Source organism: Heterocephalus glaber, unplaced genomic scaffold (assembly GCF_053883595.1).
Source record: "Heterocephalus glaber isolate CG9 unplaced genomic scaffold, H.glaber_assembly_v1.0 deba00000594, whole genome shotgun sequence".
Lineage (NCBI taxonomy): Eukaryota > Metazoa > Chordata > Mammalia > Rodentia > Bathyergidae > Heterocephalus > Heterocephalus glaber.
The window spans coordinates 2,827,275-3,980,707 of NW_028258151.1; the positions used below are offsets into that span (position 1 = coordinate 2,827,275).

The following is a 1,153,433-nucleotide window of genomic DNA, read 5'->3' on the forward strand; positions in this document are numbered from 1 at the left end:
GATAGGTATGGGTCTAGTTTTAATCTTTGGCAGGTTGAAATCCAGTTTTTCCAACACCATTTATTAAATAGGCTATCTTTCCTCCAATGATGGTGTTGGCTCCTTTGTCAAAGATGAGGTGGCTGAGCATGTCTGGAGTTGTTTCTGCATCTTCTAATCTATTCCACTGATCCTCAGGTCTGTTCCTTTGTCAGTACCATGCTGATTTTATCACAATAGCTTTGTAGTATAGTTTCAAGTTGGGGATTGTGATACCCCCAGCCATGTCTCTGTTGCTTAGAATTGCTTTAGCTATTCTTGGTCTCTTATGGTTCCAAATGAATTTTTGGACTGTTTTCTCTAGTTCTGTGAAGTATATTGTTGGAATTTCAATTGGCATAGCATTGAATCTATATAGTAGTTTTGGAAGTATGGCCATTTTCACTATATTGGTTCTTCCTACCCAGGAGCAAGGGATGTCTTTCCATTTTCTTGTATCCTCTTCTATCTTTTTTTTCAGAGTGCTGTCGTTTTCAATGTACAGGTCTTTTGCTTCCTTTGTTAGACTGATTCCTAGATATTTCAGTTTTTTGGATGCTATTGTAAAAGGAATTGTTTCCCTAATTTCTCTCTCAGTGAGTCTGTTATTTGTGTACAAGAAGGCTATTGTTTTTTGAGTGTTGACCTTGTATCCAGCTACTCTACTGAATCTGTCAATTAAGTCTAGAAGTCTTTTGGTGGAGGTTTTTGGGTCTTCTATGTAAAGTATCATATCATCAGAAAATAATGACAGTTGAACTTCTTCTCTTCCTATCTTCATTCCTTTTATTTCTTTCTCCTTTCTAATTGCTGTGACTAATATTTCCAGAACTATATTGAACAGCAGTGCTGATAGTGGGCATCCTTGTCTTGTTCCTGATTTTAGCATGAAAGTTTTCAGTTTTTGACCATTTAGTATGATGTTGGCTGTTGGTTTTTCATAGGTAGCCTTAATCAGGTGAAGATAAAGACCTTCTATTCCAATTTTCTGTAGGGTTTTTGCCATGAATGGGTGCTGGATTTTGTTGAATGCTTTTTCTGCATCTATTGAGATGATCATATGGTTTTTGTCCTTGACTCTGTTAATATGGTGTATTACATTTATTGATTTACAAGTGTTGAACCATCCTTGCATTCCTGGAATAAATCCGACTTGGTCTGAGTGTATGATTTTCTTGATGACCCTCTGTTTGCCAGTATCTTGTTGAGGGTTTTTGCATCTACGTTCATTGGGGAGATTGGCCTGTAGTTCTCTTTTTGGGTTGGGTCTTTCCCTGGTTTTGGAATCAAAGTAACACTTGCTTCCAGGAATGAATTTGGAAGTATTGCTTCCCTTTCAATTTCCTTGATGAGTTTAAAGAGTAATGGCATTAGTTCTTCTTTAAATGTCTTGTAAAATTCAGCACTGAAGCCATCTGGATCTGGGCTTTTCTTTGTTGGTGAATATTTCATTACATTTTCAATTTCACTATTTGTAATTGGGATGTTTAGAATTTCTATATCTTCATTTAACTTTGGCAATTTGTATGTATCTAGGAATCTGCCCATTTCTTCTATGTTTTCCATTTTATTGGAGTAGAGGTTCTCTAAGTAGGTATTGATGATCCTCTGGATTTCTGTTTGATCTGTTGTGACTTCACCTTTTTCATTCTTAATTGCATGTATTTGTGCCTTTTCTTTCCTTTTTTGATAAGGTTGGCTAAAGGTTTATCAATTTTATTTATTCTTTCAAAAAACCAACTCTTTGATTCATTGATTTTTTGTATTGTTCTCTTAGTCTCTATTGCATTGATTTCTGCCCTAATCTTTATAATTTCCTCTCTTGTACGAGCTTTGGATTCGTTATGCTCTTCTTTTTCTAGGAGCTTGAGGTTCTGCATTAGGTTATTTATCTGAGTTTTCTCTGTTTTCCTAATATGGGTATTCACTGCTATGAATTTCCTGCATACAACTGCTTTCATTGTGTCCCATAGATTTCTGTATGTTGTACTGTCATTTTCATTTACTTGTAGAAACTGTTTAATTTCTTCTTTAATTACTTCTGTGACCCATTGGCTGGTGAAGAGGGTGTTATTCAGTTTCCATGTGTTTGTTGGGGTTTTGTGGTTTCTTATGTTATTGATCTCCAATTTTATTGCACTGTGGTCTGATAATATACAGGGGGTAACTTCAATTCTTTTACATTTACTTAGATATGTCCTATGAGCTAGCATGTGATCTATTTTGGAGGATGATCCATGTGCAGCTGAAAAGAATGTGTATTCTGGTTTTGTGGGGTGGAACACTCTATAAACATCTTTTAAATCCATTAGTTCAATAGCTTGGTTCAGTTCTAGAATTTAATTGTTAATTTTTGGCCTAGTTGATCTGTCTATTTGTGATAAGGGAGTATTGAGGTTCCCCACTACAATTGTATTAGTTCTTATTTGGTTTTGCATAATATTTGTTTTGTATAGTTGGGGGCATTCATATTTGGTGCATATATATTTAGGATTGTCATCTCTTCCTCTTGGCTTATTCCCTTCACAAGTATGTAGTGACCATCTTTGTCTCTCTTAATTAGTTTTGGTTTGAAATCTACTTTGTCTGCAAATCAGATTGGTACCGCTGCTTTCTTCCGGGTTCCTGTGGCATGGAGAACTGTTTTCCATCCTTTTACTTTCAGTCTATGAGTTTCTTTTTGAGTTAGGTGTCTTTCTTGCATACAGCATATTGTTGCATTTTCCTTTTTAATCCATTATGCCAGTCTATTTCTTTTGATTGGTGAATTGAGGCCATTAACAATGAGAGTTATAATTGATAGTTATTGATTTATCCTTGTCATGATGTTTTACTTTTGTTGGCTCTTTTATTTCTTATTTTTCCCCCTTTCCCTTTAGTGTCTTACCTTGCCTGGTGGCTTCCCTCTGTTGGGCCTCATGAAGTTGTGACCTTCATTGCTTTTTTCTAGGATATTGCTTAGAATTGCTTGTAGTGCTGGTTTGGTGTTCATGAAATTTCTCAGGTGTTCTTTCTTGTGGAAATATCTAATTTCCCCATCTATTTTGAAAGATAATTTTGCAGGATACAACAGTCTAGATTGGAAGTTATTTTCTTTTAGGGCTTGAAATACTTCACTACAGGCTCTGCTTGATTTGAGGGTTTGTGTTGAGAAGTCTGCTGTGATTCTGATGGGCTTTCCTTTGTAGGTGATTTGTTTCTTTTCTCTAACTGCTTGTAGGATTTTGTTTTTCTGTTGGGTTTCTGGGATCTTGACTATTATATGTCTAGATGTAGATTTTTTTTTTTTTTTATCATGGCTAGTTGGAGTTCTATATGCCTCACTTATCTGTATGCCCAATTCTCTACCTCTGTCTGGGAAGTTTTCCAATATTACTTCTGTGAACAGTTTTTTTATGTCAATTGTGCTTTCTCCTGTTTTCTCATGGACTCCTATCAGTCTTATGTTATTCTTCTTTGCATTGTCTAGCAGTTGTTGGATTGATTTCTTGCGATCCCTTACTATTTTTAAGAAATCTCTATTTTCATGGTCTCTAACCATGATCCCGTCTTCTATATCTGATATTCTATCTTCAGATTCCCTTAATCTGCTGTGGATACTTTCAGTGGAGTTTTTGATCTCCTGACTATCCGTTTGAATCTGGTTCATGGATTCCATTTCTTTCTTGTGTTGGGCGATCATGGTTTCCATTTCTTTCTTATGCTGGGTATTCATGGCTTCCAGCATGTTTCTGAGCTCATCTATTTTTTTTTATCTGTTTCTGTTCCAGATCCTCTAATCATGTCTTTCACTCTGCTCACCATCTCTGCTGATATCTGGGAGATTATTTCTGCTTTGAATTTTTCTAGAGCCTCATTCATCTGTTTTGTTTCTTCCTGTGCTATTAGTTCAGGGTATCCAGGTGATTGGTTATGGGACTTTTCCATCTCATTTCCCCCAGGATTTGCCCTTGGTGGGGTGGAAGTCTGAGTTTGTGCCTTGCCTAAATGTCTTCTCATTTTTGTTTTTGGTGCTGTCTTTGGTTTAACTCCTGGGTTGATAGTTTGAAATTGCTTATTGTAGGTATCTTTGTTGCTTGTAATTAGAACCCTTATGGAATGATTGCTTCTCAGAGGTGTCTTCCAGATATATAGCTGGTCTTTAAGTTTTGAGTCTCTAATGACTCTTAGGCTATCTCATTTTCCTTATACTGGAAAGGTTCATTGACTAGATCAATACCAACACCTTAGCCCAAGTGATACAATTAGCAACACCATTGCATCAAGTACATCTTTGAAAGTGACATTTTGTGGTGGTTATTAATCTATCACCTTTAGCTGTGTGAATTAAATGAAGATCAAGGACCAACCCAATATATAGTGAATAAACTCTTCAATATAACAATTTTACCCTCTGGGATGGGGAGTTATAAGGGGTTGGGGAGGGAGGGATAGATGGAAAGAAGGATAGGGGAAGGTTAGCAGTGTGGTCAGAGGACACAGGTGAGAAGGAAAAGGAGAAAAATAGGAAAATAAAGAAGAACTCTGAATGAGGACCAAAACAGGGACAAAAAGGGAAGATGAACAATGTGGGAGAGCAAGAGAGTGAGTGTAAGAGAGAGAGAAAGGAAAGAGAAAAGAAAGAAGAAAAGAAAAGAAAAAAAGGAGAGAAAAACAAATATTTGCAAAGAGTAGGGAAAAAAATTAAAGATAAGAGGAGAAAAAGAAAAGAAAAGAACCAAAATAGTAAAACTAATTTTGGGAATAAAAAATAATCATAAAGATGAAGGGCCTCTTTCAGGGTATGTCTCTGATATCACAATCGGCAACGTGGGTTGCAGTGTGCAGATATAGTCAATGAGTCTCAGCAAGCTAGTCACATACAATGAGATTCAGGCAGATTTCTGGCTGCAAGTCCCAAGTTGAGCTCCCTGTCCTCCTGCAGGGTTGAACTCTGCAGAGTTGTATTGCAGGTTCCAGCTGCCCTTCCCTTGAAGATAGTCCCAGTCCTGACGGGAGGTGAAGATGAATCCAACTTACTCAGTACAGTGGTCTGGTGGTCCGGTGTCCTCTGCATCTTTGTAGTGTGGAACCAGGTGGCTGTACAGAGGAACGGGGGTAGGGGGTGTCCAGTGGATTGCTGCTGGGGGGCGGGCTGATTTGGCGCATTCTGCTCAACTCGCAGCATTGCTACGGCATCTCCAGACCTGCCTGTCTGCAGCGGGCTGATTCGGCGCTCCCGTGCTACCCAGGGCGTTGCTACCAGTGCATAGACATTTTAATGGTCAAATTCTTCATCAGAATCATAAACTTAAGGGATTATCAGATTCAATATAATATCTTTAGATAGTAAAGTTATTAGTTCTACTTTGCTGTCCTACTTTCTAAATAACTGGAAAACACTGAAGTTCCTGAATAAATCTCCCTTCTGTTTTCCCTTTTCTTATTTCTTTTCTTTTCCACCACATTTTCCCCTTGTCTAACAGATTCTTTTCATCTCTTAAACATAAGTTCCTTTGGGCCACTGGGAATAGAGTGTTTATATTTATAATGAATCAAGAATTGAGCCTGAATGATCTTATTCTTAATCTTTTTTTTTCTCTTTTTTTTGGTACTGGGGATCAAACTCGGGACCTTGCGCTTTCAAGGCAGGTGGCAGAAACACTGAGCTAAATCCCCTGCCCTTCTTAATCTTGATTGGTACTTTAGCAAAATATAAAAATTGACATCAAATCAAATTGAAAAATCACATTATTTTCTCCATATACTCACAATATTTCTATGGTACTGTGTTTTCCCAGTGATTTTCTGCTATCTACTAGACAACAAATTTTCCTTAGAAACATAAGTAAAAAATCTGTATTGGAAAAGAAAGAGGCTTTATTCATTGTTTAGAACAACAACTGACACACAGCTGGGAAAACCCTAGAAAGTGGTCTTTAAAGCATCCTTTAATTGAACATCCTGGTCAGTGTCATCTGCAATCTCTGTCATCTTTTCTTCCTGTCCAGCATCAACTACACCTTGCCATTCCTCTGCACTTACCCACCATGCCTCCAGGTCTCTCTTTTAGCACTGTGTTTTCCCTAAAGGCTAGAGACACTTTGCCATCTCTGGAAGTGTCACACACTTCGACAGCAGAGAGGTGCACATTGGTACTCTTCTGCCCACATTTCTATCTATCTGCACCATTTATATTTCCCTCAGTTCAGTTGTCAATTATTTCTCAGTCTTCCTCTTCCTCCATTCTTTCTTCCATCTCTCTGCTTTTTTCCTCTCTCCTTCCTCATCCATCAACCTCTAAAAATAATAATGATGTTTTATTCCATTTGTTCCTGAGAGAAAAACAAGGATCACCAAGAAGTAGCAAACTGATTTCTGTTTTCTGATTTGTATTTTGGAAATTTTCTTTTCCAATTATGCCAAATTGTTTTTAGCAGCAAAATTTATAGTCTGTAGACATTTGGAATCTCAGGCTTATGTAAGCATAACTTGGAACTTAGGAGAAGAGGAGCCATTCCTAAGTGACCTTTATTTGCATATGTGCCTGTGAGCAAGAAGCAGAGTAGATTGTTTAACCTCCTTCACCCTCACCATTGAACATATTTCTGGGGCATCCTTTGCTTGGCCAGAGAGCACATGATTATAAGATTTTTGCAGGTGTATGACATACAGCTAGGCAGGTACCTGAGAATGACCACTAGCTTTCCTTGGCTACATCATTAGAGAAACAGGACCATTTCTTCAAATGATGAAATACTATTCAGTGATTTTTCTCTTTGAGTATCAAATGGTAAAATCTAAAACATCTACCATGCTAGAGTTAGAAAATGGGAAGTTAATTACACTAATTAAAATGGGGTCAGGAAATTCTCTGCACAGCTGTCATGAAGTGAAGCATTTGAAATTGTGGGCAAGGGCTTGCATCCTGCTTACAAACACATGGTTGTCATAATGTTGACGTCAACAGAAAGATGTGCAACCTCAGCTCTCCCATGTCCCAGAAAACATGCCTGCTAAACACTCAGTCTGAGGGCCTCTGCTTGATCTCTTGAAAAATTTGTGGGTAGTGTGGTTATTAATAGCTTACTGGCTACATCACAGTAGCACACATCTCATTGGATCACATTTAATACACACACACACATACACACACACACACACAGAAAATGATCTCTAGAATCTGATGTATTTGGACATTTTCATTAAAAATAAAAAATAAAAGGCTATACTCTACTAGTAATTCAAGTTTTTTCAAAAGCCAAATATATTTTTCATCAAATAAATGTACAATGGGCCATCCAGAAACTGCACTGATACCCTGGCACCTGTTCCAGAGCTCATCAGCATGGGTTCTGATGAAGAAGCTGCTCTTCTGATTCTCTGCCACACTTGGCAGGGAGGGAGGATTGGCTTGGCTTCCTCCTCCCTGCCCTTCTGCAGCAGGAGAGAGTGTTGGCTTATGCTGAGGCTGGTACTCCATCACAAGCACCACTCCATCGGGGTCTACCCCTCCTGGCAGCTCCATATTCAGGCTGGTCCTCCTCTCTAGCATGGCCTAGAAAAAGGCCTTCCTGTAAATGAGTACACAGGTGCATGAAAGGATAGTTTGGAGAGCCTCCATTCAAAGGGCAGTAGTGGAATTCTTCATACCTGCACCTCTCTGGGAGGAAAAGTGGGTCCATTTCTCACCTGGCTGGCAAGTGAACCAGAGTGAGATTGTGCAAATACACTGCCTCCACCAAAGTATCCTCTCCAAAAGGTCATCTGATTGGCCTATCTGCCTGGAGGATAGAAGTACAGAACTGAAAAGGAAATGGATAGTTTCCAAAAAGCTGAGCATGCCCTAAGATCCCAAGACAGAGGGAAGGCAAGTCCCTGCATGATGACCTGGTAGTGATGGTTGTTTGCTGCCGATCTGTGGGAACATCGTCCTCTTAGAGAGTGTGACAACCACATCTGCCTGCTAAGGTGATGAGTGGCTGGACTCTGAGAGGAGAAGAGACCTTGCTATGAATTAACTGCACTCTTTATTTTGCTTTTTGACCCTTGGGTCAGTGGAAAGTGTGCACAGCTAGTGAAGAATCGGCTCCTTGTTTCTTGTGCTTACTTTTCCTCTGTCCTCACAAAGGGGAAAATCAGCAAGAGCATAGCAATCACTGGGCACAGCCTTGACAATTCTTATTGGAGACATTAGGTGATAAGAGCTGGTGTAAAATACACCCCAAACCACTCACAGTCATCTGGTTACGTAACTAAGTGACAACATGTGTTTCATATATCTGGGTAGGATACAGCATTTTGTCTGTAAATTTATCTGACAAATTGGACATTTGTATCCCCGGGATTATTATTAATCTTTTCCTAGGCTAATGTTGAATTAAATTTTATTTTTAACAACAAACAACTTTAAAAACAAACTTCTTTTTTTTCTAAGAATTAGAATTAGTTTCTAGACATTGCTTCCAAGACAACTGGTAGTATTCGACAAGGACAAAAAGTGACAAATCTTGTATTCTTGAGTCAATGTTTGACAGGAATGCTAGTGAGTTCTGGACACAAAGGTAATTCTTCTTTGTTGTTGTACTGTTTTTTCACTTTTATCAAAAAGTTTTTTCTATGAGGAAAAATAAACAAAACACTAGGACCAGATGCAGCTGTTTTTTGGGAGTCCCTGGCTGATAATGCTTATATATAAACTATGCCTTCATTTTACCCTGAGAACAGAAATTGGTGGTGATTCATCCAAGGAACCAATTCCAGAGAATTCACAGTGAGACAAAAATCAAACTCTCCTAGCTCATCATTCCATCAATGACTGGAAACCACATCCTGGTGGACTGTGTGTCACCATCCTCCCACTACCTACACCACAGGAGGTAAATACTCTGTTGCCTCTCTGTCCCTTTAATAACACGACCATGTCACCATGAAATAATATGATCATGAGAAATATTTCATCCTCTGATACAATCATTAAGTGGAAGAATGACTATAAATTCACGATTTCAAAGCTATAGTTATAATTATTGGTAAATATCTAATTGATTAATGAATGTTAATTGATTATTACCCCAGGCTGTATTTTGCAGCCAGTTCACCCTGTATATATGACTCACTGAAACATTACATCACTTATATGTCCTAGAAATACAGAATTTAAAAATAAAACTTCTATAACACAGTAGGCTTTAGTTACAGGATGATAATGTTTTCTAAACAAATTATCATTTGTTTCTGAAGAGAAACACTGGGATCTGGGTCCTTCACATGCCCTTGTGTTGAACTAAGCCCAAACTTGCTTTCTGAGGATGCTCTTGATAGTTCCTCCTCAGCCCTCCCTGTCAGGGCCTTCCAGAGACCCCTGGTTTTATGCTAGAGTCTGCCCATGCAGATCTGCTCAAGTTCATCCCAAGCACTTGGCAGTGACCAAAAATTGTATAATTTTCAGCAGAATAACTGGAAACTTAGGCTCTGAGGCTAACCTCTGAGGATGAATCTTGGCTCTACCACTTAGTACCTATGTGGTTTTGGAGAAGTTGTAAGCCTCAGATTTTCTGATTGTAAAATGCAGAGTGACAGAATATGACTTCACAATTTTTATGATTAAGTGCTCATTTATACAGAAAATATTCATAATCTTCTAGAAAGACCTTAATTATTGCCAAAAGTTCTGTTTTGAGAAATCATGTTGATAGGTGAGTTCTTGAAGTAGATATTTTACTTTTTAAAGAAATTCAGCCAGATTACAGAAGAGCTTATTATTTATATCACGTTGGCTTGACACTGAAAAACTGTTTCTAGTGATCATACTTGAGTGTTAAGTATTTACTTATGTTAGGGTTATCCAGAGAAATAGGATCAATAGGATATCTATATCTATATCATCTATATCTATCTATCTCATATCAGAGAGAGTGAGAGAGAGAATTTATTTTAAGGAACTGACTCACATGATTGTGGAGTTGGCAAGGCCTAAGTTTGCAGGCAGTCAGCAGTGGGAGACCTAAGGAAGGGTTGATGTTGCATCCTCACTCTGAAAAAAGCTATGAGGAAGAATTCCCTCTTCTCAGAATACCTCCGTCCTCTTCGTCAACTGATGGGATGAGGCCAACCCACTTTATGGAGGCTTACCTGATTTACTCCAACTCTACTGATGTAAGGTTTAATCTCATCTAAAAATACCTTTACAGGATGTCTAGATTGCTGTTTGACTGAACATCTGGTGAAGATGCTGGTGGCACAAAAGTTAAACATTGCATCACCTGCAAAAAGTGACATACGAACTATCTCTGTAAAACTCAAGAAATTTAGAAGGATGCTGTTGATAGAGAATTTACCATATAATGTAGCATAACTGTTCATAAAAAAGATACTTCTTGGTTTTCTGTTCCTACAGAGAAAAAGTTGTCTTTTCTCTTGGAGACACTTGGAGCTACATAACCAATTGCAGTGTCTATATTTGCACTGGTTACTAGGACGCTCAGACCTATCACTTGGCACATGTCCAGGGAAGAATCTAGGGCTTTGGGGCATAGATTCTTGGCCTAAGATAACTTTTGTGTCACCTCGACTGTCCTTCTTTATATTTCATATATATGACGTATATCAAAATCTTTTCTAAGTATCCTCATAGTATACCTTTCTTTTTTCCCCCACATTAATGCTCCAGGTTACTGCACTTCTGTTTGCTGATCTGTGTGTCCTCAAAGATGCTAAGTGCCATGAAATAGGGACCATGATTTATTCCCTTTGAGTTATCAGCTCTTAATGCATATCTAGATTGCAACTGGTTCTAAATAAATACTTGTTGAATAAAGTCTGTATCCTTATAAATCACCTTATCTACTTCAGAGAAAAAGCATAACAATTTTTCTGTGAACTTTCTTTCCAATCTCTCTATAAAATACAACCATGCAGCTAGAGTGTGGGGAATTCAAACCCAGATTCTCCAACTCCAGAGACCACACTTTTTTTAGAACCTGGGACTAGTGGTAATTCTAACTCTATCTCTCCATCTAAAGTGCAAGCTCTTTGAGATGAGGAGTATGCCTGCCTTGTAGCTCTGTAGTACCACAGTGTCTAGTACTATTTTTTGTGCACATTAACTGCTCAGGTTCTTTAAGGAATAAAAAGAGGATACAGAAATTGATAATTCTAATGTAGTTTTCTAACATCCTTTTTTCCTATCAGGCACCTTCCAGTTCATTGGTACAGATCCCAAACTGCATAAATTCCACAGAGAAGAAGCCAGAACTGTCACAGCTGAACTGTGCTGAAGCATAAAGCTGTGGAAGTGTCACACTATGAGCTGGCTGGCACAGGCTCAACACTTGAGGGCCAAACAGAAATAGGATAAGAGTTTGAGGTCCTTTCCCCACAATAGTGACAGTTTTGTTTCTGCTCAAATACCCTAATCCTCCAAGCATTGCTAACCATAATATTTATTGAGCAATAACAATTGCTAGATGCAACTGAGAATGTTGAATTGGACACCATTTTTACCCAGGGAACTTGTAATTTTAACTCCACAGGCCTAGAAAAACATAAAGAAGAAAGCAATCTCTCTCTCTCTCTCTCTCTCTCTCTCTCTCTCTCTCTCTCTCATCCCCTTCATGCATTCAACAAACAGTGCAGTATTCCTCTCCTGAGTCAACACTCAGTGAAGATGAATGAACGCCTCTCAGACTGGAATAATGGCAGACAGTGATCAGGGCAGGAGTTGTGACGCCCATGTAGAACCCAAGCAAGTTAGCACAGCTTCGAAATTTGATTAATGTCCTAACTACCAGTTTATGATGTGACATCAGTGATGTAACTGAAGTTGGCCCTAGGAGAATTTTTAAAGCTAGAAATTATAAATCGCATTTCAAACAGCACCATGTTCTGCTCTCTGGTATGTGCACCCTTTATTACCCTGGGCTTCACCTCACTTCTGATTCCAGGTAATCTCTGCTAAAAATTTAACTGGCAATGGACCAATTAATTCATAACATCTTAAAGTTCTTTTTATGAGCCGGTCCTAAGGCCGAGTGGATACAGAGGTAGGACAGGCTGCACCTCCCTCAGAGTTACCGGGTTGACCACGGAGCCCTAGGTTCTGGCTTCCCAGGTGTCCTAGTGGCCTGCAGCCTGGAGTCCCACCCCTCACATGATGGAATTATTGGCTCAGGAGTCCAAGACCTGCTTCCATAATGCCTTCTGCTTCCATAATGCCTTCTGCTTCCTGATCAGGTGGGTGTTCGAGGCTCAGCTTTGGAGGAAGGTAATAAGAAATTGACAGTTTTCTATGTCTCTCCTATTGAATATTTTAAGAGAAATGCTGGTATATTTTGGTGTTCTCATAAACCAGATATTGCTAATTTGGGAAAATAAAGACTATGGATCATCTTGGAGCATTGTTCACGTTAAAGGAAAATGCTTCCTTTAAATCCTTGTCGAAGACTTAATTTTGACTTAAAATTGAATTCTATATAGATAATTGAACTCTAAGCTTAAACTCTATAGATAATTATGAATCTATGATTCCATCTTCTTTAAATGTGTAACTGGCAATGATGTCTGTGGAAATGATGAAGAGCCAGTGGTTTTAGATTTCGAAGTAGTATACAGAAAAAATGGAAGAAGAGAAAGGGGAATTTTCCATCTTTTGCAGGTAGTTTGGGATCCAGCCATCTGCTCAAAGGTAGAATAAATCAATGAAAAATGACCTGCTTGTAAATGCAACTGCAATTAAAAAATTAGCCACCCTTGAAAATGAGCCAACTTCCTTCACTGTCACATAGCTGCAATTACAGAAATACAGCAACAGAAAGGTAGGACAAGTTCTGGCACTTCGACGTGACTGATATGCCCAATGGTGTGGATCAAATACCATCATCGGAGATTGCTCAACCATGTGTGGAGCCAGAGCCCTTTGCAAGTTCAGAACTTCCCACTCTTTTTCCTCTCCTCCACCACTACTTACGCTTCAGTTTTCTCCTTTCCAGCTCCCCTGCAACCAGGACCTACTGTTTGTGACTCAGATAATTCAACTACTGAAATTAAAAAGCAGTAGTCAGATGCTAGTAAGATGAATTATAGTTGCCATTCAGAAAGCCAGATAAATAAATAAAATAAATAAATATTCCCAAAATGTTAGATATTCTAAAGAATCTGAACAAGCTTAAGTTTTGTGTTATTAAACAGTCGGGCACCTGGCAGTAGACCCATTCCTAAGAGAAAAAGACAAAGTTCGCATTGGGATCCAATGTCTTTCTCTTAAGCATAAATTTGCATTTGAAGGACATGATTACATAGACAAAGAAAATAGATGTTGGGAGTCTTTCCATTTTCTAGACCAGAAACTTCAAGGTTTGGACATCACATTTCACAGTCAGAAGCACAGGGATCTAAGGGAGAATGGATAAGCTCAAAAGCTATTGGTCAAGGTTACCATTGACAGACACTGTAATGACGCAAAGATATGCTGGCCAGTCTTTCACTGCCTTTCAAAGATCACAGCCTCTGCTAAATGAGGGTGAAGTAAGCCTGTGGACTGTGTTGTGAAAATACCTGTTTCTGGTTTGGGAAGATCCACCAGTTAACTGGCTGCTGAAGAATTAGGTATATGAATTTTTCCTAGGTACTTTAGTATTTTTGAAAGGTGAATATATATTTTGATGATTTTCTGAGGCAATTATAGCTTCCTAATTGAAGAAACCTTTTAAATCATTTAAAAACTAGCAGGGATCTGATTTACTTGGCTGCTAGCAACTTAGAGATTTTCAAGTTGGATAAGATTAAAATTTTTCATTAAGATAGTCATTGCTTTAATCATATATGATTGAGCATTCTAAAACGTCTTCCTGAGATAGCAGTCTTAGCTTTTTACTGTTAAGTGTTATAAGTTTTCCTCACACTGGTTTATAAATATGTATGGCTGACGTTTCTCTTTCCTTTGGTCCTTATAACATTTTTACTGTTACATTGTAAATAGATTGTACAATAAATATGCCTTTTGAATTTTTAAGAAATAAAAAATAGTTATTTTCATTCCTAAAAATGCTTTATGAGCCCTAGAAGGGTAATTTTAGAGATGGGAGAATGAAAGAGAAAGAGACCATAGATAAAACAGTGGTGCCCCGGTTCAGAACTTGATTCTTTCCATGATTCTGGTTGCAAACCAGGTTGGATGAGAACAGGATCAAATTCAGTGGTTAGGTTCAACGTTGACCTTATGGGGAAATTTGGTTTGCTTCTTGTCCAGTTTTGTTTTTGTAGAGAGAACTGAGTTCATGAACGGAGGTACCACTCTAATGATTCAGGTAATCACTTGAAAAACTGACACAAACACTAGAGTGGGCAAAAGGATGGGAATTGAAAGCCGACCTTCAGTTCTATCCTTTGTGGCTTTTCCTCCCTTGATAAAAAGCACTAGTGAGCTGGCCCCTCTTCATGAGGGGTAGTGGATTTGACACCAATGGAGATGTCCGCAGCCCCCTCAAGAGGTCCTTTAGCTTCCCACTTTAACAATGAGTTGCTTGTCTTCCTGGAAGGGTAAGGATGGTGAATGTTTCCAGCTAGACATTTTGAAGTGACTCTTGTTAGAGGACCAAGCTCACTGACGGAACTTGTCAATCTAGCTGGGTTTTTCCAGTGGCCAATGTATCAGTTTATTTGTGACCAACAATGTTTTACTGTTCTCCTCAAATTGACTAACTTCAAACAATCCTCTTCCTGGCCCTAAGCATCGACCTCTCTTTACTTAGAGCCTTTACTTCAGAAAACTTTTAAATTCTTCTTTTGCTTCTTTGAGATATCTGCTACTGTGACCTCGAAAAAATTTTTTTAAAGAGCTTGCTAATTGTGCAACCAGGAGCTCTTTCTCAAGGACCTTGGAGCCATCCCTGTGAAAGGTAATTCTCAAGGAAGACAGTGCCTCTATCTTCCAATTCTGCAGAAGACAGTAGTCTAATATTTGCAAGTGCCTGCTGCAACCTTATGCCCCTTCCTGCCATAAAGGTAGAAAGGAGTTTTTGTTTCTTGGCTAAGCAGCAAACACAGATGACCTATGACCCTGCTCCCCTCTGCAGCTCTTAAAACTCTCCAGTCCTTGTTCAGCTCAAATGGGCTTCTGCCTGCCCTCTTTCTCCTCCAGCAATATACTTGAATACAGTCTTCTTGGGTGTATAACTTTTTCCACTGTGATGTTTGCTTTGGCCCTTGTGTGTAAGACTAGACTCATGTTAATGACATTTTAATGACTGATTTACAATAGGGAGTTCCAGTTTTTATGTTTCAGAAACATAAATGTTTCTGACCAGCATCACGATACCAGCAAATTGTGTGGAAAAATATAAGGAGTAGTCCAGGTCAACAGATGACTGGCAAACTCAGACTTAATATGAGGTGTTCTCATTTGGCTTGTAATATTTTGCACCTTCATTTCTACTAAAGATCCATGGCTATTTATCTAAAATGAGAAAATTCTTTCTCTTAATAACAGCTGGATGATTATCTACAGTTTTTGAAAAATTCCTCTCGTTCCAGTGGACTTCATTTCTTCACCAGTGATGGAGTTGAACTTTACTTGATTCTATGTATGAGTTCACTTTGACATGAATGCAGCCATCTTGAGATGTAACCACCATAACTGCATCACAGTAACCCTAGTCCATTATTCTGGCATAGTTTCCCAGAAAGCTACAAGTAGACAAAATCATTGAAACTGTATGTGGAACTTGACATTTGTATCCAGGAGCTAGGAATATGCTGACTCTGATATTAGTTTAACATAAAACAGGAACATTCCAGCTCAGATGGAGTCACTTTCGTCTTGACCATTATCTAAGGTCTTTCTTCTGACACCAATCACTTGGACCCACTTGGTTTTGCTGCAACCCAGGACCACACTTCTGTCTGTCAGTCTCCCTATAGACTGCACTTGGTGCCATCCTGATCTATCTCTTTTCTTCAGTGTCACAGCACCTTGTGATCAGTTCCCATCCTCTGGGACCTGATTGTTCTGGAATACTCTTGGAAAACAGCCAACATCAAGAGGTCTCCTCCCCTTTTGCATCTTAGAAATTGCAAAGGTCCATCCTTTCCTATATTACTTATGAGACACCTCATGGATGAAACTCTTGTTTACAGACACTATGGCAAGGTCAGGTACAGACCCTCTAACTTCCTAGTCTTTGTCTCAGAAGTTACCAGCTGGACTATTTGTCCTCTCTGATAAAGCTGAACACAACATTTGGTAACTTTATCACACCTGAGTCAAGCTCCTTGCTTTCTCCCCAGGCCTCTGAACTTGGAACCATCCTTCAGTTTAAACAAGTACCAGGAGCTTAATCCCTCACTGGAAGGTAGGACCATCTCCCTGACATCCTTCTCAGAGACAGTGACACACAAAGGCTCCCTGATCGTATCCCCTCTCCCCACACTCCATCCTCTAGCTCTTCTAGTCTCCTTGCTCCTCTATGCAGAGAAAAGTACTTTTTGCCCAACCTCTGAGATGCTTATCTATCTTATAGCTGAAGTGTTCTCCTTTTGCAATAGTCCCCCTTCTACCATAATAGTCTTCACATAAAGACTCTCCTTCCCAAAGCATACATTTGTTATTTACTTCACATCAGAAGATGGTTGCCATTTTCATTGATTGCCAAGTTTTCTCCCATCTCTACATTCCACAGCTCTTGGTCCTGAAATCTCTCTCTGGTTAACTATCATAGTTAGTAATCTGTCTACAGAAGCATTTCAAGGACAAGATGATTTTTGTCACCATGGAAAACTCCATGTAGACTGACAAGCTAGAGACATACTAGCTTTGCATTTTCTGGTGAGGTTTGAGAAATTTGAAGAATTTAATAAACTGATGGATAACTCTGGAAAATCAAACCCTGACAAAAGTTCTAAGAAACCAAGGACAATTCAGATTCAACTAACTCATCTTTCTGAAGCAAAGGTTTATTAACTGTGACTTTTTAATTGTGGCTCCGTGTTGTTACAGGAAGGCTGAAGACAATTTGAAAATTGAGGCTGGCTTGAGGCTTGGCCCCCTGTTGCCTGTGTACTAGTAAAAACAAAACGAGTGACACATTACCTGCATTTAAAGTGAGTACAAACAAACATCACCCAATGGGCTATGGAGTCAAACCTTCTTAGGGTCATCTGGTATTTTCAATCGGCCACCCTGGTCCAACACAGTTGACTGCTGGACTCACCACCCCATGACAGTGTTTCCAGTTAGAGCTTTTAAAATTTGACTTCGGGACTCAGCAATATAAAAGGAACCAGTGGAAACACCGTTGTCATGGAAATGGCCCTAGAAAGTAGTCAGGAGACCTAGGGTCTAACATTAGGTCTGTTGTTTGTTTATGGTGCTCTTTAGTCAGTTGGGTCTTTTAGCTTCTTCTGAGCCTCTGTTTCTTTAGGATAATTAACTCCAAGCTCATTGTTAATCTTAAGGACTGAAAGAGAAAAGGTATGGTAATAAGCATTTATTAATATTTAAATAATATTATTTGTTCACATATATGTCATATCTCAAATAGATTATGAGCTACTTAAAACAGAGGTTGGATAGCAGCCTAGTTGCCTAACATAGGAGTAAATACATGATAGTCGCTCAATGAATACTTTTCAGTGTTTCACTTGATATAAATGACTGTAAGCAAAAATAAATTCCACAAATAATTCAACAAACCTTTATTGTGGGAACATTATTGTGCTGGGCCCCTTAAGAAATACAAAATGGATCAGACATGGATTCTGCCCTCCAGGCACTTACAGTCCACCAGGGGACATCAGGATGTGTATAAGTACCAAGACAGAAGATTGAAATGCCCTCAGAATGGTACAGAGCAGTGCCAAAGGAGTTCACAGGAGAAATCATTTTAGTTTGTGAAATTGGGGAAAATTTCATGAAGAGGAAATTTTGAGTTGTACTTTGAAGCATGAAATCTAGACATGGAGGGAGTGGAAGAACTTCTAGTCCAAGGGCAAAGAAAAGCTGACAGTTTGTGAGTTCAATGGGCTAAGTAAGGAACTTTGCAGACTGCCAGACAGTCCCCCATCAAAGGGGAGAGCTGCAACCTAGCTTCAGGAGAGTGAGTATGAGAGAGTGCGCCACGGAAACTTCGAAGCAGACTAAAAGAGGGCTTCCTTAAAATCATGATTCCTTGGTACTTACCCATATGCCCTTTTTCCTTATAGACTAAAACACAAAACCCAGAGGCCCATCATTGTCACAATTTGGCATCCTTTCCTACAGTAACCCTGGCACCTGCCCTGACATTTTTATGCATTCAATTTCTGGTTAGCTTTCTCATATTAACTTAATATTCAGTCACTAGAACTAAAGAAAATTCAAAGTGAGAAATGTACTTTTATGGCAGTGAATATTTAGAAGAGACATTAGAGATACTGGATTTATAGGGTTTTTAAAAACATACTGAATTTATGTTTTCAAACATATTCTTAGTGTGTTTTTTATACCAAGATTTTATAACCTGGAATGGCAAACTTCATACGTGGTCTGCATTTATAGCTATAGATGGGACTGAAAAGTATGGATTTAAATATTTATACCACACAAATGTACATATATGTGCATGTATATATAGATTTATCACATATTATTCCTATCATCAAAAATCCATATTATAAATTCAGTAAGCTATACAATTACATTGTAATTAGCATGAAGTTCATTTTACTGAAAAATCGCTCTTTACTTATGTTATACTCTTTGCATAATGGTATCATATTTATTTTTAAAATCTGATTAAAAATATACTTTGAACATTTGACACCGAGCACATGATAGGTCTCTACAGGAGTTCAGCCTGAGCTCTGCAGTGTTTAAGGCTCAGCTAAAGGCCCTGCAGTGTTGAAGCACCATTGTCCCCATTGGTAGCCTTCGATCCTGGGCCCCAAGGCCTCTGAGTGCCCAGCAGCCCACAGGAGGCCACAGCTCAGGCTTAGGGGCAGCTGGTCTCCACGGAGAGCTTGGGGACACTGAGGCCCCATCTGCCCTCCCCTGCCTTACCTGCCTTGATGGAAAACAGCACCTCCAGCCCTTGGAAGGGCCAGGAAATCGCTGACCCTCCCCAACCCCCGCATGTTTTGTCCATTGTGCACCTGAGGTAGGTAGGGAGCATGTGCCAGAGTGGCCTTTACACAGAGAGGACACTAGGGTGTGTGTGCAATGGCTTCATCTTCAGGCTTTCGCTTTCAGAGACAAACAGATGCTTTTTCTATCAAGTGCAGTCACTCTCTTTCTCTCTCCTTCAGCTAAAGAACAAACACATACAATTGATTTAAATCCTGAATAAGTTCATTTTTTTATGCCATGAAGCACTGTAGTATGAATAGTTTCTTCTTTTCTCTGGAACATGCAACAAACTCAATTCCTTAACACATTTTCCCTGTATTATTTTCTGTATGGTAGCTTACTGTTTTCTGCTAGTTGTCTTTTTGCCTCAAGATAGAAAAAAACCCATAATGTTTATGTAAGAGTACTGTGGCAGCAGATATCTGACAAGCCCCATTTACATGGTACATTGTTCCAGAGTGTTTAAGTAGAAAATACAGAAGCACTGTACAAACCTATTATTACATTTGAGAAATCATCAGCCTCAAAGGAGTAATAACAGTATGCTATTAAAACTGTGAATACATTTTCAGTATCTGTATTGAAAAAAAACTTTATAAATATGTAAATTTCTGTTCAACAAATCCAAAATAAAATGCACTAAAAAACTGATATGTAGACAAAAGTTTATTTACACCATACAACATTTTAAATATTTTATACACAGCTGCAGCAGAGAAAGCTACTCAGAGCTTTCTAGAGAAAACTGCAATAATAAAGATGTGAAATATATTATTCATATAAAAGTGGGATTATTACTTTATTGCATTTAAAGCAATGAAGAATGTAGCTCAACAAACATTCATTTAATGACAAAAACTTTGCTTTTATATTATAAAGTAAAAAGTGTAGTAATGGCCAAACAGACTGTTATAAACTTTAAAAACTGCATAAATATATACATTGTGCTTCATGGTGAAGTTTTTTGAAAACTAAACCATATGAAGCGGTTACAACATGAATCGTTGCTTGAGGTTTATCTATAAAGATTACCTTACAAATCCATTCCACGGGTACTTACAACACAGGAGGGTCAAACTGTACACCTGGTCATCTCTCCACTAGCCAGACGGGCGAGGCATTACCAGACGAAACACCTCTGACGTCTGGCGAGTGAAGGTCCTGACCCAGGCAGTCACACTGTCCAGATAGTAATGTCAGGTGTCCCCAGCCTCATGTGTCAATGCAGTAAAATGTCGTGTCTTTTCCTCGGTTCATTGCAATCTTCTTAAACTTCTGTTTGAAAGTCACCCTCTTGTACATCCAAAGGCAAATTCAGACACTTTTCCCACTCGGCTGGCCTCAGTTCCAAAGCGTCCTTTGCCTCTGTGTCTAACACATTGATTGTGGTGTAATGTTGGTATTCACTGGGGGTTTTGAAAGTGTCCCATGGATTTTTGTTTGGTGCTGGGTTTTCCTGGAGGAAAGAGAGGAGAAAGACAGTCACACATTCACTGATTAGTGCTGCTACTTGTTGAAGTTTCCAGGAGGAGAGCATGTTTGTAACCTTAATCCAGTTTATGTGATTCAGAGATGATGTGAAATTGTGGCCAGCTGCAAGAGCTTGTTTCAAATTTTCTTCCATTGACCAACTGAAGAGTATCTATGAGTAATGCTACAATTTTGTAGAGGCAAGGAAGGGATTTAGTACCTCAGAAGGCAAAGCAGATGCCATTTTGTTTTGGGTATCAAGTAAAATGTCAGTAGAAGTTAGCAAAATTCATTCTTCCCCTAAGCACCACAGTTTTGTGGGGACATAAGCAACACAAGGGGGGCTTTCAAAATGCCCAACAACCACACTCATCCCCTCATTATGTAAGACTCATGATTTGTCTGGGTGTGACTTCACTAAGAATTGGCATCTTGTAGATGCTCAAAATACATGAGTTGCTTTCACTTAATATTCTGTAAGATTTAGCAACGAGCATATTCGTGTCTGTCCTTGGTGTGGTACTGGGAACTGACCCAGGGCCTTCATACTCAGCCACATCCCCAGCCCTTTTTATTTATTTAATTTGAGTCAGGATCTCACTAAGTTACTAAGTTGCCTCGGATCGGGGAGAACTTGTGGTCTCCCCACCTCCATCTCCTGAGTGCCGGGATTACAGGAATGTGTTGTTACAGCACCTTTGTTTTCTCTGACTTCTGCATGGCATTTGAATGGGTTAAAATAAGCTGAGTATCACTAAAGAATAAGAAGTAGGTCATGTCTGAAAGCTCCATAGGAACGAAAGTTAAACTAAAACACTAACACAAAAGTGGGTAACCTGATGGATATTAAATTATGTATTGATTTTATATATTGTTATTTATATTTATTAATTTCTATATTGCTATATATTATATATTGTTGAAAGAAGAAATGCTAAGTAAAAGTTGATCAGGTTTTAATTCAATACAGAGATTTACTACAATTAATACTGTCACAAGAGAGTTCAACTTGCTTCACTAATTTTTTTTTACTTTTAATTTTATCCCAACAAAATAGATCAAGCCCGAAAGAGGTTTTCCTCTTGGAAAACACTACCTTTTAACTTCCATTAGGCTTTGATTTCTATTCAAGAATATTAAAATGGCTCAAAAATCTAATATTCCAATTGTATTCTCATGTTTCACTATAGAAAGTTATGTTGAATGTGTCTTCCCCCTTCCCAACTCTATCCTTCAACCGATTAATAATTATCAATTAAAACAAGACAGGTGCTTGAATTATTATCTGGATTCCACTTAATAAATTCAACATTATCTCAGGCTGCAGGTTAGAGACACAAAGTATAGAAGTAGTTACCATAACTAGAATGTGAATCACTAAAATCTTCAATGTATTAGTTGTTTTCAAGATTTTTTTATTCCTACTGATGAGATCAAAGAAAAAACAGCTAATGGTTATAATGAAAAGTTAGCTTTTAGACTATTCTCAGGGAATTAATACTTCTTTAGTCTAACATCTTGATATCTCATGAACTACATACAGTCTTGTCATTCCCCCTCCCCCATCCTTCCTTTCCCCCTCCTTCTCTGATTCCCTTCAGCAGGTATTTATTTATCAGCTTCCCTGTGCTGGGCACTGTATTAGGCACTAGGAGGGATAAAGTGATAATTCAGTTACACAACAGCAGCAGAGTTCACCAAGCAAGTCAAGATTTAAAGCCTGATACATGCAGACCCAAATTCTAGTTCCTCCACTTCATATGAATGTGACCTTAAGCAACTTACTAGAGTTCTCTGAACCTCAACTTGGATATCTGCAAATAGCACTGTGCTTTGCATTGTGAGCCAAAGGAGCTGGCAAAATGTGTGGGTTAACATCTGCTTTGTAGAACTGCAAAAATTATGAAAGAGTAAGAAGCTTTAGAATAACACCTGGAGAATCCTATAAATGTTCACTATCTAGTAATCACACTTATAATAGAAGGTCTTTATTGTTAAATGCAAATACAAAAGATATACTCATATCTCAGATCCAGGAAAATGGGTCCTAGAGGGAGTTCAGGGGAGGATAGAGAGATAGTTCTCTTTTATGGCAAGGGTACAATCCTTTCTCGGAAAGGGGACATTTGGCTTGGCTTAGAAGAATGAGAATGACCATGAGGACACACATGTGGCTGGAGGTCTAGTGGCTGAACAGGCACACTGGAAAGTTGAAAAACCCCCAGTGTGGAGTTGGGAAAGCAATGAGAACAGTGACTTGTTTAATTTAGCTGGTATGAAAAAGAATAGTAGAAAGAAAAAGAAAAAAAAACAGGGAGAAGGTGAATTGAAAGACTGGGTTTTGAATAGAATTTGGAATTTATTTTGTAAGCAACAGGGAATCATTGAAGGTTTGGGGGACAAGAGTGACCTGAATCCTCAGCCATCAGCTGAAAGGTTCACTTGTACCAGTTCTGCTGAGCCAAGTCCCAGAGCAGACTTGCCTGTTTAGACAAGAGCTGTTAGAGGGGTTTTTGGATCCAGTTTGTCAGAAAGTCCAATGACTTGAACCCTGAAAGGATTCAAAGTGTGGGAAGTGTTAGTTCATCTGCTTGAAGGACATGGGCTCCATTGAAAAATACGGGCTCCTACTGGAGCAGATGTGATTCCCCTATTTTTTACAATTATTTATTTATTTATTTATTTATTTGATACCGGGAATTGAACTTGGGATCTTGCGCTTGCAAGGCAGGAGCCAGAACCACTGAGTTAAATCCCTGGCCCCTAAATTTTGAAGATCAAACACTATAGACACATAAATTACACGGCCAATTCTAAGGTTTGTCTAAATAAGTAGATTCTAATTCCAAAGAGTGTTATTGTCAGCACATGACCACTGAATTTTGGAAAGCATCTATTAGTGAGAAAGGAACTAGCGCATCGGGAATCACTGCTATCACTGCTTGGGCGTGGAGAGCTACAGAGGCGTGAAAGGCTTCAGTAGATGCCTGAATCTAATGCTAGAAAATTCAGAGACAGTTAGTATCAGATTCTGAATAGATGTAGTTGGTTTCTGACTGTGGTTTTAGCTCAAATACAGAGCAGAGGAGATGTAAACACAAGTCTGTGTGTTAAAAGCCTAATAATTATAAATTCACTATAAGACAACATGCATGAAGCTTACAAAAATGCTTATTTGGTCTGAGAATGCACCAGCAGAAAAAGACTGTCAGGTGAGTGCTGAGCCCCCAACACATGGCAGGCAGCCTCAGCCTGGCCTTATAATTTATGGGTCCAGGAGCTGCTAACTGATTCTCCCTCGACCCACCATCCTTTTCTCTTGTATTCATTTTCTTTCTTCATCTTTTTCTGTTGTGTTCTGTCTCTTTCTTCTGCATCTGTTTCCTCCCTTGATTCTTTGCACTCCTTCTTCTAACCTACCAATATTTAGGGACACACCAAAAGAAAGTACGTCCACTTTAGAAAGCTAGAATGTGGAGAAGCTCCTTGGGGGCCAGGGATCTGGACAGTGGATGGTTTGCGAGACACCAAAGGTGAAAGAGTTTCTTCCTTGCATTTCCCTTAACAGTGCTTATTCTCTGCTACTGTGATTTAGATGTTTTCCTGCTTAGAAGGAGGAAAATGGACTAAATGGTAGTTTGGTTTTCTTTTGATTATCCAAATTCTATTATTTGTGATAATTACCATCATCAAGTGTTATGAATTAGTAGGCCCCTGAACCAAAAAGGAAGAATACTTTGAGATATTTTAAATGTCTTTCTCCACCCAATTATGCAATTTTTCATTAACAATGTGGCACTACAAATTATGTGATTGAATTAGCGATAATGAAATCCTATATTTATTATTAATTAAAACCAAAAAATGAATTCTGATTTTTTTTCCTGTTCTGAGATATTCAGGACAATAGTCAAGTAGCAATGACAACTCTACGCTCCCTACTCCTAACCTCCCAAATGGTAAATATTTATAGATCTCCTCTAGAAAAGGGAGGCTGCCACAGAGATGTGGTGTCATTAATTAGTAGCCTACTTTGGTTGTCAGGAAACTGAGATGGAGATATTTGTGCCATTAATGATTTAATACCCAGACTGTGTAACGAGGGGAAATTACAATCATATTATAGCAGTCAGCCAGCTGTATCTCTTGCAAAAGCCTTTTAGATTTGTAAACAAACCCTCTCCTTTTTTATTTTTAAACAAAAGCAGTTTCTCCAATTTATTTCAATGTTAACATTCAGTATTCTAAAATAAGTAGCTAATGTGTTTAGGCCTAATCTCAATGGTGTAATTCTCATTTGCCTGCTAGCTAAAAACTGATGGCTTAATGTTAGGAGGAAAAGATGAGAAAAAAACACTCATTATGCACGATGGGTCTGGTATATGCTCAGGCATTGTGTGGGAAAATAAATAATGCCTGAGTTCTGCTTTAAGGAGAAAAATAGATTGACAGACTCATGAGCTATTAGAGACCAATTAAGAGTTAAAGTGTGGAGTATTTTTATGACTTTCATTTAACAAACACAGATTGGGATATCAGAGCCATGCAGTAAATCCACAGAAGACATTTCCTGGTAACCTGCTATGACCAGCAACATGCTGGTGCTCAGAGGAATAAAAGGAAAATGTAAAGAAATGGAATTTTTTGCTCATCAGCTTTTCATAAGCTAACTTCACTAATGGAAGCTGGGGTTAAGACTCATAAAATTCAGACAGACAATCACTGGTCATTCGAGAGATGCAAATGAAAACAATGCTGAGATTTCACTTTACCCCAGAAAGAATGGCTGCCATCATGAAATCAACGAATAATAAATGCTGGTGGGGCTGTGGGGAAAGAGGAATACTGCTCCACTGCTGGTGGGAGTGTAGACTGGTGCAACCACTGTGGAACTTAGTATGGAGAAACCTCAAAGAGCTAGTACTAGAAGTCCCATTTGACCCAGCTATTCCCCTGCTGGGTATCTTTCCCAAAGAATTAAAAGAATCATACCACAGTGATATATGTACACCCATGTTCATAGCAGCACAATTTGTAATAGCTAAAACTTGGAAGCAGGCCAATTGCTCATCAACTGGAGACTGGATAAAGAAAATGTGTTTTTTTTTTTATAAAATGAGTACTACTCAACCATAAAGAATGAGAATTTAGACACATTTATAGCTAAATGGATGCACATTGAGGCGATACTCTTAAGTGAAATAAATAGGACACACATGTGTAAATACCAAATAGTTTCTCTAGTGTGAGAAATTGAAAATATAAATAAGGACTAAAAGATATAATAGATAATGTGAAATAGGAAGAAAAAGGGCAAAGGGGAAGGGAAGTATGAGTGGTAGGAGAAAGGAAAGAAGGGAATGGAATTAATATGAGAAAATGAAAAAATGGAAACAAGGTCTTTGTAAATAGGGAGGGATGGAGGGATTGAAGGGAGGGCAGGGGAAGGAGGAAAAAATAAGAACCAAGAGAGATTATGTAAAGGTGCAAATTTCCAATGATGAATGTCATATTTATACCTAAAATATACCAATAAAATTAATAATAAAAATAAATTCAGATGGATGAATCACTACAGTTGGATTCAACATCATGCACTTTAGCGTAACATATATACATCCCTTCCCTTCCCCTCCCTCCTTCCCTTCCTTGCTTTGTGGAAGACGACAACCGCCCTAAGGGCTGCAAAGTGTGGGCAAAGAGCACTGCATCCTGAGTGAAGCCCAGTTGGTGGGACAGGGCGGTGCCCCCCATCTCTTTTGGCTGAACCTCAGCTTCTTTGCCTGCTCCTTGCTTTTGAAATTCCTGTGAGGCTTGAAAGCGATGCATATAGTAGTGTAAATGAATGAGAGGAGAATGGTTACAATAGAATCAACAACAAAAATCCCTGATGCTGATGTGTGTACCAAAACTCTTACCACAGAACATGTGATTCTCTTGGAGATTAAAAACCTACCACTTTGATGTCAGGTGGACAAATTTATATTTACAAGATAATTACATTTTATGGCCTTAAAATGGCAGGAATTCAAATGAAAATGGAAATAAATTAGCCAACTATTCGGATATTTTAATGAACCAAACTTTAACTCTGTTAATAGACTAGCCAGATGAAGCCAACACATTTTAATATATAACTAATTTTAATTAAAACTTACAAATTAGAGAATTGGACCTATGAATAAATTCTCAGAGACTCTGTCACTCCCCAGGTGTCTCTTAGTAACCTTTCTGAAGTACATTTTGGGGGCTTATTGTTTCTTCTACCTATGCTGGTCTTGTGTCCTCAAGAGGATTAAGAGCTTCTGGCTTCCAGGGGTCTCTTGGGCAATACGCAATGATGGAGTAGGGTGAACTCACCATACTGCTTGTATTTGGTATGTCCCGAAATCTGTCCAAAGTCTGAAATTTCTGATTTAGCTCCTGAAACAGCTCCATATGCCTCTTCCTTGTATGCATGACCTTCTGCAAAAGAGGACAGGGTGGTTCTCAGGCTTAATTTGACATGTATATTTTTAAGAAGAGGTCTAATGGTTTCATTTGATAATAAAGAAAAATCAAATGTGGCAGGAACTGGAGCCCCAAAAGATAACACAAATGGGAACAACATGCACCAAATCCTTGTTTCTTACTCATCATTTCTTGAAAAGGAAGAATAGGCTTTGTTTTTTCTACCTACAAGATTACCAAAAAATTAGTTTTATTTCTTGTGGGTACATTAAAAATGTAGCAGTCATTCCTGGAGAAGATTTCCATCCCTCCAAAGTTTAATCTGTTTCACAAAAATTGTTATAATAATATTTTGAACATGTTTTAAAAATTTGGAATTGTAAAGAACCTGATTCCCGGATGCTCATCATGGGAAATATTACTTTTTTTATGTTTTATTTCTATAAACACTAAAATCCTACCTGGCTGTACTAAAGCGGGTATAGAATCCCAGCCCCTGCCATTAAGGCTGACTCAAGGCACTAAAGTATCTGAAATATAGGTTGGATCTAAAACCTTGCAGCTTCCATGTGAATAATGATTGAACTTGCAGAAGTAAAATCTGACCCAGAGGTTTCATATAGTTGTTTATGAGGTGGTACGGAATCTTAACAATTAAGGTTCACAGCATAAGGTGTGTGGTTATGGGCTTCTAAAATCACAGATACAAATATGTCATGCTCTTCATCCCTGGATACATTGTTTTCTGCCAACTTCATTATGACTCAACACATGGAATCATAAATAAAAACGATCTTGGGGTAAGTACCATGGGCTGAGTATTTAAGAGAGCATTAACGAAGAGCTATATAGTAAGTTTCTTGTATTTACAAGTGCTGTTTTACAGGAGAAAATGTCTTTGTCAATTTTGATTTTGTAAAGTTATGATTAGCATTTTGATAATTATCCAAGACTATACCTTCTTGTTTGCATAAGATTTTACAGCATTTTAAAACATATCCTTCATAACTCACCATTTGCTCATGTGGTTTGCATAGGTATATGAAAGCTAAGCTATGATTTGAACATTTGGTCCATTGCTTTAATTAACAAATGTTTTTGAAAGTAAGGATTTGTTTTCAAAAAGAAATATATCTTTGGAAGAAGATCATAATGTTTGATTTTCTTATAAAAAGATGTTTTTAGAGAATACTTTACTTTCTTGAAGGAAAACAGAGCAAAAGAAAAAGGCAAAGTGAATCTATAACATATTACAAAAGCCTGTTCTCTCCTATGCAATTTTTAATTTCCTATATTTAATGACTATGTCCACTATCAGGCTAATTTCTTCTATTTTCCCTAGCCTACATTAAGCAAGAGAATTCTGCCATTTTAAGTCTTGCAACGATCAATTTCTGTCTTTGCTCCCTTTGTTTCTTAAGAGTTGGCTGTTGAGTCAGGTGGTTGAGGAAATGAACATGGGAACATTACTAATGATGGGGCCATGAAACATGGCAAGCAATTATAGAATGATCAACTTCCCCTCAGTTTTGAGTAGAGTACATGAAGCAGATTTTCAGGACTTACAAAGAAACACTGGGGGAACCTAATTTGACTGCTGAGGGCTGGTGGAGATGTATGAGCAGGAGGGTTCAAGTAAGCGAGTCAATGGAGAGAACTGGTGACACTGTAGCCACTGTAGCTGGCAAATGTAACTCAGTACATTCTGTCTCCAGGGAGATTGGAACTTCCCTGCTGTACCAGGTCCTGAGATGCTTAGTAAAATATAGATTTTTTTTTTTTGGTCACAAGGCATACTTTAAAAAGGGCTATTGTTAGATACTGGCTCTGCCTCTAACAAACAAATTGTATTTTCATAGTAAGGAGATTACTACATAGAGTGAGATACTTCTTACTACATGGTTTCTCTTATGGTGCACTGGGAATGATCCCCCTGCTGACATTTCTCTAGGGATCTTTCACATGTCATTTAATATATATTTGTTAACACTCAATATTCTGCCACATATCAGGGTAACAATAATGAAAAATATGATTAAGTTACTGCCCTCTAGTAGCTTAAAGTCTAACAGGACACGGGAATTTGCTGCATAGTAATTCAAATAAAAAGAAATCTATAGCTGTGATAAAGAAAACCTGATTCTGCTATGGGAGTTATAAATTGTTATGATAAATGCAAATAAGGCAGTCCACAAATTTTTACATGCATGAATTTGAGTTGAAAATTCTTAACTTAGTTATTCCATGATCTTTTTTGTCTGTTCGCTCTTCCATTTTCTATAATTCAGAGGATGTCCAGTTCAATTTTTAGTTGTATGCCTGAATTCCCTCTCTTCAATAAGATTTTCTGAGATATCTGATATCAATGGCAAGTACCCATAGTTTGAGACAGGCATCTGGTTTTGTTTTCTGTGCAGCCTTCATTTGACCTTCATCTTGTGAGAGGATCTTGACTTTGTTTTTTTGGGGGGGGGTGATTTCATTTTCTATGTTCCTGGAAATGCCAGTCAAAGTTCCTACTGTCCCTGGCTAAGAGCTAAATTATTCCATATCCTTCCAACAAAGTTCTTTCGTTTGTTAGCAAAGTCTCTTCATAAATTTTTTTTTGCAGCCAAATAACCACTATTATATGAAGTACATTTAAGATACAAAGCAAGGGTCGACTATGTCCCACTGGAAAGGGAGATACGTGAACTGATTAGAAGTTTAATGATCATATTCTGATCAAATAAGCAGTACTGATTTTGAATTGGATGGATTTTACTTTGAGGAATTGGATCACTAAGACATATTAAAAATTATACAGAAAAATAAAAAGTTATAATTGTTACCAATGTTATATAACCAAGAAGCATTTTGAAGTATTTCACTCACATAGGTTCATGAAAGCTATTCCAAATTATAAAGCTCCAGGGTCCTAAAATGAATATGGAAGCAAATGAAAAATTTGGACGCTGAAATATGGAGCCTTTCCTACTTCAAAAAACAATCAAAAATCTATCCTCATGCCAGATAATCATTCTAATTTAAAACTGTCAAGTAGGCATTGCTGGAAATCACCATAGAAACGATCACCTGGGATTCTGGCAGAAGTAACACATTAGAGTGGTCACCTGGGTCCCGTCTCTGACAGGGGCTCAGTTTGGTGTTTCATATGCAATTCCCTTTGTTCATAGGCTCCAGTATGTGTTCCAGCCTTTACAATGAGCCAGTCTCCACTGATAAGAACAATGCTTTCATGCTGAACATTGCATAGTTTCCAACCCAGAAATATTCTGGGATGAAAACTTTGCTATGTTTAAGTAATAAATGAGGTTCCCCTCATTTATTTACTTCTATGAGTTTTTATTTGCCTTGGATGGTCTTATTCATTTAGATATTTTCATTCTTATAAATCTTATTTGTCCATGTCAGTGACTATTTTTGGAACTTAACTTTAACATTTATGCTTACATTTTTCTTTCTTTTGTGATTTAAATGTCCCGTTTCTCAAAGAAACTGACTTCTGTGGAAAACTCAGTTTAGAACTGGGTTTTCTAAAATCTTGTAATGATGATGATAAAATGGTAACACATGTGTGTTTTCTATTTACGTAAATGAAGATATATTCTTGTTGGCAATATCTATACAAGTCAGGTTTCTTTCATTACCATGCCCATTAAATATTGTAGGTATGTTTTGTAATAAAGGAAAGTATATGATAATGTTTCTCTCCATTCAGATTAACATCACACAGCAGTTTGTTTGAAGTTATGTATGAAATCCCACCCCAAGAAGACTACCAACCTAAAGGCATGGAAATATTCTCATCTTAGAAGCTGATTTCAGAGGACTCTTTTCCTTCTATTTACATTTTGTAATTCAAGAGAGGTAGACTTTTCAACCCTTTAATTGTTGACAGTAGAGAAAAAGTGGTAAGTTGTGAAGCACTTTCATATATTTCAAATATTAGAGAAAAATGAGGATATAAAAACCTGAACGAGTATATATTGTGCCCTAGGAGCTCTCTGAGGCCCTTTAAATACTCGAAACATGCCAAGTCCATTAGATCTGGACATTTTATATTGAGATCTCAGTCCTATCACTTTTGATTAGTGTAGTCCTAAACATTAAATCCAATCTTCCTTTGGTCTCAGATGTAGCAATCAGACTTAAAAACAGAGTTATTTTGAAGATTTAAACAAAAAAAAGGATCTAAAGCCTTTATCATAGGACTACACTGATAAGAAGCCCTTAAAATGACAGCTTTCTTATCTTTCTTAATCCTTACAATGGCCCTGGGAGGTGGGAGCGATCCTCTTGATCATCTTCGTTTTACTGATTTAGGAACTGCAGCTCAAAGAGGCTAAGTTTCACAACCTCCTACAAGGGGTGAGAGAGCTAAATTCTTTCAGAATCCCAACTCAACACTCTTTGCAGGATGCTTTCTCACATGTGTCCAATAGATTCTCCTTGTAATTATGCCCTGTTGAGAAGGAAAATGAGACCCAAGGGTCTCGGATATGTTGGTACCCTCTGTAATAAGCCTGTGAACTCTATGGATATTGACTACCCTGAAACAGTCTCATGATACTACAAGTACCTCTGCAGGGGCTGGTCACATTGTGTGAACATCTATCACATAGGCAATGACTCATTCATCGTTGTATTCCTGACACAGGATGGTGCCTGGTACCCAACAGGTGCTTAATTAATGTGTGCTGGGTAAATTAAATAAATGAGGTAACATAGGTATCTAGGTAAGTAAAGCACCTGGACATGGAAGGCTATTATATATTTATACATTATACAAAAGGTCTTCTCCTTTCAAGGAGGGTTCATTTTTTTTTTTTTCTTTTTGGTACCAGGGACTGAACTCAGGACCTTGCGCTTGCCAGGCAAACAGGGTGCCACTGAGCTAAATCCCCAGCTCAAGGAGGGTTCATTTTAATGGCCCCAGATAGGAGCCCTGTCTCCTCATGCAGTGTACCCTCATTTTCCATGTAAGTGGTTTTCAAAGGACCTATAGGTGGGCTTGGGACAAACTGTTTAGAAATTTTCACTTTTAAATTCAGATGTGAACCATGGAGTTGGGCTTAAGCCTGAATTACAGATAAAATGTATATTACTACAGATGGACTCTTGAGGCTAAGAAAAATTGTTAGCGAATTCTGGAGAATCTCTTCATCATGAACCTTAGAATATAGAACTTAAAACTTTCGTGCTAAAAGGACTTTAGAAACCAATTTGCCTAAATCACCTTTTCCATCCTCAGAATTTTATACACCTATGCTGCCATTGCCATACCACTGGGATAAACCTGTGATTACTTCTTCATTACTGCTTTCCATGAGTCCTCTCTCCAGAGCGGGCTTTTGAATACTGGTCTTAAGTGAATGTCAAAACTTCTCTTAACGAAGAAATGCACATTGAAGGAATTAATACTAATTCTCAAAACCATACTGTAAGAGGGGAGTGCCTTAGGTTCCTGTCCTTCCCTAGACTTTCAACGTGACCATAAGACCGAACCTGGGACTCCATGGATAATGCCTGAGACTGTAGTGTCTGTTTCAAATATGTTTCTATTTGAATACAAATATATGTAAGCCTTCAACCAAGCAACGAGTCTGAAGAAAAACAAACAAATGACTAGTATATTTTTATGCTGTCATTGTCAATCTACAGTAAACTTGGCTCTAAATATATAATTTTGCAACAGTTTTAATTTAGTGATATACAAAAATGGATATAGCTTATAACTCAGTTGCTCAAAATTTGCCCTCCAAAGTGCCTTCTAAAAGTCTTCTAGTGGCTTAACAGGGTGCACCTATTGCTAGGAGTCTAGGACAAAGAAGGAAGGGGCCTACTATGAGCACGACTGTTTTTTTTGAAATCTTATATTTTACATTTAGGAATTAGTAAAAAGTTTATCTTGTGTGTTGTGGTTTAGCTGCACTTGAAGTGATAATTAATATAACATAATTTATCTTACTTGATTAGGTTCCTCTAATTCTTCCAGTGGAAATTGAAATCCCATGGAGATGGACCACAATTAGTTTGCATCTTTGCTTTCTCTACCTGCTGCCCCCACCACTGTCCCCTAGCTGGGGAAGCATGAATTAAGTCGGCGTCAGGGGCTTGTCAGAAATTTCAGAAAAATCATCCTAAAATGTTTAAAATGGAACCAAATTCCAATGGAAGAATGTCATAAATCTCTGTATTTCTGGAAGAGAAAATTTAAAAAATTAAGTATTTATAGGAATCCCTTGAGCTCTGTTTCAACCCGACAGGTAATTTAAGTAGCCTGCCTAGACACCTTAATACCAATATATTAAAGTGAACTCATTTTAATTAGATGAGATATTCCCCGCTTCCCTGGTTTTGTTACTGGTGCTGAGAGAAACTTAATCTCAAAATACAGAGTCATCATTTTTCCTGTTCTTTCACTCTATGCTCAGTGAAGTACTAAATGCCTGGATTCTACCTCGACAGGGTCGCTTTACCACTTCTCCTACTTCTTTCCTTACTTTCTTCATCACTTCTTTCCTAGATTTGCCACTGCCAACTGGTATTTCAACTTCCTCTTTTACCCTATCACAAGCTATCCTCCCTATCATTGACACATTAATCTTTCTAAAGCTTAGATTATAACAGCTTTTTGTAGCAAGCTCCTCCTCCTGGGGTGCAAGGCATAGATTTTATATTAACATCTCTTGGTTTATTTCTCCTCCCATTGTGCCCTGCTTAAGTGAATTTTGATTTGAATCTTGTTTTTTGAGCACACCATACATTAGCCAACTCCCATGCCTTTTCCTCCTCCTGAAATTTCCACCTGCCATTTATAACCTCCTCCAGTTATATTTGTCAAATGTGGCTACCTTTGAAGTGCCACTTCCATATCTGTTCGTCCTCTACACTGTGTTCTGATTTGACTTAGACACAGTGGTTGACAATTCTTTGTTAAAGCAAACTGAATTGAAAAATAATTTAGTTTTTGAAGAAATCATTCACTCAACAAAAATTTGTGGAATATTCACCATAAATCAGGAGTTCTGCTCGAAGCTGGGAACATACTTCAGTATGGCATTTGGTAACAGAGCATAGAAATTTCACTACTGAATGTTTCTGTATAATTTCCAGAAAGCAAGAATTAGTATTTCACCATTTTAAGACTAGTTTAGCATTTGCCCTATTTATCTTAGGAGTGCTGAGTTATCCTGAAGATTGTTACATTAAAGGGCTTTTTCCCAGGTCTAACACTAATTAGCCACAGGAGTTTTATGAATATGTGAGTTGACAGAATATTATTATTGCATGGAACCTCTGGGGAGTGTGTCAGGTTTAAGGCCTGAAGGGAAGGCACTTTCAGGGGTCCACAAAGTAGTCTACCATTGGCAAAATGTCCAAGTTAGTCATCTTCTGGTAAAGCCAGCTGGGTGTAGAAGAATGTCAGGAATCTCGACAAAAATCCAGTTAATTCAGCCTCGGTTTAAGGGGATGGGGACCTAGACTCTTCTTCAAGGACCATCCACAAATTTAAATTGTTTCAGTGTTGCAATCTGGTAACAATTGTTCTGAACAGAATCCATGAGGTATCTGCCACATCCCTGTAATAGCACTTGAGACTAAAGGGGGCAGCACCAGTTGACAAGCAAACAGTAATGTCTGAAAGCATAGATCCAACACCTAGAGTTGTGTGCAGTAACTACAGCAGTTAAAGAACACATGTCTGGGTTCTTGCTTGGCAACATTTCTCCACTGTTAGCAAATATTTTGTTAATACTGTGATTTACTGTGTGGAATACTAGGCAAGAGGTAGCAGTTGCCATAGAAAACAGATAAAAAATGAAAACAGAACAGTTTTTCTAATGCCCCCAGTGACAAAGTGTGATCAGATTTCCTTTCAGGGCCTGTGATTACATAACTGATGGTTGCACCAAAGCTTCATTTTAGATCCGGGGTTCTAGTGTATTTTGTCACTGATTCCCAGTGGGTTGATTTGTACTTCTTTTCCTTCATAGTGACATAATAATTTATTGTTTTGTGAAATCTCACACACACACACACACACACACACACACACACACACACACACGCAATGTATGGTCCTCTATGTTTGGCTACCTAAAGCATTAACAGAAAAAAAAAAGAGCCCTAAAGTATCTGTCCCTTAAAAGGCACTGAAGTTTATAAAAGTGAAGATTACTGAATAACGTCATTGGAATTGATATTACTGAGACTTTTATGCTAAAAACGTAGACACAATGAAATATATATTCCATGCCAATTTACCACAGTGGAGCTGTGTCATAAGCTACTTAAACGGTGATGTCAGATTCTGTAATTATTACCTTGTATCTTTTAGTTTGAGTTATTCCTGAAATTTTTTTCCCTTGGGCTCTTCAGGATAAAGCCATTGTTCACCATTGTGGCCAATAAAAACAAGTAAGTCTCAGTTTTGATACACACTGTACATTGTAGAGCTACAACAGTCATCTACATAAATGAGATGATTGAATTAGGAAATTCCATGTTCCAGGAGGGCTCTGTAATTTTGGAAATATCAGTTGAGAGTACTGAGTTCAATGTATGCATCACAAGAGTGCAAATATGCTGGCAAAATTTATACTATATTATATCCTATTATGTCAGCAGGCTATGAATCATATTCAATTATCAAGAAGCATAAGTGCATTTTATGTGATGCTTAAACATCACTAATTTTGTGCTTAGCATAAGCTGCTTAAATGGTATGATTTTAGTAACTTCTAACATCAATATTACAGCACCAATATAAATTCAATGTAAACTGGAAAATGGAACTCTTCATCTTGTTTATATCTGTGAAAAGACATTTACTAAGCACAGGAGTGCATTGAACAAACATTGCCTACTGGAAAAGCAAATCTGAATGTACCGCAGAGAAACTAAATTGCCAGAATAAGAGCACAGAGCAAAGCCTCCCTAACAAGCCTAAGCATCCTCACAGGAGGTCTCCAGGTAGGCACTGATGAGAAGCCAGGAAAACTCTTAAGTATAAAAGTTAGGACACTGGCATTCCTTCTGACCCTCCTGACAGACGGCCTTGGCCAAGGTCAGCTGCACCACTATCTTAGCATTTATGAAACAGGCCCTTCCCCATCTGGGGGAACTCAGCATAACTTACAGGAATTAGAACTTTAACAGTTTTGTCTACAGCCATCTATACAGCATGGATTCAAATTTAAAATTTGACTTATTTAATGAAACTTAGTAGGAGACCCGTATAGCCACACAATTAATACATTAAGTAATTATTGATTTTGGATCAAATAGTTAAAAACATTATAAAATAATTCACGGACACTTACCTCAAAGTCAAGGTCTGAATATCGTGATTTTCTTCTCTGTTGGAGTTTTTTAAAAAGAAGGAGAAAATCAAGAAAGTTATATTTAGTCATTCAAACAAAATGAAAACCATTATTTTCATTAAAGATAATCCTGCTTATTTGTATTATATGTCTTTCTTTCACAAAAGACACATTTTCTGTTTTTTTATTTCAAAATATTCCAAATTTATTATTTCATTTTCTCCTCAAACTTCCTTTAAAATTGAAGAATGTAATAATATTGAATATTTTTAATCTTGACTTCTTAACCCTAGTTTTCAGTAAGGAGAGGTGTTTCCTGTGAAAATTCACACAAACATTTCACTCTTACTTTACAGACATAGAAGATTAAGAGTTTTATCAGAAATATAAACTAGCTAACTGGAGACCTCTCAGCAATCAATACCCAGATTTTATTTGCACCAATTCAACTTGACTTTTGTCTAAGCTCCAAGCTTTGTATACATCTTGCTCATACATTTCCCCTCCACAATATGAAAGTCCTTCTAACTGCTAGCCCTGAGAATTAAACTATTCATTCTAATTCTGTTACACATATAACAAATATTCCACACTCCAGCAAAATGCTTCACAGAGTTCTTCAGTGGGTTCCAATCTGTTGAACAGTTTCCAAATCCAGTTACAGATAAACATGCATTAATGAAATAAAGTAATTAGGCAGGAGGCCTGTTAGACTCAGGAAAAATGATTAAAATGAAATTAATGCCATCTCGTGTGATGATACAATTTTATAATATTAACACGAGGGAGGGATTCTTAGCATCTGCTTGAGGAAGCCTGTGGGGTCTCACAATGGATGAGGTATAGAGGGAGATGCCTGCCACGTGTGTCAAAAGCCCTCCAAACTTGGAGAGAATAAAGCAAATTCCTGACATAGTTTCATTGTTTAATTTTGATTTTTTTCTTAGAGTGGGGATGAAACACAGGAAAAATAAATAAATATTTAAAACTAGATCTCAGGCTCACTGACTTAATGGGACGTCACCCAAACAGGTGAGAGACTCCATTCTCCACTGCACCTGCTGAACATGAGAGACAGAAAAGCTTGCATGTACTTTACTGAAAACCATGACAATTTCTTCAGGTCAAGTTAAAATTGTCACTGTAAACCCAGAACTACTCTTCAAAGTGTGTTTCAATAAACCGAGAGAGCTATGTCAAAAAAAGGGCTTTTTAAAAAAAAACCCAAAAAACCCCACGAAAGTTCTGAAATAAAGTTATTTTAGTAAAGCTGCTTAAGATTAGAATCCAGCCTCTAAGTACAATCAAGGAGAGAATTGGAGAAATGGATTCATTCAGTGGAAGCTCAGCATGTTGATCTCCTTCGCTCCTTTTCTCCAGCAGCACCCTACACGCCCCCTGCTGACATAACCCCGCCCTCCTTTGCCATCTCCCTGCTACTATTGTTATCCAACTCTGTTGTTTAAAAGTCAGGCTCCGAAACACTGCACTGCTCTTCCCTGCACTGTGCCAGTTTAAATGTCAGCGTCTCCATGCTGCTCTTGGAGGCTTTGCCTTCTTGGCACCGTGACTCAGCGGGGAGCTTTGGTACACACACATTCAACAAAATTCTTTAATACAGCAAAATTCAGGTATGAAAACATTTAGCTTTAAGCAATTATTATTAAGAAATGAGTCATGAGATTTGCATTTCATTTGAAAATTAAATAGTGGAACTTATTTAAAAGGTTCAGTTAGCTAGAAGAACTGGGGGCCCTTCTGCTGCAGGCGTGGAGGAGTTCCCTGTTGCCAAAGTCCCTATGAGCCATATGTGGCCCTGATCATTTCAGAAGGCGAGGCTGTGTTGCCTAAGAATTGGAAACATGAAAGGTACATATTGCTAAAGGGTCCATATTACAAGAGCAAGAGCAAACGATGGGAACCTAGAAGAATACTATAGAGACCGTGCTCCTGAGCACAGAAATCACCTGTGTCAGTGTGGAATATGGAAAAGAAGTGGATACTGTCAAGACTTGTGTCTGGAGGTCCCCCAAAGCCTCATGCAGTCATCCGGCTTTTTCAGAGGTGGCTGAATCTAGAGTGTGTGGCTGATTCATGGTGCAGTGCTAGGCCCAAGGACACTAGGATTAAGGGCGTGAGTCTTACCCACCCATAGTAGCCTGGGTAAGACAAAAGGGGCAGAAGATCTTACAGTCCCTTGTTACTTCTACTACCATGCGGGTGCCATGAACTGTTTCTCCTTTGTGATGCCCCTCTGCTATGTGCTGCCCTGCCTTGGAGCCAGCCCAGCCGGTTATGGACTGAAACCTCTACAAACTGTGAGCTAATAAACCTTTCCCCTTTAACTTTGGGTGTCGGGTATTTTGTCTCACCAATGAAAGAAAAATAACACACAGATACAATCCTTGCAATCCTACAAATAGCGTTTTCTCTCTCTCCCTCTCTCTCTCTCTCTCTCTCTCTCTCTCTCTCTCACACACACACACACACATGCACACACATTTGTTTTTATTAAAATTAAATTTTAACATAAGGGTACAGCAGAACTGGCAGTCTTGAAGGCTTAGACTAAGGGATAAACACTGAAGTAAACAGATTTTAATGGCAAGAGCCTAAAGATAGAGAAGGCAGACAGAGATAGAAATAAAACAAATAGGTCTTAAAAACTGGAGAACAGAAAAATATGCCGGACATTTAGAGTCCAAAGGAGATGAACTCTGAGTAACTTTCTCCCTGTCTTCATAATACTGAGTGACTGTCTCAACCATTTAGAGACTGTAAAGTGCTTTCACATTTGAGAATGCAAGATGTTCTGGGGGACGTTCAGGGAAGATATTTATTATCCTCACTTTATGAATCAGTCAGAGGCCCAGAAAAGTTAAAATCACTTGCCCACTTCACATAGGAGGTAAGCAAAAGAGCTGGGACTCAAACACAGATCTTTTTACGATAAATCCAGTATCTTCTCCACTGTCTCTCACCATCTGCTTGGTGACACAGGATGATATTTTGCAGCCAAGATGCCTGTGATCCTTTGAGGATTGCTCCTCAAACTCACCAAGCATAACACTGAATGACCTAGGGAGCCCAACATGGGTAGTAGTGGGACTGAGATGCTTTCTAAGCATAAAGTAAGGTCAAGCAATTTACTTTTTACATGTCGGTTGTATTTTGAAGAAGATATTTTTTCCCAGAGAAGCTGTGTAAAATGGCTTAAAAATCATTATTGGAAATGGTTTATGCATAATGTTACTGTAACAAACAGTAGCAGACTTTGCCACCTCCAGATGTGACTCTCTCAAAGCAAAATCTAGCTGATTTAAAAGAAGTATCCAACACAGGGAAATGTGTACTATACAGGAAGAACTAGAATGCCCACTTCTGTTCACTTTGGTCTGTTTCATCTTTTGCTCAACATGGCGTGTATTTGAAAGTCTTTCAAGAACTGAAGATAGCTGAAAGTCATGCTGGGCTTATACATTTATTCAAACGTCCTCTGAGCTCCCTGGAATGCTACTGGAATGTTATGAAAGTGGTTAGAAAGGATGGTTCTATGCTTAAGAAATGGGAACCAACTAAAAAAAGTGATCAGATTCTAACAATTTTTCTGATTGGGTGGTAAGTAAAAAAATGCCACACATAAATTTAAGTCAGTGGGACATTAAAATATTTCATGATGGCATGAATTCTCCTGCCTGCATATCCCTTATTTCTCAAATAATTTGAAACAAGTAACTTCTTGTCATTATAGATGATATTTCTTCTTCCTGGTTTCTCATTTAAAACTCACCAGAACTTGTATTCTGTTCTTAACACTGCATTAAAATTTCTCTCTTTAAAGACCTCTAATGAGCACCATTTAGTTAAATATCAAGTTCCATGTCATCCTTGTCTTACTGGACTCAAAGCCTTTGGAAGTGAACCACTTCCTCTCTGAAACAGCCACCATCTCTCAGCCTCTTTCTCCCTCCCTTTCATTTACTGCAGCTCATTTTCAGGTTTCTTTTGATGTTTTGTTTTCTTTTTCATATCCCTGCTTTCTAAATTTTTTTTTCTTTTATTGGTACATTGTAGGTATACAACACAATTACATTTCTCATTAGGAATTGTACCTTTATATAATGTGTCTTGGTTCTTATTTTTTCCCCATTCCTAGCCCTCCCTTCACGCCCTCCACCCTTTCCTATTTACAAAGACTTTATTTCCATTTTTTCCATTTCTCATCATTTTTTCCTTTCCCTTCTTTCCTTTCCCCTGTGCCTCCCACTACCCCTACCCCTTTGGACCTTTTCTTCCTATTTTACATTATCGATTATTCATTCTAATCATTGGTACATTTTAGGTATACAATATAATGACATTCATCATTGGAAATTTGCACCTTTACATAGTCTCTCTTGGTTCTTGTTTTTCACCTTTGCCCAGCCCTCCCTTCAACCCCTCCAGCCCTCCCTATTTACAAAGATTTTGTTCCTATTTTTCCATTTTCTCATATTAATCCCATTTCCTTCTATCCTTTCCCTTAGCCCTCCCACTTCCTTCCCCTTTGCCCCTTTTCTTCCTATTTCACATGACCTGTTATACATTTAGTCCTTATTTACACTTTCAGTTTCTCACACCAGAGAAACTATTTGGTATTTACACATGTGTGTCCTATTTATTTCACTTAAGAGTATTGCCTCAATGTGCATCCACTTAGCTATAAATGTCTCTAATTTCTCATTTTTTATGGCTGAGTAGTACTCCATTTTATTAAAAAACCACATTTTTTTAATCTGGTCTCCAGTTGATGGGAATTTGGGCTGTTTCCAAGTTTTAGCTATCACAAACTGTGCTGCTATGAACATGGGTGCACATATATCACTGTGGTATGATTCTTTTAATTCTTTGGGGAAGATCCCCAGCAGTGGAATAGCGGGGTCAAATGGGACTTCCAGTCCTAGTTCTTTGAGGTATCTCCATACTGATTTCCACAGTGCTTGCACCAGTCTACACTCCCACCAGCAGTGGAGCAGGGCCTGCTTTCTAAATGTTGAGTTGCACTTCTTCTTTCGCATGCACTAACCTGGGGAACATAATTCATCCGAATGATTTTAATATCATCTTTTAAGATCCAAATGCTGTTGTCTTTCTGGTGTCTGTCCCACTATGGAGTATGTTGGCTCTCTAGTTAGCCAAGCAAAAGAATTAGGACTCACTTTACAGTTCCTCATCCTCCACATTACGGCTTCAGGACTTGTGCTCTCTGAAGTGAATCCCAATCTGCCCACTCATTTCCTTCTACACTTTAGCCACTCTAAAAGGTACTGGCATCTCTTGTCAGGAAGCCTTTACTAGTTCTTTGGCTTTCTGCTCCATCCCTTCTACAATTCCTGGTCCTTAACCTTCCTCCTCATTATCACCAAGGTAACTGAAGATTGGTGGGCTAGCTGGCCAGATGGATGGACGTGTGATCCTAACAGTCTTTTCCTAACAGCCCCCATGTACTTCCACTGTCCTATCGGCCCTGCCAAATCTTCTTGCTATTCTTTCTTCATTTCAAGAGGCTGTCTTGTAGCTACACAAGCTTTCTGATCATATAAGAGTATATATCAAGTTCTTGCCTAGTTCAGGAACTCTTCAATTGCAGTTTCTTTGGCCTGAAACATTCCCTTGCCCTCCAGTTTCTCACAAGTCATGTTCCCTTTCACCTGTATTTCACAGAGTATATAGCACCTCCAAATGTTTCCCAGGCCACTACATCGAATGGAGTCTTCCTTTCACATCCCATATCACCAAGCAAGCACACTGTTTTTAAATTACTCTTGTTTTGTTTAATGGCCAATTGCCTGTCTCTCCACAGAGTTTATTATCCATGGGTAGGATCCATGCATATCATAATCACTTTTATATTCCCAGCCTCTAGCCGAAGGTATGGCACAATAGTAGACCTTCACACAATCATTGATGGGCAATGGAAGGGGTGCTGCATGGCAGACAGAGACATTTCAAAAGAACGTGACCTTTTGCTTTTGTTTTGTTCTCCTTGCATTTCTCCAGAATACTCTGGGAGAATCTGGATAAGCAAAGGAACTAAATGCACAAAAGAAACCATTATAAATAGATTGAGTGAGCCAAGAGAATAAGACAATTTAGAGACAGGCAGGCTTATCACTGAGAGGGGGAGAAATTCTTTAGGATGATTTAAAAAGTGAAAACATGCAGCCCTGGATCAGGCTGCTCAGAGAAGTGAGTACAGGCATAGAGGCCACTTTCCACATTGAATTCTTATAAAATGATGAATAATTTCTCAGAGGGGCTATTTCAGTGTTGTGTCACTGTAAATTAGGCCGGACAAGATGCTAGGAGATTCATAGCAAGTAATAAATTCCACTGATGGATGAATGGCAATGACTGTCATTAAAAGTTTCTATTACAGGGTGAGCAATGAACTCTCTTACAAGGAGAAAGCTTTCAGAGCAAAGCCATTAAAAATAGCTGTGTCAATGGAGTCTGTGAATAATTAATTGCCTAAAATGAACTTTTATCCAAGCTAATTTTCTTGGTATGCATACATAAAAGCCAAAATTCCCTAACTTATGAGCAAAAACATATCCTTTCACCAAATCCAATGGGGGGGGGAATATATATTTGATGTTATACATGGTCAATTTTATAATGGTTTATTTTAGTGACAGTCTTCCATTTCCCAAGTGAGGCTGTCACATTTTGTCTAATATCCTAAATATCGATTTAATATGGCATTCAAGCTTCTCCACAGAAATTCAAGGCATAGCAGTAATGACAATAATACCTCAGCCTTACATCCAAAGCACTTTGTAGAATTTTCAAAAGGTTTTCATGTACATTATATAATTTGATCCTTACCACAGCCATAAGGGAGGCACCAGGGAAGTGACACTGTCTCTAAAATATTTACCATTCAAAACCATTATGTTGAAAGCTATCCAATTCATGCCCAAGAAAAAAGTGTGTAAAAATTTAACCTAGAATGGTATCTCAGTCCACTTGTTTATAAACTGAGCCAGGCTGCTCTGAGAATATTTTCAGATAACATAGGTAAGATTTAAGATTGTGCATAAATAGAAAAGCCAAAGTAGCAACACTTTGTGTTTTAGATAAAATAATTTTGTAATGTACTATTTATTATCAGTTCCTACAATGTTTTGGTTGTAAGAGAAATTAAGGCAAGATTTGCCAGGCAGACAATAGAAATCACTTAATGTATTTACATTGGAGTAAAAGTTCCACAAGAAGACAAGTGATGGAGGAGCTAAGAGGCAGCCCAGAGACATGAAGTAAGCAGGGGCTTGGCCTGAGAGGAAGCCAGAGTGCTTCCAAGCTGCAGAAAGGGAGATGGCAGCGCTGGGCTGGGGACTGCAGCCACAGGGTGCTGCCCAGAGCAGAAGGAGCAAGTCGAATTCTCCTGGGTCTCTGGCTTCTCCCCAGCCCCCAGTCTCCTGGCAGTGCTCCTACTGGCTGCGTCCAGGTGAAGTCAGTGATTAACCCAGAGTCATGAAGAGAGAAGGAGTGGAGAATGGATTGTGTGCTGAACAGGCCCAGGGCAGGCACGATGATAAGCTAATGCATACCAGTGTTTCAGTGATTCAAAACAACTACTGACTTCTCTCTTACACCTATGATTTTTGAGAAAAATAAACCAATAGGACTACAGCACAATCCAAGATTCAAACTAGATTTCAGATCCTCAAGTGTTTTCGAACCATGGCACCTCCCTTTGTCCCCTCTTACTCCATAGCAACAGCTTAGCTTTTTCCCTTTATACACACCATGCATTCAACACTTTCATTACTCAATGAAAGGTGAATGACTAATGTGCTGACGATAGTCGCATTCTTAACTTTAAGCAAAGCAGTTAAAGGACATCTAGGGCTGTAGCCTTTGTAAAAAACTCTACCCTATTATAAGGCAGTTATTCTGTCATCGTGGAAACCTAAAATCTAAAATTTTCAGAATTATTTAACAAGTGCATTCTGGGAATGAATATAGGAAAATATTGCCAGAAATGAGGAAACAAGATAAAAAGTGTGTTCATGGAGAAAATCTAGATAAGCTTTTATATCACAAACTTCCTGAATTAATTAAACATTTTATACCCAGTAACTGGGGCTAACTGAATAAAATATGTTGTATGCTGGAGGCTTTCCTACTGGCCTTACTTCCTGTCGGGGAGCCTCCCCTGTCCTTCACGTGCCTCCTGTCTCCTTAAATAAATACTTCAGCTCACACATCCACTCAAGTCTCTTTGGCTTCTTTTTTTTTTCTAACTCAATTCTTGCCTTTCCTCCCTTGCACTTTCCTCATAAATACTAAACTCTGTGCTATAACTTGTAATTTGCCCTCATTTATTTCTCCCCTTCATCTCTTTCCATGTCAGCCATGTATAAAAACCCAGTTCTCCTTGAATTAATGTGCACATCTTGATTTCACATCCTGGCTGTCCTGAGCAGCACCAGCTTCCCAGGATGGATGCACCTGCGGATTTCATCTCCCTTCTCAGTCGGGGCTGGGTGGGGGGCTGAAGGCTCCACGTAATTCTTATATTTACGTGCTTTTGTCCTCATATTCTCTTTCAAGGCTTAAGCCATCTCCTGACTACTGCTGCTCCCTGAAGTCCATGTACAGGCTCTCGTCATCCAGCTGCCTGTCCCCTATCATTGTCAGAATGTCATTTTCCTCACTAGCTGGACAGAGTCTAGGAGAGCTGACGGCTCTGCTTGCCAATATGTCACTCTGCTCAGAGAGGAAGCCATAGCACTGACTCTATCTTCTGGACCACAGTCCTATCTCTGGGATCTGCCAGCTGTATGTACTTCCAGTCCAAGGGCATTATCATTCATCATAAGATCAGGTGTCTATGGGGGTTCAAAAGAACTTTAAAGTCATCTTCATGCTGATGTCCAGGCTCACTACTGCCTCTTCTGGACAGGAGAAAATTGATCAGGACAGAACTATTCTGTTCCCGCACTTGCTATGCACTTGCTCTGTAACCTTGAACAAATGAGTGTATTCTGGAGATTATAACGACTTATCTATTGCACAGGGGTGGTATGGAAATAAATTAATTCACGTGTTAAGGTGATTTGAGGACCTGCTAATGAAAGATGCTATATAAATGCTAATTTTTATTATTCATTCTTACATCTATATATTATCTTTCAGTTGTCTCCTGAAATGGTCACCCTAAGCAATTACTATTAACTCTTAAAGAATGAGAATGAGGAGCTGAGCTTTCATTTGCAATCCTGAATTACATTCCTTTTTAAGATGTAAGTCTTGTGATCTCAGAGTAATTTAAATGCAGATCTTTTGGCTGAATCACTGTTATATATGATGCTCATACTTAATAATAAGGATTTAGAGATTTACAAAAATTACAAACAGAACGGAATGGTAGCTGGAAAATAAAGTTAATTGTTCAAGCACACATACCTTGAACAAATCACACTCAGCTAGGTTTTTAGGCATGTAAATGTTAAACACTTTTTCAATCACCAAAATATTTTAATGGAATTCCTTTCAAATCTCCCTAGCACCTTTACAAGGGCCATTCTACATGGAACACTCCCATTTGGTCAGTAAAGCACTGTTGGTATTGTGGTATTATATGCACATTCACTAGACATCTTCTTAAACATTTTGTGTTTTTAGATGAACACTTTTTAGTTTATGTTTATATGGTCTTTACTATAGCAGACAAGACAGTTTCTAGAATAAGAAAGTTACAATTAAGCAAACAGCTGTTCTACTAGTTCATGAGGTCAGAGTGCTTTTGTCCAAAAGTAAGGTCCAGCTGTTTTAGAGTTCAACTTGACCTCACTGCTACCATCCATGCCTTCTGTTCTGAGAGTGATTCTGACTTGGTTCAGAATTAGATTCAGAGTGATTGAATCCAACTTGATTCAGAGTGATTGATCTGACTTGGTTCAGAGTGATTCAGAAACCTTACTGTGTTTGAAGGTGATTCCAAACTTAGAACTTTTTCCTAGCTCCTGTGCATATCCCCATTTTGTTCTAGAATTTCCTTGACCTAAGGAAAACTTTAAAAATATACTATTCACCACATTTCTTTTTTCTCTCAGGATCTCTCTTCATTTTGGCCAAGTGGGAGGCATGCTTCGCAAAGTGGAGGAACATTTGTCTTTTGGACACAAGAACTACACACCATCGGCATAACTCTGAAGGGAAGGGCAGGCAACCAATAATGGTGTCTAAATAATGTCTTATGCAATAATTTACCATATTAAAAGAATTAGCAGTGTGTGTAAAAATGCATGTATTACATTGTGTACTAAATATATAAATCAGTAGCAGACTTATAGCAGAATTTCAAGATAAAGGATATAAAAGTTACATGCAAATCTGTAATAAGATATATGTCCATAGAAAATAAAATGTTATATTCCTTGAGTCTTACTTGAAAAATTCTAATACAGTATGAGTGACAGTGATAACTATTGACTGTTCTCTATATTATAGGCTGAAAAAAAGTCAAGAGGAGTTTACTACTGTTGCTATCTTATGAAGAACAAGTGTTATGTTATGTGGTTGGACCTTTTACCACATTTAGATTAAATCTTTCCTGAGAGTTGACAATTCACAGCCAGTAGTTTTCAGTGGTCATCATGCTGTTATAGTGAAGAGAAAAACCTTTACTTTGAACAAGGTTGAACTAATGTAATGATAATTAGGTTATAATTTGTGTGATGACAGAACTCAGAGAAATATTTCAGTTTGTTATTTTTCACAAGTGCCTTTAAGAAAAAGTCTAGATCTTGGTTTAAGTTACTAGATACTAGTTTACCCCCTAAAAAGGATATCTGGTACCCGAGAAACATCAGGGGGATCTCCTGTTATTTTTTAATTAGTGTCCCACTTGATTTCTATTATGAAAGACTTATGATTGATAGGTATCATTTTAAATATAGTGGGAAATCTTTATTTTTAACATCATCTTGAATAGGTGATTCTAATGCATTACTAGGAAAATCCTACACCCAGAACTGTAATCCCAATGTGCCACAAATTCTTACATGATATATAACTGCAAAAGCTAATGTGAGCCTTCTCCTCCAAAAGCAGTGATACAAGAATCAACTGACATTTCAAATATCAAGGAAAAATGTAACTTTCTATCACTTACCTCTAAAGAACTCATTGATATTGTCGATCCAGTTTCACTCCTTGATAGTCCTGCATTATCATCCAACTCAGCGGCCATGAAATTCTTCACAGCTGTGCGGGGCTCAAAGGGCAAATTCTGTATGTGTTCCTGGGGTGCAAGGTGTTGCTCTAAGTTCATATTGAACTGGTCCATTACAGGGGGATTCATATTGAATTCGGGGTTCACTTTGTAGTGCAATAGCCTTTCATGAGGCAAGGTTTCCATGCCAATATTCATTTTGCTTTCCTCTTTCAGGGATGGCTGGGTATTTACAGAACTCCTGGGCATTACAATATAGTCACTTTCCATCATTCTTTCTTGAGGATGGACTATGTCCATATCAGCCCCTCTCAAACTGTCATCCGTACACAAGTACACGGTTCTCCGCAATTCACTGTTCTCTTTTTTCAAACACTGACTGCTCAGCTCATTCATGCTCATGGGCATGTGTAGGCCTGTGGGCTGCTGGATGATGACTTTGGAAATGACATTTCCGGGCAAGGTCGAATAGCTCAGCCCTTCTGGGTTTGCTCCTTTTTCTTCTTCATCATCATTTAAAGAAATCCTGGAGAGCGTGCCTGTGATCGTGGCTGCCCGGCAAGGACCAATATCCTTGTGAAGAACTGTGAATTAGTACATAATAGTTCATGAAAGAAAGCGACTTTTTATTTCTATTATTATATGCAGTTGTCTCTTGTCTTCTAAACAACTGCCTTAACAAACTAAAAATATAACCCCTTAGATAATTATGCATGTACATGTTTGCCCACGGCCCACATTATAAAATCTCTCTTTATTGACTCTGCCATCCTCTTGTCAATCACAGCTTACTCACAGCTAAAGTGCATCTGAAAGTGGACCAATCAACTTCCCCAAATATCAGTGCTTTGTCCTCGAAAACTCTGCATAACTCTTCAGAGGAAAGGTAGATGGGCAGAGAAGTTTTTTTTCAATCAACCTATTCCAGAAGATGTTTATAAAATTATGCATATATTCAAAGGTACTTGACATTCACTTATTTACTTACTTATTGGCAGGCAGTACTGGGGATTGAACCCAGAGCCTTTGCTCTGAGCTACATCATCAGCCCTATTTTATTTTTTACTGTGAGACACATTTTCACTAATTCACTATGTTGCCCAGAATGGGCTCAAATTTGCTATCCTTCCACCTCAGCCTCCCAGAGTGCTGGGATTCTAGGCATGTGCCATCACATTCATCTTAAAGGGTTTCCCCATGAAGTGTTTCAGAAATTCTGTTCATTAAAATATTTCTTGAAAGAGGTGGTCAATGGAAGCTTCAACCCACTGGGAAGTAATCTCTTAAAAAATTGCACATGTTGAAGATTCATGTGCATTTATCCATTGGAGTTGGTATGGTCAAGGTAAATACAGGATTCAGAAGTATTCATCATAGTCAATTACATGTAGGGCAAAAAGTGATTTTTTTTGTGTGTGAAAGAATCCATAGTCTAAAATGCCCTCATGAAGGTGTTGAAATTGCTGAGTTTAAGCAGAAAAATAATTATACAAGTATTTGAAAATACCATTCTATATTAAAACTGAAAAAAACAGTTACTCAGGAAAAAAAAGATATAATTACTTGTAGCATGGAAAGGTAGAAAACGAAATACAATCCAAACAAATAAAAACCAGATTAATCAACAGAAGAGCTCAGAAATCTTTATTAAAATGTGTTTTAGCTTCTTTCCTTTTTTGCCACTGTATAAAAAGGAACTATGTTTTATGAAGAAAAGAGGCAGAATAACTTGAAGCATGCTTTGCTGTGAATAACTGTCAGGGTTTGAGCTATGAAAGAATAAGTTTCTGAAAAATATTCTTGGTAATTTTGGCATTGAAAACACCTGGAATTGTGTTGTGGGAGAGTAGGTACGGCAGGTCCTTGGACAGCTCACTATCGACAGAGCAGAGCAATCACCATTTACAATTTCATTACGAACAGAGAACTGGAGAATGTTTGATTTATGAAACATGCAATGCCTCAGATATACTGAATTTTACCTATTATCCAATTTTCACATACAATCATAATAATTACGCATTCAAATAGAAGTTGTAAAATAGGAGTTTATGAATGTCTTAACCTATTACAAAGAAAAGCCTTTAAAATTATTTCAAGACATGAACCGTTGACATAATATGTACTGTTTTAGAGATATTGTGGCTGGTTATAGTGTTGCTATCTCCTTACACACCAAAAGTCCTGTTAAATATACATCCATGTATCTTTATTATACATAATGGAATTGTAGACTTCTTTTTTATTATTATTATTTATTATTTATTATTATTATTTATTATTTATTATTATTTGTAAAAAATGCAGAGTGATGTTTTAAGAAGCTACTTCTAAATCTCTTAAAATAATAATAGATCAGTAATGAATTGTGATTTCTATGAATAATTACACATGAAAATATTACAGGGAAAGTGTAATAAATTAATTCATATAATGATAATCAAAATACATTCAAAACATCTCCAAATTCAAGGAACAATATTCTTAGTCCTTATCTGTAGTAAAAAATTTTTCAAAATTTATAGCAGTACATTTTAAAGGCATGTTATGGGAACCTATCATATTGCATTAAGTATGGAGAGATAATTTTATACTTTTATTAATATATTATAGACCATAAAGGAAGTCTTGGTACTGAGAAAAAAATTACAGGGGGGTATATTTAATTTTGGACAAATATAACACGACCTACAGTCAAAACATTTTTAAAAAATTGTATAGCAATGGTTCCTGAAAAATGTATGTATTAAATATTTGGGGAAAGATAATTCTCCTTATTAAGTAGTGTTTACTCTGTATGAGACATATGCCTGTCTCTTAGATTTCCTTACAATCTGCACAAATTTTGAATATTCAACATAAACAAATCTTCACCTCCTACTCATTAAAACATAATGTTGAAATATGGCTTTTGAGAGAAATTATAATGAAGTCATTAAAAAGCAAAATGCAAACAAAAAAGAATCCAAACAAAAAGCACCTGAATATTTAGCCCAACCTGTTATAAACTCCAGCCCTTGGGGAAGCAAATTTCTACAGAATTTGGAGAAAGGTTTCTCAGAATCCATGCATTAGAACTTAAAATTGAATATATTTCAACATGGATAGATACCTCATGAAAGACTGGAAAAAAAAAAAAAAGGGCTCAATGAGATGAGCTCAGCTATGGAAGGGACTGATCAAAAATGAAAGCAGAAAATAAAAACACTAGAGGAAATTGCTTTCTAATTACTCAGTGGTACTAGCCTCTACTATGAATGCTTAATCCCATAATCCAATGATGCCTGGAGAAAACAGGCAAATTAACAACAGAGAACAACATGAATACGAGGAGGATGAGTCCACAACTTGGGGAAGCTGGCCGAGTACAGCAGTTACCAGCCTTCAGATGCATCCGAATGACTGAGTAGCTTGGAGAAATACGGGTTACTCTGCTCACCAGTTTCTAACCCAGAAGGGCTGGAGTAGTGCTTCATAATTTGCCCTTCCAGTGAGTCCCAGATGGTGCCAACTCTGCTGGCCTGCAAACCATGGGTTTGATATATATAGAGTTAAAGACAAAGCTGTCTGCTCTTCTTTTGGCTCCCTGCCATGGAGAACTGGAAAGACTACACTGAAAGAAGCTGTAAGGAAACTCCAACAGGGTTCAAGACTAGGAATTCACCAGCTACCTAATTGTCTTGAATGAATTCAGGTTTCCAGACCCAGAGAAATCACATTTCATCTGGGAACACACATGAAGAAACCGGCACCATGGGTAGCGATTTTTGAGAAATCAGAGAAGGTAGACAGAGCAAGGGGAAACTATTTTAGTGATCCAAAGAGGAAAACAGGAGATTCAGGAAACCAAATACTAATGATAGTGTGTCTCGACAATACTTTGTTAGAGTTTTCAACAAGAAAAGCAGATTCCTAGTACCTTGAATAGGGTACTGTGGGGGACACCAAATTAGAATAGTTATTTTACTACTCTGTTGTGACCATACTCCATATGGAGTATTTTGATTGAACTCAGGAAGAGAATATGAGTTTCTCATATGCTTTTGATTGTTACAAGACATCGTGGTCTGAGATTCTTCTTCTTCTCTTTCCCCTCCTCCTTCTCCTCCTCCATCTCATCCTCTTCTTCCTTGTCCTTCTCCTCCTCCTATTTATTGATTGATTGATTTTTGAAACATGTTTCTAAGTTGCCCAGGCTGTTCTCAAATGTGTGCACTCAAGGTATCCTCCCACCTCATTCTCTGGAGTACCTGAGACTACAAGCATGCACCACCATGCCTGGCTACATAGATGTTACCAATTGAATCTGAAAACTGTAGACAATGGAAAACTACTGGCCAGAAGGGAGTGCCTTAATGAACACAGCAGTGCTCAATACTAGGTCTCATGCCATTTAACTCCTGTATCAACACTTTGAATGATGACTTACAAGATACTGTTTTCAAACTTTAATAGCCAAAGACTTCAAATGAATAGTAGAGTTACCTGAAACAAGTAAGGTTATAATAGATAGGGATAAATACAAACGCTAGAATTTTTTGCAAGAAAAGTGCTACAAAAGCAGAACTTTTAGATGATCTTACACTGGGGGAGCCATGGCAGCAGCTTCTATAAAAAGTCTCAAGGGGTTAGATGACAAATTAGCACTAGCATTTAAATAGAAATAAGATGTGGATGTAGACAGCACTAATATAGAGAGCCAACTGTGATAAATGTTGGATAACTATGTGCACATTTGGGCACTATAATTTAAGATTATTGACAAACTGCAGGCTACTTTAGGCACCATGCCTGGGAGGATGCTCTGAGGAATGAATGATGAGACATGGCTTGCTTACTCTGGAGAAAAAAAGACTTGAATTGGGTGAAATAAGATATGATTTCAGTATTTGGATATCTAAATGAAGTAGATATCCACCCTCACTCTAGAGGGCAGCACTGAGACTAACAAGTAAAAGTTAAAATGAAGCATATGTAGACTCAGTTGAAAGGATCATCTTCCAGCCAGGTCTACTCAAGGTACAAAACATGCAGTTTCCCTTAAAACTCTCAAGCCACCTACTCTGCTGAGAATTTTAGCCAAAATCTGGAGGAAAACATGAAATCAATGGTATCCTAGCACTCTAAGGTGGGGTGTGCTGCATGGCTTCACCTTGTCCCCTCCAAAAAGATGACGCCCACTACCACCATCACACAAACACACACAGTGGGAGTCCATCCTTCTGTCAATCCATATTCTATCTGTGATTTGACTGAGGCACAGAAAGGTGAGACTACCTAACCTCATCCTCGATGACCACGACTCGGTGGGGTGGAAGTCTTATGACTCCATGCCAATGTGCTTTATGCCGTAGGAGTGCTCGCAATGAACAATTCTTAATTTCTTTCTTTTTTTCATTCTCTTTCTTGTCATCTCTCCTCCCGTATACACTCGGCTATTCCAAAAGCTTCTACTTGAAGATTCTACTTACTCGCACAGGAAAGTATAATGTAGAAACCATAATGTTTTTTAAATATCAAAATCCATAGAAATGACTTACACCTCGAATGATTATTTTTTCAAGACGCAGATATTCTTACCTGATCGACAAGCGATGTCGACATCCTTTTCAAAGTCTGTCTGTAACAGGAAATAAAAAGACACAGACCGTCATTTGATGAAGACCTCGAGAAACTTTAGATAATCAAATTTAGCTGAAGTTTACAGATATCTGACTAAGCAATGCCAATTTATTGTTTCGTACAAAGGAAGTTTCCCAAGAAATAATCAGATTGTTTTCAAGAGTACTTCCTAGAAACTAATTGTTGAATAAGATCAGTGGGAACGCGGCATACAATGTGAACAAGGCAATACAATAACTGATGTCATCTTCAGCCTGCAAACTTACCACCGTGTATGAAAGGGTGAAAGTTTAAGGCAATTCAATTCTCTGGTCTTAATAATTCTGATCTTTCAATCCAAATGTGCACTGTTATGTGTTAAATAAATCTGTTGTTATTTGTATTGTGGAGTTATTTATATTTTATAACACACCTTTGAAAAACCATTACTTGTCAAATTGGGCTCTTCTCATGATTAATTTTCACTCAAATGTTGTTAGTTTTAAGCTAAATAAAAGGAAGATGGAATGTTAAATATATAAAAGGTCCTTTGCCCTGTAAACCAAAGCATAGGAAAACAGCTTGTAAAGCAGCATGTCAAGATAAAATCACTATTGCTTCTGGGTGATAGAATCATGATTGGTATATTTTGTTTCATTTTTTTTGAACTTGACTATTTTCTATGATAAGCCTTTAATTTTATAATTTGAAAATAAAGATAAGAAAAAACTCGAACCCCTAAAAAAGAAATGTAACAAAAGACTCTGGGTTTTAGGAATTAAAATTTAACATTAACAATGTTCCTCTGATGCCAGCCTCATATTTCCCCAATCTCTTTCTTAAAACAAATCAGTTTATTTTTAAAAAACAGTAAAATTAAATTATCATAGGCAAGTTCTTCCAATCATAGGCCTTTCCTGATAACTATTTTAGATCATGATTTTTGTAGTTATCTACTTGTTTTGGGTAATGAACTGATTATTCTTTCACAAGTCAGTATTTAACACATTATTTAGCTTATTTTTATGTTGCTTACCCAAAAATGTTAGTAATAAATTAAATATACTGTAAAGTAAAAGCTTTCCTTTTAAATCAATATCTATTTTTGATGACACAGTTAAAATTTGATTTCAATTCTAAAGCACACCAAAGCATTTATGGCTACATTACCCTGAATTTCAACAATAGTCAGGGTTCATGTACAATATGAGTGGGAAGGAAAGCTACTCCTTAAGCTTAGGACAGTGGTTCTCATCTTAAACCACACACTGGCTCCACCTCCACCCTGATTCTGATTTAATGGGTCTGGGGTGTAGCTCCTCTGTTGATTCTAACATGCTACAAGGCCGGGAACCACTGCTTTAAAACTGGACATCCAAGTCCCTAGTTTCTGGCTGTGTACAAATCACTCTCCTTAATTCTGGGCAAGAAGGAGAAACCCTGCAGTGGGTCCCAGAATCATGCTCACCTGACCCTCAAGGCTGCAACAATAGACCCTGGACTTCCAAGCCATAAAGACAAGGTCTTTATCTGGTGTCAAATACTAGGACCATTATCAATGAACCAAAGGCAAAGTAACTCAAAAGTGGGGTTTTTATACTATTTTACAAGCAAGAATTTCAAAAAAGTTCTCTTGAGGAAGCACGGCTTAATACACAATCAGAGGGAAACTAAAAGCTCACCATGATTTGAGCGTGCCCATTAGGAAAAGAACTTGAAGAATCAGCATTAATTGGGTCCTGGCAGTTTCTCAGTCGGCATCGAAATGCATCCTGAACCTGCAAGGGAAAACAGATGCCAATTGTCCTTTCCATTGATAATTAACAAATAGTGTCTATATTGGCAATCAACTATGAGGAAGTGGCTACATCTGCTTTTATGATCGAATAACCATTTTGTTTACTTCTCAATACAAACACCAGTGTTCCCTGACTTCACTTTCTCTGGTGGAAATTTACCACTTGCCCTCCCCTAGAGAAGGAGGTGCTGGGAACTCCTGAGTTATCTGGCTCAACTCTAAGAATTCATTGCAGAGGGCAGATTTATTGACACTGTTACAAACAATGTGTGTGTCTTTCAAGGCGGATTTACTATTTGGTATGGCATAATCTTCATAACAGCTTTAAACAGTGTGAAAAATGAGATTGCTCAGTGATTTGTTGACTAGAATTGATTTAGGATTACTCCTTTTATGTTTCACATAAGGGAGACTATTTCTTGTCTCCCCTCTAGTGTTAGGTGTCCAGATGTGAAAACATAATGGTCTGCTTTTGGTTGATTGCCCTGGGGTGGGTAGGAGGAGTCACTCAGCCCGGTCAAACTTCCTTAACATCCATTCAAAATCAAGTTCTGAATAAAGAACATATTCATCACAAGGAAGTTCTAAGAACATTACATTAATTTCTCTATTAAAAAAGCAAGTGAGTAAACATGAAGAGCTGAACAGTGAACCCATCTGATAGCTGTAACAGGAAATACAGTTGTGTTTTTGTGGTCATCGAGAACAGCCTCAGGCTCCACACATCCTTCCCACTTCTGAGGGTCAGGAGGATCCTCATCAGCTGCTCAGTCATCTTCACATGTAGCTGATATCCCATGGCAATGCCTAGGTTGTTTTACTAGTTCTGTGCTTTTCTACTTCATGTTTTTGATATTCTCATTTACTGTAATCTGTTTTACTGGAATAAAAAGAAGCATAGGTGATGCTGTATTTTCTTTACATGGAAGGCGTCATTATAGTGACTCTCAAGATAGACAGACAAGGATCTTCATTATAATATTCTGTCACTGTTGTGATGTGAAATGTAACACAGATTGGTCAGAAGAAAAAAAAAAACCTGAGCCAATTAAGTTGTTATCAGCTTTCTTATTGTCTTCTTGCCCATTTCATTGTCACCAGTAGCCTCTCTCCCAAATTGCAATTTGGATTTTTAAAGTGATATTGAGTTTAGTTCCCCCCACAAAACGGCCAACCAGTTCAATAATGAGATTTTTATCCACCTTCTTTTCTTCACCTCAGGTTTTAATTTTGGTGATGTAGCCATAACGAGGCAAGAGATTAGGGTGGGGCAAACTGGCTGAGCAAGAGGACATGGCATGACGATCACAGGGCCCCAGGACACAGGCACAAAACAATTCCCAAAGCCCTGCACCTGGAACCAATCAGAGAGTGCTGTCTTCATTTCCTCTCTCCAGAATGCCAGCAGATTTTTGATAGGATGGGCTACTGCTGACATCAGCCTGTGGAGTGGGATAAAAATGATGGCCACCATTTTCCTTGGGGCCACTGTATTCACCCTTTCCCAGTGGTTGCTCTCACCCTGCAGAATATACTTCTTTTCCTACTTTTAGGTGGCCTGCACTACTCTGCAGTGCATGTTTCTTTTCCTACTTTAATAGATGTAAGATCTCACCATCTTTTGCACTTGTCCTGACTAATTCTTTGTTCAGAACAAGAAGAGCCTGGAAAGAATCTCTAGCAGGAATACCCAGCCACCTCAGAACCCAGCAACAATAATGTGTGAAATAAGGCCCTGGGGGTGGAACTTAGTGTCCCCCTGACCACTCTTCCACACCATGATCCTGTTAGTGTGTCCCAATCTGAGATTTCCTTCAAAAGGAATTAGCTGTCTGACACAACCCTGCAAGGTAATTTCTTAGTTTTTTTTTTTAATAGACACATCAATCAAAAGTTCAGTTGCAATAAAATCTAATCTGATCATTTTTTGCTGAAGAAATGGAGAAGTAGGTAGGACTGAATCCCTCAGCTTCTTCCTGTGAAGCAGATATGGCCAGGAAAGTTAGATACTTCCAATGAGAATGCTGGAATTTCAGGTCCTCTTTTCTAGATTAAGAAGTCATCATCATAAGTGATACATTTACACATAATAATTTAAAAATGCTAATGAGTATTGTCTTTGGTAGATTATCACTTTTTTCTGCTATGCAGAAAGTGAATTGGGGAAACCTCTAAGAAAATCTGTTTGGTGGAAGAAAGTCTAAAGAACCAATGTCAGAAAAATAAGTCCAGGTTAATTCTGCTTGTGTCTCAAGGCAATTGTTCCAGAAGTACAATTTATAAAGGAGACAAATAATATACTAGAAATGGAGCCTTCTGGGAACTCATCACAGGAAGAATTCTTTCAAACCTATTTCTAAATATGGAGGTATATAAAATGTGAAACATCACGCTGATACCAAACATTAATTTGGCTGCTCCTTGCTCACTGCTTTCCATTTTCAGACCATCAGAGGATGGTTGTCACTGATATTTCTGGTTGACAATGAAATATGGAAATGCGGCTTCTCTAAGTTTCACTTCAAATCACTATTAGTGGTTTGAAAGATATAAAAGAAATATTTTTCAGAACACATATACACAATCAATATTTTCAACTACCAAACTCCCAGATATAACAATGGATTAGGGCATTTCTACACTGGAGAATGTCAGCTTTATGAATTAGTCAATGCTGTTCAGAAGAAACATAAAACAGAAAAGCATGAAAATCTCCAGTAATTTCAAGGTCATTTCAAGGGTCTTACAAATGTCACAATATAAGTTTTAGATTTTATGACACTTTTAACGCTGTTGATACTGCTGATTCAGAAAGATTAGACTTTATTTGATTCCAAATACTTCATGAACCTTTTTAAATCTTAAAAATGCATTAGGTCAATCTAAATGAACTGGTCTCAAATATTTGTCCAACACTGTCAGGGAAAAAGATTATATTAAATTTCACACTACATATTTTCTTATCACAGAAGAGGGTGTCTTGGACAAGACAGTACCTGGGAAAGGCATCCACAGTTATTTGAAAACATTTTGATAGTTAATTAAATTTTCTATCAGGTATACAAAGAGTATCATGTTTGGTGAATCAATGTGAATTGGGCTGATGGAGAGCTGGGATGTTTTAAAAAAGCAAATATAAAGAAACTCTACAGACAAACTGAAGCATATAAATAGATGATAGACAGACAGATAGAATCTAGGTTAAGTTCACCATGCTAGAATGAAAATCTTCCATGTCAACAGTCATATTTACAATTCCGGATAGTAATAATCTTTCATTTATTGTTTATGGAGAATGAGTAAATTCTTTTAAGTAAAAAAATTATTATTAGATATTACCATTATAAATGAGTTCCTGTGAAATTAACATTTTTAAAAACTTACTGAGACCATAAATACAATTTTCAGGTAACCTGTTGGGAACAAATAAAAATTTAAAATAAATTTCAGCAAAATTTCTTCTCCTTATAATATTCTGCAATGGTTCTTTTACTTAAATTCACGACCAGGCAGAGGGTTAAATAGCTAGGGCTGAAGAAAGGGCCAGAAATGTAGCTAACTTTGGAATTTTTAGGGGACATCAAGGAAATCCAATGGCATGTTGAGAAATGAAGGGAAGAATGGCAAGAGACATCTTCAAAAGTAAAGTGAGGGAAAATAGGAAGTTGTCAAGGTTTTCTCCTGAAAGTCTACTACCAACCTTGCTCCAGCCTGGGGTTCTTCTGTGGGAACCCCTGAGACAGCTCCAAGGCCTCCTCGGGTGGATTCCTGGGTGAGGCTGGAGTTCACAGGGGTCTGCAGGGTGTGTCTGGCTCCTGTCTCTCCCCTGCTGGGAGCAAGACTGGGTTTCTCTCTGCAGAAGCGACCTGAGAGTTTCTTCATTGGTCCTTGTTCTCAGAAGGCAGCTGGCAGCGGCAGCTTGGAACTCGGTGCCAGATTTAGAGGCTTCTGAAGAACAGCACCAAGCATTGCTTGGCAGCATTGCAATTTAGAGAAACAGCCCAGGAAGGAGCTGCACAGTTTGATACAGGCTCTTTATTTAAACTACCGAGCTGCCTAGGCCCAAATCTTCGCTTTTTAAAATGACAGTTTTCCTCGAGCTACTCTTGTTGACTTCTTATTCCAAAAGATCATTGGAAGCCAAGAAAATAAAGTTTTATTCTTGCAATTATTTGAAATTGTTCCCTTGGGGAGCAAGGAGTTTCTTGTGGGGTATGTTTTTCTGAGGCTCATATCTACTATTGTAGGGACTGTAAGACCCAGATGAGACTTAGCACAAGTAGCGCCATCTTGTTACAAACCCTCCATTGTGTCCCTGTGGGTTTCAGGTTCACTAAAGGACACAGAGTTCCTGGAATGTACTTGTTTATCTGTTAAGACACCATGGAATGTACCATTGTTTCTGTGTAAAGAACATCTGCAAACTCCCCTAACCGTCCCCTAACTGCAAAAATTCCACTTCTGTAGTTCTGCTTGCTAAGCTCCCCTGTAGCCCCTATAAAACCTTCCAACCCCCTATTAAAACAGGAACCAGAGCGCATTGTGCTGCTCTTTATAATGTCTACATTCCTATGTAAAGGCAGTCTTTGTCCCTCCCCACTCTATTTGATAAAGTACAGGTTTATTTTGGCACTTTTAGTCATTCTCCCACTCTAAGATGCACATTTTGTTTAGAACAAATAAACAAGAAAAAATCTATAAGGGTATTTCTTTTTGAGCTTTCAGTTCCAAATGACAAAGAAAAAGCTCTTGCGAAGCCACTCCATTCTTTCTTAAATCCTTGTGGATGAACAAGTACCTTCTGAAGAAGCTAAAAATGTTCAGGTCAGTGCCCGACCCCCCCAATTTGAGGGCTCTCACTCAAACCCATTTCACTTCCTCTATGATACAACTCAGAGAACTTTTTATCAAAGCCGCTAAACACTCTAACTAGGAAGTTATCAATATTGTCATCAACATTGTCTTTCTCTTGGTGCTATTTTTTTAAACAACCTTAGTGTTTAGGATCATATCACTTGCTTAATGTTCCCACGTGCCCCATGTGGTTCCAGAGAAAAATCAAACTCTCTACTATTTACTGCCACTGCCATAGGCTCTAAACCATGAAAACCATAAGCCTAGAACCTCTATCCAATTTCCTTTGCCTGAAGCCTTCACTTCTTCATGCTGTAACCAAATTTTTTTTCCCTCAGGGCCTCACTACATTCTGAAGTCTCTAACCACCTACTCCTTCATCCTCAAAGACCAACTGGAACCTTGGCCCCAGTCTTCCCTATGGGAGGATACAAAGCAGTCTTTGTACGCTAACGAGCCATATGCAATTTCCCCACAGGCAGTCAACTTTTTGGGTCCACACAACTCTCCCTCTGAATTGCATTTGATGCAGTATGGACTCTTTCCAAATTCTGTCTAGAATCACTACCTGGCTTCATTTTTTAAAAAGTGGTTTATTTTGGGAGGATACCAATTTTAGATTAGATATGGAAGTATGCATGTCTCATATATTCATTATTATGTGCTGAGAAATGATTTTTTATCTGTATCCTTTATAGATATAATAAAACGGAATGGAAAATTGGCAAAAAAATGAAAGTGGAAAAGGAAGGGACAGAGAGAGAAAGAGAAGGAGGAAGGCAGGGAGGGAAAATGGGAGAAAGTGCGAGAAACAGGGGAAGAGCCAGACAGGGGGCAATTCATGTTTATTTTAAGCATTTTGCTACAAAATTGCTTCACAGTTTTGGATGAAGACTTTAGGACCTCATCTGGTGCAGCCTAGACCTCCTGCCAGGGCTTGGGAAGGGAGAAGAGGAGCTTGGCCCGGTTACTGGAGTTACAGAACAGCCACAGGATCTTCACACACTGGCACAACAAAATTATCCATTTAAGTACTTTCCTTTTTTCCTTCCATTTAGTGAAAGGGTTTTATCGTAGCCTATTCTGTATCACAATCTTGTTATTTTCCCTCTCTGACATCAAGCTGTAAGATTGTCTTAGAGCCAGCACAGCCAGGGACAGAGAAATGAGAAGAATGTGCAGGCACCAAGAAAGGGTTTCCTAGCAACAGTAACTATTTCAAAGGCTTCATAACTCCTGTGTTGTTTTAATTTCCATAGCAATGTGGAGAATAGTACATAGTGTATGTTATTATCTGCCCAATGCAAACAAATTCTAATCAACAAATGATGGATAAATGGCAAGAAACATCTATCTTTGTTCCAACAGATTCTGTCTTATTAGCTGTTATACACATTAGCTTCTAAAATCTAGGTTTTGTTGCTGAAAGCAATGTGTTGTGATAAATCATATGGTTCAATTTTTAAAAATTGTTTTCCCCTTTTTTTATTTTCTTTCTTCCTGCCCCAGAGGCATTAACTAAAGCAGTTCAAAAGAAAAAGGTATTCAAGAAGAGAAGAATCTATAGGTTTTAAGAATAAAAAATTTAGGAAATGTAATCATTAAGAGGTCAAGTCTGGCAATCCGAACAAGTTAAGCAAACATTCAATTTGTTTTTTTAGAAAAAGTAAGAGGGTTATCATTGAGTTGGCAGTACTGCAGTGATCTTTTCTGACTTCTTTCTTGATTAGAAATTATTTTCACTGTAAAATTAGACCCACTGAAAACAAAAGCACATTTAAAATAAGTTAGGCTCCATGCAAACCACATTCTAAATGTCACAATTAGAAATTTATTTTCTTGTTCTTTAACTGCAAGGCTAGTTTCCAGCTTCCTCCACAGAAAGAATACATGAGCAAATACAGGTAAAGCCTTTTGAATTCATAGTAAAGCAATCATCAAAGGTTAAACAGGGCCAAATTATGTTAGGGTATCTCAAAAACAAAAACAAAAACATAGAAACAGAAATATGTGTGGTATATATCCAGTCCCTAAATAAAAAGACTTACTCTTACATTACTCACATATTTTTAAGAAAGAAAAATATATATGAGTGATCCGGGATTATTGTGAAGAAAATAAAGTGAGAAAGCCATAGACATAAAACAATAGTCCTGTGATCCCCTATGGATCATCCAGCTGATTAAGAACTATTATTAATTGTGACTCAATATTTTATGTGTAGCTCTCTATTCCATTTTCTTCGGGGTATTTTATTGTTCAGAGCAGACAGAATGGACATGGGAGGAGGTTTCTTTCCTCTTAGACTATAGTCGGGGTCATGGTAATGTGACACCCTTGGCCAGTGTCAAGCCATCACACTTAGATGTCAACGCAATGCTGTGGGCCGAGGAAGTCTTCTGTGACATGAGGTTTGTTTGCAGCAATAGATTTCCTCTTAAGTATTTTAAAAGAGAATACCTTGCTCTACAGCCAAAATCCATGTGTTTATACCAATATTTCAGAGTATTTTTAAGCTTCAGTGTAAAAAGTAAAGGAGATATGTGATTTTTAATTGCAGTGCTACAATTAAAGAGTGCTATGAAACTCTGGCTTTAATTTATTAGTTATAAAACTCTTTAATTTGAATTAATTATTGAAATGAAACAATAAAGGATATAATATCTGTATTTTATTCCCCATTAATATAGAAAAAATGTACTTACAGATAACTATTTTACTAGAAGCATCTAATCCTCCACTTCTACTTAATTATCCTTAAATCATGTTTTTGATGTTTTCTAGTCTAATTAGCAAGTATGGAAAAGTTCAGATGGAAATGAAAAATTTTTGTGCCAAATATTTTTCATGTGAGTAGCAAAAATTTGATAATAAGCCATCATATCTGGTACATACAAACCTGTAGATTTTTATTGTATCCTAAGACTACCTAGAAATCTTATTTCTGAAGAAAAAAGAGAATTCAGAAATTGTATTTCTGAAAAATGAGACGCTTATTTAAAGATGGGATACTTTTTTATTCCATAACAACAAAGGTATTAATATCTTCTGAAAATTGTATGTGGGTAGGTCATATACCTTACTGAAAGCTTGCAATGATTCCTCCTTAATAGTCAATCAAAATCACATTATGTGTCTATTCATTTTGAACAATTTTCTTACTTAAAGATATTAAAGACAATGTTAATACAGAAGGCTCGCAAGATAGTTATAGTTAGAAAAGAATATAACCGAAATTATTCAATTTCCTTTTAACTTGCTCCCATTTGTTATGTAAGGAATTTGATATGTGGAAGATTTTAATGCTAACACTTTAGTAGAAATCTGTGTGGAGGGAATAATGTTTGGTGACTACAAGCTAAGTCAGTTTTTTCAAATGATGATATGTCCCCTCCTTTTGAATGATGAAATCTCTCTTCACCTGTTTTCATTGTCTTTCATTATAGGCTGTTCTTAGAATACAGCCGAGGGCCACTGCTGATAACTGCATCTTACTGAAACAGTGCAGAAATATTGTTCTCTCCCTACTTGGTAAATCAGGTGAAGACTTTGGTTACCTTTGCATATCGCTGGAAAAACTATGTGGTGTGTACTCGTATGCACCTGTATCTTTTTCCAATGTGTACAACATAACAAAGTTCTCAAACAAGCTAGATAATGTAAAATGACAGAGTAGACCATTTTTTCAAAATCACTAGAGTGGCACTGTGTCAGTGTTTATTTTAGTCACCACTTATCATCAGAGTAAATGCTAAGATGACTCATAAACATTGCAAATACTATGTCAGTGCTTGCAAGCATTTAGAGTAATTTTCACACTGGTTGGAAAACAACATTTTACCCCTAAACAACTTAAGCCTTCAACTTCATCAGATGGGTGCGGTGCCGGTTAGGGTCCCTACTAGGAAGGGTGATGTCTTTCTTCCCCCACTTCTTTGTTTTTTGTGTTTTTTTGGTACCGGAGATCGAACTCGGGGCCTTGCACATGCGCAGCAGGCGGCGAAAACACTGAGCTAAATCCTCCGCTCTTCCCCGACTTTTGACAATGAACTTCAGTCACCTCTGGGAAATACTGTGATTAATGCTTTCTAATTCTTAGGGACAATTACTACCTATTGTGCCCCACTATGTACACAGTTTTATATTTCCTGAACATAAACATCTATATTGAAATCATTAATCATTAGTATCCTTAGTCACAATGTAGTAGGCAAAAGAAATATTCATTAATCTTCAACATTTTCTATCTAAAATAAGATTAGTTGAGATGAGAAATGAGGGCGTGCTGCAGTAGAAGCAAAAGTTAGGGAGTGTGTAAGAAACTTCATTTTGTTACATTTATGAGAAATGTCTTTAAAAAATGTCACTTTGCCTGTTCACCCACCAGTTTCTCTAACAGATCTATCTCACTCCACGTGGCCTCTTTGGAATCTAAGCATCCTGGTTTGTGGCACCTCTGGCTGTGTTTTCCTCTCATAAACCCATATATTTTAATCTGTCACTTATGGAGTGCCAAAGGTCTCCCTAAACTACTCCTTAAATGCTTCTCTTCTGCTTGGAATCCTAGGCAGTTGGCAATGGAGCAGACCAACTTTAATCTGAAGGTCAAGATATTAGAGGACCATTCTTGCTAGCAATAATAGACCCTTCCACTCTCCCTTGTGCTTCTCACAAGAATTATAGTTCTCACCTCTCTCCGAAGAATGCAGTGGACCATGACTATCACAAAGCCTTGCAATGAATCAAACACAGCAAAAAGAATCTGAAACAATATGGAACGTTTGTCCGTCATGGCTAGAACTGCAGACATCCACGTTAGAGCCAGAAGAGGCAAAACCACGCAGGAGCTCCAAAGAGAGGCCCTGTGGGGAGAAAAAGAAAGCCACATCAGGCAGCTGTGTGCCCCGCCCCAGGCCAGCGCCGCAACCCCAGTCAGCAAAGCATTCTTGTCAGTGGATCCCAGACCATTAACTTGGAAACCACAAGGCTGATAACTTGATAATTTGAGAATTTTATTACTTTACAGACTATCCCACAATAGTTATAAAGGCAGTTGCCAATGATAAATATTTAAGTATTAGCAAACGCAATTTTTTCATCATAGCATTTTCTCACATGCACCGTAACGATTTGTAAGGAGAAGATGTAAATGACTGGGACTAACATGGCGTTACTGGCGGTGGTGGCTGACAAAGCTGTTGTTGAAACTACTCCACACTTGGCACATTTGAGCGTCAAACCGCTATGAGGCTCACTCATCTGACTGCAAACAAACAGAACACCCACAGAAAGAACAAAATATTGAATCGTCACCAGAAAGTCTGCTGCTGCAAGTTAGCTTTTAAATACGACTTCATGCAGAAAGTACATTTATCACAGATGAATGAATGCTCTATCAGTTTAAAGATGCATTTATACTACATATACCCTTTTAACATTTAGCTTTTCAGAATCGGGGCCTTCACTGCATGCAAAGCATATTTCCACCATTTACACCATAAATGGCCCTTTGTCTGTAGCTCAGTATTGCCCAATACACTGAGTTAAACTTCAGCATGTGCTTGTGTAGACACAGATGTATTCAGACTTGTAGTAATCAAATTTGTGAGGACGCCTACAGTCTAGGATTCTCACTGTCTTTTCATGAAGCACACACATCGGTCATAACCTGAAAGGTAAGCATTGATCTCAGAAGGCCAACGGAGGAAAGTCTACCTCACATACAAATATAAGGGTTAAGATGTAGTTTTTATCTCAATACATTCATAATTGAAATGCTTCATAATCTCCATGTACTGTCCATATTTTAGGATGCTTTTAATATAGGGGCTGATAAAATGTGATGAGATATTAGTTATCATGAAACCTGTGATCATTTTCCACTTTAATAGAACACATTTAACATAATTTTTAAGTTCACAATATTCTCTCTGAACATTTGTCATAGAATCCAGCTTCATAATCTTTAAATGGTCTATTCTGGCCTAAGACATTCTGTAGGTAAATTCAGATTTGAATAATTTAGATTTCATCTACTACACCAGAGAAGAAAAAATACGCTATGTAGAAAAACTTGACATGCAGTTTGTTTGAGAAAAGGGTACTTTGAAAAATGATGTGTTTAATAGAATATAAACCACTTAGGAAAACAAAAAAAGAAATCATTCGAATCGCAATTCAAAACACTTTGAAATAATTTTCTGTGGTAGACATTTCTAGTTCTTTTCCATGTGAAGTTTATGCCTGAAATATGTTTGCCCTGTAGGTTTTCTAAATAATGTTGTAATGGAGTTTCATTCCTAGGAAAATAAAAGTGGCAAAACAGAGAAAAGGTTAAGATGCTCATAATTTGGAATGCCTCATTTCTTTTAATTAAGTATGCTCATTTGTGCTTCTATGAAATGACAAATCTGAAAGCTATTGTAGATTGACCAGCAGACCTCATGAGAAAAAAAAAATCAAACCTTTCAGAGTTGTATGGGTAGAGGAATATTATATTAAATCGCTTGCTCTAAATGATACAACCCAGAGCATATGTACCAGCCACACGTACCCCAACTTTTTGAATGTCTAACTGATGGTCTACCCAATGTAGTTTACAGCCAACCAATAGGCATACCAGTTTGAAACCGCTCCTGAAGGAGCACCTGACCTGGGATCTCTTGGTGGCTGCACATAGCTGTCCACCTGACCCCTTCCTCAAAGACTAATTTAAGAGGACCAAGCTACCTATTTCTTTTAAAGCTCCACAGACTGTTCTTGTGAACTAACAGAAGCAGGCACTGCTGCTTTAACGATTTTCATTTCTGTAAATTTGTTATGTTTGAGCAGTATAATCCTTATAAAGCATGACTTAGTCATTTAATCCTTTTTTTTTTCTGGTATGGGGGATTGAAGTCAGGACCTTGCGCTTTTGAGTCAGATGTGATGCCACTGAGCTAAATCCCCGGTGCTAGTCATTTACTTCTTTATCAAAGTAGATGGATTGTTTGATGTTTGTGTTTCTAGTATGGATGTGACTCTCAGTTTAAAAATACTTTGCTTTTAGGTTCTGAAACAAGACTGAAAAGTGAAAGAATACTAAAAAATAATTTGAAGTACTCAATACTAGCTTTAGCCCGGAAAAAATGTAGTTTAGTTTAAATATAGGCTTTTCTGATAATAATTTTAAATGAGTATTCAGCGTACTTATTTGTATTCATATGAAGCTAAAAGGCTTTGGAACTAACTATTACAAATATGGTTAATGCCAACTGGTTGGACAGCCTTGACATTCCATTTTGGATGTAAATTGAGTAGAAGATTGGTAAATTACTCTGGGCAGTGGAATATTTTTTCCTAGTTTATATGACCTTTCAAAATTAATTTAATAGGAAGGACACAGAGTCTAGATGCTAAATTGAGCTGCTACAATGAAAAATAAAATCTTAGTTCTTTGTTATAGAGGAAATTATTCATTTATTGAAAAGTCTTATCAGTTATTAAAAACAAAGTTAAATTAGCCATACAATCCAATGCAAACAATATCCACAGGGTACCATGGGAAGAACATGGTTCTTTCACTATTCCTACAAGTTTTTCTGTCTGTTCTGGTTATTATTATGGGTCTGAAATCTATAGGTTTTACTTCATTTCCTAATTTTCTTTAATCTTTTCTTTAGGAGAAAACCCCACAATTATTTGATTGTTTTATTGTTAATATTCTAAAAGTTTCACTGGAAAGAAAGTCCCCTCTTTTTGAAAAAGTCTCAAAAAAATTGTAAAGGACCCTGCTACACTGACTTCTGTGAATTTTAGATAGAGAAGACACAGCAATTTAAAATAGTACACACGAGAACTTCACTGCAGAAAAATAGAAAAAGTTAAATTTTCTGCTTAAGATATTCTAAAAAGATACATGTTATTTATTTTGTTTTCATTCTTTCCAATTATAATTTTTATATAAGCTGTATTGTTGCATAAATCTTCCTTTGGTAAATATATTTTATGTATTAGAAAAATTTAGTATGGTTGTGTGCTATATAACTTGTCAAGCTATTATTTGTTAAAGATTTATTCATTCATTCCTTCATAAATATTTATAAAGCCCCAGCTATACATTTGGTTGTTTCTAATAAATGATTACAAAAAGTATGAAAATGTACACATAAATAGAAAAAAAATGAGAGAAGTAATGTTTTGAAACTACCTTTGATTCTAAATCATAACATAGCTTCAAAAGTTATAGTTGATATATATTTGCATATTCAATCAACCTGAAATTGTCAATTTTTACAATTAAGGAAGTCAATAATTAAGTCAATCAGCTAGGATCCTGCTCATGTTTCTTTCATTTTGAGTGTTTGTTCTTGTGGTGGTTAGGGTGGAACATCCACTGGATTGGTGGTTAGGCTGGGGCATCCACTGGATTGATTTAGGGTTCAGCCTGAGGGATTGGTGGAGCATGTTTGGCATGTGTGTGGGTCATGGAAGCACAGCCTTGAGGGTGTCTGAGGATGGTCCTGGCCCCTTCCTCTCTGTCACTATTCTCTTTTCTGCTTCCCAGCCCCAGGAAGTGAACAGCTCTGCTCCACCTCGTCTTTCCACCACAATGTCCCTGCCTTGGTACCAGCCGTCTATGAACTGACCCCCTATTCTGAAACCCAGAAGAAATGAAACCTGTCTTCCCTTAAGTTGTGGGTGCTTCCTTTAAGCAATGATGGGAAAGCTGAAGCTGAATCCCACAGTTCTTAACTGTAGTCTTCATTACTGTCCTCGCTGCTTCTCTGTGAACTAAAATTAGACTCACTCAAACATCCATAGCTGCTTTTAAAATTTCCTTCAATCACACTTTGGAACAGAGAACAAATTTCAATCTATATTTACTTAGGCTAACATAGCATTTTATATTATGAATGATGTTTAATAATCGAGACATTAATTTAATTGCTCTTCTTGCTTTGGACAGTAATCAGAATTTGGCTTTTATAACATATACAAACGAAGCTCCTGTTCTTCTAGAAATGGCTTTTGTACCAGAAGGACACTGACTCAGTTTCACCAGAGAAACAGATGTGATTTGCAGGAATATTATTTAGAATTAGAAGTTTTAAAATTATAATTGTCTCATTAATATGCAGTGAAACGGATAATTTTAAATTCATAAGACAATGTCATTTCTTCTACACCTGTGTCATCTCTTACAAGGAGCTACACGAATCAAACTGAACATTACATAGTTTGATTAAATGAGAAGATAAATAGTGTGTGTGCATAAATCTTCAGTATTATATGTACACTTTTTGATTCTGCCATTTCTTTTCCTGACCTCATGTCATAGATGGTGAAGTCATGGATTCTTGATTCAGTCAGGGACTTGGAAACAATGTTAATCTTGGCTTCTTCATTTCATTCTTCACAAAATAGCCACTGTTTGTCGAGCAATTTCCTGTGATTTTCTACATGCCCTAATGAACGCTTTATATATTTCAGAGACTTCATGAGGCAAAAGTTATTTTCCCCATTAACAGATGAAGGGGCTGAGCTGCAAAGCATAAAGTAACATACCACAAGGTACACATGGTAGTAAACTGCAGAGTAAGCCTTTGCTTGACTTTAAAGCTTTATTTTGACCATGAAAACTCATCCTTTTTTGTTTAAATTATCCAAGTTTGTACCCTAATAGCTGAGCTGACTTTCTATAATCAGTACTCAGTCTGATTGGTTTGTTCTTGCATGACTCATCTGGACAGAAATAACTGAAGAAGCTATTACCCTGATCCCAACTACAAGAGGGAGAAGCATAAGATTCACTGTGTGACAGCTTCCGGTCCAAATGGAAGCCCGGGGTCCATACTAAGTTTAACTCTGCTTACTATGGCGGTCATGGAAATAATCTGTACTGGAAAAAACCTTTAAATGGGAAATGATCTTCCTTCAGGAAAGACCTTCCAGTGATGATTTTATTACACCATTGCTCTTCCAGTGTTTGATATGAATAATATCACATTTTTATATTGAAAGACATTAAAGTTAGTCTTTTACTAGGGAAAAGAAATGTTTGAGTTATCATACCTTATCAATCATTACACAGGTTATAAAGACACAAAGGACTTAAAATTCTTACCAGTAAGTGGTCAAATACTATGATTATTAAATAATACCATAAATGACTTTAAAAAGACAACAATTATAAGGGAATAATTATGTTTAAAAGGAGAATAGTTATTAGTTTCAAATGAGGTACAGTTTAACAAAAAGGCAGAAGCTATAAACTTTTATAAGAAAAGACAGGGAAAATCAAGGGCATCAATATTTCATTCATGTTTCTACAAACTTTCATGAGGTGATGATGTACATAACTTCAAAAAGCTATCAGTCTGCTTATGAAATATTTTAAGCCATTTCATATGGTGCTATTATAACAGTAAAATTAAGAGAAAGGATTTTTAACTTTGATAAGTGGTTAAAATGTTCAAGTAACAATTGTGAGTAACTCTGGCAAATTATAGTCAAAATATCATAAAAGATGAAAATACATGGCAAAGATAGTGTTGAGCAGTAATTATTTAAAGTGAAGATTTTTTTAAATATATAGAATTAACCAGATAAAATGCAGCATTTTCACTCCATCCAGTTGTGCTTGCCCCAGTTCAGTCCTGTCATACGCCAACACTGTGTTCAGTCTTCCCGCTATCCTTGATGAGCAAAAATAGAAGGGCTTTGAAAAGCCTTTCCTGAGGACCACTATTTTAAGTCTAGCCATAACATTTAATCTTCTTAACAGGAAATATGCACAAATATGTCCAGATTTTCTTATTGACATTACTTTTAAATTTTTGATCATATTACTTAAGAACAGTATATCCACAACTTTTGAATGATGAAATCTATCAGACACACTAATACTTCAGGAACAGAATTCAAAGCATAACTATATGCAGTCAGCGATGATCTAGAATTGGATCAATGGTAAATAACCTTCAAAATCCACCAATTGCAGCTTACCCAGCTCTGTGTTTGAGTTTTTTATCTAGGATCCCATCTCTGGAAACAAGTTTATTAAATACCAAAATGCCAATCACCATGTTGACCTGTCAAATAGAAACAAAGTCAACCTTTCAGTGATGTTGAACGAAATCAGTTCTCTATTTTATAAACATAAAGGCACCTGGAGATACATACTCACAAAAGTAGTGATACCAAGCACTTTTCAAACTTAAGTGCATAAAGGCATACGGAACAATTTAACACGGCTGTGTTACTTTAAATTTTAAAGTAGATGAAGTACTTTCCATTGTCATGGTTTGTAGTTAACATGGACTAATAAACCTTCAGTTTCCTAACTTCATTCTGGTAGCCTTCTCTCTGAATCGACTGAATAAAATCAGTTGGCTAAATGAGTTTTGCCCTGTGCCTAAGAGCCAAAGGATTTTGAATCCCGAGAGGAGGAGGCTAAGGTGAGCCCTGATCAGTCACAGGTGTCACTGCCGGCAGGGAGGACAGAGTGGCTGAACTCCCCAGGCTGTGGGGCTGTTCTTTCCTGTGGGTAGGAAGCATTTTGACACATTTCACTCTTCTGGGCAAAAGGGAAAGCCTATTCAGGAACCCACACCAGCACCAATTCCTAAAACAGATTTTAGTTAGCATTTTCTGAGACTCTTTTATTCTTAGTTAAAAGGCCTTTCACATAACACAGTTGAAATCAGTAAGATTTTCTTTCTCACATAAACTTGTAAAAAGCCACTGAGATAGACGTCCCTTTGCAGCAGCTGATAGGGATGGGCACTCACTGTTGCCTGACCTACAAACACCTACTGATAAAGGAAACCAGTCCAATGGAAAACCAAGACAATCAAGGGAAACATTCTCTTCTTTTTACTTCCCTTGCCCCTTAGCCATGATCCCTGGGAGATAGAATCTCAGTGCAATTCTTCTCCTTCTGCCAATGTAAATGGTGAATCTAAAGCTGAAATCTACTTAATCGCTGAAGTAAGGAAGACCCAAAGCACTATGTCGAGCAAGGCCTTCTTCAGAGTTTACTGATCAGGCACCATTTAATTTAGAGAGTACTTATTCACTGTTCTACTTCTAATTATTTGAACTAAAAGTGTATTCTATTAATCTACAGTGTAATTGTGAGGGAATTTAACACCACTCCAAAGACCTTGCTGTGGTGTTTCCATTATACACACATACTTTATTTCTTCATTTTAGGGTTATATGTATATTAACTTAGTGGCTTAGGGAAATAATTCAGCTGGTTAAATAAAAATTCAATGCAGTAGACAAAAATATGTCTAATAGTCTTATTTCTCCATGCTCTAACAATCATGCCTGGAGGCTTTATTTTTTCCTTGTGGATTATGGACAATTTCTGCTCTCTGTTACAGCTCAGAGAGGGAGAAGAAACTTTAATGAAAGAAAATCTCAAATATCCATGTTAATAAGAAAGATGCCACTAGCTCCCAGTTTTTTTAATGATGTTCAAGAAACCGAAGCGTCATTTTCTAACTAGAAATGTAACTGCACAGTGATAGGAATCTTTGTATTTAATTCAGACCACTTCTTTCCTCCTTTATTTTCTTCAAACACTGATTAGCCAAGAAATATTTGTGATCAATAAATTTCAAGGAGACAAAGAGAAAGGAAAAATGGTAGAAAATTTTGCATGTTACCCTAATTTGAAAACTTAAGAAATTAATTTTTTATTCCAAAAAAAAAGTTTAAAACACTTTATGCACAACATCTGGCATGGTTCTTAACAGAGGCTGATTTTGACTCCAAGGGAACATCAGAAATGTCTAGAGATGTTTGATTATCATAACTACAGAATGCTATGGGTCTGTGTAGTGAGAGGAGAGGATACTGCTAATCCCTGAAACAGACAGGACAGCCCACAACAAAGAAATGTCCAGTCCAAAGGTTTAGTGTCATTGAGGTTGAGAAACTCACTAAATACATATGTAGAGAGCTATAAATATACATGTAGACATAGATAAGGATATTGATATTCTATTAGTGGCAGCTTTGGAGAAATCTTCTTATTAATAACTACATATTAATAAACAATGAGATTACATACATTGAAAAGGAAGAATTTATTGAAACTTACTCAAACTTCTTCACAAATCTGAGATTACTATAAGAGAGATACCATACTCCCAAGATCAGTATTTTTCATTAATTAAAATATGAATATTTTTGAGCAATGACAGACTGAAAGCACTTGATATTCAAATAAAAATACCAGCTCATTAAACCTTAAAATTTGAACAATAAACACTTTAATCAAAACTGAAGTAGTTTTGGGTTTTTTTGTTTTGTTTTGTTTTGCCAAGAAATCAAGTAAGTTGACTTCAGTGTTTACCAGGACAACAGCGGCTGCAGGTCCGACAAAAGCGTACAGTAGTCCTCCTTCAAGAGACAGCCAGCAGCTGAAAACAATATTAAATAAGAGCTGACAAAAATTAGTGATAAGTACCCACCACTGTGTGACACAAGTAACTTAGATTTAGACATCTGGCCTTGTAATATAGGCATATTTTAAAGATTTATAATTAACACACACACAAACATACACAAGGTAGAAAAATCTAGAATTAGTAGAATTAGAGCTTTTGGTGAAGGAAAAGTGCTATGTACCCCTCACGGATGAAAATCCTTCATTCAGGGCCTTTCAGGCAGTTCAAACATTTAAGAAAAATTACTCTTGGAGTCATATTTCTGTATATTCTTTCATTACAAAGGTGGTTATTACTAAAATTTTGCAAAATGCTATTTTATCTACTTTATTAAATTTCTCAAACATACTTGAAAGCAAAAGCAGTGTGTTTTGAGGGTCTTGTGTGTGCTATTTACCTGCTTTTCTTGGAGGCCATTGAGATATTGGGAGAAACTAAGTTTAACAAACAACATTGCAGGAAGTGAATAATTTCCATTTGTATGCTTTTTCTCTGTTAACTTTACTGTTTCCCAGACTACTAAGAAAATTCATTGAAGATAAGCTTTTGAATAAAAATAAGTGCAGCTGTGCTTGTTTCAAGGACTAAGTGCACCAAGAGATGTGGGTTTGCACACATAAAGGCATAATAGCCCATTTGGATAAAGATATTCACTCTTTTGAAGCAGAGAGAAATGAAGAGGCCCAGGGCTAAGATGGCAGCGCTGCAAGATGGCACCTGGTGCAGGCGTAGTGACCATGAAGGAAGGGAGGAAGACTGTGGTTTTTTCCTGCTGAAGTAAAGCCATGTCCGCCACTTCCTGGAACTCGTTTTTGCACTTTTAGCCATTGTACAGTTTCTCAGTCCACAAAATCAGCAGGCTGTCTTCAAAAGTAACAACTTTACCCATTAACTGATCTCTATCTGTTCTAACAATAACTTGCTCCATATTGATTGTGGTTCCATGACTTAGGCATTCATCACAACTCACAGAACTATACACTTAACAGGGTGAATGTTACTTTATGTACATTATACATTGATTACAATTTTAATCTACTGGTAATATATATACACACAATACACATATCAATTTACATATTAACAAATACATATATATTTATTGAAAGTCTGAATATACTTATATAGCTTTTTGCCATCTCAGTAGACAGATTAAAAAATTTTTTTCCTACTTTGGGGTAGGCAATTGTATTTTTAGTTTTTATAAAATACCTGAAGAAAAAAGACCTTAGTTTGACAGAACACATTGAGCCATTATCTCAGAGACTGCTACTAAATTTCTACTATATTTTTGTGTAAGCTCTTCTTCAAATTCATGTTTAGCTTATCTCTTAAGCTACAGTAACAGATTTAGTATCTCTTTGAAGTTATTTTTCTGCTAAGGGTTATTATGGAAATTTATAGTCATAAAATCAATACATGACTCATGTACAGTATTTGGCTTTAATTATAAACTCCTTGAAAGTAAGAACTCAACACCTATAATCCTATTTCTTTTCATATTCTCAGTACGGTGCCTGTCTTTCAAATACTGGATCCATGTCAAAATAGTTAAGTTATTACAAAAAGTAGTAACTTAAAGGTAATAGTACAACAGTAAGCAGTATTTTGCAATAAATGCTTTCAAAACTTTTTAATAATATAGATTGCATAAGAAAATCAAGCACTTTGATAGCATAAACTCTTTAATCTCTTAGGCAGCTTCATTTGGGTGGGCAGGTCGTATCATGTTCCCTTTTGAATGAGCCCAGAGATAGCTTAATTAGCAATGATTTCTATCCCCAACCTGAAGACAATCAGAACATCACACTAAAATTTATGCCTTCGATGAGATGCATACTCTTTCCTCATTTCTCAATTGCCTCCTCAACATGATAGCAAATGCCACAATATATGAAAATGCATAATTTAAACTTAAAATACGAAATATAAACTTCACTGCAAATTCTGATTGAATTTCTCAGTAGGATAGTTTTAAGATCGGCTGTCATACCTTTCTCTCTTTTAATTTCTTCCATCGCTCAGGTATTTCCTAATACAGAATCTCCTGATGTTCCTGAGCTATATGCTTTACTATGCATTACCCTAAAATAGCATCAAAACTTGACCTGACATAGCAGGATGTGGTTAATAACCATACACATTATCATCAGTGATACTAGAAAATCAAGGCAGAGTCATCTGCTAAAAGGAAACTGTGTCAAGATTGTCCAGTTCTTTCAAAAGAAGTATTTGAGGTTGAACATGCAATACTGAAATATTTTAAAAAGCCAAATACATGGGTCTTACTAAGACAATGAAATGAGGATCCTGAACCTTGCCACATCATTTCTCCATTAACCTGTGTACCTTTAAGCCGACTTCCACTGTTGCTTACTGATGGGGTTTGTATCACTGTTAGTGACTTGATGACAAAATGCCAGCCACCAGAAATGTCAACTAAGACAAACGAAGCCTGTTGGATGATCTATTGAATTGTAAATATGGTTTATCACTGTGGATGGACTTACTAGTGGTCAGTGCCGTAACCTTTCGTCCTGGTGAAGCCCACTGATGTGGCCACCACTAACGCTGGTAAACCTGCAAGAAAAGCAAGGTCACACTTTGTATTCAGCAAGAACCCCAAGTACCCTGGGCCAAGAAGAGCCAAGACAAAGTCCAGATGCTTTAATCAGAGCTAGCTTTGGACAAATCACTTCACAAAATATGTGTCCATTACAAACTTTCTTTCAAGTGCAAAAGTGTGAGAGCTGCAGCTGGGTTTTAAACAAGGTGCACTTAAACAAGGTTACAGCCACTTTGACATGAGTTTAAAGGGAACTGATAACAGAGATTTTGTATGTCTTTTAAGTTATCCATTTTCTAATTTACACTGCTGTAAAGGAAATTTAAAGTGATAAAATCAGAAAGGCAAAAGCTGGATGTCTCGGTGTGATGGAGTATCACAGAAGGAGAACACAAAGTTGGCAACACATGGACCCATATCAAGTTGTGCTTATAATAGAAAAAAATGAATTTATTAGTTAACTCTTTCTTTCCAATTTATCCATAATCACAAGAATGTAGGAACAGGAAATTCACTTACCTGTGCATCTGTACCTCTGTTTTACCTTAAAACTTCTTTTACTTTATGTGAATCACAACTCATCCAAATTTAATGGAACATCCCTATGTTTTGGTGAACAGAGGTTAGTTTAACCTACGCTGTTTAAAAGTGTTTTTTTTTTTTCTTTAAGTTTTGGTCATGCTTTCTTTCAGAAAGATCATGTTTGCCTCTTCAGATTAAAAAAATCTATTCTTTAATCATCCTTTTTCATCCCCTCTACCAGTCTTCTTTCTTCTCATTTCTCATCTTTCCTGCTAGTCCTTCTTCTGTGAGCCTTCACTAGTGATGTTACATTCATTCAGGAGATTTAATGACAAGAACCACGGGACAATATCCCAGAGGATCTGCCATTTTTTTATCAATTACTGGAGACTACATATATAAAATATAAATTGAATATATAGTCTTCTCCTTACCCTGCTCTTCATCCTTCATCCTGCATGTCATTTGTGACATTTTCTATCGACTGAACCAAATTCATTAGAAAAAAACTTTCTCCTAGGTAAGAACCAAAGGATTAATGGTCTTCATTTGATACAATTTGGATTTTTTTTCTAATTTCATTACATTTCATTTGCTGTACTGCAACTCATATGCCACCATTTTGTCCAGCCATTTCACTCTGCTACCCAGAGTACTTTAATATAGCAGTAATTTTGGAGGACAGCTGTAAACCCTCTCTTTAATACCTTTAGTAATGAGTTTAAATAAAGTAGTTATTTGTCTTGGAAATAGCCACTCTTAACTCTTTGTTAAGAAAGATGTTCTTTTGCCTAAATTCTGTATTTCTTAGGTCTATAGTACTAATTCATGACAAACTGTTCTTTGATTTGATACTTGTTCTACTTTAGAAGACCTCTGTCATGAAATCTGGACAAATATTCTATGAAAATCTAAGTAGAACACTTTGACTTCTTACCTGCTTTCCCAGAGAGTCCTAATACATTAAATATGAATACACTGTTATTGAAATTTGAGGGATAATCTTTAAGTACTCTTGATCCTTTTTTTGTCACATAAATTATTTTTGTGTCATAACAAGTCCATTTATCTGTAATTCCCCAGGTTCCCTCTAATATCCTATTCATGTCTTCTGATACAGTAAGTATTTGTCTTGAATTTAGCCTAAAATTTCCCAGTTGTTTAACTGTGTGGGTCTTTTAAAACTCAAAGACAAGTCATAAAAATAGTTGGGCTTTCTTCCCCCTGAAAACTACATTTTTAAATTAAGTAGGCTACCATTAGAATTGGCCCTATGAACAGTATTGATCTTTGAAAAGTCTGAGTCATGAAGTAATTTGAGAGTAACTTTTCCTAATAAAGTCAGACTAAGAATTAATTACTTCTCAGTCTGGCAGCAATTCTGTTTTTTTTGAGGACCCTGCTACCTATACATGAAGTTTCTCTTGTATTCTAAGTACCTTTCTCTTTGTGGTATGAATGGCTTTATTCTTTTATTGTTTCGTGATTTCTTAGAATAGAATCCTCAAAGAATTTTGAGGGGGAGAGGTGAAGACATGCCTACTGAGCCATCATGCTTTGGTTTTGAATTTTTATGACACTTTCAGTTATCAGGAAGAATTAAGAGAGAATATGTTGTTTTTCTGTAGGCTTCTGGTCTCCTGTCCCACCATGCAGACACTGTTGATTGTCAGCTGACTACCTATGTGGGCATTCAATATTCAAACCATTTAAAAATTCCACGTGATGGTTGAACATTTAAAAACACCCACTCTCATGCATTTCCACTTCACACATCAAATTAAACAAAAGTAGTCTAGGGATGATCACTATCTACTGCTTGGTAACACAGATGCTCAAAGTCATCTTAATAGGAGCATGCGAGGGTCTATTAGTGTGCTTACCCCATCCAAGGCACAGAAAGCGTTTCCTTATGAGACGTGTCCTGATTTTTCCGGTCACAGCCATGTATGACTGCCACGCCTCAGTTAAAACCCAACAGAATGAAGCCAGGAAGAAAAAGTGCAAACATGCAGTGGTGGTTGTGCAGATGCTCTGTGGAGATAAACAAAGAAGACTCAAGCTGAGCCTGGATGGGACTTGTGTCCTTCAGGGGATAACAGCTTCTGACTTTTTACTTCAAACATCTCCCTCTCTGCAGCACCAGAGTCATTACTTCCAGAAATTAGACACCCTGCAGTCTTTATGCTGCATACAATGTCGACAATAGAAAAAAGCGTGTCCTAATTCCATGTGTGTGTCCAGTTTCTTTTATGAGAGCCGAGAGTAGAAGTTTAGACTCAAGAGAGATTAAAATTACTTCTTTATTGAGTTTTTTCCCATAAAATATAATTGTGGGAATAGTCTTTTCTTTGGTTTAATTTAAGGTATAGGCACCTTGAATAATTATTTGGACTACATTTTTTATCTTTTCTTTGTACTCAAGGATTCTCTTTTGTTTTTTTATCAGTGTTGATATTAAGATTATATTTGTGAGCACAACAGCCTTACAAAAGGAAAAATTACTTTGCTTTTATGTGTGTGATTTTCAAGATACAACAGCAAAGTGAAAATAAGTTTGGCTAACAGCCTAGAACTAAAATAACATATGTATTTTAAAGAACTTAATATTGTACTTCAGTGTTATTACATTGCAATATGTGTCCTAATTAAGTAATTTTGGAAAAGTCACTTGCAGTACAGAGCCATGATTTCATAGATTTTTTTTTCCATGCAACTGAATCATTCTAAATGCAATGATCTTTAGTTGTGACTTGTCTGCCAAAGATCAGCAGTTTCATTTTGGTAAAGGCTGCCACTCATTTCACTATTGGTATAATTTCTTTGTGTAAATCTTATCCAAATGCAAGTCATAACCATCAACAGAACTAAGACTTTTTGTCAATCTCAGTCTTGGCTGTTTTCAAAATTTCAAAACAGACAAAGATAGTACAAGTAAAAATAATATATAAATACCCCAAATTAAATATATGGAAATATCAACTCCTGGGCTGGGGATTTAGCTCAATGGTATCACACCTGCCTAGCAAGCACAAGATTCTGAGTTTGATTCCTGGGACCACAAAAAAAAAAAAAAAAAAAAGTATCGACTCCCATCTTTCTACTTCAACTCCAATCAGATACTAAAGCAGAATCTCAATAGAAATTTTTTGGACCAAATTATTCATATTGGTTACTTATTCCATTGAAATTCACAAGATATTAACTTAGCTTCCCAGTTCTTTTAATTCTATGCAAAGAACTTTACTGTATCATGTTTATCACATCCTGTTGTCATAGTGATGAGAGGAAATGTGTAGAAGTTGTGTACCACGGTACTAGGTATACAGCCAGTACTCAGCCAACTGTAACTCTTATCTTAATTATTATAAACAGTGCATGAATAGATGTTACCAGTCTTCAGCATGTGATTCCTTATTTCATATAGTACTTACATCTACTTAGCGCTTAAGTTTATGGTCAACATGATAACTTCCAGTATGACAGAGCCACGGTTTCTTTACCACGCTTCTTTTCCCTTTACCTTGTCTCAGGAATAATGTAGTAGCTCTAACCAATCCTGATTCCTTCTGCACTTGGGACTATGGGGCTTTTTGCCAAGTTAAGGTTTAACACCTGTAACAGCACCTCTCTGCTCATACCCGGTGTATAGTCCCATTTTGAATCTCAAAGATAATTTCTCCAGGGTCTATTTTTTTTTTTTTTGGTACCAGGAATTGAACTCAGGTCCTTGTGCTTGTGAGGCAGGCAGTGGAACCACTGAGCTAAATCCCAGCCCTCCAGGGTCTATTTGAAGAGCAGTTATTCTTCTTAATTTAGCTTTCATTTCCTTCCACCAATGTGTCTCCTCTCAATTGTGTGTTCTGGCAAAGTTATTCCTGTTCTATTTTTAAACAATCAGTAAGTATTTTATTGAAAAATGTAAAAATGTTAACAAGTTAGACCCTAAATGCTGGATGCACTGAAATTTCATAAGAAAAATGAATACAGAAGTTTTTAAAATTTGCTCTCTATAATTTTGGACTCGCTGACCCTTACTTTAATACTAATAAAAATTGAAGTAGATATAATTTGGGGCTACTGACATATATTTCAATAAGTCCTGTCTCTTTGGATAATAATAAGGTCACAGCCTGTGGGGAGAATGTATTGTAATTAAGGAAGTATGGCCTCTTTCTACAGCCAATAGCATTTACTATGGTGAGACAAAGTCATATGTCTTAAATTCTCCAAGTTGGGAATAAACCCTATCAAATTAAAGGAAGAGTATATGTGGACTAGAGTGGGTTTAAACTTGCAAAACTAATCTTTTATGAAGAATGTAACAAGAGCTATGATTCTAAGAAATAAAGGGAGCTGCAGTATCCCTCATCATCATATAGGGAAACAATATACAATTAAACCCTTAGCACAATGAAACACATTGATTTCTTCTGATGTGTTAGATATACTCATTTGTAATAATACAAAGAGTGTTTTTAAAATACAGTAATTTTCAAATGACCTCTATTACTTTCCACATTTGTTACATCAGCTTCACAAGAGTACCCATTCTAATCTTCTGGGTTTAGGATGATTGATTTCTCCACTCATGTAACAAAAATCCCACATCAGCAACTGAGCAAGCATTTGTATCGCTGCTCAGACTGAGGCCTTTTCCATTTACAGTCCACAAACCTTGATTCTCTTTTTCTAACAGGTCCATATTGTGATGCCTCCTTGGTTATCACCACCACTGGACCCACCAGTACGAATGTGGGCATTACAGCTTTTTCTCCAGGACTCTGTGTCTACTCTTGACTTCTCCTAAACTGGAGTGCCACAGCTCACCATTCTCAGCGTGAGACTCGTGAGCATTCCAAGCTTGCCATCTAATTCTTCAGTTTTGCTCCCGTGCCCAAGCCCAGTCTACGTAGTCTGATCAGGTCTCAACCGTGTCACAACTGATGAATGTTAGGGGGATATATGCAATGTGAAAATGGGTTCACGACATCTCATTGCTTCTACTTGTTATCCTCATGTACATCTTTGGCCCCACGTCCTTAGAGACTTTCTTAAATAAATGACAAAAAGAAGTGTAAAATGTGATGAGCTATAGGCCTGATACATACCATAAAGCCCCAAAGCAGAGAAGTACAGACTGCAGATGAACAGGACTCAGACACTAGGTGCTAGGAGCAGGAGGAAGATGCAGGAAATAGAAAAGAGTAATGACACGTGGGTGACACACAGTTCTAAAACACGCTTAATGGTATGGCAGAAGGAAGAAATGGAGAAATGCAGGGAAAGATAACAGCTAAAACAATACTACAGGAAGATTTCTCAGAACTTTACAAATTTCTTGGCTGTAGGATAGATTAAAGATGAAACACACACACACAAATACAACACACACCAGACACACACATGCACTCCTACTTGTACTATGATGAAATTTGTGAACATGGAGAATAAAGAGAAAACCCTCAAAAGCCTTCAAAATGAAAAACAACATTATTTAGAAAGAAATTGGAATCCCAGTGACATCAGATTCCTGTGAGCAATCAAGAAGCAATTGAAATATCCTCAACAGTGTAAAGGAAAATAACTCTGAACTTTGAATTCTACACCCAGACAAATGATTATTCAAGTGAGAGGAAGAAAGAAGAAAGAAAGAAAGAAAGAAAGAAAGAAAAGGTTGATTCTGAAATCAATATTTTTAGAATTAAAAAGAACTTAGAAGCATACTTCTTCAAGATTCTCTCTGCTAGAACTGCTAGACAATATAAACCATTAATAAGAAAAATAACTCCAGGAAAAGGGAATAAGATAAAAGAAGTGACAGAGTGAAGTAATAAAATATACTGCTTCTAAATAAATATTCATTGTGTATACACATAGCTATGTATCTGTACTTTTTTACACATAATCACATGGATATAAAATTCAAAATCATGTCAGTTACGGCTGAAAAGATGGGAGGCTAGTTAGAAGAGGGCACAGGAAATAAAAGTATGTTCTCAAGTATATTAGAGATACTGATTCTCTAGAGATGATAGAAAAATACGTTTGAATATAGATGTTGTCATTGTTAAGGTAGCTACACAAAAGTAGAAACAATATATTTGCAAAACAACAGAAAAAATTGAATTGAGAAATCTATGAGTGTAAAGGTGATAACAAATTAAAAGGACAAATTAGAAAAAATGATAAATAAGAAAAAATATGAAAACAAACATAATTCCAAACATCAAAATCACAGTAAGTAGAATTTCTTTAAATTCACTTGCTAAAAGTGTAAAATTTTTATGGTGGATAAAACCCCCTAATATCAGTAATGTATTTATGGGACAACCCTCAAATCCAATGGCATAGAACTATTGAGAATAAAGATATGAAAGTAGCTATTTCAAGCAAATGCTAATAAGTAAAAATCAGACATTACAATGTTAATACTGGCAAAACCACCAGCAGTGCTAAAAAGGGACAGCACTCTGAAGGTGCAGGTAGCCCATGGAGATTCAGAAGCGACACTTCTCTGTGAAACCAGTGGCAACTTTTCATAGTACATGAAGCAAAATTTCAGAAAGCCAAAAAATAAACTATCAAACTAAGATTAAAATGGGCATAGGAAACAGCTCTCAGGCATAGAAAATGGAGGAATAAATAATAGTATTTCAAAGAGCAAAGGTAATTTTTTTTACAGGACATGCATGAGATAAAAAACAAACTTCCATGGACTATAGAAGGTGGAGAAACTTGCTTTTATTAAAAAAATGAAAAACAGAATACTGAAATGAAGCACTTTAGAACAATATTTTCAAACTCTCAAGACTGTCAATATCTATATACCCTAATTTCAGTATACATAGAGAAATACAAAATTATTTGCAGTTATAGCAACATTTCTACAATCCTAGGCAAATTAAAGTAATTCCTCCGTAAAAAGCAATTTGAATTATTATGATAATTTCATCAATTCACACATTGATTTGTCTATAACAAATAAAGTAGAAGTCCATCTTGCTAGTCACATGGAACAAAACATATGTGAGAAATGTACAATATATTTGAGACACACTAGTAGATTCTCATATGTGGATGATGTAATAAGAACAAATCCCAACATCATCATAGTGAGTTCTAAAGCAGCTCTTTACAGAGCATGCTAATAAGTGCATATTTACACTACTAAGATGGTGGTAGTTCTTACAGATTACACATAAACTGTTTGAGGATGAAATTAAGGTAATAGATTTTGAAAAGTGATTTGAATAAAGGTTATATGTGCATTTGCACATAGTACATACTCCATAAATGGAGTTGTTTATAATAAAATCATAGTAGGAGCTTAGTCAAGTATATGAATTGGGTTTTTATTTGGTAAAACAAGAATATTTGAAAATATCTGGCAGCCCCTTAAAGGACAATGAGAAAACCAACTTACTGAACACGTACCCTGCCTTAAACACCAATTTTGCAGAAATGCTGCAATGGAAATATTCTACAAAGGAAGAAATGAAGCTCAGAAAAGTTAAGTAACTAACCTAAAGTTACACAGGTAACAAAGTAAGAAGCCATGCACTCATTCTACTATGACAGGTTACCTGTGCTCAACGGAATTCTGGCTTTGTTAATGTTAATTTTTATATAGTCATACCATACCTTTTTAAGTTGCTTCAAATTAGTTTTGAAACAATTTTGAATATAAATGATAAATAATGTTGTGACAAACAAAAGTTATATTAAGTGAGAAGTCCTTACTGCCTAAATTACCAACTAAAAGAGAGAAATGCACCATTTCTAGGTTGTACAGTTGTACAGTTGCCATCAATCTCGGCAGATGCACTCTGAGGTACCTGGACAGAACACCTGGATAAAACGAATCATTAAATCCAGTGTGTATCGGGAACTCAAGGTCATAAAATTAAATGAAAACTGCTGGGATGGTGGCACAGGTCTAATCCCAGCACTCTGGGAGGCTTGGGCAGGAAGATCTAAGTTTGAGTCCAGCCTGCACAACTTGCTCACTTAGTGAGATCCTGGCTCCAAATAAAAATGAAAAATGGTTGGGGATCTTGCTCAGTGGTAGAGTGCTTGGTTCAGTCAGCAAAACAGAAAAGAAAACAGTTAAATGAAAATGTTGATGACATCAAGGGCACAATCAGAAGCTTTTTGTTCATGTCACTTTATCCAACTTCCCTTATTTGATAGCTGTGATGACATGCTACACCTTCAAGCAATGCTATTTGTACAGAGTTGACAAATATCTTGCAAAGACACAGAAACATAACCTGTGCACTCTTCCTTTTGGAGGAGTGGACAATATTAATATCAGATAGAAAGAATACTAATCTCTTCATGAGAACTCTTGGTTTATCATTAAGCACAAACTGCAATGGTTGCTTAAGAGTTGCAGCACAAAGCTGTGGTGAAGTAGCACTATCGTTTCTTCAAACCACTTTAAAAATTTTTTTGAATTAAAATCGTTCTTACAAGACTGGCTCTCAATAAAAGAAATTGCAAATATAAAGTCATACATGACATCAAACAACTCAGTGAAGGAAACATAACAGTAGTTAATAGAAATGAGTATCTCAGACAATAGTAACTCATATTTACTAGAATTTTATGAATTCATATTAAAATAAAGGAGCATTATTAAAAAGAAAGCAAATGCTAGATAGATGTCAACCGTGATAAAAATCTGTTCCCAGATGTCAAAAAGATGTATCTCACAGAAAACATGCTCATAATTTGAAGACCTTGGAAAATCTGTCATACATAACAAGAAAAGTCTGCTTTTTTAAAACATGTCCTTTGGGAATCCAAACATTAGTGCACCATACACAGCAGATGCTTCACTATGTACTGATATCTCTAGGGTTAGGAAAATAACAGCTTTAGTAAAAATGAAATAAAAAGTAAAGCCATTTGCTAAACAAGGCCAAGAGTTCAACTAAAGCTTTATTAATAATTTGGGAATTCTAAAATGTGTTATGAGCTCCAAGGTACTGCTAAGAATCAATTTTCACTGTATTCTGTATTGGTAGAGGAAATAATGCAATGGTGGGTTTGCACCCTCAGGCCGTTCAGAAGTCCCTTCTCCACTCAGCAGTACTGTCCACTCAAACCAGGCATAACAGTGATGCAAGGATAAAGTTGCTTTCAACTCCTGACAAATGGTGCAGACAGGACCCGCAGGCCTGTTCCTGGGATTTCTAGACTTAGAAAATGTGTCTTTGTTGATTTGGGAAGCAGAAGAAGATAATACTTTTCCATCAAGAAAACATTATTTATTTATTTTGTCTGTCATGTTTGATCCATTGTCCTTTTGGTGTCATGAGAATATTTCAAAGAAATATTGGGATATATAGTGCAATGGAAATAATGCTTGATGTTGAGGCAGCATCATATGAAAAGATCATAGGTTCCAGTAGCAAGATGGTATTTCTCAACCTTGGCTGTACACTGGTATCACCTGGGCAGCTCTAAAAATGTGGATCTGTTAGTGTTATTCTCCAATTCCCAGGTTCTGATGTGATCTCTGTGGGGTGGAGCCCAGGCATTAGAATTGCAAAAGCTCCCTGGGTGACTCTAATGTGCATCCAGGGTTGAGAATCAGCAACTTCTGTGGTCATGGGCCGCCATCTGGCAACTGAGCTACCGAATGGTCCATCTTGCACAAGTCCCCAACTTCTCATAGCCCCCACCTTAACATTTCACAGCCTGGATTTGGGGCCTGTAAGATGAGACTGAACATATTTATTATGTAGGGTTATTGTAAAAGTTACAACAAATAATAAACTTTCTAGCTCTTGGTGGATTCTCAAAAGTATTAACATAGTGAATATTCATGCATTTTTTCAACCCATTACAGTGATTATCTAGACTTGGCCAATTATTAAAGTTCTAGGAAGGGTAACAGATGTGGAACGTCCTGCTATGACTTCATATTTTTACTTCGAATCTCACTAGAACTGATAGCCTTATAGGACGTGCTATGGAAAATGCAACCAAATGATTAATATTAGGAACAACTTTGGAACAGGGAAAAGTGGGGAAGAAAAGCCATGGCATAGTAATCCTGGCCTCGGTGGGGAGCAGGAAAGAAGACTCTCATTCCCATCCCATGTTCTTGCTTCCTACAGATACCTGCAAGAAAGCACCTGATATTGTCAAATAACCACTCAGTTATGATAAATGCCATCCTTGGGCTTGCTATGGACCTTTGAGTGTGAGGATTTATACAGAGGCCAAAGGAATTGTACTCCAAAGAAACAATTACAACCTTGAGATTGTACAGATCCACTTGGGCCTAATTTACAAATCCCTGTTTTCTCGTCTCCGAGCCATCCAACCTCAGATGTTTCAAGCCCGACACATTCCCAAATGAACTTTTTACCCTTCTCCTTAAGCTGACTCTTTTTTTCCTCTGAATACTACAATGAAAGAACAGTATCCTTCCCAACTAGAAGGCATCCTCCTATATCCAGTCAGGCACCAATTCCTATTGGATTATATCTAATCTTGCTATATTGATTCTACTGCCTTCATTTCCTTGATCCAGAATGAGGCCGTCACATAGTGTTGCCAAGACTCAGTGAAACAGTAAGATTGGTGCAATGAGATCACCTATCTTGTTTTTAATTAATACATGTTTGCAGTACACAATGATTACATTCACCTTGGGGAGTTGGTACAATGTACATAGTACAACTTAATTCTTTTTACTTTCCCTTCCCTTTCCTCCCCTCTCTCTTCTTCCATCCCTAGGTTCCCTTGCATTAGCAAAAGATCTATCTCCCTGTTTCCTCTCATCTGTCTTTTACATTGCTCTTTATATTGTGCAGTTTCTGTAATATGAGACCACCTAAACAATGGCTCCATCTTCATTGAAAGAAGTGGCAGAAGGTCCAGAGTAGTGTATGCCTTTGTAAGACGTTCCTGTTCCCTCCATGTGCCAATTAATCTTAAGTGCCCACTTGACTGGATTAAGAGACTCCACTGGACCACAGAGGTGCTCTGCCAAATCCATTGATCTTTAAAGTTGATGTGCCATTAGGAGGTGGGGACCAGTTGAAGGAGCTGGGTCACTGGGAGTATGTCTTCTTAGGGTGTATCTCTTGAAAGAACTCTTCCCTTGCATGCTGCTTCCACTTCTGAGGCATCATGGGCTCAGCAGCTTTGTTCTACCACATCCTTCTGTCATGGTGTTTTTATCTTTGAGCTGGTCAACCATGTACTGGAGTCTCTGAAACCATGAGTCAAAGATACCTCTCCTGCTTTCAGTTGTGGGTGTCAGATGTTTTGTCCCAGCAACAGGAAAGCTGACTAATACATTCCCCTCAACAAGTTAGTGAAAGAAAGATCTTAAAATATGTCTGGCACACTAAGTGCTTAATAAGTATGAGCTGTTGTTATCCATAGTTTTAAAATTATTAGATGGGGATGTGGCAATGAAAAATACTAAAGCGTGTTCAAATATAAAGAGTCTAATGAACTGAGAAGCTGATAAATCAGGAAAGAATGGATCATGTCAAGTTGTGTGGAGTGTGATGGAAACAAAACTTGAAGCACATGAGTAGGGTTGACCTTTGATAAAAGGACAGTGCCTCCTTGGTTTTAAATAGGAAAAAAGGAAGAAAGCTTAGGTAGAGATGTAGATATATTAGCATACTTTGTAGTGAGAAGATGACCAAAGAATTTTTTTTTGAACTAGGAATTGTATCAGACATTAAAGCTGAAGATGTAGGAGAGAAATCAGAGGTTGAGTACATGAGAACAGACTGGAAATTCTATTGATTGGTGAGAATTGGTAGGCCAAATAACCTGGAAGAGCCAGGAGGCATTGAAACCTCTGTTGAAGTGACTGATCATGCATTTTTATCCATTCACTACCATTAGAAAAATGAAAGACCTACAGTATACACTCACTTCTAACTCTGAGATGATGGATTCTGGTCCCCTGTAGAGGTAGAGAAATACTTGTTCTGCTACTTTTCTTTTTGGTCTTTTCTCTTTGATCTTCTTTTAATAGGCCATCCCTGTGCCTAGCCCCATCTTCTTCCCCCTTTGACTTGTGACATTCTCCTTGCTACAGTACACAAGAAGAGAAAAACCAGCTCAATCAGAGCAATTCAGGCTATTGCCAGAAATAAATAAACATTTCGGTCCACTGGATGAGAAATGTTGAAATTGCATTGCAGCAAATCCTTTGTTTTGACACAAGACTGAAGCTATATCTCAAACTGCTTGCTATCTTTTTAATAAACAGTTACCTTAGAAAGTTTGGAAACCTACCAGGCTAGGTTCTCAGTTTCCCAGCATGAGGGAGAAATGACTATGATCAGGATACTGTAGTCTAGGTTGGATCAAAATAAGAGATGGTAAGATGAACTATTTCTGGTAACATTACTTTTATAAGCAATGACTATAAACATCTTTTTCGAAGATACTCATTTATTGAGAAAGAATGGCTTGGTTTAGAAAGACTCTATCTGGTCTTTCTTTTTTTTTCTTTTTTTAGTACCAGGGATCAAACTTGGGACCTTGCACTTGCAAGGCAGGCACCAGAACCACTGAGCTAAATCTCTGGACCATCTATGTGGTCTTTCTATTCACCACGTCTTAATAGGTTTTTGTCCTTGAGGCATTTTGGGTCAAAATATTTACTGAGTAAGAAAATTCTGAATTGGGAAAGTCATGAATGTATTACAAAAGAGCAAAAAATTTTAAAATTACAGAACTATTAAATCATCTGCAAGCAGTTAAGACATATACATAGGCTTAGAATGGATTACTGGACTATGTAAGGTCAAGAAAGTAAGAACATTTCCAATTCTGAATTTATATTGCTGAGCTATTTTTATTTTTTGACAAAGCAAATTCTTAAAAATTACTTAATTTTGGGTAAGGGCACACAGGCCCCAGCAAAAGACCTGCTGGGACACCACCAGTAAGGGTACACAGGCCCCAACCAGAGGCCTGCTGGACAGCAGCACAGTGCTGGGATCCAGAAAGCCATCATTCTGGGCCCAGGAATTGGCACAGTGGTGAGCAGCAGAGAGAAAGCCTCTCTGAGGCTTGTTGAGAATTGAAGCCCACTGGGAGAGCAAGGAGTCACCTCAGTGAAGGCACAGCAGACTGCAGAGGTCACTGGGTTGGTGGGGTCAACACCTCCTACTGGAAGCAGACTTGTTGCTGGGCCAGGGTGGCTCCAACCTGGGTAGAACTGTGCAGAGTTCAAACCTGAAGGAAGTCAAGGAGTTCAGTTCCAGCCTCACAGCCAGAAACCAGCCTCAACTTCAGTGGACTAGTGCTAGCTCATTGAGATCAGTTGACACAGATCTGTGCACTACCCATGTTGTCCATTAGGGACAACAGAGACACATCTTAAAGGGGACATTTTTTTCTTCTTTACATTTCTCCCTGTTCATTTCTCATCTTTCTTGTTCCTGTTTTTGTCCTGTTTTTTCTGGATTGTTCTCATTTTTATAGGAGTGAGAATACAGTTGCTGGTTTTTTCAGTTGCTGTCAGTTTGTTCTGTTTGTGCTCCTTCCTTCTCTCTTTTTGTTCTGTCTTTACCAGATTCCCAAAGTTTGCATGATCCTGTGTCCTCTAGCCTTACATCTAACCTTTCCTTCTCCTTCTAGTTCTCTACCCTCCCCAACTCTTTCTAAATCTCCCCAGAGGGTAAATTCACTATACTGAAGGGCTTATTTGCTGCAAATATATTTCTGGTCAGTTCTAGATTTTGATATATAACCACAAGTCTGGTTCATGTGGTCAAAGTTAGTAGATTAATAGTTACCACAGTTTGACATTTTCTAGGCTGTGTTTGATGCTATTGTTGATGCTGGTTGTAATGCTTTGGCCACGATAACCTGATTATTCTAGGCAGTTGTCCTTCCTGGTATACCAAGACTGAGATTGCCTAAGAGCCATTACAGAATCAAAACCCAAAGGCCAACTAAACCTGGAAGACAATCCAAGTAGCCATTGCCTAAAGGTTCTAAATACTAACAATATCAATACTCTCAATAAGCAATTTTCAAGCAGCAACCCAGGAATTAAACTAAAGACATCAACAACAGCAACAACAAATAAAAATTAGAAGACACCTAAATAAGACTCAAAACCAGACTACCAGATCACCAAAGGCAACCATAAAGGGTAACGAGATGGAACAATTTGATACTCAACCACCTGAACTCCCTGAACTGGCATCAAAAGAGGATATGGAAAAAATAAAATCAGAAATAATTTCTCATACAACTACAGAGATGGTGTCCATAGTGAAAGACATGATTAATAATTCTAGAGAAAAACAGATAAAAAATAGAGGAGCTCAGGATCATGATGGAATTCCAGCATAGGAAAGAAATGGAGTCCATAAAACAGATTCAAACAGATATTCAGGAGAATAAAGACTCCACTGAAAGTTTACACAGTGTAATGAGCCAATGTGAGGGCAGAATACCAGATACAGAAGACAGGATTGTGATTTGTGACCAGGAAAAGAAAAATTTAGTTAAAAGAGCAAGGGACCATGAGAAATCAATCCAGCAACTGCTACATGATGCAAAGAAGAATAACATAAGACTGATCGGAGTCAATGAAGAAACAGAAGATAGTGCAAATGGCATAAAAAGAAAGCTTCACAAGCAGGGGAAAAGAATAGACAAGTGAGGTATATAGGACTCCAACTAGCCATGATCAAAAATATCTAAACCCAGGGATATAACAGTCAAGGTTCCAGAAACCCAACAGAAGAACAACATACTGCAAGCAGTTAGAGAAAAGAAACAATTCACATGAAAAGGAAAGCCCATCAGAATCACAGCAGACTTCTCAATACAAACCCTCAGGGCAAGAAGAGCCTGGAGTGAAGTATTTCTAAAAGAAAACAACCTCCAACCCAGATCGATGTACCCTGCAAAATTATCTTTCAAATTTGATAGAGAAATAAGATACTTTCATGATAAACAATACCTGAGAAACTTTATGAATACCAAACCAGCTCTCCAAAAAATTTTAAACAATATCTTAGGAAAAGAAAATGAGGGTCAAAACCCTACAAAGCCCAACAGAATGAATCCATCAGGCACAAAGAAATTAAATATAAAGGGTGGGAGGATCTGAAAAGAGGAAAAGATCATGACAAGAATGAGTTAACACATACCAGTTATAGCCATCAATGTTGATTGTCTATAGCCACCTTATATACCATGGACGATAACCAATGCTAATGTAATGGTCCCAATTCATGAATCAAAAGAAATAGACTGGCATAATGGGTCAAGAAGCAAAATCCAACAATATGCTGCATACAAGAAACACACTTATTTCAAAAAGAAACTCATAGACTGAAAGTTAAAGGGTGGAAACAATATTCTAAGTGACAGGAACCTGAAAAAGAGCAGGAGTAGCTATCCTATTTGCAGACAAAATGGATTTCAAGCCAAGACTAATTAAGAGAAACAAAGAAGCCCACTACATCCTTGTAAAGGGAACAATCCAAGAGGAAGAGAGAATAATCATAAATATACATGCACCAAATACAACTGCACCCAACTATATAAAACAAATATTAATGGACATGAAAAATCAAATAAGCACTAATACAATAATAGTGAGAGACCTCAATACCCTACTGTCACAAATAGATAGATCAAGTAGACAAAAAATAAACAACAAAATATTAGAACTCAAGCAAAATCTCAAACAAATGGACTTAACAGATATGTACAGATTGTTCCACCCCACAAAATCAGAATACACATTTTTTTTCAGCTGCACATTGGTTGTTCTCCAAAATAGACCACATACTTGCTCATAGAACATGTTTAACTAAATGCAAAGGAATTGAAGTTATCCCCTGTATATTATCAGATCATAGTGCAATGAAATTGGAGATCAATAGCAAAAGAAACCACAAGAACTTTGTAAACACATGGAAATTGAACAATGCACTCCTGAAAAACTAAGGGCCACACAGGAAATTAAAGATGAAATTAGTTTCTACAATTAAATGACAATGCCAATACAACATAGCAGAATTTATGGAACACTATGAAAGCAGTCTTATGAGGGAAATTCATAGCACTGAATACTCATATTAGGAAAACAGAGTGAACTCAAATAAAGAACCTGATGCTGAACCTCAAGCTTCTAGAAAAAGAAGAGGAGGACACACTCAAAGCTCATATAAGAGAGGAAATTATAAAGATCAAAGCAGAAATCAATGCAATGAAGACTAAGAGAACAATACAGAAAAATCAATGAAGCAAAAAGTTGGTTCTTTGAAAGAATAAACAAAATTGGCAAATCCTTAGCCACCCTTATCAAAAAAGGAAAGAAAAAGGCCTAAACCCATGCAGTTAGGGATGAAAAAGTTGAAATTACAACAGACCCAACAGAAATCTAGAGGATCATCAATACCTACTTTGAAAACCTATACACCAATAAGATAGAAAACACAGAAGAAACAGACAGATATACAGATATATATGAATTACAAAAGTTGAACAAAGAAGACCCAAAATTCTAAACAACCCAATATTAATCAACAAAATTGAAAAGGTAATTAAAAACTTACCAACAAAGAAAAGCCCAGGTCCTGATGGCTTCACTGCTGAATTCTTCAAGGCATTTAGAGAAGAACTACTGCCACTACTGTTTAAACTCTTCAATGAAATTGAAAGGGAAACAATACTCCCAAATTCATTCCTGGAAGCAAGTATCATTTTGATCCCAAAACCACTGAAGGACCCAACTGAAAATGAGAACTATAGGCCAATCTCCCTGATGACCATAGAAGCAGAAATCCTCAATAAGTTACTGGCAACAGGGATGCAGAAGATCATCAAGGAGATCATACATCCTGACCAAGTGGAATTCATCCCAGGGATGCAGGGATGGTGTAACATATGCAAATCAATAAATGTAATACACTATATTAATAGAGCCAAGGACAAAAACCATATGATCATCTCAATAGATGCAGAGAATCATTCAACAAAATCCAACACCCATTCATAATGAAAACCCTACAGAAAATTGGAATAGATGGTCTTTATCATCACCCGATAAAAGCCATCTATGACAAACCAAGAGCCAACATCATACTAAATGGTTAAAATCTGAAATCCTTTATGCTAAAATCAGGAACAAGACAAGGATGCTCACTATCATCACTCCTGTTCAATGTAGTTCTGGAAACATTAGCCATAGGGATCAGATAAGAGAAAGAAATAAAAGGAATAAAGACAGGAAACAAAGAAGTTAAATTATCATTTATGACATGATACCCTACATAGAACACTCCAAGAACTCCACCAAAAGTCTTCTAGGCTTAATAACCAAATTTAGTAGAGTTGCTGGATAAAAGGTCAACAAACAAAAATCAATAGCCTTCATGTACACGAACAACAGACTCACTGAGAGAGGCACTGGAGAAACAACTCCTTTCACAATAGCATACAAAAAAAATGAAATACCTAGGAATCAGTCTAACAAAAGAAACAAAAGACCTCTACTCTGAAAACTACAGTACTCTAAAAAAAGAGATCCAAGAGGATATCAGAAAATGGAAAGACATCCCTTGCTACTTGGTAGGAAGAACCAATATAATGAAAATGGCCATAGTTCTAAAAAACTGCTATATAGATTCAGTGCAATCCCAACAGCATATTTCACAGAATTTGAGAAAACAATCCAAAAATTCATATGGAACCAGAAGAGGCCTAGAAGAGCAAAAGTAATTCTAGGGAACGAAGACAAGGTAGGGAGTATCACAATCCCCATCTTGAAACTATACTACAAAGCTACTGTGATAAAACAACAACAACAAGAAACCAGCATGATACTAGCAAAGCAACAGACCTGAGGATCAGTGGAACAGATTTGAAGATGCAGAAACAACTCCAGGCACACTCAGCCACCTCATCTTTGACAGAGGAGCCGAACACCCTCACTGGAGGAAACATAGCCTCTTTAATAAATGGTGCTGGAAAACTTGGGTTTCAATTTGCCAAAGGTTAAAACTAGACCTATTATCTCTCACCATGCACTAAACTAAAATCAAAATGGATCAAAGATCTAAATATAAAAACAGAAACACTAAACCTGCTGGAAAAGAGGTCAGGTAGGAGTCTCGAAGACATTGTGAGGAAAAGATTTCATGAACAAAACACATGGGAACTAGCACAACGAATCAACAACTGGGATCTCATCTTATTGAAAAGCTTCTGCACAGCGAGAGAAACCACCAACAGAGTGAAGAGATTACCCAATGTGGGAAAATTTTTTACCAGCTGTTCCTTAGACAAAGGTCTACTATCTACAATATATAAAGAACTTAAAAAAAATTAGACCTCCCAAATTTAAAGACCCAATCCAAAAATGGGCCTCTGAAATGAACAGATATTTCTCAGACAAACAAGTAGAAACAGCAAATAAACACATGAAAAAATGTTTACCATCACTGGTCATTCGAGAGATGCAAATGAAAACAACACTGAGATTCCACCTCACCCCAGAAAGAATGGCTGCTATCAAGAAATCAACCAATAACAGCAGTTTGTAATAGCTAACTCTTGGAAACAGCCCAAATGTCCATCAACTGGTGACTGGATAAAGAAGATATGTTTTTTTTGTTGTTTTTTTTGGAAAATGGAGTACTACTCAGCCATAAGGAATGAGAAACTAGATACATCTGTAGCTAAGTGGGTGCACATTGAGGCCATATTCTTAAGCCAAATAAATAGGAAACACATGTGTAAATACCAAATAGTTTCTCTGGTGTGAGAAACTGAAAGTATAAATGAGGATCAAAATGTATAGTAGATAATGTGAAATAGGAAGAAGAGTGTCAAAGGAGAAGGGGAAGTGAGAAGGGTAAGGGAAAGGAAAGAAGGGAAAGAAAAAATATGAGAATAGGGAAAAACAGAAACAAAGTCTTTGAAAATAGGGAGGGGTGAAGGGGTTGAAGGGGGGCAGGGGAATGGGGAAAAAAGAAGAACCAATATATATCATGTACAGGTGCAAATTCCCCATGATGAATGTCATCTAAAATGTACCAATAAACTTAATGAATTAAAAAATACTTTATTTTTTGATCAATATAAAATATAGCAAAATTTTATTACTACAGTTGAGGTCTGGAGCCTAAAAGGGAGTAGCAAAAAGTTGAGTGAAAAGAGAAAAGGAGGGCCAGGGATTTAGCTCAGTGGTTCTGGTGCCTGCCTCACAAGCACAAGGTCCGAAGTTCAATCCCTGGTACCAAAAAAATAAATAAATAAATAAAAGTAATTAAATATCATTTTCCTTTATTTTCAGAAAAGGAAAAATTAGCAGTGTACTACACTATAACCTCTAAATTTCCTTATAATGCTGACAGTTGGACCACAGTGTTGTTGGCTTTATTAATAAGCTTCTTTAGCTCCAGTATGACATGTTTTGCATTGTATGGTTTCCCCTTATCATATTTTATGAAACTAGAACAGAAAAAAATAGCAACAAGAGAAGAGAAGCAAAATCCAAAAGACCATGAAGTCAAAAATAGATCTTACAAATATTTAAGTACAATCTGCTGTTCTTATATCATGACTTTAAATTATATAGTTGAAAATAATGTGGATGAGCTGAGAAACTCCCTCCATTTTTACCCATAAGCATTAAAGTAAAAAGAGAGAGGGAGATCTGGTCCTAGGTTGAAGGGCAGAAGGTGGAGATGGGTGGAGAAGGAGGAAAAATGTGTTCCTGGTCTAACTGCAGAGCTATAATTTCATTCTCCTCATTTTAAGTGGGTGAAAAGTGTTCTCTCCTCACCTCCCCCCTTGCCTCTTTCTTTTCTTTTCCATACGTCTCTGCCTTTGCGGAGAGGCATGGCAGTACTCCAAGTCTTGGAGCAGGAAAGAGAGAAGAAAGAGAATACAACTACATCCAGAAACCTGTCCTACTGCAACCATGACGCCTCAGTGCCAGAATTCCACATGAACGTGTGACTGGCTGCAGAAGCCCCTAACCTCAAATGAACCAGGTATGAGATATAACTGAATTCTTTCAAATCAAGCTAATATTGTGTGAATGTAGTCTAAGTACTTACCTTCCTATCTTACTCAATTCAGTCTGAATATACCATGTGCATGCTTCTAGGAGAAATCAGATTGTGATTCACATTCAGTTGTCAATTAGTGTCTCAATGCATGAAATATTCACTTGTAGTAAATGACATACTTTGAGAGAAAAACATATATTCTTCCGGGTTTCTAGGATACCATTTAATGCTTAACTACAGCAAATTATGACTATATCAAGCTCAGCCGGTCCCAGCACCCGGAAGGAAGCGCCTCACTTCCATCTCAGGGCCCTAGGGCAGAGAAGCTCAGCCAGTCCCAGCACCCAGAAGGAAGCTCCCCTGCTGCCATCCCAGGCTCCTAGGGCAGAGAAGGTGAGCTGCGCAGGCACCAGAAGCACCCCCTACCCCACCCCCCGGGAAAAGGAGAAGATACATAAACAAGCCTCAGAAACAGACTTCTGGATCACCTACAGCAACCCCAAAGGGAAACAAGATGGAACAATCTGATACTCAACCACCTGGACTCTCTGAACTGGCACAAAAGAGGATCTGGGAAAAATGAAATCAGAAATAATTACTCAGATAACAGCAAAGATTTTGCTTATGGTGCAAGACATGATTAAAAAATCTAGAGAGGACACAGATAAAAAAATAGAGGATCTGAGGAACATGATGGAATCCCAACATAGGAAACAAATGGAATTCATAAAACAGATACAAACAGATTTCCAAGAGATTAAAAACTCCATCGAAAGTCTGCACAGCAGAATGAACCAATGTGAGGATAGAATTTCAGATATAGAAGGTAAGATTGCAATTAGTGAGGAGGAAAAGAAAAATTGCTTTAAAATTGTAAGTGAACATGAGAAATCAATCCAGCAACTGCTAGTTGATGCGAAGAAGAATAACATAAGACTGATTGGAGTCAGTGAAGAAAGAGGAGAGAGTGCAGATGACATAAGAAAACTGTTCACAGAAGTGATGGCAGAAAACTTCCCAAGCAGGGGAAAAGAACTTGACATACAGATAAGTAAGGCATATAGGACTCCAGCTAGCCTTAATCAAAAAAAATCTACACATAGGCATATACTAGTTAGGATTCCAGAAATCCAACAGAAGAACAAAATTCTACAAGCAGTGAGAGGAAAGAAACAGATCACATACAAAGGAAAGCCCATCAGAATCACAGCAGACGTCTCCGTGCAAACCCTCATGGCAAGAAGTGCTTGAAGTGAGGCATTTCAAGCCCTAAAGGAAAACAGCCTCCAACCCAGATTGATGTACCCTGCAAAACTGTCTTTCAAAATTGATGGAGAAATAAGATACTTTCATGACAAAGAGCACCTCAGGAACTTCATGAATGCCAAACTGGCACTCCAAAAAATTTTAGACAATACCCTAGGAAAAGACAATGAGGATCACAACCCCAGGAAACCCAGCAGAATGAATCCATTGAGTGTGACAAATTAAACGCAAAGGGGGAGAATCCAACAAAAAGAAAAAGTCATGACAAGGCTTTTAAAACTTTTAACTTCATCTCCCTAATGAGTCTATAATTCAATCTTATTATTGTACTGATTAGTATTTTTCTGATTCTAGAGTTGCACACCTTTCCTTGTGCTATACTGGCTATTTATCATCTTCTTATGTCTACTTTTTAATTGGGTTGTCTATTAATGAGCTCTAAGAATTCTTTATATATTCTGGTCATAGGTTATATGTATTGTAAATACGGTCTGTTTAAGGACTACTTTTCATTTTAATGATGTCATTTAAAGTTCTAAATTTTGATGAAATCTCATTTATCAATTTTTTTCTTTTATACATCATGTTTTTCGTATCCTAGGTAGTTCTTGCCTACCCTGAATTCATAAATATTTTCCCTTATAATTTCTTCTTTAAGTTTTATACTTTTAGGCTTTCATATTTAGGTTCATAGATCCTTTCAAGTTATTTTCATGTACGGAAATAAAGGGTTGAGGTTAATTTTTTATATACAGATACCAGGTGTTCTAGTGTCATTTGCTGAAAACACTATCTCTTCCTCGGCTCTTGAATTAAGTTTATATTCTATAAAATGCTAATGTTAAATAATCTTTCAAAACTCAGTGGACCATATATGTGTGGTTCTGTTTCTTGATTCTCTGTTTTATTCAAATGATCTATATGTCTTTCCTTACACCAACACTGCCTTGATTACTGTAGCTTTAGAAGAAGTCTTAAAATTAGGTACTAAACCTCTTCAAACACTGTTTTTGTTTTTGTTTTTAACTTTTCTAGGTCCTTTGTACTCCTACATAACTTTTAAATTTCAATATCCAATTCTTCATTTATAGCAAGTATACACAGACCTGAATTTTTATATATACCTTGTGTTTTCTAATCCTGCTAAATTCAAGTACAAGTTATAGGGGCTCCTAGAGATTTCTTAGTATTTTCTCTATAGATGATCATTTCATCTACATATAAAGATTTTGCTTCTACCTTGCCAATCCTATCCTAGTTGTGTCATTTTATTGCCAGACTATTTTGGTGGGGACTAGGTTTCAAAGTTTAATGGACAGATAAAGAGTAAGCATATCTGCCCTTGTTCCCCACCTTAAGGAGAAAGCATTGTATCTTCTCCATTCATATAAGGCGTTCTCGCTGGAAGTATGGAGTACATGTCTTGAATCTGTTGAGAAGGTTCTGTTCTACTTCTAGTCTCCTGAAAGCTTTTACCATGAACAGCTGTAGAATTTAGTCCAATACTTTTTCTCCAACTAGTGACAGGATCATATGGCTTTTTCCTTTCCTCTGTTAAAATGATGACATTTGGGGGTGGATCTTCCAATGCTGAACCAACACTGCCATCCCTATAACAAAACCACTTTCTACATACTGCCAGATCTGACTTCTAATAGTTTGTTTTGTTAAACAAATTTCTATCTATGTTCATACTTTTCTTGTCTATTATCTTTATTCAGTTTTAGGATTAGCACAATGTTGAGTTCCTAAAATGAGGGGAGAAGTGTTCCTTCTTTTTCCTGCTTTAATTGTTTGATATAATTTATCAGTTAAAATGTTTATGAGCTTGCTGTTGTCATATAGGTAGGTTTTTCAAGCTAGGAATATACTTTCTTTAATAGGTGCTATTCAAATTTTATATTTCCTCCAGAGTTAGTTTCATTAATTTGTCTTCCAAGGTACTTCTTAGAAGTTGTCAAACTAATTTCAAAAAAGATTTTTGTAATATGCTTTCTATATCCTTTTAAATTCTGTAAAATCTGTGGTAATGTCTCCTAGATCTTAATATTGTAATTTAAAAATATATAACTGATATTGTGTAACAGGAAGAAAAGGTCTAAAAGAGCAGGGGAATTGGGAGGGGTAGGGGAAGGGAAAAAAGGGAAAGGAAAAAATATGAGAAGAGGAAAAAAAATGCAAACAAGGTCTTTGCAAATAGGTAAGGGTGGAGGGGGTGAAGGGAGGTCAAGGGAAGGGGAAAAAAAATAAGAACCAAGAAACTCATGTAAAGGTACAAGATCCCAATGATGAATGTAACTGTATTTTATACCGAAAATGTACCAATAAACTTAATGGGAAAAAAATATGACTATATCTCAGAAGAACACGGCATCTTTTCTTCCTCCCATAAATCCAAAATTCTTCCTCTTGTATCATCATATTATCTGATGCAAATTTGTATTTTTAGCCCTATTTCATAGATTGTAGATTCTAAGAGGAATCAATCGGTTTCCCTCCTTTATGTCCAGTGGAATAGTTGGCATATGAACTTACCTAGGAAATATTTGGTGTATGAAAAAAAAAATCACTCTTATTTATAATTTCAAAGATGATTCTGGTCTGAACATTCATGCTATTGCTTACAGACAATTGGGGGGAGTTCTCCAACCACTGTTGGTATGGAGGTGACTATCTTCCCCCATATTTGTTCTTTCCTTGTTGTTCTAACAGTATCTTAAAACCACAAGGACCCTATAATGAAACCTGAATTTCCCTTTCTTTCTTTCTTTCTTTCTTTCTTTCTTTCTTTCTTTCTTTCTTTCTTTCTTTCTTTCTTTCTTTCTTTCTGTTAATATCATATGATTAGATTCGTATCAGCGGAAGATAACAAGAATAGCATGTAAAATTTTGGGGAGTAGGTAAATCTATTTTCCTCTTATCAGCTGGAATAATTATATGATGGTTGGAGCTGGAGCAGCTGTCTTGAACCTCAAGGTGTAAACTGCAAATTTAGTATGGAAGAAAAAAGTTATAAGGGAATGTATCTTTAATATACATGGAGCTATCTATATTTATGATAGAAAGAAGCAAATATCTCTTTTATGCTATTCCTGTTTGGGATTTTTATATAACGCAGCATATATATATATATATATGCTGAGTAAATGCTATTGATGAACCAACTGAATAAATTACATTAATTAGCCAAGCTCTGAACTAATTAAAATAGTTACATCTCATTTAGTAAACTTTGAACCATATCTTCCTCAGTCCCAAAAAGTCCTTCACTAAGCAAGTAATAATATTTGTGTAGTGGGTTTTATATAGTACTTTAATACCTGTTATCTAATTTGATATCTGCTCAATAAGAAAAAAAATATGTACCAAAAATATATATTTACACAGAGTCCACCAAAAATACATAAACCCTTCAGTAAAAGAAAAATAATAAATGTCTGGAAGTTCATGGCCACCACTTTGAGCACCTCTTGTAATTGCAAAGGCCAAAGGCAACTTGCATTAATCTCATGATGTCTCAGTAAATTTAGTACTAAAATATTTATAAAAGTTTTTCTTTTCCTGATGTGTGTATACATTTTTTGGGCTGACGCTGCATATAGTTTTGATTTTACTGATGAATAAAACATTCTTGGTGAGACTGGGTAACTTCCCCAAAATCCTCCCGTTAGGAGCAGACCCAGGACTCAAACTGAATGCCTTTTGATTTACTCCTGACTCACTCATAGTACACATGTTTGAATTAGAAATAACGTAAGCATAATTATGAAAGCATGAATGTTGTTGGAGGCCAGAAAAAGTAATTTTTGCAAATGTAGCTACTACAATGTCTTAAGCACAAAATACAGAAAGTGGGGAGTAGCAGGCATGTGAACCAGGAGCTGCAGGAGCTACAGTAAGAGGCTACAGAGCTATTACAAGCAAGTGCAGTCTTCAGATAAGCAGAAACAAGTCTGATGGGTGCTCTGGGAAATCTTGCTTGGTCTCCACATTCTGCTATGTCTTCCTTCATTCCACTGGGCCCTCCTCCTCCAGGAGCACTGTTAGCACATTTCACACAGTGTTACCACAGTGTGTTACTTGGCTGCTCACACCCTCTACCCGTATCACATACACATCTGGGTGTGAGTAATGACAGACTCTCACTTGGCGATAGTGGTGCTGCTCACCACTACAAAGCAGAACTGAGCCCTGAGTCCAACCGATGCTCAGCATTCAAAGCACCTCAGTGCTGAATGAATGAATGAATCAATGGGTAAATTACTGACTCAAAAGATTTTTTCTGATATACCCGGATTACGTAACCTTCCTGAAGATGTGTTACTTCTGTATCATTTCTTTGCATTTTAACTGTGCCTAGCACATAGGTTCTCAATTTAAAATATCCATGAGTAGGAAGAAGTAAGTTATTCTATATAGCAGAGACTGGAGACTTCAGGAGAGAGACAAAACAAAGGATCATGTTAGTGGTCTTGATTTTAAAAAGGAAATTATGTGTTGTGTGGCAATGAATCCAGACATCATGGAGCTTGTGTAGATAACAGTATGATGGTCATAGAGAATTCCTTGGCATATTCTGAATCTGTATAGTTTAAAAGAAAATCCATAGTAGTTCACTAGCTCCTTCCCCCACTCCAATACAGTTTATCTTTAGACATAACTGTAATTAAATATTCAGGGGCTTAAAGAGGAAGAGAATGCTCTGAGGTCCAATAAATAGCACAATGTGGACTATTTATAAGAATGTAAGCCTAGGATTCCAGAGAAGTGTCCAGTGCTGTGGCTCTGGTCCCTCGGTTGGCAGCTGGTTTCTTTGTTCCTGTCACTTCCAACCTTTAATCATCATTGGCCCTGGAATGACTTTGAAGGAACTTGTTGTGTGTAGAGAGACCTGAACCTCCTTTTAGTTTTAAGTAAATCAAAGCATTTAAGTAAAATCAAGACCATCTCCTTCAGAGTGGAAGAGCAACGACTTCCTATAAATGAAAGACAGTTTCACAGTTCTAACAAAGAAGTAATCCATTCTACCCATCAGCAATCTCTATTTACTATTTCACAGTAAACTCTGTAAAAATAATAATCACTATGAGTAATATGGCTGTGTGGCACTATGATTATCTGAAGATTTTATGATTAATAACAAAGGATTAAATGATGTTCCTTTGTCTTAAGGTCAATTATATTTAGATGCGTATAATTCAGGAAAATTATATTTTCACTAAAAGCTCCTAGATTTTAAAAATTTTGTTTTGAGTGATTGCTACGTACTAGGTGCTGTGTCAAGGGTTTTACCTGCATTATTTCCAGTTTTTCAATGGTCCTCCCAAGAAGCACTCTTATTTGTTACTACTGCCATCCGTAGAAGAGGGAAATGAGGCTCAGATGGATTCAGTAATATGCTCGGGGCTCAGAAATATGAGCTAAGCTGGGTCTCAATCTCAAACCCTCTGAACTTCTCAGCCTATGCTCATATATTACTGTATACTTCTTCTTAAATATTTGAAAATTACAGCTTCACTCATGGTCCACAACAGACCTGGAGACCGGTCATGCTATGACTGTGACTAATAGCTATGACCCTCCATTTGCAACCCATTTTACAAAACAGACTCATTAATAATGCCTTCCAAAGAGTGAACACTGATATAAATAACTGCACTTAGTCTGAGGCAGATGCACCAAGAAAAATGAAGAAATGTTAGGTCTCCAAAAACATTATGAGTCAGAGGGGGAGTGAAGTCCATAATTTCATTACCAAGTTCTGTACTAAATGTTACATTTGATATGACAAAAGTTACACAGTGGAAGAAAGAATTGGACACAGAGTTTGATATTAAAAAACTGAAAAAATTCATAGTACCAAAGAAGCAGAAAGATAACAGGTACTTAGATTTAATATAGCTAAGATTCCAAATCAATATAACCAAAACATAAAGAGAGGAAGCTGCAGTGTCCAGGATATCAAATTATATTATTAAGAGTTAGTAATCCTATTGCAACTCTACTTTCACTGCTGGTAAGACAGAAGTATAAAAAGTCTTTTATCCAGAGTTAGGGAGAACATTTTGACTTAATTTATTTTTCCCATGTAGATGTTATATTTTTGTTTTGATTCAAAGGCTACAGAAAATAAACAGGGCTTTCATAACGATGTAATTATTGACTCAAAATAATTTTAGGAGGAATCCTACAATATCAACACCTGAAAGTTTTAGGAAGTTGAACTTGCTTTACTTTTCAGCTATGAACCAAGAATAGTAAAAATTTGGTTAAACTGGAAATTAGTAAATAATCATAGAGCTTCCTTTTCTTTGAATGCATGTTTTGGTTGAGATTTTTGCTTACAATGATATTATCAAAGGAAGAAAAACAGAAAGCAAAATTGAAAGCAAATGAAAGTCCTTGGGAGTCAACACTAGAGTGAGAGCCCTAAGCGGAGCTATTGAAGAGTGTGGCTTTGCATCCTGGAAAGCACTCCAAGTTCAAGGCAAATGCCTCTCAGAGAAGATTCATAACTCACAGGAAGTACATGCTACCAAGATAATGTTGTGCCTATATTTTATGACTAAACCACATCTCAGCCTCTGAAATAATCAGAGCCACTGTTCTTAGGCCTTGTATTGAAAAGAAGATTCTTTAGAGATAGCTCTGTTTCAAATACAGTTTTTAAATAATATATATTACTGGATAGGAGAGAAAACAAAATAAAATGAGCAAAAAAGGAAATAAAAGTTTGCAATGAGAGACAGATGTCAAAGGGATAGGATGATATGACAGATTTAGCAAGAAGGGAAAAATTTTGGCTGTGACTTTCTGCAAGACACAGGAAGTAAGAAAAAGAAGAAGAAGCGTTAACGAAGGAACTTGAAACTTCCCATCAGCTTGAGAAGGCTTAAAGGTCACAACTTCTGATTTTTGTTGTTTATTTCTTTTTTGTTTTGTTCTTTTGAGACAGGGTCTCACTCTTCAGCCCTGGTTGAGCTTGAAGCTCTTACCCTCCACAGCCTGACTTCTGGGATTATGGGCCTGTGCCACTGTGTCACCCTCCACATGACCTTGTTTTTAAAGAACATTTATTTCAGAAAATTTGCAACTCTCAACACTTATTTCTGTACTTTTGAGACATAAATCTTCTGCAAACCAGGAATGTTGCTTTCAGGACCTGGGGACCTTCAGTCGCTGTGGAGGAGGCCTGAAGTCTGAGAGCTGCAAACACAGACAAGGAACCAAATACCGACCAGCTCCCTTCCCAGAGCGCTTCACCCAGCCAGGAGGCGACTCCAGCCTTTTGTTTCAACAGAGCTGAAGTCCAGTCTCTTTCTCCTGTTGCCAGTTCATCTCCCCTGTTGGAATGCAGTCTTTTTTGCCATTGTTATCAGGCTCCAGTGCAATTCTTTGACAGAGGAAGAAACTGAGCACTCTGGCTGGTCTCCATGTGTGGTCACACATGACTCTCACCTTGACCCCCAAAGGGTGTGATTGTGGTGCAGATACTCAAGGCACCAAGCAACAGAAGCAAGCATACTGAGTGGTGGTGGGGTAGGAATTCAGGCCATGGGTTCTCGCTTGGTAAGGCCAAGTTCTTTCTGCTATTGCTTTATTAGAGCAAACACTAATGACAAAACTGTAATGTGGAAGAAATCCATTTAAGCGCACTACCTCATTTAAAACATGCATTATAAACAACACAGTTTCTATCTTCAGTTCAACTCTAGGTGCTGGTTGAGAATGAATTACTTTAGTGACTGCTCCCATTTCAAAGAGTTCCCAGTTATCCAGCAATGCTCTTCTTTGTGAATTCTTCTGGTGTGATTTGTGTACCATCCTGGAAATGTTTTGTTCTCCCCTCATTTACATCCTCTGAAAACAGCCCCCTACCCACAGCACCCCAGTCCCCAGCTTTGATAATCTGATTACAGGGTGGAGGACTTTGGAGCTATCACTGTGCCTCCTTCACCCCTTAATGATAGGAAATGAACATACTTTCAGTAACTTAATATCAAAAAGCCTCCTCAGAACATGTTTTCTTGATGTAGACCTTTCTTCAAGTGTTTCTAAGAGCTCTGTGGTGTGGACTTAATGGAAAGTAGGAAGTCATTGGCAGAACGGAATCTCCTTGGCATGTGTTGGGCTGATTCATATTGGCTCCAGTGAGTTCATCCATTAACAAGTGACCTCCACTGGAAACAGCCATGATCTTCTCTATCACCATAGCAACACAAGGTGACCCAGCAGGAGCACTTGCTCAACAGACCCTGCAGTTTCCAGATGCCTGCAGTGACACTGAGTGAGAGTCTAGGACAGATGGGTGTGGCCAAAGGTGGTGAGACAGCAATGTTAATTCTGAGTCAACTTTGATTTACCTCACTGACGTCCACTGTAAGGACTTTACACAGCATGGTAGAGTCTCATGTAGGAGAACCATGTCTATAAATGGATGTCTTAATCCTAGTGTGAACCTGAAGGAGGCACGAGATGCCTCAAAAGAAATAAGCTCGGAGCTGGCCTTGCACTTGTCTGCTGAGGACTCCATGCTTTGGTCTCTGTCTCCCTCCCAGGAATGGGATGTGGATACCATGACATGACTCAAGGGGATATATTTTAAAATAAAAACTTTGAGTGTAGGAAGAATCATTTTTATTACTAAAAGCGCGACCATCTGTTTCCAAAGAACTCAAGTGAGAACATGAATATTCGCTTTACATGGAGCAATTTTCAGCTAATGCGCTCTCATCGCCTCCTGGGCTGGGATTCGACTTGAGCAGAAAGACACTGTGTCTCCTAATTTTCAGACACGTGTGGGCTTCTAATTATTTCTAAGGAAGAGAAAAATTCATATTAACACTTGAAAAATGTTGCCATGTCCCAGAATACAGATTTGGAAGAGGAAGAAAAGTAGGATAAATAAGCAAAGATAAAATGAGTGAGTAGAAAGCAATGAGTTGGAAACACTGGTGAATCTCTATAACATGGCTAGGAAATAACCACCCATAGTAGTTATTCACCATGATTAACTTTCATGGGTCTATTTAATTCCTGGAAATTTGTAGTGGAATTCTGTCGATTGTACTTATTACACCTATTAACAATGATAACCTCATCTCACTTTGGATTGGCACCAATTTAGTTAATATGGATGTTATCACAAAAGGTTCCAGGTCTGATGGCAGCCACTGACATAGCAAATTTATTGTTTGGCTTAAATGCCAACAGAGGTGATAAGGGTAGCATAAACTACACAGGACAGCTGGAAGGCACGATGAACCATTCTACATGCAAAAATGTGACATTCCTAGTACATCAAACAGGGTAGATGTTTGCAGCCCCCTCAAATGTCAATATGATTTCCCGATTCATAACACATTCATAGAAACATGCTAGTGTGGCTCCCATGTGTAAACAAGCAGGTTATATCAATGTTTAGTGGAGAATAAACAATTGGAGACAAGGAAGGTAAACACTTAACTTTTTGCTGCATTGTGGTTGATTATAGTTTGCAGCTACTGACTTACTTCTCGGACTCCAGGAAGGGTGGTCCACCCACTCTCCAGAGTGAAGGTGGATGCTAAGGTGTTTGCATGTACCTGTCTCACTCCTGGATGCAGGGATTCTCAGTATCACCTGTGCTCATCCTCACTCTTCCTTCCTTCTTTTGGGCAGGTTTCAGGTGTTGTCCTTACATATTATGTGCTTTTATCAGTCTTTGGGAGGCTGTCTGCTGTCCCTTGGACCCCTAAACAGACCCACTCTGTGCTGGGATGGGGACTCATGTTCTTTACCTGCCTGCTCCTTTTGCAATCCCCAGGGGAGAAGATATGTATGGAAATTGTGGGAGCAGCAGGATATCCATTTACCTAAAAAAGATGGCCCAGTTCCTCAACCCAGCTCTACCAGCCACAGTCCTGACCCTAAGACTTGATTTGTTCTTCAACTGGATGGCAGTACAGTGACTATGTTAGAAATCCTGACTAAAAATACAATTCTATTGTTTGTTTGTCCCGTTACCTTTTTACATGTAGATGCGATCTGGATTTCAGAGATCCCTCTATCTACTGATATGGGTAATTGGAAATTGGCTGCAGCTTTAATAGCATCAGGCAGGAAAATTGATTACTCTCTCTCTCTCTCCCTGCTGTTGCCAGGGCTTGGCAGGGCCTACTGGGTCATCAGAGCAGCTTGCTGCAGTGAGAGAGTCAGAGGCAAAGGCACAGACGAGAGAGAAGAGAGGTAACATCCACAAAGAGATCCCAGATTTTTCAGCAACAATGTTATCAGTGATGAATGAGACAAGGTGATAGAGACTAGAAAAATACAGAATGTAAGTTTTATCACTGAAATCAGGATTTTTTAAAAAAACACAAAATCTTATTTCCAAGCAGAAAGGGGCCAAGATCAGAAATCTGATGTTTGTCAAATTCTTGTGCCTCTGGGAAAAAATAACCCAAACAAACAAACAAACAAACACCTATGCTAGGAATTGAATGCTTACATAATCCAGGCAGTACCTCTCCTCTGGTGTTGTCTAATCTGAGTATTCCCAGCCCTGTTGCTGGGAGGTCTTGTCTTCATTATGTAAGTACCATATGTGTAAGACTTATTTTAGGAGCTTGCGATGCCCTGCCCTAGTAGGATGACACGTGCTGAAGACCCAGTGTGGGAAGTGTTGGAGTAATTGTAGAGGACCCAGAGGCTGCAGCCCAGACTCTATATTAGAGAAGAGACAGCATTCAGTTGAATCACTATCACTTTCCTGCCCCTCTCCCTGGCATGTTGAAATATTCCTCTTCTATTTTTCTCCATCTGTCCTATTTACCTTGTAACTTTACATGCAAATTTAGGTGCAGCTAAATACATAATGCCTTTTGAAAAATGACTTCTGAAATGTGCCTGTGTTAGGAAAAGATTTAGGTTGTCAGAAAACATTTTATTTCTCTGAAGCTTTGTAATGGGGCCCATTTTCTTGGGTTTAGAGGTGAATCCAACCAATACTGCACAGAAAATATCACTATAATCTAGTGCTTGTTAGGAGGCTTTAAACAAGTTACATCAATCAGAGAAGAGTCAGGATAATAGGAACGTCTCTAGATGTTTCAAGGAGAGAGAATTTAATACAGGGAATTGGTTAAACAGGTGAGAGAAGAGCCGAGGGGACAAAGAGGGGACAGTAATGTCACCAAGAGGTGAACAACAGTAGGAAGCCGCCTCACCCCCCTCAGGGCATCCTCAAAGTGTGGGTTCTCTAAAACCCAGGCTAAGAGGAACCCGATCTGGCCCTGAAGCACTGGAAGTCTCCACTCTGTTCTTTCCCGGCCATTTCTCTCCTATGGAAGAAACTATGGTGAGAAGGACACAAATACCCAGACCCATGCGCCCAGCCTCTTCCACACTGTGCTCCTGGGAGATGCATTTTACCTTCCTCACCCAAACAGATGAAGCCTGAATGGACCCTTTCTCTCCTGGGTCTTCCCTCTCTTGACCAGCACAGGACCCAAGGCCTGAGGCAGCCAGGAGGAAGAAACTGTGTACAGGTGGGGGCTGGGAGGAGCTGGAGACAGCTCAGGTGCCAGGTCTATCTGCACCAGATATTCGATTCATGGAATACGCACAAGGCTCTTACAGTCTGGAGGTCAGATGAGAGAGAAAGAGACTGGGCCCCAAGATTGAGGCCAAATTTGAGCCTGGACTTTCAGCTTCAGTTTCCTTTCAGGGACTCAAAGCATCCACCCCAGCCAGGTTGAGAGTTCAGGGGAAGCTAGGGCCAGACAGTTCTGTGGCCTAGCATGAGGAAGAAGAAATACCTGAGCACCCCATTGGTACCAGCACTGCAGTTCCTGGACAGTGGAGTTCTAGAAGGAAGGATGCGCCCTGCGTACAGAGAAGAGTGTCCCCCTTCCCCCTCTTACCTGATGAGTACGAGAAAGTGGGTGTTTATCCCGTGTGTTTCCAAGCAAGCGACAGACTTTAAAAAATATCATTAGGAAGATGTATTTGTGAAAACAGAAAAATTGAAAAATATTTTCACAGTTGGTGCTTGATTTATAACTTTAAAACCATGGATGTAGACATGTGGGGTTCCTTTTGTGTCCCTGCCCTGGGACTTGCACATGCAGGGACAAGGTGGTCACAGCCCAGAACCTGGGGCCATAAAATGTATTTTTTGGGAATCTAATCCCAGATGCAGGTGAGGTGCTGGGAGCCGGACTGACAGGACAAGGCCTTGAGCCAGAATTACCGGCCTTACACCAGGGAGAGTTCAGCCTGGGCAAGTTCCGGCCCTCCCTCCCTCCCTTGCCCCCTTTCATCTCCCTACACAGAAGAACATCGCAGACTGACCAGGGCAGTCTCTTCACCCAGGCTTCCCACCCCAGGGCCACAAGTCAGTAAACTTCTGTTCACGAGAAGGGTCCCCCACCTCAGGATTCTGTCGTAACAGCACAATCTGGAAAAGGCAGTGACTTTCAATGGTTGCACGGACAGAGGATGTGGCATCTATGCACCGAAGAACACCACTTGTAAGCTTTAGAAGAAGATGAAAGCTGCCATTTGCAACAACATGGATGGACCTGGAAAAATTATATTAAGTGAAATAATCCAGGCATAGAAAGATAGTACACCAGGTGATCTCTCTTAGGCACAAAGCAGAATGTTGGTGACCGGAGGTTTGGGGAAATATTAGTCAAAGGATACAAAATCGCAGTTAGAAAAAAAAGGTTCAAGAAATCTACTGTAAAGAGTAGTGGTGCATGCCTATAATCCCACAACCCTGGGTGGCTGAGGCAGGAGGACTGCAAGGTTGGTCCAGCCTGGCAACTTAGCTAGACTCTGACTCAAAAAAAAAAAAAAAAGAAGTACAAAGGAACAGGGATACAGCTCAGTGCAATGGCCCTAGGTTCACTCCTCAGTACTAAAAATAAAATCTATTGTACAGCACGTTGACTACAGTTAATAGTTAATAATAACTCCTTGTGTTCTGAAAATTTCTGAGGATGAATTTTAAATACTCTCATTACACAAAATGTGATAGTGTATGAAGTAATTCAAGTTAATTAGCCCACATGTATACATATTTGAGGACATTATTTTACATCATAAATATACACACATCTCATTTTTGTCAATTAAACATGAAAAAGAAACTATCTCAGAAGGAAGAACACATGATATGCCTTTCTTTGTCTTATGTATCAATTGTTTTCTAAATAAAAGGAGAATCAGGCATTTACTTGCAACCCCTCACTATACTTAATATTCATTACTCATCTCACTATTTCCAGAAATATTTGTTCAGGGAAGAAAATTATCTCCCTGTAGGCTCATGGTTTAGGGGCCTATAAGAAAAACCAGAATTTTTAAGGGTAAAGCATACAAATGTATTTAGTGTAAGTTTTCTAGGACATGTTTGTGGTACATAATGGCTTTGTGGGGAGTTGATACATGTATGTCACACATCCTAATTCTTTTTTCATCCTCTTCTCATCCCCTGCCTCTTCCTTCCCTCTATCTCTTAGAAACCTACTTTGAGCCAAGATCCTTATTCTGCTTGTGGTTTATGTGATCAGCGATAACAAATTTTAATTTGTTCCAGATCAGTTACTATTTTCTTAAGGAGCTCACACGATTCTGCGTAGAATTACATGGTTAGAACAATTTTGACCAGGTTTATTTAGATATTTACTGTGAAATTTATTTACTTATTTGTTGGACACAGGCCGTCTGCCTTCGTCAGAGAACAGCACTGATGCAGACTGCATGGGTTTGTTTGAATATCGCGCCTTCTGATTAAAAGGAGGCCTCATCTTATGTGGACAGATACAATTAAAGACTGACACAGAGACTTGGGGTGGCTCTTTCTCTCCCCTCTCCCCTCTCATCCTCTCCAGCATCCATCCTTCAGGCTTCCTGTTTGGACAACTCTGTGATGAGCTCCTACTGCTGACACTTTAGACCATCTTGCAGCCGCTTGGCCTGCGATGGCTCCTTCCTGTGTCTGTTCCTCTCTTCTGCAATTAACCTTCTCTTCTTTGCTACAAAGCATAGATCTTGGTGCCGGCCTCCTCAGGATCCCACTATACATGTCGCTGGCCCGTTACTGTCTGATTTTTCTCCTGGAAAGGGTCTAGAATCACTCAGTTGCACCAATGCAGGGCGACTCAGGACTCAGTCCTTCCTTCCCACTCCCCTTTCATCCGACAATGACAATATCTAGCAGAGTGAAACCTCCAAGCCTGACAACTCCACCTGAAATTGTTTACTTGCTGCCTGAACTGGGATGGTTCTGGTCTTGAATCGTGTGCCTCAGGAACCAGTGAAAATGCACGTTTTCTCTCCAAAAAGCCACCATCCATGTTTTTTTTTTTTTTTTTTTTTAGTAGACTCTGTCCAGGCGTGCAATCTGGAGGAGAGGTGACTGCAAAAACTATGCCACCTGCTGACACACAGCACTGCCACATGCCTTGGGACAGACACTTAGCACAGGAGGTGCCTCAGGGCACAGTCAGGAGGACACCGCTAAGAATGAACAAAGGACAGCAGGAGAGGTGACTCCCAGGCCTGGCTGTTTGGACACCTTCATGGGTGCAGCAGAGGTATCACTGCAGGGCAGGGTGTTTATGGTGACTGAAAAGCACACACTCACTTGCCAAAGCTCCAAGTCCTCGGTCCTGCTCTGTCATTGCCACAGACATGCAGGTGAAACTCTCTGGGACACGCAAAGGCAGCAATAGGCTGGGCTCATCAGTGGGCTGGGGAGAAAGGTGTAGGATTGCAAAGCAAAGGCTGGGCCAGACTGCAAGGCTTGGATAAAACCTCTCCACTCTTGCTGAGCTGTGAAGGAAGGGGTAGAGACAGTGCAAAATAACTCTCTCCTCTCTCTGGTCAGAGTGCTAAAGAGGAGTTTGGGGATGTTCTGTGAAGCTGAGCCTTTATTAAAATGCACGTCTTCTTTTCCAGTGAAAGAAAGTTGGGTCAGGATCCTGCAGATGTGGAAGTGACATGCAGATGACTGTCTCAGGGGTCGGGAGGAGCTAGCCCTAACATTGAAGCTACCTCTTTATTCTGTGCTATGTTGCCAGCCACTTTGTGGTTGGTTTAAAATCCACACCATTAGTGCTGCTCTCTTGGAAAGAAGACTAGACTCTGTCTCAGATCATCTCGGACATGGCCTGTGGACTGTAAGCCTTGTGACTAGGATAGAAATGCTGCAGCAAACCTAAACATACAGTCTTTCATTAAAAACAAATAAATAAACAGTTACACTGGCAAAGCTGAAGCCAAACATTTGCCCAGAAAGCACATCAGTATTTAAGCTAAGCACTCCCAGACACATCTGATAGAATTGCTCTGGGACGGTTGAAACTGGAACCAGTCTTTCAAGATAGAGCAGTGTAAAAAGACGGGTCTGAAATTTCAGGTCAGTTGCTAGAGAATGTGAGGAATGAACTTGAAGGAAGAAAAGATGTTTCAATTGTAAAATAAAAGGCACCACCAGAAACCAAGCTTTATTGCTACTGCAAGTTTCATCCACCCAAAATAACAGAACAAAATGGGAATTCAAATCTCTATTTTTTGAAAGATAGATTTCTGAAAGTTCCTATCTATTTTAAAGTAACCTTCCCTGAACAATACAAAACAAGAATAACTGCTACTGAAACCCATATTGACTGGAATTTCTCAGTTATAGAAGATTCAAATTGAAATTCAGGTAATCATATGGACCACTTTAATCTACAAGGCCAATTTGGTCTGATATTATTAAAAGATACATTGAAGTAAATTCTTATTTGATACGTGTATACAATGAAAAAGTGCATAGTGTTAGGAGTCCCGGTCTGTTGGGTTAAAATATTAGCTCTATCTTCTGTTTTCTGTGACTCTGACTTCATGAGCCTTAGAAAGTGTGAAAAAAATGGGGACAATTACACTGGGTTGCTGTAAAATTTCAATAAACCAGCATTTGTAAAAGTTCTTGGCTTGATGCCTGCTTAGCTTTTCTTTTCTTACTGCAATAATTTCTTCCATAAAAAGTGGTGTTGAAACTCTCTTAGTCACATTTTTGTTGCTGGGACAAAATACCCAACACCCACAACTTGAAGGAAGGGAGGTTCATTTTGGCTCATGGTTGCATGGGCTTCAGTCAGCTGGCTCCATGCAGGAACATCATGGTAGAGGGCCCGGAGAAGGATGCTGCTGGAACCCCAGCAGCCAGGAAGCAGCAAGAGAAGGAGGAGCCAGGCTCTATCTCCTACCAGCATATTCAGTCAGCAAACTCATCCATCGACTAACCCTAACCTAACCCACAATCTAGTCACCTTCCAAACACATGAGACTTTGAGGATCTAAACTATAACAATGTTTCTTTTTTTAAAAGTAAAACTCACATGTGAAGAGTTTCCCCACTCCTCAGCCCAGAGTGTATCTCACTTGGGGAGGGACCATACTGCAGGTCCCTCACTTAACAGTCACTCTCTCTGTGTGAAGGCTAACATAACACCCTGCTCACAGCGGCTGCCTCCAAGATGGAAAAACAGCACCATCTACAAGAGGAGACGTAAACACGGCCACATGCATGGGCTCAGACAAGGTCAGCCTTCAAGATGTTTACGTTTTTCCTTCATAGCAATTTAATAACGCTTATACAATACAAAATAGTATATGATTCAAAGATGGTATGCTTAGAGCTCCGATTTTTGGAACGGCTGCTTGTATAAAATGGTTCAACACATTCTATAGAATACCATGTCTTATAGAGATTTGATACATGTTACAGAAGATGAGCAATGTATTCCTCTACTAATATGAAGTTTATCGAGTGCCTAACATACTTGGTCACTACCATTGACATTTAATAGCACTGGTATTATGTAGAAATTTAATTCTCAATAGTGTGTGATGATCTTTTCAAGAACTTGATTGAACTCCCTTTTTTTTGAGTTAGCATTTTCATTTTCTTTCTCACAAAGAAAACCAAATAGAGAGCTAAGTGGATTTTGTGGTAGATATTAACACGCTGATTTTAAGAATGTTGCTTTTCCAATTCTGAAGACATTGCAGCACAGTTCCTCCCTGCCTGGTCTAATGCTTATGGTGGCATCCAGAGCTGCTTTTTGGCAGGTGAGTACACTGCTCATTCCAGTTTTACCTGCCAGTCTGGTCCCAGGGCACCTGGGGTTCTGGCATAGGCAGCCTTTGGTTAAAGGGCAATGAGGAAGGGACAGTAAACAGCACCATCTCTGTACACTGGGCTCCTACACTGCTCTCAGGAAGAAGTACTTGCATGTAGGAAGCAAGAGACTCCAGAATTCATGTGGGAGGAGATTAGGGTGGGAGGGGAAAATATAAAAGCAAAGGGTAAGAGAACGGAAGAGAGGGGCAAATCAGATGTGAGAGAGAGTGATGAAGCCAATGGTTAGGAAAGACGGGAAAACACACGGTTTAGAAATAAGGGATATATTTCTGACAGGTGTGTGGATCCAGGAAAAAAAGCTAAAGAATGAGGAATATCAGGAAGTTAACCTTGCTGGACTCCCTAGACAAACTGTATCTTATTTAACTATTTCACATATTCAGCAAACTGTTTTTAGAAGTAGCAGTGGAACAAGTGGAACAAGGGAGCTGAGAGGCCTGAGTTTCAGAGTGAGTAACCAGATGTGGGAAGCTGCCACCCAGGGATAACAGAGGCACAGTCCTGCGCTCTCTTTAACCCCAGAAGCATCTAACTAGGGACAGGATCTTGCTTCACCTAGACATTGATAGAATTCGATGGCAGGAAAACTAGGCTGATGTCTGGTTAGGATGAGAGCAGAAGGGCCAGTTTGGGAAAAGGTTCAGCAAAGGCTGGAAGGGACAGGGTGTGGAACGATTATGAAAAATCTCCAGTGATGGGTGGCGGGCTGCAAGCAGATTTTGAGCAAGGGAAGACTGTCACAATGTGTTATTTTAAGATGATTGCTATGGGAAGTGGCTGCAAGATGGTTCAGGAGCAGAGGCAACTGTGAGGCTGCTGGAATGAGCAGGGTTCACTGTGGAGACAGAGGGAGGGAGCCCGGGCTCCCTTGGTGAGAAATGACGGAGAGGGGAGAGGCAAGCTGCCCAGTGCACAGCGCCTGCTTCTTTGACAGAATTTCTCTCCAGACTTCCCGATAGGGGAACTGCACTGCTACATCCATCCTTATGGCTTAGCTAAGCGTGTGTCCCTCTTGGCAAACAAACCCAAAGTAAGAACCTATAAATTCTAAAACTTTCTTTGAGCATCTTATTATTCCCTAAAGGTGTCATGTGTTTTATTGTCAACTTTAATCCTCTTTTTTTCATTTTCATTGAATAGCTGCATTCCTAATGCTTTTCCTCTGCAATTTCTTGCCAATTTTGTATGTTAAATCCAAACTTTATTTTATTTCCTAAGTGTTTATCTTATACTTCTCAATCCTCCCTGCTGGTTTTCTGCATTTACCATAAAGCCCATTGTCATGATCATTTTCTTCCCTCTACGCTTTTAATGAGGAGAATAAAATCAGAGAACAACAACAACAAAAACACCTGGCTACATACTAGTGAGTATATATTTTGAAAAGTATCGTTAGTCAAGTTAAGTGGAAAATTTCATATAAATCAACCTAAATTCAGGTTACTTTTGAGAGTGAGATACACAATGAGAAGAGGAATAAAGTCCTGCTTCCATTTACATTCTCATTCCTTTTAGAGAAATTCAGATGAAGGGCCAGATGCTGATGAGCAGTATCAGGGATGCTTGCCCAATTTGCTGCAATGCCCAGAGGGTCCTTGCCCAGCACTCGGCCCAGCTCACATCCTTGATTCTGACTGTTCCTGGCTGCTTCTGGCTGCCAGAGCAGGAACCACGACACCAGCAGTCATGGAGACCCAGTCAGCCGCCACAATTCTCTTCTCTGACCTTTACCAAGAACACAACTGGGATCAATTATTTTCACTGCCTCGTGGAACCTAGGGGAAGGGTGGGCTATAAATCAAGACAGTGTGCCAGGAGGAGAGATGCAAGGTGTGCAGGGGAATAAGGAGCACCCAGGAAGTCTTAGGGCTCTGCTTCAGGGCAGCACGGCCAGGCAAGGAGAAAGTTGATGGATACTCCATTCTACTCTGCCTCAATGGGAACTAGAGCTAAAGTACCCTTGGGCGGAGCAAAGAGGCACTGTTCCAGAGCCCCCTTTGTGGAATATGCTAGCAGCCTGTAAGTCATGGTTGTTTTGTCTCTTTTCAGGGAAGAGGCTGCCGAGTATAGTATCTCACTCAAGCTGCTGCATTTTAATGGGGGAAATCCCATACAAAGTTCAGCTTTCTGCTTGACACCATGTGGACTCACATGCTCTGTTGGTGCAGCAATGTCACAGTTGAAATGCTCAATGCCTTACTCACTTACGTGGGGTCTTCTTTTGGATGATCTGTGGATCTATTCCATTGTATTGCAAATGAAGTAGAGTACACATTAGCAAGTCCTGTGAGAACCTACTGTTTATAAACCAATCCATAGTCAGAGCTTCGGGTTACTGGCTTTCTACCAAATGCCACCCAATGTGCTACATTTATTTGAGAGAAGAAAACCGAGGTATGAAGAGTTCTGGGACTTTGCCTAAGTTCTCACAGCTACAGTGTGAAGATGGGTCCCCCCCAGCACTGTCTAACTTCTCTGGGAGGTCTTACCTAATAGGGGAACAATCCCAGTCTTTCCCAACCAGTACGGGGAGAATCTTCTCCCCAATCATGGCGGCTCCCGCTGGGTGGCTGGTTGCTCCCTCTCTAGCCCTGGAGAGAAAAGGTCAAGCAGAAAAGTGACTGCAGGCCCCACAGCTGAGCTGTACCCCGGGATACCCTTGGTACATCAGTCTCAAGTGACTTCCTTTACATCCTAATCTCTTATCCCAAAGCCTTTTCTAATTGTGTCAGCAGCCTGCTACAAAACAGAAGCAAAAAACAAATACCTTTTCATATGTCTCCCAGTCCCCCTGGCAATTTCCTAGTGAATAAATTTCCAATTATTTTCTCAGGCTCATCTTCCTTCACTCTGCTTCCGACATCCTGAGCTCGGAGCAGAAACGACACTATTCACAACTGCTCTATTTGTACCTTGGCCTCTTTTTGAACTTCTGGCCCCTCGTTCATCCACTGCCACACTGGCTGATCTCTGTCATTTTCTACCCATCCCCTTGAATGTCCTCCATCCACTCTCACCTTTTTCATTCTGCTCTCATAGAACTGTATCGGATCCTTATCACTTTCAAAGATCTTGCAATGCTTTGAATTAAAAGATGGCTTCTCTTTCATATATTAAACCACTTAAGGACAGGAATTATTCCATGCTTATTTTTATATTTCTTAAGTGGTACTTAACTATCGATGGATAAATATTGATGTAATAATTTGACTTGCTGTGTTCTAATATAGAGGCACACTTAGTTCTATGTAGTTTAGGATCACTCAATAAATATTGGCCTCTTTAAGCCCTGATAGACCTATTATTAATCATTTTATTTTCTACTGCTGCTCATCCATCCTTTAAATAAAAGAATAAAGTACTATAATTTTGATCTAAGCTCTATAAGTACATTTTAAAATTGAGATTTTAAAAAAATAAAATTCAGAAGAATCATATTACTTACATAAGTGCATTTTAATTTGCTTTTTACAAAAGTAGTTCAGACTCTTTGGTGCCTTTATTAAATCTATCCCTCTCTTTGAAAATGTATTTTTATAAACTTTTGGCTGTACACTGGTTGGGGACTTTTTATTGCTCTTTTATCTGGGTGTCTATTATCCTGTTGGCCTCGGGAAGCCTGTGTCACCCATTAATTCTGGGAAGAAGCCTCAGGCATCTTCTGCCTCTTCACAACAGTGTGTGTGTGTGTGTGTGGGGGTCCATGTTAGAGGCTTTAAATCAGACAATCAAACCCTGATACTCATCTCCCTGGCCAAAAGAGTCTCACTGGAGCCATTTCTTTTGAGAAAACTTGATGGGAGGTGGATGCAAGGCTCCTTGAAGGACTGGAAGGGACAAAGCTTCTAATCCAAAGCTCCCAAGACATGAGAGAGGCCCATAGTGAGTGCACTGTCAGGCAGACTTTCTGTCTGCAAGTCCTGCAGGCGAATCCATGGACTCTGGGCCATGTCCCGCCTGCTGCGTCCAAATAAACATGTCCAAATAAGGATGACAATAAATTCTTAAGGAGGCCAGCAGTCTGACCACCAGGGAATTTACTTTTCCTCGAGGAATGTGATGTATCACGCTAAGTTTAATGCATTTTATTTTATCCCTTGTCATAACTCTCCATGATGTAGTTTCGATTGACAGCCAACACAGAGCCAGGCTCTGCCTTTGTCTAAAAGAGTAGATTCTCCCCAAATGAGTCATCCTCCCTGGCCCTCACTTATCTAATCCTGGATCTTGGCAGGATGTATGGTGCTGTAGTTTGGAGCAGCTTGCCAGGAATGTAGGAGACTCCTATTAGGAAAATCTTGCAATGCAGGCTGAGGTGCAGCAGCTGCCAATGTCCTGAAAACTTGAAGCTTGCAATCGACCAGAGCCTCGTGGCCTGCTTTTGCAGAAAGGCAACTGCTCTACACCGAGGTGGCAGCTCTCTTGTGTACCATTTTCAAGTGTAACAAAATGTTCACAGGGTGCTAAATCCTTGAAATGTTCCCTCCCACCACCTTAGGCTTCCCTCTTCTAGTTTCTCACTTGTTCTATTGAAAGTTTCCTGGAAAGTGCTCATGTTCTATGAATCAGCATTGGCATCTTAAGATATAGTTTCAAAATCACTAATGAATACAGACAAGCAACTGCTGTACCCGCCTTGTGATCAGAGGATCCCAGTTTCCTGTTCCAGGACAGGTTTGATCGGCAACACAGTATCTATGTAGAAGACCTGAATCAGAAAACACTCTGGTGGAAATGTACGCTCTACAACACAGAGTTGTTCCACAGTCTATGGCTTAATTAAATGCTAGGGGGCTTGTGGAATTGCTTGGTTTTCCAGTTACCATTGTCCTTTTGACTAAGCTTCATACTAATTAATTGGCCTGCTGCTGTATTTCAGGAGGGAATTCTGAAAGTTTGGTTACCAGGACATTTTAGTTTGATACAAAGGAGGTCCCACTGAGGCTCTGTTTCCTGTCAGAGAGAAACACTTTCTCCTTTCATTATGGTTCTACATTTTTTGTGTGGTTTCAGAAGCATATGATTTTGTTTTGCCATTGAAGCCTGCCTAGGGTATTTGCTGTTTAAAGCAACTGGAGCGCTTTGTTTTGGAGAACTAAGTTAGATATTCATACTGTGTGTATGGAGATCAATTAAAGCCCATTCCCGGGTCCTAAGAAAAGAAAGCAAATCCTTGGGTGCCAGGCCCTTTTTACCAGGCACTCTTCCAAGGGCTTTACCTATATTGACTTATTTAACCCTTATGACATTAACTTAAAGGAGAATTAGTACTAGAAGGATTCCCATTGCATGGACAAGGTAACTGGGGCGCAGAAACATTAAGAAGCTTGCCCAAAGGCACACAGCAGAGAAGTGACAGAGTCAGGATTCACAGCTGGGCAATCTGAGGCCAGACCCCTCTATTTTAATGGTAATATCATACTGTCTTTCAGAAATACAGTCTAGAAACAAATACATGTAAAGCTGGGAACAGATTCAGCAACAAGGTTGGGGGTTACTTGGTTCTACCTGGTGAGATCAGAAAAACACTGAGTGACAACAGCCCCAGATGCTGTTGCTTTATTCCTTGTGATCCACAGGCCACCTGGCCTTAGACTTCCTTATAGTGAGGAATATTCTGCACAGAGCAGGCCCAGGAGCAAAAGGGAAAGCCTGGAGTGTCCCTTCTCAAAGGTCTCCGTGCCTCGCCCTACTTCCTTGCTCTGCTATCCACACTTCTTTGAGGAATCCTCTCCAGCTGGTCACTAGGGAGCCTGGCAGGACCAGGAGCACAGACTTTGCCACAGTGGGAGGGAGGCTGATGACCAAAACAGCTGAAAGCACTGGGAAGTTTTCTCTTAGATGTATTTTCTCTTCCTTGCAGGTGTTTTACTAGAGATAAGATAAAAAGAGGGTGTAGGGGCTGTCAAGTGTGAAAAGATGAAAAGTAGGAGTAGTTTCAGTGTGACACAAGGGGACAGGGCTGTCCTCAGTCCTCCCAGGAGCTCTTCCTTTTTCTCCAGGCAGAGGACAAACTCCTCCTGTTTCCTTAGCAGGAACCGGGTCCACAGACAGAAATCAGGCCTGGCAGACAAAAGGATGTGCACTTTAATAGAACTGCTTAGGGGAGCAGGCATTAACCTTGAAATTGGTGATGTTGGAATGAAGCGTTTCCCTAAAATTTCAAAAGTAGTCATTCTGGGGTATGCAAAAATATATAATTAATATCTGGTGGACACAGATCAGCTAATGTCAGTCTTTCAACAGAGGCCAGAAAAAAATTTTGTTTATGAAATACCTTTATATCAAGTGCCAATATGAGAAGAAGGACATAAATGCAAAGAAAATTTAGCGTTGGCAAAATTGTTGAGCAAATGTCATAGAGAGGACTTAGAAGGCTGTGGTGTCACCAGGTGACATATATATATGGTCTTAGTTGGCAGGAATGTCAATATGCAGGGTCTGCCCACTCATGTACCTACCTACCCATCCAGCCTTCGATTTATATGCTCTTTCAGTACTCTATGAGGTGAAGAGAAAGGAAGTGGGAAGTGAATACATTTTGGGGCAGGGAGTGAATACTTGGAATAAAATTCTTGTTATTGTTAGAGAAATACAAACATCAAAACACTTTTAATAAAAACTTTCATTTTCTTTTCAAGTATTCTATGAATGTCCTTATTTCTAGATTATATCTAACTGTAATAGTAATGGCAGGTTTGAGTGTAGTGAGTATGTATGTCTCTATGGGGACTCCTAGTTACTTCTTATGCCTTTTTCTTGTTATTTTTTAATCCTCAGAACAACCTTCCCAGACAGAAAAAATCATTTCTCCCCTTTTACAGAAGATGCAACTGAGGACAAGTCAGACAGAAGTGAATACTGGAACCCATGCTTTTCATAAGACACTCCTTTGTTTCTTATGGCATACAATGATTTTTTTTGGCAAATCTGGCTGCCATGCCTCCAGTCCAAGAGTGACAGGTGCATAAGGGTTAATTCAAAATCTGTTGAAATTTGCTTATGATAACTATCAGTGCTATTCATCAAACAACAGATTCAATGAGGCAAGGAGAGGGACAAAGTACCATAATCAATGGGAAGAAAATAATTTATGACAGAATAGGAGGATTCTAATATCTCAATTGTTGTACTGAATTAATTCATCACTAATAGGCTTACTGCTATGCACCATAGAAATTTATCAGGGCTCACTAAATTAAAACCTCTGATGATTAACCTTTTATATTGTTTTATGAAAGGAGGAAGTTACAACAAAGCGTTTCTTGCCTTCTCATAAACAGCTGATTAGAATGTAGGAATTCTTCATGGCGTAAGTAGATTAAAACTGCTTTACTAGGCCTGTCCTGTTATACAGAAAAGGCTAAAGACACTCAGTGTGTCTATATAGTGCAGATACATTGGAATTCTGTCAATGTAGTTATGTATCTTGCGTCTCAGAAATACTATTCCTTGAAGCAATTAAGAACATTTTTCCTCAAAAGCACATTCCTGAGGCATTAATAAAGAAAAAAGAGATCTTATGTGCAAAACAGGGTTAGCATGAACCAGGAGGAATGTCTCCAACATAGAACGCTCCTCTTGGTATGCAGCAATATCGATAATAGTTAACAACCACTAATTCCTTATTACATGCCAACTAATTCTCTAGCAATTCGCTCATATCCTTGAATACCTATCATATGACTATAAGGTAAAAACTATATTCATCTGCATTTTACAGATTCTGAAACTACAGAGAGAGTTGCTTAAGTGACTCTCCTATGACAGGTATCACAGCAAATAGTGAACGTCCTGGGCTTACATTCTTTGCTACCATTTAGTCTGAAAAATCATTAATAATGATGATGACGATAATAATAATAACAATAATAATAATAATATTTGCAGGAGCATCCGACCTATAAAAATCTTTAGTAGCAGATTGCAACTCTAAAATGTGGCTAATGATGATACCTGAAAGCTGACCTTGTGGTGGTTTATGAGATGACAGCTGTAAAACCCTGTGAAGTCCTTTGGAAATGCTTACTCAACAACTCTGTGGTGCATCTTTTAGCTGTGCCAACTTTATGAAGACTCTGTGCAATCTGGTATCCTGGGTTTACCAGTGTATCGCATTTGTGTTCATTCCGGAGATGCAGGAAACGCCTTATGGGAGGAATGATAGGTCACTGCTGGAGCACAGCATTCCAAAATTCAACAGTGAAGTACCTGGGTGAACTGGTTAAGCCTGTAGTAATGACTCCATGTGCCTAAGCACCCTTTACTATAAGTGAGTAGGCTCCTTAAGGCCAGAAGGTCCTCTAGCTATGAGCTGCAGAGGGGAAGCAGTGAGGTGAGCTAATCTCATGCCATCCAAAACCTGTCCATTCATTCTCAGAAAAACCTTAACATCTCTCACAGCGGCTGGGGAAAAGAGGGCTATGGAATGAGAACGGTTAAATTAGAAGCTTCACATAATATTATTCATGCTTATTTAAAAATAACAAAAGTTTTGACAGGATGCAAGCATTTTTCTCTTGTAGAGACCGTCCCCCCCAACCTGGGGCATTTTGTGTTTCAGATTGATGCAGATGGGGACTGACTCAAACTCAAGAGGTTGTTTACTTGCTTCATTTTCAAAACTCACTGGAATGTCCCCTGACTGAGCCCAAATTCAAAAGATCACTTATTTAAATTTCTTCTTTTCAATTTTGCCCATGGTTGGTGTCTACATTCTTAGCATCATTCATGAATGTGATAAGAATGATTCCAACTTTTCTCTTCCCGATGGTATCCAATCTCCCTTCCAAGGCAAACATGAAGATGTTTCACAGAAAAAGACTAAATACCAGATGCCTTGGAATTCGAGGACAATTTTCTTTGTACCTCAAAGTAGTTCATTCTTATTTCTGTTTATATGCTTGGTGAGGTTTTTTACCTTATGAGAAGCCTAATGTTTATGATAAATTTGAATGAGGTGTGAACATTGAATTTAATACTATGCAAAAATTATAATACATGCTTAGGTACCATGGGAAAGCAACAATGAAAGGAAATGAGAATGGCTAGGATTTGTTTGCTTTGGTGAAATGATACTGAGCTGTAGAGCATGTGTGTTTGAATATAAGTTTTTTTCTATTTTGATAGATTCTTCTTTCCTCTAGAAAGCTGGCCCTTGAAACTCAAGAGAAAACATTCCATTTAACTTCAAAATACTCAGTGGCCATCATAAATAAATATTTTCATTTAATCTCACATACTGAAAAAATATCTGCAGTTCTGCTGAAGTTTTTAGGATATCAAGTTTTTGTAATTATTTTACACATAATTTTGAATTTTACTTTAAGAAAGTGCAGGAATATATCATAATATATATATATTTTATAAGAAAACATTTTTTGTATATGTATTATGTCAAAATCTGCATCATACATTTTGATTATGTTATATTATTTATGCCTTGATGAAGGGGTGATTAATAACATAATCTATATATGCTTAATTGCATTCACTACTTCTTAAAAAAAGTAAGCTTAAAGAATGGCTCATATAGAGGCCAAAGTTGGGATACCAAAGCCAAGGAGAAATTAAAATTACTAATACAAGAACACTCAGCCATCAAAAATGAGCAATTAGAGACATTTATAGCTAAGTGGATGCACATTGAGACGATACTCTTAAGTGAAATAAATAGGACACAGATGTGTAAATACCGAATAGTTTCTCTGGTGTGAGAAACTGAAAGTGTAAATAAGGACTAAAATGTATGATAGGTAATGTGAAATAGGAAGAAAAGGGGCAAAGGGGAAGGAAGTGGGAGGGCTAGGGGAAAGGAAAGAAGGGAACGGGATTAATATGAGAAAATGGAAAAATAGGAACAAAATCTTTGTAAATAGGGAGGGCTGGAGGGGTTGGAGGGAGGGCCGGGCAAGGGCGAAAAATAAGAACCAAGAGAGACTATGTAAAGGTGCAAATTTCCAACAATGAATGTCATTATATTGTATACCTAAAATGTACCAATGATTAGAATGAATAATTGACAATGTAAAACAGGAAGAAAAGGTCCAAGGGGGTAGGGGTAGTGGGAGGGGCAGGGGAAAGGAAAGAAGGGAAAGGAAAAATGATGAGAAATGGAAAAAATGGAAATAAAGTCTTTGTAAATAGGGAAGGGTGGAGGGTATGAAGGGAGGGCTAGGAATGGGGAAAAAATAAGAACCAAGATGCATTATGTAAAGGTACAATTCCCAATGAGAAATGTAATTGTGTTGTATACCTACAATGTACCAATAAAAGAATTTAATACAAAAAAAAAGAACATTTCCTCCTTTCCTATTTTTCTTATTCTTTTTAAAAACATACATCTTAAACTTGCAAACATTTTTTTCTAAAGAATCTCCCTTGAAATAAATATGGAGGAAGAAACTATAAAGTAATGATAGCCTAAGCTCTGAAGCACTTTTGAGATTTTGCATAAGGAATTCAATCTGTACAATGAAAGAAGCCTCAGAGATTCTGGGAAGAATCAGCATTCATCAGACTGCAAGCCTCTTGGCCTCCAGCCCTGCATCAGAGACATGGAAACCATGCCAGAGGGATGGGATGTCCACTCAGTAAATCCATGACGTCCCAAAGTGCTCCTTCTTTCCTTTAGCTTTTTCTGGGAAGAAAATTCTCCTGAAACCTACGGGGACCAGGGACTATGCTAGTTAACATTAGAGCCCCTGATGCATGGTGCTAGTTTGGGGTAGGGGGCAGAGCATACACAGTTGTGCACCAGTAGATTCCTAAGACTTCAGCTGTATTTCCTTGCTGAGTATTCCGGTGATGGTTTAGGGCTGCTCCACCCAGACCTTCCTTCAGCAAAAGGCAGTTGGAAAGGAAGATGGAAGGAGGGCCTTGAGCACCACTAATGCCCAGCTGGATCTTTCAGAAGGCAGCCTCATCTTTTATTTCCAGCAAAATTTAGTTTTCTATTTTGACAAGAAACAGGAAGAAAGGAAGAGAGACAGAGACAGAGAGAGAGAGAGAGAGAGAGAGAGAGAGAGAGAGAGAGAGAGAGAGAGAGAGAGAGAGAGAGAGAGAGAGAGAGAGAGAACCTTTTCCTCTGTATCTTTACTGCCTGCCCCACTGCCACTGCTTTTGTAATGAATTCTAAAGTTCTTCCTTTCTTGGCATGAACTCTGCAAGTCAAGTAAACATGTTTAGCTGTTTGTGGCCTGTGGATTGAAGGGCAAAACTCACAAAATTGGTTTGGTTTTGAATCCAAAGAGTTTTCCCAGAGGAGAAAGGTTTGTGTACCAGAATAACAAACATTGATTTTTGTTTTTGCCTTCTTAGACATTTTACAGGGTAACTCAGAACTGTGAACACTTCAGTGTGTGGCTAATCTTTTCCTCTCCTAACCTTGTTTTGCTCAAAATGCCTATTTTGGCTCATGTTAGGTTTAAGTAGAGATTTGTTGCCCTGATCTTTATTCCATGCTCTGAAAGAATCCACACCCACCACACCTTGAGTCTATTTCCATACAGGCAGCCCCACCTCATTTCTATTATAGTTCAATGGATCATCTGTACTACAGGTGGCTGGTGACTGTGAAAATTCACCCTCTGGTGACACATAGTTTTCCATTCCCTAAGCTGGAGCCACAGAGATGACATCCCACAGACCAGCTGCCTGTTCGAGGACCATGCTGCACTTGAGGTCTCTGTGAACCTCCACAAAGAGTGGCTCTGTCTCCTTTTCCCTTAGCACAGTGATTTTATGGAGTCAAACAAAGAAATGTGAAGATTGCCACATTCTTTTTTAAGTGGTTAGCAAGTAAACGTTTCCCAAATGGACCCACAAAGAAAATGACCAAAACCAAGGGAAGAAAGTGCTTTTAATTTTAATTTTTGCAGTAAGGACCCCACTTCACTATTTTATTCTTGTGCACACCCAGAACTAAGTGCTGATGTGGGCTTTAAACTCCTGAATACTACAAAGAGACAACACAAAGGATTTCTAGGTCTACAGTACAACATTGTAGAAAATTTTTTTTACATTGTTGTATGTGGTCAATAAAATTGCAATTCTAGGTGGCCTCATTTTCTTGTAGAGAGGAGAACTGAATGTGATAAATAGAATTTACATGCCTGTCTACAAACAAACAATAAACTTTGATTAGCAGAATCTAAAAAGACCTAACACAGAAGGGGATTTTTATGGAAGAGAATTTAGTTTAAAAGTGCCAATAAAACAAATAGTTATCAAGAATATAAAAGAGGGGAGACCTCAGCATTATGGAATAACTCAATACTTATTTATTGCTAGGCTGGCTCATAATAGATGCTGCAGAGTAGGCAAGAATGCTGGTCTAATGTCAAATACCTTCTTTTCCTCTGGCCCTCCAAAGTCACCCATCCTTTCATGGCTGCTTTATTTGAAGCCCTTCACCTCTTCTCAGTCTGGAGTAATAGATCGGCACTGGTTTCCCAGCCCCAGTCCCTACTCTTTCTGATTTATCCCTCTAAGTGCAGTTCCCATTTGATATCTTTCTGGAAATCATGACACTTGAGGCCCCTCTCAATCCAGCTCCACCTTCTCCTTCTCCGACCCTCTATCCACTGTTGAAACTGCACCAAGAGACCAGTTCCTGTGTTCCCACTCCATCTTTCCTGCTTGGGCAAATTCCTATTCACGAGTCAACTCCTTTTCCAATTCCATCTCCATGGAGCTCTCTGCCCTGACTTTGTCTTTCATTCTTTATTCTTAGCTTTGTTGGGCAGAATTATTTTTATTTCTTTCCCTCTCCTCTCACTTTTATGTACAGTGCTGAAGATTCAATTGAGGGCCTTGAATGGTGCTGTATCATTGAGCTATCCCTGTCTTCCTTTGTGTCTCACGCTAAACAATAACCACACCGGCTCCTGATTATCTACTTACATGGCTGTTTCCTCCAGGAAGAGCATGAATCCCGTTTCTCTCTATATGCCTAGTATGTGATGTGGGCTATGAAAGAAAAAGAGGCTATAAAAATAATTCTAGAGAAGTAGCTCAATGGGAGAGTGCTTGGCTGGTATGTGTGAGGCCCTGGGTTCAGTTCCCAGCACTGCAAAAATAAACAAATGAACACATTTCAAACTCAGATGAAAATTCTTACAAGTATTTGAACCAAATTTTCTCTTTTTTTTTTGGTACTGGGGATCGAGCTGCTCAGGACCTTGTGCTTTTGAGGCATGCACGAGCACCACTGAGCTAAATCCCCAGCCCCAGAACCAAATTTTCCTACACCTATCTTTCTATTGGCCAGGAGGTGTGCGTGTGTGTGTGTGTGTGTGTGTGTGTGTGTGTGTGTGCGTGCTTGCTTTTATATTTTAGAATGTTTTCATTTTCTTTACTTATTTGATACTCTTAATTTTTTCTTAATGTGTTTAGAATACTTTGAGCTACTTTTAATCTTTTAGATGAATAGAGATGTGTATACAGCAAAATATGAAATAATGCATTGTGCACTCTAATTTTGTTAATAAGAAAAAAAGGACTCAGTTGTTTGCAGTATGGTGTATTTAACAGAGATGAATGCTCATATTTTAGAATGCAAAAACCAAACAAGGCTGAAACAAAAAAAACTGATTAATCAGAAAACTTAGAGGTATTATTTTATCCTATTTTTGGAAGAATGTGTGTTTGTTTGTATGTGTTTCTATGTGCTTTCAAGTGCAAGTGAGAGAGACAGAGAGAGGGAGAAGAAAGAAAGAGATGTTTCTTTTCTTTTACTTTTACTTTTTCTTTTCTTTTACTTTTACTTTTGCTTTTCTTTTTTCTTTCCTTTTTTTCTTTCTTTCTTTTTTTTTTTTGTGCTGGGGATGGAATCCAAGGCCTCACACATAAACAAACTCTCTTCCATGGAGTTATGTCCCAATCTTAGAATTTTTACATTTCCAATTTGCAACAAGTTAGATAACAGGCTTTGTTTTAGCTTTGAATAACAAATTCATTTTCAAAAAGAGTTGGTTCTTTGAAAGAACAAACAAAATACACAAACCTTTAGCCCATCTAACAAAAAACAGAATAAAAAAAGACCCAAATCAATGCAATTAGAAATGGTGAAATCACATTGGATACTGTCTAAATCAAAAAGATTATTAACAAGTACTCTGCAAACCTGAACACCAATAAATTAGAGAATCTGGAACATATTGAAAGATTCCTAGATACATATGAATTACCAAAACTGAACCAATAAGATTTAAAAACACTGAATAGAATAATATAATAACTGGTAATGAAATTGAAGCAATAGTAAGTAAACTACCCACTAAGAAAAGCACGGATCTGAATGGATTCACTGCTGAATTCTACAAAAACTTCAGGGAAGATCTAATACCAATACTCCTCAAACTCTTCAATAAATTTAAAAGGGAAGGAATACTCCTTAAGTCATTTCTGGGATCTAGCATTACCCTGATTCCAGAACAAGACAAGCAGCCAAACAAAAAAAGAGAACTAAAGATTAATCTCTTTAGTGACTAGAGATGCAAAAATCTCCACCAAGATACTGGCAAACAGAATGTAATGGATCATCAAAAAGATCAAACATAATGAGCAAGTAGGCTTCATCCCAGGAATTCAAGGATGGTTCAACATATGCAAATCAATAAATACAATAATCACATAAACAGAAGTAAGAACAAAAATATGATTATTTCAATAGATGCAAAAGAGCCTTTGACAAAATGTAACACCCATTCATAACAAAAACCCTGAAGTAAATAGGTATAGAAAGACCTTATTTCAATCTGATACAAGCCATTCATGACAAACCTACTGCCAACATCATATTAAATGGGGAAAAACTGAAAGCTTTCTCTCTATAATCAAAAACAAGACAAGATGGCTACTATCACTACTTATTTTCCACATAGTACTCGAAACATTAGCAAAAGCAATTAGGCAACAAAGAAAAGTAAAAAGAATAGGTATAGGAAAGGAAGAAGTCAAATTATCTTATCTGCAGATGACATGATCCTCTAGATAGAAGACCCAAAACCTTCACCAAAAGACTCAAAATTAACAACAAAATTCTGTAATATAACAGAATATAAAATCAACACACACAGAAAACAATAGTGTTCTTGTACACTAATAATGAACACACTGAGAAAGAAATTAGGAAAAAATAACATTCATCATAACAGTAAGAAAAATTACATACTTAGGAATTAATCTAAGGAACTGAAAGAACTCTACAGTGAAAACTACAGTACTCTGAAAAATGAAATTGCAAAGGATGTCAGAAAATGGAAAGATATCACCTGTTGCTGGATAGGAAAAAAAAATAGTCAAATTTGCCATACTTTTAAAATTGATATACAGATTTAACACAATCCCAATCAAAATGCCAAGAACATTCTTCACACAACTGGAGAAAGCAATCCTAAAATTCAAATGAAACAAGAGACCCAGAATAGCTAAAATAATCCTGAGTAACAAGAGAAAATTGGAAGGTATAATAATCCCAGTTTTGAAGTTCTATTTCAAAGCTACAGAGATTAAAAAAATATGCATGGTACTGGCACAAAAACTGACATGTAGATCAGTGGAACAGGACAGAGAATGCAGAAACAAACTCAAGTACATTCAACTATTTAATCTTTGGCAAGAGGCCAAAAACACACTGGAGGAAAGAGAGCCTCTTTAATAAAGGTGTTGGGAAAAGTGACTATCCACATGCAAAAGACTGAGTCTAGACCCATATATCTTACCAGATCCTAAACTAAAATAAAAATGGATCAAAGAGTTAAACGTTAAAATAGAAACACTTAACGTGCCGGAAGATAAAATAGGTAAAACTCTGGAAGTAATAGATGTAGCCAAGGACTTTCTGAACAGAACTTCAGTTGCCAAGGAAATAGTTCCGGAATCAACAAACAGGATCATATCAGATTAAAAGACTTCTGCACCACAAAAGCAAAAACAACAATAACAATAAAAAACAACCAACAGGGTGAAAAGACAACTTACAGAATGGAAAAACATTTTTCCCAGCTATTCGTCAGACAGAGGACTAATATCTAAAATATATAAAGAACTCAAAAAAATTATATGCCCCAAAATAAGACCCACTTGAAAAATGGGCAAGTGAAACGAACAGACACTTCACAGAAGTACAAATGGCCAATAAATACACACCAAAAAAATGGTCAACATCCCTAGCTAATAGAAAAATGCAAATGAAAACAACAGAGATTCTATCACACCCCAGACAGAATAGCTAACAGAATATAAAAAGAAATAAGAAATAAATATAAGAAATAAAAAGAATCAGAAGTGTTGGCGAAACTGTGGGGATAAAAGGAACTTTCTACATCGTTGGTGGAAATGTAACCTAGTACAACCACTCTGAAAATCACTATGGACATTCCTCAAAAAAAAAGAAATTACATTTGATGCAGCTATTTCCTTTCTAGGTATCTACCCCAAAGTGTCAAAGACATAATATTACAATGATACATGTATCCTCATTTTCATAGTGGCACAATCCATAGTTGCTAAATCTTGCAAGCAGCCTATATGTCCATCAGGAGATAAACGGATAAAGAAAATGTGTTAATACACAATGGAGTACTACTCTGCCATAAAGAAAGACAAACTGATTCATTTGTAGGAAAATGGATGGACCTTGAGACCATAATGTTAAGTGAAATAAATCAGACACACAAGCTTAAATATTACATAGTTTGTCTTTATATGAGAAACTCAAATTATAAATAAAAAGCAAAAGAAAAGATAGATAAAAAAGTACAGAGATCTTTCTCAAATGGGAAAGGGATCTAGAGATGGAGGGGAGAGAGAAGAGAGGTAAAGAGGATGAAAAAAGGAATTCAGCTGGGTTATGTATGTGTACCAACTCCCCACAAGGAATGCAAACATTATGTACAGCAAATATCTACTAAAAATAAAAACAAAATAAAATATTATATAATTAAAAGAGTTTTGATGCTCTCTTATCTACAAACACATCACTGAAAATAGTATTGCAGACAGAATAAAAATCGTCTTGTCCCTGATCTAGGCATAGCCAACTGTTTACATTCATGGAGGTGCTCATTCATTGAACATTTTCACAATGCAACATGAACTGGGGCCGCAACCACCCAGCCCATAAGTCAGAACCTTGGAGATGCTTTCTGTCCAGCTATGAGCTCCCCTGCAATCCTCATAACTCTCTCAACCTGAAATTACCATCCTGAACTCCAGGTTGCCTGTCCATTGCTTTCCTTGGTGTTGTGTTCCATTTCCTGTTTGCATATCCTCCCAGTTATTCCCTCCTTTGTTTAAAGGATGCTTTTTTCACTTTGAATAGAATAATCCTGGAGAGTTCTTCCATTAAAATGCAATTTATACCTTTCCCAATTTAGTGAAAATTAGGAATACTTTTATGGTAACTGATCATTTAAAGGACAATACTGTTAACGGACCTAAAACTAATGAAGAGAAATTCGGCATGTTACCTATCTACTGGATTGCCTGAAAAAAATGGCACTTCATGTAAATTTTTCCTTTTAAAATGTTGTGAGCTGCATAAACTATAAAAAGGGTATGAAAACAAACATTTAGGAGACAAACTTAAAAACAGCATATTGACTTGATCTGTATATTTTATCAAGTGAGCCTGGAGAGGACACTATTCTTAACCAAATAGTAGGGTAGGGAGTAGAATTTGAGATTACAGCTCCTTTTCTTCCTGTGATTTACATTATATTTTGTTTTAAGGTTCAAATCATTACTAAAAAGTTTCTAGTGCTTGATTCAAAGCATTTGGGGTTTTGCTGTAATTTCTTCCTCAGTAAAGTATATATAATCAGTTTTATTTTCCTTAGCAGAAGAATTTGATTATTCTTATTGTTTATCTTAGAATAATATGCAACCATTTTTTCTTTTCTCAAAATGGAAGTCTTATACATTGATAACTCTTATTGATAAAAATACTAACAATTCATTTAAATCAGGCCCACAAGTCTACTCCTGAAACAGCCCTCTAAAATTCACATGAGAGACGCTAGCCAAATAAGAGCTGATGTTTAGAAAGAGCACAGGAAGTGCTCCAAATCCCAAGGTTTTTCTTGGTGACAGACTTTCTTCTTGTTGCTGTGTTACTGACATTATGCTCATTTACAATTAATCCATTTAATTGATGACTGTACTTGACATTCCTTACCAAAAGCTCTAATCATAGGGAAGCCTGGTGATCTAAAATCCATCTTTGACAAGAATTCACTGCTGGAAGTCCAATATCAAAATGTCATCCATGGTGGAGAAAACACACACATTAAATGTAACAAGTCCATAAAACCCCCATTCTCCCATGGCCATACATGCAACTCTCATGAGCCAAGATGTAGAGGCAAAAAACACTGTGTTTACATCACTGAAATTGTTCTCAAATATTTAAATTTACAATATTCAGAATCTTTCTTTTTTTTTTTTTAATTGTTCCAATTGTGTATTTAATTTACTGTGGAGCATTCAGTGATAACATAATGTTAAAATAAATGTCAAAGTCTAATCCTGTTTCTTTTTTTTTTGTATTAAATTCTTTTATTGGTACATTGTAGGTATACAACACAATTACATTTCTCATTGGGAAATGTACCTTTACATAATGCATCTTGGTTCTTATTTTTTCCCCATTCCTAGCCCTCCCTTCACCCCCTCCACCCTTCCCTATTTACAAAGACTTTACTTCCATTTTTTCCATTTCTCATCATTTTTCCTTTTCCTTCTTATGAAATAGGAAATCCTATTTGAGAAACCTGAAGTGCTAAGAATATGATATGCAAACTAAATTAAACCTTTAGTAATATGAATTCTACTTCTTAGTCTTTACCTGGAAAATCATATGGTACTAGCAAATGCTTATTTCTGTGAATTTGTCAGTCATGATACTTCTTGATTTGAACTGTAAATAATTTAGCACTGGCATCAACCATTAGAAAGACCCAGGCTGAATGCTAACTAATGAAATGCAAAATTTATTTGACAGATTATACACTTGTGCAATTCAAATTCTGATTAAGAAGAACCACTTGAAATATAACTAATTTTAAATGCAGAACTTTAAATGTAAACTCCTTTATCAAAACACACAGATCAGCTTAGTTCAAACTACAGGAGAAACTTTTACTCCACTGAACACATTCTCAAAAGGTCAAGATTTTATTTTCCTCAAATGAAATCTCAAGGAACTGCATTCAATGAAATCTGAGTTTAGATTTCATTCCGAATAAACACCTCTATCAGCTGTGGTAGCTTGGAATACTGTTTCTGGAATTCCAAACCTAAACTCAATACTTGGTTCTGCCTTGTACTCGCTGCATGACTTAGAGCAAAGGATTTAACACTGCAGGTTTCATCTTCCTATTTCTAAACTGAGAGGAAATAAAAGAACAGTGTTGTGGAGAAAGTAAGTGCTCAGTAAGTACTGGATATAACAATTTTATGATGATTAATCCAAACAGTATGAGGGCAGGACTAGTAGACCACCCTGCACATGTGAAATATCTACATGAAAAGGAACCTCTGCCATCTCCTGCTCACCTCATTTTACGGAGGAAAACATCAAGGCCAAGAGAATTCAATGACATGCTGGGGAAGTAAAGTGCTGTCGTTATTGACCAGCTCTACCTCTAGCCCCTACAAACCCATTTTTTGTGTGTGAGGGTAACACAGACAAAGTACAGAAAAGGTCAAGGCAAAAAGAAGCTTCTCTCTAATGAACAGAGAGTAATCGTGCAAACAGAAGAGCAAAGCTAAATCATGTTATTGACTGCTCAGAAAATCAATATGAAGTTTCTATCCAAAGAACCTCTTCCGTGCTGAGAACAAGGGGCTTGAAATCCTGTGGTATAAAGGGCCCCAGCCCCCAGGCCAGAATGTGTCAATATTTGTGTGTGGACACAGAAATGCCGGGGAGCCTGGAAGCAAATCATCCCTGGAGCTGCCTGAAAATGTTAGCTCGGTCATCTTGTCAAAGCAGCGACGGCTTGCAGAGAAGTCTAATAGGAATACCAATAAATTTAACTGGATATAATGTCAGGACTGCTTAATGTAACACATCAGGCCTGACCTCTTACTCATCCAAAAGGAAGCCGGCTCTTAGAGAGGTCTTAGTTCAATAATAAAGCTCAGAAAAACGAGCTCTAGTTTCAAATAATGCCTCAGCTTTCAAATAATTCTATTATAAACTCAGATTTTACAATTATAATCACATATTATGAAAACACATTGATAAATCATATGACAAATCTCCAAATATGATCACTATACTATTTACATCCTTATTGTCAGGCTACTATTTTAAGAAGATTCATGGTGTTGAAAGAATAATACAAACACACATACTTCTAAAATACACTCTAATACTTTCCAGAGTTGGCCAATTTAAAATAAAGGAAAGAAAGATTAAAAGGGGCAAATCTTTAAATCTCTGTATTTTACAAGCTGAATAAAAGTAATTTTAATTGACTGTCTTTTGTTTCATAATTAAATATATTCTGCTTTCATAGGTAGTTTGATATGTGGCAGGCACACACAAATGCAGTAAAGAACAATTTGTTTATGGATTGGAATCTACCCTAAAAATCTAACATTACTGCACGCGTGCCATGATTTTCAGGCAACATCGGAGATGGCACAGTTGTCTACCTGACCGGTGGCAGTGGCACCAATGGATTTACTACCCAGTGACCGAGAGAAAGCATCTGGCCCTCATGCCAGGATGACCTGAAACCCAGACCTAGTTAAAAATTGCTTAATTGAAATCTAATTATTTACAAATTAAGTGGAACTTATATCAATTTTCAATTTGGCTTTAAATAACAAGTTTGCTTTAATATAGCTGTACTTTTTGAGCTTCAATTGACTTATACGTAAAATAAACATTTTATTTCAGGTGTCAAATTACATTGCTTATATTTCTATAAGTGTGTATGTGCACATACACACAGACTGTAATGTGGCTTTTAAAATTCCTCAATTAGGAAACTGTTATTGAGTATATCACTAAAATGTAACATTAAAACTGGTGAGCAGATGAAGACCCTAACAAGTTCAGACACCACTCATGTTCGGTTATCATAAATCTTTCACAGACTGAGATTAGCCTTTGTGCCAATGTGTCTGGAGACAGCAGTGTGCACTGGACCTCAAGTGAAATTTTCTATCTGTATCTAACTATAAAACCTCCAGACTTTATGCACTGGGATACCAGAGCTTTTTGAACCCCAAACCAAACACACAAACATAAAAACACAATCATATTTTGTTTTTTACCCATTTCTATCCACAAGGGACAGGTAACACCCTGCACAGCCCTCAGAAGATGACATATACACATAGCTAATATTATTTTTAAATTATTCGATAAATATTTCATGTCATTAGCTCCAAACCATACTTTTCTTTTTGATTCTGTTTTGAAATTATTAAGCAAGAAAGAAGAGTAAAGAAAAGAGAAAAAGGAGCATTATTATAAAACTTGTTGGCATAAAGTTGCCCTTTCAAAATCAAACACAACTTCACAAAGCCTTAAGAAAGCCGTTACGAGCTCTCTTTTATCTTGATGCCCTTTGTGAAAGAGTTCATGTAATTTAAAATATCTCTGTGATTTTTTTCCATTGTTAGGCATGTATGTCACAGGCATGGAAAGGATCAGGGACTGAAGAAACATAAAGACCCCTGTGGAGGAGCCTCTTCCCTTCTGTGGGTGCAAGTTGTTAGCAAAATGTGGTGTCCATCTGCCCCCAGGCCTCTACAGGTGTAGCTTACACTAACTGAAAATGTGCTTCAGGGCACCTGTGGAGATAGCATTTGGGGAAGACAGAAACATAGCAACAGAGCGATGAGGAGCAATTTCCAGTTTTAAAATAAACACATAATCTCACAATTTTAAGGTATTAGGATAGAGAAATTGTATCTTGGGTTTTTAAAAAGTTGTATCAGAAATGTCTTTATTTTGGAACATACAATTTGGTAACTTTTCATGTAGGTTAGATTAAATTTAGAGATGTTTTCATAATGAAGTTAAATTTTCAATCAGATTTAAAGATTTGATGTTTTAAGGAAAACATAAAATGAAGTGCTGTCTCCATCTGGACATGAAAGATGAGGACAGAGCCAATCAAATGTGAGGTGAGTTTCAGTCAGGCTAAGCAGAACTTTCTTGTGGATGGGAGCTGGGCCTTGGGGCTGAGACACAGTTGGGAGAAAGGGGAAGGATGTTCACTTTGCAAATAAATACTGTGGAAAGATATTTGCATTTTACTTAAAGGACAGCTGACTCATATGAGTCCTATCACCCGTCCACTTACACGGTCTGTTATGATGTGACCCGATCCTGGCTACCTATCAGTGTCCTTTCGGATGATTTTTACAACTCAGGTTCCTCTAGCCCATCCTCAGAGGCTCTCATTCAGTCAGTTTCACAGCTGAGTCCCAGGACTCCCAGTTTTAGAAAGTTCTGTAGCTGTTTCTGATGACCTGCAAGATCTGAGAACCACTGTATCAGCCAATGTTCTGGTTTATTTGTTCCTTGTGAAAGGCTGTTATCTGAACTACAGTTAAGAGACAGGAAGAGACAAAGAGAGGCATAGAGGGAATAAGGAGGATTATGATAGTTTGGATAGTGATCTTACTAGCCAAAAAAAACAAAAAAACAAAAAAACGGGACCATGTTTCCTAAGCAACCATTCAGACTTTTCAGAAACTTAATGCACCAATAAAGTAAAAAAAAAAAAAAAGAGAGAGATCTTGAGAATATTAAAGGACAGCTGGTGTAGAAATAAAAACACATTTTTCTTGGCAACTATGTAAAAGCATTATTTTTAATGTTGAACTCTTATCACAACTCACTACTGTCGTTTTGTCGTATATTCTGCAGGGTAGCTTGGTGGGTGTGTGGAGTGAGTACGAATGAGTGGCATTAATAGGTGCACTGTGAGAAGCTGTAGACTGAGGATGAAAGTGAGTCCAAGAAGGATACTGAGATAGTATGTGTTGCAAAGTGGCTTTGATAGCAAAATACTCCAATTAATGCACAAATCTCACAGGAAAGGGGTTGTGGAAAGATGTGCTTATCTGGTGAGAATGATGATCTTAGTAAAACAGAAAGTTTTTGGAAAGAATGAAATATATTGTTAAGAAGATAATAGTAATAAAACCAGAAAAAGGTGAGAAAGAACAGATTTTTAAGATTGACAGTTCAAGTTAAGAGCAATTCATTCCATCAATACTTTTTAGCACCAGAAAGTAAAACCTGGCTGTGCTGGAAATAGTTATAGAGTTTTTAGGTATAACAGATATCCTAGTTGTGCTTAACTTTTGTGTTTCAAGTGAAATAAATTTCCCTAGAGGAGTCCTCCTTACTTTGTAAATTGGCTTTTCCAAGAAATTTTAATTGGATGTAGTTTTCTCTTAGTGCCTATCTTGTATTCAGTTAAAAATACAGGGATGAGCAGTGAATAAGTATAGCATTGTTCATCCTATCTATGGTAAGTGCATCTGTTCATGCATCTCTTTACAGTATTTCACTCGGGATTTACACTGTCTGCTATGAAGAAGGGATACAGATGGAGTAAAAGGAAGAGTCTAAATTTATACAGATGCGCTAAGTGAGATTCACCTGAGCATCAAATAACTGGTTCAGTTGAGGTTTGTTCCAATTCTTCTGTTAATTATTTGCTTTGATCAACCCTCTATGTCTCAGTTTCTTCACTTGTAAAATGAGGGCTTGAGATGAAGATAATCATTAAGATTTCTCTCAACATGACATGAGTTCCTGTGAGACATCACTTCCACTTCCCTTTGCATTTAATCTGCCTGAAACCTCACCTCTCCATGAAGCCTCCTTAAATTGATCAAAATTAGAAAACAAACCCACCTACGTTTAAGATAGACTTGGGAATTCAAGGGCTGCAGTTTGCAAAATCTTAGATTTCTAAACATAGAGTTAACATATATGAGCTTTGCACATGAGGCAAATAGAGTATGTGTTTCTGCTAGATGTCTGGGGCCTCTGGAGAATGCTGTGCCACACTGTGGTCTTAGGAAATGTGACCGCTGCATAAAAGAAACAGTGATTCCTCAGTGAGTCACCAACTTCCTGCTGTGGAAATGCAAAAGTCATTTAGAACCATCACAAAAATCTCCCTTTCACTACCATGGATGTGGGGAGAAAAACTTGAGAGAACATTTTTGTATCATAACCAATTATGTATCTGAAATACAGTGTATAAATGAGAATGAGAATTAGTATTTACTATAAGTATCAATGCTAACAGAGTATCAAAGAGTATTAAACCTCCATTCCTTTGCCTTATAGACAGTGAAATAGGAAAGTCATAGTTAAATCGTGCCATGGCTTCCTTTACTACTTCTTGATAGCCCTTTGTGTGTGTGTGTGTGTGTGTGTGTGTGTGTGTGTGTGTTCACAATTACAGTTTATTCAAGGGAGAGGGTACAGGTTAAAATCACCCACATGAGGTAGACGGAGGACAAGAGGGGTCCAAACTCCTCAACCCCAACCCAGCATGGATGCATGACAACATGCATGGAGTATTACAACCAAGGAATCTTGCCTGAGTCTTTGGTGTACGGTGTGAAGCTACTTTTTAATAAAGGTAAATATCTACAATTAACTTAAAATTCACACTTTATTTCTCTATAGCATCAGAATCAGGATACTTTTCAAAACCTTTCCAGTTTGCCAAGTCCATTTTGGTGGAAATTTAACATCTACATGTAGAAAATGGCTGTGTGTAAGGTCTCAGATACACTATTGTATTTAAAATGCAATTTTTGGGATTTTCATATAGAGTTGATAAGAAAATTGAGAATTGTTAATAAATGATAGATGTTTTTTGAAAAATAGTGAAATTTAAAATAATGTATCTTGCCAACGTTTCTAATAACCCATGAAGAAATTATTTATGTTAATAAATGTTAATAAGATCCGAGAGAACAAGAATGAAGAACAAGTAAAAACACTCAAGTATATTTGCCTTCAAGTCTGCTTATCTTTTCTACTCAACAATTTTCAATCTAAGATGCCAAAAACTTAAATATGTCTAGCAAAAAATAAAATAAAATGAAGAGTTAAGGATCAGCAGGCAAATGAAATTTTCATTGTTGCCGTTGTTGAGATACCATCCCAGTGAACCACAGGGAAGCTTCCAGTGCTGCTTCCTGCAGTAGGGTGTAGGGTTAATGTGCTTGGACTCCACCCAAGGGAGGTGGACCTACAGATAAAAGGAGGATGGATTTTTATGACACATTTTTTCCTAAAAACATACTTATGTATTCTCAGGAGATACAGAATTCATTAAATGCAAGGCATGCTAATACTGATTGCAAGTGCTTACAACCTGTTAATAAACACAGGCTCTCTGATCAGACTTGAATCATTTCATAAAACAATATATAATTTTATATTTATTCTATTATTAAAGTAAATACCAGTTCATATGGAAATGTCAACTAACTTCTAATTTTGTCATATTTGGACATATGCCATAGAATTTTCCCTTTGCAAAAGCACAAGCTTAACTGAAAACTATAGTGTGTGTTTACATTTAAAAAAATTTATTAGAGTAAAAGACACGTTGCCATTAATCCTCATCAAAACATTCCCCCTGGCTTTGAATACACTTATCCCATCATTCTTGCTACTTTCTGAAACAGATCTAAATACGCTGTTTCCTGAAAGTCTTTAGTGTATGGTTGTGGCTGCCTCAGCATTTTGAATTTATTCAAAATGTTTACCTTTCGTCATCATTTTGACTATGGGGAAGACAGAAGTCTCATGGTGCCAGACCTGGTGAATAAGGTGATTGAAGATACACCATAGTATTTTACCAGCCTGCCTTTATATTGGATGGCATTTAGCAACTGGATTCATATTTTTTATTACACCTCTTAAAGACGCTCAATGAAAGAAGACTTCCAGAAATGCTTCAGAAACTGGCAAGAATGATGGGATAAGTATGTTTGACGGGAAGGGGGGTATTTTGAGAGTGATTAATGACAAGGTGACTTTTATTGTAATATATTTTAAATTTTAAACATTCAACATATTTTTCAGTCACCGCCGTACAAAAACATTTTGGCCTTCATTTTCAATTTGGATGATTGAAATAAAAGCTTACATAAGAAAAGCCAAGGATTTACTATGAATGTCCAACTTTTAGAGATTATTGTACAGACCGATTTAGGAATAATTCTACCCAGAGACATAGCTCAAATATATGAAAATGTTTGTTCATTTAGGGCTTTCTTAATTTACATAGCTCTTTAAAAAGTATCAAGAGGGACTCCTTGAGTCAAACATTAGACTGATTTTACTGAGGCTCTGTAATTTTCAAATAGATGACATTAAACATACAGAAATTAGCATATTTATATAAGAATTCCTATTGCATTCAGCAGCCCCTGAATGAATATGTTTGGAAGTCAAACCTATTTTTAGTTCCCTACAAGTGACAGTTCTTCATTTTAGATGAACTTTGATTCCAAAGAAATATATTAAAGGGGTTTTTTTTCATTCTCCTTATAAAGCCTACAAATCTATTGCAAGCTGAACTTCTAGCATTTCTGAAATTTCACCAGTTTTAACAGCTGGACACCTTTTTCTTACAAAAACGCATTTGCTTGCAGGCTTCTGAAAAGTTTTCTAGAACCACTCATTAAGAAAAGCCAATGCGCTAGATTAGCCTTGCTGCTCCCATTTTCCTTGTAAAGTATTTTGTGTGTGTGCGTGCTACAATGTTCTATTCAGTAGTGCGACTGCATGTAATTATTCAAATACAAAGGGCTATTGTAACAGAATGGGTAGATGATGGCAAAAATACCCCAAAGCAAATGAACTGCTATGACTTTAGACACAATTTTATTTTTCACTGTATTTACTGACAATCACCATTAGGAAGGATCTTTGTGCCAAGACTGAGGGTAGATTCGGTCCATGTGCAAGGAGATAATGTTCCTAAATCTATATTAGACTGCTGCAGATGTCTCATTAATAAGAGAATTACCATTTTTAAATATCACTGTATCATCAGTAAACTGTTGAAAAAAATACTCAACTGTAATTGTCCATTTCTTAATATTGAGACAGATGAAAATTAAAATATGTGAATGAAACAGAACACAGACTAGGATACTTATGGAAATTACAATAAAATACTGGTGGGGGATAAAATCTATGCCCCGATTAAGAATCCTAGAATCTTACAGTTATAATGAAATTAAAAATGGCTTCCACTTAACTCTTCCTGGTGGAGGAGTTAACTCTTCATGCTCTACCTCAGATAACAAACCTGGAGCTAGTACATACATTTGTATTTCCATTTAATTGGTATTGAGACAGACTGAAAGCCTACTTAGTTTCAGAGTTAGGATTTGGGAAAAGAACACTTTGCTTGCCATGACAAGTTGACTCTGAAATCATGTCTAAAAAGAAGTAGGAAGAGAAACAGGAAGGAATAATAGGAAGAGAAAGTAAATGTATTTATTTCTACTCCCAAAGAGGAATCCCACCCTATTTCTCTTACTTCTCAAAGAAAAGTAAACACACCTCTAACAACCAGCTCATTACTTATGTGTCCTTGAATTACTGACTTCTGCATTGGAGGGCCCCGGAGGCTGGTAAAATGTATGAAAGTATATAGCTTCATTACATAAAAACAGAAAATATTTCACCCAGGTTCTGTATTCAGCCAGCCTAGTCTACTATTCATTAAAAGAACACAACACTTTTTAAAATGTTTCTAAATCTGACTTTTAATATGTTCCTCCTTGTATATCCTCCCACGATAAAAAGGAGAACAACTGAGACAAAAAAAACCCCAGAACTGAGACATTCACAAGACATATTTACACATAATCTTGTATAATAAATAAGACCTTATACAACCATTCACATGGATTTTGATCATGTGAATTTGAGTTAAACATGACTACTTTTAAACTTCTAATTAACTCTTTTCCTGTCGCTAATTGTAGTTTTTTGGTCTGAAAAGGATGGCTCCTTATAACCTACAAGGGTCCCCCCCACCAGTTTAGTAAATTCCTTTGTGATTGTCTCATTACTTTCACTCTGAGGTGTCCATTGGTTTTATATTTGAGTTCATTAGTACTCCACATATATAATGCTTGCTAGACTGCAACTCTAAGATGTTACTGCGAACAGAGAAGAGGGATGAAAATTATAAGCAGGTTCTTGTCCCAAATTTAAAAGTTAAAACTAGATGTTCTTGAATACAAAATAGAAATGTAGTTGGAAGGCTGACAAAACTGGCTGCAGAGAAGCTGAACACTGATTTAAAAGCCACATGCACTTTCCCCTTGTGAGCCCATCTTTTGTTGAAGCTCATCTGCTTTGACCTGTGAACTTGCATAAATTTACACCATGCTGACTCATTTTGTAGCGAATTTGAAACGATATGATATTTTTGGCTTTACTGGGTTCCTGTCTCTTAATAGCTTGTGCTCTCTCAAGAAGGTCAAATAATTCAGTATTAATCTTCATAATGTTGTCATGGTATATTCTTATCCTTATTTGACATGGAGTGAAGCTGAGGTAGTAGATTATACGGGCTACAGAGACCCAAGAGAAGTACTGATGGGAAAACTTCAGCCTTCTATTTTACCCACAACTTTCCTTTTTTTTTTTTGCGCAAGGTTCAGTAGCAGTAGTTTTTAACAGGGATAGCTATTAAAATCTCCCATGGAGCATTTTCAATATATTCATACAGTCCCTGAAGGCACAGCAGGATTTGGAGAGAATGTGAGAAAGGTGGATTGAAAACTCTCCAGGTGATTCCAAATGTCCTGTCCTCTTTACTCTAGGTGGGAATCACAGTTGTCTGAGGATAGTTCCACAATCTATGCATTTGATTCTTAAATATATTTCCTTTTATAAGTCTTGTTAAAAATATTTGTCCCATTGAGGAATTCTTGCTCAAGGGGCCTAGACTATATATTATTTAGTCTTTAGAAAAATGATTGTGAGCCCTAATATTTTTTCAATTTTTATTAGTACATGTTTGCAGTACATACTGACTACTTTCATTGTGGTTATTTGGTACATGCACGTGATACATCTTGACTTTGTAATTTTTTTACCTTATTGACTTCATTAACTTTATCCAGTGGTTTTATAACTAGCACAATCTCCACTTTTTCACTTCTCTGTAGCTGAAGGTGCGCTATGTAGTTACACTGACAAATCTTTGTCAGTATTCCATGAAAAAGGACTCTAACATTAAACATTATCCATGTCCCTCCCAAGTTCTGAGAAAAAAATAATAATCATAGCAGATAAGATTTTAAAAGTATAGAGGGCTGGGGATTTAGCTCAGTGTCCCCGCACCTGCCTTGCAAGTGCAAGTCCTGAGTTCAATCCCCAGTACCAAAAAAAAAAAAAAAAGATTTTAAAAGTATAGAAACCACTCTCTGTCCATCAACATTATTTTCAAGTCTACAACTTGCTACTTTTCCTTTAATCCCCAATAATTCCTTTGCTTTTCTGGAATTCTCCCTACTAGTGATATACTTGTCTTTTTAAAATCCTTCCCTTAGAATATAATTCCACTTCTGAAAATGGAGTTGAGGCATTTTCTTTTTATATTGCTAGCTGCAGGGATTTTATTCAAATTCCCCTCTTTTGCAACAAATGAGCTCTGGAAGCTTAACAAGAATCCTCTTCATAGCTGGACACGAGAGTGGAGAGAGTGCATAATACACTTCAGCAGACTCCAGAATAGAGTAACAGCCATTTTCCTACAAATAAAGAGGTCTGCCAACAGGCATTAAGGGTGCTGAGATGAGCTATCCTGCATGATACTCAGAAGAATCTAGTTTTCCCTTGATGTGTATTGGTAAGCTGTATTGTCAGCAACAGAAATTACACGTGGGTATTTAGGAGAAAATGCACACTGAAAATATACTTCTCACAAAGTCCATACTGTCTCTCTGGGAGACACTAATGCAGACTAGTAAAGTAAATCTTGAATACGATCAGCAAACAAAATGGAAAATAATTAACTTTTTCCACATCTGTCTAATGCCTTTTTGCTGTTTGTTTTCAATTGAGTTCATCTCTACTTTCTAGCATTAGAAAGAGGTAAATGACATTTTGTTGGCTTTAGACAGTATTTTTTAAAAAATCACATCTACTAGCTAATAGAGCAAATGAGAAGACTGCAGGCGTTCGTGATAGAATACAAAGACATTTCAGATGACAAATCATTTCTAATTGAATAAGGAATGACATTTCTTGAGGTAAATCTGGGACATAATTATAACACTTACAGCACCTGGATTTAATGATCAAAGAAAATTTATCACTTTTTCTTGACAGTTTAGAAGGCAAAGGGGAAAATAATAATATAAAAATAGTTACACTACATACTCACGTTTCAGTATCACTGAAACAGCCCCACAGAGAAAAATAGAAAAGCTCTCTGAGAGTAAAAGGCAATTTATACATAACAGGGTTCTCTCTAGTATTTGAAAAAAATATATAGGTACACTCATGCTGTTATCTTGCCAGTAAATAAGACTAGGCTGTATTAACAACACATAGGTAAATGTAGTATTTTGTCTTTGGGATAACAGCATTCATTATGTTTGTACTATAGTTGGATGCTAGGCAGTTTAAAAGGGGCCCAATATAGAATACAGCCTATATTTTAAAAAAAATCTAGCCAGTGACAGTTAAACATCAATGTGTCTAGACAGAATATTCACTAGTGTTCATTAAAAAATGTTCCCTCTCATTGGAAATAAGTCAAACGATGCTTGCTTAGCAGAAGTGCTAGTCTGTGTACTCTTACAGTGTCACTCTTGATTCGAGAAGTATGCTGGTCCTGTGTAAGACGTGTACCACCAATCTCTGACTATGTGGAAGGTTTATTTCTTAACTCTCCAACAAATACATTTTATGCTAGTCACAAAGGGCATGCCTTCCCACATGCCTCAAGAGAAAAGTGGCTCATGAGCATTTGGCCTTAGAAACAAGCTCAAGAAATTTTAAGAAAATAAAAATCAATGCGTGGTTGTACATGTTTTAATATGTTAGAACTACAAAGCATTTTGGGAGAAAAATACTCTGCTTTTAGAAAAAAAGATGTTTTAGAAATAATCATGTGAAAAGTACAAAAAAAAATCAAAGGATTGAAAGACAAGACCAAGAAACAACTGCTTAGAGCAGAGTATTTCCCCTGGTTTCACTCTTTCCTGGAGAATTTCCCTTGTTCTTCAGTTTAATTGTGAACATTATGTCAGAGCCCTGAAACACTGGAATTCATGGTGTGCCTTCTTTCTTGGCATCTTTATCCAGTTGGTCACAACACATTAATTATTCTGTTTCAGGAAGCTGATTCATACTTATTGTCATTAGATGACATAAGATGTCATTAGATGACATAGATTTACATAAAGACCATAGTATTGGCATATGTATGGAAACATAGAAGACAGAAAATTCCAGATATATAAGAAAAGAAGGTGGAAATTCTAGTTATAGACCCACATATGAATTATCTGATTTTACAAAGGTACCAAAGCAATTCAATGGAAAAAGAAAAGTTTTCAACATGTGATACCAAGACAATTGTATACCCAGATGAAATAAAATGAACCCTAACCTCTATTATTTGTATCATAAATCTACACAAATTTTAAAAGTAGAAGAGAGGACCTATAGAAGACAACACACAAGAATATTTATGTGACCTGGAGGAATAGCAAATATCTTTCATAGAAAATTACAAAACACAAACTATAGAATAAAAATAAGATACACAAGACCTTATAAGATTTAAAACTTCTACTCAGCACAGGTGTCAGTCATATAACACAACAGAAAACCCAGAAAATATTCTATCTCTCATTCTCTGTCTCTCTCTTGCACACCCTCCCGCACACTTGTATTCAAACAATCTAAATGGAAAAGGGAGTAAAGATTGAACAGACACTTCATAGCAGAGAATATAAAATGACCAATAAGCTTATGAAAAGGTGCTAAATCTTAGTAGCTATTAAAGAAGTAGAAATTAAAATATTGGCAAGGACTTGGAATACTGGAACTGTTATAGACTGCTGATAATAAAGGTGGTAGAACCATTGTGGGAAAAGCATTGGGCCATTTGCTTCTTTGTTTACTTTAAATTACAAATATTCTAACCTATCTTTTAATCCACAGCAATTCTACTTTTAGGTATTTACCCAAGAGAAATGAAAATACTTTAGACTTTTATAAGAAATTGAGAACATTTTGATTTATAATAACAAAAGAACCCAAATTTTAAATATTTATCTTTTGGAGGAAAGATAAATAAATTGTGGTGTAGTCATACATTGGAACAATGCTCAGCCATATAAAATAGTGGCCGGGGATTTAGCTCAGTGGCACCATGCCTGCCTTGCAAAATGCAAGGTCCTGAGTTCGATCTCTGGTACCAAGAAAAAAAATAAAATAAAATAATTAACTACTAATACATACAATATGTTTGCAACTCAAAAACAATACGTTGAGCAAAAAAGCCAGAATAAAAAAGTTTTCATTGTAAGATTCCATTTATATTACATCTGGAAATGGACAAAACCAACACACGATGACAGAAATCAGAGCCATGGTTGCCTAGATAGGTTGGGGATTGGTGGAAGGAGACCTGAGAGCTTTGCAGGTGATAGTGATGGCTCACATCTTGATGAGGGTCTTGATATTACTGGTAGATGCTGGTTAGAATGTGACACATTATTCACTATGTACTCACTGCTTGTGAAATTTTGCCTCAATTAAAAAGCCACCAACTTTTAATTATAAGATGATTAGTTCTAGAGAGCTAATGGTAACTATAGATAGCAATAATCTGTTGTATACTGGAAATTTGCTAAAACAGTAAATCTTAAATGTTGCTAAAGCAAAAAAAAAAAATGGCAATGATGTCAGGTGGTGATATGTTAATTGTGGCAATCATTACACAAGATATACTTATATCCAAACACCATGTGATATACCTGAAATATATACAATTTTTACTCATCAATTATACCTCATTAAGAAAAGCTTATTGTGTCAGTCTTAGGTGCAGTCTTACTTGATCCTTATGCTATCATCTCAATTCTAAATTTAAAAGAGCAGAGCTAGATATTTCCTTCATTCATGTAAAAATATTTAATGAGTTTCTGTTATGTGTCAGACACAATACTAGGTAGTAGCATAAATCAGGTGGATTTTCCCTTTTCCTTCTGAACTTAAATAAGAATATGCACACAAAGTAAAGTAATGCCTAGGAAAGGGGAAGTCCTGAGCTCTTGGAAAGGGTAATGGGAAAAATGTTACTGTGTTCTGGTTTGGAGGACTGGGACTTCAGAGAACGCATTTCTGAGAGGGTTATGTTTCATCTGCAGGACACAGTAAGTTATCAGGGTGGCCAAGCATGGAGGGGGTGAAGGTGTGGAGATGGCCAGTGTGTGCGAGAGGCCTATGATGCACATAGCACAAAGCAGTCAGGAGCCTTTGAAAGTGGCTTTGTGAATAACCATGCCAGGACAGCATGCACACACCAGGAATGTGGTCACCTGGCTGAGGCTTGCTGGCCACCCCTACTGAATGTCTAGGGGACAGGAATGTGGTGAAAGAAAGGAAAAGCAATGAATATGAGGTGCCCGGTGGGGGGGAGAAGGAGGCAGGAGCCAGGTCCTTTGGAGCTTGAGGAGCATTTCAATAGGGGAACATGAGTTTCACTTACTCTAATTGAAGGGTTTTATGCAGACCAGTGTCATGACCTGATGTACAACTTTAAAAGCTCACTAGGCTGTGGAGAGTGGCCAAGGAGCTTGACGAATGACAAGTGACTAGAAAGCTTAGAGTCCCTGGCGTGGAGGACATGAAGGTCCATGGCACCCAGACTTAGGAGTCCCTTCACAGACCACCTGCCCCAGGCAAGCCTTCCACTGAGGAGGCTCTGACAGGTCAAGGGACCCCACGACCACCTGGCCAGCTCACTCCTCAAATACTGAATGTAGCCTGGAAACTGAGAGGTACAAATGTTCACTGTCTTTGTGAAGCCACAGAGCCTTAAGGTGCTTTGTTAGGTAGCAGCAGATAACAAATACAGATGATCATTTTCATTACAATAAAGGGTGATTTTACTTAGGTACACAGGATTCACTTTTCAGCTTTATTTTTGAGGTTTAGAGAATTTTCAATAGAAGTTTCTGTACAGAGAATTACCTGGTCTTATTTCAAATAAAAAGAAAACAAACAAAAATAAATATTTTTATGAAAAAGAAAATTGGAAAACTAGAACTAATTTGTATTTTGTAAAAGCAATAAACATCATTATTATCCATTAGGAAACGTCACTAAAATACAAACAGAATTTAGTTGGCAATAGGATTCATTCAAAGCCCTCTGTAGTCTTATTTGTGTATATATTGCTGATGTGTTGTCTATCAGAGTCACATTTATAGAGATACATAAAAACTGTGTATTACAGTTAGCATTAGAACACTTTACACAGAGCTTCATTGTGAATATTAGTAAATTAAAAGTCTGTTTGGGTTTGTACTATTAAAGCTAATCATTTCTCCTTTCCCTTACAATTGAAACCTTAAGCCTTGATTCAATCCAGCAGCTAGGAATAACTACAAATATTATAATTCATTATTTTTAATTTCATTCATCTTAAATTTTATAGTTAAGACCTAGACTCAACTCAATCATGTGCTTACTTCTTTCTTCAAGGGATGTGATTTAAAATACATTGACTAGCTATTACAAAGCAGTGAAAAACAGACTTTAATCTTCAGTTGTGCTTGTTATTTTATGATTATAGGCATTAGTGTTTGGTCTTCAGTCCTAAGGTTTGCTTCAGCAAGGTTTATGATCCAATATACATAATAATATACAGCATTTAGGTTATAGGAAGGCACACTATGAGTGAAATTAGTGGGGAAGTAGCTGGAATCTGCCCTCCATATTTTCTGTTTCAGAGGTTACTTCTATGCCCCAAATTTTCAGATGAGAAACCTCTAAGAAAGACCTCAACATTTACTGCTGTACTTTAGAAAGTTTTCTTCTACAAAGGCAGCCACCTTTGTTGTCTCATGTGTGGGGCATTTGTTAGGTACTTTCTCTGTCTCTTCAATTTATAAAACACTCCTTGGTTGTGTCTTCATTCATGTTTTATTTCATATTTTCATGTACTGGCAACCAACAACCACAAGTAAAGAAATTCTGTGTTTAGTCCTTGCTCCAAAGAAGAAATTCAAAGTGCTCTTTACCCCTTTTCATCTCTGCAGAAGCCTTTTCACACATTGCCAAAGGTCTCCTGTTCTACTTCTGCAGGCTACATGTTGAGAAGACATTTCATAACTGGAGGTCATTTTTACATAAAAGCATCAACCTAAAAACAGGCTGGTCCCAACTTACACTGTACTTCTTCAGTTTGTATGTATACGATACTTCTCAAAAACTCAAAACTGCCTAAGGTTGGTAAATGTTGTCCCAGGCCAAATCTAGCCACCTGTTCTTTTATGTCTGTGTCTGCTTTAGATCTACAACAGCAGAGTTGAGTCAATTCAACAGAGACTGTATTGCCTGGAAAGGTAGACTATTTATTATATTGCTCTTTATCCTAACAGCTTGTCAACCTCTCAAAGAGATTCTGGAGTAAATATGAAAGGAGTTTTCTCCCTTACTCTCCACACCATTACAATCTCCCATTGAGACAGATTTTGCCTTAGCCAAAAGATCTTTTAGTGGAACCATAAATTCTAACCTCCTCCCTACAAGTTGGCCCCTGGGAGGTGTAGTCTCAAGAATTTAACAATGGGCCACTGAAAACTCTATCATAATCTTATCTCAAGAGCCTTTCCTTTTTTTGTGAGAATACCTTTGTATTAAAATTCATTTTCTGTGGTTTATTTAGCTCTTAAATATTTTACAATGTATTAAGAATTCTCATAAACATTATCAACTGTACTACAACAAGGCTGCCTTGTTGACATTAGCCAAATTTCTAAACAGTTCACACTACGTATTTAGAAGCAAAAGGGGGAAAATTGTACATAGGGTAAAGCTTATAATTTCACTACTGGTTTGATACCAGGGGAGAAAAACATAATCATCAACCTTTCTGTAAGACTTCTAGAGAGCCAATTCAACTTCTCCAATTCTCTTCCAGGTATCCTGGATCAAAATAAAACCTGATTTAATCTAGATTGTTCATCAAAGTAGGGTCTTACAAGTATTCAGCAAGTCTTCAGTGTTTTCCTCAGCTGGTGTCTCTCATAGGCCAATTACAGCAGTAACAGCAAAAAAGTACCTGGGTCATAATTGTTCTTAGTAGAGGCCTCAGTGTAGATGTGGCTGTACCTGCGCTACAGTATCCCTCATTTATTAGACAGAGCATAACCTCATTCACTCATACAAACACTCATAAAACATGCATACAACAAATGCTAGCATTTTCTACTCTAGAAAAAGAAAAGGAGCATTCTTGAGGGTTGCAGTGGCAAGGTTGATGAGTAAGTTATAAAAGAATGTGATGGATGGTACAAACAGAGATATACTACACACTACGTGCTGTCAAAGCACAAAGGGGTGGTAAAGGAACTTCAGTAAGATGATGTGCATCAGCCACCTCCTAAAGTGTGGGGGACATTTTTCAGGCAAAGTTCAAAGCAAGTATAGACTCACAGAGGCACAAGCAGCCCTGTGGATGCAGGATGCTTTGTGGAGGCAGCAGAAAGGGGAGCTGCAATCCAGCTCTGACTGCTAAATCAGAAACCCTGCTAGAGGCCATGTCAGCCTGGAGAGAGGCTATTTATATAGCTCATCTATCCAGAAGTAGTGCCTTTCCTACTCCCCACAAAGTCAATTTACATCCCAGAGGCATCCCTGAATGTGAGGGGTATTGAGAATGTGGAGCTCATTTCATGGGTCTTACAGATCTGTTGTACATTTTAAAGCAGGGGTATGAAAACATAGGGTATTTGTTTTCTCTTTGAATTTAAGATCTTTCTCGCAGTGATAGAGAGGATGGGCTCATGCAAACAAAAGCTACAGGAGCAGGCCAAAGTGGCAGGAACTTTACGGTAAACCATTTTGGAAGTCCTAAAGGCCAGGTCTGGAGCCAGAAAGAGAGGGACAGACAGTGGGATTGGCCAAGGAGCCTCCACATTGCCCAAAGGACACTTTTGAACAACTCCTCAAGGATAAATGAACAGAAGGCAACCTGAGTAGGCCTGGTATTCTCCAAAGCAACTGCCTGCACACTGGGCTAAGACTTGCACTCTCCTTTTCCCCTGCTGGATGAATGCTCACTGGGAGTTCTGCCTAGCTTTGAAGTTGGAATTGAAAACACTCATCGAATGTCCAAATAGGCTTCCTTGACCCTCAAGGCGATTGGGCTCTGACACTGCATCCATATCAGGAACACCTTACTGTCAGATAACTCCACTGTCATCTCCTCTGCTAGCCTGGACCCCATCCTTCATATTGATCTTTTGTCCTATTTCTAATAACGTGGCCTCTGGCTCCTGCCACACAAAACTGAAAGCGTGTAACCAAGGGATTAGGAGGCTACAGTGGGGCTAGATCGTCTCTGCCGTCCCATTATCTCCCTCGTCACTGCCATACCAAAAGGACAAAATAATCCTTCAGTGCTGGGAGCCTGGGACACTTAGAAGCTAAAGTGTCCCACAATTTCCTTCCTCGGTTTGACAAAGTTATGGGGGAAACCAGAATCACCCCAGCAGAGTAAGATACCTCAAAATGCAGTCAAATGAATCACACATAAACCTATCACATTCACATCCTTGCACAAACATCACAGCTAGTCAACAAACTAGATTTTAATAAATCTAAATAAGAGGCATTATCTTCAGCCAATAGAATTGCACATATACTGGAGAAATAATAGATACAAACGTGGGACGTCATCGGCAGGATCTGCCTTGTAGGAGAGTTATAAATATGCACATTTCTTTTAAAAGTTATAAACATTATTTTACACAACTTCTCAAGTAGAAATATTCACAATTGTTTGGTTTGAGGAGCTTTTTAACTAAAATCCACGGACCAGGTCACTATTATAGCATGTCATCAATCTCTTCCAGCTTAAAACAGGCCCCAGGGAAACAGCCTGCGTCATCATATATCTGAGATTCTGTCTACAGTGAGAGACTCTATTTCTTCCTAAAATTAATTATAATTTTTTGGCTTCATGAGCCCAAATAATGGACTAAAATAAATTCACTTATTTATTCAATAAATATTTATTATATGCTCACTGTACCTGGCAATGCAAAAAAATGGAAACAAAGCTCTTATAAATAGGGAGGGATGGAGGGGTAGCAGGGACGGAAGAGGAATGGGGGAAAAAACAAGAACCGAGATATATCATGTACAGGTACAGATCCCCAGTGATGAATGTGATCATAATGTATTGCTAAAATATACCTATAAACTTAATGGAAAAAATAAATAAATAAAACCTGAGAAATTGAGGCCACATTCCTAAAAGTGCGTAGTAACTCAAACTGATTGAGGCCCTCCAAATTACATATTCGTGACCATGCTGAGGATATGTTCCCTGTCCATGAGAGAATCACTCAGCACAAACTATGTGGGTTTGGCAGAAGTCTGTTCTCTCACTGCCTGACCTTCTTTGTAAGATGAAAAGAAAATAATGAAGTGCAATACTAATCCTTATGTAATCATAAAATATATGCAATGAATAAATCATTACACAATACTGAATAAACACACAAAAAATATTATAAAGGAAATGCCTACCAATCTCAAATAATCTAGAAGCGTCCCTGTGTCTGTTGATGAGATTTTTTTGCTTGACCTTTAGATCTTTTAAGACTAAAGTTGATATTTAATTTTGTCCTCTCACATTCTACTATTTCTCAAAATATTAATTTCTTGTGCTTGTTAGATGTCTGTAATTCATTTTATAACACTTTAGCGTTTTAATATGATACTATATATTGTTACTAAGTAGTTTCATATTTAACTGAGAGTGATCCAGGAATGCACAGACCATGAGAACCCCCTGGTTATTTTCCTAAGGCCCATTCTTCAGAGACAGCAATCTCAGGTCCTTCTGATATAGATGTATCTATACACAATCAACACTTCACTCATTATCAAACTGAGTGAGAAAAAGTGGTCTTATTGATGAATCATCTGATTAACCCTTTTGATTGATGTATTAATGTGTTTCCTTTGGTGAAAATAAAAGTATGTGGTATACAGTGATTGGCCCATGCCATTGAACACTTTTCACTCTTGAAGGAATTGTACATAAGATTCCAGTGAGGCCTAAATCCTGGACCTGTAGAGACAGGATCCACAGATTGATCCTCCATTCTTCTATGCCTGGGCTTTGGATTAGAAGGATACCTGATTGACTGTCACTGACTCAAGGTCCAGAACCCTGCTTCCACCATGTTGCCTTGTGCACCTTGAGGGGATGTTATGTACTGAGTGTGTCAAAGTAGCTAAAAGGACAGAGACTGAGGAGTCCATTGAGCGTACAAAACAGGGTTTGTTTTTGGTTTTCTAATGACTATTTATGTAATAAATATCTGGATGTGTAATAAAATTTGCACTTAGATTTACATATATTATAACTTGATAATGAGTTACAGAGAGTAGCTAGCTCCGTGCTTTGAAGTTCGGTGTTTTCCATTATTATCTAGCCAAACAGCAACACAAATAAGTTTGCCAAATTCATCCTTCATCAGTTAAAATGAGTGCTCTGAGATCTTTAATATGATAAATCACCTCAAAGTCTTTTGAGAAGAAGCAGAAATATATTTTTGTGATTGAAAAAACTGTTTTCAGAATTTAACTACGTGTATCTGAAGTAATACTTGCTTTCTGTAAAATATGATTACCAAATATAATATATACCACTCAACAAAAAATTCAATATTCTAAGGTGTGGAGAAAACACTTCACAAATAAATTTCAGTGAAACATGAACATCCTGGTTAAACTTTTAAATACATAAAGAGAACAAAGGGCAAAGTTGCTTTATGAGAAAGCTCGAACTATAACGAAGTGAGTTGTAATGAATTTTACAACAGCATTTTAACAAGAAATAAAAAAATTGCATTGGATTCTTTACTTTTCAGGCAGCAACTGAATCTATAGTTTAAATATTTGAATACACAGATATTTTAAACTGGATTATTTTGGCTTGTCTCTATTTCAGTTCAAAAGGAAGCAGAGGGCTGGGGATTTAGCTCAGCAGTTCTGCTGCCGCCTGCCCCGCAAGCGCAAGGTCCTGAGTTCGATCCCCGGTACCAAAAAAAAAAAAAGGAAGCAGAGATCAGGTCACTTATATTTCAACAAGTCATTCAGAGAAAGGCTCCAGCAGCGCGACACTTCAAAACTGTTTGGGATGACACCATCAGATACCAATTTTTCTACAAACTAGCCATGACAATACTCAAGACAGTATTAAACAATGTTTAAGAATCTCTCTAAGGCACTCACATTTTCCAAGCAAGGAATACTAAAGCATCAATCAATACTTATCAGGGAAGTCAGAGATAAGAATCAGATCAATTACAAAATGCCCACAGCATTGAAGGAGTCCTATATACAACCTAAATAAAACACTGTGTCCACCAATCAATATTTTTATCTATTTAAAAATGGTTTCTCAGAATTTATAGTAGATTACACATTTACATAAGTGATAGACATTTTCATTTTGGAAAGTTTTTAAATCCCAATGAAAGCAAAACAGGTGCAGCTTTTCACAAACCAAAGTATCATATATAAAACCAAACCGGACCAGTTTAATTCAATTTAAAGCATGTAACACAATAACATATGTAATTATTCCCAGTGGAAAGCTTGGTATTCTTGAGAATGACTTAGAATAAAATTCTGCTTTTTCTATTTTTCCTCTTACTTCACTCTACTATGAAAGGTCTTAACTTGTGACATCTATGCAGAAGTGATAGAGCAAAATTAACATAGGATAAGAGAAAACCACAAAATCACCATCACCCACCCCCTACTCCTCCCCACACACATCGATAATTTACAGCAAAACTTACCACAGTAAATCTAGAAAAGATCCACAATCATCCTAAAACCACATGGACTCTATCCTGTAGTTAGATACTGGGGGAGAAACCAAACCACACCAATTGCTTTTTAAAAATAACCACATACCAATCATTCCTCACAATCAGAAATGGAAAGTAAAGCTGGGCTTGTCTTATCTTGCTTTTGATATTCATAGTATTTGAAGATACTATCAAAAAAATTTATGAAAAAATGAGGATATGGAAAATCATCAAAGGCCCAGATGGGTAGGCAGAATGTGACTGTCTGAGAAAATGTGGTTTCTGAATATTGCTTCCATTTGGAGCTAAGTGACATGGCAGTCACTAACTTCAGGTGGTCCCTGAGCACCTGAAATGCAGGTGGTCCAAATGGAAGTGCTGAAAGAATAAAATGTGTTCCAGATTCTGAAGACTTAAACACAACTGCAAAATATTGCATTAATAATTTTATACTAATTCTATGTTTAAGCCATACTACTGTAGTTATTTGAGTTAAATACAATATATTTAAATTAATGGCACCTACTTCTTTTGATTTTTAAAGGTAGCTACTTTAAAAATTAAATCACATATATGGTTTGCATTTCTGTTTTGCATTCATTGTATTTCTATTGGACAGCTGTACTTAGAACACAATTGTAATAGTTTGTAGTAAACTTTGCAGGAAATTCTATTCTATTATTTGGCTCAGAACTTGTAAGAACTTTGCTACACAGAAGAAAACAGTTTTAAAGGCATATTTCTTACCAAAGAACATGCAGTTTTCTATAGTCTAATGAGAAGTAAAACTTGAGAAAGTTTGGAGCGTAAAGAGTGACAGACAGGGAAGATTTCAGAGGAAGAATTTGAAGCATGGGATAAAGTGATAGTATTTTTATTTTTTTTTCTAAATCATAGATTCAGGATGATTCTGGAGAAAATTCCTGCTTCAGAAGGAAGCTCTCTTCCTCTCTGAGTAGCAGTATTAACTCAGTATTAACCCATGAAAACCAAAAGTAGAAGGCTAACATGAGCAATTATAATTCTTTAGTCTTATCTTCTTTGTCTCTGTGTCCTTCCCCGTCTCCTCCTCTTTATTTTCCCTTTTCTTCTCACGTTTGTCCTCAGTTCTTCATCTACTGACTTTTTGTACCTTCTCCAATAGACATCTCCCTCACCTTTCTTTGCTCCTCCTTTCTCTATTTTTCCTTTTATATCTATTTCTTTTTAAAATTTATATTAAATGCCCATGATGTGGACATATCTTAATAGAATGTAATTTCTTTCATCCTTTTCTTTAAGAAGACACAGAAAAAAATGAGAAAAAGATGTTCAAACACATGCAAGTACTCTTTACTTTTACCTTTCTTGGATTGATTTTGCTTTGTCCTTAAGCATTAGTGGCTTTGCTCTTTGGCCCTTCTGCAGCCTAGAGCAGCGTGGTCCAAAAAGAAGCCTTAATCAGAATCCCTGGGTGGTATCCTAGGCCCCACCGGATCCAAAGTCAGATTTTTTGAGGGGTGAGAATTACCAGTTTTAGGAAGGCAGGTTTGTGTCTTGTTGATATCTAATATATCAAAGAACCTACTGAAAGATGCATTTGGTTTTTTAACAAAAAGATTATGGGGAAAATCTCAAATTATTTGCTTTAGTTGCAACTTGAAAAGTTGAAAAAAGAACAGGCCTAAAACTATGACACATAACTTTTCAGAGTGGTGTTTGACAGACTCCCTTTGAAGCTGGAGAATGTTAATTGACATTATTATTATGGGTTTCTTGGAATGTATTTCAGAATAGCTTAGTAAAGACAGTTATTTCTGGACAAACAGCAATTCAACTCATATAAAGCAGTCAATACTACATACTGCAGTAAATAGTACATACTGCTATTATGTTCTATGTAGTGACATGCAGTTAACTCTAATGTTTGTTAACCAAAATACTTTTTAGTTAAGTAAAAATTATGAAAGATATAAAATCTAGGAAACCTAGTTCTACCTATTACTCTCTTTCTGATCACTGCCTATAAATATTTTGGGAGGATGAATTTTCAAAGCACTGCAATACTTGTAAGCCATTTATAGCTGCCTTTTAGGAATCAGTATTTTTAAATGGACCAAGACCCAGGCCTGTATCTGATTACAGTTGTATCCTGTTAAAACTGATATCATAAAAATCTGTGCTTTTGAAGTCTCAAGGCTTTGAATTCATAAGGCTTTGATATAATTTTACTATTATATAGATATAATGTTTATTATTATAAGGTCTCTAATGTGCAGGAAATTAAGCCAAGGAACAATTACTTCTTCAGTGCAATAGAAAATACTTCTATTCAGAAACCAATGAAATAATTTAAAAATTTATAAGAAGCTATCTAGAATAAATGTTCATATTATCGATAGCCAAATACATGTCAAAACATAAATATGCAAAGAGAATGAGAAAAAATTTCCAGTCGTACCTTATTGTGTGTCTGAGTCTGTCCAACCAGTATGAGGATGTTGGAGGAGATGATAGAAAGGCAGAAGTTAATCAGAATGATGGACCTCTCAGAGCGTATGTACCTGTCCAGAGAAAGAAAGAATGCCCAACTTCAAAATTCAACAGAAAGATGAAAAGTTATATAGAGTGCTATTGGTGGAATTCATCTGGGAAAAGCAGTAAAAGACAATCTTTAAAGAAATGCAAACATTAAAAAACTGTGTCTCATGAACATTTCTCTTAGAGACCTAATTTTGTAGTGCTCGGCATGTGCAAGAGTCTTTTACATCTATTGTTTTTCCTTAGACACTAGTGTGAAGAATGTGGCACTTCTGATATAGCCTAGGTTGCACATTTGTGATCATGACACACTCACTGTACCAGAAATATAAAATTCCTTGGAAATACATAAATGAGTAAAATTACTCTTATATATCTATATGTTTCTGTACACTATGCTTAGTATTACCATATATATCAACCAATAGAAACTGAGAATCAAAAGAACTTCCCATATATTCTGAAGTGTCCCTCTGCTAGAAAGATACCACTACTCGCATGAAACCATGAATATATTCAACCACTCTAGCATTTTCACAGTCAGGCTGTTACTTATAGATCTGAATAACTACCCCTTTGTCCAAGAAAGAAACGAAGAAGAAGAAGAAAAGAAAGAAAATAATTCTTTATATCTGAAAATGAATCCATTTCACAAATGGTAGTCTACTATTAGGGTAAAACATTACTTGGGGTATGTGATTGTTATGTGTACCAAGAATGTAAGCCACAGCAAAAATTGCTTCAAATCAAATGCTCTACCAGATGTTTACCCTGAAAAGGTAATAGCTATTTTGTTTTATAGTACCCTGTGGTAATTACTGACACTAACTAAAAGACAACCTTGTACTAGCTGTGTGTTTCAACCTGTTCACTTTGTATTATAACGGGGAATTGCATTCCACAGCAGGAGTGGGCTTTCTCGTTCAGTTCTGGACAGGGTGCCAAAGAGCTGGAACTACTCTTTGGGAGATAAAATCTATCAAAACTCTCTCTCCCATACCCTGTCTTTGGAAAATATTTAGGCAGAAACCCAAAATTTCATTACATATTTCAGAAATAAAAGTTAAAACAAAAAAAGTCACACCCAAGTACCAAAAGCAGGTTTTATGATATAACTTTCCTGTCTTCAGAGAGCAAAACTGTGTGGGACTAACATAGGTCAATTCTCAGCACAAAATGGCTTCAATTGTTGCTAAGCTTTGTCTGTGTAACACAAGTAGCTAAAAATACAACAAAGCACACACTAGTATGCTAAAGACATCATCATATATTAAGTTGTTTTTTTCTGGTGTGTGGGGGATGTAACAAAATGTTTAAGGGTTTGACAAAATTAACCCTTTATATGCTATTAATGACATTCATTCAGTACAGGCACACACATGACATTATTAAAATGTTTTCAATGATATTTTTGGTTTTAAAGATTAAAAAAAAAAATTAAGGCAATGAAAAATCCGGAACTGACCACTCCAGAGTCTAGATGTTTCCATTGTTTTCAATAGTGAGTCATGCTGTTGCCTTAAAAATTGCAGTGAAGCATCTCAATTTTTAGTACTTTCATACTACATTTCATGTTTTAAACTAAGTTTGTGGCTGCTTCATGTCAATCACCAATTAAAAGGACTCATTCAATTGCTCTTTGATGCAACAATGTAGCTTTAAAAACATACTTATACATGAAAAGAACATAACTCAGTATGTTAATTTTTCTTCATCGTTTTCTTTGGAGTTCTGGGGATTGAACTCAGGGCCTTGCACATCTAGGCAAGTGTTCTACCACTGAGCTACACTCTTAAACCTGTACTAAATTTTGGGGGAATATTTCTGAAAAACTACATGGAACACTCACAAATTTCAAAATATCAGATGAGGTATAACTAAATCATTAGAAAGTCCAAATGTCTAAACATTTTAATTAAGAATAAAAGGCAGAAGGATCCTTCTTACCATACAGTAATATTATAGGTTAAATTTGGTATCTATAAAATATTTACCATTCATTATGCTACAAGATCCACTTAGTAATTCATGAGTCTTTGTACTTCTTTCAAACAATAACTATTACTTCAGTTCATCTGTTAATGAACATTAAACACTTGGGAATCCAAATGTGTCATGTTTCTTCATATTCTATTTTATAATTCTGAAAGTTTTCATAGACACTTCAAACAATCTTTAAAAACTTGTAGTTAGTGATTTTGCTATATTTTCTGAATTAAAGAAAGTTTTATGGTGGACTAAGTAATCCAATATTTCTATGATTCAATTTAAATATACTTTTACTGACAATGCTTATACTTGTGTCAGCCATATGCATTGAAGTACAAAGAAAAAATGGAATTGGTGCACATACTGTTACCTGCTGAGAAACAGAATTTAGTTCTAGATATTTAGTAGGTATGAATTAGGATGCTACTGTGATTATCTAGTATTCTGTCCCTTACATGATGAATGAAGAGTCACTCAGGAAATTTGGAGAGAGACAGTTGTCGTCTTCCCAACATTTTTTCCACCTTACCCTTACAAGACAATGCCTGGTTGACACCGGGGACCCAGGATTCTGTTCTCTGAAATGCCACATTGAAACTAAGCCCTTATTTCATTTCCCAGAATTGGCCATACTTTATCAGACTCCCTCATTTTTTTGCATGTTTTCCTACTGGATAACTCCTTCATATGGATGCGGGACTTCTGTTATGAACTATGATAATGGACCAAAATGGGTGTGTATATTTTATTTTGGTATGAAGCACAAAAATTCTTGAAATTAATTCTTGTCCTCAAAAGACTAAGGCTCATGGAGAACAATAATTTTTTTTAAAAGATGTTAAATCAAATGGCCTTCACTCATTAAATTTAATTAATTTTTATTTTTCTATTGAGATTTTACATACCTTAAGTAAAAAATAAAGACTGGCAATTCTTTAAAGTAAGAACATCAACTTTTGTAGTTTTAATGTTGCAAATATTCAAGAAAAATAAATACTTATTTATCTGTATTTTTGACCATTTCTAATAATCAAAATGGATATAAAATAATGTAACAATTGACAGAGGTGGGCCAAATAGTTATATATTCACAGTCAATATATAGTAAACATAAAAAAATCTCTCAGGCTTACTTCTTACTAGTAGAATAAGAAATATTAGAGAAAATAATTAGAGAAATATTAACATTTCAGAAAATATCAAATAGATACAATTTCAAATATTGTAGAACAAAAATTTTCAAAGATTTCCCTTTGTTTATATATTTTATGACTTGTAACCAGTTTGTCAAAATCTGATTTATTATTCTCCACCAAGAGAGCTTTTCTAGAGCTTTGTGTCTTCCATCAGAGCATGATTATTTGAGAGAGCTTTATTCATTGTCTGGGACATTCTGGAAATGTGTGACAATCAAGAAAGTAAAATCATATTTCTATGAAAGGGAAATTAATTCCCTGTACCAGTTAAACTCTCAGGTTCAACTGCAACTGGTATAAATAGAAGCCACACCTCCACTGGAGTTGAGGTATAAGAACACCATGAGTAGAGGTAAGCAATAAAAGCGATCATCACTTGAACTGGGAAGAAGTACCTGTGTGTGTGTGTACGTGTGTGTGTGTGTATGCGTTTCACCACAAACAAATCCAGAAACAAAAATTAGGTAAATATGTATCATTGATTACATCTTAATCATAGCAATTAAAACTGTTGTAAAAATACTACTTTCAGCAAACTGAGAAGACAGGAGACATGCAATGGTTCTCAAATTCCCTGATTTAACTCTGAACAACTGAGCATTCCAAGCCTGTCCACTGATTACATACCTCCATAGTGCTGCATAGACAACTGCTAGGGTGATCAAGGCCAAGCAAGAAAGGCCACTGCCTACTATGAGGGTAACTGAAGGTGTGCCAGAGGATTCCATGATCTGTAAATCAAACAAAACAGACAAGAAAGTGAAAAAATGGTAAATGGACTAAAATACTTTAAGACTCAGCAAAACTCAGCTATCAAAGATAGTCTAAGTAGTTGTTATAGTTACCAGATAATTATCTATGGATCCACTCAGTTCACATATTCTCAACTTCTAAAATGACTAATTCCAGCTCACTCCTGTCTCACACTGTGAAGTAACAAAGTCCTTAGAGTTTTAAATGCTTGACTGTGGCACATTACCTACTTAGAGCTTTCTAAAATACAGACCTGAAACTGTAATTTGGTCAACTTTCACATGTTAAATTTTCTTTATTTGAAATCTGAAGCAGAAATCACTTTTTTTCAATTAACTACAGTTCAATCACTTCATAATATGATTCTTGGTGAAATTTACCCTGATATCTCTATTTATAAGTCACTATGTTACCCACATCTGGTATACAGATATAAAAAAATTTTCAAAGTTTCTGAGTTTTGAGAACTTTGTTCTAAGTTGAGTATTCTCACAGCAAATTTCAAATGGTTGGCCTCTAAAGATAAAGAAGAAAATAGAATGTCAAACTTAAGACTTTTTAAAGTATATTTGTGATTTTTATGAACAAAATGTGTGATGATATCAGTCTCCAATGATGGTATCAGTTTCTAAAACCATGACCTTGAAAAATAAGCCTTATATCTTTTAAAACATACATAAAGATTACATGCATTCCCTGATCTAGGAGGTTTCTTTCCTTAGACATGAATATGAAATTAACTAGTGAAATCTGTTTTTTTTCATAATTTTATATTGGAAGTTTGAAGAAATACATGTTAGTATTAAGTGTGTTCTAAAACTTTAAATATGCATCTCAAATAATATTAGGTATGTTTGTCATCAAAAGAAATACGAAGAGTTATACTTATTTAGGCCCAATTTAGGCAGAAAGTCATATTCATCTTAATGATCATTTTTCAATATTTCTATTTTTATCATTTTCTCAAAATACACTTCATGAGAATATTATTTTTTTAGACAGCTGTCTTATACAGCTGTCTTTTTCAGAAACTACTTTTGTAAAACCAATATACTTTTAAGGAACAATTTCAGACATCCATGCTTCCATATAAACTTCATTATTTGGAGATATATCTATATATATAGATATATCTCCAAGGACACCCTCAGAAAATCTGTAGTGAAAATACCCAATGCAGATATGCAATGTGTTTGGTCATAGTGTCTGGAGTCTCCATTCTACTACTAACAGTATGTTCACAGATTCCTCCAAAAGAGCTTTCCAGTTTTAAAATAAAGGTACATTTGGCAATTATTTTTTTTGAAAGTTTGCAGCATATTAGTAATACGATAGGAGTGCATCCTCCAAACTGTACTGCAGAAAATTCAAGTTAGAAGACATAAAATTGAGTAGAATTTAGTTACAGCACACCAGCTAGAATTCATTTTCCCCTGCTACTGTAGCTAAGGAGCAGACGAACCCAATTTTGCCACCCTGCAATCTTTCCCATTTCCCCATTTAAAATGCAGTTCCCTGGAGAAATACTCCACAATGTCCCTGCCTTTGCGTTACAGCCGTGTTTTCCCTTTGTTACTTACTATTTCTCTAGGTTGCTGAGCCAAAATGGCGAAGGTAGAGAGACGATCACATAAGCACTTCGTATGGGATGCATCGGTTAGCACAGTTTTACATCCCTGGGTGGACCACGTTCCCAAAGACTCGTTCCTGCAAAGGAGGTGGGGGTGAGATCGGGATAAATACTCCTGACAGCCAAATCCGTGCAGAAGAAAATGCAGTTTAATTGAGGGAATCGTCTACTGTAATTCCCGTACAGGAAAAAAAAAATCTACTTGTTGTTGAAGAGGGCGTAATTTAGATGCATCTCCGGTAACGCAAAGCGAGAAGGAAAAAAGCGAGCCGGCGGTGCAGTGTGCGGAGCGCTGTCCAGGGCCGGGGTGCTGAAGGCAGGGCCAGCTGTGTGCAGCCCACTGCCAGCAACCGCGGCGGCGCGAGCACCGCTAGAGCTTTGGCACCCGCTTCCTATGCTCATCGGATTGCTTCAAACACTGGGTGGAAAGGAGCTTTTCATATTTCCACACCAGCTCTGCTTCCCGGCCCGGCATTTGGACCGCGAATGCTGGCTTTACACATGCGGATTTCTCTAAAAAGCCTGCCTAAAAGGTTGCATAGCTTGGATTGGGTGGTAGGATCTTCTCCGCTGCTGGTTAGGGATTTTTCCTCCCTTCAGAATTAGCTGCTGTGAAAATTTCACCCTGGAAACGGGAAGCAGAAGCAGCGGCATCAGCTGGTTCCGACTCTCACTGCCTTCGCCTGGTATCCAGGGGAGGGGAGGGTTTCAGATAGCAGCTTCCCACTCCACACTTCACTCAGCCCAGTGCTCCTCAGAAGCCCTTGACATTTCTTCCCCTCCCGCCTCTTTGCCCCGGGCCAGAAGCATTAAGCTAAACCCAAGTCCGCTAAAACATTTAGAAGAATAAATCCACCCCAAAGTCCAAGAAGAGGGGGAAAGACAGCCTGATTTAATTTTCTCTTTGGTAGAGCCATTCAAAATGCTAAAGCATATGGTTTATTTCCCACCCCAGCAGAACAATAAAAATGGTATCTACCTACGTCTTCCCAGTGGGGGGTGGGTGGGTGAGAACCCTTCCTCCCCCAGCTGAACTACTCTACAGAAAGGGCGAAAAAGAAGAAAAAAGGCTACAGAGCTCCACCAATCAACTCTGTCATCATTACACGTGTTCCGTGTTGAATGCACCAGTTGTCACCTCCCCTCCCCCAGGCACGGAAACCTTCAGCCTGCAAACCTGTACGTGTGCGTGTGCTTACATTTTAAGCCAACTTACTATTTGTGTTAAAAATGACTCTAGAACTCAAAGAGAAAGCCACATGGCTTGGTGTTAATTTTGATAAAATACTTTAGGTTTTCTTCTACATCTTTGAATCCCTAAAGCTTGGGGTAAATGTGCATGGATTCTATATCCAAGAGATTAAAGGAGAGGTTTCTCTGTGACAGGTGGATTTCCAATTTGAGTTTCAGAATATAATCCACACTACCTCTTCTTGGTAATTATAAGCAATACCTTTTTTAATATTCATGCTTTGATGTCATTAAAATTCATGACTCAATACATTCTTAATTACAATTTCTTTTAAGAAGACATATACTATATTTGGGAAGAGTCAGATGAAAATTATACCCAACTTTTCCCAAATACTTCTCAGTATTAGTCATTTCCAAATTTTGTTGTCTATATTCTCTCCCATGACATCATGCAATAATGCCAAATTTAAGAAAAACACTATCAGTATACCTTCAACTGCAACAGTATTAAACTCCAATTCTGCCTAACTGTAGCAGCATATGAGTTTATTTCATTAGCTGCTTGTCTCTTACTTTTTATGACAGAGTTAAGGCCAAACGATAAACATTTATCTCAGCTGATCAAAATTTAAGGAAGGTGGATGATACTAAGAGAATCGGACAGCTTTTACACATATCTACATTATTCATCCCAGATGGCAGTTTTACTTTAATGCAATATTTTTACTTTTGAGATGAAGTCCAATACTTATCCTTTTCACATTATAGGGTTATGCCCAATATCTTAAAGAAACACTTTATTGTAAATATGAATTTATAGCCAGGCATGTGGCGCATGGCTGCAATCCTAGGATTCTGGGAGACTGAGGCAGGAGGATCAAAAGTTTGAGCCCATTCTATGCAACTTAGTGGCATTGGTGAGATATAGCTCAGTGTTAAGGTCCTAGATTCAATCCTCAGTATGAAAAAAAGGACTCTATATGAAACAAAATTGTATATTTACATCCATGTAATGAGAGTTGATTGCTCAAGATATTAGCATCAGTAAACTTTGTCTGTCAGATATAAAGACTATGTTCAATATAGTGTTTCTAGACTCTGAAAATCATTTAAATTTTAGATATAGCATGTTTAGGAAAGTGGGTCAATTTGGTTTAATCTGTACAGTAATTGCATTTTTGAGCTGGCCCAGTCCCGAGCAAAACTGGGAAGTCAGTAACTCTGGTCTCTATGTTTCAGCCTTTGCTCTTCCCTGCCCCCACCCCATCCTAGAACAGGAAATGCTTCCTTTTCCTGTGAACCTTCCTGAGGCTACCACATCTCTGTATAATTTAACATGTAACTCCTAGTTTAAAAGAAGGCCTATAGCACGAGATAATGCATCCCATAGAAGGTCAGAATCTGTAAAAGTTGAGTAAGAGAAAACATCTTGAAAAGTAAGAGGGATAACTAGCAAGCTCTACATTTGGTCATTCTTAACAGCTGAGTAATAAAAGGTGTGACACCATTCTGATTATAAAGTGTATATTGTTTCATAAAAGCTCTTGATATTTGAAAATTACATAAAGCTCTTATAAACTAGTTTTGCCATCAGTGGTATACACATGACTATTACTACAACTCCTACACTACATGTTACTTGTATCATCAAACTTTTTGTAGCTTATTCCCACTGTAGAAAATTCTTTGAAAGCATGGCATATGTGTCTGATTAATTTCAAGGAGATCTCATGAGGAAAACTGATATGCCATAGAGCTAATATGTAGCAAGGCAGCTTCCCTACTGTGCAGAAAGCAAGGTTTTATAGACATGGACTATGAAGGGCTCACATTATCCTTCCCAAGTAACAGTCTTTGCATGTTGTATCTGTGAATTATTCTTAGTTGTTAAGTCTGGGCTGTCATTCCTAAGACAAACAGATACAGTGAAATAAGTATAAAAATTAACAATATGATAATAATAGACTGATGATATCAAAAGCAGACACAGATTGTTGATGCAGACATATACATTATGCTGGAAATCATATATTTCCTTTTATAGTGTCTTTTCTGTACAGTGTGTATTTTTTCAAATAGATTTGAAACACAGTTTTGCCTGAAGAAATTCCATACAAGCAGCTAAACCTACATTCACCAAAGTTAGCTGGGAGCTGTCATCCACACATCTTCTCCCTCTTTCTATTATTAGGCTGGCTAAAAGAAGGAAAGAGTCTTCTGTACCAAGTATTTTAAAATGTGTATCACCAACACAGCCTTCTGTGAAAACATGGCTATAAAACCCATTGCTTTCCAGCTTAATATTTATTTGAGGACTTTTACCAATTTTCTAAGAGTCTACATGGTTTCTTTTTGGATTTGAGCATTTGGTCAAGTTTTTTTATCTCATATAGCTTTAAAAATAACATTCATCTATATTCTCTAGTGTTTAAAATTAAAAGAAAAATACAATTAAAGAGAACACTGTCTGCTTACTCTAATAAAAAGTTGTTTAATGAATAATTCATGACAAAATTTACACTGACATATTTCAAGAATGTTTCAATAAATCTTTTGAAACATCAATACTACTGCATAGTCCACTTTAACCATTCTTTGACGAGACCGTCCATTTTACTTCATACCAAATGAGTTTGTAAGTTGTTATAAATAATTTATACATTTTAGGAAGTTTATTAACTCTCACTAATATTAAAAGTACATTTATTCAAAACAAAATAGCTACAGCAGCAATTTTTAAAAGAATTTTATATGCAATATATATGTACACATTGCACATGTATCAAAGGAAGTTGCTTTCCAATCTTGATATTTTCTAAGAATTAAGTGAATCTATGTTATTTTAAAATCACATATTACATCACAATAATGATATATACTTGGTGTTTTGTATAAATTATTTTGGTAATAATTGGAAGATTTTACAAGTACAGGTAAAAAAATGTTCCACATTTTTAGTAGAAACAGTCTTTGAGATATTTACTTAGATTTTAGGACATTGCAAATGCTGAGAACAGTATCTTTAGCAACTGTTACTATGTCAAAACATGATGAATTATAAAATTAGAAAGTTTTGCCAGAAGTAACCTTGGTGATCTTTGAGAGTATTGGTTTTCAGCCCTAGCTTACATTAAACAACACTGGGAGAGCTTTAAAAATTAAACCCTGGGGTGGGTCTTGAGCATGATCACTTTTGAAAAAAAATGCTCTGGTGATGATTCAAGTGTGCAAGCAGAACAACTGGTCTACCCTGGACACTATTTTACAGACAAGGAAAGTAAGGTGCTGTGAATGTAAGAAGCTTGTTGTAGGTCAGAGTTAGAAGCAAACCTGGGGTTCTTATTTCCAGAATAGAGATTTTTAAGGGTAAGTTTTCACTGTAATGTGTTTTAAAACAGAACATAATGAACTTGTCCTATGAAGTTATAAGAAGATTACATAAAAAATATACATATATATATGAGAGGGAGGGGGGGAGGGAGGAGGGAGAAAGAGTGAGGGAGAGGGAGACAGAAGAGGAGGGAGGGAGAGAGAGGGAGGGAGAGGAGGGAGAGGGAGAGGGAGAGGGAGAGGGAGAGGGAGAGGGAGAGGGAGAGAGAATGCATACTTCATTTATCTCGAAATTTAGAAGCAGGTACTTTCCCAGTACCAGGAAGAATCCCGTCATCCCAGATCTTTGGTCTGGAATCAAAGCAGCCCCTTCGTAACAGAACATCAGATTTCTAATTTGTTGTCTAGGAAGTATCTTGTTTCAGGAATGCTCTACACTTAGATCTTACTCACACTTCTCTGTGCCTTCTAATGTTTTCCATCCAAATCCATGGTATTAGTTGATAAGTTCATCTTGCTTTCATTTATAAAATTAACACTTTCCATGTCTTGAGAACTGTATCCTGTTGATTTGGAATCACTGACATATTCTTTTCACTCATCATTTATCACTAAGTAGGGACTTTATGGTGAATGTTCAGCTAAACAGGCTTTATTTCCCCTTTCAAGAGGTGACTTTTAACCCAGTAGATTGTACTAGTTCTAATACATTTGCTGTGCATATAGCAGATGTATAACCTGAAGAGTATCAATGAATCTAATAGGTACATCTATTTGCTTTTAATCTTCAAACATCACTTGATGATAAACTGAGAGATTCAGCATCCTTTGGTAATTATGTTCTATCCAGCAGTGAAGCTCATCTTGACTAACCAGTCAAAACATATTTAGTGAGCATTTTTCAAATGTCAGTTGAGGTAGAACACAAATTTTAAAAATGTGATTTGTGTTTTAGAAAAAAGTGAAAATCTGGTTGAGATGAGTATACACAAACCCAAGAATATGTTTTTGCCTTATTAATTCTACAAATTATTCCAGAAGATGCTATCAATTAGATGCTGCTTTTCTAAGCCACCACCATCTTTCGCCTGAATCAGTCTCTGTACTGCGCATCCTTTATTTTCTATCTTGCTTCCTACTCTCAAGTCCAATTACAATAAACAAGCCAGAGAGATCCTATCGACAAACATGGCAAATCATATAACTGCTAAAATTTCTGTCAATTCTTCTTATAGTCTAACTCAGAGTAAAAGATGAAGCCCTTATAATGGGCCCTCATTTTCTCTCTCTATTCATCTATTCCACACTTGCTTTTGCCCACCACTTCTAGCCACCATGAGCACCCTGTTGGTCCAGCATGGCACTTTGTGCTGCTATTCCCTTGGCCTGACATGTGCTCTTCAAAGATATTCACCTTGCTTGTTCCCCCACATCAAGTGAAAAGTGCAGTAGAAGCAGTGTATGGCTCAGGAGTCTCGGCCTCAGTAGGTCTAATGGCTTCCACTCTGAAATGGTGCTGTTAGGTGAGGAAGCCCAGCCTGGCCTCAGTGAAGATGAGGAAGAGCTCTAACTGCAGGACATGTGAGTGAAGCTGTGAGTCTAGCCCCAGGATGAACTGCCAGATGTCTACTGGCATGATTTTTCCAACAACTCAGATTGTCATTAGAAGTTTTTTGGTTTTTGTTTTTGTACCCGGGATCGAACTCAGGACCTTGCACTTATGAGACAGGTGGAGGAAACAGTGTGCTAAATTCCCAGCTATAATACAATAGTTTAACATTAAGATATGCTCACTACTTTTTAGACCAAATGCTATTGTGCACTTAATAAACTACAGTGTGATATAAATTAACTTTTACATATACTGGGAATCCAAAAGCTTTTTGTGACTCGCCTTATTGCAATGATACCTTTACTTCAATGATATAGAAGCAAACCTTGATATCTCCAAGGTAGATTTGTATACATTTTTAAAATTCATTTTTTGCCTGTCTTTATTTACCAGAAAGTATTATAAGGGTAGGGATATTGTTATGTCCACTTCAGTGTTCCCTGAATCTAAAACGGTCTTTGACACACACAGTTTGTACTTCATAAAAATTTCTTTAGTGAATACCTGGTCTGCATTTTGATCTGATGTACTTTGGCTTTCCTACTTCATTGATTCATTGATTTACTCAACATATTTGCATTCACCACTCACTGTTACACAGGCACTGTGTTAGGTTATTCTTTGGATGCACTGATTTTTTTTTTTTTTTTGGTACCGGGGATTGAACTCAGGACCTTGAGCTTGTGAGGCAGGCGCCAGAACCACTGAGCTAAATCCCCAGCCCCATGGATGCACTGATTTTCATTGTGCCTTTTGGAGTTTGGGAGCTTCAATGCCAATTCTCTCTCAGGTGGAGTGTCACTGCTTTTTTTGTCATAAAACAGACATTAAAACCAAAAATATGTCACTCCCGAGGTCACTGAATATCATTTACAAGAATGGTAGCACTTATTTTATTGCTATTAACATCTTTTTTTTTTAATTAGAAATAATGAGAGTAGAAAGGAATATGGGAAGGAATAACATTAAGAAGCCACTCTACTAGGTTATAAATATGTATAAGTATCTTCATGATGATTTATTAATAATTAAAGGTTAAAATATGCTAGCTGCCATTATTAATTACTCAATAGGCAAATAATAATAATCACACTAATGAAAATAACTGCTAACATTTATTGAGTGTCTACTCAGTGTTAGGTGCTATTGTAGACACTTACACAGATTTTTGAGAAATCATTAAACTGAGTCTGGCATGGGAGGGCACACCTGTAAGCCCAGTGCACTGGGAGGCTGAGGTAGGAGGGTCGCTTGAGCCCACAAGTTCAAGACCTGTCTCAGTAACTGGGCAAGACTCCTCTTCCAGAAAATGTACATCCTGAAAGTAAGTATCAAGGTAGATATGTTGTTGTTTTCTCCATAGGAAAACTGAGACAAATGGGCTCCTTCCTCCATCTAGGGTCACAAGGGCCCAAGAGGTAAAGAGCCAGAGGTTGGAAGCGGCCTGGGTAACTCAGTCCATGTAATATGCCCATGACAGCCCTGTGCTGCTTGTCTTTTGTATTATTATTTTGTGTTGAAAAGAAGTAACAGAGCCAGGAGATTGTGATATGCTGTACCAGGAACTGAAGCCAGGTTTTATACCCCAGAGCAGATTCCCTCATCTTTCCTCTCAACATGGGCAGACACAGTAGGGGGCACAGCCAAAGTTAGGTACATACAGAGAGGACACTCTGAAAGAGCAAGGGGTAGTAAGAATTAAAATTTTACCCAAAATATATGGGAACATTTCATGAACAAGTGGTAAAAGTGAATAAAAGATGTAGCTGGAGAATTGTCCTTGTGGACATGGAGGAGGCCACTGAGAGCTTTTAAGAGAACAATTTTTGCTGAAGGGTCAGAGAGAAATTAGGTTGCTGGCAGTTAAAAAAGGAATCCCATGATATCAAAGTGTTCAGCAACAAAAGGAAAAAGGCTGTGTGTAAGTCAGGTATCACAGAAAATTAAATTTTTGCCAAGTATGCTTTTACTTAGAGGTGGGAGTTAATCTCCTCAGAAGTATAATACTGACCTAAACACTCACCGAAAGATCATGATAGGATGCAGCACGGATAAGACAGAAGTTCCACAATATGGTTTAGAATAATGATGAGGCTGTTAATACGAAAAATAAAGAGAGAGGAAAACTATCTTTCACTGAAATGGCAAGGGGGAACACCGTTACTGCTTTCTATATGATGAAAGCAAGTCGAAGAGCAAAGTTTCATTCATTTATATCACTCTAAGACTTTTTCCTCAGAAATTTATAAGAAAATTGTTTAGACCATTATCAAAAGAAGAATCTGATATGGAGAGAGAAAGGGGGGGGGAGGGAGGGAGAGATTGAGAGAGGGAGGATTGGGAGATATGGAAAAAAAACTTTGAATGGAATTGAAAATCTTAAGTACTATGTACTCCATTTAATTGAATTACATAGACGTCTAATAATACAACAAAATATATTTCAGTTCTTACATAAGTAGATCTAGAAAGATTTTCAACATTGTTCTTGGGTATAGCAGGTCCTAATTTTTTTCTATCATTTATTTTTAAGGCTTTAAAATGACCTGGGCATTGTGTGTTGGTTATTCTCAAAACCACAAAAAATTCATTCAATTTGGATATTTTTCTCCTCCAAAAAAATGTTTATCTGGGCTAGTAACCAATTTTTAGCCTGAAATAATTTGCAACAGCTGAGATGCACAACCCTGAAAAAGCAGAATTATTTAAATAAAATACAGCAACCTTAAACATATGTTACTTTCCACACTACTTTTTCAACAGTCTGGACACAAAACCAGTGCTGGGATATGAGGAGACCATTGTAAAACTTACAGTAAAGCATATCCAAGATTTCACTAATTTACTATCAACTCACTCATGTCCTGATTCTAATGGCTTTTGCGTCACAAATCTGTTGCAGAAGATAATCCCAAATGTGACACACAGAGAAATATGCATAGAAAAAAAGACTGGAAATATATTAGAAAAATAATCAACAGTTGTCTCAAAGTGTTGAGTTATGGGCACTATATTTTTTGTTCCTTTATAGTTTTCATGCTTTTCCATTTATTCCTGATAACTCTATGAACCAGAATTTTTTTTGAGATTGCAAAAAAGTTATAAATAATATCAAACTAATGTATCAGAATATTAATTAAAGATATATCTTAAAAGAAAATTATGTAAATCTTTCAAAACATACCTGTCCTTACATATTATTTAGGAAAATGAGAGTTTCAATTTTAAATAGATTCTCAAGGTCTTTTATTTTTCATTTTCACGTCACTGAAACATTGTTTCTCATATTACAGCAGCCTCATGGTACACCAAGTTAAATTAGCACTGGTTAATGGTTAAATTAACAATGATTTGATTCACAGAGTGATATTAAATTTATAATCTTCCATTAGTTGCTGAGGAGGTAAAATCTTACATAATCTTTTGCTAATGTTACAGAAATAATCTCTCCCAATTTATGGTGGTAAGGGAAAATTTACAATTTGACATTAAAACATTAACTTACAATAGATATCTTTAAGACATAACCATTATTTTGTAAAAGCCCCAGTGAAAAGGCAACTTACAAAACAGTATATAGCACTAGGCATGCAAGTGAACATTGACTATTTCTCCTGAAAATTTATGCGAAGTATCTCAGGGGGAAATTAATAGTCATGGGTTCCTCCATAATTTCTAATACCTCTAAGTCAAATCATTATGCTGTTAAGCATTACTTACCAAAAATGTTTCAAAAGATTTTAATAATATCGTAAAAGGTACATGTATGATATAAAAGGTATAGGCTATTCTTCTGTAGGCTAAACCGTAGGAACAAAAAATTTCATGAGCAAAATTACTCAGTAAGCTTTCTAGGCTGCTCTTTGTAGTTTGTACATCTCCCCCCATTCCTTTTGAGATTATAGTTGTGGCATGGATTGATGAGAAACTGATCTAGGCAATGCTTCTGTTAGGGGTCATGTGTCGGCTGCTCCTCAAGTTAAAAATTTCAGCACATATCCCAAATTGTAGTGTTACCTCAAACTGGAAAAACAGTTCTCAATACTTTAGTGTTAAAACAATAAATTAAATCAACAATTAAGGATTTCAGCATAATTCACTGAAAATTAAGACACATTAGTTCTAATGAGGGTACAGATATCTGATTTGATATCAGAACAAATTTCAAGAAATAGAAAATTTAAATATTGATTTAATCATACTTCAAAAATATGATTTGGGCCAGGGATTTAGCTCAATGGTGCCACTGTCTGCCTCACAAGCATAAGGTCCTGAGTTCGATCCCCAGTACCAAAAGAAAAATATGATTCATCATTGCCTACAAAGCAAATACAAAACTCAAAGTTCATTGGACATTTATTTAGTTTAAAATTACTATTTGGGTTAAATAATACTTTTAGAATTCTGAAAAAGGGAGTTATTTCGAGTGTTAGAGGAACATTTTTATGCTCACTCTGTGTATCATGTTCAACTTGGGAACCTGGATATTAGTAGAAAGGAAACGGAGTTGTTTGGAGCAGTTGAATGAAGTATTACTATCTGCAAGCTCACAAAAATAGTATGAAAAACTGGATTCAATTAAAATACAAGCTAAGAAACTAATCTGTCATCTCAATCCAAGTGTTTCATAATCATATATTTATTCAACTAATACATTATTTTAGTACCAGTTCTATATCTCTCATTTGCAACTATGGAAGTCGTCAAAAAGGAATCAATATCTCAGCATTGCAGTGTTCAAAGTGAAAAAGCTCACTCAATAAAAGCCAGGTTGCAAATACTTTGGATCTGCTCAATGATAGAAACAAAGTTCAAGCACTGGATCAAGATTTATAATGATGCCTTCAGTAAATATTACATAAAATTTTCATCTATTTTTTCCCCCTTCTCACTGAAATTACTATTTAGATTTGTTTGTGATTACCTCAGAAGATCTTGTGAGTTTGTGTTCCTCTTATGCCACAGATGGATTCTTTAGGAGAACAAGTATCTTTGTCCTGGATAGAGCTTTTTATTTTTAAAATCTCAGCTGTGACCATAGCAAACTTGGTTTCTACTTCCATCTGCACCACCAAGAGAACATCAGACCTAGCTGGGAGGGGTCTCCAGTCAGAAAATCAGATGCTTGGATATCCTACCTGACTTATAGTTTCATAAAACTCAAGATAACGGATATCCTTGCCAGTTATTTATTTAGAGGCTCTATGAGGCAGATGTTATTAATGACAATAACAACACATTTTTCTACAAGTTAAAACTTCTACCTACGTAAATGCAATATATTATCATAATAATCATGTATACCATTTTATTGATAAGAGGGCCATATCAAAGGGCTTAAGTCACATGAACAAATTAGCTCTCAAAATCCTCTGTCTTATGGTAGCACCATAACATTTCCAGGTTTGGGAGACCACTAGAGTCCACATCTGAAACACTCAAATTCAAAAGAAACAAAGTAATTAATGTCCTCCATGATGAAGAAAATGATGGTGTAAATTTATTTTAACTACGCATTTTTTAAAAAAATCACTATAAAGACTTCAGGAAGTGGAAGCAGAATCTTGGAGTAGTAAATCTCTTTGGGATCACAAAGATACACAGTGAACAGCTAAAACTTTTTTTTTCAAGTCATGAATGCCCAGAAAATAATAAAAGAGAACTTATATAGTATACAGAAAAGAATCCATGTCATATCCTGGCATCCAATGTAAAGTGTATGATCTTTCTACAATCTATCATTACCAATAAATTATCAATGTGACCCCTTCATTCAAGGTTTGGATATCATGAGTTTTTAAAATAATGACCTACGAAATGACATTTTATAAAAGCAGTACTTCTGGTTTGGGGAGACTTGAAGGTCTCTTTTGTTGGGAGTTACCCACTCCTGACCAAATAATTGGATGCTAAGTAAGTGATGGCAGAGTAGCTGCTTCTGTGAATACGACTTGACTAGAAACCATTGTTCTCAGATGGTGGAACAACCCCCACCACCCATCTGGGCAATGGTCATTGGCCACACAATAACATTTTGACTACCTGGCAATGTGACCAGAAAGTAGCAGTGGAAAAGCACTGAAATCCTTGCTCAATTCCTCTGTTATCGTACATGCAGATAAGATTACAAGAAGCCAGAATGACTTTAAATGAATGACGTAGCATAATTTCAATGCAAGCTGATTTATAAATTCTGATACAAAAATGGAAAAGAGCAGTATTCTTTTATGAAGCTATGGAAAGGTAAATTAAGGGTTTTAAACATCAACTTAGATACCTTACAATACTGACCTTTATAATTTAAAGAATACAGAATTTTGCTTTAGCCTCATAAATTTAAAATTTGTAGAAGGCATTTTATTATCTCTTTTGTGCTAGGCACAGTATTAAGGGTTGAGATTTCAAAGACTAAAAAATAAACCTAAGTTTTGCACACAAATGTAGCATGGACTCAAATACCATATATAGCTTGTCCACTTCCAATGCCTATTAAGCAAATCTCAAAGTCTATAATCCAATTAGAAATTGCAGGAGGGTAAATGGTGCTCTGATGACTAAGGGAGAGAAGTACCTAAGTGCATCTCTCAAAAAGCTTGGAGAAACACACACTGCTATGTAAATAAAAGTGCACTGTATGTTTCTACCATGCTGCTTCTTCTCTGGTACTACTGCTTCCTAATAGGTTAATAAGGCAAGCAATGAAAATTCTTGGTTGAAGGACAGCGCTGAACCCTCAATGGCGTAATTAACATTTTAATGAGCAGTCAAGGCCTTCATGTTTTGGCTCTTAACCATGTGTCTCCAGAGTGGGTCTCAATCTGTTGAGCTCAGAAAAAGAGGCGATTCCTTCTTAGAGAGATTTTTAACAACAGGAGGTAACACAGGGCAGTTTCAGTGTCTTCCTGCTCTCTTTGTTAACAAAGCTATGCTTGGATGTGTCATGTCAGAGTCCAACTGTAGTTTTTAGCTCTGGTTTCTTTCTTTAGCATGCACAAAAACTGCACCCGCAGCACTCACAATCCAGGAGTGGCTCATTTTCAGTAAGTGACCAAGTAATTGAAAGTTGTCCTTGTCTGCAAGGTGCAGTGGGCCAACTGCTACTTAGGGACACAACAGTTTGCAGAGGAAGCACTGGATAATGCTGATAATTTAATGATTTGAAATATAACTTTGTCTAAGACCTCAAAGGTGCTAAACTTCTTCACAGGAGACAAATTTGAAGGTCATTAAAAAGCTATTTGTTATGAAGTTTCAGAAAGCAAAGTACCTAAAAAATGTTCTAATGGATAGAAAGCCACTTTTATTCCCAGATAAAAAATGTCTTGAAAATATTAAAAACCAATCTCCTTATTTTCATTACTAAGCAAAAAAACTGTCATGAGAAAAATTCCTGTGGGAAAGTTTCAAGCAACTTAAAATTGAGGCTTATAATGAAAAAGCCTTCTCTGTCATAATTAATATAGCACCACTAATATAAAACCAGGGCTGCTTCTATCTTCATATCTCATTCAGATTGCTGCTACAATGTACACTGCCTGTGTAGTACAATATATTTTAAATTGCTATTAGGTAAACAGTGCAGAATCTCAGGCAATTTTGACATCATTCTTGGTGACAAGAAAGTATAGTTCAAGTTTGCTCTAAAGAAGATGTGAACATTAACAACACACAGGTACGGAAGTAGCTCAACCACTACTTTAAATTTTGCTTACTGATTCAGTCATAAAACCAGGGGCACCAGGCACAGTTACCTATCGGTAGATAACCTTTTACAAAGCTGGAAATGCTAGTGGTGAGCACTGTGTCCTTCAGGTCTGCTTTTCTCACATGTAGAGAGTTTTTAGAATGAATGCATGGGAATAATAATATTTAGTTGACCCATTTTGTGAGGAATAGTAGTTTCCTGCTATCTATCACTAGCGTATATAGTTCATGTGGAGAGTTCCAAACTTCCTAAGGATAGTCAGATAATACAAACAACATAATATACAGTATTAAACGTTGTTCTACCATATGAACAATCACATTTTTGTAGCTAACTTTCTTTGATACACAAAAAATTCCATGAAGTCAGAAATTTTCCTATGGAAAATCAGAGGACAGTGTAATGGCTATTTATTCTCAGAGTGGCACATAAAATTTATTTTGCTAATGGCAAATTTCCAACTCTACAATCGCAATACAAAGTAACAAATTATCTATGTTCAAACTTCTCTAAATTGGGCCACTAACTAGATTTTCAGTGTCACAGAGTTTAACTTTGGCCATCCTCTGGGACACCTGGGGCAGTAAGTTTGAATTGCTAAGCACTTCTGTATCCTTTGACACAGGAGAGAAGCGCTGACAGAAACCCATGGGGCCTCCACATGACAGCGATTCCATCCTATGAACTAAATGTAGCTTCAGAAAAATATATAAAAACTCAAAAGATGAGTAGAAAATCTACACTGAGTGTCCCCTCAAATTCTCACTGTCTCCAATTTCTAATGACCGTGACTTCCCTTTGAGAGTTATCTTTACATAAGTAGGCTCCTTTTGCAACAAGACTTGGAGAACAAAGAAAGCCTCCTATAGAAACAGGTTATCTAAGAAAAGTCAAGCACAAAAGAATAAGAACAGGAGGAAAAACTTGCTTTTTGAGGCCCCTGTCTAATATTTCAATGGTTCAGTATGATTTCTTTTAATTTGGGAATACAGACACCCTTAATTTATTTATTCATGTCCCTGCAAATTATATTTTCTTTCTTATCTTACCTGAGAAGATAGGAAAGACTTATTTACAGTTACTCAAATCTCTTCTTTTCTTCTTCCTCTTTCTAGAGAGACAAAGTATAGGCTAAAGAGATTCCTTTTTTTATAGCTATCCTAGGATGTAATCTGCAGCTTATATAAGATTCCAATGTGAACCAGACATTAAAGAGGGAAATAGTTTACTAACGGACTCAAAGCCTGGACTGTTATTTAAAATATGAGTAGTTCTTTGTACTGGGGTCAGTCCTGACATTAATGGGCTCTACATATTCAACTATATGTATTTATGGACACTTTGGATGAAAGGCCCCACACTAACATAACAATGACTGCTCTTTTTGCAATGTGAAGTGTGAAAGGTCTAGATCTTTTTTCAGATGTAGCTAAGATTTTTAAATGTTTACCCAAAGACATTAATGATACACGCAGAAAGAAGTATTCATTCCAGACCTTGGATATTACAAAGTCTTGCATCTCTATACAAGAATGAGTCGCCCATCCCATAACTCAGGAGACTTAAAGAGGAGGAAAAAAAAGTTCTAAGTCAGCCTGGACAATTTAGTGAGACTGTCTCAGAATAAAAAGATGAAAAGGGGTAGGGATACAGCTCAGTTTTCAGGCCCTGCGTTCCCACTCCACATTTCCTATATCAGGTCCATTTCACTTTTTAAAAGCCAAATGCCAGTCTAAAAGGGTAAAATGGGAACAGGCCATAGTCACATTAAGATTTTACTCTGCCCACTAACACCTTTCTCTCAGATACACCTTAGGAAGGACTCAAGGACAGAGAGCTCGTCCACCTGCCAGCCAAGGCATCTGCAAAGAGAAGCAAATCGCAACTTTTAATCAATCATCTAGCAGTACAAAGGGGAGAGCGCATGAACATCAAATCTTCCCTCTCCCTCCGCACCTTTCAGGCAAACCAAGTCCCTGCTGGCCAGAGGCAAGCTGTGCCTCAGCCCAGGGGACACTGGCAGCACCCCGCTTCCTCCCTCACAGCCGGCCACACAGCTCTGCATTCCTGCCCCGTCACACAGCTTCCTCACCAACCACACTACTGAACTACAGATAATTTATGGCTGCAACACTCAGGGATAAAGGACAGAAAAGCAGATGCTCAAGAGTTTTTCCAGTATTATTCTGCGTGCTGCCTCTCTCTACATGAATCTCTGCTCTCCCGCTCTCTTGCCCCCACAGGCAGTTCTAATTATAATCACAGTGCAGATGTCTCTGAGACTTGGGGTTACAAGACCAGTCAGTCTCCAACCTCACCCTCAGTACATGTGCGAAGAGATCCCCTCACTTCTGCTCACTGCTCCCAGAGCTCCAGCTGGGTGTCTGGGGGACCGGGCCGCTAAAGTTAGCCACACCGCTGTCCTTTCTCCGCAGTCAGCTTTATGGGGTCCTCTGGACCCGGCATCCATCCCACCCACTCGGGGTCCCCTCTTCTCAGGGCCATTCGGCTGGCTGGGTCCCAGGTGGCTGTCGGGAACTCTGGTGCCAGACAGTGCCTGTTGTTGAGGAGCAAGAGTCGTGCCTTCGCTCGTCTTCTTCATGTTTCTGGCCCACAGAGGCTTTAGGGGAAATGAACGCGGAACTGGGAAGTGAGTGGGCGCCTCTGTGGCCTCTTCATCTCCAAGCCTGGCAGCCCCTGGTTTCGCAGATCGACAGCCGGTTTCCTCATCCCTCTGAAGGTCACCGTTGAAAACGCACATGCGTGGAGGCCTCCGGACCGAGTGTGGAAGCTGCCCACTGCCCCCAAGGACCAAGACGCCAGCTCTCTCTAGCTAGTCTGTCCCAGCAGGCGCTTTCTTCTCAAGAGTACAGGGCTCTCTGAGCTCTGCCTTCTGTTTCTGCCCAACTGTGAGGTTTCACTTTAGTGTTCTTGGGATGGCTTTGCTTTGAGGACTTTGTATCCCCATGTTTTTTCTCCTCTGGTCTCTGTAGCGGTCTCCGTGGTCCAGCACTTTGCATTACTGATGTTACCTATAGCAGTGCCCAGTGTAGCTCGCCTTACTTACCATTTGTGCCTGCCCTTGTGCAGGTGGCCCCAGGACTACCTTCCTTCCCAGAGGCCATCCAGGCTCTGTGAGTGACTTCTCTTTCCTGAGGTGTCAAACCCTTCTAATTGCTAAGCTTCTCCATTGGAACCCTGTTCTCAAATCAGCCCCAGGTAAATTCTCTCACTAATTCTGGGCATTCAAATGCAAATGACCCAGGCAATAGTTTTGTGAGATGGAAAGTAGTTCTGTATAGATCCATTAGGGTCCCTTAATCAAGAAATCCTTTAGCCCAGGGCCTTCCATCTATCTATCCACTTAATAAAAAAGTGTCCACTGCTGCCTGACATTCACTAGGTCTTCGGGAAGATGAGAATATATTCTCTTACTGAGACCATTATAATTTTTTAAATAATTGTAGAATAATTTTTACAATAATTATGTCAGTATTTAGTAGTTACATAAAAATATGCTAGGTGAAATATACATTTATTTAGGTTATCATCGCCTACTTCAGTAGAAGATTTTGACAATAATCTTTGCATTCTGGAGAGTCAGAGTAGAGGAATTGGATGGGGAGATTTGAATTTACTTTAACATTCCAAGTCAGCTGGGAAAGGGGATTAAAGGAGGTTAGAAATTATTCAGTTTGAGAATTATCAGGGCCTAAAAAACATTTCATTGAGTGAAAATAGCCTCTTGCACTTCTCCCTTCTAACAAGAAACCAGAGAAATGTTACCTATGGGGCAAGATCTTTAAATCAGCTGTAAGAATACATCATGAGAGAACGGACAAGGCCACAACTAATCAGCTCTGGAATATTATTTTCTTTCCTTAAAATCTTTGACACATCTCTAATGAGAATTGTGAGAATAGGCTACATTGGCTATCTTGTAGGTCTTACAACTCAATTTATTCCAGGAAAAAATAAACTGTTGAGTTAAGATTCTCCTGATAAGAAAATACCTAACATCTGAAGGCAATGGGGATTTCATAAGATTAAAAGATTGATGTATGAATATATCACGTGGGCAATCACGGTTATTTTACCATTGTTTCTTTCAAGGCCACATTTCAGCAGAGTGATGAGTGTGTCAAAGAACAGTGACTTGCCACCTTGTAAGCTGTGCACAAGAACTCCACATACATTGCTGGATGAATTAACCGCTTGTCATGTCTCAAAAAATAACATTTCTTCCCCTAACCCACTATCATGTCGGAAGTCCCTCTTGAGTACAAACATGTGTATTTTATTCTGGTCTCCTTGACCACTAACTGCAAGCAATCTTTACATATTTGTTCATTAATTCTACCCAGAGGACTGTTTCGAGCAAGGCCAAAGGTATTAGTCATTCTTCATTACTCTGGGTCAGCACTGAGAAGGATAAGAATGAACCACCGTGACCGGGCCAGAGCATTCCTCAGAGATGTTTCCAGGCCTCTCCTGATGTGAAAATCAGGTGCAAAATCTCAGTCTTTCGCTCTGACAGTGTGGTCCTCTTTTGGACTCACCTGCTGCTCTCTTGCAGTGTATCAATAAACCACAAACTTTTCTGTATTTTTTGACTATTGATAAATTCTTTTTACCACCTGTGGTCCTGGCCTCTCACAGGCAGTGTCTTGCCTGGCACATAATACATGTATCTATACGTTTCTGTTTATTGTGCGACTCTTTTCATCTTTTTTAAAGTGAGAAGTTAAAAAAAAAAGGAAATAGAAAGAGATACAATTTACATACTTTTTTTCTTTTTTAATATTTTGTCTTGAAATAATTTTAGACATAAGCAAGTAGCTAAAATAGTCCAGAGAATTTCTGTACATCCTTCTTCACTCAGCTTTTGTTAACTGGACATAAGCATACGATAATTAATTAATTTCATTGAATTAACATTAGCACGTACTACTAACTAATCTCTAAACTCTATTCTAAATCCAATTGTGCTTTTAATGTCCTCTCTTGTGACCTAGAATCCAACCAAGGATCCTACACTGCATTTAGTTGTCTTGGCTCCATACTCTTTGATCTGAGACAGTTTTCAGTTTTTGTCTTCATTACTTTGACAATTTTGGGGAGTACTGACTACTTATTTTGCAGAATGTTCCTCAGTATAGGTTTGTACATGTTTTCTCAAAAACAGATTGGAATTTTTGAAAGAAGTATTACAGAAGGGTTTGATGTCTGCACATTTCTTGGTTCAATGTATCCCACACACATAGTATTTGCTGCTCTTAATCTTGGCGATGATAGCTCTGACCCCTTGGTTAAGGGGGGAACAGCAGGTGTTCCCACACTTCCTATTTGTGTAAGTATCATTTGAGGAGACGTGCTTTCTTTTGAGATTATAAGCTCTTTTAGAAACAGAGACTTCAGGAGACCTCGTGTTGGAATAGGAAGCCTTTATTCCTTTGGAGTAGCCAACAGGGTTAAAAGTCATCTTGCCCAGGGAGTGTTTAAGTTTTAAACCTAAGCAGATTTTGGAAGTCAAAACTGCACAGCTGCTGTTGCCAGCCTGGCTGCTGTTTCAGTCACTTTTTGGTTGATTTCTGCCAGAATTTCCTTCCATTAATACAGTATAGTTCTAGAGGGTCGTGCCTGCTGCCTTTAAAGGCAGACTCTTTTGCCTAGGAGAAAAATGAAGTGGATCTGAATCAGCAGGAACAGTGGCTGCTTTACCTCTGCATCTGGTCAAGCAGCCCTGACTGCAATATTCAGTTCTGCTAAGTACCTGTGTCAGGTGCCTCAAGCAGTCATTTTTAACTAAGCTGGCTTTCAGTGCAGTACCACTGCCAATCAGTAACTGGAGCACAAAGGGAAATAGAGAGTTTTCAAATCCACATTCATGTCTATGTGCCTTTGTTGATTTTGTTCTTACCCCTCCTCCACCCATGCATGGGATGTTCTTCCCCAGCCAAGGTTAAATGGCCCAGGTCAAATACCTTCCCTTCTGTGAGGCTTTCCTTACTATCTCATACCCAGGGCTGCCCTGGGCTGTTGGTGTTCTGACAACATTCTTCATAGTCATGGAGGGCCTTCTCCTCTGCCCAGTTTTCAGGTCCTTAACATCAGAGACTGTATCTATTCAGAACCACAACATATGCAGCTTTGAACATACTGAGTGGTAAATGAATGTTCACAGTGCTAATGAGCTACAAATTTCAAAAACATTAATACAGTTCACAAAGATTCTCTCCATTGATTGATTCATCAATCTATTTCTCTAATCCAGCTTTACCCTCCTGGTTATAGATAGATTTAAGGGGACACTTACGCATATACAATGAAAGATTAAAATAATATGAAACAAAATAGACATAAAAAGTAGGCATGAGAGAAAGGAGCCAGGAGAGCCTCAAGAAAAATACATGCTATGTTGCCCTGTACTTTTGCTGGAGGTAATCTCTAAATTAAGCCTTCTGATAAAAATGAGCAAAACACCTTCCCTACTGCTATGAAATGCATGGCACCATACTGGACAGCCACGGAGTACACTGCCGTAACTTCATTGCACAGCAATAGTCTCCTGGGTCACGCAAAATATCTAAAAATTGTTGGTTGAACTTTGCTGAAGCAATGTATTCACCTGTTCTCTGTATTAGTGATGCTGGAACAAAGTGACCTGGGAACCAGAGCAATAGGTGTGTTATCCGTGAGATCAACACAACGTGAGGATTAAGTATAAATTAATTCTCTGTTGCATTTTCCTATGGATAGGAAATACATACATATATTTATATCTGTGTGTATTTATATATGTGCATACACTTACATATATATATGTATATATAAAAGGAAAAATTATGCTCATTTGAAAGCTTCTCCGAAGTGGAATGGGGAAATTGAGATATGAACAAATAGCTGAATTTGTCTGTGGGCATAAACTTTAATTGTGTGTTAAAATTCACAATCATCACAAAATAAAGTGACCCTTTATGAACGAACACTTCATCTACAGCTTGCGCCTACTCACATGCCTCATTAGATCAGTAAGTTAACCCGCAACAGTATTTGATCACCTTTCTGGAATACTTCTGTCAAACTATACATCAGCTTTGTTATGCAAGATAGTATTACTTTTCTCTATTACCTTATTATAAATTTTAAACTAAAATAACGTCTGCTACCTCCCACTACTTCTCTATTTTGACAAAGAAGCATCTCAGGCCTGCAGATCAAGGAGAAAGTTCTAAAATAAGCAAGATAAGAAGCTGATTCTGACTTGCTCGTGAAGATTACATGCAAGGACCCCTTAATCAAACACAACCCGTTTTTTTTTTTTTTTTTTTTAGCACATTAAGTTTTCTTACCAAACCAGCGGTTTCATCTGCTATGGGATTTTAAATAGGAATAACTGGCAATTAAATATTTCAAATTCTCTGCCTACCAAATCAAGAAGGGAGCAGGACAATCAAGTAGTGAAACTTTATGAATGTTCACTGTTCTGGAGGAATACAAGAAAAGGACATAGTGCAGTTTCTACTGAGAATCCCCTTTTCTAAAAAAAAAAAAACCATTTATGGAAAACCCACAAAATCATCACCTTTAATCTGAAACTCATTTTGAAAATGCTGTAGTTAGCTCTTTTGTTATGTCATCTTTTGAAAAATTCTGTATCCACATAAAATGGAAACTCAAAATAGTGCAGTCCAAATTACTCTGAGAAGTTTGTGTTTGTCCCACTGTAGGGTGAGTGAACTTTTGCATCCACTTGCATTTTTTTTTCCTTTGATTAATTCTGCAAGTCGTTTTTATTTCTTCTTTCTTTTTGTATTAAATTCTTTTATTGGTACATTGTAGGTATACAACACAATTACATTTCTCACTGGGAATTGTACCTTTACATAATGGTTCTTGGTTCTTATTTTTTCCCCATTCCTAGCCCTCCCTTCACCCCCTCCACCCTTCCCTATTTACAAAGACTTTATTTCCATTTTTTCCATTTCTCATCATTTTTCCTTTCCCTTCTTTCCTTTCCCCTGCCCCTCCTACTACCCCTACCCCTTTGGACCTTTTCTTCCTATTTTACATTATCGATTATTCATTCTAATCATTGGTATGTTTTAGGTTTATTGTAGGTACATTTAGGTACTTTGTAGTTTCATGTGATTCATATTTCCACTGGTTCAGCAGAACTAACCAGAGGGCAACACTGTAAAAGTCCATCATAAAACACATTTCATGGTCTACTCAGCCACAAGAATGAGGTTTAATGCTCTTTCAAATGGTCTATTGTTCACAGTGAGGTTACAATACCTCTGAATTCCCGCAAATTCATTCTGTTAATGCTGAAAATTAATTGTGCTCTTATATAATCAGAATTTATAGGGGCCAGGAAACGTTAAACTTTTTACTATTTAGGAATAAAAGTAAGTCCACTAAGTAGAATAATGAACTATATTATTGTTTATCTTTCTTCTTGATTCATTTCTCTGAATTATACAATATTTAAAGTTTTTTTTCTAAAATAAAAAAATGTTGAAACCTAAGATCCATGTAACCTCGCTGTCAGTACACAAAATTGGCTCTAAAGTTTGAAACAGTGAGTGGCTACCTGATTTCATGGTTATGAGATGGGTTTGGACTCATTTAATCTTGTGGTCTACAGCTACTGTTTCAGGCCCAGTTCTAGGTGCTGGGGACACAACAAGGAGCGTTATGACCATACATTCATGAGGAGAGTGGGTGACAGTATAAACCAGTGATTGCCTACTGTAATATAGACATGGGGAAGAATAAGGGAATAGTCAGAAAGAGAGGGGCCAGGGTTTCTACTGGAGCAAGGTGTCCATTTGTAAGCTCAAGTTTTACATCTTTTATGATTCTGACTACCTCATTGAGTTGTGAAAGATTAAATAATATACAGGTAAAATGCTTAGGCAGAGCTAGTCATATAGATCAACTCAAAGAATACTTAGGAATTACAGGATTAGGTTTGGCAGAAACCTGCAAATTACATACTCTTTTACACACACTCCGAAGAAAGTCCACCATGCCCAGAGCCCAGGCTCCTGCTGTTTCATTGCTCTGCCCTACAAGACCTCCACTTCAAGCCCCAAGATGACATTCTCAGTCTCACACAGCCCATCTCCATTCCAGGCAGTGAGCAAAAAGCACATATGGGAAGGAAACTTTATCTCTTTCTTCAGGATACTTCCAGACTTATAGCATTGTTGTTTACATCTCATTGACTAGAGAGATTTGGATGAAAGGGAGGCTGGGCATGATGCATTAAAATTTTTTATTTCGTATTTCTTTTTTACCCATAGGTTATATTCTCCTTTTTATTATTTTTTGTTTTTATTAGTATATGTTTGCAGTACATAATGTTTACATTCTTCCCCCCTCATTCCCCCCCGCCCAGTACTGAGGGATCAAACTCAGGACCTTGTGCTTGCAAGGCAGGTGTGAGGCCACTGAGCTAAATCCCAGGCTCCCTTCCTCCATTTCCTGATCCTCTTTCCATTTGAGAAAGATCTATCTTTCTAATTCTTATTATTTAGCTTTTATTTTATTCTTTATTTTTACTCTGTGTTTCCTCATATAAGAAAAACCAGATCATAATTAAGCTTGTGTGTCTGATTTATTTCATTTAACATGGTCTCAAGGTGTATCTATTTTCCTACAAATGATTCATGTTTATCTTTATTATATTCTCAACTAGAAATGAAAGGAGGTCGGTATTACAGAAAAAATATGGCAGTATTTTGGTGGCAGTCTCAGCCTCTGGCCATGAGATCAGCAAAATTTTAGGTTAATTTTACCTAAGAAGGCTAAGCATGACATCTTTTCCTCGAGAGTAGCTTTGGAAGTTCTGTAACATCTTTATCCACAGTGGAGAAAAACTACAACAGTGAGGATCCCAGTTACCTGAGTTAAATGAAACATTCTTATCTTGACTGCACATTACCTACTGAAGTCAATATTTTGATGGTAGGAGTGGAAAGCAATATTCTGCTCCAGGTGTACAACTCAGTGTTGATGAGGTTTATTTCTGGTTAGGTTTTCTACATGTAAATGAATTCAGAAACTACTAAACATTTACTTGAGAGATGTTTTAATGAAAAAAATATATGAGCATATTTTATCACAGAAATGCTAAATTGAAATGAATCTGGCTTTATTATACTACATTTTGCTGAATATTACATTAGGAATATGTTAACAATACATCAAGGTTTTTGGAAATTGAAAATTCTATAAAGTATACACAAGCTACCATCTACTTTTTAGTCATCACTTAGCTTTGTCTTTTAGTACTGGAGCTATAAAAGAAACTGAGGGTTATTTAAAGCAGGTCCATAATTTTAATATTGGAAAGTGGAGTAATGAGAGATTAAAGGAGTTTCTCAATGAAAAATGACTAATGGTGGCAAATGGACAAATCTTTTGAGTTCTAGATGAGTTGCTTTGTTAAAATGTATGAGGCAAAAAAGAAATAAGTAAGCAGGTGGATAGAATGACTTTGACTCATATCACCATGTTTAAAATAAAAATTCAAAAGCAAAGAGAACATATGACATCCAGTTATCATGTTAGTACATACATGACTCAATTTTGTGTTAAATATTTGTTCAGCTCTTTAAGTATCTTATACTTTTCATAATTAAGAATATAATTATATGCATTTTTGTTATAAGAATAGATATGATTTAGGTATCAAGTGAAAAACAGTGTCCAATAGGAACACTGTTGCCTTAATAGAACAGGGAAAATTAATTTGAAGGCTCTGGGCTTTTATATTTTACACAGAATATTTAGGCGTGAAAGCCATGCAGTCTCAGAGAGGCTTTGAAAGTATAAGTTAATGTGTCCAAAATAAAGGTTAGTGTTTATTCTTAGTGCTCCACGCATCAGCTTGTCAGTTGGTAAACAACATTTATTAAAAAATGACTGTATTCGGTGCAGAGTTCTGGGAACATAAACAAGTAAATGGTAGCTCTGTTTCTCTCATCAGAACTATTAATTATCTTAAAGTTGACTGAGAACATTCTCATGTGATACATTTGCACCGAAATAAAACACCAAAATATGTGAACAGTATATTGCATGAGAAGTAATTTCCAGGTTTTGGAATGGCATATGACGCCTGGGTCGTGACTTGGGAGACGGGAAGGAGAAAGTGCTGTGGCTGGGGCCAGTTACCTAGTGGTGTTGGAGGGTCACACAGCCAGAGTGGATGGCTTGCAGGTGAAGACACAACACGGTGAGATTTTGAGAGCCAGTGACCCGATGCCTACCGACTTCAGTAATTTCTAACTTCTCTTTCTTTCTTTCTTTCTTTCTTTCTTTCTTTCTTTCTTTCTTTCTTTCTTTCTTTCTTTCTTTCTTTCTTTCTTTCTCTCTCTCTCTCTCTCTCTCTCTCTCTCTCTCTCTCTCTCTCTCCCTCTCTCTCTCTCTCTCTCCTTCCTTCCTTCCTTCTTTCCTTTCTTCCTTCCTTCCTTCTTTCTCTCTTCTGGGGATTGAGTCACTTTGTGCTATAGTTGTGCTATGTTCTCAGCAACCCTCCCTTTTTAAAATTTTGAGACAAGGTCTCACCAAGTTGCCCAGGCTGCCTTGTACTTATCACCCTCCTGCCTCAGCCTCCCAGAGTGCTGGAGTACTAAGAATCACAATGTCTGACTTCTGTAGATACAGGCAATGGAAAGGGAAAGAGCGGGAAACTTCCAAGAGAGAAGTAAAGGAAGGAGCAATGAGAGATAGGACTCTACTGTGTTTTGCCCCTAAAACCAAAATGTCCACTCAGTCATGACAATGTCTGTGATGCTGATAAATCATTTATAACAAAGTTTAATTGCTAAAAACCTTCTCAGTGATGATGATGATGATGATAATAATAATAATGATAACAAAATTTTGGAAATAAGGATCTGATACACCAGAGTGTCCTTGTACTTCTCAAGATTAAGGTGTGACTTAATGCTACTTTTTTTTTGTACTGGGGATTGAACTCAGGACCTTGCGCTTGCGAGGTAGGTGGCAGCATCACTGAGCTAAATCTCCAGCCCAACTTAATGCTATTTTTAAAACCTCTGTACATTATGCTGTGCTAACTTCATGAATAACTTTTTATTCAATATCTGTCCTTAATGAAGCTCCTCTCAGACATGAGTCTTCTATCCACTAGAGACTGTGATCACTATGGCCATGATACTATACATCATGGTGTGGATTTTCACATAGTATTTGCTGTTATGATTATGATCTAGCAGCTGGGGAGACCAATTTGCTACTTGGCTTTACTCCTGAAGGTCATGTAACTGTGAAGTCTTGTTGAAGCATCTGATTACATGCTGCATGGCTCTGCTAGAGAAAGAATTTCTTCTGGAAACTCCTCAGGCTTCTGTGGAATTTATCACTTTTTCAACTAGTATAGTTGAAGCCAGTAGGTACTTATTGCTGGTAGTTGCCGATACAGTATCTGATTTTTCAAATGCCCTCTGTTCTCATATCCAGCTTTTCTTAATTCAGTAGAAAAGATGTTGATAATAATTCAGTAGAAATGGTGTTCATAAGAATTCAGCTACCTACACCCTCAGCCTGCAAATATTACTTGAAGACTAACTTAGTTCTAAATATTACTGGAATTCTGAACTAGGACAGTTCAGGGTTATTTTAGGTAAATAGAATAATATGTTCAATTCTACCTATGAAAAGGTCTATTAATATGGCAGATCTAAATTGTGGAATAATTTTAAGACAAGTAGAACATATGTATCATTCATATGTATAATAAATGGAGTGGGATGTACAGATTGGAATGCTGTAGAATTTAAGATAAATGGCCTGATGCAACTTGTTAAGTATCTAGAGGCAAGAGAAATCACAGTCAGGATCTCCATCAGTATATAGGAATGTACAGAGATTTGAAGAGTCTTTCATAGATACTATAGCTATCTTCTCAGATATTAGTTCAAGCTCAGAATTATTTCTTAGTACTGAAAAACAAAGTGGAAATCTAAAACATCAATTCATGAGGTAATTTGCCTATCAACACTTCAATATTCATAACAAATACAGCTTCCTAGATTAAATGTTAACAAAAATAATGCACGGTCAGGATAAGCTGAAATGCAACTTCAGTGCTGTAGAGCACTCATGGAGAATAACAATCAGACCACCGGCAGGCACACCCTGTGTCCAACTGGCCAGGTAGAGGATATTTGAAGGACAAAGAGCTGTTATCCAGAGCTCGGCTTTTCTTCTCAATAAGATGCGTGAGTAGTGATGGTAATGACATATTTCTGGACACTTTACCTGAGCAGTTTTAAATAACAAGGATGTTTGATTAATTGAAAAGCCAGAATGGAGAATGTTGGGAATATCCTGAAGGGGGTTGAAGAAGTCCCTTCAGGGAAAAGTAGCACTTGGCTGGGACTTTTATTCTACAAGGAGCCTTATATATGGAAGAGAGACAAAATTCAGGATGGGCCTAAGATGTTGAAGTGGTTTTACTGGCAAAGATGAAGTTGAGAACTTAGAAATATAGGGAAAATAAGTGTCTACTTTTGATATTTTAAATCAGTAATGAATAAATGGAGAGAAGAGAATGGAAACCAAAATAGAACTGTAAGACAACTTTTAGGAGTTAGGAGACAAAATGCTAGAGAAAAATGAGGATAGAGGAGAAAGAGGATGTAACACGAATGAAGAAAGTGAGAGAAAGGAGAGAGATAGAGAGAAAGAGAGAGAGAGAGAATTCCAAGACTTACGTATTCCAAGAGTCAGGTAGGTTAGAGTGCCCAACACAAGCGTGAGGTGTGCAGGAAGAAGCAGCTGAGACAAGGTCCGGGAGTCCAGGGAACAGGAGACTGGACGGAAGCAGAGGAGAATCCCAGACCTTGCCAGGGAGGAGAGAGCCAGGACAAAGGCAGACAATTCTGTGCGAAAATTTTTCAGTCGAGCACCTCAAGAGCTGTGGTGTTGTTTGAAGAGAATGAGGAAACTCTTTAAAGATGAGGGAAACATGATCACATGTGGTTTTTCCCTTGTGTGTTTAGAGGGAAGGGACCTGAATGGAAACCTCTGAAGACCAAAAGAGAAAATACACAGAGCGTGATGGGGCAGGGTTGCAGGAGGACAGGTGGAATGGCTGCTGCTTTGTCTGTCAAAGCTGTGAAGTCACATGCTCTGTGAGGCTTTTGATCATCTTACGTCACTTATTTAGTATATGTATTATTTTTGCATTTCTCTATCACTAAACATAGAAAAATAATCTCTTAGCCCATGTGAAACTGCACAGATTAATAGGTTGCATCTTTGCCTTAGAAAAATTCCTCTGCCATTTCTTCTTTTCTCTCTCCCTGGCTTCATCCCAACTTAATATTGAGGATGTAGGAGTCAGTTCTTCTAGTCTTCCAAAGACCACTTGCTTCAGATTTCCAGGCTGTCTTAGTCTTTGGCAGAGTCAGTTTGTGTCACTTGTTAAGCCCTGTGGGATGCCCGGGCCACACAGCACAGGCACTGACAGAGGATGCCAGACACCTTCCAGTGCCTTGGGGGCCTCCTGCTTCTCTACAGATGCTCTGGTCCCCAGTGTGCACAGGAACATCACGTCTTGGGTGAGAAATTTCAGCTGAATAAAATTTACATGTAGAGAAGGCTCTGCTGCGGCTTAGACTGTGATGCAGTGCATTTTGTCTTAGGTGTCAGCAGGGCTCCTACTCTCAGGTCTGCTTCTGTCCAATCCACACACATCTCCTTTAGTAATTTCATCTGCCCATGTGGGCTTAATTTCATTTGTATACTGATGACAACAGATTGATGTTATAAAATTAGCCTTAATGTTCTTGCTGCCACATCTGTGCTACATGCTTGCCAAATGAATGTCAAGGATAGGGTATCTAGAGATTTTCTTCAAGTTACCACTACCAAAATAGCTGTTTTTATGAAATGCTGGCAATGCTCTAATCAAATGATTTCTCCTTCTCAGTTTCTTAAAACTTCATATTGTAAACCAACACCTAGCATATGAGAATACCAGGCCCAAGAGAGTTTTCTATTTTTTAAATTAAAATTCATTTCTGGTAAAGGAAAGGAGAAAGGAATGAAGAAAGGAAAGAGGCAAGGAGAAAAGGAAGGGAGTGAGGGAGAAAGAAAGGGAAGGAGGAAAGAAGGAAGTTACATAAACCAGAAAACCAATGACATCAAGTTCTGGCAATTTTAACCAAAAACCACCGTTTTATTTCTATTTCAGAAACCAAAGTGTTCCTCTCCTCCTCTCCCCTCCCCTTCTCTCCCTTCCTGTCTTCTCTCTTTTCTGCCATTCATTTCATTTCATTTCATTTCTTTCTTTTTTTCTCTACTGAGAATTGAACTCAGGATCTTTGCACTGAGCTACATCCCTAGCCTTTATTTTTTAAATTTTTATTTTGAGACAGCATTTTACTGAGTTGCCAAGGCTGGGTTTGATCCTCCTGCCTCAGCTTCCCAGAGTACTGGGATTATAGGCATGTACCATCATGCCCAGATCCAAGAGACTCTTCTCTGGTCAACACTGAAAGGCTCCAAAACTTGAATAACAAATAACTATCATATAAATAGAGCTCTGCAGGCCTTATTTACGTAAATACCACTTTGTAGGAGAAGAATTATTATTCCTTTCATTTTGCAGCTAAGGCTGTGAAGGACAGAGAAACCAAATGATCTCCAAAAATCATCTGTAAGGCAGTGAGCTGAGCAACTGGTCAAGGCCACCCCTCCTGGATTCAAACCTCAAGATTTTCCTATAAGTCCACATTCCTTCAAGCACTGTGTTACTGTTTCTGAAATGTTCATGTCCTCTATTACAGGAATGTAATAGAGCTACTCCCATGAGAATAAGAAGAATCTTTCCTCTTTCTGAAAGAGCATAGTCCAAACGTAACTTTTAGAAATTTCGAGAAGTAATCACGGTAAGGTCCACTGTCAGGAAGATTCTACTTTTTCCTGGTTACAGTGAGAAAAATTCATGTTTCTCGAACAATGAGCACATACCAGGAACTCAGTTAAAGTACTTTTAAATGAATTATATAATTTAATTCTCACAATAATATTATGAAGATTATTGTTATTCCCATTTGACCAACATGGACATTATGATAATTTCACCAGTCCAAGGTCGCCTGGCTGGCTTCACAAGCAGTAACTCCAGAGCCGTGTGGCTGATGGTACTTACTCCCTCTCTGAGGAAACACTTGGAGTGCAGTTGGTCTATCGAGAAAGCTTTTCCTGCAGAATAACAATGCGGCACCCAAGGAAGAGTTAGCAGAGATGTGCGTAGCAACCGAAAGAAAAACCAACCAAAATGAAGTTTTCAGAGTCAGTCTCTCCGCTCTAGGGAGCTGCTCTGAAGGGCACTATCTCTTGGCAATTTCGTGTCCACCATCACCCTGGCCTGCTCCGGCAGTGCCTGGAAGCAGACCTGCATTTGGTCACAGGTTCAACTGTCCAGTGCTTCTCATTATTTGCTCCAAAGAACCCAGACCTTGAGCTTAATTCATATTAGTCAGATTTTTTTTGAGCTTTGATGGATAGGGTGATTAGGATATAGAAAAAGTGATACTAAAGCAATAAATTAATTTTCCCTACATTAATATCCTTAGGTCATGTCATACTTAGGCATCATCAACTCCATTATTCATTTTACATTCAGTCAGAGAATTCCCAACACTTCTAAAATTAAAATCCAAACTCCTTCCAGGTGAGTGTAGGAACCTAAATTATTTGACATCTGTTAATTACTCCAGACTCCCCCCTTGGCCTCCAGCGGTTGCTTTCTTCCCGTTAAACATGCTGAATTTATTCCTGCCTTAGCATTTTGTAGCTGCTGCCCCTTTGTCACAGTGATTTGACCTCAGTTTTCAGATACTTACTTGGTTCAAATTCTCTTCAGTTCCTGTCCTCATCACCTTACCCAAAACACTACCCCCAATATTCCCTTCTCTTTGATTTTTCTTAATACCATTTACCCTAACTGATGACATGTCCCTGTGTGTGTGTGTTCCTAGTTTTTTTCTACACAAGAATATCCATTCAGGGGAATAAGAGGTCTTCATTGCTATCACCCCAAATATTACCTGGCTTATTGTATCTACTTATCTTGGGTGTCCAGCTTTTTCCAGGAACTAATATAGCTTCTGGGACATAAATGAATAACACTGACAAAGGGCTGCTCTCATGGAACTTATACTCTAATGAGGATGACTGATAGAGACAAATAAGCAATTATTTATTACTTCAGGTGGCAATGAATTCATAAAGTGAATACCTACAGTATTTGCCACTGTGAGGTTCAGAAACATAAGAAATGGAAAATATTCCTTCTACCTTGATGAACTTACAATCTTTCTTATAAATGCAGAGTACCAAATGGTATGAAAAGACAAAGTAAAAGTCAAAGAATAATAAAAGTGCTAGAAAACAAAAGGAGATAATTTTTGATTAAGGAAAGATGGGGTGGCTGGTTGGACCCAAAGAGAGAAAAAGCTCCATGCACACAAAATAAAATCTTTTCAAAGTACTTCATGAAAGCTTCTTGTCTATGGCCATGGCATCCTGAATGCACCTGATCTTGTCTGATCTTGGAAAGCTTCTTTATTTCAGCTTGTCCTATTTCCTCCTTGCCTTTATATCATTTAGTCTCTTATCTTTGATTGAAATTGTACCAACACCAATAAAACACTCAAATTTCATAGTCTTTATACTATGAAAGTTTAAATTTGCATGTGACTCTGAACTCTTTTTTTTCTGTATCTCAGGTGTGGAACCTAGATTAGATGTAGAAGGGATACAGACAGTCCACATTTAGAACAAGTGAGTGAAAATATGTCATGGCTTGTATCTAGGTGTCCTCCCAAATCCTCATGCACTCTTAGATAGGGTGTTTGGGAAGTGACTGGACCATGGGTGTGTGATACTCATTACTTTATTAGTCCACTGATGAGTTTATAGCTGGGTGTGATATTGAGAGGTGAAGCCTGGTGGGAAGAGGTGGGTCAATATGGGGGTGCCCTGGAAGTGATATCTCCCTCCTCTTCCCTTGATCCTTCTCTTCTTCCTGTCTGCCCGGCCATAGACTGCTTCTCTTCTGCATGCCACCCTGCCATGTTGCCCTGCCTTGAAGCCAGCTGCCTATGAAGTGAAACCTCTACCAATGGTGAGCCAAAATAAATGTTTCCCCCTTTAAGTTGTGGTTGGTAGGTATTGTGTCTCAGTGAAGAGAGAACTCAGACAAAACATAAAGTTGCAAAAAATCAACATACTTACACTGAGCATCTGATATGATTTACTCATGCCATTTCCATTAATTAACATGCTCATGTACATTTCCATATTGTGAAGTCCTAGAATGAGCCAATATTTTGTCATAATTTTCATTTAATAGGAAAGTAGGTAACTAAAAAAATCCAACAAGGTAAAAAACAGTCTATAGAATAATGATTATAAAGCATTTTGCTTTAAAAATTTAGACTAGACAGGTGCAATTGTACATAATTTTAATTTCAGCACTTGGGAGGTTGAAGTAGGAGGATTTCAAATTTCAGTCCCATCTGGGAAAATTAGTAAAACTCTGTCTCAAAAAATAAAAAGGTCTGGGGATATAGCTCAGTAATGGAGTGTCCTTGGGTTTGATTCCCAATACCATACACACAGCAAAAATTTGAGAACAATCCATAAATCTCATCACTCAATGTAACATGTTTATGTAACATTATAAGCACTTACCACTAGTATAATATGTTTGTAAAAATAAAAAGTTAAAACATTTTTGGTTTTCAGAAAATGGTTAACAACCTACCTAAACAATAACATTACTAAATATAAAAACAGAGTACTAAATTTACCAGTAAAAATTCAATTTAGAGTGAAAAATACTAGCTAAAATTTTATCTTGTTTTTTGTTTCATCTCAGGGGAGATCAAGTGTACATATCATTAATATTAACAGTATAATAATAACTATTAGTCACTCACATACAGATATGGTTGGCAGAGTGCTAAGTGCAATTTCTATTCTCACAACACTCAGCAGGCTAGTATTACCTTCGTGTTGCAGGTGAAATACTGGGGCTCTGAAAGGTAAAATACCTTGTCTGCAATAGTGCCTTTACTTCACATTTGTCTGACCTTAAATCCTGTACCCCTTCCACTATAGCTCACTTCCCCTCATTAGATAATAAATCACCATTTATGATAAACCGAGAAATCACTGTTCCTCTTTAAATAAAAACAAAACAAATTAACAACAGAGACCTTCTTCTCCCATTATGTATTATAAACAGAATCACAGTTTCCCAAAAGCCATATAGTTATGTCCCAATTTCAATTACCACAAAATGTAACTATGTTTGCAGATGAGATCTTGAAAGAGGTCATTAAGTTAAGATGAGTCCCTTTGGGTAAGAACCTAATCCAATGTGAACTGATGTCCCCCTGAGGAGAAAGTCAGACACCTGAGATACACCTGCAGAGGAAAAGCCACTTGGAGACATGGTGAGAGGGCTGCCACTTGCACACAAGGGAGGACTCAGGAGAAACCAAACTTGCTGACACCTGTCATGGGTTTCTGACTTTTCCAGGTGTGAGGAAATAAACGTCTGTTACTTGAGCTACCAAAATGGCCAAATTTGAGCTTTTGTTGTTCAGTTAGGTTAGCTCACACCAAGTAAAACAATGAAGTGGATCTGGTTGACACTGATAAGACTGACATGATGAATCTATTAGTATATGAAGCCCTCACTAGGACACTAGTTCATGTGAAAACGGTAAAGGAAACGATTTGCATTGTGCAAAAGTGCATGATTTTATGTCTCTGTGCCTTATATTCCAAATATAAGATAAACAGAAATTTCTATTCAGAAGTACTTTGAGATTCTCTAGACATTATACATTTTTTAACAGGTGAATATTCAGTTTTTCCTTTGAAATCAGTATTTATTTCCTAAACCCCAAACTTCAAAAGGTAAATAAGGTCTTGCTATGGCATATTTGTGCTTTTCAGAGGAATAAAGAAAACAGGAGGGAATATGAGTTCACATTTAGAAAGATGGTGTCATCCAGAGACTGGGCAGGGACGGTGGGTGAGGTCAGGACTCCGGGATGGGCCAGTGTGTGGGCAACGTCTATGTGAGCTGGTGTCTGTGACTGTAAAAGGAAGAAGTGAAGACTTCATCTCCTCAGAGGATGCAAGCAGGTGTGGAAACATGAGTGAGAGAACAATGGTGAACTGGGACCTTCAATTTCTTCAGACGCTGTGGAGGGTCTCAAATCTTGGACAGCAGTGTCTACAACTTGTACAGCTTTGAAATATTAATTAACAAAACTCAGAATACTGAAAGGGGCCCTAGTCTGATTCTTCCCATGAAGACCCAGTGAGAAGTAGGGGGTTGTTTCTTGATTTCTAGAACACTTGGGATCTCTCGCTCTCCTTTTCCCTTATTGCTTAAAAGAGTGGGGCCAATGTGTCTGTGTACTCCAACTTCTCTACAAAAGCATAAATTTCTAGCCATTGGCTATGAAATAAATTTAAAAATCTTAGCAGTAACATTTATCTGAGTATGTGATATGTGCCAGGCACTGTTCTCAGCACTTTGTATGTAGTAGCACATCAAAACCTCATAATCTTCTCTTGCTCTATTTTGCTATATTTTTTTGGTACCGGGGATCAAACTTGGGTCTTTGCACATGGGAGGCAGGCAGTGGAACCGCTGAGCTAAATCCCCAGCCCCTCTATTTTGCTATGTTAAGGTGGGAGCTATGAGTGGTGAAAGTCACACAGCCAGTGGGCCATCGTCTCAGACCCATGCAGTGTAGCCCAGAAGCCTCACTCATAAATATTAAATTCTGTGGCCTCTAATCATAGTAAAGCTATTTATTTATTTAGGGCATCAAAATCTCTTTAAGAAGGTTAAGTTTTCTAGAAGTTAAGTGATTTGTGTACCATCATGTTTGTGATATAAATGGTGGAACCAGGTCTAAAAGCCAATACAACTCCCAGGTCATTCTCATAAGCCCAAGACTTTATGGCAAAAGAGAAAGGAACTTGAATTAATTAACTTCTTTGCCCAAAGCTAGAAAACAACACCCTTATCAAGGCAGAATTGGAGAAGCATGGAGAAATTTTGCTGCTCTTCTGGAAATCCTGAAGACCCTATAGTCAGAGTGTACAGCTCCCAAGATAAAAGCCTCCCCGGCAACGATGTTACTCGGCCACCATCACTGCTACCTAACGTGTGCATCCTCTGTGGGGAGCATTACAGTCCACTTTCCTGCTTGGAGAGCCACACTTCTGAGTGTGTCTGGGTGAGTCATGGAAGTGTGACCTCGGGGACTGCGTCTGCTCCCAGGCCTCACCCTCTGCTGCACTTTTCCCTGTGCTCAGCTTCCTGGTTGCCATGAGGTGAGCACATTTCCTCCACCACACCCTTCTGCCAGGAAGTTCCTCCCCTAGAGCCAGCAGATCATGGATTGAAACTGCTAAAACCATGAGCCATACTTGTTATGTAATTAAAGGTATAAATAATAATTTCTATTATTGTGAATCAGATAAAAGTAATACATATGAACCATTCCTTATCTCACTATACTCAGAATGGAAAAATGTTCATTTTTTAATGCTAATTAAATAATCAATGAAATAACTGTATTAGTGCTTGACAAAAATGATATTTCAATTTATAATTTCCATTGTTTTCCTGGATTTAAAATAAAGTCTACAAGTTCTTAAACCATGCATCTACAAATAAATCCCTTTGCATTTGAAAAAGCTCAAATTATTTGCATTTTGAGTTGTTGAGACAGATTACAAGCAGAAGCAACAACATGATGTGAAAAAAAGAATTGAAAGGTTCTAGTCTTAGGTTTAGCACTGCTAGCTGTGCACTCTCACATAATATTCATAAACCTGAAGGCTACTATTTCACTTCCATCCTTGTTGAGAGATCAGACAGAATTAAATTTACGCAAACGTTTTGCAAACTCAACAGCACTGTATAAATATCAGGCAACACTATGGCATGGTTACATTGTACAAAAGACCTTTCTATTCCAAAATAAAATTAGATGGCATGAGTAAGTAAAATTCAATGTGCTGTATGACTAGAATTTTATTGAAGAGCAATCTAGGGTCAACTGCTGACTCATTTTTAGAAGAAATTGGCCTAAATTATAATAGATGTACCTATTTATAATTCTGAGAGATTCCCTAAGGGAAGTTGTATTGAACTAAATGGTAGTTTTTAGCAGACAGAATTCTTTTCCATAGAAATGAATGTGAATGTTAATATGGGTAGATTTTGATTATACTTGCATTAACAATTCCATAGCACTCTTAACAAAGCTATGACAAAAGATGTTCATATTTCTTAGGCTGTGTCAATAGTAAATCTTGCAATCTTTCATTACTGATGAAAAATTCTTAATATAAACAGCACCACTGAGGACAAATAGTAGTGGGAATTCTCAGCATGAGAAGTGCTGGTATAAATGTAAACATCAAAGTACAGTAAAGCTGTGCAGTAAAGTGTTGTACATCTGTAATCCCAGCTACGCAGGAGGCTGAGGCAGAAGGATTGCAAACTTGAGGCCAGCATGGACAATTTAGGAAGACCCTGTCTCAAAATAAAAAGATCTGTGGATTCAATTTTTTATCACATAGAGTAAAAGCAAAAGGTCAAAATATAATAAATAGCCTTTCAGTTTTACTAGAATGATTATTTCTTGAACTTGAACCATACTTCATTCTCTAATCATATTTAAAACAAGGTAATATTAATCACATGCAATATTAATCACATAACAACTATCTGAGAATAGAAATTCAAGAGTCTTTTTACCAAAGAAATATCTCCACATGATTTCTGCAAAGAAAGATTATCTTTAGTTCACCAACAGTCTAATCATGATTTGAACAAGTCACAATAGTTTCTTAATGACACTAAAATAAAGGGACTTGAAAGTTTCCAAGTCCTTCACGTTGGCTGATTTCAGAACTATCTGGGAAAGCAGAAGTTGGTGACCATCCCATGTTTGGTGGACAGTTAAGCTTAACTGTCAACTTGATTGGCCTGGGAGTCCCTCAGGGGATTATAAAGCACACTTCTGGGTATGTCTGGGCAGGCCATGGAGGAGTGACCTCGTGTACTCTGAATGGTCCCTGGCTCCTTCCTCTCTGGCACTGTTTTCCCACTCTGATTCCAGGCCAGTATGAACTGAGTATCATTGCTTGGCCACGCCCTTCTGCCATGATGACTCTGCCTTGGAGCTAGCCAACCAGGGACTGAATCCCCTGAAATCTTGAGCCATGACTTCTGCTTTAAGTTGTGGGTGTCTAATATCATGTCTCAGTGACAGAAAGCTAGTGCAACTGGCTTGGATGGCATCAATAGCTGCTCTCCCTTCTCGTATCTATTGTGTTTCCAATCTCTTATTAAGAGCCATTCTGGGCTGGGGATTTAGCTCAGTAGCTCCGCCACTTGCCTCTCAAGCACAAGGTCCTGAGTTTGATCCTCAGTACCAAAAAAAAAAAAAAAAGAGCCCATCCTGTCAGAAGTGGCAGAAATTTTTTAAAAAGATTGGCTCATAAATGTTCAGACATATAGAATATTTACCTAGAAAAATATCTTTCTCTAACTTGTGTTGAAATTGAAGAAACAGATTTTCATTCTGCTTTTAAGTTGGCTATGCTCCAGGAAACAAAGCTCACCAGGCAACAACTTCAAAGGGGATGAATAAGCCACAATATGAAGACTGATGCATGAAATTATTATTGATGGCACATACTGGCCTGGATTTGAATATTACATGAGTCATATAATTTCATTTTAAAGAAGAAAACAGCATTCAATAAAGATCTAATCTAATGTAGGCTATTGTCCAGTAGTCTTGTTGAGTACTAGCATTATACAGATGTTCTATTGTATTTTAAAAGATCACCATGCAGACTTATACAAATAAAAGCTGTTATTATTACCCTAAACCTCATATGTGCTAAAATTCTTATCTCTGGCCCTTAAAGCGTCAGATCTAATATTATGTGTAAACACTTAAATTTAAAAATTCTTATTTAATTACTTAGAAGATTTTTAAAAGCAGAAGTTATTACATTCTCTCTCAGTCTCTCTCCTTCACCATATTGCTGTCTCATAGCTTATTGTAAATATTGCAGAATCAATCTTTTTATACTTTTTTGAAAAGAAAATCTTGCTGTGCATATAGATAGGACTAAGGCCCAAACAACTGACACACTCTGAATGTATGTGTACAAATTTTTATGTTGAGCACTGGTTTTAATTTTTCATATTTTATAGATCTGATTCTGGCTTTTCATTCTTTTACAGACTGAAATTCAGTTTGGTTCTGATATAGACCTGAAAGGTAGATTTGAGAAAACAATAGTTTTGGTTCAAGGTTGCTACATTAATTTGGAGATTCTAGTTTATTGTGTTTTAAACATGTATTTATATCTGTAATTAAAAATTAATGACTGAGCATTTAATATTATGTGCCAGTTTTTCTTCTTTCTTGGCATTTATATTTTTGTTCTGCATTTGTCAGGGAGCAAGTCGGATTGGTGAAGAAGAGGAAAGGTAGTTTGAATTGAACTAAATTCTCCTCCTATCTTCAGATTGCAAATTTCTGAGAGGCAGCAAAGTCAACCATGCCTTCTAATGTTGCTTCCATTAGAGAGGTGAATAGAATGTGTGTTGCTCTATTACTCTTAAAATAAGAATTATGGTGCCCTTTTGTCTTTTTAATTTAAGACAAACTTGAAGGTTTTATTTAGTCAGTGAAAGAATGCAGGCCAACTGACATCGTTTCTGCTCCTTCATTTAGTTGCACATTTGACTGCCTAGTGGAACACCTAGCCTTTGTCAGGAAACTTTGAGGAAAGTTTGAGCAGACTTTCCTCAGTTTTCTAAGTGAGCATACATGCTCAACAATGCTGTCTGATTACCAGGCCCTGCCATCTCACCTTCCACTCTCATCATAACTCACAAGTAACCCACGTGTTTATAGATCTAGAGTCCTAATTCCCCTTTCCTGGGTTGGATCACTTTGGCCCTTTAACTCTATCTTGACTTCATGTGTTTATAACCAAAGCAGAGACTTAATGCACAGATATTTTATTGGAAAAATAAATTCAAGATACAACAGACTTTTGTATGAGGCTTTCTTAACATTTGGGAATTCACAATATGCTAATTGCTTCTCCCAGAACACAGAAGTCATTTTGTATTCTTTGCAACTTAAAAGTCAATAATAAGTAGGTCCTGCCTTTGAAAGATAAGGGGCATACACATATTTTATTTCCTTCAATTACTTGAATCAAAACCTAAATAGAACATCCTGAAGTAAGAGCAAGGTATGTTCCTTATAAAAGAAGTGGTAAGAATGAACGTGGTCCTTTAAGAGTTCAGACAGCATTTCAGTATTTGGAGGGTATACAATGTGAATAGTGGTAGATAAAAAGAAAGGAACAATTCTGGGTAAAAGCATGCTGGTACTTGTACCAAAGTGCCACGTTGTGTTCTGTAGGGAAATGTTCCTGCATCCAGTCTAATCTGGCACTCAGTGGCAGTAGTTTTCCTGACAGGGAAGATGCGGGAGGGATGGAGGCCTCACAGTTAACCTTTTAAACAAGACATCCATGAATCAGTGGCTGTGAATCTGCAAGGAGAGCTTTTGCACTCTATTTCTCTGTTTTAGCCAGGTTACCTGCATTGTATCAATATTAGAGTCAGACGAGGAGGTTACACACATGGTAAAACTCTCAGTTTCTGAATTTTCATTAAACTTATTACCCAAATGGCCCTACAGATGAAGGCATATTTATTTTCCTTAAGTAACTTTTTTTCTTTTGGTACTGGAGATGGAATTCAGGACCTTGTGCTTGCGAGGTAAGCAGTGGAACCACTGAGCTAAATCCCCAGCCGCTTAAGTAACTTTTTGTAAGGAAGCAATTTGAAGGTTATTCCCAGTTTAGAAAATATTTAAAAAATTAAGGAAACAAAGGATGTGAATATTTTAAGGTGTCTTATTCAATGTATGTATAACAGATGGATGGCTCCACATACTTATTTTTTAAAAATTCACTGCCATATAAAGAATACCTTTTCCCTTCCTTGCATTTGAAAATAATAATTCAAAACTTCAAAGCCAAACATTTAAAAAAAATTTGAAGTAATCTGTAAGTGAGTTTCAGGACATATTATTTTCTACTCCAACAAACGTACCCCCAGTAAACTATAAATTTAAGATATAAAAGGATATTTATCAAAGCATTTTTATTTACATTATTTTCTCTCCCCCTAGGAATTCTTTTCTAGGTTCATACAAAAGTAATTTTTTTTTTTTTTTTTTTTTTTTTTTTTTGTACCAGGGATCGAACTCTGGTCCTTGGACTTGCGAGGCAGACAAAAGTAATTTTTTAATCTTTTCCAAAGATCATGCGTCCCTCCACCATTTTGAAATCAATAAAATAAGACATCACTAAAGAGTCAAATTTTCTTAGTAAGGCAATAATAATGCAAGCCAGTTTCTAATTAAAAAAAATTAAAAACAGTGCTGCTTTTGCAAGGTATACATGTTTCAAGATGGTAAGTTTTATGTGACAGAAAATTACAAAACTCCTTGTAAAACACAGTAGTGATGTATTCTTTACATTTTTGTCTTAAATTCTTGCCACTTTTTTGGGTGGTGGTGGGGTGGTAGTAGACATGATGGTGATGGTTTGTTTTTTATTTGGGTTGAAGGGAAGGAAAACTACACTTCTTTTTCCTCAAATCACATGAGAGAAGGCAAACTGTCACACTCATCTGTCCAACTCTTACAGTGCACTTGTACTGGAGAGTAGAAGCCAGGAGGTGGGGGCCCATTTCCTTGTAATGGATGGACCTTCAAGAGTCAGTGATTGCAGGCATGACTTCCCAGAGCTATGGAAGATGGTGGAGCCATGAAATTGTTGAATCTACTTCTTTATTGGATGGACAAACATAACATATTTAGAATTATTTCACTTGAGCTTTTGTGAACTTATTTTTATTTCAACTGATCAAAAACTACTTGCTTTAGTTAATTTTTCATCGTTGTAGCTATTTTCATGATACAAGGAAGATTAAGGTCATGCCTTATTTATCATGTCAATGAAGCACCAAGTATTTATATTAGAGTATTTTTTTCATTAAAAATGAGTTTTTTCATACTTATGAAATTTATTTTTACTCACATCTGTTCAAGTCTATATTTCTTAATATAAACCTATATTTTTGATAAAGGAAAATTTAAATAAATCATTTAATATTGAAGATTAAAATATGGGACAACTTTTATCCTTCACATGTATTATTTATGTTCATTCTTAATTGCAGATTCAGAAAAAAATGAAATTAATAATTTGACCATGTCCTTTAAGAATTACTTGAAGGATTTTTAATGTTTTATAAGTACTTTGGTAAAGAGCTCTGTACCAGAATCTTGGGTCTATAGCATTCAGCAATCTAAAGTTACTGGAGCACTTCACAAATTGGAATTGCAATTTGAAAGAATGAAGGTCTACTAAAAACCTGAAGCACTGCAATAATTTTAAATTATTTTCTACTTTGTAAGTTCAGTGTCCTCACTACTTATAAAGAGAGGCACTTAACAACAAAAAGGAAAGTACCAAGATAATTTCAAATCACTAAGTAGGATAGGGCAATTTTAAGGCACTAAAGTAGCTGTAGGTTTTCTTGTTTCATTTGAAAGCTTTCAATCTGAAAGTAAATCAAGCAGCTTTTATAATATTGCAATTCAAACCACACTAAGTAATTTCAAATTTAACCAAATATATGGCAAAAGTGAAGGGAACATTGTTAGAGGAACATATATAAACACAAAATAATGTGTATCTTCTAAAATGTAATAGGAAGTTAAACTGCCCTATATTTAGTTAGCATAAAATAGTGGATGTGAGTGTGTGTATGTGTGTGTGGGGTAACATTCATAATAGTAATATAAGATTTTCAGAGAATAGTTCAGAAATTATTGGGAATTTTATAACAAAAGACTTTTAAGATCTATATGCTGAGGTTTAAGTTTTCATCCAGTAACATGCTGGAGTGAAGGGGCATAGTCTCCCAAGAATTCATTGTGCATACATCTCCAACTGGGTTTTGTTCTGTAATGTGAAGTTGGTAGCCTGAAACAGCTCTGGTAGGAGTATTTGCCCCACGGAAACTGAGCAGTGTGACAGATCAGCCCCCTTTCCCTTTGGAGAGTTGTTCGTTAATATTGACCAGGGCGCCACTGGCCATAATCAGCTTAGCTCCCTGTGAGGTTCCCTCGACTGTCTCGGAGTGTGACTCACTAAGGTTGCTTCTAGCAAAAAAGGGAATAATGGTGGTGAAGAGAGGAATAGGGAAAAATGATTCCCAAATAGAGAAGTGTTCCAGGTTAAGAAGGAAGAACAGAAACAATGGCCAAGAACCAAGAACATCACTAAAATAGAAAAAAAAAAGAAGTCAGTGGTTTGGAACACAAGGCACTCCAGTCTAGGTTCTTCAGAAGTAAAGCCTCGGTTGTTTTCCTCAGCTAGATTTCTGCCTCCCTGTACAGCTGAAGGCCATCTTCCAGTACTGACTTGTTCCTTCCTACTATTCTCCTTTTCTCTAAGTCAGTTTATGCTTCCTTACAATTGTGACTTACAACTCCATTTTACACGTCTCAAGACCCCTTTCTTCTTCATTTGCGTATGTATCTTTTCAATTTCAGTCTTTGATGCCAAATGCTTTCTATATTTTCAAGTCAAAATTACTGAGGGAAATCTGGTGAGCCAATTTCTGTGATGAACATCTGTCATGAAATTCCTTTTGTTGGAAATACTAAATTTGATACAAAGTACAGTATCCATTCCTTGAGTAGCTTCTCTAGGAATTACTGGAAGCACTATTCAGTAAGATTATCCCTAAACACAAGACATTAGCATTCTATTTGACTGTAAGAAATTTAGCTAACTAAATGACTATAGTAAAAATTGAAATAAGTAAAATAGAAGAGATAGAAAGATAATTCTATGGACATTCAACGAACAAAGTATATATTTCTAGCTACACGAAGGCAGTTTCTAGTCAAATACTTTTAAATGGCGTTTGGAGATGGATAATTATTGATAAAACAAAGTTTAAGACCATAGCATATTCTAGGCAGAAGTAAGAATCTGGAAGTTGTTGGAAGGCAATTTTCTATGAGCTCATGCATTTTGGCATGTCTTGGGAGGGAGCCCATGACTGCCATATTTTCTGGACTGACTTCCAAGGCAGAGACTGTGTCTCTCCTGAGGCAAAGAAAAGGAACCCTCTCAGTTTTAGATTCAGATGTGCTAAACTCAGCATTCCTCTTGGGCAACACAACCCACTTGAGTGCAGACACTGTCTGGCCTGCATCCTGTCAAGTTGAATGAAATGGAGCAGGAGCAGCTGGCTCAGAAAGTACTGCTCCTCCAGCTCCCATGCTTGCAGGAAGTTAGAACCTGATCATTGTGTCTGATCCAGTTTCTCTCAATATGGTTCCAGGATGCAAAGAACTGTAGGAGATGAACCTAACAGACAGTACACAAGTTGAAGGAAATCTCACACTCTGCAGAAGTCTTGACCTAGGTGAGCTGTACCAGACTGTGTTCCATATACAGGTGAGGACACAAGGCGCTTGGCAGAAATACTGGAGAAACAACCATGAGCCTGATCTGAGGAGCAGGGCGGAAATGGGATCTTTGTGGCTTAGCATGAGACAAACAGGAAATGAAAAAACGAGGGAGTTCAGGGCAATTCCAAAAGAGGCTTGATACAACCTACATTTTTAACTCAATACTTCTGCTTTTTGAAAGCAAACCTACAGAAATAATCTTGAGGTGAAGACAGAGATTTACACATGAAGATGGTTGACTCAGCTCAGTGGTGCCACCGCCTGCCTCGAAAGCAGAAGGTCCTGAGTTTGATCCCCAGTACAAAAAAACCCCCCAAAAAAAAAAAATCAAAAGATAGCTCCCTCAATATCATTTATTAGACTGAGGAACAGAAAAGGACTTCAAGAGTCAAGCTTTAGGAAGTGATAAGGAAACTACTCTATAGTCATGCGACCATAGTATTTCTTAAATATTAACGTACCTGGACAGTTAAATTATCTCATTCCTTTAATAAAAATATTTTAAATCCTGAGACCTTTGTTTATTTGGTAGTATCTATGAAATGAAGTAAAAACCTAACTTTATATAGAGGCATGACCTCAACTGTGTAAAAATTTCAAAACATTCAAAGAGAATTTAGCTACTAGGTAATGGAATTATGGATCTTTTCAGCTGTATATATCTTAGCATCTTAGATAGCTGTGTAATGCATATAACCGCCTTTGTAAGTTTTTTTAAAAAATTATTTCAACAAAAAGTGAGTCATGAGTGTAATCAGTGTGAGGAGAATGTAGTATCATTTCTTTTCAAGACTAGCAATAAGGACAAGTAAATGTGAAGGATCTGTATCATGCAGAAATGTCAGTACAAGTGAGAGTCTTTTCACTTAAAATAACCAGCGATTTTATTTGCTGGTAAATGATAGAAGAGCTTTATCTCCAGCTCTCTGAAAACTTCCGGCCTATCAGCTAAAGTACAGTCTACAAGACAGATTGGATGAAATTTTGCAAAAAGCCAATTTTTCCATCCTTCCTTTCTTTTCCTCTCTGCCCTGCACCCTTGTCCTCCTGCTGTTGGGCTTCCTGAGCCTCTTTCCACTGTTGCTCAGGAGCCCTGTCACTCATGCACTGTCTGTGATCTGCCCCTTCCTCACCCACCTGTCATTATTTATCATTCCGTTCCCCATTCCCTTTAGGTCCTGCTCTCTGCTGGGTAAGGACAAAGAATGGTAATGACTTACAATCAGATAAAAAAAAATCAGTGCCACAAGGTTAATTAGCTCTTGTAATGTCCCTTCCATTTACCCAAAGCTTTTTAATTGTCTAAAAATAAACGTGTCCATCTTCATTGCTACCATCTCAGTGCAAGATACCATTTTTTTCCCACTTAATACGATTGAAAACAATTTTCTTTCACCCGACTTTTCTAAAAAATGACCCACAAGTAAATAAAAATTTTATGAACAAATCAGAACATTTATTTTTCTGTTTAACATAACTCTTCAGTGGCTTCAATATTTCCTGGAAAATAATTCAAATAAATCTCCCAGCACTGAGGACCCCGTGGAATCCAGGTGTTACCTGCAACTCCTTCCTCTCCATTTCCTGCCCTCTGCCATCCATTGGAAACACTGACATTCTGTCTCTTTCCATCCCTGAGCCTTTGCTCTGATAATTCTCTCAGCCTGGACTTACTGGACCAGGTGTTTAGGTGGTAGACTCTTTGACCTGCACGCCAGAGGTCCAATGTTGGCTCCACCAAGAAGCTTCTGAGACTCCACAGAGCAACCTCTTTGCTTGTTCCTATTGCTACCAGGAGCCTCTCTTCTTGTTACTTGCACATTATCCATGTTCCTTCCCTTTCTGAGACCAGACATCTCCACTGCAATGGTCACTGCTGTACTAGTAGAGATGGTGCATGATTAGGGTTAGTTGTTTATAACCTAAAAGATTCAAACTATCAGTGGTTTCACATGCAGTGGGATGCTGAGACAGGAGGACTACAAGCATGAGGCCAGCCTGGACAACTTAGCAAGACCCTGTCTCAAAATAAAAAGGGCTGGAAGTGTAATTCAGTTATAGAGTATCCCCAGGACCAACAAAAGAGAACAGTGGTTGTACAAAAATAGATCTTTTTCTCATGTAAAAGAAATGTGGGAATAGGTAGTCAGAAGCGACATACAGGTCCATGATCTTGGCCACACCTGGCTACAAAGAGGGCTAAGAAATGTGGCATCTGTTTTGTGTAGCAATGTGCTTGAATCAAACACCAAGGCATGTTACTAAGGAAGGGAGACTGGTTATCTGGTAGAAACTTCTCCCAGGGGTTATAGTAATTCACAGATCCTGCCACTCATTGGCAGACTCAAGCACTCTCCTTTTGATTCTTTAGGCTTGTTCCTCAAGTGGACTTGTTTAAATCCAGGGAGCAAGGGAGAGTCACCTCAGGTTACTTCCTCAGTGCAGGGAGGAGCATTTTTCTTATACACACTAAAAACTGTCAACATGTCTCTTCAACCTCAGTGATCATAACTGACTCAGCACTTATCTTCAGATTAAGGGATTAGGTTGATTAGCCTGAGGCTAAATCACATGGCCCTTTATAGGAAAAGTTGAGTTACTTAACGCTAATGAAAAAGGATCGGGCAGGCCGTGTGTGGGTGGGCAAGCAGGGGCTGCACAAATTTACAAAATCCTAAAACAGTGCTCCCTTTGGCAGCAAATATACTGAAATCCTACAACACACACATGTTGAATAAAAGAATATTAACACCTAATTTTCTTTCCTTCTCTTCTGCTTTCCTTTCTCTTTCTCTTTCCCTCTCCTCCCCATTCCCTCTTTTCCTCCCTCCCTCTCCCTCTTTCTTTCCTGTCTTCATTCACCAAAACTAACATAAGTGCAAGAACTACACTGTCCCATATGGAAGCCAAAAGGGCCTTCCGGCTGTTGACCATTTGAGAGGCATCTAGCCTGATCTGAGAGTTCTGGGAGTGTGTAATCCACGCTCATATTCAAAGAATTAGCATGAAAAAAGATGTAAGTAGCTCTTAATGAAATCTCCATTAATCACATTATAATGATAATATATTGGGTGCAGTGAAATATATTATTAGAATTAAGTTTACTTTTTCTTTTCAATTTTTCATATTGCTTCTAGGTTACAAATTGCATATATAAATTGTTTATATTATACTTCAGTTGGACAGCAATGATTAAAAAGTTTTTGGGCTGCCTTTTAATACTTTATATGAGCTCTCCACTTTGAGTTCTTCTACCATTAAAGTAAAATTGAATTGCTGGCAATGTGCTCTAATTCTCTGACTAAATTGCCATCCCTTCTTGCTTTTCAAGACCTTGCTCCCAAGTCCTCTTTTTGGTAAATCCTTACCATAGTTCATTGACAACTGAAACGCATTTTTTGCCCCTTTCCAAAAGGATATTTTTATGTGTCTTATATTACTTTGCCTTATATCACGGAGAATTGTTCATATCTTTAAATACTCCTATGGACTCGCTTTCATTTCTGGGCAGATGTATGCTTCTGAATCTAGATCTGCCTTCATCCCTTGGCTATGCTAGAAGCTTAGCAAAGTGCCTGGCTGACAGGCCACGTCGGGTGGCTGTGAGAAACAGAGACAGACACATTCAGACAGAGTGAAGACAGAAATTAACTTGGGGAGGATGTGGGAGCCAGGGCTCAGAGGGCTTTTGGAAGTGATGAAATACTGGTCATATAGCATTGAGAAAAAAGAACATTTCTTAAGAATACCAAAAGTATGCTGCTGAAAATCCACACCATCCAGAGCGTAGATCTAGAAGCTTTTCAGCAATGCTTTATTTTCACCACATACTTGAAAGAATTCAAGAGAAAAACGTCTCTTCTCATACCTAGCCTTGTTATAAAAATTTGGAAAATTACTTCTGAGTGTCTCAAAGCAATTCAGTTTAAAATACTAGTAACATGACATTTCACATTCTGAGGTCCCCTGAGTGCAGAGGTAAAGAAAATCCTTCCAAAGCTCCTTTGCAGGGTCAATTTCCCCTTATTAATGGTGCTTAGAACTAGCAGTGCTTCCTCGGGCTCTGGTGGTCTTAAGCTGAGTTCTTGGTGGAATTACTAGGTTTCAAGACTGCACCAGAGAGTCTTCTAGCCAATTCTAAGCTTTTCTGCATTCATGGCCAAGTACCTCAAGGCGGTTGGACTGAACACAGACTCTGCATGTGAATCTAATTCAAGGTCACTCTGTAAACTACCACCCTTCAGGCCACAGTTGGCAGGAAGAAGTTCATGGGATCCTGTATTTGTAAGGCAGGAACCTTTCCAAGCACTTACACTGGAAACCAATAGCAATAGAACACTATCCTTCCTTAGCATTTCCTTAGAAGGTCTTGTTTACTTTTCAGGTCAAAAGTACTACCTTCAGCAGAGTCAACTGCACTTTATCCAAGACCTATTATATTATAATACCCATTATACTTGATTTATCTAATTGAGACTATGCATTGTAACTAAAATATTTTCAGATAGCTTACCACACTGAAATATAAAGTAAGAGGGCTGGGGTCTAGCTCAGTAACAGAGTGCTCGTCTAGCATATCTGAGGCCCTGCGTTTGATACTCAGTGCTGCCCCCAAATAAAATAGAATAAAATAAGACAGACAAACAGAAAATGAAAAACAATAGGATAGGCAAGTAAATGCTAGCATGAAATTGCATTAAGTATAGCATGCATACTGTGAAAACCTATATACTTGATAGATGTGAGCTAAATATATCAAAATAAGCTGATTTCCAGTAGCCAGTGGTGGTAAAATTGTATAATAAACAGGCATTTGCTTTCTAATCCATCCATCAATCTGATCCAGCTTGGCCTCAGCATAATTCTTTCATTTTAAAGGTGCATTTGTCCCTTAGGCAGGATGCCTTTAAAGGAACTGTCTTTTTCCTGCATAAACTTCCACCTACTTTATTTAGCATAGCAGATAGACATTTGTTATGTTATCAGGAAGAGGTGGTGAAAGTGAAAGTCAATCCCCTTACAACATATCAAGTTAGCTAGGTAAATATTATAAAATAATAACAAAAACAAGATAAACTAGGAGCTTATCTTAAAGATAAAAATAAGTTAATGCATGACATAGTTTCTGTTTAACAAATTTTATTATTTAACTCTGCACCCTTTCTTAATAGAACTGTAGAGAGAACTGAATGCCAATTTTTCTAATAAAAATTAAGGTAGGGTGAAATGTCAGCAATTTAGTATTATATAAATAATTCTATGACCTCACAGAAACTTCAAGGAATCAAATCTTGCAAAATTTGAAATTTCAATTTGCAACGGATTGCCATTAAAATTGAATTTCAAATTGGCCATTGGATATGAGTAATAAGCAGTGAGGGAAACTGACTAAAAATGTTTTGATCAGACTGAGGATAAATGCATTTGTGAATTGTGTGTGGGGTGTTTGAGAGGAGATTTGCTGTAAAAACATTAACTTATCAGAGTATATTTTTCTTTTAAAGCAATCTTTGCTTCTCCATGGACATCATGGCTTGGATACCGGGTGGGGAACCCTGGAGTGAGTAGTATGCTCCAACATTAACTAGTTTATTAGCTTTATTGGTTGCTTCTTCATAGGTTTTTTTTTTCCTAGTGAGAGAATTCTGCTTTTAATTACACATTTAATTATCAGTAATTACAACTGTATTAGCCTGAAACTGCTTTTTAACTGGTAACACTGAAACTGGTATTTACTAGTCCTCCTGGACTTGACATCCTATGATTTCCATTGATTAAATAACTTCCTTTGATGGGAACTGACTCAGAAGTCATTGGCTTCTAAACTATGTAGCAGGTCAGAAGTTTAAGCCTGGTAGTGAGATGCAGACAGTGTATAAGCTTCTTTAATTTTCTAAAGCATAATTTTTAATATGAGCCTCAATTACATGGCCAGGTTCCAGGGGCTTAGGTAATATCTCAGGATGAGCACATTGTGTCCTGTGTCTCACTCTCCACTGCATCGGCACTCCACATCCAGCTCCCTCATTAGCTGAACTCTAGGATCTGGTATTTTTTCTGGGCTTTCTTCAGGAATATGTCAGATGTCTCTTCTGTTCTCACATCCCCAAATACATCTGCAGAAATGTTATTACCATCCTACCCTGGAAGATATTCTTTATAATTGATTTGAGGGGAAGAATACTGAAAACTTTCAATTTCCAAGTTTAGGTGTTTTGTGAAGAAACCCAGGATCCTAAACTAAATAGGATTACATTGTACAAATCAGAAGCATGGAGGCATGAAACAGAAATTAGGATCAAATATAGGAAAAAATAATTCATTTTTTATAAATCCAAGTTTTTGTTCTAATGTTTCTGTATTCTAAAAATACAAAGCAAAGTATGTTACTTCTTGTTGTAAAACCTTCCAGGACTACCAAATACAGAGTAAAGTTCATACTCCTATGAGTCCTGAAAATCTTTTTGAGTTGATTCTAAGCTAAATTTTTAATTCATTCTCTCTCTTTACTAGAAGTTATGGACACAGCATTCATTTTCCATTACATAAACAAATACAAGAACATGCTTCTGCTGAAGCTGGTCTCTATTGCTGATGCCTGGGACCAGCAGTTCAGTGCCCAAGAACTGGAAAGAGATGAATAAGGCTTACTGCTTTCAGAGTTAAGGTCTAGATTAACATGGGACAAGACAGAGAAGATATGCACAAATCCTAAAGGGGCACAATGTCATCAGATCATGATTTGAACCCAATTTACTATATATGATGAGGGGTTAATATCCAGAATACATAAGCAACTCAAAAAACTCAATAGTAAAAATGAAAATACCAATTAAAAAAAGGAAATAAGCCTAAAAAAGCATTTCTCAAAAGAAGACATACAAATGGTTAACAGGTACAGACAAAAGTTAGGTATCAGGAGGCATGACGGAAGGGCAAATCAAAACCACAATGAAATATCATTGTACTTGAGTAGGAATGCCTGATATCAAAATGACTAAGAATATCAAGTGCTGGTGAGGATATGAAAAATAAGAAGCCCTTACATACTTTTAATGGGAACATGATTTGATATGCCATTACAGAAAACAATACAAAGTATGTATATGACTTGAATGCATTTGTATTGTCAGAATGTATTCCTGAAGAAAGAATTTCTTTTTTTTTTTTTTTTAAGAATTTCTTAAATATAAAGCAGGTTTTAAAATCAATGATAGAACATCAATATAGAAGGGAAAGGCAGGGAGCCAATATTGACTGAGAGTCCAGGCCACAGTACGGCTCAGGGGACAGTGCCCCATAGTCCTGTTAGAACAACTGGGTTGTTCATATAATCAAGATAGAAGAACAGGGTTCCTGGACACAATGATGTAATCCTGGTATTTAATATCCATGGGCAGTAATATTTTCATTTTTTCTCATCTACTTTCTCAGTGCCTAGAATAGTGAGTGGAATAGAGATGCACTCGTTATTTGTTGGAAAATTAAGTCATAACTCCTACAACTGTGATTCTGTGTGCTCCAGGCAATCTTTCAATTAAGATGCAACTTTACATACAGATTTGACAAGAAGGAGTGAATGTACTTAGCAGTGATATAAATTAATAAGTGTCATTCTGGTTTTTATATTGGTTTCCTATGTTCCTATTTATTCAAAGTACATCAAGCTTCCTAAAACCGATGACTGACAGAAGCGCTATTATTCAAATTTGTGACACTACAAAGCTCCAGGGAGTCTGACTGTGTGACAGTATCAAGTTCCTAGTCATCATAGGGTATCTTTTTGAGAGGCAGATGATCTTTCTGAGGTAACACAGTTTGTTCACACTGTCTGCCTTCTATCTGAAGAAATTCTGCTTTTATCATGTTTTGCCATCTAAGAAGTCCTCCCCAAATTTCCCATGGTTCCTTTCTTCTTAATTTAGGGCTTCTAGACTTCTGCTGGGCTCTGAAAATGGGTTTGGAAAGACCAAAAACATGTAGCTATTGGGTACAAAATCCTGCGCAGTAGACGCATTGTATGTGGGATGATGTTTTAAGGCTTTTATTAGATTTTCAAAAGGACCTGTGTCTCCAAAGGAAGGATGACTCTTAGTTGTTGGGGATGACATTAAGGATTTCAAACAAGATAGGGTTTGGTTTAGGAAGTCCCTCTAGTGGCTGTGTGAAAGAAGGCTGCGGATGTGGAGGGAAGAGGGCAGAGCTTTGGCAAAGGGTCTTGGCAGAATGAAGCCCTAGGAGGAGAGACAGGTTGAGTGTAGAGGAGAGGAGAACCCTCCCACTGGATGGTAGGGTGACTCATTCATCCTCCAAAGACCTGTGGCATCCTTAGTATGTGCCAGCTGCCAAAAATAGAAAGTCTTAGGCCTCACAGAGCTTTGAAACTATAGAGGAAACAACGGAAAATTATAAAATTAGTTACAGTTGTCTAAGTAGTATGCCTCCCCTTTAAATCCAAGTTTCCAGAGTTTGGGAACTGTACCTTATTAAAGCAGGTATCTCTAACTTCACCACAGAAGTGCTCAATTAATGCTTATCTAATGAAATAAGTATCATAGTTGTCCCTTGCTTTTCCTGTCTCCTAAGTGCTTATTATATTTCTTGATAGTCAAACAGCCTTCAAAAGGCATTTAGACTGGAGTTAAGCTTCTTAAGAACATTACTGACAAGTTCCTCTCAGAGAAGAATCTTACAGAGCCCTATAACTTACAAGTCACAAAGTAGTACTCCCATTTCCCTAGGTTCTTTACAGAATCACTGCAATGTAGAAGCGTCTTGATAGGACTACATTTGCTTATCTCTGCTTGTATGTGCTTTTACTCATCAAACTGTTCCCTATGTGAGATTTCTTCTTTTCCTTGAGAAGAAAAATGATGGCAATGCTTGTTTGATTTGCCCTATCTTTCCCTCGGTCCACCCCACTTACTTCATTCAGCAAAAGTACTCAGTACCTCCCCTACGTCAGGTCCAGGCGGCAAGAAGGTAAATGAGACCTGGGTCCTTCTCCCAGGCAGCCCTTAGCTTAGTTGGTGATAACAAATCTACATGCAGCCCAATAATTAGGACCAAGGACGTGTGAGAGCAGAGAAAGAGGAGAGTAAATCTTTTCTCCCTTGGGAAAAATGCTGTGTATGCAGAGCTGCATGAGACCAAACCTCATTTTCAAAGATAGCATAAGACAGGTATGCACAGGTGGCTATTAAAGGAGACAGGGAACACTGAAGAAGTAGTAGTCTTGTACCTGCAGCATGTCTCATTAGATAGTTAGCAATAGTCACCTCAAATTTAGGAGAAAGTCATGGTTGAAACTAGAAATGGTTAAAATGCAGCAATATTTGAAGGAGATTTTTTTTCTAAATATGATGCCCATTTTTTTATAAAGGCAATTGATTTTTCAAATGATTGGTTTACTTTTCTCACAGAATTAATGCAAGATAATTCTGTATGAAGTATTGGTTATTCAATTATGTTTAATTTGGTGCTACTAAAACTGGGATTTCTTCCCTAAAAGTGGTACATAACATTTACAATTCAACCGGCTACACAGTCTGTCCTCAGGCCATGTTGTTGACTGGCACCAACCTGCCATCCTGCCTCACCTGGCCTCCTTGGGGTCACGTCAGAGCAGATTGGTGAACCTATGATTATTCGCTGGCTGAACTGATTAGCATTGGTAAAGCCAAACTGAAAATGTTGCTTTTCTCTGCCTTTAGTTTTTTTCAGATGGTAGGCATGATTTCATTTGAGTCTTATGAGTAGTATTTAGCCTTTTTAAAATCATATCCATTTGTACTTTTCAGAGCATTAATCACTTACCCCATGGTAATATGGGGAGGGCAGGATACCTGGTCACAATAGAGGTAGAAGGAACTGTGATTAAACTAAGGAATCAGGTATTCCATATACCTTGGAATGCACGAGCTAAGTTTCACACTGCTGTTGCTGAGTCTGAAGCAATGGGAAGGAAAACACTGATTTCAGCTTGAGCTGCTGTCTGGGAACAGATGAGTGGAAGCTGTCTTGGGCTTATGTGATGGGTAATAGCTGGGGCATCTCTGCTCCCTTCTCTCTCCTTGAGATGATTAAGAGAATTGATAACATGTCGAAGTAAATGTCAGCCAAAATTGATAACCGGGAGGTATGAACAGGCTGAGGCAAGTGAATTGGCTCTGGACAAATAAGCAGGCTTAGGGAACAGAATCCCTGGATGGAAAACCTAACTGCCTCTGGTGCTGTGGGAGAGAATCAGGAAACTTGCTTCTGAACTTGATGTCACTGACTCCCACTGACTCCGGGTGGGCGGGGTGATGGGGTCAAGCTGACTGCCTGGCCCTATCAGCTAAGAGGATGATTTCTTTGAAGCAGAATCTCAACTGGATTAACAAACTTGAAAAACATAATTAGAGTTCCATGTATCATCATGAAAAAATAATTGCTTAAAATATGCCCAAGTCAACTTTGCATAATTTCCTACAATTTAAAAAAATCTACTTTTAAAAGGCAAAATTTTTTACTTCTATCCTTAAATTAAAATCATTTACCCCTCATTTTATGAAATGCTGCTCTGTTTTTAATGTTGATTCTCCTAGCAACATTAACAGTCATTGTGTCCTTGATTATATTATTAACTTCCTGGGTGGTCTAAGCTTTCAGACAGTGAGGTGCATTTGAATGTCTGCTGTTATGTATTTATAGCCATCAGTTGCCTACAGTTTGGAATATAGTTAGTGCCAAGCCCAAAATATCTTTACTGATACTTCTGGCTGCAGCCTCTTTTTATTTAAATGTGTGCCTAATGATAAAGAAAGGGGCAAGATTTACTGAAATCCCTATTGGAAATTTTGCTCTACACAGTTCTTTTTATATAATTTAAGTTATTTTTCAAATGTCTCGCTTTCAGATAAAATGCATACCAAAATGTTTAAAATGTTTAATGAAAGTATTAATTTTCTAAATTTAAAATAAAATTAATTCCTTAAACATAAAAGTTATCAGGTAGATTACTACTATAGCTTTGTAATTAGTCTCAACTCAATTTTCAATACCTTTCCTGCTAAATCCATCTATGCCACACAGTGACTTAAATTTTTTTTTTTTGTAGCAATATTTTTCAGGTTATGGTTCCCCAACTAGCAACACACCATTATCTTTTCTCTCCCCTTGAGTGTGGGGCTGGATTTAGTGCCTTTTTCCTGCCCAGCGGAATGTGACAAACAGAATGAGCTATTACTCCTAAGGTTAGGTTATAAAAGATCTGCGGCTTTTAACCTGGGGGATCTCTTGCTTTCTTGCTCTGAGAGAAGCCAGCTTCTCTGCACATTGTGTGTTCCCCTCTGGAGAGGCGATCTGTCTATATCCTGATGGAGGTGTTCATCAAACAACCAGAATAAGAAGGAAGGGCCTGAGGTCCCCAGTTCATCGGCAGAGCAACTGATTACTGCCAGTAACCTCACAAATGATAGTGGAACTTGCTCTTTCACTAGTAAAGTCTTGAAAGGGGACCAGAGCTCTGCAGATCCCTGGACTGCAATGAGCACCTGGATTCTGGACCCACTGCAATGGTGAGGTAATAAATGATTTCTGTTTTAAGCCAGTAGGTTTGGGGATGATTTGCTTCACAGCCACAGATAGTGAATATACCTGGAACTTGTTAGATGTATGAATTCTGAGCATCTATTCCTCACTTGCTGAATCAGACACTGTGGGCTTGGGGACCAGTAATAAGTGCTTTAGAATCTCTACCAGACAATTCTGATGCCTCTCAAGATTGAGAACTGTTACTTTATAGATGAACTTTAATATCATCAGCTAATCCTACAAGGTCCTTTCTATAGTACTTAAGAAAAAGACAAAACCAAAACCAAACAAACAGAAAATAACCCTTATTCCTAAATCTTTGTGTTATTCACCCCTAAGAATTTCCCATCCCAACCAATAATTCAGCAGCTGCAGCCACAGCTGAAGATGCTTTAGCAGCTACTGTCTTATTATTTGCCAAAACTATGCTAGGTAAATTATACACATTATTTCATTTATTAATAATTACTATTATGAAAGTAATGAGACAGAATACTTGTTGAGTGCAGTCTACATTTCAGTCCTTATTATAATCACTCTCTGTGTAAGATCCTATGAGAATTCCCTAACTAAATCCTATAAGATTGGCACGATCATTATCCTTATCTTATAACTGAGGATATAAGATGCAGGGAGATGAAGCAGCATTCCTGAAATGACATGATTAGTAAATAGGAGAGCCAAGAATTGATGGTCTCACTGTGGAACTGGCATACTGTGCTAGTGGGCCACGCCGCTTCCAGGACTCACAGTTTCCTAGGCTCCCTCTGGTCTCTTGAGTCTCAAAGCCTCTTCCATCCAAATGAATTCCAAGGAACTGCCTTTCTGAAACTCTGCTAGACTGTCTCTGGCAGAGATATGTACACAATCCTCCATTAGCTCAACAAATTTTCACTGAAAGATTATTATTTACCCAAGAAATTTCCAGAGAGTGCAAATTTAGCTTTAGAAGAAAGACCTTCCATTCTAATGGTGGGGAGGAACAGCCTGAAATGGTTTGGGCAACAGTTAGACTGTCTTGCCCAAAGTTTTTGTGTTGGGAATTTAATGCCCGAGGCTACAGTGTTCAACACCTTTAGGAGGTGTTTAGGTCATGCGCTCTCTAATTCATGGGTAGATTAATAGTGTTATTGCCAGAGTGGCTTTGTTACCTTGAGAACTGGTTTATTATAGAAGTGAGTTTGCCCTCTTTCACTCTCATGTGCTTTTCCTCTTTTACCTCCTACCCTGCTTTTGATGACCAGCAACACAGCCCTGGCCAGATTGCTCCTGGACCTTTCCATCAGACCTGTACTTCCCAGATTCCAGGCCACAAGAAATAAAAATTATCCAGTCTCAGGAATTCTGTTACAGCAGCACAAAATTAACTGAGACACAGTCTGAACAATTGCTTGAAAACACAAATTGTTATTCTAGATGACAATGAGAAAATAATATAAATAAAACCAAGAAAGACTAGAATCTAATGTTGGTGGAGAAGGGCATCTGATATTGAATGCAATGGTTAGGGAGGCCCCAGACTAAAAGGTAACATTAGACCAAACTTTTGAGGTAGGTGCAAAAGGCAATTTGTGGCTTACATAGGAAAATTCCATGGTTAGATGCTATAAGTGAATGCAAAGATTTTAAAGTGGAAGAGTGCATGCCATGTTAAAAGGGCATCAGGAGTGACCTGCATGGCACAGTGCAGTAAGTGAAAGGGCAGTCAGAGAGAGAGGTGGGGAGGGGAGATCGAAGGAGGGTATTTTCAGGCCAGTACAGTACTGTGGGTTTTCTCTGTACCTGAAGAGAAGTCAAGGGTGGTGGGAATGACACGGTTTAGTTCCCATCTCAGCTGTAACTCTGGTTTGTATCTTGAGAACAGAATGTAAGGCAGGGTGAAAGTAGGGAGACTGGTTATAGAGCTTCCAAGCCTATCTCCATGCATCACTGACCTCAGAGGCTTGGGCCAGGAGCCCAGTGAGAGCAGGGAATTAAAACCTGTATGCAGTCTGAAGGCAGAGCCGGCAGCATTTACTGAAGGATGTGATATGGAATATGAAAAACAAAAACAAAAGACAAGAAGTCAACATTTTTGGACTGATCAACTGGAAAGAAGAAAATGTGTTTTACTGAGATAGGGAATAATATACAAGGCATAGGTTTTGGGGAAATTTGCAAGAATCTGGGTTTGAATGCTAAATTTGTAAGGCATATTAGATATCTAAGTGGATATAACCACATGGAAATCAGCTATACAATGAAATTAAGAGGTGCCATTGATGTTAGGGAACTGAATCTATGAGTCATCAATTTAGAAACAGTATTTAAAACTATGAGGCTAGATGAGATCATTAAGGGCAGAAATATAAAGTCCTTGGGACTCTATGAACAAATGTGTATATTCAAGTACAGCCCTTTCTCACTTTTTAATTTTCCTTCTTAAATGTTTGCTAAATATTGTATGTATGGCAACCAACCAGTCCTGGGTTTTCTGCTCAGTCATTTCTGTCTCCAACTGGAAGAGCCACTGAGCTAGGATTTATTTATGTACATTTTTCTAGTCCGGGTATCCAATATGTAATAGACTTTTAATACATGTTTTTATAATAATCTAATAACTATAATTAGCTGAACAAATACTTGAGGTAAGAAAATAAGATATAAAAATCAACTATTGTCCATGCACCACAGGAGAGTCACAATTAAAATGCCTCTGAAATAGTATAAGGGAAAGCCATTCATTTTAGTTTGGAATCTCTAAATTCTACTTCCTCATGAGAGACTGCTTTGGAGCCTGAAAATTAAACACAAGTTAAGAAGTATAAGGAAAGAATTTCAGGGACAATGAGAAGAAGTGCACTGGGGAGCTGGGGCCTGGTTACTTATGAATTCTCCATTTCAGATTCTATGTGGGGATACAAAAGACACGTTGAAACTTTGGACAGAAGACAAAAGGCAGACTTTCTCAGTGTTCTGCATCCGATGAGACCTCAGAATAATTGCATAAGACAAGGCTTAGAGGAGGGGGTTTGAAATTTGGGAGAAATAAAAGAATATGAATAATGCCATAAGAAGACTACAGAATTAGGAATTCAATTCTGCCTTATTCAGATCTTCAAAAAGATTGAAAAATTGTTATAATCAAATGACATTATAGTCTATTACTGTATTTTTCATTTCGGAGTTGGGAAAAGACTAGCTCACTCCAGAAAATGCTCTCTACGTTCACTTTGAAGTATATGAGCAAAGTCTCAGTAAAAGCAAATGAAAAATGCATCTTCTAGCAGTTCTCAGAGAAAGCTGTCGCTCTACTGTGGCAATGCTGAAAGACTGATGAGCTGGGGACCCCGTACTGTCTGATGAGCAGTATTAATAAGCAAACTTTTCAATAATGTAACTTCAAAAGAAATTCTATTTTTCTTTTCCTGTTTTTATGCTGCCATACTTAATTTGAGTCAAGCACAATTCTTAGCTGGAATGTCTTTCAATTAGAGCAATGTCTACTTGGATTGATTCCGAGTCTGTTCAAACTTCATTTTGTATCGCTTGCTTTGACTGAACTTCAGTGGGGGACAAGAAAATTAATATTTAATGTAACATGTGTTTTTCAACCTAAGTTTAATCATCTTCAGTTATATGGAGTCATGGCTATAAGGGCTGACAGAAGGAAGATGCAATTACCCAAAGCGATTCAGTATACAATTCAATAAACATTAGTCAAGTTCATTTGGTTCTCAAGGAACTGCAGCAGGTGTTATGTGGGTGTGAGTAGGGAAACATACAAAAGACAAGCCTGACTTCAAATTATTTATAAAAGTGTCGGGAGGGAGAAATAATAGAAGAAAACGATCAATAAGAAAACCATCCTAAATGCTTCTAGGGTTTATATATCTTCCACTTGCAGAGTGAGATTAAGTCGGAGATCCAGCCTTAGAAAGCTCTAATTAATATTAATTAAAAAATAAATGATTGGGGAAGAGTATATCGGACAGAAGATTCTCCTTCAGGTATCAAAATACCAGTCCAAAGAAGCTCAAACAAGAATAATTTATTTTTAAAAATCACACCTAGAAATAACTCCTAAGCTAAGGATTCTATACAGAACTTGGACAATAGCACACCTCAGTGATTGAGGACTCACCATTTTATGTAGTCTTCGTTTTTTCCTTATGGCCACAAACTAGCTGCCACCATTCCACCCATTAATTCTTCTTAGGGAAATATTCAATATCATGAAGTGTAAAGAAAAGGTCAGAAGTCTTCTCCCCCCCCCCTTTTAATTGATCAGAGAAGGAATTTATCAGAAGCATGACTCTCCTCCCCTCTCTGGCACTCATACAGGTTCCCCAGAATACTTTACCAGAATTAGACTGCCAAGGCCAGAAATGCTGTGGGAAACACTGTATGTGACACTGGAGTTTTTGTTGTGAGACACGAACTCAACAAGAAAAAGAGAAGGAAGAAAGCTATGGGGTCGGAAGCCAACAGTGGATGCTCCCAGGAATACCATCAACAAATTTCTTTGTGATGTGCATGTCATGAACCTTCCCAACTACTGCAGATGCCCTCCTAAGTGCCCTGCCCACCCGCCTGTGCTCCCCAGGTGCTGGGAATAGGATGTTCACAAGCTTTGCCACCTACTCTTCAGTGTTTCACTCTTTCATTTTCAGTAGCCATTTACAGGACTTAGCTGGTTCTGTACGTAGTGTGTTATGAATCTCGCAATCCCCACACCAACCCATGAGCCAGACAGCAGGGTGTTAGCAGCATTGCCTGAGTGTGAGGAGCCTGAGCTTAGGGAGGTGAAGTAGCTCTCCCCTGTCACAGCCCGTGAAGGATGCAGGGCACAGAGCAGGTCAGCTGGGCCAGGGGTGGGCGCCTCTGCCACTGTGCCCCATTGCCTCCTCAGGGCAGAGCAGCCAGCATTGGCCCTGACCCCCAGCTCAGGGCTCCTGGGTGGCTGCTCCTGAAGTGGGAATGGAGGCTGCTGCAACACTGCTTAATCAACTTGTGCGTGAGCTTTGCTGCTTAACTTTCCTGGGCTTCTTCGTGTCTTCACAGTCCACAGAAATATAACCTCCGAGGAGGTCATTTCCTTATTAGATGTTCAGCGACAGAGCTGACAACCAAAACAGGCCTGGAGAAAGCAGAGAGGCCCTCTCTTATTTTCTTAGCAACTCAGGTCTTATTTTATTCTTATGGCTTTACAATCCATTGTTCACACAGTAATTCCTGCCACAGTATTTAAGAAGTTGAGGCAATTGGCCATTAAGCTGTCTTAGCCAGAATCCCCACAGGGCTTCCCACTGCCTTTTCAAATCCTCCCAACTTCTTAGAGTGGTCTGTGGACCCCACCAGACCCGACCTCAGCCTCCTTCTGGTTTCTTAACTCACTGCATCCCAGCCACGCCTCCCTCCTCTGTCACTAGGAGCTGCTTCCCCTTGGGGCCATGGACTTTTGTGCTCCTCCTCAGAGGCAGGTCCTCACTCCTCTCCCTCCCTCCTCAGGGCAGGCTCTGCTTCCTCTTTTGGTCTTCTGGCTCTTTTCCCTGTCCACGCTGTCCTCCAGGCCTTGCTGCTGATGAAATCGCTCTTTAATCACCCCATCCTGCTTTCTTTCCTTTACATTGTGTTTCCATTTTCTGAATGATCTTCTTCATCAGTTTGGTGAGACCTGTTCCTTTTGTAGCTGTAACTTAGCCTACACTTAAAATAGTGACACCTTATTGGAAATGAGCTTCCCACTTCTGTGAAGGACAATTACAATATTTTAGAGCTTAATTGAGAAGGGATTCTCAAATTTTTTTTTCAGTGCTGAAGACTGAGGCCCTGTATGCTAGGCAAATGCTCTACTACTGAGCTACATCCCCAGCCTAAAAATTCAGTATTTTTAAATTAAATGAATGAGCGTATACAAGACAAAATGCATGTCTTCTAATCATATTCTCTTTCTACTTTCATAAATAACTAGAAGAAACAGAAGAACATCTGCAGATACTGTCCTATTGCCATAACAATGAAAAATGACTGAATTTCCTTGGAGTTTTGCTAAAACAGTAGTTCTCAAACAGTTATAGGCACATGATTTACCTCATTTGAAGCTCCTAAGTGAAAAAAGAAAAAAGAAGTATTTCTTCTATTTTACTGAACCATCTTTCTCTTCTAAGAAGCAGTTAAAATATGTGCACTTTGTAGGCTCAGGTTAAACTATGAATATTTTCCAAATGATAGAGTTTATTCATAGTCAGCTTTTGCTGTAAAATAGTTCTGGTGTTAGAAAATGGCAGTAGACTCACTGACTAAGACTGAGGTGGGAGCTGGTTTCTTTGGATTCCCCATTCTGTGATGATTCAATGTATTCCTGTACCTAACAATTCTTTAAAACAGTACAGGCTACAAAACCTCAGTAGCATGGGAACTAGCACAAAGAATCAACAGCTGGGAACTCATCTTATTAAAAAGCTTCTGCACTGCAAGAGAAACCACCAACAGAGCTAAGAGACAACCTACAATGTGGGAAAAAATTTAGCAGCTGTATCTCAGACAAAGGTCTACTATCTAGAATATATAAAGAACTGAAAAAAACCAGACCCCCCAAATTCAAAGACCCAATTCAAAAATGGGCATCTGAAATGAACAGACATTTCTCAGACAAAGAAGTAGAAATTGCAAATAAACATATGAAAAAATGTTAACATCATTGGTCATTTGAGAGATGCAGATGAAAACAACACTGAGATTCCACCTCACCCTAGAAAGAATGGCTGCTATTAAAACATCAATGAATAACAAATGCTGGCTGGGGTGTGGGGAGAAAGGAACCCTTCTCCATTGTTGGTGGGAGTGCAGACTGGTGCAAACACTGTGGAAATCAGTATGGAGATACCTCAAAAAACTAGGACTAGAGGTCCAATTCGACCCAGCTATTTCCCTGCTGGGTATCTTCCCCAAAGAATTAAAAGAATCATACCACAGGAATATATGTGGACCCATGTTTATAGTGGGTTTGTAATAGCTGAAGCTTGGAAACAGCCCAAGTGCTCATCAACTGGAAACTGGATAAAGAAGATATGATTTTTTAAATAAAATGGAGTACTACTCAGCCATAAAGAATGAGAAACTAGAGACATTTATAGCTAAATGGATGCATATTGAGGCCATACTCTTAAGTGAAATAAATAAAACACACATGTGTAAATACCGAATAGTTTCTCTAGTGTGAGAAACTCAAAGAGTAAATAAGTATTAAAATGATTAAAATGAAAAAGTGATAATTTTATATAGGAAGAAAAGATCCAAAGCGGTAAGGGAAGTGGGAAGGGAAGGGGAAAGGAAAGAAGGGAAAGGAAAAATTATGAGAAAAGGAAAAAATTGAAACAAAGTCTTTGTAAATAGGGAAGGGTGGAGGGGGGTGAAGGGCACACAGGTAATGAGGGAAAAATAAAAACCAAGATACATCATGTACAGGTATAAGCACCCAAAGATAAATGTAAACATATTGTATACCTAAAATGTACCAACAAAAGAATTTAAGCCAAAAAAACCCACAAACCCACTACAGGTTTAAGTTTGTAATAATCTAGCATTTACAGCGTATCTTGATAAAAGACAAAAAGGTATTCATTGTGGTACATGAAGGTATAATCTTAAATACTGTATTTTCTTGGAATTTCTTTTCTTTGGTTTTCCTGGAAGCAAACATTATCTGCATTTTGGAAGATGATACCAGACAGGAAGTCTGTTTGTGGGCCTTGAACAAAATGTAGATGTTTATCTTGCTTCAGGGTTAATGGAGTCTTGGGAGAGGTGGCTGGGCAAGACAAGCATCCCTAAGGGATGAAGAGTTTAGTCTATTCCTCCCTGTCTTCCTATCAGATATACTGGACATCTCCTTCTATACGAGGCAGTTTGTCACATTAGGTTATTAGCTGTATGAGAATTAGCTCTCAAATTCCACTATATAAATCAGGTTTGGGACTTCAGAATATCTGGAAAGTTTATTAAGCATTTCACATCTACTTAACTAACCAGGGGCGGGCAAAATGCTTCTTCTATATTCTCTGCTCCATTTCTCACTTTTGTACTGTCAAAGCTGCTGCAATTTTAAAACTTTTAAGCTAATCATTCTTTACTTAGAAGATGCTGTTTTCTTAGCAAATAGCAAGGAGTGTGGTAAACTGGAATCCAATACCTGTTGGAGTGAGGGGATGACACGGGGGCAGACTGAGGCACACTCTGAAGTCAGCTCAGCAGACTAGGGCATCTACTGAGTGCGGGCACCGTGTTGCAGCCTTGGAAACCATGCGGAAGGGGAAGTCTCTGCCTGTGTCCGGCGTTCTAGGGGAATACTGCCAGCAACACAGAAGCTCATTACCATGTGCTATGTGTGGTAGATACAAAGAGCGCTTTGGGGAAACAGAAGCCAGGAACTGGAGTTGTGACCTGAATTTGCCAGACAAAGAGAAAGAGTACGGAGAAAGCTATTCCAGGCGAGTAGAGCGGCATGGAGAAAGGTGCGACTCAGAGTGATGTGCTGGGTAAACTACAGATGGGCAGCTGCTAGAATGACAAGGCATGGGGCTGGTCACAGACAGCCTCCTACACCGTGCTTGGAGACTGCACTTAACCTGATGAGGTGGTGGGGACCCTAAATATAAGGCACTCTTCGAGATAAATGAAGATAGATTTGAGAGCCCAGACTAGGGACCAAATCTTGTCTCACTGCAATTATTGATGATCAATGCAAGTGTCTGGTCATGACATGAAAATGAGGAGCCATCCTTAAACCCCGACACTGATCTATTGTAGAGAAAATATATAAGCAAAAAGCTGTGGGCAAAAGAAGTACAGATAAAAAATTTCCCCTGAAGTTGTGAGAGACCAGTTTTGATGGGTGACTTCAGGTTCATTATTGCATTAGCATAGCTCAGTTTGTTTTACTAAAATTATTTAAGGCCTACATTTGCTATTATGCTCTAACATTACAGGGGTTACTTTTATCAAATTCCAATCTCAAACATTTTTGGTGGGAGAGGGATTTCAGAGACATGAGTCTAAGGAGCTTTACCTGATGGATCCCATTTGAATTTCCCCACATTTTCATAGGTGCATGACATTAAACTTGACTAATTCTTCTCTATGACAAGGCTATGGTGCAGTAGCTCATTGAAAGCAAAACAAAAAACAAGAAACACCAAAACCTCCCACTAGAAGGCATGGACAACATTTTGGAATTCAGAATGTCAACTCCTTTTATTCTCCATTTACTTTCAGCTTATTTGTTTACTATACTTAAATTGTTTTCCACCTTTCCTAACAGATGTTTTCCATCTGTTTGTGTGTCTTTAAAACCCTCTATAGTTATGAAGTCTGAAAAAATCCATGATAAAACTCCCTGCACCTCAGGGATGTGTTTAGAAGGAGGAAGGTTGAGGGCTTTTCATCCTTAAGGATGGCATTGTAGTTCTTCTCCCTTCTCTGCCTTGCAATATTCCCTGCCTTACACTGTATTCTCTCTCTGTCTTTCATACACATTTTCTTACCTGTTAGCAGGGTTTGGAATCAAGCATCCATTTCTAATGCTGAGTTTCTTGGGGTTCCCATATTTGAAATATAGTAGTTTTAATATCTGTGAGAATACATCATGCAGAATTCACCTAGATAGTTGCACATAATTGGTTATGACACCAGGCTCAGCTCTTGAACAGGTTTTATAATCTTGTCCTTAACACCATGACTTAAATAGCTATTAGGAAATAAGTGAGATCATAAATTGAGCTCCCAAATGCAGTTCCAGGACCTTTAATTTAACCACAGAGATATAAGTGGCCCCCTTTTAAATGAAAAAGTCATTTATAGCTACCTGTAGTACTATTTACAATTGATTATTGGGTTGTAATTATTTTTATCAAAGGGTTATTGATACTGTGATATTTATGTTGTGATATTATCAAAATATAGTATTGAAAGATGTAGATAAACACAATTTCTCTAGCCTGTTACATGAGCTCTTTAGACATTCAACCTAATACTACTGAAAATAGTATATGAAATCAACATAAATGTGTCATCCAAAATTTCTGCAATGTGTATCAGTCCTGAAGGATCAACTTTGATCTTTAGAAAACAAAAACACATGCCTAGCTCTGCTTATGTATTCAGGCATGCAACACACTTATAGAATTAAAAACTGTCGCCAACACAACTGCCCATGACTCACTTGGGATGCATAAAATTAGCTATTTGTGTTCTCGCGATGAGGGGCAAGTCGCTAACAGCACCTGTAATTAACCACCTGCTCTCCTAATTACAGAATAGCAGATTAGATATTCTGGAAAGCAATTCACTTTCCACATTTCAGATTAAAGACACAGATTTACATAATAGGAGAACATTTATCCCACTAATGGTTTCTAATAAATTCACACTCGATTTGCATTAAGAAGAGTCACATTTGGGACCTGAATTTCAACCCTATCTTTTCAAGATTTCTCTCTGGATGCTGGAGAAGCTATAAGAAGCAGTGGTTCTGGCAGAGCAATCTACTTTGAGGGAATAATTATGGAATGATGCACAAACTTTTGAGACATGAAAATCAGATTTAGAGCTTGAAAAGTAAGATTATTCTTTTCTTAATCCATGTTTAAAGGACAAATATAAAATGCACTAGTGAGCTTTTTGAGGGTCTTTTTGAATAATATAACCAAATTGCCATAGCATTCATGGTATCCAAAATATAAGGACCAGGGGCCGGGGATTTAGCTCAGCAGCACTGTGCCCAGCCTTGCAAATGCAAGGTCCTGAGTCAGATCCTCAGTACCAGAAAAAAAAAATTTAAAAATAAGGCCAGGGCTATCATGCCTCTTCAGGATACAGAGAAGGAGTCCCTAAATATTATTGTTATGAAACAGATTCATTTCACGTATTCATTCAAACAATTTAATGAGGACCTACTTTGTCCCAGGCGCTGCAGCCGTGAGACAGACACAAATCTGTCTGCAAGGGAAGCCTGCAGAGTTGCAAGGGCAAGTGATGAGCAGGATGAAGGTGCATAGTATGAAGCACCAGAGAGTAAACGCCAAGGAGAATAAAGTGGAGGAGGGAGGCAGGGTAAGGTGACCAATGAATGCTAAGAGAGAGGCAACAGCTAACAGGCCGGAGAGTAGCCCCAGAGTTCCTAGACAGGAAGCGTGTGATGGGCTTGGCTGGGGTAATGTGAGGAAAAATGAAGAGGGAGAAGTGACAGGAACCAGGGAGCAGCAGGAATCCAGGAGAGCAGGGCCAGGGGAGCAGCTCAAGCACAACCTCAAAAGCCACAGTGAGGACACAGGTTTACTTGAGGTAAATGGTCCAGGAGGGACATTGCCTACTGATGGCACAGGGAAAGGAAGAAGCAGGTTATGAAATTTTAGAAGGTGAGAAATTTAGAAACTAAGGGTTTATTAATCATAGTCAAGCCTCAGGACTCCATTTTTAGGGGAGGAAATCAAAGTAAAGAGAGCTTAGGATTCCCCCTGTGTGGTGAGTAAGAAGCAGGCTTAGGAGAGAAGCTAAGTCCTTACAGGTTCCTGCACACCTCCGAAGCAGAGTGTTTTAGCATTAAGGAGACCAAAGATCATATTGATGAGTTTAGAATCGTGACCCTAAGATGAAGAAGCATTAACAAATGTTGGGGGGAAATGGAATTTTCTCACATTACTCCTTCTTGATTTTGGCAAGTATTCCCTTTATTGAATGTCACTAATGAGAGCATGTTCCACACAGAAGATTTCAAGTGGCAAAACTGATCTGTCCCTGCATTTTTTTTTTTAGAGGTGAAATTAAAATGGTCTCAAAAACTGATTTGGAGCCCTAGAGGGCCTTTGTGATGTGTGTTACCCAAGTGCCTCTGTCTTTTGTCCACAGTGGTAGGGTACATAAGCGTTCCTGCACAGGCAGGCACCCTGGGAAAGGGCTGAGGAGTCATTTAGCTGTGTTGGTTAGGGCTGGAAGCTAATTAAGTTAAGAGCACGAGTTCTTCCCTGTGTGGGTTTGTACCTTGGCCCCAACACAGCTGCAGAATCCACCCCAAACCCCGACAAGCTGTCTTGAAAATGCACTCCCCTCGGTCATAAGAAGGACAGAGGCACACAGGGAAATCAGTGCTGATGGAGAAAAGAGGGACACAGGATATAGCAGCATGATAATGACGTCTCTTAATCCTCACAAGCAGCACAGCACTTTGTCCTCAGCTCAGCTGAGCTGGTTACTGCCCTGGTGTCAGAGTCTCCTCACGTTCGGCCTGGGAAGGGGATCTCTGTAGAGCTCTTCCCTCAGCGGGTCTCTGTGTGCCAGTGTGTATCTGTTCTAACACAGATGTGGCAAATAAGTTAGCATATTTTGTTTGTTTCTGTGAACCTCTGGAAAGGCTGAGTCCAGCCACAACTCTCATGCTTTATTCTATTTATTCTCCTCCTACATATCAGGCATTAGGGGCTCTTAAATTTGGAATATAGATTTGATACAGTATTCATGATGATTATGTTGTTATCAAACTTAGAGTCCACATCTTTCAAGGTGCTATGCTTCTAAGATGCTAAAATGCTCAGAGGACACATTTTGAGAGGTCACTATCTCAAATGACATATTCAGGGAATCACCTAGGCTGCAATACAGGAAGAATCATGTTGGACAGGAACATGGACTCCTACTCTAATCTGTTGTGCTACAACATCTAGATTACCCCAAAATAGGGGGATTTCATTTCTCTTTAATTACTAATACAACAAATAATTGCTTTACATAAGTACATCTCAGGTTTTTTTCAAAATATAAGACATTTTATTCTGTTAACTTCATACTGAGAGTAAAAGTGAAAATACAAATTTGAAATCAGGATAAATTAACTGTGGTTAAGACAATGGGTGTTGGCCCCAGATGGATCTATATTCAAAACTTAATTTTAACTTCCTATTTGGGTAAGCTTGTGTATTTTACATAACTTTAAAAACCTATGTGCATTTCTAATACAAAAGTGAAAATAAGTAAACAGTTTTGGGGAGGATTAATTTAATACCATTTAAAATACCTAGAGAAGTGAGTGGCAGAGAACAGTAAAAATACTGGTAGCTGCTATTATCTCCTTTTCTAGCCATTTCTACATATAGTTCATGTATATAAATAATTCGGCTATGGTTCATATCTGGATGTCCCCACAAAGCCTCTGTGCTCATGGGCAGGGCTCTGGGGAAGTGACTGGATCATGAGGCAAGATACTCACACTATGTTGGGAGGTGACACCTGGGGAGGAGTTGGGTCCCGGGGGCGTGGCCTAGATGAGTCCATTTCCCTCCTCCTCCTCCATTGCTCTCTGTTTCCCACCTCCAGGCCCACCCCTTCCACACCACCCTGCCTTGGAGCCAGCCAACTATGGGCTGAAACCTTTACAGACCATGAGCCAGAATAGACCTGTCCTCCTTTAAGTTGTGGGTGTCAGGGATTGGGTCCCGGTGATGAAAACTAAGTAATCAAGACCAATTCCATTTCACTAATAATGTAAAGACAAAAAGAGTTCTTCACAAAAAATGCAGCCTTATCCAATAGACACCTGACCTAAGTTGAAAGATAATGAATATCCATCCAGGATAAAATCTCTGGAGTACAGGATGCCTGCCTTGTAGCATCAGCGGTTACCTGGGTGGAATAGGCCTCTGAGAGCTGCTCCTAAGGGCTGCCACTGCCTGTTTGCCTGAAGAGTAAGTCCCTGTGGGAGGCGAGTGGGTGAGCAGAGGTGAGCCAGACAAGCCCCGGGGAAGTTCTACCTGGGGAAAGTTCTAGAATCTCAGGTGGGACCAAGTATGTGGTACAAGGAGAGGGTAAGGTGAGGAGGCATGGAAAGAGAGCTGAGTACCTGCATAAACACCAGGCTGACTGTGTGGCCCGTGGTAGGACTTGGAGAGGCGCCTACTTGCCCAGCCACATGTAGACATGAGGGGCCATTGTTACATGCCGAGGAGCGTTCCTGGCTGGTCAGTTTGCAAGTAGAAATCTGTGGACTTGGAGTAAACTCAGAAACCAAGATCCGCTCACTCAGAATAGAACCATGCACTAGTTAATTTTAAAGTCAAATGATATTTTCCTCTAGAGTTTTCTGACGGGCATAAAGCAATTTTTCTCACATTAACATTTTTCCTCTTATAACCTTTGCTTTCCTTAGCCATTTAAATTATGATGTGAATTTCTTCATATAGCTCTCTCTTTTCATATTAATGACAGCTTTACAATGAAATATTCTTAGTCCTCATTATAATTTGTTAATGTAGCATTTTATAAACTTAATTTTATAAATCTCATTAACTTGGAATTCAGGGAAGAAAAAAATAGCACCTCCAATAAAGAAGCACTCACTGCATTTGATAATTCATTTTAATCACTGAAAAACCTGAAAGCCAGCTTCCTTTATGAAAGAACCAAATAACTTGCAACCATAGGGATTATTAAAGTTTGTTTTAAATATCACTCTTCTGGCACAGTTTGAATACTTGAACACTGGCTAACACTGAATAAGTTTACCAGTAGCTGGAGAGAACTAGAAGACGCTACCACATCAGAGCTATCAAGCAGTGGGGCTTGAACCCAAATATCCCTGGAAATTGGCAGTTAAATGTCCTCTGGGTACATTGAAGGTCATGATGCGCTTAACCACATACTGCCTATAGCATCGCTGGTGTCCTTGGCTACACTTCTCTTGATGTGGACATAAGACTGACAAGTAAAGTAGGTGGCAGAGACCACTAGCTATTCTTCAAAATCTTTTTCTTCTTCTTTCAGAGCATACAGTAAACCATATAATTCAGGCTTCTTTCTTGAAGTTACTATGATCATGTGATGCAGCTGGGCTCCCCAGGATATGCAGGGGAGTGATGGGGGGGTCACTCCAGGCCCCTCCCCTGTGCCTGCTCTTCTCTACCTACTGTTGTCTGGAGGGGTCTGATCGCAAGGCTAGCTCTGAAGATGCATTAAGGTATCAATGTGTCTACCCATGCATACTGGATTACCATTTGGAGGAAGAGCACCCTGACAACCTTTTTACTTGTGTGTCTGCTGACGAGTGGAAAAGAAAGATCCTGTGTTTGAGCTCTCCTATAGTAACAGGCTATTTCCCACAGCAATGGGTATACTGCAAGTAAGACAGCAAATATTACAGTTTCAGAAAGGGCTCTTTTAAGCCACCAAGAGTTGTTTGTGTATTTTTGTATAATTTACCACTGCACAAATTGATCCATCTAGACTATCCAACTAACCACAAGAAATATATTTTCCTAATTTTTTTAATCATTTGGTGAATTAAGAGAATATTTAACAAATGAGAAAAATCACTACAAATATGCCCTACTGGGAAAAAGGTAAAATCATTGCTTAAGAACCGAACAAGTCTGTTTTCTTGGGGAACACAATAAGATTCCACCCAAGACACAGAGTGAAGAAGTTATAAAGGACTGTATTAGTCATCTATTTTAATTTCACATTTGAGGCTTAGAAAGATCTCATAAAAGAAAACACTACTATACTGGTGGGATGGAGAGAAGAAAATATTTTGTACTGGAAAAGGTATTATTATTATTTTAAAAGGAAACGAACAACAAGGGATAGAAAACTTCTTTTCTCAATGAAATTACATCCATGCATAAAAACCAACACCTATGCATAAAAACACATACATTTATATGTGAATATTCATAGAGGTATGGATATTCATAGTAAAATATACCAACACCTATGCATAAAAACACATACGTTTATATGTGCATATTCATAGAGGTATGGATATTCCTAGGAAAATATATTTCTAAAACTGTTTCTTTTTATTAAGGAATATGGTAGAAGTTATTATTTAATTTCAGTCTGTGATTTCCTGCTTTCCTTAGTAAAAATTAGATCAAAGTTATGTCTTGGTACATTTCCTTGTATTTCATTTCAGTTACACAGGGAATCTTTTGTAGGGGAAACATTTTCTGTTTATTGCCACAGACTAACCTATTATGATGTTTCCAAATTCAACACTTGGCATTTTTTCCCCTCTCTCCTAATCTTCCCTATAGTCTCTTTTCCGGAATATTATGGAGTTTTTATCCTCAGCCAGCTTCTGATAACCATAAGTCAAGAAACACAAGCTGGAGAATTTTCCAAGTTAGAGTTGAAATTGGTCGTTTGCTATCATTTAGACATAAGGGGCCACAAATTCTACATAATTAATATGCTTTATCTGCTAGATTTTTTGAATTATGACAAGAATTTTTAAATGATAAGGGAAAAAATATAAAATATCCTGTTGTCTATACTTATAAAGTTTATATACATGAATTAATTCATGTGTAGCCTTTTCCTTTGATTAATGTGACAGTACATTTGTTCTGTTGAATTAGGAGAACACTTCATTTGTTTTTTTGTTTTTTCAGTACTGGGGATTGAACTTGGGACCTTGTGCTTGAGAGGCAGGTGGCAGAACCACTGAGCTAAATCCCTGGCACCAGGAGAAAACTTTTGAAAGAAAGCCAACTACATTTTTCTTGGTATTAAATTTGCTTATAGAGATCATTTTTATGGTTTCTACTGACATCAATGTCACTAAGTGAAAATATGCAAATACTTTCCTTAAAAAAGGCTTGATGTAATGCATCTAAATCCTTCCCAAATATAATGTAATTGTGATATTTTTCTAAATCATATTTGCATCTGTTTGGCTACCCAGAACAAAACAGAGATAGAAAGTCTATAATGGACAATAAAGGGCACTAGTTAACATAATCAGCTCCATTATTCATCTGGGGTTTACAAAGCTTCTTATCACTATTTTAACATCCATGTAGGTAGGCAGTTGTCTGGGTTTTCATGGAGTATGTCAGAGTCCCTCTTAAACAAAATTCTCAGTGTGTGGAAATTTGTAACCCTCACCGTGAAAATACATGAATCTTCCCAGAAAACAATACTATAGAAAATGACGGTTTATATGCCAAAGGTGACATTTACATTCAGAAAGAAAACTGCACATTGAAACCCACTTCTGACTTACTGTTCTCCCTGGGGACACTGCTCTTCACATTTCTTTTGAGACACAGCTGTCTAGCTAATATTTCCTCTTGTGCAGACTCATGTGTGACCTTGAAATGTGCCTTCACTTATTCGAGATGCATTTGTATGTATGCAGGTATGTATGCATGCCCCCTGATTACGGAGCTAACCTTACTGAGCTCCTGAAGCAGAAACCGGGTCTTCCTGTGCCCTTTCCAAATGGCTCAGATTTACTAGTGAACTAAACTGAAGAATCATTTGCTCCCTGTGACAAGTGAAGCATGATGGGGGTTACAGAGAGGTAAAAAAAATGTGGACCTCAATCTCCCACATCATCTCACAGTTTGCCCGGCACTGAAAAGCATGGAAATTTAGCTGTTACCACAGTAAGTGTGCAGTGGTTACTGTCACAATTGGTGTTCTAGAAGATGCAGGGAGTATTAATGATGAGGAAAAACTTCCAGGAGAAAATGAGACCTAATCCGAACCCTCAGGGAAGGGTGAGAGTTGAACTGGTAGAAGAGAGTAGGGTGTAAATGGGGATGGAGAATGGAGGAAGATGGAGTGGATGGCTTCCAGCAAGAGTGTTCATCTAATGTATGCTCATGAGTGACAATTTTCAAATAGTCCCATTTAAGTCCTTGTGCTTCGGCCATGAAGATACACATAGATCATCACACATAACACAAACTTTGCTATGGGTTGCAGATGGCTGGCTCATGTCCACTGGAGTTCATGTGCTAGAAACCTGGTCCTCAACTCGGTGGTGCAGAGCTGGTGGAACTGTTACCAGATGAGGTCTGGGGAGGTGGTTAGTGCATTGAGGGTGGTGCCCTCAGAAGGCGTTAATGTGGTCCTGTGAGAATGGGTTGTTATAAACATAGCAAGCCTGGCTCCTGAATACCACTGGCTCCCAGTCTTGCCATGTGCTCTCTTCAATACACATCCCCACCTTTGTGATGCTGTCCACTTTGTTCCCCTCAACAGAGCCTAAGCAGAGGGGGCTGCCCAGTCTTGGACTCTCTTCCTCCAAAACTGTGAGCTGCATAAATGTCACTGTTACAAGGGCCCAGCCTCAGGTATTTCATTATAGCAACACAAAAAAGATCAAGACACATGTATATTCAAACTTAGAACTCCTTTCTTCAATGATATTTGTTACAAGATATGAAAAATTTCAGTGTCATCTCTTTATTCCATTATTTTCAAAGATAATTTCTAGTATTAGCTTTCAGCAGCCTACTATTTGAACTTTATGATAATGCTATGATTTCTAATTAAATATCTTATTCTGAAAATATATTGGGTTAACCACTTTTTTTTTAATTTCAAGTGAATTTATATTGAGTTTTAATTTTGAAATAATTAATAGCTATCTACCAACACCTGAAATTCATGGCTTCTTTTTAAAGCATTATTCTGTTTCAGGGATATTTAATTTTCATACAAATATAATTAAAACTTGGAGAAAGTTAGCATAAAACTTTTGTCATGCATCATTCAATAGTGAACATTAAATAAAAACATACTCATATTTAAAAAGGTCTCCAGTAGGACTTTCTAGGTTAAAGAACTACTAACAGGTGTATCTCAAGCAAAAAGAAAATAAATACAATAGGAATGAAATGTAGAAATAAATAACAAGAAAAGAATGTGCTTAATAATGTGCAGGTAAAATGTATAAAACACATATTTAAAAATAACAATGCTTAAATTTGGGTAGCACTATACCAGGTATACATAAAAGTTTGGCAAACAATAATGAATATCCCAGGGGGGTATGATGCAGGATTTAAAGAGTTCCAAATCTGTTCTGTTTAGGAAAAGAGCTGAGATATTATTGATTCATATTAGACTTTGTTAAATGAAGCTCAAAATTTAAAACTAATGGCTTACTACTAAATAAAAAATCAGAGAAGTGATAAAAGACATTGCAGAATCCTAAATACAGCTGGAGTGTATCTCAGTGGTAAGATGCTTGTTTACTATCCATGAGGCCCTTTTTTTATCTCCAAAATCACAAAAAAAGAAAGAAAGAAGGAAAAAGAAAGAAAGGAAGAAAGACAGCAGGCAAGCAAGCTAGCAGGCTTGATAGGGTATATGGAATAGATAAAAGTAGGATTTGGATAAACATGACTTCGGAATTGGGCAAATTAAGGTATTCCAGACAATGCATTATAAGAATAAAGTGGAGATACCGTGGTTTGAATATTATACCCGCTCAAAATTCATTTGTTAAAATGTCATTGAGGTGGACTTTGGGAGAAGATTAGGTACCAGTGGTGCAACCTCATGATCAGGATTAGGGCCTTTATAAAAGCAGCCCAAGTGAATTCATTCACCCCTTTCCCCACCGAAGGTCAGAACCAGAAGTCACCATCTATGAATCAGGCTACAAGTCCTCAGCGGACATGGAAGGTGCTTTGCTCTTAGACTTCCCAGTCTCCAGAATTGTAAGAAATAAATTTTGCTACCTGAGGCCACCTAGTCTGAAATGACCAATACAAGAGATTTTGCACCATCTCACTATAAAACTTGGGTATAAATAACTAGACTCGAGTATTTATTGAATGAGGAAAGTGGTAAGACAGTGTAAGAAAGGTATTCTGGGAGAAGACTAATGGTGTATTTGGGCATCGGAGAGAATGCTTAGAGTCCATTTTTGTCTCTTTTGTGCAAACTGTCTGTGAACAGTGGAGATCCACCAATACCTATGGTCCAGTGAAATCACATTTCCCACATCTTCACTGAACTGGTATTTGATGTCAGTCTTGGAGGATCAAGGGATACTGTGAATGTAATTTGGGAAGCAGTAATCTAATAGTAGATATGCAGCAATTTTAAGAATAAACCTTTTTCTTACATTTTATTTTCAGTTTGTGATACTATTTGCAGCCCTCCAGTAATTTTCCTCAGACTTTCCAAAGAAACCTCCTCTGTGTCTTTTTTTCAAGTCTTTTTAAACTCTTTTCTCCTTATTCACTAACTCCTTCACTAATTTCCTTATCCATCATTCCCTAATTCTTATTTTTTTATTTGATGCTACTCTAGTTTCCTTATTCTATTTTTTTCTCTTTTCTGTTTTCATCTCATGTGCCTCATCTATAATTGTTAAAAAACTCCATTAGGTACCAGAGAAGCTTATTTAATTCTGCAAACGTGTTGAATTCTTGGCTTCCACTAGTAAGTAGACAGCATTACGATTTACATCTAGATGTCCCCTGAGAGCCTCATGTGCTTACAGGTGGGGCTTTTGGAAAGTGGCTGGAATGGGAGTTGGTTTATAGGGGACCTGTGTTAATGAGGAGGGCCTGGTGGAAGAGATGAGTCACTGGGGTGTGGCCTACAGGGTTTCCCTTCACTCTGCTTCCTGTCTGCCACACCCTGAGCAGCTGTCCCCTGCTGCGTCCCTCTGCCACGTTGTCCTGCCTTGGAGCCACCAGACTGTGGACTAAAACCTCTACAAACGCTGAGACAAAAACAAACCTCTCCTCTTTAAATTGTGGGTGTCAGATATTGTGTTTCAGTGATGAGGACAGTGACTAAGACAGACAGGAAAGGGTACAGGTTAAGAGTCTGCCTGGACTCAAAGTTGTGCTACTTCATATACTACTGCCATGGCTTTGGTCCTGCTATCTGCCTGCTACATTTCACATTAACTCATCTGTAAAATGAAGACAACAGCAAAGTCTAATTCAAAGAGTTGTGAAGATCAACACAGGGGGTTAAAATATGTTTCCTTAATCATAAGAAATTCATAGTCTGGAGGTGCTCCAGAAAGGTAAATCATTTATCCTAGGAAAATGCAGGATAAAGTGAGCATCACATAGAGAGAAGATTCAGAACTGGAAAAGAACTGGCTAATCAACTACAAGAAAACTTAGGTGACAGCCAATCAACTAAGTGCTAATTCTGCAATGTGGAAAAAGATGTATCAACTGGATCCAAAGAGTTTTATCCAGGCCAGGTACTGTAAAGCTTTAAGAAACATGGAAATTATATTTAGTGTGAAATTGGGATATGAAGACCCTTAAACTGATGTCATCATGTTCTCTGAAGATGGTCTGAAAATAAATCTAAACACTGCCAAATTTATACCCTGAAAAAAAGGTCTGAGGAGAAAGTAGTACCATTCCATTTACATTTTATTGTGTGGCTTGTTGAGTGTTGTGTGGCTTCAAGCCTGTTTCAATGATGCCTGAAGTTTTTTTCTTTCTTTTTCTTTGGAAATGGGGTGAGTTTGCATCTACCATGTGATTCATGAAACAGCAGATAGAATTCAGGAGAAATTCTATGATTTTAGTTACTATATACTAAAGTGGAGAGGGAATATTTTAAATAATCAGTATTAAATCATTGTCTTGTAATCACGGGCCACTGGATCCCTATAAGCTCTCTTCACTTAAGCTGAGGCTTTAAAATTTATTAAATGACTCTAAACTGTGGATTTTGTTATTTTGGCTTGGGGGAATTAAGTCTTTAGGTAAATTCATGTGGCAAAGGAGCAGAAATACATTTGACTTTCAACTAAAGGGAGATTTCCTAGATACTCTTTCTTAAGAGCAGACAGTTGATACTGAACATAAAAGCACCTGTACCAAATCCTAATAATAAGTATAGATAGTTTGCTGTCAGCTTTCGTAGATCCAGTGTAGCCTACTAATGATTCCTCATTGGAAAGAGAGCAACTGGATGTTTAAAAAAGGGAGAATCATTCAGTATGTGAACCTCTTAGCCTTTGATTTTTTTCCTCTTCTTTGCTGTCTCTTTGTGGGTTGGGAATGAGTGAGAACTTTAAAGGTATCTGAGTCCAAATGCCAGGCCAGAGGGGCACTTATTATCCTGGCTGTGGCTTGGCACTGTGGATCCTGCCTCATACACATTTCTAAGCCAGTGAAGCACTCAAGTAGCAAAGTTCTAACACAGCTGGGAAAAGCTGATTCCTCTTTAGCTATCACATTGTTCTCAGTATGGATGACTACTGAGAAAGAAACTATACCTAAGTAAGAGATTGATCTATTCAAAAATAAAAATAAATTAAAACCAAGAAAGGAAAGAAGGTGAAGTTTTTCAAGTTCCAATCTATTTGATTTTCTGATTTGTACACTGAATTGGCTGCACATTCAGTGGTTGATAGTATATCGCCTTATTTTTATAACAGAAAAGTAAGGCACTGAGGTTCAATGACATCTCCTAAGCCACTCAGTTACTGAGCAAGATCTGGATTAGGAAGTACATTTGTAGTTCCAAAGTTAGAAAAATAACCAGACCATGACATCCTCATTTGGCTGTTAGAGAAAAGGTCAGATTTACTGATGGAATATATTTTAAGACACTGGGAAAAATTTCCCAACATGGCAGACTCTACTCATGTTCAAGAATGGCAAACCAAGGATCCACAAATGTTTCCTGAATCTACAACAGCAGTCATTATCCATAGGATACAGAACCCCCCCCCAAATTATGGATGAAAATCCCCATTTAGGAGTAGATATAATTATTTAATTTCCCCAAAGAAAAGCATCCTGCAGTTATGAGTATTTTTTCTTAGTGTTTTTTTTTAAAGGAATAGAGGCCTCAAGACTTGAATATGATTACAAGAAGGTAATTATTATCTGTGGACTAGAAAGAACAGACAAATTTTTTATGGAAGATTTAGACACTGTCTGATATTAAGGCTTCACATCTCAAAAACAATTTTGTGTAGTTTATGGGTCAGACTGACCTGTACAGGCTCAATTTTAACAGGAGTCAGAGATCAAAAATAGACTCATAAAGAGACAGGATACAGCTCAGAAACTGTCATGATAGAGAGGAACATGTAACTCTGAATCCAAAAGAGATTTATATAGAATGCTATGAAAGTCTTCTTACATACAAAATTTCGAGTGGGAATTCCAACATAGACTTACCATCTTCAATGTCAAATACCCAAATGCAAAGCAAGAACTATAAAATTTCACTGGTTTTGAATTTGCATCAGTAAATCCATGTGCAAATACTAAATTAGACAAGAATACCAAGCAAGAAATGATCCCATGAGTATTGTGTCATCTTTTTTTTTTCTGGTACTGAATCGATATTTACTGATTCACTCAAATGCATTAAGTCTGGCTTGGGAATCTAAATAAGAGTAATAATCAATAAAATGTGTTTTGGATGCCTTATAAGGAACATTTGGATGTCTCTTCAGGGCTTCAATTTTAAGGCTGAGAATGAGAAGAGGAACAGGCAGAAGCAGAAGCAGCAGCAGCTCAGTTTCTACCCTTTCTTGGTGGCTTTTGTCTCTTTTGGGGGGTTTTTTGTTCGTTTTGTTTTTGCTTTGTTTTATTTTCTTGTTTTGATGCTAGGGATTGAACCTAGAACCTTGCACATGACAAGTAAATGCTCTATCCCTGAGCCACATTTCCAGGCACTCCCCCCTTTTTCAGTTTTTAAAGATAGGAAGTAGATTTGGGGCACATTGAGAGGGGCTTTGACTGATTTGTGTAATAAGTGTACCCAGGCCTTAGAAGTTGCTAGAACATTAAAAACTAACCTGCCATGATACCTGCTAAAGTCAAATCAACAGAGAGATACATTTAAATATCTTATCTCTTAATACTGAAATACAGTTACTGTTTAAATAATGATAAATGGAGTATTTTTATTAGATGACATTTATAAAATACTCTACTACACTACACATTAATCTCGCTGTTAAGACCTCAAAATTACATAGTCAACATTCAGCTGTGGTTGAATGTACAACCCCTTTAAGCATTTATTTTAGAAATATTCTCACTGTTCGTTGATATGATCACAATTCTAGTTTGTGGTGATTTTCAATGAGGAAACTAAATTCAGTTCAACCTTATAAATGTGCTCCAGTCCTACTGTTTTCTCAGTCACTTCCAGATTATAACTTAGTGTGCCTGGGGTAAATACACAGTCATAGTCAAACATGTTCATTGTCTGCCTTTCATTAAATACTCCTTTCAAACCTCCTTTTCTCCTACTCTCTTGTCTGCCTACTTATTGAAACCTCTCTCAAAACAGACCAAGAATTACTCAGATAAAGGGAGTTGGTTGTGTGAACAAACTGATGAAAAAATGAAGGCTTTGAGTTGAGTTTTGTCCAAGTCTCTATCCGCCTGGCCTATAGTACCTTGTGTTTCAATTTCAGCTGAGGAAAATGATAGTCTAGACTAAGGAGGAAAAATGTTTTAAGCTATTTTTTTTTCATGTGTAGAATTAAACCTCCACCTTTCAGCTTGGAGATCCCTCTAATATACTGTAGCACGTGTGACTTAGAGTTAGAAGGGCGGAATTCTCAAGGAAGAGAAGTGTGGTGGCCATTTCTGTGCCACCTTGGCTGGACTAGGAGATACCCAGGTAGCTGGTACCAGTTCTGGGCAGGTCAGTGAGAGTTCTTCGGGGAGCACTGGCATTTGAGTCAAAGGCTTGAGTCAGGTAAAAAAATCTACTCTCACCAAGTGGCTGGACCCCTTCAATTAGCAAAGGGCCCAAGTACATGAAGGCAGAGGCAAGGCAAATTGTCCATCTCCCTCTCCCTTTCTTTCTGTCCTCTGTAGTGGTTGCAGCCATCTTCTCCCACTCTTGAATGTCAGAAGTTCAGGTTCACTCTTTGGAATCTGGAACTTGCAGCTGTGGTCCCCTAGGCATTCAGGCCTGTGGCCTCACACTGAGAGAGATGCCACCAGCTCCACAACTTCAGAAGTGCTTCAGTACCTTTGAACTGGGCTGAGACCCTACAAGCTTTCTCGCTCTGTCTCTCTCTCTCTCTCTCTCTCTCTTTCTGTCTCTCTCTGTCTGTCTCTCTCTCTTTCTTCTTTGTTTTGTCTCTCTAAAGAACCCTAATAGAAGGAGGTAGGCAATTTCTTGATGCTAGGTGGCTCCCTGGGTTAATTATTTTAGGCCTTAGATGTATCTTGTTCATATTCAGAAACAGTAACTGGGGCAAAAATCACAAGTAGTCCAAATTAAGAGACCCGGCCCAGACTCCAGCCCAAATGGGCAGAACTCAAGTTTCTTTTTCCCTTTGCTATTTTCCCAATTTACTAAAATAGTAGACAATATATTCTTAAGAATAAGCACCAAGGGCCAGGTAGGAATGGCAAGACCATGGATTCAGATGCAAATAGACTGAAGGGGAAACCAGAGCAGAACAAACGGCCTTCTAAACAGGAAGTAAGCATTATTGTTTTAGAAGAAGCACTAGAGAACATCTAGAGTCACTAAAGAAATTAAATGAAAGACTGTTGGGTTAGTCAGTCTCTTCTTCCTCTTTAGATATTGCTTAGACTGCTGGGGCTGTTAGGACAGAACACAACATTGTGCATGGCTTATCCACAGCAGAGATTTACTTGCTATATAGTTCTGGAGGCTGAGAAGTCCAAGGGCAGATTTGGTACCTGGTTCATAGGTAGCATCTTCTCACTGTGTCCTCACATTGGACAAGCGGCAAGGGCTCTCTGAGGGTACTAATCTTCTTGTAAAAGTCCCACCTCTTCATAGTATCACCAGAGGACTTCAGCATATTAATTTTGGGGTGACTTGAACTTTCAGACCATAGCAAATATATGGAAAGCAATTTAGTTAGATCTTGAGATGTGCCCAAAGAAAGTACCTGATCTCTCTGGATAACTCCATGCGTGTATTTGGTTAGTAAGAAAAAATCAAAATGGAGACTAAGAGAAATCCGGACTCCATGAGTGATGAGGAAGAAAGAAATAAACCGGGACACTAGCTGGCAGTTTTCCAGTCTGTCTGCAAATATCTTTCTCAAGCATCCTGCCAGAGACTCTGATCTGTGATGAGGACCCTTCAGTGAGTCCTTCCACTTAATGAGAGGGTGTGGAGAGGCAGAAAGCTTGCACCATGGACAAGATTCTCCAGTGCCATCTCGCTAGATGCCCAAAACCACATCCTTTCCCATTAATATGGTCCCAAAACTAAATATCTCATAGTATTTAAATGAAACCAATGATACAAATAAATACCAAGAAACAGAATGGGAGACTCTGGAGGAAACAGAAATAATCAATTTGGAAAGGAGGAGAAACTACTTCTTTTCAGGAGATTTGATAGCATAGTGCATACATAAAAAAAGAATCGTGGGCTACGTAGAAAGAATACATAAAAAGTGAGAAAATATCCTTGAAAACTGAAATTATAGCCTTTACTTTTTTTTTTCAGTTGTGGCAATTAAACCCAGGGTCTTCATACTGAGTAACACACTCTGCCCTTTTTATTTTTTCTTTTGAGACAGGGTCTTGGCAAATTGCTAGGTTTCCAGGGTGAGTTCAAACTTCTGATCCTCCTGCTTCAGCTTCCCAGAGTCTGGGTTTACACACCTTAACATTTTAAGCAATCAAAAGAATGGCTCAATAATAGAATGATAATTGAACATTAAACTAGTGATCCGAAAGATAAATAGCACGCACTTATTTTTCACTCCTATAGAATTATTTAAACCTTGCGATATTCCTATAATGTAGTAATTATTATCATTATTTTCTAAATGAAGAAACATAGAGATTAAAATAACTAGCTCCAGGTCACACAGTGACCAAGTTGGCAGATACAGAATTCTAATTCTAGCAGCCTATAGTGCAGAAAAAACAAATACCTGGGAACTATAAAAGGAAAAAAATTAAGAGACAGGGAAAGATACAGAAAGACCATTGATTGATTCCATAGGGATATTAGAATGCATAACTTAATGAGAAAAATTTAAAAAGGAAACAAATAATAGAATTCATTTGGATGAAGAAAGAGCAGAAGTTTTAGCCATATGTGAATCACTTTTGAACATCAACAACAACATTTATTTGAAGATCCATTCTGTAAGAGATGTAAAGATAATGAGAAATATTAGACATCACAGAAAGTTGAAAATGCCACATTCAGAAGAACAAGATTCAGTCACATACAGTGCTCCATGGCGATTCCTCCAAAATTTATAGGGAAGATAATTTAACCCTGGAGTTTGTTTCCAGGTAAGCTTTCAATCAAGTGAAGATGTAAAAAGAAGAGACCTTTGGAATGGAGCCGGGTCCTGTAAGCTCTGAAGTCCACTACTGGCCCCTACTTCACCTGAGTAATTGGAAAGACCTGCAAGGCCCTAGACATTTGGCGTCTGACTGTCCCCATTTCTTAAGTTTCTGTCGATTATCACTATCCCGGCACAATGGCTTCCTTTATTCTCCTGGAAAAGATCAAATTTACTGCACTACCAGTGAAAGACTCTTTACAGTCCTGCCTTCTTCTTATCTCTCTTTTCCTTGCACCTGTTTTATCTTTGTATGTAGCAATTACAGATGTCTGGTATTACATAATGCCGTGAGCATGTTTACTGTCTGTCTCCCTCCTGATTTCCAGGAGAATCAGGCTGTGCGTCCATTTAGTTCATTCTGCAATCCCAGCACCAGTATGGCACAAGGCACATAACTCAGCATAGATTAGATCTGCTGAATGACTGTGGAACAACATGCAAGAATATTTCTAGAATAAATAACAAATAGGAAGCAAAAGTTTCCCAAACAGGGCCAGGTGTGGTGGGGCACACCTGTAATCCTAGCACTCAGGAAGCTGAGGCAGGAAGATTGCTGCAAGTTCAAGTCCAGCCTGGGCTACATGTGGCTAGCCTGAACTAGTGAGACTCTGTCTCAAAAACACTTAAAAAACAAAAGCCCCCAGGATTAATTCCTAGTACTACCTTAACATAAAGTTTCCAAAACAGGAAGGCAAAGATTGACTTAGGTGAAACAACTGTACTTTATTATTTAACCTCATATAATTATATGATTATGTATATAAATACATAAACTTTCATTTTCTACTGAAGGCACAGAGATACAAAATGGTAGTTAATTTGTAATTTCCCAGCTCACTGATGTTAGTTCATATTCCTTGAGTTTATTAGTGTCTACGTAGACCATAATAGTTTCTCAATCAGAAACCTAGAATAATGCAGGTCAATGAGATGACACTTTTGTCTAGAAGTCAGTTTGGCAGAACCAAACTGTCTTCAAACTTATTTATTTTATTATTTTTTGATTAAATGTTGACAAGAGGGTTTATTTGTGACCTCATGTAAAAACGCATGCATATAATAAGTCTTTTAAACCTTAAAACATTGCTTTTCTACTACATATATTTGGTCTTCAGTTGTTTGAGTATCTTTGTGCCACAGAATGAAAGGATAATGAATTTTTCTGGAGAACGTGGTTTTAAGACTACATTTCCCATTATGTATAGCTCATCTACAGACTTCCATACCACTCATGATACTGTACCATACTCAGTGAAGTAAGAAAAACAAACCTAGAGACTGCAGAGCAAATATAAACATATGTATACGGATAACTGGATAAATTTGGAAAAACAAATTCATACTGAAATTGATTTTTTTCCTTTTTAATAAAAATATACACTTTTATTTCTACAGAAAGTGAAGAAATCATTAAATTCAAGTAGCCACTTTCCACTGAATTATGGAAGCTGCATGGTAGGACTGCAATTTGATGGGAAGCAGTCATCTTTACAATGTATGTTTTAAAAGCTTAGCAAAGTTGCCAGAAAAACTCTAATTTCCATGTACATGTATCATTTCCTCTTGAACTCAAGGAATGTCGGCAAAAATCAGAGGTGAAGTGCATGACACTGGCTCAGCCCCTGCCTCAGGTTTCCCACCTCCAATGCGTATAAGGTGCCTGATGCCACAGGGTTGTGGTATTGTTTGATGTAGTCTCTCCTGTCAATCTTGATCTTATGTCATCTGTTTACCTTTCAAAAGGATAGACATTAAGGCATTATCTTGCACCAACTCAGTCAGGATTTGAATTCATATCTTCTAACTTAAAATCCTCTCAGAAACAGTGCCCCCTGGCCCCAATCTTTAAGATGGTGTACAGCATTTCTCCACTTGACTATGTAGCAGAATCACCTAGAGTACTGGTTAAAGCACAGATTTCTGGGCCCAATGCCAGAGTTCCTGATTGAATAGACATAAGAGGTGGGGTTCAGGAGCCTGCAGTTCTAATAAGTTCTAGGTGATGCTTCTCCAGCTGGTATAAACCAGGCCTTGAAAAGTACTGCAGTATGCAAATGCATATCTTCCAGCCTTTAATAAAATGTACAGAATCCCCTTTCCTAGCCCAAAATCCTATCTGCTTATAATTTTTTCCACCTCACTCAATGGCTATTCTAATCTTACATATCTCAAGGCAAAGTCTTTCAGGTTATTCCTGAATGCCCTATTTTTCATGTACCTTAGATCTCATCTTTCAAATTACACCCAAAATATGACCACTTTCCCCCATCCTTACCACTATCATTCTAAGGGAGACACTGCTGTTTCCTACCCAGTTCACTACTAGACTCCTATCTGCCTCTCTGCTGCCCTTAACCATTGCAGCCTGCTTCCAGCACAATGGGTGGGGGAGATTCAATTAAAATGTGACTTTATAACCTCCCCTGCCTAAAACCCTCAGGTGAGTCCTTGCTTCCCGAGGTCAGGTTACCAAGTCTTGGCACAGCCTGAAAGGTCCTATCTGATATTTCCTTCGGACTACCCCAAGCTCACTTCCCGCTTAGTCTCTGGCTGCCCACTGTACTCCAACCAGACCAGCCTTGGCATTTTCTGACTAAACGTCTTTTACTCAGCTGCTCCTTCTGCCTGGAATGCTCTTCCGGGTGACCTGGAAGTAAAACTTCTCATTTCCTTTGACCTTTGTTTACATCTTTCTCCATGAGGATTATGATGACCCTACCCCACCACAATACTTTGCTCTGTTTTTTATTTGTTTTAAAGTACTTATTACCATCCATAATACAATTGTCTTATTTATTGCACTTCTTGTCTACCCAGGTTAGGACTAAGTTCCAAGAAGAAAGACATCATTGTCTTTTTGGCTAACGTAAGTATTTAAGATGCCTATCATGTGCTTTGCAAATGAATGAATGATTTTTCCTATTCATCTAACATTTCATCATATGCAGATACTTTCCATGCTAATGATCACTTTAACAAGCAGCCAGCCACCAATGCTTTCTGGGAAATAACTTTTTAGCTAGATACATACAATGGTAATATCAACAATTTCTGACTTTTACGTAAATCAGAAATTTTCTAAGGCATTTATTTACTGACAGAGGGGTTATTTATATGGTGGCATGTGGTCTCAAAATGCTATTGGTACTAAATGTCAGCTCTGAGAGATCTCTAATGGAAAGCATCAGTATTTGTCTATTATAATAGCAGCTCTAATTCTTTTGAGTGGAATAAAATATGAATAAAATTATAGCTTTACTCATATATCATATTCTTGTAGGGCATATTTATCATGTACTCTTCAATTCAAGGGAAAATATTCAGAACATTATTACCAACAAGCAATTTTATTATAGATATATCAAATATCAATTTAGTTATTAATGATTCAACAGTAACTGTCAAAACTTTATACAATATTATATCCATATTTAAAATAACTATGTACTTACTAAGACATGGAGGGATTTTTATATGAAACAGTGGCCTCTTTGTGGATTTCTATTACCAATTGGATATTGAGACCATCTGAGGCTGTGATCTGTCTCCTTAACATCTAATCCACCCTCTGTCTGGTGACTCAGAGGCTGAGAATCTAAAACACGGCATGTCCGGGAGACCTCCACAGCTAACTACTTCACAACTTACATATGCACTCTCGTGAAGCCTGAACCTGGAACTGAGGTGAAGGTGAAGAAGAGAAGCAGGGTGCTCTCTAGGCATGTGCTCTCTTGCTGCAGTCCATACCTGGGCCTTCTCTCTGGGAGTCAGAGGCCTCTTCTGTTATAGGCAGTTTTCTTTATTATAACAGGAGTGTCAATTGCCAGGGTAGTTGGCTAAAGTCGTGCTGAGGGTCTGGGAGGCTTCTCTACTTTCAGTGCAGTTAATTTGATAAGCCATTTAATACAATATATTAAATTTGCTGGAGTTGATTGTTTCTTGATATTTTGACTCTTACCACTACAGAATTCTAGGACTCTTAATCATCAATGAACAAGCTATAAAAAGAAGTTTCTGGTCTCCAAGAAGGAATATGATAGTACCTAGACTTTACCTAGACTTTTGGAGCCCCTGACTATATGTACAGAGTGGTTATTGCCATACATTGTAGACTAGGGCTTCAAAATGTTTATGCTGTTAGCTGTGTAACTTTGGAAAATGCATATACAGTATTGGTAGACCAATCAAAGAAACAGGGAAGGAAAATTTTGTTGTTATGGTTAGATAATATTGTTATCTTCCCATTTCAAGATAGTTATTCTAGAAATGAATGATGCTACTTTACACTGTGGATATTAGCAATTCATGAAACAGGCAGTAGTGAAAAAAAAAGTGTGTTCCTTAGAGACTACTGCATAATAAGTTTCCAAACTTAATTTTAATCCAATTCGATGAAATAGATCATACTCAGGCACAAGAGGACAATAGTTAGAGGGCACTGGAAATTCACCTTGGATTTGGACCTTGAGGCCTTAAAGCTTAAGATAATGAAAATTTTAAAAATGAGCTATCCTTGATACAACATTCTTATTTCTGCACTTGTTGAGATAATTAAATTCTAAACTGTTTACTTCTGAAGTACTGCATTATCGATTGCCTCCAACAACGTGGCTTACTTTAACAAGCTCTGATACTACTTATCAAAGGGTGGTGATTTAAGGTACACTAGTGCATCCTTTTGTGTTGCTTTTGCTTAAAGGCAGAAAAAAATTAATGTATGGTTGGAAGCCTGAGAGTCACAAAAATGTGAATAATGTGAGTTCTAGTGGAATGAAATATTTTACATTTTATCAGTGAATAATACACTTTACTCCAACAACTACCACTGAGAAAATCAATATCATGGAATTTTATGTGAATCTAACACTGGTAGAACTTCTATTGACAGGGAACTATATTACTGACCCAGTAGGTGCAAAGGCAGAACATAAAAGACTATATAAAGCATTAACCCATTTTTGTATCCATACCTATATCATAACCAAATCCACATTAACATCCATATTAAATTCAAAAAGTTATAAAAATATGCACCAGCCATGTGTGGTAGTATATGTCAGTGATCTCAGCATCCTTGGAGGCTGAGGCAGGAAGACTGAAAGTCCAAACCCAGCCTAACTTAGTGTGTTAGTAAGATCCTGTCTCAAAATTAAAAATAAAAAAAGTGCTGGGGATGTAGTAGCTCAGTGTGAAGGCCTGGGGTTCAATCCCCAGTACTGAAAGAAAAAAAGAAAAGGTGCCAACATAGACATAGATGGTAGGACTGCAGATACAATTTGGTCTGACCTTTTTTTTTCCCTAATTCTCATCAGGGACTATATATTATATTTGCAATAACAAAAAAATAACTGAAGGAGAATTCCCAGGTCTTTGTCTTCTGAAGTCAGCATGCTGATCTGGAGGGAAGGGTTCAGGACACAGCAGGCTGCACAGAGGTGCTGGGCAAGGGCTGATGCAGGCTGCATCCTCACTGGCAGGCACTCATGAAGCATGCACAGCACCCAAACATGACCCCAGCAGGCCCACTGGTGGGATGTGCTTTCAGAAGGATTTGCCTCAGGCAATGAGACACCTGCCCAAGGACAATAGGTTTGTTAATGAAAGTTTTCACTTGAAAACCATATATTTTCATTTCACACTTGCAGTGCCAATCTTAAAGGAGATACAAGTGTTATTTAATAACATATCTTTCAGCAACTTTACCTTTTTAATACAACCCAGAGCAAGAAATTGCCTTTAGTTTTTATTGCCACGAATGAACATAGGAAGTCATAATCCTTTATTCTTCCTAATTCTTCTAAGCTTACATGGGCATCATAAATAAAATTTTTATTTTGCACAACTTTAAATTTTATCTTTGTTTGGAAAAATAACATTTATATTCAAATAGTCCCATACTCATGTTGTGGGAAATCCAAATGTGGTTTCACTAATTTCACTTTAGTTCTGTGTCATTGTATGAAAGCATGTTTAGAGGTGAAAGCAGGTATGTATGGGTGTTATCTGGAAACCTACATAATAGTTGGCTAGGACAGGATGCTCAGCCGTTTGGTTAACATGGTTGTTGCAGGGCTATAATACTTACGTCTCTCTGCCTGGCGGCTTGAGCCACCAGTGGTATATGCATGACTGTCCAATTGGGGGGCTTTGTATTAATTTTATTATTAAAAAGGCTGATAAAAGTGATCAGATTCATTTGTACCTCCAGTGGCACAAGCCACCTGATGGGACAGTCATGCCGGTACCGCCAGTGGCTCAAGCCCGCAGGAACGCGTTACCAGTGTACACGTTGCTGTGATGGTGTTTGTACATGTAATTAACACTCAACAATTGGGTGAATTTAAGTAGAGCAAAGTGCCTTCTGTAACAGCATCAGCCTCATCTGACTCTTAAAGATGTTCAGAGCAGAAGCTGAGGTTTCCTGGCAGAGGAGGAATTCTGCTGGCATTACCAGTGTGCTGGGCTGCCCTGTAGATTCAGACTCAAACTGCAATACCAACTGTTACCAAATCCCCCACCTGATGGGCTCCACCTCACACTTCAGGCTTACCAGCCCTGGTAACCATTCAAGCCAATTCTGTAAAACAAATCCATCTTTCTCTGTTTCTGTGTCTCTTTCTTTCACAATTTGTGTACTTTTCAAAGGTTTGACGTCAGAGAAAAGAAGAGAAAGAGAGGTGTTGTCCTGAACAAGTCCATGACTTTTCTAAGCTCCAGCTTCCCTGTCTGGTAACTACTCACCTAGGGGTTGTCAAAAGGGCAGCAATAGGGAAAGCTGGGTCAAGCTGGGTATTAAAAACTTTCCTGAAACTATCAAGATGTTATTGGGATATTTCATTTTTTCCCCCAGAATCTTGTTACTTGGGATTCTCACTGCCCTAGGTGCTAAAAATCGCTGCAGGGTTTATGCCCAATGAGCTGAGAATAGGAGAAATTGGGTAATGCAAAATCTCTTTCAGTACACACCTACCCAGAGCTCCTGGGCTGTCCAAAACCAGCCACTGTTCTGACTCAGGTGAGGCAATTAATGCCAGTGTAAATCAGGCCTAAAATAATGGCCATTAAATTATGTGATACTACGAAACCTTGTTAGAAGTCATAAACATAAAAATTATGTCCACCGCTGCTCATAAAAAGTCTTTCAATAAATTCCCAGAAGCAAAATAATTGATTAATAACCTCAATCTTGCAAGTTTAACCTTCTCACATTTTCACGTGAGGAAATGTAACAGATAATACAAATGTCTGAAATCAGGGGATAGGTCAATAGATTTAGTAATTTTGTATAAGTATTTACAATATATTCAAATGGGAAATTTATTCTGTCTACTTATAAAAAGCAGTTCAATTTATACATTATTCTGTAGTTACTAACTAGAAGTTTATTTTAGAGTTTTAAAATTTTTTCCATTAATTTTTTTATGCCACATGTGGATTAGCAAAATACAGACATAAAAATATGTCTGCCTAAGGATTGTGTTTTCTACATCAACCATAGGAAGTAGGGAGATCGTTCTCAAAAGGGAAGGGGGTGGGGCATGGAGGGAAGGGAAATGGGAAGAAAACAAGGAACTGGGATGTGTTATGTCCATGTGCCAACTCCACATAAGAAATATAAACACTGTGTACTGCACACATGTACTAGTGAGTTAAAATTAGGAAATAGTGGGAAAAAGAAGTGTATTTTCTTGTAATAATGCTATGGAAACAGAGAAACACGCTTGTGAAGCACATCTAAATTGTCCTCAGTGTCTCTGCTCTATAATATTAGGACAGTAGAGTTCTAGTCAAAGGCCGCCTTCCCCACTCTTACTGAACCCAGATGACTCACGTGATTCTAACTAAGTTTTGGTCAATACAATAGTAGTGAAAACAGTATCAACTATCAAATGATATTTTGTAAAAGAAACTGCTTACTTTCCACTTTATTCTCTTCTTTCTTTTTCATTTTCTTTTCTGGCTGGGAAAGGATGCTTTGGATAGAAACTAAGGAGAAGATGACAAAGTTGCCCTGCCAGCCTTTGGGGGTGAGCGTGCTCTAGGGACCTCATGGACCAGAGGTGCCAGCTGTGTCTGGCCCACCTGCCTACCACAGACTGTACGAAAGAAAAGAAAACGCCGTTCTTGTTTGAACTTCTACATTTTTAGATCTGTTTACCACAATGGGTTACCCTGTTCCCTAAACATCACAAGGCCCATTTTCCCCCAGGAGATTCCTGCCTCCAAATAATTACACTGTTTCTGCCATGAAAGGACACAAAATTAGTGCAACTATAAATGATTATTCTACACACATTGAAAATGATCCAATCCCAACTCATACCAAATAGGCCACCCAACTGAAAAACTGTTCTTTTATGCTTTCTATTAAAGTTACCATAGAAAGGTTTTGAAAGCTTTTGGCTCATGAATATTCAATTGGATTATTTCTTCTGCTTTAATAAGTCTAAGGTGAAACAGCATTTTACCAAAAACAGTTCACGGCATCCATTACAATTTCTTTGGTTTCATGTCCCAAAGCACTGAAATTAAGTACTAAACAACTAGACAAACAGGTTAGGATACTCAGGTGATGAACCTAAAGTAGGGCTAGGTCAGGTGTGGCTTGAGCCAGAGGCTTCACAATGTCACCAAGGATAGGGCTTTGTTCTGTTGCTTCCTGTGGTTTTAGTAGTGTTTTCCTGACTGGTTTCCCAAGGTCCCAAAGTGGCTGTAGACAGCAATCTGGGTCAGACAATGTCTTACCGATGGTCACTAGAAAGGGAGATTCATTGTTGTAGAAACTCATGAAGTGTAGTTTCATTGGCCAAATGTAAGCCATGTGCCCACTCCAAGCCAATTAGGTGGCCCGAGGTAAGCCAGTCCACATGTCCCATTGCTTTTGTTAAGGCTGAGCTCAAATCCACACAAACAAATGGCCTTCTATAGAGGAATAAGTAGTTTTGCTAATGACAGTTCTGCTATTTCTAGAGGGAATGGAATATAGGCAGTGCCACAAAACACTATCAAGGATATTTCAGTCCCTGAAAATTTAGAGAGTTCTTAAGTAATTTTAATGTGATTAAATTGCATAAGGTTCTAACATTTCTGCTTGAAGTACATTCTTTTCGTTGATCAAACAACAATCTTTTTACCACAATATTATTTCATTAAAACTAAATAATCAGAAAGAAAACAGAAATTTATTCAATATTCTGAATACTGATGAAAAATAATTTAATTCTAAAAAAATTCCCTAAATGTATTCTTTTTTTGCAAGGTTGAATGTTTCTACAAATGGGAAGTCTAATTGTGCATATTCTACTGAGAGGCTGAAAAACAAAATTTCAAAATGTACACCATATGTAAATTAAAGATAACAAATATCAACATTAAGAAAGTTAAGTTTTTCCTGCTTTCTTTACAAACCATTGTTTCTATCAATAGGCGGAATATTATCTATATAAAATGTTTATACTTCATCTCTTTTGATGGGTTTTGTATTGTTATATCAAGATGCTGGTGCTATGGTTTGAATGTGTTCCCCAAAGTTCACATGTTGGAAGCCTCAACTCCAAGTGAATAGTGCTGGGTGGGTGAGGCTTTAAAAAGTGATTAGGTCTCCAGAATTCTGCCATCACGAATGGGTTAAAGTTGTTATCATGATAGTGGGTTTGTCGCAATAGCAAATCTGTCTCACACACATTGCTTTCTGCCTTCTACCATGAGAGAACACAGGAAAAGACTTTCCCAGAGGTACTCCCTTGATCTTGGACTTTTCAGCCTCTAGAATTAAATAAACGTGTGTTCATTATAAAATGCTCAGTCTCTGGCATTCTGTTATAGCAGCACCAAAAGGACCAAGCCAGTAGCATTTAAAATATTGTTGATTTTTCAAAATAACTTCTTCTATCACTTTAATCAGCAAAGGAGAAAAGAAACAGGTTTCAGGAGAAATGCTGAGGACTTACATACTCATTATCAAAATAAATTCTACAATAATCAGTGAAACTTTACCTGTACACAAGAGAACGTTAAACTTCCTTATACTGTTTTGTTTTTCTATAGCAATTGCCTAACTCACTTACAATGATTTCTTTTCTTTTTCTCTTTTTCATTTTTCAACAAAGAGAGTGATTATGCAACTGCAAATTGCTTACACTGTTAGGGATATTATATTCAAAAGAGCCCTTTTTCAATCTTTAATTGAACATATATATGGACTATTTAATCCCATTATTTTAAGTATGGAAGCTATTAGTTACTACCACAGTCTAAAAAAATATCAATAATTCATCTGATTAAAAACCAAGAATGTAATCACAGTATCATTGTATAATTACCATTTTTAGTGTCATATCCAGTCTCTATAAACAGTAATGACATGACAGCTCAAAACCTCAGAAATCTCTTCTAACATTGTTTCCACATGAAATTTTCCTTAGGAACTAAACTTGCCAAATCACTGCTCCCTCTTGAACTTATTTGAGACTACTTCAGACTCACATCTTGATTTTAATAACAAGATTTTTAACAAGACAGGTTTCAAATTTCTTGTGTTTTAATTTTAATACCGACTTTCCCACTCACAGCTAGAAACAACAATCTGAATGATGTTAATTCTGATTTTATGACAATAAAAACACTGAAAGAAAAGAGAGAATGAGATTTGCTCCACTAAGCTCATCAAACAGTGCTTAACTCCTCATTCCTTTTCTACTCCAATTATGATACAAAGACAGAGTGTTGTGTAGTAACTGGCTTGCTGTCCCAAATAGAGAGTTGAATACAGAGCTATCCAGTGGCTGAGCCACCAGATGTCCTGGGATGAACCTCAACTTCTTACTTACTAGTTATGTAAAGGTAGACAAGTCACCTAACACCTATAAAGACCAATCTTCTCATATATACCTTCCACTTTAAATATACCTTGCAACCCATAAAATCATTAATTAACCCATAAAAATCATTAATTTAACAAATACAAACTGAAAGCCTAGTATTTGCAAATACTGTTCAAGACGATAGGAATAAGAGTTGGGAATAACACTCACCTCATATTTTAAGAGTTATATAAGATAATGAATGTGACGCCCACAGCATACTTTTGGCTAAACAGTATCACCTCTTTTTATGGCAGTGTTTAGTATTTTGTTCTCAGTAACTCATAAGAAGATTAGCAAGACAATACTTAGGTGTATATGGACAAAGAAAACTGGGAGCAGTGAGAGAAGGAGGATTGATGATATTGATTCTGTTCCTTTCCCTGCCTCCCAGCAGCTGAATTTGGAAGCAGGCTCAAATGGTAGGCAACAGTGAGAGAACTTGAACTTCCTTCTTCAAAGCACAAAAGACATGTTTCCTCCTTCTTTCCCATTTATTTCATTAAAGAGCTGTAATTTCAATCTTGGCTGAAATATATCCTCAAACTGGCTTTCTTTGTTTATACTAAGAAAAATATAATCCTGGTAGTTTTTATTGAAACATAAATCAGATAAAATTACCCTGTAATTGAACATCCTTCAGTGCATTCTTATTTTACTAAGAAATAATCCCAAGTCTTTCAGATGGACAGTTAGTAGATCATTGCTGCAGGTCCCTGCACCCAAAACAGTTCTAGTTATACCTGCTGTGTATATACAATTACTTATCGTCTCTTCCCCAATGCCTTCTCAAGGTTTCCTAGCTTGGAATATAATTTAAATAATCACCCTCTACATGAGTCAGTGTATTCCACATGCCCTGCTCATCCCCACCTTACCACTGGCTTTTCCAATTCCGGAAGGCACCATGTTCTTTCCTCCCTTTGCATCATTTCCCCCAAGTGATTCTTATCTGTCATACAGACCCCAGCTTGATTTTACTTCCTCAATAACACCTTCTAGGATTTCCCAAACTAAATTTTGACCTCCACCCACATCTTCTCTCTCTGATGCTTACCACATGTCCATGAAACAGAATGTTCAGTGAATGTCTTTCTTCATCCCCACACTATTAGCTGGAAGGACTCTGGTGTTTTGCCGATAGATATTTGGTTTACATCGTTCCTAAATCTGCTGTGTAGGCATTCTTATCCTCATTTCAGAGATGAAATTCAGGAAAAATAAGAAGCTTTCCAGTTACAAATGGAACCAATGATACTACACAATTTCATTTGACTAGGTGTCCCATATAAAATTTTGCCTGGACCGTGTTGATAGGATAGTGTGGGTAAACCTTAACCATTTCAATGTACTCATGCCCACAAGCGTTTGGAAAAGGTCTCTTGGCAGAGTTTGGCATTCATAGTCCCTCCTTAGAAGTTGATTTAACCCTTGTGACATAGAAATTTCCAATTCTTATTACCACTTTTTTCCATGATGTAGACAATTGAAATAGTTTGTTGCTTAGCAGCCACCTTTTAGCTTACTAGTATTTAAAAATATATAAAAATAACCAGTAGTGTAATTTTTGACTGTTAATAATCTATACACTTGGGGTTGATTTCTCACAATGAGAAAGCTGCAATTAAAGAAGAGCTAGAAAAAGCGAAACTTTTATTCCTATTGCTCTGCACAATGTTTGCAAATAGTAGGTTTTCAGTATGTAATTGTTAAATTAATTATTTTTATAGATTGCGAGGTATATTTACTGTGATATATTAAAATGACATGTGTTGAAAGTGATGTTTATATAAACATTCAGTGATTTAAAAACCCTCAGTGTTAGAAAAACTGTGTTTTAAAATTCCTTGTTCACACACTTAGACAAAAATATATTTAAGATTTTTTCTATTAAAGACTAATTAATAAGAAGATATACTTTCCTGCACTATATAATTTTATACAAAACTTGCAAAAGATTAGTCAGAGCCTACTGTTTCTCCAGTTAGAACATCACAGACTTATTTAGACATTCTTCAGGGAAGGTAATTATTTCATAAAGTCATGCGTAATAGTGGCATGAAATTCCTTGATGAAGTACTACAAGTTCTGAGAGCCTAGAGCATTTGGCCTGATTTATGTTCAAGTTGGCTAATGTCACCAGACCAAAATTTCTTCCATTTTGATTTTTTCTGATAGGAAAGTTTTCAGGCTGCCTATGAATAGGGTCCAGAGTTACACAGTCCCGGTTCTTTAGTGCAACACTCCAAGCATATTTAAATCCTGACGAGATTTGCCTTTAGATATTTTGATGTTCTGTTTGTCTTTCACAGGGCCAACAGCACACTGCTTTCTCACATTACCAAACTCTGCAAGAGCGAAGGAATACTTCAAGAGGAATGACTTCTGAGCAGTGCAGTTTTTCACAGAAGCCCCTGGAGGAAAGGACTTTTATACTTGTATGATAGAGAATGTGATAAAAGCTGCTAGGAAACTTGAACGCATTGCATTCTCCTGGCTAACACATTGTTCTGACCAGTGATGCTAATTGAAATGAGTTGGGTGAGGGGAAAAGCTTTTTCTTACATCCTTTATAGGTGATTTTCTTTCTTTGGGTAAGGAAATGGGAACCACAAACATATTTTCTCACATTTTCAGTGCTAGTAGGAATAATAAAAAAGAGGTCCAGTGAAAGTAGTAGGAGGTAGGAGTACAATTCTAACCAAGGTAAGTCAGGCTGCTCAGGTCACCTTTCAGTTAAATGCAATTTTACCTCTTTGCAAGTACAAAACAAGCCTGGGAGTGAGTGGGCATGGCAGAGAATGCCTTGGTCAATACTAGAAACAAATGCTAATTTCTTCTAAGTTCCTTGTTCTCTTAGTATTTGCCCCCCTCCCCATTCAGCAAGGTGACCATGTCTCCCTGGCCTCAGTCTTTGTTCAAATATGGGCTCTGCTGCTTACTAGCTGTAGGACATTAGCCATGCTGCTCACCCTGTCCTGACTTGGGCTTCCTTATCCCTAAGAGGGGGACCACAGGAGTAGGCTCATCATAAGGTTATTTTGAGAATTAAGTGAATTTTCTTTTTATAAAAGCCTAAATTCATTGAAGAACTGTAGAGTCAGGGTCTGCAGACAGGAAAAAAAAATAGGGAATTTGGTAGATTTTCTAGCTAATCCTGACTAGATGGAGCAAAAAACAAACTTTACTAGAGATTCCCCTGGGCAATAGGTCAAGAGCGGGGGTAGAGAGAGAGAGAAAGCAGATAAAGAAAAGCACCAAATGGCCTTGGCACTCGCACCAAGAGATCACAAGAAGCTGACAGGGGGGACACAGGGAGGAAGCCAGGTACACACATGATAAGCTGGCACCAGTCTCCAACAACAGGGGAAACAAAGGAAGGCTGACTAACTTAATGGCAGTGTGTACTCACACCTGTGCACTAGCATACACACCTATATACATGTGGATTCACTCGAGGATTGGTCCATCCTTCACTCTAGGGTCCTTACAGAGCACAACAGACATCCACACACTCCTTCCTAACTCTAAGCTAACCATGAATAAGGCACCCCCTTGCCCACTAGCTGCCCACTCCAAAGATAAGGCCTTAAAAGGTAGGTCAAGGACAAGTAAACAGACAGAAAGAAGGTCCATGTAGAACCCTGGAAGAAATGATGTTAGACAGAGGAGCCTGTCCGGAAGCCAATCCAGTTATGGGAGGGGAGTCACTCACCCTCCTAAAAGCAGCCAGGGACAAAGGGCCCAGGACTCTCCATCTTTCTGGAGCTCCTTACCCCGATTCTTTCTTGTCAGGGTAGTGATCTTCTCCTTCCTCTCTCTTCATGTTCCTCTTTATAAATAAAATGTCTCCCTTTCGATAAACTTTGTCCTTCTAACTTTTATTGGGGCTGAGTTACATTCATGGGGGGCTGCTCAGACACAGAGCAGGGTGCTCCTCCCTGAGACGTGACATCTTTGGTTCCCTGAGCAGGAGCCAGATGCAACAGAACAATACTAGGGAAGGCAAAAGCGGGATGGGAATGGAGGGAACAGGGCAGGTGAAAAAGACAAACAATAACTTCCACCAGGAAGGAAAGAAGAAGGGATGAAAAGAGAATTAAAATGTGTTATGTACATGTCCAGACATGCAGTCATTTCTCATGTACCAAGAAAATAAAAATTTAAATAAAAAGAGAATAAAGAAGTGAGCTTACACCAGAGAGCTAAGGAGAGTCCTCCTGGGTAAGAAGGAGGCTCCGGGCCAGGTGGGCTCTAGCAATGCTGCCTGAGGCACCAGAGGCAGCAGGAGGAGGGAGAGTGCTCCTGGGGTCCAGCGCTCTGGATGAAGCCTGAGAAGCTTCTCCATGCCGGGAAGAGACCGGCTGCTCGTGTGTGGGAGTCTAAGTGGAGTCAATGCCAGGGGAAGTCCCCAAATGTCCCATTAGCTTCTGGGGACATTCACAGATATGAGAAATGTGAAGTAACCTCATTGGGTTGGGAAATTACAAATTAACTACCATTGGTATGAACAGGAGGGAAGGTTAGCAGAAAGAGAATAGAATAATAGCTGAAATTTCCAAGGGAACTCAGGGGGACAGGAATAAAATCAGATTACAAAAAGTTGCTTAAATATAAATTATTCCTAAAACTTTCTAGAGATAAATGAATGATGAGACATTTCTTATGATCTAGAGTTTCAAGACCAGAAGTTATATCCACTGTATACCTGTCCCATATCAGTTCCTGTGATTATTAATGCTGACACATCATCTGTCTCACTTGTTTGAGGGTCATTTCTTAGCTCATATGATATAAACAACAATGGTCAAGGATGTTCATCCTCTACATGCTTTCAAACCATAAAAATACACTTGTTTGTGACCCTTGATGCTGTTCAATAACAAAAATACATCTTTTGGATCAAAATGAACAGAAAATGAAATACTAAAGCAGAATGTACATATTTGCTTAAATTTATTTGAGGCAGATTACAAACAATTATTTAAATATGAATCATTCCTAAAAATTTCTAGAAAAGAACTACCAGGAAATAGGAGGATAAAATAAGGAGATATTAAATTATTAGGCAACTAGAGATGTTTTCACTGAAACAAACATCGTTTTCAATGTTATTCTTTGGTTCCTTCTCACAAAGTAATTGGTTAGAAGTTTCCATTACTCCTGTATTACATAGAAAAAGATAGAATATTCTCTACACAATAATTTAATGATTATATATTTCTACAAAAGGATGCAAACATCCAATCAAATGAACCAAAGTCAAAATTAATATTTAACAACAAGCAGAATTCAAGCTCTGCCCTACTCTATTAACAAAATGTGAAGTTTCAAGGAATCTAGAATAGAAACAAAACCTTCAGCTTTTTGGTGTGTTATTATTCAGTACCTAGCACATTAATGCATAATTTAAATATTAATGGCAACAGCCCTGGAAGCCCTGGCAGACAGGAACTAATTGTTAATTGATTTGTCCACAAGTTCTCTTCGCTGTCACTATCAGATAATTTTTAAACACAAACGCTTCTGTCTTAATATGTGTTACTTTATAATTATATATATATTTTTTCACAAACTCACTTGGATATATAATTGACTAAGAGAACTTTTCGGAGTGCAGATGAGAGAGGAACCATCCAATTAGCCTTGTTCATTATTTTCACAAGTCATTATAGGGTGGAACAAAGAGTGGAAACCGCAGGAAAGACTGTTTAAACATTTTACACCATTTTAAGATAAGATAAAAAATGTAAAATTTGGAGTCAAAGCCATGGATTTATCATAATTAATAAATATCTGAAGGTTCACTGACAAATGAAACTTTCTGAACCAATATGTTAAGAAAATGTGATTGTTGAGACAGAAGGTTGGCACATTCTTGTTATGACATGCATAATTAAATCTATAAAAATAAATTCTTTAATGTAGTCATCTAAGCAGAACTACATAAAATAGTTTCTAATACCTACATTGCTTGGCAAAAATGGGTTTCTCTTTATAGAGTGTCATGGTCTAAATTTTATTTCCAGAGAATACTGTAACAATTGCATAGTTTTAAATCACTTTTTAAAAAATGATAAAAATCAGAATTTCAAAATATCAGAAATATTTGGACTTCCTCTTAGTTCAAAATATAGCTGGAATTCTACATGCACACTCTGCAGCAAGGGTTATGCATCTCCTTCAATAGGTCAGCAGAGCTTTTGATAGTTTTTTTTGAGTACAACATTTGAGCATTTAAAATGTCATTTTGAGAGAACATGGAGATGAGTTATTCCTAGCATATACTCTTTCTCCTGGAACTGTTGTCATGAGAACAAATATACACACCACATGACACAAGGTCTGTTTTTTAATCAAAGTGAAAGCAGTAGGAAAGGAGAAGTGAAAGGATAAAATGAGTTACATCTTTGATTCTCTGGATGTCTATTCTTATGGAGAAATTTGAATAAATATAAATATAACATGAGCTCTAGAATAAAATAAAAAGCTGCATAGTGATAATTTATTCATGAGTCCATACAAGAAGCATAGTAAAAAAAAAAAGCTTGTGATTTCCTTTGTAGGAGGTCAGTTGTATCTGGATTCTCCTTACAAGTCCAATCTGTTTCATAAATCAGATGTGGCACCAGGTACACTCTTTGCTACCAAGTCATCAGTATAAAATTACGGAAGCTCTATTTTCCATTTGGGCTCCACCAGTCCTACCTTCACAGCCTGCTGTCACTGATCCGTGACTTAATGTTCCCTTATACTCATGTGACCCTAATGCCTCCCCCAGTAAGTGCAGGGAATCTGGTTTCAATCACTGAGTTAGTGACCACTGATCCCCAAAGTCCTGGAATTAAACTGATGTTTCTTAAAAGCTGAAAGACATTACAGACCAAAAATGTACAAAAATATACATATTTGCAATATTTTGGCAGGCTTATTATAGAGTATTCACCATTTTGATTTAGCCTGATCTATGGAAATTTCAGGAAAAGTGTCTTTCTGCTCCTTGGGACCATTTTCCTAAATTCGCTATAGCAAATGTAAATGATTACAAGGTGTAGACTTCAAACTGACGGATTATGTGCATCTTGTATTTGGACGTTTTTATGATGGAGGTTCTTGACATGTTAGAAAACAATGCTCTGCTCATGCTGGAGTAGACTGTCCGGGTTCAGATTCCATCCTGCCCTCACCAGCTTAGCCACAATGGGCAGACTGTGTGACTGTCTGCTTCATTCTTCTTATATAAAAACATTTAGATGTTGCCCAGAACCTAGAACATGTCATGGAAATGTTTCTTGTACAGCACGGTAATAAGAAAATGGAAGTTAAAATGTATAAGAAGTATAAATGGTGCCTAAAAGCCCAAACAAACAGGAAGTAGTTTTCAGGGCAGGTCAGTTCTGTGTCAGCTCAATTCAGACCCGGGACTTGCCCCACCGCCCAATGCTCTACAGCACAAATGCATGCTACCAAGTCAAATCTTTGCATTTGGGGAAGTCCAGGTAGTCCAACTCTCAAAACAAACTTTTTAGTAAAAACAGACATAAAATTATATCTTAAAAATTTTAGACAAACTTTCATTTTTCTATGGAGCTTTAGTATAGAGCTTATAGAGCTTTAATGACCCATAATCAGTGTTTGCTTTATACACATTACCTGCTGCTCAATCACAATACTCCATTCATTGAAACAAGTTTTTACTCTGGAGGGATTTTAGATTACTTGGGAGAAGGAGCTATTAGAATTCATGGAAACTATTAAAAAGTGGCCAGAGTGTGCGCCTTTAATCCAGGAAAAGGGTAGGAAATGACTTTTTATTTAAATATTTTTAAAAAGCTTTATCTCTGGTTTCCAGGATGATAATAGGACATCAGTGGTGTTCAAGTACCTGCAGATGCTTCTTAGGCTTGATCTGGGTCCTTCCTTCCTTCCTTCCTTCCTTCCTTCCTTCCTTCCTTCCTCCCTACCTTCCTTCTTTCCTTCCTTTCTTCCTCCTTCTCTCCCTCTCTTCTTCATTCCCTCCTCCCTTCCTCACCCTTTCTTTCCTAAAATGAAAGAACTTTTTTTAGAGAAAAATGTAAAAAAAAAAGAATAGTCTATAAAAGCTCTTATTTTACATTCTTTATGCTGAATGCTGCAATCCACAGCTGTGAACACTGGCGTCTTTTTGGTTGTCATTCTGAGTATCAAAATCCCTGTTAAACTGGATGTACTTCACTGTACAACAGGAAAAACAGAAGCATAAAGTATATGGTATTTTTGAAGGTTATTTTTGCCTCAGGGTATAAATAACTTTTTGAGATTCACTTTCAAGACACAGTTTTCCTGGTGAACACTTTATGGATTGAAACAATTTTCTTTTTCGTTTCTATTTTTTAGTTATTCTGAATCCAGTTTAGTTATTCACCTCCAGGTGAATAATGAATAATATGCTTGTTTCAGAGAATGTAAAGGGGAAAAAACAAAACAAAAAAGTAAGGAAGAAATATTAATAGAGAAAGTTCTAAGTTAGTATACGACATGTATTTAAAGATACAAATGCAAACAGTTATTTATAGGAAGTTTTGCATTACAAGAGAGAGAAGCATACTCCCTGTTTCTTTGCAGATGGGCATCCTGAAACAATGAAGGTAACACTGAAGAGATGCTAGTAGGAACCCCCTCCCTGCCCCCAGAAACACTATCACTTAATCTGTTTAAGGTAAATGACTACAGTGTCTAAATCTAAAAACATAAACTATTTTCAACATTTAGTATAATAACAAAAATCTATTTTTAACATTCAGTGTCATCTCCCATCTTCCTTAAAACCTCACGAATATTTATGCAAAGGAACAAGGATTGAGAAAGTCATATTCTGCATGTAAATCCCCTGGAGCACCAGCACTGCACCTGGCATCTGTGACACGGTTGAGGAAGGTCAGCAGGATAGGCCTTGACCACTCAGCCACGGTTCGAGATTACATCAGGGGGGTGAAGACTACATTCTGCCTTGTGGGAAAGAGAGGAATCTACCTCGCCTCCACGTGTTCAGCATGCTCATGATTTAGGAAGAATTGATCAGTGAACCCTCAGTAGGAAGTACAACAGAGTGAGGTGCAAAGAAAGCCAGAACTGTGTAGAAGGCTTGGGAAAGGAGCAAAACCTTCTCAGACTGGCATAGAAATATTATTTTTAAAAAGATAAAGACTTTCTGTTAACAATAACATAGCAGGGGTCTTGGAAACACAAGTATATAAAGAAACCTGAGCCAAATGCAGGAAAATTTTAGTAGAGTCTGAACACAGACAGCAGACAAGTTTTGGCTGAATCAGGAGAGACCCTGTTACTTTCTTGGTCAACTTGCCTAGATGGTCTTATCAGTTCCTTGGGTTAATATGTTCCTGTTGACATTTTTGGACCAGATCATTCTCTGTCTGAGGGACTGTACTTTTCATAGCAGATTGTGTAACTGAGTCTTGGGCCGCTGGACCCCAGATGTTGGTGGTACACCTACTCTGTCAAATTCACGCAGCATATATATATATTTATTTAGTACCGGGGATCGAACTATGGTCCTCGCACTTGCAAGGCAGGAGGCAGAACCACTGAGCTAAATCCCTGGCCCTCATGCAGCATATTTCTAGAGGTGGATACTTAAGGGGTAAGGAACAGCTCTCAGAGGGTTAATTGGCACTGATGAAAATTTCATTAAAATGGAATCGAATGAGAAAAATAAAGACAACATCATAACTTTGATCATAGCTAAATATAATCTATAGTGTTATTCATCTCAATTTTTTAAAAAAAACTTTATGTGGAGCATTTAATTATCTAATCATGATAATGAAACGTGATTTTGGATTTTTATTAAAATAAAAAGCCAACAGTCATTTGTTTGGAACCCATGATCTTCCAAGTTAATATATACTGAACACCAATTTACACATTATAGTGGCTTCATTCACTCTCAGCAACTTCTTTTCTTTTCTTCCTAGAGCTCTAAATTAATACCTGATCCTAAATTTGTTTCAGTCATGAGTCTAATAATGTCATAAAATTCAAATAAGCCGTGTTCCTAGTTTACACAGGTGTGTGTGTGTATGTACATGTGTGTGTGTGTGTAATATCACAGAATGAAGCAGATGATCTAAAAATATCTAATAAAACTGAGCAGTTTAAATCAGAAATCATTGTGTAATTCAAGAAAATAACCTATTTTTACTTAAATTATCTAAATCCAGCTGTGTAAATGAAACCACAAAATATCTGGTTTTCATGCTAACATAATTATGATTTTACTTTTCATTTTCATTGGATTACCACAACTATCAAATTTAAAATAACTCATAAATGCTTAAAGATCTGTATCTGTTTCCTAGGATTTTTTTGAGAGAAGACTGTAATGTTTTCAGCTATGGTGAGTGTATTTGCATATATTAAAATAATTCTAGGAAACACTTCCAGAGTGCTTGAATCTCCAGATTTTTCCAACATCTGCAGCAACCTACTATATTTTATATATATATATATATGTATATATATATATTTTCATAATGCAATAGCTCTGGAAAATAGCTTAAGAAAACTATGTTGTTGGAGGTGCTTTTAGAATGTAGAATTACTCCTGTCACTGCACAGAAAAGTAGAATCTATGGAGACAATTAATCTCAAACATATAGAAAATATCAGGTGATCTACTGCATCTATATATAGGAAACCCTTCTCATTTAACAAAACCAGAAAAGTTATAAGTCTCAAAAATCACCAAAAGTGCAATGTACTTAAGTAAAAGAGTAATTAATTTACCCACGGTCTAGTAGTTACTGAAAAAACATTGTATTCCCGTGAAATATTTTGCTTAAATCTGTTCATCTGGTGATAATGTCATTCACTTGATATGTTTAAATCTAGAGATAAATTTATATTATTTTATTAAGCTGGTCCTTGTGTATTGCTGAATCCAACTCACAGATATTCTAATCTCATGTCGTGATACGTGTGATCAACATAATCTATCCTTACATAATTAACAAATAAAACAAAACAGAATCTAATATTTAACTATCATCGCTAGCTAGCTATAGCTTGTAAAGCCAGTTCACTTTCATAGTGTCTTCTTTTCCTTTAATGTTAGAGGACATCAGGGTCAGCTTCTAGTATTTATATAAGGCAGGAATTCAAATAGCTACCTCACAGAGAAAATGTGATTTCACTTTCTTTGAAAGACTCTATGCAAATTCCATTTGGATTCCTGGGAGACCTTGAGATTTTCTTCACATTCACTTGAAATGCACTGTGTAATGCGGTTAAAGCACAGAAGAAAACCTCTGGGTGCCAGAACTGTTACCTAAGACTAAAGGAGACCCTTACTGAAGTCAGAAAGGCGCTGCTGTCTTCTATGGTGAAACTGAGGCTTGATTATTTGGTTGGCCAAGGTATAGCCCTGACTTTACAAACTGACCAGCAGAGATGAAGAGGAGGCAAGTGTTTTTGATAAAGAAAAATGTTAAGCACAAACTGTGAGCAAAATTATAGTGACTCTGGCTAAGGAAAGCTTTTTAGTTAAAAAGTTAGAGGCTTTGATCTGTTTTAAAAGAGGGCAGTGGGAGAGCTAATATTCAGAGAAGTGTTTCATTTATACGTGAGTGAGTGGCATCGAATAGTTAATACAATTGTTAGTGCTTTTCATCCTCTTGGGGGAAAAGTGAATGTGCACAACAGAAGCATATAATAGATAATGCATTTAATGATAATAGGCAAGAAAAGGGAAGAAATCTTTCATGGAGAGAATACAATTGTTCTCCATTAAAGCAAGCACACGTGGCTTTGAGATTTGGGTTGATTTTATATCCTGATGTTAGGGATCACCATATAAAACTATAAATTAAATTTTAAGCTTTGGACTATAATAGTGTATAGTGAAAAATTAGGAAAGCGAAAATACTCATTTATGACCAAAAAGGACTTCTAGACTTTGTTATGTTAGAAATATTTCTGCTAAAGTATTTAAAAGGTCCAGGAAGGAATGGAAATTTATCCCAAGAAAGCTACAGAAAGATGTGCAATAAAACAGTTCCATGCAAGCCATAGAAAAATTTGAGCAATGAATACAAGTACTGATTTTTAATTGTCTTTAGAGTTATTCTAGGTCTTTGGTCTTATGTTAGACTATTTTTGTTATTTATATCTGGTACATACCTAAAATGTTAACAAACAGTCAAGGGCTGGTATGTAGCTCAGTGGTAGAGTGCCTGGCTATTATGTGCAATGCCTTGGGTTTGATCCCCGGCACTAAAGAAAAGATCAAAACTAGTATTATAAACTAAGAAAAAAAGAAATAAAATGAAATGTAATAGTATGAACAAGCAAGGTCAATGTGAGTGTGTGGGAGTTGTACTGTCCCATGATACTGAAGTAATAAATTTCAGTAGGTATCTCTGTTTGCCTAGTTGCAAAAACTCCTTCTCCATTATTGTGAGAGGTAAACAAGTATCCTTTATATTGCCAGAAGTCACGAGCTAGAAAGCAAAAAACAAAAGAAAACAAAAATCCCAAAGCATTACACTTTTAATAGTATTTACCACCCAGTCTTCTCTGCCTTCCCAGCCTAATTTCCCACTAAATGCATGCATTGCTGATGCTAATGCACACCCCACCTCAGTGGAGGAGCCACCGCCAAGCCTGTGTCCCAGCTTCACCTCCATCTGTGAGGATTCAGAGCACTCTTCCCAGCTCAAAGGCCCTCTGCTGAAAGCCTCCAAAGCCACATTTTCTCTTTATTACTGAAAACAACAAGAAACTATAGACACAGTACAGCATTGTTTCTTCTTCCACATTAGGACCACCTACAGATATATTAGGCACCACAGGTGAAAAAGAATTGACAAGTTATTATTAAGACATCTCAAAGACAGCATATTTATTAATTCTGACCTTGGGTCATTAGGAGAAAGGAATACCCACCAAGAGGGAGTTAAATTTTTCTGCTCTTAACAAAGCCCTAAAGCAGAAAGACTACATTGATGCCTTCTAATAATTTTGGTTCATAATTTTTTTTTTTCCTCTTCATTTAGCTTAGGTCAGAGTTACCTGTGATTAGTATTATTTTAAGACCTCTTCAAAGTGTGCTGACACTTGCATTTTGTTTTTTGTTATATTTTTCATACCAGGGATTGAACTCAGGACTTTGCACTTTTGAGGCAGGCACAGCACCACTGAGCTACATCCCAGGCCTCTGACACTTGCATTTTGAAAAGCTCTAAGCATGTATTCAATCTTAGATATAGTTGATGGGAAGGCATTCAAATACATCCTTTAGGTGGCATCATCTGAATAGACATATATTTTTATTTTATAATTTTATGTTAAACTTAACCATAATCTTATGTTCTATACATACAGTTAACCAGGAAGATTTGTGATACATGATAAAAAGTATATTCAAAGGAATAATGCAAACAAACTTTTGAAAACTGCAGTTATATATAGAAGTGATAGTTTTCAACATTGGTTGAATAATTCAATCTTTCATCTTTGGGGTGCAAATTTGATTTAGATATTGACATCTGAATGCGAAATATTGTTAGCATTTGTGGGTTAGTATAATGTATGTTCCAACTCAGAAAGAAGCTTGGCCTAATAAACATCACTACCAGAACCTTTATTAATAAAAACACAGTGATAGCTAACAATTGAATTGTTTTGGAAAGAAGAAATGACGTCTTTAATCATTTAAACAGTTAAAAGTCAGAGCATGATAGATTTATCAGTTTTGTTATCTAACTGAAAGGCAGCAGCTGACTCTCCTTCCAGAGAGCATGTTAGTGTGTACTGACTGAGGCGTTGCACACTGTCTATCATGACCGACCTGACAGTCTTCCTCAACTCTGCTTCCTCCTCCTCCCTCATGTCCAGCTGGACACTAAGATTGGTTGCAGACACCCTTCTAACCTAACCTGTCCATACCTTCTCATTCTACCTGCACTGTCCCCTCCCTCTGCTGTGGGACTGCCCTGGAATTCCACAGGAGTCTTGGCAGAGCTTTCCTACCCATAGTCTTGACCTGGTGCTCACTCCTTTTACTGCTCAAGGCTGCTAACACCACTTCTATTTTACGTTAATTTAATTACATTTCAGGAAAATTTCATCACTCTAATAGTAAAAATACAGGAGATATATTTGTAGTACTATTAAACTAATCTCCCCTGTGGTACTACCTGTGATCAGCACAAATAGTAGGCACCGCATTGTCTTTTCCAGAATATCAGGGCATTATTTCTTTTCTTGAATAGGTAAGTTGCTAATTAATCTTCCATAGCTGGTTAGCTCAGTTACTATTTCTTGCTAATGAAGAGAAGGGTCTTTGTTTAACCTTGTGGCCACATCTGTAACATTTCACATTTAGATTATAAATTCTGTACCTTGTTCACTATTTGTTTCCTCAGCACTTGAAGTGCCTAAAATATTGTAGGTTCCCAATGAATAGTTCTTGAAAAAAAAATAAGTGCAGTAAATGGTAACTGGTACATGAATGAGTGAGAGGATGGCTATTGTGGCCTAATCCACTCAAGCTGCTATTTACTTGGTTAATGTGGAAATACACATTACCTGCACAGGAAGGCAAAGTCACAGAACAATTCCAGCCTGGAATGATCTGTCTAGTCACAGTGCTCCACACTTTGGTACTCACAGGACATCATTACAGGCAAATCTCAGTGTACCCAGGTGCCTAATGGGGCCAGCAGCAGCTGAGAGCCCAGAATTACCGAGCAAGTTCATGCACTTACTTTAAGAAAAGGTATTGAATAACCCATAGGACTGTTGAGGGCCTAGAAACATACATAATATTAAGTACAACACTCAGTCTGGCTATTTGCTTTTGCATTCAGGTAACAGTATAGAAAATAAAAAAGCAGCAAGGGGTATTTGAATAATAATTCTCAAATGCAGTGTGTGTTAAACCACTTGAGAAAAATTAACCTGCTAAAGAAAGGCACACATTATTTACACATGCTCGGAGGTTTTTAATGAATAGATCTATGTTGGAGGCAGAAATCTGCATTTTTCCAAGTTCAGCCATATCAGTAGTTCTCATCCAGGGATGGTTTTGCCCCTTCTCCACTCTCAGGGACATTTGCAATGATCTGGAGCTATTTCGGTTGTCACAACTAAGGGGGTGGGGAGTGCTACTGGCATCTAGTGGATAGAAGGAAGGAATGTTGCAAGTACCCTAAAATGCCAAGGAGAGGACGTACTGCTCCTGGGTAGAGAGACAGAGCACCTGGGCAGCGAGGGGACCTCACCCTGGACCACACTCAGAATAGACGGGAGGAGATGGAGTAGAAGTGACCCGAGATAGATTCAAAGTAACAGGAATGATTGGAAAAATGGTTCCAAAAGGGATTAACTTTATTAGAATTTCCTTCATGAAGAGTACTTTATTCTCTGGGGGTGCTGGTTAATGAAGTACCCGTGAATTATTAACCTACCAAGTGAATTATTACTTAACCTATCAGAAGAATTTATGCTATTTCTGGGTATCTTGTAAAGGAGAGAGCAGCTCAGAAAAAAATGTTGTTTAAGTGTTCATTTACCCATTTATTAACTCAACAAAAATTCCATTTAATATACAATTACTGAGCACCTAGTTTACATGTGTAACATCTAAAATGATATAAAGTTACTCACTATATTTGCATTCTGCGTATGTCTCAATAAGTATTTCATGATAGTATTTTTGACAAATTTAATTACAGTTTGAACTGCTTTCTGTCCTGCTGACATCTTGCAACACTATTCCCTAAGAAATACTATTATCTACTTTCAATAATGCACACTAGACATCTTTAAATGACTTTACCGAGCATTTAGAGTATCAGAAAGAAATACGATGCTTTTCTTTAGAACTTCAATAAACTTCCACCATTTAACCCTTTGTCTCCTTGAAATTAAATTATCCTCCCTGGTATTTTAATGCAAACCTCCTTTTCTAAGTCTGTAATACCAATGCCTAAGAGTCATTTTTTTCACCAACTATGCTTGATTTACCATTTAGCAGAACAAATTAAGAGTTTATCAGTAATTATTATTAATTCCTTCTTTTATTGAAATACTTCACAGCACTACAGCCTAGCACATTATCATTCTGGGTGGTGTAGGTGTTGTTGAAAGGCAGTGTGAAAATAAGGGCCTAAATTATAAATTCCTCCCATGAACACTGAATCACTTTGTATTTTCTGTGGTAAAAAAGAACTTATTTTTTTCTTGACAGAAAAAGAAGATCAAGAACATTTTAACTCTCAGGAACACATAAGACTGCTATTATATATATATATATATATATATATATATATATATATATCTCAAAGTTGATGACCTATCAAATTTGAAAAAGTATCTCCTCCTTCATTTATATCTGTCCATAAAATTATCGCATTTTTCTATAGCATATACCTCAATATAGATGACGAGATAACTAAAAATTTATTATAAAACTAAACCATGTATTCAATTCCAACTCTGTAAATATTTACTAAATGCCTACTCTGCTTCAGGTACCATGTGGTGGCTGCTGGGGAATCTGAAAAGTTGCTGAAGAACAAGGGATCCAAAGAGACCCGTGAGGAAGGCAGGCCGTGAAAGATATCCCACGTTTCAACAATTTGTGGTCTGTATTCAGGTTCGACTAGAAGCTCTGTCAGTGAAAGAACCACATTGGGCTGAGACACAAACTATCTTTTAATTACAGTGATAATTAAAAGGACAGTTATTCAGCCATAACATAAGGTCATGGACAGCCTGGGATCTTCCTAAGCAAAGGCATTGTGTTTATTTTAGCTGGAACACAGGTTTGCTGTCTGTAGGTTATTTTTCATTTTTTTTTTATGTATGCCTTTTGCATAGAGAATTCCTGTTGTTGTAGTTCACTTGTACTGCTATTATAAAATGCTTTAGGCTAGAAACATAAAAAGGAAGGTTATTGCTCACATTTTGAGAGGGTAGGAAATTTAACATTGAGATATTAGCACATTCAGGGTCTAGTGAGTGCCTATTTCCTCATATACAGTGCCTTCTATGTATCTGCACATGGTAGAAGGGACAAACAAGCTGAATCACCTCCCAGATGCCCCACTGCCCAACATCACTGCCCTAGACATTGTTTCAACATATGGATTTGGAGGGACACAGACACTCAGAGCATAGCACCATCCGCTCAATATGGCACAGCTGTTGGATATTCTTTTTTCTTCATGTCTCTGGATTAAGTGAGATGAACAGTTATGCATTTAGAACAGTAATGTTAAATTCTCTGCTTTCTATGTCTCATCTATCTTGTCCTGGAACTTGAAGTTGATGAATGTGAAAGAAAATAAATGAGATTCCATTTGTAATTAACAGATAGGAATGGGGCTTTTTTCTGACTTCCAATTGTACTCTATGCCAAAGTTACAAACTAACATCATCCTATGTCACACATAGGATTCTACAATGGAAGCTGACTGGTTGCAGGTTTTGGTAAATAGTATTTTTTTTTTTTTTTTTTTTGGTGCTGAATTCCAAGACGATATGGTACATTGTTATATGTCTAATAACACAGCATAAGCTGTGTGCAAAGTGTGTCTTGCAGACTACTTTGTTTTGTTTTGTTTTGGATCTTGCTGAATTAATAAAATTTCATACTCTGTAGAATGGAATGTGTATTTCAAGTACGCAGGTATCCGCATGTAGCAATTCTTGGGCAACTACCACCATGTTGCTTGAAATAATTAAAAATGTTCTTGTATAGAAGACTTTCTTTAATGCTGTGTCTCTTGCTCCTCTCCAAAAAGTCCAATCAAACAACAATAGCAAAACAAAAGAAACAAATAAACAACAAACCCTGGTACCATGTTTCAGGTGCTTGCTTGTATTCTTAAACAGTTTCATAAAACCTAGTAAAGATAACCCCACTTTAAAAGATCGTAACCATACTTTACAAGTGAGAGGAAATAGTGAAATCCACTTTGAATTAGCCTACTGAGTACCACATTTTAGAATAGCACTGGCTGATAATGCTGGTGATAATGCAAAGCAGTGAAACTTCACAATTCTTGCCAAAGAAAAGGTATATGACAGTATCAAAGAGTGGTCATACAGCCACACCATTGCATACCAAAAGAGCTGGCTGTACAAAGCAGGGTGTGAACAGACAGCCATTTACGTGCTATGCATTGACAATATAGCGTCTTACTGTCACATTAAGACATCAATACATTTTCTAATAATAGATATCCAAATTATCTTCCTTTTGAAAATAATTTTTTACTTATTTTTAAAGACTTATTTTGTTTCTAGTGTTTGCAAAATATGTCACCTGCAATAAGATCTCAATTTGCAAAATATTATCACTTGATTTATACCCCTCAAGCACAATTACTTTCGTATGTTATAGAAAATAAATTGAAATGATTAAACAAAAGGTTTTAACTTTCAACCACAATCATTACCACTACATGGATTCTTCCCCTGTTGCTACTCAGTAGCTACCAAAGCTGGATCTATAACCTAATTATTTACTACCAAATATTAAAAAAATAATGTTCCTTATATGGATCTCTTACATACTAATGTTCATTCAAATCTACATTTGAATTAATTTTTTTTCCCATTAAGTTTATTGGTACATTTTAGGTATAAAATGGAGTTACATTCATCATTGGGATCTTGTACCTTTACATGAGTATCTTGGTTCTTTTTATTTTCCCCCTTCCCTTGCCCTCCCTTCACCCCCTCCACCCTTCCCTATTTGCAAAGACTTTGTTTCCAGTTTTTTCCTTTTCTCATATTTTTTCTTTTCCCTTTTTTCCTTTCCCCTACCCCTCCCAATTCCCCTGCTCTTTTAGACCTTTTCTTCCTGTTACACAATATCAATTACACATTTTTTAAATTACAGTATTAAGATCTAGGAGACATTACCACAGATTTTACAGAATTTAAAAGGATATAGAAAGCATATTACAAAAATCTTTTTTGAAATAAATTTGACAACTTCTAAGAAGTAACTTGGAAGACAAATTAATGAAACTAACTCTGGAGGAAATATAAAATTTGAATAGCACCTATTAAAGAAAGTATATTCCTAGCTTGAAAACCTACCTATATGACAACAGCAGGCTCATAAACATTTTAACTGATAAATTATATCAAAAAATTTAAGCAGAAAAAAGAAGGAACACTTCTCCCCTCATTTTAGGAACTCAACATTGTGCTAATACTAAAACTGGATAAGGATAATAGAAGAAAAAAATATGAATATAGATAGAAATTTGTTTAACAAAACAAACTATTAGAAGTCAGATCTGGCAGGATGTAGAAAGTGGTTTTGTTATAGTATTTGAACTAATTTATAGAAAAATAATAGTAAGGATTTTAGGAGATATTTACAAATACATAATTGGTCACTTGGTGTAATGGTTTGGAAACGGTTCGTGTGTGTGCTGAGTGTTCCGTGTGATGATGTTAGGAGGTAGGGGACCTCTAGTGCTGGTGCTTAGTGGGGGTCATTAGGTCCATGGTGCACACCCGTGGAAGACATGTATGTAGTTATTCTCAGGGGACCCCGGTCTATCTGTGGCTTCCTGTCTCACAACATGATCTCCCCTCTCCCAAGCACTCTTCTTACTGCCACATCATCTGCCCCGGCGTCCTTGCCAGATCTAACTCCATATTACCTAGATATTCAGATGTCAAAACTGTCAGCTAAATAAACCTCCCTCTCTTATAAGTTACCCAGCCTCTGTTATTTTGTTTCAGCAACAAAAAAATGAACTAATGTTAATAATGTCGAAGGAGAAACATTAGCTCCCTTTAATTACTGAATGTAACACCAACCTCATAAAACAGTTATTAAACACAGTACAAGTAGGTGACAGCTGATTAGAGAAGGAGGAGTTTTGGAGATACTCAGAGAAGAGTCACTGAAAAATACAGGTACTCTGAAATAGGGGAGGCACTCACAATCTGAAAGTTGGTCCATCTATATCCAACCAAATTGCTGGATCCCTGAAAAGGGAAAGGCTGAGACAGGAGGATTAGCACAAGTGTGAGGCCAGGCCTGGACTACATAGTGAGTTCAAGGCCAGTCTGAACTACTAGAGAGACTCTGTGCAGAAAGCAAAACACAGAAATAGGGGGAAGTGGCATCCCTGCACACTTTGCTGGAAAGATACAATCCTGGGAGAGGCGCTAACAGCTCCAGGGAAAGAGCCAGTGCTGCAGTGGTGACTCCTAGGTTGGCACCTGGCGCGCTCTCCCTCCTCCCTGGAAGAGGAAAGCCAGCACAGGAGTGAACTGTGGGTGGGCCCCAGGGAAGCACAGAAGCAATGATAAAAGGGAGCTATCACCTTCCCAAACACCAGGAACACAGCATCCCTGAAGTGTCCTACCTACGTCCCGCAGCCAGCAAGGGGAGCCCCACAGTCTGGGCAGAGGGAGGCTAAAACTGAATCCAGGGGCACTGAGCCCATCAGCAGGGCACTGTGGGTCACATTCCTGGCGATGTGCAGGAGGGGAGAGACTGAGTATTTGGTCCAGAGTGGGTGCTCTCCCTGCTGCTTCCCCAGAGAGCAGAAGACCTGAGAGAGTGGGAATCCTGCCAGCCAACCCTTGTCCTATGCAGGAGATGGGGCCATGAACAAGTCCACCAGCTGGAGGGGGGCTCTTGGGTTAGGGACAGTTCGGGATGTGAGTGTGAAGGAACCAGGGCATTGGCAGGGGCAGAATGCCTCTGGGGATACAGGAGGCAGAAAGCTGCTTCAGGGAGAACAAAGTTGAATGTGGGACTGGATAGGCAGCAGGGGGAGCAGGACAATGCCAGAAGGACATGGAGGGCTCAGTGTCAGGGAGAATATTTCACATCCTCTTCATCCCACATTAACTGAAGTGTTGGTTCTTGGGACAGAGACAAAGGGCAGGTGCATATATCAGGTGCTTGTATACGTAAGAAAGAGAACAAGACCAGACTAGTTCTTTAACTTACACGGCGCCACCCATCGTCGTGGGGAGATGATGTTTAATGGAATTGTGCTTAGAGGATTCAAACAAAACCACAAAGCTATCAACAGGGCATGCCAATCTCACAGCTGCCCTCAAGGCCTCATTATACCTCTCTCCCTCCCCACCACAAATGTTCTAAAACCACTCTACTCTAACCCTTCATTCTAACTATGAAATATTTCCAACAGTCTGGTCCTTATCTGTTTTTTTAACCTATTAATAGTTCTCCTATCTCCCTCTCTTCCTAATGACTTCCCCGTCTCTTCCCCTTCCTAGTCTCTTCCTTTCTCCCTCATCATCACAGACTAACTGTCAATGACTATGCAGTTGAGTCTGCAGGGGGCACTGAAAAGGGTGAAGGTGCAAAACCAAGTTTTAACACATATGACCAACATCTGATCTAATTTGCTGATACTGTTGTAACCAGCGAGGATTCTCACATTAGGATGCAGCCATAGAGTCCTAGCCAATTAATTTTAATAGATAAACAATGCTTTTTGACATAGCTAAGAACAAAACACTGGAAACAGAACCTAACTACAGAGTTACTCATATCCAAAACAAAGACAAATGCTTCACTCTATGGACCTCAACCATCACACACACACACACACACACACACACGCACACACACATGGAACAAGAAAAAACAAGGCAACAAAATGACCCATAGACTCCCAACTCTCCCAATGCAGGCACAACAAATGGAAAGCAAAACCAGGCAGCCAAGCAGCTTGAAGTGATTAAAGTAAATAAACCCAGCAAGTTCAAAGATCACACAACCCAGCAGATAGTTGAACTATCATAAAAATTGAGTTATGTGGTTATGGAAGAAACAATTAAAAAATGGGAAGTGCTGACCAAAATGGTTCAAAATATGAATGACAAACTTACCAAAGATATAGATTCTATGAAAAGGAGCCAATCAAATCCCTGAGCTAAAGAGTTCTATAGAACTCAAAAACTAGAAAGATCAATGTGAAGTCAGAATTTCAGAAATCGAGAACAAAATGCTAATACAAGATTATTTTTACTAAGAGAAGCCTTAAAAATGATAAAAGAGCAAGAAAAATTTATCCAACACCTACTAGATGATGGTAAGAACACTAACACTAACTAGGGTTAGATATAAGTTAAATAATAGCACAATGCAATAAAAATGTGTTTATAGAAATTACAGCAGAAAACTTTCTAAGTATGAGAAAGAACTCAGCATGCAGGTAAGCAAGGTTTACTGAACACTAAATAATTATAATAAGAGGTCCCCATGACACATCATATTCAAAATCCCAATGTCCAACAAAAAAAAAAAACTCTTAAAAGTTGTCAGAGAAAAGCAAAAAAAAAAAAAAAACATTTATAAAGGAAACCCATCAGGATACAGCAGATTTTCAGCATAACACAAAATTTAAAGGCCAGGAGAGCTTGGAGTGAAGTGTTTCAAGCTGGAAAAGAAAAACAGTTTCCAATCCAGACTGATATTTCATGCAAAATTATCTTTTAAAATTGATGGAGAAATAAGGTCTTTCCATCACAAAGAACATCTTAAGAGTTCATGAACACCAAGTCAGCACTCCATAAAATAGTCACGAATCCTAGAGAAAGACAACAAAGCCAACAAATCCAAAAAGTGAAATGGAATGAACACATCAAACAAGGCAAGCAAATAAAGAAAGAGACAAATAAAGGAGTCAACAACAACAACAAAAACAAAACGCTGCAATGGCAACGTAGGTCAAATCTTTCAGTAATAACTCTCAATGTAAATGGCCTCAATTACCCTCAAAAAAGACAGATTGTGAAACTGGATAAAAAGCAGAACCCCCAAATCTGTTGCATTCAAGAGATTCATTTAGAAACAAATTCACAGACTAAAAAATCAAAGGAGAGAAAAGAATATTCCATGCACCAGGACCCTAAAAGTAAGTCTGAGAATTTTATTCTTAAAGTAAATTTCAAGCTAAAACTTATCAGAAGAGGCAAAGGTGGTTACTATATATTAATAAAGAGAACAATTCAACAGGAAGAAGTGACAATTGTAAATATTCATGCATGGAATGTTGGTGCACATATCTTCATAAAACAAACACTACTGGGAATAAAAGATCAAATAAACATGAACATGATCATAACAGGTGGCTCCAATACCCCACTTTCACAAAGAGATAAACTAAACACAAATTAACTAAGAAATATCAGAGCTGAACCATATGTTTGTACTATTGAACTTAATACAAATCTAGAGTATCCTATCCTACTGTGCGTACACATTCTTTTTAGCAGTACACAGAATTTTCTCCAAAATAGACCACACACTACTACATAAAGCCCGCTTAAATAAATATAAAAGAACTGAAATCATCCTATGTTTACTGTCAGTTTATTCTACATTGAAATTAGAAATCAATCACAAAATGAATCATAGACATTCTACAAAGACCTGGATATTAAATAACGCATCCCTGAGAACTCAATCAGTAACAGAACAAATCAAATATGAGAAAGAACTCAATATACAGATAAATTAAACAATGCATTGTATCGAACAATAATGCCAGTGTAACATATCAGAATCTATGGGACACAACAAAAGGAGTCCAAGAAGGAAGCTCATAGCTACAATGCTCACATTAGAAAAAGAAAAGGAGTTTTGAAAAATAAAGTAATGATGCTCTTCATGATACTAGAAATACACAAACAGTTCAAACCCAAACATATCTTAAGGAGGGAAATCATAAAGATCAGAGCAAAAACTGAGATTGAAGAGTATAAAGGATCACTGAAAGGTATTTCTTTGAAAGAATAAACAAAATACACAAACCCTTAGCCAAATTTACCAAACAAAGGGGAAAAGACTCACATTAATGCAATTTGAAATGAAAAAGGAAAAATCATAATGAATACTGCTGAAATCCAGAAGATTATGTGTAAGTACAGCGGACCGTCAAGTTACAACTTGGGTTAATTAGGTTAATAGAAGATTCATCTGTCTCTTGTTATCTAGAGTGTGTATCCAGGTAAACATCCAGATCTTAGCTGCACTGCCTTCCAGCCAACTTGAGTTACAACCAGCCCTCGGGAATCGATCGAGTTCATAAGTCAAGGGTGTACTGTACTATGAAAAATTGTATTCTAAAGAAATGTGCAGATTCTTAGACACATATGAATTACCAAAAGTGAACTAATAAGACATAAAAACTCTGAACAATCCAATAACAGGCAATGAAATTGAGGCAGTAATAAAAAACTTAGCAACTGAGAAATGGCTAGGACATGACAGGTTCACTGTTGGTTTTACGAGACCTTTAGAGAGGTTATGACGTCAATATCCCTCAACCTCTTCAGAAAAGGAAACTATAGGCCAATCTCTCTAATGAATATAGACACAAAAATCCTGAACAAAAAATTGGCAAATAGAATGCAACAAAACATCAAAAGGATTGTACATCCTGACCAAGTGGGTTGCATCCCAGGTTTGCAAGGATGGTTCAACATGCACAAATGAATACATGCATACATGACATAAACAGAAACAAGCACAAAAGTCACATGATCATATCAATAGCTGCAGAAAAAGCTTTTGACAAATCCTACATCTATTCATAATAAAAACTGAAGAAAATAGGTATAAAGGATCTCAATCTGATGAAAGCCATTTAAAACAAATCAAAAGCCAACATCATAATAAATAGGGCAAAGCTGAAAGCTTTTGCTCTAAAATCAGGAACAAGACAGTGATATTCACTGTTATTACTCCTCCAATACAGTATACTCAAAACTCAAAACACTAGGTAGAGCATCAAGCAGGAAAAATTAATAAAAAGAATATGTGTAGCAGAGGAAGAAATCAAATTATCATTATTTGCAGATGACATGAACCTTTACATAAAAGTCCCCAAAATTCCACTAAAAGACTGGTAGAATTATTAACCAAATTCAGCAATGTAGTTAGATACAAAATCAACACATAAAAATCAATAGTATTCCTAGTATTTCTCTAAACAAATAATGAACTCACTAAAAAAGTAATTGAGAAAAAATATCATTCACAATATGATCAAGAAGAATGAAATATTTAGGAATTAATTTAACCAAGGAAGTAAAAGAACTCTACAATGAAGTCTATAGTACTCTGAAAAAGGAGACAGAAGAGGACTTCAGAAAATGGAAAGATGTCTCCTGATCCTGGATAGGGAGAACAAATATTGTCAAAATGGCCATACTTCCAAAACTGATATATAGATTTAATGCAGTCCCAGTAAAAATACCAATAACATTCCTCACAGAACCAAAAATAAATTCCCAAATTCGTATGGTATCCGAAGAGACCCACAATAGTAAAAGTAGTTCTGGTTAACCACAGCAAAATAGGAGGCATCATAATCCAAGATTTCAAATTCTATTACAAAGCTACAGTGATTAAAAAATGGCATGATACGGGTACAAAAACAGACTTACAGATCAGTGGAAAAGGATAGAAGATGCAGAAGCAATCCCCGACACTTCCAGCCACCTGACCTGGCCAAAAACATATGCTGGAGGAAGGATACTTTGTCTAATAAATGGTGCTGGGATAAAAGGATACATATACATAGAAGGTTGAATTTAAACCCAGATCTCTCACAAGGTATTAAACTAAAAATAAATAAATAAATGAATCAAAGATGTAAATATCAAACAGAAACTCTAAGCCTTCTGGAAGATAAAATAGGTAAAACTCTTGATGATATAGGTTTAGGCCAAGACTCTGTGAACAGAACCCTAATTGCACAAAAAAATAACATCAAGAATCAGTAAATGGAGGGCCAGGGATTTAGCTCAGTGGTTCTGCTCCTGCTTGCAAGCACAAGGCCCCAAGTTCGATCCCTCGTACCAAACAAACAAACAAACAAACAAAAAAGAATCAGCAAATGGAATTATAGGAAATTAAAAAGCTTCTGCATAGCAAAGGAAACCACCAACAGAGCTAAGAGCCAAACTACAGAATGGAAAAATGATTTCTGCAAAATACATTTTGGACAGAGGGCTAATATCTAGAATACTTACAAAGAACTCAAAAAAATTAGATCCCCCTCAAGAAAAGACTCAATCAAAAATAAGCAACTGAAATGAATAGACACTTTGCAGAAGAAGTACAAATGACCCATAAAAACATGAAAAAAAATGTTCAACATTGCTGATCATTTAAGAAACTTAAATTAAAACAACACTGAGGTTTCATCTTCCTCAAAAATTAATGGCAGTCTTTAAGAAATCAAATAATAGCAAATGCTTGTGAAGCTGTAGGAAAAAGGAACCTTTTTATACTGTTAGTAGGAATGTAAACAACTATGGATATCTATGTGGAAATTCTTAAAAAACTGAAAATAGAAATTCCATTTGACCCAGATATGCCCTACTACATATCTTCCAACAGAGTTAAAGACTTCATATCGCAGTGATCTATCCACACCCATGTTTATAGCAGCACAACTCATAATAATTAAACTGGTTATGGTCTACATGCCCATCAATGGATGAAAGGATAAAGAGAATGCATTTATATAGACAAAATGGACTTGTGGTATAAAGAAGGATGAATTTGAGAAATTTGTAGGAATACAGATGCACCTTCAAACCATAACAATAAATGAAATAAATCAGACACACAGGCTTAAATACCATATGGTTTCAATTATATGAGAAACCCAAAGTATGGCTAAATTAAAGAGCAAAATAAAAGGTAGCTAAAAGAAAAGAAGGAGATGGATAGTTGGCTAATGGTAAGGGGAGCAAGAAGTGGAAGGAAGGGGCAGGGGGTTGGGAAAGGGATATATAAGGAATAAATGTGTGTCACAGGCATGTACCAAATACTCATAATGAAAACAGTCACTGTGTATTGAAAACATGTATGCATAAATAAATAAATAAAGTCAATTTTGAGGCTTCATATGAGAGAAGCAGCAAATTAAATACTAAGGAAATTGTCCAGTCTGTTGTTTATAGGATATCTAGTGTGGGAAATTTTAGCCTGAGTCATTCGAATGACTAAAAACAGATTTCTAAAATTACCTAATATGAATTCTCAGCAATTTAAAGGATGCTGCATTTTCAAAATAGAACCACAGACATTAGCAAATTAAGAGAGGTTCACCAGGGACCTGTCCTTTGCAGCCATTTCTAGGTAGATCCTATTAATATTGTATCCATTAATATTTTACCAATATAACATTTATAATCTTGTCAGAAGAGTCTATTGGAATTATCCCATGGGCCCTAAGGACAGAATGAACTGGTGAGCAATACTGGATGAATTCCTGGTTTTGTTATTATTGATTTTTAAAACATTTTGTTCAAGTAAATACTTTGAAAACTGACTTCACTTTCCAAGGAATGAGAGAGTAAGAGGCAATGTGCACTGGATTCCTCTCACAAAGAGCAGGCACTGATGAGAGCTTTCACGGCCCTGGGAATCTGGTGGCTGGCATCTTTTCTCTTTACTTCGTCTAGGGTATCGCCGCCCCCTACTTCCCATTCTTGAAATCTTTTCCAAAGTTAGAGGCAGTTTCCCAGATACATGGAAGCCATTATTCACTTAAGAGAATGTGATTAGCTGTCCTTCTCTGTTAGATCTTCCAGTGACTCAGGCAGTCTGTGTATTCCCTGAACCTTCCTGGAGCACCTGATATGGTTTAGCTCCTGTGTCATCACTGTCAGAGCACTTGTTCCATTAAACAGGCAGATAGGAGTATATTTTTATAAGTAATATGAATCTAGATATTATTAGATATGTTTTTGGATTTAGAAATACCTAGGAATAAGAAAAAGGAGTTTTCAGTTATACATTTTAATTCCATGCTAGAAAATTAACATTAGAAAGTAGACTGTGCCCTTTTAGTATTTTGTTTTATTTTAATACATATGGCTTCTCAATTTAAAAAAATCCCTCATGTAAGAGTGCATTTTGACTATAACTCTTAGCTGTTTTAAATTCAGAAACTACATAGTTTTCATTTCATAATGTATATCTACTACTTCTCAGACATTGCACAGTTTGATTGAACACTACTTTCAGGCCAACGGGAAACTCATTTAGATAGCAATAAGAAGATGGAAGGACAGACACTGTGGGAAGTCCTCTGGAGTGGAAGGGAACTGCACAACTCAGCGCAACAGCTGGTTAGGGGGGCAGGAAAGCCAGCAAGGAACCCTGAAATGATGCCAGGCCCGAGCTGGTGCACTCACTAAATGAACATTAATCAAAAAATGGATGATGGCATCTTAGAATAAGTCAGTCAAAGGAATATAAACTAACTGAATCAAATGACATTCTCCTTTCTCCTTATTTTGATCTATCCATTCATGAAGCATCCACTTTTTAAACACACAGTGTAACTTATCTTTTATGTTTATGTTTTAATCACCCTCCCAAAATACTACCCTAATCTAAGCTTTCTAAGGCAAGATATTTTTTGCTCACTGGCATATGCTAAGATCGTGAATAGCAGAGCACATAATAAGTTCTCAAGAAATATTTGTCTAATAAGTTAATGAATGCACAGCTCATTATTTTGAAATCTCTTCAGTAAGCACAGAATTTACAAAAATGAAAATGACATACTTCCACTCTTCAAATAATCAAGTCTCTAAATGAAGAAGAAATTGCTGTACCATAAGTCAGAAAGCACAAGGATTATGAAAGATATGTACACAAAGCCGTTCAGAGTTGTGCATCCTGAGAGGTATTTTATGGGACATTGGTGTGCTCATCAAGAATCACAGGTGTGGAGATACTGATTCAGATCTCCTGTTTCCATCAGTGTAGTTTTAGAGGCATCTTTCTAATAGACTACTTCTAGAAATGTATGACAACAATCCCAGGCAGAGTTGCAGTCTGTATTCACAGCACCTATAGATCCTCTGCATTGAATGTAAGGGATCCTAGGTTAAAGCAAAAGAAAATGAAAGTAAGATTTGGGGAAATCTGTCATTATCCTTAGCCTCAAAGAATCCACACCAATAATTTTTAAGTTCAGTTAACATCACATAACCTAGCAAAATGGAAAATAAAGTACTGTGAGTGAGAATTAAGAGGAAATAAAAGAGAACAGAAATAGACCAACAAATATTCAAATATAAGAATTATCAGCCAGAAGTTATAAAACAACTGGGTTTACTAGGTTAAAGAAAAAAATAAATACACATAAGTATGTCTGCATAAAATAGGAAACTGAAAAGTAATGGAGCAGATTAAAAATGTATCAAATAAAAGCACTAGCAATGAAAAAAGGGCAATTTAAACTTTAAACTATATGACTAACTAAATAACAAGTCAGGCAAAACTGAAGAGAGAATTAGTGAACTGAACAACATGTTGAAATGGATAACTAAGCTTATATTTGTTACTTTTTCATTACTATAACAAAATATCTGAGGCGGGGTGACTTTATAAATAATAAGTTTATTTTGGCTCATATTTCTGGAGATGGAAGGACAAGGGCTTACATTTGGCTTCTAGCGAGCAGAGTCCTGAGGTGGTTCAGGGTATCCCAAGGCACACATGTGCAGGCACGTCACCTTAGGTTGTTCTCTCTTCTTTTATAAAGCTGCAAACATTCAACAGCAGCTCCACCTTGATGTTCTTATCTAATTCTAATCACCTCCAAAGGCTCATCTCTAAACACCATCAACAGATTACCTTTCCACCTTCTTAGGGGAACACACTCAAATCTTGTTCAAACCACAGTCACGTGATAAAAAACAGAAATATGGAAGATAGGTTATAAGACAAAGAAGATAGGAAAAACAGCATCCAGACTTCCAGATGAAGATAAGACAGATTATAGGGGAAGCTGTATTTGAAAAAGTAATGACTGAGAATTTTCTAGGCCTAATGGAGATATTGATTCTCTGTACCCTATCCTGACCGTGCTGGCAAATATTTTCACTCATTTATTCCAATGTGATACCTAATCAATATTTCCTATGTGCCAAGAGAGAAAAAATATGCTGAAAAGTACTCTTTGGGGCAGGAGTTTGCATTTTTTTTCTATGAAAGATCATAAAGTAAATATTTTTGGATTTGCAGGCATCATGGTTTCCATTGTGACTCAATTTTGCAGGTGTATGTAGTACAAAAGCAGCTTGGGACAACACATAAACAGGCATGACTATATCTGATAAAACTTTCTCTACAAAAGTAGGCAGTCTGGATTTGTGCCATAGGCTGTAGCTTGCCAACTCATACATTAGAGGACCAGGGGAAGAGGAATAATAAAACTACATGGCGTTATTTAACCCCCAATGTTACCCCTCGCAGTTAACACTGATGGAATCAGGCAGTGTTTTAGGAATGCTATAATTCAAGCTAATGGAAATAATGGGTTGTCAACAGTTACAACAATTATGTAAACTTTATCCATTAAAAAGTGGTCGTTTATACACTAACAAATTTAAGAATACCCTTTCAAAAAACTAGGCACTTAAGATTCACTATCATAGACTCTACTGTGAAATTTGAACATTCTAAATTTTTTTGAAATATTTATTGGATACAAAAGAAAGTTTTCTCAAATAAAAACTGAAACAAGGTCATTTAGAATTATAATAGCTTTATGAGAAAATCACAAAATTATGGGTATCACAAAATTTCAAAAAGTAATGTACAATGTAAGGCAGAAAAGCCAAAAGTAAATAAAGATTTGCTTACTTTCCTACCAATGAATTTTGAATTTTATAGCTTGCTTTAAAGACAATTAAGATTTTCATATTGCTTTTTATACTACTTTTTTAAAATTAAAACTTTGATAATTAAAAATTATCAATAGTAAATCTTAAAAACAATAACTATCCTAAAGTGGGGGCTTGCTCTTTTAACTATGACATATTTGACTTTTTTGGTATATTTTACTTTAACTTATGAGGACTAATGTTTTGAAAAAGTAAAAGTTAAATACTTTCATTATTTTGTCATTGTGAACATAATCAAGGGGCAAGAAGCACAGCATAACTTATGTTACTAGAGGACTGATCTCTCACCTGAGTAGACAAGTGGAGCCCCTATGTCATCCTCACATTTTAGGCACAAAACTCCAAAAACTTATCTTACTTACCTGTGCAGTTACATCCAAACTGGTTCTAATGGTACTCACTGAGGAAGGATTACATAAAGTGCCAGCCCAATAGTTATTTTTGAGCACTACAACTACAGAACAGCAAATGCAATCTTAGTAACTAACCAATTAAATTGAATATGTTGACATCTTGGAGATAGATAGATAGATAGATGATATATATCAGAAATTACACATAACAATGTTAATTTGGACAACTGAACATATATTCTGTCAAATAATTGTGTGCTTTCTTTTTAAAAGTACTGACAGTCTTGATGTCCTCAGTTACATTTTTACATATTTTAAGTAGGTCCAATCTGTACAATAAAACTAGTACAATTTCTTGAAGTTAAACAGTTTTCAAAGTCCTGACTCTGGTTGGCTGAATCACCAAGACATTCTAGAAAAAGTGGTCTCATAGAGCAATGACTGTAAACATGTTGAAAAATCTGAATGCAGACTTTCTTTCTTCCTTGGTGCTCACAGAAATACTTCAGTTAGAGGTCTGCGCACGCCCTACCAAGGCCACAAATCACATAGAACACACTGAATCAGCCCACTGCAGACAGGCAGGTCTGTGCATGCCCTACACAGGTCCCGAGTCATGCAGAACATGCCCAATCAGCCCACGCCCTGGCAACAAACCACTGGAACCCCCTCCCCCCGTTCCTCTGTACAGCCACCTGGTTCCACATTACAAAGACTCAGAGGACACCGGACCACCAGATGATGGTACTGAGTCCCGCTGCTCCCGGCGCAGAGGTAGGGGCTTCTGAGGTGCCGTCCCACTGCTCCTAGACCAGAGGAAGGGGCTTTCTGGCCAGCATCCCTCCCACTGCTCCCAACCCACAGAAAAGGACTTTTGGGCCACCATCCCTACCACTGCTCCTGGCCCCTGTCCCATCTCTCCCAGCTCAAAGGAGTTAATCCATGCAGGTGCCAACAGCCACCCCCTCTGCCGAGTCGAAATGAGAAAATACATAAATAAGTCTCAAAACCAGACTTCCAGATCACCTACAGCAACCCCAAAGGGAAATGAGATGGAACACTCTGATACTCAACCACCTGGACCCACTGAACTGGCAACAAAAGCGGGTCTGGAAAAAATGAAATCAGAAATAATTTCTCACATAACAGGAGAAATTGTGCCCCTAGTGCAAGACATGATTAATAAATCTAGAGAGGAGCTCAGGAATATGATGGAATCCCAACATAGGAAACAAATGGAATCCATAAAACAGATGCAAATAGATTTCCAGGACATGAAAAACTCCATTGAAAGTCTACACAGCAGAATGAGCCAATGTGAGGACAGAATTTCAGATATAGAAGATAAGATTGCAATTAGTGACCAGGAAAAGAAAAATTGCTTCAAAATTATAAGGGAACATGAGAAATCAATCCAGCAGCTGCTAGATGATGCAAAAAAGAATAACATAAGACTGATTGGGCTCAATGAAGAAACAGGAGAGAGTGCAGATGACATAAAAAAAACTCTTCACAGAAGTAATGGCAGAAAACTTCCCAAGCAGGGGGAAAGAGCTTGACATACAGATAAGTGAGGCATATAGGACTCCAAATAGCCTTGATCAAAACAAATCTACACATAGGCATATAATTGTTAAGATTCCAGAAACTCAACAGAAGAACAAAGTTCTACAACCAGTTAGAGAAAAGAAACAAATCCCATACAAAGGAAAGCTCATCAGAATCACAGCAGACTTCTCAACACAAACCTTCAAGGCGAGAAGAGCTTGGAGTGACATATTCCAAGCCCTAAAAGAAAACAGCCCCCACGCCAGATTGATGTACCCTGCAAAACTATCTTTCAAAATTGATGGAGAAATAAGATACTTTCATGACAGAGAACCTTAGCAACTTCGTGAATACCAAACCAGCACTCCAAAGAATTTTACACAAAATCCTAGGAACAAACAATGAGGATCACAACCCCAAGGAAGCCGAGCAGAATGAATCCATCAGGCACAACAAGAAATTAAATGCAAAGGGGGAGAATCCAACAAAAAGAAAAAGTCATGACAAGGATAAGGGAATATGTATTAGTTATAACCATCAATGTTAATGGTCTCAATTCACCAATCAAAAGAAATAGAGTGGCAGAATGGGTCAAGAAGCAAAATCCAACAATATGCTGCATACAAGAAACACACTTAATTCAAAAGGAAACTCATAGACTGAAAGTTAAAGGGTGGACAACAATACTCTATGTGACAGGAACCCGAAAAAAAGCAGAAGTAGCTATCCTCTTTGTAGATCAAGTAGATTTCAAACCAATACTGATTAAGAGAGACGAAGAAGGACACTACATCCTTGTAAAGGGAAGAATCCAAGAGGAAGAGATGACAATCATAAATATCTATGCACCAAACACTAGTGCGCCCAACTATATAAAACAAATACTAATGGACATGAAAAGTCATATATGCACTAATACAATTGTAGTGGGGGACCTCAACACCACACTATCATAAGTAGATAAATCAACTAGACAAAAAATAAGTAATGAAATACTAGAACTCAACTGAACTCTTGAACAAATGAACTTAACAGATGTTTACAGAGTCTTCCACCCCACAAAATCACAATACACATTCTTCTCAGCTGCACATGGGTCATTCTCCAAAATAGACCACATACTCACACATAGAACATGTTTAAGGAAGTGCAAAGGAACTGAAGTTATCCCCTGTATATTATCAGACCATAGTGTGATGAAATTGGAGATCCATAGCAAAAGAAACTTGAAAAATTTCAAAAACACATGGAAATTGAACAACACACTTCTGAATAACCAATAGTCACAGGAAATAAAAGAAGAAATCAGACAGTTCCTTCAATTAAATGACAATGACAATACAATGTATCGGAATTTATGGGACACAATGAAAACAGTCTTACGGGGAAATTCATAGCAGTGAATACGCATATTAGGAAAACAGAATGAGCCCAATTAAACAACCTGATGCTGAACCTCAAGCTTCTAGAAAAAGAAGAGCAGGACAGCCCCAGAGCTCATACAAGGGAGGAAATTATAAAGATCAGAGGAGAAATCAATGCAATGGAGACTAAGAGAATGATACAAAAAATCAATGAAGCCAAGAGTTGGTTCTTCAAAAGAATCAACAAAATTGACAAACCGTTAGCCAATCTTATCAGAAAAAGGAAAGAAAAGCCCCAAATCCATGCAATTAGGAATGGAAAGGGTGAAATTACAACAGACCCAGCAGAAATCCAGAGGATCATCAATACCTACTTCCAGAACCTATACGCCAATAAGATGGACAACACAGAAGAAATGGACAGATTCCTAGATACATATGAATTACCAAAGTTGAATGAAGAGGACCTAAAAATTCTGAACAACCCAATATCAACCAAGGAAATTGAAAATGTAATTAAAAACTTATCAACTAAGAAAAGCCTGGGCTCTGATGGCTTCACTGCTGAATTCTACAAGACATTTAGAGAGGAACTACTGCCACTACTGTTTAAACTCTTCAATGAAATTGAAAGGGAAGCAATACTCCCAAGTTCATTCCTGGAAGCAAGCAACACCTTGATCCCCAAAGCAGAGAAAGACTCAACTGAGAAGGAGAACTATAGGCCAATCTCAGTAATGAACATAGATGCAAAAATCCTTAATAAGATACTGGCAAACAGAATGCAGAAGATCATCAAGAAGATCATACACCCTGATCAAGTGGGATTCATCCCAGGGATGCAGGGATGGTTCAATACATGCAAATCAATCAATATAATACACTATATCAATAGAGCCAAGGACAAAAACCATATGATTATCTCCATAGATGTAGAAAAAGCATTTGACAAAATCCAACATGCATTTATGATAAAAACCCTACCAAAAATTGGAATAGATGGTCTCTACCTCAAACTGATAGAAGCCATCTATGAAAAACCAACAGCCAATATCATACTAAATGGTCAAAAACTGAAATCCTTCCCACTAAAATCAAGAACAAGACAAGGATGTCCACTATCACCACCTTTGTTCAATATAGTTTTGGAAACATTAGCCACAGCAATTAGACAAGAGAAAGTAATAAAATGAATAAAGATAGGAAATGAAGAAGTCAAATTGTCATTATTTGCAGGTGACATGATACTCTATATAGAAGACCCCAAGAACTCCACCAAAAGTCTTCTAGACTTAACCAAATTCAGTCAAGTAGCTGGTTTCAAGGTCAACACACAAAAATCAATAGCTTTCCTCTACACCAATGACAGACACACTGAGAGAGAAATAGGGCAAATAATTCCTTTCACAATAGCATCCAAAAAACTGAAATACCTAGGAATCAACCTAATGAAAGAAATCAAATACCTTTTCTCTGAAAACAATAGCACTCTGAAAAGAGAGATTGAAGAAAATATCAGAAAATGGAAAGATATCCCCTGCTCCTGGGTAGGAAGGATCAATATAGTGAAAATGGCCATACTTCCAAAACTTCTATATAGATTCAATGCAATTCCAATTGAGATCCCTGAAGCATACTTCACAGATCCTGAGAAAACAATCCAAAAATTCATTTGGAACAAGAAGAGACCCAGAATAGCAAAAGCAATTCTAGGTAACAGAGACATGGCAGGGGGTATCACAATCCCTCACCTGCAACTCTACTACAAAGCTACCATGATAAAAACATCATGCTACTGGCAAAGAAACAGACCTGAGGACCAGTGGAACAGATTAGAAGATGCAGAAACAATGCCAGACACACTCAGCCATCTCATCTTTGATAAAGGAGCCAAACTCCCTCACTGGAGGAAAGATAGCCTCTTTAATAAATGGTGCTGGAAAAACTGGGCTTCAACTTGCCAAAGATTAAAACTAGACCTGTATCTCTCACCATGCACTAAACTAAAATCCAAATGGATTAAAGATCTAAATAATAAAATAGAAACTCTGAACCATTTGGAACAGAGGTTAGGTAGAACTCTTGAAGACATCGGTGTAGGAAAAGATTTTATGAACAAAACCTCAGTTGCCCGTGAACTAGCACAAACAATCAACAAGTGGGATCTGTTCTTATTAAAAGGCTTCTGCACAGCAAGAGCAACCACCAGCAGTGTGAAGAGACAAGCCACAATGTGGGAAAAAATCTTCACCTGCTCTTCCTCACACAAAGGTCTACTATCTCGAATCTATAAAGAACTTAAAAAGATCAGACCTCCCAAATTTAAAGACCCAATCCAAAAATGGGCATCTGAAATGAACAGACATTTCTCAGACAAAGAAGTAGAAACAGCAAATAAATACATGAAAAAATGTTCAACATCACTGGTCATTCGAGAGATGCAAATGAAAACAATGCTGAGATGCCACTTCACTCCAGAAAGAACGGCTGCTATCATGAAATGAACCAATAACAAATGCTGGCTGGGCTGTGGGGAAAGAGGAACCCTGCTCCACTGCTGGTGGGAGTGTAGACTGGTGCAAGCACTGTGGAAATCAGTATGGAGATACCTCAAAGAACTAGGACTGGAAGTTCCATTTGACCCCGCTATTCCACTGCTGGGGATCTTCCCCAAAGAATTAAAAGAATCATACCACAGAGATATATGTGCACCCATGTTCATAGCAGCACAGTTTGTGATAGGTAAAACTTGGAAACAGCCCAAATGCCCATCAACTGGAGACTGGCTCAAGAAATTGTGGATTTTTTATCAAATGGAATACTACTCAGCCATAAAAAATGAGCAATTAGAGACATTTATAGCTAAGTGGATGCACATTGAAGCGATACTCTTAAGTGAAATAAATAGGACACACATGTATAAACACAGAATAGTTTCTCTGGTGTGAGAAATTGAAAGTGTAAATGGGGAGTAAAATGTATGATAGGTAATGTGACATAGGAAGAAAAGGGGCAAAGGGGAAGGAAGTGGGAGGGGTATGGGAAAGCCAGGAAGGGAATGGTATTAATATGAGAAAATGGAAAAATGGGAACAAAATCTTTGTAAATAGGAAGGAATGGAGGGGTTGAAGGGAGGGCTGGGCAAGGGTGAAAAATAAGAACCAAGAGAGATTATGTAAAGGTGCAAATTTCTAATGATGAATGTCATTATATTGTATACCTAAAATGTACCAATGATTAGAATGAATAATTGATAATGCAAAATAGGAAGAAAAGGTCCAAAGGGGTAGGGGTAGTGGGAGAGCCTGGGGAAAGGCAAGAAGGGAAAGGAAAAATGCTGAGAAATGGAAAAAATGGAAATAAAGTCTTTGTAAATAGGGAAGGGTGGAGGGGGTGAAGGGAGGGCTAGGAATGGGGCAAAAATAAAAACCAAGATGCATTATGTAAAGGTACAATTCCCAATGAGAAATGTAATTGTGTTGTATACCTACAATGTACCAATAAAAGAATTTAATACAAAAGAAATGCTTCAGTTAGGAACTGCAGCTCTGTGAAGGATTCTTCTATCCTTTTGCCCAAATAATAAGACTATCACATGACTGTTTTAAAAGGTTAGCTATTTTTGGTCTATTTTCTCTCTTAACTGCGTAAGCCCCTGACAAGATCTCCTCTTTATTATTGTTGCTCCTTTCTTATAATCTTAAGAAAATAAATTCCAGTTCATATTAGGCTTCTCCCATTCTAGCCCAGTTTGAATCTCCTGAAAGAACTCCATCATTAGGCTAGTCCCTGGAGGGAAAGGCTGAAGATCCAATAGCAATGCTCTTTTGTGTAATTGCATTGAATGTCTACAGTAACAGGCAAGCCACCCACACGGCACAGAGACCATGGTGACAGTGATGCAATGGCCAGGGCACTGGTTTTATCCTTGGTAGAGGCTATGATGTGAGGCAAATGAAATCAGGATTTGCAATAAGAATGATGAAAGGAAGGGAAGATGTTCTAAATATGAAGAAATAAGAGTAACTGAATCAAAGGAAAGGAATCACTTCAATTATTTTGCTTTGAGGAAAAAAATAAGCATCAATCTCAGTCAAGATGTGATTATTGCTATTCCCAACTCTAATAAATCAATGTGAAATACTGAAAAATGGGAAAGTTCAGACCCTAAAAGCTTTTGTTTTCAATTACAAGATAGGCAAATAAATTACAAATGGACTGATAAAATTGTTTAGCAACAGTTAATCAATGGTTAAGAAGTTACAATGAAAACTCATAGTCAAAACCCTGGGCGTGGTGACTCATGCCTGGAATCTTAGTGCTCTGGGATGTAAAGCAGGAGAATCTTAAATTCAAATCTAGTTTGGACAACTTCATAAATTAATAAGACTCTGTCTCAAAATTAACAACAAGAAGAACAACAACAAAAGGGCTGGGGATGAACCCAACAAGGGCTTGGGTTCAATACCCAGTTTTGTCGGCGGGTGGGGGGGGGGACCAAAAAATCCCTGAAACATTTTTTAAAAAGCAAATACGATCCTTTATAGACCTGACATTACCATATGAATGATCCTATAAGTTCCACAGAGAAAAATTATGGGATAATTTAAAGCAGGGACCATTGACTCTTTAGGGAATGTAGTCCTCAGACATAATGAAATATTCAAAATCCAAACTTGAGAACTACTCCAAGAACTTGTAAATTATCAACCTTTCAAACAAAAAATTTGTACACCATTTTACAGAAAATATTTAAAAAATAGATTTCGTGTCTAAAATAAGCCTACTTTTGAAGTGAAAAAAACTATCATTGACTTATTTTATGGGTCAGATGTGATGAAGCATTTTTGACATCCTGTTAATTAGTGAGTCAAAGCAAGAACATAATATGTCTAAAACTGTGCCTAAGAAGAGTAAAACAAAATGCCTTTGATTAGGATTCTCAGGGTAAAAGATTACTCTTAGAAGTATAATTATTTATTTGTAATGAGCCTTGGTACTTAACAAGGTTAAGTATCTTCCCTTCAAATTCCCATATTAGGCCAATTAATTGTTAGAAATATTTATTAATTGATAAAGAAAATAGGAAGAGGAATAATTCTTTAAAAAGATATCTGAAAAGCTTCATTTTTGCACAACATTCACTAATATTTGTTGGATATACTATATGCACACACAGGAGGCATCAAAAGTGAAACAAGGAATGACAAGTTTAAAGCATGTTTTATGATGCCTATTTTCTGACTAGAGTGACAGACAAAAAGCAAACAGGTAGAGAGGTGTGTCATGAAGAACGTACAAGAGAATCATCTAAAGAAAAGAAGACAGTTAACAGTATGGGCTAGGTGGTCAGAGATGCAGTCAAGAAGGGGTATATAAGGAGGAATACTGAAGCACAGATTACAGTATAAAATAAATTAGAAACTCCTAAAGTAGCTCTCATCACTGATGCTATGTTGTACAGAGGCAGCCAGGCATGGGATATAGGCAGTAAAGCATTACACTTCCAAGACATAGTTTGAATTTAAAACTGATCTTGTCAAATATGACATACAATATAACATTTAGGTAAAAATAGGGTTGATATCTATAGCGGCATAAATATGTCAATGCATAAATGGACATCAGAAAACAAAATGCACAAAAGTGCGACCTTGTAATGAATTTTTTTTTTTTTGTACCGGGGATCAAACTTGGGACCCTGCACTTGTGAGGCAGCCAGCAGAACCACTGAGCTAAATCCCCAGCCCACGACCTTGTAGATAAGGGTGGATGTGGAAAACCAAGGTAGTGACGAACAGTGGGGCCTTTCACACAGATAGCCTATTTCAGAGTTTCATAAGTAAAATATATTCATGTATTGTTTCTGTAATTAATTTATAGACAAAATTAAAAATCAATTTTTAACAAAAATTAAAATGAATGGAAAGTTGATAAATCAAAAGCAGAACACAACTTCTAATTTCAGCCTTATAACTGCAATCTTGAAAGCATCATTTAAGCATTTCTTTTCTGTATTAAAAGAAGCAGCAATATATCTTCACTGTTGATTATACTTGAAGGATCTATACTAAAATTTAAAAGTATTGTGCATATTAACATGAAACATTATCACAATAGAAGAACAGATGTGGAAAAAAATAAAATTGTCTTACTCTTTATTGTTTAAAAATTCAGGCAGAAAAACAACTTTAATGATGAAACAATCCGATAAAAAGTGCAATGGGACAGAAAATCTATCATGGGGAGCCTTTTGATCATTTTTCAGATACAACAAGGAAGCATGAACTACATTGATCTCTTGAGATTATCTGCTTTGAAACACAAGTAAACACATTCCTTCTCTGAGGGTAATTTTTTCTTCAAGGCCAATTTAGAAATTGAGTTTTGTAAAGCAATATATGTTCTTTGTGATGGATAAGTCATGCTATCAGCAGATGTTAAGGAAAGTAGAGTGTGATGGATTCTGAAGGTTAACAGCAACCTCAAAGACCAAGAGGTTGTAAATTAAATTTAACACCTTATTCTGTGTGTAAAAGAAGTTAAGAGAAGGCCCAAACAGAAAAATGTTCCCTCTTGCAGTGTTCCTTTAATAGTCCTAAAAGACTTTTAGAATTACTTTTCCTCTGCTTAAATCAACAGAGAAGCATACTTTACCCATCAAAAGATAACAAAGTTATACCAAAGATGGCTCTTATTCAAAGAGATAATCAAACAGCCATCACGAGTGTAAGGAAGAATATTTTTCTTTAGTAGAAAATATTTGATTAGAGTTTTATAGCATTGCATTCTTCCCTTGGTTGTACATAGAGTAAGCAACACCTCAGAACACGCCACCAGAGTTTGCCCAGTGAGTTGTTGGGAAACAGAGTAAGACTGAGAACACTTTACCACCTAAATTTCTCTATGAAATTTAAAAAATAATAAATAATGACATCGGTAAAAATAATCAGCTCGTATTACCAACAGGACAAGGGAATCTCCTTAAGTGATTAGGTTTCAAGGATCCCTAAAATATCAGAATTTACACCAAATAAGTATGTTCAATATTATTGATTGCTTACCAATTAAAGATAATTGTCATTTAAATTATATCAATACTGTAAGACTGAGAAAATTGTTAGGGGATTTTCACTTTTTCTAGAAATACTGAAAATATCCCTCTGCTTGACTCTTTGGTCAAAGGTAACATCATAAAATCCCAGATATAGATCATATGTGAGATGAAGAACATCAGGAAAACTCTTAGAATAAAAGGAACCCAACAAATGGTGTTCTGTCGAACAACATGCACATGGTAGTATTAGTGTTTGTGATCGACTGAGTTTTATCTTCCCTCCACACCAAAACAAACAAACAAACAAATGTTTGTAACATACTGAAAGTATTAGAGTTTAAAACTTAACCATGGATTTTTCCGCTTTTGAGACATAAAAATCTCATCGAATTACTAACGTGTTAACGATGGGTTTGATCAGATATATTGCAATTGCTTGCACCAACAGCTATTTAAAAAGCCCAGAATCCTTATCCTTAATTCCAGCAATTATTTTCTTGTGTGCATGCGTATGTAAAACATGAGTAAAAAATTAAATAACAAAGTTTTCATAACAATACAATTTGGAAAGAACATATACATATTGCATTATTCTGATAATAGATTGAAGGTCATGCAAGTAATGTGTTGGATAAATGATGACGGAGATTGCTGTTTTTTTCTGCAGTGCTAAGAGGAATTCCTAGCCAAAGACACTGAAACAGCCTTGTGCTTCTATAATTCTAAAAGAGCAAGCTTTTAAAAAATCCTCATGAAATTCACATCGTACTGTGCCTCACACAGGAGGTAATGCGATCCTATCTTGGGCAGTATCTTGATGGTCTCGTGACAGGCAAACACATTCATCATGGGATCCTGCAGACGCAAAGGGGGACGGCTGCTTTCTGCCTGCGGCTCATGTCGCGCTGAGCATCTTCCTGCTAACGCGCAGGTGAATGGAATAATGTAACAATCTTTGAATATTCAGTCCAAAGAAATGTAAGAAAGTATCCATTACTTACGTTTTTGAGTCATCCCACAACACACAATAGGGATTGAAAGTACCCTAAAAATAAGCAGAGAGAGAATAAATCAATCTTGAGTGTACACATGAAATATTAAAGGCTTTTGCAAAATGCAAAGATAATGGTGAGTTTCTAATCTCAGGGAAGACACTAAATATCCTTTGTTGATTTTTTTTTTTTTATAAGAAGCTTGCATTTCTTTTCTCACCATTTTGGTAACTCATTTTGTGAAACTGTACGAAAGTAATATATTTGTTCCATCTCTGATAACCCATGTTAAATTCTGTTGAAAACTGAAAGTGAAAGTCTCATGTACTGCAAGTCTATGTTTTTAAAGTTCATTTATCTGTACACTGAGATTTCAACTTCATATTTGTTTCTCTAAAATATTAATTGTCAGATTAATTTAGGGAGGCCAAGTTATTCATAGTGTCTATGTCACAGTGAGATACCCTGCACTGTGCCCGTGTGGTCACCACCTCTACTTTCCCTTCAGCCTCCAACTGGTTGTTCCTAGATGAAGGGCTGGTGGTATTAACTATCCACAGCCAGAGGGCTGGCTGACTTGTATCATCCTGGTCAACAGCTTGTGGCTGGATAGAATCACACTTAATGAAACTTTTAGAAAAAACTGCTAGACTTTCATTCAGTTTCATAATTATGTGTTGAGCATCCATCATGATTTTCAGGATGACATAATGAGTTTTCTTAACTACTTCCTGTTTTGAAGAGTTCTAATCATTGGAACACATTTTTTTCCTTTCTGCCTGTTTACATATTTTGGGCCTTATTTTGGCCTGTGAAACTAATCTAATTTTTTCTTTAAGCAAAATTTTTAGATATCTACTTCCAAAAAGTCTTCTCTCGTCTCTTAAATGTTTTCTGTAGGTTTCAAGATCCCTTATCCTCCCTGTCACTCACTTCCTGGAGCATACACTTTAAAGTCCATTTAGGGATCTTGAAAACAGCCCAAATGCCCATCAACTGATGAGTGGATGAAGAAGATGTAGTTTTTTAATACTCTGCCATAAAGAAGGATGAGCTTCAGACATTTATAGCCATATGGATGGACCTTGATACTATACTCCTAAGTGAAATAAACCAGATACACATGTTTAAATACCACATTGTTTCTCTGGTGTGAGAAACTGAAAGAGGAAATAAGGATTGAAATGTAAAATCGATGTTGGGAAATTAGAAGAAAGTGTTCAAATGGGAATGGGAACAAGGGAGGAGGGAGGCAGGAAGGAAGGAAGGGACAAGAAAAAAGTGAAAATAGAAGGAAAAAATGAAAACAAAGCTTTTGTACATAGAGAGGGGAGGGGGGTTGGGGGATGGACTAAAAAATAAATTAATAAAAAATAAAGTCTATGTAGGGAAATCGCCCCCTTGTGACCAGTCCATCCTAGCAAAGTAGTACTTTTGCCTCCAATTCCAAGGCCTCATTCCTAACAACCGAATTAAAATCATGTCAGGTATTTGATATTATTTTCCTGAGCTCCCCAGGTATTATTCCTACATAACAGTCCTCTAGGAGTTTTTAAAGTCTGATTTTGGCATCCTGCATATTCACTATTGCTTCCAAGCTTTGTCTCATTTTAGGATTAAGAAACAAACAAGATTATCTATGTGCTCACCCAACCAAATGATTGATAAAATTCATGAACAAGTCAACAGCATTTAAAGAATTCAGTCCCCAAACAAGCCACTGCCTCCCTACTACAGGTGGCTTGCTTCCTCGGTAGCAGCCCTGAGGCCTCAGTCCTGCCCACAAGCAATCACTGAACCATATCTTGCAAGGAGACCTCTTCAAAGGTTTAGGCAGGGACTTGGTGAGGCGTACCCTTGTAAGTGACATTTCCAGGTACATTATAGAAGTTTGTTAAATATAAAAAAAAGCTCACTCACCTAAAGTTTATGAAACCTACTCCAACTGTATTTATTATTCATTTGACTAAGTGTTCTCCAGCTCTCTCAGAGACTCCACCCAATGTATCCTTCTTGTTATCAAAGGCTCCTTCCTCTAAGCCCGACCACTAAGACACAAAGACACCCCCTTCCCCGAATGGCATCACAGTCCTATATAAGGCGATAAGGGACATATGGGTTTTTCATATACCAACAAAGAGAAATAGAAATGTCAGGAGTCTGTGAGTATTAGAGCAAATTTCATGGAGAAGTGGGTCCCTGGCCGGTACTTAGAAGACACAGATGTGGACGTTCATGGGACAACAGAAGAAATGGTGTTGCCAACTGGTTTCTTCTTCTGCCTTATAGGATCTTACTTAGTTTTCTCTGGATGTTTCATTACCTTGTGACTTTTGAATACATACTCAGCACAGCTAAGATGTTGTAAAACAGTTAGCTGTATTTATCTAGGGTTTTACTCAAAGGGCTCCAGAGTGCTGTATACACAACAATACCCTTGAGCTATCTATACAAGAAGGGGAACAGGAATCCAGATTTAGTGGATATAGAAACCAACAGTAGATGAGGAAACAGATAATGTATCCTCAAATCTAACCCACTGAGTTTATTAATCTATGATTTAAAGTTAAATCTCTATGTAAGTCCATATTCCATATAAGTATTATTTCCTTAGTACTTTATAATTATTCTTCATAAAATGTTACAACAAAAGAAAATGATTAGAAAATACAATATAGACTTAATTTTTGGATACTTTTTCTTGTTTACTCCCTGAAAGAACTTTCAGATGAAAGTATGAAGGTGGGAAAAACTTTTTCCTGCTTACTCATGTCTTTGTCAACATTTAATTTTATCTTGTACACTCTTAACTGCATCCTTCTCTCTCTTCCTGTCCTTAACACCAGACTTCTGAAAATCATGACACATTCCAAGTACACCATCAAATCTTGGGTTTCTTTATTTTGGGATCCACAAGCAGATGCTCCTCCATGAACATTTAGTATAGTCACTAATGCACAGGAATGCGGGCTGAGGTCATTAATCTAAATATTCAAACCTTAGAAAAATAGAAAAAAATAATTAGAGAAATCTTAGTTCCTGGAGAGCCCAGTTACTTAGGGCATAAGAATGTAAGATGAGAATCATCAAGCAAAAACCAATAATTAATGAATTCTAAAAACCTGGTTATTCCTCTAATAGACTATTTGGAAAATATTTGTTATGATTTTCAGACACTTTCTCAAAGGGACTGTGCAACATTCCTCGTATGAGGACTAAGCAGGAAATTATTACCAGGAGACAGAGCAGGAAAGCAGGCAGTGTGAGATGCAATGGTGGGAGCAAGAGGAAAAGGATCAGGCTGGGAGCTCCCTACAAGAGCAGAAACAAACTGAACAGAAGTTGTCAGGTAAATGAGACAGATGGCTGAAGAAGATGCATGTACTGAGCTGTCAATATACTCAACACTCACAACCATTAGAACTGCATGCATTTGAAAACTTTCGGAAAAGATATGTTCATCCTGACAAACAAGTTTTTGGCAAAACAAACAACCAAACAAACAATCTGCCCCTCCTGGCTCCACTCAAAATAACAGAGTTCAATTTAAGTTAAACAGATTTCATCAGCCACTTTTCAGCATTTTAAGCATGCACCACAACCTAAATACCCTAATTACCACAGATGTTCTCCACACTGCTTTCAGGGATATTTGACATTTTCTTTTACTTCTCTCCTAGTCAACAGGCTTGCTATCTTCATCATCTTCAAACATTTTCTCTGAACATACTCTCAAATCAACTGGCACATTTATAAAAAATGTAGAGTCTCTGGTACTAGAAATGCTGAGATTTGGGAGAATCTAGAAATAAACACTTTAATAATTCCTCCTTCTAAACTTCATAATTTTTATTGACATCTACCGAGCTCAGATAGTGAAAATGTTTAAACTCTATTTATCTAGCAATTTTTAAATTTATAAGAAAATATTTATTATAATCATTACTCTGTACAATAGATCATTAAAACTTCTTCCTCCTGTCTACCTGTAACTTTGTGAGGTTACAGATCTGCTAATTAGCCTGATTTAATCCTTCCTTGTTGTAAATATATATCAACACATCACTTTATACCACATAAAAATGTGCACTTATTATTTGTCAATTAAAAATCAATTTGAAAATAAAATGGTTATTTGTCAACACTTCTTATTCAAACTTGCTTAATATTCATATGCTAAATTGCTAATCTAGAAACTTCTCAACTTTCTTACATTTTCATAGCTCTCTTGAAACAAAAATAATCTCTTGCTTGTGGAGGCAAAACAAGCGGATAGGCGAAGTAGCTAAGGACACAAGAAGGGCAGTGACTTTATCTTAGCTATTTTAGTATTTCCAACATTCCTATCAGATGGCCAAGGTCATTCTCTCTGTCATGTCATCCAGTGAAGTGGACTTTAGCTTCTCCATTAAGGACGGGCGAGAGAAAAACTCTTCACTGAATTATCCTTCCTCTGTTTAATTTTCTAAACTTTAGACAACAATGTACATAAAAAGGTCTGGGAGAGAGCATGCTTAGCATGTGTAAGGACCTGGGTTCAATCCCCAGAGGATGCGTACAGATTGAAAGAAAGAGAGAGAGAGAGAGAGAGAGGGATTTTGCTGAGCTTCTCTTTCCTTAATTTCCCCACTAAAGTATAATTGTTGTTATTGTACACAACAGCACAGAGATTTTGCGGATTTCTCAAGAATCCCTTCAACTGACATGACTTCCAAAAGACTAATTTACATGCAGCTTATAATTTTAATGCTACTTGAGAAAGACACTTTAAAAACCTCAAAGGAGCTAAGAGGCTACTCACATAGCCCCAAAGTAATCCCTGAGGAGGCTAAGTTGATCTTGACCTATCTATCTATCTATCTATCTATCTATCTATCTATCTATCTAACCATCCATCCATCCATCCATCCATCCATCTGGAGAGAGAAATAGGGAGAGAGTGAGACAGGGAGTAGGAGAGACAAAAATTTTGATTAAGCCAGGTCTTACTTTGACTTGGTTTTAAACACCCAGAAGGAAAATATGAGCAAAAAATTAGATATATAGAGAGTAATAGCAATATTAAATGCAATGCTGGGCTAGGTATAAACACGGGCTCTAAACACTACACCTGGCCCTGACAGAAGTCTCCAACTGCACCGATAACTTATAGTAACAGTAAGTTTTCAGTGCCAGTTCCACTAGTCCTTCCAAAATGTGTCCTTTAGCTTCCTTTAATATATTCTCATCATGTTATTGGAGTGTACTATCAAGTAACTCTCAGGTGAAGATTTAGCTTTTTGTATGGGGGGGCCTATAAAATAAAAAAGGCAATATAAATATTCTAGATACTAATCATAATTCCTTTTGTGGTACAAGTTTTATCTACTTTAAACATTATATATTTTTTTGTTGTTGTTGTTACTGGGAATCAAACTCAGGGCCTCTCGCTTGCCAGGAAGGTGCTGCACCACTGAGCTACATCCCTGGCCCAAGACATTATATGTTTATATTATCTGAAGCCAATCATTACAAAAGATCTTCTAAGTAGAGCCCTATGGCAAAATTCTTATGGCCCAATAGTAAAACTAAATGATATCTTTATTTAGTATATTCACTCATCACTATTATATTTAAAATAAGAGGACATTAGACTTTTTATTGACAAAACAGGGAGGAGTCTGTATGCTTTTTAGCTCAACCTATTGTATTTGGATAAACAGCTCAAAACAAACAGAAGTTAATATTGAAGACTTATGCCAAACATTGCTGACTTCTACCATTTCTTTGGAGCCATTATTCATGGATATTTTAACTTTTTTCTGGCTATAAAATGAAGTTTAAGCATCAATAATTTGCTAACATTCTTGTACTCTCTTCTAGACTATAAAAGGAGGATGGTTTATCAAACAACAAAATTCATCTTCCTTTGTCTCCTTTATTCAGAGTGAGACTTAATCCCTAGTCAGGCAGGACCAAAGCCTCTCCTCAGCCCAAAGCAGTGATAAGAAAGCAAATCTTTGGCCCTTCTGCATCTCTCAAGGCATAAGAAAAAAAAAATCTGGGGTGTGGTGATGAAAGATAAAAGAAGTAAAGATATGTAAAAAAGCGAAAAGGAATGTCGTAATAATTTTAAAATTGAGAGTCGCTCTGAAAACACCAAGTCAGCCCATGCCCCGGCAGCAATCCATTGGATCCCCCCCCCCCCCCCCGCAGCTCCTTTGGCCTCTTCTCTGTACAGCCACCTGGTTCCACACTACAAAGACACAGAGGACTCCAGACCACCAGACCACTATACTGGAACTAATCAAGTTCTCAGCATTTAAAGAATTCCTGCCCAGAGGTAGGGGCTTCTGAGCCACCATCCCACTGCTCCTGGTCCAGAGGAAGGGGCTGCACAGCCACCATCCCTCCTGCCCCTCCCAGCCCAGGGGAAGGGGCTTATTGACTGCTGTCTGTCCCACCACTCCAGGCCCAGAGGTAGGGGCTTCTAAGCAGCCGTCCCACTGCTCCTGGTCCAGAAGAAGGGGCTTCTGGACCACCAACCATCCCGCTACTCCCAGCCCAGAAGAAGGGGCTTTTGGGCCACCATCCCTACTGCCACTTCCGTCCCCTGACCCACCTCTCCCAGATCATAGGAGGTGAGCTGCACAGGCGCCAACAGCACACCACTGCCCCCCAGTTGAAATGAGAAAACATGTAAATAAGTCTCAAAACCAGACTTCCAGATCACCTACAGCAACCCCAAAGGGAAATGAGATGGAACACTCTGATACTCAACCACCTGGACCCACTGAACTGGCAACAAAAGCGGGTCTGGAAAAAATGAAATCAGAAATAATTTCTCACATAACAGGAGAAATTGTGCTCCTGGTGCAAGACATGATTAAGAAATCTAGAGAGGAGCTTAGGAACATGATGGAATCCCACCATAGGAAACAAATGGAATCCATAAAACAGATGCAAATAGATTTCCAAGACGTGAAAAACTCCACTGAAAGTCTACACAGCAGAATGAGCCAATGTGAGGATAGAATTTCAGATATAGAAGATAAGATTGCAATTAGTGACCAGGAAAAGAAAAATTGCTTCAAAATTATAAGGGAACATGAGAAATCAATCCAGCAGCTGCTAGATGATGCCAAGAAGAATAACATAAGACTTATCAGAGTCAATGAAGAAACAGGAGAGAGTGCAGATGACATAAAAAAAAAAAAAACTCTTCACAGGAGTAATGGCAGAAAACTTCCCAAGCAGGGGAAAAGAGCTTGACATACAGATAAGTGAGGCATATAGGACTCCAAATAGCCTTGATCAAAAAAAATCTACACATAGGCATATAATTGTTAAGATTCCAGAAACTCAACAGAAGAACAAAGTTCTACAACCAGTTAGAGAAAAGAAACAAATCCCATACAAAGGAAAGCTCATCAGAATCACAGCAGACTTCTCAACACAAACCTTCAAGGCGAGAAGAGCTTGGAGTGACATATTCCAAGCCCTAAAAGAAAACAGCCCCCACGCCAGATTGATGTACCCTGCAAAACTACTTTCAAAATTGATGGAGAAATAAGATACTTTCATGACAAAGAGCACCTTAGGAACTTCGTGAATACCAAACCAGCACTCCAAAGGATTTTACACAAAATCCCAGGAACAGACATTGAGGATCACAGCCTCAGGAAGCAAAGCAAATGAACCTATCTGGCATGACAAGAAATTAAATGTAAATGGGGAGAACCCAACAAAAAGAAAAAGTCATGACAATGATAAGTCAATACATTTCAGTTATAACCATCAACATTAATGGTCTCAATTCACCAATCAAAAGAAATAGAGTGGCAGAATGGGTCAAGAAGCAAAATCCAACAATATGCTGCATACAAGAAACACACTTAATTCAAAAGGAAACTCATAGACTGAAAGTTAAAGGGAGGAAAACAATACTCCTTGCGACAGGAACCCAAAAAAAGCAGGAGTAGCTATCCTCTTTGTAGATCAAGTAGATTTCAAACCAACACTGACTAAGAGAGATGAAGAAGGACACTACATCCTTGTAAAGGGAAGAATCCAAGAGGAAGAGATGACAATCATAAATATCTATGCACCAAACACTAGTGCGCCCAACTATATAAAACAAATACTAATGGACATGAAAAGTCATATATGCACTAATACAATTGTAGTGGGGGACCTCAACACCACACTATCATAAGTAGATAAATCAACTAGACAAAAAATAAGTAATGAAATACTAGAACTCAACTGAACTCTTGAACAAATGAACTTAACAGATGTTTACAGAGTCTTCCACCCCACAAAATCACAATACACATTCTTCTCAGCTGCACATGGGTCATTCTCCAAAATAGACCACATACTCACACACAGAACATGTTTAAGGAAGTGCAAAGGAACTGAAGTTATCCCCTGTATATTATCAGACCATAGTGTGATGAAATTGGAGATCCATAGCAAAAGAAACTTGAAAAATTTCAAAAACACATGGAAATTGAACAACACACTTCTGAATAACCAATAGTCACAGGAAATAAAAGAAGAAATCAGACAGTTCCTTCAATTAAATGACAATGACAATACAATGTATCGGAATTTATGGGACACAATGAAAACAGTCTTACGGGGAAATTCATAGCAGTGAATACGCATATTAGGAAAACAGAATGAGCCCAATTAAACAACCTGATGCTGAACCTCAAGCTTCTAGAAAAAGAAGAGCAGGACAGCCCCAGAGCTCATACAAGGGAGGAAATTATAAAGATCAGAGGAGAAATCAATGCAATGGAGACTAAGAGAATGATACAAAAAATCAATGAAGCCAAGAGTTGGTTCTTCAAAAGAATCAACAAAATTGACAAACCGTTAGCCAATCTTATCAGAAAAAGGAAAGAAAAGCCCCAAATCCATGCAATTAGGAATGGAAAGGGTGAAATTACAACAGACCCAGCAGAAATCTAGAGGATCATCAATACCTACTTCCAGAACCTATACGCCAATAAGATGGACAACACAGAAGAAATGGACAGATTCCTAGATACATATGAATTACCAAAGTTGAATGAAGAGGACCTAAAAATTCTGAACAACCCAATATCAACCAAGGAAATTGAAAATGTAATTAAAAACTTATCAACTAAGAAAAGCCTGGGCTCTGATGGCTTCACTGCTGAATTCTACAAGACATTTAGAGAGGAACTACTGCCACTACTGTTTAAACTCTTCAATGAAATTGAAAGGGAAGCAATACTCCCAAGTTCATTCCTGGAAGCAAGCATCACCTTGATCCCCAAAGCAGAGAAAGACTCAACTGAGAAGGAGAACTATAGGCCAATCTCAGTAATGAACATAGATGCAAAAATCCTTAATAAGATACTGGCAAACAGAATGCAGAAGATCATCAAGAAGATCATACACCCTGATCAAGTGGGATTCATCCCAGGGATGCAGGGATGGTTCAATACATGCAAATCAATCAATATAATACACTATATCAATAGAGCCAAGGACAAAAACCGTATGATTATCTCCATAGATGTAGAAAAAGCATTTGACAAAATCCAACATGCATTTATGATAAAAACCCTACAGAAAATTGTAATAGATGATCTCTACCTCAAACTGAAAGAAGCCATCTATGAAAAACTAACAGCCAATATCATACTAAATGGTCAAAAACTGAAATCCTTCCCACTAAAATCAAGAACAAGACAAGGATGTCCACTATCACCACCTTTGTTCAATATAGTTTTGGAAACATTAGCCACTGCAATTAGACAAGAGAAAGAAATAAAAGGAATAAAGATAGGTAATGAAGAAGTCAAATTGTCATTATTTGCAGGTGACATGATACTCTATATAGAAGACCCCAAGAACTCCACCAAAAGTCTTCTAGACTTAACCAAATTCAGTCAAGTAGCTGGTTTCAAGGTCAACACACAAAAATCAATAGCTTTCCTCTACACCAATGACAGACACACTGAGAGAGAAATAGGGCAAATAATTCCTTTCACAATAGCATCCAAAAAACTGAAATACCTAGGAATCAACCTAATGAAAGAAATCAAAGACCTTTTCTCTGAAAACTATAGCACTCTGAAAAGAGAGATTGAAGAAAATATCAGAAAATGGAAAGATATCCCTTGCTCCTGGCTAGGAAGGATCAATATAGTAAAAATGGCCATACTTCCAAAACTGCTATATAGATTCAATGCAATTCCAATTGAGATCCCTGAAGCATACTTCACAGATTCTGAGAAAACAATCCAAAAATTCATTTGGAACAAGAAGAGACCCAGAATAGCAAAAGCAATTCTAGGTAACAGAGACATGGCAGGGGGTATCACAACCCCCAATTTGAAACTATATTACAAAGCTACTGTGATTAAAAACAGCATGGCACTGGCAAAGAAACAGACCTGAGCACCAGTGGAACGATTAGAAGATGCTGAAACATCTCCAGACACACTCAGCCGTCTCATCTTCGATAAAGGAGCCAAAGTCCCTCACTGGAGGAAAGATAGCCTCTTTAATAAATGGTGCTGGAAAATTTGGGTTTCAACTTGCCAAAGATTAAAACTAGATCTATATCTCTTGCCATCTAAACTAAAATCGAAATGGATTAAAGATCTAAATATTAAAATAGAAATGCCAAACTATTTGGAACAGAGGTTAGGTAGAACTCTTGAAGACATTGGTGTAGGAAAAGATTTTATGAACAAAACCTCAGCTGCCCATGAACTAGCACAAATAATTAAGTGGGATCTCTTTTTATTAAAAAGCTTTTGCACGGCAAGAGGAACCACCAGCACTGTGAAAAGACAACCCACAATATGGGAAAAAATCTTCACCTGCTCTTCCTCAGATAAAGGTCTACTATCTTGAATCTATAAAGAACTTAAAAAGATCAGACCTCCCAAATTTAAAGACCCAATCCGAAAATGGGCATCTGAAATGAACAGACATTTCTCAGGCAAGGAAGTAGATGCAGCAAATAAATACATGAAAAAATGTTCAACATCACTGGTCATTCGAGAGATGCAAATGAAAACAACGCTGAGATTCCACCTCACTCCAGAAAGAATGGCTGCTATCATGAAACCAACCAATAACAAATTCTGGCAGGGCTGTGGGGAAAGAGGTACCCTTCTCCACTGCTGGTGGCCGTGTAGACTGGTGCAAGCACTGTGGAAATCAGTATGGAGATACCTCAAAGAACTAGGACTGGAAGTCTCGTTTGACCCTGCTATTCCACTCTAGGGATCTTCCCCAAAGAATTAAAAGAATTATACCACAGTGATATATGTGTACCTATGTTCATAGCAGCACAGTTTGTGATAGCTAAAACTTGGAAACAGCCCAAATGCCCATCAACTGGAGACTGGATAAAGAAAATGTGTTTTTTTAATAAAATGGAGTACCTCTCAGCCATAAAAAATGAGAAATTGGAGGCATTTATAGCTAAATGAATGCACATTGAGGCAATACTCTTCAGTGAAGTAAATAGGACACACATGTATAAACACCAAATAGTTTCTCTGGTGTGAGAAACTGAAAGTGTAAATGGGGAGTAAAGTGTATGGTAGGTAATGTGACGTAGGAGGAAAAGGGGCAAAGGGGAAGGAAGTGGGAGGGGTAGGGGAAAGGAAAGAAGGGAATGGTATTAATATGAGAAAATGGAAAAATAGGAAGAAAATTTTTGTAAATAGGGAGGAATGGAGGGGTTGAAGGGAGGGCTGGGCAAGGGTGAAAGATAGGAACCAAGAGAGATTATGTAAAGGTGCAAATTTCCAATGAAGAATGTCATTATATTGTATACCTAAAATGTACCAATGATTAGAATGAATAATCGATAATGTAAAATAGGAAGAAACGTTCCAAAGGGGTAGGGGTAGTGGGAGGGGCAGGGGAATGGAAAGATGGGAAAGGAAAAATGCTGAGAAATGGAAAAAATGGAAATAAAGTCTTTGTAAATAGGGAAGGGTGTAGGGGGTAAAGGGAGGGCTAGGAATGGGGCAAAAATAAGAACCAAGATGCATCATGTAAAGGTACAATTCCCAATGAGAAATGTAACTGTTTTGTGTACCTAAAATGTACCAATAAAATAATTTTTAAAAAATAAAATAAAATAAAATTGAAAACTGCAGCTTCAGGACATCTGCCTTCTTTAATTTTTTTTCCTCTTCTCCCAAAACATAATAAACCCGGGCAATTCCCTTTCATCTACAAATCAGTTGACCATCAATTTCCTCTGTGAATAAACCATCATTTCCTCATCCACCAAATCAAGACAAATTTTACAGATTTCATTGCCAATACCACCAATATTCTCAGCTCCAAATTGTAGTGTGCCTCTCTTGAAAGCCTGTTCTCTTGCATGTATACTAAAATTTCTGCCTAATAAACCCTTCCCATGACTCTTGAACACAGAAACGCAAGCTAGAGGAAGAAGATATTGGTTGATATCTGTTTTTCCACAGTTAAAGAGAGGTTACTAAAACCTTATTAGCAAAGAGTGAACCCTTTCAAGGTTGTGTCTTTTACCACAAAAACAGTCTATAAGAGTTTAATACACCACCCAGGGGTATGATGCAGTTTTCAACTATATTATGAGATTCAACAACAGGATAGAGTTGGTTGAATCTTCTCCAACTCTATTTATCTTGGGGTAAATATTGCTCCATATTTCAGTATTATAAAGGATACTTAGAAAGAGTAAAATCTGGGCCTAGGTCTCTCTCTATCTCTACCTCTTTCTCTCTCTCCTCGTAACTGTCAAGTATCTGAGGTTTAAAGAGCCTCATTCAGAATCAAGTGCTACATTCTTGCTTATTAGGAGTAAGGAGACATAGAATATTTATGGATTTATGAGGAGTCCATAGAAAGCACTGCATTGAGAACTGATGAAACAAAGGAGATGGTTTTTAAGCAGAATGATAGAAAGGCCACTGAAGACAAAAATCAGAACTATTCATATCCATATTCCATCATTCTTCACCAAGTGGTGGCTGCTATTTAATTGGAACACGAGGCGAGACCATATATTTAATTCAGCTTCTGCTACACAGTTTCATAGCAGCCCACATTAACCAGAAGACACTGTTTTTATGGATGTGATAATATCTTGCTTCTCTAATTTCTGAAATATATCATTACCTTGAATTTTCAGTTTACAGATGAATACTGTTTGTGATAGGGGAAGCAGTACAGAACCATAATCAGAAATATTTCATCACGGTATCCTTCAAAAATCATTGCTTCCACACACAAGACAAGACTATTTTTCCATTTGTGACTAATAATTACATAATTTCTCATGGCTACATAGAGTCTAGTCACTCAGCAAGCAAATAGGCCTTTTAGCATCTAAAACGTGGCCAAATAATCCCTATACTTGAAGTAGCAAATACTAAATCACTAGATTCCATGCAGCACACAGCTTGGGTCTTTTCCTTTGTTATACAAGAGAATATAGTGAAGTGTCCTAGTAGAAATCACACGAGGTTGTAGAAGAGACAGGGCAGATGCGTGAGCCGCACTGCTGCAGTCTGTCAGCTGGCACAGGTGTTTTGTGAGAACAACACACCTGCAGGGTCAGAGTTGGACCTGACATCGAGCACTGCTCCCCGTGGTCCTTCTTTTGGTTGTCTAGGTGATGTTGCCTCAGGATATCCTCCTGTCCCCCTAAAAGCTAACCTCCTCTTTATTAGGACAATCCAGTCTGGTGATCCTTCAATTCAATTCCTAAAGTGTTATTACAATAAAAAGTAGGAGCAGGGGATTTAGCTCAATGGTTTCACCGCCTGCTGCACAAGTGCAAGGACTCTAGTTTGATCCCCAGTACCAAAAAAAAAAAAAGTAGGAAAAAAATGTATTCTCCATTGGCTAATTTTCATTGACTAACTTATGTATTATCAGTATTATAGTACGTCCAATTCCAAATGATACTACATATATATCACAATTATATATTATTATACAGAACAGTACACATTTATTATCTCACAGATTCCACTAGCCAGAAGTCTAGAGAGCTCAGATGAGTCTCTGCTTTGGAGTTCCATAAAGTTGAAATCAAAATATTGGCAGAACTGTGCACCTTTCTGGAGTATCTAAGGATGACACTGATGTAGCATTTTGTAGTTGCAGGACTAAGGTCTTCCAGCTTGCTATCTGCTTTTCAGACTATCTGCATCCCCTTGCTTGGGCCCTTTACCTTTGAAGACAGCAAAGGCAGCTGTGCATCTCACACTGCTTCACTCTGCTCTCAGCTCAGAAAGGCTCACCACTTTTAATGGCTCATAGAAATGAACTCAGCCTACTCACAAAGTCCAGAACGATTTCTCATTGCAGAGTCCAAACTACTAATCCCATGACACAGGTATGCCTTTTGACATGTAATTCACATGTAGAACACATGTAACACATGTATGTTTTGATATGAAATCACACAAAAGCCCCCTTTCCCAAGTAACAAAATATATGCACAGGTTCTAGGGGTTAGGGTTTAGGCATCTCTATGGGGCTATTCCTCTTCCTACCATATAGCAATCGACAAACTATAACCCACTGAACCAATCTGGCCTGCCACCTATTTTTGCAAAGAAAGTTTTATTGAGATGGATCCTCTCTATCTGCTTATAAATTGTCCATGGCTTCTTTCACATCATAAGAGCATAGTTAGTAGGCAGGAATCATAAGGCTCTGATATCTACAATATTTACTATCTCATGCTTTACTGAAAATAAATTTATCAACCTCTGCTTCCATAATAGCATAGTTATTCTAAAATCTTTTTGGAGACTATTGATTATGTATTATTAATAAATACAAACCACATTGGAAATGTGAGGAAGATGTTGACTCAAGTTAAGAAAGTTAGGATGTGAAACAATGTAGCTAGAGAACAGTTCCTATCTCCATTTCAGTTGATGGCAGTGCTGTCATTCTCCTTGTATAGTTAGCATTTCCAGACTCCTACAAAAATCACCAAGGAGCTTTATGTAAGCAAAACATCAGCAATCTCTTCCAAATGAGCAAAAGCTAAGGTGAAAAAGTAATTTGAAAAGTAAAATGATACAAATGCCTCTTTGTGAAAATTATGGATGCATACACTGGATGTTTCAAAGCATTGCCAAATCATTTTTAATTCTTTAGGTTATTAGCCTTTGATATTCATGGAAACAGCCACTGATGCGTGTTTGGCTTTCTTTGTGTTGTTTTTAATGCTTACCTAAAGGTGAGAACCATCCTATTCTTCCACTGTCCTTTCTACTACGATTTAAAAAAGTCTTGACTCGTGGTTAACTTAGTTCATATGCGTAACAAATTTCATTTGTTAGCCTGATCTTGTCAGTATGTAAGCAACAATGACAAAAAACAAAACAAAACTCAAAAGCCCAAATTCTCGTGATATTTTGCATATGACAAATTTTAGAAATAAAAATATATCTGACTTTTGTTCTTAACTCTGAAAGAAAGCAGTAATGGCCTACTTAGGCCATTAGAGCTGCTACCAAAGAGAGGAAACTTTTTTTTTTTTTTTTTTTTGGTACCGGGGATCGAACTCAGGACCTTGCACTTATGAGGCAGGCTCCAGAACCACTGCACTAAATCCCCGGTCCAAGAGGACACATTTTAAAGCATAAGGTTATACCATAGGCCAGTGTGGCCCACGCCATTTTCCCATTCAACATGGAGCTATATAAAGACTTTTTGTTTGGAAAAAGAATACATTTTCAAGTGTGCAATGTTGATAAAGCATGAGATGGCTAAAATGCATTTATCTTATATTCTTCTAGCTCATCTTTAAATGTGAGGATGTTATTATCCACTTGGAAAAGGCTCAGGGACCCAGGCCTGCTAGACCCACGGTATCTCACAGTGGGGATGTGTGGGCACATACCAGTTACTCCATTGGACTTATTTAGGTCTCAGTAATTATTTTCAGTGAAATTACAAACTTTCCTTATGTATTATAGAATCTACCGATTTGATAACTATAAATGTCACAGTGAAAATTAATGATGACATGCAATCAAACATGAAAGACAAAACTTTTTGCTTGAGAAAAATAAATGTTCTATCTCTTAAAAGCAAACTACTGCTTTAGTAACTAAGCACTAAGCATCAGAAACCCAGACCCATAGGTCATGATACTGAAGTCATAAGACTGAGAAACTGAGTAAGAACAGTGTCTAAGTCATTCATGACTTCAGAGCCGGTTAAAACTGCAATTGGTTTTGCTAAATACAATTTGAAATTGCAAGGTTTCATATTCTATTTCCTATTTCTACCAGTTCCCAAGGGCCTTATTATATTGAATATATTGTAAGTGCTATTTGTTAAAATGCTTTTTAAAAAAACACATTTCATTTGTAAAATGTTAGTAAGTTTTTCCCAAGACTCATTCTAACTTTTATTCTCATTTTTTTTCATATGACATTCAAGCCAGATGTAATTTGCAAGTTGTTATTCTTTCCTGAGCTCAGAAAAGTGCAGAAGATACTTCTAATATAAGAAAATAGGTGAAGTAGACATACTTGTTATTAGAGACAAGTTGTAGCTAAAATAGTTTAATTTCAAAGGCAATAACAATGGATATGGGGAAGTTTTATTCTGTTTTAATTGATTTCAACTTCCACATTTAACATATATCTTGTCTTCAAATTTTAACTAAGATTGGTACATTTCACTATAGGCCTTTTTTGTTAAGTCTTTGAAGAAGACTATACCAGTATATAGAAAATATCTTTATGTGACTGCTAATAAATATTAGGGTACCCAATCAGTCACAGGTTTCTTCCTTCAGTGAACGCTGCAGTATTTCACATACTCTAATTTGGGTGATACCATAAATATAAATGTAATAAGCACTAGAAATTCAAAATAATAAAGCCGGGAAGACTGTCTATATTGTATGAACAGTGTCACAGACACCTCAAGTAGCAGAATCCCAGAGAGGTCCGGAGATGTTCCGTGGGAGCGCCCTCTAGGGACAGTCACAGGCTGGCATTCTGCATGAGGCTGAGTGGGAGGAAAAGGGCTTTGCTGTTTTCTTCCTCTCTAGCACAAACTTTTCTTCTCCCTCTTCATCACATTTGTGTAATATATTTTTCTACATTTTCTTAAATCTGAGCCTGCCAAAGTGGAGAGAGCTTTCTTTGGGTAATCTGTTCAATTCACTTACTAAAAATATCAAGAGGCACAGAATGCATTCACAGCTATGTGTGGTCACTGCCCCCTCACTCTTGTCATTCAGATTCAGTATCTAGCTTAATAAAATCACGGACTGTGTCCTGTTTCCCATTGGCAGAAAATTATACTTCGTACATGCTTTATCTCTTCTGTAAATTGGATGATAAAATACATTCTCAAAAGAGAAAAGTTGACTCAAAGATTAAATATGTTCATTTCAAATAGTTTTATTCAATTGAAATAGTGCGACTGTATCATCAATATGATTTTTTAGGGTTACTCTTTTTCAACTTCTCAAATATTTTTCCTCTAATGAACATGAGCTTTAAATTCCAAATAATGTTTTGATCTTAATTTAGGAAAGTCTTAAGCAAATTTATCTATAGAAGTGAGTTTTTTTGCATAAGAAACAAGGTGCACATTCTGGCACCCTCTTACTTTTTTAGTAATCCTATTATTTTGCATCAGGGAGCTAAAACTCTTGTTACTTTACTCAATTCCTGTTTCTTGTGTGAAATCATAATATCAAACAAAAAGCTAAGTATTTTCATGGACAATTTTGAGCATACAAATGAATGAATGAATATTCAATGTTCAAATGTTAAATATATCTCCCAGTTTTCAGTAGAGTGATGAAATTAGATGCACTAAGGTATATCTAACTAGATATTGAAGAAATAAAACAAATTCTTGAGGTTAGCTTGTACCAGCAAAGGTATACTTCTTTTGGAAAAAGTAAGAAAGTACTTCATATTTTAAATATTAATTGTGATGTTTGAAAGTTATTACAAAACGATTCACAGATTTTATTAAATTGTCTAGGAATCCTGAGGCACCTTAGGAAAAAGTGGTTCACAGGGAAGACAATTATCATTTTCCATAAACCAAGGCTGATTTCTTTGGGAAATCAGAAATTATACAATAGCAGAAAATATAAAAGACATGTAGTCCAAAGCATGTGACTATAAATTCTGTGATGTCTTTCCCTAACCAGATGAACTTGGGAAAATGACATGATCAATTTTGGTTTCTATTTTTTAAATATAAAGGACAACTTTATAGAAACTTTGCCAGGAATAATTTACAGAAAGTATAAAAGCATTATAAGAAAGGACCTGACAACAATCACCTTCCTGAATCCTACCCATCTCTTATGTAAGTATTTAAATTGAATGTATATATAATAAGATAATTTAAATTTCTGTATAGGATTGAGTAAGATCCAAAGCATTGTGGTTGCAATGGGATAGATTTAAAGAACTGGTCTTGGCCACTCTGGGATGGAAGATGGAAATTTTTTAGTATATGTGCTGCCAAAGTGAGCATGGAAGATGGAAATTGAGATCACCGGGGAACCCACTTAGCTATACCCTGGACACAGCCCTGACCCTGGACTTAGTACTTGTGCATGCTGCCTCTTATGGCTGTGTCTAGATGTCCTCCCAAAGCCTCCTGTACTCATAGCTGGGGGTTCTGGATCATGGGTGTATGACACTAGGATTAAATGTATGTGATAACTAAATCAATCCACCAATTTGGGCTAGCGGTGTTCTGGATGTGGATAACGGGAAGGCCCTCCTTGAATGTGGGTGGCACTGCCCACTAGGCTTGTAGCCTAGATGGAAAAAAAGGGAAAGGAAGGCTTGCCAGTCTTTTGCCTACCTTATCATGCACTGTTTCTCCTCTGCAATGCCTGTCTGACATGCCACCCTGCCTTGGAGCCAGCTTGCTATGGACTGAAACTTTTACAAACTGTAAACTAAATTAACCTTTCCTCCTTTAACTTTGGATGTTGCGTATTTTGTCTCAGCAGTGAGAAAGTAACCAACACATTTCCCCATTCCTCCCTACTTCTCTGGAGCAAAGCAGTCCCCTGTGTGCTATGTTTATTACTTTACTGATGCATACCTCTCAAATCCACGTATTTATATGCCACATTTTCCTACCACATAATAAGATAGGCTGTGATCTGTATTCCTATTCCCAGAACCTAGCATGGAGCTTGGAAAGGAGGTATACATGGATAAATAAACAGTTTATCATCTTGGACACATGGAAGAGAGATCTGTCATGAAGGAAGGCAGAGAATAAGACTGCACTCGGTTTCTGGATAATATGTGTGCTCATAACAAATTAGTTCATTTGCAACTAGGAAAATCTAGAAAATATGTGCTAGTCTTATAGCTCAAAAGGATGACTGATAATCTTCCTAAAGGGAAATTTTATAAGCAACTTGACGCCAAGTGAACAGTACTTACATTCGCCAAATGAGCTAGCTCTATCTCCAGAAATGAATCCGTTGTCTTGGGTTCAGGCCTGATTGTGACCACGATGATTTTGGAATTAACAACAGTATAATTTCTGGAATAGAATAATCATGATTAAAAGGAGAAAAAAGTCATAAAAAACTATGATTCATACTGCTCAAAAGCTGTTGAGATGACACTGAATAAATATATCCTAAGTGAAAACATAGATACGACTTTATCCATGAAAAGGCATAGTCAGATTACTGTTATAAACAGATAATATCTGGAACTGGAAAACGTTGAGAGGAAAAAGGATTTTACCATTTTAGATGTGGGGGGAAAAAGAAATGGCACTGACAAGCTTCTGATGACTTAAATCTGATTCTCCTAAAAGAGTGACAAATTGTGAATTTGAACTTTCAGGAAGTCTTTGAATAAGAATAATAAGTATAATTCTTTTATCTCAAGGAGAACCCAACAGCTTTATTCTTCAGGAGAACAAATACTCTTCTTGCAAACTGCTGTTTTAGCACTTTTGGACTATCTCAAATTGCATTAAGATGAAAACTGGAATGTGGAATAATGTGCTTAAATACAAGTAAGTATTGTTGCTAATCTTCACTCATCATTCATTTCAGTCCTAGAGTACAGGACCCAGCTTTATTTCATTATACTCAATTGAAAAAAAATAAATTATCCTTTGAAATATCTTACCAAGTGCCTTTTATGTAGAGCATTTAAGTGATTTTATATGTAATCATCTTTAGAATCTATAAAAATGATCTATAAATATAAGTAAAAAACTGAACCAAATTTTCAACCAAAATATAGAAAATGCTGCAGATAAGCTAATATTTAGGTAGTTAAGAATTTGATTAAAGTTTTACACATTTGAAGAAATAAGTATATTTATCTCTCTTTATTGATTTGAAATAAGTTCTTTGCTCTTCCAGAGAACAGATACCATTTTGTGGAATTCATATCAGATTCCAAAGACAAAGTCATTTACATTTTACTCTTTTTGTTTTCTAAGGCATTATTTACAGATGAATAAGTTCACCAATTCTAAGTATCCACCTTAAAGTCAGAGCTTTGGTAATTCTATAGGAGCACCCAGGACCACTGCACCAAAACACACAAAGGGTCCCTCCGGAAACAGCTTCCTGAAGCTCACAGGCACCATCCCCCCTCTCCTATGGTCTCAAACAATCAGGACATGCAGGACTAACATTCTGCCTTTTCCAAGATGTTGTTTAAATAGAATCATACAGTGTAGTGTTTTTATGTTTTACTTAATTCACTTAACATCATATTTTTCATACAGTTTGGTTATTTTGTACACCCCAGTAACACTTCATGTTATGAATATAACACAATTTGTTTATCTATTCACCAATTAAATAAGCAAACAGTGGTTGATTACTTCTGGCTTTTAGCTTTTACGAGTATTCACCTGTGACCTGTATGAATAACTGGCATATACACTTTCTGTGGGACCACATACTTTCATGTCCTGGAAAAACACCTGGGAGTAGAATTTCTGGGTCCTGTGGTAAAAGCATCTTTTGAGTTACGAGTTACACTGAAGTCCTCTAGTTCTCATATGGTGGGACAAAGTTGATCCTCTCATTCTTTATGGTAATATTTTCTCTGATGGGATTGTATTTGGCATAAGATTTCACCAGAAAACAATGCTGAGTGGGGCACAGCAGGGAGTTACCATATTTAGTAGCAGAGGAGCCAGGCACATACTTGAAGTAGCTTATCATTTTTTAATCTATTTCTCATGTATTTAGTAAAGTCAAATAAGTTCGTACACACTCAGGCAGCTATCTGGCTTCACAGTCAATAGTGAAAACTAGTGAGGTATTGATGTATTTTGTTTTCCGTGTGTGGAGAGTGGTTGTGAACAGATAGCTGGTTAACTATCATTACATTGAGTCAATTGAAGGTAAGCTACAATGAGAAGGATAGAAAACACAGCTCTTAGTGTCAAATTATCTTTCCCTGTGAGGAAGAGGGATCAGGAGATCAGATGGGAATGAGGGGAATTAACAAAGCTGGAAGGGGGCCCTGGTGATTGATCACAACACCACAGCTGTCAGGTCTCCTGGAGAACACAAGGTGTCCACGGCTTGGAACTCAAAGGAATGTGTCTGTGATGCCACCAGGAAAATCACTCCTGTTTCTCCCAGAGAAAAATTGATCCTGAATGCATGGATTCAAGTTCCCTTTTCATGTTAGCCTGAATGTTTTAATTCTGGTCTGCATACTAGAAACTAAGATATTGATGCTTCACTCAAATTCCATCTGCCACTTTACTCTGGTTTTGCTAATAAGCCCTCCTTCCTGAGATAAAGAAAAGCCAGTAACTGCAAATTTTAATTAATGTTAGGTCATTTTTGTAATAAAAATATACGTTTTGCTTTTCAAGTTACAGAACTGAATAAATTTCTGGAGACATAGAAGTGTGTTTTCTATATAGGAGTTTGCAATTTTGTTGAGATAGTTATGAGCTTTTCTGTGTGTTGGGCACATGGAGATCTGGGCACTAGGTGACTGGAGAGTGGACAGAAGAGCAGATAAAGTAAGGATGCCCTGTAGAGTATGCTACTCTGTGTCAGCTCATAGTTTTTCAGGTGGCCCAACGAGGACCCTAGATGCCGGCATCTAGGTTATGCCCTTTGCAAAGTGTGTGTTACAACATACTGAGAACTTTTCTGGGAGAGTATGTGTGTCAGCTCATTGTGGTTCTCTCATTTACACAGGTGTCTCTTGTTCCATGACACTATATCATAAAATTAATTCCGTCTGGCTCCCATCAGTTCTCTACATGTCCTTCCACATGACAGCAGCCCTTAGGCAAGCCAGGGACACTTCCTACCACTTACACAACCTCATTTATGGTATTCTTGGTATATTTTAGTGCTCAAAATATGTATGGCTGCCTTATTGAACAAACACATTTTAAGCAAAATATCAAACCTTTGCTAAGTTTTTTTAAAATGAAATGTCAATATATGGTATTTAAACGCTCAATGGAGGAAAAATAAGCAAATTTAGCTTATGCTATGGCTCTGTTTTTTAAAATGTATACTGTTCAACTTTATCTTTAATTTATTCCATCAATTTAATACAATTTGCATAAGGGAATAGATGGCTCATAGTAAGCCACATCAGGCTTTATGAGGTACCAACATGTGCAGGCTGGGTGCACATTTGTATTCACTGCTAGGAAAGCAGATCTTACAGCCAAATGGATTTCATGACTAAAGTAACAAAGTTCTGCCCTGTCCTTGAGGTTCATTCTAGCTGATTTCTAAAACATTAGAAAATGTACAGCTATTCCTTCAAAGGAAACTCAACTTATTGTTCACAGTTTTTGCAGCAGATTAAGATGCTTAGGACACAAGAATTATATCTTAAGGAGAGGAGAAAAATTCAATGCAGCTGTATGGAAGAGACTCACTTTAGATCTAAGGACATGCATAGGCTAAAAGCGAAAGGAGGAAAAACATACTCTACATAGGTTGTAATCAAAAGAGAATAGGGTTAGTTACACTTGTATCGGACAAAATAGACCTTAAGTCAAAAACTACCATGAGACAAAGAACATTATGTAATAATAAAAGTGTGAATTCACTAAGAAGATAACAATTATAGATGTATGTGCTCCTAAGAGCAGAACACCCAAATATAGGAGGCAGACATTGACAGAACTGAAGGAAGAAATAGACAGTAACATGATAATTACAGGACATGTCAGTGGCCCATCTTAACAACAGATAGATTAAATAAACAGAAGATTGAAAGGGAAGCAGAGGACATGAGGAAACTTACTGATCACTGAGGCCTAACACACACACACAGAGCACTCCATACAACACAGCTTACACATTCTTCTCAAGTGCACATCTAACATTTCCCTGGAAAGGTCACCTTTTAGTCCACAAAAATAAGTGTCATAAATTGAAGAAGATTCAAACCACACCAAGTGTTTTTCCCAACTATACTAGACTGAATTAGAAACCAAAGAAAAATGGGAACATTTACAATTATATGAAAATTAATACATCTTGAACAACCAATGCATCAAGCAAGAAGTCACAAGAGATATTAGAAAATATTTTGAGACAAATCAAATGAAACACAGCACACAAAAACTTATAGGGTGCATCAAACACATTCCTAAGAGTAAAGTCTAGAGTGGTAAACATCTATCTTATAAAAGAAGAAATACCTTAAATGAAAAAAATCTAACCTTACACCTCAAAGAACTATAAGAGGAAGAATAAACTAAACCCAAAGTTATGAGAAGGAAGAAAATAATAAAGATTAGGGCAGGAAAAAAAAATAAGATAGACAATAGTAAAAATAGAAAAATGAACAAAATTATGTGTTGGTTTTTTCAACAGTAATCAACAAAATTGACAATGTCTTAGCTAGACTAAGAAAAAACTCAATTAAAAATCAGAAATGAAGGGGGAGACATTACAACAGATGCCACAGAAATAATAAAGATTGTAAGAGCCATGAATAATTAACTATGTGGTAATAAATATGATTCACTGCAAGACATAGGTGCATTCAAACATAAAACACACCAAGACTGAATCATGAAGTGATAAAATTTCTAATAAACCTATAACTTGTAAGAAGAAAATTGAATAAGTAATAATTAAAAGAAAACTTTCAGAAAAGAAAAAACCAGGACCAGCAGTCAACACTGAAGAGTTCTATAAAATAGTTAAAGAAGAATTAACAATGATCCTTAAACTCTTCCAAAAATGTAAGTGGAAAAAGCACTTATAAACACATATTTTGAGGTCAGTCTTACCCTGATCCCAAAAGCAGACAATGATACTACAGACTAAAGACCAAATGAATAGAAACTATCAATACAAACTATTTCTATTCATATTGCTGAATAGAAACACTAGAATATATTTAGAAACTACCATGAACATTAGGTTTAGCAACACATTAAAAAAGATTATACACCACAATCAAGTAGGATTTATTACTGGAAATGCAAGGATAATTCCATATATGACAATCCATCATTGCAATCACCACACTAACAAAATCAAGGACAAAACTACACAATCATCTCAATTAAAGAAGAAAAACCATTTGGAAAAAATAAACAATTTTCTTTACAAAAGCACCTAAGAAACTGGGAATAGAAGAAAATTACTTCGACATGATAGAGACTATGTATGTACTGCCCACGGCTAACATTATAATTCTTTGGGGGAAGAGGGGGGTCCTGGGGATCGAACTCAGGACCTTGTGCTTGCGAGGTAGGCAGAGGAACCACTGAGCTAAATCTCTGGCCCCCTAACATTATAATTTATGGTGAAAACCTGAAAACCTTCCCTCTAAGGTCAGGAACAGGGTAAGAAAGACCTCTCCTGTCAATTGTATTCAACAAAGTCCTAAAGTCTTAGAACAGCAGCAAGCCATGAAAAAGAAATACAAGGCATCCCAGTGTGAAAGGAGGAAATAAAGTCATTTCCATTCACAGATGTTATATTTTCTATGTAGAAAACTTTAGAGATAACACACACACACACACACACACACACACACATCTGAACTAATAAATTCATCAAAACTGCATGACACAAAGTCAACACATAAAAATCTGATGCATTTATTCTATATACTTTGAATAGTTCATATAAACAACAGAAACTAAGAAAACAATTCTATTGAAAGCATAAAAAGAATGAAGTGCCTATAAATAAATATAATCAAGGAGAAAAATGTCTTATGACAGAAAACTACACAATACTGATGAAATAAATTACCAAAGACACAAATAAATGAAAAACATCATGTGTCAATGAATAGAAAGATTAAATATTGTTAAATGTCTATATAACCCAAAGCAATCCACGAATCAAGGCAATCCCTTTGTAAACCCCAACTACCTTTTTGCAGAAGTAGAAAAAATATCCCTAAATTCACGTGGAATCTGAAAAAATGCCCAAACAGCCAAAATAATCCTGAGAAAGAAAAATAAACTTTTCCAGTTTGGAAAACATATTCTCTCTTCTTCATAAAGTTGCAGTGCTGTAATCAAGGGTGTGGTCCTGGCCATGGTGACAGACATTTAGACCAGTGGAACAGAGGAGTGACAGAAATAACCTGGATACTTGTGGCCATATTATCTTTGACAGGGGCCACAGCTACACAGTGAGGAAAGACAGCTTCTAATGAATGATGTTGGAAAGGTTGGATGTTCACATGCTTACACCATACAACAAACTTAACACAAAACTGTAAGTACCAAAACCATAAAACTCCTAGATGAAGACTTCATGACATTGGATATAACACCAAAAGTACAGAAAACAAATGCTAAAACAGAGAAATGTAATTACATTGAACTTTTTAAAAAAGCAAAAACAAAATATATTTTATGCAGTTAAGGAAATAATCATAAATGGTAAACTATGAAGTGGGAACAAGTATTTCTGAGCTGTGTATCTAACAAGGAGATATATCCAGAATACATAAAGAAGTCTTAGAACTCAAAATCTCCAAATAATCAGACTAAAACATGGTGCCTGTATAGAATTTTACCAAAGAAGACACTGAAAAGGCCAACACATGCATGAAAAAATAATCCATATCATTAATCATCAGGGGAATGCAAATCAAAACCACAATGTATTATCTCACACTCATTAAGATGGGTACTTGGTACTATTAAAAACTGAAAAGAAAATACTGCGTTGGCAAGGATGTGGAGAAATTGGAACTCATGTACAAAGTTGAGAAGTCAAAATGCTGCAATATCTTTGAAATACAGTGTGGCCTGTTTTTTGAAAAATATTGAAAAATAAAACTGTCATATATATAATAATCTCACTTCTGGTTACATATACAAAATAATTAAAAATAAGATCTTCAAGAGATATTGGCATACCCACATTTATCTAGCATTATTCCCAATTGCCAAGAGATGGAATAACATAGACTAGAATATTATTCAGTCATAAAAATGAAAATCTTATTATATGCTGCAACATGGATGAACCTGAAGGACCTTAGCTTATTGAAATGAGTTACACACAAACACAGGCACACACATACACACACACACACACACAAAGACAAATACTACATGACTGAATTTATATGAGGTGTATCTAATGTGGTCAGAATCTTAGAAACAGAAAATAGAATAATGATTGGCAGTGATGGGAGGGAGGAGGAAAAAGGAAGTTGTACTTTAATGGCATAGCACTTCAGTTTTGCAAGATGAAAAAGTTCTAGAGATCTGTTACACAACAAATGCACATAGTTAACTATGGTGCTGTACATTTAAAAATGTTTAGTTGAGGCTGTAAATGTGTTCTGTGTTTTTACCACAATAAAAAAGGCAATGCATTTTCATAGGGGAAGTAGAGCTGGAGATAGATGTAAGGGGCAGCTAAGGGAGATACTTAAAAAAATAATGGTTAAATAAAAGTTATTAAATTTCCATAGTCTTTTTTAATTTTTATATTTATTGTTCATATGGCTTCAAAACTGAGAGTTTCTATAACTGCTTTAACAAGTCTCTGCTCTCTGGCAGCTTACATGAAACAAGAAAATAGATGATTTCATATATTTTGGGAAATGGAAAACTTCATCAGATTCTTTAAGATAAATATATTCACTTTTAAAGTTAATATCAGTTGATGGTAGCTAAAAAGTAGAGTTTGGCTTGAAGTTTGGAACTAGTTAGAATTTCAAGTTTGGTTTTCTAACAGATGTAGAACTGAGAATCATAAAAATGCTAATTGATCTGAGATTGAAGTTCATTTTTAGGAGATGTGGCAAAATTAAGGCAGGTTTTGTAAATAATATGATTAATCTATAATATTTTATACTATTAAACATGTCTGTTTGCTAACAATATGGACAGTTTAAATTTCTAATATCTTTATGATAGGACATTTAAAAAAGACAAGGTATGTCATGAGGTTACACTATTTCACTACATTTGTAATAGTCAAATCTTGGAAATAGCCCAAATGCCCATCAACTAACAAGTGGATAAAGACGATGTGTTTTTTTTAACACAATGGAATACTACACTGCCATAAAGAAGGATGAGCTTCAGCTATTTATAGCTAAACAGATGGACCTTGAGACCATACTCTTAAGTGAAATAAATCAGACACACATGTTTCATTGTTTCTCTGGTGTGAGAAACCAAAAATGGAAATAAGGACTGAAATGTATAATGGATGTTGGGAAATGGGAAGAAGCAGTTCATATGGGAAGGGGAACAAGGGAGGAGGGAGGGAGAAAGGAAAGAAGGGACAAGAAAAAAAGTAAAAATAGAAGGAAAAATGGAAACAAAGCTTTAGTACATAGGGAGGGAAGGGGAAGGAGGGGGGAATGGGATAAAATAAAATAAAATGTATTTTTAAATAAAAAAATTTCACTACTTGCTATGAATGCAAAAGGAAGGCACAAGGTTTTGGTCCCATATGTTCTCAAGGAAACTATATGCTTGGTCGGATACTGTTTTCAGAGTGCACTGGTGTAAAAGTGATTATGTCTTTGTTCTCCATTATTATTAATTTTATTTTTGTACTGGGTATCAAACTCAGGACCTTGTGCTTGCGAGACAGATGTGGCGCCACTGAGTTGTCTATTATTTTGAACAGTATCTAGTTCATTTTCTCTTCTCATTTGTGTTTAATTTCTTTAATATTAGGTTCCTTAATGTCTAACATTTCAGTATCATTTATCTTTATTAATTATGTTAATGCACTTGATGGGAATTCACATGATTTTTTATTATTTAAATTTGATTCTTTTTTGAAAGATAATTTTCTATTATTGGATTTTCAGACCACTGTTCTTCAGGCATTGGCATTTTTTCCTGAGATTTGAATCTATAGAGGGATATTCTTTTTACTATCTCAAATGTTAATAGCCACATTAAAATGCATTGTGATCTTTTTAAAAAACAAGATTGCATTTTCCATGTGTCTTACTTAAAAAAATACACTGGTCATACACTCATAAGTATTGTGTTTTTCCCACAAAACTGGAACTTGAATTTATTAAATGAATCACAGAGTAGATTGTCAGGAACATAGCCCTTCAATTCTTGGCTTGAGTGTACACTTGGACATATTCTTCTTTTTTCTAAGAGATAATTTTCTGAAGGTAAATTCTCAGAAGAAGAATAGCTATATCAATGACAATCCATTTTTAAATTTCTGCAGATTCCCAAATTGGCTTCTAAAATGATACAAAAATGAATTGAAATTCTCAGAGCAGTTCCTGACCTTGCCCGTGAGTTCTTTGCCAGGAGTAGGGTCTGTGCTTTGGTATATTAAACCTTTATCAAAGGGCCCTCTGGCCTGGTTTCCAAGCCTTCATCTCTCAGGCACATGAGAGGATGGCAGGAGGGACAAACTCAGGCCATGGCACTGAAATCTCAGGTTGGGGCCACTAGGCCGAGCCCAAGGCTCCCCGATACTGCCCACGTGTGGCTACCTCCTTCTGGGCCTTATAAGATTTTCTGCAGGAGATACACTTACATCTCCATGCTGTCAAAGATAGTCATGTTAGTATCTCTTAAGTGAATCAACATTAGCATCACAGAGGAAGTGAGATAAAATGAAAGAGCCCTTTTTTGGCAGGCAGAGGACTTGAATTGGATCAGAAGTCAGGTACCCACCAGACACACAATCTTGAGCAAGTCACTTAAGCAGCAAGAAGTTCAGATGTCTCATTATAAAACAAGATTCCAAATGACATTACATTTTAAAGGGATTTGCAGCATCAATATCCTATGATTTTATATTTTTTAACTGTAACAAATTATTCTGAAGAAGAATAAAAGTTGGATGCTCAGAATAACACATATTTTGTTTAGACTTGAGCATATTTCTTCAGTGGGAGGAACAATTTGAATTGACTTTGCTTTAAAAGGGAAGACAGGGAACCAGTAAAATAAAATTATAGCTTGAAGAATAGTTGAATGTTCATTAGAGTAAGAGAAGAAGAGGAATACCTAAATAAAAAAGGGTGAGTACGTGAAACAATTTACACTTTAGTGTGACAGAAATTTTTTAAATTATATTTATTTGAAACATTATATTAAGTCCTCCCTTAAAGTCCCTACAAGAGATATTACGCAAAGTATCATTTTATTATTTTGAAAATGATTATGGCAAAATGTAAAATTTCTGAGAACCTAACAGCAGATCTAACATTATTCTGTGTATGGAGAAACTAGGCTCCAAATATTTCAACAGATAATTAGTAAAATGTTCACTAAGGAAGATATTTCATAAAAATTTATGAACAATTTCTATATAAAAAATTGGGAATTTTTTCATGCTACAAAAGACTTTTCTTCTCCTATTGGGTTCAATTCATATAACTGTAAGGTAAAAAAATAGGATATATGTATTTTATTTCTCTGTTTCTAAAGTATTTTAATATGAAAACACTAATGTTCTCTGTACTTTGGTTTTTCAAAAATGGTTCATATAGGGAGCCACCCCCAGCACCGAGGAGGAGCCTTCCAGGTCACTGTACCACCACCCGCAGCACTGAGGAGAAGAGCCACCCCCAGCACCAAGGAGGTAAGCCACACAGACACCAGCACCACACAACCCTCCCCCCCGCCCACTGAAATGAGAAGACACATAAAGAAGTCTCAAAACCAGACTTCCAGATCAGCTAAAGCAACCCCAAAGGAAAATGAGATGGAACAATCTGATACTCAACTACCTGGACTCCCTGAACTAGCAAAAAAAAGAGTATCTGGAAAAAATGAAATCAGAAATAATTTCTCAGATAACAGCAGAGATTGTGACCATAGTAAAAAACATGATTAATAAATCTAGAGTGGACACAGATGAAAAAATAGAGGAGCTGAGGAACATGATGCAATCCCAACACAGGAAACAAATGGAATCCATAAAACAGATGTAAACAGATTTCCAGGAGATTAAAAACTCTATCAAAACTTTATGCAGCAGAATGAGCTAATGTGAGGACAGAATTTTAGATATAGAAGATAAGATCACAAATAGTGACCAGGAAAAGAAAACTTTCTTTAAAATATTAAGGGACCATGAGAAATCAATCCAGCAGCTGCTAGACAATGCAAAGAAGAATAATGTAAGACTGATCGGAGTAAATGAAGAAACAGGAGAGAGTGCAGATGACATAAAAAAAAAAAAACTCTTCACAGAAGTAATGGCAGAAAACTTCCCAAGCAGGGGAAAAGAACTTGACATACAATAAGTGAGGCATATAGGACTCCAAATAGACTTGATCAAAAAAAATCTACACATAGGCATGTAATAGTTAAGATTCCAGAAACCCAACAGAAGAACAAAGTTCTACAAGCAGTTAGAGAAAAGAAACAAATCACATACAAAAGAAAGCCTATCAGAATCACAGCAAACTTCTCAACACAAACCCTCAAGGCAAGAAGAGCTTGGGAGATGTATTCCAAGCCCTAAAGGAAAACAGCCTCCATGCCAGATTGATGTACCCTGCAAAACTATCTTTCAAAATGGTTGGAGAAATAAGGTACTTTCACGACAAAGAGCACCTTAGGAACTTCATGAATACCAAACCAGCACTCCAAAAATTTATAGGCAATATCCTAGGCAAAGACAATGAGGATCACAACCCCAAGGAAGCCCAGCAGAATGAATCCATCAGGCACAACAAGAAATTAAATGCAAAGGGGGAGAATCCAACAAAAAGAAAAAGTCATGACAAGGATAAGGCAATATGTATCAGTTATAACCATCAATGTTAATGGTCTCAATTCACCAATCAAAAGAAATAGACTGGCAGAATGGGTCAAGAGGCAAGATCCAACAATATGCTGCATAAAAGGAACACACTTAATTAAAAAAAAAACCTCACAGAATGAAAGTTAAAGGGTGGAAAACAATATTCCAGGCAACAGGAACCAAAAAAAAAAAAAAAAAAAGCAGGAGTAGTTATCTCCTTTGGAGATCAAGTGGATTTCAAACCAACATTGATTAAGAGAGACAAGGAAAGACATACATCCTTGTAAAAGGAACAATACAAGAGGAAGAGATGACAATCATAAATATATATGCACCAAACACTAGTGCGCCCAACCATATAAAACAAATACTAACAGACATGAAAAATCAAATAAGCACTAATACAATAGTAGTGGGGGACCACAATACCCCACAGTCACAAATACATAGATCATAGATCAACTAGACAAAAAATAAGCAACAAAATACTAGAACTCAATCAAACTCTTGAACAAATGAACTTGACAGATGTTTAGAGAGTATTCCACCCCACAAAATCAGAATACACATTCTTTCCAGTTACACACAGGTAATTCTCTAAAATAGACCACATACTCACTCATAGAACATGTTTAAGTAAGTACAAAGGAATTGAAGTTATCCCCTGTATATTATCAGACCATAGTGCAATGAAATTGGAGATCAATACCAAAAGAAACTGCAAGAATTTTATAAATACATGGAAATTGAACAGAACACTCCTGAATAACCAATTGGTTACACAGGAAATTAAAGAAGAAATCAGACAGTTCCTATAATTAAATGAGAATGACAATACAACATATCGGAATCTATGGGACACAATGAAAGCAGTCTTACGAGGGAAATTCATAGCAGTGAATACTCATATTAGGAAAACAGAGCGAGTCCAATGAAACAACTTGATGCTGAACTTCAAGCTTCTAGAAACAGAAGAGCAGGACAAACCCAAAGCTCATACAAGGGAGGAAATTATAAAGATCAGAGGAGAAATCAATGCAATGGAGACTAAGAGAATGATACAAAAAATCAATGAAGGCAAGAGTTGGTTCTTTGAAAGAATAAACAAAATTGACAAACCCTTAGCTAACCTTATCAGAAAAAGGAAAGAAAAGGCCCAAATCCATGCAATTAGGAATGAAAAGGGTGAAATTACAACAGACCCAGCAGAAATCCAGAGGATCATCAATACCTACTTCAAGAACCTATATGCTAATAAGATGGAAAACACAGAAGAAATGGGCAGATTCCTAGATACATATGAATTACCAAAGTTGAACAAATGAGACCTAAAAATTCTAAACAACCCAATATCAATGAATGAAATTGAAAATGTAATTAAAAACTCACCAACTAAGAAAAGCCCAGATCCTGATGGCTTCACTGCTCAATTCTACAAGACATTTAGAGAGGAACTACTGCCACTACTGTTTAAACTCTTCAATGAAATTGAAAGGGAAGCAATACTCCAGAATTCATTCCTGGAAGCAAGCATCACCTTGATCCCGAAAGCAGAAAGAGACCCAACCGAAAAAGAGAACTATAAGCCAATCTCACTAATGACCATAGAAGCAGAAATCCTGAATAAAATAGAATGCAGAAGATCATCAAGAAGATCCTACACCCTGACTAAGCGGAATTCATCCCAGGGATGAATGGGTGGTTCAACACATGCAGATCAATAAATATAATACATTATATCAATAGAGCCAAGGACAGAAACCATATGATCATCTCAATAGATGCAGAAAAAGCATTTGACAAAATCCAACACGGATTTATGATAAAAACCCTACAGAAAATAGGAATAGATGATCTTTACCTCAATCTGATAAAAGCCATGTATGAAAAACCAACAGCCAATATCATACTAAATGGTCAAAAACTGAAATCCTTCTCACTAAAATCAGGAACAAGACAAGGATGTCCACTATCACCACTCCTGTTCAATATAGTTTTGGAAACATTAGCCACAGCAATTAGACAAGAGAAAGAAATAAAAGGAATAAAGATAGGAAATGAAGAGGTCAAATTGTCTTATTTGCAAATGACATGACACTCTATTTAGAAGACCCCAAGAACTCCACCAAAAGTCTTCTAGACTTAATAACCAAATTCAGTCAAGTAGCTGGTTACAAGGTCAACACCCAAAAATCAATAGCTTTCCTCTACACCAATGACAGACTCACTGAGAGAGAAATAGGGCAAATAATTCCTTTCACAATAGCATTCAAAAAACTGAAATACCTAGGAATCAACCTAATGAAAGAAATCAAAGACCTCTTCTCTGAAAACTATAGCACTCTGAAAAGAGAGATTGAAGAAAATATCAGAAAATGGAAAGATATCCCTTGCTCCTGGCTAGGAAGGATCAATATAGTAAAAATGGCCATACTTCCAAAACTGCTATATAGATTCAATGCAATCCCAATTGAAATTCCAGCAGCACACGTCACAAACCTTGAGAAAACAATCCAAAAATTCATTTGGAACAGGAAGAGACCCAGAATAGGAAAAGAAATTCTAAACAACAGAGACATGGCAGGGGGTATCATAACACTCAACTTGAAACTATATTACGAAGCTACTGTGATAAAAACAGCATGGTACTGGCAAAGAAACAGACTTGATGACCTGTGGAACAGATTAGAAGATGCAGAAACAACTGCAGACACACTCAGCCACCTCATCTTTGACCAAGGAGCCAAACACCCTCACTGGAGGAGAGATAGCCTCTTTAATAAATGGTGCTGGAAAAACTGGGTTTTAACTTGACAAAGATTAAAACTAGACCTATATCTCTCACTATGCACTAAACTAAAACCAAAATGGATTAAAGATCTAAATACTAAAACAGAAACGTTGAACTCTTGAAGACATCGGTGTAGGAGAAGATTTTATGAACAAAGCCTCAGTTACCCATGAACTAGCACAATCAACAAGTGGGATCTCTTCTTATTAAAAAGCTTCTGCACAGCACGAGAAACCATCAATCGTTTAAAGAGACAACCCACAATCTGGAAAAACTTTTTCACCTGCTATTCCTCTGACAAAAGTCTACTATCTACAATATATAAAGAACTTAAAAAAATCCAACCTCCAAAATTTAAAGACCCAATCCGAAAATGGGCATCTGAAATGAACAGACATTTCTCAGAGAAAGTAGAAATAGCAAATAAACATAGGAAAAATACTCAACATCACTGATCATTGGAGAGCTGCAATTTAAAACAATGCTGAGATTCCATGTCACCCCAGAAAGAATGGCTGCTATCATGAAATCAACCAACAACAAATGCTGGCAGGGCTGTGGGGAAAGAGGAACCCTGCTCCACTGCTGGTGGGAGTGTAGACTGGTGCAACCACTGTGGAAATCAGTATGGAGATACCTCAAAGAACTAGGACTGGAAGTCCCATTTGACCCCGCTATTCTACTGCTGGGGATCTTCCCCAAAGAATTAAAAGAATCACATCACAGTGATATATGTGCACCTATGTTCATAGCAGCACTGTTTGTAATAGCTAAAACTTGGAAACAGCCCAAACGCCCATCAACTGGAGACTAGATAAAGAAAATGTGGTTTTTAATATAATGGAGTACTACTCAGCCATAAAAAATTAGAAACTCGAGTCATTTATAGCTAAATGGATGCACATTGAGGCAATACTCTTCAGTGAAATAAATAGGACACACATGTGTAAATACTGAATAGTTTCTCTGGTGTGAGAAACTGAAAGTGTAAGTAAGGACTAAAAGTTATAATAGATAATGTGAAATAGGAAGAAAAGGGGCAAAGGGGAAGGGAAAGTGGGAGGGGAAAGACAGGAGTGGAATTAATATGAGAAAATGAAAAAATGGAAACAAAGTCTTTGTAAATAGGGAGGGATTGAGGGGTTGAAGGGAGGGCAGGAGAATGGGGAAAAAGTGAAAAACAAAAATTTCCAATTATGAATGCAAAAAAAAAATTCCAATGATGAATATCATTTTATTGTATACCTAAAATGTACCAATAAAATTAATTAAAAAGTGGTTCATATAGGATAGTCTATCAGATACAACAATCATTCCAAAAAAAGTCTTTGACATTTTATTGATCATTAAGGGATTTTCTATGACAGTGGAAGAGATTTAAAAGAATTAATATTGTGCAATGTTACTACACTGCAAATGTTTGTTGAGTGCCTCTGGACGAATCGCTCTTGTCTAGTAAAAGGCCTATTCTTATTTAGCAGATCTATAATTGGTACATTTACTTACTAGAGTTTCTGGAAGAGTTTTTTAAAAGTAGAAGATCAACCCTGAGAGTGTTTAGCAGTTACATTATTTAATGTATGAAATAACAGTAACAGATGTAGACACTAGTGTTTCACCTTTTGGAGTACTTAAACATTTCCTCCTAAGTTTTCAATTGTCATTAATTTTGGTCAAGGATTTAAATAGAATATAATTTTTCTATGGTCATTTAGGGATACATTTAGATATGAGTAAATATACATAGTCATAATTATTTTTTATTTTTACTTTGTATCTAATTAAACATACTTTGGGGTATAATGTGATGTTTTGATACTGTATACATTGTGTAATGTTGAAATCACGGTAATCAGCATATTTCCATAAACATCATTTCTTTGTGGTGAGAACATTAAATATCCCCTTCTTCAGTTATTTTGAAATAGGCAACACTATTTTTTCTATATTTTTTCATGTGTAGTCACCCTACTGTATAATAGAACACCAAAACTTAGTCCTCCTTACTAACTGTACTTGTACACTCATTGCATATTTCTAACTTATGCAGAAGTTACTGACAACTTCAGTCTAAACAATATTTAGAACCTCTCTGAAGCAACGATAGTTTTTTCTTCATATTTTGGTGGTGGTGCTAGGGATGAAACCCATAGACTTGCACCTGTTAGGTACGCACTCTATGATGAAGCGACCTTCCCCAACCCAACATATACTTTTTGAAGTTGGAAAGGAGCTTTAAGTTCAATTTCTACATTTTGCATATAAAATGTCAGTGACTTGCCTAAGGGCCTATCTGAATCCATTTGGGTCACAGGTCATGCTAGGACATTCACTCTTCCAGATTATTCTCTGCTGTATGCATTAAATCGCCCAAAATGGATCCAGCAATCTACTCACACACTGCATGTGACAATGGACTCTACCACAATAAAAAAAAAAAAGGTGGAACCACTAACCCAATGCTTGTATTTTCATTGGAAAAAGGCTGAAATCCCTAGACAAATTTCCGGTCTTCCTGAAGGAAACTTGGAACACTGTGGCTTCATCTGTGTAGCTGAGTGAGTTCTACCATGGGCAGAATAGCGACACTCACATGACTTGGGCATGGAGGAGGTAGACAAATCATGTAAAGCACTTTGTGTTGAATATTTTATCTGCATTTACTCTAGCCCTCAGGAGAAGCAGTGTACATGTTGCACATAAATGTGCTTTTACTTTACAGTTAAACTGAGGCAGCTGAACTGGATTGCTGCGTGACTGGACAAGTCTATCTTGTCATGTTGAATTCAAATCAAAACACAGGTCACCTGATTTGTGTTCACTCTGGAATTATTAAAAGATAATCTTTACACAAATGAACTCCCTATGGAAATAATGGTCTAACTTTGCTTTTCTGACACTTTTAACTTTAATACATCTCTCTCTTGCCTTTTGGAGGCAAAGTGGCAATTTCAGTACAAATACATTTTATTGTGAAGAACTACACATACCAATATGTTTTAATGAAACCAGTGGAAAAGCTGAGAGTTAACGTATTGTTTTGAAAATATTATGTTAGCAAAAAACAACCAAATTCAAATCTCTCCAAATTCATGAAGTCTAAATGCAATTCAGAAGAGGAGGGAGTCAAGGAAAGCTTGCTCTGGTTGTGTCCATGGGCAAAAGAGAACCTGCGATACATGGATGGTGACAAGGATGATTCACCATTTATATTCACAGTACATTTCATTGCAAAGAGATCTCCAAAGAATTGTGACTAGTCACTGCTAGTTCCTTAGGTGTCCTTTTTCTGCGGGAATGAACTCTAATTGTTTTTATTTAGTAGACTACTTGTTGTGCTCCTGTACACACCATTCTTATGCTTCATAGGCTGTCCTCCCTAACCACTGGAAGCCTTATTTATGAGGGTGTGATGGAAGGGCTCAAAACGACTGTGTCTGTGCTGAACTGCAACGTGATTTTTTATCAATCTCGCAGATTGAGGGGTGTGGAAGAAACAAGTCATCACATGGAATAAGATCAATATCCAAACAGATATGAAAGATGCTGGCTGTGAGAGACGGTAAAGTGCATAACACAAAACAAATAAATTAATGTTGGTCGCACTGCTGATTGTAATTGTTTTTTAAAAAATGTCTGACAGGAAGAGAATGAATGGATTTCTTCCAAAAATAATCCTCTAATTGAGCAGCATTTTTTCTCAATTTAGTGATAACTGAAAATTTATTTTGTAGCAAACTGAGATCTTGCGCAAATAAAAAACAAAACCATGTTTTCCAAGCCATCATGACAGTCCTTTAATTTCATGTAATGCTGATGAACAATCTGTCATTAAGTAGAAATAAAAAGGGAAGGCAGATTTTGCAGTGACCCATTCTATTTTACAGACTGGAGGATTTTTTTCTTCTTCTTTTTAAATCTTTAGGCAAGTCATGATTGGCTACAAAAGAATTGCAGGGCTATAATCAGACACCAAAATTGTTCTTTCCAGTTGTTTTGCAATGCATAATGTGGTAATAACCTGTTCATTAAATTGATATTTTCTATTTCATTTAAGAAAAAGCCTTCAATATTACCAAAGCTTGTTTGACTATTTCATAGAATGAACTATAATCTCATTTTAGAATAATGTGCAAAGATTACAGCAGCTTATTACTTGTAGCTTACCTCAAAGTGGGCAAAATGAGATCTAAATTTTTGTATAGGACCGCTCCCAGAACAAATACAGAGGATTCATCTAACTCTGCAAAGAATACAATTAAAAATATTAGCAAAACTGCAAGAAAAATACTGTCATACAAAACTTCATTCTGCAGACCACAAAGGATCCCTGTGCCTGCTGAGGCTGAGATGAAGCTGGGTATTTGAAAAGCTTTCATTCCTGCCCAGGCACGGGACAGTTTAACTGGCACAGCCCGGGAATTAATGCTAGCTGTAGATGATAAGGTTTTGGCGATTTTACATCAAGCATTAATCTTTCTATCAGAATGTACACCAATCTGCTTCAGTTACATTTAAAGAGTTTAAATTCCCAGTGATAGGAAGACCTGATTCTCTTATGCAACATTAAGTATTAAGGTCATAATCTCCAGAGTGAGAATTAAGACCACACTGTCACTTTTGAAAATAGCCATTCATACTTAAGATGTTCCTAAAACTGAATTTTAAAAATGTGTTTCTAAACACCAAAGTGATATCTTCATATTGAAGCAAATTTAAATAAAGTTAACTTTTCATGGAAAATACAATCTATTCAATATCTAAAATTAAACCATTAGTCCACACATATACGTGAGAATAAAAACATCAGTACTGAATCTTCACTATTCAAGCTCAGGTTACTGAACTTGAAATTGTAGTTTTACCTTCCTACTTTAACAGCTCTTTTCCTTCAGTAAATCCAGAATTGTGGAAACCAAATGTAAATAGTCTGTATTTAGAAAATCAGTTTAGAATCATGATTACAAACTCCTTCAAAATAGGTTAATGTTTGGAGATTGATGTCTACTGCTTTATTAAATGACCTTATTAGAAATGTTTTTGTTCTTTCAAATAGCAAAGCCCACACAGCTTCCTGTATTTACCTTTTGATGACACAGGAGTGAAAATGCTTTTCGGAATAACGACCCTGTCCTCTGAGTTTCTGGCCCAGTCCACCATTCCCTTCCGCCCTTTCATCGGGAAGTTGATGTCTGTGAGGACAGAGGCTGCAGGAAGCTTCTGAATGCTGGCCACTGGTAAAGAAGAAATCACAGCATCAACCAGACTGATCCAGTTAAAGTTGGCATTATATTAAAAATAAAATTTAAAGATAAAATTTCATTCACTGGAGTAACAAAATGAACATTCGTTGTGTCAGGCAGTAGTTTTCATTAAAGTTCACTTTTCAATCTAGCCCCCTTTTCTTTGCTTTCAGGAGGAAAAATACAGTGCTGGTCAGACTCTTCAGTGCTGGAGTGACTCTTCAGAGAGGCCAACAGCCACCCTCCCACAGGCTATTTACCACTGGCCTTCATTCCAACCTCTAGGAGCTCCTACCGTATTTCTTGCTAAATAGCTTGATTAATACTTGACTGATAGACTGAATGTTGCATTTAAATCTGAAAATTTTGTCCTTAAACAACTTTCTGTATCCAAATATTATGATCAGAACAAGTTTGCTATGGACTAGATGGGGTACCACGGAGATATAGACAAAAAAGCCATGTTACTCTGGGGGCAGAATTGTCAGAATTCAAATAGGATGGCACCAATCATACCATAACCACCAAGACAAAATGCAAGGATATTTATCAAACAGATCAATAATAAAAGAATCTTACAATTTTTCCTGAAATTAAAAGTAAAAAAAGTATATATGTTAATGAAAAATTGTGCCTTATTAGTAATAACTATTTTAATGTATATTGAAAGAAATCATAGATTATACATTTGAATATAATTTTGTTAAATGTAACAGTTACATATACATTTATGTGATATATACCTAGAGGCATAATAAATTATTAAGATTTAAGATAAATACTTAGCACTTACAGCATATATACACTATCAGTGAAGAACTGTGACTGTGAAAATTTACACGAGTGTAAGGTTGTTGTACATTAACATCTCCAGTGTCCCCAGAGGGATTTAAGTGGAAAGATGAGAGGAAAAACCATAAAAGCTATCACAAGAGGAAAGTTAAGTAAAAAACCATTAGGCTCTTCATAAGTGGATTTCATTCTTAAGGAACTTGTACCTTAAATCAAGAGAGGAGGAAAATTAAGAACTTAACAATATCGGTTGCATAACTGTATCATTGCACCGCTGGCTTAGTTTTAAATTAAACTGGTAATGAATTATTGCACCACACTAGTGAAATTATACTTTATTAAAGCTCTTCAGGGTATTATACACATCCATTGTCAGCACATGATGGAATTTCATTTGGCCTGTAAATTGACATATTAAGTTTAAAAAATGATTTTTCTAACTAAACACCGAAGGAAGAAGGTAGTGGGCAACACATAAATCATTTATGGATGTTAAATGCCATTTTGGATGACAGTGATAATTATTTTAGTTTCTTTAATTTTTGAAACAAGATATTTGTCCATTAATGACCCTCTCCCAGTGTCCTGAGAGCACGAATCCCTCACTGCATTTAGATGCACAGGACCTGTGTGGGCAGCACACTCTTCCTCCAGCCCCTTAAACTCCACTCAGTGTGCACAGTGAAGGAGATCTATTTTCAATTTCCTTGACTCTAACTTTCACTGTCTTGTGATTTACAGAAACTTTATTCCCCCTTTGCTCTAAAACCTGATGAGAAAGACACAACTAGTTAGTATTATAAATAAAAAAAAAAAGAGGCAAATGGTTGGTCTCAGAGGTCAAATAATTTCCCTATTTCCATATGGTGAATAGCAAACAGAAAACAAACACAAAGAAATTTAAAAGTGGAGGAGATCCAGTATGTAGCACTGTACTCTGAGTAAATGCTCATTTAATACCATATTAATAAATCTGTAAATTGATATATTGATATAGGCGTGCATCTTACTTCAAGAAGTATGTTCACTCTTCATTAAGTACAAGAGGTACATTAACTATAATTATGACTACATGGATTACACTCTTCCTTTGGAAATAATAGAGATTAAAGGAATATAAAAATTGCTTAACTGTTAAATTATGATTAATAGATTACACTGTAACTTTGGAAATAAATAGAGATTAAATGAATATAAAAATTGCTTAGGATCCCTATTTAATTTGTAAAACAAATATTTTTAACTGCACAGTTTTCAGAATGAGAACTGTACAAAACAAAAAAAAGTTCATTGATTAGACAAAGAATGTAGTTCTTTTATATATATGTTTATATATAAATTCTATGTGATTTGAGATTTTTATTTAAATGATAACTAAGATGCTAAAACATATCTTTTTCCTGAGAAATGTTATTTTACTTTTAAATCTATTTTAATGGGCTAATCAAAATTGTACATATTTATCATATGCAACATTTCATTTTGAGTATGTACAGATTATGAATAGGTAAATGAGCTAATTAGTATATGCTTTATCTCAGACACTTCTTTTTTGTAGTGCAATACCTAAACATTTACTCTCAGGAATGTAGCTCTTAAAGATTATATTTTCAATAAAAGCATTATAAATGGGAAATGACTTAAGCATTCAGGATTCAAACAATAATCTTAATGTATCAGTAAATACATTTTTGAAAAACATGAATAATTTAAAAGTATATATATTTACCTCAAACCTACCTAGGCAAATGGCTAAGATGACATTTTGGTTCTTTATGACCCAGGAAAGATTAGTGAGAAATCCTAAGTCTATACAGCAAAATACATTACAGGTGACTTCCACTTACTCCCCTTCTCCAGTCCCACTTCAGAGACTGGACCAATCCAATTTCTGATCCTTTCCTTTCCTCACTGAGTTTAACTGCTCAAAACCCTAGCTCGATTTAGGTTCAGTGACAGTCTTTAGAGAAACGGAGAGCCCACATGTTAAGTGAGGAGTACTGAGGAAGAATGATTACAAATTAACACCTTAAACTACACCCGGGTGAAAATATGTGCGTTGCTGATCAGGGACATGGGTGCAAAGCAGCAGCAGCACACACACAACAGCTGCTGAGTTAAATGCAGTCACTGTGCAGATGTAGATGCTGGGTCAACTCTCCTCAAAAATTGAAAAAGATGCCATTCCTTCAGAAGATGGCAGTGCTGAGAAGAAATCTCAAAGGTCACACTGTCCCTGAGCAGAGGCACATTTTTAGAAATGTCTTTTTTTGTTGTTGTTTTTGGTACCAGGGATTGAACTTGGGTCCTTGAGCTTGTGCAGCAGGCAGTGAAACCACTGAGCTAAATCCCTAGCCCTATGGCACATCTTGAATGTTCCAAGCATTATCCTGAATTCACCATATCATGCTTTCATTACAACACCAGATTTGATTTCTTATGCAATGAAAATAGGTGACTTATCTCTGATAAACACTGGAGCAAAACCAGGTAAACTTTCATTTTGAAATTTTAATACTTTCATTTGGAATTTGGATTTGCAGTACACAATTCCTTTGAAACCATCGTGTCTTTCCTTTCCTTTTCTTTTTAAAAATTTTTTTTAGTTTACTTTGAGATGGGGTCTCCACGTTGTGCAGATTGCCTCAAGCTTTCAATCTTCCTGCTTTAGCCTCCGGAGTAGCTGGGATTATAGTGCGTGTCACCATGTCTGCTTAACATTGTCTCTTTTATAAGCCATATTCACAAGAGGATTTAGGTGTTTTTTTTTATTAAGAAAGCACAAGAGAAATTTTTCAGATGGGTCTAAAAGTCCACAAGTTGTTTTACTTACTAACCAAAGATCTTGGCTTTGGGTCATCTCACTGAGGCAGGGCTTTGAAACTTCTTCATTAGAGAAATCACTGTCACCCTTCACCCTCACTGAGGTCTCACAAGATGGTGCTGTTTTATCCACCCCTGCACTGCGAGTGCTCCGCACACAAACTGCACTGAGTTAATGTGATATATCAGCAGATTTCTGGTCAGAAATGGAAGACACATGGAAGGAAAGAGCAAGCCCAATGGACAAAAGCCAGCCAATAGCAGGCTACCAGAGCTGTGCATGTGTGGACTCTGGAGCTGGGCCTGTATTCAGACTCTTAAGTTTTTAAAAAAATTATTATTATTTATATATTCATTGGTACATTTTAGGTATACAATACATTTACATTTATCATTGGGTGTTTGTACCTGTACATGATGTATCTTGGTTCTTATTTTTTCCCCCATTACCTATGCCCCCTTCACCCTCACCACCCTTCCCGATTTACATAGACTTCGTTTCCGTTTTTTTTCTTTCTCATAATTTTTCCTTTCTCTTCTTCCCTTTCCCCTGCCCCTCCCACCACCCCTACCCCTTTAGACCTTTTCCTATTTCAAATTATCAATTATTCATTTTGATCATTTTCATCCTTATTTACACTTTCAGTTTCTCACACTAGAGAAACTATTCGGTATTTACACATGTGTGTCCTATTTATTTCACTTAAGAGTATGGCCTCGATATGCATCCATTTAGCAATAAATGACTCAGTTTCTCATTCTTTATGGCTGAGTAGTACTCCATTTTATAAAAAACCCACATCTTCTTTATCCAGTTTCCAGTTGATGGGCACTTGGGCTGTTTCCAAGCTTTAGCTATTACAAACTGTGCCACTATAAACATGGGTGCATATATATCGTTGTGGTATGATTCTTTTAATTCTTTGGGGAAGATACCCAGCAGGGGAATGGCTGGGTCAAATGGGACTGCCAGTCCTAGTTCTTTGAGGTAGCTCCATACTGACTTCCACAGTGGTTTCACCAGTCTGCACTCCCACCAACAATGGAGAAGGGTTCCTTTCTCCCCACACCCCCGCCAGCATTTGTTATTGCCTGATTTAAGTTTTTATGGTGACCATAATCCTGTTTACACAGGATAATCCCAGTTCACTCTTGCTATTCTATGTCATCATTAATAGAATTCCCTATGGATGTCCTAAGTCTTAGTGTGCAAGACAAACTCCACATTTATTTTATAAGTTGTATGACTGAACAAAAGACCTCATTTACATGCCTCAATGTCTCCTTCTGTAATATGAGAATGATACTAGGAGCTACCTCACTGGGCTGTTGACTACCAAGGCTGGAAACAGAACACCTTGATGTGTGGCAACACAAGTGGTCCTAAGAATTGGCTATTGTTATTGGAACAGATTCTCCCATGGTTAAGTCAAAAGGAACTACACCTGTATTGAGTTCTATCATATGACAAAGAGACTTTTGTGGCAAACTATATTTTTTGGTTGTCATGTAGTGACCTTAGACATAAGATTTTGTATTCAAAATTTTGTTGAAAAAAACCTTTTTGTTGAATATATCATCAAACACACTGTGAAGATCTACATTAAAATTATTACAGTAAGAGAAACATTGCTATCAATTCCCCTCAAAATACTCCCCCCTTGCTTAAAACACACCTACCCCATCCTTCTTGCCATTTTCTGAAGCAGTTCTAGAAGTTCCTTTTGGTGATTGCCTTTAGTTGCACTGTCATAGCAGCTGTGTGCCTGAATTGATTCAAAACATTTACCTTTCATGATCATTTTGATTTTGGAGAACAGCTGGAAGTCACAGGGTGCCAGACCTGGGTCGATAAGGTGGATGAGGAGACATCATAATGTTTTTATTCACCTGGCTTTCCTTTGAGTCATAGAGACACTCACAAAAAGAGAAAGTCCAGAACTGCTTCAGAAAGTGGCAAAAACAATGGGATAAGTGTGTTTGAAGGGAGAGAGTATTCTGAGGGAGGTTAATGGCAATATGTCTTATACTGTAATAAATTTAAAAATTTAACCATTCATGGCAAAATTTAACCTTGAATTCATATAACTAAGGGAAAAACTGCACTTAAATTGAGTTCATTCTTTAGTACTTAAATATACCACTGTGGGAGTGGAGGAAGGGTTCCTTTTCACTCAGTCTTATTTCTTTTTCCTTATCTTGTCTTCCTTTTTAAAAACACTTTTTCCACATAGGTTCTGCCAGAGGGAAGGGTTTGCCTTCTCTGGTTATTTGAGTACTCGAGGTCAGCTAGGTTAAAAATATATTGCCTCAACAGAGTAAGAGATTCACTGCAGCATGAATGACAAATTCCCTATTTCCACTGCAGACCAGACCTGAGACCGCAAAGAGCATTGAAGAAGCCCTGCTTTTAAGCTTCGGAAGTGCTTAACGCAGCAACTCATATTCTGAAGCACTTGGTGTAAACATTCAGAGGGAACACAGAGGCAAGGGCGCCTCGATCTGAAGCAAACTAAGAATGCACAGGTTGTTTTAAGGCTACTTTAAAACCGGTATTTCCATTGCTTTTTATATTGATGTTTTTAATATATTTGAAGTTTGCATCATTTTTCATGTTGATTCAGAAAGAACAATTAACAAGCTAGGTCTTGACTCATCAATATCAGAAAATTGCCCCAGTTATCAAAATAGAATTGCTTGTGGGAAGCAGCACTCAAGAGTGCCAAATGGTCACCTGCATGATTTCAAAATCCTGTAAGAAAAATACAGGGTAAGGGAGGAAGATGGGCTGGTTTAGGGCATTAGAAAGTAGCTACATTATCGTTAGCTACAGTATCGTATTTATGCAAACACACAGGGTCTGATCACAACCTACATGTACTGTGACCCCTTGGAATTTAGCGTTTGGAAAAGCCACGATTTTCATATTCAAATAGCAACGCTGAGTACTGGTATAACAGTGAGGGCCCCTGTGAAAGACGAGTAGAACAGCTGACACGTACTGAGCACTTGCCGGGAGCCTGACTCTTCTTCATTTCTCACATCATTCAACAAGTATCAACAAGTATTCACGCAGCGCCTCTCCTGAGCTAGGCACTGTTCTTAGCACAGCACCTGACACGGAATTTGACATTCAGAGCACCCCCGTGAGTTGAGTGTCAATATCCTCACGCTCTTACCAGGACCCTCACTGTACACAGGAAGAATCAGACTCGGTTTAAGTGACTTCTCCAAGGGGATAAGTGACTCAAAGTCTAGTCTGTCTCTTCAGAAGGCTGTGAGTTTGCACCGTGTGGTGCAATGTGATTTTTACCTGACAAATTAACAGCAAATTGCCTGGGTGCCACTGTGATATTGTCTACTAAGTGTAACAGACACACATGATAATTCAGTTTGAGGAAAATACAACTCTCACATGCCCTTCAGGAGGTCCAACATAGACACCACTGAAGAAGTGTGATTATCCAAAAGGGAAATAGACACAGTGAACATTAATTTGCCCACAACCTTTATGTAGTAACAGCACCCTGAAAAAATCACGTTTTAGGATCTTTTAGGATGAAAGGAGCCATTCCGATATTTCTACAGATAGTTTTAATTTGTTTTCTCCTCTCTGCCTCCATTTCCTCCTCTGTTCCTTGCCAAAGAGCTGGGGTTGGAATGCTGAGGGTGGCGGGGCAACAGGAGGCTTGCTTGGGTCTGACGTGTGGTCAACCTTTCTTTGGATGAAAGGCAGTGGACAGGACATCAGCCAAGACCACTGTGCTCCAAGAGTCGCCAGCAGCATTTTCTCCACATCCCGTTATCGAGGTGAGAGCCCAAGTGCCAGGAGCACTGCACGGAGAGATCTGCCTGAGAAATGCTCTTCCTATTATGGCTCCACAACCTTTGTCTTCAGAGAAAAAGCAGGATTCTCTGATACTCAAAAGTAGACAAACTAAGCCAGGGATTTAGCTCAGTGGTTCTGCTGCCTGCCTTGCAAGCACAAGGTCCTGAGTTCGATCCCTGGTACCAAAAAATAAAAATAAAAATAAAATAAATAGTAGACAAACTAGGTAGGCTGTTTAAAAAAACATGTGGAATTTTAAAAATTCATTTTCTAACTTGTTAATGTGCTATGTCTTAAAACTTAATTAACTATTTGGCATATTTCTTTCTAGTATCAAGGTGAAAACTCTGTAAAGTATTTGTGAGTTGTCACCTTCATATTCTGTGTTTTACACTGGCCATTTCAAAGCCTGAATGTCTCCTGGCAGCAGAACACACAACTACCCAAGGTCCTCCTACCAGGTGCGGCTTTTCTCTCGAAGGACCCCTTTAGCTTCCCCCGGGGCTCTCTCACCCCCAGCGTGGAATAATGTTGGAGCCCAGCGTCCATGCAAAGTCCCACACATGACTTCTGTGTAGACTGAGCTTCTTGACCAGGGCACGAGGAACTACAGCCTGCGGCCGAAGCCGTCCCCGTGCTTATTTTTATATAGCACAACAATTAAAAGTGGTTTCCATACTTGAAACAGCTGGAAAACCATCAAAAGAAGAATATTAATTATTAGGAAATGAAAATTATATAACTAAGATTTCAGTGGCAACAAAAAGTGTTACTGGAACAGAGCCACACTGGCTAATTTATATATTGTCTCTTGCTGTTTTTCTGCTGCAGCAGCAGTTTTGTAGTGGCAGTGAGACTTCGAGTCCACAGACCCTCAGATATTTACTACCTGGGCCTTTACTAAAAACGTGTGCCCATCTTTTTGGCAGAGAAATTGTTTTTGAAGATGACCATTTCTCTTTAAAGAGAAACATGACCTAAAAGCTTTGCAGTGTCTCCACTTACTGTGCTATCTATTGCATATTCCTTCTGACTATCTTATTTTTTCCATGTTACACACAATATACTGGGAAAATTTAAGCTGATTACAGAAATTTCCTTTCAGTTATCAAACAAGGTACACTTTGTGTTCTTTTAGGAACAGGCATGAATAAATCATCTTTACACAGCAGTTCACAATTTCAATCCTAACGCAAAGACGAAATAAAACATGAGATGTGAAGTCATTTTGGGATGTGTATCTCAATAATAAAAAAAAAAAAATCAATGTAGAAAATACCTTAGGAAATAAATCCCCTTTTCTTAACCAGTGAAATTAAAAACAGAATTCCCATGGTGGAAGGAATGTTGGATGATAATTAACCAAATATAAAGGAGTAAGGACTTCGGTTTATGCATCAAGTCTCCTTTTTCACGTATGTGTGGTGTATGTGTGCATGTGTGTGATACCATTTTGATATTAAAGAGTCAGGACTCTCCAAGGGTCAGGCACCACTGCAGATGTGAAAGGAGAATTAAAGGCAGAAATACAAGGTCATCCCAGGACATTGAAGAGCAGCTGAGACAGAAAGTGCTGCATCTTGGGGAAGAACAGACAGCATGGAGGAGCTCATTGGGACAGTAATTCAACCATAAACCTCCGTCACACCTCAGACTGTTCCAAGAACCGTCTGACCACTGGGAATGTAGCAAGTGAATAACAGACACAAAGATGTTCTTCAAAAACCCACAGTCTGGTGGCAAATACACACCATTGCTCAGCTGGTAAAACAATTCAGCGAGTGCCAGGTTGCCGAAGGGACCTTTATGAGGAAATGGCTGATGGCCCGGAGGGGAGGAAGGAAGCCTTGGTGGCTGACTGTGTGCTGGGGTTGGGTAGACATGTAAAGCTCAAGAAGAGGGAACTTGCCAGGGAATTGGCTCAGAGGTTCTGCCGGCTTCCTTGCAAGCGCAAGGTCCTGAGTTCGATCCCTGGTACCAAACAAAACAAAACAAAACAAAAAAAAGAGGGAGCTGCCTGTGGGGACCCAGAAGTGTGACCCCAATAATGCCTCAAGAGTATCAGAATGGTGATGGGAAGAGGAAGGGCATCCTGAGCGGGGGATGAATTGGCACAGGCAAGGTTATGACATGTTAAAGAAATGGTAATGAATGTACAGGGCAGAGTTTAGGCAGAGTGAAAGGCTGGAATGACAGTGGATGCTGAGAGATAGGAATCTGGAGAACGATCCAATTTGGAACATGGAAATGTAAGTTGGATCTCTTTTCATTAGACATAATAGTGGACAGTGTGGACATGGATAAGTTTTCCTGGAGAGAGAATACAATGTCCTGATTGGTTTATTCAACAAATATCAGTCCAGCGCTATTACATGTCAAGCACAGTTGAGGTACTGGAAACACATCTGGGAACAAATAGTTAAACTCACTGCCCACATGAGACTGGCATAGAATCTGGAGAGCCAGAGAGACAAGGAACAACCAGGCACAAATAGGCTAAATGTTGGTGATGATAAATGACATGAGCAAGAAGGACGGGGTTAGGCTGGGAAACTCTTCTGAACAGAAAAAGCTTCTTTGATAAATGGGCAGATACATGGGAGAACTGAGATGAGGAGCTGTCAGATATTGAGGGGTGGCAGAAAAGAGCTGAGAAAGAGCACTCAGGAAACGTTCACTTTTAGAGAGAAAAGATAAACAAACAGAGAAAGATACCAAAAAATATTTTTTTCTTTTCTTTTTCCTTTCTCCTTCTTCCTCCCTCCTCACCATAGATAAATAGATAGATGGATGGATGGACAGACAGACAGACAGACAGATTCAGGAACAAAAGTCCTAATGAGAAAATGGTTTCATAAGGAGTAATTTTCCCTCAGAAGGGTCTGTCCTCTGCACCCCACCTAAAGAAATCCAAGCCCCCTCTCTGTTATATCATCTTACATAGGTTTCTGCAGTTTCACATGGGCTTGCTCATTTTCTGTCTCTCACGCTAGATTGTAAGCTCCAAAAAGAGTGGCGTGATCCCTACTTACTCTTGTGTGCTAGGATCTTAGCATGTAGTGGATTTCATACAATAACTGTTCCCCCTTTAAATAAATGAAGTTTGCACAGGGGTCAGTAGCATGCAGGGGAGTTAATATGACCAAACTGACATTAAGCAAACAAGTCTGCTTTTCAGTGTACTTTGATAAGTCGTTTAATTTCTCTTCAATTTGATCATTCCTAAAAATCAATAGCCTTTCATGAGGATTAAGCCAGACATAATTAGTTCATGTCTTACACACAGTAAGATGCAATATGTGATGATTTTCTTTTATTCTTTTATATTACCTTTCTCTAATGCAAGTAAAGTACAGTAGAAGACTCAAAGTCTCTAACGCAAGTAAAGTACAGTAGAAGACTCAAAGTTTACAGAGGAAGTCATTACATATAAAGAGATCACAATTCAGTGAGAAGTGTATTTCTTGGAAATAAACACACTCTAAGATCAAACTGAATGCTGTATTTCATTATGGCAGGTCATATGTAGTTAAAAAAAAAGTATGCCAACCGCTACTTCGCTATGCCTATATAGCCTAAATCATAAAACAATAAACTTACTTTTTTCTTAAATTGTTACTTATAAATATATTTCCATATTTTTAAAGTTTTATGATATTTTTGAAATATTCAGTATTTTCAGAACATATTTTAAGGACAATAAAGGTTGTCCTATTTAGTCAGAATATCATTCCATCTTAGCAATAATAAGAAAAGTATTTGAGAGTTAGGGAAAATCAAAAGACAAATAATTAGGCTATGAATCTGGGAAAAGCAAAAAGAAAGTATACAGAAAAAAATGAGAGATATTTACACTCAAAATAATGGATACATATTTTTCAAAAGGAAGAATATCCGTACTTCAGAGAGGAATACTGGAGTTCAAATACATTTTGAAGATTATTATAAAAACATTTACAGTGACAAAGAAAATGCTTCAGTATATACTGGCCTCATTTATATATAACCCTGACCAATTTTGGAACCCTATGTGTATTTTTTAATGGATCAGGTTTTGTTTAAATTCAGATTATACAAAATATTCTTAATATCCATTTGGAAATGTAACCTGTTATCCAATAGAACTCATTCTCTTATGACTGTTCAGCCTCCTCAATTATAACATTTTATTTATAATCTTCAGCCATGACTTAAACATAATATTGTGCCCTGTATAAAATGAAATACTTTTTATTTTTTTCTTGAATTGGCTTTATTGATTTGCAGCACTATGGATTGAACCCAGGGACTTCCCACTAAGCTACAGCCCCAGCCCCTTTGTTTTTAACATTAATTTTATTGGTACACTATTGCAACACATAATGATCACATTCATCGTAGGGAATTTGGACCTGTACGTAATATATCTTAATTCATTTTTTCCCATTCCCTCCTCATCAATCCTCCTCATCAATCTTCTTCCCCCCTCCACTTATAAAACTTTGTTTCCATTGTTTTCCTTCCATTCTTTTTTATGTTTTTATCCCTAGTCCCTGACTTCCCTTATCCCTCCCCCAACCCTTGTCTCCCTTCTCCTTCGAACATTTTCTTCCTACTTTTCAATATCTATCCTTAATTTTGGTTCTTATTTACCCTTTGAGCTTCTCACATAAGAGAAACAATGAGATATTTAAAATTCTGTTCTCAAGATGCCTCCATTTACCTAAAATGTACCAATAAATTTAATGAATAAAAAAAGAAAGTATCATTGTTCTTTAATGTGACTTTGAAAAATATACTTAATTCTCCCCTATGCTCAAAGGATAACTCATTTCTGGTTCAAATACTACTAAATATTTTACAAATTGTACATGCAAACACATATTGACACCTTTCATACATACAGTTTCTTTTTCACTGACCCAGACAGAAGACCAAATTAAAGGAAACACATTAAACTACCATTATTAGAAATTATTTACATTTAAAATCTCTATATGAAAATTTTAAGTAGATTACAAAAGCAAAAAAGGAGTTTTTGACTGCTGAAGAGACTTCAGTTAAGGACTGGAATATAGCAATTCTACAGAAATCTTTGCTGCATCTATAAAGATAATTGACAGAATTCTGCAGACCACAGTGGCTATATTATCAAACTAAATCACCTAAGAAAGCTGGGTGGTGACTAATGACAAGTAAATACATGGGAGAGAAGAGCAGCTTCTGAAGAGAGCAAGTACCATTGACATTTTTGTGGATTTAACTGTCATTACACAGGCAACAGTGTCACTCACTGCTTTTACAACAGTGCACACTTGGCTTCTAGAGAAGCCATATTATCTGTCCAGAAGCCCAGGATCGGGATCAGCTCTGAAATACACAGTAAGCATGATACCCAGATTTTAAAAAAAATGTAGGGTACAACGTGAATTTTGGTAATTTTCATATAAGTTCTGTGTACAGGTAGAAAATGGCCGAGGTGGTGGAGGAAGTCACACATGCAGTAAGAAGCAGGGCCCGAGCCTGGTCCTGGGATTGTCAGTTACCACAGAGAGCCCACTCTTGCAAGTGCTGAGCATGTACAAGCATTAATCCTGACCGTAACGTCCAGAGAGGATATTAGCTTTAGAAAGGAACAGGAATCTAGCGATGAGTGAATTTACAGGGCCAGTTAGTCATGGCACTGCCCAAGTCTTCAGCACACATGTCTGGTTCAAAGCTATGTGTTTAAAAAAAGAAATAAAACAGATCCCTGCTTGCATGCACAATGTGAAAGTACCAGGTTTTAATCTGAGTCAGATTTTTCAGTCAGATTAGAACATTCTTATTTGGGATTTAGTGAGAAATCTCGGTGTAACCCAATGAAATAAGATTTTGTAAAAGGGAGACCATGAAAACAGAAAAAAAAATGAAAACTTGTTAGGAGAGAGGCAGCGCCTCTTTTCAGTGGTTATAGTTACAAGAAGCAGACACTATTGCCATGGAGACAAGCAATTATTGCCATAGAAACAGTTGAAGCAGGATTATTTTTCCTATTCACACAAACTCACAGTGACATCCTTGTAATTCAGTAGAAGAGCAAAATCAGAAAGAATGTGTACAGTATGGCAATTTTACTAATTCCACATGTTTACCGTACTGCATAAACCAGTAGAGACCAGAAGCGATATTCTATAAAATCCAAATTTGGGTTTCAGTAGGCTTTAGATTGTATCTTTCTGTTTCTGCTTTTAAGGGTGCATCTATCAGATTCTGAAGGAATTTGTCGCAAACAAAAGAACCAAGTCACCCTGGGAAGAGCTGTAGCTCCAATACCTTTTATATACAAATTCTCCAGGGAAACAGAAAGCCATTTAGCTTCACAGATGGTTTGTTTGCTCAGTCCTGTCTCCTACAGCCTCTCCGAAAGTCTCTGCCAAATCTGCTAAACTGAGCTAAAGCACCAACTTGCCTGTATGCAAAGTTCCTCTTCACAGTTCCCTCAGGTGCAGATGCCTCCAATAATTTCTTTGCAGAAATTCAAGTCCCTTATGAATAATAAAGAAAACTCAAGCCCAAAGTTTTTATGGCTGTCTACATGTCAACATATTAGAACCTCAGTGATTTCCAGCCTGTATTCTTACTAGAAACCATAGCTTTCTATTGAAGACAGCTTTCACAATCCATGTCCAACACAGCAGGACACACTGCTAATACAGCTTCACCAATACCATTTCTGTCACACACTGCTTCCTGCAGGCCACTTACTCTTTCCCTGGCACATACAACTACGGTAGATGTCACCTTTTTCTCTGTTTTTCCTGTTGGTGTTCCAAAAGCTGTTGCACATCTTTGTGCTTCTTATATGTCATGAGTTTTGTGTGATTTCTTTAGGTTTCTTTAGAACATGAGCTTTCCCCAAGTAAATACGAAAATGAAGAAGTGATGGGCCTTCGAGGCAAAGATTTGTTAACTGTATTTACACATTCTCCTCTAGACAGTTACACAAGGGATGGAGAATGAATGAATGAATAACAACGAAGTTCACAATATCTTCATGGGCCAAGATGTATTATAAAATGTGGAATTAGCCATGAAAACAATGTTAAATGTTTAATAAAGTAGCTGTAAATGAAAATTACTATTACTACACAAGAAAACAAGTGGTCAGGAGTTATGTGTCTTTGCAAAAACACAAAACATGTGAGTAAGATTTCCCTAGAGTCCCATAAAAAAAATACACTGAATTTTGTTGTATAACCAAGTAGGTTAGTTTGTGGTTGGGTGAGTAAGATAATGAAACAAATCTTTAACTTTCATCTACTGAGACGTAAAGAGAGAAAAATGCATCTGCTCTGAACAGGGAGCACTGAGGTGGGACCAGGAATGCGGGTGCCACATCTCCTGTGCCTGCAGTAAGCTCCTTAGGAGGAAATAGTGTCCTGAATATCAGTGAAAGCATTCCTTTGGGAAGTGCTAGAGAATATAAGTGTTGCTCTATCCTAATTTTTCTTGGAACGCCTGAGGAATAAGGAGAAAAGTAAAAACGCTTTCCTATCTATTGTGTTCTAATGTCACTTCTGAAGAGTTCTTTGTAAGAAGGGAAAGGGAAAAAATATGAGAAAAGGAAATAATAGAAACAAAGTCTTTGTAAATAGGGAAGGGTGGAGGGGTTGAAGGGAGGGCAGGGGAATGGGAAAAAATAAGAACCAAGATACATCATGTAAAGGTGCAAGCTCCCAATGATGAATGTAAATGTATTGTATACCTACCTAAAATGTACCAATAAAATAATTTAAGGGAAAAAAAAGGTCACTACTGGATATTTATGCAGCGGTCAGGGTGCAGTCCCAACCTGCCTGGGCCTGGTGAGCACAGGTCTGGAGACCAGCACCGGGGCCTACTCCCCATCCTCAGATCTGCTCTCTGGTGCTGCTCCCCACTTTGCTTGCTTTACTTCCCAGCGCTGCTTCCCCAGGCACTCTGGCCATGGTCTCCCTGCTTAGAGCGTGCCATTCACAGACTGAAGCTGAGCCAACTAAACCTGTCCTCTTTTAAACTGTGGGGTTTTGGAACTGTGCTTTGGTGACAAGAAAGTTGGCTAATAAACAACACATATATTCTATTCTTTACTGTTTCTTTATTTTTATTTATTTAGATGTGGGTCTTTTTATGTTGCCCAGGCTTGAACTCCTGTCTCAACCTATCCTCCTGCTCCAGCTTCCCACCTGCATGGTGCACAACACCACTCCCAGATCTGATTCTCTTCTTTCATATCAATTAACTAAGTGAGGATAAAGGAGCAAAAACTAGTAAGTACAGATCTGGAGACTATAGGATACTATAAGTTGGCATAATATAGGAATAAAACAGGAAAACTTTAGGGCACTTAGGTTATTCAGAACAAGAAAGCATGAATATTAAATATGTTTTAGAGTGTTTTTCAGGGAAAAGAAGCATCATCTAATAATGGCTTCATGAATAATCTGTCCTTGAGTGTGGCTGTATAAAACAGATTCAATCAACTTACAAGTCTTATGCAACTGTTTTCACCCCAGTTAACTTCCAGAACAATACAAGCCTGCTGTCATTGGAAACATCATAACATGATGAACATTTTCTACATTAAGTCCATTATAGTAGAGATACAGATATTTTTCAAAAATCTTTCCAACTTAGATAATATTTTTGCAGAAATGAGCTGATTAGCTTATTGATGGACATGGTTGAGTTCTTTGACTCTTGAGGCACCATGTTTTACAAGTGGAAGAAGAAAAGAATGGTCTTCATTTGTTAATTGGCAGCTAAATCTGAGTTACAGCTTCACAAAATCATTTTAATGAATAACTTCATTCTGGCTGTTGATAAAGGATTCAGATGGTGGCTTCTAAGGATAACATTGTTTAATCTCCTTGGGAAGAGTAAGAATAAAATGAACTTAAGCTGCAAGTGTAAGGGCTTGTGTTGGATGTGGGGAAGAGAATATATGGAAAATAAACCAAAATGAGCTTGCTTTGGACTCTAGACCTTACTGGTATTAAAATGGTCGTGGGAGTAGCCTGTCTGACTTCTGTGACTGGGTGTTTAGAGAGCTTTGGGGACATTTCCTTAACCTCATCCTCTTTCACAGCCCATTTATAACCAGTAGTGGACTCTGTCCAATTAGCTATTACAATAACATCTCGCTATTTCCACTGTCACTTGGTCCAAGCCCCAGTGTCTTTTCACCCAGCTATGACAAAAAGCACCTCATTGCTTTCACTATATCCAGGGCTGCCTCTGTGGTTTACTACTCCCCACTGTGTGGCAGAATGGCCCCCGTAGAACACAAATCAGATTTCATCATTCTTCTGCTCAAATCCTCTGGCTTTCCTACCTCCTAGTCTGACCTTCAGCCAAATGCCTTCCAGTCTCACTTCCTGCCCTTTCTTTCAAAACATCCCCTCCCGCAGTTTCTCTCTCAGCCACTCCAGCACCAATGGCTTTGGCTTGTTCTTCTAAAACACGGAGTAGACGGGTGCGCCTTGGTCTTTGCCCGTGTTGCGCTTCTGTGTGAAGCCTCATGGCCCCACATGTCACTGTGCCCCTTGCCCTGGAGGTGGTCAGCTCTATGCTCAAACTTCACTTCACTGATCAGAGGCCTTTTCTGACCACCTCACCCAATCTGACAGTGACACTCCTGTCCTTCCCTGTCTTCTCTGCACAGCAATCATAACCATGGGGCATGTCAGAGCTGGTGTTTGTGTGACATGCCTCTCCCTACTATGAAGCAGAAGTTCCATAGGAGTAGGAGCTTTGTATAACTTGTGTATTGAGAAATCCTCAAAGCCTAAAAGAGAACATGGGACGTCATTACTGAATGAAGGGCTGGGAACTTTGCAGTGGATTAAACCCCTGAATTACGGTATCACTGATCTTTTTCTGATGCTAGGGGCCACCTTAATGGAGAACTCCCAGTCGGGTGGAAAGCAGCCCATCCACGCTCCTGGAGTAGTTTGTATTCCTGGTTCCCAGAAGCATCTGATAACGCTGTTGATCTGTGTCGGCCTCCATGGCCAATCTTTTGGAATAGGTGGATTATGGTGAACACCATCCAATCATTTCCATTAAACGAGAATTAATCAGACAACTCAGCACTGTACCTCATTCCATGGCCTAGCTTAAAACAGTACATTAACTAGTCATTTGCTTATGAGAACTAGTATGCTAGACCACAAAGAAGCTGATACTTTCAGCTTTTTCTTTCTGACCTAAAGAAAAACACCCCTTTGCTAAAGAAAAACACTCCAGGTGTCTAGCAAGAGAAGTAGAGAGGCAAAGGGCGGAGGAGGACCTCGCACTCCACACTCATGTCTAGCTAGCTGAGTGGATATTGAGGCTACAAATAAACAGAGGAGATGCTAACTTGTATATTTTGGGGTCTTGTTGTCAACTGATGATTGTCTTATTTTTAAAGAAACAAAGTTAAGCAAGTGATAGAGACGTGTGAGCCACAGAACTAAACAGTGATAATAAGGAAAATAACCCTAGAAAGAGAAGTCACCCCATTTTGATAATGCTATTGTCAGACTGAAAGTGGATTCAACAAAGAACAAGATGTTATTTCAAAGAAATGATTCACTTAACCAGCAAACTTAAGAAAACACAGATTTGCTGTTGATGAAGAAGCAATGCAGAGAAAAAATTGTGCTATGGCATCATTCAGGCTGAATGTGGATTCAACTTGAGAAAACAACAAATATAAATGTTCATTCTGACAAGCTCAATATTTCATACTTCTAAACCAAGAACAGATAGTAGTGACAGTTTGGTAAAGAAAAATAACTTTAATGTTCCCAAGGTATCAGCTTTATTAGTTTACTGGAAAAAAATGACACTATACTTTCTAGAATCTTAAAGCTTTTAGGGTTTTTACCAGACCAATATTTTAAATTCCTTACAACAAATAATTATTTGGAACTATAATAAGGCCAAAACTCTTTTCTTTTAAGTCGATATTGTCAAGTTTGAATAATTTGTAAGGAACGGTTGTGAGATAGCAACAGGTACTGTATCAAAATACTAAGGGTGCGATCCATTGAAACCATCTAAAACTTGTGAATTTAGATACTGCTTACTATGCCTGCATTTTTCCTGGGGAGTTTTCATGTTATACAATCAATAATCACATAATGATTTTTCTTAACTGTAAAACTTGAAAAACTTGATCCTGGCTGGAATATATATTCTGAACTCTTCTCTCCCTCTTATTAACTACATGACAGAGACTTTGTATTATTTTGTTCTGGAATTCCTTAAACCTATCATCTTTACTCATTTGTCCTGATACCCGCCCTGACTCATTGTTTTTAATGTAGGCATCACTTTACGTCTTTCCTCTGTTATTACTGTTTTGATTGCTGAGCAAACTCATATGGCTTTAACCATCACTTTGTGTAGTTGATCATCAAATGTGTATTTATAGATTTGACTTTTCTACTTAAACCCAAGGTCTCATTTTAGTGTTCACTTGGGACTCTATTGCCTAAATATCAATATTTAAGAGCTACTTTCAAATATCTGTCAAAGAAATATAACTTTAATTCTTCTCTTCTTTCTTCCACCCCAGTCAGTTATGGAAATCCTATCAATTAGAACCTCACATAGCATTCTCATCTTCATGCCCACATTTTGCTTTCTGATCGTGCTGCTACTACTTCAAGTGGGGAGCATTTATCATGGCATGTAAACTTGACTAGATTAACAAATGCCTAGGATCAGCTGGGTGTGGTGCATGCCTGTAATCCTAGCACTCAGGAGGCTGAGGCAGAAGGATTGCTACAAGTTTGAGGGCAGCCTGGGCTACACAGTGAGTTCAAGGTCAGCTTGCACTACATAGTGAGATCCTGCCTCAAAAATGGCTAGGGCATTAATGAAGCAGACTTCTGGGCAGATCGTGAAGGCCTGGCCTTGGAATCATGTCTGGTTTTTCCTTGGCTCCTTCCTCCCTGGAGCTGCTCCCCTAAACTGCTTCCTGTTCACCATGAGCTAAGCCACTTTGTTCCCCACACTTTTCCACTATAACATTTCTGTCTTGAAGCCAGTCATTCATGGGCTGAATCCTCTGAGACAGAAGCCAAATTAAACTTCTCCTTTAAGTAGTGAGTGTTAGTATTGTGCTCCTGCGATGAGAAAGCTGATGAATCACACATAATTTCATTATCTCCTGCAAGGATTTCAGTAAAAAGCCTTTACTTCCATGTAGACTAATTATGCTCAAAGTCTTTCCCAATATCTATGAATTCTGCCTTCTGCCATAACATATGTTCTATCAATGCACGTATCTTACTGTGTCAACCTTCAAGAATCTCTTAATATCTTCAGACTCCAGAAACACAGCTTTCAAATGTTACTTCACTTCCTTCACCTCAATACACATGTAATTTTATCAAAAGAGGCCACTTACTCCTAAACATAATCACAGGTTTGATATCTCTTTACCATCTTTGCCGTAAGAAGGTTCTAGAATATAACTATGTACTCCTCACAGTCCTTCATATTGAGTTGCCCACAGTCCAGCCATCTTTCAAAGACCACATGACATGCTTCCTACTCTAAGCAATTTGTCTTGATTTTTACATAATATATTTTTTCCTATAATGAATCTCTAACAGGTGGTTTGTAGGCACAAACCAAAGTGTAACTGGTATTTCTTTATTTATTGTTTTATATCGGTGACTAAACTGCAACCTGCTTGCAGGTTAAGCAATTATTCATTTATTGTAATGATCTGAATCACTTAGTAAAAGTTTTGCTTAAAAATAAAAGTTTTGCTTAGAGTGAAGGATAAATTATTTTTGTTTTTAACTGAACAGTCAGTAGGCTAACAACATTTAATACATCAGTGACCTCCTTTTATTCAGTTCAATGTGTCCAATTCTCATTCCAAGCCTAAAATTAAAGCAATTAATTTCTAAAGAGTAGGCTATTCTTGCTAACAAATAGAGCAAATGTAATGTGCTACATGAAGCTATTGTTGAAAATGTATGACTGACATAAAACATAATACACAGTACAAAATACTCCAATGCAACTTTAGGCAAATCCTTAGAATACACAGATCCATGCTGGTGCCCTGTCATTCTAATTATATCAGACCTCATGCATTCTTTCTGTCTTTGGAACTGCAGAAGACAGGGTGTCAAATAATGTGCTTTGTTCCTCACGGGTGCTTTGTTTTCTTTATGTTATTGCCTCCAAAGATCCAAATATTTCCAAGCCATGAAATTCATATTTATCATTTAATTGCATTTTAGCATGCAATAAATGAAAAAATGTCGAAGGAGTGGGCGGTTTCAAGAAAGACAGTGGTTAGCAACATGGTCCTTTTCCAAAGGGAAAGCAGTGAGAGAAATGCTGGCTTCCCAGGGGCTGAGGAGGAGGAGACTGTGGAGAGAAACTACAGAGAGAAAGTAACTCTTCAAATAAATTTGTTGAGGAAAAATAACATTCCTTTTGGTTAAAGAAAAATAACTTTTTTAATAACTCTTATTGAGTAATAGAAACCTATTTCCCTGACCTAATTGATAATAATTCTTAAAATTTTGACATTGAAAAATGTGTATTTTTTCCTAAAACAAAGCACTTATGTGGCTTATAACATTTAGAAGCATATTTAATATTTAGAAGGATATTTAAAATTGTAGAATTCAATTTTACAATAAAATAAAGCACACTGAAAATTGAAATCTCTCTGTGGCCTATCTAGTTTTCATGTGCATTCATTCCTTCTGTAGTTATACAAACTATTTAATGTTTAGACTCTAGTGTGTGTTCCTTAACTCATATGTATAATTTCCACATTTCTAGTTTTGAATGTCATAGTCATACATAAGCATTAAAAATAAACATTCTATTGAAGCTCAAATATTTTATAAGTGCATTGATTTAATATTGTGTAGAACTACTTTTCCTGAGCCTGTATTAAATATTTTGAAATCACAAAGCTTTTGAACAACTGACTAAAACTATGCATGTTTTCCCTACAAAATTGTACACATATGTATATATAGCAAAATGTCCATAGATATCTTAGCATATAAGAGAATTTCATTATCAAAAGCTGTTACAGATGGAGATGTTTTCCAGATAAAAGAAGCTTCAGAAGTTTTCATTTGAGCTATTTTTGAAAAAAATCTAAGATACACTACTTGTCTTCCCTCCATTGTAATCAGATGATAGGAACTTTTATCTTGATTAATTAAGACCATGGTTTTAAACATAAATTTTTGCCTTTGGTCTTAAGACTACAAAGGTGAAGTATGAGCAGTCATTTATCTCCACAATCTGGACTCCACTCAGCTGAATCACTTAGTACTTTCTTTTCCGTATCATTCTAGCATTTCATCTATTCTCTTTCCTACATATGTACCACTAAGAGCACCGTCTCAGTTTTTATCTCATTCTGTCTAAACAAGGAACCAGAAAACAGAAATGTTAAAATTGTTTTAAAAGTTTAAATAAAGTTGGTTTTCAGTGAGTTTCTGAGACTCTTATTAGATGATGTAGTCATTTTGCCATTATGTTCAACTCTCTCTGACACAATGGCTTTATGAAAAAATAATCTGCATTCTGTGCTGGTTAATCTTGATTGTTAACTTGACTGGATTAAGAGACTTCAGGAAAGGTGACTGGATTATAAGAGCACTAACTTACTTCATCAATGGTTTAGCCCACTGATGAATTCGTACCTGAATGAGCTATTGAGGTGGAGCTTAGTTGGAGAAATGAGTCATGGGAATGTGATCCTAGGGACAATATCTGATATTTATGCCTGGTCCCTTTCTCTCAGCTCTTTTCAACATGCTTTGCTTCCTGGCTGCTATGAGTGGAGCAGCTTTCATCTGCCATGAGGTCTCTGCCTTAGTGCTTGAGACCATTGACTGAGACCTCTAAAACCATGAGCCAAATAGACCTCTCATTTAATTTGAGGGTGTCAGGCATTTTGTCCCAACAACAGAAGAAATGACCAATACACATTCTTTCTAAATGACATGAGGATCTTCTGGGGCTCCTAATGAGTCTTAATCCAACATGCTTTAAAGAGGATGCCCACAAGAAATAAACAACTTTTCTTCATTTCCTAGACTGTATTCAACTCGAGTCTTTGTTCTTATGTGCATGCTTACATGGGTATGTGTTCAGCATCACTAGTTTAATGTTGGTTAATTAATATTTGGAATTCAAATGTAAGAAAAGTTCCTGCCAACTCACATTTCACAATTTGCCATTATAAAATATTCTGTTTGTCTTTACTGGAAAACATTGGAAATATCAGACAAAGCAGTAGATTCACATTTTACACATACCCGAATCAAATTGGCTAACATGAAGTGCATTAATTCTAAGTATTCATTATTCATATTTTTCAATTCAATAATAGTAATTATACTTTGGAAAATTCCTAAATATTATGGAAATAACCTTCAGTTCTAGTCACCAAAAATACTAAGTCAGCCTGTGGGCCAGAGAATTTAGGGCAAGGAATAATAAGTAAGATCAGTTTTAAATAGCCAGTATATTAATGCTTGGGACTATTTTTCACACAACATAAAGTTGTTACTACATAAGCATTCAAGACAGTAGACAATCACATTGCCTTTACACAAGATGTGAAGGCAATGTAAAATACGGCTTTATTTGAAGCACTAAATTGCTTTGAGTTATGGATAATGTATGGCTTAAAGTTTAGTAATATTAAAGGAAGCAGGCAAACCTAAGCAGCATAACCTTATTGCAAAATTTTGAAATATAATTTTAAGTCAAAAGAAAGGAAAGATGACTAAACACTTATTTATTATGGAGGATTAACTTACGGATATTAATAGAACTTTTATTGCAAATAATGCTAGTACCATAGATAATTTTTTTTTTTTGGTACCGGGGATTGAACTTGGGTCCTTGTGGTTGTGAGGCAGGCAGCGGAACCACTGAGCTAAATCCCTGGCCCAGTACTATAGATAATTTAATGTGCTATTACTCTGAAACACCTTACTGGCTGTCCAATTTTAAATTTATTAGATTCTTAGATGGCCTTCTGTTCTTTTATAAGATTTTCCAAACACATTCTGAACTAATGTTAGGTATTGGTCTGATAGTATTTTATATTAGTAATGCCTTTTAAAATTAAACATTAACTCTAAAAAAGAAGAAAACAATAGTTCTTTTTTTTTCATTCCTCAGCTTTAATTGTAGTGTTTATTTCCCTTCATAATTCCTTTCTCATCCACAGATGGTAGAGACGTCACAGGGCCCTTAGGAGGAGGTCTGCAGCTTGGAGAACCAGCATTGCTGAAATCGAACTTGGTTCTTCCTTCCCTGTGCCCTAAAATGCACAGCCAACATACTAACCCTTTCTGTCAGATTTTGTTTCTTTCATTTGCCCAGTCATTTATGCAACGGACATTTAGTTTAGATTTCCTCTGATTTCCGAATTCATTCTTCAACAAAGGTAATATCTTTGCTACCTTTCTATTCTCTTTGCCTTTGGATGGGTCCTAAACCAGCACAAGACTGTGAATGCTCAATGTGGAGGGCAGCTTGGGTCCTGAGGTTGGCTCAGTGGGTTTATTAAGGCACTGGCCTTACTGATAAGGCTTTGTGCTCAGTACAGAAGGGATGAGGAGAATGAAATATCTCCAGACATATGGGCTTTTCTATTTGATGTTTTCCCATTTATGTCTCATATAGACTTCTCTCAACTGAAGAACATGACCAGTAGTTAGCTGTATCCCGTTAGCACTTGTAGCCCAGGCTGGCCTTGAACTTCTGGCTATCCTCCTGTCTCAGCCTCCCCAGTGCTGGGACTACAGACATGCACCACTACTGCACCACCACACCTGGCCTCTAAGACCATTCTGATGAAAGATATCCTTTTATCAAATGAGTTCCTGTAGGATTTAAGGGCTTAGAAGAAATCGAGCATAAAATGAACCACTCAAATCCATAATCATAAATAATCATTTTCTGTACCAGTTAAACCATCCAAGGGGATTAATCAAGGTAGATGCCTTCCTGATTCAGAAACTAAAGCATAAACATCTGTGAATAAGAGTGTAGGGTAAAATACATTCATGTAAATGCACTATTATTTGGAGTTCAGTGGCCTTACATGAAGACTATTAAAGCAATGAAGAAAACCTCTCTGAATCACAGTTACATCATGAGAGGAAGTTTTAAATAAACAAGCAAATTTTAAACATATAAATTAATATATATATATAAAGTAAGATTATCTCTGCACTGCTGACAACTTATAACTACAAAGATAAACATTCCATTTGAGTAATATAATTGCTGTTGGCTCAATATAATTGTGATGTTTAAAAGTCTGCGCAAGGCCTGCTGCTCTGGGTAACTCCACCTGTTATGAGAGACATGTGAAAGGCAGCTAGAGGCAGGAATATGCTTTCACTTCATGTGTTCAGCATCGCAGAATCCACTAGAGGGATCTGAGGGATCCACTCTGTTCCAGAAAGTATTTAGGAACACAGAAGGGACAGCAGTTTTCCTCATGATCCCCAAAGACACCTGAAATATTCCATGCAGACCCAGCACCCGTGTGGGATACCTAGTGAGAAAGTAACTCCGTGTCCTTGTGAACAGCAAGTAGGGGAAAAGGAAGGCTAATTTGTCCCTAGATCACATATACATGCATATGAGGAGCCTTTGCAAATCACAAAGGAAAGGCACATCCTCTGTACATATATATGTACAGAACATACAAGGCAGCTACAGGCTTCCATACAAATGCATGCAGCTAGTGAAAAATGCATGTATGTTTATGCATGTATATGTGTGTGCATGTATGTAGATATGCGCATATGTACACACACAATGTAAATGGAGCTGGGCCCATCTAAAGATCACACACTTAGTATCCATAATATATTTATTCAGATATACTTAAAGATACAAATAAGATACTACACTTGAAAGTGTACCACACAGATATTTGCAACTTTTCATTTTTTAATTTCAGAAAGACTTTGGGAAAAATAATCCTACTTCTTACCTACATTTCCAGTCATTAAATATGAATTCTGAAAGTCCATCATCCCCATTCCAACAATGTGTATAAAATCTTCAATCACCTGCATTAACTCTATGGAGCCTGGATAAATCTAGAAAGATAAGCAAAAGTTAGATAGAATAAAAGGTCCATATAATGGAATACAGAAATAGGTGAAAAAAATTCTACATAATGAGATTGTAAACGAACTGTTTTATTTGAAGAAATGTCTGCGATGGGCAACAGCTATAGTTCTGAATTAATAGTTGAGAATAAAACCTGGTGTCAGACAGCAAGAACTTTGGAAGTGATAGGAAGCACTAATTAATCCCCCATAAACCTAGGGAAACTCAAAGTATCTAACAGATTGTCTACTCAAAAACAGCACAGCTTTACTTTGGATGGACACTTTCTCTTACTTAAACATAACATAGAACAAACATTGAAATTGGACAATTAACATTTTTAGCTTAGGGTCTCTATGGGAGGATACAGGAACAAAAAAGTAAACATTATTGTTATCATGAAGATATTTACAAGGCATTCCATCCATTGCATAATAAATATCTTGAGAAAAACATTTATTTCTAATAATATTGGTCAATGTAAAAATTAGAAATGATTGTAGCAGCTCTAGTCTAGATAATTTACATCCACAGTTAGTTGCAAGTTCTACACTTCCTAAAGACTTGGGAGAACATATCCTATTTCCTTTCTAAGCTTTCAATCATTAAATAGAAATTCTGAACGCTCATCCTCCCTTCTCTAAAAACGTGTGGGGAACTTCTGTTGGATCTACAGATTTCGGCTACTACTGTTTTTCCTTGTTCCTCTGTAGGCGTGCTCCAGTATGTGCAGTACAAAAAATACAAATTAAAAATTTTCCCTGTCAGGAACAGGCTACTCCTCCTTCACTCTCTCTTCCCTTAGAATGTGTATTTTAGAAAACAAACAATTGTCAAGGTCTTTCCCTGTTTCTTTGAAATGTATGTGAATTTTTTCATAGAGGAAATTAAACCCAAGGACTTCATATTGAGCTACATTCCCAGGACTTTCTAATTTTACTTTTTATCTTAAGACAGGTTTCCTTAAATTGCTAAATTGCCCAGGGTGGGCTTGAACTTGGGATCCTCAAGCCTCAGCCTCCCAGGGTGCTGGGATTAGATGCCCAGCAATGTAAATCTTTTTAAAAACTAGAAAGCTTCTTACCTGCTTAAAGACTCAGTAATGTCTGTCTTGGAAATGTAAACATCAAAAAAGACAAGGCAGTCTCTGAGTTTCTACAGAGGACAGGGGCAATCATCGGTGACTACTGGCCTGAGATTGCAAAACTGCCCTGTCTTGAAGATACAAGAAACTTCTTTCCCTTTGTGTAAAGCCAACCGACTGAAGAGACTCTGACCCCTCCTGCTACCAAAGGGATTTACGGTGATGAGCAGCTGACATATGGTGCTGTTAAACCTTTTACTCCAGGACTAGTTATTGTTTATCTGTTCTGTAAAGGGCCTCCACATAAATATTTTCGGTGTCTCAGATCATGCAGGTCTCTCCTGGGACAAGTCAACTCCGTCTTCCTGCCATCCAATCAACCCTAGGTAATATGTGCACAAACAGACAGAGCTGCTTCCAAAACATTTACAAAATAAACTTTAGACTGGACTTGCTTCACTAGCTGCTGCTCCTCACCCCTGCCCTGGAAATGGGAATTTCAGTATAAGGATGAAAGAAAGAGTAAAACCTGAGACTGAGAAGGCTTCTCTGGTCTAAAGTGGACTTGTTGACTCAGTTGTGTGTATAAAATAGTGCTATCTACAATGCAATCTCTTTCCCACTTTGGTATGCTAAATTTTTAGTAGGATGCTTTGTCTAAGCGTATTTTGGTCCTTTAGAACTGGGATGGGTGGGTAACTAAGGAGTTGTGGAATGGCTGTGTTTATGGTTCAAAACTAAATGTTGTTTGTAAAAACTTCTGACATGGATTGGTTTACTTTAATCAGCTAGTTTTCTAAAAAACTGTACATGCTGAATTCTATTTTTTGTTTTTCTTCTTTTAAGGCTATTCCTCTAAAATAAGTGAAAAGGATCACAAGGAATATTTTGGCTCAGTTTTAAACCACCCTTATTCAGAAGTCCTCCTTCTATGCCACAAAATTAGAGATCCATGTACCATATGGCTATAATTACAACACCACCTTTTAGTGCCAGCTACAAAATAGGTTTTTTAAAAATTTGTCTGTTTTACATTTAAAAAAAGCATTAAGGATCACTAGTACTGAAAGAATATTTGAAAAATACCATAAGGCTAGAGCTGATTTCAAATCACGAATTGCCATTATGGATTCATGATTTTTCAATTGATGAGTTCTGCCGCCATTCATTATTTGCTCATGTTGTGACCTCCCCATGAAAACCACCATGTGATGAACTGCAGCCTTGCTTTAAATAGGTATCATAGGTTTGCCTGTCCTAAATACACCCATAATTACTGGGCTCCGGTTTCTAGAAAGATGTGCTTTGCCTGTCCAGCTGCATTCTAGAGAAAGACACCGCTTCCTTACAGTCCCTGTACGAGGCTATCCTTTGGACGACGGCCAAGGACATGGGATAATTCAGACCAGCAGAAAAGCCAGATCAGGCTTTTAAATCACAGGCTGACTTCTTCCTTGCTATGGCCAGAAGCACAGTCTGCACCTGATAATGAGGTGTGCCACTCAAGGCTCCTTTTAGAGCTCTATCAGAATGGGGACAAAGGGCGTGCATTCCTCCTGAAGGTCTAGAATATGATTATTATAAAAGGAAAATGACTAGATGGTTCATCTGATCCCGAGTAAATATTTGTTCTTTTTTCCAGATTCCCTTTCTCTTAGGATTTTTAACAAGGGTCATGTAGAAACCTTAAAGAAGTATAGCCTTTAGCTGAATTAAACTTCCATAGCATTTTAAAAATGTGATTATTCTCCCTTTTTGACCTGAAATGACACTTTTTCTATAATTAAAAAAAAACGTATTAATCATGCCAAAGAATATAGCAGGAGGCTAATTCAAGATATGTAAAAATAATAACTAAACCAATCATATTTTTTGCTATACTGGTATTTTACAAGATCACTTGATTTCTCAAAAATTATCACTTTACAATCTCAAATTACTCAAGTTTTTTTATGATTTCAGAAGAGCAAGCTATTCATATTGCTGTGTATTTTTCACATTTTATTTATCCAACTTCATTTCAAATTCTGTAGGCTTACCTGCTGGGCATCTTCCCATTTTTCCTTGTTTTCTTCATCTAGGAGGTTGCTAACTATTTGAAAGAAGTTCTGTAAATTAAATTAGATAAAAAGTTTCAATATTACATGAGATAATATACTTTTCTAACAACATTCATTTTGGATGATTATGTGGACAAAATATTAACTCTGTGCAATATTATTTTATGATCCCAACATATTCTAAAATCTCCAAGGACCATTTACAGCATCGTAATTCTAGGATTTCTACAAAACTTTATATCCTCATCCCCAGAAGCAATTAGAATAGGCATAACACTTTCACTCACAATTATTTTTCCATTATATTCTCTACATTCTATTCTGCCATGTCACTGCGCAATTATTCCTTACAAACAACTTTTATTCCTTCTTTAATGAAAGTTGCCTGCGTTGTCTTACTACAAGTTATCCTATTAACTGAAAACCATGATTATTACTTATATTATTGTTCCAAAGAACAATAGTGAGACCATGGCCTGTGAGCATAGCCATGGTGAGATGGGATCCCTCAGTTAGAATCCTGGCTCCACCTTTTCTGGCTATTATATTTTTAGTTTTACAACTAAAATTAGTTTTAGATAATATTAAATAAAATTATCTAAGTTTTTGGCAAATAGCAGCTGATAAATGTTTTATAAGTCTTATTTATTTTTGAATTATTACTCTTCACTCCTGACTTTTCCCAGCAAGCTAAGATGGAGGAACGAGCAGATCTATAAAACTCCACGCTCCAAATCTGTGCATCTCCCTGGTCCCCAACTAACCAGTGGTTTTCTCTTCAACTAGAATTAACCACATGAATGTTTGACTTTTTCCCTCTCTGTGCAGACAAGCACATTTTTCTGTTCATAATGGACACACTGACAGTTAGCACTCACTTCAACTCACTGCCCTTTCCACACAGGAGGGCTTTTAACCAGAGAGACTTCTGTCATTTCACAACACCCTGTGCTGTCAAGATAAGAGCCAGGAGTGGAAAAGCGAGTGGGTGTTGAAGACAAGCATGACTTGGGGTTACAGGAGACCTACGAAGTGCCCAGGGAGGGCCTGATGTCCCCCTGTAGCCACACGGAGAGTGGCTGGTCCTGTCCTCAGAAGCCATCCTGTCTAACAGGGCCATAGGTAACTTAGCAGGAGCACTGCCCAATACCAACACATTAGCTTAGGATGAGACTCGCTCGGAGACAGGAATAATAATTTGTTAGCCTCCTCTGTCTTCTTCCCCATGTAGCTTTTCAAAGCAAGCATTTGCTCTCATTCCAAATAAATTCACCTGGGTGCTTTTAGATGAAAACCAAAGCTGCTTCATTTCCTCTACTCATGTGTTTTGAAGCTGTTAGTATCTATATTTAATTGCTCTATTTGTGCTATTTATTTTAATAGTTCCTGGCAATCACATGGCTGCAAAATGGTTGGAGTCATAACCGCTATAAAAGTTCCAAAAACTGCAAGTCTGTTTTAGACTCATTTTCAACTCTTTTAACCTTTTTGTACTGCCAGACATTTTTTCCACTTAAAATTTCTTGCTTGGAGAGTTAACATTTTAAGGGCTTAGTCCATTGAGCTGTAACTCTACCTATGGGCAGAAAAAATTAACCTTCCAAGTTTTGCAACTGCCCACGGCTGGTTAACTCAGTAGGGAACACGGTGTTAATGAGGTAAAAGTTGCAAGCTTCATCCCTGTGTGTGCCAGTTAGCTCACTGAGGTCTGCGTCTGCATCTTAACCCCCGCCGACTTTCATACAAAATGCACACTGCTGCTAATAAGAGACACCGAGAGTATGGAAGCAATGTGTGCAAATGTGTCTCCCTTTCTGAAGAAAACATTTCTCAGAGCCTGTTTTGCTGATAGCAGGTCAGTAACTTCTTGCTGTACGTGAAGGCCACAGTACACACACAGTTCACTGATGGAAATAATACATTCAGAGTTCAGTTTTTTAAAAAATCACTAAAGAGCAATCATGAAAATAGAAATTGGGCCTGGGATTTAGCTCAGTGGTTCTGCCACCTGTCTCACAAGTACAAGGTCCGGAGTTCGATTCCCAGTACCAAAAAAAAAAAAAAAAAAGAAATTATTAAAATAAACATTAAAGTAACTGACGTAGAGTATGAGAAACTATTTTCCAAGGCCAATGAATGGGATGTTAACTAAATTAGAGTGAGAAGGTCCTACAGGATAAAGTCTCATGTGATCTCGCTTTGGGCTGTGCTGCAGAATGACCAGCGCTGCAGCTCAGACTCCTGCAGGCCATGCAGGTGTACCGTGAGCTAAGCTCCAATGGGTAGGGTGGTAAGAGGGATGATTATGAGGAAGCCAGTCTTTCTTGTTCACCATGACATTCTCAGCCTGCATAATGCCTCTCCTACAGCAGAGATTTAATGAAGTTCTAGACTAAGGAGGGAAGTGGCAAGGTCAGGGACCCCAAGCTTTCTCAAATGATTCAGCAGCATTCGTCTGGGTTGATTCTGCCGTAACGTGTCTCACACACACTACAAAACATGCATATTAGTGTTAATTGGGGTATATATTTATTCAGTTTGATTTCTGCTCAAAGATCAGTTATTTCTTTACCTATTTTTTTAAAATTGGACTTTTTTTTTTTGGTACTGGGGATCGAACTCGGATCCTTGCGCTTGTGAGGTAGGCAGCGGAACCACTGAGCTAAATCCCCAGCCCTAGATCAGACTCTTAGAACAAGAGACCAAACAGTATTTTGAAGAGGAGATGCATTATATTCATTTCACTTGACTGAATATTTAAACAAAGTATAAAGCTACTTCCACAGCACCAGTACTACTTGCTAGTGTCCTTTAGGAATTCAGTGAGTGGTGATATATCACTCTTTTGATTTATGGATCGCGTCATTTATATCAGCCCCTGGAATGCATCAGATAGATTCTATTTTTCTTTGCTTAAATCTGTCCTCATTCCTATAACTTATATCATTTGAAAAACTGCATGTCCTTGGCAGAGTCTGAGTTACTTGCAGACTGAATTTAGCAGATCTGGATTACAATATTCTCCATGAATTATAAAATGTGTGGTCCTGGTAAATGGTGTCCACCCAATGCATTATTTCCCAAATCTGTAAGACAGGAATAATAGCAAGTTGGCAGAGCTACTGTGAAGCTTACAAGTGATTCTTAACACAATCCCTAATCCATAGTAAGTACTTCATCAATGGAAGCTTTATGGTTTTATTCCCTGTACATTATCTTTTTCATGACTGGATGCATGATTTGTATTTATAGCCCCATCATGGCAAATATGCTTCTATTATGTTGATGTGTTAAAGTGGCACTTTCTACTACCCCTTTTAACGTGTCTTCCTCTCTTAGCCAAACGTAGAGTACAGCACTTATTCATCACTACCTTCTAGGCCTATAATTTATTCCATAGAAATCTCTCCTTCCTAAGAATGTGTTACATTAGGAGAGATTTTCAGTGTAGTGATTGTCAGACAACTACTAAGTGAGACACACTGCTCCAAATCATTTTGGGACACAAAAATCAAAGAGGTGTGACTTTTTGCATTTTTCTTTGCAGGATATTTGAGAATCAGTGAAGTAAGTGTATGCTACAAAGAGAAGCATAAATGTTTCTATAACTTTCAAAGTGCAGGTCCTAGATTTGGATCTAGGACACACACAAAAAAATTAAAAACACATTTTAGGCACTTAGCTCTTGCTGAACGCCTCCTTGTGGAAATAAAATTGCAGATTAGGCTGCTGATTTGAGATATCTGAGCCACGGGATATTTGTTCTCCTCCATCTTACCCAGCAGCAAGTAGGGCTGAAGTTGTGAACTAATTATATTGGCCTGGACTAGAAATACAGGTGTCACTCTAAGAATGACTTTCAGGCTAAACAAGGAAGCAGGGACAAGCCATTGGGATACAGAGGCAGAGTGCAGGAGAGATAGTCGATTCAATTTACAGATCAGCTGATGGCTGCAAAGCCATGTGATCTAGCCTCTTCTGCCTCTGAAGTCCATTTTATGCTATCCTTCCCCATGCTCTCCACCACCAAGGCCCATCAAACTTCTTCATGCATCCAAATGCCTCTCAGTCCTGTTTAGCATGACTCTCCCTATGTAAATGGGATCTGCATGCATTCATTTTACCACACTCAGCTGTGTAGTCTTCCTTTGAAGTACATCACAATCTGTGCTCAGGATTTATTTCTGTGATGACTGGTTTAGGATACTTTTCTGTACCAGACTACAATCTACTTGGGATTATTTCTATTTTTTGTTTATTCTTATGCTTCCAGCTTAAGAGCCAGCAAAATGTAAAGACCCTAATATTTAAACTTGATTCACTGCAGACCTACAATGTATGAGGCATGGGACTACTTATTGAAGGGTTTAAAAACAACAATGGTCTCCACCTAATGTGCGGCCTCCTTTCCAACTCAACATCCTCCTCTGCTACTGATTTCTCTAATCACAGTGTCCTCAATTCCTCCAGGGAATGTAGTTTGATACTTAATTTTTCAGACAAGAAAACTGATTATGATGAGTAAAGATGGGATTCAACTCTTCATATTTTAAATAGACCTCTGAAGTCTCTAGGTCACCTTTGAGCACAGATATGCACTTTTGAGAAGTGATAGATCCTAATTAATGGAGAAGCAGCAGCTGTGGGTGTTCAGAGCTGGTCTTTAGATTTAGATGCAGTAACAACCAAAAAGGAGGGTCCTCTTCTTCCATAAGGAGACCCTCTTTTTTGCCACACAAGGAGGTTTCCCTATGCCTCACTGCCCCTGGCCTGGCCCTTGCAGAATGCATCTGTCTGGTATTATATGAGGTAGGATCCAAATATGGGGTGAATGTTTAAATTTAAAAAAAATATTACCGTAACAGACACATTACTATTACTCCCCTTTGAAATGCTCATTGCCTCATTGAACACACTCATCCCATTGCCCTTTCCACTTCCTGAAGCAATTTTGGAAATCCTCTTTCATGACTGCTTTTAGATGCAATGTTCTTTCTGCCTTGACATCCTGAACGGACTCAAAATGTTTACCTTTTATGGTCATTTTTGACATTGGGGAGGAGCCAGAAGTTGCATGATTTGGTGAACTGGGTAGAATAGGACACACTGTAATGTATTTATTTGACAGAAACTTCCATAAACATTTTATCATTGAGTGGTAAACATATGGTGAATGCCGAAATTTAAAAAAATATATTGCAGTAAAAGACACATTGCCTTTAATCCCCCTTATTAAAAATTCTCCTCACATCAAACACATAAATAATTATCTCAGAATTCTGTGCAATGTGTCTTTTACTGTAATAAGTTTTTCTTTAATTGAAACATTCACTGTATCTTTCAATCACTCCTACTAAGTGCCATTTTCTTCAGCAAAAGAATGGAGAAGGTGAGTTATACAAATATAACCCAGAGAGCACAGTGAAGGGATCTTTGGGAAGGAGGAAGACTGGAGACAGAACATCATCAGAAAAGCTTTCTCAAGGGGTCAAATTAGCAATGAGGCCTACAGGAGAGAAACAGAAAGGTGGGGAAAGTTGTGGAATATACTTAAAGAGCAGAAGTGTGTTTGGTTGCTTTAAAAGTATTTATTTAACAGCTTCTCTGCTGCCCTAAGTTCTGGGCATAGTAAGAGTGGGCAGCAGATAGCTGTGCCCTGGATTCATGGAACTCACACTCTAGTGGAGGAAAAGGGAAGTGAGTGAATATATATACAAAGAAGATTTCAGGGCTGAGAGTGTAGCTCATGGGTAGAGTACTTGCCCAGCCTGTGGGAGGCCCTGGGTTGGAGCCCCGGCATCAAACAAACAACCAGATAATAATTGTAATGCTTTGAATATGTTCTATCCAAAATTTAGATGTTGACAATAGGATGGTGTCTTCATCAGATGGTTGGGCAATGAGCGCTCCTCCCTTGTAAAAGGGAGCTAGGTCTCCATAACAGATGCCTCCTGCGGGGCAGGGCTAGCTTGACCTTGTGCTTCAGGCCCTGTGAGGGCGCTGCATTTCTGCTCTCCAGTAATGCCCTAAAAAGGTGCCCTTAGAAGCAAAGAGCAGCCTCACTAGACAGAAAGCTGAGCCTGAAGGCTCTAGATCTAGGACTCAGCCTCCAGAAGTAGCAGAGAATAAATTTCTTTTCCTTATAATTTTTCATTTGTAGTATTTTGTTATAATAACACAGACTCTCACGTTGGAGGGGTGTGAGGGTGCAGGAAGACCTGAGGAAGACAATTCTGGGGAAAAAAACAGAAATAGAAAGTACAAATTCCCTGGGCAAAGGTCAGTCTAGACAAGTGTGAGAAGCAGAAAGAATGAAAATGGAGCTGGAATGGGGGTTGGATGGGATAGAAGGGAGAGTGTTCAGAAGATAGACAGTGATCAGATGAAGCAAGCCCTTGGTCCCAGTGGTTAGATGACAAGCTGAGTAATAAATGAAAATCTAACTTTCACTGCTGAGGGGGGAAAACAGGGCAGGACAGGCTGAGTGGGAACAGGTAGGTCAGATGGTAGCTTTTGTGATGGTGTTTGGTGTGGGGAAAGAACACTCGGAAACAGTCTGCACCGGGGGAGAGGGCAGAACCAAGGTCTATCTTGGACCCCCAGTTCAATTCCTGCGGGCAGTGGTGCAGAGGCCCCCCGAGTCCCACACAGAAGAAGAAAGGCTACGCTTTGCCTGAGCAAGTTGTGTGTGAGGAGCTACAACAGCACGGAGGGGAGAGGACAGCAGACAGATTCCACTGCAGGGCTCAAGGTCAAAAGACAAAAATCCTTGTTAGAAACCAGAGCTTTTTGTGATAGAATCATAAGACAGCTGGGAATTGAGCTGAATAAAATGAACTCAGTTAATACACTGGAGACAGACTCAAAAGGGAAAGAAATAAGTGAGGGAAATGAGGAGGGAGGAAGAGACAGGTGACAGAATAAAGTAAATGTGGAAATTGTTGCTGCCCCGGCAAGGTTAATTTAGAGACAGACAGACCATTCTTTCAGCAAGGTAAAACTTCAAAGCCAGTTGGGAGTTGATGCACTTGGCTGATGTCCATGCCTGAAACCACGAACACACTCATGTTCCCTATTACAGCACAGAGTTCAGATTCCCCAGGACTACATCTTAGTCTCTGCTCAAGGATGTGCACAGAAATGAAATTGAGTATAAGTAACATTATTGTACAAATTACTTTGTTTTTCTAATGTATTTCTTTAAAAAAAACTAAACAATCCTTCAATGGTACAAAAATTTTTTAACAGATGAATAGATAGGCAAAATGACTTCCAATAAATCAGAACAAAGTGTCATAATACTATGAGTTAAAAGATTTTATACGGCATGACTACCCAATACACATCTGCAGGCCCCTGGCAATTTGAAGCTATCAAGAGTTCAGAAAGGCAGGAGGTTACCATTCACGATTCTCCAAGAGGCTTCAGGGCAAAAATATATACAGCATATAACTAAGAAACAAGAAAGTGAGCCACTGGAATACTAGGAGATGCCAGGCAGGGGCTCAACCCAAGACCTGGGGTGTCAAGGTCAGTAGGATGTGTGGTCAGAGGGCTCCTGCCCTCAGGCCCGGCTGTCCCAGCTTGATCAGTGAAGTCTGCAGACTCACACAGCTGCGAAAGCAGATTGCTGGAGTGAGTGTCTCTTAATATGCACTAGAGGAGGGGGAAATAACAGTTGATAATAACACCTTTCTTCTCCTTTTAGACACAACTTCACAGAAGCTCTGAGTCATTCTGAAAAGTGTGTAAGAACACTTCTCCAGGAACCTCGGGCTGTCTCTCACCCTCATCTCCTCGCTTTGCCATGGTGTAGGACAGTGACCTGTGGACAATCAAGTAGCTCAGAGTTTCTACAGTAAATTGAGGATCAGGAACTCTGTAAGAGGTAGCAGGGTTAGTCAGGCTTCAGGATGCACTGGAAGGGTAAGGGCTAAGTGAAAGAAGAAGCCATCCAGCTTCTCTGGGGCACCAACTTGGTCCTGTTCTCCAGTGCTCATGGAAAAACTAATGGTAATAAACTAGTTACACAAATATGGTTAGATTTCCTATAGGATTATAGTCAGTCAGCTTGGTAGAGCAGCCAGTGTTATAAAAGTACCATAACTCCGTGGAAACCATCACCAAATCCAGACAGGGGGTGATTCTAATACCAGGAATGGTGTAAAGACCAGCCTCTCAAGTTGGGGCACACCTGGCTGGTGCTCCTGAGGGCCCACATGAGAGACACTGGCGCACAGCACAGGGTGGCCCTGGATCCCTGAGGCAGCAGCCACAGGAGCCCTGACTTGGGAGAGGACACCTATCACATAGCATTTTGGTGAAGGGAAATTCTCACTGGTCTTCAGGATTCCCTGTTATGGGCTGAATTCTCCCATTCCCAATCTGCACGTTGAGCTTCTACCATGAAGTACTTTATTTGGAGACAGGACCATTAAATAGGAAATTAAGTTAAAAGAAGGTATTAGGGTGGACCACCATCCAATCTGACTGGTGATGTTTACAAGAGGAGATAATAACACAGAGAGACACAGGGAGGCCTGTGTGCTGTACGTAGGAAGATATCGTGGAGACAACCAGGGAAGGTTGCCAACTGCAAACAAAAGAGACAGGGAAAACCAAATCTGCTGGTAACTTGGTCTTCAACCTCTAGCCTCCCAAACTGAGAGATCGACTCTGTCACTTAAGCCACCTAGTCTGTGGTATTTTCTAGTTAGCCCTAGCACACTAATACATTCTCCAATCATTTTTTTCTATTAAGTGCACATTAGTTATGCAGAATAATGGATTTCCTGTTGGAAGATTCACGGATGCACCTAACATACTTTGATCATGTTCACTCTCCCACTACCCCATTTTGTCCTTTTCACTCAATAATAATTTTTAAAAGTAAAAAAAAATTGATAACAAATGAAATCATGATATAAAATCACCTGTGCATTTTCACAATGCAAATTTCATTATTTTCTTAACACTGAGGGGAATAATGGGAGGAGATTCTGAAAGGATAAAATTACCTATTACAAGTTTCATTGTGTTTTTTAACTCACCCTAACTTATTCACTTGTATTACGTGGCATTTGCTCAATGCCAGATTGCACTATAAGTATTTCCAAACCTTCCTTTTCTTGCCTTGTTTTGATGTACACACCTGGCTCTTTCCCTCAGAGCTGCTAGTTCCTCCCAGCAGCAACCATCTTGGAAATTTTGTTCATAGCAGGATTCAGTTATCTTGTGAAGCAAAATGTGGCCTCATACTTCAATCAAAGGAAGTTATTCAGTGTTCAATTTCTTATTTTCATATTCTAGTAAAGGCAGAATTTAAATACTGTTTAGAAAAAGATGCTGGCTATGCAAGACTGCCCACCACAGAGAGAGAAGAGGGAATCTTCACCAGCCATCGAGCCCTGGACATAGCAGCAGTTGAAGACTCAAGGGACTGTGAGATTAAATGCTTCTTCTCTGTTCCCACTCTGCCCTGACACATTTTCTGCTCTTCTTTTCCATTAAGAAATGAGGCAAAAGCAGTGCTTAGATTTCCTCAGGTGGACCATGGGAAACCCCCAACCTTCGTTGCTTGGCACAAGAGGTCCACATGCCCATCTGCATTGGCACCAGCCAGCTGCAGTCCAGAGACTTTGAGTTTATGCTCCACTGGGAGGTCATCTTGCTGGACAGTAAGACAGCTGCCTTTCTTATCACTGCTCTGAGCAAGGTGCTGAGCAAGTGTTCCCGAGCTAACTTAACCTCCACATCAACTCCACCAGACAGGTACCATTGTCTCAAATATGAAAGATAACACTGGTCTAGGGTCCCAGCACTATGTCCTGAAGTTCAAGATTTTGTCCACCGAGGAAGCATTCTTAATCACTGTACTCTCCTTCCTCTCCCATCTCCCCTATAAATGGTTGAGAAAACGGTTGACCATTAGGGTTGCATAAGGTTCTATGAACACAGGATCTCGTAGCATCAGGTCATCTCTTGAGTGCTGTAACTGTACTAAAATTTCAGCTGGAAGAGCCTTTACCAGACCTTATTAAGTTAAAATGAGATGGCTTCCAGAGTTGAAACTTCTCATGCCTTACATGATATATTATATTATCATGTTAATAGTTGCTTCCACGTATTCAGCTCACTCTTTCAGACACAAAAGGTGAAAGTGTCTGGCACTGCAACCACAGGAGAAATGACACTGCAGGGTCTCTGAGGGGGACCCCAGCATCGATGGTCAGCTGAGAATGATCAGGTGTCTTAAGAGAAAAGACGCCCAACTTCACTAAAATCACCACCTCTATGTTCACCTTAACTCAATCCCCTAACTATAATATTTATTTAGACTTTAGTCTGCATTTAAGGAAGGAGATGGAAAAATGACATTTGAGCTTCCTATTTCATCTCAACCATAGAGAAAGAATTTCCCAAACCTGAGGAATATGTCAAATAAATAAATGGTTTTCTGACTTTGAGTAATGACCGATATGAAGATCATGATCAATTTTTCTTAATGAAATAGAAAATTCTAGAATGTATGGCAAGTAAGGTTAATAGTAAGGTAAATATTATTTTGAAAAACTGTGGTTTTCAATTATATATTGGTGTAATTTGTGTCTTACAGTAGGATACAGTAAAAAAAATATCCAGAAATTACTCAGTGAGATGAATGAAAGAGTTATGGAGGAAGAGACAGATACCTGAGAAGAGCTTGGTCCTTGCATTCAAACGAATTTGAGGGGGGGCAGCAAACAGTTTCTTTTGGTCTCTCTGTGTTGGTGTTCTCTATTTCCTCTCTTCATTCCCCAAGTAGAAACTGTCTCAAGGGCTTACTTTTCATTTCATCAAGAAACCTTGCTTCCCTGTTTTCTGACTCACTGCCCCCAAGACATGCCCCTTTCTTTCTTTTCTTTTTTCTTTCTTTCTTTCTCTTTCTTTCTTTCTTTCTTCCTTCCTTCTGTTCTTTCTTTCTTTCTTTCTTCCTTCCTTCTTTCTTTCTTTCTTTCTTTCTTTCTTTCTTTCTTTCTTTCTTTCTTTCTTTCTTTCTTTCTTTCTTTCTCTTTCTTCTCTCTCTCTCTCTCTCTCTCTCTCTCTCTCTCTCTCTCTCTCTCATATCTCATCACCACCACAGTAAGGATCTCCACAGGCTTATCCCCTTCCCTCAGCTATTCTTTCTCTGCCTAATCCATGTGGCTCACTTCTACCGACCATCTTTTATAATTAGTAACTTTGTTTACAGAGACTGGAGTCTGGACCCTTCTCCTTGGCTTTCCCCCTCCTGTCTTCAGCATCTGCCCTTCCAGCGGATCTCCCTTTCTCACCATCTGGGGTCTGGGAATGTGCCATCCTCCTATGACTTCCAGGCTTTTGATTGTCCACTTGGACTATTGATTGTTTCAGTATCTATCTTGCTTCTTGAATTCTACCTCAAGGCCCATGGATTCTTTACCTTCTGCTGCACTTCAGAACTTTATAGTGTGAGAATTCCTAGAAGAGGGACACAATGTATTTACATCTCTCTTCCTCATTACTGTAATCTAGCTTCATTCACAAATGATATTTTCTTCAGTGATATTTTAAGTAGCTTTAGAATAAAGCCAATGTTCATGTCAAAAATTACAGTACTAGCAATACAGGCCTTATTGCATACCTACTATATGTGAGGTCGCTGACATATATTATTGAACATGGATCATCACATATTATTTATGAGCTTCAGAACAACCCTGCACAATAGAGCCAATCTTCATTATTCATAGATTCTATATCTTTGAATTCGCCAGTTGCTAAAATTTGTTTGACACCTTCAAATCAGAGCTCACAACTGACATGGCAAGGGCAGAGTGGTGGGGCACTAGAGTCGCTCAGTGTGCACACATCCAGCTCAGCGCTCATATGGTGACACTCCATCTTCTCGTTTCAGCGCTCAGCCTAGCCTCAAGTGCCCTTTTCAGGGTTACATACGCTTTGTTGGGTATGAGCTACTGGGACTGGTGTGGGTTGTCAATTAAATCTTAGTGTATTAATAACATGCATTAAATTAGGTATCTTTTAACAGGAGCACATGTAAGACAAGGTCATTTTGATCAATTAGTGAAAACACTGGGATTAGGTTCTCCTAGAAACCTAATCCTGCATTTCCCCTTGGAGCAGCAAATGATTATTCATTCAGTGTTTATTATAGTTTTACAGAATATAACTACCATGATACAGCTGTACTATTATCATTTTATTTCTTTTATAGAAATGAAGAGCAGAGAAAATTAAGCAATGCGTTTGAAGATATCAAGACAGCTACTGGACAGGCTGGAATTTCCACTCCCATGGGTTCACCCAACTTTGTTAAGTCCTATAGTTCCTGATGTAGGTGATGTCATCTCAACCCTCTGGACAGAATGAGACTTCATATGAACTTTTCAGTGGTTTTAAACAAAAATAAATGGATAAGTTTTTCTTTCTCCTTCTATCTCTGAATTATATGTTCAAGGCACTGATTTGTGAGACCATGTGAATTCCTCAATTGTAACTTTATTATCTATATTCATTCAATCTTTATTTCAACAAGTATTTGTCCATTATGCTTCACATGTCAAGACAAATCCTATGGATATAATCACGTCTTGATAAGCTTATAGTTCACTGTTCAGGGCAAATCTAGAAATAATAGTTAAAATGTTACGTGTGAATACTAGAGTAAGGTTGTGTACAAGGCTTTAAAAGGCCATTGGAGTAGGCAAAATTCTAGTTCTGCCTAAGATTGGTGAGACTTTTGAGAAAACATTACCTTTTATCCTGATCTTGAAAGAACATATGTCAATTTGGAAGAGGAAAGATATGCCACATAGAGAACTAATACGTATTCTAGAAAGTATGACAATGCCCAAAGACTTGGAAAAGAATATCCCTGAGGGAAAGAGACTTTCTGGCCTATGTGTTACAAAAAAATAAAAGTATGACAGCGCCTTATCATCCTAAGACAGACAAGCATAATTTTGTCTTCATTTCTAACATCTTACACATTAGAATGGGTCTTTAAAATAAAAGGCAGGTTAGCATCCATTATCTACAGCATATATTACAGAGGCTATCTTTCCTCCAGTGAGAGTGTTTGGCCCCTTTGTCAAAGATAAGTTAGCTGAATATTTTGGAATTGATTCTCCATCTTCTATTCTGTTCCACTGATCATCAAATCAATTTTTTGCCAATAACATGATGTTTTTTATTTATGTTCTCTTTCATCTACATATCAAATCAAGCTTTAATGAATCCAGGATTACTAGCCATTTTAATGAAATGCCCTGCCATATAACCACATTTAAAAGAATTACTTTATACAGTTTTAAAGTTTTATACAGTTTAAAGTTTTATATTACAGTTATAAAGGATTGTTTTTATACAGTTTTAACCTTTCATTTTTGGCTTATTATTTTCCACTGAGGGAGCACTGGATTTGAACAGCTTAATTGATTTGAGTATTAGTTTTGTCATTAATTCAACAAATATTTGCTGAACACCTTCTCTAGACAAAAATCTGCCAAGTCTTATCTGGGATGTGGACCAGAAAATTTCATTTTTTCCAAAGATTTTCCAAGGAATGCTAACAATAAAAGATACATGGAGATGCTAGGATGAAAGCGTGGTTGGAACTCAGAGACCAGAAGTCCCAGGAGATCACCTTGGGAGGGTGAGACCGCACAGCTTGCAAACACAGGCAGGGGAAGCAGAGACTCAGACCCAGGAACATGCGGTGTGTTTGAGATACAGGAAGGAGTTAAGTTGACCCAAGTGTAGGCGACCTACATACCATACAGTGTACCAGCAACCAAGATAAGGGCGCTGGCTCTTCAGTTAGGAATTCCTGAAGCTCCACTGAAGGTTTCTCACTGAGGAGGGACAGTCAACACTGTTCGAGGGCAATGTCCAGGGCTGCGATACACAGCACGGATAGGAAAGTAGGTTAACAAGTGAGGGAGGGTCAAAGTGAAGAGTCCACGGGAAATATGACAATATGAGACTAGGTGAAGAGCAATGAATACTACAAAGAAAAGCAAGAAATGCCAGAAAACTTAGGAGTCGACGTGAGTGAGTTCAGTTTACATCCTATGAAGCCTAAAGTGCCAGCCAATCAGAGGCGCACAGAGCCCTCAACAGATGGCAAACTGGAGTCTGCGTGTAGTGCAGGCTCTGCACAATGTGAGCCTGCCCCAGAGCTTATAACCAGGAAAAAAGACAATAAAGAAAGCAAAGGCTTTGTACAAAACAATGGCAAGTAGAATAAAAGGGGCACAAAGTTCTACATTTATAGATGGAACGGTGGATGTGGTGGTCTGACTTCTAGAATCACTAACTAGAGCTGATCTAGGAATTTGACGGGCTGAGGTGAAACAAGAACAAATTCCAGAGGGGAGGATTCTCAGGATGGGAGAAATGACGCCCTCCAGGCAGAGGCAGCTCTCCTTCACAAGGGAGTGAGGTGGACACCAGTGTGCTTGGGATGTGTGTATGTGGAGGCCTGAAACCAGAACAGTCTGGATACAAGGAACCTATTTCTGACTATGCCAAAAACCACAACAAAATGATCGCCAAATCACACTCAGTCAGACCCACTATGTCTATGACAAGCCACTGTTTGAATTTATTGTTTACTGAATCAAAGTACTTTAATGAGTAGCTCAATCATCAAAATATTTTTTCCATGTAACCTGGTAATCTCAGTTTCTTATAATTTAGTATGTAAAGTCTTTTTTTTTTTGGTACCGGGGATCGAACTTGGGTCCTTGCAGCTGTGCAGCAGGAGGCAAAACCACTGAGCTAAATCCCCGGCCCTAGTGTGTAAAGTCTTAAAGCCTTATACTCTTGAGAGTTGGGTGTTTTTCGATGTAGGATTCTGTCTGATATTTCATCTGTGAACAGTGTCTTGTTTTTTAATTTCAACTTATATTTGTATCAAGGTCTTAAACGTTATTTTTAAATGTCAGTGCTAACAGAAATATCTCAGAATTGCAAGTGAAAGCTATACATGGTTTATTTCATCTACTTTTTCAAATTATAAAACTGTTCCATTCTTTGTACGAAGTATACTATTCTTGAAATTATCAAATAATGTAAATCTTTCACCCCGCACTCCTCCAATGTATTTTAAACAAAATTTACAAAAAATTTATATTTAGAAGGCCCAAGGATTTAGCTCAGTGGTGGTGTGCCTGTCTTGCAAGTGCAAGGTTCTGAGTTCAATCCGTGGGACCAGAAGAAAAGAAAAAAATTTATATTAAGTAGCACACGTTTGGAGTACACACTGTTTACATTCCTTGTGAGGAACTGGTGCAAGTACATAATACAACTTCATTTCTTTTCCCCTTTCCTCCCAATATCTTTTTACAACTAGAACTTAAGCATTGGCCACTTATTTCTCTATGGTACATAGAAGGAATATATGTAAGTAATATATGTGACGCTTTCCAAATTAGGGCATCCACATTATTTATAAATAACTCCATGATTCCAAAAAACCTTATTTTCTTTCTCCTTAGTTAACTGAAACCAAAACCAAAACAAAATAAAACCAAACTAATACACTTCCACATTTTCCAAGTGAAATGCAAACCAAATTGCAAAATGAAGTGTAGGCAAAAAGAAAATTACCTGAACTGGGAGTTTTGCCAAACCTGTATTTTAACAAACTTCATACAGGGATACAGCAAAAAATAATATGCTAGAAATGGACAGATCAACTTAGCATCTTTGGTAGAAATATATTTTAGAATAAAGTACAAAAAGAGTTGCTCTGAAAAGCAAACTGGGGTTACATTAAATACACCTTGCCATTCAACAAGGTTGTTTTAAGGGTAAAGGAACACTAAGCCTCGATGAGGACTTAGACTATATTTATGGAAATAAATGCTGGTGCTCTGAAAGTCTTCCATGACAAGAAAAAAACATTTATTTTCCTATCTAGAATAATTTTGCCTTTATCTTATATTTCTAGGCAATGGTTCCACAAAATTAAATACGGTTCTCTCCCTTCTAATAGCAAATTCCCAAAACAACCCTAAACTATATCTTCTTTGCATGTGATAGTTAATGTGCTTTCATTATGCTTTATGGACTTTTAATAGTCTCCTCTGGCAAGATGGTGATATTAAATGTGGAAATAAAATATCTGATACCACCTTGAATTCTGTATAATGCCTTTTACTTAAGGGCTCGAAGCACTTCACACACACATCCTCTTTCAGTATCTCCTCCAGGTGTAATATGTGCATTTTAGGGTTGAGGACATGGAGGTGCAAAATGTAGAGGGAGGCAGGTCACTCCCAGAGTGCACACTAGCACGGCTTGCATGGCTCCTCACCAGCACGGGGTCTGGCTCCGGGGACAAAAACTTACCTGGACGCCATCGGATGCAGGGATGTAACTTGCCCTTTTAAACGTGTCTGTCACATTTCTGAGGATTTCCACAGACATCAGAAGATCGCCTGCATAGAAATTTTTCCTCTGAGTTAAATCCAGCAGCGTCTTGGTTACCTGGGACATTCCATCCCCCGCCAACATTCGCTGCCCCTTAGCAAGGTGCTCTTTAATCTGGAATAGTCAAAAGAACAGAACAAACATCAGAATCTTCATTACTATTTCTCTATGTGTCTTCGTCAAATAACTGTATTTAAAATATCCCAGTCAGGTTTAAAATAGATTGCCATAACTGGAAGGATTCTAAAACCATGAATTGAATGTATCCTACCTTCTGGTGGATAAACACCCAACACACAAAACGAATGTATAATTTGTCAGACCTTAGGACTTGCCATTTCTAGTTGGAACACACAATTCAGTGCATTGAGGAAAAGTGCATTTAAATTTAGATTTTTAATTGGGTGAAAATTAAAAAGTACTTTTGCATGAGGTGAACATAGGAGACTGTTTGAAGAAGTGGAGTCAGAGACAGGAGGTTCCTAATGAAATTAGCTTAAAAACATGAAATAATTAAGAACACATCAAAAAAATTGAGATAGAAAGGTTAAAGTGTAACAGCTGTGATCATCAATTGTTCATTAAGAAAAGCTAAAGAATCCTTTAAAGCACAGCAATTTATCTGCATTAATAAAAACGTAAGAATCTTCTAAAAGTCCCATTTTAAAAAGTGTTACCCTGGCACTTCATGTATTTTTAAAATTTATCTTAACTATTATATTTCAGTAAAATGAACATTTTAGAGACATACTTTTTTCCATTTGTTTTGCTAAAAAACATAACATATGTAGACAGTTCATTTTTTCCTAGTTTCTCCCTCCATTTCTACCTTCCTCAGTTTTAGATATGAAGCACAGGCAGGCAATGCCCATATGGCTTGCTTGGCTTTGGGGGTCTGGTCCTTACCTGTTTCTTTGGTCTCAATGTCAATTGCCTTGGAGTGACATTGACTTAGTCATCACAGAGGCACCTCACTCTCCCATGAGAAGGACACTGGCCTTCAGAGTGAAAGGCAGGTGGACGGACACCCACTGTGCTGAAGCCACATGCCGAAATGACACGGACCCCAGCCTGGCCTCTGGCTCTGCTTCTTAAGTAATAAATATTAGCAATTTTCCTCAGGTCATGTGTTCCACGACCTCATGTTTTTACACTGGTCACCGTCTTCCCTTCCAGCATCTGTAGGTTAAAGCTGCTCAGATTTAGTCCTTGTTCTTCTAAAGGTCTAACCAAAGTGAGTAAATGCCTTCATAGATCTCTCTTAGCTCATACGTCTCTCACTTCTAGCACAGTGAATAATCCTTCCATTATGCATCCTTCTTTCCCATTAGTCTTTCTGCCCCTTGAGGACCCATTTCCTCCCTTATTCACGGCCTTATCACGCACCACGGCAGAGTGCCATCAGAGGGAACTCACCTTCACCCTGAACTATACCTCTGTGGTGTAACACAGGGAATGAGCTTTAGAGCTCGGATGCCTATGTTAGTATTTCAGCTTTACAGACTGTAATTTATATAACTGACCCACTGTAGACTCAGTTAATGTTGTCCCCTCTAAGATTCAAAAATACACCTATGGGGTAAAATAATTTAAAAATTATGTTCTTACTTCAAATGAAGCTGCATAAGCTTCAGATAACTAACAGAAGTATGATATACAGGAAGACTTTTTGTCTCACCATTGACTGAAGACATCTAACACCTTTCTCTCTTTCACTGGACTCTGGTCACCCTGGTCCTTTTGCTTTTCCTCAATGACAAAAAGTACATGCCTGTCTGAGGGGCTTTACATTTGCTTTGCCTTTTGCCTGGAATGGTGTTCCCTTAGAGTCCCCTGCCTTTTGTCACTTGCTCTGACCCCCTATCCAAAGTGCCATCTTTGTTATGCTCGATCAACTACCTCACCCCACTTCTTTGTGCTTACTTTACCTGGTACATTGGGCCCACTTATTTCCCTGTTTATTCCAAGCATTGAGAGGACTTAAGTATACGGAATTAATGAATTACATGAATGAAAGCACCAGTCAACTCCCTTCTGTGCTCACGTTATTAGGTCACACGTTAAGTTAGGTGCACTTGAAAGCATCCTCTCTCACCCCTGGCCACAGCCTGTAACCAACACTGGTGTCCACAGTATGCAGTGAACTATCCACCCCATTTAAAGAGATAAGGCAGCTTCTGGCTGAAATGTGCATGGCTCAGTGGGTGGATTGGGAAGAGAACATTCTAAAGAGAAATGAAGTTAATAGGATCGAGCCTAAGAAATGTCATAAATCCAGCCCTCAGTTTTGCATTTGTTGCTGTGATTCTCAAAGCAGCAGAGAACTTACACTGTACCCCATCAGGAATAGACTGCAGAAATCGCTGCCATGGTAAATAACGTCCAACGGTATCAAGCGAGCCTGTATCTATTATTCCGGAAGTAGATCCCGGTGCCTGTGAGGGGCTGACCTAGGCAGATCTTCTCTAAGCTTCCCCCAAACTAAACGCATCGCAACGCTGACTTGAATTTTGAGGAAGAAAACATTTGGACATGTTTTCTGTTTGCAATAAAAACAGTTACAGAAGGCCCTGGATGGGTCGACTAATCGGAGAGATAGGATCGTCAGGGTTTCTCTTTCGGGGCATCAACAGATCCGCCTGAGTCAGTAATAACTTAAGGCCAATGTCATCTGACAGCTGCTTAGCAGACTTGGGGGGAATGAGTCGTTCTCAGTTCAGCTCTCCCCATCGGGCTAATTAGCATCCTGCTGGCACTGCTAGTGAAAGGCACCCAGGATGGAGACCTATAATATTTTTACACTAGTACAGAGTACTCATGGAATTTATTCAGGGTGTAAAGAATGTCTGGATAAGATTCATTTCTGTCAGGAATATAGTTAGTTGAAAGATAGTTTCCAGTGTCTTCATCTTCCTTCCAAAGTACAAGCATATTCTCCTTACCCCATGCCTACCTTTCTACTACCTTTTTCTAAAATGGTAAATTCAAGTGTATTTGTTGGAGTATTCCTTTTCTTTTCTGGATTATGAAGAAGTTGAGTTTGAATGGATTTGGTCATCTTCCCTTTTCTTGATTTCAACCAGTCCATTACTTGGTCTCTTCTTTTGTCTCCATAATTTCACTCTGTGGTTATTCATTTGATTATTTTTAATCCCATCCAATCCCTTTTCTATTTATTTCTCTTTAGAACGTGCCTGATACTATATGTACTATTTAAACACCAATTTATCTTACTGCTACTTCCTTTAATCTACTGTCCTCTCACTTGTTCTCTTCAAAATCAAAATCGTAATTATTAAATCTAGTTTGAAACATATACTTTTTAAAGTTACAAATCAAACTTTCCAATTAGCTACTTACGCATTCCTGCTAGAAATGTTCCTATTATACATTAAGTTTAAGGAGCAGCTAGAGTTATAAAACTTCAACTTCAATTGTGATTCTATGACTTACTACAGAGGAGCATTGGTCATATTCTTTACCTCTTTCCTAAGAGCATTGATTTGTCAGTAAGAAGGAGAAGCTCTCACAGAGTTGTTAAGATTAATACAAAGATAGGAGTTAGAAATGCACATTTGGTGACTGTTTCCTCTTTATTGCCTTTGTTCAGTATCCACTTCCCCTGAATACAAGTGATTTAGTATTTCTCATGTCATCCTTTTCCCTGTGGACGTGGACTGGATCTTGCACCAAGTATTCAGTACATGATTTCCGGACTGTTAAGCATTTCTTCAACTTGCTATTCACTTATTTACTCTATTCATTAATTTCAGGGGTAGTATTTTCCACTTATAAAAGTCCTAGTTAATCTTTTACGTATTCTTCCATTACTTAACTGTACTTTCTATTCTTCCTTTTATTTCTTAATTATTTTTGATAAATACATTTTTTACAATTTCTATAATCTTTTCCCTTTGCATTGCTAATTCTTCAAATTTATGCATGTGCTGCATCTCCTTCATGGTATTTTGTCTAGTGATATTTGTCATAAACGCATGCAATGTAACATACTCATCCTTTGGGAGCCATGAATCCTTGGTTTATGATATAGCTGTTAGAAGGGTTTGAGGTGCCCTTCTCTGGGAGTTGAGCACTGGGCAGTTCAAAGGTCCTGTTTCAATTTATGCTGATGTTCATGTTAATTCCATCAACTCATGGTTCAGATGAGAACTTTCAGTTTCTGAAAAGTGACTTCTTTCCTCTTTTCCCTTGAAATCCATATATAAATCATAACTTTCTGACACGTATTCTAGGCCTGAGAGTGCGTAGTGCTTCTCTGATCCATGAAACCAGAGCAGCAACACGAGCAAGCTCATTGCAGATGACTAATTACGGGCTTGCTGTGTGTGCAGGATGGGACCTGTCAGTGTCCCCAAGAGGCTTTGGATCTCACCCTGTAGCCCTAGGGCTGATTGGTGATCTGAAACTCTCACAGCTTTTCTTGTGAGCTCTGGCTTTGGTTTTTTTTTTCCCTTTAATTTGTGGTACCTAAGGATTTCTCTTTCTTTTGAGCTCAGCTATAATTCAGTATTTGAAAACACATTTGCTGTATTCATGCACAATCAGTGTGATCTATGAAGGTCAGCGTGGTCTGCCCCATTGTTCCACTGTTGCTACAGATATCCTAAGGCCAACCAGTCCAACCTGTGCGCCTCTTCCCAGAGAAACCCCATGGGCCTTGTTTTTACTCCCTGACTTATTCGCTCCTACAACTTTGAATGCTGTGCACAAGTCCTCTTGTTAAATTGCTATCTTTCCTTTCTTCTTCATGAATTCTGCTCAGATAACTGCAATCATGATATGATCTTTACTTCCAAACCTCATAGAAATAATCTAGTGTGTCTTCTATTATTTTAGTGCACTACTTGTATTCTTATCTTATCTATTCCACCAGTACCATAAACTCCTCAAGGACTCATAGTTAGACATTTATCTTTGGTTCCCCTACAATCTCTAACACATTATCTTCCTCATAAAGATGCATGTTCAAAGTGCTTGCTAAATTGAACTGAAACCAAAGAAAGTTTTCCTTTTGCTTTCTGCAATGATCATGACACTCAACAAGGTAAAAGCAGCAATTCATGACTATTCAAAACAAAAATATATAATGAGAGAACTTTTCTATGACACAATTGGCTTTTAGAGGACATACAATTAATATAAATAGGCAAATTATTCTGGAAATTGTTGTATAATTTCTACCTTTAGAAAATCATGACAACAAAAGGCTGCATCATTTACTCAGTACTTAGTATAAAGAGATAACGTATTTCACATTCAGCGTTTTACAAGGGTTTTGAAATAATCCAGACAGGTGTCATAATTCTCTGTATTTATAGATGAACGGGCAGAGACTGAATGAGTTTTGATGCATTCGCCAGAACTGGATAGCTTTGCAATAGTGGTTGAACCAAGATTTGAGCCAAGGCAGTCTGATTCCTGAAGCAGTCCATCTGCTTAATTCCTACATGCTTAATTCGGGTTTTATAGAATGCTTGTGTTAGAAATTATCAACATACTTAAATATTTAAAGTCATTCTCAATCATATTTGTTTTAAGGAGTCAATTTTTTTTCACATGAAGAAAGAATTAAAAACTTAAATACCGGAAGCAACTTATCAGATTGTTAAGGTACTGTCAACTATTTGAGTAATAGTTGCTGCTTTAGAATATAATGTGTAAAGATGCCAAAAGCCATTCATCAATATATATAAAGGAATTGAATGTAGTTTTATTCAAGCAGTGGGAGAAAGTCCCTAATGCTGCATCAAGAATTTGAATTCTCTTGGGTGAAATTTTTAAATTTTTTCTTCATTTAGTCACTGAAGAATATTGGGTAGGTTTTTATGGTTTTAATATTTGTTTTTAAAATTACAATATTAGTGATTATACCTACTGACCCTGCAATACTCTGAGCATTTTTGCTCCAAAGACAAGTCTTAAAAGTTTCTGTGTTGTTCACATTTAATACTGTTGACAAGATCAACAGTGGAGAGGAAAAAAGGAAATCAAAAAATGGTTTTTTTTTATAGTTCCAGATTAAGCCTCCTTGCTCTTTTTATAGAAAGAAGTGGTAAGGGTCATGGTTGAAAGAGTAGGTGTGTTTCTGAAATAACCTTATTCTTTTCATTTTATGCCTCCCACTGCCAGCCACAGCTGCTTCTATTGTGTGAATACTAAAAAAAGGTTTATCATAGTTGTTCTGAGCAAATGGCACACTTTAAACATCATATATTTATACATCATTTTCAGCAGCAACTCCTACAGTCCATCTGTAAGGTATATTAAAGGTTCTCACAGTTCTGAGTGGCTTCAATTAACAGATAATTATACACGAAACTTCTTTTCATAAAGCAATGATCTAAATACATATTTTTAATTTAGTTCATAATTCTGTCATCTTCTAAGACCAAAGTCATCACCTGATGATTGTACTAAATTATTTATATATCTATGTGGGGTATTTGGGAAAGACAGAGATTATCTCGTATGGAAAATATAATGTACTTTTAGTTTGAGCACATGAATATTTCTTAATTTTCCCTATATTGCATAAAAAGAGCTTGTGTTCATCTTAGAGTCTTCCTAGGGCTTGGAGTTAAATTAGAAAAGACAGTTCTTTTCTACAGGCACATGATTGGGTAGATTTAGCTCAGAATTGTCCTGTATAAGTCATTTGTGTGTCAGATACAACCTGGACTTAGAGTTTGAAGAGCATCTGACCAAAAAAGCATTGGATGCCCCACTCTCTTATTCCAGGAACCACTGAAGTGAGGAAAAAATCATGGCCTGAATTAACATTTTGCAAATTTTTGTTATGAAAATAAATTATGTCATGAAAAATCCTGAGTCAGAAAAACACTGTGTATATATCCATGTAAAACCTGGAGACTTCCGAACTAAGAATGAGAGTATATTTACCTACATAGTAGAAACTTGCAATAGCTTTAACTTAGTAGTTTTTGGCTAAACTTTGGCAAAAGTACAATCTAAACCAAAAGATATATGTAAGTAAGATTTTTTTTCCTTAACTCCAAGCAAACTTAGATGTTCTCACAAATATTTTGAGCCAGGAGATAGAAATTCCATGATTTGAAACAAGTGTAACAGTCATAGACTGGAGCTCAAACTTTCAGAAATCTCCTCAATGGGAAGCAGAGTGTGAATATCGAGTGTTTCTCGAGCCTTTCTTCATTCAATTTTCATTACTTGAGTTTCCTAGTTCCAGTGGTAATGGCAGTGGACCAATCAGAATAGGACAGGTTATTTTGTGGCAACAAAAAGCTCTGAACCTCTCAGCATCTGGACAAGAAGGAGTCATTTTTCGCATTACACATGGAACCCATGATTGGGGAAGGATTGCTCCTCATCACAGGCAACATCATCAGGCAGATTTATCCCAGAACTGTCTTGCATTCAGGGCTTGAAGTGATGGAGGACAAATCCCTGCACACTGGCAATGATACCCTCAGGGCAGAGGACAGAGACCACTGCCAGACATAATCAGCTGCCCAGAACCAGCCACATGCACACACCGACATATGTATGAATCCTGAGTACAATCACCCCATGTTCCCAGAGGAGGAATATCAAATACCACTGCATATGGCAAGCCCTGTTATGGTACACAGCAAAGGAGTAATGGTCATTTTGCTTCTGTGCCACTTTGACTCCGACACACCCAGCCACCAAAATTTCAGCCCTAGATAAAATCTACCATAGTGTGACTCAAACTTTAAGTTCACATAAATCAAAGAGGGAATGTTTCAAAATAATAACTCCAGTTGAGTAGGTCTGTGATGGGGACTGGAGTTCTGCTTTTCTAACAAGCTCTTAGTTGCTGCTGATACTTGTGGTCCTCAAAATGCCTTCATTGCCTTTCACTCACGTAGCTTAGCATTGCTGAAGAAAAATCACAACGGGCCAACTGTCCTGGAAGTTTGTTATGTCCGAGCTCAGCTGTATTCAACGCAACCTGATTATCCTGTTCCCTTTCTCCAATAGACTTATGCTCAACTTCCTGGAAATTACAGTTCCATAGATCTTCAGACAGCTATCTCTTCCTAAATCCTCACTTTTACCTCAGCACATTTAATGGTGAAGAGGGAGTCCATCAAATGAAAGAGCCACAACTTCACCTGCTAAGTTCTACTTGGGGTATTCATCTTTCTTATCTTTTCCCCTCCAATTAGAACGGAGCAAATAGCTCTACTCCTGCCAATTTCACTTTTTCTTTACTTTGTTTTACATCTCAGCTCCCTTCCCCCCCCTCAAATTTTGTCTAATTTTCTTGTTTCATTTCTAAAGTTTTACTATTTCTCATTCTATTGTATCATTTCTTTTAACATGCAAGACTATTGCAATATTTCCCACTTACAGCAAAAAAAAAAAAAGCAAGATAGAAATCTCTTGGGAACTTACATCTGTTTTAATCACCGTTTTATTCTTCTGCTCCTAGTCATCAAATTCTAGAAAAGGATGCATACACAAGCTTTCATCACCTCTGCTTCTACACTTCTTTATGTTGAGGACTTACAAAATTCTTTCCTGCCAGAAGTTGAAATCTGAGCTTCTGACTCCTATATCTAATCAACACTTAACAAAAACCTTTGTCAGTCTCTAATCCTACCTGTCTCAAATTATTCCTGATTGTCCTGCCTTTCTCCCTTTAGAAAAAGACATCACAGTCCTCCAAAAGTACCATTATTTCTCGCTGGATTATTGCAGTCAGCTTCACGGCATACAGTCAGGCCACCACAGGGCACAGCCACAAACTCTCTTCAAGGTGACTGAATCCCTTTGCTTACTCTTCTGCCAGAGGCTGCCCACTGCGCTTAGAACACAATTCTAATTCCTATCAAAGGCTTAAGGCACAGCATAACTTTTCCCCTCCCCAGCTCTCTGGATTCATCTTCTCTTCTTGCTTGCTACCTTCACTCTTTCAGAGACCGCAAGGTCTTTCTAAGTGTTGTTCTGCCCACATGGGATGTAACATAGTCTCTTTCTCCAGCTGCCTGGCCCCCTCCACTGTCCACAGGTCTAGGGTTATCAAGTTTCAGAACACACTTTTAGATGTCATTGCCTCACTGATACTTTCTTTAAATCTAAAATCTCACCAAACACTGTTTCCTATTTTAGTACCTTATTAACTTCCTCCAGCATATTATAGTTTATCATTATTTTATCTCTTATCCTATCTGTTTTATTGGTTATTAGTTGAGTATTACATCTAAGTTGTATTCCAGGTCTGTTCCCTGAGCTTCTTACAGACTTATTGTTCAGTGAATATGTGCAGAATGACCCAATAGGCAGAGAATAAGGTGGACGTTAAGGACTGAATAACACAGTATATTTTCCTTTATGGTATCTTTCCTTTAGTATTAACCTAGACATAATTCTCTGCACGATTATATTACAGTATATTAAAGCATCCCATGCCGAAGCTTCAATTCAGTGAATTTCAAACACCTAAAACTGACCATAATATTTCTTGTACAAGTCACAATAATTCCATACTCTGAAGTAAGCTTAAAACTCTTAGGCTTTTATGGATATAATTGGCAATATATCATGAGGTTTAAAAAAAAGGAAAACAGTACAACTACTAGAGTCACTTCATTTATGTGTATATATAAAATAATTCCTTAAAATTCTCCAGGAAACACAATCACAAGTGCCTCAAGATTTTTCTTTTTTTATAATATAATTGAAATTTCCTGGTTTGGGAGAATATCTCATTCATATGAAAAACCAATGCTTTTGCCTCCATATTAGAAAAACCATACAAATTACACAAACCACATTTTTAAGAGTTTCAAGGGGATATTGAAGCAGTGAGGATGAGATAAACTAAATATCTAGAAAGCAGAGTAAGCCAAACATTTCAGTCAAGTTTAATTTTTTTTCCCACTCCTTGGAAGGTTAAAGTTTCCCAAAACCGAGTGCAAGTGTTGTTCAGTCAGAAGACTTCTGGGGCTGAAGGAGAAACTACTGTTGGTCATTCAGGGATTTAGAGATAGATCCTGGGAATTTCCGAGGCTCCAAAATTTCTACTGAGCGTTTTACCTGTGTAGGAAGTAGAGGAGTTAGGATGAAGACTTCTAAAATGCAGAAGTATAATTTTCCCATCTCTACTACTTCTTTGGAAACAGATGCCCATGGGGAGAGGAGCCTAATTTTAAATATCAGCTGGTTGTCCCCATAAGATATTTGATAAATTTTTTGTGTGTGTGGCAGAAACCTGAATCACAGAGCTATATGTGAAGGATACAGTGGAATTTTCTCTAAAACATCCAAGATTTAAATACTTAAGCTTAGATCCCCAAACTTTAGCATGTAGTTCCAAATAAAAGTAAGAGGCTTCTGCCCATCTTAAGGGAAGTCCTGCTCTTGAAGTTGGCACCGTTTGGTTCTGTACCAACCATGTGAGTTCTCGGGAGAGGACTCCAATACACCTGTGGAGCTTGGCACCATGAAGGGCAGTCAAAGCTTTAGCTTGAGAGGGCTGTGGAAGTAAAGCTACATGCATATGGATGCCAAGTCAATGGGGCAATTAGTATTAATAACACCTCACAATTATTGAATGTATATTGTGGGCTGCTGATCTGACTTAACTGCTCTTCGGTGAACTTCCTATTGATGCATTCATAAGAACTCCTTTGTGATTATAAAGTCTAGTCCGAATTTAAAACCACTTAACTAGTCTCTCTGTGTTTTCTCTGGCACTTGCCACGTACTTTTTTTTTTTTTTTTTTGAGACAGAGTCTCTCTTGCTGCATAGTGAAGGCTGGCCTTGAACTCACTATATACCCCAGGCTGGCCTTGAATTTTCTGTGATCTTCCTGCCTCAGCCTCCCAAGAGCTGGGAATACAGGCATGAAGCACCACACCACAGTTCTAACTGTACTGAGTTACAAAATTTGTGCAACAGGTAACTGGTGTCTCTCAGACTAATTCATTCCCGGCTTAATTGGTGGATATTTGAAAATTAAAACGGTGTATTTGTTCTCCAGCTGAGACCTTGCACTAGTTTTGGTGTTCATCAGAGAAACAGTAAGATTTGCATGCTTTTTGGCTTCATACATATTTGTTGTAAAGAAAAACTATCGTGGTTATTCTTTGCTTTCTTTGAAATAAGCTCAGATAATAAAAGTATAATATCCTTTTTGGGCAATGTGCTGAATGATGTTTGTACAATGGGGTAGTGGATGAGATAATGCGCCACCTGTGTAACAATGGAGACAAATGTGCCTGAGAGATGGGGTGTGAGGAAGACTACAGTAAACTTTCTCCTGCTCTTCTTTTTGACTCAATCTCTTTGTCTGTCTCCTGTCTCTGTCTCTCTTCTAAAAATCCACCAATAAATGGAGAGGAGAAACAAAGCCCTTAAGCCAAGCTTCAAACTGGTGGACATCTCTTCCTGGAAGTCTTTTAGTGCCGTGATAAATTATCACTCCGGCATCTGCATTTGTTTGTTTCATGAAGGCTTGAAAAACAGTCTTTAGGGAACAACATTGTAAAAGAGAACATGTATACCCAACTCTCTTCTATTTTCTGTATGGTGGGGCCTCTGGGAACGTAGTACTTTTAGCACTGGTGTACTTGGTCACATCCCTTCTGCCTTAAGACCTATTTCCTTTCAAGGGCAAATATTCTGCTAGTTCCAAGCAGCCTGTTTCTCCAGTGGTGTGTATGTGTGTGTGTGGAAGAGGGGCCTGTTCTTCTCTAAGTGACCAGTGATAAATGGCTCTATTTTTTTGAGAGGTGGCGGGTCCACTTAGCCACAGCATACCATCATTTTCTTGAAGTAACTTTATAAGCAATAAGAAACTCTATTCTTATTTTGACTGTGTGCCTTTTTCTCAATAGGGTCCTAAATCATTTTTACTTTATTTGGTCTACAATTCAAAAATCTCAGAGTATCAGATAAAACATTAATATACAGAAAAATATGAAATTTCCAACATTGCTACTATGTTCAGCACTTTGTTCCTATATTCTTGATGATATTTAACTGTGTGTAGTTGTTGGTCATCTTTTTAAAAATATTTGGATCATGATGTCTTAACTTTGTTCTTCTAAGATTTGTAAACAAATTTTACAGGTATGATTCTATTGAAATTGTTCTGCAATGACCAAATAAGTTCATGTTGTGGTCTCATTAATCACTCCACATTTCTAGCTATTTTTGGGCTAGAGAAATTCTGCATAAGAAATAATACCTATTACTTTCATATGATTAAAACTCATGAATAATAGATCTGGTGTATCAACATGTAGAACTCACCAGCTGCCAGTACCCTACTACTGATTAGAAAAGTGGCAGTCATTCAGTGTACAAGAATTTATAGTACACGGGTCTTGTTTTCAAATAATTCAACCTACATATTCAGTATGCCAGACTATTGATTTTATACTGTAAATTGACTAGTAACTCCATTTCTATTTACCTCCACTGGCTTGTAACTGAGAGTTCATAGAACATAGTCAATGATTGTTGATGGAATTTCATTTCAAATTTCTCTATTGCTATATATTTACTAAATAGGCATACAATATATTGTGCCTATGTGTGCATGTACATGTTTGTAATCTACATATAAATGGCTAGAAAAATAGATCCATTTATTTTAAATGATTTGCTATAGTAGATTATAAATTATTAATTGCAATTTAATGAGGTTTATGAATACAGAAGAGTAAAATAAAATTCCTCAAGTATTTAGTATTGAAATGATAAACTCTACTAGAGGAGAAAAGGCAGACTCAAAAGTAAGACAGGATCTGTGAGTCTCCAATGTTCTGTGTTGCAAACCCTGCCTAACCTTGCTAGTCAGACATAGCCTGGGCAGCTCAGGGAAGGCAGGTACCGGAGCAGGACCATGCAGGGGAGCCAAGCTCCTGTCCATCTCCAGTGGACTTAGTGAGTGCAGAAGACGAGGCTGATGTGTGGGGTCTACACCTTCAAATGCACAGACTGATCCTGTATTTCTCTGCATGTAAAGGAAGAGATCGCCAATCTTAGGCTCGTACCAGATTTGTGAGTGTGAGCATGGACAAGTATGTGTTTATTTCCGTACATGTATGTAAACACACTTCATGTGTCAGAATCTGACAGTATCTATATCCTCTTCCTCTCCCTCCACATCTCCCTCTTCCCTTTTTTCTTCCCTGTCTACTCATCTAATTTACCTATATTTCTCCAAATGCAGTCAGGTTATAATATGTGAAGTCTAAAATTTTATTCTGAGAGGATTTTTTAAGCTCTAGTTTTCAGTACACAAAGATACTAATCATTCCTAGTTACACAGCCCTTTGTCATTTGCAAACAGTGAATGAAGATGCCTCTTCTGTTCTGTAAACAGCCAACTCATGACTGAATGAAATAATGGCTTTTCCTGAGGACCTAAGACCACAAATCCTGCGCCCACATGAGTCTAGGGTAGATGATTTCAAATCCAAAGCTCAGGAGGCTGCGTGGCCCCCAGAAAGGCTTTCTTACATTGGTGCCAGGGTGTAGCTTTCCCTGCTTACTTTGCTTATGTGGATTTCTCTCTGTAGACCCATTTTTTTCTATGAAAATCAAATAAAAAATACCCACCTTGGAGATTCTTGGAGTTAAAATTATGAAAGTTTCTCACAAGTGCTTGGTACTTTATATAAGTTGATTAGATATGAAGTGTGATCAGAAATATGCCACATGTTTAATTTAATAAAACTTATTACAGTAAAAGACATTGCCACAGTCCCTCTCAAATCCTCCCCCTGGCTTCCAACACATATCCCATCTTTTCTACCACTTTCAGAAGCAGGTCTGGAAGTGTTCTTTAGGGAGAGTCTCTAGTTGTGCTGTTGTGGCTGCCTGTATGCCTCAATCAATTTAAAGCAATACCTTCTGTGGTCATTTTGACTTAGAGGAAGAGCCAGAATTCACACGGTGTCAGATCTGGTCAATAAGGCGGATGAGGACACACCATAATGTTTTCATTTGACAGAAACTGCTGGAAACATTTTATCAAGGAGGGGTAATCAAAGCGGATGGAGACTGTTTACATTTAAAAATTATTACTCTAAAAGCCACATCACCATCAATCTGTTTTAAAATACTCCCCCTTGCTTCCAATATGCTTACCTTATCTTTCTTGGCAACATGTCTTTTAAGGTACTATTTCTTTTTATAATGTGAATATTCATCTTATCTTTCAATCACTCTTTGCATATGCCTTGTATTTTGTAAGATCATGAACCTGAGTTTTGTAACCAAGTCAACAAGGGCATATGCATGCTGGCTGTTGGTTTATCCACTGAATTATTTTTACAGGACTCACAATTTGACATTGCATTTCTTGTACTTCAGAGTGCATCTGTCTCCACTGTCAGAAGGCCTGCACTCAGAATGCAAACTCATTCAATATTTCTGTGCAAAACACAGCATTTGGAAAGTAAATGTGTTCTACAAAAACTGACGTTCATTCTTAACAAGTTTGTAAAGATTGATTCATTGCTTACTTAATTTACCTCCCTGACTAAATAAGAGTTGAATATAGATTAATTAGGTAAAAAAAAGTCTTCGAGGCCATAGTCCTAAGTGAAATAAATAGGACACACATGTGTAAATACCGAATTGTCTCTCTGGTGTGAGAAATTTAAAGTGTAAATGAGAACCAAAATGTATAATAGATAATGTGAAATAGGAAGAAGAGGTTCAAAGGGGAAGGGGAAGTTGTTGGGGGTGAAAGAAAGAAAAGAAAAAATATAAGAAAAGAAGGGAAAAACAGAAACAAAGCTTCTGTAAATGGGGGGCATGGAGAGGTGGAAGGGAGCAAAGGAGAATGGAGAAAAAAACAAGAACTAAGATGTATCTTGTACAGGTACAATTTCTCAATGATGAATACCTAAAATGTACCAATAAAATTAATTTTAAAAATTTTTAATTAGGGAAAAACAAAATCCATTAAAATTAAATTCATAAGAAGGGTTTGCTGGTATATAATTCCAAAATATAATGTTGTGAGTTATTAACAGATATTAATGAAGTTTTAAATTTCATATTCTTTTCAGATTTTGTGGGGGAGGGGACTTGGGATTGAACTCAGGACCTTGAGCTTGCAAGGCAGGCACGGTGCCACTGAGCTAAATTTCTGGCCCCTAAATTTCATATTCTTATGTTATACATTATAAAACTAAATTATACATCTTTTTGTTATGTGTATATATGTCTATTTATATCTATATAGCCAAATAAGTACCTTTAAAATATCTGAAAAATCAATTGCTAACACCTTTACATACCATCAGTAAATGAACTTATGATTATTTGTCATATATACTTTTCTATATGTGAATATATAATATGCATTTCATATAAATATAAATTCCATACATAAATATATATTCATATATAAATAAGTACTTTACATAAAAAAGCTATACGTGTTTAATCAATTACTGATATATGTGTGTGTGTGCGCGTATGTGTGTACAGAACTAAAGAAATTAGACTATGTAGTTTACTCATCAATTCAATTATAGGTTTGCATGTAAATATATAGGACTGGCTTTTCAATTTTATAAAATGTGTCTTTTTTCTGCTAAATAAGTACTAATATCCTTAACTGATAAGGGTTGTTACTGCTACTTTTCACTCACAAGCAAGAATACCCTTCAGGGTTTTTAAAAATATGTGTATTTTGGTGGACAGTAATAACATCAGAAGAAAGCACTTGTGCAACAGAAAAGGTTTTATATAAACATCACTCATGTTAGTGTTCAACTTTTTCGGCTCATGTTTATATTTTGTTTTATGCCTCACATTGTTTATAGCAGCTCCAATTGAGGCCCTTTTGATTGTCAATCTGACACAACAACCTTTTCTGATAATGACAATGTCTTGTAAAATACCATACAAAATATAAATTTGCTCAAAATATTCATAGATTATACTCTATGAATAATGCAGTTATGTGTAGGGGGAAAACGGGCAACTTTTGGAAAGTAATCTTCTATAACTAAGTTGTTCTGGTGCAATGACATTGTCTTTTTTCACATCTTAATCTCAAACTATACTCTGAAGTTTGATAACTAAATGACACCACTTTGTCATTTCTCTACTACTGAACAGTTAAAGAATTTAATTTTTAAATGTATGAGATTTTGTAATATGTCTTACATAACGTTTAGTACAGACTTGAACCAATTGTGATATGCCGTCCACCTTTTACAGATAAATCGGGATCCATAAAAACCAAAGATCAAGGAACTAAACAGTTTAGCTGTGGCTTAAAGAAATAAGCTTCCCATCACATCTCTTCTTCCTTAGGCATTTTTTTTAGCGACTTTACTGATTTGATGGTACCGCGGAAGGTTAAATTCTCACACAGTGATCATTAGCAAAAATTACACAGAGCGAGTACTAAAGCTGGCTTTGCACCTACTGAATGCTGCAAGTGTCTGTACTCGTTGGATATACATCTCGCGAAGCTTGGCTGTTCCCAGAAGGCCACTCCGTGAAGGCTGAGCGAGCAGCGTCGGCTGGTGGTGCCTGCGCGTCACAGAGAAGAGAGAAGCTGTGTGACACGATGCTACATGGTGTCGCATAGTGGGGAAGCGGGCTGAACACTGGGATTACACATTTATTTTTGTTTTAAAAAACTATGCACACGAAGCTGTCATTTTGATTATTTTTATAATGCGTACGAATCATCTTGTGAAATCTCTGCAGTAACATTTTCTGGGTCTTCGTTGGCTCCATTTATGAAGCACTGTATTAAAATTATTGCAGTAATTGCTTATCGGACAGAGATATTGGTGGGTACAGGAAAAAAGGATGATTTCATAAGCAAACACAGCTTGCTGTTCCTGGATGGCGATCAGCATTTGGGCTGGGGCGGCGTCTTACTGTACCTGTGGCATTCAGAGGACACTGATTGAAGGCCAGGTCGCCGGCTGGAGTCCTTTTCCACACCATGGACATCATGTAATCCTCCGGGCATATTTCATAAGGTGCTGCAATTTAAAACAGAGAGACTTGAATGTCAGCAGTGCTTATTTAAAAAAAAAAGTACTGGCGATCACAATCCTCAAATGCAGAAAGCTTTCATTTTCCTCAAAGTATAGTGCTCACTGAAATGTGAGAGATGTACTCATACATAAAAACTCACAGTTTTATTTCTCTATCTGCAAAATAATCACTTTCTTTGAAACTGCTTATTAAGCAGGTTTCTGGAAAAAGTCATTTGTATATGCACTGAATATTGGAGCACCTAACTTCATAAAACAAATACTGCTGGACAGAAAATATCAAATAAACACCAACACAATCATAGTGGGTGGCCTCAATAGCCACAATCAGAAAAAGACAGATCAACTAAACAAAAAGATCAAAAAAGAAATATCTGAATTGAACCACAACCCTGAACAAATGAACTTAATAAATATCTCCAGAGTGTTCTACCTGTCTTCAACAGAATGTACACTCGATGCAAGGAGCTTTCTCCAAAATAGACCACATACTAGTTCACAAAGCCTGCTTAAACAAATACAAAAAAATGAAACCTCACAATGTACACTGTCAGACCATTGTGCACTGAACCTAGAAATCAATCACAGAAGAAACAACAGAAAAGTTATAAACACCTAATAACATATTTCTGAACAATCAAACAAAAAAAAAGCCAGTACAAAACAGCAAAACCTATAGGACACAATGAAAGCAGTCCTAAGAGGGAGGCTTACTGCGGTCAATGACACCTTAGAGAAACAGAATGAGCTCAAATAATTTAATGATAAAACTTAAGATGCTGAAAAAACAACGATCCAAACTCAAACGTAGTTTAAGGAGGGAAGTCATAAAGGTCAGAGTGTGAATTAATAAAAATAAGGCTACAAAAACAATACAAAGAATCAATGGATCAAAGAGCTGATTTTTAGAAACAATAAAATAGATAAACCATTAGCCAATCTTACCAAAAGAGAGAAAAGACTCACATCAATGTAACTAGAAATAAAAAGATGAAGTCACAATGGACACTATCAAAATCCAGAAAACTAACTATTCTGAAAAATTGTACTCCAACAAATTGGAAAGTCTTGAAGAAATGGTAAGATTCCTAGACATATACAAATTACCAAAACTGAACCAAGAAATCAAAAAAACCCTGAGTAATTTAATAACACGAAATGAAATTGAGGTAATAATTTTTTAAAAACCTACCAACTAAGAAAAGTCCAATACCTGATGGACTCAGTGCTGAATTCTACAAGACCTTTAGGGAGGTTATAACATCAGTACTTCACAAAGAGAGCAAACAATCCTAAAATTCATTTGGAACCAGAAGAGGCCTAAAATAGCAAAAACAATTCTAGACAACAAAGACAAGGCAGGGGGCATCACAATCCCTGACTTGAAATTACACTACAGAGGTACCATGATAAAAACAATACAGTACTGGCAAATCAAACAAACAACAACAACAACAACAAAACAGACCCAAGGATCAATGGATCAATGGAACAGATTAGAAGATGCAGAAACAACTCCAAACACATTCAGCCACCCTATCTTTGACAAAGGGACGAAACACCTGCACTGGAAGAAAGATAGCCTTTTTAACAAATGGTGCTGGCTAAACTGGCTTTCGACAAGTGGAAGATTGAGACCATATCTCTTACCATGCACCAAACCAAATTTGAAATGGATCAAAGATCTACATATTAAAATAGAAACACTAAATCTGTTGGAAGATAGAATAGGTAAAGCTTCTGAAGACATAGATATAGGCAAAGATTTTATGAACAAAACCCCGATTGCACAGGAAATATTACAATCAAAAACTGTGATCTCATCTTAGTAAAAAGCTTTTGCACAGCAAAAGAAACCACTAACAAAGTGAAGAGACAGCTCAGAGTGGGGAAAAATATTTGCTAGCCATTACTTAGACTAAAGACTAATATCTAGACTATATAAAGAACTAAAAAAAATCAGATTCCCCCACATTTAAAGACTCAGTGGAAAAATGGGCATGTGAAATCAATACATACTTCTCAGATGAAGAAGTACAAGTGGCAAATAAATATGGGAAAAAATGTTCAACCTCACTGGTCATTCAAGAAATGCAAATTAAAACAACACTCAGATTTCACCTCACTTCAGAAAGAATGGCTATTATCAAGAAATCAAGAAATAACAAATGCTGGCAGGGATGAAGGGGAAAAGGAACCCTTTCCCATTGTTGGTGGGAGTGTAGAGTGAAGCAACCTTTGTGGAAATCAGTGTGGAGAGTCCTCAAAAATCTAAAACTAGAGGTTCCCCTTTTTGTTATCTTCCCAAAAGAATGAAAACCATCATACTGCAGAAATATATGCACAGCTATGTTTACAGCAGCACAATTTGTAATAGTTAAATCTTGCAAATAGCCCAAATGCCCATCAATGGATGAATGGATAAAGAAGATTTAAAAAATATATAATGGAGTACTACTCTGCCATAAAGAAGGATAAACACGAGCCATTTTTAGGTAAATGGATGCACCTTGAGATCATATTCTTAAGGGAAATAAATTGGACACAGATGTTTAAATATAGCATTGTTTCTCTGGTGTGAGAAATGGAAAAGGTAAATAATTAGGATCAACATGTATAATAGATATTGGGAAGTGAGAAAAAAATGTCCAAATGGGAAGAGGAACAAGGGAGGGGCGAGGGGGAAAGAAAGGGAAAAGAAAAGAAAAGAATAAAAGAAAATAAAAACAAAGCTTTTGTAAATAAGGGGGAATAGAAGGGTTGAAGGAAGGGAAGGGGATTGGGGAAAAAAGAAAAAGAAAAAGAAAAATCAAGATATATTTTGTACAGGTACAAATTCCCTATAATGAATATGATCATTAAGTATATCTAAAATGTACCAATAAATTTATTGTTTTAAGAAAATTGTTTTCACATTCAAAGAATATCAATAAAATTTTTTCCAATATTCTTAATATTTTAGGATGGTATACAATGAAGTAATTTCCAAAAATGTGAAAACCATATAAAAATTATTACTGAGATTTAAAAATAAATAAGGTCAAAGATGTTTTTATTTCAACCAAGAGCAACAATGTTAGTCGTACTAGGTTATATAAAAGTTGAGTGACTAAATCTCTTTGTGTTATTTTTCTAAGCATTCATTTAATTTTTTTTTTTTTTTTTTGGTACCGGGGATTGAACTCGGGACCTTGCGCTTGTGAGGCAGGCGTCGGAACCACTGAGGTAAATCCCCAGCCCTAGCATCCATTTAATTACAGAATAAGACAGTTAAAAGGAATTTTAAGAGCAATAGACATATAACAGGAATCTTATGATGAAAAGCCCCAGAACCATGAAGCAATGAGATGCATGTCCACACTGCATTGAAGCTGACATTTTACTCCCACCAGGATGAAGGGTGGCAACCTTCTCTGGACGCATCTACCAGTGTGCTCTTCCTTAGTTTTCCCAGTGAGGCACCTGAATCTTCACTACTTGTCTGGGTTCTTGTGTAGGTCTTCTTGTCCCTGTAGCACCTACAACTAACTGTGAGTCTGCCACACAGAAGCTGCTCAAAACTGAATGAATGAACAATTGAATACTTGAGAAATGAGTGCCTAACAATAAGTCGGGCTGGGGATGCAGCACCCTTGAGGCATTGATCACATAAATGCTAAGGAAGGGGAAGCAGTAGAAATGAGCAAAGGCTAGTAAACGCTGGAGCTGCAGTAAGAATGACTCAAACTTGCTTGTTAAATTGAAGTGACACTGGCAACCTGCCCTCTACCTCCAGCTATAAACTACAAAGTTGTGTGTCTTTCTTTGGTTCACGTGTCTTTCTTGGGTTTTAGACTGGCACGGCCAAGTGTTCAGTGGTATTTTGGACCTGACCTTTCCAGACAACTCAAAGCCACACTATCCATGCATTGGCTCTCACCACTCCCCCCACTACTGTGGATTTCCTGACTCTGCTATGATGTCCTGAACAGGTCCCATGGCTAAAATTAGCAGATGCCTCTAGCACAGGCAGCCACCACAGGTGTCTAATTGAAGGGGTCCCTTCATCTGAGTCTTAAGAAGATCACTTTGCCTTCCCTGGCAGAGCAGGTCAGCGAGACGAAGGAGGCTGTTGCAGAAGCACACTGTGGTGTCTGGAAGCAGTGCTGTGAGGATGAAGGAAACAGTGGACACAGGGTAATTATAGGAGGAAATCTACATGATGTGAGGAATGAAGGAGGCGAAGGGACAGAGGATAAGGTCTGCCTCTGAGCTGAAATACTGGGTAGAAAATAATGCTATATTCCTCTTTAAACCTATTTTTAGGCTTGGAAACAGGTAAGCTCCAAAATGAAGTTTAATCCCAGAACTTGCTGTTTAAACCCTCTAATGGTTGTCCATCCTTGGCAGGATAAAGACAGCTATGCTCCACAGGACAAAAGGGCCATCTGGCAAAGGCTATCCTTGGATGGTCCACATAGACCCACGATGAGTGGGATACACAGGGAATGCTATTCCCCAAACACTACACACTGACCGTGCTGGACTCCCTTTGCAAATGCTGTGCCTTCTACTGTAAAAGCCCTCTTCTCTTAGTTTGAAAGTAAAACTTCTATTTATCTTGAAAGACAGCTTACATGATGCATTCTCTAAGAAGCCTTTCTCAATGCCCCAGTCACTGAATATACAAAAATACAGCGCTTCTTAAAACAGATTGAAAATATATGGTTGTATGTATGAACCTCCACACTTCCCAAATGTTGCTTTCTAGGAGACTAACCATGCTTTATTTCTTTTTTATATTTTTTATTTTTTAATATTTATTTCTTTTTAGTCTGTTATAATGAACTCCCATGGTTTTAGCATTTAGTAGGTGTTCAAAATGTGTTTATAAATAAATCACTTTTACTGAGCAGACAACATCAGAGACCAGTAAGGTGTCTGATAGATGTGCTCGCAATGATGGAAACGACCCCTACTCTTATGGTCTAAAAGGGTGGACAGCAGGCAAATAAGGCTATTGCATTCCAGAAATGTGTTAGAGGGCCTGAGGACTGAATTTAAAATTTAATTTGATTTAATTAATGTGTGTTTAAATATAAATCGCCACCATTTTGGACAGTGCTATAGATAATTGTGTTTCTGTATATTTAACCAAAAGCTGTTACAGAACGTTTTTAAAAGAAAAATTAGAATAGGTGCTAAAGTTTACCAAATACATCACGAATCATTTATCACATAATTGAATTCTACACGAAATGACTGAGCTCTTCTTAATAACGATAGAGCAGCAGCTTGTAACTATTAATTTGGTTTCTCCTTCCTGTCCCATCTCTACCTCCCAGTTGCCTTCACTCTCTCCTTATCTTTTCATGTTCTTTCAAATCCCTTGTTTGAGCTGCCTTTTCAGTTTCAGTGCTTTTGGACTCAAATTTTCCTCAGTTCCTTCGTTAAAACTTGAATCGTATTTCATAAAACCTGTTCCTATAGTTTCTAGTCTTTCCTGAGTCAGTATCAATTTAAAACAATGAAAAGCCAGTTTCCATCATGAGTATCTTCAGTTTCCCATCGGGCTCGCACACAGCTCTTCACTTTAAGGACTCCTCTTGGGGGACTCTGCTCCCCACCACCCGGTAAGGTCTTAATGCTCATTGCATCGGCTGACCACTAGATGGCGCGGGTGGGCAGCGGGGGCGATATCCCTGGGCTGGCCCGGAAGCTGTGAGGTGGAGGCCTAGGTGAGCAACAGCAGAGCTCACTGGTCGGAAGCACGGGTCAGCGCTGACTTTTCTTAAAGGTGTACGACTGGGGTGGGGGGTGGGGGGGTGATTTACCTTCTTTCCATATAAGGATGATGTTTAAGGTTTAGCCTGGCCTGTTATGAGGCCCTGCAACTGGCCCCTCACTATCTCCGGCCCTCTCCTAGGGGCTGGCTGTTCTCTAGCAGCGCAGACAGGCTCTCACCTCCAGGCTGACACTCCAGGCCCTACTGGGACCTCTTCCCTCCCCTCAGACACTTGCCCAGAGCACAGCTCCACTGCCTCAGTGTTCCCCTCACCTTCTCAGTGACTCCGACCCGCTCTTCTTAACACTTCTATCCCTGCTTACTGCTCCCCAGAGCACTTGGCTGTCACCCTAGGTCTTCAGATGTTTTTCTAGTGTGTTCATTTATTTGCCTCCTCTGGTAGAAGAGCTGTTCTTCAGTGACATCCATTCTGAGGCTAACAGAGAGTGAAGATGATCCTGCATCATGCAGAAGATACTGTGTGTGTGTGTGCACACGCGCGTGTGTGTGGTGTGTGCACACACATGTATTGTGGGCATTGTAGAAAATGGCCTGGCAGTCATTCCACTTAGAGGAACAAAGAGAGGAAAGCTACTCTAGTTACACTGAAAATTAGCGAGAGGAGGCTGCCAGGGTATCAGGAGGACTGAAATAGGCCTTGGAGGTCCTGTCTGACTTAATAAACACTCTGGGCCCTGTTTAGGATGCCTCATGTGCCGACACAAATCCCAAATCTGCGTGAGGAACTTGCTGGATGAATAGAACTTCTCCTTGGGTCAACCATGATGCTCAACAGCATTCAGTTACCAGCTCTCTCAGTGGACCCGACTACAGTGGGTCCACCTCTAGTGGGAGCTGACCCACCTACAATCAGAAAAAGCAAAACAAACCAAAATCAATACTTTTTTAAACCCAGGAAAGTCAACAAACTTTGTTTTGTTCTGTTGTAAGTTCACAAAGACTTGGGTTCAACAGGGTTTTGTTTTTGGATTGATTGATTGATTAATTGGATTTATTTAATTATTTTTGGCAGTACCGGGATTGACCCAGGGTTATCACACTGAGTTACATTCCCAGTTTTGTTTCGTTTTTTTTTTTATGTTTTATTTTGAGACAGAGTCTCACTAAGGTGCTTGGGCTAGTTTTGAACTTGTACTCTTCCTGCCTCAGCCTCCCAGAGTGCTGGGATTACAACTGTGTACCGCCAGCCCTGTCTTCTGTATACTTCTTGGAGTCAGAAATCCAAAATACAAATGATAGTAAAGGAAGCTGGCAGGCAACTCTCAGATGAAATGCTGCAAACTGGCCCAAGATTTGCAACTTTTTAGCACTGATGCCAAATCCCACACCTGCTTTTATATATTTCATCAAAAGTGATCTGATATCCTTTGAAGATTCTATCTTAAACAGTATTTATGAAAACAGGCCAATTTATGCTCATATCAAAAACCAGCCTAGATATTAAAAACACTATTTGTTTCCATTTTAAGTCTAAGATGTCCCCAGTAGTGGGAATCTTCCTGCGTTCTTCTTAGTGCCACTTGTGTAGTTCGTTTGCTCAACAAGTATTTCCTGAGAAGCCATATGTCCCTCATGTTAAATGGTGCACGTAAGCAGTCAAGGGTCCCACTCCCAGGACGGCTGGGGACGGTCATGGCAGAAACTTCCGTCCAGCAGAATGTGGACCACAATCCACAGTGGTCCATGAGGACCATCTGCGAGAGCTGGTCAGCAAAGGACTCGTAGAGGGGACATCGAAACTGAGGAGAAATGATAAATAGGAGTTTCCTAGTGGAGGAGGGAAAGTGTCCCCCAAGAGCCACTCTGGAAACAACCAGGGGCTGAGGAAAGAGATGACATCCCACAAATGGGGAAGTTTCAGAAAGGATAGAAAGTAATGTTGGGGTGCACAGAGGTGAGTATCTGCAGGAGCTTGGGAGGGGTGACAAATGATAGGGTAACCTGGGAGGCGGAATTTATTTTAAGAACAAGGGAACGATGTTGTGTTTGGAGAACAGAGTGCAGGAAGTCAGAGTGAAGGCAGAGATCTAAACAATGGACAGGTGCATGCAGAAGCCCAGGAAGGGACAACAGGAAGTGGTGGGCAGCTTGGATCTCTGTCCAGGAAGCAGCAGGGCTCAGCCACATGGAAGACTGGCAGTAAGAGGCAAGGCAGACTGGGAACAGCACAGGGAACCTGGAAACGGCCAGTGTGCTGCTCCCAATCTACTACTTCTGAGACCAGACTGTTTGTGAAAATAGGTGCGGAAAGCAGTTTTTGCCTTTAGACTCTGAGCACATCTAGATACTGTTACACAACAACAACAAAACCCTCAAAGCTCAGGAGAGAAACAGAAGCTACAGAGATGTGTATGAATTTATTTTTATTTCATGCTACCTATGTGTATTCTGGAAATTAGAAAGTACCTAATTAGCTCAGGTCACTGTCCTCAAAATAAAACCATATTGTGCACCAATACAAAAAAGGCTTGCATTTTTATGCTGTAGCAAGATAGAATACCAACTCTGTTCACCAGGTGAAAGATCCCATTGTCTGCTATTACTAGCGCAAAGATATAAATCTCATTTGTGACACGCAACTGTACCTGATGTCACAAGTATGTAGTTAGTGTGCTCCCGTAAAACAAGGTAGCAATTACCTAGTGATTAGCTGTTAATGTCTATTCAAACTGATTTTCTGTCTCTTAAAAATAGCTGAATTTATACAGGGCTTAAATCAATTTGATGTGGAAAATTAGTTTTTGCCTCATATGCTAGAATTTCAGCATTAAAGAGAAATTGATTCTAAAGTGTAGATTGAGCTGGCATCTAGAAAAAATATGCACTACTCCTGACCCCATATTTGAAATTTTATTTGCTGGGAAATCATGAATTATTATGTTTTGTGAATCCCCTGTGCTGGGAGACACAGAGGTAAATGAGATAGAGCTATGATCTGTGCTCCCAGGGCTTATAGCTCTCATTTCTGAGGTGGAAACTGCCCGTGTGAAGAACTCATGCTCGTGCTAAGGGCTGGGGGGAAAGAGTGCTTCAAAAGTATATTTCATCCCAGTAATCCTTATGCGGAAAATGTTATTTTCTGCCTCAAGATGTAGTAAAATGCAATTATGTTACTGATATATATATATTTTTTCCTAAGGGCATTGCACATTTTAATTCATCAAATTTTCATAACAACTACATAGAATGAACACAGTTATTATCTCCATATTAAAAAGTAAAACGTCAAAGTAGAGAGATGCAGGTAGTGTAGCCTATGGTTCCTCAGCAAGGAGGTGGTGGGCTTACTGTCGATCAAGAGCTAAGCCTGTTTTCAGGGACGTTTACACATTTCTAAGCATAAGAGTCCTTTTGTTGTTATTCTGATGACACATAAATTACTTGTATATTCGCAAAAATTTATTTTTAAGTTTGGAAATCAGCAAACCATTAGTTTCAATTTTATTAGCAAGCTATACATTCCAGATAGTCTGAGTACTGGGTCTGCAAAGTATTTTATGTTTCTGCTTGCATTCAAGTTATTCAATTCTGTATTTCATCCTAGGAGACAAGGTCATTTTCATTTCTACCTGTTAAAAAAGTTAGTTAATTTTGAAAAATAATTGTGTTATAGCTTGTATATCTCCTCAAAGCCTCATGCACTCATAGGTGGTGCTTTTCAGAGGTGGCTGGATCTAGGGTGATTATGTATTAAGGGTGTGTGATGATTAACCTTGTCCATTGATTGGTTTAGCATAGTTCTGGGTGTGAATGATAGAAAGGCCCACTCTGGGTGTGGGAGCACCAACCAACCAAAAGGCTTGTAGCCTGGATGGGATAAGAGGGATAGGAAGGCTCCCTGCTGCTTCCGCCTCCTGCCTTCCCTGCCATGGACTGTTTCTCCTCTGTGATGCTCCTCTGCCATGCTCCCCTGCCTTAGAGCCAGCCAACTATGATTTAAACCTCTACGAACCTTGAGCTGAAAGAAACTTTTCATCCTTTAACTTGTGGGTGTTGAGTATTTTGTCCCAGCAATGAGAAAGTAACTAAGACAAATTTCAAGTAACTATTCACTAAATTTTAGTTAGACTGTTTTATATTAGAATGCACTCAATATTTTGTGGAAATTTTTTACTCCTTTTCATATTATTGTAGGAACAGGTGAGGATAACTACTTCTTAGCCTTCTATACTCATAGCACAGTAGCAATGATAACTTGGAGGGCTTGAGACTTGAGGACACAAGCCACAAGATTCTGTCATTTCAGCTGTACTGAGACCTCACGGATCATTTATTGGACACCTGGGACTAGTCCCAGCATGACCTGCTACTGTGCAAAGCTGTGAGGAGCTCTGGTCTAAAAGAATAGGTGTGGCTCAGATTGAGGAAACAGAGTAACTTTTAGAAACTTCCATATTTTTCCCACCTCCAACATACATCTCAATTGTTTATTTCTAGAGAAAGAAAGATCATACTACAAATTATAAGTGCAAAATAAAAATTGTATATATGATAAAAATGGCCAATAAATTAATCCATCCAAACAACTAACAGAATTCTGAAAGATTAAAGGAAATTATATAATTAGAGTCATTAACGTCATAGTCATTGAAAAATACCTATTTACATGCTTTTATACAAATATCTTCATTACTTCCCTTATAGTAATTATGATAACAAATAAAAACATTTAAAAGAGCATTTTCCTAATGACCTACTAGCTAGGGTTAACACAGAGTAGGAAATATGAGAGGCTGAAAACACATTGCTCATTTGCAATAAGTTGGGATTCTAGCTAATAGATAGAATCATATGTACTAATAATATATAATAAGGAAAGCATAAATCAAGAACAGAGGGGTTCCTCAGTGAAGGGACACTTTCAAGACTGTGGAAAGAAGAATCATCAGTGGATGGGCTCTTAAGATCCTGCCATGTCAACAGACAGAGACGGGGAGGGGCAGAGCCCCTGAGGAAGTCTGGGTGGGTTACAGTGCAAACAATAGCATCAGAAGGGAATGTGCAACCTTGGAGTCCGGAAACAGAGACTGGATCTGCTGGATTTTACATGTGGACATGTAAATATGCATGTATATTATACGAATACATATTTAGAAATGAGTACAAAGAAATGATATTGGAAAGCTAATAGAGCTGATAGACGGGATACTAAAATCTCAATAGTCCTGGTAATCGATTTGGCAAGTAATGGGAAGCCATGTAATTTTTTGGGAAAAGTGAGTCACACAACCAAGGGCATGAATAGAGGACAATAAACAGACAAAACTGTTCAAAAGAGATTAGATGATGTGATGTGATCATACAGGTAAGAGACAAAGAGTTCATGAACTGCCATTCAAGGATACTACCTAGCTATAGTATTTTATCATTTCATCCTTGAAATTCCTTGTGCCATGTGTTATTCCTACTATATAGGTGAGGATCCCGAGCTCAAACCTAAACTTTCTTGGACTCCCTACTCTAGGCTGTTCACACTGCAGTGCTCTCTTCAACTCGTCAGGTAGTAGTTGCAGGGGGAAGGGACAGTGGGACACTGAGCAAGGAAACTTGGTGGAAGTGTAATCCATCAGCAGGAAGGGGTGTGAGAACCTAGAAGCCCTCTAAATGAAAAGGGGAACTTGGTGGGCAGAAAAGTCTCACTCTTCAGCTTAGTGTCTGAGCTGACTGTGTTGGAAGGTTTGGGATACACTTGTGAGAGGTTATGCACAAAGATGTAGATTTGTGGGAGTTTCTCAAAGAGGCGATAAGGAGAGAGACACAGCACTTCTGAGCACAGTGCTGGGCAGAATCCTCACATCAGGCACACTTCTGGGTTAGAGTCCTGGTAAGCATGGAACCCCAAAAGTAGTTGCATGAATTAATTTCAATGATTTTAAAAATTATTTTAAATTTCCTAAATATTAAAACAATTAAGTGGTTACTAAAATTTATTTTTATTTTTTATTTTAAAACCAACTTGAGATGGAAGGAAGAGATAAAAGAAATAGCAGTAAGTGCTTCTTTGTCTTCTTTTCAACTTGAGAATAATGGACATATTGTCAAATACTTCTAAACTGGATAAGGTAGGGAAATGCAAGGTTACACGGAGTCGTTTTGTAAGTTCCTACTGTGCCAGAAGCTGTGAGAATTTTCTCAAAATCTCATTTGATGAGCAATCTGATAAGAGAAATTATGACAACAATTATCTCCATAGCAACAGGTTTGTGTAAAGGACATGCTGTGCTATGTGGGACACACACTGCTACTTTTAGACGTCAGTGTTTCCTCCTAAATTCTGCCCATAAAATTCAGGTGATTTGTTCCCAAATTGGATTAGGTGATAAAACCCATTTTAGTGGGGGAAGATTGGACATTATTTTACATATTTAGTAAGCAGCAGTGGTCTCTCTCATCTACAGAATACCTTCAAGTTCTTATTCATTTCTCTGCTTTTTGAAATACATCTGCGGTTACTTGGCAAGAACAAATAGAACATACAGGCTGAAAGAAGTCAATACGTAGTGCCACCTACTGTCAACACTGAACTCTGGTTTTAGATGAACAATTGGCATGAGCACTGATGTGATATAATTTGCTATGTCCAAAAGCATTCAGTGCAAATGCCTGCTTACCTTAGAAGGACGCAACTGATAGTAACATAATTCCTTGTAAGATTCAGATCATCTGATAGAGGGAAATAATAGCAATTCCAGTGGAATAAGAACTTTTAAAAGTTCTATTTGAGGTGAACTGAAGTGCTCAGAGATGAAAAAGGTAAATCAGGTACCAACTTGCATGTGAATACTTTGACAGAGAGCAGTAGTATCTCCTTAGGTAGGAAAAATACACATTTTAAATTCACATATTTGGGTTTCTCATAATGATTACCTTCAAATACAGTGGTAAACACAATGTAGATGGGTCTAATTTATCAAACTTATTACACTTGTCTCTACCAAAGACAACATAGTTCTACTGGAAAAGATTAATCCACCACTCCAATAATGGGGACTTGAGGAGCGCTAAGCCAATGTGAGTTAAGACTTCATCTTCCTCCCTGACACCACTCTCTCAAATATCTACTACCTGCATAAGTTTATAGGAGTGTCCATATTTTCATTATCAATAGATTACAGAAGCAATCTCTCATCATTTGTGAAAAGCATAAATAAAGTAAAACTTTGCAATCTTGTTGAAGCAATATCTCAACTTTCACTGAGGTGGAGACTGTATTCTGTTTTTTGTTAATGTTTTTGTATTATTATTATTGCTGTAATTTTGCTATAAGAGATCACTGTAACCCAACAATGGTCTGCAAATGGCAGCACTACCATGATTTGGTGGCTATGGGAAAGGCAACTGGCTTCTGAGGCCCATACTACACCCACTGAGTCAGAGTCACAGGGGTCCTGGCTTAGACATTTCTTTCAAGAAGCTCTCAGAATGATACTTAGGTGTACACTGCTTTTCATAAAGTGAGGAGGTTTGTACCAGTACATGATACAGCTTGCTTCTTCTTTTTTTCCCATTCTCCCTCTTTGACACCTCCTCCCCTCCCTATATACAAAAGCTTTGTTTCTGATTTTCCATCTAGTTTCTCCTTTTTTCCTTGACCCTTCTTTCCATTCCTCTTCCCCCCTTGTTCCTCTTTGCATTTGGACATTTTATTCCCATTTCTCAATGTCTATTATACATTTTAGTCCTTATTTTTACTTTCAGTTTCTCACATCAAGGAACCAATGTGGTATTTAAATATGTGTGTCCAATTTATTTCACTTAAGAATATGGTTATCATTATATATAATCTAAAATGTACCAAAAATGTTGTGCTTCAAAAAAAAATGAGGAGATATTTGATAAAGAGCACGATTAAGCAATGTTAGTGGTTCTTCCTTCCTAGTGAAGCTAAGTTAGTTATTGACACATGAACTGAAGACTTTTGGTACCCAGGGAAGAAGTATCCTGTGGATAAGCAACCTTCCCAAGATGAGGAATGATTACCTGCAGAATGACACCTCTCCTAAGGTGGAGGCTGAGGAGTGGGGGATGCATGCTTACTGTATCGACATGCTACCGTGAGCCAAATTCTGCAAATGCATTGCAGTGTTCCAGATATGCTCTGCATCACCAACACAACACAACTGCTGTCTTCCTTTGGTATGAACATTTACACATAAATATCCCAGGAATCGCTACATCTTTGGTATGAGGGTTCTCTGAGCGCACTCAACCTTCAGCCATTGGTTGATATTTTCAAAAAAAGCAACCATGATTCCAAGAAGAAATTCTTATTTATAAATGAGTACCATATCTAAGTATAATTTGTAGATTCCAACTAAGCAATTAGTGACTAATGAGAATGAACCTTCAAAATGAAGCTATAGGTTCAATCCCCAGAACTGCAAACCAAACCAAACCAACCCAACCCAAACCTAATCAAACCAAACCAAACCAAGCCAACCCAACCCAAACCAAACCTAATCAAACCGATCCAAACCAAACCTAATCAAACCAAACCAAACCAAACCAAGCCAACCCAACCAGAGAGCCCTTACTCTAGAAACAGAGCAAGGCGGTCCCCAGGAAGCCAAAAGGTCAACTTAGGCAAATCCAGCAATAGCATTTGGTCTCTGAGTAATATTAATCTAGAAAATATTGGGAAAAAGAAATTTAAAAGTGTGTTTTTATACTGTAGTTGTGTAACAAAGCCAGGAAAACTGCTACCATTCTACCATTTTAACCCTCAAAGCTTAAAAGTCTGCAATGAGACTGAGCTAAATGAAGTCATTACTTGGTGAGTTTGACTAATTTAAAAATTGGGACACTTAATTATCTCCCTTGTAGCTATTTTATTTCCAAGCAGTATTTTTCTTAAATAAATATTTCATCTGTACAATTCTCTTATACAGACAAAAAAATCACTGTGGTCAATGATGCTCCTTTAATATTTTTACGTTGCCCCTTTTTCCATAAAGAACAAACCTAATTTTGATGGGCAAATATTTTAATTTTATACTTTTAGTAGACATAGTAAGAGCTCTTATTAAATGCAGATGATTAATCGTTATTTTCATTAATTATACAAAGTGCATATATTTCTCCTTCCCGACAACACAGGGTCTCTTGGCAAACTTGATTCATTTGTTTTGTATTCAAATTAAGTGAGGCAGAAAGATAAATAATTGTTGTCTCCAGAAACCTGAAGAAAAATTAAGAATGAACAGTGCTAAAAATAATATTAAAAATGCATGTTGTTCTAAAAGAAACATTTGTTGAAGCTCTGTTATTGACAAAAAGAGACAAATACCTCAGTAAATATTAAGGAAAATTGAAAGTTGTTCCAATATAAAATGGCTATAATTAGGAATAGTGTATTCTTACTCACAAAAGTAATATATAGTGACCACAGAGAGGAAATGATGCAGGGTTAACTCAGTGTATAAATCAATTCCACTGTGGAAAACTGAGTTACTTATAAATGCTACTGTCTTGATAAAATAATGTGACTGCATATAAAAATATAAAGCACAAATATAAACAAACCCTATTTATTTTGATAAAAATTTACACTCTATAGAAGCGAAGCATTTTTAAAAAAATTAACTCATTAGAACCTTTGGTGGATAATGCAATTTATGTTACATTAGTATTACACTCAGATATATCCAAAAACTTGATATATATATAGATAGATAGATAGTTGTCACCCTTATATAAGCAACAGTTCATAAAATGTTTAGCACATTCAAGAATTCATTTTAATTATGAAACTATATACTTGTAGATAATTTGTGGTTCTTTTGAAACTATATTATTGACAAAAATAAAATGAAAATGTTAACAATATCAAAAAATGTATTGTGTTATATAAAAAGAGTTTTGAGATTTAAGCAGCAATTTTTTAGCCTGCCTTAAATCATGAAAACCAGCAAATAAACTTAGCAAATAAGGTATAGTAGCTTTCTTACAAACAGCTTTGTAAAATGTTTTCCAAACAGCAGGTGGCAATCTTTGTAAATCTGATTGCAGCAGTACTCTCTTACCTTAATGTATGCAGATGAAAGACAGTTCTTAGACCAGTGAAGAACCTCAGTATGCTAATGCTAAGACTGGCTTAGATAACTTCAAATACTAAAAGGGTCTTGTTTAATCATGCTTTGCTGTTCTAATGAAATTTCTCCCTGGGCAAAATGAGTGTTTTTGTTTAATGCTTCTTAATACTTAGGCAGCACAGGAGGAATTCCACAGTGCTAATCTGCACAGGTATCCTCATCAAAATCTTGCATGCTATTTACCTCTTATCAGTGTGAATTCATATGGCCTGAAGAATTAACAAGACTAATTTTAGATCTTAAATTCAAGGAAAAGCTGTACTTCTTGGTACTCTCAATTTCCTGTTTCTGCCAGTGTTCTTCGTGTGGGACTGTGAGAATTCATATTCAGTATTTCAGTTATAGAGAAATACAAAGTTTTGACTTCTCTGTATCTCTTACAATACATTGGTTTCTAAATTGATGTAGTCATGTTAGAGACAGAAATCCATAGCTTTCCAAACTGTAGAGCACCCCAAGGATCTGCAGCCAGTGGCTCCCTGCTCTCCCCTCCAGCTCCCTCTCCAGAGTGGGCAGGCACCTCCCCCAGCAGAGGGACAAGCAGCGACCACGATCTAACTGGACACTGGAGTTCTCTAAATTCAGCCCTCTCCTCTCTATCTCACTGTGAAATACTAAAATCCCATTCTATCATCTTTTTTAGTAGGTTTATAATAATTTTAATATCATCTTAAAACCATGACTTTTACTGATTTTGTTCCCAGTGCGTCAACATTTAATGAAATGCATAGATTAGTAGAAAAAAGTCTTCTAAATTAGGCTCAAAAGTATTACAATCTGCTCCATCATCTGCACAATTCTGACCTTGCATTCTTTTGTATATTTAGATGTAAAATTTTCCAATATAGCAACATCTCAACTCTTGCACTAGTAACAAAGGTATGCTTTCACTTTAAAATGTGTTCCTCATAGGAATTTCCTTTTACAGTGGAAATTGGGGCAAGGACAAGTAAATGAAGATGTCCAAGGTTAATTGTCAGGGTGACATTAATTAACAATAGAATTTAAAAGAGCCTGAATTTCAACATCATGCCTTTGTCTTCCTAGCTGTCTAGCACATCTTTATATTTCTCGGATAAATAGTCTACGGCAATTAGTATTGTGTTCTCAATAAACAAATGTTTCATAAAAATGGTAGAAAAAAATAACCTAACTACTTTAAACCACACTGCTCAGAAGGGCTGCCTTGTATTATTATACTTTATGAAGACATTTTGCAACAAATAACTTAAATCCTATAGAACTGTTCTACAACACATCAAGAGAGGACATCCCATTGCATTATAGAAACAAGTAAATAGCTAGTTATCAGTAACAATCCTTTCATTGAGGAATCCTTCCCTTAATAAACGATATTTAGAGTCCTGTTTGCTCAGGTCATGAAGCATTTACACTGGGATAATTTCAGCTCCCTCTTACCAGGACATCGCTGCTCGCTGCATCTTCGGACCTCTTCGCCTGTCCCTTCGCACTGCTGCCCTGTGACCGCCATGCCCTGACAGGTCCTTATTCTCCTTTCCCAGCCGCCGTCACAGGACTTGGAGCATCCACTCCAGTGCCCCCACTGGTTCCACTGCCCATTGGCTGAAAGAAAGGTGTCCTCATCAGAAGAGCCTATCTACTGCACATTGCTTCAGCTGTAATCCGAGGACATCACCATCTTTTTGTTGTTCGTGAGTCTATCACCTCAGACAGACATTATTCACATATTTGACTTACTGGTCAAATACAGGGCACGGTGATGAGTATATACTTACAGAACCGTGCCTGACTCTTCTCAGGCACATCACTGACTCTTACCTGTAAAAAGTACAAGTTCGGTGCTAAACGTCATTACTTTAAATATGCTTTATCTCATAGTCTTCTAAATTCTGGCACTTTTTTACTATGCAATATAGCAGAATAATTAGCTCTTATTTGTACAAAATACAGGTATGATCAAAATCTACAGTGAATGTTTAAATTTTTAAAATCACAGTAAAACACATTGCCACTAAGCTTCCTCAAAATACTCCCTCTCGCTCCAACACACTTATCCTACCATTCTTGCCAGTTCTGGAAGTCTTCTTTTGTGTCTTTCTGAGATGCGATAAAAAAAATGGTGAATGTGGCTTCTTAGTGCTGTCCAACCTGACACAGGATCCTAAAAGGATTACAGTGAGGCCTCATCCACCCTGTTTACCTGACCTACCCTGCTTCATCTTCTGGCTCTTTCTCAACGATGAAATGGCTATGAAAGGCCTATTTTTCATCCTGGCCAGGACAGCACAACTAAAGACATTCATGAAAGAGGACTTCCAGAACTGCTTCAGAAAGTGGCAAGAATGATGGGATAAGTAAGTGCTTTAGAAGGGAGGCAGAATATGTTGAGGAGGTTAATGGCAATGTGTCTTTTACCATAATAATTTTATGAAATTCAAATCTTCACCATATTTTGTATTGTATCTGGCATGCAACTTCTGATCACTGTGTGAGTCTGGTGCATCTGGCCCCCTCGAGGCTGCAGCAGCTGCCTACCTGTGCATTCAGAGTTGTAACACTCTCTGCTCTCCGCCCAGGGCCCACGGCACTCAGAGCCTCCATGGGCAGCTGCGGTGCACTGCCGGCTCCTCTGCTGGGTCCCGTTGGAGCATGTTACTGAGCATTGGCTCCAGGAGCTCCACTCCTGCCACTGTCCATCAACTAGCAAAGCAGAAAGACAGAAAGTGAGCCAGCATGATCAGATGTTTCAGTGGGGAGGCCACATTGATAGTGTGGAGCAAACCATCCCAGGAAAATATGGGCCAGTCAATGGATTCTCCATGCATGCACAGAGGGTACACTGGCCTGAGGTATTATTATTGTCCCTGAAATTACCACTGCCTTATTTCTCACTTCTATTTCTTTCTTTCTTTTTATCTCTAGTATCTTGCATGATTCCTTTATTTCTTCACACACATACATCTTTGAGCTAAGCAATAGGACACAGAAGAGTGAACAAAATAAACACTGAGCAATGGATCGTGAGTTCATTTTTCAGAGCGGGAACCCCTAAAAACAAACAAGTCATTACATGCTAAATGAACTGACTATACAATGTGCTGCAAAGGATGATTTCAGGACAGCATGAGCGAAGAGCTCAGTGGGACTGCAGAGTCTTCCTTGATAAACTGAGGTTTCCAGTGAGTACTGAAGAATTACAAGGAAATTCTTATGATCTATGTGCTCTGCAGAAGAGCACACAAGGGTCCTTGGCAGAGGACACATGGACACTTGCAGGAGCTGGACAAAGGCCATTGTGGACAGGGTCTGGAGAACTGGGTGAAGAGGGGTAGCAGTATAGAGAACATCATTGATTGATCTCTTGTGAGACAATATGATGCAAGCTAAGAAAGAGAGAGAGAACAAAGACACAGACACAGACTTGAGAGAAGAAGCTGGGTCTCAGGCTGATCTAAACTGCTCTGGGCAACAAAGACAAAAGGCACCAAGGACATCCAGTGTTTATTCATTACAAGCTTGGACAATTGCTAAAAGTAGTGATCACAGGCAGGACTGTAAAAGGAGGGCACTAGCATAACTTTGCTGAAGAGAACAAATAGTTAATTCAGAGGGGAAGAATTTAGTCCGAGTCAAGTTGACCTTGGCTGGAAGTTAACTCAGTCACAAACTGCTACTTCATGGACTAGGACCTAAGTCTCAGTAGCAGCCAGTAGCAAAGGAGCAATACTAGCCCAACTCTGCTATCTGACATGCCCACTTGAGTCACATAAAGCTTTGGTCAGACTCCTAATACAGCCAAATTATAGAATTATAGAGCGGCAAGAAGCTTGTGCCACTTCTAGCCTGTAATACTGGGCAGAGGTGTCTGCTACATAGCACAAGAGGTTAGTAAAAAGGCAGAGGGCACATTGTTCAGGGCTGTGTCTGCTGGGTTGAGAATTTTGGCCATTATTCTCAGGTCATTAGGAAGTCACTGGAGGATTTCAATAGGAGATGCTATGAGCAGATCTGGCTCAAGACAGAAAAAGAATTATGGGAGAATTGGGGAGGAGATGATGACATGATGAAGCAGTAATGAGGTGTCTTGGAAGAGATTAGAAAGACACTAGGGAGGCACAGCGAGAGGAAATTCTGAAGGAAAGACCTTGAGAACAGAAGCAGAGAGGGAGTCCATGTGGTTCTCAGAAATTCAGGGTCGGATGACTAGAATTTATCAATATAGACTCTTGAACTTGACTTGTCTCTCTGAGATTCAAATTGGCATTCATTTATCTATTCATTCATTGAAATGATTGTTATCAGACACTCACAGTTGTTAATGAGAGATATGGAAATAAAACTATGCCAATCTCATCTCCAAAATCTTAAAATTTAGTACAGTATACATGTAAATAAGTAAATAAAAGGTCAAAGGCAAATGTGTCTAACATGAAGTATTGGGTGCTTTGGTTTTCACAGGGCAAATTACATCTGTTTAGGGAGGATCTATATTAGAAGGGTGAGATTTGGATTATTTAGACAAAGGAGACATCTCCAACAAAGGACAAAGGCAAATGTCACAAAATAGAAATGAGCCAAGGATTCAACCGAAAGTATTTACCATGTTAAAATGCAAAAACTAACATATAAATGGACTCATTTATGGCTGTTTACTTTTTCCATATCATTCTATGGTTCTTAGCCAATTTGATCACAGATAAAAGAGAATTCAACATCAATCCAAAGTTCTAATATAAGCTATTATTGCTGTGAAAATTCATTCCAATAAATGAGAAAGCCTTGCAGAATAGGAGTAAGCACTTTAAAACTAATTTCAAACCTTACATGTAGCCATTAAAAAGAAGTTGTTTAATAGGTATCTAGCTGTACTTAATAAACACCTTGTGAGATTAAAAAAATCACAAAATGTCAATTTAATCATCCTGTTCATGTAATTCTAGCATCTCACTTTATTAAAAGTGTCTGACATAATCTTGCTGGCTATGCAGTATGTTTTCCAGACAAAAAATATAATTCTAGTGAATCAACATGATACTTTAGATTACCCATTTACCCTCTATTTGGGGTTTAAATGTGAGTCCATTTTTCATTTCAGAATTTTGCTTTTCAAAGATAATACTTACTGAGCTTTCATTAAGACCCTTTGGTATTCTAAGTAATTTGAAACGAGTCTATAAAAATACTATTCATGCCCTACACTTTGCAATCTGTTTGGCAAAAGAATGTACAGGTATGCACATTATTAAGAATATTTACAAAATAAAGCAAGCAGATGAATTCAGTGATGCCAACCGAATCAAAGTTACTACAAATATGTGATGCCCTCGAACATTCTGATTTGAGGTAGCCTTGGGGTATATTTTATTAAGAATGCAAGAGTTATACACTCACTGGCAAACAAAGGAGGGTAAGTCTGCAGTTAAGGTGTGGAGCCTGGAAACAGCAAGTCAAATGTGGACATTTTAGGGAAAATATTCTAGTAGAGCACTTCATTTTTATAAAGAATAAGAAAGATCTTTCTGAAAAAAGATTAGGACATACAAAAATATGTTTTTACAGTGTATGGTTTGCTCTTCTGGCTTTTCCAGAAAGATGACTTTGCCTCACCATTAGTAAAAACAAAGCAAAACCACACGACAACAACAAAACAACTTAAAGACTTTAAATTCATACATTCGTAATAACGGTTTTTCAGCCCTTTTGATGATATGCATACCCTATGCTTCATCTGAAATTCAAAACTGAATTACTATTAGAAATCTGAGAGATAATTTGAGGTCAAACACCATAAAATCAAAACATGTATATGAGATGTAATGGCTTTATTTACAAAGCCATTCACAGAAAAGAACAGTGATATTGATGATGTATCAAGTGAACATTTTTTGGTGATATTGATGATGTAACAAGTGAACATTTTTGGCTGTTTAACTTTACACCAAGAACTGGAAGGTCCTTTTATGAAACATTAACCAAACTGTGATAAAAGAACTGACTTGACAAAGTAACTCACTGGGTGTAACAGTAAGAGACAAATCCCCAAAAGAAAATATAATGTAAAAATTCAACACGTATTTCCTTAGTGCACTAAAAACAAGTTAGAATAAAAATAGAAAATTAAGAAGTCAGAAAGGAGAGGGAAATTCTACATACAGTATAGAATTTCCCTCAGTGTCAGTGTGAGGCATTTCTTTTTATAGATTTACATTAGAACTTTAAAAAATCATTAATAGGGGCCGGGGATTTAGCTCAGTGTGGTTCCGCCACCTGTCTCACAAGCAGAAGGACCTGAGTTCGATCCCCTGTACAACAAAAAACAAACAAAAACATTAATTATTGTATTCATTTTAAGGATCTCAGCCCCACATATTCCAGGAGATAAGTGTCGTTTTGCTGAATGGGAAAAATGGAGAACAGGAAGGTTTTGGGAGGTGAAAATGAAGTTCTGATTTAGAGATTTAAGCATTTTTCAGGTTGGATACAGGCATTATCATTTAGGGATACTGAGATATTTAAGAAAAAAAACCATTTACTGTCTTCTTTGTTGATATTTCTTTTTTTATAACCACTCATCTATGTTGTCCAGAAAGCAAAGGAATGACTTTTAATTTTTTATTTATTGTCTAATGGAAGAGCTGGTGTTGATGGGCCTCTTTTCTGTCAGCTCTGCATGCATGTTGGGCATGTCGCTTGGTTTCTGTAAGCTGCATTACAGACAGACAGGCCCCTGCTCACTCAGTGCCAGTCCTGTGTGGTCAGCCGACTCCCTGAATTTATAGGAGAGATCTCCACTGGCACTGCAAACCAGTGAATTTTTAAAAAAAGACTTCAGTGCTCTTGTTCTAAACCTATATTCCTATTGAAAGCTGATCCCCAGCATTGTATGATGGCAGGGAAAGAGCAGCTGCATGTGGTAAGAGTGTAAACACTGCAGAGCCCACCAGAGCCTCATAAAGCACTAAGGGAAAGTTACAGAAGACTGAGCTTGTGACTTGCACTGCTCTCCTCGACACTGGGACTGGGACTTTTACCAGCTGTGCACTTAGAGCCTGGGCTGCTGTGGGGAGGCAGATGATAACAGCTAAACAGATGCATAAACCAGGGTTTCAGCTGGAGCTGTTATATAGTCCATATGATAAAGGGGCAGGTTGCTGGGGAAAGGCTCCACCAGTGGAAAACATTATATTACAGCTGATTCTGAATCACTAGAAAGAGTTGTCATGTTAAAGACTGGGGAAACCTCTAGGCAAGAGCAGAGTCTTGAGGTTAAGAAAGCTTTGCACGTTCTGGAAAAGAGAGGAGGCTGGGCCTTGTGGAGGTCACAGAAATGGGAACTCGAGAGGAGAGGAGTTCACCTGGATGCAGAAGCCAGTGTTAAGGCCCTGTGGGTCACGTGATCCAGGAAGAGGGGTAGTAATGAGAGGATATCAATGGAGGAAAGTGGTATAATTTATATTTTAAAACTTAATTTTGTTTGGATTGTACAGGTACAAGAATAGCAGAAGAAACTTGGGTTTTAAACTGTTTTCTGGACAGTGCTGATGGCAGGTTGGATTAAAGAGCATCCATGGGTACAGACAGTAGCAGAAGAATTCGTAATATTTTCTTGATTTAGAGCTGACACATTGGTGGTAGAGTACAGAAAAATAAAGAATCAGGTTGACATTTTGCTTAATCATATAGGTAAAGATAGGATTCATTTTTTGAACTGGGTTACAATAGTGTTCTACTTTCATGATGTTGAATTTGGAATGTCATTTTAGACAACATCAGGGACTATTGCTTTAAATGAACTTTGTTTAGAAGTGCCTCCTTAGATTTAAAAATATTATTGTTTTTTTAAAAGTGCAACTATATATTGCTTAAAATAACACTTCATCGCTAAGGACTTGCATAGATTGAAAGTGTGAGACAGATAAGATATTCCATGCAAATGCAATCCAGTGGAAAGCAGGAATAGCTATATTTACACAAGGTAAAATGGGCTTCAAATCAAAAGCAGCAAACACTGACAAGAAAGATCATTATGTAATGATAAATGGATCTATGGTATTCAGAAAAAGGAAGTAGTGAGTCTAAATATAAATGGAACTAATGTCAGTGCACCCACTTTTATGAAGCAAATATTAATAGACCTAAAGGATAGAATCTAATAGAGTAAGAACTCTGAACTTTAACACTTCACTTTAAACAATGGGAAATTCTACAGAAAATTAACAAAGAAACAGCAGATTTCATGTGCACTCTAGACCAAATGGGCTTCACAGACATCCACAGAATGTTCATCCAGTGGCTGCAGAATGCACATTCTTCTCATCAGCACACAGAGCATTCTCAAGATAGAGCATGCTAGGCCACAAAACAATCCTCAACAAATTTAAAAGGAATGAAATTGTACTGAGTATCTTTTCAGATCCTAACACAGTGAAGAGAAAAATCAACAATGCCTTTGAAAACTATACAATTGTATGCAAACTCAGTACGTTTTAAACAAGCAGTAGATCAAAGGAAAATTAAAAAGAACATTTGAAAGTTTCTTGATACAAATAAAAATTAGATATAACATGCCCAAACCTATGTGATACATCAAAAGCAACACTAACTTGAAAGTTTGCAGTAATAAATTCCTGCATCAAAAAAGCAGAAAGATCTCAGGCAAATAACCAAGCTCTGCCTCTTAAAGAAGAAGAAAATCAAGAACAAAATAAACTCAAAATTAGTAGAAGAAAAAAAAAAACAATAAGTATTTGAATTTGAGACTTAAAAAATATAAATTATCAATGAAAAAAGGATCTGGTTCTTCACAAAGATAAAACAGACAAACCCTTAGCTCAACTAAGAAAAAGAGAGAGAGATTTTAAACAAGTAAAATTAGAGATGAAAGGGTAGATATTACAGTGGGCAATACAGAAATACAAAGGATCACTAGAGATTATTAAAGACAAATATACACTAACAAGTTAGAGAAAACAGAAAAACAGACTAATTGCTAGACACATACACCTTACCAAGGTAGAATTATCATCAAACAGAAAACCAGAACAGGTACAGAATAAGCAATTTTCTTTCAAACACATAAAATTATGATCCATCACTGTTTACAAAACAAAAAGCACAAACATAATTACGGAATAAACTAACAAGGGACAAACAGTCCACTGACTCCCCACTTGGTGAGAAGCAGTATTTTTAGTGTTTCTGAAGGTGTCTTGGCCCAGGTCATGGGGTAGAGTCCTCCCCTGTCGCAGTGAGCTGGGTGTAAGGCAGGACAGTCCGATGACCAGGGTGCAGGAGCTTTGGTCCCATCCATCCTCTGGGGGAAAAGGGAGCTCAGCAAGGCTGGAGCCATGAATAGATCTCTATTATTTCCTTTTCTATAGATAGAAAAGGAAACTGCTTACATAAATGAGCTCTTGATTAATGAAATTTCAATAGATTCATTAAGTTTTAGAACATTTGGCACAGCAAATTTCAGAAAAAAATGGGAGACAATGTAGATCCACTTTGCTCCCCTTTTCCCACCTGCTGTCCATCAATGAGATGCTCAAGGAAGAGAAAGGACTGTTTTTGTACCAGGTGGCAGAAGTGGGCTGGGGGAAGGAAAAGTCTTCTCTGCCCCAAGAAGTATCCAGGATCTCCACATGGCCTGGTCCACTTCTGAGCAGGCCCAGGAGGCCCTGTGAGGACTCTTCTCCCAACCCCAACCCCAGGTGCAGTGCAAATCAGCCAACATTACTGGTGGAATGCCAATCAAAGGAAACAGTTACACACCAAACAATTTCTTAAAGTCAAAAACATTTTTCATGGAGTTAAACACTTTTTGAGTGTGTTTTTTCCCAAGTGTAAAAACCACTGACTTTTTGTGCAAGCCAAAACACCACCCAGGAATTTATTCTGGCACTTGTGTTCTAGGAGTTACAGGTATGCATCATGGATTTCTTTCCCTCTCCTATTTTAAAGGCCTCATGTTTCTGTTCCTGAGTTCACACCGACACCTTCTGGCCTCCCTTTGGGGGAAGTGGGTGACCAGCCCGCCTCCCTGGTTAGATTAGGCAACACTGAGAAGAGCCCTCCTCCACCTGCCGGGCTTGCTTTCAGATTCTGAGGCAAGTAAGGTGCAAAAAAGCAAACTGACAGAACCACAACCTCCAAAGGCAGCCTGACAGTGCAGTCTGACCCGAGCCTGAGTCTTTAGGGGCCACTGTCTCAATTCCTCCCTGGGGAAAGATGAGTCACTGATGGAATTTGGATCAAGTAAGAGGAGGGCATCTGCCAAGAAATAGCATGCTGGACTCAAGTCAACCCAGGCCATCCAATGACTACCCACCTGTTCTCACCTTCCCAAGCCCTTCTCTCATGTAGGCACTCCAATTAAAACAAAACGCCAAACTACCCCATCATGGAAAGATAACCCTATATATACTTTCAGAGAGTTCTTAGACCAAGGTGGAGTCAGGAATTTCTCCAGTCCCCAAACACCACTCTGGAGCCTCCCCTTGCTGCAGCAGATGCTCAGTTATTCTCTCCCTGCTGCCCTGCTGCCCTGCTGCCAGGCGGGTCTGAGCCCCAGCCAGGCGTCTCCATGCCCTGCCCAGGGAAGTGTACACACGTGCACAGAGGCACGGTGGCCACTGCTTCTGTCTGCTCCTACTCCCAGTCTTTTGCTTCACATAAGAGCAATACTTTTCTGCTCCTCTGAAGTTCCTAGAAGGGATTTTCCCATGAAGAAACAATTCTTCCATGTTTGTAAACTGGAGTGTCATGCAAGGTGCTCTGAAGAATGAAAAATCCCGATGAGGGCAAACGAGAATGGCAAAAATGACACCCCTACAGCAGGACACCCCCTTCACGCACACCAGGCCTCAGCATTTGGTGTCTTCTGTGTCTTCTTTCCAGCTCTTCCTTGGGCTCCACAAATATCCACTTATTCCCCTAGTACCTGGGGTTTCCTCGTTTCATCTGCCTGTGGCCCCCACAATCCTGCCCTTTGCAACCTATCCCAGTAACGTCAAGAGGGAAATACAAGCTCGGTGCTCAACCCTGACTCAGAGCTCTGGGATTCTCTGAGAAGTTGTCCTATACAGGTTTATGCTGACAGATCTGTATCATCTTGAAGGATGTTCATTGTTAAGGCTCGGCCTAAGAAAACGGTGGGAGAACCAGATGCAATGGACAGACACCTTCAACAGCACTGTCACACTCCTCCATGGACGTGCTCAGTCACCTTGGGTTTTGCTCCCCAAATCCACACCAGAAGAAGAAAAATGAGGATTTTTTTTTCATTTATTTTTTAAGGCAATTTCCCTGAACAAGAATTTACAACTCGTCATGGCTCAGTAGGTGAGGTGGCTGAAAAGTGTAAGGGTCAGGTAGCTGGCTTCCTGCTCAGCCTGCAGCCTCGGGTGCAGCCTGTGCTTTCCCAGCCAGCTCTAACTGGCAGCATGGAAAAGAAAAACTCCAACAACAACAAGAAAAAAGTGACAAAAGACCGACATCTGAACAGGCCCCTGCCCCAGTAGGACTGAGACAATCTCTTTCCTCCCCTGAAATAATTGCAGTAATTAAAGAAGAAAGAGTGCAAAGCACTTAGTATGAATGGTCTCTCACTGCCAACCTCCTAACCATGACCCTCCCTTTCACATATTTCTCTCAGAGCAAAATAAATTCATTAATGGCTTTTTATACATGAACACACAAGAAAAGAATGTCGGAACCTGAACTACCATGGGAGCAGTGTACCTGGCCCTCTAGGAGTTTCACTGTCAGGAAGTGTAAGCCCCAAACAGGAAGCTGCTTCCTTCCCTTTTCAGTTCCATATCCTGCCTGGGTCCCACTGGCCAGGAAAACAGTGTATTCACAACCCACCTAACGTAGAAGAGAAGATGCCCGTCCCGTCCCAGTGGTAAAGTATAAGTCTGCCCCCATCACTACATAAATATAGCACACGGATGTGCTTGGTTAGAATAGAAACAGCATCCAACCCTCCTGCAGTTCTAGTGAGGGGCTGCTGCTGCCAGGCCTGGGGTCCCAATGCATTCCAGAGGAACTTTTGTTCTTACTCTGGGCTCTGGGCTTCAGGGTAATGGCTCCAGCGCCATTTGAACAGAAGCGTGGGGGGTGTGAGAGCATCTTCTTTCTTCTCAGGAGCACTGGGCTCTTTGACAGACCTGTCCTCACTGTGTTCAGTCACCTTGAGCAGTTTTTACTTGGGGAGCTAATGGGTACCCAGGGCCAGGAGGCGAGGCGGGCATAGGTGGCTCCTTCCCCACTTCTGCGGTCCTGAGAGTGCTTCTTCTCTCTGGCTGACTGCCCCAGGCTCTCAGGATCCTTCTCAGAGGTGGTAGAGCTGGCTCTACCTTAATTCTAGTCGGGACAGGAGCCAAGTGGGTACATTGGTAGGTGAGCCCAGGGTGGAGGCTGTAGCTTGGTGGAAAACTGAGTCTTTTAAGAACTGTGCTTTTTTAGTTTCTTCTTGGGGAGAAAAGTTAGCAGTTAATTTCTATTTAAATATGTATGCATTCTTGATTTATAAAACAGTAATGCAGAGATTTATGAGACATTCAGATGTGAAAGATGGCTTTGGTAGTTATTCATTTAAGCAGAATAGTGTGTATATGTACATAAAATGTAAGTAATCTTAACTCCATTGTGCAGTACCTTTCAGATGTTCTGCTTTCTATAAAGTCTTCAAAATTTTGTATATATTATATATATATATATATAATTTAATGCTACAAAAATAGATGTATAATATATATATTTTTTTCCAGGAATATCTGACAGCTTTGTATTTTGCTATGGAAGTTGAAAGGAAAAAGTATTTTACCTCAGAAATTAAAGATAAACAAAAAGAAAGAAGTACTTTAAAAACAAATTTCTCATAAAGAAAAGCCCAGGTTGAGATGATTTCACTGGTGGTTTCTACCAAGCATTTAGAGATGAGGTACAAATTCTTCTTGAAGTATTTCAAAGAGTTGAAGAGAAAGAAATTCTATTGAAAACATCTAAGACACCAATGCTACTCTGAAATCAAAACCAGGTAAGGATACACATCCACACAAAACTACAGGTCAACATTTATGATGAACATAGAAGCAAAACTTCTCAACAAAATACTCGCAAAGGAAATCTGACAGCACGCCCAAGAGAAGACTCAGCATGCTCGGTGGGATCCATCCCAGGGGTGCTAGAATGGCCCATCATGAGCCAATCAATGAGCTTGGCAAACCATACCCAAAACAAAGGGACAGAAACTATACTGATCATCTGACTAGATATAAGAAGGTGTTTGATAAAATCCAACACACTTCATGATAAATCTTCTGAACAACAGGTATAGAAGGAACATAGCTCAACATGAGGGCCATATATCATAAGGCAACTGTTAACCTTACACTGAACAGGGAAAGCGGAAGGCTTTCTAAGATTTGGAGTAACAATGAGGATGCACACTTTTACCACTTTTATTCAACATAGTTCTACAAGTCCAAGCCAGAACAGTGAGGCCAGAAAGAGAAATAAAGGGCATTTAAATTGGAAAAGAGAAAACACCAAAATCATCATTTTTTGCAGATGACATTATGTTATATGTTAAAACCTAAAAGTCTCTACCAAAAAACTATTAGAACAAATAAAGGAAATTAGCAAGGCTTTAACATAGAAAAATCAACTGCACTGCTATGGACTAATAGTGGGTTATCTGAAAAAGAAAGGAAGAAGCAATTTCTATGTACAATAGCTAAGAAAAGTAGGATTAAATTTAACCAAAGAAGTAAAAGATCTGTACACTGAAAACTATAAAACATTGATAAGAAAAGTTGAACAGCACATATAAAAAATTTAAAAAGACATCCTACATTCATGATTGGAAGAATAATGTTGTAAAAATGTCCATGCTACTCAATGAAGCCTACAAATTCAAGACAATGTCTATCAAATTATCAATTACATTCATACAAGAAATAGGAAAAAGAATCCTAACATTTGTGTGGAACCACCAAAAATCACATCCAAAGGAAACTTGAGCAAAAAGAAAAAGGAGGCATTATATCATCTTAGTTCAAAATATACTGCAAAGTGGTAGTAATCAAAAAATATGATATTGGCATAAAAATAAACACAAGGCCCAAATGGAACACAGAAAAGAGCGTAAAAGTAAACTCACACATACATAGATAACTGACTTCCAACAAAGGTTTTAAGAGTATGCATTGGAAGAAAGTGGTTGGAAAATTGGATATCTGCATGGATCAGGAGGAACCTAGGCCCTCATATCTTACTAGTTCCAAAAGAAACTAAAAATGGATTAAAGACATGAATCTAAAACTGGAGAAAATGAAACTATTGAAGAAAACATGGGGCAGTGAAAAGAATTTTTTTTGGATAAGAACCAAAAATCACAGGAAAAAAAAGAAAAAATAAACAAAGTAGATTATGTCTAACTAAAAACTTCTGGACAGAAAAGGAAATAACTATCAAAGTGTAGAGAATGAGGAAAATAATGACAAACTATACATCTGACAAAAGGTTAAAACTAGAATGCATAAGGAACTTAAAATATTTTAAGAGCAAAAAAATACAATTAAAAATGGGAACAGATGTAAATAGGTATTTCTCCAAATAAAACATAAAAACATGTAAACAGCAATAGGTATATCAAATACCCAACATCACTAAACATTAAAGAAATGCAAATCAAAACCATAAATAGAGATTACTCTATCCCAGGAGGAATGGCTATTCAAAAAGTTAGCAACTACAAGCGCTGGTGAGGATATGGAAAAAAGAAAACACTTGCACACTCCTGGTGGGAAGATGAGTTACCACAGTCATTGTGGAAAACAGTATGGAGTATCCTCAAAAAATTATAAAGGAAGGGAAAAAATGGAAACAAGGATTTTACAAATAAGGAGGAGATGAGGGGTTGAAGGGAAAGGCAGGGAATGGAAAAAAAAAAAGGAAGAATTAAGCTATATTATGTACAGGTACAGATTCCCTATGATGAATGTGATCATTATGTATGGCAAACATGGACTAATAAAAAATAAAAATTTTAAAAAACGTCAATTTTTAATCACTGCTGTAAGAAACAGTCCTCAATGTTTTGGAAATTAATTTAGTTATTTTCTTAATGTTACAAGTACTTACATAATGTGTTCATAAATAAAAATTTAGCATTAAAACAATCAAAAATAGAACCACTGACTGATCCAGTAATCCCATTTCTGGGTATGTATCCAAAGGAAATGAAAGCAGTAGGTTAAAGAGACACCTTTACTCCTGTGAATTCTATTCACAGAAGCCAAGGAAAGAAATAACTGAAGGGTCCATCAACTGATGAAAGGATTTTTAAAAAGGGGTACATAATAATAATGAAATATGTAAAAGGCATGGGATCCTTATATTACTTTATATTACATGAATAGAGCTGGTAATCATTAATCATTATGTTAAGCAAAATGCACAAGCAGAGAAAGACAAGTACTGCATTGTGGTCACATATAGAGAATGTGAAAAGTTGATCTCCTAGAAGTTGAGAGTGGAAAGATGGTTACCAGATGCTGGGGATAGTAGAGGAGAGGAAGGGGAGGGGAAAGATTTTCAATGGGATCTAGGTTATACCTGAAGTAAATTCTAATGTTCTAGGGCAGTTTGGTAGCTATAAATAACAATAATGTACCATATATTTCAACAAAACACTGTACCTTACAGATTTCTTTGAAATGTAATCGTTCTATCTCCCCCTCTCCAATTTGGTAAGCATTACACGAGAATACATAATTTCTTCTATAGTTTACAATTAGGTTAGAATTAACACTTTCTTAGACCTTTTTAATCTCATTTCCATCATCAGCACTTGCAGTAGGTTTTCTTTTCTTTTTTCTATTTCAATTTAAAAGGTCCGAATGTGCTCTGCTTTAAAAGTGATTTTACAAAGGTGACCAAGACTGGAGAAAAATAAGGCTATGCTTTGAAAACAGAATGCTGAGAATCAGACTGAATGTCTTTCCTTATACACCAGACATGAGACAGTTAATTTTTCATTTCAGCAATGTGATTATTTAGGTTTCCTGGATCCAGAAGTGTTGAAGCCACAAACACTAAATTTCTAGATTTCTAATACCTGTATTGCTTTATGGACTTCCTCCTGGCATGTACATGGGGTTACAATGGTGTTTACCTAAAAAAGCAATCTTCTGGGCTGGGGATTTAGCTCAGTGGTACTGTGCCTGCCTTGCAAGTGCAAGGTCCTGAGTTAGATTCCCAGTACCAAAAAAAAAAAAAAGCTATTGCCTGTGTACAGAGCCCGAATTAAATTCTATAATGTATTTTAATAAAATACTTTTTCACCTGAATTTCTAGTCTTGACCAATAACTGGTCAGAAAAATAACATAATAGCATCATAATAATAATCACAGGATAGGTTATGTAACAATAATAATAATAATAATAATAACACAATAATAATCAGAGGATAGGTCACATACCCATCCACGAAGTCATGTAAATTCTGTGTAATTAAGAATCATTTAGTGATTATTCTGGGTTGAATATTGCTGATTAAATCAGACATGGAGAGCTATACGGAGAAAGATCCCAGGCTCTGACTTTGGAGTGTTCTGATGTAGTGATTCCTTGTTGGACAGCTCCAATCTCCATTAAGTCTGGAAAGACCCTCGGGAATACAAGGCTGAGGTGTAAAAGAGCCTCTTGCTTTGGTCATATGCCACAGAGCAACAACCTATGCTTCCCATTTGCTATGTTAAAATAAATTAGAAAGGCAGGAAATGTTCAAAATGCAGTGATTATTTTTAAAACTTTGAAATGAATATGTAAGCAAGTGACCATGATAAGGCTAAAAACCTTGGTAACAATGTTAAAAAAAAATTAAAAGAGGAAAAATTAAATAGTAAAATAAAGCACAGCAAGGTTAATAATGCCACAATTAACTTAAAAAATATTAGGAGCTAAAAAATAAAGATTGCCAGAATAATGCCAAAGATCTAAAATGACATAAATAAAACTGTCACACAACAGTCTAGAAGTTTAAGAAGATAAAACCCAAATTAATTAAAGAACAGGTTAATAAGGCAGCATTTGTGTTTCAAATGATCACATCCTCATGTAGAGACAGTTGGGAGTTGGGGACCTGTGAACCAGGGTAAGGAGAACATGCAGCCTCTTCCCAGTCACTACATGACGGGTGGCTGTCAGGTCCTCCTCCCAGAAATGCTGAGGGTTGAATTTTTAGGTCACCCAAATTTTTAGGTTTTCCCTAATAACAAAGATACTTGGGTCCCAGTGTGTTCCTGAGGACTTTCCTTTAGGTGCTTCTTCTCCTCTCGGGATTGTAATAGAGCAAATGTTTCCAGAAACTGCACAAGGCCGGATCCCCCAGGGGTCAGGGTGCACAAACAAGTGGGTGTCAAACACAGCCTGCCCTAGGCGACACAGTCCAGCCCCATGCAACACAGCCTGCAGGAAGACGCTTCTCCCTGCTGCACGTCAGGGAGGAGGAGCTCTGAGTTTATTATGGAGGCTATAGAGCTAAAAAGTCATATGCCGAGTTTGTTTGACTTGTTTCTTCTAAAAATCCCTCAGTATCAAGTAGTATCTTCATACAAATCTCCATAAGTCCCCTTCATTTCACATCAGGGTTTATACTTCTCAAGGTATTTCCACCTAATTTTAATAGTACTGTTATGAGATGGAAGAGTAATAAATTTTTGCTACATTTTATAAATGAGAAAATTGAGTAATTGAGAAGATAAATACGTTGCCTAAATAAGTATTTCTAATTAAGAATTGGGACTGAAACTTTATCCATGTGCTCTGAATTCCAGGCCACTTTGCAACTAACTGTATTTCATTTTTACATTTCCAGTATATAAATGGAAATTACTTATTTCCAATAAATCTATCATTTTATTGCTGTTTCCAGTGATTTTGACTCCACTCCATAAACACACATTAGATTGATAAATGGCAGGCTACAATAGGCAGCAGTACTAAACTCGAATCACTGCTGCCTCTCATCCTCAGCTACTGACAAGGAAAGTATTATTTACAAAGTAAATTACTTTAAAATAAACCTGGAGGTTCTAGATTAAGATCTTAAGCTTTTATGTTCTCTGAATTGTTGTATTTTGGAAAAGTTTATACAACTTTTATTTGGTGGATATATATTATAATTTAATACATTATATCACTGTAGAGAGAGAGCCACTGTGAAGGGATATTCTTTGATGAGACGACATCACCATTGTTCAGCAGTCCAGGCAGCTGGATGTCACCATTGTCAGCAGCTTGCCTGGTGCTCATACAAATCTCCACTCATTACCTCTTGTTGGACTAAACATCTATGGAACACTAACGTTAGACACACTCACTTCAGAGAGGAAAACAAGGTAGCTGCAGAGTATCAGCTTCTCTTCTCTCTCTACTAATACGTGTGGCTATGACTTCTCTACCAGTTATAGCAGTCTTCTTTCCTTCTAGATAATCCACTAAAATACCCAGCAGCATCTAATCCAGAACGAAGTTTCTCCACTTGATCTTAGCCAAAAGGCCGAGAAGCGATGAGAATGAAGTTTCTCTTTCTTAACCTCTCCCCCAAATCACCTAACTCTGAGAGCCCAAATGCATAGGTGAGTCTTTTCTAATACTCTCGAGAATACCTCCAAGTGCCCTGTCTTGATTTTGCCTCACTGCCAAGAGTAACAAACTCAGCCTGTAATTCTGGTGGACTTTTGCTGGAAGACCCTGGCACCACACAATTGTTTAAGAATGTTTAAATAAACAAGTTTGGTCCCTTAAACATCTCAACTAGTTCTCTTAATATGAAAGTAGGTATCACTAATGTTCCCATTTTACCAGTGAAGAAATCAAAATCAGAGGAGTGATACAATGATATTACAAAATAAAAATCTAAATTTAAATGTGTCGTTTTGTGAAGGTCTAAGATATTTCCACTATGCCATACTAATATATTACTAAATGTATGTAGAAACTGTCCTTTAAAAATTGGGACAAGTAGTAGAAATTTCAACATTTTCATGCCAAGATAATCCATTCAGTATTAGTTTACTGCATACGTCCAGGCACAAAGTTGTGTTGGAAGATGAACAAAACTCTGAAGATAATTTCCTTACATTATAATGTGTCAATATGACCATGAACTCAATGTCTAGTTAGTGACTACAGTGAAAACTCAGAGAAAACAAAAAACATAAATTGGAATTTGAGACACAGACCACTAGATCCTTGAACACGACTACACATTCCCTTCCATAGTACCTCCACTCTTTATTAGTATAGACCCCCAAAGAAGGGAAGAGGATCACATTATACTTATGAGCAAGTGTAAGAAACGGTAAACTCTTATTGTTGCCCTGTGCTCTGGTCCATCTCTCTGATAGTAGCAGCCTCTGTCCTCAGACATGGAATATTTTATCCCTTAAGATGTTGTCTCAGGGAGCACAGCATGGCTAAAAGCAATGCAAACTGAAACCACTGACTCCTCAATTTACCACTTCTCAATGAGGCTAGAGTGCTTCTATCTATTTTAAAGAACTTCATTCAAATTTTCACATGCTTATGTCTAAATTTTCTCTTGAGATCAGTGAGTATATATTCTTCTGGGTAGTGTCTTCCATCCAGTTGATATTTGATGATGGCTTTATATTCAGTGAAGGTGGCTGAGTTATCACACAATTATTTTGAAGGGGCATTCTGGATGCTTGTGACAAATATGTGTTACATAGTTTCAAGTCTTAATACAAAAATTTTGGGTAGGGTATAAAAACAAAAATTACATATATTAGAGTTGCCTTTCAGATAAGTAAATTGGAATTCAATATCATAATAGTTTTATATCTTTTACTGTGCAACTAAATTCAAGAATGAATATAACAGGAATCAGAAGTACACAAAGATGAACCTGTGATGCTCATTTATGAAAGAATACAAGCTGGGCTAGATTGAAAAACAGTATGAACAGAATGACCTAAAATGAAGGATCTGCAAGAAGGAAAGCCACCTGATTTTAGCTGTGATGGTGTACTTCCAGTGTCAGTGCAACATTAGAAACACATTAGCTTGAAAAGATGCATGGTTTTGGGTGAGTAAGCCGCAACTATTTCAACCCAGAAAGAAAGAATACTGATTCTTTCTGAGGTGAGATGAAATCTCAGTGTTGTTTTAATTTGCGTCTCTCCAATGATCAGTGATGTTGAACATTTTTTTTCATATATTTATTTGCCCTTTGTACTTCTTCATCAGAGAAGTGTCTATTCATTTCAGATGTCCTTTTTGGGGGCTGGGTCTTTATATTTAAGGGGTCTGATTTTTTTAGTTCTTTATATATTCTACAGAATAGCCCTTTGTCTGAGGAACATCTGGCAAAATATTTTTCCCACTCCGTGGGCTGTCTCTTCACTCTGTTGGTGGTTTCTCTTGCTGTGAAAAAGCTTTTTAATAAGGTGATATCTCAGTTGTTGTTTCTTTGTATTATTTCTTGTGCTATTAGGGGTTTTTTTTTTTATAAAGAATTTGCCTACACTTATATCTTCAAGAGTTTCACCTATTCTATTTTCCAATAGATTTATAACAAATGCTGGCAGGGCTGTGGGGGAAAAGGAACCCTTCTCCACTGTTGGTGGGAGTGTAAGCCAGTGCAACCACTGTGGAAATCAGTGTGGAGATTCCTCAAAATACTAGGACTAGAGGTTTCATTTGACCCATCTATTCTCCTCTTGTTATCTTTCCGAAAGTATAAAAAGCATCATACTACAGCAATATATGTTTATAGACATTTATAGTAGAAATATTGGAAATAGCCCAAATGCCCATAAATGGATGACTGGATAAAGAATATATATATATATCTTAGACATAAAGAAAGATAAACTTGAGGCATTTCTAGTAAATAGATGCACCTTGAGACCATATTCTTAAGGGAATACATTGAGCACACATTTATATATCACATTGTTTCTCTGGTGTGAGAAACCAAAAGTATAAATAAGGACCAATACGTACAACAGATATTGGGAAATGGGAAGAAAATGTTGCAATGGGAAGGGGAACCAGGGAGGGGGGAGGGGGAAAAGAAGGAAGGGAAAAAGAATAGAAGAAAAAATGGAAACAGTTTTTATAAATAAAGAGGGGAAGAGGAGTATAAGGAAAGGGAAGATAAAGAATAAAAAGAAGAATCAAGACAAATCATGTACAGGTACAAACTCCCTATGATAAATGTTATCATTATTATATCTAAAATGTACCAACAAAATGAATTTTCGAAGAATATTCATAGCTGAATGATATCAATATAGCCACCTGATTTCCTGATATCTAAGTATTTTATCACTACAAAAGTTCATGGAAAGTGGATTCTAAGAAAGCTCATCACAAAGCTTTAATGATGAGTGCCATATATCCTAGTCATTACTGGGATCGATTGAGATAAGAGAATATACATCACAGTGTTAACAAATTCTATATTTAAATATTACTTTTTATTTACCTCTATTATCTATTTTATACTCCAAAAACAAATAAGAGTGAGCTATATTTGATTATCCAAAAATGACACAGTTTGGGACTAAAAAAATTAAAATTCAGAACTCTGCATTTTCCCCAAATCCCTGGAGAAAATGTGAGGTCTAAATGTGTGCATGTTTGTGAGCAAACACATGCATGCTTATGTGAGAGAGCAAAAGAGAACAGAACTGATCTTACAAACAGACTTTCTGGAAATTATTTACAAAGAAGTAATCATAATTTTGACTCCCTAGTTTCATAATTATGTGAATACTGACTTTTATGAATTATATGCTTAATTCATAGAATTAATAAAGTTCTATTTAGTAAGATTCTTTCATCTTTAACTGTATGCCAATAAATATCTAGGAGTCTTTCTCTGAAGTACTTGGAACAATTTATCTAGTTAGATTACTATTGTATATCTATATATTGGATAGTTTTCCACATTCTGCAGATGTTTTAGCTATGAAAGTTTCTAGAATTTGAAGCACTGGCTCATAGCATAATATATGAATTTGGGGAATTTATGGTGCAAATGGGACTGGCATTAGAAAATGTCTTTAGAGAACCTTACTGGATTCCAGTCATGCTGTGTACCTGAAGAATATGTGAAAACTGAGGAATGGAAAAATCTCTCAAGGAGACTATGAGTGACTTTTCATATTGGTTATTAAGCCTATTTTGGAAGCTGTTACCATTCAGCAGTTACTTCTGCCCTCTCCTGAGGGGGTCTGTTATCTATATGCGTGTGTTTTCCCACCCATGGAGAGCTTCTTGAGGCGAAAATCAGCCTTATTCAGTCGGCAGATATTTTATTTTATGTTGGAATAACCTAAGTAACAGCACTATGAAGTCTTCTCTCTCAATGGGTGAAAATGTCTAAGATAGATTAAAAAAATTAATGCACTTAGCATAAAAAAAAGTGAAGATAAAGAAAAACACTCAAGAACAGACAACCATCTTCTAATCCTGTAAATATCATGATCTAATCAACTTATACAGCTAGTAATATATTTGGAAAGTCTGATTCTTAGTAAACAATTTCCAATATGATACATTTTCCAATATGACTAAATGAAAGTTATATTCTTAATATAACCCATGCCCATTACAAACCACATATGCAGTACATAAATACAAAGTTCAACAAATTAAGAATATGCTCACCTGGACAAAGAGCAATGTTACAAGGCTTGTGATGCGTCTCAGGTCCTTCACAGGGCCGCCCTCCATACTGAGGAGGGGTACATGACCTGGTTCTCGTTCTTTGGCCTCGACCACATGTAAATGAACACAAACTCCATGGGGACCATTCCTCCCAAACTCCGTGTACTGTAACAAAGCAAAGAAGCTTCAACAACAAAAGCAAACAGGTAATTTAAAGATTTTTTTCTGCATTATTAAGAAAAATCTTCAAAGTATAAATATATTTTAAAAACTCAATTGTAGTAACATCTTTTCCCACAAAATTAAAAAATAAATGTAAGCATTCATTAAAATAATATAGAAAGTTATATGTGCCTGTTTTCTGCATTTAAACATTTACACATGTTATAGGGCTGGGGATTTAGCTCAGTGGTTCTGCTGCCTGCCTCGCAAGCACAAAGACCCGAGTTCGATCCCTGGTACCAAAAACAAAATAAAACAAAAAAAAACAAAACACGTTACAAAGTTTTAACTTTTCTTGTTTTTTAATGGAAATGTCCTTCTCTCCCTGTTGGTAAAACATTAATAGTTATTAAGTTGAAAAAAGAACAAGTAAGGTGGAATATTTTTAAAAACAGAGATTCCTCATAGCAGAAATGATCTTGTGGAGTTAAATTTGCTTTTAAGAATCTAGGGGGCAAATTTTGTGAACTTTTAGAATTAAAGACTTTTACTGTGTCACAAAATCTAAAAATTGATAGTATATATTTTAAACAGTTTGTAACCTCACATTTTAGAAAATAAATTATTTCTTTTCTTTAAAGTTTTGGGGTTTAAATTCACCATCTTTTGAATAAGAGAGACATTTCAAACACTGTGTTCACATAAGATAGTTTCCTTTCCCTATTTCAAAATGAGCAATAAAAATGAGGATCTTTTTCCAATGGCCATGGAACCAGAAGACTCTATTCCTGAGCTTCATGGAAGTAGAAACCCTCATGGTTAATATAACTTCTTTTTTAAAAACCTCAGCAAATTCTATAACTCAGATTATGACTAATGTAACTATGAATGTACCGATATTTTACATATTGCACCACAACAAATTCAAGCTTGGTCAAAAATAACGACTTAATTTGTGTTCCTTCATAAGAGGCACTGTGAATATATGTTGATAACTTGAAAAAATTAGATCCCTTCCCTGAATGTTCAAATCACTGTTCTCACATACATTCATGATAAGGGCTACTAAGTAATAGCACCTCATGCCCAAGAAAAAAATGTGCTCGTTAGTGGATAGACTCTTGTCTTGGAACTCAACTTCTGGTCCTAGTATATTTTGAGAAGCTCAAGAGTATGGATGTTTGATATAAAACTCACAGGGATGAGTAGAGGAGTGCACATTTAGAATAAAAAAAGACCAAAAAAGATGTTCATGTTCTCCACATTGGTAGGAGTGAGCCCTTCTCCACATAAAGTGTCAGAGGACTTGTGCCAGTGAAAACCAAAATGTCCAGAATTTCTTCAGCGTATGCTGATGAATCTGCTATTTTGAAAAACACCTATGTTTAAATCTAATTAGCCAATACATTACTGCACATGGTTAACATTTTCTTGATGAGACTATTAGCACCCGCTCTCTTAGCATTTTTCATAAATACAATACATTGTCACTAACTGCAGCTGGATTTAACCATTCTACAATGGACATATACTTCAAAATATCATGCAGTAAATGATAAATGTACAGAATTGCACATGTCTACTTTAATCATAAGTAAATAAATTTGGAAAGAAGCTCAAATATCTGCACCTTACTAGTGAGGTACCCCATTCACTGAGTTACCTCAACTGGTTATGAAAATATATTCAAATATTTTAAAAATAAGCCACATTTGATTAATCAGTGAAAAACTCAAAGGTTTTATGAAACTTGATAGGAAATATGTATATTAATATAGAGGTAAAGAACAAGAGAGTGAGAGAAACTCTTACATGAATATATTTTGTAAATTTTTTTCCAAAAATCCCACAAAGATTTGGAGAAATCAATGTTGATTAGAAAGTCAATGAAATTAGAATAAGTAATAAGTCTATTTTTATATATACATATATAAGTAAATATGTATATTTATATGCATGTAAATATATGCATTTATGTCCATATAAATATGTATATTTATGCATGTGTTTAAACATATGAGCATGTATGATTATTTATGAAAGGATAATTTAAAAGTAATTAACATGAATATATTTTGTTATATAAAATTCACATTTTTATCAATCTCTGCATTTCTTTCAAATTATCAAGATTTCTCCATTTAAAATGAACCTTACTTTATTTTCTATATCAATTGTTAGTATTATATGATATTTATATTACTGATTTTTTTCATTTCTCATCTATCAAATCATATTGCTGTCCATGCATTGCACAATCCCAGAAGAAAAGCTAGAATATTGCCAATTTTTTCTTCATCAATCTCAAAGCATGCTGATTAATTTTGATGGTTTAGTTAAATCATAAAATTGGAATCCCCACAAAATTAATATTAGTGCTTTTTAACAGTCCTTACTGTTACACAGTGAAGTTTCTTGACTCATTCACATCCTTTAAAAAAGGTTATTTTTTACATTTGACAAAGATAACAAAGTATTAACAATTCATAATTTCAGGTAAGAAATTGTAACACACACTTTAATGTTTATAAATGTTATTCATAAGATCTATGTTAAAGATCAGATGTTTGCATTTTAACAGAAATTTGTTATTTTTTTACTTTGCAGAAAAAATATAAAAATCTATAAATTAGTTACTTAATTTGAAAAATGATTTTTCCAAAAACTATCCTAACAAAATCATTCAAATTAAATCAAATTTAACCATTTTTATAGTTTCCTTTATTTGTAGCATCAGCTATATTTTTATATTTCTTCTGTATGGTGACCAGAGATAATATAAAAACATACATTAAAGAAAATATATTATCATCAGATTTTGAAATAAACATATACAAATATTCTTATGATTTAGATTGGGCTGTACATAAAACAACTCTTTTAAATGAAAGGATTTTTTTCTTAAGAAAAAAAAATGGATATGACAACTTTGATATTTACCAAAAAAAATTCCCAAACCATTCTTAGCCTATATAAACTTCCAAAGGATTAGAATTATATAAAATATATATATATTATATATATGGTAGTTTTTGCTCATCACAACTCAGAAAAGATGAAGTGTTACTGGCATCTAGTGGGCAGAGGCCAGGGCTGATACTAAACATTCAAAATGCACAGGACACATCTCTGTAACAAAGATTTATCAGGGTCAAAATGGCAGTAGTGGATTTCAGAGTTTGAAAACCTTGGAGTAGACTCTAACCTGTAATTTAACCAGAACAGTAAATATATAATTGAATGTAGCTCTCCACTTTTCTCTGTATACTTTGTGTTTATCACATACTTTTCTACTTTAATAAGAGCTATTGAAGATAGAATTGGGTCAAAGCAAAAATTTTGCAAAAGTTTGGATATCTTAGGATCCATGTTAGAAGAAAGACAGTATTATGTAAATTAATTTTTCAAAATCCTTCTTTTGAAATTTGAATGCGATGAGCAAAAGTGAACTAATTTATAACATCATTAATTAGCTTTTTTAGTACAAATAAATATAAGCTCTCATTGTATCAATCCACTTATTTTGTGAACAATGAATTTTATTTTCATTTTAACCTTTTCTCATGCTAGTTTCATTCGTTAAATGTCAAATATAGTTGAGTTGTCACACTTCGAGTGAGTTATTGATTTCTGAACTAACTTGCATTGGAATTTATTATATTAGTAATATATTAATATTGTTTAAAACACTACTTAAATTTTAAACTATTTTAAAATTCTCATCCCCTCTGTTTTCAGAATATAACAGATTGAAAAGAAAATATGTATTTACCAGCTTGCAAATAAATAAACAAAAGACTGAATGAAAATATTTCATAACAAACAATAGCCACATAAAAAAATACCAATTTCTTATATCAAGGTACTTATTCAACATTTTTAAGATAATGCATTTCCTTAATTGGTCTTCGTCTTTGGAAAATTAAATCAACGAAACTGTTGTTTTCTTTAAATTCAATGAACAAATATAACAACAATTAAAAGATACACTTGTCTTATCAGTATTATTCAAACAAACTTTCAAAGACAAATACTTTATGTGCGTGAAGGTAAAAAGGAAATAGTAATTGGAGGTACTTCCTCTGAAGGTCAAAGGGTAAGAGAAAAACGTAAAAATGTATAGATCAAGGAAAACTTTACAATCATAGAATATTATTGAGTTTTCAGGTCAAACACAGAGAGCAAGAGAGAGCTTGGCAGTCCCACAAGGGAGAAACGCTCTGGTCCTGCTAGGGATGCCCCTAGTGGCCAGTGTGGAGTTAGACAGGGTCTGGGGTGGAAGGGCAGAGATTTCCATATGTCAGTCTTCTGCATATGCCTAGCTAGGGACTGGGCAGTACTCTCTGAACGAAGTTGGGCAGAGCATTGGAGACCCCTTCAGACTCCTATTCAGAGATGTTTCTGCCAGGAGACTCTGCCTTTCTTACGCTGCAAGGATCTTGACTACTACATAGATATTGCTGGGATGAATGTGTATGTCCAGTGCACCTGAAGTGTTGACTGACACTTTGCTCATTTATAAGAGCAGAGAACTTGATCTCGGGACCATCATGGAAATACTGTGTGTCAGGGCCAGGTCTAAGGATTCTCCCAGATCACTTGCTCTATCCTACTCAAAGAAGATCCACAAGAATTTACCTTGTGGTCTCACAATTTCACTTCTAAAATCCTCAGCCTGTTCTTGCCTTCTTTTGACGCACATGCCCAGAATCTGTTTGCTCCAGGACGTTTCTTTTCAATCATCTTTTTTTCCAAGGTCCTCTCCTTTCTATGACCTCCTTATGTATATTTTCTTCCATATCTTTATTTTATTTTTCTCTTCTGGCTCTCTTTCATCTAGTCTAATTCCCACTGAACCTCATTTCTTGTTCTTTGTTTCAGAAGTACTGTTTTTTTTCTTGCTATTCTTTCTTTCTTCACAGCCTTCACCTTTCTGCCCTGTTTAACTTTTATTCTCCCTCCATGTCCTACTTTGTTACCTCTCCATTCTGTTATAAAGTGATCTCCCACTTCATTGCATCTTTTTTCCTCCTACACCTCTACCCATCATTTCCTTTACCTTTTATTTCTTCCAGGCTCTTTATTATTGTGATAAAGCCAGATAACTTAAAATTTACCACTGAACCCTTTTGTAGTGCACCATTCAATGGTGTTGGGTATATTCATGCGGCTATGGACTTTTTCTCCTTGTGAATCAGAAGCTCTGTACCCACTAAAGAACTCTGACAGTCTGTCTCTCAGTGGACGACACTTCCTATTCTCCTGCTCTCTACTCTTGCGTGTATCAAATGCAGAATCTCATCTCCGCAAATGGAGTACACTAGAGAATTTTCAAGAATGACTTCATGGGGACAGGGTTACTACAGCAAAAGTCCCTTTCTTCAGAGCCACTCCCTGTCTAGGGGCTTCTGGAAAGATGCATGAAAATCAGTGTCAATTGAAGCAGTCACTACTTTTTCAGTCACCCATTCACCAAATGAATGGATGAAAGTATCATTCTATGAATGCACAGCATCCTGTGCTCTGGACTTCCTGAAAGGCTAGATTCCTGCTAGTATTATGTTTACATCACAGTTGGTATTCTGAGAGGGAGAAACAACTGGAATAAGGTCATGTGCATCAACTGAAGGGCCAAGTTTTGATGTAACATTGAAAACCTGGCCCTAACTTGGCAAATTATTAGGCTCTCATGAACATGAAGAAAGTATCTTTCTGACTCCCTTTGTCTCTGTCTCTGGCTCTCTCTGTCTGTCTCTCTCTCTTCATAACGACATTGGTAGATGGCTCTGACGAGGGCAGTAACTTCAGGGATGTTACTGACATTAAACAACAGCTCGATGTCCAGAGCCATTATTTTGCCCGGATAGTGTCAGAGAGGTGATAGGGAAATTGCTGACTGCCTGAAAGACTGCCAATCACTGACTTAAACAATGGCTGTGTATCATACTTCTGCTCTGCTTAGAAATTGCATTTTTCCTTAAACATTGAACTGGATATTTTCACCATCTAAAATACAAGAATGATATCTGAACCTTATACTGATAGCGGGAGATACTGAAACTTGACCCTGATATTTGCAGTAAGAAAGCAGGCACTTGTCTGACTTCTTGACTGCTCTGAAATCAGAAATAATTACATACATAATAAAGTATCACAGTTGAATAAGAATTACACTTATCCGCTCTAATTAAAATGTCGATACCCAGTTTGCATGAAAATAACAAATTGTTCCGAATGCGTAGCATGACACAATTCAATAACATCCACAGTTGTAGTTGCTGCTAACACTACCTGGACAGAGGGCAGTGTTATTGCAAACCCTTGATTCTCTTAATGGGCCGCTGCAGTGTGTCCCGTAAGGTGATACACAAGTTCTGGTTCGCACCTGCGACCCTTGACCACAAGTAACTGAGCATGTGCTCCACTGGGACCACTCTTCCACACCAGATTCACCTGTGTGCGAGACAACAAACAAGCATGAAATACTGTCTTGGATATTCTTCCAGTCATCATCATATCAACCTGATGTCACGACATGCATGCACCATTTCAATGTAAAAAAATGACAGAACATCACAAGGAAACATTTTGCAGAAAAATAAATTCAAAGATGGATGCAGAGAATGCTGATACAATGGTCAGGCTTGTCACAACCTCATTAGCAAGCTCAGATTGTCAGTATTCCACTGTACTAGCAACAGGATGAAGTCAGCAGCTCTTGGGAGGAGTAATTGTTGAAGCATTTCTTTGCAAGCTAGTCTAAGACTTTGCACTTTGATGGGAAGGGAAGCAAAGCTTATTTCTAAGCTTAGTCTGAGGCTTTAGTGAGCAGGAATGCATTGATGTGTTCTTCCTGTGTCATTTATTGCACAGTGTGCTTCTAAAGCCAGATGAGGGGGAGCCCAGGAAGTGTAAGTGCATCTACTTCTTATTGTCAAGAACATTGATACTTATTTATAGTTTATTTCCATTGAAATGCCTACTTTTTCATCCTATGAAAGCTACTTATTTTGTGGCAGTTTATTAGTTGTTCTGCTTATGATTTCACCCATGATCTAAAGAAGTGATTTTCCCACAGAATGAAGAAAAATTCTTTTGTAATTTCTAGTGAACTGACATGCATCTAAATGTTAATTTAAAATAAGGCCTGAGAAGCCAATTAATGTGCATATTCATTAATTTTCATGGATTTGGCATCACACCGAGAAGTTAAGAATTTCATACCAATGCAGTAGGCTTCTACTTCTGTTCTGGGATTATGTCCAGCATCAGTTTTTGAAACTGATTTGAAAGCTTGCCATTGCTTTTCTCTAAATTCTAATGGAGTCACATACCTGCTAGCAGTAACTATTTAAATGAACCATTTATTTAGTTATTGAAAAGTTTTACAGATGAACATCACTCATTATATAACCAAGGAGCAATTTAACCATATTTTATAGATTCTGCCTAGAATCTGCCTTAGAAAGGAATTCAAAGGATGGAAAGGGTGATCTATTTGTCTTTGTTGTTATTGTTGTTGTTGTGAGGGGGAGTTAGCGAGTGATTTAGAAATAATTTTTTAAACTATTCAAGGCAGATAGTCCACAAACCAGTGCTCAAGAAAAGAGGAGATTGGATCAGAACGTAACTCAACATGGTGATTTCTTCAGTAAGAAATCTGTTCTAAGAAAAAGTTAACACAAAATTTGTGTTTGATGTAGCTGATTTTACATTTTGGTGTAGATTGGTTAAGTCCTTGAGGGCTCTGAACAGGTAGTCTTTAGATAAGCAGGGGTCTATGCTCTACACTTCGAGGAGCATGATGATGAAGCATTTGCTTTTATGCAGGTCTGCTTAGAAAGTAGTGCATCAATATATGGTCACAGACAGTGACAACTGTGATGGCATATGATGTTAAATGGCACTCCTTTTTAATATCATGGTCAATTTTTATCTCATAAGTACTGTACATATTTTTCATGATCATTTCAGTATTTTTTAATCTTTACCAATTTATACAATACCAATTTCATTAAAATGTTCTTGGATGACTATTTGAATAGCATTTAAAGCCATGCTTCCCCAATTTTTTATATTAAAGAATATTCTAGCAAAACTGAAAATCATCATTTGATAAGCCCAATAATATGACAATGGTTAAAAAAAAATCACATGTGCATATATGCCTATGTATATTTAGTAATGAAAAATTTAAGCTTAAAGTTAGGGAAAATATAATGTTTGTAAATGATATTCCAACTAATCTATAGTGAGATTAAATGATGTATAAATATCAAGGCCATATGTTATTAATTAAAAGCCAAAAATTATGAACAGTGTGATTTCTGTAAGTGAAATGTCAAAGATTATGAATAAAATTAGTTCTACTTTGCCACACAAGCAGTCTCTCTCTCTCTCTCTCCCACCTTACATTGTTATGACAAGGAAACATAATTTACTTAAACTGACAATGAATTAGGGTCAAGGTCTACTTTTAAACGTATTTTTGTACAAATATTTAAAAATTTGGGCTGCTGCTCACTTTTTGACACTGTACTGATGCAGAATGAGCTAAGCACTGGGCCTGGATTATGAGAGATTGATAACACAGAGCTTTGTGCTCCCTTAAACTCACGGTTCATTTTGTGCATCAAAGAAAAAATTCTATTCATCAATTAAGCAAGCAATCAATCATATATTGGCTTTCAAATTTTGGATCAAATACTGTTACTAAAATAATGGCCTACTTAGTGAAGTGGTCATGTTACAACTCACATGCTATCTTTCTAGTAGTGTTTTCACTAAATACTTCTTCCTGCTGTAACACCACTTCCTGTTTCATAAATGAGTGGAGGCTGTTCGGATTGGGCACATTGAGCCATAGGCAGAAATAGTTAATATCCTGCTCACAAAGCGGGTTTAAAAGCATGCAATGGGATTAACATAGTAAAATAAAAGGGAACGCACACTACGTTCAACATGGATATGTGTGCAGAAGCACAGCCTGATCTGGTTTCTGAGCTTGTAGCTAGGAAGGCTGATTAAAGCTCAAGCAGAAATCTTCAGTATCTAAGTAATTATTAAGGCTTTGCTTGGAACAAAACATGAAACAAAACTGGAACACTTCCATGTAGTTCATAATATTCGTGTTTGGTGGAAAGCTATAGAATATTAGCTCTGCGACCTTGAGTATGTCATTTTACTTCTTTGAACATCTTCAACTAAAATGGATAATGTATCTAACTTAAAATGTATTTGTGGGGAATGAGTGAAGAATGTATTATTATGTTTTAAACTAGGAACAAAATATTAATATAAGATTTTGCTAGTATGTTAAAATCATGAAATTAGAAACACACTTTTAATTTTATTTTTCTATTTTAGTCAACATGTTAAATATTATTAACATAGGCTGTTTTCTCCACTATATTAAAATGTTATTTTTTCTAAACATGTTTATAAATGACTATGACATTAAGAAGCATCAGTAAATGTAATTAAGATGTCTTGGACCATCTTACTGGTATTTAATTTAAATGTCAATCTTAAATATCTATATATACATCTTCCAATTTCATCTCCCGTGATCATAAATACAGATTATATTTTAGCTTATTACTATATCATCACTTATGTTTAAACTAGCTTTGTTCAGTTATTGGAGTTAACAAAAATAATCAAATAATTTTGATAAAGTAATGTTACTTTTTGAAAATATTACTTTAAAACAAAATCTGTTCCTTTTATCACTCTATAAAAAGGTTTGTTATTACAGAATTTACTGATCAAATTGATTGAAAAGGTCATTTTGAGTATAATTCTTAAATTATGAATTGAGACACCTTTTGATGTCTTTTTTCTATGATTAGCATAAACATATTATTGTCTTCTATTATTCTTTAATTTAACCACTATTATGTCATTCATTGTTCTCAAGTTACTCTCAGCAAATTTTTATACTTGTTTATATGTAATGCCAACATATTGGCTGGAAAGAAAAATAGAGAATTTCATAAATAAAATTTAATTTATACTATAGAATTGAATTGTGTTAAACGCATTTATTTACATTATTTTAAGATCCACAGGAAATACTCAAGATGAAAAATCCTCTTTTCAGCTTTATGATCATCTAGCAGAATATAGTACAGTTTTCTAGTCTCAGCTCAGTATTGTAGTAGCTTAATTTTAAAATAACCATTACTTGTGTTTTTATATGTGCCTATACTATCTTTAGTTTAAAATGAAATAATAAATATTTTCATTCATGAATTCATGCATCCAAGCAATGTATTTAGAACTTTAATTTTGAAGTGCATTGCCTTTTCTAAGTTATTGTAAACAATAAAAGATAATGGTTTATAGCTCCTTATGTATCAGGCTTTTAATTTTCTATCTATTTCTAAGTCATGTATTAGATACAAAAAATGCACTGGAAGAGAATGAATAAATAAAAAAACTAGAATTAGTTAATTCTTCCTTAAAAAGTTCAATGTTCCTTGAGATTTGAATTTGCCAAAAGAATTTTATCTAAAAAGTGTGAATTTTCTTTGTATATATAACAGGCATACTAAAAATGAATTTGAACGAAAAATGAATTTGAACAAAAACTCCTGCCTAAATTCTATATTTGATGCATGAATTGATTTTATTACATGTTTGGAAATTTAAAACAACTGTTCACCAGTCCACATCCTCACCAACCCCAACTATGGGGAACTCAGTAGCCCGACTCCCTGGCCACCTCTCTCCACAAAGAAGGGCACCTTCCCCAGTCTCACAGGGCAACCCTCGAGATGACAGCCAGGAGGCTGAGGAGCCAGCCAGGCCCTGTTTCCTGATTGAAAGTCAAACATCTCCTAATGTGTGCTCAGGGGTGAGTTGTGTCGCTCCCTGCAAAGGACAAAAATACATTTAGAATTCTGCAAATTTGCCTGAACCTTCTGGACATAAGGAAGCAAATAGGAAAAACATAAATCACCTTTCTTAAATGAGAAGGTGAACCAAAAGCAATCTAAAAAATGTGTACTTAATGAAAAAAACTAAAAATGTGACCTTATACATTTTGTTCTGAACATCTTGGTCTGAGAAACTGACCTGTTTGCAACTAATGTATTAAATAGACAGCTCTGCTATTAGAAAGACCATGATTATTTCACAATATTTACAGCATTTGCATTTTTAGTTGTAGATTTGGATCTAGTGTTCTGAATATATATTAAGCTAAGAACATATGAACTGAAAATATCTATTCTTTGGGAAATTCCATCAAAATCATTCTGAATATCATGTCAAGGAGGTTGTCATGTACTTAGAAATTTTCTATTAACTTTACAGCAGTCAGGATTGGAATATATTCAACTTTGTAGACACACACAAAACTCTTAGTTGTCAACTTCCCAAAATAAAGGCCACAGCTGAAAATGTTCATTACAGCTTTTAACATTTTTTCTTCTACAGAAACGTCACATGTAATGTACCCAGATGGAATTAGAGACCACTTCTGATGAGCCAAAATATGAATACATTCATTTGATCAAACTCTACAGCAAAATATATGCGCATAAATTGTATATTCACAATATAAACACACATATATTTATTAATTTAAACTTTATTCAAAATACTAGTTTTGGTTATATATATGTTTATTTGGAGGGAAGTTTTTAAAAATAACCTAATTAATTTAAATTAAAATTATTCAAATTTTTAATTCTAAATTTAGAATTAAAAATTTTATAAACCACAAAGTAATTTATGTTGATATTTAAATATCTTTGTATACTACAGATTACTAACAGAACTCTTAGCATTTTATTTAGCTTATAAAACAAAATTATTTTCAAATCAAATATTAATTTATAAATAGCTTCTACCTAATTTCTATACATTTTAACAACTAAAACTTAAAGACTGTAAAACAACTGGACATATAGTTAATAAATTAAATTTTATTAAATTAGATTTCATCATGTAAAGTCCTATTTAAAATTCTAAATTTTGAGTTATGTCAATTAATTCTGTAGAAATAACTTTTCTTTAAACATTTAATGATACATTTCAAGTGATTAATTAACAGAGAAAATAGTAACATATCAACCCTAAATGTCCTCTACCAAAAGTAAAATAACTCTTATACATTTTTTTTTTTTGCACTTTTCAATTCACAGCTACTTTATTTATGGACTTTAACTGGTGACAAAAAAAATGGCTCAAAAAATATCAGCTCCAAAAACTGACAAATGTGCAGCAAAAGATTATGAAAACATGCAGTGGTTTCATTAAATTAACAACAATAAATAGAAAAATGTAACTAACGTATTACCAGTTTGTGCCATAAATTTAGCAGCATCAGCTTGTTCCTGAGGGACCTTTTTTTCATGAACAGATCGAGGTCGCTGACTTTTAATTGTATGATCTCCCATCATTCCAAATTCTAAAGACAGAATAAAGGTATATGAAAGCTTGTGTGTAGACATTTCTCACAATTACATTACTGTCTCATGCAATATGTTCCTATACAAACCTAGAAGTTACTGATTAAATCCAGTTTTAGATGTTCTAGGCTGATTGACTGGACTATCTCTAAAGTCAAGCCAGAAACACGTGCAAGATTTCAAGAAGCAGTAACAGTCAAATGACACATCAGTTTTTAAGTCAACTTGAATAACAAAAATACTGTACTCTTTTCTGATAATGTTCTGAAGCAATACACCAGAAAAAATACAACCACAGTGTTAACTGTTGTTTTTCAAAGAGAATCCTGACTGGTTCACAGTTCTCCTGCTAACGGGACACCCCCGCAGGTTTCCCAGTACTTTTCCAGAGGAATGAGCAATTCTGTAACCCACTTTTCTAAGGTAAATATTCACTTAATGGACTGTTTTTCATTCAAACACGAGGTTACCTCTGGTGTCCTCAAAGGCTTAGGGAAGATGGCATCGTTGACAATTCTCTTTCTCCCCTGCTCTGATCAAATAATACCTCATCCTTTCTCCAGTCACATAGGAAATAATCTTTCTTTTTTATAGGACATTGAAAAAGGAGAATGACTCTAGATTTCTGTTGTTTAATCTTTTGATAGTAAAGCTCCCAGTAAAGGCAAAAACTCCATACCTAACTCAGGCAAATGAGAGTGAGAAAAAAATAAGTTGAACAGAAGAATCGTTTCTATGTAATATATTTTTAAAAATTTAAATGCTTAAAAATTCATATGCTCACAGTTCTGTGAGTGTTTGTCCGCACTGAGAAGTTGCTGAAAAGTAGTTTTTAATAAAACCAAAGCTTAATGTGTGGAACGGTTGTTTGTTCTGCCTCATAAGAGTATAGATAGGGAAGGGAAGTTCTAAGGGAAAGATATTGTGATGCTTTCTTTTCTTTCTCTTACATCACGACAACCTGTACTCCTAGAACTACATGACAAAGATAATTAGGCAAAAAAGCATACTTGTGGTGGTGCAGATATATTATCAGAACTAAATTATGTCAAAACTGGGGAATGAAAAAAATTGACCAGCTTACTGTCCAGCTTTTCTCATGAATTTTATATACATACTCTCATGCTGGAATATCACAACTTCCTGCAGTATGCTTTGTAAGCAGCAATTCTATCTGTGTAAGAAAAAAAGACTAGCATGCTTTCCATCTGTCCTGGTAAGTTCTCACACAAACTATGACACCTGACTGACTCCTCAGAAATGCTTTGTAGATAGATATCATACTCAAAAGTATGTCTCTGGAGAAATTTGAGACATCTAAATGTGTGTTTGTTTTTGGCAGGTTAGATAATATCAAAAGTTGAAAATGAAAAATTTCATAAAATGTCAGTTGGTTTGATCTTATACAACCCATCACTATTTTCCATTACTGCCAGCCTATTTCTATTCCTTTATGTTTCTAGCAGATGCTGCCTAAGCCATTTTCCATCACGTTAATAAGCAATATCCAATCGCGTATCATATAATGATTTGGAAACTGGCTATTTAGAACACTATATCTGAACTTTTTCACTATCCATCTTTAGAAGTATTATATGTAATTGAAATGTTTCTGGGTGTAAAATAGAAAAAATACAGTAGTAATTTTATTATCATATGCTTTACTTTCTCATTGAATTCATAATTTGTGTAAATTGTGTGTGTGTGTGTGTGTATCACTTTCTGCTTTTAAGTCAAGTGTGTATGTTTGCATAAATCGGTTGGGAGCTCTCACACTCACCCTAAGCTTGCTTTGGCTCTAATAAGGCAAAGCATGCCAAAACAGTACTCCAGGTCCACAGCTTCTAAATTGAGTAGTATTTTTAAAACCTGTTTTAGTAGAAGACAATTCTTAAATTCAGTGGCAGTGCAGTAAGAGTCTGTAATCCATCTTTCTCTTGAGGAACACTGTCTCATCTGTAAAGAGTCTGATCCTGAAATTTAGAGATCTGAGGATTATCAGTGGACAACTTTTTGTTTGTTTGTTTCTTATTTTTTTTGAGACAAGGTCTTACTATGTAGCTCGGGCTGACCTTGAACTCACTATGTAGGTGAGGCTGGCCTTGAATTTGCAGCAATCCTTCTGCCTCAGCCTCCCACTTGGGATTACAGGTGCGCGCCACCATGCCCAGTCTGAGATAACTTTGAAATGTTAGGTTAAATATTTAATGATTTCTGAAGTAAGAACACTAGTCAAATATTTATTTTTTAAATATGATTTAAGTAACTTATTTCATATTATTAGCTGGAATGTCATTTACATATCTCAAAATATTTATAATAAAAATTAATTTCAATATTCTCTACTCATGATGTATCAATAGTAATGTTCTATGAGCACAGTGCTGATACTTTATCATAGATCACAGTAGTTAGGAAATTCTTTAATAATTTGTAGACTTGAATACAGTCCTTGTATATAAACAAAAGTTTAAAATAGAATTTTTGGACAGTTTCAGTGTAATTTATCTCAAAAATTATGTTTTAAAAAAGTAATTAATAAGAGACCTAATATAACTGAATTTCCTGTAAGATACAATATAATCTAATGATTTATTTTTCATAGATGGGAAAAAAACTATGGTGGTATTTTTTGAATATTCTAGGCCTATTATCCCAGATATCAAAAAATTCAAATTTGTATTTGAAATATGCAAACTGCTTAGCCAACTGAGTTTCTTTTGCCAATGTTTATATTTCAAGTGTCTTGAAATAAAAATCTTTTTGTCTTAGGGTTTCTAACAAATACTATGTTACCATTCATATTTCACAATGTCTTATTTTCAAAATATTTATGTTATCATTCACAATAACTTTGTCTTCACTTCTAATAGAAAGAAAGGTTAAATGATCACAAAACACTTAGGAATAAGACCAATCTCTTGGTTTTTTTTACTATTGTTCTGTTATGTGGTGAATGTGGATCATAGTAGACCTTTAGCATGCTTTGTTTTCTGGATAATATAAGTTCATCATGAATATTTGATTATATTCAAACAATTCTACATTGGCAAAGATAATATACTACATTAGTTACATGAGAAAAACAACATAACCAAATAAAAAGATGATCTGCTTTGGTGAAAGCAATGAAAAGCAAGTTATGAAATCAAATTAAATAAAGCATAGCATATAATACTGTGCACATGCAAATGGTGCATGGCTTATGAAAATTGGTTACTTTCCCTGTCTTCATGTTGATGGTGTCAATGAAGTGGTAAGTAAATAAATATTATAAAACCCAAATGACTGACAATGGCTTCCATGTTTTGGCACATTTTCTCAGATAATCTTTAACTGGACTTCTTGCTCAAAAGCAGTAGTCTCTGAAAGTTAGATAAAATCAAAGTTACGCGAAACAAAAGCTTTGAAAGTCTTTTGCTTTAAGTGTAGTTTTCTGTCTTTTCTTCCCTTGTCCAAGATTATGTAAGTATAATATCATTAAGAAACCCATATACTTAAAACTTGATAAAGAATTATCAGTTATAAAATTTTTGTCTGAAAATCAAGTTTTATAATGTATGATGGAATTCATCTAAAAGCTAAAACACACACATTCTCTTTTGTTATTTTATCCCGTGTTTATTTTTAAAGATATGGACAAGCAGACCATCAGATTAGTATATAGTAGTCATTACTACAATCTGTCTTACAATGTACCTACTATGAGCTTCACGATTTCAGCCAACATTCCTTTGAATTTCCATAGAAACCAGACTAGCCTGGGCTACTGTTGCTTCAAGAACTCTCAGCTCTATGTCCTGTTTATACAGTGTGGCCATACCCGCGGGTATCATAAAAATGGTCACATGGCTATACTCTGACTCACAATTTTCTCCCCTCCAGCTCTTCCAGCCATGCCTGCAATAAAGCCCCCTCCAGTCCTGACTCCAAAGATAACAGCTATAGAAACTCTTTCCCCAGCACCCTAAAAGGAGCAGCCTCTGCCTTCTGTTTTGCTTTCAATCCATAGCAGACTTTTATTTTAACTATCACAATGCATTACTCCTCTTCCTAGACGATAAACTTCTAAGGGAAAGAAAGCATGGCTTATGAATTTTAAAATCATGTCTCACTTTGTGCATAAATGTAGTTCAATATTTATTTATTAAAGAAATAAATTTCATGTTAAGAATTACTTCTTCAAAATTTGTATTTCTATATGTCTAGAGAGATTCCTCACTTGGTGAACAGTTTAGTAGGGAAAATTAAAATTCTCAGACACTTGAAAAATAGTTATGCATGATTATGATGGTCAACATTCCTCCTGTCCAGAATTATTATTATCCATAAACAATTGAAGTTATTAATAGATATTATTTTACTTAGAAATTAAATCTCACTCTAAAACAAAACTTTATTTTACATAAACATATTATTTAATATGTTCTAGGTGCTAAAGTTACAAATAAAATAAGAAATGGTTTCTGCTATTCTGAAGCTCATATCCAAGGAAATTCACTAAAGATGGCCTAGTCTTTAAAAATTATTTATCTTTATTAAAATGTTAACCTACCTGTGAGATTTTTATATCAATTTCCTAAATTCTAGAATACCCTTAGCTACAATGACTTACTACTATGTCTCAAAAGGCAAAGCATAACTTCGGAGCTATGGAACTGGACAGCTGAAATGCTATCTCATTGCTTGAAATCTCACAGAAGAGACTTCTGGCAGAAAAAAACATTGTGCCATCTGGCTAGCTTAAGTGGTGCAGGCAAGAAAATCTTATTAAGAAGCAACCAGATAATCTCGGGAAGATGATTAATGCATCTAGGTTCACCTTTAGGCAGGTGAGTAAGTTACTGAATTTGTGTCTACATTTACATGTACAGAGTTGGCACAGGCAACCAAATAATGTGCTTGGAACATACATAGGCAGTAAACTGGATCCTCAGCATTTTGCTATTTTTATTTCAGGGTCTATTTTGGCTTTTTATATTTTTGGAAATGTGAGCAGACATGACAATTAGATTTTCTCACTCAGGAAGCAACTTGTTGAGTGCCTACATAGGCAAATGTTTCATAAAAAGTTAGAGCTGAGAGGGAAATGAGGACAGTCTCCACAAAGATATTTCAGAGACCAGCAGAGGCCATTTGAAACTGGAATTTTATAATTAAACATTTGTTGAAATCACGAAGAACATTTTTAAAGATAATTTTACTACTGATGGTAAATATACTGATTTATTTTTTCAAATAACAGTAAGAAACAGAAGATAGCACTCACAAATTCAAGAAAGTTATACATCAATATTTACATCAGCAAATATTAAGAAATATTTTTAAAAATTAATAAACACATTTTAATAAATACTAAGACTGAAAGTCCATCATTAAAATTTAAGAGATTAACTACTGTTCTACACATTATTTCTTGGTTCCAGTGTCAGAATCAGATATCTAACTAAAGGGAACGCAATGCTACTTCTTACAGAAGAATTTTGCATTTTAAAATACTCGTCCAGAAATGATTTTTATTAGTTAGCTCTCTATGACTGGTAAGTAGATGATTAATTTTAAGGCACCTCTAAAAGTGGGTAAAGCATGAAATAGTCAAAGGACACACTGCTAACGTGTTCATAAAAGTTTCAATGAATTTTTTGAATTATGTAACTTACATAATATTTTATAGAAGTGATTACCAAATATATTTAGTATATATGCTTTTAGAGCATGGTGCTATGCTTTAATTTATCTTTATTCCAAGTAGGAAGATTAAAATAGTTATACATAATCATGGATTTTTAATAGAATTTCTTGAACATGTATATTTGAAAATTTCATGCTGAAATGTCTTATCTACAACAATTCCAAGGAATTTGAGGTATAAACCTTACATCATCACTCATACTTATTCTGTCTGCCTTCTGGGAAATGTTGCTAAGTTGGAAATACTCTTCAATGTAAGGAATCATCAATGTGCATAATTGTGTAAGACTTACTTGTAAATATTACTTGCATATCCTTGGATTGCATTTAATTACTTCATCTTTTTTTGTGAGAGAAACAGCAGATTCTTATAAATTAGTAGTAATTATTTGCTTGAATGATAATTTTATTTATTAGTCCAGAGCAAAATAAATGTAGAAGCACATGAATGATAGATACAATGCTACTCCAGTAGTACACTTGTCTTGGGAGATCTTTCCTGGCATTCTTATATGGTGAGCACACCCGTTACAAAATAAGATGTTCTCTTGTCAGCACTAGCACATTTGTAGCAGATTAAAACTTGTACACTCTAAGATTTTAGTAACTTATTGCTAGGGTGGCCAGACAAGATTTCAGGGACTTTGAAATCTAAGAAAGTAAACTGAATTGTTCCTAGATAAAATTACAGTGGTACCTCGGTTCATGAACACTTTTCTTTGCAGACAATTTGGTTTGCAAATAGAAATGTCTGGCAAAATTTTGTTTTTGTTTGCAAACTGTGCACCAGGTGACGAACACGACTATAGCCATCTTTCCCACAGAAACACAAACATGGCTATTTTTTCCAGAATCCTGGAACAAATTAAGTTCGTGCACCCAGGCACCACTGTATATTTTATTTTCTAAACTAGAACTGATATTGTCTCCTTTCCTGCCAAACTCTCTGAAATACAGAGGGACATTCTGTGTGCCAAGCAGTCTTTACAGGGGCTTCCAAAGGGAGAGGAGAGTACTCTGGAAGTGGTGGAGACTTATTCAGGTTTCCCTGGAAGCAAAACAAAATACAAACAAACATATAAACCAGTGAGTCAACTGGTCATTGGAAGCCAAGTTTTTGGAAGGGAAAACGACTGGTTTCAATAGTTATTAAGTACATTAGAGGAGATGCAGATTTGAAGCAGCAGGATGTTCAGAACTGGATGAACCACAAGTTGATAATTACCCTCTGAATATAAAATAGGTGAAGAGATGCAAGAGAGGTGAGAATGTAAGACACAAGCTAAGCAATAATGGAGAATGGATAGGACTAGATTGGAGGGAAAAAAATTAGAGGCAGCACATGTCACTGAGAGGCTACTGAAGTTGTCCATCTATAAATGATCAGTGGGGTCCAGTTTTGATGGACAGTTCAGGGGTGGGTACTAAGCCTGGGAAGGCAGGTACAGGGTATCCCCATCAGAAAAAGGACCAGACCACAAATACAGTTAGTGGCTAGTTGGGTCTGTCTTCAAGGAAATCAATCAAAACTAGCAGCAACTAGAGAAGTCTATGGTGCCCTAAAAGTTTTGAGGGAAAGTATTTCTATAAGGAAATCTATGCTTCAAAAAAGTAACATTCTTTAGTGGGATTTTGTTGACAGATCTTACACTTATATAATGGTAATGTGCATCTTTGAGAATCTTTAATAAAAATGATTCTTCTATGCTTTTAAATTAAGGCCCATGCTTATGACACTCTCAAATTTGCCAAAGCTTTCTATCATTTACTATAACAATAAAATAGAATAATTGAACTGAAAGCAATATTATGGTTTATATACTTATTGAAAGAAATGATATAATAAAATATTTTATAGAATAATTGCTACAATACAGTACTACTATAAGAGTGTTATTAGTACCAAATAAAAATTACACCCCAATTGAAGGTTCAAAGATTAGATAATGGTTGGCTGCCTTCCTCCAAATTATATGAACTGTAGGTAATCTAAGAAATATCTTCTTTCATGATATTTGGTAAAAACACTGCTGTTTGGTAATTCTGACACACCATTGTTGCATTTGAATTATATCTAGTGAGTTCAAATCTCTGGGTTTATTTTGGCACCAGAAAATAAGAGAGAAGAGATTCTTTTGTCATACTTTTTACCCTACCCACTATGTTCATATGTAAATGTGCTTTTTAGACAGTCTAAAAATACTGAAGTAAGTAGTTCTAGTCATGTTTTATCATGTAACAATTGCTATGTTTTTACAATTTATTATGAACTATTTTAACTTAAATGAGTATCATTTATACATAGTTGCTGGAATAATCATCCAAAGTTTCTTAATGGAAATGATTCTGCTAAGATATACATACACTGTTTATAATTTCTAAAGCAAATTTAACACCAACTTAACTATTGCCTTCACCTTAGAAGTTATTTTCAGGGAAAATTTAAGATACATGGGAAATATTTTCTCTATGTTTCTAAGGTATAAACTATTCTTATAATTAATATATTGAAATAATTTGCACAAATTATCTTTATTGTTATTAAAATTCAGGTGGCATTCTATAAAGAGTTCTTAAAATGATTAGCCTTTTCAGAAAAGCCTTTCACATACTGAAAACATGAAGACCATTTTAACTGGCATGCAGGCTAAGGCTTCGTGTGGAGGAATGGAAAGTAAATAGGCAATCAGGAGATGCAGCTCCTATTTCAAAGCATCGACCCATACATTTCTTGCACCTGCTACTTCTTGCAAATGGAGATTCTTAGAACGTGACATCTGAGATCTTTTTAAGTTCTAAAATTATACTAGTTTCTCAGGTCCAAAGCTGGTCCATGAACATGTGGGCCATGTTCCCTCACCAGGAGGCACAGTAGACATAGCAAGCTTAATTATCAACTCTATGGAGACTTCCACACATGTGCCCATACTTGCATCTCAGCAGCCTAAAGCCTTCTCTGGTTTCTTCAGATCATTTTTTGATCAGTGTTTAAAACTGATCTTGCTACGTGTCCAAAACTCTAAATCAAGGTTGATTTTGCATAATATTTATTTTAAAATTACTTCTTTATTGTTGCAAGCATCCACGTTGGAAAGGGAAAAATTTAAAACAGGGAGCTTTTTCAAAACTATGTGAGAAAGATTAAATTTCATGTATTCTACATAATTCCATATGAGATTCTCAGCACTGAAGATAGAGAAGAGAGCAGAAAATATTTCTTGTGGCAGAACGTTTTAGTTATCCTCAGTCTGATATTTAAAGCTTATGAAACATGTGATTATTAAATATACTAGACAGCCCTTCCAAAATGTTAGTTATAAGCCATTATATACATACACAAGTGTGTGTATGTGTTGGTGTGTCACATTAATAACATTTGACTTATTTTTTTATCCATAGTTTGCTAAAGATAAAACTAATTTAAGTGTATATCTCATCCATAATACTCAATATTTCTAAGCAAAGAGAAGCACATACAACTGTGGACACAAGACCCATGTCATCATGGTCCAAACAATATAGTGGCTGTCAAAACTGACAGAATTTTAATTTTCTTCCTCTTCCTGACTTTTCTTATCGCTTTCATTGCCTAACAACTCTTCATTTTCTCCCTGAGTTTTGCCCTGGGTTCTGCCTCAACATTGTCTCCCTAAGAAGTCACCCCATAACCACAGATTAAGGTATGGCAAACAACTATCAGCCTCTCTTCCTCATGTGTTACACCTTCCATGCCACCTTGCTAAGCATCGAGTACATATCCTGCTGGCAAATCTGGAATTTATGAAAACAAGTTAATCATTTCCCTTGGCACATCTGCTTCTAGCTGAGAGCTTCAAATTTCTTCCTAACAAATGCAGTGCCCCAAATAAATATTTGGTGAATAAATAAGTAGCAAAGTAAAAATAAGTTGGGTAGAAATAGTTCAGCAAATTGTCTTAGGACTCATTTCCTTATATAAAGATAGGCCCTGGGGCTTGATCTGAAAAGCTGAAGGCTATAAAATAGAGAAGTTATTTTGCACAAAAACAAAGTAAAAATTTTAAGTTTACTGAGGCTCACTTGAGACAGCTGAGAAGGGAGAGGTTGAGATTAAGAAAGTTTGGGGAGAAATGAAGAGGGAAGAGTCCAGAAAAATGTAGGAGGATAAGACTTGAGGAAACTGGCAGACTCCATCTGCAAGGAATTTCAAAAGCACTATTAATAATAATGATATTTAAAGATGAGGGCTCATGCTATGCTGGGTGAAATATAATCCCTCTCCATTCCAGGGCTTTTTATTAAAAGGTTAATATCCACTACAGCTTCTTAAAGGGAGTGGATTAAAGAAAGGAAGATTGGCTTCAGATTGAGGTGGACTTGAGAGAACAAAAAGAATAGCTCAGAAGCAAAATGTAAAGAAAGGATTAGTAACATAGCTGAAATACCCTTAACAAGTGGTCAGGAGGGCAAAATTCAGCACTTGTTTTGAAGAATCTTGAAAAATATTAGGAGGGAACTGAATTTCTAGTTTTAAGTGATACTGTAACTGAAGCCAAGTGTTTCAGTAACATTTACAGTAAAGTGAAGTTTGCCTCTAGAAGGAAGGGACTTGGGGAACACCCGGATGATCTCAACACGGGTAGAGAGTAACACTTTTACGCTGGCCTTTGAACAGCTCAAATTGGTAATATCCAATAAACATGGTTCTTCAGCTGACTCTGTACGTTCTGAGTCATTTGAGAACCCTAACAAAGTCTAGCAAGGAGTCCACAGTTGTTTCATCATGCATAGAGGACTGGCTTTTGACAAGGCTGGTGGCTAAGTGACCAGGCACAGGCAAGGAGTGTAGGATGGCATCTCTTATGTGCCAAATCCTAGTTTCAGTTTACAGTTTTGTTCTCTCATGTGTTCCAAGTTTACAAGAGATATTACTTTGATTATCTCCTCGCACATCTTGTATATTATTGTGTCTTTAACCAGCAAGATTATGTCAAAGCATGTCCTTCTACTGGAAGACACTTGCTTAACATTTTTTTCTTTAATGAGTAACAGTTACTATTTTGTTTGATTTAATTTTTTATTTGAAAAATAAAGCTTAGTAAGTCTACAAAATATAGCTGTACCAAAGGTCAATTTAAATGCTGACTGTATTTCTTAAAGTATGGAATTTGGAACTTCTTAACTACTTAGCACTTAGCTATGGGATTTGTTTGCTTTAGAGATATACTGAAAAAATACAATATAAGGATATGAGAAAGTACTCAGAACAGTAAAATGGTGAGCAGAGGAGTGAGGAACGATTCAAAAGTATACTTCATTTCCAGGTTTACTTTGGAAATAATATTTAGATAGCCCAAATAGATAAGGAACTTTAGAGAATGGAATCCATTGGGAAATACAGGGAAAATTCAAATAATCAGACTTCAATATTCTAGGTACAAATCCCATACAGATAGATTCTTCCTAGAATTAAGAACTGAGAATGGTTAGTTTGAGAAAAGAAAATCTAAGGAAATATAGCAATTATCTTTGAATATTAGCAAATCATTCATGAAGGAACAAGGAAAAAAAATAAATCACCTATGTTGTTTATTAGGAAAGAGTTTGGGAAAAAATGTATCAAACCCTTAGGAAGTACTTCTTTATACTGACTTGAGATACATGAAAAGGAATGAATGCCCAGAGGAAGTACACGGCCTTTGATCCTTGGAAGGGTCTAAACACAGCCTGTTTGACTAATGAAATCACAGAGAGAATTCCTACATGTATTTATCCAAGTGCTTGAATTGACTGTGATTCTTACTTTTCTCCTAACTACATTTTCTATAAATTTTAAGCTCCTATCATATATCCACTCAAAGGATTTTCCAAATCAGTCATTGTCTTATCATGTCTATATACTTATTATGTCTATCACTCTGCGCTAAATTCTGCTGGCTATTCCTTGGACAACGTACAGCCCACCCTGCAACCACCACTGCCCCAGATTATAATTTCCTTTCCACATGGCAGGCAGACAGATTCTTTACAAGGTAAAGCAGGTAATATGAATCCCCTTCAAAGTCCTTTTATGACTTCCCAATGTTTCAAATAAAATATAAATTCCTCCTGGTGATTATAGAGAGCCCTGTGCCCCAGCCTACATCTCCAACATTATCTCACATTCTTCTACCTGTCACTACCTGTACTCCAGCCAGACTAGCCTTTTAGTCCCTTAAAAATACACTTTCCAGCAGGACCTGGTGTTGCATGCCTACAATCTTATCCCTCCGGCAGGCTGAGGCAAGTTCAAGTTCAGCCTAGGCAACTTAGCTGGACAAGTCTCAAATAAATAAATAAATAAATAAATAAATAAATAAATAAATAAATAAATAAATGAGGTTGGGGATGTAGCTCAGTGTGAAGGCCCTAGACTCAATCCCTAGTACCAAAACACACCTACACACACACAAGCATGTGCATACAACACACACACACACAACAAATTTTCCCATGCACCATTTAATGAGGATGCTTATAGTCATTCATGGCTGATTTCTTCTCATTTTCACCTAAATTTAATTTAATATGTATGTATGTATATATATATTTCTTTATTTAGGTTTTTTGAGACAGGGTCTCACTGCGTAGCCCAGGCTGGCCTCCAACTTGCAATGATTCTCATGCCTCAGCCTCTTGCATGCTGGGATGACAGAAGTGTGCCACCACACCCAATTCTCACCTGAGTTTCAAAAAGCTATCTCTGATTACCAAACACAAAGCAGCTATGTTGTCATCCACTAAGGTCCAATTATAATTCTTTGAGAATAGCTTATCCATACTTCTGATTTGATTTTGTTTTATTTATCTGTTTTATATTTTTATGGAAGCATTTTTATAGGTTTTTGTTTCTTAAGTATTTTATTTTTTCAGTTTTTATTTTTTTATTAGTACAACCCGCAAAACCATGTGCATCATAGGAGAGAGATCTTATCGCTCTTGTCCATCACTTTATCCTGTGTCTTACAGGTCACGGAAAAATAATGTGAAAAAGAAAGAAAAAAGCAGAATGAGAAGAGACTAGATTATTATTTAATAATATTTCATCTTAGCCACTGAATTGTCTGATTTTTCAGATCTAGTGTTTAATCAATTAAATTTATTAATTTCAGTAATTACATGCTTAGTTTTTACTTCCATTTTTCCAAATGTGCATTTCTTCTAATTTCTTTATTCTTTACTATTCTTTACTATTTGTTATTTCTACTTTTTAAAAAACCATTCTAGGCTGGGATTTAGCTCATTGGCACTGCACCTGGCTTCCAAGTGTAATGTCCTGAGTTCAATCCCCGATACTGAGAAAAAGAATCATTCTAAATGTATCACTTTTTAGAGTTTTTTCTAGTTCTTAATGGGTTTCTTGTGTTGCATCTGCTGATTTTCTTTATATCTTTATTTCTGCTCCTTTAGTTAGTTCTGTTATGTTTTATTTAATTTTATTTCTTGAAGTTCTATTTTGCACAATATTTTTTCCCTATGAAACTCATATCACGCCTTGCTGCAAAAATAATCTTCCCCACCAATCCATTTCTGGGCTTTCTGCTACTTCTTCATAAAAGCACAAATCCATTCCACACGTCTTCCTGGGATATACTAGAGAGCTGGATTTGTTTTCATTGTTGTTCTTTTAGGTTTTCTTTTTTCACTAAGGGCGCCAGCTTGTTCTCCCCCCACCATTCTCCCAGACAGAGGAAGGCAAGCTGCCTTCTGGTATTTTCCGAGACGCGGCCCTCCCCCGACAGAGGGGTCCTGCTCTGCAGCCTCAGGCTTTATGTGGCTGGGTCCACTTCAGTTTTGCAACCCTGCACAGGCCTAGGACTCTCTTGCGCTGGAGACAGTCCTGGGACTGCAAGTCGAGCCACTTAGCACTTGGAATTGTTTAAAACAGTCACAAGCCCCCATCCTGCCCTTGTTTATCATGTTTTCTTTTTTTGTGTGGTTGTTATATTTTACGGACACCAATCAATTTCCCTTTATTTTGAGCTTGGCTCACTTTTCCTTCCATTACGATTTATACAGCACTCATATGAACTTTTAACAGGTCTGGGTCCATCCATGGCAGCTGCTTCTGCTCTGTGGCTGCAATTCTTTGTAGTGAAGTAGCCACTGGAGTTAAGCGCTTGTTCCACATGAGTCAGTGCTATTCGTGTTGCTATTTTAGATATGGAGATCATGAGGTTGTATCATTGTCCCCCATCACACAGCTACTATGTGTTTCATCTGCGGCTCACAAAAGATCACTTCCAGTGGAGGTACAAGCCATGTTCTCTGGTCTGAGGGATCAATACATAACAGGACCACTAAGATACTTGCAACTTAATGTTCATTTTCTCTACTTTCACTTTGCATAGTTTACTTCTTTAAATTGCAATACATACTTTTATAGTGTTAATTATGGTAGATAGCAATCAAACATAATTAAGATAGAATTGGGCAAATGTATTCTCAGGTTTTTAAAATCTCAGCTGTAGTTCCCTTCCAAATGCTTTGTAAGTTTTATTTGCCACTTCATGGGAAGCAAAATATGCTAAATGAAGAGTCTCATGATGGGAACTGATATTAAGATGCCCTAAAAAGAGAAATCTTTATAGTGTCATTACACGAGGCTGGATGGAATGGAAATACTTAACAGTGAGGAATGTATCAGACTGCTCCTTCCTTAATGTCGTCACTCTTGGCAACCAGATGCCTTTTTAATTTTGCCTCTATCAAAATTTTCTTTCTTGAACATGAATAAAATGAAGTTACATTTTAAAGGAAGCATTTAAAAGTATGAGTAAAGAGCTACATGTAATTCATTCTGGAAGATGCAAAGAAAAAAAATAGAGAAATTTATGTATTTATTCCCTAAACTGCTGAAACCCAAAAGGCATCATTTTTTGGTGTCCTTTATACTCCAGAAAGGCTTTCTGATCGCAGTTTTAATAGAATAATAGAATTCTCACAACAGTACTCAATTCTTCTTAGCAAATGGCCAAGAAGAAATGAACTTCTTTACCAGGCAATCTGTAATCACTCAAAAAGGTCACAACAGAATTAGGCAAGAACTTATTTTTTCTGTGTTAACAGTGCTCTATGTTTTGTTCAAACCCCATGGTTTCACAGAACCAGAATTTTCCATTACCCCAAAACATGAGATTGACCTCAAAAACAGACCTGGAATAAAAATCCTTCCAGACACTAAGAAAAAAACCCCTGAAATACAAACAACCTCCTCATGATGTTTGACATTTAAGATTGACCTTTGTGTTGCAAAAAAATGCCATTTTCCAAAAAGCCAACATTCCAACTTTCCCAGAAACAAATTTGCAAATGAAAAGGCATCACCAGCTAAAAAAATAATTACTAGCCCTATTCTTTTTGCAAACATCACTGAAATTAGTAAAGTTAAATGCCCAGATTAAAATGCTCCATCAACTTTCCTAGGGCTTCTGCAATGCTTCGGACTTGGGTTGGGTAACTCCACTAAATGTACATTTTCTTTCAATTGCTAAACCTCCTTCCTTCACATTCCGCTGGAAAGACCATGGTGATCCTCTGACGGTCTCAATGAATTCAGTACCTTAAGCATTTAACCTAACTTTGTGGTTTACTGTCTCAACCTTATTCGTTGCCCTCAGAATGTTACACAAGACTGAAAACTGCTCTCTGTAGGCTGTGAGTAGAGGACTGTCTGGAGAGGGTAGTCAGGGCCATTTAAATCCTACCTTGACACCAGAAAGTGGTATCAATATATACAGGACAACTTAACACAAAATGATCATTTTAAATTGAACTCAGAACCCACAGAAATATGTGTCAAGATTTTCTTCTCTCTGCTTTTAAATGAGGTTTACTTTAGCTCTTATCATATCATTATGCTTTGGTAGAAGAGTGGAATTTGTTACCTCACTTATATTTATGTGAAATAAAAATTCTTATTCTTCCACCCAATGAAATAAAGAAGTGAAGTATAATGTGATAAATATCTATTTGCATTATAAATGAGAGAGTTGAGATTCAAAACTAGGAATGTCTCTGTTCAAAGCACTCTGCTCTTAAACACAGACTTTGAACTGAAATCAAGTACATAAACACTGGGTATTCTTCCCTAATAGAAAAGTAAATTTCATTCATTATAGGAAATACAAAATGCTAGAAAAATATGTGTCCACCAACTGCATTACCAAATATTTCATACTAATGTTACCTTCTAAGTTTTGAACTTTCTTTATCGGGGAAAGGCATATAATAAGACGTTATAGGGTTTTGTTGAGAACTTATATCAGAGATCACCTGAGAGTGCAGGAATTTCAGCGATTTAAAATTTACTGAATTTAAATCTCCAGTGTCCTCCAGGTTCACAAGGTCAGCTTTTGCCCTTGACATCTCAAGGCAGGTTACTGGCAGGTTTTCATCCAAATGCCTAAAAAAGAGGCCTGGGGAGGAGGCTTACAGAAACCCGGGGAGACTGAAACCTCCTGGTCAGAGGCCCATGGAAGCCCCGGCAGAGCCTCAGCAGAGAGCCCACGAGTCACAAATGTGAGAGGGAAAACAGTTCTGCAGCCCCACTAGGAGAAGTGGATTTGGGTAACTTCAAGAAGAAGGGACTTAGACTTGGAAGAAATGATACACTACTGGAAACAGGAAGAAACAATAAGGAATTACTTTTGATAAGTTTATGAATTCAGTTTGAATGGTATATATGTATTTTTGTGGTACTGAGGGCTGAACCTAGGGCCTTGTCCTGAGCTGTATCCTTACCTCTTTCTCACTTTTGTTTTGAGACAGGATCTTGGTATAATGCTAAATTGCTGGGGATCTTCCTCCCTGAAACTCCCAGAGTGCTAGGATCATGGGCCTGTGCTACTGAGCCCTCTGGGTTTAACTCTTTAACAGAAATGTTCAGCAGACCGTCAGAGGTGTGGCTTAATACTAGTTATATGTGAGGCCAAAGCAGGAAGGTCATACATTTGAGCTCAGCAGTGACTTAGTGGGCCCTGTCTCAAAGCAACAACAACAACAACAACATCAAAATGGACTGGGAATGTAGCTCAGTGTGAAGGCCCTAAATTCAGTCCGTAGTATTTCAGAAATAAATGAATGAATTAAAAAGAAGATATAGGGGTGTGTGTGTGTGTGTGTGTGTGTGTGTGTGTGTGCGAACTTACTGACATTTATTGGGGGGAATCTGGATGAGATTTACAAAGCAAATAAGGATTAAGGACCCCAGGCTATTTCTGGAAAGGCTCCCATTGGGTAGGAGGCGAAAACTAAAGAGGAATAGGGGTAGCCAAAGAAGACACTAGGAGAAGAAACTAGGAGAGCACGTTCCACCAGAGACACACTCCATGAACAAAAGGAAAGACTTGGAGATTCATAGGGTTACTAGATTTGGGTGATTACTAATCATCATTAGTGACTCTTAAATATAAAGTGAATTCCAAAAAGATAAAAGAGCAAGTTGATGAGAAACAAGAAACCCTTAGAATTGATCTGTGATAGGTAAACTTCATATACATTATTTTCCTTTTGAGAGTGACAGGAAAAAAAGTCCAATGAACTGATAAAATCCATGTAAACAGTGAAAAGACAAAAGATAATTTTAGTTAATTGATTTTAATATTTAGATGCACATTATTACATGTGTAATGATATTAAGATCTCATTGAAATCAGTAATTTTTCAGGAAAAATTGTAACTCAAGCAACAAAAATATTTCATTATCAAATAAATAACGAAGAAATTAAAATGTTGTTACAAATTATATGTATTCAGAGGCCAAATTGGCACATATCATGGAGGAGTAATTTTTAGTTTTTGTAATAAAGTTCTTTCCTGATGTATACAAAATACATAAATGTATACAGAGGTTACAAAATGTAAGACTATCTAATCTGTTTTATGAAACTAAGAGAATACAAATAGCAAAATCTGACAAAGATAACTAAAAGTAAAAACTAGAAAGCAAAATAACTTATGTGAAAATACTATGATAAAATTAATAGTGCATGTGGAGAAAGAAATTAACAACTAATTAGGGATCATTTAAAGAATTAAAAGATGTATTAATACTTGGAAAATTTGAAAAAAATAAAATTTCTATTATAAAGCTAGGAAAACCTTAACTATATCATCTCTTTTTAATTAAAATTATTTTATAAATAGCAATCATTAATATGATTAGAAAAAAATAAAAGTCTCCAGTTCTGTAAAATACAGGTAAGACTCTAGAGGCAATTTCTGAAGTAAAAGGTAAACATCAAGGATGCTTATTATAACATTATACGTGAAATTTAAATTTCAACAACAATTCAGGGGAAATATTTGTGGTTATGAATAAAAACTTAACAAAGAAATAATAGGTAATCATTAATAGCTAATAACATTCTACTAGAAAATTTAAACAAGATAAATTACAATAAATATATTTTTATTAGATCAGTAAAAGTTAAAAATATAGATAATACTTTTAAGGGAATACTGTTAAGGAAATCATAAGATGAGCACTCATAGAATACTACTGGAATCTAACTTTCAATCTTTGTCAACAATTTGACAATTTATACTGTGCACACTCTAATTAAAAGTACCAGACGGGGATTTAGCGTCGTGGTGCTGCTGCCTTTCTCACAAGGGCAAGGTCCTGAGTTTGATCTCCACTACCAAAAAAAAGAAAGAAAGAAAGAAAGAAAGAAATTGGGTCGGGGATTTAGCTCAGTGGTGCAGCTGCCTATCTCCCAATTGCAAAGTCCAGAGTTCGATCTCTGGTACCAAAAAAAAAAAAAAAAGGCCCAAGGTGTATAGAACTATTTATTACAGAATGTTCTATAACAACTAACAATTAGAACCAGAGTAATGAAATCAGTGCAGCATTTGAAAAGCTTTTTCCAAGAAATTTTAATAACAAAGGAAAATGTTCTTGCTACCTTATGAGTGCAGTTAAAAAGCACAAAATAAATCCATAGTAACAATTCCTTTGAGAATACAAATACTTCTTTGTGTCTTTATAACTCAGTGTCTTTAGGTCTTCCACAATGATTATGAGATGTGATAAAAAAAAATACAGTGCATGGTAATGTTTCTGTAAAATTTATTACAGTAAAAGACTCATTGCCTTTAATTCCCCGTCACTTTCAACACACTTGTCCATGATTCTTGCTGCTTCCTGAAGCAGGTCTTGAAGTCTTTCGTGAGTGTCTTTAGTTGTGCTGTTGTGACTATCTTGCTGTCCTGAATCAATTCAAAATGTTCACCTTTCATGAAGCCCATTTGACGGTGGGGTAGAACCAGAAGTCACACGGTGCTGGATTCAGTGAATAAGGAGGATGAAGATGCACTCTAACATTCTTATTTGACAGAAATTTCTATAACCATTTTGAATCAATTCAGAACCCCGAGGAGGCAGCCACAAATGGACATGAACGAGGGCTGGCAGACCTGCGTCAGAAAGTGCCACGAGGACAAGTGTGCTCAGAGAGCTGGGAGCCCTTCTGAGGGGGATTAATGGCAGTGTATCATTACTGTAATAAATGTTTAATTTAAACATTCACCATATTAGTGATCACACACCTCATGGACATCACTTCTAGAAATCAGGAAGGGAGCACCTTAATAGAATTTGGCATACTTTCTTCAGCATACACAGAGGGAAACTAAATTTATGCATTTAAGGAGAGAGTAGGCGGTGAGAAAATGAAGGCAGTGGTCAAATTTGTTCCTTCTAAAACTTTGTGAAAAGAAAGGAGAAAATTGGGACAATGGCTAGAGGGAAGACCAGGGTTGCATATTTGGGGAACTTTTTAACCTAATTTGCAAAACCCGTTTCCAGTCTGGAAACAATCAGAGGACTGCTGTGAAGCCAGGGAACCTGTGGATGCCGCCATTTCCCTCAGTCCTGGGGAAGGAGGGGGCTGGAGATGGAGGTCAGGGCACAGCCTGCAGCAGGTTGGCTCCCAAGTGGGATGGGCCGGTTGCCTGCTTGACCAGCCAAGGGGAAAGAGAATCCAGCAAGAGTTGTTGCTGCTGCTGTGATTAAAACAGATCACAACATACTTTGCTGTGCAGTGCATTCTTCTGCAGAAACCTTACAGTTCTTGGGGTCTGCAGTAAAGGACATATTTTTGCTCAACCTCCATAGGCAGGAAATAAAGTGACACCTCATTAAAGGAGCAGAATTAACTTGTTAATTATTTTTAACATCAGAGGCTCAGGAAAGGTTCTGTGGAGATCATGTCACCTAGAGAAAGGATAACAGAATCACTACAAAAGGCAAACCTGAACACTAATTTGTAGACCTTCAATGAATACCCTAAAGGATTATCTTTTATCTTTAGAAACAGCTCTAATGCACCTCAACATGCCTTTGTACCAACTATGTGGGATTATCAATACAGACATAAAACTCAGAAAATGACGCTATGCCTGGGCCAGAAAATATAAGATATAAGAGATAGTCCCAAGAATCTGTGTATTTCCTTCATTATAATTTCATCCTATAAAATTCAAAGTTTGAAGTGTACACATATTGGCCATGTCTATCTTTATACATGAAGTAAATTCAATTTCCATTTGAAAAAAAATCAACTTTATGAACAAGTTCTACTAGAAATTAAAAGAGAAGAAAAATTGACAATTGTCTTTACACCACTGAAGTGATGGAAATCACCATAGAAAATCATTAGGTTAATGTTAAGAGAACAATGTCAGGGGCAATAGTTTCAGTAGATGAACAGGAGATATGAAAGCCAAAAGTCAAATGACATGAGTGCATTCCTTGATGTCTATGAAAACAACTTCAATGTCTATCAATAATCAGTAACTACATAAATTAAGTTGCAGCCAAAACTACAATATTTTGCATTGATTAAAATATGAGGCAAGTTTATGTGTGTTGAATTCGTAGGAACACCAACATCAGGCAATGAAGTGTCAAGATAACTTGCACCAATTCCACGTACCAGAGCTTCGCTAAGACGTGCATATGTGCACGTGGGAAGAATCATGCCAACCATGGATTTGGGGTATCTCATTGTAGGGAATGGACTTTGGGTATCTCATTGTAGTGAATGGAGCCTGACAGGAGAAGTCACAAAGTATGTAGTCAGTGTACACTCGTACAGTTTGGGTTTTTACAAAGAACATGCATCAGTGTTTTAGTTTAGTAATAAAAATTTAAGTCAGCACTGAATTTTTTAAAAAGTCTATGAAAAGTAGATAAAACAATTAGTTCATCCCAAGACACAAAATGTCCTCATCTCCTAAATAAATGCAGTGATGGTTGTACACTTAAAAAGCAATTTTAAATCAGGCTGGACTTGCTTGCACATGGAAAACTGACTGCTAAAAGATGAGTGTTGGGGAATTGTGCCTCTAGAGAGGAACCTCCAGCAAGAGGCTGCAGGGAGAATGCACTTTTCATCTCCAGTATCTTCCTCTGGGTTTGAAAATAATGTGGCTATTTCATGAAGAATTCAATTCTGCAGGCAAAATACAGTAAAATGTTGGTTCCCCCAAATCCCACATCACTTCCATAGATTTCATCTCTTGCATTAATCAGTTTTTAAAACAGTTTATGCACTTATGGGACATATTCTTTTACAGCTGCTTTCAATTAGAACTTTTAACCTGGCTATTTCTATGCCTAAGTAGCTCTTTCCCTTAACGTTAGTGATTTGAAAATATGCTATGTGGTTGTGTCATGATGAGAGCAGTCAGGCACAGGGGCAAGCCCAGCTCAGGGCTGAAGATGTGTTTTCTTAGAGACCATGTATCCACTGACATTACTAAATTAGAAATCTGATGCCTTCACAGAAGAGCTGGATAACCTACTAATGCCTGCCCAGAATATCTTGGTATCTTTGTGCCCTTTTTATCTTCTTTCATGATCTAATTTTTAGAAAACCTTGCATTATACTCAGTATTAGCATTTTATCAAGTTCCAAGCAGCAATAATTCAATTGCAAGTCTAAGTAGGGGTTTCTGTTTTAAAAATCCTAATAAGATATTAGCTTATTGTCTCTTTTATGTGTAAGTTTGTTCTCTGGTAAGAAATATATCCTGATGCAAGTAAATATGTGTTGAATAGGCTATAGTATTTTTGAAATATTGTCATTAAATTTGTAATTTTATTCCATTTTTTAAAAACTAGGTAGTTAAGACATTCATGGTAGTTTTTCATCACAAGATAGAGCATTTCAGCTATTTTTTGAATTTAAGTAATAATAGATTTTAAGATACAATACTACAGAAGCTTAATATTTTTATACATTGAAACTGTTTAATTTTAGCCTGTCAAATCTCTTACATACTGTTGCCATTTATCAGAATGCTACTTACAAAATTGCTTCATGCCTCTTTAAATAGTTTATCTTCTTTCACAAAAAATTTCGTTTATATAGTTGGATCACTATGTTTGCATGCTACTGAGCTCAAACCAGAAGTAGAAATTATGCCTGGCTAGTTTTAAAAGTTTTATACTAGGTTAAGTTATATGTCATAAATTTTTAGAGGCATCTTAATTTAAATATTCTACACCCATACGTACATCCATACTTATCCAGGCGTGTGAAATGATATTTGTTTCTATCTTTTATATTGACAGACTCATCACAGAAATTAGAGAAGATGCAGTAGGGTATAATCTATAATAATCAATTGAAAAATATGTCAAAAGCATTAAATGTGACCTCTGAGAGACGTTTAATTGCATTATCTTACTCATTCATACTATTTAATCATACAGAGTTCAAGCTGACAGTGCCAAGATCATGGAGAGGAGACTTTTCAGTTCATTATCTAAATGGAAAAAGATTGATACATTTGCTTAAATACAATTTTCTTTCACTTTTACAGCAAGTAATATAGTTAATCCCTCCAAGGACTTATCCAAGCAAGATTCCTGCTTTTTCACAATTTCTTTCAAAATTATACAACCAACTATATTAATGACAATTTGGTGTTGAAATCTGAACCATTATCTTGTGTATCTGTTAAGTTATTCTTGAAATCTTTTAGTTCTACATATATTTAGGAGTAACTTGAATTTTTCTGGCATAACATTGGGGAGGACTCTAGACAATATTCTTTGATAAGTGATTCATAATAAAAAAGCAAACAATCTCCAGTCTACTGAGGAGATGACACACTGTTTCATGCTTAATGAAAGATAAATTGGAATCATTTGACATTGTCATATGTTAGCAATCACTTCCTAAGCAGAAAAAAACATTACTACAGATGGTTTGATTTATTATCCTACAAAGGTTGCAGGGAACAAACCCTCAATTGTTAGTACATTTTTTTGGTATGATAATAGACACAATCATTAGTGAAAAAGTAGTTGAATATTTATAACTATGCTTGCCATTTGAATCAGAGAGAGGAGAATGAATGATGCCTCATTAATTGTATACACATTTTGGAATAGAAATAAGAAAAAGTATGGAACAAAATTCTAGATAAACACAGATGATGGTATTAAGGACATAATGCTACTACTGATCACATGTTTGCAGTACATAATTCACACTTTCAGTAATGGCCATTTTATAATACTTCTTTACATAAATTCATATATTAGAAACTAGATTATTTCTGATGGAATTGAGAGAAGGTGAGCCAGTCCTAGGACCCAGAAGGAAGCTCCCCTGACGCCATCCCACATTCCTAGGGCAGAGAAGGTGAGCAGCGTGGGTGTCAGAAGCATCCTGCCCCCTCCACCCCCGGAAATGAGAAGACACATAAACAAGCCTCAAAAACAGACTTCCAGATCACCTACAGCAACCACAAAGGGAAATGAGAGGGAACAATCTGATACTCAACCACCTGGACTCTCTGAACTGGCAACAAAAGAGGATCTGGGAAAAATGAAATCAGAAATAATTACTCAGATAACAGCAAAGATTGTGCTCATGGTTCAAGACATGATTAATAAATCTAGAGAGGACACAGATTAAAAAATAGAGGATCTGAGGAACATGATGGAATCCCAACATAGGAAACAAATGGAATCCATAAAACAGATACAAACAGATTTCCAAGAGATTAAAAGCTCCATTGAAAGCGCAGCAGAATGAACCAATGCGAGGATAGAATTTCACATATAGAAGATAAGATTGCAATTAGTGATCAGGAAAAGAAAAATTGCTTTAAAATTGTAAGGGAACAAAGAAATCAATCCAGCAGCTGCTAGATGATGCAAAGAAGAATAACATAAGACTGATTGGAGTCAATGAAGAAAGAGGAGAGAGTGCAGATGACACGAAAAAACTCTTCACAGAAGTGATGGCAGAAAACTTCCCAAGAAGGGGAAAAGAACTTGACATACAGATAAGTGAGGCATATAGGACTCCAGCTAGCCTTGATCAAAAAAAATCTACAAATAGGCATATAATAGTTAGGATTCCAGAAATCCAACAGAAGAACAAAATTGTACAAGTAGTGAAAGAAAAGAAACAAATTACATACAAAGGAAAGCCCATCAGAATCACAGCAGACTTCTCACTGCAAACCCTCAAGGCAAGAAGAGCTTGGAGTGACATATTCCAAGCCCTAAAAGAAAACAGCCTCCAACCCACACTGATGTACCCTGCAAAACTATCTTTCAAAATGGATGGAGAAATAAGATACTTTCATGATAAAGAGCACCTCAGGAACTTCATGAATACCAAATCAGCACTCCAAAAAGTTTTAGACAATACCCTAGGAAAAGACAATGAGGATCACAACCCCAGGAAACCCAGCAGAATGAATCCATTGGGCGTGACAAACTAAACACATAGGGGGAGAATCCAACAAAAAGAAAAAGTCATGACCAGGCTTTTAAAACTTTTAACTTCATCTTCCTAATGAGTGTGTAATTCAATCTTGTTATTGTACTGATTAGTATTTTTCTGATTCTATAGTTACACACTTTTCCTTGTGCTATACTGGCTATTTATCATCTTCTCATGTCTACTTTTTAATTGGGTTGTCTATTAATGAGCTGTAAGAGTTCTTTATATATTCTGTTCATAGGTTATATGCATTGTAAATATGGTCTGTTTAAGGACTACTTTTCATTTTAATGATGTCATTTAAAGTTCTAAATTTTGATGGAATCTCATTTATTATTTTTTTTCTTTTATACATCATATTTTCTGTATCCTAGGTATTTCTTGCCTACCCTGAATTCATAAACATTTTCCCTTATAATTTCTTCTTAAAATTTTATAGTTTTAGGCTTTCATATTTAGGTTCATAGATCCCTTCAAGTTATTTTCATGTATGGAAATAAAGGGTTGAGCTTAATTTTTTATATACGGATACGAAGTGTTCTAGTGCCATTTGCTGAAAACACTGTCTCTTCCTTGGCTCTTGAATTGAGTTTATATTGTATAAAATGCTAATGTTAAATAATCTTTCAAAACTCAGTGGACCATATATGTGTGGTTCTACTTCTAGATTCTCTATTTTATTCAAATGATCTATATGTCTTTCCTTACACCAACACTGCCTTGATTACTGTAGCTTTAGAAGAAGTCTTAAAATTAGGTACTAAATGTCTTCTAACACTTTTTTTTTAAACTTTTCTAGGTCCTTCGTACTCCTACATAACTTTAAAATTTCAATATCGAATTCTTCATTTATAGCAAGTATACACAGACCTGAATTTTTATATATACCTTGTTTTTTCTAATCCTGCTAAATTCAAATACAAGTTCTAGGGGCTCCTAGAGATTTCTTAGTATTTTCCCTGGAGATGATCATTTCATCTACATATAAAGATTTTACTTCTATCTTTCCAATCCTATCCTAATTGTGTCATTTTATTGCCTGACTATTTTGGTGGGGACTAGGTTTCAAAGTTTAATGGACAGATAAAGAGTAAGCATTATCTGCCCTTGTTCCCCACCTTAAGGAGAAAGCATTGTATCTTCTCCATTCATATAAGGCGTTCTCTCTGGAAGTATGGAGTACATGTCTTTAATCTGTTGAGAAGGTTCTGTTCTACTTCTAGTCTCCTGATAGCTTTTACCATGAACAGCTGTAGAATTTAGTTCAATACTTTTTCTCCAACTACTGACAGGATCATATGGCTTTTTCCTTTCCTCTGTTAAAATGATGACTTTTGGGGGTGGATCTTCCAATGCTGAACCAACACCGCCAACCCTATAACAAAACCACTTTCTACATACTGCCAGATCTGACTTCTAATAGTTTGCATTGTTAAACAAATTTCTATCTATATTCATACTTTTTTCTTCTATTATCTTTATCCAGTTTTAGGATTAGCACATTGTTGAGTTCCTAAAATGAGGAGAGAAGTGTTCCTTCTTTTTTCTGCTTTAATTGTTTGATATAACTTATCAGTTAAAATGTATATGAGCCTGTTGTTGTCATACAGGTAGGTTTTCAAGCTAGGAATATACTTTCTTTAATAGGTGCTATTCAAATTTTATATTTCCTCCAGAGTTAGTTTCATTAATTTGTCTTCCAAGGTACTTCTTAGAAGTTGTCAAATTAATTTCAAAAAAGATTTTTGTACTATGCTTTCTATATCCTTTTAAATTCTGTAAAATCTATGGTAATGTCTTCTAGATCTTGAAATTGTAATTTAAAAAATGTATAATTGACATTGTGTAATAGGAAGAAAAGGTCTAAAGGAATAAGGGAAGTAGGAGGGGTAGGGGAAAGGAAAAAAGGGAAAAGAAAAAATATGAGAAAAGAAAAAAAATGGAAACAAAGTCTTTGCAAATAGGGAAGGGTGGAGGGGTTGAAGGGAGGGCAAGAGGAAGGGGAAAAAATAAGAACCAAGATACTCATGTAATGGTACAAGATCCCAATGATGAATGTAACTGTATTTTATACCTAAAATGTACCAATAAACTTAATGGGACAAAAAAAGAAACTAGATTATTTCTTATAGCTAAGAACTGTAAATTCAGTGTTCCCAATATATTTCCATTTCCTTAATAATATTATATAAGAATTTTCCATTATGATAGGTTGTTTAAAACTATTTTAAGGACTTTTATCCTGTATTTTAAAGTATGAACTTATTTCCCTATTGTTTAGCATTTAAATTGTTAATATAACATAGTGGTAGTACAGGTAACAACTAAAGGAACACTTTCTTTTTTTGTTTTTTCTATTCGCTTTTCATTCCCTGGTGAGCAGTGTCTACAATGGCTCCCAGTGACCTCCGTGTCCTGACATTCACATTCTATGTCATCTTCTGGATTCAGTGCCTGGGTTTAGTGATTGACTTGTGCCCAATGGCAGAAGTGATGGTATGTCACATTCAAAGGTGACACCAGAGGTGATGGTAACTCACACTGAAAATTGGGTTATTAAAAGACTCTGTGTTCTTCTGGCTCGAATGCTTTCATTTTTCTGCTACATTGTTCTGGAGAAAGCCAGTTAGCACAAGGTAAGGCCTTTTGGAGAGACCCATGTGATGAGGAAACAAGGCCTGAAAATAACTACATCAGTGAGCCTAGAAGTAGACCAACTACTCTCAGCTGGGTCTTCAGCCAACACCAGATTCCAGTAATCTGCAGCCTGATGTGAAACACCCACACCACCCAGCTAAGCTGAGAGCCATTTAGACCCACTGAAATTGCAAGGCAATAAATTCCTGCTATTCTAAACCACTAAATTTGAGGTCATCTCCATGCAGAAATAGGTAACTAGTGCAAACTTAGAGGCTAAAAGTAGGGAGCATGCATGTGAGGGAGGAAATTATAAAGGTCAGAGTAGAAATTAATGCAATGGAGTCTAAAAGAACAATACAAAGAATCAGTGAATTGAAGAGTTGGTTCTTTGAAAGATTAAATAAAGTTGACAAACCCCTAGCCAACCTTATCAAGAAAAGATAGCAGAGAGTCAAATTCATGTAATTAAGAAGGAAAAAGGTAAAAAAAAAAAAAAAAAAAGGTGAAACCACAATAGATCCTGCAGAAATCCAGAAGACCATCAATACCTACTTCCAGAACCTGTACTCGAATAACACAGAAAACACAGAAGGAATGGATAGATTCCTAGATACATATGAATTACCAAAGCTGAATCAAAAAGATATGAAAATTCTAAAAATCTAATATCAGTCAATGAAATTGAAGATGTAATTGAAAATATACCAAGAAAGAAAAGCCCAGGTCTTGATGGATTTATTCTGGATTCTACAATAAATTTAGAGATCTAATGCCACTTCCCCTCAAATTCTTTAATGAAACCGAAAGTGAAGGAATACTCCCAAACTCATTCCTGGAAGCAAGTACTAGCCAGATACCCAGATACTAGCCAGAGAATGATCCAACCAAAAAAGAGAGCTAGAGGTCAGTCTCCCTCATGAACATAGAGGCAAAATTCCTCAATAAGATACTGGCAAACAGAATAGAGCAAATCATCAAAAAGATTATACACCAACACCAAGTAGGTTTCATCCCAGGGATGCAGGGATAGTTCAACATACACAAAACAACAAATGTAACACACCATATCAGCAGAGCCAAGGACAAAAAGCACATGATCATCTTAATGGATGCAGAGAAAGCATTTGGGAAAATCCAATACCCATTCATGATTTAAAAAACAAAACATAGAAAATTGGAATAGATGGTCTTTATCTCAATCTGATAAAAACCATCTATGACAAAATTAGTCAGTTTGACTAGAATAAGGGATAGTCAGACAGATGGCAAAGCAATTCTGGATGGGTCTATGAAAGAGTTTCCCAAAGAACTTATCATTTAAGTAAGTAGACTGAAAATAAACTGCCCTCAGTAATGTGGGTGCATCGCCAAATCTGCAGAGTGCTAGGCTGGAACAAAAACTCAGAGGAAAGGGGAAACTGCTGTCTTCTGGAGCTGGAAAATCCATTTTCTCTGTCTTGTTGGTATCAGAGTTTCAGGTACATGAGCTTTTTAACTGCCCAGGAATTAAGCCAACAATCTCTCCAGTTCTCCGAGCATAAGAATCCCAACACAACTGTGTTTCTCTGCATTTCTCCTCCAATTCCTTACAGTAAATCTAAAGTGTCATTCCATGTTAAAATTATCTAAATCTCTTCTACTCTGCAATCTTTTCCTCGTTTCTAATCATACTTCTAACAGCTACATGCCACTTTAAAGATACACCAGCTTTAAAGATACAAACTCTTGCCTCCACAAACCATATGTCAGAGATCAGTTCCCCAGAACTGAATTCGGTTGGGGTGGCAACAGAAACAAACTGCCTACCCCAACAACAGGTGTTTCTATCTTTGATGATTAGATTGGATGAGGTACTTATTCTGAATATTACTTTTCTCTAAAATTCTTGGTGAAACATCAGGCCTTTACATCACATATCCATTTCATTCCCCTTATTGATTTTCTTTTCTCCTCATTTTCTAAGCAAGAAACAGGTTATGTCAGTGAAACTTACATCTATGAGATTTTACCTTTTCAAGTGTACTAGATTAGGGCAGAAAGGTTAAAGTTTGGAGAAGCTAAATTAATTAAAAAGAAAAGAACATGTTCTTGACTAAAGCAACATTCTTAGCATTTTCTGCTTGTTATGTAACTTTAAAAGTGCTATTTTTCACATTTTTCAGTTAATTTTTCTTTCAAAAGAAATAGCTGAGAGGAATCTTAGGCTGAGCAGAGAAGAGAAAATCTTGTACCCATTCCTGATAATATCTTACCATGGTCCCAAAGTCATTTGGATTCTTCATACAGTCTTCCTTCTACATGGGATACATCACATCATAAAGAATATTCAGAAGCTATTTTAAATTCTCCCGTTATTTTACATAGTTTTTCAAAAGTCTGTATGACCATTAGCTGTCAGGCAACCGGTTCTAAGATAAGTACAGCTTTCAAATAATAGTTGTGCATAAATTCCTGCATTTCTCCTGCTTACTGTTATATGCATGTTACTCTTAATGAAGCCACCAATTTCATTACGTTTATAGCTCCCCGGGAAAGGATATGATCACCTTGTTTCTAGCTCTTGCCCTCCCATCTAAATTTTAGGCTCCCCCAGGGTGCAGTTGTGTCCACGCAGCATTATCCTACTGTTACTTGCTTTACCTCTTGCCTTCTGCTCCCTATTTTTAATAACAAATAATCAGACATTTTGTTTAAAATTATTTGATTCTAAGTCTTATGTCTGTTAATGAAGAGCCATTTTGTTTGTTTCTTCAAGAATCCATTCTGGAGAAAAATTCAGTAAGTGAATTCCCAGATCCCTGAGCATTCAGCTTGCAGGACCTTTGCCATCTTGATGTTTTGTATTTTTAACAAGTTACTTGATGATTTTATTCAAGGAGAAACATCGATCTGAATAATGGGCATGCTGTTTAATATAGTAATACCCTACCGCTGTCTAGTGTTGAGACTTGCAGGACTTCACATTTATATGCTCATGTTTTGGGTTTGAAACATTTTCCAGAGGGGTTCAATTCATACCTCTTCAATCAGAACACATGGTCAGTACTCTTCTCTCCACAGATACAAGGCAGATCTGTGGAGTAGCACATAGCACGATCTGTTCACTTCATGCTCTTGGTCTTCTTGTCCCAGATACTAAATATACTTCCAACATGATGTGTACATATACAAAGAAGGAAATACCAAGTGCTAACACTACAGTTCAGTAGGAGGACTTGTTTCAGACTTGAACAGGAAACATGGTCTGCACAACACTGAACTTTAGGAAAAAAATCAATCTCAGGAGATTCAGACACTTGTGAAGCCAACGGAATATTGAATTACTATAGAGGGTTATGGCGAAGGAGAGTTACTTCTGGGAGAAGATGATTATACCAATGAATATGATGTGAATATAATATGCTTTAGAAAAAGATGCCTTCTAGAAGTTTTGTTTCCTGAGCTGAGGCAGGAGGATCACAATTCCAAGCCCAGTCTGGGCATTTTAGCTACTTAGCAAGCCTCTGTATGAAAATTTAAAAAGAAAATAAAATCTCAATTTTAAAAAGGCTGGGGATGTAACTGCATGTGTTTAAGCTCCAATACTGTAAGGAGAAAAACCTTTTTAATACCACTTTGATAATCTTTTTTACCAAATCTCTTTACCTATGAAATCTTGATTTTTGGCCAAAGCAGGTCTTCTCCCAATCTTAATGCTTTTTGATAACCTAAAGCATGACATTAGTTAGGGGTTACCAAACATTAATGATATCCTCCTGTAATTATGCACACTGCACACTGAAATAAAAACGTTAATTCACACAGTAAGTGGATTAATAGTTATTTGAAGTAACAAATTAAGCTTGTATCTTAACTCATACGACTTGAAATGAAACGTTTATGCCAGAATGACTGGGGTACACATATTCTGTAGTCTCATTTACATTTTTGAGATCAGAATGAGTTCGTGTTTTGATGGCTCTATCTAAATAATTACTTCATCTGCATTTCACAGGCCATTAATGCATTTTTTGTGTGTGTACTAACCAATCCATCTGTATATACAACATGTGTTCATAAGGTAATTACCTACTCTGTAATATGCCCCCTTGGGCAAGGGAGGCAGATAAAGGAATCACTTCCAGTCTTTCAAAGACTCATGCTATAATTTTCACTACTTGAGAGTCAGCTCTCTTATTATCTCAACTCCTCTGCCTAAAGAGGCCGGGGTAGCAACAAATTTATGCCATAAACTTTGTAACTCACATAGCACAAGACTCTTTCTCTGGAACACATTCCTGGAAATTCAACAATTATACCAGCAAAACCTGAATACAGCTCACACAATGTCCCACATTTTGTGCCTCAAGCTATCACTCAGAACATTACAATATGAGCCCATTTTGCTTTTTCTTAATGAGGAAGCACTGTGTTCTTACAAAGGGGAGTTTTATTACCATCTAATTCAGTAAACTCCACCTGCCAAGCAATGGCTCATGGAATAACTATGTTTACCTGAGAAGTAAGATGCAGGATTTAGAAAAAAGGTTTCAAGAGAATTGTTACTTCATAGTATTATTTATAAGATCATTTATATTTTGGGTAGGATTTTTTTCAGGGCTACCTTTTAGGTTTAAAGTGTAACTTTATATAGTTAAATCATCTAAAAAACAAATCACATGTGATCTACACATACATTATTTATGCGCATTTAAGAAACTGTGCTTTTCAAACTGACTTTAAGAGTCACCCATTTGAATACAGGGCTAACTCCTGGCCAGAGGTATGCAGGTTTAGGGTTAGAATCTGCTTTTAAAGTGGAACTGTATTTCTCAGGTCCTTGATATTTATAGGCCATATATTTACATAAAAATTAAATCATGGAATTTGATTTTTATCTTAGGTTTTAAAATAAATTAACATTTATAAACATATGTTAGAGATAAAACTTGCCTCACTTTATACTTTCACATTAAACTCTAGCGTGCTTCTTTCTTTTCCTCCCTTCCTTCCTTCCTTCCTTTTTCCTTCCTTCCTTTTTCCTTCCTTTTCCTTTTAAAATATTCATAGCACTGGAATAAGAAGCATCACACTGAAACATAAAAGGAGCTGGTTGTCTTGGAGACAGATTTCCTTTTTACTTTATCAAGAGATAAGTACCGTCATTTTAAATGCTGACCAAAAAACTGGCTTTCATGTATGTAATTCCTTTTATATTTATATTCATATATCTTAGGCGATGTCTCTTTTTAACAACTTATAAAGGTTTCACCATAAATGCCACTTCCAGTGAAATAAAATTTTATTAAAATCTCACTCTCTGGTTGCTTAAGTAATGGAAGCAGTTCTACGGGCCAGCGGCTCTATTTCACCCATATAATGAGAATAAACAACTATTTTTCTAAGCAATAAAAGTATACTTATTTCTCATGTATTTCCAAGCAATAATAGATCCTTTCTCTTCATGTAATAAGCTGCCAATCTGAAACCACAGGTTTTGTATTATTTTGTTTGCTACATGGAAATGAGAGTGATGTTAACTTTCCATTATTTGAAATTTCAAAAATCTCCAGTGAAAATTTTCCAATACTTCCAAGGGTCACAGAAGTCCAAATAATAATGTAAGTTGGGCATCAGAGGAAAAGGAACAAAATAGAATCTTCTAGTATAGGAAGAAGCCCAAGGAAACTAGGGAGGCTGACACTTTAGATTTGAGATGCCATAAAGCACAAAATTATGTGAAAATTATTCCCATTAAGTATTATCAAGATTGTCTCTTTTAACTGATGTTCTTTTAGGTTTTTTCTTTCTTTGTTTGTTTTAATAGACATTTGGCCAATCTGCCTGTACAAGTTTCCATGAGTGTTTTTTGCTGCAATGTACTGATTTAGCAACAAAAATTATTTTTGGAAACTTCCCTTCAGTAGCTACACATTCTTTCATCAGGTAGCTGATGTGGCACTTGATCAATACTGAGCCAAGACTTACTGGCACATACATATGTCAAGCACTCTGACAAGTATGAAAATACAGCACATGGATAAATCCTGTTCTCAGGAAACTTATGAGGTAGGATCAAAATATACGGTGAATGTTTAATTTTTAATAAATCATTATAGTAAAAGACACATTGTCAATAATGGCCCGCAACGTATTCCCCTTTGCTTTGAACGCACTTATCCCATCATTGCTGCCAATTTTGAAGGAGTTCTGGCAGTCCTCTTTCTTGTCTTTCGAGGGTGTGATCAAAAATATGGTAAATGCTGCTGCCAAGTGCCATCCAATGGAAAGGAAGGGTCATGAAACATTAAGGCATGTCCTCATCCTCTTATCCACTAAATCTGGCATCATACAACTTCTGGCTCTTCCCCAAAGTCAAAATGACCTTGAAAGGTGAATGGCATGGATTTATTGAAGACATCAAGGCAACCAAAACAGCCCAACTGAAGACATTCATGAAAGAGGACTTCCAGAACTGCTTCAGAAAGTACCAAGAGGGATGAGTGTGTTTGAAGCAAGGGGGAAGATTTTCAGGATTAACTGTGATAAATTTTAAAAAATTTAAACACATCATATTTTTTTATCACACCATATACAATCAAGTGATGGAGGCCAAGAGAAATAAACAAATGTGTACAAACTAAGACCTCTGCATACAGGAAATAAATTGGTTGTTGGGTTGTAAAGCACCAGCCGTGACCTGGCTAATTTGGACAGGGGCTCAGGGCAGAGCTGTCTGAGGAGCAGCCCTGAAACAGAGATTTGAAAGAGGAGAGGAGAGAGGCCCTGTCAGGGGCTCAGCCCCTGTGGTGAAATCAGAAGCTCATGTGACCTGGTGGCAGCTGGGGACAGCAGGATCAGAGACGGCTCCTCATTGCCTGGTTCAGTAGTGTGGGTATTGTTTCCAAAGAGAAGTTGGAGAAATTTAAGCAGGAAAAGAGTGTGTTCCACTTTATATTTTAGGGATGTCCCTTGTGGCTTAGTGGAAAAGTGTTTGACATGAGACAGAAGGGTTTTTAAGTCTCTATTGCTGCCTCATCAATTCACAGCCACTGTCACATAAGGCTATGTGCATTTAAGGTAATCAAAATTTAAATTTTAAAATACAGTTCTTCCATACCTACATGTGGCTCCTGGCCACCATACTGGACAGCACAGACATCTTCTTGGTACCCACCTTTCTTTCTTTCTTTCTTTCTTCCTTCCTTTCTTTCTTTCTTTCTTCCTTTCTTCCTTCCTTCCTTCCTTTCTCTCTCTTTCCCTCTCTCTCATGCACGCTCGCTCTCTCTCTTTCTCTCTCTCTCTCTGGGGCTGAATCAAGGTAGGGTCCTCACACTGAGCAACATCATTTTATTTTGACATAGGGTCTCACTAAGTTTCCCAAGCTAAGCTTGAACTTAAGATCCTCCTGCCTCAGCCTCCATGTGCTGGGATTACAGGGATGTAACACCACACTCAGTCTGGTCTCCACTGTAGCTTCTCCACTCCATAGCAGCATCTGCCCCTTGTAAGATCTCTATTTGCTTCCTCCAATCTAATTCCTCACTTTCTTGATTCTTTTCTAGGACCATTTCTCTTCCTCCTTCTCCTTCAGCAGCTCCTTCTGTTCCCCACAAGACACAGTCCCCTGCTGTACACCTTCATGGAACTACTGTAAGCGTGGCCTGAATTTAAGACATCTGTGTTTTGCTTTCCTCATAACCATTAAGTCCTTCTGGTTCCTCTAATTTCTTTTTTTTTTATTAATGCCACTGCCATTCTCTTGGTTACCAGCTTGAAGTTATTCTGTTTCTCACTCAGGTAGGCATTCACCAAGTTGTTTGACCATTCATAAACTATATCATAATATCTCATATACTTTTCACTTCCAGGATTGTCTAACTCTTTCTTAGGCTGTCATAAGTCTCTTGATAAAATTCATTCCAAATCAGCATTGGTAGATTACTATTCTTAACTAAAAATGGAGTCAAATTCCTCAAAGATAGACTTTTTTTCCATTATTGTATACAAATAGTGTTAAAATTTCAATTTTATTATTCTTTTTCATAATTTCTTTGATATTCTGGGAACCTCTTCTATTATTTTCCACCAAAATTTTGCTTCTCAAATCTTTTTTTCCACCAGCTAAATTTCTAACCTCCATTTGTAGCTGTCAAGCTCTATCTTAAAACTCATCATAAATCCTACCTGCATTAGCAAGTCATTCTTTAGACTCAAAATGTGGTATTTTCTTTCATTAAGTCTTAGCATACTTTAAAATCTCTCTTTTAATTATTTATATGTTGAATGTGCAATATTCCACCATAAGTTACAGGATTTATTAACAATGTCAGATGCAGGAATGTCTAAGGTCAAAAATAGTTTACACAAATGTTGGTCATCTGCAGTATCTAACATGTTTATTTCATTCAATTAAATAAAATACAGAGTCCCCAACCTAAAAACATTCAAGTTGCAAACTTTCATAGGTACAAATGGACCTTGCATTGTGAACTTTCATAGATGTGAACCAATCACGGAAGTAGCTCCTGTGTCTGCCAGACACTATCACAGTAGTGCTGCCACATGCTCACTGTACAGTGTGATAGTGCCCAGTAGTACAGTGCTCAGTCAGAGCCCAGCATGTCTGGAAGCAGGAGGAAAAGCAGTGGTAATGTGGTGGGGACTGCAAAGAAGTGCAAGCAATAACCATGGAAACAAAAGTGAAAATAATTCAGGGACTGGACCAAGGTGAAAAGATGGTAGTCATCGCTCATTCTTACAACATACATCATTCACTCATGGGCACAGCTCTAAAGAACAAGACCATGGGACCTGTGAAGTCTCCTGTGGCAATGAAGTCAACAATAATATCCAAAAACCACGGTACAGTGATGGAGGAGATGGAGAAACTCCTCAGTGTGTGGACACAGGATCAGCCTCAGAGTGGAGTTACACTCAGACTAATGCTTATCCAAGGAAAAGCTAAAAGCCTTGTTTGAAGACTTGAAGAAAGAATGGGATGAACAAGGTGCATCATTTACCTGAGACTCACTTTGTTACCTACGAAGGAATCTGACTTGCAAACCTTTCCCCGGAATGGAACTTGTTCCTAAGCTGGGGATTTACTGTACAGAAATACCCACACATTTATGAAATACTTAATTTCAACTATGAGGGTCCAGCCTGCCTTCACTTGCTAAGTATCAAAATACTTCTAATGTCTCTGCAAGGATTGTTCAAGGATGGTTATAACAATGTTCCTTTAAAAAAGTTTAGGAAGTTTAGGACGTCTCCAGGCACTCTGAGGTCACTCTGATGGGTTGTTCTGACCCATGGACAGAAGCAGAAAATGCTGTTTTGTCAGCGCAAAACTATTTGCTGAGGATGAATGGAACATCGTGTGAGAAATCCTCCAGTGATTGTATTTATGGAAGGAAACCTCTGCCAAGATTTCATGCTCAAACTCTTTAGCTTGACACAGAGACCTCAGATGGTAAGAGTGATTTATTCCTGGAGCCCGAGAACAGGTTGCTTGGTAGGTGACACAGAGTGAAGCATAGGCAGGCCAGCATCAGGATGAACTAAGTGATTTACTATTTCCTTAGGACTTTATTGAGAGAGGACATTTCAGAAAGAAAATACCTTCCCTACTTAAAACATAAAGAAAGTGAAATTGTTTTATTATGTGTATATACTTTCAGAGAACTCACTGAAATATTTTGAAATTCATAGTTAGTTGATATTTAAAGTTTTATATCAATATTTATTAATAGTAAAATTTTCCATATAATTAAATTCATATTTCACACTGTAGGGAATTAATGTTGGACCCCACATTAGATAGCAAAATCCTCTGATCTCCAGTGTTTTATTAAATGGTACCTATAACCTATGTACATCTTCCAAAATATCTGAAATATCTTTGAGTTATGATAACAAATACAAGCTAAATGTTATGTAAATATCTCTTACATGGTATTGTTTAAAGAACAATGATAACAAAACAGTCTAATAGGCTCAGTAAAGGTGCATTTTTTCAAATATTTTGCTTCCATCATTGGCTGAATCCATGGATGTAAAACTCACTGATGAAAGGGCTGACAATATATATATGTAAAATGTATATGTAGTTACAAAGGAATATGAAAATATTGCTCCATAAATGAGCCAAGATTAGCCATAAAGGTTAATCTTGCAGATATTACCAACAACCCTCATGTTCCTTGATCACTGTCTTTTACTTAGATGACAGGAATATTTATTTGATCTCATACTGGGCCACCAAATGGCATATGGTCTAAAATATTGATATAAAACCACTAGTTCCATTGGGTCCAGAGTAGCAGTTATAGTCACAACTTAATTAGCCATCGAGATATTCCAGAAACTAGGTAGATATAACTTTTGGATATGTTATAGCCCGAATCATAGAAAGCAAGTTGCTGAGCTCAAACGAAGTCTGCACTGCAGTATTTGGACAACTGAACAATATGAATATGTGTGGTCATTACTACAGGGCATGAGTAACACCATCACACATTTTTTGCTGAAATTTATATAGTAAGAAACTATACTTTTGTTCTTCTACCCTCCTCACATCTACCCTCTCTTCCCCTGACATTCACCCCTACTAACATTTGTCTATGAATATTTTCTAATCTAAAAACAACAAAAACTAACCACAAGAACATGACAAAAGTATGTCTCAAAATAATCATATCAATAAATGTAACTTTCATGTTTCTAGCCACATGGGCTGCTTTCTGGATTTGAATGTTAACTGTGAAAAAGAATCACTAAGAAAATGAGGAAATGATGTAAATTGCCAAACTATCTTTGAACTTGCAATGAATTTAGCACACTGGTGTCTCAGGAACCTCCTTTCCTTTTCTATTTGCCTTCAGTGCTGCTGACTCTACATATCTGCATAGGTCTTCCAGGATACAGCTCAAATGTAATCTTCTCAAAGTGCTCTTCACTGACAGTCCTACATAAGTATTCCCATTTCTGTTTCCTCATGTGCTTTAATTTTCTTCATAAAACTTATCATCTATCATTATATTCAATAACTGTTTGTCCTCAGCCTCTCTTATTAGAATGTAAGGGGAAAACAGAAACTTTGTTCTTTGTTGTATATCTAGAGTCCAAAAAGTACCTGAAAAATACTGATGATATCAAAATATTAATCATATTATCCAGAACATTTTTTGATCAAATGCATAGCAATTCATGATGTCTATGTCTTCCATAATCACACAGAAAACTTACATTCATGAATGAATTAAACAGTTTATTATGGAGAAAATTATTTCATAGTAAACCATATCTCTTATTAATAAGGAAACATTTGTGGAAGTTCATCAGTGAATCACTTTGTCAATGATCCTCCACAGATACTTGAGAACCGTGGTTACGGGTGCCTGGCAGTACTTTCTCACCCTCTGCAGACTCCGCTTTCTGCAGACTCTGCTGTTCCACCTGAGTTTAGGATAAGCTCCATCATAATCTGCTCTCCCTCCTCAACCTCACTTCCCCTCCCTCAAACTTCCTCCTAAGTCTCTCTGGAAGAGAGCAGAGTTTCTTCCTCTTTGAATAACTAAGTTTCTGTGTCAGCAATTGAAAGGCACTGTTTTGGCAGGAGATAAGCACAGCATTCAGGAAGGAATGCTGACACGAAAAGGAAGAAGTCATTTCCTTGTACTCAACAAGTGTGCGAATGAGATTTTAGGTTTTTAGGATCATTCACGCTGAGTAATTTGGAACACCTATCCATTATGCTGCCTGTACAAACACTGGTGGGAACAAAGTTTACCCTTAGTGGCTGTGGAAAGCAACCCCTTAACTTTTTGGATTTTACAAAAAATATTTGTTTTTATGAACCTCTTTTTTGCTCTATTTTAAATATCTTTAAGAAAGTAATTCCCATAAATATAGTAAAATACATTATATGAGCTAATGTTGGTAAATATCACTACTTTTACTGCTATTAATTGAAACAGACATGGAATATATGTATATATACATATATGTATGTGTATGTATTACACATACACACAACAGTGTTAAAAATGTTTTTATATCTCTATGTGAATATGCAAGTATTTTTAGACCACAGTGCTTACTATAGGAAAGATTATAAACCAGCCATACATGCAAAATTAGCAGAATACTTCAAATTCCATGGAGATTGTAAGGATGATGTTGTTTTATAATTATTCATTAAAAAAAGATTCAAAACAATGAATTGAGAAAAGCAGCCCCTAGAACAGTATGTACAGAGAGACCAAATTTTCAATTCATAAGATAATACTTCAATAGCAAGTGAGCTGGGAGGATGTACTCTAAAATATTATTAGTGGCCACCTCTGTTGTGATTCAGGTGATTTTAAGTGTAATTTTTTACCGTTTAGTTTTCATGATCTGGATTAATTTTGTTAAAATATTTACTTAGAAAACACTTCAAAAATTTCCCGCCACATACACAAAATATTTTGATTGTAGGAGGTTTTACTAAACTATAAAATACTGCTTGAAAATGAACTGTGGTTAGGCCTATGATATCCTTGGCGGAAGAGCAAAGGAATGCCATTTAATTTGATCATTTTTGCCAACTTGCACCTGTGGGAGGACAGACATGGAGAGTTACATTAATGCAGTCTGGCCACTACGTAGTAAGTACTGTGCTGTAGGCTTCTAGAAGACATTGGATAGTGAGCAGTCAGTAATAATGTCAGGTAAGGTGATGCCAGCCTGCAGTATCAGTGAGACAACGCAGAAAGCAGACAATGGTGGAGATGTGGGGGTTTCTGCTGGGTCTGCACTTTGCACTGCGAATGCTGGTACTATTGCAACAAGCAAATGAAAGCCCAGACTAAGGACAGACAGCACTTCTAGTTGATGTGGAGGCTGCATGTGTTATTGGAAATTATTACTGCTATTCATTGTCTGACTTACAGTCCATCAGACAACCGGTTCATTAAATAATCAGAAAACTTTCCCAAATTTATGAGGTGAAACTCATTTCTTCTAGAGTAACTACACCCAAACAATTACCCAGTCCTTTCTTTTTCTTGTTTTTGCTTTTTAAAAAATTTGGTTTGTGTCATTTTCATTTGATCTCTCAAAAACTATCTTTCCTTTTCATTCCTAACCATCATTCTAGCTTTTTATCGCCCCAGACCAGAATTGGGACTCTAGATTTGATCATTTCTGTCTTTCTAATCCTTCTGGCAGGCTTTCCTGTATACTTTGGTTGAGTCAGTTTGACTCCCGTGTTTTTCCACTCTCACGCCTGTCACGGGCGGCACATGTAAGTAATGAGGTACAGACTCTGAAGGCTGTCTCCCTACATCTTTGATTCACATCCCGCTCTCCATTCACCTTCCTCTCCTGGTTACCAGATAACCACAATTCTACTCCTGCTTCTACGAGTTCAATTTTTTAAGATTTCACACTAATGTTAGGTCATCTGGTGTTTGTCTTTCTGTGCCTGGTTTAGCTTGCTCAGAGTATAATAAATAATAATGGACTGCATATTTCAAAATTACTAAAGGAGTAGATTCTAACTTTCTACCACACAAAAAAATAGGAGGTAACAGTTCTGTCAATCAGTTTGATTTGATCATCCACAAAATAAACATATATGAAAACGCCATACTGTGGCCCATAAATGTATAATATATACAGTTAGTATTTGTCAACTAAAAGTAAAAACACCTTAAAACAACAAATTCTGAAGGCTAGTATTCCAAACTCATTGTGACCACACTGTCTTCTGATCTTTTCCCCAAATTATAGTTACCTCAAAACATTTTCCAATTCTCTCCCTCTATATCTCTCCAATACTGCTAGTGCTGGAATGTCATAAATCCTCCTCCTTCAAAAATTCAAATTTTCCACTTTTCAAAATCCCAAAAGAAATCCTTAACCACTGCAGGCCTAGGAATAATCACTACCTGCTCAAATGATTAGGCAATTATACATGGCACTTACACACAGCTTCCTTATTATTGGCCACCCATAATTGCCCTTAACTACATATTATTTATGATAAATTAACTTTTCATATGTTTGTGTCTTTTAGTTCCACCTATATTACAAATGCTCTGAGATTAGTCACTAGGTTCTTCAAATTTGAGTATGAATATTCTTCAGAGGTATAGATGCCTTTTAAAGAAGATCTTCAGGATGCTGGAATTCTGCACGTGCTGTGTCCTGAACTGTCTTCGTGAGAATCCAGGCTTTTCCCAAAAAGGCCCATTTCAAAACAGAAACAAAATAAAGTCAAACCTCTCACCCTTCGGAATGTATATGATCTCTATGCTCTGTACACAGCCTTCTCTTTTTCCCTCCTCCCTCTGTCTGTCACATCTGCATTGTGTTTCTGATAAAGCCCTTACTCCACCTCAGTCCCAGGCTTCTTCTGATGAAATTTCTACTCACTCTATCCAGCAAAATCTCAGGCCACATCTCAGGCCCCAGGGGATTTCACAGTTCAGGACTTTCCTGTAAACTCTCCTCTGCCTAGACTGCTAGGTGCTGCTTAAGTCTTAACCTGGCTGCTTTTGCCTTGCCCTGGAGGTTTAACCCTAAGTGCTCACTCTTGGTGAGAGCCTCATCCTAACTCTCAATCTCCATTCTCTTCTTCCTATTCTTTTCTGCCTGACACCCTCCGTGGTGTCTCCAAGGCATTTATCACAGTATGTATTTATCTGTGTGGTGTTGTAATTCTTCTCTCCCGCCATGCCCTGACCCCATAAGTGAAGAAAGTGCCTAGCACTATGCAAAGGAGATATTCACTAACTATTTAAATGAGAGTGTATCACAGCTTGCACTGATTCAAAAATTAAAGCATATTTTAGAAATAGGTGAATCTTGAAATCATGCAGTCCAAAGCTGTGGTCCCATTTTCAGGATGGAGAAGTAGCTTGAGTCTTACCTTTAGTGAGGAACAAGGCAGGGACTAAAGCCAAATCCTTCACATTTCAGGCAAAATTTCTGTTAATCCTGTCATTCTTGTTTACAATAGGGCATTAAACAAACATTCACCAACAGAACAGCAATGTAGGCAGTGTAATTGCAATATAGTTATAATGTAGGCAGTGTGCTCAAGTGTGTGAGTTCAAAACTAATTAATTTTAATTAAATTAACAAAAGTGACAGACTTTTAAAGCTATTTTGTGTCAGTGTTTGCATTCACATAATACATTGTTCTCCATAAGCACAGCATAGTTGGCAGGTTGGAAGAAAAGATTACGAAAGCTTATTTCTTTTTTAAACTTTAGTATTTTAAGAAGAAAAGACTTGGCCTTATAAAAACTCACTTCCTTGAAAGAAAGACAGAAAAGATAAAAAGTTATAACATGGTAAAGTAAGAACCAAGGATATTGAAACACTTGAGAAAATTAATTCCTCTGTTGTGTCTTTCTACAGGAGCAGTTTCATAGGGAACTTCAGAAGGACACGCTGGCTCCCTGAGTCTGTTCCTGCCCTCTGATAGATACCACAGCTAATGGTGCTATGTGGTTACCTTTTTGGTCTTTTGAAGAAATAAACATCAAAAGACACTTAATATAACATTATTTCAGAAAGGCTTCTTTTTTTTAATTAAATTCTTTTATTGGTACATTTTAGGTACATAACACAATTACATTTCTCATTGGGAATTGTACCTTTACATAATGCATCTTGGTTCTTATTTTTTCCCCATTCCTAGCCCTCCCTTCCCTATTTACAAAGACGTATTTCCATTTTTTCCATTTCTCATCATTTTTCCTTTTGCTTCTTTCCTTTCCCCTGCCCTTCCCACTACCCCTACCCCTTTGGACCTTTTCTTCCTATTTTGCATTATCGATTATTCATTCTAATCATTGGTACATTTTAGGTATACAATATAATGACATTCATCATTGGAAATTTGCACCTTTACATAATCTATCCTTGGTTCTTATTTTTTACCACTGCCCAGCCCTCCCTTCAACCCCTCCATTTCTCCCTATTTACAAAGATTTTGTTCCTATTTTTCCATTTTCTCATATTAATCCCATTCCCGTCTAACCTTTCCCCTAGACCTCCCACTTCCTTCCCCTTTGCCCCTTTTCTTCCTATTTCACATTACCTATTATACATTTTAGTACTTATTTACACTTTCAGTTTCTCACACCAGAGAAACTATTCGGTATTTATACATGTGTGTCCTATTTATTTCACTTAAGAGTATAACCTCAATGTGCATCCACTTAGCTATAACTGTCTCTAATTTCTCATTTTTTATGGCTGAGTAGTACTCCATTTTATAAAAAATCCACATTTTCTTTATCCAGTCTCCAGTTGATGGGCATTTGGGCTGTTTCCAAGTTTTACCTATCACAAACTGTGCTGCTATGAACATGGGCACACATGTATTACTGTAGTATGATTCTTTTAATTCTTTGGGGAAGATCTCCAGCAGTGGAATAGCGGGGTCAAATGGGACTTCCAGTCCTAGTTCTTTGAGGTATCTCCATACTGATTTCCACAGTGCTTGCACCAGCCTACACTCCCACCAGCAGTGGAGCAAGGTTCTTCTTTCCCCACAGCCCCGCCAGCATTTGTTATTGGTTGATTTCATGATAGCAGCCACTCTTTCTGGAGTGAGGTAGAATCTCAGCATTGTTTTCATTTGCATCTCTCGAATGGCCAGTGATGTTGAATATTTTTTCATGCATTTATTTGCTATTTCTACTTCTTTGTCTGAGAAATGTCTGCTCATTTCAGATGCCCATTTTTGGATTGGGTCTTTAAATTTGAGATGTCTGATCTTTTTAAATTCTTTATAGATTTGAGATAGTAGACCTTTGTCTGAGGAAGAGCAGGTGAAGAATTTTTTCCCACGTTGTGGGTTGTCTCTTCACACTGCTGGTGGTTTCTCTTGCTGTGCAGTAGCCTTTTAATAAGAAGAGATCCCACTTGTTGATTGTTTGTGCTAGTTCATGGGCAACTGGGGTTTTCTTCATAAAATCTTTTCCTACACCGATGTCTTCAAGAGTTCTACCTAACCTCTGTTCCAACTGGTTCAGAGTTTCTATTTTAATATTTAGATATTTAATCCATTTTGATTTTAGTTTAGTGCATGGCAAGAGATATAGGTCTAGTTTTAATTTTTGGCAAGTTGAAGCCCAATTTTTCCAGCACCATTTATTAAAGAGGCTATCTTTCCTCCAGTGAGGGTGTTTGGCTCCTTTATCAAAGATGAGATGGCTGAGTGTGTCTGGCATTGTTTCTGCATCTTCTAATCTGTTCCACTGGTGCTCAGGTCTGTTTCTTTGCCTGTACCATGCTGTTTTTATCACAGTAGCTTTGTAGTATAGTTGCAGGTTGGGGACTGTGATAGCCCCTGTCATGTCTCTGTTACCTAGAATTGCTTTTGCTATTCTGGGTCTCTTCTTGTTCCAAATGAATTTTTGGTTTGTTTTCTCAAGGTCCATGAAGTATGCTGCTGGGATCTCAATTGGAATTGCATTAAATCTATATAGCAGTTTTGGAAGTATGGCCATTTTCACTCTATTAATCCTTCCTACCCAGGAGCAGGGGATGTCTGTCCATTTTCTGATATCATCTTCAATCTCTCTTTTCAGAGTGTCATAGTTTTCAGAGAAGAGGTCTTTGATTTCTTTCGTTAGGTTGATTCCTAGGTATTTCAGTTTTTTGGATGCTATTGTGAAAGGAATTATTTGCCCTATTTCTCTCTCAGTGAGTCTGTCATTTGTGTAGAGGAAAGCTATTGATTTTTGTGTGTTGACCTTGTAAACAGCTGCTTGACTGAATTTGGTTATTAAGTCTAGAAGACTTTTGGTGGAGTTCTTGGGGTCTTCTATATAGAGTATCCTGTCATCTGCAAATAATGACAATTTGACTTCTTCATTTCCTATCTTTCTTCCTTTTATTTCTTTCTCTTGTCTAATTGCTATGGCTAATGTTTCCAGAACTATATTGAACAAGAGTGGTGATAGTGGACATTCTTGTCTTGTTCCTGATTTTAGTGTGAAGGATTTCAGTTTTTGACCATTTAGCATGATATTGGCTGTTGGCTTTTCATAGGTGGCTTCTATCAGTTTGAGGTAGAGACCATCTATTCCAATTTTTTGTAGGATTTTTATCATAAATGCATGTTGGATTTTGTCAAATGCTTTTTCTGCGTCTATGGAGATAATCATATGGTTTTTGTCCTTGGCTCTATTGATATAATGTATTACATTGACTGATTTACATATGTTGATCTATCCCTGAATCCCTGGGATGAATCCCACTTGATCAGGGTGTATGATCTTTTTGATGATCTTCTGCATTCTGTTTGCCAGTATCTTATTAAGGATTTTTGCATCTATGTTCATTACTGAGATTGGCCTATAGTTCTCCTTTTCAGTTGAGTCTTTCTCTGCTTTGGGGATCAAGGTGATGCTTGCTTCCAGGAATGAATTTGGGAGTATTGCTTCCCTCAGAAAGGCTTCTTATAGGGGTTGTATAAGTGTTCAAAATAAAGACAGGAGCCAGTGCAGTGGATCCCAGCTCCTGCAGAGCTCATGAGGAGGGCAAGACCAGCAGGGGCCACGCCATGAGACCCATTGCAAAATATGGGGATTTAGCTTAGTGGTTCCTCCGTGTGCCTTGCAAAATATGGAAAGTAAATAAAAATAACAAAACAAGTGAAAGCAGGGAAGAGGAGGTAATCTATGCAACCACAGAGATTACCCTGAAATTAAGCCCTGGAGTTAATTGGCATCAGTTACTATAAATTGAGGTTTTGCATGACATAAGGTAAAAAGGAGTCTATGCATCATCAGAGAAAGGACATTCCCATTTAGAGTAAACTTCAATTTAGACAGTTATGTAGGATATTACCACATAATACAACAAGAAGATGCAATGTGAAGGAAGTGTAGGGTTTTTAAAGACATTCGAGGTAATAATTTAAAAAATCTCATGAAAGCTAATTGTGGTGGTTTACATTTGTAATCTCAGCACTCGGGAGGCTGAGGCAGGAGCACTGTCAGAAGTTTGAGGACAGCCTGTGTAAAGTGAGCTCAGGGCCAGTCTGAGCTACATAGTAAGATCCTGTCTCAAACAACAACAAAGGATCACGTGAAAAATTTATCATTCCATTGGATGTTTCATATAATAAAATGGAAATCTGCAATTCTTCAGATAAAACTGTACCACATTTACATGGAAAACTCCAGAACTTCGGTATCCCGTGGCTTAAATATCATACATGAAAATATAATAACTATTATTTTTATGAAAACTACATACATTACTGATATTGAATCACTACTTCAAAAGACGTTTTTGAAATATCTTGGGACTCTACAATCTAAATGGATTTTTTCATGGTAATAGAGCAATTACTGATAATATCCATAATTATCTATAGAAATAAGATCCATATTATGTCCCAGGTTGGAAAAAAGCATTAGAATATTTATGAATTGAATGCAAAGGTAATATTTCTAAATCAAACTCAGATTACTTGTAAGAAAACATTAAAGGCTGCTAATGGATCTAGATTATCAACACCTAGGAGGACATGAGACTATACAAAAAGGATTCGCAGATTTTACACAAGCAATTAGGAACAGACTGTTATAATCACAGACCTGTGTGCACAAATCTGGATGTAATTTGCATAAAAAAACCCTATAATTAGTGCAATACTTACATATCAAATATTTTACTGAGTCGTATGGAATAGATGACTATGATAATCATCTTTACTACTTTAAAACATAAGCTCAAAGAAAACAATGTTTCATTCATTTATCAAAAAAGCTAAACAAAAGCTAGGTGTTAAAAGAGAGAACTGCCTTCCAAAACACTAGTCAAGATGTACAGCAAAGAACTCTAATCTCTGAGCCATTCCATGATTTCTGACCTCTGAGACTAAGTCCCTACTGGTTCCCATCTGACTCTCTTTGACTAATCAAATTTGCCTTCTAATACGGTGGTGTCATGACATCCACAATGAAACCTACAAAAAGAAAAAAATGTGCCTTCATCATCCTTGGATTGCCTCATGCAGTGAGGCACACCCAAGCTTCCATAGGAAATCAATCTTGAATTGAACACAATTCACCTAATCAGTTATACCTACCATGCATGTGCATTGTGCCCAGCACTGACAAAAACAAATACAGTGTTTGGCCATACAGGGATAAATGTTGCACATGTATGAAATCAATCACAGTACTACGTGCCAAGTCATCTTATGGGGGAACAGGTGTAACTTCCAAACTTACTAGGTATCTGAAACACAAGTTCATGTTCTCTAAAATCGAAGAATGAATTCTAGGAGCACTGGAGGTTATGAGTAGGAAAATTTATTGAAAGAAAGATAGTTCCTGTCTAAGAGAGACAGAAGGGGGACTGGAAAGTGGGTTGCCTGCTCACCCCACTTTTCAAAGGTGTTTTATACAGCAAAGCCATGTGGTGAGCCGGGCACAAAGTGGGACAAAACTATAAGACCCAATGGTGGACATGAGGTGGCCATGAGTTGGGACAACACCATGACCAACCAATAAGATTACAAGTACAGTCATCTGGGTAATATTGATTAAATGGGGATCAAATGGGAAAACAAGTGACATACAAGGAATTTCCCATTTAGAATATCACTGCTATCCCTAGGGGAAGTAGTGCTTCTTGTTTTTATAATGTTAACCAGTGAATGTGCCTCAGTTGTTCTCCATGTTGGCTCCTCACAGTGTTGGCTGCTGGAGGGCTGCCATCTTGAGAAGGGCCCTAACAGCCTACAAGATATCTAATTAACTTACCTATCTATGATACTCTGATCTATGGAAAGAGGGATGCTGGGAGAGGCTGGGGTGCAGTGTAAATTGTTGGGCAGCCAGAGAAGGCTTCTTTGAAGGAAGGTATAATGGGAAAGAGTCCCAGGAAAGTAAAGGTGGGTGCTTAACAAATGCTAGCAAGTGATATTAGAGGAACAACAAGAAGTTTAAAGTAACAGGATACCAGAGCTGGGAGGGACACCTAGGGTGAGGCTGCAGGGATGAAATCAGAGGAGCTTTCCAGAGCCCACTAAGTCTGTCCCAAGAACAAGGGAGAAACAGTAAAAGGTGCAAAGCAAAGGAGGGGCAGAATAAATAGGATGGCTTTTGAGAAAAAGATTACCAGGCGGCAGAGTGGAAACATGGGAAGGGGACAAGATGTGTGGATTTTTGATGACCAAAATGTGGATTTGACAGTAAATATGTAAAACTACCCAACAATTTTTCATAAAACTTGTCCTATTTTCTATAGGAAACCCCACTTCCTCCTGCTTAGCTCATGCTGGGATGAGGTTGCTCCAGATGCTATTCTTGCCTGGGACCCAGAAGCTAGTGTGATCCGGGCACTCACAAATCAAAGTGCACTTCCTCTTGTTCATCTCAGGGCTGAGGTTGAGGGTCAAGTCAGGACAAGGAAAGCCTGCCTTGGATATTTCACTGAGGCCCCAGAAAGATGTATGTTTATGCTTTTTCCACCGAGGATGCTGATCAGCAGTGCTGAAAACCTTCTTTATTCGCCGTCAGTGAGAAGAGATTCACTAAAGATGAAGGCAACACTAAGGGCAGAAAGCAGAGCAGGGAGACAGAAAGGCAGATTTCTGACCTTATCTGAGCACACGGTCCAGTCTTTCTAGTCCCTGAGATTTTCAGATGCTAAATCAAGAAATTCCCTCTGCTTAATCCATTTTTAGTGACTCAGGCACACGAAAGAATTCTGACAAAAACTGAAATGATCACAGAGCGAACACACTTTTGTGCCTTCATGGGGACAGTACGTGCATTACAGCATAAATTAACAGACTAGTCAGTCCCCCATATTTGGTATCTTGCAAATTTTCATAAATATAAATAGCACAAACAGACATCTAAAATATAAAGCATTTATGTATTTTGATGTGTGTCTAAAATAACAAATATCAAGATAATTACCAAGCAATGAGGTTTTTTTTTTTGGTTTTTTTGAGACAAGGTCCCACCACGTAGTTCAGGCTGGCCTTGAACTCACTATGGAGCCCAGGCTGGCCTCAAACTCATGGCGATCCTCCTGCTATAGCCTCTGGACGGCTGGAATCACAGGGGTGCGCCACCAAGCCAGGGTGAGAATTTCAATTGCCAATATTAAAGATATTCCAAACAATTTACTTTAAACAAAACCTTTAAATTTTTGAGAAGACAAAAATACAGATATCTAGAATTCTTCTGGACCATATACATGTAAACATGGCTTTAAGTTACTTGAAATTTTATGTCTCTCTTATAATAATTAAAAACACTTAATAAATCCTCTGAACTTAAGCCACTATAAAATCCCAATCAGACATAAAGATTAAAGCAAAAAGAACCATTATGATTAAAATAATCCTAAAATATTTCCTTTAATATATCAAAATAAAAATGGTGGGAAGTAAATAATTATATATAACAAGAATTATAGGTATGAAAAAGCTGACATGATTGTCTTTAAAAATGAAACTCTGAAATCCCATTAAATATAATAGACTGTACTCATGAATGTATCTCTTAATGAAGTTATTTGTATGTAGCCTGATCCTGGTTACATGCCTAGCTACAAAATAAAATTGATTGATCCCAATTTTTGCCAAAGAAACCAAGACTGGAATGACAGATCAGATCAAAGTTAGTAATCTATTATTTAACAAAATTTATCTTTTGCGATGATTATTCTAGTTAGCAGCTAAAATGGACTATTAATCTAAGGCTTTGATATAAATTAGTTTTAAACTGTTTTCCCTCTTTCCTATCCTCCTCCTCACTAGGCATAAATGTAAAGCACTTTAAGATAATGAATTACAAGAAGATAATGTCCTTGTATCTTCCATACTTTGGAAGGAATTTTCAGATATGTTTAATTAATTCAGATCTATTAAAACTAGGGATATACAAGAATAAAGATCCTTTAGGAATATCCATTTGGAAGACATCTACTTTCAGGGGAAGTATAATCAATGAACAAATGCTAGTGCAAAAGATGAGTTTTTATGGGAATAACGTAGGCTAATGTGAATATGAAAGTACTTTCCAGCTTTCTAAATTATGGGACTGTGCTAGGACTTGATAATTGATTTTCTTGACTACAATTAAAAAGAATAATACATCTTAAATCCTTTCTTTTGAAAACAAGTACAATTTTTCTAAATCGTGGCAATTTTCTATCTATAACTGTTCTCAAATGCTGCCATCTAAAGATTAAAATTAGGTACAACCTAATAATGCCTAGAAAGGAAAAAAATGTAGTACCTGAAGATTTATGTTAAAAATCCCTCATTATAATCCAATACTAACTTACATATATTTTATCAATGACCTTAGCAAAAAGTATTAATTGTCTTAAATATGCACCAAAACAATGTTAATAATAAAAATTTAAAATATGTTTTATTGGGGCCGGGGATTTAGCTCAGTGGTTTTGCTGCCTGCTGCACAAGTGCAAGGACCCGAGTTCAATCCCCGGTACCAAAAATAAAAAAACCCCAAAAAACAATATGTTTTATATTTTCCAAAATAAAAGGTTTAATATATTTACTTGATAATTAAACATTTAAGTTTTTTTTAAAGATATGCCTACATAAACCCCAGTTTTGTCAAGGCATTTGCTATATATAAAATTATATTTCTAATTTTGAGACAAGATCAGTAGAGGCCAAATATGTCAACTAATTTAAATCAAAAACAGTACATAATAGTCTGTACATATTTTGCACAACTCAAATGCCCAAAGCTAATCAAGAAACCTAGGACAGAAAGATAATGCAAAGTGTAATTCCACAATCTATTTAATGTTTTAATACAGTGCTTTTGCTAACCCATAAAAGCAATGCACAATAATTATGTGATATTTACTCATCATTGTGTATCAAGCCTAACAATATCCGGAAAACAAAAGTATTTTGGTCAACAAAAAGGTATTCTAGAAATGGAATATTGCTAATTCCCTGAAGAAAATATATTCATCTGATGACACCATCTATCAGTTTTTTGCTTTGATAACTTATTTACCAAAACCTTGTAGTAATAACTCCAAGTCCCAGGTACTTTCTACAAGTGTCGCCTTTCAGAAATCAGCAAAAATGATGCTTGGATTTCTGTTTCTCTCTCTGAAGGCTTTTGCTAAAATGAGTCTGTTCATTAAAGCCCAGGCACCTCTAGGTAAGCTGATAGCTCAGGTTTGGTACTCAGAAGGAAGGCTCGATATACCGCACCAAGACTTGGTTGGGTAGGCAGTCCTTCACAGAGTGCAGCTCACCTTTCTGCCTCACAGCTTCTTAGCTTTCCAGTTTGTCTTGTGCCGTAATTGCCAGATGGTAAGCTCCTTGAGGGCAGACATGGGTTTTTTAAGAATCTAAGAATCTAAGCCCAATGCCTGAAGTCCTCAGTACATACTTAATAACTGAATGAATTAACTTTTTATATTTAAAATTTTAAATCATGCAGTAAACTGTTTACTAAAATTATATATGAATAGAAGTAATCATCAAATATGTAACCTAATATTTTTATCTATAATAGCTTCCATTAAGCTTCATTCTAGTTTACGCTTTAACACTGAGTAGAAAACTCTAAAAGATTCATCTTCAAAATCCAGTGTACGGATTGACACTTGTGATTTTATTTAGCAAATATGGTAAACATTAATAGGCTTTTTCTCATATATCTCATACTACAGATTTGAGTTCTTCAAACTACTAAAACCACTGTCTAACAAAATCTTCTATGTAACAAAATACTCTGAGGGAAGCTTCCAGTTTTTACCACTAAATTCATTTACTTGAAATAAACTTTTTTGTTTTTATTTTTTAAGGAAACTCAAATAATATCAATAGAGTGGTATTTAAAACACCTAGAACATCTTGGAAACTGGAAGGCCTGGTCTCAAAACTCTCTTTTCTGGTAGAGTAAGATATTCATTTCTTTATCTTTAAAATGGCAGTAAGAATACCACTGTCCTCGGAGTGACATCCTGTGAGCAAATGAAACAAACTGAAAGCTCGGTGACTGCGAGTCATGCATGGGGTAGAAGAGTGCCTGATAACAGACCTGCAGCATAGTTCAGTGGTAGGGAATTTGGCCAGTATGTGTGGGGCCGTAGGTTGGATCCCCAGGTAGCCTAAAGAAGTGAAGAAAGAGGAAAGAAATAAAAGAAAAGCTACTTTGGCAGTCCTATCTGGGCACGTGTAATTGTTGTTAGGTGTGATCTTAAGGCCACCACATCAGCTAGAGGAATCCACTTGTTTCTCTATGCAGTGTATTGCTTTCATGACCTTTGTTTAACCCTATCAAATATATCAGCTGATTTAGGCATGTATGGAAAATCAAGTGAACTAAAAGCCAGTGTTCTTTGAAAGGGAGGGGTGCATCATGCACTGCCACATGGCTGCCTCAGGAAGTGCTGTCAGGGTGGCTGGGTGACAGGAAGGACCTGTTACCTTCAGGGACAGCATCTCCCCTCACATAGGGACCTTCAAGGGCAACATTAGGCAGCACAGAACCAAGCTTGCTTTGAGATTATTCTTTCTTTTCTTATAGAATTATGTTTGGATATTACCATACTTTGCATAGAACTCTTAAAATTTAGATTTCTGAAGAGCAAACACCAAATATCTTACTATTGAATCATGATTGAAAAGGTATGAACACATACTTTTCATAGACTGCTTAACTGAACAACCTAGTTGCAAATTCCATGAGAGTACCTAATTATTTTCATAGCTAATCATAAATGTTAGTGATTAATTAACAGGAACTATACTTGAATTTCATTCATGGAATTCTAATAAGACCTGGTCTGTAAACTTGAACTATAAAATATTATTAATACTGGCCTACTGAGTCTGCCTGAAATCATGTCATCTTTGTCAGAACCATGAAACTGAACACACTGATGCTTTTCAAGGTAATGTAGAGCAAGATCCAGTGGTGTACATCTCTCATACCAGGAATCGTAAGACTGAGGGCAGAGGATCAAAGTGAGGGGTATCATTGGACAAACAGCAAGACCCTTCTCAACAAACAAACAAACAAGAAAACAAAATTACAACAAAACAAAACAAAAACAATGAATTCAGAAGCTGAGTGTGATGCCTATAGTCCCAGCACTTGCGGAAACTGAGGTGGGGTGAAGCAAGTTCGAGCCCAACTTGGACAACTAAGCAAGACCCTGTCTCAAAAGAAACAATTTTTTTTTAAAGGCTGGGAATGTTGCTGGATGTGAAGGTCCAGGGTTCAGTCCTCTGGACTGCAAAACAAACAACCAAACACTACTTTGGTATAACAGTGAAATTTTTATTTATTAGTAACTGAGAGGCAAGGGTGTTATCCAGACCAAATGCTGTTTGAGACAGGAACTTTTAAACATGTTCTTGAGGGTTTATTGTTCACAGCTCATAATTTGTAATCTGCAATTCATAGTTATGAAGAATTTATAGGCATGAGAGTGAAGCCTAGAAACTTGAAAAGCTGTCTGGAAATGTAGCACTGCATCAAGGTGGCCTGACGGGTCATTTCCCAGGGAGTTATGCTCCAAGAACACAGCCACAGGAGTAACAGGTATGTGAAATCATACATGTTTTTGCTCACCAAAAGCACATTTATAAATGGTTGAATTTATTCTGGGGAATATTTCCCCATGAATATTACAAAATCCTAACACTATGAACAATGTCACATGAGAAATATACATGGCTAAAGTTCCTAAATATCAAATTTTCATAGTACCATATATACCATGACAGTATAACTAGCATCTCAAGATGCTACATTCAGTACTGAATCACTGTAATTATACCATTTGACAACTGATATACTTTTAGTGTTTTCATTCAATATTTAGAATTTTTTAATTGTGTTATGTAATTTAGAATGAAGAGAGAATACGTGCTAATTTTTATAAGGTAAAATGGCCATTCAAACCTACTGAATTAATTTTAGGGAAATATCAAGAGCAGCTTGAACATTTAATACAAATTCTCAATATAATGAAGTTATCATAATTTTTTCCTTTTACCCTTCTTTCCCCAAGAGTGAATATTTTATTAATATTGCTTCTTTAAAGGGGAAAATTGTATCTTTTAATAATAATTATAAAAATTATCTTTTAAAAACAATATTGTAATCATTTTTCACTGTTGGACCACAAAGTCAATAATTTAAGATAAATCTTATTGCTACTTCATGATTATTGAAAATAACTATTGAAGCCACTGGTTAATCACACAGTTTGCCTCAGAATAAACTGAACTTTTACTTGGGATCTCTCAATTTCCTTTATTTTAATCCTGGTTCCTAATGTACTGTCTCCTATTTTATCATTCCTATTTTATTTCTATTTTATAGAAGTCACATCTGCTTGCTAAATGCTGTCTCAGTTCTTTATTCTCTGGGGATTAATGGTATTACAGCCAGAGGATTTTCATTAGCTTTCAGAGAGGAAAAATACATGAAAGATGGCCATAATCCAAACTACAATCTACCCAAAAAGTAGCCAAACCTAAACCCAGAATATGTTCACCTGCTGTTTGGAAATGATTTTCATCTAGTTTCTCTGCTAAGCTTGGTTCAGGATTATACAAACATGTGCATTTGTCATATTACATAGTAATACCTTCTATTTTAAGGTTTATCACAATTTTAGCAATTGCAAGTTCTTAATTCATAAATAGCAATCTCACTTCTTCTGGTTTTCAATGATGCTGTATTCCAAAAGTCAGCCCTTCTTTCAGCAGCCAAGTACAGAGAGGGACTCACGTGGCCTGGGGTTTGTGGGACTTGGGGAAGGGGGTCTGAAGACACTTAGCAAGTGGATTTCAGTCTAAACCCCATGTCTTCAATATTTGTACCTTATTCCCTTTTTGGAATTCTTTCTTTAATGATACACAGTGATTCAGCCTGATCAAGAAACAATAAACTATATTAAATTCTAATTAAGAACCTGGAATTTGTCCAAATGGGCTTGCAACAATACAACACCTGCCGTCTTTCTCATTCATAGACGCTGAGCACTAATAATCTATTAGGCATCTTATTTGGGGTCACCCTGGGAGGCAAATATAGTCACATATACCATAATATGAGCTGGTACTGCAATTTTTGTGAGTATATATTTCAAGAAATATATATTTGATTCCAATAATAAGGTAAATTAAATCATAAGATCAATAAAGAGCTCATTTGCAAAGCCCAATCTTTTTGTTCTACACTACATGTCAAACACTAAATACTGCAAAGCCTATTTTGGAGATGGTAATAAAGATATCACTTAAGGGAATTAAAGAAAGATATTTCAAGGGAAAACTAACTACCAGAATTTCAAAGTCATAAATTGCCAATTCTTCTTTCTTTCTATCCTCACACATTTCTTTTAAGAAATCATTCTCTAAGTTGTTTCTTCTGTTCAAATAGTACTGTTGTCCTGATGTTTTATCGTCTCCATACTTTCACCACTTTTTCTCTCAGTAACAACTGTGCTGTTGCATTATAAAAGTAAGTAACAGGAGACAAACTCATGATATAATATTCCCAGGGAAGCAAACACAATCTGAGGCTGGCACAGACTTTATCTTCCAAGAGGCTCTTGTTTCCTATCACTGTCGGTGAATGATGGTATGCTTCCTAAGCCCTATTTAGGTGGATATCCAAGCCCATCACAAAGGTACTGACATATTTTGTTTGTGGGATAGGTATACCAAGAGGAAATCTGGAAAATTTAATCACAAAGATCATAAACCATTACAGGGTCCTTTATAATCAGTGAAAAATCATTTAATTCATTATAAAAAAAAACCTTAGCAAGTTTAACCATTGGAGATGATCTTATAAAGAAAGAGAACAAAGGAGGAATAGGCTAACTTTGAAAATACTATTCATTCCATAAAAAAGTTTTTCTTTTGCCCCTTGGTAGATTTTGAGAAAACAAATTTAATCTGACTTTAGGACAATGGAATTCCATAAGATGAGGATTATATGTACAATATATATCTGCTGATCTCAACATTTTTGCCGTACATAAAGCATTTTAAGTTATTTTTGTTAGATGAGACTAATATATGTGAAGAACACTCTTAACCCTTTATCATTTATTTAAAGGAGGTTTTTTTTTTAGAGGAAGAGAGCTTTCTGCTTGGTGCTCAAGGAGTCAAATAAACCTCAAGTAAAGAAAACTTGGGAAAAGGTTATTTGGCGACATATATGTTAAACTCCATAATGGCATTGACCTTAAGAAGAAAAATGCAGGTATTACACTATAAATGTGTGTTCAGAAACCTCATAGAGTTATATTTACTGGGTATGAACTTTTCTATTTGAACAGTTAGGAAAAAACATACTTTTCCCCTCCAAACTCGATCAATGGAATTTGAAAAGAAACTATAAAATTCATGCAATTGAGGAATATTTTGAAAGGGGATGAATCTGAGCCTTCATGCCTCACAAGTTTTCTTTTTTATGTTTTTCTCACACATTTTCTGTCAGTGAGTGATCTGTTTCTAAGATTTCAAAAGTTAATGCTAATTATACATTTTTCAAATAGAAATGAAAAAAAATCCTTCATCCTCATTGAAATTAACAACTGAAGATGGAAATCACGGATGACTTCTCTTTCTCCACAATTTCTTATTTAAATTTAATTTCTTACTAATCACTTCTTCTCTGATCTTCTGTTGACATTGACTCTTTAACAACCTTAACACTTTTCTCGTACTCACATTGTCGAAGACCAGGGAATGCTCACAAGTGCCAAGGCTGTAGGACTGAGTGAGAAGGAGGATGAAAACCATAGGGCAATATCAGCAGGACAGTACTGGCACTTAGCGAGTAGCCACATATGGACTCATCTTTTGACCAAAACTTCTGGGCCTCTATCTGTGTAGAATGGTTTACTAATACAGCAAACATTCAGACAGAAGGTACAATTTGGCAGGCACTGTTCTAAGCATATCACATATACTTACTGATCTACCCTTACGAAGCCCAAGTGAGGCACTGCTAATTTTCCTCACTTAAAGAGGAGCAAACTGGGCTCAGAAATGTTTCATTATTTGCTTGACATCAGAGATCCAGAGATGCTGAGCTGGGATTTGAATCAACAAAGACTGACTCAGACTATGCTCTTACGTATTACATTTCACTGTATAGAAAACTCAAGGGAATAATGAAGCCTTAATGTTTTCACTTATAAAAGATGAACTAAATGCAGGATTGAAAACACACATGTCTTTGGAGTTTACAAAGTATCAAGTAGGAGGAGCATGCTGTTTACAGGACAGTCAGGATGATAGGAGGTATGGACACCTGGAGGGAAAGTTCCTCTTTCAATGAAACTAGTTGTGAATAGTTCCAAACAACAAAGTTCATAACTTCAACTAATGGTCAGACAAGCCTACTGCATGTTCAGACTCCTCTTGATTTTTCAGGACAAGCTAAGGATGTGGAGTTCTACACGAAATTTCCACTAGTTTAAAATACTAAGCAAGTCAAGCAGAGCTGTGGTTGAATAGTGACCAGTAGTCCCCAGGGCATGATCATCACCAGACTTTCTCTAAGGGTTTTTCCCAGAGCTCATTCCCTAATATTCACTGATAATACCCATTTGGCAGTATATTTCATAGTTGTTCCCCAGGAGAAAATTAAGGAAATGATATCCCTGGTTTCTAACACGAGACATTCAGTGGAATTTGTGTAGTCAATGATAATAAAGATGAGGTTGACTTGTGTGGTATAAGAATTTGATTTACTATAAGAATTTTATTTACAGCTGTGCGTATGCATTTCTTACATAATACTAGAATTTAAAATAACAGTTTATAACTTCTCATATATAAGAAATATATAGAAAAAGTAAATGGAAATACAAATAAATGGAAAACTTAGATGTTCTGTTCATTTTATCTTTGTAATATCAATTGGCTTTTATGTTGGATTTTTTAATTGAATGAGCTAATTGAATTGGCTATACATACATAGTTTACTAAGTTGTACTGTCACCTTTCCATTTTTGCACCATAATTGAAATGACTGTCACTGTTATTGCTTATTTTCTCTACCAGCTTTAAAATTTAACCTCCCATAGATATAATTGTCATTCAAAATTTGAATGATGCATTTGGCATCTTGACACATTCCTTAAATGTCCTTTTTCAAAAAATTTCTCTAAATAATTTTAACTGTGGTTTTTAATCATAGTTATAATTATAAACAGTAAAGAAATGTCTATGAAATACAAACTATTTACACTTCAGAGGGATTATCAATTGGGGATATTTGTCATTTTCTATATTTAGCAAGTGAAAGATGCATGAAAATAGAAACTGCAGTGATAAATGCAAAATAATTGAAATGCAAACAACTTGTAATTAATTTCTCTCTGTTGTGCTTTAGCTTCTAGTTGATGGCTGAAAAAGATAAAATCTTTGAGGTTAAACTCATTAATTTCATTGGGATCTACTGGAAAGGATATATTTTGCTTTGAGAGGGCTTCAACAAAACCAAAGCACAGAATTTTAGAATTGGATGATGGAATGAAGTTAAAATACCTATATGCATGTATACACACACACACACAACACACAGAGGACTATCCGCAAATCCTGTCTCCAGAGGTATTTTCGGTATGTACAATTATTCTTGGTTGCAACTCTTCCAGGAGTTCCTATTTTTGTATTACAAGGCAGCATGTCATCACACATCTGGCGTATGTCTACACAGAAACACTGCACCAATGTGTATCATAATATTTATTCAAAACATCTCAGAGAAAGATAATAATAGTTATCAAGGTTATGACAATCTCCAAAACTAGATTTTCTAAAATAAAACCTATAAATAGTATCATTTTACACTCAGTTAAAAATAGGCATTTTGAGAGCAAAAGAAAATAAATATGTATGCTGTAAATGGATGCTATGAAACTACCATATAATTGCTCATGCCAATTTTATGTTTTTGGTTTAAGAATTATATTATCGTGTATAAAACAGAATGTGATCCCCGCTATGAACATCTTCACAAAGGTAACGAATGACACGCTGAGTGGGACTAGTGCCAAATTCTGACACAAAGAGTTTTTAGCTGGAGCCAGATCTCTCCCGCACGGATCTCTGAGTGAAAAGATGATAGAATCCCTTTATCCTCATGTAATAAATGTGTGGGAGAAAACAGAGGCAGAGCGAGAGTTGTATGTCTTGTGAAAAGTTTTTGATAAACACTTCTTTCTTCCAGCCATAGTGGAAAGCAGCAGGAAGACTGCTACTCTGATTCCTGGTAGGTCCATTATCATCTGGCAGGTAGTTACTTACTGATCTGACTCTGGCCTCCTTTAGCAAGAAGGAGCTGGAAAGAGACATCAGGGAGGATAGACAGACAGGGAAGGACTAGCCTGCTCCATGCCCAGCACTAGGTCCAAAAAGATGTGTGAGTCTCCAGGGCCAGGCAGACACTAAGGAGGATGGAAAACTTGACCCACTTTGCTGTGGTCTGCTCAGGACAGCTCCCACTCAATGAAGAGCCCCTGAAGGTACAGGATGAGAGAGTTCTACCAGCAGTGAGGGCTCAAGATGGCAAAAGGTCAGGTTCCCAATCATCCTGTACCTCCACAAGAGGAGGATCTTGCAGGCCCCTCCAAAGTGCACACACAGGTGTCCCGCAAGAGAGCTGGGATTTATTCTCTTTGTAAGAAAGATGGACATTGAGGAAGGAAAGGAGGCCTGGACAGGCAGATCCTTTCCTTGAGAATTCTGATCCCTCAGCCATGGTGGTTTCTGCTCAGGACAAAGGAGAAAGTAAAATTTTGATTCTGTTTAAAGTTTTACCTATTGGACTCTTAATAACCCACTTCAAAGAAAAATCATGTAATACAACCAAAATATTGTTAAGGGATAAGAATGCATCTGACCATGATTAAAATATTAAGAAATGCAAGAGCATTTTATATTTAAACCTGTCACTGAGTTGAAACTCATTAATAAACTGAGGTTGTACTATGATTCAAATTGTTGGATTTCTAATTTTTTATTCTATTTTTTGAGTACATATTTGGAGAAACTGGAACCATCAATAACAGTAACTTTGCAGACCCAGATTTAGCTTTCGGTAGTGATGGTAAGCAAGTCCCTCCTTCCTTGAACTACTTCAACAGTCCAAAACTATTTTGCATTTGGAGACAGAGTCTAACAAGTGTGAGAAAGACAAATGGCCCTGGTAACAGTAGCACTACTTGTTTTATTTAGAACATTTTACAAAGTAATAACCTAGTAACAAGCTACTATCTTCAGAAAACACTAGCACTTCAAACTTCAGGTGCTGAAAACCTACAAAGAAAAAAAAATCTACCAAGATTTCTGTGAATCGCAGGGGACCCAGAACATGCTCTCTTCATACAATTATCTCTTTACTTACAATAATTAGGATTAATAGCAGAAACACAACATAGACACCAAAGGCAGTGGGATAAACAAAAGTGAAGTCGCTGATTTTGGTGCTTGGTTGAGTGGTTTGATTGTCAGCTGTCACTCTGTTGTCCCCAGATGCCAGTCTCATCCTTTCCCTGTCCAGGAGGAACCTGCATCTCAAGCAGTGATGGAGAGCAGGGCAGAAAGGCCACATGCCTTACACTAAGGCTGTGTCCCAAAGAGGGGACATTTTCCCTTCATGTCCTTGCCCAAAACTTAGTTCCATGTTGGCTCTTTCTGTCCACCCTGGCCTCAGATGAAAACAAAATTTCTATTATTGTAGTTGGAGGCAGTATATAGGGAGGCAATTAGCAACATACAGTTGGTAACATATAACTTCTATGATAAAGCTAACTATAAAGTCAGCCACACCTAGGACACTTCATGAACATCAGTTGACATTCCTGGATTGTTTGTAGAAGAATTAAGTGAATGGTGTATATCTTCCATGAAATCTTTGTATTTATGTACATTTCTGTGGAATCTCCTCACTAGATTTCCTTTCCGGCTACCAAAGCTAATTTTAATTTCTATCTTCCTCTACTATCTCTTCTCCTGTCTTAGAATTTGTTGCTTTTTCACCCATGGCCTTTACACCATATAATCGAAATTATTTGACTGGAGTAGAAATTATTAGTGCAGGTATGAAGAGCTTCTTTGTGAATACAGTACACCAGGTTTAGTGCGTGGGTTTGTAATATTTATTGGACTGTCCAGAACATAGTTTTAGTTAATTCTTACATGTGGCTTTCATGTGTAGCTGTCTTACCTTCCACCACGCATAGTGAGAGTAGCTAATTGAAAATAATTTCTGTGCCTATAGGCAATAATCACCAGACATTGCAAAAACTCAGTGATTCATTAAAAACCCATTCACAGACAAGCCAGAGAGAAGAGGTTAGTTTTAATGTATATTATATATATACATGTATTCTTTACCGTATTTATCAATAAACAATTTTATGTACTTGGATACAGAGCTTTTTTAAATATATGTATGTGCAAACTGATTGTATTTAACTTAAAAAGTGAATTTAAATTTGTAAATTTTATTGAATATCATAATCATAATCATATTAATAAAGACTATTCATTTAATTAAAATGACCTTATGTTTTATTCTAACTGCAAAAGTATTTTAAATTACCTTAAACTTAATTGCAATCACTATGCAATAAGAAATGCTATTTTATAAAGACATGGTAACTTTAATAAAATTACCTTTTCAGTCTTAGAATGAATAATTCTATTAATATGTTTTTCTTAAATGAATAAAACATTAGAATGAGAATTTCTAGCATTATATTTTTTCTGACCATTTCTTGTATCTGTAGGTATAAAATTGTATTTATGACTACATAAAAGTCCCTGAAAGTCTAAATAGGAGGCAAATAGAATGGTACAATAAATGAAAAGAAGAAACTGGGCATGGTAGTGCATGCTTGCAATCCTAGCACTCTCAGAGTATGAGGCAAGAGGATCACACATTTAAGTCCATGCTGGACACTTACCAAGACCGTCTCAAAATTTTAAAAAGTTATGTGTAGAGGCTCTGGGTTTAATCCCTAGTATGTACTTAAAAAAATGAATACTATGCCTTTATTTGCCATTTCATTTATTTGTCTTCTGGGAAATTCTTGATAACAGGTTAAAAAAATGGGATTGAAATGGCATCAAGCATGTGGAAAATTAAAGAAATGAAAAATATAATTAGCTTCAGGGAAAACAAAAAGTAGTACTTCAAATAATCATAGCTGTGAATAACATTTACATCATTTAAATAACATACATACTTAGTACATAAGTACTCCAAAATTATGACCCAATTCTATTGCTTTTTTTTGGGGGGGTGCTGGGGATCAAACTCGGGTCCTTGTGCTTGCGCAGCAGGCTGCGAAACCTCTGAGCTAAATCCCTGGCCCAACCCAATTCTATTGCAAATGATTTGAATGGTGCATCTGTTTGCCAGAGATGAGGAGAACGAAAGGGATGGAAATCCAGGTCATCCATGGCGGAAAGTTAAATCATTTCGAAAATTGAAATCCAAGAAGAAGCAAGGCACATGTGGGCGTGAAGACAGGAAGGTAAGTGCTAAAGTAGTCATCCCACAGAAGGGGCAGCTTCATTGGAAAGGGCAGGGGTTAGGGACTGTTGTTCTATGAATTTCTTTCTTTCCTTTCTTTCTTTCCTTTCCTTCTTTTTCTGTACCAGGGATTGAACTTGGGACCTTGTGTTTTCAAGGCAGGCAGCAGAACCACTGAGCTAAATCCCCAGCCCTCCTTTTGTCCTTACAAAATGTATCAGCCAGAAAAGAAGGGAAGGAAGAAGTGGAAATTTCATGTATAAAATTGGTCAAACTTAGCTAAGATGTTTGGGGCAAACCCTGTTACATTTTGATACTTTTTATGGTCTAGAACAAGTTACCGCATCTCTCTAAGCCTTATCCCCAGCTCTACGAAACAGAAAAATTTCTTTTTTAATAGAATTGCTATAAAGATGAAAGGAAATTACATCTGGAAAGGATCAACAGTACCTGCTGTACAATAAACACACATTTTCTTGTTTCCTTTCATTTTCTCCCGAAATATCATTTGTGTATAGAATATTTGGAAGGGGCACTTCTTATTCCTCATTCACCCACTATATTACTCACATTTTAGTCCTTCGGACAAAATACCCAACATCTGAGACTTAAAGGAGAGGTTTATTTGGCCCACACCTTTGGAGGTTCCAGTCTCATTCAGCTGTCTCCAACGCAAAAACAGCATGGTGGAAGAGAGGGGAAAACAGAGAGGAGAAAAGGCGCTCAACACATGGCATCCAGCAAGCAGAGAGAAAAGTCAGGAGTTGAGAACAAGGGCACACCTAGTGACCCACCTCTTCCAACCAGGCCCCACCACTTAACAGTGCATTCAGCTATGAAGCCATCAATGATGAACCCATTGAGGACTACAGTACAGCCTCAATCCACTCACTGCCAAAAACCCCCATCTCTGAATGCACGAGATTTTAGGGGGACATTTATCTAAACTGTAATACCCGTGATGCTGTGAGACAGATAGCTAACACCCAGGTTACAGACTGTGTGTAAGATGTATCTTCATAGACAGGTTTCATGAAGAAATGGTTGAAAACCAGTACCATAACTTTTGGATAGATCAAAGATTTCCAAAGGTAATGGTGAGTTTCCATACCCATGGGGATGGTGTTGTTGCAATGGGGGTCCCTCCTCCTCCTCAATCCTAGTGTGGGTGGCTCCGTATGGCAAGATAAAGAGTTTGAAGTATGTTTCCCACTGTTGGGAGCCAGGGCAGGACAGAAAGCATGAGTGCCTAATGGGACCAGGATAAATGACAATAAGAATAATAAATGTAGGGCCAGGGATTTAGCTCAGTGGTTCCGTTGCTTGCCTTGTAAGCACAAGGACCCGAGTTCGATCTCTGGTACCAAAAAAAAAAAAAAAAGAATAATAAATGTATTACCCTAGCCCTTCAAACATGCCAGGCCCTGTTGTAAGCACTTACCACACAATATTCTACCAAAATCTCACAACTTCATAAAGTACACGAGGACCCTAAAACAGAGGTATGTGACCTGCTGTGACCAGAAAATGACATAATCTAAGTCTGAACTGAGAAAAAGTGGCTCTTAGTGGCTTTGTGTCTAAACTTTATGATGATTCAATAAAAAAAAAGATCCTACTATTTGCAGTGGTGTGGATGAAACATTATGCTGAGTGAAATAAGCTAAATATTATGCTAAGTGAAATAAGACAAAGAAAGAAAATACAATCTCCTTTATATGTGAAAATCTAAACAAAAAATCAAATAGATGGAAATAGAGAGTGAAAATGATGGTTACCAGGGTCAGGGGGCAGAAGAGGCAGAGGGGAAATGTGAATATGTAGGTTCAAAAATACAAAGCTGCTTACAGGATGAATAAGGTGAAGACAGCAAATGCACAGCATGAGGACCATAGTTAATAACAGTGCTTTGTGTATTGGTGATTCATCAAGAAGATAGATTTTATACAGTCTCATCACACACAAAAAAGATATATAAAATGATGGAATGGGATTGGGGTGGTATGACTAGTAATATCTCTCTTTCTCAGAGAAAGTATACAAAAACATCATATTGTTCATATTAAACATATAAAAGAAAGAAAAATAAATAGAAATTATTTGGGGTTAATGATTAATTAAGATAAGATTTCATATAATAGGAGTGGCCTGAAATTTGGAAACTAAGCAAGTTAAACTAGGCATGGTAGTACCTGGAGTATAACCCCAGTACCCTGAGGACCCAAGGCAGGAGGATCACACGTTCAAGCCCAACCTGGGCAATCCAGTGACTGAGGGAGACCTGGCTCAAAAATTAAACAAACAAACAAATAAATGGATGAGGATATACCTCAGTAAGAAGGTCCTTGGTCCAATTCTCAGTACTGGAGAAAAAAAGAAAAGATAAAGGGTAATGAAGACTCCATTTTTTGAACTACCTACCTGTGTGAAGCTTGATTTTCTTCATATATGTAACCATAGCAGTGAATCTCAACATACTAAATGAAGAAGTGGATACGGGAATCCAACTGTATTCCCCACAACTAGACAGTAAAGATATCTGCAAAACTGTAAAACGATGCTACTCTTCTCTTCTTTTGAAAATATTATTTTTTATTAAAAAGCACTGCTATATGTCCTACATTATTTTATTTTTAAATGAAATAATGCATACTGTAATTTTTCTGTTTTATTTCTATTTTTAAATATAATCCATGTAAACAAAAATTATTTGAAACTCGTTAATTTTTGAGCACTAAATTTGAATCACTACTCTATGGTAGTTATTTAATAAACTGCAATACCTTCTTTCTTAAATTTTTTCATAATAGGTAATCTCTCTTTTTTTAAATGTTATTTCTCTTTGCAAATTAAAAATATATCATTCTGCTACCTAAGGAAATTATGTTTCTAAATGGCCATGTTCCCTAAAATATTTAAGTGCATGAACATGGTAAAACTGTTACTGATCCAATATATTTTTTGTTTGTTTGCTTGTTTTTTGCCAATGTATTTTTAATATTTGGCAATACATTTATGCTTGCAAGTTGTATTATCATTTTGTTATTGTTAATTGCAAAGTTTGTTAGCATCTAACAGGCTTTTAAAACATAACTAGTAAATATCGGTGCAAACTGATCATTTCAAAGGATATGCTTTTAGCATTACTCATTTTTTTTGAAAAATCATTAATAATATAAAGATTTGTACATACAACTTACAGCTGCTATTATTTTTACTCTAAAGTGTTGAAATTAATTTTATAGATTACAAAGCTCATGTTCATGTGGGCTCTCATATGGACAGTGAATCTGGCACCACTTGAAAACTAAATTTAGGGAGTAACATTTGCTATTTGTAAGTGTTTAAAATTAGAATTCTCACTATGTTTTAAAAGCCTGATCCAAAATGATCACAGCTGCAGACATTCAAAGATATTTAAAATTTAAATCTACTATTAGGTGGGCACACAAGAGTATTACTCTGTTTTACCAGAGTAAAACAGAAAACTAAGCATCCAAAAAGAGACTTCAATAATGCAACACACAACAAGAGACTTGACCCTTTATCTCAAAATAAGCCTTAAAGCAGGATTCTTCATTATAAAAACTGTCCACCTGGGACAGTGCTCTTTAGGCAGAGACAAGTAAAGGCAACAAGCTACTTGCAGGAGCAGGGTACCGGAAGTGGGGTCCTGGGTCTGGTCAAGAGAGGACTGAGTGATAGCCTGCCTGAGTTACTCTGCCTAGGACAGAGGCAGAGCAAGCTGGGAGAGACCAACAGCCTCAGGGAGACAAAAGGGAATGAGGTGATGATTCAGAAAGTCAAGGCAGCAGCACTAGGGGAAGAAAGCTGGACCACAGCTTCAGAGTTGGAGAGAATGTTGTTGACAGTGAGATATGCAACAGTGAAGATCTGGCAGTTCAAACTCTAAATCGGCAAAACATTAGCACTGGCAAGACATCTTCCTCAATAGCCAGCATCTTTGCGAAGGTAAGGGCATTTCATGACAGGCTGGTCACCTGCTCCAGTCTCCCATCTCTGGAACTTACAAAGATGCAAACAAACTATGTGGAATGAATATAACTGCAGAAAACGAGCTGTCCTGGCCAGAGATCAGCAGAGAACGCCAAGAGGAGGAAACAAGTGCTGCACGCAGGCGTGGATGGAGTCTGCACATGGAGTCTACACAAGGAGTCTTGCGTCAACTTTAGAAGGCGTCTTGATAGGAGAAAGTAGCCGCCCTTATATAGATTATACAGAGCAAGCATAGCAGGAAATGCTTAGCAGGGTACAAAATTAATAATTTAGATAATTAACAAAAGACGTAAAAAGGACTGTGACAAAGAAACTTCCTTTTGCACAGAGAGTTAAGGATTTCAGGGTTTCCTTGATACCTAGCGATTGGAAGTAAATATGGTAACCATAGTATCTGTGTTATACAGTTCCCTTATTCGTCTTTAAAAGAACTGTCTAGTAATTTGCCAATAGTATATTCAGTCTGCGATTTCAGTCATTCTCACATCATTTTTGGTCAAGTGGTAGTTAGAGTGTGAAGTATTTGAAATATACAATTTCTCTAGTTGAAAAATACTGAGACTATCACCAAGCTGACCAAATAATGAGTGCTGGACCATTAACAGACCTATAAATCACAAAGAATATCTTCTATAATTATAGTTCATCAAAATATTAAGAGATATTTATGATTTTATTTGGTTTACTCATTGCTGACAGTTTTTTTTCTATACAGTGACATTTCAGATTTTATGTTTTTTCACTAAGAAAAACTGTTTTTTTCTTTATACTCAAGAAGATAAGAATTACTGTGGAGTGGAAAACACTATCAAAATACTTTATCATAAAAATGAATGAAGATATTCATTTTAAACATGTAGTTATTAACTATCAGGTTTTAAAATCTTTTGAAAATAATATAGTTTATGAGTTCTACTCTCAACTATAACTTAATTGCTTTTTTCCCAGATGCATTTTTCTTTATATTTACTCCAGAGAATTTCTATCAGTATATTATACAGATATATATCACACTTTATTCTGCTTTGGCCGATCATGATTGCATATAACATTAAATGTTTACCTGTGGGTAATGACAAATCACAGATGGTAATGAATCTGGGTGTCATAGGGAAAAGCTGTGGGCTCTACAATAGATAAAGTGCATTCTACACATTATTTCAGGTGTGAGATTAATGTCAACTTAGTCACATTGATCAAATCTGCAGTGCAGGCATCTTTGCCCCTCAGCAGTTCAGATAGCTCATCATTTAACATTCCAGTCACAAAGAATACACCATTTCCATTTCTGACATTTTGGCCCACTGGGTCTGAAGAACTTGCTGTTCCACAAGCAGAGCCAACATTTTCTACTAGACATATTTCTAACACAATGAATGCCAGAGTAAGACAGCTATAATTTATTTCCAGTTCAATTAAGTAACTAGTTTATGACACCCTATATTGTTACACCGTGTAGCAGTGAAAGTTAGGATATTTTAAAAGAAAAATGTTGATAACTTAAAAAACAGTGGAATATGCTTATGTAGATCCCCCCCCAGGACACTATTAAAAAATGGCATTAAAGATGTTGCCTTACATTCTAAGAAGTCAGTTTTTTAAATTTTACATTAAAATATTTGGTGAAGGCAAAATGCTTTTATTTACCTCTGAAAGAAAACAATTTTAGGTGAATTCTATGGGCCTTGTGATAATAGCTAAAGTGTATGCCTATAGTCCTTAAAAACACACAAGCTATTGAGCGCATACTAAAAGTTTTCTATTAAACATATAGAATAACTTAAGCATTTAAATAAAAGATCAATTACCATGTTTTACTTATCTTTCTATATTAACTTAATGTATTCAGTACATGTTAATTTAATTATTTACAGACTCTTTAGCCCCCTGACAAAAATGCTTTTATGTGCAGCTCTTGCTAATTAAGAATAAAAGACACAAAGAACAAATATGAATTTTTTATAATGTTCAATGCTGCAGCAAGATAACTTGACAAATCTGAGTATGAATGATTAGGACATTTTATAAGTGCATGGTATTTGATGTGTTATTTTTTAAAACAGAGGAAATGGCAGAGCAAGCACTGCATTAAAGAGTAAGAATAAAAAAAAACTGCAACAATAAATCAACTGAAGTGAATAATTAATGAAGAGATTTTAAACCCAGGCTTGAGTCTCATCCACATAAGAGGAGAAGACTGGGCTGGTTGGATAATGAATAGATTGATTATACATTGTATCAATAATACTAGAAAAGGATTAAATTCTGTGAAATCCATATTTAGTGGAACTTGTATTTACTAATTGAAACTTTCCACAAGTAATTTTACTTCCCTGATATAATGAGAGGAATAAAGCATCTACAGATATATTTAAGGACCATTCTATCACATGTTAAACTTTCGATCATTAATGAAAGACATTTTAAAAATGAAAGATATTTTTAAATGTCACAATTAAGGCAGCATAACTGTCTCAGAAATATAATGGTCATTAAAATTATATGTGGTATCTGGACAATCATTTCCCACTGTATGTGCACCTATGTCAAGGTTAACTAGGGACTTCTGGGTCAAGATGGGTAAAATATGTACATGGCAGTGGGATTCTCCTTGCTAACAGATACCTAATAGTCATCTAAAAGGAAAACATTATGGACAACACCTAGACAAGGAAATATGAAAACATAATACTATAACCTTCAAAATCTAGCATGAAAAACAGCTAAAGACAGAGTAAAAGGGAGAAAGACACACAGTTCATGTACTTACAGCTCAACTACAGCTTTCTGTTTCCTGGTTTTCTTTTGATCTGTTTTGTTTTTTTGTGGTACTAGGAAGCAAACTCCAGCCCTTACACATGGTAAGCAAGCACTCTACCAGAGAGGTACATCCCAGCCCTTTAAAAATTTTATTTTCAGAGAAAGTCTCACTTAGCTCCCCAGGCTGACCCTGAACTTCCAGTCTTCTTTGCCTGAGCCTCCTGTACAGCTGTGTGTGCCCCAATGCCTCACAAAAACTGCAGCATTGAAAGAAAAATGAACTGGTCTCAGGTGCAGTGGAAAGAAAGTAAACACATCACGCATATTTTATCTCAGTAGATAGAACTTCTCTATGACCAAAGGAAGAAAGAGCCACTGTCCTGAAGAAAACTCACTCATGGAACAAAATGGAATGTTATAAAATAACATATTGAGAATGTGAACTGTGTGAATATAAGCTCAAAGATAATAGGAAACAACTATAAGAAATTAAAATAGCTATTAAAGACTAAAAAGTACAAATTGAGGATCAAAATTCCACAATTACATAATTACATGATTTAGAAATAGTAGAAATGAAACTGATGACTAAAAAAATCCAATAAATGATACAGAGGAAAACACTGAGGTTTATAGAGTGAATGCTGATTTTTTAGAAATGAAAGCAATTAAAACACTTAAGGAAAAACAAGTAGATATGGAAATGAGACATAGAGAATCCAGTATGAAGACAATTAATATCCACAAAACAGAAACTCAGCCAATGCAAAAGATATGTCTGTAATATAATTCCCAAAATTAAAGAATTGAATTTAAACATTAAGAGAGCATCCTGTGTTTCAAGCAAATTTGATATAGAATAGTCAATATTTAGACATGGCTTATCAGTCTATTAAATATCCAGGACTCCCCTCCCCAGGTCATCTAATAAGAGGGAAATATTAGGTTAGCGGCTGTCTCTTCCAACATTCAATGCAAGAGATAAAACAGTAATGTATACACATGCTAGGTGTGTGTAAGTCAAGAATTCTGCAACCATTCTTGACATTATTTATTTGTAAAGCCAATAGATAGATATTTCAAATGAGAACAGATTAAGATAATGACATATCAAGGAGACCTGTTTGATAAAGTTAAATTTAAAAACTTGAGTATGACATACATACAGTTAAAACAGAAATAAATGCTGAGGAACCCAGAGTGTGTGGTAAAAGTTGAAGCAAAGTGAATTCAGTTGGATACAGAAGTAGCAGCATTGGACCTGAGGCTACAAAAATGAAACTGAAATGTAAATATGACTAATGTAAAAAGAATAATATGAATCATTTGCGTGAAGAGATGTGTGAAGGCATATGCTCATATCTTATACAGGGAGGAAACTGAGATAAAAATGAAGCATGCTGTTTAAAACATGACTACCTACCACAGAGGCTTGCTAATATAACTCTTCCCTTTTCTCCCCTCTCCTGTCCTCTTGCCTGATTGTCTGCCCTCTCCTTACCCAACTAGCTGCTTCCCACTGCCTCTCACTCACTGTCTTTAATTTTAATGGTTTCTTCTTCTTTCCTGAAATTCAAACAAAACTAAAATGGCGCATTTTACTTAAAACCACTTATCTAATATGATTCCTACAAAACAAAACATTTCCATTTATTTGTCCATCCATCCATCTATGCATCCAAATTTCTACCCATATTTTTACACAGGAAAAAGAGTAGAATTGCTGCACTGAAAGATACATATGATGGTGTTGAGCTAATGCTAACAATGGTAGCTTTGGAATGGGAGAATTTTAAATTTTATACTTAATTTTTAGCATAATTTGTATTCTTGAAATGATAAAATATATTTTCTTTAAAAATTGAAAGCAAATGTGCATAACCTAATATTTAATAACTAAATCCTAGTTGAAAATTATTTACAAATTTGATCTGGATAATTTGGGTGATCAACACTCACGTATATGCAGCTTATTTATTCATCCCTTGCTATTTCCTTTCCTATATAAGAAGTTACTTCAATTTTCAGGGATTTTTAAATGGAAGTTGGAATTTAAGTTAAATGTGTAACTCAGATGATAGATTCTGTATTCCAAGATGCTCCTGGAAAATCCCTAAAAAGAGATTTTGAAGTACTTCCACGCAGGACAGTTTAATTGATGGACACCGATGTCTTCTTTTAGCTGTTTTTCATGATTCGAGAACCATTTTTCACCTACAGACCAGATAAATTATTATTCCTTTTCAAGACATTCTTGATAAACAAACATTTCAGTCATCTTCTGAGTGAGCATTTAACCTGTTTTTTAAAAATTAATCAACCTTGCAGAGAAGTGGTTTGGGCTTTTCCTTTTCCCTTCTAAAAAATTTCAGGTAAGGCCTTTTTCTTAACTGGGAAGAGACATCAAAAATCAAGTTTGTCTTTGAACTGTCACTGTGCAAAAATCAATGGATCATTTGCGTGAAGAGACTCACAGAAAGATAATATCAACTTTAGAAAATTTCTTAGTACGTATGAAATGATTTTTAAAGTTTTAGTAGGATTGACCATTGAGCATTAATAATAACTTTTAAGATGAAACAAATGTCCACAAAAGAAGCAAAAACACTGCTTACATTATATTGGTCCTCAGAACACTCCTTTGCACTTTTGTACAAGAAATTATGAGTTAATAAACCTCATGGAACAAGCTAATATATTTTAGTAGACCTACATAGCACTTGGTGGAAAAAAATGTTGAGTCTGAAAAAGAAAAACTCTTTTAAGAATTGAATGGAATATTTAACACCAAGTTTCAATACAAGTCAATATACACAGTGTTATTTGTATGAATTTTTACTCCCAGGAGTCAAAGCATTTTCATGAAAAGCTATTTTTAAAGTAAAATATTTAAAACTTGAGTCCTAGCTTAACGTTTCTTAAGAATAAAGATCAGCATTTTGCTGTATTTTCAGGTGAAGTGTTGCTGCTGTTGTTAATAAGAGTAATAAAATGTACATGATTTATATATTAATTATCAAAGTACAAGATAAAGTGAATTGAGCCTTGTGCTGATTATCGCGTAGGTAAGATTTATGCTTTTACTCTTCCTTCTCTTATTGCTTTAAATGTTAGTTTTTAATACTTCTCCATTACCTATTTAAATGTTAAAATTTATAAACTGTATTTATTTTGTTTAATTACTGTCTATTTAATATTAGAACATGGTTAACAAATATTAGCTCCTCTTCATTTAAGTCCCTTAGATTATATGAAATTATTTTATGTAACTTCTTGTTTGGACTTAATTTCTCCTCAGTTATGATATAGGTTCTTAAATTTTTACTTTGTTAATATCACTGTTTTCTTTTTCTTTTCCTCTTTCTTCCTTTCTTTCTCCTCTCTCTTTCTCTCCTCCCTCATTTTTTCTTGCCAAACGTAATCCTTTATTCATTTCTTCTGAAACCTACCTTTTCAATATCATATATTCCTCTTGATTTCATTTGCCTTTATAATGGCCAATGAGGAGCAGGCCTTAAAGAGGAGGAATGGTTAGAGTCCACACTACCAATAGAAGGTTAGAATGCCCCCACCCAGACGGTGGCATCCAGATAAAACTCATTCATCAAAAACTCTCATTCCAGAAAAAAAGAAGCAGAGACAACCCTACTCACATTTGGCCATCCAATTTTTGACAAATGAACCAAAAATATATACTGGAGGAAAGATAGTCTTTTTTTTCCCCCATTAAGTTTATTGGTACATTTTAGGTATACAATACAGTTACATTCATCATTGGGATCTTGTATCTGTACATGATGTATCTTGGTTCTTATTTTTCCCCATTTCCCTTTCACCCCCTTCACCCTTCCCCATTACATAGACTTTGTTTCCATTTTTTCCTTTTCTCATATTTTTTCATTTCCCTTCCCTCTTTCCCCATCCCTCCCAATTCCCTCACTCCTTTAGACCTTTTCTTCCCATTTCACATCATCAATCACACATCTTGATCCCCATTTACACTTTAGTTTTTCACACCAGAGAAACCATTCAGTATTTACATGTGTGTCTCATTTATTTCACTGAAGAGTACGGCCTCAGTGTGCATCCATTCAGCCACAAATGTCTCCAACCTCTTGCTCTCCATGGCCAAGCACCACCCCATCTTACAAAAAGACACATCTTCTTTATCCATTCATTGGTTGACGGGCATTTGGGCCATTTCCAAGATTTACCTGTTACAAACTATGCTGCTATTGGCACAGTTTGTAACAGCCAAAAACATAGAAACAGTTCAACTGCCCATCAACTGGAGACTGGATAAAGATGTGGGGTTTTTTTACACAATGGAGCACTACCCTGCCATAAAGAAGGGTAAACTTGAGACACTTATAGCTAAAACAATGGTGCTGGGAAAACAGGTTTGCACATATAGATGAATGAAAGTAGACTCATCACTCTCACCCTGTACTAAAATCAAATCAAAATGAATCAAAGACCATATAAAAACAGGAATGCTAAAATTGCTGGAAGAAAACATACGGGGAACACCTGAAACCATGGGCACAGGCAAGAACTATTTCCTGAACAGAATTCTAATAGCACAAAAATAATACCAAGAAACAACAAATGCAACTACATCAAATTAAAAAGCTTGTGGGCCAGGGATTTAGCTCAGTGGCACCGCACTTGCCTAGCAAGCACAAGGTCTTGAGTTAGATCCCTGGTACTGAAAAAAAAAAAAAAAAAAAGCTTCTGCATAGCAAAGGAAACAATCAATACTGTGAAGTGAAAATATAAAGAATGAGAAAAAAGTTTTACTAGCTACTCTTCTAGTAGAGGATTAATGCCAAGACTATACAAAGAGCTCAAAAAATTAGCCCCCCTTCAAGATCAACAACCAAGTAAAAAATGAGCAAATGAACGGAATATATACTTCTCAAAAAAAGAAGTCTTAAAGGCCAAGAAGTACATAAGAAGTGTTAATCATCTTTAGCTTTTAGAGAAATGTAAATCAAAACAACTCAGATTCCATCTCAGTCCAGTTAGAATCATTAAGAACACAATAAACAACAAAGGTTGGTGAGGCTGTGGGGTAAAAGGAACCCTTCTATGTTGTTAGTGGGAATGTAAACTAGTACACCATATATGGAAATCAATTCAGAAATTCCTCAAAAAATAAAAAATAGTAATTCCATTTGATCCATTTATATCTCTCCTAGGCATATTCCCAATAGAATTAGAGATCACACTATAGTTATACATCCATACCCATGATTACAGCAGCATAGTTCACAAGTGCTAAGCTCTGAAATCAGCCTTGTGCTCATTAATAGACAAATGGATAAAGAAAAATTTTTAGATATACACAAATGGAATTTATTATGCCATAAACAGAATAATCATGTCGTTTGATGGAAAATATAAGGCTCTTGAAGCATAATATTGAGGGAAATAAATCAGAAAAAGAAAGTTAAATACACATCTTATATGAAAAAATCAAAAACATAACTGAATTGAAGAGTAAATAAAGGCAGATTTTTTGGAGAAAGGGAACTGATAAGGAGAAAAGGAGAGGAAATTGCAAGTGATTGAGACATGTTACATATGTACAATTCCCCAAGATTAATGTAAATATCCCATGTTGCAAACACATATCAATTTTAAAAAATAAAATCAAAATGGAGTAAATCTAACAAAATTAATTAATGAACAAAAACCTCTCTTATTTCTAGATATTTGAGAAAAGGGGAGAGCAAACCTGCCCAGGAGAATTGGTAAAAGGATCTTTAGGAATGATGCAGCCATTTTTTGATATTCTAAATAATCCAGCAATCATTACAGAAGCCACGCACTTTGATGTTACTGGTTTTGAGGTAAATTTTGGCTAAAATATGCAGCAACACTGAAGCAGAAGGGTGAAAGAAGAACAGGACTCTACCTTGCTGGACAGGAAAGGGATGGTGCTGAAAGTCCTAAGAGAATATAACCAGAAAGGCCTTCCAGAGACACACAGAAGGAAGATGTGTTTCTAATTTGGACCTCTCCTTTGATGATTAGTCAAGAGGAGGTCTCTTGTGTTTGTCTGTGCATGCGTGCATGTGTGTGTGTGTGCGACAGAAGAAGAAAGAATGTGTGTGTGTTGCACATCACGTAAGCCCTTTAGTTTTAGTTGGGTTTCTCTTTTTGGTGTTGACGTCTCAGAACTGAGAACCAATTTGGTTTCACCTTTAGTTTAGTTTTTGCTTTGCCTTAATTTTGATTAGATTATTGTATATGTTTGACAATTTAAAAATATTTTGCAATGGAAAGGGTAATGAATACATGCAGACACAGCAAATAATATTAAAGTAATGCTTTAAGTTATTTGAAACAGTGTATCCATTTTGCCTACCACATGTAGCAAGGTGACACAACTTCTATAAATCAAGTCAGAACATGAATAACAGATCTAGAATGCTCTTGGGATCCTTGACTTGTACTTAAATCAATGTTGTTTTTATTACCTCCTTTGGCTCTTCTACATCAATTTAATTTTTACTAACAAAAGTTTACCAAATAAAAGGGTTACTTGCCCTTACCTCCTACCTGAATTGGCAGCATTTGGAAAATAATGTGACAGTGAAATGAGAAAGGAGGAAATGAAATTCAGTGAAGTTCAAGAATCAAAAGTTGTTATTTACTTCCTCTACTCCTATATGAAGAATAAAAAGAAAATGAAGTAGCTTCCTGTATGTAAGCCCAGGAGCTCTACTCCTCCATCTTCAGAGTAACTAGTGAGGTAGAATAGGAAGATAGAGCAGTCTTCTAGTAGTCCTGGGGTATGATTCTAATCTCTTAGTTATTTCTCATTTTGGAACAGCTACTGGAAAACAAGCCTTAGTAACTCATGAAGCTCCACCAAGACCTTTCTGCAGTGAGCAACTACCCACTGGATTCTGAAGCCAAATTCTGTGATCCAGGCACCAGTGGGCAGCATTTTTGGAGCTCCTTTAGCCGCCATTTTCCAGGCTGGCAGTTCCCAGTACACATTTTCCCCTAAATACTGCTTTTTCCTCCCTCTGATTTTTTTTTTCCACAAAAAGTGAACTTAGGTATTAAAAACTGAAGACCCAGAATGCAGGCAACATTTATCAAAATAGCCTTATAAGTTTTCTTTGATGGGTTCGCTCACAGCTAGCCTGAGATAAGGTTTGGTCATTGCTACAACAAACAGATTTAAAACCTGGTTAAATCCTTGGATAGGTTTGAAGGGAGTGAGTGGGAGCTTGAACTCTTTGGTGATTCTGAATGATAAATCCATTCTGAGGCAAGCTGGCCTTCAGAAGCCCTACAACAGCGTCACCAAACCAGTCTTCCAAAGGAGAAAGCCCCTAATCCTGCTTGGGAAGGCCATCTCTGAGCCCCTATCTATTTCTTAGCCAAGGTCATAAACAATCCCTCAATGATCGTCTCAGTCTCTTTCCTATCTCCAATCCTCAGAAAGGGCAAATGGAATGTTTTTAATCCATAACTCCCTTTTAAAATTTTTCATTAAAGACATGCACTTTACAGAAATTTTTTAATTTATCTATATTTATTCATATTATATAAATTACACTTCAGTTTTACAGTATAATCTGTAAGAATATTTGAATAAAGTTTTACAAACAACAATTATATTTTTAGCTATAAATATGAAATGAATTTAATAGTATAAGAGCTCACTGTAATGCAAGAACATATCATCTACTGTTGACTTTTCAGTCTTGTTCTAAGCTTCATAGTTGGAATCATTAACACATCTCATGGTCTTAGTACATGGTGTTACTTATGAGTATCAAAAGGATCAGCCCTTTAAACTAATTGATTAATTTGTGGACCCCCCAAAAGGCAAATAACCAGCAAGTTAGTTACACAGAAAAGCTATTTATTTGTCTTGTTCTGTACATAGTTGCTGGTTATTGGTGTGGATGATTATATGAAATAATGCATTTATTCTGATAAAAGAGTTTGAGAGAGACAGACTCCATGAGGAAAGTAATGTTTATGAAGTAACATAGACAAAATAGACATATAGAAAAACAAATTGTAATTTAAAAACTATAATTAAAAAGAAAACTTCAGCTGAAGACACAATCAAATTTACCCAAGGATATTGGTCAGCATTCCCATTTCTGAAAATTATCAACATGAAAAATTTAAAGGAGGAGAGGTGTATTTGGCTTATAGTCTCAGTGGTCTCAGTCCATGGTTGGCTCCAAGGAAGGAACATTATGGCAGGTGTGGCAGGGCAAAGATGCTCAGTTTGTGGAAGCCAGGAAACAAAGCAGAGAAATCAGGGAACGGGGAAGCAGAGCAGGCCAAAGACAAAAGGGCAGAGACCAGAGACAGCGTCCAAGGCCACACTTAAGACCCACCCAGCCACACCAGAAGTGTGCTTCACTTGTCCCTGGGTGGTTCTCATGCCAATGAAGTTGAGAATCCAGCTTAACTCTCACATCAAGGTTACAATTCCTTTTCTAGCCTTTGGCCTGTCTTCCTCCAGGTTCCTCACTTCTAAACACCTAATCATCTTAAACATCAGTACCTACAATAAGTCTACATATTTGGCTTGTGTTTTCATTCTGATTCCTTAAATCCATAAATCCCAAAGTTTCCCATCTCAAAGAATCAACTGACTTCAAACACATACAGTTTAAATTTTAACCTAGTTGATAAAGCCAGTTTTTGCTCCCATTAATAAGCAACCAACTTTATGGAAAGAGAGACTAGGTAAATAATGAATATCTCATAAAGATCCCAGATTGTCTGTCTTGAGGATGCCCTAGGAACATATAAAAACTCCTATTTCTAGCCAATAGTGTACCTCGCCTCTCAAGGATATCTATCTATCTATCTATCTATCTATCTATCTATCTATCTATTTATTTATTTTAAAGGATATCCTTTTTGATTCTGCCTAATCAAGCTGTCCTTCCTCTCACTGATGTACCCTGAAATGCTTTTCTGTAATGATAAGTAAAAAACTAGACCAGAGCAAGTTGAGGTCCCCATCTCCTCTTGGGGGACTGCCTTGGACTTCATCTGATGACAGCTTGATGAGGAGAAATGCCACAAAGAGACAGCTGAAAAGTTTTTCAATTTCTTTAACTTTGAGAATCCTCAAAATGGAAATGAAGTTTTGAGGGCATGTAGATTTTAATACCTTAAATTCATAATCAAATAAACAATAATTTTAAAGTTACATATACCATATTTTCATGCAAACCTATGCTCCCCCTTCTCTCAACATATCCTCTTTGTTAGATATTTCACTCTTAAAATAAGGTATGTGAAGGTGAGGCAAGAAGTTACACCTTTTTTCCCTTTCTTGCAAACAAGGTAATATCCTTCCACAGCAGACGAAGCATCAGCATCCACAGCAGCATTTCGAAGGACACTGACTATATTTAAATACAGTTCAAACTTTCATTTAAAGATATTAAAATAAGCCTGTCTGTGCCTGCTCCTTTTAAAAAATAACTGATAAGGACAGAATTACAAGAAAGAAAACCTCACCTTGGGTGAAAGTAGAAAATGGCCACAACTGTGAACCACAACACAGGAAGATGGATGCCCAAAAAGTCACTTGCAGAAGCCCAGGGGAGAGTGAAGAGTGACTCATGCACAGCAAGGTAGCTTGAAGGCAGCACACACACTTCAGGGACAAAGCTGTGGCCCTCACCAAAAAGGCAAGATCAGACTGAGGGAGAGGTGAACTGGAGACCCTGAGCTTCTTCTCAAAGCATGGCAGGGAAAACGGTATCAAGTTAGAAAACAGATTCATAGCTTTTCTAATACGAATTGGGTTTTTCATGTAGCACACAGAGGAGAAAAAGTCACCCCTGTAGCTTTTGATGGACTAGAGAAAAGAAAACTACCTTTAGCCAAAATAAAATCAAAACAAACTTCCTTTTAAAAAAAGAACATGCAAACTTAAATGCAGATGAAGAATCTATCGCTGAAATATTTTGTACAAAGCAGACAAAAATTATAAAACAACTACTTGGAACTTAAGAAATGTCAGAAGTTATGACTTCTCTAATACAAGAAACCTAAAAACACAGGCAAGAGCTCCAAAGGATAAACACAAGGGATGGAATTTGAGCTGGAAGAGCTAGGGCAAAAATGGAAAAGAGAAAAGATGATAGAATCATATCTTATGTTTTTATGAGTTCAGGATACAATTTTGTTTCTTAACTCATTTAAGCTACATGTATTTGCATAAGGATAGTTAAATTTAGTATGACAATTGAAGAAACAACAGTGAAAAACGCAATAACCTTATAAAAAGAAGAAAACACGGAAGCAATACACATCATTTGCACAGACTTGTCTAACCATGAAAACCAGACACAGTCCAGGATCAATGACTTCAAATGTCCCAGTGATATAAACCTAACCTGAGTATACAATGACAATTTAGATCAGCCAGCTGCTCTGTGAGGCTGAGCGAGCCCTCCCACTGACAGGAGCATATGCGTATGTGGAAGTGTGCTGAAAAATGTCTCCTTGTTCTAGCAGATCTAACACCAAACATTATCTGGAAGTCGCACTGTGCAAGGAATGATCAAAATATATGATGAATGTTTAAATTTAAAAATGTATTACACTAAGGACACACTGTCATTAATCACCTTCAAGAAACACCCTCTCACTTTAAACGCACTTATCCCATTATTCTTGCCACTTTCTGAAGCAGTTCTGGAAGTCCTCTTTCATATCTTTACATGGCTTGATAAAATATTCAGTGAATCCTTCAGCCAAGTGACACCTAGCACAAAGGCAGGCTCATAAAACATTATGGTGTGTCCTCATCCAACTATTCACTGGATCTGGCATTGTGTATTGTGTGACTCCTGGCTCTTCTCCAAACTTAAAATGACTGGACAAGGTAAGCATTTTGTATCAATTCAGTACATAAAGGCAGTCACAACAGAACAACTAAAGATATTCACTAACCAGGATTCCAGAGCTACTTCAGAAAGTCCCAAGGACAATGGGATAAGTGTGTCGGAAATAACGGGAGTATCATGATGGGATTAATGGCAACTTGTCTTTTACTGCAATAAATTTAAAAAATTTAAACATTCAAACTATTTTCCAATCACATTTTGTATAATATTGGTGTTTAAAGTATTCTGAGGTTGGCAAAATATTTTGAACTAGCTCCTAAATTCCTAGAGTAGGATATGTCAAATATATTAAGAGCTGAGATTATGTAAATAAATGTTATAGGATTCTTAAATGATTTAGATTTTTTTCAAGTGATATATGTTCAGTTTGATTAAATAGCAACTTTAAGGCTGAGAAAAAATATTTTTACTATATTTTTCTGGAACTTACAGGCTTGAGGGGTGACCCTGGTATTTTATAAACAGTATTCACATGTCCTGCTGAACTGTAGCATGTTCTCAGTACTTTCTCACTTAAGTGACTCGTGTGATTGAAGTTAGTGGCCACCTGTGAATATGTTTCCCAGGCAGTCTGCACTGAAAAGATGGACTATCCACGAATACACTCAGCAAACCTAACTCAGAGGCTGAGAAGGTGGAGAGAGAGTGCTGAAGCAGTCTCCCGAAGGGCTTCAACTTGGCACCAATCTTGTAGATTTCTGCTCCTTCATATAGAGTGGTTATTCTTTTTAATTTGTTTCATTTTATAAATTCAAATACAGCTCAGTCACAATAGAGAACCATCAGACTACCTTCAGACACTGTATCTAGATTTTAAATGTATACAACTACACATGTTCTGAATCCTAGGAATAGGGCCATTATTGCTTTCAGTATGTCCTATTTTTCCCTGATTAAAACAATATTGGTGCACATTCAGGAGAACATGGAGTTAGAGTAATTATTCTCATGGGATTATTTATTAGTTTTGTGTTGATCCAGAAACACCTATATATTCAAATTGACCCCTATATATTCAAAATTAAAAGAATTAAATGAAGTAAAACATTGGCAATTTCCTAACACTGGTATAATGCCATGTGGCTTTGGGTATTATATAAATGGGAAAATTGGCCAGAGTTGCACAGAATCATGACATAGAGTTTATAATTTATATTAAGTTTACATGTTGTTTTTCATTTCATGGCACAATTCTGTCGACTTATAACCAGGGGATGCCTTCCAAATCATCATATTCATTTTATATTCATTTAGCAATTCTTAGTAAGCCTTCCTATTGGTCGGGAGAATATTGGGAAAAAAGCAGAAAAAGCACTCTGTGTGTGTAGAGCTGCTACAGATGAGGATAAAAAGATTTAAAGATGAAAAGATTTCCCTCTGTACTTTTTATAATAACAAACATATTGATATATTATTTTTCATTTATCTTTACTAGTTTCAGAAAAAGCATTTCCTTTCATTTGTTTTGATGTAATAACTATGAATGTTTTTCTAGTGATACTAGGGTTAAAATCATTTATAAGTTATGAGTTCTTTTCAGCTGTTACTGTTAAGAAAGTAGTTTTTCTGGTATAAATAAATTGTGAAACATTAATTTTTATTGTTTTAGTAAGCTCAATTATATTCAGCTAATCAATGTACTATCTCAGGAAAACACAAAGATAATGAAGATTATGACTTCAAATGTCTTCATTCTTTAAAATAAGAATGCTTATCTACCAAAAACAGTAAGGAAATTAGTCTTCTGCTAATTTCTGGATAATAGGAACAGTGTAATGACATTTTAGTTCAGTGATTGTATTTTCAAATTTTAGAGATGACTAAAACCATGAATTGAATGTCTTGACATACTATATTCCTTTGACATTAAAAGCTTTCATAGTAGCAAGGATATTATAAACAACTATAATATTTTAAAACTCTGTTCTCCTATACTCATTAAAATGTTTAGTTTATATACACTATATTAAAATATTCCTTTTCATGAAAAATATTGCATTGTACCTTATGAATACTTTTCGTTTATAAAATAATTTTCTTAAAATAATTCAGCATGAAAAGTTACATGCATGACACTGAATGGAGACACGTTAGTTAAATTTATCTTGGGGTTTCTGATTCATACCTATGATATTTCCTATAAAGGTAGAGATGGCTGTTTTGGTTGAAAAGCATAAACCATTGAGATAAAAGTTACTTTAAAAAGCCCTCCTGAGAAAACCTTGTTCTGGATATAAAGCAATCACATTTCCGAGCACTCAGCTGCCAGCAGGACAGAAGGGACACATGGTGGGGAGGTGCTAGGCACTTGGGAGAGATACGGATCTGACGTCCTGGGGCAGAAAACACTGCTTGTTTCCTTGAGAGCTACACACTAGTGGCGCAGCCAGAATGAGGCTCTGTGAATTTACTTTTCAGGGATATAAATGAACTGACTCTTAATGATTTTTCCTCTTCTATCCATTCACCTGCTTTGTTTTTAACAAATACTTCATAGAATCAAATACAGCCGAGGTTAAGAGTGAAGTTGTGGTCATGAGAAAGATAGCTAAAAATCTTAGGTAAAAGTCAGAACCTTAGCTGGGCTTATTGGTTCTGTACTCTGACCAATTTAATGATCTAATGAGGAAATTAGATTTAAAAAGATAATTTGAAGAACTGAAAGCATTAAAATATGAGCAGTTATTACAGCAGTAGCAAAAATTTATCTTACCATACCAGATGTAAATTACCACATATATGTGTGTGTGTGTGTGTCTGCATCCATCTATCTATCTATCCACCTATCTATCATCTATCTATATCTTCGCTGATTAATGATTTTTGAGAAAATATTTCTCTGTATCTCTAACATAGGACTTCATGTCTAAAAGCAAAGCAAGTGGAAAATTCAGAGATGTGTCAGTGATAAATTTGCTTGTCAGAAAAATTAAGAGTGCAGTTGAAGAAGTACAAAGACTTGACAAGTAATTATAAAGCAAAGTAGAAAATGGCAGGGTCTTTACTGAGTTTACAGATACAGATTTAACATAAATAGAAATATCAATAATGTATTTTATTCCTGTTAGAAAATTTATCTTAATAATAGAGCTAAATTTAAATGTCATAATTTTAAAATAACTTTTGCATGTCTTTTTAAAAACAAATATGTTTCTATTACTAACTTAAGAGTTTTTATATGAATTTTTTTCAATCCTACTAAATTCTGTATACTTTAGAGACAAAATCCAATTTAAAATATATGTTTTAAGAGATATGTGTGAATGTGTGTAAGTGTCAAATGAAAGTGTTTGATTTATATTCTTTGATACTGGAATTTTAACAAAAAAGGTGGCTTTGAAGTTTACACGAATTCATGGAATACGATCCTGTTAACAGTTTTGTCAGTAAAGCTATATGTCTATGTCAAGATAACTGCAGTTTGAGTGAAAAGTTACATACGATGGAAGACACACTAATCATACATGGATGGAAATATCATTTGAAGCAGAGATTGCAAATCAGGATTAAAATCAAGATAACACAATATTCCCTATTCTTTGGTGTACAATTTATTTTTCATTTCATCTGACTTTCTGAAAAATCAGACCCTTCAAATTACTTCCCTCTTACAACTATTTTGACCTCTAAGTCTCCCCAGTCTCCTGTTTCTCTTCCTACCTCACTCATGACTTCATCACTATTGGCTTTCCGAAGGTTCCACAGAATTAACTTTAATTTTCTCTGAAGAGCATTATTGCTAACTGTCCTAAAGCAAATAACATGGAAAGAGAACCAGAAGTTCCAAGTTCTACATATTACTTTCAGACAAGGAGTTTGTTGAAACTGAGAGATCTGGGTCATAGAAAAAGTTAGTTTACACAATATATTCCAGTTCTGAATACGGACCTTTATTACTTTGAATTTTTCTTCTTTTTCCCTCTCTATCTAGCATTTTATTATCCTTGCAATACTGAAGGGTAGGGCATTTCCAGTTCTGATGCCATCATATATCTGAAAATGTCAAAAATAATTCTTGCTAATAGAGATCCTTAACTGACTCTGATTATGGAAATACTCATGTTTCATAAGAAATCAAGACTTTTCTTAAAATAAACATCATCTATCTCTATTCCTTTTGGAAATAGAAATAGCACTTATTACCTCTGCCTTGATAGTACTATCTTAACTGTTTATTTCTTCCCTAAACAAAGTATAATTCTACCCACTAGTAGTTTGGGAAACTGCATATCTGACAATAGATGTAGCTATTTATTTGAAATACTCATTATTATGTTCCATCTCGAATGAGATCATTCTATGTCATCTCCTAATAATAGTAAATCCCATTCAGAACATTATTTTCTATTTTAATCACAGTGAAAAATAGAGCTTTCAGTAAATGGTAGTCATTTAAATATAAATATTGAAAAATTAATCTCAGCTAACCTGAATAATTTGACTTTTAAGTAAACTCTTAATTACATTTCAATCAAAAGCAGATCCTACAAAAGGACTATGTACTTAAAATCGCTAAATGCATTTGTCAATAATAATAGTCTTCCGGCGTTATATTCACCAAAAATAGGAACTTAGGTACGAATAATTGTATTAAAGCACATTAAATATCTACGTTGTTTTCTTCATAACTCATTAACTTCTTTTCCAAAAAGAAGTCATTAGTCGTGATGATTTTGGAATTTTGATGTTCTTCATTTTGATTCACCACAGGTCAAAATATCAAGCTTAGCACTGTAATATTCAGTTTTCCAAAGGTGACATACCTTTGAAAAATGATAAATTGTACTAAAATATTAAATATATTTCACTAAATAGGAGAATGCCAAAATTTCCTTTCCTTTTTCCATTAATGCTCCACAGAAGATCTAAGTGACCTATTACTCTACTTTTATTCCCTTGACTATGTATCAGAAAATTTTCTACTTATCACAAAAACTGTTAGGACTTTCAAGAAGTGACAATTCACATCATTTGCCCTTTTTTTTTTTTTTATTGAGGAATGAAATCTTGTCATTTGCAGCAACATGGATAGAACTACAGGGCATCTGGCTAGGCAAAATAAGCCAGACATAGACGAGTCTAAGATGCTCTCTCTCATATATGGAAACAGAAAGGATAAGAAAGGAAAGGAAAAGAAAGGGGAAAAAAGAAAAGATAGGACAGTTCTCTTGAAAGTAGAAGAGTGACTGATTTCCAGGGACTGGAAAGGGTTCTGAGTGGTTGGAGAGGGGAGAAAGGGTGGACACAATTTGTACTCACTGTGTGTGTGCATGGAAATATCACACCCAATACCACTAATGTGTGCGATTAATATGTGTGAATACAGCACTGTTAGGACATCATTTTGCACTGGCACTATGCCATGACCTAAAAACCGTTATGTGAAAGGGACGTTGATAACAACTTGTGTGCTCCCAGGACATTGACCAAAAAGATGACTTCAGCCTCAGTGTTGCATAACTGCTGATGGGATGTTTTCTAATCACAGAGTAATAAAAATAAAGCTCTTCCTTTGCATCTGAGCACTTTAACTCCAGCTGTAGAGTGGGCACATGTAGAAAACATGACAGCCTCTATCTTTCAGTTATGGAGTGGAGACCTGGATTCTCTACAACTCTTGTCAATCACATAGTAGCACAAATGAGCATCAAAACACTCATTTTATTTGATTCTTTTGGATGCAAGAGCCCATGTGCCTAGGTTTTAATTAGTGTTGAAAGTCTCCTGACTTACCATCAATAAAATTAGTCAGCCACACTGTTTAACTCTTGCTTTCTCGTTTACGTATGTGTGTGAATCCACATAGACTCACCGATTCCAAATTATTTTGTTTAAATCTTAACTGCAGCCCTCTTCTCCCATGACCTGACCAACCTTCAGCCTCAAGATCACCATGCTCTAGTGAATGCATGTTTTAAGACCATTGGACACTTATTTTTTGGTAAGAAAATACAAATATCTGAGGCAGTGCTGTTTCAAATCTAACAACAGCATCAAAACTACAGGTTTTTAAATTTAAAGCTATTTTGAAATGTCTAAATTGCATTTTCTCTGTGAATACATTTTGTTCTTTTTGAAAGAAGTACTAGAACATCTTCTAACACGAAACTACTTTTGGCTTATTGAGATTACAGTGTGCTCCTCCTATGCTACCCAGAGAGCACGGCACGGCACAATCACGACAATAACCGTACCCTGTATGCCACCAGAGCAGCCTGAATAACAAGCTGAATAACCAGAAGTGCCTGCATCACATATGTTTTGCTATAACATTAAAATTTTACTATAAAATTGCACATATTACTGCATTTACTTTGTGATATGCTTGTCAATCCTTAGAAATTTGTTAATATCACTGCTACTCAGTATGTACTGTACTATGTGTGCATTACGCATTTTCAGAGACTTGATTGAAGTCAAGTGGTAAAAACTGCTATTTAACCAAATGAACACATTAACAAAGGGAAGGTTGTAATGGTGAGAAGTGTTGTGAAGGCCCGAATGAGAGTATAAAGTTGGCAAAAGAATATGTGCAAAGATCCTGGTGTGCAATAGCATGAGGCTTTCTACCACTAAACACTCTTGACCAGAGGGAGGGGAGGGGAGGGGAGGAGAGACTGTGCAGAGCCTTTTGTGCTACACTGGAGAAGATGATGTGCTACGTTTGGAAAAATAAAAAGCCCTTTCTGACAACCTTGTAGACTACATCACCAAAACCCCCACTGTAAGACAAACATCCTTTTTAATTCAAAACTTCCTGAGAAGTTATCAAAGACCAGACCTTCTATTTATACTACATTACATCTCATCCTTTCTCATCTTCTCTGGAACAAAACCCCAACAGTTCTTCCCCTCTCTTATCCATCTCAATTTTGCTTTAATTTTTTCCTTCTAAAACATGCTATTATTTTTACCACCTGAAAAATGCTCCCTTTAATCCACATTTCTCTCTCCACTGTGGCCCCATTTTCTCACTAATTTAAAAAAGAGAAAGAATCCCTTCTTTTCTTCCCATTTTCTCCTGAATCCACTTCAATCAGCCTTTTACCTCCTCTAAATTTTAATTTTCTCTATGTTCAAATCATAGTTCTCAACTTACCTGATGCTATGACTTGGCCCACTTGATTACTTCATCAGCTTCCAGCTTCTGGGTCACTGCACTCGCGTTGTTCCTTCCAATTAATGAGGCTGCTCAATTTCAATCTGCTTTTGTGGTCATCCTACATCTGCCAAGCCTCATACCATAGTTTCTTAGGACTCAATCCCTTTAAGCCTTGATGGTTATTTATTTTACAGTACCAGGGATTGAACCCAGGGGCTTCACCCTGATCTACAGCCTTAGCCCTTTTTATTTCACTTTTTAAATTTTGAGACAGGCTGGGCTTAAACTTAGATCCTCCTGCCTCATCTTCCCAGCAGGCAGGAGAGTGGCACCACATGCAATGATATTTACTTTAATTGACTGCCATGTTCGATTTAGTAACATGACTCCCACCTCTATTACAAACATATTTTGGAAGTTCTTTAAGTATCATCTAAGGAAGAACACTGAACATAACTTGTGTTGCATCGTTCAAGTTCTTTTAGTCATAAACTTGATTATTCACCAAATATGAACAGTTCTAAGGAGGAGCTTCCCATGCACAACAAAAACAACATCCATGACAGAAACAATACATCTTTAAAGGCCTAAAAACATCAAGAAAAGAACAGGATACATAGTTCCCTTCACAATACCATAATGGTACTGTAAAATAAATCATGGTATAAATAAATCATATTAGTGTCTAGTCATCTACCTACCTAACTGCCTAGACAGTAGACAGATGACAGTTTGTCAGCTCCCAAAAAGTAAAAGGTGAGAACATGCTATACCACTTTTAAATACAGTAAATTCAACTTTTTGAATCACAAAAGCATTATTTTCTGCTGGGCATAGTGGTACATGCACACCTGTAAACCCAGCACTCAGGGAGGAGGAGCATTATACATCCTAGCCCAGCTGGGGCAAATTAACCAGACCCTGTCTCAAAATAAAAATAAAAAATAAAAGTAAAAAACAGGCTGGGAATGTAGCTCACTGTGAAGACCTTCAGTTCAGTATTTAAAAAAAATCATTTTATCATTTGAAATATAAAAATTCCAAAGTATGAAAATGTACGAAAACTATCCATACTTGTCTGACTCAGCTTTTCCCTGTGCCCAAATTTTAGAATTATATCTGTTTTGTTACTGTCCTAAATCTTTCAATTAACCTTATAGGTACCTTCAGCAAGCATCATTTGGTGGGGGCTGTGTAACATTCTACAGTGAGGATACACAGCACCTCCCTTGCTTTTAGGTATGGACCTCTTCTCTTACTTGAATTATGTGACAGTAGCAATCAACTTCATGCCCAAAGCTTTGTACTTTACGTTTATTTTAGCTTCAGACTCCCAGAACTGGAATGATATATTCCATGCTTGTGAGCTAATAGAGTTTTCTTGTAGGATGTCAAAGGAAAAGATGTTCCCAAAGATTAGTGGCAGCACAGGCATTGCAAATTATCACCAACTTTAATGACCTGAGTCATTTAGACTGTGGTCTAAAATAAAGTGATTCATAAAATGCCTAGATGAAAATTTCTATTTCTCAAGGACGCTATCAAGTTTCTGAAGCTATAGTCCAAAAATCTAAAGCTGAAACTTCATAGAAGAAAAAAAAAAGATCCACACACTCAGCTCTTCCTTTGGTATGAGACCAGGAGTTTCTAGTACACATGGGATGGACCTGGAGAGAAAGCTTTAGAATGTCAGTGAGAAAAACTACTAAGAAATAGGAATACTGAGATTCCAAGGGCACAATCACTCTACTTGAAGAAAAATTTTAAACTATTCTTATGACACAGCATCACAAATACATTAAACAATAGGTATTTCAAGTGGGACAAATATGAACAAAGGTAGAATTCCACAAAAAGTAATGATTCTCTGTTCTTTGTGAGGTTTCATGAGACTGCTTTTGGGTCTGCATTTGGATGAAATCTAGAATTGAATGCATCATATTAAAGTTATTGATATATTCATATGATATGAATGCAGCTACTATTATTTCACTATTATAGCTGATATCTTCTCCTCAATTATTATTATTCATCACTTCTGGTATGATAGGACTGGCTACACAAAAAACTACTTTTTACATTGTTTAATATTTTGAGGAACAAAATTAGTGCCTTGAAATTAGTCCCTACTCATTAATTTTTTAAATGCTATTCAATAGCTGTGTGTGCCGTGTGTGTGTGTATTTGCATGTCGGCATAATATACAAACACAGGAGAGGCCAAAGGGCAGCATGCTCAAGGGCATAGAATCTGGATTCAGATGTACAGGACTCAGTCACAGCAGTTTCCACCTCCCAGCTGTGTGATATGGGACAATGCATATAAGCTCTAGCACCTTAGGCTTTTCACCTACAGATAAAAGTAACAATAGTGCCTGTTCTCCTGGCTGTTTATAAAATATCAACTGGATTAATATTTGTCTTAAGAACAGAGTTGGTGCCATACTAAATTCACTAAATATTTTGAATTAATTTTATATACAGCTTTTTAAATTTATAATTGAATCAGGGAGTTAATTCATTTCATTTCTTAATCAAACCATGTAAGGAATTTATAAATAATTTTGCTTATACAGCAACAGCTCATATAAAATAATGTAGCTCCTACAGTCTAGACCTAAGACATCCACCAAATTCTCCTATGTTCAGAACTGGAGTTTTCCAAAGCCGACTGGATTGTGAGAGCACCAGTTTCATCATGGACCACCCACTGCTGAGGTCAGAGCTGATGTGCTACAGGAGGTTAGTCCAGTTGGAAGAGGCTGTCATGGGAAGCCAGCCTCCCCAGGCTGCCTCATGTGGCTCTTCAGCTCCCTGCTCTGGCTGCCAGAAAGTAAGGTGCTTTTCTCTGCCTCAGCACAAGCCAGCCTAAAACCATGTGCTAAAATAAATCTCCCCTCCTTCAACTTGTCTGTTTCTCAAGTATTTGGTCACAGTGATGGAAAACTGACTAATACAGTAGCTTTGTTATCAGCTGAGTTTATTAAAATTAGGAATCCTTTTCTAAGCCCATTAGTCTATATTTCCACGCTATGTTTTTTAAGATTTAAAAAATTAAAAGAGGGTCGAGGATTTAGCTCAGTGGTTCTGGTGCTTGCCTCACAAGCACAAGGTCCTGAGTTCGATCCCCAGTACCAATAAATAAATAAATAAATAAATAAATAAATAAATAAATAAAAGAGGGAGACCATACAGTCCATTTCACTTAAAAGTCAAATTTGCTCAGAGACACCAATAATAAACGGGTGTCATTGCAAAAAATATTATCAAGTGGCAAAATGAGGCCCCTCTCAGTGGATGAAAAAAAACTGACTAATATTAGTATATAAGTAATAAGCATATTAACCAAGGTAAGTTTGAAAGAATATTGTTGTTTAAGACAAAAAATATTTGAGAGTACTATATGCTAGGCTAAGTACTGTGAGGACAGAAAACAATAAATAAAATGTAGACATTTTGGCGCTTGCAGACTGGGAAGAGGATACAATTAAATACACAAATAAACACATACTATATTGTAGCAGGACAATATACATGCCAGAAAATGAGGTTAAAAAAAAAAGAACTAGGACTGTCAGTCATCCATGTGGTTACTATTATAGAGCATTCACTGTAACTTGCTCGTAAGGAGCTTGCAATATAACAATTTTAAAAACTGACCAAGATACTTGTCTTCATGAGGGCTCCAAATTTCCAGCTGGACTAAGGAGCTGGAAGGAGACTGGTGAAGATGCAACCAGTCCTACGGTCTTTCCTGTATTTCACAGCAGTGACTATGGGGACAGGCCTCTGAGTATCTTCTGTCCCTCTGTGTAGGACATAAGAGACGACTGGCATAGACACGCCATGGTGCTTTCACTCTCCATAACTGTGCTAGCTACAGAAAAGATGCTGGAAAAATCTGTGTCGAACATATGGGTAGATAGTAAATTAAAAAGCTAGATGGATAAATTGAAAAGATAGAGAGTAAAAGGAAGACAAGCAGGCAGGGAGGAGGAAAAAGGGAAATTAAGAAGAAAATTATTTAGGTAATGTATAACAGAGGGAAGGAAAGAGAGTTTGATAAGGAGAAAACAGAAACAGGACAATGGTGGAGAGATGTGGGTACTTCAAGGGAAACAATTGTGCTGATATAGATCACAGGAAGGTGGCACCGGATCAGGTAGACTGATGCCTTTCTGGGAAGGGCCTTGGAAACCAGGCCAATGCAGAAGGCAATGGAAACTACTTTGAAAGAAAATTATACAGCCAGTGTCAGAATTTAATAAGTTCACCTGGCAGAAGTGTAGGGTGGCTTCAGATGGGGAAAAGGTCTCATGTGGAACCAGCAGTAAGTTGGTTAGAAAACAGGTCAGGCTGAAGTCAACAAAGGCTAGTTGGTTACAGTAAAGGAAAAACATCATAGAGGAAAATTTCATAGCACAAAACAAAACAGAACAAGAAAGTGAAGGTTTCTTTATGTGTTCATACTTAAATATATGGGCAGGACAAGTAGAAAAAAGGCAGAAAGCCATGAGTTTCACCTTGAACTTTGGACTTGGAGGCCGACAGTGGTTGCTCCAGGCAGAAACACAGGAGCAGCTGGCTGTCCTTGGGAGAGGTCAGCACCAGGCCCCGAGCTGTGAGCCCTGTCCCCGGGGATACTAACTAAGCCCACACTCTGAGGGTGAAAGACTACAATGAGGAACAGAGTCTTGCATAGCAGGTGTCTGAGGATAGGAGCGAGCTGTCCAAAAAGGGAAGAAAGGCAGCGCAATGGAGGAGATGAGGAATGGACGGAGAGTGTGGAACAGCACAGAGGGGTTCAGGGAAGTGAGCATGGATGGGAGCGACGGAAGCCTATGAGAGACTGAAGAAGGAGACAGCTGGGAAGTGGTCCAGCAGCTAATGGCCACTGCAATTCAAAGGAGAAGTTGCCGCGGAGAGTATGGGAGCCTGATGATTCAGGGCATGAAGGTGCAGTGGACAGCACATCTAACTGGCCATCAGCAGTGGGCTGAAAATGGACACAGGTGTGTGGGATCACTTTCAGGTGTGGAGCTGAGAAAAATGAAAGGCCTATCCAGATACTCAGGAATGCATAGTATTCTTAGTGGAATAAGCAATACTCCTCACATTGAACTACACTGCCGCAACAGATGACAGCTGTGAAATTTCAAGAGAAAAAGCAGTTGCCACATGCATTGTTCCCTTCTATTTGAGTGGTTTACATAGTGAGATGTACTTATCAACGTTTTGTAAAAATACTGTAGATTTTTTTGAAACATATCTTTCCTCAGAGAGCTACTTTTCTTTAAGGACTTGGAAGAGAGAAAGTCTGAAAGACTAAATAAAGTATCAAGAGGCTTTTTGTCCTTGAATTTTCTGTATTTCAAACTTTGGCATTGGTAAAATACAATAACATCTCTTTGGGTCTATGTGCCTGAGGAAAAGAAGACTTAGATAGCTCATTTTCGAGTAATAGAGCTGCAAGTGATAAATAATTGAACTCATATTTTATGGGAGAAAAATGAGGTACAGAACAATTTTGAGGGCTCAAGATTACATAGTAGCAGGACAAAGCCTGTTCTCCTTTCTCATAAAGATTTCATGGTAGACAAACCACTGACTCTTAATCAAAATTTCTCACCTTAGTATTTCCCCCAAGCCAAGTTCCTTCACTTCTTTAATACTGCTTGCACCCGTCACATGCGTCAGAGTAAGGGATAGGAGAGGGAACCGAAGGAGTCTTGAGGATGAGCTTGGGGCCACACCTGAGCTAGGTGCTTGCAGTTCTGGCTTCTTTGGCCTCCCTAACAGAAGTGGAGGATGAGAATTCTGCTTCCAGTACAACTGCAGTGCTCCTTTCCTCTTGTACCTCTGCACAGAGAGTACACAGGTGGAGACGGCGGAGGACATAAACAACCAGGCAGGTGACCAGCATCCACTCCCCCCTGACAGCCAGTGGCCTGGGGGCCTCTCAGGGAACAGCAAAATGAGACAGAGCTGCTGCGTTACAACAACAGAGTGACAAGGGCCCCTGAGTTTTTGCAGCCTGAAAAAAAGTCAGTAGTCACATCCCCTGTGCCTTTCATCCTCCTATCAGACGTGTATTTCTTGATAGTTCAGATTCTACTCATCTAAAATGAGGTAAGTCACAACATTAACTATTTAAACCACAAGCACAAAAGTTACTTTACAGGAATGATCAAGTACACGGCAAAGAATTAGTAAAAAACAAATTATTGATTATTTTCCCCCTAAAAGTTCTACCACGCAAATTTTCTATGTGTAATGTATCACTGTTTTTAAGTGCTTCTCTGCTACTTACAAATACATTTGCCATGAAAAACAGCCAGAAATATAACCACAGCTATTTTACTTTATTTTATTTTATTTTATTTTATTTTACTTTTTTGGTATTGGGGATTGAACTCAGGACCTTGCGCTTGTGAGGCAGGAGGTGGAACCACTGAGCTAAATCCCTGGCCCCACAGCTATTTTATTGATAACTTAGTACAGGTGCTCAGCACTAGGCCAAATACGTTACAATTTTACTAAGCCTCACAATCACCATGGAGTTCTTAGAAAACCTATTTTCCAGACATCTTTTAGGTGCTATTTTTGACTAAATATATTCTATATATGAGTGTTTGTAGTGCTTGAACTTATAATTGCACTTCTAGTATTTTGGTGGCATAATAATTAAACAAGTTTTATATTGTCCAGAGGGTATCAGGTGGAAGAGTACTCAGACATGGAAAAATGGTAGCGAGAGAATAAAACTACTGTCTTAAAACAAAAATGGGAAGTACAGAGTCACCAATTTTACATATAAAAGGACAAACTGAAAAAATAAATACTTTTTCACTATTAACTCCCTCAGAATTTATTAAATAAGCCCTTGATTATTGGTGTTTATATCAGGTGAGATTCTTTTTCTTCTATTCATTTATTCTACAAATATTGATAAAATACCAACAATGGCCAAACATATGGTGCTGGTGTTCTTATCCTCTGAGAACATGGAAGTAAGCAAACAAATGTTCCTAACTTTAAGAGTTTAGTAGGGCAGAAGGGTGTCAAAGACCAGTATGAATAGATACAATAAGAGATACGGGCTACTGCAAAGCTTAAAGTTGAGGGTTGGCTTCCCAAGTCTGTTAAGGTTATGAAATTTCTCTATGTATTTCTCAAATAACATTAGAGAGAACTGCGTCTAGCAGAGTCCTAGCAAATTCATGGGTTGACAGTAGCACAGACACCATGGCATGAGATCCAACAGAACTGGGGTTTATTGGGGCAACAGGAGTCCCAGTGGGGTGGAAAGTCCAGGCCTCCAGGGCAGACAGGTAGGGGTGAGCATGAAACATCAATCTCTGCTTAAGATTGAGTCTACCTTTGTGTTTGCTCTTTCTTTTCATCGCTAGCTGTAACCTCTGTCGGATTCCGTATCGTTAGGGCAAGGGAAGAAGACTGAATGTTTCCTGTGATGGAAAAGGTAGCTGGGAGCCATATTCATTTACAGAAAGATTAATAATATATTTGTTTCAGAAATAAGAATTGTAAACCACACTAATTATAGCAAGGAGAAAAAAGCACTCCTCTTTAATCTGGTTGTCATTAATACTGAAGGAATTACTTTTGCACTCCTGTAGAGCTAATTACAAGTCAAATTCATATAATTAGGTATTAATATTCTTGGTTATATTTTCTAATAACTCCCTATTTAACAGTGTCATAACTCAGTAAAGATTCTTAATCATTTCATGAAAATAAATAATCATCACTTTTACTCCAATATTCATTGGTTACTTGTTCCAAACTAAATATTTCTAGGTTTATTTCAGATTTAATATATCTCAGTATATTAGTGAGTCCTCAAATTATTCAAAGTAAAATTTACTTATTTACTAATTTAAAATCAATGAAATAACATTATATTCCTTTCATATATGATAAGCTAATTGTTGCACTTTCAAACAGAAAGTTATCTACAGTCTATCTAGTTTATTTTATCTTTAATTTGATGCCATTCTTCTTCCAGGGAAAGAAAATTGTTTTGATTTCTTTGAGACTTTTGAAAGCTAAAAATAGGTGGAAGTATGTTGTTAGAGACCTTCTACATATTTGCTTAAACTACTGAGGTTTTTCGTTCAAGACACAATTTTATGAAAATCAACTTAAAAAGAAATATACTTAGGTTTCTACAAACAGAAAAAGAAGCTAAAGTACCCTAAATATCCTATTTTAAAGACTTCTTATCCTTGTTAGAGGAATTATAATGTCTAAAGGCAAATGTATTTAGTTATGATATTATTTTTAAAAGTACTTTGTCTAAAACTGTGACATATTGGGTTGAGTTTTTTTTAGAGAAAGTGCAAGAATGGGAAATTCTTCATTCTGAAGAGGATGATACTTTGCAAATGAAGAGCTTATTATTGCTCAATATATAAAATAATTTTAAAAGTCTGGTGAAAAAACATGTAAATCTGAGGATGATAAATATGTTCATTATGATTACATTTTAAGATAGGTCAAAATGTAGCATAACACGTATCGTCCAGATTATTAGAGTACTATAAGAAATATATAAAGCAATGCACATGTTAACATGTTGAAGACTGTGGGCTGTGCATTGTTAATATAAGTTGGTTTTGTACAATTGTACATAAAATATGTTTAAAGACAATAACTTCCTTTGGCTGAGTTTCATAATTCAATAAAAGTTTTTATGTAGCTCATATAAAAGAGCATACATGCACTCATGCATGTATGAACGCACAAGCACACACACACACACACACACACACACACACACACATTATTCCTGAGTATCAAATCAGTCCTTTATGGGTATCTTGAACGCTGAGTGCTCACTAATAAAAGTATTTCTAACAAAAACTAAATTCAGAAAATTATTCATTACAAGTTATATAATAAAGTTCTCCTAGAGAATCCAACTCAACTAAATTACAGGGTTCTGATACTGAGTATCCTTCATAAACAATAGATAATTTCAGTTTACTTTAACACATTCAACCTATTGGCTAATGATATCAGTGCTAGAATTAAGACTGAAAAATATATGAAGTCCTCTTTGGAGTTTACATGTTTAGTCTGTGAGTACTATTAAGTGAAAGAAAAGACTAAGAACTGCAGTTCACTTCTGACTTAACTTCTGTATTCGGCACTCAGAAGCAGCTGAGTGGAGTGTGCTGAATGACTGGCTAGCCAGAGTGAAGAAAATACTGTTGCTCATGGCAAATCACACTCTTCACAGTCTGATACCTATGGGTTTCAAGGTACTGTATGCCTCCATGTTTGATACAGGTAATATCTGGCCCATTATCTGGTTGGTTTTTTTTTGGTACCAGGTATCGAACTCAGGACCTTGAGCTTTCGAGGCAGGCCACAGAACCACTGAGCTAAATCCTTGGCCCCTAGTATCTGTTGTTTTGAATGCTATTCACTACCATGCCTATTAGCATATTTAGATGACACTAAACCAAATGTAGCTCAGTGTTAAAAAGTAGTGTGCTGAGTTTGAGAATATTTAGATTTCTCAGGCTCAATTTTTGAAGAATCCCTAGCAGCAATCTTTAAATATTGCTTGGAGGGAGAAAAATTCACATTTAAGTACCCAATAAAAGATTTTGTGATGACAGTAGTTGGCTTCATGTGTCATTCAGGATATGGACTTGGAGGGCCATTGCTATGGGTATTGGTTAAGTTAGCAAGGGCCAGTGGGTAGATAACTAAGAGCCCGTTACTATTAACTGCAAAATATTATTAAAACACAGAATTATTTCATTGCTACTGACAATATAATAATCTCACATAAAAAATTTAAAACTCTCTGATGTACACTTATTCACAAAATATACTGTCTTTCAAGCAAATTAACTCAGAAATTAGAATAAAGATAGATTAAGTTGTCTGTAAGGACATGTTATAATGCAAATATTGCTTTTATCCACCGCTGCCCACAGGATAAATCACAGTCTCTTAACTGTTTTTAAATTTCTTTACAATGAGTTCTCACCCTCACCTATGGGTCTCCTAGGAGGCTCTGCAACACTCAGGCGAATATATCTACATGTTTGATGTTCCTGGAGAACACAACACACATCCCAGACTCCTGTTTTCACCACATCTGTGTCTCTGCAGCTGTTCAGATCTGATCATCCATAAGAGCACAGCGCAAGTAATTCTAATTCTGCCATCACAATTGTTCTTTCTCTACTACAGTTAAAAATGATCTCTTCTCTTCCTCACTAACTTCTTAGAATCTTAACTGATTCAATCACCTATCCATATATTTAAACATGTATCAGCTGAGTATAGAATATCTATCTATCTGTACCATGTCATATTTCCCCCAGCACCTAAAATAGTGCCTTGTGCATTCTGAGGTACTGTATCTGTCAAAACTAATTTATTTGACATGACAGAACCATCAACATGAATAAAAATTAAAATCTCACCTGTAATCCATGTACTCTGGGAGGCTGAGGCAGGAGGATCAGGAACTCAAGCCTAGCCTTGGCTACTCAGTGACTTAAGGAGACCCTGTCTCAAAGCAAGAAAGAACTGAGGACTTCACTCAGAAGGAAGGCCCTGGGTTTAATCTCCAATACCAAAGCAAAACAAACCACACCATGAAAGATAGGCTCTATCCTTATTACCATATGATTTATTTCACAGTAAAACTTACATACTTTTGTTTGATTATAATCATGAAATGAAATAGCAGCTTTTGCAGAAAATATAAGTACCTAAGAATTAAAATGTCCTTATCTCAAAGTATACTATACAAATAAAATGGTATAGTGTAATTCAATTAGAAATAGATCTTTAAGTCAACCTTAACGTAGTAAATAGTAGTATGTTTGGGCATTATGACTAATTGAGCATAGGAAGTATAATGTGGCTGCATGCTTTTAATCAATTTTGGTAGATTATATTTAATAGCCCTTATAAAATTATAGGGTGAAAAACTAAAAAGAGGTTCCATATTGTTACTTGCATTGAATAAGACAAAAGGATCATCAACATATATAAAGTAGAAAATATTTTTGAAAAGCACATTTTACAATATCATCTGATTAATTTACTTTCTGACTACTCTCAAACTTGTTTAGAAAAACATACTGCTGAATTTTGCTGTCTACTTCGAAACAGAGACGGGACTTGGATCGAAAGAACTTTATGTAATGCGAGGCAGCAGTGAGAACAGGAGAGTTTACTTCCCGAGGGGCCCCTGTCAGAGGCAGCAACAGCAGAGCAGAGCGGGCAGGTCCCCATCTTACTTCAAATTCGGGGCTTGCACTCTGTCAGCACCCCGGAGGGGAAGAGGAAAGTGCTCCCACACAGTGGACTACTGGCAGCTGGGCAGCAGATGGAGGAAATGCTCTGAGAGGGTCACAGAGGACCCAGATTAGCCCTGGCCACTGAGGCCAAGCGGCCTCCCTGCTCTGTGATCAGAGGCATGGGCTAGGCCAGCGCTTTGCCTGGCCAAGGGAAGTGGACAGCTGCACAGAGACCAGGGCGCCCCGTGCAACCCACAACCTGTGTGTGATAGTAGTCAGCGGAGTGGAACCACAAGGTCCGGGGCTCTGCACCACCCTGGAAGCAGTCGGGCCGGTTCCACCCGGGAGCGCCTACACAGCCGAGAGCAGCGTGCCCAAGGCATCTCCAAAGTTGCTGGCTGAAGAAGGGCTGCAGCCCCCACATCTGGAGGCCCAAATCAGCCCCTGCTCAGCAGCAGCTGCAGTCTCCATGGGGTCACACAACACATTAAAGGGAAACTCATTGCATACAAGTTCCTGGTTTATGTTGGATTTTGTGACATAATAATGGTAGAGCTTGTTTAAATGGTTAAAGATACCACACTAACAGTTACCACAGTTTGTCAGTTGCTAGGTTATGTTTGATGTTATTGTTATTGCTAACTCTATTACTGTAGCCAGGATGTCATACGTGTTATAATCACTTGCTCTCCCTTGTATGACAACACTGTGATTGTCAGGGGTCACAACCATCACCATAGTCCGGTACCAAAGGACTGGGTGCTGAGGTCAATAGACAGCAACCTCGAATCCTTAACAAATTGGGAAGGTAGGGTCTTGGGATAGACACAAACATCAAGAACCACCTACACATAGGTGAGCAATAGACATTTCCTAGAGAAGCCTGGATACTAGTAATAAAGCTACTACTGTGAGAAATCTATAAGCAACAACTCAGAAAACACAATAAAATTAAAAATTAGAAAATCACAAGACACAGAAGCAAAATGCAACCCCAGACTGCCAGCCCACCAAGGATAATTCAAGGGAACAATGAGATAGAGGAAATTGGAAGTTATCTACCTAAAGTTTCTGAAATGAGGGCAGCAGAAGTGAAAAAAACAGATGAGGCTATAGAGAAAATAATTTTTCAGGTAGAATTAAGAAATGGCAATCAACATGAAAGACATACTCAATGAAGCTAGGGTAGACACAGATTAAAAAAAAGACAGGACCTTAGGAAAATGACGGAAACCACGAATACTCAGCATAGGAAAGAAATGGAATCCATGAAACATTCAGACAGATATCCAGGAGATTAAAAACTCCATAGAAAGTATTTGTAATCGTTTGAATCAAGGTGAGGATAAAATATCAGATCTAGAAAACAGAACTGTGTGGTTACTGACCATAAAAAGAAAAATTTCTTAAAAACAGCAAGAGACCATGAAAAAAATCAATCTAACAATTACAAGATGAAGCATAGAAAAACACTCTGCTATTCAATACCTTACACTTTAAAGATACTTTGGTCATAGTTCTTTTGCCTATTATTCTTAACCTATTTTATGCCAAATATCTGTTTTATATTTTTATTTTAAATAGTATATTTGGATTGTCAGTTCTTCCTTTCATTCACTTTCAATTTCCTAGTGCTCAAAATCTTCTACCCCAATCTACCTCTGAAAAGTAGTAATTAAGGCCTGGAAATATCAAAGAAGTTCCCAACAGTTCTGACTAGAAGCCAGTCTATGGATACTACTTAGAATGGGTTTCTATACATCGTGTGTCCACTCCATCTCAATGACTACTTTACCGCTTGTTAATAAGTGCCTTTGTAGTAGCCCCTGTCTGTGGAGTGTAGCTGAAGGTCATGGCACTGTCCACAGTGGCCAAGGCAATGATCCTCAATTTGGCTGCAGGTGGAGGTAGCAGTGATGGTGGCGAAATTTAGAAAGACATGTGTGATATTTTTAATTATAAATAACCTTTTCTGTTCCCCTGTAAGGATTCTGACATATAACTTTCCCCCAGGAAGCAACGTCTCCCAACATGGCCTGAATTACTGACCAGGAAAAAGGTGGCTGTTGATCATCCACCAACTCTGTAGCTTTCCATTTCCATTTGCATATAATTTAAAAAGTAGCAGCAAAAAAAAAAAAAATCAACCAAACAAACAGTAGCAGCATCCACAAGAACAGTAAAGAAATACAATGAGCACCATGCCAGGAAAAGTCAAGTATTAGGAGCCTTCAATAACCACGAGGAAGTTAAAAGCTCTAAAGCATAAGGTTTAATCAGGGACCTACTAAATGATATTCCTGAAGAAAAATAAAAATGAACTTTTCACTAAATAATGTATGATAAAATATGTATTTTCTGACATTAAATTTTCAGTTCTTTGGAAAGAACTGTCTTGATTTGCATATTATACTTCTGTTGCAATTCAATATCAAACATTGGAAGGAAGAGAGGAATAGACTAATATGTTAACATAGATTAAAATGCACATGTCAAAAAGCTCCATGAGAAATGATATTTTTCATTAATAATCAATAATTTTGCACCAATGTTAGCAATATCTTTTTTAAATGAAAGAAATACAAATTGAGCATTTGACCTCTATAACAGTGCATTCACCTCATGTATTTTTATGCTAACATTTTTACTGTAAGAGAAAAATTAAACTATATACAGAAATAGGTTTATAATCTCAGAAATCACAATGAAAACATTTAGTTCTAAATATATATATTTATAGTTCATGAAAAAATCACAATTAAAAGTAATCACCCACTATCCTGGTTACTTTTCTCATTGCTGAGACAAAATACCTGACACCCAGAGTTAAAGAGGAAAGGTTTATTTGGCTCAGTTTGTAGAGGTTTCAGTCCATAGCTGACTGGATCCAAGGCTAGGTGGCATAGCAGAGGGACATCACAGAGGAAAAACAGTTCATGGTGGGCAGAGGGCAGCAAGGTAGCACAGTAGCAAAGCAGTAAGCAACCACAGCAGCCTTCTTTCTGTCCCTTATATTCTGTTCAGGCTACACACCATTGGGGTGAGTAGCACTCACACCCAGGGAGGGTCTTCTCATTATCCACACTGAGAACAATGCCAAACCAATCAGTGGACTAATTTAGTGGTCATACACCCTTCATGTCAGCATTGCACACTTAATCCCAGAGTCAGACACTGTAGATCCAGCCACCTCTGAAAAGCCCCACCTATGACCACATGAAGCTTTGGAGGTACAAGCCATAACATCCATCATTATTTATTATTTAAATCGTATTAATAGTATTTTCCTGGGTAAAACATTTTCCATCCTCAATCAATTTACATTAAACATACTGCCAGGCAAACACATTTTGTATTAAAATTTTAAAAATAATTTTTTTGATTCATAATTCACAGAGACTATATCTATATATCTTAATTAATTTGTTATCTAAACACTAATCACATTCATTATTTAGGTTTTGGTAAGAGAAAAATTCTAAGTAAAACATGTTCTAAAATTCCCCTACTTCTGTTTCAAGGATGTACCTTCCAACAGCCAGGAACAGAACAGAGTGAAAAAGTCCTTTCAGTTTTTTCTTTCCAATGTGTTCTACATGAAATTTTATTTTCCTAGAGTGTTCCTAGAATTTATATTCTTTGTAATGCTTGAAGACAAATCATGATATATGAATAAGTTTTCTAAGCCGATAAAACATTTTTAAAACATCTGGCCAAAGGTCAGAATTTTCAATTAACTTTGTACTTTAATTTAATAGATCTCAAACTTCAGTGTGTATAAGACACATAGCTGGGGCTCATTAAAAATACAGAAGTATGGGGCTATGGCTGTGGCTCAATGGTACAAAAAGTACCCAGCATGCTTGAGAACCTAGGTTCAATCTCTGGTTCCAAATAAAACCAAATTTAAAACTCCAGGACTTGAGCCCCTTCCAAAAGGACTCTGTAATCACAAGGTAACACGAAGGCATCCCTACTTTTACCAAGTACACAATGTTAATTTTTTGCAGGTAGTCCTCTGCTCACAACCAGAAAAATGCTGCTGGGGCTTATTCTCTGATAACATCTGGCTATGCAAATGCCTTCATTTATTCACTAGATATTCACTATTTCTTTTCCCTCTCTTTTGGCCTCTCCTCCTCTTCTTTCTTGAAAATATCACTGGATATATACAAAGTGTACTTCATGAGTTACCTTGTATAGTATCTTCTGGATGGTAATACACTGAGAGACAGCAAGAAATGTATGATTGCTGTATGTGGTTTAATTTAGAATATGCATTTTATCTGTTCATATCACATAGTAGGTATATGTAAACAATCTTTTTCCTGCAAAAATGATTCAGTCAGTATAGTTCTGAAAAAGGACTAGACCTGGAAACAATTTTAAGTGTAGAAAATATATAGTTAGGGGTAGCAAAAGAAAAATCTTGAAAAGAGAAGGGTTTTTCGCTTGTTTTTCTTTTGGTTTTTGTTGTTGCTGTTTCCCTAATGGAGTACACAGGAACATGATTGTGAGTCTGAGCTCTGCTCCAGTGATAGTGCCCAGCTGTGTCTACTGTGAATCTAGCTGGCAAGGTAGTCAATAGTATTACAAAAACAAGCACAAGACTGTACTTTTGAAAACACAAGTGCCAGATCAGAAATGATCTATAGGAATCCAGGGAGCCTGATTTGATTTGATGTGATTTGGCATTGTTTTTCCAGGGGTAAAAGAAAAATCAGATCTATCTAACTTTGAAATATTCTTATTAAACTAATTTAACAAATATTTTAGCGCTTTCTTAAAGGCATAATTATTATTACGCCTTTAAAAAGGGTGAATTTTTGTGAATAGATATTAAATTTAGAAAAACTAAGTGGGAATTTGCTTGCTTAATAAATGTTTTCATAACACCGAGTTCACAAAATTCTTGCAACTCTCAGCTAATGATCAATTTAGCCAAATGAACTGTTACGTGTTGTTCCGCTGATAAAGCAGCATAATATCTTACAGGGAAAAAAAATCCAGTTCTTAAAACATACTCCTAGATTTTTGAGTTCTCACTTGACTGGAATACATACAAACATTTTAAAAATACTGAACATGAAAGAACTATGTCTGCGAGTTACTGAGGATTGGGCTGCAGCAGCCTGGGCAGAAGAAACACGCTATTTTTAATTGTATTTTGAAATTTGTGATTAAATGACAAGCAAAGAAAAATCACTAGTTGCTTTTACATTAAAGAATTAGTATCAATTTTATGTGAAATGGAAGGGATGTAGCCAAACTCGTAACATAATGAAAACAATAGCAGCAGTCACAGCAACAATAAGAAAACACAGTCATTACACTGTATATATCATTATCTGTAACTAAATGTGGGCTTTAGATACTTTGCATCAGGTTTACACATGTTGTAATTCATGTTAAAGAATACTTTTTAAATGTTCAAAAAGATGAAACTGTGTTACATCCTTGCTGCTGGGAATGTATCTTTACATAACATTTTTGGGAAATTAAATACTCTGTCAGAATTAAAGTCTTAAAAATATGCTCATTTTTAACAAAAGTTTAGAAATTTATTCTAAGTAACTAGTAAAACAACTTTTTAACAAAATGGATGCTTACTGTAACACTGTTTAAAACAGCAAATATATATGTGTATATATACACATATTCTTAAAATGCAACTATGCTATAATCCAAAATGGAAATACTATGACATAACTCTGATAAATAAGTATGAAAAGTGGCTGCTTTTCATAAAATTACTGATTACAAAACATATTTTCTTATATATTAAATGTTCAAATTTTTAAAAATATGCATGTAACATATTTATATTAACATTTATTTTGATACAAGTTAGGAAGAGAGCTAGCTACTTAAAGTATTCAAGATCTATTCCAGTTTTTTATAGTTACTGTCTCTGGCTAGTCAAATTATTAAGTATTTTTAAATTTAAGATGTTTGCTGATTTGAATATTTATAATAAACTCTAGTAATGCTTTACAGGAAATAAGTGAATAATAATGAGTATCATGTAATTTTTAGAATATCAAACCTCCAGACTATTATACAACCGTGAAAAATAATTTAAAAGCAACTGGACTTTTCTGTGTGGCAGCATGTGAATATACAGAAACAGTGGGAGACCAGAGGAGAATGAGGCCTGATTGGCTTTCTCCATGAGCACAAAGGAGCAAAGCTGCACTCAGGGGTGATTGCATATTAGGGATAAGTTGAGGTGAAGTTGTTTACCAGTGTATGACTGATGGATATTAGAAAGCAGATGAATCTTGTGTTACTTTGATTGCTTGTACCTGTGTTTGGGGGAATAAAGGCAAGATGAGCCAGATACAGAGGTCTCCTCTGCCTACCAAGAGGCTAGAGCCCCCTGGATGCCTGCCTGTTAAGCTGACTCCGTGTCTCTTTGTCATCCATCCTCATTCGTCCTGGGTCAAGGAGAACAAAGTAGTGAGTCTAGGTCCCAGAACAAGGCCTGCAGGGTGGGTCTTCTATAGGTGGCACCCTAGTGGGGGCCCTGCACCTGGGCTCAGCCACAGAATACAAAGCTACAAATACATTAGGGTTCCAGCTTAGTGTTGTAAGTTGTCTTGACTGGAAAACAGAAAACAAATGCAATCAACTTACTGAGTTCTGGAAAGGTAAGCAGTTTTTGTTTGTTCCTTTACATTTAAAATGTTAATATTGTTATATAAAATTCTTTGAAAAAATTCAACTTATCTGTGCACATTCAAAATTATAATCCAAAAGTATTATAAGGCTTGTTTGGAGGTTACACATTCAGTAGTTGTTTATTTCTGATTATCTAACAAATGGATGATGTCCCTATTGACTATGAAAGAATGCTTTTTGTGATGACATAAACCCTGGTGGACAGATTAAAATTTAATAATTGCAATTGTATAGATATTTTATTTATACTATGCTTTTGGCAAGGGTATTATGTCTTTATATACTTTTTAAAAATACCCAAGAATTAAAACAAAATAATCCAATTTAACTTTATGACAGAACTATGTGGTGCACTCAATAATCTCTAAATCTTGAGAGTGGCTTATATGTCCACCAGTGGACGAATGAGTAAAGAAAGTGTGGTATTTACACACCAGGGAGTAGAACTCTGGCATAATGAAAGATAAACTTGAGTGATTTGTAGAAAAACCAATGCACTTTTAGACCATAATATTAAGTGAAACAAATCAGACATTGTATCAATCAGTGCTTAATTCAGAAACAGATATAATGCAAGATATACAGATATAAGAAATTACAAAATTGGCTTACAATGACTGCCTGAAAAGTCAGGTATGAAAAAGTGCAAAAGGCTTCTGTGCACTGGAGATCCGAAGGATCCACTTGAAGGCCTGGAGTTCACTGTAGTGTCCCATGAGAGTCCTTATCAGGAGGCTGAAGGGTTTGCTCTGGAAGCCAGGTGATGATGTCCAAGGTGAAGGTGAAGACCAGAGCTCCTCTGAAGAAACAGAAGCGAGCCTTCTTCGTTTCTGTTTTATTCTATCCAGGCGGCAAGCCTATATTTTGGTATCACTCACACCCAGAGTGGGTCTTCTGTCTTCAGTAAATCCTAGAAATATGCTGCTCCAATTTGGTTTGTTCCTTACTCAGTTGGACACAATTAGTTAACTATCACAATCGATACATTTCCTGAAGTTTCCAGATACAAAGACAAGTTAATAATTATGCCTAAAATTATACAACTATCCTGTGTACAAAGGGAAATGCACTGATTCCCTCCCCAGAATAGAAGGCAACTTTTTTAGGTGAGGCTTACTCCTAACATTCACAACTTAAACATTATAACAGAGGCTTAACAATCCTTAAGAACCAATATTACATCTGTAAACATTATATTACATAGGAAGCATATTAGGAGAGAACTATTACCATTACAGTCCTGGTTTCTGTTGCTGATCATGGGGTTGTAGCTGGTATTAAGACTACCTTCTTCAACTAACCATTCTGTATTTCCTTGACCTTCAGCAAGCACCTCAGCAGGTTTTGGTTCTTCCCTGCTGAGTGACCCATACCTTCATTCCTGAAGGTTCTGGACCATTTGTCATCCTGTCTGGAATGCGTTGTTGTAGTTTCCCACTGACCTTAATAACAGCATGGTAATACTAGGAGGCACCCTGAGGGATCTCCTGCATTCTAAGCATATTTTTCCTTTCCTCTATTGTGGAGTAACAGTCCAATTTCTCCTTGATAATCTGGGTCAATCATTCCTGACAACACTGTAGCTCCCCTTTTAGCTTGTTTACTCAGAGGCATGAGGAGATCAAAATGACCAGGGGGATGTTTTAGCTTGTAGTTCAATAACATTATTGTTGTACTTTCTGGTAGAAGCATCCTGCCCTCTGGAACTAAGACTTCTAAGCCAGCAGAGCATAAGGTTGTGAGAACAAGAAGCAAAAATTTTGCTAGTGAATCACTAGGGGTAATGGTGAGTGGTACCATTCCCACTTCCACCCTTTGATTCCTAGACCTGTGAATCATGGCTGTGGGAGACGTGGTACCATATGGTGGATGCTGATTCAAAGCATATACAGCCTTTTGAAGAATTTGCTCCAGGCCTACAGGCTATTGCAACCTAGCTGGCACTGTAACTGTGTCTTCAAAAGACCATTCCACCTTTCTATCAATCCAGCCACTTCTGGATGGTAGTGACTTCCATTAGCATAAGCACACTGCCTCACTTCTTTAGCCTTAAAATGTGTTCCTTGGTCAGAGGCAATGCTGTATGGAATTCTGCGATGGTGGATAAGGCATTCTGTGAGTCCACAGATGGTAGTTTTGGCAGAAGCATTACATGCAGGGAAGGCAAATTCATATCCAGAAGAACTGTCTATGCCAGTGAAGACAAAGTGCTGTTCTTTCCATGATGGAACTGGTCCAATATAATCAATCTTCCTCACCAGGTTGCAGGCTGATCACCCTGGGGAATGGTGCCATACACAGGACTCAATTTTGATCTCTGCTGCTGGCATGTTGTGCATTCAGCAGTGGCTGTAGCCAGATCAGCCTTGGTAACTGGAAGTACATGTCGCTAAGCCCATGCATAACCTCTATCCCTGGACCATGGTGTCTCTGTTCATGGGCCCATTGGGCAATGACAGGGGTGACTGAAAAAAGGGGTTGATTTCTATCTACAGACCAGGTCATCCTATTCACTTGATTGTTAAAATTCTCTTCTGCTGAGGTCATGTTTTTGGTGAGCACTTACATAGGATACAAATATTTTTACATCCCTTGCCCGTATGGAGAGGTTTAGTCACATACCTCTTCCCCAGATATCTTTGTCATGTTAAGCCAAATCCAGTGCACTGGGATGATTCACAAAATGTACCCTTCACTAACACCTTGAGAAACAGACTTGTGAGGGGACCACTGGCATCCCTGAAGAGCCCTGTCACTGCTCTTTCCTGTATTCCAGACCTTAGAGTGGGGACTGTAGTTACTCAATTGGGACACTTACAAGCAGTGGGTTTGAGTGGATCCTAGGATAGCAGGGCTCAACTGGCAACACTTAATTGCCAAAGTCAAGGTGTATGTACTTACCTTAATGAGCAGCAGAAGCAGAACAATGATGAGAATGGTCTGACATGTGTAGACCTATGGTGCTGACTGATTAGCCAAGGTGTTCTCAAAAGTGAAACAGACAGGAAGCCTACAAAGGTTTTTTTAGATTTATATAATTGAAAAAATTTAAGGGGAAATGAATAGAAACCAACTTCTAATTGTAGCAACAAGGAGTCATAGTCCCTTATCCATTTCTCAGACTTGAGCCAGTTTATAGACCCAAAACCACTTGAATGAAGGGGAGGCTGGGTCCCCTTCAGTAAAAACCCTAGTTTACCACCAAAAATTTATATGGTCAATCTTTGTCCCATCCTTCTCCAAAGGAACCTAAGGCCTTTTTCCAGGGTAATTGTACAACAGAGGAAGGGAAATGATCAGACATTTCTAGAACTACTGGATGCTGTTCTGAACTAACACTCTTTCCAGGGAACCCAAAACATCATTGTGGCCTTCCAGTAAGAGACAAGGCCTATGGAGGTCAGGTGATCAATGGAGATTTATCAAAGGTCTGATACACAGTGGGTCCAGTAGGTCCTGAAATCCACGCTGTAGTCATTTCCCCTGTTCCAGGATACAGAACCCTCACATTGTCCCATAACCTGTAGTGTGAGGGCTGTTATGATTGGGAAGGCCAAATGGAAGCAATTAGAGTAGATTTTACCAAGTAAATCAGTAAACCAAAAAAAAAAGTCACATCCCTGGAGGGATTGCCGAGATTAGCACCATAATCAAGGACTTGAAGGATGCAGGGGTGTGGGGGTTCCCAACACATCTCCATTAAATTCTCCCATTTGACCTGTGCAGGAGGTGGATAGGTCTGGAAGAATGACAGTAGATTATTGTAAACTGAATCAAGTGGTGTCTCCAATTACAACTCCTATACTAGATGTGATTTCCTTGCTTGAGCAGATTAACATATCTCCTGGTACTTGGTATGTAGCTATTTATTTGGCAAATACCTTCTCCATACCTATCCATAAAGCCCATCAGAAACAATTTGCTTTTAGCTGGCAAGGCCAGCAATATACCTTCACGGTCCTACCTCAGGGTTATATTACCTTTCCAGCTCTCTGGCACAATTTAGTTCACAGGGATCTTGATCACATTTCTCTCCCACAGGGTATCCTACTGGTCCATTACATTGAAGATATTATGTTAACTGGACCAAGTGAGCAGGAGGTAGTAACCACTCTGGATTTGTTCATAAAGCATTTGCAAGCCAGAGGATGGGAAATAAATCCAACTAAATTTCCAGGTCCTTCTACCTCAGTGAAATTTCTCTAGGCGTCTGGTAGTGTGGGGCATGTAGAGATATCGTTTTTAAAGTTAAAGATAAGTTGTTGCATCTGGCTCTCCCTACAACAGAAAAAAGAGCCACAATGTCTAGTGGGCCTATTTGGATTTTGGAGGCAACACATTCTTCACTTAGGTGTTTTACCCCAGGCCATTTACCAAGTGACTCAAGTTGACACAATCAGTTAATTATTACAGGCACACAAGCTGAAATTTCACATGGTTTCTCTTAAATGACAAACCCAGAGTAAAAATAAAGAGCAAAATAAAAGATACATAGTAAGAATTAGGGAGACAGATCTTTCTCAAAGGGAAGGGAATCAAAAGATGGACAGAAGAGGGAAAGAAGAAAGGGACAGGGGATGATAAAGACAAACTGGAATGTGTTATGTGCATGTACCAACTCCACACAAATGTAAACATTATGCACTGCAAATATGTACAAAAAAGGAAGAGTACCAAGAGATGAACTGATGGGGAAGTGAGAGGAAAAAGGATGTAAGAGGGAATTAGGATGTGATGTGTACGGGTACCAACTTCCCACAAGGAATGATAACATTATGTACTACACACATGTACTAATAAACTAAATTAAAATAAAATTTTAAAAACACAATGCTGTGTCAAATCATAAACACAGCTTTGCAAACACCCTTATAATACTAAGCGATGCAGGACATATAATGCAGTGAGCTAAAATGTGGTAAATACTATCATCCTCATTTATTTGCAATCAACTATAATACACAACCACTGTGCTTCGCTCTTGCACTTACAGAAGTGTCTTGCTTAGTCACTTGAGACTCCTCATCACTGACACATGTTGTGGGTGGGAACCTGTTCACCTTTCCACAGTTCAATCCCACAGGTAATTTGCATTTCAGTGTCTGTTCTCAAGGCCTTTGCAGATAAGAAGAATTCTACAATGTACTTTGATAGATAAAAGGTTATTTCCTAGGTTAAGGTTCAACAGGGTGTGGTCTGCCTCATACTGGGCTCAATCACATTCACTAGCAGGATGGAGTTCAATAAAGTAAATGAAGCAAAATTACAATAAGTAGAGAAATATTAGATGAGTAATCGGTGTTTTAGGGAGACTGAGAACTTTAAAAATGTTCCCACTCTTTTGTAGCACCTTCAGAGTACAGACTTGTTTTAAAATATTGTATTTTTAGGACTGTGGTCTATCTGTTTTATTACAAGAAACCAGATGAAAGGAAGAGATGACACATTACAAAATATGAAAAAGAGCTATCATAAGTATTAACTGAATTTGAATGATTTGGCATAAAATAAATATTGTGGTTGTGTGATATTTTAAATTTTTGATTTAAATATTCAATTGTTTAGTAATTATAAGAAAAGTCAGTACCTTTACCCTGTTCATTGCAAAGTCACCATTTAAATTGTAGAAAATATACTTTTTAATTATATTTCTTTCTTTAATTTCTTTTATAGAGATAGTGATAAGGAAAAACACTACAGACTTTTCCTCACCAAAGAGCTTTGCAAGAGGACTATTATCAAAGGGATCCATACTTAAATTTCACTTACACTGTGCTAAGAACTGCACATGTAAAGGCTAGTTAGTATAAACCCTAACATAACAGAGCAAATAGTAAAATAAGAAAGAGATTTCTAAAATTCTTTCCAAGTGTGACATGGGCCATTATTGAAAAATTCTAACACAACTAAAACTAAAATGTGCTAAGTCAACACAAAGGCAGTTACTAAGTTTCAGGCACCAATCAAGAAAAGGAAGTGGCTGGGTGGAGTGACATTTGGGAGATAGTCTTCAAGATCAGCACAATCTTCTAGTGTGGAAAAGTGAGACCGCATTCTAGACAAAGGGCAACAACACCACCTATGGCCCAGGTGTGCCTGATATTTTGAAGGCCTTCTGATACAGCTACTAGAAAGCCTGTACCAAAGTCAGATGTGTCCAGACTGTGAAGAGCCATGCAATGGCGAGCATTGATGATGTTTCGTGGAGGAGGTAAAAGATCACATCTGACCTCTGGTCAGACCTTGAGCTCCTAACGGGAAATAAATCATAAAAGTAGTTGATACTGGAAAATCTACATCCTTAAAAATAAAATAAGCAGGGCCAGAGATTTAGCTCAGTGGTTCAGCTGCCTGCCTCAAAACACAATGTTCTGAGTTCGATCCCCAGTACCAAAAAAAAAAAAAACAAAAAACCCCCCAAAAAACAGCAGTACTTGAGGAATGAACAGGCATCCAGTGATATATTAGATGGTGGATTAAAAGGAAAGAAAATGAGAATAGAGTTGAAAAGATCATTGATGGAGACAAAGAAAAATTATTGATTTGAATGTCAGCCCCATTTCCCTAGTGCAGTAGAAGTTCACACCAGCGAGGATTGAAATTTATGGTGAATGTTTAAATTTTAAGAAATTATTATGTTAAAATATACATTGCCATTAATTCTCCTTGAAATACTCCTCTCTTTTCAAACAGACATCCTATTTTTACCACTTTCTGAAGCAGTTCTGGACATCTTTCATGAGAGTCTTTAGTATGATAAAAAACAATGCAGTGAATGCTGCTGCTGAGTGCCATCCAATAGAAAGGCAGGCTCATAAAATCACTAGTGTGTCCTCATCCACCTCGTTCATGGGTCTCGCCCCCTGCTACTTTTGGTTCATCCCCGAAGTCAAAATAACCAGGAAATGTAATCAAGGCAGCCAGAACAGCACAACTAAAGACACTGATGAAAGAGGACCTCCAGAAATGCTTCAGAAAATGGCAAGAAGGGTAGAATAAGTGTGTTTGAAGTGGGGGGAGTGTTTTGAGAGGGATTAATGACAATATGTCTACTCTGTAGTATAATACATTTAAAAAATTTTTAATATTAACCATATTATCTGATCATATCTCAGTGCGAGAAGAATGAATAGAAGCAACGCAAGGTCTTGTGAATCAACTAATATTTCTACACATTGTTCACATATGAGAAAGCAAGCAAAGAGCAACGTGGCAGTGAACACTGTAAAACATTGTTAGAGGAAATAGAGATACTGTAAAACACTGCTACCTATAATAAAAATTACAAACCAAGCAAAGGTTAAAAGGAAAGAGATCCTGCAAAAAAATAAAGATATCAAAGGTACAACAGACATCTGGCAATATGCAAGACTGGTGAAGAATTGTAAAATGGGTACAAATTGAAGTGTAGAATGTGATGCTTCTGCTTTATGAGAGAGAGGAAAGCTGGAAAAAGGACCCCAATACATTTGGAGAACACAAGAAACAATTTGGTAGCATTTGTAGCACTTTTCTCAATGAGCTTGTAAAATAAGAGATAGTAGGAGGGAGGTGAAAAAAGTGAGATTTGAATTGTTTGCTTTGGAGAATGCAAACAAGAAGCATCTGTGGACAGGAAAAATGATAACTGAGTAGTCCACAGGGGCTGTAAAACAGAGATTGAACTGTGAGGGAGCCCATGAGCAGTCACTGGATTCTCACATAGTTAACCAGTGCTCTGCATCTGGGAAGAGGTCAGAGACTCAGTGAAAGACTGCAAGAGCATTCGAACAAACTCCATGAAATTTCCTTCTTTTTTACATAAAGGGGTGACTAGGGTGCTCTTGATTCTTAGAGGTGAGCTGAAAAGTACTGTGGAAGTAAGAAATGGACAGGGCAGGAGAGGAAACTGCCATCCTCTCTGAGTGTGTGGTGCATCCAGGCGATAGAAATGGGGATTAGTTATTCGATAAAAATATGCTGTGGAGGGGCCAGGGATTTAGTTCAGTGGCACCGCCCCGCCTCGGAAGCAAAAGTCCTGAGTTCCATCCCCAGTACCCAGTACCAAAAAAAAAAAAAAAAAAAAAAAAAAAAATGCTGTTAAATATTACAAACAAAACAAAACAAAAAAAAGGCAGAATGACCAGGCAAGAGATTGAGAAACATGAGCCAATGCCAACTTTGGAAGCATAAGTTGAAGCAGATGGCAAGGATTCTAATTGCCATAGAAAGTTTGTAATCCATCCTGTGAGGAAAGGGTACTGTCAAAGATGTTTAATAAGGTGACTGAATTAATCAGAAAGTTTTCTAAACATAATTCTGGCTACCATATGAAACTTGGACTGGATCGCTAGAGACTATATTTATCTAATCACACACTTAAAATTCTAATTCCCATACGTTTCTATGAAATCATGGCCATGTGTAGATAAGTTCTAAAATATCTGACAATTTATTTTTTAAAAACACCATAAGTTCAGCTGATAACGTTGATTCATTAAGCAAAAGATTACTTCAATTAGATTTACATTTCAACTGGCCAGATGTTTCAATGGACACATACCATTTTGAATATTTTCTTATACTATTCTCAAGATTCAGGAATTAAATATGAATTTTCATTTCAACATTTGAGCAATTAGTTGCAGCCAAAACTGTTGCTTCCACATTACAAGGAAATAATCTGGAAGCTTGGAACAAAAAGACAACTTTAAGTTAAGAATCATCCTTTTCTTTTCACACCATAAGATACATTCACATATGATAGTGTTCAGTGTTTTCTTCCCATTTCGAATCTTATTCTTGTTTCCAAGTGCACAGAAATTTAAGTACCACCTTACTGAAAGGAATTAAACTGTATTAAAAATTCTCCTACTGTGGCATCTGCATGAGTGTGTGGGTTTACTCTACCGGAAAAAGGAAATAGCCTCGTATTTAAGGGATTCAAGTTCATTTCTAAGTTTTATAAATATTGAGCTTCATTTCTTTAGACATATCATTAAAAATTACATGACTTTGATTTCAAGTGAAGAAAAGATGGATTCTTTTTTCTTTCATTGCCTAGGGTGCTATGATGTCAAATTTTTGTATGCTTCATTGTTGTGTGCTTTCAATTTCTTCTAAGCCCCACAAATCCCTTAATCTAAAGCAGAACGAGTCTGCCTTAATCTGAAACAGCGGCCTCCCAGTGGCCCAGCTATGTCTGGACATATTTGTCAAGTCAGTGGCACAGGCTGGAGAACATGTTGATGAATTCCAGGAGCATTTCCTTCTTTTTCACACAAAAGAATAAGCACTGTGCTCTTGGTGTCCAGATGGGAGTGTTAAAAAGTAATGAGATTTAAAAAAATTCCACAAGGTGGCAGAGAGACTCTCCTTCCTCCAGTTGGGAGTCTGTGGGAAAGGGTTTAAGCCCAGCCGAAGGAGAGTGGTGCCCAGTGGCCACCAGGAAAACAGCCTGATCTGGGTAGGGAGGAGAAAGATTTCAGTCAAGAACAGGACATCTGAGGTCCCCTGTGTTCGAACTCCCAGACCAAGCACTAGGCAGAGGGGGAGGACTGCTTCCTGGATTAGATACAGGGGAAAGGGGCAGGTAAGGTATTATGGTAAATACCATCCACACCAATCATGGCAAATGGAGCTGGGGAAAATGAACGCAAACCTGGACATCATCTGAGCAGCACAGAGAATCCAACTTTTATTTATACAAACACGTTTGTAACACGTGGTGACCACTTTCACTGCGGGTGTTTAGTACATGTACAGGACACACTTAGTTCTTCTTTTATCCTCTTGTTTATTTCTCACAATAAAGCTTTTATATTAAAGAGGTCTGAAGTTGGCTGCTCTCTGTTCTTTCTCTTCTCCCTTCCTCCATTTAAATACTTATTTTCCTGCTCCCACAACAGTTGTTTGTAAAAATGCACAAAAATTTTATATACACACATCTCAAGTCCTCATTTGTGAGCTAGTTCATTCAGAGGCAGAAGAATGTTACTATCTAAACCTCTGAAATAGGTTCCCTTTAGCCATGCCCTCTTTCTGCTACTATTTGTGTTGCTGAAGTTCACAAAGACGAGTCTCCCTGATCTTCTCCGTTCACTCTCACTCTCCATGGCTGGTTACTCCTCATCCTCCTGCCTCAATGCCTCTTGTCCTTTCTCCATCCCACCGCCCTCCACTACAGACGACCTCATATGCTCCTTATGTTGACGATCTCCGGTTTAGAACTCAAATCTAAGTTCTCTTCTAACGCCAGAGAAAGCTGTCCAGCCTTGTGCCTAGCATCTCTATTCGAATGTCTAAAAGGAATCATAAGTTTAATATAACCAAATACAAATTTTTAATTTTCCCTCCTCATATTCTTCCAAAACTTTGCTTTTCCCACATCTTTCTGCTCAGCCAAAAAAGCAGTATTCCTCTATAATTCTCCTTACACGGAAACTAATCCATTTGTACATCCAGATATTGAAGTATGTACTGAATCTAGACACTCCTCAATCTTTTTCCACCTCCTTAGACCAAGACACCATGACATTGCTCCTACACTGCAGCGGTAGCTTTCCAGCAAGTCTGTCCTCGGAGCTCCACAGACAACTCTACACTCAAAAGCCAGCAAGATGCCTTGAAGACACAAATCAGATCCTGCCAGTCCGAAAGGCAGACTTCAGGGCTTCAATCATAAACCCAAGCTCCTGGTCGTTGCAAGACTTCTCATCTCCATGAAACACTTCTCCAGTCACTTCCCCCACACGCTTCCCACTTAGGCTTTTTGTACTCCTTGCCAATATTACTTGTTTTTCACAGTGTTTGTCGTCACCAGTCTTTCCATTTACAATTCTTCCCTACAGATCACCACAGGGATGTCCATTTTACTCCCTTCTCCAATTAAATTCTACATCCTGAGAGGGGATGTTTGCTAACCATCTTCCCTACAGAAGCCTTCTTTCCACAGCCTGTTGGACTACATTACCTACTTTAGCTTTCTCCACAGCATTTACTTCCCCTGCAACTGCACAGCCTTGAGTGTTATCAGTTTTCTCTCTAGGATATAGGCTACCTACAGGAAGGAAATGTGACTGCTTTATGCTATGATCTGAAGAAGTTTTGGAATATAGTACATACTTAACAATGTGTTAAGTGAATCAGTGACAACTCCTCCATCCCCCCCAAAAGAGCACCTCTTTCTTCTTTATGCTAGATGGTATCGCCTTTGATAGGTGATACCTGTTTGGTAGGTGGTATCACCTTTGATTTTTTTTCTTCAGGGAAAGAAATCTGGGAATAATCTTGGACCTCATTTTCCTCCTAATCCAAACCCATGGAGCCAAGTTTCCAGTGACTAGCCTCTTGACAAAGGTCTCCTGCCTTCCCAACACACTGTTGTGGTCTGCCAGCATCTACACTTGTGAATGTATAAGTTTCTGTGTTTTAATCATATGTTTTTGACTTTCGAAATTATTACTTTAATTGACTTCTCTAGGAAAATGTATACTCCTTGTCCCTACCTCTACCCACTGTACTAATCTTTAATCTGAAAAGTACTTTTCCTTTCTATTACTTACACCTGTACCCGTATCTCTCTTCCCTCAAATCTGCCTTCGCAGGCCATGACCTGTACGGTGAACCCTAACATTCAGCCTGGGATCTAAGGCCTTCCTATCTTGACCTGGACAGGGCCATCATGCTCTCTTTTTTCCTACTGTCCCTTCAGACGTGGAAGCTCATGCTGTAGACTTGAATTTTCCCGAGCACAGGAATTCAGGGAGTCTTGCTCCTCAGGGTCCTAGCTCAAGGTTCTCTTCTCTCTTTTTTTGTACCAGAGATCGAACTCAGGTCCTTGCACTTGCGGGGCAGGCAGTGGAACCACTGAGCTAAATCCCAGGCCCTCAGGGTTCTCTTCTTACTGTGAGTAAGCTGCTCCTTCTAGAAAGCCCTTCTGCTTTCTCTCTCCTTCTTTCCTCCCTTTTTCTCTCTTTCTCTCTTTCTGTCTCTCTCTCTCTCTCTCTCTCTCTCTCTCTCTCTCTCTCTCTCTCTCTCTCTCTCTCTCTCTCTCTCTCTCTCTCTCTTTCTTTCTCTCTTTCTTTTTCTTCAGTGGTGGGGATCCAGCCCAGAGCACACATGCTGTAGTGTGTCCATCCTTGGTAGTTTTTCAACCTAACTTTGAGGTCTCTTTACTCCAGAAACTTTCCCTTAGTGTCCAGACTCAATCCCTCTCTTCTCGGTGTCATCTGTACAGTATCTTCCATGTGCTTCTATTGCTACCCTCTGTTCAGTGTGCTGGCTCTTCAGCTTCATTGTCTGCCTCCTGCCCTAACACTGGAAGCTCTGACCACTGAGGGAGTGTTCATTCATCACCTAACCCTCACCTCCTACTGACTCAGAGAATAGGGGGTAGCTGAATACATGAATATTTACGAACAGAATTAAAATGCACTCCTAAATGCTTATGTCACAGAAAGGTTGGTTGTCTTTCAATAAGTCATCCATTTGAACGAATTTATTTAAAATTGTACTTATACCCATTAGCCCTTGACTTGAAAAACAAGTATGCTGCTGAGGAGTGGATACCAGGAAGATGTTCTCCAATATTAGAATGCCTCTGGTAGAGAACTGCTTCAAACTGGAAATTAGAACAATGGAAATGTCACAATAAGAAGGTACGAGTAGGAGGATGGGAAGCACAATCAGAACAGAAAAGGCACACTGGTGCATTCCCTGTGAACTGGCTGAAATCTGTCAAACTAAAAATCTTTACTAATGAAGCAAAGAAAATGTTACATAGTTTCTGCCTCCTTAAAATCTACAGACAAACAGAAATGAAAATATATGTGATTCAAAAAAAAAATCCAAAGAATAGCCTGAGGACTAGGATTTCATGCAGGGTCCACTGTGTTGCCTCTTGCATGGCCCAAGGAAGCAGACAGCCTTGGTGAGGTGCTTAACTCCCCAGTCGAGGAGCTGAACATCATCAGTTCAATGTCCGTAGTTCAACTCCCAAATAGAAGCCTCCAGGAAGTGCCGTCATTCCCTGAACTTCCATTCCCACCTCTGGGAGACAGGAAAATACTCTTGACCTCATTGCATCAAAGGGAAGGAGGATGGAGTGCCTGCCCCTTAGACAGCCAGAGGGCTGCCTATCTATATGTGCGGGAATCTCGCCCAGCTGTGTACTTCTGCAGGGGCTGCTCCTTCTGCCCACAGTGTTCTTGCTGCCACACTCTTCCTCTGCTGAGACCCAAAGGAAAAATATTTCCAGAATGCTTTCCCTTTCCACTCTAGGCAGGATTGCACATTTCTGCACACACTTGTGTCCTACAGTGTGTCTGTTCTCATGTTTGTCTTCTTTCACTAGACAGTGAGCTACAAGAGGAAGGGCCCTGTTACTCTCTCCTTTCTCTACCTGACACTTTCATAGCTGTTTTGACTCAGGCTAGACCCTCAATGCATGTGTGTAGAATGAATGCTTGCATCAGTGAACAACACAATGGATTGTCATAATGGCTCTCATTTATGAGTCATGGCTGAGTCTTGACTGTTAAACATGTATTTTGGAGACTTTTTTTTTTTGTTTTTTTTTTGGTACAGGGATTGAACTTGGGACCTTGCGCTTGCAAAGGAGGCAGTGGAACCACTGAGCTAAATCCCTGGCCCAAACATGTATTTTCAAAGGAGAAGCCTGGAATGTTTTCCTTTAAAAATATCTAGAAAATTACAGAAATGGATATTATTCATGTCTCTGGATACACTTTTCAACTGCCTTTACAATCCCACCAGAGACTCTTTTTGCTTGGTTTTGCAAAGGAGGACACATAGCTCTGATATTAGTATACAGAGATCTTGCTGTATCTCTTCTATTGACCCCACTCAGGCTACCTATAAATAAGATTCACCATGTCTCCCATACACATTCTACTTTATTTCTTTTACAAAAATAATTGTGCCTAAATTGTTAGGAATGATAAAGGTGTTCTGTGAACTGATTGAACCAGAAGTTATAAAAGCAAACATTTAATTTGAAAGTTTTCTGAATTTAAGTCCTAATAGCGTCGCTGTCACCAAGAAAACTGAGACCTATGCAGTGAACTTCAAAGATGGAACAAACTTATTTCCAGAAGATTGATATCCAAAAAATGATTAACTGAAGCTTTCAGCCAAAATAGAAAATTCTCAGAAATCATCTCGAAAGATTGATACCAGATGGACTATAAACAAACACACTGGTACAAAAATACGAATATCTCAAAGGAATGACAAAGATGATGAAGTTATTACTTGTGACCCTGGAATATTAACAAAGAAACAGTATTTTAGACTCATAATACATGAATATAAGACTTCAAAATAGAACTGCTAGAGGAAAATGACATCTTAGCAGATCCAGGCAGTAGGGTACATGGGAGATTATTCTGATAAATCGGTAAAACACAGAATGTGTTTGGACAAAGATGAAACTTCATCTAGATGCCAACATATATAAGCAACATATCCTGTCCATAATTCACTATAGTCCTTTGATATATGAGTGTCATTACAGTAAAGAATGATAAGATTCCAAAGGCTTATGAAACCTGAACAACTTGCAGAGAAAAATCTGAACTCAAATCTCCCTGGTTTCAAACAGGTTTTTTTCCCCCTCCTCCTTTCACAGAAGTCGTTCTTAAGCATAGGGTTATCATTTTTCTTGCCAGAAAACAAAACAACAAAAACAAAACAAAAAAACCCAGAAGAGATTCATGATGCTGGAAGCTAAATTCTAGGAGCTTAAAATGACTTTCTGTAAAGCAAAGAAGACAAGGGAGGTGTAAAGTTTGTAAGGCAGTCCAGTATAATGACAGGGTTCTCAAAAGGAAGGAAGAGAAAAGAAAAATGGATCAGTATAGGGAAATAATTACTAAGTGTTTGCATGCCAGTGAAAATCTAATGAAAGGCATAAATTTGCTCCTCAAAAAAATGAGCATTTAATTCAAAATGTTCATGGACACTTTCAAGTTCATTTACGGACATTTTGTGCTTGTTTCTTACTTGTCGTAACCTTTTTGCAAGGACATCTAGTAATTTTAGCATTTAGACTCAACACAAATACTCAGCCTTTGCAAATTAAAACTAGACAGAAGAAAAATTCTGATGTTTTCATGTGAGGGAAAGCACTGATTTGACCTCTAGCTAGCTAGATGCACTTAATATTTGCATTTTTATCACCTTGAATTTGATTATTTTGAGAAATTCATAATTGTTCATGTGTTTTTTTCCTAACAACTTTTAGCTTCTTAAATATCTAGTTAACATTTATTAAGAAGGAATATAGTTCATTTGTCTACATTTTCTTTTATTCCAAGATGTAGTTTTCCTTTGGGATAATTTCATTTACTTATACTTTACTGAAGACAACCTTATTTTTTCTTTCACTCGGCCTTACTTTCAACTGCCATGGACTGGTAAGAAAGTAGCAGATCTGTGGCTGTTAGTGGGTAGTTTCCAGGGACACATACATGAAAAATCAGCTATAGCTAGGATCACTAAACACAGACCACAGTCAGAGAATGTGGATTTCCTTCATTACGGTGGAAGCGGTACTTAGAAGTATCATTACTTGGTCCCAGCCACACATCTATACCTTCATCAAAATTATAGGTAATCTCAAACTTAACAAAAATAAATATGGTCAAAATAAGAATGCTGATTAATTTTAATGTATTTCCCCAGGAAATCAATAAAGAACATTTTAATTTCTGTATGTAGATTGAAAGAGGAAATAAGATTTTCTTCCACGTAGGACCTTATATCCAAACCTTTAAATTATCTGACCATATTTGTCAGTTGTACATAGGACAAGATTAAACTGGATTTCAGCGATATAACTCCAATACCTCTGTGATCCTTCCTGCATATCAGAGAGGATTAAGGCCCAATCCCTGATTCAGTCTCTTACAACTGTGTTTCTAATAGGCATATGGTTTGTCACTGTAGCTCTAACTTCTTTCTGAACTACAAAGAGAATAAAGATAGTAAAATAGACTACTAGACTATAGAGGTGGTATTTGCTATATCTTTGGTAAACTGCTTAATTTTTTAAGCCTCATTTATATGTACAGTGGGAATACTAATATTTTTAGGGGGTTGTTTGGAATAGATATACATATAACGCAGTACATGGTATGAGCTCGATATGCTGCAGACATTTCCACAGCTCAGATTTCTCCCTCACATTGCATCTTACTTTGCAGAAGAGAAAAATGAATTCATTTGCATTTCAAACAGATTCTATAGTTCTAATAATTCTTATGTTTTAATGGTCTGTATTTAGAGATTAGTATGAGCTATCCTAGTTTGTTAGTATATTTTTAGTATGAAATGTATATATATTTATAGTTTTTCTGTTTGTTTATATATGTACTGAAAATACTAACAGGTTAACACCACATGATTCTCCTCCCCTAAGAGATTATATCGCAATTTATATGCATTTATTCTGGTTCTAGTTTTGAATCACTCCCAAATTTTAAAGGATACATGCAATTTGCTCATATGCATAAACAATTTACCCATCTAGAAGTCCCAGTGTTGATTTGGTAATATTGTAGAAAGTATAAAGAAAATGTCTGAGCTGGATTACTGATTCCTATGTACAAACCTCAAACTCCATAGAAGATTTTTAACACTTATGAGTTCTAATGAGACAGCTTTATATGCATCTTGAGATAGCAGCAGTGGAAAAGCATATTCTGTTATAGACCTAAGAGAAGTAGATAACACACAAAATGTATATATGTACACACACACACATATGTATGTATATATGTGTATATATATATATATATCTAGATTTAAAATGATTGAATTCCTCAATTTATATTACAACTACTATAAAGTAATCTAAGTAAGGTGGTGATTGTAGCCAATCAAAAATTTTAAATATAAACTGTATCCTCACGGAAAATAATGGCAAGAAACAAATGCCTACAGAGAGACAAAAAACTAATTCATACTAGACTTGGTAATTAAAGGGATAATCTATGGATGGCAAGAATATATGTCACACACACACACACACACACAGAATACAAACCACTGGGGCTGAAGAGAACTCATACCTAGTAGGGACAATGCCCTGGCTTCAATCCTTAGTGCCTCAGGGTTGCGGAAGGGTACATGGCTAGATGGAGAATGTTCCGCAAAGCGTTTCTGCATTCAGAGGCCGGGCCCTTGGAATGTGGCTGGATCATGGAGGTGCTACACTCTTTGGTGCACTATTCTACTGATGAGATCAAAACTAAATGTGCTGTTAGGAGATGGCCTAGTAAAGAGGTGTGGGTTACAGGCAGCATGATGTGGAAGAGTTTATCCCTTTTCTAGGGTCCTCCTTTTTTCTCTCTGTGACCTGACTGCCATAGTCAACGACCTTCCTTCTGCCATGCCCCTCTGCCATGCTGTTTCTGCTTTGGAGCCAGCCAGCCATGGACTGAACCCCAGAGCCATAATAAATGGCTCCTCATTTAAGTTATGGTGTTGAGTGTTTTGTCCAAGACACCAAAAAAGTGTCTTAGGACACTAGTATTACTTGGTAAAATACTGAGTATACAGACAAAATATATGGCCTATCTTTCGGTATAATATAATAACAAGAAGCAAATTTTAAAGATCGAAACAGAAATTAAACCACAAGAGTGGAATGAAGGCAGGAGGGTAACCCCAAACCCCAAGACCACTGGAAGCCCAGGGGAAGTGTTTCCCACACACTTGTGCTGCCTCTCTCTGATGAATGCAATCATGGCCCATGTGGTGTTACTCTAGCTTTATAGAGGCCCTAATTGAATTAGAAAGCCAATTATTGTAGCCTTCTGATATTAAAAAAGGAAAAAAATTACCAGGAATAATTCTGAATCCTTGAAATAAAAAATGAAGAAAAAAATAAAAAGGACCAGCTTAGAAAAGTGCTTCCTGGAGGTGAGTAATTATACTTGGCCAGTGGTCCCTCTGCCATCTCTCTCCATCCTGTGAGTATTACACACTGCACATGAGCAAGCCTAGGCTTCTGCTCAGGTGTCTGAATGCAAACACTCTGGACACTTTGTGCTGTACTGAAGAATGTAAAAGAATATTCCTTTTAGCGCTTATGTATATATTAAAAATTTAAGATAGGAGCTGGGGATTTAGCTCAGTGGTTCCACTGCCTACCTCGCAAGCACAAGGTCCCAAGTTTGATCCCTGGTACAAAAAAAAAAAAAATTAAGACAGGAAATCAGAAGTTGGAAGTCTCTAGATCTACAAGGAGGGAGAGGCTGGGAGAAACGATGGCAGGCATAGTCCAGCATGAGAGCAAACGGGAGGCCCTATGATGGATTAGATGGTAGAACATTTTTTCAGTTTAGCTTCACTATTTCTTCCAATACTCATCGTTGTATAAAAAGTATCATAATCTAAATGACACAGAGGCATAAAACAGCAGAAAGCAAGGAATGCTCCCACTGTAATGCACCTGAGCTACTGAAAAGTGAGGGGTGAGGCACACAGGGTTGTACCCTGAGGGTATCCCTGCTGTTCCCCAACTAGAATATAGCTACAATTTAGACTATAAAGGTTAAAACAACTGTCTTTTCCAAAAGGAGTTTAAAATGGTAGACTTCCAGACAGAGGAAATTTTGATGGTGCAAAGTAAATGGAGATCCCAGAACAGCACAGGCACCAACAGGAAAGGGATTCAAGTCAGAGAAGAGGCTTCATAACCACTGGGCCACCTGCACTTCCTTAGAACACAGGAAGAACAGCGAGCCTTTACTGGGACTTCAAAATGACAGAAGCAAGGGAATTCATGTCTACTTTAGAGTCATGATAAGAACTCGGAAACATTCCCCTTTTCAGTTACCACTTTTTATCTTGTGTCTATCTGCTTCGTTGTATCTGACAAAAGGGTTTTTAGTATGACATATGTTAAATTGAAACCTAACGCACCATTAAACCTTAAGCATTAGAACTTCTTTGAAATTTTTATTTTATCCAGAAAGAATTTCAAGAAATAAATTTGTCTGTAATCTCACCATCAAAAAAAAAAAAAAAAAAGAACTCGGAAACAATTCCGGGTAGTGACACAGGACAGGAGCTATGTGACCACCATGTGGATCTCAGATGCACCAAAATGGATCTCCCCTACTCCAAGCTTCCCATCATGCCAGCACCTCACGGAGGACACAGATGTCTTCACAAGAATATGTTACACCCAGTCATCATTTTGAAGAGCTAGTCAGTCATTCCTACAAATCCCTTTATTTTTATAAATATTTGAGCAAAACAGTCTGCTAGGTTGCATGCTGTAAGAATACTGTATTACAGCTCTTCTAGTCAGGATTCCAGGCTGAAGAAGTGGTAAGAAGAGGAAAGCAATGCTCATCTTTTTACCAAATTATTTCTCAACAAAGATTACCTCTCTGGATAACCTAAAGTTACACCAACACTGCTTAGCTGACCATTTTTTCCACCTTGTATTGATCTCTTTTAGATTTGATTTCATTCCTAAAATTTATCTTTTCAGGTTTTCCAAATCATAACATGTTTCCTCTACAACATTATGATAATATCCTTGGCTTGGCTAAAAGGCTCTATATTGCCACAAGTTACTAACTTCTAATTTACTCAGTTTTAACAAAAAAGTCAAATATGTTATTTGAATAGTATCTTCAACTTGTTCATCAAAGTGTCTCAAACAGTAATTTATCTTCAAGTCAACTATCTTAGGTTATGAAGATATGGTGACCCTTTTACATATTCATAAAATGAGGTAGAATTTCTTCATTCAAAGTCCACTAGTCACATAACTCCACAGCTCTTGCATTCTGCATGTCTGTAAAACCAGCACTATGTGTATGATGCTGAGGTCTGGTACCAGTGAGAGCAGTAGGTGGGCCTCCTTGGACCATGGCTTCAGGGGCCTCTGGATGGGGTGAGATGGCTGAACTGGAGGTGGAGGTGCAGATTTCCATAGGCAGCCCAGAGTGAGCAGAGTACCCTTGGGCTTTCTTTGCAAAGCAAAGTCTTCCAAAGGCAATTAACTGGTTATCTGTTTATAGCCTTTACCCTATGATAGATGAGGTCTGATCAATTCCTGAGATGCCCTCAAGCCATTTTTAAAAAATTGTTCTGATATAAAATACTGTACTTGACTTTTCTTCAATGACACCAATTTTTTGTCAACTGTATTCTCCTTGGCCTCAACTTTAGAGCTTACTTTCTGGGTAAGTGCATGATTTTTTAGATCTTTTAGCTCCACTTTTTTGGGTCCTGATTCTTGTTGTAAATTTGGCTGAAAGAAGTCAGCAGTGCCCATGCCACAGTCTGAATTAGTCTATCACTTTTTCACATGGTACTAGAGAATAAATCCCAGGTTTGAATTTCTAATCCCCTTGCCTCATTCTCCCAGACTGGTGGCATTACAGGTGTGCACCACCATACCCAGCAATTCACCACCTAACAGCACATCTAGCTACGAACTCAACTGATCAAACCACTGATGAGCGTAATGTCCACGTGATCTAATCACCTTCCAAAAGCTCCACCTCTGAACACATGAGACTTTGGAGGAACATTTTAGATGTGAAGCACTTGGCTAAAAGGCTCCAAATTGTCAGAATTAACCAACTTCCAAATTACCTGATTTAAGTATAATTTCAAATATGTAATTTGAATAACACCTTCAACTTGCTCATCAAAGTGTCTCATTAGTAATATTTTAATTTATCTTCAAGAAAACCATTTTAGATTATGAAGATGTGATCATATTTTTATATAAATGGAAAATGAGACAGAATTTCTTCATTTAAAGTCACCTACTCATTGAAAATTGAAGTCAGGCAGGAAGCTCAGTTTTTCCAAATCAGAGACTACAGTGTCTATATAGCACCATCCACCAAATTTTTCCCAATAGGAAAGAAAATTTTCCTAGTCAATTTTCATTGAAATTACAAAACCAATCATATTTCAATTAATTTTCTTTGTGTTTCTATTTTCCAGTTATCTATCATACTTACATTTCATATTTTTATTTTATGAAAACACATACTTTAATTTTTCTTGAAAGCATGATTTTCTAATCTTCACCTACAAAATCATGGTTCACTCTGCATATATACGTGTATCTGGGTGCAAGTGTGGAAGGATGTGAATGAATACTCCATTTACAATCATCATAATGACAATTTTTACTTTTTCCTTGGAAGAAAACCCTACAGAAAAGTGATAGGAAGATGTCACTAAAGAAATTTAGGAGATAAAATGTAGGTTGTCACTTAAGCATATAAGTTTTTCATTAGTAACAGATAAGAAAATGATTATATAAGCTCATTAATACCAAATAATTGCCTTGCTACAGGGAGTGGTTATGAAGTTCTATGGGAGTGATTTTTTTCATCTCTTCCCAATGTAGCTATTACCAGTGATTAAAGTTTTTGGTCTTTTCCATTCATTGAAACTGCTTCAAATCACAATATGTGGCGAGGATCTAGAGAATTTTACAATCCAATAAATAAAATGAACACTATTAAATTGTGACTAAAAAGCAAATAAGAAAAGGAAACATACTACTTCAATATCAGCACTTCTTTCCACCTTACTGATATAAAACTATCTCCATTGTAGCACAAATGAAGTAAAACTTGAGCATCTACAAGAAAGTAAAATCAAAAAAGCCAAAAAACTTTTTTACCTGTTAATGAGCAGATCAAAAGCCCATTCCTTCTTCTAATGCACCTTGGTGAAGCCATGTTTAAACTCATGTGAAAATGTTAAATAGATTTTTGTTTATAAAATTTATAAACTTAACAGGTAGCATTCTGAGATCTAGATAATTGCAAGTTAAAAAATTCAAAAGAAGGTATACTCCTGGGAAATAATATGTAAATATAAAGGAAAACACATTATATTGAGAAACTTGAAAGGGAATTACGCCAAAGTTTAATTTCATTAAATCAGTATCTGACATCATTATGATGTATGACTGAGAGATATATAACTATATCAAAATGACACAGTGTATCAACTATTATTATTCTCTTATTTTGTTAGGAAATTTTGTTTTATTTTTTCCTAAAATAAAAAAGTATAAAATGTGAAAAACATGATCTATGAGTCTATGCACAATGAACGCCGGTATGCCCAAAGATCTCCAGTATGGTGTTAGGGTTTGCTATTTAGTAGGTGGGTGGCAATAATTTTACCATTCCGGTGCTCATTTTTGTCATCTGTAGAATGCAGTAAAAAAAAAAAAAGTTATGTTATTAAACTCATAGGGTTATTTGGAGATAAATGTGAAAAAAATTTTGATAAAGTACAGCTCATACAATTATATAACTACATTTATCCAAGTAACACTGTTTTAATGAAGGGCTTCAATCAAATGTTGATACAGATATCTACTCTCAAGTATCTCCAGCCTCCTGTGGAGAATATGAGTGACTGAGAAGTGCAGAAAGAGTGGGGAGAGGGCAGATAGAGCTGGGAGCACTTCTGCTACATGACCAAATCTATTCCCAGGTCAGTATATTTCAGGGTATCCTTTTGACATCCACCCTGTTCTCTAAATCATGATGTGTGCTTTGCAAACTGCCTCACCCTGCAGACAGAGTGGTATTTCTAAAGTTAGCCCTGACTCTCGGTAGCACCCAGTCTCCCACAGCTTCCCATTTTCTGGCACGTGAGTTGTCTCCTAAGTATCCCATTCATCTCCCTAGACTTTTCCCTGCCCAAGATTATTCCCCACACTGTCCACGCACTCCAAGGTGCCAAAACATGACTCAGTGCTGATCCTGCTGCCCTGCACTGCCCACCAATGCCCTTTTTGGTCATTTGAAGAAAATGTCACTCTTATTTCAACTTGAGCATATCGTCTCCTCTCCAGTCTCTCTGCCTCGAGGACAATTAGTCACTGCACTATAACCAGGATATAGAAGTAACCTAGAACTGGGAATACTTAATTAGACAGGACCAAGTAGCATGAGGAGCATGGATTGCAGAGACACGTTGTCCACAGCAGGATCTTGGCGAGCCCACCTTGCAACTCTAGCTGCAAATATACCTGACTTCCAAAAGTCTGTATTTTACCATCTGCAAAATGGGGATAATGAACAACTCAAAAGTTCAAATGAGAAATTATATCTAAATCATTTCTTTCAGTTCCCAGCATATAACCAATATTCAATAAATATTAATTTGCAGTAAATATAAACATTAACAGCTGGAACAATGGCAGTGGCTGTTGTTTATACGATGGTGTCCCTTTTAAAATTAAATACCTTGGGGCCAGGGATTTAGCTCAGTGGTTCTGCCGCCTGCCTCGCAAGTGGGAGGTCTCGAATTCCATGCCCAGTAACACCCCCCCCCCCGGCAAAAAAAATTAAATATCTTCACAGTAGAGATTATGTCCATTTCGTCTCTCTTTTGTGCCCAGAAACATGCTATGTCTAGAAAAATGAGTACACGTGGCCTTTATGTCATTGGCACATTTGCTTTCAGATGCATTCTTCATGTTTCCCTCTTTCTGCATGTGTCCTTTGGGAGGTGTCACTGTGTATAAACTGTTCCTGGCTCCGGAGCCTTCAGGCTTGCAGTGAAGTCTGCCAGTGGGTGGCGCTGTTGATGAAGCGCCGATAGCTGTGATCAGGCACCACCTGCCTTCTCTTCACCTGTAGACAGCTCAGGCCTGGGGCAGCTTGTTTGGCTCACTCTCCCGGATTGTTCTTGTACCTCTTTAATTCTAATCAGCATAAAATGCTCCTCTACTTATTTTCTCTACTTATTTATGTAACACAATTCTGCCCTTCTGGCTCAAAACAGTTATTTCAATGAATGTGACTTTTGCTACTGGGTGCCCCCCAAACGTAGGTATACTATTTTGCATATTCCACAGGGTTATTGTGTAAGGTCACAGAAAATTCTGTAGGTGAAAACAATCTGAAAGTATAAATTGGTACCCAAATACAACTAACTCTGAGCAATGATGTTTCACTGATGTATATTAAGGAAATTCTAAAATATAACTGATGTCTTCAACACCCACATGGAATTAACATGTTAGATACAAAAGGAGAGCACAAACCTTAGGAGATAACTGAGGTTGGCTAGCAGAAATGCTAGAAGAAATATTAGAAGACACAAATTGAAGGGGTGAAATTATGACTTTACTCCAGACAAGGAACTGTTAGACATCCACAGTTGTAATTTTGCAGAAGGGAAGTCACATTAAACTCCACAAGCATTCATGCAATTGCAGGTTATATTATTCCCTTATTTGAGAATAACACAAACAGAAACAAAGGCAAAACACAGAAAGTTGAGAGGAAAGATTTGCCTAAGTAATTCAAATTTAAGGTTTTAGTGGGGGAATTAAGCTACACTGTAAAACAGCTGTCTGAAACACAATGAAATCATTAATCAAGACAATTATTAAGACAGGTTAACTAACATTTTTCAAAAGCTGCCTAACTGTGAAATCTAAATAACATCGGTAGTAGTAGTGGTGTATTAATGTGAATTTCCTAGTTTTGGTAATGTATTCCAGTTATGTAAAATGTTATCACTGGGGAAAGCTAGGGGAAGAATACACAGGAACTCTATACTATTTTTATATCTCCCAGTGAATCTAAAACTATTCTAAAATAAAAGGTTTGAAAAAATCTGTGTTCAGTACATCAGAAAGAATTTTTTTAAAAGTTAAAGTGAAAAATTGCAGCCTTAAACAGATTGACCAATATGCAATTGAAGAGAGTTCTTACTCTGCTCCATAGCTTAGAAATCCATGTATTCTTTTTTTCAATCATGCTATAATCATGCTCAAGCATTATGCCCTGGGTGTGTTGTCACACTGTCACATGTTCCTCCTGACTGCATGTACCCCCCCACCCCCCCCATGGATGGAACCCAGGACATTCCACATGCTAGGCAAGCATTCTACCCCTGAGGTACAACTCAGCTTCTATTTTCTTCTCTTCTGATCTTTTACTATGTTGGCCATGACTTTCAAGTAACTGAAACCTCTGTGACTTAAGGTTCAGTCATCGCCTATGAACACCCAATGACTTGTCAGCAAATCGTCCATGACTCAATTTTCAAAATAACAAAAAGACTGTGTGTGAGTGAGAAATGAGGCACTGTTCATGCCTCCAAAATACTTCCTCTTGTTTTACATGCACAACCTGCTTGAGGTCAAGACAAAGAAGAAAAACATTGTGCAGACAGACAGCACAATTCTATTTTTAATTATGCAGCATTTTGGGAATGAACTTCCAGATTGCATGGGAATGGAGTCCACCCTGTGTCAGGATATTCCTACAGTTACTCAAGTTGATGGCTCAACCCTCACTGTAACAGTAAATACAGGGCTCGCAGGAATTTAGGACAACCATTTTTATTTTCTTCCTGATGAATAAGAAACCACCATCTTTTTCTATGATAAAATGGAATGTTTCAGCATAAAGGACATTTCCAAAGCCAAACACACTCTTAGGAAAACTGATCTTTAGCATTCTCTCCTGGGATGCGATCTGCTTGCAAACTGTTTCTCCCATTTATAGGCATGGATCGAAAAGAGGATGTCAAGCTAAGAATCTCAGTAGTCTCTCTCTCTCTGTCTAGCAGATATGAATGTTGTGTGACTCTGAGAAAGTTCATAATGTTTCTGTGCCTTATATTCAAATTAATACCTTATGTTTGATGTCTGTGACTGACTTAGACAAATGTGACACAGTGTTTGGCACATGAAAAGCTCCCTTTTTCCTAAAAGATAGGATGCCAGAGGCAGGCATCCTGTACAGAAAGACCTGCTTTCACCCCACTGACTATTAATGGCAACTTTAGTTCAACAACAGGTACACCAAATATTAAATCTCTCCAGTAGAATTCATGGTTTGTCACTGTATGTAGTTATCAATGGTGACAGAATCTCTGAGGGTACAAGAGTGCTGGAACATAGTTGCATCCTAAAGCTCTCCAGGATACCCTTGTTACTTATACCACACACACACACACATACACACACACACACACACACACACACACACGTAAATCATAGCTCTGTTCATGGTGATTCCCCACCCATCATAATCACAGCAGTCCCAGGGCTGCCAGCCACTCTGATCATTACCAGCACCTCCATTCTTCCTGGGCCATTGGTGACCAGAAACAGGGCTCCCATTTGCTACACCCATCCTTTGGAAACCAGACTGAAAAAATCACTTTGATACAGTTTTGATGAGGACCAGAAGTGCCCTCTGTGTTCCACCAGAGGGCAGTCCCACATCAGGATGGTGAGGTGGGGAGGGACGGTAGGAGTTTGGAGAGAAATACATAACTCTAGTGTACCCTGGAATGGGAAGGAGGGGGCAGATTGGTTTAATAAGAAAATAAAATGTAGTTGTTCTGTACAAACTCATCACAAGTGTTGTGCAAAGAAAAAAAGGCCAACAGTTGGATCCACCTAAATTAAAAACATTTCAATGACTATCCTAAGCTTTTGCCACATGACACTGTAAGAGTTGAAAACAAATATACCAGCTATAGAATGTGTTCAAGCTTGTGATCATCATCACTAAATACCTGTTTGGTGGTCAAAATATATCACTGCTTTGTAGTTAGATATTGCCTCAACTTTTTCATATGGAAAGTGGGCATGACAATGCACGGCTGGCAGAGTTGGAGGAGAATAAATGGGGAGGTACTGTGATAGCAGGATTCTCAAAATCCAGTGCTGGCTGTAGATCAGAGACCTAGGCAGCTATCCCCTCTGCCCCTCACTGCACCCTCGGCCAAGCTGCAGACCACATTGTTTGCACCCATTCCTTGCAGAAATCCACTCCAGAACCTCAGACACATCTCTCATGCCAGGATCTTGGCTCTGCTCCAAGATCATGTCACATGCTGGCAGTAAGTGATGTTAATGAAATAGCATCTACTTCAGGATGCCTGGTGTGGTGTCCGTGCCTGGCTAAAAGGCCAGTTCCGCAGAGCAGAGTGGGTCTCCTCGCCCCCGGCAGTCTTTCCATCACTGAAACAACGTAATGCTGCAGGGCATAAACAGGCTTTGGCTTCCTTTTCAACGAAGGACTAGCTTTTTAGATTAGGATGGCTTCACTCCCTTGCTTAGGAATAGCGAGTTCTTAGTTCATGGTTCAGACTTTTCCGAAGCCATGTTTGGTATTAGCTTTCAATTCCCTATATTTGAAGCAGATTCTGTGTTCGTGTCCACATGTGAATCCACTGGACCTTCATCTCATCTCAGTTGGAAGTCAGCTTTAAATGCCTCTGAGGGCTGGCTAGAAATACTTTCCACAGATGTGCGACAGCAGATGGGTTCCCTTCAGTGGATTCTGACTCCCAGAGAGCTCAGAGGATGGCCCCCTAGTCCCTCCGGTCCTATTAATGATTTTCCAGTATGAATGAAGAGTGTTCTTTTTTAGTTATTCACCATCAATTTCCATGCATCCAAGAACATTTTACTCTTGTGTCTCCGCTTTTTCTTCCTTGATCATTCTGGTTATCACTAACAGGTAATATGAATTTGTACTTTTACTCTCTGATATAAGTTTATCTTCCAAAGCCAAATTATACAGTATTTATAGCAAGAAGATGGCAAAATTTTTTTCTTTATTCCTTCTAGAACTTTGAGTTAGATGTATTTTTGTACTCAGCACATTGATGCTGAAGATACTTGTCACTTGCACCATAGTGCAAGTGAACAAAGGTCACTCCATTTAATACAAGGTTCACTGGGAATGCTAATAATGCTCTATCACTCAGCTTTCAGAGAAAAACATGCACATGTTACAATGTGTGTTTGAAAATCTTCCTTACAGCGAAGGCATAAAGATGCAACTTGTTAAAGTCAACATCCAGTATCAGTTGGATTGCAACAAGGTTCAAATGCAGACTTCACATATCATAGATTCAATCTTAGTAAGAAGAGAAAAACATGGGAGATGGTGTTCTGTCATGTTTTCTATAGTCAAGCAGTAAAATGGGTCATAGTACAAAATATTATGTATTTTTCCTAACCCAAAGGCCATGTAGAAATCTGACCTAATTAAAGTCCTGTAGAGAGCTTTTTAATTCTTCCATTAAGGTGGATTCTGAACAGTTATGAAAAGGTTTCAGGATTCCGGTTTCATATAAAAATCTTCAGGAAAAAGGGGATAGCGTCAAATAAAAAGGTGCCTCACAGCCTACAGACATTCACTGTTGTGAGTACCCACTATCATCTGCAATATCATTTTTCTTAGATTTGTTTACTTTCCATTATTCCTAATTGCTTCATTTAACTGAACCATGTGAGCTCTTTTCAGCCTCCCTCTGGGAGTGGTGTTGGCAGGAATGATTGGCAGCTCTCTCTCCCACACAGTGCCATCCTAAAAATGCAAATGTCAGTTGACAGGCTTCTCACACAAGGGTTTAAGAGTGGGAGTCTGCATTTAGCAGAAAGTAGTCTGGGTACACACACTTCTGAATAAATGTATATAAAATTATGCATTCAAATTATGGAACCAAAAACTGAAAGGAAGCTACAGGTCATTCTGCACCCATGCCCCGGACCTCAGGTTCGCACTGTTCTTCAGCCACCCTGGGCAGGTGTGGGTACGTTCTGCTTTCAGCGACCAGTGTGCAGGACCCCTCCTCAGTGGGCTATGCCATGGGGTTAAGAAATAGATCATTGACTTACATTTTCAAGCAATTTTTGTTTATTATTGGTTTTCACACTAAAAGCTCTTATTAGAGTTTTTGACCAGAAGAAAAGTGGTGCGTTATCTTCACATTTTTATACTTCCTTAAAAGTGAGGTGTCAGTAAGCAGGAAAATGGCCGGCAAACAAGGGGAGCAACACAAACTGAAGTCCTGCAAGGACAGAGGCTCTGTGTCCAGCTCACAGCTCCACAAACCAAAGTTCTCAGGGGTCACAGCCAATGAGAAGCTGCTCCATCGCATCACCTCAGGCAGAAGTGACATGCACGCTTCCACACTGACCTCTCCAATCCTTGTTTGTAATTTACTAATGACAACAAAGTGCAATGTAACAGTTAATTCGTACTATATGAATAAAATGGCTTAACACAATCAGATGCATATTTATCCTACAAAAGGAAAAGAGAAAGACAATTTCTTTGTGCAGCCAAGCTGTCTGCATTCAAAATGAACTGCGGAAGAGAAGAAAGGTGGCTTCTCATGGCGAAGTCACAGCTGGTGAATGGGAGGCAGAGAGGTTTGTGAACGGAGCATAGAAAAAGAGGGGTAAGACACAAAACAGATTCCTGTTCTCCTTACCTGCTGTTTTGGAATCTGAAAGATGAGAGAGGACTGAGACAGTTTCTACTCCATGCCCATCACTGAGAGCTTTATAAATATTAACTCATTTAATCTTGGACACCAAAGACAAGCAAGAGGAACATGCTAAGAAACGGATTAACTGTGTCCATCTGACCGTTTCTTCCCGGAAATGTGGTGCTGCTCATCTCTTGCTCCCTGTGGCCTTCTTGGGACCATGGGCACCTGAATGAATCCCACGAGACCACCGAGGCCCGCAGACAGTGCATTGCTGCTCCCTGGCCTGCATGGGGAGCTCTCGGATGTTCAGGGCCCGGCCTGGGTCTTCAGGCATCCTAACCAGAGCTCACCTCCTCACAGCCAGGGAGTGCAGACTGGAGCCCAAGTGGGCAGAGGCAAGGAAACCAGCACCTTTTTTTTTTCTAAGGTGTAGCTTGTGAGAAACGTGGAAGTAAGGATTTTATGGAGTTTATCTCTTTTAATCCTCACAAGAAAGGTTCTCATCCCTACTTCACAGGCGACCGCCTAGAGCCTTTCACAATTCCCTAGACCTCCCTCCATCCCTTCCAGGTTATTCTCTTAAACATCCCTTGACTGAAGAAAATTTTCTCTTCCAGCGTTCCCCCTCCCCAAGCCTTACAGGATGAAGCGTGATTACAGACGATTCTGCTTGGTGTCTGAAAAATATTTGTTGAAATCTGAACACTTTTTTTCTCCTAGAGATACTTGTTTCTGCAATAAAACTACTTTTTGATAAAATGCTACTGTTTTAAATTTAATTTACATGAAAATTAATGTTTCATGACATCATAATATGGAGATCAACTAGGATGAATTCTTAGACTCCCTATTATATTTCACATTTTCCAAAATTACTCTTACAAAGGAATTCACTGAAGCATTAAAATTCTTCTGAACAGAGTATCATTTTTTTTTCTGAAAAAGAAAATAGTAGTACATTTAAAAAGGTCATATGTCACTGCAGGCCCAATGCTCAAAAGCGTTCTCCTTTGATTAAAACTATCTGAAAATGTATGTAATTACACAGCTAAAATTGGCAGGAAAATTAAATGCATTTCATTTTGGAGTTGTTCTACTTAAATTCATATATACTTGGAGCAATTCTGAGGAGACCACCACTAAGAAAGTCTAGGGAAAAGTAGTGCAAATTCATATTCCCTAAAAAAGATAAAGAGGCCAAGTAGAAGATTCCACAATATTTACCTACAAAGCTACTAGAGGGCACAAGGATTACTGGAATTATGTAATATGATCTTTTCCTGCTCTTTACATTAATTTTGTTCCTTTCTTAGGTCCAAAGACTTAACAGCTATTAATATGAGGAATCACAGGCAAGCCTCCTTTATTCAAGAATACCAAAGTTGACACAAAGTAGTTTTCTAGAAAAATAAAATTTTACACAGGGTTTTATACTCTTTTAAGATTTTTTTTACAGAAATCTGAACCACATCTCTGTCTTCTTTAAAGATAGTAAATTACACATACTTTTTCATTGTATGTGTCATTTAGGTGTCAAGGCCCTTCGCTGTCTTTCTCACTTTACTCTTTTAGTTTACACGTGGATACCTCCTCCTCTGCCCCATGCTTCCCCCACCCTGCACCCTGCCTAAGCTTAATCCATCCCTCTTGCTCACAGTGAGGGCTTCAGGCTTTGCTGTCTCCTTAAGGAAGGACATTGTCCTCAGGTCCTACTTCTGGTATCCCCTTAGACATCACACCCATGGAAAGCCTGCCCTGGCCCTCCCTACCTGGACTACGTGTTATTGTTAAGTTAGAACACCATGAACTTCTGGTAACATAACTTATTCCAGATTATTTACAACTGTCCCTCTTGCTGCCTCTTTCACTGAATACCAGGCAAATGGAGAAAGGATTAAATTCTATCTCATTCATTTACAAATCCCTAGGGTTAGAAAATCTCCCACCCAGCATAGGAGATGTGCAATAAAAATAAATGCCCACTGGTGGAAAGAGCGCATGGACAGCCAGAAACCACTGTGTACTAACAATGGGCCCCCTCCAGGGTTTTGAACTGACGGGTACTTTAAGATCAGACCAGTTTCACTGAAGTCTTCAAAGCCATTTACAGTTAGGGTTGTACAGGAAAATCTCAATTCTCTGAGCACAACATAGGGTAGATAAGGACTCTTCATGTGTTCTGATGACAGCAGTGAGAGGACCTGAGCTTAAGACTGAGCTCTGACATACATAAGTTGAACAACAACGTTGCAAAAATTGCTTGGAATTAGTTTCACCTTCCTTCTCTGTTAAATTAGAAACTTAGTAATATTAAATCCACAGTGTTAGTGAGTAAAAACTAAGACAGTAATACTTACAAAACATATTTTTTGGTGATCTGTTTGTCTTTATAACATATAAAAAGCTATTTACACAGATCCCTGTTTTTGTGGAATCTTGGACTTGGATACTGCTAAGATGCGTTGGTTTTGTTCTGCATCAAAGATCTTGACATTTTCCATTAAAATGACTGAAAAAATATTAAATAGCTCAGAACTGATTCAGGCAATGGTAATTCATTATTGACAGGTGTTTTTATTTTTATGCACATGTTCCACACATCCCTTTTTTAAACTGAACACCCTCACTCCCAAATTTGTATGCTGAATTTCAGTCTTCCAAAATCCAACCAACTGCTGTATGAGACTCCTGAGTATCTCAAACAAAGAGCCTTATAAATACCTCAGAAGTTCAATCTTAAATCACCTGTCCCGATTCCAGGAAGACACCCTCCCACTTCTGAACTCCCCTGAGTGCTCTCCCATTCCATCACTTCCCCAGCTCCAGGTGTCAGCAGGCTCACTGGTCCCCAAATCCATACCTCTACCACTTCCCTCCCTCACACGCTCATTCGTGTGTTCTAGCTTCTGCACTGCTTCACTTGTCTTCCCCTTTATAATTGCATTGCTCACTTAACTAGGGTATTGTTCTTGCTTCCTAACTGATTTATCTGGTTTAGGTCTTTTCTTACTCCAGTTCCTCCTACAAAGTGTTGGTGGAACAATATTCCATTTTTAAAATACAATGCTCTACACAGTAGTGCTCTGCTTAAAAATAGATGCAAGTAATAAACAGAGCTGTTGATGTCTCCCCCTTCCCCAGAGGCTATGCTCATCACGCATTTAAAATTCCATGCTATCTGATCGCAACTGTGCCATGAAAACAATTTCTTTCCTTCAAATTCTACATATTTTTTAGTGCTACAAACTCTCCATCCCTTGCCAGCCAGGTGCAAGAGGGTCACAGAACTCCTTCCTCCTGCACCCTGTATCACCTGGAACCCCAACACATGCCAGTCTGTGTCGGCCTCTGCTTCTGTATTTTTATTCATGGCACATGGAGTTACATAATAATTTGCTCATTTACTTGTTTATAATTTGTGTCTATTTGTTAGAATGCAAACTCACTGAGCACAAAGACTCAGTTTCTCCCGCTGTTGTATCTTCAGTACCACGACCATGTGTTTGTGAGTCAGATACATCTTGGAAAGTATTTATTGAATCCAAGGGGGAATGAATGTGGCTATTGTCGTACTAGGCCTTAAAATATAGACAGTTGTAGATGTTTAAATCTCTTCAAACACATTTAATTCTATATGAGCATAACTGCACATCTTATGCATTTTCCCTATGGTACATATCCAGTTCTCTGACACATTATTCATGTTCAATGAATGGAAAATCAGGTTGAATTATGTGCCCATTTTTTGTATTTTATAATTGCTCACTTCTCAATTAGTTAAAGCAAAAAAACTCCCCAAAACTGTGTTTGTTAATTATGATATAACAACTTGATTAAGAAATGCCTAGCAGATTCTGACTGGGTCTATAGATGACTGAGCAGGGAGACTCACCCCAGATGTGGGTGGCATCAACCAATAGCTTTGTAGCTTAGACAGCATGTAAAAGGAAAGAGGAAGAAAATGTTTCCCTTTATTTTGGAGGAACACAGTCTTCACTGTTGCCTTTGGATGTTGGTCTGGAGTTCCTTTAGCCTTCCGGTGCACTCTTGGGCCTCACATGGTGACAGCAGTGAGCTTCCAGGCTTTTGACCTTGGATCCCTACTGGCTTCTCTGGCTCTCTGATGTGCAGGCCACTATTTTGGATTCTTGATCTCTGCTCTGGAAGATGGTCTTTGTGACTCTTCGACTTCTCATCCAATAAATGCCTTAGGGTCTAATAAATCCCTTGCATAACCATATGTATATTTTTTATATTGAATCTGTTCCTCTAAATGAACCCTAATGGAAAAACTTTTCTGCATTCAATTATTTTGTTTTTGTAGCCACCAAAATATGACATATGGAATTTGTAACATGCCACATTCAAAGTAAAAGTTTATGGTGCAAAAGCTTCAATTACATAACAAAATGAATCATTATGATCTGCTGATGTCTACATTTTTCCTCAATCAAAATGAAAGCACCTTTACTTAGCATTCCTGGAGTAACAAAAAACATTGCCCATGCTGTCTGTCCAGCCATGTTCCGGCCACAATGCCTACGGCACAATTCTAAACTGATAGCAATGCTAAGGGGCAGATTTTATGCCTAATAAGGAAGTCATATCTAAATCTGTATAATGCATGAGTGAATCTCCAAAGCCACAAGACAAAAAAAATCAAGGCTGTGAAGCCAGGTGTTTCTGACCTCTAGAGAAATTCAGTTCTCCTCTCAAAGCCACTTTCCCATGCTGATTCTTTGGCATCACAAAACATAGGTTCCCACATTAGCTCAGCTAAAACCTTAGTTTCCAGAATCTTAATTTCCTCTTATTTATAATGAGACAGTAATATTGGATTATGATATTTAATAACTCTTCTAGTTTTACTGAGATCTAAGCAATAATGTTAAATTATATCCTCAAAACTAGGGTAAACTCTTACTTTCAGAACACAATGAAAGTATGCCTGAGGGACTATAACAACAGAGTAAAAGTCTTGCTGGAAACTAACTGTTGGCCCATTTGAGTAGTAAATTCTCTGGATGAAGAGAAAATTAATTATTTCATCTAGATTGGAAATGGGTTAGAAGGTGCCATTCATATGAAAAACAGAAAAGTCTCCCAACTATTCTATCCAAAGTTTTAGATGCTTTTGCGTTTTTGGTGCACATTAGGTTGTGAGTAGTGAGAGGCAAAAAACCAAGTACTTCACAAAGTACGAGGAGAGGGTCTGCATTCTGCCAGCCTCATAACCGGAGATGGAGATGTGCACTGGCAAAATCACACCATGGGGGATTCTGGTGACCAGAATAGTGCCTTATGCCAAGGCACTGCTGCTCTCTTAATGTGCTCCTCCCAGCATGCCTGGTTCCCTGGCAAGATAATCAGGGCCCTGGGAGAAAAATGAGAATGGATTCTCAGAATCCAATTGCTGAGGTTTGTGCATAAAATATCAGAAAACACAGTATGCAGATTTCTTTTTCTCATTCTTTTAGGACAATAAGATAGTGGTTGGCAGTTGAAAGTGAAAACAGCCAGAGTAATTCAAAATACTGTATGGAAATGCATAGATAGATAGCCATGCTTTTAGTTTTAGCTTCAATTAATTTCAAAAGGAAATCATTATAAATATTGTACATTCTCTCCATAATAAATTCTCAACAACCTCCACTTTGAGTAAAAGGAGAAAAACTTTAGAAATATGTTCTTATCTGATGGATAGCTACATTTCTTTTAAAATTCTTTCAAAAACATTTTAAACTACTTTCTCAGAACTTAATTTGCTAAATACAATTGATCTTCAAAGAGGTAGAGACAAGAAATAAACACGGTTTTTAAAATGTCAACTAAGTGGAATCAGGTAGCATATTTGCAGTAATCATTAAGTGAAATTCTGTGCTAAAGCAATCAAGAAAATATAAATCAAGTAAATATAAAATTGCATTTAAGGTAGCCTTGTAAGAAGTCAGTAATCACTTTAAACAGAATATGTCATTTTTGCCTAATAAATTACAAATTGCCCATAAGGTCTAGAAATGTTGTGGCCCCAAACCATTTACTTTCTCACAATGATCTATTAAGCAAAAATCATCACCTGTGTAAGACAGCAGTCAATGTGGATATGCTTCTTTTAAAACATTAAAAAGCTATGTATGAAGCAACAGGTATAGGATTGCCAGAGGACAGTTTAGCCAAAACATTAACAGAACACATGAAAAATTTAAAAATTACTAATCTGAGCTTCCAGTAGAATAAGCTAAAAGTGAAAAGCACAAGAAATGTAAGAGAAACATAATTAAGAAAAACAATAAATAAGATTGAAACTAACAATAAAAACACAATTGAGATGGTCAACAAAAATAATGTCCTATGACATCTAAAGCCCAGGCTACAAAAGCAAAAATGGGCAAAAGGAACTGCAGAAAATTAAAAAGCTTTTGCAGAGCAAAAATACTCAACTAAGCAAAGAAAAACCCTACAGAATGAGAGAAGATATTTATAAACTACACATGATAGGGAATTAATACCTCTTATATAAAAGAAACTGCAACAACTCAGTAGCAAGAAAACAAAACAATTAAAACCTGAATGAAGGAAGTAAATAGACATTTTCTAAGAGAGGATATACAAAAGAACAAGTATAGAAAAAATGTCCAACATCACTGATCATCAGGGAAATATAAATTAAATGCATAATTACTGATCTTTTTTAGCTGTTTGGATGGCTGTTACCAAGAGGACAAAAGAGAACACGTGTTAATGAGAATACAGACAAAAGGGAGCCTTAGGCACTGCTGGTACGAATATAAATTACCAAAACCATTATGGAAAACAGTGTGACAGAATGGAGTGTCCTTTAAAAATTAAAACTAGAGCTACCTAGCTGGGTTGGTGGTGTGCAAAAATAATCCCAGCACTCTGGGAGCCTCAAGCAGGAAGATTGTAGGTCTGGGCCCAGCCTGGGCTACTAAGCAAGACCCTGTCTCAAAAATAAATAAATAAATAAATAAATAAAGGAAGGAAGGAAGGAAGGGGGAACCTGGGGACATAAGTCCATGTAAAGGCCCTGGGATCAATCCCCAGCACCAAAAAAAAAGAAAGAAGAATTTTTTTAAAAAGAGAGAGAGAAAGAGAATTACTTTATGTTCTGGCAATGCAATTACTGAATAAATCCAAAGGAAATAAAATCAGTACTCTTGTGTTCAATGATCATTATTCATAATACCTGAGATATAAAATCAATGTATGTGCCCCTCATGGATGTATGAATATAGAAAATGTGACACATATACATTGTGGAAAACTATTCAGCCATTAAAAAGGAAACACTGACATTTATGGCAAGATGAATGAACTTGTTAAATAAGAAGTTATGTTAAATAGCAAGCAGGAACAAAAAGACACATAACATGACTTCACCAATACGTGACTTTTAAAAAATCTTTCATCAAACTGTAGTATCGAATAGCAGTTACTAGGGGCTAAGGTGGGAGTGTTGGGGAATAGTGGTCAAAGAAAACAAAATTTTAGGTAGAAAAAAAGTTCAAAAGATCTAGTTCCAATACTGCAATTATAGTTAATAATCATATATTGTACTTAGAAAAATGTTACTAGAGTGTATGTTAAGTATTCTTACAACAAAAATCGTAAGAAGCTGATATAATGCATATGCTACTTAGCAAGATTTAATCATTCCACAATGGATCTACACTTCAAAACATCATGCATAGGGTAAATACACACAGTTTCATCTGTCAAATACAATATTCAAACTCATAATGAAATTAAAAAGACTTTAAAACATCTGGCAAGTTAGAGAAAAATACAACCATGCACAGTATAAAAAATAAAATGAATGCAACCACATATTAATTTATCATTTTAAAATACATGAGTAATTATTCAAATATACCAAGAAATCTGAAAACCTAAATGAAACCTAGAAGTACGGAAATACTTAGAAATAGACAGAAATAGATAAATTACCCAAACTGGTAAAGCAGAAAGCTATCCCGTCCAGAGATTTTACAAAATATTTTTTCATAATTTTATGAAATAAATGTTCCTCATTTTATACACACTATTTCATACTGTAGAATAAGAGACAAAAAAACCAAATTTGATGACATTAGTATAACTTTTAGGCATTCTAGGGAAAGACAATCACGAGTCTATCAAAAAGGAAAAAAAAAACAAAACAAGAAACTTGTAGGGTTCAATAATGTTAAACCACTAAGCGCTACGGAGCATAATCAATTAATATAACTCTCTGATCCAGCTGTTTCAATAATCATACACAGGGCCAGGGATTTAGCTCAGTGGTTCTGGTGCCTGCCTCGCAAGCGCAAGGTCCCGATCCCCGGTACAAAAATATAAAAAAATTTTAAAAAATCATACACAAGAAAAAGTTTTTCAACAAAGGTACAAATTTAGAAAATGCACCACTATAATTTCATCACAAAAAGGACAAACAATATAATCAATAGCAATAGATATTTACTGAAATTCAATGACTATTCATGACTAAAAATTATAAGAATCAGATGTAAAAAATAACTTCCTTAACCTATTAAAAATTTCCCTTTTTCTGAAAAACAAACAAAAACAAACAAACAGGAAAACAGAAACACTCAAAGCAAACATCACCCTTATGTGGTAAAATATTCCAAGCATTTCATAAAAGCCAATGCATATATATCTGCTCTTATCTCTGCTATTCAACATTAACACTATACAATAGGCTTAGACAAGGCAAAAATACAATAAAAATTTAAAAGATAGAAAAATTATAAGGCAGAGTCAAAATTAACACATTTTTCAGAAAACAGCCATTTGTAATCTTCATGTGAACATAAGGAACCTAAAACCCTCAGAACTCATAAGACAGTTAAAAGAGCAGCGGGATAAAAGGCCAGCACACTGAATTTAATAACATTCCGTACAGCAACAATACTCAAATAGGTATCTTGGTAGCAAAACATGTCCAGGATTAAAGCTTCATGAAATATAATGTAACAAATTTTATAAAAATGTGGAATATTTTGCAGATAAAAGTACACATTAATACCATTTTTACTACACTTTCCTACTGGAGTGATGGAAGCAATAAACTACCATAATTATAATTAGCTCAAGGATGCTAATTAAATTAATCAATGCAACCAATTCTAACCCAATTCCTAATGGAAATGGGAAGAGTGAAGAACCATTCTTATTATTATTGTTACTGCTGCTGTTGATGTCACAAAGCCAACTTCGCGAAGGCAATGTGTGAAATGTAATTTTAAATGACCATCACCTCCACCACCTTGCCTCCTCACTTTCATCTCACTGAGACACTGCAGGAGTATGTCTGTCTGGGTTTGTTTTTTAGCTGCTGACCTGGCTTCCCTTAGTAATCTCATCTTCATTTCTGATCTTGGTCCTGCAATGTTATGAGGACTCAGTCAACTTCAGCAGGATGGCATCTCCTGTTTCCTCTTGCCAAATCTGTCACTTCGGTAGAGTTTGATTTTCTAGTTCCATGTTGCTTTTATATGTGTCAGAGGAATCATAGGGAGTTCTTTATTCTTCTCATTCATATGCTGAGTAACAGTTGTGGTCAATTCTGACATATTCTATCTGGACTTACTCTAGATTTTCATTTAATAGAACTAGGAGATTTTTACAAGAACATTAAATACTGACATAATTATGTGAAAACAACTGCAGAAAAACAAAAGTCTAGTCCCTAGTCCTGTCTAAAATATTACTTATGAGAACAACTAGAAAAAAATCTCCTCAGCTAAAGAATATTAGCAACTACACGCCCGCCCCCCCATGAATCTGAAGTGAGACTATCCTTATTGGTCAGTCTTCAGACACATTTCCTTTGGTGCCTGAAACAAAACATAAATAACTGCTATTACTTCAGAAAACATCCAGATAAGATTTAAAATGTGTACCCCCTATCATACAGCAATTATACTGGAAGGATGAAATACTTATAAATATGAGTACATGTAAAATATTCATAGCAACTTGTTTATACTAGGGAAAAACCAATAAATAATAAATATGTCTACCAATATGATATTAAATGAATATAATTATTTTAAATGATTAAAATATACTTTTATTAGTATGTGCTTGCAGTACATAATGTTTACACTACTTGTTCAGAGTTGATACATCATCCCTTTCTTCACCTTCCTCCTCCTTCCCTCCATTTCTTGATCCTCTTTCCTTTTAAGAAAGATCTATCTCCCAATTTCCTATTATCTTTTACTTTGCTCTTTATTTATAATTGGAATTTCTCATACAAAAGAAACCATGTGACATTTAAACTCATGTCTGATTTATTTCACTTAAAATTATGATCTCAAGGTGCTTCCATTCCCCTACAAATAACTTGTTTTTTTTCTTTTTTCTGGCAGAGTAGTATTCCATTGCATGTAAACACCAAATTTTCTTTATCCATTCATCTGCTGATGAATAGAGAAGTTACTTTCAAGATTGAGCTATTATGAATTGTGCTGCTATAATCATGGCTATGCATGTATCATTATAATATGATGTATTTAGCTCTTTCAGGTAGATACCTAGAAAGGGAATAGCTGAGTCAAATGGAATTTCTAGTTTTAGATTTTTGATTTTCATAGTGGTTGTAATACTTCACATTCCCACCAGCAATGTAGAAGCTTTTCCCTGAAGCTTTGCCCCTTAATTTTTGAGGAGGGCCATGCTTTCTGGGATAAGATGGAATCTCAATTTTGTTTTTTTTTTTAAACTTTATTATCATTCACTAAACACACACATATACAAAAATTAAAATTATTTAAAGAAAAGCAATGCAAGGGAAAAAAACTATAATAATATTCAAATATAATAGAACTCAACCAAAGCAAAACTGAAAAGTACTTAAACATTTTTCCATATAATTAAAAAAAATCTCAAGCATTAACAAGACATCAAAGGATGTGATTTGTTTTACAAGGATTTTCAAAACTAATATTGAACAAATAGTGGTCTGGAAAAAATTCTAATTAGCTAGTAGACTCCACATAGGCCAAATTTTTAAAATTTAAATTTCAATACAGTCATGTGACACATGATGGAAATATAATCTGAGAAATATGTTATTAGGCAATTTCATCCATTTATATCGCAAAGTACTACATGGAGTGCCAACTTCTATGTGCAAACTGAAAAGGTATACGTCAATCATCTGTGATGGCCCCTTGATATTATCCAAATACGCAGTTAAACACAAGATACATGAGGCTACCATCGACATAGCAGCACAGTGTTTTACAGTAAACTCTTTTATATAAGTAGGTTTATGCTCTACAGGATGAAAAACACAACATGTTATGATGAGTACCTAAAACAGTAACACTATCGAGTACTGTGTACTGTACATAGTTGTATGTGCTTTTTCTGGAAACACACCCTTCTCTCCTTTGACCTCAGTGACTCTTCCTTCCCAACCCACTGATGAGCTCCAGCCTAGCCTCTATCTACATCTCTTCTTGTAGTTTTAAACACAATCTATATATGGATTCTTTCTATTTGCTTTTCTCTAATGGCCTGTGATGTTGAACATTTTTTTTATGTATTTATTGCCCATTTGCACATCTTCTTATGAAATATGTCTAATCATTATGAGGCAGAAATTCAGAAAAAGACAAGCCTCTGCTCCAAGAATCTGCCTGACTCCAGGCAGCTCTCCTCCTAACACCCCCTCTTCCTTGGGAATGTGACCCCGTGTCCTTCCCAGGTGACAGAAGAGATGGCCAGGTCAGTCCATCTCTGGACATCCCCTTTGAGGAGAGAGCACCCCATCCTGTGACTGATTCAATGCATGGCTAAAGGCTGTGAACTAGTTTTATTACATCCTGACACCCTGGGAACATAGGGCCCTGTTTCCCTTCAAGGCTAAGATAAGAAGGCGACTTGGGAATAATTAACTGCCTCTGTTTCTTGTTTCTGTAATTGGCCTGCTATGACGTGCCAAAGATTGTATAGAAAGGGCCCTCTTGCCATTCTGGTTTGTTCAGCCATCTTGGACACAGAGTCCTCTGAGCTGGTGTATACACCTTACATAAAATCCTCCTGACACCCATTTGGTCTCTGCTTCCTCTTGAAATTGTGCAACAATTTCACTTGCTCATTTTTTAATCAGGTGTTTTATTTTTGAAGACTTAGTTTTTTGAGTTCTTTATATATTCCAGATATTAGTTCTCTATCTGAAGAATAGCTGGGAATTTATTTCTCATTCTGTAAATTGTCTTTTCACTCTGATGGTTGTGTTTCTTTTGCTGTGCAGAAGCTTTTTAATCTGATAAGATCCTATTTCTTGATTCTTGGTACTATTCCCTGTGCAACTAGGGTGTTGTTCAGAAAGTCCTGTTATTCCAAAGTTTGACCTGTTGTATCTTCTATCAGGTTAAGTGCTTCTGTTGTAACATTTCATTCTTTGACTCATTTTGAATTTAGTTTAGTACTTGGTGAGAGATATGGGTCTAGACCCAGTCTTCTCTGTGTGGATAGCCAATTCTCACAGCACCATTTATGAAATAGGCTGCCTTTCCTCCAATGTGTATGTTTAGCCACTTTATCAGTATCAAATAGTTGAATATCCTTGGCATCATTTCTGCATGCTCCATTCTGTTCCACTGACCCTCCTGTCTGCTTTTGAGTCAGGACCATGCTGTTTTTATCACTGTTACTTTGTAAAATCAGCAAGCCCAGGACTGCGATGCCTCCCACATTGTTCTTTTAATCTAGGATGACTTTTGCTATTCTGGGTTACTTCTGGTTCAACATGAGGTTCAGAATTGTTTTCTCCAGTTCTGTGAAGAATGCTCTTGGTATTTTGATTGGAATTGTATTAAATCTGTATATCAGTTTTGGAAGTATGGCCATATTGATAATATTGGTTTTGCCTATCCAAGAACAGAGGGCATACCATTTTCTGATAATCTCTGCAATTCCTTTCTCAGAGTAAAGTAGTCTTCACTATAGAGGTTTTTCAGTTCTTTAGGTTAACTCCACAGTGGAATTTTAATTTTTAACTTTTGTTTTCCTTGGTGCTGTTGTGAATGGTACATTTTTCCCTAATTTCTTTCTCAGTGGGATATTAGCATAGAAGAACACTATTGATTTTTGTGTGTTGATTTTGTATCCTTGTATACTGATAAATTTGGATATGAACTGCAAGTCTTTTGATGGGTTTTCTGGGTCTAATATGTTGAAGACCACATCATCTGCAAATAGTGATAATTTGACTTTTTTCTATGCCATACATATGTGTTATTTCTTTTTCTTGCGTAATTGCAAGTTTTGAGTACTATGTTAAAAATGAGGTGTGATGGTGCACATCCTTGTGTGTGTTTTCCCTCTGATTTTAGAGGGAAAGCTTTTAGTTTTTCCCCATGTAATATGACATTGCCAATAGGTTTGTCATAAATGGCTTTTATCAGATTGAGATATAGTCCATCTATGCCTATTTTCTTGGTTTTTTTCATGAAAAAATGTGTGGAATGTCGTATTCCATCCTTTGATTTTTAGTCTGTGAGTTTAGTTTGGGGTTGTATATGTTTCTTGTACACAGCATACCACCGGACTTTGTTTCTTGATCCATTCTGCTAGTCTATGTCTTCTGGTTGGAGAATTGAAACCATTCACACAGCTATTGTTGGTGGGTACTGACTTGTTCTTGTCAGTGCCTCATTTTCCTGATGCTTATTTCCTGTTTCCTTTTACTTAACTGCTCACTTTCCTAAACCACATTTCTTAAAAGCGTATTTTCCTTAAATAAACATGTGTGTATGTGTATGCTTGTGTATCAAAAGTGTCACAATATTAATTAATCGAAAGAAATGACAATAAACAGGAATGTTGTAAATACAAGCATGGAATCAGGCTGAGGTTTAAATCCTGACTCTGAGCCCCTATGTCTTTCACTGGAGTTTCACAGAGATTACAACATGCCATTCATAGAAGGATAATTGTATTATTATAATTAAGCCATTTCACAGGATTCTTAAGACAATGTAGGGTTTCAGTGTGGGACAGGAGCTACTATAATTACTGTATTTCTTGTGTTATTATTTATAATAGTATAATAATTATTATTTAATTTTTTAGCAGTTGTGTTTGGGTTCCACTTGTCAACCTTATGCGAGGATAAGGATTATTTGACTTTAAGTATCACATAGTATTAATAATGCATACAAACATATTTATGATATTTCACTGCTTTTATTTTGAGGTAGAAAGGTGCAATCTTTCTTTTTTTGCCTTTGTTTACTTCTTCAAATAATTAATTTACCGGTTATTAACAGTTCTTTGATTCATCAATTTGCTGCTCACATCTATCACACAGTTTATTGGTATTCATACTTCAGTTTACAGCCATTTTGTCTTATTTTAGGCTTTATTTGTAAATCACTAGTTAAATTATCATCAGTTCACAATAAAGTGTAGCTCTCAGTACAAAATGTTCATCATACCAAATTTTAAAAAGTAAAACATGTGAGTTATTTTTGTCCTGCTTACACTTGTATAAACTCCAGGATTACTTTTTCAAGCTTTTGAAAGAAGATAGAAAAAACAATAGTCATGAGGAATAAGAAAAGAGAAAGTTAAAGAAAATGGGAGGAGATGAAATTAAAGATAGAAGGAAAGGGCAAGGAAGAGGAAATTGTTCAAAACTGTGACTTTAAATACACTGAATTTCAATGTATAAAATACCTTGGAAAAATGTGGAATCTGTACACTCAGTTTTATCATTCAGACACATGGTAAATCTCTCAGATTTTTAAACATTTTGAAAGCACTTATTACATGAACTTTTTAACTTTACGTTAGATGTTAAATGTTATTGTTTTAAATTAATATAAAGATTGTATGATTAAAATTTTTCATTCTTATTTAAAAATATGAGGCACTAAATTTATATATAACACCATCCAGGCAAACTAAAATGATATACATGTTACTTAATTAGACTCATAATAATATTTTCCATTTTCCATTTATTTTTAAGGCATGTAATTACCATTATTAGAAAATTTATAAAATACTTATTAGCATTTTCATGCTAAAATAACTTAGACTTAATCTGAGGAAAAGTAAGTGTGCATAAGAAGAGAAAAGAAAAGTGATGAGAACAGACACCCACTTAACACCAGCTGCAGAATATAAACATGCAGCTCCTGTGTATTTGGAATATGCCAGCATACATCAGTGCCCCAGCTGCAAAAAGACATGGATGTGCCATGCAGGTACTGATGGAGACTGCTGAAGGCAGCAGGGCACAATCCATGCTACACAGGCACATGTGATAAGAAACACCAGTGGGTTAAAATCCAAATTTAGGTCCAAAGTAGCACCATGGAGAATCTGGGCATATCACAGATCACCTCCAAAGTTATTACCTAAAAACCCAGGTGTCAGAGCAAGGACCCCAACCAGAAGGCTTCGGGGCATTCCTATAAATGTGTTTCAACAAAGCATTCTTCCTTGGGCGGACTTAGGGCCCCACCTGCTGCATACTTGCTTCCTCACCTTGCTGCCCCTCACTGGGAGCTCTCAGCTGCACAGGACCCAGGAGCTGAGTTGAGCTGGGACTGCAGGGATTGCAGGGATTGCACTGCTGGTTACAGCTCGAAGCAACTGTCCTGACTTTTAGGGCCACAAGAAGTATGAACACCCACCACAGGACGTCACAGGAAAGGATGTTAGCTAAGTCCAGTGAATTTTTCCAACAGGAAAACAACTCATGCTATTTAGTTAGGAGGCAAGATTTAAGATGATGCCAATATATACTAGAAATTATAAGTCTAGCAAAAAGAAAAATTATAGTATTGAATATTTTTCCTTTGTTCCCACTATGTGCTATATATTTAAATTGCAAGTTGGGAGCAGCTGACAAATTTATTCAGAGAACTGGACAAACTGTTATTATAATGTCCTATGGCAGGCTCAGTAATTGGACATTGAATCTAGCTAGAATTCATACCCGGTTACATTTTTCTCAGGGTAAATTTATCCTGGCAAATGGCATGATTTTCTTTAGCTCAAATATGAAAAGGGAGGTGGTCCGCCTGCATGGACAGCTGCTACTTCCCAGATTCTTCGCCAGGAGCCACTGTTTAATAGAGCTGTGTGGACATTATGTTGTTTTGCTCTGACAAAAATGAAGATGAGTTGGACCTGAGCTTTTACCCTCCCTTACTTTCATAGCTACTGTAATTTATTGGGACACAATATTTGGTAGTGTCATTTTATTTGGTTCTGTCTGGAGCAATCCTCTGATACTTTATGAATTACTTATCTCACTCTAATAAGGCTCAACATGGAAAATTAACCTTCTATACATTTCTAATTAGTTTTTAATGAATTTTAGCTTCTCTGTTAGGAAAAGATCTATTCAACTAACTAGTAGGAATTTAATCTCTATTACTGAAGCACATGAAAGGCACTCCTAAGGGAGAAATGTCCTTGGCATGTGTTTGTGTGTGTGTGTGTGTGTGTGTGTGCGCCTGTGTCTGTGTGTCTATGTGTCTGTGAATGTGCAACAGCTATTCTTGGATATAACTTAAATACCTAATTTTTCCATTATCTTCAATGGCATAGGAGCTAGCATTGTTTGAATTAAACAAATGATTTTTATTATAGAGTGCTTATCACAGTATTATATAAGATCTACAATGCTCATACATATTGAATAGCTTGATTCTACTTCTACTTTTGCTTTTAATCAACATATAATAGAAAATAATGGGCATAATTAGAAAATTATGTAACTATTACTTTATAAGTTAATGATACATTCACTAGAATCAAAGGTATAGTATGGTACTGAAAATGAATTCAAAATAAATAACTTCAAACAATTAGCAGCTTAACTTACAGAAGAAAGGTATTCTAGATTTTCTTAGGTAAAATTTTATGATAGATGATAATGTTAATGAAATAATTCATGCTATTGTTATCTACTTTTTTCAACTACCACCTTCATTTTCACCTCTTAAACTAGTTTATTTTTTGTTAAGAGAATTTTCTCTTTACATATTGAGAACATTTTTACTAACAGAAGAAATTGTCTGCATTTAAGTTCTATCTAGAAAATATTCATGATAAGAAATAAATTTTTGGAAATATCTTGGACATGAAAGAATCAACTAGATATAAAACCTCCATGAGCACCACTGTGCATAAATAGGCCTCAGAATGTAAGAGCAGTTCTAGAACAGGAAAAAATGGCTTAAATTTGCACACACAACATCTCTATCAAAAATAAAAGAAGTTAGTATTGAAATAAATAAAGTCAACTAAAGCAAAGTTATTGGAAAAATATATAGTTAAGGAGCACATATTTTTGGCAATATGTGAATTATTTTTCAAGAATTGAATAACATGTTTAAGGAAATGGTTCACAAGAGTATGTAAATGTTTTGAACTGATAAATAATAGTGAATTAATTTGAACATTTTAGAATGCATTGGCTATATTTTCTTTTCATTTACCTCAAACATATGGAAAATAGATGATTTTATTGGCTGCAAAGAGCTGTGCATGCACAATATATAGTGAAAAAGAAGCCAAACCCAATTATTTAAATAACCCATGTCTTCTGTAATTCATTGTCTAAAATTTTCTCAGCAGGTAAAGAAATGGTCAAGATGGATTGCTTATTCTATAATTCTTCATCATGGGTGAAATCTTCTGATGGGATGACCATTCTAAGCTCTTCAAGCCTCCCAGAGTTCATGGCCCACCACTTACTGTTCTGGACACCTGCTATACTTAAATGCCCTTGGGATTGTGTCTGTATACATGGGTATTGCAAACTGTTAGCTTAAGCAATCGTCTTTGAGATATAAAGACAGTGTAATTAAAAAAATGCATGAAGCAATTTAGTTACTGAGGGCAGCTTTTAGAACTGCGAAAAGATGGTCAAACAGACATATAAGCAATTTGTTTTACTACAAAACAAAACAAAGTAAATACCATAATATTATAAAAAGTGCTGAATGTGAGGCTGGGGTGTAGCTCAGTGGTAGGGCACTCACTTAGCAAATGTGAGAGTCTGAGTTCCATCCCCAGTACTGAAAAAAAATACCGAATGAACACACTGGAAGGAATATGTAATTACTTATTTCCAACTGGGAGCTATAAAAATTACCTGAAGGAGTTAATAATTCAGCTCAGCTATATATGTATAGGGTACTTTCCTGAAGAGGCAAAGAACTAAGATGAAGAAATCTGAAAGTATGTGGAATCCTGTGGCTAGAATGTGGGAAATGTGGAGAAATGTATTAGAACACAAGCATCGTTTGATGGTGTAAATGACAATCAGTGGGAAATGCATTACAACTGGATGCTTTTACAAAGAACAGTATGCAATGATGCTTTTTCTTCAAATTCTGTAACAGCTGTTTCATAACTGTTAAAGGAAGATGAGAGAGAGCACGAAGTAACAGTAAAAGTAGGACTAGAGAGAACATTAATGACTCAATAAATCAGGTATTGGAGATACTATTGTGGGGGTGGTGAAGACTCTGGCAATGATGGGGTAAGATGATCCGAACAGAGTTGGGGATGAAGATGGGAAAAGTGGGAATTTGGACAGCAGAACGGGTTTATTAAGCTTTTAATGTACATGGAGAATTTGCAGAGGGTTAATATCCATTACTTCTAATCTTACTAGCAACTGTAAGAAGACGACTGATCTCCAAGTAAGGAGAGAGAAGTCTCCTTCAGTCACAGACTAGCAGACCCCAGAACAGAAAGGGAGCGCTGCGAGGCCCTACCGCACAGATAGTTAGTGTTCAGACACCCACCCACCACGCCATTGCCCCTTCGTGATAGGAAAGGCACGCTCATATTCACAGCCCAACAGGAGGCTGTGGGGAGATTCCAAACAAACTTCTAAGAGAAACAAGCAACAAGTAAGTAAAAATATTATAAACAAGTACTGAAACCAGTCATTTTAGAGGTCAATGATAATGGTAGAAAACAATTACAATAAATGTTCACTGTGGAAGCCAAATTGCAAGAGACTGAAACAGTGGTGATCAGCGTCCAGCAGTTTTTCAGGGAGAAGCCAGAGAGGGGTGTTATTTTGTGGAAGGAAAGCAAGGTTAAGAGAGGTGTTTATAAAACACTTTTTTTCTTATATTTTGCTTATCATGATAGGGAAGACTCAACTGTCTTCAGGATTTGCAGAAAAACAGTTGTAAAAGAGTGACAAGGACATTTCAGGGCAGTATGAGGAAATGCAGAGTCAAATACCATAGAAAGAAAACTGTGTGTGACTGAAAGGAGTGATAGATAAGTCAGCCAAAGCAACAGATAGAAACTAAAGGCATTTTTATTTCCAAATCAACAGTCTGGTAGAGAACAAGTTAAACTAAAAATTCGTTGAATCAGTGGAGTGGAGAAAGGGTAACTTCTAAGACTCAGTGTGACTTCAGAGGTTCTGCTTAGCAAGAGATGTGTCCAAAAATGAAATCAATTGATTTTTCAAAGTGCCAAGAGAGAATCTCTGTAATACTGATGGTGTCATGAGGTAGTATGCAAACAGTATTGGGGAATTCAGGAGTGATGGTGCTTGCACATCTAAATAGGTGGAGATATGGACCTTAAGTTCAGGACAAGGTCCTGGTCCAAAAAGGCAATGATGGAAAAGGAAATGAGCCCTTCTGAAAGAGAGCAGAACAAGAAAAATGTATAACAGAAGCTATAGCCAGATTGGAAGGATGAAGTCATTCTTGCTAAATCATTTCTAACTCCTCAAAGAAATAGGAATCAGTAGCAGGGGAAAGAGTGAGCTGAGCATAAAGATGGGTAGCAGCCATTTGGGGAGATGGAGGATTGCTGGAGTCATGATAAACGCTATTGATAACATCACAGCCAACTGGCCAGAATGCTACATGATATTTCACAAATGGATGGCACATGCAATGGGATTAAATGTCCATTATCACACCAGGAGGAACACTATACCCAAACAATTTTAATCACTCCATGAATATGAAAATGTGTCTGTGCAGAAACAGTATGTCTCCAGTATTAGAATACCAAAGGTTTTGGAATGAAACTGCCTCTCTTCCTGGAGGCAACTTCCTCCAACATTAAAGGCCATATGATAAACAAAACAGCCTCAAGCACCCATCTGGTCTCTGTGTGCTCAGGAAGCTCTGTATCTCTTGGGTGATAGGCATAAGTATTTTTTTTTTTTTGTATTGAATATGGTCCACAGTAAGAAGAGAACCTGCATTACCAGAAAAAATCCATCACATTCTATCAAACAGATTTTGCAAGCAAGGAGCCTGAGCTTTTATTAGCAGCTCTGTGTTTGTGTTTCGGCAACCACTCTTCTTCCACAAACCCAGCTTTCACTGTGGCCTGTGCACTCCCAATTCTCCCTGGATTTGAAGTGCTCTGCCTATGGAAATGGAAGTACTGTATGCACTTGAAATATTATCTTATTAAATTGTTTTAGTTCTTGACTCTCACACTCATGAGGCAGATAGGAAGGAAGCAGTGTTATTCAATTATAAAGTAACTCTCTCCTTCACCAAATGCTTTAAATTAAACCCAGGCCATTTTTTCCTGGGTGGCATTTAAATGAGAGTTATATACAGCCATCTCCTGGGGCATTATGGTCTGTCCTCTCCCCTTAATTCAGCCCGAAGAGATTTCCCAGAGCTGAGTTAACCTGCAGGCGAAGGAAGCGGAGACCTGCCAACACACCCATTAATCGGGCTCTGGGCTTACAGAAACATATATCAGTGTTTTCTAAAAGCTCTTTCTAACAGGGCCTGGAAAAAAGTCAGAGAAATTTTCAGTTTACTTGAGAATTATGTTCCTTATAGATGATTATTTTTGAAACAGAAATATTTTAGGGTAAAGCTAGATAAATGGGCCATGTCTACATCGGAAAGTCGACACAAAACAAAACATCATTTATCAGAAAACATGAACTCTTAGGTGTGATGTTACAAAGAAAATGCCTAGAGGAGATTTTTAAGAAAATATTTCCTTTGTGTCTGAGACTCTCCACTTCCTGGCACCCAAAGCATTCAGTATGTGCTCTCCTCTATTATAAATACTTTGAATCCCTGCTTGCCTCAACCCTCCAGCTCACCACCTTGTATTTTCTTTCCTCCTTCCTTCAAATACTAATGTTCCAGTTTCCCAGTGGATCCCTGGCTCCCTTCACATTCTCATCATCTGATTTACTGATCACCTCCCACATCTACCTCATTCTCAGCAAGTGGCCTCACCTCCTCATTCTGGGAAGGAAATTTGGACAGAAACCCTAGTCTCCTGTGCATGCTTTCAGTATGCTGCCTCCACCTCAGTGAGTGGCTCTTCTAACATTTTTCCTTCTGCCGACTCAGAAAAACAGGCCATCAGTCCTGCTCAGTCAGCTCCAACCACCCAGACCTCAGCCCCACTTCACCTCCCCTGCATCTTTGTTTTCCTTTACTGCCCTCAGGAGGAGCATGTTTGCTGTCTTACTTGTCTGGCTTCTTCTGTTATATCTTAAAAATAATAGTAATAAATAAAAGTTGGAAAAATAATTCTTTACTCCCAACATGTTTCTGTTCCTATTCATTCATTTTTGTAGCTATTCCTGGACACTTAGCTCTACCATCATGGCAGAGAAACTACTGCCTTGAAAATGGCTTCTCCTTCCTTTCGTTTGTGACTAGATACACTTGGGTTTACACTACAAGCATGTGCAGTCACACACACATACACACACTCAACGGCACTTGGGCAGATGTGTGTTTCACATTCTTGGTCACTCTCTTTCCATCTGTGAGTGTTGTGTTCAAATTGTCTAGTTTTCCTCACATATGGTCAGTTCTTGCCAATTTGGCTGGCTGTTCTTGCTCATGATAGCTCTTCATGTCTCCCTCTTCCCTCCACACCCCTATTACTCAGTAACTTTACTCAAGGCTAGGCTAAGTCTTCATTCCTCCCTCTGCCTTCTCGGGAAGAGTATCAATGTGCCCACCTTCAGCTTCTCCAGGGTACCTTCCACACTGGGACTGATCTCTTCTGCTCCATACAGGGCTTCTTCATTACATGGAGGGAGTCTCATCTACACATAGTCTATGCGCTATATGAGCCCAGGAACCTATTTCCTATTTGATATGCTTCCTATTCTCCAGTTATCCCACAATGATATTGAGATAGGGATAGGATGTGGCTCAGGCTGGCTGGGAAGAGAGGCTGGCAGGATCTCGGATCTACACAGCGCCAACTCCCAGGTTCCCAGGAGATGTGGGCGCCACACGGGGAAAGACTCCAGGAGGAACCTGCTGTCGTGTGTCTTTCACAGTGTCCCACCTGAGACTCCCACACCGAGGCGTGCTTTTGTTTTTGTTTTCCTCTTTTCTCTCTTGCTCAGCCCTGCAGAGCCAGTTGCTCCCTCACCCTTCACTTTTCCCATAAACCTTGCCACCTCTGTTGGCTTGTCTCATTCAGTTCCTTGTTCCAGGGGAGAAGGACCTGGAATACGTTTAGTTGGAGAGCCATTTCCAAAAGTAGCTACCTGATAACAATACTGTGTGCAGCAATAAAAATTTACTGACCACCAGTCAGGTTCTGTTAGATGGTGAGAAAACAGAGAAGCTTTCAGACCCCTCAGCACAGGGAAAGCAATGAGAAGGCCAGGCTGTGAGTGTGGTGAGTCAGCAACACAGTACTTGGTGGCAGAGAGCAGGAGGGGCAGGTTTTCAGGCACACCTAAAGATCAGCTTTATCCAAACTTCCTGCCCCCACACCTCCTCAAATCCAAGATTCTCCTGTTCCAAGTGTTCAGGGCTAACAGAAGTCTAATGTTTCTAATCCGACATGGGAATAACGCTGTCCTACCAAACCCACAACAAATGTGAAGATCAAATATGTACTGCACTTGAAAGCACTTTGTAATTTTTCATCCTTAGTTTTAAGCTTTGACTTCAGAGAATAGTTAATCTTACTTGCTAATGAATGAGGGATCCAAATCACAATATACCACACAGCTCTTTCCCCAGGCATCTGGTTCTTTTAGAACTCAAACTCCCACTGGATTTATATTCTCTTCATATTTCCTGCCTGCCATTACCTCAAACAAACAATATAGCCCTTCTTGAGCCCAAAGTCTCTGTACTGAAAGTGATTTAATTTCTAAACTCCCACTTTAAAATGACCTTCTGCTTTCAAAAACTGCACCTCCAGATGAATGTCTAGTAAATATTTCTAGCTGTGTATCCTTCCAAAGCCTCAAACCAAGTTGGTCAGGGACACACAGCACCAGGAAACTTCATTTCTGTCAATGATGTATCATCTCACAACACACACCGGTTAGGGAAAGTGATTTTTCTTTACTTTCACATCTCCAGCTTCCAGTAACTGACATTAATTTTCACACTATGTTTTAGTCTGTCATGTTTTGTATTCTTATTGCTCTCTCATCTACTGAAGAACTCACCTAGACTATTGTAATTGCACAGTGAATGCTCATCTTGCCTTTAGTTTCTACTTTCTGTCAAACAATGCAATCTTCTTCTTGGCTCCCAAATATAACTATTTTCACATCAGCCTTATATTTAAAAGCCTTCTGTAAGCATCCCTTGCTTACAAGATGAGCTCCAGCTCACTTTGCCTTCCAATTTGATGTCCCACTACTCGGCTGCATAATTCGAGTCTTAGGTAATTTCCTCTTTTATTTCATTATTTTTTGTGGTATTGGAGATTGAGCCCCAGCCTTTCACAAGGAAATATATCCTCAGCCCTTTATAAATTTTTGTATTTTGAGACAGGGTCTTGCTAAGTCATTAAGTTGCCCAGGCTTAGCTCAAACTTGTGATCCTCCTGCTTCAGCCTCCCAGTCTCCCAGTGCCGAAATTACAGTCATGTGCCACCAAGCTCAGCTTTTTCCTTTTTTTCTCCTACTTTCCTGAAAGGTCCATCTCAAGTCCAATTTTGTCCAAAAGACTTCCTAATCATTCTCCTATGGTAGCATGTGCCCAAGTTTGACAGGTGCTTGGTGGCTGAAGTCTTGCTTTGCCTCTGATGCTTTTTGTGTATGAATTCTCCTCTTCCTGTAGGTCCAATACAGTGTGCTAGACCACATTTTTCCAAAGGTATCTCTTCCACTCTCTTCCACGAGTGCCTTGCTCTGCATGTTCTACCTCTAATGCCATCTTTGTCAAACCTAAACTCTCCTTCCTTTTCTACCAGCAGCTTCTTAATGATTTTCAAGGCTAACGCTATTGCTTTTTGACACAAAGTCTGTTTCTTTGAGCTTGATTTGCTTAGAATTTCTCCCATCGCTAAAATGCTTCACAGGTGTATATCAGATTTACCAACAAACCACTATTTCATCAATCAAACAATTAACCAAACATGCACTGCATATGCCTGCACTCTGTGGAGCAGGAATTGAGAGCGCTAGCTCTTGAATGTAATCCCAATAGCTCACTTTTATACCAAACAGTATTCATCAATGGGGTCCATTTTCTCTTTGCAAACATTTCTCTTTGTTCAATCTATGCATTTGTAAGACTTTTGTACATTTATATGAAGAATATCCTACTGCAACTGAAATCCATTACCTTTGGATTATATCAATTTCTGAAATATTTTAACATGCTAACTAAGCCTATACCTAAATTTTGAGTTGTAACACTTATAATTACTTAACACTTATAATTAATTGTTACCTTTGCATTATTTTGTATATATTGTTTATAACCACCTCAAATTTCCAAGCACACATTTTTTATAAATTAAATTACAGGTTCCCAGACATTAAAATTATAAATTCCTTTTATTTTCATTAATTTGTTTTCTTATGTGTTGCCTCAGCATATCAATAACAATAGATGGAGGACAGAGGTAAAAAGCATAAGCTTTTTGGAGGAGGGACCTTATTAAGGATATTTTTATTGAAAGAGATAACTCATCAATGAAACATGGAAGAAATCTAAGTAACCAATGAGTGTTTAGTGAGGTGCCAAGGTAAAGGCTTGTGGCAAGGAAGCTGAGCGTAATTACACATGAAACTGAGCTGTGGTCCTGCTGCCATGGTCTGGCATTTTGAATAAGGACATTTAAACAATAGCAGTCAGACTTGGCTCTCCTCAGAGAGACACCCGGTAAACTGGGCCCACAACAGGAGATGCAGAAGTAGAACAGTAGTATTCTGAGGGGGACACTGCAATTGTGGGACAAGAGAGAACCCTCAGAAGAGTGAAGAGCAGATGAATGAAAAAGGTAGGGTTTTCATGAGACTCTCAGAAATGCACAGAAGAAAGTGAGTGAAGAACTCACTTCCTCCACTGCGGTTTAGATAATGCTTGTTCTGGCATGAAAGGCTGATACCGAATGCCCACATCCTACACATCTCTACCAACTCATCCTCCCACGCTCAGCCACAAGTCCACCTACCACGGCCGATGCATGGGTTCTAAACACAGCAAACGGTCAAACAGAAGGTCAAGCTCCACGGGAGTCACTGCAGAACAGTGGAACTGTGTTCAATCCCAGAAAAATATGTTGACAAACAATGTTGTAAATAAGCAAAGGTAAAGTTAAGTTTATTTCTTGTTAATATTTTGTTTTAGTACAATTACATAGAATGAGTGCATTTGCTGACATGGAAAAACAAAGGCTGATCTATTCGAATGTATAGATTATGTATTCATTAGATCTAAATAACAGGAAGACAAAAACTCTGCTCTTGTAGCACTCAATAATACAAATGCCCCGTTTTGATTAATATTTGATCAATTTTCCAGAATCATATGGATTGAAACTCTATGCTCAACCCTGTGTATTCCAAAAATATGCAACAGCTTTTGTAGCAACTCACTGATCACAAGGAAACCCAATGGTTGATGAAAGACCTGAAATTCAATCCTAACTCAAATATAAAACACCCTAAGCATTGCTTCCTTTTAGAGCAATGTTTTTATTACTACAAGTTATGCAGATACTTATGGCATCATTGATGTTTATGATTTCAATGTTAATTGTTTAATATAGCTGCTCAAATTTTAATTTTAAAAAATTTTCTCTGGGATGGTCATGAAATGGATACTCATTTCATCTAATATTTTAGTTAACATAAAGAAGCTGTATAGGGGCTAACAACTACCTGACATTTAGAATACACTAAAAGTGGTAATTCCTCAATTTCTCTAAACAATTTAATATTTTCTTGTTTCAGATTGTACTTTTGGAGTTGTGGTATTAGGAGCATCAATATTACTACAGGTATCCTTTCTGATGCTTAAAAACACTGCCTAATTTACTAGATATAGAAGGTTTACTGTGATTATTTTTATTCATTCATTAGTAATCACAATCTTTAAATTAGAATGCCAGAGTCCTTTTCTTTGTCTTTTTTTTTTCTCAGTACTGGGGACTGAACCCAGAACCTCCACACTGAGATATATCTCTGATTCCTTTTTTGTTTTTAATTTTTAATTTTGTGGCAAAGTCTCACTAAGTCGGCCAGGCTGGGCTCAAATTTGCAATCTTCCTGCCTCAGCCTCCCAGAGTGCTGGGATTACAAGTGTGGGCCACCATGCCCAGCTCCTAAAGAGTCCTTTTTGTATCCCGCAACAGTGTATTCCACAACAGTGCAATGTTTATTGCTGCAAACATGTTAGAATAGATAATTATCGTGATTAAGCCCTGGTGACTTAAAATTTAATAACATTTATTTGATAACCAGTGTTATTAGACGAATTCATACTGACACAAAACTTAATTGCAATATAATTACTTCAAGTCACTTTTATTCAACTTTACAATGTAGGAACTAATTTACATGTCATATCACCAATGAAATACCAGTACTGCTAATGACATTTTTTGCCAAATGGTAACAGGAAGGCTGTGAGCATTTTGTTGCCAAGAAAACTCTCAACTAGAAAATTCTGACATTTCTAGATTTCATAATCTCCCATAAACTATTTAACAATTCTTCCATTTCACACTTGTATATCAATCTTTTTCCCTACTTTATGTGTAGAGCCAAATTTGCAAAAGCAATTGGCTAGAATGATTCCACTTAAAGTACTTATATGAATTATGCTAACGTCTATGGAAATGGGACGTTCAGATTCTGAATGGGATCCAGGAGGTTCCTTCTGAGCTTGGAAATTGCATTCTGTAGGTTCAAATGGACAAAAAGAATAATTAAAAGGTAGCTGACTACAGACTGCAGCAAAGAGTTATTAATTCATTTACCCATTAACACAAACTCTGCGACAAACAGGAATGCCACAGAAGTGTGTGCTGTTGAGTGATTTTGCTGGTTCCACTCCCCAGAATACATGTGCAGATGACGCATGGCTTTCTGAAAAGCATCACAGAGACCACACGCGCGCAAGGGTATTCCTGTGTCCACACAAGCCAGATCCAGTGTTCAGATGAGTTACAGAGTCTACAAGAGAAGGTTCCCAGTCCAGTTCTTTTTTTGCTTAAGGGGAAATATACTTTTATATCTAAATCATACTGTGTGTGTGTGTGTGTGTGTGCATGTGTGCATATACATATATACACAGAAAGAACTGCATACATCACATGCAATTCACCAACCGCAATTTTCTGTTTAATTTCCAAGGCGCAGTCCCCATCACCATCTTCACAGAGCCCATGGAAACCATGACAGGCCCACATTGCTTTGGAGTGGCAGCTGTGGAGGTTCTAAGACTATCCTGGGCCTGCACGTTGTGCCTGATGTGCTCTGCCCAAAGGCACAGTGACTATAACTGAGCATACTTGACAGTCCGCAGGGGAGAGGTAGTGGACAGTGGAACTAAGAGTGTAGAATGAAATATTAGAGGATGTGGAGATCAAATCATCTTCAAAGAGTATTATATAAAACACAAATGTTCCTTTAAGAGGATCAGAGAGTCAAGAAATTTCTCTAAGAAAAAGTGCATGCCTTTGAGAGTCTGGGAAAAACACTACCGAAGAAAATGTACACAAGAAGGAAAATGCCATAAATAATCAAATGTCCCACCAGAAACAGGAAGGGAGAAAGGAGAGCAATGTTACTGCCAAAGAGAGACAGCCAAGGGCCACCGAGAGACAGACCTGTCACTCACACAGGAGGGTAGGCGTGCTGTGGAGACACAGGAAGCAGGATCCTGATTCCAGTCCACCATCGTGTGTGCTTCCAAGGAACTCCAGTTTGATTAAAAATTATAACCACTTAAATAGTGAGATGATTCCAAACAAAGCTACAGACAAAGCTCCTGAAATATATAAGAAGAATGGTAACCTAACTAAAAAAGGAGAAGCTAACTAGTTAAGCATGTGAACTAAGAAAAAGTACAAATCACTGTGAACACGGGAAGATTTTCATCTCACTAAACATCAGAGAAAGGTTAATTAAAACAATGATATAATACCTTTGAAATTACATCAGCAACGATTTTCAAGTTTTGTAGATAAATTATTTAAATTGATTCTATCCACAATTGGCAAGGCTACAGCAGAAAAGCGTACTCAAAACCTATGGAGGTTAATTCAACAGTATTAATTTTTTTAAGAGAGAGAAAATTTAAATGTTTGTATCTGTGATCCAGAATTCTACCCACAGGAATGCATTTATAAGAAGATTTGCAGTTGTCCACTGCAGCAGTCTTGAAATAATATGGCTATTAATAGATGACCCAAAACAGGGTACATATAGTTACATATAAGCTATATGATTAATGCATACTTATTTAAATATAATTATATAGATATATTAAAACATATGCAATGATGCACAAAAATCCTGTGGAAGGATGGAAGAGTATACACGTTTTTTTAAATTCTTATAAAAACAAATGACACAAAATTTATTAACTATTCTTAAGTGAACAGTTTCACAGTGTTGCATGTATTGACATTGCTGTGACTCAAATCTCCATAATTTTTCCATCTTGCCATTTTATATCCATTAAAAGATTCGATCTCCCAGCCCCTGGCAACTATTATTCTAATTTTCCTTGCTGTGAATTTGACTACTTTAGGTAACTCATAAAAGTGGAATCTACAGTTTTCATTGCTCTGTGACCAGATTAATTCACTGAACCAACGCACTCCAGGCCCAGCAGTACAGTAGAATACGGATTATGGTGGCATAACTGAGTGCTACTCACTCGTCTGTATGCACCATGTCTTGTTTATCTATTCTTTGGTCAAATGGACATTTTGGTTATCTCATCACTTGATGGGATAGTGCTGCTGTGGAAGTGGATGTGCAAATACACTTTCTGGGTGTTCTTTTAGTCTTTTGGGTGTTTATCCGCAAGTGGAACTGCTGGGTCACACTGGTTTACCCACGGGTAGAACCACTCATCCATGGCTACAGAGAACAGTATGCACGTGGATCAAATTCTGTATTTCAACCAAAGGAAAATGTCCTATTTTTTGTATTTGAAACCAATGAATAAGAAAGAAGCCTTGAAGATAAAATGTTTAAAACATGTTTTCTTCTTTTTTTTTTTCCTCTGGGTTCAGCCCTGCTCATCTCCTCTTGCCTCCACATTGTCAAATCACACCCAAACACGAACCATTTACCCATGGTAACAATTTAAGTTTTCCACGCTTAAATGGTCCTACACAAATACACATTACTGTATCCACACTGAGAGTTTTAAATTTTAATACATTACAGATTACTTTCAAGAAAAATTAAGGTTATCACAATCCTCATTTCCATCAGCAGTTTATAAACAAACCCACTTTTCCGCTTGTAGCCTTCGGGTATAAAGTAAATGCTCATTTTAATTTATATTTTTCTGGCAAGTTCTGAGTCTCAGGTTCTTTTTAAAATTAACTATATTTTAATTAACATATAAAATTTTACACATGTTTTTGTTATCTTTTCAGGCATTTCTATGCCCCTCCCCCTTTGGGAATTCATTTTTCTTTCTTGTCTAATGTAACTCAATGACCTTACCAGAGCTAACTTTAAAGAAAGAAGAAAAGTAAATTCCCATTCACACATTTCATTTAATAGGGGAAGAAAGATAACCCTCAAGAGATGGAACACATGTCTGATGACACAGAACTACTGCAAAAGGAAATACTATGGGCAGAAAAAAATTAAGCACTTTAAGAAATTTGAAATGCACCACTCTAGTGAACATCTATACATATATACTAAAATAATAAGAATATTTAGATTTCACAACTAAGGAAAAGAGCAGACAGAACTTAAAGTGAGTACTGTCATTTCCCAAACCTTAGTTAATAGTCTGAAAGATGAGCAGGAGAAGGAAAACATGAATGGAAAGACAAGAGTTGGCAGATACATCCACGTAACCTAACACTCAAGTGACAGCAAGGACAAAAAAACAAGGAAGTGGAAGAGACCACCCCAAAAGTAAATGTTTCACAGCAGTGGGTTTTTGTTTGTTTTCTGAGCTAAAGAAATATATATTCTATAGACACAAAGGGCTCAGACTAGTTGTATCAGAAAATATACCTCTTCATATCTAGTAAACTGATCGAGCTCTAAAAATAAACATTAAAAGTGCTATACAACTCCACAAAGTGGAAGAGAAACAGTTGCTTTAAAAAGATAACAAGCAATATACATCTTTATTTTCTAAAATTTGGGAAAATAATGAAAGTCTTTAAAAATAAAATCCACCCTCTGCAATCATGTGAAATAAGTCTTTGAATTCCCATACAATAAGTTTAGTTTATCTTCTTTTTTCAAATACAAATATACTATTTTACTCTAAAGGAATATTTCTGTGATTTCTGCAAAGGGAAAACCCAAAGGTGGTTAAAAACCAAAAGAACAGAAAGATTAGATGTTACTTTTTGTTTCTTTGACTTTTTTTCTTCCCTGGAAAAAGATGTAATTTTATACAATTTTAATAAAATAAAAAAGCAAGTAATTAGATACAACATCAACAGCTACACTTATGAGGAATAACCAATAACTAATCCGTATTTTACTTGTGAATTACTTTAGGGTTCTGGGCAACTTTGTGTAGTAACATACAGTTTAATCCTAATACAGTCACTTATTTGGGTACTAGTTGTTCTCAATCAAAAGATACAGTTTTTTAATGTTTGTTCTGATATTTTATAACAATTCATCTACTATACTAACAATATTTGTTTTTCATACAACTACAGGCAGGGAAAAATGTTAAGTGTTTATACAAACCATAAAATTAGTATAGTGGGACTATTACATCTGATGTTTCTGGAAAGTTTAGTTTATTTTCTTATGTGAAGAAAGACAACAAATAATCAGAGGCTTACATTGGATATTTCTTTACAATAATGCATCTTATGACTTCATTTAATATTCTAGGGTAATTCCTCACTTGTTAAGTATGAAATATTGTGGTCAAATGTTGAGATCTCTATTATGTTAAATTAAACTTCCCAGAACATGGAGGTGACAGACATTTTTTATCTTCTGTTTATCAAAAGTGACTTGTGGGCTGGTACAGAGGCAACAAGCAGAAGAATAGGTGTCAATTTCTAATTTTCCAGTTGTAAATTGATCCTCTATCAACTATACCAGCTCCCTTTTCAAAGAATGGAAACTTTTTCTGACAATGGTGGGCTTAGGTAGTATTTTTATCTCTCTTTCCTCTCTGTCAGAGGCAAGTCCCAGAGGAAGTAGAAAATCTGTCAAATTTCCTTGAAAATGTGCATCACCTGCCATTGGACAGGCTTAAATCTTCATTCAGAGATTTATGCTGAGATAAAATATATAAAGAATGTTCTTAATTAGAACTTGAAGAATCCACAATGTGTGCTAAATTTGAAACTATTTTATCTCAGGAAGAAGCTACTCATTAGCAACAATTTGTGATAAGACTGGGAAAAAAGAACAAGTAATTTATCTTCTAGGATTTCTTCAAAAGTTTCTTGCAAAGCAACATTAGCAGTGAACAGCATCATAATTACACAAGCTCTTCAGAGAAAGTGTTGCTATGTTGTTCATTTTTAGACGAAATTCCTCATACAGCAGATATTTGCATATTCAGTCCTTTAAACTTTTGAGAAAGGAATCTGGATTCAAAATTACTATGATCTTTTTCATTTTCTCCTTAATTAAAAAAAAACATGTAGTCACTATTTATGAATAATGATATGAGATCTGGCACTTGGCTAAAGTATTTAAGAAAAATAATATGAAAATAAGAAGATGAGCATGTTTAGTTTAAGAATGTTTCATCAGCTGGGTGTGGTGGTGCATATCTGTTAACTAAGCACTTCCGAGGCTGAGGCAGGAAGATTGCAGTGAGTTCAAGGCCAGCCTGGGCTACATAGTGAATTCAATGCCAGCCTGAACTACACAGTGAGACACTGTTTCAAAAAAAGAAAAATAGTATTTCATCAACAGAAGCAAATTTTAGTTGCCAAGGAATTAACCACAAAAATTCAAAATGTCACCTCAATAAGCCAGTTGGATATTAGGTTCCAGTTCTATGGATCTAATAGAAAAGACCATGTACATATGACTAAAGAAGCCAAACTGCCTGGGTTAGAATACCAGCTCTGCTACCTCACAGCCAAAAGACCTTTGGGAGGGTATTTTTATCTCTTGTGTCTCAGTTTTAGAATCTATAGGATGTGGATAAAAAGAGAATTTACTATAATATTTCCTTGAAGAGTAGATGTGTTAATAAGTACAAATGCTAAAATCAAAGCCTCACACACATCGTAAGCCCTATAGAGCTGCTGGACATCATGATTTTCCTTGTGAAGGTGTGCGTGTGTGTGCACGTGTGTGTGTGTACACGTGTGTGCACATTTCTTGTATTTTTCTTGACAAACTAACAAATGCTTTTTTTCTCAAATTTTGAAGATACCGCAATCTTTCAAAATAATGATTGCATTAAAAAATTCTAAACTCATCCTTTAGACTTCTTCCTTTTCCTTTTTAGAAAAATATTTCATTTTTGTGAAATATAAAAATAAAACTTAGCTGCTCAACTCCTCCAGCAAAGCTGTGGCTCATCCTCTGCATTTCAGAGAAAAGAGGAGCTGGGTGGGAGCAACAGGCAAGGGACTGACGTGACTACCCACGTCTTTATGTTTTGTTTCCTACAAACTCAATTCGTCTTGGTTAAGGGAATAGAAAAAAATGAAAAAAAAAGGTTTTATCCCAATTTAAATTCTGTAAAATATCACTGATGTCTTCCTATAGATACACTGAAGGCAGTTTTGCAAAAAACATAGAAAAGGAGATGCTGTCTAACTAATACATAATGTCATGAAAAGATGACTTGGAAACTCTTACATGCACACTGACAATGTGGCTTACACAATGACAGGCTTCCTATGAAATTTATGATTCACCTTCAGGAGCCAAATGGGAAGCTTTTGAAACAGTGGTATCAACTCTAAAGCTACCATTCTGCCATATTTTCATCCAAGGTCACTAATACAAGTTGATTTTGAAGTATTTAAATTATCCATAAGCATTTTCCTATCTGTTCATTATTAATATTTGTTTCCCATTCATCAGTATGGGTTAGTATCACCATAGCCTTTTGAGAATCCCAACCAAACACACAAAGTTGTTAACAGAACAGACTTCCACTCCCTAGAAGAAACCCTGAGGTTTGTTTTGAAAGGAATTCTTTTTCTTAATTAGCAGAAATCATCATCAGCAGGGAAAGTTACATGGGTTCAATTAAACATATAATAACTGAAAAAACAGAAGTGTCAGAACATTTTCTATAGATCTATGACTTCTGAATGATGGGCACTAGTCACCTACAGTTGTACCTGCGGTTGATGAACCTTGGAAATTTAATTGAGCATTTCCATTAACAAGCTCCAACCTCTTGCTTCCAGTAGTCCAGAAAGTTAAACAAAAGCCTAGAACATTAATTAAAACCAAACAGGTAAGATAATGAAACCAAATGACTACAAATACACCACCGTAGAGTCTGAACTATTTACATACCTTGAATGTTTCCCTTTCTTCATTTGGCCTCCTGGACACTACACTTTTAGTTTTCAAACTTTCTGACCAGTCCACAGCAATCTCTTTAATCATATGCTCTTCGCATCCTCAAAATTTTATTTTGGGATGATCTCAAAGTCATAGTTCTCAAACCTCTACACATGGGAGCCCTCTTTGCCCTCATAAAAGCATACAAGCTCATAATCTTGAATAGCTATTGATAACTTTCATATTTTATCTGCACTTGGATCTCTCTTCTGAACTTCTAACTGGGATACTAAAAGCTGCTGTTCAAGTGTTAATCACAGATTTACTATGACCCAAATCAAACTAGGAATCTCCCAGCAAAATTGTGGGTGCTATGTTCTTCCTTATCTTACTAAACAGCAACTTCATTCTTTTTTTTTTTTTTGAATATAAAACTATTTATTGACCACTGCTCACCATTATTTACAATAAAGTAAACAATATACAGTAGGATAACATTTTGACTACTACAAAGTTATTTTTCTGGCTTCTGCTGAAACAGTAACCTGAATACTGAAGATTGAGCCTACATGTAAGGAACAAGTTGGGGTCAAGAAAAACATGCAGGTCAATAATTTAGATTTTAAGTTTGTTTACTCATTTATTCTAGCAGGTCCTAAATTGTGACCACCTCTAGCCACTCAGTAGGTTTCCATGAGCCAAGTCTTAGACATCCACAAATCCTAACTTTGTGTACAGATTTCAACTTGTTGTAAGGGAATGGGTCATGAGTAGCCTTTAATGTTCCCTTAACAAGTCTTCCTTAGCTAATTCAAACAAACCAGGTTGACTAGTTACCTTATTTGGGTGGGGAAGTTGTTGGTAGTGATACAATTTTTCAGGAATTTTGCAAGCAAATTGCTATATTTTTGTAACAAAACACACAGATAATGGACCCTGGTATGGCTGCTTTGAAAATACCTACTTTAAACTGACCAATTAACCACAGAATCATCTATTTAACTTGAAAAAGTTAGGGCTTCAGGAAAACTTTCAATTTAACTGTGATTTATTTCTTAGGTTGCTCAGAATGATACCATCTCAAACAAGAGCTTATCATCCAGTTTTTGTTTTGGTAAATGTTTAACAATAAAACAAAAACCATTTACATAAGTATTTTATTTATACACACACAAACAAAAAACTCAGAATGGTCCTTAAGCATGTGAACTAAAAATGAGTTCTGTTTTTGAGTTTGACTATGGATAATTTTCCCAATATTTAGAAAAGAAGAGGAAATATATCAGGCTATTAAATGCTGTTTTCTGATAAAGGAAGAAACTACAGAAAGGTTTTTATTTTTTCAAAGTAACCAGTGCTATTGATGCAAAACAAAACCCAACAACTTTCCCAAATACTTTCAAAACCAACATATTAAACTTGATTTTCATTAGAATGCTGTTTTATTCACACTAGTAAATCAAACACCAAGACCCATTTTATATAAATATAAATATATATATATAAATGATGTAAGTTACTGAGCTTCATCTTCTGGACAAGAATGCCAAGTTAGTCTCTCTTCATAAAAAGCAATTACAATCTGAGGACATTTCATATTTGCCTCTTTTGCCAACACTAAGTCAGCCTCATTCGAATCTTTCCATTTCGTGAGAAACATCAATTCTCCACTATGGTCTGTGGCACCAATTATTCGTTCAGGATCAAGACCTCTAGCAAATCCTCTAGGTCTGTCAGCAGCATCTCTTTTTTTCTTTGATTTGCTATCATCAGATTCACTGTCAGATAAAGATTTTCTTTTTGTACCGTCTTTTTCTTTACCAGCTTTTTGAGAATTAAGAAATGCTTCGATTAATTCTGGACAATCTAAATTTTCTTCAGGTTCCCATGTATTGTCAGCATCTGTAAATCCCTTCCACTTCAGAAAATACTCCACCTTCCCATTCACTACACGATGGTCCGGTACTTTTTCTACCACAAATTCTTCAGGCTCTGCTTCCTCAACTTTTTTACTTTTTGCATTTTGTTTCTTTCCCATTTTTTGCAATGTAGTTTTATTGGAGGCCATTTTTTATTGCAGACTTCCAGAGCTATTATTCACCACCTGGGATGCTCACGTCGCAGGTCCACAGCGTCTCGGCCTGCGCCAGCAACTTCATTCTTAAGAGTTTTTCAAGCTAAAAACCTCAAGCTCATTCTTGTCTTCTTGTTGGTAGCTCTTTAACTTTCTCATTGTATGTGTGTGTGTGTGTGTGTGTGTATGGTACTGAGGATCAAACTCAGGACCTTGCACTTGCCAGGCAGGTGGCTGAACCACTGAGCTAAATCCACAGCCCTCACATTGTATGTTTAATCATTCAGAATGTTTTGTTGGTTCTTCCCTCCGAATGTAGTCAGACTCAGTCATTTCTCGGCCTCTCCACTACCTTCTCCCTGTCTTCTCAGACTCCACCTTCATTTATTCCACTATCATTTTCTCTTCCCTGCTCCCACCTTTGCCAAAGTGATTTCAACAACATGTACAGTGAATGCTGGATAATGTCACACCACTGCACAAAACCCTCCCATCACAAAATCCCCACTCCACGCAGAAAAACAGCCGAGGTCTTGGCTCATGCACATGCTGGGCTCTTCTTACCTCCCGGCCCTCCACTCTCCTCCTCCTTCCTCCTCTAACTCAGTTCCCAGGAGCCAAGCAGCCTTCCTCTCTCCTCCAATGCCCAGAGTTACCCTGCTCCATGCATTTGCATTCACTGTTCCTTCTAATGGGCACCATTTACCCCAAGGATCCACCTGGCTCGTTTTTTTCTCTTTCTGATCTTTGCTCTCAATATAGCCTCTTGATATACCCTCTTGTGAAGCTTTTCCTAGCCTCTCTATTAAAACTTGTATTCCACTCTTCCAGCAACACCTGCTTTCCTGTTTCCTTGTATTTCTCATTGGTGAGAAGTGCTATGAAGAGAATTTTTGATGGATTCATTTATTATCTGCCCTCACTCACTAAATTACGAACTCCCATAAGGTAGCTCTTTCCTACTGTGGGAAAGCCCACAGGGTGGTGCCCAGCCTACAGGAACTGTTCCATGGATATTTACTGATGAAGGCTTTTCACATCCTAGGGCTGTGGTCTGGAGCAGTCACTTCAGAAAGCTGAACTGATTTCTGATCATGGAGAACCGCAGGGCACAAGCTCATCAAGGGAAAAGAGATGAGTCACATCTGCGCACTCCCACTCTGGGCTTGCAGTGTCTCCGTCCTCCATACCTCCCAGATCCTACAGTCCTTCTGCTTGTTGCCTCTCATTTAGGGTGTGATAACAATTCCATATTTGATTGGGGTCAAGAGGCAGGAACTAGTATTTTTCAAACCTCAAGTTCTCTGATTCCAGTCCAAAGAAGACAAAAGATTTATTATTAAGAAATAATTTTCTTACCTTTAAAATGGAGACTTAAACAAATAAGAGCAAAATATCATTGAAAATATATGTATATAACTATATATGTCTATGTATATCTATCTTACTGTTAAACATAGAAAAATGTAGCAATATCACCAGCAATAAATATAGTGCAAAACAACATAGGTGCCTTTTTCTTCCTATTAAATATCAAATTTAAAATACTCTGTGCTATGATAGATGCAGAGAGCTAGCTTCTGGTGGAAGAAGAATTATTCCAGATGACTATTATACTTGATTCATAACTCTTATGACAGTGATTTCACTTATAAACAATAATAATCTGTAGTACATATAAAGATGTAAGCATGCAAATATTGAACCATCTTAAAAAATGACCTGAAACAAAAAAGTTAGGCAAATTATGGATTATCCACAGACTAAAATATGCCATAACTACAGGTAATCTTTATAGTAATTATAAAGAAAATGCTTATAATGACTTATTAAAGAAAATATCCTTATTATAATATGTCAGATATCAAAATGCTAAGCATGACTAACTCAAGGTTTTTTTTTTAAATGGAGATAGAAAAATATATAATGATTGGCAGTGACTGTTTCTGGCCTCTGGGATAAGTTTATTGTATCAAAAATAGTAATTTTTAAACTGAGCCTGGAGACACAGGCCTGTAATCCCAGCACTCAGGAGGCTGAGGCAGGAAGTTCATTTTGGGTTCCAAGCCAGCCTGGGCTACACAGTGAGTTCAAGCCCAGCCTGAACTACATACATAGTGAGACCCTGTCTCAAAAAACCAACAACAACAAAAAGTAATTTTTAAAGGTTGATTTGCTTCTCTTAGATATATTTGAAGATGCCATATTAAGCAACTGAAATGATCTACTCAATATCCAGCCTCTTATTTTCCAAAAAAATAAGTCCACATTTGACTTTGGTGACCACTAAGCACACAGGTCTTCTATAAACATTTCCCTGTTACACACTGGAGCCAATTTACCTCCTCATGCATCCAGCAGTCTTTTCTTGTGGAGCCCTCATTTAATCTTGTTAGTATTTACACAGAACAATGAGACATACACATGCGATTTAGTTCATTTAGTGAAGTCACGCAGATTGTGGGAAAACAATCTTCCTATCAACTGATATTGCTATCACTTAAAGTTAGAAAAGTAGAGATCAATTAATACAATTTCATATATTTTTATTTTCCTAGAGATCTTCAATGTTATTTGTGTTGTAAAATTTTTAAAGAATGATTTTCCAATTTTCTGTTACTCTGATAAAAGAGGAAAACAATAATTCCAGTAGTCTTTTAAATTTAAATAGGTCCATTTCATCATAAAACTGTGATAAGCTATTTCAAATCACATAGTTCTTTACTCATAATTTAAAATGTAAAGCCAAAGAATGTAATAAAATATTTTGTAACAGAATTCAGTGACTGTTGCTATGAACACCAAAAGGTATTTTCTTCAAAATTTCTCATCAAAGGGTCAGGGATTTAGCTCAGTGGTTTCACCACCTGCTGCGCAAGCGTAAGGACCCAAGTTCGATCCCCAGTACCAAAGAAAAAAAAAACTCTCATCAAAACTGAAATATTCACTCATTTTAAAACAGAAAAAAAATAGGTTTTATGAAGTTTTCCCCTAATATGTGCTTAAGCAATCTTGATTTAGTTTCTCCATGAATGAGATTCCATTTAATTCCTTAAGCACCCACTAAATAATGACCACAAACCAGGAACAGATACAGGATAGCCCTTTTCCTCATTAGAAGGCTTTTCCTTCTAATTTTGATATAGCCTAAATACTGAGCATGTTAACAAGTTCCAAAATGTATAATCAATTTAATTGGACAAATCTGTAGTTGCTAATGTATTTTAACATGGGCACAACTATGTTGGCATATTATCATAATCTTCCTGGTACTTTCCAATTTTTTTCTCAAAAAATTAATAGATGTCTCTTCTATTTCCAATTTGTAACACAGCATTTTCATGTTCTTTTTTGTATCATATATATTTATATAGCATATAATTGTAATTTAGTTTAATTCTTCTTGGCCTCTTGGTTTCAACCAAATCAACACCTTACTCTCCATTTTGGAAAAATGAAATGTCTTAGATATTCTGAACATGGATCAGACTTTCACAAACTAGGTCAGCAAATTTTCAGGTGAGCTGTGACTTAGATTCAGTTATCTATATTTTCTATTTTACTTAGCCTTCATTTTAGAATTTAACTTGATCATTCATTTACTCAACTAATACTTTTGATAACAGGTTATGCTCTATGCTAGGCATGCAACAAACAGCAGAGAGTAAGATTCGTTTTCTTCTTGGAAAAAAAGACATGAAGCAAATACCTACAGGTATGGTGAGGGTTATGAAGATAGTCACGCGCTTACAACCATGGCGTCATCTGAGAAAAGTGGGTTTGGGGAGAGGTGAAGTAGATAATGCTCCAGGCATAGAGAAAACGGCAAAGATCATGGGGCATCAAAGACCAAGGTAATTTTTCACTGACTGAACTGAGAATCAAGAGCTTGAGTATAAAATATCAAATGACATAGAGTTTCTCAGATGATGGAAATATAAAATTGATTGTGTTTAAAAATTACTTGTAATGAAAAGCTAAATGTATGCAATTAGGAGTGTCATGGTCAGTGACACAATGGGTCATGGTCTTCGTAAATTTTCTTGAACCTTCATGTCCTGTCAGGGTTCTTTCCAGTGACACTGGCTGTGTGTGATCTTACTTCACTGTGGTCTTTACGTGCTAGACATCCCGGCAGGAGCTGGGTCAGGCTTCTTTCAGTGGGAGTCCTGTCCAGAGGCCTCTTATCCTGACCTCCAACTTTCCCTTCAACAGGTTTAGTCTCTTTACCTGCACGAAACCAGGTCTGCCCCTCTTCCCCTACCACATTCCTTTCAACACTACTGAGTTAGAACTTACCATTCTTCCACATGATTTGTTAAGGCAACAGTCCAGCATGTCCTTCATTATTCCTTACTGCCCCTCGGAGACACATTAACGAGACTGCCTTTCCAATGGACTTGTCCTTGTCACCTATTTGCTCTTCTAATCATTTTCATGACCATCCCCCAGTGTTCAGGACACTTCCTAATGTTCTTACAAAATCTGTTTTGCTTCTACATCAGTGCCACCCTGGCTAGAATCTAAATACCTATACAATGTACCTACTATATTCTAAACTGAAAGGTTTTTTTCAGTACTACTTAGATGCTCTGCTGCAATGATGTATTTTGAAATGTTAGGCTTTTGGGGATTTTTATAGCTTTTTTTTATGACATGCCTGAACTTGTTTTTGTTTCTTTTCCTTTATTTTATTTTATTTTATTTTATTTTATTTTATTTATTTTGAGATGCCCAGGCTGGCCTTGAACTCTCAAGCTCAAGTAATCCTCCCTCTACAGATACCCAGGAGGCTGGGACTAGAAGAACTCAACACCATGCCTGAAGCAGTACTTGTTTTGACATGTGGAAATTCAGCTTATGCATTAAATCAAAAATACATTATAGTGGGCTGGGGATTTAGCTCAGTGGTTTCACTGCCTGCTGTGCAAGTGCAAGGACCAGAGTTCGATCCCCGGTACCAAAAAAAAAAAAAAAAATTATAGTTTATGTCACTTCATTAATTTATCATGCATATTTCTTGTTCACAAATCAAATAAAAATAATTTAAATCAAACCTTTTTTGAGAAAACATTAAAACAATATATAATTGATCTGCAGTTAAAAATAATACGAAGACTAAGGTATCTATAGGAAAACAGTCTTTCAAGAGAAAAGAATTAGATGTAATTGGCTAAATATTAATGGATTAATCTGTCATTTTGTGAAGTCTTTTTCATCTTTAGGGTAGTTGTGAAAAAAATTTGTACACTGAATTTCTTTCTTTAAAGATTTATTAAATCTGGTCCAAAACATTTGATTTCCTTATTGTTGGGCTATAGTTCTGAAAAGATCATTAGTTTCTTTTTGTTTACTCCCTAAAGAAGCTTTCCTTTCCTTTCTAAATAACTATAAATTTTTCCTTCCTTTCCAAACATAACCCTGAATGCCTATATTTGATTTTAAAACTAGTAACAATATTAGAGAGCAGCACTCTTTGTAATCCAGAGATTACTCATGCATGAACAAAAACTACATATACTTTTAAAGTCTTATTTGAACTGTTAGTTTTAATACCTTTCACCACTAATTCTATTTCCAACTGAGTTGGTGAAATTTTGGAACTCACTTTGGTTTTACCATCTTTAGCTTCCTTCTGTCCTACCCAAACTGTAAGAAGTGTGAGCCTTTCAATGGCCAAAAAGAAGTAATATGGGGAGAAAGAAAGAAATATAACTCCCAGTTTTTAATAGTGAAGAGTCAGTTGTATGTGAATTTTCTCCATGTGGATCATTTCAGCACTTATATGCCCGCATTTCCTAATTCATTCTTCCAGCTCCACATTGCCTGAGTAATCATCTATATTGGACATTTACTGCCTGTGTGTCTTAATTCCACTAAAGGTGCTAATTTTTAAAACCAAGAGGCATCATGGTGTTTAGAAAAACAAATGTTATACATCCATAAAATGATACTATTCTTAATGAATTAATTTCATTCTTCTTATGACACTTCACTGAATTCTAATGATGCTTCTATAAGTTTAAAAAACTGAAATGACTTATGTGAACCAACATGACTCTTTATGGCTAAGAATCTACTCAAAGTTTTAACATTAATTTAGTGTACATTTAACCAGATATAAAAATTTATGTATTCATTTGATTTGGGTTGGGGGGGATTTCTATGTATATGCACCAAAAATAGACGAGTGAGATGCTGGTCCCATTTTCCAACATTTCAGTATTTAACTATGGAGACAGATGAAATAAAATACAGCCTTATTTCTAAATGGCATTCGCTATTTTTTCCCCCAAGTATCCTTTGCACCTAGACTGTAAACCTCTCTACGGCACAGGCAATTTCTTATTCATCTGTATATCCCCAGAGCTGAGCAGAGCACTTCACCAGTTTATAACTTGGCACAATAGATTTTTGGCATCCAGAATTGGTATCTATACTGTAAGCATAGAGAAAAACTGTGTATTTGTAAATGGAGAATCAATAAAGCAAGAAGAAAGCCATTATCTGACTCTGCTTCCCCGGCACGGCACTGATGGTAGCTGTTCTGAAAAGTGCCACCATAATAGCGACTGTAATTGCAACAACCCCACAACAACAATTGAAATCTTGGCCCTGGTTCTGTAAATAGTATGGAAAAGAGATTCTCAGGGATTCATAGATGGCCCCAGACTGGCTCAGTGCCTTTAACTGCATGCCGAGAGCACAAAAATCCAATACAAAATGCAGAATATGGATCAACAGAAGTAAGAAATCCCCGAGGATTTGAGGTGTGTTGCCCTTTTCGCCTCTCTGAGCTTGAGCCTGATCTCCACAATCCCCATCCTGCTCCCTTCATGAGGTGATGGGCTCTACACTCTGTCCCTCTGGAGAAGAGGTCACAGGGTGCATTATTTCCTGTCATCAAGGTACTCTTAGGAAATATTAAGTCCACGGTCACACTTTTTAATGGGAGCTCGGAATTTCCTCATCACTTACCCAGGATGCTTCTGAATTGACCTCTTAATTACAAGTTATCATAAGGAACTACACAGGCAAGCTATTGCAGGAGTTCACCTTCTAGGAGCATGCCCCAGAGCAGGGCAACTGGGAAGAGGGACAGAACTCGCGTGGGATGACTAATGTCACCTTTGTAACTAAGGGTTTTTTATTTTACCTGATAATTACAAAATATTTTCAATTTGCTTGTTTTTAAAATATTTTTATTGTTGTATCTGTATCTTCTAAATTCCTTTCCTATAACAGAGTGACTTATCTAGGCTTTTTAATAGTGGAAAAGGGGAAGATATATGCACGTTTCCTTGTGACCAAAAATAGTATATGCAGAATTCCTGTTTAAGTAAGAACTTCTGTATGTACACTCCCTGACAAGGGACCACATTGGACAGCATGTTTTGCCTATTTATGTGGAGGATGACAGCACAGTTTATTGAATAGATTCCAGGAACCTGGACCTGAGCTGTCTTGCTGAACTTCGGCTCTGTCTTTCTTTGCCAACTGTGTGCCTTTAGGCAATTATTTAGCCTCTGTGTTCCTCAATTTTTCATTTGTAAAAACAAGCTAGTCCCTATGCCATAAGGATGCTGTCAGGAAACATAAAATGGACATATCCAGATCTACATTGTATATACCTATATTTATATCTGTACCTGTATCTATATCTACCCACGAGTGCATAATAGATGTATGCATGTGTATACTTTAGAAGAATGCCTGCAACATGGTGCTATAAAAATGTTTATATGCATGCATGTGTGCTTTTTTTGTAAAATAAAATATTTTGTACAGCAAATGAGACTGGAAGCTTCAGTGTCTGTAGAAAAGATTCCTTCACCGTCTCATCATTTCAGAAAGCACTTTTTTGGCTCCATATTTTTAGGCTGGGAGATGAGAGTTTCATGGTATCCATAGAGTGCTAAGAACTCACTCTGCATATATTAATCTATACACAGGAAGATGCACTGCAACCCTGTAAAATCTCGTCTGGACCTGGCGTGGAAAAGATGGCTTTGTGGGCTACCAAACATCAGTAAATACATTATCAAGCTGCAAATGAAATCAAGTGCAATTTTAAATGTCCCCCTGGTGTGCTCTGTCAATATTTTATTTTTCAAAGAACATAGCCTATTTTTCAGGAATTGTATTAATGTGTTAAACCATCAAAATGTCAATTTGAAAGAAACTTACAAGTAAAATGCCAGTCTCATAGAAGAGCCAGAAAAATCAAATCAAGTAAAATTGAATAAAAATGCCCAGATAAAATAAAAGAGAAGAAATTTATATTAGGTTCTGACAAATAAGTGCTTGATTATGTCATTTTCAGAAACTATTAAAAGTTCAACAGTAATTTTTGGTGGAGAAATTCAGATGGACTCTGGAGAATTGTTTTATGCCATCTGACTGCGATGACAATTGTTTTATCACCCAGAAATGACTTGCTGTCAGCTAGTACACTTCAGTGAATTCACACAAATAATTCTCAACATTCATTTTCTGCTTTTTTTTGTGGGATTTGGATTTGCAAGGAATGCCTATAGGACACAAAGGCTCAATGTTCTATATTAATAAAAATCTTACGAGCTACTTAAAGTTAAATGAAGAGAATCCCAGTGAAATAAAATGTAGAGTTGTAGTGATTCCCTAAAATGATAAAATGGTCATTTAACAAGTGACATTTCAAGGAATAAATGGGTTAAATTATAATGTGCCAGTACAAGTCTTTGTATATATGTGCTTTTTAAATAAACTCTACAGAAATTAATTTGAAGATGGTGTTTTAAAAACCAAGCATTCAAGAAAGAACATCCTCTTAATCATAGTTTGGTGCAATTCTTCTAATAATCATGGTATAATCTTAATTCCATTCAATGGCATATATGTCCTAATTTAAAGGATTCTTGATTTCTGCTTTTAAATTCATTTGCCAGAAGTTTCAACTGTGCCATTATGGATAACAAGTAATAGGCCTTGAAAATACCTCAATATACTTCTGCATCTTTTTTCTGTTATTAGGTAGAGTTTTAGGACCACTCCTTTTATACTTTCAACATAGTAAATCAATATTTTGAAAAAAATGAACCTAAAGAACCACTAACTATGAATCCTTCTATTACAGAACTAATGGCAAAGCTTAAAGGAAATTAGGAATAATGAATCATGAACCCAAATACTTTTAAAGACCAGAACACAGATATATAACAAGTAGACTTAAAGCAATCTAAGAAAAGCCTTTCTAATTAAAGATATTAGTATACCAAAATCTGTGTGGTGTAAATGAAAGAAATCTTCAGGGGGCTTCAACAGACTTTGTATTTCACACCTTGACTGAGTCCAAAAAGGAAACTACAGCCCTGGAGTGCGAAGTGTTCAAAGGCATACAACAGTACATTTCAGTTAGAATTCAGGTTACCTGAAATCCACCCCAGAGTTCTGACTGTTTTATAATTTCTTCCTCTAAAAACAATGTTTAGCACTGTACTCCCACAGTATGCTAACATGCATAGATGATAGCATGACGAAAAGCCACAAGTCCAGAATCTTATAAAATAGGATGTCAAACTCAGACCCCAAAATTGCACAGCTCTAAGGTCTTAATTCTGTCCTAAGTATTCTCTATCTTCTATTTTGCACATGTGGAGATGCCCAGATCCTCCAAACAAAAGATTTTACATGCTCTGTCCACTCGGTCCATCTAAATGTAATTCAGCAGCCTTAATTCCTGGGAGTCCAGATTGAGCTTGAAGACAGATGGCAACAAACCATGCAGAACATTTCTGCAATGACACAGCTCATTTGTTTTTCTCTGCATAAAAATGACCTCTATCCTCCTGTTCATAGAGTAGTGGATAACTCACCAGATCAGGAATCAGGAGACCAATCAAGATTTGGTTTTCTAACTGTGTGCACATATTGGGTACAACACTTAACATTTTTCATTCTAATCGCCTCCTCTCTAAATAGAGTATGAAGACTAGATCATCCCTAAAGTTTATTTATATATTCCTCTTCTCCTTTTAGGCACGTGTAGATACCTTTGAATGAAAAGAGAATCCTTCAGATGAAAACAAAAGGTGACAGAAATAAAACTTTCAAGCATATAATGTTTGATAGATAATTTTCACCAGAAAACAAATAGCATCCCCCTTGCACCTTTACTCTAACCCCTCACACCGGTGTCAGGAATTTAAAATATATATATATATGGCCATCAATATTACTAGCTTCCTAGTTGCCACAGGCAGAGATGTCTTTAGCAGACTTTACCTTTCTTAAATGTTCTGCAAAAATTGGCACTGTGGTTCAGTCCCCAGCCTTTTTCCATTTCAATCCTGACATCCGTGACAGCACACTCTTTGAAGGATTTGGTATTTCTCTAATTAAATTTAATTTCAGACCCCTAGCTTCTTTTCCTAGACCTTCTCCTTAAACTTCTGTCACCCAGAAGTCCCCCATTTTCACCTTGATGCACCTTTGCTCCCAATCTCAAATCCTGACATTCTACTCTAGCATCTCTTCTGAGATCAAGTCAGTCTTCTAACTTCTCCCTAAATACTGTACAGGTAACTAAAAGCCATCTTTACTCTCAAAACAATTCTGTACTCCACTCTGCACTCTCTCTGTCACTCAGGGCAAAACCATGACATTATCCCCAGGTTCTCATTTGTTTGCTCGCTTCTTACACTAAATTTGTCATCAGTTCCTCCAATCTGTACTGACAGTGTGGACTGAATACATCTCGTCTGGGTAAGACCACTTTCTGGATTTTTTCAAGATGTTGGCAAACGAACTACTACAATATGCTCTTAATTCACTTCCGTTAAGCTAGTTTTCCTTCTACTTAATCTATTATCTGAGTAATTGGCAGAATTATCATTCTAAGACAAGAATCTGATGTCATTCTCACTGCCTTAAATTTTAGGGATCTAAATTGCATGTGAAACAAAACCCTATATTCTCAATATATCCTCTAAAGTCCTTCTAAATTGAACCCATGCTGTCAACTCCCAAGGATGCTCCAACAAACCAAAGGAGAACAACTTACTCTTCATTAAACATGTGATGTACATTCCTGCTACAAAATCCCCCTTGACTATCCCAACCTCTTCCTAATCTCTGAAGCTTCTTTATGTCCCCCTAGGTGATTGATACAGCTCTGTCTCCCAACAATACAGCCACTAGGTCTGCCAAGTACAAATGTATTATGGGAACAATATTGGCTTATTAAACACTAAGACAGTCTAGAAATTCTGGAATGCATGATGGTGGTGTGAGTACCTTTGTTAAAAATCTCAGTAACTACTCTTCTGTCAGATGCACAGCCCATACCTTGCTCTAATTTATATTCCGAGTGTTTAGTAAAGTGAGCATTTACTCAATGAAGTAAGTAAAACGCTCTTGAATTTTTTCCCTCAATGACAAAAGTTAAAGGAAAAGAGGAGAATGAGCTTGGCTTTCATAAAAACTCATCAAGAAAAGTGTGAGTTTTATAAACAATTCACTTTGTCCATGCTTACGTACCAGTGCAGACAGCCAGAAAAATAACACTAAAAAAATAAAGACACACAAAATCAATAACGAGTTTTCTTACTTCAGCATGTACAAGTTTAGATTAAACTTTCATGTTTTAATTTTTCCCTTACTTCAACACAAAGTTTTGTGAGGTTTTGGTTATTGGTCTGTTTTTCCATTTTAAAAGAAGTAGTTAGTATCCCAGGAAGTAGAAAAGTTTGTTTCCATCATCAGTAAGACTTCATTAAATTAAATACTTCCTAGGACAATAAACTATTGAGATGTATAAAACTGACCTGCACTTGACCTATGTTTTGACCAGTCCCAAAAGTCAGTAAAAGTCCACTGAACTTCTAATCTAATTTCATGTTCTCCAAATTCCAATTAAACTGTTCCTCATTATGAATCTGAAATCTGTGCAGCAATGACTAAAAGAAAGCATTGTGAAGACCCTGGACTACATAATGTGATAACATGACATGTATATGAGTCTGGAAGGGATCTGGTCAGACTACTGCATGTGCTGGACCACTACACTATACGCATTGTACAAATAAATATCACCTAGATAAAAATGATCTTTCCACGGAGGCTGTTTTCTCAGTGCTTTGTATGTATTTATTTCTGTTAGAGACCCTACCATGTCATTCTAAAATGTATTTTTATTTGCTGTAACATCTAGGTCAATGATTCTCAATCAGCACTATCGAGCTGGGTATTTCTGTGATGCAGAGAACTTCCTACACCTTACACAATGGTTAATAACATCCCTGAATCTCACTAGGTGGTACTAGATATCAGTGCACACCTCTAGGATAAAACACTAAGAAATTTCCCCAAATATTGCCAAATGTCCCTGCAGTGAGGCAAAATAATCTGCAGTTGAGAATCACCGATTTTGACAGTTAGAAATGTGGCTAATATCTCTTCACTCTTACCACACAGCACAGCATCTCACATGTAGATACTGAGTAAATACTTCCTGAAAAAAACCAGTAAGAGCTACTATTTATATTATATGTTGTATTCTACCCGACCAATCCTACAAATATGTGTCAGCCCCAAGGTATGTCCAATTTATAAGTACTGATAAGAGACAATCAGTTTTCTCCATGCCTAGAAAACCCTGCAAAATTAACAGTATTTGGCTTCCTTGTCAGTATGTAAGATGATTTTTTATGATTTCTTATGTTTGTATGGCAAATTCTCCTCAGGGATTATAGACTCATGCAAGTGGGAAATTAGATTGCCCTCTGTAAACTCAATTGTCAAATCCTCACTTGGCAGCTAAGACAGAAGTCACAAAAAGTCATCTTAGAGAAGGTCACACGTCTTAGAGATTGACCAACTTTGGCTGTAATTTCGCTGGATGTATTAACGTCTGAAGACAGAAAATACGATTGAAAAGAGTACTGAGTGACTTTGGAAAAAAAGATAGGGAAAGCCATCGAGACAAATGCAAGGTCTAGTACATCCAAAGACAGACTCTACATAGCATGTTATCTTTCTACAAGTCATATCTTTATATTATCTTTTCATAAGCAAACTTCACGGGAGATCAAATTATCAGTAGTTTGCTAGCTGAGCAGAAAATCAGAACAAAAGTGAGTTTTATGATAGAATATTTAATGCTGTCAAACATTTCTTTGAGTATAGCCATATCCACAAGAAAAAACTTACTGAAACAATGCCACCATATTTTAGAAGACCAGGATGGCACATGATCCTCTCAATTTTCTGATGCAATTCTTCCCTTGATTTTTTTCTTTGATTCTTGGTTTGTTTGCTTGTTTTCATGGTCTTTTTTCTAAATGAACACAACTGTTTGTAATAATTAAGTATAAGCAAAATGAGGTCATTCTCTGAAATATCCCTTATGAAAGAAGAATTCATTTCTATTTGAAAATTCACATAATATCTCATATTATATGATGATCTCTAATCATTTAATTTTGAAAAATGAAATGCTTTATGGAGAATGCACAGGAACTTAAAATATCTTGAAGTAGTGATGTTTTGAGATTCAAAAGTATGCTGATAGCTTTAGTTTAAAAAGAGGAAAACTTTTCAACAAAAATATCTAAGACAGTATAAATTTATCTTTTAAATAACTTTATCTTCTATGACAACCATACATATATATATGTATGCATGTATATATTTACTTATATATGTATTATATATGTATATATATAATTCAGGATCAAATTTAATATCCTTAATCTATGAAAATAAATGTGTGACTTGATATAAAACCATACATATATTTAAGAATAGATGTTTCAAAGTCAGTAGAAAATGAGAATGTTATAGAGGTACTGTATAACTAAAAAAAGAAAACCCATGATGATGTAGATATAGCTGTAGAAGATGCATATGAAAGAATAAAAATAACTTTTTAAAATGAGTGAAAGAAAAATATTACTTAATAAATTATTGTATACTGCTTAATTGAATTAAATACCATGAGTTAAAGAAATACTTAATCTGTATTTGTAAAAATTAACACCCCCTCCCCAATTTAAAGATACTCACATTGGAAAAGGAGAATTCACCTAATACTGTGCCAGGGTTGCCACCTACTTGGGCACCTAGAGCTTTTCTTTCCTTTTCATTGCTAAGGCAAATTTGTGAAGATCAGAGCAGTTTATTTCATTTATTTACTTATTTTTGGTTCTGGGGATTGAACCCTGGACCTTCGCACTTACCTGCATCCTCGGGCCCTTTTCATTTTTTATTTTGAGACAGGGTTTGGCTAAGTCACAGTTGCTGAGACTTTGGGCTATAACTCCCCTTCCTCTTCCCTCGGTCTCCCAGGTGCAGGAGCACAGGTGTGCAGCACTGCGCCCAACAAGAGCACTTTACTATGAACACACATGGTCAGCACACAGAAGTTGCTGTGATAATCACAGGCATGTTTCCCTACTTTGAAGAATGGGAAACTCGAACAAAACCTTGACATCATACTAAAATGGCCATGTAAGACAAAGAAAGGAAAGGATCGCTATCATCTTGAGAACCTGTGTTTTACTCCTGGCAGAATCTGTAGGTAATAGAAAAACAACTTCCCTTTCATCCTGCATGTGTCACTGTCGACACCAGCACCCTGCAGCAGGCAACTGTTTCCCTTGGGGTCCGTGGAACTGTCAAGGAAGCTATGGGAAAGAGAGGGTGCAGGCATATTTCTTTCCTGTTTTCCATTTTATATTGAAAAGCCTGCACGCCATTGTATACACGGAATGCTCTTGAGTTTGTAAATGGTAACAGATTCAATCGTATAACTCTGGTCCTTCATGTGGAAATGAGGAGCCATATCACCACTAACATAATCAGTTAATCTCACTTGTAACTTTGACAAGTCAGACTTCCCTGCTAGGTGCTAGCATTTTCAGTTAAAAATTTTACCAAGTGCCTACTTCTTTAATATTTTTATTATCAGATAAAATTAAAACCCCAAGGTTAGTCTTACATAAAAATAGACAATCATAAAAAGAGAATCTAAAAAGTGAGGCATGGTCTTGGGCTGTGGGCTATGGATTTACCCATGGCACATGGATTTAATGGTGCCTTAGAAGTTAGAAGTTAGTAGCTCTTCAGAGCTACTTCTCTCTACTGTGGTCGCATCCCAGTCTACGGTTTGAAAAATAAAATCACTTTTATAATTTTTAATCCATTTCTTCATTAGCTGGCTATATCTCTATTCTCTCTGCCCTAAAGCAGGTGTATAGACTTTAAAAAAACACAAATGTCAATTATACAAATCAATGTGATTGACTGGTATTTCCATGCATGCATACATTATGCATTGATTTCATCCATCCATCCATCCTTATAACCCACCTCCCAGAACCCTCCCTAGTCCCTAGTCATGCCTCATCCACTTTCAAGTTCACATTATATATTTGTTTATGAATGTGAGAGCTTGTGACGCTTGTTTTTCTGTGTCTAACTTATGTTGCATAACATGATGTCATCACATTCTACCCATTTTCATGCAAATGACAATTTTTTTCTTCCTTATGGCTAAATAATACTCCACTGAATATATGTACCACATTTTTAATCCATTCATCTGTTGATAAGTACTGAGGCAGATTCCTTTTTTAGCTATTGTGAATAGTGCTACAATAAACAAGAGTATGCAGGTATCTCTCTTCTGTGTTGACTTCATTTCCTCTACCTGTATCCTGAGGAATGGGATAACTGTGTGATTTATCTTTTTGATCAACCTCCATACTATTTTCCATAGTGGTTGAACTAATTGATGTTCCTACCAATGGTATATAAGGGCTCCTTGATCTCCACATCCTTGCCAGCCTTTGCTTTGTTGTTGTTTGGCTAATAGCCATTCTAATTGATGAAAAAGTATCTCATTGTAGTTTTAATTTACATTTCCCTGGGAGTTAATGATATTGGCTTTTTTCCCCATATATTTATTGGACACTTGTATTTCTTCTTTTAGAAGTATCTATACAGGTCATTTATCCATCTTTAAATTGAATTGCTTGGGGTTTTTTGTGATTTTTAAAAGTTCTGTGTAAATTTTGAATATTAACCCTGTCATATGAATAGCAGGCAATTATTTTCTCCCACTGTGTAAGATGTCTCTTCTCTCTGTTCATCATTTTCTGTGCCATGCAGAGGCTTTTTAGTTTAATTTAATACCAGTTTTCAGTTTTTCTTTAGTTGTCTGTGCTTTTGGAGTCTTATTATTAGTGGGATTCTAGGGTGCTGAAGACTTACAGATTTTTCTAGGTTCTTGCTGTCCTGAACAAAGAATTGGTCAGGACAAGTGAAAAAGCTAGCAAGAGATTACAGTGATTAAAGCTATTAAAGTTAAGGAAAAAAAAAATGCTCTGCAGAGTGAGTGCAGGTTAATGAGAGGTAGAAAAAGAAATAGGCGTGCCCTACAGCATGACAGCCCACCACTGTGGAAGAGAGCAAGCACAATGGCCAAGAGGTTAATGGCCACCTTTTGTGTCTTTTGTATCTCCCACTCCTCAGGCTGAGGTCAGATCTAGGCTGTCCTAACAAAAACCTGCTTGATTTCTGGTGAGAAGAATTGAAGACAGCACTTTCTGATTGGTCCCAGGTAGGTGCTTTTGGAACTACTTTTCTGTGAATGTTCTCCATTTCTAATTGACAGCTCATACCCACTTGCCCAAGCACTTTGCCACACCTTAATCTCCTGCCTCACTATCCCCAAAGTCATTTCCTTACTAATATCATAAGTGTTTCCTCTATATTTTTTTCTCGTAGCTTTAGAGTTTCAGGTCTTAAATTAAGGTCCATGACCATTTTGAGTTGATTTTGCTTCAGGGTCAAATAAAGGGATCAAGTTTCAATCTTTTGCAAATGGAGATTAAGTTTTCTCATCACCATTGTTAAAGAGGATGTCCTTTCTCCAGTGCACATTCTTGGCAACTTTTTTGAGAATCATTTGGCTGTAGATCTACGGATTTATTTTTGGGTTCTCTGTTTTGTTCCATTGGTCTATGGGTCTATTTTTATACCAACACTGTGCTGTTTTTGTTACTAGGAGACTGTACTGTCTTAAGATCAGATATTGTGATGCTGTGAGCTTTGTTCCTTTCTACTCAAGATTTGTTTGGATATTCAAGTTCTTTTGTGTTTTCATGTGAATTTTAGTATTATTTTTCTAGCTCTATAAAGAATATCATTGGTGGGCCAAGGATTTAGCTCAGTGGTTCTGCCACCTGTCCCGAAAGCGCAAGGGCCCAAGTTCGATCCCTGGTACCAAAAAAAAAAAAAAAGGAATATCATTGGTATTTTGATGAAGATTATATGGAAATTCTATATCACTGTGGTTATAAGGATATAGTGATAATATTAATCTTCCCAATCCATAAGTATGAGAGATCTTTCTACCAAATAGGAAAGTAGGAAGTTCAATTATCACCCCTCGTAGAGGACATGATCCTATACATAGAAAAACCCTAAACTTCACTGATAGACTATTAGAACTGATAAATCGATTCAGTAAAAACTGCAAGATAAAAATTCAACATACATCAATAGCTTTTCTGTACACAAATAATGAATTTGCTAAAAAAATGAAAGCAAATTCATTCACAGTTGTCACAAAAATTTAAAATGCCTAAGCATAAAGTTAATTAAGCAAGGAAGACTTCTACAATGACATATAAAGCAATACACAAAGTAACTGAAGAATACGCTTAAGACCTCCTATAGGCTTAAGCACATAAACTCACAATGAATCCCTCAAACTTACACTTTACTACAGCTATAGAGTTCTTATCAAATGTTAATATACACAATGAAGTTTAACGGAAGTTCAGTAAACTCAAGCAGAGCAATAACTTCATTACTGACATCACCGTCAGAACATCCCCACAGCTCTTCACGTCCCTCTTCTTCCCTGCAGGTCTCTGTTCCTCATCACCACTCATCGCTGGACCTCGGCAGGTACATGGGCAGCTAGAGAGCTTACAGTGTGAATTCCTATGTTTCTCATTTCCTTCTTTCACTTTTATCATGGCATTTTCCTTCACCCATTCTTCTCCTTCTCTCTTCTTTCCCAGGGTCTTGCTATGTTGCCCAGGCTGGTCTCCAACTCCTGGACTCAAGCATCCTCTTTCCATGCCTCGAAAGAAGGTGCAACTATGAGTCCATGTCATCATGCCTGCTGGCTTCATTACTCTTTGAATTGATGATAATTCATCAAGAAAAATATTGAAAGATCACAAAAAGGAGGTTTTTGTGATTCCTCCAGTCTCAAGGGACGAAAATATTGGTAAGAAAAGACATTGCATCTGTAAGAATTTTCAGCTAAATCTTTAATTAGTTTTTAATTTTTTTAGCATCTAAATCTTAAGAGTCCTTGGCCCAAATACAACTTGGGATGACATTTCTTTCTAATGAGTAAGTATTAAAAAACAGAATGGTTTTCTATTTTATAACATGACTCAAGTTAATTCTATCTGTCATTCTTACTGCATACTGTTTGTCTTTAGTGGAATTATTTATGGATCCTTTTTGTCCATGTTTACATTATCCAATATGGCAGGCATTAGCTACAATATTTTAATTAACTTTATGTTAATTAAAATAAAGTGTAAATTAAGTTAATGACACTGGTGACATGTCAAGTACTCCATAGCCACATGGGCCTAGAAGCTACTGCATTGGAATATATATATAATATATAATATATATAATATGTAATAATATATATAGCCATTGTTGCAGAGAATTCTGCAATGGAGCACTGAATAACAGTAAGAATAAGGACTCAAAAACTAACTAAAAGGGATTATACTTCCTGTTATAATGATACATATGTATTCCCAACAATTCATTCTTTCACTATTTTATATAATTTACAAGTATCAAATTTCTACAAACACTTGACTGCATGTTAATACATAATTAGAACATAGTACATATGTCATGCATTCTAGTGTAGAGGTTAAAAGAACTAGATGGGACATATTTTAGATCTCAGGACCATTCAGCCCTGTCAGCACTACTCAACTCGGCTGCTATAGCAGAAAGGCAACCTTAATTGATGTGTAATTGAACAGATATGGCTGTGTTTCCATAGGACATTATTTACCAAACAGGCAGTAGGCTGAGCTTGGCCTGCAGATCGTAATTTGCCAAATTCCTCTGTAGTTGATAGATAGGCATTCACATAGAAGGTGAAGAACTCTATATGGGTACACAGTGATAAAGGATACAATAGGCTCAAAGTCTATGGAAACGGTGCTGGGAGACAGATTTTGACTGAGTAAAATGAGATTTCCCAGAACAGATGAAATATGAAATGGGTCTTGAAAAATGAATATGGCCTCAGTAGATAAGTATGGAGAGAAGAGAATTTCAGAAAGGGGAAACAACTTGAGAAAAGACAAAAGGCTTAATGCCATAGGACTTGTTGAATGAGTAGTAAATAATTCTAAATGGAGTTGACAAAGACACCCAAATATGTATTAGCAGGAAGCAAGCATGCTTCATAAAGGTAGATGAAGGTATTCTTTCTTAGCACACTGAGTACCCCATGCTACAGCTATTATCATATTGGCATTTGCTGACATTTAGATTCTAATGAAACCAATCATCAGAAAGTTCAATTCAGTAGATTTGTGGTAGATCTTAGAAATTTCCATTTTCAACAAATACTGCTGTGATTCTGAAAAGTATTAACATTTGAGGACCAATGACACACATGGCTAGTTAAAACACCTCTAAATACATCCACTTAATAATTTAAGACAAGTTGAGCAGTTTTAATATATAAAGCAGATTGAACATTTAATACAGACTGAACACTCTGAATTATTTTTCAGCCATTTTCAAACTTTTTTTTTTCAAGTAAAAGGTTCCAAACATGTTGTAGTCACCTTCAATGGGGTTTCAAAGAGTTCCTCCAATATAAAGTACTTAAACTTACTGGATGAACATATGTTGACCATATCATTTCAATGATAAGAATTTATACTTCAGATATTCCCTTTTACTGGTCTCAAATTTCTGAAATAAAATATGTAACTCCTTTTAATCATTCTCATTCAATCCCTTTCCCCTTATTTTCAAATTGATCAAATCATTTCTCCAGTAGAATTTCTCCGTATTTCTTTCTTGAGACACATTAACGAAGTTTATATAACCAACCAGATAGACACTAATCCTTTAAAATTTTATGGATTTATTTAACTGTGGGTTAATTTTTAGCCATTGAATATTGCTAATTATATGCAAGACTGCTTGAATCAATAAAAATATTCTAGTTCTTTAAAAAATTTCTTAAAAAAAAATACTTCTAGCATTTTTTCAGTATAGAAGACTTCTTTGAGGAACTGCCTTCCAAGTAAAACCCTTTTACCCTTAATGCACCTGTCCTCACTAAAGTTCATTTTCATTTCATCTATTAAGTAACACTTTCTGTAAAGCAACTTTGATTTTCATCATTTTGGATAACTAAGACATTTGTAGACCAAAATCTGTTCTGACGCAGCATCCTAAAATATATCATTTTTGAAGATAATGGTTTTTCTTGACTGTAATTTGAACTGAAGATATCAGCATCAATAATTGAGGCTCTAAATTTGGAATTATAAAGTTCTGTGAATTAACTAAAGATATATTGCTGTGAGGGGCTTCATAAAAGCTGTGCATGCTGAATATTTAGAACTGTTGATACTGCAAAAATAAAAATTTTCCTTAAAATTGTCATGTATTAAAAAGGTGTTTGAGGCAAATTGAAGCAATTTATTTATAAATATGTTATAAATGTAATGGCACATTTTGAGAAGGAAGGACATTTCAAACAAAACAGCCCTGTATAGAGCTTGAAAACTGCTGAATATATCATGTAGAAAGATAAGCACCTCAGTGAGAAGAGAGTCAGCCTTATCACAAGGTTTCTTCATGAAAATAAAGACAGGAGAAAATTAATAAATCTTATAATAAAGGAAAATATTTAAATCTTAAGTTTACAGGCTCAGAGAAACTGAATCATTTCTAAAGTAAGAGCTTATCTGTAGGGAACAGGAGGGTAAATTATTTTGCTTAGATGCAGACTCTTCATAAATCACACAAATGCAACAGTAAGCTTTCTAGTAGTAAGAGCTAAGAGTGGTGATGAACTTAAAAAATGTAACAACTGGCTGTCCTGCAGCTGAGGAAGGCGGGAGATGAGCAGATGGGGAAGTGAGAAGCTCTCATTTGCAGTGTTTGTTGAAGTCTGTGGTGTAAACACTCCTACCACAGGTTGATTGTAAACTACCACACTGTGACCATTGGTCTTGCCAAGTCAGTGTTATTGAATTAAGAAATGCGTGGCAGGTTACAGGAGCAATGCTTTGGGGTGTATCTGGGTGGGTCACAGAAGTGTGGTTTGGGGTACAAGACACGATCCTTCCCCCACTGCTCTCTGGTGCTGTTCCCCAGCTCTGCTCCCAGGACACCATGCCATGAGCCAAGCAGCTTTGCTCTACCGCAACTTTCCATCATGCCCTTCCACCGAGACACTCCTGTCTTGGAGCTGCTGGCTGATTGTGCACTGACTTCCCCCAAACTGTGAGCTACACTGAGCTTTTCCTCTTGTTGCTGTGAGTGACTCCTATTGTATCCAGCAACAGGAAAGCTGACTAATACACAAGTGACATCGCCAGGCAGAGCTGGGAAGAAATGGTAGTTCTGTGACCTAGCATGAGTTGGCTCCTTGTCATCTCCACAAAAGACACTAAAGCATAGCTCTGATGTAAAATTTAGCATATATAATAAATACGGAAAATATTTTTTGTCTTATCAAACCAGTTAAACATTGGTCTATTACTTTAGATGTTTTTTAATATCTTCGGGTTCCATTCATGAGCGTGGGTCTGCTCAGAAGCTGCAATGAATCAAGTCAAGCAGGATACTTCAATCTACTCAGTTCAGCTGCACTAACACATATGGTCCACATGTGTGTGGAGCTATCACCAAACGAGCAAGTGAAAAATCCACCCCGCAACTTTAATTGAATTGGATGAATGGATTAACTCTGGGTGTTACCAAGGCATGTATATGGAAGGAGAAGGGTGTGGGCACTTGAAAAAGTACAAATTTTAAGGAAAACTTAGATGTGAATGCCCAGTTTACCAATCATGATTTATATGACCTTAAAAATTTCATTTAACACTGACCTCAATTTACATTTTACCTAGATAATACAAATTCCATTAAGACAATAAAAATAAAGCACTTGGAACATAGTTGTCTCTCATATAGACTGCAATTTCAAGGCTTTCAGAATTGCTCCCGCCCTCCACCTTTGGGCAGATACACCAGGCACATAGCATGGCTGATCCTGCCCTTGTCTACCCAGGAGTCATTCCTCTTCTTAACTGAGGGCACATCCTTATAAAAATGGCTTCTTTTTAAAATTACACCTTTTTAAATTCATCTGTTTTCAGTTATTTGTAGCCAGTAAGTGTCTAAAGGATACAAAGGAAAATACAATGATAGACTATAGGGTTATGATAAGAATTGAGATATGTAAAGCATGAGGTGAAATGCGTGACAAAGGACAATAGTTGTTCACACATTTACCAAAATGTCTCTTTCCTTCTTTTAAGAAGTTGGGAAAGGGCTGGGGATTTAGCTCAGTGGTCCCGCCTTCTGCCTTGCAAGAGCAAGGTCCCGAGTTCGATCCCAGGTGCCAAAAAAAGAATTTGGGAAAGACAGACAAACAGTATTCTTTGAAACAGCATGGAGGTTACTAGGGAAATGGGCAATATAATGAGAAAAATGTTGGCTCCAGAGTAGGTACACCACTTATTGGTCACACATCTATGGGAACGCCATTACCTCCTACAATGCTCAGTTCATTTATTAAAAGAATCTAATTATATCGAATGAAAAATATTACTGTGAAGAGCAAACAGAAAAATGAAGATGTCTCACATACACTTGGTGCTTGATAAACTCAGGAAACTTATTTCTTCACAAGCTGTGGTAATGGGAAGGGCACAGAAGCAAGGTGAATGAATATAAACAGCATTCGTCTGCTAAAGAATCTGGAGAGCAACCACACAGGGTTACAGAAACTACCGCACTCCCCAGTGACCCATCCACGTCCCTAATGCAATTTCAATACACAGAACAGTAATGGTTATGATATCAAAAGTCCTTCCCAATTATTTTCTTATCAGACTATAGGTTAGCTCTACTACGTAATCTTTGCCATGAAATAAACAGCTTCAAAATCTTTTATGTTTTCTCATATAAAATAGCTAATCATTTACTTGGGATAAAGACAAGGACAATGCCTTGATGCATTGTTAAACCATGCCATGCATTAAGTCACTTAATTCTACTCACTTCTGCAATGTGATATAGGTCCTATTAACCTTGTACACTCAGAATTTACTTTCTAAGGTCTACAAACCTGAAAATGTCAGAAAAGAGAAACTTCAATCTCAGATACAATTCCAAAGTGTATATATTTTTAAACATTTATTACACTATAATAGAAGATACTTTAAGACAGAGAGGAATTTTACATTACTGTGTCAAAAATGACTGCTAGTCCTGAAATATACAATATATCAAATTATGAAAGTTAACCTCTCATAATTCCAATAGTATATGAGCTCTTCAGTGTTTCTTCCTTTATACTCATTACATGTATATTTTAAATTGAAAACATATTCAGAATAATTTTTAACTTGCCAGTTGTACTGTGGTAGACAGAACATTCAATCAAGCTGTGTTGTTCTACTTGCTCAGTATTTTTAATTATTTTCCAGATTGGAGATTAGATAAAATAAACAGAAGAGCCTGGGAGTGGCTGGGGCACACCTGCATACCAGCCACCCTGCTATCACCGTATGGCCATAAAACTTTTGTAAATACTGACAATAGTGCCTACCTTGAGCAGAATAAAAATATCATTTGTGCAATAATCTTTTGAAAAAATTTGTTTTGAAAAATTAAAAATATCATCGTTTTAGATATATTCTCTCTTGTGTGATCTTATTTTTTGGAATTAAAATGTTGCCTAGGTTGTCAACAGATTGCCCTGATGAGTGCAAAATAGATTCTGAAAGTAATGCATGATTAGTGATTTTATTGCAATTCAAAAACCGTATCAGAAATTAGAGTAGAAAATACAAACTAAAACCCAATTATTCAAATATTGTAAAGAAAGATCCAAGGAATTAAGAGTTTACATTTTATGGGAAAGAATTTGGCTACAAAGTCCTTACATTGTAGGTTGCCAAAATTATACTTTTAAAGCATCAGTAATGAATTACTATCCTTCTAGTTAATGAAAATTATTTCATATTGTTTCTTCCATGTAAAATGTTATATGTATTTAAGTGTCTAATACATTTCAATGTATATATGATTGTTTTAATTAAGGGACTGCAATGCAAATTTGATAATGAATGCATTAATATGTATAAAATTTATTAAGAACTATATATAAATAATACACATGGATAAATTATTCTGGGATATTTCAACTTCATAGGGGAAAAATTAAAATTTGAAGATAGAAGATATTTATGAATAACCTATAGGAAAGGAGACATCTTTTGTTATTTGTGAAGTGTTTAAACTAAAGTGGAGATGCTAGAAAGGAAATTATAATGTAGGAGCAAGGAAGAGGCAAACTATTGAAAAGAAAGGTGGCCGGAGAAGAATCACTATGGCAAATAATAGTATAAGTAAAGTTGGTAAGGCAAAGAAAAATGTTAAGGCTGAATTAGGAAATTTTCATTTGACTCAGAAAGAAATGAAGAGTCTGAAAGAAGTGGCAGAGTCAGAAACACACGGAGACCTGATGGACAAAAGGACTCTGCAGGTCAGCCCAAGAATAATTTTATTATCATATAAAAGAGAAAGAATGTGGAATCTGCTACAGAATGTGGAGAGCCACAAACTAGAGGGTTTTAGAAGCTATGACATTGCCCAGTGATCCATCTGAGTCTCAGGCACAATTTCAACACATACAAAGAACTGCAATTGTTATTGATACTGAGGGACTTTTAGTTATTTTCTTATGAGACTATAGTTCAGCCCTACTACTTGCTCTTTGCTATTCCAAGAATTAGAAAGCATGGATTCCAGGAATCCAGAAGAAAGGAAAATTGGAACCTTCCAGATGCCAGGTAAAAAGACTGGTAACAGTGAGAACACATAGACCAATAGTAGGGGCTCTGATTATGTGAGTTGAAACAATATTTCTAAATGACTTGCTCACAGACGCTGAGAACTGTAGAAATGTGCCTAATACGCTCATCTCTCACTCTTTCTGTTTCCTTCAAGGTGTCATTCTGGTACCATAGTTCACACCATATGCTATTCCTAATTAGACCATAAACCTCAGCTTGATTTGAAAGAAAGGCTGAAAAGTAAGAAATATCTGCTGATGCAGAGTATAACCTTCAGCTATTTCAGTACGGGGAATCTTTAATAATCTAACAAAATAAAAATAAATAAAGTTTTGCTGCCAGTACTTGAATGTCAAAGAGGCATTTAAACACATAGTAAATTAACCAAAATCTATAAGGTTTCAAAATAATTTTATTTCACAAAATATTTCCTTTATTAGTAAAACCATCAGCATTCCATGAGATTTATTGTAAAAGCAATGAAAATCTGAACCTTGAAAATTAAAACTGGAAAGTTATTCCTAGGGAAGAAAGGAATGTTCTTAACTGTTAAAAGCTGTGAGTATTCCAAATTACAGCATTAGAAGTTTGGAATATTTCTTACTTGGGTCAAGAGGAAAAATCAAAATCCATTCAGCTGGCCTACATATCCATCCATAATTCACTAAATTTTTCTCTCCAGTTCCTCCTTATCTTTCTCTAATGTGTCCCATTTTCTAGTCCTTCCTGTGTTTCTACCTCTGTCTCTATATCTGCCCCCTTTTCACAAGATTCCATTTTATATCTTCTCAATTCACTTTCACATTATATCTCCTCTTGAATTCTGCACAGTGTAGGGCAGTATTGGGAGACTATAGATTTCTATTGCCTTTGACAAGTTGGGAATAAAACATGCTAGAGGCATGAATTCACATTTGCATTCTAACATTAGAAGCAAACCGATTAAAATGCAATGCAATGAATTTAAAATGAATTTGAAATAGCAGCTATTGAAACGCCTGTGGTGTAGATCGAGACCAAAATTGCTAATATAGTTATGCCCTTTGCCTCCTCATTCAGTTACCACAATGCTGCCTCTTTATTTATGAAAGGACTTTTATCTCTGCCGAACTCAGATAAGTTGCAAAATGATATTCCACACACAAATTAAGCCTTCCTTCCCCTTATGCTTCATAAAAATTTTAGTGCACTTTGGAAGTCAACAAATTTATTAAAAATTTTTGCCCTAAGTCATTATTTTGGGAACTTTCTTACTTTTGAAGAATATTTATCCTGGAGTTATCTTTTGTTTCCACAGTGTAATAATTCAAGCTAATAACAGAATCTTTAAGATAGAGTCATATTAAAATTATCCCTTCCCAACACAATATGCTCCCCTAAAAGGAACTCCTCCCAGCTCTAACTCATTGTATAAGATATTTCCACAGACACAACGATTAGCTCTCAAAATGCTTGTTAGGCTTATCCTAAAAAGGAGCAAGGAGCATGTTCCCTTGTGTTATATGATGAGTAACTGTGGATATATGTTGGGTAATGTTTGAATCCCTGAGAACATACAAACCACTCAGAATGTCTATGGAAAATGTAAAGAAAAGTGGACCAAGTCATTATTCTGGAGGAGATGGGCCAAGGGAAGACCCAGCAGCCAAGGTAGGCTAATGTGACATTATCCTCCTTGGGATGGCTGAGACCCCAAATACAAACCAGATGCTAGTAGGGGGACATCCAGGCAGAAAATCAAGACTGGGGCTGTTTTGTAGAATATTTAAAAGTATACCTAGCTCCCGTTTCATTTTGATTTAAGACATGGTCTATTCTTTAGCATTTCCATACTAATCAATACTGGTTGACTTTGTAAATCCTATTTGCTTTCTTCTGAACTAAGCATAAACAATCATACAGAGGAGAAATTATTTAATTGCAAACCACATTGTAAGAGAGGGATTGTAAGTTACAGTTTGCTGTTGTTCTGGAAAGGAATCAAGTAAAATAAAATATTATAATGAGCTTAAAATAGAGAAGAGAAAAACATAAGCAGGTCATACCCTTGATAAGAGAAAAGAAACAAGGTCTTTTGTTCCGAATCTGAGATCTGGAGAGTTAAAGATAGCAGCAGTTGCCCTCATTCCATGAGGATGCAGGGTCTTGGCAGGGAAAGATCTGGTCAGAGTAGAAACAGATATATAAGACCCATAATCGAGACCTTATTTTGGAGCAGATTTTGAGGGGTGAAATGGAATAAAGGGAACTACAATAGTTAACTTCCTAGCACCAAAGTCTGTTCCTTATTTCAAGAAATAGGGAAAAAAGCAGGAAGAAATGACAAGGGGTCCTAAAAGACTCAAGGTCTCAGGGAGATGTAAAACTGAATGCATGTCTCCAGAAGTTCAATTTCATGAAGACCATTCAGCTAGCCTGAAGTAAGAAATAACAGGAAACACTGGGGTACCAGCTATTCCCAAGGATGAGGCTCTGAAAGAGGGTAAAGAATAGGGTACCCTCAAATCATAGTTATTTCTCCAAAGAAATCCCCTTGATGGTCAGAGGAGATGTGCACCTGCAAGGGCAGAATAATGACCTGGTACTCTTTCTGCTCCATCCTCCCAAAGGCTTTGGAGTGGGAGGAAGCAGCTCTGCCTTAAGCTGGATACATCATAAAGACAGTGGTGTAGGAAAGAAATACAGGATCTTCTTTAAACGTTCAGCAACTCACAGCCAGAGCTGGAGAGACCAGGTCGACCCAAAGAATGACACCGGTCATTCAGGGACACCAAAGTCAATGTACACAGTTAGGACTAAGGCCAGGAAGGGGAGCCAGAGAACCAGGAGAGTAAAGCTTCCAGCAGAACATATGGAAGCACAGTGAGCCAGAGGAAAAGGAAACAGAAACTTGGACCACTGGCACTGGAGAAGTACTAAAGATTATCCAAAGGGAGTCAGCAGAAAGAAAGGGAATGAGAGGCCCTGACTCTCCAATGAGCTCAGGTTATAAGTGATAGACAAAACATTTAAAAAATAAGTCTTTGATTATAGCAAGCTTCCACTGCCATGGCCTGCAGGCCCTGACTGGAGATGAACTGATGGAGGGCAGGAGCTGTGGAGCTAACTTCTTAGTTCGAGCACCTGTCTACCGTTCACTAAGCTCTAGGGCCTTGGCTAGGTTACTCCTCTCTTCCAATGGCCTTTCCACTGTTGACGTTTTCAAAAATGTAGATATTAAAACCATCTCTTTTACATTTCTTGTGAGAATTAAGAGTAGTAAATAACAGTAGTTTTTCAAACATTAGGCATAGAACCCAGCACTCATAAGCACTCAATATGACTGACACATGTCAGCTCTCATCAGTTTATTGTTATTATTATTATTATCATTATTATTATTATTAAAGTAAGACTTAGCCAAATGCAGTGGTCCACACCTGTAATCCCAGGAACTCGGGAAGAAACAGTAAGATGAGGACAACTGTGAGGCCAGCCTGGGCAATTTAGCAAGGCCTCATCTTAAAAAAGATAATACTTAAAGATTAAGGGAAGAAGAGAAATGAGGAGCAATGTGGACAAGGACTAAAATGAAGGGCTGTACCTACAGCATGGTATGCTCAGGTTCTTAAAAGCCTAAACGCGTAATGATCTTTGCTGACAGAGAAATCCATCTACTTGAAGTAGTTTTTCAAGAGAAATGGCCTACTATATTCAGGTCATCTCTATAAATAGAACCTTGCTTTTGCATATGTAGTTTGACACCAATAACATATCCCAGTTTAATATCTAATATAAAAGGGGTTGTGTCCTTGACAACAATGATATTTTTTTCTTTAAAAAATCACACACTTTAGAGAAAATAGTGGCTTTCTTCTCTCAGCAAAGCCATGTCCACATTGGCCAACAGCTCCACCTCTCTAGCTGATGTACAGGCACATTTAAACACTTAAAGTTTCCGAAGCTTGAGAAAACTAATAAAAAGCCCTGATTCCACCAGCAAATTCATTAAGGGAGAAACATGTACTTATGATTCAAAGTAATCTCATTGTTATGTAAAAGTATTTTCTTCAATCAGATGCATTTTTGTAAGGATTGAAAGCAACATGTCATATAATTATTATAATTTTTGCAAAGTTAAATTAATTTAAAATAGTGTGATGGAGTTTAATACACATTTTACCTCTTGTAAAACACATTAGAATACGATTAGTATGCAGTACTCCATCTCAACTGGAAAAGAAAGAAATCAGTGTGACCAATGGAAATGTTATTTGCTATTAACTAGCTGAAGCAGCTGCAGGTCTAAAGTATCTGCATCACATTTTGGATTTAATTATTGCAATAACATCTCATTTGCTTCAAGGTATTACAATTATCTCCTGTTTTAAATTGAAAGGTATTTTAGAATGAATGTAGTTAATGAAGCAAAAGGTTCAAAATGTCCAGAGCATTGAGCTTTAAAGTAGAACAACTTACATTTTAAACAAATCCTTACTAAAAGAGCACGAGCAAAATGTGCTTCATCAAAACCCCAGTGTATGTGGCAGTGAATGAGCTATAATGATTTTTTTTATTTCAGTGCTATTAATATTTTTTTAAATAACATTAGGTACAGATTGATACAGACATTGACATTAATCATGCTCTTAAAAAAGGCTCACTTTCAAGATTTCGTAAGATACCATTTGTTAGTATAAAGTACTCAATTTTCTGTAAGATATATTCATTTTTAAAAATAAAATTAAATGAAGCTAATTACAAAGCTGATACATACCAAGAAAGGCATTATCCTGTTCTCAACTGGCAATCCTTGAAATAATCCAATTTTTAAAAGTATTTAGCAAAGGTGCTCTTTAGTGCTAGACCTCTGGTTAGGTGTGTCTCCAATTTGGTTTTCTAAAATTCTAACAATGCGAGATGCTCCATACTTATGCTAACCATGCACATTTCACACATTCACAAACTGAGCCCTTCAGGGCCTCACAGGAGAATGCCATTTCCTTAGGTTGGGATAATCAGACAAGGAACAGAAATGCTCTTACAGAAGGCTGAAGCTGACATAACCTTGGGCACAACAGACACAAGAGGATGCGATTCATGATGATTTTAGGGGTTTGTACAATTTTTGTTTCTTATAAAACTAGAAGTACAAAAATAAATTTGATCTGGCTGGCCTGAGTTACATCTCTTTATCACAACTTAATTGTCTCAAAATATCTTAATTTTTTCAAGTGGAGGGAGGGAGACACAACGCCAAAATGGTCCAGGAAAGGTGTAATTCTGACCTGATTCAAGTACAGACAGTTTTCTTACATCAAAAAAATCTCACAGACCTGAGGTACAGAAGTTTCCATGATAGCTCAGAATAAATCAAAATTCTCCAGACATTCATTGTATTCTCAGCCCTTGTTCTTTCTCCAAGGCTGCCTGGTGCTTGTCTCCTCTCTCCCGGACTTGACTTTCTTTCATCTCTTCTCAGTCACCTTCTGGCACAAGATCTTTGGCCTGAGGTGCTCTGGTCCCCAGGAAAGGCTGAAAGCTACAACTGACTTGGTCCCCCTGTGTGTCCTTCCTGGTGCTGGTCCATGCCTCTGGCTGATCCCTTTGCTGCTTGAGTAGAAGACTTCTCCAACCAGGGGAGTGGTGCAAGCCTAGGAAAACTGCACCCTCTCACCCTTACCCTACTGCGGTTCTGCCTGAAAATAAGTCACCCACATTCATTCTTGTATTTATCATAATTTACCATGGTTCTAACTGATGAAAGAAAAAGAACAAAGGTTATTTCTTAGTAATTTATAACCATAATTACTCCATTAATCTCAAATATAGATGAAAGTATATTTTAATCTTAGCTTATTTGATTCAGTAATGTTAATTTAAGCACTTTAAATGGAAACTAATAACATGTAAAAATAAAGTCATTTTTTAACTATGATTTTTATATTAATATATTCTCTCTTCTAAATATACGTACACACTCACTATAGTAAGAAATATTTACCTTCAACAGTTACTTCAGGCATTTAGAGAAATGTAGATATATTGTTAGAAACACACCTACAAAGCACAAAAATACAAGAATTTGTGACTTAAACTCAATTTCATCATTGTTTAAAACACCATATTCAAAGAGACTAAAAAAATTGATGAGTTTTAATGTTCTTTGGCTGCTGTGATCATTCTCAACAAATCATTTTTTCAAAATAATCTAAGGCTGCTTAATGTGAAAAGTACAATATTCTACTATTTACTATATTATATTAAGACACTATAAAAATTATGAAATATTCTTGTAATCATGCTAATATGCAATGAGTGCTTATTGTGTCCAACACATGTTCTCAGACCATAACGTGTACAATCTATACTACTCCAAAACAGGCAATATTGTTGTCACTTTTGCAAAAATCTGCACATTAATGCACAGTTATTAAGCGAAGTACCCAAGATCACAAAGAGAGTAAGTTGGTAAGTCAGAATATGAACACATGGGCATAGGCAAACTGCACACACATCATACATTTGCCTCCATCATTCATAAGAAGCTTTTCTTTCTTACTCGCTATTTACAGTAAAATTTTACATTCACAAAAACAAATTTCTTCTGCTTTAATTAAAATGCTGTATCTTATATTTCTGCAGTCTCTGCATTCCTGGAGTATAATTTTAGCAGTGCTTTTACTGCTTCAAGCCCCAGACCCTATAATGTTCCTTCCCTTTGGTTGTTCGTGTCTAGGAGGGATAACAGCTTCTCATTTCTGGTGGTAAAAATTATTTTCAACTGTACTAAAATCTAGCCATAGTCCTCTGTATACTTCAAAACTAGGCCTCAGGGGCCAGGGATTTAGCTCAGTGTTTCCACCGCCTGCCTCACAAGCACAAGGTCCCAAGTTCTATGCCTGGTACAAAAAAAAAAACAAAAACACTAGGCATCAGGGCTGCGGATGTAGTTCAGTGGTACAACAGTTCCCTAGCATCCAAAAGGCTATGGGTTCCACCCCCAGGACTACTAAGAAAAAAATCAAAAACAAAAACAGTCATATATGTCAACATTTGGACTTTCACCTTGTACTGCTGAATTTTAGCAAAACTCCTTCTAAGTCAGTATAATAATCACTTTTCTGTTGCTGGGACAAATACCCAACACTTGAAACTTAAATGAAGAGAAGTTTATTTTGTCTCATAATTTCAGAGGGTTCAGTCCATGGCATACTGGCTCCACAGCAGAAAGGGCATAGTTGAAGGGCATGGCAGAAAAAAGCTGCTCATATCATGGCAAACAGGAAGCAGAGAACAAAGGGAGGAGGAGCCAGGTACAAGAACACACCTTTCCAGATTACACCTAGAGTAACCCACCTCTTTCCAGTAGGTCCCACATCTGAGTAGCACATTCAGCTATGAAACCATATCAATGCATTAATGAACTGATGAGTATAGTGTTCTGATGATCCAAACAACTTCCAAAACCACACCTCGGAACACACAAGACTTTTGGGGTACATTGTAGACCTAAACCACAACTGTCCAGTTTTAGAGAGAATCTCTCTCCATGGACATCTGACCATCTTGATATCTGATCAGTTCCCTCACCCCCCCACCACAATTCTACTGGCGTCTGATCCTAAGGACCTGCCTTCTAGCACAATCTTGTCAAATTGCTTCAGCCACATCGTGGCACTCTCATGGCATTTTCTCTTAGAAATCTTTCATCCATTAACTCCAACCTGCTTCATGAAAAAAATATCCCCACTTGTCCATTCTGTATTCAGTACTGAGCCCCATACTATAATAGAAGTCTCTTTGCCTCTATTGAAGTAGTTCTTGAATAAAATCTGTCAGCTTCTTTAACTGCAGTTTAGTCTGTTATTTCTTGAACTAGTCCCTGAGTGTTCCCCGTCTTATCCTTGCCCAAGTCATTCACAGTACCTTCTTCAAACTTTCTTCAGTTTTTCAAAGCCTCCACATGTCCATCCTCTCTCTGGAAGGCCATTGACTGATAAAAAGACCTAGAATTTAAAATCATGACTCTGACTCTATCATGAGCTTTCAAACAGACACACATTTATATGAAAACAGAAAAGAAGAAGGGATGCTAAAATTAATTTTCTCTCTTTCAAGAACCCTGAAATGTTGACTTGCTTTAGAATGAACCTCCTTAGGTTCCAGAGCATAATTATGTATTCAAATGTATTAAGCATTCACTCTGTGTATGAGAAGATAAAAGAACACACACACACACACACACACGCACACACACAAAGCATTGGCTAAATTATAATCCCTGTGCCCTTTGAGCTTAAATTCTAGTGGAGGAAATTGCTAAGTAAACATTGTACAAGGTGCTATGGGGAGCTACCTCAGGTGATGCAGCTAGGCCAGTCTTCAGTTTCAGGAACACGGACCTAGAGGAAATGACTAGTGAGATAGTATCTAAGAGTGAAAAGAAACTGAAACAGTATGTATAAAAGAAAGAACATTAAAAAATTAAACACTGAATTATCTGTGATGTTTTAGAACTGATAGTTCAAAAAACTAGCAAAAAAAACCCTAGCATTCTTTCGTTTGGTAGTTATCTGGTAACATCCTCCTCCTCCAATTCCTCCTCTTCTTCCTTCTCCTCCTCCTTTTTTCCTTTCCCTCCTGTATCTCATCCTCCCCCTCCCTCCTCCTCCTCTTCCTTCTCCATTTTCTTGTTCTGTGTGTGTGTGTGTGTGTGTGTGTGTGTGTGTGTGTGTGTGTGTGTGAAATAAAGTCATGTCACAGTGCCCAGGCTGATCTTGAACACATGAGCTAAAGTTATGCTCCACTTCGGTCTCATGAGTAGCTAGCTCTACAGATGTGCACCACCATGACAGACTTGGTAACTCTTCTTAAATGCACTTTGTCATCTTGAAAATATTTTTCCAGTATATCTTTCAATATTTAAACATAAAAATGTACACTAATATAACTGTCTTATAAATATGTTTAAAACTATTTAAGTTTGTGATATAGCTAACCAGAGAGGAATGTTAGTTTTCAAGTGATACTTGTAAATTGTATTTGAGACAAAAATATAACCAAACTTATCGGATTTTATATTTTAATGGAATTTAAAGATTCTCTTTTAAAAGGAGTCCTCTGCCATAAAGCTAAATTTTCCTATGGCAGGACTCTGGAGCACTGATTTACTAAATCAAAGCATAATTATACATACTTGTGGACTCCAAATCAACTGAACAATTTGGAAATTTTGTTTGCTTTCTTTTTGGAGGAGACTTGTATACCCTATTTCTCTTTTTCAACTGCTCTTGAAATAAAATAATTTGGTTTTCATGAATTCAATCAGAATGTAAAATGTCAGATTATTGCAATATGAGACCATGAACTGTGACCTCAATAGAATTATAATATAAAAGTTATTGATAGAAATATTTTCTAAACATAGCGAACAGCTTTAAAGTAGGTAAATTCAAATTTGGTGCTATTAAAAATAGCTGCTTCCTAGAGCATGCTGTTCTTTTTTCAACTTTTAATGACCTCTGGAAAGTTTACTTGAGCATTACAATCAGGTTGGCATTATTCTCCCTGTGCCTCAGATCTAAAAACAGAGCAAAACTTTTAAAACAACAAAGATATAATGTGTGGAGATAGCAAGCCTCTATGCTTCAATACCATGCTTACTTGGTATTCCAAAGAGGCCTCTTTCTTATATTTTATAAGAAACTTGAACAATCTTTGAATAAATGTAGAGAGTAGTTTGCAGTGACTGACATTTCAAATGTTAAAGTGGTAAAATATAAATAATCAAATAGGCTATCAACATATATTAAGGACTTATATATATAGTCAGCATTCTACTTCTAATTTTCACTTGATCTTAGCCAAAAGGCCGAGAAGTGATTCTACATGCGAAAGTTTTCTTTCACTGTAGTACAGCAGTGATTACACACCAACTTCAGAGAATGAGGTTTCCTTTATCTAACAGGGATTTTATAAAAATTGCAAATATTTGAAAAAAGAAAGGTTCCCCATTATTTATTTTAGGAAATTAATTGCCAGTAATAACTACTTTTGTAGTAGAATAATAATCTTTAAAAATTCAGGTCAAGCTATGACTTTTATAAACATGAAATGAGGCATCAATCAGGCTGCTTCCAAGATCTAGCTATTATGAACTGTGCCACATCAAATATGGGTGCACATATATTGCTGTGCTATGATGTTTTTAATTCTTTCAGAAACATATCCAGAAGGGGAATAGCTGGGTCAAAGGAGACCTCTAAACCACACCAAGAAATATCCACACTGATTTCCACAGTGGTTGCACCAGTCCACATACCCACCAACAGCGGGGTTCCTTTTGAAACAGAAGAGGAACTAGGGAGGGGTGGTGGGGGTAAGAAGGCAAAGGAAAAAATGAGAAAAGAAAGAAAAAACAGAAACACAGCTTTTGTAAATAGGGAGGGCTGGAGGGGGTGGAGGGAGGGAAGAGGAATGGGGAAAAAAGAAGAACCAACATGCATCACGTACAGGTACAAATTCCCAATGATGAATGTGATCATAATGTACACCTAAAATGCAACAATGAACTTAATGAGAAAAAAAACTAATTGAATGTAGGAATTGTTTTACATTCTCAGTAAAAGAAACCATGAAAACTGCATAAACACATGGAAATTAAATTACACCCTCTTGAACAACCAATGGGTCACAGATGAAATTAAAGAAGAAATTAGACAAAGAAATGATAACGCTGATACGATATACCAAAACCTATGGGGTGCAATGAAAGCAGTCCTAGGAGAGAAGTTTATAGCAGTAGATTCTCCCATCAGGAAACAGAACGAGGTCAAATAAACAACCTAATGTTGAACATCAAACATCTAGAAGGAGAAAAAGTCAAATCCAAAACTCGTACAAGGGCGGAAATTATAAAGATCAAAGCAGAAATTAATACAACTGAGACTAAGAAAACAATACAAAGAATCAATGAATATAAAGAGTTGGCTCTTTGAAAGATTAAATAAAATTGACAAACCCTTACCCAACCTTTTCACAAAAAGGAAAGAAAAGACTGGAATCCATGCAACTAGGAATACAAAGGGTGAAATCACAACAGATTTTTCAAAAATCCGGAAGATTGTCAATATCTACTTTGAAAATCTGTACTCTCTCGTTTTTATGTACATTCTCATTAATGAGGCTGAAATACTGGGGGCCTCTAGCTTTTGCAATGAGCACTTCCTGGTCTACTCTGCAGGGCAGAAGGATTATCCCCCACTGGCTGCCCCAGACCCTGAAGTCAACAGTGAGTCCGAAAATATTTGTTACCTGGAGTAAATGCAGTCAAAATCTATATTTAAATTTAAACTTTACAGATTCACAATTTATCATTCTTGCCTTTGTAAACTTTTCTGTTTCCCCCTAGTTTTAAAAAAAAATTAAAACTTTATGTTGATAAACACATTTTCTGTCTTTAAGGAGTAGATGATGCACAAAAACGAAGGATGTGTCACATGGCTGGTGTCTCGTGGACGTCGCATTTAACCTGGAAAGATTTCTGATTTTCTTTACTTTCCTTTATTTTTTTGAGGCAGACAACAATGAGGAACCAATTTAAATGGTTTTTCAAAGCACAGGAGAAAAATAAACTGCCTTGGTCCTACTGTTGTGTAAGCCATCAAACAAAGCCACAAACCAAGATACCATTAAAAAATTCTTTTGATATTAAATAATAAAGTTTTCAAGAAAGTATTGTTAATTTGACATGAAGAGGTAATGCAGTACAAACATCTTGTAAATATATCCCTGTTTAAATTATATTTAAATATATTTAAGTCCTCTGATCAAATTATATTAATATATATTTAATTATATTTATATATTAATAAAGTAAGAGTACTTATGTTTCATCTCATGTGCCAGGTCTGATCAATTGTGACTACAGAACCCCACTGGGGCCAGGGAGGAAAATGTTGAAGATTGATGTCTATGCTGGCAAATATGGAGGAACCTAGGCAGTAGTCCTATTTACTTGTCAGCCTGGGCCAAGCATTAATCTGAACTTGTGGTTTAGTCACTGGCTATGAAATACCCACTTAACAAAACTGGTCTCTTGCTTCTAATACTGTACCCTTTCCAACACTGTAAGATTAGGTCACAATCTATCTTATTGCTGACAAAAATAAGCAGTAGCTTCCTAATGACAAGTTTCATTGGCTATTCAAGTCATTTTGAAACACTCTTCATAATTTGGAGTTTATTTATCTCACTTCAGCAGAGTGTCAAAAGAGATCTATTAGGATATTTAGGTCTTTCGTGTGCGCTGCAGAACTCTGGGACTAAATCTTAAAAATATAACAAAGTATTTACCTTAGTTACAAAGAAGGAAAACACTCAAACTTTCCTTAATTGAACGATAAGCAATAATTTATAAAAGCATTTCTATTTGTTTTTCTTATACTGAAATTGTTTAGATGATGGATAGGAAAAAACACATTAAACATTAGAATAAAAGTGAATTTAATTTCAAATTTATTTTAATGATAGGAGTTGGAGTTGAAAACTGATACAAGGCCTGTCATGTTTTTCAAATCTCTTTATTGAGATGTGGAAACCCTAAACTGATTCCAACTCCCTGGGCACATTTTTTTTGTTAGCCCCCGCCACCCATCCCCACTTTCCCTTCCTCTCCCAGTTTTCCTTCCCTTTCTTTTTCTTGTTCTGATGCACTTAGGGCTTTTGCACCTCAGATCTTTTTTTTTTTTTGAGACAGGGTCTCCCTAAATTGCTAAATTGCCTAGGTTGAGCTTATACTTGTGATTCTACTGCCTCAGCCTCCCAAAGTGCTGTAATTATAGGATCCTGTCTTCTTATATGGACTTCGGTAAGTAAACATTAATTAATTAATTAAATAATGAAGATCTACTTGAGGAATAACCACAATGTTTTTAAGGAGTACAAATATTAACTAGTGTATTTATGAAGTATTTACCTGAAATTTCCTGTGAGTGTCACTATTTTGGACTTGGCACTTCTGCCTTTGTCATTTAAGTCCATGTTCAGGACTCTCCTCTCTCTTTCCTCCTGACCCCACACCCTCATGTGTTTTTGCATTACTGTATAAATGCCTAACTCCCCAATGAGGTGGAGAACATACCTTATTCATTTATTACTTCCTTGTCTACTTGAGCCTGTACTTCGCTTTTCTCACGTTTTCTGGATTCCCTAATGGTTAGTAGACATCCTTGTTGGTCAATGATAGAGGCACAACTTGAGTCATATTTAAGAATGGAAATGTCTTTGCCAGCAGGAGGTTCCCACACAAGCCAGTCCTGAAGACTGCCCCCTGCTGGAACCACTACCCCACTGCCCGTGGAGCCAAAGACTCCATGGCCTCCTACTTTCCAGGCCACCATCACTGGGATGATACTTAGAGTAGTGCAGGGCAGGAAGCCCCTGGCCCACTTTTATGGTTGAATATTCCCTGGCAAGGTGTCCTGCTCTTTGTGACAATAGCCATCATCTTCTCCTCTCCCTTATTTTTTCATCCTAATTCATGGTTCCTGGAGTTTGCATTCTCTGTGCTAATGCTCTGATTTGCATCTCAAAATGAGAAATTCCCTTGCAATGCAAATGATTCTATAGGATATCAAAGGAGAAACCTAGGAGATGTTAAAGGAAGAGGTCAGAATAAAAACCAATGTGATCAATCTAGCACCAGCAGCTACTGCGGACAATATTTTCAGTGTCATAAATATATATATCAAGATATTAAACCTCTGTTGGCTAAACTATGAAAAGTCCATCCCTTTGCCAGTATTCAAACTAAATCACTACATCTCAAGAACTGTATGTTTAGTTTTATAAAGTTTCATTGAAATATTGATCTCTGAAAAATTCTAGGAACAAAGTAATTGGATTTACTTATTAGAATTACCTCATCTGTATGGCTGTTTTTTCTATCAATAGCAGTAATTTACACAAATAGATGTGCCAGTCTAGTCAGATTGATTGTCCTGAAGTAACTTCAAAATGTAAAGCACTTACTCAAAGAATAAATTTCCCTAATCACTGGTACAAAGGATGAGATTATGTCCATTCATATCGTATGACAAGATGTTTTAGGATTTGAGTTCCAAAATATGGAAAGCATAAGGTAAAGTGTTCAATACAAATAAATACTTTTGAAAATATTTTAATATTCCTTTTATTGATACTTCTCTGGGGAAAATCACAGAAGTTAGAGCCTTCTGTGTTGACGGAAAAAGAGCAAGCTCTAGATGGAAATCATAATCATTTCTGAAGCTCTGCACAAATAACACACTTGCTTAGATTAAGCGATTAGATTTGAATGAACAGGGCTGGGCAGCCTCGCTGATCCCCTCCCCATGACTGTTTGCTTTGGCTCTCTGGCTGGACTCTAGTTAGAAGTAAAAAAGAAGACCTCTCACTGTTGACTTAGTGGACCTCCCTCAAACCAACAGTGTGGATTAATCACCACTCCTACTACCTTCCCTATAACCGTTTCTCAACCATATATTTATCTGATTATAATATTCTCGCTAAACGACAAAATTCTTTTTTTAAATACTTCTGTGCCCATCACTAACTCTCAGAAAGAAAGGTAAGCTAAAGCTTTTGTGTCTATTCCATAATATTCAATGTCACTTGAAATAAAATAAATGAAAAGATCGAAGTACATAATCTCAAATGCATATGATGAACTAATTATTATTTCTAATCATTAAGAAAAATACAGGCATGCTTATTATTCAAAATGTTTTCAATGAGAAATTTATATTTTTGTTATCTTAAAGCATTTTTAAGTTGATTGAGATTTTTTCCTTTGCCTTTTTACAAAATAATACCAAGTTCAGGAGTTTCCTAACCCTAAAACTTTCATTACTTCACCTTTGTTATGTATTTATTTATGTACTTCTTTATTTTGGTGGTACTGGGAACTGAACCTAGGGCCTGGGACATCCCAGGCAAGTGGTGCTCCATCGACTGAGCTATCTCTCCGGCCCTGATTTCTTTTTAAATGGGGCTGCATGAAATCTCAGAATTTTCTCTTTTACTTTTTAAAAAGATATATAAGCAACAAATGTCAGTTTTCAAAAATTTGGAAACTACAAAATTTTAAAATGTAAACCACATAGAGTGCATTAACTTTATTATATGTGACTTTTATATTTTTAATGCAAGAAAGCAAAGATAAAAATCTACATTCAACTTTCAATTTCCAACATAGCCATTTGATTCCAAAAAAAATAGAAAACTACTGTTCTATATGAACATAGTTTTGAAAGATGAGTTTTGCTAAGAGAGAAAATGAAAAATTCCCAAAATTCCCTTTAAATATTATTATTTAATTTTGGCAAACTCAAATCATAAAAGCTTAGTGTAAAGCAGTGATGATAGTATTTAAGATAAATCCTAACAAAGCAGAAAGATGGAAAGCCTTCAGAGGACAGGAAGAGCAAAATACAATAAAAGCATGATGAGTAAGGTAGAGAGGTCTACTGGGTTGTTCAAATAGTGGTGTATGGTGGGGCCAGCACCTTGATCTCATCAGAACAGTCAGCTTGGGAAGTGGACACCAGGAGAGTCATAACAACAGGCCAGGGGTGTCCTGCTGAGGACTAAACAGCTGTGGGTAATGGGATACCACAGCTATGCAGCCCTAGTCCTAAAGAGCACCAAAAGAGACCAGGAATGGCCCTTCCCATCACCAGAAGACACATTCACAGACTTTCCTCTACCTCCTGACACCATCATGCACCCAGAAGGAAAGCCTCTTATGAGAGACTGACAACTTTATACCAAAGAATCCTTCCTGTGAAATGTTAAATTTGTACCCCGCCATGCCTCTCCTTGCTCCCCACCTTTGCTCAGTAGGGATAGAAGAGTAAAAAAGGAAGGTCCTTTTTTTTCTAAGGCAGTCTGAATTACCGAGAAAAAGTTTGGTCTTGACAGTCTGTATAAATGTTCCCAGAAATGCTGTGCAATTATAGCCACTTAGAAAAAAAAACCTTCATATTTCTCCTCTTTCTTATTTCTCAACATTCAAGCAGCTGTTTGTGGAAATATTGCAGCCTCTTGACACATGTGGCAACTTAACTTTAATTAAAAATTAATAAAGACTCATCTTAGTCACAATGGCCACATTTCAAATGTACAGTAACCAGATGGGGCTAGTAGCTACCATACTGAACATCTCAGATATTATTTCCATCGCTACTATAAGTGTTATTGGCTAGCACTGACACGAGACTACAGTATGACTATTCCCATGAAATGAGAGATACAAAACAGCCCAATATAGAAAATAAAATGAATATTCCTGATTTTGGTTTCTAAAAGCCTAAACGCACAGGTGCATAGAAAGAAGTACAAGTATAACTTCACCATTTGAGTGAATGGTATTTAAGAAAACTGAAGCTTTCTCCAAGGACAGCAACTCATGGCCTGAGGAACAAGAAGACAAATTTAAGGTATGGAATCTACAGATGGGGGAGGGAAGCAACTGTTAGGATTTTGTACAGCTCAAAGTGCCCTTCTTCTTTCCCCAAGTAGTTGGAAAGCAACAAAATGGCTACCAACCTAGAAAAGGAAGAGCACATCAGACTTTATGGGGTCAGGCTGAGGGGATCACAGCATATCTTTGAGGTAATTTATAGGAAAAATAATTGAAGGTCATATGGGATGATGGGAATCTCAGCAGACACCTGTGTGTGTAGGCAACGGACTTAAAAGCAGGATGGATTAGCTCTCCCTCACACATTTCCCCCTATCCTATTTCCCTGCCAATGCCTTGATACCAGTAACTCCCTGGAAGTCAGATAAGTCTCAGGGAAGCAAGGGGGCAGGGTAGTGAAAGAAATTCACCAAACTTAGGTTTTTGCCTTTCCTAGGAAAGGGCATTCTAGATAGATCCATGTCTTGATACCTAAGTTAGGAAAGGAAATGATATACTCTTATGGTTTCTGGTAAATAGAGTTCAACATGGCAATTCACTAGGCCCCTGGCATTATGCCTCCTAAAAAGAAAAACTGCCCATTTTGTCAACAGTCCCAAATTCGCAAATGACACTTTTGAGTGCTTTCCAAATTTGGGGCTAGATGCCATGTGTTCCTGGTGATTAATGTGCATCTAATTTGCCGATTAGTATAGAACATCCAGTTCTGCTGATATCATAAGTTTGGATAAAAAAAAGTGTTTTGGTAACTCACAGACATAAATATGTATGAAAATCAAAGACCAATATACATCACAGAAGGAAAATAAAGACTATAAGATATCTTGCAATACTCAGATTTAAGCAACTCCAAAAGTCTTCAAAAGGGATTAATGATATGAAAAGGAAAGTTATATATCATATTCCATGTGATTTATATTCTACCACATGGAAACTTCTAGAAATATCTATTCAAAAATTTGAAGTTCTGGGATTGGAGATTTAGCTCAGTGGTTCCACCGCCTGCCTTGCAAGCGCAAGGTCCCAAGTTCGATCCCTGGTACCCCCAACCCCCCCCCCAAAAAATTGAAGTTTTGAAAAATGTGAAAGACCATCTCTAAAAAATAGTGCAATGTGATGGTCTCCTCTCTAGTTTTCTGTTACACACAGATATGTTTCAAGAGATGATCATACTCAGTCATTTCACCCATAGTCTTTGTATAATTAATTTTCTTTCTTTTTTGAGGGGGTACTGGGTATCGAACTGGGGATCTTCTGCTTGCAAGGCAGGTGGTGGAATCACTGAGCTAAATCCCTGGCCCCTGTATAATTTATTTTCATAAACCCAAAATCCACAGTGGAAATGTTATTGACACGTGGGGGAAAATATCACCCATCAGGTGCACAAAAAGTGAACATTTTTATTAGAAAAAATTTGACTTCCACCATTTTCCCACTACTTCTTTCTTAAACTCACAGTTACCATTAAAACTGAACATACTCTGTTTGCAGCTTTTAAGTTTCCTTAAATTGATTCTAGAGCTGGGTAAAGTCATAGAAATCCCACCAACAACTCTTGTGTTTTCTTTTTTTTTTTGTTTAAGTATGTGATTGTAAGAGCCATTCTGAAAACATTTCATTACTGACATTTTTAGACAGGCAAGTCTCTCTACACTAGTAGCTACTTTCATTTCTCTTTATAACGCCCTGTACTATGGGAAAAATCATTTTCCCACCTCTCTAAGTAGAAGTGAGAGTCAAAAGCAAACTCTTTAAAGCAATGATATTGAGTTTCAGAGTTCTACTGATTTCTAAATTACACTAACCTTGCACAGCAATGACATGTTCAATCACTTTCAGTAGATGACATTAGTCCCAAACAACCACTTCAAAATCTCCCTAAAGCTTCCCTTGCTGCTTTGACTTAGCATTAGTTAAGGACTATTGCTGGTGAATGTTTATTATATGGCCATTTAGGTACCTACAGTCTATGTTTTGGTAACTCCTGGTATATATATATTTTAAACCAAAGTGCGGAAATGGGGTAACATATGGAATATTTAAGTCTATTGTCAAATTCTTAACATTGAGAGGAAAAAATTAAAATGGCAAGAGTTGAGGATCAAAGAGAAAACATACTTTTAGTAGAATGGCTTATATTTGTTTAGTATAGTAGCTTGCCAAAGTGCTGTTCTTTACTTTTTTCTCTCTCTGTAATTTTAAACGTGGAAGACTGCAGATTTCATTGCCTTAAACACAAAATTAACTTCCTGGGGGATAATCAAAGTAGTTATTCCATATGTAAACAACATTTGAAATGACATCAAAGTTAATGGCCTCTAAAAACTGATTTCAAGAGATTTTGCACAGCTACCCAGGACTTCAAGAGTTAGAAAGTGTTTCTTATTTTACCTTTTCTAGGAACCATATTTGAAATTTTTCTAGGAATAGATATTAAAACCCCCTATAATTATAACAGTATAAATACTGCAAGTAATCCTTCATAGATTCTGAATCTATCTATCTATCTATCTATCTATCTATCTATATACACACACATACATATGTAAATTTCAATGTATGCAGTAATATAAATTATATACATATGGTCATTCTTTTGTCAATTCTCCATACTCTAACAATTTCTTTGTGAATTCAACACCCTGCAAAGGGAGGTGACAAGAACCTGTAGGCTGGGCTACTAAAAAGGCTGAGGCAAAAGGACTACTTAAAACCAGGGGTTCAAGCCCAGCCCGGGCAACACAGTAAGACCATAGCTCTTAAAATGATTTCATTTCTTCTAGTGGATTCACAAGTACTTGCTTAGGAAAAGACAAAACATTCGAAATTTATAAGCAAACCAGATACTGGCTTTTTATTTTTGATACTGGCTTTTTAAATGGAGATTAAATTTAAATACATATATATATGTGTGTGTGTGTGTGTGTGTGTGTGTGTGTAAAGAAGACAGACAGATATTCTTTTCATTAAGTCATAGAATAGTATTCAGTCTCAGGCAGAGTAGAAATACAAATTGACACTTTAAAAATGTTTCCTATCATCACTTAGTTGTTGACATTAGTACTACCATAGCTAGCACTGTGTACTGCACTAATCTGTGACCTGATGTCCATGACTAAATTTTAGTTTACTGATATAAAACTGTGAATTAAATAATATATCATCTTTCCTATGACTGTTTTCATATCAAAAGCTGGAAGATAGGAGAATGGTAACTAAAGAATTGATGCATTTAGGTAGCTGCATAATGAATCAGATATTTGAATACACTCCTTACTCTGAGGAGTCAACTCACTGAGATTCTTGGAAATAAAGAAGCTTTAACCATCAGGCATACATTATTGCTAACCAGAGCCATATCAGTTTCAAAATTTCCCTGGAAAGGGTAAAACTCAGATACTCCACGTTCATCCATCAATCGACCAAATGCTAGTCCTGAATGCTCATGCAGCTATGACTTAAGACTCTTCTTACAAAGTCAGCAGCTATTTGTGGAGAGAAGAAATAAACATGATGAAAAAGCTACCACAATGCCTACCAGGATTCAGGCAATTAATTAAGAAAATGAGCCATGTACTCTATAAAGCACATTCAGATTTGTTGTGATCCATTTAAACATTTAACCAATGCCCCTAGAACTAAAATGGATAAATGATGATTATATTTAGTCCTGTAGATGCCTTAACTTACTTCTTCCTAAAGTCTACAGTAATAACAAAATCAGTGAAAGGCACTTTGCCAAATATTTATTAAATCCTTAATATCTGTAAAATAATTTGGCTCTGTTTTCTGCAAAAAATATTTTCACAATTTAATGAAAATATTATAGTCTAAAAATTTTTTTACATAATTTCTTCCCTCCTCTAAGTAAATTTCAAGCCACAGTTGGTTTTCTGTGAATTACACAGGAAAATAAACATAAAATAATAAAGCATGGGGAAGGACTAAACCAAGGAGTCTAAAGACAGTAATTTCTAGAAGTTCCTGAAGTCTGAATGTTCAGGGTAAGGATTAGGTATGGCAAAAAGCGAGAAGAGACAGGCACTGTGGGCTCAATGGGCTTGGGAATGTTAGGGCCAAGGAACTTGCTCTGAATTTGTATTTGAAAATATATCGTGGCTAAATGCCAATCCACACGCCCTTGACAACATATAAACTTCACAGAGATGTTTGATAATAGATTCCTAAGTATTAAGTATAAATGTACGGCACCTTAATGGATTTTTAAAAATTGTTTTTCTTTCTTTGCCCTGCCACTCAGAAAAAACAAAATGAACAAGAAAACCAACCAACCAACTAAAAATTAAGAGAATTTTTTGCTTTCTTTTTGTATGGAGTGTTAACTAGTTCTTCGGAGGTATCTCCTAGTGTTAGAAATTCACAGACACGCACTCAGCTCTTCAAATAGTGATTTACTTCATGCCAGGTCTTATTCGAAAGGCACCTGGGACCGGCACTGGTTAATCTTGCCAGCCCAGTACCCCGCTCAGCCGCTGTGCTCTGCTCCACTCTGCTCCCCAGAGCCACAGCACCTTTGGGCCTCCAATCCTCTCCGCAGCAGCAGCCCGGAAGCACCCGAGAGGAGGGACCGAGGTCTACGATGTTGTTCACCCTCCTTGGGCCTACTTGGGTCTTCCTCTCCGATGATGGGGCTTCCTCTCCTTGCTCCTCATCCTGGGAGAGGCGAGGCTGCCCACTGACCCTTTTCCTGGGGCACTGCATCCAAACTTCGAAACTCTGACCACAGCTCCGTGAACAGGCCCTTCCTCAGACTTCCCCCGGGGAAATCCCTTGGGGGTTTCATTTGTATCTCGCCGGGGCCCTGACACAAGTTCTTTTGGAAAAAGAGAAAAAATATATCTATGCACAGTAACATAAGGAACAATTTAGACAATAAGAGATCACTGAAGAATTGAAGCCATTTAATTATGAAGGTTACTGTGTCAGTGCTTGCTAGAGAAACAGATATAAGATAAACAAATACGTAAGAATTTACTAGATTGGCTTACACTGGACGCTCAGAGTCCGGTGAAGAAGGGTGCAAAAGGGCTGTCCGCGCGGGATCCGAAGGAGTTAGCCAAAGGCACTTAGTGTCCTGCGTGAGTCTGGGTCAGGAGTCTGAAGGGTCTGCGTCCGAAGGCCAAAGGGTCAGGGCTGGAAGCTGAAGAGTCTGCACTGGAAGCCACCACGTGATGACGACCAAGTTGAAGGCAAAGACTGGAGCTCCTCCGAAGAAAACAGAAGCAAGCCTTCCTTCTTCGTTTCCCCTTAATAGCTGGAGATAATCCTCCGTGGGGTGGATCTTCCACATGCAGAACTATGCTTAGGCAATTTAGTTAGGAGTTACTTACTCAAACTGACACAATAAACTATCACAGTTACACTTCAGAAATATCTTTCAATCGGGTCCTCTGGTCTGTTGATAAAGATGGGTTCTAAATTTGACTTGAAGCTCTCAGAGACCAAGGGATTTTCCCAGTAAAGTCAACTAAGCTTAAGCTTCAGGGTCCTTCACTCACAGGGACCTTCCATGGTCCTACAAGGGTACTACCAATATGTTACTAGGTAACTTATTTTTGAAAATGCATGCAAGTAAGATATTTCAACTACAACCAATCTTTCTCTTCTCTACTGTAAATGGTGGTAATACAATGGCCATAGGTAATCTGAGATACAGCTACAGTGAAGGTGAGATAGACTCACTTAATCCTTGTAACCCCCCAAGTGTACAAAAACCTCATTCATAAATGTTTTCCTCATATATTTCCCATGGTCAGAATGGGTTCCTAGAATTCTCCCACTGGCCATTCTGCAGGCATAGTGACATGAGTTGTTATTATAACAAGAACATCTCTCACCACACTCAACAATGGAAGTGGGTAAGCAGTGGAAGAAAAAAAAATGACTTAAAAATATACAAATCAAATTGTTACAAGTGAATTCTGTGGTAAATTATTACAATCATAAAAGTTTAAAATGAGATTTTTAGTTCTCAACAATAACTATTCAGAGCTGACATTCTCTCATATCAGGACTATACTTGATACACATTTCATAAATTTTCCACTCACTCTTATGAATAGGAATTGTATGAAACACAATTTATCTGAACTGTGGGACTCATGGGGCATAAATATGTAGAGGTCCTAGAAATAGCAAAATTGGGCGCAAAGCTGCATATACCTTGAGTATCTGTTAAGTAAAATAAATGTTAAGTAAAATAAATCAGACACATGAGCTTAAATATCACAGTTTCATTTATACAAGAAACCCAAAGCTTAAATACAGAGCAAAATAAAAGATAATAGGAAGTAGGGAGACAGATCTTTCTCAAAGAGAAAGGGATCAGACATAAGAGGAAGAAAGGAAAAATGAATAAAAAAAGGAATTAAGATGTGTTTTGTGATAAAGAACATGTGGGTTTTTAATAAAATGGAGTACTACTCAGCCATAAAAAATGAGAAATTAGAGACATTTATAGCTAAATGAATGCACATTGAGACCATGCTCTTAAGTGAAATAAATAGGACACATGTGTAAATACCAAATAGTTTCCCCAGTGTGAGAAACTGAAAGTATAAATAAGAACTAAAAGGTATAATAGACAACGTGAAGTAGGAAGAAAAGGGACAAAGGGAAAGGGGAAGTGGGAGGGGTAGGGGAAGAGAATGCAATTAATATGAGAAAATGAAACAGTGGAAACAAAGCCTTTGTAAATAAGGAGGGATGGAGGGGTTGAAGAGAGGGCAGGAGAAGAGGGGAAAATAAGAACCAAGAGAGATTATGTAAAGGTGCAAATTTCTAATGATGAATGTAATTTTATTGTATACGTAAAATGTACCAATAAAATAAAAATTTAAAAAAGAAAGCAGCACAATAAAAAGGAAGGGGATCAAAAGATGGACGGATGAATGAGGGAGGGAAGAGAAAGGGAATGAAAAAGGAACTAAGATGCATTATGTACATGAATCAATTCCCCACAAGGAATGCAAACATTATGTACTACAAATATGTACTAATAAGAAAAGTGAATTTTAAAACGTTACATCTTCTATTCATCTCAGCCATCAATCATAAAATATATGCTAGAAGGAAAACAGAATTCTATTTTCTTTAAAAACTGTAAAATCAATGTTTTCTGACAAAGTGATTTAAAAATAAGCAGTGAAAAATGTAAAACGTTTTAAAGACCTAAGTCAGTTAACTACTGAAATTATTAAAGTATTAGGCTGGCATGTTGGGAAGAGTAAACTGGACCATATGTCCTTAGCTCACTCCCAGTCTCTTTAACAGAAATTCTAGCAGGAATAAAAAGATAAAATCATAAATCAGTCTAGATATTGGAGGAATTTTACCTTGTCTTTGATATTTGAGTGAATACCAAATAGTCAACCCAATTAAGTATAGGTAGGTGAAGAAAATATAATCCTCTACACTCTAGAATATTTAATTTCAAAGAGAAAATAAAATCTTCAAAAATTAGACTCAGTCTAAAATAAAATTTATTTTACTTATCGATCATGGCCTGTGTCATAAAGTGAAGATTACAGAGACTTAGAATATGGTCACCTAGAGGCGAGCTCAGCTGTAACACTTTTGTGGCAGTAGGACTATCCCTTGACTTAAATTCTATGGTCTTCAGAATCCTGGGCTTGGTATCGTATGTCTCACCTTCTTTATCTTAAGCCAACTCTGACAACTTGGTTTTAGGAATAGCACCTAAACGTAAAGGGCTCCAGCATTCCTGACTTAATTTTTGTTGACAAGTTATTTTATCTTTCCTTGACTCAATTTCTTCCAGGGCCAAATAGAGATACTATAATTTCTCTCTTTCTGAATGCATTTGACAGGAATGGTAAAAAATTATGTTGCTCTTATACGATAAACTAGTTTACCTTAGTGACTAATATACCTCAGGAAAATTGCTTTATAACTGTTAGTACTAGAAATAAAGTAAGCTTTGGAATTCTCAGGTGTTATGCACATGAAAATTTAAGAGTATCAAAGTACCTATTCACTCTTACAGCACTTTATTTTCCTCACAAAACTTACCAAAATTGCATTGTCTACTTATTTCTGTGAGTTGTGAGATTTAGCTCTTCTCCTCTGAGAGGTAAGATTCGTGGTAAGTGGCATATATTGAATATGCAGTAAGTGTGATAATTATTTGTGAATGAATAAATGAATGAACAAATGAATGAATGGAGAGCTGGTTACTTAGGTGCCAAATCCAAAAAGGATGAAGAAACAAAAATGCCCATATGATTTTCTTCTCTGACAAGAATTCATCCACCCCTTGTCCCATCTTTAGGCAGAACTTTTTAGCAAGCATAGATGGTACAAAATTTATCTTATATTCAAAGGCATACAGAAAAAGATATGCACAATAGTCCATAAAAAAATCAATTCTAGGGCTGGGGATTTAGGTCAGTGATTTTGCTGCCTGCTGCACAAGCGCAAGGACCCGAGTTCGATCCCTGGTACAAAAAAAAAATCAATTCTACCACAGAACTTTTTTAAAAATTGTGTTCTCTTTGTAATTTGGGACTCAAATATTTCCATCTTTTACATTACGATACACGATGTAAATATATGAATAACAGCTATAAATTTAACTTCATAAATCCCTTATGCAATCTCTAATTACATCAGGATTCTTTATTTTCTAAGTATCCAATAAGCATGTACTTAGTACACACTAAGTTTATTTATTCAATGCAACTTTCAAAAATGAAAAGGTTCTACTCTTAAGAAATTATAACCTAACAACTTAAAAGCTATCTCTATCAACTGAAAAGTGACTAAAACATGTTTTCTGAAAAATTAGGTTCCTTTAGAGACTTTAAGTAGTATGAGTATATATGTTTCTTGAGAATCTGTCTATCTATTATCTATCTTCTAACATTTGTTATATTAGAAAAATATCTATGTACATGTGGCAAAATATCTAAGAAAATATGAACATGCATAAAATTCCTAAATATCAGCTTTGAGTTTGAACAAAAGTGAAATTCTATTAATATTAGTGACATGGATAAAGGTATTTAAATTTCACATCACATAATATTTTTCTTTTGTTTTATATATATATAAATACACACATATATACATATATTCGCTACATGAGAGCTATTATTATTCTCAATTTTGATCAATTACATAGAATTCATCTTATATTGAAATGTTTAATAATACTGTAAAGAATATAAAATGAGCTGTGTTTAAACATTCCAGAGCTGTTTTCTAAAGCTGAATCCGCAGTCAGACGTTCCAGACCACACACTATAAAATGTAGCCAATTTAAGACCCACCATGATGTGACAGGTCTAATAGGCACTGTAGATGTATGGATTAATAAAATAAAGCCTCTAATCTCTAGTGTCTGGCAATTCAGTAGGTTATATATACATAGAAAAGGACCATGAAGCTATTTAATGGAAGTCCATAATGAATTATAAATTAAATACATGAAAATACATGGTAAGACATACAAGGGATTTATTAATTCACTTCTGGATTAGAGTCAGAAATAAATCACACTTGAGTTGGATTTTAAAATTTTAAACTGAGCTTCTACACATTTTTAAGCCTTTGACAATATCGGAGGCACTCTTATTGTGCAGCCACACCACATAGGATTTTTCTTTTTCTCTTTGGACGGCCTGCTAGGATGTCTGCAGCTCAGATTTCCCCATCTGACAAATGTTTCCCACTGGTCTAGGAAACCCCTTCATCTGTCCCTGATTCCTTTATTTCTGGATCTTATGTTCCTTGCTCTGGGTTTATACCTGTTTTGCTGTGTATCACCTAGAAAATTCCTGGGAAAGAATACTGGGAGGCAAATGGGTGTGTGTGTGTGTGTGTGTGTGTGTGTGTGTGTGTGTGTGTGTGTTAAAATGCCTATGGTCAACCTTTATCCTGGAACAATTATTTAGCTGGGTTTTGAATGCTGGGTAGAAAATCACTTTATGTGAAAAATTTGGAAAACCTATTACATTCTAGTTTACAATGCTGCCATAAAGGAGCATTCTAACTCCACAGCTCCCACTGCTCTTTTGTTTTTGTTGTTTATTTCATTTCACTGGAAACTTTCAATAATGTGTCTTTATTCTCAAATTTTTTAAATTTAATGATTATATGCATGCTACACACCCCTTTCCTGTCAGGAACTGAACTCAAATCTAGGTACTCAAGTCCTTCACTTTCATTTAAAAATAATGATCTCTTACTCTAACTTTTAATTTTTGGCATACCTATTCATGGGGCATTGGATCTTGTAGGTTTTGTTTTGTTCCCTCAAAGTCTTCATTTCCTCTGTGTTCCTTTTTACCTCTTTCATTTAGACTCTATTCGAGGTTTCTCTTAAGTTATTTAGGAGTAAAGTTTATTGGAAACTCTGCTCACATATGGTGTGTCTAATGGATGAGTTTTTCAAAAACACAAATACGGCTTTTGTTTGGAGATGCTCAGCACTCAGCACATCAGGATCTCTGTCTGGGTTGCTTCCGTTTCTGCTCAGTCTTCCCTGAAGGTCAGTGGTACCACACTTAGGGTCACAGATAAGAGAAGGAAGCACGGCCTCCTTTCCGTTGAATATTTTCACCCTGAGTTCTGTCTAGCCTGTCTTCCCCCCATTTCTTGTTACTCTGGGGTCCTGAGTCTAAATGCTGTTTGGTTCCATGCTTTTGGTGATTTTTTAATGACTAGTAAGAATTATAAAAATAAATTGGTTGCTTATAGTTTATGGCCCTAGTTCTATTCCAAAAAATAATCAATATGAAACTAGTATATCATAAACACATCCTCAAAATTTCTCTGAAAAATTCCCCCATCTCAACATTAGAAACTCTTTTAATTGCAATTTATATCATATTGCTCTCATTTCTCTCCCAGTGGAAATCAAGTTCTTCTTTATAAAGAACATATTAAAAGAGAGGGCCTAATTAAAAGTAGGCCAGACATCTCAATTCAGATGCCCATGACCTCATTAGAAGATTAAATTTTAAGAAATGACCATATTCTGAATTTCTTAAGTATCAAGGCTCTAAATATTACATCCTTTGAATCTTTTGCCTCTGTTTGATAAGATTATTATCAAAGGCTCTGATTGAGCTTTTTGGAATTTTTTTTAAACTGATATTGTCATAAATTTGTAACGAACAATTCAGTGGAATAAAAACTAAGAAGTACATGGCCAGGAAGGTATTGTGGAGACTGTGGAACAAAGCAGATGAATAAATAAGAGAGACAAGTTAGATAAACCATTCAGATTAAATCCATAGTGACAGAGGAATCTAGAGAACGTATCTGTGAGATATCAGGATTACAATGGAACATTACAAATTATTCTAGGATGCTGTGGATGTGAACAAGACAAAGATTGCAAACGAACATTCCAAAAGTAAACTTATTCCTTGTCTGTTGCCACATCTCAAAATTTAAAATTCATATAAAAATGTAGATTTCAAGCTTTCTTGATAGCATGTCAGAAGAGATAACACCTGCCCTCGTTTCCAAATGACAGCAGTTGGGGAACAGATGTCCCCTCCAGGCCGTTCGCTGGTGTCCCCCTGACTCACAGTGCCACTATTCCCATGCACTCCACATTCATTCCTATTTACGTGTATTCCTGGTCCCAAAGCCACTGCATTTGCTGTACCTGTGTGGGCACAGCCCTGCCTTAAAGATTTAACCCAAGCAACAGCTGCAGTTTTAGAGACACAATTCAGATGAGGTCACTTCTCTCCCCACAATCTTCCATCTGGCCCACATCTCCATTTTCTCAGCAAAAAGAAACCAAAGATCTCACAGTGGTGACACAATCCCAGCTGTCAGGCCACAGAAAGCACCTTGATCCAATGTACCAGCCAACCTTAATATAAGCATGTCTTTAGTACAGAGCAAAGCACGCTTACTGTAGAAGTTTGAAAATTATAAAATATGTAAGGGGAAAAACTACCCATTCATAAATCCATAGTTTAAAATAACTGCTATGCACCATTTCATTTTAATCCATGTCTTTTTGTGAATTTACTTTTTAGAATGTAATGATAATAACACAAATCTTCCATGTCAATAAAAATGCTGTATACATCTGTTTTATGATTATATTGTATTTCTTTATAATGCATTATGATTTATTATTACATGTTTAGGTATTTGGTTTCTAGAACAGTGCATAATAAATGCTAGCATCATAAAAATCTGTACTAACATCTCAGACTATTCTTAAGACAGATACTAGGAAATAGATTTATGAATCAACATGTTTTAAAATGTACTGGTAAATCAACTTACATGCTTTTAATGGTATATATCTTATCTTAATCTAACCATTATTGGCTATTTGTATTTGAAAATATTAAATTTTTTTAATGATTCAACTAGTTATGTGTCTTTGGTCATTTATTTCATTTATGATGTTTGGTATATAAAATGTTTAACTTGGTTGGCTCAAATGCAATCTATTTCATTATGATTTATTTACTTTTATGGTTAAAAAGTTCACTGGTGTTAAGACTAAATAGTTTATAAATTTCTATAATTATTGTTGTTATTTTACAGAAAAGCTCACTTATATTTCTGAAAATTAATGTGATATGTATTGGAACATGAATTTCTACACGAACATTGCATTTCCTGTCAATTAACTTGTGTCATGCATTACATGACTGAAAGAAAATAACATTATCAAATCAAACATAAATATCAAAGTCATGTATTGTTCTAAATTTATTTTCTATTGATTTCAACCTTCAGGGTACCCTGATTGTTACCTTGTTTCATATACTATCTTCTGTTTACAAACAGGATTTATTCTCTTTGGGGCTGAAAGTGATTGCAAGTAAAAACAGACTGTGTCATTTACACACTTGAAATACATCTTTGTCATCAAAGCATCTGAAATACCAGTCTTCACTGATTCTCATAATAGATAAAAGCTAGTGAGGCCATATGTGAGCCACAGTGGATTAGTGTGCAATTGTTATGTTAGAAGACACTTATCTGCAGCCCAACACCCAAACATAACCCCAGAGATTTCTTTCTTGGGCCCTTTGATTCATGGTCAGCTTTGCCAATAGAACTTCCTTGGCCCGGCTGACTCAATTTCTGAATAACTTCCTGTGCCTGACCTGCCTGTCTCCCTTACCCTTTCTTAATAGCATCGATGTTTATTTCAGACTCACCTAGAACCAATACTTATTTCAGACTCACTTAGAACCAATACTTTAATCCAGCTGTTACATCTGACGAGGTAAAGGCATCTGTTCGTATAGTAAGTTTAAAAAATATGATACATATCAATCAAAAACTGTGCACACCAGTAAGATATTTCCTACATAGTATCCCTATTTTTGTTGTCCAATAATGAATGTAACTGTCATGGAATCATTCCGCTGAGACTATGTTTTGGACTGGTGTTATGGGAAGTGCTGAGGTTCTGGATATGGACAGTCCTTGGTTCTAAGTCTATATCTACCCTGTAATGTGGGAAGTCACTTAACTTCTGGAAAAGTACTGGGGACCCTGAAACATTACTGGAAACCTCTGCAGTAGACTCTAGTCTCCTGCTCAGTGTATGATGCAAGCCTGAAAAAAAACCCTAAAAGACAGAACTAAGAGAGACAGAAAGCGGGGAGCCAGGACAGCCAATTCTGCTTAATTAGCAAAGGCCCTGGTCCATCCAAGCCACTGATTTTTATTGGCAATCAATTGGGGTAAAGGTGAGCTACACAAGGGCCTGACTACGTGAAAGGATGCAGATATGTGGTTTCTATGGAAATTAATGGAGGAAAGGCTCATAAAGGAGAAGACAAAGCATTTTTGAATTAGGAACAGAATAGACAAAATACGTGATTGTAATTAGAACATTATCCTTCTAGTTAGAAGGGGTTTTTTTTGGGGGGGGTACCAGGAATCCAACTCAGAATCTTGCCCTTGCCAGGCAGGTGCAGCACCACTGAGCTTTATCCCCAGCCCCTAGTTAAGAAGGTTTTAATTGTGGGAACAGAATTTGGATGTGAGTTACTTGGACCTTGGCATGTAGGCTTTGGCTGGACTCACTTTTATAAACAAGCCAAGCCAGTTGTGGTGTTAACTCTTTACAGCCTGCACTGCTTACAGCCTACTTTGGGCATAATCAATATTGCAGTCCCCTGCAGAAAGGCTTGTCCCTTCAGAAGTATGGAAACAGCATTATACCTAAACATTTGTTATGCTATGGCTTGAATACAGTTTGTCCCCAAAGTTTCATGTGTTGGATGCTTAGTCCTCTCTTCAGCAATGTGAGAAGCAGTAGATCGCAGAGGGAGATGTTTAGGTAAATGGAGGCTCAAGCTCAGAAGAGGCTAAAGTGGCTCTTGCAGGATTCTGGTAAGTTTCTGTGAGTTGCTAAAAGAAAGTGAGCCTGTCCTCGCCATGCTCTCTGGCTTCCTGTCTGGACATGTGATCTCTTCCACATGGCCTTCAGCCTTTGTAGTGGAGGCTGACGTGGGGCCTTTACCAGAGCTGGCACCCATGCTGTCTGGACTTGTAGCCTCCAAAGCTGTGAGCTAAACAAACCTCTTTTCAGCATAGAGTACTAAATCTCAGGTGTTTTGTAATAGCGATAAAAAATGGAGTAATATAGGATATTCTGAAGATTCCAGATACTGTATAAATAATATCTTCCATTTCACATGGGATGGTTTTATGGGAATGTTTTTAGCACTTCTTTAAAAATTATATCATAAGATTATTAGTATGTTTATAATTTACACTGATCAATGCTTAAAACATTTTGAAAATACCTTCTGGTAAATGGAAGAATCTTTAGTACCAGCATGATGAGTATCACATCAATCCACTCAGAAACTTTTTTCCTTTCTTCAAATATCCAGATGTTAAAAGGACTGAAATGACTATAAACTGATTTCTTTAAAAGAAAGAAATCAGATTCGATTTACTGGATTCATCAGATTTTGGAAATATTAATTGTTTTAGAATAATGACAAAATCCACTGAAGAGATTTTTGTCTTTGAGGAAAAAGAATGAAAACAACTAAAGCTTTAAAAATGATCGAATATGTTTCCAACTTCATTCCCCAGATAGTTTTTCTTTGATACCAGGTAAAATAATAATATCAGAGAACCTGAGTAGGACTTATGCTTTATCAGGTAATACAGAAAGAATGTAGTAGTCCTAAAATAATGCAACATCAGTGTCAAAATTTCAGCGAACAAGAAGAGCTACAAAGATTCACTGAATAAGAGAAAAGGAACATTCATCCTATAACCTTGAACCTCTCTCTCTTTCCATTTATTCTAAAATATTCTATTGAAACAACTATTGTCCTCTGTGCTATTATCCCTAACTACCTGTCAGCGGATCTAGTGCACTATGTGTGAAGCAGAAGCTGGGAGGTCAGTCCACAGACAGAAATCCTACAATCTCACAATTTTGAAATAGGAAATAACTTTACCAATATTTGGTTTAATTTCCAAATCAAGGAGAGACATTACACACACACACACACACACACACACACACACACACACGGACTGATAGTTGTCTGAAAGTGTGGCTCAAAGGAAGGGTGAACTGCGAACCCAAGTGTAACTGATTTCACGTTGGTCTTCTGATTGCTGACCCCTAGGTTTAGAAATTAATTTATATCCATTGCTGTTCTAGTTATACTGCTCAGAACGGCATCTGAAAGGATTTAGGATTAAAGGGGTTGAAGAGCTCTCAGCAAGGCTAACAGCTGCACCATGTTCAAACAGACTAAGAGTCCAGAATGCTCTAGACTCATGAGCAAAGTGCATACTGGGCTGACCCTTCATACACACACTTCAAAGCCTGCCTTTCTCCACCCAGTCCACTGTTGACCGTGTTCATCCCCCAACCTCCCATGTAGTTTGTATCAGTATATTTTTTGCTACCTCTACTTTCCTACTTCCATTTTTATTTTTTCTGTTCCCCAATGTATTGGGTTTTCCTTCTTCTTTCCTCCTCTTACACTTACTTGAAAATTAGCAATGTCACAGTCTTCTCAGGAAGCTGAAAAATAAACTATGTACTTTATAAACAATAGAAATTTCTCACTGTCTAGAGGCTAGGAAGTTGAAGTCTCGAGCAGTTTCGTATCCTGTGAGGATGCAGTTTCTGGTCCACAGATAGCACCTTCTGTCTGTGTCCTCAAATACTGGAAGGGACAAGGCAACTCTCTCAGGCCTCTTCTATAAGACACTAAATTCATTCATGAGAACCTCACCTCCATAACCCAATCAATCCCCTAATGTCCCATCTCCTACTACCGTCCCCTGGGGCTGAGGCCTTTAAGGGGGGGTATAAACATTCAAACCATAGTAACACATGAAACACATTTTTTTCAATATTTGTCGGACCATTTCCAAAGTGTTTGCATTTCCTGTTCTCAATTATTTTTCTCTATAGAAAAAATAACAATGACTTTTCTCTTAATGTTGATTTTCTGTCGAACCTGACACTCAAGTTGATTTGTGCTTACTTGTTTCTCTATTGAAAACAGTGTTGACTCATGTGCTTGTGAGAGCCACTGTGGTTAGGATATAGCACTAAGGTTTCAAATGGAAGGATCCACTAATGCAGGCAAACATGGCGGCTGGGAGAGAGACGGCATGTTGTCCACCAACATTTGTGCTCCTCCTTTCAAGTGATTAGGTTGTCCTTGTAAAGAAGCTGTCTAGCCAGAGACTCTATGTCCCAGTGGTTCTTGTATCTAGTTTTAGCTCAGTGACTATAATTTTTTGCCAATAAATACATGAGCAGAAGTAGCACTTCAGTAAAAAGCAAGTGTGCCTCCTCTACAAGCTTTCCCCTTTGTCTGCTTGCATACATATTTCACACCCCTAAGGGATGCAGATCCACAAGGCAAGAACCTGAGTCACTGAATTATCCATGAAGGGAAGCCACCCACAAATCAGGATCACCTTCACCAAACTGGTCACATGAGCAAGAAATAAAGTTCCATTGTGTTCAGCCATGAAAGCTATGGAATTTGTTAAAGTAGCAAACACCACCCAAACCTATATATTATGGATCTTAATTATTTTTCTAAATCTAAACTGACATATTTTCATATTAATTAAGAAGTATGTGGTTTTATACAATTTAGTAATTCTTCCCAGGATATTTTAAAGGGAAATAATAGAAAATGTAAAAATTAAAACAATTCATTGAAGTGGATTAAGCAAATGGAGTTAAGAAAAGCATCATTTGCATTCATGTATGTAACATCAAAACATCTGTCAGGCAAGTCAATAGACCACGTGAAATAATATAACTTTGAAATGTTTTATTATTATAACAGTCCTTTGATGGTTTAGTAACATTAGTATTACTACTTTAATTTGCAAATTCTAAATTTTAGCTGACTCCTGGAATTAATGGAGTGTTACAGTTTTTAAAATAACAATACTAATAACCTGATGTACCAAAAATCATCAAATTAACCAATCTGAGCAATTCATGAAAAAGTAATCACAAAACTGGCTATTAGACCCAACTTATGGGAATCCTGAAAATGATAATCTGAATATGGATACAGTCCTCAATTTTCTATCTTTTAGTTCACCCAAACTTCCTTTGATTACATCCACACTCCAAATGTATTCAACTATTTTTCCTAGTTTTTTATTTCATCCATCACATGCTGTAAAGCAAGGATCACAGACTCAAAAGTTGAAGAGGATGGAGCAAGGCAGATGTGTTACACTTTGTGGAAAAGAGGGACTGTGATGAAATACCCGAGGGGATGCCTCCTCACGGTGACTCCTGTTCCCTTGTTTCTCTATGAAAATAGCGTTCATTCCATGGCGGTCAGAACTGATTGGGTTTTCCGGCAACAGGTTCACAAACTCTGACTCAACTGCAGATGCCAACAGGCCACAGGCAGTTGTTGCTGCATGGAAATGCTGCCCTCATGCTTTTGAATCCTTTCATTTTTTGTTGTTTGAAATCTTCAACTGCTCATGAAATGTCTTAAATTTGGAAACACTGAGGCAACCAAAATACATTATGAACACAGCTACAGATTCTACCTATATGTCAACAACTGAGAGGATACTTTAAATTAATGGAGAAAATAAATATAAAAAAATCATTTGAGAATGAATATATTCTGTCATATCTTTTAATTTAGCATGACCTAAAGAAATAAAAAAGCATTTTCTTGGATGTTTTATTAATAGGTAGTCAGTAACGCTTTCTTTCTGGGGTTATATCTCATCACAGTATAAAAAATCTTCATGATTAAAGGAAAGGAAAGGAAATTTTGATGCGTCTTTTTATCTAATTCCTCTTCATTATTACTTGAAAATTCTTTTAAAAATCCACACGATCCCATTTATATCAATAAATCCTGACTGCTTCCTTCAAACATTCAGTTTGGGAAAATACATAAAAGGGCACAGTAATGACATTTCAAGAAAAGATTCTGAGCTACAGTTTGTAGTGACAGAAAAGAAACAACTTTAAAAATAATGCTTAAGAAAAATGCAAGTTTCAAGAGGTCTGCACTGCACCACAGCCGCAGAAATGTGCTAAGGAGTGCAAATCCTTTACTATGCAAGAAATCTCTACGTGGCACAAAGAATGGACTTCAGGTTTACATAATTCACATACTGTTTTGGTTTGCTGAGTGGCTTTTAGGAAATGCAAATATCTTTGTTTTTTGGAAATGTAAATATCTTAATAAAATAAACAACCAAATCTTCCCAATATAGTAAGCATCTGCCATCAACTAATGTATGTAGTACTTACTTCTTATGTATATGCTCTGCCAACAAGAAAAGATGTGCACTACATAGGATATATTTAATATTTCTATAATCAAATAGCAAAAGTACAATTGGATAAGCAATATTCTGAAATGGTTGGCTCTTAGCAACCATACTTTTTTTCAAAATTGAATTATGAATGATCGGAATTTAGAAAATTCTGATTATTTAAATATAGTATAGGTTAACTTGAAAACCCTGGTTACTTAGAGATGCCACATAACTCAACTTATATGCACGCAAGAACACAGATTGAACACAGATTCATTAAAAAGCATATTTTACTAAGCACTGTACCAAGAGCTATGGAGGTCATAAAAGTAGTATAATACTGTCCCTGTCTTGGGGGAATTTAACAGTGTAGCTCAGAATGCAACACCCTAGAAATATTAGAAAGCAAAAGCAAGTGCGTAAAAATGTTGTTTGAAAGAGATTCACAACATAGGTAGGTGCTTAAGCAGCAGTTCTGTGGCTATGAGTTAGCTTTATTACAGTTCCATTATTGCATTAGCATTCTAGACAGATAATACCATCCATTAAAGTGGCATACTTTCATTTAGGAAACAAACAACAAAATAGTGGAAGGTAACTTTATTCTCTCTCTAATAGAGAGTACTATTTAAGTAAAAACAATCTGAATTCTCCAATGATGAATGTCATTATATTCTATAGCTAAAATATACCAATAAAATTAATTAAAACAATCTGAATAAATGTATACAAAGGATTTTTTAATATACATGCTAAAATGAGACAAAAGCAAGCACAGCTGGATGGGGGACACAAAATGGCTATAGGTTTTGAAACACTGATTGAAGAGTACCAATAAAATCATCAAACAGCAACATTTGCTCTCATAACAACAACATTTGACTTTTCAACAGTTGGGTACCGGTGATTGGGAGAAGACCCACACCTTAGAATAAATGAAGACCTTGGGAAAAGCTTCCCTCCTTGGGCAAGGCCGAGTCCACCAGGCCATGAGCTGCTGGTCCACAGCACAAAGGGCCAGCAGATCCAGAAAACACCAGAAAACACACTGGAGAAGGCTCTGCCTGCCAAAGAAACTCAAGGGAGTCTCTGAAGATGTTTTCTTTATTTCTGTGCACTTTGCTTCTTCTTCCTATTCCTAATCTCATTCCTGCCTCATTTGTAGCTTTTCCAAATTGTCTTAGTCTCTCTACTTATATGCATGCTTAAGCCTCTCCCCTGTTACTACAATTTGTTTTAACATTTATTTCACTCAACATTATTTTTTATCTCTAAATACTAGTTTTAGATTTGAAGCCCAGTTATAATGATTTCCTGTCCTTTTTCTTTTGATCTTCTATATCTTACCCACCTTAACACTTTATCTGTTTTTTTCTTCAGTATATCTTATTTTGGAAACTGATCTTTAAGATTAAATTTACATTTTTGTACAAATAATTAGTCATTCTATTATTTATGTCCTTTGCTTTCTCTCCTTTGTAATGATTACCAGCAGGAAGAGGGAATGTCAATACATCAGACTAAGAAGGATGAAGGCTATCTTACTTCCTGCTACCCCTGCCCTTTCTCACCTTAGGTTCAGAAGAAAACATTAATTTTCCCTGAAAATACCAATTACATGCAACTAAACTCCATCAAAGTTAGGACTGCTGCACAAATGTCAGTATCTTCAAGCAAGTTATAAAGAGCCTAACCTGCACCAATCAGCCACAATAAGTACATCCCCTGCAACCAAATCCAAAACTTTATACCAACTTTCCCATCTTATCTCATGTTCTAATCCAATCCCTAAATTCCAGACAGAATCTACCTTACCTATGAACCCCGAAAATGTTCCTCTCCTCTCCCAGCAAATTTTGGAGACACGTAAGTTTTAAAGATAGAAACACTTGGCTTTTAATTTTGCCAGCTTGACCTAAGTGCATATGGTGTTCTGAACAAACCAATTATCTGAGCTACTATGGCGCTGCCAGGTCAGAGGAAACAAAGGCAGCTCCGTTCTCCCTCCCACTCACTCACTCTGTCCCCAGCTCTTCTGCACAGAAGAGCGCACTCACATTTGACACACTGGAATCCAACACGTCCTCCCATCCAGCTCACAGAGTACCTAGACTTGAAGCTGATTTTCCCTTTGTGTGATAAACCAAGATGGCACCATGCTTACAGCTCCTTCAAGCTGTTTCAATTCTAGCTCTCATAACATCCTCTTTGCATATTCTTTGTCACCCCTACTACATGGTAAATGTCTCAAAAATAGAAAAGTAGGATTTTTATTTGAATTTGCCCAAAGTATACTTATTTATACATTTTTGTGCAAAAGTAGCTATATTTTAAATTTACCAATATATATGATTTTATTTATTTTTATATATGATTTTATTTTTATGTATTCAAGGTAAAAAGAAATCCTTTTTGGGCCAGGAATTTGGCTCAGGGGTGCCTCGGAAGCACAAGGTCCCGAGTTCAATCCCCGGTACAAAAAAAAAAAAAAAAAAAAAGAAAAAAGAAATCCTTTTCCACAAAGTCTTGAAATGTCTTGCTAGACATTGTAATACTTTTTAAAATTCTTTAAGCTTGTTTAAATAATCATGTTATGATGCAACTAAATCATATTTTCATCTAAAATATGTTGACAGAATTCCAAACAAAAATCAAAGAAAGCACATAATATCAGAAAAACCTTCTGAATCCTATCTAAATAAGACTCCAACCAATCACGTTATGTAAAGGAAATCATCACTACAAAGGTGCCTTGTGGTTACTGTATTCTATAGTTCTAAAACTAGGTTTGAAGCCAGGGATTTAGCTCATTGGTTCCACTGCCTGCTTGCAAGCACAAGGTACCGAGTTCGATGCCTGGCTGGTATAAAACACACACACACACACACACACACACACACACACACAAATCAGGACCGTTCGCTTGTGAGGCAGGCACGGTCCCACTGAGCTAAATCCCCAGCCCTCTAAAACTAGGTTTGAGATGCTCTCCAGGGAACTTCTAAATCTAGAGATATTTGAAATAATTTTGGCTTTGAGTGTGTCTTAGTTACTTTTCTCTCACTGCTGAGACAAAATACCTGACACTCAAAGTTAAAGGGGAAAGAGTTTATTTAGCTCAGTTTGTAGAGGTTTCAGTCCATAGTTGGCTCGCTCTAAGGCAGGGTGGCGTGACAGAGGGGCATCGCAGAGGAGAAAGACTTCATGGCACCCACATGGTAGCAAAAGCAACAAGGGATCTTAATAGCATCTTTCTGCCCCTTGTATACTCTATCTTTGCTACTGGGATTAGGGCGGTGCCAAAGTAATCAGTGTACTGATTTAGTAATTACACACTCTTAATCTCATCATCACACACTCTAGATTCACCCATCTCTGAAAAAGCCCCATCTAAGACTGCATGAGGCTTTGGGAGGACATCTAGATACAAATCATATGGTTTGCCCCTTGTTTTATTGTAGGAAGACTCCAATTGTTATGATTCACATCTAAGATGTCTCTCAAAAGTCTCAGGATCTAGGTGGGGCCTGGTTGGAAGGGTCGCATCACTCACTGGTGGCATGACTTGGGTGTTTTCTCCTCCCTGCCTCCTCCCCTTCTGCTTCCTGGCCCCCAGCTTTCTTCAGCCATTCTGCCATGGAGTCATCTGATGTGGATTGAATCCACTGCAAGCCAAATAAACCTCTCCTCCGTTAAGTTGCAGGTGTTGAGTATTTTTGTTGCAGACATGGGGAAGTAACTAAATGACAATAATAATTAAACTCACTCTCTAGGGTTACTCCGGGAATGAAAATAACTAGTAGTGAGATTTTTGCACTTGGTACACTGGTTCTCTCACTTTCCTCTCAGTATTATTCAAGATTCATCAGAAAAGCAGAATTAATAGATCAATGGTAGGAGATCAAAGAAAGAGAGAGGGAGAGAGGGAGAAACAGAGAGAGAGGAGGTTGGGTTTATTTTAAGGAGTTGGGGCTTTCCTGTGGACTGGAGACCCAGGGGAGAGCTGAGGCTGATTTAGCTGCAGTCCAAAGGCTGTCTAATGACAGAATCTTTTCTTGGGAGAGCGTAATCTTTTCTCATAAGGTCTACCAGCTGACTGAATCACATTATGGAGAGTTAGCTACTTTACTGAAAGTATATTTAAGTATTAATCACATCTGAAAGATACCTTCACAGCATTCTCTAGAATGATGTTTGATCCAAAGTTAGGTATCAGGCCACTCTAAGCAAAAATATATTAACCATGAAATTCCAATACAGAAGGAGGAGACCACATTTCACGGTACACTAAGTCCAGATTCCCATACCCTTGTATGCCAAGAAGCATGTGGCTTTGCCCAAATATAGGGAGGAAAATTCAAAGTCCTAGTAAAATTAAAGAGGCTTATTCATTAATTTAACTGAATGTTATGAAATTGTTCTCAGTGTTATTGCCTTTGGTAGACAGTCCCTCCTAAAATTAATTTAGCCATGACTTTTTACCAGACCATAAAAGGAAATAAACAGTGACACAGGAAACTTTAACAGGAAGATCTGATCGAGTTTGGGAAGTCAGGGAAAGTCTCCCGCAGAAAGTGATATTTAGGACAAGAAGTAATTTATGAGTATAGGTTACTAGTAAAAGGAACAGCTTCATACAGCACCTAGAGCATTAAAAAAACTTGGTAACAGTGAGCTAGCAGGAGTTGGGAATAAAGAATGAACTCGAAACACATCCAAACTGCTTTCACTTTCACCAAAACTGGATGCTGTGTTTTCCTTAAATTTGTAATATTAACTTTCTAGTCCTATTCCACTATTAGCGTCACTTTAAAATCTTGTCAAAGCCTTCCTTTGCAAGTATTCTGTTATTTTATAGTTATTATTATTTTGTATGAAATTAAAATATGAGGATCAAATTTGGTATTATTAGTTGAGTTCAATTTATAATAAAATTTGATCATCATATTTTAATTTCATTCTTTTTCCCTCAAAAGTTAAAAATTTCCCTAATTCTAGAGAGAAAACTGTTGTTACATATAAGGCAGTTTGACTATACAAAAATGCCTTAGCACTGGTGAATGACAAGTCAAATTTTTCAAATAGCATTACTGAAACTAACTTTATATTTGTAATATACCAAAATAATCTTATTATCTTGGATATAACACTTTTTTAAAGAGTACATACCACATTCCTTTCAATTCCCTCATTATCTTTGATCATTAGACCACCAAATTTTATTGCCCACTATTTTTGGGAGTAGTCATCTATATTTCTAACGTTCCAAATAAGTTCTAATTTTCACAGTCCTAAATTTTCAAAAATTATTCTAAGAAAGTATAAAAGTAGCCACTGATAAAATTGAGAATACAAACTAGAATTTCAATTTGTTTTCCCAATCATAGAGAATTAAAAATACTCATTTTTTTCCTTTGAATTATCCTTATGGGAGGCAAAATAAGGGGGTGTTTATAAAAACCATACTGTTCTCTGAGACCCAAACTCAACTTGTGTGACAACTAAACAGAAAAATTCATTTCTCCCAAGAGGAATAATGACAATTAGTAAAAAGAGCAATAGACACACAGGTGGATACACATAAAAATTTAATTGTTCAACTCCCTTATAAATAATAACAGCCACATGAATAAATACAACTTTAAAATGAGAAGTAACCTCTGAGATGTAGGTCTGGGAATCAAAACCCCAGAATCCTTCAGCAGTCACATACTTAATATAAATATATGAAGCAAGTACGCTTAGACTAATTCTGAATGGTGGACTTTGTTATAACTCATTGAAGGCATTTAAATTTAAAAATGTTTTAAATACTGAGGCAAGGCAACAAAACATTTCTTCAGGCAGATTCATGTTTGTTAAGTAGAATTCTAGCACTCATCTGTGAAATATTTTAATAATGAAGATCATGTCATTCAAAGAAAGGATGTTTCTTGTCTAAGGCCAGGGACAAATAAACCTCATGAATATATTCTAGCTGGAATATGTATGCAAATAATTAACTGACACTACAGTTAAGCTAATAATATATTTATTTATCATTTGATGTTATATATAATTTTAAAATGTTAGATTGTATTGCTGAACTTGAGAATACAGAAATTGGACACTAAGGATCATTGTGTGATATAAATTTATATCACTATAGATTTCATCTTGCAGTAATGTAATAATTCAGTACATGAATACAATAATATCCAAGTCTACTCCAAAGATTAAACCTAAGTTACCACAATTACTTGATTTCACTTATTACTTTCAGAAGAAAGCAATTATAGTTATTAATTTGAATTAATTCAGAACTTGAAGTAAAATACAAAAATAAACTCAATTTTAGCAAAAATAAGCCACAAGTACTGTGATGAACATGCTGATGACAGCTGACCATTAATTATTAGGGTACAAGGGGTATGCAGCCAACCATCTTGCATATATTTGTCAGCTATATTAAACTCTAACAAAGCTCTGTTCATTAGGTACTATTGTGGGGTTTTCCCCTCTAGAGATATGTAAGTTATACTAAGATGTCAAACAACTTTAGGTCCAACAACTAGGTCCAACTAAGGTCCAACTTTAGGTCCAACTAAGGTCCAACAACTTTAATTTATATAAAATACTTTTGAAGAAAATAATTTCCACTCCAGTTAAAGATTTCAGAGAACCAGCATCTTCTTACCCTTTCTTCCAAACCATGAAACTAATGGCTGCCACAAAAGAAATATAAAGGGAAAGACAGCCTCTCCATTTTCAGCAAAAGAAGGAAAGCATCAAAGGAACCCCAATACACAAACTACCCAGACCCTCCCAATCCCATGAAATGGAAATGGTTGCACAGAGAATGACTTCACTCCTCGTCTTCAAGAAGAACAGAGAGTGAGGACTTGCCTGAGTATCCTGGCATGGTATCCGGCCAGAGATCTGCAGGTGGGGCCTATGATTTAAAGGCTCTCCTCTGATGTACACACAGGGCATATGAACATCCAGAACTGAGAGGTATGCTTCTCATCAAGTACCGGAAGAGAAACACATCAGTGAGAATGTGTGTAAGACCACCACATCCTCGGTTGGAAGCTACTCAAACTCACTCTTTTGTGAGCACGCGTGCCCCACATTCCTCCATCCCTACAATACTTTCTCATTTTCCCTCCTTCCTGTCATTTCTCAGCAATTATTTTGAGGCAGTAATGTGAGGTTCTCAGGGGACAGAGGGTCAAAGATCACATCAACATTCTGCCTTGGCATCCTTGGGTACATTTAGCCCTCCTTTCAACTCGCTATTTGGACCAGAAAAGCATGAAAACACTACGATGACAGAAGATATTTGTCTGTGTCAGATCAGGCTGCTGAAACCAAGTGCCACAGAATGGATGGCTCCTAAACAGAAGAAATACACTTCCTTTCAGAAGTATGAGAAGTGAGATTTGAGGTACAAGCATGGCCAGGTTCCAGGGAGGACTTGCTTTCAGACTGTACACTCCTGGCTTTTTGTTGGATTCTCCCATGGTGGAAAGAGCTTGCTAGCTAGCTCATGGGCCTCTTAGAAGAACAATGAGTGAACTCTGGAAAGTTCCACTCTGAAGACTTAATTACTTCCCAAAGGCCCCACCACCAATTACTACAGTGGGATTAGCATATTAAGAAGTGAAGGTACTGTAAAAATTATGCGTAAAAATTACTTGCTATGTTCTACATTTACTAGAAGAATAAAAACAGGACAAATGAGAACACTTATCCTTAACAAATGGACAAATAGCATTCATCATTTTTGTGCCATTTAAAAATAATCCTTTTATCCCATGAATGGAACTTTCATACTCGAATTTTGCTGACATAGTAGTTTCCTCATTGACTCTCACGCTTTTAGTGAAAATTAAATTGCACTGAAAACACTGCAGATGTTTTAGGCAGATCTTTATAAACTGCAAGCAGCCTACCTTCATCCATCCTGAAGAGCACACTCTGTATGTCATATACTAAGACATTTGAGCCATTTTGGGTTTTCATATTTTTAACAATGAAGTTTCTAGACAAAGAAGAAATAATGGAATATCAAATACTCCAATTCTATGAATTTTACTCATGTTGAAATCAAGGCAACTTGCCCATTGACAGCTGTAGAATCTCTGCTCTTTTAAAATTATTTCTAATTAAAGCTATTAATGTCTCCTAAAGAATGAAGGCAAAAATTTCTCATAGGCAATTCTGAATACTGTCTTCTTTAAAGGTAAAACATCTGGTGGATAATTACTGAATTTCTATGATACACTACTACTATGCACTATGGGGAGAACACACAGGGAATAGTAGATATTAGCAAACAAGGGCAATTTTAAAAGGCACAAAGCTGACTGCATGGGCTTCAGTGAATTTTTCTTTGCTTTGATTTGGTTGATGAGAACATGTGATAGACTCATATAAATCAGGTTCATTATGCTTGTATACACACCAGTCCTGAATGGATACTTTCATTTTATCAATCTCATTTAAAATTCCTAAAATAATTTCTAAAATGTAGTTTTTTAAAGTAATGACATCCCTTCATATTGAACATAATTTATTGTACAATTTTGTAAAGCATGCAGTTTTAAAAAAACTATGAAGGAAAAGAAATTTGATTAAAAAGTCAGGAACCCTTTCCAACAGGTCTGAAAAATAGAACTAATAGGGCTTATAGCAATAACAATTATATAATACATGCAAGCATAGCTTGTTTACAAAATACAATCAAAACTCTTTCTCTATAATAAATTAGGCAATACCTTTTTTGTACAATCAAAACTGCCACCACAAGTTAACAGATTTATTTCTTCCCCTTGTTATCAAAACATTTAAAAAATGCAAAGTACTGTAATTGGCAATATGCAGTAGTTTGTGGAAATAGTAAAACAAAGGGCCTTAAAAATCTCTCAAAGTCTTGTCTTCCTCATAACTATGAAACTTTAGAAAAACTATTTGGAACAACATAGGTAAGTTAAAAGACAACAGAAATTACTTAAACTTTAGATATTGATTTCGGTTTTTTGTAATTTTTCATAGCATAAATGAAGGTGAAGAAATGGATTAATTTACTAGACGCTTATTGCACATTTGACGAGTTCATATCACAGCTGTAAAAGAACTTGCAATATTTTTTATCATATAGAAGTCATTATTTCTAGAAACCTTGAGTTAAATTTTTTCTCTATTATCTGTTGTCACTGAATAGTTCTAGAGTGGTGATTCTGTTATTGATTAGTGCAACTGAGTCAATAAAGACACCAAACATTTTCATAACTCCCTTATGACAATGTTAATGTATATGCATACAAGAATATTTTATACATCATAAATCCTGATCTTAATTTTCTAGGATAGGTGGGTTTTATATGTAATTTGCCATTTCTTGTACAAACAGTAGAATAAAACCTTTAAGTCAATGTCTAAAAAAAAAATGTTGAAGAAATATTAAAAGAACAAATATCTTTGTATTTTCACCATTCCTGGCTCTCTTACCTTATTTAGTACTAACTTTTATTTTGAATATTAGATTTTAAAATGCTCTGAGGAAATAAAACATACCTTCTAAAGGCATGGCCCCTGACCACAGCCCATAATTCCTCAGGACACAGTCCTTCCCAAAGCCTGACAACCCTTCTTCCCTCACCGCAGACTCCTGTTGAGTACACCCAAAGGTCTGCCCCGCCCTATGCCCTTCAGCTCTGACCTCTTTTCGTTTTAGACTGCTGTCATTTTGGATAATTCAAAGTAAACGAGTCCTCTGAATATTAATTTACCCTATGGTACTTTCTCCAATTGCTTCCTATTTTCCCCTAAAATATTAAGCACCCAGTACATGAAAGGAACTACTTACAGCTCCTTAGACTTATTTAATTGATTATGTGGTAAATCTGCAGCTATTAAGTAATAGACATATAATAGGAAAGTGAGTTGCTTTTACACAAGACATTGCCAATTTAATTATCTGCCAAAACCTCAGCCTCATCATGTCTGCACCGACCTTGATTCAACTTGAACCAGCTCCGTTTTGCAACTTCCTAACTTGTGCCAAAACCAGAGTCATCAAACTCAGGCATTCTCTTCTCTCCACTCTTTCATTTGAAAATATTTCACTTCTTGCCATTTTAAGTATCTCAAGTTGATCACAGGGCTTGTCATTGCTTTTTAATTACTACTGTTTAAGTCTCATTAATTTTGGATTTCCACAGAAATCCTATCACTGGTTCCCTATTGCCCTTCCCAGATAGTTTAATTCGATTCACTTTAACTTCATTTAGTCTTTTCATGGCTTTTCATGATGACTTGTCCTTTTCTGAAGCAGTTCTGGAAGTCTTCTTTTACGAGTGTCTTTACAAGGCATAATCAAAAAACACAGTAAACATTGCAGCCGAGTGCCACGCAACAGAGGCCAGATCTTAAAAAAATGATGATGTGTCCTCATCCGTCTTATTCACCTGACATGGCACCATTCAACTTCTGACCATTCCTCAGATTCAAAATAACCACAAAAGGGAAGTGTTTTTGAATCAATTTAGGACAACAAACAGCCAGGACAGCAAAACTGAAGATATTCACAAAGAGGACTTCCAGAACTGCTTTAGAAAGCGGCAAGAATGATGACAGGATAAGTGTGTTGGACGGGGGTGGGGTGGGGGTGGGGTGTGTTTGAAAGGAATTAATGTCAACTTGGATTTTACTGTAATTTTTTTAAACTTAAATGTTTACTGAAGTTTTTGATCACTGCTTACAAACAGGAAAAACCGAATAGGGTTTCTCAGTAGCAATCATAATAGCTATGTTGCAACATGGCTACAGTTACGTATAGGTGAATCTTTCACCACATATATTTTAGTAATTATTTATTTTTTAACTACTGTGTACAGGCATCATGTATTTTTTTTGTAAAATAATCTTAGACTACAAAGAAAGAAAACACCAAGACCCTTGATTTCCCTCCAACCATTTATCCATTTTATTATATATATATATATATATATATATATATATATATATATATATATGTTATCTACAACTATCGTAACACACCATGAGCTAAATTAACTTTCTGTTGAAGAGAAAAAATTCACGGCGGAACTCAATGCCTTCCCTGATAAGCCCTTTGAAAATCAGAATTAGTGTAAAAGAGTGAGTAGAAGACAGTATCTCTTCTATGTTACTGAAGCATCTGGCTAGATGTCAGACATTTTCAAAGAAGTCCATCATGGTTTATTTCACAAAAGTTTCACTCTTATGTTTAAATATCACTCAATTAAATACGCCCTACAATATGCATTGAAATTTAGATATATGAGAGCAAAATTTTTAAATGTTGGAATATTAATTTGACTGACTGGGTAATTTGTGATTTGAAAGGAAAATTCACATGATCAACTTGTGGTGTCTTCTACATAGGGTATTTGAGCTTATTGTGTTTACTTACTTTTAAATTAAATTAGAAAATTAACTGCTTTTCATTGGGAACTCAACAGACAAGCTCATTTACCATTTTTAATTGAAAGCACCCCAAACTCATGAATATAATAAATGAAAATGGTAGAATCGAAGTATAAAATATAACTTACAGTACTGTATACTATCAATATTTTTATATATTGCATATTATAAAGTTTATAACCTACCAAATGTGTTAAAGATCTTCAAAGTGTTAGCTTTTAACATTAAGATCCTTCCCAAAATGCTAATGCCTATTACCGTAACATTGTTTATGGCCTAAAGTGTGCTTATATTAATTAAAAGACATTTTATCATGCCCATCTGTGTAAACTGTCCAGAGGTAGCTTTCTTTTGGAATTTATATTAATTAAGTTAAAATCTGGTCTTAATCAATGTTATTAATATTTTTCATATGAATTTCAGCAGATAGTCTACAGTTAAGAATTCTCAAATCTTCTTTTCTTTTTACAAGTAAATCCCTACGGCAAAAGAAAGCAAGAATTAATTGTAGTTAATCCTTCCTAGTGCTTGTGTATGCAGGGGGAGCAGAGTGAAAGATGGTTACTGGTGTGTTAACTTTCATCACTCCAGCTGTTAACCAGATGTTCAAAATGAGTAAAGTGCCATGGAATGGTTTTCTAAATTGTTTGTCTTAATCTGTTGAATTGCACAAATTTTAGAATATTTTTAATCTTGAACCTAAAGACCTTCCGCATAATAAGCGTGATAAAAGAATTTTGGAGTAATTCAAATATAATCACTTTAGCAATGACAAAGTATAAAAATAATTGTTATTGTGACAGACAGAATATGTGTGTGTGTGTGTGTGTGTTGTATATAAAGTCGTGTTTATAGGGTACCATATATTAAAATCAATAACAATTTACTAATAGGGGAACACATATGCTATACTAGCATATATTAGTAGAGAAAACAATAAATGAAAAAAAGGAAACAAAACCATAAATTTTCTGATGTATTTGTCAGATAATAGCTTTAAAGTTATATTATTTGGGGGCAGGGGTTGACTGATACTAATCTACATAAAGTCTCCGAATTCTTCTTGAAATAAATGAGGGAGTTCTTTTTAAGAACAAAAATTACAGAGGCCGGGGATTTAGCTCAAGGTCCTGAGTTCAATCCCCAGTACCAAAAACAAAACAAAACAAAACAAAACAAACAAGAAGAAAAATTACTGCTTCAATTACTTTCTATCAGGAAGCCCCACAAAATACTGAATCATTATCATTAAAAAATTTGGTTTGCATCTGCCAATTCTTAATAATTGTTACTACAACTAAAGAAATTCCACAAATAATTATTTTAGTAAGAAGACATCAGGATTTTGCTTTTTTTCCTAACAGAAAATTATTTTCAATGGACAGGCAAATAGAAGTTGAGCATTAAAAAAATACTGATAAATTATTTTAAAGACAAAAATTACACAAAATGCTCCTTGAACTAAGGATTGAACTTTTCACCTCTCTTCTTTTTATACATATCTTGTATCTTCTGGTATTAGAGATGCTTAATCTAACTATATACTATTTTTGTCTAATATAAATGACACCTTCCCAACTTAAAATCACTAACTTACACAAGAAAAGATAATTATAATTCCAGCTTTATTTTGATCTTCTATAATCATAATTACAGAAAAGATTAAGCACCTACTTGCATTAATGTGGTGCTAAATGAAGTTCAAAGCAATTAAACTGCAAAGCATTTAACATCTATGCCCCTGTAACCTAAGGCATTCATAATTTTCCATAACAATATATTAAAATACACTACATTTATAGCTAAATGAATATTTACATTAACAGAAAATGCAACAATTTAAAAATTTTATATTAGTAAGGTATTTCATAAGCTTTCATTTCTTACAGCAGTTTAAAAAATCAATATCCCAATTTTAATCACTTGGAGATTTTTGGGACAGATGAAACTGAAGACTGAACAACTGACTTGGGTAAAGAGGGGAGCAACAATATTATTGAGAATACAGGCAGCCTACAAGTTGGGAAATACTAAAAATTGGAAAGAGCATTAACAGATTTTAATAAAACTTTCTGTATTTTAAAACATTTCATAGTTACAAAAGATTGCACTCGTTGAGTGCCTTCTGAATTATTGAAAAAGTATTAGATTTCATCTATTTTTACAGAGTGGTGGCACAGGGTAAGGGTAAAGAGCATGAACTTGAACTCGAGTGTACCCTTCTCAACATGACACTGGGCAAGGCACTTAACCTCTCTGTGTCTCAGGTATTTCATCTGGAAAAGGAAAGTTTTAATAGGTTTCTCATCAGGCTCTTCAGGAAGACTAAAAGCAGTAGCAACTAAAATTATATGAGATATATAGGAAGAGATTCATTGGTATTGTGAATGTATTATACACAGATAAATAAATAAAAATTATAGGTTATCTGGTTTTTATTCCCATTTGGACTCTCTTTAGAAGATCTAGCATACATGGCAAATGTCCGTTACTAGATTACTAAAGTAGACATTCCTCACAGATGACAGTTTAACACAAAAGTTTATTACAAGGGCATTAAGTTGTGCAAGCCAGATGTAGTAAGCTATAATTAGTCGATAAAAATATTTTATACTGATATGCCCGAATTAAGATCTGTTTTAAAAATCTAAATATAGTTCTATTAATATTCTTTCACATTTCAAAGGCTCAAAACTGAGTGATTTTTAAAAAAAAAACTTCCAAGTGATTATATTTATCAACATTTCAAAAGTTGAGTATTTTAAATGTAAAGTCACAGGCAGTTGTATTCTTTATATATTGCACTAAATTTGCTGAGTAATCCGACTAGAACAACAGCACAGCTGGCTCTAAAATACTCCATGACCGGAAGAGGAGGACAGATTCCTATTTGTAGTCTTTTCAGGAAAGATAGAAAACACTCCATGAAATTAGGAAACCCAATCTACATGTTTCCATATTTTAGTTTGTTTGTGATTTACTAAAACTGTATTCCTTAATGATTAACACATTTAATTTTTAATGTATTGATATAACAAAAGATGCTTATTTATATGTAGTCTTTTCTTCCTAAAGAAAATAAATTGTTCTGTAAAATTACAGTCTCTCCCAGTCTTCTTTTAACACTTAGGACAAATTTTCCATGAGTTCATCTATGGTCATTCTCCTCTAACACTTGACCAAGGAAACAAAAGAAAAGAAGGGATGTGTTCATTGTTAAGATGTTTTTCTGATTGATGTAAGATAAAAGTTTATTATGACGTGATTCATCAAGTTTTTGATCTTAATCTACAGATGATGAAATCTGAAAGTGAATAAAATGGAAGTCACTATACTTCATTGTCTTTGGGCAGTCCAAAACTGAAGGTTTGAATTGTTTTTAAAAAACTAGGAGAATTAAGAGAACTGCCTAGTTCATATTACTCATGCATTACTTTTAGATATTTTTGTGTCTAAACTAATGTTTTAAAGAAGAAATTGCACAGATGATCTGTACAGATGAAGAAAATGTGGTTCATAATTATCACAGATCCTAAAGCTGGTGGAAGGAAGGGGTGGGAATGAAACTTTGAAATGTTTCATTATTAAGCACAAATTCTTAATTTTTCCATTAATTCAGAAAACAAAAACAAAAGAAATAAATGTTTGTTCAACAATAAACGATGAGAATCTTAACAATGTCAAGCCCAGCAAACCATTCAAAATTTATATTTATCATCATAGGACAGGACCGTTATTTGCCATACATGTACATGCCAATGAGCCACATGAACACCTGTCATCAATTTTATAATTTACATTGGCAATAATAACATTGACAACATTCCTGATACTACTTTATATTTTCTACATGGTTTTCATGTATATTATCATTTTACTTTCCATACAATCCCATGAGTTATAGACAATCGTTTTCATCTTTAGAATAGCAAGCAAGTGAAACCCATTTTTGAGACAAGTGACTTGTCCAAAGTTGCTCAGGTAATAATGGCAAAATCTCACCCAGAAGGTAGCTGTTTGTCTTCTAATTCAAGAACTCCATAAATACAAAAAACTTTCAAGACTTAAAAAACTAACATCCTCTATCTAAGCCTCCTGTTTGTAATATCCAAAAGTAAAAGTTTTATAAAATTGAAATTAAAAAAGAACAAACCTTCAGAAATGGAATATGGATTTATGTTGTAATGCCATTCTCCTACATTAAGCCTAAAAACAAATGTTAACAAGGGGGCAGCAGGAAGATGTTTTTCAAAGGAAACTGAGCCTGCCTGGAAGGAAAAAGAAATTCCTGGCACACCAAACATAAATGCTTTAGCTTAACATGTATACTAATCCTTGGAAAAAAATAAGAATAAGGATTTTCAACATGATATAAGCAATACAATGTAAATATATTTAAATACTAACATCATCAAGAAAGGTCTAAGGGCTGGGGATTTAGCTCAGTGGTTCCGGCGCCTGTCTTGCAAGTGCAAGGTTCCGAGTTTGATCCCTGGTACCAAAAAGAAAGAAAGAAAGAAGGAAAGAAAGAAAGAAAGAAAGGTCTAGAGCCAGTGACAGTGAACCTTTTAGAGAGGAAGGCCCAATCTGTACCCCAAAACCCACTTCTTTGTCACCAAGGAAACTTGAATACTGAGGTTTTAGTTTAGAAAAAACAACTCATATGTTAACATCCTTTATCTTAAAAGAAAACATACCCTAGGTTCGCCACCACTGGTATAAACCAAAAGGACATACATATTGTCAGGAATATATCCAGAAGATGAAGTGGCCTATATGGCCAAATACAAACAAGTATCACTGACAGGTTCATTTTGAAAGGAAAAAGTGGTGATGTAGTGAAAATGGTTCATTTTTTAAATGAGTAACCAAAATGTATGTATGTGTGTATAATACATATATATATCATATATATATATCATATATAAACTTAACTCATACTGTTATTCTCAGGAATGAAAGTATTTGGATAGAGGTAGAGAATGTTTAAAAAATGAGGTTTGTAGATCAAAAAAAAAAAAAAGGGATATTTTAAATTCTCTTAGGTCCGTTAAATAATTTTTATTGTGAAACAAAACTATTTGTTGTACTAAAAGGATCTACTGCAGTAAAGTATCCCAAATCTCCAAGTTAATGAGATTTAACATTTATTGAGCTCATTCTATCCAGCCCAGGCATTGATGGACCCTGTGTATGTGCGGTCAAGTATCTTACATGCATTACCTCATTCAATCTCCAAATTTCTTCATTAAACCATCACCTCTTTACAGTGAGGGCAAATTGCTGAATTACAATGAGGGGTGTATAATATTCTAAAGGCCACAGAACAAAACATGGTGAATTGGGATTTGAACCTAAGAATTCTTTCAACCATGATGACATGTGTCCTACAGCAATATTTGTCTTACATTAAATTAACTTCCATAAGGAAATATCTAAACCCTAAAACCGAATTTCTAGCTGTTGGGTGTGTAGAATCTGGTACATAATAAAGTTCCTAAGTAACAATCAATGATTAAAGAGAATTTGGGACTAACTTGTTATAATATTATATATGCAATTCCTTTCAAAATGAAAAAGCAAATTGACCTTTCTTCAAATTGATACTTGTTTCCCACTTTTAGAAATTTATTTGGCAAATAATTTATTCTTAAATTATAAGTAAATCTTTAATTTCCAAGGAGATACACAGAATATTGCTCTGGATACATTTATTAAAGACTTCAAATGAATTTTCAAACAAATCAACTTAAAGTTTAAGGCTTCCACAGCAGAAAGTATTTTTTATTTTTGCATTCCAACAGTCTTCTCTAAGTCCGCCTTGCTTAATGTATATTTAGTAGTTAGCACATGCAGTTTAACAGGTAATATTCTCAAACTATTGAAAAATGTTTACCTTTTCACATTCCCTACACATATAACATCTTTAATGAAAAGTAGTCATGAAAATGTGTCCCTGTGTGAGTGTCACATGGGCATGTTACTTATCATATGTACTTGTGGGAACTAAACTGTTCACTCCATCCTGGAATTTTTTCAGAACACATAAGGAAAAAAAATAAAGTATTTGTTTTCTATTTTAAGTTCTCATTTGCTCAATGGCATCTGTACACTTCCTTGACTCCTGGAGTGTGTCTCTTATAATTAATGAGCATATCATAATGTAAATTGCTTGAGAATTGGAAAAGCAAGAAAATAAACGGAAGGCACGGCCCCTAAGAACAAAGCCTGCCAACACACCACCAACATCGGGAAGAACAATTTCCTCCCTGATCAAAGTGTACAGCAGCCTGCTTTTTCCCTCCCGCCTCTCAGGAGAGGTAAGAATACTTCTCTGACAAAAGCCCACCTACTCAAGAGGAGTTAATTATTGCTGCATAATTAACCTCACAAGAAAATTGTTAAGATTAGTGAAGCAGCGCTTATTAAGCGATCACAAGCTTCCCATGAACTACTACAGAGATATCTGTTTACAAAAGAATATGTGTATGCTATAAGAGCTTCTGTGGAAATTAATTCCATGTCTCATCTATAGGTCAATGTTTATAAGTCATAGTCTATGTGTGTAAAAAAGTAAAAAAATGAAAGAGGAAAACAGAGAAGAATACTGGAGGAGAAGGGGAAGGAAGAAGAAAAAAAAGTAGAAATGAAAAAGGCTGGCAGGCAGAAAGAGAGGACAAAGAACAAAGTCTACCTTTCAGCAAGAACTACCTCGCTGAGATGAATGTCTTCCACTTTTGTAACAATCATGACTCATCAAAAGACCACAATACCTACTCGCTAATTTCAGTTTTAAAATATAGAAAACCCCAAGCAACTTTTAGAATAGATGTTGAAAGAATGCTCCATTATAAACACAAGATTTGGTGGTTATTTTATTATGAAATTTAAAGAGACTTAACACAAGAACATTTGATAAATATCTAAAATGAATTGCAGAGTGTTGCTCATAGGAAGTTCAAATACAGTACTCTCCGAAGTGCAGTGCTGAATATACATGGATGAGCCCAGCCTCACCAAACACAGTGACATTACCACAGCCAGCCCACGGTCACAGTACAACCATGGAGCACATAGCCAACACAGGTAAGCTCCTCTGGGTGGAGTCACCATAATTCCTCCTCCGTTCTCCTCGACTGGGCTGGCTGTAACAGAATAGGTTAAGCTATAGTGTCAAAGAAAATCCTGAATGATTTAAAACAGGAAAATCACTCCTTGCTCACACTGAGTGATTACCACAGATTGACAAAGGGTCTTTCTCAATTGAACCGGCCAGTACCCAAGGCTGACAGAGGACCCCCATATCTTGGATGCAGGTGTTAATGCCTGTAAAGAAACTTAGTAAAAGTAAGTAGAAGTAAAGAAACTTTCCGGGTGTCCCTGCAGCAATGAAACAAGCCAGCTCAGACGTAAGCAATGTCACTGCTGCTCACCAGAGGACAGTCACTCACACGACCCAACAGAAACCTCACTGGGCATGAATATGACTCCCACATGTGGTACCCTGAATGATACAAACCTGGAAAGTATTTGGAGAAGACCATTAATGACACACCAGTTACATAGTTGTATCTGTGGAACACCAACTGGAATATGCTTTCTGCTGTTTTCGTGAGCCGTCTTCAGTTTTCAGTATCCATTGTAGGTATTTTAATTCCAGGAGAATTAAAAATAACTTTCATTGCCTTAATAACTTTTTAATTCCAAGAAGCTTGATGTTTGCAAATGAACTATTGAGGATTATCAAAACAATCAATAAAAGAGACAGAATGAATACAACTCACATGTAATACATTTATAATGATCTAAACATAGAGCCTTTGACTATTTAGCAATTAAAGAGTTAAAATGATTCTAAATGAGTATTGTGTGAATCTAGGAAAATTAGTACACAGGCAAGAGATTTGCTTAGGGCAAGCTAACTTGCAGGCAGGTTTTTGTCTGGGAGCACAAGTTGAAGAGGTTTGGAATCAGAGGAGCAGCAGAATGGGGAGCTGGGGGCCTTTCTTCATGTCCTCATGGAGCTGCTGGACCAGCTGGCTCCAGATGTGTTCTGAAGGAAGTATCTGCATGACAGCACAGAAGGAAGGTCACCCACATAACTCCTTCTGACAAACATGACAGAGTGGAGAAGAAGCTTCATGTCTGCCCTGGAACCTGCATGGAAAACCCTTGCAGGAAGAAACAGATGCACTGATGCCTGGGAGGGGATAGCAGCATGACGTGGTGAAGAAGGGACAGAGCACTGAAGGGACGCTGCTCAGGAAGAGGAAAAGACGAACAAGCAGCTCCTCTGGGAAGGGTAAGGGCTGGCCAAGGGTAAGGGCTGGATGAAGGGCAAGGTCCAGGCCAACCTGAATGTCCTGTGAGGTGAGGAAGAGCAGGGGACAGAGGAAAATGAAGCACAGATGTGTGGGCTGAAGGATCCCAGACCAATCATGAATTTCGTTCCCAGCAAAACACAGTAAAAATAACAGTTCTTACATGTTCTTTGTGAGTATAACACTGGAAACAAATAGTTTCTCAAAGAAAGAGTATAACAGTAGTTTTATGTAGCATTATATAACGATTTATAGTTCTACAGTAGTTTTTTAAGCAATTGCCTCTTGGACCAACACAAGAAAAACTAATTAGGCAAGGTCCCGAGTTCAATCCCCAGTACCAAAAAAATGAAAAGCTAATTAGGCTGGGCTCTAGGTATCCTGACCACTTCAAGCAAAACAGTTCTTTTTTAACTTGATTTAAAATTTTAAAACCCTTACATATTGGCTTTTATTGACAGAGAGGAAAACAAAGGTTCCATAGCACAGAGGGAATCAACAGTATTATTTCATACGATCCCTTTTACTTATTTCCTTTGCCTAACTCTGTTCTTATGGTGTAATGGATCAATTTCTACTTTGCTCCTGAATTCCCATTGCTCCATTTTTGTGGTTTCTGTGGTCTCAAATGTAGAGCCCAGAGACAGACACCTATAATATTTATTACGCTTGGAATTCATTCATCCCCTTTGTAGCCAATTAAACACCAGAATACCATCATCAGAAAATTCCAAGGAAACCACTAAAGGGAAAGAAGCCAACATTGTAAGAGTAGATTTTTAATATTCCACAAGCTAAGTTATTAAGAGGTTCTGATCTGGTCCAAATCAAATGACACTTCTCCACAGCTGTTTGCGTCATCATATTTGAAAATAAAGCTTACTAAAAACTGAAAAAGGCCCAGCAATTGCTTAATTTCTTAGTCATCACTTAAAAATATACACTGTTTGTCTTTTAAGTTATAAAAGCGTAGGCCAGCCAAAGAGAGCTGACCACAGGCTGATATATCTATAAAGCAAGCTCAGCTCTCTGGGGAGCAAAATAAACTAAAATTTCTGTGTCTACTGGGCAGAAGTAGATCTTTGAAAGGTTGCCAGATTTTGTTGGAAACATTATATAAATAAACAGGTTTTTGTCTTCCAAGGTGCCCTCTTTTCTACAGCACAATTACAGTGAATAGGAAATATAAGAAGAAATGTTTTCCAAATATCCAGTATACACTCAACATTTGTTATATATTGCCAATTCAAAACAATCATAATGCTGTGTTTCAAAATAAGTTCAGAAAAGGTCAGTCTTCTTTTATTTTTCTGGCAATTCTTTTCTTCACAAGCTCATTTTTGGATACGAAAGGCAACAAATGGATAAACACACAAAAAAGGTTTTAAAAATGTAATTTTCTTATGAAACTATAAGGGCAACTTAGCTACCTTGATCCTTCATCAAAATGAATTACAGAGTGAACGTTCTGTGTGACTGTGTATGTGTGTGTTATTATTATTGTTATTGTTTCTGTTTTGCTTTCCAAGGTATAGTAACAACAAGCAAAATAAAACTTAAGTCAGCAAGTGAAATTCTATTTTCATTTTATGTTTCCATTTTGATAATGATATAAAATTAGAGTGAAATCATCATCTGTCAGGAGTTTTTATGTTTTATTTGGGAGCCCAGAACTTACTTGCTTTTTCTTGCCAACCACACAAATATTCCTTTGAATCTCCAGGGAAATGCAAGTGTTCTCGACTCATGTTAACATTCTAAAACTTATATATGATGTATATGAAGTTAGACAGTCAACAATCCAACAAATAAATATAGAAAAATCTTTTAGAGAGCTAAAACTCAAAGGAATTTAAGTATTAAGTTGAGATTAAAAACATATTTAATTTGAGCTTAAAAAGTGATTGATTTTAATTTTCACAAATTTTTTAAAGTATTATTATCATAATTATTATTTCTTCTACTCAATTGGACTGGTCCTTTTGCCAATCTCTAAAAGGATTCATTATCCTATTAGAACTTTAGCACATTAAATGAGAAGATGAAAATTTGGAACACTGGTTTCAGATCATTCTCACAGGTAATGAGAAACTATCTCACTACTACACCTATACACCTCTATCACACAAGGTTGCAGGAAGAAGCAAATGATAGTAAATGTCACTGTGGTAGTGTGGGTAAAAAGTAGGCACAGGCCATGCTGTTTCAGCACCAAGGCTAGAAACTGTGGACAGCCCGCCCTCCACAGGGGCTGAAGGAGAAAGGAGGAAGCCAGGCGCCTGCAGGGGTGTAGTGCAGGGTGTGGTGCACACCCTAGGACCAGCAGAGAGGAGACAGAGGGACAGACAGCCTGGCCTGGCTTTGTCCCACCTTCGATGGCCATCTCAAAGGGTATCAAGGAAACCAGGAAATGTAAGATGTTATTTCTTCAAAACACAGATTTCCCCTCAACAATAAAGCACAAATCCAAGATACATGATCAATGTAGACAGACTGAAACTGAACACAGTAAATAAAATGAGCTTAGACAAAAACAAAAGTTTTTGAGGCCTATATCTCATTTAAATAATTTATACCACACAGAACAATAATGTAGTGAATGAAAGCTCTAATTTGTAGACTAGTCTGCATCAATAGCATAACAAAGTATACTCTTGAGTATTATCCTGGCTGGACACCCGGTAATGAAAAAAAAGATGAGATCTATTAAGTAAGTCTATCAAACATCTGTGCCTCTTTTGCACTAATGAAATATCTTTGAATGTGAATTGCAAAAACAGTTGTGTTCAGATGAAATAATGTCCAAATAGATGTTTGAAGATTGATGATTTACAAATCAGTTAAAATTGGGACTAGATAAGGTTGAAAATCCTTATAAATCTCAGAATATATGATTCAAATTCAAGTGCTCTAAAAACAGAAAGAGAAAACTTATGTCTAACAGCATCTCCAGTTTTCATTTGAAAAGAATTATACATTTTTTTTTTTTTAGAAAAAAGAACACCATGGCCTTTAGGGCATTCTGCTTGACAGACACATGTTAGGGGGATAAATAAAATTTGCCTCATACATTGTATCCCACACAGAACAATATGTGCAATAGAGCTGTGCAAACTGCAAGGCATTTCCCAAATGTTAGGTTTTTATTGTAGATTTTTAATTTATGAAATAAATGCTTCACTTTATTTTCTGAAGGGTGCTATGAAGATAAAGATACTCTTTTAAAGTGTGTTTTATTGGGGAACACATTATTACTTTTAAGATATGCAACAGTAAAAATTAATTTTTTAAAGTTTATCAATTTTTTGAAAATCACCTTAAAGGGCAGAACACTAGTACAAACCCACTGGGTTTGAATTATGCAGAAGAGCACACTTCTCTGTGACAACGCTCTCATCTAAAATACCTCATGTTGGAAAATAATTTCACTGAGGTTTCCTTCTCTGGACTCCATTATGTCCTCACGACTTGTACAATGTCTAAGCATAGTAGAGCATACATAAATTGTATAGTAAAAATTGTAATCTGGTTCTCATGCCATTCTCATGCTCATATTTGTTCTATCTCCAAACAACTCTCAGTCTCCAAAGAAACTTGCTGTTTTGAAGAAATAATTTGAGAATATTAAATGCAGAATTAGTTAGCAGGTAAATTACATCATTTAATACGGTAAAGTCAAACAATAGCCATTTTATCCTCGTATTTTACAGTATGTTCCAAGCACAATGCAGCTGCTATAGGGAGTTGGCTTTGGGGAAATGCCCATCAACAAACATTTGTGACTTCAGGAAAGAATCCTATCCACTCAGTCCATTTTGAGACGAGCAGCTGCATACCAATGAGTTTCCTGTGCCTTTGTTACCTGCTGAACTTTCTCTGCAAACTAGAAATACCTTAGTGACTCTGACAGGTAACTAGGTCAGTCTCCAAAGTCAGTAAAACTTCTGGGTCATTGGCTGAAAAGACAACTGAGCACAGAGCAAGTAGTATTTTATGGAATCTTACATGTGGTATTTGCAATTGTGCTTTATGAACATATCAGAATCTTCAAATGAGTACTGACAACTATTCGGTTTTCTTTCAATGTCTGAACATATAAGTTTTGGGAGGACCTTGGGTCTTATTGATGAGTCATAACTAATCACAATTCAGGGAAAGAAATACCAGCAAAGTCAAATCTTTTCAAAATGATGTACTATAAACTAGCGTTTCAAGATAATTCTTTTGAAAATAATATCAAAATATAATCTTCATTTTGTATAATGCAGCAAAGATTAAAATACTCAGAAAAATTTAGCTTAAATAGCTTCACTGCCTATCAATAATGATACCCAAAGTACAGCTTTCCAGGCCTACATTGACTCTTACAGCCCACTAGTTTGATCTATTTGATGTATTAGTCATGCTTCCATCAACTTGAAGAGCTAGAAATGCTGCCTTTTAAAAATCTAATACAAAATATAGACACAATCATGAGGCATAATCACCCTGTGTTAACTGTCCCAATTTATAGGCTACTTCAAATAATTAAATGACAATCTGTATCACTGATTATTAACAGTATATTGTTTATAGCCAATGAATAAGAACAAAAACAATGTTTCAAAAGCTACATTGATTTGAAGAGAACCTATTGCATTAATACAGAAAAATAAAACTTAAAAGATTGGATAAAATCAATCAGATACACTAAACACCATACTATTTTTGCAAGTGTAAAGAATAGATTTAAATAAATTAATGCTTCATAAAGAAATATTATGTTTAAAAGTTTAAAACTTAATGGGAATAAGAAGATTTAGTTCACCAACGATGTATATGTTGGAAGATGGCTCCACTCTAAATTATGGACCTACTATTTATCTTACTGGAGAACTACACCTTCCACACTAAACTAGTTCACTATTAACAGCATCCCTTAGCTTAAATTTGGTTTTATTATTCAGATTCTCAACTATATTCACATAAAAATAATGGAAAACATTCTTAAAATTTCCAACACAAATTCCCTTTTCTGCTTCCCAAGTTTACACTCATCAAGAAAGAATTTCATATACAACACATCAAGGCCAAGTTCTCAGTAGATTCCTAATCTTTAAATAAAGAAATGATTGTATAACAATGAGTACACCCAAGAAAGAATAGTATTAACTCTTCTACACACAGGCACCCCTCACCCCCCCCACACACACATTTGCACATTCAAATAAGGGTCACAAATGGTTCTCCAAACTTTGTAGGCCAACCTGTCAGCTAGCAATGCATAATGACTAAATGCCACTTCTCTTCTTTGCTATTCTTCCTCATCCAAAAGCAAAAAAAAACAAAAGTAAAATGGAGACCCGTCTTGTATGTGGAAGATTAGTTAAATGGTTAAAACAACAACGACAACAGAAACACATGAAGCTCTGTGTGAACTCAGCTCAACAATTTTTAAGGTAATTTTTCCACCCTAGATATATACCATCATGTCTGGACTACTTCATGATGTATAAATTATAAAGTTAAACACATCATAAGAAAATACTAAGATTATAAAATATCTGAAATCTAATGTGAGTATTTAACCAGCAGTTATTTTGGTCTATTGAAGGCTGGAGGAAGAGGTTTGGGAGAAAATGGATAGTGACCCCACTGTGCCATGTGCTGTACAGCACTTCCCGACCTCATTCATACAGTGCTCCATGGGCAGGGCCCAGTGTGGGTCAGGAAGCCCTGCTCTCCGGCACTTGTCAAAAGGGATCCTAGCTGGCTGAGTCATTCTAGGCGTTCAGGTGAATCATACGTCAAATCATTCCTTTCATTTCATACTTTTCTAGGTGTGTTCAATGAAGTAACACACCTAGACATTTTTAACACTTCTCTGCTTTCTTATTAGTTAATTGAATGGAGAAGAAATTTCCAGTCACTGATAGGAATTAAAATATCCCAAGCCACTAATTTTAGTTGTTTTCTTTTACTTGATGTCATTTCCTCCTTTACTTATACCCTGACAAAGACCCATTATCAAGCATTACAAATCTGAGAAGAAACCAGTGATAAAGAGCAACACAGTATTGTTTAAAAGAGCAGATAAAATACGGCTCTCTCTGCTCCCTGATCTGAAAATCCAGCACATATTCTTTCTAAAAAGTAAGAAAATTTTGCTTTTTTAACGAATGCTAATTTCTGACCCAAGTGTTGGGTGAGTTTTATAGGTAATATATACTAGATCGATTCTAAAGAAAACTGAATTTGATAAAATTACCTATCACAAAACATCAGTTTAACATGTATTTGCTTCTATTAGGAAATGAAGTAAATAAATGTATACATGAAGCTGCATTCCACATTAAATAAAATCCCTATCTCCACGTTGAGAGAAAACTAATCTGCATTATGTTTATCTACAGCTGTGATAAAAACCAGTAGAAACACATTTTGACACAGGTGTGCATCCACATGTCACACACACACAAACACACCTCACTTAAATGTTCATGTGCCACTTAATACTTTTTATCTTTTGCCAATGAAAATATGTTGCCCCTTACTGCACTTTTATTAAATACTGCATATATGAGCTACTTCCTAAGTTGGCTGGCAAAATTCCAAGATGGTAAAAGGAAAAAATATGGCATTTTACTTGACCAGGTCTATAATTTTAGTGATATGGAAAATTACTGTATGGTACATTTATAATTCAAAATCAAGAATTAACAACAGAAGCGCTGAAGTTGACACGCAAATACTCTTTTCCTTTTCTTGGAAAGACATTACATATGTTGATCTTCAAATTATAGAAGAGAGGGTTTGGGAAATGTTATTACTGCACAAGTAACGAAAGGGTCAGGAGAGAGAGAAATGAAGACAGAAACTGGCAAATTTTCTATCATTGTTTTCCTAAACGGCAATCTACGGGAAGTTGTATTTATCATTAACATTTTAAATTAGCTTTATATTGAGAATATTTCTCAATGATTTTATTTTTTTGTTCTTTTAAAAATGTTACTAAAGAAAACTTTGAGATCAGGAACTGCCATCAATAATACATTAATGACATTAATGGTGGTAGAAATGTAATGAAGGAAAAGCAAAAGATGCAAACTTTTCTAAGTATTTTTATTTGATTACAATCAATTTGCTACCATTCCTGTTGAGATTTGTTTTTGTTCATTTATCATTCATTCCAACCAATATTTACCAAAGCCCTGTTTAGAACGCTGTAGGCTTACAAAATCCCAGTCTTTTTACTCTAAGAAGTTAAAGTCTGGTGGAGAGAGATGAGAATAGAGATGGAAAATCACACTGCCATGTGACAAATGCTCGGACAGAGTGCAGTGTGTGCAAAGGGCTGTGAAGCCAGAAAAAAGCAGGACAAACTCTCAGGCGCTGCTTCCTCAAGGAAAAACAGATGGAGTCTATTCTCACTTTCTAATAAGGAGTGAGGTATCATGGCAGTCATTTAGCAAGGAAGTAAGAGCAAAGGAGTATCAACAGGAGGGAGAGGAGCGGACCAAAAAGGAAAGTAAGGACAAAAGTAGCAGGACATGAGGACAATTAAAGGGATGGTGATGAAAATTCCTCAAGATTATATAAATACATGTCTGAAAATGCAAACACACAAATATGAGCTACAGTTTTCACAGGCACATAGTGAGGCTTCCCCTGGGTGGTAGAATATCAAGGACTAGCAGAGGAACAGTGGCAAGACAAATCAGTGTGTTCAGTGATCCTGGAATCCATACAGGGACCCCAATTTCCTTCCACATAAGTACAGCCATTGATGTTAGCAGGAAACAAAGATTCCATTAAGACCCATTATGTGATTCAGATATCCTGGTGTGGAAGTTTTCTGTTCAAGCCATTTTAATTATTTTACTTTAAATGAAATGATAAGGTAGGTAAGATCTTAGGTCACATTTCCTATCTTAGCTCTGTAATCCAAAATCATTTTGATGAAAAGGCCACATTAGTGTAATAAAGCCTTCAGGCAAACTGAAGATGATTTGGTGAACAAGCGCCGATCTACCCCCACACTTGCATCTGAAAACCAGGTAAATACAAATGTTATTTGAATTTTCTTTTGAAAGTTATTATATCCATTTTATGCAGACAGGGTTACAAAAACTGTTTGAAATATGACATCATTATTTTAAAAATTCTTCACTTTTTTCAAACTTACTTGGCTTCCACAATTTCACATAAAAACTGGAAGGATGATAACTAAGATTCTATAAACAGGTATCACCCTCAATTATGTCAAATATGATCTTAAGCAAATCTTTAAATGTACTCAAATTGAGTATTTTATGAAGCACATTCTGTATTTTGTAATTGTTGGTTTCATTAAAAACAATCCTTTTTTTCTTGGTACTATGTGGCTGTGAAACCCTTCAGTATATGGATGGATTCAGTATATGGATGGGTTGTTAAAGAAGACTGTAGTAGAAATCCTCTTTCAAAGTAGACATTCCATTGTTGTGAGTTCACTGTCTCCTGGGGTCTCACTGAATTTGACTGTGAGAGTCTAACAGACACATTCACAATAGTCAACATTCACGGCCGCAGTTGTGTCAGCTAAGTTCGAAGAGTCTCCTAAAAAATTTGGGCCACTTTTATGGTGCAACACTGGTGGGAAATGTTTCTACTCAAGATCTTCTTAGTCAATACTTATCACCTTCACGAATTGGAAGTCAAAAGCTGCCTTTATTCTTAACCTTGATGATGTACAGGATAGTTTGAGCATTTTTCCACAGAAAATATCAACCCTCACATAATATACAATAGAGGTAAAAAATCTAAAACTTCACTTTAGGAGCCAGATTTCATGTTATCATAAAAAAGATGAAACTATGAATCAAATTATACATGAGCAGCACAATTATCTATCATTATTAACCTCAAGCCCTAGGAAAGTCACTATGTGGTAGTTTATTTGAAATGGTATCAAATAATTCTTTCATAATATTGCATTGATCATTTATGTCAAATATTTAAGATTTAATATACTTTGCATAAATTTCCCTAAATAAGACTTTTGATTTTTCACATTCCTTTCCTACAATGCATCATAGCCAAAGAGGTATTCTTTGAGCGAGGTAAGAAATGCTGTAAATAACAATATCATCTTTAAGTGCAATAGCTACTACCACGTCACCAGGCACTGCCTCTTCTTCGTTGTGTAACTCACATTAACTAAACAATTAAACATCACAAAATCAGAATTCAGAAGATATAGGCTGTGCAATTTCACTGGTACAGAATAATTTCCCTACTATATAAACTTCCTAGTTCAGCTCTACCAGCACTATAATAATCTTAATGTGATCTTTTTTTGTTGATGAAGATATTTCCTTCACATGTGACAGCTGATTAGTCACAAGAAACACACTTTCTCCCATATGGTTCATACATCTAATGTCTAAAATATCCCTCTCATTCACCTCCACGGACACCAGCACACCTTCTAGAAGCCCCACACCATCTCAGCCCTTGTCTCATGACCACGACTAGCAAATTCTCTGAAAATCTTGCCCACTGTGCACACAACTTTGATTCTGTCTCTCGCTATCTTTCAGAAGGAAGGGAATTAAAATTGGATTCACTTCCACCATCACATGCAGTCCAGCTGATAAGATAATTTGAACTGAAAAGAAATGCATGCCTAAGTTTTATTAAAACAATAGAACAAACAAAAAAAAAACTTAGGTTCTAATGTCAATTGTTTTATTAGCCCTCTTGGAACATCCCATTTTCTGTGTGTACTGTAGCTTCGTATTCTAGGGGACACTAATTAGTTGTAAATGGTGTTAAATACCATCCCTGCAGTTGCAAGTGCTTCTCTGGGATTTTACTAGAGAAAAGAACTCCTGTAATTTAAAACTACTTTATTTTTCTTCAGTCACAGCTGTTAGGGAAACACTGAACTGTAGAAATCTGAGGTTTTCACATTTCTGATTTTGCCATGAGCCTGCATTTATTTCCTAAAAGGTCTTTCCCCTTTGCCATCGCACTTCCATAATTCGTACTTCCATAATTCCCATCCCCCAAATCTCAGCAGCAGAGAAACTGCACACAGCTAGTTAGGCTCCTGCTTCCCCTCCCAGGCCCCCCTTACAAAGCCTTGGCTCCCCTTAAAGAAAATCCTCCAACAACGTGTCAATTTTATATTGGCCACAAAGGCAACTTCTGTTGGGGGAAGGGAAGGAAAGAGGGACAGGAGCTTGGCTGTCCCTTTCCACAGACTGGGATCTTTGTGGCAAGCACAAAACATTTCCTGCATAAGAAATCAACACACTCGCTGGCTGCAGGGCTGGGCAGCAAGAGTGAATATGTATCAGCTCCTTCCACAAGTGAATGGAACACAGCCATTAACCTTCCAAGCAGGAAAGTCATTTTCTCAAAATATATCACCCCTTCTTGCATTATTAACAGGATCCACAATCTCAAATCTTCTGATCGCTCCCCCATTGGGGATTGGGTGAAGGCTACAATCACTCCAGTACTTGATTTTCCCTCCGCATTTCCACTGCACAGTGTTTTTTTTTTTTCCAGCTAGCTCACCTCTGAGATGCTCCCCCTCTCCCTGTGCCTATCAACAGGGACCAAGAAGATAGCTAACAAACAAACTAACAAACAAACAAAAACCACTTGCAAGAGGCAGATGGAGTCTTAAAGGACCAGTCTGTGTTTTCATTCTTCATCCCCACCCCCCAATTCCCTGTCAAGGTGACTTGACAGACTGAACACCCCCAGTTTGCCTTCCAGTGTGCTTCTACTGCCCCACCGAACCTCGAAAGTCCAGCCTCTAAAGAGGGGGCTCCTATCTTCAGGGGTCAAGAAGTTACCTGGTCCAAACAGGCTTGCTACTGATTGCTACCTTTGGGCCACGCAGCCTCATGTCCAGGAGGGGACAGGCTAGGGGGCCGGGGAAGGAAGTGAAGGGGCTGTGCCCCCCAGGAGGAGAAAGAAGGGAGAAATCCACTTCACAGGCGGGACATGCAGGGCTCCTAAGAGGCTGCAGCCCAGATAAAGGGCCCCTCTCGCCCCTCCCGGGCCTCCAGAGCAAACCGGCTTCTCATCTCTGCAGCTCTTTTCTGCGGAGTATTCTCCCCGCACTTCTGTGGCACTGAGGATCCATCCTGTGCTCACCTCCCCAGCTCCAACATCTTCAAAGGCCGAACTAGCTTCACACACCCTTGTCGGTGCAGATCACAAACCCGGTGAATCCAAGATGCCAGGATAAGGGGGCAACCCGAGGCCTGGGGAGGGGAGCAGCACCCCCCCCCACCGCCACAGCCTGACCCGGCCCTCCTCCCCACTCCTCTGGCACTTACCTTCTTTGGGTGGGCGCCTGGCCTCCCTGGTAAGGTTGCAGACTTGTGTGGTTTGCAGCTCCTGGGTCAGGCAGCCCTCGGTCTGCTCATTCAGGGGCAACACGACATTATTTAACAAAACCAGTGACTGGTCGTCGATGCCCCACTCTCCCAAGTGCTGAGGGCAGGTGCATTTTGTATACATGATCCCACATGACTCTGTTCTCCCATTTTCTGATTTTAAGCAGCTCTCCAACCAAGTGCATAAGACATGGCAACCAAACTGGCTTGGGCTCACCTTGTTCAACACCAAAAACTCAAAAAAGGATTTCTGATGTTCTTCCCCTTTTTTCTGTAATCCTGGGAAATCAGTTGGAAATACCCGACGTATCTGAATAAAATTTTTATCATACTGTAGAAAAACAAAAGCATTCTTGGAATTGCAGAGTTGCATTATAGAATGATTCTTTCTTAAAAGATCCTTTATTTTTTCATGGGAAAAATGGTCAAACTGATACGCCAGCAGGGAAAAGTTAGAGCAGCTAAGGTCCTTTTTGGAAAATTTCAGGTAAATGCTGTATTTGGTTGGATCTGGATTTTCCAGCGTCCAAGTGCAGTTTGTAAAGTTTTTGGGAAACATTTCACTTACAGAATACGATCCATAAATGACTCCCTTCACCAAAGTTGAACACCAGAAGTCTTGGGCAGCATTAAATCCAAACATAACCAGGAGATAGGTGGAAAATATATAAATCAGCAGGTTACGAACAGCCTTCATCCTATGTCATTTGGCCTGTAAAAATGGTAATAAAAGTAAAATGCAAGCCAGAGTCCACCCGCATTGAAAAAATAAACTGCTTCCAATATTACAGCCAGATGTTTTCAAGATTTCAGTAAAAAACCCTTTTTAAAAGAAGGGCAGGTAGTTTTTATTTTATAATGCTGGGAAATTGTCTGTTGCCGTGTGAACAGCGCCCTCACGTGGTCAAATTCTCAACATTCAATTTAAAAAATAACATTTAATAGATTAATAGGAATGCCCTAAATTATCCACCAGGACCTCCTTCACTTATGTTATCAATCTATCGAATGAAAAGGGAAGAAAACACGGGGTTTTTAAGTATCACAACCCGAAGGTTAATTGCTGCAACATTTTTAATGAATCCACGCAATCATCTCTCCCTCAGTCCTCTGCCTGCAGTAAACAGAATCACACAAAATCTAATCTGATAATCTGGAAGCAGCTGTCACCATATTATTTGTTTTCTCTTAAATGTGAAAAGTAATTACGATAAATCATAGCCAGAATTCTAAAAGCACAAACGATAATTCGTTCCAGATGGAGCAACCCTCTCCCAAACACCCCTACTTGCCTTTGCAGGGGCCACCATGGGAACCGATGAGAAATTCCTTTGCAAAAACAAGAGCGTTCGTGGGGACGGACAGGATTTTAAAATCGTGCTCTGAGAAAGGACATAGTGGGGAGACAGACCGGGAAGACTCCTCCTGGAGAGTAGCACCCCGTTGAGACTCAGGCTCTGAGGCCGCCCTTCCAGTGAGCCGGCCCCTCTGTATCAGGATCCACATCCAAAGGCCATGTGAGTGAAAAATCCCAGAACTGCAGTAACTGACCTAGCTGTCGTCTCTTCATTTTTATTTCTGAAGTCAGGGTTATTTTTTCTCAAGTTCTCTACTATAATTTAAGATTTACATAGGGCAGATGACAGCATTTTCTCCCCTAGTGGATTTCAATTATTGAATTGTTCCCTCACAAAAACAGTTCCAAAGCTCTTCTCTTCTGCCCTTTTAAATTTATTTGTACTCTGCCTTTCATAATACAGTAGACCCTGATTTTATTTACCTCTGTAAGTTGATATCCAAAAATAACTTGAATATTTTTCAGTTTTACCCTTTAAGAAGTTATTTATTAGAATAAATGGCACTGCTTTTTTTGTTTAGCCTTTGAGCTGCTAATAAAAGCGATGCTGAGTAAATTTTAAAATTAACTTCAGGCTGCTGTTTCTTTCACTCTTCTGGGAACAGGCAGACAGAGGAGAGCTCTCATGCCTTCTTTGCCCGGTCCTCTCTGAAGTGAAGGATCAAACCCTCTCCCTTCCCATTGCATAACACAGCAACGCATGCACCCCAAACCCAGTGGCTGAAGTCCCTGAACATAAATCTGCATTTTACAGATTATAACTAAAATTCTCTGTCACAGTATAGGCAAAAACAGCTCCAATCCTAAATCTCTGTAAAGCAGCAGTTTAAAATAACCCTAGAACTGCTAGGACTATCAAAACAGTTGTCAGAAGCATATAACTTCCCGAGTAACGTTTTTTGTTGAGAAAACAAAGTCAGTGGGCACTGAAAGGTTCAAAAAATGGGGAAAGTTGGAGGAAATGCCGGAAATAATTTCATTATTTTTCTTTTCTGTTTTTCCTTTTCTTTCTTTTCTTTTTTCCCTGCTGTAGCACTCTGTAGGCAATGCAGGTCTGCGCAGCGTTCTCCGGGATAGAGTGTAGGCGTGGATAGCCAGTGTGACAATAAGTGTCTACATTAGGAATTCCATCCTTGGAGGGGGCTTCATCTCATAATCAGGAACTCAAAAGAGGTCGTATTTCTTTTCCTTACGAAATCGGTACTTTTGCTTCCATTCATTTCACAGTGCATGTCTGCAATGCTGTGTTCGTCAACGGTTGGGAAGAGTGAGGAAACAGCTCTGATTCCCCTCGCATGCCTGCTCGGGGGAGCACCCTCGATATAACACTCTATTTTTAATCGCCCTCGGTGCAGTCTTGTTCGCTCTAAATAACAACAGAAAAAGAATCCTCGCCCCCCACCCCCGGGACTGCGGGGCCTGTTGAAAGTGTTTCCCCCCTGAAGAAGGAGTGGGGTGGATGGCAGGGCTGCCCCCGAGGTCTCACGGATGTTGCATTTATTTATTCATGTATGTATTTATCTGTCTCGCTGGGAAGCAGACCGGCGTTGAGTTGAGCTATTTCTCAGAACTGATTTTCCGGGTGACTTCTGTGGAACATAGACGGCGCCATCGCCCCACGGATCCGCTTTCCCCAGAGGAGGACCCGACGCCTCCTCTCACCTCAACTTCCCCGCACCCTGAAATCCGCCCCCTCCCCTGGAGTCGCCCCGATCGCGTAGGGCTGTGGCCGGGCTGCTGAGCGTCCGTCCCGCCCGCGTCCCCGCAAAGCCCGACTTCCTCAACTTTCCGGAGCCCCGGACCCCTTACCGTGCGCGCCAGAGCCCGAGGATCTCGCTCTACACCCGCGCAGGCCGGCGCCCCAGCAGCAGAGACGGAGAGACGCCCCGCGGCCGCCGATCGCCGCTGCCCATCTTCCCGGCTCGGCTCCGAACCGGGGTTTAGGTCTGGATACGCACGCGTGGAGAAGGGAAAATAATAGCGCGGGGGTCGGGGCCGGCAGCGCCCCTCGCCGCAGCCGCGGACCCGAGCCCCGAGCCGGCGAGCAGGCGCCGAGAGCACCGGCCGGCGGCGGCAGGCGGGCGCTAGAAGCCGGGCTGTTCGCTCGCTCCCCGCCGGCGCTCGCGCTGGGTCCCCGGAGCCCACAGGAGCGCGCGGCGTCGGGCGCGGGCGGGGGTGGCGCGAGCGAGCGCGGCCGGAGCAGCGATTCGGGAGCGTGCCCGGGCGCGTGTTCGTGGCGCGCGCGCCAGCGGTGGGTCGGGCCGGCGGCGGCTGCGTCCGCCGGGGTAGCGCGCGGGGGGAGCCGAGCCAGAGCGGAGGCGGCGGGAGCGCGCCCGCTCGCGTTCCCGTCCCCCGCGCGCTCTGAGCGCCCCGAAGGCGGTGGTCCGCTCTCTCCGCGGCGCTCAGGTAACCGCGGGCCGGGCCGGGCGTCCCGCGGGCAGCGGGGTCCGGGGCAAAACTTTTGCTATCCGAATCCGATTCAAGTTTCCTGGAAACAGGTTGGGGTGGCAAGGAGCGGGGGAAGCAGACGCTACCGGGGAGGAGGGGCCAAGGTGCACGCGCCTCCGGCCAGTTCCCCGCTGGCTTGGGCGAGCGGGCCTCACCCACCGCGCCCTCAGTGGGGTGTGCGCTGCGGGTGGGTTTTGCAGACCTGCTGCCAGGTCGGGGGCCGGAGGGCTTCGTTTACTGGGTTGCAGCCTTCCCCAGCGGTGAGCGGCTGGGGCGGCAGGCGAAGTTGAATAAAGCAGTTTTGCATCATTTTCTCTAAGTCCCTCCTCTGCGTTTTTGAGATTTCCCCTCTTGTTCCTCTCTCCTGGGGCGGTCCTTTAGCCAAGAACACGTTTTTAAAAGAGGTTGATAGTGCAGACAGGGAGCTGCCAGCGGCCTCTTACTCCCAGCCTGTCTGGGATGCTGGACCTCGGCCTCTGCTCCGGGACCGTGGCGGCGGAAGGACGCTGTCCGCGGCGCTCTCCAGGAGGCGCGATAGCCCGCGGCGGCTCCCTGTGCTGGGGCGAATCAGCAGTCGGCGCAGCCCGGGTGCCGCTGTGGTTTTGTCATTTTTGGTTTGTTACAATTTTTTTTTTTTCATTTCAGGGAATATGTAAGGTTTGTCTGGGGCAAAATCCCAAACTGTGTATAAAGCAAACGTATTTCTTTTTTTTTTTTTTTGCAAACGTATTTTCTTAAAAAAAAAAAAATTCAGCAATACAAACGAGAAATGCATTCCATTTGTTTCAACTTCCAGACATTGTCGTCATGATATTTGCAAGATGTTTTGGTGCCTTCTGTATTTTATTAAAGCCAAAAAGAGGATTAATGCTAGATGTGCAATAAAAATGGAGAAAAAGAAAATGTTTTGCATGATTTACACTTAAAAAGGAAAGAAAGCAAGTAATTAAGGTTTAGATAGACTTCTGTTCTGCCTTTAGGGATTTTTCACACTATCTTTCAAGTGCGATTTTTCCGTTTCTTAGAAATTCTTAACGTCATGGTGCAGTGGCATAAGAATAACAGGTGAAGGGGACAGTTAGAAAGACTGAATGCTAAATGGAAAGGAACTCATTCCCTGGATCATTTGCATTCAAGTAGGATGCAGTAGGATGCGTGGGTCAGAATGGAGAGCCACCCTAATAAAGCTCATCACCCTTCACACTGCTTCCCATAACCTTCATAAACTGCGGGCGACTGAGCCGGCCTGAGGATGATCGCGCTGAGGTGTATTTATAGCAGATGATTTGTAGGTGATAAATATGCTAAACAGGGCACGGTCTCCAGTAACCCCAGGATTCCCTGACTTCCTAGGGGGTCATAATCAAGAGTCACAAAAGCCACACACGGATGATCTGGTCTCTGGATCCACGCAGCAGCAGAATCCAAAGGCGACAAGGCGGATCTACTTTATTCCACGTCCACACTACGTTCCGCGTGGAAGCTTCGCTGAAACCTGACTCGACAGCAAGCAGAGGACAGTAGTGTGTCCACTCCGGGCTCTCTGGCCTCCTCCCTCCTGACACTAGTCCATTTTATGCTTTGATGTATTTTTAAACCACTAGGTCAGGTTAGAATTTCAAGTCTTGGCCGATCCCTGTACATGCCTACTACATGTGTTTGTGTACAAAGTCATTGTGTATACAGGAGTATACCATTTTCTAGTATACTTACACGGATAATGTACATACATCACATGCATGTGTGTATTTCAGTCGGTGTACGTGTTCGTTTGGGATATTTCACTACAATACTTTTATATCTCCCTGATAACGTAATGTATTTTACTCCCAAATCACCAAATTAATTGATTAAACTAATTTTTATGATTCCTTGCTGACTTCCAAAAGTGTTGAGAAACATGTTAATACATTAAGATATCTGCTGTTACTGCATTTTAAAATGGTCCACGTATTTAAGGTTAACGTGTTCCAAATTTATCTCTCCTATTATTTATCCATTTTAATTATGATCCCTTCAAGAAAATGAAGTTTCTAACTATACTTTGTTTCATCTATTACTTTTGGTTGCTAGGTTTTCTTCTATAATTGAGAACAACCTCATCTTCCTCAATGATTATTGCTTAAAACTTATTATAAAATTCTCCTACTCAAACAATATTTTTCTGGAACATGGTAAGTAAATTTTAGGAAGTGTTTTCTCTTCCCTGGGCTTTCTTTCACAGGTTTTTGGTATTATCACATTACCACAATGACCATATTCTAAACTTATCATTTTCAATGAAGCTTTAAGAAGCACAGATAGATTTGTAGATTATTCTTTGTTCAATTTTTCAATACTTAGTATGCACAGAAAGGGCTTCTAGAAAAGGCTAATTTCAGAAAGAATTACTATAACATCTTCAAGAGATATGAAATTTAATTGCCTTATTTACCATAATCAACACATTGATTATACATTCTGTGTTAATAAAATGATCAAACTTTTATAAGACTACCTTGCTGTGAGTGCTACTTACCTTATCCTTAAACATAGCATATTTACTGTGAACTGAAACAAACCCCCTTCTCCTCTTTAACTGCTATCATTGTTATTGCTGTCATCATAGATAATGAAGCATCCCCAGAACCAACCTCTGTATAAAACCAAACTGCTCAGTCAAATCACATGACTAAATACTAAGAAGTGGAGGGCGAGAGCAGGCTAGGGGGACATGCAGCGGGGCAAGGTTGAGTGGAACTGCTTCAATGGTGGATACAACCAGGGTCTGATACAGTCTGAGAAACCACTAGCACCCGTTTTCATTTTCATCAGTATTTCCCTATCCAATGACATAAAACGTTTAAATCAATAAACATTGGCCATCCATCCCTCAAGCTTCAGCTGGGACCCAGATCTCTGACCAGAGTGGGACAAACATTGGCATGTTGTAGAAGCATCTTGGAAAATAGAGACTCAAAAGCTCAAAATATGCATTTTCAGGTAAATATGAACTCACTCCAAAATTCTTCCCCTCTCATTTTATCTTTGTTTGTGTAAAGTTATTTATTTTTTGTATAAAGCCTTTTTTTCCCCCTCCTTGCTTTTTCATCTACGGAGATGGAGGCTACATTTTTCATTCTTACTCTTCCATTCTGAAGAATTATTTTCTAGACAGAGGTCCCACTTTGCCAATAATGACGAGAGCTACAGCTGCCAGGACAAGCACTGTGGAAGCGGTTGACTCTAACACCAGAGACCAAAGCCTATGAGTCACTCATAATTTCTGAATTTGTTTAACTTTTCAGTTGTTGACCTTACCATTCCTAAGGCACACTATTATTTATTTATTTATTTATTTATTTATTTATTTATTTATTTATTTGTACCAGGGACTGAACTCGGGACCTTGCGCTTGCGAGGCAGGCGGCGGCACCACTGAGCTAAATAAATCCCTGGCCCCTGGCACACTATTCCATTTTCTGCCAGGTTCTCTTTTTCTGGCCATCTGACTCTCCTTGTTCTCCCCTGGGACTGCACCTTTTCTTTTTTTTTTTCTTTCTTATTTTTTGGGACTGTACCTTTTCACAGAACGTTCTCTAACTCTCCACAGACAGAGTCCTATCCTTGTGTGAAGACGTGGCATCCCTTCCCACCACTGAAGCAGCTCGCCACATACTGCCCCCACATGCTGTTCAGGTAGAATCACTGGCCACAGCAATACCCTAGTTCTAGTCTTCCTTCTCTCAACTTCAGTATCCACACTCATGGCTTATCTGACACACAAGCTTCTCAGTTCCCTTTCTGTGTTTTCCTTAATGCCAATTCAACCATGTTTTTCTGTGGTTTTCTTTCATTAACCTGATTGGTACTTTTTAGGTATACATTATGATCACATTCATTATTGGGAATTTGTACCTGTACATGATATATCTTGGTTCTTATTTTTTCCTATTCCCTTTCCCTCCCTTCAACCCACCACCCTCCCTATTTACATATTTGTTTCCATTTTTTCCTTTCCCTAACCACCCTCCCACTTCCCCTTCCCCTTTGAATATTTTCTTCCTGTTTCACATTATCTATTATACATTTTGGCCCTCATTTACACTTTCAGTTTCTCACACCAGAGAAACAATTCAGTATTTATACATGTGTGTCCTTTTCTTTCACTTAAGAGTATGGCCTCAAGAGTGTGGTTTTTGATTAAAGAAGTCATAGCTGATGATTATATTACCTCTAATCTGAAAAATTTAATGTTCCAATTACCTAATTACAAGTAACCACATGAAAACAAATTTTCCATGAAGTTTAAATCATTAATCCATTGATACCACAACTTTTCCCACTTATCTTCAATTTTCTCCTTATGCCCTGTGCCATAAGCCTCTAGCATGAGTCTAAATAATCCGTATGTGTGTGATCCTTTCCCTGTATGTGTGGGCTAGATAACAGACATTTGCTTTTGTTGAATATGAAATGTCATTTGTGGGCATAGTATTTATTAGTGGCTCAGCTCAATGGTAGCCCATTTGTCTCATATTTGTGAGGCTTTGGGTTGGATCCCCACATGCAAAATCAAGTTTAAGGTCTAAAAGGACTGTCTCTAATCATGGGTGTGCCTCATCATTTGCTCTCAGATACAGAAGCCACTGTGGGTGAGGAGGCCTGTAGGAGGCATGTCTGAGTTTGACTAGAGGAAGACATTCCAAGCCCTTCATAGCCACCTGAGAAGGTCCGAAGTGGCCCTCACTAGAGTCTGGAGAGAAGGCTACCGTGGGCAAACATCTTTGTCATAGCTTTGGGAGAGTCTTTAAGTCAGAACTACCCAGCTCAGCTCCTCCTGATTCTGTTTGATGTTTCTAACTACTAAATTTGGGGATAATCTGTTGCACAATAATATATAATAAAAGCACGTCTGATGGATTGGCTGGACCACCATACTCTGTGTACTCTTCCACTGCCCTTCCTGACCCAGCATGCAGAGCACTGCCAAAGGAGTCCCCACCCCAGGCCATCTGAAGTCCCGTACATGCACAATCCTGGGTCTACCTGGCCTCACTGCACTGCCTTTTACTGCACCACATGTTCACTTTCTCTCTCCCAATCCACTTTATGAACACTGTAACTTTTCCTCTATCATAAAAACCTAAAGATTTCCCTCAACACTTCCACTATACCCGTAAACTTTCTGCCTTCTTTGATAAAACAGGGTTAGGGGACGCAGCGGGCCCTCCATCCCCATACCAGGAGGAGGAAAATAAATCTGTCTGTCACAGTCACTTTACCTTCTACATCTCTCTCATTTATCAAGTCCATTCGGGCTCCCTTAATCCACTATAAAAGTGGTGTCAAGCTCACCACAGAACCCAAGGTGCTAACGAGCAGTATCCACTGTTCTCTCCTCTCTCCCAGTCTGTCCGCATCAGCCTGAAATGCTCCATCCTCTCTCTCTACAGACCTGCTTCTGCACATGTTCTGTTTTCGTACCCTCCTGGTGCACTTCTGCCTCACCACCCACTTCTCGGGCTCTCTTGCTCATCCTTCTTACACCTGAACTTGAATTTCTGACTTCTTATTAGTGTGAAGTCTTCTCTTACTTCATTAACATCATTTCCTCAGTGACCTAATTCATTCTGTAACATCAAATATCACTGGTAGAGTCTTTATATACATACACTCATACATATACACAGGCATCGACACATTTATTTATTTATCCAAGATCTTCTTCCCCCGTGCTCTAGATAATCAGCTGTCTAATATCTCTGCTAATGATGTCCTTCAAACACCTCAGACTTAGGGTAACTAAAGCAAAACTCCTGATTACCTCCCCGCTAACATGTGGTTCCCTAGTTTTTAAGGAAAAGACACCCATCCACCTAGTTACCCGAGAGAGTGTGCATGTATCATTCTACAATAAATCCCTTGGTGTGTGTTCCCTATTCCAGCTTGAACTGGTTTCTGAGGGCAGCCAAAATAAAGTTTCACAGATCAGATGAGGGTGGGGGTGAGTCACAGAAATCCTCACTGTTCTGAAGCTGGCAGTCTCAGATCTCAAGGCATGGGGGGACTGGCTCTGTTGAGATATCTCCAGCTGTCAGGATATCTCAAATGGGGGCTGAAGGGCACATTGTAGCCCTGAACACAACTCCAATCCATGTCAATCCTTAATCAAATTCTTTCCTGCCTTACTGCCGTCTGTATTTCCAACATGTACAGTTTTTGCCTGGTTCCTTGAGCCTGTTCAATATTCTCTGTTAATCTAACTCTGATCAGTTATACTCAAGAAAAAATGTGTCATTTTACAAACAGAAAACATTTTTAACTTCAGTTACTTCTTTATACAATAAAATCCAAATCTTTAACCAGGGCTAATGCTGGTTCATATTGAAATGGCAGTCATATAAAATACTTGGGTTTATTTAGGTATTCACACAATTGAATTTTTGATCCTGTGAGATGGCTGGAGGCTCCCAAGTCATGGTGGTTTAAAATAACAATCATTTGTTTTTGTCTTATGCTCACATTCTTAGGAGGGCTGTGTCACCAGGTAGCTGGTCCCTGGCCAGATCCTGGCAGGGTCAGCTGGACCAGTGAAGCTGCTTCTCAAGGGTCCATGTCCAGGATCTCCTCTTAGAGCTGCATTTGGTGTATCAGTGTCTTCAGGCTTGTGTCTGGAAATTCGCATGGCATCCCAACAGAAGGTGTTGCATGAGGCAAGTGGGCCCCCAAATTCAAGATGACCATAGAATGGCAGGCCTGCAGGGAAGAGGAACAGTGTTCCCCAATCTTGATAGAATCACTTTCCTCAATGGAAGAAATGCTAAAGAATGTGTGGTGACTGGTTCACCTTGTGTTTATTGCCATCTTAGTGGATTTTATGATTTAAAAATTAGGTGTCCTTCTATAATCAATGAGATCTGTCTATCTGATGTGCTTTTCCAGTCAGAGGTCAGTCTCAGATAGGACTCCATTGTCAGGTCAGTAACACAAATGAAACGTTTTCTCCTTTAAGATGTAACTATCTAGAACGCAGGGATATTCTCTTATGCCACAACATTGGATTTTGGACAGCAACTGATAAGCATTTTTTTCCCTAGCTCACTAACTGAAGTTCTTTTAGTTATGACTGAATATTGTTTAGCCAATCACCCATTCTTAGCTTTCTCTCCAGGAATATAACACATTATGCCAAAAACCTTGTAATAAGCAGCACATGCATTATGTCTGTAACAGTCTCTCCTGGGAACAGCTGTAGCTCTTACATTAACAATATTGTTCCTGAGTATATCCAGGCTGGCTCCTATTTATAACCATTTGTATTCTACAAATTCACAAACTATTTATTCAATTATTTACTCCAAATTTTGTAGATATCAATATTGAATTCATTATTACTTGTAGAAATCAGTTTTTTCTCTCCTTTAAAATAGTGCCAGTATCTATGATCTCCTACTGTTCTTTGTACCCACTTATTTCGGAAAGTTTTTCAAAGATTATTGGAAATACATTCATAAGAACACTTATATTTCTTTAAGTATACTGTGATGCAATTCTTCTAGACCAAAACATTCAATGTAAGAAAGTACCTAAAGTTTCCCTTATTATTTTTGTGATTTCTTCTGTATCATTTCACTCTTAAAACATTCTTGATCTACATTTTCAAGGGGTAAATCATTCTGTTTTTCAAAGAAGGTGAAATCAAAATAGGAATTGAGCAATACTTATTTCTTTCTGCCTTCTGTTATCATTTGGAATTATGTGTTATGAAGACAGGATCATTTTCAGACTTCTTATGATTGCCCTTTTGAAATGTTCATTAATTTTATCCATCTTAAGATGGCCTTCCTCTATTATTTCTAATATTCTTAAAATATTATCTCAATATTAGAGTTCCCAGTGATACAAGTGACTGTCTTGAATTATTTTTCTTCAATTAACTATATATGCATATATATGTATATATGTAGTGTGTATATTTATATACCAAGTATGTATATTACATACAGTATATATGTGTGCATATACTATATACAGAGTATAAATAATATACATATATATATATAATATAATATTACATAATATATAGAGAGAGTCTGCATACAGAGAGTATACATACTTTAGGAAGAGAAAAACTTTTATAAATATTTTAATACTAAATTTATTGAGACACCATGAGGTTAATATAAGTTACCTTTGGCCTCTACAATGACAAGAGGCACTCAAGTGGTGGCCATGAGCTTCCAGGTGTTTATTAGTACAGCGAACTGCTGCTTGGGTGACCTTGGTCACTGAGATTGCAGCACATGCATGCATTTCAATTTCTTCCCTAAGGACTAGCAGTGTAGTGGGTTTGGTGTAATACACAACATCCTCTAGGGTCCCCCATGTGAGGGTGAAACCATCTGTTGAAAAAGTATCATACTGTCTTTCTTTTCCTGAACCGTGTATACATTTCTTTCTCTGTGTGTGTGTGTGTGTGTGTAAAATGTCTACATAATATATTTATATAATATATAATCTATCACTATATAAATATATATAATTTATTTTCAGCTATTTTCTTAATACTTATTAATACTTTAAAATATTTCTGAAGTGAGGCATGATGAGTGATGAATGCCTGCAATCCCAGCACCTTGGAGACTGAGGCAGCAGAAGCACAAAATCCTCATTCTCAAGCAACAACAACAAATCACACAAACAAACAAATGAAATTTCTTAGAGGTAAAATATGTTATTAGAAATTTCAAGAATTTAGAGAGGAATGTAACAACTGAAATTCCTGAAGCTCAGCTGGTCCCAGCACCCAGAAGGAAGCTCCCCCACTGCCATACCAAGTTCCTAGGGCAGAGAAGGTGAGCTGCGAGGGCGCCAGAAGCACCCCCCCTCCGGTGGAAATGAGAAGACACATAAACAAGCCTCAAAAACAGACTTCTGGATCACCTACAGCAACCCCAAAGGAAACGAGATGGAACACTCTGATATTCAACCACCTGGACTCTCTGAACTGGCAACAAAAGAGGATCTGGGAAAAATAAAATCAGAAATAATTACTCAGATAACAGCAAAGATTTTGCTCATGGTGCAAGACATGATTAATAAATCTAGAGAGGACACAGATTAAAAAAATAGAGGATCTGAGGAATATGATGGAATCCCAACATAGGAAACAAATGGAATCCATAAAACAGATACAAACAGATTTCCAAGAGATTAAAAACTCCATCGAAAGTCTGCACAGCAGAATGAACCAATGTAAGGATAGAATTTCAGATAGTGAAGATAAGATTGCAATTAGTGAGAAGGAAAAGAAAAATAGCTTTAAAATTGTAAGGGAACAGGAGAAATCAATCCAGCAGCTGTTAGACAATGCAAAGAAGAAAAACATAAGACTGATTGGAGTCAATGAAGAAAGAGGAGAGAGTGCAGATGACATAAAAAAACTCTTCACAGAAGTGATGGCAGAAAACTTCCCAAGGAGGGGAAAAGAACTTGACATACAGATAAGTGAGGCATATAGGACTCCAGCTAGCCTTAATCAAAAAAAATTTACACATAGGCATATAATAGTTAGGATTCCAGAAATCCAAGAGAAGAATAAAATTCTACAAGCAGTGAGAAAAAAGAAACAAATCACATACAAAGGAAAGCCCATCAGAATCACAGCAGACTTCTCAATGCAAACCCTCAAGGCAAGAAGAGCTTCGAGTGATGTATTTCAAGCCCTAAAGGAAAACAGCCTCCAACCCAGATTGATGTACCCTGCAAAACTAGCTTTCAAAATTGATGGAGAAATAAGATACTTTCATGACAAAGAGCACCTCAGGAACTTCATGAATACCAAACAGCACTCCAAAAAATTTTAGACAATACCCTAGGAAAAGACAATGAAGATCGCAACCCCAGGAAACCCAGCAGAATGAAACCATTGGGTGTGACAAATTAAACGCAAAGGGGGAGAATCCAACAAAAAGAAAAAGACATGACAAGGCTTTTAAAACTTTTGACTTCATCTCCCTAATGAGTGTATGATTCAATCTTATTATTGTACTGATTAGTATTTTCTGATTCTAGAGTTGCACATCATTCCTTGTGCTACACTGGCTATTTATCATCTTCTTATGTCTACATTTTAATTGGGTTGTCTATTAATGTGCTCTAAGAATTCTTTATATATTCTGGTAATAGGTTATATGCACTGTAAATATGGTCTGTTTAAGGACTACTTTTCATTTTAATGATGTCATTTAAAGTTCTAAATTTTGATGGAATCTCATTTATCAATCTTTTTCTTTTATACATCATGTTTTTTGTATCCTAGGTAGTTCTTGCCTACCCTGAATTCATAAATATTTTCCCTTATAATTTCTTCTTAAAGTTTTATACTTTTAGGCTTTCTTATTTAGGTTCATAGATCCCATTAAGTTATTTTCATGTATGGAAATAAAGAGTTGAGGTTAATTTTTTTATATATGGATACCGGGTGTTCTAGTGCCCTTTGCTGAAGACTCTATCTCTTCCTCGGCTCTTGACTCGAGTTTATATTCTATAAAATGCTAATGTTGAATAATCTTTCAAAACTCAGTGGACCATATATGTGTGGTTCTATTTCTAGATTCTCTGTTTTATTCCAACGATCTATATGTCTTTCCTTACACCAACACTGCCTTGATTACTGTAGCTTTAGAAGAAGTCTTAAAATTGGGTGCTAAACATCTTCCAGCACTGTTTTTGTTTTTGTTTGTGTTTTTGGCTTTTCTGGTTCCTTTGTACTCCTACATAACTTTTAAATTTCAATATCCGGTTCTTCATTTATAGCAAGTATACACAGACCTGAATTTTTATATATACCTTATGTTTTCTAATCCTGCTAAATTCAAGTACAAGTTCTAGGGGCTCCTAGAGATGTCTTAGCATTTTCTCTGTAGATGATCATTTCATCTACATATAAAGATTTTGCTTCTGCCATGCCAATCCTATCCTAGTTGTGTCAATTTATTGCCAGACTATTTTGGTGGGGACTAGGTTTCAAAGTTTAATGGACAGATAAAGAGTAAGCATATCTGCCCTTGTTCCCCACCTTAAGGAGAAAGCATTGTATCCTCTCCATTCATACAAGGCATTCTCGCTGGAAGTATGGAGTACATGTCTTTAATTTGTTGAGAAGTTTCTGTTCTACTTCTAGGCTGCTGATAGCTTTTACCATGAACAGCTGTAGAATTTAGTCCAATACTTTCTCTCCAACTAGTGACAGGATCATTTGGCTTTTTCCTTTCCTCTGTTAAAATGATAACTTTTGGGGGTGGATCTTCCAATGCTGAACCAACACTGCCATCCCTATAAGAAAACCACTTTCTACATCCTGCCTGATCTGACTTCTAATAGTTTGTTTTGTTAAACAAATTTCTATCTATGTTCATACTTTTTTCTTCTATTATCTTCATCCAGTTTTAGGATTAGCACAATGTTGATTTCTTAAAATGAGGGGAGAAGTGTTCCTTCTTTTTTCTGCTTTAACTGTTTGATATAATTTATCAGTTAAAATGTTTATGAGCCTGCTGTTGTCATATAGGTATGTTTTCAAACTAGGAATATATTTTCTTTAATAGGTGCTATTCAAATTTTATATTTCCTCCAGAGTTAGTTTCATTAATTTGTCTTCCAAGGTACTTCTTAGAAGTTGTCAAACTAATTTCAAAAAAGATTTTTGTAATATGCTTTCTATATCCTTTTAAATTCTGTAAAATCTGTGGTAATGTCTCCTAGATCTTAATATTGTAATTTTAAAAATGTATAACTGATATTCTGTAACAAGAAGAAAAGGTCTAAAAGAGCAGGGGAATTGAGAGGGGTAGGGGAAGGGAAAAAAGGGAAAGGAAAAAATATGAGAAGAGGAAAAAATGGAAACAAGGTCTTTGTAAATATGGAAGGGTGGAGGGGGTGAAGGGAGGGCAAGGGAAGGGGGAAAAAAAATAAGAACCAAGAGACTCATGTAATGGTACAAGATCCCAATGATGGATGTAACTGCATTTTATACCTAAAATGTACCAATAATGTTAATGGGGGAAAAAAAACCCCAAAACCAAACCAAACCAAAACAAAAAACCAACTGAAATTCCTGTGTGCATCCTGAATTTGAATACTGTGGAGAATTTGACAGTTCCAATTTATAGAGAAGAAATTTTCTTATGCAGGTTAGTGTTTGATTACATTAGTGGAATTAAATCTCAGCCAGATTTCCTATCTCTATAATCTTTCTTGCTTCTTCCAAAGAAAAATTTGGCAAACAGCATCTCATAAAATCCTCTTTTTATAAGCCACCCAGCTTCCTCTTTAATTGAATCTTTCAGTGTCAGCCTCTGAAATTGCTTCTCTGTCCGGATCCTGCTCAGTTTTGTACAGTTGATGCCCCAGAGGTTGCAGGCTCAACACCAATGTGGCATCTTCATCCTTAGAATACAAACTATGAAGGAATCACTCAGCGACTTCAAGGAATGCAGACTGGCACTTCCATATCAGTTATGTGAACACACCTTTATGCTTTCTCTGTAGGAAAAAGAAAGAGATTTAACATGGATTTTTGTTAATCCTATTTCCCTTTGCACATTTCTTGAACCAGAAATAGTAAACTGAACTAGAAATAGTAAAACTTCATTTTAATCTGTCATTAAATTATGAGAATGCAGATCCAGATCAGTTTATTCAGTTTTCCTGTACACTAAAATAAACCATTGAGCAAATGTCTCCTCTTGAGTAACTAAAGCCATAGAGCAGAAGGAAGTTAGTGTTTTGAACACTCAATTTTATCATCATTGGAATCAAAGTTTCATCCTTCACGCTGTTCTCAATGCAATGCCTCTTGTAGGAACAGGATATACAGTGAGGCAACATTTTATTTTTATAAAAAAGTAATTTATAGACTGGAGAACAATCTAGATTAAGCACAAATACCTTCAATGATAGATCATTTCATGTACCCAATTTCCATCCTATACTTTGTCACAGAACTATGAAAGATAATTGTGAATTTTCATAAGCGTAGGCGACAGTAGACAAAATGTACTCCTGTGTTTCCTAAACTTGTTTCATCTTCAGTACAAACTGATATTTTCACTAAAATATGCACACAGTCTTGCTCTTCTAATTCTTTAGGATTTCTAGGCTTTCACTTTTACCAGAGCTCTAAGTTACTCACATGAGTAGACAACCTGGGAAGCAATAATGGAGGTGTGGATGCCTCTATCTGGGTCTTCAATTAAAAAAAAACAAAACAGGAAACTCAGACAGGGGTTGGTACAAATGGTGCTACTTCCCCAGCTGGCTGGGGGTGCAGCTGAGATGAGAAGCCGAATTGTGAAGGTCTGTTATTGTTTCTTACTCCCCAAACCATTTCTATTTTGATAGTTTTGTTTAATTCCTAAAACAAATAATGAATTATCCTCTTCTCTGAAGTGGTTTTTAAAAATAATTTCATTGGGTTATTTCAACACAAGTATGCTGCATTGTCCTTAGTCACTTGATAAGGTAGACACATTCTTTTCTTCCTCGGTCCTACATGAGAGCTGCTGAGAGGAGGCCCCTGCACCTATTCAGATGCCACCTTGTGACCCCGTCTTGTCTGGACCTAGAAAGAAAGTTGGCCAAATGCCTTGAAAATACTCAGAGCTTTGAGCCATTGAATTGGGGAAATAGAGAAGCAACATAATTCCTTTGAAATTAATTAAAATTATGGATCAGCATCATAGAAATAAAAGAGCTATTCATAGAACTAATGAAATGTTATTAGTGTATCCTTTGAAAAATGTTTATTCTAGCAACACATATACTGTATTTGAAATAATTCAAAAGAGATTATCACAGCACACTGAGAACATAAGCAACACACATTACTGAAGCAGTATGAGACAGGCAGAGGTTTGAATTCTGACTCAGCCTCCTAATTACTATGTCAGTTTGGGAAAATCACTTCACACTAATTCTCAGCATTTTTAAAACCACTTATTGGGATAATATTACTTACTTCATATCATTAATTTAAAGATTAAGGATGTCGCGCGAGGTGCCAAAATAGTGAAGGAAATGAGGAGAACCTGAAAAAATGGTAACTTCTATTAGTGCTCTTTATAAACAGATTATAAGACTTGGGAGTAACTCTGGAGGCACTAAGGATGTGAAAAATTCCTGCTCTCAAGGGAAGGTTTCACTTGAAATGCTGGAAGTTAGCAATGAGCAGGGTGGGGGAAGAAAAATTCCACACCTAACATTGCAGCTGTGGTCCACTTTGATTTTATTTGAATGACTAAACAGTGCTTGCTGTCAAATATTATAAGCACTCACTAAAGTTATTGAAAACTAACAGGTATATATCCATTTTGTGGTATGGTTCAACTATTCCTATTCAAATGTAATTATCTAAGGGTATTTGGCTACATATTTTTCTATGAAAAGCAAAATAAAATCTGGATATAGAAAAGGAGTTGAATTAAATAATTTTCTACAGGTAGCAACATATATGTCAAACTATGGTGTCTTGTTATCAATAAAGTCTGAACGTGGTAAAAAATGTTATTTGTGTGACAGTGTTGAATTGTGTTTTTTTCAAGTAATAAATATCTACAAAATAATCTGTCCTCATATGTGAATATAGTTATTAGTGACATATAAAACTAGTATTCAGATATATCCTCCCTATGTAGGATAATTTATCCAGACTTGTGTAATGAATAATTATACCTTGATTCAGAAAGAATGTTAGCATTTTAAGTTGAAATTTAGTTTTTTCCTTGTGAAAATGGCAAGAATATTATTTTTCAAATGATCTATGAAATTATTAATAATACATGTGAGAAAATAGTACTGAATATTAAAACCTAGTTTTAATTCTTGATTTTTTAAATAGTGAAGCACTTAATTCTTAAGGGTTGCATAAGATTGGATTCAAGACATAGAGGAACCCTAACAATTTTCATGGTTATTTTTCAATTTGCATGATTAAAAAGTTTGTTGGAAAAAGCAGTGAATTAAAGTTTTATTCTGAGATGAGCATTTGTAGGTAATGTCAATCCACTTATCCATCTGGAAAACACTCAGAGAATGTAACTTTAGCAGTATAATTGAGTGCTTCCATAATAAGAATCAAGTAATTGGAAAATTAAATTTATATCATGTGCTGACTCTGAAAAGCGTGTTGTAATAATAATTGAAAACTTAGTTCATATGAATTAAAATTTAAGGTTAAATCTGAGCTGTTATCAGGTATTGAAGTCTTTAAAAAAGGTGCTAAATGGTGTTTCGGGGTCATTATTATGTGTTTCTAAATTGCTGTGTTCTTTCCAAGCCATTACTAGGTGTAAGAGTTAATCTGATATAGCAACCAACATTTTCATTTTCTGAAAATTGCTGAATCTATCAGTTGGTGCATAAATGAGGAAAAGGACTCATAGAAACTTTTGAAGAGACTATTATATATTCTGCTTGGCAAATTCTTACACTTCTGAGTCTTTATAAATAATTACTATGTAGCTAAGATATCAAATTTTCATATCAATGCTCATGAAACTCACACATCTGTGGAATTCCACTGCAATTCCATAGTGATTTAGAGTTAGATACCCTTGATGCCTGAAGAGCCCATCAGATGCAGTATAATGTGTCCACAGGAGTTGTAGCCCTTTTTGCAAATTCCTTTCCTCTCTGATGAAATGTGGAATGAAACCAGATTTTAGGTTTAATAAATCTAAATTTTTATTAAAATCCCATGCCATCTCTTTGACACTTTTGATACTTTAATTTACACTTTCTTTTTTAATACAGATATTTCATTGCAATCTTTTCTCAACCTGTTCACTTATAAACTTACATGAGAGATAGTTATTGGATCAGAGTGAAAGTACATTTGAAACTAATGAAAACAATATGAACTACTTGAATAAAACTCCTAGTAATGAGACTGGGCCACTGAGTCAAATGAATCTGCTAAGTGAACTAATTGGAATTTTGTTACCATTGTCCCTGCTAGGTGAGTGGATGACAGCAGATGTAATGTCATTAGAGTTTTCTATTTCTGTGGAGTTCTTAATAAGAATGCTTCAAACCCCCAATATGGAATGATTATGTCACAACCTATCCAACATATTCAATGCTTACATTCTGAAAATTCTCTCTAGTTATATAGCTGGCTCCCTCTTTCGCCGCTCTCCAGTTTCTCCTTCTCCTCAAGAACAATAACAAAAAACTGATTTTATCATCTTCTGGTTTCCTTTGATCTCTGTTTCAAGTCTTACTTCTAGGAATCACAGAATATATGAGTTTCCAAATACCTATCCTCCACGTAAAATATTCTGGTACCACTTATGAAGATGACTAACGTAAATATTTTATTCCATTATTAAATTAGTCTGACTGGGTACTGATATTGCTGACTATATTTTGCCAATTGCAATAGTTACGAGTTGAATTCTGAAGTCAAAATATTGGGTTTAATTTGTAGTACTACATTTATTTAAGTTTCTTAACTTCTTATCCTCAGTTTCTTCACCAGTAAAATTGAGAAAACGGTGCTGACCTCGTACAGTTGTCATTGGATTAATGGGAGAGTTTTATATTCTGATTACTATTTCCAGTTTGCAATCGCTATGCATTTGTTTTTATCTTACAAAATGATTGTGAGGCAAAAGTGGAAAAAAAATGCAATCAAAATGTTTATCATAATTCATGGCACACAGTAGTGAGCAAAATATTTTGTTACTATGATGAGAGATAACATTTTTCTACGTGTAGAAAATCCATTTAATAAATGTAGCAATTAACTATAACAAAGAATCATTATTTACAACAGTATCTAAAAATATCTTATAAAATAATTTTAAAGTCCATAATTCATTATTAACTACTCTAGAAACAAACCTTTCTTCTACTAGGTTCAAATTTCAAACCCAAGTATTAGTACTGTATATATTTAATAGATAAATATGAAAATATATAGGAGAACTATATTCCCTCCATTTTATAGTCCTGTGTGTTCACACCCTGCTTTAGTAGTAAGTTCTTATGAAGTAAAGATCATCTGTGACCCTTCTTATCCACTCATCCAAGTGTATAGTCTTCTTGGGATAACCTTCACATATTACTATTTCTTATACAAACATTTACATGTTGTTTGAAAAGGTGAATACAGGGAACAATAAGATAAAAAAAAGTAGCAACAATATGTCAGCCGTGTAGTTCAGTGGAAGGGTGCTTGCCTAGTACATGCCAGGTGCTGGGTACCCAAACACTAGCACCAACATCAACACCAGAGAGAAAGAAAAACATGATATTAATCTAAATCAAAATATTTAACTTAGAAATGCATAGGTAGGTTTTGATGTATCATGTGGAAAGATTAAGGCATATCTAGCACCCATTAAACACATTCTAATCAGAAATAAGAGAATAATTTAAGTGGTGTAAAAACAACTTCTAACTAAATACTTTGGCTGGGATCCTACTCAGTTCTTAGTTCAGCTTTTGAAGCAGTGACCTGGAAATAATTCCTGAAGGCCCTTGCTTATTAAGATGATTTGCTATTATAGCAGTAACACAATCTTATTCAAGATAGCATCTGAAAGAATTGATATAATCTTCTACCTCTTTCTTCCAACTCTAAGATTTTTAATTTTTTTAAATACACACCTCTATTCTCCAGGCTAAGTTCATATTCTCTTGGCTTAAAGACAATTTTTAATTGAATTCAGTTAGTTTAATTGCCCCTCAGAGATGGCCATAAAATGCTCTTTCCTAGCTTTCCTAGCAGAAGAGCCATTGTCCCTGCTCAGCATTCCCAAGCACACAGCAAAACTGCCATCGAGCTGCATGTCACTCAGCAATGACTCTTTAATGTGGTCATCTCATGTGCTTTGGATTTCAATTATAATTTAGAGTGAATTAAAATCTATTTAAATGGATAGCATCATCTCTTAGTACTCTTGATGGAAATGCATTTCAGAACATTCTTTCTCCTTAAGGTAGTACAATAAAAATGTGTGTAATGCTTGACATTCTTAATTTTATATCATCAATTTTATTTCTCTTTGTAATTTAATCTTATACATTTATTGATTTTCATTAGCCAAATCAAATGTAGTGGTGTGTTTGCATTGCATACTCTTCATAGAAAAAGTATCAAATATTTGACACTTAAAAATAGGTACAATTTGCAGAAATCAATCTGAATTTCAGTATTAGAGAACAGACTTTGCCATCAGGCTGATCTTGGAAGTAAATAAAGTTATTTTCTGTTGTTCTGAAGGTTCACATTATTATGTTTCAGCATAAAAGTATCTTATGGGATGAGTTCTAAGGTTACATTATTATTAATAATTAATGACATGTAAGAGTATCACAATTTTCAGTTGATAAAATAGTCCCTTTCCATGTATTTGATCAATTACATCAACTCCACAAAAAGCCATGAAATGGGAATTGTAATTTCCATTTTATAGACCAGGGACTTGCAAACTATAGTCCATAGGACATGTCCAGCCAGGGGCTCTTTTGTGTAAATAAAATTGTAGTGGCTCACAGTCGTAACCATTTACATATACTTTGTGACTACCCTGAGCTACAGGGGAAGAGTTAACTAATTCTGACAGACACTGTGTACACCAGAAAGCCTAAAGTATTTATTATTTGACCTTTTACTCAAAGTTTTTCAACCCTTGTTATGAATGATGGAAGTTAAATTCTGCAAGTGTGAATAATATTCCACATTTACATACCCAAATGAGAACACGTGTCAGATCTCATAAATGAAAACTCAGTCTTTTGAACCCAAGTCCAAGATTATTTTCTTGTTAATATCATTTATTAACAGAAAAATCTGTATCACTAATGAGAAGCCATATAATATATTTTTATTTCACACGAGTACATAGAAGCCATTTGAGTATAGGCCCACTTAATTACCTGACATCTACAAGAAAAAGAAAGGATATAAAGGAAGGGGAATGGAGACATCATGTAGAAATTTGTAGAGTATAGATGCTGAAGTGACAGCAGTACAAGTTTTACAGTTTTAGCAACAGAGCGATGCAGCTGTGCAGAAGCCAAGGCTCAAGAACAAGCTGCTCAGGGGTAAGGGAGTGAAGAAAGGGCTATCCAGGGATCAGCGTGGTCTGGGAACCTATGCATCCACTCTACAGGGTGGGAAGCCAAAGGCCTGTTCGATCGCCAGCAAGTGTGATGTAAGTTTGAGCTACCCTGGCTCATAGGCAAACTGCTAAACTGGACAGCAATGGAGCCACTGCACAGGGATTTTATTTTCTATTATTTCTCTCCTGAAAACTTACATGTATTTAACCTCTCAGATAATGAATTGCATTAAAGATAATGGTAGTATAGTCTGAAGAAAATTTGTCACTGCTCTGCCTTCCAAACAAATACTTTGGCTGGTTTGCAAAACACACGTGATGATAATATCATTTATAATATATTTTGAATTAGTATTTACATTTGATAAAAATAAACCTGATTGTTCATCTTAGTTTGCTGGTACCATCCATTCTCTTGTACACACTCTAATTCCTTTGCATTGACTATACCTTTAATTTATTATCACATTTATAATTTAACATTAGAAGGATTTGTTCTATTTATAAATCTTTTTCAAACTATAAAATGCAAACTTCAATTTTTATTGTTTTAGGGTAGTTGGAAGGTAGCTATAAAATTAAGGAATGCTTTAAGTGGCTTTATTACGTATACTATAATTTATATTAGTAAGTGATAGTTCTAAAGAAAATGCATTAATAGAAAAGACTCTAAGTGTTTTTAGAAAAACCACATTAGTATGAGATTTAAGGATATTATTTAGCCTGAAATCTATTTTAAAATTCCATGCTCTTTATATTGGCTCACTCCTTCAGCAGTCAGTACCTGTTGAATACTCACTGTGTTCTGAGCATGATTCTAGGTCCTGAGGATGTGACAATAAGCAGTAGGCTGGAAAAATTCCTGATCTCTAGGTGTTTCTGCTGCATGGTTTAAGTCCCATGGTTATGAATAAACCCGCACAGAGGGAGTAGTCAGCTATTTCATATGAGTAGTCAAGGAAGAGCTCTCTGCTGTTTGAGATATTCAAACATGTAGTGATAGCAGAACTATCTCCACGTTGCCTTTGCTGGCCCAGCTTTCCCGCTTCCTTCATTTCTTACTCTAGTTCTCAAAATCATCCAGGAATGTGCTGGGAATGCAGCATCCTGAGACAAGGTGGAAATAGCTTGCAGAGTAGAATGTCCTACAATATATGAGCCCATGTATTAAGGTTTTCCATGAGGTATTAAATGGTTACAGGGTCCCTCAGCTGCCACAAAGTACATGCAGAGGAGACCTCCTCAGCCTTGGACAGCCGTCCTAAACTTTGGGGGACCACCTTGCCATGAACCTTCAGCATCTATTTTTCCTTACTGCATATCTCTGAGTAAAAACGTGACTTCACTAACCTGGTGAGTCCCCTGTCTCACTGGCCTTATGCAAGCTGACTGATTCCAAGTTATGGGGTTAGAGAGGTATTTACAGCTCTCACCTGGAATTGGTACCTGGTACAGTGAACCTGCTTCATGGGGAGGAAGTGAGTCAATCATCAATGTGAAGCCAGAGGTGCTTCAAATAGTACAAACACCAAGTTCCAAACCATGAGATAGATGTGTTTACTGTGTTCTTGGGGCAGGAGACCTTGACTGAAGTGAACGGCTGATGCAGCCTTGAGGTTCTGGAGGAAGCACAGTGTCAGGGCGTCCTAGGGCGCTACCAGGCTCGCTGTTCTACCCGCAGATGTCTGAACATCTGGGACCCTTGAAGACTCCCCTCTGGTCATCACCTTGGGCTTACCATACTGATCATAGGTACCTGGGGTTTTATCATAGAACTCATGACTTCATTTTAACAAATATCTTGATAATTAAATACACTTTACTTCCTACTCCAAAATGTGCACATGGCTTGACACTTTCAAAGTGTTTCACTATCTCATTGATAAAGGTGGGGTTTTAAAACATCATCTTTTTCCTTAAACACAAATCACACTTTATGTTGTTCCATATATATTTTTATATTTTTAAAAATATTTTCTTTTTCTTTGTAACTTTTTATTTCTCTATAGTCTAATATACCCTATTTTTAATTATTTTGGCCTCAATGAATTCTGCTTTAATACAGCTGGAGACAGATTTCATGTATATTTAAATCACTCATCCTTATAAATTAAATCTATTGTTGGAGACAAAGTTTTAGACCATACTCCTTCCTACAGAGTGCTAAGGGGTGAATATTCCTTCAATTTACATATTTCTTTGATTTATTGATCAGCTCTGTAATAGTTGTATACAGAAACAATATATGTGATTTCACAAAGAATATGTGTCCCTTAAAAATATAACCAGTTTACAGTTTGAAGATGGAAATATGCACAGCTAAAAATGAAATTTTATAATCAGTCATATTGTTTTCTATGTACAGAAGCATATAAATATGTAACAGAATCCTGTTGTGTTAATATGTTGCAACACACACATATATAGGTATATGTGTGTATTTTGAGAACCTTAGTAAAGTGAGTGCTGTAAATGTAAACTCTTCAAATTTAAAAGCAATTATATAGAAAAATGATACTATAATATGAAACCATTTTTCAAAATCATGTTATATACACACACACACACACACACACACACATATATATATATATACTCAGAGTACAACACAGTCAGGAAATAAACAATAGTTTCAGAGATTATCCTTGAAAGGGAGGGAAAAAAAAGGGAGAGTGGTGAAGATATTTTAAAAATTGTATCTGTGGAACATATTGTAGTATGTAACATTTGTTAAATCTTACTAAATCATTATCAATCCTGGTCATAGTAATTAGCACTTTTTACCAATAATATTTTATAAAAATATACATTATACGTATTAGTGTCATGTTCAAACATGCTGCACTGGAGGATGTTGAAATAAAATTAAACATGTTTTTCTTACCAGACATTTATTAGGTCTTTGTGATAAAAGCTTTTAAAAGCCCCTTTAAAATGCACAGTACGTGGCCAGGGATTTAGCTCAGTGGTTCCAGCGCCTGCCTCACAACCGCAAGGTCCCAATTTCGATCCCCGGTACCAAAAAAAAAAAAAAAAAAAGCACAGTATGTGATTGTTACTCCTAACTATGATTCAGTACCCACTGTTCAGCCTTTCTTTGTCCCTCCCGCCATTCACCTCCATTCTGCTCTCCAATTCTAAGAAATTCACTCTCTTTAAATTCTACGTATGAGTGAGATGCTTTCTGCACCTGACTTACTTCGTTTAACATAATGATCTCTGTTCTATGTTGTCACAAAGACAGGGTTTCATTGTTTTGGATGAATAGTACTCCATTGCGGATATGGACCACATTTTCCTTGTACTTTCATTAGCTGGTAGACATTTAGCTTGTTCTGTCTGTCTCTTGGCTATTGTGAATAGTTGCTGCATGGAACATGGGAGTGCAGATGTCTCTTAAACATACTGAATTTATCTCCATTGGACATATACCCAGTAATGGAATTGTTCAGTCATATGATAGTTCTATGTTTAATTATTCGAGGAATCTTCCTATGGCTTTCTATAATGGTTGTATCAATTTATACTTCTTACCAAGAGAGTGGAGGGTTGCCTTTTTGCCACAACTTCTTCAATGCTTTTATTTTTAGTCTTTTTTATGTTAGCCATTATTACCAGGGCAAGGCATATCTCACTGTGGTTTTGATTTGCATTTCCTTGGTGATTAGGGATGTTGAGCATCTTTTCATGTACTTGTTGGCCATTTTTATGTTTGTTTGGTTTTTTTTGAGAAATGTCTATTCAGATCTATCACCCAGTTTTGAATCAGGGTATTTTTTGTGTGTGTGCTGTTTAGATTTTGCATTTCCTTATATATTCTGCATATAATACTCTGTCAGATGTATACATTGAAAATATTTTTCCAATCGTTAGATTGCTCTGAGATCTAAATAACTCTTATTGCTTTTACTGTTCAGAAGCATTTTAGTTTGATACAATTCCGTTTGTTAACTTTTGTTTTTATTTCCTGTGCTTTTGGAGTCTTTTTCAAATATATCCTGCCCATTCAAATTTCCCAATGTGTTTCACCTCCAGTTTTTTTAGTAGTTTTATAGTTTATACCTTACATTTAAGTCTGTAATCAATTTAAGTTGTTTCTTGCAACTGATGAGAAACAGGGGTCTAGGTTCACTCTTCTGCTTATGAATATTCAATTTTCCCAACACAATTTAATGAAAAGTTTGTGTTTTCTACTTTGTGTGTTCTTAGTACCTTTGCTGAAAATTAACTGGCTGTAGATAGGTGGATGTATTTCTAGGATCTCTATTTCGTCCAACTGGTGGCCTGTTTTTACATCAACACCATGCTGCTTTGATAACTATATCTTTTTCATATTTTTTGACGTTAGGTATTATAGTGTCTCTTGCTTTGTTCTTTTTATTCAAAATGGCTTTGGATGGGGTGGAGGTTTAGCTCAGTGGTGCCAGTGCCTGCCTGGCAAGTGTAAGTTCCTGAGTTTGATCCCTAGTTCTGAAAAAAAAAAGGCTTTGGTTATTTGGAGTTTTTGTGGTTCCATATGCATTTAGAATTGAATTTTCTGGTTAGGAGAAGAATACCTTCGGTATTTTGATAAAAATTATATTAAATCTGTAAGTTGCTTTGAATAGTATGGACGTTTTAACAATATTACTTCTTCCAGCCCATGAACACAGGAGGTCTTTGCAATTTTTGACATCTTCAATTTCTTTTGTTAATTTCATGTTGTATTAATCATAGCAATATTTTATACCTTGATCAAAATTATTCCTATGTACTTTTATTTTTGCTGCTATTGTAAATTCATTGCTTTCTTGATTTCTATTTCATATATTTCATTATTGCCATGTAACAATGCCACGGATTTTGCATGTTGATTTGTGTACTGCAACTTCACTGAATTCATTAATTAGTTCTAACTAATTAGTTTTAGTGAAGTTTTGAAGTTTACTACTTTCCTTATTCTACTTAAGGGTTTGTCTATTTTGTTTATCATTTTAAAGAACCAGATTTTTGTTTCTTTCATCTTCTGTATTTTTTAAAATCTCCATTTCATTCATTTCTGTGCTGATGTGTATTATTTCTTTTATCATACTGATTTTGAATTTAGTTTGTTCTTGCTTTTCTAGATCCTTGAGACATAATGATAGATGGTTTACCTTACCTCTTTCTACTGTTTGAGGTAGCCACTGATTCCCATGAATGTCCCTTGTGAAATCCATGGGTTTTGGTGGATTGTGTCTCCATTTTCATTTGTTTCAAGAAACTTACATTTCCTTCTTGATTTCTTCCATTACCCATTGTTTGTTGAAAGGTAGACATTTACTTTCCAAATATTTATATAGTTTATAATGTTTCTCTCATTATTTCTAGTTGGCTTGTACTGTGGTCAGAAAAGATGTTTGATATGATTTCATTTAAAAACAATTGTTTGAGACATGTTTTGTGCATTTTTTTGTGACCCATAATGGAGAATGTACCATATGTTGATAATAAAAATGTGTATTTGGCACATCTTTAGATTAACCTAAAGTTCTTTACATTACAACAAACTTTTTTTTTTTGGTACCAGGGATGGAATTCAGGACCTTGTGCTTGCAAGGCAGGTGATAGCACCACTGAGCTAAATCCCCAGGCCACAACAAACTTTTTTGAAATGACAGCAACTTAACATGATCATAAGATGAGAACAGAAACACATAAACAAATGAACAAGAGAAAATATACTCATAAAAACTCTTCAATTTCATTCTATTCCATTCCTCCTCACATTGTGAAATTTTGATGCTGTATGCTGTAACTTTTTGTATTAATGCAGATATTTTACATTTGAATTAGTACTTAGTTTTTATCCTAATGATACAGAAGATTTATATACCACATTTAGAATATTATAATTCTGAATTTATGTAATTACACTTACTGTTAAATTTTAAATCTTCTTATCTTATTTTCTCCCTGATTAGTATCTTTTTTAGTATCTCACTTTATAATGTCTTTCCGACATACGGGATGTACCTTTCTCTGTACCGAGCTGTGTGGAGTTTGGGACAGTATGACCCATGCAAGTTTTTCCTCTCTGCTTTCTTTAGTGCAACTTTTCATTTTGTTATCCTGAAAGTAGGCTCTTTAGTGCTTCATTTGATTTAATTAACTCATCCACTGGTAGGTTGGTCTAAGAAGAGCCATTTAACTTGGTTTTCTTCTGTTGTCTTTGAAGAAACAACCTGCCATGTTGGAAACATGGCCAACGAGCAGAAATAATATATCTCCTCCAGCCTCTAGGGAAGCTCCACATTCCTATAGCCAGAAGGCACTGGATTCTGCCAGCAACTAGCAAGTTTAGAAGAGGATCATGCACATGAGATAAGATAGTAGCCTGGACCACTCTTAGAGTTTGGCCTTATAGACCCTGGACAGAAGAACTAAATAATATGCATCCAGAATCCTGACTCTGAGACAATGCATTTACATTTTTGATCCCATTAATTTGTGGTAATTTGTTATCAAATGCATTAGTCTACTTTCCCATTGGTGAGATACAATACTTGATGGCTACAATTTAAAGGGGGAGAGGTTTTAATTGGCTTATGGTTCCTGGGGACACAGTACATGGTTACCTGGTTCTAAGGCAGGAACTTCTTGAGGAAAGGCCATGGTGGACCAAAGATGCTTGGTTCATGGTGGCCAGGAATCAGACCAGGGGAATAGTGCCAGAGGGGAAGAGGTGAGGGACCAGACATTGAGGCCAAGATTGTGCCTCCATGAGCTACCCAGACACTCCCAGAAGTATATTTTAATAATCTTCTGGGTAGTTCTCAGGCCCATCAAGTTGACACTCCACCTTAAACATCCTATTCATTAGCAAATAATTAAGATGTCATCATTCATTTGTATTATCATACACAGATTACTAACAAATTCCTAACATGCTGCCCTTTCCATTTTGAAATATGTATACATCCTTGGCCCTCTTAGAAGAACTTAGAGGCTTAAATTGTTTAACCTGATATTATGATATAATATAGCAATTCATACATTTTCTTCTCTCATTTTTTATAAAAATTTCAAGACAATTTAGGGGATCTTTTGATATAGACTAAAAACAGGTAAATTACTCTTAAAATATTAATAAATTTAGTTCTTCAAAAGGCAGCTTTAAAAAAAAGGAAAAAGGCAAATGCTACTGAGGCTACAGGGAAAACAGTACCCTTCTCTATTGTTGGTGGGATGTAAACTACTACAACCTCTATGGAAATCAGTACAGAGATTCCTCAAAAAAGTAAAAATAGAAATTTCATTTGATCCAGCTATTCTTCTAAGTATCTTTCCCAAAGAATTAAAGACACCATACCACAATGATGTATGCATATTCATGTTTACAGCAACACAATTTATAATTGTTAAATGTTGGAAGAAGTCTATGTATCCATCAACAGATGAATGGATAAAGAAAATGTGATATTTATATACAATAGAGCACTATTGTGTCATAAAGAAGGCTAAGTTTGAGTCATTTTTATGAAAATATTTGTATCTTGAGACCATAATGTTAAGTGATGTAATTCAAACCCAGAAATCTTAAATATTACATGATTTCTCTTATATGAGTGACTCAATATATAAATAAAATATAACATAAAAGACAGATAACAAGAAAAAAGAGAAAAAGTTATTGTAATCCAGCATGGACAATGTATCTAAAAGTGTACCTTGATTTAGTAAAATTGTCTTATGTGTTTTATATGTTTTTGGCCTATTAATCTGGTTGTTAATCTGAATGCATGATAATTTTATAAGGACCTGTAAGACAAATAAGTGAATCTCATGCTGGCAAAAAAAATCTCATGCTGGGGATGTGGGTGAAGGGAAAAGAAAGAATTGAGATGTGTTATGTACATGTTCCAACTCCCAGTGAGGAATGTAATCATTATGTACTTCAAACATGTACTAATAACATTTTTTTTAACAAAAGGGAAACACCAGAATGGAAAGGAAGAATTTACAGTATTCATGATACACATATGATCTTCTCTTATTGTTTTAAGGGTAGCAAACAGATACTTTTAAATGTTTACATCTAACAAGCTAACACCAATAATTGCCCAGCTAATTGAACTGTATCAATGATATAAGGAAGAACTTGATTAAAAAGATTAACATGTTGCCTTAGCATTGACACCAAGTTCCATAAAGTCAATTTCAAAAGAAATCTGTGTAAAAGGTTAAAAAACAAAATGCTAATGTAAGAGGTTTGCTATAGGAAGGAAGAAGATGACTAATCTCTCATCTTTTCCAGTGAGTAATGTCCTGACGTTAGGGTGAACGTAGCCTACTCAAACTGATCAAAAGGGGATGGGGTGGGATCGCGAAGGTAATGATTAAGGACCAGAAACTGCTGCCCTGGAAGGAGGGCTGCATGCTTTGGATGACACCACAGCTTTGAGCCGGCCTTGCTCTGTGCCTCTCCAATCCAGACTGCTTTTTGTAGCCAGAATAATTCTTCTAACTTAGACAATTTTAATTACATAAAATATACATTTATGTTCTCTTCTTTTAAGATGTTTCATTGCCTTTCCTCATTCTACCAGGCAGAGTTATGCTCCTTTGGAGTCAACATTATTTTCCTAACTCACAGTTGTACCCTGATCATTTCTCCTGCCAATCGTTTTTCCAGGTAATTTCCTAGTAATAAACTATGCCAGTTCATTAAATACACCCACTGATCTCCTCCTCCTCTGAGACTCTGTGGGCTACACTAGGATGAGCCCACACAGGGTCCAGCATGACACACCAGGTCTTCTTCACATCATCTGTTGAGAAGATGTATGTAGGAAAGAAAGAATAAACCAATAGAGCTAATTTCATCTTGAGAAAGAGCTAAGATATCAAGATTCTTTACCTACATGAAGCCTTCCTTATCTACTCTAATTCTCAAGCATTTCTTCTCCAGCTCCCACACTTTGTTACTCAGTGTGTGATCTGAGGGGCGGAGTTCAGTAGAGATGGCCTGTCTGGTCACACTATAGACCTGCAATTCAGAGTCTTCACTTTATCAGGGTCCCCAGGACTCAAAGGTACATAGAAGAGCACTGGTCTGTGCCATAAACTTTGGCAGTTATTCGTACATAATTCCATATGATATTTTATGAATTAAAATTTTAAAGACAATATTTTTCTGTACTATATTTTCTCCATGAATTAATCTCTTGTCAAGCACAGAATTTGTCCCAGGCTTCTGAATGTCCTTGTGGCTGTACATTTATTCTTGTTCATAAATCACTTTCAGCACTGCCAGGACTCAAATATAGGTGAGATACCCCTTCACCAAAATGTGTTTCAAATTTTGAGGTATTTTAATTTTTGGAAAACTAAATGTATTATACATAATGAACTATCCTGAGGATTGACCCAACTACAAATACAAAATTCTCTAATTTTTTTATACACTTAGCCTGATAGAAGTTTTATACAATATTTTAAATAATTTTGTGTACAATACATTTCAGTGCAGAAATTTCCAGGTATCATGTCAGGGCTCAAAAAGTTTGGTTTTGGAGCATTTCACATGTTGAATTTTTGTGATAGGGATGCTCAATCTGTAATTCAGAAATAATTACATTTAATATACAATATTTATTCATGATAGGAAATATTATATAATTCCACCACCAAAAGTGCAAGAAAATATTTAAAGTTGATACAGTAGCATGCATTTATACTGAAAAATTGCAAGTTTTCTAATAACATAGCTTTTAGAACACACCCAGAATCCAGTGTAATTTAAAAACATTGAGTTTAGTTGTAGTCTTTTATCTAGAAGACCCAATCTTCCATGTTTGCCTTTTATGATGTTAATGTGGAAGTTTTACAAAATTTCAAACCAACTATTTCATAGAATGCCCTTCATTTTGAATTTGTCAATTACCACCTCATATGATATTTTATTATCATATCGATGAAGTTTTTGGAAATAGCATTAAAGAGGTGACATGTCTTTCTCAGTGTATGGTGGCAGGAGGCACTAAATATCACTGTGTTCCATTATTAATCATTTAAGTCTGAAGGCTTGATTGAGGTCCCCAAAGTAGTTCTCCATTTTTCAGGTATCCTTTTACATTTATTAATGAATAGTATATTAATAAGAAATATTTGAGACTATGCAAGTATCCTATTCCTTAACAATAATTCAATCAATGGTTTTAGCATCAACTGATGATTACTTTCTATACCAAATATTTCAAGGCCTTCTAAAAGGTGATCTGTAATTTATTACTCTGATGGAGACAACCTTGAGTGAGCTACAAATTCATAAATTGGCTTTTCATATTAAAAGTCCGAGTCTGCCTATTGGCCCACAATGGCTTGCCTGAAGAGCCAGCAGTTGGTGTGTGGGAATGGAACAGCTCCCCGCATCACTGGTCACAGCAGAGGTCTCCATGATCCGTGATTCTGTGACGTCTTGGTTGGCAAGACAGTAGCGCAGCTGAGGGCAACATGACTGGTACAGAAAATTACTATAGAGGCAAAAATGAGTCCATGGGAAGAAACACATTTTCCATTAATCTATGAGCTGTTCTTTCTAGTATGTTTTGTTTCCTTATTGCTAGGACACTGCTCCTGGCAGTGCTTTCTACTCCACTGTTCCCTTCATCCTCCTCATCCCTTCAAGAAGCTGTGTGTTCAGTAGATAGTGGCAAGCTCCACGAGATGGCGTCTTAGCCTGATAAGAGCTTTGACCGTACGGGGCCCCACATTTATGCAGTGAAGATCTTGTCTTGTCTTTTGTTATCCTGCTGCCAAACCCGTGGCCAGGTGATTGGAGGTCTGTCTGAACAGCTTCCAATATTACTCCTAGATTTATCATTCATTATTATTCTGTAAAAAGCAGTTTTCCCCTCCCTTGTCCACTGTGTTTCTGCACACACTTAGTATGGAATGCTCCCTACTGGCATTATTATTTTTTATCCATAAAGTGTCCCAAATTAGGTCACAGGTCGAATTTCTTCAAGATATCTTCTACTATGTGACATAACATCTGCAAGATTTGAGTGCTTCCTTACTGTTGCATAGCAACAAGATAATCCAAGTGCGCCTCAAGAGTTTCGTCCTGGACTCTCTCATTTCTCCAGCAATCCTCTTCTATTTGGGCACAGGTATTTAGTAGTCAAAATATGAGCCTGGGTCATGTGCACTTCTAGTGAAGTATTATTACTTTTTTAGTGATCCAACCTAGGAAGCTCTGAATTCAGGTTGATAGTGCCAAGTCCACTCTTTTAGCAGTTATAAATTATAAACTATAATTAATTAAAATTATCATATTAGCCAATAAATCACTGGAGCTCATTACTCTTGTCTAACAGAAATTTGGTATTCCTCCTTTACCATCTGCTTTACCGTTTAGCCTCCACCAACCACCATTGTGGCATTTATTTATACGAGTTAAATTTTATTGGTTGGCACATATAAATGATTTAGTGCAGTGTTAGTGTTGTTATGCTTATTTCATTTAACCTAATAACCTCAGAGTTCATTCATGCTGTTGTAAAAGACAAAATTCCCTTCTTTCTATGGTTGAATAGTATTCATATATATAGATGGGGGGAGATTCTTCATTGATTCTTTATTGATGAGCACTTCCCGTATTTTGAGTATTGTGAGTAATGCTGCAGTAAACATGGGACAGTGGGAGTCGGTTTAACATACTGACTTCATTTCTTTTGAGTATAAATCCACAAATTAATTTGCTGGATCATTTAATAGTTCCCTTAAATTTGTTTTGTTTTTGTTTTGTTTTCCACAATGGCTATACTAATTAACATTCCTATCAACAGAGTACCGAAGTGTCTTTTTCTTCACTACTTCACTGAAAGCTCTTACTTTGGGTCTGTTTCATAGTATCCGTTCTAACAGGTGTGACGTTTAATCCCACAGTGCTTTTAATTTGGATTTCTTGGGTAATTGGCGTTGCTGAGCATGTCTTTGTCTTATATCTGTTGGCTATTTGATATTTTCTTTGAGAAATGTCTGTCTAGATGTGTTGTTCATTTTCTTCAAAAAAATTGGGTCATTTGTTTTCTTGCTATTGAGCTGTGTGAGTCCCTTACATACTTTCAATATTAACCCTTTATTATATGTATTGTTTATAAGTATTTTCTCTCATTCTGCAGGTTGTCTTTACCTACCACTTTTTAAAAAATTCATTAATATTATTGGTACATTTTAGGTACACAGTACGATGACATTCATCATTGGGAATTTGTACCTTTACATGATATATCTTGGTTCTTATTTTACCCACAATATTTTAATAGTCTAAAAATTTACTAAGTAAATAAAGGAATAAATAAATAACATAATTGAATATTGAAGAGGATCAACATTTTTTGGACCATGTACTATTAATATCCTCAACAATTAGTTTCAGATGTAGGATACAGACAGAGCAGTGACACCCAAAGATGTACTTGCCCTAATTTCTGGCAGTTATGAATGAGTCAGTGATGTGATGTGATGTATGATTCTGAGTCAACTACCCCAAGGAAACACTTCACTTCTAAAGTAGAGTCTTTAATTTTCCTGTGCTCCTACAGTGTTCTCAATCTTACATCCTAAGTTAAATAGAAAGCAAGTCATGGTATAGGAAATTATATCCTCAATTTTTCCTTTTTTGCTATATTAAAATTTAATTTTTGTATTTAACTTAAATAATTTCTACTAAACCTATGTAGTTTTTGTAATTTTCAACATTCATAGTATTATCAATGTTTTCTTTCCCACAAAAAGGAAATAAAGTCTGAAAATTTGATAGAATATAAGCAGTAGACTTTTTTTATTCTTTTATTGGTACATTTTAGGTATACAGTATGTTTAAATTTATCATTGGGGGCTTGTACCTGAACATGATGTATCTTAGTTCTTATTTTTTTCACCGTTACCTGTGCAACCTTCACCCCCTCCACCCTTCCCTATTTACATAAATTTCATTTTCATGTTTTTTTCTTTTCTCACAATTTTTCCTTTCCCTTCTTCCCTTTCCCCTTTCCCTCCCACCACTCCTACACCTTTGGACCTTTTCCTATTTCAAATTATCAATTATTTGTTTTAATCATTTTCATCCTTATTTACAATTTCAGTTTCTCACACTAGAAAAACTATTTGGTATTTACATATATGTGTCCTATTTATTTCACTTAAGAGTATGGCCTCAATATGCATCCATTTAGCTATAAATGTCTCTAGTTTCTCATTCTTTATGGCTGAGTAGTACTTCATTTTATAAAAAAACCACATCTTCTTTATCCACTTTCCAGTTAATGGGCACTTGGGCTGTTTCCAAGCTTTAGCTATTACAAACTGTGCCACTATAAACATGGGTGCACATATATCACTGTGGTATGATTCTTTTAATTCTTTGGGGAAGATAACCAGCAGGGGAATAGCTGGGTCCAATGGGACCTCTAGCTCTAGTTCTTTGAGGTATCTCCACACTGATTTCTACAGTGGTCACACCAGTCTGCACTCCCAACAACAATGGAAAAGGGTTCCTTTCTCTCCACACCCCAGTCAGCATTTGTTATTGGTTGATTTCTTGATCACAGCCATTCTTTCTAGGGTGAGATGGAACCTCAGCATTGTTTTCATCTGCATCTCTCGAATGACCAGTGATGTTGAACATTTTTTCATATATTTATTTGCAAGCAGTAGAAATTTTAATGAAATATTAATAAATCTGTTAAGATATGAGATATACTTAATAATAAGTATCTATTTCTTATATCCTATAGCATTCCTCCAGTTAACTTTTTGTATATACAATAAATCCAAGTATTTACCATTGTCTTATCATTCCAATAGAATTATAAGTGTTCTTATCAAGTAAGTATTCTTCTTGAAAGTTTGACCTGACAAAATATGTAATCTATTACTTTTGAAAAACAAACAAATATAAGCCTGATATTTCAAACCTTAGAAAACGACTTACATGTGATACTTAACATTTATTTAAAGTCTATCTCACTATTAGAAGAAATCTTTAAAAAGAAAATTTTCAGAGAGGAATTATATAGTATTATTAATTTTTTATTTATTGGTCAGGTAGAAAAAACAAGTGAGGGAAAACATATGGGAGGGAGGAAACATGAAATTTGGTTCCCTGTTCCGGCAAAGAATACACTTGTCTAATAATGAGTCCACTTTCAACATAATACTGCCAGCATAATATTCGTTGAAATCTGTTTCAATTCATATATAGTTCTTCATAAAATGTCTTTACCCTTGTGTTTGTTTTAGAATACATCTGAAAAAATCTGAAAATAGACGTTAGAAGGTGAAATTGTTAAAAATAATTCTCACCCATTTGTTTTTCCTGAGGTGAATATATTTTCTTGTCAGTTATTATAACTTGCTCTTATACTTTGCTAATGTCACACTGCCTCTTTTGACACCTATCTACTGTTTAGAGACAATTGAATGCTGTCTATATTGAAGGCAAAACTATTCATGAAGAGGAGGTGTCCTAATGTTTTAGAGATGTACATGTGCTATAAAAAGCTGTAAATGAAACAAAAACAAAATTTCCTATATCTGTGACAAAGATATAGGAAAGTATTAATCTTCAAAAGTGCTCATCATAGCGCAAAAACTCAACTATTGGGATGGTGTAAAAATTTTAGGATTTTGTGCAGTGAAGGAGAGCACCGATTTTTTTAATATGAAGAGATTTTTGAACTTATTATAATTATATAAATACAAATAAAAGCAAACATTCATGGGATTTGACTACATCATCTTAGCCTGGCTCAAACTGTAAAGCACTGGTGACTGTATGAGATGTAAAAATGCAGGGGTCCCCTTCATTGGATTGTGGAATGGTGCAGCTCTCTTAGAGAAAAGCATGTTACTACATAGTTATCAATTACCTTCTGCATATAAATCCCAGAGTAATTTGTATGCAGACGGATAGGGAATTGTGTGTGTTCCCTTGCAGGGAGTTATTTGTAGAGGTGAGAAATTGAAAGCAATTTTGATGCCTTTATATGTGCTTGCTGCATGGCATCCAGTACTTCAGTGAAAAGCAACTGATTTCAAGGTTCACATGGCTACATGGGCAGATCTTAAAATGTAGAGCTTAGAGAGAAATCCAAGAATAAGAGTTGACTGCATAATGAACCATTCCTTATGGAATTAAGAATATCAGCATACACAACAATAATACGTGTTTATTCATGGTATCTAAAGGAGTTAATTGTCACCTCATTTAGAACTTTTTTATCATGATTTATGGAAAGAATTAAAACATATAATGATATTCATTTTAGGACTGCAAACCAATTAAAATGTCCATTGGGGATTTTATGGGTTTAAAGTTTGTCTTAGTGAAGGAATCAGCAGCATCATTAAATAATTGTTCCAGGATACTGGCCTTATGAAGAGTCAATTTAGCCTTTAGCAAGGCCAATATCCTCTCAATTGCATGGCATGGTATGTTAGAAAGACAGAAAAAAAATAATTAACTAATTCCATGTTTGTAGGTACAACCTGTGCTGAAAATACAGTAGAGTGGGCCCTCAAGTTACAACTAGCCTGACATATGAACAACTTGGGTTATTAGGTTAATGGAAGATCCATCTGCCTCTTATTATCTATAGCGTGTACCCAGGCAAACATCGGATCTCAACTCCACTGAATTGTAATCAACCCTCCCTCGGGAACTGATTTTGTAAGTCAAGGGTTCACTGTAATTGGATTGACATTAAAATCTTTTTCTTGACCTGATATACTGGTTTTCTTGTCTCACAGTTCGACATGAAATATTCAAAAATTTGCTATTATACAAATATAAGGCCAATGTCACATAGAATTCCTGTTTTGTGCTGACTGGTTTCAAGCTAAACCAAATGACTTGGGTCAGGTTGAACGTATGATTCTTCCAGACCTCGGGTGAGTGCCAAAGACAGGAAACACTAGGGACAGGACATGAGTTTCTGATCTCACCAGGACATCTTCTTGTTGTCTTTAGCACATAACAACAAACTGATATAGGTGAATTCTGAAAGACTGCTTCTCAAGCATGAACATGAGGAGCAGAAAAAGGCTAATTCCTGAGAGCTAGAATTAGTAAAACTAGGACTTCTCATCTTACTTATATGAGTTTATTTTTTAGACTCTTTTGCCAAAACAAAATGTTCAATGTAGAAGAACCGGTTCTTTGAAAATACAGTGGAGCACAGTCGGTGTTACATTTCAAGCAATTGAAATCTATCTATTGCAAAATTATTATCTTTGATATAGTATTTGGCTATACAGTACTTGAAACAGCTAAAATGAGTGCACGGTCACGGAAGTCCTTTTCCTCTGTCTCTCATTCCTTTTCTCCTTTGTTTCTTCTTTCTTTCCTTCTCTCTTCCTCCCTCCTCCTCCTCTCTCATCTCCCACTCCCTCCTTACTCCCCCTCCTTCTTTCTCTCTCTCTCTCCCCCTTTGTTTTGAGAGTTTGAATCATCAAGCCTACAAATTTAAGATGCCAGGCACTTAGGATATATTTAGTCTTTACATTATCACACAACCACCCACTGCTGGGTTCAATTCAGCCAAATAAATTAACAGGAGGAAAATTATGTATATTTCTATATAATTGGTGCATGAATAGCGAAATGTTTTCTATTACCAAGTAAGTTATATGAAGATATTTGACTTGTTTTAGCTATTTCCTTTAAACCAAATAATAATAAACCAAATAATTAATAAAGTAATTTAAGATATGATCACACTAGATTACTTTTTAATAGAATACTTACTATTTGAATTAAAATCTCATAAATATAACACTTTTTCAAAAATATATTTTACATACTGTAAAAGTGTACTAATATGTCCCAGGAACTTTAGAGCCAGTGATTAGTAGAGCTCAGCATGCTGGAAAAACTATTCAGCACCTTTGGAACTTCTGATGGAAGGTGAAAGACGGTGTTCTGGTTTTTAATCTAGTTTTCCATGTTTTCTAATCTTAACTCATTATCCAGGGTAAGAAATAATCTATATGAGGTTTGTATTGTGAAAAATGATTGTTTCACTCATTTTAGAGCCTCAAAATTTATTCTTTACTTTTGGAGAAAAACAATCGTATAAACATCCATATTTTATAGACAAAACATGTGGCTATGAGTTCTATTTGAATTTTTTATTGAGGTTACAGGAAAACTGACACAGAGTACATAAAATAGAGTATAAAAGTTTTTTTTCCAAAACAATGTTAGTGCTACTAAACTGTGCTACTTAGGCAGCAAATGACGCACTTATATCAGAAAAGGAGGAACATTCATCAGGAAAGTCTGCATGTGCTTTGGGCCTTAGTGGGGCTTCTGCCATCAGAGTGATACTCAAGCCTAGGCAGAGGAAGGAGAGGCAGCCTTGCTGTCATTAGATATTTTGTAATCAGAAATGCAAGTCTAGCATCTTAGTTTTTAATCTGCAAACTTTCTGAAAGATTGAAGATTTAAGTTTGGTGTAGTGGTCATCTGGGAAAAACCCTACTGCACAATATGTTATTTCATCTTTTCTAAATGATGCTAACACCTCACAGCATTTTACAGTATTCAAATATTTCACGTCTTGTAAGTAGAGCCAACCCAACCTCAAGCAAAGATGCTATTTCTACCTGTCTTTTTTCAGGGGAGAAGTCTGCAGCTCAGCATGAGTTAGCTCTGGCCACACAGGTAATGAGTGCTAAGTGCAGATCTTAAACATTGCCCGCACAATTTTAAGTGCTTTTCCTCTTTATTTCACTAGAGTTACCTTATGAAGCTGTACCTAAAAGGATGCACTTTGGCTATGTTTAGACAACAGAATATTTTAAAGAAACATGATTTGAGAAATGGAAATAGTCTTTAAATGGAGATTATAGCAAGGGGCAGAAAACACTGAGTGAGGAGGCAAAAACCCGAATTCAGGTTCTGACAGCACCAGTTAAGGATTGCATGAATAGCATTAATCTTTTCTATGGCTTTTCTAAGTTTCGATTTGCTTATTTATGATGATAAATATTTTATGCATTTATATTTCCCAACCATTTGGAGATTTTGGAATCATATATTATTATAGACAGCATATCTACATCTTGAAGCAGGGTCCTGAAAACATATGCTACATAGAAAGGATCACACAGATTAGAGAGGCTACAGACTAGACCCTCTCTGTTCTTTTAAAAGTGTAGCAAGTACTGCTAAGTCATAGTTGTGAGAAATCCTATTTGGGACCTAGAGGAGGGGGGATGCAGGAGACACACTGCCCAGTGTACCTCCAGATACTGCTCCTTTGCTCATGTCCTCCCTGCTTCCAACCCTCTCGAGGATTATTTTACTTTATTTTTAGAGAAAGAATTATTCTGGCAGAGCTCTACCTGGCAACGCCGGTGTCTGGCCCAGATGCTGGGAGCCCCTGTTAGCAGCAGCTGTGGATTCTGCCAAAGCTCGACTTCTTGCCACCTTCCCTGCAGAAGAGCTTCCCTACCCTGTGGAACAGCTCGCCCTCCAAAGGCCAGAGAACAGCTGGCTGCTTCCGGCCACAGAAGACTTTGCCTTGTGGGAGACAGATTTTGTATCTCGACACGATCATGCTGAGGCTTCAGCTTTTCTGCTTCTTCTTCCTGTCCCACACCATTCCCACTCTTCCTTGCATCTGCTGACAGTAAGAACAATTCTGTCACATCACAGTCTCAGGCTCTTCCTCTAGAGAACTCAACCTAAGAAAGACCCTGCTACTTGATGTTTAATTCAAAGCTCCTTAAGGAATTATGTTCTAGGTGGTTTTTAGGTATTTATTGTTCAGAGGACCAAATTTGATACAAAGTAAAACAGAACAACTGCTTACTCAGATGAAGATGAATAGTAAAAGCATTGGGGAAAATACTCTGTGTACTTTACATTAGCTGATGCAGGATAAAAGGGGTTCTTTGACTATTTCTGAATGATTAAAATCAGACCTCCCAAATTTAAAATCCTAATCCAAAAATGGGCATCTGAAATGAACAGACATTTCTTGGCCAAAGAAGTAGAAATAGCAAATAAACATATGAAAAAATGTTCAACATCACTGGTCATTCGAGAGATGCAGATGAAAACAATGCTGAGATTCCACCTCACACCAGAAAGAATGGCTGTTATCATGAAATCAACCAATAATAAATGGTGGCGGGGTTGTGGGGAGAAAGGAACCCTTCTTCGTTGTTGGTGGGAGTGCAGACTGGTGCAACCACTGTGGAAATCAGTGTGGAGAAACCTCAAAGAACTAGGATTAGAAGTCCCATTTGGCCCAGCTATTCCTCTGCTGGTTATCTTCCCCAAAGCATTAAAAGAATCATACCACAGTGATATATGTGTACCTATGTTCATAGCAGCACAATTTGTAATAGCTAAAACTTGGAAGCAGCCCAATTGCCCATCAACTGGAGACTGGATAAAAATGTGGGTTTTTTTAATATATAAAATGTAGTACTACTCAGCCATAAAGAATGAGAAATTGGAGACATTTATAGCTAAATGGACACACATGAGTCCGTACTCTTAAGAGAAACAAATAGGAAATACGTGTAAAAACCGGTTTCTCTGGTGTGAGAAACTGAAAGTGTAAATAAGGACTAAAAGGTATCATAGATAATATAAATAGGAAGAAAAGGTCCAAAGGGGAAGGGGAAGTGGGAGGGGTAGGGGAAAGGAAAGAAGGGAATGGAATTAATATGAGAAAAGGAAAAAATGGAAACAAAGTCTTTGTAAATAGGGAGGGGTAGAGGTGTTGAAGGGAGGGCAGGGGAATGGGGAAAAAATAACCAAGATAGATTATGTAAAGATAGAAATCTCCAATGATGAATGTCATTATACTGTATATCTAAAATGTACCAATAAAATTAATTAAAAAGTCTTTGTATTAAATACTATAGAAATAATGGATTTCTTATCCTTGCAATCAGTTTTAAAGCAGATATTTTACGTCTGACTTCTTACTCTTTATAGGTTGTCATTTAAATGTGTTGTCTTTTGTCCACTTTTCACTTTGTCCCTTGTCCTTTTAACGCGTAAGCAGCTGGTAGCTGTGGATCTGTATGGCTGCGCCCCAGCACGGAAGCGCCACTCTATACACACGCTGTATACATGCTATGCACACTTCGGGGCGGGTCAGTGGGGAGTGTTTGTTTACCACCTTCTAACAATTTTCCCCAGGAAACATCTATCTGTGAAAATAGTAGTGCTATATAGTATGGTTATAATTATAGTATTTACATATCTCTTAAAAATAAAAATTTAAAAAACTTTTTCAGCATCGTACTGGAAATCATAGCCAGGGCAAGAGAAAAAAAGAAGGGAAGAAAGAAAGAAAAAGAAAGAAAGAGAAAGAAAGAGGGGGGACAGAGAGAGAGAGAGAGAGATATGTAGATTAAAAGGTAGAAATAAAACAATTTTTGTTCGCAGATGACTTTGGTCTGCTCTTCTTATAGCAGATGGGATGAGGCTTCGTAATTGATAGAGAACAGATAGATACCTATTTCTCACAGATCAGACTCCAGGTGCCTCAGGCCTGGATCTGGAGCTGTCCTGGCTGTGTCTTCACTGCTGCATTCCGGAGAGAGGAACGCTGCGCTTTCATGGGATGCACGGGCTGGAAGGGCAGGAAGTACCTACCGAGCTCCTTCAGACCTTTTTAAGCACTAATCCCATTGTGCGAGGCCGGAAGTGGTGTCCGGATAGCCTGACTGCTTCCCGAGAATGCACTGGCGTGATTTGGTAACCATCAGCCATGGGCATCAAGCGTGCAGCACCTTCTGGCTGGGCACCTCGGTTCCGCTTAGCGCAGAGCTGCTAATGAGATGAGGACGGAAGGCCGGATGAAAGAGGCCAGGGCCTGGGTCAGCGGCTTGGGGAGAAATGAGAGGCTGGCAAGGCCACCCCGAGTAAAACTCAGGGCAGCTATGAACTGCTGCAAACGTCTCAGAGTTGGAGGAGAGATCCAGGGCGCTCCTGCCATGTGCCGGAGATTAATCACGCACTCTGTGGGGAAGCTGCGGAGGCGTGGGCCTGAGCCGCACTGCAGCACTGCTCCAGGGCTTTCCGTGCTCCCTGCACGTGACTGGGTGACAAGGAGCCGCGAGGCAGATGTGAGGAGGGGGAGGGCTAGGAAGAACCATGCAGCCTCCAGGCCACAGTGCCAGCAGCCCGGTGGGTGTGGCCTTGAGGTGGCCTTGAGGTGGCCTTGAGGGAGCGAGGGCTCTGAGCCCTGCTGTCCGCAGCTGGTGAGACCAGAGATTTGGTTGTTTTTGTTTACCAGAGTGAGCACCTTGGTTTGGACATATGTCTTGGTCTAGCGTTTACACACTGAGAGCCCTCTGGAGCTGGGGTGGGGGCACCTCACAAATCCACAGGCTATAAAGCTGGGGCCCAAGACAGAAAGTCCCGTGTGAGACCCAACTTAGCAATACCAGCACCATGTTGAGAACATTCTCCTCCATTTTGCAAATATGTGACTTCCAGCTGCACTCTGTCTCCCAGGAGAAAACCCCACCCCTAACGGATAAACAAACTGTGTTTCAGGTGAACTGCAACAAACCGTTACCCAGGGGAATGGGAGGAACTAACTGTGTTTATCCTGGCTTCTGTTACCAACTTCTGCAACAACCCGTAAACCAGGGGAATGGGAGGAGGGACTTCTGTGGTTTTTCCTTTTAAATATGTAGTCCTCATTTCAGTTGGTGCCTTTGTCCTTTGTCCTCCGACTTGGTTGGAGTGTACATGGGTCCCGGCTGGAAAATAAAGTTCTCCAGTAAGATCCCAGGACTGTGTCATGCTTTGAGAGTTTGTCGCTAATCTAATTCTGGGACGAGGTCCAACATCCTAGACGGGAACCATTCACTTGGAAATACAGAGGATTTTTTCCTTCTACAACTATTTTTTCTTTCTTTTTCTTTTTGTTTTGTTTTATTGAGTTGTTTTGAGTCTTCTTTTTTGTTTATTATTACTTTTGGTTCTCTCTCTCTCTCTCTCTCTCTCTCTCAGTTTGTAAATCTTTTATATTTCCAACAGGTGTCACAATATACTTGAGTGCTGAGGTTACCTCTAGTGGCGAAACCAGAGCCAGCTATTAAGCAGCCAGAATGCAACAGTGATTGAATACATGATCATTTCTCTTTTAGCATGTTCTTGTTTTCCTCTTCTAAAAGTTGCAGACATCTATGTAGTTTGACTATCTGTCATCTTAATGAAGCTGCACCTGCAACATTCATATCATCTGCTGCTCCTTCAACTGTTGGATCTATATCTGAAATGCCATACCTGATGTTGTCATGATGAGGATTAGAAGTGGCAGCAGCAGCCCCACCACGGGATAGGATCATTTCTGACCAGCTGTCCATTTTGGAGAACAGCATTTTCACTCATAGAGTGCTCTCTTTTTAGCCTGCCAGCTGCATGGATCTGTTCATCATTTTGTTTGCTTGTTTGTTTTTTGGTACAGGGAATCAAACTCGGGACCTTGCACTTGTGAGGCAGGCAGCAGAACCACTGAGCTAAATCCTTGGCCCCTATTATTTTGAAGGGTTGGAGGGGGTCTTTCTAAGTCCAGAAAATCTAGAGTCTTTCACTTACCATAATTACATTTAGTGCCAGAGGCTTTAAAGAAGTTGACTGAATGAGGTCAAGATCTGCTGGTCTTGAAAATTAAATGTCTTCATTATTTCCTGCTACAACAATCCTCTCTGGAATTTGCATCATCACACTAGCATTTGGAACTCCTTCTTGGAATCCTTGTTCTAGGTCAGCATTTGGTGGTGCTACTTTTTAAAATTTTTCCTGGACCCTCATTCACCGACTAATACCTTCAGTATATTCCATCTTATACTGAATTCGACTAATTTCTGTCATCTCAGCAGCAGACGAGAAGGAAATGCTGCCACTAACCAAATGGGTACCAAGTACTGCTTGCTGTTGCCACTCACTACTTCTGTGCTTCATATTCAGTCCTCAACTTGCTTCACTGTGCATGGGCTGGACTTGGAGCCAGTTCTGTCCCCCTGGGCCCTCCGAAGAGTCCCACAGAGGGCCACCACCCGCCTGCTCCCTGGGCTCTCAGAGGCCGTTGGCCAATCGCCTGCCTTGGGCAGCCTGGGCAAGGCACCCTTGGAGAGGCCTGGGGTGGTCCCTGACAGACTGCTTCTCTCTCTCAATTTTTTCTTTATTATTTGTTTCTTTTTTTCATTTAATTTTCTTTCTGTTCCTTTTCTCTTTTCTCCTCTTTCTTGTTTGTCCTTCTCTGTTACTTTTAGCTAATGCTAATAATTCCTTTTTATTCTTTAATAGGATCATTTAATTTTCTGACCTCCCTATTACCTTCCATTGCTCAATTTTTAAAAATTTTACTTTTTTTATGCACCCGTTCTCCATAGTTTCTATATTTACTAGTATAAGCATTACATACACATTTATGAATGTGTAGCTACTTCTATGCTATTACTGTTGAATACTATTCTATTAGTACTGCAGGTAAAGTTGTTCCTTTTGGTAGATATTTACTGTAAGTCAATGTTTGGTTTGTCTTAGTGTTTATATTATAACCACAGATCTCTTTTCTATGGCTATCTGTGGTACATTGTTGCTTCTTGGGGTATATCAGTATTCAATTTGTCTTTGACATTGTTGCTGATTTTATTACTGTAGCCAAGGTGACAGTTGTTTTTATCGACTGGTTTCCTGTGTCCACCAATATCTGGGTTGTGGTGTGTCATTAACAATGCTGTGGTCCATTCCAAAGAACTGGTACTGATCCCAATGCACGGTAGCCTCTCCTCCCAAAGAAACAGTGCTGGGAGATCCTGGGACAGAAGCAAAGGATACAGTTAGCCACACCCAGAGTGCATCACTAAAATGCAGACACTAAGGAGCTTGAGCTCTCCATACCAAAGTCTTCCACTATACTCAACCTTCAATCCTCAGACAGAAAACAAATAAACAGAGCTAAACATATGAGAAGAGAAGGCAAAAAAAGCCTCTAAAAATGCCCTATTCCCCCACAGGTGATCCATGGAGTGTCGAGGGGGATAAAATCTTAAGCCACACACCCAATATTAAAAATTCTGTTGAAAGCATGGACAGCAGAAGTGACCAATATAAGGACAGAGTGTCAGAACAATAAGATAGACAAGTTATTCAGAAATACCTGAAAACATGAACCCAACAGCTGCTAGAAAACATAGAGAAACCTAATGTAAGATTAATTAGAATTTCTGAAAAATCAGCAGGTAGCACAAATGGCATAAAAAAACTTGTTTACAGAAACATTAGCAGAGAACTTCCTAAATATACAGAAATAATTAAATATACAGGTAAGTGAGGGATATAGAACTCTAAATAGAAAATTCAAGGAAGAAATAAAAAACTTCCTAGAATTAAAAAAAAAAATAATGGCAGTGCAACATACCAGAACTCATGGGACAAAAGGAAAGCAGTCCTAAGAGAGAAATTCATAACTGTGAATACTTACATAGAAAAAACAAAGTGAGTCCAAATAAATAGTAAAATGATGTTCCTTAAGGTCATAGAAAAAGAAGAATGATGCAAATTCAATTCTAGTATAAAAAGGGAATTATACAGATCAGAGCAGAAATAAATGAAATGGAGACTAAAAGAAATACAAAGAATCCATGAATCAAAGAGCTGGTTCTTTGAAAGAATTTAAAAAATAGAAAAACCCTTAGCCAATCTTACCAAAAAATAAAACAAAAGACCCAAATCAATGCAACTAGAAATGAAAAAGGTGTCACAATGGGCACCGCTAAAATCCACGAGATTGTTAGGGACTACTTCACAAAACTGTACACCAATAACTTGGAGAATTCAGAAGGAATGAATAGATTCCTGAATGTATAAGAACAACCAAAAGTGAACCAAAAAGATTTAAAAACATTTATATTCCAATACAAGGCAATGAAATTGAAGAAGTAATAAAATATCAACCAGCTAAGAAAATCTCAGGTCCTAAAGGATTCATTGCCAAATTCTACAAGAACTTTAGCAAAGATCTAACTCCACTCCTCCTCAAACTCTTTAATGAAATCAAAAGGGAAAAGGTATTCCCAAAGAAAGTCATTATTGGAAGCTAAGATTGCTCTGATTCCAAAACAAGAATCCAGTGAAAAACAAGAACTGCAGGCTAATTTCTTTAATAAACATAGATACAAAACTTTTCAACAAGATCCTGGCAAACAAAATGCAACAAATCACCCACAAGATCATATATTATGACAAATGTGCTTCATCCTAGAGATGCAAGGATAGTTCATCATATGCAAATCAATAAATGTTATCCTTACACACACAGAAGCTAGGACAAAATTCATATAATTATCTCAATAGATTTAGAAAATGTCTTTGATGAAAATCCAACATCCATTCATGACAAAAACTGTGACTTAAAACACCTTATGTCAATCTGATAAAACACCTTAAGTCAATCTGATAAAAGTCATTTATAATAAAACTACTACCAAACTCATGTTAAAAGAAGAAAAAGTGAAAGCTTTCTCTAAAATCATGAATAAGACAAGGATGCACATTATCACCACTGTTGCTCAATATAGACCTCAAAACATTAGCCAAAGCAATCAGGAAAGAAAAAGAAATAAAATGAACATGAATAGGAAAAGAAGATGTCAAATTATCATTATTTGCAGATGACATGATCCTTTACATAGAAGATCCATGCAAAAATTTTACCAAAAGACTCCTAGAATTTGGCTATTAAGCCACATTCAGCAACGTACCAGGACAAAAAATCAGCACACAAAAATTAGGAGCATTCCTGTACAATAATGATGAACTTACTGAGAAATTAAGAAAACTGGGCCAGGGATTTAGCTCAGTGGTTTCCCCGCCTGCTGCACAAGTGCAAGGACCCTAGTTTGATCTTTGGTACAAAAAAAGAAAGAAAGAAAGAAAGAAAGAAAGAAAGAAAGAAAGAAAGAAAGAAAGAATAAATTAAGAAAACAACAACCTTCACAATAGCATCAAAAATTAAATACATTCCATGGAATGTATTTACCCTAACTAAAGAAATGAAAGACCTGTAGAATAAAAACTACAGCACTCTGAAAAAGGAGATTAAAAAGAACATCAAAAAGTGGAAAGATCTCCCTGTTCCTGAATAGACAGGAGCAATATAGTTAAAATTCATACTCCAAAACTGATACATAGATTCAAATATTATCCCAATGAGAACACCAATAGCATTTCTCACTTATCTAAATAGTACAACTGTAAAATTCATATGGAATCAGAAGAGACCCAGAATAGCAAAAGCAATTCTGGTTAACAAGAGCAAAGCAGGAAGCATCATAATCCTGGATTTGAATATATATTACAAAGCTACAGTGATAAAAACAGCATGATAGTGGTACAAAAATAGATATGTAGGTCAATAAAACACAATAGAAGAAGAAACAACGCCAGGAAATTTAACTATTTGTCTTTAACAAAGGGGCCCACTAGAGGAAGAAAACCTTAATAAATGGTGCTGGGAAAATTGGCTATTCATATGTAGATGATTGAGTTTACACCCACATATTTTACCTTGTACTAAACTAAAATCAAAATAGATCAAAGCTCTAAATGCTAAAACAGAAAGAATCTGCTGGAAGATAAAATAGGTAAAACTCTTGAAGACAAAAGCATAGGCAAGAAATTTCTGAACTGATCCTCAATTGCACAAAAAATAATACCAAGAATCACCAAATGGGATTATATCAAATTAAAAACACAGCAAAGGAAACAACCAACAGAGTAATAAGATATCCTACAGAATGAAATCCTACAGAAAAAATTTTCCAGCTATTCCTTGAACAGAGGACAAATACCTAGAATATATGAAGAACTCAAGGCATGAGAACCACAATAAAAAACAAGCAACTGAAATGAATAGACACTTCTCAGAAGAAGTACAGATGGTCAATGAATAAAATGTAGAAATACTCAATGTGGCTGGCCATTAGAGAAATGCAAATTAAAACAACACTGAGATTCCACCTCACTCCATGAAACATGGTCATCATCAAAAAATCAAATAATAACAAATTCTGGTAAGGCTCTGGGGAGAAGGAACCTATCTACATTATTAATGGTAATGTAAACTAGTATAACCATTGTTGAATTCACTATGGAGATTGCTCAAAAAACTAAAACTAGCAATTCCATTTTTCCCAACTATTCCCCTTTTAGGGATCTTTCTGAAAGCATTGGACATCATCTTACAGTAATACATGCATACTCATGTTTATAGCAAAAAAATTAATAACTAAATATTGGAAAAAGCTTATATATCCAGATAAATGAAATTCCATTTCTTTTTATCTACCAGATAAATGAAAAATGTGGTAGTTATGCACAAAGGAATACTACTCTGGTGCAAAGAAGGATAAACTGGAATTATCCATAGGTAAATGGATGCATTTTGAAACTATAATACTAGGTGAAGTAAATCAGATTTACAAGCTTAGATATTGCATGTTTTTCTTATATGAGAAACCCAAAATAGAAATAAAGAGCAAAATATAAGCTAGATAATAGGAAGTAAGGAGATATTTTTAAAATGGGAAAATGATCAGTATTTGGAGGAGGGGGAAGGAAGATGAAAAAAGAATCGCAAAAAAGGAGATAGGTCTTTGTAAATGGGAAGGGGACCAAGATGAAAGAAGCAGGAATGGAGGATGGAGTTAGTGGACATAAAACAAATTAAGATATGTATGTACATATACCAACTCCCTATGATAAATGTAATAATTATGAATTGCAAACATTATACTAACAAAAATGAAAATTTCAAAAAATCCAAAATCATAATATAAAAATGATCCCTGAAATAAGAGAATAGCAATGTGGTAAGATAAAATATACCAGTACTGAATAATTAAATGTTACAATTATAAGCACTTATCATTAGTATTAGAATCACTAAAAATAAAACCAAATGAAAGAAACAAAATAAAGACCAAAACCCAAAAACAAACTTCTATATAAATCCAATAAAATACATACAAGATGTATCTGAGGAAGTGTACAAAACTTGATGGAGGAAAGTTCTTCTAGTTTATAAAGATAGAGAGATAGTAGGTTCATAGATAGGAATGTTCAATAAGGTTGAGGTGTTAGTTCTTGTCAACTTGATGCATAAACTTACCGCAATCGCAGTCAAAATCTCAGCAAGTGCTTTTGTAATGTGAACAATTTGATTTTAACGTTTGTATGTAGAGTCCAGACAATACTGAAGAAGGGCAGTTGGAAGACTGATGCTACCTGACTTAAAGACTTAATACTGATTTACAAGAATCAAGACAATATGATATTGGTGAAAGAAAAGGCAAGAGTATCAGTGGACTAGAATACAGAGCCAAGAAATGTTCTATAGTTAAATCACCACTGACAAAGGAACAAAGGCAACACAATGACAAAAAAAAAAGTCTTTTCAAGTTGCTCTGGAAAAAGTGGACGCCTACATGGAAAAAAAATTATCTATATAAAGATGTTGCATTCTCCACCAAAACAAATTCAACTGGGGTCACACATGTAATACACCTAGATTTAAAATGAAAAAGTATAAATCTCATAGAGGAAAGCATGAGATAAACCCAGGATGGTCTTGGATATAGTAGTGACTTTTAAGATACAACACCAAAGGCATGATGCATGGAATAAATATGTCATCAGTGAAACAAAAATCAAATGGCCCAAGTCCATAACACTTACAACAAACACCTAATGGTGGCTGTTATATGGAGCAACAAAATTTTCACCCACTGATAGTGGTATAAATGGTATAACTACTTTGGAAAATAATTGAGTAGTGTCTTACAAAACCAAATATACTCTTACCATATGATCCAAAATAGTATTCCTTGGTATTTATCCAAAGTAGTTGAAAAAAACCCAAAATGAAAATAAATATCCATACAAAAACTTCACAGAGATATTTATACCATCTTTAGTCATACTTGTCAAACCATGAAAGCAACCAAGATCTCCTTCAATAGTTGAATAAATAAATGGTCCTGCATCTAAACAATGGAAGTGTTCAGCCCTAAAAGGAAATGAGCTACTGAACCGTGAAAGGACTTGGATGACGGGAAGGAGCAAGACAGCACCTGAGAAAGATTCTCTGGTGATTTCCCCCAGACGCATCGAGTTGAGCAGCTATTCACATCATCAAACTACCAGCTCAGCTACCAAACTGCATGTTTTGTTTATCAGTACATGGAATATTCTTCAGTATAGATCATTTAATAGGTCATAAAGCAAGTCTCAACTAATTAATAAAGTTGAAATGATACTGAGTATCTTTCTGACCACAATGCAATAATGCTAGAAATGAGTAACAAGAAAAACATTGCAGACCCACATAAATGGTTCAAAGTTAAGCATTTTCCAGCTTAATGGATTAAGGGAAAAAAATCAAGAACGAAATTTACAAATTTCTTGAAACAAATAAAAATGGAGACACACAAAAAAACCTATGGGATATGGAAACAAGACTAAGGAGGAAGTTTATAGCAATTAATGCTCACATCAAAAGAGTGGAAAACAACCTATCACAATATCTCAAGGAACTAAAAAATAAGAACAAACTAAACTATAATTTAGTTGAAGAAAATTAATAATAAATATCAGAGCATAAATAAATGAATCTGAGACTAAAATAATACAAAGGATCAAGAAACAATGAGCCGGTTCTTTGCCAAAGTAAACGAAGTATATTGACTCTTAAATAGGTTAATAAAGGGAACGAGAAGGCTCAAATAAAATCAGAGACAGAAAGGGAAAGGTTACAGCTGACATTAGAAATGCAAAAGTTTACTAGCAGTAATGGTAATCGATTTGATAATCTAAAAGAAATAGATAAATTCCTACATGCATACAGCTTCTGAGACCGAATCATGAAGAATTAGGAAATGAACAAATGAATAACAAGCAACAAGATTGAATGAATAATAAAAAGTCTCCCATCAAAGAAAAGCCCTGGACCAGGTGGCTTGTTACTGAATTCTACCAAACATCTACATCAGAACTAATGCCAAGTCTCCTTAAATCATTCCAAACATAGGAGAGGAAAGAATTCTTCCTAATCTCCACCACAAGGAAAGCACGACCTTGATAACAAAACCAGGAAAGGCCAAAACACAAAAAGAAAAGTAAAAGCCAATTGTTTTTGATGAACATAAACACAGTACTACCAAACTAAATCCAATGACATATTTAAAAGATGATTTACTATGTGCAAGTGAGATTCATAAGGATAGCTCAATATATATAAATTAATAAAGGTGAGACAGTATCAACAGAATTAAGGACTAAAACTACATAGTCATCAGAAGTGATGCTAAAACATTCAACACCCTTTCATGGTAAAAATGCCAAACAATTAGGCATGCAAGGAATGTACTTCAACAAAATGTAGGTCATAGGTAAGTGCATTGGAATCTCCCTCATCTGTGGAACTTAAATGAGTTGCTGTCATAAAAATTGAGGAGAGCAAGGTGGTTTCCAGACTCCAGGAGTGTGTAAGGCAGCGGGGGAGTGGGGTGAGTTTGATCATCGTTGCCAAGTTTCTGTTAGAAAAAAGCAAGAATTTCTGGAGTACTATTGCATGGCACAGGTTATAGACAACAATTATGCCCTGTCCACTTCTAAAATCTAGAAAAAGAATTCTGAAAGACATGTTTTTACTGGGAAGAAATGCTAAATATTTGAGGAGATAAAATTTTAACTCGATATAATTATTATCTGATGTACACATGTACTGAACATTATATGGTACCCATTTATATGTTACAACTTTTATGTCTTATGTATCAATTAAAATTTTTTAAAGATGGAGACATTTTAAATGCATACAGTTATGTGACTGAAGCCAATATAAATGCTGCATATTGTATTGTTCTAAGTTTTCAACATTCTGAAAAGTGAAAAATGAGAAAGTGCAGAAATGAAGAATTGTACAAAGTGGAAAAATCTGCATTTGCTAGAGGTCTGGGAAGAGGGGTAAATGGTCAGCAGAACACATGGTACTTTTAGGACAGTAACAATTCCATTTGACACTCATGATACACATGTGTCAGTGCACATTTGTCAAAACCCACTGACTACAAAACACCAAGACTGAACTCTGATATCAACTGTGAGCCCTGGGTGACTGTTTTGTTTGTTGTTTGTTGTCCTCAGTCCTGACAAATGTACCACAGTGGTGGGAAACACACGCATGCGAAGCTAGGGGTATATGGGAAATCACTGCATGTGTCCCCCGGTTTTGGTGTGAACCTAAGACTGGTCTAAAGCACAATGTCCTTAAAAGTAGAAGTACAGAATAAAATGCTCATCCATGAAGCTGTTTCCAAAATCCCATACGGCTCATCGCCATCTCCTCTGACTGACTTTCACTTCTACTCTTGCTCCTTAACATCTCACTAAGTTGGTTGCTCGGTTGCTTCTCCAGCTTCTTTTGTGGCCTCACTGTGTGCCCCAGTGTGGCCGCCCTCCCCTGGCTATGTTTAGTCCCATCCGCGGATCCCCGTGGCTTCTCAGGGACTGGAATGGCTCTAGTCCCCTTCAGTCTGCTCCAGTTAGTCCTTAACTCCGCCTTCACTGTCTCTGTCAGGTCTATGAATTCATCAGGAGAGGACGGATGAGTCCTCACTGCCCATGGTCTATGACGGGACGCTTTTCAAGGGAGAAAACACGGACAAGAAGACACATTGGCAAGCCTGCAAGAAATAAAGTGACATGGTCTACCAGCTTTGCTTCATTATTGCTCTGTGCTGTAATCCTCTAAGCACCTTGTATTCAATCATCTAATGTGAAACAGCATTTACGATGCAAATAGTATCATCTACATTTTAAGATATGAAAACTTACCTAAAACTAAAGATTTAAACATTTATTAGCCTCAGTCAAAATATACCTTTTAACTATTATGCACAGCACATTTTTATTATTATATTGTTGATTACCAAAATATTTTAACACAAATATTTGAATTCATCTCTTGACATAGCAGGATTTAATAGCTAATAAATATAGGCTTGTTGGACTTAGGCAGCCCAACAAGCTCCTAGAATGAGTGCTATTAATTTATACACTTTCTTAAGTTTAATTTTTTTCTTTCACACATTATTTCGTAGTTTTATTCATTAGTCTCACACCTCTATCATTTGAAAACTTATTCTGTTTCCTCTTTCTTCTTATCGTATAGTGTAAGATTTGCTTCATCAAAGGGGGTCTTTTTTAAACCAATGATCTTTTTATCATCTATTCTAACTACTTGTTATTTTTCCATTTTTGACTTTGTGGAGTCTGGTGTTATCGTGATAAATGAGAATGACTATAGAGATGTACCTAATATCACCACACATTTGGAGTCTTTCTGGCTCAGTAAAATACAAACTGTACATTATTTTGCTAGCTTGCAAGATTCCAATGGATGTATGTTCCTTCAATCCTTTTCACCAGCAAGGGAAAGAATGGTTAGATCACAGATATTATAACTTCCTGTATGGCCCTTAGAAAAAAATAATTAAAACCAAAATATGGCTGTTTGAAAGCATGAAGAAATATGGCAGTTATGTGATACAGTAATTTGAGAATAAGGAATTAAATTATAATTGCTAGAATGAGAAAGAGAAATTGTACTTTTCTCTGAGTATGCAGAAAACATATACTGTGGAGTAGACCATGTAAGAACTTTTCTGGTAGCCCCTCACAAAGGGACTACCAAATATTTAGATTTGAACAGTTTGTATGCAAACTTTATTTGGCTGGAAAGTTATTTTTCTATGTAACATTTCAAAATTATTATGTTCTTCAGAGTGAACATGTAGGAAAAGCCTTTGGGGGGTTGCTTGACTCTGTAATCAAAAAAGTGTATGATTTTCTACCATCAAGGACCAAAGCTAATATGGGATTCCTATTTTTTCAGCAGGTTCTGGAGCAATTTTGCATGATTCCTTCAAGGGTGAGGAGTCTATTACCGTCCATTAGTGTGCTTACTGAAGACAAAACAGGAATTACTTCCACAGTTCATTCTGATAATGGAGGAAGACTCACAGGAACTTCTAGGTAGAGTGTCATGATTCTAACACAAGAAGAAAGTTTTAATTTTGAACATTTAGAAACTAAAGGAGGGAAAAACAATTGAGTAGCATATGGCACAGTTCAGTTCTATAGTTCTTGAAAATATGAATAAACAACTGAACCCTAGGCTGCAAAGATGAGGAGAGTTACTAAGTCTTCAGAAATTTTATACACTTGACAATCCACTGCAAGAGCCACCTTACTTCTTAAACATTGTTATGTTGGTCTCTTCTGTTTTATCAAATTTCTATAAAATCAAATTTCCAATTTTAAAACAGGTTTTGAACAAATGTAAATCAACCAAGGTAATATCTATTCATAAACCTATTCATTCCATACAGACCTGAGAAAAGTATAGTCCTATAGCTATTTCAATTTTGTAATTGAACCCACTAATTCTTAATTACACAAATAATACTTCCACATACTTTCAACAGGTGTAAAATGACAGTTGCCTGTTTGACAAATTGTTTCTTTTGGAAACAAGAATGGTAGCACTGATACAATACTCTGTTATGTTTCTTAAATTTGTAGTAATGAAGGAGCCCTTCTTTATTCAGAACTCTTAAAAATCACTCATTCTCTACCTGCTGTGTTTGTATATGTTCTCTCAATGAATCATCTGTTTCTTTTATTACAAAAAGTCTGCAATGAATACATCATGTCTGTATGCAGTGGGTCCTGGATTGTACAAGAAACCTAAATGGCCACAGAAATGATTCTAGGCCAAGATGCAAGGTTCCGACAGACACAAATTATCCTTGAGCTCTTAGCATATGTAAATTTGGTTATTGTGAATTCTCATTGTTTTCATGGGCTTCTTTGTTTCATTCTCTAAGAAAAGGGGTTGGAAATCTCTGGAGGTAAGAATGAAGAAGTAATATCTAGCAGGGAGTTGCCCAGTCACCTTTCTGGCTCCCAGAGAGAAGAGAGGGACCTGAATGGATCCTGAGTGTGGGCTGCATTTGTGTGAAAGGCCAGAACCAAAGCATGCTCAGGGGTCAGGATGGAACTGCAAGCTGCCACCTGCTGAGCCTTCCCCTGAGGGAGAGTGGCTGAGGGAGCTGAGTAGAGGGGAGACAGGATTAAACATGAATTACAGGTAAGTAGGAAAGTGGGCTTTAATTGGGGAATGTGCCTTTCATCTCTCTCTTTTTCTCTCCTTCCTTCCTTCTTCTCTCCCTTCTTTCCTTCTTTCTTTCTTCCCTTCCTCCCTCTTTCCCTGTCTTTCCATTTTTTATTTTCTCTCCTCTCTTAAGAATATCAGCTCTTAATCATCTATCTACACTCACAGTAGACTACTCTCACCATTTTTCCTTCCCTTGAATAATTCCCAACTTATTATCCCTTAAATCTTTACATTCTCAAGCAAAGCTCAAAAAATCTCATAATTAGGATTATGTTTTCTGAAAGTAAATACATGTTTGCAAGTCTTGTCACACAGTTTCTATATAGTGATTGCTACTGATGACAGATTGTCAAATTCTTATGGGCTTGGAGCCTTTTTAAACGTTTAAATTTTGAACAATTCAGAATAATACCATGTATTCAATTCTCCACCAAATTAATTTACCAAATAACCTACTTCCATTTTCTACATGTCTTTTCCTTTTCTGTGTCTATAAATACAACCCGCATATGTGGTGGGACAGAACATTGTCAACCATTTTTTCTGGACAGCTGCTTGGTTCTAGGATTGCAAATGAAGGTGATTAAGTGAGATCTGCAAAATGGCATTTGTTATGCTTTTTTCTTTCAAATCTATAGTTCCTTTATAACTTAAATACAGATGCTATGAAAGAAATATGCACCTTTTCTAAATTAGAGAAATCTTTCTAACAAAGTAAATACACCCAGGAGATGATGTGGGGAGGGGTGTTACACAGGTTAGCTGGCAGTAACTACCACGAAAAGTTGCTCAAACTCCAAGCTTGATCACAGATCACTGCAACTTCGTGTGAATAGTTCTTCAGCAAGGCCATCTGCCTGCTGCCCTCTGCTCAACCTGGGAAGGGTAATGCTCTTGTTATTAGTCACTGTGGTCAAAGACTATCATGTCAAAATACCTGATATAACCCACTTCCTTTTTGACTTTACAATCTTTCCCTCACCTCAGCCTTTCTGAATTTACCCATCGTTTACTGTGGCATGTGTATTTCCATTGAAGTGCTCTGCTATTCCCAAAATAAAAATCAGTATTCTTTGGAGAATGTCCCTCTCTTCCTCCTTCTCCTCCTCCTCCTTTTTCTCCTTCTCCTTCTTCTTCTTTGTCTTCTTTTTTTAATGTTTTAGGTTGACCTGATGAACTCTTCATTTTCTTAACTTGACTCTTTTTGTGGCAAAGGAAAAACACTAACTTTAAAAATATGACAAAAGTCAAAGTATTTATTTTTACATGTTTTAAGAATTTGAAACAGAACCAACTATTGTTAGAAAGATAAAATCTTCACTCATTAAACTTTCAATGATTGTGTTAGAAGTAGATTTACTAAACAAATACTTTAATTTTTAAAAATTTCCAATGAAAAGAATGAAATATTTGAACAAATTAAGAAACGACAAACATTAAGTATTAATGTCATTCTAAATGTCAACAATACATGAAAAGATATGTCTTAGTAAAAAGGCCTAATGCCTACTATATAACTGTGCAAAAGATCAAGAAAGGACAAATGAACAGAGAAAAAAAAGTCATAGGAAGTTTGGGTCTAGGAGCTTCAGTGACTTTTCAGAATTTGGGATGAATTTTACATAAGTAAGAGGTTCCCTTTCCTTCAGTGCTGACACAGACCAATGTGAGGACCCAGATATCCAACAGAAGAGGCAGGCAGATTTCAGGCCCAAATCACCCCTTCAGATCACTATTCTGTGCAGCACACGATTTCCACCATTCCTGATGACACCACAATCACCAGGGTACGCAGTCCAGGAGTCAGGAAAATCAGAATTACTCCCCCATCTTCGTAGACAGCCTTATGTCCACATGAAGGTACCCTTCATAAAATACAGAAAATGCTATTATCACAATCCTGGGTACTTCAACTTATCAGGGATTTTTCTAATTTACAATAATTCCTTAGTTCAAGAACATTTCTATTTGCAAACAATTCAGTTTGCAAGCAAAAGCACTCAGCAGAATTATGCCTCCATTCTCAAACTCACATCAGGATCAAACACGACACACAAGCACAAACTCAGCCAACTTCCCCCCAAATCATAAAACAAATTAAGTTCATAAACCAAGTTACCACTGTATATCCCTTGTGACTTTGTAGTCTTAAATTTTTTTAAAATTTTCCACCAAGTGCATTGTGATGCCCCTTAGATTTTTTGCAATTTAACTTCTCATTTCTGGCTGACTCAGGGGACTGCTTTTGAGATACTGTCAAATGTAAACCAGGAGCTGGGACTCTGCTCTTTCAAAAGTTACAAAGCCTCACTAGTTTTGAATTTACTCTTTTCCGAACCCCGATTTTCTTGTCAAATTTTGATAGTTGCTTACTAATCTCTCCCAGATCCTTAGTTTGTAACTGGTACAGAAGAGCTTCCTGCATCATGTCACTTTATTGAGCTCAAATTAAACAACTGATCTTAATAGGAATAATTTGCTTCTTCCTTGGCTAATATATTAAATAACATTTGTTTCTGTATTTACTCCATTTCTGATATCAGAGCCAACAATTCATAGCAATCAAGATTCTCCATAGCTGGGGCCGGGGATTTAGCTCAGTGATTTCGCTGCCTGCTTCGCAAGCGCAAGGACCCGAGTTCGATCCCCGGTACCAAAAAAAAAAAAAAGATTCTCCATAGTTGATTTTTTTTGATGAGCCAGTGCCAGTAGATCACATCTCTTGATTCTCCTATATCCTGATGAAGCTTTTAATTCCATCACAAATTGAAATTTAATCAACTTTTTATTTATTAAGTTTATTGGTACATTTTAGGTATACAGTATGATGACATTCATCATTGGGAATTTTTACCTTTACATGATGTATCTTGCTTCTTGTTTTTTTCCCATTCTCCTGCCCTCCCTTCAAGTCCTCCACCCCCTCTATTACTGAGACTTTGTTTCCATTTTGTTCATTTTCTCATATTTTTTCCTTTCCTCTACCCCTTTCACTTCCATTTCCTTTCCCCTTTTGACCGCTTCTTCCTATTTCATATTATAGGTAAATGAATGCACATTGAGGCAATACTCTTAAGTGAAATAAATAGGACACGCATATGTAAATACTGAATAGTTTCTCTGTGTGAAAAACTGAAAGTGTAAATGAGGATCAACTTTTAAAATATAGTGATAGACAATATCTTTTTTATTCTTCATGGCATTAAACTTTTATAAATTGTTTTTCCTGTCATATTCCTATATATTTCAACCAAAAACATTGTAACATTCAGGGTAAGAATTCTATCATGTAATTCTGTAGTCAGTGTTGCAAATAGCAAAATTCTAGCCTTAGACAAGTGCTTCATAAATTTCTGATGGATTGAATCTTTTAGCCATTTTCCAAATAGTGCTTTCATACCTCTTTCCCATGTCTAAATTGTGACAGTTAGTGAATTTTTGCAACTCCACAAAGAAATACACACACACGCACATGTACACATACACACACAGTGTACACTGAAAAGGCATAAAATGATAATTTGCTCTTCAAATATCTAAAACCCTCCCCCTTCACAAACTCTTAGGCTTTAATTACATCTTTACATTCAGGTTAAAAAGTTTGTGCACACATGTGCTATAGATATGTAAATAATTTGAGATGATATAGACATTACATTTTGATGTATCACTAAGTATATTAAAAAGTCTAAAAGTACTTGGAAACTTGCATGCACTTGCATGTAGTGTGTGGCACTGTGAAAATTATTCTTGTCAATCTTAAAGAATATGCAAAAGTACTATTTAAATAAACAGCATATAGTTTAATTAGAAAATAATACCTAGTATATAAACCTGAGTGTAGCAATACTTTTATTCTCTTTTTAAAGAAAGAACAAATTTGCAGCATGATTTAGGGAAAGGGAGTGTGAGAACTGGGTGGACAGAAATGGGGCAGTGGAGAAGAATACAGACCAAGGCTAATTTACGTTGGGACAAAGCCTACAGACTAATTAATCTAGATAGGAAATTCTTAATGCTATGCTATTTTTTCTCTGAAATCCATAGAAACCAAAAGATTTGCCATAATTTTAAAGATCAGTTTAATTTTAGCTATTACTAGTGTTAAATGGTGTCTTTCTCTGAATTTATTTTACTGCTTCACGCATGTTAGAAAATTTGAAGACACTAAGCTATCAATGGTAGTCAGGCACTTTGGATGGTGACACAAAAGCAAAGTGACCTTCAAATTCCATTGAAACTTAGTGGGAAATATGTACAGTATGGGTCAGTCACTCTTTTGTGGACAAGTTAGGTTTTACATGAAATGTAATAACATGAGTGCTACTTTCCATTGCGATTACCATATTTAACATTGATATCACAACAAGGAATAAACAATTGCTTAAGGAAGTGGGTGATCTTACTTCTTTGGGCTGCAGTGCTGACTTAGTCATGCAGAACTAATTTCCTGGCGGTCTCTGAATGCACATAAAGCTGCTCTGTAGCTGCTGCTGACAATGAACTAGTGACTGGAAAAAGGAATCTTAAACACAGTCACATCTCCTGACTGTTAAAATCCTGTTCACAAGCGATGCTGATCTAACAAGCTGCAGGACAGGAATCACATTTTTAAAAAATGACCAATCCATAGACAAAGTTTCTCATCTATTTTTTCCAGTGTTGCTAGGCAACTAAATCATTTTTACATATGTTTCTTGGAGTAACAAAATTCTAATTTTGGTATTTTTCCCCATGAATAATTAAATGTTGAAAAGTTTGCTAGATGCATGATTTTATAGTAAACATTTGTCATAACTTATATGAGGCAATAACTTTTCAATAATCATTTTAGAGAAAAATCCTGTAACAATCTGAGTAGGGAGTATTATAGAAAAAGTATTAATATCTGGTACTTTAAAAGGAATATACCACTTTAACAGATTTGAAACCTAATTTCAGTGGTTGGCTTGTTAATTAGTGTTTATTGATTGAGGCAGATTGAAAGATTGGTTTTGTTTAAAGTGTAAATATTAGAACCAAATTGATTTCTTAGATAGACTTTGGCACTTGGCAGAAAATAAAGCTGAAAGTTGCACCATGCAGTCCACCATGTGGTTTTGCAAGGGGCTAATTGTGCTGGTGATCTGCTGGACAAATAATGAGACTTTACTGCCCTCTAGTAGTAATGGTTTGCCAAGTTCATTTGGAAAATTAATTGTATTTAGAAACCTAGAACTATCTGACAAAAATAACATGCACATCTCAGTAAAGATTAATTGAAATCTATTAAAGTTGAAGATAAAGCTAGATAAGAAATTTCCCATCAACTTTATATTAATTATTACTATAAAATTCAATTAGAAAATAGTCATATTGGATGCAGCGTTGTAGGCAAACTTTGCAGTCAATATTATTTGGTAAGTATGGCACCTTGTAATCAACATTAATCTTTTTGAAAGGGTTGATGTAGCAGGTTATTTTATGTATTGAAGACCTGATAAAGAATGAAACTTGAGTAAAGGCTTTAAAAATATACAATTAAGTTAATTGAAGCAGATTTTTAAAGTTCAAATAAATCATTTAACATTTTCACTTATTGAATTGGTCATTAATTTTTAATAGGAATAAAAATGCTTTCACTTACTTTAAAAACAAAGAGGCTCATTAACTGAATGTATTCATTTACTATTTCTTCCTCTCATGGACCCCTAGAAACTGTTATTAGTATTTTGCTAGAAAGATCTTGGTTAGAAGGATTTTTAAAATTTCAAGTATTTTGGTTTGTTTAATGTAAATGCTTTGGATTAATACCTAGTTCCTACTAGCTCAATTTATGTTCTGGAAATTTAGAAATTACTTTTATTGGTACATCCATTTTATTACCAATTTCAGGAAATGTATCATGAAAATTAAAATGAATTGTGTTTACATTAGTTTAGCTACATGATATTATTTAAAATATAAGACCATTTTCCTTAGTGATTGTGTTGTATGGTCTTGCTTGTCTTCATATTTTTACTATATCTGTTGTCGAAAGATTGCTGTGCTATTAGTTCTTCCATTTTAATTGCCATTCTCCATTTCTCATTTTTTTAGCAGTTTTTCTGTCTGTATTTTCTTACTGTTATTCAATTCATAAAAGCTTATATATGTTTTGTTTATATTTAACCTTCATCAGTGTAAAGTTTTTGTGCTAAATTGGTGCTTTTAAAAATGATTTAATGTTAATATTTTAACTACATTTTGTTTATGCCTCCTTTATGTATACTGCTCATCTGTTTTACTCTAAAGTTTGCTTTGATGCTCTTGTAAGCAGTGGCAGTGAACATATGTGACTGCTTCTCTTGCCCTTCGCCCCACCCTTTTGTCCATACTTCCTCCTTTACCAGTGGGTGCTATTAATGGGATACTCCACCCCCCCACACACACACAGGAATACACCTGTGATTCCACACACTTGACTACAGTGATTACTCCTAAATGAATCTGTAGCCCTAGTTGAGCCAATCATGTTCTTTTTTTGTATTATTTATTATTAAGAAATTTTAAACCTATAGATGTGGCTTGTGCACATCTCAGTCACATATGGAAACAATATTGAATGAATGAAGTGGGCAATAGACAACACAGATAAGAGGTGCAGAATCACATTCCCAGAGCAGCTTTTGAATCATTGAATCTTTTCACATCTGACATCCGTCATTTCATTTTTACTCTGCCATTATATTTGCTAAGAGATTTTATATGTTGAGTTACATTCCTGTTATTAAGGGCCAAATAAGTCATGACCAAAACTGCAACATGCAATTATCAATTTTAATCTCAATCCAAGAATCCATGTATTATTAGGAAAATAAAATTAGTTTTATCTTTCCTTTTAAGACACATTTACCTATTTTAATATCTCTTAATCATGTCTTTAAAATTTTGTCTGGTATTTTGAAATAAAATCTGGTAATATAGCATGGTGGTGTAATGCAGAGTGTCTGAAAACATCTCTCTCAGTGTAAAATTCTGGCTTCATCCTTTCTCGGTGGTCTGAAGGTAGGTGATCCATTTATGTATTGCAGTACAAGGGGAGTGACAGTACCACCCTCATGGAATTCTCATGGTATTTAAATGATAAGATAGGTAAAATGCTTAGAAAATAGTGAGGTGCATAAGAATGAAAATGCATAGTGATGGTTTTGTTTCCTTTAAATTTCTATTATTTAATTTATTTCTTCTATGAGATGGACATCCTTCCATTTCTCTACCTATTTTAAACAATGCATTCATCATTTGGATTTACATTCTTAGAAATGCAAACCATATAATCCTACCATGGGTTAATTTTATTTCCCCATAGCATCACAATCAGAGGGATCTGCAAATAGGTTTTCTTCCAAAGGATCAGTTTATTATAACATGAATAATTATTATTTTTAGTATTCTAATGATCAACTTCTGCTTGACTTTTTCATTTTTTCTGCAGCAGCACCTATAATTCATGGTTTGCATGTCCATTCTCTGCCCTCCTTATTAACCACGGTTTTCACTTATATTTATATTCCATTTTCACTAGATTCTTGGGAAGCTTTTCATTTCTTGCTCACTTGCTTGATTTTCATTTTGACAGACTAGTTTTACTGGGGAACTTAATTCTGATATTCAATTTGATCTACTTCATTCTTTTTCTGTATTTATCAGAATTTCTTTATTTTTGTATTTTGATGTACTTGTTCATTGTCTTTAAGTTTCTATTTATTTATTTTTGGTGGAATGGAGGATTGAAATCAGGTTCTTTGCACTGAGCTACATTCCCAAACCTTTAATTTCTTTGACAGGAGGGCTTGAAATTCCAGTCCTAAGGCCTTCATCTTCCAGGGTGCTGGGATTACGGTTATTCAGCAAACTTCATGTTTTATAGTAACTGCTATATCTTGAATTTGTCTTATACCTGTATAAATTTGATGTTGTACAAATATTTACTGTTTCCTAGAAAAAGAGACTTTTTTGTTTACTTTCTCAGCCAATCTTTTGGGAAATTCTCCATTTCTCTTTCATGCATAATTGTCTCTGCTGCTGCTAATGACTTATTCCTTTTAAAGCAAGATAGTTCTATGTAGGCTTGATGTTTGTCAATAGACCAAATGTGAATTCTCTTTTGTTCACATTAATGTTAAGTTGGGAATGGACAGGATTCTTTTCAGATTTAAAGGACACAGTTTAGATGTGTTTACAACCTCAGACAGTTCTCATGACCCTGCAGCATTTGTATAAAATGGTTTTACCAGCCAGGCAGGGCCATTTTCCTGACCTTATTGACTGGTTATCTCTGTGGAAAAAAAAAAAAACATCTATTACTATACAGTAAAATGCAATTTACAGTTATTCTTTGACTAAAAGGAATTCATAAAAACAACACAATTGACAAATAAATTGTATCTAGGACACTTTCCGACTTTAATACAAACTTTGTATTTTGAGATACTGAAGGAAAAGATTACTCTGTTTGCTACCTAGGCTCAGTTAGTTGAAGATTTATTAGGACCCTGAATACTTTATCTCTAAGTGGATGGAAAATGAAAGCAGTTATGATGCTTGCATGGCTGGGAGAAGTGGCAGGGTTGGTAAGAGGTTGAGGTAGAAGAGTAGACAGCTCTCAGAAGTTTCCCACAGGGCAGGGTTTGGCTATGGTGTTTCTGAATTTCTGAGATTCTCAGATTCTGCAGTTGTGAATCTTTTTTTTTTTTGTATTAAATTCTTTTATTGGTACATTGTAGGTATACAACACAATTACATTTCTCATTGGGAATTGTACCTTTACATAATGCATCTTGGTTCTTATTTTTTCCCCATTCCTAGCCCTCCCTTCACCCCCTCCACCCTTCCCTATTTACAAAGACTTTATTTCCATTTTTTCCATTTCTCATCATTTTTCCTTTCTCTTCTTTCCTTTCCCCTGACCCTCCCACTACCCCTACCCCTTTGGACCTTTTCTTCCTATTTTACATTATCGATTATTCATTCTAATCATTGGTACAGTTTAGGTATCCAAAATAATGACATTCATCATTGGAAATTTGCACCTTTACATAGTCTCTCTTGGTTCTTATTTTTCACCCTTGCCCAGCCCTCCCTTCAACCCCTCCAGTCCTCCCTATTTACAAAGATTTTGTTCCTATTTTTCCATTTTCTCATATTAATCCCATTCCCTTCTATCCTTTCCCCCAGCTCTCCCACTTCCTTCCCTTTTGCCCCTTTTCTTCCTATTTCACATTACCTATTATGCATTTAGTCCTTATTTACACTTTCAGTTTCTCACACCAGAGAAACTATTCGGTATTTATACATGTGTGTCCTATTTATTTCACTTAAGAGTATCGCCTCAATGTGCATCCACTTAGCTATAACTGTCTCTAATTTCTCATTTTTTATGGCTGAGTAGTACTCCATTTTATTAAAAAAACACATTTTCTTTATCTAGTCTCCAGTTGATGGGCATTTGGGCTGTTTCCAAGTTTTAGCTATTACAAACTGTGCTGCTATGAACGTGGGCGCACATATATCACTGTGGTATGATTCTTTTAATTCTTTGGGGAAGATCTACAGCAGTGGAATAGCAGGGTCAAATGGGACTTCCAGTCCTAGTTCTTTGAGGTATCTCCATACTGATTTCCACAGTGCTTACACCAGTCTACACTCCCACCAGCAGTGGAGCAGGCTTCTTCTTTCCCCACAGCCCTGCCAGCCTTGGTTATTGGTTGATTTCATGATAGCAGCCATGCTTTCTGGAGTGAAGTGGAATCTCAGCATTGTTTTCATTTGCATCTCTCGAATGAGCAGTGATGTTGAACATTTTTTCATGTATTTATTTGCTATTTCTACTTCTTTATCTGAGAAATGTCTGTTCATTTCAGCTGCCCATTTTTCAATTGGGTCTTTAAATTTGAGAGGTCTGATCTTTTAAAGTTCTTTATAGATTTGCGATAGTAGACCTTTGTCTGAGGAAGTGCAGGTGAAGATTTTTTCCCACATTGTGGGTTGTCTCTTCACATGCAGTTGTGAATCTTAAGTGTTGAGTTCCACCTAATCCTGACATGCTTCATGATTTACACCATTAATTTAGTTTAGCACAAAGCATCCATTGATCGCAGACAAGTTCTCAATATTATTCCTTTTGGAAAGTGTGTTAATTCATATCCTCACATTTCATTTCTGTTAGGATCCTTGTGGTTTTTGTGTCTTCACAGTTGTTAACATGAATAGTTAACCGCTATTTTACTCCGGAAGCAATAGCGTACATGAAATTTTCAAATAGCCATCTAATTTCAGCAATATTTCAGATAAATTAGTTTGAAAATGCTCCTGTCATAAAATATGATCACAGTCTGGATAAAACTTCTCAAACATTTTTTTAGATGACTGTCTGAGCACTCAAGGAACTAAGGGAGAGTTTTTACTAAGCTTAAAGTAAAAAGGGGAGTGGGATCTGAGTGGCAGAATTCAGGCCCCAGGCGAAGCCCCTTTTGGATGGTATACAGCCTTGGCTTCTAACGTCTTCTGGGGAGACAGGAAAGACTTTGTTTGAATCTATAGAAGGTAATGGAGGAACAAAAGTCTTAAACAAAAATCCTCCACTGCCAGCTGAGCAAGAATTTACTATACAACTATTTAGAGTCAGAAAAAAAAAAGATCTTACCTGATAATTTATAACAAAAGTTCTGAACCTTGAATGTGTCTCAATTGCAAATTTATACCCCTATGTGGACTAGAGAGCAACAAGCTGAGAAGATAAGATGAAATTATCTACCAATTCAGGAAGCACCTGAAAAATGTACATGCAAAAATAGTTTAAAAAGAGGCAAAGTCAATTAATTTCTTGTATAATTTTCAGAGAACATTTGATTTAATATACCTTTGAGATTTCTGCTCCCAATGATGGCGAATTATACTACCCGATTAATCACTCACTCAGATCAAATGGGAAAGTGACCTAAGCATAGATTTAGGCCTGGACCTAGATTTACATCAATGTATGTGTATCTGGATGAAGATGGAGAAAGACACCAAGATAGTCCACGGATACTGAATCAAGATACAGGGACAGTAGGGACCAAGGGACAGGAGGACAACATGAGAACAGAGTGTCACAGGGCTGCTTTTATCCGGAGGCCCTGTCCATTGGAAGGGGACTGATAATCTAACAATTGTGATAATCCTACACTGCTAAGGGTAAGACAACTTTGAAATCAAGTGCTACCAAGTGGGACATGCTTGCGAATGTGCCTTCTGCATGTGGAGACAGACAGGTGTGTGATACGAAGTAAGGAGACCAGCACAGGATGATTTCACACAGACTGTCACTCACCTTGAGGTCATCTCAGTGGTCTCAGCTGGGTTTCTCAGCTGGGTTGTGGTTCTTCCAGAATGATTCCTTTCTTCACCCGGGAACCTGGCAGATACAAAGCATATTTTTGGTGGGAAAAAATAAAATTTTTCCCTAGGCTTGACATTGTTTCTACTATATTTATATACAATGTCTACCACTCAATCCAAACTAGCCAGACACATGAAGATACAATAAAATGTGATTCTCAAACATAGCAAGCAATAGAAAATTAAAACAAAACCAGAAAGTATTCAGGTAATGGAGTTGTCAAAAGAAAAAACATTAAAATAACCATGCTTAATATGGACAATGAAGTATGAGCAAAATCAACATTTTAGCAGGTAAATAGAATCTGTAACAATCACACTGAAATTCTAAAATTAAGAAAGAGAATAACCTAATTTAATTTGGGAAGATATGAGGTCTTTAATGTAGACCCTGGGGCCTGTCTCCAACAGATCCCCTTTAGACTGGAAAATAGTTTAGGGTGGTGGTGAGTTTTGTTTTTATTTTCATGCATGTAATATTTGATGCATTAACACAATGATTTTAATCAGAATTAAAAAATTAGAGTGATGCAATTTACATCTTGTGTGTTTTTCACCTTTGTCAGTGCTTATATACTTCCATTCCTATCACACATATATTTCTGTATTTTCCCATCCTTTGATTTTGTCAGTAAGCATCTAAGTTGCTTACAGGTAGATTCCAGGTATGATCTGTTCTTTCATAGGTATTTTAATAAAAAGGTGGAGAAAAGTAGGTATTGATTTCCTCTGAATTTTAAATGTGAGTATCACCATGTTAAGTATTTTTGGTAACTCATTTTACATGCTTTTATTCATTCCTTATTTGTGACAGCCATTTACTGCCCTGTGATGAAGTTTCAGTGATGAATAGGAAACTGTCCCTTTTCATCTGAAGTAAAAGTACGAATGAGGAGATAGTAAGTACACAGGCAATTAATTCTATGTTAAACATCAATTCTGGAATGGAACTTATGGAATGATCTCTAGCCCAGTCTATGGGGAATGAATAAGCTTTTTTTTTTTTTTTTTTTTTTTTGGTACTGGGGATCAAACTCAGGACCTTGTGCTTGCAAGGCAGGCGCTGGAACCACTAAGCTAATTCCCCGGCCCTGAATAAGTCTTTTTGAAGGAGTTCTCTTTACCCTATTTGAATAATGAACACGGGAGGATTTGGAAAAACACAGGTTAAGCCAAAGTTCTTGAAATCTATAAAACTCTGCATATATAGAAAAATCAGGACAAAGGGACAGGTAGCATTATTTTGGTGGAGAGGCAAATCTGACTTGAGCGTGAAGGAGACACCCTCACTTTAAACACCTCATACTGCTAACATCACAGCCGTATCCAAAATTTTGAAGATACTATACATTTTTTACCTCAAAGTACATCTAGGTACGGTGCATTAAACTGGGCTAATCTAGATACCAGCAGAGCAATCAGAGTACTAGAAATTGTGATGGGGCTCAAAGATGCCACTGTTGAGGAATGAGAAATGAACATACCCTTCAGACACAATAACCAAGGCACTGGAGAAGAAAAAGACTCACAACACTGCAGTCCTGGTTCCCGGATTCTTGGCTTGTGGGATGTTCGGAGCCAGTGATCTGCTTCAAGCCCTGGAATTGAAGCAGACTTGGAGGGAAATTGAGACACAGGCTCAATTTTAATTACTTGAAATTTGAAGTATATGTAATTCCTTCTACAAAAGTTATTAAATAGGAAAACCTATGAATTCTGATTTGAGTGGAGATTCAAATTTCTGTTTAATCTGGCCGGGGATTTAGCTCAGTGGTTTCGCCGCCTGCTGCGCAAGCGCAAGGACCCCAGTTCTATCCCCGGTACAAAAAAAAAAAAAAAAATTCTGTTTAATCCAACTTTTCGTTAAACTGAAGTTATTGTAGTGGGCAGAAACAACTTAAATTATGAATGCACATCATTGACAAAGACCTCTTTATAGGTCACAAATAAATTTAGAAGACTAAAACTTCATTTAAAAAATAAAACCAAATGACAACGTAAATGTATAGTTAAGGTAAGTTATCCCACAAATTAATTTTTAATTATTTATAAATGAATTCATGAATTTGGACTGCAACATAGAATGTATTTTTATATTGTAGGCCATCTTCAAAAGTCTTTTTAAGCCATTGACTTGAGATTGTACAGAATAAAAGGGAAAAGGCTTAAATCTATGTCTATAATAACTGCAAAATCTACCATAAGTTAGGAGTCAATAAAGGAAGTTGCGAAGAAATAAACAGAAATAGAAAAGACAATGTCCTGAAATCATATGGTCATAGAGAATGTGGCAAACAACCCAATGCTGAATACTCAAGAAAGAAATACAAAAATATTTTAGGGGTCTATCAATAAGCAAACATTACTAGCTGAATGACCTTCCTGTTATTAAAAGGACACAACTCTGAGTCATAATTAACAACTCCATCTCACATCCCCCACTCAATAAAATCCTCTTAAATTCCAAATATTTTGAGGGGTTATACTTTTTCCCATTATCACCGTAAGCATCCCAGTCCCGGTAACATCTGATATTTATTTAATAGCTTTTTTACCGTTCTCCTCATGTGTGCTTCTATATCAAGCTGTAAGTCTGCTGGATCCAAAATAGTATTTTCAAATCAAAATGCACATCAAAATCAGCCACCACTCCTAGATTGATCAGGTGTAATAACTTGAATACATTATTTTTCTTTCATTTTATGTTTTTAAAATTATATGCATGGTTGTTGTTACCCTAAGAACTTCAATTTTATGAAATAGTAGATATAACTTCTGGTAATATGTGCATCTTGCTATTCAAAAGACTTGCTTATTTTTACTTGACGAATAATTGCATGCAGTTGTCTGATACAACGTGATGTTTTGATATATATATATGTATATATGACATGCGTATGTGTATATGTATATGCACACAAAATTGTGAAATGATTAAATCAAGTTAATTAGCATACCTTTTACATAGATGCTTATTTTTATGGTAGAAATATATGTATGGAATTTATTATCTTAGTAATTTTGAAATATATGTTATTATTAATTCTATTCACCATTCTGTTCAATAAGTCAACCAGAACTGATCGCCTCTGTATTTAAGAGTCTTTGTGCCCTTTCACCAACATCTCAGAGTACTTAATACTCCCACTGCTGCCCCAGGTAATCACCATTCTACTCTTTCTATGAATTCAGTGTTCTCAGAGTATGTACATAAAAAGACTGTTCAGTGTTTATCTTTCTGTACTTGGCTTATTTCCTTAGTAAAACATCTTCCTTAAAAATACATTATGTACTGAAAATGTATTCTATGTCATTACATATTTTTCCAAGAGCAAGAGTTTTACTGACCCTGTAACAGTGCAGCATATTCACATATACATATTTATTTTTACACTATGAGATCCTTAAGTTGTTTCCAATTTAGCAACATTTACAATATAATTTGCTATATGTATTTTCTGTTGCTAAATTTTATTATATATTTAAGAGAAAATTGTAGAAGTTATATAATATAATGAATAATTTAGAATAGAATCATGGAAATTATTTTTATTTAGGATACAAATATGTTTCTGATTCTTGAAAAGTATTCACTAATTCTTTCTTGAAAATATATCCCAATTTATGCTCTCAACAACAATGCATAGACACCTCTTCTACATTCTAAATGTTGCCCATCATGTCATTTTTTATTTGTTGCCAAACACTGACTACATCTGACTACTACATTCACTTCTTAGCGTCACATGCTTCAATGAAGTCAAGTCTTTCCTCCATTATGCTATTGAAGCATCACTTAAAAAGATCACCAATGACTTCTTAATTGCCAAATCAATGGCTCATTTTCAGACTTTCTTCCACTTAACATTTCTAACTCATGATATGCTACCTTTCTCTTCTTTGTAAATTTTCCTTTCCATTGCATTTAGTGACACTATTGCTACTGTTCAACTCCTTTCTCCAAGGTCCTATGCTTAACATATCAATTTTCCTTTAGTGCTTGACAAGCCCACAATATTTCAAACTCATCATAATCCAAAATAACTGTTTTATAACCTGCCCTGACTTTTGCACTTTGTTCTTAAACCTGTTTGTCTTTTCATATCTTCCTATATTTAACAATAAAATTTGTCAACCTCTGCTTGATTTCTTTTGCAATTACCAGACCTCTCCCCTTAGAACCGAGTCCCCCAGTTCATTCTACTTGGAAGTTCTGCCATATACTTCCCAATAAACTAATTTTAACTGAGGCAAGAAAATAATCAATAGCCTCAGAATTGTGTTTGGAAAGTTCAAAATTAAGTCACTCCTTCAGAGCAACGATCCAGGATTCTAATCATTTTAAGTCGTCTACCTATACTTCTCTTAAACCATCTTTGTGATCATATTCACATAAGAGTGCATCCGTTTTTGTCCATGGTCTAGGTTTTTCAAGATTCCCTTCCAAAACTTTCTAGTCTACCCAAATTCTCATTGTATCTATAAAAACATTCTAAATTGTAAGTTTTTCAACTTTATTCATCTGCTTAAAAACTATGTAATTCTTTATTATTTATTGTCATTATTTAACTCAGAATATTAAAATTTTGATCCAGTCATATTCCCATCCAAAGGCCTCACTCCCCAAGATGCCTCTGGACAGCTAATACACAGTAGTTCTTTCTCTGTATTGTGGATATGAGTGTTTGTAATCCCCAAGTAGGCATTTCTGGAAATATCATATTATCAGAGCTGTTTCCTTGACAAAACTTTTGGTATAGTAGGTATAGTTAGTATGTTATCAACACTTTAACAACAATTAGATTTAAATATACTTAAATTATATGTAAATTATATTTAAATTATGGTCAGCTCTAGGAAAAGCTTCTCATTAAAGATCTGCACAGGACATGCCTGGTAAATAGGTATTAAGGAAGACTGCCATTGTCAAATTCAGACTGATGGGCACACACTAAATCTTAAAGTAGGTAGTGAAATCATGTGCTATTTTAGCTGCAGAGTTGAAGGGTCGAGGTCAGAGAATGAAGGAGCCTGAGTGAGTAGAGATGATTCTTCCGCTATAGGGAGAAGGGAGGCATTGATCATGGAAAAGAGCTGTCACTTGCCAAGGCGAGACTGGATATTATCCATGAATTAAAAATCAGATGTACAGCAGAGAGCTAATTAGTTGGGAAAGACATGGTTATGACAGTGAAAAAGTGGAATCTGATGAAACTCTGTGGGCTGGAGCTTGTGATGCAATTTAACCTTTGCCAACCACCATGTCCACGGGGTGGGAAGGAAATCTAATGAGAACTGCTAAAGTCAGCTTTGTGAGAGATTAATGGCTACAGTCACATGTAGAAAGACAGGGTTTTCTAGACATTACTTTTCCCTTGGAGGAATCCCACCTTCTTAAAAAACAGTCTATTCTCTTTTAGTTTGTGAAATATAAAAAGTTTATAACACTGAGGATGCCATGACATTAGCTTGGAGTACAAGGGCAAGCTAACAATTTGCTAGTTAAGTCCTTAATTCTATAGAATTGAAATAGATAAATATATATATATATATATGTGTATATATATATATATACACACACATATGACATTAGAACATGTTTTTAAAAAACAAATTTACATGAATATATTTCCCTCAAGATTATAAAACTATTATCTAAAATTTTCACTTTATAATAAGTATTTAGTGTATTTTTCATTATTGCCAAAAAGGAACTCTTGAGTTTGATCCTAGCTAAATAAATGTGAAGACTGTTCTAGAAAAATTAACCCAGGAGCTGTTTGAGCAAACGGGGAGCTCTTTCACCCAGAAAAAATTTATTTCATGTTTCACAAAGCACTGTGTTACCCTTTAGAGACAGTAATCCAATCTACCTTAATGGCTAAAATTTTAACAGTTGGACTTAATTTCTATAATCAGTGATGGTGAACCTTTGAAAGCATTTAAGGCTCCAAACAGCCCACTGTGGATAGGTTCACCATCCCTACCCTAAATCGCCCATTATTTAATATGGCATGTTCAAACTCTTGATGGCTACTCAAATACTGGCCACATCTGGCTAAAACATGTGTACTACATTTTTTACAGGAGAGCATAGATAAATAGAATGTGTTTGGGGCCCCCAAATATAAAATGGATGGATATTTCTTCCCCAATTTTGTATACTTTTATATCTTAAGGTTATAGGTTGTGGAAAATAGGTATATTATCTCCATTCATTACCATGAGTAAATGGTTTTTAAAAAATTTTTAGACTAACATACACAATATAGAAATAATTCACATATTAGAAATGTGATTTGTTACTAGGTACAACCTCAATCTGTGGTATTTAGTTTTGGTTGTCAGCAGAAAGGAAAGCATACTTACAGCAAACACAAGTGACAAGCAACAAAATAATCAGAAAACACAAAATACTATATCTAACAGTTTCAATGTTTCCACTGTAATCTTTTCTTAACACCTGCAGACTTAAGTTCTATTGCACAAGAAAGATAGCAGTTCAAGATTAAAAATAAAACCAAAAGCATTTCTGCAGAAAAAATTGTTTTGGTTCTTCTAGTAAGCTTTACAAAGAGAGTTGATCAGATGAAGAACTCAGGAAAGTACATAAATATTTTAATAGGCTAGCTTTTCATTAATTTAACAACTGAACATAAATGAATTCATCCTTTAAGGAATGGTGATGACCACTAGAATTCTGAAAGTCAACAACAAGCCCAAAGACCTAACAGTGTCACAAACTGAGTGCATAATAAAATCAGAAATTTATTCTTCTATGCTTGTGAAAGCTGAAAGTCCAAAATGGAGGAGTTGGCAGACCATCTGCCTCTGAAGGCTTCAGGCAAGATTCCTTCCTTGCCTCCCACTTTCTGGTGGTTGTAGGAAATCTTTGCCTATCTTTGGCTTAGAGCTGAGTCATTCCTGTCTTCTTTGTGTATTTTTTTCTTCTCTTGACAGAATAGTAGCATCTGACTAAGGCCCCACCTTATTCTAGCATGACCTCAAATTAACTGAATTGATTATATCTGAAATCATTTTATTTCCATATCAGATCACATACTAAAGTTCCAGGAAGGACATAAAGTGCTGATAAATACTTACTATTCAATCCAGTATATTAATCAATGTTTATCATCTTCTATTACTTAGTCATTGGAAAAAAGACTCGCATTGATGGTCATATGATTACATATCAGGAGATTTTGCTTATACTTTTAAGTTTCAGTGAGTCTCTTTGTCTTTTTATTTTTTGGTACCGGGGATCGAGCTCAGGTCCTTCCGCCTGCAAGGCAGGCGCAGGAACTACTGAGCTAAATCCCTGGCCTGAGTCTCTTTGTCTTAAAATTTATTAAATATTAAATAATGAGATGTTACTTTATTCACTATAGGTTGAATAGTGTATAAAATCATTTCTATAAATGAATAGAACCATTTAGTGTAATTGCCTTTGAAAGTTTTATAGAAGAAATACAACTTGGACAAGGATGGGTTAGTATTTTCAGTGTGCTGATGGGTAGAATAGCAGAGGTAAAAAAGCCTTAAGAGCCATTAGAGGTAACTATTTGAAAAATTTTATTTCTTTAAAAATTTATGCATGGTATCATAGAGGTTAAGAAATTCAGTTATTTATCAAGATAATTATCACTAGTTATTACTTAGTAAATACTTACCGAATACAACTGTGTGTACAGCTACATGTAGGAACTATGTAGTACAGGACAGATATGGTTTACATCTATGATACAAGTTTTTTAGGAAAGCTTTGTATCCTAGAATCTCCAGTGATAACAAACTGAGCTATGAAGAGATTAGAAAACTTTCAGAGTTTTTACTTTTATTAATATATAAGCATTTTAAAGAATTGCATTGAAACATGTGATAGGAAAAGAGTGGAAAACAGTATATTACTCAGTCATCATCTTTTATGTTCGTTAGTTCAAATGGAGAGTGATAGTTGTAAATTTTTGATGATATTTTGAATTAGAATAGAATGTTTTCTGAGTATATTAGTCAGACCATGATGAACAATTTCTTACTGTCATAAAAATACTTCTTACTAAATTCAAATATTTCTCAGTGAGTGAATTTAGATATTAATAATGTAAATTGTGATCACATATGTAATTGTTTAAGAGATCATCAGATTTTCTTACAATGTAAGCTACTTACTTAATGAAAACATTTTGAAAGTTGTATTGGTTATTGTAGGAGTTCCAACTAAGGTTCAGCAAATTTCATACTTCAACTCATTGACCTGAAAGAATTTTCCTAATTTCATAACTTTGAAAATTTTGAAGAAATTTGGCTCAAAAGGACTGAACAACATGGTCATTTTTCTTTGTTTGAGCAATTTAAAAATGATGCCTCACGCAAATGGCATGGCGAGCAATAAAATAGCGTGTCACATAAACAGTAAAATTGATTTTCTACAAATTCACAGGCAAGAATATGTTTTATCCTGTTTGTCATGTAAGTTAAATGAAGTGAGAATAAAGTGCACAGTATTTTCTTATGCAGGAAATACACTGAGAACTAATACAGCTATTGATTGACTTATTCATTCACTCATTCAGCGAGTATTTATTGAGTGACTACTCTAAGGCAGGCATTGTTCTACACTTGGGATACATCAGTGAAAAAGGGAAAAAAATTTCTACATGTAAGAAGCTTACATTCCAACACCAGTAAAACACTAAACAATAAACATGGTAAGTAAAATTATAAAGTTGTTTTTAAAAAGTTGTAAGTGTTGTAGGCAGATAAAAAGTGAAATAGGGTAAGAGATACTAGGAGTGCCCGTGGTGGGGTGTTCTCTTTACTGAACAGAGCAGTCTGGATATATCATACAGGGAATGTGAGGTTTAGGCAAAAACTCAAAAAATCTGTCCAGGAGAGAAACATTCCAGATAGAATAGTGAGAATAAAGCCTGAGGAAGGAGGTCAGAAGTCAGTTAAGAAACCAGTGTGGCTGGGAAAGAGTGAGTGATGGAGACAATAGTGAGAAAGGAAAGCAAAGAAGTAATGCAAGACCCAGACCCAGTAAGGTCTGCTAGCTACCCATTGGAAACCTTACTCTTGAATGAAATAGTGAGCTATTACGTGATACTAAGAAGGTGAGTGACCGGATCTTATTCATGTTTTAAAAGGATAACTTGTATATTACTTGGTTTAAAAGCTAGGACAGAAACATGGAAAGCTATTAGACATTTCAGTGATTCTAGGGAGAAATGGTGAGGTAAAGCAAGTTTATAGTCATGGGAAAGACAATGGTAGGTGATTTTATGGCTGAGCTCCAGAATCTCTTACACATTAAGTGTCAGGGGTGAGAAGAGTTTCAAATGTAAATTAGAAAATTAGTTTAAACAATCAGAGGGATCAGTTTGATATTAACCCAGATGGGAAGCTGTGTGGGGAACAGTTTTGGGGAGCTGTTTAACTTTGTAATATGTAGATTTTCCAAGAGGAGATGCTAAGTTGGCAGCTGAATTTAGCAATGTAAATTCAGAAGATAGTCCTACGTGAGTAATTGAAAAATAGAACAAAACAATGCAACAGAAGTAAAAAAAAAAAAGAAATTCTTCTGTGTATTAGAGTTCTCTAGGTGAACAGAATCAATGGAAAATATATGTATAATTATGTAAGGGTTCTTGTTAGGTAGGCTTACCTGGTCAGAGGTGGGAGAACTCACTAGGGCTCCCTGCACACTAGAGAGTGAGAAGATTCAGTAGCTGCTCAGCCCACAAAGAAGGAAGTCAGAGGAAAAGAAGGATCAAGAAGCAGCATCAGACCAAGGTTGAAGGCCTGGAAGCTCCCTGGAGAGTCACAAAAAAGAGTGCATTAGAAGGCTGAAGAAACTGGAAACCTCAAGACCAGTGTCCAAATGTGACAGTAGCAAAGGAAAGAACTGCTCAGGAAACCTGGAGCTCTTCAAAATGGGGGCATTGCCTTCTTCTTTCCCTTTTTATTCTCTCTCTCTCTTTTTTTTTTTTCTGGTACCGGGGATCAAACTCTAGACCTTACGCTTGCAAGGCAGGTGCTGGAACCATGAAACTAAATCCCAGGTCCTTTCCCTTTTCATTCTATCCAAGCCACAAGCCTATTGCTTGGTGCCACCCACAACTGGGGTGAGTCTTCTCCCTGCAGTTTGCTGGCCTACATGTCAATCATCCATAGACACACCCAGAACTAAACTGCTAGGTGTCTCTTGCTCCATTCAAGTTGATGTATCATGATTCATAGTCACAGTTTCCTTATCGAAAGTGTTTTAAAGTTCTATAGGAGACAACTATGAATTTCCTGTGGCTATTGTAACACATTATCACAAAGTTTATAGATTTAAAAAGAATAATTATCATCTCACATTTCAGGGCACTGGAATTCTCAAATTGGTTTCTCTGAACCTAAATCAAGAAGCCATCAGGGACACTCCCTCCAGAGAATCTAGTGGTAGAGCATTCCTGATTTTTTCAGCCTCAGTGTCCAACAGCTTGTGGCTCCATGACTGGAGTCTCTTTCCCATGCTCATATTGATTCTTTCTCTGCTATATCATCCCTCCCTATGCCTCTGTCATAAATGGATACATGTGACTGCATTTAAGTTCAGCAGGATTATTAAGAATAACTTACAATTTCAAGATACTGAATCACACCTACAAATAGCTTATTACCAAATAAGTTAACATTGTCAGGTTCCAATGATTATTACTTCCTACTTCTTAGGGTCATTATTTAATTTACTGTCTCCAAAAAGTGAATGAATGTAGATACATAAGGACAAAGTAGTGCACAATTATTGCCTCTACACTTTACTGCTTTTTAATGGAGGTTTAATTGATGACTAGTGAACTCACATATTGAGGGCACAGTTTGATGAGTTTTAACATAGATATACAATCATAAAACTATCTCTGCTATGAGGACAATAAACATTCGCATCACCTTGACAGGTTTTTATTTTATTCCTGTGTAATCTATCTCTCAAAACACACCCAACCTAAATAATGTCTTGTTTTACATAACTAAATATTAATTTGAATCTTCAGAATTTTGAATAATAGAATTATGGAATATGTACAAAATTACTAAGGATTGTTATAATTTGCAAGTGGCTCTGTCAGAACTCAGGTGTTGTCAATATAATGGTCTTAAGCGTTGAGGCTATTAAGAAGTAATTAGTTGACAAGGGCTCCACTTGCAGGAAGGGACTAGAGGCTGTTATGAAAGAGGCTTCATGTAACATTTGGTGCCCTTGCCTTTCTCCCTTGCATCAGATGATTACACAGAAAGAAGACACCCACAAGATGATAGAGTCTTGAACTTGGACTTCCCAGCTTCTAGAACTCTGAGAAATAAATTGCTGTTTTCTATGAATTAACCAATTTTTATAGATTATATATAGACATTCCCAGAAGCCTCATGTGGTCATGGTGGGGGGGACTTTTCAGAGTGGCTGGTGTGAATATGGATTAAGGGCATATGATAACTAAATTAGTCCACTGATTGGTTTAGCATAATTCTGGGTGTGGATAATGGGAAGGTCCATCCATGGGCATGGGCAGCACCAACCAATAGGCTTTTAGCCTGGATAGGGTAAAAAGAGAAAAGCAGGCTTCCTGATGTTGCTTGCTGCTGCCTCCTGCCTGCCTTGCAATGAACTGTTTCTCCTCCGTGATGCCCCTCTGCCTAGCTGACCTGCCTTAAAGCCAGCCGACTGTGGACTAAAGTCTCTACAAACTGTGAACTAAAATAAACTCCTCCTTTAACTTGTGGGTGCCAGGTATTTTGTCTCAGCAACAGGAATGTAACTAAGAAAAACCTCCTTCAATTAAATTTTTTTTGGTGTTTTACTCATGATTTCACTTGGGCTATGTAATCTTGGAAACAATGCCACATAATTAAAACAACATTCTAATCATATCCTATCGATATTACAGTTGACCCTTGACTTTCGGACTTGATCAGTTCCTGAAGAACCCAAGGTTAGTTGTAACTAAGTCAATACCGCTAAGATCTGAAGGTTTACCTGGGTGTGTGCTCTAGATATCAAGAGGCAGACTAATCTTCCATTAACCTAATTAATCCCAATTGTTCCTATGTCAGGCTGGTCATAATTTGAGAGTCCATTGTATTCTCAACATAAAACCATTAATGGTGTTAAGCTTGCTGGTTTGGCTGAGTTGTGATTGTCAAACTTCACCATTACAAAGTTACAATTTTTCTTCATATGCTAAAATTTGAAGTGACCCCTAAACTGTTTTCTAAAGTAACTGTGATGTTTTACATTCTCTGCCTGAGATTTCCAGTATCTTCACATTGCTGTCAACACTTGACACAGTCAGACTTTACAGTTTGCCATTCTGGGGGTAGGTAGGATTTCTCATTGTATTCTTCATTTGTATTTTATTTGTACTTCTGTAATGATGAAAGATGTTTGTCTTCTCCCTGTGTGCCTTTTTGCCATCTGAATATCTTCTTTGGAGGATTGTTTTTCAAAAGATCTTCACTTTTGTTGTTGTTGTTGTTTTAATTCAGTTGTTAGTCTTATAATTTTATTGTAAGCCTTCATATATTGTGGATCTGAGTCCACTCTCAAATATATATTGTGGGATTATTGTCTCCATTTCTGTATCTTGCTTTTATTTTTTCTTACACTTGTCATTTAAGAGCAAAAATCATAAATTTTGATAAAATTAATTTATCAAAATTTTCCATGGACTGTATGTGTTTTTATATCATATAAAGCCAAGATCAGTAAGATATTTTTCTGGTTTTTTTAAGTTTAATAATCTGTGATAGATATCATAATGTGATTAAGAGAAGTGGTTTTTTTGCTTTGTTTTACAGTAACATTGTATATGCAATGTTCCCCTCTTTCTTGTAGCATTGTCTAATCAACATTATGGAAAATCATTTGACCAGATATATTGGAAACTTTGGACAATTAATCTTATTCTATTATCTTTTTTGTCAGAGTCTTGCTAATAGCATCAGCTGGTCTTGAACTCACTTCTATGTTTATTGCCCAAACTGGCCTTAACCCCCTGCTAATGCTCTTGCCTCAAGCCCACCACTACTGGTATTACAGTTGTGTGCTTAACTCATTCCATTATCTTATTTGCAGATGTTTATGCAAACATAACTCACTCTTGAATTTGTACTTTAATGTTAAGTCCTTGTTGTAGCCAGGGTTTGCAAGAGAATGAACTTAATACAGGACACAGAATTTATTAGGATTATTTTATAATATTCACCCAGAAAGCCAAATGCAGAAGAGTGCAAGAGATCTATCTGTCCCTGAACTAGAGATCTGCAGAACCCAGCTGAGGGCATGGATCCCACAGCAGTGTCTCACCCAGTCTGTATGGAAGATCTAAACCAGGAAGGCTCAAAGATCAGTGGTGGAGGCTGGAGAAAGTCTGATCTGGTAGGGTGAAGAATCTGGGCCAGAAGGCTGAGGGATCGGCACTGGATCCAGGAAGCTCAAGGTGAAGACCAGAGGTCCCCAGAAGAGAACAGGAGCCAATCCTGGCATTAGCAAGGACACATACTCCTAGGATGAGAACAGGCAAGTTTGGATGAGGAAAACCAGTCATGGCAGATGTTTCCAGGAAAATCAACAGAATTTCTTCTTCCCCTCCCATTCTCCTTTTATGCCATTCTGGCAAAAATGCTCAGGCAGGGCTTTGCTCCCAGAACCATGTTGATTTAGTTCAGCTAGGCGTTCCCACTCAAGTTGACCATTAATTAATTCACCACAGTCCTTAAATCAGGATTTATAAATCCCCCACATTATTTTTTAATTAATATAACTTATTTTTTGTACATTGACCTCATAGTTACTAGAGTTACTTATAGTAATGTTGTAAATTCTTTAGGATTTTTCTACCAAGGAAAGCTTGTCCTTTAGGTATAAAGACCAATTATCTGTATGCATTATATATTCTTTCTTCTTGCATTGTTATACTGAATGTGACATCCATACAAATTGTAAAAGGAAGCTTTGAACATTTGAAATAATGGATATTATTTCTTATTTTTAATCCTATTGTAAGGAATCCAGCTTTGCCTTATTATGCATAATATAGATTATAGGTTATTAGGCTATTAACAGCCATTTTCACATCGACAGCTTTCACTATCTTGTCTTTTAGGATTGTTGTTGCAATGAATGAATGGTGAAGTTAAGAAATATTATTTTTATATATATATATTTATATATATATATTACATGAATCACACTTTTCTTTTTGCTACTATTAGAAGTTACATTGATTTCTTTTCAAATATTAAATCAAATCCTTGCCTTCTTGAGATTATGTCAACTGGTCATGATTTCTTTTTTCTTCTGTGTATTGTTAATTCAATTCCAGATATTTTATAAGAATTTTTATTCATATCCACGAGGCATATTTATAATTTCTTTCTAATATATTTTTATTGATTTGTTATTAGAGTATTCATATAACTTAATGAAAATATTTCTTTTTTATTATGGAGAAGAATTTTTTTAATAGCTATTTTATTTTCCTTGGATATTTGATAGAATTCAATAATAATCCTGTCTTGCCTTAGAGTTTTCTTTATGCAAAGATTTAAAAAGCATAAATCTGGTTTCTTCAGTTAATGTAGATTTATGTACATTATTTTCCTTGAAAGAATTTTGGTAGTGTGTGTCTTTTAAGAAATTTGCTCAATTTAAGTTTATTGACATAAACTTGTTCTTAGCACTTCCTAATCATGTTTTCAAAGTCTACCCTTTTATTTCTAAGATTAGTAATTTGTATCTTTCTTCCTTCGCCATCAGTCTGAATAGAATTTTATTAGTCTTTTGAATCTCTTCAAGACATGAACAGTTGCTTTTTGGCTTGTTTTTACAGTAATTTCTATATTGAATCATTGCCAGCTTTTGGTCACTTTATGTTTAATATGGTCTTTTATTTAAAATAATCTACCAGACCTGGGGAAGGGGAAGAATCATCAGAAAAAGAGATGGAGAGTTCTCCTGAGTTCTCACAGAGTCGGGAACTGTTTTTATTCCAATTTGAGTAGTGGAAAGATCTCAGTATTGGGCTGCTAAATCATCCCTTAGGGAGCTGAAAGTTGCCCTGGGTTCAAAGAATTACTGGACTTGTCTAGCAAAGCTTTAAAATCAAGCATTAAATTAGTCAAATCATTCTCAATTAGCGAACTCCACCCCAGAACACACTCAAAGTATTTAAAGGAGTGCAAAAACTACATTACCCCAAAGTGTCAAATTCACAATGCTTGACATCAGTAAAAAAGTACAGCCATTCAAGGAAGGAACAACATATAACACAAAATGAGGAAAAGAATATAAATCATATCTACAGACCCCGAAATAACATGATAGAATTAGTAAACATGGATGTTAAATATGTATCAATAGTATTTCCCTTTTTCAAGAAGATGAAGAAATATTGAGATTACAAATAAATATGAAAGATAAAGTCCAAAATCACTCCTCCAAACATGACCAACACATTGTATTTTTATGAAAAATATACTGGATAAGATATTGGAAGCTGTGGCAATTAAGCTTGATTTTGCCAATGTGAGTGACTTGGGACAGCCCAGGGGATTAGGAAGACACACTTCTGGATGCGTCTGGGTGGGCCATGGAAGCATGGGCTTGGGAACTATATGTGGACTGAGCCCTTTCCTGTTAGGTACTGCTTCCCTACTCTGCTTCTTGACTGGCCTGAACTAGCAGCTTTCATTACCATGACCTTCAGTTATGGTTATGATGTTCCTGGCTTGGAGCCGGGGAACCACTAACTGAATTCCCTAAAACCAAATTAAACCTCTCAGCCCTTAAATTGTGGCTGTTGTGTACTGTACCACAGCAGTGGTAAAACTGACTAATTCTGAGAGAGAAAGAGAGAGAGAGAGGGACAAAGACAGACAGAGACAGAGAGATTAACACATTTAAAAGCATAGCAAGAAACTCTTAAAGGTGAAACACAGATAGAAAAGAAAATATGAGCAGAGTTATGGCTTGTGTCTAGATGTCCCCCCAAAGCCTCATATGGTCATAGGTGGGGCTTTTAAGAGATGACTGGATCTAGAATATGTGATGCTGGGATTAAGGATGTGACACTAGGACTGATTCACATTAATGCTAGGATTAAAAGTGCACCACCCTGGGTATGAGTGCTACCTGCCTGAATGGTAGGTAGTCTGGGTAGAATATAAGGGCCCAAAAGAGGGCTGCTGTTGTCATTTGCTGCTTGCTGCTTCTTTGCCACTTCACTGCTTTGGTGCCTTCGTTCCACCATGAACTTTTTTTCCTCTGTGATGCCACTCTGCCATACCACTTTGTCTTGGAGCCTGCCAAATATGAAATGAGACCTCTACAAACAGCTATAATAAACCTTTCCTCCTTTAACATTGTGTCTTGGGTATTTTGTCTCAGCCATGAGAAAACAATTAAGACAAGCAGAGTATTCATGGGAAATAAAACACAAAATTTAATATATAGGCAATAGGAATTACAGAAAAGCAGAGGGGAAAATGGAAGGGACAGAAAAATATTGAAAGAAATAGTTTCAAAACTTTTTCAAATAATATAAAAACTATAAACCACAAATTGAAGGAACTCAACAACAACCATGTCCAAAATTTATGAAGAAAATTAGAGCAAGGTATATCAAATAAGCCACATCTTGTAAGAAATAGACAAACTAAAAGCACCTACAGAAAAATTAAGTGCAGCAGAACAATGATAAAAATGATAAACCAATTTCTCCTTATAAAATGTACAACCTAGAATACAATGGAGCAAAGGCTTCAAAACTTACAGAAAAAAATCTGGAATTCTAAAATTCTATACCTAGTGAAAATATCTTTCATACATACAAAATCTGAGAGAAATCAATAGACTACAATGACAAGAAATACTAAAGAAGTTCTTCAGGTAGAAGAAAAATGATAGTAAATGGAAACTCAGAATTACCAAAGGAATGAAGTACACCAATACTTTAAAATGTGTGGGCTGAGATAATGAACACTTGAAAAAAAATTGATTAACACTTTAGAAGATAACTGAATGCTTGGGTGAATCTCTAATGTGAAGAAACAGTTCCAAGTCTGTGGTGCTTGCACACCAGCAGGAGGTGTGAGCTTGAAGGTTTCAACCCAATTTATGAAAATGAGATGCCTCTTCAAAAAAGAAAAAAAAGTTTTAAAGAAAATAGCAACAATATATTATGGTACATGTAAAATGCACAAGTAAAATATATAATAACAATAGTGCAAAAACTAAAAAAAATCTGTTGTAATATCCTTACACTAATATACTCCTGAACTGTTATGTTACTTACATACTTAAAGTATGTAAGCTAAAGATGTCTGTTGTAAAACCTAAATTAACCAAAAAATTACAAAACAATGAATATAATTACTCACTATGATCCAAAGAATATAATTTCTCAAGTAATGCAAAACAAAGTAGAAAAAATGAAGCAAAAATAACTTAAAAATTTAATGTGAAAATTATAAGACAAATATTAAGATTTTAGTTTAACACTTATAATATAAACAATTACACTAAATGTAAGGGGTCAAAATACCTCAAGTAAAAGGCAAACAGCTATTTATAGGAGAAAGGTTCAAATTTCTTAGTTACTTTTCTCATTGCTAAGACAAAATATGCAGCACCCAAAGTTAAAGGAGGAAAGTTTTATTTGGCTCACAGTTTGTAGAGATTTCAGTCCTTAGCAAGCTGACTCCAAGGTAGGCTTAAATCAACTACCTACTATACCATTTTATGTTGGAGTTGGGCTTCTCTGTAACATAAAATATTTGCAGTTATTGTGGTTGTGTGTGGTCATGTGGCTGGATGACCCACAAAGTAATGAAGGACCCACTCTCAGACACTACACAACAGCCAATACCCTATCTGTCTAGTCATCATCATCATTATGGCTTTCTTAAGGAAGAATGACCAAGTTTTTTCTAAAAGTAAGCGAGGCTTTGAAAGGTATGATGTATCTTTGAAGAGTTCGTTCTCATTCACGTATTTCAGCAGTGGCTCATTATTTTGATATTTTTCAGTTCTTTACAAATAGACATAAATAAGAAAGCTTTTATTTAAGAAATGCTCCCATCCTGAGATGTTTCTGCTTAATTTAGTCAACTGTTTTCAAACAATAATTGAGAGACCTATCTAAGAAACATGTATTGGTCTCACCAATGAACTTCTTATTCATGAATGGTGTTGAGGAAGGAAAGAATAGAAACAATAGCAGAATTCACCAGCTTTAAATGGCAATCCTATTTTAGCAGCTGAACCCGACTTCCCAAGCAGGGGTGTTGAGGGAAGCATGTGCTTATCCGAATCTGTTCATGTGCAAGGAACTCGGGTTTTCTGATGCTAACATGAAGCTTTTACAATCAGAAAGATAAAATATCTACTTTCCTTTTGTCACATTTGGGCTTAGGGCTAAAAGTTATGCAGTTGTACCTGTTCATATCAAGTTGTTACACCCAGTGAGAGAGAACAAACCAGAGACTGATATTATATCCACACAGGAGTTTATTACCGGCTGGGACCCAAGCCGAGCATCCAACTTGAGCCTCGACTAGGGGTTGACAAACATGTTTTATACATCTTTGAGGCCAACAGTTTCTAGGCCCCCATTATGGGATAGAACTAGTAAAGCAAGCAAAAGGTACAGAAGCGGAACATCCTGCTGTTAGAACATTTGTAAAACAATAGTTGATTAATTGTTGTTTTAAGAGACTCTCTAAGGAGAGGAGGTTTCTAAGCTTCCTCCTTCTGAGTTCATCTAAAGGGCAGGCAGGTGGGTCAAGCAGCAATATGGAGTCTGTCTTGCTAACAAGGGTCCTTCATTCCCCGCTGCTTCTTGTAACTTAATCAAATCTTTGATTCCTATATTTACTCTTTGAATTTTTTTAAACATCTTTTAAAATCTCATAATTTTGTCTCAACACCATCAGGTTAACTGTATCAACACTCTGTCTAACATATTTAGTCAGAGCAGTTATAATGTAAGGTCCCATGAGCAAAAGCAGAAATAAGATAACTAAGGGGCCTGCTACAGCAGAAAGTAGGGTAGTTAACCATGGGGACCAGTCAAATAGATGTTGAAACCAATTTTGATCCTTTTGTTGAGCATATTTAGTCTTTAAATTTTCCCTGACCTTAGCTAAGGTAGCTCTAATGACACCAGACTGATTAGCATAGAAGCAACAGTTTTGTTTTTTTTTTAGGGATACACATAACCCTCCTTGTTTTATGAACAGGAGGTCAAGTCTCCTTTGATTTTGTAGGATCATCTCAGCTAGGGAATCAACCTGGTTTTTTTAATCTGAAGATCGAGTCTTTCAGGTGACCCAAATCTCTGGCTACTTGGTGGCTTAGGGCTTTAAAATTTGTGTCCTGAAGGATCAGGGAGGAAGTTCCAATAGCCACTGACCCGGCTATTCATAATCCCACCAGAATGGGCACTAAAATGGGGGCAGCCCGTTTACTCCTATAGTGTTCAGTGGTTAATCCCAGATGTTCACAGCCCCCTTTTTTATTATAATACAAGACTTGTGGAACAACATACATGGTGACACAAAATAAAGTGGCAGATTGGGTAGCCAAGACTGATTTGGGAATGTATTTAGTCAAGTCCTCAGTGCAAGCAAACCAAGCATATCAGGACCAGGTCTCCTGGCTTGAAACCATGGGGCTGGAACGTCACAAAGGTTTTTTTTCTCAAGCCTGTTGTTTTGTAGCCTGTATTTCACTCTGAAGAATCTGTAAGGCTTGAAGAGACTGAAGTAAAGAGACACAAGAACTCTCTGTTATCTGTTCAAGGTTTAACTTAGGGAGGAGTGGCAGTGGCCTCCCATACAGGATTTTAAAAGGGGTAAACTTATCACATATAGGGTACATCTAACTCTTAACAAGGCTAGAGGAAGCAGATCAGGCCACCTACTGCCAGTTTCTAGAATATATTTAGTCAGGGTTTCTTTCAGGGTCCTATCTATCCTTTTTACTTGCCCTGAACTTTGTGGGCGATAGGCACAGTGTAACTTCCATTTGATATGTAGTGCCCTTGCCAACAATTTGGATATCTGTGCCTTGAAGGCAGGCCCATTGTCAGACCCCAGGTAACAAGGGATGCCAAAATCGGGGAACTATCTCCTGGAGCAAAACCTTAGTTACTATGTTGGTTGATTTTCCAGGAATGGGGAAAGCTTTTATCCAATCTGAATAGGTGTCAACCAATGCCAGTAAATATTTGAACCTATTGTTGGATTTTATTTCAGTGAAATTAAGTTCTCAATGTTCCCCTGGCTCTCTTCCCCATAGTCAGTTACCTTTGTTCCCTGGTCTTGCCTTGGAGTTTAACTGTGAACACACCTGACACCTGTAACTGATGTCCTGGACCATAGAGGTCAGTCCTGGGATTGAAAACTTAGAGTTCATTAGTCTTTTTAACTTTTATTTTCCCAGGTGAGTTAAGTGATGTAACTGATGAACAAGTTGTTGCCCCAGGGCTTGGGGGAGACAAATTTGTTCCTTTGTCCCTTTCCATCAGCCTGAGTCCAATTTTGTACCCCCTTGCTTTTGATTTTCCTCTTTCTCTTCAGGGGTATATGTGGGCTTTTCTGGCAGGTAGCCAAAGGGCCAGACAGGCAGAATGTCTATTGGCCCCACTGGTTCTTTGGCCACCCTTCGGGCCACATCATTGGCCTCTCGGTTACCACAGGCTTCAAAGCTGTCTCTTTTTTGGTGGCTTTTGTAATGAATAATGGCCAACACCCTGGGTTTCCCAACTGCCTCCAATAAGGCCAAAATTTTTTATATAGTTTTCCCTTCTGATGTCAATAGCTATCTCTGTCTGTAGATGTCACCATGTACATGGGCAGTGGCGAATGTATACCGGCTGTCAGTGTAGATGTTTACAGCCTTGTCTTGACCTAACAGGGCTTGAGTTAAGGCTATTAGTTCAGCCCTCTGCGTCGAAGTCTTTTGGCTTAATGCCTGTGTCCAGTGTACCTGTTTTTCTGGACTGACTACTGCACCCCCACATACCTGACTCAGTCTTCCACGAAGCTGTTTCCATCCAGCAACAGGGCTTGGTACTGAGTCAGGCAGGCATTGGAGAGCCATCATTCTGGGGCTCCTCTCAGCAATGTTTCCACCACATGGGGTGCAGTGATGACCAGGTCCCATCCCAGGCTGAGCTTATCTGCCTTCTTGACCAGGAGGGCGGTGGCTTCAACTGCCCTCAAACAGGTAGACCATCCACTTGCCACAGGATCAAGTCTTTTAGACAGTAGGCCACAGGTTTGTTTCAAGGCCCTAATGCCTGAGGTAGCACTCCTTTGGCTATGCCCCCTCGTTCAGCCACAGAAAACCAAAAGGGCTTGGTGACATCAGGTAGGGCCAGGGCTGGTGCTGACACTAAGGCTTTCTTTAAAGCCAAAAAGGTGGCTTTCTCTTTTTCTGTCCAGAGGGACCATCTCTTGTGTTTGGAGTTCAGCAACAGTGATTTTCCCCAGTTTCTTGGCTAGGACTTCCTTGGAGGGCATCATGGTTTCTGGGCTATGCTCAGGAGTTTAGTCTTATTCTTTCCCTCAAATCCCTCTAATTTCTGTAATTTTTTTTAATGCCTGGGGTCGACTGGGAAACAAAGGCTAGATTTAAAGCTGCTGCATTTTGGGGCACCTCTGGGTCAATAGGAGTGAAAACTCTATAGGCTTCCAAGAGACTCTCCAAAAATGCATCGGGAGACTCCATTTTTCCCTGGCAAACCTCACTTACCTTACTCAAATTAGTGGGCTTTCTGGCCGCTGCCTGATGTCCCCCTAATAAGTGCTGGCGGTAGGTCCCAGCCTACTCTTACCGTCATCATCATTGGGGTCCCATTCGGGGTGTGATGGAACTACTGTTTCAGCCTTGGCTGAATGCCCTGGAGTTCTGGGAGTGATGCTGGGGTTGGGCCCCAGGGCCTCTTTGACTGCCTGTTGATAAATGCAGTCCCGCTCCTCAGTGGTGAACAGGATCTGTAAAAGCTGCTGGCAATCATCCCAGGTTGGCTGATGAGTATGTAAAACAGACTCAAGAAGAGATTAATGCCTGAGGTTTTTTCAGAGAAGGGGGGATTTTGTTGTTTCCAATTGTAAAGATCACTAGTTGTAAAAGGGACGTAAATCAATCCTCCCCTGGGCTCTGTCTGTTTTAAAGGAAAAAGGGAGGAGGAAGATGGGGCTGATGGACCATAGTCCTGTCCTGATTGAGTGCCAAAAGTTGATCAGGACCCGTGGGGCCCCAACTCCTGTGACCACATTTCAAACCTTGCTAGCAATGTGCACAGAATAAATTCCCACCGGGGGACAACTGACTCTGAAACTTGGCCATTCTGATTGACACAGAGTTCACAATTTGCCTTTGTAAAATTTCATGCCATATTCATCTTCTCTGTCTGTGGAATACATTTTTTGAAGTTATTCAAAACACAATCATGTGGAGTTCCTTCTGTGAGGAACCCATAATTTCAACCTGTGAAAACACAAAAGGCACACAAAGCAAGCAGACAGACAGACAACAATAAACAGACAAAAACAGACTTTGGCCACATAAACCTCTGGGCCCAAGTGGATTAAGACCCCACCCAGGGAGTCACTCTTCTGAGGAATCCAACCCAGTTGAGCCTTCTTGCCTTTGCAAAGAGTCTCTAGGTAGGAGGAACCTGCGCCACATCTGGCTTCCTCCTACCTACCCACAGTGCACTAAGAATCATTCGATTCTTACCTCTAGAGGCTTCCCCGATAAACTCCTGTGGGTCGGTTGATCGGCAATAGGGCCCGACTGGGACCGGCCTACCCGGAGCCCCAGAATACTGTCAGGGTGGCCTCTCCTTCTGCAGACCAGTGTCCAGAGGGGCCAAACACCGCTGATGTCCGATCCTGGTCTCTCTTAAAAAGAAACAAAGGCTCCAAGATAATAAGCTCCAGAGCAGCTGGCTATCTCACTGGGGCCTCCAAGAATGTTACACCCAGTGAGAGAGAACCAACCAGAGACTGATATTACATCCACACAGGAGTTTATTACTGGCTGGGACCCAAGCCGAGCATCGGACTCAAGCCTGGACCAGGGGTCGACAAACATGTTTTATACACCTTTGAAGCCAACAGTTTCTAGGCCCCCCTATGGGATAGAGCTAGTAAAGCAAGCAAAAGGTACAGAAGCGGAACATCCTGCTGTTAGAACATTTGTAAAACAATAGTTGATTAATTGTTGTTTCTAAGAGACTCTCTAAGGGGAGGGGGTTTCTAAGCTTCCTCCTTCTGAGTTCATCTAAAGGGCAGGCAGGTGGGTCAAGCAGCAATATGGAGTCCTTCTCGCTAACAAGGGTCCTTCAAAGTAATTCAGTTCTTTAAAAAGACCACAAAGAATGAGAGACTAAATTAAAAAGAGAAGAAATTTTATTATAAAAATTAAATATTTAATTCAGTGAGAAAAGAAATGTTTTTCCACAAAGATTTCACTCACTCAAAACCTCACAAATTATGACTATATAAATTTTGCAATTTATTTTGTACTTTTTTCTGTTTTAAACATTTCTCCTTGTAACACTATTTTAAGTTTCAGGAAAAGTACTTAAAAGTTTGGTAAATACTGCTATTAAGTTGAAGAAAACAAAAGGAAAATAAATGCAAATTGACTTCAAATCAGTCTTTATGATTATTCTCTGTTCTAAATTCAAACTAGACTCAGTTCTGGGGTTATGCATATTGCCTGCCATATCACTCTTTGGGGATTTAGTTTACTTGCTAGTACAATGTGATATTGCTTTTTGGCCATAAAGCTAAAGTCATTTCTCTGCATTCTGCCATCTTTTATCTGGTCATAATTCTCAGTTCAGCAGCAGAAGTTTTAAGGGGAACTTCTATTGTGGGAAATTGAACACTAAAAAAAACTTCCAGAATCCTAACACAGGATAACTTTGGAAGGTTTTCCTTTAAAGACAGTTGGATGTCTGATAGTCCAGAGACAGACTGTGCCCTAGAAAGCATTGCCTTAGTGAATTTGATATCATTGTGAAAATATTTCAATCAATATCCTCAGTCTTTATCATTTAAAGCAGTAAAAGCAAAGAAAACAAAAAATGTTATGCTTGGTTTTATTATGATTTAGTTAAAATAGCAGTAATTGACATATAGAAGAAATAAAAAATTATTAGCAATGCTTCTCTATTGCAACAATAGCTACTATTGAGTTAAATCAAGTTCAAAGCCCAGCAGTATGCAAATATGAGAAATGCCAATGAGATAAAAAGATTATCATTAAACTGCAGATCCTCAGCCTGCAACATGTTTTATACAATTATGTGTGGATATATGCATATGCACACATATATGTGACATATATACTATACATAATAGGAAATATTTTTCCTGAGAGCTTGTTTGGAAGTTCTAACAGGTGAGGGCCGCTTCTTATATACTGTGACTGAGGAAAAGGTCCTCCTCTATTGGAGAGGATGTCCTGTCCTCTTTGACCAAGTGTGCAGCTTCAGGAGGGACTCACATGAAGCAGTGAAGGAGGAAGGGGACATCCGCTGAGCTAGCCAGATCAGCTGAATCAACCCTGGAATCAGTGTGGTGACAGATGTCCCAGACCGATAGCTCTCACATCCTATTATTTTCTAGGTAATATAGGATGCTTAAATTATGAACATATATGAACTCTTTAACACAACAATGATAAATTCTGACAACAGTAATAAGAAAAATTGCACAATAGAAATCATGTATAATACACTATGATTTGTACAGTGTTTTATACTCATTATCTAATTTGAGCCCCATGTCTGGACTTGGATGTTCCCTTGACAGAGTTAGGGTATATCCTCTTCCTGTCCTGGCTCTCCTTCACCTGCAGACTAAGTGAGTAGGTCTCATGGGAGGCACAGGAAGAAAATACAAGTGAGACAGAAGGATGGATGCCTAATTAACTCCATAGAGCAGAGCCTCCATTCTCTGCAATTCCTGCATCCTAAATTCAGGCTATTTCTCATATTAGTGAGCGCACATCACCAGTATATCATGTATCCTACATCAACATATCACTGAAGATCACACCCGTGATATTTGCATCTTGCTTCCCCTGAGAATCTTGCTTCTTATATACATAGTCATAAAATGAAACTGATTTTTTAAAGATACAAACCAAGTTATGTATTCCTGCCTTTCAGCTTTAATTTCCATGAAAAACTTAATTTTGAAGATTTTGTCTCAATTTGTCAGAAAACTAAAACTGGAGGTCCCATTTAACCCAGCTATTCCCCTTCTTGGAATCTTCCTGACTGAATCAAAATCATCATACCGCAGCGATATATGCTCACCCATGTTTATAGCAGCACAGTTTGTAGTAGCTAAATCTTGGAAACAGCCTAAATGCCTATCAACTGATGAATGGATAAAGAAGATATGGGTTTTTTTTTTTAATGTAACATGGTACTATTCTGCCATAAAGAAAGATAAATGTGAGACATTACTAGGTAAGTGAATGCATCTTGAGATCATATGCTTAAGTAAAATATATGAGACACATATGTTCAAAGATAGCATGGATTCTCTGGTGTGAGAAATCAAAAGGGTAAACAAAGACCAAAATGTATAACAGATATTGTGAAAAAGGAAGAAAATGTCCAAATGGGAAGGAGAATAAGGGAGAGGGGGATAGGAGGAAAAGATGGAAACAAAGCTTGTAAATAGGAGAGGAAGGTGGGTTTAAGGGAGGGAATGGGCAAAAAGAAGAGGCAAGATGTATCGCGTACAGGTACAAATTTCCTATGATGAATGTTACCATTATTTACATCCAAAATGCACCAATAAAATTAATTTAAAAAAATTTTTAAAAAGATTTTACCTCCAAAATAATGACAAAATTCCACTAACCAAGTTAATAAATGTTGATCTTAAATCTCGAGTTTCTGAAATATTTCCCTTTTTTGAGAAAAACTAAAGTTTATGGAGAATTATTTGGTTCATCTAAACATAGGTCAAATCTTCTTGGAATAGGATGCACAATCAGTGAACTGATTTTAATGATCCTTAAAATTCATAATCATTGAATGTTTTGTAGACAGAATGTGTTTTATGCTCAAAGTGAGGTTCATTCACATTCCTGTAACTTTGTCCAGTTGAAGTAAATATGAAAAGTAAATGAAATCTCTCTACATTTGATAACATTTTCATATTTAATACTAAAAGGAGAGAAGTGAGAATTAATTTTTATTTGGCTTATTTTGTGGATCAAAGAATTATTTGTAATCATCTAACTTCCACCATTGCTAATTAATTGTTTTTAACTTTTTCCAGCATAATTTGTACCTCTCCTATTAACATTTGTCTTCCAAAAGGAGAACAAAGATACAATAAAAGGAGTGAAAAACTTTCCAACAGTTTTACATTTTTCATATTTCTCACATTATGGGAGGTTTTGCTATACCAATGAATATCTTTTTTCTTCCCTAGCTTTATATCTAAGTGATTTTGAAAACAATGCTTTGAAATAAATTCAGTGTTATAAACTCAAGAACATACAGAATAAATGGTATTTATCAGATAAAAAAACTCACTGTACAACATCACCTCAAATATGTTGTGTAGTTTTTGATCACAAAGGTATTAAATTTTTATTTAGGGAAAATTATAAAATTACACCTTCCAGCTGATAGGATAGGTCAGTGATAGCCCACCTGCCTACCATGGTCTGGAACCCTAGAAACCTTAAAAAATCATCTGAAATTTGAATTTAAAGTGTCTTAGATACACATGACAGAGATATATTAATGCTTCACCAATACAAGTCTTACACATTAAATTTATCACTTGAACAAATGTGCAGTTAAGAAGTAGTAACTATTTTTTATATCTGATTTTTTATGGTGACAGGAAATGTATATTACTTAAAATTTTCTATATAAAATGAGTGTTATCCTCATTCTTTTATTTTATACAATTAAAATATATGGTATGAATCTTTATTTTTAAAAGAAGAATCAATATATGCTTGGTAATAGAAAATTATAATAAAACCTAATTCATTGAATAACAACTAAGTTCTCATAAGTAACTGCAAAGCTTTTCAATATGAAATTGAAAGAGATGCAATTCGCTGTTGATTAATGATTTTGAGCATATTTTAATATACTTTTTGGCCATTTTCATGTCTGATTAGAAAAATTTCCCAAGTCTTTTGCTTGTTTTTAACTAGGTTATTTTGCTATTGCAGTGTAGAAATTCTTTACATGTTTTGAGTATTTACGTCATATCTAATATAACTTCCAAATATTTTCTCCCATTTTATGTTGTATTTTCACTTTGTCAATTATTCCCTTTGCTGTGCAAAAGCTTTTTAGTTTGATATAGTCCCATTTTTCTACTTTTGCTTTTATTGCTTGCACTTTTTTGTGTCATAGCTAAGAAACAAATCATGGCTTAGACCCTTAAAGCTTTGCCCTCTGATTTCATTTAGCAGATTTATAGTTTGTAGTTTAAAGAACAAAGAACCTCACAGCTGCTAGGATGGCTATGATGTAAAGAAACCATAAGAAGTGTTGGTAAGAATGTGGAGAAATTGGAACCCTTTTAAAAGGTGGGAATGTGAAATGATGCAGTTACCATGGAAAATAGAATACAAGTTCATAAAAATTAAAGCTAGAACAACCATATCAAGGAATGATCCTGCTTCTGGGTCATCTAAAGTAATTGAAATTTGGAAGTTGAGGCAATATCTGCATACCAGGTGCATTAAATCATTATTCACATAAAACAAGATGAGGCACAAACTAAATATATGATGGATATTGTGTCATATGCAGGCAGTGGATTATTAGGGTTCAACAGGAAAGAAAGCCTGTCATAGGCAATGACACCATGACCCAGAGGGACTTGCTAAGGGAAACAAACCAGCCACAGCAGGATAAATATTTCATGATTCATGTATATGAGGTGTAAAGAAATAAAATTGGTAGAAACAGAGGTAGAATGGTGGTTTCCAATGAGTGGGGGAAGGAGGAAAAAGTGATTCTGTTCAATGCACATAAAATTTCAGTTATACCCAGTGCATAAATTCCAGAGATTACTGCACAACATGCTGCCCATAGTTACCAACACTGCCTTGTACACTGGAAGTGTGTTAGGGGGGTTGTTCTCACATGCAGGTTATTGCCATTACAGAAAAGATAGAGCTGGGATATAGTTTTCTAAAAAACAAGGATGTTTTTGATATGATCCTTAAAATATCACAGGTTAGGGTAATTCCACAGGACTTTCATGTCATATCTAAGTGAGTTCACTGGATCATTCATCCCCTCAGATCTTAATAATACTATATGGAAATAATTTGGTGCTCAGAAAGACTGGAAAAATAATGGGATGAGAAAACAGAAGTGGAAGGGGAAACTTTAATATAAATAGGCTTTGACAGTTCAATGTGCACTCCTCATTTGTAAGAGAAATCCAGTGCCTCCTATCCCAAACTAATTTTTCTCTGGATGCTTACAGGATATTTCTCAAGGGGGGCTTTCATTCCATAGCAATATTTTTACATGAATTAAAGAATTAATACAACTTTATGGTAGATTTATAATTCTGTGAAATGAAATAAAAATAGAATACTACAAAGTCAAATAAAACCATACAAAACATGAGCTCTAACTTTTATAACTAGATACAACAGATATGAAGTTAAGCAGTGCAGTTGCTGCTAACATTTCTATATGCTTCCTCTCCCTCTCTGGACCTTACCTCTCCAAGCCCTAGGAATACACAGGAGCATTGCGGGGTCAGACAGCAAATAGTAATGCTTCCAAGAACACATTTTGGCAACGCAGTCTCACAGTGCCCCCGCCCCCCACCCCGTGCTCCTTCCTCAGCCCCATGACAGCCCACAGGAAATGTCCTCCACCTCCCTTAAACGTTTCTGATGAGGATAGCTTAGTGACTGCCAATTTTCTCTTCTTCCTCCTTCCTTGCCTCCCTCCCTCCATTTCTGTTTTTTTTTCCTGTAATAATGATGTATCATTTGATACATTTTTATTCAAAATCTGTAAAGGGTGTGTAATGTAAAGATTTATGGCACATTAGGATACCGAAGGAAAAGGAATCAGTATACATCTGTTCTTCCCTTCTGGAGATGGTATGTATGTAATTATGATAAGAGTATGATAATGCCACAGAAGACTATCAAATACTGTATTGTGCTATAGGAATTCAGAAAACACTCTCCTTTTTGGGGACTCATTTTTTTCTGCTTTTCTTTCCTTCTATTTATACTTTTCATGCTCTCTGTAGTCAGACAGCAAGACTAATACTTTTGCAACTCTCTGAGAACTTGAATATATTTGAAGACAACTGCAATTTTTTACCAACGTCTATTCTTTTTGATGATTAAAATTGTCAGTTCCACCAGTCATTTGCTTGGTGATGGCATGATTTTCTATTTAATCAAGCCTGGTTTTTTCATTTCTTTCACAAATATACAATGAGTGTAAAGTAGGCCTATTAAGATATTTTGTCTACATATGTAAAATCAAATTTCACATATAACCTTCAGTCAATTACCAGCCTCCCAATTACAGGACAGGGAAGATAATTTTCTGTATTCAATAAGACTGTTTAGAAGTTTATCAATTTTACTAATCTTTTCAAACAAACAGCTTTAGGTTTCAATCAGTTTTCTGTACTGATTTTTCTCTATTTCACTGATTGCTGCTCCTGTTTTTATTATTTCCTTCCACCTGCTTATTTTTTTTATAATTTGCTTTTCTTTTACTAGATTCTCAAAGTAGTTGCTGAAATAATTGATTTTTAGCTCTCTGTAAAGTATATTTATTGACTGCTACAAATTTCCCTCTAAGCACTATTTTATTTTTCCACACACATTTCTACAGGTTGTATTTTCATGTTATTTCAGATCAAAATAGTTTCTAATAAATTTCTTTTTTGATACATGAGTTATTTAGAGGGATGTTGTTTAAGTTCCAAATAATTATGTATTCATTACATATGCTCCTCATATTGATTTCTGGTTTAATCTCACTCTAGTTAGAGTACATAATACCCCATAGATTTAACTCCTTTGAAACTGAGGCTTATTTTACATCTCAGAATGCAGTCTGTCTTGGTGAATGATGCATGTACAGTAGCAGAATTTTTTCTACCAGAAATGTCAGTTAGGCCAAGTTGTTTGATGGGAATTTTAAATAAAACATGTATACTTAATAGTGTATTTAAAAATCTACTTGTTTTCTCCATAACTCAGAGAACAGTGTTATATTCTCCAACAATTAGTTTGGATTTCTGGATTCTCCTTTTTGAACTATTGTATTATTGATTCATATACTTGGAAGATCTGTTATTACACAAAATCACTTTTATGTCTTCTGGATAAACTAACCATTGTATCACTATGGAAATGACACTCTTTATCACTGATAAGCATTATTACCTTCAAATTCATTTCTGATATTCATATCACCACTCTAGTGTACTTACATTTAGTGTTCATGTGGAGACTTTTCACTTTTTTTCATCACTTTGTATTTTTATATTTAAAGTGAATAATTTGCTGGAAAATATCTACTCATTGGAGTATTTAGACCATTTACATTTAAGAGAATAACAGATGTTGATTTTAAACTTGCCATGTGGTTCTCTGTTTTCTACTTTGTTCTTTTTTTAAATCTTTTTAAAATTTTTGGCTTTTTTGTATCAATTTCTTTTTTTAGGTATATTTTCTCTAACAATGACTATCTTTCTCTTCATTTTAGTGGTTACTTTAAACTTCATTATAAAGTATTTCCCTCTTATCATTGCCACCTTCCAGTAGTAATACCACTGCCCCACTTAATACTCACTGTAGAGTCTTTCAACAGTATACTGCATCCTACTCACCCTCCCTTTCTTTTGCTGTGTGTAACAACCTTACAATGCCTCAGGATTATTTTTGTTTTAAGTACTTTGATGTATTTTAACAATGTGCAAATTAACAAAAAAATTCTTTTATCTACCTCTATATCATTTTAATCAGTCTTCATTACTTTTTAGATTGATTTTCAGTTCATATAATTTTTCTTCTACCTAAAGAATACATTTAAATATCTTGTACTTTATGGCTACTGATGATGAATTTTCTAGGCTTCTGTTGACCTGAAAATTTTTTTTTATTATATTATACTTTTTGAAAAAATTTTTTGATGATATAGATTTTGATACCCAGCATTTTCACTCTACTGTAGACAGCTAAGTTAGTTAGAAAATATTCTAAGGAAGTTAGGCAGGGCTGGGCCTTCAGCACAGAAGACAGTTGTGGCTCGTGGTACACTCACTAAAGGCCAGGCTTCAAGAAAAAGAGGAACTACTATGCCCACATACTTCTCCTAGGGATGAACAGCACCTTGGGTGGGGACTAAAACCTCCCTAGCCCAATCCTTCCCAGAAAATCCTTGTTCATTCCATGTACACTTGCTACATGACTTGCTTCCCCATTTAATCAATAATACCTAGATGACTGTACTTGTTGTAATCTTATTGGTTGACCATAGTTTTGTCCTACTTCATACCCACCTTGTGATTTCCCATTGGATCAATATTACTTAAGTGACTATACTTTTAATCTTTTTAGTTAACTACAGTTTTGTCCCATCTGGAACTTGCATCACCACATGACCTTGCTCAATAAAACACCCTTGAGAAGCAAGGTTATGGGCAACCAACCCACTTTCCAGAACCCCTTCTGTCCTTCTTAGACAGAAGCCATCTGTCTCTCAATAAATTCTTCCTACTCCTAACATCCGTTGTTTCTTGAATTCATTCTTCTATATTAGACAACAGGAACTCGATGTTTCAGACATCTAGCAGGTTGGGAGTTATAATATTTCCCTTATATTATTTGGCAGTCCATAAGTCATATGCCCTATATGAACTCCATTGCCTTTCACCAGTAGAATTTCACATGGGAAGCCTACTATACTTCTCTCTTGATCTGCTGTAGTTCTTTCTCCTTGGTGTTTAACCTATTTGTATTTACTAGCATATTTTGCAAATTGGGTCATGATATACTTGGGTTTGTTTTTCTTCTTCTTTCCTTTGCTTGAAGAAAAGAAAATTCCTCACATTAGTGAATTTATAATTTGTATAAAATTTGGATAAATAATATTGGCCAATATTTGTACAAATATTTTGCTTTATCTCCTTCTATTCCTTCATTTCTGAGATTACAGTTACATGTATTTTATATTGCTCAGCATTGTTCTGTAGGTTTCTTCTTTTCCGCTCACTGAAAGTGGTCTTTTTTCTTTTCATGTCATTGCTGTTATTACATTCTCTAAGCTTTTACAATGTCTGATCTGCTAAAAATCCAATCCAAATTTTCAGATACTGATTTTTTTTTTTTACAAAAGATACCACTTAGAGAATTTTATCTAATGTCTTGTATTAGGAGATTTCTCTGTTATATCTAATGAGAACTGAACAACTTTTAAGAAATATGTGAGCTTTGGAGACAGTTTCATTTATTTCATACATGGAGCCCAGGTATACATAGTATATGACTCATCTGAAGACTTGATGTAGCTACACTTTGCTGAAATTCTGCCTGCCTCATTTTCCCTGGAAGCTATTTTTTTGTTGTTGTTGTTGTTACTGGGAATCGAACTTGGGTCCTTGCACTTACTGGGCAGGTGGAATCACTGAGCTAAATCCCTGGCCCACTGGATGCTAATATTTGAACCCTCTGTTCAGTGAGATGCCAGGTTATGTTTGGGACCCTACTCTCTGCAGTGCAGCCTGAAAATCAACTTCATGATGTGCCTAGGGAAACTGCAGGGCTCAAATAGTTTCATTCCCTTCAATGAACTGAAACTCAACACTAAATCGCACAAGCTACTGACACATTCCAGGATTTAAATGAATTTAATGGCATTACACTAAGTAGAAAAAAAAACTAAGATTAAGCATCAGATATGGTATGATTGAACTTATATTACATTGTTGAAATGACAAAATTGTAGAAGTGGATGAGAGATTTGTGGTTACTGGGGTTAGAAAATATGAGCTCAAGTAATAACAATGGAATTATATAAGAAGGATTTTTGTGGCCATGGAACATATTTATATCTTAATCACAGTGATTGTTAAGTCTACAGATATGATAATTGGCCAAGAACCCCTGACCATTAGTCTTGATGTGTCAACTTCGTTGGATAAAAATTGCTGAGCAGATTAGCAAAGTACACCCGTGCTATGTTTGGGTGGGTCATGGAAGTGTGAGTTTGGGTACTAGGTATGATTCCTCACCCATTCCTCCCTTGCTCCCCACCCCTTCTGGGCTGGCATGAACTAAGCATCTTTGCTCTGCCATGCCTTTCCATCATATTTCTACCTTGGAGCCAACCACCTACAGAATCAATCTCCAAAATGAAGCTAAATTAAAACTCTTTTCCTTTAAGTTGGGGGGGCAGATAGTGTATCCTAGTGATAGGAAAGCTGATTAATACAGGAAGTTGGTATCAGGACTAGGGTTGTTGCTGAGACTGTCTCTGACAATGTGGTTTAGAAGCTTTTCAAAGTCATTTGCAGGAGCAGTTTGGAAAGATTTGAAAATGTGGGTGACAGAACCCCTATAATTTAATAAGCAGAGCTTAGTGGGTGATTTGGTTGGAGCTGAGATCAGAATGCTGATAGGAATGTGGAAAATAAAGGTGAGGCTCAGAAGACTTCAGTTGGTAACAAGGACACTTTTGGCAGTTGGACTAGAAGCCATGTGTGTTAAACTCTGGTAGAAAATTTGTCCACATTGTGCTCATGTCCTAAAACTTTGCAGGACCCTGAGATTAAGGTTCTGGGTGGGGGTGGACTAATGGAAGTTGGAGATACTTGAAGCTGTAATGTCAACCAATGAAGACTGCAGGTCATGAACAGAATCAGCTGGAGATAGATGCTGGGGGCCACAGTCAGGAAAGCCATTATTGTGCTTTGTGTCTAGATGTCCCTCAATGCCTCATGAAGTCTTACATGGGGCTTTTTAAGAGGTGACTGAATCTAGAGCATGTGATTGATTCATGGTGCAATCTTAGGCTCAAGGGAACTAGGATTAAGGTTGTAAGTACTACCCACCTTAAGTAATCTGGATAACATAAAAAGGACAGAAAGGTCGTTAAATTTCCTTGTTGCTTTTGCTATCTTCTGCTGCCATGAACTGTTGCCTCTTTGCCATGTCCCATCCTGCCTTCGAGCCAGCCAATTATGGACAGAAATCTCTACAAACTGTTAGCTAAATAAGCCTTTTCCTCTCTAACTTTGGGTGTTGGGTCTTTTCTTTCAACAATGAGAGAAAAGTAATTGAGACCGAATTTGATAGCAGAAAAGTGGGGTTGTTGCTGTGACATTCTCTGGCCATGTGGCTCAAGAGCCTTTGGAATTTGCTTGTGGGAAGGGGAAGAGTTAGGAAAGGTTTGAAAATGCTGGCTGAAAATGTAGAGCTGGAACACCTTAAGCTTTACTGTATGGGAGATTCTGGTCAGGCCTTAGAAGACTAGAAAGCCAGGAAAGACCAGCCTTAGGAGGTTTCTGCTGGGGAAAAAGGACTGCACTGGCTGCTGGACTCCAGACAATGTGTGCTATGCCTTGGCAGAATGTTTGTCTGCATTTTGCTCATGTCCGAAAACCTTGCCTGAAACTGAGATTAAGGGCAGCAGACTAATTAACCTAACAGAACAAATTTCAAGGTAGTCTAATGTTGAGGTGGTGACATTGATATAGGGGAAATAGATACAACTCCCAATCCTGGTAGATGTCTGAAACGCAAGTTTATGTTCTCTAAAATCAAAGAATGAATTCTGGGAACAACAGAGGTTAAGAACAGGAAAAATTAATTGAGAGAATGATAGCTTCTTCTAAGAGAGGCAGAAGGGGGCTGGAAAATGGGTTACTCACCAACTCTGCTTCTCAAAGGTGTTTTATGGGACAAACCCACAAGGTGATGCAGGTTCAACGTGGGACAAAACTACACTCAGATAGTAAGATTACACATATAATCCCTTAGGTAATATTGGCCCAGTGAGAAATCACAAGGTGGACATGAGGTAGAACAAAGCTATGACCAACCAATAAAATTACAATAAGTATAGTCACTTGGGTAGTATTGATTAAATGGGAATTCAATGGGGAAGCAAGCATACAAGAAATGAGCAAGAATGTTTTGGTAAGGTATGGGCCAGGGATCTTTCCTGGAAGGGGTGGGTTAAGATCTTGGTTCCCCACCCAGGTGACTGATACCTATTTAAAATATCATCACTGATATCCATCACTAGGGGAGGAACATGGGTGTAGTAGTTTCTCTTTTGTACAATGCTGGACTTCAGTGAATGTGTCTCATTGTCTTCCATGTTGGCTCCTTGATGGCCGGCCTTGTCTAAGGGCCTACACTATGTCTAACTTACCTATCTACAATAGCATGGCTACTGTTGGGGGATTTCAGCCAGATTTATATTGAGAATCAAGAGCAAAGAGTGATTTAAAATGTTTTGTGTTTGGCCAGAAAGGAAGCTCCAGTAAGTAAAGCCTCAGCTTGCAAATATAGAGCAGAGGAGATCTTGATTGATGAGAAGGAACAGGAGAATAGAAAAGATGGCTGGAGGGCATTACAAGAAGCTGCAGGACTCACCCTTTGCAGCCTCAGAATTGCAAAAGTGTAAGATTTTTCTTTGAGAAGAAAGCCCCAGAGTACCATGGCAGTGGCTCAGGAAGTTGTTGCTAGGGATTTGGTTTATAGGCACTGGACCCCTACATCCAAGATAGAAGGAAGCCCAGCTACTGCTCCAGCTGGCAGCAGACCTTGGCATCATTCATGTGGTGCTGTGTAGCAGACATCTCTACCCAGTATTAGCAGACTCTGGTTAATTGCAACCCAGTCTCAGCACCCTTTGATCTCTCCAAGCAAAACAAGCAGTGCCTTCCCTTTTTACATCTCTGTCTGCATATCAGCTCTCTCTACCTGCATATCAGATATTCCTGCCTGTATATCAGCCATCACCTGATGCTTCCAGCCAGATGCTTCCACATGCTTCCCACTGTGTCACTAGATGTCTCCAAAGTATATCCTGCCCACTTTCCCATGCCGATATAAATAAAATACTATCTGCCCTTGGTGTCCCTTGTTTTTGCTGCCCAGAGCAGCATTGATCATCCCCAAGACTCAGTTCTAAGTCTTGTTTCTTGTCTTTATTTTTATCAGCTTGTGTTATAGTGCCTCATAGGAGACTGTAGACCTACTGCAGAAGTCTACAATAATGTCTCAATTCCCATTCCCTATAGCACTGGTTTTAGATGCATGCAGAATGCAAGAGTTGTGAGTTCAGGAAGGCTTCCACCCAAATTTCAGAAGAAAGCCTGGGAGCCTAGGCAGTGTCCCCCTGAAAGAGCAGTGTGTAAAGCTGTGAGTGTGAAGCCAAAGGTGCAGTGGGGACCCCAGAAGTTTGAAGAAGCCAGGAACGTGGATCACTGAGGAAAATTGTAAGGAGGGAGCAGAGTGGCCCCAGAGAGAAGCCATAGGCAATACAACCACCAGAAGTGCCATAGGGACAGAATCACCCAAGCCCTTTGGAGTTCACATCCTGCTACAGATTGCCTCATATGCTGTACAGGGAATTACAGGATTTAATGTTTGTCCTGCTGGATTTTGGACTTGCTTTGTTTCCATTCCTTTGTATCCCCCTACTTGTACCTCTGGAATGGTAGTGTTTATCTTATGCCATTGATTGTTGGAAGTGTTTAACTTTCTTTTCATTTATACAAGGGCTTGCAGCCAACAGTTTGCCTTAAATCTCACGGGAGAATTTAGACTTGGACTTTTCATCAATGCTCAAAATGTTAGGACTTTGGAAACTTTTAGAGATGGACTAAATGCCTTTTGTGTAAAGGAATGATTATTTGGAGGGCTAGGAACAGAATTTTATGGTTTGCATCTAGCTGTTACCCCAAAGCCTCATGCAGTGGCTTTTTCAGAAGTGGCTATATCTAGAGTATGTGATGCTAGGATTAAGGGTATGTGATAACTAAATCAGTACACTACTTACTTTGGCATCAACCTAATCCTTGTAGTCTGGAAAAGATAAAAGGGGCAGAAAGATGCTGAAAAGATCCCTTGTTGCTTTTGCTACCATGAAGTTCAATGAACTGTTTCTCCTCTGCCATGTGCCACCCTACCTTGGAACCAGCTGATTATGGATTTAAACCTCTACATACTGTGAGCTAAATATACTCTTTCTCCTTTGAGTGTCTCTTATTTTGTCTCAGCAAAGACAGAAAAGTAACTAACATGGTCATAAGGGTGAGGCCAGCCAAGTGCCTTGGAACCACATTTCATCACCATGTGCCTTGGATGCCAGATATGGAGCAGCAGGAGCAATATTTACCCTGTTGGTTTTGAGGTCTGGTTTTGTCCAATTCTTTTCTATCAATTTATTCTTTTATTTTGGAATGAGAATATTTATCCTGTGTCATTGTACCTTGGGATTTCATAATTATTTATTTCTACAGTTGTTCACAGTAAAAAGTTTACTTTGAGTCTCAGAAGAGATTTGGACTGGGTCTTTTGAAAAATGCTGGAGATTGGAGACTCTGGAGAAGAAATTATTGTATTTCTGGCTGTAAGGGGGATATTATATTGTGTGGAATTATGAAATTAGGCAGAATTATGAAATTTCTCATTTTTATTTGAGATTAAATATGGTTTAAAAAGATGTGCTTGAGTGTGAAGTTGACAAGCAGTGGACTGTGACCATTAATCCTAATATGTGAACTTCACTGAATGAAGAAGCGCCCAAGAAATCAGCAGAGCAGGTTCCCAGATGTTTCTGGATGGTCATGGAGACATGGCCTTGTATTATGTGTTGTCCCTCACCTGCTCCTCTCTGATACTGTTTCCTTGCTCTACTTGATAACCCCATATGAAGTAAGCATCTTTGCTCTGCCATGCCCTGCTCTGACGATGAGTCTACCCTGAAATTAGTTCACCATGGACTGAATCCCTGAACCCGTGAGCCAAATTAAACCTCTCTTGTTTAAATTGTGAGCATGAGCTATGATGTCTTACCTGTGGGAATGGTGATCAATACAGAATTGTATATTCAAATTGTATAATTGTCAGTTTTTAATATTTTCTATGCATATATATAAACAATACATTTTGAAGAAACCAGATGAAGGGTACATGAAAGGTACTGTATTAATTTTGCTACTCTTTTGGAATCTATACTACTTTTAAATATAAAAAAAGTCTTTCTATGAGGAAAACTTCAACACCAGGTTGTTTCATTAGTAAAATTTGCTCAATATTTAAAGAAGAAATAATAACAATTAAATAATGATGTTACATTAAACTCCTTGAAAAATAGAGCAAGAGTAGACTTTTTGCTGACCCGTTATATGATGCCAGTATAACCAGACACTAAAAATATATAAGGAAATTATGAAGGGAAAAATGAACAACAAATAGCCTTTGTGAGCACACATATAAGCATCTTAACAATATAGTAGGAAATAACTCAGATGCATATGTATATAAAGTTCCATGACTTAGTGTGGGTTATCACATGTGTGAGACATTATTACAACATATAAATTTCAAACTGCAGCATTTATTGCACTAAAATTATGAAGGGAAAGAACCATATATCCAGTTTAGTAGACATAGAAGGAAACATTAAGTAAAATTCAACATCTATTATTATTATTTTTATTTTTTATTTTTTCATACTGGGGATCAAACTTGGATCCTTATGCTTGCAGGGCAGGCAGCGGAACCACTGAGCTAAATCCCTGGCCCTCAACATCTATTATTGATACAATATTGCAAAAACTGTATAGAAGAGAATTTTTGCAATATGTAAAGGCTATCTACTAAAATACCACAGTGAACATTGAACGTGAGGCTCATAGATCTATTGCCTTCCCATGAGATTAGAACCAAAAAAATAGTCTTAAACTGTATTTTACTTTTTCTATTCAACGTTATTCTTCAGATTATGGCCAGTGCAATAACTGAAGAAAAAAATGAAAATTAAAGTAAATGAAGCTTGCAAATAAATAAAAAAAATACTTTTTCATGGAAAACTTTATATTTCTATATTTCTAAAGGATTTAAAAAACTTACTAGTAAATAAGTATAACAAAAAAAAAGACCAAATTAAATATAAATATCAAATGTATATATTTTTGTTATTCATAAAAAAGAGAAAATATTATAACACCTTTAATATTTGCCTCACAATATTTAAAATTATGAAAATAAATTTACGTATAGATGTGAAAAACATGCAGAATGAACAGTGAACCATACAATATACTTCAAACAAATTTTTCCATGCTAAAGGATTGGAATGCTCAATATTTTACCTCAATTAATTATTTCAAAAATAAGCTATAGATTTAATATCATCATCCTAATCAAAATACCACCTGCTTTTTAATTATCATTGTTTTATAGAAATTGATAAAATAATTCTAAAATTTTATGGGAATGCAAATAATCTAGAATAGCCACAACAATTTTGAAAACAATTAAAACAAACTTGGCTATTTATATTACCAATATTTCAAAGTTATACCCTAAAGCTATAGTAAAATTTAGTTATGAATTTGTCATAAGGATAGAAAAATTGATCAATTGCACAACAGCCCAAAATACACCAACAGATAAAATAAAATCTTAAAAATAAAATATAATAGTTTTTTATATATTTTATATTATTTTAGCAAACATATCAAGATAATAAAATAGAAGACCTATTATTGTTTTATCTGTACTCTACTAAAAGTAGACTTGTCATTTCAGGTGAGATAAAAACTTGAGCGCAGCTCTTTAAATCTTTCCTTTTGAAATTCTATCTAAAAATATGAAGGTAGGAGAATTTTTATAATTTCATCATATACAAGGGACAGACACAATATAAATGTCACATTTTCAAAATATTTCTGGCAGGGTCGGAGATTTAGCTCAATGGCACTGCACTTGCCTTGCAAGTGCAAGGTCCTGAGTTTGATTCCCGGTACCAAAAAATAAAAATTTCTGGGAAATTTATGTCAAAGAGGAAAGAGTTTCAGCACAGTGAAGAGGGAAGTTTCAGAAAGTACTTTTCTGGTGAAGAGAATCATGGTGTCATATTAGTTAAGTGGGAGAACTTTGGGCAGAATTTCATGACCCACAAAGGATTGGACAGAGCATGGCACAAATTGTACTAGAGAATTGTACTAGAAATTGCACTGCATTCACTGTTCAAATATCATCAAGATTCACAGTTTGTTAAGATCAAGTTTAGAAATAGAAAACAGAGCATAACACAAAAAATAGTACAATTTTTGAAAGACATGGTAAGAAATAGAAAATAGCATAACACAAAAAAGGTACAATTTTTGAAAGACATGGTAAGTTTTGCAAGGGAAATATTGAACCTACTAATACAATAACATGCCAGTCAAGAACTACATTTTGGTTATTTGCTTTATCATGATAAAGATAGCACTTTATACATGTCAGGCATAGAATATAATTTATCTGTGAAGGACAGGTAGGTTTTAACTTTAGTCCATAATACAGAATGTGAGAAGATGAGTCAGGTTGTTTTTCCATAACATAATAACTAAGAACATTGTCCTTTTTGTATTATTTTCAGTAAAATTATTTCCAGATATATGATCATCAATTCTGTGTTACTAATAGATGCGATAGGTCATGTATTTCCACGTATGGGCCACATCTTTGGAGTTTCAACTAAGTCTTATAAGCGAAGAACTTAGATCAATCACTATGAAAGTAGAGCCAAAAAATTACATGAGAAATTTTCAGGAAAGATCCTTCTGGATCCATCTGAATCGGAACGAGTTCATTTTCTTTCTTCTGGTCTACAAACTTTTCATTTAGTGGGTGCAACTCCAGCAGTAATCTAGGGTTACAAAGTAATTTTGAGAGGGTGAATCATGGTCTTGTAGGTAGAATATAAATTTAAATATCTTAGTCACTGATGGCTCAGTAGAATCTACCTTGGACCACCTACTTCTAGGTTTCCTTTAGGTAAGAGAAATAAATTACCTTGCTTAATTTATGTTTTTTTCCCTATGTGCTGTGAAAATCATATCTTCTTGGAAAAACTCTATGTAATAAATAAGAAAAAATTTTATCCAGGCCCTTTGTTTCCAAGATCAAAGGAATATGTTCACAACTTAAGTATGTAAATTTCCATGCAAATTAATGCTTATTGGAAGATCAAAGAGCCATGAGTTTTCACTGATTATAACACTAAAGCTTAATCACTGGGGAGGTATGCACTAAATCCCTGCCTTGTAGAACCAAGCTTCTAATTCTCATGAATTTTGATGTACTTTGTCTTTTCTAGGTAGTATTGTTTCTGAATAGGTGAAATATTTAAAAATAAATGTTAAAAGTACCATACATATACACCAAAAACACAGCTAAGGAAGTTTACCTTGTGATTCAAACAAATTTGTTCCAACTGTGAGGAAATGAGTCATTGCAGCTGAGAGCAAAGATTATGACCTTAATCAGTAGGAGGAATCTGCCTCTCAAATAACACCTGAATAGTTGAAAAATTTCGCTTTGAATTATTTATTGAAAGCTGTTGTCTTTTCCTGATTATAGGGGTTTTTTATTGGGGATGGGGAATTATTCTTGGACAAAAGACATTGACTTATTGATATTCAAATAGTATGATATGACATATAAGTTCAGAGCAATGTATATTGAAAAATTGATATTGGTTATATTTTGTTATATATATTGGTTATATTTTGAACATGGATTATTTAAAGACTACTTTTTGTGAAGTTGGAGGGATTCCTTTAAGAGGGATTCCTTTAAAATTGATTGGGGAAAGATTTATATGAAGGATAAATACCAATTTTAAGTGATGAAGAATAGGTTAATAGATGTTAAAATTGATACTTTTCTATGTCTTTGACCTGGATGTAATATAGAACTTTATATAAAATCAAAATTTCCCTCATATAATTGATTCAAAATTTTAAAGTTCTAAACACGTTAAACTGTAATATATTTGTAAAGTACACTTGAAAGTATTAGTTCACAACAAAATTGAAAAGAATGATGGAGAGAAAGACCCATATAATGATATTTATTTAAAACAATGGAATTTTCCTTCTTTAAATCAAATTAGAAAATATTTAAAATTTTCATATATTTGGAAAATAAATAACTTTCCCACAAAAATCTTTAGTTTGTGTACCAATGAAATATATTTACTGCATTTCTTCATGCTAAAAATAGCAGGGGTATGTTTCATACCAAAATATATATTGTCACTAAAAATGTACATGTTTATACTTTCTTCAGATTTTTTATATTTTCATAAAGCAGAAGCTACACATGACATAAATATATCTTTAATGACTTTTTTATGAAGAGAGGGATGATATTTAAAATTGCAGTAAGACCATATTTTTAGCAAAATTCTTTGATCGCCTCAAATCATTCACCATTAAATTTTCGAAAGGTATTTCACTGCTTACAAGAAGAGTAACTAATTAATTAATACAATACCAGTTACTTAACCTAAACAATAATGAGAATATTGCTTCCTTTGAAGAGTTTACTAATGTGGTCTTTTCTGATTGCTGTTGTTGTAGAGAATATTACACCATAAAATGCTTTTCAATACCATTTCATTTCAGAGCTATGAATGAAGGCATATAGAAAAGAAAAAGGAAACTAATGTTGGCCTTGAACATTATTTGGGGATTGAAAACTTGCATTCTACCATATTTTTATTCATCATAGAATAATCATTATAATCTAAGTTTTCCTCCTTTTTTGGCACAATAGTAGAAATGAAGCACATTCTGTCTTCTAACATTCATTGTGAAAAAGAAGGATTCGAGGTAGGTGGGGGATGACCCAGAGTGTATTGAATAGAAAGATGCTGGAGTTCATCCACTTGGAGATCTTTAACTTGTGGAATATAAAACAGATTTGCTGAGATTAACATGAAAGAGCTAGTGGTCTATTGTTAACTAGCCTTTATACCTCTGGAGTTTTTCTTAATCTAATATTCTTACTGGAATATTTTGTCAAAGTTTTCTACTGACTATCAGACTTTGCCATTTCACATGTTGTTAATTTTACATTGTCTTAAGCTGTTCATTCTTTTCTAGCATGACTAAAATCTAAATTTTCTTGTATTAAATATTTATGCAAAATGTATTTAAAGGTGATTTCATTATTAAACCTGTCAGTTCTCAGACTTTATTTGTAGATATCTTACATATTGTTTTGCCAGAAAAAATGACAAAGCCCTCCATTGTATGATGAAACTTAAATTCTACTCCAATAAGTACTTTACACAGGATACTATGCCTATTTCAAAGTTTAAAATTGTTTCCCCCATACTCTCCGCTTCTTTTGTAATGAACTCTTCCCAAGTGTTTAGCCCTAATATCTTAGAGTTACCACTGGAGACTTCATGTATGTCAGGACCGTGTTCCCAGTTCCTCAGATGTAGTCGATGGGACCATATGTAGTAACTCAGTGAGACCAAAGAATAGTTTCCTGGTACTATGCAATTAATACCAGAGAGAGCATCTGTACCAACTCTCATCAGCTAGTGAAGTCATAGTATCATAGATGGCTAAAATAGAAATTAATCTACAGTCAAAGAGGAACTCGGCTCTCAAGGAAGTCAGTGAAAAAGATAGACATCAGAATTGTGGCTGGAGGCGCATGAGAAGAAGGCCTGGCCTAAAGATAAATTCATAATGACTAGACTTGCATACTTCCATAAAAGACAAGCAGAACTTGAGACTAGATCATAATTAGAATCGCCCCGTCCAATAAATCCAGATATGCATCAGACACCCATGTGCACGACCAGAACATTCGGATCCATCTCTTCCCCAAAATGCCTTTGTTCTTTCCATGCATCCTTGCTACATGACCCATTTCCCTGTTGGATCAATATTAGCTAAGTGGCTACACTTGTAATCCTATAGGTTCATTATAGTTTGACCTAGGCTGTACCCACAGTGTGACTTTGCTGTATAAATTACCCCTGACAAAGGGCTTCAGTGGTAACCCCACTTTCAGGACCCCTCCTGTCTCTCAGGAGCTGTCTCTCAGCAAACCTTTCCTATTTTTAACCTTCTCTGTCCTTTGGAATTCATTCTTCAATTTCAAGGAACAGGAACTCAGCACATCTGACATCTATCAGGTTGGGAGTTATATTTCTCTTGTATCAATGGATTTCAGAAATTGGTAAATCAGGAGATATGTTACATATTTTGAAAATGGAAAAAGTCAATCTTCAGTATAGAAGAGAATGAATCCAGAATAGAAAAATCTTCTCAATAAAATAAATCTTTTTTTAAAAAAGGTCAGACCAAAAGGGCAAGGGGATGGTGAAAGTGCCCTAGAATAACTTCAAGCTTTGTCACTTCTATGGCAAACCAGTACCAGTTTCAGCCCTGTCTGTTACCAAGCTTTGTTATGTAAATACCTTGGTATCTCATAACCCAATACTTTCCTGTTTTAGCTGGAGTTAAGACTTTGCAGCTATGTCTGGGAGTAAGCAACTGAGTAAGTGATGCAGAGTTTTCAAAGGCAGTGAGTGCCCCATCAAAGGGACTGAAACATGGACTAAGTATGGAAAGGTTTTATTGTAAAGGAGCAAAGTATTTGGTTAAGTAGCATATTCAACACATGGCTTGAGCTTTAAGACATGATGAGCTTGGGAAAATGCCAACGCACTGGAGTTATTGCAACCCTCAGCAAGAAGGAAACAGCTTAACATATCCTCGGGCAAGTGCACCACAAACCTCAAATCTACAGCTTTTTCTTAAATCAGTTTTACTAAAGACTAATTTACATCTTACAAATCTGCCAATTTCAAGTGTGTTTCTCAGTAAGTTTTAATAAGTGTAGACATCAGTATTATGATCAAAATATACAATATTTCCATTAAAACTCAAAATTTCCTCACTTTTTAAAGTAAATTTGTTGCTCTCATGCCCCAGGATAATGCTAATCTGCTTTGTGCCCTTATAGATTTGTTTCCTTGTTCTAGGATCTTCCATAATAGGGCTGTGAGGCAGACCTCTGTGGGTCCAGTTTCTTTTGCACACCTATTTTTCAGGTTCATCCTTGTTGCTAATGCATGAATAACATTAAATCATCCTTTCTAAAGTTACCACAAATTATTTGCAATCACATCTAATGGGTATTAGGGTTGTTTCTGATGTGAGAGTATTGAAACACAGCTTCTATAAATTTTCTTTCACAAATTTTGTTTTCCATCTTTAAACTTGATTTTTTCAGCATTCTATTATGGAAATTCTCAAACACAAAACAGTCAGAAAATTTATGGCATGTTTCCATATGACAAATGACTATGTTCTATTATTAACATGTTCATGTAGTTTCTTTTTCTCTTATTTGTCTATCAATCTATTTTACTATCCTGATGTATTTAACAGTGATCTAGGCAAGAGAAAAATTATCATAAAATGTTTGTATATTTTAAGTTTAGTTCAAAATATATTTTTATTCCTTATTTATGAAAAACAAAATGCACAAATATGTGCACCTTCTAAAAAGTTTTAACCAATTTATATAGTAACCTAACTCTATCAATATCTGGTATATTACCATCATCCAGATGGTTCTCCCATGTTTCTTCCCAATCTCTCTCTTTAGAATTAAGAGGTAGCTATTTCTGCTTTCAATTATAGGTCCTTCTATTATTTATCCTTTCTATAAGTTCAAGAGATTTAAATTATTGGATTCATATGAGAGAAATATATAAAGTTTTTTCCTCAGCATAATGGTTTTAATGTCTATCCATGGTATATGTCATTAGTTCCTTCTTTTTTGTGATTAAGTATTATTCCATAGTGTGGACACTCCATAGCTTTTCATCTATTCTTTCATTGATAGAACAGGGCTTGTTTCCAGGTTTGACCTGTTATAAAAGTTACGTAGGTATGTTTTGTGGTTTATCTTTTTATTTCCCTTAAATAATTATTTAAGAGTGAAGTTTCATCTCTACAGGGTGGATGCACGTTTAGGTTTATAACAAACTGGCACATTTCCCCACAGTTACACCTTTTCACTACTAACATTATTATTAGTCTGGTTATTATATTTCCTGCCATCATTGGTGTTGCTGATCCTTTTAATTTTTATCAATTCAGTAATACATAGATCTTACAAATCTGTACTTTTTCAAGATTCCTTTTTGTGTATTTTAAATATTTTGTATTTCCATATTAATTTTACATTCAGCTTTGCATTATCTTCAGAAAAGCTCCGTCTGAAATTATGGTTGAGATTGCATTGTACCTATAGATTAATTATGGTAAGAAATCAGTTCTTCAGACTGCAAAGTCTTCCCATTCATGACCATAGAATATCTCTCAATGTTTTATTAATTGTATTTTTCATGAATATATTTAAGGTACACAATAGGACATTTTGATGAATCGAAGTGATACACATGTATGTAGTGAACTGATTACTGCAGCCACACAAATTTAACATGCCCACATCTTGTCCATGTGTACTTCCTTTCTTTTCTCCCTTCTTCCCTCCACCATTTTGTTGTGAAGTTCCTAGAATCCACTGTCTCTTCAAATCACCTGTAGATAGTAACATAGTATAAACTATAGTCCTCATGTTTTGGATTTGACCTCTAGGTTTATTCAGTCTACATAACTGCAACTTTATACCTTTTGGGCTCCCTCTTCTCTACACCATGCTGGTCTACTCTCTATATGAATATTTTAAGATTCCGTATATAAATGAGGTCAAGCAGTATTTTCCCTTCTGGCTTGATTGATTTCACTTCTCACAATGGCCTCCTCTTTTGTGATCCTATGCTTCATATATTTCTAATGCTAACTATGTCTTAGTCACTTTCTTGTCTCTGAGACATAATACCCAATGTACACAAGTTAAAGGAAGAAATGTGTATGTTGGTTCTTAAATTTTAGAGGTTTCACTCCATAATTGGCTGACTCCAAGGCCGGGCTGCATAGCAGAAGTCAATGGTGTTATAAAGAAACCACTTGTCAAAAATGGGCTTTTGAAAGGAAAGTGTATAACATTGGACAGGAATTAAAATAAGGAGATTCTAGCAAATAGCTGGGAAAAACTGAGTTTATCACATCTGTGTGTGGATGGGGTGACATTGGGAGAGAGAGTAGTAGCTAGCTGGGTGAGATTTTATCCGTGAGAGTATTGGCTAACATCAGGGGAGAGAGATATTAGCAATGTACTGGGAAAGGAATTAGGCTTATATAGGTATTGAAGAGGCCAAGGAATCTAGGGTGAAATATTTATGACTTTGATGAGCAAGGGGAATCTGCTCAAGTGTGTAGGGAATCACTGGAGGTCTCAGCACCAGAGGGGTTATATATTTCTTTTTTAGTCCATTTGGCCTATTTACCAAAGAGCTGCTGTTGTTTGTTAAAGGCACCCTATTTGCTTTGTCCTGTTTGTTTGTGAAGGGCTCACTTCAGTCAGGCCTGACGAATGGCAGAGGAGAAACCCCTAATGGAATTGCAGCAGGAAGGATGGAAAGAGGGAGAAAGGGAAAAGGTGGGAGAGATTGATAGATAGACACAGAGAGAATAAAGGAGGAGGAAGAGGAGGATGGAGGGGGAGGAGGAGGAGGAGGAAGAGGAGGAGGAACAAGAACAAGAAAACCCTTTTAGGCCATGCCCCCGGTGACACTCCCTTCTGACCAGATTTTACCTAACAGCAAGTGAGCTACAATTTACTCATGATTATCATGACCTCATTCTCCATCCAATGCCACAAAACCTCACCTATGAGTGAATGAGAATTTGGGGGGACAACTAGATATAAACCATAATAAACAGAATATTGATCTACTGATAAACTTTAGCAACATCAGAATAGTGGAAAATATGCCAAGGATAATGTACTTGAACCAATATTGCAACACTGATAATGCTTTTGACCTAATGATAAAGTTTGCTGAAGTAAAACACAGCAGAAAGAAGAATTAGTGGAAATATATACTCAAGTTTTTCAATATATATTCTATGGTATTTTGTAGTTAGTAAGAACTCAATATATGTCTGATAAATATGTAGCAATGAGAATTGGGAAAAATGATGCATATTCCATAACAGAAAGAAATCAATATTAAATCATGTAAGCTACATCGAGAACAACACCTACTTCGAGAACCTGTAGTCTAATAAAATGGAAAACACAGAAGAAATGGACAGATTCCTAGATATGTATGAATTGCCAAAGTTAAATGAAGAAGATATAGAAATTCTAAACACCTCAATTACAATGAGTGAAATTGAAAATGTAATAAAAAATTTACCAACAAAGAAAAGCCGAGGTCCTGATGGCTTCACTGCTGAATTCTACAAGACATATAAAGAAGAACTATCGCCATTACTCTTTAAATTCATCAAGGAAATTGAAAGGGAAGCAATGCTTCCAAATTCATTCCTGGAAGCAAGTGTTACTTTGATTCCAAAACAGGGAAAGACACAACCCCAAAAGAGAACTATAGGCCAATTTCCCTAATGAACCTAGATGCAAAAATCCTCAACAAGATACTGGCAAACAGAATACAGAGTGTCATCAAGAAGATCATACACCCTGGCTAAGTTGGATTTATCCCAGGGATGCAAGGATGTTCAACATTCATAAATCAATAAATGTAATACACTATATTAACAAAGTCAAGGACAAAAACCATATAATCATCTCAATTGATGCAGAAAAGGCATTTGACAAAAATCCAATACCCATTCATGATAAAAACCCTACAAAAAATTGGAAGAGAAGGTCTTTATCTCAACTTGATTAAGTCTATCTATGAAAAACCCACAACCAACATCATACTAAATGGTCAAAAACTGAAAACTTTCGGCTAAAAACAGGAACAAGACAAGAATGCCCACTATCACCACTCCTGTTCAACCTTGTTTACATAGAAGACTCAAAATACTCTGCCAAAAGACTTCTAGACTTAATTGACAGCTTCAGTAAAGTAGCTGGATATAAGGTCAACACTCAAAAAACAATAGCCTTTTTATACACAAATAATAGACCCACTGAGAGAGAAATTAGGGAAACAATTTCTTTTACAATAGCTTCCAAAAAAATGCAATATCTAGGAATCAATCTAACAAAGGAAGCAAAAGACCTCTACAGTGAAAACTGCAGCACTCTGACAAAGGGGATCAAGGAGGCTATAAGAAAATGGAAAGACATCCCTTGCTCCTGGGTAGAAAGAACCAATATAGTGAAAATGGCCATACTTCTAAAACTACTATATAGATTTAATGCAATACTGATTGAAATTCCAACAATATATTTCATAGAACTAGAGAAAACAATCCAAAAATTCATTTGGAACCAGAAGAGACCTAGAATAGCAGAAGCAATTCTAGGCAACAGAGACATGGCTGGGGGTATTACAAGCCCCAACTTGAAACTATACTACAAATCTACTGTAATAAAACCAGTATGGTACTGGCAAAGAAACAGATCCGAGGATCAGTGCAAAAGATTACAAGATGCAGAAACAACTCCAGACATACTCAGCCACCTCATCTTTGACAAAGGAGCCACCATCCTCATTGGAGGAAAGATAGCCTATTTAATAAATGGTGTTGGAAAAACTGGATTTCAACCTACAAAAGTTTAAAACTAGACCCATACCTATCACCATGCACTAAATTAATATCAAAGTGGATTAAAGATCTAAATATTAAGACAGAAACACTAAATCTACTCGAAGATAAGTTAGGTAGAACTCTTGGCATAGGAAAAGACCTTATGAACAAAATCTCAGTAGCACGGGAAGTAGCACAAAGAATCAACAACTGGGATCTGATCTTATTAAAAAGCTTCTGCACTGCAAGAGAAACCATCAACAGAGCTAAGAGACAACTTACAAAGTGGGCAAAAACTTTCAGCAGCTGTACCTAAGACTAAGGACTACTATCTATAATATATAAAGAACTGAAAAAAATCAGACCCCCAAATTCAAAGACTCAATTCAAAAATGGGCCTCTGAAATGAACAGACATTTCTCAGACAAAGAAGTAAAAGCAGCAAATAAATATATGAAAAAATGTTCAACATCACTGATCATTTGAGAGATGCAGGTGAAAACAAAACTGAGATTCCACCTCACCCCTGAAAGAATGGCTGTTATCAAGAAATCATCTAATAACATTTTAAATGCTGGCAGGGGTGTGGGGAGAAAGGAACCCTTCTCCATTGTTGGTGGGAGTGCAGACTGGTGCAACCACTGTGCAAATCAGTATGGAGATACCTCAAAGTACTAGGTTTAGAGGTCTCATTTGACCCAGCTATCCCCTGCTGGGTATCTTCCCAAAAGAATGAAAAGAATCATACCACAGCAATATATGTGCACACACATTTATAGTGGCACAATTTGTAATAGCTAAAGCTTGGAAACAGCCCAAGTGCCCATCAACTGGAGGCTGGATAAAGAAAATGTGTTTTTTTTTTCTTTATAAAATGCAGTACTACTCAACCATAAAGAACAAGAAACTAGAGGCATTTATAGATGCCTCTAAATGGATGCATATTGAAGCCATCCTCTTCAGCGAAATAAATAGGACACAAGTGTAAATATCGAATAGTTTCTCTAGTGTGAGAAACTGAAAGTGTAATTATGGTTTAAAATGATTAAAACAAATAATTGATAATTTGAAATAGGAAGAAAAAGTTCAAAGGTGTAGGGGTGGCAAGATGGGAAGAAAAGAGATCAGAGTTACAGGCTGGAATCTGGAAAGAATCCATATATAGATTGTGTTTAAAACTATAGAAAGAGATGTAGATAGTGACTAGGCTGGACCTCATCAGTGGGTTGGGAAGGAAGATCAAAGGAGAGAAGGGTGTGTTTCCAGAAGAAGCACATACATCTATGTGCAGTACACAGTACTCGATAGTGTGATAAATGACCATAACTGTTTTCAGTACTTATAACATGCTGTGCTTTTCATTATTTAGAGCATAGTCCTACTTATACAAAAGAGTTTACTGTAAAACACTGTGCTGCTATGCCAGTGGTAGCCTCATGTATCTCGTGTTTAACTATGTATCTGGATAGTATCAAGGGGCCATCACAGATGATTGACATATACCTTCTCAGTTTGCACTTAGAAGTTGGCACTCTGTGTGGTTCTTTGCAATACACATGGATGAAATTGCCTAATAACATATTTCTCAGATTATATTTCCATCATGTGTCACATGACTATTGAAATTTAAATTAAAAAAATTTGGCCTATGTGGAATCTACTAGATAATTAGAATTTTTTCCAGACCACTATTTGCTCAATGTTAGTTTTAAAAATCTTTCTAAAACAAATCACATCCTTTGATGTCTTGTTAATGCTTAAGATGTTTTTTTAAATTATATGGAAAAATGATTAAGTACTTTTCAGTTTTACTTTGGTTGAGTTCTATTATATTTGAATATTATTATAGTTTTTTTTTACCTTGGATTGCTTTTCTTTGAATAATTTTAATTATTGTGTATGTGTGTTTAGTGAATGATAATAAAGTTATACATTAAAAAATCACTTAAGCTAATTCTCTTCAAGTCATTAAAATTAAGGTGACATGACTGAATGATAGACTTTATTTAAAATGTTTCTTTTCATTTACCTTAACTGCAATATGACTTCCATTACATGACTCTGTAGTTTACAACCAACCCATATCATACTGTCAGTGAATAAAGACAAGGTGGGCCTAGAACACACGAAACACTGTAAAACTAGTGACCAATAAGCCTGTGTTATGATTAATAGGCTCCCTAGAAATATCAGACAGGTGAAGTGAAGAAAACCTTTGCTGACCTGGTTTAAAATTCCCATGAAATCTGCACTCTTGCAGCAGGGCATTCCCTGGAGGAACATATGTGAGTGTAACTGGGCAATGATCAGTGGAGATACACAAAATAGAGACTACCTTGGTGGAATTTGTACTGCTCTAAATGAGAGTGTAATGAAATCACTTAACTGCTTGCAATCATAATTTAGTTTTAACTCAGATAGAAAAACAGATATGCATATTCAGAGTTTGTGATAGAGGATATCGTGTCTACTAACATGTGCAGAAGGAGTTTGTGTGTGTGTGTGTGTGTGTGTGTGTGTGTGTATGTGTATGTAGCAAATATAAAAAAAGCAAAGAGGATGGAATAATGGGAAAATCAGTCTTATTTAGACTTTCTAATGGTGTCCAGAATAACTTTTACTTTATTTTTTATATTTCCATTAGCTAATTTTCAAGATGTTTTACTTTTTGCTTTAAAATAAATATATATATCCGTGTAATTAAAATATATATTCCAATAGAAACTATATAACATTTAACTTATTTCTTTACCTGATGCCTACTCCTCACCTTCTTATTTCTTTTCTATCTTAACATTTCAAGACTCATAATCAGCAGAAATCAGAATGAAGCATAGGAGGCATCTTAACATTATATATTGGATATATGAATTTGAATACCTTACTTGCTGCATATGATATTATGTAAAACCAAACACAACATTGTTGGAAGAAGTCACAGCCATCAAAATCGACTTTCATCCTTTGTCTTTACATTCAATTCACTTGAATAGTGAGCACAGGAATTGCATGTATGATAACATTCTGTTGTTATTTCAAAGTTAAATTATCAGACAGACAGCTATTCCATTTTAACATTTATCCTTAAGATAAACAATACCCTTTAACATTACAACGTGCAATTGTGCTACACTGAAAACGATAGGAAAGCTCAACAATCGGTAAGAAATACATAAAGAAGCTTAAAAGCTGATTTTCATTAAAAATGCTTAAACCACTAGACAAGTCCTCCATTTATAATTCTAAACTAGTAATATCCCCCAAGGATACAGGAAACACTGGTGTTATGTAGAAACATATTTGCACTGCAGTTTGAAAAGCCAAAGGCAATTTTAAAAGGTAATATTTTTTCCAGCCATAGAAATTAAAAGAAAAAGCGCAATATTCAGCCTACATTAATGCAGATAGATAGCGATAGAAATCTGAAAGTACAGATGTTAGTGGATAAAATGACATCCCAATTCCTTAGGATTTACAATCACTTCTAAATATAGAAAATACTTGTATGTGGAAGACAAATAAGTAGTAGAAAGAGCTATTTTGCAATTAAATTGTGTCTTCACTATTACATAAAACTGTTAGAACATTCACTTTTGGCTCTTTGTATGGATAGGTGCTTTACTTCTCTTGTGTAAATGCCTGTGATTTGAGTTGCTATCTTAGAAAATAGATGTGAGATATGAGGATAGTGCTGGGGAAAACAGGAAAATTGATGGGGAAAATTGTGCAGGAAGTCATAACATCAACACCAATACCAAAACCAAAACCAAAGCCAAAGGCACAAGGCTAAGCAGTTGAACATGAGGATTTCTAAGGAGCAAGGACATGCAGAACCCAAAACTCTACCACTCCAGGCTTCAGACTTTGTACACCATGGGAAGGATCAGAAGATGCTGTTTCTAATGGTTCATTTACATCTGGGCTGGAACAGTCAAAAGTACTGTTGGTGATCCTTCACCTACAGCCCATGCAAGGCTAGATGAGTTTTTGATTGGACAGTGGTCTCAATGGCCCATTTACATGAGGTGAGACCCATCCAGGTATTCTGGATACCAGAGGTCCCTTTTCACTTAACCTTTGGGGTGGCTGTGAGCCTCCATCATAGCTCTGCTCTCCCAGAGGAGTGTACTTTCTTCTGCTTTCAATAAATCTACATCCTTGTTGCCTTTTTTGTGTCTTGTCCAGTTCTTTGTTCAGGCAGCCAAGTACCTGGAAGGAAACCTCCAGAACTCTGGTATAGAAACTAATGACTGCTTTATATTTTAAGAAACTGGCATGAGTTGGGAGATGAAGGGACATCTTTGGGTGATCTTTGGGCTTGGAGTGCAAATATAATTAACAATATTACATTATACAATATGGAGATATTGAACATCTCCGGTTTGTTTGAATGGAGGGTTTTGAATGTACTCATTTTAATGGTAATGGATATGTTAATGAACATGAAGTTTACTGTGATAAATATGTTAATGTATCATATATATTATACCCAATATGTTCATGAATCAAAATATCACATTGTATCTTATAAATATGTAAAAAGATTATGTCCCAACAAAAAACATAAAGCATAAAAAAGTAAAGAAACAAATGGAAGGAGCTGTCCAACTGGCTCCCTAACTGGGTGCAATATTTTATATTCCCACAGAAATGTAACTGTTGCCTTCTTCTATTTCCTTGTCAAAAATAGTACAGTGTTTTCTTCTAGTTATCAGAATCTAATAGGTAATAGTATTTTGTGATTGTTTTAATTTTATTTTTCTAATGATTAATGATGTTGACCTCTTTCCATGTGATTATTTAATATTAATATATTTTTTCTGATGAAGTGTTCAAATAATTTGTCAATTTTAAAACTAACTTACTTGATTTCTTATAATGGAGTTTTAAATATTCTCATATTGTAGAAAGAAGTCCTATGTCAGATATCTGATTTTAACATATTTATTCATAGTCTGTAGTTTGCTATTTCATTTTCTTAGTGGTGCTACCAGAAGAAGAGAAATTTTAGTTTTGAGTACATTACAGTTATAAATTTACTATTTGGTGGATTATATTTTAGTGCTGTATCTTAGAAATCTTTTAAATGCATTTTAACAAAAATTTTCTCCTCTATTTTTCCTCTATAACTTGTATACATTTTATAGAATTTACATGTAGTCTATGATTCATTTGGGGTTAATTTTAGTATAATGTGAGAGAAATGTATCATATTTCAGCTGCTGAACTCATTTTTGGATATAGATAAGGAATTGTTCCCATAAAAAATTGTTGAGAAGAGAATCCTTCTCCACTGAATTGCTTTTTCCCTTTGTTAAAATAAGTTGTTTATAAATATATGGATCTCTTTATGGACCCTCTTTGATATTATTTTATTCTATTTGTCAATCTTTAGAACAGTATAATGTTTTCATAATTATTTTAATCTCTTTCTTGATTACTAGTTATCAAGATCTGTGATTTTAACTTATTCTATTTGCAATTTTTGGATATCATCTGCCATATGTTTTTTGTCTGTACTCTCCCTCTCATCTGGAGACTTATTTTACATTTGTCTTGGACCCCATTAGTTGCCCCATGGTTCAGTGATGGTCTTTTATATCTTGTTGCCTTACTATACTTTTTTCTCTGTGTTTTATTTTGGATAATTAATATTGCCCTGATTTCCACTGTGTTAATCTTTCCTGAACATTAGTGAATGACAAAGGGTCAGTGATGTGTAATCATCTTAGGCTGCTGTGTGGTCCAAGAAAGTCTGTTAGAGGTGTTGCCTGAAGCAAAGTTCTTGCCCCTCCCAGGGAATGGTTCTGAATGAGCTCCACTGCCCTGCTAGTCACAGACAGGAAGAGCCCTTAGGTCCAAGACTCCATCCAAACATTCACACAGTTACAAACTGCAGCTCTTGCTCAATCCCACACTCACCACAGATGTCTCAGGAGCTCAGAAATGATTTTTCTTTACATTTTGAACTGGGCAAATAAAAAATAAACAAATATAATGTGGTTAACAGGGGCAAGTTTCCCAATGTCAGGGAAGAGAAGTTATAGGACAGATTGTACTCTGTTAATTACATTTGATTGGAGTCATCAGTATGAGGCTGATACTGTTGTTGTTTCAGTTTACTCAATGAAGCCAGGACTTCCTAATAACACATTTCTCAAATGCTTTCCTGTTCCAATGTATGTCTATATAGAAATGAGTGTGTGAAATATACATAGGTACAGAGGAAAACACACCATACACAGCTTCGTATACTTTCCCTAAATACAAAAAGCAGTATTAGCATACTGATCTTGGCCTTTAAGCATTATTTTTGAATATGTACAGAGACAAACAATATGAACAGATAATATCCAAAAATTTCAAATATGATGTTAAAACATAGATCTTAATAAAGAGCAACCAAGAAAGATACATATTAAAATAATCATGAAAATATTATATTTTAACTGAGGCTTATTTGGGGGTAAGGCTTATGTTGTAAGTATCCTGAAAAATCATATTATGGCTTATTTTCCAGTTAGGCCTTATTTTTTGGGGGAAATACAGTAGTAGTGAGTGTTTCTGAGCATGTAATTCCTTTCTTGTTACTCACAGTATCATTGTAATTTTCTGTAGGATTTAAATTAAGACAAATGATAAATATTTTCAAAACTAAAATGACAAGTGAATTATTGTAGGAAAGCAATATTCTATGAAATTGAAGACAGAAGTTTTATTTCATAGACACAGAGAAAATGAAAGATGCCAGTGTTGGTGGATTTAATTGAGGCTATCATATTCTGTTGAGTAGATGAATGTGTTGTGTAGTGTGTTCAAATCTGAGAACTCAGAAGAGGGTAACACCAAGGTAGGAGCAAAGTTAGAATGTTATCATGTGAGGTAGAAAAGACGAAGACCCCCAAATATTTTCTTTTTACTTATAAACATGTTTAATCTTAGAGATATTTCAATGATCTGGCTATTGAGTGAGTAATGAAAATCACCCAGACAAAAGTCAGAGAGGAGATCAAGGCCAAATATAAAAGTGTTGCTAGTGTGCTTGTAAAACTCTTAGGTGGATCCTACATCATGTGGACCACATATCAAAAGCCATGTTGGAAAATTAATTTCTGCAAAACTATTTTTGCTAACAAGAGCTACTTGAGTATGTGGTATACTTTTAAGAAAATATTTCATATGGGTCCCAAGTTGTGTGGAAGATGCCAAATCAGTCATGTGAAACAGGCAGAATCAGCCCACGCCCCAGCAACAATCCACTGGTCCCCCACCCCCGCTCCTCTGTACAGCCACCTGGTTCCACACTACAAAGACGCAGAAGACACCAGACCACCAGACCACAGTACTGAGTCTGGCTGCTCCCAGCCCAGAGGAAGGGGCTTCAGGGCCACCATCCCTCCCATCGCTCCCGGCCCAGAGATAGGGGCTGCTGAGCCACCATCCCACTGCTCCTGGACCAGAGGAAGGGGTTTCCAGGCCACCATCCCTCCCGGAGCTCCCAGCCCACAGGAAAGGGCTTTTGGGTCACCATCCCTACCGCTGCTCCCGGCCCCTGTCCCACCTCTCCGAGCTCAGAGGAGGTAATCTGTGCAGGCACCAACAGGCCCCACCCCAGTTGAAATGAGAAAACACATAAATAAGTCTCAAAAGCAGACTTCCAGATCACCTACAGCAACCCCAAAGGGAAATGAGATGGAACATTCTGATATTCAACCACCTGGACCCAATGAACTGGCAACAAAAGGGGATCTGGAAAAAATGAAATCAGAAATAATTTCTCACATAACAGGAGAAATTGTGCCCCTAGTGCAAGATATGATTAATAAATCTAGAGAGGAGCTGAGGAACATGATGGAATCCCAACAGAAGAAACAAAGGGAATCCATAAAACAGATGCAAATAGATTTCCAGGACATGAAAAACTCCATTGAAAGTCTACACAGCAGAATGAGCCAATGTGAGGACAGAATTTCAGATATAGAAAATAAGTTTGCATTTAGTGACCAGGAAAAGCAAAATTGCTTCAAAATTATAAGGGAACATGAGAAATCAATCCAGCAGCTGCTAGATGATGCAAAGAAGAAAAAGAAGACTGATTGGAGTCAATGAAGAAACAGGAGAGAGCGCAGATGACATAAAAAAATCTCTTCACAGAAATAATGGCAGAACACTTCCCAAGCAGGGGAAAAGAGCTTGACATACAGATAAGTGAGGCATATAGGATTCCAAAGAGGCTTGATCAAAAAAAATCTACACATAGGCATATAATTGTTAAGATTCCAGAAACTCAACAGAAGAACAAAGTTCTACAACCAGTTAGAGAAAAGAAACAAATCACATACAAAGGAAAGCCCATCAGAATCACAGCAGACTTCTCAACACAAACCATCAAGGCAAGAAGAGCTTGGAGTGACACATTCCAAGCCCTAAAAGAAAACAGCCTCCAACCCAGATTGTTGTAACTTGCAAAACTATCTTTCAAAATTGATGGAGAAATAAGATACTTCCATGACAAAGAGCACCTTAGGAACTTCGTGAATACCAAACTCGCACTCCAAAGAATTTTGCACAATATCCTAGGAACAGACATTGAGGATCACAACCCCAGGAAGGAAAGCAGAATGAACCCACCTAGCATGACAAGAAATTAAATGTAAATGGGGAGAATCCAACAAAAAGAAAAAGTTATGACAATGACCAGTCAATACGTTTCAGTTATAACCATCAATGTTAATAGTCTCAATTCACCAATCAAAAGAAATAGACTGGCAGAATGGGTCAAGAAGCAAAATCCAACAATATGCTGCATACAAGAAACACACTTAATTCAAAAGGAAACTCATAGACTGAAAGTTAAAGGGTGGAAAACAATACTCCATGTGACAGGAACCTGAAAAAAAGCAGGAGTAGCTATCCTCTTTGCAGATCAAGTAGATTTCAAACCCACACTGATTAAGAGAGACAAAGAAGGACACTACATCCTTGTAAAGGGAACAATCCAAGAGGAAGAGATGACAATCATAAATATCTAGGCACCAAACACTAGTGCACCCAACTATATAAAACAAATACTAACGGACATGAAAAGTCATATATGCACTAACACAATTGTAGTGGGGGACCTCAACACCCCACTGTCACAAATAGGTAGATCAACTAGACTAAAAATAAGTAGTCAAATACTAGAACTCAATTGAACTCTTAAACAAATGAACTTAACAGATGTTTACAGAGTCTTCCACCCCACAAAATCAGAATTCACATTCTTCTCAGCTGCACTTGGCTCATTCTCAAAAATAGACCACATACTCACACACAGAACATGTTTAAGTAAGTGCAAAGGAATTGAAGTTATCCCCTGTATATTATCAGACCATAGGGCGATGAAACTGGAGATCCATAGCAAAAGTAACTTAAAAAATTTCATAAACATGTGGAAATTGAACAACACACTTCTGAATAACCAATGGGTCACACAGGAAATTAAAGAAGAAATCAGACAGTTTCTTCAATTAAATGACAATGACAATACAACATATCAAAATCTATGGGACACAATGAAAGCAGTCTTATGAGGGAAATTCATAGCAGTGAATATGCATATCAGGAAAACAGAAGAAGCCCAATTAAACAACCTGATGCTGAACCTCAGGCTTCTAGAAAAAGAAGAGCAGGACAACCCCAAAGCTCATACAAGGGAGGAAATTATAAAGATCAGAGCAGAAATCAATACAATGGAGACAAAAAGAACAATACAAAAAAATCAATGAAGCCAAGAGTTTTTTCTTTGAAAGAATCAACAAAATTGTCAAACCTTTAGCCAACCTTGTCAGAAAAAGGAAAGAAAAGGCCCAAATCCATGCAATTAGCAATGAAAAGGGTGAAACTACAACAGACCCAGCAGAAATCCAGAGGATCATCAATACCTACTTCCAGAACCTATACGCCAATAAGATGGACAACACAGAAGAAATGGACAGATTCCTAGATACATATGAATTACCAAAGTTGAATGAAGAAGACCTAACAATTCTGAACAACCTAATATCAACCAATGAAATTGAAAATGTAATTAAAAACTTATCAACTAAGAAAAGCCTGGGCCCTGATGGCTTCACTGCTGAATTCTACAAGACATTTAGAGAGGAACTGCTGCCACTACTGTTTAAACTCTTCAATGAAATTGAAAGGGAAGCAATACTCCCAAATTCATTCCTGGAAGCAAGCATCACCTTGATCCCCAAAGCAGGGAAAGACCCAACTGAAACGGAGAACTATAGGCCAAGCTCACTAATGAACATAGATGCAAAAATCCTTAATAAGATAATGGCAAACAGAATGCAGAAGATCATCAAGAAGATCATACACCCTGATGAAGTGGGACTCATCCCAGGGATTCAGGGTTGTTTGAATACACGTAAATCAATCAATGTAATACACTATATCAATAGAGCCAAGGACAAAAACCATATGATTATCTCCATAGATGCAGAAAAAGCATTTGATAAAATCCAACATGCATTTATGATACAAACCCTACAAAAAATTGGAATAGATGGTCTCTACCTCAAACTGATTAAAAGCCATCTATGAAAAGCCAACAGCTAATATCATACTAAATGGTCAAAAACTGAAATCCTTCACTCTGAAATCAGGAACAAGACAAGGATGTCCACTATGACCACTCTTGTTCAATATAGTTCTGGAAACATTAGCCACGGCAATTAGAGAAGAGAAAGAAATAAAAGGAATAAAGATAGGAAATGAAGAAGTCAAATTGTCAGTATTTGCAGATGACAGGATACTCCTTATAGAAGACCCCAAGAACTCCACCAAAAGTCTTCTAGACTTAATAACCAAATTCAGTCAAGTAGCTGTTTACAAGGTCAACACACAAAAATCAATAGCTTTCCTCTACACAAATGACAGACTCACTGAGAGAGAAATCGGGCAAATAATTCCTTTCACAATAGCATCCAAAAAAGTGAAATACTTAGGAATCAACCTAATGAAAGAAATCAAAGACCTCTTCTCTGAAAACTATGGCACTCTGAAAAGAGAGATTGAAGATGATATCAGAAAATGGACAGACATCCCCTACTCCTGGGTAGGAAGGATTAATATAGTGAAAATGGCCATACTTTCAAAACCACTATATAGATTTAATGCAATTCCAATTGAGATCCCAGCAGCATACTTCATGGACCTTGAGAAAACAATCCAAAAATTCATTTGGAACAAGAAGAGACCCAGAATAGCAAAAGCAATTCTAGGTAACAGAGACATGGCAGGGTGTATCACAATCCCCAACCTGCAACTCTACTACAAAGCTACTGTGATAAAAACAGCATGGTACTGGCAAAGAAACAGACCTGAGGACCAGTGGAACAGATTAGAAGATGCAGAAACAATGCCAGACACAGTCAGACATCTCATCTTTGATAAAGGAGCCAGACACCCTCACTGGAGGAAAGATAGCCTCTTTAATAAATGGTGCTGGAAAAATTGGGCTTCAACTTGCCAAAGATTAAAACTAGACCTATATCTCTCATCATGCAGTAAACTAAAATTAAAATGGATTAAAGATCTAAATATTAAAATAGAAACTCTGAACCAGTTGGAACAGAGGTTAGGTAGAACCCTTGAAGACTTCGGTGTAGGAAAAGATTTTATGAACAAAACCTCAGTTGTCCATGAACTAGCACAAACAATCAACAAGTGGGATCTCTTCTTATTAAAAGGCTTCTGCACAGCAAGAGAAACCACCAGCAGTGTGAAGAGACAACCCACAATGTGGGAAAAATTCTTCACCTGCTCTTCCTCAGACAAAGGTCTACTATCTCAAATTTATAAAGAACTTAAAAAGATCAGACCTCCCAAATTTAAAGACCCAATCCGAAAATGGGCATCTGAAATGAACAGACCTTCTCAGACAAGGAAGTTGAAAACGCAAATAAATACATGAAAAAATGTTCAACATCACTGGTCATTTGAGAGATGCAAATGAAAACAATGCTGAGATTCCACTTCACTCCAGAAAGAATGGCTGCTATCATGAAATCAACCAATAACCAATGCTGGCAGGGCTGTGGGGAAAGAGGAACCCTACTCCACTGCTGGTGCGATTGTAGACTGGTGCAACCACTGTGGAAATCAGCATGGAGATACCTCAAAGTACTAGGACTAGAAGTCCCATTTGACCCTGCTATTCCACTGCTGGGGATCTTCCCCAAAGAATTAAAAGAATCATACCACAGTGATATATGTGTGCCCATGTTCATAGCAGCACAGTTTGTGATAGGTAAAACTTGGAAACAGCCCAAATGCCCATCACCTGGAGCCTGGATAAAGAAAATGTGGGTTTTTTTTGTATAAAATGGAGTACTACTCAGCCATAAAAAATGAGAAATTAGAGATATTTATAGCTAAGTGGATGCACATTGAGGCGATACTCGTAAGTGAAATAAATAGAACACACATGTATAAATACCGAATAGTCCCTCTCATGTGAGAAACTGAAAGTGTAAATAAGGACTAAATGTATAATAGGTAATGTGAAATAGGAAGAAAAGGGGCAAAGGGGAAGGAAGTGGGAGGGCTTGGGGAAAGGATAGAAGGGAATGGGATTAATATGAGAAAATGGAAAAATAGGAACAAAATCTTTGTAAATAGGGAGGAATGGAGGGGTTGAAGGGAGAGCTGGGCAAGGGTGAAAAATAAGAACCAAGAGAGATTATGTAAAGGTGCAAATTTCCAATGATGAATGTCATTATATTGTATACCTAAACTGTACCAATGATTAGATTGAATAATTGATAATGCAAAATAGGAAGAAAAGGTCCAAAGGGGTAGGGGTAGTGGGAGGGGCAGGGGAATGGAAAGAAGGGAAAGGAAAAATGCTGAGAAATGGAAATAAAGTCTTTTTAAATAGGGAAAGGTGGAGGGTGCGAAGGAAGGGCTAGGAATGGGGGAAAATATTTCTTATGTTTTTTTTCAAAAGTAAATTATTGAGTAAAAATAAATATGAGTATTGTTCTGTGGAAATAGTTAAAGAAATCTTCATTCACATTTATGAATTACTCATATTTACTTAATTTTTATCTTATAAGCTCTGCTCTATATTCTGGAGTAACAAAATATTCTAAAGTACTCAAGGGTTCACAAGAAAATCTTTAAAACTGTTGGAGTGAAAATATTTTATATTTCTTAGTTTATTAAAATATATAGGAGATTTTAAAAAGTGTTACAGTTTCTCTACATTGAAAAGAATTCTGTGTCTTCTTTTTTTTTTTTAAACCAGAAAGTGGTGCAAGACCATGACTCTTAATAATAGAATATGAGGGATTATAAATTCCTATAAGTATTTTGTGGGAAATGTACATGCCAGAGTTATATAAGCTTGTTATTTCCTAACAATAAAGTTCAAAACTTTTGACACGGGCCGTGTTTCTTTGTATTCTCGTGTTTCAACAAATTAAGAGATAGGCTGTTTGTGGAATGGGTAAATTGATTTTAGTCCTAATTTGCAATAGTCTATCAGACAGTTCTCCTGTGTATTAGTGTATCTGTCAGATTCTGAGTTCTGATTTTCATTTGTTCCACCAAAATCACCCTAATTATTATTTCGACAGCTAAGACTTGAGAAAGAGGAGATTGGGGACAATATTGAGTTGTGTTGATTAATTAGCTGGATTCTTCTCTGTAGTATCTTTTTAGAAATTCAAGCAAGCAGATGAAAAGTTCTGTTTTTAATGAAAAAGAAAAGTTAAGTCTAGAGGTAGAGTCATCTTACATCCAAGTATTTGTAGATTTATTTAACTTTAATTTATTACGATGAGCTGGGAACTTGTCTAATGGGCGACAAGGTGACCATACCTAAAAATGCCATATGGCACAGGTGGAGCTTGCTTTCCCCACATGGCAAGGAAAAAGGTAACTCTGTACAAGACAGATATGTCAGTTAACATGACTATAGTGAGCATTACATGTCTGGGGGGCAAACATCTTGCCGTACCCCTGAAATACACAAAGTTGTAGAAAAGTTTAAAAGATGTATTTAGTTATCAGAAGAATGATGTGCTTTGCTTGAGAAAGGTCTTCCGTTCAAGCCCAACCAGAGAATGAAAGCAGAAAAGCTGCAGTGTGTTAAGAGGAAAAATTTAGTGGAAAATGCAGAGAATCAATTTATTACAAATGATTCATAAGGATGATATTATGGCAGGTTATTTATATTTATTTTGAATCAATATGAAATTATTAATATATTTAATAATTTAATAAATAATATATTTGTATAAATTATTGATATATTTCATACTATTTTCAAGCTGAGGCTTTGAAATTTGTTGTCTTTTAAAAAGTGATACCTACTAATTGCACGTATTTATGGGCACAGTGAGATAATCAGATAGATGTGTACCATGTTGAATGGTCAAATCACAGCAATTAGCATTTCCATCTCCGCTAGTATTTATGAGTTCTTTGTGTGGAGAGTCACTGTACACCTCTTGGCTAGTTATTTTTAAAATATTTATTTTAATTTTACAGAGAAGTGAAATGAGGTTTTAGGAATATCGGACTATATGTTTCATATCCTACTATGCTCAATGTGTAAGTCCTAGGTGTTTACTTCTTCAAGAAAATAAAGCAGACAAACAAAACAATCATAAACTAGCAAAAATTTCTAATTAAATCTGGAATTAAAAGTTCAAATGTAAAATGAGATATATAAAAACTCATAACAAGAATACATGTGTAGTCCTCTAGCATTTAGAAGTGGACGTTAGAGTTTGCAATTCTTTCTCAGCACCAGGGACAAATCAGGAGAGAAAAAATTATGCATTGCACTTTTTCTACTTAAAATAAAAATAAATTGATTGGGTGGAATGGGAAAAAATAAGAATTTCTGTAATGAATGGGTATGGTAAGACAAATGGGAGAAAATATTAACACATTTGCCTTATAATCAACAATAATGAAAGAATCCATAAACAAAAAATCACTAACAATCAATAAAATAATCAGGTGAAAATGATGAAAGGCATCAGCAGGCATTTTACAGTACGCAAAACACTAACATCCAGTAAGTATATAGGAAATCATTGAATATCTTTTATTTTCTGTTTTATTGGATCAGCACCTGAGCACTGGGCATGCTAGGCAAGCACTTGGCCACTGAACGACATCCTCAACCCTTTTAAAAATTATTCTTAAATCATTGTTTAAATTGCCCAGGCTGCCTCACAGTGTGATCTTCTTGCTTCAGCCTCTGTGCAGCTAGGATTATGGACAAGGGCTGCCCGCATCACCTGAGGGTATTTAACCACCTAATCATTCACCCCGACGACGCTCGGGCAGCGCCTTTGCTGACGCACCGACTATCTTAAGGGTCCTGAGGCAGGTGTCATTTCAACCAGCTGATTCTTGTGTTGAATAAATGTAATAAAATTGTTGGTTTTATATTTCCTTTTATAGTGCCTTATAAACCTAACAAAAACATTCAATTTTTGATCATCCTGTGTTTAAATAATTGGACTGGTGAGTAGTTAATAATTGGGAATATGTAAACTAAGGTGTGAGGAAGGTAATACATAAACCCATAATTTGACAAACCCTTTAAAATTTAACTACCACTTTTCATTCACTATTTAAGCAAGAGCAATACTTATATACTATGAATAGCAGGATAAATGAAAACAATTACTTTGGAATTAATGTCATATCCACAATCTTGATGTTTGATGCAAGGTCTATGACTTAGAATCTTTCCAAATGTGCATAGGAGATATTTAAAGTATTCATAATGCATTGTTTTGAATGACAGAAAACAAAGAAAGGAAGGAATGAAGAAGAAAGAAAAAGAATGAAAGGAAGAAAGACAGAAGGAAAGAGAGGAATCTGTCTACAACAGTAAAATCAGTAATAACTGATGGTATATTGGAATATGGTATGAAGTACAGCAATACATGATAATTGGTCTTAATCTGAAAAAACATGTTTAATAAATAAAATGATTACAAGAGGAAAATATGCAGTATCATTTCACTTTTCTAAGTGTCAAATTATATATAAGTAAATAAAATATGTGCAGATACCTACACAGTGGAAAGATCTATAAAGTAATGCAAGGGAACAATAAATGTTACATTAGTAATGATAACAAAACTCTGTGCAGGGAGAAATGTAGATTTGATAGGAAGGAAAATAAAAAGGTTTTCAGAGATCTTGAAAATGCCTGGTTTCTTTATCTCTATTATAGTTAATTGGGTAGTAGTCTTTACTTAATAATTCTTAATTTCACATTTATATTTACATGCACATTATAGTTATGATATAATTCACAGACTTAAGTATTAGAAGATGATGAATAGAGGAATCCAGACTGTGTCTACAACTTCTATAAATTCTAGTGCAGATTTTCCAGGATGGCGCCTCCATTCTATGAGCCACGGTCACTTTCTCCAGTTAGGCTCAGACTTCAGTGGTTCATATGTGTAACCAGTATTTTTGAATACAGTGATAGTTCTTTTAATGATCACTTTTTTCTTTCTGAAATTTAATTTCTGAAACAAATATGAATAGTTTAGTGAAACAACTACTGGACATTTGAGTCTAAACCTTTTTTTGTAGATTATATATAAACGGTATTTAATTTTGATTTGGACAATCTGGATTTGAATATCAAATTTCACAGTTTCCAGTTATTGTGTTCTGAGTAAAATACCTTGCAGTGTTTTCTTTTTAAATTTTTCTTGGTTGTTAATTTATAAGGAAGAGAACATGAGCAACCCCACAGCATTGTGTAGTTTTGTCTTTTGGAAGAGGGGTTGAAGGCATGGCAGCTGCAGAAGGGACAGAGAGGAAAACACTCAGGAGCTATTGAAAATGTGGTCACTGAGGATGGATAATTTCTCAAATAAGTAGAACAGCCAGCTCTATTTTAACTCTCTCATGATTAAAACCTAAAACAGATATGTTTACTTATAAAATTTATACTATTTTTAACTTGAATTTTAAAATACACTATGTTTCAGAAAAGCAGGAGAATAGACATTTGCTACAGAATTTTGAAAATAGGAACTAATTTATTTATTTATTTATTTTGGGGGGTGCCAGGGATCGAACTCTGGTCCTTGCGCTTGCGCAGCAGGTGGCGAAAACACTGAGCTAAATCCCTGGCCCCAGGAACTAATTTATGATACTCAAAAATTATACACAAAAAATCTTTTTGTAGGAAAAATGTATCATGTATATTTTGATATGTATACCAGGTTATCAGCCACTGAAATCTAGATACTAGTTTAGGTTTATAAAAGTCAAAGATTGGATCATGTTTGATCTACGTAAGCCATCCAAAATGTGGACTAGGTTGCACGTATTCCTAATGTATCTTTGGAAATCCAGAAATACATTTTTAGAATGTTTAAAAAAAGGCAACACTTAAATGTCAAAGAAAAACAATATGTGATATAAATGTTCAACGTTTACTTATATGAAATAGAATAAACGAAAGTAGGGCCGAATTAGCATTGTTTATTCAATTAGCCCTATTTTATAAAAATATTGTAAAAATAAAACACTTCTGTAAAATAAAAGCTTACTTGAAATTCCCCCAAATTATCATAAAATGAAACTACCGTGTTTCAAAATGCTGAGGGCGAGAGGAATCATCTCATGCCCGGTATCCAAATATTCCAGGTGTATCTGTTGAATCTCTCTCACAAATTGGCAAAACAAATCAGAATCGCCTTTTGTTCACAATGCTTTTGCCTCCTTAAATATTATGTCATTGAGCTGATTAGTTACTCACTAAAATATGCTCTCAACAGAAGTCTACTAAAAATATAGACTGAGATTCTGATAGTTTGACAGATCAGCCATGATTGCAGATCATAGCTCAAGTAAGTAATTTTTGGTTTCTCTATAAAAGGGACTACCTGGTCTTGTGAGGCAGAGGAATGACACAGGCTGGGAGCAAGAGAAAAGAGGCACTATCACTGAGATAATGAGAGTTCAGAACACAACCCTCCCTCTTTAAAAATGGATTTTGTCTGGAAATGAAAGTATAAATATTTAGTCTAGAAATCTCCCAATCTTTTTTTGGTACTGGGGATGGAACTCAGGACCTTGTGCTTGCAAGGCAGGCGCCAGAACCACTGAGCTAAATCCTCAGGACCTCCCAATTTTTAATATATGTATCTCCTTCAGTGTGCTCCATGCAAAGAGATGTATATTCTTAATTATAGATTATATTAATGCACTGTATCATTAGGAATTTCATAATAGAAAACAAAAAGGAAAGGAAATACTAAATATACAAGGGCTGGTGGAGAGAACTGAAAGGAGAATGAAATAAAAATAATTACAAACAAATAGAAAACAATTTTGTTACAGTGGCACAAAAGTGACTAAGGCTCTTGGTTTCTGTCCATATGCATTCCACATCTGAGGGCCCAGCTGCCCGCTCTGGCCTCTCCCACCCCTGGCTCCCAGGCCTGGTCTACCTGCCCTACCATGTAAGCCAGCTCCACACATGCAGTGCCTACCTGGTCCTGCCATGGAAAGACCTGGACTAATCCCCCAAGGCCCTTGCGGCCATGCTTGCCACGGGGACACTGAGCTTGAGGGTCCCTGGGTGCTGTGCTGTCAGGGGTCTTCAGCCCTGCCCTGTGGTGACCACCACTGTGGGAGGTGGGCCAACAAAGTCCTGGGGAAGAACAGTGCCACCCATGGGCAGCCTTCTCTAGCGCAAGGCCGGGTATGTGGGGAGGTGAGGAGAGGGAGTGGAATGTAAGGGCCACTGAAGCAATCAGATGAGGGGACCCAGCAGCAGGAAAGAGGAAAGGGCACTGGGCCAGGGCCAAGCTAGAGAAAGCTGAGCTGGTCTCTTCATGCTCAGGCCAGGGAGATCATTGTACAGCTCTCTCTGTGCTCCACAGGCTGTCAGATGGGTGGGAGAGGCGCTTGATCTCGGAGTCAGCAGGAGACTGGAAGATGACATCCTTCAAGGATGGGTGTAACCATAGCTTCCAAATCAGGTGGTGGAGAGGATACAGGGTGGGGCAGGCTGATTGTGGTGAGGAGATTGCTGGGTTCCTCATAGAGGAGGAACTGATGCCCATGAGGGGCTCCTAATGTAGGCTGAGATGTGGCTGCTGGGTTTTAGGGATGGTATGAAGTTGCTCAGTTCTTGCACTGCTTGGTTTGGGAAGTGGCAGGGGTTGGACTCAGGCAGAACTGTCACCTCGTGGTTGGCTCCCAGGGCCAGGAGGTGCCCTATCAGTCAGATGGGCTGTAGTCAACCTTGGAGGCAGGAGGAGGCAGGCAGAGGACGGACTTGGAAGGTGGGGTGGTGTCCATGGCTTCCATGTGAGCTGCAAGCTGGACAGCGGCAGTGACAGGCTCTGTCACTGTGGTGAGGGTCGGGTACATGACAGGCAGGACAACAGGAAGAGGGGCTCGGGAGACAGGCTGGCTGTCACTGTCCGTCAAGAGTCCCAACTGGGGGCGCAGAGTGTTTTGGGGGCCAAAGGGATAGTTAAAGTTAGGGTGGAGCAGGAAATACTAAGTGCACGAGGGCTGGTGGAGAGTGGTCCCTTTGCGAAATGCCCATCCAGGTGGCATGGCCAAGAGCTCTAAAACTGACAGCCGTGGAAGGCAGAGTTTGTCCGAAGCATCCCCCCCAGGGGCAGGGCACAGACACATGGGCTGTGTGGGCCGAGAAGACAGGTGCAGAGCTGAGTGTGCCCTGTGTGGCAGAACTGTGGGTGGAAGAGAGCAGTGGAGGGAGGGGCAGGGACGGAGAGGGAGTGGGAAGCGGTGCCAAGGCTTGTGCTCTGCAGAGAGGCTTGGAGAGGAAAGAATGGGGACGGGGAGGTGGGCAGAGAGGAGTGGGAGGTGCTGCCGCTTTGGCTACTGCAGTTTGGGCTTCAGCAGCAGCAGCTGGAACCCCTAAATCAGTCCAGAGCCCAGAGGGAGGAAGAGGTGCAGCAGAAGATGTAATGTGGTGGAGCTGAGGACTGTGGGCATCATCGGCCTATGTCTTTTTCGGGGGGGGGATGGGCCCAGCAGCCTCTGTCCCCAGGCAGCAGTGGCAGGAATACTGGGGACCCACCAGGCACCCGCGGGGTGGGGCAGGGTGTCTGTCCCCGCAGCAGATAGAGATGCGAAGGTGTGGGCGAGGGCAGTGCCATCTGCCATGGCCCCGACTTCTCCCACCAGACTTATGTATTCTTCTTCGATGTCTTGTCCTCAACACTACACATGCTACACACTCCTCTGCCACCGGCCAGGCTTCCTTGGGACTAACAAGAGGGCGTTAGCAGGTGGGGCAGCTCACCCGTGTCCCACAGTGGTGGCCTGGCAGTGGCAGCAGTGTGGGCACACATACCTTCCTCTTGTTTTCCCTCTCCTCCGGGTGGGGGAGAGCAGCCTCCCCGCGGGGCCGCAGGCTTTTTGCCCTTTGCCTCTTTCCCTGCCAGGGAGCCTGAGAGTAGGGCTGATGGTCTCCCCCAGCAAGGGCTTCTGGGAAGTCCCAGCCTGGGGCTGGGGCAGGGGACACTGGTGCCTATGCCTCAGGCTGCCAGAGGTGGGAGACACAGGGCAGCTAAGTAGAGGTGTTTCTCAGGGCCTTAGAAAGGAGCTTCCACTCCAAGACTGTGCCCCAAAGATGTTAGGTCTCCTAGGTCTGCCTTGGCCTGATGATGATGCTACCCTGAAGCCGGGGGGGCCTCTGTCAGATGGGCCTGCCCTCTCATTTCTTCCTGGTGCTCCTTTGCCTCCTCGCCTTCCTCTTCTCTCTTTCTTCTCCCCTTCCTCTTCCTCCCTTTCCTCTTCTCTCTCCTCCTCCTCACCTTGTGATGAGCCTGAACTCATGATTTAACCTGATTTCTTTGTGGTTTAATTTGAAGGATCCAAATAGATAAAGGTTATATTCTACATCACTTTAGGTTCATGCTGACATTCACCAGTGCATTGTTCGATATTAATAAAAATAAAACGCCTTGATAGAACTTCAGATATTCTACGACCAAGAGAGAGGACATCTTCTTGGATATCAGGACAACCAAAAGACATATTGTCCTGGGGCTGGGAGCTTCAACATGACAAGAAAGATGTGAACACTCTTACACCTAGTTTTATTTAGTTTGAGCCTTGTTTCTTTGCTTTACTTTATGGGAATGTTCTTCCCTCTGTTTTCCCTCATGTGTGTATCACACACATGACATGCAGAAGTTTCACAGTCAATAATCATAGAGATTAATGAAAATATTATATATCTTTTATTTTAAAAGTTTCTTAAAATACTATTGGGCATATTTTATATTTTGCAAAAATTGACTTTAGCCCTCTGCTTGGCAGACTCCGTTTATACTGTTAGAACAAATCTGGACTTCGGTTCTCAACGACCCTGGAGTTAGTAGGTCACAAAAGGTTTTGCTCAGACACAAACTCTTTTTTCTTTTCTTGGTGCCAGGGATCAAACTTGGGAACTTGTGCTTTCCAGGCAGGCGCCAGAACCACTGAGCTAAATTCCTGGCCCCTTTCAGATACAAATTCTAAGACGATAAGAATTCTAAGTTTCTTAATTTCTGTGGGAGCAGAAATGCTGTCCTTGATCATGTTGCCTGGTGTCTCTATGCTGTAAAGTGTTCTCAGTGGAAGGGAGAAGGATATTTTTCAAATGGGAAGGGGGCCGAGAAATGGAGGGAGTGGGGAGGGAAGGAAGGGAGGACAAGGGGATGAAAAAAGAATTGAGATGTGCTATGCACTTGTACCAACTCTCCATGAGCAATGTTATTGTTGTGTACTGCAAACACAGACCAATAAAGATCAGATTGGAAAAAACTGGCTAAACCATGACTGAGTAGCAAAACGTTCATACTGAGCCTTTAATGTACTTATAGTGGTATTTCAGTGATGCTTATCTGTCTATCCATAGCTTCCACACTACAACTAATCATTTAACTATGAATGATTCTTTGACTTACTCATCTTTGAATAATTCATATTTTCACTGATCATAATATTATTGTTTTTAGCATGTGGTTTACTTTGACTGAGTGAGAAAACAAGAAAGAAATATAGCTTGACCCATATGAAGCTATGAGTGTTTATGTTAATAGTAACTATGGAACGGTTTGACATGTTTAAGCGTAAACGTGTAGAAATAAAAAATAAAAGTTGAAAAACATTTAAAGTTGCTTTGATCTAAGTTAATTAAACCAATCATTTTTGATTTCTACTTCATTTTAATATACTTTAATTTTTCATCAGAAATCATCTTTGGGAATCATTTAAATTGAAGTTGAATCTATTTTATGTTATTACTATTGACTGAAAAGCAATTTATAAATAAATAGCACTTATTAAAATAATTATTTATTTGACTGTTACAAGATTAGTGGTTACAAAAATCAGATATTTCTTTTTCTTTTTTCTTGTTATGCATAACCTAAAATATAGAGCTTTTAAATTAAGTTTCTGTTTTTCTTTTGATAGTATCTTATACTCAGAGTGAAGTTATGTAAACAGTGAACCCTAGTGTCTCCAATATTTGTTTACAAATTTTCAGACTCACTTGATCAGTTTTTACTTGTTGACCTATCTTAGTTTTCTGACACTGTGTTAAAATAAGTGACATAAACAGCTTGAAGGAAGAAATCATTTACTTTGGCTCACAGTTTCAGAGGTCTCATTTTACAATCACTTGGCTCCATTGTTTTTGGGCTCTGATGACAATGAACTTCATGGTGAGGAACATGTGGAAGTGCAGAATGAGGCAAAAAGCCAAAAGAAAAGGGCTGAAGGCCAGATGTAATCCCCAAGGTCATTCTGGGATGATCCATTCCCTTTAACTACCTTCCATGTCTTGTTTCCATCACCTCTAAACAATGCCATAAAATTATGATCACATCAATGGATGACTTCGCTGGTGAAGTTAGAGTCTGCATTATTCAGTCTCTTCCCAAAGCTTCACCTCTGAACACTTGAGTTTTAAAGGCTTGTTTTAAATCTAAACTCTAACAACCTAAAGAAAGCTTTCTGCACTGATATTCTACCACTTCACACCCATAAGGTTATGGGAAACAAGTGTGAAACAAACAGTGTTATCATCACATTTTGAAAGAAAAAGTAAGACTTCCTATTTTACTGTTCAAGTTTGTATCAACTTGTAGTGACAATATCATATATTAATTATTAAAAGTTAATGTTTCTAACTATAAATATGTGATTTATATTCTAAATTTGAATTGTTGAAGAGAATTTCTGTGTTAGTAGAGTAGAACAGCACTGTAAGGTTTAGACTGAAAAAATTTTTCACAGAACACAGCTAAGCTAACATAATTTAAATAATACTATCAGGTAGTTGAATTAACAGATTTCTGAAGCAAAAGAAAAGTAAAACAATACAGCAACCCAGTTTACCTAACTAAATTACTTTTCCTTAGCATCTTTCAAACCTCCATACTAACTTGGTTTTAGGTAAGTGGTGGATTTGTTTTGTTTCCTACAATGTTGTAGAGACTTAATCTTTTGAAAATAAGTTTGTTTTGTGATTATGAAACCTGTCAGTCATTAAGATTTTATCCATATTGTTGAACAGAATTTTTCTGCTAAAAACGGAACAGACATCAAAATGATAATAGCGGCAGTGAGGGAGAACTAGATATTATGCCTAGTAAAAAGATTATGCATGAATCATCTGACACTCACCGCTATAAAGTTCATCATTTCCTTTGTTTAAAAGGAAAAAAATACATAATTGAGTTTACAGAGGCTATCAATTGTGCCTAATTTTATACACCTAATCACTATTGATTATAACAATGAAACTCGGTTCTGTTATCAAACTAATTCTGTTAAATCTGCAACTATATTTAAATTATAACAAAAATTCAGTCTTTTGTATTTTAGTCTATTTTCAGTTGTGTTTGAAATTCTTTTGGTAGTGCAATAAGACCCTGACTTATGAACATTTGAGTTGGAAACTTTCACAGGCATACTGCACTGTACAGACACTTTGTTTACAAATGAATCCACCTTACAAACAATTCTCCTGGAAAGGAATTGGTTCCTAAATTGAAGAATTATTGTATCAATAAAAATCTTATAACATGCCATACAGTTTTGCTTCTTTTGATTTAGAAAGGATCACACAGTCGACTATAAATCTTCTCAACTCTTATATCTGAGAAAAATGCTTTGGACCAATGCAGAGGCTACAGGAAGGAATTCCAAGAGGCAGAGGTGGGCTTTTCCCTTTAACTAGACCAAGTGGGACTACAGCATATACTACATGTGTAAATGCTTGATGCTTTTGAATAGTCAAATTAATTCCCATACAGACTACTATTTTTCCTGAGTGAAAGATGAGTCTATTTAACTACTGATATTATTTTGTTGCAAAGTAGATTATCATCTTGATATTTTAGGAAAATGAACTACTTCGTTTCTACTCAGATTAACACACCGGTGTTGGCAGTGGACACAGTGGTGAACTGTCTTATTCTGCTGCTGTGTTACAACACTGTAGTACTACACCATGTGTTTACTTCCACCATATGTTTTTGGTGAATGAATTTCAGTATCTCTAATTTGGAAAATAAAAATTTTCAAACTTCAAAACTATTATGCTTTGTCACATTTGGTTCACATGACTCCTGTTACTCTCTCAGCTTGAAAATTACTTTAATATCACAGGAAAAATTAACTTTCCTTAGTAGACTTTCCAATAATTCTTATCTGCTTCCCCCAAAGAGCTGATCTTTTTTAACTATATTCATAGATTTCTATAAAAATTTTCATGAATTTTTATTAGTTTGTCATGTTTTCTTTACATTACTGACTTTACTTAAAAGAAACGGTACTTTTAAAGTAATATTCTATATATGATTTATATTATGAATATTTATATAATATTTGAGATTCAAATGTATGTAAACAAAGTCATCTCAGCCATTAAATATTTTATGTTATTACTTTACCTGATCATTTTAAATGGTCTCTTTTCTTGAATTCCTACTTTCACTTAACTGCTATTTTCCAGAACACTCCAATAGAGATTTTCTTGCTCTTAATTTTATCATTTAGGCTAGATTTTGTGTAGATAGTACTAGAAGTGGAAAGTCAAGCCTTTTCCTTAATCCTAGCTACAGTATAATTTCTATCCTCCCCTTTAGACCATCTGGAAATATTTATTGAGTCCCTACTACATGCTAGGGTGTGATTTTCTTGACAGTTGGGATATTTGAATGGACAAACAACTGGTTCTACCTCCTGGGCTTTACATGTATATAAAATACATTTTAAATTATATTACTGGAAATAATGTTACAATTATGTGCTATGCAATAAGACATTTCCCTGTTTAATTCCTTATTTAAATCTTGCTGAAATCTGTTTCTCATGTAAGAAGTTTTTGTTGATAATTATAAAATACCTTCATTTTTACATTAAATTTTCAAGTACCTTTTAGGATATAATTCTGGGGCTAGGAATTGTTTCCTCAAAAGAACTAGAATTCATTCTTGTAGATTTTAAGAACACATTCATTGGAGTCAGACTGCCTGAGATCAAATTCCACTTCTCTAGGGGAAACTGTCAACCATTCTTTACCTCAATGTCATCATTTAAAAAACTGGGATGATGTTGATAGAGAAATAGTATTTCTGTACTTTGCTGTTACTGTAACAAACTACCTCAGACAAGACAGCTTATAAACAAGAAATGTATTTTCCACAGTTTTGCAAGCCAGTGGCACCAGCATGCTTGGTGTCTGGTGGGGGTTGCTCCCTTCTTCAGAGAGGGTACAGTTTCTATTTGATGGAAAGAAAGAGCAACTCCCTCTAAATGTTTTTTTCATTATAAGAACAGACATCCCTTTCATGAAAGTGGAATCCTCATTACTTACCACTTCAAAAGGCACATCTCTTAATCCTGTCACTTTTATGAATTAAGTTTTAAGATAAGAAAGGTGGATGGATACTAAAACTCAGACTAGAGCAAGTAGTCATGTGATTTTGATGAGGAGGAAACTGAACAATTCTTCTAGGTAACAGTTCGATTACTGTAGGCTAGCCCTGCTGTTTTGGCTTTGGAGGAGTGCTTCTGGAGACCCAGTATGCATGCGAAGTCCAGTGCTGATGTTTTCTAGTGGCATAAGCTTGGGCAAAATGTCTCCTATCTTACACTTTCACTTTCTTTCTCTGTATTTAGAAAACAGTTTAGAAATTGTTTTATTTTTAGTATCCTAAGATAACATAAGTAAAGTGTCTAACTTACACAGTATGCTTTCAATATGTTTTTGCTTTGTCTTTTCCAGGTAAGGAGAGAGTATATTTCTGATTTGAGTATTACAGAAGAGGAATGCAAAGGAGGAGAGAAAGTCTGAGGTGCTGCCAAAGGAAGAACACAGAAAACCAAATGGATAGAAAGGTTGTGTTTGAAAAACAAGCACATGCCGAGCATGGGCTAATGCATGGGGCATGGAGTGTCCTGCAGGGTCGGGGATGTCAGAGCATAAGCTAAGGAGGAAATTAGATAGAAATTTTGAAAGGTAAATTGGAGACTTGACTCTCAAGGTAATAAACTCTGACAGTGGCTTTAAGGTTTCTTACAGGAGACAAAGGGTCATCATAAAATTAGAGGTGTGTGTGTGTGGGGGGGAGATTGAAAATAATTTTCTTTTCTATGCTTTATCATTTAAACCCTTGTTGGAATCCATTCATCCATTTAATTAACAAATGTTTATTGAGTGACTATTATATGCTGCCCTTTATTTTAAGCACTGGAGATTGAAGGACAAAAATCAATCAAAAAACAAAAAGAAATAAATCTTTGCCCTCATGGAGCATTTGCCATAGAAGAGGAAGACTCACTGATTAAGATAAATACACAAATTATAAAGTATTTAAACAGATGCTTAGAAGTAAGGTGAACAATAAAAGGAGAAAGAAGATAGTATTTTTTGGATGTAGAGATTTAGAAATGGTGGCCAGGAAAGATGTAATTTGGAAAGTGATGTTGGAGTTAAATATTAAAGATAGTTATTATAAAGACTTCTTCCATGAACATTAGTATTATAAACAGGTTTAAATGACATGGACTTAAGCAATCATTTTAGCAGATGAATATGTCAACTTTTTGTTAAAGAGGATTAGCTTGGCTGCAGTATGTAAAAGAGATTGAGCTGGCTGAAATTCTACAAGACAGAATCAATCCAGAATTCACCACGAAACGCTAGGGGCATCATAAATGGCAAATTAGGGCCAGCATAAAGATGGGGAAGGAGTAATGCCCAGGAAGTAAGTGACATTCAAGAAATCTTCAGGAAATAAAATGGGCACAACTTTGTAACCAAATACAGGTAAAGGATGAAAAAGCATAAAGCTAAAGATAGGATAGGATCATGCCTAGATTTCTGGATGAAGTTGTATGGTACAGATTCTAGCAAAGGAAAGCTCAAAAGCAATATGAAAAGACAATTGTGAGCTTTGTGAAGTTCTGCCACCAACTGTCTAATATATTGTTCAATAACATATTTCTAGTGCCTGAGGCAGCACCTTCCATATAGGAAGTCTGTGAGCATTTGTTCAATCACTGAATGAAAAGATTGTATTAAATATGAAGTGATTGTGATGCTGAGGAGTTAGATTAGTTATGGAACATGTCCAGGAGTGAATATGGATCCTGTGTAAGGATTTGGGACTCACTGGAATCAAAGTAGTAGATGAAGAAGAAAGTAAACAGAATTGGAAGTGAGTTTACAGAATTCAGTAGGCTCAGAGGGACAGAATTTGTGAACACAAGCATTAAAGGGGTGGGGTCAAATCAGAGCAAATAACGCCCCCTTCCACCTTCATTTACACTTCACTGGCATTTACAGTCTCTCTCTCTCTCTCTCTCTCTCTCTCTTTCTCTCTCCTTTCTGTCTTTCCATGGTGCTGACATTTTGTTTCATCATCTTGGAAGAATTTAATGCTCCTTTAAAAGGACATGGCTGTATAACCACAGTATCTCCATCAAGACGCTGACTTGGGTAACTTTCAAAAATGACTCCTTATCCAAGTAATGTCATTTAGGGCTAGGTTTCAGCCTTTCCCTGCATAGACATGGGCCTTTGTTGTTCCAACACTTGAGAAGCAGAAGCAGGAGAAATATTGGAGCCTAGAAGTTTGAAATGAGCCTGGCAACATAGCAAGACCTGTCATACTCTCAGACACACACCTCGTTTATTTGGTGTGTCTTTTAAGGTCTATGCTTTGGGAGAATTCCTTCATTTTCCCTTGACTTTCATGATATCAGCATTTTTGAAGCTTACAGGCTCATCATCTTGTACAAAGTTCTTCAATCCAAATTTAGATTCCATTGGTCAAATTTAGATTCAAATTTAGTTTCCATTCGTCAGGTACAGGAAAGTGGCATCTGTAGACATATTCTTTAAAAAATAACCTGAAGTCAAATTTATTGAACATAAAATTAAACATTTCAAAATGAATGATGTCTGTCCCAGAAATGTGGCCACATCCACGGTCACTATCAACATGCTGAAAAATGAGAACTGATCCCCAAGTGAACAAAAATACTGCACCACTCTTCTGAAAATCACCTGCCCTTTTCTTTATTCAGTGATCCTCTGCCTGCCAGGTTAGGTTCCACAGGTCTAAAAAGTTGATACTATGAGTCTTTGCCAGGTTTTAGTTTTAGTGAAGCACCAGTTATTTAATTACTTTGCTCTGATGTTTTCCATGATACCATGCCTAGCATAAGTATTCTTATCTTATATATGTATTTATTTTCTATGTGCTTTACTCTAGCCAACATATATTGAGTTTTGGCTCTCAAGTAGACATGCAATTCTATTTCTATCTTTGTATTTCCTATCTATGGAATATCATCAGTTTCTTTTTTTTTAAATCAAATTGCTTTATTTATCTTCTTCCTGCCTTTTCTCAACATTTCTTTATTTTGTTTCCTTTTATTGATATTGAGGTTAAATTTAGGTTGGGGAGAGCCTGTGGTCTGATCTACTTCTGAAATGTTTTATGTTGTTGGAAATGAACGAGTACCAGTTTTTGTAACCTAAAAATCCTCAAGCACTCCAGAGAGTAGCACTGATACAATCTTGTGACCATGAATATGCCTAAAAGGAAATTCTGTTAGAAAATTTACTTTTTACATTAATGAACAATGGACAAAATTTCTACATAAGCGATTATGAGAGGAGAATTGGATCAGTATGCCCTAAGATAATGTACATAGATTTGGGCCTTTCTTGCTAACATTTCTTCTTTATTTAATAAAAGTTAATATATGGTGTAGGTTTTCCTGGTAAATTAATATAGAGAAGTATATTTTAAACTTTAATTCTTTGTAAAATTGTTGAAATTAGAAAACAATTGCATTTGGCTAATTTAATTGACCCTGATCTACCCGAACATTACCTCAACAATGTGGTCACCAATAGAATTAGTTCCAGTAATGACCCCTGTTTTCCTTTCCACGTGGCTCCCACTTCAGGGTACACCTGGCTTGAGTAACCATATAATATAAGAATTTGATTTAGAGACTTAAATTGTAAATTACATGTTGAGGTAACCTGACCAGACTCTTCTTTTAATGGAAATAATAAATGATGGAAGTTACAATTTCATTACAGAAGAAACATTTGGGATTAATTAGATTGGGATAACAAAGTTTTCACTGAGTTTTTGAATTCCATTTTTTCTTTTCATGTTTACATAACTTTATCTTTACAACTGCATTTAACTCCATAGAGTTCTTCAAACCCCTAAAATCTAAAATCTCTTAAAACTCCTTAAAGCCCCTAAAAGTATTTTATTTAAGTGTAGGCATTACCATGGCTTATAGCTCCCTTCTCTGTTCTTTCCTCCTGGCTGTTGGCAGATGACAGGGAGCTGGCCCATTTGGCTCAAACCTGCTTGGACTGCACTCTGCTTCACTGCACTGAGATCTTTTATTAACATCTAACTACAGTGGCTTCACGTCTCTGGAGTTCCAATAAGAATTACTCCAAGAGAGATCTGGAATATGTTCCATTACATACTGGAATAGAGCCAGAAGCTGCCTACTTGATTTTTCAATCTAGTGGCAGATTTAGTATTTGTTTTTGCAGGAAGATGAGAGATTAGAAACTATTTCAAAGTCTTCCCTATATTATAACCTGAATAGCTATCATCTTCCGAATTTGACAACAGTTGGTAGGTACTCTTGAACAGGAAGATTATCTACGATTTCAAGTGCACCTAAAAGAAAGGTCATATGAAAAATATTTTTTTTCTGCATTTGGTGCACTAGGATAAAATTTTAACTTTGAGGAAATGATTTGTACGAATTACAATTTAATCTTATTTTATGATATTTTCAGATTTGTTAAAGTGTAATATTTCTGAAGAAATGGACCTAGAGTTAAAAAGAATAGCCTACCTTAGAGTCTCCTAGTCAGAATATTTTAACACAATGAAATACTTTTATGATATGCTAGATAATGTTGCAAATTTTATTACATTATTCCAGTCTACATGTTAACTGTAGAAGTAGCATTTTTTTCTTTCACATTTTGAACAAGTGAAAATTGAGGATTATAAGCATCAAGAACCTTTGTCAGTGAGAGTATCATAAACAATAAATTAGTAAGGGGAAATAAAAAAATCATTATCTTTTCTATATGGGTTTTCTGTACCATAACATATCTCAGAATCACAAAAGATGAGATAAATATCATTGTTTAGATATGATAAGGAGCATAAAAATTTATGTGTATACACAATGCAGTCATCATCTCCTCACCCTACTAACAAAACTTCTAAAGTCAGAAAATTGGGGCAGCATCCCTACAGACCTAGAGATAATATTTGATAGACACTGATAAAAGTTTGTATAGGACTTTAATTTTTCAATTTACAGATCATTGTAAAATGTCACTATGGAAAAATATTAGACGAACAAAAGAAGCTCTGAGCTACACTGAAGGGGTCGTGCATCTCATGGATGTGCTCATCAGAAGCCCTAGAACTGAAGGACAGAGTGGTCAGGGCAGAGAGGATGATAGCCGGAGAGGGAACACCCCGAGAGGGAAGTCAAGTGCATCTACTATACCACCCACAGACTGTCATCATGTTCTTCTCTACCACCACAACCAGTCTTAGATTATCAGGATTTCTTAGTATTTTTTAAAAACATGTTGTGATGGAAAATTTTATGTGTCAGCTTGACTGTGCCACATGTTCAAATATTATTCTGAATGTATCTATGAGGACTTTTTTTTTTTTTTTTTGGTACCAGGGATCGAACTCAGGACCTTGCACTTGTGAGGCAGGCAGCAGAACCACTGAGCTAAATCCCTGGCCGATGAGGACATTTTTGGGTGAAATCAGAATTTAAATCGGTATGGCATGCAAAGCCCATTGCCTTCCCTAGTGTGGTTAGATCTCCTCCAATCAATTAAAAATGCGAATAGCACAAAAAGGATGGCCAGGGATTTAGCTTAGTGGTTCCACTGCCTCTCTCACAAGGGCAAAGACCCGAGTTTGATCCTCTGTACAAATAAAAAGAAAAAAAGGAAGACCCTCCTGCAGGTAAGAATTTTAACTTGAACTGGAGATTTGACTTTTTCTGCCTTTCAATTTGAGCTGGCACGTTGGCTGTTTCTGGGTCTCAAGCCCCTGACCTTTGGGACTGGAGCTATGCCCAGAGCCTCCCGATCCTGGGGCTGCAACTGCACTGTTAGTGCCCCTCCTTCTCTGGATTTCTGGCTCATCTTGCAGATTTTGGGACCTCCTAATCTCCACAATTGCTGGAGTGGAGTTTTTTCAATAAACATTGGCTAACACATATATCAATTACTATTATCTAGTTTTGGTACTCAAAATTTTATATTTATTACTTGAATTATCTATTTTTTCATTTACAAGATGTCATAATAATGGCAACATGCATAAAATTTATGGTTTTTGATGTTAAGTCATACTATGAAATGTGAAGTTAAGCATGATGCATTTTTATTTTGGCCATAGAAATCTAATATCTTAAAAACTATCAGATATGGTTTTTAACTATTATGACTTGGATTATGTACTCTTTATATAATGTCATAAAGATTAGTAGAGATAGCAAAACTCTTGGAACAATGAACTTCTTTCTAAAGAATGTACCCCTAGAAAAATATTGTATATTTCTTCTTGGATTAGTCATCAGCCTTGAGTGATTTTACCTTTTAAAAGTATTGATGGAGTGAGCTTAAGGAGTTATTTATATATTCATTGTCCATGCCACGCAGTTTAATTTCAAAATCAACCAAGCTATTTGTAGACATGCATATATGTACCAAAACAACATTTCACAGTGAATGGATTATAGATGCAAGTAGCTTCCTAAAATTTTCCTGATTTAGTTGCAAATAAGCTACCATGAAGTTATAAAGGGCTTGCATACTTATGATTATTTAATATTGAATAGTATACACACTTTGTAGAAATTTTCTGTAGAATTATTGATAACCATTAGTATTTATTACATTCATATTTTGAGCCAAACATTGCAATAACAACTTTGTTAGAGCAAATTCGACGCCACTCCTCTTGCTAGACCTTATGAGTCTAGCTTAGATGGGGCTTAGATCTTTTAAGGTACAATAGCTGGAAATTTCAGAACACCTGGGAAGACTTTCAAAGGGTTTCACCAAATATTTACTCCCTAATTAACATATTTCCATTTATATGTTGATATTACTCACACTCCTTTTGACCTTCTGGCCCAAGGTGAGCAGCTCCGCTTTCATAGGGTCTAGGTCAAGCCTTACGTTATCGATTACTGGTTCTTAGTTCTGATGCAACCATAGAATCATCTGAGCAACATTTAAATTTTTTTTTATTAGTACATATTTGCCATACAGAGTGCTCTTACTCATCATAGAGAATTTGTACTCTACATAATCTATCTTACTTCTTCTTTTTCCCATTCCCCTCTCCTCCCTTCAACCTTTCTTCCCTTTCCCATTTATAGAAGCTTCATTTAAAAATATTAGAGTCAGAGCTCCTTCCCTGAATATCTAGTTTTAATGGTCTGGTGTTTGCCATGCAAAAATATTATTCTTTAAAGTTTACTTGTAATTCTGAGATGCCTAGGAGCACTGTGAGCGACTGTCTTACCCCAGGGGATAGTGGAAACTTTCTCCTTGGCTCAGAAAACAGATAGGACATTCCCTCTGTTGACTGTCACCAAGCCATGAGCAACACCTGTTGCTCCAGGCCCCTCTGGTGCTCCACCCTGCCTTGCAGCCAGCCAACTCTGGATTGAAACCTCTATCACCTGTGAGCCAAAAAAGCCTTTCTCCTTTATGTTGTGGCACTGTGTATTGTATCTCAGAGACAAGAAAATAACTAAAACAATCACTGAAATCAATGTAAGGATTATGATGTTACTGCAAAATTAACTTAGTTTATGAATCTGTGTACTGTAAAGTAGAAAGTGTGGTAAATGACATGAAGTTACCAGTGAAATGGACATTTTTTTCATTAACCTGACTGCTTAGTTATAGTTGCAAATTCCCCATTCGTTACATCTCTTATCTCATTTTTTCCTTCTGAGCATATAATACTGTGTAAGTTACTTATTTACTTCCTTAATTCTTACTAGACTTTAAACTCTGTTTTGGGTTCACTTTGTTAATGACCAAGAGTGGACAGTTGATGGATATTAATTGAATGAGTAAACATACAAACCATCCTTTGCTTCAGTAAAACAGACTTTTGGAGCTATGAAAAATATTTATTATTATTTTACTATTAAAAATAAATTAAGGGCCCAGCATGGTGGTACATGCCTGTAATCTGAGCACTTGGGAGGCTGAGGCAGGAGAATTGCTGTGAGTTCGAGGCCAGCTTGGGCTACATAGTAAGTTCAATGTCAGCCCGAACTACAAAGTTAAGCCCTGTCTTGGAAAAAAAAAAGATTTAAGATTCTAGATGGAGGAATAGTTAATAGTTAAAGTAGTCATGATTCTGTTGTCTCGTGACTTAACTAAAACTTCAGAAGATAATGGAATGAAATCATTTACTCTTTGGAATTTTCTCCAGAAGTTATAAGGTTAGAGTTCTAGTGACAGTTCTGAATGTTGGATGTCCTCTAATTCATTACTCCTCAGGCATACCCTAAGATGTAGTCACTATAGTACTCATCATTTCATAGCATAGTTTGTCCTCAGAATGTAGGCTCTTCATCCTGCACTGGGATTCAAAAAACGCATGTGTTTGGACTGTCAGATGTGTGGTAGGAAAAGGTCAGAAGACTGGCTTGTCTCTTACTCAGGAAGAAGACCTTTCCACTTTAGTAGGAATGCTTTTACTAGCAAAAATATTCTCCATTGTTTTACTTTTCTTTCTTCAATTAATTTTAAAGTATTTGAGTAACATTCTACAACTAGCAAGTAGCAAGGATAGGTTGACTGGTATTATCTTTGCATGGTTAGCAGGAGTGCTAATTTACTGTCATGTGTGTAGTACAAGTGAGCAATCACTCATGTTTTCCCATTTATGAATATTTGAGTTACTCACTGCTAACCTCCTTAGGGTGACTGAATAACAAAGAACACATTACTGCCAAGTGTCTAGGTTAGTACTGTAGATAGGTGGATTTTGATCATCAGAATAAATGTTCCATATATCTCAAACACAACTTATAGTTTTTTAAATTAATATAATGTTGTATTATAATTGTTTTAAAACTCAGGACTTGATTTTGTTTGAGACACTATTTCTATACTTACACCAATGTCCAGACTATAGCTCCAAATTCTTTGTCTTTCTGTCTCAGTATGTACTGTCAAGGTCTTATAAAAGACAGCAATAAAAATGTCATTCTGCTTTCCCTGCATTGTAAAATAGTTAAAATTGTGTTGAATTCTCCATAAATACAGTTCATACAAGTCCATAGACTTGGTGTTGAGTATCTCCTCTGGATTTCTACCCCATTAACCCAACCTCAGAGGTCACTCTATGTCAATGTAAATGAAATCATTATTTATATATATTTGACTAGAATATACTAAAGAACTGGTGGTTGAAGGGTCCAGAATTTATTAAATATTGTTTTTCTTCAAAATCTACCTGTTAACACAAACTACATTTAAAGTGAGCCAAACCAAATAGAAAAATAAAATGAAAATAGATATGAAAAAACTCCCATTATAATGATAGAACCACTAGTACTGGACTGCACTCTACTGCAGACAATAGCAAAAAACACGCGACAGCGTACCAAAGCCTCAACCATTGGAAAGCAATGTTAACAAAATCAGGTTGAAACTGGAGCACACACAGGTCTTGAAGAAGAGATGCAGACTGGCTGAAAGCTAATTAGAATCAGCCCTCCTTGGAGGATATTCTTCCATCTGTGCAAGAGCTGGGTGAACAAACAGAAACAGAAATGGACATAGTTTACTGGATCAGAAGCAGAAGATGGAGTTCAGGGATGCCGAAGGAGCTATGCACTAACAGGAGAAGAGAAACTGAAAGGAGATACACACAGCAAGATCATCCCAACAGCAGTGTGTACACAAACACTGGACCACTGAATTTCACATGAGTAAAGAGACTCCCTATTCCTCTGTGACAAAGAGCAACTAGAAGGCAGAGAATCCAGACAGAGAATTCTCCCGCTGCCCTTCACAATGAAAACAGTTTAGCATTTAGATCCTGCTAAGCCAGAGGAGCTAATCAATACTTTATCCTTTCCTTAGGATATCTCAAAAGCATCATAACACAAAAATTCTGAAGTAGAACAAAGAGCAATTTAGCTGTCTGAGAGAAGACAAAGCAATGTACTGCAGAGTTCAGGGTCTCCAAAATGTGAATATAACCCACAATGTCTGAGGTCTGATTAAAAATATTATTCATATAGAGAAGAAGAAACATAGAACAACTTGTCAAGAAATAAAACAGTTAAGGGAAAGAGAAATTAGGATGACACAAGTGATAGAATGAAAAAATATAATGCATATTCTTAAGGATTTAAAAATTATAATTATTGAACAGATGAGGTGTTCAATGAAGAAATAGAAAGTAAAAGATATAGGTTTACATGAACATTCTTTAAGTTGCTCCGAAGAAAATTTTTTAAAAATCAAGGCATAATTTAACCTCAGAAGATAGGATCAATGAACTTAATGCAGACCAACTGATGTATCCAAACTAAAACAGAGAATGGAAAATTATAAAATGTAGATAAAGCTTTTGTGACACATGGGACGATGGTGGGCAGTACAATATATACAATTTGATTCAAAAAATTAGAAGGCAAACAAATATTTTTAAAGAAATACTGGTTGAAATATAGTCATATTTAGTGAAAATTTTAATTTACAAATTCTAAAATCTAAACAAACCTAAAATAGCAGTTAAGTGAAAGATCCACTAACTGAAAATGAAGGTGAAGAAAACACTTTGAAAGTAGCAAGAGAAGATGTGTTACTTTACAGAGGAGTAATAATGGAAATGACAGTGGACTTTTCATAAGAAACATTAAAGCCTGGGTCTGAACAGGACATTTGACATGTAAAGAGAACAAAACAAAATAACAAAACTTGTGAATCTTGACTTCTATTTACAAAAAACAAAAACTTATTCAAAAGTGAAAAGAAATGAAGTCAATTTAAAAAAAAAATTGAAGCCAAGACAATATATCACCAGTAGATGTATACTATATACAATGCTAAAGGAAGTTCTTCAGTTGAAAGAGAGAATAAAAAATTCATTTCTATCCAAGAAATAAAATACACTTATGTATAGGATATCCTTGAGTTATCTTTACAGATGGGATATTTTATTGATAGGAAATAATTTTAACGTGATGTTACTCAGCAAACCAAGAGCTTTTGTTAAGGTGTTTGTTTTTCACCCTTTTTTGAGGGGTTTATGAAGAGTATAAAAGGGAAGAAAATTGTTCACTAGGCAATATCAGAGTGTGGGTACATTCTGATTTTCCTCTATTTATGCCTGAAGTTAATTGAAAATAAACTAACACAAGTCAGAAAAAAAGGAAAAACAGATAAGAAGCCCCCACAAGTTAAAATAACACAGCAGAAGATTTGAAGATAAATACTTTACAAAGAGCCAAACAATGCTGAATATGTGAGGGAGTAAATAACAACCTTAGACAATAGAAAATCCTAACTAATTTTTCCTGATGTGAAACTTTAAAAATCTGTTCTTCAGAGCCATTAGCTTTCAGCTATTATGGTCCCTCTACTCACCTTGTTATAGAAGCTTGAAAATCAGTCACCGAAATTAATTTCTGATTTGAAGAGGCATATATGTATAAAGTTACGTTCAGAAATACAGAATGTGACAAATAATCAGTAAAATAATATGTAATTCTTCAAGTTTGTTGGAATTAGGAGGAATATACAAATGTATAATATTATATATAAAATATTTAATTCAAACGTAAATATAATTTTTGACTCAGCCAGTCTTTCTTATAGTATCATAAAATTATGTGAAAGTTTAAAATCTAGTGTTATTTAATTTAAATGGCAATTATATTATGTTATTAATTTTTGGTCTAGAGTTCAATAATAAAGTATACATATATGTATATATTATACTTAGGCTAGTTTCAAATTAATGTAATGAAAGAATAGTATTAATGCTTTAGAAACAAGTCAACAAGCCATTCCAATTTTTATTAGGAATCTGTAATAACTATTATTTGTAGTTTTTACAGGAATAAGGCATCTAATTCTCCTATAATACCATGTACAACAACACAGTCTAATTGCCTTTAATCTTTTGAGATACAGAGATTTAATGTATCAGTCTATAGGTTAGTATTTGTATACAATTTACTTGGTAATAATTTCCTATATATGTTTTCCTTTAACCACGTATTGGTCTATTCTTAGAGTATGTGTATGTTATAATTTGTAATTGTTAACTACTTACATTAACCATAAATAAATAAATGACCAATATGTGGGATCATGCTAAAAGCTAGAAGTAGGGCTACAAAACAGAGAATACAACTGAAAGGAAATAGCAAATGTTATACTTTGGATCAAAAATATTACCCCAAAGAGGAGCCCCAAAGAGTTGGGAGTTTTGGAAGGTGACTGGATCACTAACCTCATCAATGGATTAATCCAGTTTACAATTGAATGGGCTGTTAGAAGGTGGGGTCTGCTTGGAGGAAGTAAGTTCCTGGGGCATAACCCAGAAGGCTGTAATTTCTCCCTGGTCCTTTGTCTTTCTCTCTCTGCTTTGTGGATGCCATGCGGTATGCAGCTTTCATTTGGAAGACATTTTACTTGATGTTTCTGCCTCCCTACAGGCCTAAAACATGGAGAGACTTACATTGACTGAAATCTCTGAAACTGTAAGCCAGCTAGAATGAACCTTTCCTCTTTCAAAGTTGTTTTTCTCAAGTATGTTCTTATAAGTATTTTGTCAGGTATTTTGCATTGTTTAATATTTTACACGAAGTTATTCAAAAACTACTAAAGGCAGAAAAGGATACAAAATTATTAGAATTTTTCATTTGTGATTATACTGATGATAAAGACGGATGATCTACAAACAATTGTTTTTGATTCTCAACCTAGTTTTAGCAACATAAAGATTAGGACCTGGCCTGTAGTTTATTTTTCATCTGGGAAAGATTAATTTTAAAAACCAACCTTTCCTTTGCCTACTCACCAATGTATTGTCAATGTTAATATCCATTCCAGTAGTAAAGATAGCGGGATATTTTCTCTGAATTGGTTGTGCTGGTTCTTTGGGTGCTGCCAGAATTTCCTAATTTCTTAAAAAGCAGAACATACGAGGAAAAGGTGGTGCTTTATATCAGCCTCAAGTCTTTTTTACACAGTTTGGATGGTGAAGGGAGGGCAGGGGAATGGGGAAAAAATAAGAACCAAGATACATCATGTAAAGGTACAAGATCCTAATGATGAATGCAACTGCATTGTATACCTAAAATGTACCGATAAAGTTAATGGAAAAAAAAGACAGTCACTAAAAATAAGTACAGATGAACTAAGGTAGAACATTATAAATAAATAAACGTGGAGTTTTTAGTTATTTACGTTTTTAAAAAATTCTTTTATTGGTACATTTTAGATATACAGTATGTTTACATTTATCATTCGGTGCTTGTACCTGTACATGCTGTATCTTGGTTCTTATTTTTTCCCCCATTACCTGTGCACCTTTCACCCCCTCCACCCTTCCCTATTTACATAGACATCATTTCCACTTTTTTTCTTTTCTCATAGTTTTTCCTTTCCATTCTTCCCTTTCTCCTTCCGCTCCCACTACCAATACACCTTCGGACCTTTTCCTATTTCAAATTATCAAATTATTCATTTTAATCACTTTAATCCTTATTTACACTTTTAGTTTCTCACACTAGAGAAACTATTCGGTGTATACACATGTGTGTCCTATTTATTTCACTTGAGTATGGCTTCAATATGCATCCATTTAGCTAAAAAAATGTCTCTAGTTTCTCATTCTTTATGGCTGAGTAGTACTCTATTTTATAAAAAAAAAAAAAACAAACACATCTTCTTTATCCAGTTTCCAGTTGATGGGCACTTGGGCTGTTTCCATGATTTAGCTATGACAAACTGTGCTGCTACAAACATGGGTGGACATATATTGCTGTGGTATGATTCTTTTGATTCTTTGGGGAAGTTACCCAGCAGGGGAATAGCTGGGTCAAATGGAACCTCTAGTCCTAGTTCTTTCAGGTATCTCAATACTGATTTCCACAATGGTTGCACCAGTCTTCACTCCCACCAACAATGGAGAAGGGTTCCTTTCTCTACACACCCCTGCCAGCACTGGTTGTTGGTTGATTCCTTAATAACAGCCATTCTTTCTGGGGTGAGGTGGAATCTCAGTGTTTTCATCTGTATCTCTCGAATGACCAGTGATGTTGAACATTTTTTCATATATTTATTTGCTGCTTTTACTTCTTTGTCTGAGAAATGTCTGTTCATTTCAGATGGGCATTTTTGAATTTGGGGGGTCTGACTATTTTTAATTCTTTATATATTCTCGATAGTAGACCTTTATCTGAGGTATAGCTGCTAAAATTTTTTTCCCACATTGTAGGTTGTCTCTTAGATCTGTTGGTGGTTTCTCTTGCAGTGCAGAAGCTTTTTAATGAGATGAGATACCAGTTGTTGATTCTTTGTGGTAGTTCCCATGCTACTGAGATTTTGTTCATAAAGTCTTTTCCTATGCCAATGTCATCAAGAGTTCTACCTAACTTATCTTCCAGCAAGTTTAGTGTTTCTGTTTTAATATTTACATCTTTAATCCACTTTGATCTTAATTTAGTGCATGGTGATAGATATGGGTCTAGTATTCATTTTTGGCGGGTGAAATCCAGTTTTTCTGACACCATTTATTAAATAGGCTATCTTTCCTCCAATGAGGGTGGTTGGCTCCTTTGTCAAAGATAAGGTGACTGAGTATGTTTGGAGTTGTTTCTGCATCTTCTAATCTATTCCACTGATCCTTGGGTCTGTTTCTTTGCCAGTACCATGCTGTTTTTATCACAGTAGCTTTGTAGTATAGTTTCAAGTAGGGGATTGTGATACCCCTAGCCATATCTCTGTTGCCTAGTAATGCTGTTGCTGTTCTAGGTTTATTCTAATTCCACATCAATTTTTGGATTGTTTTCTCTAGTTCTGTGAAGTATATTGTTGAAATTTAAATTGGCATTGCATTAAATCTATATACTAGTTTTGGAAGTATGGCCATTTTCATTATATTGGTTCTTCCTACCCAGGAACAAGGGATATGTTTCCATTTTCTTATATTCTCTTTGATCTCCATTGCCAGTGTGCTGCAGTTTTCAGTGTAGAGTTCTTTTGCTTCCTTTGTTAGGTTAATTCTTAGATATATCATTGTTTGGGATGCTATTGTAAAAGGAATTGTTTCCCTAATTTCTCTCTCAGAGAGTCTGTTATTTGTGTACAAGAAGGCTATTGTTTTTTGAGTGTTTCCCTTGTATCCAGCTACTCTGCTGTATCTGTCAATTAAGTCTAGAAGTCTTTTGGCAGAGTTTTTTGGGTCTTCTATGAAAAGTATCATATCATCAGCAAATAATGACAGTTTATTTCTTCCTTTCCTATCTTTATTCCTTTTATTTCTTTCTCTTTTCTAATTGCTGTGGCTAATGTTTCCAGAACTATATCGAACAGGAGTGGTGATAGTGGGCATCCTTGTCTTGTTTCTGATTTAAGCATGGAAGCTTTCAGTTTTTGACCATTTAGTATGCTGTTGGCTGTGGGTTTTTCATAGATAGCCTTAATCAGGTTGTGATAAAGACTTTCTATTCCAATTATCTGTAGGGTTTTTATCATGAATGGGTTTTGGATTTTGTCAAATGCCTTTTCTGCATCTATGGAGATGATCATATGGTTTTTGTCCTTGACTCTGTTAATATAGTGTATTACATTTATTGATTTACAAATGTTGAACCGTCCTTGCATCCTTGGGATAAATCCAATTTGGTCAGGTTGTATGACCTTCTTGATGACCCTCTGTATTCTGTTTGCCAGTATCTTGATGAGGATTTTTGCATCTATGTTCATTAGGGAGATTGGCCTATAGTTCTCCTTTTGGGTTGTATCTTTCCCTGGTTTTGAAATCAAAGTAATACTTGCCTCCAGGAATGAATTTCGAAGCCTTGCTTCCTTTTCAATTTCCTTGATGAATTTAAAGAATAATAGCAATAGTTCTTCTTTAAATGACTTGGAGAATTCAGCAGTGAAGCCATCAGGACCTGGGCTTTTCTTTGTTGTTATATTTTTTATTACATTTTCAATTTCACTGATTGTTATTGGGGTGTTTAGAATTTCTATATCTTCGTCATTTAACTTTGACAATTTGCATGTATCTAGGAATCTGTCCATTTCTTCTGTGTTTTTCATTTTATTAGAGTACAGGTTCTCAAATTAAGTATTGATGATCCTCTGGATTTCTGCTGGGTCTGTCATGACCTCACCTTTTTCATGCTTAATTGCATGGATTTGAGCGTTTTCTTTCATTTTTTTGATAAGGTTGGCTAAAGGTTTATCCATTTCATTTATTCTTTCAAAAAAGCAAGTCTTTGATTCATTAATATTTTGTATCATTCACTTAGTCTTCATTGCATTGATTTCTGCTCAAATATTTATAATTTTCTTTCTTGTTCAGGCTTTGGATTTGTTATGCTCTTCTTTTTCTAGGAGCTTGAGTTTCTGCATTAGGTTATTTAACTGAGTTCTCTCTGTTTTGTTAATATGGACATTCAGAGCTATGGATTTCCTGCATTGAACTGCTTTCATTGTGTCCCATAGATTTCTGTCTGTTGTACTGGCATTATCGTTTACTTGTAGAAACTGTCTAATTTCTTCTTTAATTTCCTCTGTGATCCATTGGTTGTTCAGGAGGGTGTGATTCAGTTTCCATGTGTTTGTGGCAGTTTTGTGGTGGTTTCTTATGTTATTGACCTCCAATTTTATTGCACTATGGTCAGATAATGTACAGGTGATAACTGCAATTCTTTCACATTTACTTAGACATGTCCTATGAGCTAGAATGTGATCTATTTTGGAGAATGACCCATGCGCAGCCAAAAAGAATGTGTATTCTGTTTTTGTGGGGTGGAACACTCTGTAAACATCTATTAAGTTCATTTGTTCAATAACCTGGTTCAGTTCTAGAATTTAATTGTTAATTTTTTGTCTAGATGATCTGTCTATTTGTGATAGAGGGTTATTGAGGTCCCCCACTACAATTGTATTAGTGCTTATTTGGTTTTTCATGTCCATTAATATTTGTTTTGTATATTTGGGGGCATTTGTATTTGTTGCATTTATTTTTAGGATTGTCATTTCTTCCTCTTGGATTATTCCCTTCACAAGGATGTAGTGACCATCTTTGTCTTTCTTAATTAGTTTTGGTTTGAAATCTACTTTGTCTTCAAATAAGATTGCTATGCCTGCTTTTATTCCGAGTTCCTGTCACATTAAGAAGTGTTTGCCATCCTTTTACTTTCAGTCTATGAATATCCTTTTGAGTTAGGTATGTTTCTTGTATACAGCATATTGCTGGATTTTGCTTCTTAATCCATTCTGCCTATCTATTTCTTTTGATTGGTGAATTGAGGCCATTATCATTGATAGTTATAATTGATAGATATTGACTCATCCTTGTCATGATGTTTTACTGTTGTTGGCTCTTTTATTTCTTATTTCCCCCCCTTTCCCTTTAATGACTTACCTTGCCTGGTGGCTTCCCTCTGTTGGGCCTCATGAAGTTGTGACCTTCATTGTCTTTTTCTAGTATATTGTTTAAAGTTGTTTGGAGAGCTGGTTTGGTGTTCATGAAATTTCTCAGGTGTTTGTTGTCATGGAAGTTTCTAATTTCCCCATCAATTTTGAAAGATAATTTTGCAGGATACAGCAGTCTAGGTTGGAAGTTATTTTCTTTTAGGGCTTGAAATCCTTCATTCCAGGCTCTCCATGAGTTCAGGTTTTGTGTTGAGAAATCTGCCGTGATTCTGATGGGCTTTCCTTTGTTGGTGATTTGTTTCTTTTCTCCAACTGCCTGTAGAATTTTGTTCTTCTGTTGGGTTTCTGGGATCTTGACTATTATACGTCTAGGTGTAGATTTTTTTGATCATGACTAGTTGGAGTTCTATATGCCTCACTTATCTGTATGTCCAATTCTCCACCTCTGTCTGGAAAGTTTTCTACTATTACTTCTGTGAACAGTTTTTTTATGTCAATTGTGCTTTCTCCTGTTTTTTCATGGACTCCTATCAGTCTTATGTTATTCTTCTTTGCATCATCTAGCAGTTGCTGGATTGATTTCTCATGGTCCCTTGCTATCTTTAAGAAATCTCTGTTTTCATGGTCCTTAGCCTCAACCTTGTCTTCTATATCTGATATTCTATCTTCATATTCCCTTAATCTGCTGTGGATGCATTCAGTGAAGTTTTTAATCTCCTGAATATCTGTTTGAATCTGTTTCATGGATTCCATTTCTTCCTTATGTTGGGCGATCATGGTTTCCATTTCTTTCTTATGCTGGGCATGCATGGCTTCCAGCATGTTTCTGATCTCATCTATTTTCTTATCTGTTTCTGTTCTAGAGCCTCTAATCATGTCTTTCACTCTGCTTACCATCTCTGTAATTATCTGGGAGATTATTTCTGTATGAATTTTTCTAGAACCTCATACATCTGTTTTGGTACTTCTTGTGCTATCAGTTTAGGATATCCAGGTGGTTGATTATCAGACTTTCCCACCTCATTTCTCCCAGAATTTGCCTTTTATAGGGTGGAAGCCTGAGTTTGTGCCATGCTTAAATGTCTTCTCATTTTTGTTTTTGGTACTGTCCTTGGTTTAATTCCTGGTATGATATTTCAACATTGCTTAATGTATGTATCTTTGTTGCTTGTGTTTAAAACCCTTGTGGAAAAATTGCTTTTCAGAGGTTTCTTCCAGATATACCTGGTCTTTAGGTTTTGAGACTCTAATGATTCTGAGGCTATTTCATTTTCATTATACCTGGAAGACAACTGATTAGAGCAATCAGAACATCTTAGTCCAAATGATACAATCAGCAATACGATAGCATCAAGCACAGCTAGAGAATGACAATTTGTGGTAGTTATTAATCTATCACATTTAACTGTGTGAATTAAATCAAAACTGAGGACCAACCCAACATATGTTTATAGTGAATAAATTCTTCAATGTAGCAACTTTACCCTTCAGAATGGGTGTTAGAAGGAGTTGGGGAGGGAGGGACAGGTAGAAAGATCAGGAAAGATTAGCAGTGAGGCCAGAAGACACAGAAAGATCACACAAACTCTAAGAAATAGTTAAAGGCAAGAAGAAAAGGCAAAATGGAGGAACAAAGACGTGAACAGAACCAGCTAACTGCAACAGGTAGGCTAGATACTGTATTTACTTTCCTTTAAAACTAATGATCATCAAGAGAAGGAAAAAGAGAAGAAAAGAAAAATAAAGGAGAAATCCAAATTCAGACCAGAAAGGAACAAATAGGGAGATAAAGAGCAATGTGGGACAGTGAAAGAATGAGAGAGAATGAGAGAGAGAGAGAGAGAGAGAGAGAGAGAGAGAGAGAGAGTGAGAGAGAAAGAGAGAAAAAAGATAAATGAAAGAACAAAAAGAAATGAAAAGTAACAATTTGAAAAGAGTAGAAAAAAGTAAAACTTAAGAATTAAAAAGAAGAGAAAATAAACCTTTTTCTTTTTTGCAAATAACAAAAAATAAAAATGAAGGGCCTCCTTCAGGGTATGTCTCTGCTGTCACAGTAGGCAACCTAGGCAGCTGTGTGCATATGCACGTCAATGAGTCTCAGCAAGCCAGTAGCAGACCTGTGAAATTCAGGCAGATTTCTGGCTGCTAGTCCCAAGTTGAGCTCCCTGTCCTCCTGCAGGGTTGAACTCTGCAAAGTTCTACTGCCGGTTCCAGTTTCCCTTCCCCTGAAGATAGTGCAGGTTCCAATGGGAGGTGATGATCCCTCCAACTCTCCAAGTACGGTGGTCTGTTCTGCCTTTATTGTAGAGATTCTCTTTACTTTTCCACTGAGCTTCAGTTTTCATGGAGCAGCCTGAGGGGCCCTCTTTCTGTTGCTAACTTCTGCTCTATCTTGTGGCGGTCAGGACAAGGGCCTTTATAATCCCCTGTGCCTCTGTAGTGTGGAACCAGGTAGCAGAAAAGCCAGGAGGCCAGAGGCGGCCATGGGTGAGGGGGAACAGAAAGGACGGAGGGACGATGGGGGAGGTGTGTGTGGGGGGGGTCGGGGAACGGAACTACGCCCTGCAGGTGCCCGTGTGGCTAAGTGGAGTGGGGGCTCCAAGCTGGGCCTGGGTCCTCACCATGCCATGGGCGGAGCCCGGAATGGAGGAGGGGGGCTTCACGCTGCCCGGAGGATCCTCAGCTTGTGCTGGTTGGTCACGCCAAGCGGAGTGGCGCCTGGGTCCTCACCATGCTGTGGGCAGAGCCTGGAACAGAGGGAGTTATTTACTTTTATACTTCATGCTAATTCTATTATTTGTGACAAGAGCTTGATTGTGATTTCCAATAAGATAAAATGATGTTTGCAATGTCACAAAACTAAAATGTCATCTTTTTTTTTTTGGTTAAGGAATTCTCTACATATTTTTTCAGGGTTTAATGTGGTTGGGAATGTGGTGTAGTTTTGTGCATTATGAGTAGACAATGGTAGATGGTGGTTACAAGCCTAACTTTCAACACTGGCTTATCCTAGTGTCCTTGAATAAAGGATAAGATTGTATAGGATGGATTTTTAAAGTTACTGAGGAAATATTTCTGCTTTGGAAGTGGATATGAAAAATAGTAAAGTGTTTTGAATTCCCCTGAAATAATATTGTGCAAGGATTTCAAGTATTATTAATTATAGTAATATATGGGAAGGAGAAAATATTCCTCCAGGGCCTCTAAAAATTTAAAAAGTCGCCTTTTAAATCATGACCAGACTTAGAAGATAAAAGTACCTCCTTTTTCATACTAGTTATCAACAAAAACAAAATTAAAATTATTGGAAAACAACTGATGGCTATATGTACTAACCACTAATTATTATTTGTTTTTATTTAAAAAAGAACATCAAATCTGAATAAAGCACTTTGTTCGTTTAGTTCTTAAATAAGTATATGAGAATACTACCTATTCTTGAGTTTTATTATAATAAACTTAAAAGAACTCTTAAAGCCTTTGGCACCTTGAACTTGAACTTAATGGTAAAATGATTGCTTAAAGACTGTGTTTTATGTTTTATGTTTAATGTTACTTCATTCTTAGACCTTATTCATAAAACACTAAGACACACACAATTTTCATTTTAGCATTATAGTATTAAACTGCCAAAACTACACTAAAAATTTAGATTGCTTCCTCTACTGTAACACCAATTGTTCATTATTTAAGGACGACAAGAGGAAAATACCCTTGAATATTTGATATACATGTTAGGTCTGATTATACATTGCATTCAAAGACAGGATGCTTTTATGAAATTATCTAGAAAAAAAATGCAAGTGAGGCTTTTTATCTAATGTAGAGCTCAAGCTCCAACTATTTACAAAAAGTTTGGTGTCCTGTTCATTTGAAAATAGGTTGTTGCTGTATTTACATACAAGGGAGGATTATTGTGAAGGTCATTAAGGAAGATACAATTTATACTTCTTCCAGGGGATATGTCACCATAGAACAATATTTACCTGTACCAGTGCACTGTGCACTGTCTTTGCTGTAACATGTTTACGTAACAAATTACTAACTTTCCTAGGTGCACGAAGTTCCTGTTAGATTTTCTTCTAAATTATTTTAGAAGCAACATTAGTAACACATATTCTAGAATTTATTTCTGGCACTCTTTTCTTAAAACATTTTGCTCCTCATAGGAATTCTTCTCAATTGGCATTTTAATATATTGGAATGAAATCTATGTGTATTATAAAATGCAAATTACCTCATGAATAAAGTTTACTTGAACTGCTCACATAATGCTTCCTGATAAATACTTCTATTCTTGATAAACATGTCTATTCATACTGAATATATGTATTTAAATGTATACATTTGATCAATTATCCATATTAAAAAGTAAAAAACATACATGAGAGTTGTTTCTGACATCAGAGAAACCTACCAAAGTATATTCAGCTCTCTTTGGCCGTGGGTTTCAACAACGCATATTTAGTTACCTCACAGTGAACTATTGGACTTGGCTTGTGGCTTTCCATTCTTTCTAAGATTTGTGTAGCTCAATAATGTGATTCTAGTAAATCCCCAGGATGCTAACACACTGTTTAAGATTTCCAAGGGTTTTAAACACCTCTTGTTCTTTTCCTTCAAAAAATGTAAAACATTCTCTTACACCCTACAAGCAACCAGAGATTTCTCCCAACATCAAATGAACATTGCAGTTTCATTTTCTTCTTTTTTTTTTCATGGTTTCTTTGTCAGCTGATGAGTTTGGTAAGAATCTATTGGAAATTCCATAATATCAAGATCTGTGCATATCCTTGAAATGTAAGCTCTTAGTTTACAAAAGTTAGCTAATTATATTATTTATTAATTTGCTTTGATTTGTGCCAAAAATTAAAATAGTTAAAGTTAATATTTAAAGTTAACACTACTTCAAAGTATTTTTAAAAATTAAAGGCATATATAATCTTATGTAGCTTACAGATTAATACATCTATTTGAAGTTGAGTTCATGGATTTTAATGTATCAATAAATAAAATGCTATTCATGTTATATATAAATGAAATATATATCTCTCTCTAATGTGGTTATCTATTGAGTTTTTAAAAGTATATGTGTTGAAAAATGCTTATTTCTACTTATTCTGAATGACACAGACTCATACAGCCTTGAACACTATTTTTTAAAAAGATAAATTTTAAACACTCTATTTACCATGATAGTGTCTTCATTCAGGTGTTATTGTTTCTTCTGTGCCTTGTGCTATGGACTGGTGCATTCCCTACAAGTTCCTAGTTGGAGGAACTGACCCATACTGAGATGGTCTTTGGGGCTGGAGCCCTGGCTAGCAAGCAGTTCATGAGGAGGGAGCCCTCAAAAAGGGCATTAATGCTTTAAAGAAGAGCAAGAGGGCACCAGAGAGAAGATTATGTCCTGGATGGTGGATGCAGTTAGCAGGCCACCAACTGTAGGTCAGGGAGAAGGTGCTCATCCAGAAGCTAACAAGGTTTGCACTTTGATATCGGACTTGTGTCTTCCTGAACTGTGAGAAATAAATGTAAGGCATCCAGTTTCTTTCTTTCTTTATTCATTGATTGATTGGTTGTATAGCAGCCTAAATAGACTATGACACCCTTACCATTGGAGTATCATGTCCTTATCTAAGATGGAGCATTTTCATTATTTATCACTCTGAAATTGTATGACTACTTGTTAAAATGCACTTTTTCCTGGTAGACTATTAGCCTTTATTAGAGTAGGTGTCTTGGTTTATTTCCCATGGTATCCCAACCCCTATACTGAAGTGTGGATAAAATAACTCACTGATAAATACTTTAGTAAATGAATTCATTTATTAAAAGAAAGTTATGTGTAAAGCAATGAACTGTTCTCTCTAGTTAATGAACAGCCTGACTTTCTTGAAACTTGGCCTCCAGTTTTGAATTTAATTTTGAAAGCTAGAGGGTATAGACCCTGTCTCTCTAGTTGCTGTTTTTCTGTCTTTCTTCAGAACTTCAGGGGAAGGTGGCAGAAAACATGCTGCAAGAGACTCTAGTGGTGGGAGCAAAAGTACAAAAACATCTGTCACATTATTATCCCAGATTGTCTCCTCTAGATGGATTGTGTTACCCAACTCTTAAGGATCAGCTATTTATAAGCCACGCATAATTGCCATGGCTACGCTTCCTCTGCAGCATGTGTGGTGACTGCCTGTCTCTACTATTCTGGAACCCTCAAATTAGAAGAATAAATCTGTTGAAACTTGCAGATGATAAAGGAAGTTCCACTAACACTTATTCTCATGGGCATGTAGACCATAGCATTATTCCAAAGCATATGGATTTCTTGGAGGAATAAAAGCTTTTTAGTTCTTAATGCAGTTCTCCTGTGACCCATATTTCTGAACTATTTTAAAATGTTTTACATAATATGATCTCTAATATAAAGCTCATGACTTTACTACAAGTCTTCAAAACTATACATTTTTTTCTCATGCCAACAGAAGCACAAAAACTTGAAGTAATGTGCATATCTTGATATATTTACACTCTTGTTCTTATTCATCCCTTTTTAATGGGGACATAGAACATAATTAAACATGATGGAAATGAGTCATTACATGAATACTTGGTCCACTTAAGGGAATATGCTTTGAGAAAAGTTTGAAAAGTTGTACTTAGACATTTCTATTATTTAATTTGATTACACATTTTAATTATTAAGTTTCTCTTACTGCATATATTAGATAAAAATTGTCCTTGAAGATAAAGCATAAATATAGAATCCACTTTGTTTTTATAATGTAAATATTGAACTTTTGAAAAAGTCACAACAAATGGCATTAATTTTATGATATACACAAAAAATTCAGTTTGGCCATGAAAACATACCAATTCTTGATGAACATATCAATCAGAAATTGTGCTTCTTTCTTCTTCTAGACCTTGACACTAAGAGGACTCTTGTAGGGAAACTTACTTGTCAGGATGCATAGTTTCCATCAATTTACTTTAGCACTACTTTAAAAAGACACTCTAATTTTTTATTTCAGTGAAAACCTATTTACTGTGCTTTACCACCAAATTTTAGTTCCTTTATTCTCCTTCAAAACGAAGGTCATAAGTTTATTTTTGTTTGTATAAGCCACACTGGTGCAGTGGCATTTTGCCTGGGCTCCAGTGTCCCTGTGTAGAGCTCGACCCCAAAGAGCACCCAGCAGTGGTGTCTGGTTGTCACACACTCCATCCTGCAGTAATGAGACAACACACAACTGACTTCAGATTGTCTTCAGCTGAAAGAACCTGGTATTTTTTTCTTCAATTCATGATTATTTTGACATTTTTACTTCAGTATTGCCATTCCTAATGTTAATAACAATATAATTCATTTCAAATGCCCTACCCATCCCTAATTATTCTGCTTTTCATGTTTTTATTCTTAGCCTCTGAATTCTTCAGTAATTCCTTGAATAGAATTTTGCCTTTTATAAAAATAGTGACTTCAAAAGCAATATAACTAATCATAATTTTGCTAAGTTGTTCTCTACTATTACTAAAACCGCATACACATAGTTCTGCCATGCTTTCACAAATTCAATGTTCCTGCGCAGGAGAGGGGGAAGTACACTATAAAACATTATTAATATCATTAATAGGGGTTAATGTTTGATCAATCTATCTACATACGCATACAGAATTTTGAGTTCATATGGAATTAGAGTGCAAGAGTTAATACTATTATTTCTGTTTAAAATCCTTGACTTGAAATATTACTCAAATGATGTATCTCCCTATCAGTATTTCATAAGGCACCATTGATCCTAATCGTAGAAAATAAGTGCACTGCACAACTACAAATTATACTGCAAAGTAGGAAATGACATTAGACAAGCTATAAATAAAAAGAAACTTTCGTTCTATTCAAAGTTTAACACTACTCATGTTACTTAAAATACTGTTATATTGATCTTCCAAAGACATTGACTTGTCTAGATTGGCTCTTTCTTATTTTCAGTATCTGATTATTTTCCACTTCAGCATACTTAGGCATCTCTGTGTGTCTCATTTATCTTCAATACATGGCAGTTTCCTTTACTCCGCTTATGTATATTTATGTCTTCCCCTTTGTATACAGAACATATATCTTCCTTTTTTTACTAGCTTTCTATATTTAAAACCATTGTAACATCCAATTTTAAAACTAGCCAAATAACTTCACAATGGTGACTTATCTACCTTTTAATTGTTGAATTTTATATCCAAATGATACATAATTTTCATTTACAAATTCGCTGATAAATATTTTAATGACCATGCTGCAGATCTAGATTTACATGTCTGTAACATATGTGTGTGTGTGTGTGTGTGTGTGCGTGTGTGTGTGTGTGTTTAGATTCAAGAGAAAATTGTAGCTGGAATATTTCTAGTCTCTTATAAGTTTCAGTAAAGAGAAATGGATTAGAATTAATTGGTTTCCTATGAGACATTTTATTAGGGCTGGGATAAAAAAAAAGGGAAGAATTGGTGTGATGTCAGGCACTGACCCATTCTGAAGTCCATGAACAGTCATGCATATTTGAGTTATAATTTTCTTCATTTTAAAAGTTAACTGATCATAGTTTTGAGCATTGTTTAAGTTGGAATTTAGAAATAATTAAAAGAGACCCAAGCTTCTAGGTAGAATTAGAATAATTTCCTTCTTTATCTAAATCCTCATGGAATTTTTCAGTATATATAATTTTACATCACTTCAACTCTATGATTGCATACTGGATCATCTGACACAGACCATGAGGTATTGTACTGAAATGTACAACTTCATGGCATGTCACACAAGGTGCATTATCCCTGATGTCTAAAAACATTGAGCAAATATGACTGGAGGGGAAATGTGGCTAAAATAGACCGAGGAGTTATCTTAGGGAGGGCTGCTTGAGATCAGAATTCAAGTGAGGGATGCATGTCCGTGGGATTTATAGCATGAAAACTATCATTGGAAGAAAACCAGGACAGGGCTGGGAATGAGCCATGAGCTGCTAATAGCTAACATCCAGAGCAGCTGGAGGATCCATGGAATTGTTGAATACAGAGACCTGGGCAAGGAACCAGCAACATTCACTACAAACAGCGTCTAATTTTCTACAAAAGACTGTATCCCCCTGTGGAGCAACTCCCCCCGCCCCCTGAGTGGAGATAGAAGCTGGTAAATCGGTCTTTCTGGTTCCAAATATTTGATGCTATTGTTAGTGGTGGTAATAGTTTAGTTTTAAATCCCAGAGTTAATTTAGTTTCTTTAGCTCTAAATCTTATATCTCAGAGTCTCCCCTGCCCCCAGTATAATTTACTTGGTGAGGGACAATGCTTATTGTTCTTTCTCTTGTTTGATCTTGGCCAGGAACATTACTTCCTGCAGCCTTCATTCAATTGTCCCCTGGTGGTGAGACTTCTAATTTCTGGCACTCTGTGTCAAGTACGGCAGTGTGATGGGGAGAGAATGTAATGTCTAGCAATATTAGTTCCCTGTGATGTAACTTCATATTTGTGGCTTAAATATTTTAGTTGTTGCTTTATGTTGGAAACAATTGCCAGATGCATCATTTCTGTTTTCTAACTTTTAAATAATTATAATTACCTAGCCTTTTCCTTCTGCCATCCACTAGTTCCAGTAACCATAGGCTTATTAAATAAATTTGCATGGAATATTCAATTTGAAATTTCACTCCTTTAATAAATAAGGTTATGAATTCTTAGTTCAGGCTGGACTTGAACTCATTACATAACCCATGCTGGCTTCAAACTTTCTGTGATCCTCCTGCCTTAGTCTCCCTAGTGCTGGGATTACAGGTGTGTGCCACCATGCCAGGCCTGAAATCAACTTTTTTTTTTTGGTACTGGGGATCGAACCTCGGTCCTTGTGCTTGTCAGGCAGGCGGTGGAACCACTGAGCTAGATCCCTGGCCCCTGAAATCAACCTTTTTAACTGACTTTATATCTACATGATTTTTCTGGTCATAGTTATACATTTTTTATAGGAAAAGTGATTTGTAAAATACCTGCAAAACATAGGAGCATATGCTCACTTTAGCAGAACATACACTAAAATATAGGGGCATATTCAAATAGATTTTCAAATCTTGTTGACTGGAAGTCTATAATATCTATTTTATGCTGATTCTACTGCTATTTTTCTTTTTTTACATCTTGAATAACAACATACTTTTGATATTTTTTTCATTTACCACTTTCTTCTTGACCAGTTCATAATGTTGTGGTGACGCTGAAGTTTCAGTTAAAGCTCACTGGAGGGGAAAATGGACAGTTGCCTGAAAACATCAATGGGCTAGGCTAAACCACCTGTTTCCATGAAGGAACTGAACATTGCATGAGTACAGTGAGGAATAATTGCATTATTCATAAGAACATATTGCTCATTTAATGTGAAAACACTGAAACAAAAGCATGTTTGAATGTGTAAGCCAGAAAGTTAATTTATGAGATAGAGGAAGTGATATTTCAGACAATGTAATGAATGTTTAAGAGCTATCTATGGATATTTAGGTTACAAGAACTGAACTCATTGTTTTGTGGCATTTTGGCTAAGATCTCTGGTAAATTAGAACTCTAGAACAAGTGAAAAAGGTAAAAAAAATTAATTTCTGCATTTTAATGTCATTCTCAAGAGGATAATGTCAAAAACCAGTAAAAATGAAGTTTTAACTATTTCAATTTTATGAAGTTGTTGGTAGCTGCCTCAAAGACTCCCACCTATGTCAATAGCAATGACTATATGCATGAAATATTAGAAGCATGTAATGGATAGTTGAAAGTAGGGTACCAGGTTATTAAGAGAAGGGGTAGAAGGTAGAAGAGAATTTAAAAAGAATCCCGAGTGACTCTGCCCTCCCATAGAGTGTAATGTGATTGAGGAGTAGTGTATGTATGCACAGCAAAGAATGAATGATGACAGCTCAGGTCAGCATGATCCGAGTGCCAAAAATATAACATATGTAACATGAATTATGACTACTCATAAAAGAAAGAAGCAACTTAAGGCTGTAAGTACCAGACTCAACCATAGAAATAGCGAGAAATGATCTCCATGTAACTGGTTAGTTTTAGAGCTTTAATAATATAGAGAACGAAGAGAGAATTTCAGTTGAGAAATTAAAATTAAAGAGATACTCCAGGAGAAGGTATGGTAAGGGAGCAGATTCGATATGCAAGTATATTTTGGAGGGAGGGGAAATCAATAGATTTAAATATTCTAGTTTGTGCTTAGATTATGATTCTCATAGTTATAACTGTTGTTTCGCTAATGTTGACTTTAAACTTCTGATTAGTTATTTCCTTTGTCAGAAATGATCTTACTCATTAGACCTTTAACTTTCTGAAAGCAACAACTGTATCTTATAATAAATAATTCCCTGTGTGCTGCTCAGCACATATCAGAGTGTGGACTGAGACTGTGCTTGGTGTGAAAAGGAGGATGTATGGAAGGAATATTGGACTTTATTTGCCTGGGTGTTGATTCTCTGGCAAATATTATCCTTGCGGGGGCCAGGGATTTAGCTCAGTGGTTCCGGTGCCTGCCTCGCAAGCACAAGGTCCTGAGTTTGATCCCCAGTACCAAAAATTAAAAAAAAAAATCCTTGCAGTTAGATATTTCCATAGTTTCTTTTTCAATAGTATTTTGAACAGTGTTTGCATCTTTCTGTATCCAAGATTTCTCTTAAAATTTCTCAATGATTCTAAGAATCCTTATAGGCTGTCAATAAATTTTAAGGTAATGTCAGTTTCTGCTTCTTCACAAAATGTGACCGAGTGGATGACATTGTGCTGCCTATGCGTTCTTCTCTGGAGAGCTAGACTTATCATAGCAATATTTTCTCTCCAAAAGAAAAAAAATCACTTGCAATTTTAAAGAATAAAGCAGACTCTAGATGATTTACAGCTTATTTATATGCAATGGTGTTTGCACATGTGTAGATACATACTGATAAAGTTAGGAAGCTATATATTTCCAGCTTCCATCTTCTCCACCCAATTTACATCTTCTTACCATCCAAAGAGATACTTTTCAAGACAGATTATACTCAGTACTATCAATATATCAGATTTGGAACATACCATTTTCAGACCATTGGACAAATAATTAACTATGCAATTTATGTTAATAACAATGATTATGCAAATAATTTTATTAAGGAATGAAAATTTCATCATTTTCTAATTATTACCTATGGTGTCCAAAGATATTTATTTGTGACTTTTATTAATATCTTCACCCTTCATTCATCATAGTATATATAAAGTGCATAATGTAATTGTTTTCATTTATAAGAGCAGCACCATCAAGAACCATGTAGTTAACAATTTTCTATAAAAAGGCTGAAATAGAGCTTCCCTAAATATTTAATCTAAAGAAAGTAAAATTAATAGAATGGATGGTAGCATCAGTATGCAAAGAATAGATAGGAATAGATATTATACATATTTACATATGTATATGTATAATATGTATACATATACATATTATAATAATTTGCACCGAGCTATGTGTACAGCATTCAATCCTGAGAATAACCTCAGCAAAAGCATAAAGATCACCCTCTTTTAGAGCAAAGTCACCTTGTGAAGCAGTTCTGAAGATAAGTGCATCTAAGTCATAGTTTTGTTCTCATTTCAATTTGTTAAGGATATAAGGCTAAGAGATGTCCTAATTTTTTATTTAATTTGTCTTTAGGCCACATAAAATAGGTCTGTTTTGATATAAATAAGCAATACAGGCAATCAGCATGCTGAAGAGCTACTTTTTGCATGATTGAATTAGATATTTCAGTTAAGATACAGGCTGCAATAGCGTAAACCTGATTGAAAATTTTTCTTTTAATCAGGTGGTGCTGCTTTCTGTGTCTTCTAACTCAGGCAGACTGTATGATGTTTATAGCAGTTCTACATAGAACATCAACACATTCTCTGGCCCAGAAAGAGGTAAAGGATCTATCTTCTCAGGGAACTTAACAGGAGAAAAGATCTCCCCTAAATATTTTAACAGATCTCTCATGGTGTCTCAGAGGTCAGCAGAGTGGTACCTCTTTAGAATTTGTAGACGACTGCTTTCATTCATCATCATCTATTCAGATTATTCCAATTCTCCCCTTAGACTTTGGATAGCTTAGTGAATCCCTATGATTAATTGGAAGCAATCACAGTTTAAATAACTAGAGAAGGCTTCATCTTTCTTTATGTTACATATAAGAAAGCTAGATATATGAATAAAACTATATCTGCCAGAAAGCTGGCAGGAGGACTGGTTATTATGTAGGCAATCATTAGTAATCATTAATAACCATTAATTAATAATCATTAGTAAGAATCTGCATTAAACAATATGTCAACATTACTTTCAGTTGTGGTTGCTGAATAATCAATGTGGGATATGTTTTGTTATTCATATTTTCTTGCAGTAGTAATCAACATTAACCATTTTTATTCCTAAAAAGGATCTTTAGAAAATATTGAAAATAGGAATTCAATGTTAACTAACGATTGTGGATGGGTATGTCAGATGTGCTAGAGCTTTGTCAGAATCTTGCTGCACGAAAACCGACAAAAGATCACGGATCTATTCATGAGCTCACCATTTTGCTAACAGGGATGTGGGAATTCTGGTAGCAATAATAATGTTACCTAAATAAAGTACACCATAGATTCTAGTTCACACCGTAGTTTTTCAAACTCAATCAATTCACATATTCAAACACAAATACTTAAAGGTGCTGGGGTCCCGTGGAATAGTTTGAGAAACGCTGCACTCAAGATTATACAGTTTAAATTTGGGGATTTTCAAAGAGCTGACCAGCTGTAGACAAACATAAACAATGGAATACTCATTTACTTAATTTTTTAAAAGAACATACATAAAAGGAAAGCATGCCATCTGAAAGATTAGGAAATTGGGCAGCTCCTGACTCCTATCAGCTGTGATTTGAGAAAGCTGTGACTTCCCTAAAAGGAAATAAGTATTTATTTGGGAAATGGAAATTGGATCAGTGGAGGCTACATACACCATGCAGTCATCTCTTTTTTAATTTTTATTTTTATCAGTACATGTTTTCCATAGATACCGATTACATTCATTATAGGGCATTAACACAATGTGAATACTTTGTTTTCATTTCTTTTCCTTCCCCCCCCTCTCATCTTTCCCTCCTTTTCTTGGTCCAGTCCGTTTACATAAATAAGTTATGAAAAATAAAAAATATTTTGTCATTTAAAAATTTATTTTAAAATAATTTTCTACAAGCAAAAGAATGCAAAATAGTACAAAAAATTTCTATGTATCTACCATCCAGCTTCCCCTAAAGCTATCATCATATAAAACTTGTATATTTGTCAAAACTAAGAAAGTAACACTGTTGCAAAATATTAACTATTATTTAGAGTTTATTTATGTTTCATAACGTTTCTACCAATACTGTTTTTGCATTCCAGAATCCAATGCAGACTATCATATTTTGTTTTGCATAATATCTCTTTAATTTTTCCAAACTGATTTTTTGCTTAATTTTTTTTCCTTTTCATGACCAATTTCACAGGACACTGGTTAGGCATTTTGTAAGGTGACTCTCAATCTAAATTGGGTGTTTTCTCATGACCAGACTAGGATTCTTCAATTTGGGGAAGAATGCCATTGAGATGAAATATCTAGTCATTATATTATGATAAACACAATACTAAGATAACTAATTGCTGGCTGTGTTTTACATGGTTGAGGTAGTGTTTCACAGTTTTTACTACTTGTGTAGCTATTATTTTTCTCTAGTTGTACTTCATTCTTTTTAAGATAGTCCCTGAGTCTAACTTACCAGAGACACTAAGCAACATGACAAATTTTTTTTGTGTCAAATGATTCTAAAAACAAATAATTTAAAAAATCGTATGTATTAAGCTAAAATCTTCTATTTAAGCTCCTATATACAGTAATTTTAGATGTAATTAAAAGGTAACAACTAAATGAGGTAGTTCTTATACCTATATTGTCTAAGTTGGAAAATGTAAAAATTTCCCAAATTTCTGTGATTCTTAAATAGTGCTAATAAGTAGTCTTGAATAAAAGGTGAAAAGTACAGAGCTATGTCCAAAACTTTATTTTTGAAGGAGGTAAATGATTTCCAAGGTTTCAGCCACTTTTGAAAGCTAAGTCAGTTTGCACAGAAAGTGAGATTACATTTAATATCATCAGCAGTACTTTACTCCCATGGCCTTAAATTATTGTTTGATCCCATGCAGAAAGTGCATAATTTGCTTTCAGGTGCCAGCTTGCTCACTAAAAGAATGAGTACTCTATCAAATATATTTTTGTTGCATTAGCCAGCATTTCCAAAATTATGAGTTACAAGTACTTGATATATCACGGGAAAATCTCAAAGTAAAATAATAATATTGCCATATATCTATATACTCACTCACTGATTCTGTCATTTATGTATATTTGTATTAGTGGAGTAAAATTGCTTAAGAAAACCATTAAAATACATTTTCCACTGGTTTGCGCACCTCCTATCACAGTAGACCTCCCAAACACACACATACACGCAAATTCTTTTCTACTACAGATTTTTTGTCAATATTTCATCTCAATTTGATGTTAGCTTTTAAATCATCTTCACCAACTCAAATCAATTAACCATCAAGTTACAATGATATTGATTTTTCTTTCAAAATAATGCTTTGATTTATGATCTTTACACATATTTTGCACCAAGGATAAAACCCAGAGATTTTATACTGGACCAATTTCCAAGCCCTTTTACATTTTATCTTATCGATTGACTGAATAATTGGTTGATTGATAGAGACAGGGTCTTGAAAACTTTCTGGGTTGCCCAAGCTGGGCATAAGCTTGTGATCCTCCTCCCTCGTATTCTCAGAGTGCTAGGATTACAGATATTGCACCACCATGCCCAGCCTTTATATTTCTACTGATTTTACCTTATTTCAAGTCCATACATGAAAACTATCAAAATAATTTCCTTTCTACTATCCTTTCTCACACTCTCTTTTTCCATCACTTCTTTGATTGCATGTCATTATATGATAGTCCAAAATGCTCTATGGAATATATAACTTCCTGGTAAAAATTCTTGAGTGGTTTTCCTCTATTTGCAAGTAATACCATGGATATTCTAATGTCCTGTTTTTAGGTTCATAAATAAATTATAGTGGATGTTTCTAGCACTCCTGATTGTACTCATTTTCTCTCTTGAAAAGCAACTTTCATGTATATATATATGCTTTTTTATTTTTTATTTTTAGATTCCACATATGGGTGAAAAGATGCAATATTTGACTTTCTCTTCATTTTTCTTAACACAGTGATCTCCTGTTACATCCACTTTGCTGCAAATAACATGATTTTGTTTTTCTTTATGGCAGAAAAATGTTCCATTGTGCTTATACATCACATTTTCTTTACCCACTCATCTGCTGATGGTTACCTAGGCTTTTTCCATAGCTTAGTTATTGTGAATCATGTTTCAATAATCAAGAGTATTCAGGTATCCCTAAAGTTATGGTGACTTTCACTCTTTTGGAAATATACTGAGGAGTGTATAGCTCAACCAAATGATGACTCTGTTTTTAGTTATTTTTTTCTTATTCTTAACGTTCTTTTATTGGTACATTTTAGGTATACAGAATGTTTACATTTGTCATTGGGTGTTTGTACCTGTACATGATGCATCTTGATTCTTATTTTTTCCCCATTACCTGTGAGCATTTCACTCGCTCCAACCTTCCCTATTTACATAGACATCATTTCCATTTTTTTTCTTTTCTCATAATTTTTCCTTTCCCTTCTTTCCTTTCCCCTTCTGCTTTCTTCACCCCTACCTCTTTGGACCCTTTTTCCCTATTTCAGATTATCAATTTTTCATTTTAATCATTTTCACCCTTATTTACACTTTCAGTTTCTCACACTAGAGAAACTATTTGGTATTTACACATGTGTGTCCTATTTATTTCACTTAAGAGTATGGCCTCCATATGCATCCATTTAGCTATAAATGACTCTAGTTTCTCATTCTTTATGGCTGAGTAGTTCTTCATTTTATATAAAAAAAAAACACATCTTCTTTATCCAGTTTCCAGTTGATGGGCACTTGGACTGCTTCCAAGCTATAGCTATTACAAACTGTGCCACTATAAACATGAGTGTACATATATCACTGTGGTATGAGTCTTTTAATTCTTTGAGGAAGTTACCCAGCAGGGGAATAACTGGGTCAAATGGGACCTCTAGTCCTAGTTCTTGGATTTATCTCCATACTGATTTGCAGAGTGGTTGCACCATCCTGGACTCCCACCAGCAATGGAGAAGGGTTCCTTTCTACCCACAACCCCACCAGCATTTGTTATTGGTTGATTTCTTGATATCAGCCATTCTTTCTGGAGTGAGGTGGAATCTCAGTGTTTTCATCTGCATCTCTCGAATAACCAGTGATGTTGAACATTTTTTCATATATTCATTTGCTGCTTTTAATTCTTTGGCTGAGAAATGTCTGTTCATTTCAGATGGCCATTTTTGTATTGGGTCTTTGAATTTGGGCGGTCTGATTTTTTTCAGCTCTTCATATATTCTAGATAGTAGTCCTTTGTCTGAGGTACAGCTGCTAAAATTTTTTTCCCACATTGTAGGTTGTCTGTTAGCTCTGTTGGTGGTTTCTTTTGCAGTGCAGAAGCTTTTTAATGAGATGAGATACCAGTTGTTGATTCTTTGTGCTAGTTCCCATGCTACTGAGGTTTTGTTCATAAAGTCTTTTCCTATGCCAAAGTCTTCAAGAGTTCTACCTAACTCATCTTCCAGCAAGTTTAGTGTTTCTGTTTTAATATTTAGATCTTTAATCCACTTTGATCTTAGTTTAGTGCATGGTGATAGGTATGGGTCTAGTTTTAATCTTTGGCAGGTTGAAATTCAGTTTATCCAACACCATTTATTAAATAGGCTATCTTTCCTCCAATGAGGGTGGTTGGCTCTTTTGTCAAAGATGAGATGGCTGAGTATGTCTGGAGTTGCTTCTGCATCTTCTAATCTATTCTACTGATCCTTAGGTCTGTTCTTTTGCCAGTACAGTGCTGTTTTTATCACAGTAGCTTTGTAGTACGGTTTCAAATTGGGGATTGTGATACCCCCTGTCATGTCTCTGTTGCTGAGAACTGCTTTTGCTATTCTAGGTCTCTTCTTGTTCCAAATGAATTTTTGGATTGTTTTCTCTAGTTCTGTGAAGTATATTGTTGGAATTTCAATTGACATTGCATTTAATCTATATAGTAGTTTTGGAAGTATGGCCATTTTCACTATATTGGCTCTTCCTACCCAGGAGCAAGGGATGTCTTGCAATTTTCTTGTATCCTCTTCAATCTCTTTTTTCAGAGTGCTGTAGTTTTCAGTGTAGAGGTCTTTTGCTTCCTTTGTTAGACTGATTGCTAGATATTTCTTTTTTGTGGATATTATTGTAATAGGAATTGTTTCACTAATTTCTCTCTCAATGAGTCTGTCATTTGTGTACAAGAAGGCTATTGTTTTTTGAATGTTGACCTTGTATCCAGCCACTCTACTGAATCTGTCAATTAAATCTAGAAGTCCTTTGGCAGAGTTCTTTTGGGTCTTCTATAAAGTATCATATTGTCAGAAAATAATGACAGTTTAACTTCTTCCTTTCCTATCTTTATTCCTTTTATTTTTTTTCTCTTTTCTAATTGTTGTGCCTAATGTTTCTAGAACTATATTGAATAGGAGTGGTGACAGTGGGCGTCCTTGTGTTGTTCCTGATTTAAGCGTGAAAGTTCTCAGTTTTTGACCATTTAGTATGCTGTTGGCTGTGGGATTTTCATACATAGCCTTAATCAGGTTGAGATAAAGACTTCCTATTCCAATTTTCTGTAGGGTTTTTATCATGTATCGTTGTTGGATTTTGTCAAATGCCTTTTCTACATCTATTGAGATGATCATATGGTTTTTGTCCTTGATTCTGTTAATATAGTGTATTACATTTATTGATTTACAAATGTTGAACCATCCTTGCATCCCTGGGATAAATCTGACTTGGTCAGGTTGTGTGATCTTCTTGATGACCCTCTGTATTCTGTTTGCCAGTATCTTGTTGAGGATTTTTGCATCTATGTTCATTCAGGAGATTGGCCTGTAGTTCTCTTTTTTGGTTGGGTTTTTTCCTGGTTTTGGAATCAAAGTAACACTTGCTTCCAGGAATGAATTTGGAAGCCCTGCTTCCTTTTCAATTTCCTTGATGAATTTAAAGAGTAATGGCAATAGTTCTTCTTTAAATGACTTGTAGAATTCAGCAGTGAAGCCATCAGGACCTGGGCTTTTCTTTATTGTTATATTTTTTATTACATTTTCAATTTCACTGATTGTTATTGGGGTGTTTAGAATTTCTATATCTTCTTCATTTAACTTTGACAATTTGTATGTATCTAGGAATCTGTCCATTTCTTCTGTGTTTTCCATTTTTGTTAGAGTATAGTTTCTCGAAGTAGGTATTGATGATCATCTGGATTTCTGTTGGATTTTTTGTGACTTCACCTTTTTTATTTTTAATTGCATGGATTTGCACCTTTTCTTTCCTTTTTTTGATAAGGTCAGCTAAAGGTTTATCAATTTTATTTGTTCTTTGGCAAAGCCAACCCTTTGATTCACTGATTTTTTGTATCATTCTCATAGTCTCCATTGCATTGATTTCTGCTCTGATCTTTATAATTTCCTCTCTTGTACGAGTTTTGGATTTGTTATGCTCTTCTTTTTCTAGGAGCTTGAGTTTCTGCATTAGGTTATTTATCTGACTTCTCTTTGTTTTCCTAATATGGACATTCACTGATATGAATTTCCCATGTAGAGCTGCTTTCATTGTGTCCCATAGATTCCTGTATGTTGTATTGGCATTATCATTTACTTGTAAAACTGTTTAATTTCTTCTTTAATTTCCTCTGTGATCCATTGTTTGTTCAAGAGGGTGTGATTCAGTTTCCATGTGTTTGTTGGGGTTTTGGGATTTCTTTTGTTATTGATTTCCAATTTTATTGCACTATGATCTGAGAATATACGGGGGGTAACTTTTATTCTTTTACATTTACTTAGACATGTCCTGTGAGCCAGTATGTGGTCTATTCTGGAGAATGACCCATGTGCAGCTGAAAAGAATATGTATTCTGATTTTGTGGGGTGGAACACTCTGTAAAAGTGTTCTATTAAGTCCATTTGTTAAATAATTTGGTTCAGTTCTAGAATTTCCTTGTTAATTTTTTGTCTAGATGATCTGTCCATTTGTGATAGTGGGTTATTGAGTTCCCCCACTACAATTGTGTTAGTGCTTATTTGGTTTTGCATGTCCATTAATATTAGTTTTGTATAGTTGGGGGCATTCATATTTGGTGCATATATATTTTTGATTGTCATCTCTTCCTCTTAGATTTTTCCCCTCACAAGGATGTAGTGACCATATTAATCTCTCTTAATTAGTTTTGGTTTGAAATCCACCTTGTCTGCAAATAAGATTGCTATGCCTGCTTTTTTCTGGGTTCCTGTGGCGCGGAGAACTGTTTCCATCCTTTTATTTTCAGTCTATGGATTTCTTTTTGAGTTAGGTGTGTTTCTTGTATACAGCATATTGTTGGATTTTGCTTCTTAATCCATTCTGCCAGTCTATTTCTTTTGATGGGTGAATTGAGGCCATTAACATTGATGGTTATAATTAATAGATATTGATTCATCATTGTCATGATGTTTTACTTTTGTTGGCTCTTTTATTTATTTTTCCCCCTTTCCTTTTAGTTTCTTACCTTGCCTGGTGGCTTCCCTCTGTTGAGCCTCATGGAGTTATGACCTTCATTGTTTTTTCCTAGGATATTGTTTAGAATTGCTTGTAGTGCTGGTTTGCTGTTCATGAAATTTCTCAGGTGTTCTTTGTCATAGAAGTTTCTAATTTCCCCATCAAATTTGAAAGATAAGTTTGCAGGATACAACAGTCTAGGTTGGAAGTTATTTTCTTTTAGGTCTTGAAGTCCTTCACTCCAGGCTCTCTATGAGTTCAGGGTTTGTGTTTAGATATCTGCTGTGATTCTGATGAGCTTTCCTTTGTAGGTGATTTGTTTCTTTTCTCTAATTGTTTGTAGGATTTTGTTCTTCTGTTGGGTTTCTGGGATCTTGACCAATATATTTCTAGGTGTAGATTTTTTTTTGATCATGGCTAGTTGGAGTTCTATATGCCTCACTTATATGCATGTCCAATTCTCTATCTCTGTCTGGGAAGATTTCCACTATTACTTCTGTGAACAGTTTTTTTATCTCAATTGTACTTTCTCCTGTTTTTTTCATGGACTCCTATCAGTTTTATGTTATTCTTCTTTGCATTGTCTATCAGCTGCTGGATTGATTTCTCATGGTCCCTTACTAGTTTTAAGAAATCTCTGTTTTCATGGTTCTTAACCATGATCCTGTCTTCTATATCTGATATTCTATCTTCAGATTCCCTTAATCTGCTGTGGATACTTTCAATGGAGTTTTTAATCTCCTGAATATCTGTTTGAATCTGTTTCATGGATTCCATTTCTTTCTTAAGTTGGGTGATCATGGTTTCCATTTCTTTCTTATGGTGGGTATTCATGGCTTCTAGCATGTTTCTGAGCTCATCTATTTTTTTTATCTGTTTCTGTTCTAGATCCTCTAATCATGTCATTAACTCTGCTCACCATCTTTGTAGATATCTGGGAGATTATTTTTGCTTTGAATTTTTCTAGAGCCTCATTCATCTGTTTTGTTACTTCCTGTGCTATCAGTTCAGAGTGTCCAGGTGGTTGATTTTCAGACTTTTCCACCTCATTTCCCCCGAGGTTTACCCTTGGTGGGGTAGAAGTCTGAGTTTGTTCCTTACTTAAATGTCTTCTCATTTTTTTTTTTTTTGGTATTGTCCTTGGTTTAACTCCTGGGTTGATATTTTGAAATTCTTTATTGTAAGTATCTTTGTTTCTTGTAATTTGAACCCTTATGGAATGATTGCTTCTCAGAGGTGTGTTACACGTATAGCTGGTCTTTAAGTTTTGAGTCTCTAATGACTCTGAGACTATCTCATTTTCATTATACAAGAAAGGAGCACTGACTAGGTCAAGAACTACACCTTAACCCAAGTGATACAATCAGCAGCACCATAGCATCAAGTACATCTTAGAAAATGACAATTTGTAATAGTTATTAATCTATCACCTTTAACTGTGTGAATTAAATCAAAATCGAGGACCAACCAACACATGTTTTTAGTGAATAAACTCTTCAATATAACAACTTTACCCTTAGGGATGGGGAGTTAGAAGGAGTTGGGGAAGGAGGGATAGATAGGTAGAAGGGTAGGGAAAGTTTAGTAGTGAGGCCAGATGACACAGGTGAGAGAAAGAAAAAGAGAATAATCGAAAAATAAAGAAGAAATCAAAATGAGGGCCAGAACAGAACAAAAAGGGAGATGAACAATGTGGGACAGCAAGAGAGTGAGTGTAAGAGAGTGAGAGAAACGAAAGAGAAAAGAAAGGAGAAAAATAGGAGAGAAAAACAAAAATTTGCAAAGAGTAGGAAAAAAAATTAAAGATAAAAGGAGAAAAGAAACAAACCAATAATACTAATTTTGGAAATAAAAAGTAAAAATGAAAATGAAGGGCCTCCTTCAGGGTATGTCTCTGCTGTCACAATAGACAATGTGAATAGCGGTGTGCAGATATAAGTCAATGAGTCTCAGCAAGCCAGTCTAATACCCATGAGATTCAGGCAGATTTCTAGCTGCAAGGCCCAAGTTGAGCTCCCTGTCCTCCTGTAGGGTTGAACTCTGCAGTTTTGTAGGTTCAATGTGACTGGGGACCTCTCTGTGGCATCTGTGGATGTTCCTGGCTGGCAAGGGCTGGATGGGGCGGGTCACCTGCGACTGGGGACCCCTCTGCAGCGTCTCCAGATATGCCTGCCTGGCATGGGCTGCATGAGGTGGGTTCCCTGTGATCGAGGACCCCTCTGCGGCATCTGCGGATGTGCCTCTGTTTTTAGTTTTTTGAGGAACTTTTGCACTGATTTCCTTCATGATTGTACTAGTTTGTATTCCTACTGAGAGTATAGAATAGTTCCTTTCTGTCTTACCAGCATTTGATTTGTTTATCTGTTTGTATTTGTATTCATTTTTTGTTTTGTTTTATTTTTTATTTATTGGTATGTTTTAGGTGTACAATATAATGACATTCATCATTGGAGACATGCACCTTTCCATACTCACTTGGTACTTATGTTTTCCTCCTTCCCCTGCCCTCCCCTCAACCAGTCCATCCCTTCCTATTTACAAAGATTTTGTTTCCTTTTTTACATTTTCTCATATTATTTCCATTCCCTTCTTTCCTTTCATCTACCCCTCCCACTTTCCCTTCCCCTTTTCTTGCTATTTCACATTATCTATTATACCCTTTAGTCCTTATTTACACTTTCAGTTTCTCACACTAGAGAAACTATTCAGTATTTACATGTTTGTCCTATTTATTTCACTTAGAGTATGGCCTCAATGTGCATTCATTTAGAAATAATGTCTCTAATTTCTCATTTTTGATGGCTGAGTAGTACTCCATTTTATTTAAAAAAACACATTTTCTTTATCCAGTCTCCGGGTGATGGGTACTTGGGCTGTTTCCAAATTTTAGCTATTACAATCTGTGCTGCTATGAACATGGGTGCACATATATCACTGTCATATGATTCTTTCAATTCTTTGGAGAAGATACCCAGCAGGGGAATAGCTGGGTCAAATGGGACTTCCAGTCCTAGTTCTTTGAGGTATATCCATACTGATTTCCACAGAGGTTGCACCAGTCTGCACTCCCACCAGCAGTGGAGCAGTGTTCCTATTTCCCCATAGTCCCGCCAGCACTTGTTATTGGTTGATTTCATGATAGCAGCCATTCTTTTTGGAGTGAGGTGGAATCTCAGCCTTGTTTTCATTTGCATCTCTTGAATGACCAGTTATGTTGAACATTTTTTCATATGTTTATTTGCTGCTTTTACTTCTTTGTCTGAGAAATACCTGTTCATTTCAGATGCCCATTTTTGAATTGGGTCTTAGAATTTAGGGGGTCTGATTTTACTCAGTTCTTTGTATATTCTAGATAGTAGACCTTTGTCTGAGGGACCACTGGTGAAAATTTTTTGCACATTGTGGGTAGTCTCTTCACACTGCTGGTTGTTTTCCCATGCTGTGCAAAAGCTTTTTAGTAAGAAGAGATCCCACTCATTGATTGTTTGTGCTAGTTCACGGGCAACTGAGGTTTTGTTCATAAAGTCTTTTCCTACACCAATGTCTTCAAGAATTCTACCTAACCTCTGTTCCACCTGGTTCAGCATTTCTGTTTTAATATTTAGATCTTTAATCCATGTAGATTTTAGTTTACTGCATGGTGAGAGATATAGGTCTAGTTTTAGTCTTTGGCAAGTTGAAACCCAATTTCTCCAGCACCATTTATTAAAGAGGCTTTCTTCCAGTGAGGGTGTTTGGCTTCTTTGTCAAAGATGAGGCAGCTGAGTTTGTCTGGAGTTGTTTCTGCATCTTCTAATCTGTTGCACTGCTCTTCAGGTCTGTTTCTTTGCCAGTACCACACTGTTTTTATCACAGTAGCTTTATAGTATAATTTGAAGTTGGGGGTTGTAATACCCCCTGCCATTCTCTTACCTAAAATTGCTTTTGCTATTCTCTGTCTCTTCTTTTGCCAAATGAATTTTTGGATTGTTTTCTCAAGGTCCATGAAGTATGCTGATGGGATTTTAATTGGGATTGCAATTAATCTATATAGCAATTTTAGAAGTATGGCCATTTTCACTATGTTGATCTTTCCTACCCAGGAGCAAAGGACGTCTTTCTATTTTCAGATATATCCTCTTCAGTCTCTTTTTTCAAAGTGCTATAGTTTTCAGAGAAGAGGACATTGATTTCTTCTGTTAGGTTGATTCCTAGGTATTTCAGTTTTTTGGATGCTATTGTGAAAGGAATTGTTGGCCCTATTTCCCGCTCAGTGAGTCTGTTGTTTGTGTAGAGGAAAGCTATTGATTTTTGTGTGGTTACCTTCTATCCAGCTACTTGACTTAATTTGGTTATTAAGTCTAGAAAACTTTTGGTGGAGTTCTTGGGTCTTCTGTATAGACTATCATGTCTTTTACAAATAATGACAATTTGACTTCTTCATTTTCTATCTTTATTCCTTTTATTTCTTTCACTTGTCTAATTGCCATGGCTAATGTTTCCCAAACTATATTGAACAGGAGTGGTGATAGTGGAAATCCTTGTCTTGTTTCTGATTTTAGTGTGAAGGATTTCAGTTTTTGACCATTTAGTATGATATTGGCTGTTGGTTTTTCATAGATGACTTTTATCAGATTGAGGTAAAGACTGTTTATGCCAATTTTTGTAGGGTTTTTATAATAAATGCACATTGGATTTTGTCAAATGCTTTTTCTCCATCCATTGAGATGATCATATGGTTTTTGTCCTTGGCTCTGTTGATATAGTGTACTACAATGATTGATTTGCGTTTGTTGAACCATCCCTGCATCCCTGGGTTGAATTCCAGTTGGTCAGGGTGTATGATCTTCTTGATGATCTTCTGCATTCTATTTGCCAGTATCTTATTAAGGATTTTTGCATCTATGTTCGTTAGTGAGATTGGCCTATAGTTCTCCTTTTTGGTTGGGTCTTTCTCAGCTTTGGGGATCAAGGTGATGCTTGCTTCCAGGAATGAATTTAGGAGTATTGCTTCCCTTTCAATTTTGTTGAAGAGTTTAAACAGTGGTGGGATTAGTTCCTCTCTAAATGTCTTGTAGAATTCAGCAGTGAAGCCATCAGGACCTGGGCTTTTCTTGATTGGTAAGTTTTTAATTACATTTTCAATTTCACTATTGATATTGGGTTGTTTAGAATTTTTAGGTCTTCATCATTCAACTTTGGTAATTCATATGTATCTAGAAATCTGTCCATTTCTTCTGTGTTTTCAACCTTATTGGCATATAGGTTCTGGAAGTAGGTATTGATGATCCTTCGGATTTCTGCTGGGTCTATTGTAATTTCACCCTTTTCATTCCTAATTGCATGGATTTGGGCCTTTTCTTTCCTTTTTCTTATAAGGTTGGCTAAGGGTTTGTCAATTTTGTTTATTCTTTCAAAGAACCAACTCTTGGCTTCATTGATTTTTTGTATCATTCTCTTAGCCTCCATTACATTGATTTCTGTCCTGATTTTAATAATTTCCTCCTTTCTAGGGGTTTGGGTTTTTCCTGCTGTTCTGTTTCTAGAAGCTTGAGGTTCAGCATCAGGTTGTTTAACTGAGCTCGCTCTGTTTTCCTAATATGAGTATTCACTGCTATGAATTTCCCTCATAAGACTGCTTTCATTGTGTCCCATAGATTCCGATATGTTGTATTGTCATTGTCTTTTAATTGTTGAAACTGTCTGATTTCTTCTTTAATTTCCTGTGTGACCCATTGGTTATTCAGAAGTGTGTTGTTCAATTTCCATGTGTTTATGAAGTTTTTGAGGTTTCTTTTGCTGTTGATCTCCAATTTCATTGCACTATGGTCTGATAATATACAGGGGAGAACTTCAATTCCTTTGCACTTACCTAAATATGTTCTATGAGTGAGTATGTGGTCTATTTTGGGTAACAACCCGTGTGCAGCTGAAAGGAATGTGTATTCTGATTCTGTGGGGTGAAACACTCTGTAAACATCTATTAAGTTTATTTGTTCAAGAGTTTGATTGAGTTCTAGTATTTTGTTACTTGTTTTTTGTCTAGTTGATCTATCTATTTGTGACAATGGAGTATTGAGGTCCCCCACTACAATTGCATTAGTGCTTATATGGTTTTTCATGTCGGTTAGTATTTGTTTTGTATAGTTGGGTGCACTAGTGTTTGGTGCATAGATATTTATGGTTGCCATCTCTTCCTCTTGGACTGTTCCCTTTACAAGGATGTAGTGTCCTTCTTTGTCTCTCTTCACCAGTGTGGGTTTGAAATCAAACTGGTCTGCAAAGAGGATAGCTACTCATGCTTTTTTTCTGAGTCCTGTCACATGGAGTGCTGTTTTCCACCCTTTAACTTTCAGTCTATGAGTTTCTTTTTGAATTAAGTATGTTTCTTGTACGCAACATATTGTTGGATCTTGCTTCTTAACCCATTCTGCCAATCTACTTCTTTTGATTGTTGAATTGAGACCATTAACATTGATGGTTATACCTGATTCATATTGAGTTATCATTGTCATGACTTTTTGTTTGTTTGTTTGATTCTCCCCCTTTGCTTTTACTTTCTTGTTCTGCCTGGTGGATTCATTCTGCTTTGCTGCCTGGGGTTGTGATCCTCATTGTATTTTCCTAGGACTTTGTCTAAAATTTTTTGGAGTGCTGGTTTGGTATTCATGAAGTTCCTAAGGTGCTCTTTGTCATGAAAGTATCTTATTTCTCCATCAATTTTGAAAGATAGTTTTTCAATGTACATCAATCTGGGTTGGAGGTTGTTACATCACTCCAAGCTCTTCTTGCCTTGAGTGTTTGTGTTGAGAAGCCTGCTGTGATTCTGATGGGCTTTCCTTTGTATGTGATTTGTTTCTTTTCTCTAACTGTTCCTAGAGTTTTGTTCCTCTGTTGGGTTTGTGGAATCTTAATAATTATATGCCTATGTGTAGATATTTTTGATCAAGGCTAGTTGAAGTCCTATATACCTCACTTATTTGTATGTCAAGTTCTTTTCCCCTACTTGGGAAGTTTTCTGCCCTCACTTCTGTGGACAATTTTTTTTGTCATCTGCACTCTCTCCTGTTTCTTCATTGACTCCAATCAGTCTTATGTTATTCTTCTTTGCATCATCTAGCAGCTGCTGGATTGATTTCTCATGGTCCCTTGAAATTTTAAAGAAATTTTTCTTTTCTTGGTCACTAGTTGCAATCTTATCTTCTATATCTGAAGTTCTGTCTTCACATTGGCTCATTCTGCTGCATAGACTTTCAATGCAGTTTTTAATGTCTTGGAAATCTGTTTGCACCTGTTTTATGGGTTCCATTTGTTTCCTATGTTGGGATTCCACCATGTTCCTCAGCTCCTCTATTTTTTTTATCTGTGTCCTCTCTAGATTTATTAATCATGTCTTGCACTATGGGCACAATCTCTGCTTTTATGTGAGAAATTATTTCTGATTTCATTTTTTCCAGATCCTCTTTCATTCCTAGTTTAGGGAGTCCAGGTGGTTGAGTATCAGAGTGTTCCATCTCATTTCCCTTTGGGGTTGTTGTAGGTGATCTGGAAGTCTGGTTCTGAGCCTTGTTTACGTGTCTTCCCATTTGACAGGGTGTGTTGGGAGGTGCTGTTGATGCCTGTGCAGCTCATCTTCTCTTTGCTGGGAGCTGTGGCTCACCTACCTGGAAGCCTTCTTCTCATTGGGAGCTGCAGCACAATCACCCAGAAGCCTCCTCTGGGCTGGGAGCTGTGGTATGCTGAGCTTTCTCTGTATTCTTGATGATATCCATTCAGAGTGGAGGAAGATGACACCTCAGTGTGGTTTGATTTACATTTCCTTGATAGCTAGAGATCTTAAAATATTTTCATACCTCTGTAAGACGTGTGAACTTCTTTGAGGAAGTGTCTTTTTAATTCATTGGCTCATTTATTGATTAGGTTATTCGATTTTTAACATTAAGTTTTGAAATATACCTTTTCCTGTCTCCCTCAAGGAAATGATTCCTTTCTTATCCCATGTATGTTTGTTCAGATGACTCTATCATTCTTTCAGAGGGATTCTTCATCCTTGGTTTTGCATTGATTGGTCTGAGATTTCATATGGAAATATGTGAACTCAGAACTGATCCTTGTCACGTTTCCTGCCTTGTCCCAAGCACCAGCATCAGACAATGAAGTCAAGAGAGCTAAACAGATATTTGAGTGAGCTACTGAGACTCAGTAGCTCATTCAAATACCTTGTTTTAGGAAACAAGGCTTGCACATGGGACGAATGTCAAAGGAAGCCCAGCCAAAGCACAGAAACAATCTGAAGCAGGTGGGACTAGACATCGGAGGCCATGTGTAAAGACTTCACCAGCTGATGTGATGGCTCTTGGCACTAGAATAGATTTTCAACTGTTTCTTTGGGTCATTTACTCCAGGTTTAAGGCAATGTTACAGGAAAGATACACTTAGCCTGTTTAACAAAACTAGAGATGGACAGATGTTTCCTCTTAGATTTCTGACTCCAGTTTCAAATCTTTTCTCCCACCAAGAGCCACACAATGGCTAATTCCCAGATATATATTCTGTTCACAGGCTAGTTAGGAAAAATTTCAATACTCAGAATGTCTCACTTAATTTTCTTTTCTGCCTAAGCCAGTTTTGGAAATTTTGACTATAAATATGTTTTAGACCAATACAGTCACATATTGATAAGCAGCAGTAACTAATATGTCTCCTGAAGCCTGTATATACCTGATACTTTATATTCCATATTAATTGTTTCATTTAATTTCCCCATTGATTCTAAGGAATGAAGGGTTTTTTTATTAGTTGAATTATGAAGAAATGAAAGTTAATGCCATTAAATTAAAATCAAGTATCTAGTAAGACATTCCATTACTACCATCTAAGTCTACCTATTTATTACAAATGAAAATGGTAGTATGTGTGGCATTGTTTAACTGTCAGGCTTGACACAGAAGCAGGACCAGACTGAGCCACCTGAGTTTTAAAAGGTGGTGAAGAGTCAACAGTACTATAGGATTGGTTGGAAAATCAAAGCAATTGCATGGCTTTAGGTTTGTGGTGAGCAGTGGGGACTCTACATTTTAGTTTTGTGCATTGTGGTTTCTGAGCCTGCTCTTTTGACAAACTACATTCCTCTCTAGCTACCTCTGTTCACAAATGTCTTCCTAAGTTAAGATGCCCCTGCAGAAATACCAAAAGCTGGAAATGTGTATTTAATTGTTTTTCCAGGAGAGAAAAATATGTTACACCCATCCCACTGGGACCATCGGCTCACTTTCCTGAGATGGTTGACTGCATTTAGTGGTGTGATTTGTGTTGGTAGAACAGCTTTGTTGTTGTTGATGTTGATTTTTTTATGCAGAGCTAATTGTTTCATACAATTAGATCTATAATCTTCTGCCATTAACAATTTTCTAAACAACTGAGAATCAACCTATCCCCTTTTATTTAAATGTTTACAGTTCAGTGTGAATTCTCACTCATTAAGGAAAACACAATCAGTTTAACTTCTAAGCAATGAACTGCCTTAGTTTCCTCTGTTTAATTTATAAGTCAAGTGATAATTTTATTTATTCTAACTACACATGTACTATTTTACTCTGTTTCCCCTTCTATTTCCTTTTCTGTTCTCTACATGTGTATAGACATGTATCATTCATGGCTTTAATCCTCTAAAATCAAACGTAAAGAACTGTATCTTTAAATATTAATTTTCTATTAAAGAGAATTTGAAATGATATTTCTTTTATCATATATATGTATTTATATATGGTTCATACATATATTACATGGACCATTAACAATCTTATAAACCACTTGAATATCAATAAGTTAATCACAGTTCTCCTTGTCATAGAACTCATTTCATTGCTTCATTCACAAAGACACAACTACACATGTAGCTCAACATTTCACTTGCAAAACTATATGTGATTACAGAATTATTCAAGGATGAAGCCTCCAAGTTTGCAAAACATACTTAACTACAATTTATGAAAAAAGTGATTTTATCAAATATCTCAGTATCTAAATCAATAATAAAATTATCAAACTTCAGGCTCACAACATGTTTGAAATCTGCCCCCCACCCCGGGAAAAATTTAAGCAAAGAAATGTTTCAATACTGCTTTTAAAAAAGCAGGTGCATGACTGCAACTCCTTAACTGAGGCACTAAAAACATGTTGAGTGTCCTTTGATTTTTATCTACTCAAACATTTAAGTTAGATCAACAATAGCACATCTAACTTTGGTAGTATTCAACTCAAGTGGTCTAACTCACTCTGTGCCACTTGGCTTTGGAGGAATTGTATTCCAGGCCCATTTTTTTAAATCCTTATGCTACATAGATTTGTTGTATAGTTAGTTATTTTTAGTATATGTGCTGCCAAAGCAAGCATATAGTTATTTTTAATTAAATAATACTTTAATTATGAAAGACCTTTTAAAAACTATCAATATTAATATGTTCTCTAAATATTTACAGCATTATTATTCCCATGGGAGCAGCCTTTGAGAGGGTCTAAGGAATTTAAGATTATGGTATACATATAAACACTCTGAAAGACTTCTTTCCATTAGTTTACAAATGATCGCAGTTGTGGCTGTGTCTCTGTTGCTAATCACAGGATATGATGTGTGGATGATTCTTAATATACGTTTACCTGATGAATACAAACATTTAATCTATGCACTGACAGGCATAGAATGGACTGATTAAAATGAAGTTCAAATAATTAAAACAGTAATCACAAATGATATAAGCACCACTTTAAAAGTAATAACATTTTCTATAGAGGTAATTTAAGCTAAATAAAGCAAACAAAGCTGATACGATTGATTTAGAAATTTACAGATTAGGAAGTAATGCTCTTAGAACAATCAGAAACGTAAAAGAGTATTATAACATATGTATGAAATAATAATTTGGGTTTGTAGCTAATTCACTGGTAGTATTTTTAATGTACATTAGTGTCCATTTTAGAAATTAAATAATAAAATAAATAAATAAAAGGATATTTTTCCTTAATTCTTCTTATCGTTATACTATATTGATAACCTCAGTCTAAAGAGATGATGAAATGCTTAAGAAAAACACAATATAAATAGCTAAAGTCTCTAATGTCCTCAGTTTATAAATTTTCTTGGGCTGTTCCTCATTCCCATATGAGTTTACCTGGTTTGGGTGTGATACTAGTGGAAATTAATCTTTTTTCTGTCTTGAAACTTAGTACTACATTAAATCCATTGACATAGATAGATATTATGATTTTAAAATGTCAATCACCAAATGTATTATAGGTACAGTTTGGCCTACTTAATTGTACTGAAATAATTTTTCTTTTTCAGCATACTAGCTTTTTAGTCTTGAAATATTAGTTCAAAGGTTAAAATAATAGAGAAATTTACAGGCTTCTCAAATATGTATTTTTCTCTCCTTTGCCATGAAAAGGGTCATTTGCTTTGCAGACTATAAAAATAAATATGAGTGTCATATTGTTTTCAAAGAATGTATACTCTTAAGCCTTTCTGATTTAACATTCAACATAGAAAACCTAGTAATATAACTACTAAAAGATTTTACTGTACCTAGAATATGTATAACAATAATCATATAAGTAATATGCAATTGCTCTTTAAAAATTCTTGTAATTGATTCCATAGACACTTCAATTATTGTCCAAGTAATATACTAGCAATTATGAAATCATTTTCTAATAACTGGACAGTGTTAACTATTATTGGTGATACATTATTATTTCTCTTGTAAATTATAATTTTCTTAGGCATCAGAATTTTTTCCTTTCAATATTAGCCATAAAAGGATTGTGACGATTGCTTCTCAGCCTTTTGGCTAAGATCAAGTGTAAAAGGATTGTGACAAGAAGGAAGCACAAGATCCAGGCACAGGGCCTGGGAAACAGGCTGCATGCCACAAGGGCTACCAAGAGACACCTCCCCTTACTCGGATGCACCTGTCTCCCCAGGATGGCTGTTTAAACTAGACAGAGCTCTTCGTGACAGGCTTTCCCAGGATAGGGTTGAAATCTCTGTAAGTAAAGCCACAGATCTTGACAAGAGAATTTTCAAGTTAAAATGTTTTCTCAAGAAAAGACAGCTTTAACATTTTCTATCTTGATCTCAAAGTGAAAATAAGTATACATTAAAAATACAAAGACAACCAGAGAAGATAGGGTGTTGCCCAATGCATAAAGCAACCGTAACCTTACAAACAGATCAGACAAATAAAGGGCCTTTGAGGGAGGTGGACGGGCAGCTCATTCTAAGCAAAGAATGAAGCATCATTCTTCAAGGGGAACTGCAGTAAAATCAAAGGGGGTAAATCCCTCTTTCAATGGTATGGTAGATCAGACAAATTAAATAACTTTTTATTTTAAGACCTCTAGAAGTTATGGAAAAAACCCTTTTCCTTTGAAATCTGACCTACCTAAACTCACAAAAATATGCAGGAAAAATTCACCAAACTAAAACAAAGATAAAGCTGAAGACCAGAGTGTTGCTCAGGTGAGCTGCTGGAGCTGCGTTCTTGTAAGCTTGTCTGTGTGGGGAAGCCTTGGTAAGCCTGTTCGTGTGCCCACCCCTAGCAGAGGAGAGGCCTGAAGTAATTCTGCCACCCAACTTCAGAGTCTTTGAAAAGCTACATTGTACTGCCAGTCCATTATAAGACCCAGGGAAATAAAACTCACCAGCCAAGTAAGAAATCAGTTTTTGTCCTTTATTCTAAGCTATGAGGTGAATTTAAGAAAATGTTTTTAAAATGAAAGTCTCTCACATCTGACTTTGTGTTACAAATTTAACCAGATCTTCCTGGTCCAAGAGGTTCTAACATAGGAAATTACCAAAAATATGTAAGTGGTACCACTAACGCATCTGGAAGAAACACACTAACACCTCTGTCATAGAAAAGTTCAATCTGAGCTGCAAAATATCTCACAAAGCATTCCTGGCATGAATTTTGGATTCTAAATTTTCAAACCCAATAGGAAAATCATTATCACAAAGAGCTAGGTATGAAAGTTACCATCATTTGAATCCAAGAATTTCATATAACAACATTTTGGATAGATATTATATAATGTACATCATAATTAGTCATAATAAAAGAATTCGAGCCACAAGACACCAAAATTATCTTAAAATTAAATAATAACAAGGAGAAATTCTAGACATTGAAATTCTAATAAGCAAATAAATTCTAAACTTGTACTCTGTATAAAAAACAAATAAAAGAAATGAAAAATATGAAGGATGTATTAAGAAAAATAGAAAACAGAGTGGGAGTTCTGGCATGTACTCACAGGAGTTACAAAAGGAGGTAGCACAGGGAATATGGGAAGCAACATTTTAAATTTTCTAAAATTTAAGGATTAGATTACTTTTCACATTCACAATCACATTAATGACATATAATACTATTCTTAGAGTGCTGGAAGAAAATAATTGTCCTCACTCAAAATGAAAACCTATTATATGATCATACAAAAATAATGATTTTTTTGGGGGGGAGGACTGAAGAATTACTCAAAACCTAAGAAGAATCTACTAATGAAATATAATATCAATACATTATTTCTTTGAAGATGATCTCTCTTTATTCTAAAAAGATTTTTACTTTATAAATGCCTGTATTTTTTCAAAGACATTAAAATATAAATAAGGCAAAGAGGTTTAAAAAAGAGCTATAATGTAATCAGAGAAAAAGTCAAAGAAAGGAAATTAATTGGAAAAGTTAAGCAATATAAAACAAAGCTATAGCTCTATGTGACAGTAGAATGAGCAACAATTTATTATTTATTTTAGTAAGAATTAGATGTAAGGAGTTTAAAAGTTCCCATTAGAAAGAAATGATAAAGGTTGAAGGGAAGAAAATTAGTAGAATGAAAGTCATGGATAAGAGTAACTAGACAGAAAAATCCAGTGTTCGAACACTGTGAAAATCATACAGACCTTTCCTATTTTTAGTGTGGAGACTAAACAAAAAATTAAAATGATAAAAACTATATTTATATGTTAAATGATACTCATTACAGACAGATATAAATTGGAATATCAAAAACTGAAAATGTGAGATTAGAGGGCCAATGTTTTCTTCTTATATTTCGTTTCAGTTTTTGTTTCTGTTCTTATCTTTGTGTTCATGTTAGGTTGTTATGATTTTAAAGTAGCTTCCTTTGATCACAAGATGTTTTCTAAGCCTCATAGTAATCAAAAGGCAAAAACATATTATATATAAAACAAAAATAACAAGCAAGGAATTAAAACACACTGCTAAAACAAATCACTAAATTACAAAAGCATTACAACTGGCATCACAAAGTTATGAAGGATCTTTACAGGTTCTTATGAAAAAGTGAATACAACCAACTTTGATAACCTAGAAGAAACTGATAAATTCCTGAATACACTTTACAAGATTGAAACATGTTGAAACAGAAAATCAGAACTGAACAGTTATAAGGAAAAATGTCAACCAGTGACAAAATGTCTCCCATTAAAAAAAGAAAAAGCTGGGCCAGGGATGTAGCTCAGTGGTTCTGCCACCTGCCTCGCAAGTGCAAGGTCCCAAGTTCAATCCCTGGTACCAAAATGAAAAACAAAAAACCACAAAAAAAGAAAAAGCAGCCCTGGACCAAACACATTCACTGCTTAATTCTACAAACTTTCCCTCCTTCCTTCCTTCCTCTCTCCCACCTTCCTTCCTTCCCTCCTTCCCTTCCCTTCTCCCTTCCTTCTTTCCTTCCTCCCTCCCTCCCTCCCTCCCTTCCTTCCTTCCTTCTTTCCTTCCTTCCTTCCTTCTTTCCTTCTTTCCTTCTCTCTCTCTCCCCCCCCACCCTTTCTCTTTCTGTACTGGAAATTGAACCTAGAGCCTTCAAACAAAGCTACATCCCTAGACATTTACATTTTTAAAATAAATTTTGACACAAGGTCTTACAAATTCCCCAGGCTGGTCTCAAACTAGTGATCTTCCTGCCTCAACCGCCTAGAGTGCTAGGATTACAGGCATATACTACCAGGTCCAACTTCTACCAAACATTTGAACATCTAATACCAATTCTTCTTAAACTATTCCAAAAATTGAAGAAGGGATTCTTTACAAAGCTAAGGTTAACCTAAGACCAAATACAGTCAAGGACACAACGAAAAACAAAACTGTAGGTAAATATCCTTGGTGAATATAGACACAAGAAGTTCTCGACAAAATATTATACAAATTCTATCCAATGACGAAGGAAAAAAGATTATTCACTATGATCAAGTAAGATTCATTCTAGCTGTGTAAGGATATTTCAACAAATGCCAGTAAATCGGTGTGACACCGGACATCAACTGATGAAGGGAAAAGTCCCTGTGGTTTTCACAATTGATGCATAGACAGCATTTGAAAAATGTCTATATCATTTCATGGTGAAAACAGTAAACAAAACAGGTATAGAAGAAACATCATTCAATGTAATAAAGGCCATATATTGGGTGTGATTAAAAACTGCAGTTGATGTTTAAATTGAAAAATTAAGTAAAATACACATTGCTGTCAATATACAAGTCAAATATAGGCACATAGGGCCAGGGACTTAGCTCAGTGGTTCTGCCTCCTGCCTCACAGGCTCAAGGACCCAAGTTCAATCCCCGGTACCAAAAAAGAAATACACACACACACACACACACACACACATACATAAAACACATCTATCCAATCTCATTATATTTTTCACTTTCTGAAGGAGCTCTGGCAGTCCTTTCCTGTGAGCATTGTCCTGGCTGCTTTGCTGTCTGAAATCCGTTCGTGGTCATTTTGACTCCAGTCTGAAGTCATATGGTACCAGACGTTGGTATAAATCTCCCTCTGTTGGGTGACACACACCAGCAGCCTTCTTGTATTCAGCATCACACCTTGAAAGACAGCCATGGAAATAGGACTTCCAGAACTGATCCGAAAGTGGCAAAATGATGGGATAAGAAAGTTCTACGTGTAAAGGAGTGATCTGAGGGGGATTAATTGAAATGTGTCTTTTGCTATAATATATTTCTAAATTTAAGCATTCTTCATGTATTTTGGTCACATCTCATATAAGAAAGGAATAGCTAACATTAAACTGAGTGGGGAAAAACTGAAAGCCTCCTAAGATTTGGAATATCTCAAGGATGCCCACTTCACAACTTTTATTCAACAAAGTACATATTAGAAGTCCTAGACAGAGCAATTAAGCAAGAATAAGAAATAGAAAATATCAAAATTGGAAAAACAGACTTCAAATTGTTGCTGTTTGTTGATGACATATCCTTATGCATAGAAAATCCCAAAGACTCCATCAAAGAACTATTAGAACCAATGAAAAAATTCAACAAAATTACAGCACACAAAATCAACACCACTGCTATATGTTGGTAGTAATTAAAGAAACAGTGGATTTATAATAGCTACACAGATATTAAGTAGCTAGGAATAAATTTAACCAAAGAATGTAAAAATCTCTGCAACAAAAAGTACAAAACATTTCTGAAAGAAATTGAAGTACACACACACACACACACACACACACACACACACACATATATATATATATAAAATGGAAAGACAAACTATATTCCAGGATTAAAAAAAATCATCATTGTTAAAATAACCACAGTATTCTAAGTGATCTACAGATTCAGTGATGTTTTAAATGTGTTGTTGATTTCATTTTTTCAAGTATTTTGTTGAGAATTTTTGGAAACTATATTCATCAAGAAAATTATCCTATAACTTCATTTCCTTACTTCCTGTCTTAGTTACTTTTCTCACTACTGAGACAAAATACCCAACAGTTTGTAGAGGTTTTGGTCCATAGTCGTCTGGTTCCAAGACAAGGTGGCATGGTGGAGGGGTATGGCAGAGGAGAAACAGTCCACAGCAGGCAGAAAGCAGAAGGCAACAAGCTACAATAGAAAACCTGATGACCATTTTTTGTTCTTGATATCTTATCTAAGCCACCTGACCTTAGAGCAGGTAGCACTCTCACCCAGAGTGGTGCACCTATAATCCTGCCCAGAACTATGCCAAACCGATCAGTGGACAAATTTAGTAATCACAAATTCTTGATCCCAGCATCACACACTCCATATCCAGCCACCTCTGAAAAGCCCCGCCTATGACTACATGAGGCTTCAGGGGAACAACTAGACACAAGCCATAATCTTTCCTTCCTTCCTCCCTTCCTTCTTCCTTCCTTCCTTCCTTCCTTCCTTCCTTCCTTCCTTCCTTCCTTCCTTCCTTCCTCCTTTACTCTCTTACCTCCTTCATTCCCCTTCTCTCCTCTCCTCTCCTCCTCTCCCCTGCCCTCTGTTGCCCTACCCTCCTTTTTTCTTTTCTTTTCATTCTTTTCTTTTTGTTGTGTTCTTTTCTGGTTTTGTTACTAGAGTAATTCTGGCCTTATACAATGTGTTTGAATGAATTCCTTCCTCTTTAATTTGGTGTAATAATTTTAGAGTAATTGGTATTATAGCCTCTCAAAGTGGCTAGTAGAATTTAGAAGTAAACTCACCTTGTCTTTGGCTTTTATTTGATTGAAAATTTTTTATTATACTAATTGAATCTCAAAAAATACCAGTGATGTCATTAAAAAACTAAAAGCATATTTTAAATGTATGTCAAACCATCAAAACCCTAATTAGCCAAACTCATTTGAGCAAAAAGAACAAGGCAGAAGACATTATGCTATACTACTTCAAAGAATGCCCCACACTGTTGTAAGGAAAATTGCACTGTGTTGTCAAAGAGACACACATAACACAATGGAACAGAATAGATACCCCAGAATTCAACCAATTCATGTTTAGCCATTGGTTTTCAACAAATGTATTTGCATACAGAAGAATGAAACTACCTCCCTGTCTCTTATAAATTACAAAAATTAACTCAAAATAGAATTAAATACTTAAATGAAATACCTGAAACTAGAATGTAATTGAAAGAAAACATAGGGAAAATGCCTCAGAACATCGGAATAGGCATTTTGGAGAACTGAGACAGACCTCCGATGCATAGAAAAATAAAGCAAAAATAGACAAATGAGATTATATTAAACAAAAAGTGTTCTTCACATCAAAGTGCAAAATAAGTAATTAAAAAAATGATGAAACAATTTAAAGAGTAGGTGAATATATTTGCAAAATGCATATGTGAGAAAGAGTTAATATTCAGAATATATAATCAAATTAAAAATGGGTAATAGATCTGAATAGACATTTTTCAAAGAAGATATACAAATGACCTATAGGTACATAAAATAATGCCCAATATTAATCATAAAAATGCAAATTAAAGTAATAATGAAATATCATTTCAACACAATAGGATTGGCTATATCAAATGACTAAAGATGACGTGTGCCAAAAAAGATAAGAAGATGAGTGAGTAGAAGGAGCCTTTACACCCTGTTGGTAGGAGTAAAAATTAGTATGGTCATTATGGAAAAAGTATGGAAATTTTCTCCAAAATAAATAATGGATATACTCTGTGATTTAGAAATCCTTCTACTGCATATATATCCAAAGGAATTTATATCAGTCATGTTGAAGAGATGCCTGAACTCACATGCTTAGTAAAAAATTATTCCTTATAGCCAAGAAATGGAAACAACCTAAATATCTACACAATGATGAGTGGATAAATGAAATGTGGCATATACCCAATGGAATACTATTCAGCCATAAATAAGAGTGAAATCTTGCCATTTACAATAACACAGATGGAATTGGACTTCATTATATAAGTGAAATAAGCCAGGCACTGAGAGGCATGCACTACATAATCTTACTTACAGGGTAATCTAAAAGTTGATTGGATTAAAATGCAGAGTAAAATGGTTAACACAAGAGCCCAGGAAGCATAAAGTGAAGGGGGTGAATGTGGATAGGCTGATTAATGGATGGGAGATTACAGTGAGGTAGGAGTAAGAAGTTTTGGTGTCCTATGGTACAGCAGGGTTCCTTTACACAATATACGTTATATTTCAAAAGAGCTAGAAGAAAATTTTTGAATATTTTCAGCATAAAGAAATGATAAGTATTCCATGAGATAGTTATATTTGAGGCAAGTGTTTCACATTGCATATATGTGAGAAAACATCACATGGTGCTACATTAATGTATAAAATTTTTATGTTTCATTCTATTTAAAAATAACTTAACAAAAACAATGACAAATATGTTGAAGTAAATATTTGAAAACATGTCTCATTATATTTTCAAATGTTATATCAAAACTATGTTGAGTTTATCCTAAGGATTTTTAATTAAAATTCATTCCTGTAATTCACAACAACAAAATAAATTTATTACTGAGATTTTAAAAGTATCCTAAAATTATCTTAACAGATACATGTATTAAGATTCAATGATATTGGAACATAAAGTTGGACAAATAGTAGTACTTATGCAGAAAAACAAGAAAATAAAAGCAAATTCACTAATAAGATACAACGTTAAAAATCTTTTATGCTTAATAGAATTATTTTATATCATGAACAGTAAAGGTGATTTTTAGAAAAAGAACTGTTAACTGAAAATCAGTTTAGGTTATCTGTTGGAAGCTAGATTCAGTAGACACAATATAAGTGAAAATACAGAAATTACAAATTTAAAAAAATATAAACTCTCTTGATTATGTGCATCCATATATAATGATCTGAACATAAATAAAGCATACACATTCTTTCCCAACAAACAGTGATAATGTATGAATGTTAAGCATGAAGTACTTCAAAAAGTTTTCAAGTTCTTAAAACATGTTAGCATGTGGGCTTCTATCCACATCTCTTATTAAAACAAGTTGTAAAATCGAATAAAAAAGGACAAACTCTAAAATTTGATTGATGGAGAATGAAACACAAATTGGTCAAGACATTTGGAATGCTACTGCATGCCTGGGGCTTACTGCAGTAACTGAGAACTTCATTCTAGCATCAAATAATCCACGTGGCATCACCACATTGATATTAGAGAATTCAATCCCATTTCAGCACTCCCCACCCTATCAGTGACATATAAAAGACAGCTATCATTGAGCATTGCAAAAGTCACTACCTTTTTTTCTTAAATTCTTTTATTGGTACATTTTAGGTCTACAGTACGTTTACATTTATCATTGGGTGTTTGTTCCTATACATGCTATATCTTGGTTCTTACTTTTTCCCTATTACCTGTGACCCCTTCACCCCTCCACCCTTCTCTATTTACATAGACTTTGTTTCCATTTTTTTTCTTTTTTCATAATTTTTCCTTTCCATCCTTTCCTTTACCCATCTCCTCCCACCACCCCTACCCCTTTGGACCTTTTCCTATTTCAAAGTATCAATTATTAGTTATTGAACCTTTTAATCCTTATTTACACTTTCAGTTTCTCACACAAGAGAAAATATTCAGTATTTACACATGTGTGTCCTATTTATTTCACTTAAGAGTATGGCCTCAATATGCATCCATTTAGCTATAAATGACTCTAGTTTCTCATTCTTTATGGCTGAGTAGTACTCCATTTTATAAAAAAAACCCACGTCTTCTTTATCCAGTTTCCAGTTGATGGACACTTGGGCTGTTTCCAAGCTTTAGCTATTACAAACTGTGCTGCTCTAAACATGGGTGCACATGTATCTCTGTGGTATGAGTCTTTTAATTCTTTGGGGAAGTTACCCAGCAGGGGAATACCTGGGTCAAATGGGACCTCTAGTCCTAGTTCTTGGATTTATCTCCATATTGATTTGCAGAGTGGTTGCACCAGCCTGCACTCCCACCAGCAATGGAGAAGGGTTCCTTTCTACCCACACCCCCACCAGCATTTGTTATTGGTTAATTTCTTGATATCAGCCATTCTTTCAGGGGTGAGGTGGAATCTCAGTGTTGTTTTCATCTGCATCTCTAGAATGACCAGTGATATTGAACTTGTTTTCATATGTTTCTTTGATGCTTTTACGTCTTTGTCTGAGAAATGTCTGTTCATTTCAGATGGCCATTTTTGAATTGGGTCTTTGAATTTGGGTAGTCTGAATTTTTTCTGTTCTTTACATATTCTAGATAGTAGTCCTTTGTCTGAGGTACAGCTGCTAAAATTTTTTTCCACATTGTAGGTTGTCTGTTAGCTCTGTTGGTGGTTTCTCTTGCAGTGCAGAAGCATTTTAATAAGATTAAATCCCAGTTGTTGATTCTTTCTGCTAGTTCCCATGCTATTGATGTTTTGTTCATAAAGTCATTTCCTATCCCAATACCTTCAAGAGTTCTACCTAACTCATCTTCCAGCAAGTTTAGTGTTTCTGTTTTAATATTTAGATCTTTAATCCACTTTCATCTTAGTTTAGTGCATGGTGATAGATATGGGTCTTGTTTTAATCTCTGGCCAGTTGAAATTCAGTTTGTCCAACACCATTTATTAAACAGGCTATCTTTCCTCCAATGAGAGTGGCTGGCTCCTTTGTCAAAGATGAGGTGGCAGAGTATGTCTGAAGTTGTTTCTGCATCTTCTAATCTATTCCACTGATCCTCTGGTCTGTTTCTGTGCCAGTACCATGCTGTTTTTATCACAGCAGCTTTGTACTATAGCTTCAAGTTGGGTATTGTGATATCCCCAGCCATGTCTCTGTTGTCCAGAATTGCTTTCGCTATTCTAGGTCTCTTCTGGTTCCAAATGAATTTTTGGATTGTTTTCTCTAGTTCTGTGAAGTATATTGTTGGAATTTCAATCGGTATTGCATTAAATCTATATAGTAGTTTGGGAAGTATGGCCATTTTCACTATATTGGTTCTTCCTATCCAGGAACAAGGGATATCTTTCCATTTTCTTGTATCCTCCTCGATCTCCTTTTTCATGGTGCTATAGTTTTCAGTGTACAGGTTTTTTGCTTCCTTCTGTTAGATTGATTCCTAGATATTTCATTTTTTTGTAAAAGGAATTGTTTCCCTAATTTCTCTCTCAATGAGTCTGCTATTTGTGTATAAGTAAGCTATTGTTTTTTGAGTGTTGACTGCAAAAGTCACTACTGACCCTTCTACTTGTGCCTTTCTTAATGCCCTGGTGAAAAGAATATCTTCTAAGCACTCTGAGGATATGAATGGGGTGGACTAATATGTATACACAAATATATCCTTTCAATATTTCCATCTCTGTTGGTTTTCAGTCAACAGCCTGTACTACATATCTGAAAAAAAATTTTTTTTGGTAGTGGGGATTGAACTCAGGTCCTTGTGCTTGCAGAGCGGGTGGCAGAACCACTGAGCTAAATCCCTGGGCCCATATCTGAAAAATTTAAGCACATCAATCACCTATGTATGTCAGCTCGACTCCAGATTTCAGTTTTCCAAGTTAGCAGACTTGTTAAAATATTATTTTTTATTTCTACAAGTTTGCAGTACAAAATGAGCCTATTTCTCATGTGGGTTGGTACATGAACATTACACAGTTTAATTCCTTCAATGATCATTCTATTTGCTCAACCCAACACACTCAATTTTTAGTCTGAAGTGAATTCTCCTATATTTATAAATTTGATATGAATAGATTTATATCAACTTTTTGGCCAAACTCCCTTAAAATTGGTTTCTGTTTTAATCCTCAGATTTATCTCTGACATGTGAATGGCTTCAGATTGTACAGGCCATTGCTACTGAGAGAAATTACTCTCAAAACTTTTACATTGCAATCTATTCTCATTAAAAATTTAGAGACAGGAAATATAGTGGGAGTGTGTCCAATTCTGACATGTGATCTAAACTATAATGTATATTTACATTAAAAAATTATTGCAGTGAAAGACACATTTTCATTAATTACCCTTGAAATATTCCTCCTTACTTCAAACACACTTATCCCATCATTCTTGCTGCTTTCTGAAGCAGCTCTGGAAGTATTCTTCCTTGAATGTCTTTAGTTACGTTACTGTGGCTGCCTAGATGCCCTGAACTAAATCTTGGAAGTGGGCTATGTGTCCATCAACAGATGAATGAATAAAGAAAATGTGGTAGTTTTACACAATGGAGCACTACTCTACCATAAAGAAAGGTAAACTTGAATCATTTGTAGGACAATAGATGCCCTTTGGAACCATAATGTTAAGTGAAATAAGTTAGGCACACAAGCTTCACTACCATGTGTTTTTTCTTATATGAGAAAGTCAAATTATAAATGAAGAGCAAAATAAAAGATAGCATGTGGCAGAGAGGTAGATTTTTCTGAAATGTGAAAGGGATTAAGAGTGGAGGGAGGAAGGGAGATAGAGGGGATGAAAAAAAGGATTTGGGATGTGTTCTGTGCATGCACCAACTTCCACACAAGGAATGGGAACATTGTGTACTATAAACGTAAACTAATAAAATATCGCCTAGGAGTACACTAATATGTACTATTTTTATGCTTTTATATATCAGTTAAAAATAATTTTTTTAGGCAAAGCCATAGGGGTGAGGGTCACGACTCTTCTCCAGGCCAAGAAAGTGGTAGAATAAATTGCTCTTATATGGTCTTTCGGCTTCACAGTGAGGTCGAATTAACAGTGGCAACATTCAGTGTAGAGAACTCTGACACAAGACAAAGGTACTCACAGGCCCTGAAATTAATCCCCATCTCCCACTTCCCAAAGCAGCTCCTAGATAATACAGAGGTTGTGGGTGTGAAGGGGGTCTGACAAATGCATGGCCTGCTTCTGTGACTCAGACGGGGAGGAGCAGCAGTGGCCAAGCTGGCCAGAGGCCTTATAGCCCTCACATTCAGTCCCAAATCAGGTGATGATGCACAAGTCAGCACTTTCCCCTCTGATAGATCACATTTCTAGGGAAGTTAGTATCTGGGTTTCCTACGCAATTGATACCTACTTTCCTTAAAGTGGAAATTATTCAACCCTGTATTTCTTTCCAGCACTTAAATACAACTTTTATATAATTATTATTCAATAAATGTTTGTTTCCTAGATCAATAAATCCTCATGGGCATTTGCTTCAGGGAACTGCAGTTTCAGGGGCAGAGGGACAGCCTTTGCATAACTTCATACTCTTTCAGCAATGAGGGGGTAAAAGCATGCCTAGAAATCTGCTCATGGGGGTCAATGATAAAACAACAAAAAGAGGCAAAAGTTAATTACCTGTTTTTTTTCTAATTTCTAAATAGATTCTCTCTCTAAATAGATAGATGAGTTAAACATGGACAATTCTCCTGTCCTTCGATGGCCCAAGAACAGCAGACTTAGCAATGGCATGAACATTATATACAGGACTATCTTCGTATAGATATTTAGAATAGCAGTTTGCACTATTATTAATTATTTTATGGGTATGCTAAGATTTACTTGCATTTATGTTAACCTCACTCCTCTTACAGCATGCACTTTGATAACAATGTGTCTCAAAGTTCTCTTTTTATTTTCCAGAAATGCATTTCACTGAAAATAACACCAACCAGCAGCTAATACATGGACTTATTTTGCTCACTTAACAGAAAGTCTGGCACTGAGGACAGATGGTGTCAGGAATCGGGACTTTTCAGTACTTCTCTGCACCACTTCAGGGTGTGGCTTTTCCCTCCGTGTTGCAAGAGAGCTTTATTTATTCATATATTTTGGCCAAGAAGGAAGAAACCAGGGAAATGCGAGAGAGGTGTGCCTGCCAAGCTGCTCGCTTTCCAAGGAGGCGTCTTGGAAGTTCTTCCCAGAAATCACAACTTTTTCTGTGCTGACTAGACCTGGGATATAATGGCCATTTCTTCACTAAATGATAGGGTAAAAAACCACGTTGTGCACACTTTGGTTAATCATGTAATCTATGTACAGTTCACGTCTTTCCTCGCCAGTCACTATGGCAACACACTTTGCTGAGATATAGATGGTCTTGGATTCAAACACAGTGCTGCATAGTACTCGTTCAGATTTTTCTATATCCTCTATAAGGCTTCTTTAATCACAATGAAAATATCCATAACAGGTCATATTTACTAGTGCAGTATTTATTCAGTAATCTTAATTCTGTAAGTATCAGAGAAGAAGTGGTTCTTGGATTGAACACATTAACAAAATTAAAAATTCTTTGCCTTTTAAATTTTATTTAAGCATACATTAAACCATTTCCTCTTCCTTGTCTTCCTCCTTCTCTTCTTCATCCTCTACATCATCATCATCATCATCATCAATTTCCTTCATGAAAGAACTTGTTGTAACAGAAGAGAGTACTAAAGCATGGTAATTTTAAAGGGTGATTCTAGTATTCAAATTGATTTACATTAAGGTAATTACATAGTCAAATGATTTTTTAAAATACTGTGTAAAACAAAGATATATTTATGTATTGGATTACCTTTTCTTCCCATTTAAATGATATGCTTTTGGAGTGTGGTGGATGAGTCCAGGATTTGGTACAGTGTTTGGCACAAAGTAGATGGTAAATAAAGTCTTTTTAGATTAACCTTAGATTTGTTCTTATGCTAATGAACTGAGGAGAAATCTGAGAGGGGATGCCTTGTTTAAATCTCTGCTTAACAGAATAATTGCCTTATTTTTTTATTCATTTAATTTATTGGTACATTTTAGGTATACAATATGATGACATTCATTTTTAAAATGTTACAGCTTTTAGATTTATAATGCAAAAAAATTATATGGATTTCAAAACATAAAAAATAACAGTGGGAAAATTCTATCTACTTAACCTGTTTTCCAGCTTGAAAATTAATTTTCCTAAAGGCAGCCATTTTTATGAAAGTCTATGTATGAGTGTGTTTTTGTATGTGCATACCCTCACATATATAATTTTACTATTTTTCTCCAGTGAACATATACTGAATTTTGCTCTGTAACTTGATATTTTTGCCAAATAGCATCTACTGTACTGTATTTCAGAACACACAGATTTAGTTCATTGTTTCAGCAGTAGTGTAGCATCTCATTACGGGGCCTGAATATAAGGAGGCCTGTTCCTGTTTTAGTGGTTTTCTCTGCATGTCTTGTACAACATTGCACACAAGTAGTGTGGATTCTGAGATATGAACTTACTGAGTCGAAATGGCTGTGAATTATAAATTCAGTGGATTGCCAAATCGTTCTCTGTAAGGCTGTGTGACTACATACTACTACCCCTGGTGACACAGCCACTTCCCTTCCGCCTGGACAATACTGCATGACATTGTCATCCATGGCACAAGTTTCATAAATGATTGTTGAGAAAAGTGGATTTTTATGGGTTTTAAATTTATTCTGACATTATCTGCAGCATTATATTCTGCTTTGAATTTTCTGCTTTTATTTTCTTTTTACGTGAACCTAAATTCTTTTTTTTTCTTTCCTTCCCTCCTTCCTTCCATTTTATAATTTGGTAATGATTTCCCCTTTAAAAAAACCAAAACCCAAAAAAAACTAAGGTCTACCATTTTGTAAGTGTGTGTGAGAGAGAGAAGGAGGGGGAGTATATGGCTTGTGGCTTTAAATAAACCATTTTAATTCACTATGAACATTAAGTACATGTTCACGTGTTACCCCAATTTTAGACAAAAGAGGAGACAGTTTCATAAAGATTTGACGCTTTGTTGGAGAGAACACAGCTAAGGCAAAACGGGTTGATTTTACATCTAAACTCTCTTCTCTGAAACAGGGCCATTGGATTATAATCAGTGTCTACACAATTTTATCAATATTTTGTGCTATAATTTGTGACACCAAAAGAATTTAACTAAACGAAAGACTGTATGTTACTCATTTCAGAACTGAAGTAATCAGGTATAAATATTTTATATAACTCCACTTGTAATGCAGCATGTTTAACTTTGTTCCAACCTGTATTTAAATATTTTCAAGAAAAAAAAAGTCTGGGATCTTCACATATAATCAAAGTGGAATTAGACATATGGAAGTTATAATATCAATTGCAATGTCTATTTATTAACTACACACCAGCAACTTTCATAAGGGCTTTCTTTATTTTAAAAAGTTGAATCCTTACACAACCCTAGGTGGTATAAAATATTATTATCCCTATACCAGATGAGAATCCAAAGACGGCATAGTACACATCTTATCAGGACAGGAGTTGGCATTTCTCACAATGTCTAACTAGAATCAAAGCCCCAATTCTTAAATGCAAAGCAATGATACTGTCAGAGTTTGTTGAATAAAATTGATTGTTTCAATGCAAAATCTGCAAATTGATCCAGGGAGGAGTGACAATTATAGGAAGTGAAGAGGGATAATATAAATGGTTAGCTTTCAGGTTTAAGCTCTGCTTGACAAAGTGAATCTAAACATGAGAGTCAGATGACCCTCAGGTATCATATATTTCTTGCCATAAAACAGTGAAAATGAAGGATTTAGGGATATTATAAGAAAATAAAAAAGATAGTTTAATATCAGCAAGTAAAAAGACTTTAGTCCCTCCAAAAACATCAGTTGGGAACTAATTAAATTCCACTGGACTAATCAGATTTAAAGGACAATTGTCATCCACTGACAAAAGGTAAGGATTAGGTAAATTTAGCCATTAAATCTAAATTGTCTGAAATATTGTCCTAAACTATAATTAAATCTGAAAAGTGGTATGTTCTTAAATCTAGCAAATGCTTAGGTTTTCTACTAAAAATATCCAAGTTAAATGTAAGAACTAACTAATTAGTGTTAGAATTTCCTAGGAGATAAATCATTGATATTTGCATTAAAATCAAATTAGACATTACATTACTTTGTTAAGCTTAGGAGGGATTAAGTGTATATATTAATTATATATTTCATATGTGAAGGAGATGCATATATAAAATTCCACTTTTTCTAGCACACCTGTTTTATTTAATGGAAACCTGCATATTCTCACATCTTCATTGGTCTTAGAAATCAATAGGAAGTGGGAGAGTTTTGATACAGAACATCTATGACTTAGTTTGAATCCTAGATTACACAGCTATTGGCAAATATATTAGCTTCTTGACTCTTCGTTCCCTATCAAAGGGGAAACATAGTAACCCTAAAATTTTTAATTTGTGTTATGAATTGGAAAGTCATAAGTTTGAAAGTACAGCAATAGTAGGCACTCAACTGTAAGCCTAGGCCTGCCTAATGTAATGTGCCTCTCTAGAACAACTTAATAAAACGTATGCAATCCTAATATCACAGCCCAGAGAATTGAATAATTCATTCTTTCATTCATTTATTCATTTCAAATGTCAATTACATTTAGTGCCATGCAATTTTCAATATCAAGGCTTTAATGTTTGCTTCATCTAAAATGCTCTTTCCCACATACTCACTTGCGGGATGTTGTCTTCTCTGATCATCCTTAGAAACAGCACCTGAGTCAGGCTTCCCTTTTTTGTGTGCATTGTCACCTAAGATTTTATATTTTCTTGCCTTTTTATTAATTATTTTCACCATGAAAATATAAGGTGTGCAAAGGGAGGGGCTTCTGTATTTGTTTATAACTGCACAAATAATGTCTCAAATTATATGTGACATACTGCATGAGAATAAATACACTAGAATGAATGAATAAATTATTCCACATAATAATATATAGTTTTAGTTTGTGGTTGTCATAAAATATTCTGTACGATATTCATCAATGCCCATATGTTGTTTCATGTTTATGAATATAAAATAGTTTCCATGCTTTGGTTTAGGATAATTTGACATTTAAAATAATATTACATGAGCATCTTTATCCATGACTATTGCTGCCTGATTCTGTTTGCTTCTGTAGGATGAAATCCCCCAGTGGAATAGTTTGATAAATGACTCACATTTCATGACTTCTCAAATATTTTGACGCAAACCGTAGATTCTTTGGAAGCAGCTAGCCCAGTACTCCGCTCCTAACAACTCGTGAGACATTTTGTTAATGGAGCATGTAATTTTTAAAATAAGGAAATGAGTGAAATACAGAGAAGAAACACTGAGAGATGAAGTGTCCAGGATGTTCTGCTCTGTGGTAAGCACTTGAACACTCAGAGTTAAAATCCTGAACTGCATCAAATATTAACAATAAACGGGACAATCAGGGATGACAACTATGGATGAGAGTGGGGAAACAGCAGGCAGGGAAAACATGATCACAAGCTTGGGGTGGTATTTACCCACCTCTGACTGAACAGAAAACAGGTTACAATACTCAGTAATGAGTATAGTGTCTTACTGTAGACTCTATTACCACCAAGATTAATATTAATGCAAAGGGATTTTTAATACTAGTTCTATTTAACGTCTTGTAATATATGAAAACTAAAATGCTATCTAAAAGCTTCACTTCAAAAAAAGCAAAATGTCATGTGTTTTTGGAACTTTTTTTCATTTAAAATAAAGGATTATGTAAATTTCTCTTTTTATATTGTTGATGGGTACAAATCAAGAATTTAAAAATTTTCTGTTTGCAAAGCATCAGAACACCCTCAAATTCATTTATGCCTGCTAATAAATTAGTTAAGACTTCTACAACGGCCATTTATTACCCACATGATAAATACAAAAGTACCGTGCAGGTTGTTACTTGAGGAGAATAAGGTCACTCAATGTTCCTGCCAATCTTTTGCGGTAGAAGAGATATAATTTTGTTTTCTGGTACCAGAGTTTTTTCCAGTACCAGGGATTGAACTCAGGACCTTGTCCTTGCCAGGCAGGCGTGGTGCCACTGACCTTCATCCCTTGCCCTGAAGAGAGATAATTAAAAGACAACAGAATGAGCATTGAATAAATATTCAAGGGAAGAGGAATCCATGCAATAAACAGGATTGGTACTCTTAATAAAAAAGGTGAAACTGCTAATTAAATTTAAAAGTGAGAATGACTTAATTTGACTTTCCAGGGAAGACTTTGTGGAGAAGGGAGGGTAAGTAGGATTTGGGTAACATAGTTGAAAGAGATGGTGTTGTGTCAGGAGGAAAAGCATAACTAAGAGGAAGAACGATGAGGAGGAACAGAAGGGGGAGGAAGAGGAGCAGGAGGAGAAGGAAGAGTAGGGCAAAGAAAGACAGAGCAAGGAAGAGGAGAAAGGTAAAGGAAGTAAGTGGGAAAACACAAAGCTTTTAATTTTGTGAGCCCTAAAACTTTATCTGATGTGGATGACAAATATAGAAATTCAAAAGCATATGATGTTGGAAGACAATAAACACATGGAATACCAGCCCAAGACACTTAACAGAGCTCTTTTAAAATGTGACTATAACATATAAAATGATTTAGCCTAATCATTATGCATGTGTCATTTTAATAGTGATTAACATGCTTTTCTAGAGAATCATAAAGATAGGGGTTGATTCAGGAAGGATATTGACATTCACTGGATTTTTTTTCACCTCAAAGAGGAAGGTTCATAAAATGTTTAGCCATTTCATTCCTGGCAGTGCTGAATGCACAGTGAAGAGGAGGACCTTGTGTAAGCACTGGGCAGATCCAGGATAATTTGAAGAGCTGAAAACATTTCATAAACTCAAAGGTTGTAATTCTTAATCCTGCTCTATGGTTAACACGGTATGTGGTGTTTCTGCATTAATTTCTCTGGTTACAAAATAGCTACTTTTTACAATTCTCAAGGGGATCCTACAAAATCAATTGAATAAGGACAGATAAGTACTTTGAGCTTCTTAGAGAGAAAGCTAAATCTTATAATTGCCTTCTTCAAACACCTTCATTTTGTTTTATATAGTGAACTGGAACAAATATAAGAGTTGGATTAGTCTTATCCACTTTAATTTTTTCTTTAATATTTTGCACACATAGAAAAAAGAATCATCACAGAAATGTAGCACATAGACTTTCTGTTAGTAAATGATAAACATATAAGAAGGAAATCATTTCTATGACACCTTCAAGAGATGAAGACAACTACTTGTATACATATATGAAGTTATGCATTTACAATCCAATTTTGTTTGCAAATTTTAAAAAAACATTTTAAAATTTTTTAGTAGTACCACATGTTTGCACTATATGCTTACATTCCTTATGTGGAGTTGGTACATGTACATACTACACTTTAGTTCTTTTTTAATTACCCTATCTTCTACCCTCTCTCCCCATCCTCCCATCTCTTGGTCACTTTCCATTTCAAAAAGTTCTGTTTGGAATGATTTGTATATAATCTTCTGCTTTCCCAGAAAACATAATATACTTTTATTGTCTCACCTGTATATTATATATATTTAACTATTACTGATTTTCAAAATTCGGCTAATTGTCAACATGCTATCCTTGGGCATGAGATCTCTGTGTATCCCTGACAAATTTATTGTTTCTTTTAAGATTATTTTGCGTGTGTTCAATAGAAACCAATGAGCCTCTGCCTACTTCTGTACTAAGGAGACTTACAAATTGCAAGGCAAAGGAAAATGGGAGGAGAAAAGCCTCTGAAGTGACAGGTACAGAGAACAACTCCAGAGGAAAAGGATCTGTCCATATGAAAACCAAGGCTTTGCCATCAATTTGCCTCAATTCCCATGAAATCCAAGTTGGCATCACTTTGGATATGATCACAACATTCAGGCACTGAGTAAACCTGACTTGCCTACTTTGGGTGAAGCCTCTAAGAGTTTGACCCAGTTAGGTCAGGGTCAGGGTTCTTGCTGATCCACTGGGAACCAGATCATCTTTGGGGTGCTTAGGGTCCATCACACCTGGTAACCACTGGAATTCTCAAGGTCAAAGATAATTTTGATTTCGTATATATAAACGCTTCTCCAGAAAATTGTAAAGGTGATTTGAAGAAAAATTACTGGAGTAATACTAAATGCTCTTGGGAACACAAAACAGGAGATTTCCTGAGAACTAAGAAAAATAAGTTTGTCAGGAGTTAAATCAATCTAAAGAAATCACTTCAAAATTTTTAATGTCTGACACTCTCACAAAAGGTTTTATAGGGAACAGGAATGGGAATATTACTATAGACTTTTGCAGTAAGTCTTCAGTCTTCTGTGAGACACTACAACATAAGCTGAATAATAGGAAATACAAGAAATAAGACAGAGAGAAAGCTGGGTCTTGGGCTGATCAGTGCTGATCTGAGCAGGAAAGAAAGACGTGCCAAAGGCACCCAGTATTTTATTGACTAAAAGTGTGGGAAGGTAAGAAGGGCATGTTCTGAAGACATTTAGCAGCACACCGTGAAGGATCTGGAAACATCTGGCTGGGAGCATCTGGCAATGGCTGATATGCAAGCAAGAATAGCTGATATGCAGGCAGGGATAGGTGATACGCAGGCAGGGATAGCTGGTACTCAAGCAGGGATGTAAAGGGGGAAGGAACTGCTTGTCATGTTTGGAGAGATCACAAGATGCTGAGACTGGGTTGCAGTTAACCAGAATCTGCTTGTACTGGGCAGAGATGTCTGCTACAAGGTTTTTGATATACATTATAATACTATTCATCTTTTAAAAATAGAATGAAATCTTGTCATCTGCAGAAACATGAATGGTTATGAAGTTGTTATGTTGTCACAAGTGAGACACAGAAAGACAAATACTGTATATTCTCACTCATTTGAAGAAACAAAAATATTGACCTCATAGAAAAACAGAGTTGAATACTGATTACCAGAGGGTGGAAGGAATGGGAGGGAAGGTGTTATGGCTGTGTCTAGATATCCTCCCAAAGCCACATGGGGTCATAGGTGGGGGCTTTTCAGACTTGGTTGGATCTAGAGTGTGTGATGCTGGGATTGATTCATGGTGCAGTGCTAGGATCAAGAGCACTAGGATTAAGGGTTTGAGTGCTAACCATAGAAGGGCAGGTAGCCTGGAAAAGATAAAAGACATAAAGAGCTGTAGTCATTCCTTTTTGTTTAACTACTTCTGCCCACCATGAACTGTTTCTCCTCTGTGATGCCCCTCTGCCATGCCACCCTGCTTTGGAGCCAGGCGATTATAGAGTAAAATCTCTACAAACTGTGAGCTAAATAAACCTTTCCCCCTTTAACTTTGGATGTTGGGTATTTTGTCTCAGCAATGAGAAAAGTAACTATGACAGAAGGGGAAGAAAAAAGTGAGATAAAGGCTGCCAAAACACACTGAGAGAGCAGGAATTATTTCTGCTCTTTTATCACACTCTAGGGTAACTATTGGTTACAAAAATCTATGATATATTTTGAAACAACTAGAGGAGTATAGAAGTTCCCAACACATTGCATTGTTTAATGTGAAGAAAAGAAAATGCTAATTAACCTCATTTGAACATTCCACATTGTATGCATGTATCAAATTATCACACTAAACCCATAAAGATGTACAAACATTTTGTTTTGGTTATTTTAAAAACCTTGGAGAAGTAAAATAAGGTGGAAAATAAAAGATAAGAAATAGAGAAATGAAGAAAACTGGTTAAATAGCTAAATTCTAGTATATCATATAAAGTAACAAAAATCTAGTAGAAAAATATATTGAGCTTAGATATGTATATGAAAATTAGAACAGCTAATATAAAATGAAAAAATATCTTAGCACAACTCATTTAATATTATTTCACATGCATCATGGGAACTTTAAAGAAAAGTGTCCTAGGACTAGACTATTTTATATAGTTTTCTTTAAAAAATTGGTGGAAAATAGGTATGCCAAGGAGGTTTACAACTGAGTTGGAATCCCTGGATCTGAAGGTGGGTCACAGGAAGAACATTCAGGGGTATAAAGTAAAGAAAACCATAATTAACTTTGCTATGAGCAGAGGTGGCAGTTCACTCTGCCTAGCACGTGAAACTGTCTCAAAAGCAGTGTTCAGAGTCCTGTGAGACTTCCCCGACAGCACATCTGCTGAAGTCTTATTTTGCTTAAAGCAACAGATCAGAAAAATCCAACAGTGTTGGAAACATATCCTCTTCTATAATGTCTTAGTGCTCCCTTGCACAGAGCAGACCTCCAACCCAACCCAGAACTTTGAACTCCACCCATGACCACCAATTTCATGGAAATAAAAACACTTACCATGTCATGAATAAACAGTCTCTGCTCTGTTGGGCTTTACTGACACTGAGTTTTTCCCAAGAAGATTGCTTCACCTTCAGCTTGTTGTGAGGAAATTTCTTAAGTTTCCAAATCTCATGCAGTGCAGGACACAGAAGCTACTTTGACATTTTCCTATTTTATTACTGCTCTTTCTAAACCATACAATCTAAAGCTCATGTAAACAGGCACACTTTAGTTCATTTAACATCTGGCTTTGTCACACTTAATCTTTTTTTATCTCTGTCATCTACCCAGTATTTGCCTATTCTCCACTTCCCCATCTATTCTTGAAGTCTCAGACCTTGGTTAATAGCTATGTATTAAACCTTGCTGTTATTCTGGGACACATTGGCAAATCTTAAAGCATCATAATCTCCCATTTCTTTGTCTTCAACCTCTACAACTCTACAATTCATTTCACTTTAGTCACTCCCAGAACTTTGCACAGTTTTGACTAGGCTTTATTGCAATATTTTTACTTTGGGAGTCTTATATTTTACTCGCTAGCAATTTTTTTAAGCTACACACTCTTTTATTTTCTTCATATCTGTTTTCAGACCACACATAGGTAGCATGTCTTTGACAACCTAATTTTTCCAGTTTGTTATGAAAATGCCTTTTCTGCTTCTTATTCCATTGAGATAGATTATATATTCTGCATAAATCCATCCATTCTTTTGCCAATACTTTCATCTCCCACATCTCTTACCTCAGAAGCTCTCACTTGGCCCATTAATGGCCAATTTCTCTACTTTGGCATCTAGTCTGTTGAAGAGAATAGAAAAAAATAATCACACTTTCAGACTGTTGTGAATAAATACTTATTCTTTATCATTTCACCTGATCCTTAAACACTACCTAAAACAATTTCTCTATCATTCTAATCATTTCTTTTTCCAACTGCTACAGTGGGTATGTTAAACCATCATTTATGCCTCCAATTCAATGAGAAAATAAAGATTTATATGTTTTGATTTATATATTTTTAAATCATTATTGTAGCTATGTCAGAAAGGATACTCTTGTCTGGAAATAGCAGAATTCTTCACCAAAAGTGCCTTTAAAAAGTAAGAACTTTTACAAAGGGTGCTCAAGAAAACTGAATGTTTAATTAAAAATGCATTCCATTATAAAACACATTTCCATTAATCTTCCTCAAAATATCTCCCCTGCTTGGAACACCCTTATCTCAGTGTTCTTGCCACTTGCTGGGCATTCTAGAGGTCCTCTTTCATGGGCATCATTACTAGGTAAAATAAAATATGGTGAATACTGCTGCTGAGTGCCATCCAATGGAAAGGCAGGCTTGCAAAAAGGATTATGGTGTATCGTCATTCACTTTCTCACTTGATCTGGCAACATGTGACTTCTGGCTTTTCCCCAAAGTTAAAATGACTATGAAATGCAAAGGTTTTGAATCAATTCAGGACTTTGAGGCTTCCATGATAGAACAACAAAAAGCACTTATGAAAAAAGACTTCTTGCTTCAGAAAGTGGCAAGAACAATGAGTGTATCGTAAGGGAGGAGTATTTTGACTGCAAATAATGGCAATGTCTTTTACTTTGGTAGTTTTTATTTAAATGTATACTGTATCTCTGACTGCTTATACTGAGCTATAGTACAAAAGTTCTGAGGTAGGTGAGCTTAGGGTCGGTGGAGCTGTGTAACCCTGTTATTGGAGAGTGAGCACTTCCCCCGAGTGGGGGACTGGGTCTCAGAGTCCTCCTGTCTTCTGCCTTTGCCTATTTATGCCTTCCTAGGCCTGTGCTAGGTGTGATTGGAACATAAAACGTGTTTCTAACCAGTAGGTTAGAAACAATAGTGGCGCGACATCATATTTGTGATTGTTTCATCAGGCTTTCGCTGGAGACTCACTGTGAGGGGTGCAGAAGTAGCGGGCCAGGTTACGAATGCCCCTGAGGCAGGAGCTCAGGGTGGTTCTGTGAATCCAGATGCAGTTCCAGATAACAGGCAGCAAGAAATTTCTTACCTCAGCCTAAAGCCATACAACTTAACTTGCTTCAGTTGATAAGCATGAGCTCCCTCAGAAGAGCATCCCAACTGAGACACAATCTGATTTCTTTATTTTTTTTCTTAAATTCTTTTATTGGAACATTGTAGGTATACAACACAATTACATTTCTCATTGGGAACTTATACCTTTACATGATGCATCTTGGTTCTTATTTTTCCCCCATTCCTAGACCACCCTTTACCCCCTCCACCCTTCCCTATTTACAAAGACTTTATTTCCATTTTTTCCATTTCTCATCATTTTTCCTTTCCCTTCTTTCCTTTCCCCTGACCCTCCCACTACTCTTACCCCTTTGGACCTTTTCTTCCTATTTTGCATTATTGATTATTCATTCTAATCATTGGTACATTTTAGGTATACAATATAATGACATTCATCATTGGAAATTTGCACCTTTACATAGTCTCTCTTGGCTCTTGTTTTTCACCCTTACCCAGCCCTCTCTTCCACCCATCCATTCCTCCCTATTTACAAAGATTTTGTTCCTATTTTTCTATTTTCTCATATTAAATCCATACCCTTCTTTCCTTTCCCCTACCCCTCCCACTTCCCTCAACTTTGCCCATTTTCTTCCTATTTCACCTTACCTATTATACATTTTAGTCCTTATTTACATTTTCAGTTTCTCACACCAGAGAAACTATTTGGTATTTGTATATGTGTGTCCTATTTATTTCACTTAAGAGTATGGCCTCAATGTGCATCCACTTAGCTATAAATGTCTCTAATTTCTCATTTTTTATGGCTGAGTAATACTCCATTTTATAAAAAACCCCACAGTTTCTTTATCCAGTCTCCAGTTGATAGGCATTTGGGCTGTTTCCAAGTTTTAGCTATCACAAACTATGCTGCTATGAACATGGGTTCACATATATCACTGTGGTATGATTCTTTTAATTCTTTGGGGAAGATGCCTAGCAGGGGAATAGCGGGGTCAAATGGGACATCCAGTCCTAGTTCTTTGAAGTATCTCCATACTGATTTCCACAGTGACTGCACCAGTCTACACTCCCACCAGCAGTGGAGCAGGGTTCCTCTTTCCCCACAGCCCTGCCAGCATTTGGTATTGGTTAATTTCAGGATAGCAGCCATTCTTTCTGGGGTGAGGTGGAATCTCAGCGTTGTTTTCATTTGCATCTCTCGAATGAGCAGTGATGTTGAACATTTTTTCATGTATTTATTTGCTATTACTACTTCCTTGTCTGAGAAATGTCTGTTCATTTCAGATGCCCATTTTTGGATTGGGTCTTTAAATTTGGGAGGTCTGATCTTTTTAAGGTCTTTATAGATTCGAGATAGTAAACCTTTGTCTGAGGAAAAGCAGGTGAAGATTTTTTCCCATATTGTGGATTGTCTCTTCACACTGTTGGTGGTTTCTCTTGCTACGCAGAAGCTTTTTAATAAGAAGAGATCCCACTTGTTGATTGTTTGTACTAGTGCACGGGCAACTGAGGTTTTGTTCATAAAATCTTTTCCTACACCAATGTCTTCAAGGTTTCTACCTAACCTCTGTTCCAACTGGTTCAGTTTCTATTTTAATATTTAGATCTTTAATCGATTTTGATTTTAGTTTAGTGCATGGTGAGAGATATAGGTCTAGTTTTAATCTTTGGCAAGTTGAAACCCAGTTTTTCCAGCACCATTTATTAAAGAGGCTATCTTTCCTCCAGTGACGGTGTTTGGCTCGTTTATCAAAGATAAGATGACTGAGTGTGTCTGGCATTGTTTCTGCATCTTCTGATCTGTTCCACTGGTCCTCAGGTCTGTTTCTTTGCCAGTACCGTGCTGTTTTTATCACAGTTGCTTTGTAGTATAGTTGCAGGTTGGGGATTGTGATCCCCCCCCTGCCATGTCTCTCTTACCTAGAATTGCTTTTGCTATTCTGGGTCTCTTCTTGTTCCAAATGAATTTTTGGATTGTTTTCTCAAGGTCTATGAAGTATGCCGCTGAGATCTCAATTGGAATTGCATTAAATCTATATAGCAGTTTGGGAAATATGGCCATTTTCACTATATTAATCCTTCCTACCTGGGAGCAGGGGATGTCTGTCTATTTTCTGATATCATCTTCAATCTCTCTTTTCAGAGTGCTATAGTTTTCAGAGAAGAGGTCTTTGATTTCTTTCATTAGGTTGATTCCTAGGTATTTCAGTTTTTTGGATGCTATTGTGAAACGAATTGTTTGGCCCATTTCTCTCTCAGTGAGTCTGTCATTCTTTCAGAGGAGAGCTATTGATTTTTGTGTGTTGACTTTGTAACCAGCTACTTGACCGAATTTGGTTATTAAGTCTAGAAGACTTTTGGTGGAGTTCTTGGGGTCTTCTATATACAGTATCATGTCATCTTCAAATAATAATTTGACTTCTTCATTTCCTATCTTTATTTCCTTTATTTCTTTCTCTTGTCTAATTGCTGTGGCTAATGTTTCCAGAACTATATTGAACAAGAGTGGTGATAGTGGACATCCTTGTCTTGTTCCTGATTTTAGTGTGAAGGATTTCAGTTTTTGACCATTTAGTATGATATTGGCTGTTTGTTTTTCATAGATGGCTTTTATCAGTTTGAGGTAGAGACCATCTATTCCATTTTTTTTGTAGGGTTTTTATCATAAATGCATGTGGGACATTGCCAAATGCTTTTTCTGCATCTATTGAGAAGATCATATGGTTTTTGTCCTTGTTTCTATTGATTTAATATATTACATTTATTGATTTGCATATGTTGAATCATCCCTGCATCTCTGGGATGAATCCCACTTGATCAGGGTGTATGATCTTCTTGATGATCTTCTGCATTCTATTTGCCAGTATCTTATTCAGGATTTTTGCATCTATGTTCATTAGTGAGATTGACCTATAGTTCTCCTATTTGGTTGGGTCTTTCTTTGCTTTGGGGATCAAGGTGATGCTTGCTTCCAGGAATGAATTTGGGAGTATTGCTTCCCTTTCAATTTCGTTGAAGAGTTTAAACAGTAGTGGCAGTAGTTCCTCTCTAAATGTCTTGTAGAATTCAGCAGTGAAGCCATAAAGGCCGGGGCTTTTCTTAGTTGATAAGTGTTTAATTATGTTTTCAATTTCATTGGTTGATATTTCATTGTTTAGAATTTTTAGGTCTTCTTCATTCAATTTTGGTAATTCATATGTATCTAGGAATCTGTCCGTTTCTTCTGTGTTTTCCATCTTATTGGCATATAGGTTCTGGAAGTAGGTATTGATGATCCTCCAGATTTCTGCTGGGTCTATTGTAATTTCATCCTTTTCATTCCTAATTGCATGGATTTGGGGCTTTTCTTTCCTTTTTCTGACAAGGTTGGCTAAGAGTTTGTCAATTTTGTTAATTCTTTCAAAGAACCTGCTCTTGGCTTCATTGATTTTTTTGTATCATTCTCTTAATCTCTATTGCATTGATTTCTCCTCTGATCTTTATAATTTCCTCCCTTGTATGAGCTTTGGGTTTGTCCTGCTCTTCTTTTTCTAGAAACTTGAAGTTCAGCATCAGGTTGTTTAATTGGGCTTGCTCTGTTTTCCTAATATGAGCATTTTCTGCTATGAATTTCCCTCATAAGACTGCTTTCATTGTGTCCCATAGATTCTGATATGTTGTATTTTCATTGTCATTTAATTGAAGGAACTGTCTGGTTTCTTCTTTAATTTCCTCTGTGGCCAATCAGTTATTTATAGGTGTGCTGTTCAATTTCCATGTGTTTATGAAATTTTTGCAGTTTCTTTTGCTGTTGATTTCCATTTTGATCACATTATGGTCTGACAATATACAGGGGATAACATCACTTCCTTTGTATTTACCTAAACATGTTCTATGAGCAATTATGTGGTGCATTTTGGAGAAAGACCCATGTGCAGCTGAAAAGAATGTGTATTCTGACTTTTTGGGGTGGAACACCCTGTAAACATCTATTAAGTTCATTTGTTCAAGAGTTTGATTGAGTTCTAGTATTTCGTTACTCATTTTTTTTTCCAGTTGTTTTATCTAGTTGCGCAGTGGGGTATTGAGGTCTCCCACTACTATTGTATTAGTGCTTATTTGATTTTTCATGTCCATTAGTATTTGTTTTGTATAGTTGGGCACACTAGTGTTTGGTGGATATGTATTTATGATTGTCATTTATTCCTCTTGGATTGTTCCCTTTACAAGGATGTAGTGTCCTTCTTTGTCTCTCTTAATCAGTATTTCTTTGAAATCTACTTGATCTGTAAAGAGGATCACTGTTCCTGCTTTTGTTCAGGTTCTTGTCTCATGGAATATTGTTTTCCACCCTTTAACTTTCAGGCTATGAGTTTCTTTTTGAATTAAGTGTGTTTCTTGTATGCAGCATATTGTTGGATTTTGCTTCTTGATCCATTCTGCCAGTCTGTTTCTTTTGTTTGGTGAATTGAGACTATTAACATTGATGGTTATAACTGAAATGTATTGACTTACCATTGCCATGACTTTTTCTTTTTGTTGGGTTCTCCCCATTTACATTTAAGTCCTTGTCATGCCAGATGGGTTCATTCTGCTTTCCTTCCTAGGTTTGTGATCCTCAATGTCTGTTCCTAGGATATTGTGTAAAGTTCTTTGGAGTGCTGGTTTGCTATTCATGAAGTTCCGAAGGTGCTCTTCATCATGAAAGTATCTTATTTCTCCATCCATTTTGAAAGATAGTTTTGCAGGGTACATCAATCTGGGTTGGAGGCTGTTTTCTTTTAGGGCTTGGAATATGTCACTCCAAGCTCTTCTTGCCTTGAGGGTTTGTGTTGAGAAGTCTGCTGTGATTCTGATGGGCTTTCCTTTGTATGTGATTTGTTTCTTTTCTCTAACTGCTTGTAGAACTTTGTTCTTCTGTTGAGTTTCTGGAATCTTAACAATTATATGCCTATGTGTAGATTTTTTTTGATCAAGGCTGTTTGGAGTCCTATATGCCTCACTTATCTGTATGTCAAGTTCTTTTCCCCTCCTTGGGAAGTTTTCTCCCATTACTTCTCCAAAGATTTTTTTTATGTCATCTGTACTCTCTCCTGTTTCTTCATTGACTCTGACCAGTCTTATGTTATTCTTCTTTGCATCATCTAGCAGCTGCTGGATTGATTTCTCATGTTCCCTTATAATTTTGAAATGATTTTTTTTCCTGGTCATTAATTGCAATCTTATCTTCTATATCTGAAATTCTGTCCTCACATTGGCTCATTCTGCTGTGTAGACTTTCAGTGGAGTTTTTCATCTCCTGGAAATCTATTTGCATCTGTTTTATGGATTCCATTTGTTGCCTATGTTGGGATTGCATCATGTTCCTCAGCTCCTCTCTAGATTTATTAATTATGTCTTGCACTAGGAGCACAATTTCTCCTGTTATCTGAGAAATTATTTCTGATTTCATTTTTTCCAGATCCCCTTTTGTTGTCAGTTCAGTGGTTCCAGGTGGTTGAGTATCAGAATGTTTCATCTCATTTCCCTTTGTGGTTGCTGTAGGTGATCTGCAAGTCTGGTTTTGAAACTTATTTATGTGTTTTCTCCTTTTGACTGGAGGGCCAGGGGGATGCTGTTGGCATCCACGAGGCTCACCTCCTCTGAACTGGGAGAGGTGGGCCAGGGGCCGGCAGCAGCCATAGGGTTGGTGGCTCAGAAGCCCCTACCTCTGGGCTGGGAGCAGTGGGACTGGCGGCAGCCCAAAAGCCCTTTCCTCTGGGCTGGGAGCAGTGGAAAGGATGGTGGTGGGCAGCCCCTTCCTCTGGACCAGGAGCAGTGGGACAATGGCTCAGAAGCCCCTACCTCTTGGCAGGAATTCTTTAAATGCTGAGAACTTGATTAGCTCCAGTACAGTGGTCTGGTGGTCTGCTGTCCTCTGTGTCTTTGTAGTGTAGAGCCAGGTGGCTGTCTGCAGCGGGCTGATTTGGTGATTTCCACATGACTGGTGACCTACGGACTGCGTCTGCAAACCTGCCTGTCTGCAGCGAGCTGATTTGGAGTTTTCAGTGTTACTGGCGACCTCCCTGATTTCTTTATTGTAGCCTTTTGTGACCTCAGGCAAAGCCCCATTAGCGCTGTGCCCAAACTCTGGATCCACCAAAACTGTGAGATCATAATTCAGTGAGTATAGGATTACCTAAAAGCCATACTTGATTCTTCCTGTCCTTAACATGCACAGTCAATTTCTTAGCAATTCCCATTTGGCTTACCTTCACATGTAGAAGATGAAGCTCAGTGGTGGAGACTTGCTAACATGCATAAGTCCCTGGTTTAGATAGCAGTGTTGGAAAAAAAATGTGCCCACTGCTTAAGACCTCAACTGCAATCACCTTCAGTCAAACTAAGATGTTAAAGAACCTGCTAATTATTCTTCTTGCTTCCACTCGCTCACAGTTCATGGTACAATCTGTAACCCGTAGGCAGAATGACCTAAAACAACCCAATAAATCATGTTACCTACCCACCATCATTCTGAGAAACTCTATAAAAGCTTTCTATAGCTGTAGAAAAAATTTTAATTTTCTACTATGTTACCCAAAAGCCTTAAGTTCTGACCATTAGCTAACCACTTAATCTCATCCACTTCTACTTTCCCTGACCTAATCCTACTATATCCACACTGGCTTTCTTAGCCATTAGAGTCTTTGATTTGATGTTCTCTTTTCATGGAAGTTCTTCCCTGCATACAATTATATAAAAGGAATTGTTAAACGTCCATCCGGTGCCATGCACTAACCAGATGGTAAAAATTCAGCTGTAAACTAAATATTTTGCATAAAAAAGACACACCATATTGCCTAAATGAACTATTCAAATTATCCAACTGGATTCAGTTGGAAATATATGTGGGCAATATCCCACAAAGAGAGTCCAGCATGTATGAACTGAACTGTCATTAATTTTGAACCTTTCAGCCATACATCTAAATCTAATCCAGGCTTATGAATATCTATACTAGAACAGGTCAAATGTCAAGTATAGGGGAAAACAAAAGAGAACATTGCATTGCTGTTTTTCAAACTTTGCTTGTTATATGTCAATGCTCTACTCCTCTGTGTCCACTCTATGGGCACACAGCAGGACCCACAGTGCTAGCCTTATCTGAATATTTTCTCTCTTTCTTTATTATTATTACTCATAAAGCAAATGACTTGGGATCTAGTTCAATGTGAGCAGTCAGATTCCACACCCTCTTCTTCCCTTCCTTCCTTGCATTCTGGAACTGGGGCTTGAATCCAGGTCCTTCACAGTGAGCTATGTCCCCAGTCATTTTTATTTTTTATTTTGAGACAGGGTCTCATTAAGTTGCTAGATTGTCCAGGCTGGGTCTGAACTTGCCACTCTCCTGCCTCAGCCTCCCAGTGTGCTGGGATCATAGGTATGCAACACAATGCCCAGCTCCAGGAAGACTTCCTGAGTTAGTTTCTTTTTTGGTCTTGTGCCTGAGCACTTTTGATTCTTTGTCTTTATAACATACTACAAAGTCGTAAATGATTAACATACTTGCTTTCCATATTTTTCTAGAGTTGTAAAAATTGACTTATACAATAGCTATTTCTGAATATTTTTAGAGGTATTAATGAATTAATTAGTACCACCATAAAAAGCCCAATTTCTCCATTCTGCTCATGTATATCACTTACATGATCTTCATTTACAAAAAACAAAATTATTAGTATTATTGGTAATATGATGCTTGTTATGCAGTTGTTTTTATTAGAAACTAGTGAGAAACAGTCTGAATTGCTTTTAATGATGACTCTGATATTTTTAGGTAGCAGGGATGGAAAAACTTGGGAAAAAATGGGATTAGATGGTCTGAAAAAACTGCCATGTAAAAGAATTAACAGAAAATGTTTGGGATAAAATAAGCACACAAGCCCTATATAAGTCTCCTTCTGTCTATTCCCACCTGGTTTCTTTATTTAGTTATATTACAAGGTTATAAAGGTTTCATGTGGCAACTGTACCAATTTATCATTTATTAATTACTTGGCATGGATAGTGTTATTCAGAGATCATGCAGTATGCACAACTTTTAGGGGTCTGAAAGGGAGATCTTCACAAGGCACTTTGTTATGCAGATCTCTTGGATTCTGATAGAAGAAAGCAGCTGATGCTTTTCCTTGGACAACCACTTCAGCTTGGCTCAGTCTGGGTGATAAAAGGCTTCCTCAGGAAGGGACATAGCAGACTGGTGTCAAAAGCAGCATGATCAGAAAACCCAAAACAATGGCAGTTCAATGGAGTGACATGTTTTCTAACTGAATTTTCTAAGTTTTCTTCCCAAGGGACAATTGAAGCAAGGATAGTTTATAAGCATATTGGCTGAATCTAAGAGAGGGAGATGGAGAGGGAGATGGGGAGAGGGAGAGAGAGACAGAGAGACAGAGACAGAGACAAAGACAGAGACTGGAGTTTCCCCTTTAGGATTTTTCCTACCAAACTAGAAGAGGGACACAGACTAAGATAATACTCAAAGTAGGAAATGGATTTACTGGCTGCCCGATCTGTTTTCGGGGAAAGAGCCCTTACCATCTTCCCCATAACATTCCAACTCCAAATTTTAGCATATATTTTCTCTCCTGTCTCTTCTCCAGTACAGATATCATTACAGGAACAAATGTGACATCTACTGTAATAATCATGACATTTGAGGGTGATATGTTATAATTCAAGGCTAATATATATAATTTGTTCTCAATACACATATTTCCTAATCCCAAATTGCTAGTCAAGTTTATTATAAAATATAAAGTCATATGTGGGATATTTGTTGAAAAATAATGATACTGAAAGGAATTCTTATAATTTATTTCCACTTTTTCCCATTGAGCATTAAAATCCAGGAAGTGACAATATTTGGTGTATGTCTTAACGAGATCTGGTACATAAACAGGATCATAAAAAATCAGAATGTGCCCATTTTCTGTCTTCTTACTATCCCGTCTCCATTCTTTGCCACAGATGTAGCATTGTTCTCACAGACCAACTCACGAAACTTTTTTTAAGACTTTCAGTAAACAGTCCCTGATACCTGAGACTAAAAGAACTCTCATGTACAAGTTCATTGAAACCTTCAGAAATTTTAAAGTTGTTTTTTTTTAAATCCAGAAGTCTAGTTTAATCCTTTTCCCAGGGCAAAAACAAAAACAAAAGTCCCCAAATCTCTAGGAACATTTTCCTGAGTGCCAAGCAGGCACTGCCATTTGCCAACCAGGTGATTTCAGCTCTGAGGGCGGAGCAGGGCTTCCCCAGGGTGGGAGAGGCTTCCAAAGTAGCAGGCAGGAAGGAGCAGTTGGGGCTATGCAGGGAAGGAGCCTGGAGCTTGGGGAGACTTAAGATGCGGAGGGAGGGCAGGCCAGCTGGGATGCGCATCCAGCCTGAAACAAGAAGCTGGGCCACTTCTTTCTCTTATTTAAGACAGAGATGAGGCATTTTGTTTCCTTACCTTAGATTTCTCTGCAAGGCTAGCGGACATTCTGATTCAAAGAACTGCTGCTGCAGCCAGTGGTATTTCCCATATTTTCCTTCACCAGGGTAAGCAGGTAGGAGGGTCAATGTACTGGCTTCTTGTCCAACCGAGAAAGGCACAGTTAAGGCAATGCCAGAGACCGTCAACTGCTTTACACTAGGGAACTTCCTGTTCATGAAAAAAGAGTTGTATATTATTTTATATATTCTGCACGTACACACACACATATAATGTATTTTATGGACATCAGAAAAGCCTAAAATTTGTGTTCTCATAAATACCGTATTTTTATCTCTATTATTTAAATTAGTGAGCTTCTTAATTTTTAAAAAGAGTGAGAAGAAAGGCAGGGAAAGAGGATGAACAAAAGGAATTGAGGTGTGTTTTGTACATGTACCAACTCCCTACAAGGAATGCAATCATTATGTAATGCAAATGTGTACTAATAAAAAACAAAAACTGAGAAAAAATTTACCCAAAGTGTTTAGAGCCATACAGAAATTAAATTTACTCTGTAGGTGTGTATAAGGGTTCAAGCAGAGGACGAATTATGCTCTTTAAGTATATAAACTGCCCCCACCTTGCTGGCCTGCCTGGCCACCTGTTCTCCTTGTTGCTGCTTTTTATTCTACGTTTCTGTCTCACCCTTCAGCATCACTAATGGTAAAAGGCAGTGATGAATTCAGAATAATTAATACAAATTGTCCAAAAGGAGCTGTTCTTTTTCACTTTCTTTTTCTAAAAATAAGTGAGTCAAATTTCTGGTTTTACTTACACTGCCTCCCTTTCTTAGTGTTTCCTTTCTTTCACATCTGCTCCTTATCTCCCTTTTTCTTTACAATATTAAAGGCATGTACAAATAAAGAGAAGTCAGAACCCAAACCAAACATCCATCTGTATTGAATTATTGCAGAGCCTGTCAGTTACGCTCTTATCAAAAAGATTATTTTATATGGGTTAATTGTCTGAATTGACTTGAATTCATTATCTCTGGCATGGTTATTTTGATTCTAAAGAAAAATTAAGTGTTGATTCCTTCCATCATGAACCATTTTCTTCCCTATAAATATAATATTCTCTAAACACAGTTAAGCAAAGGAAGACATGTGGACATTATTGTGTTCATTAACTTATTTTTATTAATTGGGTTCTAAGGTACTCTGGAAAGTAGAATTGGAATTTTCTAGCACACATACAAAATACTGTCTCTTTATGTGTGTTATTATGTATTGAATGTAATGTCCTGTTAATGTTGGGCTTTATCCACGAAATGTATGCCCTAGAAATAGTACATCCACTAGTTATTGCATTAAATGTTTTCAACAAATATTTATAAAAATCTGTGTGCTAATTTTTTTGGACCTGATTTGGTTCACTGCATCAGATTACAGTAAAGTCCCACACACTGAATAATTAATCATTGGTTTCAATTTATGCTGCCCTCGATGATTTCCTGCATGGGATTCATTCTGAAGGCCATGTTTTTATGCCTGTGTCAATGTTGGGAACAGCACTACAGCCAAGAGGAACTGGCCTTCTTAATGTCTACTGACCAGCTGCAACCTCGCCCTGACCACCACTCAACATGCCTGATGTTTCTTCCTCATTTGCTCCTGGATCTCAGAAATGTTCCAAATTCCTTTAGCCCATAAACTTCTGATTCTTCTTCAATCTCAGAGCAGATCACTTACTTCATGGTCCATATTGGGACAACACAGAAGGGCTTCTTTTATTATCTCAGGATTCCTTGTATTTTTCTTCTATCCATTCTTTTATAGTCTCAGAAATAGTCTCTTGCCCAAAAATAGCACTGTATTTTGTATTCATTTCCTGGCACCCCAAGAAGCCTGAATGCTTGATACTTCCTTTGAATTTAAACACTTTGAATATAAACACCTTGAATGTCATCCCCCTAATTATTTTTATCAATTCATTCAACTAGCAAATATTTACTCAGAGCCTACTGCATTATTGTCCATGAAGAAGAATCTATACGTACTGAGGTTACACAGTTCACAGCAGATATTTAGGTATTTATACTACGTGAGTAAAATATGGTTATAAACAAATATTTCATTGAACTCTGATGAAATGCAGTTATTGTGTTAATTTTTTTTTTTTTTTTGGTACTGGGGATTGAACTCAGGACCTTGTGCTTGCGAGGCAGGTGCCAGAACCACTGAGCTAAATCCCCACTGAGCTAAATCCCCAGCCCAACTGCATTAAATTACTTAATAAAGTTCTATAAAAATAAAATGAAATAAAAGCATGTTCAGGAAGCTTTATGTTTATGTTTTTAATGAGTTTTTAATGAGCTTTATGTTTATGTTTTTAATGAAACTGAAATTTTGAGATGTTATCTAATTTGACCAAGTAGAGAGGAGCAGAATTCATATTCAGGCCCCTGATTTTCGGATTTTAAAGTCCTTATGCTTCAGTTACTGAGTGGATTCAAGGACAGACAGCTGCATAAAATTCAGTGCAGTGCCTTGTGGAGTGGTGCAATGGCTTCATGAAGCAGTTAAATCTGTGTTTTACCAAATGGTAGTTGGATTTGGGGGGAATGCTACCTGTTTCTCCCTTGGGAGGTCTTCACAGGCAGTACCTATGGAAGTGACAGGATCAAACAAAGTGGCAATCATTGGTATTAATCAAACAAAAGTAGTGTAGTAAGAGCAAAACATAAAGTCCAAAAGTAAGAGGAGTAAAAGGTTGTACTGAAAAGTCGACTGGCCCCTTATTCCGAAGGGCTTCATATGGCACATGGGGAGTTTAGATTTCATTAAAAGAAGCAATGGAGAACCAGAACAGTTTGAGTAACAGAACTTACAAGGTCATATTTGCAATACCCATTCATCATTCTACCTGGAAATGAAAGGAATAAAGAAGGAAAGCAGAAACAAGTTATGCACTTGTTCCAATAATCCAGGTGAGAGTTGATGGATGAGGCCCATGCGGAGCAGTGGCATTGGCATCAAGCAGCCCTGGGTTGGCGTTCCAGCTCTGCTACCTACCAGCTTTGAGATCTGGGGCTTGCTTAATGTCTAAGCTCCTAAAATGTCCATGTGGCTACCAACTCCCTAATGGATTTATCGAAAGCAATGTATGTCCTAACCCACATAAGCTGCTTAACATATTGACTGGCACATTTTAACTACTCAAAAATCAGTGATGTTGTCATTACCGATGTTATATTTGCTTGGAAAGCAAAGCCAGTAACGGTCTTGGGGAACAGGATTTGGATAATGAGCACAGATTTTTTCTTAGAAGTCAGCATACATGGTGCAGTTGATGGAGCAGATTGAACACCAAGGGCTCTAGAAATGCAAGCCTATATATACAAAGCCTACAGATCAAGTGGGAATCCTAGTGAACAAAACAAAGTCATATGTTATACTTACATTACATCAACACTTCTCCTAGGGTTAGAATTTCAACTGTAGATACTACTCCAGCCACCTATCTCCGTAGGGATCCTCTTGTTAGAAAACATTTAATGAAAGGGTCAGGTCCTTAATCTTCAGTTATACCAGCATTTCACAGGATTCTTCTGCTATTTATTACTAGGACAAGAGCAGCTATGACCTTCAAAAGCTGCTCAGAGTAGACGTCATGATATTTTATTAGTTATATTATGCTAACAAAACCCACCATATATATATTTGTATATATTATATATATTTTATATATATTTGTGTATGAAACTGTGTACACGTGTGTGTGTGTGTGTGTGTGTGTGTAATTTTTCCCTTGTTCATTCTACTTGTTCATTTTGGGGCAACTGTAGAGCCCTGTTCCTCATAGTGAACCCTGGGACTCAGACTAGAAGCAAGTCATAAGGGCACAACCAAGGGCAGCAAAAGAAAACCCCACCAGGTACCTAGGGAGAGAACCAGGTATATTTGGCCAGTGGCACCAAAGCCTGCTACAGATGCCAATCTCACTACACTCCTCAAAGGTTTGCCCACAGGACTTTCAGTCTCATTAGCCTGGAAAGTGTGGTGCACTTTCTCTACTGATTTATCACAGCTAACGCTAGTATGGGGACTTTGTCTCCCCTCTGCCCAGAGAATATCCAGAGACAACCACCCTGAGGACACACAACCTTCCTGATTGGTTCACTTCAGTTTTCTCAAATCACCTTTCCTCACAATGCCAAATTCTGTAAATTCTGCTCTCATCTTATTAATATTTTTAAAAAAGCTTAAGATACCTTCAGTTGTCACTGACTAATCTACCCTGCCCTGTTTCCTAGTCAAAGAGCTCTGAAATGAGAGCTAAGAGGAATTCTGAGATAGCAGAAGAGAAAATGTCTTCAGAGTGAGAAAAAATATCGTTACACGAAGGAGGTTTCAAAACTGTCCTATTTTAAGCAAAAACCAGTGAGGAAATAAATCATAATTGTCAGTGAATGTGAATTGTCTAAGTTCCAGGAAGAGTGGAGAGGATCTGGCCAAATAAGGAAATGGGACCTGGAAGGAACTGTGGAGGCAGAGTCAAAGAGAAAGGGGAGGAACACAGCAGCTGCTCCTCATTGGCAGCTGCGGAGCTCAGAGGTGAGGTTGGGAGGGAGCCAGCCAAGGGCACAGCCTTCTGATGAGACGATTTGGTGGTTTTCATAATTGGAGGAGGGAAGGATGATTTCCAACTTTAGGTATATTCCTTTGCTTGATTGATAATGAGAAGTATGAAATATTTACTTGAAAAAGAGGAGATCTAGCTTGCATATGTTACATGTGAATCATCTTTGCAGTAATGCATAAATGCATACAGTGGTTATCAAGATACATGAGCCTAGATTGCAAGAATGCTGTTTATTGCAGAAATTTTTAAAAACATGCTCGATTTATAGGTATTTGGTCAAACCATATAAAGGATGGAATCTCCTAGGGAGAGTAAGGAGGCATAGAGAAACCTGAGAACGCAAATCTCATTTGCCCTAAAGGAAAAAATCATTTTGCAAGTTTAACATCAAAATACTGCCCACTTCCCCTTGAATTTCATCATTAAACCATCTTTTCTCTGCCAAATCAATGATTATTCTTATTAAAAATAATTATTAATCATTTCTTCTTATGTGCTGAGAAAATAAGCTAATCAAAAATGAAAACCTCCAACCAGTGCACAACTGAAATAAATGATACTATTTATTAATCAACCAGCTAAATAATAGCATTACAAAGATATTTTACTGTTTGTCATATGCCAGGGATTAGTTTAAGTAATTCAAGTACAGTTGATTTATATCCTCAGCAAAACCTTTTTCAAGTATAAAGCATTGTCTTCACTTTCTTATGGAAGAAAATACAGTATGGGTTAAAAAAGTTTACATGTGAAGGGCGAAGGTTGATGTGAAGTTTAGACTCAAATTTGTTTATTTTTAATTAACTCCTAAAACATGTTATGTGCTATGTTAGCATCAATGAAACTACTGATTTGTAACTAATTTATAATTATTTCATATTCACACTAGTGATTGTATTTGTGCTTCCAGAAATGAATTACAGTTGAAGCCACAGTTTTCAATGATTTCTTTCAATTTAGCTATCACATTTTGTATGCTAAAGATAATACATTTGTTTTACATACAGAATAATGAATGACTTTTTCCAGTTCTTCTAGAGTAGTGAATACTCTCACATCTTCATGTTTCTATTGAGCAGCATATTCTGATGCATCAGTCCTACCACTGAGAAGAATAATATTGGATGGGCATTTATGAGAGTTGAAGAACATCTCGTCACTCTTATCATCTGGCAGTGGGAGAAAGCCTAGTTATTGTGAGGACAAGCAAACAATCAAGTAAATCTATCATTTTTGTATTTGTCTAACCTAAAACTCAGAAGTAGAACTGAAAAGTAGAATGGAAGGGCAGATCTTAGAGAATAATTTATGTTGAGAAAATGAATAGCAATACATGTAGACAGTTTATTGCTACCAAATTTGTATGTTTAGTAAAAGCTTAGCTCAATTTTGTATATTTTTCATAATAAAACAAAAAAAAATTACTGAAGAGACAGTTGCCAGATTTTAACACACAACTTTATTTTATTTTCAGTTCCTTTACTTACATGCTCCTTACCTTCATAGGTCCATTGTCTATCCGTACATCACTTGGCTGAATTGTGTAGTCTTGCTGAAAGACTGCTAGAAGTATAAGACTACTATATCTTATCAGAGAACTTCTTCCACACTAGAATGTACCTAAGTTTCATTACTGATGAATTAGGGAGTGCACCAAAGCCCATGGTTAACCACATAATCTACTCATGAAGAACTTATCTCATTTTTATTTAGCCCTGGCTTAAATTCTTAGGTAGGGGTACTGAGCCAACCAGCAGGTTTTCTTTGACTGCAACAAAATTATCCCTAACTAAAAGGCAAAATATGTTATTTCAATGAAATCTTTGTTCTTGACATACACATTTAATGCCAGTGAATAAGTTATGTGGTCTTTGGGTTATTGAAATAAGCCACAGTCATTTAAACTGCACTTCCTCACTGCTTCTTTCCATGCAATTCTGAAAGAAACTAATACCCCCCCACACAATGCACAGACCTAACAGTTTTAGTGTTAGATTATTTTGTTAATAACTATAAAGCTGTGATATACTCCCATATTTACTGGGAATTTGATCTTCCTGAAAGTAACACATACAAGTTGTCAGGTCGCGAACGTTTAGTACTAATACATGAAGCTTTAAGTGCCTTAAATGGGCCCTTAAGAAAGTTTCACTTCTTCTGTGTGTGGCAACTCTGAAGAATTACTTCAGAACAGATGTGCACATGTAACACATTTACATCTTCGATGTTCATTTGAAAAGAACTCTCCTGGGCTGTAAATTACAAGACTGACAGACCAGAAGTGGGTGAACGATCTATATTTTTCCTATTAATTAAACACCTTTGATTTTAGAGTCAATGAACTTAGTGAAGTCTTTGAGAGCTGCTATACATTGTTAATGTCCCATCAATGACTCTAACAAGGCATTTAAATCTCCACAAGGAGAAATTGTGTTTCCGATGTCAATGATTACACAGTTCTCAATGTTAATTCTCTCACTCTTTCGAAATGTCTCTTTTGTATATACTTGTTTTGAAAGAAATATGAGTTCAGAATATTGAAATAAATGGTAAATTAGTGAAATTATAAATTTTAGCAAACTACCAGGCCCCACCCCTAGAGTTTCTAAATTAGTAGATGTGGGCTGGGAAACAAGAATCTTCATTTCTGACAGTTTCCCAGGAGGTATTGATGCTGAAGTGGCTGCTCTGGCTGTCACACTTTAAGGCCTACTCATATTAAGTATAAATACACCCAACTGTCTTCCTAGGCTAAGCTGTGAATAATTGAAAAGGCTTTGGAAATCCTGTAGACTGATTTGCAACCTTGAAGATTCATAAGAAATATTTTAAGAAGTACTAAAGATAAGAAAAAATTAATTCTCCTTATATTAAATATTTTTCTAAACTATTTAATCAAAAATAATGTTCATCGTGGATAAGTAATTACCATCTGTTTGAATATTCTCAAAATGGAGTTAAGAGCATTCATCTCTCAGGACTTTTTGATGAAAATCTTGCAGCAAGAGAGTTCTGGCTTCTGGATACATATGTGAAGAGCTTAAAGTCAGCACTCTGTCCTAAGAAAAATAAAAAGCAGAAAATGCTGACCAGTCACCGCTTCTTTTGATCCATAACAGAGTGGAGACAGAGCGAGCCGTCTTCATAGTACTAGAGAGACAGGAAAATACAGTGCAGGAAAATCTGAATTGCAATGAGGAGTTGCTGAGGGTAAATATGGACTCTGAGAGGTAAGTATGGAAAGCCTAGAAAAGAGGGAGACAAAACACAGTGAAACTTACCTTCAAGAGCTCAACCAAACTCCAACAGAAAACACTGGAGAAAAATCTCATGCTACTGTAGGGGACAGGGCAGAGGGATGATTTTGAAACATGTCAAAATACTCTCTTCTCCACAAGCAGGCCTGCCTCACACGGGAACCTGCAGGTGTAGTATCGGAACCCAGGTAGCCCATGGCAGCACCCTCTCCTACCAAAGAGAGCAGAAAAACCCGAGAAATGTCTGTATGGTGTTCATAATCCAGAACCATAAGGTCACTAAAAGATTGAGGCCAAACCACAGGACTGTAATCTGAGTCCCCGCCTCCCACAACTCATTCTCACATTACTAAAGGACACCAGTGTGGACCGCCGTGACATGCACCTGGTACATTGTGCCCACAATTTAAGAAGAAATTACATCAAAGAACAAAAGAAAACCCAAAAGCATCTGAAGAGAAAGAATGAGCACCAGATAATCTATGGTGTGGCTTGGTGGAATTATTCGTCAGGGAATTTGAACTGGTTAGTTAAAATTGGTGAAGATGCTAAGGACTGCAAAGGATAAAGTAAGCAGCATGTAGGTATGGGGGGGGGGATGTGAGCAGAGAGCTGGAAATCTCCAAAAATGAATAAAAAAGAAATGCAAAGTACTGGACAGAAAACAAGAACCTTAGATGTGCCTATTAGTAGACTAGATAGGACAGGAAAAGAAACTCCGAATTTAAGCCTATACCAGTAGAAACTTTGAAAACTGAAAAGAAACAAGAATAAAGACTCAACAACAACAACCACCACCACCACCACCACCCCAATGGAATGTCTAAGGACTGCAGGGTAGTGATAGAAGGTGAATCATACATGTAATTGGTATACTAGAGGAAAAAGAGCCACGAACCAAATAAATGTTTGAAATAAAAATAAATTAAAATTTCCTTAAAGATATGTAAGACATCAAATCATAGAATCAGATGCTTAGAGTTTCTAGCAGGATAAGTCTTGGAAAAACCATACCTAAGCATATCATTCTCAAAATATACAGGAACCAAAGATAAAGAAATTGTTCTGAAGGAAGTCAGAGGAGAAAAGCATCATAATTACCAATAAACAAAGATAAAAATTAAAGATCATATGACTTCTCTTTAGAAGCTGTATAAACAAGAAGAAAGTGGAGTTCAAAATTGGAAGAGGGATACACCTAGAGAGAGAGAGAGAGAGAGAGAGAGAGAGAGAGAGAGAGGCAGAGACAGAGAGACAGAGACAGAGAAATTAAAAGCACTAACCTGGAATTGTATATCTGTGCAATTATCATTCCAATGTGAAGGAGGAATAATGATCTTTTTGAAGAAAAAATGAGGAAAATTGTTGTTAGTAGACCTTCCTTGCAAGAAATGATAAAGAAGTTATATAATGAGAAAGAAAACAATGAAAATGAAAAACTCTGATCACATAAAGACAAGAAGACTATCAGAAAAGGAATAAGTAAAGGTAAAATAAACACACTTTAAAATTCTTAACTGATATAAAAGAAAACAGCCCTTGTTCAAAATAACAATTGTAATAACATATTTGATTACATATGCTTATATACATATCGTATGTATATATTCTCATGTATGTTGATGTATAAATTAAATGAATGACAGCAATGACATGGAAGGACAAAGAGTAATTCGGGTTGTTTTTGACATTATAAAGTAGTCATAAGAACCATGAAGAGAATAATGTTATTTCAAAGTGGAGTTGGATGTTAAAATGTGTATTGAAAACTCTAGAGGGCAAAAAATTGAAAAAGAAAAAGAAAAAAATAAATATAATTAAGAAGATAAAAAGAAAAAAATTAATCATACAAAATGCTGAATTAAAGCCACTAAATTGTAATTTTGAAGATCTATAAGAAGTATTGTATGAAGTACCAAAATTTAAAAATTTAAAAGTTTAGTTGATCAAAAGGCAGAATAAGATTGGATGACAAAAACACGAAAACAGAAAAAGTGCAATGAACAGAACACATTAATAAATGTAATAGTATTAATGCAATCATACCAATAATTGGAAAGTAAGAGAGCGCATCATTACAGATCCTATAATAATAAAAGAATAATGAATTCTAGAGCACTTTTATGATCCATATTTGATAAGTTAAACAACTCTGATGAACAAAGTCAATGAACTAGTTAAATGGCAAGATGTTCCATATTTTTAAATAGGAAGGCACAATATTGTTAAGATCTCAGTCTTTCCCAACTTGATCATAGATTCAATGCAATATTAATCCCATCATATTATTTTTTGGACATTAGATAACTTATTCTAAAATTTACATGTAAAAGGAAAAGCCCCAGAAGAACCAACATAATATTGGAGGAGAAGAACAAAGTCATGGGACCTATACTACCTGACATCAAGATAACATTAAACTACAGCTAGTAAAGCATTTGGGCATTGGAAAAGGAATGGAAAAATAGAGGGGTCCTTCTCAAGAGAGAGGGTTACAGCCAACATCTCACACAACATAGCCTTTTGTCTTGTCTTTGGTGCTTCTTGGGTATTTATTTATTTATTTTAAATACATGTTTGCAGAACATATTGATTACATTCATCATCGCGGGGAGATGGTACACATACATAACTCATCTAAATTATTTTCACTCCCCCTTTCCTAACTTCTCTCTCTCCCTCCATCTCCAGGTGCCCTTCCCATTTGCAAAAGATTTACCTCCCAGTGTCTTATTATCGCTTTTAGTTGCACTTTGGGCTTCTCATCTAAGGTAAATCATGCTATATTTCTCCTCACTTTAACATTTACGTTTTTTGCTACTCATTTTATTTTTTCTTACGTTTTCTCTTATCTTGTTTGTTAAATTTTGTTACTCTTTTTCTTCTTTTATTAACTTTATTTTTCTTACTTCTTAGCTTTTTATTTTGTTCCATAGTATTGTTTTCCCATTTCTTTTTGGTTATTTGTGGTGTTGCTATTTTCTTCCTTTCTCTCTTTCTCAATCTCTCTCTCTCTTTATTTTTTTCTTTCTTTTGATCTTTCATCTTCTTTTTTTCTCCTTCCCTCCTGCCTTCCCTCTTTCCTGGTTTCCTTCTTTCTTTCTGCCTTTCTTTCTTTTTTTCTTCTTTTTTTTAGGTTTTGGAAATTCATCCTATCCCACTGAATGCATTAAGTCAGTGATTGCAAACCTTTTAGAGACGAGTGCCCAAACTGCAACCCAAAACCCACTTAGCTATCAAAACATGCGAACACTGCAATTAAACCTGAATATTGACATTTTAGTTTAGAAGAAAACACTCAGACATTAATATCTTTTGTTTTAAAAGAAAAACACCATAGGGCATGTGCCATAGGTTCACCAACACTGCATTAGGCAGATGCTCTGATTCCAGCCCCAGTTGAGATGACTCAGACCTTGCTCCTGCCATGATCCGATTCCACATAAACAAACCAATACCCCAAGAGACATCAGCAACCTGTCTACTATGACACCTGCCACATAACAGTGGATGAGATATGCAGCTGTTAGACACAAAAGAAATGTGAAAATGCAGTGCAATTGGAAACCTCCCAGAAGCCAAAGATATCAAAGTAGATGAGATGCCAGGCAAAAAATTCAAAAGAATGATTTTTAAAAATTTAATGAAATCCCTGGAAATGCAAATGAGTAGTCAAGTGGGTTCTAAAAGGTGATGAATTTCACCAAGGCAATAGAGATCTTGAAGGATCATATAAAAATTTTGGAAAACAGAAGTTCAATAGGTCAGATAAAAAGAGCTTCATTTGAAAGCTTCAAGAACAGACTAGATTGAGCAGAATAAAAAATATAGAGCTTGAATACAAATTCACCAAAATAGTACCTTTAGATAACAATAAGGAAAAAGTAAGAGTGAAGAGAACAAACAGGCTTTTGGTGACACTATAAAACGATCAAACTTCCCAATAATAAGCATGCTGGAGAGAACAGTGCTACATGCTGAGGCATAGCAAATCTGGTCAGTGGACAAGACACATTTAGAACCTCAAGCAGTCATGAACAGGATAAACTGTTCTATGATGCATTATAGTTAAACTCCTGAGATGAAGAATATTAAAAGTAGTAACAAAGATGTGCCAAGTCACATTTAAAGCTAAATCCATGAGAGGAATAGCAGATTTGTCAACAAGAGACTTTAAAACCAGGAGTGGATGAAATTATGTATTTCAAATCCTGAGGGGGAAAAAAAAACCCAAACAAGATTACTATAGCAGCAAAGTTATTCAGAATTGAATGAAAAATAACAGCCAAACTTCCAAGTATGCATAACCTAAAGGAGTTGATGACCACTAGATTAGGTTCATAGGAAATATTTAAAGGAATTCTATACTTAGAAAAGGAAGAAACATTAACTCTATCCCAAGAGCAATAAATAATAAATATTACTAGAAAAATGACATGCAAATGAGAAATACAAAAGAATCAGATGTTATCAATATATTAAATGATCAACTGTCTACTATGAATGAGTCAGGAAGAAATGAACATTGAATATTGAAAATAACCAGAAGAAATACACAGAGTAAAGTGAAAAGATGGAAAATAATATCTGAAGAATGGAATGCAAAATTGAGTAGTGGTAGCTATACTTCCATCTGACAAAATAGAGTAAGTCAAGGTTATTTAGAACAGAAGATTGTTACTACATATCATCAAGGGAACAATTACTAAGAAGATATATTGATCATAAATATGTATGCAGTGAACATTGGAGCATCCAGTTTTATAAGACAAGAACTATTAGACATAAAGGGAGAGACAACTTTCAGTATAATAATAACGGGAAATTTCAAGACATGCTCTCATCATAGGTAGAACTTCCAGACAAAAAAATCAACAAAGAAGTGAGAGTTGGGTTATACTATAAATCAAATGGACTTATCTGACGTCCACACGCAACAGCTGAAGAACATACATTTTTTCCACCAACACATAGAACTTTTCCCCAAACAGACCATACATTAGGCTATGCAGCAAGTTTTAACTGTTAGGTAGATTTAAGAACAGGAGATGACCGAGTAGGGCAGAAAGATTGATTAGCACCATGAGTACAGCAGTGTGTTTGGAGTCTGAAGTAGAGACGTCAGCCTGCCCCCAAAAGATAGGGCAGGATCTCCTAAGCTTGGGTAGGGCCCAGAGCTTGGACTAGAACTGAAATGAGGAGCAAAATGAGGAAGTTAGCTGGATTTAAACCTAGAATAAATGTTAGGCTGCTGGACGTGTTTGGGGGAGAGCTGTGTGTGGGAGAAATTAAGTAATTTCTGGATCATATCAGATCACAATAGAATGAAATTAGAAATCAATAGCAAGAGAAACTACAGAAATTATAAAACACACAGAGACTGAAAGACACAATATTGTACAAATAGTGAGTCACTGAAGAAATTGAAGAGAAAATTTAAAAATTCCTAAGTCAAATGAAAGTGGAAATACAACACATCTGAACCTGAAGGATTCAGCAAAAGCAGTTCTAAGGAGCAAGTTTATGGCAGAATGCCAGTGTTAAAAAAAAATATCAGGGAGTCCTCAACAAATACCTCCAATGATGTATCTCAAGGTTCTAAAAAGCCATGAACATGCCCAACCCCAAATCAGTACAAGGAAGTAAGTAGTAAAGAGCAGAGAAGAAATAAATTGAATAGAGATGAGAAGAGTGACACAAAGTATCAATGAAACAAAGGGTTAGGGCTTTGAAAAAATGAACTAAATTGACAAACCTTTAGCTAAATTAACTAACAGGAAGAGAAGAACCAAATAAATAAAATTAGAAGTAAAAAAGGAAAAAGTACAGTAAATATCACTGAAATCTATAGGACCATTAAGAAATATTTTATAAAACTGTATGTCAGTAAGATGAAACATCTAGAAGAAATGAACAAGTTTCTAGATACATATGATTTACCAAAATTGAACAAAGAACATTAAATAAAACCAAAAGAGATTAAGCAACAAGTTATAAGATGGAAGAAGTAATAAAAATTCTCCCATCAAAAAGTGCAAATCTGGATGGGTTTACTGCTTAAGGTTATCAGATATTCAAAGAAAAAAAATCCATGTTCTTCAAATGATTCCATAAAATAGAAAGGAAAGGAAACCTCCCAAACTCAGTCTATGAAGACAGTAATGGTCTGCTTTCAAAATCTATTAAGGATACAACCAAAGAAGAGAACCACTCACCAATATCTATGATGATCATAGTTGGAAATATTTCAGTAAAATACTTACAAATCAAATTCAGTGGAACAGTGGGAAAAAAACCATACAACATGATCAAATTGTTTTCATTCCAGGAATGCAAGGATGGCTGCATACAAAGCAATAAATAAAATACATAATATAAATGGAATGAAAGATAAAACTGCATGATATCTGAATAGATACAGAAAAATAATTTGACTAAATTCATGATAAAAATTCTGAATAAATTAGACATGAAAGAATCATACTATTACATAATGAAGGCTATACATGACAAACACATAGTTAACATCTTATTGAAGGGGGAAAAACTGAAAATGTTTCCTCTAAGATCAGGAACAATACAAGGGTTTCTACTCGCAGCATATATATACTGTAGTACTGAAAAATTTAACTAGAGAAAATTCTTAGATGTTAATGAAGAAGAGAATGTGGATAACCTTAGGTTTGGAGATGACTTTTTAGCACAACACCAAAGACACAATACTTGAAGTAAACAATAAGATGGACTTAATTAAAATTAGAAACTTATGCTCTGTGAAAAAAAATGTCAGGAGAATCAGAAGAGAGCCTACAAAATAGGAGAAAGTATTGATGAAAGAGGTATCTGATAAAGGGCTCTTATCCAAAATATAAAAAGCCCTTAAAATCAAGATAGAAAAACAAATAATTTGACTAAAACATGTGTCAAAGATCTGAACAGAGACTTCACTTAAAAAGATGTGCAGATGACAAATAAGAATGTAAAACTGCAAGTTAAAATGATAAAGATACAGCACTATACTCCTTTTAGAAGGGCCAAAATTTAGAACTCTCTCAATACTAAAAGCTGCATAAATATGGAACAGCAGGAACTGCCATTCATTTCTGGTGATAAAGTAAAATATTATAATCACATTGATTACATTTTGATGGTTTCTTGAAGTTAGATCTAACAATAGTCCTCCTTAGTATTTAACCTAAGGAGTTAAAAATATGTTCACACAAAGTCGGAACATAGCTGTTTACAGTAGCTATATTCATAATTATTAAAATGTGGAAGTAACCAAGGTGCCCTTTAGCAAGTGACCAGAGTAATAGACCATGACACATCCAAACAGTGGAATATTATTCAGCACTAAAAATTGAGGCATCAAGCAATGAAAATGCATGATTAAAAATTAACCATATTAATAAATGAAAGGAGCCAGTATGAAAAAATTTCATACTGCATGATTCCAACAAGAAGACATTCTCAAAAGAGCAAAACTGGAGAAAATAAAAACAGCAGCGATTTCTAGGGATTGGGAGGAAGGGATGAAAAGATGGAGCTGAAAAGATTTTTTGAGCTGTGAAGCATACTGCAGATAGCACCATAAAGAGACTTACCGTTACTTATCTAAACTCTTAGAATGTGCAATGCTCACTGAACACCTTCATGCAATCTATAGACTCACGGTGATGGTGAGGGGTCAGTGTAGGTTCCTCAATATAAAGCCGTTAGTATCAGAAAACAAAACCAAAAATTAAAAAAAATGAAGCAGTTAAAAAATAAAACCCTTATAGCAGGCTGTTGTGATGAACCAAGTGCTCATACTCTGCTCCTCTCCTCCTTTTCTTTGCCAAAATGATGTTTTACTATGAAATGGATTAAAAATCCAATGGAATGCTGGTCTCGCTCATTAAGAAAGTTATGCTTTAATGCATGATTTTAATCAAAGAGTAGTTAGAAATAGGTGTGAAGTCACACAGGCTGTTCCAGCTGAAATCCTGGCCTCAGAAACATAAGACCCAAGCTTGGCTCAGGTATTATGCAGGATTACAGAACAAAGTGGACTCTGGAATGCAGTGGTGGGAGACCCTTCTCTTGGGCCCTTTGGTCCTTTCAGGGAGCTTCAAAAGTGATGCAAAAGCTGTTATAATCTCCATATCTGCTCTCCATTAGACCATTTCTTCCCTCAGGTCGATTTACTCAAGAGGGAAGTAATTATTTTATCCAAGAAATACATTTGTAAAGTCCTTTTTGTAGACACTGTCAAATGTCTACAAAACATTCGTAGATACACTGGTTGAGAGGGAGGAAAAAGAGCTGTGTTGGACTTTCTGATAGAGAGAACTGTGTGTTTTGAGGGTGTGAGTAATACAAGCAACTGTGGTACAGCCTGGTTTAATTCAATCCATGTAATATTCATAAAAGAATATTATAACAATGCCATGTGTTTTTAAAATATTGGAACATTATTGAAAAAAGTAGGAAGGAAGAGGAATATGGATCTGTCTTTGTTAGATTTGGGATGTCATGAAATATCAGAGACGATGAGGTTTAAACTAGAGAAATTTACTTCTTACAGCTCTGGAGTTTGGGAAGTAGAAGTTAAAGGTGTTGGCTCATTGGCCCATTTGTTTCTGGTGAGGGCCCTATTTCTATTTTAGAGATCAATGTTTTCTTGCTGTATCCTCAAGTTGCAATAGAAAGAGACAGAGAAGGAAGAAGGAGGAATAAAAGAAAAGACTCTAACCATGTAGGCTCTCATGACCTAATTCCTCTCTGAGGACCCCACTTCCTAATGCTATTTTACTGTGGATAGTGTTTCAACACATGAAGTTTGGAGAGACACAAAAGTACAACTCAAAGAAGACCTTTTAGGGAAAGGATGCCAAGCTCCTGGCTTCCTTTCAGTGAGGATGAAGAAATCAAGTGACATTACAGTGTTTCTTAAAGGTGGGTGTGTTGGTGAAAGCCTATAATCCCAGCAACTTGGGAGCCTGAGGTAGAAGAACTGAAAGTTTGAGATCAGTGTGGACAACTCAGTGAGAACCTGTCTAAAAATAAAATTGACAAAGGTCTGGGGATGTACCCCATTTTCAAAGCTCTTGCCTACCACACACAGGCCTTGAGTTCAATCCTCGGGTCTGCAGAAAAAAAAAAGTGTTCCTTGAAACTGTATTCTTTGGGAAACTGACATATATAACCAACTTGCTCATCATTCCTTAGATTACTTGTGTCAAATCTTTGCAATCAACAAGATAATTTACTCATCACAAACTCCATACCCACCGCCCTGTTTTTTCCATCTTTACATTCAAATAAGACCATCATTTTGAAAGATGAATATTTCCAGATAGCTGAAAGCATTGTTGTAACTGTATACATTTGCTATTGGGGGCATGACATATTATCTCACATTTAGCAACTTAAAACAAGTTACTGTTTCACAGTTTTGGGAGTTAGGTATCCAGCTGGGTTCTCTGCTCAAGGGATCACAAGGCTGCAATTTTGGTGTTCATCAGGCCACATTCTCATCTGGAAGATTAATTGGGGAAAGATTTTCTTCTAAACCCTCTCTCGAATGTTAGCAGAATTTGGCCTTGTTGGCTTTCACGGAGGACCATCCTTCTGTCCCAGAATGGTCTTTCAAATCCTTAGTATGTTTGTCTGTAAGACTTTTCAGCAATGGAGAGAATGGTAGTGCACTTAAGATAATCTTTTTGATGGAATCAGAATCAACTGATGTGGAATGCATTATGTCTGCAAAATCACTTCCCATTTGCCATTTCTATAGGTTTGAAAAATGTCTCACCTATGTTCAAGTGGAGGAGAGTAGATAAGGCCAGAACCCGGAAGACTAGAGATCTTAGTATTTGCCTTCATAGTAAGTTTAGGCCATATGTTGTTTTAGTGGCAAATAAGTCTTATTTAAATAAGGAGGAAACACTTTCAATCAGTGACTATTAACTCAAAGCAGAAATGCATAGGAAGTTTTAGGATGCATTCATAATTGGGCCTCACCAGAGCTTGTGATTTGATTGTGTTCTTTCCCCCAACCTAACTGAGGAAAAACAGGCAAATAAAAACTAAGTATTTAAAATGTATGGCTCCATGTACATGTTCACTCAGGGGGTCATGACTGCTTTCAAGAATCAGAAACAGAATGGAAGAGATGAAGGCTTTGGCCCAAAGGTACACCTGTTTGGTCATTAGGAGAAATAAAGAAAATTGCCTAACTCAGCAGTTGCAGAAGGGTGGCTACAATTTGAGAATCATTTTACTCATCTTTTGGTGAGCACTGGGACACTCGGATCTTAATTCCTTTGTTACATAAAATGTTAAAGTTAAAAATAAAACAGGTTTCTCACCTCTGTGCTTCTTCCCTTCTGAGAATTCTGCTGGGTGTGGACTCGGTGGACTACGATGGGCATGTGGGTGTTTGAACAGGCAGTGCCAACACTGACCCAGTGTGCAGTGTCAGCGTCAGACTAAGGGGAGGAGGCCTCTGTGCTGGGCGGCTTCAGCAACAGAGGCTCACACATGAGGTAAAAGCATGTGTACACTGGCAGTTACATCCGGGAACCAGACTCGTCACTGCTGGAGTAGTGAGTTATAAATATGGATTTTGTGATGTTTGATTTCAATTAAAGTCAGAAGTGGAAGCAGGTCTTACACAAGTGGGTGTGCACACTAAAAGCAATAGGGAAAGAGTCTGGGAGAAGTGGCATCCAAATAGCAATGGCCTCCTTCAGTGCCTTTGCTGAAAGGAAGCAGACCTTCTGGAAGTGAGGCAGGGCTGCTTCCGGTGAGCCCGGAACATCTGCTCTGAAATTCCAGTCTTTATGGGATGTTGAGTGCGTGATAATGGGACAAGGAAGGCAGCTCTAAGAGATTCTGATTGTTTAAAGATGGTTTAAGCATGAAAATACATGAATATAGAAATTATATAAACACATGAATACAGTATGAATACATTAAATGGAGAGAAGACAACCCTTTCCTCATAGCACAAAGCTGTAAATGCTGTGTAGAAGAAATTAGACTTGCTTTCCGGTAAATATTGTGATGATTGACTCCAGCAAGAATCTTCTATGGATACTAAACAGAGTGGAGGAGATCTTAATAAGCACCATGATAGTTACGCATGCTTAGATTATCTTTCCCCAAACCAACAACAAACTTAAACAACTGCAACAGGAAAAATAAATCATTGATTTAGAAAAGCACATCAGGCACAACTGTAATCAAGGGGTCAGATTCACATCATCAACATCCATCCAGAGATTAGGTGAAGTAAAGCAGTCTGCACTGTCTGATCCATGCAGGAGACCAGCTCAGGGTCTTCAAGTGCAGCTCTGTGAAAGCACAGGAGTGAGGCACACAAGTCAGTGGAGGATGAGGAACCAAGCCAGCCCCATGCACACCAGAGAGGATGAAAATTTGGAACAGCTGGTGATCTTTGTAAATATCACACCATACTTTTTATTATTGGGCAACTTGGAAAACTTGAGAGTAGGTTAATATATTAGATTTCTAGGAGTTCAGAACAAAATAACATAGAGTTGGTAGCTTAACAAAAATGTACTGTGACATAACTCCACATGCTCTGTGTCCCAGATCAAGTTGCTGGCCAGACTGGGTTCTTCCAAGGTCTTGTCCTTGGCTTTCAAATGCTTTCTGCTTGCTGCCTCCTGACCTGTCATCCCACTAGGTACCTATAGTTTTGCTGTGTCTTCCTGTGACCAACTGGCATTTTCTCCTGAGGACATTTTTCCAGTTGCATCACATCAGCCTCACCCGAATCACTTTTCCAAACTCCCCATGCATGTCCCAGGCGTCTCACTTTCTGAGGCAGTAAGGGCTATGTTTCAATGTATGAATCTGGGGGAAATACAGTTCAGTTTATGGCACAGGGTATTACTTTATAAATATTAATTTCTTGATTTTCATGGTAAATCATGGTTATCTTAGGGAATGTCCTTTTTTTCAGGAATTATTCAAGAATTTGAAATTCATGGAACATAAGTCTTCAACTATTCCCAACTGGCTCAGGACAAAAAGCTATTCATGCCACAACTTGTTTTTTAAAAAGAATGAATGTAGAGTTCATACGGAAGAGTAGAATGTGTGTGGATTTATGGAAGAGGCATCAATTGCATTCGGAGAATAAAGGAGTGAAAAGCAATCTCATTAGCTGATCATTTGTTGTCTTAGATTCTGCTCTTTTCTCAAACCATAGGAAAAATGACAATGGATGGAGTCTCATTCTTTCTCTGACTGTGAAAGAAATCCAGGAAGATTAACAAATGAAATCTTACAGTAAAAAAGAAGAGATAAAGCTCAATGTAGTCAAGAAAAATGAAAGATTTTTGACACCTGTGGCAGGAACCTTGACATGGATGTTTGGCATCTGAAGCCTTGAGCCCTGACTGGCAGAGGAAAACACAGCTGTGGCAGTGAATGGGTAAGCCAGAAGTGTCAGAGTCCAGGGGAAGTTAAAATGATTTCTGCCAAACATGGAAGCTACACTCAATATTATTAATAATTAATTGCTGTTGACAGTATATAAAGCGAAAACACTGCTTTACCTTCACTGATCTTTCCTTTCTGAATATTGCTATCATATATTGAGTTGCAGGCAGCACAATGCATTGATTACTCTCTAGGCTTTGTGAACACTATTCTAGGGAGCACAGGACCGGGTTTCTTAAGCGAAGGACTTAGCATCTGGTGGAAAAATTTCAAAATATGTTCTGTTACACAAAGTTAAAGAAAGCCTATTTTTTCAGTTGAAGAGAATGTGAGGGTCAGAGAAGTGAAAAGTGGCTACTACCTTGTAGGCTGTGATCTTCTTCTTTCAGGCCATTTGTATTATGTGCTGCAAAAACCCTTCCTCCTTATTCTTGGGGCTCCTTTCCCTTGACTGACTCTGCAGCATTAAGTGCCCAGCCACAGGCATCTTGCTCTGTAGACAACAAGATAGATGTTATACATTTGCAAGCAGACAGCCAGCATAATCAGACTTCTAATTTGGAGATCATTAATTAAGGAGTGATTTATTAAGTCCTAAGCCCACTGGGCTTTGCATCTTCCAGACAGGGTTTCTTGATAGAGCCTGGGTTAAATGTCGCCTGTGTACATGACGCAGAACACCATGTTTATATCTAATAAAGCTTCTGAATCTCTGTGATCTTCTTGTTTGATCAGATGCCCTACTTGTCCCTGAGTCTCGTGGGCAGAGACCATGACTCACCACTGATCTTTTGCACCCAGCTTGAGGCCTTATTCACAAGAGTTCACAAGGACCATTTTATGAATTGAAGAATGACTGCCTGCTGAAAATAATTAGAAGCAGGGGCTGGTAAACTCACAGACATTTCTTCCACTTGGAAAATTGTTTGTGGATTAAGTGGAATTTTAGCTGGTTTGTGAAGTATGAATATGACTTGAAAGGACAGAGAAAAAGGAAAAGGGATAGTAGGCTGAGATGAAAGTATTGTATGAAGATATTCAAAATTCAGGTGTACTGCAAGACAACCTATTTTAATTTGATTGAGATTAACCTAAGAGAAATATACATTTTTAGGTACTGCATTAGATATATTTGGATTGAAAACATGGGCTAGGTTTAGAAGATGTGAATATTTTGGTGAGAAATAAAACCCATGCTACAGGTCATGAGAACTCACTTGAAATTTTTCAGATGACTGGCACTGCCTGTGGTCTAAATTGAAGTTCATTTATTGTTTTCTGGAGTATTTCCTCTGTGTCAGATTTCTAGAGATAAACCAGAAGAATTATAGTGACAGGCATTCTGAAATATATGTCAAACGTAGAGAACTAGTAAAGAAAACACACCAATCACAATAGTGGTCAAATAATCTAGTGAGAAGTCATGAGATTGAACTACAGCACTGATAGTGGACATTCTTGAAGTTACTTTAACAATCATAATACAATGTAAGGAAAAGTAAGTGGTGCACGTTTTTTACAATATTAAACCAACTGTCCACATCTTGAAGAGGTCTGTAAACTGGAACCAGGTAATCATTTTGTAGAACACATTTTGTACTCTCTCAGTTGATAATGAGTTTCAAATCTGCCAGACCTGTTAATGGCCAACTAAATGAAGCACACATTGACAACAGGCACCTGAAAGGTAGAAGCTGTTTACTGAGCTCATGAACAAAAAGGGGGAAAATGGTCGTGCATGGATGGATAGCTCCCTGCTTTGTGCTCTTAGGTCTCTGGGTCTAGACCAAGAGTTTGTTCTAGCTTCCTAGGCCTCCGGAAGACTGCGCCCTCTGGTGGAAGTGGAGTTATCGGAAGGAATATCGTATGTGAATCCCACTAACTTCTCTGAAATCTGAGAGAGCCAGAGGCTTAGGGTCGGATTTCAAGTCTGTCTAGATTATCGGGATGGTCTAACCCAAGTACAGTAGTCCTAATTTATGAACAGGGTTCAGACTTTTAAAAATATCTCTGGAGTCCCTCCTAATCCTAGTAGGATCAACGTTCACCACCACCACCCCCAGCGCCAGATAATCTTATCAGAGTGAAGGCTACATCTGTCTCATAGCTCTCTTTCTTTTTAAGCTTCTGCCAAGACATATGCATGAAGCGGGGGAAGGTTAATTAAAATATTGCTTGAACTACCTTGTCTGAATCTAGTTTAACTTGCTTAGAGAACCGTACCTATTAGGTTAGAACGTATTTCTGGCTTTTTGGACTTGCTGACCAGTATACGGAAAGCTTTGATTCATAATACATTTTGAGCTAAGCATATCCACAGTCTGATTGTAAACTTGACTTCCAGTTTCAAGGAGAACAAAGAATACCACTATTCTGACCAAAGAAATGTTCCAGTCCTTTACTTTTTATCTCAGTTCAAAAGAGTGTCTTTTAAAATACAGAACTTAAGGAAATATCATCTATATCCTTAAATTGGAAAAGAAAAAAACTGGCTCAGGATTGGCAGCTACTGGAGTTATAGGCATAATGACTAGAAGACGGTAATGAGCTTCTGAGGTGATCACCTTGTCCTTCTTCCCTTACTGAAATGATAATGAATGTTCCAGGAATTGTCCAGTGCAGTCCATCTTCTTTTGTATTTCATCACAGGGTCAGCAACTGCCTTACCATCACCAAAAATTAGAAGAGCTACTGGGCATACTTCTGTGGTAATGATGCATGCTTAAAGACCATATCTAAGTATTTCTTAAGTAAAAGCATATAGTTGCATTTGAATATTATTGTCAATCATTACAAAATAGGTTTAGAAAAGCTTCATATGGAAAAATATAAAATACACTGTTGTTATATCCTAAGGTGTTTTGCAGTCTTAAAAAGGTAATATGTTGTGGGTGAAGTTTCAGTAGTAGGAATGTTTACAACAAAAATAATTTAAAATTGTAAGAATCATTGAAACCGTTAATGCTGCCTGTTAAAAGCATGATTCATTAAATAATAAGAAATTCTATCATATGTAGGTTTTTTTGAACGCTAGTGTCATCATTGTTTATAGACATTAGCAAATTTTACTTCAAAGTTTTATTTCTAGAATAAACAAGACATGAAAAGTAGCCTCAGATTTCTTTAAAGTACTTTGGTGTTGGTAAATTAACTGAAATTTAACTGGATTAACTGAAAATCATGCTATGTACTTGCTGAATAATTATGTGCCATAGACTTATTTGAATTAGGTAATATGATAATTATATGAATTAGGTACTATTATTATCCTAACTTTGCAGGTGAAGAAACAGGCATGAAGATGTGTCTTTCCCAAAGTCACACGTACCTGGGAAGTGACAGAGTAAGGATTTGAATCGCAACCGTCTGTTCCTAGATCCTGCATTCTTAGCGACTTTTGGAGTCTGCTTCTGCTTCTCTGAGCCTAGAAACAGTGGGGACCTGGTGCCAGCAGGAGCTGCCAGGAACCAAGTGGCAGAGAGCAGGAGCCTCAGACGTGGTGAGATTCAGATGTGTTCAAGCTGCTCTGCTTTACAATGTGAGGGGCAGAAATTAGGACAGGAGGTAGAGGAGAGATCCAAGATGCTTCTGCTTCCCACAGTTACATTATCAGAAAAACAAATGTGCAGAATGCAATAAAGCTGCCAAATAAAGTTATTTCTACTGATATTCAAATAGGTTACCTAATATTGAGTGATGAAATAAAAAGAAAAAAATACTCTTCCCCTGAAATATCTCCTCTGTGTTCTGGTGGAGGACATTTGCAAGTCACAGTCATGATAGCTCAGTGGCAGAATATAAGATGGATTGTTTTGTGTGTCACAACCTTATTTTTGAAAAACAAATAAGCTAAAGCACTTTAGAATTGTAATTGTTCTCAGAGTAGATTAAATTTTTAAAATTTTTTCTTTGTCTACTTTTTCTGAGTTGGCTTTTATGGACACTACTATTCAGCAGGAGTGCACCTGACAGATATGCTCATTGTCAGCATCTAAGCCATCCCTTCATTAGTTCCACTGCATAGATCCCTGCTTATGTGACCATCTCATTGGTGATCCTTTTACCTCTTTTCAAGAATTATCATTATCCAATCTTTAGGTATTATAAATTGTGCCGCTATCGAATAGTTTCTCTGGTGTGAGAAACTGAAAGTGTAAATAAGGATTAAAATGATTAAAACAAATGATTGATAATTTGAAATAGGAAGAAAAGGTCCAAAGGAGTAGAGGAAGTGGGAGGGTTAGGGGAAAGGAAAGGAGGGAAAGGAAAAATTATGAGTAAAAGAAAAAATGGAAACAAAGGGAAAGGTGGAGGGGATGAAGGGAGGACAGGAAATGGGGAAAAGATAAGAACCAAGATACATCATGTACAGGTACAAGATCCCAATGATAAATGTAAAACTATTGCATTACCTTAAATGTACCAATAAAAGAATTTAAGCAAAAAGCAAAAAGAATTATCATTACCCAGAAATGTGGAATGTAAAGAGCAAATTTTATTAGCAAACTTTATTTAAAAGTTTTGTTTCTAGAATAAAGAGCAATGCCAGGGCATGAAGATTAAAATCAACTGCATTTCTATCTCCCAAGCAGCATAGAGCCACACATTTCATGCTTTTCCCTGAATATGGTCATTCATATCAATGTGAAAAGGAATATCCCAGAGCCGTCATACTCAATGGTCAAGGACTGATTTTGCTGCAAGGAAGCTGGCCTGCTTCTGAGCATTCAGAAAAGTGTGATTCCTTAGAGCTTTGGGGTATCAGGGACGTCTTCTAGATCCATCCTTTCTTCTAATTGGTAAAGGAACCAAGGTCTCAGTGCATGGGTGAATTACTCAGGTTCTCAGAGCCTGTTCAGGGAAAAGAAAGAATGGGAATTTCAAATAGGTAGACGAGAAAACTTTGGCTACCCCCGAAGAGCAAATTATCTGTCTTTTATCCCTACTAGATCACTTATTTCTAGTTCACATGTGTAGTGAGCCTACTATGTACCAAACTAAGTTCACTTTATATACATTAATGTATAATTTTCATAACCATCTTAGGAGGTAGGTGATATGGTTTCATTTTGCAGATAAAGGAGCTGATGAGCAGAGAGGTTAAGGACCTCAGGCATGCATTCACTGCAAGGAGAGGCAGAAATGTGGTGATGCTTCCAGCAGTCTAGCATCTGGTTTGTGTTCTTAACTGCTGTTCTCCTCCCCTTAGATTTGGACCAGGTGTTCTTATGAATCATCCCTGCTTGGTGTTGTTTTGATGAATGCTTGGGCTGCTGGCTGTGACTGTGACTGTGGAATGTTCCTATTCCTTGGATGGAGCAAAAACATTTTCAGAGATGTAGGTGTGTTGCAAAGGGAAAATATGATACTATGTAAGGAAAATCAAGTGGCAGAAATGATAACTGAAGCAGAGGCATGGATAACATCATTCGTTGCATTATCCAGAAATTATTTCCTGATCAGCTACTCTGCAATATGACTGAGGGTGGACAAGAGGCAACTGCCTGAACAAAGTGATGAAGAGTCTTTGTACTGATGTGGCCTCCCTGGCAGGGTGAGAAGATGCCTAATAGCAGGAAAACTTCCTGAGTTAGTAAATTTCTCTTTGTTAGAAGGTGTGTTTTCTTGAAAAGACAAAGAGCTAATAGGGATTTGGAAATACTTGAAATACTAAATTATTTTCCTTCAAAATTTGACATTTGAGCAGATACTTGAAGAGGAAGGTGCAGATATTTGAGGTAAAAGGGGGATACATATGTCCAAAGAGCCCCAACAAGCGACCAGTAAGTTCAAGGTATAGCAAAATCACAATGTGGTTTTAAAAATATCTGGAAATGAAGATCAGAGTGATAAGTTCCCAAATCTGAGAGATCTGTTGGGTGTTTCCTCTAATGGAATACAGACATGAGAGTGTTTTGATGTGAATTAGTTTACATTTTAAAAAGGCTTTGGGATTTGGGCTTTGAAACAAGTCAAGTGAGAGAGTGTCAAATCTGAGGCAGCAGTCAGGAGGCTACTGCAATAATCTTAGTGAGACAGCCCCTACCTACAAAGATCAGAACTCTTGAGGTAGCAAGAATTCATCAACTTATTAATATATTTTAAGGATGACACAAATAAAAATGTCTGAAAATTTTGATATCTGACCTGAGAGAATAGAAACAATTGTCTGTCTGTCTGTCTGTCTATCTATCTACCTATCTATCATCTTTTTATCATTCGGGGACTTGAGAGAATTCATTTTTTATTGTCTAGGAGAGAAACAATTCTAGTGTCACAGAGGTGGGGAAACCTTTTTAATTCAGGCTCTGTAGATGATAGTTGAGGTTAATCGTAGAAAAACAGGTAGAAACATCAAATATGTCAAATAAGCAGTTTGGGGTGTGAAACAAGTAGGTAGGTTTGAGATGCAAAACTTTGAAGTGTTTGATTATAGGGATGGTATACAATATCAGAAGATATGAAGGAATGAGTATTGATAGAGGGCAAAAGCAGACAAAGACTAAGAATTGGGTATACCAAGGGTAAAATTTGGAGAGAAGTGGAGAAAGCAGAAGTACTTGAGAAGGAAGAATCTATCAGTTTTGGAAAATAATGAGCTAAAGTGTTTGAGGAGGAGAGAGTAAGCAACTGTGTGGAAATCTAAGGACAGGCCAGGTAAGATGCAGACATTTGCGTGTAGTACCATGACAGACATGAACGGCACTGGTGACTTTTCAGCAGCAGTTTCAGGCAGAGGTGAAAGTTGCATTGGAGTGAATTGAGTGGAGATGGGAGAAGAGTTGAACACAACAGATAAGACAATTCTGAAGGAATCTGATTTCAAATGGGAGTGAGAAAGTGAGGTTTAGCTGATAAAGGGATGTTTTAAAATAAGAGAAAGGTGCTCGCATGATGCAGGGCATCATTTGTTAAAGTGAAAACTGAAGAGAATATGGCTACATTTTCTAAGAGACTGAGGAAATAAAGCTATGTAAACAAAGGAGCACTGGACAAGAGTTTTATATGGGACTCAAAAATGAACACAGTAAAGCACTCCTTTCTATCCTCCATATTATGTACTTATGCAGGCTCCACTATTGCTTGAATACTATTGTGCAAGTTCTGTGTAGAGCACTGGACATGCTCATACCCCTGTGGACTAGTATGTCTAAGTGTGATTAGGAGAAGTGAATGTGAGTGAACCTGATGGAACCCACTTGAGGACTGCTGGATGGCCAATCAATGCATCCCAACATTACTCAACATTACAGCCTAACATCAAGACTGAACTCCTGATAAATAAGCTCATGGAAAATACAAATTTATTTACTGAAATTGGTGATTCTCCTGACTAATGCTATCAATATTATCTACTTTATCCTTCAGCCCTTTCTTGATTCCCTTAATCTAGCTCACATCTCTTCATACATTCTTCAAGCTTGAACACACTTAAATGTTGAGATATATATATATATATATATATATATATATATATATATATATATATCTCCTTAGTTGTAAAGCATTCTTAGGCTTCTTTGATCAAATCACAAATGCACCAAGGATACTTTCCAAATGAAATGGTTTAGGCAAATGTGCTGATGATCAAGATTATTTTACATTTTGATGCTGTCTCATTAGCTCTTCCAGGGTAACTTTTGCTTTGATACTGAAAGAATTGTTATATACTTTGGTTTAACTTGTGAATTATACCAGTATAACTCATTAGGTTATTTAAAAAATATGGCCATCCAGGGGACAGAAAGGACCTTCAGAAAAGCCAGAAACCAATACATCCCATCTCTCCAGGCTCTGATGTCACAAGTTTAGGGAAGGCATCTAGGCACACACTCCCTCTCGGAACACAGGTATCCAATGAACAGTATCGCCCATTGGTCTGGTACTGTGTTTTGCTGCCAGCTCCAGATATGGGAAAAATGAGATTGGAGAAATACAGATGTCCAAAAGTAGACAGAGCAGGGTAGATTTGGTGCTTCCCTGATCCCTTAGGGCTTGAGCTGTCTAACCTCTGATCCTTCATACTTTCAAGTGTCACTGTCATTCATAGTCACTGCAGCTTCAGGCATGGTGCTCCCGTGAGAGGCAGAAGGGCTGTGGAGTCCTGCCAGCTGAACTCAGCTCCTAATAAACGCTTTGGAAGAGGCCTTTCCCTAAGTTTCTAGTTGTCTCATTAGCTGAAACTTGATTCTGAAAAAAAAAAGCATCCTGAAACAGATGTTTATAGGTAGACAGAATGCTACCCCCAAAAAGCAGGTTTTGCCTCAAAGGGGGAAGTTGGAAGTAAAGAATAGATTTCTGGATGGGCATTAAGCATTAAGCCTTTTTTAATACCACATTTGGAGTGAACTATCTGCACTGTAGAGGATTATTAGAAATCTAAAGATCTGGGCACTGATACCTTAACTTTATCTTAGTGTTATTCTTCAGATTTTATTTTTACTTAAATGTTTCTGAAGAGTTTCAGCAATTGCTTTATTTAACTAGATTTTTTAAGACTATTGCTAAAGTATTGATGGGTTATTTACAGACTCATTATTTCCATTTAGAGTCAATTTTCTTTTTATTGCCTTGACAATTATTTTTCCTAGCTTATTTGGATAATAGCTTCTCCCCTAAATTTACACCATGCTTTTGGCAAAATAAATCATTTATTTCATACATAGTCTTCCATTCAGTGATTTCCTTCACATTATGCTAAAGACTATCACACAAGTTTTGTGAGATTTTCTGTGATCCATCTTTCCAAAGCTGAAAGGATTGAGTGTTTCAACAACTATAATTATTAATTTAACCCTTCCAGTTTTGTTTTCTTGACAGTCTTTTTTCTAACGCAAAAGGATAACATTTCCACTTATATGATCCTTAAAACTTCAATAATGTTTTCATTCCAATTTTACTTTATAAGATGGTCTTGTATTCATGATGATAGCAAGTATTGGAGGGGATGGTTTTTCACTTATTTTTATAACACAAAAATAACAAACATATTAATAAAAAGACAATATAATATCCATGTCTGCTTTTCTTAAAGTTCAATGTTAGCCTAATTTTTTGCATTTAATAAATTCAGAATGTTTACTCTGTATCAGAATAGTAAAACTGAAAAACTGAACAAAAATACAAACTTCAGTAAAAATAGCCCAGATTGAATATCAAAGCATATAAGCAAAACACACACACGTGCACACACACACGCACACACACAGACGCACAAAACCCATAAAACAAATCATGCTGCAATGTGCTGAGTGCTACAGTAGGAATATCACCTAGAACAGGGGTCTGAGGATGTAATGGTCTCTGGTCTCAGTTTGAAAGAATCAGAATAATGGCTGTCAATGCTGAACTCTGAGAATCAACCAGAGAGAAGAAAACAGAGTTAGATATCAGGACCTCACTTGCAGAGTCTAGAAGTTTCTCAAAGGATTCCAAAGAACATATGCAGGGAGAGAGTGGATTAGAAAAGTTATCCTTCAGCTTGGGGCAGGGATTCCCAGGAGGGAGCTCATTAGACAAATATAAAAGTAGATGTGATCACAGTGGAGGCGTCGTGAGAGTTTCAGCATATCAGGGAGCATGGTGAAGAGTGGGGTTCACGTGAGCCAGGTTTTCAAAGTGGCCGGGATTAGAGACACTCTTACAGGGACACATATGAGTGTTTGAAATGACTCCTCGGAGCAGTGATTCTCAAATTGTGCTCATAGGCACTTATTATACCCCTCCCTGCTTATGCCCCAGAATTTGTGAACAAGTGATGCATACACTTCAATCTTCTTGTCTGTTAAAATGTCTCAGATTTCAAAATATAAGCAAGAAGCCTACAGTAGTAAAAACAGTTACATCCACCATTTCTTGAGCTTATTTGTACAGAGAAATATTGTTTCTCTTTTCCCCAATCCCATTCTGGATTTCAGTTGACATTCTGTTGAACACAATATAGATGACACTGCCATAAGCTATGCAGAAAGCTTTGAATAGAGCATGAAATCAATGTCCTTTGTGTGCTTCAAAAATCTATTTTAGTAGCCACAGTATGGTGGGAACTTGTTAAGACTGGAGGCTGAAAATCAGTTAACAGGCTATTGCCTCAGTCTCAAAAGGGGATTTTGAATTTCTCAGCAAAGCAGAATAAATACAAGCAAAGGAAGAGAATAGATCGGAGACATTTTATACAGACAGTTTGAGGGTATTTATGGGTAATAAAATAAAAAAGAGTAACTCATAAACAGGTAATAAAGTCCAGTTTACTGTAGAGGAGAATAGATTATACTTAAAAGGGAATACTTATCTATCCAAATGAGATCATTATAATCTCATTAAAGATGCTTTATTTTGAAATGGAGAAAGTCTGATGCTTATTAGTAGGGATGAAAATCTCCTCCTATGGAATAGTGAAAATGCAAAGCAAATACTTTACCATGAAATAAAATTATTTCTCTTATAGCAACATTTTATTTTAATATAATTCAGTAAGAAAAGTAAGATTTTGGATATAACTGTGTTTTATAAATGTCTCCAGAACATATGTGCTTTGCAGTGGGATGGTACTCTAGGATGAGATTGAGAAAATTGCATAAGCCGTCGTCTTGAACAACAATACTGAAGATATGCGATCTGAGAAATAACATGCCAGTGGTGAGGTAGGAAGCAGAAGATGGTAACTTGCTGTGTTTCTGCAGCATATGTGAGTGTGATAGAGGATACAAGGGCACAGCTATCTCTACCGCCTGAGTGGACTACATTTAGTCCAACATTACAGAATCGAAGGAAAAATAATTTGTAAATCACACAAATTCACTCTTGGGTATTCTCCTATTTCTCTTATTTTGGATTTTGTTAACATCAAATACCCTCAATCTGAATGCCATTATCAAATCGTTTTTTCATCAGTGTTGATGATGAGTAGATGTTTCTATCACAGTTATAAGCTTTTAGGATTTTGGAGATGAGTGATTACTGGTAAGAATATGTGTTTTGTAATGTTGTAATGTTTTGTAATGTTGTAAAGGTTGCAAGAAAGTAAAATTAATGATTGAGTATGTAGGGACCATGCCTTTGATGATCCTTATATGTATTACTGCCCAGACTTCTGAAGTTCCTAGATGTCACAGTTGGAATAATGCAAGTCAAGATTTCTATTCTCTAACAATAATATATGAGTATCATAAACTTAGGCTATAAACAAAATTTAGGTCAATACCTACCCAGTGTAAACAATGCAGTTTCAGTCAAGTATGAAAAATTAAGCCCTCATACGTGACAGTATGAGCATATTGCATAAGAATGAGTTATAATGTGAATAAACTTGGTGATCTGATGAATACACAGCAATTTGTGCCAGTGAGTGTGAAATCTTGCACATTCTCTTCCATTTTCCTTTCTTGCTTTTCTGTTGATCATTAAGAGAAACAGTTCTCTAAAGAATTACAGTTCCATCTGCTTCTCATGTTCTTCTTTTTATGCTTGAAACTTTAAACTGATTTTCAGACAATTTTAAAGCTGATCTAAATCAACTTTGATTTTTAAATTTGGCACTAAAGGAGACAGCTAAAAATTCTGATCCTGACCTACTTATTTTTCTAAAAGTATCCATTATGGATTCATCGATTTGTTTCTCCTTCAACTGAAGTTAATATTGGTTTTAAGGGTTTCATGATAACTAAAATAGAAAATAGTAGCTGAAAAGAAGAGATATGTTAGATATTCTACTTAACATATCAATATATTGTTAAGTTGTTTCTACCTTGATGCATTCCTAAATAACTGTGGAAATCTCATTTTGCACCAAATATACATCACCATCTTCTATAAACGAATTCCTTGTGTCTCCAAGAATATTATATATTCTTTTACTTTGCCTTTACTGACTAATCATTTAAAAGAAAAGTGTCTACTACTAAAGAAGATTATATTAATTTTTTATGATGGATTAGGGTGTGAAAAAGTGAAAGTAGTCATATTAATTTAGTAAATATTAAATGTGTCATAATGAACAGTTATAAGTGGTACTTAAGAACTAGACCATTTTTGCTATGCTCGGTCTCCTTTGCAGGGTTTGATGCAGTAATTTTATTTGAGATTAGGGGGATTCTATAGGAGAGGCTTTGGAGAACATCTGTAAATAAGAAATTTTAATATTTCTCTGTTTAATTCTACAAAAGAAAAGTATAAAATTGTATTACAAGGAGAACACATTTTCTTCCTTCATCCAAATGAGTCAAGAATCCATTGGCTTATAAGTAAAACAAAACAAAAATAAACAAACAAGAAATGTCCCAAGGTCCATAGCATCAGGGCTGTGCTGACCCTAGGCTCTAAGGCACTGTTTCCTACAGTTCTTGGGGAAAGTTTCCAGTCAAGCTTCATGCCATGGTTCACCCTGTATAAAGGGAATGATGTGAGCAATGACAGCATGTGTCAGGGAGGGTTGTGAAGAGGAAGTAAGCCTGACATCACTGGAGTTGTGTAAGAGTGAAAGAAGCCAAATCCTGAATGACAGGAACAACATTCCCACAGAGTTTCTATAAATGAGGTGTGAAGAGAGGTACATTGTAAATTCAAAGAGTCTTGGTGTTCTGTCTGTAATGTTATAGGAAGGAAATACATTTCCTGGTAATTAAACTTCTTAACATAGCTAGGAAATAAATGTGCTTGTCTTGCTTTTCAGATATTCCAAGAAGTACAAGAAATGGAAAAAAAATATGTGAGCACATTTAAATTAAAAAAAATGAGTTAAAATGATGGTGATTATTGTATTGTTACTTAACATAATATGTGAGGATCGTGTTGTGATATATTCCCACGCAGAGGTTTGTCAGGCATGCAGGTCATTACTATTCACATGTTTGTTCCCCTGGTAGACAATTTCAACAGGATTCCCTCATTAAGTTGGATCTGTTATTTGTATTCATTAAAGCCAAGTAATTAGGCCATTAATAATTATTTCTTATAGAATCCAATGTTTTGAGCGCAGAGGAGGTAAACTGCTCCCAGCACCCAGGAGGAGTCTTCTGGGCTGCCATACCACCACTCTCAGCACAGAGGAGGTGAGTTGCATGGATGCCAGCAACAACCGCACCCCCCAAATGAGAAGACATGTAAAGAAGTCTCAAAACCAGACTTCCAGAATACCTAAAGCAACCCCAAAGGGAAACGAGATGGAACACTCTGATACTCAACTACCTGGACTCCTTGAACTGGCAATAGAAGAGGATCTGGTAAAAATGAAGTCAGAAATAATTTCTCAGATAACAGCAGAGATTGTGCCCATAGTCCAAGACATGATTAATAAATCTAGAGAGGACACAGATAAAAAAATAGAGGATTGAAATCCAGTTTTTCCAACACCATTTATTAAATAGGCTATCTTTCCTCCAATGATGGTGGTTGGCTCCTTTGTCAAAGATGAGGTGGCTGAGTATGTCTGGAGTAGCTTCTGCAACTTCTAATGTATTCCACTGATTCTCAGGTCTGTCCTTTTGCCAGTACCACTCTGTTTTTAATCACAGTAGCTTTGTAGTATAATTTCAAGTTGGGGATTGTGATACCCCCTGCCATGTCTCTGTTACCTAGAATTGCTTTTGCTATTCTGGGTCTCTTCTTGTTCCAAATGAATTTTTGGATTGTTTTCTCGAGGTCTATGAAGTATGTTGCTGGAATTTCAATTGGAATTGCATTAAATCTATATAGAAGTTTTGGAAGTATGGCCATTTTCACTATATTAATTCTTCCTACCCAGGAGCAAGGGATGTCTGTCCAATTTCTGATATCATCTTCAATCTCTCTTTTCAGAGTGCCATAGTTTTCAGAGAAGAGGTCTTTGATTTCTTTCATTAGGATGATTCCTAGGTATTTCAGTTTTGGATGCTATTGTGAAAGGAATTATTTGCCCGATTTCTCTCTCAGTGAGTCTGTCATTTGTGTAGAGGAAAGCTATTGATTTTTGTGTGTTGACCTTGTAACCAGTTACTTGACTGAATTTCGTTGTTAAGTCTAGAAGACTTTTGGTGGAGTCCTTGGGGTCTTCTATATAGAGTATCATGTCATCTGCAAATAATGACAATTTGACTTCTTCATTTCCTATCTTTATTCCTTTTATTTCTTTCTCTTGTCTAATTGCTATGGCTAATGTTTCCAGAACTATATCGAACAAGAGTGGTGATAGTGGATATCCTTGTTTTGTTCCTGATTTTAGTGTGAAGGATTTCAGTTTTTGACCATTTAGCATGATATTGGCTATTGTTTTTTCATAGATGGCTTCTATCAGTTTGAGGTAGAGACCATCTATTCCAATTTTTTGTAGGGTTTTTATCATAAATGCATGTTGGATTTTGTGAAATGCTTCTTCTGCATCTATGGCGATAATCATATGGTTTTGGCCTTGGCTCTATTGATACAGTGTATTACATTGATTGATTTTCGTATATTGAACCATCCTTGCATCCCTGGGATGAATCCCACTTGATCAGGGTGTATGATCTTCTTGATGATCTTCTGCATTCTGTTTGCCATTATCTTATTAAGGATTTTTGCATCTATGTTCATTAGTGAGATTGGCCTATAGTTCTCTTTTTCAGCTGGGTCTTTCTCTGCTTTGAGGATCAAGGTGATGCTTGCTTCCAGGAATGAATTTGGGAGTATTGCTTCCCTTTCAATTTCATTGAAGAGTTTAAACAGTAGTGGCAGCAGTTCCTCTCTAAATGTCTTGTAGAATTCAGCAGTGAAGCCATCAGGGCCTGAGCTTTACTTAGTTGATAAGTTTTTAATTACATTTTCAATTTCATTGGTTGATATTGGGTTGTTCAGAATTTTTAGGCCTTCTTCATTCAACTTTGGTAATTCATATGTATCTAGGAATCTGTCCATTTCTTCTGTGTTGTCCATCTTATTGGCATATAGGTTCTGGAAGTAGGTATTGATGATCCTCTGGATTTCTGCTGGGTCTGTTGTAATTTCACCCTTTTTATTCCTAATTGCATGGATTTGAGGCTTTTCTTTCCTTTTTCTGAAAAGGTTGGCTAAAGGGTGGTCAATTTTGTTGATTCTTTCAAAGAACCAACACTTGTCTTTATTGATTTTTTGTATCATTCTCTTAGTTTCTATTGCATTGATTTCTCCTCTGATCTTTGTAATTTCCCCCCTTGAATGAGCTCTGGGGTTGTCCTGTTCTTCTTTTCCTAGAAGCTTGATGTGCAGCATTAGGTTGTTAAATTGGGCTTGTTCTGTTTGCTAATATGCATATTCACTTCTATGAATTTCCCTCGTAAGACTGCTTTCATTGTGTCCCATAGATTCCAATATGTTGTATTGTCATTGTCATTTAATTGAAGAAACTCTCTGATTTCTTCTTTAATTTCCTCTGTGACCCATTGGTTATTCAGAAGTGTGTTGTTCAATTTCCATGTGTTTATGAAATTTTTTGAGTTTGTTTTGCTATGGATCTCCAATTTCATCACACTATGCTCTGATAATATACAGGGGATAACTTCACTTCCTTTGCACTTACTTAAACATGTTCTATGTGTGAGTATGTGGTCTATTTTGGAGAATGACCCATGTGCAGCTGAGAAGAATGTGTCTTCTAATTTTGTGGGGTGAAAGACTCTGTAAACATCTGTTAAGTTCATTTGTTCAAGAGTTCACTTGAGTTCTAGTATTTCATTATTTATTTTTTGTCTAGTTGATCTATGTATTTGTGACAGTGGGGTGTTGAGGTCCCCCACTACAATTGTATTAGTGCATATATGACTTTTCATGACCGTTAGTATTTGTTTTATATAGTTGGGTGCACTAATGTTTGATGCCTAGATATTTATGATTGTCATCTCTTCCTCTTGGATTCTTCCCTTTACAAGGATGTAGTGTCCTTCTTCATCTCTCTTAGTCAGTGTTGGTTTGAAATCTACTTGGTCTGCAAAGAGGATAGCTACTCCTGCCTTTTTTCGGGTTCCTGTTGCATGGAATATTGTTTTCCACCCTTTAACTTTCAGTCTATGAGTTTCATTTTGAATTAAGTGTGTTTCTTGTATGCAGCATATTGTTCGACTTTGCTTCTTGACCCAGTCTGCCAGTCTATTTCTTTTGTTTGGTGAATTGAGACCATTAACATTGATGGTTATAACTGAAACTTATTGACATGTCATTGCCATGACTTTTTCTTTTTGTTGGGTTCTCCCCTTTTACATTTAATTTCTTGTCATGCCAGATGGGTTCATTCTGCTTTGCTTCCTGGGGTTGTGATCCTCAATGTCTGTTCCTAGGATATTGTGTAAAATTCTTTGGAGTGCTGGTTTGGCATTCACGAAGTTCCTAAGGTGCTCTTCATCATGAAAGTATCTTATTTCTCCATCAATTTTGAAAGATAGTTTTTCAGGGTACATCAATCTGGGTTGGAGGCTGTTTTCTTTTAGGGCTTGGAATATGTCACTTGACGGTTTGTGTTGAGAAGTCTGGTGTGATTCTGATGGGCTTTCCTTTGTATGTGATTTGTTTCTTTTCTCAACTGCTTGGAGAACATTGTTCTTCTGTTGAGTTTCTGGAATCTTAACAATTATATGCCTATGTGTAGATTTTTTTTGATCAAGGCTATTTGGAGTCCTATATGCCTCACTTATCTGTATGTCAAGCTCTTTTCCCCTCCTTGGGAAGTTTTCTGCCATTTTTTCTGTGAAGAGATTTTTTTATGTCATCTGCACTCTCTCCTGTTTTTTCATTGAGCCCAATCAGTCTTATGTTATTCTTCTTTGCATCATCTAGCAGCTGCTGGATTGATTTTTCAGGTTCCCTTACAATTTTGAAGCAATTTTTTCTTTTCCTGGTTACTAAATGCAATCTTATCTTCTATATCTGAAATTCTGTCCTCACATTGGCTCATTCTGCTGTGTAGACTTTCAGTGGAGTTTTTCATGTCCTGGAAATCTATTTGCATCTGTTTTATGGATTCCATTTGTTTCTTATGTTGGGATTCCATCATGTTCCTGAGCTCCTCTCTAGATTTATTAATCATGTCTTGCACTAGAGGCACAATTTCTCCTGTTATCTGAGAAATTATTTCTGATTTCATTTTTTCCAGATCCCCTTTTGTTGCCAGTTCAGTGGGTCCAGGTGGTTGAGTATCAGAGTGTTCCATCTCATTTCCCTTTGGGGTTGCTGTAGGTGATCTGGAAGTCTGGTTTTGAGGCTTATTTATGTGTTTTCTCATTTCACCTGCGGTGAGGGTCTGTTAGTGCCTGCATGGATTACCTCCTCTGAGCTGGGTGAGGTGGGACAGGGGCCAGGAGCAGAGGTAGGGATGGTGACCCAAAAGCCCTTTCCTGTGGGCTGGGAGCAGCGGGAGGGATGGTGGCCGGGAAGCCCCTTCCTCTGGGCCAGGAGCAGTGGGACAGAAGATGGCCCAAAACCCTTTCCTCTGGGCTAGGAGCAGCGGGTGGGATGGTGGCTGGGAAGCCCCTTCCTCTGGGCCAGGAGCAGCGGGACAGAAGATGGCCCAAAATCCCTTTCCTCTGGGCTGGGAGCAGTTGAACGGATGGTGACAGGGAAGCCCCTTCCTCTGGACCAGGAGCAGTGGGAGGACGGCTCAGAAGCCCCTACCTTTGGGCTGGGAATGGTTGGACTCAGTATCTTGGTCTGGTGGTCTGGTGTCCTCTGGGTCTTTGTAGTATGGAACCAAGTGGCTGCTTGTCTGCAGCGGGGTGATTTGGCATCTTCCGCGTGACTCAGGATCTCAGGAGGGCTTGCACAGACCTTCCTGTGTGCAGTGGGCTGATTCAGCATATTTGATTGGGCATATTCCACACCACTGAGGACCTCCGTAGGGCATGGACAGACCAGCCTGTCTGCAGCAGGCTGATTTGGCATATTTTGTGGGACCACTAATTGTTTCTTTTATTGTCAGATTATTTTGGTTTGGGCCTATGTTTCAAAGTTTAATGGACAGAGGAAGAGTAGGCTTATCTGCCCTTCTTCCCCACCTTAGGGAAAAAGCATTGTTATCTTTTCCATTCATATAAGGCATTTTTCCTGGAAGTATGGAGTACATGGCTTATCTGTTGAGAAAGTTCTGTTCTACTTCTAGTCTCCTGATAGCTTTTACCATGAACAGCTGTAGAATTTAGTCCAATACTTTTTCTGCAACTAATGACCTGATCATATGGCTTTTTCCTTTCCTCTGTTAAAATGATGACCTATGGGGGTGGATCTTCCAATGCTGAACCAACACTGCCATCCCTATAATAAAACCACTTCCTACATACTGCCAGATATGACTTCTAATAGTTTGTTTTGTTAAACAAATTTTTATCTATGTTCATACTTTTTTCTTCTATTATCTTTATCCAGTTTTAGTATTAGCACAATGTTGATTTCCTAAAATGAGGGGAGAAGTGTTCCTTCTTTTTTCTGCTTTAAATGTTTGATATAATTCACCAGTTAAAATGTATATGACCTTGTTGTTGTCATATAGGTAGGTTTTCAAGCTAGGAATATGCTTTCTTTAATAGGTACTATTCAAGCGTTATATTTCCTCCGGAGTCAGTTTCATTAATTTGTCTTCCAAGGTACTTCTTAGAAGTTGTCAAATTTATTTAAAAAAAAAAGACTTTTGTAATATGCTTTCTATATCCTTTTAAATTCTGTAAAATCTTTGGTAATGTCCTCTAAATTTTGATATTGTAATTAAAACAATGTATAATTGATATTGTGTAATAGGAAGTAAATGTCTAAATGAGTAGGACAAGTGGGAGTGGTAGGGAAAGGAAAGAAGGGAAAAGAAAAAAATATGAGAAATGGGAAAAAATGGAAACACAGTCTTTGCAAATAGAGAAGGGTGGAGGGGGTGAAGGGAGGGCAGGGGAAGGGGAAAAATAAGAACAAAGATATATCATGTAAAGGTACAAGATCCTAATAATGAACGTAACTGTATTTTATACCTAAAATGTACCAATAAACTTAATGGAAAAAAATCCCACGCTTCATAGAATATCTGTAGACCCCCAAACATTTATTATATAAAAGGAAATGATAAACCATGTCTTATTTATCCAATTGATATCTTGTTCTGGTATAATCTACAATGATGAGAAATTGTCTAGAATTTGTTGAACATTTTCTCTTTACCATGCAGCAAGAGAAAGATTTGACTCTCTTCTAAAAAAGCTGTCCAAATCCGATGCTGTTGAGGGGGTCATGATAAATGTGCTGTTAGTTTACAGTTGCTCTGTCCATACTCCCTAATACCCTGGCTGCCAATCTGTTGAGTGTCACTTAGGCTTTTATTTACCATGCTCCTCCCAGTTTTTCCAATCTCTGCCCATTGGTGGATTCCAAAGCCATTTCCACATCTGTGGATGGCATGAAGAGCAGCGGCCCACTTTCCAGTTGAGGGGATCATGGTTTTAAAAAAGCCTAAATGCCACTCAAGGGATCATTAGTAGAACCATGGTCGTTGATGGTGGTTCTAGTGCAGACTTAGAAGCACAGGAAGAGCACACCAAAGAAAACATGAACTGCTTTAGAGAATCCTTAAGTCATCACCCATAGACTGTTGGCAAGTGGGTGTTAAAGGTACAAATGGTGAAGGCTCAGGAGAAAGTGAGGAACAGGTTATGGAAAAATTAACCATTGTTATATAGTGACAGAATCTTAGTATAATTGTGTCCTGCAGTGATGCAGATAGTGTAATTCACAAACAGTGAAAATGAGTACCTAGCAAAGGAGATTTCTAAGTAAAGGTTGGAAAGTGCAATTTAGTTTGATTTTGCTGCTTGAAGTAAAAGACAAAATAAAAAGGGTAGATTAGGGGGAAGCTATTAAATAAAATAAAGCATAACAAGATGATATGGCAAATTCTTAATTTTATCAAATGCAAAAAAAAATCTAACATTAAAAGATTCAGTACTGGGAACACAGACTCCAGAAAAGAAAATCCAATGTTAGTCCAGGTATCCTTTTGCGAATAACCCAGAAATATCAAAACCTGAGTGTGACTGCACACAGCAGGCTCTGAAATCATTGCTACATAACTCGCAAGTCCTCTCAACCGTAATAGGAAAAGCCAAAGACAGATATTTGAGGGCCCTTGCATGTGGATCCCATCACACACACAGCTGTGAGAGTGATGCCTAAGTCAGCAGAATGACATACCCAGGTGCCTCGTTTCCCAGCCTTACCACAATGGTGTTACAGAGAATGGTGCTGTGGAGTACTGATCCATTTCTAGGCTGCTGTTTACTGCCGATGCTGTCTCTATTCCTCATCTGATCTCTAAGCTTTATATTTGCGAAATCATCTGCAGTAGTCCAGGCAGTCTTATGTTTGTGTGCAGGAGCTGGCAAAGTTGTGCTGGATCCTAGGAGCCTCTGTTGTCTACTCTGAGACTATGGACAGAAAGTGTCAACCCTATCTGGTGATCATGAAACCCACCTCCAGTTTCTGCTTTCCCACATCTTATCAGTAGGAGAATGATGGAGTTTTATATTTTATAAGATTTAAGCATTTGGCATTTGGGCATCCTGTGAAACTAAATATATCCACAAAAACTTAGTTTTATGAATTTGATTGTATTCTACTGAATGTCAGATCAAATCCTTATATCCAGCATTTCTACTCGTGAAATGTGAAGGAAAATAACATACCAAACATAACATGTAATAGGACAAATCACAAAGAACATATTACAAATACATTATAAATCATCGTTCAATGCAGATATGTCCTAAGAATATTTTTTGTGGTTTCCTCATTCTTCTTCAAATATAATATGGCCTGGTAATGCATAGAGAAGTTTCTAAATAATTGTTATAGGAATCAATCTTCTGGTGCTATGAGGTGTGTGTATATATATATATATATATATATATATATATATATATCCATCCCACCTTGGTCCTCATGCATGCTAGGCAAGTGCTGTACCAGTTAGCTCTATTATTAGCCTGCAACATTATATAACCAGTAATTTACAAAATAGAAAATGTTTATCTATACATAATAATGTTTTGAAATTCACAATTTATTTTCAGTAAATTTTTTATGTCTTAGTGGATAATTTAGTAAATCTCAGTGCTTCACAGCAATGGCAGAGTATAGTAATAATATCAAAGTTGAATTTTTTGAAATATGTTGTTTTACCCTTCTTTGATATTTAGGCTTAATTACTCTCATTAGGGTGCATACCTGCTAGATGCTTATAAAGGATAAGTGAGATTGGGAGTATTTGTAATGTAGTATTTCTTGATTATTATCATGAAATGACACAAAGCTTGGAGGGTGAAATATCTGTTGCCAACCCATGCAAGGTAATCACTTATTCGTTACTTCTAGTGTGTGTGAAGTCATCATTTCCACAGGAGATGAAAACACTGAAGGGCTGCTGCTAGCAGATGGTATTTTGGTAACAAAAGAATATCATGTCTGTCCAGTGTCTACAGACCACTCAGATGATGAAGCTGCTTCCTGAAGGAGGCAGTTGGATCCACCACGCTTTTCAGCAGCCTTAAAAGCCCTGCTGGGAAGACATTCCTTACATTTGGAGATGATAGAAAGTATTTTTTATGGGCTTAGATAGTGCCTTTTGGTCTCTGTGTGTACAGCTGTAATGGTAATCCTGTCACCCGGAGAAATCCCTCTCCGCCTATGTTCTACTTTCTTTGATACACATTTGTTTTCTTGAGTTTGTTTTCAAACCATCATGAGCTTGGAAATATCAATTGGGATGGAGTTTCTTAAGGTCCAGGATATGAAACAGACAAAGCCAAAGGAAATTTGACTCCATGCTACCTGTCCACAGCCCTTGGTTTGATGATGGTACATTGGCTTCCCACCCTTACATCCCCCTGCAGCTAGAAGCATTATAATGCACTGCAAAATTCAGTTATTAGCTATTAAGTTATAGTTCTTGGCTTTCATACACAATGGAAATTATGAAAGATTTATTTTATGATGACAATGATTGAAATAAAAATGTCTTGCATTATTATACAAATGACAGAAGATAACACAATCATTATAATTTTAAAAATATTATTGTATTATAATATACCTTTTAAAAGGTAATATTCAGCTTTGGTAAGGCATTTACAAATTTTAAGGACACTAGAAGACTGTATTACATTACATGATTTAATTTTATTAATTTATATTTAATTAATTCATTAATTTAACCCTCCTGCATTTTTGAGGAGAGAATATAGCATGCAATCAATATATTTAGTTTAGGGCCCAGGATTTACCTCAGCAGTTCTGCCACCTGCCTGTCAAGTGCAAGGTCCTGAGTTTGATCCCAGTACTAAAAAAAAGAAAATTAGTTTAAAGGGATTAATTTGAATGTTTAAATAATTTTATGTTTTCATAGAAATGAACACCTGAATGTAACAGCAGCAAAAATCTCCTGCTAAATTTCACAACAGAGCAGTCATTGCTGTTTTCTTTTACAGTTGAGGAAACTATTGTTTGGAGAGGCTAAATTTTACAAAATTACATGGCTTAACCATCTTGAATTCCAAAGTCTACCACCTGCCCCACCCCCACTTTAAGAGAAATTATGGTGAGAAAAAATGAAAAGCCAGATATGCTCATTATGTCAGTAATGTTTAATGGACCCAGATTGTAGTCTGAGTTAAAATGCATTGTATAAAAGGCTTTCAATTCTCACTAATGAGGCCATTTCTTTAAAAAGCTTACTAACTGGTGTACTACTTGTTTTGCTCATGTCCTAGGGCAGTTCTGCCACACCCAGGTGTTAGGATACATGTATAAAAGCATTTCTGTGCTTTTTCTCCAGCCCTGAAAACATCATTATAGAAATATGACCATTTTTTTTCAATAGGACTTGGACTTTATTGATTCTGCCAGGATCTTGGCTGTTTTTCAAGCTCTGTGTGTCTAGAATGGAGCACTGATGTGTATTTTGAGTTAAAACTGTGATGGGTGTAAGGATTGAGTTTCTCTGGGTCCACCAATGCCTGCTCCAAGGAAATTTTCACACAGGGAGCTGGTTTAAAGAGACTTCCAGTGAGTCCTTTCTCTTCAGCAGCAGATTCTGTATCACCAGTGGGCAGGGGCAGTGCTAGCATTGGAATCTTTAGGATCCTGTCTGATTACCTAGCAGGTCTTCTGGGAAGGACCTTGGACAGCTGCAAACAAAAGAAAGGAGATGTTGCTGAGATTATGCAGAGTAAAGGCTCAAAATCTGAAGACTGCTTGGAAGCCAAAGATCCCCTAAACTAAGAAAAATTATGGAAAGTTATAAATCTGGAAATTAGTTAGGGAATAGACATCTTGCCATACATAGAGGTAATCCAATAAACATATTTCCGGCTGATTTTAGTCATAAAATACTTAAATAGGATTTTCTTTCTTTATTTACCATTAAACCTATGATTCTAAGTTCTATTTAATATAAATTAAACATTTAAGAGTATAGAAAGACAAACTCAGAGAAAATCAAACAATATTTTTCCTAGATGCGTGTGCAAAACTAATAGGGCTTAGAATTTTTCTATCAGAAATTTTAATCTTATGTTTATAAGTTTTATCATGCATTTGAAAATACTGTTTTTCCTCAATATTCAAATTTTTTCATTTACAGCTTAATTCATACAGATACCTAAACCCCACATTGGATTAGAAAATTGGCAGGAAAAGTGATAAGAAAATATAACCTGAGTTCTTAAAATGTTACCTACATTATTACATTATCCTCCTCTTAAAGCTTCATTGCTAAGTCACACTTGAAGGTAGCATGAATGATATTTTAGATTTTAAAAACTGATTAAACATTTAAAATATTTTATAATTATAATTTAATGAGAAAAACTGGTTTATAGTACTCAGATTAAGTAAAAACTGTCAATTTCTAGATTTTCATTCAAACTTTGTGACGAAATATATTTCATACTGAGAAATTAAAACTTTGTAATTCCTTATGTTGGATAATCATGAATTAAAAGCATACATTTGTATTAATGTCAAAATTACATAATTAAATATAATTATGATTATTACCTAATTATTCCATACCTGGTGTTTGAATACTTAATTACCAAAAAATTTACACACTTCAAATATCACTTTTTCAGTGTAATATCTGATGAATAATGAACAAACAATATTCTAAGTGAATTTGGAAAAACAATTCTGCTTTCCTTCATATTCTCAGTCTCAAACATTCCATTAATGCACAATGAAGAGTTGGTATTGAAGGCAGCAGAGTAAATGAGAAAATTACTGTGGACTTTACCATTCCTGCCACCCACTGGATCGCGACCCCCAACTCACACGCCCCCTATTGGGGGGAAGGGCTACTTAGAGTTCGACTTACTTAGGAAGGCACGGGACTCAGGATGAGATTAGTGCCCTTATAAGAAGAAAGGTCAGAGCACTTGCTCTGTCCAGCTCTCTCTCTCCCTGCACCATCACAAAGCAGAGGTCCAATGAAAACAGCAAGATGGTCGCCTTTAGCAAGCCCGAACTCAACCGTGTGAAACCCCAAGAAACTCCTGTTGTTTAAACCATCCCTTCTGTGGTATTCTGCTATTTCAGACTAATAGAAGAATCTTCTGCTTAGTCGAGAGGTTTTTGTATCATGTTGCAATCATGTGTGTATTATGTATTTCCTTTTCCCTCTGGCTATTGTCATTGCTTTTTTGGGAGGTGGGTAAAGAAAAAAAATTATCTAATGTTTTCTTTTCAACTATGCAATGCCAATGGAAGGTCAGTGTAGACTATATGCATAGAGAATTTCGTGTGTGTATATTTTCTTCTAGGTGGCCAACAGCTAGAGAATGGCTAAATAAGCTGCAGTGCATTGATACACTAGGAAATATTTCATTGCTTGACATCAAGATATTTTTGAAGGTTAGTGACTATCTGGGAAATTATTATCTTGTAACATTCAGAGAGAAAGAAAGCACGACATGTGAGCTGTCATTCTTCAGATCAGCAGTACAGTATGGACGACAGCCCTGTCTGAATATATTGATTCTCCTTTTGTTTAATGGATAGATCACATTCCACTTGAATCCAGCTATTCTTGTTTTGGTGGAAATTCATTTTATTTCTGGATGATTTACTACTATAAAAGTACTGAGAAAGAATCCTTGCATGGATGGTTCTATATATTTATGTATTTACTTATTTCAGATATATGTCTCTGAAGTGGAAGTGTAGGTAAAAAGAGTAGGTCCATTTTCATTTCCTGAATTAGTTTCTAATCAGATATTCAGCAGTGATAACACTATTGAAAACACAACAGTTTTAATTATACCATTATCTAAAATTTTTTTTCAGTTATGAAACAGAAACAAGGGTTATTTTCAACAAAATTATACTATTCAGTTGATTTTTATTTCTTTATTTCTTGATGCTAGTGATTGAATCCAAGGCCTCCCTTAAGCACTTCTGCAACCTTTAAAATTTGTTAAAGTATACAATAAATTTAAACATTCAAATTTTTTGAAACTAAATTGTGTTTAGGTTTAAAGTAATCCCTCTTCTAAGAATTTATTTCAAACACAAAATATGTAAATAGCCATAATTTTGTTGTTACTTTTTACATTTTGATATATTTGCTCCTTGAATAAAATCTATCTATTCATCTATCTACCTACCAAATCTATTAATTATACACATTAGTTATATAATTATATTGGCTATCATTTAACTTACAAATTTTTGTATGATTAATGGAATCATAAATTCTTCAGTAACACATTTAATATACCCTTAAGTAGATACACCAGTTTGCTTACCTATTCCTGTAATGATTGACAATGGAATTATCAATAAGTGTGGTACTCATAGAGAATTTGTTACACTTCAGATTAATTTCTTAGAGTCACTTCTCAGAGGACATATATAAAATTGCATAGTATTTACACATTTAAAATTCTTCTCAAATTTTCCAATAATTTTCAGTTAATTTATGCAAGTGACTTCCTTGGCCATAGTCTCTGGGAATGGAAATTTCACTGAATCCTATTGAAATATTTTTAGATAAATACATGCTTTCATGTTGGTTTGACTTTTCTGACTTGAATATGTTACTTATTATCTTAGTGTTCCCTCTTTTTTTCATGAGCAATTTTCACTTTTATGAATATGTGTTTTATTAAAGAACATTATTTTTGTGGCTTTCATCTTTCCTCAGTGGCTCTTCAGGCCTACATCCAGGGCTGCAAGACGTGGTGGGAGGCCTGGGGGAGGAGAGCTGCTCACCTCATGGTGGTCAGGAAGCCAAGAGTGAAGGGAGGAGCTGGGAGGGAGATGCCCAGTGACTGCCTTTTTGACCAGACAGGAAGTCTGCTCTATTCCCACTACCACTCAGACACCTTCCATCTGCTTTACCTGTGAGGGCTGAGGGCTTTGGGGGACATTCTGTGTTTGAGCTACAGCACTGTCCATTATGCAGTCTTTGCCACAGCACTTCCACTGTCGAAGTTTACTACAAAGTGAATGTTTTCTTAAGTAGGATAATTTTGACATACCTCAGAAAAGATCTTTGGAGAAAACATATGTCCTTTATTGACCCTATCCCTCATTTCTTCATAATCAAAGCCCAGAATTGAGGGGCAAACAGTGATAGCTGACCCCAGTCACTCACAAATCCATTGTAGCTTTGTTCTTCTCTGGCTTGACCTCACTAACTGGCCTTAGCCTCATCCTTACCAGTGAGGTTCATTTCTGACCCATGGATATAGTCTTGTAGCTTTCAGAAAAATTTGGTAATAATAAATGCACATCCCTAGATACATATATACTTTCCTTAATTTTAGTAGTTATTACTTATAATTTTTTTGTAACTACTAGCCATAAAGTACTCTAATGATTTTCTATTTCCTCTACCTGCTGATTACCTTATACTTGCCTCTGTGTCCTATATTCCTATATTCCTATGGGTCAAAACTCTAGACATCAGATGACAAATTCCAGCTAGGAATTTGCATTCTGGCTAAGTAGAAGATCTATAAAACACAAGGACTCATAGTAATCAGAAATCCCAGATAGCCCCTTTCATACGGAGGGACAGATGATCATCCAAAGTCACTCATGCAAGGAGCACTGTAGGTTAAAATTATTATTTTTTTGTCATGGATCTTCACTTAATGTTTCTTTCACTGTCATCTGGAAGAATGGAAAAATGAATGGAAGTTTGGTCTCTGGGATATTATTTTTTTAAAACTTTCTTCTATATAGATAGTCACTACATTGAAGTTTAGTTCCCTGTCAGGACATCTTGCTTCCCCACTACATCTCTGCTTCCCTGGAAATCTGGTCTAAATGTGCTTCCCAAGGTCCTCCATATCTGTGTATGATGTATGTAGAGCAAGTCTCTTCTAGATCCTTCTCAGCCTTGCCTGAAATTCCTGTACCTGCATCATGAGTATCCTTGGGTCAAAGTGTGTGGAAAGCCAATTTCTCAGCCAATGTCCCAGGGAGAATTCTTTGCTGATTCCAAACTATACATGGTTGCTCCTGGTACTGACAGAACTTAAATCCTGTCCTAATCGCATGGTTAGGACTTCAAGTGTGTTGTTTCTGCAGAAGAAAGTGAGGATATTGTTACCATGCAAGGAGAGAATGCTGGACAGTAGAGAGGTGTCCACTCTAATGTCGAAGTACACTGAATCAGACTGACTGCTGGGCTTGCTCTCACAGAATGGCTTGATCTAGTATTTGAGTCTGGGAATTAGAAACTGCTGTTTCCAAAACATTTTGATAGAAAGAATCCCTCTGGGTTCTCTCCCCTGCCTCCCCTTAGTTTCTGCTGGTTTAATGTTCTTCAAGTGTCGATCCGGGATCCAGATCTCCATTCCAAATCAAGATGCTCAGAGTAGCTGTGGTTTTACATAATTCTGAAAAGAACACAAAGCAAGGGTGAGAAACCACCAAGAAGAGGGAGGGAAAGAAGAGAGGACTGAAAGAACATTATAACCCTTCTCCTTTACAGATTTGCTCGTACTTTGAGATGTAGAAAGTATAACAGACTTTTCTTTAATTTGGATGGTGACTTTTATTGCATCAAAGGAAAAAACTCCTAGAAATTTCACAGAATTGAAGAACTAACCCTTATAAACTTTGATTTCCTTTTAGAACAAAGCTACAATTTCTCAACAAAATTCTGCTATATTTTTCAGTTCCATTGTTTCCCATGCTGTTTCTGACGTTTTAAGTTTCTGTAACGGTTTATCTTTTTTTTTTTTAAAGATTTCTGTAAATTTTTAGGAAGAAAACAAACCCCTTCCGGCCTCAAACCTGTGCTTATGTTTTCCTTGCTGCAGATCCTCTTGCCAGTCTCGGTTCCCTGCTGTCTTCATGTGAGCCACTCTTGCGTAGTTTTCATACATCAATTTAAATACCATTTTTAGGGGTAAGCATTCAAGCAAGGGTTTCATTCCATAATTACTTTAAGTTTCTTTTGGTCATATTTCCGAAGCATATTCTCTCTATATATTTCTTAACATTGCTATTAATTACAATTTTCAAACAATTTCATTGATGCAAAATGTACATAAAAGAAACTGTACACATGAAAATGTAAAATCTGATACATTTTGCCATGTATATAGGTTTACAAGTCTGTGAAACCATCAGCACAAGCCAGGTAATGTGAGTCCTCTCATCTTGTGTTTTCTTATCTCTACAGCCCCACATTAAGGGTTCTGAGACATTTAACTCCTTTACTTTCCAAACCAACGTTTTCTTCAACTGGGTCCGCCCTCCCCATCCAGAGAAGTGGTCCTCCTAGGAAGGGTGTGTCTTCCCTCTTTGCCCCTGGTTTTTTCCTACTCTCGGGAAGCTTCCCTTCCCAGTTCTCTTTGAGGAAACCATCCATGTCTCCTTCCCACAAGTCTAGGTCAGGTGTTGTGTCTCTATATTCTGTCAGTATCCTTTTTTTCTCATTTGTGAATTTTATTAGAATACAATATGATCACAATATTTTTTTCCCAGTAGATCTAAAGCTCTGTAAGAAAACAGATTATGTAACTCTGTCTTATTTACATTGTAAAGTAACCCAACAACCAAAAAAAAAAAAAAAAAAAAAAAAAAGAACCAAGCAAAACAAAGAGCCATAGAAAGAAAAAAAAGGGAAAAATTACCATGATTCCATTATATAGCATTCAATAAACATTTGTTGAAGTAAATTCAAAGTTTGCAGAGTCAGTCATTATTTGTGATAGTAAATATGCTTAATGCTACATAAAATACATACTTCTTTTCCTTGAGATTGGTTGAGACTGCAGTTACCTTATATGAACTTCTCCATGGGTCTCAGAATGATGAACTGCTGGGCTCATTGTTAGGTGTGAGACAAATACATATTTTGTTCTGACACTTAATAGACAGTAAATAAGAGTGACTTTTATTCATTTTTTTCTTTTTGAATGTTTTATGTACCTGTACCAATTCTACACAAGAAATGTAAACATTATGTATTAGAAACATGTACTAATAAAAAAGAGTAACTTTCAAAGGAAAGAAATAGAAGGATATTTCTAATCATTAACTGATTACTAAGAATAAATAGTCATTTGAAATAATTTCATACAAAGAAATAATAATCTCAAATAGTTTTGAAGAAGATAAGGGTTTCTTCCCCCAGTAAAGTTATGGAGACCTCTTACAATTTTCTGAAAGAACAAGTGGACTGGCTTAGGTTCTTGGGCCAAATTTGGGTAATAATCTATGTGAAATATGAGATAAGAAAATGAAGAATGTCTATAAAAGTTTGGTGAGGCTTGTAGAGCAGTGTAAGAGAATTATATTAGAATATGGATGAGTATTGTTGTTAGGAAATACAATTGTTTTTGCTAGTTTGGGCATCTGTAGTCCCTCAGATCTTCAGGGTAAAATGTTAATTGTTTTGCTCATTATTTTATGAATAAAGATCTCATTTTTATTGAAAACTGCAGTTTAGCTGATTAAAGAATAAATGGCTCTTGGGAAGTATAATTAGTTTTAATTAAGAATAATTAATATGATTAATATTTGATTCAGTTTCTCTGATTTACATTAATTTTTGGCATGGGAATGGCTGACTACCTGTATTTTCTAATTAGTGGTGATAGCTAATAACTATTCTCCATCATTTTCTTCACATCTTTAAATGTCATAGGTAAGAATTCATAGTGTAGAAATTCCAGCTGACACAGATGTTGGTCTTCCTTTTATGTCATTCTCTTGCTGTATGTACCAATAATGGCAATCAATTGGGTCTTTTTTCTTTTTGATATAAAGTAATATTGATTTGCTTCTTTATTTCATTATTCTAATGCTAATCCCTAGCTATTGATTGGTGTCAGCAGTGTCTAGGGATGGAGAAAGAAAGAAATCAACAAAATGATTCCAAATAAAAGTCCATCCAATCTCTATGCATTGGAAAACTACTAAAAACAGAACAGCGAAAGTAGCTAACATTTGAGCACTTACATTTCCCAGGGTTAGACTTCACACTTGACACCCCGTAAGTGAGATATTCTGTAAACCAAAGTGTATGAATAGGTGCAATTTTCAGATAGGTTATTAAAAACCTGAACAGGTAACTGAGCTATCTCCACAGTGATAATGAGAGGTAAGATTAAATTGAAATCAGCTAAAAAACTGTACAAGCCAGGTGTGGTGATGCATGCTTATAATCCCAGGACCCTGGAAGGCAAAGGCAGAAGCATCAGAATTTCCAGTGCAGCCTGAGCAATGTAGAAACTCAGGAAACTGCCTCAAAATAAAAAGAAATAAATTGATAAATGGCCAAATAAATAAATAAATAAATAAATAATAAATAAATTCACTGAGTTTAATCTTCTGTACCACAAACAAACACACCATGCACATGCATTCCTGAGGTCTGGATAAAGATATCAAGCTCTAGCATACATACATGCAAATTGATTGTGAATAGTTTCATTGTATGAAGATTTTTTTGCTATAAGAAGCCTTATGTTATAACAATCATTTTCTCTTTCATGAGATGCAACAGATAGCTATTGGTAATAATCCAGTTTAAAATTAGAGTGATTTTAAACTTCTGGAGTTAGACAGAATTATGATACTACTTTCAGGAAGATTTCATCTTAAAAATCTTATGTTAACCTCTTGGAACCAATTTTTTCATCTGTAAAATGGAGATAATAATATTTAGGTACCTTATTTTTGTGAAGATTTAATGATATAATACTACAACATGTAGGGAATGGTTTACAAAGTGACTCATGTAATACATCCTGAAACACTGTAGCTACTCCTGTAATCACCTCCCCCACCACAACCATCACCTTTGCCATTGCTGTTGCCTTCATCATTTAGTGCCTTTTCCGGAGAGAGTTTTTGCTTTGTATGCCAATGCAGGCTTAAGATCAGCAGGCTTCTCATTGCCATCCTCACTTGAATGCACAGGGTTACTCAGAGATTTTTCTTGCTCTAAATATATAACAAAATTGAAGATATAAATTCACCATAGTACTCATTTCTTACATAAAATCTGAATGCAAGACAGGTGATGAAAGTCCCCGACAGGTTACTCTCCGGGACAGGTTCCTGTAATCTAAGGGGAAAATGGATATTGTCATATATTTGTATTTACACTCACGTTGATCAATGGATCACTTTATAATGATCTCTATAGATTATTTTCAAGTTTTATGAATTGGATGAAACAATACAAAAAAGACTCTACCATTACAAACAAGATTTTTATTTTAGAAAAAGCTTTCTAGTAAACCATTTACACTAGGATCAGTATAGTTGTCACATATAATTCTGTCCCATAGGTATATATGTACACCCTGTACATCAGAAACTATTGGCTATTGGGTGGATTGTGACTTTTGCCATTTTGCATTAGGATGTCAGCCCATGCCATGCACTGGTTGGTTGACTTCTAGTCACACACTTCAGAAGCCAATCACACGAGGGCACATGTCACTAAGCAATGGAATCTTTTCTAGCCTTTTGTAGCAAGTTTTTTTGACTAGAAAGATTTCATGAACTCAAAGGTAAAAATAACATAAAATATTGGAAATGCAAATAATTCTTTTAGATAGCGAATTTCAGACCAAGAAAAAAAAGAAGCAATCTGAATTCCCAGTGATGAATGTGATCATGTATACTTAAAATGTACCAATAAACTTAATGAATAAACAAAACCTTACTGATATTTGGGCTCACCTGTGTGGTTGGAAGAAAGACACTTTCAGCTCTCATCTATGTATCTATATGGTTATTTATGTCTTCTCCATATCTATATCTATCCATCTATTTACTTCTCAGATTGGTACAACTTAGTGTTACACAGAAATCCTATAACTTCCTGACATTTTGCCTAATTGAGGTTAGATAAATAATAACATTTAATTGTTATTCATAGTAACATAATAACATTTAATTGTAATTCACATAAAAAGTAGAATTATTTAACATATTCTAATGACTTAAATTCTATAATTTCCAGCTGTTTAGTGTCAGAAAGCTTGTGTTCAGTAAATATTCAACAAATATTTATTGAACGTAAACAGTTAAGACTATTATTTGGCATTTAAGTTTTTAAATAATAAAATATGAGACTCACTTCCTAAAACTATGAATGTAGGGAAATATTCAAGTTATAAAATGTAAATTTTGTTGCTATTTTGAAAATGTCTGGAGGCAGGTATATTAAAATATTTTAGATTATAAAAAAATCATAAAAAAGATATAAGGATATGAAAGTGATTCCTTATGCAATGCATTAGTAGCTAAATTATGAATTGAACATTTCAAATATCACTTTCCCCCAGGGTAAAAAGTGCTGATTGAATTGCTTGGAGATTATTTCATACTCTCTTCCAAAAATATTTAAGCCACTTGCTTTGGAACAATAGCTGAAAACAACTCAGTTTCTTTTCCATCAGTTGTCTTTTCTGTAGCTAATTCTTTCCATATCTATGGGAGAAAATTCAAGTAGAAGGCTCTAAGAGAATGCCAGATCTGCATGTCTCACTGAGATCTATGATTCTTCAGATCTTATTTATTCCTGTGAGTTTTATCATTTTCTCTGATTTCAATGGTTCTATGGTGATGATGGTTCTAATGGTTCTATGGACATGCATGAACAGTATGTGGGAAAAGTTACAGCAGAGTCTAAGAATGGCCAATTGCATTTGCCAAATCAGATTTAGTGTAGAGACTGCAGCCCCATTGTATCAAAAGGCACTGAAGACTTTGCCCTGCCTCAGTCTGCGTGATATTTGATTATTCAAACTGGTGGATAGTCTGGGAAGCTGCGGAAAGAGAACAGTAGCAGTAGATAGAGAGGCTTTCTTTGACTTGTTCCATGCAGACTGATCAGTCCCCAAGCATACTTTTCTCAGACAGAATAAAGATTGAACTCAAAAGGAAGATTATACCAACATCTTTTTCCACTACCACTGATGCTTTTGAACACAATGCATGCTGTAGAGATTTTAGTTAGCAAAAAGCTGTGACTGGGGAGGCAGAGGATCATAGATCTTTATAACTAATCAACATTTTTCTATTTCAGTACAATTTCAAAAAGTTTGAATACTTACGTAGTTTTGTACTCAAGGCTGAACAGTGCTCAAATTTTTTTTTTTCTTAGTTGGTCTAATGCTTTGTATCTAGCTGTCCCTCAAAGGCTCATGTGGTCATAGGCGGGCTTTTTCAGAGGTGGCTGAATCTGAAGTGTATGATGCTGGGATTAAGGGTGTGCAATTACTAAATCAGTCCACTGATTGGTTTGGCATAGTTCTGGCTAGCATTAAGGGTTCTCCACCTTGGGTGTGAGTGCTACCCCGCTAAGGACATTTAGTTTGGATAAGATATAAGGGAAAGAAAGAGGTCACTGTTTGTTGCTTGTAGTTTGCTGCCTGCTTCCCTCTGTGAACTGTTTCTCCTCTGCGATGCCCTCTGCCAGCCGACCCTGCCATGGAGCCAGCTGATTATGGACTGAAACCTCTACAAACTGTCAGCCAAATAAACTCTTTACACTTTTATTTGGGTGTCTGGTATTTTGTCTCAGCAAGGAGAGAAGTAGCTAAGACAGATTAAGAAGGATGTAGAAATATTGAGTTATGAATGTGTAGAAAGTTAATTAGTTTTAAAACTTGATTCACCAGGACCAGTGTTGTTAAAAAGGGAAAATTATAGGCCTATGTTCACATCCACAGATAATAGAAAGTTGGGAGGTGCTTCTCATATGGGAAGGGGACAAGAGATGGAGGGAGGGTGGAGGGAAGTGAGGCAGAGATGGGAAAAATAACTGAAAGAGAATAATGGAATAAGCTTTTGCAAATGGGAAAGGGACCAAGGGTTGGAAGGAGTAGAAAGGGATGCGAGGGTAGATAATGAAGAATTAAAATGTGCTATGTATGTGTAACCAGTCCCTACATAAATATAGTCATTATGTACTGCAAACAAGTACAATTAAGATGATCAAAAACATCAAAATGAAAATATTTATAAACAAAAAAGTCTGTATTTGTGTCTAGACATGGCTAGTCATTAGACTTATTTTGTGTTGAAACATTTTTCTTTTTTATTATTATTAATATATTAGTACATATTTCCAGTATGTTATGATTACATTTATTATTTGTACATATACATAACACATCCTTTTTTGTCTCCTTCCCCTCCTAACCCTCCTTGCATCCTCAAACTCTTTTTTTGTTTTGTTTTTGAATCGAGGTCTCACTATGTAGTTCAGGCAGGCCTTGAACTCACTATGGAGCCCAGGCTGGCCTCGAATGCACGATTACCCTCCTGCTTCAGTTTCCCGAGTACTGGGATTACAGGTGCACACCACCACACCCAGATTTCCTCCAACTTTAACTCTTTTCTCATTTGAAAATGTTATATTTCCTTTTCTTTGATTCTCTTTTTAAAAATCCTTTCCCTCTTCCTTTCTCCCCTATATCTCTTGTTTCTCTCTGCATTTGAAAAAGAACAACCTATTTCCTATTATCTATTTTTTATTTTGCTCTTTGTTTATATTTGGAGTTTCTAAATAAGGGAAATCATGTGATACTTAAAATTGTTTGTCTGGGCTTCCATCTGTCCCGCTGCTCCAGGCCAAGAGGAAGGGGCTTCTGAGCTGCCTTCCCACTGCTACTGGTCCAGAGGAAGGGGCTTTCTGGCCACCATCCCTCCCGCCACTCACAGCCCAGAGGAAAGGTCTATTGGGCCGCCTTCTGGCCTGCTACTCCCGGCCCAGAGAAAGGGGCTTCCAGACCATCATCCCTACCACCACTCCAGGCCCCTGTCCAACCTCTCCCAGCTCAGAGGAGGTGGGCCTTGTGGGTGCCAACAGCACCGCCCCCCCACCCCTCCAGTTGAAATGAGAAAACAAATAAATAAGTCTCAAAACCAGACTTCCAGATTACCTACAGCAATCCCAAAGGGAAATGAGATGGAACACTCTGATACAACCACCTGGACTCTCTGAACTGGCAAGAAAAGGGGATCTGGAAAAAATGAAATCAGAAATTATTTCTCAGATAACAGGAGAAATTGTGCTCCTAGTCCAAGACATGATTAATAAATCGACAGAGGAGCTAAGGAACATGATGCAATCTCAACATAGGAAACAAATGGAATCCATAAAACAGATGCAAATAGATTTCTAGGACATGAAAAACTCCATTGAAAGTCTACACAGCAGAATGAGCCACTGTGAGGACAGAATTTCACATATAGGAGAAAAGATTGCAATTAATGACCAAGAAAAGAGAAATTGCTTCAAAATTATAAGTGAACATGACAAATCAATCCAGCAGCTGCTAGACGATGCAAAGAAGAATAACATAAGACTGATTGGAGTCAATGAAGAAACAGGAGAGAGTACAGATGACATAAAAAAACTCTTCACAGAAATAATGGCAGTAAACTGCCCAAGCAGGGGAAAAGAACTTGACATGCAGTTAAGTGAGGCATATAGGACTCTAAATAACCATGATAAAAAAAATCTACACCTAGGCATATAATTGTTGAGATTCCAGAAACTCAACAGAAGAACAAAGTTCTACAAGCATTTAGAGAAAAGAAACAAATCACATACAAAGGAAAGCCCATCAGAATCACAGCAGACTTCTCAACACAAACCACCAAGGCAAGAAGAGCTTGGAGTGACATATTCCAAGCCCTAAAAGAAAACAGCCTCCAGCCCAGATTGATGTACCCTGAAAAACTATATTTCACAATTGATGGAGAAATAAGATACTTTCATGACAAAGAGCACCTTAGGAACTTTGTGAATACCAAACCAGCACTCCAAAGAATTTTACACAATATCCTAGGAACAGACTTTGAGGATCACAACCCCAGGAAGCAAAGCAGAATGATCCCATTTGGCATGACAAGAAATTAAATGTAAAGGGGGAGAACCCAACAAAAAGAAAAAGTCATGGCAATGACATGTCAATACGTTTCAGTTATAACCATCAATCTTAATGGTCTCAATTCACCAATCAAAGCAAACAGACTGGCAGACTGGGTCAAGAAGCAAAGTCAAACAATATGCTGCATACAAGAAACACACTTAATTCAAAAGGAAACTCATAGACTGAAAGTTAAAGGGTGGAAAACAATTACTCCATGTGATGGGAACCTGAAAAAAAGCAGGAGGAGCTATCCTCTTTGCAGATCAAGTAGATTTCAAACCAACACTGACTAAGAGAGATGAAGAAGTGCACTACGTCCTTGTAAAGGAAACAATCCAAGAGGAAGAGATAACAATCATAAATATCTATGCACCAAACACTAGTGCACCCAGCTATATAAAACAAATACGAATGGACACGAAAAGACATATATGCACTAATACAAATGTAGTGGGGGACCTCAACACCCCACTGTCACAAATACATAGATCAACTAGACTAAAAATAAGTAATGAAATACTAGAAATCAATTGAACTCTTGAACAAATGAACTTTGCACATGTTTACAGAGTCTTCCACCGCACAAAATCACAATACACATTCTTCTCAGCTGCACATGGCTCATTCTCCAAAATAGACCACTTACTCACACATAGAACATGTTTAAGTAAATGCAAAGGAAGTGAAGTTATCCCCTGTATATTATCAGAGCATAGTGTGATGAAATTGGAGATCCATAGCAAAACAAACTCAAAAAATTTCATAAACACATGGAAATTGAACAACACACTTTTGAATAACCAATGGGTCACAGAGGAAATTAAAGAAGAAATCAGAGAGTTTCTTCAATTAAATGACAATGACAATACAACATATTGGAATCTATGGGACACAATGAAAGCAGTCTTACGAGGGAAATTCATAGAAGTGAATATGCATATTAGCAAACAGAACAAGCCCAATTTAACAACCTAATGCTGCACATCAAGCTTCTAGGAAAAGAAGAACAGGACAACCCCAGAGCTCATTCAAGGGGGGAAATTACAAAGATCAGAGGAGAAATCAATGCAATAGAAACTAAGAGAATGATACAAAAAATCAATAAAGACAAGTGTTGGTTCTTTGAAAGAATCAACAAAATTGACCACCCTTTAGCCAACCTTTTCAGAAAAAGGAAAGAAAAGCCTCAAATCCATGCAATTAGGAATTAAAAGGGTGAAATTACAACAGACCCAGCAGAAATCCAGAGGATCATCAATACCTACTTCCAGAACCTATACGCCAATAAGATGGACAACACAGAAGAAATGGACAGATTCCTAGATACATATGATTTACCAAAGTTGAGCGAAGAAGACCTAAAAATTCTGAACAACCCAATATCAACCAATGAAATTGAAAATGTAGTTAAAAACTTATCAACTAAGAAAATCCCAGGCCTTGATGGCTTCACTAGTGAATTCTACAAGACATTTAGAGAGGAACTGCTGCCACTACTGTTGAAACTCTTCAATGAAATTGAAAGGGTAGCAATACTCCCAAATTCATTCCTGGAACCAAGCATCATCTTGATCCCCAAAGCAGAGAAAGACCCAACTGAAAAAGAGAACTCTAGGCCAATCTCACTAATGAACATAGATGCAAAAATCTTTACTTGGGCCAGGGATTTAGCTCAGTGGTTTCTTTTGCTGCTGTGCAAGTGCAAGGACCTGAGTTCGATCCCCGGTACAAAAAAAAAACATCCTTAATAAGATAATGGCAAACAGAATGCAGAAGATCATCAAGAAGATCATACATCCTGATCAAGTGGGATTCATCCCAGGGATGCAGGGATGGTTCAACATACACAAATCAATCAATGTAATACACTATATCAATCGAGCCAAGGATAAAAACCATATGATTATCTCCATAGACGCAGAAAAAGCATTTGACAAAATCCAACATGCATTTATGATAAAAATCCTACAAAAAATTGGAATAGACGGTCTCTACCTTAAACTGATAGAAGGCATCTATGGAAAACCAACAGCCAATATCATACTAAATGGTCAAAAACTGAAATCCTTCACACTAAAATCAGGAACAAGACAAGGATGTCCACTATCACCACTCTTGTTCAATATAGTTCTGGAAACATTAGCCATGGCAATTTGACAAGAGAAAGAAATAAAAGGAATAAAGATAGGTAATGAAGAAGTCAAATTGTCATTATTTGCAGATGACATGATACTCTATATAGAAGACCCCAAGAACTCCACCAAAAGTCTTCTAGACTTAATAACCAAATTCAGTCAATATCTGGTTACAAGGTCAACACACAAAAATCAATAGCTTTCCTCTGCACCGATGACAGACTCACTGAGAGTGAAATAGGTCAAATAATTCGTTTCACAATAGCATCCAAAAAACTGAAATACCTAGGAGTCATCCTAATGAAAGAAATCAAAGACCTCTTTTCTGAAAATTATGGCACTCTGAAAAGAGAGATTGAAGATGATATCAGAAAATGGACAGACATCCCTTGCCCCTGGTTAGGAAGGATAAATATAGTGTAAATGGCCATAATTACAAAACTGCTATGTAGATTTAATGCAATTCCAACTGAGATCCCACAGCATACTTCATAGACCTTGAGAAAACAATCCAAAAATTCATTTGGAACAAGAAGAGACCCAGAATAGCAAAAGCAATTCTAGGTAACAGAGACATGGCAAGGGGTACCACAATCCTCAACCTGCAACTATACTACAAAGCTACTGTGAAAAAAAAAAGCACGGTATTGGCAAAGAAATAGACTTGAGGACCACTGGAACAGATTATAAGATGCAGAAACAACACCAGACACACTCAGCCATCTCGTCTTCAACACAGGAGCCAAACACCCTCACTGGAGGAAAGATAGCCTCTTTAATAAATGGTGCTGGAAAAATTGGGCTTCAACTGGCCAAAGATTAAAACTAGATCTGTATCTCTCACTGTGCACTAAACTAAAATCAAATTGGATTAAAGATCTAAATATTAAAATAGAGACATTGAACCATTTGGAACAGAGGTTAGGTAGAACCCTTGAAGACATTGACGTAGGAAAAGATTTTATGAACAAAACCTCAGTTGCCCGTAAACTAGCAGAAACAATCAATAAATGGGATGTCTTCTTATTAAAAGGCTTCTGCACAGCAAGAGAAACCACCAGCAGTGTGAAGAGACAACCCACAATGTGGGAAAAAATCTTCACCTGCTCTTCCTCAGACAAAGGCCTACTATCTCAAATCTGTAAAGAACTTGAAAAGATCAGACCTCCCAAATTTAAAGACCCAATCCAAAAATGGGCATCTGAAATGAACAGACACTTCTCAGTCAAAGAAGTAGAAATAGCAAATAAATACATGAAAAAATGTTCAACATCACTGGTCATTCGAGAGATGCAAATGAAAACAACACTGAGATTCCACTTCACTCCAGAAAGAATGGCTGCTATCATGAAATCAACCAATAACAACAAATGGTGGTGGGGCTGTGGGGAAAGAGGAACCCTGCTCCACTGCTGGTGGGAGTGTTGACTGATGCAACCACTGTGGAAATCAGTATGGAGATACCTCAAAGAACTAGGACTGGAAGTCCCATTTGATCCCACTATTCCACTGCTGGGGATCTTCCCCAAAGAATTAAAAGAATCATACCACAGTGATATATGTACACCCATGTTCATAGCAGCACAGTTTGTGATAGCTAAAACTCAGAAACACCCCCAATGACCATCAACTGGAGACTGGATAAAGAAAATGTGGTTTTTTTATAACATGGAGTACTACTCAGCCATAAAAAATGAGAAATTAGAGACATTTATAGCTAAATGGATGCACATTGAGGTGATACTCTTAAGTGAAATAAATAGGACACACATGTATAAATACTGAATAGTTTCTCTGGTGTGAGAAACTGAAAGTGTAAATAAGGACTAAAATGTATAATAAGTAATGTGAAATAGGAAGAAAAGTGGCAAAGGGGAAGGAAGTGGGAGGGCTAGGAGAAAGGAAAGAAGGGAATGGAATTAATATGAGAAAATGGAAAAATAGGAACAAAATCTTTGTAAATAGGGAAGAATAGAGGTGTTTAAGGGAGGGCAGGGCAAGGGTGAAAGATGGGAACCAAGAGAGATTTTGTAAAGGTGCAAATTTCCAATGATGAATGTCATTATATTGTATACCTAAAATGTACCAATGATTAGAATGAGTAATCGATAATGCAAAATAGGAAGAAAATGTACAAAGGGGTAGGTGTAGTGGGCGGGGCCGGGGAAAGAAAAGAAGGGAAAGAAAAAATGGAAATAAAGTCTTTGTAAATATGGAAGGTTGGAGGGGGTGAAGGGAGGGCCAGGAATGGGGAACAATAACCGAGATGCATCATGTAAAGGTACAAGTTCCCAATGAGAAATGTAATTGTGTTGTATACCTGCAATGTACCAATAAAAGAATTTAAGAAAATAAAATAAAATAAAATTGTTTGTCTGATTTATTTCACTTAACATTATGGTTTTGAAGTGCATCCATTTACCTACACATGCCCCAAGCTTTTTGTCCATGGCAGAGCAGCCTCTATGTCCATTAACAAATGAATGGATAGACCAAACGTGGCCCTTAGATCCAGTGGAGTTACTAGACTTATGATAAAAGGCAAAACAATATGTTTCTGTCCCAATTACCTTTAATTCAGCAGGTGATATTAATATTATTTTTAGGGTATTGTAAGGTCTAAATGAAAAAGTAGATGCCTAACACCTGTTCTCATATTTCACATTCATGGATCATACGTTTTCTTCACTTTTTGCATTATATTAGTGCTCCTATATTTTAATGAGGATTTTTTCTCTTGGCACACAATGGGAAAAGGTAAAGTGAGTTTTCCAATGGTCCCTTTTATGTACTCAAACATTGTCTTTTAAAAGGCAAATCAGATCATGCCAATCTTCTATCAAAAACTGTGCAGTCTTTGTAAAATACGTCCCAGTAAAACATTTTGCTGTTGTATCATAGCTCAGTATTATCCATTCCACAGTCATTTCTTTATAAAATCCATTTATTTTGCCATTGAAGGACCAGTCAGTTCCTTCTAACCCACAGAATATGACAAAGCTAATGTCATATCATTCCTTTAACTATTCTACACCAAATAGTTGCCATTGCGTTTTGACTCTCAAAGTGTTTTATTTTGGTGGCTTTGTAGAAGCTACATGCAATTGATCACATTTCTGTTAGAAAATCCACCCTGCCAACAACGAGAGTGAGCACTGAAGTGAACTTCTCCCTTCTGAGCTTCCAGATGAGAGTTCATCCCTGCTCAAAACTTTCATTGTATTTTCACAGAGGACCCAGGTAACAGCTTCCAGGACTTCTGACTCACAGAACCATGAAGGAAAGCATGTGTGTGCTGTAATACCTTATACTGGTGGGATTTTGCTCTGTAGCATAGAGGGCTAATGCAAGTAGTTCCACCAGCAATACTGCTGTCCTCTCCCTTCCATGGACAAAGCCTATGTGATTTCCATGTTTCTAACCCACATTACTTATTCCTCACATCTTCAAACCTGTCAAATCATTATCTATTTGCACTATACTTTTGTTTTTTCATTTTCCTGATATATACTTGATGTTAATTTATTTTTAAAAGTGTTGTCAATTATCTGACTCTTCCAGGAGATCATGATTCTGTTCCATTGAATTCTGTTTTATCTCTGAAGAATAAAGAGGGGCATGTGCACAGGGTGACACTTTTCCACATGGTTTGTGACAAGGCAATTCAAGTCAACTGATCTTAGGTGATCATTTTCCATCAGAATGATTTTTTCATATATAAATAACAAATTACTCATAAGATAAAAAGGACATCAGTTAGAGTTAATCACAAAACGTACAACATCCTTAAACACTGACTTTTAAATATAAAAGATTACCTGTTGAAGTGTTCCATAGAGACTTTTCTATGCAGAAGACTTTCTGATGGGAGTTTCCAAGACATCAGTTTGTTAATAGCTCTCAAAGATCATGATTCTATCCTGCAAACTTCACACTAATATGAAATGAGATCATTTCCAAAATCTCTTGTTAGCACTTAGATACTGAAAAAGAGCATTTCATTTATTTTGAGGAAATTTAAAATTCTTTAAAGTATGGGAATATAAAGATGAAAATACACATGCAAACAGCAGAGGCATGTAGGTGCACCATCGTGGTTCTACAAAGATTAGCCCAGAAGTTTTGGCTGAAATACGAGGTGGCAGTGTTTTAAGATTGGAGGGATCTTTAAATTTGGGAGGTCCAATTTTTTCAAGTTCTTTATAGATTCGAGATAGTAGGCCTTTGTCTGAGGAAGAGCAGGTGAAGATTCTTTCCCACATTGTGGATTGTCTCTTCACACTGCTGGTGGTTCCTCTTGCTGTGCAGAAGCCTTTTAATAAGAAGAGATCCACTGTTGATTGTTTGTGCTAGTTCACGGGCAACTGAAGTTTTGTTCGTAAAATCTTTTCCTACATCAATGTCTTCAAGGGTTCTACCTAACCTCTGTTCCAAATGGTTCAGAGTTTCTATTTTAATACTTAGATCTTTAATCCATTTTGATTTTAGTTTAGTGCATGGTGAGAGATACATATCTAGTTTTAATCTTTGACCAGTTGAAGCCCAATTTTTCCAGCACCATTTATTAAAGAGGCTATCTTTCCTCCAGTGAGAGTGTTTGGCTTCTTTGTTGAAGAGACTATCTCGAATCTATAAAGAACTTAAAAAGATCAGACCTCCAAAATTTAAAGACCCAATCCAAAAATGGGCATCTGAAATGAACAGACATTTCTCAGGCAAAGAAGTAGAAATAGCAAATAAATACATGAAAAAATGTTCAACATCACTGCTCATTCAGGAGATGCAAATGAAAACAATGCTGAGATTTCACCTCACCCCAGAAAGAATGACTGCTATTAAGGAATCAACCAATAATCAATGCTGGCCAGGCCGTGGGGAAAGAGGAACCCTGCACCACTGCTAGTGGGAGTGTAGGCTGGTCCAACCACTGTGAAAATCAGTGTATATATGTGCGCCCATGTTCATAGCAGCACAGTTTGTAATAGCTGAATCTTGGAAATAGCCCAAATGCACATCAACTGGAGACTGGATCAAGAAAATGTGTTTTTTTTTTTTTATAAAATGCAGTACTACCCAGCCATAAAAAGTGAGAAATTAGAGACATTTATAGCTAAGTGAATGCACATTGAGGTGATACTCTTAAGTGAAATAAATAGGACACACATGTGTAAATATCAAATAGTTTCTCTGGTGTGAGAAACTGAAAGTGTAAATAAGGACTAAACGTATAATAGGTAATGTGAAATAGGAAGAAAAGTGGCAAAGGGGAAGGAAGTGGGAGGGCTAGGGGAAAGGACAGAAGGGAATGGGATTAATATGAGAAAATGGAAAAATAGGAACAAAATCTTTGTAAATAGGGAGGACTGGAGGGGTTGAAGGGAGGGCTGGGCAAGGGTGAAAAATAAGAACCAAGAGAGACTATGTAAAGGTGCAAATTTCCAATGATGAATGTCATTATACTGTATACCTAAAATGTACCAATGATTAGAATGAATAATCTATAATCTAAAATAGGAAGAAAATGTCCAAAGGGGTAGGGGTAGTGGGAGGGGCAGGGGAATGGAAAGAAGGGAAAGGAAAAATGATGAGAAATGGAAAAAATGGAAAATAAAATCTTTGTAAATAGGGAAGAATGGAGGGCGTGAAAGGAGGGCTAGAAATGGGGAAAAAATAAGAACCAAGATGCATTATGTAAAGGTACAATTCCCAATGAGAAATGTAATTGTGCTGTATACCTATAATGTACCAATAAAATAATTTAATACAAAAAAAAAAAAAGATTGGAGGGATCAAGCTGGCCTGCACTTGTGATTTCAGATCCTCCATAGGCTGAGGGGAGGCTTCCTTGAGCTCAGGAGTTGGAGAAGAGCCATGTGAAACAGAAAGATCTTGTAAATAAAATCAGACTGAGAGGAGAAAGAGGACACAGGAGAAAGTGACCACCTTTAATAACTACTGGTAAGAATAAAGTTAATGTGCTCAAGATAGAAGTCTCTCCCAAAATAATCTAGAGATATTATAGGCACTCAATCCCTAGGAATGCATGATTATACCTAAAATGTACCATTGATTAGAATGAATAATCGATAATGCAAAATAGGAAGAAAAGGTCCAAAGGGGTCGGGGTAGTGGGAGGGGCAGGGGAAAGGAAAGAAGGGAAAGGAAAAATGATGAGAAATGGAAAACAATGGAAATAAAGTCTTTGTAAATAGGGAAGGGTGGAGGTTGTGAAGGGAGAGCTAGGAATGGGGAAAAAATAAGAACCAAGATGTATTATGTAAAGGTACAATTCCCAATGAGAAATGTAATTGTGTTGTATACCTGCAATGTACCAATAAAAGAATTAAAAAAAAAAGAACGTAATGCATCTGAAATGAACAGACATTTCTCAGACAAAGAAGTAGAAACAGCAAATAAACATATGAAAAAATGTTCAATGTCACTAGTCATTCGAGAAATGCAGAAGAAAACAACACTGAGATTCCACCTCACCCCAGAAAGAATGGCTGCTATCATGAAATCAACCAATAACAAATGCTGGCAGGGCTGTGGGGAAAGAGGAACCCTCCTCCACTGCTGGTGGGAGTGCAGACTGGTGCAACCACTGTGGAAATCAGTATGGAGATACCTCAAAAAACTAGGATTAGAGGTCCCATTTGACCCTCCTATTCCCCTGCTTAATCTCACAGCAATATATGTGGACCCATGTTTATAGCGACACAGTTGGTAACAGCTAAAATTTGGAAATAGACCAATTGCCCAACAACTGGAGACTGGATAAAGATGTGTGTGCGTGTGTGTGTGTGTGTTTAAAAATAAAATGGAGTACTATTCAACCATAAAGAATGAAAAAGTAGAGATGTTTATAGCTAAATGGATGCACATTGAGGCCATACTCTTCAGTGAAATAAAGAGGACACGTGTAAATACCAAACATTTTGTCTGATGTGAGAAACTGAAAGTGTAGATAAGGATCAAAATGTATAACAGATAATGTGAAATAGGTAGAAAATATCTAAAGGGGAAGGGGAGGGGAAAGGAAAGAAGAGGAAGGAATAAATATGAGAAAAGGAAAAAATGGAAACAAAGCCTTAGTAAATAGGGAAGGGTGGAGGGGGTGAAGGGAGGGCAGGGGGATGGAGAAAAATAAGAACCAAGATACATCATGTAAAAGTACACGATCCTAATGATGAATGTCATCATATTTGTACACCTAACATTTACCAATAAAAAAAGAATTTAATGCAGTGTGAAAGAAAACCGGAATTCAATATTCTGAATTGAGCTAATAGATGTGTAAAATGTAATGTCCTCATTCATGGCAAGGGTTTAATAAGTATTTATTAAATAAATTTTCCTTTACTGAACTAATCTCATCAATCTGCTCAAATTTTAAACTTTCCAAGTCACATATGTTAGGCATTGGTAACATGTTTAATTAATTTTAATTAAATTACGAACTATTTAATTTCTCCATGGAGGATTTCAAGTGACAGAAAACACTGGAAAGTTGCCCTAAAATCCCGATTCTTGAGTAAAAGATGAGTATCACTGCAAAATAGTGATGTGCCTAATAACATATTAAAATTTTCTGCTTTCATATAGCATAAATCAGTCCTCTTCTAATCATCTCTGATATTATCATTCATCGTCTTACTGACTTACAAATGTGTGGGACAGACTCAGGATTTTATTTTCAAAACATACATCATCATCTCAGGCCTCTGACTGTAGATCCAAGTGATTTCTCACTTGAATCTTTTTCTGCAGGCTCTGTAGTCTTATGTACACTCGCATATGATGGAAACATGCATGCATACACATGGAGTTATGCAAGTATTTACCTGTGACAAAAATAAAATCAATTTAATTCTGTAATATAAAGGACTGCAATTTGCCAACTATTGGCTGGTCTATTCAATGTTAAAGAGACATCAGCTTTTGTTTAGAAGCAAATGGATCTAAATTGAATTCCTTAAAAATAAAACAATTTTAGTTTATACAGTCTTACTTTACAAAACTTCAAGTTGAATGGAATAAATCCAAAGCATTAAAAGTGTACATACCGAATACTTTAAATTTTGTTGGTTAAAATAGATTTCATATCCACCTTGCCAAAAAATGCAAGATGTTCCTTTTGATGCTGCATCTGCTTTATCCTACCACTTCAAAAACTATGATCATGGTGGAGAAAAGAATATGTAAGGATTAACAAATGGACAGTATATCATACAATATTTTATAAAATTGATGTACACTTGTTTCAATGCATTTGATACAAATATTAATATGTATTTCCCATATTTGTTACATCTGTGCTACAGTATGTTAAAAATTTGAATTTTACTTCTTCCATAGCTTCCACTGATTGTTGATGTAAGAAATTTAATTTGAGTTATTAACCCTCCCTCAATCTTTTTATCTTTAAAATACATGAATCAATTGCACCCAATCCATAAAATATTTATGAGGATTAAATTGTTAATTAAAACAGCAAAATAAATGATAGCTGTTATTCTTTTTTAGTCTAGTCTCAGGCTGTTAGCAGCATATAGCTAAACAGTACTCTTTTCAAAAATCATAAATATTTAAATGGAACCTATTAAATAAAATTAAAGTGAAATTTTATTTTGCTTATACCAAATTCCATGAGTTTCAGTGCTTAGCTAAAAAATAAACCCCTCAGGCAAAAAGTGGTACAAATTTAATTCTGTCAGTGTTACACAATTGCAGATAAGGCAGCATTGTTCCTCTGAAGAGAAGCAACATTTTCCCAGTAGCAGAAAAGCTTTTTGCTTACCTGCCAAACGCTATTCGTCTGCCCCTATTATTCCTCTAACTTCTAAAGATGAGTGGGAGACTGCGTTACTCTGTGCTCCTCTGCTCCAAGTTACAGCGCATGTTTGCCTGAGGAAGTCTGCACACCTTGTTTAATATTAATGAAACAATTTGGAGGCAAAAGCAACCTGGAGAACAAATCTTGTCTTCACTCGCAAAACAGCATCTCATTACACCCGGGGACTTCATCTCACATTCAATTAAAGATACCTAAATTATAGCTTTTCTCTGTTTATCTAAGCTGTTTAGGGATTAAAGAGGAAATTAGTGGTCATCTTTTCTTTCTGAATGGCATTCATTTCTCATTTTCAGGTACAAAATATTGTCAACCAGCTGTGAAGGAGTTAGGGACTCACTGGTCAGTGAGATGCTACTGTGCTCTTTGAGAAATGACGAATGATTTGAAACTCAGGATCTGAAATAAAACTTGGCTCCCTAAGGGTTATTGGCAGGTGTATCTATACAGCTCACTGAAAGCAATATACCACTGGTTATATGCTAGAGCAGCTAGACTACTTCTGGGCTTTATTCATTAAATTACTAATTCTTTAGGGAGCCAAGGCGTAAATATGTCATTAAGACGGAATCCAGGGTTGTGTTTAATGAACTGATGAGTTTTTCACCTTCAATTGATCTCTCACAATCTGGGCATTTATTTTATTTGTCACCATTTCACTTTTCCTGCCCCACTCCCCACAAACTGTCTAATACCTCCTCTGTACCTAATACAAACAAATTTACTTCTACCAGCAGATGAGGGTTACTTCTTAGCTTTCTGTTCTTTACTTCCCTGCAGGATTAGGGAAGGATGGGAAGAAACCAACATCTGTTGAAAGCCTGATGCTCAAAACAGCCATGGATATTGGTGTCATCCTCTCATTTTATGGACGAGAATATCTGGCCTGGAGATAAAGTGGAGGGTTAAAGATCACACATATATATATATAGTGAATATCAGCATATGAATTCTAGTGCAAGTCTCTCTCATGCCAATCTTTAAGCTGTTTCCTACTAATCACAGCTCTTTTTTAATTGACCCCAAATAATTGCACATATTTATAGGATATAGTGTAATATTTGAACATGTAAGTGTAATATTCAGAGTAATTAGCATTTCTGTTAACTCAAACATTTATCATTTCTTTGTTTAGAAAGCATTAAAAATTCCATGTTGTGGCTATTTTGTAATGTATAGTATAATGTTATTGAACAGTGGTATTCTTACCATTTGACTGGATGTTGATTCTCATTATGCAATCTTTCTCTCCTATCTTGTTTATGTTTTCCAGTCTCTTGTGACTTCTGTTTTGTTCTCTGTTATGTATGTTATCAACTGTTTTAGCTTCCACATATGAATAAGAAGCTGTGTCAGGCTCATTTCATTTAAAACAGTGCCCTCCAGGTTCATCAGTGTTGCCCAACATGATTGAATTTTATTCTTTTAAATGGATGAATAATATTTCATTGTATATATATCACATTTTCTTTATTCATCCATCCACCGGTGGATACCCAGGTTAATTCTGTGTCTTGACCATTGTGAACATAATGCTGCAGTGAATGTAGGGGTGCAGATGTCTCTTACACATACTTATTCCCTTTCCTTTGGATGCATTCCCAATGTTGAGACTGCTAGCTCTGATAGTAATTCTAATTTTAGCTGTTTGAGGAACCTTGACACAGTTGCCCAATTGACATTCTCACCAGCAGTGGAGAAGAGGTCTTCTTTGTCTATATCCTTGTCAGCATTTGTTGTTTTTTGTCTTTTTGATAATAGCCATTGTAACTGGGGTGAGATGACATCTCATTATGGTTTTGATTAGCATTTCCCTGATAATTAGTGATGGTGAGAAATTTGTGTGCTCGTTGGCCATTTGGTTTCGGGAAATGTCTATTCATATCATTTGCCCATTTTCAAAATTTGGTTGTTTTGCTGCTGTTGAGCGCAACTCATTGTTTGCTTTTGCCAGACATCTTTCTCTGTGTGCTGAATCCTGTCATTCTGCCTCACGTGCCGTGCCTACTTCCTGTAGTTAACGATTTTTCTTGCTTGCACTTTCCAACCATTTCTTACTTGAGTATTTTAAAGACAAACTTATTTTTACCTCCTATAGTTAAAACAGAGACAACAAAAGAAAAACTACTTCAGTCCTTTTCTACATTTACCGTGGTACAATCTGTTACTTCTCTGCCATGTTATATGAAAGATAAACTATGTCATGACATTCACTGTCTCAGAAATGACTTTCTTGTTCATCCCTTGCTATGTGGCTTCTATTTCCACTTCTTTTATGAAATTTTTTGCATAATGTCATCAATAGGTCGGGATTTATTCATTTAACTGCTCTGTTACACATTTTTTTTTCTTTTTTTTTTTGGTCTGTGGTGCTGGGAGCTAAACCCAGAGTCTTTGTACTGAGCTACAAGGCTCGCTATTTTTTATTTTTTATTTTGAGCTAGTGGCTTGCCACGTCACTAAGTTGCCCAGGCTGGCTGCAAGCTTGTGGTCCTCCTGCCTCCGTCTCCCAGTGCTGGGGTTACAGGGGTACACTACACATTGGGTCCCTTGCATTTTCTTGAATCATTTTTGTTTTGGGTTTCTTTTAAAACATGTTTTTCCCCTCCATTTAAACATAAAATAGCTATAATACCCGGTGTGTGCTAGTAATTCTGCTTATATACCTGCATCTTCATGGCCTATAATACTAATGGCATTCTGTATGTTATAAATTACCACCATTACAGATCCAGAAAGTAAGGCTTGGAGAGCCTGTGTAAGGTGACATAGTAATTGAAAACATCTGAAAGGGACCCATAACTTCTTTGTTCCAAAGTGTCTTTTTTGTTAACTTTTTCTTTTGCTTCTCCATATCATATTTCCTGTGCTCTTGTGACAGTGTCTTCTATCTCTCTCAAATAGATTCTATTTCTTGAGAACACTGTCTTCTCTGACATCAATTACCTTCACTGTGTACATAGATTTAAACCTGCACATCACCGCCTTATCTCCTGGTACCTTTTCTTCCCCTTTCCTTACATCCCTACTCCAAAATCTGTACTTCCTCACTGTTTCCTTGTGTTGCAAACACTCCCAGGTAATTAACCGAATGCATTCAGAGTCCTCTACCTCTCTGATGTGGATTCTGCCTCATGCCTGTTTCTCTCAGAGGCTGTCTCATGCACTGGGAATGCTCTGAAGCAGATCAAGACCTCACTGTTTTCACTCAGGCTGTATCACTTTAGAACACTTCTAGTCTTGTGCAGAATGGTAATAAAATCTTCCTAACATTCATCTTTCTTCATGACATTTTCTTCCTTGTGAAATTCCACAAGACTAATGCTTAGGTCTTAATCCCAGCAAAAGTTCCTTCCAAACCCTCATCCTCATTAAGCAATCTGTGTTCAAGCCATAAAGAATTAAAGAAACTAGAATTACTCAGCTACTCACTAACTTTTTTTTTGTGCTTTTGGGAGTCAAATTCAACTCTTTTCCACAACATATTATATCAAATAATAAATATTATTTATTGATCTTATTAGATTATAAATCATTTGTAATAAAGAGCTTTGTCATATGTGTGTAATTTACTATATTACATTTATTTTAAATAGGAGCTACACTGTATCTTAAAAATTTATACAAATATATATAATATACATTTTATAGATGGTATATATGAATACATATATGTGTATGTATATATATAAATATATATATATTTATATATATATCACACATATAAAAATCCAAGTAGCTAATCTTGGTGTTTAGATCTGAGAGTATTTTAAAAACTAAATTTATTTGCTTCTATCTAATTGACTTAATTTTGAAAGTCTTAGTTCATCTTGAAAATTTTTCAAAAGGCATAAATGTTGTTCATAAAAGACCATGCTTTTTTTGTGTCTCTAGGTTTTGAAATATAATTTATATAATTTGAATAGAGCAGTTAGTGTGAAAGTGTGGGAAAATGAAAAAGAATTATCAAGCAAAGGAATAAAGATCTACTGTTTTAACATGATGCTTTTTAATTTTTTCTGTGTATACATCTAGAATTAAATTTGTTATGTGTTTTTTTCATTGTCTGTTTATATGTGTAAGTACAGATAGAAATGTACAATTTTATATATAAAGAGATTTAAAGAAATTATTAGCAGGATATTATATTGATGCCACTTAAACTTTCAAAAAGTAGAATTATTTATTATTTGAACACTTAGTCCCCTTTTTCTGTTCTGCAAATGTATTTTGTGTCTTACACACAATTCTTCAAACTATATTGCCAGGTTGAAAAGAATAGTTATCCAAAGGTAGGACAAAATAATAACTAGAGAGCTATGATTTTCACTTGTACATGTCTCCTTTGGATGGTATCACACATATGCTTTAAAGGCATCCAGTTGAGAAAAAAGTTCATTTTATTGGCTTTAAAAGTCAAGAATATAACTTTATATAATAAATAAAATATAACACTGAGGCAGAGATAATAATACTTAACAAATGGTCCCTTTTTTCCTCTGTATTTTCCATCACCTTGTAGTCACACGACTGTGATAATATCTGATGGTGATGCCTATCAGTTCCAGGCTGTGATGGCCAAACCCACACAACTCTTCAGTCCTCATTTCCTCTTCTCTGAGGACCAAGGAGTTACGTTTCCAGGAAATGCAGCTATGGACAGTGGTACTTCTGTCAGCCTGAGCCATGTGGGAACTACAGGAAGCACAAACCTCCCTATGATCCCATAAAATCACCAGGGTAACATATCTTCTAAGCAAAAGTAAATGTTTGTTTTGATGAAAGAAAGGAACGTTGAAGTCGCTCTGTCAGTGTACTATAACATCACTGTGCTGACGGATGTAACTGCCAATACCAACTTTAAACTATGCCTTTATTGCACATAATATTTTGAAACTAAAATTGTCCCTTTACGAGGGTTCCATATATCATTTCTCACCCAAATAATAGGTCTTGGTATAAAGAATGCCATTGTAAAGGTTATTTGCACACTAAATCTAGCTTCAAAGTAAAATTTACTTATTTAAATACTTTATTTTAGACAATGGCTGTTAATTTTACAGGTTTGTACATAAATTGTTTAATGCTAAGACTCGGAATCGTAGCGTGGAGTCTATTCAATAACAATTTGTTGTATATTCTTCACTGTTATCTGTCATATTTTTATTAAAATAAAACACACTCAAAATAACAGTTCCAAAGGGACTGTAATAATTTATACAATAAGTGACTCAGGAACCAAAAGCAGCTATTTGACTCAGAACTGAAGCAGTATAAAATGCTAAAAGTCATAGGTTCACGGATATTTTCACAAACGTTAAAGGCAATCTTTTAAGGGGGATGCTGTAGAATAACTTCTTATTTCTTTATAAATGTGCAGTGAACCCATGCTATAGTCTGCACATCCCTTAAGGGTTTCGACTTACTTACATGCCCCTGTAGCCTATTTCTTTTAAGGGGTGGTGTAGCCTTGGAGATGGCTTCATGAGTTGGGATGTGAAGCCCTTGGTGCATCTGGTGAAAATTCAACATTCACTATAGAGGAGAAAGATGTGCACTGACAGAGATGTGGATGCTGCCATCCCAGCCTTTACCTCTGCTGCACTTGCTACAAGGAGTGGGGTATGTTCAAACTTGTCACATAGGTGGCTGTGGTTGCCACATTCATGCCATGCTCCTGGTGCCAACCAAGTTCCAAGTTTCCTGAATAAGCTCTCTTCTTTCTTGCAGACTTTCAGCTACTTCCTTCTCAGTTCTCAGTAATGAAGATCCATTTCTGTTGTTTGAAATCAGGAACAGTGATTAATATCCTCCCAAATTCATTTTGCAGAAGCTTAAAATGTACTCTCCACAAACTTGTATATGGATATGTACTGACAAATCTTCCACAAAAATAAAATATATTGTGACATTTTTTCCTGCTATAAGTCTTAGGAAAGATCTGAAAAGCCTCATAATCACCTAGCAGATGCTATTGAGTAATACAGAAACACTTTGTAAACATTATAACAGGACGAAGCGTAGTCTGTTCTTTGGTTCTTAAGTGAAGTTAGTCCATTGAATTTTAATGAATATTTTATTTTGGATACTTTTCATCGTAGGTATGTGCACTCATTTCAGTGAATAATGCATATATTTTAGAATTTAAATTAAAAAATAGAAATAGAATTGAATTTATTCCATAAGAATAAAAGGTGGCTATAGACTTTATCTACTTTGCCAATAAATAGAATTGCTATAAGACATACAATAGGGAATTTTTCAAGTCGATAAAGAAGCAGACGTGTCCTATAGGCCATGAATTGCACTATTTAAATAGAATTAATTTTATTATCAAAAGCAGGGTTGATAAATTTGCAAAACTTTCCAAGGTAAATGTCAAGTAGGATTTAATACAGTTTCTGGTTAAGTATGAATAATTCGAAGTTACTTTTGGATATATCCTTTGGGATTCCCCTATCTTGTCTAAAAGAGAGTATATTGAAAAAAGAGAAATAGAAAAACATGATTGTTTCCTCAGTGCTGTGTTATGGTTTTGAGCAACAATTCCCATCTTTTTTGCATGTAGAAAGAAGATATGAGGAATTCTTCTGAAATTTTGCTAAGTACTCGAGCACAGTAATTCAGATGATGGATGAAGGAATTTCAGATTAATTTCCTGGTGGGATCCAAGTCAGACTGCTGCCCCAATGGATGTCAACAGCCTATCATCTGCATGCACAGCCAGGTCCACAAGTCCCTGAAAGCTCAGTGCAGAGGAATTCAGGACTCCACATGAATAAGGACAGCAGGTGACAGTCTGTCTTACTGGACATCACATGGACCTTTGCTCCTCTGAAGAGTGCCTCCTGTCCCATCTCTCCTAAAGACAGACATTCTGCATATGACCATTCTGCAGAACTTGTCCATCTTTCAGAAGGCAACCAAGAAACCCTCCCACTCTATACCTTAGTCTCAATTTGTAGTGACTCTCACAGCTGCATTCTTGTATCAATGTGAGTAGAGTTAAGAAGTCACTAAACTACTTTCCTCAGGCCTTTTAGCTTCAGGTCCATTTAGAGTGGACACTGTGGAGCTCATGGCTGAGAGCCACATGCCGAGGTGTGAAGAGAGCCGATGTTACTGATGGTCAATCTCATCTCCTCATTAATATGCATGTTCTCATAATTGACTGGGTTTTTTTTGTTCATTTGTTTGGACAGTCATTCCTTCTTTATATTGTATTCTACACATTTTCTTTTGGATCTCCTCTGGATAATAATATTCAGTGAATTCTCAAATAATTGAAGGTAATGAGGAATTTGGAGATTTAAATTATAGGGGTACACAGCACTATCTGTATTTTAGGATGGTCAAAATGATCAGTTCTTTTAACTTTATTCTACTGGCCTTGTTTCCCAACAGTTATTCATCTTTGCAGCTCTCTGATAAACCTTTACAAGTTTTTCTTACTTTCCTATGTCTCTATTTCTATTTCTGTTGTAGTAACCTTATTTTAAAAAAAAATTTTGGAACCACCTTGAAAGAAAAGAATATTTAAAAAATAATGACACATCATGTATTTGGTAGCATTTCATTGGTTATAACTGGCTTAGTAAACAAGGAAAATAAAATAACAGTAGTATGCTGAACTGATATTAAGGAAGTGACTATCGTTTACACCCTGGCCCATGTAATTCTATGGACCAGAAGATGGACTAAGATGAAACGACACAAAGCTTGCTTACATGATGTCTTTAGGCATGAAAGAATTCACAATTTCATTACAGGAAGAAAATATAATTGGAATAATGAAATGCGAGACTTCCTGGGCATTACCATGTTTCATTTAAACTGAACATTTTTGTCTGTAAATTTTATGATTCCTGCACCTTTCAAACTTTACATATTGACATTTTCTCTGTATCTCTCTATAATCACCATTAGCAATGAATTCTTTCAGAATCCATAAAATTATAAGCATTTTTGTATTTTTATTCAAAGTGTTTATAATTATTCTTTTTAGGTGAATAATCATCACTATAAAAGATAGAAATATCCAGTATGCATCTGTAAATATTAATGTACATGGAATACATCTTATTTTGTTTGTTTGTTTGTTTGAGACAAGGTCTCACTACGTAGTTCAGGCTGACTTTGAACTCACTATGTAGCCCAGGCTGGCCTTGAACTATCAGCAATCCTCCTGCCTCAGCACCTACCCCCACCCTGGTCCTGGGATTACAGGTGTGCCCAGTGAACATGAAATAGACTTATGAAACATGATATTATTTTCTTACTGGGACTAGTTAATTGCCACTCCCAGTACAATCCTCTATGCATTTTCCACTATTTAAACTGCCTTAGTATTATTTGATTTTGCTTAATTGATATCACATTAACTTTCTGGAGCTTTCCCTCTATTTTCTGTATTAGATTTTTTTGTTGCTGTTACTGGCATACACGATTTAGGGAGGAAGCATTTGTTAGATCCATGGTTTTCGAGGTTTCAGTCTGCTTGCCTGGCTCCACAGCAGGAACATCATGTAGAAGTGCATGGCTGAAGTGCTTTCTCCCTTCCCACCACCTGACAGCACACTGGCCCGTGGACATCACTGGGCTAATCTGCTGATCGGACTAATCCAGTCACCTCACCGGATTCTGATAGCCCAGTCACACTGACATGGTTAACTAGTGCATTTGTTCTTCTGTCATCAGTAAAGTTGGATGGTATTTTCCAATAAAGCAGACACATAAGTTAAAGAACACAGTAACCACTGAGAAGTATTTTCAAACTTATTTGTGTCTCACTTGGCTTGTCAGCCTTCATTGCAATTTGAGCAATGTGCCTCAGGAGAATCCAGCAGAGTACTCGCACAGCTCTCACTGTATGGCAGTGTGTTGGCGTTGTCCTTGTAGAGCATGACACGCTTCTGTCACGAACATCTATTTGTCTTATACATTTGATTCCTTCAGTGCAGGCAGGGGCAACCAACTCCATGATAGTTACAATTCCTGCATTAAAAAATCAGAATATTAACTTATATTAGCATATCATAATAAGTATTGATGTTTGTTAACTAAAATCATAAGATTTTTAAATGTGTACAGAATGTATCAAGAAAAATCATGGAATAATATCCTTGTTTATTATACTTTGTTTACAAAAGACTGAAATACCCATCTCTATTAACTTGTTTTTCCAAATTCATCAGTAAGATAGCAATAATACTACCTCTGCTCCTTCTATTGCTATTACTCCTACTACTATTCTGTGATTGCTATGACTGCTACTGTTTTACTGCTTCTCCTAGCTATTCTCAGTTTTTCCACATACAAGGATGATCATAACCCTTGTGTTCCCCTCCTCATTTTCTGGAGGAACTTGACTGGTGAGTGTGGAGGAAAATATTCAAATGTTTATATCATCCATTCCCTCTCTTCTCATTCATTTGCAAACACTTGCATACACAACACAAATAACTGCTTAGTGTTCCATGAGATAAATCTTGGAGACATAATCCAGGGAGGGCCTTCCAGGTCTTACAAAACTCTACCTGAATCTAGGGCTAAGTCTACATTTTTGTAGTTATAAGCCATAACACTTCAGGTTTGATTTTATTCAGTCAATGTTATCTATATTTACTTTAATCAGCCTTATTTTTAAATTTTTTCCAGAATTATTTTGAGAAGATGCATATTATTTACTGGATCCTGCTATATTTCGTAGGATATTTATTAAATACTAAAATGCTTTTTATAGTCAGGTGATCTACTCAGATTATTTTCATTTTGTAAATGTGAGCACCAAAAACTTGAGAAATTATGAAATATATTAATGGTCTCATTGCATGTATCAATTACCTACATCTATATAACAAATATTTACAAAAGTTTGGATTTATTTTAACATGTCATTTTTTTAAATGCATGGATTGTGTGTGTCAGGACTATCAACTGACTTCATCCAAGCCCTCTTCGGCAAGGCTTCTCCAAAGCCTGTGAAGAAGGTGTTGGGTGAACCTCTCCACTCTCACCTGAATGTCTGCTGGAGAAGCATCCACTATGAAGCTCATTGAATAGCTGTGGGCAGTGTTTGGGCTCTTGGAGCTGCAGGGGGCTGGAGTTGAACCGCTGTTCCTTGTAACACAGACTTCTCCCTGAAAATTTGCTCAATGAATCCAACAAGTTGAGAAGGCAATAGCTACAAGGTAGCTATAATCTTCTTAATTAGAATCATGGACAAGGCATTCTATTACAGTTGCTGCATTGTATTGTTAAGATTCAAGTTACCATATCCAGCTCATATTGCAGAGAAGGGGATTGCACAGGGTACAGATACCAGCATTTGAGGATCTCTACACCCCGTTTAGAAGTCTGCCTATCACCCTGTGATTAAGTCGAAGACTCAAATTTTGAGTTTGAGAACTCTGACTGTAGACCTCTCACTACCGATCTTATCAGGAGTTAAAAGCAGCTTCTGACCGGGGTAGGGCTAGAGTCCACCTGGTCTTGTCTAGGATTCTTTCTTTTTACTTGTCTGTTTCTAACAAACCAATGTTGTAACAACAAAGAAATACAATGTTCTCAAGAAGAATTGCATTATTTTTCAGATTCTGCTGAATACTTCTCTTGGGCATCCCATTCAAGTGATCTCACTTAGCATCTGTTGGTAGGTACAACATGCACGTTAGAATATTTTAACTTCCAAAGATCTTATTCCAGGTTTATGTAGCTGCTTCAAATACCTTATTAAAAACACAAATTATCTCTAGAGCGAAGCATTTTTCTAATATTAAATACATATTTTCAATACTAAGGAAGTGATTCTAGATTTGAGATAGTACTCAACCTAATCATTTACTAATATGTAGTGCTTTTATATTACTGTATATATTCTAAAGCAAATGTAAGCTTTGATTATTCATATTATTTCCAAATTATAATAGCATTTCTGTGATCTGTGATTGCCAGTTGTTTTTGAGACAAGAGGAAATTAGTGTCTTCGAACACCACTCTCTAAAACGCTCCATTCTGCTCATTTATTTTTATGCACAATATCAACATCCTTGGAATAGTCATAAAATGATCAGAAGCTGAATCCAGAGGTATGAGAAATTTGCCATGAATATGACTAACGTATTTCCCACTGAACTGAATTACAGTATTTTAAATGGTATCTCTACTTTCAAATCATTTCAGTAAGGAGACATTTCAAATATTTCAAGTTAGGGTTTTCTGGTCCTGAAGGTGGGATTCTCATCCAAGCAGGTATTGACTTATACATAAAGACTTAACTAGACTGATGGAGCACCCATTTACAAAATCTTGCAGTAGTTCACTATAAAAGAAAGTATTCCCACTTAATGTTTCTCTATAAGTGCAAATTGTTGCCTTCCACATGTCTGAAAGCAGTATAAACCTATTAGGAACAAGCTCTGAAACACAAAAATCTTCATCAAATATTAGCAAATGAATTGTAATTACTTGTGTTTAAATGAAAATCCTTAAGCACCCCAAATTTTGGAATTGCCACTCTGGATCTCGAGGCATTTCATAATCAATAGTCAGATTATTTAAACATCTTCTATTTATTTGTTATTCTACCCTTTGAGCTTTCTCAATTTTTAAACATTTCTGTATGATAGTCACTAAAATATGTAATATTGCAAATGAAGAAATACCATATCTGCCCTTTGTAAAATGTCTAAAAAGTTGATACAAACTGTGGTTTTTCTCAGTTCTACTTTGGTATTCTGAAATGTAACTATGTCCTCAGAGAGGTCTTTGTCTAACTCAGCAGTGATATTTTTTTGGTTAGCACAGTAAAAAATTATGAGTTTCTCTGACAAACTGAAGAAGAAAAGGCAGGCGCTTTATTATAGAGTACTTAACTGGTGAACATGTGGAGAAATATAATCAATGTTGCTTTTTTGTTTCCTTTGACTCTTATGATATTAATAAATGTGGTTATTGAAATTAGTTGAGGAAGATAATCCTTAGCAACTCAAAATCAATTCTGTTAAAATATTGTTGTTTAATTAAACTTTTGAAAACCAACTCTGCCATATAATTTTATAATTGTAAATGAAATTTCATTTAAAATGAGCTTGCTTTGGAGTTTAGAATCCTGTTAAAATATAGGTTAGAATTAATACAACCAAGCATGTTTTAGAAGCAGCCTAAAGAAAAGCGTTCCTCAATTCTGTCCAACAAAAGGTTCAGTTTGGGTCATGAGAACATTACATTTTCTTTACAATGACCATTTATGATTTTTATCCCAACTGCTACATTCAGAACCTGCCATATGTTGATGAAAAGCTATTCAGCATATACATAATAAAAATGCTCCTGATCCTGTATTTTAATTCCAGTTTTATCCTGTCCTGAATTTTAGCTTGTTTGTGGTTTTAAAGACTTTCGATTATTGGCTTTTAATTCATTATCCTTATTTATGTGTCAGTATTTTTGAGTTAAGAGTATAAGTATTAGACAATATGTTACTTGAAGATATAGAGATCCAACATACTGTGAGGTAGAGAAGTTTCTAAATGCCACATCCTTTAGCAAGATCTCAATCAAGTGTATGAGAATCTAATTTGGAAGATTTTTTTCTGCATAAAAGAATGCAGGATTCTTAGTCCTGGTTATACAGCAGAATTTTCATTAGGGATACTTTAAAAATTAAGAGTTCCATCTCTAGATATTCTGATTCAGTAAATTTTGGACAGGGTGACAATATCTACATTCCCAAATGTCTTTATTATTTTAGTATACAGCTACCCTTGAAAACTGCTCAAATCCTCTAGCAGTAGACATTAACATTATGCAGTATGATCTTTTTGTGCATTATAAAAATAAGGAAAATGTTTTAAAATGTACTGTGTATGTGTACCAATTCCCTGTAATTATTATGTATCGAAGACATACACTAACAGATATTAAAAAGTGATTGTTTCTTATGGGGATTTTGTTTTACCACTTGGGATGACATTGTGCGTGTCACCCGTAGGGGTCCCCAACAAGCCTGGGTAGGGACCAGGGAGGAGGCTGCAGTCAGCAGCTGGGCCTAGGAGAGGAGGCGGGGACGAAGTGCAGGGACCGGGCTCAGTGAGAGGGCTGTGGCTTCCACTCTGCTACCCTTAGAAAGGTGAAATGCTCAAGTCACATAAAATATTTTTAAAGATTATTTGCTGTTGTGCAAAGCTTTCCTATGGTTTAAACAAACTAGCTCTTGTATTAGTGTTTATTATCACTCATCCCCCCCACCACATTAATTCATTTAACCTGTTTTATTAGATACAACCCATTTCCAGGCATTGGGTTGAAGTTTTTTACTTTATTCTTTTGTAGGAGAGGATGTATTTTCATTTGATGGTTTAAATACAGATGATTTATTTTTAGTTAAATATGCAAAAGATCTAAAATTTGGTACATATTTCCTTGAGTAAAAATAAACATTTATTTTTGTTTGTTTGCTACTTTGTGTACATGCCCAGGGGCATAGAGTACACTTTTATAAATGACAAGAAAGTCTGTGGATGTTGAGAACAGACTACACTATTGACATCTCCACCACACACATCTGGTAAGAGAGGTGTTTTTTTTTTTAATGCAAGGTTCTCCTAAATTAATAATTAAAATAAATTCACATGGCTGCATGAGAATTTGTACATTCAAATATTTACTGAATGTCATGATGTTGAATTTGTTTAACCACTGCTTTGTCTTTTTCAAGTTATGTTATATAAAAAGTAACAATAGACTAGTTCCCAGTGAAGAATTGCAGCCATACTGATTGTTATTTTTAAATGTGTCTGAAATACTGATTTTATCTGATCTTCATATCCTTGCAGAGAAAAATACTGAATAAATTTTGAGTTTGTTTTAATAATTGTATAAAATTCTTGCACATTTCCATGTATCTTTAATTTTCTATTAAAATAAGCTTATTTCACTTTATGAAAAAAATCTAATTATTTGGCTTTTAGGGTTACTAATAATTGAGAGAACCATAAAGCTGTAAACATGTCATAGGTTGTGATCCTCAGCTATAATCCAACTCATTTGTCTTCAAATGATACTTTACATCCTACCTAAACTACTTTTTAGTAAATTGTTCAAGTTGCTGGTATTTAGAGTTATCTCTTACTTAAAGCAATGCTACTAAATTTAACATGACACACTGTAAACAAAACACCCATTCGCAACCTACTGTAGAATCCCTGGGAATGTGTGAGAAGAAAGATGAGCTTTCTCTCTCCCTGTGGCTTTACAGACCATTCAAGGACTGTCTGATGGACTCTGTTCATCCACATTTGGGGTTTCTGACAGAGCCAAAATTATTTGGAGCCAAGCAGGGTGCCTACCGGTTCTTTACTAAACTGGAGGAATAGACAAAAATGTTGATGCCTAGCACACTTGGGAACTCTCAATTTGACTGTGGCTATTTTTATTTGTTTGTTCCCCCCCAGTATTCCTAAGAATTTGAAATTTTGAATTTTAATGAATGATGTGTAAATGGACCAAAAAATATCAAGGTTGTGTGGTTATTTTTAAGGGATTAGGGCTCTATGCTGATAAAGATGCCAGTACAGATTAGTAAAATGATAATTTTGAAAATAAAGCTGTTTTCAAGATAGTTTTATAGGACAGGGGTCCTGTGAGGAGTGGACCTCAGAATTAACACCGGCAGTGCCTATGTTATCCTGGGTCAGAGAGAACATGCGGGAAGAGGGCAGTAAGGGCAGTGTCAATTTAATCAGTAAATAGCTGCAAAAGATGGACTTCTTACTCGTTATGAGCTGTAGGCCCAGGCTATCATGAGCAGAGTTTTTCCTCACCGTCTAAGTTGAAGCAGAAGATGCCGGAGTGGATTCTGGTAGATTTTCTTCCTGCCCTGCTAGTATTATTTGTTTGTTCTCCTGAAAATTCCTCATGAAGAAGACCTGTATGTCGTGAGTTATTCAAGTTTGGAAAGCTGGGGATCTGATGTATAGTGTGCTTAGGACGCTCAGCAAAGCTTTTTCAGACGGGATTTACCTGTGGCTTTCTCACAAAGAAGCCATTAGCTCTATCTTTCTTTTATTTGTAAGCTTTTAGTGCTTCTGTTACATTATTAGGAAATAACAAAATCATAAGTTAAAAGTTTACTTAACTTGGAACATTACACCCAAAACTGTAAATGTATTAAAATCATTCCTATTTTAAATTTAGAAGATGTTATTTAATAAGCTCTAAAATCTGACAGGAAAATAAATGAAACATTTTAACAAGGAAAAATGCATTTCAGTTTTGATAGTATTGCATATTAAAGAACATAAGCATATGTTCTTTGTTCTAATTTTGTTTTATTATCTAAATATTTTCCAGCTCTTTTGTTGCTTGGTTATATAATGTAGCATGTACATATATGAGACAGAATTATTAAATTTGTTTCTAGAATAAAGGAAGATCTAAAAAACTGTGCTGTATCATCAATTACTTTGTTATTGACTTTATTGAGCACTACATATAGTATGGATTTATAATCCAATAACTCATAAAGTTTATGTTTTAAGAAGCCTCAATCCTACATATTCTATATCATATCAATATTATGAGATTAAAAAAAAGTAATAGTACATGTTTGCACCGCATGATGTTTACACACATCTTAGGGAGTAGGTGCGTACATGTACTTAACATATCTTCCTTCTTTTAGGCCCTTTCCCCTCCCCCATTCTCCTCCCTCACTCCAACTTTAAATCCCCTCTCCCATTTTCATTTATTTTTAGTTCATGTTTGTTACATATAATCATTACATCTTTTGTGGGTAGTTGTTCCATATACATAACACATTTTATATCTTTTTATGACCCCTTCCTTTCCCCTCTTTTTTTTTGGTACCTGGGATCGAACTCAGGACCTTGCATTTGCGAGGCAGGCAACAGCACTACTAAGCTAAATCCCAGGCCTCTCTTCCCCTCTTAACCTGCACTTGGTCTCTCTCCCCTTACCATTTGCCAAAAGGTTCATCTCCCTGTTTCCTATCATCAATGTTTTATTTTACTGTTTATTTGTACTTTGGGATTTTCATATCAGGCATACCATACAGTGTTAAAGCTTGTGATTCACTTCTCTTGACATTTTGTTTCCAAGGTGCATCCATTTTCCTATAGAGATCTCAAATTTATCCTTCTTTGTAGCCAAGTAGTATTTATGAATATATACCACAGTTTTCTTTATTAATTTGTCTCTCAGTAAACATACAGGCTACTTCCAAAATTTAGCCATTATGAATTGTGCTGTTATAATCATCAGTATGCATGTGTCACTGTAATATGATGTCTTTAACTCTTTGGGGAAGATACCTAAGGAAGGAATAGCTGAATAGTTGAATGGAAGGAAGAGTTGAAAGGAATTTCTAGTTTCAGTTTTTTGAGACCCCTTCATCCAAAGTTCCATAATGCTTTAGTTTATATTCAAACAGCAGCAGGGTAGGAGACATCCCTTTCCACCACAGCCTCTCCAGCATTTGTTATTTGATTTTTTCATTGTTTTTCTTTCTGGAATAAGATAAAATTCCAGTGTTGTTTTGATTTGCATTTTTCTATTGGCTGGTGAAGTTGAAGAATTTTTCTGTATTTATTGAATGTTTATTTCTTCTTCTAGAAGTGTCCATTCATTTCAGTTGCTGATTGTTTGATTAGGTTTTTTATTTTGGGGAGTCTCATATTTGGAGCTCTTTATCATCTTATATATTAGCTCTCTGTTTCAGGTATAGCTGGAAAATGTTTTTCCGTTCTGTAAGTTGCCTCTTTGCTCTGTTGGTTGTTTCCTTTGCTGTTCAGTAGCTTTTTATTTTGATGTAATCCCATTTATTGATTCTTGCTGTTATTTCTTGTGCATTTGGATTTTTGTTCGGAAAGTCCTTGCCTACACCTATGACTTCAAGAGTTTTACCTATTTAACTATCACGTAGGTTAAATATTTCTGTTTCAATATTTAGATAGTTGATCCATTTGGATTTTAGTTAGTACATGGTGAGACATGAGGGTCTAACTTTAGTCTCGTGCATGTAGATTGCCAGTTTTCCCAGAGCCATTTGCTAAAGATGCTATTTTTTCTTACAGTGTGTATTTTTGCCCCTTTGTCAAAGATCAGGTGGTTTAATATATCTGGGCTTGTTTCTGCATCCTGTTTTCTGTTGTATTAACCCGCATGTCTGTTTTGGTGACAGTCCTGTGGTGTTTTTACCACTGTGCTTCTTCTTTGTGATGTCTCCTGCTTTGTTCATGTTGCCCAGGATTGCTTTTGCTTTTCTAGGTCTCTTCTGGTTCCGTATGAATTTTAGGATTATTTTCTCTAGTTATGTGAAGAATATTGTTGGTTTTTTTCATTTGGATTGCATTAAATTTATGTATAGGTTTTGGAAGTATGGCCACTTTGAAATATTGATTCTGTCTATCCAAGAACTGGGGATATGTTTTCATTTCCTGACCTCTCTTCAGTCTCCTCTTTCAGAATACTGTAGTTTTCACTGTAGAAGTTTTTCTTTTCCTTAGTTAGTTTAATTCCTACATATTTATTTTTACTTGATGCTATTGTGAATGGTATTATTTTCCTAATTTCTTTCTCAGTATTACTTGTGTGTTACTTGTACATTATTTGTGTACAAAAATGTTATCAATTTGTGTGTGTGTGTCTGTGTGTGTGTATTTTGTGTCCTGCTATAATGCTGAATTTAGTTATTAATTTTAGGACTCTTGGAATTTTGGGAGTCTTCTATGTGGAGGATCATATCATCCATGAATAACGATTATTGTAGTTCTTTTTTTCCTATATGTTTCCCTTTTATTTTTTTCTTTCTCAGTTGTGCTGCCTAATGTTTCAAGTACTGTGTTGAATAGAAATGGTAATAGTGGACATCCTTGACTAGTTCCTGATTTTAGTGGGAAAGCTTTCATTTTTCCCCCATTTAATATTGTGCTAGCTGTTGTTCTGTCATGGATGGCATTTATTAGATTGAAGTAAATTACTTTTATACCTATTTTCTTCATAGTTTTCATTATTAATAAGTGTTGGACTTTACTGAAAACCTCTTTTTGCATCTATCGATATGCTTATTTAGTTTTGTCCTTCTTTCTGTTTATATGGTGTGTTGCATTTCTTGAGTTGCATATATTGAACCATCCTTGCATTCCTAGGATGAAACCTACATGGTCATGATGCATAATATTTTGACAATTTGTTGCAATCTATTTGCCAATATCTTCTTGTGGATTCTTGCACCTTTGTTTATTAAGTAGATTGGCCTGTAGTTTCTCTTTTTAGTTGAGTCTTTGTCTGGTTTTGGTATTAGAGTGAGCTGGTTTCTAGAAATGAGTTTGGAAGCACTCCTTCCCCTTCAGATTCATTAAAGAATTTGAGGAAGACCATGCTATAACTTCCTTAAAGTTCTTATAGTTTTTAGCAGTGAATCTTTCAAGACTTGGGATTTGTGGGCTGGTAAGTTTTCTATTACTGCCTCAATTTCATTCTTTGTTCCCAAGTAGTTCAGAATTTTTATGTCTTGTTCACTTTTTGAAAATTTTATGTGTCTAGGAATATGTTCATTTCTTAAAGATTTTTCAATTTGTTGAAATACGATTTTTCTTCGTAGGTATTATTTTCTGTATTTCAGTGGTGTCCATTTAGATTTTGACTTTCTCATTTCTAATTGCATTGATGTGAGTATTTTCTCTTTTCCTTTTGATAAGTTTGGCTCAGAGTTTATCTATTGTTTTTCTTCTCTCCCAGAACAAGCTCTTTGATTTATTGATTCTTTATTATTTTATTCTTGATTTCCTTAATTCTTGTTCTGATTTTTATGATTTCCTTCCTTAGGGAAAACTAGGTTTGGGTTTGCCTTTTTTTTTTAATACCAGGGATCAAACTCAGGACCTCGTGCTTGCCAGGGAAGCACTGCACCACTGTGATAAATCCCCAGCCACCTTGTTATTTTTGAGTATTTTGATATTTATCATTAGATTATTTATTTGAGGTCACTCTGCTTTTGTAGTTGGAACACTGACTGGAATAAGCTCTCCTTATAGTACTGCTTTAATTTTGTCCCTTAGGCTCTGATGTGTTGTACTGATTGTAGTTTGATTCCAGAAATTATTTAATTTCTTCCTTGATTTCTTCTGTTACCCCTTGATTGTTCAGCAGTGTGTTGTTAAGTTTCCAGGTGTTTACAAATTTTCTGTGTTTTCTTTCATGATTGATTTCCAGTTTCAATGCACAACTGTCTGACAGCATATTTAGATCATTTCTATTCATTTGTATTCATTTAAGCAGTCTTTGTGGACTACTATGTGGTCTATTTTGGAGAACAGTCCATGCTGCTGAGAAGAATGTATCTTCTATTGTGGTAGAGCAGAACACTCTATAAATATCTATTAATTCCATTTGTTCAAATGTGTGGTTCTGCTCTGATATTTCTTTTTAGAGCTTTTGTTTAGTTGACATGCCTCTTTATGAAAGTAGGGTACTGACATTACCCACTTCATTGTGTTGGTATTTATTTGATCTTTTATGTCCAACAGTATATGTTTTATGAAGTTAGGGGCCCCAATATTTGGTGCATATATATTTATAAGTGTTATCTCTTCCTTTTGAACTGTTCCCTTAACTAATATGTAGTGACTTTCTTTGCCTCTGGAGATCATTTTGAGCTCGAAGTTTACTTTTTGCAAGAGTAAAATTGTTATTCCTGCTTTCTTTCAGAGTCCTGTTGCAAGAAACATTGTTTTCCATTCTTTGGTTTTAAGTCTGTGACTATCTTCTTGGATTAGATGAGTTTCTTGAAGGCAATGGTCTGCTGGGTTTTTTTAATCGTTTTTTTGTTTTTGATTTTCCAATTAAAGGACAGTCTATGTCTTTCAATTGAAGAATCACAGATGTTTACATTAAGGGATTACTGAAAGTTGTTGATTTATTCCAATCACTGAATTATTTTTCTGTCGATGACCCTTTATTTTTTCTTTATTTAACTATTTGCCTTGTTGATGTGTTCATTCCATCTGAATTTTTGGCTTTTTTGGCTTCATTGCCTCTGTTTAGGACATTTTTGAGGTTTTTTTTTTCTTTTGTACTGGGGATTGAATTTAGGACCTTGAGCTTGTGAGGCAGGTGGTGGCACCACTGAGCTAAATCCCTGGCCCAGAGTTTTTGTTTTTGTTTTTTTGAGTGCTTGTTTCATGTACGTGTATCTCTTAAGGTGTTCTTTGTTGGACAATGTCCTTATCTCTCCATCTATTTTCACAGAAAGTGTTGCATGATATATTAGTCTGAGATGGAAGTTGTGTGCTTTTAGAACTTGTAATACTTTACTCCAGGCACTCCTGGCCTTTAAAGTTTGTGTCAAGAAGTATGATGTAATCCTAATGGGCTTACTTTACATGTAATTTTTCTTTTATTTTCTCTAACAGCCCTTAGCCTTCTGTCTTTTTGTTGGAAGTCTGGGATTGTAACTAAGATGTGAGTTGTGGAGCTCCTTTCTTCATCTTAGTTGGTGTACTATGAGCCCCACTTACTTGTATGTTGAAACCATTCATCATACTTGAAGAATTTCTGTTATGATTTTTTTATTCTAGGGTTATGTCCTCTTTGAACTCAACAACTTTCCTTGCCTCTTCAAAAAGCCTTTGTGGCTCCATTACCTGGTGTTTGCTTTATTTTCCTTCCATGCCTCCTGTATCTATCATGGGTTACTTGGGAAACCTTGGCCACCTTTTTTGGCCTTATTTTCACACACACACACACACACACACACTTAATCTTTGCATTAGGGGTTGAGGTCTAGTAGAATAAGATGAGATTTAGTAATTAATATAAAGAGCTTTTAGTTAGATTCTGTCTTTCAGTGATGTGTTCATGGCTTACATCACCAGATTTAGTGTTCACCCCTTCTTCTATTCAATTTAAATTGTTTAGACTCTATCACTGTGTTGTGAGAAGAAAATTAATAGCAATTAGTCTGCAATGTGGAAAGAAGAAGTAGGGAAGAGATGGGGAAGAGATGGGTTAAAGAGAGGTATAAGTCAGTAAAAGCAGAGGTAGATAGAAGAAATAATACTGGGAAAAAATTAGGTGGTCAGACTCTCTTGGAAGTCTTTTATAGTTGTGTTAAGGGAAAACAAGGGGATAGATAGAATAAGGAAGAGCAAAAAGAATAGAATAGGGAAGTCAGAAGGTTAAGGTGGGAAAAGATAAGAAAGACAGAGAGAATAAAATATAGGAAAAAGATGAATTTAAGAAGATGGAGAAATAAGTAAAAAATAGCAATGATACAGAAGTTAAGAATTGAAGAAAAAAAGGAAGGAGAGGAGAGAAAGCAAAGAAGCAACTATTTCAAAGCAAAAAGGAAAAAGGAAAAGGAAAAGAAAAAAGAGAAACAAACTAAAAGCAAGGAAAAAAAAGTCCAGTAGAAGCCAGCTGGAACACTTCAGGAAGAGAACATACCTGTGATGCCGCAGGACCACTACACTGTGAGGCCTGAGAGTCCACACTGCCCCCTTCTTGCTTGAGTGGCAGCCTATTTGCATCCTCACCAGTTTCCCACACCTTCTTGCCAGTTTGCCCTGAAGTGGAGAGGATGTTACTTCCTGTGAGCTGTCTTCATGATACAGGCCATGCTTTGGGCATGGTTGATGATGGTCTCTTGTCCCTGTCCCACAATCCGATCCCCTCACCTATGCTGAGAGGAAGAGGAAGTGAAATTATTTTCCTGACACCAAGTTCTCCTTCACCTTCTGGCAACACCCATCACACGACTCCTGCTCCCTCTGTGGGTCATATTCTTGCTTCAGATACTACTAGTTTGTTGCCAGAAGCTTTCTGCTTCAGCCTGTCCTGTCTTTCCTTTCCCTTCACATTGCAAACTGACCCTGTCTCAAGAATTCCCCTTCCTAGTCAGCAGAATCTGCTGTAGTCCCTGGGTTTAGTTTAGGGATCCTCTCACTCCAACACAATGGTGTTCAATGTTCAGGACTTCCTGCTAACTGGAATTTTTGTGGTCTTTGTGGAACCTACAGGGAAGCGCTCACTGATCAGCTCTGCAGTCCTATGCCCTCTCTTCTGACTACAGGGATGAGATCCATCCATAGAAATACTTTTTGAGAGAAGTTATCCAGTAAGACTCAGAATCTTAGTGTGTTGTCTAAAAGTATACAGGAAAAATTTAATAATGACTGCTATTTTCATGTACTCAAAAAAGTAAAATATATTCCATCTAATTTTTCCACCTGCAAATATGTACTTGGGAGCACATGGAAATAAATCCAAGTTAATTTATGAACTACATAAGTTAATTATGCATGAACTTTTTTACTCCAAAAGAACATTCTTAGTGTGTGAAATTAGTAGTAAATAAATCAATTGCCACCATTATTTTCATAGACTTGCTTAAAATGTTAATAAAATCTTTCATCCCATAAGCTCAAAAAACTCTGATTTTAATGCAAATTGAGTATAGAATTTATAATAGTCTCAATGTTTAAAGATATCCCTATTTATTCCATTTCAATGTTAACATTTGGATTATTTGGGCAAATTTTTCTTATTCTTCACCTGCAGCTGATTCAGATTCTTGCAAGAGTAAGAATGAGAGGGGGAAGCAGTTGGTAGAAACCAACAAAATTTTTGAGTGTCTGTGTGTATGATGTGGAGACATTGTTCACCTCATGGGGCTGGAAACAGAGGGAGCAGTAAGGGCTGATGTCCCAATACCCTTCCAGTCCTCCTCCCTCCCCATGAACTAGTCTCCTACAGGTCTGCCACTTCCCAGCAGCACCAATGGCTGACCTTAGGGGATACTTTGGATCCAGTCTATACCAAAGCAACATCAGATAATTCCATAATGAAGCTATGTTCTTTAAGTTTTGTTATATTTAGGTCAGAAATCTGAATGTTTATGAAATATTATAAGAAATTTCTAGGCTGGGGATTTAGCTCAGTGGTGCTGCACCTGCCTCATGAGCATGAGGTCCTGAGTTAGATCTTCAGCACTGAAAAATAAAACAAGACACAAATTAAGAAATTTCCTAGTGTTTATATGCAGAAAAGTAATTAAATTTGAAAATATAGGATAAAAATCAATAAACACTGTCAATCAATCAAAACCTATCTACTCGATAAATATAATGTGAGGGTCAACAATGTTCAACTTTTTATTCAAATTAACTCAAAATTTCTGCTTTAACTTAAAAGTTCTATTTTCCTGTAATGTCTATATTCACGGAATGCATCATAGTGTTCAGATACATGTGTGTATAGAATAATAATCATGACAGTGAAAGCACATTGAGGGGTCCTTCCCATTTTCTTTGCTTCCTGACTCCTGATAGAAGTAGTTTGCTCCATCATAAGCTCCCTCCCTGAGGTGCTCCCTAAGGTCACACACGGTGGCCTGTCTGCATCTGGACTACAGTCTATGTGACAATGAACTGAAATAAACCTGCTTTCTTCATAAGTCAATTACCTCAATCATTTCTTTGTAGCATGCAAACTGACAAAACAGAGGTACATACCCAGAAGTCCCTCTTGTTAAGTCATATGATAATTCTATTTTTAATTCTTTGAGGATCTGCATTACTATTTTCCATAACATTTGTGCCAATTTACAGTCCCACCAACTGTGTACAAGTGTTCCCTTTCTGCCACACCATTACTATCACTTGGCTTTATGATAACAGAGCTACCAAAGAGGCTAAGGCGGTATGTCTTTGTCTTTTTTTCAACTGGCATTTCCCTGAGGATTAGTGAGGCTGAGCATATATTTCCATAATTAATATGCATTCGTGTCTTCGGTTGAAAACTATCTACTCAGATCCTTTGCTTATTTCCTAAACAGTTTTTTTTAATTGAATATGTGAGTTCCAATTATGTTTTGGATGTTAATCCCTCATCAGGTTTATAGTTTGAAAGTATTTTCTACCAATCCGTAGAGTGCTTTTTCAGTTTATTGATTGCTTCGTTTGCTATGTAGAAATGTTTTAGTTTGGTATAGTTCGACTTGTTTGATTTTGCTTTGATGCCTCAGTTTTTGATGTGATAACCAAAAGAAATCATTGCCATGACCAGTGTCAAAGAGCTTTCCCCTGTTTTCTTCTAAGATTTTAATGGTTTCAAGCCTGATATTTCGGTCTTTGCTCACTTTGAGCTTATTTTTGTGTACAATGTAAAATAAGGATTCAATTTCAGTCTTTTGCACATACATTTCCAGTTTTGCCTATGCCATTTATTCAAAAGACTATCCTTTTCCCACTGTGTCTTGGCCTTATAGAAAACTTGTTGACCTTGTATGTTCAGGTTTATTTTTTGTCCTCTATTCCTTTCTGGTAAGCCATATGTCTGTTTTTATGCCAGTACCATACCAGTCTTCAGATGTGGTGTTTTAAGCTACACTCTATATAGAACATTAACACTAAATTCTAAAATAGCATCAGAGGTACCCAGGTACATCTATTCTTCTAAGTGATGAGATGTAGTTATGTGCCTTGTTTTTTGAGGGTGTTCATTAAGAAGAACAATGAGTACAGCCAATGGGCAATGATCTTGGTGTACCTTTCCAAATGGAGCAGGTTGAAGTTAGAGACTCATATCCCACCTACTTACCTTTGGAAACACCATTGGTGGAAGTCTGGGCCTCCTGCTATAATGTATCCTCTTCTCTTCTCTGTAACTTTGTGGATATTTTGCCTGTATTCTGCACTTATCTGGGGAGACCAGAATTCTTTACTCTTAATTCATTTAGCAAGAGACCAAAAGAAAAAGCTATCTATTCAATCAAGTAAGTAAAAGTGATTTAGGCATATATTTTTCATAAACTAATTAAAATACATTTTTACAGAGAATATAGAAACAGTTGTAACAACTTTCTCTGAGTTTATACATACTTATCAGGTACAGTCTGTTTTAGATTGAACTGAGAGTTAATCTACTTTGCTTGGCTAGGTTTTCTCACTTCTAAAACTACAACTCCTGTAGGCCATTCTTTGTAGGCGCTGAACATTGTGAACTAGTTTATTTGAAGTTTTTTTTTAAGAACAGAAAATATATAAAATATCTCATTCTCTGACATTGTTTAGAACCATGAATATTTCAATTCTATGGGGATGTGCTATTTTCTAGTTTAAAATCTCCCTTTCTCACAGCAACACTAGCGCTGCCACACTTACTGCTTTCCTTTATGTTAAACACTCAGCACACAACATGAATATCTTCTGATGTCAATGGCTAATGCCGAGTCACTTTTCCATTCTGGATGTCAAGTTCTCTGGAATCCAATGATAGTATCATCATAGGAAAGATTTGATCAATGTGCTTCAATATCTGAAAATTGATGGTAGGAGTTTTCTTGGTTTTTAATTTGTTTAAAGCAAGTACAAGTATATCTTGGTTGTATACTACCTTTATGCCCTAGAATGTCACTTATACCCAGTGAAATATAGTAATAGATCACTTCTCTTCTTATAGAATACTCTCGGGAACCAAACTCACTCTTCATTTGCCTCTTGGGTGTGATGGTGAGACTTTATATCCTTATGACATGTGAGATGACCACCTAATCAAAGAATAAACAGATGAACCATGCTTTCAACAATTTCCCTCAACATACATCTCACAGAAGCAACAGTTTTTTTTGAGATCTAAAATGCTCTGTTAGTTCTGAATAGCTGCATTTAAACTTATATTTTCTCCTGTACCTTTCAGCATGGAAAACACCCTGGAGGTCAGACCTCCTGAAGGGCGATGTTTTTTAAGATAACTACAGAATCAAATGCAGTTACAAACAGTTTTAAACATCTCCATTTAGATCATATTTAATCTTATCCTGGACCAAAGGTAGTGGAATCCACAGTAAGGTTAAATGGTCATTTAAAATCGTATGAAACAGGAAAATCTTCATGATTCTTCTTAAATTATTATCAAGTATCTCCTTCAAATAACTGCACAATACCATTCTTTACTACATTATATTTAAATCACTTTTATTGACATGTCTCTAAGTGAAAAATCACACTATTACTCCTCATCTCAAAAACTTCAAAAATATTCCTGTATATAAATTTTCCTGCACCCCAATAAGATGCAATAAATATAGTAGCCCATTATTCTTCTATTGAAAAAATGTGTCAAGGCCATAGCTGAATCCATGTATTTCAGAATTAATGTGTGAAGATGTTATTCATGCTTGTCTGAAAATAGAATAACTAAGAGGAAGGTGATTCAAATCAGACAGAGTCTAAGTCTTACCTGTCAGGGAGTTTGCAAGTTCTGTTATTTAAAGGCTATAAAAGTTAGTATCAGAGCCACAGGAAAGCTTAGAACATACATGACTCTGCTTATATTCTCCAAGGGAGGCGTTGTGCGGGCTTTCTGCTGCCCAGCTCCAGCTCTGACCCTGAAGCCCTTATTTCTCTATTTCTCAGAGAATTGTTGGCTGATTTACCCACCTTCTTTCTGAGGTCTGGAGTTTCATGAAATGGCCAGTGCAGGTATGATCAGGCTGGTCTTCCCAACTTCAGATTTTCAGGGAAACTGATGGGCATCATGTTTCTATACCAAGAACAGAGGATAGGTCACAGCATATGGTAGGTGGTAATTAAATGTTTTCTTAATGAAGTGTATTGTGCTTAAGTAAGTTGTACACAGAACGGTCGTCAGGGATTGAACTATTTTCATTTTGAAATTCTCTAAAATTTCATCCAAGCCTCCTGCCTCGCAGGTGCGGGGACCCAAGTTCGATGCCTGGTACCAAAAAAAAAAAAATTTGTCAAAAATTTCAGATAGATAACATATTTGGTGTGAAAAGGTGAATACGTTTCTGCTCTCTTTTGGTGGTATAGGTAAGGCTAGATTTATCCTCTGATTGTAATGAAATGAGAAAGTTTGATTTCCTCAGTCATACTCAGAAAGGAAACAAGTAAACATAAAAATATACTTAACTCTCACTCCAGTTACAATTAGAACTCAAGGTGAAATCATACTTAATAAGAACAAAGAACAGCTATATGCAGATAATTCCAGCTTTGAAGTCAGTATCAAAACATTCATTCATCTTATATTAGTGATATTTGAGAATTTTTTAAATGATGGTCAACTTCAAATAACCTCATTAGCTTTGTGTAATTAAAGCATGTTTATGATTTTTTAATGAAACGGTTGAAATCGGGGATTGAACATTTATTTTGTGGACTTACTGATGTTTCATAAAACTTTCTTTTTCTATGGTGAAATTTTCCTGAAAGTAAAGATGAACCTCCAGGTGCAACATCTGTTGCCATGAATATAATAACATTCTCATTCTGCAGGAACAGATGCAGCAGCAGCAAGGCCTTCTCTCAGGAGAAAATCACATTGGGAAAGAAGCCCCTGTTGAATTAGCATGGGCTAACACCGAGCAGAAATGTTAACTTGTTCTACAATTTTGTGCACATGTGGCAAAAGTTAGTTAGAGTTAGGTTTATCTTCTTGACATTTACAGATGTCTTGAAGTAACAGTTTTTCGCATTAGAAATTAAAATACTATATGGAAGATTTTATATCAAGAATGTGTCTATGCTTTGGTTGTTGTTTTTGTGTTTGTGTTTACATTGTTCAGTATTACCTTGAACATTGTTCCGAATTGTGTCTTCCAGAGAGATAATATCATATCATTTTGGAAAGTTATGTTTACAGTGACACAAACTACAAAAAAATTGGTAATTCAGATTTTATATCTTAGATAACTGTGTAAGAATGACTGGACTCTATACAGAGATGATTCTGCATGGAGATTTAACTTTAAGTCTTATAGCTTAAAACAGAGATTTCTAATATTCTTGTGCATTTCATTTTCCCTTCCTTCTAGGTGAATGGGAGGATTACATTCCCATCATCTTCTGTACTTAGTAGGACCATGTGACTTTCTCTAGAATATGTTTCAAACAGAACAACGTGTGCCATTTCTGTAACAAAGCCTTTAGCTGTAGGTTTGAGACCCTACAGAATTGTTTTCCCTCTGCCTTGTCCGTGAACTCTACGTGCTGCAGATATTGCAGCAGCAAGATGATGGAGCATCCACCAACTCAGAATTCTGAAAAGTGGCACAAAGGATGTAAACCTCTGAAGACTTAAAGTCCCACAGAAGATTTGACAAGTGACAAACCAGTCTTTGTGAAGTCACTGGTGTTTTGTGATTCTGTGGTAGCACCACATAATCTATCATATCTTTACTTTTACATGTTGCTAAATCTATTAGTCAAAAAATCTATCAGCCAGATACTTATTTAAATTAAGGAACTATTATAATTATAAATTTTTGAAACATTTTTAATTTAATAGAGAACTCAAAGACACAGTCCCTGAGGATTGGATAGTTAATTTTTAAAAACACTAAAATTATTGTGGATGCTCCTAAAGGATCTTAACCTGTTTTTATCTTAACCTATTTTACCTGTATTTATCTGTAGTTTCCCCACTTGTTAAAAGCCAAAAACATACCATAAAAATATTTAATGAGTTTCCATTCAGTTTTTTCTTTGTTTGGTACAGACACATTCAATTTCCTATTATTTTGATGTAATAATCCCAATTTTCTGCTAATATTTCTGAAGCTAATTTTATTAATGCTGCCAATTATTATCTTCTAATACAATCACCATTCCACAGTGTTCTTGATCTTATTCTCTTACAAGTTCTTCAAAGGCCTTATTAAGCAGACAACACTATTAATACTACATATAATCAAGTTAAGCAGATCTAATGAGTTCTATTTCCCCATTTCTTACATTATTTTTAATATTTTCTTAGGTTTAAGTACATTTTCTTCTCAGCAACTATGTTTCTCTTTTCTTACCACAGGACATTTTTTTCAATTTACAACTTTTAAAATTATGACGCTCATTCCCATTTGTTGTTGAAAACTCCAGTTGCACTTTTGTTAACATAAGGAAACAGACAGCAAGTGAAAAATGCAGTTGCACTGAGATTAGAATGAGCTGCTTCTGTAGAGCAGTTCCATCCTCCTCCCTAGAATTACATCAGTATGGTTAATGAGACAGAAACAAATGCCACATAAACAAAGAAACAAACAAAACTGGGAAAATCAATACAGACACCATAGTGCAGTTGCTTTAAAACCTAAATAATGGGACCCATGCTCTGAAGACTGCATTTATGGTTTGGAAAGTAACAAAATATATTGAAAATCAATAAAATTAACATACTTAATATGAGTTTAAGAATTATAAGAAGATAAAGTAACATATAACTTCAAAAAAGAGTCAGAATTTATTCTGAGTATATCAGAAATAATTCAGCCATATAATATAACCAAAAGGCCATTAAATACAGACCACCCATGTGCTAAGGAGTTAACTCATCTCACACTTAGTCCTCTGCTGGTGATATACCTGAAATCTATGTCATAAAATTTCATTGTACTCAAATGAGCTGAAGATAGGAGGAGGAATGGAAAACTATTGATCCCTGGGTACTGAGTTGCAGTTAGCAGCAATAACTCCATGTTTGCTATTGCAAAATAGGGTGGCTGTGGACAAAAATAATGTACCATGAATTTCAAAGACTTAGGAGAAAGGATTTTGAAACATTTTACCACAAAGAACTACTACATATTTGAAAAGGTAAGCATATTTAACCTGATTTAAATACCAAGTAATGGATAAATGTGTCATAACATGATACCTCATTAATAGGAACAATTTTTATGTCATTTCATAGTTAAAAAATAAAAAGAAGATGATACAGCAGACATGGACACTCTCTGAAAGTCAAATCGGTTGCCACTGTTGAAGTAGTAGAGTTAGACACAGTGTCATAAGTTAGATCGGTGGACTCTTGAACTATGTCAAAATCATGAGTCCACTAAGAGGAAAGAAATGATTTTGGTACCAGTAGAGGGCATTTGGCTAGATTTCTTCAAAGCCAAAATCTCATATTATAAGCTTTCATTTTCCCATGAGATTTGTGAATAAGGCACAAACACAAGATTGTGTACAGTAGTAGGGGACAACTATCCTATTGTCAGATGGATCAAGTCCTGAAACCCAGCTGCAGGTCTCTCATAAGGCAATATTTGAACAAATAGCTGTTTCCAAAAGAGTATTTGGGGAGTATTAGTATTCTCCAAATGACTAGAAACAATAGGAGATTATTATACATATATGGCAGGCAGCTGTTGTTTCAATCTTGAAGGAGAGTTCTCCTCCCCAAATAAAAGCAAAAATCACCAAGATTATGTTCAACTGATTGTGTGAAGCTTATCCATATTATCAGGTATAATCTGTACTTAAAGTCTAATAATTATAGCTGTTAGCCACACAGAAAATGTACTTTAATTGTAAAATGGGTTAGTGTGATATAATTGCCTACTGTATCCTATCCAAGTCAACACATAAAACTATCTTGTTTTATCCTGCACAAAAATTTAAATCTTGGCAACTCACCACTGTGGAGTCAGCTGCTTGGTGTAAGAATCTAACACAATCTTTCATTTAATTAAGAATGCATATGAAGAGAGATGCTGGCAGCACACTGGATCTGCAGAAGGCATCAGTGAGACTCCAAAGACCACTGGAAACACAAGCGCAATTTTTGTAAGCAAAATATTCTGTCCACTGTCAAATGTAAGACTTTATACTTTGTAAGTCCAGCAAGAAAATAGCAACTCATCTTCTTGAAGAGATAAGAAAGAAAGATGGTGTGGATGGACAGAGTGTTGAGCGGGAGTCAAAACTTTCCTTTCTCTTCACAGGCCCTTGGGAAAAATCTCCTTCTAAAGGGCAGCACTGGTGGTCTCTGCATGCCCTGCACTCATCATTCCTGACCTTCCCTCTTCCTCACTGGGAACGCTTTGTGAAAGAGGAATAGGATCCTGTGGAGGAATCGCTCAGCTTCCCACGCTGTGTGGGCTGTCACTCCAGTGCCTTCTGCCCAGACTTCCACATTGACTGAGTCCTGTTGCCCTGTCACCTACCACGGTAACCTCTCCTTATTGCAATGTAATTGTTTCCTTCACTTCTCTACACTCCTTCTGGTGCTTTCTAGTATTCCTTGCCATGCAAACAACTTGAAGATGGAATACTTAACTGAGACTCTGCTTTAAGGAAATAAGAAGACAAGCTAAAAGAAAAAAAAGAGCCAGATGTGATGGTGCATGTCTGTAATCCCAGCACTAGGGAGGCAGAGGCAGGAGGATGGCTGTGAGTTCCGGGTCAGCCTGGGCTACACAGTGAGTTAAAGGCCAGTCTGAACTATATAGCAAGACCCTGTCTCAAAAAATAAAATAAAAGAAAAAAGAAAAAATATATGATTTGTTCATATCATCTTATTATAAAGTTGAAAAATGCTACAAGAGGAAACAGCTTAATATAAATTTATTTACTCACAGAATAACATTTCATGGTGTATAAAGTAGAATCAAAGAATAAAACTTCTAGAAATTAAACTTCTAGGAATGCTGACTTAAAAAAAGCTGAATACTGAAGGTCTATAGTCATAAATGTTAAGATTATTAATATTTTTATCAAAAGTTATACTTTTAAAATCAGATGGGTAAAGGTGCTTTGAGCTGTTTCTAAATCTTCTGTTCAATTCCATTGGTCAGCATGTCTGTTTTTTGCCAATATCATGCTGTTTTTATTACTTCAGCTTTGTAATAGAGCTTGACATCCAGGATTGTGCTGCTTCCTTTTTTTTTTTTTAACACATTCAGCTATCTAATATTTAACAAGAGAGCCAATAACATATTCTGGAGAAAAGATAGAGTCTTTAACAAATGGTGCTGGGAAAATTGGTTGTACACCTTCAGAAGAATGAATCTAGATCCGTATCTCTAACCCTGTATTAAAATCAAATCAAAATAGAACAAAGGTCTGGAAGGTAAAATTGGTAAATCTCTTGAAGATATAGCCAAAGACTTTCTGAACAGAACTCTAATTGCACAAGATAAATGCCAAAAATCAACAAATAAGAGTTTATAAAACTAAAAAGCCACACAACAGAGGGAACAGCCAGCAAGTGAAGTGACAACCTACAGAATGGGAAAAAATTCACCAGCTACTCCTTTGACAAAAGACTATTGTCTAGAATATATAAAAAACTTTACAGCCAGGGATCCTGATGTGCTGATGTGCAAGTGCAAGGACCTGAGTTCTATCCCCGGTACCAAAAAAAAAAAAAAAAAAAAAAAAAATCAAAAGATAGACCTTCCAAAATAAAAGATCTAATAAAAAATTGGCAATAAATAGACATTTCTCAAAAGAAGAAATAAAATGGTGGATAAGTACATCAAAAAATCCAGTATCTTTGACCATTAAAGAAATGCAAATGGAAACAACACTGATATTCCATTTTATTCCACAAAGTATGAACAAATACTCTAGACTAAGAGAGGCTAGGAGTTTGTGGAGAAAATGAAGCACTTCTACATTGTTGATGAGAATGTAAACTAGTACAATGGCTATGGAAATCAGTATGAAGATTCCTCAAAAACTAAAACTAAAAATTTCATTTTATCCAGGTATACCTCTTCTCAGTATCTTCCCAAAAGAGGAATAGTCATAATATTACATCAATACATGCATGCCAATATTTTAGGTACACAGCAGCTAATTTATGAAAGTATTCTATAGCTCCATCAACAGATGAGTGGCTAAATAAAAGGTATACAAAAAGGAGTATACAAAATGGAGTACTACTCAGCCACAAAGAAGGATCAATTTGAGTCATTTGTAGGAAAATGTTTGGGTCTTAAGACCATAATTCTTTTTTTTTTTCCAGTACCAGGGATCAAAATCAAGACCTTGCATTTGTGAAGCAGGCATGGTGCTACTGAGCTAAACCCCCTACCCCATGACCATAATTCTTAATAAGGTAAATCTGACAGAGAAATTTAAAAGTTGCATGGTTTCTCCCATATGGAAACCTAATGTAAAAATGAAAAGAAAAATGGAGGAGAGGTGGTAGGAAATAGGGAGGCTGTCCTTTTGGAGATGAGAAGGGTATCTTGGGAAGAAGGGAGAGTGGAGGAGAGAGAAGAGTGAGAAAAAATGACCAAGATGCCATATGTATATGTACCCCAAGATGATATGATTATTGTTTATCTAAAACATATACTAACAGAAGGTGTAAAGAATGATTTATAAAAAGGTAAAAAACACTTTTCTGATTTATTCAGAATTTCCAAAATTGCACAGAGCTTCTATATTGATTGATTTATTAATATTTATTACACCTCTAGTGTAAGTCATTCTCAGGCTAGGATTAACATGCAGAAGCCCTAATATTTAAAATAATAATATATTTTGATGAATACACATGGAAAAATGTAGCATGGCAGAAATATAGTAAACAAGTCCAAAGACAAATTGGAAACAAATATCTACAAGTCATATCACAAACACAATTTTCTTCATATAAACCATCAAATCTGTGGAAAGAAAAGGTCAGTATTAAAAATAATAAGATGGGCAAAGGCTATGACAGATTATTTATAGGAGAGAGATAATTTTGAGATAGAAAAAGTGCTCAAATTCACCATAACTACATAAACACAAACTATAACTGCATATAAATGACATTTTTCCTATGCGCATTGCCAAAACTTAATAATATATCAGAGTATGAGTATACATTCCTTATGAGACTATTATAAAGAATAACTATTTCCTAAGAATTTAATTTGCCAGTATCCATAAAGTGCTATAGCTAGGATTGCACCTTGCAAATATGCTCACCAATGTTAACACATCTATGTATAGGAATATTCTTTGGACCATCAACAGAAAACTTTGTAAGTTATATAAAGTTATATTAATCACACAATTGAACAACTTGCAGTCATTGAAATAATAAAGTAGGGCTTTATGACTGTGATTATTATATGAAAGTGATTGATACCAGACATTGCAGAATAAAGTGCACTTAAGATTTTCATTTCTGCATGTGCCTATTATTTTACAGGTAAAAAGTCCATATTTGCAACAGCATTCTATTTGCTATATAGAAAAAGAAAACTATTTAGAAACACAGAAGAATCTCGTTTGTTCTGTTTCTTCATGACTGCATTTTCTTGATTCTGTTTTTGTACAACAGGCATACAAAGAAGACAGAGGATGGAGAAATGTGAAAACTGCATGACTATTCCTCTCATTTGATTTACCCATGAAACAATCACACTTGAGAACCAGGTACAGCCAGAAACCTGGCCTTGTAATAGTGTGATAACAGCAGACCCTGCTCCCAAGAACATTTGGCCCGTGTATACTCTTACATAGGGATGGGATCCCAGAGATTACTTAGTCCATTACTTTTCCACAGTGAAATTCTACTCTGCAGCTAGGTGGGGTCTTTCTAAAGAGAAGAGATTTCATTAGGTGCTGAAAGGACAGCAGCTTATTGAAAATACTGACTCAACTTCATTTGCCAGACAGAAAGTTTCATCAGTGAATGAGTGGGGGCAGCTCATTTCCAAAACTGCTGCATCTTATGTGGGTGTTTGTCCCTCCCAACTTGCTACTTTCAGAACTCTCTTTGAATCAGGTAGTATTAACCACATGGATTCCCAGAACTGATTCCTACGATGGGTTCAATTCCAGCCAGGAAAATGTATCCTATCACAAAACATAATATACTTTAGAGATAAATCTAAAGACTTTTAATCACACTCAAACATTCCTTTGTCTCTTATTTCTCTGCATCATCCCCACCACTTGGGCTGTATGCCCCACGGTGGTCTCTACTGCACTTCCCATTGAGTGGGTTTGGTCTTTTCTTTCTTCCTTGTGCCATCACCAAGAAATGCTTAAAAGGAGAGCAAACACTGGATGCCACTTGTCACCCAGATTTTGTAGTTTTCTTCTCATCAGGCATTGAACATAATTGATCCTGACTTAGATCTGAATGGGCTCAGACCTAGTTATCTGCTTCTTCTCCTTGCTTTTTTCTTGCTTGTGCAGCCAGACTTTTCTCAACCTGTGTGAGAGACTCAGTTTCCCTGCGTTATGTCTTTGTTTCTCCTCTAGGAGCTTCAGGCTTCACCCCATAGTTGCTCATCTTGGACCATCTGCTTGGTTGTTTTTTGTGTCTCCTTGGAATTCCTCTAAATAGGCATTTTCCCCCCAAAGGCAGAGAATTCAGCAGAGAATTCATGGAGAATTTTCACAATAAGACTAGATATCTTCTGATCCAGCTCATGTATTTAAAATTTTCCTACAGATTCAGGAATGTATGAAAAATATTTCCATGATTTCTCTAGTTTTCCTATCAAAAATCTTGTTTGCATGCCAGCAATATAATGTGTTCCATATTTAGGGATTGTCTGTGAATAATATGTGTTATTGTTATCACCAATAAAGTTATTAAAATTGTTAATTGGTGTGAATTTGATCCTATTTTTTCTTTGGAATATATCATATTTCTATTTTTAAAATACAAATGCTAAGGAAGTTCCCTCTGTGCTTCCTTACAATAGTTTCCTAAAACACATATAATAATTTACCAATGCATGAAAATACCTTCAGTTGAGAGTATTGACAGTGAAATTATTAAATGCTTTCCAATTCTCATAATTACAAAATATTTATCAGTCAAAAGAGGAAAGCACTAATTTCTAAGGATATTTTCTGTTTGTATTAAAGTCAGGGTAAGCAATGAAAATGTTAAAAATACACTGGAACATTGAAACTATCATTCCATGCTTGCAACTAACAAGGAATGGCACACAAAGCATTGGAATTAATGAAAAAATTCAATAAGCGCACAAGAACTAGGCAGAAATTTTCCTACTGTTGAGAGGGCAGAAACTGATTTGGAAGAGAAAGCAAATGTGGGTTAAAATAGAAAATAATGGACACTTTCACTGTTTCAAACTGAATAGAATATTTCAGCTAACGACATTGTCCTTTGCAAATCTATTAATAGTAGACAGAAGACAAGAGAAAATTGGCTCTCTAAAGAGACAGGGGAAAATTGTATCTTTTGGATAAGAGGAAAAAAGGTTTGGTAAGCAGTTTATTTTTGCTACCATCAGTAGAGAGGAGGGCCGTATTCTTCAGGCAGAGTTCTTACATATATCACTGTCCAGCATCATTAGTACCACATTCAATGAAAGACAGCCTGCCCCTTCTCTGTAGTTCAGGAAACCACAGATGTTTAGGGTAGCCATGTGTACCCAGCGAGTAAATCTGCTAGATGATTTAATAGACTTCTGATTCTCACAAATGCTGACCTGTCTGAACATTATCTTTGCAGAGTGTACAGTACTGAGTAAAAGGGAGAGGAAAAAGGTAGCTTATTTGACCATACACTGGCCTGATAGCTTGTTCATGTAAACTCTAGAACACAAACCCGTGCAACCACAGCAATGTTCTGCATGTGCCCCAAAGCTGACACAGGTTCAGATGCTTCGCCTGGAGAGCATTCTTTAACCTCTGTCCTGTCTACCTAAGTGAGGCCAAGCATTTGCCCCCAGCTCCATTCTTGCCTCTGCTCTGGTAACTTGCGGAACCCCGTTCCCAGGCCCTGCCACTCTCTGGCTTCTGCCAAGACTGGTGGATCAGAGGTGCTGTGTTGCGCCTTCTTCTCCTCTCTAACTTCTTCTCTAGTCCTGGTTCTTGTGGTGGCTTGTTGCTCTCCCTAAACTCTAAACTTTCTCGCTGTTCTCTGAATTTACAGTATTTTATCACAAATAAATCAATTCCCTATATGAAAACTTCTTCATAAAAGAGCAAAACTGATTTCTTGTTCCTGGTTGAACCTTGACTAAAAAAAATACATTACTCTTTCTCACAAAACTTATCATATTCAAAGATGACACGTCAGAAATTAGGCACAGAAAATCTTGGGCTTTGTGATCAACAAAATCACAGAAACTTTCCTGTCTGCCATTTTCAAAATATGGATTGCAAAACAGTTTCTATGTTAAATCAACTTAAGTGTAAGGGATTTTAATTCCTTTTGGGGAAATGAGTTTGTAATATAAAAAAGTCATTCTATAAATTTGTAGAAGCAGTAAAATTTCATAGAGGAGTAGGAAGGATGTCTGAAAACATTTTCAACTTCTTATCTAGGATGAAAATATGAACCTTAAAGCCCTGGTATTGACTTCAGTTTAGCCAATTATGATTTGACAGGTGAAGCAAGGTATGCTGGTGGAGACCAGAGACAGGTCCCAAAATTCCAGTATTCTCCGGAGTTCCTTCTACTATGTTAGGGTTTTGATAATAGTGCTTATGAGGGGCATGTAAAGTGTGTGAATTCTTAATATATTGGTGATAAGAATGATTATTCTTTGATTATTTTCATTCTAAGGGTCAGATTCACCACAATACAAGGATACTTAAGGTACCCAAACTGAATATATCTGGTTTGCAAACAAGTGATTTACACCATTAGTAAGCAGCTTCCAATGAGGAAGTAATTTTTGTGCCTAAAACAATTTTTATGCTTGGTTTGAGAGTGGGATGTGAGGGAAAAATATATGAGAAATTATTTGCTTATTAGGCTCTGAAACTATTCCACTTATATATTGTAATAAGCATGCTACCAAACACTAAATTTATGCCTCAAAAGAAAAATCAAATGGAATAAGATGGAGAAAGAATTGCAATGTACTGTGAGATAGTACAGTTTGGAATTTGTAAATTACAAAGAAAAACATCTCTGATGTTGTTTTACTGCCTGTGATATATGATAACTAAAAATACTACAATTATTTCCTAATGTTTAATGTATGTCTGGCAATGTTCAAAAAGCTTTACATATTTTAGTTTGAGAATGAAAAAACCTCCACATTCTGAATGGAGAATCTGAGACCAGGGAGATTCAGTAATCGCCCTCACCTAGCTCAGGTGCATCATAGCTGGGTTTGGACCCACGCGGAGGCCTCCAGAATCCACACTTAAACAATAATGAGCGATTTCCTCTTCTTGCACTACAATATTATGGGACCGATTGTATATTCTGTGTGGCCGAAATCAAACATAGGATGTGCATGGCAAGGAAAGTCATAAATTTGGTAGGAATAAAATTTGGAAGAAGGCCTAAAAAAGAAGTTGCTAAAAAATTGTAATATCGGTAGAATCCCCTAAGTTCTCAGGCTTTTCCTTCCTATTCATTCAAGTGCTGTGTAAAATTTATATCTCTATCTCTATCTATCTATCTATATATAGTTTTTCTCCCATAAAGGATTTATTTCGCTATTATGACAGGGACCCAGACTATCGCTCAAAAGGCTCATCACGCTGACGCTTGGCTGCTGAGGGCTTGGGAAGTGACCCCTGAGGGCTCCCATGCCCCCCATACCACCCAAGGCGGACTCACCCCCGAGTTCTGATTGGATGGCATTGTCGGCAAGGGGCGGGGCCAGAGGTGGGCTGTGAGGAGGACATGGTTGGGGAGCACTGCTCCATGCACGGCATTTGCTCCCTCCCTTCTCTCTGGGTCTTTACCCCCCTCAGCTTCCTCTTCCTCTCACATGGCCCCATCTTGAGGTTTCTGCTCAATACGGGCCCTAGAACAAGGGACTGAAGTCAGAGCCAAAACAGACTGTTCCCTCTTTAAGTTACTCTTCTCGGCGGTGCAGGCTGACTGCCCCCGTGAAGGAGACTTTGCCTCACCCGGCGCCGGGGAGCCCGACAGCCACTCCCGCACTGGGGAATCACAGGAGGAGCTGACCGGGGCATCCAGTGACTTGGCAAACTCTGCCTCAAAAATTAAAAAAATAATTAATTTAAAAAGGGATGGGGATGTAGCTAAGTGCAAAAGCCCTGTGTTCAATCCCCAGTGCTACAAACAAGCAAACAAAGCAACCTTACAAGTCCATGATAGCTAGCGGAGTGGGGAGAAAATGGTTTAAATGAAACTTATTTTATATATGTTTATTAATTCATTTATTTCCTTTTTGTGGTGCCGGGACTCAATGAAAACAAAGCTTTTGTACATGGGGGGATGTGGAAGAAACAAGATATATCATGTAGTGGTACAAATCTTCTGGGATAAATGTGATCATTATGTTATCTAAAATGTACCAGTGAATGTTCTGCTAGATATATAAATAAAATAAATGAAATTTAAAGTCAGTTGTAAAAATCTGAGGTAAAGGCTTGATGTGGGAAGTGCAGGATATTCTGGCAGCTTTCAGCCCCCAGTACAAAGAGGACTTGGAGCATGGAGGACAACAGCTCCAAAGTCTTAGGAGAGGATCTGCATGTCTCCGTGTCCTGACAAAGCTGTGCAGTTGGGGGCAGTGGGTGTCCAAACAGCATTCCATTCCCTCCATGCAGGTGCTCCAAAGTCCTTTGCTGGCTCCATTGTTATACAACTTTACACCATTTTTAATAAATCTAGCTGGAGGTTTTTTGTTTCTTCTCCTTGTGAGCTAAAATACCTACCAAGAGTTACAAGTATCTTTCAATACGGAAATTTTATTATTGGGGAAAGAGAAAATCTTTTCAGTTTATGACTCAGAGAGTAACTAATCTTGAACCTTTAGAAGCAGGGAGTAGCAATGAATCCTTGAACACTTGAGAAAGAAAGAAAGAGAAAGTTTTTATCTGTGCAGAGAGTATTCTCGAATAACATGCCAACTTTGAGATCCAAAGAGAGACAGCTCAAATTGTAATAAATAATTTGAAGAGCAAAATAAGACAGAGACAGAAGGAAGTAGGAAAGTAAACTTTATGAGATGAGAAGGGGATTGGGAGAAGGGGAAAAATGTGAAGGAGTGATGGGAAAGGGGCATAAAACTGATCAGGATGAAGTATGTGTATGCACCAGTTCCAGAAGATGAATGTAATTACTATGTATCACAAACATATACTACTAATAAAAGAACAGTAAAAATATAATTTCTAGAAAAACACTTGCCTTTGGAAACAATGGAAATGATATTCAATAGTTAATGCCTCTGTACTATTTTGCCAATTTCTCTAAGCATTTTGTTTAACATAGGTTTAGCAAGTAAAGACAAAGACTATCTTCCATATTTGGGATGAAGCAATTCAGGAAGGGACAGAACTAAAATCAGAATGATTCCCCAAATTGAATAAAAAATACTACAAATCATAATAGGATGTATAAGTTTTTACGAAACCTTGTTAAAGATTGAAAATACTCTAGACTTTGTATAATATTACAGATGAAGAACTTGAGTTATTTTATATGGGCATGCAAAGATAAGTTATTCCCCAAAGTATTAAAAATGTGAGATTACTTGGAAACCTAAGGTTAATTATTGTATTATTTTCTGTATCAATATTGAATCTTTCAGACTAATTTTAATTCAGCCACTTCCAACTGGCTGTACAGGTCAGAAATTAATAAAGTTAACTAAAAGATGACATGGCTATCTAGAATTAAACATTTGTAGGTATCAAAGTCCACTAAAATTAAAAAGGACAAACATTGAAAAATATTCAAAATATTTATGAAAACAGGTAACATCATGAATATTTTTAGATGTTTAGAAATTATTCCAAAAAAATATGGATATCCCTACAGAAATAATGACTAGCAATATGGGGGGATGTCTATATTGCAAAGACTACAATGTTAAGAGGTATCAAGCATTATTAATTTAAAAATTTGCACTTAATGTTTGTGACAATGTAAGAAAACAATTGATTCATATAATCTTACCAGAAATGTAAAATTATTTATCAATATAAAAAAATCACAAATATGAAACTTCGGAAGTAACTGTCCATCAATATGAATTGGTTGAACCAACAATTCTATGACAGAGAAACTGTGGGGTTAACATGAATTGATTATGTTGACTTGATTGACTTGGGAACAACCTAGGTGAGGAAAGCACACTTCTGGATATGTCTGGGGTTGGCATAAGGTGTGATTTTGGATTCTTTGTATGGTTCCCGGCCCCCTTCATCTGTGGCCTTGTCCTGCTGCTTCCTGGGGAATCATCTTAGTCTCTACCTCATGCTCATCTGCCATGGCGATGTTCCTCTCTTGGAGCCAGCCAGTCATGGCCAGAATCCCCTGAAATTGTGAGTCAAATTAAACTTTTCTTCTTTTAAGTTGTGGTTGTTGAGTATCGTGTCTTAGTGATGGAAAAGCTGCCTAATGCAAAAATGATATTATGAGAGAGGTTCAAAATGGCACAGTAAAATGAAGCAGCCTGCAAAACCAAGTAATACAATGTTTTATAAAGAGCATATTATGTGTATGTTTTACCAAAGGAACATAATCAAATTATTAATACTTTTATTTTGATGAGACATGGTGTTTGCGGTAGAGGTAACATTTTTCTCCTCTTTCTCCACTGGACATAAGTTAATATTTGAATTGCAAAAGTGCTTTAGTGAAAATAATAAATGAAAAAATGTGCTTTAACATGAGACAGGACAAAAAATAGTCCTCCTCTCCCTCTTCTATAATAAAGGATTAAAACTTATTACGATTAGAAGAAATAGCCTTAGGTTATTTTATTTCTCAATACAAAATGGAGACAATTTTTACTGGAACCTAGGAGAAGTGATTTCCCAAGAAGGAAGGATCATTAGTGGGAGTTAAAAGTTGTTAGCTATTTTGTAACAACAACAAAAATTTTAGCCTAAGGTTTGTTATAATATATTTTAACGAAGAATAAGTATTGTCCATAATGAATCATTTTCCCAGTGCTTTTTGGAGTTAACTAGACTCAACCAGGAGGATCTGGCTGCAGAGCTTCCATGCAGTTCCAGCCATTGTTTCTGCTGAGCTGATTGTCTGAGGGATCTGTTGCAGGCTGCTGTGGATGTTGGCTGTCGAAGAAGAGCTCAACAGGAGCTGCTGGCGAGTGTAAACAGAGTCCTGACATGACTCAGTTTAGGTTTCAAGTGGGACTGTCTTAAAATTGGGCATTGCAAACAATCCAAACAGATGTCTTAAAATCTGCTTATGAAATAAAGCAGCTCACTTTTGCTACATTTGATGGTTCAAAAAGAGAATCACAGTTACAAGGGAAGGATATTATTCAAGAATATAATTAACTGGAGAATATAGTTCCTTGTTAAGGAAGAGACATCTTCAGAAACTGGCTACTACAGTTTGCAAATATATTTAGTAATAAGATTTGCAACACAGTTGCGAGGTACCGAAGTTTCAGTATGGAGAGTTTACTTATCTTAAGGTTCAACAAACAGTAATTGTGTGAGACAGGTTTGAATCTCTTCAGTGGAACTGTAGGCAATGGCCCTTAGTCACCACAGCTGGTCCCGGACCTCTGCTTGCTTTTATCATCTGGAGAAAGCCAATTTACTTGCGCCCGCCTCCCCTGGATGGCTACATTCTGCCCTTCACCACCACAAATCATTTCTTTCTTCTCTCATGTTCTGAGCTCCATTCATTTTGAAGTCATTCTTTTATTTTATGATGCCATTTGTTTCCTAACCTCTCCTTGCTGGTCCCTTTGCCCCTTCAACCTCTGAGTGGTGATTTCCCTTTTTACCTTTTAGACACATTTTTTAGCATAATTTCTTTAAGGAATTTGTTTGTAATACTAAGTAGTCTACATTAGATTTTTCCATATGTCTGTCGTGTATGTCGGCACTTACTGGCCCAGTAATAATGGTTTGTTGAATATCTGTTTCATAACCCTGGTAATTTCCATATCAGACCACTTTATACCATTTTGATGGCACATTTACCTGCATGTTTGGGCTAAATCTTTAAGGGTTGATCTTGTCTTATGGACTTACTACTAAGTCCATAATAGTTAATACTGCTAAACACTGACTTGGGACATAGCAGGGAGTTATTATATATTTACAGAGTGAGTGGAAAAATGAATTAATGAGATAGGTATCAAAGAAAATTTCATGTCCCAAAGGGATGAGGGACAAAGCTAATAATTTTCCTAATCACAGAGAGCTAAGAATCATCTTTTGGAGCTTTACAACACCAATATATCAGTGCTTCCATTAGTAATGCCAACATATGTCCATAAACTTTCAACAGGACTAGTTTATTTGAATGTGGCAATGCCAATTTTATGTCCCAATTTTGCATCACTTAACTATTCTTTTCACTGTAACACACAGATTAGTGAAAATTATATTTTAGTTTAAATTAAGTCTTGTTTCTATAAGTCCAGAAATAAGAAATTATATGAATAATATGTAAATCTTTAAAAAATTTCATTTCAGAATAAAAAAATCACTGTGGTGTTGAGAGTTTCCATCATATTAGATATTTCAAATTCTTTGAAGAAAATAACTGCAGGTTTCCTGCTATCTGGAAGTAAGTTTCAATGGACATTTTAAAACAATATTCCTTCTCCCTATGAAAATACAGAAGGAGGAAGTACTATTTTTCCTTTTCTTAATCTTGGGTTGTCAAATATTTATATGCCTGTGCATACTTTAGAGTCATACACTAACTAATGGGGAGTTTGCCAGTTACAATTTGAATGCTAAGTACAATATAATATGACAGTGGGGCCAGGGATTTAGCTCAGTGGTGCCACCACCTGCCTCACAAGTGCAAGGTCCTGAGTTCTATACCTGGTACCAAAAAACAAATAAACAATATAACGTGACCCTGAAATTTGAATACTATTCATTCTACATTGTCTTCTTTCTTTTCCTTAATTATTTCAGTATTCAGCAAATACATGGCTTCTGTAAATCCAGAGCTGTGTATGACATATCAGCCACTATAAATGTGTAGGACGACCTCTGATATCAGGAAATTTAAGCTCTACACTGGGAAGTCAAGCACAGAAGTAGGATTTATTGGAATGAAGAGGAAAAACACCTCATCTCACGTTGAACGTGTTGGGCAAGGCTTTTTGTAAAGAAAAAGATATGGCTTCAATTATTCTCAAGTGATAAAGAGAATCAAGTAATTGAAATATATTTGGGAATGAGAATTACAATATTATGAGAGAACAAAATTAGTAAAGACAAGAAACAATATGGTATGTTCAGTGAGTTAAGAGGATTTGTAAGTGTCTAGAGCCTAGTGTGTGAGGTATGGAATGGTGAGACAGATCTACAGAAATAACTCGAAGGCTTTCCTGAAAATTTGATTTCACCCTGTAGCTAGTGGGGGATGGGGATGCGCAGGATATTAAGCAATATCATGATACAACCAACTTTATTGCATTGTGGGTGGAGTTTTCTGTAGAGAATAATGTGACACGGAAGAGAAGAAACCTAATAGAGACAGTTCGAACATTGACAAAAGAACATTTTTGAAAAAATGATAAAGGTCTGTTCAAATTATGAAAACAGAATGCACAAAACTTTTTTGAAAATAATACATTACCAGGCCACTGGTGAGCCACAGAAACTGGCAACGTGTAGTTATATGACCAGCTAAAATATCATCAAAAAGTCAAGAGAAATAAAAATAGTTTCAGAAAATTAATGAGAGTTTATGTTTCACAAGTCATTAAGAAACTAATTTCAAAGATATATATTTTCACAATAAGAAATGTAAACATAAAGATATAAAGTAATTTATTAAAATATAACAACATTTGTAGTGAACAAGCAATATTTTTCCATGTAATTAAACTTTGGCCATCAGATCATTACTTATATAAAAAAAGCAGAAGTAAATTTCCAAAAGTTAAAGGAGGAAAGATATAAAAAGGAGTAGTAGACAAGACTTAAAATATGTTAGAGTTTTTTTTTCTCTTCAAGAAGATACTCTAAATAACCAAAGGCAATTCTTTGAAAAATATATACTGTATTTACTGTAATTATGCTAAGCTTTTCTTTCATTTCCGCCTCCCAACTGGGCTTAGAATTAAGATCAAAATAGAAATTCTTTCACAATTTCCTTTCTGTTGTAGTGATAAAAAAGGATCAACAGAGGAAGCCAAAAACTTAATGAGCAAAGCTAAAACATACATAGTATTGTGCTAACTTAGTATTGTTAGTGGAATGAATCATTCTCTACATTGTTAATAACATGATGTATCTAGTTGTCTTTTCCAGAAAGTAAAGGAGTCCACACAGCCATTTTTCATTCACAAACGATTCAGTTCTTCTGTACCTCTTTATGGGTCTGTACTGAGGTAGAATTCACAAATAACACTCTTTATTCAGTTTGGCAGCCTCTTGTGCTTTCTGCTGGGAAGTGCTGCTTATGTTTATTCGAAATATAGTATATTGGCAGTCAGTGAACTTCAGAACAGGTGTTTTAACTAAGCGCTTTGACATGTAATCCTCAAAACCTTTGTGCCTATAGAGGTGGGTGGGAGGGAAGATGAGGAGAATTAAAAAAAAAAAAGACTGAAAGCTTGACTGTCCCCCTCCCCACAGAAAAGTAGAAGGGGCTGGAAAATGTAGTGAGTTACTGTTCATAGGATTTCTCCTCTCAATTGGCTCTGAAAATGTTATTTTTATATTGTACGCCTGCCTGAAAATTAGTTTTTCTTCTGAGGAAAACATTAGTTTTTAAAAGCTTGATGATATTTTGTTAAATAAAAAATCTCGAAAGTATAATTATATTTCCAAAAGAAATATATCACTACTGCCAAGAATACATCATTTGTAAGAAAGTATCTTTTGACTCCAAATGTTACAAAGGATATATATTACAAAAATGGTTTCTTTGTACTTGTGACTTTGGCAATTCAAAGATTCTCACATAAACTAAGACAGTATATATATATATATATATATATATATATATATATATATATATATTATCACAAGGTTATTTAAAATGTTCTTCTCTATGAATTCCCCAAGGAAATAGTTTCTATGGCTTTCTGTTTCTACTGCTTTCCCCTCCCAGTTCTTATAAATGCTTTTCTTTTATTCTCAACTTCTGGAGGCACTTTTGAAGTTAATCAAAATTATTAGAGTTCTTTTTTTCCTGTGATATAAACACTTAAAGAGTAGCTTTTCATTTTCCTGAGCATGTCCAGCAGACTTTCTTTGTAAATTGTACTGAAGAGATACTGCTTCTTGCTTCACCCAAAGTCTGATCTACAAAAGGAGACCAGTCTCACCATGTGTTGTTGCTCACTTTGTCTCAGGGAATGTCAGAAAATTTTAACTATGGAGAGTAAAGACTGGATATGACATACTTGGATTTCAACATTATAAAAAAAATACTTTGAATAGGTATTTTCTTAAAGGGCTTCACTGGAATATTTTTCTCTGTTTACTGTTAAATTATTTTGAGAGGATTTTGAAAGTCTGTCTTTGACTCCTCTTTCTGTCTAGATTAATATGCCGTGTCAGAAGTGATTCTTGAGTCTGTGGAAATTATATGAGCACTTAAGTAAATCCTAACAGCAACCAGATCCAATTATAAGTGAGTTCCAGTTGCATGTGTACCCTTGGCTATGTCCTCTCTCCGGGCTTCCAGCAATCCTTCTTGCTTTCTTTCAGAGCCTTTACCTATGGAATGAAATTAGGATTCTGCCTTGTTTAATGAATCTCAAATGTTACCACGGATTTAGGGGATTGAAACCAGAAAGGCATCACCACTGGTATGTATAAAGGACCCACACTTTGCAGAGAGATTGGAAACAGAATCTTTATTTCATAGTATTTATTAGGTGTGACCTTTGCCATTTCTGAGATTCATCGTCCTCATATACAAAGTTGGATTCATGGAAATATCTCAGAGAGTCCCAGTGGTAGCAATGAGAGCATACCTAATGCACAACAGGCTCTCAGGAAATATTAGTTTCTATCTCTCCTTTCCTTTGTATCCTTTCTATCTACTCTGAACCAAAACAGCACTACTTTAAACAAAACATGTTTAAGTAGATAAGAATCCAAGCTAGCCCTGGGAAAATATTTCATAAGATATATTTCCACTATGGAACTCTGTCATTTTGAGAACTTTTATTTTGAGCCTTTCCTTTTTAGATCCAAGTGGTTTGCAGCCCTGTGCCTAAACCTGCCTCCTTCCCACCTAAGGACATGTTCTGCAAGATTTGTTTACTCATTGTTGAAACTGACTCATTAGATTGAATACTCCCAGGAAAATTTACATTTTAACAGAGTTCAACACTGTATAGTGAATGTAGTTTCCCTAGTAGTAGAAATTGAGAAAGTGGATAATGGATGAAAGATGAGAATGATTTTCTTTCTTAATCTGGACTCTCCGTCGACATTACTAATTTTGAATCTCATAACTCCTGACGTAACTTCCTCAGGCAGACTGAGACTGAACATTTTATCTGGAAAGAAAGATGGCAATGGTAACGTGTATATCCTCATGAGACAAGAAAGCCACATAACAAGGCTTCTGACTTAAGAATTAAACGTTATGAAGACACACTTGTCATGAGAGGACACTTTTAGCTACTGTTCCAAATCATTCGTATATCTTCAATGAAGCTAAATGTTTCAAAATTCTCTGTGACTTTAACCTCTGATTCATCTTATTTCAATATTCTATCCTATGTTCTAATTTATCCTAAGATTTCTTCATACATTTTTTTCCTATCTTTAACATTTAAGGCTGCCATCTGCTTAATTTGTTTTCCTGTGCAGGATTTAGCTGAAAGCACGGTGAAAATAAGGCACTGATGCTGAGTAGCTTTCATTTTGCAAGTCACACACATACACACAAACAAGGTCTGTAAAATAAGCATAAAGTTGAACATTCTGAAAAGCAAAAACAGGAGTGCTGGGTCAGAGACTACATTTGCCCAAAGGAACCGAAGACAGTGTTTGTGTGCATGTTTGGCATAGAGGATGGGAAAATAAAGAGCAGGTAGAACACGGAATAGAGACAGCTCTACTCTGTTTAATGTGGGTGTAGCATTTGTGTGAGGTGGTTACATAGACATGGCTAGGGAAACTCATGCATATGGGGCAGGGTTCTTCTGGGAGTGAGAAACATACTCCTCTCTGTAGCATGGCTTACCATATAAGTCCTTTCTGGTACGAACTTCATTCTTTCTGTGTGTAGGCACATTGTTTGCCTTCAATTTGATCTGAAATGAGTTCAAGTAAATTCGATCAACATTTTTGCAAAGCTTTATCACCTCTACAACAATAAGCAATATGTGGAAGAGTTTACTTGCCTAGACTTTCCTTTGGCTATTTTGGTGTGAATTCTAACCCTACCTCCTAATTGCTCTGCAACATTGAACAAATAAAAAGCACTCTACATTTCATCATTGTCATCTATAAAAACATAATTATAATAGTTTCTACTAAATGATGGAATACATGTAAAACACTTAAAATAGTTCCTGGGGCAATGTAATCACCCAATTGTTTTGAGGAATTTGTATGTAAGAAACTAGAGGATGGTTTTCTCTATTTCTTTGTGTGGCTAGTCTGTGCTCTGATAAATTAACTTAAAAAATCAACTTTTAAAGTTGAGATTGTTCTAGTAACTGTAAAAATGCAGACTTATTTTGTAGCATTAGAATGAGTAAAGAGGACACAGAAGATTCATCTCATTAGTTTCTCTTTTTTAAAATGGTTTTTATTAAATCAGTCATTTGACCTAGGTGTGGTGGCACATGCCTATAGTCCCAGCACTCAGGAGGCTGAAGCAGGAGGACCTGGCCAAGCTGGACTACACAGTGAAACCCTGTCTCAAAAAAAAAAAAAAAAATCAGTCAGTTGTCTTCTGAAGAAGCCAAAGAATATGGGAAACAGCATCCTAACAGCTTGGTGGTTGGAGAGAAACACAGTTTAAAGAAATGGAAAGGGGGATATATTAGCCACAGGAGGGGATGATTTGATAATCCAGGCCTGAGTCCTAACTCAGTGCTGAGGAGAGCAGTAAACTAGAGGAGAGATAAGATGTGGAGTGCTGAGTCAGATCACCATGCAACAAAAGGCAATTCATCTCCAATGAAAGGAAATCCAGGTAGAAAAGTAAATGTTAATTGGATTTGACACATCATAATCCACGAATATTTTTCTTCTCTTATGTGTAATTTTTTTTAAAGATGCCAGTTCTAACATAATGCAACTACTTCCACATGCAACTGAAAGTGCATATGCCTCTCCCCAAGCAACAATAACACAAGACCTTTTCAATTTCTGAATCCAGCTCCAATGTCAAGATCCTCGGATGATCTAACTTTTAATTGTTCATTTTGGATGTTGACCTAAATAAATGGATAATTTGCAGCTATATAATAAGTCTACATAATCCCTGACATCAGGTTCAAAATTAAGCAAGGAGAATGAGATAAGCTTCTAGAATAAACACTTTCAGAGGAAGATGGAGAGAAGAGCACCTAGCATACATGGACTTGGGTCCGAACACAGCACTTATGTCAGGCAGGAGCTAGAAGCCCTGTTGCAAGGCGTTGAGAACATTCTTTTGGTCAGTGTGGCTCTCTTCTGCCCTCTTGAGGATGCCTCTGTCTATTTGCCCCTGCAGCTGCATCTGAGATTATGCTCCATGGCTCCAGCAGCACTACTTTGGTAGAAAACTTCCATTTTTGTGTCAACTCAGAAATATGTGAATTGTTTTAGGCACTGAAACATTGCCAAGGTTGAAGTTTCTGTGAGAAAACAAACAAACAAACAAAAACAAAATGCCTTGAGAAACTTGGTGGACTTTGTCTTCTACTTCCTCCCTGATGGATAACCAGGTCCCAAGCTTGAGGCATGGCATCTTGAATGTGAACTTCATGCTGGTTGTTTCTGTCTCTTAGCAACACATCTCAGTGTTTCTGCCTGGTGCAGTGAGGCCACTAATCTGTCCCTTAAATCCTGGCTGCATTAGATTACATGATTCTTAACAAGAGGGTTACTATTTTCTTTTTTTTTGGAGAAGAAGCACACAATGAGTGTCTGGTCTTTGTCTTGTCTTTATTTACAGTTTTGACATCTGTTCAGCATGGAAATTTTTGATTAATTTTAATTTTAAAAAATATTGCATTAAAATATGTTTTCATGACCAAGGTTTTAGTGCCGCCTTAACTACTACGCTGGCAATGAGGACTGCACCTTGTCCTCTCACTCTAATTTTGGCCTTACTGAATAAATCTTGCTCTATCTCAAGCTTCTGGGTTCTAAAACAAAATTTTCTTATTTCTCTAAATCCCTGCTGCTGTTTTCATTTCGAGGAGGCTAGGGGTGTTGAAGTCATACCATTAGGTGTATTCATTGCTAAGACATGCTTGTATATGTTTCACCCTTCTGAACTTCCTGGATATTGTCTCAAAAAAGGAGAAATAGTGGCCATCAAGCTTGGAGAGCCATTGGTCAGGCCAAATCTGATTTCATTTCTCTGTGACCTTAATACAGGATGTGGTAAGCAGTCAGGGAATTCCACATGCTATTAGGTGTTTTCTGATTGCTTTTAATCTGCTCTACAACTCCAGGTGTTTTATTTATATTACCCATTTCCCTAGATACTACAGGTAAGGCCATCACCTTTACTTTTACACAAGGAGGTTTATAAACTTTGCAGTCAGAGATGAGGAGTCAGTTCTGTCTTACTGCTTATCTTAGCCTAAGTTAATCCATATTTGTGTTCCTCTCTCACACAACCTTTCATTTTCATGTACCAATTCTTGTGTTAGTCAGAACTATTTTAGTTAAAAGGGGTCAAAGAGTAAATGCAAACTATTTTAAGCAATAAAACTGACTCTTATAGCTAGGGAAGATGATAGGTATTGCTTCTGGCACAGCGAGATCCTTTTTCAAACAATGCCATAAAATCTCCTCCTCAGCATCTCTTCATCTACTTCCTTCTGCTCTACCACATTCCCAGGAAATAATTACTCTGTGTTGGTAAATTGCTTAGCCTTGTAGTTTATATCATCCATATATTTTCAGATCCCATTGAATAGAAAACTTGTTCTCCAGTACTGAAAAAATTAACAGGCATACATGGCTTGTGTCCTACATCCTTCTCTAATGATTGCTATGTCCAAGCAGTGTGGTCTGAGGGGAGAGGATATGAGCACTGGTTTACCCAAAGGCAGCGAGTGTGTTTGTCTTAAGAAGAACACACACAAAAAATGGAATAAGAATTACTATGAATGATGAAGGTGTAGTTCATTAAAACATGGAGTATAGAAAAGAAAAGAATGTTACATTTTCATGTGACCCATGTGTGCTCTGGTAGGGAAAGCAAATTGACTTTTACCTTAAAGCTCTGAGAGGAGGTCCAAGAGTAAGATAATCAAATAAAGTAATAGTTATGAATATTCACAAGTATGAAGGACTGCCCTGTTCTTCCTGAAAGGGACTCTCTTCCCTTCCCTCTCCCCTCCCCCTCCGTTCCCCCTTTCCCTCCTCCTCTCACCTTTCTCTGGGCATCCTTTTCCTTCCTTGGTTGGTTGGCTCAGCTTAGTTATGCCAAGGCTTCCTTTCTTGGATGGCAATTTTCTCCTGACCATTAAGCAGATCCAATAGAGTGTATGAAATGTGTGCTATTTGTGTTGAGAAGAGAGAAAATGGTGCATTAAAGAAGCTTATCTCCTACCTGTGCAGTAATTAGGAGACAGGGCATATCACAAAATGTATTGCACAGATATATTTTTATAGACTTAATTGTCCTATCCAAGTTTTCATTGATCAAACACAGTGGCCTCTGATATGTTACTAGCATTACCTTAAAACGCTAGGTAATCTTGCTGGCCAAAATATTCTGCCTACAAATATTATAAATCTGCAATTTTGAATCACAAGCTAGAAAAAATTCTGGGCAAGTACTCACTAAAACCCTTTAAATGAATATTCTTCAGCAAATTTCAGTGGAGTACTTTAAATTCCTTCAACATGTATGAGTACATTTAGTTCAGAAATGAAGCAGGAGTTTAAGAAGCGATTATGTAAATTGACGTCTCCTCTTGCATGTGGGGGGAGCTCACTGTCTCAGGATCACCCAAGGCATCTGCCCCCTCACACAACCAGCGAGCACTGTTCTCCCATAGGCTCCAGGCACACTCGGGCATGATTTCCCTTGAACTTATTTGAGACTGGCATTTTTTTAGGGGCTTTTAAGCAAGTAAGTACTGCCCTGGAGAGGGAAATTGCATGTTTAATTCCTCCTTGATCTCAACAGATTTTCCTCTTTGAGAGGTTGTGCATGTGAGTTCATGGACACGTAAAAGGGACTGGACTGTTCCATGAGTCCCTTGAAATGCATGCAAACTTATGAGTTTATATAAATATTTCTCATACATACACATTTGTCTCAGGAGAGGATCTATGCAATGTCATGGAATATTCTGGAATAAATCCAAGAAAAGATAAGAACCACTCATTTAGAGGAAATCTGTTCTGAAAAGGTGTTTGTGTAACACACTGGGAAGATGCTTCAGTTCCTACTCTTTGATGCATCAAATAAAAATGTGAGAAACTCATAGCTAAATTTTTCATAGGATAATAGTTCTCCGTCTTCCGTAACATTTCAGTGTTTACCCTTAGAGTGTTGGGATTAGGAAATGAATGGATCCCTATCTCTAATTCCACTATCTAAGAAAGGAATCCAAATTTCAATAAAGAGATGTATTGTTGTAGTAATTCTTCAGTCTCTTAAGTGTACCTTGCACAACACTGTGGAAGGATGTGGCTGTCAAAGAGAGTCCATCTTTCATCTGTTAAAAAAAAAACTACACTAAGGTATTTCGTCTCAGTTATAAGTCAGAACTGAGTAGGCTTACAGCTGGATTTTCTCTATTCCCCAATGCAGGGGTAGCAGCTCAGATTAGTTTCTGCTCAAAGGGTTGCTCAGAGCTGACTACATTGGAATTTTTTAGTGTTATTCAATTTCTTCACTGGATATCTAGCATATGGTATATGCCACTAGGTGTGAAATGATTGAAATTTTAATGAACAGTTGATACTTGCATTTCCTAGGACCCTGGGCACTTAGAGATTGCTGGCTTGTGAAATACCCATGAATGAAAATGACCCCAGGTATCTGAACATTACTCACTCTACAGATGTGTGTATTATACAGTCAAATAATGAAATGAAAGCCTTACAGAATGCTGATTATATTTGACATGAATTTGCTCATAATTGTTGCTGAAATAAAGAAAGTGACATAGAGAATTTGTCCAATGCTCCATTGTAAATGTGCTTAGATATGATATTTGGGGAAAACAATATGATGTTATGGAAAGTGCCTCCCATAGACATTTGCTGAATATGGGTGGGTTGAATCTTTTGAGCAAAATAAAGCCTTGGTCAAATGTTCACAATAACAATTGATTTGTCTTACAGGTAAAAAGCATAATAATGACACTTTCATGAACACAAAAATTTTAAAATATTCATGCTTTTAGAAATGCAATCAAGTATAAGGTACGCCCTTCCCCTTATCTTCCCCATAAATAATAATGGTAGGTACTTAATTTACACAGTATGAGGAAGTATTTATAATAATATATGGAGAAATGAATGAACAGAAGCAGTAAGCCCAAGACAAATAGACCAAATGCACACAGAACGTTTTATAACCATCTGTTAATTCTCACTGGTCCTACTCCTTAGCTAACTAGAACATGCAATTAATCAAGCTATGCCAATTCTTAACCTTGCTGTATAATCAGGCATTCATTATATTTCTTATATAAAGAAATGATTCCGTGGGAGTTGATCTAGGCTTCCCATACCTGTCAATCACTGATAACTCTTTCCAATGAAAGCAAGTTCTAGAATCTCCATGAAATGAAAACTGAAAATCCATTTTAAATGTTAGTCTCCAGAAACATAATTGAAGATTAGTAGAGTCAATGAGTTTACTCAAGATTTAAAGATTTCAAACAGTCTCAACATCACTGGGTTAGACTATTTATTGTTTTCATAAGAAGGTGGAGCAGATGGCAAGTAACATTGCCTAATTTCAAGAAATATTTGACAGTATTATAGGTCCAGCTTACTGTACAACTTACTCTTTCACAGTTTGGCTCTGATGCTCATTGTTTATGATAATGATCATATGTCTCATAATTACAAGTGATTTTGGAAGCATTCATGAACAACATAAATTATAGAAAGTTGAGTGTACATAATCAATAATTGGTTATTTAGTTCACCTTTTTCTGTAAAAATGTCTTTCTTCCTTTTTTTCTTACTTTCCTTAATGGTTTCCTTATTTTGCTTTTTCTCTCCATTCTGCCCCGTTTCCTATTCATTTCTTGTTTTTGTTTCTGCTATTAATAATTAGGATTTTTCTTATACAGTTTAAGGTAGGCATGCAGATTTTCCCCAGGAATGCTGGTCATCATTACCTCTGTTTTTCCTTCTGTTGATTCTTTGCCTTAGTGACTTCCTGCACCTCAGTGTCTATGTGTACTGTGGAGATGACAAACCCACTCAGGGTGGTTGACATCCATAGGCAGTTGACGAGGAGGGCCTCTAGCACAGGTCCTCCTAGGTGCTCATCCTATCCCCACCCCCCACCTCTGCCTGGAGAGCCTGTACCAAATTGTTTCATTGTTCCCTCTCTGATTTAAAATCCTCCTTCTGGAAAATACTGCTTGTATTACTCCCTCTGGGAAATGTCCCATATGTCACCTTTTGCCTGATACCAATCTTTCCCCCTCACTCTTCCTGTTCCTTTAAGGGTCTGGTCATTATCCCAGAGAGGGGCATAGGGACAAATCGAAGGTAACTCAGCAGCTTTTCAGAGTCTAACTTTTCTAGATTGAAAAAAAGCCTCTTATTTGCCCATTCAACTTTAGAAAGCTAATAAATCAGATGGGAGAGGCTCTGGGATGACAAAGCAGGCATATGAAAGACAATGTTGGCTCGGGGGTCTTTTCATGCTCATTAAATTCTTTCATATGCAAGCTACTTATGTGCATTGTATGCTGTGCTCCAGAGTAGTGTGTGTAGGCAACAATCATAAAATTCCCTCCATTATATTTTTGATTGAATAAACTGAATATTCAATATGTATTGTTATCAGGTTCCTGTACTTATTTGGTAATTTAGGATATGGAATTTATTTGTGAGATGTGCATGGCTTATTGTAATTTTTTGTTAACTGAGGACACATTAGAGTTTTCTAACAGCCATGAAGCTATTTTTCCCCGTGGATGAGAATGTGTTATGCCACCTCTTGGAGGGTGGGAAAGAACAGTGACTAATTTGACAGTGGTTTGGGCAGGATGGAGCAAAACAGGAGGGAAAAGATTTAAAGAGCTAGAAAGACTGTTGTGGTTAGTGCTTACAAGAGCTTGTAGGGACAGGGTGAGGTTCAACAGACTGCACAGGCTCTGAATCAGATTCAATGCAGGATGCAGAAATTTGCAAGATTAGCTGACAATGTTCACCCATAAGAGTCAAATGGTAGAAGAGTGGGAAAGATCTGTCCGTGTGCTAGAGATCCAAAGGATCCAGTCAGGGCTGGGACACCACAGCAATGTCCAGCATGAGTGCAGCCAAGGCAGTGCCCTGCTCATGTCCATATCAGGAGGCCAGGAATCTGCCATGGAAGGCTGAAGAGTCTGAAAGGCTGGAAGCCCAATGGCCAGGGCTGGTGGACAGAGTCTGAAGAGCTGTTGCTGGAAGCTGAAAAATCTGCCGAAAGCCAGGGGGCAACACTCAAGGCAGGACAGAAGAGAACAGCAGGAGTTCCCCCACCAAGAAGTTCAGCATGAAGCCTCCCTCCCTCCTCCTTTTATACCGCTCCAACAACAAGACTTCCTGAGTGGGTCTTCCATGCCCAGAACCCTGCTGACCCCATTCAGCTGGGCATTCCCACTCAACTTAACAATTAATCAATTAGCTAGCACAAAGACCATGAGTCCTTTTCTCATTAACTTCATAATTACCTGGGTGCTGTGGAAATGTAGTATGTAATGCAGGGTGGTCCAAATTTAATTCCTTAAAAGTCTGAAAAAATAAAAAACTGAATTTTTCATCTAAGCATGAAGATAAAGCTAAAGAAACAAAGTCTCCCTAACAATGGCTTTCTTCCATGCCACTCAGCTACTCCTTTTCTATGACGTTTTAAATACAAAAGTGAGGCAAAGATTTTTCTTTTACCCTCCCGGAGTATTAACTATATGAGGACTTTCGATCTTTGTAATTTTTATCTGTTTCTTACTCAAGTATACTGTTGAGAAATACCCCCTTAACTAATATTCCATCTAAAAAAAATCAAACACAATGATAATATTAATTTCCAGAATGGTGAGCAAGGTAGGGGAAGTGCATATAAATTTGGAGAATGTTATAAGATTATTATACACAAAATCTAATGAGTTTCCTACTCTTTGCATCAATTTTTAAGTGTATATATTTGTGACAGGAGAGTAAATATAAAATGAAAAGATTTATAATGTTATTAGAAAGAGAACTCTTACTGACATACCCCAAGTATCTGCTTGTGACTTAAATATTTTTTTTCATTATTTTTGTTTTGTTTCTTCTTAGATGTCTGAAAATCCAGTTCATTACTCTCTGTTTTACTTAACTTTCAACATTAAAGCCTAGTGAATATGACCTTGCCTTAATTACATAGGCAAATTTCATATGGATTTTCTTGAATTTGGATATTCTTTACTCACAATGACGGAAAGAGGAAGTGTGTAATAATTGATCTTGATGTTACTCCAATAGGTAAAGCACACTGATTTTCTTACATACCTCAGCATTTATGTGATAATTTTTGAAATATATACAGAGAAAAACAATTTGATCCAGTGTATTTGACATTTAACCAATGCACATGAGTTTAGCAGTGCGGTGTATTGATTGCTTACAGCTGCCGTCTGTTCTTATTAGTCAGTGTCCATGCAGTTCAATGAACTTTTTGCTTTTCCCTGTGTTTGTAGCTACTGAATAGAACACACGGCATTTTGTTGTTTTTAATTAAAATAATATTGTCTCCCAAATGTATGAAATTGGTTCCTTTTAAAGAAATACCCCAGATAAATAAAAGTGATAACCTGATTCAATATACAACAATCTGTATCTCAAATAAGTCATAGGACCATAAATAGTAGTAGTTTAAACAGTACAATGCAGTTAGTTCACTAACATGGTAATATGTATATATAATATGTAATTACGCTTTTACCAATTCTTATAAAATTTTCTAATTTGTGTATAATATCTCTAACTAATGAATTCATGCTTTCTCAGTATCACTATCCATATGTATGTGGCACTGTTAAAGATACACTCAAGTTCTCTCTATCCGGGACAGCAATAATTTCTAATCATCTCTGATAATTTCTATAAAAACTAGAGAAATTTTCCATGTATTATAAATAACATTTTGTGTTTTTCTCTCACTATAGAGATATTTTCAGTTCACACAATAGGTATTTGTTGAGCAAAACCAACCACATGATTTTAAACACTAGATTACAGTACTGTATGTATATTTCTATGCATCAGTCGGTGCTCACTAGAGAAACAGGTTTAATATGATACATATTAATGGTGTGATACATGATTTACAAGGTGGGCTTTCAGTGGCCACCTGCAGAGTCAAGTGTGGGTGTGGAAGAGTGCAAAGGGGCTGTCTGTGGACTGGAGATGGAAGGATCTACCCAACAGGCACAGGCCTGGAGCTCACTCTAGAGTCCTGTGTGAGTATGAGTCAGGAAGCTGCAGAGTGTGCCTCAAGGCTAAAGACTCTAAGGAGGCCCAAGGCAATGGTAAAGACTGAACCTCCTCTGGAGAAATAGAAGGGAAACTTCCTTCTCCTTTCCCTTTTTATTCCACTTAGGCTACAACGTATTGGTTGGTGCTACCCACACCCAGGATGGGCCTCTCTCTTCAGTAATCCATGTACAGCTACCTATTGCATTCTAACTCATGAGTGTGGGTAGCACTGAGTAGTTACTGAAGTATATTTCTATCTTCCTTAATACAGTCCTTGAAAAGATGATCAGTATTGCAACTTTGGCATTTAAACCACTGTCATAGTGGTCTTGAAATAAACAATCCATGCATGTATTGTGCAAGTAGTTAGTCATTAGAGGGCCTAAATGACACCAGGGCACCTCTAAAGCAGCATGCACTGTCAAAAGAAGGACTGTCAAAGTCAAAAGTCAAAAGAAGGACTTCAGTATAGAACACATTTGTAATCATTCATTAAGCCTCAGACCCAAAATGGTCCCACAAAGCAGTGATGTCTTAAGGTTGTATGTTGAGCACGTTCTTTGTGAAAGCTGGCCACCTGGCCATCTAACTCAGAACAAAGAATATGGCTTTCTGGGCTGCCATAGCCCATGTCCCAATGATATTAGGAAGAGAAATGTTCTTTAAATGCCTTCCTGCCTTGGGCTGGGACCTGGTTGAGGTAAGGATCTTATCTTTTGTAAGTTTCTTACAGGATTAAAGCCCAGAGGCAAGGTAACACAGAACATCTTAAAAGGACCAGAAGACATTTTGCAATTCCTAAGTAATTTCTAAGTAAAATGGTGATAAGCATCATACTTATCCTGGTTTCCAGACCCCAAGAGTAATTCCTGGATGCATAAAAAGGTATCTAAACTGGCACTGGATGTGGATGCCTTCATAGCACTGCCTGCCTTCTCGCTTGACGATGTAACTCTCTCCATATCTAGTTTACAGTAAACTCTGCTTGTACTTCTGCATGGCCAGCATGTCCTGCATAAATTCTTTCATCAAGTGCGCAAAGAACAGGACCAACGAAGCTGGGATCCAGGTCCTTGTTGCATCAGGACCTGGATTCCTGTAATACTGGATGGGTAGGAGGAAGGGTGGGAAGATGGGTGGATGGATGGATGAGTGGATGGATGGGTGGATGGATGGGAGGTTGATTGGCTTCAATTTCTCATGGCCTGTTTTCATTTTGCAGGCTTTTATCTCCACAGCTCTATTGAGCACTTCTAAAGTGGACATCATTGCTGAATTTGTTGGCTCTACCAAGTGTTTGGTGCTTAAATAGAATTAAATGAACTACAATTTTTTAGATATAAAATGTGGTACATCCAAACATTGTTTAATTGTCCTACATTTATGAAAAGAGACCACTACTAAGACCTAACAAGGTTGAAGGTAATATACAATGCCAGACACTCAAAAAATTCCTAGGGGCCCAAAAACTTTATGTTAACTTTACCCAAAGATATTATTGTAGTCAATCAATCAACTAATTCAAATGTTTTGGAGCATCTTTTTATTATATATATGCTGCATGGACCTTCTTGATTATGTCATATAACTGGATGCAGAAAGATTAAAGAGGACTCAAATAAATTTATAAAAAGCAAGAAAGACTGGCAGAAAACTGCAAAACTGGTAGTAAACAACACCAAAAAATAGTAAGAATTAAGTGATAAAAAAACATAGATTAAAACCTTTCTTCTTGAATGGAAAATAGTTTTCAATGATTCATATCTCCAACCCGCTACTGTCACTGATCTATTGAAACTGCATCCTCCCCTTTGCCTTCTTTCATGATACTAATTATAACTATTTCCTCTTGACTATAAACGCTGCAGTCCTCTGGCCTTCAAACTCCTGAATAGGAGCAGCAATATGCCTTGCCAGGCAACCAGCACCTCACATAGATACAGTAGCGACTGTGGAGAAGCTGCACATTGATCCTTAGGTTGTAGTCCCCAAGTAGTTCCTCGGGAGCCAGGGCAGGCTTCTGCCCAGCATGCTGGCTCTGCTATAAAAAATAACTGTGTGGAATCATTGCCTCCGCCACTTACTATCTGTGAGATTTTGGATGAACCACTTGCAGAAACCTTAGTCGCCTTGTCTGTGTAAAACAGACCCAATTCTCCAACACTTAGATTTGCCATTCAAAGTTTCTGTTTTTAAATTAAAATGTTAACTAGCTAGTAATCAAGGTGCTGCACAAGCTTGTGCTATTTTGAACATTCTGTATAAAAGTCTGCCTCTGCAGAGCCTTCAGAAAATGCGAGTGAAGCTGGCTTCTCAGCTCAGTTGGAGGCTGTGATCATTACTCAGGCTCCAAAGGGAAAATGGGGAATTATTCCAATATGAACTAGACTGCTGAAGCAGTCTGTGCATTTCACATTGAATCTCTTTTTGTCATATCAATATCTGATTGTCTAAAACTAAGTTCACTTTTTCTCTTTTAAACTTGGCCTTTCGGCATTCATCATTACTGCCAATATTTCACTTAAGGGAATTACTTACTTTCATACAGAGATTCAGAAAAAGACAGTAGGTCTAGGATATTTTTACAAAAAAAAAAAAAAAAAAAAAAAGTCTTGAAGCAACTAGGGGGCACTGCTGCCAAGTGATAGCTCACAGTCATCCTTACTAGGCAGCTAAGGTGTGGAAGTCAATCCAGGTTCACAGCACCGATGAGCACACTGATGGAAAACATTAAAATGAGAATCGTAAGAATGTCAAATTCATGAGAGTCTTAGGCCACAAAATCTTCATATTTCCAGGAATTTCTGAGTCCCAGGTCATCTCTGACTCCGGATTCCCAGCTTAGCTGCTGCTGGAGTCTTGTTCCGGTGTTAACACCATCTCCATCTGCCCTTTCATCCTTCTCCCCAGAACCCCAGTTACAGTCAGGGTTTTTATCATCTTGTACCTAGACTAATCAAGTACTTCTTATTGAATATGCTGCATGTAAAGGAGATTGGGTTTGCAAAATTCAGCTTTCTCCCCGAGGAGCTTTATAATGTGCAGTGCAAGAAGCACAAGGGCCTGACAGTTGGTGTTGCAGATATCTGAGTTTTTATCTTTGTTTCATGAGATAATCTGAGATATTTAAGAACTCTTAGAAATAAACTAAACACATTTTGCCTAAACAGGTAAACATGAGCCTTTTGTGGGCCAGAGATGCAGAAAAACAAACCAATAAACATGATTCCTAAAGAATTTGAAATTACATATGTGTGTTGTGCTATATTTCTAGTGGACATCACATTTCTAGAACAGAACGAATTTACTATTGTTTCAGAAATTTTATGCTCGTCCCTTTTGGCTTTCCTCTCTTTTGAATTTTCTTTCACAAGATGTTCACTTTATTGTCCTGCTCCCTCTAAGATCTCAGTTCAAATTATACCTCTTCCAAGTGTCCTTATTTGATCAGTCAAGACAAAAATCTACCAACACTCCAGTTTCCCTACATTTACTTTTATTTACAATTTTTTATTTCATCTCATTCTTATCCTTTATCACTCTCTGAAATTGTTATGATTTTAGGCACATATATGTTCACTCAAGACAGGGACATTGTCTTTCTTATTAATTTCAATGCCCTGAGATTCTGTCATAGTGATTAGTAAATTTGAGGAACTCAGATTATGTGTATTCATTTATCTGTTGGGATAATGAGTTGTACCCTGGTTGGCTGTAAGGCCATGATAACTCCCACTGCATCTAACCCAAGACTAGAAGTTTCCTGAGGTTGGAGAAAGCCAATTTGTTAGAGATGGTGGACAGGAGTAAGGAGATGTCTGAAAAAGATAAACTAGGGTATCGTGTTTGTCACCAATAAGGTGCAGAAATACTACCCCCAAAAATGTCTGAGTTTGGCATACCGAGTTTTTTACTCTGAAGTAAAATTAGAAAATGCTAGAAGCAGTAAGTTTTCTTTGACTTTCTCCCTCTCTTCTACTCCCAGAAACTTCATGTGACAGGTGTTCTGCCATACCTCAAAAGGGAAGGAGTCACACCAAGATGCCAAGACGAAGCTGAACAAGCAGGTCTTGCTATGTGCCCTCCAGTTTATTACCATTCAGTCACACCTTTGTTCTTCTAGTCATACTCACAGTTTTATGAGCACAGTGATGGTAAAAACAAACAGTTGTACCTTGCCCTTGGGACTTCATTTCTCAAGGCTCTTCAGTCGCATAGAATTTCCATTAATCAACTTGGATGTTCTTATTTTCTTACCTGTATTTTGTTATGGGGACCTCAACCTTGAACCTTACAAAGGGTGAGGAATCTTTTTCCTCTATGTCATCACCATGACCACATGGAACTTCATTTCCCATTGTCTTAAGTGGATGTAGACAAGGATGTCTCTTGCTTATAAGTTTCTCATAAAGATTGTGCATAATTTGGGGTATATATTAATCATTCAATAAATTCATGTTGATTTTTTATCAGGCATAAAGAGCAGATGCAACAAATACTTAACTGAAATGAATTCTGTTACAACACATATAAATTCATCTGCAGTCAGTTACTCTAGAATGATTCCAATGGAGACCCCCAAAAAGGGAGGCAAAAGGAAAAGCAAAGATATTAACTCATTTTCACTTCACCAAATGATATCTATTTGGATGTTTTATATTCTTATTATTTTTGAGCACTGTTTATCTGTTTTTTTGAAGACTGATGAAAGTTATACTTCCAATCCTAAACAAGTATAAATGTATTTGCTGTGACTGTCCCTAAAAAGTGAAATAGAGATATCCAGAAATGTAATGCGGAGACTGGTGCATGCATAAACTTCTCTGTTGGTGTCTTCATTTCTACAGAAAAAAAATAATATTCTCTTCTTGCTTGGAACTAGAGATTTGATATGGAGAAGTTGATGTTTCTTACAGTGATTTTTCTGGTGTAAGGAATGAGTTCTTATTCTGTAGATAACACACTTAGATGTGCCTTCCAGATTAATCTTTAAGAAAGGGCAGGCTGGCTATAAGGAAGGAGGTTGTCCAGCAGCCTCCACCTGTTGGTTTTTCCAGGGTCTCACTCTGACTTCATACTGAGGTAAATTTGTGGAGTGGCTGCCAGCCTGAGACTGAAGAAGAAGGTGGTCTAAGGTGCTAGGTGTTTGCACTTGATACAGGACTTCTCTTACAAGAAACATTTGGGCTTCTTGCTGGAGTTAGAGCATTTGTCAGATACAATCATTCCATATTCTTCTCTTTTACTTTCACTCTTGTTACTTCCCAGGAAAAAGAGTTGCGCACCCAGCTGTGAGTCACTGTTGACCTTCTGGAGGCTGCACACTACAGAGCTTCATGCCATGGAGTCAGGCAGTCTGAGCACTTGATGTGGAACAGCCGGTCCATTCTGTGTACTGATGAACAGCCAGGAAAGGAATGAGTATCAGAATCATTGCAAACATTTCTGGTGGTCCTCCTTCCCACCCTCCTTCCCATTCTTCCCTCCAGCCTTTCTTTCTCTCTCCTTTCCTTTCTTCTCCTCCTTTCCTTCAATAAACGTTTACTTGGTGCTCAAGTCCAGGACGCACAATGGAAACAGAAGAGATAATAAGCAGATCCTGCTCTCACGAGTGCCTACTCCTAAGTAAGAATGGTATGCAATATTTCAGGCCATATGATCTTTTGAAAAATTTATATATAAATATATATGTATTTCCTTAAAATGCACATATAGAGGTCACACAATTCTTCATTTCAGGTTGTTTTTAATGACCAAAGGAAGTGAACTGAATGAAGACCTCAAGTCTATATGAATTCACTTCTGCTATTTAAATGATAATATTAATGGTATTTTTATCACTAGACTTCATAATCATTAAATTATTTCAACAGGACTTGAAAAAGAACAAGCATAAAGATTTAAAAGTTATCTAGTTCACACATTTTAACGTGTCCTGGAGAATAGATTGTTCCCTGTGTGAATTCAGCACTAATTCAATTCTTATTTTAATAGGGGAGGTTAGAATTATTTGTTTCCAAATGCATGTCTGAAAACCATAATTTCCATCTCTCTCCCCCTTCATCTGTCAGTGTGTCATTGTATACTTACACACAAACATACATGTGTTCAAATATATATATGTATATGCATGCATATACACAAGTGTACATGAACACTACATGCACACCCATACATGGATCTCTTATTTTTCTGAATCTGAGGAATAGAGAAATCTGGGTAAAGAATATTTACATGAAGCTCATAGACTGGAAAATCATGAGTACAGGCCATTCAATGAATATATCTATTACTATTTAGATGTCACATGTTCAGATTTTAAGTTCATTTTCTTTGCATGGTTAAAAGTGTTCCTTAACATGAAGGCATAAGTATCTAAGATGATGAAACATTTTCCTTTATAAATATGTGTGTACAGCAAAATAAAAATATTGCAGAAAATTCTAAAAGACCTATGAATTCTTCCTAGAAATGCATTTGTTTCTTAAACTATGAACTGTGAATATAATAAAGCTTTGTAGAAATAAATCAGCTTCAGGCCAAATGTTGTGCCTTAGAGAAGGCAGTTGGAGAGAAAAAATTGACTGGGTGTTTTAAGTGGTTGTTGATTTCCCTAAGAGTTAAAGTGGGTCAAGGAAACAAACACACAATGCAAATGAAAACAAACACACTGCTCACAGATTCACAAGGGACCAGACTGTCTGTTTATAAGAAATTTCAGTACAGGTACAGGAGTGATGTACTGAGAAGAAAAGGCATGCTTATTGCTGGCAGCAGAGAGAGCAACTCTATAAATAAGACCTTCTGGCAGCGGCTGAAAGTTTTCTTTGACAGTGAAGAGGGGACATGGGAAAGCTACCAACACAACAATTAGGTGTATTTCCAGAAAAAAAAAATGGTGCCCAAGTAGACTGTGTAATCCTGTGTGTGTGTGTGGATGTGTGTGTGTGTGTGTATGTGTGTATACATATAAATGTGTACCTTCTGGCCTCAAGATGTATCTACTTTGTGGAATTTTCTTTTCCTATTACTAGTTGAGGAATGAGAGGAGCAGACACTGCCCAGTCAAGGAGGGTGAGGAACCTTGGAAGATACTAAAAAGGAGAAAACTGACAATCATCTTGCTTGTTGTTAGGAAATGATTGCACTTAAGTGAAAATCTTCATCCTCCCAGAGAGAGACAGGATTAGATTTCAGTCAGTTAGTGATATCAAAATTTTTGAAACACTTCTAACTTGCAAAACCCACATTTTTTTGGTTTGTGGCAATACGTACAAAGTCTGGAAAGCTGAAATACATATTTAAGAAATAAGCCTTTTTTGATGTGGGAAATGAATATCCTCTCAATCCTGCCTCTGTCCCCCTAATATGTGGTTGGAGATATTACTCGGATCAGTATCATCACCAAAATTATCTTCAGTGCCCAGAAGAATGGACTAAATATTGTCAACTCAAAGACGTATACAAATAAAATATAAGACACAAAATTCATTCAATTATAATTAATTTATTAAACTTATAAAGTTTGAAATATGTAATTTTACAAATGTCATAAATAAAAGAATTTGTAAGTATTGTACTCTACCTATTGGGTTGAAATTGGATTCATGCCCTCTATTCTAACCTTATAATATCAATGCTATTAAACTATTTTCTTATGAAAATCTCTTTGCAAATACTTCTTTCATATTAAATATTTAGTGAATACTTATCATAGCTCATACATTATTCTAGGAAAAGTTGGTATCTACAATAAGGAAAACTGTTAGTACATAAATGCACACTTCTTTATATTTCAAAGTTATAAGTTAAACCAATAAGGACAGATGAAGAAATTAGCATGAAAGATGAGATGAATCTTTGGGTTGCAACGGTTTTCCCATTGAACTTGAAAATGTGTCTCCAGGCATTTGGTAACTCCTGTACATTTATGTTGGGAGATTATTAGTCATCTTTTCCACTGATTGGACACAACATCTGACACCCATACCTTAAAGCAGGAGAGGTTTAGTTTGCCTCAGTTTAAAGGTATTCAGTCCATGGTCAGCTGGCTCGAAGGAAGGAACATCAAAACTGAAGGTTACTGCAGAGCAAAGTTTCTCAGTTCATGCTGGCTGGGAAGTCGAGCAGGAAAAGTGACAGAGAAGAAGGGACGAGAGAGCAGGTATAGATAGCATCCAAAGTCATGCCTCCATGACCTGCCTGGAAATTAGAAATAAGTGATACTCTACCCTAACTGCCTTAGGAAGAAAAATGAACATTACTGAGGCCACAGTTTGTTAAAGTAGTATGCTCAACCTTGTCACCAAAAAGTGATGTAAACCTTCTTGAAGAAGCCTAGTAACCATTAATATTTCTAAGGCAAAAGCTAATTTTATGATTAAACAAACTTTAGAGTCAGATTGGCTGAACTTAAGACTCTGATGTGAGTTATATTAGCTGTGTGAACTTGAGCAATTTATTAAGTCCCTCTGACCTTTAATCAGTTATTTCATTTGTACAATGGGGATAATAATATTTACTTAATGAAGCTATTGTGATCATTAAATGGGTTAATCCATGTGAATTATAGTGTCTGAAACAGTAAAAATCCAATGAATGATAATATAAAAAAAATTCTGAGAAAATTTGAAATACTTTTGTTTCCATCAGTCTTCTGGCTGCAGAGGGCATCTTACATATTTGCCATCTTCTGCTCTGATTTTGAGAGGAAAGTGGGCTCTTTTGTTCCTAAGACTTCAACACCCTCCCATTTTAGGAAGGAAATACAAAACAGACCCTCAGTGAGTCAGCAGAAAAATTTTCCCATCAAGTCATCATGCTTTTCCAGGCAAAAATCAAGTGTATGGACCACAGCTGAGGCTCTAAATATACATTAAGACTCAGGAAAAATGATATTTTCTGTGCATTTATTGTTTTTACAATAACAGTCAGGTGTGGCACAGAAAAGCCAGGTTGGTGAGCTGAATTATTTAACAGTACCTAGATTTCCAAGGTGCTTGGATTCAAGGACCAGAGCAAGACCCTCTTAAGCCTCTTATGTAATGATGTGTAAATCACTCTCCCAGTTTAACATGGCTTCTCTAACACTATTCCCATTATTAACCATACATCCTACCCTCTGAGTCCTTCTGTGACATTTACAGCACAGAGTCTTGTGGAAAAAACATGGGGCTGGTAGGCCTCAGCTGGGGCTCTTGACACTTAACATGCTTTGTGAATTTGAGCAATTAACCTCTTGGAATCTTAGTTTATTCATCTCTAAAATAAGAATAATACTTACCATGTGGAGTTACTGAAATCAAATAGGCTTACACTTTAAAATATTTGGTATACAATTGTTATACAAAATCTGACAGTTGCTATTTGTAGTGGAGTTTTATTTTCCCTTTGTGTACTAGAAGCATGGAAGAGCACACAGCTCCAGGCAGGTTTCCATGGGATGGAGGAAGGAGCAACGAATGAGAAGATCACATTCGTGAATGGCACCATCAGGCAAATCCCTAAGACGGCATTCCTGAGAGGCACTGGAACTTTGTGTGGCAATATATGCTCAAAATTAGTGCATATAACAAGAGTTTACCAGGCCAGTAATTTGTAGCAGAAAAGTGAGGCACTTGGATTGTGGTAGCACCAATGCAAGTTAACAGGAAAGGATTTGGGGACTCCATTTTCCAGAAACAATAAACTGGGAATATTGAAAGTGAGCATCTCAACAAATCTTAACTGAAAATGATTATGGAGTAGTTGCAGCTACTGGAAATCAGATCCAGCATAGGGTTGGCAACTATTTCTTAAAGGTTGGTTAACTTGGCTACCTGACCACCATCCATCCTGCCGCTAATGGCCCAGACGTAGGGGCTTCTGAGCAGCTGTCCTACTGCTCCTGGTCCAGAGGAAGGGGCTTCCTGGCCACCATTCCTCCTACTGCCCCCAGCCAAGAGGAAAGGGCTTTTGGGCCACCTTCTGTCCCACTGCTCCCAGCCCAGAGGAAGGGGATTCTGGGCCACCATACCTACCACTGCTCCTGGCCTCTGTCCCACCTCTCCCAGTTCAGAGGAGGTGATCCTCACGGGCGCCAACAGCACCTCCACACCACATCCCCCCCAGTAGAAATGAGAAAACACGTAAATAAGTCTCAAAACCAGACTTCAAGATCACCTACAGCAACCCCAAAGGGAAATGAGATGGAACACTCTGATACTCAACCACCTGGACCCACTGAACTGGCAACAAAAGGGGATCTGGAAAAAATGAAATCAGAAATAATTTCTCACATAACAGGAGAAATTGTGCTCCTAGTGCAAGACATGATTAATAAATATAGAAAGGAGCTGAGGAACATGATGCAATCCCAACATAGGAAACAAACGGAATCCATAAAACAGATGCAAATAGATTTCCAGGAGATGAAAAACGCCATTGAAAATCTACACAGCAGAATGAGGCAAAGTGAGGAAAGAATTTCAGATATAGAAGATAAGATTGCAAATAATGACCAGGAAAAGAAAAGTTGCTTCAAAATTGTAAGGGAACATGAGAAATCAATCCAGAAGCTGCTAGATGATGCAAAGAAGAATAACCTAAGACTGATTGGAGTCAGTGAAGACACAGGAGACAGTGCAGATGACAAAAAAAACTGTTCACAGAAGTGATGGCAGAAAATTTCCCAAGGAGGGGAAAGGAACTTGACATACAGATAAGTGAGGCATATAGGACTCCAAATAGCCGTGATCAAAAAAAAAAAATCTACATATAGGCATATAATTGTTAAGAGTCCAGAAACTCAACAGAACAAAGTTCTACAAGCAGTTGAGAAAAGAAACAAATCGCATACAAAGGAAAGCCCATCAGAATCACAGCAGACTTCTCAACACAAACCATCAAGGCAAGAAGAGCTTGGAGTCACATATTCCAAGCCCTAAAAGAAAACAGCCTCCAACCCAGATTGATGTACCCTGCAAAACTATCTTTCAAAATTGATGGAGAAATAAGATACTTTCATGACAAAGAGCACCTTAGGAACTTTGTGAATACCAAACCAGCACTCTAAAAAAATTTTACACAATATCCAAGGAATAGATATTGAGGATCACAACCCCAGGAAACAAAGCAGAATGAACCCATCTGGCACAAAAAGAAATTAAATGTAAAGGGGGAGAACCCAACAAAAAGAAAAAGTCATGGCAATGACATGTCAATATGTTTCAGTTATAACCATCAATGTTAATGGTCTCAATTCACCAAACAAAAGAAACAGACTGGCAGAATGGGTCAAGAAGCAAAATCCAACAATATGCTGCATACAAGAAACACACTAAATTCAAAAGGAAACTCATAGACTGAAAGTTAAAAGGTGGAAAACAATACTCCATGTAACAGGAACCCGAAAAAAAGCAGGAGTAGCTATCCTCTTGGCAGATCAAGTAGATTTCAAACCAACACTGATTAAGAGAGACAAAGAAGGACACTACATCCTTGTAAAGGGAAGAATCCAAGAGGAAGAGATGACAATCATAAATATCTATGCACCAAAAACTAGTGCACCCAACTATATAAAACAAATACTAACAGACATGTAAAGTCATATATGCACTAATACAATTGTAGTGGAGGACCTCAAACCCCACTGTCACAAATAGATAGATCAACTAGACAAAAAATAAGTAATGAAATACTAGAACTCAATCAAACTCTTGAACAAATGAACTTAACAGATGTTTACAGAGTCTTCCACCCCACAAAATCAGAATACAAATTCTTCTCAGCTGCACATGGCTCATTCTCCAAAATAGACCACTTATTCACACATAGAACATGTTTAAGTAAGTGCAAAGGAATTGAAGTTATCCCCTGTATACTATCATACCATAGTGCAAAGAAATTGGAGATCATAGCAAAAGAAACTGGAAAAATTTCATAAACATATGGAAATGAACAACACACTTCTGAATAACCAATGGGTCACAGAGGAAATTAAAGAAGAAATCAGACAGTTTCTTCAATTAAATGACAATGACAATACAACATATTGGAATCTATGGGACACAATGAAAGCAGTCTTATGAGGGAAATTCATAGCAGTGAATATGTGTATTAGGAAAACAGAAGGAGGCCAATGAAACAACCTGATGCTGCACCTCAAGCTTCTAGAAAAAGAAGAACAGGACAACCCCAGAGCTCATACAAGGGAGGAAATTATAAAGATCAGAGGAAAAATCAATGCAATGGAGACTAAGAGAATGACACAAAAAATCAATGAAGCCAAGAGTTGGTTCTTTGAAAGAATCAACAAAATTGACAAAGCCTTAGCCAACCTTATCAGAAAAAGGAAAGAAAAGGCCCAAATCCATGCAATTAGGAATGAAAAGGGTGAAATTACAACAGATCCAGCAGAAATCCAGAGGATTATCAATACCTACTTGCAGAACCTATATGCCAATAAGATGGACAACACAGAAGAAACGGACAGATTCCTAGATACATATGAATTACCAAAGTTGAATGAAGAAGACCTAAAAATTCTAAACAACGCAATATCAACCAATGAAATTGAAAACATAATTAAACACTTATCAACTAAGAAAAGCCCAGGCCCTGATGGCTTCACTGATGCATTCTACAAGACATTTAGAGAGGAACTGCTGCCACTACTGTTTAAACTCTTCAATGAAATTGAAAGGGATGGAATACTCCCAGATTCATTCCTGGAAGCAGGCATCACCTTGATCTCCAAAGCAGAGAAAGACCAAATCGAAAAGGAGAACTATAGGCCAATCTCAGTAATGAACATAGATGAAAAAATCCTTAATAAGATACTGGCAAATAGAATGCAGAAGATCATCAAGAAGATCATACACCCTGATCAAGTGGGATTCATCCCAGGGATGCAGGGATGGTTCAACATATGCAAATCAATCAATGTAATACACTATATCAACAGAGACAAGGACAAAAACCATATAATTATCTCCATAGATCCAGAAAAAGCATTTGACAAAATCCAACATGCATTTATTATAAAAACCCTACAAAAAATCGAAATAGATGGTCTCTACCTCAAACTGATTAAAAGTCATCTATGAAAAACCAACAGCCAATATCATACTAAATGGTCAAAAACTGAAATACTTCACTCTGAAATCAGGAACAAGGCAAGGATGTCCACTCTCACCACTCTTGTTCAATATAGTTCTGGAAACATTAGCCACAGCAATTAGACAAGAGAAAGAAATAAAAGGAGTAAAGATAGGAAATGAAGAATTCAAATTACCTGTATCTGCAAATGACATGATACTCTATATAGAAGACCCCAAGAACTCCACCAAAACTCTTCTAGACTTAATAACCAAATTCAGTCAAGTAGCTGGTTACAAGGTCAACACACAAAAATCAATAGCTTTCCTTTACACAAATGACAAACTCACTGAGAGAGAAATAGGTCAAATAATTCCTTTCACAATAGCATCCAAAAAAGTGAAATACCTAGCAATCAACCTAATGAAAGAAATCAAAGACCTCTTCTCTGAAAACTATAGCACTCTGAAAAGAGAGATTGAAGATGATATCAGAGAATGGACAAACATCCCCTGCTCCTGGGTAGGAAGGATTAATATAGTGAAAATGGCCATATTTCCAAAACTGCTATATAGATTTAATGTAATTCCTATTGAGATCCTAGCAGCATACTTCATGGACCTTGAGAAAACAATCCAAAAATTCATTTGGAACAAGAAGAGACCCAGAATAGCAAAAGCAATTCTAGGTAACAGACACATGGAGACATGGCAGGGGGGAATCAATCTCCAACCTCAACTATACTACAAAACTACTGTGATAAAAGCAGCAAGTACTGGAAAAGAAACAGACCTGAGGACCAGTGGAACAGATTAGAATATGCAGAAACAATGCCAGACACACTCAGCCATCTCATCTTTGACAAAGGAGCCAAACACCCTCACTGGAGGAAAGATAGCCTCCTTAATAAATTGTGCTGGAAAAATTGGATTTCAACTTGCCAAAGATTAAAACTAGACCTAGATTAAAACTAGAACAAGAGATCTTGCCAGGCACTAAACTAAAATCAAAATGGATTAAAGATCTTAGTATTAAAATAGAAACTCTGAACCAGTTGGAACAGAGGTTAGGTAGAACTCTTGAAAACATCAATGAAGGAAAAGATTTTATGAACAAAACCTCAGTTGCCTGTGAACTAGCACAAACAATCAACAAGTGGGATCTCTTCTTATTAAAAAGCTTCTGCACAACAAGAGGAACCACCAGCAGTGTGAAGAGACAACCCAGTGAAAAAATCTTCACCTGCTCTTCCTCAGACAAAGTTCTACTTTCTCGAATCTATAAAGAATTTAAAAAGATCAGACCTCCCAAATTTAAAGACCCAATCTGAAAATGGGCATCTGAAATGAACAGACATTTCCCAGACAAAGAAGTAGAAATAGCAAATAAATATATGAAAAAATGTTCAACCTCACTGCTCATTCAAGAGATGCAAATGAAAACAACACTGAGATTCCACCTCACTCCAGAAAGAATGGCTGCTATCATGAAATCAACCAATAACAAATGCTGGTGGGGCTGTGGGGAAAGAGGAACCCTGCTCCACTGCTGGTGGGAGTGTAGACTGGTGCAAGCACTGTGGAAATCAGTATGGAGATACCTCAAAGAACTAGGACTGGAAGTTCCATTTGACCCTGCTATTCCACTGCTGGGGATCTTCCCCAAAGAATTAAAAGGATCATACCACAATGGTATATGTGTGCCCAAGTTCATAGCAGCACAGTTTGTGATAGCTAAAACTTGGAAACAGCCCAAATGCCTATCAACTGGAGACTGGATAAAGAAAATGTTGGTATTTTTATAAAATGGAGTACTAATCAGCCATAAAAAATGAGAAATTAGAGACATTTATAGCTAAGTGGATGCACATTGAGGCAATACTCTTAAGTGAAATAAATAGGACACACATGAATAAATTCTGAATAGTTTCTCTGGTGTGAGAAACTGAAAGTGTAAATAAGGACTAAAATGTATAATAGGTAATGTGAAATAGAAAGAAAAGGGGCAAAGGGGAAGGAAGTGGGAGGGCTAGGGGAAAGGATAGAAGGGAATGGAATTAATATTAGAAAATGGAAACATAGCAACAAAATCTTTGTAAATAGGGAGGAATGGAGGGGTTGAAGAAAGGGCTGGGCAAGGACGAAAAATAAGAACCAAGAGAGATTATGTAAATTTCCAATGATGAATGTCATTATATTGTATACCTAAAATGTACCGATGATTAGAATGAATAATCAATAATGCAAAATAGGAAGAATAGTTCCAAAGGGGTAGGGGTAGTGGGAGGGGCAGGGGAAAGGAAAGAAGGGAAAGGAAAAATGCTGAGAAATGGAAAAAATGGAAATAAAGTCTTTGTAAATAGGGAAGGGTGGAGGGGGTGAAGGGAGGGCTAGGAATGGGGAAAAAATAAGAACCAAGTTGCATTATGCAAAGGTACAATTCCCAATGAGAAATGTAATTGTGTTGTATACCTAAAATATACCAAAAAAAGAATTTAACAAAAAGAAAGAAAAAAAAGGTTTGTTAACTAGTTTAGGCTTCATGGGCCAAGAAACAAAAATGAAGAGAGAACTGTGTACTTATACAACCATTTTGAATGTAATCATTTAAAAAAGTGCAAACTATCCCTAGCTCATGGGCTGTGTAAAACCAAGGTGCAAACTGAATTTGCCACATGGGTTGAAATTTGCTGACCCCTGGCACAAAATCTGATTTTACAATTTATGTCTGTGGGAGAATGAAGGCTCAGAGCCCTGGGCAGGGAGAGCTGAAGGACCTGCAACCCTGGCGGGTTGAGGCTGAGGGAAATTGTTCTTCCCTGGTGAGATGCCAGGGAGAAGAGCAAGACCTACTCCATCTTGTCAGGGAGACTTCATTGACCATAGCGCTGTCACCTCAACCTGGTCTGGTGATGGTCAGAGAGGATGAGGAGTAGAACCTGAAGTGGGAAGAGAGACCTGGAATACGTCCCTACCCAACGAAGGTCCTGACCTGAGAACTGAAGGAACCGGGGCAGAGGCAGCAGTCATAAAATGAGTTCATTCAGTAAATAAATGAGTTCAGTTCCCTGTGAAGATGAAAGGTAGACTACAGTATGTTTTCTGAGTCATGACGTGACAGCATCCAACTGCTTTTTAAAAATGCAAAGGATTTGGGGAATGGATTGAAAATGGGCAGCTGTAAACCAGGAGTGTCCCTCATTTTGATACTCCTTTCTCAGGTTTTCCTTCATGTAGAATGTCCGAAAATTAATAGAATAATGTCATTGTTTTCATGTGTCCGTCCATATTTCTCCTTGGGACCAAAAGTTTCACGGAAGATGCATACAGTTGCTGGTGTTCCCGCTCTCACTGTCCCTCATGGTTTTCTTACTTTTAGCTAAGGACAACCCCTTACCATTGCCAATAACTCTTCCTGTGGGGTCCCTATCATACATGAGCAGTCACTCCCACTGTTCTGCACCAGTCGGCATTGCTCCGCCCAGCTCTCCCTCAGGCTGGCCCTGAGCAGAGTCTGATCTTCCAATGGGACCCGTGGAAGTGTTTATAGGAAGACTGGTACAGTGCTCCTCACCTGTGCTCCTCCATGTGCCCCGCTCCTTGTAGCCTCCTGGGTTTGGTCCTTGTCAGATTATCCAACCCTTGGCAGCTTGTACACTTTTCTTCATCTCATCAGCTGCTAGAAAGCTTCAGCTTGCTTAGCTTGCCTGAAACGTGACTCTTCTTTCATGTTCTTCTTCTCCAGTAAGCACACGGTGTCACCTCCATCACTCCCTCTTTCTGCAAAAGGTCACACTCTTCTCCGTGGTTTATATCTCTGGGTCTAGCTCTGGAGGGTGGAATTGGTGGGTTAAACATGATGTTTAAATGACAGTAGATTTTTCACTACATCATAAGTTGGAAGAGATGAATTTTTTCACACAAATATTAGTTAAGAAATTTTTAAAGGTATGATAGAAAATAGCTTCAAATAAAATTGTGATTTCTGTCTCAATCCAGTACATATATTTGTGCACATGTATAGTCTTGAAAAGCATTAGCTACTTTACAAAAATTGAGAATGTATGTGAAAGGATAACATTACTTTTTCACCATAAATACTAATATCTGTACAATTATTGAAAAATAATAATACTGAGGAATATTTATGAATTTTACCCTTAAATTAAGTCTTGGGAAATATCCTTAGCTAGGTGGGTTGTTGGTATTTGCTTAAACTTCACTGGAATTTTGGAGAACAAAAGAATCTATTTCTAACTCTATTTTACCATGAATGTTTGTGAAGGAAAAAACAGGATTATGCAGTAGAACCCAGTTATCCTTAAGAAATGTCCAGGGACAGAATAATACTGACGTTTCTCAAGGTAGTGTCGGCTTTTCTTTATCAAAGATGGGATTCTACAGTAATGCCATTCTCTGACTTAGTCACATCCAGCATCCTTGCCTATTGTAGAAGAACAGTTTGAGCTTCTAATTCTTGCCATAGATTCTGTTTGGTGACATGAGGAATCCTCTCCAGTGTCCTTTGATGTTGTAGTCTTAATCAATTTTGACTGATGATAAGAAAGTAAATGATAAATAAGGGATAGAAACCATGGGCTTGATTTCCTGCTTTGTAGTCATATGGGTAAGTGAGTCCAGAATAGTGTGGTGGCCTCTCAGGGATAGAGTGGTTTTACAAGAATTGGCTTAGTGGAAAGTGGATTGTATACCATGGCCAGTCCATGGATGCTTCAGGTATTTTTCTCACAGAGCTCAAGAGGTCAATGGCATAATTAGCTCCTTCTTAGTAGGCGGTTTTAAAAGTAATAAAGTTATGGAGATGAAAGAGGCCAACCTAGGTATTTAAAAACATGTAGAATATGAGACGCATGGTTTAATGAGAAGTTTATCTCTTTTTTAGCCAATTTAACCTGAAAAAAACCCCTGGAAACCCTGGAAATACACAATTTGACATATTTTAAATATATCCTTCATGTAAATATGTTTGTAAATATATAAAATAATATTCTCTAATTTAGCTGTGTCTGGTATCATATATATTATTAAGATATATTAATAACATGTATATAATATATATTAATATCAAGTACATTATTGTTTAGGAGACTCATTTAGTTAGACAGCATCTCTGGATGTTAGGTACCTACTGCCCATGCTTATTGAAAACATGCAGTCTTTTCCCCAGAGAACATGGCTGTCACTAATATCCCCAGCATTTCTATTTAACTTGGTCAAAATGAGGAAAAAATGGTACTGTTGAGCTTTTTGCTTACTCATAGTCAAGGAAATAAAATACTACTATTTAACCTGCAGAGAACAATGCCTTGGAATTCAAGATGCTTTCATAATAAAAATCAACCTTAGATTTCAACCTATAGATTGCCTTACTCTTGGGCCTTATTCAGCCAGACTCTGTGTAGCATTCAGGTTCTTCAGTCACAGTGAGAATGCATTTGTGCCCTGAGTTCCCAGGGCTAATATGATGCCATTGTCTATTGAAGGCAGTGTTTACAAAGCTCCAAGCAAAAGATCTGACAGTGACATATGGTTCTCAACCAACAAATAGATTTTCTTTCAGGACCTATTCATTCATTCATTCATTTATTCATTGGCAGTTATTAGGAATCTCAAATAAACCACTGCATATAAGCGATGTAACAAAAGTAGCTTCAAGGACAGATGTTGTGATGAAATTATGTTATAATTCAGTATATACAGTAAAGAGAAATCTCTCAGACCTGAAGGGTCTGTCTTCCCATACTGTAAGACAACTGGTATGATCCATAGTAGACATATAGGATAAACATAAGGTTACTTATTCTTAATTTGGAAAATAACTGTGCCTAATTAATTAGATTCATGTAGCAAGTACATTTGCAGAATTCTGGGCACAATGGTAAGTTTATTTGGCTTGAAAAGATCTAATTTGGCTTGATGCATAGGCAAATTCTCAAGTGTTTCCTATGTTTATACTTGATAGATTTAGCAATTGGAACAAACCATTGGCCTAAGGTGCTTAGCAGTTTACATGTCTTTAAATTAACCATAAGAATAGTTACATAACAGTTTAAAGAAGTAACTTGTATTCTCATCTATCATAAATTATTCAGTACTGCAGAAATCTGAGCTCCTTTATTTTTGATTCTTTAATTTTCCCATTGAAAAGTAAATCATCTTAATTTTGATACTATGTGAATTTGAGTTTATTTAGTTTTAAAAGACAGTCCAGAAATCTTTCTCATTTCTTATTTATAGTCCCCATTCTGCAAGCTGTTCTCATTCCTACATTCCTTATCAGCCATTAAATGCTGGGGCTCTGAATGTTCTCTCCAAAATATCTCTATCTTTCATTAAATTATTAAACAATTACCATCAAAACTTCTTTAAGTTAGAAGAGCCCAAAAGGGGCAGTATTAGGCATAGTAAAGCATAGAATTCTTTGTCATTCTTGCCAAATTGTTTATTAATGTGTTCCACTACTGTAATATTGAAATTCATCCAAAACTGTGATATTTGGAAGGATTTTTCCTGGGCCAAAATTGTAGAATCGTACATTTTCTATTGTTTAAAAGCTGTATTTATTAACTTAACAAAATTTTTATAAATCCATCAAATAAGCATTTATATGTATGTTTTTCAGGAATTAAGATGTTACATTTTAATTGCTTTTTAATGTAATTTATAATGTAGAGATAAACTAATTGTTAGAATTAATAGTAACATGATAAGAATTTTCTAAATTAAATAAGGAATATATACTTTGGTATTTAACAACTATAAATATTGTTTAAAACTATTATCAAGTAATCTATAACTGCTTGAATGATACACTGGGGCCATTTCACCAGGTGCCTCCCCGGGATATTTAGAAATATGCGAAAATAAACCTTACAATGCACAAAAGAAGCTGGGACACAAAAATAATTTTACCTGACATACATGCTTTTCAAGGCCATATCACTGACAATGAAGGCTAACCTTGGTGAGTTATTCCTATACTTGCATTGATTGGTGTGTGCTTATAAACATTATTTCATTTAATTTTCTTTCACAACCTTAAATGAAGTTATATTTTAATTCTACCCTGCCAATTTGGACATTAAAACTCAAAGAAATTTAATATTTACTCAAATAGCATCGTCTATTGATGGCAGAAATGGGACTTAATTTCTGGTATTCGGAAGCCAGATTCTACACTTGCCAGAACAATGTTGTATCAACACTGTCCCTCAAACTACTTTTAAGTCCTTCCAAAACTGCTTTCAAGAATATTGTCCATGTTTTTGCACATATTACTTTAATAAATCTTCATATAAAATATACATTCTAGTTCTCAGGTCAAGAAAATAATGTTTGATTCTCAAAAACTAAAGTACCTTTTGATTGCAATATAAATACTATTATGTTTTGTATTGAGGGGACCCCAAGAGCCTGGTGTGCTCATAGGTGGGGCTTTTGGTGGGGATTGGGTTATAGGGAGTTTTAGCTAAGTGGACAGTTAGGAGGTGGGGCTTGGTTGGAAGAGGTGGGTCACTGGAGCCTGGCTCCCCCCACCCCCACACTTCCTCCCACCTCCTCTGTGCTGTGCCATCCTGCTTCGGAGCCAGCTGACCATGTAAGGACTGAGATTACTGAAACATGAGCCGAAAAAGCTCTCTTCTTACAAATTGCAGGTGTCAGGTGTTTTTAACTTTGGTATATTGAAAATGAAATAAAAAGTTCAAATTTTGAGGTAGTTGCAGGCTCCTAGAGCAGAGAAACTGAGCCGGTCCCAGCACCTGGAAGGAAGCTCCCCCACTGCCATCCCAAGCTCCTAGGGCAGAAAAGCTGAGCCGGTCCCAGCACTCAAAAGGAAGCTCCCGCTGCCATCCCAAGCCACGCAGGCGCCAGAAGCACCACCACCACCACCACCCGCTCGTGGAAATGAGAAGATACATAAACAAGCCTCAAAAACAGACTTCTAGATCACCTACAGCAACCCCAAAGGGAAATGAGATGGAACAATCTGATACTCAACCACTTTGACTCTCTGAACTGGCAACAAAAGAGGATCTGGGAAAAATGAAATCAGAAATAATTACTCAGATAACAGCAAAGATTTTGCTCATGGTGCAAGACATGATTAATACATCTAAAGAAGACACAGATAAAAAAAATAGAGGATCTGAGGAACATGATGGAATCCCAACATAGGAAACAAATGGAATCCATAAAACAGATGGAAACAAATTTCCAAGAGATTAAAAACTCCATCGAAAGTCTGCGCAGCAGAATGAACCAATGTGAGGATAGAATTTCAGATATAGAGGTAGTTAAGTGTGTTGAAAGGTGATGATAGAATATTACTTAGCCATTAGCCATTTCAAAGGATCTGTGAAGAAGTAATTAGAAAATTATCATGCATTAACTGAAAAAAAGCCTTACAACATTTTAGATAAAACCTAAACTCAATTGTGAAAAGAAATTGTATAGAAAAACAGAACAAAAGAAATATACAAAATTCTTCAGTAGTGGTTGTTTGCAATTAGTGGGAGCACAAATTCTCTTTTATGTCTTTTACATTTCAAAAAAATGAGAAACCTAATCTTACAAACATTTAAAAAATGATATTTCCAGGAAAATTAACAACTCCCTCTTTTTGTCTTCTAAATCACATCCTTCTTGTATTCTGTTATTATTTCAGGGCCTGGGGATGTAATTCCATGTTGGAATGTATGCTTAGCATAAACAAAGCCCTGCATAAGATGCCCAGTGCCCCCCCCCAAAAAAATTTACTCTCAGGATTTTAAGGGTTTATTATTCTTAAATTAACTTAGATGTCCATAATTCCTGCTAGACAGAAATTTCTGTATTGGTAAATATTCCATCTTATGAATCCATGATATGTGGCAAATGACTAGCACAAGTAAATATTTCTTGAAAGAAAGGGAGGGATAATGACTCTAAATAATTAACAATTTTAAATATCTTTTCATGGTCCTGAAACTGTATTTCATTAATATTGTTTATAGCTAATATAACAATCCAAATCCTATAGGAGAAAAATAATGAGTTCAACAAATGTAAGTTTTAATATATATATTTTAAGGAACAAAGAGTCTGAGAATAGAATCTAAGCTTCACAATTCTTTTTAATTATACTAGTTTCTGTATTTCTCTTCTCAAGTAGATGTTGGGGTGACTGTCTTGGCATAAAGAATTATGTACTATTGTGATTCATTTTTATTAGTCACAGACTGAGCACAGTTTCTGGCATGAAATAAACACTAACAAATGCAACATGATAAATTATAAAAGTTCATACAACATGGACCTTATAGTAAGTCCTGATGGAATAAAAAGTAAAATGTCAATCGAATACTGTTCAGGTGGCCTAATGATGAAGGGAATAATTCTCCCTTTCCACATTTCTGTCTCCAAAGACAAAAATTTTATTAATATCATGTGATTTCAAACAGGAAAAAAACCCCAGATACTAAAACACCAATATCTCGTTACATTTCTTTGCATAGTTGTTTTTAAAATTTTACCAAACACCACAATCATCTGGAAGGCTGGTTAAATCAATTCATTGCACCTGTGATGGGCTTAGAGTGTGTACCCCCCCCCCGCCCTGTGATATGCATACTGTCAGCTTAAAGGTCTCTCTTGAACATCACTAAGTAATGCAATTAACCCAAGAGATAATAAAATGCTTATTGCTGCCCTCATTTAAAAAACATGCTACAGTGCTAGTTCTTTGAGGTATCTCCATACTGATTTCCACAGTGCTTGCACCAGTCTACACTCCCACCAGCAGTGGAGCAGGGTTCCTATTTCCCCACAGCCCCACCAGCATTTGCTATTGGTTGATTTCATGATAGCAGCCATTCTTTCTGGAGTGAAGTGGAATCTCAGTGTTGTTTTCATTTGCATCTCTCGAATGACCAGTGATGCTGAACATTTTTTCATATATTTATTTGCTATTTCTACTTCTTTGTCTGAGAAATGTCTGTTCATCTCAGATGCCCATTTTTGGATTGGGCCTTTAAATTTGGGAGGTCTGATCTTTTTAAGTTCTTTATAGATTTGAGATAGTAGACCTTTGTCTGAAGAAGAGCAGGTGAAGATTTTTTCCCACATTGTGGGTTGTCTCTTCACACTGCTGGTGGTTTCTCTTGCTGTGCAGAAGCCTTTTAATAAGAAGAGATCCCACTTGTTGATTGTTTGTACTAGTTCACAGGCAACTGAGGTTTTGTTCATAAAATCTTTTCCTACGTCAATGACTTCAAGAGTTCTACCTAACCTCTGTTCCAACTGGTTTAGAGTTTCTATTTTAATATTTAGACATTTAATTCATTTTGATTTTAGTTTAGTGCATGGTGAGAGATATAGGTCTAGTTTTAATCTTTGGCAAGTTGAAGCCCAATTTTTCCAACACCATTTATTAAAGAGGCTACCTTTTCTCCAGTGAGGGTGGTTGGCTCCTTTATCAAAGATGAGATGGCTGAGTGTGTCTGGCCTTGTTTCTGCATCTTCTAATCTGTTCCACTGGTCCTCAGGTCTGGTTCTTTGCCAGTACCATGCTGTTTTTATCACAGTAGCTTTGTAGTAGAGTTGAGGTTAGGGATTGTGATACCCCCTGCCATGTCTCTGTAACCTAGATTTGCTTTTGCTATTCTGGATCTCTTCTAGTTCCAAATGAATTTTTGGTTTGTTTTCTCAAGGTCCATGAAGTATGCTGCTGGGATCTCAATTGGAATTGCATTACATCTATATAGCAGTTTTGGAAGTATGGCCATTTTCACTATATTAATCCTTCCTACCCAGGAGTAGAGGATGTCTGTCCATTTTCTGATATCATCTTCAATCTCTCTTTTCAGAGTGCTATAGTTTTCAGAGAAGAGGTCTTTGATTTCTTTCATTAGGTTGATTGCTAGGTATTTCACTTTTTTGGATGCTATTGTGAAAGGAATTATTTGACCTATTTCTCTCTCAGTGAGTTTGTCATTTGTGTAAAGGAAAGCTATTGATTTTTGTGTGTTGACCTTGTAACCAGCTACTTGACTGAATTTGGTTATTAAGTCTAGAAGAGTTTTGGTGGAGTTCTTGGGGTCTTCTATATAGAGTATCATGTCATTTGCAGATACAGGTAATTTGACTTCTTCATTTCCTATCTTTATTCCTTTTATTTCTTTCTCTTGTCTAATTGCTGTGGCTAATGTTTCCAGAACTATATTGAACAAGAGTGGTGAGAGTGGACATCCTTGTCTTGTTCCTGATTTCAGAGTGAAGTATTTCAGTTTTTGACCATTTAGTATGATATTGGCTGTTGGTTTTTCATAGATGGCTTTTAATCAGTTTGAGGTAGAGACCATCTATTCCAATTTTTTATAGGGTTTTTATAATAAATGCATGTTGGATTTTGTCAAATGCTTTTTCTGCATCTATGGAGATAATCATATGGTTTTTGTCCTTGGCTCTATTGATATGGTGTATTACATTGATTGATTTGCATATGTTGAACCATCCCTGCATCCCTGGGATGAATCCCACTTGATCAGGGTGTATGAGCTTCTTGATGATCTTCTGCATTCTATTTGCCAGTATCTCATTAGGGATTTTTGCATCTATGTTCATTAGTTAGATTGGCCTATAGTTCTCCTTCTCGATTGGGTCTTTCTCTGCTTTGGGGATCAAGGTGATGCCTGCTTCCAGGAATGAATTTGGGAGTATTGCTTCCCTTTCAATTTCATTGAAGAGTTTAAATAGTAGTGGCAGCAGTTCCTCTCTAAATGTCTTGTAGAATTCAGCAGTGAAGCCATAAAGGCCGGGGCTTTTCTTAGTTGATAAGTGTTTAATTATGTTTTCAATTTCATTGGTTGATATTTCATTGTTTAGAATTTTTAGGTCTTCTTCGTTCAACTTTGGTAATTCATATGTATCTAGGAATCTGTCCATTTCTTCTGTGTTGTCCATCTTATTGGCATATAGGTTCTGGAAGTAGGTATTAATGATCCTGTGGATTTCTGCTGGATCTGTTGTAATTTCACCCTTTTCATTCCTAATTGCATGGATTTGGACCTTTTCTTTCCTTTTTCTGATAAAGTTGGCTATGGCTTTGTCAATTTTGTTGATTCTTTCAAAGTGCAAACTCTTGGCTTCATTGATTTTTTGTGTCATTCTCTTAGGCTCCATTGCATTGATTTCTCCTCTGATCTTTATAATTTCTTCCCTTGTATGAACTCTGGGGTTGTCCTGTTCTTCTTTTTCTAGAAGCTTGAGGTGCAGCATCAGGTTGTTTAGTTGAGCTCGTTGTTTTCCTAATACATGTATTCACTGCTATGAATTTCCCTCATAAGACTGCTTTCATTGTGTCCCATAGATTCTGATATGATGTATTGTCATTGTCATTTAATTGAAGGAACGCTCTGATTTCTTCTTTAATTTGCTGTGTGACCTGTGACCCCACTATTCCACTGCTGGGGATCTTCCCCAAAGAATTAAAAGAATCATACCACAGTGATATATGTGCTCCCACATTCATTGCAGCACAGTTTGTGATAGCTGAAGTGTGGAAAGAGCCCAAATGCACATCAACTGGACACTGGATAAAAAAACTGTGGGTTTTTCTTTTTAATAAAATGGAGTACTACTCAGCCATAAAAAATGAGAAATTAGAAACATTTATAGCTAAGTGGATGCACATTGAGGAGATACTCTTAAGTGAAATAAATAGGACACACATGTATAAATACTGAATACTTTCTCTGGTGTGAGAAACTGAGAGTGTAAATAAAGACTAAATGTATAATAGGTCATGTGAAATAGGAAGAAAAGGGGCAAAGGGGAAGGAAGTGGGAGAGATAGGGGAAAGGATAGAAGGGAGTGGGATTAATATGAGGAAATGGAAAAATAGGAACAAAATCTTTGTAAATAGGGAGGGCTGGAGGGGATGAAGGGAGGGCTGGGCAAGGGTGAAAAATGAGAACCAAGAGACACTATGTAAACATGAAAATTTCCAATGATGAATGTCATTATATTGTATACCTAAAATGTACCAATGATTAGAATGAATAATTGATAATGCAAAATAGGAAGAAAAGGTCCAAAGGGGTAGGGGTAGTGGGAGGGGCAGGGGAAAGGAAAGAAGGGAAAGGAAAAATGCTGAGAAATGGAAAAAATGGAAATAAAGTCTTTGTAAATAGGGAAGGGTGGAGGGCATGAAGGGAGGGCTAGGAATGGGGAAAAAATAAGAACCAAGACACATTATGTAAAGGTACAATTCCCAATGAGAAATGTAATTGTGTTGTATACCTACAATGTACCAATAAAAGAATTTAATAAAGTGTAAGAAAAAAACCACGTAATATATCATAACCCAATGAGCCTAACATGGGTTTCCCACCCCATCCCTTACTTTTCTACTGAAAATTTTTACTTTAGCATAATACTAGCCAGTCATGTGTCTCAGTACATTTGCCTGAGGGATATACGAAGGAATCTTTGTGTTTACTTACTTGGTACAATGAAAAGCAAAGTGTGTGCACCTGTGCAAAAGTATCAAACTGGGATTTACACCCACATTATGGTCTGTCTAACAGGTTTTGCATATGTTTACCTGAGCTTCACTGAGGGTATCATACACCCTACCACTCTAGGATTTGGGTTTTTTTTTAAGTGTTCTTTTGATTTTTCTGGTATAAGTAGCCCAATTCAGTAAAATGACATATGAAAAACCAGATTTGCAAGTTTTGGAGGAAATCAAAAGTGAATCGTCAGGGTCTGGGATTTAGCTCAGTGGTTCCGATGTCCTCCTTGCAAACGCAAGGTCCTGAGTTTGATCCCCAGTACCAAAAAAACCCAAAATTGAATCATCAGATTACTCATGCATGGATGATGAAGATGATCCATTATGGTAAAATACATATTTTCATAACAGAAGAGTTTGTGGGTGTATGGTGATGATGATGATGATGATGATGACTTTGACATTGGCCATGTGTCCCAAAGTTCCTCTGACAGTGAAATGGAGCAAGAATCAACTGATACAGACAGAGGGAATGCAGATCTTCTTGATTCAGATGATGAAGAAAACAACAATGTGAATATATTTGACTAGTTGAAAGGTTATAAAATGATCACATAACCAAATGTAAAGATCCAATGTTAAAACTAGGTATACAATATAGTGAGGGTTTTGATAGGGGTGAAATGTATTGGACAGAATGCCAGCACTGCCATTCAATGTTGAAAATTTTAATGGATGAAATGCTACAAGCTTCTGGGAAATACACAAAGGCTGAAATACAAGTAAAACATTCTGTATGAACCAATAGCCATATTCAAAAATGTATTTATTATGACACCTTATTAGCTGAACTGAAAGCTTTCTTAGGTTTGCTGTACTTAGCAAGGATTTCTCATGGTAATAATAGGAATGTAAAAGACGTGGAAATTGATGGGTCAAAATATGGCATAAATATTTATGCCTTTATAAATGTGAAGATTTACTATGCTTTCAATTTAGAAATTTATCCTGGATCTTAGCCATCAGGTCCTTATTCAGATAGTAATAAACTAAATGATGTTGTGAACAGACTTGTTACTCACATCTCCCAAACTAATCAGAATGCGACATTCGACAATTGGTTTACAGTTTGCAATTGATGTTCCATTTGCTAATAGAGCACAAGTTGACCACCATAGAAACTGTACATAATAACAAAGTAGAATTCCTGATGAAATGTTGCAATTTCAAAACAAAGAATTGTATAGTACCATGTTTGGATTTCAGAAAGATTTACCTTGGCCTTACATATGGCAAAGAAGAACATACTGGTACTGCTGATGTCAACATGGCACTGTGATATAAATAATGATAGGAAAACCTTGACAAAATGGAAGCCTGAGAAGGAAGCTTTCTACAAAAAAACCAAAGGCAGAGTAGATGTTGTTGAAGAGTTATGCAGCAAAGATGATGTCACTCAAAACACAAAGCATTGGGCCATGGTTGTGTTTTACTCAATCTTAAACATGTGTGGCATCAATAGTTTGATAGTTTACAAAGAAAACAACAGGTTCAAAATACTGTACCACAGAGAAATTTTCTTAGAGGTTTGGGACTGGAACTCAGAAGAGATCATTTATAGCTGAGAAAAAAGAAAATGTTTCTGCCCAGGGAACTACACAAAAATATTGTGGAGCACACTATTGAGCTGACAGGTGAAAGGTCAGGTGCAGCCTCACAAAGACCTATGACAACAACAAGAAAACCAAAAAGATATCAGCTGTGCCCTACAAGAAAGGACAGGAAAACAAAACATACATGCTATCAGTGTAAGCAATATTTATATATGTAACATGCAATTTTCATGTGTGAAGACTTCCTTATTTGTGACAGTGGAAGCAAAGATTATTTCTGTGGTAGACTTTTATTTGTGTTTACATTGTAGCTCACACAGGTTTTTATTTCTGATGTTATCTTTTAGGTTTTGTAAGCCAAATACACAGCTGATATGAAAATGTCCATGTTTATTCTCAATGTGCAATTCATATTAAGAATTTAATACTTTATTTTATTGATATTTTATGTTCCTGTTAACTACACATTATATAATGTATTAAAAGCCTCCTGACAAAACAACAAGACCAGAAAGATATCAATATGTCCTACAAAAGGCTAAGAAACTAAAGCACATGTTCTCTCAGTGTAAGCGACATGTGTGTGTAGAATGTGTTGATGTCACGTGTGAAGACTGCCTTAGGTGTGATAATTGAAGTAAAGATTATCTTTTTGTAGAGTGATATTAGTACTTTCATTGTAGGTCATATAGGAATTTATTTCTGTTGTTTCTTTTTAGACTTTGTATATCAAAAAATGTTTGAGGTTGAAAATTTTAATGCTTTTTTATATATACTCAGTAAATATTAAAAATTCAATACTTTACTTTTGTGATATTTTTTCCTGTTAATTACACATTGTTTAATATAAAAAACTCATAAAAGTAAAATTGACATTCATCAATAGAAATATTCTAAAGAATAAATGTGGGTGTGACATACTCATGTTTGTGCTCTTTTGACAAAATTATGTTATTCTTCATGGGTTAAATCCAATACTGAAGTATGTGAAGTTTGAAAGGAATATTTAAAGAATATAAGAGACAAGATTAAAGCCTTGTAGGATCTGAATCTGCTGGTAAAGAGAGTAACATACAGAGTATATCTCAATTGCATTGTAGAATATAGGTCAAAGTTGCTCTTTTTCTCTTATGATCACTTTTAAGGGCCTCCATTTTTATCAGAATCTGTTCTATCTTATGGATTTCTGTACTGTCAAAATTGAGCAACTTTGCTTTTACAAAGAAGGTTATGCTTTTTCCATTTAAACTAAGTACAATAAAGGATCAGAAAATAGCTGCAACTTCTTATTAGCATAAAAGAACAGACTGATTTGATAGTATGATTTCTGAAGTGGGTTTTTGTTCTGTATTTTCAAATTAAGAGAGCTCTGAGCTTTTGCACATAAAACCCATATACTTCTCTTCTACCACCTGTATGTTTTAAAGCACCCTGCAATTTCTGTGTTAATATGGGTAAAACTTTTGATAGGAGCCTTGTGTCATGTGATTGAAAGAAATATTTAGCAAATTTGGTCCAGATGTATGTTAAAGTTTGCCCACATTTTTCATTAAGATTATACAATATCATCTATAAAATTATATCATGTGGTCAACACTATTTGAAGAGTCATATAGATTGACAGGGCTTGTGAAATGAATTTAGATGGACCAGAAAAATGTGATGAAGTTTGGAAGATTGTTACAATTTCCAAAAGAAGAATTGAAAAACAATTTTCTACTCTACTGAGAGGCCTCAGAATGAAGAGAAGAATAAAGCCCATGTTTTATCTATATTTTTCTACAAGAAAAATGCAAGTGCCAAAACTATTAAAACAAAATATTATTAATGCAACAATTGCAACAGCAATTGCCTAAACAATTTATGTATTCATTAAAGCTTAAGGTTATATTTTACTTTTGGTTTGCTATAACTTGGCATAATTTCAACAATTTTATATAATCAACTTAATTTATAATCTTAGGTATGTTAATGAATTATAATTTCTCACCTTATTTACCTTAGTTATTGAGTTGTGACATTTTGGTGGAGTAAAATTCTCTAGGGTTTCAAGAAAACCAGTGCCTGCCACATGCTGTAATTTAACCATAAATAAAAAAAATGTTTTATATGTTTTTGCACAGCTAATTTGTATCTTGTTAAAGTTTTATTTGGTATGGAACAGTCTGTTTTATAAACATTGATAACTTTTATTCATACCTTTCAGAAATATTTCAAAGGAATAGAATTTAAAAGAAATATATACAATTGAATTTTTGCCCATAAAAATCCGGCACAGTGAATGAAAATAGCAGGTATTTGCAATGTCAATAAAGAGATTGTCCTGTATGGATGAACTGCTGCTAATCAAAATCAAAACCAAAACATGAACAAGAAGCCCACATTGGTAATTTTAAACTAGGATTTTATCGGATACATAGAAACTGATGATACCTTTAGCACAGACAGTGAACTCTCCCTGTGGGGACTGAAGTGAAAGTGTAATCAAAGTTTTGGAAAGGGCTGGGATCAAGGCTGATTTACATACTTAATAACTTAATGATAGGAAGCAATGACAGCCAAATGTGTTTGCTTTCTCAACAGCCTTTACCAAACCTCTTGTGCCCTTTTACAAAATCACCTTCACTGGCAAGTGTGTCACCTGCCCTCATCCATGTCACCCACTGACCGGCCTCAGCCCATCTTCACACTCCGGGCTCTGGCTTCCAAACTGCCCCCACAATTAATTCCTCTGTCTTCCTGGACAATTTGAAAGTGTGTAGGAAAATAAACCTCCACACGTCAACCTTAGGCCATTGTGACTTTCTGAACCCTGGTGAATCTCTCTCACCTGCCTCACTCCAGCAACACTAGATTATTTCATTAACTAGAGTAGAAAGTCTCTATTAGGCTGCTGAAACCCAAATCCTGCAACCCATTCTTTTAGCCATGGTGCTCTATCCTTTCCAGGATTTTCACTCTTTCGCTCATAGTCTAGCTTTTCTACAATCTCAGTTAGACTTAGACCATTTATGAGACTTTCCCCCCAGCTATGTAGTCTTTCAGAAAGTTTGTTTTAATCATGATGAACAGAATTGGCATTCCTCAGGGATGCCCAGGTGACAGGCCAGATGATTCCTATTTCTCAAATATTCTGTTTGGTATGTGCCTTCTTTGCCCTCAGTATGCCCCAGTGTGAATGATAAATTGCACTATTAACTAACTATGAAATACAAAACACTTTTCTCCCAAGTAGTCTTAGCACCTTGACCTCATTTTTGCTCTCTTGTGACTGCTTTATGTTGACACAACCTCTTGCCTTAGTCAGTGCTTCACCTGCATAACTGTGTATAGAGAAGATGTGCTCCACTGCATATGGAAACCAGTATGAATCCCTGCTCTGCAATCCTATGTGCCAACCAGTACTATACTAGACCATCTCATAATCCCCCAGGCTCCTTTCTTATTATCTTAAGCAATTTTAAACTGTGAATTTTCCCTTCATCTTTAAATATATGAATCCTTTTTCATTACAGTACATTTGCAATACATAATAATTATGTTCATTTTAGGGAATTGGCACATGCATATAATCTATCTTCATCATTTTTGATCTCTTTACTCGACTCTGTGTTACCTCTTTCCTACCTCAATTTCTCTCTTCTTCCATCCCCAACAGTCTGCCTTATCTTCTCTCCTTCTATTTTACTCATTGGTTTATTTATATTTTAGGTTTCTCCTATAAGAGATATCATGCAATATTAAACTTTCTTTGCTGATTGAATATTATGATCTCAAGTTCCATCTACTTTCTTACAAATGACATGATTTAATTCTTCTTTATGGCTACAAAGACTGGAATATATGTATCACTGTGGTACAGAGTCTTTAATTCTTCCTGGAATATACCTTTGAACTCTTTGCTTTGCTCTCTCATCCTGAGGCCAATTTGTTTCTTACTTTATTAAAATAATGAAGCCCACCAGCTCCTCTGTTGTCTTCCATGATCTTTACAAACAAGCCATTTGTTCATTCCCACTGGTTCTATCAGAGAAAGTGCTGTGCCCTCTCCTATACATAATAAATCCCATCCTTTCCTTGCCTGAATTATTTTCCTCCTCCTCCCATAGCTTCTCATTCAGGCATCATCAGCTTCAGTCTTCTCATTGGATTTGCATCCCAACAGTGCCTGCTCAGGATTAAGTGCAACAAAACAACTTTCTTTCCTGATTTGCATCCCCTTCTAGTTGATGAGTCTGCACTTTCCGGAGACCCACTTTGGCCAGTTTGATCAGCCCTGCAGTGGCTTTACCACTCTCACTTCATGTTGGCTCACTGTGTTCTTGCTCTGCCCTAACCAGTTTATAAAAATTCTCCACTCCAACTTGGCTCCTGTATTTTCTTCTCTAAAATCTCTCCTTTTGGCTTCCGTAAAACATTCTCCTCTGTTTGTTCTCCCATGTTACAGGCTTCTATTTGGTTACTTGTGATAGATCCTTTTCTGCTCATCTCTTTCCTATCCAAGATCATCAGGCCCCAACCGTGACCGCGTCCTTTTCCCCTTCTACTCATTGCCCCTGAATACCTCATCCAAACTTGTGCTGATTGCCTGAATGCTTATTTTAATCACTTTCACACAGGTTATGAACCAACATTAGAGGCTGTATCTATTACTGAAGAGTAATAAGGTGCATCAGCAACTCATACTTGACCTCAGTCCTTTCCAGAACACATCTCTGCTACTCAGTGCTACTTGACACTCGTTCCATAAAAGTCTGTAGCTATTAATAGTTTAGCCAAGAGAGTGCAGTAATTATCTTTATCCCATTCCAACTAGAATATTTTATACTCAAATTTATTTAACTTTAGAATTTTATGCCAGCTGTAATTCATATACACTTACGTAAACTATAGATAACATTACATAAATCATCTTTATGAGCATATCAACACCAGAATCTTTGGGGGAGTCCTTTAAACTTGGTAGGAGGTTAATATTTTAGTGACAGAACTGATGAGCTTATAAATATCCTTAATATTTTAAGTGTTCAGAAGTGAGAGTTTTATAATAGCATGGGGCATGTGGGATACCTTCTTCAGCACACTGGCTATGAAGCCCCTCTGAACAGTAAGCATCAAATCTCCTTATAATTGACCAAAGCACAGAAGTACACAAATGTATAGTGGATAATTTTAACATAGTGACAACAACCATATTAAAGGTATTAATATATCAATTAAATATGGAACTCTAACCCTTCTGCATGAAAAGTGTATGTTGTATGTCAGTTGGCCCTCCCTTTTTTAATACTTAGATGTGTAAATAGCCCAGGATTTATATGCCCCAGCTTGAAGCTTATAACTTTCAGGATTATTTTCTTCTAAAATATACAACTGCCTTGTTAAATGACTTAGTACATATATTTGACATCGATGTTCTGCAGATCCAGACGAAAAAAAGAGTATTTATCAAAAACTCTCTCTTCACATGTCTTGTTATGTCCCTTGTAAAAATAGCATAGCAGAAAAAGCCCTTATTTTAATTTTGAGTACCTAATAAACTTTGCTTTTTCAAGCCTAGAACCGCTTTTCAAATTTTACTATAAAGATACCTCTACTTATCTTACCCACTAGGCAATTGAACTTTGGAAATACATAAATCATCTTAGAACTAATAAAAGCACTGGTGCCCAGCAAAACTCAAGGAAATAAAAGCACTGTTTATAGACAAAATCTCTTTTGGACTGAGACTAGAAACTATGACTGGGTTTTTTAGAGAACCTGACTTATGGGTGATGGTGCAATGGCCACAGAAAGTGTGCTTTCTCATGAATTAGAATAATAACCAACATATTCCACAAGGCTTTGACTGTCATATCCTGATTAGGGGTTAAAAAGAGGCTGGAGGAAAGCACAGTGTCTTGAAGACAGATAACACTAGGCCTTGGTAAAAGGCCCAGGAAACCTTTTGCTTTATATAACCTGATCAGGTATATAATGTTTTTAAAGTTAGAATTAGGTAAAAAAAATTATTTGTAATGACCTAGATTTTTTCTGTCTTAAGGTATTCAGTAAAAAAGAAAGCACTGAGTCAGAAATGTATAAAGGTGTAGCTATAGACAAAGAGTCCCAAGGTAGAAATACACACATATCACACATATTACACATATACTATAGTGGTACATGTCGTGTGTGTGTGTGTGTGTGTGTGTGTATTCTCACAAATATCACTGTTATCAAAAATATGGGGCCCTTCTGCCCTTTATAGGGTTGCACGTCCTTTCCCCAGGTATCCGAACATTTCCAGAGGAGCTTTGATTTTCACTGTCTCTGTTGTTCCTGACTCTCAGCCTTCTTTTGATTCTTTGTTGTGATTTTTTTGCTCTTCAAACTACAGCTTACGTTTGACCAGATAGAGACAACACCACCTTCCCTATGTGAGTCCTATAGCCAACTCCTCAAACCACAAACATAATTATTCTTTAAAACAAGGCAGCAGTAGAACTCAGAGCAGCAGTCACACTTAAAGATGTATGATCATGGAGAAATATTTATACTTGTTAACTTTTAGAACAGAGAACAAACAACAATAAAAACACTACAGATACTACATCTTTATCAGTTCTTCTAAATGTCTTTTAAAAAATATCTTTACAACCTTCTTGGCCACCTTACTACTGATTCTGTTATTCACAATGACAGTTTAACTTCTTTTTGGAAACGCTCTAGGTCTCTCTACCTGTTTTTGTCCTCCCTTTCTTCCCTCACATGACCCCAAATTTCCTATTGATGTGCTAAGAACTCAAATTTCTTCTCCTTACTCCACTCCTCTAAATCTAGATCCAGTTCCTAAAGTCAGTCAAGTCTACATTTGCATATCCTAAATCTTTTGAAACACTCAATTGGCCCAGAATAGTCTTCCTGTTGGATTATAGAAGATTCACATAATTTAAAAGGTAATCATCAAAATAGAATTTTCACTGGTCACATAAAAACTAATTATAAATTTGGAGTTTTACATGCCAGTATTTAATTGATAACACCTTGAAACACAGCTACTACTATTTTCATTTAGCACAGAATCAAATAAAGTTTAAGAGACATCTAAATATGTGCTCAAATTTTCAGAACTTGTATATGCTTAAAATGGACCACTGAATGTATGAATCTAAATGCTGGATTTCTTTAAGGTTAGAGATTCTTCAAACCATTATTTGGTTCATGTAAAAGTACTTGTAATTTTTACCCCTAAGAAGTCCTGCTGCAGGAAGGATTATATCCAGAAGAAAGCATGAAAACAGTTAAAAGTACATAGATTAAAAGGATAGATTAAAATTGAAAAATAAAAGTTTTGCATCTTTGAGAGACTGATGAGGTATGATATAATTCATTTCCTGAATATTCCAGTATGATAATGATATGATTTATGAAATAAAGTTATATTTATAGCTAGGGATGAAGTGGGTGTGTAACTGGGGATAGGAGACTTCCAGTGAAGAGAAAATTCTCAAACTCATTTAATCTATTTCAATTTATAGTTGGAAAATTGGCTCCTAAATGCATAAGTACTATAGAATACTGCCTCATATAATTTTAAATGAAACACACGGCTCCAATAAACTCTGAAGAGCACTTAAACACTCACTGGGGAAAATTATTAATGAGCCAATGAATTTTTCAAAAGTTCATGGGAATGAAGTTTATTGATTTTGTGTATATGAATGTGTGTGAAAGCACAGTTGGCAATTTCAAAACAACTCCCTACTACAGATGAGAAGATGGTGGAACAAGTACTTTTCCCCTAGAATACTATAGAGTCGAGTAGGAGTAGAAATCATTTTGGAGTTAGATAGATCAACGTTCCAGCCTAGCTCTTTTGTTGCTGACTTTGACAACCAAAGTAGCTGAGTGCTCTGTACCTAAGTTGATTTAACTGCAAGAATGAAAATACAAACAGTACATATCTTCTTGGGTTTTAAAAAGAATTGGTGAATTGGTGCTTATTAAATACTTAGTACTTTGTTTTGCATTTAGTTTGTCCTTGATAAAAAATAAGTAATAAGGGGCCAGGGATTTAGCTCAGTGGTTTCATTGCCTGCCTTGCAAGCGCAAGGACCCGAGTTCGACCCCTGGTACCAAAAAAAAAAAAAAAGTAATAAATATATACTATTTTCATAGCTATTTCATTGTATATAGTATATGAAGCCTTTCCCTTGAGGAAGATTTTTGTCCCAAATAGAAATGTTACAGATAGCATAAAAAGGATAGTAAGTTTTGAGGCATCAATATAGAAACTATGTCATAATAATGATTTAAGAATCTTATTTAATTTTAATCTTAAATTTTTTGTGGTCATTAGGAGGCTGCAATGGTAATAATATTTTAGTAGTTTGAAAATAAAAATGGTATGCCATAAACTGCACATACTAAAAGTATTCAATTGCATAACCATGTTAGTTTGCATGAACTATATAATGAATATATACCCGACCTTAAATGATTCCCTATTACCCTTTGTCATTCTTCTTTCACCCCTTCCTACCTCCTGTGATTAATCAGGCAAACTCAATTTTGTTTTCAGCAGAAGATTGAGTCTAGACCCATATATCTCACTAAACTAAAATGTACTGAATTAAAATTAGAATGGATCAAAGATCTAAATGTTAAATGGAAACATTTAATCTGCTGGGGGATAAAATAGCTACAACTCTGAAAACATAAGCATAGGCAAAGACTTTCTAACAGAACCCAAAAGAGCACAAGAAATAACATCAAGAATCAATAAATGGGATCATATCAAATTAAAAAGTTTGTGTACATCAAAGGAAGCAAGAGAGTAAAGAGACAAAATACAAAATGGGAAAAATATTTTGCCAGCCATTCCCTAGAGGACTAATATCTAGAATGAATAAAACTCAAGAATTTAGGAGCCCCTCAAATAAAAGACACAGTCAATAAATGGGCAACTGAAATGATTAGACCTGGCTCAGATTAAGAAATACCAATAGCCAATAAATACAGAACAAAAAAATGTTCAACATCCATGACCAATAAAGAAATGCAATTTCAAACCACACTGAGATTCTGTCTTATTCCAGAAAGAATGGCCAACATCAATAAATCAAAAATAACAAATGTTGATGGGGCTGCGAGGTGAAAGGAACCCCTCTCTATTATTGGTGGGAAGGTAAACTAGTACTATTGCTGTGGGAATCAGCGTGGAGACTCCTCTAAAAACTGAATCTAGAAATTCTATTCAACTCAGGTATTCCACTTCTAAGTATTTTCCCAAAAGAGTTAAGAACATCACTTTATAATGATGTATGCATACCCATGCTTTTTGTGGTACAATTCATCACAGCTAAATCTTGGAAGCAAACTCTATGTCCGTCTACAGATGAATAGATAAAGAAAATGTGGTCCGTATACACAGTGGCATACTCTTCTGCTATAAAGAAGAATAAAGTTGAGTTATTTGTAGAGAAGTGGCTGTTTCTTGAGACCATAGTGTTAAGTGAAATAAGTCAGACACACAGGCTTAAATATCATGTTTTCTCTTATGTGAGAAACTCAAAATGTAAAGAGCAAAGTGAAAGATAGATAATAGAAAATGACCAGATGTATTTTTGCAAATGAGAAGGGGACTAAGCAATGGAGAGAGGGTGAGGGAAGGAAGAGTAGAGTGAAAAAAGCATGAGAGTGTGTTATGTATATGCACCAATGCCCGGAAGGAATGTATGCATCATGTACTGTGAGTATATATTCATTAAAAATAAAAATTGAAGAAAAATTGACACAAAAAATGTAAAACTATGTAATTATTAATTTCATTTCAGACTAAGAATAAGCATCAGCTATTTTTTTTTAACTTTTAACTAGATCATTGAGAAAAGTTTCAGACTTACTTTTATGGAAGGCTATCAGAAGCCTTTTAAAATGTTTTTGAATGTATTTCAAATTTATTGACTCCTGAGTACATAAATATTTATAGTAGCTGTCTTTCAAATTTTGTAAGTGGTACTTTAACTGTGCTAAAATACTTTATTTTATACTCATTTTTTGAGAAGCTTTCAAACTTTTTGAGAATTCCATTTTGCTCTGATTTTATTTTCCTTCAGAAATTTTCAGTTTAAACTTTTCTATTCTAAAATAACAGGTTTTATAATACTACTCTGTGGTGTACATTTGGAGCCTTTTATCACCTGAATTCTTCTTGATATCCCATAATTGGTGTTATTCAGTTACTACGAGTAAGAGAGAGACACCTAATAGAAAATTGTAAGAGAATGCAATGGATGGAAATCAGCCTGTAATATACAGAATATTTTATCGTTCTCTGTCCTTAGACCCATTTTCTAAAATTTAGGCAATATTCCACAATAAAATCAATTTGTAACCTGTACACCGACCCAAGGAATTTTTTGTCTCCAAACATTGCCCTTACAAAAAATTCTTTTTTATGTTCTACTTCATTTAGTTTATCTGTGGACATTTTGAATTAGCAGAGGGAATTCGAGAGGATATGAGGGAAGCCATACTGTTTTTTTATCTTCATTGGCACTAATAAATCCTGTTGTGTGCAAATGAGCTTAAAAATCTCTATGCAATTAGCTTTCCATTTTACCATGAATGCTTTAATGCAGATTGTTTGCTAATCAAGCTAGAAAACTGCAATAGAGTGCACACATAATTGTTTATAAGGAATATTATAAACAAGCAGGCAGATAGCACCATACCTGTTTTACTGCTATAATAAAATAAGGGGTAATACCAGTATGGGATCCATTGAGGTGCAATTGTACAAATTAACTAATAAGATGAGATACATAGAACTTGAAAGAATAATTTTTTCTATATCCTCTTATTTTTGTATATTTAGCTGTATGTATAAAAGACTTTTAGACTGTAACACAAAACATTTATAAATAAAGATGGTTTTAAAAAACATTGGGATAGAAGTGTTTTAGGCAATTTCATTGTTCAGCAGTCATTGTAGAGCATCTTAACACAAACATACATGATATAGCCTACAAGATGCCTGGATTATATGGTATAGCCCATTGTTCCTTGGCTATAAACCTGTGTGGCATGCTATTGGACCGAATACTAAAGCAATTATTGCACAATGTTGTTTGTGTACCTAAATATAGAAAAGGTAGAGTAATGATAGAGTATATGAGATAAAAACCAATAGCGTAGCTGTCTAGGAAACTTACCCTAACTGGGGCTTGCATGACTGAAAAGTCAAGCCAATGTGTGCATGAGTGGAGAAGGGGTATGAAGGTCTAGAACACTACCAACCTTACACGTACTGAACATGTAGGTCTATATATAAAAATATTTTTATTCCTTTAATAATAAATTGAACTTAGCTTATTTATACTTTTTACTTTACAAGCTTAATATTTTACTGTCTTATCTTTTGGAATAGCCCTTTCACTTAGCTGAATGCAAAAATTCATTGTTGAGTTGTGCAAATACATTGTATTTCTTTATGATTCCAGTGTATAAATTTTTTCTTTTTAAAAAATTACTGTTTTTTTCTACATGTTTTTGGTTAAATAGTAAGATATAGCACTCAATTTCCTAGGTCAGGTTTGCCCATACCATCGACTCCCATCTCCAATCCAAAAGCTAGCCATCTCAATTACATTTTTAAAGGATTTTTAGTTTCCTCAGCCATGGCAAATGCTTTGAAGTCATGGACGAACTTCTCAAGTATCTTCTTCCTGATGCCCTTTATACATCCCATGGTGACATTGCTCAAAGCCCACTCAAGGTTCTTGATGTAGGTGTGGATGCTTTAATCCTTCTCTAATTGTGTTAAGTGTCTCCTCAGTGTCTTTCTTTGTTGTAGCAGTAACCTAGGAGAATGCATTTTTCAGGCAATAGGCATTAAAAGCTGCTGTAAGACCTTGATCCATTGGTTGGATCACAGAGGTGGCATTTGGAGGAAGAACTATCACATTGATATTGGGATGACTATGACTAATAAAAGAAAGATTGAAGAAGTATTATACACTTTTGAAAGATATATTAATCTTCCAGTGATACTTCTCTGTTTCACTGGTGTCACAATTTCGGAGGGAACCCTGAAGAGGAGCAGATCATCCTTGGCTTCTTGGGACATCTGTGGCACATCGCAGTGTGTATTTAGTGATATGATTACAGGCCCTGCCATTTTCGCTGTGCCAGCTCATGAAAGATGACAATTCAGAACCTGCTGCATTGCTCACAAGGCCACTGTCACCCTGTCTTTGAAACTCTTATCCTTTGGTCTTCTTATGAATATACATGGTTACAGACATCTACTTCTAAAATAGAGATGTTTTACTTATATTGAAGTTTTCTTGCACCAAGTAATTTTCCTCTATAGTCAGCTATGCAGAACTTCCAAAACTTCTGCTGTTTTTACATAACACTGGAATACTGGCCACACACTTTCATTTTCTGCAATGGATAACATTAAATTCAATGTCATGATCATATGCAACATTTTATTTCAACATTACCAACGGACTTTTAGCTTTAGCTATGATTGTTGTGGTGCTGAGAGATACACTGTGTCTGCTCCTCAATTTAGATATTAGACATCTCCCCATGTTTGACATAGGAGCTTTGAGAGTTTGTATTAGTCTCATGACCTTCAACAAAGTCACTTTGATCTTGTTCTTTAGAGCCCTGGTAGAATAGGGCATGCCTAACTGGAGAACAGTAACTATCACTGATTTTCCACTGTTGTAATGTTTAATCAGTCTTAATTTCATTTCTGTATCAGCAACTTGATCAAGACTCTTATTGGCAATACTAGGAGTGGAATTTGTATGCTGAAGGGACAGCAGGAAAAAACAACATGATACTATTTTGAGCACAGAGAAAATGATGCAGTCAAGATGCGTGGTATATAAGGATCCTTCTGGCCAAACTTGGCATTCTGCTTCGTTTTGTTTTGTTTTGGTAATGGGGATTGGACCCAGGCCTTCCACACTGAGCTATATCGCCAGATCTTTTACTTCTTAAAAAATATTAAAATTTTTTTTATCTTGAGACAGGATCTTGCTAAGCTATGTTGACCAGCTTGATCTTGCAATCCTCGACCTCCCAGAGTAGTGGAATTACATATATGAGCTGCTGCGCCCGGTAGCATTCTGTTTTGCACTAAAATGTTTGGTTTAGAAGTACAAAGAGGACACATTGAAATAATGATAAAAGTATATTATAGTAAATATATAATCCTATAGCTGCTCTTCATTGTCACTGTGAAGCATGACACACTGTACATAACTGTTAGAGAAGCAGATCTCAAGTCTGTGAGCATCAATGCAAACCATGAATAGTGGGCTGCTCTAGGATACTCTGATGGCTGTGATGTAAAGTCTCACTGGACCACTATCATATGTGCATTGCTACTAGGACCAGTTTTGTGGAAGACGTATTTTCAACAGAGAGGAGTGGTGGAGGTTTCAAGGTTATTCAGGCTCAGTGAATTTTTTGTTCACTTCAGTGTGGACAGAGTAGTAAATAAAACCCTGGATGGATCACATGCAGAAAAAAATAAGCGGTGGATTCTGACTTAAATTCTCTCAGCAGGCACAGCTGAACTATTGAAGTATATGGACACACTGGCCACTATAGAGCCTGTCTCTAGATGCAGCTTAGTTGTCCCTTGCTGCTCACAAATAGGATTTTGATCTGCATCTGCAAAGGATTTATTATGATCCCTGTGCAGCCTGACCTCTCTGCAGCTGCTCCCCAGCCCTAGCATCACCGCCCAGCTCCACTCCAGCTCATGGGAGATTGGAGTCCAGGGACACACAGCCCAGATCCCAGCAGGGATCTAGTTCCCTGGGAAGCCAGGGTCCTGGCTGATCTGGTGGGAGGTGAGCAGCTGTGAATACGGATGATGAAGCTTCCCTTCCTGTTACTAACCTCCTGCTGCATGGCCTGGTTCCTGAGAGTCCATAGATGGCCCAGAGCTGGAGACCCCTGATATATTTTCTGTTATTGACTGAAACATTGTTAGGTTACCCATGACTGGATTGAAAAGTGAATTTACCTTTTCCAGCAGCAATAGGCTTTGCACACTTCATTAAAAATGTAAAATTGGAGAAATTTATTTCATTTTATGAAAAGCAGAAAGAAAGATCCCATTTCTGTTTATAAGGCCTGATGCAGTTATAAGCTCCAAGGATTTTGACACTGTACACAGAGCAGGCGCTCGCTAGAACCATGCAAGTGAGGCAGAAAGTCATACAGATTTTTACAGAAGTAAAGTTGAAAATTTATGAGCGCAAGAGGAAATGACATGCTTTTACTTTCCTACATGTTGTATTTTAGCTAAGGTTTTATGAACCCTAGTGTGGGTTCAACAGTGTACAAACTCTCCTGTCCCATGAAACTTCCTGCTGGAGAGCCAAGCTGTCAGAGGCAGAGTAAGGGGCCAAGGCTAAGGTTGGTGCTCCTCAGAGGGGGCCGCCTTTCTGAGCCCGCCCACGTATTTTCTATGTGGTCCTCTTACATCTTTCAAGGAATTAACTGCTATTAGGGTATAAGAAATGGCACAGCTTGCTTTGTTCCCATGGTAAAGAGCAAATACGGAGAAGGCTGACTTGCTACAGTCTTTTGGGACAGGCCTGCATGCCACACGCATTTGGTTAGTACTAGCAAATTCCTGTCATCACTCCTGGTGCTCCCTTTATAATGCTGCCTTTCTATGCCCATCTCTCCTGGAATAACTTTTTTTTTTTTTTTTTTTTTTTTGGTACCAGGGATCGAACTCTGGACATTGCACTAGCAAGGCAGGTGGTAGAACCACTGAGCTAAATACCTGGCCCTCCTGGGATAACTTTTAAAAGGCCTTCTCTGATCAATCTACATCTGGTGGGGCTGCTTTTCTTCTAAATGTGCACAGCTTACTGTCTTTGAGGCTGACTCCTTGTACTCCTTCTGTGGTCTGTACTTAGGGACTAATTCATCTAAAGTGAGCTTCTCCATTTCTAACCTACAAGGATTGTGTCCCAACAAGGGTAGGTGATTACTCTACTCTAAGAAAATGTACTACAATAGTGAGGCTATTTCTATGAGTTTGTCTAGTCATCTTAAGGCTTATAATGTTAAAATAAGTGCTTCAAAACATGCTGCCAGATTCTGAACTACAACATGGTTAACAGATTCTCAATTTTATATCTTCACTGAGTAGAAGACATACAAGAATTTTAAAAATTAAGAAATTAAGGTGAAAATCAGGTTTGAAATTCTCTGTGATCGTGTCAATAGAACATTGTTTCCATCGTTTTATTTTACTGAATTCTAAAGAATGATCCATGGATTGGGGATAATAAAAAAAGCAATGCGTAACTTGTAAACTTTAATGTAATAAACAAATGTCTGACATAATTGTGACAATGCTATTAATTTTGATCTTTAACACTGATAGTAATTACATGTTGTAAACTTTCACTGACAATATTAGCACCGAGCTCAGGTCAAAGACAACCCAGTGATTGGACTTGGACTTTTTTTTCCCTGTGGTATTGAGATTGGTCCCAGAACCTGCACACTGATCTACATCCCCAACCCTTTATTTTTATTTGTTTGTTTGCTTTGAGGCAGGGTCTCACTAAGTTGCTGAATTGCTCAATTGCCCAGGCTAGGCTTGAACTTGGGATGCTCCTGCCACAGCCTTCCCCATTGCTGGGATTACAGGCTTGTGTCATCATGGAAAACAGGTCATTGTAATCATTTTGAAAGGATTTCTGTTTCCTTCTGACTGAGTGACACATTTACAAAAAACAAGTTTTTTGTCTTAGCCATATACACATGTGGGATCAAAATATATTAATTCACAACAGAATTTAGAAGTGCAGGTGTGTGCATGTGTGTGTGTTGTGTGTGTGTGTGTATTCATGGTGCTTTCCTGACCTTGTACTTTTCAGGTGGTTTCTATTGGCATTACTGACTCCTAGTACTGGGCATTCAGTCAGAATCACAGCTTATTCACTTGGAAGAATTCCCCAGAGACCCAGAGACAGCTTATAAAATCGAATTATACAATATTTCTTAAATTCTTGGGCATAGCTTCAGTAAATGAAAATACCAAATAATCTGACAGTGGTTAAGTACCCCTGTTTCCTATCAAGAGTGACAAGAAGTAGATCAAACAGAAATGCCTTCAACAGCAGCACTGCTAGCTGTGGTTTTCAGTAGGCTTTCTTGTTTTTAGACTGTTCTAGATAATTATTACATTTAATGTTTATGAAATTTTGGCTGATATGATTTGGCAAAAGTTATGAAAGATTTAGAGATGTGTATATATCTCATTAAAATATGAATCAAATTGTATAATTTGGTCAATCAACCATAAGAAATGAGTCTTCAAAACCTAGATGGGATTGAAGTTAATGTTTATTTCAAGGGGCACCATCTGTCAGTTTGTATGAATGGACACCATATCACTCACAGAGAGCTGCCAAACCTAGTTTTAAACTTCTGTAATATTTGAGAAATTGCTCTATAAGGAAAAAAGTTACATTTGTATGGATGCTGAAGTACCTTGATTTTATTTACATGGTACTATTGCAGTATCTCCTTAGCACTTTGAAAATATAAATTAATATTATTTTTATTCTTATTTAACTACATTAGAGAACAGAGACAATGGAACAAAATGCCTAGACAAAATGATATCCAGTTTGGAACTTTCGTGAACCTTTTATCCAATTTATAAGTATCACACCTCAATTATTTTTCTCTTCCTTCCTTGGTCAGCATCAGATTCATTTGTCTTATAAGCCCTTGTAAAATTATTTATCATACATACAGATTAATAGGCAAGAAACATATAAAACACATAAAACAATAATACTACATCAAGTTCTACTGAAATTATTTTTCTTATCTTTTGTATTATATAACTAGAGGATAAGTACATTGTTCTACTTTATGATATTCCATTTATTACTTATTTTTATCCTAATATCAGTGACATAAAAATCCTTCTAAGTCAATTTTTTTCCTTAAAAAATATTGGTTCCAATATTGGTTGGTTGAAATCCTTAGCTTATTATTACAGAAAAGAGAATCAAGGTTACTTTGCAATGTGCATTTCTGTTTTAATGTCTAATGTATATGGTGTTAGAAAAACTTTTTTCCTTCTTATTCACTCTTTTTCAGGTGCTGCAGAAGCATGACACAACCATGATACTATTTATTAACAAGCAGCTGGTACTTCTGAAAACACACAGACAGCTGTAGGAAGGTCTTGTTGAAATTCAACTCCTCTTATCTTCTACTTACACAGAATCCTGGCACAATCACTTCCAGCAGTGTGGCTTATTGAACTGAATGGAAAAGAATTTTCTCAGAATTCTCCTCATGGCTAAGAGATTTGGGGTTTGACTTCTTCTAGACCTGAATAGCTAACAAATTCAAATAATCTCCCTGGTAACTAGTGAGTTAAATTAATTTTTGGCTCTATATGTGGTAAAATATAAAGTTTAATTATTTATATTAATTGATGTGAGTGAAAAAATATTAAAAATCATACTATACAATTACTTGTTTCCATACAATTACTGTGAAACAAAAGGATGAGTAGAACACTATAGTGTTTCCGAGGAGGGTGTACTTATAAAGCAACCTACTGAAGGTTGAAGAAAATACTGACAGAGAATCATTTAACATCCTCAAGAAAATTAAATGAGATGAAAGATTGCAAGGATGAAGTGGACTGAGGCAGATATAGAAATATGTCAAGTAAAACTAAAGAGTTAAGAGATTTATCTGTGTTGGAGGTTCATAAAAAGCAGATGCAATTTTAAAAAGTCAAATCAGTAATTAAGACCATTGTCACAATCAGCATGGGCCTTTGCTTTGGTGATAATGAGATTAAAACTAAGCCAGCAGTGTAAATTTGCAGGCTCAAGCTTTCTTAGGAAAGTAAGAAAGCATGAGACTTTAGCTTAAGGTACCAACAAAGAGCAATCTGTCTCAAGGAAGGAAACTTTAAGTTAAGAGGAGGATAGGGAAAAGATTCTAGCCCAATCCTACAAGAGTGTAGGTCAGTTTTCTGGGTGGGATAGTGGGCTGCAGTCTGGTTGGCCATTGTCTCAGTGGTGGTTTCCTGGAGGAACCCCATGATTCTGGGATGATCTAGGTCCCACAGATAACTGTCCCTGTTTTTCTGGAAGTCTCAGTCCTGTGAAGCTTTGTTGGCTTGCAGAGACAGTGGTGACTTCTGGGAAAAGGGACATCACGTGTGTACACTGCTTATCCTGCCATTTGCAGGCTTTAAGGATGACAAAACAGGCTGCATAAGTGTAGGGTTAATAATCCTCCTTTTGCCTGCTTTTAGAAAAACATTCCCTAAATCACTATGCAGATATGAGAGAGATCTGACACAGAGTTTTGCAAAAACTCGGTCTCTCCTCTCCCATTGTCCTTATGCTGGTCTCCATCTCCAGCAATAAAATTGAGAGGAATGCAAAAATAAGAGCAAGCTGAGGAATGAGGGGCCACGCATGTTGTAATATGAAATACATGTTTTAGGAGGATGCATGTACCTAATGAGGAAACAAAGCAAATCATGGCAGAAATAATCACTTATAAATTAAAATGCAAAAGAAAAAAAGACCAAGGAAATATTTGATAGACTAAACAGCTTGTTTTTACATGCTTAAATGTCAAAAATGCTTTCCTATAAACCAAACTAACACACACACACACACACACACACACACACATATAGGACATAAGTGTCAAAGAGAAACTATTTGAAATATAATGTATAATGAGTCCTTGGTGCCCCTTAGGTTAAATTTTAAAAACATTGTAAGAGCTGAGGCAAATTAATTTATGGAAGTAATTTTATATACATACACACACAGCCTAGTCAGTTTATGTGTATATTATGAAAGAAAACAGTTTTATGAATTAGTTGTCATAAGATGATAGATATATCCACATTTCATTTATGTTTTTCCAGACTTGTACAATAAAACAGTAATTTTATAGCTCAAAAAAAACTACCAACATCCCTTTCTTTTGAAAAATGTGCTGCTACCTGGCTCATACTTAAAAATGAAGAATTTACATTAAAAAGTTATAATGAATGTAAAGCAGTTTTCTTTAAAGGTCAGCTTATTTGCTCTTATTTCTATTCAATTAAAGTGTTTTAGAATTAAAATTCGCTTGACCATGTACAGTCTGTCTGAGGAATGTGTGTTCTTCTTAGTAATTTTAGCAAAAAGATTAGCCATGAAAAATGTCCAGTCTGGAATGTCTTGAATGTACATGAACATGAACTTTCCTAACTACGTTTTTGCCCTTCTCCTTTACTTTAAATATTTTCTTCTCTTTTCACTTTATATTCTCACTCCAAATTCTCTCTTTTTTTAATCAACAAATTCAGGAGGAAAGATGAAAAGAGCTCAGAATGTTGCCACCTAAATTACATCTCTTTATTCAGCATAGGCATCTGACAACTGAAGATTTCCATTAGGTAAAGCTGTAGGCAAGTGCCAGTTAAGTATCTCCATTCTCCATCATTGGGAGGAGCTCATAGGGTAAGGGACAGGACCGCTCTGAAAACAGTCTGCTGAAATACACATGTCACCTTGAAGTGCTAGTGGCAGGCTGTGAATACATTCTCTACATTTCTTCCATTTGTTTCAAAAATGCCACAACCACACATTACCTTGGGGAGAGAAAGACCAAAGGCACAATACCGAATTGCAGATTAACTGGCAGCCCAAGGTGCCCCAAGGTAGGTGCCAGAAACCTGCAGGGAGCTTAATAAAGATCAGCTTCACCAGTAGCATTTCTTTAGGATGATTTCCAGGCCTCAGATACTCTTGAACTTGATTATCAAAGTCATTCTTCCTCAGAAATCTTGTCAAGGCATCTCAGATACACCTGGGTTGCCTGTGAATTTTGATGACCACCAAAGAAAAATGAAACAAGTGAGACAAGAAGAAAGCTATTGAATTTTTGCCCACTTCACATTTTTGACATTTTTTTCTTCTAGAGTTTCCTTAAACCAATCTAAAAGCATTGTATAAAACATTTGTCTTAAGTTTCTGGTTTGTTACCCTTTGCTTCCATTTTTCATAGGCACTTATTCAGGTGGTAAAGCTTCTTTATTTCTCTCATTTCTGTTATGTGTTACCTAGAAATGATATTACTTTTTACAGCTTCAAACAGCTTATCTCTGCAGCTCAGGAGGTTGAGACTGGATCTTATGTTGCTTTGTATCCTCAGAGGGCCTGTGGAGTTTCTGGTACAAAGAAAAGAAAGTTGCTGATTGACTGATGAATTATGGAAATGAAATATATTGATAAATTATGCAAGTTTTTGCTATCACTGGCACATACTAATGTAAAAGGAAAGCAATTTAGCTCATAATACAAATTTTTTCCTTTGGATAGACTTTTAGACTGAAATTTCCTGTTTATTTGGCTTTTCTGTTTTGACCATACCAACAACATATCGCCATGAGAGAAGTTCAGATAGCATCAATATTAACAAACAAATGTGGCAACCTAGGGCAGTTGAGCAGCATTACTGGTCTTTTCTCATGCCCAGCCATCACAGCATGGTATATTCCTTTATTATAAAAGGTTCACTCATTTCAGATTTGTATTCAAGTGCTGGCCACATGAGTTTAAAATCAGAAGAAGGTGGAAAGGCTAGAGGTGGTATTTAGGCCATAAAAGTATTCTGTCACATCCAAAAGGAAGTAGGAAGCAGGACCATAAAATTTTGTTAACCTATTGTAAAAGGAGATTGATGACCCTCCCAGTTATGTGATGATATAGCTACACCCAGGGCTCTTGCTTGCTTCCTGCTCCCTGGATGATTACACAGCCTTGTTCACTCTTACCAATATATATTTATTTGATGTCCGTAAGGTACCTGATACATGCATATAGACTCACACGGCATGAATTTGCCTAACAGCTTGATAAGTTTAAAAGTAATACATTAAGAAAAGGTCTACTTAATATTTTATAATTACTTTATGGTTAGAATTATACACAATTAAAAATTTTTATTAGTATATGTTTGCAGTACACAGCAATTACATTCATCTTGGAGGTTGAACCTAAACATACTGAATCCTGTTTGCCCTCCCCCCCTTCTCCCTCTTTAATTCCATATTGGATTTATTTGGTCTACTGTAATGAAATTTAAGTTAAATGGAAAAGAAAACAAATACTCAGGGAAACATTAGCTCCTTTAGAGAGGAAGATAACATAAAATGCATATCTCCTGTGTAAGTATCTCTTTATAAACCAACTATGATAGAGGTTTTTGTTTAAAATATACTAAATACAACAGGGTAAAATTCTGCTTTCCCAGAAACTAGGAAAATGCAAGAGCATTTTCACAAAATGAGTGATCCCTGAAAAAGTACCTTCCTGTATAGATCTCACAAGCATTTGGACTCCTCCCAAGCATTGGACAAGATAGGGGAAGTGTTAAATGGGAGCTGCATCGTTTCAATTGTTCCTTCCATCACTCATTATTCAATGACTTAATTCCTATAAGAGTAATTTAGAAGAAAATGCTATCTTTACACAGAGCTGAGCATGGCAGGTCTGTAATGAGTAAAGAAACAATTTAGCATTTTAATCAGTGTTGTTATACACCTGAAAACTGCTATGTAAACACCTCTATGCTCCACTACATATGTCACTTTCATTTGCTGTAGTAGCCACTTAATTAGATTGGCATGTGAGACAGAAACTGTAGACGTTTTCTTTGATATAGCATGAGCCATCCATTAACATCATCTCTCCTTGAGTGTTGAAGAGAATGTGGGATTTGGATGAATATAATACACATTGAGTAAGCAAAATTAAAAAATAAATATACAATGTGAGAAAAAGTTTCAATGATTATGGCAATAAAAAAATTTTAAGAAAATATGGCAAGTAGCTTTCCCTTTTTTGGTTTCTTTTTTAGTGTGTGTTTGTAGTACATAATGATTACATTCACTGTGGGGAGTTGGTACACATAAGTGACATATCATAATTCTATTTTTCTCCACTTGCCCCCCCCATCTCTTGGATTCCTTCTCTCTCTCTCTCTCTTTTTCTTTTTTTGTTGTTGCTGTCCATATTTGTAGTACATAATGATCATGTTCTTCACAGGGACTTGGTACATGCACGCAACAGATGAAAATTCTCTTTTAAAGAATATCCTTTCTTTCCCCCTCTCTCCTTTCCCTCTATCTCCTGGTTCCCTGCCCATATTTTGAAGATCTATCTTGGTCTTTCTATTGTCTGTCTTTTATTTTGCTTTTAATTTTGTATTCTGGATTCTCCATATAAGAGAAACCATGCAATGCTTAAGCTTATGTGTTTGATTTATTTCACATAACATGATATCAAAGTGCATCCATTTTCTTACAAAAGGTTCAAGTTTACCCTGAATGGAGAGTTGTACTCCCTAGTGTGTAAATTTCACATATTCTTATCCATTCATCTGCTGATGGGCAGTAGGCAGCTTGGAAAATTTAACTATTGTGAATTTGCTGCTATAAACATGGGTATGCATGTGTCACTGTAATATGATGTCTTAAATTCTTGTGGGAAGCTACCTAGAAGGCGAATAGCCAGGTTGAATGGAATTTCTAGCTTTAATTTATAGAGGAATTTCCATACCGAATTTCACAGTGGTTTTACTAGTTTATACATTTGCAGAGTATTCTTTAGGTAAAAGACACTTTTCTTTCTTTTAAGAAATCTTATTAGGGGAGGTAACATAGGTAAACTTAGGCAATTTTATTTTCAGTATATTATATTAAATCAGAAGAATGATATTTAAAATTTTTAAGTTTAATTCGAGGAAAATTAATGACATCAATAACATTCTACCAATTGGTATTATTAGGAACAAAGAATGAAAAGTTGATAGTATAATGATAAAAAATTACTATGTACCAACAATGAGTAGCTGTGTCAAAGATTAAATTTCGTTCTTTTAAATTTTTTTTTAACCATGATTACATTCACTCTAAAAACTAATTCCTACTACTTTTAAACACTGATTTTCCTCATAATTTAAAAATATGTTCATAAGGCAGGCAGCAGGCAAAGACAGCAACATCCTTGAATCTTCAAAGTGAAGATAAAATGAAAATAACATGTGTGTCATTCAATTAAATAAAACATAAAAGCTTAGAAAATTAATAAATAATTCATCCTTTCCATTTGAAAAGTGGATTAGAATTTCACTCACTAAATTATGATCAGAACGATCCATTCAAAGAATACTTTTTGAAAAATAGGATGGCTTTGGCTGCATATATACAACTTTTCTACCAATGTAATTTCCATTGGTTAAAAATGGGTACATTTTAAACTTTATGCTGCTATATTTATATGGCTTTGGAGCCAAAGTCCAACTTCCTTGGAAGTATGATTTTGGAAAAATGCTGCCTGTGTTTAAGACTCTGATTACTACTTACTCCCTGCCTCCTTCTGGAAGAACAACAATCAAATTTTATACATACAACATACAACAAATTCCATTTAGTGCAACAGCTCACATAAGAAATTGTCATTTGAATAAGTCAGACAACTTTCCTATCCATGTGCATGGCCATTTATTCCCAAGTGGCAGCTGCCACCTCAAGGTAAACTCCAAGATGGTTAAAATGAACTTTCAATGCCATCTTCCTGCCTCCTGGGCTTTGTGTTGAGTTCTTCTATAATCAGAGAAATCACTCCTAAAATGAAACATGGAGCATATTAGGTTGGTTTAATTTCTTATAGACAAAGATCCTTAATATTATATATCCTGTTTCCTCATGTGTTAATTTAGAATTATAGGCTTTTTAATTTTGACACTAATATATGGAATCTCTAAATATTATTTTCAGTAGTTTTGAAGAAATATTTCAGATTTTAGATTGAGGAAATCTAAATGTGAATCCTAGTTATTTTAATTTTAATTAAAAATTAATTTTAATTTTGAAATTTTAATTAATAACCACACTGAGCCCCAGATTCATCAGACTTTGTAACTGGACTAGTACCAGTCTTGTGCCAATGGTATACCCTTTAGGAAATGAAAAAAAAAAAGTATCTGGTGAAGTAAACCTTTAGAAAATGATAGTTATTAAAGACATGATGTACATTTAATAAATTTTTTGCTTATGCTTAAGAAAATTCAAAATTTAAGTTCTTAAAACATTTCCAGTGCAAGACATTCAAAATTGTCTTTCAAAGCTGCTCTGAATCGGCAATGTAAAAGGGGGATAGAAAAATACAGTGGATGTTTAAATTTAAAAAGTAATTATTACAACAAAAAACACATTGCTCTTAATTCCCCTTAGAATACTCCTTCTCACTTCAAACACATTTATCCCATCATTCTTGACACTTTCTGAAGCAGTTCTGTAAGTCTCCTTTTATGTCTTTATGAGCTGTGAACACAAAATGGTGAATTCTGCTTCCAAGTGCCATCCAACAGAAAGGCATACAACATGACGGTGTGTCCTTATCCATCTAATTCACCAAACCTGATAGTGTGTGACTTCTGGCTCTTCCCTAAAGTCAAAATGACCATAAAAGGTAAACATTTTGGATAAATTCAGGACATCAAGGCAGTCAGGACAGTGGAACTAAAGACACTCACAAAAGAGGACCTCCAGAATGGCTTCAGAAAGTGACAAGAAGAATGGGACAAGTGTGTCCAAAGCGAGGGGAAGTATTTTGAGGAGGATTCATAGCAGTGTGTCTTTTACCGTAACACATTTTTACAATTTAAACAACCACACCTCTTATCTATCTGTCGTCATCACCATCATCATCATCATCATCATCATCATCATCATCATCATTATTTTTATACCATATAGTTAGCATCTTGATAAGGAACATTGATATATTTCTATCAATGAATTCTTCATTACCATAGCAATTCATTAAATATTAACAACCTATTGAGATGGGTTGTGTTTCACAACTAGAATTCCAGCACTCCTGAGTTTGAGGCAGGAGAATCATAGTTTAAAGACAGCATGGAGTACAACAGAATAGCCTTATTGAATTATGATGTTTTTACTGTATTCCCAGATCACCTCTCTCTCCGTAATAACTTTAATTTTCAAACCATGTGTGTATGTCCAAGGACTGTGGATTCAAGAATAACTCAAGACATACCTGAGACTCTAATCCCCAGACACCAGCTTCCTCTTCATTGAGCTTGTTCATTCAGCACTGACAGGGTTTTCATACTGTAAGTTTTGGCTCTGCTTTTGGATGACTGAAGCTGCTAACAAGGCAATGTTCATTCTTTTCCTTCTCCATGTGTTTCTTTTCCCCTTCAGTCTAAAATAAAATTAAAATATTTTTAAATGCCTTTATCCTAGCTCAGGGCAGACTGGGGACTGAGTGACTATTTATTAATAGATCTAAAAGACAGTCTTATTCCTCACTGCATAATCTGTTCTTCTTCCCAATAGTAGTGTCTTTATAAATTTCTACTGATAACATTTTTATCACTCTTATTTCCTTTATTTTGTTCATCTAAAATCATATGCTCTCTTTTCTATGTTTGGAGGCAATAATCATTTAGAGTAACTGGTCAAAATGAAAAGTTGGACTTCAAAGGAAAACAATGGTAAATGAAAATATATGCAACTTTTCTGTTGGAGAATTTATTCATTTAAGTTCTTCTGGAGCTGTCAGTGGAGAAAGAGAGCATAGGTAACATTCATCATAGAAGCAGGGATGGATGCCATGAATGACTTCAGCAGCCAGATATATGAGAAAGATATCAACCTGCTACAGCAATACAATTTACTTGTGAAAAAAATGAGAAATGTTTATTAGATCTTAAAAGAATAAATGTTAACAGAAAAGTAAGCAAATAGCAATAGTAGATTTCAATTATTCATCTGAAATGGAAAAGAGACACTTTCAGATTATGCTTAAAGAAATTCTGTGCAGCCTTTTTGTGGAATGAATGTGCAAAACAAAAGGGGATGACTTTTTGACCAGAAGAAATTTTAAAAATGAGCTTCCCTAGTGTTTAATATGAAATCGTGTGTATTTATTTTACTCAGTTCACAGTATGAATAGATTTTTGAGGAAGTAAGAATTTGAGAATGATGTTGGAGTCAGGGGTATGCACAGAGAATGTAGATCCCGAAAGAGGACCCAGAGCCCTGGGTAATGATAAATTTGTAAGCTCCCTGGAAATAAAAAAGACTCTTAAAGAGGGCGTTGAACTCATGCCTTGTATGCTCAGTTGCATTTAAGTCGGAAACCAGATCCTAGTTCACAACTGGTTTCTGCCCACCTGAGACTACACTGTGAAGTTATATGCATAAGGAAATTTCCTAGTTTTATTCACTGCTGAGAAATTTAATTTTCACTTTTTTCTCTATATATCCTCTAGGAATTTCAAAAATGAACAGAGTTGTATCACTTTGTCCCACTATGCCAATTTTATGAATCAGAATTCTTAGTATCTTGGTCAGTTACTATAAAGACCAAATGATAAAGCCCAGATTGAATATCAGTTTCTTCTTAGGACTAGCCATTGCAGGTAAAACCAGTGGTCAGTCACTTAATGTTTGATTCCTGTTGGGGATGATCCATTCCATTACACTCATTATCACTGTTGCATAACCAAGTAACTCCAGGTGTAGTCAGCAAACAACAAGTTCACAGGACCTTCCAGGAACTCAGTGGGTGCCACTGCCTTCTGGCCTCTTGAGATGCCACCTTCCGGATCCTACCCAGGGCTGCATTCCCCTCTGAAGACTCAAAGGATAAAAGATGTTTTTCCTGAGTGGGTTGTGGATGTCTTAAGGATTCAGTTCACAAGAAGCCGTTAAGTCGAGGGCCTCAAGTTTCTCACTGGTCATTTCTTAAACTTGGTCCTCTTTTTAGAAGCTTCTAGCTGGCAGCTGGCTGCTTTCAGGATGAGCCAGTGAAAAGGCAGATGATAATACCCATGGCCTGAACCACATTCTGTTCATAACTTAATGTCAGAAATGACATCTCTTCACTTTTGTGGTACAGTGTGATGCAGAAGTAAGTCGCTGAACTCAGCCCACATTGAAGTAGAGAATGTTGTACTTGGCCATAAACACCAGAAGTCCTCACTAGAGGGCAGATCACAGCACAGGTCATCTTTGAGAAACAGAAGCACAGAAAACATAGTGGTATTACATACAATGAATCTCCAAATGTTAACATTTAGCAGATCAAATGCATGTTAAAATAAGATTGAGTTGAATTAAACTTTATTTATAATCATTTTGATTAGACATTATTTTCCAATAGAAGAAGGTAAAAATAGCTAGTGTCATATGATTCAACAATTGAAAACTATTCCTAAACTCATACTTAAATGTAGATAATGCAATAATTTATCTTGTTCAACTCATATTAGTATCTTTGCATTTAATTGTTCTGTTACATAAACTATGACATATTTATATCTAGTTATCTCTTTCTGTTGTATGAAATGGAATATCTGAAGAGATGGTATTTAAAATATGTTACTTCCTTAGTTGGCTTTCTTGTTGCTAGATATAATACCTGATGCAACTTCAAGGAGGAGTGGTTTAATTTGGCTTACGTTTTAAGGGGATTCAGTGCAATCCGGGAATCAGCTGGCTCAAGGGTAGAAATATCATGGCAGAAGGGCATGGCAGAACAGAGGTGATCATGATGTTCATGGCAGCTGGGAAGCAGAGCAGAGGCACAGTGCTGGAGAGGAAGGAGCCGAGGACCAGACATAGAATCCCGGGCCACACCTCCAGGACTCAGAAAGAGACACATGCCACTGTGCTCCACCAATCCCCGTGGATCACTCCAAAGTCAAGCTAAGGTTAGCATCACCACTGTATTTAATATAAGTTATACAACTCTTATGTAGGCAGTGAGATAATTCTGTGTACAAAATGAATGTCTGAAGCTTTGATTTTGATCACTGACACATTCTAGTCTAATTTCAATTTTAGTAAGCCCTAGTTCCTGAGATATTCCTTTGGCATGTAAAACAGAATAACCTATATTTATGTTTCAATTTTAGCAAAAGAGAATCCACTCACTGTGAGTGAATGTTTCCATTCTAGATCAATGCTTTGAGTATTTCCAACCCATAAATATGAAGTTATTCTGAGATCAGAAGAGCCAGTAAGGGACTGGAATATATCAATCATATATGGCTACATTGTCTTTTATTTAAGTGTATTCTGGGATTTTTTGAGTTTTATGTAGTATCAAATAGAATCGGTATGATTCTCTAAAACAAGGTTTACCAAGTAACGCATTGTGATCAAAATTTACTCCTAGAAAAAAGTGACATACTTTCATCATTATGCCCACTAAGTTATATTTTACTTGTTTATATTCTTGTATGTGTCTTATAGTCTACTACATATTTTCTGAATCCCTGATAATACTAAATTCATAAAAAGTTGACTAAGTAAAGTAATCTTTTATTAGATCTCCCATGTCATATTTTATCAATAGTATAAAAGTAACACTTTACTCTCAAATATTTGCTTTATATTATACCATTATTCCCCTTGTCCAGTATGGTGTTTGATCATTGTATCTTCCAGCACATGGAAGATTTTATTAATATGCAGTTGTCATGGTCTAGTTTTGCTACTGATAACAGAATGTTATTATGTATTGTATAAGGACCCACTGTTGAGATATTAAACTCACTTTCATAAGAAAGCATTCAGCAAATCATGAAGCTGAAGCCTCATGATCTAATCACTTCTATGAGGTTCTATCCTTTAATGATATTGTAATAACCTTTAAATTTCTGAATGTGGCCGGGGATTTAGCTCAGTGGTTTCGCCACCTGCTGCACAAGCTCAAGGACCTGAGTTCGATCCCCGGTACCAAAAAAAAAAATTCTGAATGTGTTTTGGAGAGCACAAACATTGAAACCAAAACATAGCAGCAATCCTTTTCTTTATTTATTGCTGATAACCTTCCTAGTTCCAAAGTCTGCTTTATCTGGGATCAAAAAAGTGATAGTAGATTTCTTTCGATTAGTATGCTGTGCAGTGTTTTGCTCCATCACTTAGCTTTTAACTTTTCTAAATCTTAATATCTAAAGTACCCATAAATATGTTATCTTGAATGGAAAAATAATTTAGGAGATATGATTCAGTTAAGATTCTCGAGATGGGAAGATTTCCGTGGGTTATCTCAGAGAATGTGATATGAGCGCAAAATCTGTACAAACGGGAGACAGGAAATCCGACGGAAGGAAGAGGCGGCGGCACTGCTGGCTTTGCAGAGAGAGGAATAGACAGTGAGCCAAAGAACACAGGTGGGGTCTAGAAGTTGGAAAAGGCAGAAGATAGATTTTCTCCTCCAGCCTCCAGAAGACACGTGGCTTTGTTGACAACTCATTTTATATTTCGGAATTTCAGAGCAGTAAGTGGAGAGATTTTTGAGGTTTTAGCCAAGAAATTTGTGGTAATTTATGATAGAGAGGGAGAAGGAGAAGGAGAAGGAGAAGGAGAAGGAGAAGAAGAAGGAGAGGGAGAGGGAGAGGGAGAGGGAGAGGGAGAGAGAGAATAATACATTAGGAAAGTCATTATCTCAATTATCTCATTTTTTTTCAAGGAAATTTTCACTGAATATAGAATTCTCTACTTGGACAGTCTTTCTTTAAAACTATTAAAGATATCACTCTATGCTTCATGTTTACATGGTTCCAAGAAATCACTTCTATTTTTATTCATGTTTCTCTGTAGATGTGGATTTTCTTTTCCTTTCCTGATTACCATCCTGAATTGCTCTTTCTCTTTTGTTTATGCATTTCGTAGGCAAAGGTGTTCTTAGTTTTTGGTGTTTATATGTGTAATTCAGTGTTGTTCATTTTTTCCTGTTTGCTGTTCTCTGAGTTACCTGAAATTGTGATTTGATTTGTGTTCATTCATTTTTGAAAAATCTCAGGGCATTTTTATTTCAAATGCTCTTTCTGTTCCATTCTGTCTTTTCCAGCTAACATCACAATAAATATGCACATCATGACATTGTTCTACAGTTACTGGACATTCTACTTTTTAATTTCTTTCTCATTGTATTTCCACTTGGTAATTTCTATTGTTTTACCTTCCAAGTCATTGAATTCTTAAGGGTACCAAGTCTACTGATGAGTGCTTTGAAGAAATTCTTCATTTCTTTAACTTTTTCATTAAAGTATTTCCTTTTAATTTTTTGTACAATTTTGCTCTGTATATAGATATATACTCAGTATCTGGTTTTCCATGTTTTATATCTTCATAATTGGGGCCTTTAATGTATTTGTCACAGTTTCTCTGAATTGTTTGTCTGATAATTCCAACTCTTGTTTTCATAACTGAAACTAATTCTGATGACTCTTATTTTGTTAAACTACTTTTCATTTCATGTAAATTTTCTCAGTCACAAATGTTCATAAAGCAAGAGATACTAAGGTAAATATGGTTTTAGTGTGAGAATTTATATTAAACTGGCCTAGGGTTGGATTGGGTTACTTTTTTTCTTATGGCTATGGACACCAGAGACTTCAAATCTAGTCATTGACCTCATTTTTATCTTTCCCCTTAGCTCTGGAGCTTGTGTTAGGCATCTCTTCAGCCTTTCTGAGTTGCAATCTGAGTTACAATCTGAGTTAGAATTTTCACTGGGTGCTGTTTAGCTTGGTGGAAGGCCATGGCTGTTGTATCCTCCAGTCTTCTGATTAAACCTCTGTCATGGGCAGCACAGTGGGTCTCTGACTCCGAGATGTGCCATATAAGTGTTTCTATCCCTCACAAGGGCTTTGTTCCTTCTCCAGTGAACGAGCTCTTCCTGTGGTCACATCAGTTTAGTGCCTGAGATAATGTCCTCCAGTATTCCATGTCCATGACCTATAACATTTTTGAAATGTGTTGGGGTAAGGAGAGCTAGAAAATACGAGGAAAAGCAACTAGACAGGATTAAGAACAATTTAGAGCATCAGAAAAATTGTACGGCACCATGAAGGATAGCTCCAAATGTTGAGTGCAAGAGCAGGGAGATTGTAAAAAAATAAAAAATGAAAAAGCATGAGTGAAGAATAAATTGGCTTTAACAAGTTTAAATCCAAGGAGAAATGTCATTGTGTATTTTCTTTAAACCCTGAATTGTGATAGAGAAAGCATAATCTTAAGCATCTTGCCAAATGTTTCCTCCATTATTAATCATTAATACTTTTATTTGATACAACCTGAAGAATTAACGTTTCCATATGTGCAGATAGAATAATAGGGAAACATAAATGACTTTTTTAAAAAATGTTCACATAAATGATTTTTTAAAACACCCATTTTTAGCTTAAAAATTAACTTTAATTTGACTCTGATAGGAGTAAAAGGATTCAAAAGGGATAAAATGAAAACATAATTGTGGATTCAGACAAACTTCATAACACAATCCCTCAAATAATCTCAAGGCCAAAAAGCTAACATCAATAAATAATAAAGTAAAAATTATTTCAACTGGGCTGGGGATTTAGCTCAGTGGTGCTGCCACCTGCCTCACAAGTGCAAGGTCCTGAGTTCAATTCCTCATACAAAAAAAGTGATTTCAACTACCATTTGAATTTTGAGTAATATATTTTGACTTCTCATTTGAGAGATTAAAGAATATATGAGATGTAATAAAAACTAGAGTGTTTTTAAATTTTAAAAGTTACAGTAAAAGACACATCGGCATTACTCCTCCTTCAAATAGTTCTGGATAATTCCAACACACATATTTCATCACACTGCCCCTTGATGAAGCAGTCCTGAAAGACTCTTTCATGAGTGTCTTTGTTACACTGTCATAGCTGCCTGTATGTCCTAAACCAATTTGAAATACTTACCCTCCATGGGCATTTTGACTTTGAGGAAGAGCTAGAATTTGCACAAGTTGGATGAGAATACACCATAATGTTTCTATGATACCAGCTTTCCATTTGATGGCAATATGCAGCTGTATTTGCCATATTTTTTAATTACACTTCCTAAAGTTGTGTAGGAAAGAGGACTTCCAGAATGGCTTCAGAAACTGAAAAGAATGGGCCAGCAATATAGCTCAGAGGTGCAGTGTCTGCTTAGCAGGTGTGAGTCCATGAGTTCAATTCCTGGTACCCCCCCCCCGAAAAAAACAGAAAGAAAATAAAACAGAAAGAATGATAGGATAACTATACTTGAAATAAGAGGGAGCATTTTACGAGGAATTAATGGCAATGTGTCTTTTATTGTAACAGATATTTCAATTCAAACACTGACTGTGTTTTTTTAATCACCTCTTGTAGACAACAGCATCTCTTCCTGCACTAAAGATCCCATGCCAAACAATTCATATGTAGTTGCTCACTTTAGAATAATATTTGTTGGGCTGGGGATTTAGCTCAGTGGCAAAGCACCTGCCTTGGAAGCACAAGGTCCTGAATTTGATCCCTGGTACAAAAAAAGAAAAAAATAAAATATTACCTGTTTTATTTTGTATTTTAGGTCTTTTTTTTTACTTGATAGTATGGATGAGTTGAATGAGATGAGATGGGATAGTCTGGATTTTAATCCTAACCTGTGATCTCAAGCTCTCTTGATAACAACACTGTCATGATCCCCATTCTCTATGGTTTGACACTTAGGTTTTAGTCTCTGCATCACTCTACAGCTCTGTTCATTGGTTGTGTTAATGCTGCTTCTTACTTACTCCAATATTTACGTTATTTTTCTTTTGATTCTAACTTCCCAGTTGTGACATGGGCTGTGATCCAAATTAGAATATTTTCCAGTGTGCAGCAGTCTATCCAAGGCCCAAGACCACATTTCCTTAAAGGAGTAATCAGGGGACTTTGCATGAGTCTTTCTCTTTTGGAGAAACACGTATCCTTCCCAAGAGCTGAGGAGGTATGTGCGTCTTCCTCTGTTGTTTTACTTTAAGTTTCACTATACTAGAAAATTCTTTAGGCAGGGGACGTGGCTCAGTGGTAGAACACTTGCCTGATACATGGGAGGCCCTGGGTTCATTCTTCAGTATCATAAGTAAAAAAGGAGTAAGGACCTCTTTATCTTTCTATTTATTTTGGAATTATGACTTGCAATGAAAGTAAATTTTTTCAGTCTTCTCTATTCTTTTTGTATAGTTTCTAGATATTATATTCAGAGATGAGACCAAACTTATATTGCCTTTTCTATCTTTATTCAGTAGTTCCAGAAAATACTTCTGAATGGTTGGAATGATGATAAGGCATTTTAAGCCACTTTACCTCAAAATCTTTTTTGTCAGCTGAAGTAACACATACCTAGAAAGGATCATTAACATTTTCTCACTTAAATTCATGTGTGCCTATGGTAGGCACTTGCTTTTAAAAAATGAGAAAAAGATCAATGAAAACTACCCAGATTTGAGAAGAAAACAAGTACATTTAAATTCTTTTAATATGTGTTTGTCAATATCTTTTACAGTTTTGTGCTATTAAAAGATAGTGGACATTTATGTCTTACCCAATAAATACATTATATTTTTACATAGGAAGAATATATTGTTTTCATGTTAAAATTTATATCTCTAACTTTCAAATGTTAGTCTAAAATGAACTGTAACTTTAAAAATAATTAACCTTGAATTAGAATCCAGGTGTGTATTAATTTGGAAAAAATTTATTAAAAAATGTTTGAGGCTAATGCTTAAATTGGACTTATTATTTCTAAAAAAGAAATAATGAGAGTAAGAAACAGGATCATTTTCTCAGGGATAAAAACATTGGCTAAGATAAAAAATGTGTCCCTTAAATGTTCTTCTAAGTAGTTTATTTTAAGCTTAAATTTTTGTACCTTCAATATATATCTTAATCACTTGTACCAGAACCCTGAAGATTAAATTTATTTTTTTATAAAAAGAAATATTAAACATGATAGAATCTCTTAGAAGTGTACTTCTTCTCTTTTTACTAGTCCAACATAATTTAAAGGTGCTAAAATTATAAGATAGTATTTAAAATTCAATCACAAATATATCTTATAATGCTTGTGACTTATGCTTGTTATTCTCAAGAGAGAGATACTCTGTATAAAGAGATACCTCAAAAAACTTGCAGGCAATCTTCCATTGGCATAAGAATAAAATGATATTTAAAGGAACACTTAAAAAAACTAAGTGCCTCATATTTATTAAGTTTCATTGCCAACTTTATGAAAATCACACACTGGAGCAGACAGCCAAGACAATAACAATTCAAAATAATGTAGAGTACTAAGAGATGTAACTGTCCTCTATTTTCCCTGAAAACTGGAAAGTAAAAATGAAAACAATGGCAGTCTCTTGCACAGCATGGGTTGTGAAGTTGTAGGGTAATATGTAGTTGAATAAGGAGATAGAAATTACTGAGTTAGAAAGAGATTAATTTACTTCTTAAAATTTTAATTCAGTGAACATGTATTTTGTATCTGTGGTAGGTCAAACACATGCTAAATTCTGGGAAATACAAATGGTTGATACCTATTTTATAAGATCTCTCAACTATTTCTTACTCTTTAGTAGTTAACAAATTAGTTTCCATTAGTTTTCTTTTTTTTTTTCTCATACCAGTGATCGAACTCAGGACCTTGCTCTTGCCAGGCAGGTGTGGCACCACTGAGCTACATCCCCAGCTTGCAAATTAGTGAAACTCATACACAAGTAATCAGTGACTATAACAGAACACAGATGGAGAAAAGAAACGCAGAGGTAGAACACTGGGAAGATTTTGGAGTGAGGATATTTTCTGGAACTTCTGAATAAAGATGGGAGAGACAACATTTTAGCCCTCTCTGTCGATGTGCAGAAGACATACATTGGAATGAGGTTAGTGATAGAACAAAACAGAGTAGACTTTGCAAGAGTCCACAGGGTTGGGATGTCTTTGTTCCAAAAATCACATCCTCTCAAACTCAAGACAATGAAAGAGAATAGGATTGAGGGGAAGTTAAGGTGGTGATCTCAGGATTTGGAAGAAGGAGAAGAGGCAGTTAATGCCTTCTTCCCTCCCGGGTCATTGAATGAGAAGATTTGGTGGTTGAGTCACACTAACTGACTCAAGGTGACAAGTAAGAGGTCAGATTTTAAGAGATAAGCTTCAACTACTTAGCACCTTCAGAAATACCTAGTAAGAAATTGTTTGATGCGTGACTTTGGCTCAGTTTCAAATCTGCATGAAAGAGAAATAAAAATTAATAAAATTATTTTTATTATTATCGATAAAAATTAATTTACTCCAGCAGCTCCTAAAATGATGATAGTATTGTTATTATTATTATGTGACATATATAGTACTAATATTTTGTAAGTATTATAAGTATTCTATAGGTTACTTTTGCATAGCTGTTAAAATATATTAACTCATTGGACTGGGGATTTAGCTCATGGTTCTGGCACCTGCCTTGAAAGTGCAAGGTCCCAAGTTTCATCCCCAGTACCAAAATAATAATAATAATATATATATATATATATATATATATATAAATTCATCTAATCCTTTTTAAAAATCTATAATGTGGGTCCTTGTAGTACCCCATTTTACAGCAGAGAAAACTAAAGCACACAGAGGCCAAGTAGACAAATGTCACATAACTAGTGAGTGTCAAAATCAGAATTCAAATACCAGAGGTTTGACACCAGAGTTCAATCATTTTAATACTTAAATGAATAAATTGGTAGAACAAATAAAGTACAAACTGTGGGCAGCTTAAATTGAAGATGCTATAGTGGCTGAAATGATGCAATAACTCATTTAGCCTGCAGAGACTCCCTTGAATGTGGAGATTAATGTGATTGCTGAAGGTTACAGAGAGTGAGGCTATAACACTAAGGTGGAGTCTATTAGCTTTTCCCTCACTGGACACAATTAACTGACACCCACCAGTTAAAGGAGGAAAAGTTTAATGTGACTCACATTTTAAGGGGATTCAGCTCATGATCAGTTGGCTCCCAGGCAGAAACATCACGGCAGAAGAGCATGGTGGAGCAGCTACTTATTTCATGGAAGCCAGGAAGCAAAGCAGGGGAGCAATGCCAGAGAGGAAAGGAAGAGAGTCCAGCCATAGACTTAAAGCCACGCCTCCATAAACCACCCAGATCCATGCAGAAGTGGGCTCCATCAATCCCGGGTAGGTCCTGAAGCCAGGCAACTGGCTACTCCTCCCTAACTGCCACCTCTCTCCCTTTGTCAACCTCATACAGAAACACATACTTAACCCACCCTTAATCACATTCCATTTTGCACCATACATAATCTCTAAATAAAGACAACAGGAAGTGCATCATCCTGCTTAATATAATACAACTATCCCGTGTACAATTGGAAACACAATTCCTCCCCCAAAGTCTCAATAGTTCCATAATTTATCAGAAGTCCAAATCCAAGTCTCCTCTGAGGCTCATAGTAAATTTTTAGAGGTGAACATGCCCAAAACTAAAAAGCAAGTTATATAATCCCAGAGCACAAAAGCACAGGGTAAATATTCCCATTTCAAAAGAAAGGAATAGGGAATAGAAAAGAATTTGATAAAAACAAGTCTGAAGTCCAGCAGGACAAACATTAATTCTTGTATCTCCATTTCAGCATCTAGGGCAAAAATGTGACTTCTGAAGATCTTGAGTGACCCCACCCTGATGACCTCCTAATCATAGTGTCTGTTATGGAACAGTGCCACTCATGGTCGGTTAATTTGGTTAATGTCCCTGTCATCTCTGGCTCCTGTGGTCTACACTGAACGTTTGGTTTTATTCTCAAGGCTCCATGCCCTGCCCCCTGGGAGGCTCCTTGCTGGGCCTCTCAGGCCTTCCCTTGACATCTGGGTATAAGCCTCCCTGAACCCAGAACTTTTGCTGCAAAATAGTAAAAGCAGTGTACCATGGACAGTACTAAGGTATGCTGTCAATTCTGCAATTGAAAAGCATCATAACTGAAATAAAAACATACTATATGCATTCAACAGCAGATTTGAGTAAGCAGAAGGAAGAATAATGAGACTTCAAGGAAGACAGTTGAAATTATGACGTCTGAGGGCAGGGAAGAAAAAACTCAATTGAAGAGCGTGAACAGTGACTGAAGAACCAGCATGATGCCAACAAATGGAGTAATATCCTCACCATGAGAATTCCAGGGGACTGAGGAAACATAGTCCAATAATGGCTAAAATGTTCTCAATTTGATAAAAGACAGTAAATCTACACACTACAGAAATTAACCTTCAAGCAGCATAACTATAAAAGATTCACATCAAAATACCATATGTTAAAATTTCTCAGAAACAGAATCTTGTCAAACAAATGCCTTTGTCATGTACAAAGATCTTTAGGTTAATAACTGTTACAAGACAAAGATGGGTGTTATGTATGGGTAAAGGGCCAGTTTACATATAAGATAGCAATTACAATCATAATTAAATACAAACATGTAACACAGACCCAAAATATATGGCCCAAGCATTCATATAAATTTAAAATGATAAAATAATATAGAGTATTTTTCTAATCACATGGGAATAAATTGAAAATCAACAGAATAGAGAAAATGGAAAATTTTACAAATGAATGGAAGTTAACACACCAACCAATGAGTCAAAGAAGAAATCAAGGTAAATTAGAAAGTTCTCTGTGACAACTCCATAGGAAAATATTTCCAAACTTGTGGGATGCGGCGAGAGCAGTGCTAAGAGGGAAAGTTCTGGCAGTAAATGTTGTCTGTTACCAAGAAAGAAAGATCTTCAATTAATAATAGCTTTATAGCTTAAGGATAAGGAATTATAAAATGAAGAGCAAATAACATCCAAAGCTAGCAGTAAAAAGGAAATAATAAAGATTTGATGGACATAAATTAAATAGAGAAAGAAAATCAATATAGAAATTCAATGCAATAGCATACTGGTTCTTTGAAAATCTTACCAAAATTGCTAAACCTTCAACAATATTGACAAAAAAAAGAAGCAATAGACAAATAAATAAAATTAGAAATAGAAGTGGGGATATTGCTACCAATCTTATAGAAATACAAAGGCTTATAAAAGAATAATACTATGAACAATTGTATGCTAATAAATTAGAGACCTTGTGTGAAATGGAAGAATTCATAAGATATGTTAATTACAGAAACTGACTCAAGGGAACCTCATAACAGGTAACAATACAAAAATAGTAATTTAAATTTTCATTACAAAGAAGCCCAGTCTTCACCGGTGAATACAATTTAACATTAACAAATAATGAACAATAATCTACTTCAAACTCTTTCAAAAAAAAGAAGAAGAGTTAGGAACACCTGCTAACTCATTCGCTGAGGCCAGAAATACAGAGATACCCAACAAAGATCAAGATATCAAAAGGAAATTACAGCTTCTGATCCTTTATAACTATAGGTGCTAACATTCTCAACAAATACTAGCAAAACTGAATCCAACAGTATAGTACAAGTATTATACACTGTGACCAAGTTGGATTTACTTCAAGAAGGGAAGAAGAATTTAACATAAGAAAAATCAATCAACGTAGTACACCACGTAAATGAAAAGAAAAAGCCCCTTACATTATCATGTTGATGGAAGCAGAAGGCATATTCGACATCTTCCGACATACTTCCAAAATAAGCGCTCAGAAAACTAGTAGTAGAAATGCCAATTAAAACCCCAATGGGGCCGGAGATTTAGCTCAGTGGTGCTGCCACCTGCCTCGCAAGCACAAGGTCCTGAGTTAGATCCCTGGTACAAAAAAAACCCCCCAAAACTCCAAAAAACAAAACCCAAAAAACTCCAGTGGCATTCCACTTTCTACTACCTCTCACTGGGATAGACCTAATAAAAGACATGGAAAATATAAAGTGTGGATGAGGATGTGGGGAAGTGGTAACCACAGTACATTGCTACAGAAATGCAGAAATGCTGTAGAAAAAAAAGTTTGTCATTTCCTCAAAAGCTAAACACAAGCTGCCACAGGACTCAAACATCGTAATCCTAGATATTTCCCCAAGTAAATGAAAACAATTCGTCAGACTAGAAAAATGTACATGAAGTACATGAACCAACAAGACACATAATAATGAAAAGGTAGAGATACCTCAAATGTCCTTCAGATAATGACAGTATAAGTCATGACATATTAAGACAATGGAGTCCCTACTATTAAACTTTGAAAGGGAATGAAATACCTATAAAGGCTACAACATGGGTGAACCACCACAGCATTATCTTATGTTAAAGGAGGCATGCAAAAGGGTTACATTTCACACGATTCCATTAATATAAAATATCTAGAATAGATACATTCATACAGCCAGAATGGAGATTAGAGGTTTCCAGAAACTACATGCAGGGGGGTGGGGCGGAGGTGGGCAGGAGCTGTTTCCTGGAATGATGGAAATGTTTCAGAAGCAGATAGAGGGAGTACATGTGTATTTCATAACCATGTAATGTTATGAATGTACTAAGACTTGTTCATTTTATAACAGTTGGTTTTATGTTATGTGAAATTCACCTGAATAAATTATTTTCAAAATCTAGATAAAAGATTAAAAATACTCATAATAACATAAAATGTATAAGTTCAATCACCTTAAATCATTAGCATATTATAATAGAAGTCTCGATATATAGCAAAATAAGAATGTGATTCTTATATATTTACTTATATATTTCTAACCATATACCCAAAAATGGAGCAAGAACTCTTTGGCCTTTGGCCCAAGGGAGTTTCGAAGCTGGAGAACTGACCCAATTCATACGTAATAGAGAAGTTCATCAGAATGTATGTGTATCAGAGACTGAAACCCTGGGTGCGAATTGGCACATAGAGCAAAGCACATAGTTTTCACATAAAGCAGGTTGGAGAGAAAGAAATGGAGAAAACAGAGACATCTGGGTAAATCTAAATGCCATCCATGTAAATCTCTAGACTGAGAACAAGTCCCATTGTTAAGAGTATGCACACATACTAGCCATACCTTCTGGCTTAAGGTGGCTCTAGGGGCTCATGGAGTCATTCTGTTGTATTCTGTAGCCCTTTGCTACAGTTAAATGCTTATACTGGATTAGGGTTCACCGATGACTTACTTTTGTGCTTGCAGTTAATCATGATCTGGAAAAAACTGTGTTAGCAACAGGTGTTACTTTGTTTCCCACTGAAATGCATGAGTGGAGGTTTGTCTCATTCCTTCCAATGCAAACCCAGTGAGAATCTTTGAATAGGAAAAGAATGATATTAGCCTAGTTGGTTTGTAATTTCAGACAAGGGTTTGTTAGATACTGAATTGATAATAAAATCAGTGAATCAGTGTGAGATAAACTCTCCATGATCTGTCAGGCAACTCATCTAAACAAAGAGAGGAGAAGCATGTAGTGTAAAACAGATTTTAAAAGGTCAGAGAATGAAAGGGTCTGATGTAATTTGCACTAAAGAGAAAATTAGGAGAAAGCATTCTAGTTAGAAATGAAATCTGTGTATGTAATCTGATTACACGAGCTAATTATTCAGTTTTATTATGGTTAACCTGTTTTATTTTGGCTACTCGAGAATTATCCAATCCAGGGCTGATTCCCACTAGAAAGCCACTTGGTGAATGTGCAGGTAAATGATAGACAGCTGACTGCATGCCCTGTACGAATGGCTGTGGCGTTCAAGCTCCACACAAAGGTATGAAGGCAAGGCCTTTGAAAGAAAGGAACTCTTTTATTTTGCTTTACAATGTGTTTATATGTGGGTTTCTCATGTAAGTGATATTCAGGCTTGTGTGTCTCATTGTTTTCACTTAACACATAAAAGAAGACAGGGAGATAGATCTTTTGCAAATGGCTGGGGGACACAGGGATGGAGGGTGGGGGGAGGATGGAAGGCATGGGACATAAAAAGAATCAAGATGTGTCATATGCATTGACCAATAACTCATTGCCAACCTGGTGTCACAAACATGACCGAAAAATGTGGCGATGGGGATCTAGAGAGAAAGCAAGGAGAGAGGAAGGAGGGGAGAGAAAATTGACTAAAGGAATTAAGATATTTTAAGTACATATATCTACTCACTAAGATGAATGCACTATGCACCCCTAACATACCCTAATACGAAAACAGTTTAAAAAAAGAAACTCATTGTTACATACACCATGGGAATAAATAATGGCCATAAAGATGAGTGTTCCATCCTAGTTTGGCTATTCACAATGTGAGGTCAGATCTTTAAAGTTAGGAGAGGACTGTGTCTTCATCAACAAGCACCCTATAGCCAGACTTCATTTTAATCATAGGAACTGAATGCTGTCACAGATATTAATTTCCAAACAGGCAAAATTATCATAGTTATGCCAAAGTCTTGTGAGCTCAAACCATGTAGAGTACACTTCAGGCTGTTAGGATAATAGTCTAATTTTAAAATCAATTAAAGAACTAGTTATATCATAGGATAGAATCTAACCAAAAAAATAGGACAAAAGAATTTACTGAGTCAAAGCCTAGAAAAATCACTGGGAAGGACATTAACTCATTGTTTCATCTGATTACTATGGAAAATTCAAGCAAATGTGGCTGTGTTGGTACAGCATATTAAAGGACCCACACGTATGTCTATGCATTACAGCAATTTGTTCTGCTTTTTTTTTTATTATAACACACAGTTTAATATGTAACTTTGGACTGTAACAACAAATATTAATCAGTCTCTTGGATGGTGATTTTTTGCATTAAATTAATCTAAATATTAGTTAACACTTCTTAGTTGTGGAGTGTTGACGGCGTTTGCTTCTAGGCCACAGACTTCCAGTTTATTTACACATAGCTACTTATCTCATTTATTACACTGAATTAATTTACAGCAAATACCACAAAGTGGAAGTCCTTGCTATTGACAGCAATCTGTTTTAGAAATGTTCAGATACTTCGGTACTGTGGACCTCTATGCTTTCACTCATCAGAAAAGAAGGAGACCAAGGAAAATAAGAGGGACCCTGCCAGGCTGAAATGAGGATTGTGTTTAAAACATGTTCAATCTAGGACATTTTTCCCTAGACATAGACATTCGGGGGAAGAGGATTCCTTGTTTTTGTTTTTCTTCTTGATTTTACTTTAATTTTTCATTCATTAGTACATGTTTGCAGTAATAATAATTACATTTATCATGGGGATTTTGTACATCTACGTGAAACATCTTAATTCTGTTTTTCATCCCCTTCCTGACTTTTCTTTCATCTCTTGGCCACTTTTCCTTTTGCAAAAATCCATGTCCCTATTTCCTACTGTCTACCAAAATGCCAAAACAAATATGTGAACTGGGCAAATGCTCGCAAAATTTGGATATATGGTCACTTTTGTCATGCATAAAGGACAATCAGTCTAACTGACAATAAAGACTCCTTATTATATTTTATAATCTATTTTTTATTAATTAAAATTTATATTTTCAATTAGCTCAGAAATAAAAAGTAATAATACATGAGAGTTCAATAAAATGATTCAAATTACTGTAGATATTTAAGCAATATTATTTGTTCATTAACTAGAGGAAAATAGAACAAGGCATAAATATAAAGCAATGGGAGCAATGACAAAGAAGATAATCTCAACTTGAAAATAAGTGAAAACAATAGCGGAGGAATGATAATGACTAAGGAACACAAGCATTTACTTTTAATAATAAATTAAAATAATACCAAAGTGAAAGAAAATAATATTTGCTAAAACTGAAGTTATTTCAATTATAAGTTCAACTGTGCATGTGTGCCAGTCTTCAAACCTATTTAGAGAGAAAGGTAAAGCTAAAAGTTTTAATAGAAATGTTCTCAAGGAAATTGATGAGCTATCAGCTAAAATGAACTCTTTTTAGCCTAAAGATCTGTACAGTATTAGTTTATCTTAAAACTGTTAAAAATATGTCCATATAAATTTTCCCAGTAGGCAATGTATAAAGGTAAACTGATAAAATCTAAATAGTTAAACTAAAATAGTATAGAAGTAAAATATACAAGAAACTAAGGAAATACAGAAAATTCAAAAATATGTTAAATGTAAAGTGCTCTTAAATATGTACTTTGGTTGCAGAATATGTCAATGGTTTACAAGCATTATGCTACAGAGTTGCTCCAATAGAACTGAACTTTCATATATGATATTGCATATAAAGAATGTAATTTAAATTTAAATTTTTTCTTTTATTTCCTGATATAGTGTTTTTATGAGGGATATTTAACATGTTCTCTTTCAATTCCTTCTAACCTAAAAAAAGGTATTTTATCAGGAGATACCTAATATTAAGCCACTACAATATACTACACCTTAAAATGTACATACTGCCAAAGAAGAAATGCCTTATGTAGAATAATGTGCTAGAGTGAGTTCTATCATTGGAAGCTAATTTTATTTAAAATTTTAGAATTAGTGTCACATTGGAAAATATTTACATATCTAAAATTCATAGTCGTTAAAGATAGCATATGATAGACAAGGTTTGATATAAGAAAACTCCCTAAATTTCAGTGGCTGAATACATCCTAAATTTATCTCCAATTCATGCTCCATGCTAACACCCATGAAACACCTCTGAAATATTCAGAGACCTCCTGGTCAACACCACTGCAGGAGACAGCTGGAAGGTTTTCTCCACTACACCTAGAAGTGACACATGTTATTAACCAGATCATCAGCTCAAGCCAGCACTGTCCCTGTCTTTCTCTGACGGTGATAGGAGTGAAAGGAGCAGATGCAGTAATGACAAAAGGGAAAGTCGCTGCTATTGTTTTCTTGCTCTTGTTTTTTAACTGTCTACATGTATGATCCTGAACTGTTCACGTGACTCCCCTCAATTTCACCTCTACAATAATGGAATTCACTGGGAGGGTAGTTGGCATAACCTCTACTCTATAGCTCAGGTATCACAGTAGGTTAACAAGTAGATAATACATAAGCAGAACAGCATAGCTGTGATCCAATTAAACTTTACAAAATAAGAGCCTCTTAAACTGTAGTTGGGCAGCCTTTCATCTAGAGTAGTCTCTTTTGAATAGGCAGCATTTCTGGTTTTTTTCCAGTATTTCAAAATTACCAAGGAAGATTTTATTATACTTAAAATTAAACTTTTCTGCCAAGCATGGGGGCCCATGCCTATGATCCTAGCAGAGTGGGAGGCTGACATAAGGATCAAAAACTGGAGTTCAGCCAGTGCAACTTAACAACTCAGGGAGACCTTACTTCAAAAATAAAAGCAAAACAGGGACTGGGGATTTAACTCAGTGTGAAGGTCCTGGGTTCAATCCCTGGTACTGCAAGAAATAAATAAATAAAGTTAAGTTTTTCAGCATAATTGAAATGAGACGCAAAAACATCAAGTTTTGGAAGACTTATAAAAGACATGTACATCTCTTTTCTGTAAACGGTGTACTTCTAGTGATGTAGGAGTGTAGGAATATTTTGGAAATACTGTTTAAGAGTGCACTTACTTATAGTATTAGAAAGCATGTGTTTAGCATAAATTCACAAATCAAGAGAGAAAAGTATTATGAAAGAGGTGTTGGTTTTATATTAAACCAGTAAGTTGTGCGTTGAGATAAAGTAGATGTGTGGAGTGAGATCTATAATTCTAAGAAAAATAACCTATCAAAACCCAAAGCCCAGGTGGCTGAATCTATGGCTAGGAAGATAAGGAGAATGAGATGTCCATCTGGGAACAGACACCTGTGGGTGGAGCAGAAGGCACATGCTTGTTTACAGCTCCGAAGAGCTCTTGAGTAAGTCAAAACATAAGATGGGTTACCCTAAAGTGCTGTGGAAAGGTGAGTTTGGAGAGACAATAACTCAGTGTCTCTAGATAAGCTAACCATTTTTTTTCTCAGTTGAAATCACTGTCCTTATGAAAATCCCTCAGGGTAAAAATATGCTAGATTGTTATCTCAGTTTTCAATAATTGTGTGTTTATTTTTCTCTGTGTATAACAATATTTCATATAAAGTTGAACCATTTGCTTCAGTGCTGTTGGCCACATACCATCGTAAACTCGTAACTTGCTACAGATTATTATCAATGTAATTTTGAAAAATAAGCAATTTTATCCCTTTGTAATTGAGTAATTCATTTCTAGTATATGCACTATAATCTGAAAAACAAACTCACATTCTAACATACCTGTAAGAATAACAATTATCAGGTAAATATAGGTTTCTCTCTGTTCTGTAACATATACTTGTAGTTAGAAGAGTTTATTAAGAGAATAAAAATTAAAACATGTGGTTATATGACTATAAATTTATTCTTTTTATATTATGTTACATGTACATTTTGTTGAGGAGCAGGAAAATTAATTAAAATTTGAAAAGGTTATCAGAAATTGAGGCAGCACCTCAAATCATTATAATCCACTAATGACATATGCTTAATTAGAATTTCATGCAGCTACTATCTGATCTTTCCAAAGGATCTATATTAATTTAAAGTTTAAATTTCTTCTAGAAAATGTAAAATCTTTTGTAATTCCTAAGTTACTAAACCAAGTTAGCTATAGATTCTATAAGGCATCTTAAAGATCAGAATAAACTTTATTTTCAGTATATATTGTTTGTTTTATTACTTTAAACTGTTTGCATAGAATATGATGGAGGCTCATAGAAAATACATAATAAATCTAAAATCTCACAAAGTATAAATTTGACAAAATTTGAAATGAATGAGAAGGGAAACATATCTCAAAATTTGTGAGATAAGCATAAAAAAGTGCTTACAGGGATATGATCAGATTAAAAATTTGTACTAGAATTGAGGAAAGGTTTATAACATTAATTTAAGCTTACACCTTATGCAATATAAAAGGAAAACAAATCAAGCCTACATTGCAGACCAATAATTCTCATCGGCAGAAACATAATAATTCTAAACAAGATATTAGCAAATTGAATCCAGTATTAGATTAAAAGTGTAACAGATCTTTGTTAAGTATGTTTTTCCCAAGGTAGGGAAAGTAGGTTTAAATTCAACAAGTGTAATACATTGTGGTAAAAAATAAATAAATAAGTGAAAAGTACTGATGATCTCAATAGCTGAAGGAAAATTATTGTATATTTTTCAGTGCACACTATGAGTCCTGGCATCTAGAAATAGAAATTTACTTTTCAAAATTATTAATAGGACAATATGCTAATAACATTTCATTAATAATATACAGCTAATATGATATTTAAATATGAAATATGAAAATGTTTGAGAATATGCTATATTGACTATTCTACTGTATATCCTAGCCATTCCAAAAAAGCAAGGGAAAGAAAGAATGGGCATAAAAATCAGAAAAGAAGGCTTAAAACTACATTACTTTTAGATGATATATTTCCTATACATAATCCTAAGGAATCCAAAAAATGTCTAATAGGAGAAATAATGAGTAAATGTATCAAGGGTTCAGATAAAAGATTCAAGGTTAATAAATATACAAAAGTTATCTTTTTAAATGCTAACAACTAAAACTTGTTGATGAAGGTTGAAAATAATTTGGCAAGATGATCCATTAGCAAGATCTATACCTTCCCCGTCCCAAGAAATGCTGCTTCGATTACAACACATAAACACATGTCCTTCACCAATGATGCAGACATGAGCTAAGAGTTCCTGCACGTCAGGAAAGAAGCAAACTTACCGCATTGAATTTAGCAGGACAGCGGTGGCCCTGCCTCACCAGAGCCTTTCCTCATTGCATCTTGAAATGTGATCAGGAGGACCTCAGTTCTTAACTTCTTCTTGGGAGGGAAAGAGCTGGAGCATGAATCCAAGAGTCTGGATTCTTTGGAAATGTCCAAAGGATGATCTTTATCGCTGTTACTCAGAGCTCTGTTAGCTTCACCCTGTGTTCTGGCTTTCAAGGATTTACCCAATGCACTGGTTTCTGTCTCCTCTGAGTCAAAATACTCACAGAACCTGGCCGAGTGCAAGTGCCTAGGGCTCATTCAAAATGAACAAAGAGGGCCGGGGATTTAGCTCAGTGGTTCTGGTGCCTGCCTCGCAAGTGCAAGGTCCCGAGTTCCATCCCCAGTACAAAAAAAAGAAAAAAAAAACAGAGAGAGAGAAAACAAAACGAACAAAGACCTGGCCAACCCTTGGAGCTCCAGAGAACCTCAAAGACAATTTTTCAAGATAGCATCAACAGTAGACTTGATTATGAAGGAAAAATAATCAGTGCGTTCAGATCACAGGTCATTTGAAATTATCCAGAATGCAGCACGGTGCTGTGGTGCACACCAGTAATCCAGCACTCTGGAGACTGAGGAAGGAGGATTGCCACAAGTTCCAGGTTAGCTTAGGTTATGTAGTGAGTCAAGACAAGCCTGAACTACATAGTGAGATCCTATCTCATAAAAGCAAAACAAAATGAAAAAAAAAGGAAAAGAAGTTATCCAGAGTATCAAAAAAGAAAAATGGATGAAAAGGTATAAAATGTCTAAGAAGTTGGGCTGGGGATTTAGCTCAGTGGTACCGCCACCTGCCTCGCAAGCACAAGGTGCTGAGTTTGATCCCTGGTACCAAAAAAAAAAAATGTCTAAGATGTTTATTTGGTGTCATCAGGTGAGTCGATATACCTATTAATGGAGTGTCAAAAATAAATAAAACATATTTGAAGAAATTATGGCCAAAAACTTATAAATATGGAGAAAGATATGGACATCAGATTCAAGAAACCTATCCAAGTGTGGAATTATAAGAGACTGCTATTCACAATACCACACAAACAAATTGTGTTTCTTCAAAAAACTGATAAAATCTAGAAATATTCAATGTAACAATGTGAAGCTATAAAGAAACGGAAAATCTGAAGTGATAAATAACAAATAAGGAAATTGAATCAATAATCAATGGTCTCTCACATCAAAAAGCTCAGGACCAAATGGGTTGGCTAGAAAATATTACCACACGTTAGAAAGCACTAACACCACTATGTCTCAGTCCTCTCTAAAATTTTGAAAAGGAGAGAACACTTCCAAACTCATTTTGTGAGACTAGTATTACCTTGATACCAAAACCAAAGACATTATAATGAAAGAAAATTATAGGTCAGGGTCGTTAAAGACTATAGATGCAAAAATCCTCATAAAGTGCTAATAAACTTAACTCCACATTACACTAAAACATTAGGTTTGATCTCCAGCACCATCATAAAATATAGTATGCTGTGAACAAGTGCAATTTATCTCTGGATGTAAAGATGATTTAATATATGCAAATCATGTGATATGACATACTAACAGAGGGAAGGGTAAAGATCTCATGCTTTTCTTAATAAAGGGAGGAAAAGTATTCTATAAAATTCAACACTGTCTTGGTTACTTTCTCATGGCTGAGACAAAATGCCCAACACCCAAAGTTAAAGGAGGAAAGGTTTATTTCAGCTCACAGGTTGTAGAGGTTTCAGTCTACAGTTGGCTGACTCCAAGGCCAAGCGTCAAGGCAGAAGGGCATCACAGAGGAGAAACATTTTCTGGTGGGCAGGCAGAAAGCAGCAGTGGAAGCAGCAAGCAGAGACTGGCTTTCACTTTTATTCATTCAGGCTACAAGCCTTTTGGGTTAGGTCTCTCACACCCAGAGTGGGGGTTCTGGCTTCAGTGAAACCATTCAGTCAATCAGTGGATTAATTTATTATCACACACCCTTAATCCTAGTATCACACACCCTAGATCTAGCCAGCTCACAAAAGCCCGACCTATGAGCACAGGAGGCTTTGAGGGGACATCTAAATACAAGCCATAACAAATGTTGTTTCACAATAAAAACATTCAATAAGCTAAGGATAAAAGCGAATCACTTCAACCTAATAAAGGCTGTAGCTAACATAATGTAAAGAAAACCTGAACACTTTTCTGCTAAGGTCAGGGAAAAGGCATGAATGCTCAATCTCACCAGGTGTTTTGTATTCTTTTATGGTATGGTCAGTAAGGTGAAACCACAAGAGGAGACAGAAGACCATTTCAGGGAAAAAAGTGTTTTTTTCTTAGACTCATAGGACCTATAAACAGAATGCAGGGTGAGCCAGTCAAGGCCACATGGGAAAGACAGCAGTGTGGTCAGAGGGCAGAATGAGCGAGCACTCATTTAAAGGGTTTTGGCCTCCTGATTGTAAACTAACAAAATCACACAGGTCAGTAGGAATAGGATCAACAGGGCTTTTGTTTCTTTTTCTGGCAACTTGGGTTCATCTGGGTGCTGTCAGATGAGCAGTGGGCTGGTCTCTGAGACAGCCTGTGGTTTATGAGACACGGGAGAGTAAGCCCCTCATGGGGGAAGACTTAAAATCTCTACAGACAAGACAAAGACTAGTGCATAATGAAGGCATATTTATGAGTTTATTTGTCGCACCGGAGTTTCAAAAGAAGTTGTTAGCAGAGATTACTATTATGTTTCTCAATTAAAGCAATATTTAGGACCTCTGAGGGACATGGCATTTCTATTAAGTTCCTTTTCAAGAGTTAGCTTTGCATTCATTAAACACTAAAATGTTAATCTTGATCACAGTTAATATCTTTAACACCAAAAGGCACAGGAGTGATCTTAGTATATGTGTAGAGATGAACTTTTGATTTAAATTTGGGGTATCTATGAAGGATTCCTAGAGATATTTTTTGTAACCTTGAAAGTGATACTATTAATGTAATGGCTCAAATTTTTTTTTTTTTTTTTTTTTTTTTGATACAGGGATCAAACTCAGGTCCTTGCACTTGCGTAGCAGGCGGTGAAACCACTGAGCTAAATCCCCGGCCCGGCTCAAATTTTTTATAATGTGAAAGACAACCTATGAGATGGGGGAAATATTTTCAAGTTAAATATTTGATAAGGGATTCATTTTTAAAGTATAAAAGAAACACAACTCAATAACCAAGGAAACACCCTAATTTAAATATCATCAAACAAATTGACAGTTTTAAAAAAATGATGTACAAATAGTCACTAGGAACATGAAAACATGCTCAGGGTCACTTTTCACGAGGGAAATGTAAATCAAAACTACAATGAGATATCACTTCAGGCCACTGGGAATGCTGTTATTTAAAAGCAAACAAACAAAATAGCAAATAAGTGTTAACAAGGATGTGGAGAAATTTGGACCTTTGCACAGTGCTGATGAGAGTATAAATCTATATAGCTGGTATCAAAAATGGTATAACGGTTCCTCAGAAAGTTGAAAAAATATCAAATAACATAGCAATCCCATTTCACAGCTAAGATAATTGAGGCTGTGTTTCAAAGAAATATTGACATTCCTAGATACATTGTATCACTATTCACAATAGTCAAATTATGGAAATAAACTAAATTTCCACCAATGGAAGAATAGATTCAGAAAATGCATACATATCACAATGGAATATTACTTCACCTTTAAAAGAAGGAAATTTTGTCATATGCTTTAACATGGATAAACACTGAGGACATTATACTGAGATAAGACAGTCACAGGAGATATATTTCATAAGTTCACCTCTAAAAGGTTTCTAAACTATTCCAACTCATAGAAGCCCAAAACAGAATGGTGCAATTCTTCTCAAATTTGTCTACACTTTCACTAGCATTTCAATAAAAATTTTATTACTGTTTCTTAGTTTAAGAAATCTGTGACATATAATGCTTAATGTAAAATACAATGGGTAAATAAATTATTGTGTGTGTTTTTATGCACATGTGTGTATTAAATGCCAACATTCAAATCTCAGTAACGATAGCAAGAAAACTCATGAGTTATGTGCTATGTGAGACAGATATGCAAGTGAAACATTTTTTAATAAGTTTTATATTTTTCATAATTTTTATATTTTATACATTGAATTTATTACTAAAAATAAAATTGAAATACTAATTTTAATCTCCAATTCTAGAGACTTGAGTTGTATATCTACAGCAATACTGATTGTAGAAAAAATAGATAAAAATATTGCTATATCTCAAGAAGTTAAAACATATTCTAAGTTACTAAAGCACTTGTTCAAATTTAGGGAGAAAACATTTCTTAGGAATTTCTTACTTCAGAAGTATAAGAGGTGTATGGAGTAAGACATGTGCACCCCAAAAGTGGTTGGAGAAAATAAAATCTGGAAATGACATTGTCTCAACCAGCCAAGCATCGCAGTCTGTTCAGAAAGGGGACACAATTTCAAACTTGGTAAGAGAAAGGAACTGAAGGGTGGAGAGGACACATTCAGAATTAATTGTGGAATAAAGCCAGTCTAGAAAAAATAAACAACACTGTACAATCATGTCAAAAGAAATGCAAAAATGGAGGTTGAATAAAGGTATACAGCCCTTTCTCTGGTTGTCCATTTGGAGTCATACCTGTTTTCCTTTGAACTATCTAAACAGCAGTATGTGACTGAAATAAAGCTTTGTTTTCCCAATCATTTCTCTTAGAAGATGAATTGTGACTGATTTATTTTGTTGAAAATCTAAAGCTGCCCTATTCAATTTCATAGTCATGAGTTGCAACATGTGAATATTTAAATTTGAATTAAAATACAGTAAAATTGAAAATTCAGTTCTTACTTTCACTGGCCACATTTCAAGTGTTCAAAGCTGATCACATTGGATAGCACAAATAAAGAATATTTCTATGAGTCTCCAAACTAAATAAGGACCTAGATATTCTAACAAATAGGTCCAGCATGTAAGATGGGATTCCTTGGGGATTCTCAAGTCATGTTAAAGTACAAAGATACTAAAAATATTAAAGTATTAAACAATTGTAACATCACCTCACAGTCTTCCCCCAGAAAGTATCTTCATATATTCCTTTACTGAGAGAAAAGTGCCATTATACCTGAGGTTCTCTGAACTGTATTAGCTCCTAATTTGGGGTCCCTATTAGAATGATATACGAGTACTGAAAAAATTCCAGTTTACCTATGAGATTGGTCTGCCATCATATCCACTTATCAGTTTTCTAAAAGACCCACCTGAGAGACTGTCATGTGCATTGGGGATTGAAAGGCACTGTTAGCACTCCACATAGGGTACTTCCCAGACCTCCTGATCAGAAACCAGACCACCTGGCTCAGCAATCAGCTTTAATAAACTCCAGATTATCCTGATGTACATTAAGCCTTTGAATTATTGCTTTTCTACTTTCATTTCTACCTGAAAAATAAGTGGTATTTATTTTACTTTATTACAGTGTTAGCATTTTCACCTGCCTTAGAGAAAACAATATCTTTCATACTTGTCCATGAAAATCTCACTTAGCTGCCATCTTCATCACCTGTCCTACCACCTCCACAGTCCATTTTTAAAAACTCCGATTAGGTATACTAGTTCTTGGTTTTGTTCTACATATATTATCAGACATTTAAAATTAGCTATATTGTTCATATGTGATAACTATTGTGAAAAAAAATCAAGGGATAGTGGAATTTTATAAAGAAAAAATATTTTAAATGAAATTTCATCACTTGGAAAAATGCTAATGTATTGGGCAGCACTTTCACACAACTATTTATATAGACAAGATATGTATCAAAGAAATATTACCACATTATCTATAAATCTTTGAATTTTAAGGACTTTGGAATTTGTTCTGCAATCTTTTTTATTAATTATTTGTCACTTTTTTCATACTCTTCTCCTTGAAGGGTATTTTTGGCCTTGTTTAAAGGTACAGAGTAATTTTTCCCGTGTTAAATATACAAATAAATACGAATATGTAAAGCACATTTCCAGACACTAGATTGTGTTGTAAGTGAAAAGTGTCATATATGCATTCCTAGAATGAATGTTTTCATCATTCTGAACACGCTGAGATAGCTCCGCTATGACTGAATATGATTTGTCTCTACCAAAGTTCATGTTGATGCTGGGTCCCCGGGGCGGGGGCTGGGAGGCAGGCCCGGTAGGTGTCTGGGCCATGGAGACTGAGGCCCTGAAGGACAGACTGTTACCTTTCTCGCAATAGTTCTCACTCTTGAGGGACTGAATTATCACGCGGGGGCTGCTGCAGAGCGCGGCTGCCCCTCGCGGCCTCTTTCACACTTGCCTCCTTGTCTCTTCCACTCTCCTCCGTGAAGACCTCATGTGTTCTACCTGGACTCTGATTTCGAGCCTCCAGAATCGTGAGACAAATGAACTTCTTTGCTTCGTAAATTACCCAGTCTTAAGGATTCTGTAACAGCTGTAAAACGGTCTAAAATATCTCTTTAATAAAGCGCCATGGCTTTAACTTACACCTTTGATTGCTGCAATGTGCATTCCCACTCACAGACATACCTACTATTTTCTCCCTGGCAAGCATTCGGATGTTTTGATTTTTCAGGAAAAGGGGGATATAATAAATGGTTACACTACAATCTTTACATACTCATGCCCTTTTATCATGGTACATATTGTCTAATCTGAAAATGTTAGGAGATATGTTTAGGCATTAAATTCTAAAGCATGATATTTCAAATTCTCCAAAAAGTAAAAAGAAGACACTCCTGTTAGGGACAACTACAGACAGATGAATGCCATTTTTTGCCCTTTTTGTATAACTTAGGAAATCACTGATCATTGATTTTTGATAATATAAGGAATGGGAAGGATTATTTCATAAATACCTTAATTGTATTCCCCCTGCACAGGTTGAACATATGATTGATTGATGGTTAACTCTTTCTTCCTTTAAAGTGCTTATTCATATTCTTTTAATTTTTATATTGTTATCCTAAGAATATTTACAATTTATGTATTTAGTATAGATTTTACAACTTGGTCATATATGTGATGATTTATTTCCTTCTTTTGACATTTTGTGACGTTTTACTAATTTGTTTTTATTTTCATGGAGACAGTGCTACCCTTTTGTCCATAATACAGTCTCAGATCCTATTTTATTTAAACTGGTGCATCTGATACTTGAGGTTATACATGTGCTCTCCAAATTATATTCTATTTCTTTTTTGTACCAGGGATCAAACTCAGGACCTTGTGCTTGCGAGGCAGGCAGTGGAAACAATATTCTATTTTAAATAAAATTTATTTTTCTCAGGTTTATCAATTACAATAAATATATTAAATTATGAAGGGCAATAATTATGTCTAAATACTTATTCTGCTTGGAATTCATTTTTATATATAATGAAGATAAGTTTAGCTTTTTTCCTACTTAGATGTCTAATAATTATTGTCCCCAAAACATTTATAAAATTAATTTTCTCCAAATTAAATAGAATGACTTTATTGTTATAGATTACATTTTCACATATACTGAAATATATTTTGCCCTTAATTGTTCTTTGAATTTTTTTTTCTAAAGCAATGTTCAATTTCATTAAGGACATTTTATAATGTGTTTTATTTTCTGATTGACAAATATTCCCTCTCATTTTATTATTTTTATTGCTGTAAAATTATATTGGATAGTACCACATTTATGTGTCCATATGAACTTTAATACCATTTTATCTTTTTTATTCTGGAAAAAAAAATTAAAGTTTCATGAAAAGTACATATTAATCTTGAAAGCATTACAACCAAAGAACATATGACGCCTTTTAATTTGCTCTACTTCAGCTGCACACAGTTTTGTAAGATTTTATGGTAGTTATCATTTAGGTCTTTTCTTATTCAAAGTCATTCTGATGTATTTCTTATGCTAGTATCAGATTAAATATTATACAATCATTCCCAATTTCATTATTATTAAAATATAAGTGTATCATTTAAAAATATTTATATTGTATCAAGCCACTTTAACAAATCCTCTGATTTCTAATCAATTTTCCTTTGTTAAAATTGTATTTCAGATTTTTTAAGAAAAAAATATATCATCAAGAATATGTTTCACATTCCTAACACTTGTATTTCTCTTCTTGCTTTATGAATTTTACAAGAGTATTTAATAATTGTGATGAGATACAAATTTGCTTTTCACTTTTAGTAAGAATGCCTTTAATATTTTGCTATTCAAATAATATCTGTCTCTGTCATTTGTTAGATAAGTATTTAAGTTTCTGTTTCTGCTTCACTTAGAATTTTTGGATGCTTAATTGCTGTTGACATATACATAATTATATTGCTTTTCTTTAATTTGCTGAATGAATGAATGAAAGACTATCATTATATTTATGGAGTATTCTCTATTTAATCCTTTTTGATAAACAGGTAGCTTTGATTTCTAAAAATTATTATGCATATATTTTTTAAATACATCTTCAAAATTTGTCTAAGGCATTCTTGTTTATATAATCTTTACTAATATTGAGCTATGCTAAACTCAAAAGCTAAATTCTGAAGGTAATCATTTCTTTCACCTATATTAATTTAAGTTGTATTGTAACATATCTTTCCAGAAAGTATATTTAAACATTAAAACATGTATCACTATTTTCATAGTTTTTATCTCTTGAATTCTCTTTAATGACATTTTCAATTTTGTTGCCATGTATTTATACAGTATGTAATAATTTTGATACAGTTTTCACTTTTTACATCTCTTATAGCATTTTATCCTTTAGTATTCATCTTAATTTGCTCTACTTCACGTTAAAGATCACAATCATAACAAATTTATTTCTTGAACATTATTTAAGAAAACAAAGTTTAGATTTTAATCTTTAAAACATTAAAATTATATATGTGTGGCACACCCTACCCAAGCCCCAAGTTGCATGGAACATGCCAAATCAGCCCGCTGCAGACAGGTAGGTCTCTGCATGCCCTACCGAGGTCCCCCGTCATGCAGAACATGCAGAATCAGCCCAGACCCCAGCAACAATCCACTGGACCCCCACCCCTGCTTCTCTGTACAGCCACATGGTTCCACACTACAAGGACTCAGAGGACACTGGACCACGGTACTGAGTCCTGCAGCTCCCAGCCCAGAGGTAGGGGCTTCTGAGCCGCCATCCCAATGCTCCTGGTCCAGAGGAAGATGCTTCCTAGCCACCATCACTCCCGCTGCTCCCAGACCAGAGGAAAAGGATTTGGGGCCACCTTCTGTCCCACCACTCCTGGCCCAGAAGAAGGGGTTTCCAGGCCACCATCCCTCCCACGACTCCCAGCCCAGAGGTAGGGGGTGCTGAGCCACCATCCTACTACTCCTGGGCCAGAGGAAGGGATTTCCTGGCCACCATCCCTCCCGCTGCTCCCAGCCCACAGGAAAGGGCTTTTGGGCCACCATCCCTATCGCTGCTCCCAGCCCCTGTCCTACCTCTCCCAACTCAGAGGAAATAATCCCTGCAGGTGCCAACAGCCCCCACCCCAGTTGAAATGAGAAAACATGTAAATAAGTCTCAAAACCAGACTTCCAGATCACCTACAGCAACCCCAAAGGGAAATGAAATGGAACACTCTGATATTCAACCACCTGGACCCACTGAACTGGCAACAAAAGGGAATCTGGAAAAAATGAAATCAGAAATAATTTCTCAGATAACAGGAGAAATTGTGCCCCTAGTGCAAGACATGATTAATAAATCTGGAGAGGAGCTCAGGAACATGATGGAATCCCAACATAGGAAACAAATGGAATCCATAAAACAGATGGAAATAGATTTTCAGGACATGAAAAACTCCACTGAAAGTCTACACAGCAGAATGAGCCAATGTGAGGACAGGATTTCAGATATAGAAGATAAGATTTCAAGTAATGACCAGGAAAAGAAAAATTGATAAGGGAACATGAGAAATCAATCCAGAAGCTGCCAGATGATGCAAAGAAGAATAACATAAGACTAATTGGACTCAATGAAGAAACAGGAGAGAGTGCCGATGACATAAAAAATCTCTTCACAGAAATAATGGCAGAAAACTTCCCAAGGAGGGGAAAAGAGCTTGACATACAGATAAGTGAGCCATATAGAACTCCAAAGAGCCTTGATCAAAAAAAATCTACACATAGACATATAATTGTTAAGATTCCAGAAACAAAACAGAAGAACAAAGTTCTACAAGCAAACAGAGAAAAGAAACAAATCACATACAAAGGAAAGCCTATCAGAATCAAAGCCGACTTCTCAACACAAACCATCAAGGCAAGAAGGGGTTGGAGTGACATATTCCAAGCCCTAAAAGAAAACAGCCTCCAACTCAGATTGATGTACCCTGCAAAACCATCTTTCAAAATTGATGGAGAAATAAGATACTTTCATGACAAAGAGCACCTTAGGAACCTCATGAATACCAAACCAGCACTCTAAAAAAATTTTACACAATATCCTAGGAACAAACATTGAGGATCACAACCCAGGAAGCAAAGCAGAATGAACCCATCTGGCATGACAAGAAATTAAATGTAAAGGGGGAGAACCCAACAGAAATAGACTGGCAGAATGGGTCAAGAAGTAAAATCCAACAATATGTTGCATAAAGAAACACACTTAATTCAAAAGGAAACTCACAGTCTGAAAGTTCAAGTGTGGAAAACAATACTCCATGCGACAGGAACCTGAAAAAAAGCAGGAGTAGCTATCCTCTTGGCATATCAAGTAGATTTCAAACCAACACTGATTAAGAGAGATGAAGAAGAACACTATATCCTTGTAAAGGGAGGAAACCAAGAGGAAGTGATGACAATCATACATATCTATACACCAAACAGTAGTGCAGCCAACTACATAAAACAAATAGTAATGGACATGAAAAGTCATATATGCACTAATAGAATTGTAGTGGGGGACCTCAACACCCCACTGTCACAAATAGATAGAACAAATAGACAAAAAAAAAAGTAATGATATACTAGAACTCAATCGAACTCTTGAACAAATGAACTTAGCAGATGTTTACAGAGTCTTCCACCCCACAAAATCAGAAGACACATGCTTCTCATCTGCACATGGGTCATTCTCCAAAATAGACCACAGACTCACACATAGAACATGTTTAAGTAAGTGCAAAGGAATTGAAGTTATCCCCTGTATATTATCAGATCATAGTGCGATGAAATTGGAGATCCATAGCAAAAGAAACTCAAAAAATTTCATAAACACATGGAAATTGAACAACACACTTCTGAATAACCAATGGGTCACAGAGGAAATTAAAGAAGAAATCAGAGAGTTTCTTCAATTAAATGACAATGACAATACAACATATTGGAATCTATGGGACACAATGAAAGCAGTCTTATGAGGGAAATTCAGAGCAGTGAATCCGCATATTAGGAAAACAGAGCAAGCCCAATTAAACAACCTGATGTTGCACCTCAAGCTTCTAGAAAAAGAAGAGGAGGACAGCCCCAGAGCTCATATAAGGGAAGAAATTATAAAGATCAGAGGAGAAATCAATGCAATGGAGACTAAGAGAACAACACAAAAAAATAAATGAAGCAAAGAGTTGGTTCTTTGAAAGAATCA

General features: G+C 36.7%; 1 protein-coding gene and 3 pseudogenes across 6 annotated transcripts; 1 reads left to right on the top strand and 3 right to left on the bottom strand.

The window, feature by feature from the left end:
- Positions 1-12,286: 12,286 nt before the first annotated feature.
- Positions 12,287-13,438, top strand: LOC147829473 (mitochondrial fission regulator 2 pseudogene; annotated as a pseudogene).
- A 6,306-nt stretch (positions 13,439-19,744) lies between these two features.
- Adgrb3 (adhesion G protein-coupled receptor B3) lies at positions 19,745-717,304 on the bottom strand. 5 transcript variants are annotated; one of them, XM_004846114.4, is made up of 31 exons: positions 717,166-717,304; positions 713,940-714,711; positions 451,671-451,781; positions 445,655-445,816; positions 439,202-439,366; positions 419,026-419,190; positions 417,928-418,092; positions 400,516-400,617; positions 400,047-400,153; positions 383,533-383,727; positions 367,135-367,203; positions 363,890-363,998; positions 338,277-338,426; positions 337,360-337,435; positions 318,631-318,733; positions 299,189-299,232; positions 164,008-164,134; positions 162,302-162,405; positions 158,410-158,512; positions 78,236-78,386; positions 75,775-75,844; positions 73,171-73,237; positions 70,809-70,894; positions 64,987-65,085; positions 64,513-64,684; positions 54,853-54,948; positions 53,150-53,189; positions 47,510-48,153; positions 36,346-36,381; positions 26,927-27,031; positions 19,745-20,552 (listed from the first exon to the last, which is right to left on the bottom strand). In XM_004846114.4, exons 2-31 carry the CDS (start codon positions 714,694-714,696, stop codon positions 20,364-20,366), a joined length of 4,569 nt encoding a protein of 1,522 aa, XP_004846171.1. In that variant the 5' UTR covers positions 714,697-714,711; positions 717,166-717,304; the 3' UTR covers positions 19,745-20,363. The 5 variants fall into 5 exon arrangements, with proteins under 5 accessions (XP_004846171.1, XP_087061022.1, XP_012928110.1 ...); XM_087204896.1 differs by lacking the exon at positions 717,166-717,304 and adding an exon at positions 715,292-716,016; XM_013072655.3 differs by lacking the exon at positions 64,987-65,085 and having other exon boundaries at positions 19,746-20,552.
- On the bottom strand, positions 621,778-626,014 carry LOC147829474 (chromobox protein homolog 3 pseudogene; annotated as a pseudogene). The gene has a single exon (XR_015448831.1). The product of XR_015448831.1 is annotated as a chromobox protein homolog 3 pseudogene (transcript).
- Positions 717,305-758,994: 41,690 nt separating the features above from the next.
- Positions 758,995-759,709, bottom strand: LOC101722523 (mitochondrial fission factor pseudogene; annotated as a pseudogene).
- Between the last annotated feature and the right edge of the window lie 393,724 nt (positions 759,710-1,153,433).

Bases quoted from the DNA above. Each gene is read 5' to 3' on its own strand.
- Adgrb3 (XM_004846114.4), bottom strand. From the start codon at position 714,696: ATGAAGGCTGTTCGTAACCTGCTGATTTATATATTTTCCACCTATCTC. The intron at 451,782-713,939 runs GTAAGTGCCAGA...TTCTGTCTTTAG, and splicing joins CAGGCGCCCACCCAAAGAAG to AATTTGGAATGATGGGAGAT. The intron at 439,367-445,654 runs GTAGTGTTAGCA...GCTTTGTTACAG, and splicing joins TAACACTGCCCTCTGTCCAG to TACACGGAGTTTGGGAGGAA.